At 43.6% G+C, this 1,153,433-nt stretch overlaps 7 protein-coding genes, 4 long non-coding RNA genes and 5 other non-coding genes across 28 annotated transcripts; 6 read left to right on the top strand and 10 right to left on the bottom strand.

The window, feature by feature from the left end:
- Window positions 1-153,025: 153,025 nt before the first annotated feature.
- On the bottom strand, window positions 153,026-153,804 carry LOC114811128. The gene is made up of 2 exons (XR_003758831.1): window positions 153,743-153,804; window positions 153,026-153,180 (listed from the first exon to the last, which is right to left on the bottom strand). It is a non-coding gene; the product is annotated as an uncharacterized LOC114811128 (long non-coding RNA).
- A 108,226-nt stretch (window positions 153,805-262,030) lies between these two features.
- LOC114811399 lies at window positions 262,031-262,166 on the bottom strand. The gene has a single exon (XR_003759103.1). It is a non-coding gene; the product is annotated as a small nucleolar RNA SNORA7 (small nucleolar RNA).
- A 51,514-nt stretch (window positions 262,167-313,680) lies between these two features.
- Window positions 313,681-313,818, top strand: LOC114811561. The gene has a single exon (XR_003759257.1). It is a non-coding gene; the product is annotated as a small nucleolar RNA SNORA7 (small nucleolar RNA).
- An 11,302-nt stretch (window positions 313,819-325,120) lies between these two features.
- On the top strand, window positions 325,121-371,834 carry SNX16 (sorting nexin 16). Of its 3 annotated transcripts, XR_005659942.1 has the most exons (9): window positions 325,121-325,206; window positions 336,867-337,324; window positions 346,935-347,021; window positions 354,935-355,083; window positions 361,239-361,308; window positions 365,010-365,146; window positions 368,062-368,178; window positions 369,345-369,597; window positions 370,230-370,313. XR_005659942.1 is itself a non-coding variant. In XM_001507707.4 (8 exons), the coding sequence occupies exons 2-8, from the start codon at window positions 336,950-336,952 to the stop codon at window positions 370,333-370,335; spliced, it is 1,041 nt and encodes a 346-aa protein (XP_001507757.1). In that variant the 5' UTR covers window positions 325,121-325,206; window positions 336,867-336,949; the 3' UTR covers window positions 370,336-371,834. The 3 variants fall into 3 exon arrangements, 2 of the variants coding, with proteins under 2 accessions (XP_001507757.1, XP_028918897.1); XM_001507707.4 differs by lacking the exon at window positions 369,345-369,597 and having other exon boundaries at window positions 370,230-371,834; XM_029063064.1 differs by lacking the exons at window positions 346,935-347,021; window positions 369,345-369,597 and having other exon boundaries at window positions 370,230-371,834.
- Window positions 371,835-371,880: 46 nt separating this feature from the next.
- On the bottom strand, window positions 371,881-374,843 carry LOC120638336. The gene is made up of 3 exons (XR_005659943.1): window positions 374,438-374,843; window positions 372,757-372,872; window positions 371,881-371,961 (listed from the first exon to the last, which is right to left on the bottom strand). It is a non-coding gene; the product is annotated as an uncharacterized LOC120638336 (long non-coding RNA).
- Window positions 374,844-375,793: 950 nt separating this feature from the next.
- On the bottom strand, window positions 375,794-380,217 carry LOC114811191. Of its 2 annotated transcripts, XR_003758865.2 has the most exons (4): window positions 379,747-380,217; window positions 379,545-379,640; window positions 378,336-378,432; window positions 375,794-376,333 (listed from the first exon to the last, which is right to left on the bottom strand). It is a non-coding gene; the product is annotated as an uncharacterized LOC114811191 (long non-coding RNA). The 2 variants fall into 2 exon arrangements; XR_005659992.1 differs by lacking the exon at window positions 375,794-376,333 and having other exon boundaries at window positions 378,171-378,432.
- Window positions 380,218-380,866: 649 nt separating this feature from the next.
- On the bottom strand, window positions 380,867-404,662 carry CHMP4C (charged multivesicular body protein 4C). Its single transcript, XM_007669587.2, has 5 exons — window positions 404,410-404,662; window positions 387,294-387,471; window positions 384,475-384,589; window positions 381,757-381,907; window positions 380,867-381,545 (listed from the first exon to the last, which is right to left on the bottom strand). Exons 1-5 carry the CDS (start codon window positions 404,660-404,662, stop codon window positions 381,484-381,486), a joined length of 759 nt encoding a protein of 252 aa, XP_007667777.1. The 3' UTR covers window positions 380,867-381,483.
- Window positions 404,663-420,092: 15,430 nt separating this feature from the next.
- Window positions 420,093-449,845, bottom strand: FBXW2 (F-box and WD repeat domain containing 2). The gene is made up of 7 exons (XM_029063247.2): window positions 449,829-449,845; window positions 440,090-440,599; window positions 432,666-432,860; window positions 427,000-427,133; window positions 426,402-426,488; window positions 423,694-423,863; window positions 420,093-420,542 (listed from the first exon to the last, which is right to left on the bottom strand). The coding sequence occupies exons 2-7, from the start codon at window positions 440,577-440,579 to the stop codon at window positions 420,254-420,256; spliced, it is 1,365 nt and encodes a 454-aa protein (XP_028919080.1). The 5' UTR covers window positions 440,580-440,599; window positions 449,829-449,845; the 3' UTR covers window positions 420,093-420,253.
- Window positions 449,846-459,698: 9,853 nt separating this feature from the next.
- SLC2A8 (solute carrier family 2 member 8) lies at window positions 459,699-475,951 on the bottom strand. 3 transcript variants are annotated; one of them, XM_039911803.1, is made up of 9 exons: window positions 475,705-475,951; window positions 473,093-473,299; window positions 468,324-468,423; window positions 467,280-467,491; window positions 465,752-465,895; window positions 465,403-465,511; window positions 463,246-463,419; window positions 461,833-461,978; window positions 459,699-461,270 (listed from the first exon to the last, which is right to left on the bottom strand). In XM_039911803.1, the coding sequence occupies exons 1-9, from the start codon at window positions 475,948-475,950 to the stop codon at window positions 461,133-461,135; spliced, it is 1,476 nt and encodes a 491-aa protein (XP_039767737.1). In that variant the 5' UTR covers window position 475,951; the 3' UTR covers window positions 459,699-461,132. The 3 variants fall into 3 exon arrangements, with proteins under 3 accessions (XP_039767737.1, XP_028919066.1, XP_007667756.1); XM_029063233.2 differs by lacking the exon at window positions 473,093-473,299 and having other exon boundaries at window positions 461,024-461,270; window positions 475,705-475,887; XM_007669566.4 differs by lacking the exons at window positions 473,093-473,299; window positions 475,705-475,951 and adding an exon at window positions 469,980-470,154 and having other exon boundaries at window positions 461,024-461,270.
- A 1,833-nt stretch (window positions 475,952-477,784) lies between these two features.
- GARNL3 (GTPase activating Rap/RanGAP domain like 3) lies at window positions 477,785-638,654 on the bottom strand. 2 transcript variants are annotated; one of them, XM_029062881.2, is made up of 31 exons: window positions 638,365-638,654; window positions 605,094-605,264; window positions 583,782-583,851; window positions 560,472-560,546; window positions 556,034-556,133; window positions 555,312-555,430; window positions 548,851-548,915; window positions 548,472-548,535; window positions 548,128-548,154; window positions 541,597-541,672; window positions 539,122-539,220; window positions 538,464-538,567; window positions 533,603-533,711; window positions 527,852-527,897; window positions 526,397-526,503; window positions 525,067-525,182; window positions 524,177-524,230; window positions 521,637-521,741; window positions 518,635-518,709; window positions 516,641-516,752; window positions 510,820-510,918; window positions 507,022-507,138; window positions 505,573-505,748; window positions 504,350-504,508; window positions 498,060-498,126; window positions 497,600-497,707; window positions 493,814-493,932; window positions 492,844-492,979; window positions 491,217-491,426; window positions 490,713-490,830; window positions 477,785-482,558 (listed from the first exon to the last, which is right to left on the bottom strand). In XM_029062881.2, the coding sequence occupies exons 2-31, from the start codon at window positions 605,234-605,236 to the stop codon at window positions 482,387-482,389; spliced, it is 3,147 nt and encodes a 1,048-aa protein (XP_028918714.1). In that variant the 5' UTR covers window positions 605,237-605,264; window positions 638,365-638,654; the 3' UTR covers window positions 477,785-482,386. The 2 variants fall into 2 exon arrangements, with proteins under 2 accessions (XP_028918714.1, XP_028918715.1); XM_029062882.2 differs by lacking the exon at window positions 524,177-524,230 and having other exon boundaries at window positions 638,365-638,653.
- LOC114811182 lies at window positions 480,873-491,735 on the top strand. The gene is made up of 2 exons (XR_003758858.2): window positions 480,873-480,929; window positions 491,500-491,735. It is a non-coding gene; the product is annotated as an uncharacterized LOC114811182 (long non-coding RNA).
- LOC114811624 lies at window positions 593,460-593,562 on the top strand. The gene has a single exon (XR_003759320.1). It is a non-coding gene; the product is annotated as a U6 spliceosomal RNA (small nuclear RNA).
- A 7,980-nt stretch (window positions 638,655-646,634) lies between the features above and the next one.
- RALGPS1 (Ral GEF with PH domain and SH3 binding motif 1) lies at window positions 646,635-1,127,456 on the bottom strand. Of its 6 annotated transcripts, XR_005659940.1 has the most exons (22): window positions 1,127,315-1,127,456; window positions 1,068,240-1,068,317; window positions 1,039,830-1,039,952; window positions 1,033,238-1,033,345; window positions 1,029,278-1,029,328; window positions 968,947-969,030; window positions 961,819-961,908; window positions 957,350-957,442; window positions 915,942-916,068; window positions 777,845-777,982; window positions 773,920-774,013; window positions 748,341-748,408; window positions 695,481-695,607; window positions 694,403-694,554; window positions 690,395-690,446; window positions 675,803-675,883; window positions 655,888-655,993; window positions 651,521-651,613; window positions 650,818-650,923; window positions 649,325-649,416; window positions 647,597-648,373; window positions 646,635-647,130 (listed from the first exon to the last, which is right to left on the bottom strand). XR_005659940.1 is itself a non-coding variant. In XM_029062600.2 (21 exons), exons 3-21 carry the CDS (start codon window positions 1,039,884-1,039,886, stop codon window positions 648,344-648,346), a joined length of 1,749 nt encoding a protein of 582 aa, XP_028918433.1. In that variant the 5' UTR covers window positions 1,039,887-1,039,952; window positions 1,068,240-1,068,317; window positions 1,127,315-1,127,456; the 3' UTR covers window positions 647,151-648,343. The 6 variants fall into 6 exon arrangements, 5 of the variants coding, with proteins under 5 accessions (XP_028918433.1, XP_028918437.1, XP_028918438.1 ...); XM_029062600.2 differs by lacking the exon at window positions 646,635-647,130 and having other exon boundaries at window positions 647,151-648,373; XM_029062604.2 differs by lacking the exons at window positions 646,635-647,130; window positions 675,803-675,883 and having other exon boundaries at window positions 647,151-648,373.
- Window positions 800,917-801,054, bottom strand: LOC114811933. The gene has a single exon (XR_003759628.1). It is a non-coding gene; the product is annotated as a small nucleolar RNA SNORA7 (small nucleolar RNA).
- ANGPTL2 (angiopoietin like 2) lies at window positions 871,052-908,286 on the top strand. 2 transcript variants are annotated; one of them, XM_001515563.5, is made up of 5 exons: window positions 871,052-871,544; window positions 887,024-887,833; window positions 902,513-902,706; window positions 904,091-904,361; window positions 906,378-908,286. In XM_001515563.5, the coding sequence occupies exons 2-5, from the start codon at window positions 887,044-887,046 to the stop codon at window positions 906,575-906,577; spliced, it is 1,455 nt and encodes a 484-aa protein (XP_001515613.1). In that variant the 5' UTR covers window positions 871,052-871,544; window positions 887,024-887,043; the 3' UTR covers window positions 906,578-908,286. The 2 variants fall into 2 exon arrangements, with proteins under 2 accessions (XP_001515613.1, XP_003428437.1); XM_003428389.4 differs by having other exon boundaries at window positions 887,003-887,833.
- Window positions 1,049,384-1,049,521, top strand: LOC114811725. Its single transcript, XR_003759421.1, has one exon. It is a non-coding gene; the product is annotated as a small nucleolar RNA SNORA7 (small nucleolar RNA).
- Window positions 1,127,457-1,153,433: the final 25,977 nt, after the last annotated feature.

The raw sequence follows: 1,153,433 nt of genomic DNA, 5'->3' as shown, positions 1-1,153,433 counted from the left end.
AATCTTTGCTCACTACAAGTTCCCTTTTTGTCTTTACATCCACCTCCAACTCCTTGTTCATACAGTTTCTCCAGGCTGGAACCCCAGCCAAAAATCTGCCAGGCCTTAGCTCTCCTCATCTTCAAAGCCTTCCTTGAATCCTACCTTCTCCAGTCAATCAGTCAATCAATGGGATATACTGAGCAGTTACTGTGAGAAGAGCATTATAATAAAGGCCTGGGAAAGTACAATATTATAGAGTTGATAGATGTCAACACTGACCAAAAGGAGTTTACAGTCTATAGGGGGTAAATCATTAAAACAAATTGCAGCTAGGGGAAGTAATAGAATATAAGGATTTTTACGTAAGTGCTGCTGCTGCTCATGATAGCGGTATTAACAAATGTCATTATTATTATTATTATTTGTTAAGTGCTTACTATGTGCCAAGTACTGTTCTAAGCTCTGGGGTAGATTCAAGGTAATCAGGTAGGTTGTCCTACATGGGGCTCACAGTCTTAATTCTCATTTTACAGATGAGGTAACTGAGGCACAGAGAAGTGCCGAGGTCACACAGCAGATAAGTGGCAGAGCCGGGATTAGAACCCACATCCTCTGACTCCCAAACCCATGCTCTTTCCTCTAAACCCAGCGTTAGAACAGTGCTCTGCACATAGTAAGTGCTTAACAAATGCCAACATTAAACCACGCTGTGGGGCAGGTGAGTATCAAAGTGTTTAAGGGGTTACAGCTAAATGCAATGTTGATACAAGAGGAACGGGTGAATAAGGGAAATTAGGGCTGCGTCAAGGAAGGCCTACTGGAGAAGATGTGATTTTAAGAGGGCATTGAAGGTGGGAAAAGTGAGGGACTGCTGGATACAGATGCAGAGGGAGTTCCCAGCCCATTGAAGGATATGAGCAAAGGGTCAGCAATGGGATAGATGAAATAGAGGTTCAGAAAGTAGATAGGTAATAGGGGAGTGGAGTGTGAAGATTGTAGTTGTAGTAGGAGATCAGTGAGTGAAGTTAGGAAGCTTCCCCACTTAATTACCAATACCCCGGGTTCTTTTGACCTGACAGTCCTTTCAACACTTGTTTAATGAATCTACCCTCATTTGGTTAACAGCTTCCCCGTTCTTTTCTAACATTTTCCTGACAACTTCTCTCTTTCTGGCGATGTGATCTATAGAATATTCCTAGCCCATTATGTTTGTGTAGATTTGGACTTGCTACCTCTCTTGTTAGGGAAGACATGTTTCATTATGGTTTGAGGTGTCCCTCCTTTAAAGGGCAAAAGCACTGCCTATCTGAACATTCTGAATATTTCTATAGAGTTTATAGCCTGATAAAAGAGAATGATTATATCAGGGGTTTCACTAATCTCCAAGCATTCCAGTTCACCGATTTCAACATTTAGACTTCTAGCATTAACGTAGAAGCATTCAAACAAATATACAAATACTAAAGATAATATAAATAAATACCTAAAATCTAGAGATTAAAGTAATCTTACTGACAGAAGAATATTATGTGCTCTGCCCAGAACTCTACATTAAAGCTATGATTTATCTAGCTTCATGAAAATACTGAGAATGTAGTATGCCAGTGGTAAACTTGTTGTGGACAGGAAATGTGTCTTTTATATTGTTTTATTGTCCTCTCACAAGCACTTCATACAATACTCTGCACAAAGGAAGTGCTCAATAAATAAGATTGACTGACTACTGATATTCCATTTAATTCAGTTATTCATTCATTCATTCAATTATATTTATTTAGTACTTACTGTGTGCAGACCACTGTACTAAGCACTCAGGAGAGTACAATACAACAACAAATATATTCCCTGCCCACAGTGAGCTTAGAATATAGATTGGGAGGGGGTTGTGACCCTATGTTAGTGAGGTTCATTCTAGTGATATTCAGAAATGAATTCAAAGACTTTGATCAAATCATGGATTAGGGGAAGAAAATGTATTGCAATAACTAATTTCTTTCTCCAGAACCAGTCCCTGGATAGAGAGTATGGATCCCAGGAGCCTTTCCAGACTAAAGTTGGTGACCCTCTAGGAGAAAAAGAGCTCTGCAACCTAGCCTGCTGTAAATAGTGGATTTGCAGTTATTTAGAAACCCCTGGAGGGGAATGTCAGCCATTCAATATCTTAACTGGCAATTTGCAGAACCCACAAATGGCCCCTGGATGCTCTTCACCCAGCAATTCCATTTTGTTGCTTTTTCGGGCCTTACAAACTCATTTACACATTTATTCAGACAAAGACTCACCAACACATGTAAATGTTCCTTTCTCCTAAGGGAAATTTATAGGATACCCATGGAGGAAGTGCTGGAGGAGAGAGACAGAAACAAAACTCCAACACCCTATCTCTAACTCCATATCTCACCTTCCTGAACCCCAGAACACAGAACCCTCGGATTTATCACCCCTCACTACTCTTCCTCAAGTACTGATTCCTGCCTCAAACTTATTTCAGTCTGGATTGAAATACACTGATTTGACAACAAGCACAGAAATGGTTTGACATAAAACCCTCCCTCATCTTCCCTCTTCAGAATATAATAGGGAAAGAAGTTACCTGAATTACTGACGTGTCTTTCCTCCTCCTTCTAAATAGTGGTGGTATAGAGAAGCAGCATGGCTCAGTGGAAAGAGCCTGGGCATGGGAATCAGAGGTCATGGGTCCTAATCACGGCTCTGCCACTTGTCAGCTGTGTGACACTGGGCAAGTCACTTAACTTCTCTGTGCCTCAGTTCCCTCATCTGTAAAATGGGGATGAAGACTGTGAACCCCACGTGTGACAACCTGATTACCTTGTATCTACCTCAGCACTTAGAACAGTGCTTGGCACATAGTAAGTGCTTAACAAATACCATCAATATAATTATTATTATTATGTGTAAGTCACTTACTAATCACTTACAAGCATGGTTCTAAGGGCTGGGATAGATAGAAGTTAATCAGGTCAGGCACAGTCCCTGTCCCACACGGGACTCACAGTCATAATCTCCATTTGAAAGATGAGGTAACTGTTGCACAGAGAAGCGAAATGATTTGCCCAAGGTTACCCAGCAGGCAAGTGGCAGAGCTGGAATTAGAACCCAGGTCCTTCTGACTCGCTGGTTAATGTTCTATCCATTAGACCATGCTGCTTCTCAAATGCTGATGGAATGTCACCTATGAGGGGGATTATTTTTGTAATTATTAGTAAAGGATTTATTATGAGTCAAGCACTCATTAGCACAAGTTAATCAGGTCAGGCACATTCCCTGACCCACATGGGGCTCATACTCTAAAGTCATAGAGATCTGGATGAAACAGAACTCACTCATTCAGATGAACTTGAAATCCTGATTTGACTCCAGGGAAAAATAGTGGAAGCCTCAATTCCTCTCCTGATGTTGGATCTGGGAGTACTGTGACCCTGAATCCCCATGATTCTTCCTTGGTACTGCTTCTCTTCTAAATGTGCTGGCAATCATGTTGCTAGGCCACCCTGACGTAGACCCAGAACTGTAAATTAATCTTTATTCCAGAATGATGGATTCTTACGCACCATTCATTATTGATTTAGGTGATTCACACAGTTTCTCAACAAAGTTGCTCAGGTGCAGCCATTCAAGAGGTAAAGAAATCCAGTGTTGTCTCAGAGACTATTCGCAATCTATTTTCTTTGTTTGGCATGTGCTCCATTTTGGTTCATCATTTCATCAAAATTATTTTCTCCGTGCCCTCCTATATCCAACTAGGCACCATAGATACAGATTGGTTTGCCACTGGTTTCCTTACTGGCATTGAATGGGTTTGGGTAATTATTCATGTGCTGGAGGTGAAGCAGCTGGCTGGTATCTCACAATTCCATTCTTGCCAATAACTCATTAGGCAACCTGAGAAAAGTTGCCTCTCTTCAATGAAATGCTTCAATTGCCTCATTTAGTGAACTCAACGCCATATCCTGACAAGTCTGAGACTGAGACGAAGGGGTTTAAAACGACATAACACCTGTGTTGTTATCCTTCCCCTCAGGAATGTAGCACTCCGATTGTCATGTAACAACCTCAGTGCTTAGAACAGTGCCTCGCACATAGTAAGCGCTTAACAAATACCATTATTATCATCACCCCAGGGCTTCCCTCAACATTAGACTATTACTCTAGCATTCCTGCCCATCCAATCATCCAAAAGACACCTAAAACAGGCAAGAGAGGTTCCACATTTTCATATTCCCCCAAGGAAAGATGATCTAAGGTCATGCAAAACTGGATATAGGAATGAGGAGAACCTAATGTTTAGAGTGGCTAAGTGATCAGTTGGGAGCATGGGTTTCTGAAAATGGTCTGGTACCCCCTCTCCCTGCGTTGTCTTTTTAAATGTCCTTCCCACAGCCATGATCCCTTGCCTTTGAGTGAGCAGTTGTATATTCCAGAGGGAATGCTAGTGATATTTCATGGTAGTTTTGCATTTGATCTCTTTTGTAATTCAAATGAGTGTCTGAGAAGAGATGAATGTGAGTGGCCATTAACTCATAATTATTTGAAAGGGTAATCAGATATGGCTAAATGGCTACAAGATAACAGAAAAGTAAATAAGCAATGAGGTCCTGGTTTGTCGTATTTGGTCGCAATTTTAATATAAGCATAATAAATTCAAACTCTGTGAAACAGCAAGACTGTGCCAGCTAGGATATGATACAGAAATTATGGGATGGCAGTTATACTCCCAAGTGTGGGGAAAGATTCATTTTCAAGCTAGGTTTTTTCTGAGGGCAGTTTAAAGACTAGAACAGCAAATGAACACAGATAGAGAAACAGCGTGGCTCAGTGGAAAGAGCCCAGGCTTAGGAGTCCGAGGTCATGGGTTCAAATCTCACCTCCGCCATTTGTCACCTGTGTGACTGTGGGCAAGTCACTTAGCTTCTCTGTGCCTCAGTTATCTCATCTGTAAAATGGGGATTAACTGTGAGCCTCACGTGGGACAACCTGATTACCCTGTACTTACACCAGTGGTTAGAACAGTGCTCTGCACATAGTAAGTGCTTAACAAATACCAACATTATTATTATTATCTATTCCCATTTATTAAATTCCAGGATTAGATCTATACTAATTTTTCACATCTGATGAGGTTTGCTGTTGGCAATGTGTAAGGGTATGCATCTAGATTGCTGAAGATTTAAAGAGGATAGCTGTGCTTTGATTTTTCTACATTTTCATGTTTCATTATTTTATTACTAAAATGTTTTGATACTCAGTAGGGGTTGCACTTTGTATTCAGAGCTGAATAGAGTCGTTATATCTTTGACATATGAATATACGTGGAAATGAATAGCATGCCTGATTCATATATTCAGCCTTAACTATGGTATGAATATGAATCAACACTACTACAAGGCTGGAAGTCATTCACAAGTTCAGAAACAAACTGCTCATTCTGGGTTTACATTCTATAAAGGTGCTATCATGTTTGTTCAGCTTTGTACTAAGGGTTGAAGAGGAATGTGTTGAAGTACAGATCCCAGAAGAAATAAAAGGAAATAGAATAACATTCCCTAAAGAGTGATGATGCAGAGAGAAATCAAAAGATTTCCAAAATCATTAATCTCATTCATCTAAGCTCCTTGTGGGCAGGAAACATGTCTTCCTATTCTGTTGCATTGTACTCTCCCAAGTATTTAGTACAGTCCTCTGTACACAGTAAGCATTCATTAAGTATCACTGTCTGATTGATTGAACAATGAAGTAACTTTCTTATGGATGTGGTCAAGTGGCAGAAAGGTTTGCATGTGTTTTCAACCTTACCCTCTGGACATTTTGCTCTTCTCTCAGTGTGGTTTAGGTTTTATTTGCTTAAAGCCAAAAATTATAACATTTTGAATACTAACTGGATCTAGACTACCCAGATTAATTCTCTTCATGTAGAAGAATTTGATGTGACTTGACAAAGATGTCAGTAATCAAGACTCAAAAATTTTAGTTGTCAGCTTTCCTTTTTGCCCAGCTTGTTTCTCTTATGAGCTCCATCCTCTCTCTAGGTCCGTGCCCCTGGACTCAAATGTGTCATCTCCAGCATCAGCAGTGACCGCCCCCATCCTTGCACATAAATAAGTGACACAGTGACAGCGGGCTCTCATTCTCTGCTCTCTCCTGACCAGAACTGCCCTCAGCTATTTGAAACATTTCCCTTGACTTTATATGAGGAAACTTTCCAAATTCTGAGGTGGTAAATTCTGGGACAATGAACAGGAGTTGGGATTCCGGGGTTCTTATTATCCCTTTCTGTTTAATAAGGCTTATTTTACCAGATCTTTTGGAATGGCTCATGTGTGATTGTCTATCAAAAAATGGTATTTATTGAGTGCTTACTATGTGCAGACATTGACCTAAGTGCTTTGGAGAGTACAATACAGCAGTGTACAAAAATGACAGTCCCCTATAGAGTATAAGCTCACTGCGGGCAGGGAATATGTCGGTTTGTTGTTATAATTGTACTCTCCCAAGTACTTGGTATAGTGCTCTGCACACAGTAGGTGTTCAATAAATACAATTGAATGAATGAATGAATGAATGAATGAGCAGAGTTGGTAGACATAGATGGCTCATTCACTGCCAAAGTATGCTTAAACCCTCCTCTTGTGGTCATGGTCTCCCTCATGTGTCTAATTGTCTTCTGGGAATAGTAAGACAACAACAGTATTTATTGAGCAGTTTCTCTATGGATATCACCATACTAAGCAATTGGGAAAGTATCAAAGAAAGAAAAGACAAAAACCCTCCTCTCAAGTTAAGGAAGATAGATCTCATTAAATCACCAACTGCCATTAATCTCTGAGCATTCTAGCCTCTTTACTTAGAAGTGGGGAAGAGATGAAACATGTAAGTGATGAAAAAAGTAGACTAAGAACATGCTGATATGTTTTGCCAGCAGAGCTGGAGACTGGTTTGAGCAACGTGAGTTTGACTGAAGGGAGAAGGGTCACAGAAACAACAAGAAATGCTGATTGGGCAAAGAGTTAAGAATAGCTTGCAAGGGATGGTGATTGGTTGAGGAACCAAGAGTTAAGCACAGAAGAAATCACAATGTGAGGTGAAGGAAAGTCTCTCTAACCACAAACTAAAAGTTAGTTATCCTCAAGAGCTGCAGGACTTGCATATTCCAATTACTGGGGATCAGTAGAGGATCTAGGCAAATGCCTTTGGCTCTGAATCGGGATTGTGGGGAAAGGGGACAATTAGAATAAGGGTGTGTGTGGTGCTGGTGGGGTGTGGGGGGAAATATTTCAGGGAGGAGTTTGGACACTTAATAATGAGGGCTTACTTTAATAATCATCCTCGTGTGTGGTCTCCTCAGCAGTGTTACTTCCAATAGGGGATGGTAATAATATGATCCATTAACACTGCAGGAAATTTAATTTTTAAAAATTCATTTTGGTGAGCAATTCACGAATAGATGTTTCAAAATTAGCACATGCCTACATGGTCAAGGTCTAAAACAAATCAAGTAGACAGAATAAAAGGAATTGAACTGTTCTGCCTTGTGCCTGCTGTCCCTATTACATTGTACTAGTTTCTCATGGACATGGGAATTTACTGGAAAATTTTAATTGCTGACAAATCTGTCTGAAATAGTCTAAAAATTATTGAATAAACTAACTATATCAATATACCAATATTAATAGTGACTTTCCCTCACCTCACATTGTGATTTCTTCTGTGCTTAACTCTTGGTTCCTCAACCAAACAGCATTGGTATAGTTATTAGTATAGTTAACTAACCAGCCAGAATGTAGTACTCCACAAATTCATATGTAAATGTCATATATAAATGTAATATATACATATGTGTATATATGGTGTACATATACATATATATATATATATATATGCAGCATGGCTCAGTGGAAAGAGCTCGGGCTTGGGAGTCAGAGGTCATGGGTTTGAATCCCAGCTCCGCAACTTGTCAGCTGTGTGACTGTGGGCAAGTCACTTAACTTCTCTGTGCCTCAGTTACCTCATCTGTAAAATGGGGATTAAAGACTGTGAGCTCCATGTGGGACAATCTGATTACCCTGTATCTACCCCAGGGCTTAGAACAGTGCTCTGTATATAGTAAGTGCTTAATAAATACCAACATTATTATTATTATTATTATATGTGTGTGTGTGTGTGTGTATACGCACGACATTTCTATCTAGAAATAAATACCATTAGGAATAAACGTGGGAATCTAAACTTAATGCTGCAATGGCCACAGTGAGCTGACACTTTGGGCTGTATTTCATCTGATCTCCTCAATGAATTACATGCTTCTGGGCCCTTCCTTTCTCTTTTTCCTCAAGCAGCAGTATGACTCAGAGCCCTTTAAAATGATCATAGCCTCATTTCCTACAGCCCACTTGGAAACACTGGTGCTAGGATGCAAATCACCCCACTCAGTTCCCAGCATGCCCAGATAATGATTCCTTTCTGTGCTGTTCAGACCAGACACTCAAGGAGCATGTCAGCACCTCAACCCAGCTTCTGAAATAGGGTTAATTGGGATATTCAGGGCATTATGACAGTCTCTTCCTTTCCTTCCTCCCAGTGCATGCTGGAAGAATGAGAGGTCCTTCAATCAGTGGTATATATTCAATCATTCAAATGTATTTATTGAGTGCTTACTGTATGCAAAGCACTGTACTAAGCACTTAGCACTGTACTGTACTATTTATGGAGGACCGTACTAAGCACTAGGGAGAGAACAATATAATAGAGTTAGTAGACACACTCCTTGCCCACAAGAAGCTCACAGGTTAGAGGGGGAGACAGACATTAATATGAGTAAATAATTTAGGGTATAACATAGCAGTATTTTAAGCAATAAGAACTTTACATCAGACTGGCTTAAAAACCCAGAGCTAGAAACAAACTACATTCACACCATTAGATGACAAAGATGCCTGTTCACTATCCAAATTTATGTAATGTAACCTGTTTCCTCATGAATACCTGCACAAAATCAGGGAACATACAAAAGGATTTACCCATCTCCTTCGAGAACAGAGCGCTGTACTACAAATTTAAATTGGAAGCAAATACACCGTCGCTGCCAGCCAAGAATTTACAATCTAATGGGAGAATACTATATTATATACCAGGTGAGGTTTCAATCTAAGTTCCATGTAGATTATATTGCAGCAATATAACACTTAGAACATTTTAGCAAATTTCACATTGTATTTGTGCCTATTTCATTTTTACTAAGAAGCCACCTGAAGTAGAATTTTGGCACAAACTAAGTTGATCCCTTTTTTGTTTCTCAAAAGAATTACAATTTATTTTTATCTGGTCTAACCTGCTCTTAAGCTTCCCTATTTATCTGGTTTGTTTCTCCCATGCTCCTTCAAATGGCATCTCTGGGAATTGTGCTTAGCACATCAATGCCACAGTCAAATGATGTTAACAAATTGGTTAGAAAAGACTGATGAGACAAATATAGTCACATTAGAAATATTTAAGTGGTGGATCAATCAATCAATCATACTTACTGAGCACTAGCTATGTGCAGAGCCCTGTACTGAGCACTTGGGAACTACAACAGAATTAGCAGAAACGTTCTGTGCCCATAATGAGCTTATAAGTGTTGTGGGTTACAGGTTAGGAAGAAAGGCTGCCTATGTTCATTGTAATGCAATCATTAGTAATGGAATATCAGTTCTCTGATTTGGAAAGCTGTAAAGATCCATATACTTCAGGATTATGCCACCAAGCAATAATAGGCTTTTTTATTCTTTTTTATAGCGGTAATAATAATAATATTAACGTTTGTATTTGTTTAGCGCTTACTGTGCGCAGAGCACTGTTCTAAGCGCTGGGTTAGATACAGGGTAATCAGGTTGTCCCAGGTGAGGCTCACAGTTAATCTCCATTTTACAGATGAGGTAACTGAGGCACAGAGAAGTTAAGTGACTTGCCCACAGTCACACAGCTGACAAGTGGCAGATCTGGATTTGAACCCATGACCTCTGACTCTCAAGCCCGGTCTCTTTCCACTGAGCTACACTGCTTCTCTAAGCACTTATTATGTGCCAAGTACTAAGCACAGGGTAAATGCAAACTAATCAGATTTCCCATCTGAGGCTCACAGTTTTAATCTCCATTATATGGATGAGGTAAATGCAGCCCAGGGAAGTTAACTGACCCAAGGTCATGCAGAAGACAGTGGTGGAGCCAGAATTAGAACCCAGGTCCTCTGACCTCCAGACCTGTGCTCTTTCCCCTAGGCCACACTGCTTCTTTTGCCATTGAAGAAAAAGTTGAGTATTATCCGTAACTTATTTAATTATTTTTACCGTAATATAACTGAGGATGGCAGGGAGCAGAGGGAGGAGTTTTCAAGCCCTACCTAGTACTTATAGAGTTGTTCCACAAACTTGGACTGCATTTTCCAGCATAAAAAAAATTGGATCTAGAATGCAGTTTACCTTTACAGGGATAATGACTCTGGTATTTGTTAAGCATGTACTTTGTCCAAGCACTTGTATACATACAATTTAAGAAGATTAGACATAATCCCTGTCTCACTTGGAGCTCACAGCCTAAAAAGGAGAGAGAGGTTTTTACCAATGAGACAACTAATAGAAAAGTGAGATTAATGAAGTTATTAAAATAATAAAACAAAAAGAGATATATTGCTTTTGGTATGATATGCAGGAACTTGGAAGTGATCTATCTGCTGTTTTTGATACTAGATCAGTTTTTCAGTAGATCACTGTTTTTCAGACCAAAGAGGAGGTATAGACTTTAGGGAGGACCCAGAAAAGAGCCCCAAAGTGTATTTAAGGAATGAAATATAGGAACTATGAAAGAAACTGGAATTGTAAATTTCAGAAAGGACTAAGAGTATAGAAAGCAGCATGGCATAGTTCGATAGAGCATGGGTCTGGGAGTCAGCATGGGTTTTAATCCCAGCTCTGCCACTAGTCTGCTGTGTGGACTTGGGCAAGACACTACACTTTTCGGTACATCAGTTGCCTCAACTGTAAAATAGGGATTAAGACTGTGAGCCCCACGAGGGATAAGGGATTGAATCCAACCCAATTTGCTTGTATCAACCCCAGCACTTAGTACAATGCCTGGCAAGGAGTAAGTAATTAACAAATGCTATTGAATCCCCATTTTACAGATGAGGAAATTGAGGCACAGCAAATTGAGTGATCTGCCCTAGGTCACTCAACAGGCAAGAAGTATACCTAGGATTAGAATACAGGTCCTCTGACTTCCAGGCCCATGCTCATTCCACTGGGCCAAAGTGTTTTTTTCTGTCATGAACCCATAGGTGGGGAATTGTTCCTCCTTAATCTCAATCTACGAGCCCTTCCCTAAGGATTTGTCTCTTCCTAATATCAGACAGTCAGTCTATGAGCCTTTCCCTGGGGATTTGACTCCCCCTAATATCAGGCACTCAATGACAAGCTAAAAGTGAAACCAAACCACCACTGTATACAATGGAAAGCTTTATTCCATACTTAACCTACTAAAAATGGGGTAAATGTATACACACACATACTCACACACACAAATTACAACAATTAGGTGGCAAAACCACCTAAGCTAAGTCACCTATGGTGTGGCCCTGGCAAAAATCATCTAAGATATGGACTGAGAAACATGCTGCAGCTGCAGTCAAAGCACCTAATACTGGAAGCAGGATTACGGGCTGAGGGCAGCTGGACTCCTTGAACTCCTCCAACATGGGACCACCTTCACAAAAGTTGGGGTAACCAGTCGTATTGGTAGCTATAGTTGTCAATCTGTGTGTGTGAGGGTGTGTGCGGATAAGTATCTACCCCCGGTTTTTCGTAGGTTAAGTATGGAATAAAGCTTTCCGTTGTATTCAGTGGTTGTTTGGTTTCTCTTAGAACTCGTCATTGATCACCTGATATTAGGGGGAGACAAATCCCCAGGGAAGGTTACACAGATTGAGTGCCTGATATTAAGGGGGGCAATTCCCCGGCAACAGACTCATGACATAAAAATGGCCATGAGGATGGAATTCTGAAACTGATATAAACCACTAGGAAAGTGCACATGTGCTGCACAGTGTAGTCTTTCATTTCATCTGTCTTGTATGTACCTAACACCTTTCTAGTTTCTTTCCTATTTTCCATTTGTACTTTCTCTCCCTCTCCTCTCTTTCCCCTCATCCAAGTATGAGAAGAACTCTGAATGGTTGGTTATAAGTCACTGCACCAGGCCTGGGATTCTACCACTGGTCAAGGCTCCCAGAACCTGTCTGCTAGCTGCGGTTGTGACCGGAGGGACCTCTAATGCAAATGGGACACTGTGAACCTCATGGCCCCAGTGATTGTGTGGGGCTGTCAAAAGGCCGAATGGTGACCTTTCATCCGGTGTGCCCGGAGAAAAGCACCCTGCTAGCCCCTGCAATAAACTGCTAAAAACCCACATGCATGATTTTTCTTCTTTTTCTGACCTCTCATCTCTCCCTTTCTTTCTCTCTCTCCCTCTCTCTCTTATCCCTCTTCCATTTGTACCCTCTTCTCCTTCCTCTGGCCCCCTCCACTTACTTTTTTCTTTCTCTCTCTCTCTCTCTCTCTCTCTCTATCCTCTTTCTCATGGACCATACTAATCCCTGGACCAGTCTAAGCAATTATTGGTATATTGACACCCACCAAGGAAGGGCTTATAGATAGAGCAACTGATATTAGGGGGAGACAGTTCCAAGGTGAAGGGCTCATGACAAGGAAATTGAGGCACAGCGAATAAAGTGATTTGCCTTTGATCACACAGCAAGCAAGGAGTATAACTGGGATTAGAATCCAGGTCCTTTGACTCCCAGGCCCATGCTCATTCCTTTAGGCCAAAGGGCTCCTTACTCCAATTGATCAGGATTCATTAGTTAAATTTAAGTGGTCACCAATTTATATCCCAATTTTCAATGGACAGCAATTAAATAATTCCTTCGTAACATAATCAAATGTCCATCAAATATTTTCTGAAGTGTGTAAGGAGCTTCCCAAATACTAACACTGAACATACCCAATGACTACTGTTTGGATTTTCTAGAAATACATCACTTACATTTGACAGGAACACCAACATCCTCTCAAAAATTAAATTTCTAAGCCTCACAGTTTCTAATAGAAACTGAAAAAGAATTCTGTTAAACATTGTCCATGCATTGTTTATTTAAACGAATTTCAGTTTGCTATAAGTGCCTAAAAAAAGAATCAATGGGTAAACAGCTTTTTTGTTTTTTCTGAAATAAATTACAATTTTAAAAGCCATAGGACATATTTCTAGAAATGTGTTGACCTAAGCAATCATATGACATACCCACTGTGTGTCTCAGCTATGCCGCTCGATAAAACTAGATGAAATTTGAATAGGTGAAATTTTTCTCTTATCTAAAATGGCCCAGGGCTTTTATCTAATACAGTGACAGAACAACATAGTACAGTCAAAGTAAAACAAGTGAGAAATCATACTATTCCTGGTGTTAAGTGTAAAGATAATGGATGAATAACTGATTGACAGAAACACAAATCAGACATCTTGTTGATGCAGGTAGCAAGTACTTTTTTTCAGTTCCCAGTAGTGCAAAAGCGATAATCTAAGGAGAACATTAATCCTATTAGTAGCTCTCAGAACTTTGGTCTTGTATTTCATTTCAGTATAAAGAAAGAAAAAAAAATTTATAACTGTAAATTTAAACCCATGATAAACTGCAACCCAATGTAATTTTCCATATAGCCATGCCTGAAGTGATATTCCCCAATAATTTCCAGAGCATGATCAGAAAGTGCCAAACTCAAAGCAGATGGAGAAATAAATTGAGATATAGAGCCAAGTTGAAAAGGAATCCTTTAGGTGAGATTTGGAACTTAGAAAGTCAATAAGTCCCTCTCTCTCTAGACTGTAAGCTCATTATGGGCAGGGAATGTGTGCACTTATTGTAATAATAATTGTGGAATTTGTTAAACCCTTATTATGTGCCAGGCACTGTACTAAGTGCTGGGGTGGATACAAGCAAATTGGTTTGGACACAGTCCCTGTTCTTCATGGGGCTCACAGTCTCAACCCTCATTTTACAGATGAGGTAACTAAGGTCCAGAGAAGTGAGTGACGCCCAAGGTCACACAACAGACAATTGGCAGGGCCAGAATTAGAACCCATGACCTTCTGACTCTCAGGTCTCTTATCTATCCATTATGCCATGCAGCTTCTACTCTCCCAAACGCTTAGTGAAGTGCTCTGCACACAGTAAGAGCTCAAAAAATACGATTGAACGAATGAGTTAATAAATGAATAAGGTGGAGCCAGTGAAAGCAAGTTGTTGCAGCTGAAAGAGGGATAGAGGAACCTCTTGCATCAACATCAAAAAGACCACTTAAAAAGCAGCTCCAGAATTATGACAGTGTTGCAAAAGTTTCCACTTTGGAGTACATGAATAACCAAAGGGATGGGGAAAATCTCTTTCAGATCTCATTAGTCGCTGAATCAAATTCAGTTTGTGCTGATTGAGTTTGAAGATTATTTCCTTTTGTTTTCTTTGGATGATAGCAGGACTCTCTACCCTAAATTCAGAGAGGAAGTGATTTCCTCTTTCAGAACATCTCAAAGTGCCATCCTCTCACTATCTATACTGATGCAGTTCTCTTCATTTATTATTATTATTATTATTTCATTATCATTATTATTGTACTTGTTAAGTGCTTACAAGCAATCTTCTATATTATTCAAGTCTGACACAGTTCCTGTCCCACATGGGGCTCCCAGTCTAAGTAAGAGGGGAAATAGGCATTGAATCTCCATTGTACAAATGGGAAAACTGAGCCCCAGAGTATTTAGGAGATTTGCTAAGGTCACATAGCAGACAACTAATATAGTAGGTATTAGAACCCAGGTACTTTGACTACCAGGGCCATGTTCTTTCCATGATGCTACATGGATCCTCTAATTCTTGCCTTTTGCCCCTGGATATTACACAGGAAATCTAAATCCAATGCATCCTGAAGAACACCACAATGCAGACAGTCATTTCATCAACCTACTGACAATTATTTCTGTTTGAGCTTCAATGTATCTGTTTCTTTCAATATGAATTTTTGCTTTAACCATCCTCTAGTGCTAGCTAAATTCTGGTGGGGCATTTCCCTTTTATCTTTCAGGACCATGATCTTATTCAGGAGATATTAGAACCCCAGCCATAGCAGTTTTTAAATTTAAGAGGAACTATTTCACAATATTATAGCTTTTCCTTATATCATCAACATTTTTTAAGATTTCCTATTGTTGGAGCTTTGTTGTTTTACACCCACTTTTTCTTTCTGCCACAAAGAAAGGGTTGCAGTGTTGTGTTGCAGCATGGCACAGTTGGTAGAGCATGGGCCTGGGAACCAGAAGATCATGGGTTCTACTCCAAGCTCTACCACTTGTCTGCTTCATGACCTTGGGCAAGTTACTTCACTTCTCTGTGCCTCAGTTACCTCATCTGTAAAATGGGGATTGAGACTATGAGCATCACATGGGACAGGGACTAAGTCCCACTCGATTTCCTTGTATGCATCCCAGCACTTAGAACAGTGCCTGGCCCATAACAAGTGCTTAACAAATCCAACTATTATTATTATCATTATTATTGTAGCGAATCAGTGTGGTTTAGTGGATAGAGCATGGGCCTGGAAGTCAGAATGAACTGGGTTATAATCTCAGATCTGCCACATCTCTGATGTAGGACCTTGGCAAGTCAGTCAATTTCTTTGGGCCTCAGTTACTTCACCTGTAAAATGGGTATTAAGTGTGAGCACTATGTGGGACAGGGATTGTGTCCAACCTGATTAACTTGTATCTATCCCAGTGCTTAGAACAGAGCTTGGCACAGAGTAGGCATTTAACAAGTACCATAAAATTATTATTATTACCTACTGGTATTATGTAAATAATATTTATAAATCGATAGTGTTTACTGAATGCTTCCTGTGTGGAGAGTATTGAACTAAGCGCTTGGGAGAGTGCCAGTACAACAGACTTGTTACACACATTCTCTGCCAATGAGGAGCTTACAGTACAGGGGGGATTCAGTTAGATTTCATCAGTGTTTTACTTCAAAAAGCCTCTGACACTGAGCAAGGCTTACTCTTTAAGATAAATACATAAGTAGTCTCAATAATTATAATTTCCTGAACATTTTCACTAAGAATGTTCTTTAACATTCCTCTATTTTTTTAAACTCATTGACCCTTATGTAAACTGACAGGCAATTTTAATAGCTACCCTTAACCCTAGCATTCTGTTCCATTAAATCAAGGGCTTCTACTCTGGCAAACTCTGACACTGTTACAAATACCCAATCTTTATAAAGTGGAGTGCTCTGCACACAGTAGATTGCACCCAATCTTTATAGTGGGGAGAAATGATCTTCCTTCTAAGGTGATACCCTGTAGCTCTTGAACTCACCAAACTCTCTGAATCCATGGAGAAAGGTTTCTTGAACTGAATTTTTGTTGCCTTCCTCCATCTCATTAGTCTGATAACTCCTTGAGGACAAGGATCATGTCTACTAACAGTATAGTACTCTCTCAAGCACCTAGTACAGTGCTCTGCACAAAGAAAACTTAGCTCAATAATAACAATAATAATAATAATAATGATAATGGTATTTGTGAAGTGCTTACCATCTGCCAGGCACTGTACTAACTGCTGTGGTGGATACAAGCAAATTGGGCTAGGGACAGTCTCTGTCCCAAATAGGGTTCACAGTCTTAATCCCCATTTTACAGATGAGGTAACTGAGGCCCAGAGAAATGAAATGTCTTGCCCAAGGTCACACAGCAGACAAGTCATGGCGTTGGGATTGTGGCTCAGTGGAAAGAGCACGGGCTACGGAGTCAGAGTTCATGAGTTCGAATCCCGGCTCTACCACTTGTCAGCTGTGTGACTGTGGGCAAGTCACTTAACCTCTCTGTGCCTCAGTTACCTCATCTGTAAAATGGAGATTAAGACTGTGAGCCTCATGTGGGACAACCTGATTACCCTGTATATCCCAGCGCTTAGAACAGTGCTCTGCACATAGTTAGCGCTTAATAAATACCAACATTATTATTACGCAGATGACACACAGATCTACATCTCTGCCCCTCCTCTCCCCCTCCCTTCAGGCTCGTATCTCCTCCTGCCTCCAGGACGTCTCCATCTGGATGTCTGCCCACCACCTAAAACTCAACATGACCAAAACTGAGCTCCTCATCTTCCTTCCCAAGCCCGGTCCTCTCCCAGACTTCCCTATCACTGTGGATGGTATGACCATCCTTCCCGTCTCTCAGGCCCACAACCTCGGTGTCATCTTTGACTCATCTCTCTCGTTCACCCCACACAGCCAATTCATTACCAAGTCCTGCCGGTCTCACCTTTATAATATCGCCAAGACCCGCCCTTTCCTCTCCATCCAAATGGCTGCTACTGGCTCTCGTAATATCCCGGCTAGACTACTGTGTCAGCCTGCTCTCTGATCTCCCTTCCTCCTTTCTCTCCCCGCCCCGCTCCCCAGCTCATCTTCCTGCAGAAACGGTCTGGGCATGTCACTCCCCTTCTTAAACACCTCCAGTGGTTGCCTATCAACCTCCGCTCCAAACAAAAACTCCTCACTCTAGGCTTCAAGGCTCTCCATCACCTTGCCCCTTCCTACCTCTCCTCCCTTCTCTCTTTCTACTGCCCACCCCGCACGCTCCGCTCCTCTGCCGCCCACCTCCTCACCGTCCCTCGGTCTCACCTATCCCGCCGTTGACCCCTGGGCCACATCCTCCCCCAGTCCTGGGATGCCCTCCCTCCTCACCTCTGCCAGGCTAATTCTCTTCCCCTCTTCAAAACCCTACTTAAAACTCACCTCCTCCAAGAGGCCTTCCCAGACTGAGCTCCCCTTCTCCTCCTACTCCCTCTACCGCCCCCTTCACCTCTCCGCAGCTTAACCCTCTTTTCCCCCCATCTCCCTCTGCTCCTCCCCCTCTCCCTTCCCATCCCCTCAGCACTGAACTCGTCCGCTCAACTGTAAATATCTTCATCACCCTATTTATTTCGTTTAATGAGATGTACATCACCCTGATTCTATTTATTTGCCATTGTTTTTATGAGATGTTCTTCCCCTTGACTCTATTTATTGCCATTGTTCTTGTCTGCCTGTCTCCCCCGATTAGACTATAAGCCCGTCAAAGGGCAGGGACTGTCTCTATCTGTTGCCGATTTGTACATTCCAAGAGCTTAGTACAGTGCTCTGCACATAGTAGGCGCTCAATAAATACTATTGAATGAATGAATGAATGAATGAATGAACCCAGGTTTTTCTGTCGCCCAGGCCCATGTTGGTATTTGTTAAGCGCTTACTATGTGCAGTGCACTGTTCTAAGCGCTGGGGTAGACACAGGGGAATCAGGTTGTCCCACGTGGGGCTCACAGTCTTAATCCCCATTTTACAGATGAGGGAACTGAGGCACAGAGAAGTTAAGTGACTTGCCCACAGTCACACAGCTGACAAGTGGCAGAGCTGGGATTCGAACTCACGAGCCCTGACTCCAAAGCCCGTGCTCTTTCCACTGCGCCACGCTGTTCTATCCACTTAGCCACGTTGCCTGATTTCCTGGTGGAGGCCTGGCTTCCTCTCTAAGAGATCCTATCAGATATTCAATCATTCATTCATTCATTCAATCATATTTATTGAGTGTTTACTGTGTGCAGAGCACTGTACTAAGAGCTTGGACAGTACAATACAACAATAAACAGACACATTCCCTGCTTACAGCCTAGAGACGAGCTTACAGTCTACCCACAATTCTTTCCTGGCAAAGATGGCATTTCCTTGCTCTAATTTATGTGATTCAGTGGAGATATGAAAAGTGGACAGATCCTGAGTAAGGAACAGTGGTGATCTCCAAGAGACAGGCCCTGGACCAGTCCTCGCTGGCACAGCCTCCCTAAATGGTGTCTCACCAGCCTTTCTGGAAACTCCAGCAAAGGTATAACTGAGATTTGACAATGTTATCTTTTTCTAAATACCACAGAAACCTGAAATTTTGAGTTGGTGCTAAATGAACTAAAACATTTGACCGCATTTTGACTTATTTTCCCCCTTAGTTAAAGTTTGGCCAAGAACTCTAAATTTAATTTTTTAATCTCACCTCATAAATCAGCTCCCTGGCCTTCTACTGCCTTACTACCTCTTTACTTTTATTAAGCCTCAGGGGTCTCGACAACCCAGGCAGTAAGATTTCTATTTATATTCTTTTGATAAAATAACCCATCTTTATATTCATACTTTATTCAGCCATGCGTTTCTGACTTAACAACAAATCTCTCTGACAGAGCATGTTATAATTCAGTTGAGAGAAACCCTATTGGAATCGATGATTTCACATCAGAATTGTATATTGCCTGGGGAATTCAGTCTTACTGTTCCCTTGGTATGTGTGGCAGTCCCATGCTCCTCCAGCTAGCCTCCTCTGTGAGCTTGGGAAACCAATCAGACAATCCCATAAACCCAAATTGGTAGTATCTCTCTGGGTCCGCAGGGGAAGAAAAGCTCGCTCCGCCAATTCTTCCGGTTTCTCCCCTCCACCCAGAAATACAGCTGGGCAAGACTGCTTCTTTAATGAGCTTTATTACTATTGATCCATCGATCGATCCTAAGTACAGTGCTCTGCACACAGGAAGCGCTCAATAAATTTGATTGAATCAACGAATTGAGCATTAACTGTGTGCAGAGCACTGTATTAAGTGTTTGGGAGAGTACAATCCAACAGAGTTGGTAGCATGTTCCCTGCCTAACAATGAACTTACACGTTCCCTGGGGATGCAACATGGCTTAATGGAAAGAGCTCAGGCCTGGGTGTCAGAGGAGCTGGGTTCTAGTCCCAGATCTTCCACTTGCCTTTTGTGTGCCTTGGGTAAGTCATTTAACTTTACGTGCTTTAGTTCCTCCAAATGTAAAATGGGGACTCAATATCTGCTCTCTCTCAGGCTGTTAGCGCTATGTGGGACCAGTGCTATGAAGGACCTGATTATGTTGTATCTACCCTAGTGCCCAGTACAGTGTCTGGCACACTGTAAGCAAATAATTACTATTAAAGAACAAATACCACAGTTATTATTATTAGAACACAGCTGATGGCTTCTAGGGAACAGAAGGTAGCCAAGAAGCTTAACTGGGGTTTTAGTTCTTCATAGAAAGTGTGTCCCTATGGTTCATTTGAAGAATAGCTCCTTCTTTGTCCCTCTCCTCACAAACCTGTATATGTAGTCCCACCTGAGGGAGAGCCCCCCAAACAGCCCTCCATGCACACTCTCCCAGAAATGCTCACCAGGGCGAAGCAAAACTCTGATGAAACAGAAAGCTGTAGCTGCCACCAGAGCAGGGGGCAGAAGAAGCCACTTCTACTGTGCTTTCATGGTGGCAGGTGCTCTCATCACCCACTCCAGCACTTCTTGTTTTTTCCCAGAGTCCTCACTTTCCCATCATCCATGCCTATTGTCTACCATAATGACTAAACCCCAGTATAGAGCTTCAGGTCACCCCCAGGGGTGTGAATCCCTCTTGAAAGGACCCTAGCAAATAAAGTGCCTCCCAATGCTTCTAATAATAATAATGATAATGGTGGTATGTCTTAGGTGTTTATTGTGTGCCAAGCACCATAATAAACATTGAAGTAGATACAAGATAATTATGTTAAATGAGGAAAATGAGGCACAGAGAAACTGACTCTCCCAGAGTCAACCAGCAGGCAGCCATGATTCCAGGTGCTCTAGTGTTCTGACTCCCAGGCCCGTGCTCTTTCCACCAGGCCACACAGCTTTTGCATGGGGGAGTGGAAATGAAAGTGATTGCCCCAGTCCCCCTCCACACTAGCATTAGCATGTTATGGACATTCTGCAAGGAGAATCAAGTCTATTGGGTTTTGGTATTCTTTCCAGTGAAATCTTTATTACTAAGCTTAGGAAAAACTAACATTTCATCCCATACAAGAAAGCAAAATGTGCAAAGCTCTCGCTAAAGAATAAACTGTTTGATTGCCTGATATAACAGGCTGGTTTCATCATTGATTTTAGCCTGCAAAGCATGAAGCGAGTGATTTAAGTCCTGTTACATTAAGGCATATCTACAATACACAAAACAAATGGATTTTTTTTTTACATTGTCGCTTTGTTCAGATTCTCTCTGCAGTTATGATCTTCTTTTCTCATTTGTGTGAAAAAGACCTGGATTTAAATGATCTGGATCATTCTGTGGGGTTCCAACAGTTCAGAAAAACTAGAGCCTAGCAACAGTGTTTAATAATGGTAAAAAGAGTTAGGGTACTTGTAAAGCGCTTACTAAATGTCAAGCACTGTTCTAAGCTCTGGGGTAGATTCAAGTTAATCAGGTTAGACAAAGTCCCTGTCCCACATTGGGCTCACGCTCTTTATCCCCATTTTACAGATAACTGAGGTCCAGAGAAGTTAAGTGACTTGGCCAAGGTCACACAGCAGACGTGGAGGAGGCAGGATTAGAACCCAGGTGATTCTGACGCCCAGACCCAAGTTCTATCCACTGAGCCACACTGTTTCTCTGTAATCAAAACATAGTAATAAAGATCCAGCACTGGAACACCCAAGGGGTTGACTCAGTAATAAATCCTATTGGATAAACATGTATTATGTATTTATATTATTGTCTGTCACCCCCGCTAGACTGTAAGGGAATATGTCTGTCAACTCTGTTGTACTGTACCCTCTCAAGTGCTTAGTACGGTATGTGCTCAGTAAATACGATTGATTGATATCTGTCTTTCCATCCCCTTTGTCCCCCAGTTTGTAATTATACTGGGCCAGTCTCCCCTATTAGACTATAAGCTCTTTGAGAATAGGGGTGGTGTCTTCTAACATTATTGAATTCTCTCAAGCACTTCTTGTTCTTTTCCCAGAAGGTGCTCAATTAGCACTATTGATTGATTCCAAAATAGCCTATATCCGTCTCTTTTATTTTAAGAGAAAATATCATGCCAAAGCATATTCTCCCCTCATCCCCAAGATTACTGGGTTGTTGATTTTCAAGTCTTTGAAGTGTAACCTTTTGAAAATGTTAAATAGATTATATCCACTGGGTTTGTCCCTCTATTCACAATCTTGTTGACCCCTTCAAAAAATGTCAGTTTACTATGGCATAATTGCACATTTCTCCTAATGAATTATGTTTTCCTAAGTGCTCATTGATCTAAACTTAATTATAGATACTGTCAATTTGCCTGATTTAGAAATGAGACTCAATGATCTAAAATTCTCAAACTCACCTCTAAAATCCATCTAATAGAAGGGAGTTCCATAGGTTGTCTGTCTGTTCTCCAGTAGGGAATCAGAGAGCCCATATTCTTGTCAGGTGTTCCTCATTCATTCGTTCACTCATTCCATCATATTTACTGAGCACACAGTAGTGTGCAGAGCATTATACTAAGCGCTTGGGAGAGTACAACAATAAACAGACACATCCCTTGCCCACAATGAGCTGACAGTCTGGAGCGGGGAAAGCAGATATCAATACAAATAAATGACATTTGGTCACAGTGATTTGTTTACATCTAGTTTTTCAGTTTGGTCTAAACTACCTCATGTGGTTTCCACAATTTGATCCAGTTCTCCTCAAAAATCTCCCATAGCTGCTCATTTCACTCATCAAAAAAAAGCAAACAAAAAAGACTAACCAACCTCCTTATCATTGTCCTCCTATCACCTCCTATCTCTCTGACTGCTTCTACTCAGGTGCTTTTCCAGGCTCCTTTTCTGCTTCTCACCCTCTGATGGTGGGGGCCTTCAAATCTCAGTTCTGGGTCACCATATATTTTCCATCTACACCTACTTCCCATGAGAAGCAGCATAGCCTAGTGGCAAGAGCGTGGGCCTGGGAGTCAGAGGACTTGGTTTCTAATTCCAGCTCTGACATTTGCTTGCTGTGTGACCTTTTGCAAGTCACTTCACTTCTCTTCACCTCAGTTTTCTCAACTGTAAAATGGGGATTGATGCTACTCCCTCCTACTTAAACTGTGAACCCCATGTGAGACAGACAGGGACTGTGTCCAACCTGATAAACCTGTATATACCCCAGTACTTAGAACAGTGCTTGACACCTAGTAAGCTCTTAACAAATATTATAAAACCAACAAAACAAACAAACTTCCTTGGAGAACTCATTCACCCCAGTGAGTTAGAGATTTTAGGCCAATCCCTCTATTGCTGAGAGATTGTAGCTTGAAGTCTGTGTTTCTGGGACAGGAAAATGAAGGGAGATTCAGTTTTAAAACTATGGAGAGTAGACTAGGATTGCTGAATTTGAGATTGGTTTGACCTTTATCAATTGAACAGTGGCATATATTTGGTGCTTACTTTGTGCAGAGAACCTTATTAATCATTTGGGAGAGTTCAATAAAACAGAGTCGGTAGACACATTCCCTGCCCACAAGGAGGTTACTTCACTTTTCTTCCCGGATCATTTTTCTACAAACATGTTCAGCCCATGTTTCTCCACTCCTCAAGAACATCCAGTGGTTGCCTACCTACTTCCACAACAAAAGGAACTCCTTATCGCTGGCTTTAAAGCATTCGAATGCCTTGCTCCCTCCTACCTTACTTTCCTGATTTCCTACTATAACTCAATCTGCATAATTCATTCTTCTAATGCCAACCTACTCAATGTACCTCTATCTCATCTATCTCACCATTGACCTCTTGCCCACATCCTGCCTTTGGCCTGGAATGCCCTCCCTCTTCAGATTCCACAGACAATCAGTCTCCCGACCTGCAAAGCCTTAATAAAGGCACATCTCTTCCAAGAGTCTTATGTGACTAAGACCTCATTTCCTCTTTTCACACTCCCTTCTGTGACACCCTGATTTGCTCCCTTATTCACCCCTCCCTCAGCCCCTCAGCACTTATGAACCTATCCTTAATTTATTTATATTAATGTTTATATCCCCTCCTAGACTGTAAGCTCATGTGGGCAGAGACTGTGTCTATCAACTCTTTAATATTGTGCTCTCCCAAATGCTCAGTATAGTGCTCTGCACACAGTATTCATTCAATAACTACAATTGCTTGATTGCTTAATTGCAGTCTACAGGGTGAGACAGACATTAACAATACATTATGGATATGTACTGAAGTGCAATGGGCTGAGAGTTTGGTCAATATCAAGTGATTAAGGGGTACAGATCTAGGTGCATTGGCAAAACAGGAGGGAGAAGGAGTAGGGGGAATAAGCACTTGATAGCTGAAGGACCGTTGGAGATGTCATTTTAATAGGGCTTTAAAGGTGGAGAGAGTAGTGGTCTATCATATATGAAGGAAGAGAGAGAGTACCATGCCAGGGGAGGATTCAGGCAAAGAGTCAGTGGTGAGGTAGATGAGATCAGGGTAGAGTGAATAGGTTGGCATTGGGGGAGCGGGGTGTGTGGACTGAGTTAAAGTAGGAAATCAGCAAGTTAAGGTAATTGGCTAGCTGATTGAGTGTTTTAATGTTAATGGTAAAGAAAAGTGGGGAGATACGAACTCAAATTTTTTTAGAAAAATGATTTGGGAAGCAGAGTGAAATATACTGAGTGTGGGGAGGCAGAAGGCTGGGTGATCAGTGAGAAGGCTGATGCAATAGTCAAGATGATATGTTTGGATTAACACTGTAGCCATTTGGATGAATCAGTCGATCAATCAATTGTATTTATTGAGCACTTACTGTGTGCAGACCACTGTACTAAACACTTGGGAGAGTACAATATAACACAGTTGGTAGATATGTTCCCTGTCCACAAGGAGAGGAAAGGGGGGAGTTTAGTATTGTTGTGAAAGTAGAACTGACAGGATTTGGTGAACAACTGAATACATGAATTGAATGTGTGAGATGAGCTGAGGATAATGCTAAGGTTATGGGCTTGTGAGACAGGAAAGAAGTAGTACTGTCTACAGTGATGGGAAAGACAGGGGAAGGACCAGGTTTGAATGGGAAGATGAGGAGTTCTGCTTCAGACATGTTTATTTTGAGGAATTAGAGGGACATACAAATGGAGACATCCTGAAGGCAGGAGGAAATATGAGACTGAAGAAAGGGAGAGAAGTTGATTTCCAAATAATCTCTATCCATGCCCACTCCTTCGGAAAAGTTATTCACTCCCAAGGCTTCAACTACCATCTCTACCTGGATTTGGATTTCATGAGTTTTCTGAGAGAGAAGGTAGAGAATAGAAGGTAATCAAGAACTGAACCTTGAAAGATCTCCACAATTAGAGGGTGGGAGTCAGAGGAGGAGTCTGTGGAAGATACTGATAATGAGTAGCAAGAGAGCTAGGAGGAGGACCAGGAGAGGATAGTGTCAGTGAGGCCAAGGTTACAAAATGTTTCCAGAGTAAAGGGGTTGTCCACAGTGTCAAAGGCAGCTGAGAGGTCAAGGAGGATTAGTTCAAGGAGCAGGTCATTGGAGACCTTGGAGATGGCAGTTTCCATGGAGTGAAAGGGGTCAGGGAGAGAATTGGAAGAGAAGAAGTTGGAGGCAGAGAGTGTATACAACTCACTGAAGGAATTTGGAGAGGAATGGCAGGAGGAAGATAGGGCGATAATTGGAGGAATTTGTGGGGTTGTGGGAGGGTATTTTTAGGATAAGGGTACATGAGTGTGTTTGAAAACAATGAGGGAGAAGTCATTTCAAAGTGAACAGTTGAAGATGGCAGTTAGAGTGTGAAGAAGGGAAGGAGCAAGTGTTTTGATAAAGTGTGAAGTGATAGGAAGGGAGGCACAAGTGGAGGGGGTAGATTTTGAGAGGAGGTAAGAGATCTCATTGGTTACTGCTGGGAAAGATGGGAGAGTTAAAGGAGGGACAGGAGGAGGGAGGGAATGAGAGGAAGGTAAGGATAAGTGAGGTCGACCTGGTCACTGGATTTCCTCCAACAGATACACTGCAGTTCTAGCATAGGAATGGAGGAAACCTACTGAGGAGAAGACCCATGGTTACAGGTTAGTGGCACAAGATGGGTGGAGGAACAGGGGAGTGTGGGAGTTGAGTTCAGTGGAAAGGACCATGCTGAGGGTGTCAATTTGTGCTTCAGAAGAAGGTAGTTTAGGTATGGAGACTGAATGGGGCATTATAACTTTAGAAAATTGGAGAGGGTCAAAATATTGGTAGTTGATGTGAAGGAACATGGCAGATTTTGATATATATTGCTCATTTGATTTGCTGATGAAAGGGAAGATTAGATAAAATTGTAAACAGTTTCTGTGTTTGCTTCCTGAATTGATATATTGTCAAGAGCCATAGTTATTTAGAGGAACAAGCATGACTATTAAAAAGTAACATATTATGAAAACATAGAACCGTAGCTTGAGAGAGAAGATTGGCAGCCAATTATTTCTTCTCGTTGTTCTTATTTTACAGTTACTAAACATCCATTCCCACAACATCTAGAAAAACATGGCCCTTGCCCTCAAGAACTTATATTCTAAAACCAACGAGAACAAAAATCTATAAGAAAAAGTGGTTTTGTTATTCTTTTACTTACTGTTTGGAGATTTTCAGCTTTGGAGTTTATTTTTCCATTTTACTTTGTGCACGTTTCCTTCTACATTTGAAGAGGTGAGAGGTGAGAGAAGGGAAAACTACTTCTGCTTCATATACAACTATCTTATGAATCTGATAGAAAACTTGCCAACAACCTTTTCTCATACAAAACTTCAGAGCTGTCTGCCTGGGGTATCACCACATCATAAGTCTTTTCCCTAAGTCTTTTGGGAACTCAGTTCATACCTCCATCCATTCTATGCAAGCACTCCATAAGCAATATTCGTATCACCCAAGTAATTCTAACTTTAACCCACACCATGGTCACCAAGAACACCCCCAATCACCTTCTTCCATAGAATCTGGCAACTAAACAGAACCTTCACATTCTGAAACCCCCAGAAGATGTCAGTATTTTCTAATGGCTATTAAAATATTTTATTAATATTAATAGCTATGAAATTATTGTTACTATTATCATTGTTTTGTTGTTGTAATAGCTATTTCCTGAATTGAGTAGTTAAATGCAGATATGCCTCAGAAAACCTGCTAAAATCACCCTGCCTCCCTCATTACCTCCTGTTTGCCAACACCCTTTGATCGGTACCCCTTAAGCACTTGAAAATCTTTCCTCTAAAAAGCAGATGCTATGAACCATCGTATTGTGAGATATATATTTCCCCATATACTTAAATATGAATTGTTATAATTTTCTGTTCTAGAGCCAACCCTGACATGATGACTAAACATGACTGACCAAGGGAATTAAAATGTACACTATAAATCCCTCCCCTCTACCTCCCCCTCCTTATCCCTTCCCCTCCTCTATTCCATTATGGTGCTTATTACTTATATCGTGCAATCATTTTGGTTCCTTCTTTTCAAGCCTTTAGAAGATTCCACAGGAAGGGCTGAGGGAATTCAGTCAATAAATTATTTGTTTTGGTGCAGTGTTTTGTGCCAGGCTCAAGGAATTATGCAATCTTATATTTTAAATTTGTAGTGACTGTGAATGTTAGGTGGCATCACTGTCATTATTACCAATGGTAATAATAATATTAGGCCCACAAACTGACTATTCCAGGGGTCTCAAGGCTGAGCCTTGACAAACCCTAACATAAGCTAAGCTCTCCTTTGCTGTGTCCTTTCTCTTTACAGGAATTTGCAGTAAAAAGTAATCACCTTCTATAAACAGCAAAAAAAAGGGAAACACTTTATCACAAAATATTCTATGCCACATTCTGTGTTTATCGGAAATATACCGCAAAAAGCAATCTCATTTGAATAGCCTGCTATAAAGAGAAGATATCAATAATAACCAACATAGAATTTGCACTTTTCCATTTAGTTGAATATCAAATATCCAAGATTAAGAGCAATGGGTCTTCTCCAAATTAGGTGAGTGCTAGAAATATAAAGTACAGAGAATTATTCACTCCTTCCTCCTGTTTGAAAAGCATAAAAATGATTTTGGGGGTCTGTTTGCAAAATGAACAAGATCTCTGCAGAGGGAGGAATACAGTCATGTATTTCCAGTTCTCCATTTAACTTGTATGGCAGACAGAATTCATAGTGTGTTCTGCTGGGGGAGAAGCAGCTCGGTGTCCAGACAAAGAAATAAATATAAAGAACCAACATTTTATACAGTAGCCAAGGCAAATGGGATGTTGGGAAGCAAAGAAGAAGGAAGACTGAATTCCCACTAATCAAACCTTTTCTGCTTAGAGGTATGGTTTCCCAGAACCCACACCCTAAGTTTTTAAATTATCTTTTGTTTCTTCAGCCTGTCCATATCAGGACCACAGGTTTATTATCCACTGCCTAAAAACTGAGTGTTTTCTCATTTTCATTTAGTTTACTGTGTTATCCTTTTGAGTTATAGGCTTCTCCATACTTTGGCTTGCTTCAGCTGATTTATCATTACTTTGGTAGTGCTTATTTAATTCAATCATTTCTTTAAATCTTGAAGAAATTATAAAAACTGCAGAACACCTGCCCCTCTATAGGGTTCTGACACAAGTGTATTCTTGGTGACTTCTTTTTTTAAATAACCAACTGTGCTAAATCTTTTTTTTAGATTTTACAATAAGACAGCTAAACCAACCTGGGCTTCTGCTACTCTGGCTTTTAAACATAAATCCAAAAGGTTCATGCTCCTTCTTCAGTGGAACTGAAAAGAAGACAATATAGGAAAGGTGCCAGAACTGAACCGGGAATTATGGGGAAGTACAAAGCAGAGGGCATGTGTCAGCTTCAATTGTAAAATATGGAAATGGAATCACTGACTTCATTGTTAGGATTGAAATCTCTTTTCATATGGATTGTCAAAGTTCAGAAGAGTATTAACATTATTCCACTTAAATGTTGAATAAAGTTTCAAAACAAAGAAGAATTGTCATTCTCTCTTATCAGTCCTGGAAAGATAGATTACTCTTCTTTTCAAAGGCAATGACCCAACTGAAGACTATCAACCCATATGTTATTGGAAATAGAAACTGGCACAATTGAACCTTCCAATTTGCTATTTGACTACTTTCCTCAACTACTGCATCAGACTCCCTGTTGGCCTCCTTGCCTCCAGTCTCTGCATTCTTGTCCATACTTCACTCATCTGCCCAGATTATTTTTCTAAAAAGCATTCCATACACATCTCCCCACTCCTCAAAAAATAGTTGCCCAATTCATCTCTACATTCAACAGAAACACCTTACCTTTGGTTTTAAGGCACTATCTGTTGTCCTCTCTTACTAACCTTGCTAATCTTCTACAGCACAGAATACACACTTTACAGCAACTTACGCCTACTGCCTTGATCTTATCTCTCTTGCCTGCAACCTCTTGCTCACATCTTTCCTCTAGCCTGGAATTACCTCCCCCTTCTTAACTGAGAGATCACCATTCTCATCAGAAAGCCTTACTAAAATGATAATTCTCCAAGAAACCTTCCCTAACTTCTATGTTTCCCACCCTATTTGCCTTCCTTCCTCATCACCTCTGCACCTGAATTTGGACCTCCTAAGCACTTTGATGCTAACAGCTAATCAATTCATCAGTGCTATTTGTTGAGCACTGACTACATGCAGACCACAGGATGAGGAGCTGGAGAGATTAGTAATAGTAATAGTATTTATTAAGCACCTACTGTGTGCAGAGCACTGTACTATATGCTAGGAGAAAACATACAGGTAGAAATTAAACATGGGCCCTGTCCCTCAAGGGACTCAAATTTTAAAAAATACATTAGAATAGGTAGAAATGATCCCTGACCAAAGTCTTAAAATCCAATGGGGCAGACAGATATGGACTATTGGAAATAGCTTAGACAGGCCAAAGAGTCAGAGGACATGGATTCTAAAGCCAGGCTCAGCCAACTGCTTGCTGTGCAACCTAAGGCAAGTCACTTCACTTCTCTGTGCCCAAGTTTTCTCATCTGTAAAATAGGGTTTAAATACCTGTTTTCCCTCCTACTTGAGGTGTGATCCCCGTGTCGGGTAGGGATGGTGTCCAAACTGATTAATTTCCATCTACGTCAATATTTAGAACAGTGCTGTACACATGGAAGCACTTAATGAATGTCATTAAAAAAGTTTTTTTTTAAAAAACAAACAAAAATTGCTTGAATTGGATAAATTTTACTAGGTGAAAGTACTGTGCATTATCAGATAATTTCAAAAGTCCTAAATTCCACTGAAAATGCTTTATTCTTGCATATATATTATACCCTATCAGTATGGGCTCCAAGTTGCCCTAGGTGTTTCTAATATATCACACCAACCAGATTCAACACGTCTATCTTAATGAAAAGAAAAACCCAATTTGTGCAGCCACCCTCTAGAACAGAATCTATGGTGGGAGCAGTGATCAACGGGGCAGGACACTGCAAGAGTGGGAAGGGGGTTTCTTTGCTCAGAATAAGCATATTTCGGTATCTACACAGCCTAGAAATGTATACTGCTGAAAAATCACAAATTCATTCATTCATTCGTATTTTTTGAGCACTTACTGTGTGCAAAGCACTGTATTAAGCACTTGGGAGAGTACAGTATAACAACAGACACCTTCTTGCCCACAACAAGTTCACAGTCTAAACCAACGGTAGTCATGGGAACAAAGGCCCATCACAGCTAGTTTGCACAGTGAAATCAGGAGGTCACTCCCAAAATTGGAGCTGGGTTTTCATAGGCCAGGTGAGTCTGCCCTTTATTTTCCAAAAGGATCATGCTAAAGGTGAGCTCTTATCTATTTTCATAGTTGGGACCAAAATGATCGAAGTCCTTTTGCAAGAAGTTGGAGCAAAATCAGGCCCTCACATTTTGAAGGGTGTAATCAATTTTTCAAGAACTATCCAGAAGATCATTGTAATCAATTCATTGTATTTACTGAGCACTTACTGTGAATGAAGCACCGAGCTTGGTGCTTGGGAGAATACAACTGAAAAGAGTTTGTAGGAATGTTCTCTGCCCACAGTGAGCTTACAGTCTAGAGGGGGAGAAAGACATTAAAATCAATAAATATGGATATGTATATAAGTGCTATGGGAATGAGAGGGGTGAGTAAGGGTGCAAATCTGAGTCCAAAGGTGAGCCTGAAGGGAATGAGAGAAGGGAAAATGAGGGCTTAGTTGAGGAAGGCATCTTGGAGGAGGTGCGCCTTCAATAAAGTTTGGAAGGTGTGAGAGTGATAGTCTGTCAGATATAAAGAGAGAGGGTGTTCCAGGCCATATGCAGAATGTAGGCAAGAGGTCGGTGGTGAGATAGATTAGATTGATATACAGTGAGTAGGTTAGCACTAACAGAGTGATGTGGGCAGGCTAAGTTGTAGAAGGAAGTCAGGGAGGTATGGAAGGAGGGAGGAAGGCGACTGAGTGTTTTAAAGACTGAGCCACGCTGCTTATGTGCAGGTTTACTGCACAGAAGAAGGCAATGGTAAATGTCTTCTGTATTTTTACCAAGAAAACTCTATGGATACACTACCAGAACGATTGCAGATGGAGGTGGGGTGTTCTGGGAGAGATGTGTCCATGGAGTCGCTATGGGTCAGGCGCAACTCAACAGTGTAATACAACTGACACTACAGCCACCTTTCATGCCAAGGCAATCCTCATGGAAAAAAAAGTACACGATCAATCAGATTTATTGAGCACTTACTGTGTGCAGAGCACTGTACTGAGTGCTTGGGAGAGCACAAGGCAACAGAGTTTGTAGACACTGTTTAAAGTTTTAAAGGAGTAGTGTTTGATGTGGAGTTGGATAGGAAAACCCCTGGGAGTTCTTAAAGAGTGGGGAAATTTGGACTGAATGTTTTTGTTGAAAAATTGCCCAGGCAGCAGAGTGACGGAAGGAATGGAACGGAGAAAAACAGGAGATAGGGAGGCCATCAAGGAGGCTTATGTAATAATCAATGCAGAATAGGATATGTGCTTAGATTAACAGGGTAGCAGTTTGGAAGGAAAGGAAAGGGTGGATGTTAGCGATGTTGTGATGGTTCATTCATTTATTCATTCAGTGGTATTTATTGAGCACTCACTGTGTGCAGAGCACTGTATTAAGTGCTTGGGAAAGTACAACACCACAATAAACAGTGACATTCCCTGAACAAACAGAATCTGGTGACAGATTGATTACATGGGTTGAACGAGAAAGATGAGTTGAGGATAACACCAAACCTGTAAGCTTGTGAGATGAAGGATGGTGGTGATGTCTACAGTGATGGGAAAGTCAGAGGAAAGACAGATTTTGGGTGGAAAGATAGGAGTTATGTTTTGGACATGTTAAGTTTGAAGTGTCAGGGGAACATCCAAGTGAAAATGTACTGGAGGCAGCAGAAAATGTAAGAGTGCAGAGAAGGAGAGAGTTTAGGGCCAGAGCTATAGATTTGGTAAATAGAGACAGTAGGTGAAGACATGGGAGCAAATGAGTTCTCCAAAGCAGTGAGTGTAGATGGAGAATAGAAGGGGAACCAGAAATGAGCCCTGAGGGACTCCCACAGTTAGAGGGTGAGATGCAGAGGAGAGGCTGAGAATGAGTGACCAGAGACATAGACGATGAACTAGAAAAGGACGGAGTCAGTGAAGCCAAGGTTGAATCAGCATGGTGTAGTGGATAGAGCACAGGCCTGGGAGTCAGAAGGTCATGGGTTCTAATCCCAGCTCTGCTGCCTGTCTGCTGTGTGACCTTGGGCAAGTCACTTCACTTTTCTGGGCCTCAATTACCTCATCTCTAAAATGGGAATTGAGACTGTGAGCCCCATGTGGGACAGTGACTGTGTCCAACCCAATTTTCTTGTATCCACCCCAGCACATAATATGCGCTTAACAAATAATAATAATAATAATAATGTTGGTATTTGTTAAGCGCTTACTATGTGCCAAGCACTGTTCTAAGCGCTGGGGGAGACACAGGGGAATCAGGTTGTCCCACGTGGGGCTCACAGTCTTAATCCCCATTTTACAGATGAGGGAACTGAGGCACCGAGAAGTGAAGTGACTTGCCCAAAGTCACACAGCTGACAAGTGGCAGAGCCGGGGTTCGAACCCATGACCTCTGACTCCAAAGCCCGGGCTCTTTCCAGTGAGCCACGCTGCTTCTCATACCACAATTATTATTATTATATTAAATAATGTTTCCAGGAGAAGGGGATAACAATAATAATAATAATGTTGGTATTTGTTAAGTGCTTACTATGTGCAGAGCACTGTTCTAAGCTCTGGGGTAGATACAGGGTAATCAGGTTGTCCCTCGTGAGGCTCACAGTCAATCCCCATTTTACAGATGAGGCCACTGAGGCACAGAGAAGTTAAGTGACTTGCCCACTGTCACACAGCTGACAAGTGGCAGATCCGGGATTCGAACCCATGACCTCTGACTCCCAAGCCTGAGCTCTTTCCACTGAGCCACGCTGCTTCTGTGCAGGTTTACTGCACAGAAGAAGGCAATGGTAAACGTCTTCTGTACTTTTACCAAGAAAACTCTATGGATACACTACCAGAACGATTGCAGATGGAGGTGGGGTGTTCTGGGAGAGATGTGTCCATGGAGTCGCTATGGGTCAGGCGCAACTCCTGAGCTCCTCTTCTCCCTCTACTCCCTCTACCACCCCCCCCTTCACCTCTCCGCAGCTAAACCCTCTTTTCCCCCTTTCCCTCTGCTCCTCCCCCTCTCCCTTCCCATCCCCTCAGCACTGTACTCGTCCGCTCATCTGTATATATTTCCATTACCCTATTTATTTTGTTAATGAATTGTACATTGCCTTGATTCTATTTAGTTGCCATTGTTTTTACGAGATGTTCTTCCCCTTGACTCTATTTATTGCCATTGTTCTTGTCTGTCCGTCTCCCCCGATTAGACTGTAAGCCCGTCAAACGGCAGGGACTGTCTCTATCTGTTGCCGACTTGTTCATTCCAAGCGCTTAATACGGTACTCTGCACATAGTAAGCGCTCAATAAATACTATTGAAAGAAAAGAAAAAGAAAAGAAACTCAACAGTGTAATACAACTGACACCACAGCCACCTTTCATGCCAAGGCAATCCTCGTGGAAAAGAAAGTACACAATCAATTGGATTTATTGAGCACTTACTGTGTGCAGAGCACTGTACTGAGTGCTTGGGAGAGCACAAGGCAACAGAGTTTGTAGACACTGTTTCAGTCACTGTTTCAAGAGTTATGCAGCTCCCATTGGATATTTACATAAACTCTTGGCCAATCTGATTAGCAAACAGATTCAGGAATACCAATCAGTGAAATCTAGCACCACATTCATTATTTTTTTCCTCTGGGCTCCAATCCTTCCTCAGGGGTCTTGCATTATGTTTCACAGAAGTCTAACAGGACTACTACCTTGAGCAGCACAGGTTTGCTATGCTGCTAATGGAGTAAAGCACTCAGTACAGTGCTCTGCACACAGTAAGTGCTCAATAAATAAGATTGAATGAATTGAATGAACAGTCAGTAAACTGACCGCCTACAAGAGTTTCAGCACAAAGCAATGTTCAATCAATCAATGGTATTTATTGACCTCTTAATGTGTGCAGAACACTGCTCTGTTTAGCCAACAGCACTGAATGTAAGGTCCATCAGGATTCACTGTGCAGACTATTCTTCATAGATCTTCCTGAGGTTCCTCAATGACTTTGCTTGATGCAACTCTTTGACTATTCAAAATTGCCTATTGCTCAGCCCTGACTTAAATAAACTGTTTACATAAGTGGCACGTCCCATTCCCAAAATATGTTGGATACTAGAGTTTTAACAATATTATTCCACATTTGGGGACATTTCATATACAGGTTTGGGGTGGATTTCTCAGTGCTTCCGCAATTTAAGTCAAGGGTCAGACTAAGTTTATCATTTACCCATTGTGGATGAGTAAATGGATACTGGGAGATATCAGGGAACCATCTCAAAAACTCTGTGGACACTGCACTTGACAATGGAAAAATAAAAGTTCACACCCAACAGTGAATGTTTAACCCAGCTAAAGACATTAGAACACATCTTAAAGTGCTGCCTGTAAGTGCAGAGCCTCTGGCATATTTGAAAGAGAACCTTTCCGAATTTCATTACTTCTGTAAATGAAGATGCTATGGCTAATGAATCAGGCAATGACTAAATGACCACAGGCTTATTGTACATGGAGTGACAGAAAACTGCATTGATCTGGGAAGATCATGCAGCCAAGCACATTTATGCTCAGTGATATATTACTTTAGTGCTGAATAGACGAGAGGATGGTTGCCTAAATGGTCTTAATTCATTCATGTTTTTTGTTCCCCTCCCAGTGAACTAAATTGCTTGATTTTTATAAGTTTCTTTCAATAAACCTTCAATAAATGAGCACTATCTAGTAACTAATTGTGTTTTAGTTTTCTTTCTGGGAAGGGAAATATTGTAATAAACATAAAGATGAACATTATTCCTTTAACTTTATATAAAATCTTATTCAGAGGCTCAAGTCCAGCATCATGGCTCAGTGGAAAGAGCCCAGGCTTAGGAGTCAGGGGTCATGGGTTCTAATTCCCGATCAACCACCTGTCAACTGTGTGACTTTAGGCAAGTCACTTAACTTCTCAATGCCTCAGTTACCTCATCTGTAAAATGGGGATTAAGACTGTGACCCTCACGTGGGACAACCTGATTACCCTGTATCTACCCCAGCACTTGGAACAGTGCTCAGTACATAGTAAGCGCTTAACAAATACCAACATTATTATTATCATTATTATCCCTCAATTTGCTTAAAAAGATAAGCTTTATATTTACCTTTTATGGCTAATATATTTGATGATTGACTGGTTTTAGAACCTCTCAAATAGTAGAGAAAACTGAGTAACACTCCAAATTTCTAAATTTTGTGGACCACTAAGTGAACAGATGTAATTATTAACATTCAAGAACACTTCAAGCACTTGCATGTCAGTGGAGGGGGACAGTAAACAAAATGGAGAATAGAGCAATGAGAATGTTCTTTGACTCTCAAACTTCCTGAGTGTCAGTTTCTCTATTTGAAAACTGGGATAAGAGCAGAATGACATTTGGCAAAAGCATCTTGGAAAAATCCCCTTTGACAGAGGTATGTAGGAATGCAAGTTTTGATTAACATGGGAAAATGTTTGCTTTCTGAAAGATTGCTTCCCTTCTCATTCGATGCACATTCTCACTGATTCATGAAGATAATTTGTGCTCTCACTGCCAAATAAGAAAGCAGTCTAATCTTCTCAGGAGTTTATAGAGGGATTGAGTAGAGCCAGATTTCATTCACTTGGAGGCTGTAAACTCCCTGTGGTCAGGGATTGCATCAACCAACTCTGTTGCATTATACTTTCCCAAATGCTTAGTACAGTGCTCAGCACACGGTAAGTACTCAATAAATACCACTGATGGACTGAGGCTAAAGTACATTCTCAAGAGGCCAGGAATCCAGTGATTGGACTTCCCATGCTGACATCACACTATGTGTCTTTTTCCCCAAGTAAATAGTAGTCTTTTTAATTGGGCTATCTACATCTATTGATGTCTCATATCGTTGGACAATGTGCTGCCCAGATAGAAGACTTCAGTGACATCATCCAGATCTGTATCTGTGATGGACTTCGTTGGCTGTGTGTGTCCTGCTTGTCAGGTATAAGGTGGTACATAATTTTGGTCTTCTTCAGGCTAATTGTCCAGCCATAGCCCACTGCTTATTCTAAAGAGTGGCTCACAATCACTTTCAAATCCTCCTGAGTGTGCTTCTAAAACACAGTCATCAGTGTAGAGCTGATTTAAGGACTTTCAATGATAGTTTGTTGAGTTGAAAGAGTGCCAACAGATTTTGAATTACATTCTAAAACCAGTTCTTAGCTTCTGAATTGATTCCATGAACATGCTGTGTAGACAAGCCTGACCAAGATGGCCCACCATGCAGCTCTGCCCCGGTGATAAAGAAGAGGTCAGGCAAGGGCCCTTCAATTCACACATGTGGGAATTGAAATCCCTTTCCCCAATTCCTTCATGAATTGTCCCATTCCCTCTGCCCCTCCTCCCCTCCCCATTCCCCCTACTCCCTCCCTCTGTTCTACCCCCTTCCCCTCTCCACAGCATTTGCATATATTTGTATATATTATTTATTACTCTATTTAATTAATGATATGTATATGTCTATGATTCTATTTATCTATTTTAAGGGTACTGATGCCTGACTATTTGTTTTGTTTTGCTGTCTGTCTCCCCTTTTAAGACTGTGAGCCTGTTGATGGGCAGGGATTGTCTCTATCTGTTGCAGAATTGTACACTCCAAGCACTTAGTACAGTGCTCTGCACACAGTAAGCGCTCAATAAATATGACTGAATGAATGAATGTGTCTGCTGTGTGACTTGGGGCAAGTGACAAATTCTCTGTGCTTCAGTTCCTTCATCCGTAAAAAGGGGATTAAGACTGAGAGCCTATGTGGGACAGGGACTGTGTCCAACCTGATTAGCTTGTATCTACCCCAACACATAGAACAATCCTTGTCACATAGTAAGTGCTTAAAATGTACCATCATTATTATGATTATTATCAAGTCATGATCAGTGGAAGCCCACTGATAGTTAATAATGTTGGTATTTGTTAAGTGCTTAGTATGTGCAGAGCACTATACTAAGCACTGGGGTAGATACAGGGTAATCAGGTTGTCCTACGTGAGTCTCACAGTTAATCCCCATTTTACAGATGAGGTAACTGAGGCACAGAGAAGTGAAGTAACTTGCCCACAGTCACACAGCTGACAAGTGGCAGAGCCAGGGTTCGAACCCATGACCTCTGACTCCCAAGTCCTGGCTCTTTCCACTGAGCCACGCTGCTTCTCTAGTTGGGGGACCAGGGGTCTAATCCTGGCCCTGCTACCTGTGTGCTGTCTGACCTTGGGCAAGTCACTTCACTTCTCTGTGCCTCCCTTTCCTCATCTGCAAATTGGGAATTAAATACCTTTTCTTCCTATCCCTTAGACCCTGACCTCGTAAGGGGCAGTGACCATGTCTAATCTATCTTTTATCTATTTGAGTTCGCTGTACAGTGACAGCTCTCCGTAAATGCTTAACAACACAACTTTTAAAAAATTATCATCATTACTATTTAAAAAATTATTATCATTACTATGAGTTTGTTTAGGTATTGCAAGAATTTAGGCTTACTGATGGTATCAAATGGTCTTGAAAAAATCTATGAACACCATGAAAAACTATGTACATCTCCCATATTTGTTTTGCAGCAAATATTATGTATGCTGTGGTCCATGTTGGTTTGAAGAGTGTTGGGATTCTGGGAGAATGGGATTAACAATGTTCTTCAGTAGATAAGGAGGACTCTCACTGCATCTTTCTGGCAGCGGAGAGCAGAATAAGAGTTTCTTCGGTCATGTCTCAGCTTTCTTCTTGAGCATAAGAAGTTGTTGGCATCTTTGAAATCCTGCAGCACTTCCTCTCTATTGCATATTGTGAAGAAGATCCCACATGGGAGGTTCTGCATAGAGTAACCCCTCTCTGTCTGTAGATCTCAGCAGGTATATCATCAAACCTGGGAAGTTTGCCATCCTTCATGATTCCAAATGTGGCAATGACTTCATTAAATGTTGGGTTGAAAGCCAATTTCTCACAAGTTGGCAGGTTAACTCATTTTCATAGAATGCTACCCCATGGGAAAGAGGTCACAGATCAGTGAAATATTGCTGACCTCTCTTTAAGATTCCTTCTTATGTGTGATGAGGGTGAAACCATTTATATTTTTCAAAAGTGCTACTACAGTGTATGGAGGTTCTTAGACTCTTTAAGGATGTACAGCAGCCCTTAGTTTCATTTCAATATATATAACCTCTCATATGCCCACTTGTCATGCATAATTCTTAATTAATTCTATACTTTATGGCATAGGGGGATGTAAACTTGGAATTTTGAGTCTAGGGTAAAGTTGGGATGGAGTGTTGAGTCAGTGAGGCTTTGGAGGATAGATTTTGCAGGAAAGCTTTGAGGGGTTGAGCGAATAGTTGAGAGATGAGTAGAAAATTGGATAAAGGAGGATAGATAAAAAGGAAAAAGAGCAGTGAGGGCGACAGGAAAAGAAGGAGAAAGGAGAAGAAGGAAGAATGATGATGATGGCATTTATTAAGTGCTTACTTTTTGCCAACTGCTGTGGCAGAAGATAATCAGATTGGACACAGGCCCTATCCTACATGGGGTTTATAAATTTAGGGAGAGGCAGGAGAGGGCTAGTGACAAACTTATAAAGATGATGAAAATAAAAAGCGAGACAAGGACAGTGAAAAATCCAAGAACAATAGGGAACGGAAGCCAGAGGAGTAAGGTTTCAGGCTTCTTCCTAATGGCTCAATCCTGCAGTAACAACTGACATATGGCTGTGGCTTTCCCAGTACCCTCCAAGTTGAGAAGTCCTTGTGTTGCTGATGTTTGAATTCTTCCTGGGTTGGAATAGGGATCAGTGGGATTCCAGATGTCAGGGGTGAGCGGTGGAGCAAAAGAGGGGAGTCAGGTGCTGATAATGTAGTATTTACTTTCTTGTCTTGCCTTATGCTATCGAGGCATCTCTGACCCTTAGTGACTCCATGGACACATCTCTCCCAGAATGCCCCACCTCCATCTGTAATCGTTCTGGTAGTGTACAAATAGAGTTTTCTTGGTAAAAATATGGAAGAGGTTAACTATTACCTTCTTCTGCTCAGTAAACTTGAGTCTCTGCCTTCAAATCTCTCCCGTGCTGCTGCTGCCCAGTACAGGTGAGTTTTGACTTGTAGTAGATTGTTTTCAACTTGTTATCCCCTGGCCAAGCTCAGAATGGAATGGGTATGCCTCTGCTTGACTCTCCCTCCCGTAACTGAGACTGGTAGAATACTGAAAACTCTCCAGGTGTGATCCAGAGAGGAGCCTGTTTGCGTTACTGCAACTAAATCCTTGATCTCAGTCATTCCCATCAAACCAATCCTTGTGTTGTCTGTTGATCATGCCAATAGGCCAAAGGCAGCAGAAGTCGGAGGATCCAAGTTCTAGTCCCTGCTCTGCCACTTGTTGACCTTGGGCAAGTAACTTAATCTCTCTTTACCTCCATTTCTCCATCTGTAAAATAGGGATGATACCTAGCCCTTATCTCTACCTTGCAGGGTTGTGAGGGCTAAATTGAGATAAATAATATAAGATGCTTCGGCAAGAATAACACTAAATAGAACTAGGGTGTGGTTATTTTTTACCATTGGACGGATGTAGACAGTATGTTGCTGATACATTTATTCAGTGTCCAGTTTGGTAACGGTAAATGGGTTTCTTGCTTGGCTAGGGTACTTCTACATGGTCACAAATTTTCTCACACTAATTCTCCATTTCCAGGAGTTCCACAGTCAGCCAACTGGCTGGTTTGGATGCCACTTGCCTTGATTTTAACTCTAGGGCAAGTTTACAACACATCATGCAATCATTATTCCAGTACTCAGCACCAATCATAGCAATAACAGTATCCTTGATTTCCTGCTGTTGGACAAATATACAGTCAATAAGATGTCACTGCTTGGATGGGTGAATCCAAGATGTCCTTCTCTCAGTCAGGAAGGGAAATACTTCTCTGGTGATCATCAGTTAACGTTCAGCCCAATCACTGAAGAAGAGTAGGTTACATCTGTCTGGCTTTCTAATCTTGTTCAGTCCAATGATTTTTCTCCAAATTTCAGCCTCACTGCCTACACTGGCTTTGACATCTCCCATGGCAATCAGCTTGTCAGATATCAGCACTGCTTCAGTGAGTCTATTGAGATCTTTAGGGAGTCTTTTTTTCTCCTTTCTGGTGTCAGTCAGAATGCAGTGTATGATATCCACATGGGCTGCTGCATCCAGTAACACTTCACTGAAATTTCTTTTCAATCAATCCTATTTTTCATTTAGTGTTAGTTTGATGATTCCAATGTGGACTGCTCCATTTGATGGTATATTTCCTATCATCATGTTTTCAGTAATAAATTCACATATTTTCTCTTCAGTATGAATACTGTCCTTTCAAAGTGATTGTATTTGCTCTTTCCTTTCCATTCATGCACTTCTCTTGCCATGCCTCTACTGTATAGCCTCCACACTCATCACCCTGCCTTCTGTCTGATCACTCCAGCCCATGCATCACTCTGCTGCCCAGATCATTTTTCTAAAAACCTTTCAGTCCACATCTCCTCACTCAAGAACCCCCAGTGGTTGTCCATCTACCTCCACACCAAACAGAAACTCCTTACCACTGGCATTAAAGCACTCAATCAGCTCACCTTCACTGATGTCCCACAACAGCCCAGCCCAAATACTTCACTCCTCTAGTGCCAGCTTGTTCACTGTGCCCTGATCTCATCTACCTCATTGCTGATCCTCTGGCCTGGAACTTCCTCCCCCGCTAGATGAACCAGACCATCACTCTCCCCACCTTCAGAGCCTTCCTCGACTAACCCTCTTTTCCCCAACTTCCTCTCTCTTCTGCTTCATCTACGCACTTGGCTCTCTACTCTTTTGGACATTTGATATTCATCCTATTCTCAGCTCCACAGCACAAGTGAATATATGTAAATTTTTTTATTTATATCAATGTTTGACTCCCCCTCTAGACTGTAAACTCATTGAGGCATTGACTGTGTCTCCTTACTCTGTTGCATCTTTCCCAAGTGCTTAGTTCAGTGCCCTGAACATAGAAGTGCCCAATAAATGTCACTGATTGATGTCTCACAAATTCAAAATGATTGCATCCAGTGTAACACTCATAGCTTTTTCCAAATGCAGGATAATCCCTGCAAGTTTGAAGAATGAAATGACATCATATTTTTTGCTATCCTCTTTCTATTGTCATATTTTCCTAATTCTCGGTATCTTATAGTTCTAAACCACTAATTGAATACATAATTAATCAGCTTCAGCAGCTTGGCATATTTTAAAGGTTTCATTTAAATCATCCACTTCCAGAAGGTTTGTCTTTTCTGTTTGTAATCATATCTTATTCCAAGCCATATTTGTATTATACGGAAGGAATCTCCTAGAATTCCAAAATTACATTTTTGACTTGAATTCTCTATTGCTCTTAGGTAATAAAAATGTTTTAATTTATTAAGGGCTTTTACTGTGTGCTAAGTGCTTGGATAACATAGTCCCTATCCCAAATGAGGCTCACATTATATCTGAACCCAGGTCTCTCAACTCTGTTGCATGTTCTTCCCCTATACCCTGCTGCCTCTCCAAATATCTTACCCAAAACCTGATTAAACTGTCTCATAATTCTTCGATGAACAGTGATCCTGAAATCTGCATTATAATAATAATTTTGGTATTTGTTAAGCGCTTACTATGTACAGAGCACTGTTCTAAGCGCTGGGGTAAACACAGGGGAATCAGGTTGTTCCACGTGGAGCTCACAGTCTTAATCCCCATTTTAGAGATGAGGGAACTGAGGCACAGAGAAGTTAAGTGACTTGCCCACAGTCACACAGCTGACAAGTGGCAGAGCTGGGATTCGAACTCATGAGCCCTGACTCCAAAGCCCGTGCTCTTTCCACTGCGCCACGCTGCTTCTGTGCCTATCTACCTGTATGTGTTCATGTTCAACTCTATTTGTATATGTGCTATGCTGTGCTGAGTGCTGGAGGGGAAACAAATAATCAGTTCCCAAAAAAGGTCTACATTCCACTGGGTGCTCACCCTCAATGAGGGTGGAAATGCCTTACTGAGAAAATGGCTGTGCCTCTGTCTTGTGTTTTCTTTTGTATGGTAATGTGTCTTTGTGTCTCCACATGTCCATATGTGTCTCTACTCTGACCAGGTATGTTCATTCATTCATTCAATAGTATTTATTGAGCGCTTACTATGTGCAGAGCACTGTACTAAGCACTTGGAATGTACAAATCGGTAACAGATAGAGACAGTCCCTGCCCTTTGATGGGCTTATAGTCTAATCGGGGGAGATGGACAGACAAGAACAATAGCAATAAATAGAATATATTTATATATATTCTATATATACATATATTACATATTTATATATATAGATATGTGTCTTTGTAGAAGCAGCATGACGTAGTGGATAGGGCATGGGTCTCGGAGTCAGAAGGTCATGGCTTCTAATCCTGGCTCCGCCACTTGTCTGCTGTGTGACCTTGAACAAGTCACTTCATTTCTCTGTTCCTCTGTTATCTCATCTGTAAAATGGGAACGAAACTGTGAGTCCCACGTGGGACAGGGACTATGTCCAACCAGATTTGCTTGTAACCACTCCAATGCTTAATAGGGCCTGGCACATAGTAAGTGCTTAACAAATTATGATTATTATTAGTAGTAGTAGTAGTATTTCTTTTGATCTATGCTGTTACTGTGTCTCTGTACTTTTGTTTCTGTTTGCATTTATTTGTGTAGGTTTGTATTATTTGTATTAGAGTTCCTCCCTGGGCCTATATCTGAAAGTATTATTTCAGTGAGGGTGGGTATCTGTGCCTATGCCCTAAGTGTCAATCAATCAGTAGCACTTATTGTGCACTTATTGAGCACTTACTCTGTTCAGAGCACTGTTCTAGAGACTTGGGAGAGAACAATAGAATTAGAAAATTTCATCTGTGCCTATACTGAGGTTACAGAGAGAGACACTAAAATAAATAACAGGAGGAGGCAATAAAGTGTAAAGATATGTACATAAATGCAGTGTGTGTGTGTGTGTGTGTGTGTGTGTGTGTGTGTGTGTGTGTGTGTGTTGGGGATGAGTGCATAAGTGCCTAGGTGTCAGGAGTGCTGAAATAGCACCTGTGGGAAAATAAAGTGGGGAGAGGAGAGATTAAGCAGGGAAGGTTCTTCCCTAGGCTGTAAACTCATTATGGGCAGGGAACATTTCTGCTAATTCTGTTGTACTGTACTCTCCCAAGGGCTTAGTACGATGCTCTGCACATAGTAAGTGCTCAATAAATACCACTGATGGTGTGATTGATTGGAGGAGATGTGACTCAGAATGGCCTTGAAGATAGGGGGGATCAGTGGGCTCTTAGATGCAAAGGGGAGGGAGTTCCAGGAAAAAAGAGTATATGAGCAAGAAGGTTAGAGGGAGATGGTGGAGAAAGAGGAGGGGGGTAAGGGGGAGAGAGGGAAAAGAGTGAGGAAGGGGGGAAAAAGGGGGAAAGAAAGGGAAAGGGGGAAAGAAGGGAAATGAGGGGGGAAACATGGGGGAAAGGGTGAGAAAAGGGGAAGGGGGGGAAAAAAGGGGAAGGGGGGAAAATGAGGCAGAGTGAGTGAGAGAGAGAGAGAGGGAAGGAGGGAAGAAAGAGGGGGGAGACAGATCAGGAAGAGACAGAGCCTGGGAGACAGAGCTGGGGAGAGGCGGGGGAGGAGGAAGCCATAGTAGGGGGGAGACAGAGTATGGGTAAGACAAAGCAGGGAGAGACAGAGTTGGGGAGACAGAAAGGGGGTAGACAGAAAAGGGGGAAATGAGGGGGAGAAGAGAAGGAGGGGAAGTACAAGCAGAGACAAGCAAGCAATGGCAGAGACAGAACAGAGCCACTTCCTTGGATGTATTAGGAGTTCTGCCATCAGAGGCGGAGAGAGCTGGGGCTGCAGCTGATCTGAGAGGAACCATAGCCAGGTTTATGGCAGTCATAGTGGGGGCTAGATGACTTTGCAGTAGCCTCAGTGAAGGGGGGTAAAAGTCAAATCCCCATGTTCAGAAAGTCGAGTCACGCCTATCCATGACCTAGGGCAGCAGAAGTTAAACCCACTGTGACCAGAGATGGGGATGAGCCATTTTAAGGTCTCCAGCTTTCAGTTTGTCCCCCAACACTTCACCCAGCAATAAAGGTATTGGGGTCTAGTTTTAGCTAGCCCAAAAGCTGTGTAAGTGAAGCAAATCACCCTCATTATCCCCCTGGCTTTGCCTTTCCTGTCTCAACCTATGTCTCTGCCTCTCTGTTGCCTGTCCCTGTGATTCAACCTGCACATGTATTTGTCTCTGCATAACATCATTCACTGTCCTTTGCAGGTCTGATTGTCCAAGGCTGACAGAGAGAAGAAGGAGGCAGCATAGGTGTTCATAATGTTGAAGATAAATCCAAATAATAACAATATTTAGTTTTTCCAATGCATTGACTGCCAGGCCAAGTCAATCAATATAAATTTCAATCTTCCCATTCTATCATTCTGACTCTAGCACAGAGATGAAAAGTCGGCATTCAAAATATATTTCACCCCCAAAATCAGTCTAGTTGTTTTCTGCTTTGTAAATCTTGAATTTTGACTCTCATTTTGATTGAACAGAGCACACATAAAATCAGCACCATGGCTGAAGAGAATGAAATGCATTCCAAAATGAATTTAACTTTGGCAGTCTCAACAATACATTTTCTGAAACTGACAAGAAATAGCTGGAACTGATAAGAATAAGGTGCCCTTAGGTAAAAAGCTCCTTCTAACAATTTCAGCTTTATTTTTGAGAGAGAAAACATATCCATAAGTAACTGTGGCTGAAATAAAAGAAATGCCATTTTGTTATGGCCTAAGTGTCAGTAACAGCTGGTACCGACAAGGTCATGTTGTTTCCTAGAGCCAAAATGTTGGCAATAAATAATTTGAGTGTAGATAAGAAACTTGTCAGCACGAGGCTGTCCACCTTCTAAAGAACTAGTAATGGTTTCATTTTTCAACCCTGATTTGTGTCTGCAAGGTGACAGATGTCAGTTCCAGAGCCCGTGCTTTGCCTCAAAAGATCCATAACTCTTCAAATTTCCTGTAAATATGCATGTTAATGGGCACTGCTTCTTGAGGTTTAGGAAACTGGATAAACACAGCTCATTCTCACTGGTAATATGTTCATTCACTGTAAAAAAGGCAAGAAGGTACGTTCTCTAGAAACGCAAGATGTAGAAGGATTGCTACTTCCGCATTGATCTAATTAGCTAAACTCTTAAAATGTCACAGTGAGAATATCTTTGAAATCAAAGGGTAGTTCATATATACTATAGAAGCAGTGTGGTCTAGTAGATAGAGTGCGGACCTGGGTTCTAATTCTGGCTCTGCCACTTGTTTCCCGTGTGCCCTGGACAAGTCACTTAACTTCTCTGTGCCTCAGTTTATTTATCTGTACAATGGGGACTAAGACTGTGAGCCCTGTGTGGGACAGGGCCGTGTCCAACTGGATTATCTTGTCTCTACCCCAGTGCTTAAATCAGTGCCTGGCACATAGAAAGCACTTACCAAATACCTTTATAAATGTTTAAAAATGGCAGCTGGAATAAGGCTTTACTACCTAGTCCCCAGACTCAAAATATGTCAATTTTGCATTATGGAGATTTAAGGTAGAAATAAGTAAGCTGACATCAGGATCACTATTCAAACTTGTGTGTCTTTCTTGTCCCTCTTGAGCTACTAATAACTTTTCCCCAGAGTAACTCGAGGTGGAGATGATCATCCATGATCTCTGCCCCCACCATCCCAGTTGGGTACATGAAGGAAATGTGATATTATGGATGAAAATCCTGCTACATGTCTAGTTCCCATAAAACAATGCTTTTAATTGGTGGAATATGATCCAAGAATGTCACTGGGGAACTATCATTTCTTGGTCCATTGAACTTTGGCAAAGGCAGCAGCTTAACATGAACCCTTCCAGACTGACCCCGTATCACAACATGCTCTGAGACAGAGGGACATGTCTGGAGGATCGATAGACCACCACCAATGACCAAACATAACATCTTGCAGTCAACCTGGCAAAGCAAAGTGGATCATGTGAGCAATATCCCCAATAGAATAGCAGAGTCTTTTGCAACCCTGTAGTAGTTATCACAGTCTAATAATTCATGGTTCATGGAGAATCCTTACTCCCTGTCCTGAAATAACTGTCATCAGGAGAAACAAGACAACAAACAAACAAGACAACATGGCTGAAGTGGTCAGATTGAGTGGTAAGATTCCCTGCACCACTGGGATGTAGCTCAGGTCAGACAAAACCTGGTCAAAGGTCATAGGTGTGCAGCAGACCCTCTGTGACTCCTTCCAACACCCTCTCCAAATGCATGAAATTACTGAAGGACCAGGGGAGCTTTCACAGTGCAAAGCGAGCACTAATCGTTTTGTAAAACTTTCATGAATGGCACTGAAATGTTTCCAGCCTCATTTCACAAAGTGAAAAGCACTTTCACCTTCCTCCAAATACATCTGCCCATCATTTTAAATTTGACTTTGGCTGTTGTTTTCCCCTAAAACAAAATTTGATTAGTTTTTACTGGTGAATATTCTCTTGAATTATGTTCACGTTTCACATTAGTGCCAAAGGAATTCATCATTATTAATGTTATTATGAAGAATACCAAAGGAATGAATTATGATTTACAGTTTCACATTGTGAAACTTTGGGCTAGCTCCTGAAGAATAATGCTAACCTTGCACCCCCAGAATCACAATGCTGTTCCAGTCCTCAGAGAGGCACAGCAGATATGGTCTTTGCTGGATTTCAGGTATAGAAGGGATGTGTGGGGCAATATCACAAACACTACAACAGAAGAGCATAATAACAATGTTGGTATTTGTTTTGTTAAGCGCTTACTATGTGCAGAGCACTGTTCTAAGCACTGGGTGAGATACAGGGTAATCAGGTTGTCCCACATGAGGCTCACAGTTAACCCCCATTTTACAGATGAGGTAACTGAGGCACAGAGAAGTTAAGTGACTTGCCCACAGTCACACAGCTGACAAGTGGCAGAGCCGCAAGTCGAACCCATGACCTCTGACTCCGAAGCCCAGGCTCTTTCCACTGAGCCATGCTGCTTCCCCAGCGTGGCTGGCTTCCACTAGCATAACCTAGTGGAAAGAATAGGGGTCTTAGAGTCAAAGGAGGTAGGTTCTAATTCCAGCTCTGCCAGCTGCCTGTTGTGTGACCTTGGGCAAATTATTAAACTTATCTATGCCTCAATTTCCTCATCTGTAAAATGGAAGTTAAATCCTCCTCCCTCTGATTTAGATTGTGAGCCCCATCTATGTGGGGCAGGGCCCGTGTCCAAAAGGATTATCTTAAATATAGAACAGTTCACATAGAACATTGACAAATAGTAAACACTTAACTAAGAATGAGAAGGCAGTGAAAAAGTCAAGGAAAGGCTTGCTGTGGGTAAGGAATGTATCTACCAACTACTGTAGTGTACTCTCCCCAAATGCTTAGTACAGTGCTCTGAACACAGTGAGAACTCAATAAATACCACTGACTGAGGAGAAAAAGGAGAAGAAATAAAAGAAACAAACAGCAGAAGGACAAGAAACTTGACATCACTGGTAGACTTGGACCTGGGTAACTACTGAAAATGTTGGGCTTCTCTAAAATGTTTATCAAGATCCTAATATTTACTCAATGATGATATAATCAATTGCATTAGAACTATGTTAGAATCGAGAAGCAGTGTTGCCTAAAGGAAAGAGCATGAACCTGGGAGTCAGAGGACCTGGGTTCTAATTCCGCCTTTGCCAAATTTTTGCTATGTGATCTTGGAAAAATCACTTAACTTCTCTGTGTGTTAATTCTTCTGTTCTCCCTCTTAGACTGTGAGCCCCATGTGGAACAGGGATTGTGTCCAACCTAATTAACTCGAATCTCCCCTGGTGCTTACAGCAGTGTGTGACAAATAGTAAGTGGTTAACAAAGACCATTAAAAAAAAATTGTCGGTGCCTTGTCTGATTTTTTCCCATCCACCAATTAGAGTGAAGCGGATTATGTCCTAGAGCCTTACCTGTCCAAGCTGCTCCATGAGGCAGTGTTCAAGGACTCTAGAAGTTGGAATAATAATTATGGTATTCGTTAAGTCATTACTATGTGCCAAGCACTATTCTAAGCACTGGGATAGATACAAGGTAAGCCGGTTGTCCTATGTGGGGCTCACAGTCTTAATTTTACAGATGAGGTAACAGAGGCACAGAGAAGTTAAGTGACTTGCCCAAAATCACACAGCAGACATGTGGCAGAGCTGGGATTAGAACCCATATTTTGGTATCGAAATATGACTCTAAACCTCTAGGAAGCTCAATTTGACAGGCAGAGTGCATCATTGAAAGTCTTCGAATCACTCATACAGGAGCTCCTATACTCTGAAAACTTTTCCAGAAGCATGCATTCAAGAAGTCGGGCACGTTGTTTGAATTGTTTCTTAGAATCAGTAAGACACTATGGATTGACAACTGTGATGCCACCTCCTCCAAGAGGCCTTCCCAGACTGAGCTCCCCTTTTCCCTCTGCTCCCTCTGCTGCCTCTCTGCCCCTCCTTCACCTCAGCTAAGCCCCCATTCCCCCCTTTCCCTCTGTTCCTCCCTCTCTCCCATCCCCTCCCCTCAGCACTGTGTTCATTTGTATATATTTTTATTACCTTATTTATTTTGTTAATGAGCTGTACATCCCCTTGATTCTATTTATTGCTATTGTTTTTGTCTGTCTGTCTATCCCAATTAGACTGTCAACCCATCAATGGGCAGGGATTGTCTCCATCTGTTGCCAAATTGTACATTCCAAGCGCTTAGTACAGTGCTCTGCACATAGTTAAGTGCTCAATAAATACTATTGAATGAATGAATAATTGTCTTTATTATTATAATCAGCTTCCTTACAGAACTGGAAACTTGGCAACAACTCCTTGCCCCAAATGTTCACAACCTTCCAGTCAACACCATCAAGAAGAGTTCAGAAACTGCTCCTTGACTACTCATCAAAGGCCAATGACTTGTGTGGAATAAACAGGAAACAATTGATTGACTGAATTTCACTGACTATCAAGTGCCCCAACAGGGAAATGTGCTACATTTATTCTGAATATAATCTAAAGATACCCAAATTGTCTTTCAAGACCATCCTTTTAGAACACGTTGCTTTTTATATGATTCCAATTTAAAAAATTCCCAGTTGTATTGTTAGCCTTGAATATAGGAATAATGTCTCCTAATGCTGTGTTACTCCCCAAAGCACTGTGTAGAGTGCTGTACACAGAGCTGGCAGTCATTAAATACAATTGATTGACTTCTATTGTTTTTTTTTCAATCAATAATATTTAACTGCTTATTCTGCAGTTCACTGTAATAAACACTTGGTAGAGTTCATTAAAGACTGAGGGACACTACAGCAAATTGCCAATAGGGGAAACTGGAGTAAAAAGATGTAAACATGGAGGTGGTGAGGAGTGGGATGAGTTCCTAAGTGCCTAGCAGCTAAGGACTCAAGTACTAGAGAGGTAAATAAGGAGGGAGGTGAGAGATTAGTCAGGGAAGACTTCCTGGAGGAGATGTGATTTTAGTAGGGCTTTGAAGACCGAGAGTGCAGTGGTCTGGCAGATGGGAAGAGGGAGAGAGTTACATGGAGGTAAAAAGGCATGAACAAGAGCATAATGGAAGAGAGATGAGAGTGAGGCACAGTAATTTGATTGGAATTAGAGGAAGGAAATGTGCAGACTGGGTTGCAGTGGCAGCAGATCGAGGAAAAGCTGTGTGGAAAGAACTGATTGTGTGCCTTAAAGTGGATGGTGAGGAGTTTCTGCTTGTTGTGGAGATGGATGGACAACCACTGTAGATTTATAAGTGAGAAGATGTGCACAAAATGATGTTGTAGGACTTTGGACTTTCGCTTTATTTTTAAAATGTTTCTAGAAGTTTGTTTGTTTTTTGCTTTTTTTTTGTAAAGTGAGATCATTAGACTCACCCCTGTGTAACTATAGGGACAAAAAAAGAATGTTTTTCTTTAATCATTTTTGTAATTGTCTTTGCCTTTTCCTTTCTTCTCTTGCAAATGATGTTCACATTTTTTAAGGGCAAGTGATTTAGTAATTGCTCTCCTCTTTACTTAAGGCATGGGGTTGCCATTCATGAAGATCAAAATCCATTAATGAAAATAATTTGCCACTAATATTATGACTGCTCTTTCTCCATCTTTGATGCAAAGAATGAGCAGGCTCTTCACTTTGAATTCAGAATGCTTATTCAAGTATATTAGTGAAAAGGAAAGAAAAAACCAAGAAATTATGTTTACCAAACACAAGGATAGTGCTCTAGAATTACTCCTTTCATAAAGCTCAGCTAGGACAGAAAATTTACAGTGCAGCAATCATCTGGAATTTTTTCAGGCCAAAATGGCTTGCTAATGTATATGTGTTTCATGTTTACAATATCTAGCTATGAGCTTGAAAATCACTGGAATTATTTGCTCCTTTTGAAGTAAATCACTGAGTGGTATTTTGTGGTCTGAAAGAATCAGTGTAGCTTCCAGTGTACCTAGGTTTCCACCCAGAAGAGTCTTAGAAACTCAAAAGAGACTGATTCAATAGTTGCAAAGGATCCAAAATAGCATTATAGAAAGCATAAACTAATGGCATAAGAAGGTAACAGGCACCTGCATTATATACACACCAAAAGACACACACCCACCCACTTGTTCCCCAATGTGTCTACTAACTCTGTTGTATTGTACTCTCCAAAGTGCTAAGCACTGTGCTCTGCACATAGTAAGAACTCAATAAATCATTGATGATAATACAATTGATAATGATAACAAAATAAGCATTTGCATTAAATACAGTTCTTCCAGGAAGTTTTCTCATTACACTCTTTAGATAGAACATGACAGCAGAAATAGGGAATGTTCTTCTGACAACTCATATCACCTCTCAACTGTAAGCCCTTTGTGGCCAGGGAATGTTTCTATGAACTCTGTAGTATTATTCTCTCCCAAGTGCTTAGTTCAGTGCTCTGCCCATAGTAAGTGTTCAATAAATACCACAGATTGATCTGCTTGGACACAACGTGATGCAAAATCAGAAGCAATGGTTATGCACATGAGCATGGCACTGAATATGGGATGAATATTTGAATCCAAGTTTTTCTTGACACGGGACTCTGCAAGAATGCAATCACCCTGTTATGGGAAATCCAATGCAGCTGTGTTTTTGCAGAGACAATTCTCTGGTTCAGAATGAGAAAATATGAACAGTACACTTCTGATAAACCTTCTGACTTTATACTCTCACCAAGCCATCATGGGAGAGACCTCAGAATAGCTTGAACAATTGGACAGTAGACTTGACCAAAATCAAACTGCCCTAAGCAAGTTCATTCTGTCATTTCAAGAAAATTGGTCCCATCTGGATAGTAATCAAGTAAATTAAACTGTAAGACAGACAAATGAGGCCATAATTTTCACACTGCCTTGTGGTTCTCATCTCAACCTGTACAGCTGAAATAGACATCTCATACGCATGCACACAGTTAGGCTGACTGTGGGTGGCAGAAGGGAATAGTCAGGAGACACTGCCTATCCCTAGTCTTTGTCACGGACCAGCTACCGTTACACTTGCCCTGCTGGCCAGGGGCTGCTGCTCTCTGGGGTTCCTGAGGTTCTTGGGAGAAAAGTCTGGACAGTTTCAACAAGCTCAAAAGTGTATATGAGTGCTGTAGATATGTGGGGGTTAGGGCAGAGAATGTATGACACAACAATAATAATAATAATAACAATAATGGTATTTAAGTGCTTACAATGTGTCAAGCACTATAATAAGCATTGCAGGCAATACAAGTTAATCAGGTTGAACACAGTCTCTGTCCCACATGGGGCTCACAGTCTAAGTAGGAGGGAGAAGAGGTATTGAATCCCCATTTTTCAGATGTGGGAAAGGAGCCATAGAGAATTTAAGTGACTTGCCCAAGGTTTCTCAGCAGCCAAGTGGCTGATTCCCAGGCTAGTGGTCTTTCCACTAGGCCACGCTGCTTCCCATCTGGATGAGGGATGCATGGAAAGTACGTGTGTACATGCCACCCTAGGGCTCCTTCTTCACCCTCAAAGATAGATAACCAGATAGCTATCTAGTCTCCTAAACTGGTCCAAAAGATACCTCTGATAGACCAAGTGAGACTGAACCTTACTCCCTTTCTCCTGCATTCCTAAAATGCTGAAATGATCTTGGACACTAGGGAATGAAAGGCTTTCCTGTAGAAATGAGCAGGGATTGTACAGCAACCAAATTCCATGAGTAAGACTTTAAATAAATGGACAGATAAAGAACTATGGTGTCAAAAGTTTGGGGTGTTTCCCGAAAAAAAGTCCAGAATGGTTGAAGATGCTATAAAGACAATAGTGTAGGTATTTCGTAGCCAAATCATGCCAGGCTAATGTCTGCAAATAAAATTTGACTCCAGACTCTACACCAGAGAAATACTCTTTTGACTTTTATCTTACTACTCAAGCTTGTCGCATTTCTACATGTCAACTAGGGCTGTATCTTTATATATTCATATTGCAGTGCTTGGTTAACATCCCTTGGGCTGACTTGGAAGGGTACATGTGTGTCTCAGTTACAGAAATTCCTGTGCTGTTTAATATGGAACTCACTAAAAACTTAGTGTAGCTTAGTGGGAAGAGCGTGGGCTTGGGAGTCAGAGGTTATGCGTTCTAATCCCGACTCCACCACTTATCCGCTGTGTGACTTTGGGCAAGTCACTTAACTTCTCTGTGCCCCAGTTACCTCATCTGTAAAATGGGGATTAAGATTGTGAGCCCCATGTGGGACAACCAGATTACCTTGTATCTGCCCCAGTGCTTAGAACAGTGCTTGGCAAATAGTAAGTGTTTAACAAATATCATCATCATTATTATTATTAATAACCTTAAAACAGTTAACATCTTATGGGTGATATTATCAAGTTAACAATGTGCTTCCTAAAAAGAGACATAAAAATAGCTCAGAAGCAATTAGAGAGAAACAGAGTGGTTTAGCGGAAAGAGCAGAGCATGGGCCTGGAGGTCAGAGGACATGGGTTCAAATTGCAGGTCCACCACTTGCTAGCTGTGTGACCTTGGGCAAATTACTTTATTTCTCTGAGCCTCAGTTAAGCCATCTGTAAAATGGGCATTAAGATTGTGAGCCCTATGTGGGACAAGGACTGTGCCCAGCCTGATTTTCTTGTATCTACCCCAGTGCTTAAAACAGCCTGACATATTAGTAAGCACATAACAAATACTATTAAGAAATTAGAGTTCACTTAATTAGAAATGTCCCCCCAACCAGATTGAAAATAAAGACAATCTTTTAAGTAGCTAAGGATCTGTTGAAATCGGAGCCACAAGAATTTGGGTGTAAATCATGTGATTGAAATCTTTCAAATGGATCTGCCATATAAATGTAACAGTGATTTTTGCTGCCATCTGATGATCTGATGACTCATCTGGCTTGCATATTTGACCTTCCTTTTACCCATCCTTTTGATTTGCATGTTATACTATTTTTTAATGGTATTAGTAAAGAGCCTACTACCTGCCAGGCACTGTACTAAGTGCTGGGGTAAATGCAAGTTAATCCCCATTTTACAGACGAGGGAATTGAGGCACAGAGAAGTTAAGCAATTTGCCCAAGGTCAAGCAGCAGACAAGGGACAGAGGCAGGATTAGGATCCAGGTCCTTCTGGCTCCTTGACCCATCCTGTATCCACTAGGTCATGCTGCTTCTCACTGGGACATGCCATGCAGGGAAGGTAGGCCTCTTGCCTAGAGGTAGGTGGTCTTGATAAAGGGGGACAGTGGAAACACTGTAGTGGGAGAATACCTTGTGAATTTCATTTGGCTGGAAGGGTTCCATTAGAAGGGCCAAGGGAAGTCTGGAAAGCTGGTGCAATGGTTTAGACTGTAAGCTCCTCCTGAAAATCATAAGATCACTGTTGGGAGGGATCATGTCTACTGACTTTATTATAGTGTGCTTTCCCAGGTTCTTAATCTAGTGGTCTGCATACAGTAAGCACTCAATGAATTTCATTAATTGAATAATAGTGAATATAGCAATGTTCAATTCTGAGAGACACTCTTTCCCAGGGAAGCTCTGATGCCTAAGACCTGGAAGACTACCTGGGATTCACACCACCTGACGGAGAATTTTCAGTAGCAGCACTGAAACAGTGCCTACTGGAGAGGTGTTCATGGACCTGCCACCCTGAACGAGTGCCAACTGAGAGAAGCCAGCTGCCACTGAAGAGACTGGCAAGGGATCAGAATCCCAGCCACAAGCCCAAGGGCTAGGCTGCTACAGGCTCAGTGATGTCCAGCATCCCAGACCAGCAGCAGCAGCTGCAGAATGACCCTATATTCTGGCAGAGAATTTAGGTGTTACAGGAAAGCAGTATGGCCTGCTGGAAAGAGCAGGAGTCTGGGAATCAGAGGTCTTGGGTTCTAATCCCATCTCCACCACTTGCCTGCTGTGTGACCTTGGGCAAGTTAATTCACTTTTGCACACCTCAGGCTCCTCATCAATAAAATGGGAATTCAATACCTTCCTCCTTCCTACTGTGAGCCCTCATAAGGGACAGTCTGCATCCAAATGGATTATATTCTATCTACTCCATAAGTGAGAAAAGTGGTACGTATTAAACCAAATACTACAATTATTATCACAGGTGTTGTGTTGTCTTATTTGAGTTGCTACTTCAGACACCCACTCAGGGGCTTCAATGATTTAAGATCCTATGGCAATCAGGGTCAGATTAATACAGGGGATCAGAGGCCTTGCAAACAGACCCCTGAATTACCAGAGGCCTCCATGGCTCCCAAAATCACACTCCCTCTCAACTTTACTGACATGGCTTCTGATTGGGGCATTATGAAAATAAGGTTCTTCTCAAAATGGTCATCTGTAAGGCAGATTACGCCTGTGTGACTGACCATTAAAGAGGACAATGTCCTAAAATTGCAGGGAAATTGCAGCACAAGAGAGAAGCCCGCTAATTCTCAGGACCTCCTTTACAAGCCTCCCATCTCAGCCTCACTTACCCCAGTCAGTCTGTCAGTCATATTTATTGAGCACTTATTGTGTGCGGAGCACTGTACTAAGTGCTTGGGAGAGTACAATATAACCATAAACTGACACATTCCCTGCCTGCAAGGAGCTTACAGTCTTTAGGAGACAGACATAATATAAATAAATTACAGATATGCCCATAAGTGCTGTGGGGCTTGGTGGTGATAAATAAAAGGAGCAAGTCACAGGAGGAGTGATTGAACACAAATCATCACTGCTTATCCCCTCCAGGCTCTAACTCTTCTTCAACCTCTTCATATTGTTGATTTCATGGTTAGGAAGAGTCATTATACTGTCAGTGAAAACTAACAGGCAAAGTGCATTTGCAGTTTAAGCAATGTACAGGTGACCCACATTTTGACTGGAAATGCATGTTTACTCATCGGGTTCTTCCTCCCCCTCCACATAACCCCACAGTTGCCTTTGCTTTCAGAAGAAAAGAAAATCATAGGGAAAAGCAAGGAAGAGGAGGAAGAGGATAGGCACTTGAGGGAAAACACCCTATTACAACTGGGATTCTCCTGGCTCCAGGCTCCTGCTCCGCCATTCCTTCCCATTCTCTTCCTCCCAGACCTGAAAAAAGGCCTCTGGCCCTAGCTTTTCATTCATTCATTCATTCATATTCATTGATCACCTACTATGTGCAAAACACTGTACTAAGTGCTTGGGAAAGTTCAATACAACAATAAGCAGTGGTGTTCCCTGCCCACAAGGAGCTCACAGTCTAAAGTTGGGGAGACAGACATTCATACAAATAGATAACATTACAGATATGTACATAAGTTCTTCGGGGCTGGGAGGGGAAAGAGCAAAGAGATAAATAAAATTACGGATATGTACCTAAGTGCTTTGAGGCTGAGAGGGGAGAAGAGTAAGGGGAGCAAGTCAGGGCAACTCAGATGGCAGTGGGAGATGAGGAAAAGTGGGGCTTAGTCTGAGAAGGCTTTTTGGAGGAGATGTGTCATCAATAAGTCTCTGAAGCAGAGAAGAGTGGTTTCCCAGGCTGCTCATATCTCTGCCACTATTGTGGTTGGTGGCATTTGTAATGATGTCACTGAGGGTCATGTGGGTGAGGGTGGGGGCACACCACTAGACACTGCAGCCCAGGGCCCTGCCTTCTTTGAATGCCGCATGGACTAGTGGAAAGAGCACAGGTTTGAGAGTCAGAGGATCTGAGTTCTAATCCCAGCTCCACCACTGGTTAGCTGTGTGATCTTGGGCAAGTCACTTCTCTGTGCCTCAGTTACCTCATCTGTAAAATGAAGATTAAGACTCAGAGCCCTATGGGGGACATGGACTGTGTCCAACCCAATTATCTTGTATCTACCCTAGTGCTAAGTAAATAGAAAATGCTTAACAAATAGAATTATTATTATTGTTGTTAATATTATTATTATGGCAATTCTTGCTTCATGTATACAAGTGGATATGTCTCTTGAGGACCCAGAAATCTGGGGTGGAGACTCAACAGTTGTCGGGAGGCTCCCCAAGGATACTGAATCCGGCCCTTCCTACAAGCAAGAGATTGGCACAAGAGCTTTATGAACAATAGCAATAGCATGACCTCATCTGAATAAACTCATTTTGGGCAGGGAACGTGAATACCAACTCTGTTCTACTGTACTCTCCCAAGTGCTTAGTACAGTGCTCTGCACACGGTGGGTACTCAATAAATATGATTGAGCAAGTGATTGATTTGAATAGTTTTTTTTCTCTGAAAATTCTAAATGCTGTGCAATAGGAGATTCTCTTGGGGCAAATGTGATTGCTCATTCTTGGATCAAATTCTAACACTGCTGTCCTAACTCACCCATGCTAGGAATATCAATCTCTGGCTTTTTGCCTTTTTCATTTTCTCCTACTGCTAACAGCCTGAACTCCAAGTTTTCATCCGGTTAAAGTTTTCTTATTTGTCAAGGAATTGAAAACTTAATTTCAACCAATGCACCTGCCCAAATTACTGCACTTTGGGAGAAAATAATAGCTGGTGAGTATTATTGGTGACATCGTGACACAGTAGAGTTCATTAGTCATACACCTTAGGAGGGAATATATAGGACAGCTGCTAGCTGAAGGAATAAGTTCAGCTCTGCTTGAAATATTAGGAGTGGTAATAGTATTTATTAAGTACTATATCAAATATTTAATAATGATGCTGGCATTTATTAAGCTCCTACTGGGTACCAAGCACTGTGTTAAGCCAAGGTGTAGATGTAAGATAATCTGATTGATCACAGCAACCCGTCCCACATAGAGCTCAACAATCTAAAAAGTAGGGAAATTAAAATTCATGTTCTTTTTCATTCAAAATAAGATGGGACTATTGGGCATTAAAATCACTACATAGAGCTAGAAGTTGTGAGCTGGAAAGGGATAGAAAAGTAAGAGAGAAATCCTGCCAAGGAAACCACAAACTGAAAGCCTGTGGAGTCACATGTGGAGAAGACAAAGGCCTCCAGAAGTATTCTAGCCATTAAAAGAGTGAGCAAGGGAGAAGACAAAATGATAACTATGGGTTTCTCACATCCTATATGATCATGGGGCATAATATCTCTCTTGGCCTTCTTGTCTTGTCTTATGACATCGAGTCGTCTCTGACCCACAGCTACACCATGGACAAATCTCTCCCAGAACACCCGGCTTCCATCAGCAATCGCTCCGGTAGTGTAACCATGGAGTTTTATTGGTAGAAATACATCAGTGGTTTACCAGTGCCTCCTTCCACACAGTAAACTTGGATCTCCACCCTCGACTCTTTCCCATGCCACTGCTGCCCAGCACAGGTGAGTTTTGACTTGTAGCAGATTGCCTTCCATCCATTAGCCACTGCCCAAGCTAGGAATGGAATGGAATGGAATGGACAGGCCTCTGCTTGACTCTCTCTCCCGTAGTCAAGATTGGTAGAGTACTGGAAACTCTCCAGATGTGACCCTAAAAGGGGTTCTTGGACATCAGGTGTCAGGTAATTTTGAAGAAAACTGGAAAAAAATCCAGGCCAAAGTTTGAATTGAATCTAGTCCTTTCAAAGGATGAGACGTGCATGAGAAAGTTAAGTCCTCTATTTGTTGCAGGTTGTAGGGGAGGAAGCATTGGAGACCTGTAGACATTTCATATGAGAAAAAGGAAAGTATATAATTAAATGAGACAGTGACCAAATTTGCGGAATATCGACCACCATGGTGCATACTAATATTTGAAAGGCACGAGATCTTCATACAAAAACCAGATGAGAGAGCTGAAAAATGATGAAGAATGTTTCCTGTACTCTAGGGAATTTAATAGAATCTTTTGTGAGGCAAGGCATTATCTGTGGAATCAAAAACGGAAATAATGAGACTGGATCCCGTTATTGGGAGACCATGGACCGGGGTTTCAGTTAAACTAAGCCCTAGAGTTCAAAATAATATTTCACCAGAGCAAGATTATAATGACTAAAAATGAAATCCAAATTGAGTCTAACATAAAAGGAATTAGCTAGTCAGGAACAAAACTACTGTACCTATAAAAGAAAGAGGCATTGCCAGTTTCAGGTAGGAAACCACCATGTTTGAGATCCTGATGTAGGCAGGCTTTGAATGATTACATTTACAATTCCAGTAATATAATAGAGGTTTTCAGACAAAATTTCCCAAATTGCCTCAGCTCCAGAAGCAAACCTTAAAATCATGCCAAGGTCTAGGATCTGAAAGTAATAATAAGAAGTGTGGCATTTCTTAAGCATTTAAATGTGCTAAGTAAGGGGCTAGATTTAAGATAATCATATTAGACATGGTACTTGCCCCATGTAATGCTCACACTTTGAGAAGGAAGGAGGACAAAGTATTTAATCCTCATTTTACAGATAAGGAAACTGAGGCACAGAGAAATTAAGTGACTGATCTGAAGTCTCACAGCAGGCAAGTGGCCAAATGAAGATTAGAACTCGGGTCCTGTGAATCCCAGGCCCATGGTCTTTTCTTTAAGCCAAGCTGCTAACCACATAGGTACTTCTATGGGTGATGTTACTGTCAGGAGAGCTACCAAGGAAGTTAAGTATCAGAGACTTTGGGAAGTACTAGTACTAGAGAAGCAATTAAACAGAAGGAAGGCTGCATTTGGGGAAACAAAACTGACCAGTTTGGGACCATCACTTCTGCTGAAGGTTTGAAAACTGAACTGACAGCTTGATCCCCATCCTCCAATCAGAGAAGAGGTGTTGTGGTTTCTTGAATGGTGAATCATTTCGATACATGCACTTAATCTGATGTATTAATCAATCAATCAATAGTATTTATTGAGCACTTACTGTGTGCAAAGCAATGTACTAAGAGCTTGGGAGAATACAACGCAACAGTGTAACAGACAGATTCCCTCCCCACAATGAGGACGCTTGTGAGGACACTTCTCAAAAAATAATGAATGAATTGGAATGTGGAATGGGAAACATCTTGGTGAACATGATATAAAAGCTGCTGCTAGGACAAAACCCACTAGTGTGTGTGTGTGTGTGTGTGTGTGTGTGTATGTGTGTACATCCACATAACCTTTTGCCCTATGTTCTCTAAAAAGATGCCTCTAAAATGGTGAAATCCATCTCTAGGGAAAGAAGGGAGGGAGTGGAAAGGAGGGACAGACTGAGAAGGCAAATGCAGAGCCCAGAGTCCTGACACTATTCTGTACCTACAGGGACTGCCTTTCATTGTGCCATAGTGTTTTTGTTTCCAGCATCTGGCCCTGTCTTTTTTTTACCTCCTTGTCTTATGATTATTATGAAGCTTCTGCTTGAAAAAGAGTTGCTCCTTTCTGGTAAGCATACTATTTATACTATACACATTCTGAATGAGCGCTAGAGGGAGAAGGAGAGAGAGAAAGAGCATGCTGTCTGTGCTTCGTATTCGAAGATACAGCTCCTGAGGATTTTATGAGCTGAACATGGGTCCTGTTTGTAGAGGAGTGGGTCTGTAGGGTACACATATCAATCATTCATTCAATATTACTTATTAATAATAACAATAATAATAATTATGCTATTTAAGTCCTTTCTACATGTCAAGCACTGTTCTAAGCACTGGAGTAGATACAAGGTAATCAGGTTGTCCCACGTGGGGCTCACAGTCTTAATCCCCATTTTACAGATGAAGAAACTGAGGCACAGAGAAGTGAAGTGACATGCCCAAGGCCACACAGCAGACAAGTAGCAGATCCGGGATTAAAACCCACATCCTCTGACTCCCAAATCTGTGCTCTCGCCACTAGGCCATGCTGAATTGAGTGCTTACCATGTGCAGAGCACTGAAGGAGCAGAATTATAATAAATTCAAGTGATAGGGGATAAGATCAGCCTAGTTCAGTCTGAGGTTGTTTATTTTTGTAAATGCTTAATTCCCCAGTTGTGTTCTCATTTTCAGCATAGTGCTCTGCACACAGTAAGCACTTAATAAATACCACTGTTACTTCTGCTAACAGAATCATTCAAGAAATATACTGTAGATGATCTTCATTATAAAGAATATGTTTGTCAATTTATGAATCAGTAATATTTATTGAAAATCTATGGGATGCAGAGCATTATACTACCCTGTTAGAAAAGTACTCTCCTTGCCCTCTTTGAATTTACATTGATGAGGAAGAAGATAATAGTATTTGTTAGGAACTTGTGTGTCAGGCATTGTACTAGGCCCTGAGGTAGACACAAGACAATCTCTATCCAAGAAGAGGTTTACAAGGGCAAGCAGGTATTGAATCTACATTTCACAGATGAGGAAACTGAGGCACAGAGAAGTTAAATGAAGGCTCAAGATCACCCATAAAACTAGTGGCAGATCCAGAAATAGAATCTAGGTCTTTTGGGTTGATTTTTTTTCCCCATATTTCTATACAAGTTCAGTCACTAGCTGTTGTCTCTTTTACTTACACTCTGCATAGTCTGAAACATTGGATCAACTGTGGGTGTCAGTCCCTAGGAAAATTAGAGAGGTAATGTTCCTGGATTCAGCTAAAGCAACAGACACATGGGGCTAATTATTAATAGGAATTTGCTGAGAGATACCCATTTATCAGGGAAAGAGCTGCACAAGGCAATTTCAATTTAATGCATGTCTGCCTCACATACGTACGCCAATCATCTTTAAGTCTTTTCCTTTTTCTTGCACAGCCCCAATTTCTAGCAGTGGGTGAGCTTTGTGAACCGTAAGTATTTTCTGGTAAAAATTTCCATCAGTGTAACCATGGTGAAATGGAGGCAACACCCTCCATTATTCCTTCTGCCATATAGAATGCTGTAGGTGGGCTGGGTGTAAATTTGGCTTTAGCCCCTAAACCGTGAGCTCCTTAATAATAATGATAATGGTATTTGTTAAGCACTTACTATGTGCTGAGCACTGTTCTAAGTGCTGGGGTAGATACAAGGTAATTTGGTTGTCCCACGTAGGGCTCACAGTCTTAATCCCCATTTTACAGATGAGGTAACTGAGGCACAGAGAATTGAAGTGGATTGCCGAAGGTCACACAGAGGACAAGTGGCAGGGCTAGGATTAGAACCCATGTCCTCTGACTCCTAAGCCCACGCTCATTCCACTAAGCCAGACTGCTTCTCAGAGAATGTTTCTACAAATTCTGTAGCACTGTATTCTCCCAAGCAATTAGTACAGTGCGCTGCACACAGTAAGCACTCAATAAATACCATTGATTGATTGATTTAGTACCCACCCTCTATAACTAATCTATTTCTCAACATAGAAAATTATAGAACTGTAGGGTTAAATAGCTTCAGAAATTCATTTTGTTTGACAGAACTGCCTTCCCACTAGACCGTAAGCTTCTTGAGGGTGGGGATCATATAAGCACCCAAATACCATTCATTGATTGATATTAACTCTATCATATTGATCTCTTCCAAGCTCTTAATATAGTGTTCTGCACACGGTAAGCACTCAAAAAACACCACTGATTGACTTAAACCACTCTAGCACCACCTCTTAATCTTGAGAGCTTCAAAACTTTTCCAGAGAAAGTTCTTCCTAATATCAAAATCTAAATCCTTCCTGCTACAGTTTAAACTACCTCTCGGTGGCATGGGCTCAGTAGATCCAGAGAGAATCTGCTGGACGCCACTCTTACCAAATCTGTAACTGGCAGAACAAAGCTGTTGATCAATCAATCAACTGTATTTTCTGAGGGCTTACTTTGTGCAGTACACTGTACTAAGTGCTTGGAAGAGTACAACACAACAATATAACAGATACATTCCCTGCCCACAATGACTTTACAGTCTAGAGAGACAAGCTTACAGTCTAGAGGGAGAAATGCCATTAATAATAATGATGATGGCATTTAAGCACTTACTATTTGCAAAGCACTGTTTTAAGAACTGGGGAGGATATAAGGTGATCAGGTTGTCCCACATGGGGTTCACAGTCTTCATCCCCATTTTACAGATGAGGTAACTGAGGCACATAGAAGTGAAGTGACTTGCCCAAAGTCACAAAGCTGACAAGCGGTAGAGCCGGGATTTGAACCCATGATCTCTGACTCCTCAGCCCGTGCTCTTTCCACTGAGCCATGCTGCTTCTCTAAATAATGATGGCATTTGTTAAGCACTTACTATCTGCCAAGCACTCTTGTAAGTGCTCGGATAGATACAGGTTATCAGGTTGTTCCACTGAGTCTCTAGATATCCATTTTACAGATGAGGTAAATGAGGCCCAGAAAAGTTAAGTGACTTGCCCAAGGTCACACGACTGACAAGTGGTGGGGTAAGGATTAGAACCCACAACCTCTGACTCCCAAGCCCGGGGTTTTTCCACTAAGCCACGATGCTTCTCACTAAACCACACTGCTTCTCCCTCCACCTCTATACATTAATTCTCCATACTCTCAGAGCCAATTTCTAAGTCAAACATGCCTACAAGGTCCTTGAGGTCTTAGAAATGGAAGGGAAGTTCTGTTTCCCTGCCTCTCAGTGATGACAACTCAGCATGAAGCTGCTTCCTCATAATATCCAAGGGAAACGGAAGTTCAAACCAAAAGATTTACCCAGAAGATGGAGTATAAAATGAGTAGGGTGGACCGTCCAGGACTGAACCCTAAACAATATTCAATCCATCACTAATTCCTGTCGGTCCCACCTTCACAGCATCTCTAAAATCTGCCTGTTCCTCTCCATCTGTTCCTCCCCATCCAAACTGCTACCACATTAATGCAATCACTCATCCTATCCTTCCTGGATTACTGCATCAGCCTCCTTGCTGACCTCCCAACCTAATGTCTCTCTTCACTCCAATTCATACTTCACTCTGCTATCTGGATCATTTTTTGACAAAAACATTCAGGACATGTCACTTGACTGCTCAAAAAACTCCAGTCGTTGCCCATCCATCTCTGCATCAAACAAAAACTCTTCACCATTGGCTTAAACGCACTCCATCACCTTGCCCCCTCCTACTTCACCTCACTTCTCTCCTACAATAACCCAGCTCTCACACTTCACTCCTCTAATGCTAATTTTCTCAGAATGCCTCAATCTTGCCTATCTCGCCAAGGATCCCTCGCCTACATCCTGCCTTTGGTATGGAACTCCCTCCCTTCTCAAGTGCGACAGGCAATTACTCTCCCCCTCTTCAAAGCCTTATTGAAGGCACAACTCCTCCAGGAGGCCTTCACTGACTAAGCTCCCTCTTTCCTCTTCCCCCACTCCCTTCTGCGGAGCCCTGACTTGCTCCCTATTTTCTTCACCCCTTCCTACCCCTCACCACTTATGTACATATCTGTAATTTATTTATATTAATGTCTATCTCCCCCCCCATCTAGACTGTAAACTCGCTGTGGGTAGGGAATGTGTCTGTTTATTGTTGTATTGTACTTTCCCAAGCACTTAGTACAGTGCTCTGCACATAATAAGTGCTCAATAAATACAGCTGAATGAATGAATGGATGAATGAATATCCATTAAACAAAGGCAGAAGAGAATTTTCAGGAGAAGAGGATGTCACCTGTAACCAAGGTTACTTTAAACAATATGGAATCCTCCCCAACCCCGCAGTCCTCCCTCTCCAGGAAATTTGTGGCCCTGAGGGATGGTGGGCAAATTGTTCTGACCCTATTTTGAGCCATGACATTCCCACTCATCAAGGCAAAGTTGGGTTGCAAATTTCAGTTCCAGGTACTAAGTGCCCACTGAGTCATAACAATCATCTTTCCTTTCAGAGGCATGCAGTCTTAAATGAAGGGTCTGCCTTCCTCTCCCTGCCCTCTCCCTGACTTTCCCGAAACTGTGGGCTGCACTACCATCTTTCTCGTCTCACAAGCCCACAACCTAGGTGTCATCGTTGACTCCACTCTCTCATTCACCCAACACATCCAATACTTTACCAAAACCTGCCGGTCTCACCTTCACAACACCGCCAAGATCCGCCCTTTCCTCTTCATCCAAACCACTACCATATTAGTACAGTCAATCATCCTATTCCTATTGGATTACTGCATCATCCTCCTTTCTGACCTCCCAGCTTCCTGCCTCTCCCCACTTCAGTCCATATTTCACTCTACTGCCCGGATTATCTATCCACAGAAACATTCAGAGCATGTCACGCCCCTTCGCAAAAATCTCCAGTGATTGCCTATCCGTCGCCATATCAAACTAAAACTCCTCACTATTGACTATAAAGCTCTCCATCACCTTGTTCCCTCCTAACTCACCTCCCTTCTCTCCTTCTACATCCCAGCCCCGATTAGATCCCATGTCTCCCCCGATTAGACTGTAACCCTGTCAAAGGGCAGGGACTGTCTCTATCTGTTACCGATTTGTACATTCCAAGTGCTTAGTATAGTGCTCTGCACATAGTAAGTGCTCAAAAAATACTATTGAATGAATGAATGAACTCTGTCTCTCTGATGCTAACCCTCTCACTGTGTCTCAATCCTGCCTGTCTCATCGCCGACCCCTGGGCCACGTCCTACCTCTGTCCTAGAATGTCCTCCTTCCTCAAATCCACCAAACAATCACTCTTCCCCCTTTCAAAGCCCTACTGAAGTTGTACCTCCAAGACGCCTTCCCAGACTAAGCTCCCTTGTCCTCAGTTCCCCCTTCCTTCCGCATTACCTCGACTCACTCTCTCTGCTCTTCCCCCCTCCCTGAGCCAAAGCACTTAGGTATATATGTATATATCTGTAATTCTATTTATAGTGATACCTGTTTTCTTGTTTTGATGGCTGTCTCCCCCTCTAGACTGAAAGCCCTTGTGTGCAGGGATTCTCTCTCTTTACTGCTGTATTTTATTTCCCAAACAATTAGTACAGTGATCGGCACACAGTAAGTGTTCAATAAATATGATTGATTGAATGAATGAATGAATACCTTTCTCAGGACACTTAATCAAAGGCACCTCACAGGGCCAAAGCTTTTTCACCATGAAAGCTCTGAAGCCCACAGTAATACCTACCATTCTGAGGACCAGGGGAATTTTGACTTGTAGACCCAGACTATGCTGTGGTTTAGAACACTGAAGGAGTAATGTATTAAAGATTTCCCGGCATCCTGTAAGATCATGTGACTCCAACATAGTTACTGCACAGCCATGAGACACTCTGGATTTCCTAATTAACCATTTATGTCATTTCCCACACAGTAAAGAGCAACATAAAAATGACTGTCAACTTCCCCTCAAACACTGATGCAAACCATTAATCCTGGTTAAATCACTGAGAAAGACACGCTTATATTTTTTCCCCCTAAATGAGTGGCATAAAAATTCTTAAAATGCTTTATCCTACCCATTTGTTTCCTATATTCTCTCAAAATCCTGACCTAGTCCAGTTTTCTGATGGCACAACAGATCACAGGAATAATCCTTCTATTTGATTTTTCTGGATCCTGCATTTTACTGCAGATACCATGGTTACAATGCCCAAGTGTTAAGCATGAAATTGCAGCTTTAAAATGCAGCAAAATTGATATATTGGCTTCCTAGCACACTCAGCCATGTCTGCACCATAGCACACACTATAGTTGTTTTTGAAGAAATGGCTGTCTGTAAGATAAGGTGATGTACACTGTTAATTATAGATGGATACCTGTAGATTAAAGAAGATTATTATTTATATAACCTGGTGGTTTATCAGAATACAGTGCAGTACAAGAGCTAATAAAAATGCTTTAATAACTTTGAACCTAAGAAGTAATTTACATTTTATTAGGTGGAAGAGATTTGAAATTGTTTGTTGCAGAAGATAAAAGAGAGAGGCTGGAGCATGAATCAGAAATGAGATTCATGATTTTGCTTTTGACCCACAAGAAAGAAACCCAGCTGGTACTGCATTATAACTTTATGTTATTTGCTCTCATGTTGCCTGAAAATTAACTCTTTGATTCTGATCATGCTGAAATATATGTGGTGAACCAAGAAGAATTTGGTTTTTCACTTTAGCTGTTTCCTGCCGCATTTTTCTAATGAGATGTACATTATTTACCAGCAGTTCCCCTGGGTTTCTGCTGCTGGATTGCAGATGACTCAAGTCTGAATCCCAGACAGCTCTAGCCTCTTCAGGTTTCCAGACTGTAAATCAACTATGTAGCTCATTTACGCCATTGTTTTACATAAATTCCCATGCACTCTACTCCAGGTTTCTGGAAATAAAAGGCAGTTTTTAAAAGATTCCCTAAAAGCAATCCACAGAGTGTGGCCTCTCCTTCAGACAGTCAGTACCAGGATAGAAGACACACGAAAATGGTACTATTCTGCAAAACCCAGGATTACTGGGTAAGGCACAAAAAATTGGGCTTATATACCTACATACGTATAGCACACATTCACAGGGGAGGAGCAGGATTTTTCATTTTTAATGTCTTTCAAATTTGATTTGATTTACAAAAAGAGGCATCTGAATAGTCAAATTCAGCCATTATACAAGCATATTTCTAGGAAGATAGTGTCCGAGAGAGAGAGAGAGAGAGAGAGAGAGAGAGAGCATGCCGACTAATTTGCCTTTGTTTTCAAAAATGACACTAGTCAGTCAGTCAACTGTATTTATTGAGCGTCCCCACTGGAGGTTCTTGAGGAGTGGGTAAACATGACCTGAACATTTTTGTAGAAAAATGATAATAATAATGTTGGTATTTGTTAAGTGCTTACTATGTGCAGAGCATTGTTCTAAGCACTGGGGGAGATACAGGGTAATCAGGTTGTCCCACATGAGGCTCACAGTCTTAATCCCCATTTTACAGATGAGGGAACTGAGGCACAGAGAAGTTAAGTGACTTGCCCACAGTCACACAGCTGACAAGTGGCAGAGCCGGGATTCAAACCCATGACCTCTGACTCCCAAGCCCATGCTCTTTCCACTGGGCCACTCTGCTTCTCTAAAGAAGTGATCTGGGCAGCAGAGTGAAGTATGGACTGGAGTGGAGAGAGGCAGGAGACTGCAAGGTCAAGAAGGAGTCTAACACAGTAATCAAGGTGGAATAGGATAAGCGATTTGGACTTACTGGACTTATAAGCGTGGCTTAGTGGAAAGAGCACAGGCTTGGGAGTCAGAGGTCATGGGTTCTAATCCTGACTCTGCCGCTAGTCAGCTGTGTGACCTTGGGCAAGTCACTTAACTTCTCTGTGCCTCAGTCACCTCATCTGTAAAATGGGGATGAAGACTGTGAGCCCTACATGGGACAATCTGGTTACCTTGTATCTACCCTAGCTTTTAGAACAGTCCTTGGCACATAGTAAGCGCTTAACCAATACCAACATTATTATTAACATTATGTCTACCAAATCTGTTGAATTGTATGTTCCTGAGCACTTAATGCAGTGCTTTGCACATAGTAAGTGCCCAACTCTTTCTATTGATTTGAATGATTTGACACTGAGCATGGCCTAGGGGGGACACTGATGAAACTGCTCAAGAGGCAGATGTGTCTGCTGGGTGTGGATACAAGCCTCAATTAATCAACTGCATTTATTGAGTGTTTAGTGTGTGCAGAGTACTGTATCAAGTGCTTGGAAGAGTACAATATAACTATGTAACAGAGTTGGTAGGCATGTTCCCTGCCCGTAATGAGTCTAGCGGAGGAACCTGTAGACATACGGAAGGTTGGAGACCATTTCCATCTTAAAGTCCTTCAGTTTGGCAAAGATTCAGCTACAGAGGAAGTACCCTGTCCTGTGACACACACAAATAGGCAAAGAAGGCAAATCAAGAAGACCAGTATTTCTTTTGGCAGACTTTGTGATATGCAGGCATATCAACTTCTAGAAAAATATGGACAGGAAAGAGTTCTAAGTCATTTTGAAAGCTTCCCAAGATGTCAGCATTTTACTGCTCTCACCAAAGGATCATACATTTATCAACTAGTAACTATGAGTCAGTAAATATTTCTTCAGGCAAGTAACTCTGTACAATTACCCCATTATTTCTTGGTAGCTCTTAATTTGGTCTCCAGAGGTTAAACCACTTTTGAGTACACTAGAGAGAAAGAAGTGACTAATCAATAATTAGTAATTAGTCAGATAAGCAGTGTGGCCTAATGGATAGAGCACAGGCTTGGAAGTCAGAAGAACCTGGGTTCCAATCCCAGTTCTGCCACTTGTCTGCTATGTGACCTTGAGCAAGTCACTTCACGTCTCTGTGCCTCAGTTATATCATCTGGAAAATGGGGATGAAGACTGTCAGCCCTTTGTGGGACAACCTGATTACCTTCTATCTACCCCAGCTCTTAGCACAGTGCTTGGCACGTAGTAAGCGCTTAACAAATACCAACATTATTATTATCTGTAAAATGAGGATTGAGACTGTGAGCTACATCTGGAACAAGAACTCTGCCCAACCCGAATTGCTTGTATACACCCCAGCGCTTAGTACAGTGCCTGACACACAGTAAGTGCTTAGCAAATGCCGCAATTATTATTATTATTAGTAATAATAGTATGAGCTCGATACAAATGAATGATCTGAAAAAATTCCTGAGCATAATGGTTATTAGTAAAATCTTCATCTCTGCATCCATCTGTTCGAGTGTCTTAGGATCCATTCCCATTTGGAGAATAGAGAAATGGACAAAATGATTCTTAAAGCCCCTTCCAGTCCGTAATTCCCTAAGTGCCTTTTTGTCATAAAATGATCCATGAAAGCTTTGGGTTTCTGTACAGTTTTATGTGCAAGAACCTGTAGTTGGACTCTGGGACTTGTTCTGGAGCCTTGGCATTCTGGAGCCCTCGCACCTTTGGGGTAGGACCCTGGCCAAAATAATAATAATGTTGATATTTGTTAAGCGCTTACTATATGCAGAGCACTGTTCTAAGCGCTGGGGTAGACACAGGGGAATCGGGTTGTCCCACGTGGGGCTCACAGTCTTAATCCCCATTTTACAGATGAGGTAACTGAGGCACAGAGAAGTTAAGTGACTTGCCCACAGTCACACAGCTGATAGTGGCAGAGCTGGGATTCGAACTCATGACCTCTGACTCCAAAGCCCATGCTCTTTCCACTGAGCCACACTGCTCAGGGAGGACAGGCAGAAGACAGGACAGGCATAGGGAGGTCAGGCCAAGGAGTGCTGACCTCTTCCATGTTGAGTGTCAGAGATGCCAGTAGCCAACAGCAAGGAGCTAGTTAGGAATAACAGCAGCTACAAACTGCTTATCTTTCCCACCTCCTCAGTGCCCCTCTCCTTACCCACCTCTAGCATTTTTCTTGAAAGAAAACTGACCTAACAATGAGAGTGGTTCCATTTCACTGGTTTCTCACACCCTGGCACGATCCCAAGCTCATATTAAGCAAGCGATTGTATTTATTGAGCACTTACTGTGTGCAGAGTACTGTACTAAGCACTTGAAAGAGTACAGTTCAACAGAGTTGGTTAACACAGTCCCTGCCCACAATGAGCTCATAGTCCATGGATTGGGTTTGAAAGTAGGTTTCCAGGTGGAAACCATGTTTTCCCTAAACCATCACTCAAAGAATGGGGGTCAGCATAGGAAGCTTCCCTCAATTCTTTTGGGAAATGTTATCCTGAAGCCTCCAAAAGGTTCTGGCATGGCAACTAGACATTTCACATTCTGACCTGTCAACTCAGCCAACTAATGGCTAGTGGGATCTTTTAAGACTCGCTTTGGCTAGAAAGGGCTGGCAGCAGTAGGGGAAGTTGCAGCTTCAGCTGAATCAGAAAGCCCTGCCCCTGCCACAGCCAGAAGCCAGAGTGGCACTGTAGAAACACCGAGAAAACTGTAATAAGCCTTCCTAGCTGTTCCTTCCCCACCTCCATGTTTCTTGTTGGTGAGCTTGACATCTGGGTCATTTCCATTTACAACCTCCAGGAAGTAGCCCATGATCACAGCTAGAATGACTCTTCTGCAACCAAGGTCGGCAAGGAATTATAGTCCACAATCACAGTTGCCATAGCCTGAGATACAGTGGAAGAAACTGAAAGAAAAAAGGCAGTAGGGAGCAAAGCCATGTGATCACATTCCTTCAAAGAGGAGCTGGAATGGATAATAAACTGTCACCAAAGGCAGAGAAACTCTATGGGGAAAGGGAAAGTAGCCTCACTTAGTGGATGTGAGCAAAAACATCCTCAGTGAATACTTTGAAGTGGTTGCAAGGTATAGTGAATTTGCATACTGTTCGTTTTCTTTTGTTTGGGAAGAGTGTGTGTATGTATGTGTGTGAGAGTGTGTGAGAAAGAGAGAGAGAAAGAGCTGTCCCTTTTTGCATCTCTCTCTCTCTCTCTCTCTTATCTACTTGAATGTCATATACCCAGTCGGTCAGTCAGTCATATTTCTTGAGAGTTTACTGTGTGCCGAGTACTGTACTAAGCACTTGGGAAGGTTCAATACAACAGTACAACAGGGACATTTCCTGCCCACAACGAGCTTACAGTCTATAGTCTAGGAAGAGGAAGAGGATGAGGCCAAGCTGCTGCTCCTATCCACCTTCACACTGAAGTTACCTCACTACCAAACAAACTCAGGCAGCATGGAGCTGATTTACTGTGACTCCAGGAATGCTGGGAAACACAGTCTTTGAGTGAGCCTATGACGTAAAAGAAAAACAAGAGCAGTCTAACCTGTACCCAATTAGTTGGGTTGGGATCAAGGTGTAAGATTTTTCAAAAAAAAAAATCATTCTTTTTTTTTAACCCCAATGTTTAAGAAATAGAAAGGAAAAGGTTTTTTTGTTTGTTATTTCTTACTGAAGAGACAGAGAGCAATTGAGAAATAAAGTAGAGATTTGGCTTTATTTTTTTCATCATGTAAGGCTTGGACACAATATGCCTGCTCTCTAGCTTTGCTCCTTATCGATCTATCCTTTGTGGCACAGCCTGACATTTCTTATGAATGTCCTGGGCTGCATTTGGTCAATTTCCTAACCTATAATTAGATATTCTTCTACAGCTCACACCTTTAATTCCAAAGCCTCCTAGCTACCCAGCTAATGTACAAACTCTCACCCTTGGAAATATGCCTTCAAGAAAACTACTCTGAGAAAACCCATGAACAGCCATTTCCACTGAACAGTGCCTCTACCAGTAAATTATTGGGTTAAAGTGAGCCATTACCTTTGTAAACATCATCATTACCTGGCTTTCTGTGCCTTCGGTGGACTGTAAGTACTCAGAGAATAGAAAATAGAAAGAAAAATAATTATATGTATACCTAAAAGTCAGCTTCCTGCTGTTTCCTTGGTAAACTTCTGGAAGTTTGGACCCTCTTTGCATTTGGGTAAGACCTATTTCTCATCTTGCACTTGTCCTTAGTCTCCTATGTGATGACCTTATCTTTCATGGAGAATTACTTTGAATTTTCTTAAGGGACTACTTCTTCTGGGGGAAACCTATAGCTTAACTGTTTTTCAGCAACAGACCTTGTAGAAAGAAATCTTTTCTTTCTATAGCTTGTTATACTGAGATTTTATGCTTTGCTCTTTCATTCATTCATTCATTCAATAGTATTTATTGAGCGCTTACTATGTGCAGAGCACTGTACTAAGTGCTTGGGATGAACAAGTCGGCAACAGATAGAGACAGTCCCTGCCGTTTGACGGGCTTACAGTCTAATCGGGGGAGACGGACAGACGAGAACAATGGCAATAAATAGAGTCAAGGGGAAGAACATCTCGTAAAAACAATGGCAACTAAATAGAATCAAGGCGATGTACAATTCATTAACAAAATAAATAGGGTAACTAAAATATATACAGTTGAGCGGATGAGTACAGTGCCGTGGGGATGGGAAGGGAGAGGTGGAGGAGCAGAGGGAAAAGGGGAAAATGAGGGTTTAGCTGCGGAGAGGTAAAGGGGGGATGGCAGAGGGAGTAGAGGGAGAAGAGGAGCTCAGTCCGGGAAGGCCTCTTGGAGGAGGTGAGTTTTAAGTAGGGTTTTGAAGAGGGAAAGAGAAACAGTTTGGCGGAGGTGAGGAGGGAGGGCGTTCCAGGACCGCGGGAGGACGTGACCCAGGGGTCGACAGTGGGATAGGCGAGACCGAGGGACGGTGAGGAGGTGGGCGGCAGAGGAGCGGAGCGTGCGGGGTGGGCGGTAGAAAGAGAGAAGGGAGGAGAGGTAGGAAGGGGCAAGGTGATGGAGAGCCTTGAAGCCTAGAGTGAGGAGTTTTTGTTTGGAGCGGAGGTTGATAGGCAACCACTGGAGGTGTTTAAGAAGGGGAGTGATGTGCCCAGATCGTTTCTGCAGGAAGATGAGCCGGGCAGCGGAGTGAAGAATAGACCGGAGCGGGGCGAGAGAGGAGGAAGGGAGGTCAGAGAGAAGGCTGACACAGTAGTCTAGCCGGGATATAACGAGAGCCCGTAACAGTAAGGTAGCCGTTTGGGTGGAGAGGAAAGGGCGGATCTTGGCGATATTGTAGAGGTGAAACCGGCAGGTCTCGGTAACGGATAGGATGTGTGGGGTGAACGAGAGAGACGAGTCAAGGATGACACCGAGATTGCAGGCCTGAGAGACGGGAAGGATGGTCGTGTCATCCACGGTGATAGAGAAGTCTGGGAGAGGACCGGGTTTGGGAGGGAAGATGAGGAGCTCAGTCTTGCTCATGTTGAGTTTTAGGTGGCGGGCCGACATCCAGGGTGAGACGTCCTCGAGGCAGGAGGAGATGCGAGCCTGAAGGGAGGGGGAGAGGACAGGAGCGGAGATGTAGATCTGCGTGTCATCTGCGTAGAGATGGTAGTCAAAGCCGTGAGAGCGAATGAGTTCACCGAGGGAGTGAGTGTAAATGGAGAACAGAAGAGGGCCGAGAACTGACCCTTGAGGAACTCCAACAGTTAAAGGATGGGAGGGGGAGGAGGCTCCAGCGAAGGAGACCGAGAATGACCGGCCAGAGAGGTAAGAGGAGAACCAGGAGAGGACAGAGTCCGTGAACCCAAGGTGAGATAAGGTATGGAGGAGGAGGGGATGGTCGACAGTGTCAAAGGCAGCAGAGAGGTCAAGGAGGATTAGAATGGAGTAGGAGCCATTGGATTTGGCAAGAAGGAGGTCATGGGCGACCTTAGAGAGAGCAGTCTCGGTAGAGTGGAGGGGACGGAAGCCAGATCGGAGGGGGGTCTAGGAGAGAATGGGAGTTAAGGAATTCTAAGCATCGATTGTAGACGACTCGTTCTGATCTCTCTTCATCCCACAGTCTCATATTTCATCCTGCCTTCAAAACATCTCTTCTTGAATGTTCCGTCAACACCTCAAACTTAACATGTCCAAAACAGAACCCCTCAGATTCCCACCCAAACTCTGTCATTCCCCACTTTCTCATCACTGTAGACAGTACTAACATCCTCCCTGTCTCACAAGCCCATAACCTTGCTGTTATCCTTGACTCATCTATCTCATTCAACCCACATATTCAATCTTTCACCAAGTCCCGTCAGTTCAACCTTCACATCATCTCTAAAATCCATCTTTTCCTCTCCATCCAAATAGCCAACACATTACTCCAAGCACTTATCCTATCTCTCCTTGATTACTGCATCAGTCCCCTTGCTGACATCCCTGACTCCTGCCACTACCCACTCCACTCTATACTTCACTCTGCCACCCGGATCACTTTTTCTACAAAATCATTTAGCCCTTATTTCCCCACTCCTCAAGACCCTCCAGTGTTTCCCATCTACCTTCATATCAAACAGAAGCTCCTTACCAGTGGCTTTAAAATCACTTGATCACCTTCCCCACTTCTACCTTACCTCCCTGATTTTCTACTACAATAGTCTGCACACTCCACTCCTCTAATGAGAAGCAGAGTGGCTTAGTGGAAAGAGCATGGGCTTGGGAGTCAGAGGTTGTGGGTTCTAATCCTGACTCTGCCACTTAGCTGTGTGACTTTGAGCAAGTCACTTCACTTCTCTGTGCCTCAGTTACCTCATCTGTAAAATGGGGATTAAGTCTGTGAATCCCACATGGGACAACCTGATTACCTTGTATCTACCCCAGCACTTAGAACAGTGCATGGCACATAATAAGCACATAACAAATACCATCATTATTATTACCATTATTATTGTTATTAATGCCAACCTACTCACTATACTTCAATCTCACCTATTTTACCACCAGCCCCTTGTCCATATCCAGCCTCTGGCCTGGAATGCGCTCCCTCTCCCCACCTCCCCACCTTCAAAGACTCCAAGAAGCCTTCCCCAAATAGGTCCTCATTTCCTCTTCTCCCACTCCCTTCTCTGTCACCCTTACACTTGGATTTGTACCTTTTATTCACTCTTCCCTCAGCCCCAGAGCTCTTATGTACATTCCATAATTTATTTATATTAATGGTGGTGTCCCTACCTAGACTGTCTACCAACTCTGTAATATTTTACTCTCTCAAGTGCTTAGTGCAGTGCTTTACCCACAGTAAGCAATCAATAAATATGATTGATTGATTAGCAATTTCTCCGTGGTCTACTTCAGGTGTTTTAAGATATAGCTTTTCAGATGCAAATTTAGATTGCTTAGAAAATCCTGGGATTAATTAATCAAGGTGAGATCCTCTGGGATCTTAAATTGGTCAGTTTGGGATCCAGTCCTATGGATAAGCCAGTTTAAGAACCCAATGCCAGGGTTGTAGGCAAGGTGATCCATGGCAATTTGACCCTTGGCTCTAGGCCCTGATTGTGCCCCTCTCTCATCCCCATGCCAGGATTTTCCAAACTACTCCACATTTGGCTGGCTAGCAGTCTGATCCTTCCCGAGGCTAGAGATGGTGACAAAGATGAGCTCCAGTAACTTCAGCCTCTTCACACAGGCCCACCCTTTATACTCAGCCCACTTCCAAAATTCCCAGGACCCTGCCTCACTTGCCGTATCATAAACACAACAGAGAGGTGGGGCAAGGGGAAGCAGAGTAGATCAGCACTGTCCTCTCTCAGTGGCTCCTGGGAAACACTCCTGCGATTCCTAAGGAAGAATGAGGATTTGGGAGCCATTCTCTAATCAAAGACTAATCCACAGGAGAGATATTTTTCATCTCAAACTCCACTTGAAAGTCACCATCAATGATTATCATTGTTGTCACTAAGAGGAATTGACCCAAGGCCTGTCTAGCTATGCAACCGGCCAGGGAGCTATACTAACCAGCTAGACCGACAACTAAGCCCTGATCATCGTTGTCCCCGACAGGACTGACCAAATGCTTACTCTGCACAGAGCACAGTCGTAGATGTTGGGGGCCATACAGAAGTATAAAACAGCATCCCTGCCCTCAGGGGTTTTAGACTCCAATGGAAAAGACAGTAGATATAAACAAATGAATATACATTGGTTAAACTAATGAGTCATGAAGAAGTCATGAAATCTCCTGATGTAACAATTGCCACAAAAATACAAATACAAAAAATACAAATACAAATCTATGGTGTTTCCAGTGACAATGTATGGATCCAAAAGCTGGTCAGTGAAAAAATAGGATAGAAAGAATGGGATATAGCTTGATGAAGCTGAGGTCTGGAGGCCATTTCAGGCATCCTGTTCAAAGTAGGGGCAGAAATCTCCTAAAATAATGTCCAGCTCTCAGGAGCCCCTGTTCTTTTCCCATGTTTCCTTCAGTATTTGGTGTTACAGTGATTTGAAATTCAGACCCCCCCCCCCCCCCGGCCATCTGTATTGCCCACTACAAACCCTGCTAGATGCCCAGAGAAATTTTGCTGGACCAATGCACTTCTAGCAAACCCTATACACAGCCATTAATTTGGCTCAGGACTAGCTAGGGTTCATCCTCAACAGCTCCTGATCCACAATCCTAGGATTTCAACTTCCAAATCCATAAGGATTGGAATGGTGGGAGTGCATTTCCAACTCTTTCCACTCTTCAATGTCTCCTTTCCCCACCTCATCAAGACTGAGACAGTGACCATCGATGAGATGACAAACATTAGACCCCAGGACCTCTCCTCACACAAATTAAACCCTCCCTCCTACTTTTACTGTGAGCTGCATGTGGGACAAGGATTGTGTCCAACCTGATTAACTTGTTTATAGTCCAGGGCTTAGGACTGTGCTATACACATAGTAAGTACTTAGCAAATACCATAAGTATAGGGGTTTAAGTCCAGGACAAAAGTCTCCATTGGTGACAAAAAGCTGAATGTTGTCACTAAATTCTGCTACTATGCAATGCACACTGCCCTATAATGCAAGGATAGTCAGAGAGTGTAACAGAATCAAGAAGGCAAATAGGTCCTATGTGAGGACTGACAAAGTATGACTCCATAGGGCATCAAGATTGAGAAAATTAAGGTTTATAGATCAGTTGAATTATCCAACAATCTTTTTGGCTTTGAGTCTTGTACTTGCCACAGAGACCATATCTGACTTCTAAGAGAAATCCAGCAACACCACCTCTGTGCCATACTTCTCAAATGACAAAAAAGGATTAAAAACAAAACCTGTATTCAGAGCAGTCCTCATCTCATTAACCTTTCCATGGAAAAATTGTAGGAGAGTGGACAACAATAGGACACCTAAACAGCTGCTTTTATGTTGAGCTCACATGGAAAAATCATAAACAGGTAGGTCTGAAAACATTTTAAAGACGTGATTGGAAACGGGAAATTAAGAGACAATTTCAAAGGACAGGTAAGCCAGGTTTCAGCAACTGGCAACTTTTTGGTTCATAAAGTATAGAAATGATCACTGATCTTTCTGTCTGCCCCTCTGGACTATAAACTCGTTATGGGCAGGAAATGTGTCTACTAATTCTGTTGCACTCTCCCTAACACTTAGTACTCTGCTCTGCAAATAGTAAGCACTCAATAAATATGAACGATTTATTGATCAAGCATCAGCTTCATCAGTCAAACTTACCTGCACCATCACTGGCGTTATCTTAGAAGCCAAAGGATTGCTATTTAAAAGGAAGAAATATTCTTACTCTTAACTATGATACAGTCATCAATGCATGCCCACTGTTTCTCCCTCTCTATTGTTCGCTTCTCAATCATAAAACCAACGTTTTAGTAGAGGTAATAGTCACATTTATTAATCATTTATGATATGTGAAGTACTGTATTAAATGCTGGGAAATAATACAGGATACAGTATTAATTCTAACAGAGTCCCTGGTCCACAGTGGCCTCACAAGTTAAAGAAGGAGGGAGGAGGATAAATCACAAGGAAGAAAAAACAGGATAAATTCAGTAAAAACAACAGGGATGAAAAGAGCAGCACCCCTCTTTGTCCTAAATCTGGGGAGTCCAAAGACCAAGTTCTTTCTTCCTGCCCTCTAAACCAGCCAGTGAGGCCCGATCTTTCTGGCGATGACAGGTGGGATGAGGGATGCTACTCTGGTCATCAGGCAGACTCCTGAGGTCCACAGGAAATCTCCACATGCACCAAATATCTCAGAGCTCTATTTCAGCCTGTTGGAAATCATTTTCCATTAAGGCAGTTCCATTCAGGTCAATTGGTGGTATTTATTGAGCACTTATTGTTTGCAAAACATAGTACTGAGTCCTCGGGAAAGTACAGTAAAACAGGATCAGTAGACAATCCCTGCCCACAGGAGTGTTTAAAATTATGGAAGAGACACACATGCAAATAAATTACCAAAAGGGGAAATAATAGTGTATAACTTTATGTGCGTAAGTGCTCTATGGCTGGGGTTAGTGTTAAAATTCTTAAAGGAGTACACAGGCAAGTATGTTTACCTGATCACCAAATAAATAACCCCACCACCTTCCTGCAGGTGAGGAGGTTCACAACAGAGGAAGAGGAGGCCTGGGATTGAATTGTCCTCTCTTCTGTATCACTTATGCAATGGATCTTTTCCCCTTAAGAACTTTGATACTCACCCGTCCCCAGCATGATGGCGTTTATGTATAAGTGGCTCTGCCACTTCCAGTATCTGTAATTTATTTTAATATCTCTCCCCCATAATTGGTAGGCTCCTTGTGGGCAAAGAAGGTTTCTACCAACTCTGTTGTACTCAACTTTCCCAATCACTAATACAGTGTTTTGCACACAATAAGCACTCAATAAATCCCATTGATTGATTGCTGCATTGTCAGCCAGAGATACCATCATGAGTTCTTGATTGTGGCAAACAAAATTTCACAGAATCTCCAGACACCACCATGGTGATAGATTGTAATGTCACGGAGATCGATCTGATCCATTACCCATTTCACTCCTGGATACTCTGCTAAAAAGATCCCCATTTCTGGTTGCCCACCATTTTCTGCATTCAACCTTGTTAACTAAAATGGAGTTGAAACTCAGGTCCCACACCACTCCTATCTCTGGTTAACTTGTTTGTGCATCTTTACCCTATGTTCAAAATTGCCTAGAAAATATAAACAGTGAAAAACCAGATGATGATTTGCAATAAACAATAATGTGCAATTGGATAGCATATGATGTAAAAAGGAAATCTATTTTCCCTGCTTGAGCTTATTGCAGTTGATGTTCTGAAGTCTTTCTTAAGGGTTTTCTTAGGAGAGCTCAGATACTGTTTAGCTTTGCTTTTAAAATTGTTCTCAAAGACATTTGGGTTATATAAAAATTAGGAAAGAAGTATTTAGTTCTTTGAGTATTTCCTTCTGCCATTGCAGGTACAATTATAATAATAATTTATGTTTTCAAACCTAGAGAGAACTACAGCTGAAAGCAAATGCTGAGTGTTTTAATGGCTGTGCTAGAAAATATGCGGAAAACACCATTAACCAGTGTTTTCAACTTGCTTTTTTCTCTCTGCTTTCCCCTTTAGGGATTGTTTCTATCAGCTATATACCTAAATTTAGCTTTTGCAACTTGCTACATTTTGGAACCCAAGGAACACATTAACAGGAAAATTACCGAAATGGTAGTTCTGAACTCTATGAGTACTTTTTTGCAACTGCCATGTAACTTATCCAGAATTTGTTTTTTTTAAATAATGTTTTTTTCCTTTTTAGATATTATAAATTCCCAAAGGCTTTAACTTTATATTTTCTTTACCCTAGAATTATTTAGAGTACATATTGATTTGCCATTAAATTTCAGAACTGTGTTCATATGATTGATAGAGAACAATATATAAGGTCATTCAAAAACAAACATTATTTTGCCATATAATTTTATCATTGTAGTAGATACTTTTCCTTTATAACTATGATCTTTATTTTTCTACCTTATGGCATGCTTAGTAAAATTTAAATGGTATTGCTTCTCAATATTTCCCTCACTATGACTTGGTAAAATGAAAATTATCTGAGGAGCAACATGGTCTAGTGGAAACAGCATGGACCTGAGAATGGGAGGACCTGGGTTCTAATCCTGGTTCTGTCATTGCCTATTGGGTGGTTTGGGGCAAATCACTAAACTTCTCTGTGCCTCTCTTAGCTCCTCACTTAAATAGTATTGAGACTGTGAGCTCTATGTGGGACAGGGACTGTGTCCAACTCAGTTATCTTGTACCTACCTCAGTGCTTAGTATAGTGCCTGACACATAGTAAGCACTTAACAATTACCATTAAAATAAAATAGCATTTGTAGCTTACACATTGACAAAGAGACAGGCACTAAAATCATTTACAGATAGAAGGAAAACGAAAAAGGGGATATGTGCCTTAGTGATTGAGTAATATGGGGAGTAAAAGAAATACTAAGTACCCTCTGAGGCAAAGGTTAATCAAGCCATGACTCATAGCTCAGTCAATGAACAGAATAGCAAGCTAAAGCTTACTCCTTTCACAGAAAGTATCTGCCCCAGTACTGCCACCAACCACTGTTTCTGTCCTGGCTTCCCTTCCTCCCCCTTCATTCTCAGTTTGTGAACACCTTCGGAGTCACTGTCCTCATCTAATTTCCACTGCTGAGTTCTTTCCCAGCACTTACTACAGTGCTTTCCACACAATAAGTACTTAATAAATACTATTATTACTACCTCCCAGAGGCTTTTGGATAAAGTAATTCTCTCTGAGGCTGAAGGAGCTGAAAGCTGAAACCAACCTTATCAGAAAATTCTGGCCCAGGCTCAGAACGGGATATACAGTATTTTGATTCTCTTGGTCTACAAGGCTGGGTTTATTCTCTCTTTTCAACATTTCAGAAAGTCTTTCTGGCACCATCTCAAAGGGTAAGGAACAGCAGGGCGCTGCCAGAAACTTCTTTTTAGATTATAGGCCTTAGGCAGGGTGGTCTAGTGGATAGAGTATGAGCCTGGGAGTCAGAGGACCTGGGTTCTAATCCCATTCCGCCACTTGTCCACCATGTGTTTTTTGGGCAAGTCGTTTAACTTTTCTGTGCCTTAGTTACCTCATATGTAAAATGGGGATTGAGACTGTGAGCCCCAGGACTGCATCCATCCTGATTACCTTCTATCTCCCCAGTGCTTAGTAGAGTGTCTGGCGAATAGTAAGCGCTTAACAAATAACATAAAAAAGGCAAGGAGATCACCTTGTTAGAGCTCAGTCAAATGGACAGCTCAGCTGGCGGTGATAGCCTATCAGTAAGCCCTTTGTGATTTTTCAATTTGCAGACTAGCTGAAATCTAGTGAATTATTATTATTATTGTTATGGTATTCGTTATTATGATGTTTCCTATTTGCCAAGCACTCTACTAAGCACTGAGGTAGATACAAGACAGTCAGGAGAGACACAGTCCCTAAACCACAAGGAGCTCACAGTCTAAGTACGATTTAGCCCCCATTTTATCCAGGAAACTGAGGCACAGAGAAGTCAAGTGACTAGCCCAAGGTCATGCAGCAGACATGTGGCACAGCTGGGCTTAGAACCCAGGTTCTCTTTCTACTAGGCCCATTTTGCTCTCTTTCAGATGTGACATCTATTTTGAGGCATTCTGGAATTTAGAGATTATAATATTTGAAGTGATATGGTCCTCTCAAAAGACACCAACCTGGGTGGTTATGTGGTTATCTTTTTATTTGAAAAGGATCCCTGAGAAGGCATTACTGGCATGGTGGAGTGACCAAGCAGCTCCTTCACACTCATCTCCCTACAAAAGCACCATGGTGTGCAGTTGCCAGTCACTGTGTGGATTAAATCTCCCTCCCTCATCTGGGGCCTGAATGAACCCTGGCTCAAGCATGGGATCCAGAGAAAGTTACTGAAAAATGTACCTCTTTCTCTTACTGTGAATTATACAAGATACTGCAAATCAAGCTGTGAGATAATTTTTGCTTGATAAATCCACTAGCACTAACTGGATATAAGCCTCTTTAATAAAACATGGAAAGTACATATGAAATGTTTAACATGTGATTTGAATTTATTTTAATTAATGCATTTTATTTAATTCTAACACATTTCATCATAAAATTACTTTCATTAATTACTCCTAGTTTATTCCTGGCAATTTGAAATGTCCCCATGTTATGAGAAGGAGAGTAATAAGGATGGTAGCTTAGTTATTATCAGAAGAACAAAATTCATGGAGCAAACCCAAGACTCTGACTGGGAAAGTCTTTGAAAATGGGCAAAGATGATTCTTTTAAGTACTGTGTTTGTCCCACACAGTACTAGATGATACTGGTATCAAGAGAATCAAAATATATTTCTTTTCTCACAAACAAAGCAATCAAGAGAGTGAAAATGAAGAACTAGATGGCCACTCCCCTGGGCCACAAAGTGTAAAGCAATCCCAATAGGGCCAAGGAGAAGAATCTGAAGCAATCCAGCAAAATGGTCATCAACTTCATAAAGCAATTTGACGACTCCTAAAGCATTTTCTCATCAATCATCACATTTTGGGGATCACACTTATTGATGATACCCCTGGGAGATAGGGAGAAGCAAATATTAACATTCAGGCCATGTTTTCCCTCTTCTCAAGAACCTCCTTTCCTCTTCCCCTACCCCCTTCTGCATCGTCCTGACTTGCTCCCTTTATTCATACCCCTCCTCCAGCCTCAGAGCAATTATGTACATGTATGTAATTTTATTTATTTACATTAATGTCTGTCTCCCCATCTAGACTGTAAGCTCACTGTGGGCAGGGAATGTGTCTGTTTATTGTTGTATTGTACTCTCCCAAGCACTTAGTACAGTGCTCTGTACACAGTAAGTAATTAATAAATATGACTGACTATTGACTAGTGACTATTGGGATTACCCAATTTACCAAAAATGAAAAAGATTGGGAGAGGTAAAGTAACTTGTCCAAATAATAATAGCTGTGGTATTTTTAAGCACTTACTATGTGTCTAATATTGTTCTAAGAGTTGGGGAAGATTCAAGTTAATCAGATCAGATGTGGTTCCTGTCTCAAACAAGGCTCACAGTCTGAGTGATAAGGAAAACAGGTTTTGAATTTCCATTTTACGGATGACGTAATTGAAGCACAGAGAAGTTAAATGCCTTGCCCAAGGTCACACAGCAGGCATGTGGCACAGCTGGCTTAGAACCCAGGTCCTCTGACTTCCAGGCCCATACTCATTCTACTAGGCCATGCTGTTTCATGCTGTAACTGTGTCCGAAGTAGCACAGCAGGTGTATTCTAAGCTAATGTAGAATAATAATAATAATAGTATTCGTTAAGCACTATGTGCCAAGCAGTTTACTAAGTCCCAGGGTATGGTATTTGATGGTATTTGTTAAGCACATACTATGTGCCAAGCACTGTTCTAAGCACTAGGGGTAGGTACAAGGTCATCAGGTTGTCCCACGTAGGGCTCACAGTCTTAATCACCATTTTACAGATGAGGTAAGTGAGGCCCAGAGAAGTTAGGTGGCTTGCCCAAAGCCACAGACCTGATAAGTGGCAAAGGGGTATATAAAAGGTAATCAAGTCCCACATAAGGCTCAAGTTTAAGTAGGAGGAGAACAGGTATTGAATCCCCATTTTGCAGATGAGGAAACTGAGGCACAAGAGAAGTGAAGTCACTTGCCGAAGATCACAGAGCAGACAAATGGCAGAGGTGGGATTAGAACCCAAGTCCTCTAAGTCCTCTAACTCCCAAGGCCATGCTCTTTCTAGTAGGCCACCTGCTTTCCAGTAGGTGAATATTGCATTTTGATTTACCTTCCTGTCCTAAGGCACTGGGCACCATAGCTATGACCTTCCTCACCCATAAAATGATGGGGAAAACATCTGTGCCTAGTCACATTTGCATGCTTGAATATACATTCAGAAAGGGTGACAGAGCCAGGATCACTCTTTGGAAGGAAAGACTCTTGGGAGAAGGCCCAAAAAAGGAAAAAGTGCAAAGGAGTCTGGATAGCAGGCAGGTTTGCTACATCTAAGATTTTCAGAAATGGGGGAGTGGCAAGATGGGGGACAGAGGAAAGGGGTAAAGAAGGGAGGTGAAGAAGGAGAGTCAGGAGAGAGCACTAACAATCATTATTCTCAACAATGAAGGCATTTGAATGCGAGAGACAGAATCCATTACCCTATAGAGCCGATAGGCTGTACATTAAAGTCCAGATGTTTCATTGGATGTATGATCAGAGCAAATCTAACAACTTCTTATTGAGGGAGGTGAAAGTGACAAACTCAGAAGCTGCTTCCAGGAAATCAAAACAGTAACTGAAAATATGCTAGAATTTAAAACTAAGCACAGTAAAAATGTTCAAAAATAATTTTGAAGTGACACTGCTTGGATACCACAGTATTCATTTTCCAAACTAAAACCAAAATATTTTATTTTCTCCCTTTTCAATAAATAATGTGATCTAATGGGTAGAGCACGAGGCTGAGAGTCAAAGAACCTAGGATCTAATCCCAGCACCCCCACTTGCCTGCTGTGTGACCTCAGGCATCTCATGTGATTTATCTATGCCTCAGGGTCCTCATCTGTAAAAATGCAGGTAAGATCCCTGCTCTCCCTCCCTCTTAGACTGAGAGCCCCAAGTGGTACAGGGACTGTGTCCAATTTGCTTAAACTGTATCTACCCCGCAGTTAGTACGGTGCTTAGCACATAGCAAGCACCTGACGAAAACCACAACTATCATTTTTTAAATAAAGTTGTTTAGTTTTGAGTGAAGAATTCTGAAGGTCTGAAGTTTGAATAGGGAAGGGGGATCAAGTTTCCTGTTATATTCTTGTTTTGGATTAATATCCTTCCTTTCTTTCCACTCATTTCACCCATTTATGAAGCAAAGCTGATCTTTGAAGCTTGCTCTCCCCTCTAGCGGGGAGGTTTTCTCAACAAAGTCAAGTCATTCTCTGCTATCATTCCCTCCACACCCTCCATCTCCCCTGATTTTCCTCTTCTGTATAACTGGAAATAAAAGTCCAGGATTCAAATGAGAGAATTGCAATCCCAATATTCCTAGAGCATCTCTCCCCTCCTATCATCACACTCCCAGTTGATGTTGTTAATGTCCGGTTTATAGGGGACCGACCAGGCCAGGTTGAGCATTGACCTTTCACAGACTGAACACCTAAAGAGAACACTGACTCCCTCATATTACCCTACTTAAGGAGGATTTATGATCTAAATTATCCCTCCTAAATCCACCTTCATGTAAGGTTGAGTTGGATTGGGCTCATCCATTTCCTGCAGTCATCAGAGAAAAGCAAAGATGTATCAGCATAGGCTTGTGAAAGTATTGCAATACAATTTTTAAAATTATCTTTGCTCCGGTGCTTCTGCTGTCCAACAGACAGATCTATTTGCTGACTATCGATTGCAGAGAGACCAAAGAGTCACAGCTAAGCAAGGTTTGGTTTATGGATGGCTGCTTTAGAAGTAGGACCATCTCTTATTAAGGCTAAGTAAAATGGGGAGTTAAAATCATTGTACCTTTTCAATATTAAAAAAAGGATAAGGATCAGGCATATTTATTCAAATGCAAAGTATATTTCTTCTTTCTGAATTATCTATACTAATTTCTCACACACAGACATGAACACACAGACACACACACATACTTCATTAAATAAATTAAATAATAACTTCTAGGCAGTGAGGCCTAGATTTAAAAAGTTTGGTATTTTTGTGTACTCAAATATTTGGATTAGAGTGTGACTATCCATAATAATAATAATAATAATGGCATTTGTTAAGCACTTACTAGTTGCAAGGCACTGTACTAAATGCTGGGGTAGATACAATGTAATCAGGTTGAACGTTGAACGTAGCCCTCGACCCAAATGGGGCTCACAGTCTTAATCCCCATTTTATAGATGAAGCAACTGAGGCACAGAGAATTAAGTGATATACCCAAGGTCATACAGAAGACAAGTGGCAGGGTCGGTATTAGAACCCAGGTGGTTATGATTCCCAGACCGGGACCTATCTACTAGACCTTGCTGCTTCTCAGTCCTCAGAGAAGTCTAAGAGAAATTGTGATTTCTTGGTCTATTCTGGGAGAGCTAACTTAAAGGAAAAAGCTTTTTAACCTTTCTCTCGTATGCTCATCCCTAAAACCTGAGAACTATTAATGCCCTTGTGGTAAACCCAGCCAATTTACGTAGTAGAAAGCCACCATGCTGTTTCAAACAGATGAAAACGGGAAAGTTTCAGCCCCAAATCTGCCTGTGACATATTTATTGTGGCCTCCCATAATTCCAAAGGAAACAAAATACCTCAAATAATTCAAAATCAAACAGACTATACTGCCAACACCTGAAAAAGAGTACCTTTAGAAATGAATTTGTCATAATCATTAATTCTTATAGTCATTAAATACATAGTTGCTCAGTTGCTTGGAAGCATGAGAAAAGTTGAACAAAACTCAGTGGCAGGCAAAAATATTTGGGAATTGGAAGAAATGCCTAAAGGTTGCAGTGGACCTCTACTAGGAACATTTCACAGTAAAGAGATCTTGAGAGGGAAAGAAAATACTTTTTTTTTTTGTAATGAGGAAGAGTATTTGCCATATCCCTTCTGAAAATCCACATTGATCCCAGATTTAACAAGAATTCCATCTCCAGGGATTTCCAATCAGAGGTCTGATTTTTTTTCCATTCAGAATCTAGTTCTTAATTGTTCTGAATGATGTTTTGCACAAGACTGTGCAAAAATTGGCAAAAGCTGAAATTATTACTCACAATAACCAATTTCAGTATGGTGTTAAATAATGAACAAAATAAAGAACAAAAACTTGAGATTGATTTACAACGCAAGTCAATTATGCATACAGAGTAATGATTCACAGTTTTCTTTGGAGGCTCCACACACAAAGCACCCCAAGTCGAAATGCTATTTTAAATCTTGTGAAAAACATTCTGCTCAAAAGAATTAGTTTTGAAGGACAACAGAGAAAATTCAAAAAGACCAAGGGCACAAATAATTGAATGTGGAGTTGCTATGAGACACACACTAAATATAAAGGTCCATTTAAAAAAATATCTCTATTAGTGACAGCCTATTCAAGTGAGCCAATTGAGTTGAAAAGACCACTAGTGCTATCTCATCTCATACTCCTTGCAATGGGGCTCAGTCTGGGAAGGCCTCTTGGAGAAGACGTACCTTCATAAGACTTTAAAGTGGGGAAGAGTAAATGACTGTTGGATTTGAGGAGGGAGGGTGTTCCAGGCCAGAGGCAGGACATAGCCTAGGAGTTGGCAGTGAGACAAGCGAGATCGAGGCACAGTGAGAAGTTTAGCACTAGAGAAGCAAAGTGTGCCAGCTGTGTTTTAGAAGGAGAGAAGCGAGGTGAGGTAGGAGGGGGCAAGGTGATGTTTGTTTTAAAGTCCAGAGTGAGGAGTTTTCACTTACTATGTGTCAAATACTGCTTTAAGCACTGGGGTAGATACAAGTTAATTAGGTTGGGTATAGTCCCTGTGCCACATGGAGCTCACAGTCCAAGTTGGAGGAAGATGGATTTAATCCTATTACAGATGGAGAAACTGAGGCACAGAGAAATCACTTACCCAAGGTCCCATAGCAAGCAGTTGCCAAAGCTGGGATTAGAGCCCACATCCTCTGACTCTCAGGCCTGTGTTCTTTCTGCTAGGAAGAAAGGAAAGCCAATCTGCATTAAGAAATAAGCCTTCCACCTGGAACACAGCCAACCACGGGCAGCAGTTGGGAAGAGGTAGAGAGGGATAGTTAATTGAGGAAAAAGTACCAAGATCATTTTACATGAGTTGGGACTAAACCTCTGAGGGAGCACATACAGAGAATTCAAATCTCTACCTGGGAATCTCACAGAAAGGCCCCAAAGAGCAGTCTTGAGAAGCTGGAGTTCACTGAGAAGGCTGTATTCAGCAGAGTCAACTTCCCCAGAAAAATTTTTATTTTTACATTTTAATGACATTTGTTAAGCCCTTACTATGCACCAGGTTTTGGCATTGAGGTAGATAATAATAATTACAATGGTATTTTTAAGCACTTAATATGTGCAAAGCACTGTTCTAAGCATTGGGTACAAACTAATCAGGTTGGACAAAGTCCCTGACCCATAGATGGAGAAGCAGTGTGGACTTGTGGGTAGAGCATGGGTCTGGGAGTCAGAAGGATCAGTGTTCTAATCCCGGCTCTGCCAATGAGTTGCTGTGTGACCTTAGGGAAGTCACTGTACTTCTCTGTGCTTTAGTTACCTCATCTGTAAAATGGGGATTAAAGCTGTGATCCCCATGCAGGACAGGAACTGTATCCTACTGACAACCTTGTATCTACCCCAGCACTTAATACAGTCCCTGGTACATAATAAGTGTTTAACAAATACCATAATACAAACAACGAGGTAACTGAGGCCCAGAGAACTGAAGTGACTTGTCCAATGTCACATAGCAGCCAGGATTGGAACCCAGCTACTTCTGACCCCCAAGCTCGTGCTTTTTCCATTAGGCCACGTTGCTTCTCTATGACCTGTGGACATGACCAACTACAAAAGAGCTACTTCCTGAGAAGTGCATGGGTTTTGGCAGGGAGACAACCCCTGGGTAACTGCATTCACTTGAGAGATGGTTTTGGAATCCAGTCTTTACTTATAGCTGTGTCCTAATTAAAAATGTCATAGCTAAATTCATAATCCACTAAAAACAGGTTAAAATCTGTAGCCACATCTGTTGTCTGGGCTGGGCGGGGAGTGTGTGAAACTCACGATAGTTGGAAGACACTTCACAGGCGGGCAGAATGGAGAGCATGAGAGACTTCTCTGAGCGCAAGTAACCAGCCCTTGGGAAGCAGGACTAGCTGGATGGACCCCAGTGAATTCCCTTGTCATCAAGACATACCTTGTCAAAATGAGGGGTGATGGCAGTAAAACTGAGTTGCCAATTATTGGGGTTGTTTCAATGAGCCCTATCAAATCTACCTATTTATTGAAAGGGAAGTGATAAGTGTTTTAGGACCCCGAGAATCCCTCAAGGAGCCCAAGCCTTGTTAGAAACCCCCCTCAAAAAAAATCACAGCAATACAGCAAATGTTGAGGGCATCTTTTCTAGCCCCGTCTCCTTTCGGATGAGTAGTGCATTCCTGAATAGGGTTGCTCGGACAGTCAGTTTAATAATGTTGGTATTTGTTAAGTGCTTACTATGTGCTGGGCACTATTCTAAGTGCTGGGGTAGATACAGGGTCATCAAGTTGTCCCATGTGAGGCTCACAGTCTTCATCCCCATTTTACAGATGAGGGAGCTGAGGCACCGAGAAGTTAAGTGACTTACCCAAAGTCACATAGCTGACCAGTGGTGGAGTAGGGATTAGAACCCATGACCTCCAACTTCTAAGCCCGTGCTCTGTCCACTGAGCCACACTGCTTCTCTTTTTCTTGCAACAAAACACCTCTGCTACCTCATCAGAAAACTATCTGTGCCTAGAGATATGATTTAGGGTCTAGCAGTGGCTTTCCCCCCGGCAATAGAGCTCTAACTAGAGATCACTAAGTGATGATGACTTACTCTGAACCATCCCCCTTCCATCTCTCACCTGGTTCTTCTGTGACCACAGGTAACATCTGTAGCCGTAGGGCAGTGTACTGCTGTTGTATAGGGCACACAGAGACAGACACTAACAATAATAATTGAGGTATCTGTTAAGCATTTATTATGTGCCAGTCATTGTACTAAGTACTGAAGTAAACACAAACTAATTAAATTGGACACTGGCTCATATGGGGCTCAAAGTCTTAATCCCCATTTTACAAATGTAACAGGCCCAGAGAAGTGAAGTGACCTGTCCAGGATCACACAGCAGCAAAGTGGAGGAGCAGGGATTAGAACCTAGGTGCTCTGACTCCCAAGCCTATGCTCTTTCCACTAGGCCACGCTGCTTCTCACCACCTGTGTGGCATTTCACCACCCAGAAAAACTTACTGTCCTCTGCAGACTCGGAGATTGCTTTCACAGACCCTCTCCCAGATCACTTACAGGGATGTTATAGAAAACCCATTTTAGCATTGATGCCACCTATTTATACTTTTTGTTCCTCAAAAGTTGTTGTTTATCACTAAGCTAACCAATCTTTTGGCCAGTTTTCCATTCGTGAAAGAACAGTCCCTTTAATCCTACGGTCACTCAGCTTTTTCTAATAGCCTTTGTCATGAAGCCTTATCAAAGGCCTTCGGGCAGTCTAAATAGATCTATTCCACTGGTTCCCCTCTACCCTCTTGCTTACTGACCCCGTCAGAACCCTCCAGCAGATCAAGATGGTATAATTTCTTCATATAGCAACCATGTTGTCTTTCCCCAGTGAGTGATGTTCTTTTTAAGTGACCACTGATCCTAAACTTGATTATAGATTCTAATTTGCCAGGACAGGAGTGAGACTCAGTGGTCTGTGATTTATAGGCCGTGGCTTTAGCACCAGCTCGCTCTGTGCTCCAGTCTCATCTATTCCACACCGACCCCTCTCCCACACCCTCCTTCTGTGATAGAACTCCCTCCCCCTCCATATATGGTAGACCACTACTCACCCAACTTTCAAAGAACCTTTCAGTTCTACCTTCATTACATCGCCAAAATCTGCCCCTTCCTTTCCATCCAAACTGCTACCACATTAATGCAGGAACTTATCTTATCCCACTTTGATTATCGTATGAGCTTCCTTGCTGACCTCTTTGCCTCCTGTCTCTCCCCACTCCAGTCCATAGTCCATTCTGCTGCCCAAATTATTTTCCTTCAAAATCATTCAGACCATGTTTCCCTACTCCTCAAGAAACTCTAGTGGTAGCCCACCCACTTCTGCATCAAACAAAAACTCCTCACAATTGGCTTTAAAGTACTTAAACATCTCTTCCCCTCTTACTTCACCTCACTACTCTCCTGCTACAACTCAGCCCGCACACCTCGTCCCTCTAACGCTAACCATCTCACTCTATCTTGATCTCATATATCTTGCTACCAACCTCTCACCCACATCCTACCTCTGGCCTGAAATGCCCTCCCTCCTTGTATCAGACAGATAACTGCTCTCCCCAACTTCAAGGCCTTATTTAAGGTACATCTCACCCAGGAAGCCTTCTCTGACTGAGACCTCCTCCCCTCTTCTCCCACTTCCTTCTGTGCCACTCATACTTGATCCTTCATCCACCCTCTATCCCTTCCCCACAGCACATATGTATATATCTGGAATTTACTTTATTTATTTATGGGAGCGAAGGTTGTTGAAGGTTGGGAGAGTGGTGGTCTGGCATATATGGAGCAAGACAGAGTTCCTGGCTAGGGGGCAGATGTGCGAAAGAGGTTGGCAATTATATAGACAAGATCGGGACACTATGAGTAAGATGACGCTAGAGGAGCAGAGTGTACGGGCTGGGCTGTATTAGAGATTAGTGAGGTGAAGTAGGAGAGAACAAACTGATTGAGTGCTTTAAAGCCAATGGTAAGGAGATTCTGTTTGATGTGGAAGTGGATGAGCGGCCATTGGAGGTCCTTGAATAATGAGGAGATGTGAACTGAACATTGTTATTGATAAAGTTGTTAATAGAATCCAGGTCCTTCTGAGTCCCAGGCCCATGATCTATCCACTAAGCCATGCTGCTTTTGTGGACACTAAGATTGTAGCTGTGTAGTTATTGGGTATATTGGCTAATGGTATTTTAAAATAACATAGCCAATCTCAGCTCAAAATACATTTTATTTCAAAATTAATTATTCATTAAACAGCAGGAGAAAGAAAAAGAAAAGGTGATAAGGTAGTCCTTGTCAACTACTAACTAGCAGTCACCACTGGATTAGAGTTATTATATCCCTAGATGAGGCTGGCGAGGATAAATTCCGGCACAGAGATATGTACGGTCAATAGATTTCATACTGAAAATTGACAGCTCTGAGTGGTTTGGGTTCAAAATGGATTTGACAAGCTTCCTGATTTAAATCAGGAAAAGAGAACTCATACATAGTAACAGCAGCATGGCTCAATGGATAGAGCACAGGCCTGGGAGTCAGAATGACCTGGGTTCTAATCTCTACTCTGCCACATGTCTGCTGTGGAACCTTGGGCAAGTCTCAACTTCTCTGGGTCTCAGTTACCTCATCTGTAAAATGGAGATTAAGACTGTGAGTCCCATGTGGGACAGGGACTGTGTCCAACCTGATTAACCGGTATCTACCCCAGTGCTCGTATAGTGGTTGATACATAGTAAGCACTTAACAAGTTCCATTATTATTATATGGAGATTTGGGGCACCATAAAAATGAGGGAGCTTAGAAGAAAAATGTGAAGTGCAGAACCACATTACTGTCCTAAATATCTGAACAGTACTTCACATGTGATATAGGAAGCAGTGACCATTTCAGCATGAGGAATTTTAATTAAATATGTTTAAAACTTTCTGAATTTAAGGGCCACGAAAAACTGTGGATGTACTAGCAGAGAATTGCTTTCTCTAGAAACTTTTAAACTTGAGCTAGAGCAATCCTGACAATCATCACTGCCCCACTTCCCTAGAATAGAAGTGTAGCCTAGTAGAAAAAATGTGGTCTTGGGAATCAGAGGTCCTGGGTTCTAATCCCAGCTCCTTCACTTGCCTGCTGTGTGACCTTGGGCAAGTCACAGCTTCACTGTGCCTCAGTTTCTTCATCTATAAAATGAGGATTCAATAACTACAGCCTATTTAGACTGTGAACCCCATGTGGGTTGGCGGCTGTGTCTGAAGTGATTATCTTGTATCTACTCAAGGGCTTAGAATAGTCCTTGACACATAGTAAGTGCATAACAAATACCATAATTATTATCATTATTATTATTAAATCATTGTGGGAATCCAGCAATGAGCCTAAAGAGGGAATATATTTGGGATTGTGTTTCCCAGCATGTCAAGAGTGTAAACTCCCAGAATGTCAGAGGAATATGTAGAGTGTAAATTCCTTACAGGCAAGAAACATGTCTTGTGCTTCTGTTGCAATTTCCCAGGTGCCTTGTATGGCATTACCCTCAGTGGACCCACAATAAAGGCCTTTACTAACAATACTTATGAGCTCTTGTGTTCCTTGCAGGAAGATATTTGTGTTTCCTTAGGTGGTGAACATGAAAGGGGTCACTGCAAATTATACTGGTTGAATAAAATGTTTGCAAGCCATATGTGTGTCCTAAACTATCTACAGGGTTGCGGTGGGCAATTACCTTTGTGGATGGTTTTGATGCAATACTGCTTGGAAGTAGTGGAATGTATTAAATTACTTTCCTGAACTCTTTTAGCCATTTGAAATTCATGGAAGCACAACCTCAGATGATAAAGCAAAACAGCAGCAGACAAAAAAGCCAAAGTTGACTGTTTTAGAGTAAAGGCTTTGGTAACATCAAATGAAATTCAAAAACAGTGTAAAACATTACAGACAATGAATCCTAGAGTTCAGCAAAGATCAGTTGCTATATTCATCCAATTTGGAAGAAGATGAGATGAATATTGACCTTTTTAGCCACTCCCACAGTAAGGATTTTTTTATTAGAATTTGTTAAGGGTTTACTATAGTAATAAAAATAATAATATAACGGTATTTGTTAAGCATTTATTATGTGTCAAGCACTGTTCTAAGCACTGGGGTAGATAATAAGACAATCAAGTTGTACACAGTCCCTGTCCCACATGGGGCTCACAATCTTAATCCCCATTTTACAGTTGAGGTAACTGAGGCATAGAGAAGTTAAATGAGTTGCCCAAGGTCACACAGCAGACAAGTGGCAGTCAGCATCAGAACCCAGGTCCTTCTGATTCACTGTCAGAAGTGTGATCTTTAAATCCAAAATTTAGCTCTTAAATGATGGATAGAAAGAAGAGTATTTTGGGTGGTGCTTAGTACTCCAAGTTGATGATTCCTGACAATGAGATTCTCTCCTTATAAAATAGATGCCACTATCACTGTTTACAATTTTACCTCTTGGTCTTCCAAGCTTCCAGAAATCTCAGATAGCTGCACAGCAGACTAATCTATTTGCTCATCATTTCCCAAGAATTTCCTTCTATACCAGCCCACTGTACATATATGACATGATAAACTGATACAGTGTCTCTCACTGTACTGGAAAAATAGAAGCATGGTCAATAAATAATCATTTAACACATACAGAGATTTCTGGGATTGGAATCCCATTTCCATCAGAGAGATTCTAAGATTCTTTCCTCGTTTAGCTATACTGCATAGGCAATTTATTTCTAACTTCTATTCATTGGGAAGTCGCTTCTCCACACTGAATGCATGTTTTCACTTTGTGTTTATTGTGTTCAAGACAAAAGAAAATAGGCACAGCTATTACACAGTGCTTGCAATAACAATCTTCTTCTAACATTTCTTTCAGCAAAGGAGGAACAAAATCCAAAGTCTGGCACTAGCAATTTTAAAAACTTCTTTGAAATCTTGCTTCTCTGATTAAAATGCAAGCTAGCTGTCTTTGTATTAACTGGAATCCATCTAGTGTTACTTCATGCTGTATCCTTCCTTCATTAACTTGCGAGTGTCCCATTTCCTAACTGGATCCTTCCAAACTTCCATTTTCTGAATGCTAGATCCACCCAGAAAAATAAACCAAAGAACTGAAGACAGCTCTTCAAAGGACTTGAGCCAAAAAAAGATTTCAGCTGAAAATTTTGGATCAGTGAAGCCAAAGGACATGATCGACTGCTCTGCCCCTCTGTCAAAGCTACAACCCCCAACTGTGCCATCTCCAGTTATCTCCCCACCTCTGAGCACAAGACAGGTGGGAGAAGGGGCTTTGGCAGCACCTAATTCTAGGTTACAGTAAAAGCCTAACATACATTCAAGAGATCAAACAAGAGTCAGATGTAGACCTCAAATGGGGACATCACCACATTTCAAACAGCTCTCTGGATGTGTCCAACTTCCTCTGCAACTGCCGATGCACCTCCCTCCCTTATTTGCAGGACAGCAGGGGTCTTTGGCATCTCTGCCTCCAGCCAAGCAGTCAACCCCGTTAACACAGTGAACCTAGAGGCACCAGTGAGCACAGTCATTCGCTACAGCTCTAGTTTAAGAATAAATCCTGGAGGGCAGGATAGAAGACAGGACAAGGGAGCTGAGTGGAACAGATGGAAGAGGAATGAGGAAAATTGCTGTCAATAGTGGAGAGTGGGGAGGAAGCAGGGTGAGGGGAAGAAGGGGTGGAGAATGAATTAATCTACCTGAAGAATCAGAGATAGGGGAAGAGCAGTCAGGGAGGTATTTGACTTACCTGAAGAGGTTGGATGGAGAGTCCAGACCAGAGATTACAGATCGTGGATTATGCCAGCAGTTAGTACAGGACCTCTCTCTGAGTTTTATGCAGGGTTGAAATTAAAACTGGCTATCAGCATGGGGACTGAGACCTAGGCACCTTTCAATGTCTGGACTTCCTGATAATACTGAGAAGCAGCATGGCCTAGTGAAAAGAACACAGGCTTAGAAGTCAGAGGACCTGGGTTCTAGTTCCGCTTCTGCCAGTTGCTTGCAGTGTGACCTTGCACAAGTCACTTCACTTCTCTGAGCCTCACTTGCCTCATCTGTAAGATGAGAATTTAGACATCCTCCCTCCAACTTAGACTGTGAGGCCCTGAAGCCCATGTGGAACAGGGACTGTGTCCCACCTGATAAACTGTGTCCCCCTGAATAGACTGTAAGCCCATCAAAGGGTAGGGACTGTCTCTATCTGTTGCCGACTTGTACATTCCAAGCGCTTAGTACAGTGCTCTGCACATAGTAAACGCTCAATATATACTATTGAATGAATGAATGAATGAATGAATGAATGAATGAATGAATGAATAAGCTCATATGTAACTCATTGTTTAGAACAGTGCTTGATGTACAGTAAGCGCTTAACATATACCATTAAAAATAAAGAGAATGAGAGAGACTGGATGAGTGTGTGTGGAGTGTTGGGGCCTGACAATTCAAACAACAGTGATGGCATTGGGAGAGATGGTAGAGATAAAATTAGAAATATACCATAGTAAAGAGTGAAAGGACTGATATAAATAATAGCCACAAATAATAAACAGATAAATATGTGAGAGTTGAGAAGGTTGAGAGGATGACATCCCTGGGGAATTATCAGGGAGGGCTTCCTGGAGAAAGTGATATTTTAGGAGCCCTTAAATGAAGGGAGAGACTTGGTATGTCAAAGATGGATCAATCAATCAGTGGTATTTATTGAGGGCTTACTGCTTGCAGAGAACTGAACTAAGTGCTTGGGAGAGTACAGTGCAACAGAGTTGGTAGACATATTCCCTATGCATATTGAGTTTTCAGTCCAGAGGGACCTTACATGAGGGGAGGGCAGAGGGTATTCGAGGAAAGGAGAAAAGTATGAACAGTGAATAAAGATAGGAGAGTCAAGAGTGAGGAAGTAGGGCAAATGTATTCTTTTAGTCCTCTACCAACTTCTTTGAATTAGAACGTTCCCTACGTGACTTCACAGGTCCTGTTTAGAAACTGGAGCCAGAGCAAAAATGCTCCTAAAGGGAATAAAAAAAAAAACTTCAAAGGGAGAAAATAGATATCTGAAAAACTGTGATAAAGCATTCTCATTGGAATAGAAATGGTTTCTGGATAAAAAGTTTAAGAAAGTAAATTAAAATGCCAAGCATAATGGATACCCTTAGTGCTAAAAAATATGTCTCATTCATACTATAAAAGGAAAAGAGTTTGAGGCAATTAAATATTCATGAAACAAAAGAGCAAGGCTGAAAGTCTTAGATCAAGTTCAGGACCAGCTATGAACTAATGATCTGGTGGTTGGTATGAATATTAAAACATTCAGGAAAAGAACAGCTCAAAATTTACATTCAGGAATGAATTCAATCCAAATTAATTTAAGAAATAGTTGAATGTCTTAAATTCTGACTAATTTGTTGCTTAAAAATGGCTCTCTCTTTCTCTCTACATATATACATATGTATATATATGTATGTATGTGTGTGTGTGTGTGTGTGTGTGTGTATTTAAGATGCTTAAGATCACCCTTGGTTTAGGGCCCAGAATAATGGATATATATTCCAGGCCCTAATCCATGGGTGATCTTAAGCAGGCAATCCAATTGCCCTCCTATCTGATTCCTCCTGGAACTCTTTTCATCTCCTTGCAGTAAGTAGCACTTCATCATTTCTTTACCTCTCCCAAATCTCCTTTTTTCCTCACATTAAATAGATGTGGGTTGATTGTTAGGTCAGTCAGGCAATATAATGCATTGAGTGCAGAAAGTCTCATAACAAAAAAAAAAAACCTACTAGTTAAGTCTTGACAACATTTCATCGACAACGTTGAAAATTAAACTTCAGTTGTCAACAAAAACCAACAAAATATGTTAGGCTAAGGTTTGGTTTTAATTATTTGGCCCACTTAGCTTGCTAATAATAATAATGATATGTTGATGATATAACTACAATTACTTTTGTCAGTCCTAAACTGTTAAATATTTGATGGTAAGTGTCTTGTTTATCTCCCAATACAAGTTCTTTTTTACCTGCCCTTCCAGTCCACCTTCTTGAGAATTTACCTACCAAGGGGTCTTTCAGCCTATAAGTGCTTTTAACCTTGAATATCTTTGAAGTCAAAACTGCTTCTAAGCCCACTTTTAAATGAAAAAACCTCCCTGAAGCCTCTTTGGATAGAGGCAGCAATGATTTCAAAAATTTCCTTGAATAGAGATGTACCCAAAGGACTATGGACTAACTTGACATCCATTTATCAAAATTCCAAGAAAACATGAGGCTAATCCAGCCACTGGCTGAATGCCACTTCCGTGCAAACAATAGAAAAGGCACATGGAGCTGCAGAGAAAAATCATCTGCCCTTCATGCTGGGAAATAAGAACTGGGGAAAAGATGCTCATTTTCTAAATCTCTTTCCATTAGGTTTAGCTTAAGGTTCCAATACAGGTACTGCTCTTCTAAAGGTTGAATCATCTCTTCCATGGGACTGATTATGGCACCAAGTGGCCATAACATTCTATGAAATCAAAGGGAAAATATATCAAAGATTCCTTTTCATCTTTTAATTGGGAACTTCTTGCGGAGCATTTTGAAAAGTATTCAAGGCCATTTCTTTTTCCCCCTCAAGAAAGGTTCATTTCCCACTGTCACATGTGTGCCAGGTCTGGGGAAGCTGAGTTAAGTGGGGTGGAGGAAGAGAAGGAGGGTGAGAATGAGCGAGGTGGCTCCTGCCCTGTCCTTCAGGATGACCAAAGGAATAATGGGAACCTTTAGACTATAAGATCATCTCTAGACTGTAAGCTTGTTGTGTGCAAGGAATGTGTCTATCAACTGTTGTATGTACTCCCCCAAGTCTTAGTACAGTGCTTTACACCCAGTAAGTGCTCAATAAATACTGCCTACTGACTGATCTATGGAGGCCACCAGAAAAGGCTGGAAACAAGACTCTTAACTTGGGTGTGAGGAACTGGAGTCATGATTTTTGATGAGCTTCCACAAAACATGACTGTAAACTCATTGTGGGCAGGGAACCTGTCTGTCAACTCTGTTATTTTATACTCTCCCAAGTGCTTTGTGCAGTCCTCTGCACACAATAAGTGCTTAATAAATACCACTGATTGAATGACTAAGATTATGCAGCCCAAAGTTAAGTAGAGATTTGGTTAATATCCAGTTAAATGAGCTATATTTCAGGACTTCAAATTCATTCATTCAATCAATCATATTTATTGAGCACTTATTGTATATAGAGCACTGTACTAAGCTCTTGGAAAGTACAATTCAGCAACAGAGAGAGACAAGACCTACCCAATAACTGGCTCACAGTCTAGAAGGTGGGAGACAGACAACAAAACAAAACAAATCAAGTAAACAGGCATCAATAGCATCAATATAAATAAATAGAATTATAGATATATAGATAATAATAATAAGTAATAAATATTTATTATTCTATGTACATATATACACAAGTGCTGTGGGGCAGGGAGGGGAGTTGAGCAGAGGGAGGGAGTTGAGGTAATGAGGAGCAGAGGAAAAGGGGGACTTAGTGTGGGAAGGCCTCCTGGAGAGGGTGAGCTCTCAAAAGGGCTTTGAAGGGGGGAAGTGTGCTAGTTTGGCAGATATGAGGAGGGAGGGCATTCCAGGCCAGAAGTAAGACATGGGGCAGGGGTCAACAACGGGGCAAGCGAGAATGAGGCCCAGTGAGAAGGTTAGCTCCAGAGGAATGGAGTGTGTGGGCTGGGATGTAGGAGGAGAGAAGAAAGGTGAGGTAGGAGGGGACAAGTTGATGGAGAGCTTTGAAGCTAAGAGTGAGGAGTTTTTGCTTCATCTGAAGGTTGAGGCAACCACTGGAGACTGTTGAGGAGGGGAGTGACTTGTGCAGAGCGTTTCTGTAGAAAGATAATCGGGGCAGCAGAGTGAAGTATAGACTGAAGTGGGGAGAGACAGGAGGATGGGACATCAGAAAGGATGCTGATGCAGTAATCCAGTCAGGATAGGATGAGTGATTGTATTAAGGTGGTAGCGGTTTGGATGGAGAGGAAAGGGCGGATCTTGGAGATGTTGTAAAAGAGAGATCAGCTGGTTTTGGTGACGGATTGGAGGTGTGGGGTGAATGTGAGAGTGGAGTCAATGCTGACACCAGGGTTGCGGGCTTGTGAGACGGAAAGGAAGGTAGTGCCATCCACCATGACAGGAAAGTCAGGGAGAGGACAGGGTTTTGGAGGGAAGATAAGGAGATCTGAATTAATTAATTAATTAATTAATTAATTAATTGTTCCTATCAAATTGGATGAAGCAGCGTGGCTCAGTGGAAAGAGCCTGGGCTTTGGAGTCAGAGCTCATGAGTTCGAATCCCAGCTCTGCCACCTGTCAGCTGTGTGACTGTGGGCAAGTCACTTAACTTCTCTGTGCCTCAATTACCTCACCTGTAAAATGAGGATGAAGACTGTGAGCCCCACGTGGGACAACCTGATTCCCCTGTGTCTACCCCAGCGCTTAGAACAGTGCTCTGCACATAGTAAGCGCTTAACAAATACCAACATTATTATTATTATTATTAAATTAACAGTCTAATTAATTGTTACTCTAGGTCTCATGAGCAATTAACAGGACTGTTAACAAATCTCCCATTTGTATGTGCAGTGTGGAAACACACACTAGGAGAGTTGGGTTTTTAAAAAAATCACATTATTAGTATTTTTTCATCCCTTTTTATGGATGGATCAGAGAATAAAATAGCAAAAAAACTTGGAAAACGTGCACCTACCTATTAGCCCTGCTAAAAATTCAGTCTTCAAAGTTCCATTTCTTTTTTTATTCCATATGAAGCATCAAGGAGTGATTATTTTTTAAATTTAAAGTAATCTATCTTTCCAAGAAGATTATTTTAAAGTTGGAACTGCACAACAAACTATCCAGATAATATGGGTCAGAAAATCATCTTGATCCCCTTTATTACAATATTTCGGGGGGTAGCTTGATAGTTTAAACTAACGCCTTAAACCATATTCTTGTCAGGGTGAACATAATTCACAAATCCCTCCTGCTTCTTACCAGCAGTAACATGATCTGTCATCTTAGCATGGTGTAATGGATAGAACATGGGCCTGGTAGTCAGAAGAACATGGGTTATAATCCCAGCTCTGCCACCTGTCTGCGGTGTGACCTTGGGAAAGTCATTTCACTTCCTCTGTGCTTAAATTACCTCATCTGTAAAATGGGATTTGAGACTGTGAGTCCCACATGGGACAGGGACTGTGCCCAACCTGATTTGCTTGTATCTATCCCAGCATTTAGTACAATGCCTGGCATGTAATAAGCACTTAACAAATAACATCATTATTATTATTCATTATTAATCGCCTAAGGAGGAGTTAATCAATTGTATTAACCATAGTTACTGTATTTACTGAGCATACTGTATGCAGATCATACTAAACGCTTGAGAAAGTACAAGAGAACATTGTAGCAGACACATTTCGCACCCACAACCAGCTTAATAATGTTGGTATTTGTTAAGCGCTTACTATGTGCCGAGCACTGTTCTAAGCGCTGGGGTAGACATAGGGGAATCAGGTTGTCCCACGTGGGGCTCACAGTCTTAATCCCCATTTTACAGATGAGGTAACTGAGGCACAGAGAAGTTAAGTGACTTGCCCACAGTCACACAGCCGACAAGTGGCAGAGCTGGGATTCGAACTCATGAGTCCTGACTCCAAAGCCCGTGCTCTTTCCACTGTGCCACGCTGCTGGGGGGAGTCAGTCATTAATATAAATAAAAAAATTATAGATACATATATAACTGAGAAGCAGTGTGGCTCAGTGGAAAGAGCATGGGCTTTGGAGTCAGAGGTCATGAGTTCGAATCCCAGCTCTGCCACTTGTCAACTGGGTGACTGTGGGCAAGTCACTTAACTTCTCTGTGCCTCAGTTACCTCATCTGTAAAATGGGGATTAAGACTGTGAGCCCCACGTGGGACAACCTGATTCCCCTGTGTCTACCCCAGTGCTTAGAACAGTGCTCTGTACATAGTAAGCACTTAACAAATACCAACATTATTATTATTATTATTAACTGCTGTGGGGCAGGGGAACTCAGAGCGGGGTGGTCAGTGAATAAAGGGAGCAAATCAAGTCAGAGCAGAAAGGAGTGGGAGAAAAGGAAACAAGGGCTTAGTCAGGGAAGGTCTCTTGGAGAAGATGTGTCTTTAATAAGACTTTAAAGGTGGGGAAACTAATTGTTTACCGGATTGGGAGAGAGAGGGCTTTCCAGAACATAGCAGGATGTGGGCAAGGGATCTGTGGTGAAATAGATGATATCAAGTTACAGTGAGTAGGTTAGCATTTAGAGGAATGAAGCGTGTAGGTTGGGTTGTAGTAGGAGAGTAATGAGGTGAGGTAGGAGGGAATTTTGAATGCTTTAAAGTCAATGGAAGGAGTTCAGCCAAAGGATTGGAGAAGTGAGAGACAGGAGGCAGGAAGCTCAGCAAGGAGGCTGAAACTATGAAAGTTAAACCAAACTGGTCCTAGCAGTGATTCATCAATTACTCATACTTTCCCTGGTTGAAAAGTGGTCATTTATTGTTCCTCCTGGCTAGTTCTCCATTTGTGACATAACATTCCATTTCATTCCATGATCACTCAGCTTTACAAACTGAACTTAATCCGTGACCTCTAGAAAATATAAATGTGATTTCAGAAGTGGTTTGAGAATGGGTCAGAGAAGTGGTGTGAAGGAAGGAATGATTATTCATTGTAAAATAATTATTAATAATGCTGATATTTAAGTGTTTACTTTATTCTAAGCAGTAAGTAGACACAAAATTAGCAAGCCAGATTCAATCCCTGTCCCATATTTCAGGCAGAGAGTAGGATGTGAATGAAAGATCAGTGGTGAGAGAGAAGAATGAAGCTCAGTGATTAGATTTGGTTATAGAGAAGCAAAATGTGTGAGCTGGAGTGTAATAGCAGAGAGGTGGACATAAGTAGGTGAAAATTTTGCCAGTGCTCTACCAGTACCCTCCAGTTTAGTATTCATTCATTGACACACATTTGCCATCCAATGCATTCTTCTAGAATTCTTGAGTGGCTAATAATAATAATATATGATATTTCTTAAGCACTTACCTTGTGCCAGATCCTGTTCTAAACCCTGGGGTAAATACAAGGTAATCTAGTAGGATATGGTCCCTGTCCCGCACAGGACTCACAGGCTTAATCCTCATTTTACGGATGAGGGTACGAAGGCCTAGAGAAGTGAAGTGACTTGCCCAAGGTCACACAGCTGACACGTGGTGGACCTGGGATTAGAACCCAGGTCCTTCTGACTCCCATGCCCATGCTCTATCTGGTAGGCCACACTGCTTCTCCATCCAGTCGCAAATTGATAATCAAATTGATTATCTTCTCATCAGTGGTAAATGAGCAACCATTGAATATGAAGCACTGTCCTAAGCAATTTGGGTAGTATAACAGAAGCAAGACAATGATCTTTGACCTTGAGGAATTTACAATCCATGGAGTGGGCAGACAAATGATTTAGACGTAGTGGGGGTAGGAGTAAGAACAAGGATTTGCTTCCAGTTCATCAGTTTTAATTTTGAAGCAGGTCTTGATATTTGACACTCAGTAGCTTAAGCTTTTGTTTATCTAAGCAACAACTGTAGAATATCCTGTATTACTTAAAAGACTTGTTCGAGGCTCACCATTTTTTATGGTATTTGTTAAGCACTTAGATGTGCCAGACACTATACTAAGTGCTGGTGTAAGACATAAATTGGACACAGTCCATGTCCCACATGGGTCTTACAGTTGCAGTCCCCATATTATAGCAGTAACTGAGACTCAGAAAAGTTGTGACGACCAACATGATGCAGCAGAGAAGTGGTGGGGCTGGGGTTAGGTCCTTTTGACACCCAAGCCCATGTTCTATCCACTGCCATGCCTAGTGGATAAAGCACATGCCTGGGTTTCAGAAGGTCATGGATTCTAATCCCGCTTCCACCACTTCCTTGCAATGTGACCTTGGGCAAGTCACTGCACTTCTCTGTACTTTAGTTACCTCATCTGAAAAATGGGGATTTAGACTATGAGCCCTATGTGGGACTGGGACTATGTACAACCCAATCTGCTTGTATCCATCCCAGCACTTAGTACAATACCTGGAACATAGTAAGTGTTTAACAATATTATAATTATTATTAATATTAGGCCACACTAGTGTTTCATGATTCTTTCATGATTCTTTGTGCTTTACAAGGCCATTTCACCTGAAGGAGCCATTGCTCTAAGATTCTTTGTTCAATTTCTTATTTTTCTATTGAGAATGCAAACTTGCTTATAGGAATTCAACTGATGGTCAAATTATCTTCCAAAGTTAACTGACAGGTAGTCATGAGATAATATTCAATTCTAATATGAATTCTAATATGGGGTCAATAGTCAAACTATCTACATTATCTTGGGGAAAAATATCTTTTAGTCCTACTTATCATTACCCTTTCATATTATTGGTTATTGGACTTCTTCAAAGAATCAGTTTGAAAGCTCTTTGATATCACTGGCACACTACATACATTTTCTGCAACTACACTCATTTCTCCTAAATTCAGGGGTTATACCCTCAACATTCTCTGATATTGAGAGAAACTCATTATGCCAACATTGTGTGCATACTATGCCAACATTGTGTGCATACTCACAAATATTTCTCCCAGTGCAAATTGTGCCCTATTTGTAAGATATGAATGTTGTAGGAAGAATATTTCCTAATCCCTAAAAGCTTTCTGTCCAAAAAACAGATGGTGAAAGCATGTTAAACAAGTCATATTTATTTATCTTGTAATAATGTTATGCATTGAATGTTTACTATGGGCTAAGCATTGTGGTATATAAAAGATAGATTAGACACAGTCCTTTTTTGTGGTATTTTAGCACCTACTATGTTTCAGGTGCTGTACTACGTGCTGGAATAAATACAAGATAGTGAGGTCAGATTCAGTCCATGTTCCATATAGGGCTCTCAGCTTTAATCCCCATTATACAGATGAAGCATCTGAGGCACAGAGAAGTGAAGTGACTTATCCAAGGTGGAGCTGGGATAGAACCTAGGTCCTTCAACTTCCAGACCCATGCTTTTTTTATTAGGTCATGCTGCTTCTTCATGTTGCTTTGCCAGTTGTAGTCCCACATGGTACTCACAGCCTAAAAGGGAGGAAGAAGAGATCTCATCCCCATTTTACAGGTGAGGAAATTGAGGCACAGAGAAGTTAAGTGACTTGCCCAAGACCAAACAGTCTCACGCTGTATTCATTAGGCTCCACACCACTATAGATGTGGTTTTTAAGTGCATACTATATGTCAAGCACTGTAATAATAATAATGATGGTATTTGTTAAGCGCTTACTATCTACAAAGCACTGTTCTAAGCACGGGGATGGGGGAGGGTAATACAAGATGATCAGGTTGTCCCACGTGGGGCTCACAGTCTTAATCCCCATTTTACAGATGAGGGAATTGAGGCACAGAGAAGTTAAGTGACTTGACCAAAGTCACACAGCTGACGAGTGATGGAGCAGGAATTAGAACTCAGAACCTCTGACTCCCAGGCCCCTGTTCTTTCCACTGAGCCATGCTGCTTCTCCTAAGCTCATGGGTAGGTGCAAGATTATCAAATCACTTATGGGGCTCTAGTCTAAGTTGGAGGGAGAACAGGTATTGAATCCCCAATTTGCAGATGAGGGAACAGAAGTGGTAATGCTATTTTCAGGTTCCTGTAACTTTTAGATACAAATGCACAGGTTTGATTAATTCTTTGATATTCTGCTGGAGTACCTAGTTTCCTGCTTCCTTATGTCACTTTTTTCTCCTGCATCTTGCCCCAGAGAGGGATCTGATATTTGCCTGCTTTTCCCTCTTTGTTTTCAGACTTCATATTTGTCTAGTTCTCTCCTATTGGATTTCTTTTACATACTGAAATGTCTTTTTCCCTCCTGCTGAGTATTGTGGATCACATTCCTTTCTGATGCTTGACTTTTATTGTGAACAAATACACAGCTATTTGCTTTTCCACCTATTTTTGACAGGCTTTCCCAAGGAGTAACTCATCTAGGAAGCAATTCATCCTAATAGACTTTTCTTGAATTCTTTCTATTCTTTCTTGGCATTATGGAATCTGGATGCCTTATTTACCGTGCAGGATTTTAGGAGTATTTTGCATAGGAGGAAGCAGCGTTAAGGCATAGTACAAAGGTCATTGACATGAGATTTAGGAAATCTGGGTTGCAGCACTCACTGAGTTCTAGTAGTAATAGTGATATTCATTCATTCATTCAATAGTATTTATTGACCGCTTACTATGTTCAGAGCACTGTACTAAGCACTTAGAATGTACAAATCGGCAACAGATAGAGACAGTTCCTGCCCATTGACGGGCTTACAGTCTAATCGGGGGAGACAGACAAAAACAATAGCAATAAATAGAATCAAGATGATGTACATCTCATGAACAAAATAAATAAGGTAATAAAAAATATATAGCAGGAGTTGAAAGCCTTATTGGTGCAGTTTACTGTACTAGGTACTTGGGAAAAGCAGAAAAAAAAGTAATCTACTCCCTTCCCACCGTGAGCTAACACTGTCATGGGAGAGGCAAGTGGAAAAATGCTCTCAGTTATATATTAAATCAATGGTAATTATTGAGTGCTTAATGTGTGCAGAGCAAGGGACTAAGGAAGTACTTGGAAGAGAACAGTATAACAGAGTTGGTAGACAAGTTCCCTGCCCACGTCAAGTTTATAGTCTAGATGGAAGTGCTGCAGATATGTCCCTGCTGTTTTTACAGAGAGGCACTGGCTCAACTCCTTCAGAGAACTGAGAGGATAAATGTCTCCATTTGGCCCATATCTGCATACCCCAGTGGATTTGCGATAGAGTAAGAGAAGGTGTGAATGAGGCAGGCTTGGGAGCTCCTGGTAACCACGGCATGATGTGGACATAACATCAGAAGTGGTAGTGCTGTTTCAATTCTCCTGGCATTCTGGGGCATCTCAACTTAAAGTACCAGAATTCTTTAGAATCTAAATTGAACATATGCTGATGATGCTTCCACCCAGGTATGTGAATCCAAATCTGAAAAAAGTCACCAAACAATTGTAGTAGGCTGACCAGATTCTGTGGGATGGTCCAACTCTATGAATTTGAATATTTTTCTAAAATTGTCTGGGAAAGCACATAAAAAAATAAGGCTGTATAGTCAGCTTGGTTGGCCTGAACTGTGAAAAGCAGCATGGCTTAGTGGATAGAGCATGGCCTAGGCGTCCGAAGGAACTCGGTTCTAATTCTGCCTCCACCACTTGTCTGCTGGGTGTCAATGGACAAGTCTCTTCATTGGTTTGTGCTTTGGTTACCTCATCTGTAAAATGGAGGTTAAAACTGTGAGCTCCATGTGGGACATAGATTATGACCAACCTGATTTTCTTGATTTACCCCAGGATTTAGTACAGTGCCTGGCATGTAGTAAGTGCTTAACAAACACTATTAAAAATCCTGATATTTCTGTCTTTTTTTATTGTTGTCCATGTCTTTTTTTATTTTTGTTCATCTTTCTTCATGTGTCTGTGGGCCAGAGACCTTCTTCCAACTTATTCAGTGCTTAGAACAGTGCTCTGCACATAGTAAGCGCTTAACAAATACCAACATTATTATTATTGCGAGCCCCTTGTGGGCCAGGAATCATGACTCTATCTCACTTATATACTCCTCCAACCCTTAGTACAGTGCTTTACACATAGGAAGAGCTTAATAAATGAGCATATTATATAAAATAGTATGTTTCTATAATCATAGTACTGTGATTGTATAGTATTATGGGTTTGCCCACAGTGAGTGCTCAATAAGTACAAATGAATGAATTTATGCTGTTGCAGTATTATATAGAGTAATATAATTGTACAAATTGGTATGTAGTATGCTTTGCCCACAGTGAGTGCTCAATAAGTACAAATGAATGAATTTATGCTGTTGCAGTATTATATAGAGTAATATAATTGTACAAATTGGTATGTAGTATGGAATCAAAATTATGGAGGTGAGTATGATTATTATAACCACAGGGGCTTTGAGATATGTAAAACACAGCAGTCCCATAAATTTACTGATCTTGGAATCCATGGATAGTTTACAGTCTGGGAATTTCAGGAAGGCTAGATGGCTCTAAATTTTTCTCCTTTGAATTCCACATGTAACTATGAAATCTCTGCTATGCAGCATCAAATTCCCCTGAGCTTCTTGTGCTAGTGTGATAATATTTAACTTGAGTGGAATTTTTGCATCTGTTTTTGTTGCAAACTACCTGCTTCCTTGACAATACCATCATTGCTGAGCTTTGGCAGGCCTCTGGGAGGAAGCTGTTTATCAATTCAATTGGGCCCAAGAGCCACAGGATCTCTCGCTCCCTGACTGGTTAGCTGCATGATGCAGTACCATATCAATCCTGGCTCTCCCATTTGCATATTGGATGATCTTAGGTAAGTCATAGAACTTCCTTGTGCCTCAGTTTCCTCATCCATAAAATGGAGATTCAATACCTGTTCTCCTTTCTGTTTAGACTGTTAACGCCATATGGGATCTGATTATCTTGTATCTACCCCAGTGCTTAGAATACTGCTAGACACTCAGTAAGTGGCTAAAAATGTTAATCAATCATATTTATTGAGCACTTACTGTTTGTAGAGCATTGTACTAAGCTTTTGAGGGAGTACAGTCTAACAGAGGTGGTAGACAGGTTCCCGACTCTAATTAGACATGATTCCTACCAACCTGGAGCTTCAGATCTAATGTGTGACAGGCCGCCTAAAAGGCATACTGGGGCATGGGAGACCCTATCCTGCCCCATTCTAACCCCAGGGGATAGCCTCATAACACAGCTCTGAAGGTTTGACCTGGAACAAGGGCAAAATCTGGGGATCCTTTGTTGCTCTGGGTTGAGGCATGGTCCTCTTTGCTTCAGACCAATTTCTCAGCCCTACGGGAGTGGGATCTCATGATTGCCAAAGGAAAAAGCATTTTAATAATGATTTTTTAAAAAAATAATAATAATAATGGCATTTGTTAACCACTTACTATGTGCCAAGCACTGTTCTAAGTACTGGGGTAGATACAATTCATTCATTCAGTAGTATTTATTGAGCGCTTACTATGTGCAGAGCACTGTACTAAGCCCTTGGAATGTACAAGTCGGCAACAGATAGAGACAGTCCCTGCCATTTGACGGGCTTACAGTCTAATCGGGGGAGACAGGCAGACAAGAACAATGGCAATAAATAGAGTCAAGGGGAAGAACATCTCAAGAAAACAATGGCAACTAAATAGAATCAGGAAGGTAATCAGGTTGTCCCACGTGGGGCTCACAGCCTCAATCCCCATTTTACAGACGAGGGAACTGAGGCACAGAGAAGTCAAGTGACTTGCCCAAAGTCACACAGCTGACAAGTGGCCAAGTCGGCATTAAAACCCATGATCTCTGACTCCCAAGTCCGTGCTCTTTCCACTAAGCCATGCTGCTTCTCTACACCCTGAAGTGTTTTGAGACTGCATATGCATCATCAGTCTTTCTTCTAGATAATGTGTTGAAAAATACCTCTCAGTTGCAAAATGCACATACTATTTTTCATAATTTTCATAATTCCAGTGAATGAAAGATTGAGCTTGTTCTGGGTCAAAGGATGAGAAGAGGCTAGGTCTAACCTACAGAGAGAGAATTAGAAATTAGTAAATTTAGATTTTTTTTATTCAAATGATCAGGTTGTGCTGGTTACATGGATCAACCAATGTGATAATTGTCAAATGTGACCTCTTTAGTTATCCTGCATGAATGTTTGGTTTTTTGGAAATTATTTTTTAGAAGAAAATATTCTTGCTCAAAGACTAGGTTTTTGACGTATTCAGTCTATGACTAAATCCTATTGGTTCAACCTTCAACCTGGCTAAAATCTGCCTTGTCCACTCCATCCAAACTGCTACTGTATTAATCCAAGCTCTTATCCTATCCTGCCTTGGTGAACTTTAATGAATTAATATTATTAAGAGAGGAGTAAAATGCAAAGATGGAATTAGGGAACATGTTTCATATTATTTCAGCAATAAGAGGAAAAAATGGAGGAAATTAATTGACTGAAGGCAACTTTGAGTACCTATTACTTTTTCAGACTATTCAACACAATCATAATTCAACTGGAGAAAAACTATAGAAATAAAATAACCCATATAAAATGCACAAAATTATGAACCAAGAGGGAAAAAGCAGACAAAATTATAGGAGTTATGCTAACTATAAAGAGATTTTTGTAATAAAATTTTGATTTAACAATAAAAGCATGTCAGGGCATGAATTGTGGTATTTATTCTCACCTACATCCAAATGTTGTCAGCCAAGCAAGGTGTTAATTGATTCATCACTGTTTATACTTATGGGATTCCTTTCCAATAAAAAAAGAATATCAAAACTTTCTACCTTTCTGAAAACATGCAAATACAGCCTGTCAATTCCAGATATAATCACTTCTTGTAAATTAAAAAGTCAAGTTTATTTTGAGCCCAAAAGGAAGTTTCTGGTTTCAGCAAACTAATCAAAAGAATGGAACAGAGAGCTGTACCTGATATCCATTTGGTCCTTTCACTTGAGGAAATCTCTTGAGTTTTCTGGATCCTGTTTCCCTCATCTATCGAAAGAGATCAATCAATTAATCACACACATTGAGCATTTATTGAGTGCAGAGCACTGTACTAAGAACTTGGAAGACTGGTGGAAAGAGCACAGTCTTGGGACTCAGAGGACATGGATTCTAATTCTGGCTCCACCACTTGTCTGCTGGGTGACCTTGGGAAAATCACTTCACTTCTCTGTGCCTCAGTTACCTCATCTTTAAAATGGGGATTAAGACTGTGACCCCCACGTGGGACAACCTGATTATCTTGTATCTACCCCAGGGCTTAGAACAATGTTTAGCACATAGTAAGCACTTAATGAATATCATCATTATCAGTATTAATTTCTTAGCCCATAAACATACAGAACACTGATACCACCAGTCACACACATTCAATTTGGTTTGACTCTCTGCTGTGCTGTTTCGAAACTCTTAGTCTCCCAAGGGTCATGCTGAAACGTTAGATTCAGATTTCTACATCTTTGACAATCCACAATTCACTGGATAGAATATTTCCTAAGTCACAGGATTTAATACCAGCATTAAAAGTGCTGAAAAGAAAGATCTTGTATTATATATATGGCTTACCAGAGATGGATTAGTTCAAAACCTTGGTTTTCTTCAAGTTATTACTACTACTACTAATAATAATAATAATAATAAATACTTCTTCAGGACTTATGATGTGCCAAGCACCATTTCAAGTACTGGACAGGAGACAAACTAAGCAGTACAGACACAGTCCCTGTCCCACATTGGACTCACAGTCTAAGTAGGAAGGAGAACAGGAATCGAATCGCCATTTTGCAGATGAACAATGAGGCACAGGACTTGCCTAAGGTCACACAGTAGGCAAGTGGTAGAACTAAGATTAGAACCCAAGTCCTCTGACTCCAGGCCCCTTGCTCTTTCTACTGGGCCAGGCTGCTTATCAACCCTATCATATTGATTATATAGTGCTTCAGAAGGAACTAAAAGATAAACAGCAACCATTCATGAAACTGAATGCTGGATTGACCATCTGATTGCTAATTGCAGGACTAGCTAAGACTCCTAGCTAAGACAAATTGCTAGGAGTTCCACAGAAACATTCCAGCAGTCCTATTTAGAATTAAGAATCCCATCTATGAGTTTTCTGTGCTTCAAAGGACCTCCTCTTTAGTATAATCATCAGATGGCTATTGTAGCGTTCTGTCCATCTCTGCAAGTTTTCCATTCTCTGTGATGTGGCTGACTAAATCTGTGTCCTTCAGCAGTCCTTTGATCTAGTGTACATTGCTTCTTGAGTTGGGTGTAAAAATCCTAAATTTGGAGACAATGTGCCTATCCCTGGACATGAGTAGTGGATGTTTAACTTGATCTGCTTGTCACAGATCCTGTTTTTGAAGGCCTTCCTTGGGTTATAATTCTGAGGAACTGGAAGGAGTTTTGCTTGATGTTAAGCATCTTCTTTTCCCTTTCTAATTACACACTTTGTACCCTGCTCCTTGTTTTACCTTGCCCCTTCCTCTGCTTGGCTTCCTCCCTTAAGCTTCTCTATACTCTGGCAGGTGGCCTTCACCATTTTGGTATCTTTCTGAAAAAACAGAACGAAGCAATGAGAAATCATACGAATGAAGGATTCTTTACAAATGCTTATATTTCCAATTACCCTTTTTTTCTGAAGCCTTATTTGGCCAGGAGAGCCTAATTAAGACTAATTAAAAACATCTGTTTGCATTTTTATATCTCATCAACAAGGATTTATTGAGTATTCACAGGGAGCGGAGCAGTGATCACAAAAATGCTTTCACGTGAACGTATATTTGTTCCAAGTGCAAATTGATAACATTGGGCAAATCTCCATGGAGTTGAATTGACAAACGAAATTTGCTTCTGAGACTTCTTTATCTGTTCATTCTCGGTAGGAATTTCAATGTCGTACATTGAAGTCAAGTCCCCAGTTTGACTCATTCCTCCAAAGATATTTTTGTCGATTGAGGCATAATTTCCCAACCGATATTGCAAAGTGATAATTAGAAATTCATAGAGAGTGAGAGTGAGCAAGAGAGTGAGCAAGATCATGGGCTATAAGCAGAATATTAGTCCTGGATTTAAAATCATCATCTCAAAGGGGGCCCTCAACAACAAAAGATTCATTAGCTTTGGTTCTCTAATTAGTTGCAACAGTATGCATGCCACACTAGCTGCTTCCCAAAGTTTTAAGTGGTGCATAAATCTCTCTCTCTCATACATTTGAGGGTAAATGACAAAAATCTTTGATTTTCCCATAGCTTTGTAACTGAGGCAAATATGTGTTGTCATTTACAACAGCCTGTTTTCATAAACAAGAGAAATGTGATAAAGAGGTTGGTAAATTGGATATCTTTCCACATAATATTTGGACAGATATGAGAGGGGTTGAAATGGGAAAAATCTCTAGGGTGAGCTTGCTGCACCAATTTAAGTTCTTTGCTCACCAATTTACTGGAGAAAGAAAAATCAATAGATAGACCCTCATGCAGTTATGAGCTGAATTTCTTCCAAGTAACTGAAGCTCTAAAGACCTCGTCCATTCTCCTGTTTCTTCTCCTGTAGGAGACAGGAATGTTATTTCTCCTGTTAGTTTCTCAGGTTGGTTGGTTCCAATACTTGTCTCCATTAATCTTAGAAAGAGATTTACCAAAAAGGCCTGAGAGGGTAATCAAGACCATAATTTTTAATTATCCAGATAATTGCCTCAATTTTCTTCTTCACTTTGCTGGTATAAGCAGGATTTTAAGAATAAATGTCCTATCAGCTGTGCTGGGCCACTCACATTTTGTACATTTCCAGGGAGCTTAAGAGGAGAGGGAGCCTCTCTGCTCTGGACCTAACTCCATTCCCCTGTTCCATCATATGAGAAGTCACCAACCCCTGTTATCTTCAGCCCTAAAGTCTGCAGTGAATGTGATCTGCAATTTTGGGAATACTCCTAATCCTCTCCTTGGAGGTAATCTGACCCTCTGAGAAGGGAAGCGGTTTTAAATCAGTGGTATTTATTGAGCACTTATTGTGTGCAGAGCATTGTAAGTCTACCAAGCTGGACTGTATTCTCCCAAGCACTCTACATAAATTACCCAATAAATACCAATGATCAATTGAGAATAGGTGTGGTAGTGTAGTGGTAGTCACTGAATTCTCACTAGGGGCAATGTACTGGATAAAACACTTGGGAAAATACAACAGATATCCATAGCATGGCCCTTGCTCCCTAGGAGCTTACTTTTATAATGGGAGAAATAGGGCTAAAAATGTCTACAAAACAGCTGAAATCAGAATAATTGTACAACTGAGTATATGCATACATCCCTACAACAAGTATAAATACATACTAGAGGTGGCTGTTGGGGTGATATGAGCAGAAATAATTGGGATTAACTGGGGAAGGCTTAAGAGAGGAAGAATTTCAGAAGGGCTCTGGACATGGGGAGAGCTGTGACCTGAAGTCATGCTGTGAGCAATCAATCATTTATTGCACTATATTAAGCATTTGGGAGAGTACAATACAGAGTTGATAGACATGTCCCCTGCCCACAAAGAGTTTATAGCCTAGAGGGGGAGACCGATATTATAAATTAATAAAGTTAAGGCTATGCTGTGGGGCTGAGGGAGGGGTGAATTAAAGGCATAAATTCTAGTGCAAAGAAAACACAGAAGGAGAAAAGGATGTGAGGGCATAAGTGAGGAAGTTCTCTTGAAGGAGATGTGTTTTCATAAGGCTTTGAAGGTAGGTAGAGTAAACGTCCTTCAGATATGAGAAGGTCATGGGTTCTAATCCTGGCTCTGCCACTTGTCTGCTGCGTGACCTTGGGCAAGTCACTTCACTTCTCTGTGCCTCAGTTAATTCATCTGACTGTGATCAAGATGGGGATCAAGACTGTGAGCCCCACGTGGGACACGGACTGTGTCGAACCAGATTTGTTTGTATCCACCCCTGCACTTAGGACAGTGCCTGGCTCATAGTAAGTGCTTAACAAATACCATAATAATTAATTTCAGGCCAGCATCAGGATGTGGGTGAGAGGTCATCATCAAGATAAAGGTAGAGTGGGCAGGTTGGTTTTGGAGGAGTGAAGTATGCGGACTGAGTCAAAGATGGAAACCAGGGTGGTTAGGAAGGGGCAAGAAGGCTGAATGCTTTAAAGCCTTTGGTAAGGAGTCTCTGTTTGATGTAGAGGTGGATGGGCAACCACTGGAGATTCTGGAAGAGTGAGGAAACATGGACTAAATGATCTAGTAGAAAAGTGATCCATGTTGCAGAGTGAAATATGGACTGAAGTGGCAAGAAACAGGGGGTGGGAACTCATCAAGGAGGGAAATACACTAGTCAAGGAGGGATTGGATAAATGCTTGGATTAATGTGGTAGCACTTTGGATAGAGAAGAAAGGGCAAATTTTAGCTGTGTTGTGAAAGTTGGTGGCAGATTGAATATGTGGGTTGAATGAGGGAGAAGTCAAGGATAAAGCCAAGGCATGTGAGACAGGGAGGATGATGGTTCTGTCTACAGTGACGGAAAATTCAGGAAAGACAGGATTTGGATGGGAATATATGAGGAGTTATTTGGACATTTTAAGTTTGAAAAGTATGTGGGTCATCCAGTTATAGATGTCCTGAAGCCAGGAGGAAATGTGAGATTGCAGAGGAAATGTGACATTGCAGGGCTGAAGATGTAGATTTGGGAATGATGTGCACAGAAATGGTAATCTCTAAGGGAGGGGTGTAGATGGGGAATAGAAGCAGACTCAGAACTGACCTTAAAGGGCTTCCTCAGTTAAGGGGTAGGAGGCAGAGAAGGAGCCCCGGAAAGAGATGGAGAATGACCAGCCAGAGAGATTAGAGGAGAACCAAGAGGATAGTGTCAGTGAATAAGGGGATAAAGCAAGAACAAAGGGAATGGGGGATGAAAAGTTGGCATCAAGGTACAGCTAAGTGAACTTGGAAGGAAGGAAATTGTGAGTCGGGGAGTAGTGTGTAAAGAAAGCTAGTATGTAAGATAGGAAGAGACTGAGGAGAAAAATGCTCTTTTCACTACTACAAATAAGTGCTGGAAAGGCGGTTGAGTTTGTATGATTGAGGAGGGCAGAAACTAATCGGAAAGAACCTTTGTTGGAGGAGGTGGGATATTGGGATCTCTAGGCTTCAAGGCTCTCCATCACCTTGCCCCCTCCTACCTCTCCTCCTTTCTCTCTTTCTACTGCCCACCCTGCATGCTCTGCTCCTCTGCTGCCCACCTCCTCACCATCCCCCATTCTCGCCTATCCCGCCGACGACCCCTGGGCCACGTCCTCCCGCAGTCCTGGAATGCCCTCCCTCCTCACCTCTGCCAAACTAATTCTCTTCCCCTCTTCAAAACCCTACTTAAAGCTCACCCCCTCCAAGAGGCCTTTGCAGAGTGAGCTCCCCCTTTTCCCTCAGCTCCCTCTGCTTGCCCTCTACCCCCCCGCCTCACCTCTCCACAGCTAAGCCCTCTTTTCACCCCATTCCCTCTGCTCCTCCCCCTCTCCCGTCCCATCCCCTCAGCATTGTACTCGTCCGCTCAACTGTATATATCTTCATTACCCTATTTATTTTGTTAATGAGATGTACATCACCCTGATTCTATTATTTTGTTAATGAGATGTACATCACCTTGATTCTCTTTATTTGCTATTTTCTTAATGAGATATTCATCCCCTTGATTCTATTTATTGCTATTGTTTTTTTCTGTCTGTCTCCCACGATTAGACTGTAAGCCCGTCAAAGGGCAGGGACTGTCTCTATCTGTTACCGATTTGTACATTCCAAGCACTTAGTACAGTGCTCTGCACATAGTAAGCACTCAATAAATACTATTGAATGAATGCATGAATGAATGAATGAATGAGAGGGCAGATCTGTGGAATTTCTCTATTTAGGAGAGAGTACAGGGCTGTGACAATAGGATGAGCAAAAGGTTGAAGGTCAAAGAACTGAGAGTGAAGAAAATGGGAAGGAGTGAAGAGAGTGAACTGGGGAGTAGAGGCCATGTGCAGCAACCAGTAACTACGTTCTTTTCTCTCACCTGAAGTACCCTGCTCTAAACATGTTCTAGGCAAGCTGGGCCATGAAAAAAGCTGTGGCTGCCTGCTCCTGGCATTGCCCTCTCCTCCCACCCCCACCAGGCAGCCTATCTGTGGTTTTGTTATTTTTTAATGGTAGATACAAGCTAATCAGGCTGGATACAGTCCATGTCCCACATGTGGCTCACAGTCTTAATCCCCATTTTATAGATGATGCTACAGGCACAGAGAAGTTAAGTGACTTTTCTAAGGCCACACAGCAGACAAGTGGTGCAGCCAGGATTAGAACCCAGGTCCTCTCACCCCCAGAAACATGCTCTATCCACAAGGCCACACTGCCCTTTTAATGGGAACGGGCACCAGCCCTCCTCCATGTCATCAAGGTGGCTTCATCCCTCCTGCCTCCCTCCTCTCAAGCTTGAAAGAACTGCACTGTTCTAATATAACTGCCATAGGCTTCCATTATTCTTCTAAAAGGTTGTTCTGGGGTTTTTTTTGCATAGTGTGCCTCTGGAGAACAGGAGAAACATTAATTGGAATGTCAAAAGGAGGAGGAATGTTGCTTCATTCTCTTTGATAATTAGGAGAGTAGCTCATGAAAACGCTTACCACCTGCCCAGCGATACCTGTTCTGGACAAGCACTCTTCAGCAATCATCCCTTCTGTCTCCATGCGAAAATCAGATGCCGGAAAATAAATGAGACTTGGCAATAACTTGGGTCTACATGCCTCAAAATTGCCCAAGTTTATAGCAATGTAATGAAGTGCAGCTGTTACAGAGGTGGTAGAGGAAAATGCAGTTGTAAGTAGGTGAACCTTCTGTAAACTTCATTATGCTTCTGTGGATGAGGCTGTTAAGAAAAGTAACTTCGCTCAAATTAAACAACCCTATTTTTAAATAAGATAAGTAGTTATAATTGTAGATGACACTCTATAAGGAAAATGCTGCTAGAAAAAATTACGAAGCACTATTTGTCTAAATGCCGCATCTGTCTGCCTCTGTCTATGCAGCTGCACAATAGAAATGACAGGAAATTTCTCACTTATTCTGTTATTCCTTTGAAATCATCAGACTCATATTTCATATTTTTAAAAATCTCCCATCTTATAGGATTGTCAGGAGCAAAAAAGATCCATTCCACAGCAGTTTTTTTAAAAAAATTCATCATCCCTCATATTCAAAGATGTGGTCATTAAGTGCAATATCTGCATAAGTGCTCTATCTGCAAAAAGGTCAACAGACCTGAGGACTTTGATATCCATGTGGATGTCAATTAGTCATATTTATTGAGCACTTTGTGCAGAGCATAGAGCTAAACACTTGGAAGGACTATAGCAATATAACAATAAGAACAATATAACAGAGTTGGTAGATGCATTTCCTGCCCACAATGAGTTTACAGTCTAGAGGGGCTCAAGGGTTCGACATTCACCAATAGCTACCACAGCAGTGTTTGCTTGGGATAGACTTGATAGCTTTTTTTATGATGAAATAGGTTCAGTGTCTTTAAAACCACTGTTTAAACCAGGTCTGCAGATATAAAAGAAGGAGAAGTGGCGTGGCCTAGTGGATAGAGCATGGGTCTGGGAGTCAGAAGGACCTGGGTTCTAATCCCGGCTCCACTACTTGTCTTCTGTGTGACCTTGAGCAAGTCACTTCACTCCTCTGTCTCAATTACCTCATGTCTCCGGCAACTTTTCCACTGACTACTTCCTTTCATTCTTCAACCCCATCTACCTCCCTCTCCAACCCACCTGCTCACTAATTTGAACATTCGTTCAATGTTATCATTTCTGGTCACTGTGCAATCTCTACCCTCACCAACTCTGAAATTCCTCTGTCAGATCACAGTCTCCTTAACAGCTTTCTCTTCCACACGCCCACTCTCCACAGATACATCCTGCTTCCCTCCAGAAACCTAAAATCTTTTGACCTGCTCCAATTTTCTAAAGTCATCATACCCAAATTGGTCTCCATACCCAAACTACCTACTCAGCCTATAAATCAATGACCTCAACTCCCTTACTCTCTGATGGCTCATTCTCAATATCTTTCATGGACTCCTCCTCTGTCTACCACTCCCCAACTCTGGGAGTCCCCCAAGCTAAAGTTCTGGGTCCCTTTCTATTCCCTATCTGCACCCTCTCCCTTGAATAATTCATTTTCTCCTATGGCATCAACTACCATCTCTATGTGGATTATTCCCTAATCTACACCTTTCTACAGACATCTTTCTCTCCCTCTGCAGTCTCACAGTTCCTCCACAGATGCCTTTAGGACCTCTCTACTTGGATGACCCACCAACACCACAAACTTAACATGTACAAATAATAATTCCTCAACTTCCTAAACAAACCCTGTCCTCCCCCTGACTTCTCCATCCCTGCAGACATCACCACCACCCTCCCTGTCTCTGCGACCTGTAACCCTAGCATTATCTGACTAATCTCTCGTTCAGTCCATATATTCAATCTGTCACTAAGTCCTATTGGTTCAACCTTTACAGCATCAATAAAATCTGCCCTCTCCTCTCCATCCAAAGTACTACCATCCAAAGTACTACCACTTAGCCTATCTTGCTTTGGTTACTACATCAGCCTGCTCTCTGATCTCCCTGCCTCTTGCCTCTCCCCAGTTCAGTCCAAATTTCACTCTGCTGCCCGGATCATTTGTCTCCAAAACCATTAAGTCTATATTTCCTCACTCTCAGGAACCTCCAGTGGTTGCCCATCCACCCATTACCATTGGCTTCAAAGCACTCAATCACCTTGCTCTCCTCTATCTTACCTCTCTGATTTCCTTCTACAACCCAGCCCACACACTTCACTTCTAATGAAGTACCAGTGTACGCAATGTACCTGGATCTTCTCACACCACCCACCCCTTGTCCATGTCCCACCTCCAGCCTGGAACTCTCTTCCCCTTAATATGGAACAAATGATCACTCTTCCCATCTTCAAAGCCCTGTTAAAATCATATCTCCTCCAAGATCCCTTTCCTAAGCCCTCATTTCTTCTTCTGCCCCCTTCTTTATCTTCCTTGCACTTGATTCCCTTTATTCACTACACCCTCAGCCCCAAAGCTTTACCTTCATATCCGTAATTTACCTATAAAAATGTCTGTCTCCCCCTTTAGACTGCAAGTACATTGTGGGCAGGGAACATGTCTCCCAACTCTGTTATATTTCACTCTATTGTACTGTGTGCAGAACTCTGCACACAATAAGCACTCAGTAAATACAACTGATTGATTATCTAGGCTCCCCAGAGGATGGCTGGTGCTGGTCAGTTAGGTTTGTTCAGTTGGGAGTAGTATAATCACCTGGAGAGCTCCAGCAAGTCCCTCCAGAAGGCCTAGAGGGTCTGCAGGGGCAGAGCTAAGGCCACCTACTGATTGAATTAGCTGAATATCCCTGATTGAACTTTCTTAACAGTGTAAATTTCTTTTCCACATGGGATAGAACACCCAGGTTTGGTCACCTTCATAAATACTGTTTTCTCATCTTTTTGGGTAGTAATGTCTCCAATTACAGGCCTTTGGTGTAGAAGTTTGGAAAATGCTATAGCTCTGTAGATCCTTGTTTAATTTGAATCTTGATGTGACATTGTTACCACAAAATGCCTGTGATGTTCCAAAAGAAATGCTAGCCCACCATGATTGTTTTTTATTTCCTTGTCTATTACTCTATTATTTTCAGCAGGGTAACTAATTTTTTAAATAATATTTGTAAAGTGCTTACTAGTTAGAATTTGTGACAGCCCATGTCTGCTGCATGACCTTGAAAGTCACTTAACTTCTCTATGCCTCAGTTATCTTACCTGTGGGCTGCATCCAACTTGATTAGTTTGTATCAACATTACTGTTTAGTACAGTGACTGGAATGTACTTAAATACCATTTAAGAAAAAAAAGAATTCAATTCCATGTTATTGAATAATCAGTGAATCAATCAGCATTTACTGATTGCCCGAGTCAAACCCTTTATTAAATTCTTCAGAGAGTACCATAAAATACAAGAAAAGTTCTCTGCCCTACGTTCTCTGCCCTCAGGGAACTTACAATTTATTAGAGGAGACAAAAATTGTTTACAAATAATGTGAGCAGGAATAAGAAGGGTGTTACAGGTAATAGTACAAATATATTAGGATGAAAGAGCTGAATAAATTGCATAAATAAAAGTAGATACCAAATTGATCTGACTGCATCTCTCTTAGTGCTTAGCACAATTCTAGACAAGTAGTAAGCACTTAAATTCAATTATTATTAAGAAAAGAGTGTCAGAGGATAGGAATAAAATGCACATGCTCTAACAGTGGCTGCTCAGTTGGCATAACCAGGATGTTGTGAATTGACATTGAAGATGTCCTGGAAATGATAAGGTATTAAGAGGAGAAAATGAGGAGAGTCTGGGACTGAAATTCTTTAGGTTTTTATTGTTTGTTTTTTCGCTGGTATTTGTTAAGTGCTTATTATGTGCCAGACACAGTCCCGGTCTCACAGAGGGATCACAATCTTAATACCCATTTTATAGATGATGTAACTGAGGCACAGAGAAGTTAACTGACTTTCTCAAGGTCACACAGCAGACAATTTGAGTTTTCCTGGTAAGGACCTGAATATTTCATAATTTTGAACTCTCACTGTCCTCTAGTACTGGGCTGATTTAAAAATAAGCAATTCAAAAGATAAAAGTCTAAGGCTTTTTGCATATATCCTTCTAGGGCATGGTTTACTGCGTGTAATCTCACCTCAGTAACAGTCTCTAGGACTTTTGATGATACTCAAAGCCTATTAAATTGAGGAATCAGAAATTAATCTGAGCTTCAGCATTCAGGTCCTCTGTGGCACCCTCCTGCATACTATGCAGAATCAGATGGAATGATCCCATAGTCCTGTTTTTCCCCTCTGCTAAGGAGGAAATCTTCAGTTAATGCCTATGCAGCTCTGTTACAAAGGTGTGACTGACAAAGTCATCATGGGGTCATCTAAGGTCCCTGATGAACTTCAAGGCAGTCAGTTACTTAGTAACTGCTAGACCTTGGGTTTGTGAATATTGTCAAATATTTAAGATCTGTGGAAACAGGGAGTTACCATCATAGTATAGAGTGCTGCCACATCAGGGAAAAAGCCTGAAAGTGATAAACAGGATTGACTCAGTGGTATTTATTGAGTGCTTACTATGTGCAGAGCACTGTCACCAACAAATTCTGAACACTTAATTCTCAAACATATTTCACTCCAGATGATTATTCTTGGGAGAGAGGGAAGCAAAGAGTCAACATTGGCTAGGGGAAACACAATGAAAGAAAGAGGTTCTGCAGTCTAGAACTATGTTAGTGAATCATAAGTGAAGGAGGAGCATGGATGAAGAGTCGCATAAACCTTCACCTACACACAGGGGTCAACCCCATTTCTGTGCCTTTATACGGGTTTCTCTTACTTCAGTCTTATGAAGCATCCTGGCCTAGTGAAAAGAGCACAGGCTTGGGAGTCTAAAGATCTGGATTCCAAACCCAGCCCTGCCACTTGCCTACCATGGGGAGTTAGAAAAGTCACAACTTCCTTGGGTCTGTTTCCTCATTTGTAATAGAGAGTAGCTCTTTTACCTCCTTCTTATATTGGGAAGCCTATGTGTTATAGGGGTTGTGTCCAGTCTGATTACTTTGTGTCTATCCCGAAGCTTAGTATAGACTTGGCACCCAGTAAGTGCTTAACAAATGCCACATTGATTAAAAATGCTGAATTCACCTGGACACCTACAGGAGCTTAGTTTTCCAAAACAGCCTTATTGGGATGCAAAATGCTGAGAACCAGGGTGACCTAGTGGAAAGGTCACAGGTCTGGAAATCAGAGGACCTGGGTTAATAATAATAATAATAATAATAATAATGTTGGTATTTGTTAAGCGCTTACTATGTGCCAAGCACTGTTCTAAGCGCTGGGGTAGACATAGGGGAATCAGGTTGTCCCACGTGGGGCTCACAGTCTTAATCCCCATTTTACAGATGAGGGAACAGAGGCACAGAGAAGTGAAGTGACTTGCCCACAGTCACACAGCCAAGTGGCAGAGCTGGGATTCGAACTCATGAGCCCTGACTCCAAAGCCCGTGCTCTTTCCACTGAGCCACAGTTCTATTCCCAGATCTGCTACTTGCCTGCCATGTGACCTTGGGCAAGTCTATTCACTTCTCTGTACCTTAGTTTCCTCATCTGGGGATTCAATACCTATTTTCTCTTCCCCTTAGACTCTGAACCCTATGTGTGACAAGGACTGTGTCCAACCTTATTAAGTGGTATTTTACTCCAGTGCTAAGAACAATGCCAAGACATACAATAAGACCAATTATCACAATTATCATTGTTAGGGAAGGAAAATCACCTTTAGCTGCCCTAATTCTCTCTCCTGCTAGAATATTTCTCTTGTCTCTTCCCTGACCCACCTTTGCTTAGGTCTTTCCCTGGCTCCTCACCCCACCCCACAACCTAAAACTCTGTCTCTCACTGCAACTCTCACTCCTGTGCCTAACAGCCACTTAGGAAATAAAAGGATTGGTTTTGCTGCATCAGAGATCTGGTCAAGGCTTTCCCCACAATCCCTAAAATCTCCTTAAAAGCTCAGGCAGAAACCATGATAAGTTCCTTTTTATATTGCCACACGATGCAATACATTTCCTCCTGTCTTGTGCTTCAGTAGCATTCCCCAAGCACTCAGTACAGTGTTTTATTGGGAGCTCCTTGTGGGCAGGGTTTATGTCTACCTACTCTGCTGTATTGTACGTTCCCCGAGTGGTTATCATTCTGCACAAAGTAAGCACTCAAAGCCATTGATTGATTTTACATTTAATATGCAGATATCATTAATACTCTTACTACTACAACTTGACAGAAAGACTTTAAAGAACCAGCAGCCCTATCCTGGAATATAAAATATTCATATGTTGTATATTAAGCCCAAAAAAACCAATCCTGCAATAAACTACAGAGGAAATAAGACCTTTGAGAGCATACGACAATAAAAAACAAAATCAAACTGATTTACAAAGAGAGACAAAAACCTATGGTAACAAGTCTTCCAATTAATGGATTCTAGTCATTCATGACTGTGAAATGGCATGTGTGCTTAACTGGGGTTTATCAGCAAGGATTATTTTTAGTTCAGTGCATTTTAATGACTCCTGTAATGGTTAACTGGCATATCCAACTCATTTAAATTGCATCTTGATGTTATCTCAAGTTGTGGAATGCTGAGACTAAAGTAATCCATGGATACAAGGACAAATCAAGCAGTAGATTTTTAGTCATGTGTCTCTGTCTGTGAGACTTCTACTTACCACAAATGCCTCAACCAACTTCTACAGCAGTCCCACCAATAGCCCCTGTAATCCAAATGATGATCAATGGTGCCTAGCACTGTATAAGCACTTAGGAGAATCCACAGAGTTGGCAGACATTCCCCATACACAGCAAGCTTACAGTCTAGAGACAAGACAAACTCACAAACAATGAGATCCTAAACACCCACCCCCACATGTGCATGGGAGCAAATGCTCATCACATGACCCATTCTCAGGAGGAGGGGGTAACACAGGAGGAGACTGGATGACCCATGCTCTATGGTAAACTGAAATAAGGTTTCTGCCACATGATGGACTGAAAAAATTGCTTTAAAGACACGGGGAAACAAATTCTCAAATGACGTGTTAGGAGAGAGCAGCATAAGATAGGTCAACTGGGCAAACAGAAATTAGTAATGGGGTGATAAGTCTTCAAACTGTGCTTTGGAAAAATCCCACATGGAGCTCACAGTCTTAATCTCCATTTTACAGATGAGGTAACTGAGGCACACAGAAGTGAAGTGACTTGCCCAAGGTCACACAGCAGACAAGTGGCAGAGCTGGGATTAGAACAAATGTCCTTCTGACTCCCAGGCCTGTGCTCTACCCACAAGGCAACACTGCTTCTCAGCCAGTTCAGTAATGCAGCTGAAGCCGTTCTCTTCCCACACGCCACCTCCTCTCACTCCTTTACTTCAGTGAATTCCTGCTCTATTCACCTCACACACTCACCAACTTGGACACACAATCTACCTAACAGAGAAACACCATGGCGCAGTGGATAGAACATGGGCCTGGGAGTCAGAAGACCATGGGTTCTAAACTCGCTCTGCCGCTTGTCTGTTGTATGGCCCTGGGTAAGTCACTTCACTTCTCTGGGCCTCAGTTCTTTCTTCTGTAAAATGGGGATTAAGACTGTGAGCCTTATGTGCAACAGGGACTGTGTCTAACCCAATTTCCTTGTATCCACCCCAGCCCTTAGTACAGTGCCTGGCACATAGTAAAAGCTTAACGAATACCATAATAATAATAATTAACAATTCAATCTCTAAACCTCACAAATTCTGAAATTCCTCTAACCTCACCTACTTACTTTCCCATACATCCATTCCCCACAAATCTGTCCTGTTTTCCCACAGAGACTGCCCTTGTTTTGTCCCCCTCCAATATTCTTTAGCCATCCTACCCCAACTGGTCTCCATATACAAACTACCTTCTCCTGAAGCACAAATCGACACACTCAACACCACCCTCTCCACTGAATTCAACTTGCTTGCTCCCTTGTTCCTCATCCAGTCTCGTACCACTAAACCTCAACCCTGGATCGGCTCTATAGTAAGCTTCCTCCACTCCTGTGACCGAGCTGTGGAGCACCACTGGAAGAAATTCAGACATTTCTCTGACCTTGTACCTTAAATACATTCTTATCTGCTTCAATTCGGCCCTCTCCACTGCCCGACAACAATACTTCTCCTTCCAGTTTCACCGGCATACCCAAAGACCCCATCAGCTGTTGCAGGATTTAATTCCCTTCTCAAACCTCCTGTCCCAGCCCCCACCATCTCTTTCCCTGAACAACCTGGCTTCCTACTTCATTAAGAAAACTGAAACCATCAGGCATGATATCTCTAAAATTTCCCCTGCTCCTCTCCAATCCCCCCACTTCTTCCACCTTCTTTGACTCTCCCTATGTTCCCTGCAGTAACTCAAGCTGATAGCTCTTATCTCCTTTCTAAATCTAACCCTCCAACTGTACTTCTGATCCCATCTCATCATACCTTTTTAAAACACTCACCCGCTCCCTTCTTCCCTTCTTGATTGTCATCTTCAACTGTTCACTTTCTAACAGCTTCTTTCCCACTGTTTTCGAACATGCCCATGTAAACTCTATCCTAAAAAAATACTCTCCCTTGACCCTACTACTCCCTCCAGTTATTGCCCCATCTCCTTCTACCGTTTCTCTCCAAATTTCTTGAGAGTGGTTTACACCTGCTGTCTCCACTTCCTATCATCCAATTCACTCCTAGATCCCCTCCAGTTTGTCTTTTGTCCCATTCATTCCATAGAAACACCACTTTCTAAGATAACCAATGACCTTCTTCTCACCAAATCTAATGATCTCTAGTCCATCCTAATCTTTCTAGGCCTCTCAGCTGCCTTTGACAGTGAAGACCACTCCCTTCTCTTTGAAACATTATCCAACCTTGGATTCACTGGCACTATCCTCTCTTGGTTCTCCTCCTATTTGATGGCTCCTTCTCAGTCTCTTTTGCTGGCTTCTCCTCAGCTTCCCATCCTCCAACAGTAGAAATCTCAGTTCAAAGTCCCCTTCTATTCCCCTGCTACACCCACTCCCTCAGAGAACTCATTTGGTCCTATGGTTTCAGTAATTTTCTAAATGCAGATGATTCCTATATCCACATCTCCAGCCCTGACCTCTCTCCTTCCCTGTGATCTCACATTTCCTTCTGCCTTCAGGACATAGCTACTTGTATGTCATGCCGACCCCTCAAATTAAACATGTCCAAAACTGAACTCCTTATCTTCCCACCTAAATCCTGTCCTTCCTATGTCTTTCCCATCAGTGAGCTTACTATCTTTGAAGCATGTTTATTGAGATGAGCAATAATCTGGAGGAGCACCACTATCCTGCCTTCTTCACAAGACCATAACCTTGGTTTGTCCTCAACTCATATCTCTCATTCCAACCACAAATTCATTCTGTCACCAAATCCTGTTTATTTTACCTTCACAACATTTCTAAAATCTGCCCTATCCTTTCCATCCAAACTGCTAACATGTTGATCCAAGCACTTATCATATCTCGCCTTGACTACTGTATCTGCCTCCTCTCTGACTTCCCAGACTCCTGTCTCTCCCCACTCTAATCTATAATTCACTCTGCTGCAGGAATCAAAATCATTCAGTATATTCATTCATTCATTCAATTGTATTGGTTAAAAGCTTACTGTGTGCAGAGCACTGTACTAAACACTTGACTTCCCACTCCTCGAGAACCTCTAATGGCTGCCCATCCATCTCCGCATCAAACAGAAACTCTTTACCTTTGGCTTTAAAGCACTCAATCAGCTCGCCCCACCCTACCTCACCTCATTAATCTCCTACTACAGCCAGTTTGCACACTCCACTGCTTTAGCACAGTTTTCTCACTGTGCCTTGATCTCAGCTATCTCACCACTGATCCCTTTCCCACATCCTCTCCCAATCCTGAAACTCCCTCCTCCATCATAGACGCCAGACCACTACTCTCTCCACCTTCAAAGTATTACCCCCATGAGGCCTTCCCCGACTAAGCCCTCTTTTCCCTGTCTCACTCTCCCTTCTGTACCATCTATGCACTTCAATCTATGACCTTTGGACACTTGATATTCTCTACATCCCCAACCCCATAGCACCTATGTACATCTTTAAATCATGTATTATAAATTATTTATTCATATTAATGACTGTCTCCCACTCTAGACTGTAAGCTTGTTATGGTCAGGGAATATCTGCTAATTCTACTGCATTGTACTCTTCCAAGTACTTAGTACAGTGCTCTGCATATAGTAAGCACTCAATACGATTGATTGACTACTTGAGCAATATGAGCAGGATTGTGGGTCAGGAACTGACCTTGTCACATTAACGTGTTCTGATTTAAAAGAAAAAACACCTCACCAACTTTAGCCTTGCCTTCAAGCCCAAAAGACAATGATGCATATAGCATTATGCATCCATATATACCACAGGATTCAACTTATTTGACCAAACAATCAGTGGTATTTATTGAGCACTTACTGTGTGCAAAGCTCTGTACGAAGCATGTGCAAAAGTACAATAATAATAATAATTACAGTATTTGTTAAGCATGCACTTTGTTCCAGGCACTGTAGAGCTGGGATATGTGATCCCTGACAAGGAGGAGCTTACTATCTTTAGGGCATATTTATTGAGAGGAGCAGTAATCTGGAAAGTTCAAAGCTTCACCTGCTTGCTTTCCTCATACCTGCTATTTTCATCAGAGCAAAGTCCAATGAATATAGCAGGATAACAAATAATCAGCCTCTTACATCTTGGTTAACACTGCTGCCAAGCAATAAGCATCTCTTCAGGCCAGGGAGGGACTCGGGTCAATCCTATGAGTTCTGGACTTGAGTGGACCAGTAGCCACTTTGGTGGCCCTACTTTGGGTACAACTGGTTCTTGAGGTGAAGATTCCTTCAGTGTTTCAGTGACATTTGTGGTCTCCCAGGGACCTGGTTCCAACCAACTCCTCTTTGAGTTGATCAAAATCTAGGGAAGAGGATGGAGGAGACTACCAAATCATCCCATTCCCCCTGATTTCTGGAAGGAATGTTCCACCTCGGAGCAGGCTCCTTAATGTATAGTATGGTAGCTCTCCAGGGGCTATTGTTTAGTCCTGACCTGAATCTCTGGGCCCTATTAGGGTCCCTGAAACCACATCAGAGCTCAGCGGTTTGAGTCAGGTTGCCCAGACTGAATTGTATTCCCTGTGTAACCATTCACTCCTTACTAGCCAAAATCAAGTACCTCATTGGATGACTTGGAACATCTGTCAACTCCTGGAAATCGTCATATTGATACTCAAGTGGCTCCATTTATTGTACAAAGATCAACCCTGAAATATTGAGGGAAGTTCACCTTTAACAGATGCTTTGACCATTCCAGAAATTATTAAAATCTCTTCACAACACACCCTTCCCAATAACAGACAAGCAATCTAGTTTCCTGAGCAAACCTATAACTTCTCTTTTCAATAACTGAAGAATGGCAAAAGGACCATGGAATGAGATTTTACAAACTGACAGTGCACTAAAATTGATGATTAGTTTTACAGTTATCTGTCTCCTAGGGATTTTGAGAGAAGCTATGCTCATTGGATAATTAAAAATTTATAAAGTTCCTTGAGCTCCTCAGAGGACAAGCATGAATAAATATTAAACAGTGATAATAAGGATAATGATGAAATTATTATTCTAATCTTCATCGTGCACATGCCTAAGTAATTCTGGACCACTTTATCATCAGCTGCATGCTCGCACACATTGCAACAGAACTGGTTTGGGAATCAAAGTTCCTTCAAATCAATATTTCCACAATCAAATCATCTCAGCAGGAGAGCAAGACAAAAAGGGACATTGGTGAGAATAAAAAATAAGCAGACAGGAGAGGAATAAATTCAATAATTTGAAAACTAAAATACATAGGGAACAATTGAAATCATTTTCTCTGAAGTTGATTCATTTTTTCCAAAGAGAATAAAACTTTCAGTGGTTAGCAGAATTTCAAGGAATTGTATCTGTAAGCAAAGTCAATCAATCAATGGTATTTACTGGGCACTTACTGTGTGCAGAGTGCTTTTTTTTAAATGGTATTTGTTAAGCGATTACTATGTGCCAGACTCTGTACTAAGCTCTGGGGGAGATACAAGGTAATCAGGTTGGACACAGTCCATGTCCCAAATAAGAAGCACAGTCTTAATCCCCATTTTACAGATAAGGCAACTGAGGCACAGAGAAGTTAAGTGACTTGCCCTAGATTGCAGAGCAGACAAGTGGAGGAGCCAGGATAAGAAGCCAGGTCCACCTGACTCCCAGGTCCATGCTCTGTCCACTAGGCAACTCTGCTTCTCTTCACTGTACTAAGAACTTGGGAGAGTACAATGCAACAGATTTTGCCCACAACGATCTTACAGTCGAAGTAGCATGGCCTAGTGGATAGAACACAGACCTGGGAGTCAGAAGGTCATGGGCTCTAATCCTGGTTCTGTCATTCATCTGCTGTGTGACCTTGGTCAAGTCACTTAACTTCTCTGTTCCTCAATTCCCTCATCTGCAAAATGGGGATGAAGACTGTGAGTCCTGTTTGGGAAAGGGACCGTGTCCAACCCAATTATCTTGTATCTACCCCAGAGCTTAGAACACTGTCTGGCACATAGTAAGTGCTTAACAAAAACCATAATTATTATTATTATTAGAGTAGGAGACTGGCATTAACATAAATTAATAAATTACAGACATGTACATAGAGAAGCAGCAAGGCTTAGTGGAAAGAGCACAGGCTTGGGAGTCAGAGTCAAGGGTTCTAATTCCAGCTCCAACACTTGTCAGCTGTGTGGCTTTGGGCAAGTCAGTTAACTTCTCTGTGTCTCAGTTACTTCATCTGTAAAAGGGAGATTAAGACTGAGAGCTCCACATAGGACAACCTGGTAATCTTGTATCTACCCCAGAGCCTAGAACAGTGCTTGGCACATGGTAAGCACTTAACAAATACCATCATTATTATTATTATTATCAGTTGCTGTGGGGCTGTGAGTCAAGGTGAACCGGGACCCCTGCCATCTCAAGGTCAAAATGCTATCATATGACTGCCTGAGCTAGCAAAGCGGAACTCAAAGCATTGGCAGGGCACAGCCCCCAAAGCTACTAGATGTCCCAGGCCAGGAATGTGGAAGAAGGTGTCCCTCTCCCCCATGCCAACCAAATAAGGTATGGAGGAGTGAGTGGGGTGTGGAGGGAGAAAGGGGGGGCTGCAGAAATTGAACAAGTGAAATCCAGAAGCCCAAAAGGCCCAAAAGGAGAGATAACAAATACTTGCTGCCTCTAATATTTTAGGCAGCGGATGAAGACTCACAGCACCTGGTTGCATATAACCCTTTTCCAGAGTTTGGGAGAGCCCGTCTGTCTCTAGAACTAAGTGAGGGACCATTGGACAGGTGAGTGTCCTCCTGCGTGTTTTGAAGAACATAAATATATTCATCTCAAGAGGGAAGCATTAATGGGGCAGAAGCTCGTTACTCTGCCAAGTGCGAGTAACACAAATATATTCCTCAGCAGAGAGAAATGTTCATGGGGCAAGATCTAGGCACTTCACCACGTGAGAGTAACCACATAAGTGTATTCCTCCTGAGAGGCAAGTATTCATGATGCAGGAGCTAGGTGTTTCGCTACCATCGAGTATCTCAGGTTAAGTGGACCAAACTCAAAATAAGTGTATTCATCCTGAGAGAAGTTCAATTCACTGCATAAGAATAAGTAAAAATTAGCTTGTTACTCCTGGAAGGGAAGTTTAATTTGCCACTTGTGAATAACTAAATAAGCGTAATCCTCCTGAGAGGGAAGTTCACTTCACCAAGTGGAATAAATTTTGCATGGTTCAGCCTGACTCAGGTCTCTCCCTCTCACCACTCCAATCATCGAACCTGTCCTCTTATGACAGATGTAAAAGCGGCAAGGGGGAGAGAGAAGGGAGTCAACCCCCTCTCTCCTCCTCCCTGCCAGTTTTCCCAGTGAGTCTGGGGAAGCAGGAGGGGATACAGTCAATTTTCTTCTGAAACTTTAGATTTCTTTGGAAATGTCAAAATATTTTGTTCTTAATCATTATTGTCCTGAACTTTATTTTGGATATAAAAGCATCTTTTTCTGTGCCATCAATGAAAAATATTGCTCTCTCCTCTAAAATTAGTTTGTTCAAGTGTCCAATTTGTAGCTCTTCTCAATGAATGAGTCCTAAAGATTGCCTAAGTTAATGGAATGGAGTATTGAGTTTTTTAAAAACATAAAAGTTTACAATTAAATTGGGGTTATTAGAGAGGGCATTAGGGATATTTTATGGTAAAAATCTAATTTTTAGGATGGTTGCCAAAGAAATCAACTGTCACATGGAATTTTCAAGTTGTTTCTTTCAGAGACAAAATACTGGGCTGGCTGGAGCATTTCCAGTAATGGCATTCCTTATGTCTTATGTCTCCATATTCCTTATGGAGAAGCAGTGTGGCTTAGCGGTTAGAGCTTGGGCCTGGGAGTCAGAAGGATCTGGGTTCTAATTCCAGCTCCACCACTTGTCTACTGTGTGACCTTGGGCAACTTCTCTGCACCTCAATTACCTCAACTATAAAATGGGTATGAAGACTGTGAGCCCCATGTGGGAAAGGGACTGTCTCCAACCTGCTTATCTTGTTTCTACCCTAGTGTTTAGAACAGTTTTTGACAAATAGTAAACACTTGACAAGTATCATTTTTTTATCTCTTTCTGTATTCAATCAATCAATAGCATTTGATTACCTACTGTGTGCAGAGCATTTTAATAAGAGCTCAGGAGAGAAAAATACAAATAAAATCAGTAGACGTAATCCCCACACTGTAGGATCTTACAATCCAGTGGAAATTTTCAAGTTTCCATGTAAAAATTTCCAAAGTTTCAAATGAATATTGTCTAAGTTGTTAGTAGTGAGATGTGATAACTTTATAGTTCTCTTTGTGACCAGAAAATGAATGATGCTCTTTTGATTAATTAAGGTCCAAAAAGTATGGCGATGATATTTTTGTAATTAGATTAGTAAGAATTGCAATATTGAACTTTTTACATGTTGAAAATAAGATTAATGGTTCAGGAAAATTCATCTTTCTAAACTAGCCCTTTCATATAATTGCACCTAAATTTATCCTCAGGACTCGCACTTAGCCAAGTAAGACAAAGACCATATTTATAGAAACAATCTTCTTTGTATACCTTAGGGAGGCACCTAACTAATATCTATAAATTTAAAGTTTGTCCATTTAGTTGGTAGCTATGGAAACAGATTGATCATTCCCACAGAGCTAGTCCCTATATTTTAACCTTGTTTTGTGCCTTTCAAAATGTCTAACAATATAATCTGATTACTTTGTCTAAGATTGTATTATCATTCAAACAACCATCCAGAGAATGTACATTAAAGTAATCATGCTGCACCATTGTATAAAGCTTAAAACATCCTGACACAAAAGTTTAAACAAATCCTTCTCGAAGAATCTTTTCAAGCAAACGAGGAAAGTGATTTCATCAGGGAAGCTTTGGATTATGCATATCTGCCTGTATTTTTTCCTGCTCATCTTGCACCATAGCACCATATCTACTATGTCCCCAGACTGCAAACTCTGGATGTGAAAAGTGTTTTTGATATTGACATCAATTTCAGTGGCAAGGTAAGTGTGAACCAGAATCAGTACAATGACAGAATCACTGTAGTTCTTAAAATATACTGGACAATTTACATAGTAATAATAATAATAATGAAGGTATTTGTTAAGCACCCACTATGTGCCAAGAAATGCTCTAAGTGCTGAGCTAGGTACAAGGTTATCAGGTTGTCCCACATGGGGCTGACAGTCTTAATCCCCATTTTACAGATGAGGTAATTGAGGCACAGAGAAGTTAAGTGACTTGCCCAAAGTCACACAGCTGACAAGTGGAGAGCTGGAATTAGAACTCATGACCTCTGACTCCCAAGCCTGTGCTCTTTCCATTAAGCCATGCTGTTTCTCTATTAAACTGCTAATATACAGTAAATAGTGATCTTTTTTCAAACTCAATTTTCAGGAATTCCAGGAGAGTTGATAGAGCTGTCAAAAATAGTGCAAGGTTGTATGACAAGGAATATGGGTATAACTACTCCTCGAAATTTACTGACTACCATTTCTTATCAGGCTTTATTTGGTCATCAAACAATGCATCAACTGGTTTCCTTGGATGCTTACAATAAAAAGCAATCCAAACCAACTAGGTTTGCAGGGTATAGGACCATTTTTATGACCCTAAGGAGGCAGAACAGTATCCAAATGTTTCTCAGCTTCCTGTTACCTGAATTTCAATATCAGCCTCCCCACTCCAAATCACTCCATTCAATTACTATTCCTTCTGATCATTGTCTCTCAGTAAGAGTGTGTGTGTCTCTCTCACCCCCACTAAGCACCCCATCTTTCTTTATATCCACCTCCTTAGGTCTCCTGGCTATGTCATTAAAGGCTTCAATTATGGAATCTTGTGTAGTGTTTGGTTCTGTCCATATATGTCACACACATATATATACATACACACACATAGGCAAGCCCATTTAGGCAGTGGTAACTGAAAATATCTAGGTAAGGACCAGTAGGTCATTCCACATAAATATTGCACTTCACCCCATTGGTGCACGTGAGGACACTTGCAGTAACTGTAATTGTTTCTGAATCCACCTCTTGTTCTGCACAACTTAACAAAGTTTCATGTTTAGGACAGAAGTCCCTTGCCTGATTGTTATACACTGGGTTGATCTTTTGAGTGTTATTATCTCCAAAATCAAATAATTGTATTTACCGAGCACAGAACACTTTATTTAGTGCTTGGGAGAGTACAACAAAAGAGGGTCAGTAGACACATCCCCTGTCCACAAGGAACTTAAATCCAGCCCATTACTACGCTAGATTATCAAACATAAACTCTTTACCAGCAGCTTTAAAACACTCAGCTTGACCCCTTCTATCAACATATGTATTGAACACTTATTGTATGCAGAGCATTGTATTAAGTACTTAGGAGAGTACTATAAAACAGAATTGGTAGACATGTTCCCTGTCCACAATGAGTTTACAGCCTACATCAGGAGACAAACCTTTATGAAAATAAATGATGGCTATGTATGTAAATGCTATATGAATGAGGGAGGGATGAATAAAGAGAGCAAATCCAAGTGCAAGGATGACGCAGAAGGGAATGGGAGAAAAGGAAATGAGGGCTTTGTCAGGGAAGGCCTCTTGGGGGAGATGTGTCTTCAATAATAATTATGGAATTAGTTAAGCACTTACTATATGCCAGACACTGTACTAAGCACTTGGGGGGAATACAAGCAAATTGGGTTGGACACAGTCCCTGTCCCACATGGGCTCATAGTCTTAATCCTCATTTTACAGAATAGGTAACTGAGACACAGAGAACTGAAGTAACTTTTCCAAGGTCCCGGAGTAGACAAGTGGCAGAGCTGGAATTAGAACCCATGCCCTTCTGACTGCCAGGCCTGTGCTCAATCCACTAGGTCTTGCTACTTCTAGGCCTTGAAGGTGGGGAGAGTAATTGACTGTTGGATAAGAAGAGGGAGGGTAATCCAGGCCAGAGGCAGGACATGGGTGAGAGGGCTAATGTGAGATAGATGAGATTGAGGTATAATGAGTAGATTGGCATTAGAGGAGCCAAGTGTCAACCCACATATTCAATCCGTCACCAAATCCTGTCAGTTCCACCTTCGCAACATCTCTAAAATCCACTCTTTCCTCTACATGCAAACTACTACCTTGTTAATACAGTCACTCTTCCTAACATGCCTGGATTACTGCATCGGTCTCCTTGCTGACCTCCCAGCCTCCTGTCTTTCCCTACTTCAGTCCATACTTCACTCTGCTACCCAGGTCATTTTTCTACAAAGCCCTTCAGGACAGGTCATCCCCCCTCCTCAAAAATCTCCAGGAGTTGCCAATCCACCTCCATATCGAAAAAAACTCCTCACCATTGACTTTAAAACTCTCCATCACCTTGTCCCCTCCTACCTCACCTCACTTCTCTTCTTCTACAACCCAGTCCACACACTTTGCTCATCTAGTGTTAACCTTCTCACTGTGCCTCGATCTCACCTGTCTCATCACTGACCCCTAGCCCATGTCCTGCCTCTGGCCTGGAATGCCCTCCCTTCTCCAATCCGAGACAATTATTCTTCCCCCTCCCTGCCCCGCCCCCCGTTCAAAGATTTATTGAAGGCATATGTCCTCCAAGAGGCCTTCCCAGACTAAACCCCACTTTTCCTCATCTCCCACTCCCTTCTACATCACCCTGACTTTCTCCCTTTGCTCTTCCCCACTCCCAGCCTCAGAGCACTTATGTACATTTCTGTAATTTTATTTATTTGTATTATCATCTGTCTCCCAACCTCTGAGCTCGTTGTGTTGGAAATGTCATAAACTAGCTGTGCACAGTGAATGTCACTATTTATTCCCAATCTCTTAGTGTAATTCTCTGCACCCAGTAAGTGCTCAATAAATACCACTGAATGAATGAATGAATGAATGAATGAATGATTGGGTTGTAGTTGGAGAGTAAGCACTCAGTACAGGGCTCTGCACCCAAGTAAATGCTCATCAATGTGGCTGGTGAAGCTGTGTTGTTGTGATTAATGACTCAGTACTGATGACACAAAGCCTCTATTTTTGGTAACTTCATCCTGCATCTGATGATGAATTTGTTCATTGTTGCTCAAGAAATTGGATGACTTCTGTGTTAGGCTCCGCTCTCAAAACTGAAGTTTGGACATCATCATAGTATTATAGATGTTTAATTTAGTATGAAGCTTGATGCCCCATTAGTGACGTCTCTAAATCTCCCAAAGGTCACGTTGGCCTCTTTAATTCAAATCAGCTGATTTCCTATTACAACCCAGCCCACACACTTCCTTCCTCTAATAATAATAATGATGGTATTTGTTAAGTGCTTACCATGTGCCAAGCACTGTTCAAAGCTCTGGGATAGATACAGGTTATCAGATTGTCCCACGTGGGACTCCCGGTCTCAATTCCCATTTTACAGATGAGGTAACTGAAGCACAGAGATTTTAAGTGACTTGCCCAAAGATACACAGCTGACAAGTGGTGGAACCGGGATTAGAACCCATGACTTCTGACTCCCAACCCCATGCTCTTTCCACTAAACTACACTGCTGTACCTCAATCTCATCTATCTCACTGCTGACATCTTGCCGCTGTCATGCCTCTGGCCTGAAACACCCTCCATCTTCATATTCGACAATCACTTCCCCCCCATTCAAAGCCTTATTGAAGGCACACCTCCTCCAGTAAGTCTTCTCCAACTAGGCCCTAATTTCCTCTTCTCCCACTCCCTTCTAATTCACACTTGTACTTTGATTTGCGCCCTTTATTCATCCCTCCATCCGCCTCACTAATGTAACTCTGTGATATTGTACTCTCTCAATTGCTTAGCACACAGCAAGTGCTCAATAAATAAGACTGATGGAATTTTCAACACCTTTGTTTGACCAAACTACAGGTAGCAGAATTTGATATCAGCCTAAATGCTCTGTTGGCAGATTAAAATCTGAAGGTAGGTAGGTTTATATAACCTCAGTTTTATTCTGGCTTTGTTAGTTTTCAACACTGTATTCATAACGATCTGCATATTTCCTTGTATTTGTGGCTCCAAAGGATAGTCATTAGTGTACAATAGCTCCCCTGTAACCACTTCAAGGAATGTCAATAATCTTCATATTTTGTTGAATTCGTAGTTTTCCAGTGGATCAGAAACTTATTCTGACCTTAGTTTCCAGGTGCCTTATCACATTCTTAAGCACCATAATTGAATATTGTACGATGAAATCTATAGTAAAGTTGATCATCTACTTAAAAATGATTCTATACTTATTCTGATTACACTTAATTTCTTAAATAGCTCAGCTAACTGATATTCAATTGGTAAAAGATGAACTCAACTGAATTACCCTCAGGGCCCACTTTATTAGTTAAAAGTACTTATGGGACTAATACTTAGCATTTTGTAAACATTAGCTCATTAATCCACACACAATTCTTAGAGTATAATTATCATACTTAGTTTACAAATGATAAAACCACTCATTCAAGAAAACTGAGACAAGAAATAGATTTTGCACCGCCTCCAACAGACCATAACTTTAAAATTCAAGCACAACTACGGTGCCTAGCTAATGGCATTTAATCCAATATAATTTATACAAAAGTGAATCAAATTTTGTTCTGGAAGACAAAACAAAGCTACAGAAATGTCAAGATAATCTGTGGAACAAAATGTCATTTTTAATCATCCAGACATTGGCTAGATTATGTAACTAAATTTATAGCTGTGGAAATCCAAGGAAACTGCATCATCCCAAAATTAATACAGACCTCAAAGATAAACATTTTAACTCAAACCACAAAGTCTTTAACCAGAGTGCAATGGTTTCCCATGCATAGAGATGATCCATCCAGCAGCAGTAAATACCAATTGCCAGTGCTGTTGTAGGTCCCGTCATTAAATTCCTTTTTTGATCACAACTTAGATTTGATCTGTCTGATTTTTTTTTAAGGCTCCATTATGGCAGTCTGATGCTAATTTGTCTTCTAATGCAAGCATTCATAAAACCACACTAGCAAGAACAGTGTTTTATCACTTTGAAGAAAACACACAAATTTAACCCCAGTGTCTGTAAAATAACCCGAGAATTTTGTGAAAATGTTTCATAAATAGCTATGAGTCTTCAGAAGGGGAAAGAATGTTTTGAAAGATTAATATTACTCTGGCTTATCTATATTTTAATATACTTAAATTTTCAAAACACTGTAAAAGTGACAGTGAGAGTCTCTCAAATCTGCCTGGCGTTCCCTCCCTATTCACATTCAGTAAACCCTTGTTCCCACCATTTTGAAAACTCTTAAAAAGCAAAACCACCCTCTCAAAAAACCCTTCTCTAGGAAGCCTTCTCTGATTAATCTTCCTTTATCCCCTTTACTACAACTTCAGCACTTCCTCATCACCTAAACACTTGGGTACCTACCCCTCACCAGAGCACTTACATACTTGTCTTTAATCTCTCTTGCTTCCCTCCTTAGACTGTAAACTCCTCTGTAGACTGTAAATGACTTTGGAGCAGGGATTGCATCTATCAACTCTGCCACACTGTACTTTCCCAGGCACTTAATACAGTGCTCTGCAAACAGGAAATGCTTAGTAAATACCATTCATTTATCAATTCCCCCAACCTATAATTTTATTGTAATGTCGATCTCCCCCCTAGATTGTATATTCCTCAAGGGCAGAGATTGTGCCTAAGAAGTCTTTTGTACTCTACTAAGAGTCTATTATAGCACTCTACACAGAATTATTAGTGCTCAATAAATACTATTGCTAGGTAAACCAAAGAGTAAGTTATTCCCCCATGTGATGAATGTCAGAGACATATTTAGCTGAAGAGGTCAGTTATAAAAATACATCTTAATGTGCCAAAGAGTTGATAGGATAAGAAGTTTACATCAGGGAGAGATTTCCCTTATCATGGCTACCACAGGAGAAAGAGTTTGGACTTCCACTTAATTCCCACAAATGAGATTCATATGGGTAAATTTCCTTGGAAAGCTTCTAGACTCTAGACTCTGGGCTACTGGGATGGAGTGTAAAAGCTGAAGGACGTCTGTGAGTGGTGACAATCATCAATGGTATTTGAGTGCTTACTGTCTGCAAACCACTGTACTAAGTGCTTGGGAAAATATGAGTTGGTAGATCCACTCCCAGCTACAAAGGAGTTTATGGTAAATATACTATATATGTCAGTCAAACCCAGAGAACCCACCCAGTGCTAGAAAAATATAAGGGCAGCATGGCTCAGTGGAAAGAGCCCCGACTTGGGAGTCAGGGGACATGGGTTCGAATCCCAGCTCTGCCACTTGTCAGCTGTGACTGTGGGCAAGTCACTTAACTTCTCTGTGCCTCAGTTACCTCATCTGTAAAATGAGGATGAAGACTGTGAGCCTCACGTGGGACAACCTGATTACCCTGTATATCCCAGCGCTTAGAACAGTGCTCTGCACATAGTAAGACCTTCACAAATACCAACATTATTATTATAAGGGGAAAGAGGAGGCAATCGAAGAGCAATCTTAACCTTGTAATCAGCTATTCGAGTTTCATCTCTGATTACTAGCACATATGTTACTTAATCCTATCCTCCATTGGTCTTCTTTCCAAGTGGAAACCAGAAGTGAATGGTTACTGCATTTTTTAGTTTCTTAAAAAGTAGATCCTAAGTTAGTTTTCCATCATTAATTAGTCCTACTTTCCCATACACTTGTTTTACAAAGCAAGACTAGGCACAACACAAGAGAATAATTTTTAAATTCTTTTGAGAAGAAACTTTTACATATGCTACATATGGTAAACTAAGAAAAGGACTGGCTAACAAATAAAGGAAACATGGTAAATTCATTCTTAATACTTTTGAAGGAAATCTGGAACAAGAAGCTTAGCTCACTAGAAATTAATGAAAGTTTTTCGAAGTGCTTATTGAGAAAAATAATCAGATAAGAGAATTCTTGCAAATGTTGAACATAGATAAAGCAGCAGGTCCAGATGGCATGCATTCTAGGATATTAAACTAACTAGCTAATGAATTTACTGAACCACTTAATATTATGTTTTGAAAAATGAGGACCAGCTAAAAGATACCAGTTAGGAAAAAAATATCAATATGCAAAATAGAAAATGATTCCAGAAAATGTCATCTCTCCTACTTGGACATTGGACACATGGTTGGATAAATTCATTATTTAAAAAGAAAATAGCTAGGACCAAAATCCCATGGGCTTGCAAATAAATCATGTCACAAAATACCACTTTTTAGCTAGATTACATTTGCCTATTAATGAAATGCTGTGTATATCATACTGCACTTGCACACGAACAAGCATTTTACAATTTTCTTAAAGTATTCGTTTGGAAAATTCATTCAAATTTTCTTAGATGGAAAGTCTATCAAATATACTGAAAACTGCTAGAGAGACTATAAGGCTATGGGCAGGGAACATTTGTGATAATTCTGTTGTACTCTCCCAAATGCTTAGTACAATACTCTGCACATTCAATCAAATATGACTGAATACAACATATCCATATTGAGACAGGATAAGGGCAAAATGAGGCACAATCTTACTTATAAGTATTAATGATTTGGAAGAAGGATTAAATAGAATGCAAAATGTAGAGCACCCCATGCTCTGTGTAAAGGAATGTTTCAAAATACAAACAAATATAAAACACTATTTTAATGGGCAATGATGAAATTATATTTAACTGCAAAAGCTGCGAAGTCCCCACATCTTGAGAAAAGTTATCCTAAACAAGAATATTAACTGGATGGGAAAGGTCTAGAAATCAGAAATGCTTACAGAAATCTGAAGTATTCAACCATCTACTCTCACAGTTACTTTGTAGAAAGGGAAAGATATGCAAGCTCAGGGTGTTGTCCCAATTGGTATACTTTCAACAAAGTATTCTACCTGATCAGTGTGCCAGCAAATTGTACTTTCCAAGTACTTAGTACAGTGCTGTGCACACAGGAAGCACTCAATAAATATAATTGAATGAATAAATAAATGGGCAAATGCCTGAATTCTGCTTGTAGGAGAGTCTGATTCTGATGGCAAACCCAAAGATAAAAAGCAGTCACTTGGGCTGAGTACACCATTGATTCCCTGTTATTTTAGAAGTTGCCTATGCATGCTTCCTTGTCTGCTCTAACCTTCTTTGTCTTCTCAAAGTCTTTCCAAATCTTGAAATGAAATCTGTACAATTTGTCCAAAAGTGAATATACTCTGGATTTCTCTAGTAAAATTACAAAAAGAGTTGGAAAGAGTTGGTAAGGGGTGGAAAGGAGAAGGATCATGGAAGGGAGGAAAGGAAAATAGGAAGGAGAGAAAGAGAAAAATAGAAGGCAAATGAAAAAGTAAGCCCTTTACAGAAGAAGAATTATCCGTCCTTTAATATCACAGGTAAAAGAATTCCTTAAAAACTAAAATTTCGTGCGGATCTAATCAATCATATTTGAACACTTACTGTGAGCAGAGCACTGTACTAATCACTTGGGAGAGTTCACCATAGCAGAGTTGGTAGACGCATTCCCTGACCACAACAAGCTTGCAGAGTAGAGAGGGGAGACAGACATTAATATAAATAAATTACAGATGTATACATAAGTGTTGTGGGAATGAGGGAGGGATGAATAAAGGAAGCAAATCAGGGTGACAAAGAAGGGAGGGAGTGGAAGAAAAGGAAATGAGGGCTTAGTTAGAAAAGGCCTCTTGAAGGAAATGTGCCTTCAATAAGGCTTTGAAGGTGACAAGAGTAATTGTCTGTCTGCTAGAAAGAGGGAGGGCATTCCAGGCCAGAGGCAGGATGTGGGCAAGAGGTCATTGGCAAGATAGAGGTACCGTGAGAAGGTTGGCAGTAGAGGAGCAAAATGTGAGGGCTGGGTTATAGTAGGAGAGTAGCAAGATGAGGTAGGAGGGGACAAGTCACTGATTGCTTTTAAACTGATAGTTTTTGTTTGATGCAAAGATGGCTGGGCAACCACTGGAGGTTCTTGAGGAGTGGGGAGACATAATGCTTTTATAGAAAAGTGTAGCAGAGTTAAATATGGACCAGAGGGAATGTAGATTAAAGAAAAATCAATCATATTTATTGAGTGCAGAACACTGTACTAAGTGCTTGGGAGAGAATAGCAGGGTTAGTAGACATGTCCCCTGAAAAAACAATTAGAAGCTGAGAACGAATGCAAATTTGCACGTATGGGTGACAAAACTCAAGGAGAGAGGGAATTACTATTAGGATTCATAACAGACCCATAAGAGAGTCACATGAAATGTAGTAGTAAAATGAACTTTTGTCCATTTAAATGAAAACACTGCTGATGCTATAAAGCCACCATCTATTATAGAATATTTTTCCCCAAGAAAAATGACAAGCTCCATTCTGCAAATCTCTTAAGTGTATTAATATTTCAGAAAAATTATAGGGAGTAATTCTGTTCAAGATCTCCACATTATCACTGATTTTTTTTGTCACATTTACCATTCCAGCCAACATAAAACAAGTGACATTCATAGGGAGCCTTGGTCATTCACCAGGCACATAGCTTCATTTGAACACACCCGCTCCCCACATTCTCCATAAAGCTCAAGGAAATGAAGTGTTGAATTGATGAAATGCCAGCTCATAACATGCATAGATACAGATATAAAATATTGCTGAGGACACCTTTTGGTTGAATGTAATCATTCTTGGCAACTTAAGAGCTTTTGTGAAGATTGCCTTCTGGTCTAGGTGGGTGATTATTCATAATATTCCATAGATTATCTAGGCTATCCTTCACATCACAGACACTAAGCTTCCTGGGGAACAATAAGCCTAATAAAGTTCAGTGAACATGTGGGAAACCTTTTGAAGTTTTGAGGTTTTTTTCAAAAGCACTTTGGGATCTTGATAAAAGGAGTACAAAACAGGGGCAACTGTTCAATATCAATTTGCATTTTTTGGTCCCCTGAAGACTTTGCAGGTTAAAAGCCGTAAAGAAACTTCCAGGGAAGGCAGTAGTGAGAGATACAAAATAACACTGCTGCATATTATTAATTTAATAGAAAACATATCCTCATCCTTGATGTCAGAAATAGGGAAAATGCAACCCAGGGACAAAATTCTGTGCCTCTTCCACCCCTAATGACTCCTTGCTTGCTTTATTCCCACCAGTTATTGGCAGTAACTTCTCACCTTACTGTCATATGCTCTCATTTTTAAGATTGTGATGCTAAGGGTTTGCTGAAACATTTCAAAACATAAAAGAAGAAATGCAAAAGTTGGCTGTGGGAATTTTAGGACATCTTACAGTTTTCTCTTGCTGATATGATTATAGTCAGGAACCAACTCGACCAGCTACGACCTAACATTTCTTGCCATGACAAGTGAGAAAAATGAGAAATACAATGTAGCTGTAAATCAGGATGTAGTCCAGCGGTGATGATCTTTGTCACCTGCTGTATCAGGGAAAATGCAAGGAAAAAAATATCAAGACCTACTCTCCAAACCTTGCAAATTAAGACCCAATTTGACATAGGTTTGGATAAATTACTAAGCAAACTCTGTGAAATTCATCAAGATCCTAAAGTGACTTCATGACTGACCCATTTCCCATCCCTAATCGTATTTTAGGCCAACATACCTGATGATACAACAAGAAACTGATGTTAGCACCTGCCCTATTGTTCAGCACTCAGGCAACAGGGTGCAAGCATCCCACAGGTCAGAGAATCAGTTATCAATCACATTTGAGTGCTTACTCCTTGCAGAGCACTTGTTATAACAGCGTTGGTAGACACAGTCCCTGCCCACGATGAGCTTGCAGTTTACTGATGAGTGTATACTAAAAGAGCACATAGAGGATAGTCTATGGTTTTCATAAATAGTGCTTAGCCTGAAGACTAACCATGTGTATACCCTAAGAAATCTCACACAGAGAATTTCATCAGCAACACACTGTAGAATGCTGTCAGTGAATTCATTTTGCTATTGTCCACTGATGTCTTATCTGACAAGAAAATCAAGATTCAAATCGAGGACCAACATTTTCTACCTGACTCTTGCCTGACATATAACATTCACATCACAAATAATTATAATATTAATGATGATTATATAATAATGGTGATGATACTGATGATGATAATAATGATAATTCATTCATTCATTCAATAGTATTTATTGAGCGCTTACTATGTGCGCTAGGAATGTACAAATGGGTAACAGATAGAGACAGACAATTCGGCAACAGATGGAGACAATCCCTGCCCATTGACAGGCTTACAGTCTAATCGGGGGAGACAGACAGACAAGAACAATAACAATAAATAGAATCAAGGGGATGAACATCTCATTAAAACAAAAGTCCTGGGGTAGATACAAATTAATCAGATCACACAGTCCCTGTCTTACATGGGGGTCTCAGTCTAAAGAGAAAGAACAGACATTTAATCTCCATTTCCCAGGTGAAGAAACTGAGGCACATAGAAATTGACTTGGTCAAAGTTATACACCAGGTCCTTTGACTCCTAGGCCTATGTGCACTGCATCTCAGTTGTTGACATCCATCATCTTCCATATTTCTAAAGCCTAAAACATTGGCATTTTCCCTAATTCCTTCAACCCCTACTTTCAGTGAAGTCATTAAATCTTGTCAGTTTTTCCTCCTCAACCTTTCGCATACCCACCCCTTCCTTCTGATCCAAATGACCACCTGTCATCCAAGAATATCATATCCTACCTTGACATTTGAATTGGCCTCTTCATTAGCCTACCTGCACATAGTAACTCCCCTCTCTAGTCCATTCTTTAATTCTGCTGCTTGCATCATTTTTCCAAAATGACAATCAGCACATAACTACTCACTCTTCAGAAATCTCTAATAGTTCTTCATTCACCTTATCAATCTAGAACTTTTGGCATGACACCATTCCATCTGCTCTCCCCCTCCTACTTATCCTTTTTTTTTTGCTCCCATCTCCAACTATACCCTGGCTCACATTCTTCATTCCTCTCAAGCTACCCAATTCCTGATTTACTATGCTTCACTCCCACTTTTAATCTTGCTCACTCCCTCCCCTCCTTCTGGAATTCCATCCTACCACACCATAGTTTCTCCCTCAACACCATCATCTTGAATACCCTTCTGAAATCTCATCTACTCCAACAGGGCTTCCCATACTAAGGGGGATGAAATCTGGGGAGAAAAGTAATTACTACCCTGGAACTTCTGCACCACCTATACACTTGTTTACTCAAAACCAGCTGCATCGCTTATATGTACATATATTTTATGAACCCTATTACTAAAGCTATCTTCTTTTCCTATCCATAGATTATTTTTGTGTCTGTATCCCCTATTAGATAATAAACTCCTTGGGGGCAAGGATTTTTTTCTATCACTCTACTATAATCTCTGCTAGACTAAGCTTCTTAAGGACAGGAATCATGTGTATCAATTCTATTACACTCTCCCAAGTTCTTAGTACAGTGTGGTACACACGGGAGGTGCTCATTAAATGCTTTTGAAACACTGGAGATTTTTTGAGGAGTCAGGAGACAGATGCAGAATGGTGTTTGAGGGAAATGAATAGGATCAGAGTGAAGTAAGGACTGGAGTTGGGGAGGCTGGAGGCAGGCAGGTCAGGAGGTCAGCAAGGAGGCCGACGCAGTAATTGAGGTGGGCTGTGACCAGCACCTGGACCAGCTTGTTAGCCATTTGGATGGAGAGAAACAGCATGGCTCAGTGGAAAGAGCAAGGTCTTGGGAGTCAGAGGTCATGGGTTCAAATCCCAGCTCTGCCACTTGTCAGCTGTGTGACTGGGCAAGTCACTTAACTTCTGTGGGCCTCAGTTCCCTCATCTGTAAAATGGGGATTAAGACTGTGAGCCTCATGTGGGATAACCTGATTACCCTGTATCTACCCCAGTGCTTAGAACAGTGCTCTGCACATAGTAAGTGCTTAACAAATACCAACATCATTATTATTATTATTATTTGGATTGAGGAGAGGATTGCACTCTACACTTCTTGCTAACACTGCTGTTGCCAAAGACTCAGCCCCCACCAGGTTTAGGCTGCTGGAAGTGAGTGAGAGGGGAGGAGAGACAGAAGTAAAGCAGATCTAGGGGTTTCTGTGTGTACAGCAGGCAGTGTTTCATCAAGTCAGAACCTAGACTAGAGCCCAAGTCTTTTCCTGCCCAGGCTGGGATGTCATTACATCTGTGACTCCCTACGCTACTTACCCAAGAAATCAATAAATCTATTTGTTCTTGGAATAGTGCAAAAATAACAGAGATGGTAGAAACATTTCCTGCCCACAACAGCTTACAAGCACTTGGTGCAATTCTATGCATACAGAAGACACTCAATGAATACTATTCATTGATTGGTGCTTCTTGCTTCTTTCTTTCATTCATTCATTCATTCATTCATTCATTCATTCAACCATATTTATTGAGCACTTACGATGTGCAGAGCACTGTACTAAGTGCATGGAAAGTACAATTCAGCAATAAAGAGAGACAATCCCTGCCCATACCAGGTTTACAGTCTAGAAGGGGGGAGACAGACATCAAAACAAGTAAACAGGCATCAATATAAATGTATAGAATTATAGATATACACACGTCAAAACAAGTAAACAGGAATTAATAAAATAAATAGAATTATAGATATGTATATAAATACACAGGTGTTGTGGGAAGGGGAGGGGGCAGAACAAAGAGAGTGAGATGTGGCTCCATGGAGGGAGGGGAGCTGAGGAAAAAGGAGGCTTCTGTACAAGAAGTAATAATAATAATAATAATGATATTAGTTAAATGCTCCCTAAGTGCCAAACACTTTTTAGGTTCTGGGGTAGATACAAGTCATTCCGGTTGGACCCAGTCCCTGTCCCACATTTGGGCTCACACTCTTAATCCCCATTTTACAGATGAGGTAATTGAGGCATAGAGAAGTGAAGTGACTTGCCCAAGGTCACACAAAAGACATGTTGGGGGACCAGGATTAGAATCCAAATAGTTCTGACTCCCAGGCCCATGGTCCATCTACTGAACTACACTATTCCTCAATAGACAAGCCACAGAAAGCCCCCCATTAGGGCCATTAACCACATGAAGTTGTGCCTTAGTTTCCCTCCAACCTGATTATCCTGTACCTACTTCAGCTACAGTGCTCGATGCATTAGTAAGCACGTAAATACTGCCATTATTACTGTGACACCAAGATCCAGTCTACATCAAAATTTTATAAAAAATTTTTTATCCAACCTTCTCTAGGACTGGGAGATCTAGATTTTCCACAGATGTCATATCCCACTTCTTAAGCAGTTTCATCAGTATCATTCTCTCCTAAGCACTTAGAACAGTCCTCTGCACATAGTAAATGCTCAATAATTACCACTGATTGATGAGCCTTCCTCAGGTTCCAATGGCAAGATATACTCAACATTTAATTCTGGAACTTAATGAGAAGTGAAAACAGAATAGAAAAGGCAATAGGGGGAACAAAAACTAAACTAAAATGAACATTAAAAACAGGATAGAAATGGCAGTGGGAGAATAACAACAAAAAATGAACAAAAGATACCATATGTTCCATTCTAGACCCCAAGGCATCTTTCACCCTGTTTCAGATTCAAAATCCACTTATTTCCACAATACCACCACAGGGGTTGAGGAAGCAGAGCAAATCATTTCTGCAGTCATTCAATTTAGTGATCAGTAGGAACATGGACCATTTGATTATTCTTAGCTACACTATCCATCTGTTTGTGTTAAATCAATATATTTAAAATATAAAGGGCAAATAATCTTCTTCAGCTTAACTTGACAAGAATGACAATAGCTCTGTAAACCTCTTCCTTGAAGCTGGTTGCAAAGGTTCTTGGGAGGATTTTTAATCCCCACCCCCACCCAAAGGCTCTGACAACCCCTACTTGTCTCATAGCAAGATTGCTACAGGGCAGGAGCTGTGGGAGGTAAAGGAAGCAGAATGGTTCAGTGAGTGATTGCTATCTCTGAATAATGCTCTCCAGCCAAATTAAGCATGGTGTCATTGAGCAAGGCTCTACATACTTCTTCAGTGACAATGTAGGAAATCTCCATCACTGCTCAGAGCCAAATCTTTGGTGGCGTGGATTGTATCACTTCCCTGATGGGGACTACCATTTCATCTAACAGCAGCAATCTATCCTGAAGGAACAGGAATAACCACAGATCACAGAGGGCTAATAGTACCCTTGTGTTGTTCACCAAATGAATATGTCATGGAAATGGACAGATACACATTTTTCATGCATCAACTAGGGAGAAAGATGACATTTACTGGCCTGGGGAATCTCTTACTATTCTTTATTTTCCAGTTCACACCTCAGATTTCTAAAAGAAAGATTGTTTTTAAAGAAGCAAAACCATAGATGAGTCCAGCTGGGGCCTTGGCCCAAATGATGCTATAATTTGCTTTCCCACTTTCTATTACTTCAAATGACAAAGTCTGTATATTTTCTGCTCTCAAGGGGAGTTTAACAAGCAGTACTGGAAAGAAACTGATAGAGCTCCATCAGGGTTGACTATAGCTTTAATTATAGCAAAGTAAATAGGGAAAAAAGAGACTGCAGTGTAGGAAATGGTACTGGACTTGATTCTTTTGATGTGTTTTTGTTGATTTGCTTAGCTCAATTTATTAGAAAATTAATCTGGTTGTCAACAAGTAGTAAGTAAAAGTTCAGACCCAGCACTATAACACTACTAGAGGACACTTCTGATGCTGAAATTTATCCATGTGTGACTGAAAAGGCCAATGAAGGATCCACAGTTCTAGCTATCACACACACAGACACACAGAGACACACACAGACACACAGAGACACACACACACAGACACACACACACACACACACCCTTGTGCTGCTAGGTTGGACACTCTCAAAACCTGGTTCTCTTTTCACATTTGCCTCCTTGACTGTCAATCTTTATGATTCTTTCACTCAAAGAAAGCCACTTTCCCAACTGCCATGCACTAAATTGGTCCATCTTCTGCAAAAGACTCCAGATTTTCAGGTGGGATACAGCTTGGTGCAAAGCTTTGTTTTAATGTATCCTCACAGTAGGTTTTTTTTTTCAATTTTGGTTTCTCAACTATTTGGATATCCTGCTCTGTCTAATCTCCTCTAGTGTTCCACCCAAACCAGTGGCATTAAGATGAGCATTCTAAGAGACTGACTTTATTCAATAACTTCATAGTTCATTATCCCATCTTGCCATTTGATCCTTAATGCAACCTGTAAATGACTCTGATAAAACTATTTAAAGATTGATCACAGATAAAGTCAGACAGTACTAAATCTCCACAGACTTTCAGTTTGGAAACTAATACCGTGTTAGTACCACATTCTGGCAGCCTCACAAAGGATGTTGTACTGGTCTTCTTGATTTCAATTTTTTACTTCATTGTCTATTGTTGCATCATTGGCTAGTGTGCTGCCTAGGTAACAGATTTTTGTGACAGAACTGAGTTTCTCTGTTTCAAGTGTCAACTATTAAATGTATATATGGCTTTCCTGGTGCGGGTTGATAAATACCTACAGTGTTTTGCACACAGAAAGTGCTCGATAAATACAACTGAATGAATTTCATTTAGATTTATCACCAGTTCGAAAGTGTCTGATTCAAATAAGATATTTTGAATTGTTTACAAATCTTCTTAAGTGTGTGCCTCTAGAGTGCAGTCATCTACCTACAGCAATTGGTAGGCTTCTGGCTCTAGGACCTTGGATGATGGATGAAATCTGTTGAGTTGGAAGAGTTTCCCAGATTGCTCAAGCATATTTTAACACCTGCATCTCTTGTTGCATGTTCCAGCATTGCTGCATAGAATAAATTAAACAGAACTGGGCTCACTATCTATTCTGGCCTTTCTCCACTGTTGATGGAAGTGGATCAGATAGGCTCCTACCAGGCTCTGATTCAATGAGCCTTGCAGTCTTTAAATAGTCTCACAACCTTAATGAACTTTTCAGGGCAGCCAAATATGTTCTGCAAATTCCAAACCCCATATCTGCAGATGAAACTTCAGTCTTAGTAACACGAATGCTCTTTTCATCAACTTGTCACAATCAAATGCCTCCCTAAAATCTAAAATAGTCATGAAATACTCGGTTATATATTGCTGAGTGACCTGAACACATCTGTAACCAGTTGTATTAACACACAAACCCTAATCTCTCAAAGAAAGTAGCTCTACAAATTTTGAGTATGGCATGGCATGTCATATTCACTCTGCGGAAAAGATAGAGGACAAGAACTTCATACAAGCTTAGGATAATAATCTTCATCCTGCTCCTGATATAAACTCTTGAAGTGCATGCATTCAGTCTTATTATAGAATGCTTAGTATGTGCAGAACGCCGTACTAAGTCCTTGGGAGAGAACAGTAATCATTCCCTACCCACAACAAGCTTAAGGTCTAGAGAGGGAGGCAAACATTAATATAAATAAATTACAGATACATGCATAAGTGCTGTGGGGCTGGGAGAGGGGATGATTAAAGGGAGCAAGTCAGGACAGGAGGGATTTGTCAGAAAAAAAGGCAGTGAATAGAATTCACACCTGACAGCAACCACATTTAAAGCTCTAAAAAAATTATACAACTGCAATCATATTTATTGAGCACTTACTATGTACAGAGCACTGTACTAAGAGCTTGGGAAAGTACAATACAGCAATAGAGACAATCCCTGCCCACAAGGAGCTCATAGTCTACAGGGTGGGAGAAAGAGGTCAGTACAAATAAACAGACATTAATATAAATTCTTTAAAAATGACAGATATATACATAAGTGTTATGGGGCAGGGAGGGGGGCAAGAGCAAAAGGAACAAGTCACAGCAAGACAGAAGGGATTGGGAGATAAGAAAAGGTGGGACCTAGTCTGGGCAGGCCTCTTGGAGGAGATGTGGCTTCAGTAAGGCTTTGAAATCGAGTAGAGTAATTGTCTAGCAAATTTGAAGAGGGATGGCATTCCACTCCAGTGGTAGGATGAGCTTTTCATCCAAAAACCATGCCCTCCACAGTTGATTCCACACACCTGGAATGGACAAGGTTAGGGAGGGGGTGTATCCATCTGGTTTATGGAACACCAATGAAACCAGGTTGAGCTGGGCTGGAGGACCTTGTTTTACTGCCCCAGTCTATTTTTGTAAATCTCTTTGGAAGCACATATCCCTATGATAAAGAAGGGGTATGCTGAGCAGGCCAGACATATTCTGACATGTGGCTACTTTTAGTAAACAAGTCTAATTTCCTCAGGCCTAAAATGACTACCCTGTCACAAAAGTCTCCCCAGTTTTCCACGCCTTCTCTAAAGTCTATTCTCTGATACTGAAGAATTAAAACACTGCCAGTTTCTACCTAGTATGTGTTATTGGACCACTCCTTGTTTAATGGAGGAGTAGGTGAGGAAAAAATAGGTGAATTTGGGGGTCACTGGATGAAAAATTGAAATAATTTCCACTGCTGTGATTTTTAATGATCTAAGGAACTGGGATCTAAATAGAAAATAAAACAGATGCTATAACTATTTTTATGTTGGGTTTTTTTAATATAGACTAACAGTTGAGCACTTTAATGCCTGGTGCCAAGTTTTATTTTCAAAAGCAAGACAATAAGAACCATAATGCATACATGTGGGCGAAATATAATTACACACCACACTTTTTTGCTGCTGCTATTTTTAAAACTCTTAAATTAACCAGTTACATTTTTAATAGAAATTTTTGCTTTCAGCCCCAAAATGCAGTGCAGTTAATTTAAAAGTTCTTTGTTACCTAACAATACTTTGCAATAAATCAAAGCAATCTAAATTAGGCTAAATTGTCTTTCTGCAAAAAAAACACTGAGGCAGGAGATTCCTTCACTCTCTCCACAATAGTTCATCCATTTATAGCTATTTATTTAGAGAACATTTTATCGAACCTATTGAATTGCCTAAGTTTATTTAAAAGCCCTCTAAATGGTTTCTTGCCCTAGAGTGTGTTTTAAACAATCCATCAAAAATGCGGTCCCTCACACCTAAACAACTTTTATTCTCCTCTCTATCCCTATAAGATCCCTGGCTCCACTGACCAGATGATAAAGTTGGGGTGGATTTCATAGGCCTTCATTGCCTACCACCTTCAGTGATCAGGGGTTGCTTAGTATAGAGGTGTCTGGGAATCATAGAATTTTAGGGTGGAGGTGTCCAGGAGAAAGTGGTCTGTAAACCCCATTCAAAATGCAAGGATTGGCCCAGAAAAAAAAAATGAATCAGGAAGGTGTCCTTTAGGAAAAGGGACAATAGTTTGGCAACAAAGTGGCAATAAGCTGCTGATAAAAGAGGTTTATAGATAATTGCAATGCCCAACCTTATAAAGACCTGATTTTCCCCCAGATGTTACAATTGTTTTCTCAGGCCAGTTCATCAGTTACACCAATGTGCCTTACTTGAAAACAGAAAACTACCCTGAATGAGAATTCAAAAGTTCTTGGAGAGCTGGGATATTTATGGAACACACGTTTTCTGAGCATGTAATAGGTTCTTGGGACTATATGCTATCACTGGGGTCTGCTATTCTCAGAACTAAATCTGGCTCTTGCACCATGGAATGGGAAGCAGGGCATTTAAAACAGCCACCCAGAGCCTTGGGAAAAGGGGAGGCCTGTTGAAAACCTACAATGTATAGTGTTCAGGATGCTGACAGGGTGGCATGACCAGAAAGTGAGAGAAGAGTCAGGAAATGGCTCTCAGAAGACATGACTTTTTAGAAGGCTCTGAGGGAACTGGACAGTGAGACTAGGACAAGAATATTAAAAACAAAAAAAGCACTATTCATTAGCATGATTTTGTGAGAGAAATATAAAATTAGTAGGAATCTAGTGACATCTAGCATTGTTACTGCCTGAGAGCATCAATGCTAGGTGCATATTTTACAAAGATGCTTTTATTAGTCTCTTCCCAAAACTTTTCCCAATGGCCATTCTCTTTCTGAAAATCATTCGGCATGTGGCTAGTGAAGAGAGGAGGCAATCCTGATGGCACATGTGGGTATTTGTTTCTTCCTTAAGAGCAGGAACACCTGGAAGGAAAGTGCTTTAGTCAGGAAGCATGCTTTGGAAGGGAGTTGGGTAAAACTTTTGAATGAAGATATAACAAGACTATTATCCTACAATTGAACCATAAAGAACCCCATCCATGGATACAATCACTGAAAATTACCAGCTATTCGCAACATAAAAATGCATCAGTCACAGATACAATCACCCAAATGACTACAATCAGTAGTAAATCTTAAAGCAATTACAACTTTTAAAGAATTGCTCTATCTAAAGATTATTTAAATAGCAGTGGTATATCTCCAACATTGCCAACCAGAGGCGAAAACCCTGATTATAGAAAAGAGTCTTGGCACCAGAGATGCTGCATTTTTGCATTCCCAAAGGCATTCTGCCTGTTGGTTGGTCTTTATGTAAAATGAACAGTTCCCCGAGAAGGTACCATCACTGATAACATTTGGGGATCTATTATGTACAGAGCACAGTTCTAGACTAATGGGAGCAAGCATTAGAAGACACAATCTCTGATCTCAAAAGCGCTTAAATCTGATATATAGGCTCATATGTTTTTAGTTTCATACTTACTAGGATCCAAGTCCCAAAGTCTCCAATGCAAGTAAAATGGTTTCTGAGGGTCCTGCTGCTTCTAGCTTCAAAATAGAAAACAAAGAATAGAAATAGGCAGTGAAAATTTGGCTCAACTATTGGTGTCTCGAAGTTTGAAAGGAAGCCTTATAAGCAGCAGTTTACTAAGAGGCCAGGCATCTTTCCTCCTTAAGGCTATGCAGAGAAAAACTAGGATGTGCACCTTTTCAAGAAGCATTGGCATTAATGGGGAAAAAAAATCAGTCACTTTAAAATTCTAAGGAAATGTTATTTTAGAGTCTGCCTGCCTCTACTGAAAAACCCTGTATCACTTTTTCCTCCAGGGCTGCCTTCAGTTCACAGATTCTTACTCTTGGCTTTCATTCAAGGCTGCAGGATTGATTTTTCATTTTTGAACACAGAATCTGGGCCAATGCTAATCAGTACAGAATTGCAGTATCCTAAGAAAATATGTTCTCCTCAGATGAACACTGAGGAAACTGAGTCAGAATCTCCTGGGTTTAATCTTCCCTCCAGGAATAAGTTATGCATTTTAGAAAATTGCACTGATACTTTGAGATAATTCAGAAATCATTTAATAAATGATTGTGTCAGGGCATGAAATGAGATTTCTCCTCTCCTATGTATTTGCAGCTGAAGACAGATTTTATTTTATTTTATTTTTTTGGAAATGGGTACACTTCCTTAATGAAAAACTCTGATTCGCAGAAAATCAATACACACACACATAAACATACATATATTCCTGGCTGCCCCATACAGAGCAGGTCTCTTTCTTTTTTAAGATCAATCTTTGAGATTGAAAAGGATAACCCTCCTCCCAGCTGCTGCCAACCAAGCTGATCTATTCGTTGCAGAAGTCTCCTGCTATGTTAAATTGATTGAGACAGTGCTGCAACATATCCTTAATTCATTTATTCTGTTCTCCCTAATTATGTGTTCCCCTTTTTATGGTGTGTGCACCATACCACAGATAGTTGAGTATCTATTCACCTCACATTTCCTGCCTAACAAGATGTGTGTATTATTTCAATGCTCCACTTACTTCAGAGAAGCAGCATAGCCTAGTGGAAATAGCACTGGCTAGGGAATTAGAGGATCCAAGTTCCAATCCCAGCACTTTGTTGTGTGACCTTGGGCAAGTCATTTAACTTCTCTGTGCCTGTTACCCCATCTTTAAAATCCAAATTAAGACTGTGAGCCTCATATGGGACATGGACTATGTCCAACCTGGCTATTAGTATCTACCCCAGCACTTAGTGCCGGGCGCATAACAAATACCAAATGCCATAACAAATACCATAACATTGGTCACATTGTTGGTCATTCTCACCTGTCCTGCCATTGACCCCTGGCCCACGTCCAACCACTGACCTAGAATGCCCTCTCTCCTCACATCCACCAAACTAACTCACTTCCCCTCTTCAAAGTCCTACTGAGAGCTCATCTCCTCCAGGAGGCCTTCCCAGGTTGAGCCCTTCCTTTCCCTCTGCCCCTCCTCCCCTTCCCATTTCCCTTACTCCCTCCTTTTGCTCTACCCCCTTCCTCTCCCCGCAGCACTTGTGTATATTTGTATATATTATTTATTACTCTATTTTGTTAAAGATGTATATATATCTATGATTCCATTTACCTATTTTGATGATATTGATGCCTGTCTACTTGTTTTGTTTTGCTGTCTGCCTCTCCCTTTGAGACTGTGAGCATGTTGTTGCGCAGGGATTGTCTCTATCTGTTGCTGAACTTTACCTTCCAAGTGCTTAGTACAGTGTTGTGCACACAGTAAACGCTCAATAAATACTATTGAATGAATGAATGAATGAATTTTGGCCTGACATTTGATCCTCGTTATGGTTTAGAGATGATGCTAGTGAAACACCTGAAGAAGCTCTGTCAGTATTCTGTTGTTGATCTAGATTTAATATTCAGATAGAAAGTTGGGCAACTGTACAGCTTTATAAATATTTAACTTAGAATGGAGCTTGATATCACTAGATGTTGGAGTTTTTTAAATTCTGTTCTCTAGTTCTTTGTCTAACTGTACATTTTTGGATATTGGTCTGATTAGGAAGCAGAATCCAGTGAGAGGAGCAATTCAATTAATTATTCTTCCCTTATATGAAGGGTTTTTTGCTCCATGTGGAATGCATTACTTCTTTTGTCTAAAATTATAAGGAATATCACTTTAATCCATCTAGCCATAAATCTGCCCTGGAAATTAGCACAAAGGAAGTTTGAGAAACAGTGTGATGGCTGACTTCTTTATCAGTGAATCACAATATATAGCTTAAATCCATAATAATTGTAATACTGATATTTTAATGATTTACTATATGGCAAATGCTGTATTAAGCTCTAGGGTAGAAAGAGGATAATCAGGACAGACACAGTCCCCCTGCCACAGAAGGAAAAATATGTAACAAATTCCCATTTTACAGAGGAGGAAACTGAAGGCACAGAAAAGTAAAGCGACTTGCCTGAGGTCACACAGCAGGCAAATGATGGAATTGGGATGAGAATCCAGGTCCTCTGTACTTTTTCTACTACAGCACAGTGTTTCCCACTAGATCGCACTAGTCCCTAATATTTTCTTCCAGTAGTCTATCATGGGACTAGCATCTTATAATCAATCATGACTCATGATGGCTTTTTTGCAGTGCTGTGCACACAATAAATGCTGACAAGTAGAACAGAGACAGTGTCTGATCTGATCAACTTGTATCTACCGCAGAACTTAGAAAAGTGTTTCCTGGTCATTAGAGCATGGGCCTGGGAGTCAGAAGGACTTAAGTTCTGATCCCGGCTCTGCAGTTTGACTGCTGTGTGACTTTGGGCAATTCACTTAACTTTCTGGTGTATCAGTTACATCATCTGCAAAATGGGGATAAAGACTTTGAGTCCCATGTGGGACATGGACTGTGTCCAACTTGACTACCTTGTATCAACCCCGGTGCTTAGTACAGAGCCTGGCACATAGTACATATGGCACATATGGCACATAACGAATACCATAGAAAAACAGGACTTGACACACAGTAAATCCTTAACAAATGTCTGTAATTAATTGATTAATACCACTGATTGATTGTAACTTCTCTAATATTTCTCTTCCAGCACTTAACATGCACTTCTCCTCCATGTTTCCAAGCCCTTTTTGAATCTACTGATCACTGCAGCATATACAGCTTCCAATGATTACAAATTCCCTATGCCTACTACTTTGCCCTTTTGTTTGTCTTCAATCATGGAATGCTCCCTCATTTTAGGCTTCTGATATATAGTGAAAAGCAGTTCTGTATTCATCCTGCCTAGAACCCTCATCATTCTGTAAAATTTCAGTTTCATGCTCTCAGCTTTCATCTTTTCAGACTGCTGAGTCCTAATCTTTTCAGTCTATTCTCCTGGGGGAGTTGTCCGTCCCCTAGATCAAGTTTGTTGCCCTTCTCTGAATTTTCTCTGGCTCTGGCAAACAGATTGTCAGATTCAAAAGCTATGTGGACCAGTGGATAAATCACGGACCTGGGAACCAGAGGACCTGGGTTCTAATCCTGGCTCTGCCATTTATCTGTGTGGGATCTTGGACAAGTGACTTAACCTCTCTGTGCCTCAGTTTCATCAATGGCAAAATGAGCATACAATAACTGTTCTCTCTCCTACTTAGAACTGCGATCACCATGAGGGACAGGGGCTGGGTCTGATCTGACTAACTTGTATCTACCTCAGCTCTTAGAACAGCACCGGACACTTAGTAAGCAATTAACAAATACCATAAAAAAGAGAGTGGCCAAAGGATCTTGCACATATCCTACAGATGGAATTGATGTTGGAAAGAAAATTCTTGACACTTTCTATCCAATCATTTCCCCTGTCAATCTTTCTTCAATCAGTCATATTTACTGAGCTCTTACTATGCACAGAACAGTGTACCGTGGTTAACTTGGGCAAGTACAATATAAAGCAATAAAGTTGCTAGGCACATTCCCTGCCTACAGCAATGGTCACTCAATCCTAGGAAAATTGGAAACACATTTATTTGTTTTAATTGTAGGGAAGCCCACTCTGCCACATTAATTAGCACCTGAAGTGGGGAAAAGCAGCATGGCCTAGTGGATAAAGTAGTGGCCTGGAAGACCAAAAAACCTGGGTTCTAATCCCACCACTTGTCTGCTATGGGACCTTGGCTTGGGCAAATCACTTCACTTCTCTGTACCTCAACTGTAAAATGAGGATTAAGACTGTGATCCCCATGTGAGATATGGACTATGTGCTTAACAAATACCCCAAAAAACCTGGCAGAATACTGCATGATCTTCATCTTCCACCAATAAACTAAACAGAAATTACTAATTCAAAAGAATGGAATCCACTATTCATGACAGGCAGCACAGCTGTAGTATCAGGAAGATCTGAAAACCTCAATGTTGAAACCTAAGAATATACTTTACTACCAGGGAGTGAGGGGTTGTAAGAAGAGCTCATGAGAATAGAGCCCAAAGTCTGGTAATTCAGTATATTTTAAAATTTCTAGTTGGTATGTGCACTTTGAAAAAGAATGATAAGAAAGGGAATGATAACGCAGTTGCTTGACCTCTTTTAATAATTGATGAAGGCATATGAAGTCAAGAAATATCATGTCTTCAGGGACCTTATAGTTGATACTATTAAAAAAAACATTTTGAAGAAGCTTCTCTATTGCATAACAAGATTTGACTAATACCTTAAGAGTCCATTAACTTATGCTCAACTAATCTTGAATTACAATGAAAATCCTCAGAAAGGACATTTGATAGTCATACAAATACTATATAAATTCACTTCCTTTCTAGTGTGAATGCTTTCCCTTGATAAATTAGAAATTATAATCCTTTTGTATTAAGGCCCAAAACTTGATATTTTAAATGTAGTGCAAAGAATGTTGATCCCTATTAGCTTTAATTGAAATCTTGTTTTCAACAAGAGCTCAAGGCAAAACTAAACAAAAAGGAAATGCAGGAATGAAATCGAGAATTCTTGAAACTAAAAAGGTATTTGTATATACAGAAATAAAATGTACCTCCATGAAGCACAAGAAGGCACTGACTCAGTTATATTCCATCAGCACTATGAAGCCAATCTGACTTTATGGACAGCAATTCTCCTATTCGGTGAATTTCACAAAGAACTTTCACAAAGTTCAGTTTCTGCACTGCTAGCAAAGAGGGGTGGATGGTCAGGGAGGAGGAGATGGGGGAAACTGGAAGAAAGAGAGAGTGTGGGAAAAGGGGAAGGCAGCAGGAAGACGAGGGTGGAATTCCCTCCACAGGTAGGTCAGGAGCTGGCAGCTGGGGGTTTTGAGCAGAATGCTTTCCTCCCCATTTCCCAAAGGATTCACCTCTGCTCTCCTCCGTGGCACAAGCAGCAGTGAGCATGACCTCTCGATTGCTTCCAAACTACCTACTAACTCCTCCCTAACACAAGGAACTCAACAAACAGATTTTCCCACCAATAATATTGTGGTGCACACTCAACAGGCAGGGTTACCCACCAATCGGATCCCCCTGGGGGAATTCTGTCAGAGTAGAAGACTAGTAAGGCAATATTTTATCTCTTTAAATGATATATCATATCTTTACCTATTAAATTATAAAGTACTTATTTACCTCAATGTCTGTATCCCCCTCTAGAGTGTAAACTCATTGTGCATCTGCTAATTCTGTTGTATTGTACTCTTCTAAGAACTTAGTACAGTTCTCTGCACATAGTAAGCACTCAGTAAATACCATTGATTGATTGATTGATTGATTAATTGATTGATTGATTGTTTTAACTACTGGAATCTGAAAAAGGAACGTTAACTGGAAGTTATCATTTGCTGTGGGGGTCATAATTAGTAAACTGCTAACCTTTGTTGTGCTTTCTTTGGTACTGTAATTCAATTAAGAGCAACAAAATACCTCAGTTTTTGAATCCTTTGGAACAAGATGCGGGCCTTTTTCTAAAGAGAGCGGTCCATCTTCAGAATAAAATTTAAAATAGATCTGTTGTGTTGTTAGATTGCAAGGCCCTTATGGCTGGGACCCTCTGTTTGACTTTTACTGTATGCTTCCAAACATTCAGTGTGGTGTTCTGCATACAGTCATTACTCAATAAACACTAATTCCCAATTCCACAGGAAGGTGATTTCCTCCAGAGGAATAATTATAATAGTGGCATTTGTTAAGCATTTCTAGTGTCTAAAACCATACTAAGCACTAATATAGATATAAGATAATCAGTCAGACCCAGATCCTGACCCACATGAGTCTCAAAATCTACAGAGGAGGTAGAACAGGTATTGAATTTCCATTTGAAAGATAAAGAAGCTGAAGCACAGAGAAGTTAATGATTTGCCTTAGGTCATACAGGAGGCAAGTGGCTGAGATGGGACTGGAACACAGGTCCTGATTCCTAGGCTTGTGTTCTTTCAGCTAGGTCACTCTGCTTCCCAAGAGGAGATGTACATCAGTCAATGCAAGATTTTCCATTGAGAAGATAATTTCCTTTTCCTTGAACTGGTTCATGTCATATGACTTTAGGATTGCTTGTTGGACGCAGCTGGCCCATGTTGCACATAAAATTTTCGTAGGAAATCTGAATACCCCAAGGACAAACCCCTTGAAGAATTGTCCTCCAAGAGCATTCCCAACTTCATCACTGGAGAATACTGAACTGGAAGAATCTCTTGAGCATCCTTAGTCCGTAGTGTTCACAAGGATGCTAATAGACTCCCTGTCACACTGTTGACTCTTTGAATTCCACTTGTCAAACCAGAGATTTTCTGAACCAGCACTGACCACCAAGAAGACTGTCTTGGGTTTTGGGGTTTGTCTTTGCCTTTCCCTGGAGATTTCTAGGTTTCACCTGATAGATGTAATTGTTATACTTCTTTCCGTGGTATTCAGGCACACAAAACTTTCCTTCAAAGCCAGATTTTTAAATGCTTTAAAGTTTCATAAGCCCCTCCTTAGGCGTCACTTCACTTCTTTGAGCCTCAGTTACCTCATCTGTAAAATGGACATTAAGATTGTGAACCCCATGTGGGACATTCATTCATACATTGTCAATCACATTTGTTGAGCACTTATTGTGTGCAAAGCACTGTACTAAACACTTGGGAGAGTACAATAAACCAAAAATAGACCAATTTTTGCCCACAACAAGCTCACAGTCTAGAGGAGGATACAGACATATATAAATATATATAATTTTATATATATTAGCTATTAGATTATATATTAGATATTATATATTGATATATAAAATAAATAAATAAATAAATAAATAAATACATAAATAAATAAACAAATAAATAAACAAACAGACAAATCACAGACATATACAGATCTATACATATGTGCTGTGGAGATGGGAGGGAGGATGAATGGAGGAACAAGTAAGAGAAGTGCAGAAGGGAGTGGGAGAAGAGGAAAGGAGGACTTAGGGAAGGCTTCTCAGAGAAGATGGTCCTTAAATAAGGCTTTGCAGTGGGGGAAAGCAATTATCTGCCTAATGTGAGGAGGAAGGGCAGTCCAGCCCAGAGGTAGGATGTGGGCAAGAGGTTGGCAGTGAGATAGACAAGAGAGAGGTGTAGTGCAAAGTTTAGCATTAGAGGAACGGGTTGGGCTGTGTTGTAGTAGGAGAGTAGCAAGGTGAGGTAGGAGTGGGCAAGGTGATTACGTGCTTTTAAAGCCAATGGTGAGGAGTTTTTGTTGGATGTGGAGGTGGGTGGGCAACCACTGGAGTATTTTGAGGAGAGGGGCAACAAGGTCTGAATGTTTTTGAAGGAACACGGACTGAAGGGACAGGGAATAAGTCCATCTGATTATCTTAGTACGGTGCCTGGCAAAAAATAAGCACTTAACAAATTCCATTTAAAAAAAAGTTTTCTATGGCTCAGAGCTCAGTAAGTATTTATTCTAAAACTTTCCATGTTTGGACTCAGAAAAAAAGGTGATTGGAAGTTTTACAAAAATGCCTTCAGCTATTTTTAAATTTTAAAAGAGAAAAAAGAAGCACATTTTCCTGCACAACATTTTAGGGTTTTTTTCTCACTATCAACTGCACAAAGGTATACCCAGCTTATCACATAATTAAATATTTATGAGAAATATTTTCAGCAAAATGCAAAAAGCACTTTTTAGCACACACAACACACATTCCTGTGTTCCTCCAGCCTGTCACTCCCACAATTAACAAGTGGCTTGTATTCTCTGTGGCCCCTGATAAGGAGTTGCTCCTTGGGAAAAGTATAAAATAAATTACAAATGCTTTCCCAGAAACCTCCAGAGCAATATTTTCCAAAATTTTAGCCCAGTTTCAGAAAGATCTGCACTCTGATGTTCTGGGATGAATAACAGAGCACCAGGATATACTTAAATTTGTTGTCTGCATTTTTCTATTTTATTACACCTTTTGCATCTGTTATCTCTTTTCATATCTATAATTCCATGTCTGACAGTATCACTAAGTTTTCCCCAAAATGAGAAACTGAATATCTGGTTTATAATGATTATTGGAAGGGGTAACCAAGGTAACTAGGATTAGACAGGGTAAGAAGACTATAAAAGGTATTACATCGCTATAGGGTCCAGGGTGTGAAACGATAGCCTACAAGGAGACAGATGTACTCTTTACAAACTTTATTAACCAGGTGGTGGGATTGGATCACAGTAAGCAGACCACCTCCTTCTCCTGTCCCTTTTTTTGGTATAATATCAGTTCTTCAGAAAAGCCAGCACAGTCAGGGTTGCAACTGCTGAGAATGATTTTTACAAACTGTTGAATAAAAATATGATAGGCCAAAATCAGCAGAGAGCAGATGTTTGGTGGAAGGGGCTGGGGGAAGATGGTGACTCTTCACATGGTAGTGGTGTGCTGGATTCAAGACAAATTATGCTATAAAAATCATTCTGAGCAATTGGCAACTCTGATCTGAGCAATTGGCAACTCTGACCAGGTACCTGCCACTTAAAATGAGGAGGTGGTGGTGAAACCATGAAGGGGTAACGATTGGGGGAATAGATGTGGCCATGATACCCCTAAGATTGCTCCGGATGACAACCTGATACCAGCCACCTGAATTTAGGACTTCCAAATATTTTTACTGATTTAAGGGATAATTCATTTTAGCTTGTTAGGATTGCTGGCAAATTTACCAACTAAAGTCAGTCAGTTTCCCATCCCAGTGTTTAATATGTTGAAAGTCCTTTTTGCATTCTATGGTCACTGGCTAAGATATGGAGTTTGACTAAGGAGAGGTGTACATGATGACTCTGTGAAATAACTGAATAGGACCTTGCAATAATAAAAAAATAATAACTGTGGCACTTGTTAAGCTCTTACTATGTGTCGAGCACTGTTCTAAGCACTGGAGTAGATACAAGACAATCAGGTTAGACATAGTCCCTGTCCCACATGGGGCTCACAGTCTTAAGTAAGAAGGAGTAGGATTTAATCCCCATTTTACAGATGTGGAAACTGAGGCACAGAGGAGCTAAGTGACCTGCCCAAGTTCACATGGCAGACCAGTGGTGGAGCTGGTCCTCTTTCCTCTAGGCCATGCTCCTTCCTGAATTTGTATTTACCCAATGGTACCATTTTACAGTTTTCTTTTCCCAATGTCAGTACCAGTGTTCAAATGTTGGACAATATAAACTAAACCTATCCTCCAGCCATCCTATTAAAATGTGGGAGAAATCATCTACTCAGAGTTGTATGAAATTGAGAGGGTCATCATTTGCATCACCACCTCAGAGTGCTCTGATGAGTTTGAAGTTAGTCCCACTTGATGCCTCCAGGCCACCCCACAGGCTAGCCAATTTCCTGCTTCCATTAATGCTTATATTTCCAGTCAGCAACTGGTGGCAGCCCTGGCCACAGCTGCAGCTATTGATATTTCATAACATTTTTTTCAATTGCCACTACATCTCCTGTTTGCTGTCTGTCGACATCAGTGAAGGGAAATTATCAATCTCTGTGACTCGGTGGGTCATCATAAATGAATATGGGTGGAAGAGGGTGTGAGAATGTGTGTGTGTGTGTGTGTGTCTGCATGCTTGTATCTGAGTGAATGGGTATAAGTCTTGTCTCCAGCTGCCTCGATGGTCCTTTCTGTGTCTCTTCCTCTAACAAACAGCTTCGATCTTTCAAACAGGTACAATGCTAAGTGCTTAGTACAGTGCTCTGCACACAGTAAGCACTCAATAAATATGATCGAATGAATGAAACCAGTGTGAGGGACGGGTCTTTCCGATGCTTTGCATAGAAATATGCCACAGAGTCATGAGTTAAGGGAGAGGTGATTATTTCTTCCAGCCTCCCGTAGGCAGATTTGCTGGAAACAGATCATTACTAGTGTCCTTCCCAAGTAGAGGTGTATTATTCACATTTTCAGACTCAAGTCTCCCCCACTGAGAGGCACCCAAATAGAGAATAAATTGATGGAACAGAATCTTCAAGCATCAGTTGCTTCCATGACAAATCCAACAACTATTTGGAGTATGCTAACCTCCTCAAGAATGTGTCTGCAACCTGCTAATCACTGTTAAACTTGCAGCAAAAGAATCATCAAAGAGTGTGAGTCCTTTGCTCCTGGCCAGGTTTAGCCATGAGAATCTATAGGAAGTATTTGCAATCGTCAGCCTCTTCTGAGGAAAACTTTGCAGCTTTGGGAACCTTTTCTCAGGCTCTGGGTGCTTTCCAAGAAGTAAATGAAGTAAAACTCAAGAGGCAAAGGTAGACCGCTAGATCAGTATTCAAATAGCAGTACTTTCACTGTTTAAATGCATCAGTTGATTTATTAATATTAGTATTAGTGTTAATATTAGTATTTGCTAATCACTGAATTATGAACTGGATAGGTACAAGACCGCTCCTTCTCAGTCTCTTTCACAGACTCAATCTATCAATAAATAAATCAATGGTATTTACTGAGTATTTACTGTTAACTGAGCATGGAACCAGCTTGGGAGAGTACAAAACAACAGAGTTGATAAATATGACCCCTGCCTACAAGGAGCTTACAGTCCAGATGGGGAGAAAGACATTAAAATAAATTATAGGTACCTACAGAAGTTATATGGGGCTGAGAGTGTAACTGGTCATTGGTGAGCTTTAAGGGGCCAGTTTCCATGGAGTGAAGGGGACGGAAGCTAGGTGGAGGGGTTCAAGGAGAGAATCGGAGGAAAGGAAGTGGAGGCAATGGGTCTTGACAACTCACTCAAGAAGTTTGGAGAGGAATCATAGGAGGGAAATGGGGCAATAACTGGAGAGAGCTCTGGGGTCAAAAGGATGCTTTTATAGGACGGGGACACATGAGCATCTTTGAAAACAGTGGACAAGAAACCACTGGAAAATGAACAGTTGAAGATGGTGGTCTGAGAGGAAAAAGGGAGGAGTCACAGGTGAAGGTATGGGGTTGGAGGTGCAGGTGGAAAGGAAGGATTTTGAGATGGGGTTGGAGCTCTCCTCTACTGCTGGGATATATGGGAGAGTGAAAAATGGGGCAGGAGAATAGGACTGGTGAGGAGCAGGGGAGATTTTAGGGAGGTCACAGCTGATGGCTTCAACTTTATCAGTAAAGTGCATGGCCAGGTAAATAGGGACAAGAGATGGAGAAGAGGGGACAGGGTTTGAGGAGGGAGTTAATTAGTCAATCAATCAATCGTATTTATTGAGTTCTTAATGTGTGCAGAGCACCAAACTAAGAGCTTGGGAGAGTATAATAGAAGAGAATGGTAGACATTTTCCATGCCCACAAGGAATTTACAGTATAGAGGGAAAATGTCTGAAACAACTGGAGTGGACAAGAGGCATGGGAGTCAATAAGGGTGGAGAAATAATGTTTCTGGGTGGAGGAGAGGGAAGAGTTAAAGCAAGTGAAGATGAAATTATAAAAGACAAGGTCTGCTTGATATCTGGATTTCTGCCAGCAGCACTCCACACTTGTACACAGGAAAAGAAAACCTCTCTGCCTCCCACCCACTTGCTGTGGGGGTGTATCAAGATTCAGTTCTGGGTCTTCGACTAACCTCCAATCTAAATGCACTCCCTTAGTGAACACATTCGCTTCCACAGCTTCAGCTACCATTTCTTCTTGAATGATTCCCAAATCTACCTCTCAACCCCTGATGTCTCACCTTCTCTGCAGTCTCGCATTTCCTTCTACTTTCAGGACATCTCCACATGGATCCTAGCAACACTTCAAACTTAACATGTCCAAAATCCTCCCACCCTTACCCTGTCCTCCCACTTATTTTCCTATTAGTGTAAACAGCACCACTATTCTCTCTGTCTCTCAAACCTACAACCTTGGCATTATTATCAACCCATCTCTCTTGTTCAACCCAAACATTCTATCTGTCATGACATCCTGTCAGTTCTACCTTCAAAGCATCTCTATAATCAATCCTTTTCTCTCCATCCAAATTGCTACCACACCGATCCAAGCACTTATGTCACTGCATCAGCCTCCTTAATAATAATAATAATAATTATGGTATTTGTTATATGCTTACTATATGCCAAGCACTGTTCTAAGTGCTGGGGTAGATATAAGTAAATCAGGTTGGACAGAGTCCCTGCCCCACATGGAGCTTACAGTCTTAATCCCCATTTAACAGATGAGGTAACTGAGGCCCAGAGAAGTTAAGTGACTTGGCCAAGTTCACACAGCAGACAAGTGGCAGAGCCAGGATTAGAACCCAGGTCCTTCTGACTCCTAGGCCTGTGCTCTATCCATGAAGGCTTGCTGCTTCTCACTGCTCCTCCTTGCTGACCTACCTGCCTCCTGTCTTTCCCTTCTCCAGCTCACACTTCACTCTGTTGCCCAAATCATTTTTCTGCAAAAAAAAACCATCAGTCCATATTGTCCTACTCCTCAGAAACCTCCGAAGTTTGCCCTTCCACCTCCACATCAAACAGAAACTCCTTTCTGTTGGCTTTAAGACACTTAGTCAGCTATCACTCTCCTTTCTAATCTCACTGACCACCAACTACAACTCAGTCCACAGACCCCACTCCCCTAACACCAATATACTCCCGACATCTCGAGCTCATCTATTCCACTACCAACCCCTCTCACACACACTCTCCTTCAGGCTTGGAACTCCTTCCTCCTCCGCATCCAACAGCCCACCATTCTCCTCACCTTCAACACTGTCTTAAAATCTCAGCTCCTCCAGTGGCCTTCCCTGACTAAACCCTAATTTCCCTTATCCACCCTCCCCTCTGCACTTTGCTGTGTACTCCTTAAGCCTTTTAATACTCTCCACAGGCACACAGCACTTACATGAATATCCTTATATTCTATTTTCCCTAACAGTAATTTATTTTAACTTACTGTCTCTCTCTCCTATAGACTCGTAGCATCTTTCATCTCTGTTGTACTTTCCCAAGTGCTTAGTATATTGCTCTGCATGCAGTATGCTTCTAATGAATGCCACTGATGGAATGATGATCAGGTTGAACACAGTCCTTGTCTCACATAGGGGCTCATAGTCTAAATAGGAGGGAGAATAGGTATTGAATTCCCATTTTACTGATGAGGTAACTGATGCCTAGAGAAGGTAAGTAGTTAAGGGACTGACCCAAGGTCTTCCAGCAGACAAGAGGCAGAGTTGGGTTTGAAACCCAAGTCCTCTGACTCTGAGGCCCGTGCTCTTTCGACTGGGTAGAAGCAGCGAGGCTTAGTGGATAGAGCATGGGTCTGGGTGTCACGAGGACCTTGGTTCTAATCTTAGCTTTGCCTTATGTCTGTTGTTTGACCATGGACAAGTCACTTAACTTCTCTAGGTTTCAGTTCCCTCATTTGTGAAACAGGGAGTAAGAGTGTGAGCCCCATGTGGTCAGGGACTGTATCTAACCTGATTAGCTTCTATCTACCCCAGCACTTAGAACAGTTCTTGCCACATAGTAAGCACTTAACCAATACTAAAATTATCATAATTATTATATTTTGATTTCCAATCTGTTACTGGCAGTGTAGTCTGACGAATAGAGAACAGAAGACTTTTCCCTCTACTAAACTCTAGTGTTTCCATGATGCCTAGAGGCCTGATACAAGCTCTCAGTGGCCTTCTCTCAACCTATGGGTTGAAAAATAGTTCCAATTTGACCAATGAATACATCATTCAGTGGTATTTATTAAGTGTTTACTGTGTGCATAGCACTTCACTAAACACTTGGGAAAGTACAACAGAACCGGTAGACACACTGCCTACCCACAAGGAGTTTAAACATCATTATCAGTCAAAGGAATCTGTGCCTTACATCAGAAAGCCTCGGGGAAGAATTTTCCAGAATCTTCTTTCGAAACTTGTTACAAATCATGAAGCTTGTAAGCTCCTTGAGGACAAAGATCATGTCTAATAACTCTATTGTATGCTACCAAGCACTCAGTACAGTGCTTTGCATAGTATAAATGTTCAGTAAATATGATTGATTGATTCAGACATTTAAAACAAAACAAAACAAGAAATCGTGTTACTAGAGCTAAGTAACTTTAGCTAAAGTGGCTAAGAATGAAATGATTTTGTCCTTACTCTCATTATTTTGATGTTATTTACATAATTTTAGGAGCATAAGGCAGAAGCTTGAATTGTGAGTGAATGCATCTAATTCCTAAATGCCTTCTACTTAGTAGCTTTGAGATTTGTTACTTCCCTTACTTATGCTGCTAAATTTCGTTTCACTATCTGTAAGGAAATTTCTCTGAAAACTTTAAGTTCCGACTGTGAAAACACTTTATATTGATTCAATAGCACCAAAAAATAGATTTCTCACAATTTCTCTCTCCAGAATCCTTAATACCTTTTCTTCCTGCCCTGTCATGGATGAATTTTCTTTGTAGATTTTCCACAATGATTATTTCAGTTTTAATAAATTGTTGGACTTCAGATTCCTTCTCTCCTATTCAATTACTTTCCAACAATATTTTGGTTGGGTTTATTTCTTCAGCCTGTGCTAAATAGAGCTAGACTGTAATCTAATAACTCTGTTATTGAAATGCAACATTTTTCTCTAACTTCCTCTGCAGCTCTTTTCCCAGAGAAAAATATATAGTCAATTTCAAATGCACAGAGGAAGAAAAGAAAAATGAAGGGTTTCTCCTCCCCACCCCCCACATCTACTACTCCAGGTTCTACGAGAATATTTTCAGCATCAATTTAATTATTTCTTGATTGACAAGTATGGCCCAAATGGTTTTGCTAGAGTTACAGGTCCAGAAAAGGAGTGTTGGTGAGCAATATAATTTCCCAGAAATGTTCACTGATGAGAGATGACTAGCTTTCTCAGATGGTCAGTAGGAGATGCATCAACCTAAAGGGGTAGTGGACAAGATAACTTCAGAGACGTCTTCAAATTCTATGACTCAGTAAGAATCCCAAAGATTACAGGAAAAAATTGGGAAGGATTTTGGAATGTGTACAAGATTACTAACTATGGGCTTCTCTTCTAAGGGTAACTATTACTATCCTTGTTCTTTCTCTGTAGCATGAGGTTTCACAGAGAAGAAAATGTAATTGTAATTTGACAGGTGAGTCTTTTGCTTGGACACTGTTGCCTTCCCATTATGTTTTAAATTATAGGTCCCATGAGCCAGGCACCATTTGTTTTACATACTTGATATTGTAATGAAGCAGTGTGGCCTAGTGAGAGCGAGAGGGCCTGTGGTTCATTTCTGGCCCCATCACTTGTCTACAGTGAGACCTTGGATGAGTCACTTAACTTTTCTGTGCCTAGGTTTCCTAATCTGTAAAATAGGGGTTCGATACCTGTTCTCCCTACTACTGAGACTATGAGTCCCATGGGGGACAGGAATTGTGTAATAACTATAATAATAATAGTACTTTTTAAGCGCTTACTACATGCCAGGCACTCTACTAACTAAGCACTAGGGTGGATACGAGCAAATAATTTGACACAGTTCCTGTCCCACATTGGGCTCACACTCTTAATCCCCATTTTGCAGATCCGGGAACTGAGGCCCAGGGAAGTGAAATGACTTACCCAAGGTCTCACAGCAGACATGGGGTGGAGCCGGGATTAATAATGTTGGTATTTGTTAAGCGCTTACTATGTGCAGAACACTGTTCTAAGCTCTAGGGTAGATACAGGGTAATCAGTTGTCCCACGTGAGGCTCACAGTCTTAATCCCCATTTTATAGATGAGGTAACTGAGGCACAGAGAAGTTAAGTGACTTGCCCACAGTCACACAGCTGACAAGGGGCAGAGTCGATATTCGAACCCATGACTTCTGACTCCCAACCCCGGGCTCTTTCCACTGAGCCACTCTGATTAGAACCCAGGTCCTTCTGAGTCCCAGGTCCAGGCTCTATGTACTATCTGCACATAGTAAGCTCTCAATAAATGCTCTTGAATGAATGAATATTAATTTTCCTAGCATTTAACCCTCTATTATTCTTTGACTCCAACTCCTAGACACAGTCTTCCTTCAATAATACTGTCCTGTTGCTCTTCCTTTGTCTCATTCATAGGGCATCTCTGGTTTGTTTTTTAATTATGGAATTGGTAAGAAAAAAAAAATCCAGAATTTAGCTACTTCTTCCACTGTAATAGTCATTTGGAAAATGCCATCTCTGGAAGAATTTTTTTCTACTATTCACTTTTCTTTTTAGAACTAAGACCCTAACAGAACTATTGCAGATGTGTCCATGGAGTCACTGTGAGGTGGAGAAGACAACAGCATAAGACAAGACACATTATCATCATCAGTATTTACTGATCCCCTACTTTTGTGCACAGCATTGTATTAGGTGCTTTAGGACATATAATAAAAGAAGAAGACACTGTCCCTTCTCTCAAGGAACTTACATTCTATTGAGGGGATCAGATAGATATGAATTGTTTGTATGCAATCAGCATAAGATTGAAAACAAGCTACAGTGCAATGGAGACTAGTATGCATGAGGAATAAACTAGAAAATGTTTTCCTTTGCAATGCAAAGTGTGAAAAATATGGCTTAGTTTGTTTCTTGATCATTAACATAGCTCTTAGGGATAAAGAAAAACAACCATCATGCTAGTCCAGGCTCCTGACGTATCCCAGCTTTATACCACATCAGTGTTTCTGCTTCCATTTGTCTCCTTCCCCAAGTCCAGACTTCTCGCTGCTGTCCAGGTCATTTTTCTAAAATATCCTTCTGAATACAAGACCTACTCTTCAAAACCCTTCAGTGGTTACTTATTCTTCCATATCAATCAGAAACTCCAAACCATTTACTTGAAGGCACTCAAACAGCACTCTCTCCCTTCTACTTACACATTCTCTTCTCCCACTACAACCGAACTCAAAATATTCATTCTTCTCAAGCTAACCTACTCGCTGTGCCTTATGCTCTTCTTTCCCACATTCAATTCCTTGCCTGGAACTTCCTCCTCCTTCATATCTACCAGTCCATAGTTCTGCCCATCTTTCAAACCCTTCTGAAATTCCATCTCCTCTAGAAGGCCTTCCTTGACTACTGGCTCCTCTCCTCCAGTTTAATCCTCCAATTACCACCCCAGCACTTTGCATTATCCACAAACTAGATTGCAATCATTTGTAGCACATTTTTTGCACATTCCATTACTTAAGTACTCTTACCTCCATAAGGTGATTATGGTATTTATTAAGCGCTTACTATGAGTCAAGCCCTGTTCTAAGAGCTGGGGTAGATATGAGTTAATCAGGTTGGACACAGTCCATGTCCTACAAGGGGCTCCCAGTCTTAATCTCTGTTTTACAGATGAGGTAACTGAGGCACAGAGAAGTAAAGAGAATTGCCCAAGGTGACCAGCAGACAAGTGGCAGAACCAGGATTAGAACTCAAGTACTTCTGACTGCCAAGCCCATGTTCTATCCAATAGGTCCATGTTGCTTCCCTATATCCACTTTCCTTCTTCCTTCTTTCTGTAAATTATTTTAGTGTCCAGTCCCCCTGACTTGATTGTAAGCTCCCTGAAGGCAGAGATCACATCTACTAATTTTACTTCACTCTAGCACATAGTAAGTGTGCAAGAAATGCTACTCATTGATTGATTGATGAAGCAATTAATTTTTTACTTTATGCCCTATCCCTTGGAACTGATACTCTTCTGGATAACTGTGATCAATACAACACTCTTGAGGCCCTGGAGCAGAGCAAAATGCTTCTGTTTGTCTGTTTGTTTTTACACTGTACTAAACGCTGGGGTAGATACAAGATAATTAGGTTGGACATAGCCCCTCTGCCCCATAGAGGTCATAGTCTTAATCCCCATTTTACAGATGAAGTAACAGGCACAGAGAAGTTAAATGATTTGCTGAAGGTCACACAGCAGACAAGTGGAGGATCTTGGATTAGAACCCAGGTCTTCTGACTTCAAGGTCTGTGCTCTTTTCACTAGACCACACTGCTTCCGTATCTATGTTCTACCCTCTGCCTCTAAAAGTCATTTGCCTATATCTTCTCTTTCACATGAGTTCTGAGGTCCATCAGAATTGATAATGAAAGACATAAACTCATGAGCACAAGTCTAGGCCTGAAGATTACTACCAATTACCAGCCATTTGTAGGCAGCACTGAGGATCCTTCTATAGATAGCAGAGAGGCCAAAACCTTAATTTGTCCATGTAGTAAAAGGTCATCATGACATCTATTGGTAATTTAAAAATAAATAGCTGACTGCAATGATAAAGACTTAGTGTAATAATTGGATCCATAAAGATAAAAGCTCATATAGATAAAGACACATTAATTAGACTCATAAAGTCTTATTAATCAGGCTTATAATGCTAGCAATTTGAAACCAAGAGAGAGCTGTGTGAGATGCTTTTCAACAAGCTTAAAATGGAAAAAAAGGATGCCGTCTGCCCCGCAGCATAAAATCTGGTGGCTTTGTCAGAGGAAAAGCTAGTTATTCAGAGACGAAAAACGAGAAGGAGGAGGAAGCAAGAGTCATTCTCTCCCTCCTGGTACATTAGGGGTTTAATAAACTTGCCCAGTCTGGTCGAATACGCTTCTAAAGGCTTAACTTCCCTGCTACTCCAGAAATGACTGCTCATAAAATGGGCTGAAAGATTGAGCAATTTTACTACAAAGACTTGAAAACTACAGCCTAGACCTTCCTAGTCCAACCTGATAACCTACCATTCTATCCAATTTGTAGCTCGCTTAAAGGGAAGGAATGAACCATTATTTCTGAAGGAAAATGCAACACAATAGAACTGTATGTGGAATGAGTGGGTTGTCTGATTTGTGTTTAGGCTTAAAGAGAAGTCATTTCCCCATTCCTTGCGGGGCTACCTGGAGTTCTTGCCTTTACCAAGAGTTCAGCAGAAAGCAAAGCAACACCAGCATGTAAAATTACAAATCAGACACTGTTGTCTCTACTAATGGAAAGAAACAGAGGGAGTGGGAAAAGGAGGAAGAAACACAAAGAAAAAGTCATGCACGCACACACACACACACGCAGTACTTGTGAAGAGCGATGCAACTGATCCATAAGTTACAGTTTTACCTTCTGAAATGTCTGAAAAACTGCCAGCTTTAGAGGAAAAGAATGTTAGGGCAGCAGTTAGGAAGTGATAGCAAGAGGGGTCCGGATTTTCTTTTATAATGTGCAATGATATTGCACTAATAAATACTAACCTTTTAAAATAGCATTGATCTAGTAGAACTTAAATGAATGGATCCTTTTTATAGTGAAAGAGATTTCTGGCTTTATGTTCCATTTACTGTTGAAAGACTTTGGAATCTAAAGGCACGAGTCTCAATTTGAAAAGTACACCAAATGATTTAACACTTAAATTTTTCAGCCATACTTCAATCCTCCAAGTAAACAACAAGACCTTAACTTTGATAGTGAATACCCTGGCTTTTGGTTTTCATTCAATTGAATTTACTGAGTGTTTACTGTGTGCAAAGCACTGTACTAAGCGCTTGGGAGAGAACAATGCAACAGGTTCATTCCCTGCCCACAACCCAGTCCTTCCTTAATTTGTGTACATACATATGATATTGTCTATGTCCTCTTTATTCCAACACGATTCAGTACATGGGGAAATTCACCTATGGATGTGTTTGGGATTGTATAGATCAATGCAGAATGGTCAGGACCAGTCATATTGTGAACAAAGACTGTCGGTTCTGTGCTGCCGTGTTTGTTGTTTGCAGCCTCTGGCACTGTGTTTGCTTTGGCTTCATGATCCACTTGGAATTTCTGTTTTGTTTCATTTTTTCCTATCCCATGAAACTTTTAATGTAACATCAGCAACATCCAAGAAAATTTAAAGTAAGAAAATATCTGTTTTTCTTTTTCTTCCTGTACAAAAAGTGTCCTCTCTAGAAGACTTTTTTTTCCTATTTCCCCAAAATGCCTATTCAAAGATCTGAAATTTCAAAGAGACACTTTGATTTGGGCCCGTTTTTTCTTAGTTTCACCCCACTACCAATAGTAAAATCAATTATATATCTCTTTTTCCCTTATGCATTCATCTTTCATTAAAGTTACCATTTCTAAAGGGAACTTGGTGAAAGTTTTGCAGATGCCAAGAGAAGGGAATCAGGTACATATGTTCAACTTTTTTGCCTGACAGCTAAAAATGTACTTTCTTGCCTCCAACCTCCTGACATCCCTGGAGCCGTTTATTATCTCACTCTAACATACACCTTTGTCAGGTGGCATGACATGCTTACAAAAGATCAACAGTGACCTCCACAGGCGATACAGGTTAACCAAAAATGGGTTGGATTCTCTATACATATATAGAGAGTATTTATTATAGAGATTTAGGTAGCCTAAATCTATCCAGCTTTATGGAAAAGCCACTTCTCCTCAGGTCTAGTACTTCTCAATTTGACAATCAGATGTAATTTTGCCTATATTATCGTTTAACTATTTTTACTCTACACACATTCTTTTAACAGGAAGTCTGAAATTACCAAAATGGATCACTATAAAATGAGATCGCTGGAGAATATGTTTGACTAGCATTCATTCTCTAACATTATACTGGTGTTGACATTAGGAAAAGAAAAAAAATCAAGAAAAAATATTTTTCAGTAATAGAAGGTACTGTTTGATTACTTCATAATGACATTTATTATGACCTCATCTCCTCATTCAAACTCATTATCTTAGCCAATGACAATAACATTTACAAAAGGGCTTTTGATGTACACTGAGATGAATCTAGATTGCCTGACCTACATTGGACTCAAACTCTAAAGGAGTTTGAAATCTAAAGGAGTTCAACACCCCACCCAAACAGTGCTTCTAGTGTTCTAGGGATTGGATAGCTTTGCCCTACAAGAGGCCAGAAATTTAATAAGTATAACGGCGTTTGTTAAATGCTAACTATGTGCTGAGCACTGTACTGAGTGTTGGGGTATATACAAGCTAATCAGGTCAGACACAATCCCTATCCCTCATGGGGCTCACAGTCAATGTAGGAGAGAGAACAAGTTTTTGATCCCCATTTAGAGATGAGGAAACTCAGTCATAGAGAAGTGACTTGCCCTAGGTCATAGAGCAAGCAAGTGGCAGAGTTGGGATTAGAACCCAGACCTTCTGACTCTCAGGCCCCTGTTCGTTCCATGAGGCCATGCTGCTTCCCAGGTGTTTCTTCAGCGAAGGTGAATGGAGATAGAAAAAGCTGCCCTATTCATTCAATCATATTTATTAAGCGCTTACTGGGTGCAGAGCACTGAACTAAGCGCTTGGAAAGTACAATTCGGCAACAAACAGAGACAATCCTGCCTCAACAAGAGGCTCACATACAACCCACCACCATCACGACCACACACCATGAAGCTCAGAGGTTTCAAGGGGCTCTGCCATCAACTTCAAAGGCAAATTCCACCATCTGCCAACTGGTAATTGTGCTTAAGGCTTTCTGAGGTCAGCCATCTCTGGTTCCATCAGCCCTTGCTCAATGAAAAAGTTAGATCACAAGACCCCTGTACAATTTCATTACACTGATTTAAAAGGCAGTAATGCTTCCCCTTTCAAATTTTCCACTTAGAAGCAAATTCAAGTTATTAGCAAAAAGAATCCTATGTTACTACATTCAGGATTTTAGATATAAGACCTTGTGTTTTGGCTGCAAACATGCTCTAAAATTTCTTTCAACAGGCCTTATGCTTGGCCCAATCTGCTAGTTACACAGATCTGGAGGAAAATGGAGATTTGGGTAGCCATTGTAATTGCCCAAATCCTTATAAAGAGATATTTGGGGATTGACATTTGAAAAAGAGACAATGGTACTTCAGGTTTCTTCCTGTTCACCTGTTTTGAAAGATTTCATAACCGGCAGTCTGAAGATTTAGAAAATGAAAATGTCGCCAGCCAGAACCATTACAGGGCTTGGTGGGGTGAGAATGAGGGCTTCAGAGGTGATGGCTACATTTGGAGTTACTTGTCTTTTTAAATTTGACTTTGGTTTAACCCATAAAAGAATTGTTAGCATTTTATGCTAACAGTAGTCGGGGAATATGAAACGATTGTTAAATTTGAAAAAACAGTTAAGCACCCAAAATAAATAAAGCTCATCCACATAATGTTCATAATGTAATCATCAGTAACAGGACCAGCGCACATGGATATATAAGTATCTGTCCTTCAGGTTTGAAGTCGATGCTGATGATGAAGTTTTATCTGTGTACAGCACCTGATTACCACAACCTCATCCACATCTTAAAGGACACACAAACAAATCTGGTCACTTCTTGGGGCATTCTTGAAGATAGTGCCTTAAATACATCTTCCCCATATGGCCACAGTGCATGGACAATGTCATAGGGGATGGAGTAGTGTCAGTAGCATACTGCAGTGGAGGTTTTTGATGAGGGAACTGAGGCAGTCAGAATGGAATCTCGGCTTGCACTTATGAACCCCAGGTCCCTGAAGACACTCTTCAAAATACAGAATAATTGAGCCTAAGTGTTGTACCTAGGTCAACATGCACTACCTTTAGTTTTAGTAAACAAAAACCGTTACTGCAGGAAAATGCCCTAGACTGTTTGTTTCAGCAAATTCTTGAACCAGTTAGATTTTTTTTCAGGTCATTAACCCTCAATTAATTTCAGACAATTAGCATTTCGCCAATGTGCTGATCCCCATACTTAACAAAAAAATTTTCCCAGAGGTTGAAGTATAAACTAAAAGCAAATGCATATCTTTCCTATTAAAAATAGTAATTGGGACCTAAACAGATCTGAAATAAAAATCAAAAAGCTTTCTTAATACATCTTGAAGCTAACTGTAATTAGGCTCAACCCTATCAGTCTGTAGTGAATGTAAAAAGGATCTTTTCAGCTTTTAGGGTTGTTTTGTCTCCACAGACCAGAAGTGAATTAGCAACATGAAGATAAACATTTTTCACTATTTCTAGTTGCTTCCAGACAAAAATAGTTCTAGTGAGCGGCACTTATTTCATGATTAGAAAGGGAGAATTTTAGTGTTGCCCACTATTTCCTGTTATTGTAGAGGATATATGATAAGTTTGCATTTGCTAAGGTATGACCCACCATAAAAAATTAATGCTTTCACTATGACCTTTTTTGATCATATTCCACTGTTTAAAATCAATCAATGGTATTTATTGAGAATTATTTTTAAAACATTGATCTATGGGTTGTTTATCAATTGTCTTCTCTGATTGATTCCCCCAGACATGATCTGATTGGTCAACATATTGCCAATCTGCCTGTTGCCTCTTCCTCAGATTGATTCCCCCAAGCTGGCTCTGATCAACTGGTTGCGGGGGTTTTTTTGCACCGGGGGGGGGGGGGGAGGGGGAGGGCAAGGGCACACACTCCATCACAGCACTGCACGACTTTGGAGACAGACTCCATTCCCACTCCTCCATCCTCCATCTACCTTCATCTCTTCCCATCAGGGAACTCTGGGAGGGCATTCCCTCCCAGCTGGGTGTGGACAGCGGACCTGAGATGGCAGCCAATCCTGAGGATCCTCCCCAGCTCCTTGGGAGAATCTGGCAGTGGGGATCTTGGATCCATCTGCACTTGACCTGCTTCCTCCCAAGTGAAACTCATGACAAATGCCTGGCAGAGGGAGATCTTTGCAGTCCAACTGGGTCCATAGTCCAGTTCAGATCTGAAGTTCACTCCTAGGGCAGAGACATGACAATGGTGGCAGCCAACAGTTTCTAGGAGTTTCTTGTTTCATAACTTACAATGTCTTAGAATCCCTGAAGAAAACAAGGTTAGGTCTTTGTTTTAAAAATATGTATAGTGAAAACTTGACAGAATGACTGGGGGAAATAAGGAGAGACAGGAGGACATGAGGGAAGATGGGACACAGTGGGCAATGGGTATAGAGACTCTTTCCCTTACCAGCCCTACCCATTTTCTAAATACAGCAAGCACATTTATTGGGTGCTATACTTGTAATAACAATAATGTTGAAACATTGTGGCCTGGTGGAAAAAGCATGGGCCTGGGAGTCAGAGGATCTGGAGTCTCATTCACCCCACACATCCATTCCGTCACCAAGACCTGCCAGTTTCACCTTTATAATATTGCCAAGATCCGCCCTTTCCTCTCCACCCAAACGGAAATCTTACTGGTACAGGCTTTCATAATATCCCGGCTAGATTACTGTGTCAGCCTTCTCTCTGATCTCCCTTCCTACTGTCTCTCCCCGCTCCAGTCTATTTTTCATTCCACTGCCGGGCTCATCTTCCTGCATGTCACTCCCCTTCTTAAAAACCTCCTGTGGTTGCCTATCAACCTCCGCATGAAACAAAAACTTCTCACTCTAGGCATCAAGGCTCTTCATCACCTTGCCACCTCCTACCTCTCCTCCCTTCTCTCTTTCTACTGCCAACTCCATAGGCTCCGCTTCTCTACCACCCACCTCCTCACCGTCCCCCGTTCTCACCTATCCCACCGTCGACCCCTGGGCCACGTCCTCCCGCGTTCCTGGAATGCCCTTCCTCCAAACGTCCGCCAAACTGTCTTCCCCTCTTCAAATTCCTACTGAGAGCTCACCTCCTCCAGGAGGCCTTCCCAGACTGGGCTTCCCCTTTTTCCCTCTGCACCCTCTGCTGCCTTTCTGCCCCCCCTTCACCTCCCCTCAGGTAAGCTCCCTTTCCCCCCCCATCCCTCTGCCCCTCCCTCTCTCCCTTCCCCTCCCCTCAGCACTGTGCTCATCTGCTCATTTGTATATATTTTTATTACCCTATTTATTTTGTTAATGAGATGTACATCCCCTTGATCTATTTATTGCTATTGTTTTTGTCTGTCTGTCTCCCCCGATTAGACTGTAAGCCTGTCAATGGGCAGGGATTGTCTCTGTTGCCAAATTGTACATTCCAAGCACTTAGTACAGTGCTCTGCACATAGTAAGTGCTCAATAAATACTATTGAATAAATGAATGAATGAATAATTCTGGCTCTGCCAATTGCTTGCTGTGTGACCTTGGGAAAGTCACTTAACTTCTCTGTGGCTCAGATACCTCATCTGTAAAATGGGGATTAAATCCTCCAATTTAGACTGTGGGCCCCATGTGGGATAGGGACTGTGTCCAACCTGATAAACTTGTATTTACCCTAGTGTTTAGAGCAGTGCTTGATACATAGTAAGCACAAGAAAAAAAAATCTCAGACTCCCATTCCCCCAGAGAAAATCCACAGGAATTGAAGGGTTAGTTGATCCTTTAAGTGCCTAGTAAAGTGCTTTGCACAGAGTAGGCACTTGATAAATTCGATTGAATGAATGAATGAATCATTTAAAGATGCTGAGGGTGACTCTTAGGAAGCATTGAGAAGCCCAGTGTGAATCTCAAAAGAGGGGTCACTATTGCATGGATTTTTCAATTTACTGCTCTACTTATCTTCTTGCTTGTTGCACCCCTTATCCCAGAAAGTACACGACTGACAAGGATGAGCTTGCAAGAGGCACTGTACTGCACAATCATTAGCCCACTAATCATCTCTCACAGGTTCTCTATCCCAAAGCCTTTGTGCCGGGACCAGTGCTTGCCTGGTAATTTGGAAGGGAGACTCTATCACCAGGAGAAAAGTCTCTAGTACTGGAATTTTAGAAAGTTTTTGGTTTTAAAGCACATTACCAACAAACCCCACATCTCTCCAGCCATCCATCCGTCTTTCCAACTTGGTCTCAACCCCTCTCCTTCTTGAGGCTGAGTAGGAAAACTTTCATTCAGTTACTCTGTGCAACACATCACCAGTATTTTCAAAGTATTTGGGCCTTTTCCCTCCTCCACCCCAAAAATAAACTCCTCATCTTGTCTTTTCTATATAAAAAAAGCATCACCATCTTTACAAATGGTATTTATTGAGCACTTATTATATGCAGAGCATTGTACTAAGCAGTTGAGAGAGTATAATGCAACAGAGTTAGCAGACCCCTATCCCTTCTAGACTGTGAGCCTGCTGTTGGGTAGGGATTGTCTCTGTTGCTGAATTATGCTTTCCAAGTGCTTAGTATGGTGCTCTGCACACAGTAATTGTCCAATAAATACAATTGAATGAATGATTGAAAGAGCTTACGGTAACATTTCTGTCTTTGCTGTCTTAAGAAAAAACATACTGCTCAAGTATTCTGGTCAAGGAGCTAGGAAAGGGAGTTCTGCTGCATTTGCATTTGTCGAACAGACAGCAGACATAAAATTTTATAGTCATTAGTGTTATCTTCAAATGTGAAAGACAGCCACGCGTACACACACACACACACACATCATTGATCTTTACCATATAAGTTACTTTTCTAGTGTAATTCTGCACTGGGATCATTGATAGATGACATGCAAGGCTTACAATTTGAGGGCAATCCAAGACTTGGGACCCATAAAATATAGTAGGATTTATCCAGAAAATTTGGCAAGTGCTTATAAGCCCAGCAACAGGAATGCCACTAGACAGGAGTCAGAATGACAAGGGCCCTATATACCTGGCTGTTTCCAAATAGAGAGAATTAATGCAGAAGGACTGATTGATCTTCTCTCTTCCACTTGGACCCCACCCCTCCAGACTGTGAGCCTGCTGTTGGGTAGGGATTGTCTCTGTTGCTGAATTGTGCTTTCCAAGTGCTTAGTATGGTGCTCTGCACACAGTAATTGCCCAATAAATACAATTGAATGAATGATTGAAAGAGCTTACGGTAACATTTCTGTCTTTGCTGTCTTAAGAAGAAACATACTGCTCAAGTATTCTGGTCAAGGAGCTAGGAAAGGGAGTTCTGCTGCATTTGCATTTGTCGAAAAGACAGCAGACAGACATAAAATTTTATGGTCATTAGTGTTATCTTCAAATGTGAAAGACAGCGCACGCACACACACACACACACACACACATCATTGATCTTTACCATATAAGTTACTTTTCTAGTGTAATTCTGCACTGGGATCATTGATAGATGACTTGCAAGGCTTACAATTTGAGGGCAATCCAAGACTTGGGACCCATAAAATATAGTAGGATTTATCCAGAAAATTTGGCAAGTGCTTATAAGCCCAGAAACAGGAATGCCACTAGACAGGAGTCAGAATGACAAGGGCCCTAATTACCTGGCTGTTTCCAAATGGAGAGAATTAATGCAGAAGGACTGATTGATCTTCTCTCTTCCACTTGGACCCCACCCCTCCAGAGTTCAAGTGGTAAGATGTACTGCACATCCCTTTCACTTGTAACAGCCGCCTTAGTTTCGTGCTTGTTTTAGAGTGATCCCCACAATACACTGAAAGGTGACAGTGAAATTTTAAAGAAAGTATATTTCCTCCTCTCTCCCCTTATTCAGGGCACTGTCCTCCTACTCCTCCTTCACAAAAATAAGAAGCATTTAGATTTGGCCCAGGGAGCAGAAGTATACCATACAGCAGTGCATTCTGAACAATACAACTCTTGATAGGCAACTGCATGAGGTGAAGACTGCCCTAAGGCAAATTAGATTCCATTATTTATTCCAGACTTGTAGGCCTGCAGTTCTGATAAATACAGCACTATTGAATGTTGAATTAAATCATTCTTCATAGAACAACAAAAAAGCTGTGCTCTTAGCCTCTGAAGAGTAATTCTGCTACTCCCAACATGTTTTATTGTCACAACTTGGTCAGTTACATTTTGATCACTTGGTTCCTTTATGCCAACTTCAAAAGTCCATTTCTAAACTGAGCAAGATTATAGGGGATTTTAAAGAGATCATGGAGAAGTGATATGTAAAATCTTTTTTCATTCATTCAATCGTATTTATTGAGTGCTTACTGTGTGCAGAGCACTGTAATGAGTGCTTGGAAAGTACAATACAGAAATAAAAAGAGACAATCCCTTCTCACAATGGGCTCACAGTCTAGAGGGACTTTTTTGAGTTGGGAAGGTAGGGGGAATGGGAAAATAAAATAATTATGGTATTTGTTAAGCACTTTCTATGTGCCAGGCACTGTACTAAGTGCCGGGGTGGATATAAGCAAATTGGGTTGGACACAGTCCCTGTCCCACAAAGGGTTTACAATCTCAATCCCCATTTTACAGATGAGGTAATTAAGGCACAGACAAATGAAGTGACTTGCCCAAGGTCACATAGCAGACAAGTGGCAGAGCTGGAGTTAGAAACCATGACCTCCTGACTTCCAGGCCTGTATTCTATCTACTCCACCATGCCTCTTATTTAGGGAGAGGAGAGGCAAGGAGGGAAGGGAAGGGAAAGGAGAGGAGTACAGGAAGATTCTGAGAAGAGGCTCTATGGATCCATGTGTTTGCACAAAAAGCTAGATTAATTAATTCATTCATTCAATCGTATTTACTGCAAAGCACTGTACTAAGCGCTTGGATAGTACAATTTGGCTTATTTTATAAAACTGAAAAAAATTCCCAGCCTATACAAAATCTTTTAAATGGAAGATTCCACTGTAACACATGGGAATTTCCCCAATAAAGGGCTTTGGTTTATATAATTAATAAATTCAGCCAACATTTGCTTTTCCAGTCTGTAGGAGGAAGGGAAGAGGGAGAGAGGGAGAATTATATATATATTTACATACTCCACTTATTCATTTTTAATACTCATGTTATTGTGTATTAAAAATGAATAAGTGGAGTAGGTAACATAAAAATTTAAATAAGCATGGCATGATGTCATTTTGTAGTATTATTCTGCACAAAACACTTATTGACCCCTCCTCTAGAGCCATCATTTGGAAAAAAAAAAGGTGTGGTTAAAATGTGTTTTCTGGAGGTATGTGACATGATGTTATTTTTAATACATGACCCGTTAAAATACCAAGCATGCCACTTTTCCAACTACACAACTATATACATTTTAGTGCTATTAAGCTGAATATATTAAACACCACCAAGATGAAACATGAAAGGGATTTTAATTTCCTCTCTTACTGGGAAATGCCACATTCTGTGGTCACTAAGTCTGTGTTGTGGAGCAGTAATTAATAAGTCCAAGCCGTAAGGAACATGTGCATCCTAAGTGTATAAGCTGTCACCCCCACACATTAGCAACATATACAATAAAATATAAAAAAAGATCCTAAGTTGAATTCTTTAATTTTATCCTTCTTTCTTTTTCCAGCTCCTGCATGCTTCAAGAAAAACACAGTTGTGTTGGTGGTTATTCAATAGAAAGTTTGTGATCAGAGTAGTCACCATCAATTCTAATACTATGCAAATGAATTCCAAAATGTGCTGTTAGATGATGAGAGGAAAAATGATTACAATTTTATTCTACTTGTTCTAGAGTAAACATTGGTAAACTAATTACAAGATACACCTCCACTGAGTATCTTTGAATGGAGAAAGGATCTCTGATTACTGGTTTTGTCTATATTTCTATTTGATGAATCACATTTAATTATAGTGTAATTAGGTAACACCTTTAGTATTGAAGAAAAATAAACCATGTAATAAGATATAATTTTAAAGAACAGCATAAATCTAGGTGATGGTAAATAAAGAGATCATGTGATACATTTTGAATTCATTAAAATTGGTTTGTGCACCAAAAAGTGTTATTCATAATATGGAACTTTCTTTAGAATGTCAATTCTATAGCACTGAATTGAAAAGATAAAGTTTACAGTTTCATATGGGAATTCATATTAATCCAGTTCAATTCTTTGACTTAAAGACTTTAACCTGACCAAAGTTTCATTCCATACCAGGGTGTGTTCTTTCTATTCTTCAGGAAAGATTTCCTGGGCCCAGAACTGAGAAACCAGCCACACTTTCACACCGCAGTCTTGCTCTGTTTCACTAGGTATAGATCTTGGCCAGAACATTTCCCTGAAGCAAGTGAGAACCAATAACCCCTTGATAAAGTCACTCTGATCACTCTCCCTCACTAGTCTGTAAGCTCATCATGGACAGGGAATGTGTCTGCTAATTCTGTTGTTATGTCACTCCCCTTCTTAAATACCTACAGTGGTTGCCTATCAACCTCCGCTCCAAACAAAAACTCCTCACTCTAGGCTTCAAGGCTCTCCATCACCTTGCCCCTTCCTACCTCTCCTCCCTTCTCTCTTTCTACTGCCCACCCCGCATGCTCCGCTCCTCTGCCGCCCACCTCCTCACCGTCCCTCGGTCTCGCCTATCCCACCGTCGACCCCTGGGCCACGTCCTCCCCCGGTCCTGGAACGCCCTCCCTCCTCACCTCCGCCAAACTAATTCTCTTCCTCTCTTCAAAACCCTACTTAAAACTCACCTCCTCCAAGAGGCCTTCCCAGACTGAGCTCCCCTTCTCCCTCTACTCCCTCTACCGCCCCCCCTTCACCTCTCCGCAACTTAACCTTCTTTTCCCTCCATCTCCCTCTGCTCCTCCCCCTCTCCCTTCCCATCCCCTCAGCACTGTACTCATCTGCTCAACTGTATATATTTTCATTACCCTATTCATTTTGTTAATGAAATGTACATCGCTTTGATTCTATTTAGTCGCCATTGTTTTTACGAGATGTTCTTACCCTTGACTCTATTTACTGCCATTGTTCTTGTCTGTCTGTCTCCCCCGATTAGACTGTAAGCCCGTCAAACGGCAGGGACCGTCTCTATCTGTTGCCGACTTGTTCATTCCAAGCGCTTAGTACAGTGCTCTGCACATAGTAAGTGCTCAATAAATACTATTGAATGAATACTCTCCTAAGTGCTTAGTACAGTGCTCTGCACATACTAAGTCCTCAATGAGTATTATTGATCAACTGATTGATAATAATAAAGATCCAGGGGACATTCTGGAGTCTCAAAAAGGGGAAGGAGTAAGGGAGCCCCATCACTCCATTTACTCCATATCCTTCTCCTCCATCAGTCCATTCCTGAATCGTCATTCTGGCATAGTGACACATATAGCAAACAGGCCAAGAGTTCACATTTACGTCACGAAAAATAGGGCCTTCTCTTTCAGACATAATTGGAGCCCTTAACAGTATGATCTGTCCACGTAAGAAACACCTATATTCCCCATCCAATTGATTAGAGGGGAAACAGCAGCCTGTCCTTTTCTCCACTGGCCCTAGGACTCAGCTCGGAGATGGAAAATAAGTTCAGAACACAAGTAAAAGTCACTGGGAAAGATATGAATATTATAGATTTTTTTCTCCGATTATTCTTGTCATCATTCACTCAAAGTTCCGGTAGGGAGCCAGAAATCTCATCACCAGTGTACTGAGTCACCCACTCAAGTAGAGGGAAAGCCTTAGGGGTTTCAGCTAATTTCAAATTCTTCTATAAAAAGATTTCTATTCTCCTACCTCATCAACTAACATGTCCATTGTCCACACCATATTTCTGACCCTTAACTTTCTCCTTTAATCTCTAGGAGACCCAACAAGACCATGTCTTGTCTCTGTGTTTGTTCTGACATAATTCTGTTGACAAAATTCAACAAAATAATCTAATCCCAGCTCCACCACTTGTCTGCTGTGTGACCTCGGGCAAATCACTTAACTTCTTTTCTCATTTACCTCATCTGCAAAATGGGGATTAAGACTGTGTATGTGGGACAGGGACTGTGACCAACATGATTACAGTGCTCTGCACACAGTAAGCGCTCAAAAAATATGATTGGATGAATGATTAACTTTTATCTGCCCCAGAGCTTCGTACAGAGCCTGGCACATAGTAAGCACCTAACAAATACCATTTAAAAAAAATTGAAACCATCAGGCCTAAACTGCCCAAAGACCCTTCCACTCACATCACCAATTGCCTTCATCCTTCCTAGCAATCTCTCAAAATCTACCCCCTCTACTTGTGCCTCTAACTCATCCCTTCTCTTTTTCTAAGAAGAGCACTTTCTCTCACCTTTCTTCCCTCCATAACTGCCCTCTTTAATCATTCACTTGCAGATGGCTGCATCTCCTCTGCCTTCGAACAAGTTTGTGATTTTCCCCTTTATTAAAAAAGCCTTCTTAGGGTCCTTCTGTGCCCAATAGCCCAATAGCTCCCTCCTCCCATTCCTATACAAACTCCTCCAAGACACCCACTGCCCTGATTTTCTCTCTCCCAACTTCCTTTTGATTCATTACAATCTGGCTTCTGTTCTTTTCACCCCACCAACACCACACTTTCCAAGTTTCCCAATAACCTCCTCTTTGCCAAGGACCCTATTCTATAATAGCCATAATTATAATGATAATCATAGTGTTTATTAAATGCTTACTGTAGCCAAGCACTGTTCTAAATGCTGGGGTGGGTGCAAGTTAATCAGGTTGAGCACAGTCCCAGTACTACATGGGCTTACAGTTTAAGTAGGAGGGAGTAGGATTTAATACGCATTTTACAGATGAGGTAACTGAGACACAGAGAAGTTGTGACTTGCCCAAGGACACACAGTAGACATATTCATTCATTCAATAGTATTTATTGAGCGCTTACTATGTGCAGAGCACTGTACTAAGCGCTTGGGATGAACAAGTCGGCAACAGATAGAGACAGTCCCTGCCGTTTGCCACAACCTGGATTAGAATCCAAGTTCTCTGCCTCTCAGGCCCAAGACCTTTCCACTAGGCCATGCTGCTTCCCATGCTCCTTCTATCTTAATCCTCTTAGACTTTTCAGTTGCCGGTGACTCCATAAACCTATCTTGAAAATGCTACCTAACCTTGGTTTCACCCACATGGCTCTGCAGCCACTCCTTTTCAGCATTTTTTCTGGCTCCTTTTCTACCTCTCAACTCCTAACAGCGGAGAGAGAACAGTAGGTTCTCATCTCAATTTATATGCATTCCTTTGGCAAACTCATCCACTTCTAAATCCGCTCCCTCTATGAGAATGACTCCGAAATCTATCTCACTAGGCCCTGACCTTTCCACTCACATGCTTAGATTGTGAACCCCCTAATTTACAAAGACCATATCTAATCCCTACATGTGTGCTATCTCCCAGTGCTCAGTTCAGCGTTCTGCACAACGTACTTTATAAATATTATTACTACTACTTCAGTTTCTTGTCCTAGCCCAACTAGACTCCCGTATCAGACTCCTGCCTGGTGTTCCTACCTCCATTATTTTCTCCTCTTCCGGTCATACCTCATTCTGCTTTCCAGATTGCTTAATTTCTCAAATGTCATTCTGCACCTGTGTCTCCACTCCTCTAAAATGTTCACTAGTTAGCCATTTCTCTCTGCATCAAGTAGAAACTCCTGACCACTGGCTTTAAGGTACTTCATCAACTCTCTTCCTCTTATCCACCCTTTCCTCCCACTACTTCCTAGTTGGCAACCTACTCACTGTACCTCGATCTAATCCATCTCTCCGCCTACCCCTCGCCCAGGTTCCTGGAACTCCCTCCCTCCATCTTCATATCTGACAGACAATTACTCTCCCCCTCTTCAAAGCCTGAATGAAGGCACATCTCCTCCAAGAGTTCTCCTCCGACTAAGCCCTCATTTGCTCTTCTCCCACAACCTTCTGCATCACCTTTGCACTTGGATTTGCACCTTTTATTGACTCTTCCCTCAGCCCCACTGCACTTACATACATATCCATAATTCACTTCTTTGTATTAATGTCTTGTCTCTCCCTCTAGCAGGGAATGCATCTACCAGCTGTGTTACAGTGTACTTTCCCAAGTGCTTAGTACAGTGCTCTGCACACAATAATCCTCAATAAATATGATTGATTGATTTGCCCCTCTGTTTGTCCTCAACTCATCTTCCCACTATGCTAGTTAACTCCCCTAACTTAAAGCCTTTGTTCATACCCTTCCACCTGCCAGGGATCCTCTCCCCCACTTTGAAGACCACTAGACCACAGATCTCTGCATGTTTAGGGTCCTTCTGAAATGCTAGCACTCCAGGAGGCATTTCCCAATTCATTTTTCTTCTCCCTGATCACATTCTTTCAAGGACTCAGCATTTTTGCCCAGTTTCAGCACTTATGCACTCCAAACCACCCAGAGCATTTATGAACATATCTTTGCAGAATCTCTTCTATTTAAGTGCTTCCCCACCTAGCCATCCTTCCAGGGTTTTTTTTCCAATCTGTAAATCATTTTGAGGGGAGACAAGGACAGGGCAAGGATACGGTCTTCTACTGCCACTGTACTTTGCTAAGTGCTTAGTACAGCATCCTGCTTGCAATAGGAGCTCAGTAAATACTATTAATTGATTAATTCTCTAGAAATACTTTATATTAATAGCTATTAGCCATCCTAGCTGAGGGAAAAATAAAAGGTACTGGTTTTAATAAAGTCAGGCAGCAGTGTTCTTGGACTCTCTGTTCCAGTCCTTTTTGTTTGGTATTCATAAGATTTGAGATTTATCACAACATATATCCTCATAGTTCACCTGAAAATGTAAATTTGGTATCTGTGAACAAAGATGTTTGAGTGCCGGGAAGATTAGAAGCAAGTAGGGACAGAAAGCAGTGGACAGAGCATGGGTCTGGGAGTCAGAAGGTCCTGGATTCTAATGCCTGCTCTGCTACATGTCAATTAGTGTTTGTATTTACTATCTTAGTGTGTATAGTTGATCATCTTGATAAAGGAAAGACTAATGTAAATATACTGTGTGATAAATAAACCTATAGCACTGACATGATATACTACCAGAGTAGTAGCATAGTCTAGTGGATAGAGCATGGGCCTAGGAGTCAGAAGGATCTGGGTTCTAATCTAATTCTAATCTGGGTTCATGTCTGCTGTGTGACCTCGGGGAAGTCACTTAACTTCTCTGTGTCTCATTCACCTCATCTGTAAAATGGGAATTAAAATTATGAGCCCCATATGGGACGGGGACTGTGTTTGACCTGATTAGCTTGTCTCTACCTCAGTGCTAAGTTTAGTGCCTGGCACCTAGCTAACACTTAACAAATACCCTTAAAAAATGCGTACTCCTAGAAAGGTATTGAGCCAAATTACCTACACAAAACAACCATTCCTCTGGCTAGATTTCAATACCAATTGTCTTGTTGGGTGACTTAGTTACTATTTGTGTGTATTTTTTCCCATTGCCATGTACTGAAAATTTAGCAAGAAACCTTAATCTTTCATATTTCAAGTGTGAGCATTTCAGAGCAGAAAAAGGAGCATTTCTCACTTGGAAGCAAAGGCTTTGCTGTAGAAATATAAAATCAACATTTTGATTTTCATGAATCTCTCCCAGGTGAAATTTATTATTTTGATGGAGCAATAAGATCAGCTCTATGAGTTTTATGCTGCAGAAAAACATCTTTTGCCTTCCTGATGAAGAATGGCCAGAACTAAAATGTTCCCACCCTTCCTGCAACCCTCAAAACCATAATTTTGGGTGCCAGGGTAGAGAATTTTTCAGAAGGAATATTGTCAGTTTGATTTGGCCTAAGGTGTTGATCCAATACTAGGGAGGATGAAAAACATTTATTCTTAGAACTCCAACTATATCTTCAATAGGGCAGCTGCTGATGGAAGTAAAGAATTTCGCACCGATCTGTAGCAACCCCATAATTAAATTAATGTTCTGGAAGTAAAGGCATCATAAAGACATATCTGAAAGTTGCTTGGTATAATTCTTGTCATGTAGTAAGCATTTAATAAATACCACAGTTATTATTATTCTTAGCACAAGTTCACAAATCCGATGAGTTGCCAAGTATGTCACTGGGTAAATCCCTGACTCTTGCCATTATTTCAAGGCCACTGTTTCCTCCAAAGGTGAGTGTCACCTCCAACCTAACAAACTTAGCAGCAGAGTCCAAAGTGGAGGGAGGTTGGCATTGAGAAAATACAGGACGTAAAGGTGTCCAGTGGCATGTCGGAAGATAGACCAGCTGAAAAACAGACTGTCCTGTATAAAAACAGATGAACCATCACCCTAAATACCAACCATATCACTTGCCAATTATTCAACTGTTTATATCCAGGCAGGAACAGGATAGTCCTTACATCACGAGAAGCAATGTGGCTCAGTGGCAAGAGCACGGGCTTGGGAGTCAGAGATTGTGGGTTCTAATCCCGACTCTGCCACTTGTCAGCTATGTGACCTTGGGCAGGTCACTTAAATTCTCTGGGCCTCAGTTACCTCATCTGTAAAATGGGGATGAAGACTGTGAGTCCTACATGGGACAACCTGATTACCTTGTATCTACCCCAGTGCTTAGAACAGTGCTTGGCACATAGTAAGCACTTAACAAATACCAACATTATTATTATTATTATTATCATACTCCTAGACATTCCCTCTTAGTCCGCAATTTTTTTAACTGTATTTGTTAAGCACTTACTATGTGCCAGCCACTGGAGTAGATACAGGATAACCAGGTTGGACACAGTCCACGTCCCACATAATAATTCTGGTATTTTTAAGCTCTTACTGTGTGTTGGCACTGTACTAAGTGCTTCAGTAGGTAAGAGCAAATCAGGTTGGAAACAGTCCCTGCCCCACAGGGGGCTCACAGTCTTAATCGCCATTTTTTCGGAAGAGGGAGCTGAGGTAAAGAGAAGTGAAGTGACTTGCCAAGGTCACACAGCAGGCAAGTGGTGGAGCAGGGATTAGAACCCATGACCTTCTGACTCCCAGACCTTAGCTTTATCCACAACGCCATGCTGCTTCATGCTGAGGTAACTGAGACACAGAGAAATTAAGTGATTGCCCAAAGTCACACAGCAGACAAGTGGTGGATCCAGGATTAGAACTCAAATTCTCCCACTCCCAGGCTCGTGTTCTTTCCACCAGGTCACATTGCTTTTCCACTTCTGCACAGGTCCATGGTAGACAAAGACTTTTCACCAACAGAACTCTTTTTCTCTTGACAAAATATAGTTCATAAGTATATTGTACTTCATATATTTTTCATTTGCTCATGTTCATTAACTGCCTATAGAGTCTCACAAAAATTTTTCTTCAGTATTCTTTAACTAGAGAGGATTTTAAATAGCATCCTTATCTATGGCTGGAGATTTGGACTGCCACAAATATACATTAGGCACGTTGGAAACTACAGCCTGCATTCCATATGCCAGTGAAAAGGCAAGAGCAACACCATCGAGATCCTGGGACACATTCAGCACGGAGATCAGAACTGTTTGGTGAGTGGGACATGTGAGCCTCGCCTGCCGTATGGTGAGCTGAAATAAGGAAAACTTAAATAAGGCAAACAAAAGAAACATTTTAAAGACATCATGAAGTAATACCTCAAATGGCATGCATTTTGAAAAGCTGTTGGGCTTGACTGGAGGGGACAGAAGAAACTGGCATTTGTCAAACAGTAAAGGGTAGGCAACCTTTGGCTCAAGGCTTTAGGATTACTGTGATTCTAATAGCCAGCCATAATCCATTGACAATGTTAAAAAACTGTACATTTCCTCTCAGAGTCACATCAGAATTTTCAGAAGCCATCACTCATTCAGTCATATTTATTGAATGCTTACTGTCTGCAAATGCTTGGGAGAGTACAATATAACATCAGACACATTCCCTGTCCACAATGAGCTCACAGTCTAGAGGGAGAGACAGACATTAATATAAATAAATCAATAAGTAAGTAAGTGAATGAATGAATGAATAACTAACTAACTAACTAACTAAATAAATAAATAAATAAATAAATAAATAACATATCTATACATATGCGTTGTGGGGAAGGGAGGGAAGGTGAATGAGGGAACAAGTATGAGTGGCACAGAAAGGAGTGGGAGAGGAGGAGAGGAAGGCTCAGTCAAGGAAGACTTCCTGAAGAAGATGTGCCTTCAATAAGGCTTTGAATTGGGGTACAGCCATGATCTGTCTGATATGACCGATAGTTCAACTCCAACTCTCTCCTGGACACCCTCCAATCTGACTTCCGTCCCCTCCACTCCACCGAAACTGCCCTCTCAAAGGTCACCTATGACCTCCTTCTTGCCAAATCCAATGGCTCCTACTCTATCCCAATCCTCCTCGACTTCTCAGCTGTCTTTGACACTGTCGACCATCCCCTTCTCCTCCACACTTTATCTCACCTTGGCTTCACAGATTCCATCCTCCCCTGGTTCTCCTCTTATCTTTCTGGCCGTTCATTCTCAGTCTCCTCCCCGGGCTCCTCCTCCCCATCCCATCCCCTGACTGTTGGGGTTCCTCAAGAATCAGTTCTTGGCCCTCTTCTGTTCTCCATTTATACTCACTCCCTTGGTGAACTCATTCACTCCCACAGCTTCAACTATCATCTCTATGCAGATGACACCCAAATCTACATCTCCTCCCTTGTTCTCCCCCCACTTCCAGGTTCATATCTCCTCCTGCCTCCTGGACGTCTCCACCTGGATGTCTGTCCACCACCTAAAACTCAACATGTCCAAGACTGAGCTCCTTATCTTCCCTCCCAAACCCTGTCCTCTCCCTGACTTCCCTGTCACTGTGGATGGCACGACCATCCTTCCCATCTCACAGGCCCACAACCTTGGTGTCGTCCTTGACTCAGCTCTCTCATTCACCCCACACATCCAATCTGTCACCAAGACCTGCCAGTCTCACCTTCACAATATCACCAAGGTCCTCCCTTCCCTCTCCATCCAAACTGCTATCGTGCTGGTACAAACTCTCATAATATCTTGGCTGGATTATTGTGTCAGTCTCCTCTCTGATGTCCCTTCCTCCTGTCTCTCCCCACTCCAGTCTATTCTTCATTCCACTGCCTGGATCATCTTCCTACAGAAACGCTCTGGGCATATCACTCCCCTCCTCAAAAACCTCCAGTGGTTGCCTATCAACCTTCTCAGGAAACAAAAACTCCTCACTCTTGGCTTCAAAGCTCTCCATCACCTTGCCCCCTCCTACCTCACCTCCCTTCTCTCTTTCTACTGCCCACTCCATACACTCCGCTCCTCTGCCACTCACCTCCTCACGGTCTCCTGTTAATGCCTGTCCCGCCATCGACCCCTGGCTCACATCCTACCTCTGTCCTGGAATGCCTTCCCTCCTCACCTCCGCCAAACTAACTCTCTTCCCCTCTTCAAAGCCCTACTGAGAGCTCACCTCCTCCAGGAGGCCTTCCCAGACTGAGCCCCCCTTTCCCTCTGCTCCCCCTCCTCTCCCCTCCCCTCAACCCTCTGCTCTTCCCCCTTCCCCTCTCCTCAGCACTGTGCTCATTTGCATATATTATTTATTACCCTATTTATTTTGTTAATAAGGTGTATATCTCCTTGATTCTATTTATCTTGATTACTCTGTTGGCCTCCTTGCTGACCTCCCTACCTCCTGTCTCTTTCCACTCCAGTCCCTACTCAATTCCGCTGCCTGAATCATTTTCCTTCAAAAACTTTCTGTTTTGAAGGAAAACAAAACAAAACTTTTGTTTTGTTGACTGTGAGCCCGTTATTGGGCAGGGATTGTCTCTATCTGTTGCTGAATTGTATATTCCAAGCACTTAGTGCAGTGTTCTGCACATAGTAAGTGCTCAGTAAATACTATTGAATGAATGAGTGAATGAATATGAGGAGAGAGGGTGTTCCAGCCCAGAGGTAGGATGTGGGCGAGAGGTCAGCGGCAAAGAAGACAAGATCAAAGTACAGTGTGAAGGCTAGCACCAGAGGAATGAAGTATGTGGGCTGGGTTGTAGTAAGAGAGCAGTGAGCTGAGGTAGGAGAGGGCAAGATGATTAAATGATTTAAAGCCAATGGTGAGGAGTTTTTGCTTGATGCCCAGGTGGATGGGCAAGCACTGGAGTTTCTTGAAGAGTGGAGAAACATGATCTGAAAGTTTTTGAAGGAAAATGATTCAGGCAGCAGAATGGAGTAGGGACTGGAGTGGAAAGAGACAGGAGGAAGGGAGGTCAGCAAGGAGGCTGACACAATAATCAAGGCGGGATAGGATAAGTGCTTGCAGTAATGTGGTAGCAGTTTAGATGGAGAGGAACGGGTGGATTTTTGCGATGTTGTGAAGGTAGAATTGACAGGATTTAGAGATGGTTTGAATATGTGGGTGGAATGAGAGAGAAGAGTCAAGGATAATACCAAGGTTATGGGTTGTGAGACAGGAAGCAACCTCAAGGCACTGATAGGTCTGGAAAGAGTGAGAGCAAATAAATGGCTTTACAACTACCACTAGAAACCCCGAGGACAGTCACCTCAGGGAAATTTTGTGCCTGCTGTGTTCTTCATCCTTCACATTCAACACTTTGCTACCCATAGACAGCAAGCCAATCATCACCTCATAATTGGCATCACATAAAATGTGTAATAATTATAAAATGGCTATTATCTTGCTCGGAAATTTACACCACACACTGCCTCACCATCCTATCGGCAATGGAACCAATGTCATTGTAAGAAGTCAGTGACAGTAATTCCATCTCAGCACCTAATTGTTGCCATCTAATTTCTCTAGTTTTTTGTCCTACTGACCATTTTTCTAAAAAACATTCAGTCCATATCTCCACACTCCTCAGGAACCTCCAGTGGTTGCCCACCTCCCTCCTCATCAACAAAAACTCCTTACCATTGCTTTTAAAGCACTCTATCAGCTTGACCCCTCTTACCTTACCTCACTCATCTCCTACTACAGCCCAGATCACACACTTCACTCCTTTAGCGCCAGCTTACTCACTGTACCCCAGTGTCGTCTATCTTGCCATTGATGCTTTCCCAGGACCTCTGTCCAGGAACTCCCTCCCTCCCCATATATACCAGACCACAAGTCTCCCCAGTTTGAAAGCTTGAATAAGATCACATCTCCTCCAAGAGGCCTTCCCTGACAAGGCCCCCCTTTCCTCTTCTCCCACTCACTTCTGCATGGACCTGACTTGCTCCCGTTGTTCACCCCCCCTCCCAGCCCCACAGCACTTTTGTACATAATTGTAATTTATTTTTTATATTAATGTCTGTCTCCCCTCTCCCCGACTGTAAGCTAATTGTGGGCAGGGAATGTGTCTGTTTATTGTTATATTGTTATCTCCCAAGCACTTAGTACAATGTTTTACACACAGCAAGCATTCAATAAATACAATTGAATGCTATGCACACAGTAAGTGCCCCTAAAATTGAATGAATGAATGAATGCCTAAATTGCCTATGAGGAAATCTACCATTGGAGATGTTGGGCTTCTCATTTCATCTCATTGAAGATGTGAAGGTAAGGCAAAGTAAAAGCCTAACAATCCATCCTGAGACTTAATTGGAAATCTTCCCTTAATATGACCAAAATATATTAGAAACAAATCTTTTGATAAAACACATTGTAAAGCTGGTTACTACATCAGGAAATTGACAGCAGGTCCTGGGTGTACTGGTTAAATCCTGCCAAAAAATGTGTTTGTGGTTGTATAGATAGAAAAATGTTGATTGACCAAATAAGAAGTGAAATGCCATCTGTCAATTTAATTTAATGTCCTTATCGGATAACCCAGAATGATGTAATTGTAACTTTAAGCAGTAACAGGATGGTGCATACTAAATGTCAAGGCCATTTTTCTCTAAATGAAATTTTGTGTTTGAAAGCACAACGAACAAAAATGCAGGTATCATATTATTTGTTCCTTCCTTCACACTATGCTTTGCCAAAAACACATAGCAGTAAATCTGACCTCTGTTGCCTAGCAACCATCTGACAATTGGGTGGCTTAGATGACCTGGATATATTTCCGGTTAACCCTTATAAAGCCAAGTTAATTAAATTACATAGCTTTTCAAAACATTTAGGTCTTCCCAGTGAAAGAAAATAAAGGAATAATAGGATCATTAACAGTATTAATATGCCCTGAATGGCTATTAAAGGATCCTTAACTCTATCAATAAATATGCAGGAAATTTAAAAGGCAAGAAAGGAATCCCAGTAGGAATTCCTGGAATATTTTATTTACTAGGCTAAAGGAAACAATTGGATAAACTGCTTTTCGGAGCGGAGTTTTCAATTTTCCATGATTCTTGTATTTTCCTCTCATTGTTTCATGAACGTTTCCCAGAGTCTGGAAGGTTACTGAAAAGCTAGGACACAGATTTTTCAGGGAAACTCCAATGCCTAAATGGCAGCTCCTAGTGCTTTCAGTGAGAGTGCAAAGACAGTTGGATGATTTACATTACTTGGATTGAGGAAAGAAGGCGGTAGAATGATACATCGGCTGCCCTGATTTCCTCTATAACAGGGGACAGAAAAGAAAAGAGGATCACATTTTTCTCCACTTCATGATCAGCCAACAGGTCTGCAGCAGATATACCAGAAGAAACCAAAGAGAAAGGAATGGGAAGTGACACTCTACACCCCAACCACAGTGCACATCTTTAATGGACTAGAGATAAAGTATTATATTTCAATGAGGGTAGCTAAGCTTTCAGTAAGTATGAGGATTGATCCCTCAAATTCTCACAAAAGCAGCATGGCTCAGTGGAAAGAGCACGGACTTGGGAGTCAGAGGTCATGGGTTCGAATCCCTGCTCCGCCGCTTGTCAGTTGTGTGACTGTGGGCAAGTCACTTAACTTCTCTGTACCTCAGTTACCTCAACTGTAAAATGGGGATGAAGCCTGTGAGCCTCATGTGGGACAACCTGATTATCCTGTATCTACCCCAGTGCTTAGAACAGTACTCTGCACATAGTAAGCACTTACCAAATACCAACATTATTATTATTAAATCAGAATTTTAAAGTGCAATAAAACAGGAAACAGAATATCAGAAAACCTCAAAAGAAGTCACAAATAGTAAGAATCACTTTTTCTATTTAAGGTATGAAAGTGTAAAGCTAAACTGTGTGATCACATCATCCTACCTTTAAAATAACACTTCAGCCTGCAGGAAGTGTTTTACAATGGAAGTTATAAAATGACTTGCATTTTGTAATTCAGTAATTAGAATCTACTTCAATGACCTGCTTTTCTGGAATCAATAATGTAGCTCTTGTACTCATTTAGGAACCTGAAGTTTGGGCGATTATGATGTCTGAAATATGTCTGGAAAATGTAGATAAGCTATTGTGTTCCATATTCTGAAAAGTCAGTCAACATTATTAGAGAGTTTTTTTATCAATGGCATTTATTGAACATTTATTCTCAAAGCACCTTGTGGGCAGAGATTGCTCTATCAACTTTATTGTAGTGCACTCTCCCAAATGCTTAGTACAGTGCTCTGTACACAGTAAGCATTCAGTAAATACCATTGACTGACTGAACTAAGCACTTGGGAGAGCATAAAAGAGTTAGTTTATTCTAACAAGGGAGATAGATGCAAAAATAAATTGCAAATCAGATAGAAGCAATATAATTTTTTTTTTACATAAATGCAATGAGGTTGGAGGGTGAGTTCCCAAGTGCTTAGCTGTCTTGAAGCGTTGAAGAAGCAGTTGGGGTCGATGAGAATATAAGATGGGGAGAGGGGAGATTAATCAGGGAAAATCTCCTGGAGAGGATGTGATTTCAGTTACCTGTCTCCTACTTAAGATTACCCTAGTGTTAGAAAAAAACAAAACAACCACGTTTTACTATTTCTTTCTAATTTAAAAGCACCCCCATTTTAATCAAGTTGTCATTAAACATAAAACCTTGTTGGATTTGTTTTAAATAAAAAAGGTATTTTTTATGGCAGACAGAATTTCTCAAGATTGATATCCTTTTTCCTTAAAAAAAAAAGAAGCAACTTCATATAACCAATGTAAATAAGATCACCAATGTACTTCTGAAAATACCCAGGCTCTGAGACTATATTGAATTTGATTGAATGGAGTGTCACCTGTGCTTTTCAATCATCTGCTAAAAGTATCCTTTTGTTCTTTTCCCATGATTTCATTCAAAGTCTATGAAATACATGGTTTCTGGAGTAAATATCCCTTTTGACACGCTGCATTTTTTGACTGACTGACAGCATATACTGGCACAAAATAGAATGTCAAAGAACATGATATGATAAAACCAAACATTTAATATAGTTTTGATAATGTCAAACTACTTAAAATTCCCTGTTCCTTTGACAACTAGCCTGATAACATACAGCATGTCTTTTACAGCTGTATTTCTCTGGGAGAAGTTAGTGTCTCTGGACCTCCAAAGCTATTAAAATGTGAAATTTTGCAGTATGCCTTGTAGTTCGAGTTTAAACTAATTTGAAATAAGCAGCATTTCACTTAGGAGAGCATTGAGAACACTGTGGTGTTTGGCATAACAGCTTCAGAGCTTGGAGGGGAATCTCCTCAGAAGCTTTCGTGTATAATTCTACACATATTAAAAATTACAACATGTTCTCAGAACTGTCACTAACAACAACGTTTCCAATGGTGTTTACTGAGTATCCAAAATGTGCCAACTGTGACAAAGCAGACTAACCTGAGGTCCTACAGCCGAGAAAGGAGTTTCACTTCTTAAGAAGAAACTTGAAGATGGGGAGGCCAAGATGGAAAGCCATAAACAGCACAACAAGAAGCAAACATCATCATAACCGGAGATTCAGAATCTTTGCCTGCCCACTATGATGTCTGGATTGTGGGGTCTACAACAGTTTTTCCATGTAGCCCTGCCCCCATGGGCAAGTGTCAACATCAGTGACATCTCCTTGAACTCAATTAACAACCATATATTCACTGGACTGGGTGTGAGTGAATACTGACTTTGTGACATTGAACCCTGAGTCATAATCTTGACTCAGGAAAGCAATCTTTCAAGAAATGTTATTTTTGACATTTCACAAGCCTCTCAAACTCAACATGTCTAAAGTAAAAACTTCTCTAATCTCTCAAACTCACTCCTCCCCTGAACTTTTCCATCTCTGTCAACTATACCACCATCTTCCCTGTCCCACAAGCTTGAAGTCATTCTTAACTCTTCACTATCCTTCAACTCTCACCTTCAATCTACTGCTAAATCCCTTCAGCTTTTTCCTACAGATTTCCCACATGCAACCCTTCTTCTTGAGCAAAACAACTGTACACTTGATTTGAAATATCATCAGTGGACTACTTGATCAACTTTTTCATTTATTTCCTTGCTTCTCCCCTCTCCAATCCATACTACAAACTGCTGCATGGAGCATCTTTTTAAAGCATGTTTTGGCAAATATCTCTCCATTCCTGAAAAACTTCCAGAGGCTTACCATTTCCTTCTACATTAAGCAAAACCCATTCACGATTGGTTTTAAGGCTATTAACTAGCCCACTATTAACTAGCTTACTCTTCCCTTAATGAGCATGCCCTTTAAAGCTGTCACCTTCAATGCCCTCCTAAAATCCTATCTCCTGCAGGAAGTCTTCCTCTAAAAATGCACATGTCTCATCATGTCTCTTCAACAATCACCCTTAGAACTTCTGTGTTTTATTCCTATCAACAGCATTTATAAATATATGCATATTTTATGTGTTTTTTTCTATCCTCAAAAGCTTTCTCTGGTATTTTATCCTAAGTCGCTTGATTCATCTCCTGTTACATCTTCCTACACACACTTTTTTTAAATAATTTTTGTCCATCTTCCCATTAGAATATGAGCTCCTTGAGGGCCGGAATGTGCAATTTGCTTCCAGTTTCCTCTCCTGAACTATTCAAATAATCAGTAAGCACTCAAAAAATATCACCAATTGATTGACTATTAATTGAGGTCTCAGTTATTCTTCCTAAAATCACTGCTTTGATAAGTGGAGAGAGCCAAAATGGCTAAACAAATCCTGAGCGTTATATGGAAGGGGAGAGAATCTAGACCAAAGACATAGTTTAGCCTTTATATAAGATCAAGAAATCCCTGCTCCTAGAATAGTTACTTCTGGAATCCATATCTTAGGAGTTTGTACTAGAGCTAGAGAAGATACAAGTAGGGGCATTCAAATTTGCCAAGAGGGTAAAGAAGTCTCTGTGTGAAGATAGATTTTAAAAAAAAATGTTTGGGGCACTTCAGTCTAGAAGGACAAAGCTTAAAGGGTTCATGATTGAAGTCTACTAAAGTATCAAGGATTGGGAGAAGGGGTGGGCAGAAATGATGTCAGTGAAGAATAAATTTCCGCTCTCAGATTCGGATCTGGAGAGTTTCCAGTCCTCTACCAGTCTCGGCTATGGGAAGAAGAGTCAAGCAGAGGCCTACCTATTCCATTCCTAGCTTGGTCAGTGGCTAGGGCGTGGAAAGCAATCTGCTACAAGTCAAAACTCATCCATGCTGGGCAGCAGCAGCTTGGGAGACAGTCGAGGGCAGAGACTCGAGTTTACTGCACGGATGGCGGCAATGGTAAACCACTTCCATATTTTTACCAAGAAAATTCTATGGATACACTACCAGAAAGATTGCAGATGGAGTTAACTCTATGGATATAAAATACACCTCCTCCACAAGTGCTTCCAACCTCATCTTTGTGCACCTTATCAAAAAGCTTGCCCCCTCTCTTCTTCCCTCCCTGACTGCCAACAACTGTTTTTCCCCATTGCTTTCAAATATGCTCATTTTCCCCTGTACTAAAAAAACTCTTGCTTGACACCACAGCTCCCTCCAGTTATAACCCCATCTCCCTCTATTGCTCTCCAAACTCCTTGAGCAAGTCATCTGCACCCTCTGCCTTGACTTCCTCTGTCAATCATCTCCTTGACTCCCTCCAATCTGGATTCCATCCCCTTCTCTCCACAGAAACTGCCTTCTCAAAAGGCAGTCCCTAAAGACTCAGCTCTGGCTCCCTTTCTTTCTCCATTTATACCCACTCTCTTGTGGAAACTCATTTGCTCCCATGGTTTCAACTTCCATCTCTATGTGGATGATTCCCAAATCTACATTTACAATCCTCATCTCTTTCCTCTGCAATACGTCTTTCCTCCTGCCCTCAGGACATCTCTACTTGGATGCCCCACAAACACCTCAAACTTAACATGCCCAAATCATAACTCATCTTATCACCAAATCATGTCCTCCCTCTGACTTTGCCATCACTGAAGAAAGCACAATCACCCTCCCTGTCTCATAAGCCCATAACCTTGGAATTATCCAAGACTCACCTCTTTCATTCAAACATCATATTCAATCTGTTGCCAAATCCTGTCAGTTCAATTTTCACAGCATCACAAAAAGTCACTGTTTTCCTTCCATCCAAACTGCTACCATGTTAATCCAAGGATTTATCCTATCCTGGCTTGGTTATTATATCAGCCTCCTTGCTAACCTCCCTCCCTCCTGTCTTTCCTCACTCCCATCCATTCTTCATTTTTCTGCCCAGATCATTTTTCTACAAAACCATTCAGTCTATATTTCCCTATTCCTCATCCACCTCTGCATCAAATAGAAACTCCTTACCATAATAATAATAATGTTGGTATTTGTTAAGCGCTTACTATGTGCGGAGCACTGTTCTAAGTGCTGGGGTAGATACAGGGTAATCAGGCTGTCCCACATGAGGCTCACAGTCTTAATTCCCATTTTACAGATGCGGTAACTGAGGCCCAGAGAAATGAAGTGACTTGCCCAAAGTCACACAGCTGACAAGTGGAGGAGCCAGGATTAGAACCCATGACCTCTGACTCCTAAACCCTGCTCTTTCCACTAAGCCGCGCTGCTGCCTTAGACTTTAAAGCACTCAATCATTTGCCCCTCCTATCTTACATCACTGATTTCCTACTATAACCCAGCCCACACACTTCACTACCATAATGCCAAACTGTGCCAAGGTATTGCATTCTCAATGTATTCAGCATATTATTTTGCCTTTAATATGTTGTGTGGATATTTGCATTTCCTGAAATCTCATCTATCTCACTGCTGACCTCTCACCCACATCCTGCCTCTTTTCTGGAACTCCCTCCCTCTTCATATCTGAAAGACATTCACATTCCCACCTTCAAAGCCTTATTAAAAATGCTTCTACTCAAAAAGGCCTTTCCCAACTAAGCCCTCATTTCCTTTTCTCCCACTCCTTTCTGAATCACCTTTGCACTAGGATTTGCACCCTTTAGTCACTCATCCCTCAGACTCAGAGCACTTATGTACATATCTGTAATTTAATCTATTCATTCATTCAATAATATTTATTGAGTGCTTACTATGTGCAGAGCACTGTACTAAGAGCTTGGAATGTACAATTCGGCAACAGAGACAATCCCTGCCCATTGACAGGCTTACAGTCTAACTGGGGAGACAGACGGACAAAAACAAGACAGAATCAAGGGGATGTACGCCTCATTAACAAAATAAATAGGGTAATAAAAATATATACAAATGAGCACAGTGCTGAGGGGAGGGGAAGGAGAGGGGGAGGAGCAGAGGAAAAGGGGGAAAGGAGGCTTAGCTGAGGGGAGGTGAAGGGGGAGCAGAGAGGGGAGGTAAGGGGGAGCAGAGAGGGAGCAGAGGGAAAAAGGGAAGCTCAGTCTGGGAAGGCCTCTTGGAAAAGGAGGAGGTGAGCTCTCAGTAGGGTTTTGAAGAGGGAAAGAGAGTTAGTATGGCAGAGGTGAGGAGGGAGGGCATTCCAAGACAGTGGTAGGACGTGGGCCACAGTTTGACGGTGGGATAGGCGTGAATGGGGGACGGTGAGCGGCAGAGGAGCGGAGTGTGCGGGATGGGAAGAAGAAAGAGAGAAGGGAGGAAAGGGATGAGGGGGCAAAGTGATGGAGGGCCTTGAAGCCCAGAGTGAGAAGTTTTTGTTTCGTATGGAAGTTGATAGGCAACCACTGGAGGATTTTAAGGAGGGGAGTGACATGCCCAGAGCATTTCTGCAGGAAGATGATCCGGGCAGAGGAATGAAGAATAGACTGGAGCAGGGAGAGACAGGAGGAAGGGAGATCAGAGAGAAGGCTGACACAAAAATATCTGTTTCTCTCTCTAGACTGCAAGCTCTGTTATATTGAACGCTCCCAAGCACATAATACAGTACAGTTCAGTACTCTGCAAACAGTAAGACCTCAATAAATACAATCGATTGCATGATTGGTTACTATTACCCTAATATCTGCTTTTGTTATATCGAGGCAAGAATATATGATAAAAATGACATTCCTGATTGATCAGTCACAGAGAAATTATGGTAGTTTGGCCCAGATAGATACTTAGTCTAACATTTTTATAAATGCACACTCTAACTTCTGTAAGAGAAAAGGTGCCTTGGTTCATCTATTTGGGCCTTCTCTGTTTTCACGGTAATGATTCTTATATACACAACTTCCTGTGCCAATGAAAAATAGGTGTATGTGATTCAATTCTGATACTTTCAGTTCTTTAAAAACCAGGGCAAACTAGAATAATGAAGAATAAGCACCTGATTAGCTGGGAACAAGTCTACTAGTGTTGTGGTAGTGTACTCTCTAAAGCATTCGGTACAGTACTTTGCACACAGTAAGCGCTCAATAAATGCCATTGATTAACAGCTTCAATTTTCCACTACTCAATCATATTTACTGAGTGCTTACTGTGTGCAGAGTACTGTACTAAGTATTTGGGAGGGTTTAATATAGTTACAGTTTAATATAACTGATTTGGTAGGCATGTCCCCTGCTCACAAGAAGCTACAAACTAGAGGGACTAATCCAGATAGTATCTTTTCAATATTAAAGAAAAATATAATTTAGAGTTTTCCAATGACTTTATGGGCATAAAGAGGTTTTTACGGAATTTAAGGAAAAAATAAAGTAGGTTCATTCATTGCTAGTCATAACTGCAGGATTCTCAGTGTATTCAGCATATTCTTTTGCTCTTAATAGATTGTGTGCATGTTTGCATTTCCTGAAATCCAAGTTGCATTCATTGCTATGCAAGCACAAAACACTATTTTCAACTAACTTATTGGCCCATTTGTCTGAGGTGTTATGATGGGTAGGAAGATTAGAAAAAACTTTATTAAATTGTGAATGTCAGCTCCTTGGGCATATAAGGTGTCATCATTTCAGAACTAGTTCTGCTGACTCATAAACTAAGAAGCATTAATTTTCTTAGAGTTAGAGTACATTATGTGCTGAAAGAGGATAAGAGCAAACCAAAGTCATCTGAAAAATACAGTCTAAAACTGTTTCCATGAAAGAGAAGATAAAGTGGCTGAGAACAAAAGTATGCAACCTAATTCTGTTTCATCCTCTAGACTGTGAGTTCACTATGGGTAGGGAATGTATCTATTGTTATAGTGTACTTTCCCAAGTGCTTGGTACAATGCTTTGCACACAATGAGAGTTCAATAAATTCGGTTGAATGAATGAATGAAAGGCACTTAAAGTTTAGAGAGGGAGACAGATGTTAAAATAAATTATGGATATGTACCTAAGTGCTGCAGGGCTGAGGGTGGAGTGAATAAATGGTACAAATCCAAGAGCAAGGGTGAACCAGAAGGTCAAAGGAATAGGGGAAATGAGGGCTTAGTCGGAGAAGGAAGATGATGTATACAACCGTTAGAGGGGTTCAAATATTATAGCCTCACTGCCCTGTGCCCATTCCTATATGTGCAGAGAGCTGTACGAAGCATTCAGGAGAGTATGATACAGTAGAATCAGCAAGCAGCATGGCCTAGTAGCAAGAGCACAGGCTTGGTAGTCAGAGGGAGTGAGTTCTAATCCTGGCTCCTCCACTTGTCTGCTGAGTGACTTTGGGTAAAGTCACTTAACTTCTCTGTGCCTCAGTTACCTCATCTGTAAAATGGGGATTAAGACTGTGAGCCCCACGTGGGACAACCTGATTACCTTGTATCTACCAGTACTGAGAACAGTGCTTCGCACATAGTAAGTGCTTAACAAACGCCATTGTTATTATTATCAAGCTTACAATCTAGAGTCTTAGAGTCTATCTTGCATTATAGCTTAAAGTCAGTGATCTTGTGTTTGTAATTGGATTATTTTATCCTACACAATTTATCTTGCTTATTCAGGGGTTCATATGACTATTTTGAGACCACCATTTCAGCTTCATGAAATCTCCCTGAAATTTATCCCCATCTGCATGGCATTTCACAAATTGGTAGATCTTAGTGCCAACTGCCAAATGGGGATTTCACAGCACCCTCTGTCTTCCAGATCATTTACAATTACATTAAATAAACTGTTCTAGCCCTGATCTCCAGAGGATCCAGCATTTAAGCTTCTCCATTCCTAAAGTGGCCATTCATCCCTGCCCTTTTTCTTTCTTTTAGCCAGTATATCTCATTTGTGACAGAACAATCCCTATTACTACAAGATATGTGTGTGTGTGTGTGTGTGTGTGTGTGTGTGTGTGTGTGTGTGTTTTCTAAAGGCTTTGATGTGGAAATTTGTAAAGACTTTTAAAAAAATCTAAATCTACAACCACTAGGTTCCTCTCCATCTATATGCTTATTGACTCCTTCAAAGAACTTCAGGAGATTAGTGAATGTAGCTGCTGTGAATAGAACATATTTGGCTAAAGTATTATATCTTTATCAGCAGTCTATATTAGGCACCTACTGTGTGCAAAGACAGATTCCTCTAGGGGAGACTTTATCCTGAAATTGGCTTCAACAGATTATTAGCACTGTACCAAAAAACTAAATATAGTTCCCAGACTAGTTGGGTATCTGAAAAACAGCAACACATAATCCTTGAGATATAAGACGGATATTTGAGACACACTCATTTCCCCTACATTCTTGAAAGTTTTACAGGTTTACAAATGGGAGATAGATAGAAAGAAGAAGTGACTTTCCAAGGCTAGGAAGGATTATATGAAAACCAAAATGACTTGGAAAGGCTCCATCAATCATGAATCTCCCTCTTTACATTGCACACGGCATATTCTTTCATATGTTTTCCATTTGTGTATTAGAATTAATACTTCTGTCTAGAATACTGTAGCACAGAATTTTACTCTGGCAGAACCCCACATTAAGGAGAACTTCAAGTCAGAGTACTTACCAAGTGTGGATGCCAGGCTCAACAACACAACAGTTTCCTTTAATACCAATATACGCTGTATCCAGTCAGTTGTATTTTATCAGAAGAATGTCCCTTAGCTCTGGTATCACATTTTAGCCAAAACACTTTGTGAAAGCAAGTGTTATGTCAGAACTGACAAGTTAAATCAAGCTCCTGGGGTAAGAGTTCAACTCTGATTTACATCAATCAATCAATTGTATTTATCGAACACTTATTTTGTGGAGAGCACGGTACTAAGCTATTGGGAGAATACAATATAACAGAGTTGGTAGACGCACTCCCTGCCCATAGTGAGCTTAAAGACTAGATGGGGAGACAATGTAAATAACTATGGATATGTGCATAATAATTATAATTAAATGATATTTGTTAAGCACTTGCTATGTACAAAGCATTGTTATAAGCATTGAGGCAGATACCAGGTAATCAGGTTGGACACAGTCCCTGTCCCAGATGAGGCTCACTGTCTTAATCCCCATTTTATAGATGAGGTAACTGAGGCACAGAGAAGTGAAGTGACTCACACAAGGTCACACAGCAGATGTGGCAGAGTCAGGATTAGAACCCATGACCTCTGACTCCCAAGCCCGAACTCTTGCCACTAGGCTATGCTACTTTCCTAACTGCTTTGGGCCTGAGAGAGGGGTGAACAAAAGGTGAAAATCCAAGTGTAAGGACAACAGAAAAGGGAGTGGGAGAAGCAGAGTGAGGACCTTATTAAGGAAAGCCTCTTAGAGGAGATGTGCTTTAAACAAGACTTTGAAAGTGGGGAGAGTGATTGTCGGATATGAAGAGGGAGGGCATTCCAGGCCAAAGGCAGGACACAGAGTAGGTTGGCATTAGAGTGTAGAGTTCAGGCTTGGTTGTAGTAGGAAATCAGTGGGGTAAGGTAGAAGGAGGCAAGGTGATTGAATGTTTTAAAGCCAACATTGAAGTGTTTCTAGGCATCATTACATGCCTAGTAATGATGTCGTTTTTTAAAAGATAGAATATTCTGTTATTTTCCCTATTTCCCCTATCCTTAATCTATTTTAATACATGTCTACCCATTTAGTTTTTATACTCTCCCAATTGCTTAGTACAGTCCTCTACCCACAGTAAGTACTCAATAAATGCCATTGATTAATTGATAAACAGGACTGAAGGATGGAATAACATCAGGAAATAGAATGGAAATCACTTGGAACATCTACTGTATTCTAATAAAAGAATAGCAAAGTAATGAAACCAAGGGTTCTCTTTCCCCTGCTTCTATATCTGACTCAAGTTAATGCAAAATACAGTAATAATAATTGTACCATTTGTTAAGCGCTTACCATGTACCAAGCATTGTCCTAAACACTGGGGTAAATACAGATAATCAGGTGCCACATGGGCTCACAGTCTAAGTGGAAGGAGAACAGGTATTGAATACAGAGAAGTTGAGTGACTTGCTCAAAATCATACATCAGGTAAGTAGTGGAGTTAGAATTAGAACCCAGGTCCTATACTCCTGTGCTCATGCTCTTTCCACTAGGCTATACTGATTCTCAATAATGAAAGGAACTGACCATTAGGAATTTTTGGAAGTAAGAACAATGCATGAGGAGCTCTAGACTGTGAACTCCCTGTGGTCAGGGAAGGAGCCTATTAACTCTATTATACTGTGCTCTCCCAACAACATTAAGCACTCCATAAATACCCATGACTGATTGATTGAAATAAGATGATGATGATGATGATAGTATTTCTTAAGCGCTTCTGTTCTAAGCCCTAGGGTAGATACAAGGTTAACAGGTTGTCCCACGTGGGGCTCACAATCTTAATCCCCATTTTACAGATGAGGTAACTGAGGCACAAAAGTCCTAAAGTCACACAGCTGACAAGTGGTGGAGGCAGGATTAGAACTCACAACCTCTGACTACCAAAGCCGAGCTCTTGCCACTAAACCACACAGCTTCCATATATATATATGTATACACATATTTATTCATTTATTCCTTCATTTAATAGTATTTATTGAGCATTTACTATGTGCAGAGCACTGAACTAAGTGCTTGGAATGCACAATTCGGCAACAAATAGAGACAATCCCTGCCCAATGACGGTCTAATCGGGGGAGACGGACAAAAACAAGACAACATAGTCATGATAAATAGAATCAAGGGGATGTACACCTCATTAACAAAATAAGTAGGGTAATAAAAATATATACAAATGAACACAGTGCTGAGGGGAGGAGAAGGGAGAGGGGAAGGAGCAGAGGGAAAGGGGGCTTAGCTGAGGGGAGGTGAAGGGGGGAAGGGGAGGGAGCAGAAGGCCGGGGGGAGCAGAAAGGGAGCAGAGGGAAAAGGGGAAGCTCAGTCTGGAAGGCCTCTTGGAGGAGGTGAGCTCTCATATTATAGCAATAGGGCTCCTGCACCTTTGTCAAACCATGAAAGTCACACCATTAATAGAGTTCCTGGTCTCTGTTGCAGTGAAGAGCTGTGAAAAAAGAGATAGTAGTAAGAGTATTTATAAAGCACTTACTGTGTGCAGAGCATTGTACTAAGCACTGAGAGGAAATACACAGGTGGAAATTAAACACAGTCTCTGACCCTCCTGGTGCTCATAATCTAAAACAAGATAACTAAATAATCAAAAAATGATATTTTCAAGACTAAAGCTACAGTTTAGCATGACGGTTCAGCATACTCCTTTATTTGGTTGCAATGATTATATGTGTCCAGTTTCCACTTAATCAATAGTATTTACAGAGCACTTTCTCTGCACAGATGACTGTATTAAGTGCTTGGAAGAGTCCAGTAGAGTTAATAATCCTGATCCATACCCTCAAAGGGAAGGAGGACACTAAAACAAATTAGAGTCAAGGGTAGCAACAGGTTTTAAAGACAGAAGCCTAAGTACTTGGGGATGTGGCAGAGGGGTGTTTACTAAGGTGTTTGGTTCCTAACTGACTCCATGATAGAAGTGAGTGAAATCATCACTGAAGAACACAGTTATCAAGCCCTAAAATGTAACATGTGAGAATACATAAAAGGAAACCAAATCTTTAGATCAGTATCTAAATCAAGAATTTAAGTTTTTTAAAATGCAGATTGTAAACTCCCTCTAGGCTGTAAGCTAGTTATGGGCAGGGAACATGTCTGCTAATTCCGTTGTATTGTACTCTCCCAAGCACTTAGTACAGTGCTCTACACACAGTAACTGCTCAATAAATACCATTGATTGATTGATTATTTAGCACTAACCACAAAAGTAAAAGCTGCATTTTCATAAAAAAAATTAAGCTCATTGTTAACCATTAAAGCTCAAAACAAACTTAAAATAATACTTTTTACCCTACAGGTTGTAAACATATGGAATTAATTTGTCCCAGAAGTAAGGAAAGCCAAAAATATCAGTAGGTTCAAGAGGCTTTGAAAAATTAATGAATGAGTTGTCTAAATTAGGTTATTATAGAGGTTTAATGCAGTAATTAATCAATCATATTTATTGAGCAATTACTATGAGCAGAGCACTGTACTAAGTGCTTGGGACAGTACAAAACAACAGAATGAGCAGACAAGGTCCCTGTCCATAATGAGCTACATCCCTAAACATTAAGATGGATGCCAAGGAGACCAATAATCACACACTTCTGCTAATTATTCCTTTGGAACTGACAGGTCCAGTATTCTGGCCCAAGTGGACCATTAATCTGATGTTCTTTTGTAGGGTTTAGGCAACAGTTTCACTTAAAATGGATTTCATTTTTTATACAAGACTTTCCAGAAAGCATCCTTCTGGCATCCCATGGGCAGCAAAACCTTTAGCCTGGAATTTCCAGATTCTCCCCCTATCTATCTGGCTGCTTCTTCTCAGTCTCTTTCACCAGTTCCTCTTCTGCCTCCCAACTCTGGGACACCCTAAAGGTTACATCTGTTCCCTGATTCTCTCCCAGGGTTTCAACTAACATCCCTACATCATTATTCCCCAATCTACCTCTCCATCACTAACCTCTCTCTTTCCCTGTAGTCTTGCACTTCCTCCTGCCTTCAGGACATCTTTACTTAGATGTCCTGTCAACACCTCAAACTTCTGGACTGTGTCTACAGACTCTATTGTGTTGTGCTCTCCCAAGTGCTTAGTAGTGTTTTGCAAACAGTGAACACAATAAATATCACTGATTTATTAATCAATTGAAGCGGTACTCTGACCAAACTCCAGCTCCTTTACTTAATCCCTTGCCTTCTACCTTTCCCAAACATCTGAGACAGGTTTAGAAGGGGTAGATGATTCAAGATTGAAGCGCCCCTACTTCACTCAGGAATCTCCAAATAGGTCCCAGATCAGTGCATGGACTCAGTTGTTCAAATAAAGGATGTTGAGCTACATTTAATGATAATGAAAATAACAATAATGGTATTTGTTTAGCACCTGTTATGTGCCAGGCACGGTACCAAATGCTGGGACAGATACAGCACCTGCAGATCAGACATGACCCTGTCCCATGTGGGACTCACAGTCCAAGAGGAAGGTAAAATTTATAAAGAGGAGGAAACTGAAGAACAGATAAATTAAGCGACTTGCTCAAGGTCACAGAGAGCTAAGGGGTGGACCCGGGATTAGAGCCCAGGTCTCCTGACTCCCAAGACCGTGCTCCTTCCACTAGGCCATGCATGTTCTTCAGTTTTAATAATAATAGTAATCATATTTGTTAAGTGCTTACTATGTGACAAGCAGTGTTTTAAGCACTAGGGTAGATATAAGTTAATCAGGTTGTCCCACGTGGGGCTCACAGTTTTAATCCCCATTTTCCAGATGAGGTAACTGAGGCATGGAGATTAAGTGACTTGCCCAAAGTCACACAGCTAACAAGTGGAGGGGCAGGATTAGAACCCACTACCTCTGACTCCCAAGCCTGTGCTCTTTCCACTAAGCCACGCTGCTTTATACTTGCTGTGTTGAAATAGTTCTGTGCAAGCACAGATGGTCACCTGCCATCTGATTGTACCAACTTGAAACGAAAGAGGGACTCAGACACCGCCATTTGGTTGGTCAAACATTGCGTGACCTGTACGGTCTGGTATGCTATTTACTCATTACATAGAGAGGGTTGAATGATGGCTCCTCAAATCAATTAAAGCAGTTAGAACTCCTGACAGGCCATCACTAGAGCAATTTTATGGATTCATAAATCCATATTCTAATATAATAATCACATCACTTTATAGTCAGCCTGTCTCAAAGGATTTTTGTAAATGTTAATATGCAATATCATTTTAATATCTAAACCCTTAAAAAAAAGAAACAAATTCAATTTACAACCTTCACAGTGTGAACAAAGATTTTCCCCAAACACTACTGCCCTATTCCATCACGCTATTTCCCTCCACTAATATGATTATCATTTTAGTGGGGAATTGCCTCAGGCAACTTTCCAAATAATTATTAAAGGGTTTCTTTTTGCATTTCTTTTTTTCTGAGAGGAAAGAATTTTATCTCATGCTCTGCTCAAACAAGCTGGCTGCCCATTTGCTAAGATTATCAGGTCCCTTGTCAAATGAATAAAGTTGTAGCTCTCATAAAATCTGCAGTTAGTTATTAGGAATTGCCAAGGATTAAGGTTGGTAGGTAGAAATCTGCAAAAAATCCTTCTAAATTATTTATTACTAAACCACCAATGGGATCCTAAGGGGTTATAGGGGAAAGGGAAATCAACCTTATTTGAGGATTGTTCTAAATAACCTAGTTTGCTTGTATCCACCCCTTGCATATTACAGTTCTTGGCACATAGGAATCACTTAGCAAATACCATCATTATTACTATTATTAATAATGAATAAAGCAAAATATATATTTTGAGATGAATCATAAAGCCAGAAGACTCTTGGGGGTGCTGCTCTGTCCTCCCAGTTTCTAGGCAGAGTACACTAAAATCATCATTATGAGGATGGGTCAGATTTTTTAAAGGCCTTCATCAATCAGTCAATCAGTGGCATTTATTGAGCGCTTTGTGAGCAGACCACTGTACTAAGCAGTTCAGAGAGCACACTACAATTGAGTTGGTAGACGTGTTCTCTGCCCACCGGAGCTTACAGCCTAGAGGGGGAGACAAACAGTAAATTAATTATAGATATGTATGTAAGTGCTGTGGGCCTCTGAGGGTGGGGTAAATATCAAGTGTCTAAGGGTGCAGATCTAAGTGCATAAGTGATAAAGGGAGAGGGAGTGGGGAAATGAAGGTTTAGTCAGAGAAGGCTTTTTGGAGGCGATGTTTTAATAATGCTTTGAAAGTGGGGAGAGTGGTAGTCTGTCATATATAAAGGGGAAGAGAGTTCCCGGCCAGAAGAGGAACTTGGCAAGTGTTCAGTGATGAGATACCTGAGATTGAGGTACAGTGTAAAGGGTGGTGTTTGAAGGGCAAAGTGTGTACACTGTCACTGTAGGAAATCAGTGAGGAAGGTAAGGGGGGTTGAGCTGATTGAGTGCTTTTAGGGCCAGGGATTAGGAGTATCTGTTTGATTCTGAAGTGAATGGGTAATCAGTACAGGTTCTTAAGGAGTGTGGAAACATGAACTGAATGATTTTTTAGAAAAATGGTTTGGGAAGACTGGAGTGGCGAGAGACAGGCGGCAGGGATGTCACTGAGGAAGCTGATGCAGTAGTCAAGGTAGCATATGGTAAATGTTGTATCTAAGTGTTGTATCCATGTAGTAGCAGATTGGATGAAAAGGATGGTAAGATTTTAGCAATGTTGTGAAGTTGGAAATGGCAGGATTTGGTGACAGATTGAATGAGATGAATCAAGGCTAATGCCAAGGTTACAGGCTTGTGACACAGGGAAGATGGTGTTATTGTCTACAATGATGGAAAAGACAGTGAGAGGACAGGGTTTGAATGGGAAAATGAGGCATTCTGTTTTGAACATGTTAAGTTTGAGGTGTTGGTGGAAATGTGAGACAGGAGGAAATGTGAGACTGCGGAGAAGGAGAGGGGACAAGGTTAGAGAGGTAGATTTAGGAATCATCTCAGTAGTAAGTGTAGATGGAGAATAGAAAGGAGCCCAGAAGAGAGCCTTGTGGGACTCTTACTGTTAGAGGGTGAAAGGTAGAGGAGAAGTCTGTGAGAAAGACTGCAAATGAGCAGCTAACAAGATAGGAGGAGAACCAGGAGAGGACAGCGTCAGTGAAGCCAAGGTCAGATCATGTTTCAAGGAGAAGGGGATGGTCCACAGTGTCAAAGGCAGCTGAGAGATCAAAGAGAATTAGAATGGAGAAGAGGCCATTGGATATGGCAAGAAGAAGGTCATTGGAGACCTTAAATAGTGCAGTTTCTATGTAGTGAAGGGAACAAAGGCAGATAGGAGAGGGTAAAGGAGTGGGTCAAGGAGACGATTGGAAGTTAGTAAGTGGAAGCAGTGAGTGTAGACAACTTGCTCAAGGAATTGGGAGAGGATTGAATGGTAGGAGGGAGATAGGGTGATAAATGGAGGGGACTGTGGGATAAGGAGAGGGGGGTTTTAGGTTAGGGGATACATGAGAATGCTGAAAACAGCGAGAAATAAGCCACTGGAAAGTGGACATGTTGAATTGGGTGGTCAGAGAGGAAAGAAGAGAGGGACAAGTGTTTTGATAAGGTGTGAAGGGACCCAGGAAGAAGGGGCGATTTTGAGAGGAGGTAGGCTATTTGTCATTTGTCTGCTGTGTGACCTTGGGCAAATCACTTAACTTCACTGTGCCTCAGTTAGTTCATATGTAAAATGGGGAGTAAGACAGTGAGCCCCAGTTGGGACACGGACTGTATCCAACCTAATTAGTTTGTACTACAGTGCCTGACATAAAGTAATCATAATAAATATCATTAAAAAACATCACAGGGCTCATAGTAAGTACTTAACAAGTGCCATTATGATGATTATGATTATTATTATTATAACATCTCCTCTTGAGATACTGCTGAGAAAGATAGGTGAGATGAATAGAGGTCAGGAAGATGGTGGGACTGGAGAGGAGAGGGGAGATTTTAGGGAGACCGTGCCTAATGCTTTCAATTTTATCAATGAAGTAAATGGCTAGATCATTAGGGGCAAGAGCTGTGAGGGAGATGGGGGGAACAAAGGATTTGAGGAGAGGAAGTTAAACATCTGAAACAATAGACATGGGCAATGGACATGGGTGTCATTCATTCATTCTTTCAATCACAGTTACTGAGCAATTACTGTATGCAAAGTACTGTACGAAGCACTTGGGAGAGTCCAATACAACAATAAATAGACATATTCCTTGCTCACGACGAGCTTAACGGTCTAGAGACAATGTGACTAAATAAATAAATAAATAAATTACAGCAATGCACAGTATCAGTAAGGATGGAGAAATAATGTTGTTGGACAGAAGAGAGGGCAGAGTTAAAGTAGGCAAGGACAAAGTTATGATGGAGGGGGGTCAGCCAAATCCTTGGATTTACTCCAGTAGCACTCCGCAGCTCATTCATAGGGGTAGAGGAAGTGTACTCTCAAGGTGATCCAGGGCTGTGTGTTAGTGGTACAGGATCAGCAGAAGGAGAGGGAGCAAGGGAGTTGAGTTCAAGGGAGAGGGTGGTTTTGAGGATGCAGATTTGGGAATTAAGATTAGGTAGTTTGAGTATTGAGACCAAATGGAGCACGATGACTTTAGAAAATTGGAAGGGGTCAAAAGATTCATTCAATAGTATTTATTGGGATTTATTATCCTGTTCCTGTGGGGGAACAGGACAGCTTTCATCATAGGAGAGCCCACAACCTCCCTTTACAACCACATATAATAACCTGCTAGGAAATCCCAATGCTGAAATTCCTAAAGTTAAGAGAGATGGGGAAACCATACTCTAATCTCCTTTCCTGAACTTGAGGTTTCCACATTATACAACATCATTTGAAAGTAAGAGCAGAAACCCTATGAATCAAAACAGTTAACTGCCCCTCTTCATCTAAAAAATGAAAATCTAACTTCAAATGCTGATGTTAATAGGAAATCCTGGAAATTAAGGGAAAAAGCATATCATAGTGGATAAAAGCATGGGTCTTGGAGCCAGAGGACCTGGATTCTAATCCTGGCTCCACCACTTGCCTGCTGGGTGACCTTAGGCAAGTCTCAACTTCTCTGTGCTTCAGTTTTCTCATCCATCAAATAGGGATTCAATTCTCCCTCCTGATTAGGCTACGAGCCCCATGTGGGACAGGCACTGCATCCAGCTTGCATCCAGCCCCAGCCTATAGCTACCAAAGTGCTTAGAACAGAGCTTGATGCTTAGTAAGAGCTTAACAAATACCATATTTTTAAAAAGTCATTCTGGAGAACTAAGTATCTCAGCTTCTATACTTCTGCTGCCTTTCCCCATATCTATTTTAAGTTCATTTCCACTTTAAGTCCTTCACTTACGTACACTTCACTATGGCTTCCAGACCTTCTTCAACCAAGGTCTCACTAGCTCCCTCCCACTGCTGTATCTCCTCAAGTTGTTCTTTGACCTGTAAACCCACAGAGTTCTCTCTGTGACAGTGAATTCTATTTGAGCTGCTCTTTTATCTTTCCAGCCTTCCAAGACTAAAAGAATAAATAGCTATGATAGAGATGGGACGGTTGGAAGTTTCCACAAACTGCTCCAACTTTATCTAGGCTGTCTATCAGGTTAGGCTTTAGCAACTGAAACTTCAGTTAATAACCAAATAGCATGACTGGGTTGAGTGCTTAAATCTTCTCCAAATATGTGGGTGTAAGGGCAATAACTAACATAAAATGACTAAAGGATCCAGGTGTTCCTCCTTGAAAGTGTATCCCTTTTTTAACAGTTTGCCTGTCATGCCAATGAGCATTCTGGAGAAGAGGAATGACCCAATTTCTTTAATCTGGGGGTGCAGGAAGAGCAGGCCCAAAAATTGGATATACCTGCCTCTCACACTTCTGATCCGTTGGTTGAGTGTCTGTACCAACTAAAGACTCACAGAGAAATAGAGCCCTGAGAGTCAGGGCAGCATACTAAAGCAGGCTCTGTGTTGTAATTGTCTGGCTCTGTGTTGTAATTGTTAGGACTTTTGTCTCTGAATCCAGGGATCCGAGTTTGAATCTCAGTGGGACTTGTTGAATTTCACTTTAATTTTTAGAGAAGCAGTGTGGCTCAGTGGAAAGAGCCCGGACTTGGGAGTCAGAGGTCATGGGTTCGAAGCTCGACTCTGCCCCTTGTCAGCTGTGTGACTGTGGGCAAGTCACTTCACTTCTCTGTGCCTCAGTTACTTCATCTGGAAAATGGGGATGAAGACTGTGAGCCTCACATGGGACAAACTGGTTACCCTGTATCTATCCCAGCGCTTAGAACAGTGCTCTGCACATAGTAAGCGCTTAACAAATACCAACATTATTATTATTATTTCAGGAGAATGAATTTATTTCAGTATTTCAGCAGTGAGGTATTCTTTTTTTTATTTTTCAAAGTTGGTCATTCTATTTCTCTATGGGAAAGTCTTAGAAGTCAGATATCATAAGAGTTTCCATGTACTATACTATACTGTATTAAGCATGGGAGCTACTCAAGGTTCAGTTCTGGGTCCCCTTGTAATTCTCCATCTACACCCATTCCTTTGGAGAACTCACTGATCCAATGTCTTCACCTGCCATTTCTCCATGAATGATTCCCAAATGTACCTCTCTAGCCCCAATTTCTCTCTTTCACTGTAGTCTGCATTTCTAGTTGGACATCCTGCTGACACATCAAACTTAATATATGCAAAACAGAACTCCTCATCTTCCCACCCTAATCCTATCATCCCCTAGATTTTTCCATCACTGTAGATAATACCGCTATCCTTCAATTTACAAGCTCATAAATTTTATTTGTTCTGATGTCTGACTCCCCCACTCTAAACTGTGAGCTCAGTGTGGGCAAGGAATACCACTGTTTATTGTTGCATTGTACTTTTCCAAGTGCTTAGTACAGTGGTCTGCATACAGTAAGCACTCAATAAATATGATTGAATGAATAAATGAATGAACTAGACTCATTTCTATCATTTCGATTCTGCCTTCCAAACCCCACTCTCAGGATCACACCTGGGGAGCTTCTAGTACTCTACCAGTTTCGGCTACAGGAGGGAGAGTCAAGCAAAGGCATACCCATTTCATTCCTAGTTTGGGCAGTGGCTAGCAAGTAGAAGGCAATCTGCTACTAGTCAAAACTCCCCGGTGCTGGGCAGAAGCAGCATGGGAGAGAGTCAACGGTGGAGACTCGAGTTTACTGCACAGAAGAAAGCAATGGCAAACCACCTCTGTATTTTTACCAAGAAAACTCTCTGTATACACTACCAGAACGATTGCAGATGGAGTGGGGCATTCTGGGAGAGATTTGTCCAAGGAGTCACTAGGGGTCAGAAATGACTCAATGGCAAAAGACAAGAAAAGATCTTCCAAACATCTCTAGAATCCACCCCTTCTTTTCCTTCCAAACCGTTTCCTTGCTGATCCAGGCTCTCATTTTATCCCACTTGACTACTACATCAATCTTCTCCCTGATGTCCCTGACTCCTGTTCTCGCCACTCCAGTCCATACTCCACTCTGCTGCCCAGATCATTTTTCTAAAATCATTCAGTTCCTGTTTCCCCATTTCCCCACTGCTCAAGTACCTCCAGTGATTGCCCATCCACCTCCACATCAAACAGAAACTCCTTACCATTGACTTTAAAGCATTCAATCACCTTGACCCCTCCTACTTAACCTTGCTGATTTCCTACTACAACCCAGGATGCTCACTTCGCTCCTCTAATGCCAACCTACTCATTACAGCTTGGTCTCAATCTCTCTCGCCTCCTACCCCTCGTCTACATCCTGCCTCTGGTCTGAAACTCCCTTCCTCTTGATATGTGACAGACCAGCTCTTTCTCCTTCTTCAAAATCTGACTAAAATCACATCTTTGAGGGGGTGCCTACCCTGCCTACCTCTCATTTCCCCTATTCACCTATACATTTAGATCTGTACTCTTAAACACTTGATGTTCTCCCCACCCCCAATCCCATATCACTTTTGTACACTGACATTCAAATAAATTACATATAGGGAATTGGATGTCTCTTTTTCTAATACTAATAATAATGATGGTATTTGTTAAGTGCTAACTTTGTGCATGTTCTAAGCCCTGGGGTAGATACAAAGTAATTGGGTTGTCCCACGTGGGGCTCATAGTCTTAATCCCCATTTTACAGATGAGGTAACTGAGGCACAGAGAAATTAAGTGGCTTGCCCAAGGTCACACAGCAGACAAGTGGCAGAGGTGGGATTAGAAGCCCTGACCTCTGACTCCCAAGGTCGTGCTCTTGCCACTAAGCCATACTAGACTGTAAATCCCAGGTGATCAGTCATCATGTCTAACAACTCTATTTTATTATACCCTCCCAAGCATCTAGCACCGTTCTTGGCTCACAGTAAGTACCCAATAAATCTATTGAAAATACAGATCAAGAAACTTTACCTATAAAAATTAATAGTAAATTGATGTGCTACATTACGTCCCTTTGTTTATTGAATTAGTCCAGTTGTCTGTTAGCTGCAATCATAAAAACTTAAGAAAAAACCCTAAACAAGGCATATTGATCCTTCAATACCAGGAGAGAAATCAAAGTTGTGTTTTGAAAAAATTCATCAAAATAAAATTTCTGAACAGAAAACAATTTGCCTTCACTCAGCAGGGTGTGTTTGTCCAAGGAACTAGAATAAGGTAATTCTTCAGTTTGTGCAGTTTTTCACAGTGAAAAGAAATCCTCATAAAATCCCAGCGGTGAAAGAAAATGAGAAAGCATGATTAATAGCACTATTCAAAGTCCAAATAAACCATGAAAGTTAAACAATCTAATATTACCCAGAAAGTGAATGAATCCATTATATTTATTCATTTAATTGTTGAAATTGTTTTTTCCAAAGTGCTGGGTATTATGTTCAGGTATACACAAGTGTATTTAAGTATTAAAGTAGAAATATGGAATCCTCCTACCAATAAATTCAAATAATCCCTTCCTCACTCTATGGTCAACTAGCAATTATTAATTCATACTACTTGCCTGTTTGTCTCACAGGTATGGTTGTAGGCAATGTTAGAGTATTGATTCTAGGAATAGCATTATGTCCACAAAAGCAAAATGCTTTAGAAAGCTGAAATATATACTTCGAATGCTTCTGTGGTTCAGACTTACTATTATTGAAGTAAGAGAAAATAAGGACCAGATCAGTTCAGACCATAAATTACAATAGGAATACAAAAGGTATGTGGTCAAAATTGATCATAAATTATGGTCTAGAACAGAGTTTTTGCAGGTCTGAAAAGGAGCCCACCCAATAAATGTATTCCATCAAAACCAAGGATCAGCACACCAAAAGAAACAATGGAAAACATGTAATAATAATTTTTCCCTCTACTTATCTTCCACATTATTTATAAATCCCCTTGAAATTCCTGTTCTTTTTTACTTGTCTTCTTCTATAGTAGGACCCTACCATCCTAGAAATCCTTCTATATTGAGCCCAATTCTAGAGAAGCAGCGTAGCTCAGTGGAAAGAGCCTGGGCTTGGGAGTCAGAGGTCATGGGTTTGAATCCCAGCTCTGCCGCTTGCCAGCTGTGTGACTTTGGGCAAGTCACTTCACTTCTGTGTCTCAGTTACCTCATCTGTAAAATGGGGATTAAAAACTGTGAGCCCCACGTGGGATAACCTGATTGCCTTGTCTCCCCCCAGGGCTTAGAACAGTGCTTTGCACATTATAAGCACTTAATAAATACCACCATTTATTTATTCATTCTCATTGTTTCCCACACTTATCCATACTTACCCAAACCTCTATTTGCATTCAATTAGTAACCCATAAACGGTCCTTTTCCCTAAATGATGCCATTTAGAGTCGTTAGACTTTTTAAAAAGCTAGAAATTCCCAGAAGTGGATTAGCCAAGATCTTTGGCTTCTCCTTCCCCTTGATTGGTTCAGGAGTCCAGGAAGGGATGGGGAAGGGAAGTAAGATGATGAGACCCAAATTTAATCCATTTTTTTATGATATATGTAAAATGCTTACTATGTGTCAAGAACTGTTCTAAGTGCTGGGGTAGATACAAGTTAATCAGGTTGGAGATAGTACCTGCCCACATGGGACTCACAGGATGGCAAACAGGTACTTAATCCACATCAGCAGTTGAAGAAATTGAGGCATAGAGAAGTGAAATGACTTGCCCAAGGTCTCGCGGTAGACAAGTGATGGAGCTGGGATTAGAACCCATGTTCTCTGGCTCTCAGGCCTGGGCTTTATCCACTAGGTCATGCTGCTTAGTCATTTCTAAGTTAATCTCCCATTTGCTACATGTCTTTTGAAATATGAATGAATGAATAATTTTCTTCACTAGCTGAACCTATGTTTTACTTCTGAACCCCTAACAGACACTCCCCCAAATCAAGTGATTAGAACATTTTCATGGATTATTTGATATGTTTCTACTGAACTATTATTTCAGGACTCCCAATCATGCAGCTCATGCATTCAAACATTAAAGGGGTTCTTTTATCCCTTAATTTGTAAAAAAGGGGTAATAAATGGAATAAAGAAGGACAACCTATCTGTAACCCAATCATTTTCCTGTTATTCAATCTCACATTTCTCCTTGCCTCCAGAATATCCCCAGTTGGACTGGTGGTACTATAAACTTAACATATCCTAAACTGAGCTTCTTATCTGCTTGTCTTCTTTCCTAAATCCTCCCCTCCTCCTAACTTTTTGTTCTCAAGGAATATAATAATAATTAAGGCATTTGTTAACTGTTTGCTATATGCCAAGCACTGTGTTAAGCACTGGGATAGATACAAGATAATCAGGTCCCACATGGGGCTTACCTACATAGCAGGTAAGTGGCAGAGCCAGGATCACTACCCTGGGCCTCTGACTCCCAGACCCAGCTTCTTTCCACTAGCCTACATTGCCTCTCATCTGGTAGCAGAAGGATGGGGTGATGGTTGGAAAGGCCTATAGGATACAGGGAATGCTCTTTTTAATACAGGGGAGACTTAAGCATGTTTGAAGACAGCAGGAAAAGAGTTGTTTAAGAAAGAGAGGTTCAAGATGGCAATAAGGGAAGTAAGATGAGTGGGAGCAAATGTCTTTAAAAGATGAGAAAGGATAAGGTGAGACTAACAGGTAGAGGGTGTAAATTAAGAGGGTAGATGTGAAATCTTCTGAAACATAGCTAGAGAGGAGGAAAAGCTTTCTTCCAAAAATGCCCAAAGCGTTTTCTAAAACATCATCTTATTAGTCTTGAAAATATCCCTGGGAAGCAAGGGGGAGCAGGGATGGTTATCTCATTTACAGCCGGAGAAACTAGGGGTCAGAGAAGCTAAATCAACTTACCCAAGGACACCTAATTATTCAGTGCTAGGGCACGAACTAGAAGCCTCATCTCACTACCTTCATTCACTTGCTACATTTCTAAAAAAGGGTAGGTCATTCTTACATCTTTGCTAAATAAAACGTCCACTTCCAAAGATTTTCACCCTTCATGTACAGAAAATGTGAATGTTGAACATGAAAGTGACCTAAACTCATTTGCCCTATGAGAGAGTTTAATGACTCCTAAAGGAAATGCTGGAAATTCTAAGTTCTAATATTTTAAACCTTTCCTGAGCCTAATAAACCTTTAAAGACACAAGGGTAGACTGCAATCCTAACCTGCTATGGTTGAGCTAGATGACAAACAAAACCACACCGCCTCATAATCCCATCTAAATGCAGCAGGTGCAACTTTTGCTCCATCCTGGAAAAACTTCCCTTCATCCTTGACCTCTCTGAGGAGCTTCAGGAGAAGCAGCATTGCGTAGTGGATAGAGCACAGGTCTGGGAGTCAGAAGGTCATGGGTTCTAATCCCAGCTCCGCCACTTGTCTGCTGCATTACCATGGGTAAGTCACTTCACTTCTCTGTGCCTCAGTTACTTCATCTGTAAAATGGGGATTGAGACTATGAGCCCCATCTGGGACGGGACTGTGTCCAACTCGATTTGCTTGCATTCATCCCAGCGCTCAGTACAGTGCCTGGCACAAAGTAAGTGCTTAAAAAATACCATCATCATCTCCTTCGAACCAGTCCTGCTCCTTCATGCCATCACTGAAACCTAACTCCAACTGACACTATCTCCCCATCAATCTCTCCCAAGCAGACTTCACCTTCCTCCACATCTGCTACCCTGTTCTCATTTCTACTTAGACTGTGAGCCCCAAGTGAGACAAGGACTATGTTCGAACTGATCAACATGTATCCACCCCAGCACTTTGAACAGTGCTTGACATATAGTAAGCACCTAAAAACTCACATAACTAATTAATTAATTACTTCAGGGGAAAGGGCAAGAAGTGAGCCTGCTCTTTGCCCAGAAATGCCACTTTTCATCCCTCAACTTCTCTTCCTTTAAGGTCCACTTCATCCATCTCTACCACTCACTTTTTTTATGGTATTTGTTAAGCGCTTACTATGTGCAAGGGACTGTACTTAGTGCTGGAATAGATACAGGCTAATCAAATTGGATGCAGTTCATATCCCCCATGAGGCTCACAGTCTTAAACCCCATTTTACAGATTAATAATAATGATGATGATGGTATTTGTTAAGCACTTACTATGTGCCTAGCACTGTTCTAAGCACTGAGGTAGATACAAGGTTATCAGGTTGTCCCATTTGGGGCTCACAGTCTTACTCCCCTTTTTATAGATGAGGTAACTGAGGCACAGAGAAGTGAAGTGACTTGCCCAAGGTCTCACAGCAGACAAGTGGAGGAGCCAGGATTAGAATTCAGGTCCTTTTGACCTCCCAGGCCCAGACTCTATCCACTAGGCCATGCTGCTTCTTTATTTCAAATACATGTTGCAGTCATCTACTACCACCTGGTCCAATCTCCAATTTTCTGAGTGATTTTGGTTCCTCTTTCAGGGATTTCTGTCCTGAAATTCACTCCATTAGGAAGCTCATCCACTCCAAAGTCTTCTATGTAGATGAATCCCAAATATTCCAAGCTAGTCCTGACTGCTCTCCCTTTTTTATGGTATTTGTTAAGAGCTTACTATGTGACAAACACTGTTCTAAGCTCTGGGGTAGCTACAAGATAGGTTGAACACAGTCCATGTCCCACATGGGACTCACAGTTAACTTCCATTTTAGAGATGAGGTAACTGAGGCACCGAGAAGTTTAGTGACTTTGTCCAAGGTCAGTCAGTCAGTCAGTGGTATTTATTGAGTGCTTACTGTATGCAGAGCACTGTTCTAAGTGCTTGGGAGAGGAAAACAGAACAATCTAATGGACATTCCCTGTCCACAGGGAGTTTACAGTTTAAAAGGGGGAGACAGACATCAATATAAATGTCTATAAGTATAAATGTAATATTATTCTATAGATGAGGTAACTGAGGCCCAGAGAAGTCAAGTGACTTGGCCAAGTTCACACAGCAGACAAGTGGTGGAGTGGGAGTTAGAAGCCAGGGCTCCCAGGCCCACATTCTGTCCATTAGGCCATGTTGCCTCTGTCCCCAAATTGGTCCCACGCCCCTTTCCCAACCCCTAGGCGAGCCCACCTCTCCTCACAATCTAAGAAGGAGGGGACACTCCTACTCTGCAATCTGTCTTTCCTCCTGACTTCAGAACATCTTGACATGATGCTCTGCCAACATCTCAGTATGTTCAAAACCAAACTCATCTTTTCTCCCAAATTTTCTCCTTCACCTAACTTTTCCATTGCAGTTGACAATACCACCTTTCAAACTGATAACTTTGACATTATCCTTGACTCTGAACTCTCAACTCTGAACGAAACTCTAGGAAAAGTATATACATACATATATATATGTATAAATATATATATATATACTTTTTAAACAGAGTGAGTAGACACATTCTCTGCCTACAATGAGCTTACAGTGTAGAACCTACAGTTTAAGGTCCAGAAGCTTGACATATTCCAGTTTGACTACTTCAACAGTCTCCTTCCTCTTGGCCTCCAGTCTCTCTTCTCTCTAGTTTATTCTCTGCTCTTTGGATCTTTTTCCCAAGCTTTGTTCTGCAGGTATCTCCTCAGTCCTCAAAAACTTCTAATGATTGCTCATTCCTCTCAAGCAGTTGTTTTTAATCAATCATGTTTACTGAGTACTTATTGTGTGCAGAGCACTGTACTAAGAGCTTGGGAGAGTACAATATATCAGGGTTTGATAGACATGTTCCCTGCCCACAAGGAGGTTACAGCCTCTCTACATCTAGCAGAAACTTCAGACTATAGGTATGGAGGCACTCAGTAAGCTCTCTCACTCCTACTTATTTACTCCCCTTTTCCACCATACCCAGCTTGCACAGATCATTCTTCTCAACCCTCCCCATTCTCATCTCTCCTTCTACCAATCTCTTGCTCACACCCTATCCACTGCTAATTCTCTTCCCCTCTCCTCTGACAGATCCCTGGACTTCCCTTTTTCAAAGCCCTTGAGAAATCACATCTCTTGGTGGCCTTTTCTAATTGACATCTATTCTCCCCAGTTTATATCACCCTCAACTGACTGTTCAACACAACCTGAGCACTTATCTATTAGTACTTCCCCTGGAACCCTACGTTATTTCCTCTAATTTTCCATTTATTTTGGTGACTGCATCCCTCACTAGATTGTAAGCTTCTTGAGAGCAGGGATCACATATACTAATTCTATTAATATCTCCTAAATACATAGAACAACTCTCTGCACACAGTAGATGCTCAAAAAGAATGACTAATTGATTTGTCATCATTATGCCTGTGATTTCCTGGGTTCAGGTTATGCTGGTTTTGTGGTGTGGTCATATCATTTCACCTTTCCAAATTTTTAATTCAGGCTTTCAGTAGCCATTTGGTAAAAAACTTGAGTGGCATTTCCTTGCAAGGTCAGAAAGAATGTCAGCAGTTCTTTAGAAAATGGTCATTTGAACTTGAGACCTTCCACCACAGAGGCAGAGAACTGTCCATTATTAGTATAAGCCAGAACTCATATGAAAATGTGCAGCTACAACTGTCAAGAGCTGATGTCAGTCATAAAGCTGCAAGCAGGTGTTAATTCTATGCAGGTCTAGGCCATCACCAGCTACACCAGTCTACACCCACCCATAAGATCTAGTCAATGAAAGGTCAGCTCAGAAAACAATCAGCTGTTATTATCAGAGACAGCTGGTTTCACTCTCAATTTTCCTAACTTCGCTGGTGATCAATACCTCTGCTCAAAGATGGTGTAAGCCTGATGCAGGGGCTTCTTCTGCAAGCTTGAGCCTGATGAATTTGTATACTGCTACTTGCTAAGCTACATCTTCAGAAAAGGGTACTTGATGCTTGAACTTGGATGATCACAAAAATAAATACATTTTTCTATATAGCATGCTACTCACAGGACTTATGTACATACCTATAAATTAATTTCTATTAATGTCTGTTTCCCCCTCTACACTGGAAGCTCTTTGTGGGCAGGGAATGGGTCCATCAACTCTGTTGTATTGTACTCTCCCAGATGGACGGGGCCACATCAGAGCCAAATCATCTCCTTGGCACGTGTGCCAGTGATAGGAAGCCCAAACCCTTACCCGAATAATAATAATTGTGGCATGTGTTAATCACTTACTATGAGCCAAGCACTGAAGCAGCGTGGCTCAGTGGAAAGAGCTTGGGCTTCAGAATCAGAGGTCATGGGTTCGACTCCCGGCTCTGCCACTTGTCAGCTGTGTGACTGTGGGCAAGTCACTTAACTTCTCTGTGCCTCAGTTACCTCATCTGTAAAATGGGGATTAACTGTGAGCCTCACATGGGACAACCTGATTACCCTGTAACTAACCCAGCACTTGGAACAGTGCTCTGCACATAGTAAGCGCTTAACAAATACCAACATTATTATTATTATTAGAGTAGATCAAAGGTCATCAGTTTGGACATAGTCCCTTTACCTCATGGGGCTCAGAATCTAAGTCGGAGGGAGAATAAGTATTGAATTCCCGTTTTGCAGATGAGGAAACTGAGGCAAAGGGCAGTCAAGTGACTTGCTCCAGGTCACCAGCAGGAGAGTGGCAGAGCTAGGATTAGAACACCAGTCCTCTGACTCCCAGGCCACACTGATTCTGAAGAACAAATGAGGTGCCACTGAAGGACCATTGTGGAGTCCCAGGCCTGGGTGATTCAGCTTAGCACCAAAAAGCTAAAAAAACAAAAATCTGGCATTTTTATTTTACTACTGCCACATACTTCCATTCCTGGCCTAGGGAAATCTTTCTCAAAGGGCCCACATTCCTTTTTCCACCTTCCTATTGTTTTCTCTACTTGCATTGGATAGTTATTCACCAAAAGTCATATATTCCTTTTGAATTATTTGAACAGCACCTTGATGGTCTGTGGAGGAAAGAGGTTGCTAAAATCCAATAAATAAATATGATTTAAAACAATTGAAGACTAAATTAAAGCTGGCTAAACTGTTACCATCTCTGATTGTTAAAGATACAATTTCTAGTTTAATGCTCTTTCAATCCAGTAGAAAATGATATTCTGTCATTAAAAATAGCTAATTTCTCTTCATATGGGTCCTAAGGCTAAATATTAATAGCTTTCTTCCACTAGTGTTAATACTATGTCCTAGAAGTCTACTATTTAAGGGAAAATTAGGGGACTCTTTCCAAGCTATTCTACCTACAATTAGCCCCTTCCACCATTTATGCATCCCCTATACCCCTCCTTTTCTCCCAAACCCCACCCGCCCCCAACCTTTTTAGGTCAAATGTCACCCCTTCCCTAGCCCCTCCTCATATTTGCCACTCCAATTCCTCCTACTCCTCTCTACCCACAAGCATTTAATAGGACCCTAAATACTAAGACAATTCAATTAACTGAAAAAAATCCTTCTTAACAATTGGGTTAATTTCCTAAGTAATCAAAATGGGAAGTAGCATGATGTAGTGGATGGAGCATGGGCCTGGAAGTCAGAAGATCATGGGTTCTAATCCTGGGTCTGCCACTTGTCTGCTGTGTGACCTTGAGCAAGTCACTTCACTTCTCTGGGCCTCAGTTACCTCATCAGTAAAATGGGGATTGAGACTGCGAGCCTCATGTGGGACAGGGACTGTGTCTAACCCCATCTGCTTGTATCCACCCCAGCACTTAGTACAGTGCTTGGCACAAAGCAAGCACTTAATAAATACCATAAATCAAATCAAAAGGCACTATATGTTTGTTAGCCTGCATAACTATATCTTTCAGGAATTAAGAAGTGATATAAATGGCAAAGATGAGCCAGCCAGAGGCCCTGGGTTCTAATCCCAGCTATGACACTTGCCTGCTGTGTGACCTTGGGCAAATCACTTCACTTCTCTGTACCTCAGTTAGCTCATATGTCAAATGGGGATTAAGACTGTATCTACCCCAGTGTTTACTACAGTCCCTGCACATAGTAAACACAAAAATACCAGAAAAAAAGAAAAAAAGATGAAGCCATTACCTCTGGCTCACCAGCTCTTGGCTGCTGCTAATTCACAGTCACTAGTATTTATTGAGCCCCTGCTGGGTGCACAGCACTGTATTAAGCACCTGGGAGAGTAGAAAAGAGTACAAGAGAGACAGACTATTGACTTACTTTTTGTTCGAAACTGTTTACAAAGATAAAATGACTGCTGCAGCCTTCTCCTTACCCTACTCTTTGCTCTTCTGCAGTTCCTGACTGATTGGAACCCTCCTAACTTTAACAGGAATGCTGTTATTCTTTAACACTTGCCACATTTCCCTCCTTCGACTAGCCTTAACCATCTCCTCCACTTGGGCAGCAGGAGTATAGCAAAGGCAACAACTTTTAATAATTCTGGTACCCCCCCCACCAACGTTTAATAATTCTGATATTTGTTAAGTGCCTACTGTGTGCCAGGCACTGTACTAAGCGCTGGAGTGGATACAGTCCCTGTCCCACATGGGGCTCAGAGTCGCCATCCCCATTTTACAGATGAGGTAAATGAGGCCCAGAGAAGTGAAGTGATTCGTCAAAGGTCACCAAGCAGACAAGGGGTGGAGCTGAAATTAGAACGCAGGTCCTTCTGGCTTCCAGGTTCTGGCTCCATCCACTCTGCCATGCTGCTTCTTGACCGTCACCCAAACCTGGGAAGCAGGAGGTCACAGGACCAGCCTGCCCCTCAAGATGCCACGGCTTAGCCGGAGTCCGCTGCCCATGTCCGAGACCCTTGGGGCCCTGGTCAGTGGGAGAGGGAGTGTTTCACCTCCCCCAAGTTCTCCTTTCCCCAAAACCTTTCAATAATGCCCCCCTTAGGATGGGACATTCAATCAATCATTGGTATTTACTGAGCACTTACTATGTACGGAGCACTGGACTGAGAGCTTGGGAGAGTCTAGTACAACAATTAACTGACACGTTCCCTACCCGTAACGAGCTTACGGTTTAGGAGGGACATTGGCAAAGAGACAGAAGGGTGGAGGGGTGGAAGGAGGAGCAGAACCAGTGAAGGGCACATACACACCCACAAAAATACTCATACCCTTCCTGGCCCCAAAAATTGAAGGTGACAGCTACATTGGATGGCTGGAGTTAATCTGGATGGACTTCCTGGAGGAGGCAGGTGTTTAGTAGAGAGTTTAAGCGGGGAAGTGGAGGGGAGGAAGGTAGGGAAGCAGCATGGCCTAGTGGATAGAGCACAAACTGGAAGTCAGAAGGACCTGGCTTCTCAACCCAACTCCATCACTTGTCTGCTGTGTGACCTAGAGCAAGTCACTTCACTTCTTTGGGTCTCTGTTACCTCATTTGTAAAATGGGGATTAAGATTGTGAGCCCCATGAGGGCCAGGACAGTGTCCAACCCGAATACCTCGTAATCACCCCAGTGCTTAGTACAGCGTCTGGCACATAGTAAGCGCTTAACAAATACCACAGTTGTTGTTAACCCCTGCCTGGCATGCAGAGGAGAAACATTCACAGCACCCCCTCTCCCCAACCAAACTTCACCCATCCTTTCAGTTATAAATTCCTACAGGACAAGAGCCATGTTTTATTGTTCTATCAGCACCCAATCTAATGCTGGGTGCAACTGGTTACCTACAAAACGTGTTTAAAAGATGATGGTGGCAATGATCCAAATGAGCACCCCAACATTTAGACAGCCCTCTATTGCCCTCCTCCTCTCTCTACATTTTGAGAGCAGAGAACTGCTTCTGCCATGGCGTCTTTTGGTCCACTGATGCAGTCAGTGTGGCTGATATCCCCAAAAGATATCACTATTACTCACAACAGGATACAGCTGGGAAATCTCCTCCTAGCCTAAGTTTTCCATTGGCTATACATAGCTGATTACTGTCTCTTTATTCTGTTACCCTGGGTGACACCTTGTTCAATGATTCAAAGAGAGACAAAGAGGTAGAAAATTGAGCCAAGAAGTCTAGTATATCCTTTAGAAGCTGACTGAACTTACTGATGACACAGCATTGAACTTCAGCCCAAAATGAAAGTCTATACAACAGTAGTGTTGTCCCATCACACCACAAGGCCTGGAGACCTGAATTACTTTTTCTAATTTCTAGAACAGTTCTGCCAACATGGGACATGGCAGAACAGCAGAATGGGATGTTAATTAATTAATAAATTAATTAATTAATTATGGTATTTGTTAAGCACTTACTATGTGCCAGGCACTGTACGAAACTCTGGGGTGAATATAAATATAAATATATACATAGGGTTGGACACAGTCCCTGCTCCACATGGGGCTCACAGTCTCAAACTCCATTTTACAGATAAGGTAACTGAGGCCCAGAGAAGTGAAGTGACTTGGCCAAGGTCACACAGCAGATACGTGGCCGAGCCAGGGTTAGAACCTACAACCTTCTCACTCCCAGGCCCATGCTTTATCCATTACACCACGCTGCTTCTCAAAACAACTACATTCTGGAACATAATCACCCCACCAACTCTGAAGCATTCATTAATTCAGTAGTATTTATTGAGTGCTTTCTGTGTGCAAAGCACTGTACTAAGCACTTGGGACAGTACAATATAACAATGCTCATTGCATCATTCCTTCACTGAATGAGATATGCAAAGAGAAGGGAAGCTAGTATTGGTATTTCTTAGTGCTTTACTATGTGCCCAATACCATGTGAAGTACTGGGTAGCTCCTACCAAGAGCTACCATTAGCCATTTTCCAAAGCCAAATAATTCAGAATAAATATAGCAGAAAGCAATCTTGATTCTGCTTTGTTTTGGCTAAAGACATTGATCTTGGATTTTAGGGTACCAAAAAAAAAAATAACCTCCGAGTGGCTAATCCCTGAATGGTGGGAGTTTTGTACCATTACAACTAACCAGATGTGGAAGTATGCCGTAATGGCCTGGTAGAAATGCTGGTTAAAGAATAGGTTCCAGCCCATCCATACCAGTTTGAATTCTTTAAAGTCGATGCTTTTTCAAAATGGATGCCCTTTCACTTCTTTCTGGACCCAAGCTGGGTTGCCTGGCTCTGGGATGCCACAGGAGCAGGGGGGCTGGGCAACCTCTCACTGCTGTACTCTACAAGGAGAGACCACCGGAGAGGCCACATTGATCTGCATGTGTGCCCAAGTAACCAAATGGCCACCAGAGGCAAACTGGCATGGCTTAAGTTTGGGGGTGGGGGCAAATCAGCCTGTACTCCAACTCTTTGTTTTTCTCTCACCCGGCTCCCAGCGGGGCTGTTGCTGCTTTTCGTACACATCCGAGCTGGAGGCCGGTATGCAGAGAGGGGAGGGGCCGGAGAATGGGGAGACTGGTTTTCAGCATTGACCGGACCTCTTCAGAGCTGGGCACAGTAAAGGAGGAAGGCAGCTCTTCCCCCACCAGACTTGCAAGCAAAACCACCAGGAGCCACTGCTGCCTTCCCACCGTTGCCCTCGGGGCCCTCACTCCCAACGTGGTCTGTGCCTATGGGTCCCCAAGGGATTTAAGCAGCAGCAGTGTGAGCAGTGTAAAAACTTTGGGAAGACTGTGACTGTCACTGCATTGTGGAGGAAGTGGACAGCAGCATCCAGACACTCCTAAAGATCCCCTTTATCACCTGACCTGTTGAACTGAATGCTTACTCTGTGCAGAGGAGCATACTTCAGTCCTTAGAAGAGTATGATAGAGTAAGTGGAAATGACACCTGACCTCAAGCAACTCACAATCAGACAGAAACTAAAATAAATTACAGATTGGGAAAAACATCCACATATTATATGTGCCATTCTTTAAGGGGCGGAGTGAGAAGCTAATTGCTTAGAGGGTAAAGACAGACTGCAAAGGAGACAGTAGGGAGAGAGGTGGAGTAGAGTGGAGTCAGGAAAGGTGACAGGAAGCATATCTATCAACTCTGGTATAGTGTACTCTTCCAAGCACTTATTCATTCATTCAGTCGTATTTATTGAGTGCTTACTATGTGCAAAGTACTGTAATAAGCACTTGGGAGAGTACAATATAACAGACAAATTCCTGTGCTTAATATAGTACTCTGCATACAGTAAGCACTCAATCAATATTATTGTTTGATTGATTGATTGATTAATAAATACTATTATTACTGCTTTTAAGGCAGGATCAGCTCTGGCAGCAGCAGTTCTTCAGGGGGGAAGGAAGAGAGACCAGGCCCCGGAGCTCTCCAGCATCTGTAAAAATCATGACAAGAAGCAAATGAGTGAAGACCTCCCTTCTTGCTTTAGGGCTTGCACACATCAATCAATCAATCATATTTATTGAGCACTTACTCTGTGCATAGCACTGTATTAAGTGCTTGGGAGAGTACAATACAACAGAATTAGCAGACATGTTACCTGCCTATAATGGGCTTAGAGTGGGAGACAGGCTTTAATATGAATAAATAATTTATAATATATAATTTAAAAATACGTATATAAGTTTTGCAGTTGTCTTGCCCTCCCTCGACAACCAGCTAAAGGATTTTTTTTCTTTACTTTCCCCCCTGCAACTCACCCTACTGGTGGTTGAATCACTGTTCACCTCCCCAACACAAGAGCAAGTCAGAAAATACAGCGTGGCTCAGTGGAAAGAGCACGGGCTTTGGAGTCAGGGCTCATGAGTTCGAATCCCAGCTCTGCCACTTGTCGGCTGTGTGACTGTGGGCAAGTCACTTAACTTCTCCGTGCCTCAGTTCCCTCATCTGTAAAATGGGGATGAAGACTGTGAGCCCCACGTGGGACAACCTGATTCCCCTATGTCTACCCCAGCGCTTAGAACAGTGCTCGGCACATAGTAAGCGCTTAACAAATACCAACATTATTATTATTAGAAAATGGCCTGCTGAGCCTCAGGGCCTGGTTTCATTACAGTGCCCGAGATCAAGTATCAGCCCTTCCATGACTACTAATGTTCCAGGAAGAAGGATGAACAGTCACAATTACTCTGGAATGCCTGAACTTTCTTGGGGGGAATACACAGCTATTTGAAGATTGGAGGGGGGCCAGTCCAGGGGTTGTGCAAAACCACCAAAACAGCCATAACAGCTGACAAAATTCCTAATGAGCTACATGTAGTACACTGAGAAGGACTAGTTGGAAGTGAAATTCACTTGGAAGTGAAGCAGCATGCACACGCTTTGTGAGAAAAGCCTAAGGATAATTTTGAAAGGGAGCCCAATCCATTTACTTTCATAAGATACAGGAAAATATTGGCTGAACAGTTGTTTCTGCAGACTAGCACTTACAAACACACTTCATAAAGGCATAGAGGAACAATTGGTGAAGAGGAGAAGCAGAGAAAATGATTCCTTAATCTCCAAGGATGATGCAGAGATGCTCTGTACCCCGAAAGTGCTCAATAAATATGATTGAATTAATTAATTAATTAATTAATTAATTAATGAACTACCAGTACTTCATTTGTGCCTAGGCTTGATGAGGCTCAGCCCAGTCTTACTGGTATTGAAGGTTCAGAACCCCAGTGCCTTCAGGCTTCCTGTTTCATATAAACTTTTTGTTTTCCAGTGGTATTTGTGAAGTGCTTACTACATGTCAAACAGTGTTTTAGACACTGGGTTAGGTACAAATTGGTCAGGCTAGTTATAGTCCCTATCCCACTTGTAGATTACAGGAGGAGAAGCATAGGTACTGTAAGAGGGAGAATAGATATTTAATTTGCATTTTACAGTTGAGGAAATTGAGGTACAGAGAAGATAAGTGATTTGCTCAAGGCCACACAGAAAACAATTCACTGAGCTGGGATTAGAACCCAGGACCTCTGACTCCCAGTCCTGTGCTCTTTTCCATTAAGTCATCCTGCTTCTCAACTGAGAGTTTCACTGTTGGTCAGGTGACATCCCCAGCACCCCTTTAATCTCAGTGTTTTAAAAAGAGCCAGCTAATGCATGTTGGGGAAAAACCTTTTCAGTGAGAAGAGAAATCAAATTTATACTCACCTTTATTTCCACTCAGGAGAATCAATTGCTCTGAAAAGTCCTAAAAAAGTCACCATTTTCAGTTGTATCAAATAGAGTTTTATCTTCACACTTTGGCTCTTTTTCCAATTAATGGTCCATTTGTGGAATGCACGCGCAGTTATTTCAGTATTGTACGGCTCATTAGAGAGGCCCTAGCAGTGATGTGTTTCAATTCCTTTGGTCTAATATGAATGTGTTCATTAAGAGTGCACTATAAAATAACCAGCAGGGTCAATTTCTAACATTTAAAGAGAAATAATAAAGCAAAACATCTTTCTATTTAAAATAAATTATTTTAATCTGTTATTTTTTTCAAATTCAAAGAGGAAAAAAACAGGAGCCGTGTCTTATCATGAACTGGCTTCTTGTTCAGGCTTCCTTATCAACATCTGAAACATTTTAAGGAACAGTAACCTAGTGTTAACAAAAAAATTTTTCAAAAATGGCAAATGATTGAGAAGTACATAATTTGATGCTGCATCAATCTGTTCACCTAGAAAAATACATAATTCTATTTTTATCAAGACCATTATTCCTTTCCAAATGGCAGAGCAGAACACAAATTGTCCTGACTTAGGAAGAAATGGGATGCAATTCCGCTAATGGGCCATCACATTCTATTATGTTCCATTTTTCCTTATCCCATTGTTCTTAGTCGGGGCAAATCTGCACCTTTTCTCTTTAGGAGATTTTTTTTTCTTTTCAATTAATCGATGGTATTTATTGAGCACTTCATATTTGCAGAACACTGTGATAAGGACTTTGAAGGGTATAATACAACAGAGTTGGTAGACGCATTCCCTTTCCACGATGAGCTCTTTTGCTTCAGTTGTTTTCTGTTTTGCTCTTCTAGAGTTTGTATCATTTAGAGTTGAGTTCATTGGTTAAATTTAATTTGAGAGGGTTTTCCCTCATCTGATCTGAGAAGTAACTGGTGGGAATGGTGAACAGTGGCTAACCAGTAATCTTTAGTTTACTTTAGAAAAAAAAGAAATCTCATAAAGCCAACAAAGATCCAAAAGTATGAGGCCAGCTGACATAAACCAAGGGACTGTACCAAGCCTGCAGAACCCCATTCCATTAACAATATATCACACAATCATTCAGTTGTATTTATTGAGTGCTTACTGTGTGTGCACTAAGTGCTTGGGAGAAAACAATATAACAGAGTTGATAGGCATGTTCCCTGCCCCTCCTCTAGCCTGAAGCTAGTTGTGGGCAGAGAATGTGTCTCTTTATGGTTGTATTGTACTCTCCCAAGCATTTAGTACAGTGCTCTGCTCAGAGTAACAGTCCAATAAATATGATTGAATGAATGAATTCCCACAAGGTACTTACATTTTAGAGGGGGAGACAGACATTAATATAAGCAAATACTAAACAAATTAAGGATATGCACATAAGTGCTGTCAGGCTGAGGATGGGGTGAATAAAGAGTACGAATCCAAGTACAAGGGTGACACTGAAGGGGTTGGGAGAAGAGGAAATGGTAACTTAGACAGAGAAGGCCTTTTGGAGGAGATGTGCTTTAAATAAGGCTTTGAAGGTGAGAAGAGAGATCATCTGTTAGATATGAAGAGAGAGGGAGTTTCAGTTCAGAAGAAAGACACAGGTGAAGAGTCAGCATGAGATAGACAATATTGAAGTACAGTGAGTAAGTTGGCATTAAAGGAGCCAAGTGAGCATGCTGGGTCATAGTAGGAAATCAGCTAGTCAAGATAAGGGGAAGCAAGCTGATTGAGTCCTTTAAGGCCTATGGTAAGGAGTTTCTATTTGATGCAGAGGTGGATGGGCTACCACTGGAGGTTCTTGAGGAGTGGAGAAACATGGACTGAATGTTTTCTTAGAAAAATGATCCAGGCAGCAGAGCAAGGTATGGACTGGAGAGAGGAGAGACAGGAGGAAGGGAGGTTAGCAATGAGACTGATGCAGTAATCAAGGAGGGGTGGAATAAGTGCTGGGATCAGCATGGTAGCAGTTTGGATGGAGAGGAAAGGGTGGCCTTTAGCAATATTATGACAGTAGAATGGAAAGGATTTGGTGACAGGCTGAATATGTGGGTTGAACGAGAAAGATTAGTCGAGGGTAATGCCAAGGTTAAGGGCTTGTGAGACAAGAAGGATGGTAGTGCTGTCTACGGAGATGGGAAAGTCAGGAGGAGGACATTATTGTGAGCAGAGAATATGTCGGTTTATTGTTGTATTGCACTCCCCCAAGAGCTTTGTATGGTGTTCTGTATGCAGTAAGTGTTCAATAAATACAATTGAATGAATGAGTGAATGAATTTGTAGGGGAAGATAAGTTCTATTTACAGGCAGACTCCATTACAGGCAAACTCCATGTCATCCTTGCCCTGATACTGATCCAGGCACACCATGATAGATAACTGGCTCATTCCAGTTGATACTATGTCTCCAGACTCTTTCTTCCTAGGGGATTGCTCGTTCTCTCTCAGTCAGTCAATCTTTTTTACTGAGCACTTACTGAGTGTAGAGCACTATACTAAGCACTGGGGAGAGTACAATATAACAGTAAACAGACACATTCCCTGCCCACAATGACCTTACAGTCTACAGATGAGCTTACTCGCTCGTGCCCCAACTCATAGTAAAAGAGGCAAGCTACTCCTTGCCCTCCAGTGCTGCTTTCCCACTATCCCATCCTTCCCCTTATTCCATCTTCCCCACTTTCCACCCTCCCCAACACCATTCTTCACCTTCTCTTCCTCTGAAACCCATGTAATCCACCTCTATCACCCAATACAAATAATAGTTGCAGTCATCTGTCAGTCACTGGCTCATCTCCACTTTTCTGAGCCATATTATTGCTTTTCTCTCCCATCTTCCTTCCTTTTCCTACTCTACACTAATCTTGGGGACTTCAAAGTCCATATGGATGTACCAAATGACCACCACAGCTGCCTGGATCATCTCATTCCTCAACTCTGCAGACCTCTTGTTCCACCTACCTCATCTACTCACTAACTTGGATTCACACTGGATCTCATCACTATTAGTCACTGTACCATTTCTAATCTCACCATCCCTGAAATCCCACTCTTGGACCATAACCTTCTAATTGGGCTTCTCTCCCACAACTCTCCTCCCCCCAAAATTATCCACAGAGTCCCTATCCCACATAGGGCTCACAGTCTTAATCCCCGTTTTCCAGATGAGGTAATCGAGGCCCAGAGAAGAGAAATGACTTGACCAAGGTCATGCAACAGACACATGGTGGAGAAGGGGATAGAACCCAGGTCCTTGTGACTCCCAGGCCCAGGCTTTATCCACTAAGTCACACTGGTAACTGAGGCACAGAGAAGTGAAGTGACTTCCCCACTCACAAAACAGACAAGTGGTGGAGGTAGGGTTAGAACCCAGCTCCTGCTGGCTCTCAAATCCATGTTTTATCCACTAGGCCATGTTGCTTCTCATCTAACCTCCCAGGAACCTTTCCTGGCCAATCCATTTTGTTCTCTTTCAATGGCTCTTCTGTCTCCCATTCTTGACTGTAAGTATCCCACAGAGCTCTCTTCTAGGTTCCTTTCTTGTCCGATTCTAAACTTACTCCCTTGGGGAATTCATCCACTTACTAGCCCCAACTTGGCTACTTCTTTACAACCTTAGATATCATTATGCCTCCAGGAAACCTCTACATGGATATCCTTCTGGTATTTCCAGAAAATTATGTACAAAAAACTGAATTCCTCCTCTTCCCTCCCAAATCCTCTCCTCCTCATGACTTTCCCCACCACAGTTTACAAAACTCCCATGGGAGTGGACATGATACATTAAAGCTTAGAATTCACTGAAACATGACCTGGAAGAGAAGAATATTAACACTGATCATCACCAGGTCAGAAAGGTGCTCCTTGGTGGAATGGGGAAGAACTTACCTAGACTCTAAGCTCATTTTGGGCAGGGAATGTGTCTACCAATCTGCTATATTGTATTCTCCCAAGCACTTATTACAGTACTCTGCACACAGTAAGCAATCAATAGATACCACCGATTGATCAGTTGATGTTTGCAAACTCCTCTAGTCTATAAGTTCCTTATAGGCAGAGATCGTGTCTGCCTACTCTACTGTACCGTACTCTCCCAAACACAGTATAGTGCTCTCCACAGAGTAAGTGCTCAATAAATACCATTAATCGACTGTATGTAGGAATGGGTTTTCCTCTGATAGGGAATGAACTGTTGTATAAACTAAATGAGAGAATAAGAGGTCTCTTGTATATCTGGACCCAGACTGTTGTCTATATAAGATTGTGCTTTTATAAAGAAAATTGCTGCTTCGGCCATGGAACAAGCCTCATTGGTGCCTGGTAATGCCCTCTTTGGGCCATCTGCTGACCATCTCTAGAGGAAGGATATGGAGATCTGGTTTGAAAGTCCCTGGTGCTTGAGTGATCCCAGAGTGAGGGCACGAAGGAAAGGAGCAGCTGGCAGAAGAGACACAAAATTTCTCTGATTTATTATTTGATACTCTTAATAGCCTTGGAATAAATCTCGCATTTGCTCTTAATATCTGGAAATCTAAGTATGTGACTTTTGAGCAAGATGAGGCAGCCACCTCTCATTCCTGAAGCTCACGATCTTGGCATAATCCTTGACTCCTCCCCCTCTTTGACGCCCATATTCAGTCTGTCACCTACATTTCCAGGATCCATCCCTTTCTTTCCATCCAAAGAGCCACAAAGTCCAGCCACTTGTTATGGTCATGGGTTCTAATCCCACCTCTGACACTTGTCTGCTGTGTGACCTTGGGCAAAGTCACTTCACTTCTCTGTGCCTCAGTTACCTCCTCTGAAAAATGGGGATTGAGACTGTGAGCCCCATGTGGGACGGGGAGTGGGTCCAATCCAATTTGCTCGTATCCACTCCAAAGCTTAACAAATACCGTAATTACTATTATTGTTATTGTGGGTAGAAAACATGTCTACCAACTCTGTGGGTATTGTACTCACCCAAGCACTAAATACAGTGCTCTGCATACAGTAAGCACTGAATAAATAATATTTTACTGATGTACAGATTCTGTTTCCTTCTTTCTTCAATAAATTATTTTAATGTCTGTTGCCTTTGCTAGATTGCAAGCTCCTAGAAGGCAGGGATCATCTGTCACATCCAAGGAAGCAGCATGGCCTAATAGATAAGAGCACGGGTCTGGGAGTCAGAAGGACCTGGATTCTAATCCCAGCTCCAGTGGTTTATGACTTTGGGAAAGTCACTTAACATCTCTGTGCCTCAGTTACCTCATCTGTAAAATGAGGATTAAGACCGTAAGCACCGTGTGGGACATGGTCTGGATCCAACCTGATTAGCTTGTATCTATCTGATTAGTTTGTGTTAGCTTGAGAACCAGCATGATGTAGCGGATAGAGGATGGACCTGGGAGCCAGAAGGACCTGGGTTCTAATCCCAGATGTGTCATTGGTCTGCTGTGTGACTTTGGGCATGTCACTTCACTTCTCTGTGCCTCAGTTACCTCATCTGTAAAATAGGAATTAAGACTATGAGCCCCAATTAAGACAGTGAGCCCCACGCGGGACAGGAACTGAGTGTAACCTGATTACCTTCTAGCTACCCCAGCTTTGGAAAACTGCTTGGGTCATAGTAAGTGCTCAACAAATACCACAAATAAATAAAAAAGCAACTTTTGGAATTGATTAAATATCACAGTTATTATGATTAGATGAACAGCCACTATCCTGGGCTGACAATTTGCAAGGGACTTTTGTTTTGGATAAGGTAGAAGATATCTCTTCCTCAGGGTAAGATGTGCTCTTGAATTGCTTTCCCAGGGAGTGATGCTTGTCCTCGACACTACCTACTAAATGTTCCCACAATCTGAGTTGGTTCATGTTTGCATAAAATCATCAGCTTTATGTAATTTCCTCTTTAATTGGCATTATCCATTTGCCATTTTTATCAAAGACAAATAATAGAACAGAACATTAGCTAAGAGGCAATTATATTATCTCAAATATTTTAAATAATTGATTCAAGATCAGAAGCAACAAAAAAATTTAAATTGAGCTTAGTTTTTTATTTAAAATTCTACAGACACATATAAAAGCATTAGGAGAGACCTTGATACTTGATAATAGAAAGCCCTGACCTGGAATGGAGTTTAAACCTGATGAACAAGGCAGTGGATTCTTTCAGGACCTCGGAACTCTATGTGAATCCTATAACTGCTGGAAATCGCTATGTTATTAAAAGATCCATTTACTAACATTAAGTTTTTTTTTAAAAAAAACAACACTTTGTGAACATAACATGTACACCTACAAGTACTTAAAAAAAGAATTAATGCAACCTACTAGTGTTAATGCAATGCAAAACATCTGGCATGTGGATGATCCAGATCCATTTCCAGCCCAGTGACCCAAATCCCCAAGTATTTCCCCAACCTAGTTCTGAATCCACCACATGGGAAGTAATGTAAAGTTTTCAGTTTGGAGACTGAACCCTTATTTGTGTCAGCTTGGAAGCCCTCCTAATCAGCAAGCAATTTTCCTTTCTGCAGTGCTTTGGTACAACATGCTATGGAGGAGATGGGTTAAGAAGTAGCTGAGGAAATTGGAAAATGATGAGTGTTTGGAATGTAATGATATCTTAGAAATCTGTTTATTGCTATAGCTACACTTAAAAGGGAAAACTACCTTATCTACTAGCTATACTCAGCCCCTCAATAAGTTTTAATCCATTGTGAAGGGGAAGGAGAAGAGCCTGAGCCTAGAGGTATGGTTTGGGACTAGAATGATTCTGAAAAAAACAGGATTAAGAAAATATAGATCACCATGTTTGGAATAGACCTTACCTGGGCCCTGCCTCTTTTTAAAATGCCAACCTGAGATTCACCTATTTTCTACTCCCTGCCTCCTTCCCTATCCTTCAGAAGGGTCTCAGACTGTTGACATAAGAGGTTCTCAAAGCGGTCAAACTTAAGTTTGCCTTGAGACAACTTCCTATATATGCACCAGGATGGGACCAGTTTGGCCACAAAGAACACTATAGCCATTTGGATCCTGCTTCCATTTCCTTTTGATCATGTAAACAACAAATGTCAAGCCAAGAAAAGAGGGTTAGAGAAGTTCCCTGCAAATATTCCCAGGGGTAAACACATCTCCAGATGCATGAGGCTGTCAAAAAATGAGAGAGCAGAGATCCTGTGAGATCACAATCCTGACATATCGGCTCTCCTCACCTGCTACTCCATAGCTTATCTAACTGTACCTGACTCTTCACGGGCCTGCCCTTGGCCTTTTGCTTATGCTGCCCCTGAGTCTAGATCTCCCTTCCCACCCCTGGATCCTCAACCCTACCCATCAAACTGCTTTAGAATCCCACCTCATGCCCATATCAACCCTTAGCCACCAATGGCACATATGTATTCATGCCTATCCTTAGCATTCATGTATGCTCAATTATTTATTCTGATATAGTCTGACTTTTTGTCCCATTTGACCTTGATCTTTTATTCCTCCTGCCATTTATAAATATTGTGTATGTCTGTCTCCTTTACTGGAGTAAAACCTCCTTGTGGGCAGTAAGCATGAATTGCTTCTCAATCCCTTAGTACAGTATACTGAACTCAATAAGCGTTATTGCATCAACTATGAATATCACTGAGTATTTTATTTTTTTGTGGGACAGTAGTAATTAGGCAACAATTGTATCTTGGCTGGGAAACTGGTCCTGATAATCCTGAACTGAAAACCTTAAACCTCAGCCTAAATAATTAGGCTAGTTTGGGTTCATAGGGGTAACAAAATTAAATTTAGAAATAAATACATTCAAAATATTAAACTTAAAGTGTGCATTAGTAACTGTAGCTACCCTGAAGTTTAAGGCTTTCCATTGTTAAGAAGCTGTGTATAACTTTGTAGAATTGTAAGGGAAATGCTAGGCTCATTTTAAATAGTTTTTTTTTTAGTATTTCTGATGATGTATGAATTATATACAGCATTTGAGATCATTAAATTCCAAAGTACAGCAGGTAAAGCAAAGATTTAGCTCGCTCTGGTAAGAGAGCATGTCTACCAACTCTGTTGAATTACACAATGTCAAGGACTTAGTACAGTGTTCAGCACATGGTAAGCACACAAACAATACCATTGATAATGACGATGACAATGTGGAGCTGGATTTGCCATTGAATTCTAGTTTTTAGGAAACACGTTTTCCAGTGAGTCAGGAATAGGCAGAGAAATAGAAGACCAAAATGTCCTACTAGGAGACTAACAGACAGTGTGACATCAAATTTCAGTCAAGACTGAAAGTTAATTAATCAATTTATTGGGCACTTATTCTGTGTAGAGCACATACTAAGCACTTGGGAAAGTATAATAGAGCATGTAGACATGATCCCTGCCATCAAGGAGCTCCAAATCTAGGAGAAAGTTTATCATAGCCAACATTCTGCAACAACTTGACCGATCAAACACCAAAATATGGCTTTAGATCAGCATCACCACAAAATAATTTTCATGTCATCATTTAAAGCAGTGACATCCTGAGACACACAGTCAACTCTTCAGTGTGAAAGAAATGCTCACCTTACTCAGCTCTGCTGGGTAGGACATGTGAGAAAAATTGAGAATAGCAATAAACTGATCATGCAGCAACTGCTTGGTTAACATGAGGTGAGGACAAGCAGAGAGAATAAAAGAAAGATTTTTAAAATGCAGAGAAGCCATCTTAAACAAGATGGTCCAGCCAAATACTCTTGAGAGACACCCAACAGTAGCAACAGTGTGGTCTAGTGGATAGAGCATGGGTCAAAAACTCCTCATTATTGACTTCAAAGCTCTCCATCACCTTGCCCCCTCCTACCTCACCTCTCTTCTCTCCTTCTACAGCCAGCCGGCACACTCCGCTCCTCTGCCACTAACCTCCTCACTATGCCTCGTTCTTACCTGTCCCGCCATCGACCCCTGGCCCACGTCCTACCTGTGGCCTAGAATGCCCTCCCTCTTCACATCTGCCAAACGAACACACTGACCACATTCAAAACCCTATTGAAAGTTCACCTCCTTCAGGAGGCCTTCCCAGACTGAGCCCCCCTTTTCCTCTACTCCTGCTCCCCTCCCCATAGCCCCTACTCCCTCCCTCTGCTCTACCCCCCTCCCTGCCCCACAGCACTTGTACATACTTGTACATATACTTGTACATATTTGTACATATACATATGCTCCCCCGATTAGACTGTAAGCCCATCAAAGGGCAGGGACTGTCTCTATCTGTTACTGATTTGTACATTCCAAGTGCTTAGTACAGTGCTCTGCACATAGTAAGCACTCAATAAATACTATTGAATGAATATTTGTACATATTTATTATTCTATTTTACTGTTGATGTGCATATATCTATACTTCCATTTATTTATATTGATGCTACTGATGCCTGTCGTTTTGTTTTGTTTTCTGTCTCCCCCCTTCTAGACTGTGAGCTCATTGTTGAGTAGGAGTTTTCTCTATTTGTTGCCGAATTGTACTTTCCAAGCACCTAGTACAGTGCTATGCACACAGTAAGTGCTCAATAAATACGATTGAATGAATGAATGAATGGAAGTCAGAAGGACCTGGGTTCTAATCCCAGCTCCACCACTTACCTGCTATGTGACCTAGGGCAAGTCACTTAACTTCCCTGTGTCTCAGTTCCCTCATCTGGTAAATGGGGATTAAGACTGCATCCTATGTGGGACAGGGACTATGTCCAGCCCCATTATCTTGTATCTACCCCAGCGCTAAGAACAATGTCTGGCATATAGCAAGCATTGATTATTAGTATTATTACCCATGACAGAAAAACTTAATCTCAACAGTAGCATTCAGGAACGGGGTGGCCCTGCCTGAGAAAAGACTTCCAGAAGATCATGATGCTGAGAGGCAGATTTAAAGACAGCAGCAGGGAATACTATAGCAAATTCAACTGCACAGCAAAGGCAGTCTAGAGAAGTGCATAGTTCTGAAAGGTCTGTCAGTCACACCTCTATCTTTTCAGCCACATACGCGTCCACGACTAAAGCTTGCTGTTAGCAGTGTCAACTTTGGACTCTAGCAGAGCAATATCGGATGCCAGCCTGTCACTCAAAATGAGGGGAAGCCTTATTAGCATTCTGACCTCACTGTTTGACTCCTGGCTCTGCCCCAATTTATTTCTGCCCAGGCTGCTTGTAGAATGGGAAAGGGGGTGCTCAGAATAAAGGCATCTATATGTTGAGCCAACTGTATTACACTGAGGCTCCTGTTGGAATGTATTGAAGCAAACCGTCATCACGAACAAAACAGAGAGATATATGAATAGGCAAAAATATTAGCTGGAGCCCCTTTCCTTAGGCCCCTCTGTCTCATAGGCTCCTCCAGAAAAGTTACTTGGTTAGCATTTGTATTTCTATATCCCATGGTTGTCATTTTAGCCTAAACTGTTGCACATTTCTACTTGTTTTTAATATGCAACTTCTTCTCGAGGTTATTGGTGGCTTAATGCCACACAGCTGAGTATTGCCATGCCTAATTACTCTGGAAACAAAATCAACAATCCTAGTAGAACATTTGGAATGTATCTTTGGGCATATGTGCCCACACTTTTTGCAGACTGCCAAGAGAGACTGGGAATCCACTGGAAGTTTTTAAATGGCCAACCTAGAATTGATGGCCCACTGAATTAGGAGAGAGAGAAGAAACAGATTGCTGAATACAGTTGCTAAGGAAGTGAATATATACTGCCTTGCTTCGATTTCAGCATATTCATTTCAAATAAAATAATGAGCATATTATCCTTCCCCAAATTCTTTTATCTGACTATTATTAAATCTGTTGAGAAACCAACAGTATCCTTTAAGGTTTAAATAAATGTGCCCTCTACCTGAGGTAGAATATTCTCAATGAAATAGAACCAGCAAATGGATTTTCTTATCATCCGTGAAGAAGTGTAAACTTAATCTAGTTGCTGTTTCTTTATCTCAATACCCTTTTAATTGACATTCTGCCTCATCTAATGAAAAACCACCCTCTCCACAACCACTGCCATTAGAACCTCATTTTGTCCATGTCAAGACTGACTGACAGAGAGCTGAGGCTTAACTACTGATAGTTGAAATCTTCCTGTTAATCTAAACTCGGTAAAAAAAATTTCAGTTTCCAGACTGAATATATAACAATTATTCTCTGCATCTGACTTCAAGAGGATTTAAAATGACAGATTACAGAATTCAAGAAGGCTTTGATACACTCATTAAATTCTAGCTAAAAGCCTTTCTGAGGCATTAGATAGTGCAATTTTACTCCTGAAAATGTATTTAACTAGAAAAAGAGGGCTAAAGTTGAATTACATAGCCACCTATATCTTTTTTGAACATATGCTAACTTCCTGTCTCATGTTTCAGATGATGTGTTGTCCAGGAACAAAACTAGAAGACCGAAGCTGGGATTTAAACATTCAATCCGGGATCCATGTACAATGTCTATCTATAAGAAGTGTAACAAATTTATCAGAAGAGGAGAAGGCTGTGGCCTAGTGGAAAGAGCTTTGGCCTGGGAAGCAGAGGACATAAGTTACAATCACAACTCTGTCACTTGTTTCCTGGGTGCCCTTGGGCAAGTCACAGCATCTCTCTGTGCCTCGCTTTCTTTATCAGTAAAATGGGAATTCAATCCTATTCCCTATTACTTAGACTGTGAGTCCCTTATAGGAGAGGGATGATATCCAACCTGCTTATCTTGTATTGATTCATTTATTCAATCATATTTATTGAGAACTTATTGTATGCAAAGCACTGTACTAAGCACTTGGGAGAGTACAATACAACAATAAACAGACACATTCCCTGCATTCATTCATTCACTCATTCAATCAATTCAATTTAATTTATTGAGCACTTACTGTGTGCAGAGACATTCCCTGCATTCATTCATTCATTCAATCAATTTAATTCAATTTATTGAGCACTTACTGTGTGCAGAGACTACTAAGCTCTTAGAAAGTACAATTCGGCAAAAGATAGAGACAATCCCTATCCAACAATGGGCTCACAGTCTAGAAGGGGGAGATAGACAACAAAACAAGACAAGTAGACAGGCATGAATAGCATCAAAATAGATAAATAGAATTATAGATGCATACACATCATTAATAAAATTAATAGAATAATAAATATGTACTAATATACACAAGTGCTATGGGATGGTGAGGGAGTAGAGCAGAGGGAGGGAGTAGGGGCAATAGGGAGGGGAAGAGGAGCAGAGGAAAAGGGGGGCACAGTCTGGGAAGGCCTCCTGGAGGAGGTGAGCTTTCAGTAGAGCTTTGAAGAGGGGAAGTGTGCTAGCTTGGCTGATGTGAGGAGGAAGGGCATTCCAGGCCAGAGGTAGGACATGGGCCAGTGATCAGACACAGAACAGGTGAGAACGAGGCACAGTGAGGAGGTTAGCGGCAGAGGTGTAGAATGTGCCACTGGGCTGTAGCAGGAGAGAAGGGAGGTGAGGTAGGAAGAAGGGGGCGGTGTTTGTCAGGGAAGACCTCCTGGAGGAGATGTGCCCGAAAGCCCTCAATAAATGTCATTGCTTGATTGATTCTCTGTGACTCAGTTTCTTCATCAGCAAAATAGGGATTAAATGTGAGTCTCATGTGGAAAAGGGACTGTGTCCAATCTGTTTATCTTGTTTCTGTGACAATACTTAATACAGTTCTAGGCACATAGCAAGGGCTTAACAAATACCACTAGCATTATTACTGTTATTAAACATATTTATGAGCTCTACTAGGTGCTCAGGAGAGTACAATACAACAGAATTGGTAGACGCTTTCCCTGTCTCTTTGGTCATCCACAATACACTTCAGATTTCCATTCACAGCTTATTGATTTTGGTCTGGTAGTTCATTTGAGAAACAATGTGGTCTCTTGGGAAAAGCACAGGCCTGGGAGTCAGAGGACATGAGTTCTAATCCCAACTCTGCTAGGTATCTGCTGTGCAACCTTAGGCAAGTAACTTAACTTCTCTGTGCCTCAATTCCCTTATCTTCGAAATGGGGATTCAAATTTGTTCTCCCTCCTATTTAGACTGTAAGCCCCATGTGGGACCTGACTATCTTGTATCTTCTCTAGCACTTATTACAGTGCTTGGCACATAGTAAGCACTTACCACAATCATCAGGTGAAGCTGTAAATTATTTTACACCTACCCAAGCCATGATCAAGGTTTTATGTTTCCATCTCCAAAAGTTCTTAACTCTGCATTTTACTGCTGAATTGAATCTTATTTGGAATCTCTGCCATGTTTCTCATTTTTATCCAGCTACTTTGTGGGGATATTTTTTCCCTTTCCCTGGCATTCATCCTGTCTCTCAAATTAATGTCACCGGAGAATCTAATTAGCATGCGGCTTGCCGCCCCTTCTAAACCATTAATAAAGATGTTCAGCCTGAGTATTAAGAGGGAACCAGCCACCAGACAGGCAGAGTGCAATGGAGACAATATACCCCAGCTAGGAATTATTCAAATTTTCTGCAGTATGAAGCATTCATCTCAAGTTGAAGTTGGGTCTCAAATGTCTTTAATCCTTTAGAAATTTAAAAATTGGGGTTAGATGAAGCTGCTAAAGCAGGTGAAATAAAAGTAAACTTTTAAAAAAGAAATTTAAACAGCAAAATCTTTATCTCCTTTTTACCCCTTAAGAAGTTGAAATTGATGATCTTTGTCATGTGAGAAAAAGAATAAAAGAGGGGGCTCCCTCATTCATACAAACCCTCTGCTGATCAGCCGTATATCCTCTATGAATTTAGACAGGATGACAGTTTTGTGAAAAATACAGTACAGTCCCTGCCATTCAAAAATTGGATATTTCTAAAAAAAATTAAAATAGCTAGCAGGGTGCAAGCACTGATTTTTTTTTCACTAGAATCTCATTCAGTTCATTGTTCTTGGCTAATTATCCGTAGTACTATAACTTTAATAAAACCCAACTCAATTAAGGTAACTTTAATTTATTTCAAATCAGCCTGCAACTATTTGCAGAATACAACTCAGAAGGCTAAAAGTTATGTTGTGGCAGGACCTAATTGCTAATTTAAAGAAAAAGACTAAGGTAAGTGACTGATCGCTTGTAAAATAAACAAACAAGAATAACTTTCTGCTGAAACAATGAACAGTGTTGTAATAATCAAGTGGTTAGCTTGACATACCATTAATGAGGCACTGTTTAGACTCATTATCTATGCCAAGGGCTGTATGTTCAATCCCAAAGTCAGCATCTCCAGGGGACAAATTTGGGGCAAGCAGTAGATAGAATTCATTAATTCCACTCAGGACCCAAGATCTTCAGTCCCCCAATCCCTTGGCCCTCAATCAAATAATGATACTTATGGTACAGAGCACTGCATGAAGAGGTTGGGAGAAAACGATGTAATAGTTGGTAGATATTATCCCTGCCCTCAAGGAGACTGCAATATACTGACTCAAGTTTAATGACTCACTCAAGGCCTTTATCCTTCCCTGAAGTCTTGGAATTCCACTCTCTTCCTCTCCTCTAGTGTGCTTGGAATCTTTGTTCATCCACATACTCAGTACCTTGATCCCTCCTCCCTTTCCCTCCATGCCGAAGTAGCCAGTCTCATACATTTCCCCCACCCTTGAGAGTCCAACATAAATGGTTCCCTCAGTCATCCATCCCTCCCTCAACTACAAGGAAGAAATATCTCCTCCCAGAGCCTGTCAAATGTGTGCTGCCAATAGAGCCAGTGAAGAAATGTGTCTGAATGGGTCAGTAGCTGCAGTAGTAGGGAGAGCACAAAAAATCTGCCCTACTTGCATTTGACAGTGTCAAATCCTGCTAAAGCATAATTTGGTCGAATATCCTCCTCTTGCCACACAAAAATTCTTCATTTCTAAACTTCCAGCTATAAAAAAAAAGCATGGATACAGCAGTTTAGGTGTTTGGAAAAGCTGTTTCCAGCTCCAGGCTGCATGAATTTGAGTACATATCATATACACAGCTTTCTGAGCCTTAATTTACCTAACTCTTAATAAGACTTCAGACACAGCATTTCTCACCTTTGTGGAAAGAGCACTAAGGGCTTTAACTTAAACACTGTACATAACCCCACATTATAAGAACTAGCAGAAGCAGCGTGGCTCAGTGGAAAGAACCCGGGCTTGGAAGTCAGAGATCAAGGGTTTGAATCCCGGATCTACCACTTGTCAGCTGTGTGACTGTGGGCAAGTCACTTAACTTCTCTGTGCCTCAGTTCCCTCATCTGTAAAATGGGGATTAACTGTGAGCCTCAAGTGGGACAACCTGATTACCCTGTATCTACCCCAGCACTTAGAACAGTGCTCTGCACATAGTAAGCACTTAACAAATACCATTATTATTATTATTATTATTAGCAAAGTATGAGGCAAGTTTCTTTCTTTAAGAATCAGTAACTGTTCTGTGATTAATCTTGTTTTCCAACATGGCTGGCTAGGTTCTACTGGACAATTTGAACATGTGCAGTTAATCCAACCCAATGTTTTGAAAGATCTTCATTCTAAGATAGTGCTTGAGCAGCTAACTCCTGACTGTTTGCTAATACTGGCTCTGCTTTAAGCTCATTGTGAGCAGGGAATACATTGATCAATTCATTATACTGTCCTCTCCTAAGAGTTTAGTACAGTGCTTTGCATACAGTAAGCACTCAATAAATACCATTGATCGATCAATTGATTAATTGATTGGGTGGGGTAGGAAAATGCATCTGATAATATACAATATCTCCCTGTGGGATGCCTTGAAAAACAACAGGTAGGCAGTTACAAGAAGGTTTGGGAACATTTATGGAAAAGTTTAATTGGGAAGCCTAGAACACAGGCCTGAGAGTCAGAGGAGCTGGGTTCTAATCTCAACAATGGCAATGGCAGACTATGGGCAAATCACATCATTTCTCTGGGCCTCAGTTTTCTCATTTGTAAAACTGGTATTAAATACCTGTTCTCTCTCCCACATACACTGTGAGGCCTGTGTGGAACAGGCACTGTGTCTGATATATACTAGGACTTAGTACAATGCTTGGCACCTAATTGAAGACAAATATCACAACTATTACTACAAATAGCTATTATAGCTAAGAAAAATGTTGATGATGCTAACAGGCTCATTTCTCTCCCATTTTATTTTTTCTTATCCAATCTTATATTTTTCTCACTTGATATAGGTTAATTTATTGCTCTGTTCTATGCAACATTTATTTGATTGGGCTTAAGACAAGGCTTGGCATGCTAATGTTACCCCAAAATGATTTGTCACAGTTCCTGATTTGCCATAGGTTCCTAGAATCAGAAATGAAGTTCTGTTTTCAAAAGTGACAAGATGCCACTCAAAGTGATATTTGCAAGTTATGATCGATCAATCAGTTGTATTTATTGAGTGCTTATTTTGTGCAAAGCACTGAACTAAGCGCTTGGGAGAGTACAATACAGTAGAGTTGGTAAACACCTTCCCTGCCCATAACAAGCTTACAGTCTAGGAGAGACAGGAATTTATATAAATAATTTATAATACATAATTCATAGATATGTTCAAAAGTGTTGTGAGGTTGAGGCTGGGGTGAATACCAAATGCCCAAAGGTCACAAATCCAACTGCATAGATGATGCAGATGGGAGAGGCAGTCAGGGAAAATAGAACTTAATCCGGGAAGGCCACTTGAAGGAGATGTTACCTTAATAAGACTTGGAAGGTGGGGAGAGTGGTGGTCTGACATATATGGAGAGGGAGGGTGTTCCAGGCCAGAGGAAAGAAATGGGAAAGGGGTGGCAACAAGATAGATGAAATTGAGGCACAAAGAGCAAGCTGGCACTAGGGGAGTGAAGGGTGTGGGCTGGGTTGTAGTAGGAGATCAGTGAGATAAAATAGGAGGGGGCAAGCTAATTGAGTGCTTTAAAGCCGATGGTGAGGAGTTTCCGTTTGATGCAGAGGTAGATTGGAAAACACTGGAGGTTCTTGAGATATGGGGAGTCATGGCCTGAATTTTTTTTTTTAGAAAAATGATCCATGCCACAGAGTGAAGTATGGCCTGGAGTGGAGAGAGACCGGAGGCAGGTAGATCAGTGAGGAGGCAGCTGCAGTAGTCAAGGCGGGATAGGATAAGGGTCTGGATCAGCACAGTAGCAGTTTGGATTGAGAGGAAAGAATGTATTTTAGCAATGTCGTGAAGTTAGAGCCGACAGGAGTTGGTGACGTTGAATATGTGGGCCGAGTGACAGAGATGGGTCAAGGACAATGCCGAGGTTATGGACTTGTGAGATAAGGAGGGTAGTAGTATTATCTATAGTGATGGGAAAAAAAAGAGGGAGGACAGTATTTGAGTGAGAAGATAAGGAGTTCTATTTTGGACATTTTACCCTTGAATTATGTATTCTTGCACTCCTAGGATTGAGGTTCACCTTAGCACAGCTATGCAGGGTGGGTCACATGAGGAGAATAAATGACAGCAGGATACCCAAACTCTTGCCTTATGGTGAGATGAAAATGGGAAACTGGAAGCAAGGAGGACATAGGGAAACAAAGCCTTAGACAATACTATATCTTCACCGAAAATTGAGAGTTAACTGTAATGAATAGACCATCATATCTTACTACCATCAAGGAAAGGAGTGGGATTTTTGGAGCATAACTTCCTAAAGGATTGAGAAGTAGGCAAAAGTTAAACAGCACTAGGCACTGTAAACATAGAACATGAGAGCACAAAGTAGCCTGCCTGTGTGTACAACGCAGCTGGGACTGAAAAGGTCAGTGTGAGACCCATAGTCAGTCACATATGCACCATAGGTTAATTTTATGGTCAGAGGCATAGTTTTCAAGTACTAAAGATGTCTATATACACACTCCTTGTTAGCAAGCAGATATTAGCTTCCTATAACATAAAAAATGCATAGAACAAAAAAATCGATTTTCATTTAAGACTGGGTGAAATCAACACACACAAACATAAACACACTCACAAACTGCCATAAACAAAGACCATCGGAGAACAACATTTACCAGAGAGGCAAGAGGGGGATGCAACTGAAGATTACTTCTCATTTGTCTTTGCTAAAGCCAAGGGCAGCCCGGTGACTAGAAAAATGACTGCCAGGACATCATGCTAGCAACCTCTGGCCCCCCTGCAGCTTGGTCTATTACCTTCCCCTTGCCTGTCTGTCCAGTATTTGCAGTCTTTCGAAGCCAGTAGTCTTGTGTGCAGATTTATTGTGCTTGCTAGGAGGCAGGGGAGACCCTTGGAGGAGTGTGCTCATTTGCCTGGAATAGATGTTGGATGTCTATTGCTGTTTCCACTTGCTGCCCTTTTAGCAGGTTAGAATCCCCAGAAAGGTTCAAAATATGGGCCATGAAAAAAATGAAATTATTGGCAATATTACTTATCCACACTGCGGCACTAGGAGTACACTTAAAAGAATAACCTTTTTTTTATGGTAAATGAGCCACTGAAGAGATTGCATTCCGCCCACTGACTAAAGGGATTCGTATGGACACTGACAAATATAGTTAATTGAACATTTTCTAATACAACCAGAAAGGTCAGAGAAAGTGCACTTCCTTCCCCTTTCCAGTTTATGTTTGATAAAAACCCACCCACACTTATTGCTGGTGGGGTGGGGAGAGGGAAAGAGAGTAGAGAAGGAAGGAGAGGAGAAAGAATGGTCATCGTTATCTCATTTTGTAAGTTAACACATAAAAGTTAATCCCCTCAATTCAGGTAACTAACTTTTCTCAGTTCTAATGTGAGGTGAAGATTGAGGCTTTTGGAGGCCTGTTTAAATAATGTTAATTATAAGTATGGTATTTGTTATATGCTTTCTGTATGTCAAGCAAAGTTCCCCTGAGGGGTAGATACAAGTTAATCATATGAGACACAGTGCCTGTCTCTCAAAGGGCTCTCAGTCTAAGTAGGTGGGAGAACAGGTATTAAATCCACCTTTCACACTCAAGGAAATTGAGGGAGAGAGAAGTTAAGAGTCTTGGCCAAGGGCCAAGGTCACACAGTAGTGAAGTGGTGGAGCTGGGATTACACTCCAGGTACTCTTACTCCCAGACCCTTGCTCTTTCCACTAGGTCATACTAATCTCGTGGAATCCTCATGCCGCCACCCTCTCCAGCAGGAAGAACCAGATTCATCGGCCTAGCAGATCTTTCTGAGACTTGGCTCAAGCCCCCACAGAGAAACATGGAATATAGATTAGCACTAGAAGCCCTCCGTGGACACAGCCACTCACAAACATAAGATAAGGACGGCTCACTGGTCCAGAGACCATTAAGACACCCAAACCAGCATCTTAGGCAACCCTCCAAAGAGATAACACTAACTTCGTAATCCTTCAACTCTCCAGACCCAGCTCTATCTCACTTTTACTGCTCGTCCAATTTTCCAGATCACCGACCTGAAGGTAGCCACAACCCATTTGTTGATCTCTGCAGTAAGTGTGGACCCCCCACTCAGAAAGTACCCCATCAGGACTGCAGATATAGAGTCCTGCCACCGGACGATCCATGTTCAGGAACAAAGCTGTAACATGGTCCACCAGATGACACAGATTCAGGATGGCAAATCAATAAATCAGTGGTATTTACTGAGTGCTTGGGAGGATAAGATGTAAAAGCTGAGAAGCAGTGTGGCCTACTGGATAGAGCATGGGGCTGGGAGTCAGAAGGGCCTGGGTTCTAATCCCAGATCTGCCACTTGTCTGTTGTGTGACCTTGGGCAGGTCATTTAACATCTCCATGTCTCATTTACCTCATCTGTAAATCAGGGAGTAGTGAGCCTCATGTAGGGCAGACTGAGTACCATCTGATTTACTTGTTTCTACCCCAGTGCTTAGTACAGTGTCTGGCATATAGTAAACGTTTAATACAATAAAAAAGTAGGCACTACCCTTGTCCACAAGGAGCTATGTGCCAAACACTTTACTAAGTACTGGAGTAGTTACAGGATAATCATGTCAGACAAAGTCCCTGTCCCAAATAGAGCCTACAGTCAAGAAGACAAATACAGGAATTCTGCCCCCAGATGTTACTTTTTTAATGCTTCAGATACAAGAAATTTCCACCAACTGATGCTGGTTTCAACTTCGTAGCTGTAACATCACTCCACCTGGTTTGGCGATCAGTTTCAGAAGCTCATCCCCAAACAATAATAATGATAATATTTGTGGTATTTGTTAAGCATTTACTATGTGCCAGGCACTGTACTAAGCGCTGGGGTGGATACAGGCAAATCAGGTTGGACACAGCCCCTTGTCCCACGTGGAGATGACAGTGTCAATCCCCATTTTACAGGTGAAGTAACTGAGGCACAGAGAAGTAAAGTGAATTGTCCAAGGTGACACAGCAGACAGGTGGCAGAGTCAGAATTAGAACCCATGACCTTCTGGGAGTCCCCAGGCCTATGCTCTAACCACTATGTCATGCTGCTTCTCAATAACACGAGAAATGATATTACTTCAATAATAGAGGTATAAAAACACTCCATTCATTCATTCAGCTATATTTATTGAGTGCTTACTGTGTGCAGAGGCACTAGGTGGCTTGAAGCCTAAGTACTCAAGCCACTCCCCTCAGCTAAAAGTGACATGCTTAAGAGTCATGTGCTCTACCATTACAGTACTCGTACTTGAAAAAAAGTCTTTAACAGCCCTTTTTTTTTCCTTAGGTCCCTTAGTGCTACTGCTAGCTCCAGTTCACTTGGGGGGCGGGGGGAGACTTAATTTTCTTCCTGCTAAAAAATCTTTGAAAAATCTTTCCTGTAGCTGTCACCAACTTAACAGGGCCCTCCTCCTGTCAAAAGTCGCTTTTTTGGCCACCTCCAATGAAATCCAGTGACCACCCCCCACCCCCCAGCACTACCACCAACACACACATATATACTGTTACCAAAGGCTGATATGCAGATCAGTGGGTGTGTAGAGGAAGAAATCAAACATACAATCCAGATGAGGTCTCAGTTCAGTCATTTGGTGGCAAGAAAAAAAGCTCAAGCCCACCTGGTACACAAGAAAATCTTACCCAAGTGTCTACCTGCTTTTCCTGCTCGCTCTTTTTTAATATTAGGGCCAAGCAATCTGCAGCTGCCAATATCGGTCTCAACAAAAACGAGTCGTCTTTAGGCTACACTAGATTTCCTGAAGATCAGTGAGTAGTCACACTTTTTAAGGAAGGTGAGAGAGGTGAAGCTTGACTGCTGAACTCAATGTTCCTCCCTCTCGCCGCACCCCGCCCCCAGCCCAACTCCCTAGTGCAGTAATCAGGATATCAGAAATTCCACCAATCAGGGTATTTATTGAGCACCTACCACATGCAGAGCACTCTATTGAGTGCTTGGGAAGATACACTACAACTGAGTTGATAAACGTGATCCCTTTCAATAAGAGTTTACGGTCTATGGGAGAAGCTCACTCTCTTCAGGGAACCTTACAGTCTTCGAGGAGTTTACAGTCTATGGGTGATCTTACAGTCTATTCATTCAGTCGTATTTATTGAGTGCTTACTGTGAGCAGGTCATTGTACTAAGCACGAGGGAGAGTACAATATAACAATAAACAGACATGCTTCCTACCCACTACAAGCTTATAGTCTAAAGGTTGATTTTGCAGTTCAGGAGAAGCTTACAGTCTATGGTGGATTTACAGTTTATGGTCTATGGGGGAACTTATAGTCTACAGAAGAAGTTTACAGCTTCAGAAATTTTATGATCTACATTAAGAGTTTACAGTCTGAGGGAGGAGTTTACAGTCTAAAATGTCCCAGTCCCAGAAATGTGTCTTCTCAGTCTCCAACTCAGAGTTGGTCATAATGGGAATTCAACCCTCCTGTATTAGAGGGGAGGGAGGCTAACTCTACATACAAAATATTTCATATTTATAGTTCCTCTAAACATTGATAACAAAATGATATTTCTATGGTGTTCAAAAATGAATCCAATTCAAACCAAAAAACAGGGTCAATTTTCAAAAAAAAAAAAAGACCAAAAGCAATCCCATTATAGGGTGAGACCAATGACAATACAACCTTTAAACATACCTGTTATTTTTTTCTATTAACCCAATATGGATCTCTAGTTCATGAATGTAACCAAAATCCTTCTTGAGTATATCAAGGCTATCTCACTGCACAACTTCTTGTGGTAACAAATTTCCATATGTTTGCCACCTGCCCGGGGAAATGCTCCTTTTTTAAATTTTAAGTCTGGCTTCTTGAAGCTTCAGTGGGTACTCCCTCATCCTGTTGCTGTAGGATTTGGTAAACAATAATTCCATGTTCACCTTAGTCACGTCCTTCTTAATATTTGGATATCAATCAGGTCCCCTCTCAACTTCATCTTTCCAAACTAAAGTCTTAATCTTTCCCAGTCTGTCCTCATGCAAATGGAGATACAAACTATTCCCCTAGTTATCTCTGTGTGAATTATTGTCAATTTTACAATCTACATATCTTTATTGGAATGTGGAGAAATCAACTTTACCTTGCTATCTGATGGCTCACTAATCAGCCAATATTTTAAGTGGCGTGGTTATCCATTATGGTGATGTTCAAAGATAAACTGCTAATTCTCAGGTGAGTTGTCTCACCTACACTCCTTACCATTTTGTGGGCACTAAAGGAGCTCCTACACTATAACTCAGTTAGAGCTTACCATTAGAAGCTGTCTGCAGCCATTTTAAGCTTGCGGTTCTTATTTAAAAAGCTTAATTGGAAGGTTTTATTACTCCCAATTAGGCTTTTTAATTAAAAGGAAAAGTTGAAACAGGCTTCAGGCAAATCCTGCTGAAGCCCGTATCCACACAAACCCAAGGGGAAAGAAAACAAAATCAAGCAACTATAAAACAGCAGTTGCAGCTGCAACTTTCAGGAATGTTTTCCTCTGTTCCTAGTTAATGCTCTGGTAGTGCCTGACGTTGAAGAAATGGGCACAACTGATAGGAAAATAAAATCAGGATGGTGCAACCATCAGCTAATATAATTATTATAATTTCAGTATAATTACCAAAATTACTGTTCAAAGAAAATATAAACATTCAAGAACAAAAACCTAATAAAAGTGAGTGCTTTAATTGAAATACTTCACAGTTCAATTTAAATACTTCACAAAACTAATTACTGTACCTTCTCTGCCCTAAAATTTTTTGTAATTTCAAGCCAATCACATGTGTTACTGTAAGATTAACACATTTCAAATTCTATTACTTTGTGTTTGAATTTTCTATCTTAGTACATACAGGTGATTCTCTTGATAAAGGAAAGACTAATGCAAATATACTGTGTGCTAAACAGACGTGTAGAGCTGCCATGATATATAGCCTGAACCTACCAGAGAGCCAGAATGGCCTAGTGGAGAGAACATGGGCCTGGGAGTCAGTAGGACCTGGACTCTAGCCCTGGTTCTGCCACTTGTCTAACTGTGTAAGCTTGGGCAAGTCACTTAACTTCTTTGTGCCTCAGTTATCTCATCTTTAATATGGAGAATAAGACTGTGAGCCCCAAGCAGCGTGGCTCAGTGGAAAGAGCCCGGGCTTGGGAGTCAGAGGTCATGAGTTCAGATCCCGGCTCTGCCACTTGTCAGCTGTGTGACTTTGGGCAAGTCACTTCACTTCTCTGTGCCTCAGTTACCTCATCTGTAAAATGGGGATGAAGACTGTGAGCTTCATGTGGGACAACCTGATTACCCTGTATATCCCAGCACTTAGAACAGTGCTCTGCACACAGTAAGCGCTTAATAAATACCAACATTATTATTAACCTGATTACCTTGTCTCTATCCCAGCACTTAGAATTTTGCCTGGCACCTAGTAAATACTTAACAAATACCATTAAAAAAGTAGACATCCAGTTTCCTGAAGTTTTACCACCCTCATGGAGAAGCCATATCACCCTCAAAGGGTCGGTCCATTCATTCATCATTCAATCGTATTTATTGAGCACTTACTGTGTGCACAGCACTGTACTAAGCACTTGGAAAGTACAATTTGGCAACTAATAGAGAATCCCTGCCCAACAATGGGCTCATAGTCTAGAAGGGGGGAAACAGACAACAAAACAAGTAGACAGGCATCAATAGCATCAATATAAATAAATTGAATTATATAGTCATCATTAATAAAATAAATAGAATAATAAATATAATAATAATAATAATGTTGGTATTTGTTAAGCACTTACTATGTGCAGAGCACTGTTCTAAGTGCTGGGGTAGATACAGGGTAATCAGGTTGTCCCACGTGAGGCTCACAGTTAATCCCCATTTGACAGATGAGGTAACTGAGGCACAGAGAAGTTAAGTGACTTGCCCACAGTCACACAGCTGACAAGGTGAAGAGTGGGATTTGAACTCATGACCTCTGACTCCCAAGCCCATGCTCTTTCCACTGAGCCACACTGCTTCTCTATATACACAAGTGCTGTGGGGTGGGGAGGAGGGTAGAGCAGAGGAAGGGAGTAGGGGAGATGGGGAGGGAAGGAGGAGCAGAGGAAAATGGGTTCAGGCTGGGAAGGCCTCCTGGAGGAGGTGAGCTTTCAATAGGGCTTTGAAGGGGGAAGTGGTCCACATGCCAAACAGTGAGTTCCTGAAACACAGTTTCCTCAGCTCACCTACAGTAGAGGATAAAACCTACTCTACTCTACTCTACTGTACTCTACTGTAGGAATGGCAGATGTGCTTTAGTCCTGAGACTTTAGAACAAATTACCTGTGTGAAAGAATTGATTTTAGTGCCCGTGGCTAATGCAGTGCTACTCGCACCCTCTCCTCCCTGAAAGTCACGTTACCACTGGGGCATAGAGAACTGGGAGTGAAAAGAAGGGGAGAGGTCCAGTCTGAGGCAAAGTGCAGGTATGGCCTCCACCCCCAACAGCAATCTCCAGGCCAAACTGGGATTGGAACCTGATTCCCCGGGCAGGTGTCCTCTCCATTTGACCAATTTAGGGCTCTCAATTTGCCAGCAATCAATCAACGGTATTTCCTGAGCACTTTCAGTGTGCAGATCATCGTATTAAACACTTGTAAAAGAATAATATGGCATGGTTGCTCAACACTGTCTCTGCCCTAACGGATCAATCAGTTGATCAGTGGTATTTACTGAGCACTTATTGCATACAGAATATGGTACTAAGCACTTTAGCATGGTTTAGTGGAAAGAGCACGGGATTGGGAGTCAGAGGATATGGGTTCTAATCCCTACTCCGCCTCTTGTCTGCTGTGTGATCCTGGGCAAGTCACTTAACTCCTCTGGGCCTCAGTTACCTCATCTGTAAAATGGGGATTAAAAGTGTGAGCCCTGTGTGGGACAATCTGATGACCCTGTATCTACTCCAGAGCTTAGAACAGTGTTTGGCACGTAGTAAGCACTTAACAAATACCATAATTATTATTATTATTGTTATTATTATTATTAACAATGCAACAGAGTCAGTAGACATATTCTCTGCATAAAGCCCAGAAAGAGAGGCAAACACTAAAATAAATTACGGATATGCACATAAGTTCTGTGGGGCTGAGGGTAGGGTTAGATCTAGTGGGGAAACCAACATTTAAAGCAATTACGGATAGGGGAAAGGGCAGCATATGGTGATATATGCATAAGTGCTGTGGGAGTAGGAGTGGGATGAGTATCGAAATGGTTAAGGGTTACAGTGAAGCATTACCCTCCACAACCCAGCATAGCTGGACAGGACCCACAAGAAGATAACCAAACAGTAAGGTGAAATGAAGTGAAGCGAATGTAAGTGGAAAAAGCAAACCAAATGTCTTCTGTAATTTTCAGCACACACCTGGATGATTACATATTAAAACTGAATTAGAAGTTATCCAAGAAGATTTAAAATACTTGCATATCTCAAGATTTCACACAGGCCATACAAACCTTTACAGAATAGAATTCACTACAGGGCTGAGAAAAGCCTGAAGGATCTCTTCTGATTCCTTTTAAATGTATCTTACCCACCTTTTAAAACTGATACAATAAAAATTTTCTATGACTCATTTTGGTGATGTGACACAAATCATTCTTGAAACATTGCTGCCTCCTATTTTTTGCACAAAATGTATTTTTAAGTCCCATTTTAAGTACATATTTTAAGTGCATATCCATAAATCTAGGTAATGAAACTGGTGGCACAGAAAAAGTTCAATCAGTTTTGAAGACCAAGAAAACAGATGTGTTCAAGAGCTGTCTCCAAAGAGAGGAAAAAATAGAGATGATCTTAAAATTACTCAAATGACAACTTTTAGGATAAAAAAAATACATTACTTCCTACTGACCTGCATATGGTTAAATAGAGCTAAAAAATGAACAGTTGGCATTTTTCCAGAATTGGTAGCAATTGAAGTTGATGTACTATATAAGCAATGATATTAAGGCAAATAGATTCTATGAAGTCAGCATAAACAGTCGCTAAGTGGAAAAGCCTGCTTTGTTTGAAAAGGGCACCTCAATTCCCATCCCTGCCCATCAGATGAAAAGGGGAGTGTACAAGAATATCAACTGTGAAAATGTCAGCATACTAAGCAGGGTGTATAGCAAGTGTTCCTTCCTATGGAAAGGAAAGATCTCAATGAATGTTATTTGAAGGTCCATCTGCTACAGAGATCTGCTGGGCTGCCTTGTTTCTGGAAAGCTTTTCCGCTGGGATGTACAGATTCCTGGAGCACTAACTAGCTCTACCCATCATCCCATCCCCACTCACAGCTGTTCTCCATAGTACCAGAGAAAATTAGCTGATCTAAAGGAAAAGGATTGAGAAGACAGAGTTTCCACATGTTTAAAAAAGGCAGACTAAATCCAACACCCAAATGAAAGATAGAGTTCCACCTTACCCAGGATATTTGCCTCTCAGGGTGAAAAATGTAATCCATCTGGGCCCCTAGATGAATAGGTAATATGCTTGTAAATGACTGTCTGAGAAAAAGAGTTTATTTTTCCAGCCAATTTTTTTAGGCTATCTGAGTAGACAGGACTTTTTTTTTTTCAAAAGTATCCCCAAGCCTGTACTACAAGGTCCGTATGTGCCGTTACTGCCCAAATTATACACAGAAGTCCTTGTTTTGGATGTTGATGATTTCCACTAAGCCTAAATATAACTTTGAAATGCAAAAAGAGAGAAGATCTTTTGTTGTTGCTATCAAAGGGGGAAAAATGAACTAGTCCATAGAGATAGTGCCAGAGGCAGATAACGAAAGCTTGAAATTGAAATGGTGATAAATTCTGTATACACCAAATTTTAAAGATAAGATGAATATTTATTGGAATAACATTTCATTTTCAGCTAAAGAACACATCCCCTTCTGAAGTATCGTATGAAATACCCACGGCTCTCCACTTCAAAAGGAAAAAAACAAAGGGGAGATGTAAGTTTTAATGATGAAGCTGAAGTCCTGAATGACAGTCACAATGCTGTCCATGTTTACTACACCAAAAAAATTCCAAATCATTCCCATATTTAAAGAGCAGATATAAAATATATATAATTTTATTCACCATGAAAAGATAGTCACTGCTGGGGAGAAATCTCACTACTCAAAACGAGATCTGAAATTTAAAAGGCCTGAATTCAACTACTAAAACCTAAAATTTAACCTTGAACCCTTCTATCGATCAGAAGTATTTTAATACTCCTTGGAAATGAACGTGAATGGGAAACTAAATTAAACCTTCCTTAGAAAGAAAGTCTGCAGCTTATCAATGGCAAAATGTTTTAATGGTCAACGAGCATCAAGGAGGCACCAGGCTCGAATAGATTTTAAGGTGCATATGTCAACAGTGCTTGTTTGAGACATTCAAGGATTGTGACTTGATCATGTGACATTCATTTCACTTTTGGAGTGGATCTTGCAATCGTACGCACCAGGGTCTCAGTGCCCTTGGCAAGCAGTGTCGTCTATTTGAAAGAACACGGGCCTGAGAGGTTCTAATGCGGACTCTCCTACTTGCTTGCTGCATGACCTTTAATTTCTCTGTGCCTTAGTTTCTTTATATGTAAAATGGGGGTTGAATACCTGTCCTCTCTTCCTCTTAGACTGGGAACCCCAGGTGAGACAGAGATTGTGTCCAAACTGATTATTTTGTACCTACCCTAGTGTATAGTACAATTCTTGGCATATAGTAACCACTTAAATAAAACAAAATGTACAACTGAGGAAGGAACTCTCTAAGGGCTCCATACTAATGCCTCCCAAGATTGCCCCAGTGATTTACTGCCAGCATCTCATGACCCTTAGGTATGGAACCTCCAAAAAGCACTGGCTGCTAAGATTTGGAGAGATGCCCAGTGCTCTCTCCTCCCCCCACCACTCCATGATAGCAAGTCTCCTAATAGCTAGGTTGCCCATACATTCATTCCAGCACACCCTTTGGTTACAAACAGATGAACAGTATTTACTTACTCAGGTCTTGTCTTATACCATCGAGTCGTTTCCGCCCCATAGAGATACCATGGACACATCTCTCCCAGAATGCCCCACTTTCCATCTGCAATCATTCTGGTAGTGGATCCATGAAGTTTTCTTGGTAAAAATACAGAAGTGGTTTACTATTGCTTTCTTCCATGCAGTAAACTCTAGTCTCTGCCCTCGACTCTCTCTCATGCCGCCGCTGCCCAGCATGGGTGCATTTTGACTTGTAGCAGATTGCCTTCCACTCACTAGTCACTATCCAAGCTAGAAATGGAATGGATAGGCCTCTGTTTAACTCTCCCTCCCATAGTCGAGACTGGTAGAGTACTGGAAACTCCAGGTGCGAACCTGAGAGGGCACTTACTCAGGCATCAACTACAAAAGGTGTTGTCCAACAGAATTTTAAACCAGATCTGCCAGAATATAAACCTGAGAGGAAGGGATCATTATTCCTACTTCTATTGTTCTCTCCCAAGTGCTCCATTCATGATAGGCACTCAATAAATGCTATCGATTGTTCCACGAATAATCATCTATTCCTGGCTGGAATTTGTTCTTACCTAAAACCCAAAGTTCACCACCCCAACTCTGTACTCACCAATATTCTTTCATTAGCACGTGGACTTCTCTTTTATCCAGCAACCTAAGGTTTCCTCCCACTTTCCAAACCCCCTCCAACTTTCCCATCTCTTTCCCAGTAATTGCTTGTCCTCCTGCTGATGCCATCAGGTAACCGACTGGCATTACAGACCAAAAAAACATTTCCTAAGGGAGGGGTCCTGAATGGTTAGTTGTTACTCTGTTCTAGAAGCTTTGGACCTCTCTTCCTCTCCTATGTGTGGGGCTGATCTAGCTTGACCCTTTCAAGGTCTAGCACCCATCTTTTCAGCTACCATCACACATATGAATAAAATTTTACTGTCAGTAGAGTCAGGTTTGAAAATGAAGGACAACTCTATGTAGCTATAGGCAGATATATGTTGATATATAAATACCTATTCTCTGACATTTAATCAATAGTATTTATTGACCACTTACTATGTATAGAGCATGGTACTAAGCACTTGGGAGAGTAGTCAGTCAATCCTATTTACTGAACACTCACTTTATGCAGAACATAGTACTAAGCGCTTGGGAGAGTACAATATAACAAAAGACATTCCCTGCCCACAACGAATTTATGGTCTAGAGGGGGAGAGGGAGCTTAGTATGGAGCTCTGATCACAGCAGTCATTCAACTTGATCGCTTATCATTCTTCTGTAACTTTCCAAATGTCTTGCACTGTGCTCTGTCCTCAGTAAGAGCTCAATCTATTCTGTAGATGATGATGACAGTGATGGATTAGCTATTAAGAAGAACTTTCTCAGTGCTCAACTGCTAAACACTGATGAGAGCTCTGGGGCTACTGAGGAGACAGCTTTTTATGTCCTGATCTTTCCTTTTTCCATTTCGTTTAGGAAACAGATAGCCTTTCCAAGCCTCCTTGAATTACAATATTTCAAAGCAAACCAACCTCACCAGAAAACATTTACTAGATCAGACCTCCATCAACCTCATCATCATCACCATCTTCATCATGATTTAGAGCACCTTACAGTGCCTCAGTGGAAAGGGCACAACTCTCGAAGCTGGTTCTAGTTAAGACTGCAAATAAAGAAATGTCTTCTGGAGTTATGCCAACAGTGTTTCTGTTTTGTTTGGGGTTTTCTTGTTTTGTTTAAGGTATTTTTCAGGCACTATGTGCTAGGCACTGTGCTGGGGCAGATACAAGCTAATCAGTTTGGACACTGTCCATGTCCCACTTGGGCTTCATGGTCTTAATTCCCATTTTACAGATGAGGTAACTGAGGTACAGAGAAGTTAAGTGACTTTCCCAAGGTCACACAGCAGACAAGTGGGGGAGTCAGGATTAGAACCCAGGTCCTATTGACTCCCAGGCCCATGCTCTATCCACCAGGCCTCTTTGCATCCAATATAAGGCCAAATACAGTTAGTAGACATGATCCCATTCCTCAAGAAGCTTATAATCTACTGTGAGACAAACACTGAAATAATTTATATCTAGAAGGAAGAAGAAGATATGTATATGGCATAATCCCTCTCCTCACAGAGTTTATAATATAATGGGGAAGAACAGTGGTGACAGTGTCTCACAAAAAAACTACCCAGGGCATTCGGCAAACTGGGCACACATAGCAGGAATCCTGAAAAATAGCTGGCATACATGGGGGCAGTGAAGATCACAGTAGCTACCAGGACAACCACATGCTGCTTTACGGTGCTTTGGCACAACCTCAACCTTACGCTGCATTCACTTCAACAGTTAATGGGTGCTGCATGTAAAAATAAAATATTCGCACGAGCTTACTATGGGCAGGGAATGTGTCTGCTAATTCTATTACATTATACTCTCTCGAGCATTCAGTACAGTGTGTTACACATAAGTAAACACTCAACAAATATCACTGATTGATTCTCAGTGGGCTCCACCCCAGACCACTTTCTTCCCCATTACCATCCGTGCCCCAGAAACATAACTGGGAGGGGACTAGACGGTGCAAGTAGTGCAGTGCAAGAAACTAGCATTATGACCACTTTCTTTGTGCAGGTTCTCAGTCCTCTCCCCGTCTAGACTTTAAGCTCATTCTGGGCAGGGAATGTGCCTGTTGTATCATTACATTATACTCTTAGTACACTCTGCTCTGCACACAGTAAGTGCTCAATAAATACAATTGCCTAACTGAAGTTTTAGGACCTAAGTTCGTCTGCTGTTCTTTAAAGGAATCTCTATCATCACTGCGCACAGAGCACCATTAAGTTCTTGGGAAAATACAATGATAGTAATAATCACAGTCTCTGCACTTGAGGATCTTACTTAGGAGAAGGAAGCAGTTATAATAATAATAATAATAATTGTGGTATTTGGTGAGTGTTTACTGTGTCAAGCAGTATAATGAACTCTAGATTTAAACTCGTTGTGTCTACCAACTCTGTTGTATTATAATCTCCCAAGTGCTTAGTACAGTGTTCTGCACACAGTTAGCACTAAATAAATACATTTGATTGATAATAATCATGGTATTTGTTAAGCGCTTACTATGTGCTAAGCACCATTCTGAATCCTGGAGTAGATACAAGGTAATCAAGTTGGGCACAGTTCCTAACCCACCTGGGACTCACAATTTTAATTCCCATTTTATAGATGAGGTAACTGAGGCACAGAGAAGTTAAGTGACTTGACCAAGGTCACCCAGCAGATAAATGATGGAGCTGGGATTAGAACCCAGCCCCTCTGAGTCCCACACCCAGGCTTTCTCCACTAGGCCATATAACTGGGATAGATGCCAGTTAGTCTGATTGGAAACAGCCTCTGTCCCAAATGGGGTTCACAGTAGGAGGGAGAACAGTTATTGAACCCCCATATTATAAGATAAATAATAGGAATAAGCATGATTTAAGGAGAAACAAGTTCACCAAAAAGTAAAATAATCATTTCTGGGAACTGAGACTCACAAATGGCAGCTTGTAAAGGACAAAAGGCCTCAAATGCTGGCAGATCAGAAAGAAAACAAGAGACATCTGATAGAACAAAAGCAACTTTGTAGAAGAACTCTTGAGCCTGAAGGAATAAAATAGCAAATTAAAGTAATGGAAAGAACTAGTAGAAAAAATCGAAATAGGCATTAAAAACCCAGGAAGAGCAAAGAAGACTGGGGAAACACCTTGGAACTTAATTGGTCTGCAAATTCAGATGGCTAAGGAAACCTACATCAAATTGACCCAGTGGGACTTTGTATAGAGTAAATTAGGAATCTAGGTATTGCCACTGCCCTTTTCAAGTCAATCTTAATTGTGGTTAACAAACGCTTTATAGAAAGGCAGAACAGTTAGAATTTCTCACAATAGTGATGCTTGAAAAATTATATTTCATAACCCAAATACTCATTTCGGGGTTGATAACCACAAAACACGGTGAGGTTTAAAGGTATATTCTGAAAGGGTGATGGTGTGTTTTGAGAGTTCATTTTGAGTTTGATCTCTCCACCTTAGTCCTACTGGAGGCTTAGAGAAGATAAACTCCAGATGTCATGACCTTCTTTTCTGGAAAGACTTCTAATCCAATCAAACAAGAACCGAATACGATTAGATAAGAGGCAATAAAGTGTGTGATTGGACTGCTGAAAATCTTTTAGTGTCACTTTTTATGAAAGTCACTAGTGATTAGAAGCCAAACCTTTATTTCTCAGATACCAAGGATGTAGGTTTAGGGTTAGGTAAAAACCAAAATGAGTATTTTTTCAGTGCTTGATAATATAGTCTTGCCATGTGAAATGGCAAAAAAAGATGAAATGAGAAGCAAAGACAGAGCGTTGGCATGAATATCCTCTAGTAATAAAAAGGGAAAAACATGGCTCATGTTTGCATTTGCAGCAAAGCAGCTGTGATGATTTAGCAGTGCTGCGTTTCCAGAGAAACCAGATGGAAGAACGTATTCCAGATAGAAACTCTCAGGAGCCCCTCCAAAATTAGAATCCAAGTACCAATTTAGGAGCATTGTTCAGGCAGCAGGTCTTTGCATCCAGTACCGATCTCTTGGCTTCAGTGTCCCCACATAAGTTCTCTTCTTCAGTTAAAAATATAAATGTAAACTGATGGAGTGGCTGCAATGTTTATTACTAAATGAATCGGGACAGCACCCAAATTATGTAACATTGATTCGAATTTTGCAGGACATGTTTGTGCACTTAAGCAACCCAGCCTCTGGCCCTGGGGAAGAAAACAGAATGTCCTAAATACAAGAAGACATTTCTGACCCACTTTTTGGATCTGTCTGAATTTGACTTTTACTATCCATGGATTCTTGCAGCGGCTGCCTTTCCTTGCCAAGCACTGCCACCTAATGGAATTCTTGAAGTGGCTAGAAAACAAGGATATTTAATTTCTCAAGATCCCCAGTACATTTGACCTAGCATAAAAACAAAGAATTCCTGGTTGGTGTGGGGAGGGAGCTAAAGGGTTGGTTATAAATATATAATGGAAATGTTGTCTAGAGTTTGGACTCAGAAAAAATTGAAAATTGTCCTGGGTGTTTTGTGGCATGATAAGGCTAATTTCCATCTTAGCTCAGAAAGCAAATATTAAGGGGTTTTCAGTTGGCAAGAGCCTAGAGAGTAAAGAATGCTACTCCTGTTCAAAGTGTTCTGGTCTCCATACCTTGTTCATCGGAGGTTTTTCATCATATCTTAGAGCTTCCAACCTGAATGGGAAAGGGCTGAGATTTTCAAAATTACACTTAAAAGCTCCCAAATCAGTTTTCTGAGCTGTTAACTCTTCTAAGACTGCCTGCCTGCTCCCTCCAAGGCCCATCCCACTTCGCACCCACAAATTATCCCAGCACACAAATTGGAAAAGTTTGCACTCACTTCCCAGTCTAGAGTGTAGGCTCTTTGCAGGCAGGGATCAAGTCCATAACCTCAGCTTTATCGTTGACTCCTCTCTCTCATTTAACCCACATATTCGATCCATCACCAAATCCTGTCAGTCCCACCTTCACAACACTGCTAAAAATCCCCCCTTTTCCTCTCCATCCATACTGCTAACACGTTAATACAATCACTCATCCTATCCCCACCTGGATTACTGCATCAGCCTCCATTCTGACTTCCCAGCCTCTTGTCTTTCCCCACTCTAGTCCATACTTCTCTCTGCTGTCCAGATCATTTTTCTACAAAATCATTCTGGACACGTCACCCTGCTCCTCAAAAAACTCCAGTGGTTGCTTATCTACCTATGTATCAAATAAAAACTTCTGTCCATTGGTTTTAAAGCACTCCATCACCTTGTCTCCTCCTACCTCACTTTGCTTTTCTCCTTCTACAACCCAGCCTGCACACTTCACTCCTATAGTGCTAACATTCTCACTGTGCCTCAATCTTGTTTGCTTCGCCACCGACCCCTAGCCCACATTCTGCCTCTGATTTGGAATGCCTCCGTCCTCTAATCTGATAGACAACCAGTCTCTCTCCCTTCAAAGCCTTATTGAAGGCACATCTCCACGAGGCCTTCCCCAACTAAGCCCCTCTTTTTCTCATCTCCTGCTCCCTTCTGCATTGCCCTGATTTGCTCCCTTTGCTCTTCCTCCCCTCCCAGCCCAAAGCACTTACATACATACCTATAATTATATTTATCTCTTTGCTCTTCCCGAATCCCAGCCCCGGATTATTTATGTACATAGCTATAATTTTATTTATTGCCAATTATGTCTGTCTCCCCCACTCTAGACAGTGAGTTCACTGTGGGCTGAGAATGTCACGGTTTATTGTTGTACTTTCCCAAGTGCTTAATACAGAGCTATGCACACAGTAAATGCTCAGTAAATACGATTGAATGAATGAATGAGTGAGTGAATCATGTCTATCAACTCCATTATATTGTACTCTCACAAGTGCATAACATAGAACTCTGCACACAGTAAGCATTCAGTATTTACCTTCGACTGATTATCAACCTATTCTAAACAAGCTTTCAAGATATTTTGGATTCAGATAGAAGTAATGAAACTCAAAACAATATCATGTTTTCAGAAAGCTACTTATTTTTCAGTAATAGTATATTTTGATATTTTTTGGTCTATGTTTCTTTCCTCTCCCACAGATTTTCTCCCTTCCAAACATTCTCCATTTCTGAGTCTTACCTCAGCAAACTAAGGTTCTCCAAAGACTTTCTTTGAAGTTTGTTCTAATATTTTCTCAGCATGAAGTCACCTCAATGCTGGAGGTTTCTCTTCTGCCAATGCACTCCTGAATCTCCAGAAAGATGCACTTAAACATCTTAAGTATTTGCTATGTATTTCTCTGCCATCAGAAGACTTTGAAGTCTAGGAGACCACAGCACTGGCCTATCACATATTGCCTAATATAAACGATTTAAATTTGAAAAGATGATTGAATTAAAGACCAGACAACCACACATTCTGCAATGGCTAAGAGAAATTGAATCTCAAGAAGCAACATGGCGTGGTGGAAAGAGCAGAGGCCTGGGAGTCAGAGGACATGAGTTCTAGTCCTGTTTCTGCCACCTGTCTGTTGTGTGACCTTGGGCCGGTCACTTAACTTCTCTGTGCTTCAGCTACCTTATCTGTAAAATGGGGGTTAAGACCATGAGCCACACATGAAACATGGATTGTGTCCATCCCGACTATCTTATATCTACCCCAGTGCTTAGTACAGTGCCTGGCATATAGTTAAGTGCTTAACAAATACCATTTTTAAAAAATTAGTAATTTAGAAAATGCCATTTCAGGCTTTTGAAAAGTTGATTTTGGAAATGATTTTTTAGGAGTTCGTCCCCTTATCCTCTTCCCACCCGGAAAGAATCCTTCCTCTGGCACAGTGTTCTCCAGACAGATTCTTCTTAGTGTCACATTGAGCCAAATGAAATAGTTGAGAGTATCATAAATGTATTTGCATATAATTTGCATAAGCCTTCTTAGACTGCTATTTTCAGGCAAATTCATTCATTCAATAGTATTTATTGAGCGCTTACTATGTGCAGAGCACTGTACTAAGCGCTTGGGATGAACAAGTCGGCAACAGATAGAGACAGTCCCTGCCGTTTGACGGGCTTACAGTCTAATCGGGGGAGACGGACAGACAAGAACAATGGCACTAAACAGCGTCAAGGGGAAGAACATCTCGTAAAAACAATGGCAACTAAATAGAATCAAGGCGATGTACAATTCATTAACAAAATAAATAGGGTAACGAAAATATATACAGTTGAGCGGACGGGTACAGTGCTGTGGGGATGGGAAGGGAGAGGTGGAGGAGCAGAGGGAAAAGGGGAAAATGAGGCTTTAGCTGCGGAGAGGTAAAGGGGGGATGGCAGAGGGAGTAGAGGGGGAAGAGGAGCTCAGTCTGGGAAGGCCTCTTGGAGGAGGTGATTTTTAAGTAAGGTTTTGAAGAGGGAAAGAGAATCAGTTTGGCGGAGGTGAGGAGGGAGGGCGTTCCAGGACCGCGGGAGGACGTGACCCAGGGGTCGACGGCGGGATAGGCGAGACCGAGGGACGGCGAGGAGGTGGGCGGCAGAGGAGCGGAGCGTGCGGGGTGGGCGGTAGAAAGAGAGAAGGGAGGAGAGGTAGGAAGGGGCAAGGTGATGGAGAGCCTTGAAGCCTAGAGTGAGGAGTTTTTGTTTGGAGCGGAGGTCGATAGGCAACCACTGGAGTTGTTTAAAAAGGGGAGTGACATGCCCAGATCGTTTCTGCAGGAAGATGAGCCGGGCAGCGGAGTGAAGAATAGACCGGAGCGGGGCGAGAGAGGAGGAAGGGAGGTCAGAGAGAAGGCTGACACAGTAGTCTAGCCGGGATATAACGAGAGCCCGTAATAGTAAGGTAGCCGTTTGGGTGGAGAGGAAAGGGCGGATCTTGGCGATATTGTAGAGGTGAAACCGGCAGGTCTTGGTAACGGATAGGATGTGTGGGGTGAACGAGAGGGACGAGTCAAGGATGACACCGAGATTGCGGGCCTGCGGGACGGGAAGGATGGTCGTGCCATCCACGGTGATGGAGAAGTCTGGGAGCGGACCGGGCTTGGGAGGGAAGATGAGGAGCTCAGTCTTGCTCATGTTGAGTTTTAGGTGGCGGGCAGACATCCAGGTGGAGACGTCCCGGAGGCAGGAGGAGATGCGAGCCCGAAGGGAGGGGGAGAGGACAGGGGCGGAGATGTAGATCTGCGTGTCATCTGCGTAGAGATGGTAGTCAAAGCCGTGAGAGCGGATGAGTTCACCGAGGGAGTGAGTGTAAATGGAGAACAGAAGAGGGCCAAGAACTGACCCTTGAGGAACTCCAACAGTTAAAGGATGGGAGGGGGAGGAGGCTCCAGCGTAGGAGACCGAGAATGATCGGCCAGAGAGGTAAGAGGAGAACCAGGAGAGGACAGAGTCCGTGAAGCCAAGGTGAGATAAGGTACGGAGGAGGAGGGGATGGTCGACAGTGTCAAAGGCAGCAGAGAGGTCAAGGAGGATCAGAATGGAGTAGGAGCCATTGGATTTGGCAAGAAGGAGGTCATGGGTGACCTTAGAGAGAGCAGTCTCAGTAGAGTGGAGGGGACGGAAGCCAGATTGGAGGGGGTCTAGGAGAGAATGGGAGTTAAGGAATTCTAGGCATCGATTGTAGACGACTCGTTCTAAGATTTTGGAAAGGAAGGGTAGTAGGGAGATAGGACGATAACTGGAGGGGGAAGTGGGGTCAAGAGCGGGTTTTTTTAGGATGGGGGAGACGTGGGCGTGTTTGAAGGCAGAGGGGAAGGAGCCCTTGGAGATTGAGTGGTTAAAAATAGAAGTTAAGGAAGGGAGGAGGGCAGGGGCGATGGTTTTAAGAAGGTGAGAGGGAATGGGGTCCGAGGCGCAGGTGGAGGGGGTGGCACTTGCGAGGAGGGAGGAGATCTCCTCTGAGGATACTGCAGGGAAGGATGGGAAAGTAGGGGAGGGGGTTGTTGGGGGGGAGGGGAGAGGCGGAGGGGTGACTTTGGGGAGCTCAGACCTGATCGTGTTGATTTTCGTGAGGAAATAGGTGGCCAGATCATTAGGGGTGAGAGATGGGGGAGGGGGAGGAACAGGGGGCCTAAGGAGAGAGTTAAAGGTCCGGAACAATCGGCGGGGGTGACGGGCATGGGTGTCGATGAGGGAGGAGAAGAAGCTTTGCCTGGCGGAGGAGAGGGCAGAGTTAAGGCAGGAAAGGATAAATTTGAAGTGTGTGAGGTCGGCTTGGTGCTTGGACTTTCGCCAGCGGCGCTCAGCAGCTCGAGCATAGGAGCGTAGGAGGCGGACGGAGGAGGTGATCCAGGGCTGTGGGTTAGTGGCGCGAGAGCGGCGGAGGGAAAGGGGGGCGAGAGAGTCGAGATGAGTAGTGAGGGTGGAGTTGAGAGCGGAGACCTGATCGTCGAGAGTGGGAAGAGAGGACAGGGCGGCAAGGTGAGGCGAGATGCTATTGGAAAGACGGATGGGATCGAGAGAGCGGAGGTCTCTGTGGGGCAGTAGCGAAGATCTGCAGGGGGAGGGAGTGTGAGAGATGAGGCAGGTGAGAAGGTTATGGTCCGAGAGAGGGATTTCAGAGTTGGTGAGTGAGGAGATAGTGCAGCGGCAGGAGATGACGAGATCGAGGGTGTGACCGAGTCGGTGAGTGGGCGCGGTATGGTGGAGGAGGAGGTCGGCAGAGTCGAGGAGGGATAGCAGGCGGGCGGCAGAGGAGTCGTCGGGTACATCCGTATGGATGTTGAAGTCTCCGAGGATCAGAGTGGGCAGAGAGAAGGAGAGAAGGAAGGTGAGAAAGGGGTCAAGGTGGTTGAAGAAGTCGGAGGTGGGACCGGGAGGGCGGTAGATGACGGTGACAAGTAACTGGAGTGGGTGGTAGAGGCGAATGATATGGGCTTCGAAGGAGGGGAAGGAGAGGGAGGGGGGAGGAGGGATAGTGCGGAAGCGGCATCGGGGCGAGAGGAGGAAGCCGACGCCTCCTCCCTTACCGGTGAGTCTGGGGGAGTGGGAGAAGGAGAGGCCTCCGCCGGAGAGAGCGGCGGCGGAGACCGTGTCTTCGGGAGAGAGCCACGTTTCCGAAAGGGCGAGGAGGAGGAGAGAGCGGGAGAGGAAAAGGTCATGGATGAAAGGTAGCTTGCCTGTAACAGAGCGGGGGTTCCAGAGGCCACACTTGAAAGTAGCTGTGGGTGCAAGGGGAGGCGGGGGGGCGGGGCGGGGGGGCGGGGAGGGTTTGGATGGGAAGGAGGTGGCGGGGCCCTGGACGAGGAGAGGGGGATGAGGGGTGGCGGTGGGACAAGAGGACTGGGATGGGGCGTGGGTGGGGAAGAGAGAAGGGGGGAGGGGGTGAAGAGGGGGTTAGGTGGGGGGAAGAGTAGGGGGAGGGTGAAGAGGGGTAGCGCTGGTAAAGTGGGGTTCTAGGGCGGGAGAGAGGAGGGGGGGAGGAGACAGAGGAGAGAGCGGGAAAGAGCTGAGCGAGAGAGGGGAAGGGGAAGGGGAAGGGGAGGATAGGAAGGGGCGGGAGGGGGGAGGGGGGGAGGAGGGACATGGCGAGGCCAGAGAGGTGGGTGGCAGCACTGACAATAAACAGTAATAAACGAAATCGGTAATATAGCAACATGATACAATATGATACAGTACAGTGGTGCTAATATAGCAACATGATACAGTATGATACAATATCGTCGTGTTAATAAAAGGGGTGATGACCAGGGTCGGGGGTAGACTCGATTAAGGGGCGACCTGATCAAATTCAAAATCTGACGACAATAAACAATAAAAAGTGAGATCGCAAATATAGCAACATGCTACAGTAAGGCACACTACAATAGTGTTAATAAGCAGGCGATGACCAGGGTCGGGGGACGAGCCGACCCTACCCGATCAGACTCAAAGTCAAGCGGCCAGCGGCCGAGAGTGTCCCAGAGCTCATGACCAAATAACCCTGTGGCGGCGGGGGGGCCCTGAGGTTGTCCGGGGTGGGTGGCGGCCGTAGGCGGCGGCTAAGGCAAGGTAACATGGTGAGAACAAGGACGTCGTCGCCCGGGGCGGGGGCGGGAGGGATGAATCACCTCAAGAGGGAAGAGGGAGTGAGGCCTTCCCAAAATGGCCGCCTCAGGCAGAGTGGGGGCTTCCTAAAATGGCCGCCTCGGGCGGAGTGGGGGAGCGGTTGGGGAGCACAATGTCCCCGGGCCCGAGCAGGGGGACACAATGTCCCCCGAGGACACAATGTCCTTGGGGCCGAGAAGGGGAGCACAATGTCCCCAGGATCGAGAAGGGGAGCGCAATGTCCCCGGGCCCGAGCGGGGGGGGTGAGGGGGGGTGGACTAGAAGCTGGTGGCTGGGGGTCTGTGGGGGCGAAGATCCGTAGTGTCGGAGTTCCCGAGCGGGGGTGCGGAGAGGCAAATGTCAAGGAAAAATTATATCACTGTTACCCTGAGGGTTATCATGTTTTAAATTTTCCCACTACCTTCCTTCTCACCCATTATCACTGACCTACATCTCCATTACTTTACTGAACAGGAGAAAAAGAGGAAACAGGTCGCAGGGGAAAGGTTAAGAAAGAACATGGAAATCATTTCCATGCCATTAATGGCTCTTATGTCACACTTTGGAAAACAAACTGGTTTAGAGAAAACTTATTTTATTTGCAATATTTGCAATATTTTTATTTTAACAACACATAGTACTCAGTTTATGTTTTTCTTTTTCTTGGAAAAAATTTCAGGACCAGCACCTGACTATGAAACTCGTTAGGTGAGAGAAGTCAGAGAAAGGTGGAAGGATATGGGAATTATTACTTTTCAATCATGTTGGACCATAGCTACAGAGCTGTGAACAGCTACTGGTATTGGTAGGGGTCAGGCAACTTTTTGTCAATCAATCAATTAATCATTCATATGTATTGAGGACTCAGGGTGAGCAGAATACCATACTAAGCTCTCGGAAAAGTACAATACGTTAGACTCGGTAGACGTGATCCCTGCACAGAAGGGGCTTGCAGTATAAGGGAGAGACAGACACTAAAATAAATTACAGATAGGAGAAAAACAGAGTATAGGGAAATGTACATAAGTGCTGTGAGGTTTGGGGTGGGGTGAATATCAAAAAGCGAAGGGGAATACAGATCCAAGCGTATAGGTGAGTGCATAGGTGATGTAATGGGAAAGGCGAAGAGGTTGAGGAAATGAGAGTTTAGTGAGGGAAGATCTCTTGGAGGAAATATGATTTTTATTAAGAATTTGAAGATGGGGGGGTGGTCTGTCAAAAGGGGGAGGGTGTTTCAGGACAGAGGGAGGGGTCGGGGGTGAGAGAGATGAGATCAAGATCAAGGTCAAGAGATCAAGGTCGATAAGTAAGTTGCTGTTAGATGAGCAAAGTGTGTGGGATAGGTTTAAGTAGGAGATGGGCAAGGAAAGGTAGGAGATGAATAAGCAACTAGGAGTGGAGAGATCGTGGACTGAAAGGTTTTTTTAGAAAAATAATTTGTGCGACAGAGTGGACTGGAAGGGGAAGAGACCGAAGGCAGTGAGGTCAGCAAGGAGGCTGATGTACTAGACAAGACAGGATACAGTTAGTGCTTGAATCCTCATGGTAATAGTTTGGCAGAAAAGGAGGGGACAGATTCTAGAGATAACATGAAGGTAGAATCAACATTTGGGATGAATGAGAAAGATGGATCAAGGATAAGGCCAAGGTTATGGGCTCGTGAAACAGGGAGGATGGTGGTGTTGTCTGCAGTGATGGAAAAGTCTGAGGAAGGGAAAGTTTGAGTGGGAAGATTCATTCTTTCATTCGATGGTATTTATTGAGCACTTACTATGTGCAGAGCATTGTACTAAGCTCTTGGAAGAGTATAATACAACAATAAATAGACACATTCCCTGCCCACAACAAGCTTATAGTGAGGAATTATGTTTTGAATGGTTGCCCATCCATCTCCAAATTAAACTCCTAATCATCCATTTTAAGGCATTCAATCGGCTACCCCCTACTCTAACCCAGACCACATACTTCATTCCTCTAACACTAATCTACTCACTGCACCTCAATCTTGTTAATCTTCCTGATGACCTCTTGCCCATGTCATCCCTCTGGCCTAGAACTCTGCATTTTCAAAGCCAAATCCTCCTGTTTTCCCTGATCTTTTCTCAAATACTAGGAATGCATTCCCGCTTGTCACTGTCAACCTTCGTTGAATTTCCACTAGCTATATTTCCCTCCTGTCATTATAAGGAATCAGAACTCCATAACTACAATTTCAAAAAGTAGTGCCCCAACTATTTATCCCCAAAATATTGAAAATCATTACTAGATCAAATGCATCATTTGAATCAAATACAGTATTCCTCAAATTTACTAATAATAATGATGGTATTTGTTAAGCGCTTAGTATGTGACAAGCACTGAACTAAGCACTGGAGTAGATGAAAGATAATTATGTTGGATACAATCTCTCACAGTCTTATTTGACTACTGCAGCAGTCACTTTGCTGACCTCCTTGCCTCCTGTCTCTTCCTAATACAGCCCATACTCAACTCTGCTGCCTAGATCAATTTTTTAAAAAACTATTCAGTCTACGTTTCCCCATTCCTCAAGACTCTCCAGTGGTATCCCAACCATCTCCGCATCAAACAGAAACTCTTCACTGTAGGCTATAAAGCCCTCAATTACTTTGCCCCCTCCAATTTTACCTCACTGATTTCTCTAATGAAAACTTGCTCACTGTACTTCTATCTCATCTATCTTGCTGCCTGTCCTGGAACTCCCTTCCCCTTCGTATCTGACAAACCATCACTCTTCCCTCATTCAAAGCCTTATTAAAATCACATCTCCTCCAAGAGACCTTCCCAGACTAAGCCCTCATTTCCCCTAGGCCCACTCCCTTCTGCATCACCTCACACTTGGATTTGTACTCTTTAAGAACTTGATTTTCAACTCTTTCTCAGTCCCTCAGCAATTATGCACATGTCTGTAACTTATTTTAATGCCTCTCTCATCCGTAGCCTATTTTAATGTCTGTCTCTCCCTCTAGACTACAAACTCCTTGTGAGCAAAGATCATGAGTACCAACTCTCTCATATTTTACTCTTCCTAGCACTTGGTACAGTGAGTGCTCAATGAATATGATGGATGGATGGATTGATCTAAGTGGGAGGGAGAAATGGTATTAAATTCCCATTTTACAGATTAGGAGACTGAGGCATAGAGAATTTAAGAGACTTGCCCAAAGTCACATAGCAGGCAAGTTAGAGAAGCAGTATTGGCTAGTGGAAAGAATACAGGTCTGGGAGTCAGAGAACCTGAGTTCTAATCCCAGATCTGCCATTTGTCTGCTGAGTGACCTTAGACAAGTCACTTATCTTCATTGTGTCTCAGTTACCTCATCTGTAAAACGAGGATCAAGACTGGGACCTGGACTGTGTCCAAACTGATTAGCTTGTATCTACTCCAGTGCTTAGTACAGGGCCTGGCATATACTAGCACTTAACAAATACCATTAAAAATAAAAGCTGGCAAAATTAGGATTAGAACCCTGGTCTCTGAATCCCAGGACCCTGTGCTTTCCACTGGTCATGCTGCTTGTGAAGCATCCTAATAATGAGGATCTGGATTCTGTTCCTATGACATACTAGGGCTTGAAACTTTGAAGTTCTGAGGTTTTCTAGCCAGTTACTGAAGTTGTAGTTTCTCCTTCAGAGAGTTTTTATAATTATATCAACAATAATATGACTAGAGTTGGGTTTGGGTACAATCCTACCTAAGAGCAATATATAGGCCAGATGACCTCTTCTAACCTCTTCCAACCCAGGTAGTGATTACCTCTGCTTCCAATCAGTCAAATATAGGTATTTATTGAGTGCTCACTGAATGTGGAACACTATACTAAGTGCTCGGGAGAGTACCAGGCAACAGCGTTGGTAGACATGCTCCCTGTAGTAGAGATACACACTGAAGTTTTAGTTAGAGAAGCAGCGTGGCTCAGTGGAAAGAGCCCGGGCTTTGGAGTCAAATGTCATGGGTTCGAATCCCCGCTCTGCCACTTGTCAGCTGTGTGACCGTGGGCGAGTCACTTCACTTCTCTGTGCCTCAGTTCCCTCATCTGTAAAATGAGGATTAAGACTGTGAGCCCCACGTGGGACATCCTGATTCCCCTGTGTCTACCCCAGCGCTTAGAACGGTGCTCGGCACATAGTAAGCGCTTAACAAATACCAACATTATTATTATTAAAAGAATAAGAGAATTATCTTTAGAGTCTCTCTGCTCTTGCTGATGTCTTTGTGTTTATCACTCTTGATCACAGAATCACAGCATCATAGACTGTGAAGCTGGAACTCTGGAGATAATTTAGCCTGACCTTCTTTAGGTAGATGAATAAATCAAAGACAGGTATCTTTTTCCTTAAAAATTTCCAGTGTTAGACTAGCCATATTGAAATTGGCCTATCAGGATCAAATTGAATCAGAACTTCTGAATGAAAACTTTAAACAATGGATTTGGATCATAAAAGATAAAATTCCAGTAACTTTGTTCTATCTATTGTGCATATCACTGTCCACCAATTAGCTGCACATCGGTAAACAAAGTAAACATTACCAGCATGCTAGTGCTGTTTGAAAGATCCATAGATCTACATATCCGATTTAAGTACACTTGGCTTCTTCCCTAAATAACAGTGGCTTTCTTTGCCGGTTATCCAGGAACTACAGTATGCTGAAGACTGTGCTCTAAAGGCATATAAACAAGAAGACATGCAAATTATAATGAATCCTTACAAGCAGTCTGTGTACTCTTATGAACTGACAATAAGCTTGTAGAAAGCCCAAATGATGCACCAGATGACACCAGGGAGCCCCTATTTACAACCAAATATTTATCTTCCTCGCTCCAGATTCTGCCCAAGAATACACAGACAGAATAGAAAACAGAATCAAGAAGGTCATTCAATCAACAGTTTTTATTGAGTTTCTACTGTGTGAATAAAACTGTATAAATACTGAGGTCTAGTAGAAAGAGCACAGGCCTAGGAGTCAGAGGATCTGCGTTCTAGTCCTGGCTCCTCCGCTTGCCTGCTGTGACCTTGGGCAAGTCACATAACTTCTCTGTGCCTCAGTTTCCTCAACTGTAAAATGAGAATTCCATGCCTATTTTCCCTCCTATTTAAGCTGTGAGCCCCATGTGGAACAGGGACTGTGCCTGACCTGGTTGTCTTGTATCTACATCAGCTCTCAGAACAGTGCTTGACATAGAAAGTCCTTATCTAATACCATTATAAAAAAAGCATGTGAGAGCACACCATAAAGGTAAAAGACATGAGCCCTGCCCATGAGAAACTTAAATTGGCCTTTGGTAGACTGACTTTGAATGGTAAAAATAAAAACTGTGGTATTTGTTAAGCATTTATTATGTGCCAGACACTGTACTAAGCACTGGGGTGGATACAAGCTAATCAGGTTGGACACAGTCCCTGTCCCACGTGGGGTTCACAGTCTCAATCCCTATTTTACAGATGAGGTAATTGAGGCACAGAGAAGTGAAGTGACTTGCCCAAGGCCACATAGCAGATAAGGGGTGGAGCCAGGATTGGAACCCATGACCTTCTGACTGCCAGGACCATGCTCTATCCACTAAGACATCCTGTTTCTCTGATACCAGTAGTACCAGTGGGAAATCAAGCTTCTTTGCATTTTGAGGCCTACAGAGCTAAACTGATGTTAAACTTGCTATGTGGCTATGAACAGGGACACCAACTTTGGGGACAAAAGGGGGCTGCGATGAGGGCTATTACCCCCCAGCCCTCCCACCACACACACACGGAATTGGGACTGAGAAGGCAAAGTTATCACCAATGAGAGACTGTAGTTGCTGGTGCAAGGTACTAGGCTTGTCTGAGGAAGGCTTGAATTGACTGAAATAATAATAATAATAATGTTGGTATTTGTTAAGTTCTTACTATGTGCTAAATGTACTATATGTACATAGGGCTCACAGTCTTCATCCCCATTTTACAGATGAGATAACTGAGGCACAGAGAAGATAAGTGACTTGCCCAAGGTCACACAGCTGACAAGCAGCAGAGCCAGGATTAGAATCCATGACCTCTGACTCCCAAGTTCAGGCTCTTTCCAGTGAGCCACGCTGCTTCTCAAGGCAGGGAGGAGACTGATGCAGTAATTTTTTTGCCTGGATATTACCAACAGGCTGGTTGTTTGGATGGAGAGGAAAGGGTGGATCTTGGAAATGTTGCAGAGAAAAATCCAAGAGGATTTGATGGCAGACTGAATATGGTAGTTAAAAGAACAAGAAGAGTCAAGCATAATACCTAGGTTTACAAGCCACTTGGGAGATGGGAGGATGGTAACGTTGCCAGCTATGGCAGGAAAGTTAAGTTGAAGGAGATAATTTGAGAGGAAAGAAGAGAAATTCAGTTTTTGGACATATTTAATTTTAAGTGCTGGCAGAACATGCATGAAATGACCTGGAGATAAGAGGAAATATAAAATTGCAGAGAAAGAGAAAGGTCAGGGCTAGGAGATATATTTTAGAAGGCCTTTATATGGAGATGGTTGAGTTCCCCAAGGGAGTGAATGCAAAGTAAGAAGATAAGGGGACTCAGAATGGAGCTTTAAGGGATACCCACAGTCAAGAGACCGGTAGGGAAAGAAGGGGCAGCAAAAGAGACAGAAAAACAGCCCAAGAGATAAGAGAAGGACCTGGAGAGGTCTGTGTCAGAAAAAAATAAGGCACTATGTAACCTATGGGAGCACTCCACAGTGCTGAAAGCAGCTGAGAAGTCAAGGAGGATTAGAATAGAAAAGAGAACATGACAATTGGGAAGAAGGTAGTCATTAGTTACCTTGGAGAAAGCCCCATCATGGAGTGAAGGGAGTGGAAACTTCTTTTGTTGAGGACCTGCTATGGGACCTTGGGTAAGTCATTTAACTCATCTCCTTATTTGTAAAATGGGGAGTCAGTGTGTGTTCTCCCACCACTTTGGACTGTGAGCCCCATGTAGAAGAGGAACTGTGTCCAGTCTGATTATCTTCTATTGACTTTAGCATTTCAAGACAGTGCTGGCACAAAGTAGGTACTTAACACTATTATTAGTAGCATTAGTATTATTACTGTTTAGGGCTAAAAACAAGTTGGAAAAAAAGAAGTGAAAGGGAGCAAGAATAAGCATGGCCTGGTGGGGAAAGCACAGCTCTGGAAGTCAGAGGATTTGTGTTCTAATTCCGACTCTGCCATTTGCTTGCTCAGTGACCTTGGGCAAGTCGCTTAAATTCTCTGTGCCTCAGTTTTCCTCAATTGTAAAATGGGAATTTGATACCTGTTCTCCCTCCTACTTATACTATGAGCCCCATGTAGGAAAGGGACTCTGCCCAACCTGACTAACTGTATCTACCCCAGCATTTAGAAAAGTTGCTTTACACATAGTAAATACCATAAAAAAATGGAGGCAGTGGGTGTACACAACCCATTAGAGTAGGAAAAGGAGGAAGCAATTGTTTGATGGTGCAGTGGGGTCGAGAGAAGATTTGTTTAGGATAAATGAGGAATGGACACCTTGGAAGGCCCACTCTCAGCCCATCAGCACTTATAAGCAGTGTGGCCTAGTGGCAAGCGTATGGGCTTGGGAGTCAGAGGAAGTGGGTTCTAATCCCAGCTCTGCCACTTGTCCGCTGTGTGACCTTGGGCAAGTCACTTAACTTCTCTGTGCCTCAGTGACCACATCTGTAAAATGGGAAATAAGACTGTGAGCCCACATGGGACAACCTGATTACTTTGTATCTACCTCAGCACTTAGAACAGTGTGCGGCACATAGTAAACACTTAAGAAAGATAATCATTATTATCATTATTATTACATATCTGTAATTTATTCATTTATACTACTGTTTGTTTTCCCTCTAAAATGGTAACCTCTGTACCCTCCTAAGGGTTTAGTACAGGGCTCTGCACAAAGTAAGCCTTCAATAAACACAACTGATTGATCAGTTACAGATAGTCTGGGTGGAGAAAATAGGGTGAGTGCTAATAGTATTTTTAGAAAGTGAGAAGAGATGGGGTGGGAAGCTCAGGTGAAAGGGGGTAGATTTTGAAATCAGGTAGGCTACCTCCTCTTGAGAAACTGCTTAGATGAAAGGATGTGGGGGAGGGAGAGAGCCCATGCTTGATGGTTTAGATTTTGTCAAGTTTTTGACAAGATCAATTGTTCAGAGAAACCTTTAATTTAAACTTGGCAGCAAACAAATTGAAAAAAAGCAATATCACCAGGTGAGTTGATTTGTTTTCAAAGAAAAGTTTGGGGTTCAATATGAGTCGATATAAGTGTTTCTTTAAACTAGCCAGGTAGTTTAAGCAAGTCATAAAAACCAAAAAACACCAAAACGATCCACTAGGAAAGGGGGAAAACTGTTAGGTTCTGGATAACTTTCTTTCTCTTCTTGAATTTTTGTAAGAGGGATCCTGGTTATAGAAAATTTAAAATTTATTATCTTCAGGGAAGAGCAGCTCCTTCTCATAATTAACATAATTGTAATTTAATTTTTGATTTCCAGAAGTGCTAGCATACTTGCTGATTTTGCTCTGCTCCTACATTCAAATTATTATTTTTCTTTTTCTAATCCTTTTAAGTTCTTGTAATTGCATCAGGCAGACTCCTTCTGGACCTTTAACCATATAATGTGTTATTTGGCCAAAATCATTTTTAGCTGTTTTTTCCTCCTCTAGTCAAAGGTTAATCATGATCTAACACATATCCTTTACACTACAACTATGAAAAAAATGTTTGCTTCTCCTTCATTGCCCAAGGAATTAACTTTATGATTAAACCTGTTTCTTCTAGTGAATTAGTACTTACAGCCCACCCTCAACAGTATGTTTCAGCACCACAAATTTCCTTCACAAAAAAAAATGACAGGAATTGGCCCACCCCAAACAAATTTAATTGAGCATCTTTTGGTATCATGAATTAAGAGACAAATGAGCACCACACACTCTTTCTATAATCCCCTACTATTCACTTAGTCTCTAGGCAGTGAGCTTCTTGTGGGCAAGGCCCGTGTCTACCAATTCTGTTATATTGTACTCACTCAAACATTTGGTACAGTGCTCTGCACACAGTAAGTGCTCAATAAAAACAGTTGATTGATTAAATGACCAAGTCTCAAGGTTTTCATATCACAGTCAACTTTGAATTAATGTGTGGTTTGTTTATATAATTGTTTTTTAGTTCAAAGAAGGCATTGTAACAGTGACACTGTATCTATGAGAGTTAGTGCCACAGAGAGAATCGTTCACACAGTGTCCATGAGGATGTTGAAGGGCATCTTTCCTGTTGCCTCTATGGGCAGGGAACGTGTCTTCCAACTCTGTTGTGTTGTACATCCTAAATGCTTAGTACAGTGCTCTGCAAACAGTAAGCATTCAATCAATATGTTTGATTGATTGGAGTGACCATTGGTCATTACCACTGGTGGAGGGAATAGTAGGTACATCCCTTCACTAGCAGGACACCTGCTTGAGTTGATTATGCAGTAGTGACGTTTTGCTCTAGCCATCCATGTTCTCGCATGGTCCCGTTGTTTCCAGTGGCACCAATTGAGAGATGTCTGGTAGGCCTAATAGAAGTAAATAAGATAAATAGGATCCCCTTGATCCTATTTATTGCCATTGTTCTTGTCTGTCCGTCTCCCCCGATTAGACTGTAGGCCCGTCAAAAGGCAGGGACTGTCTCTATCTGTTGCCAATTTGTACATTGCAAGCACTTAGTACAGTGCTCTGCACATAGTAAGTGCTCAATAAATACTATTGAATGAAAGTAGACTGCAGGAAAATAAAATTTCTGAAACCTCAGCATCAGCAGTGGCCACACTGCTGGGCGCTCATCCACTTTGTAAGCCGTTGTTGAGGGTAACTCTATGTGGCTTAGTAAAGCTCGGGGGTCTTTTTCACTTTGTCAAAAAAAGAAATAGAGGAAGCAAACAAAAGGAAAAGCAAGAGCAAAAATCAGGCAACAACACAATTGGTGTTGCAAAATAGCAAGAACTACATGCAGACTTGGAGGCAGATAGGAGGCAGAACAGCATTCCCCAGACGGTCATTCCAACCACTGGGTAGATTTGGAAGGTCTGAGTCTATCCAACATCTAATGGTTAAAACTAATAATAATAAATAGTGATGGTATTTATTAAGCGCTTACTATGTGCCAAACAATGTTCTAAGTGCTGGGGTAGATGCAAGGTAATCAGCTTGCCCCACTTGGGGCTCACAGACTTAATCCCCATTTTACAGATGAGGTAACTGAGGCACAGTAAAGTGAAGTGAATTGCCCAAAGTCACACAGCTGATAAGTGGTGGAGCGGGGATTAGAACCCATGACCTCTGACTCCCAAGCCCGGGCTCTTTTCACTAAGCCACTCTGCTTCTACTCCTTAACACCCATGGCTCTGACAAGGAAAAACCTCTCCTAAGAGGTGCATATAGCTGAGAAACACCAATGGAAAGAGCACTGAGCTGGCTGTCCACTGACTGGGATTTTAATTTCTCTGTGCCTCAGTTTCTTTTTGTGTAGAATGGGGATTCAATACCTGTTCTCCCTCAGGCTGAGAGCCCCATTTGAGGCAGTGATTTTGTCCAACCTGGGTATCTCATATCTACCCCCTCACTTAATGGAGTGTGTGGCATGTAGAGAGAACTTAGTATCACAGATATTTATACTCTGGCTCCGTGAGTCATTCTTCAGAAGACCATAAAGCTTGACAAGTGCTGTCTAGCCCTGGTCTTTCAAATGATGACCTCTTGTCCTTAGAATACCCAAATCAAAATGGGTACAATGTGGAAATGACCCTTAGAGATATTGAAGAAGTGTAATATAAAGAATTAAAACCCTAAAAAAAAAGACTCACACTGCACCATTTCAGTAAGGATGTAGTAGCAGCAAGAGAACATGGGGTCTGTTTATATATAAAAAAATCTTAAATGTGTGCATATATATATGTACACACATATATATATGTATATATATAAATAGTACACAAGCAATCAACTAAAAAACAAATATGATTTTTAAAAACCCACCCTGTTTATTCAGGGTGTATATTTATATATATATATATATATATATATATACCATATATATAGTGAAACAAATACAACATAAAAACCCACATACACACCCACAGAGGCAAGTACACACATTATTTATCTACTTTTAATTATAATGCCAACATTGTGTTTATATGATGTGCAGTACATTTTCCAACTTCTTGAATGAAAAATTGGTTGAATGCTAATTTTGCCAAAATTATCAGCAGGCTTACTTTCACGTATTTTCCTTCAAACATATCTACTACCCAAAAACGTGAGGAGCTAATTCAATGACAGGGTTAGAGTAAAATGTTCACATTAAATGACACAGTTCAGTGATAGGATTAATGTATTTGCATTTAATGACACAGATCATAACCAGAAACAATAGTAATGACAACACGTCTGCAAGAACAAAAACATTAAGTAAATAGACAGCACATTAAATCCTTTCATCTGTTGAACTTCTACATCATTTTCCATTTATGAGGACAATGAAAGAGGAAAATATTTCCAGAAATAAAAAAGCAGTTTTCTTTACAGCTGGAAAGGAAGAACATAGAGACATTTCTGGGTCAAACCAGTTCCCCCTGGATCCAGTCTTCTTAGACAGTGACCGGGCCTTTCCTTCGTAGGTCAGTCAAGGGCAATTATTCTGAGCCTAATTATCTGGGGGCGGTGGGGGAGTGAGGTTCCACACTTCCCAGAGAATGGAAGTCCAACCCCCTTCTGCCACAAAATAGCACTTACCGTTCTCCCAAGTCCCACTGAGTGGAGCAGGAGATCCATAAGGTGTGGGACTTGCTCATCCTCTAGACTGTTTGCACACAGTAAGCACTCAATCAATATGATTGAATGAATGAATTGAAAGAATAGATGACCTGCAAACAGAGGATTCTGACTGACAGTGACGACAGGGTGCTTGGAAGAATCATGTGATGCTTGTCTGCCTTGACATCCATTCCCTAAGTGTAGGGATGTGCCATCTCAGACCCCTAATTTTCTCTCTCCAACCATTACATTCCCTCAAGAAACCAGTTGTCATTATAATCAGTCAGTGGTATTTATTGAGCGCTTACTATGTACAGAGCACTGTATTAAGTACTTGGAAGAGTGCAATATTACAGACTTGATAGACATGTTCCCTTCCCACAATGAGCTTACAGTCCTCAGGGGTAGAGAGACATTATTACAAATAAATAATGGGTAGATATATACATATATCCTGGGGGACTGAAAGTGGGGCAAATACTAAATGCCCAAAATAAGGACCTTTCTTCCATGAATTTATCCAAATACCTCTGGAGCGGGCCATTACTTCATCTGTACAATTTACTGTGATAATAAATTCCCCCTTACTAACCATGCATGTGGGAAGAAGTGTTCTCTTTGTTCTTTTGAACTTGGTGCCTTCAAGGTTCAGCGTATGCCCTTCATCATAGGATCGTAAGGTCCGTTGAACAACAGTTCCACAGTAGCACTCCTTCCCCCTCTGTACACTTCAATCACATCTCCTCATTTCCTAAAAGATTTCAGGAGTAAGTTAAAGAGAAATGTAATTTTTACCTCCTTCTATTTATTATATTTGATTTTCACAAGACTCTTTGATGATGAAAAGGCTCTGTTTGTTTTTTCAGGGTGTCTTTGTTTGGATCCTTTTTAATGGTATTTGTTTTTTAGTTGATTGCTTGTAGACTATTTGTGGTTTTGCCATTGTAGATCTTCCTGGCCCTTTTCCCGTTATCACAGCAGTAAAGTGGGGCTGTGTGATAAGCACAGTTCTGTTCAACAGCTTTTCTGCAACCACATGCAATGAGGAACCTGGAAGGTGAAGTCAGAATACATTTCTGATTCTGGGCAGGGATCTTGTCTACCAATTCGATAGTACTACACTTACCCTAACTACTTAGTACAGTGTTTTGAACAAAGTAAGTGCTCAATAAACACCATTGATTAATTCCTTGGAATACTCTTCCATCTCCACAAGCTTTGAATATTGTGAAGATTGTGGGTTCTGAGTTCTCTAATAGTCATGACTCAGAAAAGCGACTTTGGTGGAAGTTTCGGCTGTTCCCTCAAATAAAGAAGAGTAAGCAAATCTGGGCATAGAAATCTCAACAAAAGGAATAGTGCTGCCATCATTTAAATTTATAGTATACCTGGCCCTGGAATAGTGGAATAGAGAAATAGTGTGGCTTAGTGGATAGATCTCAGACTTAGGAGTCAGAAGGACCTGGGTTCTAATCCCAGCTCTGCCACATGTCTGCTGTTTGACCTTGGGAAAATCACTTCATTTCTCTGGGTCTCAGTTACCACATTTGTAAAATGGGGATTAAGAGTGTGAGCCCATGTAGCACAGGAACTGTGTCCAACCTGAATAACTGGTATCTACCCCAGAGTTTAGAATAGTGCCGGGCACAAAGTAGGCACTTAACAAATTCCATCATCATTATCCAAGGTTGTCAGGTTGGACACAGTCCCTGTCCCACATGGAGCTCAGAGTCTTAATCCCCATTTTACAGAAGAGGTAAATGAGGTACAGAGAAGTGAAGCGACTTGTCAGAGGTCACACGGTGGATAATTGGCAGAGCTGGAATTAGAACCCATGACCTTCTGACTCCAAGGCCCATGTTCTATCCATTAGACCATGCTGCTCCTGTCAGTTGTACTGTACTCTCCTAACCACTTAGTACAGTGTTTTGCACAGAGTAAGTGCTGAATAAATGCCATTGATTGATTGATGAATGTCAAGAAGGGCAACCATCACACATGATGCCTGTCTACTTGTTTTGTTTTATTTTGTTTTGTTGTCTGTCTTCCCCCTTCTAGACTGTGAGCCCATTCTTGGGTAGGGATTGCCTCTATTTGTTGCCGAATTGTACTTTCCAAGTTCCTAGTACAGTGCTCTGCATACAGTAAGTGCTCAATAAATATGATTGAATGAATGAATGAATTTCCTCCAGGCATCCTCTTGCCACTACCAGAAACAGAATATTGGGTTGAATCCACTATGGTTCTTATGTAGTGTGGCTCAATGAAACAAGCCTGGGCTTGGGAGTCAAAGGTCATGGGTTCTAATCCCAACTCTGCCACTTGTCAGCTGTGTGACTTTGGGCAAGTCACTTTCACTTCTCTGTGCCTCAGTTACCTCATCTGTAAAATGGGGATTTAGACTGAGAGCCCCCCATGGGACAACCTGGTCACCTTGTGTCCTCCTCCCAGCACTTAGAACAGAGCTTTGCAAACTGTAAGTGCTTAACAAATGCCATCATTAAAATGTCATCATTATTATGTAGAGCAGAACAAATGTTGATTGAAGGCAATGTCTTCAAGCAAAGATGGTTCTTATAAGGCTTCCTTAATGTATGCAGCTATGAGTCCCAGCAGAAACACCTCAGTCTTCACATCTCCACAAACTCCTAATCTTGGATTTAAAAAAAATAGAAAGTTCTTCTCCAAAAAGAAAGTGATACGATATAAAACTTCTCTATTATCACCTCAATCTTCCCTTTCAGTTCTCAGAACCCCCTGCTGCAGTTATGAACATATCTTTATGCCCTATTACTTTCTCCATCTCAAAATTAGTGTCTGGCTCCTCTACTAAATCGTATGCTCCTGGAGGACATATATCATGAGTACCAATTCTACTGTACTCGCCAGCACAGAACTCTGCCCACAGTAGGTGCTCAGTGTATACTATGGATTAGTGGATTGATCTGCTGAATGGCAACAATCTTCTCCAGCAGCTCTGCCTGACTATCCAATGCGGTTAAACCTCTTATACTCAAGCGACTCAAGATGGTAACTGCAGCAGAGCTGTGAGGGAGTTGTGACAGACAACCACACCAGAGGTCTGAGGTGGGGCATCCCCTTAGGAGCCATGCAGAAAGGGGAAAGGTCACTGATCTTCCTCTGTCATCCATTCATTCAATAGTAATTATTGAGCGCTTACTATGTGCAGAGCACTGTACTAAGTGCTTAGAATATACAATTTGGCAACAGATAGAGACAATCCCTACCCAGTGACAGGCTCTCCAAAGGGGGCCTGGGACTGTGCCAGAAGGAAAGGCCCCAGAGCCCTCCAGCCCTCCCCCACCCACCAGATGACCCCAGTGCCCCTCTGTCAATCAATTGTATTTACTGATTGAGTATTTACTGTGTGCAGAGCATTGTACTCAGCACTTGGGAAAGAACAATATAACAAAATGGGCCAAGCCCAAGCCAAGGGGAGGGTCTCCAACCCTCACAAAAGAGAAAAGACCCTCGCCCCCTCCTCCCTCCACCTTCATGCACTAGGGAGGGGGATGAGCTTGCTCGTACACACACACACAAGCACACACACTCTCTCACAACCCCCCACCCCAGCTGAGGCACAACAGAGATCACAGCAGACAGAGATCTCAGTGTCCTCGGGCACTTCTCTGTTCTGGATGATATTCGATGTCAATGAATCCTGCTGATATTAAAGCAACAATTCTCCCCTGGAGCCAGGAACTCATCCAACTCAAGGGCAGAATCTGGGGGCAGGGGGATGGAGACTAGAAATTTTTTTTCTCCTCCATCTTGGAGGGTAAATTGCTTCTTCCTCCCAGGTGTGATGGAGGTAATTAGGCAGAGATTTTTGAAAATCTGTAGATACTTCATTTCTGTCTTTATAGAAATCCACTTTCAAACTAGTTAATTCATTCAAAACTGGGAGGCTTCAACTTCCACCTCCATTGGTCTCAGCATTATACAGAAGTTGAGGATTCTCATAGAGTACATAGTTTACAACTACACTGAAGGCATTTTTCAATTGCCTCCTCACTGTATGAAAAAGAAGAAAGATTTAAGGTAGTTGCAGAAACTAATCAGGTTAGTGCATGTCTATCAAGGATATTGAAATAGGTAGGAAATGGTCCATGCCATTTAGCAGACATTTCAAGTCACTTGTCATTTGTCTGGAAGTTCCCTCTAAACTATTAAGCTCCTTGTGATCAGAAAATGAGTCTACCAACTCTATTGTATCATACTCTCCCAAGCGCTTAGAACAGTGCTATACATAGTAAGCACTCAGTAAATACCACTGATTGATTGATGGATTGATAGAATGGGAATCAAACTGTTCTGAATTGAAGACAATAATGTGAGCCTGATATCCTGTTCACTGGCTGCCTAGCACACCTGATGAAGCTCTAATCTCTCCCTTCAGTAAGCCTGTTAAACACCAGCTTGATACCTGCTATGATTTACCCTCTGAGCCCATTTACAAACCACTAATCTGAAAAATAGAGAAGCATCTGGCATTTCATGTATTTAGTTCTAGCGTTAAAAAACAAGCCTTGATCCCTTAATGGAGAAAAATGGCCTTAATAAAATAAAAATAGTGCATCATTTACTGAAGACATGTTATTAGTCAAGCAGAACTTTTACATTACTTCAGAATTTTTTTCAGGATTTTATTGAGGCCCACTTGGGGGATAGTAAAGCACAGCCTGTGATGGAATTGTGCCCTCTTTGCACACAGAAAGTGCTCAATAAATACCACTGATGATGATTAGTGTCCTAATTACTCTCAAAAGGGACAGTTTAATCCTTCAAAATATCCTAACAGTTGGCCTGGACTAACTTGTTCATTTCCATAGATTTTATCTTTTTCTCATTAATCTCTTTGTTCATTCATTCTCACTCATAGGTTTTGAGAATCAGGAGAATGCAAATCGCCCTGTTAGACACTTTGAGAAGGTAATTTTCTCAAGCATTCGATCTTATCTATTGAGCACCTACTGTGTGCAAAGCATTGTACTACAAGTTTGGGAGAGTAATAATAATAATAATTATGGTACTTGTTAAGCACTTACTATGTGCCAAGCACTGTACTAAGTGCTAGGGTAGATACAAGTTAATCAGGGTTGATGCAGTCCCTGTCCAACATGGGGCTCAAAGTTTTAATCCCCATTTTACAGATGAGGGAACTGAGGTCCAGAGAAGTTAAGTGACTTCCCAAGGTCACCCAGCAGAGTATAATAGAAGAATATAGGATTCTCTCCCATAAGGAATCTAGTGGATAAAGCCTAGTAGTTGGGAACTAGAAGAACCTGGGTTCTAATTTTGGCTCTGTCAGTTGCCTGCTGGGTGACCTTGGGCAAATCACTTCACTTCTCTGGGCCTCAATCATCTCATCTGTAAAATGGGGATTAAGCTTTTGAGCCCAATGCGGGACACGTATTGTGTCCAACCTGATGACTTTGTAATCAGCAGTTAGAACAGTGCCTGGCACATAGTAAGCGCTTAACAAATACCATAAAAAAGAGGCATAAAAACCAACTGTCAGGAGTTTCATTTTAATGTTAAGATGAAATACTGTTGAGGAGATTGTAAACTCGTTGTGAGCAGGGAATGCTTCTGTTTATTGTTATGTTGTCCTCTCCCAAGCACACAGTAAGCTCTCAATAAATACAATTGAACAAATGAATGAATGAAAGGAGCAGTATGGCCTAGTAGAAAGAGGATGGGTCTGGGAGTCAAAAGACCTGCGTTCTATTCCTGGCCCTGCCAGTTTGCCTGCTTTGTGATCTTGACCAAGTCACTTAACTTCTCTGTTCCTCAATTTTCTCATCTGTAAAATGGGGATTTAATGCTGGTTCTCCCTCCATTTAGATTTGTAAGCCCCATTTGGGATAAGGAATGTGTGCGACCTGTTCAACTTATATGTATCCCAGTGCTTAGAACAGTGTGGATACATAGAAAAGTATTTAACCAATATAATAATAATAATAATAGAAGTTTTTGAGGAGTGGAGAGATGTGTGCAGAATGATGGTTGAAATAGATTATTTGAACAGCAAAATGAAGTATAGCCATGAAGAAAAACAAGAGACTGTAAGGTTGTTCATGCTTGAGCTATCTTGCCACCCCTCCAGACAACATACTGAGATTAATTAATTAATCAATGGCATTTTTTTGAATGCTTACTGTATGCAGAGGACTGTAGTAAGCACTTGGGAAAATACAACAGAATAGGTAGACACATTACCTGTCCAAAGTGAATTTACAGTCTAGAAATTAATAGCAGTGAGTTCTGGACATGTTCTACTGTCATTCAAAAATCATGGCAGAATCATATATAGAATATAGTGAAATTCATTGACCCTACTAAACTTCATAATAAGAGGGACAACACATCCATTTATGCAGACTCACTCACAAAGATAAGACCACGAACCTTGGTATCAAGACAATGGGCATATGAGATAATATGAGGATTACTAGTGAATAATCAACCAATCATTGGTATTTATTGAGTGCTCACTCTGTGCAGAACACTGCACTAAACATTTGGGAGCATACAGTTGGTAGACATGTTCCCTGAGCACAAGAAGCTTACAATCTAGCCAGGGAGCCAGACAATAAAATAAATTTTGGTTATGTACTTAAATGCTGTGGGGCTGAAGGAGGGTGAATATCAAATACTTAAACAGCACATAGGTGATGTAAAGGGAGAGGGAGTAGGGGAAATGAAGGCTTAGTCACAGAAGGCCTCTTGAGGGAGATATGATTTTAAAAAGGCTTTGAACTTGGGGAGAATGGTGATCTGTCATATCTGGAGGGGGATGGAATTCCAGGACAGAGGGAGTTGCAGGGCAAGGGGTCAAGTGTGCAGTAGACAAAATCAACGTACAGTGAAAAGGTTGACTTTGGAGAAGTGAAGTGAGTGGGTGGGGGTTGCACTAGGAAATCGTTATTGAACTACTTTATTCATCCTAGGACACCAAAATATTTGAGAAATTAGGTCCTAATCTTTCCTACAAGTGGTATTCTGCCACCATAGAGTCAGGATTCTCTTTCCCTCTTCAAAACCCTACTTAAAACTCACCTCCTCCGAGGCGTTCCCAGACTGAGCTCCTCTTCTCCCTCTACTCCCTCTACCACCCCCCCTTCACCTCTCCACAGCTAAACCCTCTTTTTCCCCCTTTCCCTCTGCTCCTCCACCTCTCCCTTCCCATCCCCACAGCACTGTACTCGTCCGCTCAACTGTATATATTTTCATTACCCTATTTATTTTGTTAATGAATTGTACATCGCCTTGATTCTATTTAGTTGCCATTGTTTTTACGAGATGTTCTTCCCCTTGACTCTATTTATTGCCATTGTTCTTGTCTGTCCATCTCCCCTGATTAGACTGTAAGCCCGTCAAACGGCAGGGACTGTCTCTATCTGTTGCCGACTTGTTCATCCCAAGCACTTAGTACAGTGCTCTGCACATAGTAAGCGCTCAATAAATACTATTGAATGAATGAATGAAAGGATAAATTAAAGAGCTCAGAACAGGATTCTGCACATAATAAGAGCTTATTAATTACTATTGACTGATTATATGATTACTAGTCACAGAGACCTCAAATATAAATCCAAGGCAAGTTTGAAACATGAGGTTACCTTTTAACTTTTCTGATAATTTGGGTGGAGACTACTGAGTGTCCTCATTTCTATGTTTACCCACTCCTCAAGAACCTCCTGTGGATGCCCAACCACCACCACATCAAACTAAAACTTCTTACCAGGGCTTTAAAGCACTCAATCACCTCCCCCCGACCTACCTCAGCTCACTATCTCATATTACATCCCAACCTTCACACTTCACACTGCTAATGCTAACCTTCTCGTTGTACCTTGATCTTGTCTAGCTCACCACTGATCTCTCACCAATGTCCTGCATATGGCCTGGAATGCCCTCCTTCTTTGTATCCAACAGACAATTACTCTCCTCTCCTTCAAAGCCTCGTTGAAGGTACATCTTCTCCAAGAGACCATCCCTGACTAAACCCTCCCTTCCTCTTCTCCTATTCCCCTCTGCATCCCCCTTACTCCCTTTACTCAGCCCCACAGCACTTATGTACATATCTGTCTTTTTTTTAACTAATGTTAATGTCCGTCTTCCCCTCTTGACTGTAAGCTCATTGTGGGCAGGGAATGTGTCTGTTTACTGTTGTTTTGTACTCTCCCAAGCCCTTAGAACCACACACAGTAAGTGCTCAATAAATATAATTGATTGAATGGACTCGGTGGTGATCATCAATGTCCTGTTTAATCTGACCATAAACAGTAGCTGTCAGGAAAAACTTGGACTTAGAGTACCAGGATAGGTGTTATAAACATGACCAGTCCATCCTCATTCTTTCATTCATTAGTATTTATTGAGCACTTACTATGTGCAGAGCACTGTACTAAGTAAGCACTTGGAATGTACAATTTGGCAACAGATAACAGACAATTCCTGTCCAAAGATGAGCTCACAGCCTAAACCGGGGAGACAGACAGCAAAGCAAAACAGAACAAAACAAAACAAGACAACATCATCAAGATAAACAGAATCAAGGAGAATCGAAATAAATAGGGTAATAAATAATATATACAAATGAGCACAGTGCTGAGGGGAGGGGAAGAGGGAAGAGCAGAGGGGGGGAGGGAAAGGGGAGCAGAGGGAAAAGGGGCCTCAGTCTGGGAAGGCCTCCTAGAGAAGTTGAGCTCTCAGTAGGGCTCTGAAGAGGGGAAGAGAGTTAGTTTGGCAGACGTGAGGAGGGAGGGTATTCAAGGACAGCAGTAGGATTGGGGCCAGGGGTTGATGGTGGGACAGGAGTGAATGGGGGACTGTGAGGAAGTGAGCTGCAGAGGAGCAGAGAGTACGGGGTGAGCAGTAGAAAGAGAGAAGGGAGGTGAGGTGGGAGAGGGCAAGGTGATGGAAAGCTTTAAAGCCAGCACAGAAAGTCATTTACGTTAGTTTTCTGCAGGCCTAAAATTAAATTGACCCACCCTGCCTGTTTCAAATTCAATCCACAGACAGCTTATAAATATTCCAAATTTTTGTACATCTGTCAACACTGATATTAGGAATGGCTTTCCTCAAAGGCTGCTCACATCACCTATACCATATCTTTTCAGCTGGGATGAGTTGGTAAGCAAAGGAGACATAAGGATCCAACAGCCTCTTCAAGGCTTGATACTGTGAGAGGATAGCTCCCATCAACCTTGGAAACATCTACCTCTGGAATGAATGCTCAGGTCATAGGCAAGTACCTCAGCTGTGCTTCAAGTGTTTAGGCAAGCAGTGTGGCTTTCTAGATAAAGCACAGAGTCAGAAGTTCCTGGTTCCAATCCCAGCTCTGCCACGTATCTGCTGTGTGACCTTGGGCAAATCATTTAACTTCTCTGGGCCTCAGTTACTTCATCTGAAAAATGGAGATTAAGACTATGAGCCTCTTGTGGGTTAGGGACTGTGTCCAATCTGATTAACTTGTAACTACCCCAGAACTTAGAACAAGTATCATAAAAATAATCATTATTATTTTTATTAAAGCTTTTTTGTGTTGAAGTAGACCAATGAAAGGAACACCCCCGTGAGTTGATGTTTTGATGAGATTTGCTTAAGCAAAGAAGTTTGCAAACCCAATGAAACACACATAATAGCATTTGGGACCATCCGTTCTCAGTGATCAGCTTGCTTGGGTCCACTTCTGGGATGATCACATAACAATCAATGGTATTTACTGAGCATTTACTGTGTGCAAAGCATTGTATTAAGCACTTTGGAAAATACAATGGAATTGGTAGGTAGATTCCCTGCCTACAAGGAGCTTATAGTCTAAAGATCTCAGGAATTCCACTCTTAAGCACTCAAATTCACATTCTGAGTTTTGTGTTTTGATGGCATCCACACAAATGTTCTAGAATGGTCATAGCACATTTCCATTCCTGTTCAAAGTTTCAGGAACTACTAACACCCTAATAGATGACTACAATAAATCCTCCAAATCCTAGAAAATGTTATTGAGGATAAACTGAAAAGTGTCTGTAACATTACATATCCCCAATAGCATACTCCATAGAAAATTCTGAAGGAATTCCTCCTCTAGCCTCTAGGGACAATATGTACTAGAATAGATGATCCTCAAAGGTCCAGTTTTGTAAAAATCTGAGCTGAATGCAGCTGCCCCAAAGTTCAGAAATCAATTGTAAAGGCAGCAATTTGCAAGGGATTTTCAGGCAAGTGATGAAGTAAGATCAGCATTACATCACCCCACATTACATCTCTGCTTCAAACACCTCCACATCAAACAAAATCTCCTTACCATTGACTTTAAAGCACTTAACTTGCCGCGTCCTACCTCACCTCACTACTCCCCTACTACAACCCAGCCAGCGCACTTCGTTTCTTTGCTAACCTTCTCACTGTACCTCGATCTTGTCTATCTTGACAACTGACCTCTTAACCATATCCTGCCTCTGGCCTGGATTGCCCTACCTCCTCATATCAGATGGATAATTGCTTTCCCCCACTTCAAAATCTTATTGAAGGCACAATTCCTCCAAGAAACCTTCCCTCCTCTCCTCTTCTCCCACTCCTTCTGCACCACTCTTAATTGCTCCTCATTCATCCTCCCTCCCATCCCTATAGCGCATATGTATATACCTATATAAATCTGTAATTTATTCATTTATTTATATAAATGTCTGTCTCTCCATCTAGACCATGAGCTTGTTGTGGGCAGGAATGTGTCTGTTGTTATATTGCTCTCTCCCAAGCCTTAGTACAGTGCTTTGCACAGATTAAGTGCTCAATAATATGATTGTAATTGTAATTGCACAGCACTTGCCTCACAAGAAATGCTTAGCCTTCAACAGAGTTTTGCCTTCCTGTTAAGTCAGTCAGTGGTCCTGAGGATAATATGACTCACTGGATCTGACACAGAGAGGAAGACTTCAGGACATGAATCCTGAAATGGATTGTGCAATAATTGAAACTTTTCAGCAAGGATTTCCCATAAAGGTTATTTGTCAGTCAGTCATTCGATCATATTTACTGAATGTTTACTGTGTGCAGAGCACTGTACTAAGCATTTGGGAGAGTACAGTATAACAATATGAAACACATATTCTCTGCCCATAATGAACTTTCAGTTTATAGAGGAAGACAGACATTTCTATAAATAAATAAATAATAAATAAATAAATAAATAAATAAATAAATAAATAAATAAATAAATAAATAAATTACAGGTGTATAGTGCTGTGGGCCTGGGAGGGCAGATGAATAAGGGGAGCAAGTCAGGGTGACACAGAAGAGAGTGGAAAAAAACAGAAAAGAGGGCTTAGTTAGGGAAGGCTTTTTGGAGGAGCTGTGTCTTTAATAAGGCTTTGAAGAAGGGGAGAGTAATTGCCTGTCGGATATGAAGAAGGATGGTGTTCCAAGACAGAGGCAGGACGTGAGTGAGACATCAGGGGTGAGAGAGACAAGATTGAGGTAGAGTGAAAAGGTTGGCATTTGAGGAATGAAGTGTGCAGGTTGAGTTGTAAGAGAGTAGTGAGGTGAGGTAGGAGGGGGCACGGTGATTGAGCGGCATAGCATTCAAACAAGTTTCCATTTCACTGCTTAAAATGATCCAGCACTTAATACAATATCATTATTCCCAATAGGATTGTTGAGTGCCTTCAACATACCGAACATTGATCCAAACACCTGGGTATATAGAGAGACATATCTGAAAAGGTCCTTTGCTCCTACTTTTAAGGAACACTCTAGTAATTATGAAAATTTTAACAATAGGCATATGGCAGGGACACAGCAGGGCTACACAGTCCTCCCATCTGTATCTCTGGGTCATGTTAGTCACTGGGAAAAGTAGCAATTTCCCCATACTCACTGACAATCAGGAGAGCCCCCGCTGATAATCCATTACCTCCTTTTCTGCCTCCACTGCCTCTCCTTTTCTCTTTGATGACCTCTTCTACTTGTTTGCTCTGTGATCTTGGGCAAGTCGTTTAACTTCTCTTTGCCTCAGTTAACTCATCTTACAATGGGGATTAAGATTGTGAGTCCCTCCTTGGGACAACCTGATTGCCTTGTAACAGTGCTCTGCACCTAATAAGCAGTTAACAAATACCATTATCATTATTATCATTAATGAAAAGCACTCCAACAGGGCTAAGGAGGGGCACATGTGTGCAGTGAGAAGGTGGGATTAAGGAGAAAGGGGAGATATTAATTTAATTATGGTACTTGTTAAGTGCTTACTATGAACCAAGCGCTGTCCTAAGCACTGGGATAGATTCAAGTTAGTCAGGTTGGACACAGTCCTTGTCCCACATTGGGCTCACACTCTACATCCCCATGTTTTACAGTTGAGGTAACTAAGGCACGGGAAAGTTAAGTGACTTGCTCAGGGTCACACAGCAGACATGAGAAGGAGTGGGATTAGAACCCAGGTCCTCTGACTCCCAGGCCCATACTATATCCACTAAGCTATATTGCTTCTCCTGGGTTTCCATTCCTTCATCATGCTGTGAAGATTTATTTACAATTGTGAGTCTGATTTATAATTAGCATTCCCAGAAGCAACAATTGTCCTTAATTTTAGTGAATTACTGGCCATGCCTAATTGTCACCCGAAGCGACTGATAACTTTTTTATTCACTGTCTAATTAGTAGATATTGGAAAATGGGAATATTTAACAATCAAGAATTTGTAACAACACAAATGACTCATTTAGACACTCTGGTGTTTACAATTGCAGTTTATCTGCTATCAAGATAATGTTTGGAAAGCGAAATAGCAGTGGCCTACTTCTATTCAGGAAGTGTGCCAATTTTATGTGGTCCAATTACCTCTTTCCACATTTTGGCAATGCTACCCAATCATGTTTTGAAGTCTCCCATGGTGATCAGTTTGTCAGATGTGTGGACCACTGAAATGTGCCTCTTCAGATTTCTATAAATTTTTTTCTCTTCATTTCTATTTGAAAGTATTGAAGCATTTGCCCAAATCATGGAGTAAAGTGCTTTTGCTTTAGAAGCAAACATAGTATTAACAAATTGGCTGCTTATTCTTCTGGTTAGATTTCAAAGGCCAGAGATTAACTGGCTGATTACAAATTCAACCCAAAGTGATGTCATTCTCAAGAGGGGAGGCCTCTCCAGAAAAACATATATCTGATTCCTGTCTCTGCATTATCTATCAGGTAATCTTGTTTCACTCATCGCTGCATTGTTACCTCCACATCTGGATAGTTTATGTGTAGTGAGGGCTAGCACAGTGACATGATCTCTTGACCTTTTAATTAATGTTTTCTATTTTGTAAGGCAAAAATAGAAGCTGGCCACGCATGCCAAATGCAACATCCTCTACTCCATCTTAATCCTCCTTGACATCTCAGCTGCCTTTGACACTGTCAACCACACCCTTCTCCTGGAAACATTATCTAATCTTGTATTCACGGACACTGTCCTCTCCTGGTTCTCCTCCTATCTCTCTCAACAAGGCTTCTCGGTCTTTTTTTGTGGGATCATCCCCTGCATCCCATCTCTAAAGGTGGGAGTCTCTCCAGGCTCAGTTCTGGGCCCCCTTCTATTCTCCACCTACACCCACTCCATTAAAGAACTCATTCACTCCCATGACTTCAACTACCATTTCTCTGCACGTGATTCCCAAATCTGCATCTTCAGCCCTGATCTGTCTCCCTCTCTGCAGTCTCACATTTCCTCCTGATTTCAGGACATCTCTACTTGACTGCTCTGCTGACAACTTAAACTTAATACATCCAAAACAAAACTCTGTCCTCCCCTTGACTTTCCCATCACTGCAGACAGCACTACCATCCTCCCATAACCTCGGAGTTATGCCACGCCCCTAACCTTGGAGTTATCCTCAACCCATCTCTCTCATTCAACTAACATATTCACTGTCACCAAATCCTGTCAGTTCAACACACTGTGTTGCTAAAATTTACCCTTTTCTCTCCACCCAAATTGTTAATCCAAGCACTCATCCTATCCCGCCTTGATACTGCATCAGCTTTGTTGCTGACCTTCCAGCCTCCTGTATTTCCCCACTCCAGTCCATACTTCACTCTGCTGCCCAGATCATTTTTCTACAAAACCATTCAGTCCATGTTTCCCCACTCCTCAAGAACCTCCAGTGGTTGCCCATCCAACTCCACATCAAATACAATCTCCTTACCACTGGCTTTAGAGCACTCAATCATCTTGCTCCCTCCTATTCTACTCCCTCCTCTCCTTCTACAACTCAGCCCGGACAGTATGCTCCTCTAATGCCAACTACTGTGCCTCCATCTCATCTATCTCGTCGACCACTTGCCCACATTCTACCTCTGGCCTGGGATACCCCCTCTTCAAATCTGACAGATGACCACTCTCCTGACCTTCAAAACCTTATTAAAAGCACATCTCCTCCAAGATGCCTTCCCTGACTAATCCTTCATTTCCTCTTCTCCCTCTCCCTTCTCTCTTGCACTAGGATTTTCACTCTTTAGTCACTCCTCCCTCAGTGCCACACCACTTATGTACATATCTGTAATTTATTTATTTATATTACTGTCTCTCCTTCTAGATGCTAAACTCATTAGGGGCAGGTAACATGTCTACCAACTCTATTATACTGTACTCTCCCAAGTGCTTAGTGCAGTGTTCTGCACCCAGTAAGTGCTCAATGAATATGATCGATTGATTTATTGATCCCCCATCTTGAGTGACCAGGGTTTTCCCAAATAGGGCTTTCCAGAATTCTATTGTTTGCTGACAACCAATAAGCAATATCCCGAACCTCTTACACACATATAACTTTGGTCTAGGACAAGATAGGGAGGGACCCTGTATGGTATTGCTTATGCTGTGATGTTTTTACAAGAGTGTCCCCAAATCTGCAAAATAAATCAATCAGACTCACTTCAAATGATTATGGCATCTGGAATGCTGGGCTCTGCCCGTGACCATGGGCATTTGTGATTTTATTCATTTGAAGTTGTTTGTTGTCAGGCAGAACACTGGTTCAAATCTCCTTTCACTCCCAGAACAGGCTAAGTCCAAACCTGACCTTGCTAGAGACCTCACACAATAGGCTTACTGGGAAATTTTGTAAAAATGGAAAAAATGAACTAATTCTCAAAAAATTCAGTATTTAGATCAAGAAAGCACAAATGAATCCACTTTTCCAAATCAACGTGACATTCTTTTCTTAAATTACAAATGTTCAATGTAGTTCATATATGTCAATGGGATATTTCACTGCTTGTCACCCTCATATATAAAAAACAATTTTTAACATTGTCCTCCTCTAAGTCTCTTCAAATTATCAATCGTCCTTCATGCCATCATTCTGGGTAAGAAAAATAATATTCAGGTAATATTTTGTGACAGTATTGCCTATTGTTTAGCTATCTAGAATGTCCTAAATAACTACCCTAATCCAATACTGACAGTGAAACGAATCAAGTGGGAAATATTACTTGTATCAAGAAAGATTGTGTGTACAAAGATTCCATCAGAGCATTTTACTCCACGTATCTCTGCGGTCATTTGGGCTTCACCGATTAAAGTATGCCGAATCAAATAAAAGTTTCTAAAACAATGCTTTCTTCTCTAGAGAGCCTCTTTGAAAATATTATAAGGCAAATGATGAGCAATCTCCTTTATTTTTCTAGCTGTTGCTGTTTAAAGACCTATTTTGCTCAAATTCCATTACATAACTCTTGAGGTATGCCAAGGGTTTCCAACATTTTCTAAAAAAAATTTCAATATTGTACCCCTGTGGTTTCAAGGTTTTCCTAAAAAAAACGCCCTGTACTTCCAATCATATATGTCCCTTTCATGTCCAGATACTCCCCCCACCTCCTTCATCTTCATTTCCCTCCACATATACACATGGGCCAAGCTTCCTGAAGGTGCAGAGCAACAACTGATATCAAAGGATGATAGACAACTCAATCTCTTATCTTCTGTTCCTGCCCCAGAGTGCTAAACTCCCACTGTGTGACCCCATTTTCTCCCATAAAGCCTGCTATAAGGTTATGAAGCACCCCCAGAGGTTCACGTACCCTATGACAACCTCTAAGCTATAAATGGAAGATTTTCAGAGTTTTCCAGTTAATTCAATGTGCCCACTGGTTCCTTATTTTGAAGAGAAGCGCTCTCAAAATAATCCCTCCACTCTCCTGCTATCTTTCTTGTCTGCCCTTTGCTACTCCCCTCCCTATCTAGTAAGTGTCCATTCTCCAGTGAAAATCCTTTTCTAAAAATAATCACTTTGGAAACAAATGTCTTTTAGCTGTGAAAAAAGACGTAATGTGCATAGTAATGCAGAAAGTTATACCACAATCCTCTGTGTCAGAGTAGCATGGCATATTGTGTGGTTTCAGAAGCCATCTGTCTTCCAAGACATTATTTGTGCCGACCTTACTGAGAGTAGCATTTGAGCAGGGTTTAGAACCCAAGTTCTCTTGACTCCCACGCCCATGCCCTATCCACCATACCACAATGCTAATGCTTTTGATTTGGGCAGCACCTCTATTAATCAGGGGTATGTACTGAAAGCTTACTGAGTGCAGGCACTGTACCAAATATGCTTGAAAGAGTGTGGTACAATCAATAAAATAATCAATCGTATTTATTTAGCACTAACTGTGTGAAGAGCACTGTACTAGGTACTTGGGAGAGTACAACTTAACAGAGTTGGTAAACGGGTTCCCCACCGACAAAGAGCTTACAGTCTAGTGGGGAACAGATATTCAAATAAATTACAGAAATGTAAATAAGTGCTGTGGAACTGAGGGGGATGATGAATAAAGAATATAAATCCAAGGGCAAGGTTGATGGAGAAGGAAGAGGGAGTAGGAGGAATAAGGGCCTAGTCAGGGAAGGCCTCTTGGAGGAGATATGATTTTAATAAGGTGGGGAGGAAGTTCCAAGCCAGAGGCAGGACACAGGACAAGGATCAAAGAAAAATAAGTAACTCGTTATTAGAGGAGCAAAGTAAACATGCTAGGCTGTAGTAGGCAATCAGCCAAAAATAGATAGGAGGGAGCAACTTGATTTGAGTGCCTTAAAGCCAATGGTAAGGAATTTCTGTCTGAATTGTGGGAGAAGGGGCAACCACCGAAGGTTCTTGAGGAGAGGAGAAACATGGAGTGGGAAGCGTTTTTTTTTAGAAGAATGATCTGGGCAGCAAATTGAAGTATGGACAGGGAGGTCAGCAAGGAGGCTGATGCAGTAGTCAAGTCATGATAAAGTAAGTACTTTATCAAGGGGTTAGCAATTTTGATAGAGAGGAACGGGTAGATTTTAGTAATGCTGTGAAGGCACAACCTACAAGATTTGGTGACAGATTGAACTGACATTATTTGATGACATTTTCCTAGGCTTATCTCTGCCATATTACCCACATATTCAATCTTTCACCAAATTCTGTCAGTTTTACAGTAAGCACTCAATAGATACGATTGATTGATTCTACCTTCACAACATCGCTAAAATCCACCCTTTCCTCTCCATCCAAACTGTTACTGTATTAATCCAAGCACTTATCCTACCCTACTTTGAATATTGCATCAGCCCCCTCGCTGACCTTTCTGCCTCTTGTCACTCTTCACTCCAGGCAATACTTGACTCTGCTGCCCAGATCATTTTTCTCAAAAAAGTTTAGTTCACGACTCCCCACTCCTCAAGAACCTCTAAAGGCTGCTTATTCATCCCTGCATCAGATGGAAACTTCTTACCATTGGATTTGAAGCACTCAATCAACTCACCTCTTCCTACCTTACCTCACTGATCTTCTACTTTAGTCCAGCCCGCTGTCCTAAGTCACCAACCTCCAATCTCAAGTTTGAAGTTCATTCATTCAATCAATCATATTTATTGATAGTGCTTACTGTGTTCAGAGTAAGTGCTTGGAAAGTACAATTCAGCAATAGAGACAATCCCTGCCCACACCGGGCTTAAAGTCTAGAAGTGGGGAGACAGACATTAAAACAAGTAACCAGGCATCAATATAAATAGAATTATAGATATATACTTATATACATAAATGCTGTGGGGTGGGGAGAGGGGGTAGAGCAAAGGGAGTGAGTTGAGATGATGCAGAAGGGAGAGGGAGCTGAGAAAAAAGGGGGGCTTAATCTGGAAAGACCTCTTGGAGCAGGTGAGCCTTCAGTAAGACTTTGAAGGGGAAGGAGTGATTCATGGATTTGAGGAGGGAGGGCATTCCAGGCCAGAGTAGGACATGGGCCAAGGATCAGTGGTGGGAAGAGCGAGATGGAGGTAGAGTGAGAAGGTTAGCACCAGAGGAGTGGAGTGTGTGGGCTGGGATGTAGAAGGAGAGAAGGGAGGTGAGGGACAAAGGGGCAAGGTGATCAAGAGCTTTGAAGCCAATAGTGAGGAGTTTTTGTTTGATACGGAGGTTGATAGGCAACCACTGGAGATTTTTGAGGAGGGGGTGGTGACATGCCCAGAACGTTTCTTTAGAAAGATAATCTGCGCAGCAGAGTAAAGTATGGATTGAAGTTGGGAGAGACCAGAGGTTGGGAGGTCAGACAGGAGATTGAAGCAATAATCTAGTTGGGCTAGAATGAGTGATTATACTAACGTGGTAGCGGTTTGGATGAAGAGGAATGGGCAGATCTTGGCAATGTTGTGCAGGTGAGAACAGCAGGATTTGGTGATGGATTGGATATGTGGGGTGAATGAGAGAGCATCTTCTGCTGAAAAACCTAGAAAGACCCAGCTTGCAAAATCTAGGCAGACCTCATCCCATCGTTAGGTGATGAGGAGGTAACTTCTAAGGCACAATTTGCAGGTGGTTGTGGTCGGTAGAAAGGCAGAACAGGCCGGACTGGCATCTCTTTCATTCATTAATTCAATAGTATTTATTGAGCGCTTACTATGTACAGAGCACTGTACTAAGCGCTTGGAATGAACAAGTCGGCAACAGATAGAGACAGTCCCTGCCATTTGACGGGCTTACAGTCTAATCGGGGGAGACGGACAGACAAGAACAATGGCAATAAATAGAGTCAAGGGGAAGAACATCTCGTAAAAACAATGGCAACTAAATAGAATCGAGGCGATGTACATTTCATTAACAAAATAAATAGGGTAATAAATATATACAGTTGAGCGGACGAGTACAGTGCTGAGGGGATGGGAAGGGAGAGGGGGAGGAGCAGAGGGAAAGGGGGAAAAGAGGGTTTAGCTGCGGAGAGGTGAAGGGGGGGGTGGTAGAGGGAGTAGAGGGAGAAGAGGAGCTCAGTCTGGGAAGGCCTCTTGGAGAAGGTGAGTTTTAAGTAGGGTTTTGAAGAGGGGAAGAGAATCAGTTTGGCGGAGATGAGGAGGGAGGGCGTTCCAGGCCCGCGGGAGGACGTGGCCCAGGGGTCGACGGCGGGATAGGCGAGACCGAGGGACGGTGAGGAGGTGGGCGGCAGAGGAGCGGAGCGTGCGGGGTGGGCGGTAGAAAGAGAGAAGGGAGGAGAGGTAGGAAGGGGCAAGATGATGTAGAGCCTTGAAGCCTAGAGTGAGGAGTTGCCAGGGACTGAGGAACGGGCTATAAAGGAGAGCTCAGACCTGAGGAGTCATTGCTGCTGAAGTGGCAAGGATTCTCCAGGTTGTCTGGAATCCCAGTCGTCTGCCTGGTGTTGGGGGTCCCCACAATGTGACTGCTGAGACAAGAGCAAGAACCTTGATGGGTTGACTTGGTGAGTACTGGGAAATTGCTCCCAGGAAGGGGGGATATCAAGGAGTAGGTTAGGAATTGCTTGCTCCCACCTTCCTCAAAAACTCTAGCTAGAAATCAAGGTTGCACACTGGATGTTCAGGTGTAGCAGCTAACCGAGCTTGTGTCGGGAAGGAATACAGAGCTTGTATTTTTCTAATTAAGGAGTCTGTCTGTTTTGTCATTCCCAGAAACACTGTTCACAGAAATTCAAAATTGCTTCACCATCAATAGACCACCTGGCCCCCTACCCTGTGCAGCTGGGTTGGAGGAAGCACAGGGTTCATTGGCACAAGACACCGGCATGCTTTTGTCCTCTAGCACCAGCTTGCTCACTGTGCCTTCATCTTGTCTCTCTCACCTCTGACCCCGTTCCCATGTCCATCCTCTGGCTTGAAACTCCCTCCCTTTCCATCTATGCCAGACCACCATTTTCCTCACCTTCAAAGCTTTACTAAGGTCACATCTCCTCCAAGAAGCCTTCCCCTCTTTTCCCTGACTCTCTCTCTGCTATATGTCATCTATATAGTTTGATCTGTACCCTTTGGGCACTTGGTATTCACCACTCTCTCAGTCCCACAACCCTTATGTATATATCTGTAAATTATTTATTTATATTAATGTCTGTCTCCCCTTCTAAACTGAAAACTTGTTGGGGACCCAAAATACATCTAATAATAATAATAATGTTGGTATTTGTTAAGCGCTTACTATGTGCCGAACACTGTTCTAAGCGCTGGGGTAGACACAGAGGAATCAGGCTGTCCCACGTGGGGCTCACAGTCTTAATCCCCATTTTACAGATGAGGTAACTGAGGCACAGAGAAGTTAAGTGACTTGCCCACAGTCACACAGCTGACAAGTGGCAGAGCTGGGATTCAAACTCATGACCTCGGACTTCAAAGCCCGTGCTCTTTCGACTGAGCCACGCTTCACTCAGACACTTAGTACAGTGCTCTGCACACAGCAAGTGCTCAGTAAATGCCATTGCTTGACCAACTATGCACTTGGTTAAACACTTTGATACTCACTCCAGCCCCACAGTATTTTTGCAAATATTCTTCTGCTCTATTATTTCCCCTATCCTTAATCTATTTAGTGTTGTCTCCCCCTGTAAACTGTAAACTCCTTGTGGATACAGCTTGCAACCTACCAACTCTGTGATACTGTACTATCTCAAGCGCTTAGTATAGTACTCTGCACACACTGAGCATTCAATAAATACCATTAGAGAAGGAGCATGGCTTAGAGGCAAAAACACAGGCTGGGGAGTCAGAGGATGTGGGTTCTAATCCCAGCTTTGCCACTTGTCTGGCAAATCACTTCACTTCTCTGTGCCTCAGTTCCCTCATCTGTAAAATGGGGATTAAGACTGTGAGCCCCACATGGGACAACCTGATTACCTTGTATCTATCTCAGTGCTTAGAAGAGTGCTTGGCACATAATAAGCGCTTAACAGATGTCATTATCATTATTATTATTACCATTGATTGATGGATTGATTGACTGCAATGCAACTCTCTGCTTGCAGCTCGCTGTTTAAACACGGCAGGATTTTTGAGAACTGTTATTCTGAAATCCAGAAAGCTCAATGAATACTTACTGACTGACTAATCACAAAAATCCCTCCCAAAACAGATGTTTCTGGGGACTGACGCAGAATAGCAAATGCAGCTCTCTTCAGTTTCTGCAACCGTCAGTTGGAAAGACTGCATTGTCTCCTCTACTTCTGAAAAGGTAATCTCAAGGCTACTTTTTACTTTTTTATTTTCTCACTCCAACTTTCAAGCCACCACCAGATGCTGAAAATTTCTCCTCATCCCTCTTACCCCAACTCTCTTCTTTTACTTCTAAACCTTGGCAAAGTTCCAATCTGCTGGTGGTTTAGCTATTCAAATCTACTGTTCTGGTCTTCAAGATCAATCAGCAATCAGTAGTATTTATTGAACATTTATTGTGTGCAGAGCAGTGAACTAAGCACTTGGGAGAGTACAATACAACAGGTATGGTAGATGCATTACCTGCCCACAAGGATATTACAGACTAGATGGGGAGAAAGATATCTGCAGGGGAAGCAGTGTGGCTTAGTGGCAAGACCCCAGGCTTGGGAGTCAAAGGTCGTGGGTTCTAATCCTGTATCCGCCACTTGTCTGCTGTTTGACCTTGACTAAGTCACTTCACTTCTACGGGCCTCAGTAACCTCATCTGTAAAATGGGGATTGAGACTGTGAGCCCCATGTGGGACAACCTAATTACCTTGTATCTACCCCAGCACTTAGAACAGTGCTTGGCACATAGTAAGTGCTTAACAAATACCATTATTAAATTACAGATATGTATGAAAGTGCTCTAGACTGAAGATGGAGTAAATATCAAGTGCTTAAAGGGTAATAACAGTGATTATAGTTATAATAATAATGATGATGATGGTATTTGTTAAACACTTACTATGTGCCAAGCACTGTTCTAAGTGTTGGGGGGAGATACAAGGTAATCAGGTTGTCCCTCGTGGGGCTCAGTCGTTATCCCCATTTTACAGATGCAGGAACTGAGGCACAGAGAAGGGAAATGACTTGCCCAAAGTCACACAGCTGACAAGTGGCGGAGCTGGGATTAGAAACCATGATCTTTGACTCCCAAACCTGGGCTCTTTCCACTAAGCCACGCTGCTTCTCCAATCCCGTTGCATAGGTGATGAAGAAGGGAGAGGTAGTAGGGAAAATGAAGTCTTAATTGGGAAAGGCAATTGGAGGAAATGTGATTTTGACAAAGTTCTGAAAGTGGGCAGAGTGGTTGTCCATCTCATATGGAAGGGGAGGGAGCTCCAGGCCAGAGGGATGACCTAACGTGGGCACTCCAGTAGATGCTTTATTCAGGTTTTAATGTCTCATTTCCACCTTCAAGCCTTTCCAACACTCTTCATTTAATTAACTTCTTCTCCTTTCTCTCTCCAGTCAACCTTTTCATTGGTAATCTATCCTGACCTAAGGTCTAGGAGACAAACTGAAGAGCTTTTGAAAGCAATCTAGAGAACAAACAGAAATTCTACCTTAAATTTGGAAAATATGGTTTCCTACTGAGTCAGGATTGTTCATACTTCAAAATTCAAAGCAATTCAATCTTTCATGATATGAATTTCTAGAGTCCACCAGGACAAGGATTAGTTAGTTCTTTTATCTTATTCTTTCCACTCACAAATCCCCGCTTCTTCCCACTTAATTCTCTCGATCTTTCTTTTCTCGGACTGCTATTATTTGGCCTGCCTCCAGAACCAAGACCTGCAGCCTTTGAACAAACGTTCAGAAAACATCAGGTTTTCCAGACAGACCTCTTTGACTTTTGAGTTATTTTGTAATTTCCACCGGAGTACTCCTCAATGAACCACTAAAGAGATATCTTTGCTACCTATTCTTACCTATTCTTTTCTCTAAAGTTAAAGAACTAAATTGCTTCTTATTGCATTTCCCTAGAGAATCTAGAAATACTTATCGTGGCAGATTGAATTGTTCTGAATCCTGAAGATTTTATTTAAACTTTGAAATCCTGCCATCATTCATTGTATTGTTAATGGGGGCGGGTGAGCCAATGGATTATGATTTTCTATGCCACCGCCAGAATTTCCCCAACTCTCTGTAGGGCCTTTGATAGCTTCTATTTCATTCCAAACAATGATCATGACATATGGCTTCAAACCTCCAGGCCTGTTGGGATTTTTCTCCTTTCCCCAGCCTCTTTTCTCCCTTTAGTCCTCCTCGAGCAAATTTATTCCCTTTTGTTTGATTCACATCTCCCTTCTTGAAGCCTTCTCTACCTTTCACTTACTCAATTCCCAGATTTCCCTCTTCCATCATTTGAATAGCCCTTGACATTAAAACAAGTTACAGATAGAGGAAGCAACAGTTATAATGCTGCACAGGTGGGAATGGGATGAGTGTCAAAGCAGCATGGTCTAGTGGAAAGAGCTTGGGCCTGGTAGTTAGAAGGATCTGGATTCTAATCCCAGGTCTCCCAACTGTTTGCCATATAACCTTGGGCAAATCACTTAACTTCTCTGGGCTTCAGTTACCGCATCTGAAAAATGGGAATTAAGACTGTAAGCCCCATGTGGGACATGAACTGTGGCCAACCTGATTAGCTTGAATATGTCCCTGTGCTTAGTACAATGCCTGGCACATTGTAAGCACTTAATAAATTCCTTAAAATTAAAAAAGTGCCTGGGGGTAATTAATTAATTAATGTTGGTATTTGTTAAGCGCTTACTATATGCAGAGCACTGTTCTAAGCTCTGGGGTACATACAGGGTAATCAGGTTGTCCCACGTGAGGCTCACAGTCTTAATCCCCATTTTACAGATGAGGGAACTGAGGCACAGAGAAGTTAAGTGACTTGCCCACAGTCACACAGCTGACAAGTGGCAAAGCCAGGATTCGAACCCATGACCTTTGACTCCCAAGCCCGGGCTCTTTCCACGGAGCCATGTACAGACTTAAGTGCATAGGTGACACAGAAGGGAGGGAGAAGAGGGTGTGGGGGATGAGAATTTAGCCTGGATAGACTTTCTGGAGATAGACTGTGTTTGTCCTGTAGCCTGGAAGCTCATTGTGGGCAAGGAACATATCTACCAACTTGGTTGTATTGTTATATTGTACGCTCCCAAGCGCTTAGTACAATGCTCTGAACACAGTATGCATTCAATAAATACTATTGATTGGCTGATTAGTTAATTTACTCATATAACCTTTGTAGAGCTTTGAAGATGGGGAGAGTGTTAGTGTGTCAAATATGAAGGGGGAGATAGTTCTCCATCACACTAGATGCTCTTAACACTTTGTTAATCAGGATTGCAAGTATTTCCCTTCAAAGAGTTGGTCCATCTTAAAACTAAATATTAAATCGTAATTAGAAACATTTTTACCAATTCCTTTTTCCTTGGTCAATTGTCCTCATCCATCTACCAGACTTCATTTTGGAGCTATTAATAGACACAATAAAATCAAACCTATTTTAGATTGAGAATAAAATTTCTGGGGATCTTACAAAGGATTTGGAAGTCTCATCTCAGTTCTGCATCTAACAATAGTTTTCCTTTCAGGAAAGTGAAGTACAAAAATACAAAATCCTGAAATGCCTCATAGAATTGCCAGATGATATTTAATTGGAAACACAGAAAATGATGGCTGGCAATCCAATCAAGAAAATAACATCTTGGGCCAAGTTTCTGGATAAATGGATTATATGCTGAATTTAATAAAGTGAAGACAAATTGAAGAGGAGCCTGAAAAAACAAAACCAGAAACAGAATGCCTGCTTAGCAGATGTGTCAGAGCATTTGAATTGAAATAGAGAGAGGCTCTTTTCAAACCAAGAAGTAAAATATATAAACTTTAACAGCATAACAGTCTCTTTGTAACAGCCTGACAAAAACCACTCTTCTGAAACTTCTCCTTTAAGAGACATCTATTTCCCCTCTGCTCTGGATCCAGGTGATCTCCTAGGCAGGGAGTATGCCTTCTTCTACTCCTTCTGCATCACCCTGACTTACTCCCTTTATTCATCACCCACTTCCAGCTCCACAGTGCTTATGTCCATATTTGTTATTTATTTATATTAATGTCTGTCTCCCCATCTGGACTGTGAGCTCATTGTGGGCTGGAGATGAGTCTGTTATACTGTCATATTGTATTCTCCCAAGCACTTAATATAGTGTTCTGCACACAGTAAGCGCTTAGTAAATACAGTTGACTGCCTTTCTGGCTCCTGCCACCTGCCCTTTCCAGGTGACATTCTCCTCTCCCTGACTCCTGACTCCTTCTGGGTCTCCTTCCCACCAATTTGGTTTTATAGAAACCATGGCTTCAACATTAGATGCAATGTACTTTTTTTATGGTATTTGTTTAACACTTGCTATGTGCCAGGCCCTGTACTAAGGGCTTGGGTAGATAGAACCTAATCAGTTTGGATATAGTCTATGTCCCACATGGGGCTAATAGTCTTATTTCCCATTATACAGATGAGGGAGCAGAGGCACAGAGAAGTTCGGTAACTGGCCCAAGATCACACAGCAGACAAGTGGCAGAGCTGGGATTTGAACCCAGTTCCTTCTATCAGGCCCACTATCCACTAGGCCACACTGCATCACATCCTGCCTCACACAAATGTGATGTAAAGTGAAATAATATAATTCACTTACTTCCCACAAATATAATTATTCGATAGGATTCTGTCTTCCATTTTGCAGAAAATTGTGATGCTTTTAAGTTCAGAATTTGGAGTAGCAGTTTCACCAATATCTAGCCATCTATGAGATCAGCCTGGTGCACAGCAATGAACAATGGAGTGATTCTCTTCGTCTATCAAACAGTAGCTTTTATTAAATCCCTCCTATGTGCAGAACTCGATAGTACTAACGACTTGGGTGAAAGCAGTATAATTACAAGGCACTGAAATAATAATAAAAGTAGTAGCATTAATAACAGTCAATCAATCAATGGTACTTATTGAGCACTTGCTCTTTGCAGAGCACTTTACTAAGTACTGGGGAAGGTATATTGCAACAGAGTTGGTAGACACATTCCCTGCCCATAGAGAGCTTACTTTCCAGAGGGGGAGACAGACATTAAAATCAATTATGGATATATTTCACATAAGTATTGGGGAGGCTAAGTGAAGGGTGAGTATCAAGCACTTAAAGGTTACCAATCCAAATGCAGAGGGAACCAGAAGGGGTGGGGAGTGGGGGAAATGAGAGCTTAGTTATGGAAGCCATCTTGGAGGAAATGTGACCTTAAGAAGATTTCTGAAGTGGTGAGAGTGGTGGCCTACCGTGTACGAGGTGGGAGAAAGTTCCAGGCCAGGGGAAGGACACGTGCAAGGGATGCACAGTGAGATAGATGAGCTTGAGGTACAGAGAGTAAGTGGGCATTAGAGGCCTGAAATGTAGGATATCAACGGTGTAAGGTAGAAGGGGGAGAGCTAGCTGATTGAGGGCTTTAAAGCCAATGCCTCATCATCATCAATGCTATTTATTGAGAACTTGCATGTACAGAGCACTATACTAAGCACTTGGGAGAGTGCAATTCAGTAATTAGACACAATTCCTACCCTCAAGGAGTTTCTCTGTACACAGTAGGTACTCTAAAACACTGGTAACTGACAACTAAAAAAGTCAGCCTCTCTCCCCCATCAATCAACCAATCAACTGTCTTTATTGAGTGCTTCCTATGTGCAGAGCACAGTACTAAGTGCTTGGGAGAATACAATACAGCTGACTTGGTCGCCACATTCCCACAGTCAAGCACACACTTTCACCTCTCAGGGTCACACCCTGGAGAGTTTCCAGTACTCTACCAGTCTCGAATATAGGAGGGAAAGTCGTTAGAGGCATAGCCATTTCATTCCTAACTTAGGCAGTGGCTGGTGAGTAGAAGGCAATTGGCTACAAGTCAAAACTCACTTGTGCTGGGCAGCAGCAGCATGGGAGAGAGTCGAGGGCGAAGACTGAGGTTTACTGCACGGAAGGAAGCAATGGCAAACCACTTCTGTGTTTTTACCAAGAAAACTCTATGGATACACTACCAGAGCGATTGCAGATGGAGATGGGGCGGTCTGGGAGAGATAAGTCCATCACTTCGGTATGGGTCGGACTTGACAACATAAGACAACAAGAACACACTTTAACAGTCAGCAGTGGCTCCAGTTTGCCTGTCCTGGGCCAGAAATAGAGCCACAACCACTTGATTGATGACAGTGAAAATGACAGTGACCAACTGGGTTCAGATCAAAAAGCAGCAAGGAAACTGTGCAATTCTGTGGGGTTTGAGCAAACACTGGAATGGCTTCAATCTATCAGTGACATTTATTGAGTGCAGAGCCCTGTAGAAGCATTTGAGCAAGTACAATAAAATAGAATTGATAGCAGGATCCCTGCCTTCAAGAAGCTTACAGCCTAAAGGAGGATCTCTTATAACCTACTCTACCCATGTCCTTTGCCCCAAAGATGGTCCAGCTTTCTGGGTGGATGAAGAATGAGTCACTTGTAAGCCTCGTTCCCACAGAGTTACAGGACCAGAGACCAGTGAAACCCAGGCCAGAAGAAAGAGCAGGAAAAAAACAGTGGGAGTAGAAAGAGGGTGTTGACCTTTCATCTTTCATCTTCCTTTCATCTTCCTTCCCCCCTTTTCCTTCTTCCCTTAGCCAATCCATTCCTCCTCATTAATAATAATGAACAATAATTATGTATTTGTTAACCACTTACTATGCATCAAGCACTGTTCTAAGTGCTGGGGTAGATACAAGTTAATCAGGTCAGACACAGTCCTTGTCCCTCATGGGATTCACAGTCCAAGTAGGAGGGAGAATTGGTATTAAATCAACACTTTATAGTTCATTCATTCATTCAATCATATTTGTTAAGTACTCACTGTGTGCAGAGCACTATACTAAGCGCTTGGGAAAGTACAATACAACAATAAACAATGACATTCCCTGCCCACAGCGAGCTCACAATCCTGAGGTGGGGTAGATAAACATAAATACAAATAAATAAAATTAGAGATATATACATAAGTGCTGTGGGGCTGGGAGCTGGGGGAAGAGCAAGGGGAAACTGAGGTCTTCTTGTGAGACAGCAGGGAAGAGTGGAGAAATAGGCAAGGGAATCAACGACCCCTTCTCAGGGGATCAAAGGCATTGGGGGATTCCAGTTCAGTACCAGAGTAATTGTCTCCTCTCAGGATCGCACCTGGAGAGTTTCCAGTACACTACCAGTCTCGGCTATGGGTGGGAGAGTCAAGCAGAGGCCTGTCCATTCCATTCCTAGCTTGGGCAGTGGCTAGCAACTGGAAGGCAATCTGCTACAAGTCAAAACTCACCCATGCTGGGCAGAAGTGGCATGGGAGAGATTGGAGGGCAGAGACTCAAGTTTACTGCGTGGAAGTGGTAATGGCAAACCACTTCTGTATTTTTACCAAGAAAACTCTGTGGATACACTACCAGAATGATTGCAAATGGAGAGTGAGGTGTTCTGGGAGAAATGTGTCCGTGGTGTTGCTATGGGTCGGAAAAGACTCGATGTCATAAGACAAGGCAAAACCAGAGTAATTGGAATCCCTGCAGTCACCCCAAAACTGAACTACCAATTTGTAGTCATACAAAGCTCTTCCTTCCCTGAGAAGCAGCGTGGCTCAGTGGAAAGGTCTTCCTTCCCTGAGAAGCAGTATGGCTCAATGGAAAGAGCCCGGGCTTGGGAGTCAGAGGTCACGGGTTCTAATCACTGCTCCGCCACTTGCCACCTGTGTGTCTTTGGGCAAGTCACTTCACTTCTCTGAGCCTCAGTTACCTCATCTGTAAAATGGGCATTAAAAACTGGGAGCCCCTCGTGGGACAACCCAATCACCTTGTATCCCCCCAGCGCTTAGAACAGTGCTTTGCACATAGTAAGCGTTTAACAAATGCCACCATTATTATTATTATTCCCATCACCCCATGAAGGCTCCATGGAGGTGCCCCAGTCCTGCAGTCCCAAATAGTATGAATGACATTGAAAGAAAACAACCTTTGAATCTTTGGGGAAACAAAGATTCCATTTGGCATTCTACTGGGGAATTTGGGCCATCTAGAAAGTATTGGAAATGTAGGGCACCCCAAATTGACCTGATGAAAAGAACAGCCAAAACTCTTTATTATTTAGAGTCCCAACCCAGAATGAATGAAATACAAATTGTGTAAAAGTCCAGACTCTGTAGCCCAGACTCCTGCATAGGAAAAATGAATTTGGATGGCAGACAAGCTTTGCCCAGTGGTGCATTTTAGGGACACACATCTGTTGCCAAGTTAATGACCATCTAATCATTATATGAATAACCAGGTGGTTGCTATTACTAAAGAGTAACACAATCCATCTTTCACAGATTTTCAGCATTTGGAAGAGAAAACTATGAATGCTGAAGTGATTTAAAAAAAAAATTTCATTCCAGGGGAAATTTGGGATTTCCCTGAGTATAAAATGACGCCATTTTACTTCGTGAAAATGATTTCTCAGTCCAAATGTCTGAAACATCTATCATCATAATTTTGTTTATATTTGAAGAAACGATTTTGATGTACCTGTAGTTAATAGAAATGTTTCAGTTTTCCAGCATTTCCTGCCTACTCATTTCCCTTAAAAACTTATTACAGGCAAGATCATTCTATTCATTTGAAGTGATTTCTAGAAACACAAAAATCCCATAATCCCATAATCTCAAACATTCCCCAGTTAGAGCATCATGGCCTGGTGAAAAGAGCACAGGCTTGGGAGTCAGAGGACATGAGTTCTAATCCTGGATCCACCACTTACCTGCTGTGTAACCTTGGGTAAACCACTTAACATCTTTGTACCTCAGTTCCCTCAATAGCAAAATAGCTAAATGGGGACTCAAATCCTGTTCTTAGTTCAGTACTAAGTACTATTCATTCATTCGTTCAATTGTATTTATTGAGCGCTTAGTGTGTGCAGAGCACTGTACTAAGGGCTTAGCACTGTACTAAGCGCTTAGTACAGTGCTCTGCGCACAAGAAGCGCTCCATAAATATGATTGAATGAATGAATGAATACAGTGTCTGGCACATAGTAAGCATTTAACAAATACCATAGTTATTAATTATTGTAAATAGAGTGACATTTTCTTGCAGGCCGAGATGGAGCCATTTCTTTGTAATATACTTTCTCAAGTGTTCACTTCAGTGCTTTGTACCCAATGGTTGTTCAATCAATAATAATAATAATAATAATGTTGGTATTTGTTAAGCGCTTACTATGTGCCGAGCACTGTTCTAAGCGCTGGGGTAGACACAGGGGAATCAGGTTGTCCCACGTGGGGCTCACAGTCTTAATCCCCATTTTACAGATGAGGGAACTGAGGCACCGAGAAGTTAAGTGACTTGCCCAAAGTCACACAGCTGACAAGTGGCCGATCCAGGATTCAAACCCATGACCTCTGACTCCAAAGCCCGTGCTCTTTCCACTGAGCCACACACTCAATACTATTTCTCCTCCTCCTCCCATTACCATTTGTATTACTACCCAATCTGGGACAACCTGATTCCCCTGTGTCTACCCCAGCGCTTAGAACAGTGCTCTGCACATAGTAAGCGCTTAACAAATACCAACATTATTATTATCATTATTATTATTACTGCTATAATTTTTTGTTCAACTTTGCCTTCTTTCTGTCTCTTTCTGATTAACATTTCACAAAGAGAAACTATTATCTTCCATTCCTTCCTTATCTTAAGGCAAAACATTAGTAACTGAATAAAGTTACTTATCATGAGTGAGAGATGAAAAATGAGTGGGTATTGGCTGATGGAGCAGACAAGAAGGGCTAAGGAAGATTAGACAAGCTTCAAAGATCTAACAGGGGAAGGAGCATGGCCTAGTGGATAGAGGATGGGCATGGGAGTCAGAAGAACCTGGGTTCTAATCTCGCTTCTGCCACTTGTCTGCTGTGAGACCTTGGGCAAGTCACTTCACTTCTCTTTGGCTCAGTTACGTCATCTGTAAAATGGAGATTAAGATTGTGAGCCTTTGAGCCTCGTGTGGGGCAGGAACTGTATCCAACCCAATTTGTTTGTATCCACCCCAGTGCTTAGTACAGGGTTGGTACATAGTAAGCCCTTTAGAATTTGAGGTCTTTTCAGCCCCACTTGGAAGCTCTCAGTTCTTGTCAGTCAATCGGTGGTATTTACTGAGCCCTTACTGGGTGCAGAGCACTGTTCTGAGCTCTTGGGAGAGTACAAGACTGTTGGCAGACAGAATCTCTGCCCTCAAGGAGTTTACCGACAGTGACCTGGAGTGAGCAAAGCTGAGAAACCAGATCAAATAGCTCAGGTTAAAACAATAGGTTCCTCCCCAAACTTGGAAACCTAGAAGGGGAACCAGCACCCATTGATCTCAATGCAAAATGCAGAATGGTAGAATGATTGCTATTTTCTAATGAACATTGTACACCCAAGGGGTTGTTGATCAATCCATCCATCAGTGATATTTACTGAGGGATTATTGGGCGCACAGCTCAGGAAGAGCACGATATGATAGACATTCATTCATTCATTCATTCAATCGTAGTCATTGAGCACTTACTGTGTGCAAAGCAGTGTACTAAATGCTTGGGATAGTACAATATAACAACAGACACATTCCTGCCTATAACAAGCTTACAGTCTAGAGATGACAGACATGATTCCTACTCTCGAGGAGCTTATAGTTTTGTGGGGAGAAAATGTCTCATCTGATGTCAGGCCTACTTAGTTTCTCATGGATTCAGGAGAATCCCAAATTTACTTTGTGAACTAACACTTTTCCTAATTTTCAACCTTTAGAAATGTTTAAGGAAAATGTACATTCTGATTCATTTACATTTAATGAACCAGGACATAATTTTACAATGAGTTGCAGACCCAAGAAGGATTAAAGCTTTATTCCCTGAAGTGTAACCTCCTTTTGGGCAGGGAATGTGTGAATGAATTCTGTCCCAAGTATTCAGTACAGTGCTCTGTTCACAGTAAAGCATTAATAAATATAACTGATTGATTAATTGACTGAACCAAGGCTTTGAGATCAGTTGTAGTGAGGAGTGAAGCCCAGAGACGGATAGAGTAGTCCACTGCTCAGCTCTGGAGAGTTCCACTTAGCCAACTCTGCTCTACCACCTCCACACTCAACCTTATGAATTCCTGAGACTCCTCCCCACCCTACTAAAATCAGGCTTTGGACCATCAAAAAATTCAACTGAATGAGGAATTAATGGCTTAGATGGGTGCAGGGAACACAGGACTCTCTAGAGACACCTATTCAAAAACTTGCCATTAAAATCCTGATTTCACCATCAGTTTTTTTTCACATACCTTTATAATTAGCTCAGAGAAACCAATGGTCATTTGTTTACTAGTCCTCTCTTTTTGGCTGCTAAGAGAATTTCAGATTCTCAACAATTTTGCTGTTAAATTTGATAATATAGGAAATGGAATGGGTCAAATATGGGAGTGATTTGATACAAATAAAAAAGTTCTCTTGAATTAGAAAAGACCTGTCATTAAAAAATAATGACAATTAATAATGACAAATAATAATAACAGCACCCAATTCAGTACCAAATCTGAAACTCCCAACCTCTAAAAGTAGAAGTTTGAAATCCCCCGATTAGACTGTAAGCCCGTCAAACGGCAGGGACTGTCTCTATCTGTTGCCGACTTGTTCATCCCAAGCGCTTAGTACAGTGGTCTGCACATAGTAAGCGCTCAATAAATACTATTGAATGAATGAATGAATGAAATCTTGGAATTTGATTTTTTTAGAGTATAAATTATTCCAGACAAGAGACCGTGTCTTTACATGTTCTGATCTGCTATTTAGTGCATGGCCTAGTAGATAGAGCACGGGCCTACAAGTCAGAAGGACCCGGGTTCTAACCCCGGCTCTGCCACTTGTCTGTTGCAAATCACTTGGGCAAATCACTTCTCTGGGCCTCCGTTACCCGATCGGTACAATGGGATGAAGACTGTGAACCCCTTTTGGGACAGGGACTGGGTCCCACCCGATTTGCTTGTACCCAACCCAGCGCTTAGTACAGTAAGCCCTTAACGAACACTACAATTATTATTATTAGTGGGCATTCAATGAAAATAATTTGATATAAAAGCTATGCAGATGATAAAATCCCTATAGATGCCTCTCCAAAGTTACTAAGCATGTTTAAATCACGAAGTTTGAACTTTCATCGATTTTTATTTTGACTTTATCGTAGAACTTTTAAGACAGTCACTTTAGGGATATTTTGTCACAAACCGTTCTTGTGCCATGCAACCGTTTACCACAAGATGGCCCGCTACCATTTGGATTGAAATAGACGTTCCTGGTTGTTTTCTATCCCTATCCTTTTTATCATGGTATTTGTTAGGCACCTACTACGTGCCAGGCACTATACTAAGTGCTGAGGTAGATAAAAGCTAATCAGGTTGGACACAATCCATATCCCACATGGGGCTCGCCGTCTGAATCCCCATTTTACAGATGAAGTAAACGAGTCACAGAGAAGTGAAGTGACTTACCCAAGGTCACCCGGCAGATACGGGGCGGAGGCGGGTTTAGAACCCAGGTCCTTCTGACTCTTAGGCCCTAACTCTATCTACTAGGCCAAGCTCTTCTCAATTTCAATTTAATTTTCAAAGACGATGCTGAAGCTGGTGCATGTGCGTTTACTGGGGGACGGGAGGGAGGAAGAGAGTGTGTGTGACTGAAGAGTCCTGTAGACAACCACCAAGCCTTTCCACATTATGAGCATGTAAAATGAATTCCTTGATCTGCAGCTGCATTCCCCATTTGAAAACCTTGTTACCGACTATCCACTGGGTCCCCTCTGCTTTCCCAAGTCCCAGCTCAAAAAGTGCAACTCTCAGTACTTGCTCGACCCCCAGGTGGGTCTGTGAGTTGCTGTTTCCCAAAAATCTACTTTCATTTCACAACAGCTAAGCCTGTCTTTAAAACATTCATTCTGCCCTCCATGCTTGTGTGAATGCCATTTCAATTCAGCATTCACCAGCTACTTAGGTTTCCTGACCAGTAAAGCTGAGTTGCAAAGCCTATTTCCTCAACGATAGATGACAGGTGACATTCCAGGACCTCAGTGCAGCTAATCTACACCAGTGGCAACTAAATAATATTTGTGAAACCACTGGAAAAGTTGGACAAGCACTTAGAACAGTGCTCTGCACACAGTAAGCCTTCAATAAATACCTTCAATTGATATGCCTCTGTTACAGGCACAAGTCTCAAAGCCATGTAGAAGACTGGATACTATCGCAGTGCTGGGGAAGCAATGTGGCCTGGTGGGTAGAACACAGGCTTGGGAGTCAGAAAGTCACGGTTTCTAATCCCGGCTCCACCACTTGTCTACTGTGTGACCTTGGGCAAGTCACTTCACTTCTCTGTGCCTCAGTCACTTCATCTATAAAATGGGGATTATGATTATGAGGCCCCTGTGGGACAAGGACAGTGTCTAAACTGATCAACTTATATACCCAAGTGCTTAGAATGGAGCTTGGCACATCAGTGAACACTTAACAAGTACCACAGTTATTATTATTACCAAAGAATTCATTCTGTTCCACTTCAACTACCATGTCTTAATGGAAAACTCTTAAATCAGCCTCTCCAGCCCCAGCTTCTCTCCTCCTCTGCAGTCTTGTATTTCTTCTGACTTCCAGACACCTCTACTTGCATGTCCTGCCAACACCTCAAACTTAGCATGTCTCAAACCCAAGCTCTCTCCTACTTGAAACTTTCCCATCACTGAAGATAACATCACCATCCTCTCTGTCTCACAAGCCTGTGACCTTGGCATTATCCTCAACTCATACCTCATTCAACCTGCATATCCAGTCTGTCAAAAAATCCTGTTTGTTCTTTAACAGCAGCTCTAGAATCCACCCCTTCCTTCCCCCCTCTGCTGGTCCAAGCATTTGTCATATCCTAACACAATTACTACAACTACAATAGTGTCCTCACTGACCTCTCTGACTTCAGCCTCACCCAGCTAGAGTCCACAGTTCACTCTGCTGCCCAGACCATTTTTATCCCTACTCCTAAAAACCTCCAAACACTGCCCATCCAGCTACCCCTCTATCAAAAACTCCTTATCATTAATTTTAGGCACTTTATAATAAAAATAATAATGTTGGTATTTGTTAAGCACTTACTATGTGCAGAGCACTGTTCTAAGCACTGGAGGAGATACAGGGTCACCAGGTTGTCCCACGTGAGGCTCACAGTTAATCCCCATTTTACAGATGAGGTAACAGGCACAGAGAAGTTAAGTGACTTGCCCACAGTCACACAGCTGGCAAGCGGCAGAGGCGGGATTAGAACCCATGACTTCTGACTCCCAAGCCCGTGCTCTTTCCACTGAGCCACGCTGCTTCTCCCCTGGACCCCCACCCCCCCGAACCTTATTACTCTCGACCTGCATATTTCACTCCTTTAACACCAACCTACTTACTGTACCTTGATCTCAATGTTGAGCCCTTGCTCGCATTCTCTATCCTGCCTGGAACTCCCTCCCCGTTCTTAGCCAACAGACCACCACTTTCCTCCCCTAGAAAGCCCTATTAAAATCGCAGCCCTTTCAAGAAACCTTTCCCGACTGACCTCTTCTTCCCTCATCCTATTTGCCCTTTTATTTACATTGCCTATGCACTTTGATATTCACCCCACCTTCACCCCTTCAGCACATATGCACATATCCTTATACTCAGTTCCTTCCCGTCTCTGTAATTTATTTTCACGTCTGTCTCTCTCACTAGAATTTAAGGTCCTTGAGGCCAGGGATTGTGTCTACCAACTCCATTGTTATAGTACTCTCCCCTCTGCCTAGTCCAGGGCTCTGCAAATAGTTAACACTCCATAAATGTCATTGATCGATCAATTGACTGCCCTTGTGACATGCATATTTCCAATTTATATTAATTTCCATGTATTCACTTATCAATTTAACCATTCAAACTTTTATTAATAGCTATAGTGTTGCTTCTTTCCTCCCATCTGTTAATGGCTTGTTTCTTTTAGTTTCCCTCACCAAAATGGAAACTCCTGGAAAAGATGTCTTAATGTCTACTGCTCAATTGAGCTCTCTCATGTGTTGAGAACAGTGTTTTGCCCACAGTAGGTGCTCAATGAAAGAATCAGTGTGGTCTAGTGGTAAAAGCATAGGTCTGGCTTCAATTCTGTCAGTGGCCTGATGTGTGACATTAAACAAATCACTTACCCTCTGTGGGCCTCAGTTTCCTTATCTGAAAATGAGCACGGTACCTACTCTCTTGCCCTGTGAGACTGAGAACCCTATGTGGGAGAGGGATTGTGTCCTCTTCTGATCATTCTGTATCTATACCCAGTTCTTAACACAGACCTTAGCACAGAGTAAAAGCTTAATAATAATACCACAAATCAAATACTATTGATTGATTCACTGCCAGAAGATATTTCTGCTTTTTTCTTCTACCTAACCAGGACAACTCGTCCTTCACAAAAGATGCATAATTCTTTCTGAATATCAATCAATCATATTTATTGAATGCTTACTACACGCAAAGCACTGTACCAAGCGCTTGGGAGAATACAATATAACAGAGATGGTAGATACGGTCCCTGCCCGCTTTGAGCTTACAGTCTGGAGGAGGAGACAGACATCAATATAAATTAATGAATTTCAGATATGAACAAAAGCATTGTGGGGCTGAAGGAGGGGTGTAAAAAGGAAGCAAATCCAAGTGTGATGCAGAAGAGAGTGGGAGAAGAGAAAATGAGGGCTTAGTCGGAGAAGGGTTCTTGGAGGAGATGTGCCTTCAGTAAGGCTTTGAAGGTGGAGAGAGAAATATAATTTTGTACTCTACTCTTTCTCCCTTGAGAGGCATACATAACTGCCAGTACATCTGCCCCCAAATTTCATCTGACAAAATTCAAACTTAATCAAAACCTTTCTGAGAATCTAGTTCGTGCCTACAGTGGGATATTTGGTTTCAGTCCCTGGATAGCTCAAGTGCAGACACAGGATGCCACGTTTTCACTGGAGATTTTGATTAATTCTTCTACCCAACTCTCTTCTCAACCCTCTGCAGTCTGACGTTCAAGCCATTCACTGCATCAAGTGCACTTTCTGAGGTCACCAATGACCTCTTTGTAGCCAAGTCCAAGCAGCTATACTTCATTCTGGTGCAGTGGTTGGAGTTTGGGCCTGGGAGTCAGAAGGTCATGGATTTCAATCCTGGTCCCGTCACTTGTCTGTGTGCAACCTCGGGCAAATCATTTCACTTTTCTGTGCCCCAGTTACCTCATCTATAAAATGGAGCTCGAGACTGTGAGCCCCATGTGGGACAGGGACTGTGTCTAGCCTGATTTGTTTGTACACATCCCAGCACTTAGTAAAATGCTTGGCATACAGTAAGTGCTTAACAAATATGATAATTAATTATCTCCCTCGAAACAGTCATTCATTGGCAAGTCACTTCACTTCTCTGGGCCTCAGTGACCTCATCTGTCAAATGGGGATGAAGACTGTGAGCCCCATATGGGACAACAGCGTGGCTCAGTGGAAAGAGCCCGGGCTTAGGAGTCAAAAGTCATGGGTTCTAATCGCCTCTGCCACTTAGCTGTGTGACTGCGGGCAAGTCACTTAACTTCTCTGTGCCTCAGTTCCCTCATCTGTAAAATGGGGATTAAGACTGTGAGCCTCAGGTGGGACAAACTGATTATCCTGTATCTACCCCAGTGCTTAGAACAGTTCTCTGCACAGAGTAAATGCTTAACAAATACCAACATTATTATTATTATTATTAAAACCTGATTGCCTTGTATCCTCCCCAGCACTTAGAACAGTGCTTTGCACATTCAATCATTCAGTAGTATTTATTGAGTGCTTACTCTGTGCAGAGCACTGTACTAAGCGCTTGGAATGGACTCAGCCACTTGTCAGCTGTGTGACTTTGGGCAAGTCACTTAACTTCTCGGTGCCTCAGTTACCTCATCTGTAAAATGGGGATTAAGACTGTGAGCCCCACGTGGGACAACCTGATTCCCCTGTGTCTACCCCAGCGCTTAGAACAGTGCTTGGCACACAGTAAGCGCTTAATAAATACCAACATTATTATTATTAATGGACAATTGGGCAGCAGATAGAGACCATCCCTGCCCAGTAACGGGCTCACAGTCTAAGCGGGAGAGGCAGACAGCAAAGCAAAACAGAACAAAACAAAACAAGACAACATCCTCAAGATAGAGACCATCAGATAGAGGCCATCCCTGCCAATGACGGGCTCACAGTCTAGAAGAAGCAGTGCAGCTCAGTGAAAAGAGCCGGGCTTGGGAGTCAGAGGTCATGGGTTCGAATCCTAGCTCAGCCACTTGGCAGCTGTGTGACTGTGGGCAAGTCACTTAACTTCTCTGTGCCTCAGTTCCCTCATCTGTAAAATGGGGATGAAGACTGTGAGCCCCTCGTGGGACAACTTGATTACCCTGTATCTACCCCAGCTCTTAGAACAATGCTCTGCACATAGTAAGCGCTTAACAAATACCAACATTATCATTATTACTAAAACCTGATTGCCTTGTATCCTCCCCAGCGCTTAGAACAGTGCTTTGCACGTAGTAAGCACTTAACAAATGCCATTATTATTATAATTATTAACAAATACCATTATTATTATTATTATTCATTCATTCACTAGTATTGATTGAGCGCTTTCCTAGGTGCAGAGCACTGGACTAAGCGCTTGGAATGGACAATTGGGCAGCAGATAGAAACCATCCCTGCCCAATGACGGGCTCACAGTCTAACTGGGGGAGACAGACGGCAAAGCAAAACAGAATAAAACAAAACAAGACCCCACCATCAGGATAAATAGAATTAAGGAAATCTACACCCTGAATACTCCCGTATTCATTCATTCAGTAGTATTTATTGAGCGCTGACTCTGGACTGGACACTGGACTAAGCGCTTGGAATGGACAATTTGGCAGCAGATAGAGACCATCCCTGCCCAGTGACGGGCTCACAGTCTAAAATGGGGGGGGACAGATAGCAAAGCGAAAGAAAACAAAACAAAAGCAAGACATCATCAAGATAAATAGAATCGAGGAGATCTACACCACGAGTACTCTCGTATTCATTCATTCAGTAGTATTTATTGAGTGCTTACTGGGTGCAGAGCACTGGACTGAGCGCTTGGAATGGCCAATTGGGCAACAGAGAGAGACCAGCCCTGCCCAAATGACGGGCTCACAGTCTAAAAGAGGGGAGCCAGACAGCAACACAAGTAGGCATCAATACATTCAAGATAAATAGAATTATAGATCTGTTCATTCCATCGCATTGACTGAGCAGTTCCTCTGTGCAGAGCGCTCGGAATGGACAACAGCTGGAGACCAGCCCTGCCCCGCCCCGGGCTCGAAGCGCCAGGGCGAGGGAGGCCTCCGCGCTAAGGACAAAGACTACAACCCCCAGCATGCCTTGCTCCTGAGGGGAGCCTCGTTGCATGCTGGGGGACGGGAGGCTCGCCGACCGGGCCCCTCACCAACGGTCATCGAGTGGGACGTCACTTCCGGCCGGTCACGTGGGGGGGGGGGGGGGGGCGCGCTGGCTGAGGAGGGGCCGTTGGGCGCATGCGCGCGGAGGAGACAGAGGAGGAGGTGGAGGAGGAGAAGGAGGAGGAGGAGGCTGAGGTAGGAGACACGGGGCGGTCGCTCCTTCTCTCCTTTCCTTCCTTTCTTCTTTTGCGGGGCTCGGGGGAAAGAGGCCGGGCTGAGCAGGCCGAGGTCGTGGGTTCCAATCCCGCCACCTGTCAATTGGGTGACACCCCCTCCCCCCCCCCCCCGGCCGGTCCCTTCACCTCTCGGGGCCTCAGGGACCTCCGCTGTCAGTCAGAATAATGGCGGGATTTGTGAACCGCTCATTAGGTGCCGAGCACTGTTCTAAGCGCTGGGGGAGATACAGGGTCATGGGGGGGGGGGGTCCCCCGTGGGGCTCCCAGTCTTCATCCCCATTTGACAGATGAGGCCACTGAGGCCCAGTGAAGTGACTTGTCCGTAGTCACCCAGCTGACAGGTGGTGGAGCCGGGATTAATAATAATAATGATGATGATGTTGGTATTTGTTAAGCGTTTACTATGTGCAGAGCACTGTTCTGAGCGCTGGAGGGGTTACAAGGTGATCAGGTTGTCCCACGGGGGGGGGGGGGGGGTCACAGTTTTCATCCCCATTTGACAGATGAGGTCACTGAGGCCCAGAGAAGTGAAGCGACTTGCCCAAAGTCACCCAGCTGACAGGTGGTGGGGCTGGGATTCATCATAATAATGATAATGTTGGTATTTGTTAAACGCTCACTAGGTGCCAAGCGCTGTTGTAAGCGCTGGGGGAGATACAGGGTCGTCAGGGGGTCCCCCGTGGGGCTCCCAGTCTTCATCCCCATTTGACAGATGAGGCCACTGAGGCCCAGTGAAGTGACTTGCCCAAAGTCACCCAACTGACTGGTGGTGGAGCTGGGATTAATAATAATGATAATGTTGGTATTTGTTAAGCGTTTACCATGTGCCAAGCACTGTTGTAAGCGCTGGGGGAGATACAGGGTCATCAGGGGGTCCCACGTGGGGCTCCCAGTCTTCATCCCCATTTGACAGATGGAGGAACTGAGGCCCAGAGGGTGAAGTGACTTGCCCAAAGTCACCCAGCTGACAGGTGGTGGAGCTGGGATTAATCATAATAATAATGTTGATATTTGTTGAGCACTCACTAGGTGCAGAGCGCTGTTCTAAGCGCTGGGGGAGATACAGGGTCATCAGGTGGTCCCACGTGGGGCTCACAGTCTTCATCTTCATTTTACAGATGAGGGAACTGAGGCCCAGAGAAGTTAAGTGACTTGCCCACAGTCACACAGCTGGCAAGCGGCAGAGGCGGGATTAGAACCTATGACCTCTGACTCCCAAGCCTGGGCTCTTTCCACTGAGCCACCCTGCTTCTCCTAGCCACGCTGCGAAGGGGGGTGAAGACTGGGAGCCCCACGGGGGACCACCTGATTACCTTGTATCATCTCCAGCACTTGGAACAGGGCTTGGCACCTAGTAAGCGCTTAACAAATACCAACATTATTATTATCATTCCTTCTACCTCATTTATCTCATCTGTTAAATGGGGGATGACGACTGTGAGCCCCACGTGGGACAATATGATGACCTTGTATCCTCTTCAGCATTTAAAACAGTGCTTGGCACATAGTAAGCGCTTAACAAATACCATCCTCATTATTATTATTATTCCCTGCGCCTCAGTTATCTCATCTGTCAAATGGGTATGAAGACTGTGAGCCCCACGTGGGACCACCTGATGACCTTGTATTCCCCACCCCCCTAGCACTTAGGACAGTGCTGGGCACATAGTAAACGCTTAACAAGTACCACCATTATCATTATTATTGTTGTCCCTGCGGGGGCTGGGGCGGACCCTGGCCCACCAGGGTCCCGCGGGGTCCGCTCAACGAGCCTCTGGAACAATAATAATAATAATAATAATAATAATAATGGCATTTGTTCAGCGCTTACTATGTGCCAAGCACTGTCCTAAGCGCTGGGGTAGATACAGGGTGATCAGGTTGTTTCCCACGTGGGGCTCACCGTCTTCATCCCCTCTTCATCCCCATTTTACAGATGAGATAACCGAGGCGCAGAGAAGAGAAGGGTCTTGAAATAATAATAATAATGATGGTATTTCTTAAGCGCTTACTATGTGCCAAGCACTGTCCTAAGCACTGGAGTAGACATGAGGTAAACAGGTTGTCCCACATGGGGCTCACGGTCTTCATCCCCATTTTACAGATGGAGGAGCTGAGGCGCAGAGAAGTGAAGTGACTTACTCAAAGTCACGCAAGCGGCGGAGTCAGGATTAGAACCCATGACCCCTGACTCCCCAGCCCGTGCTCTTTCACCTGAGCCACGCGGCTTCTCTGGTAATCAGTTTGTCCCACGTGGGGCGCACAGTCTTAATCCCCATTTTACAGATGAGGTCACTGAGGCGTAGAGACATGAAGTGATTTGTAGTCATGATAATGATGGTATTTGTTAAGCGCTTACTATGTGCCTGGCACTGTATTAAGCGCCAGGGTAGCTACAGTAATAATGATGGTATTTAAGTGCCTACTATGGTTCAAGCACTGTTCTAAGTGTTGGGGTAGACCCGAGGTAAACAGCTTGTCCCACATGGGGCTCACGGTCTTAAATCCCCATTTTACAGGTGAGCTAACTGAGGCACAGAGAAGTGAAGTGACTTGCCCAAAGCCACTCAGCTGACAAACGGCGGAGCCGGGATTAGAACCCCCGACCTCTGACTCCCAACCCCAGGCTCTTTCCACTAAACCCCATGTGGGATTTAAATGGGGATGGAGACTGTGAGCCCCACGTGGGACAGAGACTTCATCCAACCTGATCTGCTTGTATCCACCCCAGTGCTTAGTACAGTGCCTTGCACAGAGCATTTAACAAATACCACAGTTATTATTATTTCAAGGAGATTGGATTGGACACACTCCCTGTCACACATGGAGCGCACTGTCTTAAACCCCGTTTTACAGAAGAGGTCACTGAGGCACAGAGAAGAGAAGTGGCTGGCCCAAGGCCACACAGCAGACAAGTGGCGGAGCGGCATTGGAACCCATGTCCTCCGACTCCCGGGCCCGTGCTCTATCCCCTAGGCCATTGCTGTAGCGTACTCTCCCCAGCGCTTAGTACAGTGCTCTGCACACAGTAAGCACTCAATAAATAGGATTGACTGGCGGACTGAGGGCCCGTTTGGCCCGCCCAACCTGAGTAACACCAAGACCCGAGGGGACTTTGTCCCCGGACGCCGAGCCGTTGGGCGGAAAGGGGATTTGTTTTTGTTTTTATTAATGGTATTTAAGCGCTCACTATGTGTCAAGCGCTGAGACAAGTACAAGTTAATTGGGCCGGACACAGTCCCTCTCTTGCGCGGGCTCACCCTCTAAATAGGACGGAAAACAGGAGAACTGAGGCACGCTGAAGTGACTCCCCATCTTTCCCTCTACTCCTCCCCCTCTCCCTTCCCCTCCCCTCAGCACTGTGCTCATTTGTATAGATTTTTATTACCCTAATTTATTTTGTTAAGGAGGTGCACATCCCCTTCATTCTATTTATCGTGATTAAGTTGTCTTGTTTTTGTCCGTCTGGCTCCCCCAATTAGACTGAGAGCCCGTCAGTGGGCAGGGATTGTCTCTACCTGTTGCCGAATTGTCCATTCCAAGCGCTTAGTCCAGTGCTCTGCACATAGTAAGCGCTCAATAAATACGAATGAATGAATGAATGACTTGCCCAAAGTCACCCAGCAAGCAATCGGCGGAACCGGGATTAGAATCCAGGTTCCCCTCCTCCCAACCCCTGCTCGCTCCACTAGGCCACACCGCTTCCCATTAAGGCAGTGAGCTCGTTGTGGGCAGGAATGTGCCTGGGCGTTGTAATATTGTTCTCTCCTAGGCGCGTAGTACAGTGCCCCGCACACAGTAAGCGCTCAATAAATACGACTGAATGAACGAAAGGCTCCAATCGACTCCGAGCTGTCGGCCGGCCGTGACCAGCCCACGGTGATTCAGCTCCCGTTCATTCAGTCGTATTTATTGAGCGCTTACTAGGTGCAGAGCACTGAACTAAGCGCTTGGAATGGACAATTAGGCCGCAGATAGAGACATTTCCTGCCCGATAACGGGCTCACGGTCCGAAGGGAAGCAGAGCGTTCGCAGACTGGGGGACGGGGCGGCTCGGCAACTTCACGTGTCGGTTGATAAGTGGCACGGCCTGTCTGGCCGGCCGCCCCCGCTGGACCTGGGCCGGGGACCTTGGCCTGCCTGGCTAGGTTCCTCACCGTGTTGCTCATCCAATTTAGAGTTAAATATTTCTTCCCCCGCTGTCTTTATTTCCTGGTGAAGTTCTGCTGACACAGTATACTATCAGAGGCCACTCGAAATTAAATCATGATACTATTATAGGGGTTGTTGATAATGTTGTCTTGTTTTCGTTTTGTTCTCTTTTGCTTTGCCATCTGTCCCCCCGATTAGACTGTGAGCCTGTCATTGGGCAGGGATGGTCTCTCTCCGTTGCTGAATTGTCCATTCCTAGCGCTTAGTACAGTGCTCTGCACATAGTAAGCGCTCAATAAATACTACTAATAATAATGATGGTATTTGTTAAGCGCTCACTATGTGCAAAGCACTGTTCTGAGCACTGGCGGGGAGGAGGGATACAAGGTGATGAAGTTGTCCCACGTGGGGCTCACAGTCTTAATCCCCGTTTTACGGATGAGGGAACTGAGGTACAGAGAAGGGAAGTGACTTGCCCAAAGTCACGCAGCTGATAAGTGGCGAAGCCGAGATTAGAACCCATGACCTCTGACTCCCAAGCCCAGGCTCTTTCCTCTGAGCCACGCACTATTGAATGAATGAATATTCAAATAAAGTATACCTATAGAGAGAGAATGTTTGTGTATTATGGAATACCAGGTCTTGTTTTTTTCCAAAGCAAATAATAAATGTGTTCGCGTACAGTGGATTTGAAGTCTGCAGAGAAAAGGGGAAGAGAATTTGTGCTGCTTTGTTTCAAAAGTTAAAGGAGCTTGGTTTCAAACAGGTCATTTTAAAAAGTAAACTAAGCTCACCTTTTGAGCAAGCTATATTTAATTTTCTTAGATGGGGGATTTCTCTAGTAGCAGTTAATCTTTTTATTTTTCCCTCAATTACCTGGTCAAACCTAAAATGATTTAAAAATCCATTTCAAAAGTTTTATTTGTAAAAGTGGTTGATAAATATGGTATGTTTTTAGAGGCTTGGAAACACTTCATAGATGTTTCCAATGTATATAGCAAATATATTTAGCTATATATATAGTATATAGCAGGGAAGCAGCGGGGCTCAGTGGAAAGAGCCCAGGCTTGGGAGTCAGAGGTCATGGGTTCTAATCCCGGCTCTGCTGCTTGTCAGCTGTGTGACCTTGGGCAAGTCACTTAACTTCTCTGGGCCTCAGTTACTTCATCGGTAAAATGGGGATTAAGACTGTGAGCCCCATGTGGGACAACCTGATTACCCTGTATCTCCCCCAGTGCTTAGAACAGTGCTTAGCACATAGTAAGCGCTTAACAAATACCAACATTGTTATTATTATTATGTTTGGAAGCTTGTACATTTCCTCTCAAGATTTGAAATGGATGCTTAAGTTTTATTTGTACCATCATTTGTTTCTCATTATTGTCCTACAACACAGATATTGAGAAGCAATGTGACCTAATAGAAAGAGTTTGGGCCTGAGAGTAAGGGGACTTGGGTTCTAATCCTGACTCTGCCCTTTGTCTCCTGGGTGACCTTGGGCAAGGCATTTACCTTCTCTGTGCCTCAGTTTCCTCATCTGTAAAATGGGCATTAGACTGTGAGCCCCATGTGCCACAGGGACTGTCCAAGCTGCTTATCTTGTACGTACCCTAGCACTTAGTACAGTGCTCGGCACATAGTAAACAGTTAAATAAGGGTGATACTAAATACCACAATTATCGATTATTATATTGCATTTTTGCAGAATCCTGCAGTAAGGAAAATTCATGTTTCCCCAGTTCCGCTGTTGCGTCTGGGCAAATGCATGGAGAAAAATATGTGTCGTCACAACAGCGTATACAACTGTTAACTTAATGTGTCGTGCCTCAGACATAAACTCCTCAAGCAAGAAATAGTTGGGGCAGGAGCAGTGAGTGAAGTGAGCACCGCTTCTCTTCCCTGCCCGGACTAATAGTTACCCTTGTAACGATAATATTTATGAGCAGTCAGTGAGTACAGTGCACTGTGCTAATTGCATGAGAAGTGCAAAACAAGTGACAAATTCTCTGCCCACCAGGAGCTTAAATCTGAATGGGAGAGGCAGACGTGAAAGTACAGAGTAAAGAAAATAAATAATTGAATAAACACGTTTATCTACACAAGTGCTGAGGGAGGGTGTGACCGGTGGGTTTCTGTGACTTGAAATGCTGAGAACTGGGGAGGACATGATGGAGAAAGTGGGCTTTGAATGAAGGGATGAGGTCTGATGGGTTTGGCAGTCAGGGAGAGAGTTCCTAGTTGGGTTCCGTGTGAGCAAGGGAACAGAGGTGGGAGAGTCAAGCAAGCATGACTCGCAAGCATGCAATCTTGGCATTATTCTTTTCTCTGCAGCCCATGGATTCAGTCACCAAATCCTGCCAGATTTATCATCAAAACTTGTCCAGAATCGAATCTGCCTCTTCCTCTCCATCCAAGCTATTACTTATCAGAGCCCCTCTTGACTACTGCATCAGCCTCCTCACTCTCGCCTCCTGTCTCTCCCCTTCTCCAGTCCGTACTTTGCTCTGCTGCCCACGTCACTGTTCTAAAACATCATTCCGCACGCATCTCCCCATTTCTTAAAACCCTCCAGTGGTAGCCCATCGACTTCCACGTCAAGAAACTCGTCACCTACTACGGACGCTACCTGTCGTTCCTCTCCCGCTACAACCAGCCTGCACACTGTGAACTTCTTTAACACCAGACTACTTACTGTGCCTGTCTTGTCCCTCTCGCCACTGACCCCTTGCTCACGCCTCCCTTAACATCAAACAGATCATCATTCTCCCCATCCTCAGTGCCCTACTAAAATTACATATCCTCCAAGAAGTCTTCTTCCCTGACTAACCTCTCATCTTCCCCACTCTATTTTCCATCCTTACTGCATCACCTATGCACTTTGTCAGCACCCACTAAGCCCTTGGGTATTTTCACAGCCCTTAGGTTCATGTCTTTGTAGTCCGTTGCTTCCCCTAACTCATGTATTTTAACATGTCTCCATTATTAGATAGTATTCATTCATTCAGTAGTATTTATTGAGCACATACTATGTGCAAAGCACTGAACTAAGCGCTTGGAATGGACAATTGGGCAACAGATAGAGACAATCCCTGCCAAATGACGGGCTTACAGTCTAATCGGGGGATAGTAAGCACCTTAGTGGCAAGGAGTGTGTCTAACACTTTTATACACACACACACATGCACACACGATTAGACTGTAAGCCCATCATAGGGCAGGGACTGTCTCTATCTGTTACCGATTTGTTCATTCCAAGCACTTAGTCCAGTGCTCTGCACATAGTAAGTGCTCAATAACTACTATTGAATGAACATACGCACACGCCCCCCCCCCCCAATCCCTTCAGTATAGCGTATAATGCTGCACATCGTAAATGCTCAATAAATACCATTGAATTGTTTAGGAGAAACAAAAGTAGTCGCTGAAGAGAGCAGGTATCTAAGGCGAGGTGAGTTAGTGGAAAAACTTGAGGCCATTGTGAGGACTTTCTGCTTGATGCAGAGGAACATGAGCCAACAGAGGGTTTTGCAGAGAGATGTGTGCCTTGTTTATGGTTTGTTTATTGTGACACTTAATGATGGTAAAGCAGCGTGGCTCAGTGGAAAGAGCCCAGGCTTGGGAGTAGTCAGAGGTTCTAAAATCCCGCCTCTGCCGCTCGTCATCTGTGTGACTTTGGGCAAGTCACTTAACTTCTCTGTGCCCCAGTTCCCTCATCTGTAAAATGGAGATTAAGTCTGTGAGCCCACATGGGACAACCTGATCACCTTGTATCCCCGCCTAGTGCTTAGAACAGTGCTTTATACATAGTAAGCACTTGACAAATACCATCATTATTATTAAGTGCTTACTGTGTGTCAAGCACTGTTCAAAGCTCTGGGATAAATACAAGCTAATCGGGTGGGCCACAGCTCCTGTCCCATCTGGGGCTCACTGTCTTAATCCCCATTTTACAGATGAGGTAACTGAGGCACAGAGAAGTGAAGTGACTTGCCCGAAGTCACCCAGCAGACAAGTGGCAGAGTTGGGATTAGAACCCAGGGCCTTCTGACTTCCAGGCCCATGCTCCATCCACTAGACCATGCTGGTCAGTGTAGCAATCTGTAGTATTGAGGAGAGGCTGGAGGCGAGGAGATAAGTGAAGTGGCTGGTCTGGTAGTCTAGATATGATATAAGCAGAGCTTGCACCAGGGTGGTAGTCCTTTGGGGGCAGAGGAAGCAACTGAATTTGGCAATGGATTGAATGTGAGAATTGAAAGACAGCAAGAAGTTCAGGATAACACCAAGGTTGTGGGCTTCCGAGACAGAGAGGACAGTGTAGTATGAACTGAGATAGGGAAGATGAGCAGTTCAATTTTAGACAGAGGTCAAGGCTGTAGAGAAGGTTCGGGAGTCCTTTACATAGAGGCGGTAAGCTGAAGCCAAGCCGTGCAAGTGAACGAGCTTCCCAAGGGAGTGGGTGTAGAAAGGGAAGAGTAGGGGACCCAGAACAAAGCCTTTCAGGACCATGACAGTTCAGAAAAGAGAATGAAATGGGAGAAGAGCCAGAGAATGAAACTGGGGAGTGGCCGGTGAGATAGAAGAACCAGGTCAGTACCACATCAGCAGATCCGAGGCCTGAATATATTTCAAGGAGGAGGAAGTGGTCCTTGGAGTCAAAGGCAACCAAGAGGTCGAGGAGGATTAGGCAGTTAGACATAGTAGAGGCCTTTGGATTTTGTTGTAAGAGAAGCAGTGTGCCCAGTAGAACGAGCATGGGCATAAAACTCAAAGGACCTGCGTTCTAATTCCATTCTACTACTTGTCTGCTGTATGACTCTGGGGAAGTCGTTTCTCTGCCTCAATTTCTTCACCTGTAAAATGGGGGTTCAATACCTGTTCTCCCTACTACTGTGAGCCCCATGTGGGACAGGGACTGTGACTGACCGGATTACCTTGTATCTTCCCCAGGGCTTAGAACAGTGGTTAAATACCACAGTTATTAGGAGGGCATTGGTTCAGTCTCGGTGAAAGGCCTGAAAGCTGACTGTAGAAGTTCTATGAGTTTGGATAAGAATGGGAAGCCGGGAGATGGGGCTGTAGCTGGAGAGGACCGCTGGATCGAGAGAGAGCTCTTTAAGTATGGAGGAGACTTGAGAGTATTTAAAGGTTGAAGGGAAGGAGCCAGCAAAAGGTGAGAGGTGACGATAACAGTGAGAGGAGAGAAGAGTAGGGACAGAGAGTGGGGGAGATGAGAGCAGTGATGCAGGAAGAGGTGGTTTAGTGAGTGTGGGGGAGACCTCTTAAAAAAACTGCAGAGAAGCAGAAAAATGACAGGTGGGGTTAATAGTGAAAAAAGAGATGGAGTATATTTGTGGGAATTGCCTGTAGCCAGAGTAACAGGCAGCACTTGCACACAGCCAAGCTTCAATCAAGACAGTACTATCTAGGACTGTGTCTTCTGGGTGTCCCAACAGATTCCTGTCAGAAATACCATCCATCCCCCTTTCCCCATGTGTGCCAGCTTTTCTCTTCTTGCCCCGGGGTGAGTCTGAGCTACTGATCTGAAGCACTCTCTTTTCCCCGTTTTTCTCCAAGCGCCAGTTTCTCTTCACTTTCTGGGCATCTCAGCAGGCTTTAGATCTAGGAACCCTCCCCTCTCCCTCTTCTTTGACTCTGGCCTCCGTCCTCTTTCTTCTGATTTAACTGGTTCCCAGTTGAAGTGTTTCCTTTTCATCTAAAGCTGGGTGGTTTTTTTCTGCTTTTGTTTTAATCTCTGACCTTTCACATCTCAGCCACCATCTCTACCTTATTTTTTATCTCACACACACTCTTTCCCAGATCCACAATCTGACTCTTTTCTCTCACCTGTACATCTACCTGCCGCCCCACTCTTTAGAGAAGCAGCGTGGCACAATGGAAAGAGCACGGGCTTTGGAGTCAGGGCTCATGAGTTCGAATCCCAGCTCTGCCATTTGTCAGCTGTGTGACTGTGGGCAAGTCACTTAACTTCTCTGTGCCTCAGTTCCCTCATCTGTAAAATGGGGATTGAGACTGTGAGCCCCACGTGGGACAACCTGATTCCCCTGTGTCTACCCCAGCGCTTAGAACAGTGCTCTGCACATAGTAAGCGCTTAACAAATACCAACATTATTATTATTAGTATTACCTCTTATGCCTCATCCTGTGCTCTCACTTGTGCAGTGTGTATGAGGGCAGAATTTCCCCACCATTGGTCATTTTATAAAAATAGTCAGACCTCATAGATGAAGATCTTACTGATGGTGAAACACCTTCTTCCAAGCAACTATGGCTAAGCGTCCATTGAACTACGAACACTTCCGTACCGGCCTAGTGGAAAATACATGGGAATGGAAGTCATTAGACCTAAGTTGTGGTCCCGGCTCTGCCTATACTGTACTATATCACCGTGGGCAAGTCACTTAACCTTTTCTGTGCCTCAGTTTCCTTGCCTGTAAAGTGAGGGTTAGCTGATTTATGAGTCCCCATGTGGGATGTGGACTGTGTCTGACATGATAATTTAGTGTCTACTCCGGCACTTAGCTCATAGTAAGGGTTTAATAAATGCTGTAATTATTATGAACCTGTCATTTCCACATTGAACTACAGCCACCATTTGTTGCACCTGATTGTTGTTTACAACTCTACCTCGTTAATTCTCAGTATTTCTAGAATTTATGCTCAAGAAAAGCAATCCCATTCCAGATTGCAGCTCATCAAACCCATTTCCCACTACTGTTGACATCTGTCAGCTTGTGATGCTTGCAGTTTGCTCTTTCACGTCTTTAAAGATTTCCTTTGGCTGTCCTGAAATACAGTAGTATTCAGTACTACTTCCTAGACGTCTCTTACTAGAAGCTCTATGCACAAACAGTCTCGAAAAATAAACTGTTATTGATAGCTCTTAATATGGGGGATGAAACCATAATCTTGAGGTCATTGTCCTAAAAGAGTTTGTAATTGCTAAATAAGCTATCTTAGAAAGTTGTTTCACCTTGCTAGTTAAGATTCTGGTTCTCTAAATGAATGGCATTTATAAAAAAAAAAATCACACTAAACAAGTGATGGGAGGGAATTAATTCAGTATGTATTCCATTGTTTGATGCAAAACTTAAGGCATCATTTATATGTATGTTACTAAAGTACACAATTGCAAACTTGAGTTTTATCATTCGTTTGATTGAATAATGAATATTGCTAGGAAAGCACGAGCTGCTATTGAATTAAGAACTGAGAATGACTCAGTCATTAAAGATGGATTGTCCCACAGTTTACACGGGGTATAAATTCAGTTCTTCACGATTATAAGGCGAGGAGTCAGCCCTCCTTGGCTCATTCAACTTCACACATCTGCGTTTATACTCCCTTGAAAATCTGTGGGAAAATCGAGCTGTCTTTTAGCATTGATAGAAATCCTTTCAGATTTCACTTGTCGCAGGACATCTTTCACTGTGTGTTCCTTTCATTTAGGCACTGCGTTACTGAGAGGAAAAGCATGGATTATTTATTGGCAGTTCTTTAAGTACTTGGACTTAGACGTTTCCTGAAGGAGGATGGCAACTCCCTATGTCCCTGTTCCCATCCCTATAGGAAGTTCTTCGTCAAGTATTACAACTCATCGAAGCCAAAGAAGTTCTTCTTTTGGGAGTATTTCAACAAATTCAAACTCTTCCAAAGGCCAGCTAGAAGATTCAAACGTGGGTAGCTATAAAAAGTTAAGTGTTCCCGATCAAGTGGACAGTACATCATCTGCCTGTAGTAGCCCCCTCATTAGAACTAAATTTACAGGTGGAGATTCATCCATTGAATACTCTGCTAGGCCAGGGGCGAACGAAGAACAAAATTTAGAAGAGGTGAATTGGGAAGAACGACCTTCAACACCTACCATACTAGGCTATGAAGTGATGGAAGAAAGGGCTAAATTCACTGTAAGTATCAACAGTAGGTAAGGGGAAGAGAGGAGGAAGAATTTTATATGTTATTAATATGCTTTAAAGGAAAGTAAACACCTTGAAATGATATCTTAGAAAGTAATATGTTTGATCAAACCATTATTTTTTTAATACATACTAAAGAACTGAAACCCTTACCGGTTTTTCAGGAAATGTAAGATTTGGACTCTCCATTCCTACCTGTTTGTTTTTACCCTTCCCTGTTTTCTGTTTGCCACTTTTTTCAAAAGTTGTACTCAGTCTTTTCATCCAATCAATGGTATTTATTGAGCATTTATTGAGGGAAGAGCACTTTACTAAGCACTTGAGAAAATACAATATAAAGTCATATGTATTGAGCGCTTACTATGCGGAGAGCACTTTTCTAAGCACTTGGGAGAGTACAATACAACAGAATTAGTTTACAGTCTAGAGGGGGAGACAGACACTAATATGAATAAGTAATTTATGGTATGTAATTTAAAGATATAATAATTATGGTATTTAAGTGCTTACTCTGTGCCAGGCACTGTACTAGGCTCTGGGATGGATACCAGCAAATCAGGTTGGACAGACCATGTCCTACATGGGGCTCATAGCCTTAATCCCCATTTTACAGATGAGGTAACTGAGGCACAGGGAAGTTAATTAACTTGCCCAAGCCCACAGAGCAGACAAGTGGCAGAGTCAGGATTAGAACCCATGACCTTCGGACTCCCAGGCCCATGCTGTTTCCACTACGCTAATATATGCACATAAGTGCTGTGGGGCTAGGGGTGGAGATAATATCTAGTGTCCTAAGGTCACAGATTGAAGTGCATAGACAACGCAGAAGGGAGAACAAGCTGGGAAAAGAGGGCTCAATCAGGGATGGCCTCTTGGAGGAGATGTGACCTTAGTAATGCTGTGAAGGTAGAGATAGTCGGTGGTTTGGCATGTGTGGAGCAGGAAGGAGTTCCAGGCTGGGGGGATGATGTGGGAAAGGAGCCAGCGGCGAGATAAACAAGATCGGGGAATAGTGAGTAAATTGGCAGTAAAGGAGTAGAGTGTGCAGGCTGGGCGGTAGTAAGAGATTGGGGCAAGATGATCGAGTGCTTTAAAGCCAGTGGTAAGGAGTTTCTATCTTATGCGGAGGTGGCTGTGCAGCCACTGAAGATTCTTGAGGAGCAGGGGGCATGGACTGAACATGTTTGTTGATAAATGATTTGTGCAGAAGAGTGAAAGTTGGAGTGGGAAGAGACACGAGGTCAGTAAGGAGGCGGATGCAGTAGTCAAGGCAGGGTAGGATAAGTGCTTGAAATCAGCATGTTAGTAAATATTTGAGTTGGTAGATACATTCCCTGCCTACAAGGAGCTTTCAGTCTAGAGAAAGAGCTGAAGTCAGTTCTGTGCCTCTCAGCTTGCATCTTGATTATACTTGGGAGAACATCTACCTGTAAACCCGGAGTTCTTAGTTTTCTGGTAGGTTTGTCTACCTTTTCTAAGACTGTCCTCCTTTTCCCATTGTAACTTCTCTTGTATGCCCCCTCACCTCCACACTTCTGCTATCATGTACTAAATCCCTTACTGAACAATTCAGTTTTAAGTGTGATGATCTTAAAATTTGAGAAATAGTGATGCTAAAGGTTGAGGCTTGTATTGAATTCCCTTATTCTAAAGAAAATATATTTGTGAGAGTAAAAATTGTGATTTTCTCTCACACTGTTGCTTGACTCTATTTGATTTCACTGCTCAAGGTACTAAGTGTTGATCAGTGAATCTGAGGGTGGGGAGTGAAAACTAAAGGGAGCAAGAGTCAAATTTACTGCTTCATAGCAAACTTCGTAAGAGCTGAATAAAAGAGGTTTTGGAGCCAGTAATTAAGGGGTGGATTTTTGGTGGTGTTTTTTGCTTTTTATATGGTATGTGTTAAGCACTTACTATGTGCCAGGCACTGTACTAAGCCCATACAAGTTGATTAGGTATTGGATATAGTCTGTGTCCCACAAAGGGCTCACTATCTTAATCCCCACTTTACAGAAGAGGTAACTGAGGTACAGAGAAGGGAAGTGATTTCCCCAAGGTCACACAGCAGACAAGTGACAGAGCTGGGATTAGAACCCTCGTCTTTCTCACTCCCGGGCCCTTGATGTATCCACCAGACCACACTCCTCAGGTTTGCAAGTGTGTGTGCCTTTTTGGTTTCTCCTGAGTACTTTTTTACTGGCCACAGAAACATTGTCCCTATGACCCTAGCGAGTGAGAGATTATCTTGCCGATTTTAGCCAATGCTGACAGGCCAGCCAGAAAAACACAGCTCCTGACAAGTAGCAAAATTGACAGATTTGAGGACTCACCATCTTTATTTTCTCTTGCTCCCTTCTGGTAGAGGTTAAGTTGTTAGATGACCAAAAAGAAGACTGGAAAGGGAGGAGAAAAAGCAAAGGGCATGGATAATCCATTCACTGCCCTTCACTAATAGAGGACCACATAAGGATTGATTGATAAGTATCACATAAATGAACAGCCAAGTGGAAAGATAGCACTTCCCTTGTTCTCTGGAAGGGGAAAAGTGGCAAAAATATTTGTTTTACACTGGAACAGATGGAAGATGTTGTATGAGATCTGTGTTTTAAATGCCTTAGACTCCTGAAGGAATTCTAGAATTTTCTCTCGTCCATCATTTAGTAAAGCAGTTATTTAACTGCTTTGTACAGTGCTGAAGTACTTAGTAAAGTGGTGTGCACATAGTAAATATTCAATAAATACCGTTTATTGATGAATCTAAGTAATTTTAGGATGAAACCCTACATTTCCTGAATATTCTCAGACTTCATCTTGTATAAAAACATAAATCTTTTGTGTTAGGTGGGATATATGGCTTTGCTTCAAGTATTTTCACGTTTCCCATCACTGTAGACAGCACCAATCTCCCTTTCTCACAAGCCTGTAACCTTGGCATTATCCTTCAACTCATGTCTCATTCAACCCACATGTTCAATCTGTCACCAAATCCTATTGGTTCATCAATCACAGTATTCCTAAAATCTACCGTTTCCTCTCCATCCAAACTGCTATTCCTATGATCTAAGCATTTATCCTGTCTGACCTACACTACTGCATCTGCCTCCTCGTTGACTTCCCTGCCTCCTGTCTCTCCCCATTCTTCACTCTACTGCCTGGATTGTTTGTCTAAAAAAAGTTCAGTCTATGTTTCCCCATTCCTCTAGAACCCCCTTTGGTTGACCATCCACCTCCACATCAAACAGAAACTCGTTACTATTGGCTTTAAAGCACTCAATCACCTTGCCCCCTCCTATCTTTGCTGATTTCCTACTACAACCAAACATGCTCACTTTGCTCCTCTAACGTGGTATCTTGATCTTATCTCTCTCACTGCTTACCCTTCGCCCACATCCTCCCTCTGGTCTAGTCCCCCTTCAGATCAGATCATTCCTCCCCCACCTTCAAAGTCTTATTAAAATCGTATCTCCTCCCAGAGTCCTTCCCCTACTAAGCTCTCATTCCACCTACTCCTTATCCCTTCTGTGTCACCCTTGCCCTCGGGCTTGTACCCTGTATTCACCTCACCCTCAGCCCCATAGCACTTATGAACATAGCTGTAATTGATTTTAATGTCTGCCCCCCCCCCCAGAGTGTAAGCTCATTATGGGCAGGGAACATGATTATAAATTCCCTGGTGTTGTACTCTCCCAAATGCTTAAAACAGTGCTCTGCACACAGTAAGTGCTCACTAAATACGATTGTTTGATACACTGCTCCTCATTTCATTAAGAATATGCATTTCAGAAATGCTATGCTGATCTAGGAAGCATACTGTGTATTCATTCAGTAGTATTTATTGAGCACTTACTATGTGCAGAGCATTCATTCAATAGTATTTATTGAGTGCTTACTATGTGCAGAGCACTGTACTAAGCGCTTGGGATGAACAGGTCGGCAACAGATAGAGACAGTCCCTGCCGTTTGATGGGCTTACAGCACTGTACTAAGCGCTTGGAATGAACAAGTCGGCAACAGATAGAGACAGTCCCTGCCCTTTGACGGGCTTACAGTCTAATCGGGGGAGACGGACAGACAAGAACAATGGCAATAAACAGCGTCAAGGGGAAGAGCATCTCATAAAAACAATGGCAACTAAATAGAATCGAGGCGATGTACATTTCATTAACAAAATAAATAGGGTAATGTAAATATATACAGTTGAGCAGACGACTACAGTGCTGAGGGGATGGGAAAGGAGAGGGGGAGGAGCAGAGGGAGATGGGGGGACAAGAGGGTTAAGCTGCGGAGAGGTGAAGGGGGGGCGGTAGAGGGAGTAGGGAGAGAAGGGGAGCTCAGTCTGGGAAGGCCTCTTGGAGGAGGTGAGTTTTAAGTAGGGTTTTGAAGAGGGGAAGAGAATTAGCCTGGCGGAGGTGAGGAGGGAGGGCATTCCAGGACCGCGGGAGGACGTGGCCCAGGGGTCGACGGCAAGAGTCGATGTGTCTCAGTATTTAAGATTATTGCGATGTTGAGGTTTTGTCCGTGTTGTATGCCATCTCTTGAGATAATCACGTATGTATATAGAACAGGAAAGGGCAAATCCACGGGTCGGAATCAGGCTGACTCTCAGCCGAGCCAGCAAATTCCACCTACGTTGACTCCTACCTTGCTGCATTTCCAAGGCAGCAGCATGGGGTGGTGGTGGTTAGTAACTGCACCCCTGTATGGTTCCAAGTCAGAAGGGAGCTATCGCAGCCCAAGTGGCAACATTTCCAGAGTTCAGGTCCCTCCCCTGTGTTCCTTTCAGTATTGCCAGGCCTGTGGGGCCACTTACAAAATGTGGCAATTGGCCAGCGGCCAAAATAATTCCCTTCCCCTTAGGTAGAACAAAAGAGTCTTTCAAGGCACTTGCAAGCATCATTAGTTCTTTTATCATTAATTCTGGAAGACAGTGACCCAGAAAATATTCAGGGGGCTGACAAGTTCACTATTGTTAATGTATGCTCCATCAAAAATCCCTTTTTGGTTAATATTATCCTAAAGGTTTTCTACCGTGTTTAGAAGAACTCTGATTATTTATTTATTTTAATGGTCGGGCAGATGAAATCATTATTGCAATACCGAGCAGTATTTTTCAGTTGAAAGCTGTAGGAAAATTTCACAAGGACTGCAGAATGTGGAGCTGCAGCAATGTGGGGGGCAGCGACAACTTGTGCTCTTTGCAAATGGCGGGAGCCGACATCCTCCCCATCCTGTACTTATTCCCCACGTTACCTCCCAGGCTGTAAAAGCTGCTGAGGGAAATGAAGTCTGAGTTATTTTCCTTTTTGCTGATGGATGGCAGGGCAGTCGGGAGAGCCCACAGATTGAAAAATAATAATGGTGGTATTTGTTAAGTGCTGACTAGGTGCCAAGCACTGTACTGAGCTCTGGGGTGAATGCAGGATAAATCAGGTCTGATGCAGTCCCTGCCCCACAGGGAGCTCCCATCTGGAGAAAGCTATCAAATGATTCTCTGTCACTTTATGATGGTTTGTGTGTTCCTCAAAGGCAGAGGCCTGGTCTTTTCCTTCCTTTGTAATTCCCCACAGAGCCTAAAATAGTTCTCAGGAAGCAGTTGGGCTCAGTGGCCTAACCTTAAAAAGTGGAATATTATTGCTATTATAGTGCCTTCATCTCTGCATAGGCTGACTCCAGCCTGCCCGTCCCAGAGATTTTGAGCCACCCTTGTAAAGGGCACTGCCGCCCATATTTGATTGTCCCCTTGGGCTTCTAGTTCCTACGGACAACCACACGTGTGGCAGCATCCCAATCTCTCCAGAATTAAGGCCCAACCACTTTCAGATCTACCCTGGCTCACTTGTGGTCTGAGATTCCACTTTGACCAGGCGTGGTCTGGGATGGAGGTCCACAGATCTAGTCAGGCCAGAGGTTTCCAAACCACACCAGGCCCTAACTCCCTTTTTCAGGGAGATAGGTAGAATGTTAGACTCAGAAGCTTTTACTTTTTAGGATTGAGATTGGGGCCATTTAGCTGTCTAATGCCATATATGACCAAAGTTACCCATCCGATGTTTACGGCATTCCAAGGAAGTTGCATGATGAGACACTTCAGCCAGATCTTAGTTAATAGCTGTGTTAAGGCCACAGTAACTATAGGTGAATCCAGTTACCAGTTAAGAGAGCACCATGGCCTAGTAGAAAGAGCACAAGCTTGGGGGAAGTCAAAGGACCTGGGTTCTAATCCCAGCTGTGCCATTTGTCTGCTTTGTAACCTTGGACAAGTCATTTAACCTCTCTCTGGTTCAGTTTCCTATTTTACAATACTCAGCACATAATAGACTTAATAACTACTACAATTTTTGTTATTATTCCTAAAAAGGATAATGACCAAAGCTGAGAGTTAGTCAGTGGTACAAATCAGTAAGAATAGCAAAAGGAAAACAATAGAGTTTTATATTTATTTAAAGGCCTTGAGGTCTAAAGCTGAAAATGGCAAGCTTGAATTCTTGGGCACTAGAAATGGGTCATCATGTCTTTAAGGTTAGTTAATTGTGCAAATAGTTTTCAAGAAGTAATAGAGTGTATGTGTGAAGTTGATTTTTTTTATACCATAATTCTCTGAACATAATATGCATTTTCAATCCAAAAAATTACTTTTGAAGTTGGGTACATATGCACAGTAACAAATCCAAAATTTATTTTTTGATTCGTTGAATTCTGTCTCTTTCCCACCTCCCTCTAAACCCAGTCTTCCTAGCCCTGTGTTTCCTCTGAGCATATCTTATTTTTTATCTCACACACACTCTTTCCCAGATCCACAATCTGACTCTTTTCTCTCACCTGTACATCTACCTGCCGCCCCACTCTTTAGAGAAGCAGCGTGGCACAGTGGAAAGAGCACGGGCTTTGGAGTCAGGGCTCATGAGTTCGAATCCCAGCTCTGCCACTTGTCAGCTGTGTGACTGTGGGCACGTCACTTAACTTCTCTGTGCCTCAGTTCCCACATCTGTAAAATGGGGATTAAGACTGTGAGCCCCACGTGGGACAACCTGATTCCCCTGTGTTTACCCCAGCGCTTAGAACAGTGCTCTGCACATAGTAAGCGCTTAACAAATACCAACATTATTATTATTATTCTTCCTAGCACCTCCTTTCTCCAAGGCATTAGACTCTCCACCTTTTCCTTCTACTCCTTTTCCCCCTTACCCCTAAACCTGTCTTCAACCAATGAGTTCCCATTCTTCTTGCCATAGTTGTTCTTATTCATGTGCAATTATCCAGTACTGAAAATATGGTACAGTTTGCATGTGGAAACAATTTATTTTTGAAAATTTTAGTAAACTCCTTTTTTTAAAAAAAAAAAAAAGCTAAATATTCTAGCTTGAATTCCTGAATTCTTTTTATTTAACTCTATTTTCCCCATACCTGATGCTAGCATGCTGTTTTGGGGGGAAGTTTTTTGGAATTATTTAGTAATAGATTGTGATGGATTAGAATCAGTATTAAAAGGCTAGTGATGAAATCACTGCTTCATTTCAGAATATAGACATAGTTTTTATGCTTTTGTAATTTTGTTCAAGAAAATCTCAAAAGATAAGATGTCTTTTGCTCAGTTTTCATTTTAGGAAATTGGTCAGTCTTGCATAGTTGTGCTGACTTCAGAAAGATGAAAAAGTTACAAATGAGAATATGCCCCAAATCCTGTGATTTATGTTTTTCAGACCAATACATGAAAAACTTTCCAGTGGTTCTTTTAATTAACATAAAAACCTACTGGAAAAAATGATTTTAGAAATGAGCTTCACTAATAATTTATCTATGAAACACACTTCTCATGTTCTCCAGGCAGAGAAGGAAATCTTGTTACCTTTTTTTAAATGGCATTTGTTTAATGCACTTACTGTGTGCTAGGCACTATACTAAGGGCTGGTGGAGAATCAAGATAATCAGGTTGGACACAGTCTATGATGGAACCCACAGTCTAAATCCCCATTTTTACAAATGAGGTAACTGAGGCACAGATAAGTGACTTACCCAAGGTCACACAGCCGACAACTGATGGAGTTAGAATTCGAACCCAGGTCCTCAGACCCCAGGCCCATGCTCTTTCCACTAGGCCATGCTGTTTCCTCAACTGAGTAGCCTAATTCAGAAATCTTTTCCTCATTTAAAAGGGCGGAGGGAATTCTTTGAGGATTATTTTAAATTTTGTTTTTGACATTATACTCAAGACCTTTTAATTCATGTTTTAGCCTCTTGAGCAGTATGTTTGGCTATTTGGCAGCAAAGCATTTGGAACCAAATCAATTATTTAGTTCATGTTTCCCCACTCCCAAAGAATTTAAGAACTTCCAGTAGTGTTGCTCATCCTCCTCCGCACCAAACGGAAACTCCTTATTATCAGCTTTAAAGCACTCAATCACCTTGCCCCCCTCCTACATCATCTCACTACTCTCCTACTGCTGCTACCCCAGCCCTCACACTTCGCTCCTCTAATGCCAGCTTACTCACTGTACCATGATCTCGTCTATCTTGCCACCGACCTCTCAGCCACGTCCTGCTTTTGGCCTGGAGCACCCTCCCTCTTCATATCCGATAGACTATTACTCTCCCCATCCTCAAAGCCTTACTGAAGGCACATCTCCTCCAAGAGGCCTTTCCCGACTAAGCCTTCATTTCCTCTTCTCCCGCTCCCTTCTGCATCATCCTGACCTGGTTCCCTTTATTCACCATGCCCACGGCACTTATGTACATATCCCTAATTTATTTATATTAATGTCCATCTCCCCCTCTTTGTAGGCAGGGAATCTGTTATGTTGTTGTGTGGTACTCTCCCAAGCTTACACAGAAAGCGCTCAATAAATACGATTGTTCACCACCTCCTATGTCGCCCTCCACCCTAGCCATAATGATCTTTGAACAATATGGTCATAAACAGTTTTACCACCCTGAGTCCAAACTTAGCACCATAGCAGTTTCGTTGGATTAGAGAGAGCATGCACTCTGCTCTGTTGTCAACCACTCATTCGTAACTTTGCCAGTGTTGAGACACCATGCTTTGCCATTAGTAACAGATTAGAATATTAGTTGACATGACAGACCAAGGAAGAGAAAATGACGTAATGGAACTGTGGAATAATGCCGTGTGTCAAGTCTTATTCCCAAAACGCATTCTCACCAAAAAAAAAAAATTATAGTTGTACAGATCCTTGACAGATGCAAGCAAAACATAAATGGACAGCTGTGTAGCTCCCAAGCAGGAATCCAGATGGGTGTTCTGCAGAACAAATCGAGACTGCCCTTCTGCCCCTCCAACCCACCTCTCCCTTGAAGGAGAAAATGCAGTCAAAAGATTTAGTCACAGATGGATGCAGTGTGCTCAAGATCAGTCAATCATTGGTATTTAAAAATGCTTACTCTGCAGAGCCCTATACTAAGCGCTTGGAAAAGTACAGAAAAAGTTGGAATAGAATATGTTGGAAAAAAGAACAAAAGCAAGGAAGAGAAAAAGGATATTGATTGTCCTTTTATATAGATTTGAAAGATTTTCTTTATTACTGAAACTAACTGTCTAACCCTAAACAATTTTTGGTGGGGGGGGATTTTTCTTTTTTGTGTGCAGGTTTACAAAGTGCTGGTAAGAAAAAGTCCTGAAGAGAGTTGGGTAGTTTTCAGAAGGTATACAGACTTCTCTAGACTTAATGATAAGGTATAGTATTTGACCTAAAGAATTTTAATTGCTTAAGTTATTCTTAACCCTTCATTTATCTTTTTTCTGACTCATTTTGCCCTGTATGTTGATGATTAAATTCAAATTAGCTGTTGCTGGAATGTAGTTGATGATGGGTAAGAGGTTTTGCTTTGGACTGAGTTAAATAACATAGATCATATTCAGAGTAACAACTCTGATACCCGGTTTCTTTTTGAAATGCTTACTATTTAATGATTTCCATATATTTACAATCCACTAGATGAAATATCTTCCCCTGCCACCCCTTTATGTGTTGTAACTTACCCCTCAAGTTTTAATGATTGCCCCTTTGCCCTGTTGTAGGATTTAGTAGCAACAGTTATGGGTTCATCCTGTATATATCCTTCATAACTTTGTAGACTTCAGTCATGTCCAAATTTAGCCTTAACTTTCCAGAATCAAGAGGGTTAACTTTTACAGTCTGTCCTCATGCCGAAGTTTTGCCACCCCCAGTCATCTTTGGTATCCATCAATCAACCTGTTTGTAAGCTCTTCGAGGATAGCGATCATTTCTAGTAACCTCTTGATACTCTCTCCTAAGTGATAGAGCACTGCCCTGCAAATTGGGAAGCCTGAGTTCTGGTCCCGGTTCTACATGTAACTGGCTGACGTGGGCAAAGACCATCCATGCCCTTAGCATTATAATAATAATTATAATGATGGTATTTGTTAAGCGCTTAGTATGTGCCAAGCACTCTTCTAAGCACTGGGGTAGATACATGGGAATCAGGTTGTCCCATGTGGAGCTCACAGTCTTAATCCCCACTGTACAGATGAGGGAACTGAGGCCCAGAGAAGTGAAATGATTTGTTAAAGGTCACACAGCAGACCATTGGCAGAGCTGGGATGAGAACCAATATTAGAATAATATGCTACATGTGTGTTTGTTAGACAGTAAGGTCACAGCTGAGGTAGTGTACATTAATAACTTTTTAAAAGGGCCTAGAAGCAGCATGGCTCAGTGGAAACAGCCCGGGCTTGGGAGTCAGAGGCCATGGGTTCGAATTCCGGTTCTGCCGCTTGTCAGCTGTGTGACTGTAGGCAAGTCACTTAACTTCTCTGTGCCTCAGTGACCTCATCTGTAAAATGGGGATTAAGTGTGAGCCTTACGTGGGACAAACTGATTACCCTGTATCTACCCCAGCGCTTAGAACAGTGCTCTGCACATAGTAAGCGCTTAACATTATTATTATTATTAAAGACAAATGAGAGAACTGCAGGAAAGGAGAGGACTAGAAAAACTACAAAACCTGGGTACAGAAGGGCTGGTTTCACCTTCATCTTCCGGAATTCACTGGATCATTCTAGAAAGTGTTTGCCTCTCTGATTAATAGAGAAAGAGCTCTACTCTCCCTAGGCAGAGTTCTCATAGAGAACTCTCAGAAAAGCCTCAGTGTTTGTTTACTGCGCTTTGCCCAATCTTTTTTTTAAAAAAAAAAATTCCCCCTCATTTGGACCACACCAGAAGAAGAATTCCATGTAGTCAGGATCATTTTCTTAAAGGGAAGTCTGGGTGAAGTAATGTGAAGCTAATTCAGTCTTCAACCCTTTTTCCATTCTCTTCTCCAAGCAGAAAGCCTGAAAAGCACCCCTGTGACCAAGCACATGGGGAGTGGATTTTGGTAATCGAAAATCAGGTTTGGTGTTTGCAGCTTTAAGCATCATTTTGTAAACATCAGTCTCTCACTATACTTTCCAATTTGTAATTTTGATTAAATCTTTAAGTTTGGGAATCTGGTTCAGCCATGATTACTGGGGCCTTGCAAAGTTATGAAAAGAATCCTGGCTGAGTTTCTAACCCCTGCTTTTTTGCTGGGTTACCCTGAATATCTGATGGCTACTTCTGGTCCTGGTTTGGAGCTTCTTAGCCCCCAACACCAGTCTCATAAAGTTTCTGCTTCTGAATCCAACAGTGCCCCAGTGGGAACATGACTGGCTGGGCAGAGAGAGTGCGATTGGCACTGAGCAAGCCATTAGCCCTAGAATCATTTCTTCTTTGAAGGTTCTTCATCGTCATCATAGCCTTAACACAGTAGGCACTCAGTAAATTCAATAGATTGATTATACTTCCTCCAGTAATTCTTTCTCTTTTAGAAAGCAAAAAATGCATTCAAAGTCCTATGCAATCTAAAAGCAAAAAGGGTGTGAAAGATTGTTAATATGCAGTAATCATTTAGGGGGGCTTTGAAATAGCAGTAGGCTTTAGACCAGTTCTTTCTGAATCAAGAGTTTCGTACTCAAATTTGTCTTTTTAAAATATCAGAGGAAATACAAATATCTAGTCATTCTAAAATAGAAATATATCTATTTCTATTATAGTTGCCAAAGTTGTGTCCCTAAATCAATCAGTGATACTTTTTGAGCATTTAATGTGTATAGGGCACTAAAGAACACTGTGTTGTAATAACCATTGATTTGAGGGGAATTCATTAAAGGACGATGGCTCAAAGACACCCTTATAGCTGAGGCTTTTGTTACAAATTCCTGTACAATTATTTGAATTAATATACTACATGAAACACAGCAGTGTAAATTTAGAAAAATGCAAACGTTACACAAAATATGGTACCGTTTAGTAAGGCTAATGCAGTTTTGTAAGGCCAAGGGAGAGGCTAGGAAACATAACAGCCGCATACTAGTTTGAAGCTATGTGCGTATACGCTCAGTAAACAGTATTGCGCACAACAATTTTTGGTGATGCTTAATAGTACATGTACCAGTAGAGCTCACATTCTATCCATCAATTCATACTTTAGGAAGAACATTTGGTAGTTTTGTACTGACATTGTATTAGTAGTTGTAGTAATCGTATTTATTTAGCACCATTAGTACTTTTAGCAAAGTATAAAAAAATACAGGAATGTACATGCTAAAGGGGGAGGCAGGCATAAAAATACATGCAGATAGGCTGCTCTATCTAAATTAGCCTGTGCTATCAAAGAACTAAATCTACCCCTAATAGAAATGTTAAAAAAAAAAAAGTACCTTTACTTTCCACATCTCTTTCATTGCCAGTGAAATGAAGTGGCCAAATAAAAGGAGTAATCTAAGCTTTACAAATAGCCAGTATACATCCTTATTCATTTGGCAAATAAGATTAGTTAAAAGATTAATTTGGAATTATTTTAAAAGATTCAAATTCTATAATATTTTGATCTCTAAACTTTGCTTTATTCATATCTTTTAGTAGCGACAAACTAAAGAGTAAAGTAACTTTACTTCTATGAAGTAAACTTTACCTCTATGAAGTCAAAGAACAGCAACTTTTTTGGCTATGTAAATATTAAACTACAAAATACAAACTCTTTTTCAGGGAAATTTTAAAGATTGCCCTCTACAGGGAAGTGTTTCTGTATTATAGAAATTGATAAATATAAACAATTTTAAAAACCAGAAAGGTAATTTCTATTAAATGTTGTTACATAAATCCCCTTCTGTCCTTATGGCTAGATTAGAGGTTATCATAAAACGACTAATCCTTCTTGATACCCATCCTAAAATGTAAGGGTGCCCCCTCTGTTAATGCCTTTAAGTTCTACCTCTACATCCCTAATTTTGCTCCTAGTCATTCCTTATGATTCACTCATCAAGAAATGTATCCAAACCCTTCTTGAACTTAACTGTTATTTTCAGCATGAACAACATCTTATGATAATGAATATTCCTTGTCATCAATAGCAGTTATTGAATGCAAAAACACTAACACATTGAGTTGCTCAAGGCTTTCACCGGACTATAGGCTATTCCATAAAATGATGCAGTAATAATAAAAGACCACTTTAAACAACAATAAATGATGTCTTTTCCCAGAATTAAGGGGTCTTCCCCTTGACTGGCAGTCAATTAGCAATAGTGGTTTTAAGTGATCAACAACTTCTCTTGTAGTTTCCAAATGACCCTGACAGATGATACAGAAGAAATGCTCTCTCTACTCTGAGATGGAAGCCAATTTTGTGATGGTGTTTTCACATTCACTGCCCACTTAGATATACTTACAAGAGCTAGCAACGGAAGCTGCCAAAGAAACATTTATCATTGACCAGATCCCATCTGGGATTAGATGAGCACAAGAAAAAAAAAGATGCAATTTAAGATGGTGCAATATTTATATGAGGGTATAATTGATCTGTTTTTTTGCACAACCTTTTAGTGAGCTATTTTTGTTTGTTGCTATTTTTGTTTGTTGCTATTCCGTGGTAGTGTGTGCATTCTACAGGGAAGGGATGTTTCTAACATCCCTGTACATCAGCACCTCCACCATAATATACCTGAGACCTCAGATGATGGGATTTGGGCATTTTCTTCCCTACCCTCCTCCTTTGTACACCTTTCTTTTCCATTCCCTCCTTTCTGTTTGCACCTTTCCACTCAACTCTGTTTTTCCTTCCTTTGTTTCTTCTTCCCTGACCTCATGGTTCCCTTGATGTTTGGGCTTAGCAGCGTGGCTTAGTGGAAAGAGCACGGGCTTGGGAGCAAAGGATGTGTTTTCTAATCCCGGCTCTGCCCCTTGTCTGCTGTGTGATTTTGGGCAAATCACTTAAATTTCTCTGTGCCTCAATTCCCTCATCTGTAAAATGGGGATTAAGACTGTGAGCCCCACGTGGGACAACCTGATTACCTTGTATCTACCCCAGTGCTTAGAACTGTGCTTGGCACATAGTAAGTGCTTAACAAATACCATCGTTATTATTATTATTACTATTCTGGGACTAACTTGCTGTGTAATTCTATGGGCATCCCCAAGTACTTCTGTCCATGTTTTAAGTATTTACGTCTCATGTGTGTGTTCTGTATGGTTTCATGTGTGTCTTTGTTTAGTGGGCTCATTAATGTTGCTTTTCTGGGTGTGTGTCTATTTCCCTGGAGGGATGTGAGTACTCCAACCAATCAGTTGTAGTTTTTGAATTCTTACTTTATGCAGAGTACTGTAGTAAGCGCTTGGGGAGAGTACAATACACTATAGAGTTGGTAGGCACGGTCCTTGCCCACAAGGAGCTTTCAGTCCAAAGGGGGAGAAAGACATTAAAATAAGACGTAAATATATATATATATAAGGAGCTGACGATGGGGTGACTATTAAGTGCTTAAAGGGTACAGATCCAAGTGCATAAGCGACAAAGGGAGAAGGAGTAGGGGAATGCGGACTTAGTCAGGGACTACCTCTTGGAGAAAATGTGATATTACTAAGGAGATGTGATTTTTAGTGTTTTCGTGTATGTGATTCCTAATGACTTCCTGTTTAGGCGAAATGAGTAGAGCAGCATATGGAGTTGGAGCTGAGTAGGAGAGGGAAGGAGATGGGCACGAGTCTGCCTTTCCGTACTGGCCTTTCCCTTAGAGGAGAAACTGCTCAAACAAACTGAAATGTATGAACAAGTGGTACATAGAGCCATCCAAATTATTACCCTGATGCATGCCACGTGACAGTACTTCAATCTGCTTCTGGCACAACATGATGGTATCATTACACTGTACAGTTGCTTCATAATGACAGGTGTTGTTGATGGGAAAGGGATAAGAAGAAAAGGATGAGTGGGGCCAGGGGGCGGGGAGGGAGAGTCAGCCCCAGTCATTCTGCCTAAGGACCTCTGCCAGGCAGAATTGGTGGGCACCGCTCAATTGTGTTTCATCATTCATATTTATTGAGCACTAACTGTGTGCAGAGCACTGTACTGAATGATTGGGAGAGTACAATATAACAGATTTGGTCAACAAATTCCCTTCCCACAGCAGACTTACTTCAATTCCCAGAAAGTCATGGACGCATTCCCCTGCCTTGGAGCCCCCAAACTCATACAGCTATAACCGGGGAATCCTTGCCTCATCAACCCAGGGAGGGAGCTTCTGCCCCTTGCCTATGATGCATGGAGGGGAATCGCCGCCCACCCAGGGTGCTTCATGAGCTCTGCAGCTTTTTCATCCAGCCGGAGCTGTCGATCTGGGAGGGGAAAGGGCACCTGGTAGAGCGAAGTGGAGGAGAGGCTCCTAATCCCACCCCTCCTCCAATTCCTGCCTGCTCCAAGAAGCTGATTCAGAGGAAAGCTGCTCTCTACCTCTGCACCAGCAGGAGAAGCTCGGCAAGGTCGGGGTGGGGCATTGGGTAAGATTGGCATTTGTCCTGTCCTGTTAATGGGGGAAAGGAGAATAGGGAAGATAGGGAGAGAACAGCGGGAAGAGGGATACAGAGAACTGAACTGACAACCTGGTTGTTTCCTTCCTGCATAACTCACCTGCTTTCAGATCTAGTGCCCATAGTAAGAAGACCCTTTTGGCTTTCCATGACCCAAACCTGACTGGTCTGCCTAGGCAATGCCACTACTTGACTTGCTATGGGCTGGTGGTCCACCTAGGAGATAGGGAAGAACCAGAATAGCTTGAGCTCACTTTGCCATCTGTAATGTGTGAACCTGAACGCACATACGCACACCCTGCTCCTTCCTGATGCAAAAGGCCAGGATGGCTCAGTTACTCCCAGCTTCTTCCTGCATAGTGTTTTTTGTTTGGTTTTTTTGTTGTTGTGGAGACAAAGCTAATGGAACCACCCTCTTGATCCTGAGTCTTTTGGTGGGTTGGTTTCCAACTCCTGCCTTTGAAGTGTGTCCAAGTTAATATATGCACTTAACATCTTGGCACTGACCCAGGAAATGATGACCACTACTCTTACTCCCTCTATTTCCCTCCTGCTCTAGGAGCTGCCTAGATTTGTTTTTTGTTTTATTTTAATACACTTAGATGAAATTGTTAGGGTGCCATTCTGCTCAGGGATTTTGATGAATAGTAAATGTGAGAGAAAAGTACTTCATGCTGTTATCAGACACCCAAAATGAAATTGAAGCCTTAATTTCAGGCTTGCCTCTGTAATACTATTCAGAGTAAGCCACTTAAAATAAGTCAAACTTAAAGCAGTTTAAACCTTTTTTAAATCGTCTTGTCCATGTTCATTCTATTGTTTATCTACCTCAAAGGGTTTAAATGCCCTCTTTTCACTCATAACATTAATTTTCCATTTTCTCCTTAAATTCTCTCTAAAGTAGCTGCCATGTTAAGGCAGCTTTGTTTCCTCAATCAGTGGTATTTCTTGAGCGCTTTCTATGTGCAGAACACTGTATTAAGTGCTTGGGAGAGTATGTTATAACAGTTGGTAGGCATGTTCCCTGCCCACCAAGAGCTTATAGCCTAGAGAGAGGCAGACATTAAATTACAAATATGTGCATAAGTCCTGTGATTTTTTAATAAAGCTTTGAAGGAGAGGACAGTGGTAGTTTGTCAGCTATGAAGGGGGAGCTACTTCCAGGTCAGAGGTGGGATATGGGCAAGGGCTCAGCAGCAAGATCAATGACATCAAGGTACATTGAGTAGGTTGGCATTAGAGGAATGAAGTGCTGGGCTGTAGTAGGAAATCAATGAGGTAAAATAAGGGGCAAGCTGATTGAGTGCTTAAAAGTGATAAGTATTATCGTATTTGTTAAGCTCTTACTATATGTCAGGCACTGTTCTAAGCCCTGGAGTCGAAACAATCAAATTGGGTTGGACATAGTCCCTGTCCCACTTGGGCCTCACAATCTTAATCCCCATTTTACAGATGAAATAACTGAGGCACAGAGAAGTTAAGTGACTTGCCTAGGATTACACAGCAAACCTGTGGTGAAGCTGGGATTAGAACCCAGGTCCTTCTGACTCCCAGGCTCATGCTCTATCCAGTAGCCCACACTGCTTCACATTTCCTGCCCACAAGGAGTTTACAGTCATGACAAGCCTTAATGAGGAAGAGTTTCTTGAATTGATCTGTGTTTGGTAGTTTGGCTTATGTTTCTTTACCAAACTGGAAGGATTGTGTAAGCCTAAGAATATCATTTTTGCTGTACTTTCAGTTAAAAGAAATGTTTCCTGGCTTTCGACTCGCCCTTCCCCCGAAGCGCTGGTTCAAGGATAACTACAACGCTGACTTCTTAGAAGACAGACAATTGGGATTGCAAGCGTTTCTGCAGAATTTGGTAGCTCACAAGGACATTGCTAACTGGTATGTTGCTTCATTTTCTAAAATAGAGTTTGTAAAGCTATTCCAGTATCTGGAGTTAGTCTTTGAGCTGAATCACTAACATGTTTATTAAATGAATATAGTGTGGAATTTAGTTGATGAAATTTAGTCATTCATCCATTGAAATGAAACTTCATTTCACGGAATTAGTTGCTTTCAAGGATTTAATTATTTTGTGTTGCTTTGGGGCAGTCTAAAAATGTTGGTAAAGTGAATTTATAGCTGTCTCAGCTCAGCTCTCTATTTAATTGTTAACTCTATAGTATATTACTAAATATAGACCTAATTGCCCATCCAGTTTAATCCTAAAGAACCTTGCTGTACTTAAGGTATAATTACTTTCTTTAACCATTTTTTCAAGTGATATTTCAAGCAGTATGGCTGTAAAATCAGTCTTGGGGGATTTCTCTGAGGTAACCATACTTTATGTACGAATAGATCTTTTATATTTTAGTTTCTGGGTGACTGTTTTGTTTTTTGTTTTATTTACAATATCTGTAAGACATAGAACTCTGCACATGCTTAATTTTGCTAGTGGGACAGGCAGTGCCAGCCATAAATTGGCAGGCAGGACTTGGGCACCCCTTTTTGCAGCCAAAGAACAGCCAACTCCCACCATTCGAGGTGGTTGTATTGTTAAGGGTGCCTGCAGGCATCTATTGGGAATAGGAAAAGATGCTGAGGTTTGATTGTCATTTGTTCTGCTGACTTTGAAACAGTGCTGTCCTTCTCCCAGCCACCACTAGGACATGACTACAATTGATGTCTTGGGCATTTTCTGGAGAATCGGGCATAAACCCAGATATATTGAGGCTCTTACCCCATCACATCCAGAAGGATATGTTACTGTTTTCACAGTTGCAGTTGGAGAGAATCTACAGCATCCTTTTGGGAAACTACTGCTCTAGATATTGGGGAATAAGGGCAATTCATGGTAAACTTTTCCTTGGTCTAGACCTTGGGGTTTGACTGGTGATGAATTGTGAGCAGGGAGAGGTTACTGTAGAGCGTCTGTCTTCCAGCCTGTTGTTACCCTTTTCCCCATTATTCTGATGCCTCTTTAAAGCACTTTCCAACCTTTGCTTGGCTAATAGTGTATGAATGTTTTCATTATTAAAGACTTCTAATTCTGAAAAACAGTAGAAAAGAGAGCAAAGTGAAATACGTAAGGAAATTGAGAACTGGCATATAAATCTTAACAGATGTGTGTGCCAGATATTAAAACATTGGTCATGGTGAGTTTCGCACTGCTGTTTTCCCAGCATCTGTGTTAGAAGAAAGTAGCCAGGGGATTTCAGAATTGCATAACCTGCCCAGAATCAGACCAGTAGCAAATTGAACCCGTCAGGTTGTGATGGGCTCTGATGCCCTTGACCTCTTTCCCCTCCACCCTTTACTTACACACTTGCGTAATGCTTTTGAAGTTTCTTGAACTGGGTAGGTGGCAAGTAAGTGAGGCTGGCTATTAAAATACTTGTTATGAAAGGCAGAGTCATGAAAATTTTCTACTGAAGAGAAGCAGCATGACCTAACTGATAGAATATGGGCTGGGAATCTGACAGACCTGGGATTTAATCCCAGCTTCACCACTTATTTATTATGTATCACTTAACTTCTCTGTGCCTCAGTTACCTCATTTGTAAAATGGAGATGACTGTGAAGCCCAGTGTGGGACACAGACTGTGGCCAACTTGATTAACTTCTATCATGCTTAGAAACAGTGTATGGCACATAGTGAGTACTTAACAAATGCCATAAAAAAATTTCAGAAGAGTTCTGAAGATGGAAAGAGCTGTAGTCCATAGGTCCTGAATGGAAGGTATGAATTCGAGGTGAGAAGTGAGGGCATGCGCAAGAGGTCAGTGGCAGAAGAGAAGAGAACCAGGTACATTTGAGTCGGTTAACTTGAGAGGAACAAAGTGGGAGCTGGAGTGTAGTGGGAGAAGAATGAAAAAATAGCAGAAAGAGTTGATCGAGTCCTTTAAAGGCAGTGGTCAAGAGATTTTTGCTTGATGCAGAGCAATATCAGCCATTTGTTATTTTTGAGGAATGGAGAGATGTGTGCAGAAAGAAAGATGTTTTAGAGAGGAAAAATTTGCTTGATGGTGTGGTTATTAATTTGGTTTTGAAAGGATCTGGGAATCTTGCTTCTGCTGATTTATTATTATAAAGCACCGTGGCCTCCAATTTTGCTGACTGTAGAGGAATAAAGGTAGGAAAAGAGAATATAAATGGAAGGAAAATAATAGCATTTTTCTTCCTCCAGGCTTTTTTTTACCCCCTTCTTTCCTTTCTAAAATGGCATATTTATATGTGTGATCATTCTTGGAGTGGTACTGTTAGAAGGGAAACTTTGAGATGGCGTGATCCTGAGCACAATACCTTTGGAGAAGGTCAGCTGTTGAGGTCTGTCAGGATTTTGGCCTTTTGTTGTTTTGTTTTGTTTTTCTGGTATTTGAAAGGGCTTACTCTATGTCAAGCACTTACGCTAAGTGCTGCAGCTGCTCTCTAACAGCACCAAAAATAGTTTTGGAAGGTTTCAAGCACTTAGATATTTGTTTGTAGACTATACTTTTCCTTGCTGCACCTCTTCTGTTTTCTTAATGTTAGATGGTTATTGCTTGAGCTGGAGGTATGATCATCTCTTATTGCAAACTCAATTATATGTTAGGCAAGAGGGACATCAGTCATATTTTTTGAGCACTTACTGGGTGCAGAGTACTAAGTGCTTGGAAGATTACAGCGCACTATAAGATGCATTCCCTGCCCCAAATGAGCTTAAAGTCTAGTGGAGGAGAGAGACATTAATATAAATAAAGTACGGATATGTACATAAGTGCTGGGGGCGTGTTGGTGAATAAAGAGCAAGTCAGGGTGACACAGGAGAGAGTGGGAAAAGAGGAAATGAGGGCTTAGTCAGTGAAAGCCTCGTGGAGAAGTGCCTTCAATAAGGCTTTGAAGGTGGGGAAAGTGATAGTGGTATGAACAGGGAGGGCATTCCAGGCCAGAGGCAGGACATGGACAAGAAGTCGGTGACGAGATAGACGAGATTGAGGTACAGTGAGTACGTTGGCATTAGAGGAACAATGTATGTGGGCTGAGTTGTAGTAGGAGAGCAACAACGTGAAGTAGGAGTGGGCAAGATGATAGAGTATTGTAAATCATGGATAAGTGATATTCACAAAATAACCACAAAATAAGACTGTCATTTTCCTATTCCCCTTCCTTATTGTGTCACCTATGTCCTTGAGTCTGTACCCCCTAAGCATCGCACCCCACAGAACTTTATATTCAGCTGTATAAGGGGATTATACTATGTCTCCCTTATTTATTTATTTAATTGTCCACCTCCCCCACTAGATTAAGATGCAGTGCAAAAAGCATGATAAAAGGAAGTACCTGGGATCAGTAACTTGATGCAGTGCAAAAAGCATGATAAAAAGAAGTACCTGGGATCAGTAACTTGTCTGATTATATTTCTTCACATTTTTCATTATCTGTTGCTTTCCCTTTCCTCATTGTTTCGCCTCCAAGCCCTCTGTGTTTAAATAGTTGGTCCCACCCCTTAGAATTTCCATTGTCCTTACTGAGTACTCAAGTCGCTCCTTATATTCCAAATATAAAAATGGCACTGAGCTCTGAAATAGATGGAGTTGCTCTGTGCCCCTCCTGGGAGTTTGCCCCGAGCCACCGGGGCTATGAATGTGTTGTGGATTGGTACTGTTGCAGTTGGAGGAAGAATACAAGCTCTTGGCTCCTGAAGAATCTTGGTGTTCTCGCTCCGTCAGTGACCCCACCTAGTTTGATTGTAATAGGATTATATTGTTCAAAGTTGTGTTACTGCTGCATTGTCTGCGGTTAATTTCATTGCCAGCAAAGATTTGGGGTAAATACAGTCAGCCTTCCCTATACCGTGGGGGTTATATTCTATATCAGTTCTGAGCAAGTTATGCAATCTGTGAGCTATGACAGACCAAAACTCTCCCCACCTTCAAAGCCTTATTAAAATCACATCTCCTTCCAAGAAGTCTTCCCCGCCTAAACCCTCAATTCCCTTACTCCCACTCCCTTCTGCATCCCCTTCGCACTTGGAACAGTACCATTTAAATACTTGATATTCACCCCACCCTCAGCCCCATAGCATTTGTGTACATATCTGTAAGTTACTGAAATGTCTGTCTTCCCCTCACCTGTAAGCTCCCTGTGGGCAGGGAACATGACTACTGACTCCCTTGTATTGGATTCTCCAAGCCCACAGAAAGCACTCAGTACATGTCATTGAATGATTGTCAGTCATATTTAGTGAGTGCTTACTATGTGCAGAGCACTGTTCTCAGCCCTTAGGAGAGTACAATAGTTAGTAAACATGAACTCTGCCCTTATGGAGTTTAGTCAAGTAGAAGAGGCTGACACTAAAATAATATACAGGTAGGAGGAAGCAGCGAAGTATAAATATTTGTATGTAAGTCGATCGGGCATGGAGGCCGAGGCAGGTGTGGAAGTGTGTATCCAAATGCTTAAAGAACTGTGTGTTCATGAAAACTCACATTGCATTCATTCTGTGTGTGACGCCACACAAATGCACAAAACTATCTTCTGATAAAACATCTCAAATCCAGATAGATTGTTTGGAAAACCTTTCCCTGGTTTTGCATCAACAGTCTTCTGATGACCAGGTCTCCTAAACAATTTTTCTTGGTAATCCAACTCAATCCAGTGCTTTAATCCCAGCTCTGCCATTTGTCTGCTCTGTGACCTCGGGGAAGTCGTTTCACTTTTCTGTACCTCAGTTACCTCAGCTGTAAAGTGGATATTAAGATGGTGAGGCCCTTGTGAGACAGTGACTGTATGCAATCCGATTTGTTTGTATGCACCAGCGCTTAGAACAGTGCCTGGCACCTAGTAAGCACTAGCAAATGCCACTATTATATAAGCAGCGTGGCTCAGTGGAAAGAGCACGGGCTTGGGAGTCAGAGGTCATGGGTTCGAATCCCAGCTCTGCCACTTGTCAGCTGTGTGACTGTGGGCAAGTCACTTAACTTCTCTGTGCCTCAGTTACCTCATCTGTAAAATGGGGATTAACTGTGAGCCTCACATGGGACAACTTAATTACCCTGTATCTACCCCAGCGCTTAGAACAGTGCTGTGCACATAGTAAGCGCTTAACAAATACCAACATTATTATTATTATTTTTGTTATTATTCTTAACCTTATCTTTTGAAATGCAATTAGCTATTTATGCCTCATGGTTTCTTCTAATCATTTAAGATCATCTAAATTACAGGTAACTTTAAAATTATCTAACATTACCTTTTATAAATCTGATATAACAAAATGTTTTAAAACTATATTTTCATTTAAAGCTTCCTCATATTGGGGTGAGTAGTATAATAATTATGGTATTTGTTAAGCACTTACTATTCATTCAGTCATATTTATTGAGCGCTTATTATGTGCAGAGCACTGTATTAAGAGCTTGGAATGTACAATTTGGTAACAAAATTACTATATGCCAAGCACTGTACTAAGTGCTGGGGTAGATACAGTATATGAAGATTAGACACAGCCCCTTTCACAAAAAATAGGGCTCACAGTAGGAAGGAAGACACGTTTTGAATCCTTAGAGAAGCAGCATGGCTCAGTGGAAAGAGCAGGGCCTTAGGAGTCAAAGGTCATAGGTTCTGATCCCGCCTCCGCCACCTGTCAACTGTATGACTTTGGGCAAGTCACTTAACTTCTCAGTGCTTCAGTTACTTCATCTGTAAAATGGGCATTAAGACTGTGGGCCTCACATGGGACAACCTGATTACCCTATATCAACCCCAGCGCTTAGTGCTTGGCACATAGGAAGCACTTAAATACCAACATTGTTATTATTATTACTGTACAGGTGAGGAAACTGAGGCACAAAAAGTCAAGTGACTTGCCCATAGTCAAACAACAAGCAAGTAGTAGAACTGGAATTAGAACTCAGGCCCTCTGACTACTAGGTCTTGTACTACTACTGTTTATTTTGACAGGCTAATATCAGCATTCACTGTGTTTATTTCAAAAAGAATTTGATTGTCCTTTATGGATTTTTTCTTGTAGTCTGGATCATATCTGTACCACAACTTGTCTTTTTTTTTTTTTAAAGCCTTGCAGTAAGAGAATTTCTTTGTTTGGATGATCCACCAGGTCCATTTGATAGCCTAGAAGAGAGCAGGGTAAGTGCTTCATTTTATATCACATAAAAAGAACAAATACAGGACGATTATCCCCATGTTTCTAGAGTTGCTTAAAATATCCCTGCCAAACAGTGTTGATTTGAGACTTTGCATATTGTGTTATTGAAAATTTGTGCCCATATTCACCCCACCCTCAAAATTTATATGCATATTCCTATACTTTGCCATTTTCCCTAACTGTAATTTATTTTAATCTCTGTCTCCCCCTCTATTTCTGTAAGTTTCTTGTGGGTAAGGGTCATGTCTTTCAACTCTGTGGTACTGTAGTCTCCCAAGTGCTTAGTACAGTGCTCTACATATTAGCAAGTGCTCCGTGAATACCATTGTTGATGAGAATGTGAAACTAGAGATAAATGTGAAAAGTATACTGTTAGACTATTAATATAGTCACAAAATGAAAAAGACTTAATTTTGGCATCACCCTCTACCTTTACTCTTGAAAAAGGTTAAATAACTTGCATTTACATTATACCTCATATTTAGAGTAACTTTTATTTTCATGTGTTGGATTTTCTTTATTATGATAGAGTCTGGAGCACAATAGCAAATAAGTTGTTTTTGTGAAGAGATTGGTGGGGTGAGCTTTGGTGTATTCACCTTTTGCAGGGTGTGACTCACATTTTGGTAGAAAAATTTTAAATGACATCCCAAGTGGCAAACCTCTTATTTGGAACAACTGAGTAGATTCACCAAGCATATTTAGTAAATGATTTGCAGAATGAATTGCACACCAGAATGGCACAAACATCAAGTGTGTGATGTCTTTTCTAATATTTAACACTGGGAAGGTAATACATTCAGTGAATGTATTTTCATTCCTCTACTAAACTCTGCCAATGTCCACTAGGTATCGTGGTCAGTTTGTATAACTTTAATAGTCTGTTGTTCTGTAGTTTAAAATTGAGCTTACTTGGTGTATTTTCTATATTTCTCACAACTTTAAGAAGAGTGGGAGTCACCAGTGGACACTGTAGTCTGGGGGGTCGGCTCACAGTTATGTACATCCCCTGCTGAAGCTTCCCTTCCCACTCCAGTCGTAATACTGTGGGGTGGGGCTGTATCAATGAGGCCGAAGTAGAGAAAGAAGTGATTGAAGGCCTTAAAGCCCTTCTCCCTCCTTCCTGCTCTCTCAATCAATGGTATCTGTTGAGTGCTGAGCACTGTACTGAGCGCGTGGGAGAGTACAATAAAGTTGGTAGACATGATCCTTGCCCACAGGTAGCGTATAGAATAGAGGGGAAAACAGAATAAATTACAGTTAGGGAAAATGGCAGAGTATAAGAATATGTTACATGAGTGTTGAAGATGGTGTGAACATCAGGGGCTTAAGGGGTACAAATCCAAGTGCAAAGGCGATGCAGAAGGGAGAGGGAGTAGGAGAATAGAGGGCTCAGTCAAGGGAGGTGATTTGGAGATGTGATTTTAGGAAGGCTCTGAAGGTAGGGAGAGTGGTGGACTGTCAGATATGAAATGGGAGGCAGTCCCAGGTCCAAGGGAGGATGTGGGCAACAGTTGGCAGTGAGAAGGAAAAGCTCAAGGTACAGTGAGTAGTTTGGTACTGGAGAAGTGAAGTGTGTGGAATGTGTTGTAATAGATCAGCAAGATAAGGTAGGTGGGGGAGAGCCGAGTGAGTGCCTTAAAGCTGATAATAAAGAGTTTCCATTTGATGCAGAGGTGGATGGGAAGCCACTGGAGATTTTTGAGGAGTGGGGAGATACCGACTGAACAGTTTTTCAGAAAAATGACCCGGGCAGCAAAGTGAAGTTTGGACTGGAGAGATGAGACAAGAGGCAGGAAGGTCAGTGAGGAGGCTGATAGAGTGGTCAAGGCAGGATACAATAAATAAATGCTTGGATTAATGTGGTAGCCATTTGGATGAAGAGGAAAGAGCAGATTCCAGAGATGTTGTGTTATGGTATTTATTAAACACAAAGCTCTGCTGAGTGTTGGGGTAGGTCTAAAACAGTTAAATCAGACACCATTCCTTTCCCACGCAGGGCTCAAAATCTGAGGGAGGAAGAGGATTTGACAGATTAAAAAACTGAAACAGAGAGAAGTGATTTACCCATGGCAACGCAGCACACTGGTGACAGAGCAGGGATTAGAACCCTGATCTCCTAACTCCAGACTCATGTTCTTTTCATTAGGCTATGCTGCCTCTATCTTTATCTTTTTTGTCTATTATAAAGATTGTAGCTCTTACTGTGCTTTAAAATACCCCCGTAGGAGTTTGTCATATAATTTGAGGACTGATTTAGCTCACGCTTCCCCCCTTTCAGTTAAATATTAGATAATGGTATCTAATTATCATTAGATGAGTCAACTCCACGGGGATTTTGTGAGAATCAACTTGCGATCATTGCTCTAGTATACCCTTTGGAAAAGCTGTGCCTTGTACAAGTTTAAAGTCAGGTTATCCTCCCCAATACTTGACTTGGTAGTTATGATCACTAGTTTATTTCCAATAGTCTGTTTAAATTTCCTACACTGCAATGAGTTTAAAGCACATCAAATGTAAATTCTCAAGGAGTCTGTAGATGCAGGTTCTTTTGTTGAGAGTGTGGTGGGTGAGAAACAATCCCCTGACCAGATTCTTTGAAAAACTGTCTTTGGAATAGCAGCTCCTCTGGGCTCACTGGCTAGGATCGGTACTGTGCATTAGTAATCCCCTATGATGGAATACTTTGTAGCAAAAGTCCTGGGGTGGGAGGGGGGAGAGGAGAGAGAGCGATTTTAGCTCTCAAAAGAGCACTCGAGTCTTGAGAGGACATAACCGCAAAGTCTGTTTGCCTACAAAGCCAAATAAACTAGTGGGCTCAGCCACAAACATTCCCGATACTTCAGGGTCTATCCAAAGAGCAGTGGTGTAGCCATGAGCCAAGGAATTTATGAATGCCTCAGATTTGTCCACTGTAAAAATGCTTGCATTGTGTTTCAAGTACTCTTAGTTCTCCTCTAACCCGAGGGAGTACATTCTTGACAAAGCCCCTCTTAAAGAAAACTCACAGCGCGTTCATGTCGCACTACACCAGGCACATGCTCACACCCATTCCTCCCAGAATTGCATTATGTTCTATCCAGACTCAGGTTGTTGGAAGAACACTCCATAATTCCCTAAGAGCAGTCTATCCAAACATGCTTTGTTGGAAGAAATGAATGTGTTCAAAAGAAATCAAGAATTCAAATAGAAAGGAGTTCATTAAAAGAACGCATTTTAAGTAGTATTCTGTTTCAGGAACCAAATGTTTTCTTTGAAATAATGAATAGATGGTGCTCTGAAAGACTAGAGTGTGCTTTTTAAATGGTATCTTGAGGGTGTTAGGTTGCATCCTTGAAGACTAGACTTGTTGTCCAAGGAGAGTTAGGGGGTGGTAGGCTGTAATGCAGACCCGAATGCATCTTATGACCCCCATCCGGGACACATGTGGGCGATGTTTGAGGGAGAGCAGCAGTGTCCTCACTGTATCGGTAATTCCAAAAGCATTATTGATCATATGTAGTGAGCTTAATTCCCAGCCTGGCACCAAATAACACACAATCAAGTTTTCCATATTTGCATAGTATGTTTCCCTATAACTTCACCAATTCATGGGCTTTTCCAAACTACTGCATGCCTTACTCATGTCTTTCAAAATCCTGATGGGAAAAATTAAATAATTTCCATTTGCTCTATTCTTTAGGCTTTTTGTGAAACCCTTGAAGAAACTAACTATCGTTTGCAAAAGGAACTACTTGAAAAGCAAAGGGAAGTGGAATCCCTGAAGAAATTACTGAATGAAAAACAACTTCACATAGATTCTATGGAGAACAGAATGAGGTAGGTCATGACTCTTTGTCTGAAGCTTTTCTGTTTTGCCTTATTAACTGATTGATCTATTCGCCTTAAACAAAATTCCCCTGTAATGATTTGTCATGTATACTCTTAGGAGACAAAGAAAGATGAATGATTCTGCAAACCTTACTTTCATTTGATAATTCACATTATTCTATATTCATACTACGTATTTGACTTTTTAGGAAGCGTACAAGCTTTTGTGGTTGGCTTTTATTGCAGTAATTAATCTGAAATTAAACTATTTGAAGTTTTGCACAAACCCACACTGTAGGACTATTCTGAATCTTGCAAGATTTTCTCCATAAGATGAATTAATGAATAGCTCCCTCCCTGATGTTGATGGTATTTGTTAAGCATTTACTATGTGTCAAGCACTATTCTAAGTGCTGGGGTAGATACAGGTTAATCAGGTTGGATATAGTCCCTGTCCCACATGGGGCTCACAGTCTTCATCCCCATTTTACTGATGAGGTAACAGAAAAGTGAAGTGACTTCCCTAAAGTCACACAGCAGACAAGTGGCAGAGCCAGGACTAGAACCCAGATTCTTCTGACTTCCAGGTCCATGCTGTACCCACTCAGCCGTGCTGCTCCCTGTACCCCACCCCCTATTTGATTCTACTTGAATTCATCGTGCAGTTGGAACTATCTTGCATGTAGACCTTTCGGGAACTTATAGGTAATACAACAAACAATAGACATAAAAAATGAAAGGTTACTCTGATGTGCCTTAATTCAGTGCTTTACCCACCCTGATGCTGAGGCAGACATCCCATGTATAAACAAGATAATCAGGTTGGACCTAGCCCCTGTTCCTCATTGGAGTCACAGTCTAAGAAGGAGAGAGAACATGTATTTAATCTTCATTTTACAGATAAGGAAACAGGCATAGAGAAGTTAAATGACTTGCCCAAAGTCACAGACCAGGTAAGTAGCAGAACTGGGATTAGAACCCAGGTCTCCTGACTCCCTGGTGCATGCCCTTTCCATTAGCCCACACACTTCCACCACTGATCTACAATATAACCTTGGGCAAATCGCTTAGGCCCATTTTGCAGAGGGTAAAACTGAAGCACAGAGAGGGGCTGTCTTTAGCCCTCTCTTTCTCACAGAGATATGAGGTAAATGAAAGGTTATCTGAACAAAGATTTGATTTATTAGGAGGAAAAACATAATAAATCTCAAGCTGTATTTTCTTCATCCGTCATACTAAACTCAGTAGATCATTAGCACATAGTTTTGACTCCCACTAATACTGGTTTTTCAGTAATTCATGAATAGATTGCATTTCTGAACTAATAGTACTGCTAGAATCCCATAAGATTTTCATTGTATTCATTCCTGGACTGAGGTGGACTGTCCTTGGCACCAGCGGGACCACTTCTTGTAATGCCATAAGGAAGAAAGGGCTTAATGTGCACCAACTTGGGATCAGTAGCCCTGCAGCTTCTTTTCCCAAATTTCTGTTGTTGTGTGAATTTTGTGCAACTTTCCATATCCCGCACCAAACGTCCACATACTCCATCTCTCTTGTGCTCCGAGCCCTTGGTCATGCCCTTGCCTCACAAGAGAAGATAATGGTGAACAATGCAGAGGATCTGGGTTCTTATCCCTGCTCTGCCTCTTGTCTGCTGTGTGACCTTGGACAAGTCACTTAACTTCTCTGTGCCTCAGTTACCTCACCTGTAAAAGGGGAATTAAAACTGTGAACTCCATGGTGGACATAGACTGTGTCCAACTTAAATTGTATCTACCCCACCACGTAATACAGTGTCTGGCACATAGTAAGTGCTTAACATTGGGAAGCAGCGTGGCTCAGTGGAAAGAGCATGGGCTTGGGAGTCAGTCATGGGTTGGAATCCCAGCTCTGCCACTTGTCAACTGTGTGACTATGGGCAAGTCACTTAACTTCTCTGTGCCTCAGTTACCTCGTCTGTAAAATGGGGATTAAGACTGTGAGCTTCACGTGGGACAGTCTGATTACCCTGTATCTCCCCCAGCGCTTAGAACAGTGCTCTGCACATAGTAAGCACTTAAATACTAACATTATTATTATTTTTAAAAAAGTAAGGAGCCTTAGATTCCCAGAGCCATTAGACAGGCACCCACTCTTTAGGCCTTCAGAAATAGCAAAGGAGATAATAACAAGGCAGGAAGTCTGTTCTGAGAAGTCTCGGGTCCTCCCTTGCCTTTGCGGGCAACTGCTAAAAAGCACTGTTTTTCTCCTTCCTGTGCCTTGTTCTCCCAGTGAGATGAAAAGGTCACACAATTCAACAGCTGGAAATAGATCCATTTCAGAACGGACAGGTCAAGCTATAATGTAGGTACCAGCAGTTATTCACTTATTTATTGAAACTCATATGTCCAGGGCACTGTACTAAACATTGAGCAAAGATACAAGGATGATTTGTTCAGACACTGCCCCAGGAACCCAGGGGGCTCACAGTGTAAGACTAATGATGGTCACACAGGAAAAGAAAAAAAACGATAAGTTGGGCAGAACAAAGTAAGAAAACAAGGTAAAAAAGTAAGAGCTGTGATGCACTGACGGGTATACAGGTCAATTTATAGATTTCTCACCACCCAAGAATCCAACAGTTGCAACCTTCCAACTGCTGGGATGGCATCTCCTCCATCCACCACGGCGATCAGCTATTGTTCTCTAAGGAGAAAAATGGGTGACAGTGAGGCAGACTGCAGAGATTGCACAAGCTTCCATTGGTGTTGATGACATCAAACTCCAGCTGGCCACTCAGTCCATTGGGTTGGCAAGACTAATGGATCCCTGTACCGACCGTGTTTGTCATGTTCAGGATACTCTGTTCACTTCAGTTACTTGAGTTGTTTGCCATATATCTTTTTGGAGATCTCCTTTTGATCATCAACCTGTTCTTATAGGTTTTTATCTATAGAACCTATGGGCACGCTTAGGATTTCAGGAGGCAGCGAGTGCTTCAGAGGTGTGGAGTCCCCTTCAGTAGAAGCTGGTCATAGTACTCTGGATGAAGTAAACAGGTAGGAAAATTAAAGATAATTGAATATTATTTCTATGAATTTTAAACTCTTTCTCTCAGGAGAATTGTATAGTTTTAATCAGGGATTAGCACCCCGAGGACTGAAAGATTCAGGGAGGGAGCAGGGCCGAGAGCTCCATGATGTGGGCTGCAGTTCTCCTATCCTCTTCATTAACAATATTGATTGAACATTTGTGTACAGAGCTCCCTCCGTACAAGACATTTCCAGACAGTTCTTATCATTCCAGCCTCTTGAAGAGTTTATAGTGTAACATTAAGGATTGAGGGTGGGCATAAATCTACAAGAGAATAAAAGAAAGTGATACAGATATTATACAGTAGGTCATGTCATGACTGGAAAGGGGCTGAGGATCAATCAAGAAAGGCCTCGAAGAAGAGGTTTTGTTAATAATAATAATGTTGGTATTTGTTAAGCGCTTACTATGTGCAGAGCACTGTTCTAAGTGCTGGGGTAGACACAGAGTAATCAGGTTGCCCCACGTGAGGCTCACAATTAATATCCATTTTACAGATGAGGTAACTGAGGCACAGAGAAGTTAAGTGACTTGCCCACAGTCACACAGCTGACAAGTGGCAGAGATGGGATTCAAACCCATGACCTCTGACTCCCAAGCCCGGGCTCTTTCCACTGAGCCACGCTGCTTCTCGGGTTTCAGGGAGGGAAGTGACATGATTCGGGGTGGCAGAAGCTGAATGGAGCAACAGTTTAAAGCCGGGGAGGAAAGGCAAATGGCAGCGGGTCAGAAACAGGAGAATCGATGTTGTGCTCCAGCCAGCGTTTGAGAGAGATGATGTGTGCAGTGGGTTTAAGAGGGGCTTAAGTTGGGGTGGAGAGAGACCGAGAGTAGGAAGAACAATAAGGAAGCTGTTACAGTAGTCCAACCAGATGAGTGTATAAAAGGTAGAAAGGGTGGGACAGGTCCATGAAAAACTGTAGAGGAAGAAGTGGCAGGATTTATGAGAATGGTGTCAATGATGACATGAAGATAGGAGGGAAAAACTCAAAAGAGTTTAGGAGGGAAGTTGGTGGGTCATTCAGGTGGAGGTGACTTATTTGGTTTCTTTCTCATATTATACTCTTAAAATGTACACCTAGTTGTATGCTTTGTTCATAGAAGGTACTCAATGAATACTATTGGTTGATAGGACTCAAAAACAGCAGGAAATACAAATTGTAAAGCAGATGAGGTCAGGCTAAAATTGGGAGGTGACATTTTGGGCCAAATGCAGCCCGTGACCCACAAGTTTCCTCATCCACTGACAAGCGGAGAGAGCACAGGGGAGATTATTTGATCTGTTTGCCCTGTGAGGTGTACACCAAACGAACCCTGACATACATTCAAGGATTGGAGAACAAACCCAAAGCAAACAACAGAAATTACAGCCTGTGGAATTTAGGGTAAGATTGTTAAACACTTGAATGGATTCTTCCAGAAGATTATACTTCTGAAACGCTTTAAACGTGTTAATTCTTCTATATCTTGACTGGTGCCCCTGACTACATTTGTAACTTACTCAACAGCGTCATGCCCTCAGTTTCCCTATTTGAAAAAAGGGTTTGAGTACCTGCCCCAAGTCTGTGACAGTAGGTTATAGACTGAAAGGTTTTGTGAGCTCAGTAGGAAATGTGCTATTTGTTGCTCCAAGAAAATATAAATACCCTATGGGCAATTTACTAAGTAACAATTGATTAAAAGTCAGAAGAGAGAAATGGTCTTAGTGTTAAGGATAGTTGAGAACTCATTATACACTGCTAAATGGTGTCCACAAAAGTTGGTTTTACCTCAGAGTGCCTAAAGTCGATCCAGGGAATGGCTTGTCTGCCTTGCAGTATCTGATTTACTATTTCTGGGGAAATGTAAAAGTTACATATGCAGGAATGAGAGACTGAAGTTCTTTTGTGCATGGTAAATAACTTCTGTTCTGGAATATTTCTATTCTTTTTGGGGGGAGATGGGGGGGTGGTTTGGAGAAAGGTTATGTTTTGTTAATAAAATATGTTTGTTGAAACATATCCATCCCTTCTTTCAGCTCTGGCAAGAAAATTGACATCGCAAACTGGAGTGTCTGTGAGTCCCAAACCTCTGTACCAGAGGTGGAAGTAGCTGAAGTGGCATATACTGTCGAAGAACAGTAGTAATACATCGGTAGCTACCACCATTGAGGTTTCAGTGTGTTTGGAATGGACTCTGTGTGGTGGTAAATGTTCTCCTCACAAAGGACAGGAGCTATAAAGCATTTAAGGCAAGTTGAAGAATGCACACGTGACTGTTTACAGAAACCAACTTAAATTCTCGGCACAGGAAATGGGTTCAGTGCTGCTCTTTGTTCTTACCCAGCCTTAAAAAAATGAACATTTTCAACGGTTTAACAAGGAATAGCTTCTGAAATAGAAATAAAAGATGTGAGGGTTGTGTTCTTGCGAAACTTCACGTACAGGAAGGCTGGTGCTGTAATGCTCAGCCAGTCCAGCACCTCGCTCACGCACACAAGCAGCTTTGTCAGTAATGCTGCAGTCTGAGCCCAAACAGAACTGGTGGTCTCAGAGTAACCTTCCCTGCTTTCTGGCTCATGTCCTAGCCAAATTGCATACTGAAAACAGATGGCATGGCAGAACTGAGTGCCGAAAACGTTAAGCTACAGATGTAATAACCAATCACACTAGGTGAGTCGAATGGGAGGATATTGTGATGCTTTACTGGATTTAAAGCATGTTTATATATACACCTGCCTAAGTTTAGATTCAGGTTATGTTTACCTTTACTGCAAAGATCAAATCTTCTTTTCATAATTGGTTACTGGTCACTTCTAAGGCCCAAATGAAAATAGCTTCTGGAATTGTATTCAAAAAGAAAGGGAAATATACAATATAAATGTAAAGTGTTTGGCAGAGTTACTATAACTGGCTTTTTTTTATGTTTCTCAAATTTAGAAAAAGTCAAATTCCAGGGTATGCAGTAGCATTACATGCCCTCCCCCTCAATTCTCTGATTTCTGTAATTCTTTTACATGTGATATTTGCTTTCAGATCATTTAAACGCTTGTGTAAGCAAACTTTGCCTGTACCCAAAACACTACCTCTTACCTCGATAATTCAGGCACAGTCTATTGAGAATTTATTCTAGATGTATAGATTGTAATTAACTGAAAAATAATAAAAAGCCATACTCTACTTCAGAGTTGATAACTAGGTGGAATTTAGTTACATTTTTGTTTCAAAAGAGGCATGAAGATATTACTCCAATGCTATAGTCTATTTTTCAAAAATGAATTTAGCCAGGTGATGCACTTTATAAGTCTTGTGCCAAGTTTAATTGGCAGTTTGTTTAGGGAGTGGAGTTATAAGGAAGGATTATATAGTGCCTTTTATATTTTACTTATTACAGAAGCCTCGCAGTTCTGTGGATCAGCTTTATGGTACCTATTCCAATGTATTTTTAGCTTTGCACTTAGTTAATGCAAGTGCCTTTCTGAGTTTGTGAAAGAAACTTGGTTTTTTTTTCTGTTCCTACTACTCTGCTTGTTACTGAGATCATACAGTTTAGCCATGCTGATGGTTTTTAAAGCATACTTTGTATTGGGGGCTGATTGAGAAACTGAATGACATTTTTTGAGGAAATAAAGCCATGGACATTGTTTAGTTTTTGGTTTTTCTTACCTTGGTATGCTGCTATGGATTGCCAGCTAAACTTCTGTGCTTCTCATGTTTCCCCTCAATAGTAGAATGGTCAACTTTTACTCTAAAATCCATTCTCCTTTTAACCTGTAATACCAAAAATATGAGTCTTTGTGTAAACAAACTGTTACATCCCCACTTAGAGAACATGCTATAAAGAAACATTTACTGGGCTGTACTAAGAAGAAAATCAAAAAAGCTGGTCATCTGCCTTGCACTGGTTGCAGGAGAGTCAAGAAAGGGGATATACCAAAGGTGGGTTGAGAAAATTTTCGGTCACCTAAAATGCAGTGCTTCTTGCCAAATCCATGTAATTATTTGCATATTTAAAAGCAAGGTGAGACTGCATTTCCTCTTTTTGCCTCCTTAAAATGTCCCATATAAAGTTTGCTAGGGACGTGGCTTCAGTGCCAGCTCACTGGACAAACCACTATTGTTTTGTTTAGAATTTTTCCATTTTGTCTACAGTGTCATTTTTTCAAGTGGTTCTGTGTACTTGCTAAATTCCTATATTCCACCCAACAGTAGACATTTTAGAACGCATTTAAATGTGTGGGGTTGGGCTGGTGACCTACCTGTGTTTCTTCCTCTAAGGATTATAAGATCATCATTATTGTAAACGAAATTTTAATGCTGCACCTCAAAGGTGTAGAGGGAGTACATACTGTATTTCCTGTTATGCTTGATGTTGTTGATACATTTTAAATCTTGATGATCAGTGCAGTGCACTTCCTAATATTAATAAAGTAGTTTTATGAAGTTTAAAATATGGGTTTGTGGATATCTAATGCCAGTTCTTGTTATTGGCCTGCTTCCTGAGAACTCAGAGCCAAATGCAATACTTGTTGATATGTGATCGTCCAAATCTATCTGTTGCCATACCTTGTCATTTGAGCGAGGCTTTTGAGACTTGGAATCTGAGGTTGGGAATGTATGGATTTCTGAAAAACAAGCTCCTCCCCCAAATTTTCAAGCTGCCATTGGCACAGGATCCTTTCCTAGAACATTGAAGAAGAGGAGTTTAGTCTTCAGTTGGAATTGTTTATCCTATGAAAAATATACAGAAGCACAATAGAAGGGGTTACTTTCACTCACTGGTTTAACTCCTCTTTTCCTCAGTCTAATCTTGAAAAGTTCATCTTCTGTTTCTATTCCCATTCTGGTGATGCCCTTTTGAAAACTGCCACACTACATCACACTCTGGGGAAAATCGTTAGCACTTAATCTATTTTCCATGTCCTCACCACAGTGCTTGGAGGAAAGGCCTTTGGGATTGGACTGGCAACAAGTGATATTAGAAACACCTGTGACTGAAAAAAATATCCCAGAATACCTCAACTTCCAGTAAGTAGGAGGTTGGGGGAAAAAAAAAAGCAGAAAAATTGGCAATGAGTCACCATCTGAAAAAAATAATGATCATGTTGGTATTTGTTAAGTACTTATTATGTGCCAAGCACTGTTCTAAGCACGGGCAGAGACACAAGGTAATTAGGTTGTCCCACGTAGGGTTTACAGTCTTAATCCCCATTTTACAGATGAGGTCACTGAGGCACAGAGAAGTTAAGTGACTTGCCCAAGGTCACACAGTTGGTAAGTGGCAGAGCGGGGATTAGAACCCTTCTGACTCCCAGGCCTGTGCTCTATCCATAAGGCCAGCACTGCTAGTTAGCCAACTGGTGATATTTCAATTCCCTGTGATAAAATGTCCCCTTGGCAATGGCAGATAAGCCTCAATCCTGAGCGATCTGGACAGAGGAGTTGATTCTAGAGCTAATGGTTTGTGCAGCACCACAAGCATGCTATCATTCCTGCCAGTCATGTGCCCACTGGGCATTTGCAGCTATTGCCTACATTTGCCAGTTATAGGCAGACTTGACCGAAGGACGCAGGTCTCCTCCTTCTTAGCAAAGTGCCAGTGTATTTATGTTTTTTACCATAGCTAAAGACCCTCAAGCCCAGAAGACTGCCCAGTCCTAAAGGAAATGTTGAACCAGACTGCATGCTCTAAAAGGCAGGAGGCTTGTGTGGGTCTCAGAGCATTCAGCCAAGAGGAAACCTCTGGGAAGCCACAACCTGTTCACTCCCTTCCTTTTTTTACCTCAAACCACGCACTTATATTTAGAGTTGCTTTGTAAGTACTACATAATGGTTATTTCATGTGGCTTGAAAAAAGACCAGTTCTCAAATAGGGAATGTCCTTCTTCAGCACAGTTGCTGGGGAAAACGCTAGCTTCCACGACTAATGAAAAACCCAAAGACATCAACCAGTATGTCTCCAGAAGTTGCAGTTTTCTCTCATTAATGAGCGGAGCCTCTGACCCAGAAAAAAGGTTATGTTAAGTCACTGGAATACAGAGATAGGCCCAGGTGCTCATTTGGATAATTGGTTTTCTTAAGTGTGAACAGTTCATTGTCCCTGGAGCTTGATGTGTTTTTCCTTCCCTTCAAGTGAAGAACTAGATTTCAGTGTTCCTGTTCTCCATTTCAAGAAATGATCAACAGTATTCAATTTCTAAATTTACACCCAGCTTTGAAACTAACTCCCAGGGTGTGGCTGGCTTACCTGAAGGCCAGGTGGAGTCACCAGGGATGGGCAACATATTTTATTTCTGCAAGGTTAAGGGCATTGGTTAGTGCACTTAATAGTTTTCAATTACAGTACCTCTCTAAAAGTAGCATACAATAAGAGCTATATTTCTCCTCTGAGTATACAACTCTGGGTAATTTTGGTAAAAATAGGCCATCCCATCTATAACATTGTTCATCTGGGGAAAAAAAAATGCCAACTTAACATTTTGACTTGCACTTATTGGTTTTGAAAACTGGCTTGTTCGAGGACTACTTGCAATGCAGTTTGAATACCAATTGTGAACCCCCAATTCCAATAGGGATCTCCTGTCACCGGCAAGGGCCTGGAACTCAGAGGACCTGGGTTCTAATTCCAGCTCTGCCACCTGTCTGCTGTGTGACCTTGGGTAAGTCACTTACCTTCTCTGTGCCTCCATTACCTCATCTATAAAATATGTCCAACCTGATTATCTTGTATTTACCCAGTGCCTAGCACACCAAAAGCACTTAAATACCATTAAAAAGGAAATAAGTGACCACTAAGGAGCTCAGTAAGCTGTGCAGCAGAGAGAAGAATACAGCAGGCCTCCTTCCTCTACACCTCTCCCTCCACTCCGTGCAGCTTCCAAGGCATGGCTGCTGCTGGAGCCTGTCAGGCAATGGACACCAGGAAGCAAGAAGTGAAAAGTCTGATCAAATCCATTCAAGTATGCAGTTCCCTTTCTAAAACAGCTTTATTGTTTTTAGTGAGTATTCCCTATTAAAATGAGTGGTTAAAACAACCCCTCATTCAAACAATCTGAAAATAGAAAACACTCTTCATGATCAGATTTCTCTGTGGGACTTTTTCCCCCTGGCTGATTCTCAACTTTCAACCACAGGAGAGACACAGTATTGAGATGTATCTTTTTACAAAAATGAACACCTCAATAACAGCTGCCTTGGTGGTTTCTTCATTCTGTGTGGCAGATAGTAAATATTCACCTTCATACTTCAGCACACTGTTCCAAAGCCAGTGGTAATCTCAGAGCTTTTGCCTTGACTAAAAAAAGGCCCCAAGTACAATAATAATTGTCAGGCAGTCCTATGTACTCTGTGCAGAGCACTGTACTAGGTGTGTGGCAGAGAACAATATAATCAGACACAATCCCTGCCAGAATGAGTTTACAGTCAAAATGGGAGACAGACATTAATAGAAATAAATTATTAATATATACTTGAGTGCTGTGGGGCTGGGAGGGGAGTTGAATAAAGGCAGCAGCAAGCCAGTGTGATGCAAAAGTGAGAAGAGGAAAGGAGGGTTTAGTCAGGGAAGGCATCTTGGAAGAGATGTGCCTTCAATAAGGCTTTGAAGTGGGGGAGAGCAATTGTCTGTCAGATATGAGGAGGGAGGGTGTTCCAGGCCAGAGGCAGGTCTTGATAGTTACATTGCTCACCTGCTTCTCACCGAGGCCACTCTAAAAGTGCAAGCTACTGTCAGACTACTCCATAGGAGAGGTGGGGGCAAGGTGCCTTTCCCTCCCACCTTCCAATTTGGGCTTTGCACCATCCCAACTGGACAAATCCCCAGGAAGCAGGGGGAGGAATGCAGGGGCAGCATTCATTGGCAGGTCGTCAAGCTAGACACAGGCCCTTGGACTCGGCTTCTTGTGCTGCTCACAGTAAAAGGCTATAAAACACTTCCTTCCACTTACCTTTTCTGTTGGCATCGGCTAAGTGCACTACTTTGTGTGGGGACTTAAACCATCTACTGGCATGAGGGACAACTAGAAAATTTAGTCAAAAAAAACCCAAGCTTATAACTGTTACATACAATCTGCTACAAGTCCAAACTCACCTGTGCTGGGCAGCAGCAGCATGGGAGAGACTCGACGGCAGAGACTCAGGATTACTGCACGGAAGGAGGTAATGGTAAACCGCTTCCATTTTTACCATGAAAACTATGGATCCACTACCAGAACAATTGCAGGTGGAGGTGGGGCGTTCTAGGAGAGACGTGTCACTATGGGCCAGTCACGACTAGGCAGCATAAAACAACAACAACGACAAATACTAAGGAAAGTACAAAGTGTGGGGTTCGATTCCAAGCTGAAGTCGCTGACGCTGAAGTTTCTATGGGTATATGTGAGGCTGAAAAAAACATGGGTGACTGACACGCAGATCAGTAAAAAACCACCGTCTCTAACAGCAAAATAACCACCCGGACAGCTCCAAAGAGGACCTGTAAGGCAAACAGCTCAGGAAAATAATCAGCCCACTATTTTCTTGCGTGCATGCAATCGCTAATGTCAGAAGCTTAATGTTGACCTGACCCAGTAATGGCAGTGTGGTTCTTGGCTGTACATATTTCCTCACTAATCGGGAACGGGAAAGAAGGTTTATTCCCTTGAGTTGAAGAGGCCCCGGCCTCCTCCTGGGCCCCTCCCTGCGAGGACCCATTAAGCACCTCCCATGCCATCACCAAGTTAATGACTGGAGGAAAAAAAACAAAAAAGCAAAGTACGGTGCCACCTCTACTGCATACATATGAAAACTTGAAAACAAAAAAACAGACATACCATGAGTTTAAATGAAAAATGCAACCTCCCAACCACATGGGAGACGCAGAGCAGCTCATGATTAGGCGCCGGGGATGAGTAAGCGGGAACTATCATGTTTAGACTGTAAGCCCGTCAAAGGGCAGGGACTGTATCTGTCACCGATTTGTACATTCCAAGCGCTTAGTACAGTGCTCTACACATAGTAAGCGCTCAATAAATACTATTGAATGAATGAATGAATGAATCTCCTCTGGCCACTGTCTCCTACCCAACAATGGAACTTCTAGGGGCCCTGACGACTTTTTTCCGAAGGTAGAAAAAGGAGATTAAAATGGGGGCAAGTTCCCTAATGGGGAATGCCCAGGCTAGCTCATGTTTCTGTACAAAATAGCTTTTACGTACTTAAAAGTCTTTCATTAATGAGCCCCAACTAATAATCAATAGTCCTTTAAAGGAGTTGCTGCCAGTACTGTGCAGATGTCTGAACAGGAGCTCACTCCTCTCCTACAACAAGCACAGAGCTCCATCTATGGGGCAGAAGGTTTTTCAGCACCAAGCATCTACCTGGTGAAAAACGTCATTCATTCAATCAGATTTATTGAGCGCTTAGCGCTTACTGTGTACAAAGTACTGGGCGTGGGAGAGTGCAATACAACCATAAACAGACACATCCCTGCCCGATGTGAGCTTACAGCTAGACTCAGCCCTGATGAGAATACTAGAATTGTCTAGGATACTGGCTGACCCAGTAAACTCTGCTTAAAGAAGTATGCTCCTGAGAATTTTACTTGCCTAAGTATTATTTGAACATGACACCTAACGCTGCATCCTCAGTTTTTTGCCACTGCCCTCCTCCTCATCCTATGTGAGCAGCTACAGTTTCATTGCCCCAAGAAAGTTCAAGATCAGGATTCCCCTTGAATCTATTTCCTTTGGAGAAGCAGCGTGGCTCAGTGGAAAGAGCCCGGGCTTGGGAGTCAGAGGTCATGGGTTCAAATCCCTGCTCTGCCACTTGTCAGCTGTGTGACTGTGGGCAGGTCACTTTACTTCTCTGGGCCTCAGTTCCCTCATGTGTAAAATGGGGATTAAGACTGTGAGCCTCACGTGGGACAACCTGATTGCCCTGTATCTACCCCTGTGCTTAGAACAGTGCTCTGCACATAGTAAGAGCTTAACAAATACCAACATTATTATTATTATTATTTTGAGCTGGGTTTTGTGACTCCAGTTATCCCGCCCCTTGCCAAGATCTACCTTATCTTAACCCCAGGGTGGTCACCACTCTGGATGCTCCAAACCCTTTGTTACGAAACCGTCTCCTGGTTCGTGTGGACACAGACAGGACGAGCTTACCCTGATGTTGCTGGGAGGATGGCTCAGTCGCCACGGGGCTGCCTGTGTGAAAGAGGTGGGACCGCGCTCTGCGCTCTTCCTCCTGGCAGGGCAGATTCTGAAACGAAAACAGAGAGGGTGGATTGGGTGAGAATTAAAGAAAGAGCTGTGGGGCCCAGAATGCCTTACTGCCCACTTCAGGACACTCTCTCTTTCCCACCTTCCCACATTTTAGAAGGCACAGTCTGGGGGAGTGAAGGAAGAGGAGGCTACTGATAGAGCTTAAGGCAGAACACCTGCGTTATTCCATCTCCTAAAGATCATCACCCATCTTTCCTCAATCCTCCCTCTAAATCTTCCTTTAAAAACTTAGTTTAGTCCCAAAATGGAAATTAATCTAAGAGATTAGAAATGAATCGGGAAACGCTTCCTGGAGGAGATGCCATTTCCTTTCTTGAAAGGCTTTTCTTGTTGCCATTTCTTGAAAGGCTTTCAAGATGGGGAGAACTCGATCTGTTAGATACGAAGGAGGAGGGCTTGAGCAAGAGGTCAGACAAGGCAGGACAGACAAGAACAAGGCACTTTGAGTAGGCTGGCTTGAATCAGACTGGGAGTCCCACGAGGAACAGGGACTGTGTCCAACCTGATTAGTTTGTCTCAACCACTGCTTAGAATAGTGCTTTACAAATTGTAAGTGCTTCAAATGCAACAATAAATATAATAATAATAATGATTATAAATTATAATCCTGACTCCCTAGACTTAGAGCTTCAAGGTCAGGTGCTGGTTCTATTTAGTTGATTCTATTCTTGATTCTTGATTCTATTTAGTTGCCATTGTTTTTAGGAGATGTTCTTCCCCTTGACTATTTATTGCCATTGTTCTTGTCTGTCTGTCTCCCCCGATTAGACTGTAAGCCCATCAAACGGCAGGGACTGTCTCTATCTGTTGCCGACTTGTTCATTCCAAGCGCTTAGTACAGTGCTCTGCACATAGTAAGCGCTCAATAAATACTATTGAATGAATGGATGCTGGCCTCCCAGATCACAGAATTCCCCTGGAAAGAGTACAGGTGGGCACCTTGAGGGCAGGGAAGAGTCAACTAACTGCTCTTTTGGCCTCTCCCAAGAACCTAGAACAGTGCTCGGTCCACAGTAGGCAATAAATACCTACCTACTATACCTATTATAATATTACTAAACTACAATACCCACTATAAATAATCAATACCTCTGATTGATGGGAGTTGAAGGACCCAGGTTCCGATCCCAGCTACACCACTTGCCTATTCCGTGACTTGGCCTGTCTGTGAATCAGTTTCCCCACCTGTAAAACACAGCGACCACTGAGGACCCAATGAGAAGCCCCCTTCTAAGTGCCGAAACCATTACAGGTTCCATTATTGGAGAATTTTGGGGATTCCCTGACTGACCTTTGCCTTGTTCCTGCGGGCTAGTCTCCAAATTCTGCTGCTGGAACTTTTTTTTCCTCTGCTGGGCTTGCGCACCAAGTCCCCATCCATTCGGCCACACTGGTTCTTCCCTTCTCTTCCCGTTGTTTGCCAAGTCGGTGAGAGGGTGATCCCGTGAGTCTGAAGGAACCTGAGAGTCTGATTCACTCTCAGGGCTGGATGTGCACATTTTACCATTCCCTATATGATGCTGATGTTTCACAACCATAAAGCAAGTTGAGCCCATCAATTTAGCGTGCACACGGTAAGTCAACATCTGTATATTGACTCTGGCCTGACTTAGCCAACCGGAGCAGGGCTTGCAGGGATGGGTCCCTGAAGTCTCGTAGCAGCACATCCTCACCCTATTATTTCAAATTTACAATGGTATTGTAAATACCAGAAAGACCTGGGTTCTAATACCATCTCCGCCACTTGTCAGCTGGGTGACCATGGGAAAATCACCTAACTTCTCTGTGCCTCAGTTACCTCATCTGTAAAATGGGAATTAAGACTGTGAGCCCCAAGTGGGACATGGGCTGTGTCTAACGTGTTTATCTTTTTTTTTTTTTTTGTATTTGTTACATGCTTATTATGTGCCAGGCACTCTTCTAAGCACAGTACCTGGCACCTAGAAAGTGCTTAACAAATACCATAAAAAAAAAACTTTTAATTGGAATGTTAGCAAACAATTGCAATTTGGAAGAGATTAATCTTATTTCAAAGGAACATTTTCCCCCAAACAGCTCAGCTTCACTTCACTAGTCACTAAGCACTAAACTAGTCACTAGATTCTTTCTTGAGGCTATATTTGATTTGCCCAGTAGCCAGAACAGTTCCAGCTCTTTACAGCGTTTTTGAGGCTTAGGCACAACCAACTTAGGCACCATTTGTCCACATTTGCCATTTCCAATAATTAGGAATTAGAGTGGTGAAGACAGACCTTATGTGCTCAGATGTCACTGACAGATATAGTGTTCAAAAGATCAGTTGAATTTTAAAAAGCTGACCCTTCCCAAATGTATAGAATAAACATTAATATCTGAGTTCCCAGATACTTTCTTTTGTTTTTCAATCCCACAAATGAATTTCTGTGTAAACCTTTGTCACAAGCATTTTCTTTTATTTTGAAAAATATTAAATGGAAAATATGATTCAGAATATTGCAGCTTAGCCTTTGCCATTAGATTGGTCAATGAGCAAGTATTTCCACAAAAATGCATTCGAATTATAAACTGCCAGGCGCTCAAGGGACATATTAAATCAGTCTCTCCCTTTGTGTAAGGTACTTGCTGGGAGTAAATTAAGCAACTGGAAGTTGCATTAACTCCTTCAAACCACCATTCTAATGCAAAAATCACTGTGCTTTATATATGCATATCCCTAAACCACAGATATATATTTTCAGAGGCCGAAGATATCCTGACTGTTTTACTGTTTGAACAAACCCTTCGCATTCTGTTCGACAGTCAAAATGCTAGTTTGATCTTGATGCCCGATACTATACTCCTCTACTTCCCTTATGTTTGCATGATGTATGTGCTAGAGATGGAGTCCTGAACGTCAGCAGAACTGGTCCAAAGGTAGGGAAAAACTACCTACTTGTCTTGGTGTTGATATCAAACAGGGTGCAGTGAGCTTTTAATTGTGGTGAACATGCAATCCAAAAAATGTACACGGCTCGGCGGATTATGCCTGTGGGTGTACTGTAGTTGGCTTTTAAGAGGCCCAGGCTGTCAGCTGATGTCCATCGCCATCATCTTCAGTTCTTTTAGAGGATGCTGAGGTGAAAGTTAGATAAAAACCAACGGTTGATGAAATAATGTAACTCTAGAAAAATCCCCCACCCGAACCAAACAGAAATGAATTCTGCCCTACATTCAAGTACTCTCCAAGCACTTAGAAAGCGACACATTCAACATAGGTAATGGGCCAACTGATGTGAGCGTCTTCCTGGGAAAGCACTCCCAGTTCAGGGGAGAGGGCACTCACCGCCTCGGAACTGGTGGGAGGTGGAGGGTCTGCTCGGCAGCCTTGAAGGTGCAGGGAACAGAGAGGGAGATGGCACACTTGGAAGTCTGATGCTCTTCGTCTTCTTCATTTCTTCCTGCTCCAATTCTAAAAGTTCTGCCATCAGCTCATCCTAGGACCAAGCAATAGTACATTAAAGAGGAAACATTTCAAGATGTAGATATACTCATCTATCATCCCATGAACGCCAAATTGACAATGGGAAAACTCAGTGAAGTTTTTAGTTTAAAACTAAACTTGTTTTTCAATCCTGAGCAAGAATTAATGTACATGAATAAGGCTTTGAAGGTGGGGAGAATAATTGTCGCTATGGAAAGGGTAGGCATTCCAGGCCAAAGGCAGGACATGGGTGAGAAGGCGATGGCGAGATAAAGTATTAGTAGGTACAGCAAATCATACTTCTAAAAATAAAAGTGAATTAGTGCTTAAATGCTCACTACTGAGAAATACTCAGGCTGCTGTAGGTATGATCTCAAGGCTACCTCTACAGCCCCACAGGTGACAGGTTTCCTATTACCTGTTAGGAGTGCAAGAGGGAATGGGCTTAACTGATTCTTTTTTTCTTAAAAAAAAAAAAATTCAGAGCAAAGAGTAACAGCGAAACCCATCAGCTAACACTCAGTTCTTCTAGATTTCCACAGTCACGTTCCTGACAAACGCTGCATTGTTGGGAACTCAGACTATAAGATGAACTGTTTCTTCCAACAAAACATGGTGTTCTCTTCAAAGCATGTTGTGAAACATGGCTTACGGAAGAACTGGGTGTATTTGAAATCCATCATATAATGACAATAATAATAATGTTGGTATTTGTTAAGCACTTACTATGTACCAAGCAGTGTTCTAAGAGCTGGGGGAGATACAAGATCATCAGGTTGTCCCATGTGGGGCTCACAAGTCTTCATCCCCATTTTCCAGATGAGGTAACTGAGGCATAGAGAAGTTCAGTGACTTGCCCAAAGTCACACAGCTGACAAGTGGCAGAGCCGAGATTAGAACCCATGACCTCTGACTCCCAAGCCCGGGCTCTTTCCACTGAGCCACGGTTGATTGGGCCAGAGGGGGGCAGATAGGAAAAGCAGAAAAGAGAAGAGGGGAAAGAGGGATAGAAGAACAAGGGGAAAGAGGGAGAAGGAAAAGCAGAGGTGAAGGTGGAGGAGAAGGAAGAAAGGAGAGAGAGTATCCACCGTCTATTACCTCGGCTGTCCAACGCTTAATACAGTGCTATGTACACTATAAGTGCTTAATAATTATTATCACCATGCCTCCTCCTGCTGCCACCACCACAACTAAGCAGATGGCAGGCACCATGCTAACCTCACGGGGACCGTGGAGCCGCCCCAGTGGTTTCCAAGACCGGACATCTGCCTCACTCCCATTCTGCCCGCTAAACTGTAAGCTTGTTGTGGGCAGGGAATGTGTCTGTTTACTGGTACACTGCACTCTACCAAGCGCTTAGTACAGTGCTCTCCACACAATAAGCGCTCGCTCAGTGGAAAGACCTCGGGAGTCAGAGGTCACGGGTTCTAATCCTGGCTCCGCCGCTAGTCAGCTGTGTGACCTTGGGCAAGTCACTTAACTTCTCTGTGCCTCAGTTACCTCATCTGTCAAATGGCGATTAAAACTGTGAGCCCCACGTGGGACAACCTGATCACCTGGTATTCCCCCAGTGCTTAGAACAGTGCTTTGCACATAGTAAGCGCTTAACAAATACCACAATTTATTTATTTATTTATAAATACAAGTGAATGAACACAGAGCACTGTACTAATCATACGGGAGAATAAAATACAATACAGTAGACACATTCCCTGCTCAAAAAGAGCATACAGTCTAGAGGGCAGGGGACGGGTCTACCAATTCCGTTGTACTGTACTCTCCCCCAAGCACTAAGTACAGTGCCCTATATATAATAAGCGCTCAATAAATATCATGGATTGATAGAAGGGGAGACAGACATCAACATAAATTATGAATAGAGGAAATGTCAAAGTATAAGAATATGTACGTAAGTGCTGTGGGCTCAGGGTGGGTGAATTTCACATGCTTAAAGGGTACAGATCAAAGTGTCTAGGTATAATAATAATATTAATAATGATAGTAATTATGGCATTTAGGAGCTTACTATGTGCCAGGCACTGTACTAAGCACTGGGATGGATACAAGCAAATCGGGTATCCAAACCGCACAGGGCTCACAGTCTTATTCCCCATTTTCCACATGAGGTAACTGAGGCACAGAGAAGTGAAGTGGCTTGCCTAAGGTCCATACAGCAGGCAAGTGGCGGAGCTGAGATTAGAACCCAGGACTATGCTCTATCCACTATGCCATAGTGACAGGGACATGGACAAACAATGTGTTTTGTGTATCTGTTGCCCTTTCCTGAGCGCCTAGCACTTATTTTACCGAGTGAGGGCTAAATAAATACTGTTACCACTACAGCCCTTCCCAGCAAGCTGCAAGTTTGATATAGCTGATCCTGGTAAAACATTCATTCATTCATTCAATCGTATTTATTGAGTGCTTACTGTGTGCAGAGCACTGTACTAAGCACTTGGGAGAATACAATATAACAATAAACAGATACGTTCCCTGCTCACAACAAGCTTACAGTCAGAGTCACAAAAGAAGAGCTGACATTAGGCACAGTTTTCAGCTTCATTTTGTTGCGTTACTAACCTCATCAAAATCGTCACCAAATCCAACTCTCTGCGAAAATGCATCTGACATTTCTTGGGCACGATCTTGTTGTTCTGTGACCTCTTGCATCAAGTCATCTATTTTGTTTAAATCCCTAAGAAAAGAGTACTTTGATGAAGGACCTGGAGTTTCAGTTACAAATCTAAGAACATCATGGAATAAATAATAATAATGTTTTTATTTAAGTACTTTCTATGTGCAGAGCACTGTTCTAAGTGCTGGGGTAGATACAGGGTCATCAGGTTGTCCCACGTGAGGCTCACAGTTAATCCCCATTTTACAGATGAGGTAACTAAGGCACAGAGAAGTGAAGTGACTTGCCCACAATCACACAGCTGACAAGTGGCAGAGCTGGGATTCGAACCCATGACCCCTGACTCCCAAGCCCGGGCTCTTTCCACTGAGCCACGCTGAATAACAATGGTTCCCAGAAGAGTCTTAGAGTTTTCAACTAGAAGGTAACAGAGCATTTGCCCTACTTTTCAATCAGTAATGGCTTAAAAAGAAGACTTTAAAGCTATCTGCCTTGCGCCAAATGACTTGCTCCCTTTGTTCTTCCCAGCTCCACAGCACTTATATACATATTTGTAATTTCTTTATTTGTAATGATGTTTGTATCCCCCACTCTAGACAATAAGCTGGTTGTGGGCAGGGAATGTGTCTGTTTACTGTTGTATTGTACTCTCCCAAGCAAGCGCTTAGTACAATATTCTGCACAGTAAGTACTCGATTAATATGAATCAATGAATAAATAAGTTAGTGTCTCTTAAGGTCTCTGTTGTCCAGCAGCCCCCACTGGCTCCCAGGACTTCCAGAGGGAAGCACCATGGCCTAATGGAAAGAGTGTGGGCCTCGGAGTCATCCGACGTGGGTTCTAATTTCAGTTCTGCCAACTGCTTGCTTTGTGATCTTGGGCAAGTCACTGAACTTCTCTATGCATCAGTTTCCTCAACTGTAAAATGGGGATTCAATCCTCCTCCCTCCTACTTAGATTGGGAGCCCCATGTGGGAAGAGGACTGTGTCCAACCTGATTAACTTGCATCTACCCCCTTTCTGCATCTGTCACTGTTCCTGATTAGGAACTTAGAACAGTGCTTGACCCATAGTAAGCTCTTAACAAATGTCAATAAAAATTAAAATAAATAAAAAGGACTATGGAATGTCTGCGATCCCTCAGAGCCCCTGGCGCTCTACCTGGATCCAAAGAGACCATCCTCCATCCTGGCCGGTCCCTCCGGCTCAACGACTGCAGAGAAATCTCAGACCCAGTCCCAGCCCTGGGGAGTTAGATATGCAGAGGTGGTATCTTTCCCAGAAATGGCAACACCCACAGTAGAGGGATTTCCCCAAATCCACAGTACTGAAGTCACTGGCTATTCTAGTAATAATAATAATAATAACAATAAGTGTATTTACTAAGCACTTACTACATGCCAAGCACTATTCTAAGCACTGGGAAAGATACAAGGTAATCAGGTAGAAAACAGACCCTGTCCCACATGGGGTTCACAGTCTTAATCCCCATTTTACAGATAAGGTAACTGAGGCACGAGAAGTTAAGTGACCTGCCAAAAGTCACCCAGCAGATATGTGGCAGAGCTGGGATTAGAAAGATCCTCTGACTTTCATGCTAGTGCCCTTTCCACTATGCCACACTGCTTCTCTTCTTGCCCCAGGGCCCTGCAGGGTGAGGGACTGCCAGAGAACACTGCTCCCGTCAGTGGCTGGGGGAAAATAAAATAAAATAAAATAAAAATACACAGCTCACATAAAGCAGATCCCAGTTAAGTCAGATCAACCCTGCAAAGTTGACAGCTCTATGTGTGGGAAAAAGGACCAATCCAGTTCTTCACAGGTACTGACTAAGCCTCCTCATGAGCCCATACTGGGTACTGGGAAAGCCACTCGTCCACTGCCCGTGTATTCATGGAAACATGAGATTCTCTCCTCCTTTCACCATTGTCGGCTGCCCATCAATCTTGTGAATGGTAAGGAAGAAAAACATTTTTTCTACTAAGCAAAATGTAGAAAAAGGGACTACTCAACCTTGTTATGAAAATTAGAAATGCCACTCTTAGAAGAGCATCTGAGATAACTGAACTTTTTTTCTTACCAGTAAAAACCCATCATCCCAGGCCAGGATTGTCCTGTTTTTGTGCCCAAGGCCTATACTGCTCTTCCTTTCCCCCTCATCCAGGTCCCCTCCCTTCTCTCTTCTCCCTCACACCCCTATCTGCCACAGCTTCTGTCAAGAGTCCCACACTGCCCAGGCAAGCCCGAGGGTAGACAAAGAGCAGAAGTAGGTGTGTTGCAATGGTGTGCCCCAGAAGGAGGGGTCTGCAAACAGGTAGCCGAGGAAGTGAATACATGGGAAGATGCAAAAGGGTCTCAGGAAGCAAGAAGATACAGGTGAGTGATACACTGGCATTCAAGTGCTTTACTTCTAAAGTCTATTTTAGCAACCAAGAATACTCTGGATCCCCCTCTTGGGAAAATGGCCTTCCTGCCCCTTCCCAAATGACCTAGGCTGGCAAGAAAGGAGTCAGTTATTTTCCTTGCAAAGCCGCAGTGAATTGGAAAGGTCACCAACAGTCTGCCAGTCATCTGGACCCAAGAAGAATGCAGAGCACAAACCTGCCCAATAATGATAATAATTGTGGTATTTGTTAAGCAATTACTCTGTGCCAGGCACTGTAGTAAGTGCTGTCCAAAGGGACAAACAATTCCAGATCACTCTTTGCTTATGGTCATTTGGTGGAGGAAACCTTCAACTGGGAAACACCCCAAAACCACTCACATAGGCTTGTGAACTGCTTTCACGACTTTTGCAGCAAAGTCCAAGTTCCTTAACACTTCAGTGTTGGTGTGGGCGTTCTCCAGGGCTTCTCTCTGGAACTCAACGGTGGAAAGGATCCCATCAATTTGAGACAACTGTTTCTCAAATCGTTTCTTTCTCTTCAGGGCCTGTAATGCAGCTGGGAAAGAAAGTAACATGTTTAAAGCAGTCGATGTTATCATGGTGGAAGTACATATAAAGCACCTCAAATTACTGAAAAGGAAGTTGGGATTTAAGGCCAAAATTACATTGTCTCTCCTCTTCCTGCTCTCATCCTTTTCCTCTTAACAAGCCAATAAAGAGAGAAAGGGGAGTAAATTTCTGTTGCCCATAAAACACACACTGACCATTGTTTTGACCCAGTAATAGAATCTTTTATATTCTTAGGCAAATTGCTTAAATGTAGTTTACTCCCACTGGTAGTTTTCTTATGAGAAATGGACCAAAAGGCAAGTAGTAGAATGAGAGGAAATACCCTAGAAGGTTAGGATAAAGCCAGTGCTCAAATGAGACAGAGAAATGCCTAAAGGAAAGATATTTATTGGTGGAATAAAGACAGCGAGAGGAAGAAGAGAGCACTGGTGAGCAATGAGGGATTGTTTTAGCTGTAGGACTTTGAACTAACCTAGAAAAAAGACTGAAAGCATGCGCTTCAGCAGGGGAGTAAAAATTAGGTAATGTACGCTTGTTATAATAATGCTGGTATTTGGTAAGTGCTTACTCAGTGCTCTGCACATAATAAGCACTCAATAAATACTACTGAATGAATGAATAAATGTGCAAAGCATTTTTCTAAGCACTGGGGAAGATACAAGGTAAACTGTCCCATGTAGGGCTCACGGTCTTAATCCCCATTTTACAGATGAGGTAACTGAGGCACAGAGAAGTTAAGTAACTTGTCACACAGCTGACAAGTGGAAGATCCGGCATTAGAATCCACAGCCTCTGACTCCCAAGCTTGTGCTCTTTCCACTAAGCCACACTGCTTCTCATGTTGCTTGTTGTGAGCAGGAAAGAAGTCTATCAACTCTGCTGAATTGTACTCTCCCAAGCGCTTATAATAATAATGTTGGCATTTGTTAAACGCTTACTATATGCCAAGCACTGTTCTAAGCGCTGGGGAAGACACAGGAAATTAGGTTGCCCCACGTGGGGCTCACAGTCTTAATCCCCATTTTACAGATGAGGTAACTGAGGCACCGAGAAGTTAAGTGACTTGCCCAAAGTCACACAGCTGACAAGTGGCCGAGCTGGGATACCAACCCATAACCTCTGACTCCAAAGCCCGGGCTCTTTCCACTGAGCCACGCTGCTTATTGCAGTACTCTGCACACAGTACGAGTTCAATAAATACCACTGATGCTGAGAAGACAGGATTTAGAAGTGCCTCATAATGTAGTGAGGAAGAGAAGGGGAGCGGAGAAGGTGATGATCAATCAGTGGAATTTATGAGCATTTACTGTGTAAAAAGCACTGTACTAAAAGCTTGGAAAGGTACATTACAATAGAATTGGTAGAGGCTATCCCTGTCCACAAGGAGATTACAATCTAGAGGGGGAGAACGATGTTAAAATAAATTACAGATAAGGGAAACAGCAGAGTATAAGGATATGAACCTAAGTGCTGTGGGGCTGGGGTGAGTTTATAAGTGTTTTAAGGGGTACATAGCCAATGATTACATTAATTCAATTCACGTGCACTGAAGGCAGGGAAAATGGCATCATTAATAATAATAATGGTGGTATTTGTTAAGCGCTATGTGCAAAGCACTGTTCTAAGCACTGGGGGGGTACAAGGTGATCAGGTTGCCCCACGTGGGGCTCACAGTTTTAATCCCCATTTTACAGTTGAGGGAACTGAGGCACAGAGAAGTTAAGTGGCTTGCCCAAAATCTCACAGCTGGTGAGCGGCAGAGCCGGGATTCGAACCGATGACCTCTGACTCCCAAGCCCGAGCTCCTTCCATTGAGCCATGCTGCTTCTCATAAGATTAGGGAAACTGGATAAAGTCAAACTTGGGGAAACAAATCAGGAATATTGTCTTCCTCACAGTGGAAAAATAATAATAATGAGATTAGTAGAGCTGGGATGCTGAGATGAGCAGAGAGAAATCAAAGGGTAGGAAGGTGGATCGTAGTCCCTACAGGAGACAGAATATATGCATATATGTATATATAATAAGGGGGAGGGGGGAAGAGGGAGAGAGAAGGAGGGGGAGAGAGAGAGAGAAAGGACTAATAACAGGAACTGGAGCAGAAGTTTGGAGAAATGAAGTAGCCATTACAGCACTGCACTGATATACATGTTGGTGTAAAGATACTTTTTCTTTCCCCCCAAGGTACTGCACTAAGTGCTGGGATATATATGAGATAATCAAGTTGGACACAGTCCATGTCCCGCATGTGGCTCCCAATCTTAATCCCTATTTTACAGATGAGGTAACTGAGGCACAGAGAAGTTAAATGACTTGCTCAAGGTCACACAACAGACAAGCGTCAGAGCTGAGATTAGAACCCAGGTCCTTGTGACTCCCAGGCTCATGCCCTCTCACGAGGGTATGCTTTCTTCAAGTGCACCTTCCCCCCCAGTTCCAGAATGCATGTACAATGTGACCATTCTCTACTAATAGAATGTCCTAGGGCCCCTCCAGCAGGCATTCATTCAATCATATTTATTGAGCGCTTACTATGTGCACAGCACTGTACTAAGCAGGATATACTGTTGTCTCCAGATCAGAGAGCTTCCAGAGGAAAGGAAGGTGAATGGGGCCCCTGGTCACATCCCGCCCTGTGTCACTAGGGCGAGGGCTGGGACTTGTGCGGTCAGCCATGATCTTCCTCTGCTCCTCCCTCAAGAAGGGACATGAATTCATGACTACAGGATAATTACATATTTCCCTTTTTTTTTTTTAACTGGACCGAAACAGGAATGGATGCTTTTTTTAAGACGTTAATCACCCTCCAATTTTCCATCACAATGACACATTCTCAAGTGAAGGAGGAAACTGGAAATGCAGGTCCACCATCCAAACATTCTAGAAAGATGATTCCAGTTCCACCTACTCATGCCTGGCTGGTTAAGTGACTATAAATATAACAAGCCAAACTGTTATTCCTTGTCAAAATAAGGGGTGTTTTTTTGTGCTTTAACCTGATTTGAAATTATGGAGTATCTCTGAGGAGAAAACAAAAATAAACTTTTTTTTAGATAAAGCTTTCTCTAAATTCTATTTTATTAAAAATTACCTATGTGACCTGACATTCCCCCCTACAGAAATACTAAGGGGAAATATGAAAGTCTAATACATTACTTTTTCTGTCTGGATTATGATAATTATAAAATAGGTTACAATTTACCAATATTTCCATCTTTTAGAAGAAAAAAGAAGGTTCGCCAAAATTCATAAGAAAAGGTTCTACTGCAATTAAGGAATATTAAGGATTCTATTAAGGAAAAGTAGTAAAAGAGAATAACTAAGGAACCAACTATAAAACTAGCCAAGATTTCTAATTCAGAGATAATAGAATGGTTCAGAAAAATGAATCTGCCTAGATTTTGTAAAGAACTCATAATAAAAGTTGCTGTGACCAGCTGGGATCTAGAAAGCGTTCTAACAGGTGATTGGTGAGAACAAAGGAGCTACTTTATTTGTGATAGTTTTTATTTTTTTAAACCAGACGCCATGTCTCACTGAGGTGTTGTTTCCACATCAGAGGACTATTATTGTAATAGGAGAGGCAACAATAAATCATTTTGATAGGGCAAAGGTAAATACATTTAGATTGTGGTAGTTAAAATGATGTCTTTGGCATCTCTTATCAAAGTGTTATTGTGATTACTATTGTAGAACAATACTAAACGTCGCAAATTTAAACAGAATTAGGAGGTATGAAATTTAGGTAGATTCTGTTACTCATATAAATGTTACAGTATTTATTAAGTGCTCACTCTGTGCCAAGCAATATGTGAAGCATCGGGGGAGATAAAAAAATATTCAAATAAGCTATGTTTCAATAATTTTATTTGCCAATAATAAGGTATCTGCTGGCGAGGTACTTGGAAGATGAATTGTTTCAAAAGTGTACATAATTAGTCTCTGTCAGGACCTACTACAGTGCTTCTCGCTTTACAGGGCCGCACTCTGCTTTGGTTTTAAAGTGACGACTTCAGAGAACTCTGCATGATCTGTTTAATGGAGACAAGCAATGTGGCCTAGAAGAAAGTGTACAAGCCGGGAAACCAGGAGACCTGAGTTCTAATTCTGATTCTGCCACTTGCCTGCTGTCTGACTTTGAGCAAGTCACTTAATATTTCTGTGCCTCAGTTTCTCCATCTACAAAATGAGGATTAAAAACCTGTTTTTCCTCCCCATTAGACTGTGAGCCCCACGTGGGCCAGGGATTGGGCCTGACCTGATTGCTCTGTATCTACCCCAGAGCTTAGAACAGTGCTTGATACATAGTAAATGCTTAACAAGAATCCATAATTACTAATCAGCAGACATGAACCCTGCCCTCAAAGAGTTTGCAATCTAGTGTATTAATCCAAAACTCTACTGGCTATTATTCTTTTGGTGAAATTGGTGAGATGGATGGGGAAGGGAAGGAGGAGGGAACTGTAGGGTGGAATTAGGAGAGGTTTTAAAAATGTCTTAAAAATATTAATACTTAAACTGAGATGATACAAGACTTTAAAGGATTAGCATTCATCATTGGTTCAGAAAATTGTTTAACATATAGGTATTCTTCAACTTTCTTACCTTCTTGATTTGTGACTGTGGGCACACAGTTATTTCTTCGTGAAATGGCCATAACACTCATTAGGAGAGTGAAATGAAGAGATTCATATAAAGAGTACATTTAAGTACAAAACATTTAATGAGATAGAAGTAAGCTCATTATGGGCAGGGAACATGTCTGCTAATTCTGTTGTACTGTACTCTCCTGAGTGCTTGGTACAGTGCTCTGCGCATAGTAAGTGCTCAATAAGTACCATTTATTGATGGAAGTATCTGAGTAAGAATGAAGTTGAAGTTTCGAAAATCCGCACGTCAGGCCTCATGGTCATGAAAAGCTCTAGTAAAAAGGTAAAGGGGAGTACTTCCAAGGTTGTTGTTTGAAGCAACTGTATCTAGAATGGAAAGATTCTTCCTTCATTTTGCCCCTATTTGTATGACTTAAATTGACGAACTGTGTCCACATAGAAAATGATCCGAAATCTGGCCAACAAAAATAAACACCCTAAATTCACAGGTCAGTACTGAGGCTAGGATACATTTTGCTCTCTGGCCCTGGAGTACTTTATTTTTTTTTGTTTGGCTTTGTTAAACATATTATGAACCGATCACACTTAGAATGTTCACATTTAGACGCACAGAACAGGCTGTAATAATAATTATGGCCGCACTGTTTCTGTTGTACTCTCCCAAGCGCAGAGTATACTGTTCTGCGCATAGTTGTAGTTCACACCATTCAGTTACTGATAACCTGCAGGGGGAATTGAGAGGGAGGATGTAGAGTCAATTTCATGCCAAATCATCAGGAATACCACAAGTTGGTAAGGCCAACAGGGTCCTCTGGTCAACCCAGTGGCTGGTCCAAGTGAATGCCCTGGCTAGACATCGTAGATAGGCAGCCATCCACCATCTAGACCGTAAGCTCACTGTGGGCAGGGAATGTGTTTACCAACTCTGTTGTACTGTACTCTACCAAGCGCTTAATACAGTGCTCTGCACTTAGTAAGTGCTCAATAAATACCGTTGATGATGAAGGCTATTCCAGGGAAATCTGCTCCCTTGCACCTGAGATTCCTCTCAGCAATCAAAGCAGTATCTGAATCAACCACAATTGTAGATCCCCTTTCTGGTGGATGTTAGAATGAGATGTTATTCATGAGCAGGAAAAAGGTAACTGACCAATCTTCCCAAATCCAGTTAACACATACCTCTGATTTCAGGTTCAGCTATGAGGGACTGGAATTAGACTTTTGTGCTCTTAACAGAGGCAGTAGTTGGACGGGAATAATAAAATGTAGTTGGACGAGAACAGTAAAAGGTTTTCATTATATTCCGTAGCTGATGTAATTATGCTAATAATTTTACACTCTTGAAGGCTGTGACGGTAATCAGAGGTAAGTTTCAAATTCCTTGAGACTAACCACACCTTGTGAAAACCAACAAGGCCAGCCAGCTTCCATTCCTTCTGTAGGCAGGTGCCATCCAGACCCATTCTTTAGCTAGACTGTTCAACCATTTCTACAGCTCTAAAGAAGCAGCTGCAAAACTGGCCAAAATATATATATTTTTTAATTGTTCAAAACATTCTATCCAGATATAATGAAAATTTGAATTCATCAAAAATATTTAAATGCTACCTAGCAATTCCTGAGTGCTAAGGCATCAAATTATGCCCTAGATAGATTCCCTTTGCCCCTGGGTAGGTAAACTAGTAGCTATCTAAAACATCCAAATTTGATGGGGTTGGTGGGGAGAAGAGGGTGGAGAAGGAAGAATGAGGGAACTCTGAGGTGGAGGAGAAGAAGTGGGTTGGGGGAGAGAACCAAGGTATATGGAAGAGAAGCTACTGGATAAAGGGGCATCATGCACATCTGAAAAGCAGCATGGACTATAGGCTAGAGTACAGGTCTGAGTCAGAAGGACCTGGGTTCTAATCCCAGTTCCATTTGTCTGCTGGGTGACTCTGGGGACGTCACAGCTTCTCTGTGCCTCTTTTACCTCATCTGTAAAATGGGGATTGAAATGCGAGCCCCATGTTGGGCAAGGATTGTGTCCAACCTAATTAATTTGTATCTACCCAGGGTTTAGTACAATGCCAGGCACATAGTAAGTGCTTAACAATGAGCACAAATAACAACAACATGTAAACTGCAATGTACACTTCCAACAGCAGATGCAGAGATTCGTCTGTCAACCAATCAGAATTTAAGTGCTTACTTCGTGCAGAAGAACACTGTACTAGGCACTTGGGAGAGTACAGCGCAACAGAATTAGCAGGCATATTCTCTGCTCATAACGCATTTTCAGTCTAGACACCCCACTCGACTCCCTAACCCTCCTATCCCTCTGTCGATGCTGTTGGTGGAAATCCAGGCACAAACTGACTTTGGCCACAGCACACATCCTTATTTGCTAGAATTTTGCCCTCTCCTACTTAGCAATACCACTCCTCCATCAACTTTCATGTCCACTGCTCCCTCCACTTATTCCAGATACTTCCAAACCTATTAGGGAAGCAGTGTGGCTCAGTGGAAAGAGCAGGGGCTTGGAGTCAGAAGTCATGGGTTCGAATCTTGGCGCTGCCACTTAGCAGCTGTGTGACTGTGGGCAAGTCACTTCACTTCTCTGTGCCTCAATTACCTCATCTGTAAAATGGGGATTAACTGTGAGCCTCACATGGGACAACCTGATTACCCTGTATCTACCCCAGTACTCAGAACAGCGCTCTGCACATAGTAAGTGCTTAACAAATACCAACATTTTTTTTATTCAGACAAAATCTTTCATGATATGACAATCTTTAACTCCCTTCTGAAAACTCGAATGCTCTCCCCGCCCCCTCTGGCCCCTGATGACTTGGCCATCGGTTTTGTTGACAAAATTGAAACCCTCACAAGTGAGTTCCCTAAAATCTTCCTCTCAGCTCCCTCACACTCCACATCCCCTTTCGCCCTTCTCAGCTCTTTCTCTCAAGAAGAAATCATCTGCATACTTCCAAAATCTACCCCCTTCATCTGTGCCTTAGATCCCTTATCTTTTCTTCACTCTGTCCACTTTTCTTCACTCTGCAACTACCAACTTCACCCACTCTCACTCTAAGGACCCCTTCTCCTCTGCCTTCAAACCCCAACCACTTCTCACCATCGTTTTTTAAAAAAAAAAACAAAAAAAAACTCTGGACCCACTGCACTGTCCACGTATCACCTCATCTCCGTACCTACCCCCATCTCCCTTCTCCCACTCCTGCCCAAACTATTCATGTGGGATGCATTCATGGCCTCCACTTCCTTTCAACCACTAGGAATGCTCTTTCCAAGGCCATCCTGGCTTTCTTCTTGACAAATCAAAGGACTCTACTCCATTCTAATTCTCCTCCTCCTCTTGGCTGCTTTCCAAACTGTGGATCACTCAGGATCACTGTAGATAACCAGGGTTTTTCTGATATGCTCCTCTCCCGGTGATCCTCTTACCAATCTGGCCAATCCTTTTGTGTCTTTTACCAGCTCTTCCTCTGCTCCCAACCCTTAACTGTCCCTCAAGGCTCTACTCTAGGTCCCCTTCAATCTACACTCACTTACTTGGGGAACACATCTGTACACATGGTTTCAACTCTCATCATCAAAAGTATTTCAGTTACCATTTCTCTGTCAATGACTCCAAATTTACCTCTCTACCTTCACCTCTACAATCTCACAGTTCCTCCTGCCTTCTACACAGATGTCCTACTAGTTCCTCAAGTTCAATGGAAAGAGCATGGGTTATGGAGTCAGGAGACCTGGGTTCTAATCCAGGCTCTGCCACTTGCCCGCTGTGGGACCTTGGGGAAGTCACTTAACTACTTTATGGTTCAGTTTCCTCCTCTGTAACATGGGGATAAAATATCTGTTCTTCCTCTCCCTTTGACTGTGAGCCCTAAGTGGGACAGGGACTTTGTCCCATTTGTTTATAGTCTATCTACCCCCTCCATCAGTAGCATTGGAGTGCTTACTGTGCGCAGACTGTACCAAGTGCTCGACAGGCATATTTCCTGCCTACCAAGAGTTTACAATCTAGAGAAGGAGACAGACATTAAAATAAATTATGGATACAGACATAAGTGCTGTGGGGCTGAGGTTGGGTTGAATATCAAGTATTTAAAGAGGACAGATCAGAGTGCATAGGAGATGGCACAATCCTTGGCATGGCACAGTCCTTGGCACATAGTAATAATTATCATTTTTATTTCCTTCCGATCCACTCCACCTAACTTCCCCAACAGTCAACAAGACGATCCTCTCTACCTCCTAATTCTTAGCTTTATCCTTGACTCCTCCTTCTCTTTCCATCTTTATATTCAGGTTATGACCCAATCTTGTCATTTCTTCCTTTTGTAAAGCACCCATTGTACTAAACTCTGGGGTGGACACAAGATCATCAGGTTGGACACGGTCCCTGTCCCATAAAGCATTTACTGTCTTAATCTAATTTTACAAATGAGGTAACTGAGGCACAGAGAAGTTAAATGACTTCCCTAAGGTCCCACAGCAGACAAGTGGTGGAGGGAGGATTAGAACTCAGGTCCTTATGACTTCGAGGCCCATGTTCTTTCCACTAGATGACACTGCTTCTCAATATTTCCCCAACATTTCCAGGATCTGACTCTTCCTCTTGATCTAAATGGCCACTCTGCTGGTCCAGGTACTTATTACCTGGCTTGACTACTGTGTGAACCTCCTTGCTTATCTTCCTGTCACCAGTCTCCAATTCATACCTCACTCTGCTGCTCAGATCATTTTTCTAAAACATTCTGCACACCTTTCCCCACTCCTTAAAAACTACCAATATTTGCCCCTTCTTGACCATTAGCTCGCTCCATTTTACTTATTCATGCTCTTCTTCCATTACACTCCAGTTCGGCCACTTTGTTCCTCTTACACTAACCTACTCACTATATCTTAGAGAAGCAGTGTGGCTCAGTGGAAAGATCATGGACTTAGGAGTCAAAGGTCTCATGGGTTCTAATCCGGCTCCACCACCTGTCAGCTGTGTGACTTTGGGGGCAAGTCACAACTTCTCAGTGCCTCAGTTACCTCATCTGTAAAATGGGGATTAAGATTGTGAGCCTCATGTGGGGCTACCCCAGCGCTTAGAACAGTGCTTAGCACAGAGTAAGTGCTTAACAAATACCATAATTATTATTACTCACTATACCTCGCTCTTGTCCCTCCCACTGCCAAACTCATGTCAAGCTTTCCCGCCCAACCAGAACTCCCTGTCCATTTATATTCAATCAACCACAGCTCTCCCCATCTCCCCCTTCTGAAATCACATCTCTTTTGGGATGCCTTCCTGATTAATTTCTCATCCCCCTACTTTATATCCCCCAATTCCCACTCAAGGATTGCTGTGCCACCTTAGCAGTTAAGTATTCACAAACACCATAACACTTATTTACAACCCCTTTAGCACATTTGAATATGTCTTATATACTCTATTACTTTCTTTAATCTGTAGTTTATTGTGAGCTCCTCTAGGGCAGTGATTACACCTAATTCAGTTGTATTCTCCTAAAATAATATTAATACTAATACTAAGCTGATACTACTTATTGAATGGTAGATGGACAGGGAAAGTGTCTAACCGACTGTTACATATTGAGCTCTCCCAAATGCTTAGTACAGTGCTCTGTGCACAACGGAAATACAATGGATTGATTGCTTTGTAATACGAAGGTTTTCCTGATTTCCAAAAATGTTTTCTCCTTCCTGTCTTGCCTTTTGTCTTTAAAAACGTTTATATTTGCTAACATACAGAAACAGCTGGCGAACAGGTGTGGGTAAATGCTTTCTTCTTGGCAGATGTAACCATTTACTCAGAATATTCAACCCCAAACAAACACGACTCCAGCATTCCCACCCAAATTTGTGTAATCATCTCTCAATTCTGGGTAACCCTGGGGATCATATCCACTTGGTCTGGCTGCAAAAACTCTTCCTCGAGGTCCTGCAAGGTAGCACTTGGTCTCAGGTCCCAAGGACCCCAGCCTCTTGCTATCTGCCCCCCTCCTCTTCCTGGGTACTTTGGTCTTCATTCTTAGGAGTCAGAATAAATCCAACTGGGCTACCCGGTCTGGTTCTCAGCCTGAAAGACTGCGACTGCTCTTGCTTTGAAATCAATCATATTTACTGAGTGCTAACTGTGTGCAGAGCACTGTACTAAGTGTGTTGGAGAGTGCAATACAACGGAGTTGTTAGACACGTTCCCTGTCCACAAGTAGTTTACAATCTAGAGGAGTTCCCCTTTGTGCAGTAGCTATAAAAGTTTCCTGATTTCAAAAAAGTGTCCTCTCTTTCTTTGAAGAGTCTTTCAAACCACCTTTGTATAGACTGGAGGACCCCTCCCCTACTTTGGCCCTCTCTGTCCTCTTTCCAGAAGTGCCTCCCTGCACCTGAGGGGCCCCTCAGGTGCCCCTGACTACAGACACTCTACTGAACCCACTTACATAGTGAATATAATAATAATGTTGGTATTTGTTAAGTGCTTACTATGTGCAGAGCACTGTTCTAAGCACTGGGGTAGACAGAAGCGAATCAGGTTGTCCCATGTGGGGCTCACAGTCTTAATCCCCATTTTACAGATGAGGTAACTGAGGCACAGAGAAGTGAAGAATATGACCCTTGGAGTACATTTACCTTTTTTTTCTGCTGAAACTATTTATTGATTTTTGATAAGCTGCTTCACACTTAAATAAACTTCATAGAATAGCATATTGTTGCCGAATCATACATTCCAAGTACTTAGTTCAGTGCTCTGCACATAGTAAGCGCTCAATAAATACTATTGAATGAATGAATACATTCAGAGGCTCCCCTCTCAAAGGGAAACAAATTTTCTGACATAAAGGAAAGAAAAAACTACTAAATGTAGCCAGATTGAAATCTGACCTTGCTGAACATGGCTTTTTAAAAACCATACAGCAGGAATTGATGTAATAGTAATTAATAAGAATAAAACAGAGGGTTAACTTCACCAACTGCCATGAGAAGATAGGGGCCAGAAATAGTTGGCCCGTGAGGAAACAGGCCAGCAGGAATCTGGCCTCTACTTCCAGGCACATTCCAGAGATGAGTCACATCCACCTCATTTTTTCTATCTGAAAAATGGGGTGATGTTAATAATGTTTGCACTCCCTGACTCAGGGCAATGTGGCAGAAACCAGTGAAGGCTGGTAAAGCACAAGTGCGATTTGATGTGAAGCATAATAAAAACTGATACTGTGTGCAGTCCCCAGCGACCTGAAAGGGCGGGGACAATTTTTGGCGTTGACTCACGTGTTGGAGAAGCCACATGAAAGGTCTGAGAGCCAGAGTGAGAAACACCACCTGAAGGTAATGTGTACCATCGGCAACATTACGCGCAGAAGGATGAGCGTCGAGCCATCAAACCATAAGCCAAAACAGGTGCACACATGCAATTAGAAGCAAATCCACTATGCTTATGCAATTCCAAGAACATACCTGCCCCCGACATCTCCCCCGACACACACCCCTACCCCTCCCCCCACTTTGCCTATGCACTTCCAAGAATATATCTGCCCCCGATACGCACACACACCTACAAATACAAGCAAATCCACGTTGCCTTATGCACTTCCAAGAACATTACTGCCCCAAGGAAAAGCAAATTCACTTTGCCTATGCACTCCATGAATACATCTGCCCCAACATTCACGTGCGCAAAGAGAAGCAAATCCATTCTGCCTAAGCACTTCCAAGAACATATCGGCCCCCCACATCTCTATATACTATCTCTATATTATCTCTCTCTCTCTCTCTCTCTCCAAGTAAATCCACTTTGCCAGTGCATTTCCAAGAACGTATCTGCCCCAAGTAAAACAAATCCACTTTGCCTTTGCAGTTCCATGAATAGAACCGCCCCAACACACAGGCACACACGCACGTGTGCAAGTAGAAGGAAATCCACTGTGCCTATGCATTTCGGAGAACATATCTGCCCCACACACCTCTACACATGGACACCCACACACACGTGAGCAAGTAGAAGCAAATCCACTCTGCCTAAGCACTTTCAAGAACATATCTGGCCCCGACATCTCTTCACACACATACACACATGTGCACAAGTAGAAGTAAATCCACTTTGCCTATGCTCTTCCCAGGACACACCTGCCCCCGACATCTCTACACACACACACACACGGTAGAAGCAAATCCATTTTGCCTATGCACTTCCAAAAACATCTGACCCCTACATCTCTACAGACACACATGTAAGTAGAAAACAATCCATTTTGCCTAGATACTTCCAAGAATATACCCCGACATCTCTACACACACTTACACAATGTAGAAGCAAATCCACATTGCCTATGCAGTTCCAAAAACATACCTGTCCCTGACAACATCTCTACACACACACACACACACACACACACACACACACAGAGAAAAGCAGGGTGGCTCAGTTGAAAGACCCCGGGCTTGGGAGTCAGAGGTCATGGATTCGAATTCCAGCTCTGCCACTTGTCAGCTGTGTGACTGTGGGCAAGTCACTTCACTTCTCTGTGCCTCAGTTACCTCATCTGTAAAATGGGGATTAAGACTGTGAGCCTCACGTGGGACAACCTGATTCCCCTGTATGTACCCCTGTGCTTAGAACAGTGCCCTGCACCTAGTAAGCGCTTAACAAATACCCATATTATTATTATTAGAAGCCAGTTCACTTTGCCTATGAACTTCCAAGACTATAGCTGCCCCCAACACACACACAGACACGTGCGCAGGTAGAAGTAAATCCCGTATTCCTATGCAGCTGGAAGAACATATATATATATATATATATAAGTGCCCTGACGTGTGTCCGCCGCCGGCCGTCCCCTGCTCTGGGCCGGTGTGTTGGGGTCCCAGGGGCCCAGAGGTGGCGGCCCGTGACCCGGAGCAGGGGGTGGCCAGAGGGGAGGCGCGGCCCGGGAGTTATCCCCGGGGGTGGGGTGTCCCCGGCCGCTAACCTGGCTTAGTGGCAAGAGTCCGGCCTTGGGACACAGAGGCCGTGGGTTCTAATCCCGCCTCAGCCCCTTGTCAGCTGTGTGACCTTGGCCCAGTCGCTTCACTTCTCTGGGCCTCAGTTCCCTCATCTCTAAAATGGGGATTAAGACTGAGCCCCACGTGGGGCACCCTGATTACCCTGTATCCACCCTGCGTTTAGAACAGTGCTCAGCACATGCCTCTGCCACTTATCAGCTGTGTGACCTTGGCCCAGTCGCTTCACTTCTCTGTGCCTCAGTTCCCTCATCACCTGTTAGCTGTGTGACTTTGGGCAAGTCACTTAATTTCTCGGTGCCTCAGTTCCCTCATCTGTCAAATGGGGATGACGACTGTGAGCCCCACGTGGGAACCCTGATCACCCCCTATCTCCCCCAGCCCTTAGAAGAGTGTTCGGCACACAGTAAGCGCTTAACAAATACCAACATTATTATGAGGATCAAAATGGGGATGAAGACTGTGAGCCCCACGTGGGACCCCCTGATCACTCCCTATCTACCCCAGCGCTTAGGACAGTGCTCTCAGCACATAGTAAGCGCTTAATGAATACCAACATTATTATTAAAATGGGGATGAAGACTGTGAGCCCCACGTGGGACCCCCTGATCACCCCCTGTCTACCCCAGCACTTAGAAAAGTGCTCGGCCCACAGTAAGCGCTTAACAAATACCAACATTATTATTCATTCATTCATTCAATAGTATTTATTGAGTGCTTACTATGTGCAGAGCACTGTACTAAGCGCTTGGAATGGACAAATCGGCAACAGATAGAGACAGTCCCTGCCCTTTGACGGGCTTACGGTCTAATCGGGGGAGACGGACAGACAAGGACAATAGCAATAAATAGAATCGAGGGGATGAACATCTCGTTAAAACAATAGCAAATAAATAGAATCAGGGTGATGTACATCTCATTAACAAAATAAATAGGGTAATAGAAATACATACAGTTGAGCAGACGAGTACAGTGCTGAGGGGAGGGGAAGGGAGAGGGGGAGGAGCAGAGGGAAAGGGGGGAAGAGAGGGCTTAGCTGAGGGGAGGTGAAGGGGGGGTAGAGGGGGAGCAGAGGGAGCAGAGGGAAAAGGGGAACTCAGTCTGGGAAGGCCTCTTGGAGGAGGTGAGCTCTCAGTAGGGTTTTGAAGAGGGGAAGAGAATGAGTTTGGCGGAGGTGAGGAGGGAGGACGTTCCGGGACCGCGGGAGGAGGTGGCCCAGGGGTCGACGGCGGGATAGGCGAGAACGAGGGATGGTGAGGAGGTGGACGGCAGAGGAGCGGAGCGTGGAGGCTGGGCAGTGGAAAGAGAGAAGGGAGGAGAGGTAGGAAGGGGCAAGGTGATGGAGAGCTTTGAGGCCCAGAGTGAGGAGTTTTTGTTTCGTGCGGAGGTTGATAGGCAACCACTGGAGGTTTTTAAGAAGGGGAATGACATGCCCAGTATGATGATCAAACTGGGGATGAAGACTGTGAGCCCCACATGGGGCCCCCTGATCACTCCCTATCTCCCCCAGCGCTTAGATAAGTGTTCGGCACACAGTAAGCGCTTAACAAATACCAACATTATTATGATGATGATCAAAATGAGGATGAAGACTGTGAGCCCCACGTGGGAACCCCTGATCACCCTCTGTCTATCCCCAGCACTTAGGACAGTGCTGGGTCCATCGTAAGCGCTTAACAAGTACGAACATTATTATTAAAATGGGAATGAAGACTGTGAGCCCCACGTGGAACCCCCTGATCACCCCCCCCCCCCGTCTCCCCCAGCGCTTAGAAAAGTGCTCGGCACATAGTAAGCGCTTATCAAATACCAACATTATTATTATAATGATCAAAATGGGAATGAAGACTGTGAGCCCCACGTGGGAACCCCGATCACCCCTTATCTACACCACCGCTTAGGACAGTGCTGGGTCCATCATAAGCGCTTAACAAATACCAACATTATTATTATAATGGGGATGAAGACTGTGAGCCTCACGTGGGACCCCCTGATCACCCCGTCTCCCCTAGTGCTTAGAAAAGCGCTCGGCACACAGAAAGGGCTTAACAAATACCAACATTATGACGATGATCAAAATGGGGATGAAGACTGTGAGCCCCACGTGGGACCCCCTGATCACCCCCTGATTCCCCCATTGTTTAGAAAAGTGCTCGGCACACAGTAAACGCTTAACAAATACCAACATTATTATTAAAATGGGGGTGAAGACTGTGAGCCCCACGTGGGACCCCCCGGTCATCCTCTGTCTACCCCCAGCACTTAAGACAGTGCTGGGTCGAGCAAAAGCGCTTAACAAATACCAACATTATTATTAAAATGGGGATGAAGACTGTGAGCCCCACGTGGGACCCCCTGATCACCCCCTGTCTCCCCCAGCGCTTAGAAAAGTGCTCGGCACATAGTAAGCGCTTAACAAATACCAACATTATTATGATGATGATCAAAATGAGGATGAAGGCTGTGAGCCCCACGTAGGACCCCCTAATCACCCTCAGTCTACCCCCAGCACTTAGGACTGTGCTGGGTCCATCGTAAGCGCTTAACAAATACCAACATTATTATTACAATGGGGATGAAGACTGTGAGTTTCACGTGGGACTCCTTGGTCACCCCGTCGCCCCCAGCGCTTAGAAGACTGCTGGGCACCTAGTAAGCGCTTAACAAATACCAACATTATTATTACAATGGGGATGAAGACTGTGAGTCTCACGTGGGACCCCCTGGTCACCCCCTGTCTGCCCCAGCGCTTAGAAGAGTGCTGGGCACATAGTAAGCGCTTAGGGAATGGCAAGGTTAGGAAATGGGCACATAGTAAGCGCTTAGGGAACGGCAAGGTTAGGAAGTGGGCACACAGTAAGCGCTTAGGGAATGGCAAGGTTAGGAAGTGGGCACATAGTAAGCGTTTAGGGAATGGCAAGGTTAGGAAGTGGGCACATAGTAAGCGCTTAGGGAATGGCAAGGTTAGGAAGTGGGCACTAAGCTTTTAGGGAATGGCAAGGTTGGAAAGTGGGCACCTAGTAAGCGCTTAGGGAATGGCAAGGTTAGGAAGTGGGCACTAAGCGCTTAGGGAATGGCAAGGTTAGGAAGTGGGCACATAGTAAGCGCTTAGGGAATGGCAAGGTTAGGAAGTGGGCACTAAGCTTTTAGGGAATGGCAAGGTTAGAAAGTGGGCACCTAGTAAGCGCTTAGGGAATGGCAAGGTTAGGAAGTGGGCACTAAGCGCTTAGGGAATGGCAAGGTTAGGAAGTGGGCACATAGTAAGCGCTTAGGGAATGGCAAAGCTAGGAAGTGGTGTGGGTTACCTCTGCGGTCCCCGGTGCCGCGGTCCTTGGCCCGGGCGAGCTCGGCCTCGATCCGGGCTTCCAGGGCGGCCTGGCGCTGTCGCAGCTCCCGCTCGCTGTCGCCGAGCCGGGCGACGACTTGACGGGGGTCGGGGGGACCGTCCGGCGGGGGGCGGGACCCCCATCCCCACCGGGACCCCCAGCGGGACCCCCACCGGGCCCCCCGGCTCAGGCCAGCGCCGGGCCCCTCGCCCCCCCGTGGCTGAGCAGCCATCCTCTCCCTCTCTGGCGCTCAGGACAGTGCCGTGCACAGGACAGGAGGCGCTCAGCACGCAGGACCGGGTGCATGGGCGGACTCCGCCCCGGCGTCCTTCGGCCGGTGGGCAAGCCCCGCCCGCCCGCCCGCCGGGGAGGGCACGAGGCCCGGCACACCCGACACCAGTACGGCCGTTGGGGAGCGCTTACTACGTGCCCGGCGCTGCCGCACTAGCCGCCGGGCCGGCTACCTGCCAATTCGTTCGTTCTGGCTCCGGGGAAAGAGCCAGGGCTGGGGAGTCAGAAGTCACGGGTTCGAATCCCGCCTCCGCCACTTGTCAGCTGGGTGACCGTGGGCAAGTCACTTCACTTCTCTGGGCCTCAGTCACCTCATCTGTCAAATGGGGATTAAGACTGGGAGCCGCCCGGGGAACAACCCGATCACCTGGTAGCTTCCCCAATGCTTAGAACAGTGCTTGGCACCTAGTGAGCGCTTAACAAATACCAACATTATCATTATTATTATTAATCCCGGCTCCACCACCTGTCAGCTGGGTGACTGTGGGCAAGTCACTTCACTGGGCCTCAGTGTCCTCATCTGTCAAGTGGGGATTAAGACTGGGAGCCCCACGGGGGACAACCTGAGCAGCGTGGCTCAGGGGAAAGAGCGCGGGCTTGGGAGTCAGAGATCATGGGTTCGAATCCCGTCTCTGCCACTTGTCAGCTGTGTGACGGTGGGCAAGTCACTTCACATCTCGGGGCCACAGTTCCCTCATCTGTAAAATGGGGATTAAGACTGGGAGCCCCACATGGGACAACCTGATTACCCTGTATCTACCCCACCGCTTACAACAGTGCTCTCCACATAGTAAGCACTTAACAAAACAAATATTTGTTGAGGAAGCAACGTGACTCACTGGAAAGAGCCCGCGATCATGGGTTCAAATCCCGACGCTGCCGCTTGTCAGCTGGGTGACTTTGGGCAAGTCACTTCACTTCTCCGGGCCTCAGTTCCCTCATCTGTAAAATGGGGATTAAGACTGTGAGCCCCACGGGGGACAACCTGAGCAGCGTGGCTCAGTGGAAAGAGCCCGGGCTTGGGAGTCAGAATCATGGGTTCGAATCCCGTCTCTGCCACTTAGCTTTGTGACTGTGGACAAGTCACTTCACTTCTCTGTGCCTCGGTTTCCTCATCTGTAAAATGGGGATTAACTGTGAGTCTCACATGGGACAACTTGATTACCCTGTATCTACCCCAGCGCTTAGAACAGTGCTCTGCACATAGTAAGCGCATAACAAATACCAGCATTACTATTAGAGAAGCAGCGTGGCTCAGTGGAAAGAGCACGGGCTGGGGAGTCAGAGATCATGGGTTCAAATTCCTGCTCCACCGCTTGTCAGCTGGGTGACTTTGGACAAGTCACTTCACTTCTCTGGGCCTCAATTTCCTCATCTGTAAAATGGGGATTAAGACTGTCTGCCCCACAGGGGACAACCTGATCACCTTATATCCTCCCCAGCGCTTAGAACAGTGCTTGGCACGTAGTAAGCGCTCAACAAATGCCATTATTATTATCATTATTATTAAGCATTAACTATGTGCCAAGCACTGTTCTAAGCACTTGGAAAGTACTATTCCACAAAAAAGAGAGAGAATCCCTGCTCACAAGGGGTTTACAGTCTAGAGGGGAGGAGACAGACATCAAAACAAGTAAATGGGCATCAATATAAACAGAATTACGGATATATACATATAGACTTAAGTGCTGTGGGGCGGGGAGGGGAGAAGCTCAAAGGGAGTGAGACAAGTTAATATAGAAGGGGAGCACAGGGTCCCTCTGAAGTGTAGCCGGGTTAGATAGAGAAGCAGTGTGGCAGGGTACAGGGTACTCTGTACAAGGTAATCGAGTTGTCCCACGTGGGGCTCACAGTCTTCATCCCCACTCGACAGATGAGGTCACTGAGGCACCGAGAAGTGAAATGACTTGCCCAAGGTCACCCAGCTGACAGGTGGCAGAGTCTGGATTAGAACCAGGACCTCTGACTCCTGAGCCCGTGCTCTTTCCACTGAGCCACGCTGCTTCAATTTTGGTATTTGTTAAGAGCTTACTATGTGCCAAGCACTGTTCTAAGCTCTGGGTAGAATCAAGGTAATCAGGTTGTCCCACGAGGGGCTCACAGTCTTAATCCCCATTTGACAGGTGAGAGAACTGAGACAAAGAGAAGTTAAGTGAGTTGCCCAAAGTCACACAGTTTATAAGTGGCGGAGCCTGGGTTAGAACCCATGATCTCTGAAACCCAAGCCTATGCTCTTTCCATTGAGCCACGCTGCTTCTCTTATTGACCGTTTACTATGTGCAGAGCACTGTATCTATGTCCCACGTGGGGCTCACAGGCTCAATCCCTATTCGACAGAGGAAGGAACGGGGGCCCAGAGAAGTGAAATTACCTCCCCAAGGTCACCTTGGGAAGACAAGTAGGGGAGCCAGGGCCAGAACCCGCAACCTATAAGCATTTGGCTTAGTGGCAAGAGCCCGGGTTTGGGACTCAGAGGGTATGGGTTCTAATCCCGACTCCGCCACTTGTCTGCTGGGTGAATGGGGGGAAGTCACTTCACTTGTTTCGTTTTGTTGTCTGTCTACCCCTTTTAGACTGTTAGCCCGTTGTTGGGTAGGGATCGTCCCTGTTGCCGAATTGTACTTTCCAAGCACCTAGTACAGTGCTCTGCACACAGTAAGCACTTAATAAATATGATTGAATGAATGAATTCTCTGTGCCTCAGTTCCCTCATCTGTAAAATGGACATTAAGACTGTGAGCCCCTGTAGGGACAACCTGATTACCTTCTATCTACTCCTGCGCTTAGAACAGTGCTTGGCACATAGAAAGCGCATAACAAAAACCAGCATTATTATTCCAGCCCCCCTGCTCTACCCACTAGGACACACTGCTTCTCTATCTACCCCAGCTGTACTTCAGAGAGACCCTGAGCCCCCCTTCCACATCACCTCGACTTGCTCCCTTTGCTCTTCCCCCTCCCACTCCGCCATCCCACAGCACTTATGTCTATATGTATATATCCGTAATTCTGTTTATTTACATTGATGCCCATTTACTTGTTTTGATGTCTGTCTCCCCCTCTCTAGACTGTAGGCCCATTGTGGGCAGGGATTGTCTCTATTGCGGAATTGTACTTTCCAAGCGCTTAGTACAGTGCTCTGCACACAGTAAGTGCTCGATGAATACAATTGAATGAATGAACGAACGAACGAACCCAAAGCTCAACTCCTCACTCCTCCCAAGAGACACACTTGAGAAAAACTGATGGGTGCGAGTGACTTATTCAATCATTCAATCATATTTACCTAGCACTTACTGTGTGCAGAGCACTGTACTAACTGCTTGGAAAGTACAAGTCAGCAATAGAGAGAGGCAATCCCTGCCCACATCGGGCTTGAACATTTGTGGACAAAAATAAACTGGGCAGCAGAGTGAATTATAGACTCGAGTCGGGAGAGACAGGAGGCAGGGAGGTCAGAGAGGAGGCTGCCATAATAATCAAGGCAGGATAGGATAAATGTTTGGATTAACATGGTAGCAGTTTGGAGAGGAAAGTGTGGGTTTTAGCCATGATGTGAAGGTTGACAGGATTTAGGATTTAGTGACAGACTGAATATATGGGTTGAACGAAAGTTATGATAACACCAAGGTTATGGGGTGTGAGGCAGGATGGATGGTGATTCTGTCTATAGTGATGGAAAAATCAAGGGGAGGATAGGGTCTGGGTGGGAAGATAAGGAGCTCTTTTTTGGACATGTAAAGTTTCAGGTGTCAGCAGGACATCCAAATACAGATATAACAGAGACAGATAGTTGGAGAGAAAGCCCCCAAAATACGGATACACACCCTCACTCCCCTCAACACACCTAGAAATAAAAACACTCCCAGACACTTTCAGGTTTGGATAGCCGACAGCAGTCAGCAACTACAGGTAAGTACAAAGAAGAGAGAAAAAGTAGCGGCCAACAACCTCCCCAGCTGCCACGGTCATCACTGCCTTAGAATACAGGGTTACACCACCTGCACACAGGTGTCTATGGCATTTTCCGCCATTCCTTCCTCTCTTTCAACCTCGATATTCAGTCAGTGGCCATAGCCTGTTGTTTCTTAATCAAGCTATAAGTATAATAGTATAGATCAATTAAGAGCATTTCAGTCCTTACTGCAGAAAGAGCACTGTACTAAGTGGTCGGGAAAGTCTAAGAGAGGGTTGGAGAAGCAGCGTGGCTCAGTGGAAAGAGCACGGGCTTTGGAGTCAGGGCTCATGAGTTCGAATCCCAGCTCTGCCACTTGTCGGCTGTGTGACTGTGGGCAAGTCACTTAACTTCTCCGTGCCTTAGTTCCCTCATCTGTAAAATGGGGATTAAGACTGTGAGCCCCACGTGGGACAACCTGATTCCCCTATGTCTACCCCAGCGCTTAGAACAGTGCTCGGCACATAGTAAGCGCTTAACAAATACCAACATTAGACATGATCCTTGTCGGCATGGAGCTACATACCCTGGAGGAGTTTATAATCCTCCACAGTCACTCAGCACAGTTGCTCTGCACACAGAAGTAATTATCATTGGAATTTATTAAGCACTTACTGTGTTCAGCTCACTGTTTTAAGCATTTGGGAGAATACAACAGAGTTGTTCAGAGTTGGAAAACACAGTTTTGCCCAAAATGAGTTTACCATCTAGAGAGGCTGTACTCTCTAAGAGTACTATATACTCTAGAGCACTCTATAAAGTACCATTAACTGATAGATTTCTAGGATCCCCCACTTGTCCTTCATTCAAATAGCCCCTCAACATGCTAATATCCCATCTTAACTACTAACTACATTAACGTCCTCATGATTTCTGAGTCTCCACACTTTCCACTCTACAATCCATACCATACTCTGATGATCTGATCATTCCTCTAAAATGTCAGTTTGCCTACATCTATCCAAAAACCTCCAATTTTTTTTAATGGTATCTTCCAGTGTTCACTACGTGCCAGGCACTGTAGTAAATTTTGAATTAGAAATAAAGTTGGACACAGTCCATATCCCTATTGGGGCTCACAGTGTTAATCCCCAATTTACCGATGAGGTAACTGAGATACAGAAATCCAAAGTCACACAGCAAACAAGGGGCAGAGCCAGGATTAGAACCCAGATCCACATACTCCCAGGACCATGTTCGGTAGCCCATTCCTCTCTGCATCAAACTAAAACTCCTGAGAGCATTCAAACAGCTCTCTCTTCACTTACCCTCTCTTCTCTCATTATGACCCATCTCAAAGGTTTGGTTCTTCAAAGGCCTACCTACCCTATGTGACTCTTCTCTCTCTCGCCACTGGCCTCTTGTTCACACCCTTCCTTTCTGGAACGCTCTCATCTTTCACATAAAAATAATAGTATTTGTTAAGCACCTGCCAAGCACTTGGGTAGGTACAAGATAATCAAGTTGGACACAGTCCATGTCCTACATGGGGCTCACTGTCTTAATCCCCATTTAAAAGATGAGCTGAGGCACAGAGAAGTGAAATGACTTACCCAAGGTCACATAGCAGGCAAATGGTGGATCTGGGATTAAAACTTGGTTCCTTCTGACTTCCAGGCTCATTCTCTATCCACTAGGCCACTGCCCTATCCAGCTTCACAGCACTTATGAAATCATATTAATCCATATTCTGCCCCAGGGCCCAGGACCCAAGGTAGGAGGAACTTTTTGCTGCCTGGGGTGAAAGAATACTGCTGTGATTCTAGGGGACAGCACTGTTTGTCTCTTTTCCTTCTAGGTCTCCCTCTGCATGGCTTGTCCACTCACAAAGCTGGCAATCGTGTCAGAACCAGTGACAGGAGAGGGATGGGACTTCCAGATGAAGGTTGCCCTAGGGGCTCCGTAGCAGGGGCCAAGGGGCAGACAATCTATAATTCACTCTAGCATCAGGGCAGTTCAACACAGATGTTGCCAAATCACGCTGGAGTACAAGAATGGAAGTTAATTATGGTGTTTATTAAGTGCTAAATATGTGCCAAATATTGTGCTACTAAAGTTGATTCAAACTGAGGCACAGTCCCTTTCCCACATGGGGCTCCCGATTTAGGAGGGGGCAGCTAGATGATAATAATAAGAATATGAAGGTGATAATTCAAAAATGGAGAATAGAAAAATAGGCTAAGGGACTTAAGAATTGAACAGAAAGATATTCAACTTGATTTGAATAAACGGTTCTCAGGAAGGAGAGTAAAGATAGTAGGCTAATTATTCAACTCCAGCTCACCATCACCATCTGTTTACTGCAACTTCATTTAGGTCTCGTACCCTTTCTCTTGTGGACACTGATTCCCCTCATAGGGTGCCCTTTGCCACATCACTTCATTCATTCATTCAATAGTATTTACTGAGCGCTTTCTATGCCCAGAGCACTGTACTAAGCGCTTGGAATGTACAATTCAGCAACGGATAGAGACCATCCCTGCCCAATGACGGGTTCACAGGCTAATCGGGGGAGACAGACGGCAGAGCAAAACAACGAAACAAAAGCAAGACAACATTATCATGATAAATAGAATCACTTAGCAGGTGCCTCCAAAATTCATTATTTTTCATAAATAATCCATAGCATCACTCTCCTCCCACATCATTCACAAAATTTACTAAAGAGAATACAGAACAAGGAGTCAATGTTGAGTCTGCTATCTTGGGGCCAACTAAAGAGCAATTTTAAAGCTTCAGAAGCCACACGTTTACTATGGTGGCAGCCAATTAATATGAGAAGCTGTTAGTCACATTTTCAGTATGGCAGGTGTCAAAGCTTAGGGTGGAGCTGAGGTGCGATGCTGTTTTTCCTGCAAGATTGGATCCTTAATAGGCCCAGGAATCGAGTACTTGACAGCAGCTGCCCTGGGTCCTGAGTGCTGGCCAAAGGGGACCATATGTCACATTTTGAACAAAACCAGCCTAATCTGGGAGGGTTTTGTCCTGCACTATACAGACCTAAAGTAAGTCTCATTAAGGTGGAGGACAAAAGTCCGTAACTCCGGGGGAGTTGGCTGCAGCTGCATTGCCACTGGTGCAGAAGAGGAGGAAGAACCCTCCTTTTCAGTGGCAGAAGGCCATTGCCACTATTTCTGCTCCCTCCCCCTGTACCACCCCCACAGTTTGATGCCTCAGCCCAGCTTGGGCAAACTGCTCAGGCTGGTTGGCCATGGTGGCAACTGGTGAGGACCTGAATGAGCCCCCCTTTTCCTCACCTCCCTCTCCCTTCCACGTCACCCCGACTCACTCCTCTTGCTCTTCCCCCAACCCCCCCCCCCCGCCCCACAGCACACATGTATATATCATTCTATTTATATTAATGCCTGTTTACTTGTTTTGATGAATATCTATAATTCTATTTATTCATACTGATGCCTATTTACTTGATGTCAATCTCTCCCCTTCTAGACTGTAAATCCGGTGTGGGCAGGGACTGTCCCTCTTTATTTCTGAATTGTACTTTCCAAGTGCTTAGTACAGTGCTCTGCACACGACTGACTGAATGAATGAATGAGGGAAGCAATGCACCGGGGCCCCAATTTTTTTATGTGTAGGGGAGGGCTCAATGTGGATCAGAAACAGGGCCTAGAGGGGTTCCAAGTCCACAGAACTTGTTCTGGCTGACAAGCAGCCAAATCAGGTTGGGTTGGACTGAGTTCAGAGGGGCCCAAAAACTCTGCAGGCCCCTCGGTTAGGTGGTTTCAGGCTATGGCAGGTGACGGCAGAGATACTGCCCTGTAGGCAATTTTCTTTCCCAAGTGTACTTTTATTCATTGAAGCGTGTGGGCCTAGGGGCACAGCAGTTCATAGGACCACCACCACACAGGTCAGAAGACACCAGCAATGAGCAAAAGGTTGTGACGCCCAAACAGGGCAGAGGGAAAAGAGGAGAGAAAGGAGAGAGGGGGCAAAGAAAAAGAGGGAAAGGAAGCAGCATGGCCTAGTGGAAACAGCAGGGGCTTCGGCGTCAGAGGACCTGAATTCTAATGCCAGCTCCACCGCTCATCTGCTTGGTGACCTTGGGCAAGTGACTTAACTTCTCTGTGCCTCTATTACCTGGTCTGCAAAATAGGGATTAAATCTTCCTCCCTCCAATTTAGACTATGAGCCCCACGTGGAATAGGGACTGTATCTGACCCGATTAAGCTGTATCTACCCCAGCCCTCGGAGAAGTGCTTGACACATAGTAAACACTTAACACATAGCAAAATAATAATAATAATAATAAAAGGAAATACTAGGAAAGAGAATCAGAGGAAAGAACAAGGGGGTAGGGAATAGGGTGGGGGGGGGCAGGGAGAGGGGAAGAAGGCAGAGGAACTTACTATCGACCACCACTGTTTTAAGAACCTGAAGTGGGAGGCAAGACAAAACTTGAAATTTCAGGACTGTCCCACCGTAACTGGAATAAATGTCCACCTCAGCCTGCACCTGCTTCTGGTTTACATTAAATTCATTTCAGCCCTGCTCCGTTCTCTGATGATATAGTCTGGGGGCAGACTGGGGATCAGCCTGCTAACATTAGTTCTCTAGAACATGAAGAAAGTGAAATTTCCTTCCCCGGGGTCACTGCACAGATTTTAAATCTAAAGGTCACCATCAGTCATACGGATGCTCTTTGGCATTTTTGCTGAGGATTCCAAAACAGGTTAGATGCTTAACATACTTACCTATAGGGAAAAAAACCAAACAAACATAATCAAGTATGATGATGGAATAGAGCATTTCCTGGAGATTAATCTCTAATTCTACTGGAACACTGGTTTCCAGGAAGTTTCCCTGCCTGAATTATAATTACCTCTGCAGAACTGAATTTGAAACAGGAGGAAATCTCAAGTAATAGGGCTCCTCACACACACATCCTGTCCACGAAGTTTTTAGCATTAGTCACTGTTTCCAGAGAAGTAAATCTTGGGCTCGTAGGTCATACTACTACCTTGAGCCTACGCTTAAAGAACCTGAGATAATTAAATTCTTGGATGTGGAAAGAGGAGTTCAATGGGGGATAGGAACAGGGCCAGAGGGATTCCAAGTCTGCTGAGCTTAGGTCGACAAGCAGCCAAATTAGGTTTAAGTGAGTTATCACCAATGGTATTTATTCATTCATTCAATCGCATTTACTGAGCGCTTCCTGTGTGCAGAGCACTGTACTAAGTGCTTGGAAAGTGCAATTTGGCAACAGATAGAGACAATCCCTACCCAGCGACGGGCTCACAGTCTAGAAGGGAGAGACAGACAATAAAACAAGTACTAAGCGCTTGGAAGAGTACAATACAACAGAGTTGGAAGACACATTCCCTGCCCATTAGGTTAGGTTTAGTTAGGTTAGTGAATTTGTACGAGAAGGTTAGAATACATACGGGTGGGTTTCAGGAGTTACTATCTGCATTCAGTCTTACTATCTGCATTCAGTCTTGCAAAGGCTGTAAAGATTCTATTTTACTTACGAAATTGGCAGTGAACTCACAGTACTTGCCAATGCTCCCTTTCTCCCTCTTTTTCTGTCCCAGCACCTCCTTCTGCTTCTCACGTCACCAGGACAAGGGATTACAACCTTCCTCTGTGGCAAGTACTATAATGTACTAATTCCCCGAAAGCCTCAGATTCCTAGAAAAGCGTTTTTTTTAAATGATCTGAAAAGACAGTAAATCCTCGGTTATCTGTGGGAATGGAGGTTTAGGACAATATAATCAAAATCCAGAGAAAATTGATCTAGACATGGCCTAATGGATAGATCATGTGCCTGGGAGTCAGAAGGACCTGGGTCCTAGTCTTGGCTCCTCCACTTATTGGCTGTGTGAGCTTAGGCAAGTCACCTAACTTCTCTGTGCCTCAGTTACCTCATCTGCAAAATGGGGATTAAGACTGTGAGCCCCATGTCGGACATGGACAGTGTCAACCTGATTATCCTGAATCTAACCCAGTGTTTACTACCGTGCCTGGCACAGAGTAAGCACTTAAATTCCATTAAAAAAAATCCCCAAAATTTTCCTTTCTCCAACGATTTTAATCTTTTCCCTCTCACAAAGGTTTTCACAAATGTTTCTAACAGAATTGGCTGATTTTAGTTTGCCACCTTCCCCTAATCTTCCTTTTTTTTCTGAGGAAGTAGCTAAAAAGTAGAAATAGAGCCCAGAGAAGCTGTCATAGTTGTCTAATACCCTCCCACCACCCTGGTGAAAAGCAGGCATCTAATGAAGGTCTTTTGATTAGGAGGAATTATAAAGGGAATATCCTAATAATAATATTGACATTAATATTAATAATGATCTGTGGTATTTACTAAGTGTTTATCATGTACCCAACACTGGGTTAAGTGCTGGGGGTAGGGGCAATACAATCAGATCAAATGTAATTTCTGTCCCACCCACCGCTCACAGACTTAGGGAAAGGGAAAACATATTTCATCCTCATTTTACAGATGAAGAGTTAAAGTGTCTTGGCCAAGGTCACCCAGCAGGCATGTGGCAGAGACAGGATTAGAACCAATATCTTCTGAATCCCAGTTCTGAGCCCTTTTCACTAGGCCATACTGCTTTCAACTAGGCCACACCGAGTACCCTGCACAAACCAGAATGTCTGGTTCCATTAGCAGTAACCCTAGTAGACTTTTTCCCATGCAAAGTTCAGCTAGGTGAGTTTCATCTTCAAATTGTTCTTTGCTTCAGACAAACTGTCCTTCACTTGGCCTTGTGGGCTACCATGTTCAAACCCTTAATCGTACTTTGTTACTGCTATGGGCATTTGGGTTATATGAAAATGGTTTTCCTTTGATTTACTGATTTTGCTATGAAGCAAAATGTACACCTTCTGCTTTCTAATTCAATGAAAGACAGCATATTGTAGTGGGATATAAATGAGTTCTTCTCAAAGCAACCAAATCATCCTGGGACATTTGCATTCCTCTCCAAAGAGAAGAGCAGCTGATACTTCTATTTTGATGAAGAACCCAAGGAGTATGTCAATCAACTGGCCACTTGCCATAATTAAATACTGAGGTAAAGGAATCATTGACAATGACATCTTGTAGTCACAAAAGCAAGGGATTTTTACCCCAGAGTACGACTGGACCCTGTCAGATATCTAAAGGATGTAATTTTCAGCTCCTTCTCAAAAATCATGTTTCACATTGTTCAGGAGCAGGGCAGAAACAATCACATGAGAAGCAGCAAGGCCTTCTGGAAACAGCACAGGTCTGGGAGTCAGAAAACCTGGGTTCAAATCCTGGGACTGCCAATCCCTTGCTGTGTGACCTTGGGCAGGTTACCTTACTTCTCTGTGCCTCAGTTTCCTCAACTCTAAAATGGTGACTCTTCCTCCTCCTTAGGCTGCAAGCCCCATGTAGGGCAAGAACTGAGTCCAACCTGATTAACTTGTATCTATCCCAGTGCTTGGAACAGTGTTCGACACATAGTATGCACTAAACAAAAAGCATAAACATTTTTTTTAAAGTATCAAGAAGTTATGCAATGGTGGGGTTACAAAAAACTGCAACCCAAAAAGGTTTAGTGAGGGGAGTGGGGGAAGGTAAAAATGACAAAGCAATTTGACCTAAAGCCTCCTTATTTCAATGTTGTATAAATTCAAGGAGCAGCCGAGTGGGCCAACCAGATGCGAGGGATGGATGGGGATGCATACCTTCAGTCTGGTAAGAGGTGGTAATCAGAGTGCCCTCGCTGCCGAAGCTAGATATAATCTCAGAAAAGCTACATCATTTACACCATTAGAGTAGTTGTGCACTACATCTCTTCTCACGACGCTGTCCATTATCTCTGGTTCTCTCCAAAAAAGAATCAATCCATTTTGTTATGAAGAAGATTGGAAAAGAGAGTTTACAATGTTTCTTGAATGTAAAGTTGAGTCACTTCAACGTTTTTAGAAACTGCACCCTTGGGGTCTCCAGCATTTCCCTGGAGAAGTACCCTGGCTTTCCTTCGCTCACACTGAGGAGTGCTCCCTGGAAGCAGAACTGAGGGAGCAGAACCACAATGGTTGGATCATTCAGTAGTATTTATTGAGTGCTTACTATGTACAGAGCACTGTACTAAGCACTTGGAATGTACAATTTGACGCTGGACGGGAAAAACTGAGCAGAGATGCTTGTGCCAATGCTGACAGTTACCTAGGGTCTGTGTGTGCCTGAGACCTTGGGGTCATTTCTCATGTGCTGCCAGCAGAAATATGAACTCTGGGGGCTGGCACCAACAGGAGTTTCTTTTCTCATCTGGTCTGGTTGCTGCCACTGGAGGAGTGGCCTCATTTTTCACTGAGCTTCCCTATGTTGTTACCTCATCAGGGAGGCCAGCTACAGAAGCAGCTCAGCGCCAGTCAGTATTGCTGCTGCCACTGCCATGGCTCTACCCTCTGCTTCCCCTACACCGAGTTACCCGACGGGCGAATTGGACACCTGGGTGGGAAACTTCTGACAGAGAATGAAAAAGCTATAAAATAATGGCCTAAAAAGCAATGGAAACCCAACTTAGATTTAATGAAATATGATCTTATCCCACCACATGGATAAAACTCTCTTTGAAATAAACTCAGTTGGAATAACTTATTACCACTGTGCCTGTGTTTAACTAACAGGTAAAAGTAGAGTCCTATATTCCTAGGATATGTAACACCTCAAACTGTTCATGGAAAAAATTTGCTAAATTGGTATCACCTGAAAACTCATTTTCTCTCTGTGGGAGAAATTCCATCATCCTGCAATCAAGTAGGAGTGTTATTTACACAGCTAAGTCGAAAGAATTAAAGCTTCCATCAATTGGGGTACATGGATTATGATTATCTTTTTCTTATCTTTTTCCTTCCCAAAATGCCTATTGCTTGAAGACGAATCGTGCTGGAGTTTCAGGCTAAGATACTTCAAGCCTGTCAAGCTATGAGATTGTTCAACCGCATTAGTAGGAAAAAGCAGCCATCCCCAGAGGCAGCAAGAGAAAACAGTGAGGAAAAAATGATCCTATTTTAAGAAGAAATGGGGTTTGTGGGTGAGGTAGGTAATCAGTTGGTTCTAGATTAAAATAAAGAGCAGAGTCGTTGGCTTTGTCTGTCTATAAGCTCGCGGTAGGCAGGGAATGTGTCTGTTATATTGCACTCTCTCAAGTGCTTAGTACAGTGCTCTGCACACAGTAAGCGCTCAATAAATATGACTGACTGAAAAAGGGATTGGGGAAAGAGAAAGGAGGCAGAATACAGTAATTCCTTGAACTCTGTGATTCTCCACAGAGGCACCTCAGCATTGTATATCACAAAAGGCCAAACTGCAAATATGTCAGATGTTTATCAGTTTTATTGTAGGTTATAACTGTGCTTTCTTCATTCTAGTGTGAAAGCTAGTGGCTTGAATGATTTTTTCCCTTTCTGTTATCCCTAGAAATCAACAGCAATTCAGTCAATTATACCCTCACTTCTAGGCCCAGACATACCTTATCTTAAATACTTAGTAGAGATTCCTGGCTCGTAATTTTAAAATATAGTGGTTTTTACTCTGTTGGGCTCAAGTCTCCCCACTCTTTATCAATCAATCACTCATATTTATTGAGTGCTTACTGTGTGCAGAGCACTTGGAAGAGTTCAATATAACAATATAACAGAATTGGTGGACAAGTTTCTTGCCCACAGAGAATTCCCGTCTAGAGGGGGAGACAGACATTAATATATATATTTTACAGATGTGTGCTTAAATAGCTATTGAGTGGAAGGCAATCTGCTACAAGTAAAAACTCACCTGTGCTGGGCAGCAGCAGCAAGGGAGAGAGTCGAGGGCACAGCCTCAAGTTTACTGTGTGGAAGGAAGTAATTGTAAACCACTTCCATATTTTTACCAAGAAAACTCTATAGACACAATACCAGAATGATTGCAGATGGAGGTGGGGCATCCTGGGAGAGATGTGTCCACGGCATCGTTATGGATCGGAGACAGCTTGACAGTATAAGATAAGACCCCAGTGTTTAGCCCCATGGTTGGCACATAGTAAATGCTTAACAAATACCACTATTATTAATCAGAAAAAAAATCCATTTTGAATCTATTGATTTTTCAGCCTACACAACTTTCTATGCAGATTCCACATTCTTCGTACCAGCTGGGTGAAAAAGTGCTTCTTTATGTTTGCCTCGAAGCTATTATCTTTAAGTTTCAGTGAGTGCCCCCTCATCACAGTGGTGTGGAATTTGGTGAACTCTGTATTCATTCTGGCTACATAAACCTTTTAACTGAAAACATTTCATTATGTCCCCTCATCAGTGGTGTGGAATTTGGTGAACTCTGTATTCATTCTGGCTACATAAACTTTTTAATTAAAAAAATTTCATTGTTTCATTATTTCCAGGAAAGAGTCCAAATCATTTCATTTTATCCTTATTTGGACATTTTTCTGACCTACTAACCATTTTGGTTGTCTTCCTCTGCATCTAAGGAAGGACACAATTATTGAGCTAGAGGAGATGAGAACTGCACCTAATATTGCATGATTTTGTACTGCAACAAAACTCCATTTTTTCTCGTTTCCAAAAACCTTTCCCAACAAACTCCACAGTTCTCTTTGCTTCTTTGACTGCAACCACATATTAAACTAATGGCTTCAGGGAACCATCGATGATGACACCAAGATCCCTTTCCCGAATAGCGAGAGTTGATTGTTTAATTGCATTCACACATAGCTAACAACTAGGAAAAATGCAGACCAAACCAACTTAAAATAAATCCTTTCCCCTTGTACACTGGATGAAATGCCTTCCCTCTGACTGGACACATGCTATTTTCCACTCTCAGATCATAACTTCCAGAGGGTTGGAATTTTATCATTTTGAATTAACTGGTGGCCCCTGTCCAGACAAAAATAATTTTTCTCTCTCCATTCTTCCAAGCCCATCAACTGGTTTTTCCCTTTCTCTTCAGTTCACTCTTACAAATTTTTCGCCACTGATCTGGGTGTGAAGATCATACCTTTTTTGGAACTGGAAGCTGATGAAGGCTTTTTAAAAAGAGAAAAGCCAGGGCCAGTGAATTGTGTGTGGTCTTTGTGTAGCACTGCTGCCTGTAAAAGTCAAGTGTTACATGTGGAAGAACCTGTTTTAGGGATAACAAAATCTCAATGCAGCTCTCAGTGAAAGATAAATGCGGCAGAATCTTTACGGACAAGATTATGAATTCAAATGTAGTATTAGCAGATTTATAAAGCCTTTAACTTTGGCTAGTTTAAATCAATACTCCACTCGAGAAAGGTAAGCCCAAACTTGTCTTATTATAATGACAAACAGAACTGAATACAAAGAAATTTCAATGGTGAAGACTGTTAGTTAGCATGCTGCGTCACGGCATTATATCAACAAATTAACTCCTGGTCCCCCACCCTCCCTCACCCCCACCCCCACCCCCAAGAAAAATCAAGGTAATGATTGTGCACTGCATGACGTTATTATTAGATGTGAACTTTGGTTCATGCAAAGTTTGCTCTCCCAGAGGCCTTGACGAAACAATTTGCCTCCTCACCCACAGAAAGTCAATGAGCTACTCCCTTCAAAACCTCAGCCATGCTCCTTCCATAACACCAAGTGAATACTGTGGTCTGGCATACTGGTGGCAAAAACGAGACCCATGTCATTCTGACCATCCAGTCCATCCAGCCATGACATTTCACCAGCCAAAAAGCTTGAGCCTCTCTTCGACTTCCTGTATTCAGGTAGTGGCCAGCGGCTGATCAACGTTTCTGTCCGTAAGTCCATTATGTATAGGTAGCGGTGGTCAAACAACAGGGCAAAAACATCTCCAAAGCCAAGCAGGGACAAGTTGGCCAATTCAGGAGTCTTGATTACCCTGTAAGGATGAGAGTGAAACAAAGGTAAATCAAAACGTGATTTTGTGAATATGAGGTCATCTCCTGGTCAGGAGCAGAGTCATATCATCGAGGGAAAGTCTCCAATCTGTTCTAGTCTCAGGAGAGATAGCTGTTACCCATCTGAATGGAAGTGAACCGTTTCAAGTGTGAATCAGGAGGAAGGAACAAGTAATATCCAGGTAACATATGTGAAGCGGATGGATCAGAGCCTGAAAATCAGGAGGCAGGTAAGGGCAGAAGAAAATCAGGAGTCTGTTCTGTCAAGGTAGATGTTTACAGAGTATAAGACATCTGTTGGAGGAAACAGATGAAAAATTAGAATCTGAACAAAAATGTAGATTTGGGTGTCACAGATGGGGAGTAACCAAATTATGGATGGGTAGGAACTCAGAAGGAGAATGAAAGGGTAGGGGAAGGGATGAGAGAAATGAGGGACACTTATTAGTCATTTCAAGAGCTGGAAGCACAGTGTACACTAGTGTACAGCACTTAGTACAGTGCTCTGCAGATAGTAAGTGCTCAATAAATACTATTGAACAAAAGCAGGGCCACAAGTACAAAACCCAAGCCCTGAGAGAGGAATTGTGCCATTATCCCGTGGGATCTCAGGCTTGACTAACCAATTAACTTTGCCTGCATATGTCTGCCCTAAGCAAACTGCAGAAGAGAGGATCACTGCCTCCAGGATGTTCAAAGACCTATTATACAAAGAAGATCATGTCATCATGTAAATTTCTCTCTCATTAATCAAGACTATGTAGTTCAATCACATCATAATGCTCTGGAGGCATTGACTCTTATTGCTCTAGTTAGCCTACACAGTACAGTAAACTCTGAAATTCAGCCCCCAAATCCTGAAGGGTCTTCAGCATGTTTGGCTGTCAATCCTGCACTAGGTAAATGAAATAACCTAATATGTAGTAGTCAAAATAACACATCACATTTCCACTGAAATTGGTTTTCATTCCTTTCCTATAGTGTCTATGTGCTATGCATTCTAAGGGCACGCCATAAAGACTACATGATGAAGATTCCCTGATATTTTTTAGTAGCCAGGTCAAGCGGCATATCACCCTGACAGTTAATTTCTTCCTTTACGCCCAGTCAAAACTCACACTACTTTAATAAACCCAGTTCTATAACATGAGGGTTGTATTCTTGCAGAACCTCACGTACAGGAAAATTCATGCTGTAGTGCTTGTCCATTCCAGAGGCATGCACAAGCATCCATGTGTGCAGTGCACCTTCTTTCAATTAGAAGCAGCGTGGCTTGATGGAAACAGCCCGGGCTCGGGAGTCAGAGGCCGTGGGTTCTAATCCTGACCCCACCACTTGTCAGCTGTGTGACCTTGGGCAAGTCACTTAACTTCTCTGTGCCTCAGTTACCTCATCTGTAAAACGGGGATGAAGACTCTGAGCCCCACGTGGGACAATCTGATGACCTTGTATCTACCCCAGCGCTTAGAACAGTGCCTGGCACATAGTAAGCACTTAACAAGTACCATAATAATAATTACTATTAATTACACAGCATGCTGAGCCCTGGTAGGTCCACAGTGTTGGAACAATACTCCCTAAATCTCTAACTATATTCTAGCCAGAACTTAGCGGAAATACGCAATTTGGCAGAACTATATAGGTGAAGAAGTGCACTCTCTCTTGTGGGTCCTTAATGAACGTGGGAGCTAACAAATCAGCGTCCTCCTTCCAAACACCTGAAGATGGTTACATCACCCCTCCTCAGCCTCAGCTTCTAAAAACCACACTCCAATTCATTTAACCTGTCTCAAAGGACAGATTTTTCATCCCTTTTGCAATATCTGTCACATTTCTCTGAACCTTTCCTAAATCCTTGTTAAAGTAACAAACGTGAATTCAGAGCCAAATAGGAGTTTTTAACAGTAGGATTATTTCCCATCTCTTGCATTTTAGATTTCCTACCCTCTTCTGGCACCTCAGGGTACTACCTTGCACTTCTCCCCACTGAAGTGCTTTCTGCTTTTGAAGAAACATTTTTCCAAGCTTTTTACGATTAAGCTATTTCTGTCTCCCAAAGTGCTGGCAACCCTGCCCAATCTGATATCATATACTGAAACTAAATCTTTCATATTGAACTCTCCTAAGTGTTCAGCACACTGCTCAACACAGAGCAAGGACTCAATAAATACCATTGACTGACTGACTGATTAAATTGAAGAATGTATGTTGTTAACAGAGGTGATGGGTAGAGCGGGTCCTAGATTCTCTCCCCACTTAAGGGTACATCACTTGGTACATTGCTCCTGGTTGCCATTATTACTATTATTCTCATCATCATCATCATCATCATCATCATGGTATTTAAGCGCTTACTATATGTCAAGCCCAGTTGTAAGAGTTAGGGTAGATATGAGACAATCAGGTTGGACACAGTCCCCGTCCCAAATGGGGCTCACAGATCAAGTAGGAGGGAGAACAGATACTTAATCCCCATTTTACAGTTGAGGAAAATGAGGCACAGAGAAGTGACTTGCCCAAGGTCACACAACAAGCAATTGGCAGAGCAGGGATTAAAACCTAGTCCCTGCCTCCCAGGCCCGTGCTCTTTCCACTAGCCCATGACGCTTCTCACTGAGCCACGGATAACTATCTTTTGGGGGGCAATCCATGAGTCGACTGTGCGTATAACTGCAGCATGTTCCAAACTACATTTTTCTAGCTTGTTGTTGAGGACATGAGTTATGGAATCAAAAGTCTTCCAGAAGATTAGAGAGACTAACTGCTGCTCTTTACCTGTCTTTGTGAGAAGCCATTGATCAGGCATGATTCACTCATCAAATCTACGTAGAATGGTTCCCAGAAACAATCTCAGGCATTTCTAATTACAAAATGACGGTTAAATTAATTTGCTCTAGTATTTTCCCAGCAATTAATATCAAGCTCATTGGCCTTTACTTATTAGGGTCATGCTTATTGACCTTTTAAAAGATGACCATAACATCTACCTCTTTCCAGTGGGAGCCTGTTTTGATTTTAATGAAATCAGATCACCAGAGAGTCTATCAAAAAATGTATAGTCAGATTTTGGGAGGTTTTCTTAACTGACCAGATTTAGAATGACATAAAAAAAAACCTTTAATAAATTGTTACCTGAGAATATCGTAGCTGGCAAAGTCCCACTGGTACAGTCCTATTGCTGAGCTGCATACAATGTATTTACCATCAAAATGAAGTCTTGGCTGCAAGCAGATACTTCGATCTTCAGATACAGACAAGGTTTTTAAACATTTGCAATTGATTTCTCTTCCAATTGGCCAGATCTACAAATGAAAGGAAACACACAGTAAAACCACTTGGCATCACCCTGGGATGTAAAATGATTTGGAAAAGATCTTCCTGAAGCGATAGGGCTACTCTAGACCTGCTATCCTAGGAAATCTTGATATTTCTCCTCCCAAAGCAGTGTCAATAGGAACATTAACTAGCTGTTTCAAAATGGCAAGAGGAATGGAAGGAAGAGAATGATGGAAAATAGCAATATTAGCAGGAAATATATTTCTTTTTACACCAAGTGGAGCACTGGAAGACTTAGCAACAAAGAGTGTGGATAAAGGACCAGACTTATTTCTACTGCGAGGCAACCCATGCGGTTTCCAAAAACCTAGAGAGAGATCTTTCATTCATGTGTGCCAACTTTTCACTTTGAAGTAGAGGGTGAACTTGGGATGAAGCATTCAGGGAGAAATGGAGAGGGAGAGAAACAGGGAAGGGAGAGGGGAAGTGAAGAAGGAAAAGGACAAGGAAGAAGAAAAGCAGAAGAGGAGAGTAAAGGAGGAAAAGAAGAGGATGGCAAGAGGGCACTTGAAACGGTTCTTTACTTCCACTGTGGACACTCAGAGAATTAGCTTACTCATAATGTTGCATTGTCATGGTCTCCCCCCTCCTCCTCTTTCTGTATCATTGTTTAGCTCATCATCACCAGGCTACGGGGCCAGGCCAGAGGCCACTCCTACCCCAGGCCCTCAAATGGCTGAACCATCCAGAATGAATGCACCCCTTTCCGGCCCAGCGTGTCATTTGCCCACTTACAGTCAATAAATAATTGACTGTATGATTGAATATACACACCTGCATAAATACCAAGGATGGGTATAAAAGCACAGGTTCTTAAGGAACTTGTTGGGTTGACACAGTTGGGGATGACGGGAATGAATCAGGGGAAGGTTCCGGGAGGAGACAAGGTGTTAAGATGGGTTTGTTCTCATGGATTTGAAGGGGGAAGGAGTTCCTAGAAGGCAGGAGAGTAGGGATGGAGACAGGAATGTTCAGAGTTTGAAGGTGAGTTTGGAAAGAGCAAACACTGAGCTGGGGAGTAGTGGGTACAGAGAATCAAATGTACAATGAAGAAAACTGGTGGCAAGCTTTGAAACCAATGATAAGGAGTTTCTGCTTAATGCAGAGGGAGATGGGTAGCCACTGGAGGTTTTGGAGAACGGAGACATGTGCTAAACAATGTTTGAAGAAAATGACCACTGCGTGATGATGAGATGATGATGGGGATTCCTGTCAGACACAAGAGACATGCCTCAGGACTGAAACTTCAGCAATGAGACCTGAATAGAGGATTTGACTTTCGTGCTAGCGACTTAGCCGATACCACTCGGATGCTCTCATTCATCTCACTCATGCTCCCACTGGTAAACAGCATGCAACGAGCAAGAAGGTGGGCAGAGGTGCAGTACATTGCAAAATCCACATGTGGTCTTTGTTTACATTAGCCAGGTAAAGGCAGAACCAAGACCAGAATCAAGCAGGAGACTTTCCGATGAACCAAGAGGAGAGTAGCACACAGCATATAACATAGACTGAAAGGAAAGACGTGGGAAGGCTGGAGGCTGAGAGATCAGTGAGAAGACTGGTATCAACCAAAGGCACTTACTGAGCACTTACTGCGTGCAAAGCAATGTATTTAAAGCCCTTAGGAAAGTACAGTTCAATAGAGTTGGTAGTCACAATCCCGGCCCACAAGGAGCTTTCAGTATGCAGTAGTTTAACCATGACATGAGAACAGCATGAAACAGGTTGGTGGCTGTTCAGGTGGAAAGGATAAATCCGGGAAATTTGGGGCAGGACTTAGCAGTTGACAATGTTAGAGCTCAAAGAGAGTGAGGAATTGGAGGATGATACCAAAGGTGCAGGCTTCTGGGCCGGGAAAGCTAATGGTGTCGACAGAGATGGGAAAATGAAAAGGAAAGGTGGGAAGATGAAAATTTCAATTTTACACAAGTTGAGACTGAGATTCCAGTGGATACCCCTAATTGAGAGATCCTGGAAGTAAAAGAAAATGAGAGATCTTAGAGCAGGTGAGAAGTTGGGGGCTTGAGAGGAAGATTTGGAAATCAATATAGAGGTGGTAGCTAAAGGCATATGGGGAGATGAACTCTTTAGGAGAGTGAGCTTAAAGCAAGAGTAGAGCATATCCACAGTTAGAGGGTGAGAGACAGAGGATGAGCCAGAGAATGAAACTGAGGAGCAGGAGCTGACAAGGGAGGAGTAGAAGTGTTGCTGAACCAAAGAGTGGGCTGAATTATAGCAGATCAAAGTGAATTTAAAATGGCAATCAGTTAGTTATCGAGCGCTTACTGTGTGTGGGGGAATATAGAGTTGGGAGACAAGATCCCTGCCCACAGTTAGCTTACAGTCTAGAGAAGGAGCTAACAATCTAATTTGGTTTCTGGATTTTCACAGCAGCTTTTAAAGAAGAACATGACAACTTAGTCCATTCTTAACTTTCTCCAATTAAAACATCTTCTAGTTGTACTTGTAACATATGAACAACAACAACAAAAAATACATACCTTGATTTCATACTTGTCAGCGCTCAGGAGAATATAATCTCCAGGGCTGTGCAAAAGAGACTTGACTTTGCACTTCTGTAAAACCACCTGCAATTGAAAAAAGTTCACATTCGAGAAAAGTAAAATGATCAAATCTTCCTTAAGCCTGTCACTTCTTTGCCAGGGGATAGGGTTGGGAGTGGGGTGTTAATCAAGCTCAATGCACCTTGATTCTAAAGGTAGCCTCTCTCTCATTGTTAGGCCCAAGTTTAAAAAACTGAGACAAGGCTAGAGTAATCAAAATCTTTGCTAAAGACCTTCTACCAAATTGAAAATTCAGAATCAGCAAATCTATCTGAGCAAAGCTGCTAAGGTTCAGGGGGTTGGTAGTCAATGGCAACTTCTAACTTCTTCGTTCCCAAAGTTCAAATTCACAGTAAGGGGAAAAAGGATCCAGGCCCTACTCCAGAGCGGTTGCTGACTATTCAAGTGGGCCAGTGGCTTCTTACAAAGTTGAAACAGAGCCCAGGTAAAGTCTCCAATGTGAGTCTTGCAGTTCTCAGTATATAGTACCCCAGATTTGGTCTTGATTAACGAGATGGGACAGAAATGGTCTTACCTTGGTGACCCACTCTGTGTGGCCGGTGAGTGTGTTCAGGCATGTACCAGTTGATAAGGCCCACACTTTCACAGTGAAGTCTGCAGAACCACTCACCAAAATATCAAGCTCATCGTTGTAGTCTACACTAAACACTAAGGAGACACATGCATCCACCATTAAAAACAAATACATTTGCGGCTATAATATTCAAGTTTCTCTGCCTATTCTTTTCAGATATTTTCAAGTTTAAAAGTAAGGAAGAAAATATGCTACAGACAAGGTCTTTGACTACTACGTTCAAGTCTTTCATCTCATTTCACCCACAGCTCAGCCATCTAGAGTTACCGGAAGTTGCTCCCACTGGAATGTTAATAATGATGGCATTTGTTAAGTGCTTACTATGTGCCGAGCATAGTTCTAAGCACTGGGGTAGACACAGGTAAGCAGGTTGTCCCACGTGGGGCTCACAGTCTTAATCTCCATTTGACAGATGAGGTAACTGAGGCACAGAGAAGTCAAATGATTTGCCCAAAGTCACATAGCTGATCAGTGGCAGAGCCATGATTAGAACCCACGACCTCTACCTCTGACTCCCAAGCCTGTGCTCTTTCCACTAAGCCATGCTGCTTCTCTGAATCAAGACTAGAAAAATCAACTGAATCAAGATTTGAAGAAAATTTACTTATTTTAGAATTTGATCATTTAAATTTTATGGCAATGACGACAAGATTTTCAAAGACAACATTTGATCAATGCACAGAAGCTCCTGACTTCTTTTTTTTTGGGATTTGAGAGCAAGATGAAACATTCCAAATGCAGACAGCATGGCCCAGGGGAAACAGCTCCAAAACTGAGAGAAAGGAGACCTAGCTTCTAGGTCCAGGTCCAACACTGTGTGACCTTAGGCACGCATGCGGAAGCAGCATAAGGTAGTGGATACAGTAGGGGCCTGGAAGTCAGAGGTCATGGGTTCTAATTCCAGCTCCGCCACTTGTCTGCTGTGTGGCCTTAGGCAACTCACTTTTCTTCTCTGGGCCTCAGTTACCTCATCTGTAAAATGGGGATTGAGACTGTGAGCCCCACTTGGAACAGGGACTGTACCCAACCAAATTGCTTGGATCTACCCCCAACGCTTAGTCCAGTGCCAGGCACATAGTAAGTGCTTAACAAATCTCACAACTATTATTATTATTACTTTACCTCTTTGGGTCAAAGTTTTCTTATTTGCAAAATGGGGAGAAGGTCATTTGGGATCCCCTGATGGACAGGGTCTCTGTCCAGTCTTATGACCTTATAACATGGTAACTCTCTTAATACCATCATTATGATTACACAGCATTCAAATCCATCCTAAGAGAGGAGCTTTGAGTTCAAACCTGATGCCACCAATAGCTCTCCTATCCCACTGTGGAATGTACACATTCTGCACACGATACACGATCTCCCAGAGGATAACGGAAATAATTTTAAAATAAATGGGCAAAAATCAAACGGTGCACTGTGTCTGCTGTGAATAGACCACAGTACTAACGGTTTGGGAAACTTCACAGAAGTAGAAGATTGTGATCCTTGACCTGCAGGAGCTTAAAATCTAATGGGGAAGACTATCACACAAGTCCACGATTGTATTCAGAATGGAAGAAGAGATCCAAATAACCAACCCAAGGAGACTAAAAAATAACAATAATAATAAACAAACATCTTAGCTAACAGTCTAGTTTTGATTCTAAGCTTGGCAAGAATCCGAATCTCTGCATGCTTCTTCCCTGAGAGAGCAGGTAATTTTAAGTGACTACTTTCTACAGAATGTTTATGGGAAATCCAATCATCAGACCCAGTTTGGAATTATTAGGGAATAAATGGTAACAATTCAAAAAAATTAACTTTGCTGATGAAATGGTTCGATTCCAAAGGTGCGGGATTCTTAGGAGACGGAGAAAGAGGCAAAACCTTGTTTAAAAGTTCTTGAAATAAGTAGAATCTCTGCAATTGACTCAACCTGTGTGTCAATAGGGTACACAGCAATGTGCCAACAATTCTGCCGTGCCTTTCACTATGTGTTTTGGCCAAACCACTGTTAAGACATTATGGAGCATTCTTCAGACAATGCGAGCCAGTTTGGTTTCCACGGTGTCAAAATAAGTTGACTGTCTGCACATCCACAATCTCAAAACAGGTTAGTGCTTCAGGGCAAATTCTGTCTAATCTGAGATTTTGCAGGAATGCAACTCATGTTATAGAATAACTGAATGTACTTAAGAGAGTTTTTGAATCTGATGGTAGTGGGAAATACAAGAAATAGAAGAGATAATTATCATCCCTGAGAGAGCATGGGAATGGGAAATAAAGACCAGACAAATCACACACGTGAGTAGTTTACAAACAAAAAAGGTGGCAAACAGGTACAAGTAGGATGGTGTTTGTAGTTTTAATTTGCTATGGAAGGCCAGAACAAGGGGGCTGAGAGCAGTTACTGAAAGTCTAGAGAGGAGGAAATTTCCTAAAATGATTAAGCAGCAGTTTTAGAAAACAAAGGGCATAGTTGCATGTGGGCTGCATAAAGGAATCTGTTGTAGGCAAAGCAAGGGATGAAACCCAGGCCAGTGGGCAGGGAATGTGTCCGTTTTATTGCTAGATTGTACTTTCCCAAATGCTTAATAGTGTTCTGCACATTGTATGCAATCAATAAATACGACTGACCGACTGACGGTTGTCTCTGCTTCTTATTCTAACAGAGCAGTTTCTATGGCAAAAACAAGAAAAGAAATCAAGAGGAAGGAAGCAAGGAGGGTGAAAGAGAAGTAGACCTCAGAAGGGTTCCATGAGCAATTCTAATCTCCCTTCTCAGTTCACAAAGCTGTAAACTTCATAAGTCACTTACAGTGCTGGGGATATAGCAGTCATCTTTGACCTCGGGAGTTCATTCATTCATTCATTCAATAGTATTTACTGACCGCTTACTATGTGCAGAGCACTGTACTAAGCGCTTGAAATGAACAAGTCGGCAACAGATAGAGACAGTCCCTGCCCTTTGACGGGCTTACAGTCTAATCGGGGGAGACAGACAAGAACAATGGCAATAAATAGAGTCAAGGGGAAGAACATCTCGTAAAAACAATGGCAACTAAATAGAATCAAGGCGATGTACATTTCATTAACAGAATAAATAGGGTAATGTAAATATATACAGTTGAGCAGACGACTACAGTGCTGAGGGGATGGGAAGGGAGAGGGGGAGGAGCAGAGGGAGATGGGGGGAAAAGAGGGTTAAGCTGCGGAGAGGTGAAGGGGGGGGGGGGCGGTAGAGGGAGTAGGGGGAGAAGGGGAGCTCAGTCTGGGAAGGCCTCTTGGAGGAGGTGAGTTTTAAGTAGGGTTTTGAAGAGGGGAAGAGAATTAGCCTGGCGGAGGTGAGGAGGGAGGGCATTCCAGGACCGCGGGAGGACGTGGCCCAGGGGTCGACGGCGGGATAGGCGAGACTGAGGGACGGTGAGGAGGTGGGAGTGAAAATCATGTAAGCAAAGGACCGGCAGAGCTATCAGGGCTGCCTCCAAAGTACTCTGCTTTAAACTACTTGGCTCCCTAAACTAGCAAAACATAACCAGGCAACCAATCTTAGACTTGTAACTAGTAATCTTACCCGAAGGGTGGACAATATGGGACAAAACGCAGTCTATGGACTAGCCCCTGCCTGCCAAATGATTCTAGGCCAGATTCAAGCTGATCTCCTACTGCAGCCTAGTCCAGCTGTGGGTGCAGGAAGCAACCATCTGACTTGCTGTGACTTCATCATCAATGGAATTTACTGAGTGCTAACTGTATGTAGAGTACTGTACTGAGCATTTAGCAGAGTCCAATACAACAGAGTTGGTAAAAACATTCCCTGCCCACACCAAGGTACTACATGTATCTGGCAGCACAGGGTCAGGAAAGCACCAGAGAGGGTGGAAGTGGCTGCATCCCTCCTCTGTCTTTCTCCCTCTGTTCACTCTCAGCTGGACCATATCAATTATAACCTAACCCACACTATGAAATTAGAAAACGAACTGGAAACCTGGTAGGAGAAACATGTTGTCCACTTTATTTTACTGTATGCAACACATATGAAAACACTCCAAGAGCAGATTCCATGTGTGCCCCCCTTGGGGCAGATGCAAATGAAATCTGTTTCCACACTAAGTTGCATACTCAGTAAACATCAATAGACCCAAGAAGGATTCAAACGATTTATGGACGCAAGGTCCGTACAGGTGATTAGTGAAAAAGTTTAGGGATCTTAGATGGTACTCGAGGCTGGCAACTGTCCCAAAGCTCTTCCAATCATCGTATGGCTAATGCTGGAACCAGTACACTGGAACAGATGAACTGCCAGTCTAACACAACATGGCATTTCTTAGAGAATCTGCAAGAATGGAAAGAGGCCATTTTTAACAGCTCTAGACAAGGTTCCAACAGGATAATGGCTTAAATCAAAAACCCCAAACTGGAAGTCATCACCAAGCAGTGTGCTTGGGATCTTGACTCATCTTCAGCGACTGAGAAAGAAAGGATTGGGAAGTTTTAGAAGGAAAGAGGAGCGTCTCAGTGTCCAAAACCGGGACAAAATTGCTAGATATTTTCAAAAGGTAAAATTTGGATCTGGGAACATGTACACACAAAACCCACACAAAATGAACACCGCCGAAGGATGGAAAGGACCATACGCAGTGATGTGCAAGTTTGGAAATGGAGTTTATGGATTACAGGGGTCTGGTGACTAGGTGGACTTCACGGAGTCCCAATTAAAACCAAGACCTGTGTCAATGGCCCTCATTTGCCCCTAGGCCCCTCCAGAAGGTTAGGGAGGTAGCCGGGCCTCCCATCCTGGTCTCGAGCTGGACTATTTGGACACTGCTAACCTTGACAAGAGGTGAAAATGCTTTTGACTTCTGGAACTCTGAAGGTTTGTAGAAGGGGAAAAAAAGGATAAGGAGTGTTTAACAGGTCCCTTGCTACTCGGGCGAATTAGCAGCAAGTAAGCTATTACCAAGCAAAGAAGCAGCAATAACATTTTTAGAAGAGATCTGGGTATAGGGCAGCCAAAAACAATTAGCTAAAACAGTCCAAAAGTAACTCATCAACCTGAACAGTATGCTGTTGACTAGAGGAGCTCCAAGAACAAAAGCAGGGAGCATAAAGGGGCTCCAAACAAAGAGCAGCTCCTGACCTGCACGCTCAACTTTACTGAGTCTCTGTTCCAGCGGGTCCAGGGAGGGTAAATGGCAGAATCGGGCAAGTACAGATGATGCTTCATTGCCAGGCCGGATGCTTTAGTGAAGATAGATTTAATTTTTTTAAGAATATCTGTAAAGCGCTTACTATGTCTCAAACATTGTACTAAGGTCTGGGGAAGATAAAAGTTAATCAGATTGGACAAAGTCCCTGTTTCACATCTGTAGAAGTAGGAAGGAGAACAGGTAATAAATTCTCATTTTACAGTTGAGGAAGCTGAGGCACAGTTTCAGAGAAGTTGACTTACCCAAAGTCACGCTGCAGGTAAGTGGCAGAGCTGGGACTAGATCTCAGGTCCTGACTCCCAGGCCACTATATCATGCTGGTTCACTTGTAGTGAACTGGATCTCTGGGTGTGGCCCCTTTGGAATGGATAAACTCCAGAGAAGGTGTGTAAGGGGAAGGAAAATACATACCTGCACCAGTATGCCCTCGGAAGTGTTGGGTTCTGGCTCCTGAACTCCATTCCCAACAGGCTACTGTGTTGTCAAAGGATCCCGTTACCAGTTTCTGCTCATCAAATTTCACCGCAGCGCAAGTGTGAGTCTGGATGCCGTAGATGCACTGTCCTGTGCTCACATCCCACAGCTTTGCAGACAAGTCATCTGACCCTTCAGAACAGAAAAAGAGAAATGAAAACTGGACATCTTTCACCTCCGCCCTCTTCACCAGGCACATCTCCGCTTGTTCTCTTGGTTCCTTCCACGCTAACCTTTTAACTGAACCCCTCCTGCCTCTGTCTCCCTTATCCACCCAATTCCCCTGGCCTGGAACTTCATGTCACCCCAAAAAATAATAATAGTAACTGTGATTTTTAAGCGCTTACTTTGTGATGATGATGATCATGGTATTTGTTAAGCACTTACTATGTGCCAAGCACTGTTCTAAGCGCTGGGGTAGGCACTAGCTAATCGGGCTGTGCCACGTGGGGCTCACAGTCTCAATCCCCATTTTACAGGTGAGGAAACTGAGGCACAGAGAAGTGAAGTGACTTGCCCAAAGTCACAAAGCAGACAAGTGAATAAGCTGGGATTAGAACTCATGACCTTCTGACTTCCAGGCCTGTGCTCTATCCACTGTGCCACGCTGCTTCCCGATGCTTGCTTGTGCCAGGCACTGTATTGAGCACTGGGGTGGATACAAGTAAATCAGGTTGGACACAGTCCACCACCCTCCAGACCACGGCACTCTCCACATTCAAAACCCTCCTAAAAATCCCATCTCTTCCAACAAGCCTTCCCTTATTAATTCCCAGCATTCCAAGTTGAACAAACCTACCAGCCACTTCCCAAAGTCCTGTCCTTGTTTACACTCATTCTCAGCACTTCTAGGTTCAGATTATTCAGCTACACATTCAATTACTTACTTTGATTACTCTATGTGCAAATATTTTTCTGTCTGACTGCCCCAGTAGTGTCACCGTTTTGAGGGCAGGGAATTTGCCATGTTTCTGTTTAGACCTTCCCGAGCATTTTAGAACTTTCTAAACTTTCAGAGAAGCGCGTAGTTTAATGGAAACAGCTTGAGCTTGGAAGCCAGAGGTCGTGAGTTCTAATTCCTGATTTGCCACTTGTCTGCTGTGTGACCTTGGACAAACCACTTAACTTCTCTGTGCCTCAGTTACCTCATCTGTCAAATGGGGATTAAAACTGTGAGCCCCACGTGAGACAACCTGATTACCTTGTATCTATCCCAGCGCTTAGACAGTGCCTGGCACATAGTAAGCACTTAACAAATACCATGATTATAATTATTAGTTGTAGTGAACTGCACTCAGTGGACACTCAAATACCATTATTATTATTATTATTGGACATGGCAGGAACACAGTACAACAGGTAAACCCCACCAGAGTCTGTGTCTGTTTATTGTTGTATTATACTCTTCCAAGCAGTACAGTGCTCTGCACACAGCGCTCAACAAGTACAGTTGAACGAAGAAGCATGGCGTTGGTTTACTTAAAAAAAAAATCCCCAACTAACCTTACAAAATTTCTACGTGAATATCTAATATCCTCAGTGATTATTTTAAGGAGGGTAGAGAGATTTTTTTGACCTGAATTCTGTTGTTACTACTGGGGGCAATAAAATTACTTCATAAATTGGGAAAAATTTCAGAACAAGCTAAGCTTCACCAATAGCTGCTTAACGACCTAAAAAGGCAGTCCTTGAGACATTTTGAGCTACGATGATATTTGTTAAGTGCTTACAATGTGCCAAGCTCTGTTTAAAGTGTTAGGCAACTTAATCAAGTGAGAAAGAGTCTCTGCCCTACATGGGGCTCACAGTCTATGTAGGAGGGAGAACAGGTATTGAATCCCCATTTTACAGTTGAGGAAACTGAGACACAGAAAAGTTAAGTGACTTGCCCAAGACCTCACATTAAGCAACTGGCAGATCCAGGATTAGAGCCCAGGTCTTCTGACTTCCAGGCCCGTGCCTTTTATACTAAACCAGTTTCCCGTCACTACTCCGGTTTCATGGCCTAACTACCATCCTACCCCATCTCCCTAAAAGCTTCAGATAACTTTGTGCTCAGCTAATATCCTTCCCTCGACATCATCCACACATATTCAGTAGATTCCAAGCAGAACGGCTACTGCTTTCAGAAATAAACATTGGAGGTGGGGCACACATTACTCCTCAGAAAAAAAACATTTTTAAATCCACTGCCACATTTATTTCAATTTAGAATCAGGGGATCACATCAGAAAAAATTTCTATTTAATGCTACTTTGGGATCAATTCTGAAATTCTAGTTTATTCTGGCCTAATTAATGGTTTGGGATTATAGTAAATCGAAAAATCACCAGAACTGTTTTGCTCAGGCTGAACTCTAAAACCTTATCAAAAGAACAAAAAGTTCTGGTGGAGTGGGGCAGTTTGGCTCAGGGCTGTGCCTAAAATGTAACTTTATCTACAAAAGGTCAGTATACTCAATGTAATATGCTGAGCTTACAATGTCCTACAAATAACCCCCTCTTTCTTGCAGCCCAAGTTTTGGCCATTTCACTGCTTAAGAGCAACCCTTCCCAAAGGCAGGGTGTGAGAACAAAGTAACTGTTAAAAGAATTCTCAAATTACTCAAACCTTGTTACCTGATCATCAAACCTCTTAGTCCTCACCTCTTAGCCCTGACATTTGAGAGGTAAGTGGAGATTAAACTGATGACTATTATGAAGTTTCCCCAGTCAACTATCGGTTTGATTTATTCATTCTCTCGCTTTCTTTCTCACCCAGTTAAATGAAGTGTTGCCTGGAGTTAAAATATCTGTCTGGCAACAAACAAACCCCGAATCAATACTGGAGAGAGTCCTAGAACAGGGCTGCACAATGTTCTGTTCGACTATAATCATTTACTGAAAAAAAACCCCACCCCAAAAGCCTCAATTTATTTTCATGGGGAAAAAATGGATGTATACTGCCAATTATAAATCTATATTAGAGGTTGAAATTACGAAGGATGCTTATTTGCCTGGAAAATGCACAGGGCTGGGAGTCGGAGAACATGTGCCTTAGTCCCAGCTCTGCCACTCTCCTCTCTGCCTCAATTTCCTCATAACTAAATTGAGGCTACTATTTTTTAAACACTGTACTTAAGCATATACTGCACGCAAAACACTGTACTAAGTGCCAGGAGAGAACACACAGGTGGGGATGAGACACTGCTTCTCTCCCTCGGCGAGGGCGGGGAACTCACAGTCTCCCTAACTCAAAGTGATGCTGTGAAGGAAATTAAAATGACAGTAAGTAACAAGAAAATGCTTCAAGAGGCTTTCTCTGACTAGGCTCTCCTTTTCCCTATCACCCTCCCTCCTTCGTTTCCTTTATACTTGCGTCTGTACCCCTTAAGCACATTGACATTCTCCCTCCCCAACTCCCAGAGCACTTACGCCCATATCCTTTCACTCTGCAACTTATTTAAATATCTGTCTCCTGACATATAAATACTTAATCCAATAACACAAGTAAAAATAACAGTTTAGAAGTTCCTCAAGGGCAGGGATCAAGTCTACCAACCTTACTGCACTGTATTCTCCCAGTGCTTAGTATAGCGCTCTGCACCTAGCAAGCACTTCAATAAATGTCATTGATTGGAAAATGAATGTGCTATATGTACATATTCATGGTATTACTTGTTTTAACTTTTGGGTTTTAGTGAGAACAAAGAGCAAGAACCATCTCTAACCTTAAATGTGCATTTTCACTTTTAGTCACCAACTCCATTTGGGGGTTAGAGGAAGGCGGCTATTGGGGTAGGGCGAGCAGCCCTAGTTGGCTCGCTCCACACCGCTGGAAATCAGAAAGGGACCACAGTGGAGCCAAGGAAGAGGAGGAAGAGGATGCCACTGCTGCCCCTTCCCCGGTCCTCGCCGAGTCCCGGTCCTGACGCATCCTCTCGTGCCTAACCCAAAGCAGGCTCCCCATGGGGCCGCCCAGCTTCTGCTGCTGAAGTGGCTCCAGAACAACTTCAATCCTCCCCAACCCCGGCAGATCCCTCGGGGCGGCTGGTGGATCGGTCTGGGGCGAGGTGCTGGTGCCCCGCGAGGACTGGAAGAGCGACGGGAGGGAGGAAGAGCAGGAGTGAGAAACTCTTCTTCTTCCTTCTCCATTTTTTCCTCCCCTTACCTTTCTCCGTACCATTTCCTTTTTCCACCGACTTGCTCCCTATTCCCTCAAATTCCTACATCCATACTGAAAAGGAAAAACAAGAAGCCCAGTGTTTGGTCATATTTAGGCAGCATTCCCTAAATCAAAACAGGAGATACATTCCAGCCTCCTCTGTTATTTCAGTGTGCTTGAGATCACAGACCCAAACAGCCCCTGTGCATTTCAGCAGTTTCGGTTCAAAAAATCACAAATCTTGGTCATTCGGGTGATGTGTTTCATTTACCCCTCAACTTCAAAAATGGAAATTCGGATGACTGGGAGGCCATGTTTTTCGGCTTCGGAACAAACGTGCAGACAGGACCACAGAAACAGTAAGGAGTCATTGCTTTCAGCCTCCTCTCCCTCTTTGGAACCGCTGCCTTTGCTAACACGGGACTTGGCATAACAGCAACAGGATTTATTAAGCGTATACTGCATGCAAAACACCGTACTAAGCGCCGGGAGAGAATACACAGGTGGGGATTAGACACTGTTTCTGTCCCTCGGCGAGGGTGGGGAACTCACAATCTAAGAGAAAGGGGCTGCCATTGGCACTGAAACCACCTCCACGCAGGCACAAGCACTTGTCATATCCCACCTCGACCTCTCTATCAGCCTCCAGGCACACAGTGGACCCTCAGAAAATACTGTGAATCAATGGTGGGGAAAAAAACACAGTAAGAATTTCACTCTTGATGGTGTAGGAAGCAGGAGACACATGTACCCTCATTGCCAGCAAGAGAAATAGCAACACTGTAAGTTGAGGCTTGCCTGCACAGGCCTGACCTCTAAATCTGTGAGGCAGAGCCAAACCAGTCAGCTTCAGGACTTGCTCAGAGAGGGCTCCTGCTTCCCACCCAACCCAACTACTGTATATTATAATAATAATAATGATGATGGTATTTGTCAAGTGCTTACTATGTGCAAAGCACTGTTCTAAGCGCTGGGGGGGGATACAAAGTGATCAGGTGGTCCCACGTGGGGCTCACAGTTTCAATCCCCATTTGACAGATGAGGTAACTGAGGCCCAGAGAAGTGAAATGACTTGCCCAAAGTCACGCAGCTGGCAAGCGGCGGAGCCGGGATTAGAACCCACGACCTCTGACTCCCAAGCCCGGGCTCTTTCCACTGAGCCACGCTGCTACTATAACTAAGCAGCAATGGAGGTGGGAGAAGGTTTCATTCGCACTTACATTTCTTCATAGCTACATAAAGCCACCTCCAGCCTGGAAAAAAAGGATATTTAATGGTCTTATTTTCCCACTGTACATCAGCGAGAATCCAAACAGGTCTTTTTAAGTTTTGGGGTGCAGATAGCTAGGACCCCAAAACTTCCATAGCTGCTAGACTGGGGAGGGAGCTCGCCCCCCAAATCCAGTCTGTGCAGAGCCCCATTTCAGAGGGAAGGAAACAAGAACATGAATTAAATATCAGTTCTTCAAAAACCTGTGAAAACTGTTTCACTCTCAGATTCTGACTGCCTAAGACTACACATCAGATTGACCTAAGGATGTATCGTGGCCACTACTCTGAGATGGCCTTTTTAATAATAAATAATAATAATTATGGCATTTAAGCGCTTAACTATGTGCCAGGCACTGTACTAAGCGCTGGGTCCCACAGGTTTCCTCTGAGAGCGCATCGGTATATTTCCTGCTCCCGCCAGGCACTGGGTGTCTGGATTCCCCAAACAAGGTTTCCTCGCTGACAGACAGGGAGGCCCCATCAGGGCCAGACCTTTCAAAAGGCGGGATGGGGGCCTTAGTCTCCTTGCTGAGGGGCTCGGCCCTCCATCGCGGTGCCCAAACCCACTCTCGCCCCGCTCAAGTGGGAGAAGCAGCGTGGTTTAGTGGATAGAGCCCTGACCTGGGAATCAGAAGGTCACAGGTTTTAATCCTATGTGAGCTTCGGCAAGTCACTTCACTTCTCTGTGACTCAGTTGCCTCATCCTTAAAATGCGGATTGAGACCCTAAGCTCCATTTGGGACAGAGACTGTGTCCAACCCCATTTGTCTGTATCCACCCCAACGCTTAGTACAGGGCCTGGCACATAGTAAGCGCTTAACAAATACCATGATTATGGCCGTCATTGTTTTTATTATTATTACGTGGGGGGGGGGGGTGGAGCAGGAACTGTGGCCCAAGGCCTTGGCCTTCGGGGTCCGGCTCTTTGGGGGTCTGAGACCTCCAAAGCTCAGTCCACCTCCATGTGGCCCAAGGACTGGAATGGAAGGTGGGTCAAACCGAGGCTGCATCCTTGTAAAAACTGGGAAATTTTGTTCCAGGCTGGGAGGACGTGAGGAGGCGGCGTCAGGGAGGGTTGGCTTTGTTGCCTAACTTAGCAGTTGTTTCTGGGCGAGCAGGACCTATCTTCAGTTTACGTTTCATTTTATTTCTAGGCACATGGTACCGTGCTATGCCCAGGGAAGCAGCTTGGCCTAGCGGAGAGGGCACGGGCCTGGGGGTCAGAAGGCCCGGGGTTCTAATCCCTCCTCTGCTACTCGTCTGCTGTGGGTCCTTGAGCAAGTCACTTCACTTCTCTGGGGCTCAGTTACATCATGTAAAATGGGGATTAAAACTGTGAGCCTCATATAGGACGTGGACTGTGTCCACTGTGGACTGATTAGCTTGTAACTACCCCAGCGCTTAGTTCAGGGCCTAGCACACAGTAAGCACTTAACACCATACTTTTTTTAAAAAAAAAGTAGGAGCCCAAATGATGATGATGATGATGATAATAATGTAGTCTAGAGAAATGAGCATGGGAGTAGGAGTTAGAGGACCTGGGTTCTAGTGCAACTCTGCCACTGGCCTGCTCATGACCTTGGGCAAGTCACTTAAATTCTCTGAGCCTCCGTTTCTTCATCTGTATAATGAGAATAACAACACCTGCCTCTCCCGATCTCGCAACGACGTGAGGGTAAAATGAGTTAAGGGAAGAGACAGTGCTCTGGTAAAGAAAAATTTTGAAAAGCTCTACACAAATGCAAGGTACACGCCCAAAGAACCCTCGACATTAACGATACATCGTTCTCACTAGAAACTGGCCCAGACTTAGCTCAGCTGCTGCTGATTTCAAGATGTGGGACCAATTAAAAGTTAAGAGTATGTGATAACTGACAACCCTTAGCCTGTGTTTAAGTACAAAAAAAAAATGGATTTATGATCCTAAAGGGCTAGCGCTTAGTTACCTGTACAGAGAAGTCCATCTTTGTAGTAAAGTGCATACACTCTGGCACTATGTCCAATTAACGATGAGGTCTCAAAAGCTTCATGGTCCTTCAGTTGCTTCATTCTTAAAATGGCCTTCAAATAAACCTTCTTCCAATGGAGAGCGTCCTGAACGGAATCATCTATCTGCCAGCCCAGGTTCTTACAGGCCGTCTGCCACACCTCCGTACAGGCACTTATCACCTTATTCCACTGCTTAGAGACGAGGCAACATGTGAGTAAGGTCTGAGGATCGAGCCATTTTAACAAATAAAAACTGAGTTCCAGTGGAAGGAGTTTGAGGAAGTCCCGCTTGAGAAGTGTCTCTAGGTTATTGGAGAGATGCCTGAGCTGGATCGCTCCACTCAAGCTAATCAGGTGATCCAGAGTTTCATTTTTCTGCAAGTCCGTCAGAGAAAGAAACGTAACAGAAATGTTATCAAGCCATGTCTCAAAGTCCTTTCTCTCCATAAGGTTATGGAAAAATTTACCTGTGGCACATCAAAATATTGTATTAGTTCTGCTCAGAAAGACGGTACAAGAATGAATACTACGAAATTAAGTATTAAAAATTAGTCAGCTTTTACAATACAAATCATCTCAATCATTAATCCATGACACTTTACAGTTAATTCACTATACATGTCTTCACAGTTATTGTCATGCATACACAAAAACCGGTCCTGAAAAACCAATATATTTAAACAAGTAACGATCCTTGAAATAAAATGCCGTCACAGTAACAACACCGAGAACCCCTTGGGGACTTCACTACATGCTCCATGCAATTTCCCTGTAAAAGACCCAAGTTCTCCTTAATGTGGGATTCTGCAAAAATGTAAACCCGGCGTGACAGGAGAGCTGTTTCTATCTATACTCCTTTAGCTTTCTTTATCGGTTCACAAGGCAGGGGAGAGTCCCTGAGCTTGATTCGGTGGCAGAAATAATTAAAAATATTTTCAAGCCGTGAAAAATCATGTCTGCAATCCATTCCGGAAAGTATTTTTCCTTTAGCTGACCTACACTTGTGGACTGCCATCTCAAAAACCAGCTAGCCTAAGTCAGAAGCAAACTGCCAAAGTGGGGGAGGATCTGTACCCGTCCTCAACATGCGACCTAAGTAGGGGGGCGTTTCATAAATCCTGGGCGATTCCTGGATAAGAGCATTCCAGTATGCTCGAGTCCTTTCGGTCGTGAGAAAAGGGCTCTAGTATTTCTCTTTCACCTTTCTTGGACTCACTAAAAGGTAGGCGAGTCAAAACTATGGCTCAAGTTTCTCTGAAACGGGGACCGGGAGACTAGGATGCTCTCTAGAAAGTAAGCGATTGAGTTTAGGACGTTCAAAAAATGTTAAAGCCTCATTTTAAAAAAAGATAGCAAAAATTTACAATGAATAATAATTTATACATCAACAGTTTCCCAATACCCTTTTGGAACAATTAGTTCTAACACGTGTCTACCACATTGCAAAACTGCCTGAAGGCACATCCAAGGCCTCTGGCATATAGTGAGCACTTAAGAAATACCACAGTTATTATGACGAATCCATCTCTATAAAACTGGAATATCTCCATCTTCCAGGAGATGATCAAAGGAAGGTCTTGGGCACAGCCAGGCCTCGATGACACTGTCTTTGGCCTGTAGTAACACTGCCCCCCTCCTCTTCCTGCTGCGCCCTTTTTGGAGTGAAATTTATGGCAAAAATGGTCACAGGGGAGGGTGAGGAGACCTTCCTCTTCCCTTCTGCTTACTGTGTGCAGAGCACTGTACTAAGCACTTGGGAGAGTACGTTCAATTAGTGATATTTGAGCATTTTGGAGCTGCCTGCTATACTAAGAGCTTGGGAGAGCACAACGGAGTTAGCAATACAGCAGAGTCGGTGGACTGGTTCCCTGCCCACACACCCAGACACCCACACACGTACACTCAGACGCCCCTTGGTCTCACACACACACACACACACACACACAAACACCCAAACGTCAACGGCAGAGGTGAAAACAACAGTGGTACAACCGCTGCTGCCAGAGGCATAAAATGTGGCAGCCAGGAGTAGCCACAGACAACCACGCAGGCCAGGAAGAGCAACCAAGTCGGGAAAACTACATTCCTGGCCGTCGCGGCCAACTGTTGTTTTCACTTACTCCCTCCTACTGCTGCTGTTGCTCCAGTCTGCTCTGCACCAAAGATGTCTGCGTGCTTGGGGAAGTCAATCTTGGTGTGATGGGGCGGAGGGGGCTGAGAGTCCAAGCGGCGGAAGGCTGGGCAGGAGTTCGGGCAGTGGGGTGCGGAGGGTAGGCGTGCAACTAACTGGGCCTGTGAGGGGCACAGTGGCCAAACTGGGCAGGAGGATCTAATAATAATAATAATAACAATTACGTTGGTACTTGTTAAGCGCTTACTATGTGCCAAGCACTGTTCTAAGCGCTGGGGGAGATACAAGGTAATCAGGTTGTCCCACGTGAGGCTCACAGTTAATCCCCATTTTACAGATGAGGTAACTGAGGCACAGAGAAGTGAAGTGACCTGCCCACAGTCACACAGCTGACAAGTGGCAGAGCCGGGATTCGAATTCATGACCTCCGACTCCCAAGCCCAGCCTCTTTCCACTGAGCCACGCTGCTTCATAATAATAATAATGTTAATAATAATAACGATGGTATCTGTTAAGCGCTTACTGTGTGCAAAGCACTGTTCTACGCGCTGATCGTGTGTGGGTGTCCAAAGAGTGGCCACGTTTGGGTCTGTCTCCTTTATTTATGCCTTTCCTATTACATCTACTTCCTTCGGTGCTTCCCTCGATCGGACGCCACTTAAGGACGGGGATCACGTCTACCGACTCTGTACTCTCCCAAGCGCTTCCAACAGTGCTCTGCGCAGAGTGTGCGCTCCATAAATACCACTGATCGACTGAGCCCGTCACTGGGCAGGGATTGTCCCTATCTGTTGCCGAATTGTACATTCCAAGCGCTTAGTACAGTGCTCTGCACACAGTAAGTGCTCAATAAATACTATTGAATGAATCTGTTATACCCTCCCAAGTACTTGGTACAGTGCTCTGCAGAGAGTATGCAATCGATAAATACCACTTATGGATGGAGTCTCTCATTTTTTTACGGCATCTGTTAAGCGTTTACTAGGCGCCGGGCACTGTTTTAAGCACTGGGGAAATACAAGCTAATGAGGTTGGACGCTGTCCATGTCCCACAAGGGGCTCACAGTCTTAACCCCCAGGGAGGTGACGCGACCCTCTTTTCCCCCCATTTCCCTCTGCTCCTCCTCCTCTCCCTTCCCATCCCCTCAGCACTGTACTCGTCTGCTCAACTGTATATATTTCCATTACCCTATTTATTTTGTTAACGAAATGTACATCGCCTCGATTCTATTTAGTTGCCATTGTTTTTACGAGATGTTCTTCCCCTCGACTCTATTTATTGCCATTGTTCTCGTCTGTCCGTCTCCCCCGATTAGACTGAGCCCGTCAAAGGGCAGGGACCGTCTCTATCTGTTGCCGACTTGTTCATTCCAAGCGCTTAGTACAGTGCTCTGCACATAGTAAGCGCTCAATAAATACTATTGAATGAATGAATGAAAAGGTCACGCGACATGAGTGACGGAGCTGAGATTAGAAAGCTGATCCTTCTGATTTCCGGGCCCGGGCTCTACCCATTAGACCGCCTCGCTTCTCTTCACATTATATGAAGCACGACTCTTTCCGTTAGTCCGTAATACGTATCCTCACATGAATTATTCGGACCCAGGCACCCTGAGGCCTCGGTGAAACGCTGACTGGTTGATAAAGACTTCAAGCCGCGCGGCCCGGGAGCCAGGTATTTCCCGGGGCCTGCCCGCTAATAATCACGGCATTTGTTAAGCGCTTACTATATGCCAGGCCCTGTACTAAGCACTGGGGTGGGTAGAGGCAAATCGTGTTGGACACAGTCCCCGTCCCGCCTGGGGCGCTCAGTCTTAATTCCCATTTAACAGATGAGGTAATTGAGGTACAGAGAAGTGAAGTGACTTGTCCAAGGGCACAGAGCCGACAAGTGGTGGAAGCGGGACTAGAACCCATGACCTTCTGACTCCCAGGCCCATGCTCTCTCCCCAGCGCCGTTACAGGGGTGGAAACCGACTGGCGTCCACAGCTCTAAGCCACGGCTCCAAAACCTTAACATCTTGGACCAGAAATGACAGTTCCCTTCCCATTAATAATAATAATAATAATAATGTTGGTATTTGTAAAGTGCTTACTATGTGCCGAGCACTGTTCTAAGCACTGGGGTAGATACAGGGTAATCAGGTTGTCCCACGTGAGGCTCACAGGTAATCCCCATTTCACAGATGAGGGAATTGAGGCCCAGAGAAGTGACTCGCCCACCGTCACACAGCTGACAAGTGGCAGAGCCGGGATTTGAACTCGTGACCTCTGACTCCCAAGCCCGGGCTCTTTCCACTGAGCCACGCTATCAGGGCGGCGAATGTTTTGAACCTGCGCCCCTTGTCAATCGGCGATATTCCCCCAACACCTACTGCACGCGGCGCCCGGTACTAACCAGCCTGGCTCAGTGCAGAGAGCACAGGCTTGCGAGTCGGAGGTCGTGGGTTCTAATCCCGGCTCTGCCACTCGTCAACTGTGTGACTTTGGGCAAGTCACAACTTCTTTGTGCCTCAGTTCCCTCATCTGTAAGATGGGGATGAAGGCTGTGAGCCCCACGTGGGACAACCCGATTACCTTGTATCTACCCCAGCTCTTGGAACAGTGCTTGGCGTATAGTGTTTAGCTAATAATTACAATAATAATTATAATAATAATATCAATGGCATTTGTTAAGCACTTACTGTGTGCCAACCACTGTTCTAAGCCCTGAGGTAGACACGAGGTAATCAGGTTGTCATTCATTCATTCAATCGTATTTACTGAGCGCTTACTGCGTGCAGAACACTGTACCAAGCGCTGGAAATGTACCCACGTGGGGCTCACCGTCTTCATCCCCATGTGTGACCTTGGGCAAGTCACTTAACTTCTCTGCGCCTCAGTGACCTCATCTGTGAAATGGGGATGAAGACTATGAGCCCCGCGTGGGACCACCAGATCACCTTAGAACAGTGCTTTGCACATAGTAAGCACTTAAACACCAACACTATTAGCTGGGTGACTTTGGGCAAGTCACTTTACTTCTCTGGGCCTCAATCACCTCATCTGTCGAATGGGGATGAAGACTGTGAACCCAACGTGGGGACAACCTGATGACCCTGTAGACTCCCCAGTGCTTAGAACAGTGCTCGGCACATAGTAAGCGCTTATAACAAATGCCGTAATAATTAATAATTATAACTGAGCGCTTGCTGTGTGCAGAGCACTGGGTTGAGCGCTCGGAGTATAGAATTGGGCAGCAGAGACGATCCCAGGCCAAGGGGGGGCTCACGTGATCTGAGCCCTACTGAGCGCTCACCTCCTCCAAGAGGCCTTCCCAGACTGAGCACCCCCCGGTTTCTCCTCCTTCCCCTCAGCACTGTGCTCATTTGCATATATTATTCATTTCCCTATTTATTTTATTAATGAGGTATAAATCTCCTTGATTCTATTTATCCTGACGATGTTGCCGGGTTTGCTTTTGTTCTGTTTTGCTTCGCTGTCTGTCACCCCGGTTTAAACTGTGAGCCCGTCACTGGGCAGGGATTGTCCCTATCTGTTGCCGATTTGTCCATTCCAAGCGCTTAGTACAGTGCTCTGCACATAGTAAGCGCTCAATAAATACTACTGAATGAATGAATTGCCCATTCCAAGCGCTTAGTCCAGTGCTCTGCACATCGTAAGCGTTCAATAAATACTAGTGAATGAACGAATGAGCAGGGATGGTGCCTCTCTGTTGCCCAACTGGACAATCCAAGTGCTTAGTCCAGTGCTCTGCACATAGTAAGCGCTCAATAAATACTACTGAATGGTCAGGGATGGTCTCTCCCTGTTGCCAAATTGTCCCTTTCAAGCGCTTAGTCCAGCGCTCTGCACATTGTAAGCGCTTGATAAATAATACGGAGTGAATGAATGGGCAGGGATGGTCTCTCTCTGTGACGGAATTGTATCTTCCAAGTGCTTAGTCCAGTGCTCTAGGCATAGTAAGCGCTCAATAAATACTATTGAATGAATTGTCCATTCCAAGTGCTTAGTCCAGTGCTCTGTACATCATAAGCGCTCAAGAAACACTACTGAATGGTCAGGGCTGGTCTCTCTCGGTGGCCGAACTGTCCATTCCAAGCGCTTAGTCCAGTGCTCTGCACCTAGTAAGCGCTCAATAAATACTATTGAATGATCAGGAAATCAATTCTATTGAATGAAGGAATGGTCAGGGATGGTCTCTGTTGCTGAAGTGTCCATTCCAAGTGCCTAGTCCGGGGCTCTGTGCATAGTAGGCGCTCAATAAATACTAGTGAATGAATGAATGGTCAGGAAATCATTACTATTGAATGAATGAATGAATGGTGAGGAATGGTCTCTGTTGCTGAACTGTCCCTTCCAAGCGCTTAGTCCAGTGCTCTGCGCATAAAAGGTGCTCAATACTATTGAATGAATGAATGGCAGGGCTCTGCACATTGTAGGCGCTCAATAAATACTATTGAATGAATGGTCAGGAAATCAATACTATTGAATGAACGAATGGTCAGGTCTCTGTTGCTGAACTGTCCCTTCCAAGCGGTTAGTCCAGTGCTCTGCGCATAGTTTGAGCGCAATCAATACTACTGAATGAAGGAATGGTCAGGGATGATCTCTGTTGCTGAATTGTCCATTCCAAGCGCTTAGTCCAGTGCTCTGCACATAGTTTGCGCGCAATCAGTACTAGTGAATGAAGGAATGGTCAGGAATGGTTTCCTCTTGCTGAACTGTCCCTTCCAAGCGCTTAGTCCAGTGCTCTGTACAGAGCAGGCGCTCATTAAATACTACTGAATGAACGCATGGTCAGGGATGGTCTCTGCTGCCGAATTGTCCATTCCAAGCACTCAGTCCAGTGCTCTGCCCATAGTAGGCGCTCAATAAATACTACTGAATGAACGCATGGTCAGTGATGGTCTCTGTTGCCCAAATGTCCCTTCCAAGCTCTCGGTCCAATGCTCTGCGCATAGTAGGTACTCAATAAATACTACTGAATGAATGGTCAGGGATGGTCTGTGTTGCCAAACTGTCCCTTCCAAGTGCTCAGTCCAGTGCTCTGCGCATAGTAGGCGCTCAATAAATATGACTGAATGAATGGTCAAGGATGGTCTGTGTTGCCGAACTGTCCCTTCTAAGCGCTCAGTCCAGTGCTCTGCGCATAGTAGGCGCTCAATCAATACTATTGAATGAATGGTTAAGAAATCAATACTATTGAATGAATAGTCAGGGATGGTCTCTGTTGCCCAATTGTCCCTTCCAAGCGCTTTGTCCAGGGTTCTGCGCATAGTAGGTGCTCAATCAATACTATTGAATGAATGGTCAGGGAATGGTCTCAATCGGTTGCCGAATTGTCCCTTCCAAGCGCTTAATCCAGTGCTCTGCGCATAGTAGGCGTTCATTAAATACTACTGAATGGTCAGGGAATGGTCTCTATTGGTCGCCGAATTGTCCCTTCCAAGCGCTTAGTGCAGTGCTCTGCGCATAGTAGGCGTTCATTAAATACTACTGAATGAACGAATGGTCAGGGACGGTCTCTGTTGCCTGAACTGTCCCTTCCAAGCGCTTAGTGCAGTGTTTTGCGCATAGTTTGCGCCCAATCAATACTACTGAATGAAGGAATGGTCAGGAATGGTCTCTTGCTGAACTGTCCCTTTCAAGGGCTTAGTCCAGTGCTCTGCGCATAGTAGATGCTCAGTCAATACTACTGAATGAACGAATGGTCAGGGACTGTCTCCATCTGTTGCCGAACTGTCCATTCCAAGCGCTCAGTCCAGTGCTCTGCACATAGTAAGTGCTCAATAAATACGAATGAATGAATGAATGAATGATCAGGGATGGTCTCTGTTGCCAAATTGTCCCTTCCAAGCACTTAGTGCAGTGTTCTGCGCATAGCAGGCGCTCAATCAATACTATTGGTCAGGGCTGGTCTCTCTCTGTTGCCACATTGTCTCTTCCGAGCGTTTAGTGCAGCGCTCTGTGCATAGTAGGCGCTCAATTAATGGTACTGAATGGTCAGGGATGGTCTCCGTTGCCTGAATTGTCCCTTCCAAGCGCTCAGTCCAGTGCTCTGCACATAGTAAGTACTCAATAAATACGAATGAATGAATGATCAGGGATGGTCTCTGTTGCCAAATTGTCCCTTCCAAGCGCTTAGTGCAGTGTTCTGCGCATAGCAGGCGCTCAATCAATACTATTGAATGAATGGTCAGGGCTGGTCTCTCTCTGTTGCCAAATTGTCTCTTCCGAGCGTTTAGTGCAGCGCTCTGTGCATAGTAGGCGCTCAATTAATGGTACTGAATGGTCAGGGATGGTCTCCGTTGCCTGAATTGTCCCTTCCAAGCGCTTAGTGCAGTGTTCTGCGCATAGTAGGTGCTCAATCAATACTACTGAATGGTCAGGGATGGTCTCTCTCTGTTGCCAAAATGTCTCTTCCAAGCGCTTAGTGCAGCGTTCTGCGCATAATAGGCGCTCAATCAATACTATTGAATGAATGGTCAGGGCTGGTCTCCCTCTGTTGCCTGAATTGTCCCTTCCAAGCGCTTAGTGCAGCGCTCTGCGCATAGTAGACGCTCAATCAATACTATTGAATGGTCAGGGCTGGTGTGTCTGTTGCCAAATTGTCTCTTCCGAGCGCTCAGTGCAGCGTTCTGTGCATAATAGGCGCTCAATCAATACTATTGAATGAATGGTCAGGGCTGGTGTCTCTCTGTTGCCAAGCTGTCCCTTCCAAGTGCTTAGTGCAGTGCTTTGCACATAGTAGGCGCTCAATCAATGCTATTGAATGGTCAGGGCTGGTCTCTGTTGCCAAACTGTCCCTTCCAAGCGCTTAGTGCAGCGTTCTGCGCATAGTAGGCGCTCAGAGAAGCAGCGTGGCTCAGTGGAAAGAGCCCGGGCTTGGGAGTCAGAGGTCATGAGTTCGCATCCCGACTCTGCCATTTGTCAGCCGTGTGGCTGTGGGCGAGTCACTTCACTTCTCTGGGCCTCAGTAATCTCATCTGTAAAACGGGGGTGACGGCCGTGAGCCTCACGTGGGGCAACCTGATGACCCTGTATCTCCCCCAGCGCTTAGAACAGTGCCCGGCACGTAGTAAGCGCTTAACAAATACCAACATGATCAATCAATACTAGTGAATGAATGAATGGTCAGGGCACCAACATTATCCATCAATACCATTGAACGGTCAGGGCTGGTGTCTCTCTGTTGCCAAACCGTCTCTTCCGAGCGCTTAGTGCAGCGCTCTGCGCATAGTAGGCGCTCAATCAATACTACTGAATGGTCAGGGCTGGTCTCCGTGGCCTAAACTGTCCCTTCCAGGCGCTTAGGGCAGGGCTGGGCACCTAGCAGACGCTCAACCGACACGAGAGAGTGAAGGACTGCGGGGGCGGGGGTTCATTCATCCATTCATTCGATCGTCCTTATTGAGCGCTTCCTCGATGCCGAGCACCGGGCTGAGCGCCTGGAACGGAGCAATGGGTAAGAGGCAGAGACGGTCCCCGGCCTGCGACGGGGTCCCAGTGGAATCGGGGGGAGAAGCAGAAGTTGTTGGCGGAGGGTGTGGGGGTGGACTGACCTGCGGGCGCGGCGGGGGCGGCGGGGCCGGGGCCGGGGCGGCAGGCGGGCGGGCGGGGGCCGGGCGTCCTCCGGAGCCATGGCGCCCCCCCCCCCCCACACACACGGAAGGCGAGACGGACGGACGGACGGACGGAGGGAAGGCCGGAGGGCGGTTGGGCGGGCGGTTGGGCGGTTGGGCGGGCGGGCGGGCCGGAGGAGCGCAGCAGGCCACGACCGGACGGAACCGGCCCCCCACCGGCCAGGACCGGCCGCCCCGCACCCTCCTGCCGCCGCCGCCGCCGCCGCCAAAGCCGAGCTTCCGCAGCCCCGCGGGGGCCCACTTCCGGCGCCCGCCCGCCTGCGTCATCAGCGCGCGACCCCAGCCCGCCGGAAGTGGGGGAGGGGGAGGGGGAGGGGGGAAGGGGGAGGAGGGGGGGAGAAGGAAGGGGGGGAGAAGGAAGGGAGGGGGGGGAGAGGGAAGGGGGGGGGAGAGGGAAGGGAGGGGGGGAGAGGGAAGGAAGAGGGTGGGGGAGGGAAGGGAGAGGGTGGGGGGAGGGAGGGGAGGGAAGGAAGGAGGGGGAGGAGGGAAGGGAAGGAAGGGGGAGGAGGGGGAAGGGAGGGAGAGGGGGGAGAAAAGGGGAGGAGGGAGAGGGAGGGAGGGGGAGTGGGAGAGGGGGGAGTGGAGAGGGGGGAGGGAGGGGGGAGGAGGGAGGGAAGGAAGGGGGAGGAGGGGAGGGAGAAGGAAGGGGAAGAGGGAGGGGGAGGAGGGGAGGGAACGAAGGGGGAGGGAGGGGGAGGAAGGGAGGGAGGGGGAGGAGGAAGGGAAGGAAGGGGGAGGAGGGGGAAGGGAGGAGGCGGGAAGGGGGGAGGAGGGGAAGGGGGGGAGAGGGGGGAGGAAAGGGGAGGGAGGGGGAGTGGGAGGGGGGAGGGGAGATGGGGAGGGAGAGGAGGGAAGGGGGGAGGAGGGGAGAGAGGAGAGGGGGAATAATAATGTTGGTATTTGTTAAGCGCTTACTATGTGCCGAGCACTGGTCTAAGCGCTGGGGTAGACATAGGGGAATCAGGTTGTCCCACGTGGGGCTCACAGTCTTCATCCCCATTTTACAGATGAGGGAACTGAGGCACCGAGAAGTGAAGTGACCTGCCCACAGTCACACAGCCGACAAGTGGCAGAGCTGGGATTCGAACTCATGAGCCCTGACTCCAAAGCCCGGGCTCTTTCCACTGAGCCACGCTGGGAAGAGAGGAGGGGAGGAAGGAGGGGAGGAAGGAGGGGAGGTGGGGGGAGGGGGAAGGGAGAGGGGAGAGAGGAGGGGGAGGAGGAGGAGGGGGGAGGGGAGGGGAGGGGGGGTCCAGAATGACGATGGCAGGCCTTTCCTTCATTCATTCAATAGTAATAATAATAATGTCGGTATTGGTTAAGCGCTTACTGTTCATTCAGTAGTATTGATTGAGCGCTTACTATGGGCAGAGCACTGGACTAAGCGCTTGGAATGGACAAGTCGGTAACAGAGAGAGACAGTCCCTGCCCTTTGAAGGGCTCACAGTCTAATCGGGGGAGACGGAGGGACAAGAATAATAATGTTGGTATTTGTTGAGCGCTTACTTTGTGCCAAGCACTGTTCTAAGCGCTGGGGGTGGTAGATAGAAGGTCATGAGGCTGTGCCCCGTGGGGCTCCCAGTCTTCATCCCCATTTGACAGATGAGATCACTGAGGCGCAGGGAATAATAATAATGATAGTATCTGTTAAGCGCTTACTAGGCGTAAAGCACTGTTCTAAGCGCTGGGGGGGAATACAAGGTCATCGGGTGGTCCCCCGTGGGGCACCCATTCTTCATCCCCATTTGACAGATGAGATCACAGAGGCGCAGGGAATAATAATGATAATGATGGTATTTTTTAAGTGCTTACTATGTGTAAAGCACTGTTCTAAGCGCTGGGGGGTAGATAGAAGGTCACGAGGTGGTCCCCCGTGGGGGTCCCAGACTGCAGCCCCCTTTTACAGAAGAGATAACTGAGGCGCAGGGAATAATAATGGTGATGAAGATGACGGTATTTGTTATGCACTGTGTCAATCACTGTCCTAAGCGCTGGAGGAGAGATACAAGGTCAAAAGGTCATACCCCGTGGGGCTCACGGTCTTCATCCCCTTTTTACAGATGAGTTCACAGAGGCCCAGAGAACTGAAATGACTTAAGGATAATAATGATAGCTGTTCTTCAGCCCTTACTATGTGCCAAGCATGGTTCTAAGCGCTAGGGGAGGGAATACAGGGTCATCAGATGGTCCCCCGTGGGGCTCCCAGCCTTCGTCCCCCTTGTACAGATGAGGGAACTGAGGCCCAGAAAAGTGAAGTGACAATAATCATAAGGATGTTGGCAATTGTTAGGCGCTTACCATGTGCCAAGCATTGTTCTAAGCGCTGGGGGAGGGAATAAAGGGTCATCAGATGGTCCCCCGTGGGGCTCCCAGCCTTCATTCCCCTTTTACAGATGAGGGAACTGAGGCCCAGAGAAGTGAAGTGACTTAATAAGGATAGTAATGATGGCTTTTGTTCAGCCCTTACAATGTACCAAGCAGTGTTCTAGGCACAGTGTGGGGGGGGGGGGATACAGGGTCATCAGATGGCCCCCTGTGGGGCTCCCAGTCTTCACCCCCTTTTACAGATGAGGGAACTGAGGCCTAGAGAAGTGAAGTGACTTAATAATCATAATAATGTTGGCATTTGTTAAGCACTTACTATGTGCAAAGCACTGTTCTAAGCGCTGGTGGGATACGAGGTCATCAGGTGGTCCCCCGTGGGGCTCCCGGTCTTCATCCCCCTTTTACAGATGAGGGAATGCAAGGTGGTGAGGTTGTCCCACGTGGGGCTCAGTCTTCATCCTCCTTTTACAGATGAGGTCACTGAGGCCCAGAGAGGTGAAGTGACTTAATAAGGACAGTAATGATGGTATTTGTTCAGCGCTTACCATGTGCCAAGCACTGTTCTAAGCGCTGGGGGGGACTACAAGGTCATCAGGTTGGCCCACGTGAGGCTCACAGTCTTCGTCCCCATTTGACAGATGGGGGAACTGAGACACAGAGAAGTTGTGACTTGCCCAGAGTCACACAGCTGACGAGTGGCAGAGTGGGGATTAGAACCCATGACCTCCGACTCCCAAGCTCAGACTCTTTCCACTGAGCCGCGTGCCCACCTCGCCGCCATTCTCATTCATTCATTCAATCGCATTGAGTGAACGCTTACTGTGTGCAAAGCACTGTATTAAGCGCTTGGAATGTAAAATTTGGCAACAGAGAGAGACCATCCCTGCCCAACAACGGGCTCACAGTCTAAACGGGGGAGACGGACAAAACGAAACAGAACAAAACCAAATTCGCCCTTTTGCACCCCAAATCTGACGGCCTGCAACGAGACCTCCCGCTTCCTTGGTGCTTAAATAAAAACCCAACTCTACACAAAGAAGAGGTATCAATAAAAGGAATCTGTAGGCCAAACACAGATCTTTAATCATTGCAATGTCAGTCTTGAATCCCTTAGGGGGCCTTGGGCGAACCATTCAGTCAGTCATTCCTATTTCTTGCGCGCTTACTGTGTGCAGAGCGCTGGACTAAGTGCTTGGAATGCACAATTCGGCAGCAGAGACAATCCCCGACCAACAACGGGCTCACAGTCTAACGGGAGGGTTCAACATCACAATATTCCAAGGGCCAGCCCGCCCTTCCATCACACATATGGTCCTGTTGCAAATATTTCAGCTCTGTCAGAGGTCTTGGGTTCTAACCCCACCTCCGCCACTTGTCAGCTGTGTGACTTTGGGTGAGTCACTTCACTTCTCTGGGCCTCAGTTACCGCATCTGGAAAATGGGGATGAAGACTGGGGGGGCCCCACGTGGGACAATCTGATGACCTTGTACCCCCTCCTCCCCAGCCCTTAGAACAGTGCTTTGCACATAGTAAGCACTTAACAGATATTATTACTCTCTTTGATCATTGCAGTGTCAGTCTTGAGTCCCTTAGAGGATCTTTGGGCTATTCATTTATTCATTCAATAATAATGTTGGTATTTGTTAAGCGCTTACTATGTGCAGAGCACTGTTCTAAGAGCTGGGGTAGATACAGGGTAATCAGGTTGACCCACGGAGGCTCACAGTCTTAATCCCCATTTTACAGATGAGGGAACTGAGGCACAGAGAAGTGAAGTATTTATTGAGCATTTACCGTGTGCAGAGCACTGGACTAAGCGCTTAGAATGCACAATGTGGCAACAGAGACAATCCCTGCCCAACAACGGGCTCACAGTCTAAAAGGGGAGGGCTCAACATCACAATATTCCAAGGGCCAGCCCTCCCTTATTAATGCCAACAACACGGATGATCCTGTTGCAAATATTTTGGCTCTCTGCTCCCTTCTTTGGCTCCTCCTGAGGATGTCTTCTTTTATTTATATTTTCTGATTTTTTTTCAAAGGATAGGGTTCCGAATTTCCCTGGGCAAGATTTGTTTCTAAAGTTTGTCCCACAGCGAGTGCACTTATAAAGCTTTTCTGATGTGTGGAGCTTCTGATGCTTGGAGATTTATGACTGCCGGCTGAAACTTGTCACACTCCATGCAGTTGTAAGTCTCCTCTCGCCGTGGATCTGCTCGTGCTGATTCGGAGATGAGCTCACCCTGAAACTCTTCCCACACCGGCTGTACTTGCAGGGTTTCTCCCAATTGTCGATTCTCTGAGTCCTCTCTGGGGAGGAGCAGTGTGGCCTCACGGAAAGGGCCCGGAAGTCAGAGGGTCTGGGTTCTAATTCCGAGTCTGCCGCTTGCCTGCCGAGTAACCTTGGGCAAGCCACTTCTCTGTGCCTCAGCTTCCTCAACTGTAAAATGGGGATTCATTACTTGTTCTCCCACCTACTTAGACGATCAGTCAATGCACCTGCCAATTCTCAATTCCCCAGGCTGTCTTGGGGCATACTGTGTAGGGTCAGGGGTTAGTCAATCGTATTGAGTGCTTACTGTGTGCAGAACATTGCATTAAGCACTTGGGAGAGTACACTATTAAGGACACATTCCCTGCCCACGAGCCCCTCTCCCTGGCCTCCCTTCCGAAGCGCCAGTTCTGGCTGGAAGGAGCTGCGGGAGTGAACTTGCCTCCTCCCCTCGCGGAACCGTCAGCTGTGGAGCGGCTCACCTCGGAACTCCTGTCTTCTGCTCCCTCGGCTACTGAATTCCAGCTGGGGTCTTTTCACCTGTGCAGCCTCTGGAGTTGACCCCACGCTCCTCACAGTCTAAGGGACACAGCGCAGGCCCTCGTTCCACGCGGGCCGGGGTCGGTGTACCAGCTGAGCCCACGATGCACACGCACCTGAGCCGAGGCGGGCCGAGCGGCCAGAAATTAACAGATAATTACTCTCCCCCACTTCAAAGCCTTATTGAAGGCACATCTTCAAGAAGCCTTCCCTGATTAAGCCCACTTCTCTTCTTCTCCCACTCCCTTTTGCACCGCTCTTCGTTGCTCCTTCATTCATCCTCCCTCCCATCCCCACAGCACATACGTATATATCTGTATAGATCTGTAATTTATCTATGTGTTTATAATAATGCCTGTCTCCCCCCTCTAGACCGTGAGCTCGTTGTGGGCAGGAATGTGTCTGTTGTTCTATTGCACTCTCCCAAGTGCTTAGTACTGTGCTTCGCATACAGTAAGCGCTCAATAAATGTGATGGAATTGAATCAAAAATGACTTTCTGTTTTGGAGGAGAGAGAAGGCGGGACTTGGGAAGCCTTCCCAACTGGCGCCTAGCCCACTTGGCGTAGGTGAGGCCCCGGCCCGACCCCCTAACCGCCACCTCGCTCATCTTTCCAGGCCGACCTTGAAGGAGGGGGCCCGGAGGGAGGGACTTCTGGTTCCCCGTGCAGGATTTATTGTAGCAACCCACGGCCTATCACGGGCTGCTCCGCTCATACGACCTTGGCAGCCGGGCAACACTGGGGGACTTCAGGAGTGGCCATAGGCTCGCTTCCAGGCTGGGCGGCTTCGTGGGCCAATCAATCAGTAACGATAATGATGGTGTTTGTGTAGCGCTTACTGTGTGTCAAGCACTGTGCTAAGGGCTGGGGTTGATACAAGCTAATCATTTTGGACCGAGTCCCTGTCCCACAAAGAGTTCACAGTCTTCATCCCCAATTTGCAGATGAGGTAAAGAGAAGTGAAGTGACTTACCCTAGGTCACGCAGCAGACGAGTGGCAGGGCCGGGATTAGAACCTAGGCCCGTGCTTTATCCACTAGGCCGTGCGATTACTATGTGCTGAACACTGCAGTAAGCGCTTGGGAGAGTACAAGACAACAGAATGAACAGGCACGTTCCCTGCCGGCAACGAGCTTACATTTAGCAGGGCCGCCTGCTCCATAAAACTAAGTCAGTCCGAGAACTAGCGTACGGAAGTCAGAGGTCGGTAAACCCAGCGAGGGTCACCGGCTGCTAGGGAAGGCAGCACGGGTCCTGCCCCTGCACCCCGGAGCTCCTGCTTGAGTAGGCAAAGGGGAACAGGCCCCATCCACACGGATGGACAAATGCAACAATGCCAAGGCAGGACCGGGGATTTGCGCCCAGGGCAAAGAGTGACATGAATCAGACAAGCTTGCCCGGAGGGGAGGCCTGGAGCTGGGAGCTATTATTCGAAATGGCAGCAGGGAGGTTAAGGGATAATAATAATGTTGGTATTTGTTAAGCGCTTACTATGTGCCCAGCACCGTTCCAAGCACTGGGGTAGATACAGGGTAATCAGATTGTCCCACGTGAGGCTCACAGTCTTCATCCCCATTTTGCAGATGAGGGAACTGAGGCACCGAGAAGTCAAGTGACTCACCCAAAGTGTCACGACAGGTGGAGCCGGGATTAGAACCCATGACCTCTGACTCCTAAGCCCGGGCTCTTCCCACTGAGCCACGCTGCTTCTCTGATGGCTGGGATTGGGAGAGAGAATGGAAGTATGTTTTGGAAGAAAGGGTGGACAGGGGTACAGCAAAGAAAGCAATTGTGATAGGACCAGCGAGTGAAGAGTTTTGAAGGATAATGGACAATAAGGAGCCCCAGGAGCATTATGATCCATCTCGAGGTGGAAGAAGAGTGAAGCAGCATTTTTTCCTGTCTCCGGGCTGTCCAGTAATAATGATATTGGAGCACACCCTGTATTAATAAACTGGAGCATGACATACCACATTAATATCCTGGGAGATACAACAGGAGCGCAAGACAAGTTCCCTGCCCACAAAGAGCTTATGGAGCAGTGAAAGAAACAGACATGAATTACTTACCGTGGTAAAGTTTCAGAATGGAGTGTACAATTGAAGACCACCCATACATGCTCCAAGGGGCTCTTGGGCTATAATAATAACGATGGTATTTGGTGAGCACTTACTATGTGCTGGGCACTGTTCTAAACACTGGGGTAGGTACAAAGTAATCAGGCTGTCCCGGATGGGGCTGACAGTCTTAATTCCCATTTTACAGATGAGGGAACTGAAGCACAGAGAAGTTAGGTGACTTGTCCAAGCTCACACAGCTGACAAGGGGCGGAGTCGGGATCAGAACCCATGACCTCTTACTCCCAAGCCTGTGCTCTTTCCACTAAGCCACGTTGCTTCTCAGGTTATGACTCCAAGGTACTGGGAACTCATTAGGGAAGGTTGGCTGCAGGAAGTAGTACCCAGGCAAATAATATGCATGTTCCACTGTAGGCAGCCTTCTGGAGGATGGGAGGAAAATTCTAGCCCATTATAGCACAGACTGTAACGTTGACCAGTTCTTGAACATTTTGATTCTGTAATCACCCTCCAGATCCCCGAGTGTAAACTGAGGAAAAAGCTCAGCATGGCACACAGATCTGGAAAAAGGAGAGCTGGGTTGGACCTCTGCAAGCCCCAGAAATATGAGAAGGACTTCCACGCAATCAAGTTTTGAGGAGTTTCCCTCCCATGCCCCCCTCCTCTTTGTCGTGCCTTATTTCTTTAAAATTTGGCCCTAAATCGGGGAGGTACTTTACTCTTTATCTTTTCACTATTTGCTCCTGTCAGAGCATTAAGCAGCAGAATGGCCTAATGGAAAAAGCACCAGACCAGGAGTCAGAGGATCTGGGTTGTAATCCTGACTGCCACATCTGCGGTGTAATCTCGGACAAGTCACTTAAGTTTCTCTGTGTCTCAGTTACCTCATCTGTAAAATGGGGATTAAGACTGTGAGCACTATGTGGGACGGGGCCTGGGTCCAATCAGCTTATCTCGTATCTACTCCAGTGGACAGTATAGTGCTAGGCACGTGGTAAGTGCTTAAATTCCATATAAAAGAAAAAAAGTATTTCCATGGCACTAGTTAGGAAGGGGCTTGTGTGACACTGTTAGGGGATGAAAAGGAAGTCTCCTCTTCCCCACTCGCCAACACCAAAGTGATGTGGAGGGAATTTAGGCCACCAATATAATGCTCAGATGGTGAAACAGAAATATTGCCCTACATGACTCTCCCTGAGGAGAAAAACCCACATGGCTAGATTTCTCTGTTGCGAAAAAGGGCAGAGCAATGCAATTCTTACTGAGAGGAACTAGAAAGGACAAGGGGAAGGTGGTTAGTGACTAGCTTAAGCCTTGACCCATAAACCACAAGACTGATTAACTGTTGATGAGAGGGGAGAGAGGGAGCAACTTCCATGTCGCCTCATCCCCTGGAGAACAGTGTGTTAAACAGTAGTTATGAGATGTGCAGTCCACGAGGTAGAACTAATCTCTCAGTTTCCATGTTTTGAGGTCCACGCCTGAAGCCTGGGTGCTGTTAGCATCCTAGACATTTTTTCTGGTAGGGTACAATGTACTGAAGAGACAGTAACTCCCCCAATGAGAAAAGATGAGGCTGGGCTTCAAGTGCTTAGTACAATGCTCTGCACACAGCAAGTGCAGCGTGGTTCAGTGGAAAAAGCACGGGCTTGGGAGTCAGAGGTCATGGGTTCGAATCCCGACTCTGCCACTTGTCAGCTGTGTGACTGTGTGCAAGTCACTTAACTTCTCTGTGCCTGTTACCTCATCTGTAAAATGGGGATTACGACTGTGAGCCTCACGTGGGACAACCTGATCACCCTCTATCTGCCCCAATGTTTAGAACAGTGCTCTGCACATAGTCAGCGCTTAAGAAATACCAACATTATTATTATTATTATATACCTTTGTAGAGAGGGAGCTCTTGGTCCATCAGAGAGGCTCCGTTATTTAAAAAAAATGAAAAATGTTTTAAGCCCAGAACTCTCCTAGTCACTGCAGGTTCCAAGGCCCCTCAGCACCTTCTCATGAGACATCTAGGCTCTAGGCATGCCACGGCTCACTATATGGGAGCCACTCCAAGATCTGTGCTGCTATCTGCCCCTGCTCCCATCCGCTGAAGCTTGTGTGAAGGGAAGAATGGGGTTGAATTGAAGGGTGGCACACAACTGACAAAGCCAGGCAGCCTCAGCTACGTTAGCTCAGGGAGCAAATGAAATGGATACTGAGCCATTTTGCAGGAGGGAGAGGGAGACGAGAAAAAGGAGGGATGGTCTGCCGGTCGGTTGAAGGATCCCCCATTACTATTTCTTTGGAAAAAGTGAGGGGTCCTAAGAATTTGGGAAGGGGTGCTGTCTCAGGGCAGGCAGAAAACTTCAGCGGCAGCATTAAGTGAATTGAGTAGTGGGGAAGCCGGAGTCAACCAGTTCTCGAATCACAGCTGAGGGAAGAAGACAGGAAGATCTGGAAGATTGTGAATGGAAAAAAAAAAAAACGAACCACTGGGCAAGAGACTAGATGTCTTGAATTTCTATGGACTGCATCGGAATCCTTCAAACTGTGAGGGCGGGACATTTAACACAATGTCATCATCTGCTTTTCAAAATCCATTCGTTTATTGAAAAACATTTTCTTCATCAGCCTTCACAGTCAAACAGTCCGTTAATCTGCAAACCTAATCTACCTCTCTTATTCAAAAGGGTAGGACATAATAGCAAATATTCTGGTTTCTTTAAAAAACCTTTCATTCAAGAAAGGAAAATTCTCTGAAGTACAGTTCCCATATTGCTTCCTATCCTCTTTCTGTCTCAGTCAAGTCTGCAACAGCTAGAAATTGACCTGAACACATTTAGATGAAATTTCACTGTTACCATGGTAGCTACAACGAATATTTTACTTCACAGGGGTATTATACTGCTCGGCAGAGGAGGAAACAACATAGACAACAGGCCAGCACTTTAGATGAAGTCTTTGATCAAAATCCAGACGGACTGTATTTAGCTGCAATTTCCCCAGAATTCCCAATAAAAGAACCAAAGCAATGGGCTCTTTTAAAATGTAAACGAGAGACAAACACAACGTGAACTAATAGTAACTGTAAACTTGCGTGCAACAGAAGAGCACTTGAGCCCATGGCTGGCCTGAAGTTTTTGTAAAATCAGAAAGGCAATGAACTAGCCAAAGCCATCTGAGTCTGATTCACAGGTTAGGATGAGAATTACAGAATTTGAAAAACACCGCCTTAGGAGGGAAGTAGGAAGCATCACGCTTACGGTAATCCAGTAATGAGAATGAGGGGGAATTCATCTTCCTGGGAGTTGGCATCACAGTGAAACAAGTCACTGGCCTCGTCCTCAAGCTTCAGTGCAATCCAGAAGAGACAGCATCAAGTTTTCTTGCTCAAACAATATTCAGCCTTCAAAAGCTCCAGATAAGATTGAGGCGTTTGGTATTGTCCAAGACACTATATTTTTAAGTCATGCCTCTGATCCTGAATTTGTCTTGTATATCTGAGTGTGGTAGAAAAGGCCAAACAATGTGGAAATTGTGGCCTATAATTAATCAATTCAATTTTTTTTATGGTTGTAAAGCTGAGTGTTAAGAAGCAAGCCTCTGTGATGGATGTCTGGTAGCAAAAGCTCAAGATATCTAGTGAGTTATGAATGTAGTGTCTGAGACCTTCATGATCAGATTTAGGATTTGAGATGATACTCACATCACAACTTGGCACTGTCCATTCTCCGAGGCACCAAATACAGAGAAAGGGCAATTATGGACTGGTGAGTTATGGGAAAACAATCCCACTGCCCTGTCCATAAGTAGCCGATAATCTTGTCAAAACAGGCAACATTCCGTTTAATTTCAAAAATCTGGTTTAAAACTCAAAGGAAGTGTGGGATGCAGAAACCCAACCACAACTTGAGTTATCCCCCCCATTTTTCAATTTCTGTTCATCTTAGAAAGTGAGAGTAGTTGGACCAGCATATTCTAACCTATAATCATATTCTCAATATCTGCCATTTAAGTGTCAACTCTGTTGAAAGTGAGCTTCAATTTGTTCCAAAGTCTTTCCCTTGGTCTCAGGAACGCAGAAGGCAGTGAAAATGACATTTACAATGCAAAAGCCTGAGAAAAGCCAAAAGGTTCCATACGAAGTCAGGAAGTCCTGTAAGAGAAAAATAAAATACAAAGTTTTTGGTCTAATAGATTCAAGCTAATCAGTGAATCGTGTTGTGTGGAGAGTACTGTACTAAGCAATTGGGAGAACACAAGAGAGTTAGTAGGCATGGCTCCTACCCTCAGGAGCTAATATTCTAGTGGGGGAGACAAGCAATCATATAACTTACAGTTCAACATCCGATGTAATGCCTCCCTCCTGTGGTGCTTTGAGTATATCTCACACTAGTTTTTCCTTTTATTTATTGTTTTGGGTTCCTTTGGTATTTGTTAAGCAGTTACTATGTGCCAGGCACTGTACTAAGCACTGGGATAGATACAAGATAATCAGGTTGGACACAGTGCCTGTCCCAGATAGGGCTCACTGTCTTAATCCCCTTTCATAGATGAGGTGGCAGGCACAGAGAAGTTAAGTGACTTGCCCAAGGTCACAGAGAAGACAAAGGGTGGGAGCCGGAATTAGAAACCAAGTCCTCTGACACTCAGGCCCATACTCTTTCCACTGCATCTGTTACAAAAAGGAAAAATTCAGAACCAGGTAGGACACATACCATAAGGTGATGGAACTCCTTTGTAACTAAAAAAGCCATGATCCAATTGGTAAGGACACAGACACCACTGGCCAGGCCTTTGGCTCTGAGAGGGAAAATTTCAGACATGACCAGCCAAGGAATAGGCCCCCAGCCCACAGCAAATCCTGAAATTGCAAAGACAGGACAGAGAATAAGCATGCTTGACTTTCAAAATGAGTAGAAACTATTGCAAATGTGAGAAAATAAGTATACAAGCAAACCACTGCACTAATTCCTCACCAAAGCGGAAGAACAGCAGAATGGTTTAAGCAGTGGCCAATTGGTGAGCCCTATGAAATTGGTCAAGGTGACTTTCAACACAAGGCAACACTGCTTACTGTCCTAAAAGAACCCAATCAGCTCAAAACTGTCAACTCAAGCTGGAAAGGAGGCTCTTGAGGAAAGAAAGCTGAACTGTTTACATAGTTTTCAGGTTGGAGGTCAGCCTGATCACCACAATATGATAAGAAACAAAACCATGGGTAATTCTGGGTGGCCCACTGAGCTTTTCAAAATTAAACTAAGATTGAGACATGAAGTTTGTTTTTGTAGACAAGATTAAAAAGAAGGTAGCTGAATGAAAGCCCAGGTCAACCCTATTTATTGGTGCAGGCCCAGAATCACAAATCCTCTCAAACAGCCATTTAGCTGGCAGCTCCTGCTTTCCTGGAACAAATTCCATCACTGAGCAGTAGGCACCTTCCTCACCCAGCTATCCCAGCTCCTCCAGCACACACAGAAGTTTCCCGCTGGGGCAGTTCTTGCCCCCTCCTCTCCAGACCATGATAATTAACCAAACAGTGGTATTTACTGAATACTAATTGAGAGCAAAGTACTGAAGAAGACCAAGTCACATGCTCCCTGCCTTCAAGTAGCTTATAGTCCAATGAGATGGATGGGGGGAAAAAAAAAACCTAACAATAGAAGGAGGAAACTAATACAATACCACCCCAACTGCACCCAACTCCTGGCAGAGGCCTAAGAGAAGAAAATAATAATAATGATGGTATTTGCTGAGTGCTTACTATGTGTCAAGCACTGTTCTAAGTGCTCGAGTAGATAACAAGCTAATCAGGTTGGACACAGTCCCTGTCCCAAATGGAGTTTACAGTCTTAATCTCCATTTTAAAGGTGAGGTAACTGAGGCACAGAGAAGTCATGTGACTTGTTCAAGGTCACATTGCAGATAAATGGGAGAGCTGGGATTAGAACCCAGGTCCTTCTGACTCCCAGGACAGTGCTCTATCCACTAGACCATGTTGCTTCTCTGTCCAGCTATCGGAACAGTCACTTCTGAACTGAAATCATTTTCATTTTTACAGGAATACTGGCCAATTCATTTTCCTGCAATTAGAAAACAAACATCTCTGTTCAACATTTCGGACAACTTACCAGTGATGAAGAATCCCATACTAACTACTGCCAGCCATGCTAGGCCGTATTCTGGTCCTGAGGTTTCTGGATTCAAAGTTGTAAGAGAACCAGGATGTGATGAGTTACTAGGAGTTAGAAGTGTCATTTTAAAGTATACCCCAAAAGTTACAGCACTGAGAGCCATGATGATCCCTGGAAAGATAAGCGGAAATGCAAATCAAGACACGTGGCATTTACTAGCATCTCAGGAAAATTGAGTCGAGGCAACAATGACCATCTCTATAGGGGCAAAATGAACAATGGGGCTGGCAAGCAAGAGAGCCACACTAATGGGTTTTTCCCAACAGCTTTTTGGGGTAACATAGGCAGCCAGAATTAGTCATTTGGAGCCAGAGAGGCATCAGAGAGTAACTTCTCCCTCTAGCACCACCAGAGAGATGTGGGAATGGTCACCTTTTCAGTCCACTGACAAAAAACAGAGGCAGCAGCTCAGAGACTGTCTGGGCCCCTGGGATACACTTCACCACCAGGAACCCCTGCCTCATCCCCAGTAGTTCCCCTAGGCTGCCCAGGCAGAGAGTGAGATAGGTGCTGGCTTGTCCTTACGGAGCCCCAGGCTCAGGAGTGAGGGAACCTCGCCCCAGAATCCAGGGAGGTTGAGAGAAAGAGTGATGGCAGAGACACAATAAAGATGAAAGGAAAACACCTTTCCCTCTCCCTCCCTGCCCTCTCATGCTCCACCCCCTCAATTTATCATTCGAATTTAAGAATTGCTCTCTCTCATTTTTAAACAGCTCAGAGTAAAATGAAGTTTGAAGCCTACTTTAACCGTTTTCAAAAATGGGAGATGAAAGAAATATGGGTGAGAGTCAGCATCAGAAGATGAAACACTGAACCCAGCAGCTTAGCTAGTGCTAAATTAGGAGGGTAGCTGGCACCTCATGACCCACACACCTACATTTTACCTGACAGAAAAATGAAAAGTTCTACACAAATGTGGTGTCCTTCAAATTGATGGTACTTATTCATCACTTACTATGTGCCGGGCATCATACCAGGCACTTGAGAGAGAATTTAATGTTGGTATTTGTTAAGCGCTTACTATGTGCCAAGCACTGTTCTAAGCGCTGGGGTAGACATAGGGGAATCAGGTTGTCCCACGTGGGGCTCACAGTCTTAATCCCCATTTTACAGATGAGGGAACTGAGGCACAGAGAAGTGAAGTGACTTGCCCACAGTCACACAGCCAACAAGTGGCAGAGCTGGGATTCGAACTCATGAGCCCTGACTCCAAAGCCCATGCTCTTTCAGGAGAGCTGGTAGACACATGCGCTACCTACAGGGAGCTCCACAGAGGGATTTATCCACAGAGGCCTTTATCTCTGTAAAGGCCAAAAGTCTATCCCAACACTTTTTTCCATAAGACAGAAAGGGTCTCTTTCAAACCACTCACTATATAGAGGGCAGGGAAACCCTGTCTTATGGTAATCAGCATGGGAATAATTTGGGAGTGAGAATGCAACTCTGAAATTCAGTACCTGCCTCCCTTTATCTCAGCGCTCCCCCGCCTCCAGGTCACCCCAACTCGCTCCCTTTGCTCTACCCCCTTCTCCCCACCCCACAGCACTTGTGTATATAGGTACATAGCTATAATTCTATTTATATCTATGCTTGTTTACTCGTTTTGATGTGTATATATTTACAAACCTATTTATTTATATTGATGCCTGTTTACTTGTTTTGATGTCTGTCTCCCCCCGTCTAGACTATAAGCCCAGTGTGGGCAGAGATGGTCTCTGCTTATTGCTGAATTGTACTTGCCAAGCGCTTAGTACAGTGCTCTGCACATAGTAAGCGCTCAATAAATACAATTGAATGACTGATTGAACCTTCCCCATCCTTCCCCATAAAAAACCTTGTTACTTTGAAAACTGTTACATGACGACTGCCCAGAATTAGACTATCTTCAAACAAGACCATTCAGGTAACTTGCAACTGCCATCTCAATCCATGGCATTTATTGAGCACTTACTGCATGCAGAGCACTGTACTAAGTGCTTGGGAGAGTACAATATAAGAGATTTGGTAGACACATTCCCTGCCCACAGCGAGCTTACAGTTTAGAGGGAGCTTACAGTCTAGAGTTAAGTTAATCAGACCTCATCTGTATCATACCTGATATGGAAAGAAGTACTTTTCGCCCTGCTTTATCCATAATCAGTGCTGCCACTGCTGTGAAAAACACTTGTATGGCCCCCACAATGGCTGATGCCACGCTGCTGTTCTGGAGAAAGAAACAATTCTATTTTTACAGCAAGGAAAGTAAATCTTCTCAATCAGCACAGAAATGCACGATAAACGAAAATAAGGCGGTAATCCAACAGGAAGTCTTTGTGAGACTACCAGGACTCTCTTCGTTTCCCATACTAAGAATCGGTGCCCAGCAGAGAAGGTCTCAGGAATACCCGCATTTGGGCAGTGGTAGCCTCAAAGGCTAAAACAAAATCCCACAAAACAGATTTACCTCAAACTTAGCTTCTTCAAAAATGGTTTCTGCATAAAACATGATTGCATTTATCCCAGTGAGTTGCTGCAGGGCCATTAGTGACACACCAATAAAAAGTGGCTTGTAAATGGAAGGATTCTTCAGCTCTGCTAAATCAAATTCCTGTTTAAAATTTAAAAACGATAAAAATTATGGTATTTAAGCACTATGTGCCAAGCAATGCCCAGAGGAAAATTCCCACCCCTATATTAGTCTGCTTAGAGCTCCCCAAAAGAGAAAAGAGTGCTAAGAGACACACCTACAAGGCCTTCTATTGAGAAATGGACCACGTAATAATGATAATGTTGGTATTTGTTAAGTGCTTACTATGTGCAGAGCACTGTTCTAAGCACTGGGGTAGACACAGGGGAATCAGGTTGTCCCACGTGGGGCTCACAGTCTTAATCCCCATTTTACAGATGAGGGAACTGAGGCACAGAGAAGTGAAGTGACTTGCCCACAGTCACACAGCTGACAAGTGGCAGAGCCGGGATTCGAACTCATGCCCTCTGACTCCAAAGCCCGTGCTCTTTCCACAAGATGGAAAACTATCAACTTGCATTGAAAGAAAATGAAAACTGATTTTCAATCAAGGCACTTGCCATATGTCCTTGGATGAGAATTTCATTCCTAGCAATCAGTGCTATTTATGAGCGCAGAGCACAGTAGTAAGCGCTTGGAAGAGTACAATTCAACAGAGCCAGTAGACACATTTCCTGTCCATAAGGAACGCAAAGTCTAGAGGGACTAAGTTTACAAGTGAAGCACTTTAAAGGATTCAAATTTACTTCTACATCCGTCTACTGGGTATTTCGGAGTTATTAATATACCGTCACACTGTTCTCAACAGATGCTTTATTTCCACAGGCTCTCCCTCCTACTTTAGCTTGTGAGCTCCATGTGGGTCAGGGACTGTGTTCAACTGAATATCAGTTCCAGCGCTTAATAAAGAGCCTGACGCAAAGTAAGCATTTAAACACCACAATTACAATATGCTGCAGCTCACTGAACCTTCCTTTGAGAAAAAATGAAAGGACTGACTGGGGCCACAATTACAAGGGAGACCTTTGAATGAAGGTCTTTTCAAAGTTTATTGAATTACAATAATTATTCAATTATTGAATTGAATTACTGAATTAATTGCCACAAGTCACACAAAAATGTATTTAAACGGGTACTTTCGTTATCAGGAAATGTGTTAAAAGCTTGCATTTTGTATAGGAAAATAATCAAATTTGTACACTGCAGAGAAGCATCACAAAAAGGCAATTAGGAGGAAGAGCTTATTCCACAACCATCAGCTCAGCCTATGGGTTTTTTCTGCATCAACACCATTTGGATTATTAGAAGAATTCGGGGCAGGAAGGGAGGAATCCCCTGGGGGTAGGGATATATATCATCTGGCCCATATACACCATACAGCTCTGCTTATTTTCATGCCCTTATGCTCTTTTGGCAGAGAAAGGCAGAACTAAATTAGTCTAAAAGCCAATTCCAGAAAGCTTACCTGGTCCCCACCACTGGCTTCTATCTGCCTGCACTCCCATTCATGATCTACTTCTGGACCCCACAGAAAACGCAAAGCTGACACTGCTTCCTGGTGTTTGTTCTGGCTCAGTAGGAATCTTGGCGTTTCCGGCATAAAGCACATTAGCAGCAACATGCAAAAAGGTGGAACACAACAAAGGACAGCCAGCCAGCGCCACTCAAGAACCATTCCTGGAGAAGGGAGAGAGACAAAGGGATGCTTCTAAGAACAAATGTCCTCAGAGAGAATTGGGTCAGTCCCAGTACAGTCTCATTGATCTTTTTTCACTCTTACACCACGGCTAAAGAGAGTAGTCACAATACCATGTCTTTAGCACTAACTACGTGCAAAGAACCACCGTACTAAGCACTGGGAAAGTAATACATAGATGAGGAATAGATGCGGTTCCTGACAACCAAGAGGCTGACGACTTAAGAATGAGGAAGGGGGGAAAAGATATACACAGAGTTGGAGACAGACACATGACGGGAGGCAAAGAAAAATATAAAAAAGACAAATGATGATGACACAGGAAAGGAGCGGCAGGATTTGCTCTTGACCCCTGGAACCCAGCTGTATGGGAAGGATGCTACCCCTCGCACAAGATATCAGTGCTCCCAAAGAATCCCTTCTTCAACCCAGGGTTGGGACCCGTTTTCTCCTCCAGCAGCCTGGTTCTCTGACCCAAGGCACTCACTGTTTGAATGGAAAGGGCCAAAGAATCTGATCATACATTAAAGACACAAGTTAATAATAATAATAATGTCGGTATTTGTTAAGCACTTACTATGTGCAGAGCACTGTTCTAAGCGCTGGGGGAGATACAGGGTAATCAGGTTGCCCCACATGAAGCTCACAGTCTTAATCCCCATTTTACAGATAAGGTAACTGAGGCACGGAGAAGTTAAGTGACTTTCCCACCGTCACACAGCTGACAAGTGGCAGAGCTGGGATTCGAACCCATGACCTCTGACTTCCAAGCCCGTGCTCTTTCCACTGAGCCACGCTGCTTCCCGACTGTACCTGCAATGTAAGCTCCCATTATCCCCGTCACTACCATCAGCTGCACACACGATCCTAGCATCCCTCGAACTTTAGGGTAAGATATTTCAGCAATATATACCTAAAGTTGAAAAAAAAGTATCAAGTATTAGCAAACAACCAATATTACATAATACATATTAGAGAATTCTTAAGGGCTGCAGTGTTGCCCTTAAGAATTCTTTAGCCAACTCAGCATGTTTTATTTTTCAAACATCAAAAGAGTTGGTTAATGGTATTTGAGGACCTACTGTGTGTACCGCACTGCAGTAAGCACTCGGGAGAGTACAAAATTCATTCATTCATTCAATAGTATTTATTGAGCGCTTACTATGTGCAGAGCACTGTACTAAGTGCTTGGAATGTACTAATCGGTAACAGATAAGAAGTAACAGATCCTACTTTTAAGTTTCACAATCAATTTGGGAGAAAAACATCTGGACACATATAATCTTGACCTACAGATACTCAATTCTTCCAAATTGTGTTATTACCTTCTATTACATGGTTTAGATAGAACAGTTAGGAAACATTCATTCAATCGCATTTATTGAGCGCTTACTGTGTGCAGAGCACTGTACTAAGCACTTGGAAAGTACAATTCAGCAACAGAGACAATCCCTACTCAACAACGGGCTCACAGTCTACAAGAGGGAGACAGACAAAACAAGTAGACAGGCATAAAAAACATCAAAACATCCTAACAATGTGTGTCTACGTGAACAGCATAATGCAGTGTTGGAAGAAGTGGCTGTGAACATGCAATGTGGTGCCACTAATCAAATGCACCTTTTCTTAACGTAGGACTTGTCAGAAACATAAGCCCATGTTTCCTGATGACTGAGCCTCAGGATATTTGCAGCACTGATAGATTTGCGAGGACAAGGGCATATACAAACTGCTTAAGGGTAACTGTTGGTTGATGTAGTAATTCATTGGGAAGGCTTCCTGAGGGAGATAGGCTTTGAAGACGGGGAGAGCTGTGGTTTAGCAGATTTGAATGGGGAAGAAAGTTAGGAAGGAAGGCAGAAGGGGGAGAATTGGGGTCTAATACCAACTCCACCGCTAGCCTATGTGACCTTGGGCAAGTCACAACTTCTCAGTTACCTCACTTACCTCATCTGTAAAATGGGGATTAAATCTTTCTTCCTCCAATTTACATCGTGAGGTGGGACAGGGACTGTGTTCAACCTGATTACCTTGTATCTACTCCAGTGCTTGGCACACAGCAAGTCCTTTATGGGGTACCCTTTTATAAAAAATAAAGAGCAGATAATGTAACGTGGGAATAGGTGGTGGAGAGCCTTGAACCCAATGTCAAGGATTTTTCCGCTTGATGTGCAGGGAAATCAGTATCCCTGAAGGTTTTTGAGGGGTGATACACGCCAACTGAACTCTGAGGAAAATGATGACAGGGTGGCAGAGTGTAGTAGATAATAAAGACAGGAGTGGCTGAAAGACCAGCAAAGGGATTGTATGTAGGTGTTGGCCTAGTGCAAGAACATTGTACTAGAGGAGGAAAATAGAGGGTTAACCAGAGAAAGGGGGGGGTGTTGTACCAGAGAGCTAACCACACATCCTGGGGGGCGGGAGGGGAGCCCAACACAGTTTACGTAACACTTTGATACGTAGCCTTACACAGAAGAACTTATCCGTCCTGCAGTCAGTCGAAAGGGCTCAGGGCAGGAAGAGATGTTTATCAACTGAGGAGATGTTTATCAACTGCATGCCTTTGCTGGACAGTCAAACAGTATATAAGACTGTGGAAAGATCTAGGAAACTGAGCCTTAGCCTTGGGTCCAGAAACACTACAGCTGACGGCAGGCAACCCGGAACGATGTGAGAGCAGGTGGTCCGCTTGAGAATCCTCACGCCAGAAAGATGCTGCTACAGTATTCTCTTTTTATATCTACCTCTTTGTGACTTATTCTCCTACCTATGTGTATATGAATTGACTGCAATTATCTTAACAAATCCCTCTTGCATCCCTGGAGCAGTAGTATCAACTCAAATGCTTGCTTAACCCTACTGTGTGTATTATGATCTTTGTGCCTCCATCGCACGTGTACAGTACTTCAAAATCCAAAGACACCAGTGTCTTGCGACCCCCATTTCAAGACAGAGATTACCAGATGTGGGTTGGCAAAAGGCTGAACCAGTGGAATGGCTGCTGGGTGGCAAGGAAAATGAGGCTCTAGGAAATGTTGTGGAGAGAGCTGGCATGAATTACCAATCGAATGAATGTGAGAACCCAAAATTAGCACCTACTTGATGACACCACCAAGGTTGCAGGCTTCTGGGACAGGGAAGATATTTGGGACACCACTAACTCTGGGTGAACCCCTAGCTTCTATTGTAGATCCCCTTCTCTGCTCATTTTACACTGACTTTCTTGGGGAGCCCATCTTCTCCCATGGCTTTAACGGTTGTTGTCTTATGCTGTCGAGTCGTATCCGACCCATAGCGACGCCATGGACAAGTCTATCCCAGAATGCCCCACATCTCTACCCGCAATTGTTCTGGCAGAGCATCCACAGAGTTTTCTTGGTAAAAATGCAGAAGCGGTTTACCACTGCCTCCTTCCGCGCAGTAAACCTGAGTCTCTACCCTCGACTCTCTCCTATGCCGCTGCTGCCCAGCACAGGTGAGTTTTGACTTGTAGCAGATTGTCTTCCACTCACTAGCCACTGCCCAAGTTGGGAACGGAATGGATATGGCATTGCTTGACTCTCCCTCCCGTAGTCGAGACTGGTGGAGTACTGGAAACTCTCCAGGTGTGACCCTGAGAAGTGTGGCTTTAACTACCACCTGTATAGAGCTGATTTCTAAATTTACCTCACTAGCCCCACTCTCCCTATACTTTCTCCTGCCTCCAGGGCATCTCTACGAGGATTTTCTGCCAGCACATCAAGCTTAATATATCCCAAATTGAACTCCTCCACTTCCCTCTGAAATCTCCTCTTCTAACCTAATTTTCCCATCACAATTTACACCCCCAAGTTTTCCTAAAACATCATTCTGCATATGTCTCCTCACTCCTTAAATAATAATAATGATAATGTTGGTATTTGTTAAGCACTTACTATGTGCAGAGCACTGTTCTAAGCGCTGGGGTAGATACAGGGTCATCAGGTTGTCCCACGTGAGGCTCACAGTCTTAATCCCCATTTTCCAGAAGAGGGAACTGAGGCACAGAGAAGTGACTTGCCCACAGTCACACAGCTGACAAAGAGCAGAGCTGGGATTTGAACCCATGACCTCTGACTTAATCAATGGTTATCCATTTCACTCCACATCAAGCAGAAACTCCTGATCACTGGCTTTAAGACACTCAATGAAATCTCTGCTTTCTATTCATCCAGCCTTCCCTTCCTCTACGCTCATTTATTCATTCATTCAATCATATTTATTGAGCGCTTACTCTGTGTAGAGCATTGTACTAAGCGCTTGGAATGTACAATTCAGCAACATCGCACACTTCGCTGCTCTCAAGTTAAGCAACCCAGTGTGCCTCATTTTGCTTTCATTCACCGTTGACCTTCTGCAAGCCCTCCCTGTTGCCTGGAGCTCCTTCCCATTTAAATCTAACCAACCACCTCAAAAGCCTTCTGAAATAACATCTCCAATTCACCTGGTTACAGCCTCCCAACTGCTACCTCAGACCCTCTTTGACAACTAAGCACTTATATATGTACCTTCTATCTGTAAATTATTTTAGTACCTTTCTTCCCCACTAAATGGTAAGCTCTCTGAGGGCAGGGAGCATGTCTACTAATTCTACCATACCCGCCCAAGCGTTGAATCCCGGCTCTGCCACATGTCAGCTGTGTGACCTTGGGCAAGTCACTTAACTTCTCTGTGCCTCAGTTACCTCATCTGTAAAATGGGGATTAACTGTGAGCCCCATGTGGGACAACCCGATTACCCTGTATCTACCCCAGCGCTTAGAACAGTGCTCTGCACATAGTAAGCGCTTAACAAATACCAACATTATTATTATCTAGTACAGTACCCTGCAAACAGTAGACCATCAATACAGTCTGGTGTTGCCTGAGGATGTGAGAAGATAAGTTCAGTTTTAGACATGTTGAGTTTGAAGCATCATAGAGACATCCAAGTGAAGATGTCCCGTAGGCAAAAGGAGATGAGAGAGTGGTATTCCAACATGCCCATAAAACGGTTGGGCTGTGCTAGGCCCCGACGAATCGGCAGATAACAAGAACTGTGGTATTTGTTAAGCGCTTACTGTGTGCCAGGCACCGTACTAAGCACTGGGGGGAATACTAGCAAATCACGTGGACACGGTCCCTGTCTCATATGGAACAGATGAAATACACCAATCCATTTCAGTGACCTCCTCCAGAATTGCCCTAGCATCACAGGGACACAAATGACCAGCAATTTACTCGGAGGCACATACAGTATTGTGTGTCCTGCAAAGTTCTGAGAATAACGAGCTAAGACCTGTTAAACTTTTCTCTGGATCACTGTGGTCCCTTGTCTCATCCCCTCTATCACGCTTCCTGTCGTCTTCTCCTTTCCTGGCAAGAACTCAACATCCAGAGCTCCATTTTAGTGATTCGACAGCGTTAATCATTCTCATTATTTGGGAATAAGTTGCTCACTGCAGCTGAATACGACTCAAGTTCACCTCAGAGGAAGCACATTTTTTGATGACTCCTGGCCTTGCACATTTACAGATCATTTAACAGGAAGTTATTTTGGCCAAGGGAAGTGAGCACTCTACTTACAGGGACAACAAGTGAAATGACCCCAGTAGCCAGGCCTGTCAGAAGTCTCCCAGTGTAAAGCATCCAAATGTCCTGGGCAGCAATGATCACCGTGAAGCCAGCAATGTGAGGTACAGAGCAGAGCATGAGACTCAGCTTCCTCCCCAACTTATCCACAAGCCAGCCGCCCAGCAAGCCCCCGGCCGCAGCTCCCAGGGTAACTATAGACTGCAGGTAAAAAGAAAGAAAAATAGTGAGGATTACCGTTCACACCTTCCAGGAAGGAAAGGGCTAATTTTTGTTTTTCCAAGTGGGGTATTATTAGGGGGACCAGCACAACGGGCTGGAAATTGCGCAGGGAATCAAGGCAGAAGGGTGAGGCTTGGAGCAAGGTCTTAAGGCTTACATTGAGGAATTTGCTGGCTGACGACTTCAAGATAAACCAAAGGTCTTTAAAGGTAATGCAAACAACCCGTGACTTGCCATTCTCCTTACCCCAGTAGACATGAGGAGGGCAAGTCACTAGTTAGTTACTGCATTTGTTACTCTGTATCAGCAGGCCCGTCCTGCTGGGCAGGTTTCCATTTAATTGTATTTATTGAGCGCTGACTGTGTGCAGTGCCTTTAAGAGAAGCAGCATGGCCTGGTGGATGGGTCACGGGCTTGGGAATCAAAAGGGCCTGGGTTCTAATCCAAGCTCCACCACTTACCATTTGCCTTGGGCAAATCACATCTCTGTTCCTCAATTAACCTAAAATGGGGATTAAGACTGTGAGCCCGTGTGAGACAGGGACTGTGTCCAACCTAGTTGTCTTGCTTAGTACAATGCCAGGCACATAGTAAGCGCTTAACAAATACCATTTTCTTTTAAAAAGGCACTTTGTTAATTCTCCTGGAAAAGATGGGTGGGGCCAAGCCAAGACTCAGCCAACCAATCATTTCCCAAACCGATTCGGGGTTGCTGCCTTTGGAGGCCGGGGTAGGAGCAGGCGCTGGTCTCCGGGACCCCCAGGACCCTGGAGCTGAGTTTTCCCTTAGATAATAACAACAACAGTCGTACTTGTTAAGGGCTTACTATGTGCCCAGCACTGTTCTAAGCAATGGGGTAGATACAAGGTAATCAGGTCGTCCCACGTGGGGCTCATAGTCTTCACCCCCGTTTTCCTGATGACTGAGGCCCGGAGAAGTGAAGTGACTTGCTCAAGGTCACACAGCGGGCGAGGGGCGGAGCCAGGATTAGAAACCATGACCTTTTGGCTCCCAGGCCTGTGCTCTGTCCACTACGCCATGCCGCTCCATGCAGCGCCCAGCCCGCGGTGGGGTGGAGGGAGGGAAAAAAAGGAAGAAGGGGAGGAAGGAAGGGAGGGAAAGGAAGAAGGGGGGGAAGGGAGGGAAGAGAAGAAGGGAGGGAAGGGAGGGAAGAGAAGAAGGGAGGGAAGGGAGGGAAGAGAAGAAGGGAGGGAAGGGAGGAAGAGAAGAAGGGAGGGAAGGGGGGAGAGAAGTGAAGGAGGGGAGGGAAGAAATGAAGGGAGGAAAGGATGGGAAAGGAAGACGGGTGGAAAGGAGGGGAGGGAAGAAGGGTGGAGAAGAGGGAGGGAAGGAGAGAGAAGGGAGGAGAGAGAAGGGAGGGAAGGAGAGAAGAAGGGAGAGAAGAAGGGAAGGAAAGAAGGAGGGAAGGGAAGAAGGAGGGAAGGGAAGAAGGAGGGAAGGGAAGAAGGAGGGAAGGGAAGAAGGAGGGAAGGGAAGAAGGAGGGAAGGGAAGAAGGAGGGAAGGGAAGAAGGAGGGAAGGGAAGAAGGAGGGAAGGGAAGAAGGAGGGAAGGGAAGAAGGAGGGAAGGGAAGAAGGAGGGAAGGGAAGAAGGGAGGGAAGGGGAGGGGAGAGGGGAAGGAGGGAGAGGGGGAAGGAGGGGAGAGGGGAAGGAGGGGAGAGGGGAAGGAGGGGAGGGAGAGAAGGAGGGGAGGGAGAGAAGGAGGGAGGGGAGGGAGAGAAGGAGGGAGGGAAGGGAGAGAAGGAGGGAGGGAAGGGAGAGAAGGAGGGAGGGAAGGGAGAGAAGGAGGGAAGGGAGAGAAGGAGGGAGGGAAGGGAGAGAAGGAGGGAAGGGAGAGAAGGGGGGAAGGGAGAGAAGGGGGGAAGGGAGAGAAGGGGGGAAGGGAGAGAAGGGGGGAAGGGAGAGAAGGAGGGAAGGGAGAGAAGGAGGGAGGGAAGGGAAGAAGGAGGGAGGGGAGAGGAGGGAGGGGAGAGAAGGAGGGAGGGGAGAGAAGGAGGGAGGGAAGGGGGAAGGGAAAAGGGAGAAAAGGAGAGGAGGGAAGAAGGGAGGAAAGGAGAGGAGGGAAGGAGGGGAGGAAAGGAAGGAGGGAGGGAGGGGGAAGGAGGGGGGGAAGGAGGGGGGAAGGGGGGAAGGGAGGAAGGAGGGGAGGAAAGGAGGGGAGGAAAGGAGGGGAGGAAAGGAGGGAAGGAGGGAGGAAAGGAGGGGAGCGAAGAAGGGAGGGAAGACGGGGAGGGAAAGGAGGGGAGGGAAGGAGGGAGAGAAAAGGGAGAGAAGAAGGGAGGAAAGGAGGGGAGGGAGAGAAAAAGGGAGAAGAAGGGAGAAGCGGGCAGAAGGAAGAGAAGGAGGGGAGTGAAGCAGACTGACCCCGAACCAGGACGCCCGGGCGTCGTCCAGCCTTAGCCGGGGCTGGGCGTCCCTCCGCAGGCTGGGGATGGCGGGAGAGCTGTAGCCCAACACGAAGCCGAAGCCGAGCGGGCCCAGGGCGGCGGCGAAGGCGGCCAGGAAGAGGTTCGGGGCCCGGGCCCGGGCCCGAGCCCGCCCGCGGGGGACCCGCCGCTCGGCCTCGGACCCTCCGCCGCCCAGGAGCGGCCGCCTCTCCTCCGCGGCCATAGCGTCGCCTGGCGCCGCCCGGCCCGGGCCCAGCCAATGGGCGCGTCCGACGCCCGCCCCTGGCGCCGCCCGGCCCGGGCCCAGCCAATGGGCGCGCCCCTCGCCCGGGAGGCGGGACCCGCCTCCGCCAATCGGAACGAGCCCTCTACCGCCGCCTCGCGGCGGGCCGGGGCGCGGAATCAGCGGCAGCCGCAGACCGGTCAAATCCCAGCACGGTTTATTTTCTAGCACGGAGACGAGGACGCCCCGGACGGGCACCGGCGGTTACATCGAGGCTCGCTTCTTTACAGGATCACGACAGTTACAGAACGCGGCGTTAGAAACGACGGGGAGGGGACCGGAGAGTTTAAGACACTCGGTGGCAGTTCTCGTGGGGAGCAACGGGGCTTCGTCAGCCACGGTCGAACGGTCCAGACTCACTGAGGGACAGATCCGCTGCTTCGAACCGATGGAAAGACGGACGGGGCCGAACGACGTCTCCGTCCTTCACTCAGCGGTGACCCAAAAAAAAACCACCCAAAACAGTCATATGCACTATTAAAAAAAAAAAATCACTTCTGCAATGTCTAATGATCTCTTCTGAGCACAAGAAGGGATGAAGGGGCGGAAGCCGGGACAGGGGTGAAACAGGCATGCAATCTACGGGCTGGCAAAATCGCTGTCCCCCTCCTGCCGCTATTCTAACTGTGCGCTACTGGATTCTGTTAGGGGAGGACACCCTCGTTTAGCTCAGAAATGGAAAAGTCGCTTCCCCGAAACGGAGCTCATCCCGTTGGTAAGGAAGAATCAAGTCAGGGAGGGAAATCGGTCGAGACACGAGATGGTTTCGCTTGTCCGTTTGTACCGTTTAACCATAGCATCAGACAAAAGGTACGACCCCAGGGGCGGACTGACACCCATATCTGCAAAATCGGTTTATAAGCTGGTCTATCACAAAAAAAAAGAAATCCACTGTAAACTGTACTGTAAACACGTGTCTAAATTCCACTTTGGCCTTCCCTTTCCCTAGAGAGGAGCCGGAACCCTTCGAAAAGCCTCTTTCTGTCCCAGGAGGGACAAGAGACTCTGACCAACCTGATTAACTTGAATCTACCCTAGTGTTTGGTAAAGTGCTTGGCACGTAGTAAGCACTGGAATAGTTGGCCGATAATAGCCACCTATTATTATAATCATCATCATCGTGATCATTAGAAACCCACCGGACAGGAGGCCAAGGGTATCCCTGCTTTTCAAAAGAACTCTGGGTCCAGGGGGCTGAGAGTAAACCTTGGGCTGGGTGAGATTGAATACAAAGATCTCTTCTTAAATTATTCCCAGGCTTGACTTTGGGAAGTGATTATTTACAGGCGAATTGGGTCTCAAGAGAAATTTTCAAACCTACCGAATAGGGGATGACTAATAACCGTATCTCAACCGAGCTGAAAAAGACAATACGATCACTGGACAGGCTGCGGCAGGGATGAGATTCTGGTCACTAGTCCAGGAGGGCGGGCAAACTGAGATCAAAATAACTAAAGCCCCTTTTTTGTGTCACCTAGTATATGCACGGGGTAGAGCCAGCACCACAGTCATCCTCGGGAGCACCACCTGGACCCCAGGTGCTCTCCGGGCATAGGCACTCAGGCATTGCCTGCTGAGAGGCAGTGGCATAGGTCAATTAGCCCTAATAGAGGACAATTCGATTTAATCTGACGAAAAACACAGGTGATTATCTCAGTCCCCATACACTCCGGTAAACACAGTCTGTTCACTTCCTTTTGATCCCAAATAGAAAATGATGCAAAAAGAGTCGTTACTACCTTCGATTAATTGTGTGCGACCTTATATTTAAAAAAAAAAATAAGAATTACATTAAAGACTGCTTTCCCTTATTTCTCTTTTCCTGGGTTGGATATGCACCCGGGGAATTATCAATAAAGAGACAGACTGAAAGGACCTGTTTGAGGAGGGACCTGTTGGTTGGAGAAATAGTTTTGCTCAATTCACAGTCCTTAGTGCCCAATAGCCAACAGATGTCCTGGGTGTTAGAGCCCTCATCAGTCCGAATATAATCCTGAACCTTCTCTATTTTATCCGAGGAAATACCAGCGGTAGGGGCTAGTGAAAAGAGCACAGGACAAGAGTCAAGAGACCCAGGATTTTTGGCTACTTGCCTGCTGCATAACTTCAGTCATTTAACCTCTTTGTGCCTGTTTCCTCATCTGTAAAATGGGGATAAAAGAGCTGTTCTCCCTCCCTCTTAGACTGCAACCGATCTGATAATCTTGAATCAAGCCTAGCACAGTTTTGGGCACTTAGCAAGTGCTTAAGAGGTACCATTATCATGCCTTTAAATGTATGTACATCTTCACTGCACGTCAACTACGATAATTTCATCCTAAAAGAATTCCTGGGTTTAACAGAGTCCGATCCTTTGAGTTAGTGTTAGCCTGTCAGATATAAATCCCTTCTTCAGTACATCTATTTCCTGGGAAACATTCTTGATGTCTCATCCTCAGCTATTCTAATAGGAAGAGCAAGTAAAACCTTGACTCTACCCTAGAACTCCTCCTCCTGATCATGTTACCCTATCAGTCACCTTAGTAGGCAGGTGAATATCTGTTTGTTATTCATTTACTTGCTTCTCTTTTGATCATTTATATGCTTATATCCATTTATATTGGGAAATTTATTGACCACCTCCCCCCGCCACACACACACACACACACCCCCCACACCACACCCCCCCCTTCCTTAGATTGTAGCTTTTAGAGAGCAAGCCCCTGCCTTTCACTTTTGAAGTATGTTTTCAAGTTCCTAGTACAGTGCTCGGCACACAGAGGGCAATCAATGCATGTTGTTGATGAGGTGTTGATGACGCTAACTCTCAGTCAGATGATTGGCTGATTTTTTTTCTGATTTAGTATTAGTTTTAAAATCTCTACTGAATTTACACTGGGCTGGGAGTGGTAGAAGCATTTAGACTATGTTTCCTCACTGCCAGTAGCTCAGTGGAAAACCTGGGCATTCCTTCTTGTTTCTAAAGGCACCATCAAAAGTACCAAAACTTTTGGGACCCTATTAAGCTTAATATTTCCAGAAATATTTCTGGAAATGACATTTAATATTTAATGCGTAATATTTTCAGAAATATTTCCAGAATATTTCCATATTCTGGAAATAAAGTAGACTGATTTATATCGGTGGGGGCTCGGCCTCCCAACAAATAGCTCTAGGTCTGTTTTCTGAAAGCAACAGGCTGAAAAATCATAAGCCTCCCTTTTCTTGAGGCTATTTCTTCCTCTCATTTGAGGGTTTCCTAAGAGCATATGTTAATCTATAAAAGGGATTCTTCCAAATTTACCAATAATAATCATAATGTATCAGAATAATAATGATCAGATTTCAACTGCAACTCAGTGAAGAGTCAGACCAAACATAAATCTGATGCTAGGGTGTCTGAGATTGAGAAAAACTACTAGAAAACAACCTGAGGTTTGGCCATAGCAAAGATTTAGCCAGCAAGCTACTCTCCAGACTTTCTATCAGAGAGGAGCTAGAACTTTTAAATGAAATGTGAAATTGAGTGCTGGGAACTGCCCGATGGGAATTGCTGTGCTGGATGCTGCACCCAAAGTAAGGTGATTTCAGTCATTTCAGGAACAGCAGCAGGATGGTATGTGATTATCTGGCTCAAGATAATCAATCAACCAATGATATTTACTGAGCGCTACTATGTATAGAGCACTGTATAAAGTGCTTGGGAGAGTACAATACAATAGAGTTCACCATCCCTGAACACAAGGAACTTACAGAAACTCTGCATATACATAGGGATACCACATCTATGAGAGTGGATAAAACGGCTAATCTGGGAAACCTCACCTACAGTAATGTCAATTAACACAATTTAGTCATACTGGCAACAACAAAAAATCTCTAACTCCTTTTCACCTTCATACTACCACAGATAACTAAATTCAGAACCATGCAACAAGAGCCAAATACATACATGTACATGTACACACTACATGTATATAGTTTGTGGTAGATGAAGGTAATGATTTTGCAATCTCCCTAGTCCTGGCAGGACAAGTGCATCACCTACCTCATTGACTCTTCTAGGCCATTTCAACTACTGCTGACAGCTACTGGCAACATTTCTGATTTTCACTTTGCTTTCACATATCAAACTCTGTGATAGAACTATAAAAGCTCAAAGAGTTGAAATTCAGACATAGTAGAACTCCACTCATATCATTTTTGTTAGTTTCCTTCCCAGTGAAGATTCCCATTGAATATGTCTAACACCATTTTAAATACCTGGCAAGAGATCATCTCTAGTGCTTACACTGGTTATTACTCAAACTACTCCAAGGTTTTATGGCAGCTATTTCTAGCTCGACAACGTACTCCTGCCCTCTGATGCCACTGGTTAATGCTGACCTTATGCTTCACATCCTTTAGGGTCCTTAGGTCCTCAGCATCTTATCTCTAAAAAATTCCTTGGGAATCTGCCCATTCACCAAGGTGAATCCCCTGGCTAGCAAGATGTTTTTCACTCCTCTGTGGCTGCACTCTCTCTTATGCAATGCCGAGGAGAGAAAAGCAGAAGGAAGACAAATAGAACATTTTTCAGGTTGCAATCCATCTTGAAAAGTCAAAACTACTCCAGTCATTTATAAGAAATGTTATTTTAAAGCATGAACCTAGGCTTTGAAACTGTTTGCTGTCAAGGTATGATTAAACATGATCCACAGAGCCAGGAAGGGGACAGAGAAAAGTTTAAAATGATGGAACACATTTAGCAATAAGTGCTCCATAAGTGGGTGGATTAAAATCTGTTTTTTTACTAATTTGCTTTTTGCAGAATGCCTAAGAAAAGCACCATTCTGACAAATGTTTCCAAAGACTGAAATCTGGCTATGAAATATCATTCTTTCAAATTTGGCAGCTTTCTGCTTGAATTTAATCCTGGACACAGCAGGCAAATGGCAGAGGTAAACGCTTTTTCCCTGTTATCCATAGAATGCACGTTCACTGGCACTAGCTCCCTAGAGAGGTAGCCGTGCTAGCTTTCATCCACATTCCATCCATGCAACATGTTCAATTTTCATTTTTTAAGGCTTTATCTCACAGTTGACTGGCTCAAAAGAACTGTAAAATACCATACTGACAACCACCACCACTATCACTTTTCTTCAATCACAGAAGGCCTGAAATGATCCATTTGCTGGATTAACACTATAAATGACCCCTCCTGCCACTTTTTTTTTAAGGTGATTAGCAGAGGGCAGAGTGCATCAAAAAGGAAATGCATCTAGACAAGCTAAAATCAAAGGCACAGGCTTTCAACTGTTCATGTATCTTAGATGATTATACATCACATGGGACAAAATATGTCAAAAAATCGTTAAAGCAACTGGCATCAGACCATTTTGGGGTCCACTTAATTTTCTGTCAAAATGTAAATGCTTATTTTTACTTCAGTTCCACTTTGTACTGAAGCCTTTCCTAACCACACTGTCCAAGTCCAATTTATTTACCGATTTATTTTCAATCTCAAATTTATGTAACAATGAATGACAGTACTGGGGAGACTGCAATAGAGCTCTGGGTCTGGAAAGTGACTATGGAAGGCAATTCCTAACCCATTACCCTTGTTAAAGGAGAATTACGCACAACTGTCCATGGTCTCTTTAAAGTAAAAATGACACAGTAGAATCCTACTACTAAGACAACACCTGAGGACAAGAGCATCTGATTTAAAATCCTTTTTCTGATTTTTTGGACAAGGCCTTATTTTCCCTTACACATGGAAATTATCTTTGCAATCCATTTTCTCCTTTTTTTTCTGAAAGACATATGCAAAGAACTGACATACCAGAGAGCAACCGGTTATATCCTTAATGTATCTTCCTTCAACATCCAATTGTTTTTCAGTAAACGAGCATTTTTTAAAAAAACAAATGAACAGGAACAGTATTTCCCGGTTGAAGAAAGCAAAACTGAAGATAGCTCTGAATTTAAGCATTTTTCACAATGAAAAACAAATTATTTTTCTTTATAAAGAATTTCTAGGTGACATTTATGTGGAATAATTCACATTCTATAATGAAAATAATTACTACTTTTCATCTAAGAATTTCAAAAATAAAAGGTCTAAAGTAAATAGCATATATACACATTTATTTTCTTTAAAGTTTTAACTTAAAAAAATCTCAATTAAATCTACCACCTTTATTATGAGGGACCGATGGTTCTTCAACTGAGAACATATAAATCAAGATGGCACAAAATATTAAGAATTATTATCCAAACTGGCCAAATGTGCCAGAACTTGTTGGTCCAAACCCCTTTTCGCCATTTTCTGACCAGAACTGGTGTCAGAACTTTCCTACAAAGTACAAAGCAGTGTAAGAAAAACAAGATGGCAAACAGCATCTTAAGACTGTCTTTACTTCAAGTCGACAATGTCTTCATCAAAGGAAGTGGTGAGTTGAAATGGACTGCTGGATGGTGGACTTTCCTCTCTGTTTGCAGAAGTATCAGGGTCAGAGCTTGTTGAAAGGTGGCGTCCATCAGAATTACTTTCAGAAAGAGGTTTTTCAAAAGAGCCTGATATGATCCTGCAAGGAAGAGAAAACCCCCGTCGGGGGGCAGAGGAAACAATGAAGAACCTTTACGACCACTTACATCCTCTGGTCAAGGAGCCCGTCAACTGCCTCAGTTAGTCCCACTTCTCTTAGTTCTAGGACAGACCCCTACTTAAGGGAGCCAGCTTTCTCTCATCTATCACCAAATCCTGAGAGGCTTTGGGTCAAATCAGTTGGGTTACCTGCGTCGGAATTGACTGTTATAAAAACGATTACAGGGCTGGTGTAATGAAATATGCCTTCCCTCCAAGTAGCTGCAGGGACTCATTTGGGAAGTGACCAAAGAGAGCTTTGGGGTTTTGTCTCTTCAGAAGCACTAATATCCTCCAGGTCCTCCCTGAGAAGCATACGAAACACGTTACTTCTGCTGATTTTTTTAAATAAGGGGGCAATAACGAGGCACAGAAGAGGCAGAATGGAAACTATTGCCAGCATTTAGATATCAGTACATCTGGCTGAAAGCCAAGTTTCAGCTAAACATCAATCAACTGATTCAACATCTACCCCCAAGAACTATAGGTGATGATGGGTATGTTGGTAGTGAGAGAAGACACCAGAATCGAAAACCTAATAGAGTCATTTTCCAATTATCCACAGTGACTGGAAAGCAACTTGATTGATAATTGATAAACTAGGAATACTTGGAATGCTGGGAATGCTTTGGAAACCCTGGAAATTTAGGGCACAGGTTATGCAGATTTAATAATAATAATGTTGGTATTTGTTAAGCGCTTACTATATGCAGGGCACTGTTCTAAGCGCTGGGGTAGATACAGGGTAATCAGGTTATCCCACATGAGGCTCACAGTTAATCCCCATTTTCCAGATGAGGTAACTGCGGCACAGAGAAGTTAAGTGACTTGCCCAAAGTCACACAGCTGACAAGTGGCAGAACCGGGAGTCGAACCCATGACCTCTGACTCGGAAGCCCAGGCTCTTTCCACTGAGCCATGCTGCTTCACCAAGTGTTTCTTCTATCACCCGGAATAATTAATAAATGGCTAGTCAACTGCTACAACATGAAGGAGAAAGGGAGCTGGAAGCAAGGTCATGGAGTACTGTCCCAGGTATATGGGGACAGAGTGGGGCTTTATCTGGCCACCGTAGTTGGAGCAAGACCTAGTGGCAAGAGCATGGGTTTGGGAGCCACAGGACATGGGTTCTAATTCCGGCTCTGCCACTTGTCTGCTGTGTGACCTTGGGCAAGTCACTAAACTTCTCTGTGCCTCAGTTACCTCATCTGTAAAATGGGGATTAAGACTGTGAGCCCCATGTGGGGTGGGGACTGTATCCAGCCTGATTAGCTTATAACTACCCCAGCCCTTAGAACAGTGCTCAGCACAGAGTAAGCGCTTAACAAATATCATCATTATTGTTATTATTACTATGCCCTTGGGGGAATTCTGGCAGAAGCAAATTTCTCACTGCCTGTCCTCAAATTTATTCAGTGCTTCCTGTGTGCAGAGTATTGTACTAAGTATTATTATTATTATTATCTGGAGAAGAAAGCCCGTAAAGTAGTAGTAGTAGAAGTGGCAGTAAAGACATTTACTGAGCACCTACTGAAGCAGCATGGAATAGTGGATAGAGCACAGGCCTGGGAATCTGAAGGTCATGGATTCTAATCCCGGATCCACCACTTGTCTGCTGTGTGACCTTGGGCAAGTCACTTCACTTCTCTGGGCCTCAGTTCCCTCATCTGTCAAATGGGGATTGAGACTGTGAGCCCTGCCTGGGACAGGGACTGTGTCCAACCTGATTTTGCTTGTACCCACCTCAGTGCTTAGTACAGGACCTAGCACATAGTAAGTGTTTAACAAATACCATAATCATCATTATTATTATTATTACACTCTACTAAGCCCTTGGGAAAGTACAACAGACACATAATATATGTTCCCAGCCCATAAATAAAATTTACAAATGGGATAATCAGAGTAAATCAAATGACTGAACACAAATTCTGAGGGCAGATGTAAATAAATATATAAATGCTACAAGTGGTTCATAAGTTCCATGTGATTTTGGTCTTTTTAGACACCCAGCTCAGCCTCTCTGCAATTTCCAGCTCTGTTTTAACTTTTTTCTGTTGTTTCTTTATGCTCATGGTTCAAGGTTGAATGGTATTTATGGAGATCTCCCGTCAGTTCTACGTCAGCCCAGTCAAACTCACTTCCTCTCCTAGTGACTGTTGCTTGAATCTCAGCTTTTGCAAATTTAACAGGGAAGTAATCCTAGTCCCTCCCCTCTAGCCCAGCCCTCCCAGATATATACTAGCCCCTGCTCTTTCCACCAGACTATGCTGTTTCTCATAAGGTTCTCACAGCTTCCAGCTTCCCTGTTTCCTTTCCTCATACCCTGAACTTTCCCCCATCCCCCCAGTCCTCCCATGCCCACTCCTAGTCTGCATATCTTCTTTGAGTGTTTTTTTTCTACAGTTCCAAGGCTGCCAATTCCCACTGGGGACCTCGCTGCTCTTGCTGCCACTGTTCTCCATCTTCCTTGACTGGCAAAACTTGTCTTCTAGGGCAATAATCACAGGAAGCTGGGGTCAGATTTGAGTGCTACGTGGGGAGGACAGGTGGTAGGCAATGATGGGGTGTGGGGTTGGTTAAGACAAGATCCAAGGTTCTTCTTTGCCAACCCTCCCCATCTGCTCCTCTGGCAGCACCTCCAGTCTGCTCTTCTCCTGTACTACTTCTGAGACTGCAAAGTCAACTTTCCCCAGCCCTCTGATTTTGCAGCCTCAGAACGTAAGCACTGCAAGCTGAGGAAGTGGCCAGTGAAAGTGACAGTGGCCAAGACAGGTGAGGGACTCAATAACATTGGAGCGGTGTAAAAAATTAAAGGAAGGGCATGTAGGGACTGGGACCACGGGGGTGGGGGGGAATTTCAATCAATCTTTTAATGATATTTACTGAGCACTTACGGTATGCAGATCACTGAATTAAGCACTTGGGAGGGTTCAGTTAGAATTAGTAGATATGATCCCTGCCCTGCTCAGTCAGTTGTATTTACTGAGCGCTTACTGTGTGCAGAGCACTGTACTAAGTGCTTGGGAGAGTACATTATAACAATATTACAGACACATTCCCTGTCTAGAGGGTTCAATCTAATGGGGAAGAAAGTGACACCAAAATACACTCATCTGCTAGATTGTAAACTCCTTGACGGCAGGTAACGTGTCTACCAACTGTACTGTACTCTTCCAAGTGCTTAGTACAGTGCTCTGAACAAAGAGCTCAATAAATACCATTAATTGATTGCTAAATTTCAGATGATGGGGCAATAGAGCACTTGAGATATATACATAAATGCTAGGGGTTGAAGGGATTTAAGTACTGAAGTGGTAGTGGGAAGATATAGGTGAGGAGAATAATGATTAGGAACAGTTCAGATGGAGAAGAAAATCAAAAGCCATTGGATCCCTGGGGAGAACTGGGTTTAGATCTGAGTTTATCTATCATGAGTTGGCAGGGCTAACTTGAAAAGGAAGAGGTTGTGTGGATCACTTCTGAGATTCCCCCAGAGCAGCAAAATTCACCGTGCTGAGTGGTAATTTCCCAACCCCTATCTAGGACAAAATCTAGATATAGAACTGAACTGCATCATCCCATTCAGTCAAACTTTGCAAGGCCATCCTTAGGGGGAATATGGTGCTAGAGGGACAGCCACTGATCTCACTGGGAAAGGGGGAGGAGTTAGGTTACTTCTCGCTCCCCAGTGCTGCTTTCACGACATTCCACCTCCCCCATCCCTCTCTTTCCCTTCCTTTGAAGTCCATATCATCCACCTGTACCGATCACTCCAGATACCAGTCACGGCCATCTACCACTCCCCAGACCCCACCTCCAACTTTTTGAACCATTTTGATCCCTTTCTCACACTCATTCTGTCTTTTTCCATTCCTACATTGATCCTTGGGGACTTCAAGATCCACACAGATGTTTCCGACTACACTTCCGCTATCCGCTTTTTATCACTCCTCAACTCCACCGACCTCCTGCCCCACCCCTGGGTCTCCCACTCACCAACTTGGACACACACACTTGATCTTGTCATCTCTAGTCACTGTACAATCACTACCCTCACCAACTCTGAAATCCCTGTATCCTACAACAACCTCCTCACCTGCCTTTCTCCCAAACACCTCCCCACTGAAAATTTGCCGTTTCCCCACAGAGACCTCTGATCTTTGGACCCATCCAATTTTCTCAAGTCATCACTCCCCATTTAGCCACCATACCCAAACTAGCAAATTGTCACCCTCAACACCACCCTCTCTACTGAACTCAACACACTTGCTCCCCTATCCCTTTGTTGATCTCATATCACTAACCCACAGCCCTGGATCACCTCCAAAACCCACTTCATTTACTCCTATGAATCAGCCAGAGAATGCTGCTGGGGGAAATCTAGTTATAAGGTCGACCTCATTCACCTCAAGTTCATCCTTGTGAGCTTTAACTCTGCCCTCTCCTCAGCCTAGCACAATTATTTCTCCATCTTATTGACACCAATGCCCATCGCCCTTGCTAGTTGTTTCAGGCATTTAACTCCCACCTCAAAGCCCTGTTCCTCTGCCGCCTCCATTCCTCATCCCTAATGATGTGACTATCTACTTTATTGAGAAAATTGAAACTCTCAGGCATGATCTCCCTAAAATCTCCCCTGCTTTTCTCCAGTCCCTCTCTCTTCTTGCCCCTTCTTCAACTTTCCAATCCTTCCTAGATAGCAGAGGCCTCCTGCCTTCTCTCAAAATCCACCCCTCCACCTGTGCATTCAATCCCATCCCTTCATACCTTAAAAAAACACTTACCCCCTTCCTTCTTCCCTTCCTGACCACCATCTTCGACGGTTCGCTCTCCAATAGCTTCTTCCCTCCTTCTTTCAAACTGCTCATGGCTCCCTATTCTAAAAAAGACCGTCTCTTGACCCCAAGATTCCTTTTAGCTATCACCCCTTCTCCCTCCTACCACCCTCTCTAGTCAGTCCCTTTCATCCCACAGAAACCGCCCTCTCAAAGGTCACAAATCAGCTCCTTCTTCCCAAATCCAGTGGCCTCTACTCCAATGTAATCCTCCTCCATCTCTCATCTGCCTTCAACACTGTTGACCACTCCCTTCCCCTGGAATCTTCCAACCTCAGCTTCACTGACACTGTCCTCTCTTGATTCTCCTCCTATCTTACTGGCCGATCATTCTCAGTCTTTTTTGTGGGCTCCTCTTTGCCTCCCACCTTCTGTGGGGGCCCCTAAAGGTTCAGTTCTGGGTCCCCTTCTATTTTCCATCTACACCCACTTCTTTAGCAAACTCATTCACTCACATGGCTTCAAATACCACCTCTATGCAGATGATTCCCAAATATACATCTCCAGCCCTGATCTCTCTCTCTGTCTCTCTGCAGTCTCACATTTCCTCCTGCCTTCAAGACATTTTTACTGGGATGTCCTGCCATCACCTCCAACTTAACATGTCAAAAACAGAACTCTTTATCTTTTCACCCAAACCCTGTCCTTCCCCTGACTTTCCTATCACTGTAGACAGTACCACCATCCTTCCTGTCTCACAAGCCCATAACCTTGGCATTATCCTTGATTCCTCTCTCTCATTCAACCCACATAGTCAATGCACCACTAAATCCTGTTGGTCCCACCTTCACCACATCGCTAAAATCCGTCCTTACCTCTCCATCCAAACGGCTACCACGTTAACCCAAGCACTTATCCTGTCGCTCCTTGCTGAACTTCCTGCCTCCTGTCTCTCCCCACTCCAATCCACACTTTACTCTGTCGCCCAGATCAGTTTTCTACAAAAATGTTCAGCCAGTGTTTTCCTACTCCTCAAGAACCTCCAGCAGTTGCCCATGTTTCCCCACTCCTCAATAACCTCCAGCGGTTGCCCATCCACCTCCATAACAACTCTCTGGGCATGTCACTCCCCTTCTTAAAAACCTCCGGTGATTGCCTATCAACCTCTGCCCAAGACAAAAACTTCTCACTCTAGGCTTCAAGGTTCTCCATCACCTTGCCCCCTCCTACCTCTCCTCCCTTCTCTCTTTCTACTGCCCACCCCACACTCTCTGCTCCTCTGCCGCCCACCTCCTCACCGTCCCTCGGTCTCGCCTATCCTGCCATCAACCCCTGGGCCACGTCCTCCCATGGTCCTGGAACGTGCTCCCTCCTCACTTCCGACAATCTAATTCTCTTCCCCTCTTCAAAACGCTACCTAGAGCTCACCTCCTCCAAGAGGCCTTCCCAGACTGAGCTTCCCCTTTTCCCTCTGCTCCCCCTCTACCCCCCCTTCACATCCCCTCAGCTAAGCCCTCTTTTCCCCCCTTTCCCTCTGCTCCTCCCCCCTCCCTTCCCCTCCCCTCAGCACTGTGCTCATTTGCTCAATTGTATATATTTTCATTACCCTATTTATTTTGTTAATGAGATGTACATCACCTTGATTCTATTTATTGCTACTGTTTTAATGAGATGTTCATCCCCTTGATTCTATTTATTGCTATTGTTTTTGTCTATCTCCCCCGATTAGACTGTAAGCCCGTCAATGGGCAGGGACTGTCTCTATCTGTTGCCCATTTGTACATTCCAAGTGCTTAGTACAGTGCTCTGCACACAGTAAGTTCTCAATAAATACTATTGAATGAATGAACAACAAACAGGAACTCCTTACCATCAGCTTTAAAACACTCAGTCACCTTGTCCCTTCCTATCTTACCTCGCTACTATCCTACTACCACTCAGCCCACAAACTTCACTCCTCTAATGCCAAACTATTCACTCTACCTCGATCTCACTTATCTCACCACCGGTCTCTCACTTACATCCTATCTCTGGTCTGGAACACCCTTCCTTTTATATATATGACAGACAGTAACTCTCTCCAACGTCAAAGCCTTTTTGAAGGCACATCTCCTTCAGGAGCCCTTCCCTGACTACCCTTTTCCTCTTTTCCCACGCTTTTCTGTGTCACCTGACTTCCTTCTTTTATTCACCACCCATGCCACCCCGTCTGTATAGCCCTTTTGTACATATCTGTAATTTATTTGTTTATATTAATGTCTGCCTCCCCCTCTAGACTGTAAGCTCCTTGTGGGCAGGGAATGTGTCTGTTATATTGTTGTGCTGTACTCTCCCAAGCACTTATTACAGTGCCCACCATACAGTAAGCATTCAGTAAATATGACTGATCAATCTAGGGGCAGTACATCTCAACTGTGGCACCACCTTGGACCAAGTCCCTGGAACCAATGAATGTTTGGTCCTGCATCAAATATGCCTGCTGCTTTCTAGGAGGTGAAGGGCCCCCTAGGGCATGAGCTTGGGGCAACTGCCCAGATTCATCCCCCAAATCCCTTAATATTGAAGCTGTTAAAGCTACAGCTATTTGGTCAAAACATATTTTTGTCTCAGTCAATCATATTTATTGAACATTTACTATGTGCAGAGCACTCTACTAAGCATTTGGGAGAGTACAATATAACAAAAAACAGACACATTCCCTGCCCAATAAGAGCTTACAGTCTAGAAGGGAAGACAGACATAGAAATTACAGATATGTACAAAAGCACTGGTGGGGCTGGGGGGAGGCAATGAACAAAGACACAAACAATAACAGGGTGATGTTGAAGGGAGTGGGAGAAATGGCTTAGTCAGGGAAGGCCTCTTGGAGGAGATGTGCCTTCATTAAGGCTCTGAAGGGGGGAGAGTATTCTAAAGAGTCCACAGATGACTGAGCTGACAGGGTTCAACGTGAAGGAGTACGTGCTTTACCTGCCTTCAAAGAACTTAAACTATGCATATACAATAATTACTGAAAAGTGGTCAGGGAAGGGTCAAATCATGTACTAGGCAGGTGATGGGCAAGTAACTGGGGTTATTTAGGGAAATATAGCGCTTCCAAGAGTCACTAAGCCTTGTACAACTAGTGGCCATTTTAACACAGTTGCAGGAAAAGGCTCCTTGCCATCCTGCTAGGCAAGGAGCTGGATGTAGTGGCGAGAGGTAGCCAGGGCTGGCCTACTTTCCAGTTTGCAGTCCTTCCCCTTGGGAAACACGGACAGTTTCACAGACCCTTCCTTAAAATTCAGGTGCAAGTTGCCCTGGGCTTCCCATGTTACCTGTCACTGCTAGTGGATCGAATTGCTCCCCGCTTAGGGTCTCCATCAGATCGTTTTCGAGGGGTCTTCTTTTGTTTCTGGGCCACTTCTGACTTAGGCCCTGCTTCGTCAGAGAGGCCTACATGAGAGAGGGAATTGTCTTTTGAAATAAAGTATTACTACACTCAAAACTTTACAGCTCTAGGATTCTATATTGTGTTCTTAAGGACATAACTACATAACAAATGACTGTCATTTTCTTTGTCTAGTATTTGTGCTGTACAATAACGACTGCTGGTGGGCTTTTTGATGGCCCACTTGGGTACTACTAGGCAGGTGGATCAAATTATCAAAGGTTTCCTTCCCCCTTTCCCCACAGAACATTACTTTTAGGACTAGCCAAGTTTCTGTCTGGTGGAAATCAGCTTTTTTTCCTCATTTTTTTTTGTAGAATGGAAACTGTCCATAAATCACACTAGTTGGCAAAACTAAAAAAACTAACATCAAAATTACATTAAATTTTACCTAGAAGTTCTTTACGTGTCCTGCTTGCTATTTCTTTAATTTCCATTCGGGAAAGAGACAAAGAGTGAGTAACAGGAATGGCTGAAATGCCAGCTGAAGTTGGGGTGGTGATGACCTTGGGGACTAAGGGTGATTTTAGTGGTCGTTCAATGCTTCTGCCAACAAGGTTTCTGAGAGGTATCTTGTACAGATTTTTAAACTGAACCTCACCTGAAATACAATAAGAAAAAATAATGAGATTTTTTTCCCCCATAATTTAAATCTCTTGCAAATTTCTTTTCAGGTGAACACAGACTCTTGGAAAAAGCTAAAGAAGAAATAATTCTCCTTGATGTATTTATCCTCAATCTGGAAAGGCTATGACAGCAGTTATGACTGATAGCTATTTCTGAGCATCCTAATTTCCTAAGTTAGTTTTTTCCACAAATGAATATTACTGGTTCTTTAACTAATTCTGAACCACATCTCTCTGAATACAAACAAGAGAAACTGCAAAATAAATATAAAATCTCATTTTTAGGCTGTGACTTTTCCAGGGAGTTCTCAGCCCTAAATCCAAGTTGAAACATCCCCAGAGTTACTTGAGAAACTCCCAGAACCCCATTAGCTTCTGTGAGGTCCTGAAGCCCTGCAGTTCTCCCCTTCCCAGAACAGAAAGGATTTGGGGGATCTCTGTCCAGCAAACTCCAAATCCCTTCAACCAAATCCCTTGTCTCAGCCCCAGGCAACTCCACGAAAGCAAAGGAATCATTCAGGGACTAGTCCATCACCTGCTTCCCAGGCTTGGCTCTCCAGAAAGGCCTCCATTCCTCTCCCTCAGCTTCTCAGATCCCTGCCTCTCCCTGGCACCCAGAGATTCTCCTGCAGCCCATATTATAGGCAGGTGACAAGATCAGAGATCTCAATAACTTTTAATTGACATCTAGCAAGTACAGAAACAGCGTGGCCTAGTGGATAGAATATGAACCCGGGAGTCAGAAGGACCTGAGTCCTAATACCAGCTCCGTCACTTATCTGCTACTTGATCTTGGACAAGCTACTTAACTTATAAATAAGATTACTAAATATGATTGAACGAATGAACAAACTTCTCTATGCCTCAGTTTTCTTATCTGTAAAATGGGGATTGAGACTGGGAGCCTTATGGAGGACAGGGACTGTTGTATCCAACCCAATTATCTTGTATCTAAGCCAGAGCTTAGTACAGTGTCTGGCACATAGTAAGCCCTTAACAAATACCCTTATTACTATTTAGTGCATTTTTCAAGTAAACAAATGAACTGAATTCCAGTCCAAACCACTTTCTCTATCTAGGATGCTGTTTGGATTTCTGGTTGAGAAAGGAGATGGGTTTCCTAAGCAGATGGCATCCTGTGAAGTGTCTACCAACTCTGTTGTACTGTACTTACCCAAGCGCTTAGTACAGTGCTCTGCACATAATAAGCATTCAATAAATACCTCTGATTGATCTTGACCAGTTATATTGCTAGGTAGTAGGAATTGCTGATAAACAGAATTCCCTTAGACCCAAAGAATCAGGCTGGTTAGGACCTGGGTGAAGCATTCCCGGGTAGTCACTTCAAGTAAATGGTCACAAGGTTACCGCAGATAGGAAACAATACTTTACCTTCCCCCAGGGACGATGGAAGCATCGGCATTTCGTGGCCTGTGGGGGTCTGAGGAGAATTGTGGGCACTGGCCTCCCTGGAGCTCTCCCTGGATGAACTGTCAACTGCTGCTGTAGCTTTAAAGTATATGTCTGACTGTAAAGAGAAAAGCACACTTATTCACACACCCAGGCTCTTGGTTGTTGAGTAAGCTGTTGGAAAATACTAATCAGATGTTGATAGTTGCTTATATCAAAATGTGAACCCCAAAAATTTACTTCAGAAATCTCCACTTCCTCCATAACCGTTTAAAAACCAAATAACTCATTGCTCTCGGCACATTCAATATTTCTCTTCATTTATCTTAGTAGACCCCTTCCAGGCTTCCCCTTCTTTGATGACTATCAGGGATCCTTTGGAAAAGAATTCTGAATCTCTCACATAATTTCAGCACGCAAATGCAGGACAAAAATGTCTCATCAGGCACTATATGGAATAATTCAACTCGAAGAGAAACAGAAATGAAGAAAAGGATAGTCCAAGCTATTCAAATAATGAAAAACAGGATACATAGAATTTCTCCTAAGGAACACTAAGATACCCAATAATACTATGTCAGGATGCTCTTCTGACACTATAACCTATTATTCTTATTCCATTGAAGGGAAACTTAAAAAATTAGGAGATTTGCTCAGGGTTGTCAACATTGAGTCCGATCTGGAAATCCTACTTTCCTAAGTCCTATTATCCATATATGACCCATGATACTATATTGCCTCATCTTTTCTTTCTCTGTTAATTTTTTGCATATATGTTGATCTTAAATAGTACTTGAGTTGCCCTTCCAGGCTGGTTTAAAAGAGCAACTATGTGCATTTTATTTTTAATGAAACATATATATGAGTTAAATATATCAATTCACATGCCTGGGGATTCTATGAAGAGAATAAATAAAGTTCTTTTAGAGAATCACTTTTGGGTGATTCTTACCCTTGAGGCCACAAGTTGAAGTTGGGGCACCACAGCTGTGTGGACCAGGTTTCCATTCACCACCAATCGAATCTCAATGGAGTCAGTGGTGAAGGCCAGAATGTATGGGAAAGCACAAACTGCAAGATACAACAACACAAGGTCAAGCCACACTGTCCATGTTGGGTAGGACAAGAATCATGACACTTCACAGCACTTCCATTTTACTTGGCCCAAATTTCCTACATGTAAAATCAAAAATATCCATGACCTCACTCATCACAAATGCCACCCCCTTTGAGGTGACTCACTGCTGCTGCGGCTGTTGTTTAATTCACCTAGTTCTCATACAGTGTGGGGATTCCATTCTTGCCAAGCCTCACACTGAGTATGCACCGCACTGATGATGTACACATCTGTTTTTTTCCAAAGTTGCATCATGCTGTATTCAGATACATTCAACGTTGGAAGACCAGTCCCTAATTCTGTCTTGGCGATCTAGACAAGTGGCATAGTGAAAATACATATTCTGGCAGAACTGAGAATATTTGTAAACAGTATTTAATAACCTGAGTTAAGACAAATGAAGAATCAGATTGACGACTGAAACTTCAAGGGTGTGTCAGTCAGTCAATTGGTCAGTCAGTCAATTGCTGTTGATTAATTTCCAATTCTTAGCGACTCCCCAGACCCACTTTTTCCAGAATGCCCTATCTTCGCCTCCTTCTGGCATGTGTAGCCATAGAGTTTTCTTGGTAAAAATACAGAAGTGGCTTACATTGCCTTCTTCTGCTCCAGGGTGTGTAAGTTACTGGGCTTAGATACCTACTGACTTAGATTTCTAATTTCTTCCCCCTCTTTTCCCTCCCCTGTTGAAGGGGTTGACTTAATTGTTCCTGCTGGTGAAATGACAAACATTCCTGTTCTTGTACATGCATGATATTTTTCTTGGAGTAATGTCTAACAAAATGATAAGTCTGTAGCTTTTGTTGAAAAGTAACAGCTGATCCCAGCTCGCCCACTTGTCTGCTGTGTGAACTTGGGCAAGTCACTTCACTTCTCTGTGCCTCAGTTCCCTCATCTGTCAAATGGGGACTGAAACTGTGAGCCCCACGTGGGACAGGGACTGTGTCCAACATGATTTGCTTGCATCCCCCCAGTGCTTGGTACAGTGCCTGGCATATAGTAAGTACTTAACAAGTACCATTATTATTATTATCCAAGCACCTGTCATATTCTGTCTCAACAGACCTCCTTGCCTCCAGCCTCACCCTTCCCTGTCCAATTTATACTTCATCCTGATGGCTGGCTCATTTTTCTAAAAAAATCTTTTTGTGCACAATCTCCCCATTCTTGAAAAACCTCCAGTGGTTGCCCACCCATCTTCTCATCAAGCCCTTGGATCTGTAACCATTAAGTAAACACTTGATATTTATCCACTCTCAGCCCCATAGCACTTAGGTACAAATCATACTTTATTTTAATGCCTAGCTCCCCCTCTAGACTGTGGGCAGGAAACATGACTAACAACACTGTTGCATTTTACTCTCCCAAAGACTTAGTACAGTGCTCTACACACAATAAACTCTCAATAAATTCCATAAAATATATACAATGAATCAAGCAGAAACCTTAGAACCATCAAGCTTAAGGCACTCGATAACTCTTTCCCCCCCATTTCTATCCTTACTCCTTTCCCATTACCACTGACCCAGCACAATTCATCCCTCTACAATCAACCTACTTTCTGTGTCTCAATTTCAACTGCCTCAATTTCATTTCTCAAGCCATTGACTCTTTGCTCCAGTCCTTCCCCCTGCTTGAAATTCCCTTCATCTTCATATCTGAAAAACCACCTCTCTCCCAACCTTCAAAACCCTATTAAAATCAGATCTCCTCCAGGAAACCTTCCCTAACTAAACTCTTGCCTCCCCACCTTATTTCCCTCCCTTTCATGTCACCTGTGCATTTAAATCCAAACCTGTTAGCATTTTGGTACCCCGCTCCCAACAACCCCATTCTCACTCCCATTGCACTAATAATAATAATAATGTTGGTATATGTTAAATGCTTACTATGTGCCCAGAACTGTTGTAAATGCTGGGGTAGATATAAGGTAATCAGGTTGTCCCACGTGAGGCTCACATTCTTAATCCCCATTTTACAGATGAGGGAACTGAGGCATAGAGAAGTAAAGTGACTTACCCAAAGTCACACAGCTGACAGGTGGCAGAGCCAGAATTAGAACCCCTGACCTCCGACTCCTAAGCCCGTGCTCTTTCCATTGAGCCATGCTGCTTCTCTCCTACACGACCTTATAATCTGTTGCTTCCCTTGCCTGTAGTTTATTTTAATGTCTGTCTACCTCACTAGATTGTAAGATCTTTGAAGGCAGGGATTGTTTCTACCTACTCTAGTGTGCTTTCTCAAGTGCTCAAAATGGTGCTTTGCACACAATAAGTGCCTAATAAATACCACTGACTGTTTGAAGATGTTTACAGTTACTTAGTACTAAATGTAAATTTTCCAGCCTCCTAATATAAGATATATATTTCATTCTAAGAAAATCACTTAACTTTTCATTAAGGCCAAGATTCATATTCCTCCATCTCAGAGTATCCCTAAATGTGTACCTAGTGTGCAGCCCATTAATCCAAAGCCATAAGAAAGAATTTTATGCCACATTGAAAAATGTCCCTGAAAATTAACTCAAGATACTTTCCAACCAATCTTGTCCTGAGCTACCAGACCAAAATACTTGCAATTTACAAATTTGTAGATTCAAAAATCTGCCCCCTACTCCCTTCTAAGAACAGCAAAGAATAAAAATTATCTGAATCTCTCATTGTAATGGTTAAAAAACTAGAACTCAGGGCGAGCAAATGCATTCCTGTGGACTGGGCTATACATGTGGGTTTGCAGTTATATGAGATCTGCATAAACTGCAAATTACAAATAACTTACATGTAAAATATTAGCAACCTAGTAATGGAGTTAGAGACTGTGGCCTGAGAATAAAGAGGAGAAGATGGCAGGAAAGGTAAAATGAGAACAAGAGTCAGAAAGAGATGAAAGAGAAAAACACAAACAAGCACATACACACCCCTCTCCACCCACCACTCCCACCCATCCTTAGTATTTTAGAGAGCAGCAGCAGCAGGAGTGAGAATGCCCCTCCCCTGCCCCTGAAAGCAGACCATTTCCTTGCTTCAGGATGGAAGCGCTGCCGCTGTTTGTCATCTCCATATTTTCTGAGGTGTGTAATGACAGCGTTCGGCTGGGTGAGGTGGGTAGAAAGGGAAAGATGGGAATGCCTGCATGCAAAGTGACCCCAGGAACCCCTGGAAACTCCCAAAACAGTAGCAGCAGCTGCCCCTTCAACGCAAAGCAGGAGAAGGAAACAGGCAGTCAGCAGAGATAGGTGGGGGAGTTGGGGAGGACAGTGAATCTTTTCTTTCTGTTTTCTTGCTGAGCCCAGCTGCCTTGCAGGATGCACATAACCTCTCAGGAGGCCACATGCAGCCCATGGGCCCCACGCTTGAAATGTCAGCTTTAAATAGTCTTTAAAATGTCAAAGGATGTTTTGATACTCAAATGTAATGGCAACTACACTTGATACATTTTTACGAAAATAGACTGGAAGCTAAATGTGAATGCAGATTGATTTCCTAAAAAGAGAATTCACAACCCATCCTACTTTCCTCCTTTTGGGCAATATATTACCACCCACCCGGTGAGTTTGCTTTAAACAGGATATTAAAGTTCAATCAATCCCACTAAGGTTACCATAAAAAAGGGTTTTCTTACCAATAGCATAAGGAACCTGGTTCCAGCTAAAGTGGAAATCTGATGCTGAGGGTTGGACCAAAGGAGAGCCACCATTAAAAGGGCAGACCTTTTTATAGTAGCAAATATCTGCAATAAAAGTAAAATGCTGGTTTCATAATTGAAAGACATTTGAAGAGCAGCATCAGATACACTAGGAACTTTTATTAAATGAGTAACCTCTGGGCTCATTTCTGGCAATATCTTAGAAAAGATTAGTACAAGTAACACAAAGACACTAGAGCTGGAAATACCATTTAGAAGACATTTCAGGAGAAACATTCCAAACTGTTCATGGGCTTATTCACGCAATTACCACATCTGTGCATAGAAATGATGCCGTTAAGGTGAGCAAGTGCAGGGGTAACTCAAATTATAATTAGCCCTTGACATTTGAAATCTTTCAGTAATGCAAGGTTAAAAAAAAATTCCACACACTTACAGTTGTAACATAACAGTAGGCCAGCTTCTCCATCTTCATACACATCAATAGCTGCAACAAAATTAACCTGCAATGATAATGGGCAAGGGTAGTGGGCAGACTGGATACTGATACTATTATAAAGAAAATCTACATCAGCGAGACATTCCAAGTTTTTCTCTCCGGTCATCACCTCATCTCAAAGTTCTAGTGGTTAGAAATGGTTTTTCAGACCTACTTTACAGAGGTGTTATCATTCTAATTGATGTCTGATACAACAATGGGTAACGGAAATCTTTCCCTTAATATAGAACTCAAAAATACAAAACATCTATTGCATTTGGAAAAAATTAGACAAATTATGAGTAGGGGAACTTGATTTCACTAAATGATTGGGATACCAGAAAGCCAGAGGATTTTGCTCTTTCATCAACTGGTCCTTAACATAGGAAAATAGCATGGCCTAGAGGATAGAGCACAGACTGGGGAGTCAAAGGGATCTGGATTCTAATTCCAGCTCAACCGCTTGCCTGCTCTGTGACCTTGGACAAGTCACTTAACTTTTCTGTGCCTCAATTACCTCATCTGTAAAATGGGGATGGAGACTGTGAGCCCCCACATGGGACAGGGACTGTGTCCAACTTGATTTGCTTGTACCCACTCCAGCACTCAGAACAGTGCCTGGCACATAGTAAGTGCTTACCAAATATTTATAATTATTATTATTATTAAGCACTTAAATAACATAAAAAATAGGGCAGTGGGACAAAGAGCTCAGAGCTGGAGTTGGAAGTTAAAGCTTCTAGTCTCTTGGTTGTGTCATGATTCACTGGGAAAGAGTTCATTTTCTCCATTCCCACTTCCTCCAGGAGGTTTTCTCTGACTAATTTTTCTTCTTCCCAGGTCACTTCCTTTTTACTATCACCTCAGCACTTTTGCTGTACTTTTGAATATACTGTTCTCTAGCCTAAAGCCTTTGAGCACTTCCTCCTATTTGTAAACGATTTTATGTCTGCCTCTCCCAGGAGACTGTAAAATCTTTGTGGGCAGGGATTATATACCACTGACTGATTATTATTTTACAAGGAAGAAGGCAGAATTACATGTGCTGAAGGTGTTTGGCAATCCTCAGTTGGAAAATGCCATGTAACTGGAAAGGGTTGCGATGCCCGGGTATCATGACTTGTCCAGGGCTTAAGTATTGCAGTTGTTTGGATGCCTCGGATAATTAGCTACCTTGCTTTGTTTACTGTGATAAAGGTCTGGCCAGCTCGACATCCACGACTTGGTTATGGTAATGCTTCAATGTTTGCAGTAAGCCGGTTCCCACATAAGAGGGTGCTGCTCAGACATCTAACTGTCTCCAATTCCGCAGCGTGGATTTGAGAGATTCAAAGTTCACGCAACAGTGTTCTCTGTGGAGCTGGGCTGTGGGGCTTTTGCAGCTCCTGAGCTCAGCCCCACCCTCAGTCATCCCCACCCTGGGCCAGGACAGGCAGCACGGTGCAGTGGACAGTGCACGGGCCTGGGAGCGGAAGGTCATAGGTTCCAATCCTGGCTCCAACACTTGTCTGCTATGTGACCTTGGGCAAGTCAGCGTGGCTCACTGGAAAGAGCCTGGGCTTCGGAGTCAGAGGTCATGGGTTCGCCTCTGCCACTTGTCAGCTGTGTGACTGTGGGCAAGTCACTTAACTTCTCTGTGCCTCAGTTACCTCATCTGTAAAATGGGGATTAAGACTGTGAGCCCCACGTGGGACAACCTGATTCCCCTGTGTCTTACCCAGCGCTTAGAATATGCTCTGCACATAGTAAGCGCTTAACAAATACCAACATTATTACTATTAAGTCATTTCACTTCGTTGTGCCTCGGTTGCCTCACCTGTGAAACGGGAATTGAGACTGTGAGCCCATGTGGGACAGGGACTGTGTCCAATCTGGTTTGTGCCTGGCACATCGTCAGCACTTAACAAATACCATTATTATTATTATTATTATTATTATTATGATGTCTCTAGGGATCTTCTTTGCAGAAGTAGAGACTGGGGAGACTGGCCTCCTTCCCAGGAGATTGTCTGGCTTCTCTCTACCCTCACAATTCTTCACAGACAGAAAAATCAATGATTAAAATTTTACTGCACTGCTTTTAGCTGTTTTCTATTCAGTTTGGGGATTCCTTTTTCTCTCTTTTACATGTTAAATTCTATCTTGGGATCAAACCATTTCCCAAAGCAGGCTTTGGTAAAAACTCAGTAACACTAAAGACCTAGGAAAAAGCAATTCAAATTGTAATAAACATAAGGAACCTAAGAAATTCAACTGAACCCTGTTTTGAAGGCCATGAATACAATTGAAGGTTGGTTTCCTAGACTCCTAAGCAACTACCCCACAAAAGTCAATCACAAACAAGGTATTTTGGGCTCGGATAATTTACGTCATTATCTTAAAAGATGTGGTCATGGGAAACAGTGCAAAAGAAGCTCTGGTTTTCTTGTACTTCCAGTTCAAATGGATTTTTCTTTCAGAATCTACTCCAAAACTTCACAACAGATATACTTTGAAAACAAAAGTATGGTTTGAAACAGTAAATATAAAAAAGGCAGAATATTTAATCAACATTATTCCAAGTACTTATTTAACATATGCTTAAAGTGAAGCCTTAATTTTCAGAATTTTAGAATTCTTAATTATCATACTGTTATAAATGTGTGAAAGCTCAAAAATGTGGTGAAATAAACCTCATAAAGTGTTCTTGAACTTTCTCTCTGACAATGTATGCGAAGGAGTAAACATGCCATATGAAAAACTTGGTTTTCCAAATTCTTACCTCCCCTTTTTTTAAAAAAAAAAAACATAAACCAAAAACCTCACTTTCTTCCATGCATTCAGGGGCTCACTTATAAGGCAGGTGACCTGCCATTTACTCTAGGCTCTAGCCTTCCAGAAAATCAAAAATCAGTCTGGCTCCACCAAGCGCCAGGGTAGGTCCAGACGGAACATGCTCCAAACTATTCCAAGATGACTCTCTGGGACCTCCTTCTTGGCCCACTTGGGATTTGAGACACTGCAAGATGTGCTTTTAGATCTGGTTCAGCCGAGGAACCCCAGGCTAATCCGAGGGGAGAGCTGAACTCCTGAGGCAACCCTGGGACTAACTTTATCTCTACTGGACAGGGAAGACCTAAGGCAAAACAGGACTGGGCTCCCCTTCCCCCAGAAGACAAGGGGCAGTGTAAAGACCCAAGCTCTCTCCACTTGAGATCTGTTCACCCAGGACTCCATTGAAACCAGTCTACCCTCTGAAAAAGGGCATCAGAGTTCTAGATGTGTGCCACTCTGCCTGGCTCTGTTTTATTTCTGATTGCCCATTTCTGGTTTTCTCTGGCCTGAATGAAGATCCATGTGCTGAATTTGTTACTGTAGAGTTAAGGAAGTAGGCAGGGAAGGGACTCTTTAGGCTGTGGTGGCTCCACACCACCCCCAAATGATATTCTTGTCTGCAACAGACTACCGAAACTTCAGAGTGGAATGTAGTAAATCCACATTGTACATATTTTAAAAGTTAGTACATGTTTAAACAGACAGATATCAAAATTGGGGAAATTAAAGGCTGGGCTTGAAAAGAAAAGAGGAAGTATTCTTTTCAAGGATAATGCATGGGTATCTTTCTAAACACCATCATGGTTGTGGAAAAAAAATGTACAAATAAAAAGTTGCACTTTTTATGTGTGGGGGGGAGGTAGAGAATTGGCAAGAAGCATGTCAGTAAGGGTGCTATTAAAGCTGCTTAACAAAACTGCCCGGGCCCAGGGGAAACTAGGGGGATGGGCAGGGGAGAGTGGGACAGAGCCCTGGACTGGGAGGGACTCAGGATAGTAAGCGCTCAATAAATATGACTGAATGAACTGAATGATAGTTTGGAGACAGGATAGGGGTTGGGGGTCGGGGGGGAGAGCCCATTCAGGCTGGAAGGCCTAAAGGAGAGGAATAGATCTGTAAGCTCGTTGTGGGAAGGGAATTTGTTTATTGTTGCAGTGTCCTCTCCCTAGTGCTTAGTACAGCGCTCTACACACAGTAAGAGTTCAATAAATAGGAATGCATGAATGAATGACCAATCCAGGAATAATTTATTTCTATTAATGTCTGTCTCCTCCTGACTGTAAGCTCGTTGTAGGCAGGGAATGTGAATGTTATATTATTCTGTTGTCCTCTTCCAAGTGTTTAGTACAGTGCTCTGCACACAATAAGTGCTCAATAAATACGACTGAATGAATGAATTACTGAAAATTGGAATCAAATGAAAAAAGTGACCATACTGACAAGATACCCTAGGGAAAAACATTTTGAAAATGTAAATACAACACTTGCAGAGGTTTAACTATTTATGAATTTCTCTTTTCCTATAATTCAGATAGAACTTGAAGGCTATGACTTTAGCATCATTTAAAAATGACTACACAAAAATGAATACAGCTACAGCTGAGGTCGATGATAAAATGAGGCAGACTGACAGAGGCATTTAGAGAGAGGGGGCTAAATCTGAGGTTAAGGGTGACAGGACTTTGAGGATGAGGACAATCCTAACATCAAATCATTTTGAGACCACTGGTGACATAGAGGTGAAGAAACTGGGAGAAAAAGGCTAAGGCTCTCTAGAGATGAGCTGAAGTGTTAAAAAGGAAGAGGCAGGGCTTAGAGATGTTTCGGGGGGAAATGGAACTGATCTGCTGACTGCTAGAATATGAGGAAAGAAAAAAATGAAATTAGTCAAAGTATACTAAAATTCCAATTTTGGGGGGCCTAGGAAGTTGGTTAGTATTTCCTACAGTGATTGGGAAGATGGGTTGGGGGACTAATTAGGATGAATCTGAAGAAATCACAGGACACTTAGACAAGTGGTTCTCAGAGAATGTCTTCTTGTGGAAACCAGCAGAACTAAAAACATTGTCATGGCCAAACCTCTAAAATTTTATATTTAAGATATCTATATAATGTGGAACTTTAAAAAATTTATGAAAAATGTAATTTATCATGAATATGTTCTTACTGAAAATGTTTTGTGAGGCTTTACGTGGGATTTACAGTAACTTGTTAAAGGAAACTGAAGTATACAACCCCAGCCCCCTGGGCTATCAGGTATGATGAGTAACACAGGGTGAGATAATATTGAATTGGAACTATCTAATCCAATTAAGCCTCTTAGCCTTCTACCATTTTCCGCTAAAGCATCTAAAATGGATTGTTCCATTCACTGACTCAGAAGCAAATGTGATTCACTTAGAAAAGGTCATTTTTCTAACAAATGGCCAAGACAAATGCCATCCAGTCCAAAACTTAAGAATCGACTCTGAAACTTCTAACCTGAACATAGGGGATGGAAAGTGTAGTTAGTCTACAGCTACTCATTTTTATCATCGATGACGTTTTAAGTGACCAGATGTGTAACTTTCATAAGTGTTGAACTACAGAAGGAACGTTTGAATGCTTGATGAAGAAAATGGGCCTAAATATGGATGGAAGGAATCAGAGCCCCTAATTAAGAAATCATAAAGAATTCTCTTCACACTCTTATCTATTTCCCTACCCTCAAACACGGCCCAGTTCTGAAGGAACAGTAACTGAGCTACACCTGATCTTGTTTATTTGAAAAAACTCAATCTTATCTCCTCTGCGGAGGGACAACCCAGTGGGAGGGGGAAAGAATTAGGCTACTGTAAACACCATAACCATTATAATAATGAGGAAATGGGTGGTACCTTCATTTCAGTAGAGAAGTGCTTTCTTTATTATGGCCCATATTAGAGGGATCCACCCACAGGGTATTACTGGCTCCTGCCCTGGCAATTTCTTCCTAGCTCTTCTTTGGACACAGCATCTGCTCTAGGGTGGTTTTTCCTATGCTGAAACAATGTCCTTTGGGGCTGGGCAGGGCCAGCTAACGGCTCTAGTATACCCTGGGCAGTAGCAACCACACTTGAGAACCACTACTTTAGACAGCTGAATCATCGACCCAGCAAGAGAAGAAGGATTGAAAATCTAGGGAGCTGTCATTTATTCAATTCAGCTCAATCTCATTTACTGAGCACTTACTGTGTGCAGAGCACTGTACTAAGCGTTTGGGAGAGTACAATATAATCATAAAACAATACAGTTGTGGAAGGAAGAATCTGGGAGTAATTAGAATAAAGGGGGAATTGTAAGTACATTGTGTAATATAAACAAGATAAAAGAAAATGAGGTTTAGCATTCAATTAGGCACAGCAAACTCTCCAGGCATTATTTACTTCTGTTGTTTCCTAGGGTTGTGAACTTACTCTGCTTGCATCAATGTGATGAAGCCTGAAGGACTCTCCAGTGCTCTCATTAATTAAATCAAATTGATGCCGATATGCCACACATATCATATTGTCATTTTCTTCGGTAGGACCATCCACTAGGGTCATCACCACAGGAGGGTCAGACAGACAAATTTCCTGAAACAGAGGGGGATATTAACCGGAGATTAAAAAAGGGTCAGAAGATGTAGGATCTCTTGGGCGTATTTTGGGACAATAAATTTGGTTTTCAACCACTTGCTTTTCAACCCCAAACAATTAACAGTTCTATCACAATTAAACCAATTGCTGACCCAAGGAAGGGAATAAAGGAAGGAAGAGGTAAGGGGGATATAAGGAGATCTAGACTATAAATTCACTGTTGGCAGGGAATGTGTCTACTAACTCTTGTTTTATTGTACTCTCCCACGCACTTAATGCAGGGCTCCGCACACAATAACTGTTCAATAAATACGATTGATTGGTTGATTGAACGATCTAGTCCCACAGTCTGCAAGGATCCGCTGCACTCAGGGCTGGTGGGAAGGGATCCCAGTAGTGATAGACTCTCATCCGGCCTGCTACCATTTTCCACTCTGGGATTATTACAAATAATCAGGGCCACGGTTTAAACCTCAGCCTTATGGCAACTGACCAGGGCTTCTACAGTGGCTCCAGGCTTACTGCTGATGGGCTTTGCCATCACTCCAGGCTCTTGTCAAGCATTTCAAGCCACCAATCCAGCCGAAACCCTTTTTATAAATTCTTTCAGTCATATTTATTGAGTTTTTACTGTGTGCAGAGCAATATACTAAGGGCTTGGGAAGTACAATTCAGCAACAAATAGAGACAATCCCTGCCCACAACGAGCTCACAGTCTAGATGAAGCAAGTGCCCACCCACTGTTCCAAATTTATTGCAAATAAATCTGAGCTTCCATCTATTTCCCAATTTTATTTCAAATAATCTGAGAACCGACTTTGGTCCTGCCTGTTGTTTTCACCTATCCTCCCTCTTGCCTGTTTAAGTCCCTCTTTGCTTCCCACCCAGAAGAAGTACCCCTGAAGGAAACTCATCTCTCATCTTCTCTCATGCTCCAAGCTGCTCCCTAAAAATAGGGCTGGTTTCAGTTGGAGAGAGTGTGAGGAAATCAGGGGCTGCCCCTCGAAACAGATGATATAGGGCAGCCTTCTTCAGGAAAACAGTTTCAAAAAGAAACATACCCTGATATACTGGAATTCTTCTACAGGTGACTCGGACAGAGGTGACAGCAATGAAATACCAGTTAAACTACTCCGTTGATTGTATTTTCTGGTGATGAGAAGTAGTTTGTTTCGAATAGCAGCAATGATCCTTAGTTCATTGTGGTTGTGAGTGTTAATGGCATACAAGTGGCAGCCTGAGGAGAGAAACACTTTCGTCAACTCAAACCCTTACAAGAAAATTAACCAGTCAATAGTAATTCCTGAACACTTACTGTATACAGCACACTGTAGCAAGTGCATGGGGGAGTATAATAGAATTAGCATACTTGACCATTGCCGTCAAGAAGCTTACAATTTAGCAAGGAGGGGTCAAACTCTAAAATTAAAGGCAGGAGGAAGAAATACTTATAAAGATTTGTCCATAAATGTCACGGAGGCATGTGAATGCTTAAGCAATGCAGAATTGTTGACCTGGCAGCTGCAGAGAATATCAAATGAGCATAGTAGAAATGAGGTGAAGAAGGCCTCCAGGAGGAGGTGAGATTTCACAAGTGCTTTTAAGATGGGGAGAGTGGTGATCTATGGGATGTGAATGGGGAGGGAATTCCTCCAGGTTGGAGGGAGAGTGTAAGCAATATGACGGTGTGAGGGAGAGGATGATGAAACACAGTGGGTGGGTTAGCTGAGAGGAATGAAGTGTGTAAGCAGGTGTATAGTAGGAAAAGAGTGGGTAAGGAGGGAGAAAGCTGATAGAATGCCTTAAAGCCATTTTTCAAAAGTTTCTGCTTAATGTAGAGAAGCAACTATTGGACATTTTTGAGGAGTGGGGAGATGTGTGCTGGATGACCTTTTAGAAAAATTATCAGGGCAACAGAGTGGAGTATGGACTGGTGAGGGGAAAGGTGGAGGCAGGGAGGTCAACATGGAGGCTAATGCAGTAGTTCAGTCAGGATATGACAAGCGCCAGGACCAGCAGGCTGGTCATTTGGATAGAGAGGAAGGGACAGACCGTGAAAGTGTTGGAGGAGGAAGAACTGACTGTATTTGGTGATCGACTGAATATGGGGATGAAAGAGAGAAGTCAAGGATAATGCTAAGGTCACAGACATGAAAGACAAGGAGGGTAGTAGTTATGTACATTTCTATGAATTCTGAGAAACCATGGTTTATTACGTTGAAGGCAAAACAATATATCCAAGTTGTATAAACAGTCTTCACTCACAGATCTGGTAATGCTGTGTCATAATGAACGACAGACCTTAGGAAAATCCAGGTCTGCATTTTTCTCACCTCTCCAATGATCTTGAGAACTCAGGCTTATCTTCTACAAATACCAAGGATATTCTAAATAGTTTAATATTTTGTGCTGTACACAATAGCAGGAAATTTTCTTTCATTTATCCTTTTATAAAGAGCTTAGAATTTCAGAGAAATAAATTACTGTTTTTAAATAGGAGATAAAGTCACCTTTTGTTTTCTCAAGTTTATTTTCTCTACAGTCATTCTTGCTCTTTGCTACCTGTTTGTCCTCTATGCCTTTTCTCACAGTGCTCAACCTGAAGACGAAGAGGCGGGAATCTTTCCCTGTTAAGAGAAAAGTTACAGGAATGAAAACATCAAGATAAAATAGCCAAGACATTATCTTAGTGAAGCCGCAGAGGCTAGTGGAAAGAGTCTGGACCTGGGAGTCAGAGGACCTGCGTTCTAATCTTGGCAGGCCACTTGCCTGCTATGTGACCTTGGACAAGTCACTTAATTTCTCTGTGCCTCAGTTTTCTCAACTGTAAAATGGGAATTAAATACCTGTTCTCCCTCCCACTTAGACTGGGAGCCCCATGTGGCACACAAACTTTGTCCAACTTGATTAAGTGGTACCTACCCCAGGGCATAGAACACTGCTTGACACATAGTAAATGCTTAATAGATGCCATTATAATAATTCATTATTATTATTGTTATAATAATTTCAGCTCAAATACAAGGAAATACCAGAATGGGGCAGCTGGCATTGATGTAGCTAAGTGTTTGCTATGTTGTTGAAAAGGTAGGCACTATCTCATGTGAATTTCCCCAAGGATGCCCTTCACCTCCTTTACATCCTGCCCTCATGTCCACATTCTCCTTCTTCCCAGCTCTCCCCGATGAGGGGTTCTCCCACCTGCTCTTAAAATCTAACCCTTGGGTCGAACCCTTTTGACTTCTTAATATCCTCCTCCCCTCTCTTACTATAGTCTTCAACCTTTTTAATCTCTGCCTTTTTAATCCTATTCTCCTTTTCCTCTACTCTACTTTTAATGAGTCCAAATCTCCCCATTTTAAAAATTATCCCTTGATAGCTTTTAACTTCCACTCTACAAACTTTCTTCCTGATCCCTTCCAATCTGGATTTCACCCTCTTTACACTAATGAGAGCATGCTCACCAATGTCTCCAATGATTTTCCTCTGGCTAAATCCAATCAATGGGTTCTGTCTATTTTAATCCTTCTTAGTCTCTCAGCTATCTGGATATTCCAACTAGCCTTCTCATTGAATCAAAGGTATTTACTGAGCACTCACTATGTGCAGAGCACTATACTAAGGGCTTGGGAGAGTACAATACAACAAAATTAATGGACATGTTCCCTTCCCATAATGAGTTTAGAGCCCAGAGATTATTCTCCAGGTCTTGTCCTCCACTGACCACTCCTCTTTTCCCTTTGCTGGCTCTTTGCCCTCCCATCACCCCTTTTAACAGTGGACCTCGTGTAAGACTCTAATCTTCCTGGGGCTACCACCTCTAAGTGGTTGACTCCTAAATGTAGGCCTCCAGCTCTGTCCTTTCTCCTGATTCAGAAACTTGCATCTCTTCCTGTCTTTGAGACGTCTCATATGGATGTCTTGTTGACGACTTAAGCGCAATGTGTCAAAAACTTTTCCTAACTTTTCTAACGCTGTTGCCCACACCCCTTGCCATAAAAGCCACCCTCACCAGGAAATTTTCCCCACTTTCCTGGTTGATTACTTTTGTTTGATCATTTGTAGCTATAATTTTACGCTTTAGTAAAGCTGGCAATTTGTGTTTATTTGTCTCCTACATTCTTTTGTAATGGCATTTGTTAAGCACTTACTATGTGCCAGGCACTGTCCTAAGTTTTGGGGTAGATACAAGCTAATCAGGTTGGACACAGTTACTATCCCACATGGCTCACAGTATTAATCCACATTTTACAGATTAGATTTATCTGAGGCACAGAAAAGTTAAGTTCATTCATTCAATAGTATTTATTGAGCGCTTACTATGTGCAGAGCACTGTACTAAGCGCTTGGGATGAACAAGTCGGCAACAGATAGAGACAGTCCCTGCCGTTTGACGGGCTTACAGTCTAATCGACGGGCTTACAGTCTAATCGTATAATGGTGGTATTTGTCTTGCCCAGGGTCACATAGCAGCGTGGCTCAGTGGAAAGAGCACGGGCTTTGAAGTCAGAGGTCATGGGTTTGAATCCCGGCTCTAGCTGTGTGACTGTGGGCAAGTCACTTAACTTCTCTGTGCCTCAGTTACCTCATCTGTAAAATGGGGATTGACTGTGAGCCCCACGTGGGACAACCTGATTCCCTTGTGTCTACCCCAGTGCTTAGAACAGTACTCTGCATATAGTAAGCGCTTAACAAATACCACCATTATTAAATGGCAAATCCAGGATTAGAACCCAGATTCTTCTGACTCCCAGGCCCGTGCTGTTCCTCCTCCAGTACATTGTAAGCTCCTTGCAGGGAGGTATGACACTTTAATTCTGCTGCACATTCTTGAGGACCTCTGAGAGGGCAGCAGCAGGCACTCAAAAAATGCTGATTATGAAGATGATGATGAAGAAATGTACAATTTAAGAGGAATCTTCCTTGAATTAACCCAGGCATGAGCAACCAAAGGTAAATACTGTGATCAAAGGAAATGTATGCAATAAAGAAAGGTAGAAATATAAAAACTTGGACTATAGTAAAACAATTCTTTTAAATAATAAAGACACACTTAAGACTTCTATGAACATATGTAGAAAACAGATGATCTGAACTAGTTCAAATGAAGATTTGTTCGGAAAACTGAACTGGATAGCTAAATAAAATTGATTCCAGCTATTTGTTTTGTTTGGTTAGACATTTTTTAATGGGAGTGTGGATATGAGTGATTATTTTGCACTAACCTCAATTTGTTCAACAGTGATTTCCCATAAGAATATTTAGGCACTTAACTTTCTCCTATAACAGATATTATCCATGACAGATCAATGAAAGATGGACCCAGCCCCGCTGACTCCCACCAGACCATCTTGGGTCGGGGGGTTCCACTTCCCTGCAGAAGTCAGGGTCAGTATTAGGGGGCCAGGAGCTCCTATTAAACTGGGAATTTGGGGGTTCCTTAATAGCCCATTATCAATACAGCCTTGATGTCCCCCACTAGATCAACACTTGATAGAGGCCTCTATTCAGAATTGCTTGAACAAAGGATAGATTATGAAGACCACAGAGGTTTGTAATTAAGGTGTGTGCCCAGACCCCTGAGGAATTTTTGGACTTTTCCCTCTAAAAACTATGTTTAGCTCTTTAATTTTGACTTGTTTTCTTGGACTGTTGATTTTATAATTTATTGTTTCATTTTCCACTGTTATTATTCCTCTTATTATGCCTCTTTGACCCCATTTAAATTGTGAGCCCCAGGTAAGGCAGGGCCTAATCTATTTCCCTTGTAATTACTCCCGTATGATTCCCACACAGCAAGCTGAATAAAGATCTTTACTACTAAAATGAAGTAAGAATCCTGACTTATCAGTTGGTCTAGTGCACCAATAAACCAAACTTGCAGTCATCCTTTGCCCTAAAATAAATTAGGCCATGGTTCAAATAAATACGGCCCGCACAGATATGTGAACAGAACTGTTTTTATGTGTATTTTTATAACTGACTTTCAGTTTATCTGGATGAACTCTTTTTAGGGTATTAGAAAGTAGAGGGAAAGCTAGTGACATTGTTGTGGGCCTGGAGGAATGTAGAAGAGCTCTGCAAGGTGGATATTTAAGGGTTTGTATAGCGGCCATACGGATCAGGAAATACGGCTTTCAGCCTACACTCTACCATTTAATTATACTTGAACCTTGGGTATGTCCCTTAATCTCTCTGCCCCTACAATCATAAAATGGGAATAATGAATATCCACACACAAATGCTGATATCCACACACAAATGTGGATCTTTCTGATCCACAGCAACGAACAGATATGGAATCCTACCTTTGTCTGCTCTAGTAATCAGAAGGTCCAAAGATTCCAGCACATGCATCTGCTTGAATTGCAAGGTTTTGTCAAATACTTGTACTGAAGGTTGGCCATCTGAAAAAGAAAACAAGTCACCCGATGCTACAACTACATATTACTTTTTCATTCTCTTTTGGACTCTTATAAAGGCATTTGCAAGTGACTTTTAAGATCCACACCTTCTCAGTGAAAAAGAGAACTGACTTTCTCTTTCCAGAGGGTCTTTAAACTTCAAACTCCAACCACTCTGCTGTTCCTAAGCTATTTGTATAGCTGGTGCATCATGCCCCAAAGCACTTATGATTCAGCACATAAGTTAAAAAAAACAACAATATATGGCTCTGGAGGGCAGCCAATGTATTACTTGGTGACACTAAAAGAAAAGATAGACTTTATTGAGCCAAATAATTAAATTGTATTCTGTTTGGCCACATAAGAAAAGAACAAAATAAACTATTTCCTTTAGGCTTTCTTCTTTCCATGCACCTATCCTCTGACTCTAATATTCTACTAAATGATTCCTTAGATATCTTTGTCTTCTCTCTTGCATTTCTAATAGAGCTCCTTATGAGCAGGGAATGTGACTACCAACTCTGTTATATTGTACTCTCCCAAGGCTTAGTACAGTGTTCTCTGCATACCCACAGTAAGCACTCAAATACCATTGACTGGTATCATTCTAATATGATGCTATTACATTTGTCCAATAAATTTGGTATTTTATGTTGAAGGTTAACTTTCCTCTATATTCAGGAATATTAAATATTCCTCTATCAGGAATAAGATGAAAACTATATCAATTAAAATGGCCAAGCAGTAGCACGCACAAAATTAATGGAAATATTCAAGCAGGTTAAAAGAATGATTTTAATGCAGTTATGAATATTGTTCTGTTCTTTAAAGTCATTTTAGGTCTCTAGCAATTCATATTGTGGTTTTCTTTCAGTTGCACTTGAAGGATAAGGGCATATTATCAGGCTTTTTTCATTTGGGGGATCTCATGGAAATGTTTAGATGGTGAAAGAACTATTAAGGGTATTCTATGAGCTGGAAAGCTTCTTGTAAATTTCTAAAATTAGTCTCAGGAGTCAGATTAAGACCAGATCATGAAATCCGAAGACAGAATCCTGGCCTGGGCCAAAATTTCCCGATGCGACTCTGTTTTAACTCACTGTATCTTAGCTATATCAGAGTCTTGGGATTATGTTGTCCACTGCATCCTTGAACACCACTTTGCACTCAAGGGTTCTAGGACATAGCCTTATTACAGTGCCTTAGAGAAGCAGCGTGGCTCAGTGGAAAGAGCATGGGCTTGGGAGCCATAGGTCATGGGTTCGAATCCTGACTCTGCCACTTGTCAGCTGTGTGGCTGTGGGCAAGTCACTTAACTTCTCTGTGCCTCAGTTACCTCATCTGTAAAATGGGGATGAAGATTGTGAGCCTCATGTGGGACAACCTGATTACCTTGTATACCCCAGCGCTTAGAACAGTGCTCTGCACATAGTAAGTGCTTAACAAATACCAACATTATTATTACATCAGGTTGCTGAGGAGAATAGTGGCAGCAGCCAATCGAATAACAGGGCCTTTGTGAACTGTAACTCTCTAGTCATCATAGATCATTGGACCTAAAAGAATGGAGGAGGTAAGAGACATATGGGGATGTTCACTCTAACTAGACTCATTTGACTCAGGCCTTCAAAGCCTCTAATGGAAGAGTTGGTATGGAAGTGAGATTTAGGGCTGAGTTCTCCTGAGAATGCTCAATTATAAGCAAACAGGAATACTTTGTTGAAAGCATGTTTTTCGGTACAATGTGGGAGGAATTCTGAAATGGCACTGAGAGTGGGACAAATGGTAAATATGTAGAAACGTTGTAATACATACATTGTAATGGTACAACGATTCTCGTCTGGGATTCAGAGCTTGCAGTGTTTACACTTTCCACAGCTGATATGGATATCCTCAATTCCAACTAATTTTTCTGAGTGAAATTTCAGTTAGCCCATTCTCCTATCCCACCCCAAAGACTGATTCTGGGTGTTTAATGTCTTTTCTACTGGGCATTAATTATTCCAAAAGGTCAGGATAACCTCAATGCTTTACATAGCATTTCCTTCCTCAATTTTCTAACCCCCATTCTCTGAGACAGCTTTTACTATTACATGTTTCAAATTCCCATCTACTGCACAAAGAATAAAAACTGCATTTGGAACAGAACTGTGATGAAATATGAACTAACAGACTATTTATATGTAGTTCAAGCAGGTTAATACTTTTGCAGCAAAAAGGGATGTAAGGCAAAACTGCATTCGACTAGAAATAATTTTAAATGGCTGAAAACCATGAGAGAACAAGAAAGCTTAAGAAAGAGGTGTTGACTAGAAGCCTAACACGCTGATAATGTTTTATTAGTGGGAAAGTTACCGATATTACTGGGAACTGCTAAGGGGGTAGGAGGTTTAGAGAGGGTTTAAAGAGATTTATAAAAAATAGGCCCCGATGGATTAGAAAGAGGGAAAAGGTGGGTATGTGAGGAGGTGAATTTCTAACATGAAGTTGGATGTCGAGGAGAAAAGTCACCATTGTGTTCCTCCAAGTACCCTTCAGAGACAGAATATTGGCCTAGTTGGACCGCTGATCAGATTCAGGATGGCAGTGCTAAGATTTTATGCTCTAAAAGAGAGATTAGAAAAAAGGAGGAATCAGGCTTTCTGGCACATTACTTCAGAGTGTTTGTTTTTTTTTTTTTTACTTAAACAGCAGTCTAAAATAAAAAAATCTTTAGTAACTAATTTATAACCACTTTTCCTATTAAAGTAACACCAGTGGGAATGGTTTTAACCAGATTAGACACACTCTTCAAAAGCAATTTTCATTATGCCTTGGTTACATATAATCTTGGACAAAAAAAGACCTTTGCTTTAGATCATTTCAAAAATGGATAAAGAGTAGCATAATAAAATGAAATGGAATCCAATCCAAAACAATATGGACATGTTCATACATACTCTAGAAATGTGGAAAGACAAAGGAATAACAAGAGACTACCCAATGCCTGGAGAATCATCCATTTACTGTTACTAGAAGCAGGAAGAATAGGGAAAACAATTTTAAGGTCAGCGTGAGAGTACTACTACTAATAAAATAATTCTGGTATTTGTTATAAGTGCTTACTATATGTTAAGCACTGTACTGAGCACTGGGGTAGATAAGAAGTTATTCAGGTCCCATGTGGGGTTCACAGTCTAAGTAGGAGGGAGAACAGATGTTGAATCCCCATTCTGCATATGAGGGAATTGAGGCACAGAGAAGTTAAGTGACATGCCCAAAGTCACAGCACAAATGGTGGAGCCTAAATTACAACTGTCACAGGCTCCTGCTCTTTCCACTAGGCCATGCTGCTGAGAGTAGAATGGTTAAGCTTAATATATCCAATTTTAATGGCTGCATAAATATAATCTGGCCTTATAGAGAGAGCATGAGCCTGAGAGTCAGAGGGCCTGGGTTCTAATTCCAGCTCCACTACTTCTCTGTTTGGGGATCCTGGACAAGTCACTCAACTTCTCTGGGCCTCTGCTGCCTCACCTGTAAAATGGGGATTAAGTACCTGCTCTCCCTCCTACTTAGACTTTGAGCTCCACGAGGGACAGGGACTGTGTCCAACCTATCTAGCCCAGCACTTAGTACAGTTCTTGGAAGATAGTGAGGTTTAACCAATACTATTATTATTATTGTCATCATCATCAACTCAAGCAGAGACCCTAATAGTAAACTGAAAAAGGGGGTCCTCACCAACATTTTAAACAGAAAATAGCTTGAGCCTCTCAAAATGGAAATCCTTTATATTGAGGAAATCTTGTAAATAGTTACAATTTATCAGGCCCTACTCCCCCCCAAAAGAACACAAGTAGGAGAAAAAAAAATGAGATCTACATTTTTAAAATTTTGCCCAAAATTAATATTTCACTGGTGAGCAACCCTTGAAAAGTTACTATTTGCCGAGTTATATTAAGGGCTCTTAGAATCTCTAGTAGCATTTAAATAAACTCAATGTTAGCTTGATATCATTTTGATAAATACAGAATCAATAAGTTTGCTTTTACTATCTAGAACAATCTAGAAATACGTGTATTTCTTTAACATCTTGGTGAGGCAGGAAATTAAAATTCACAAAATATTATTAATTCAGAATTGAAACAAGTGACCTTCCTGTGCAGATTCAATCTACGGTCAAATGAAAATGCCTATTTTTTAAAAAAATAATTTCTGATACAAATATAAATTACCAGTGCGCTTGTGTTTCAAATGTATCCTACAAAGATAGAGGTGTAATGATACTGAATTGCACCATTTTTAGGTCATTAGGATTTAAAATCAAGGAACCATGCCTCTGACTATAAGATTTGTGATAAAACCTATTTATTTAATGCTGCATTTTCAGTAAACGCTGTTATCTTTAGAAAAAAAGGGCCACACATAATTTTAGCAGATGGTTTGACGTCCTTTCTTCTAGCCAAAGAGACTGCTGGCAGCAGTCAATGAATCAGAGAATGGGCATATCACTCTCCTCTATATCCCTCTCCTGCCTCTTTCTTGTGGCTTTAATTCTGGTCAGTGGTACTAAAAGGAGGAGTCAGAACTGGACAGAACACCCTCTCAAGTAAAGAGCAAGGTTATTACTCCCTCTGGATCTCTAAGTTCAATCATGAAAAGGTTCCAGAAGGCACCCTTGTTAGAGGTATTAGAGTCTGGCACAAGCTTGGCTCAACCTATGGGTAATGAGCCCCTGGGCTGGGTTTCACATTAGGCCAATCAGTTTGGGGCTGGCTTTGTTCCTGGTTCTTCTTGAAGCCCTAGTGTCCCAGCCTGGCCCCCTGTCTTCCCAGTTATGGTCAGGGGAACTAAGGTGAAGTAATTCGGGCTCTACTGCCCACATACGGTTGTCCCACGAGGTAAAAGTCCCTGGATTAAAAGTAGCAGTGCATGTGTGAACAGTATACATGCATAATAGTGCTACTCCATTCTCATAAGGCTTAAGTCTTTGTCTGGCCCCAAATAAACCTGGACCAGACTCAGACACCACAGCAAGGGATGGACAAGGATCTGGCCAGATGGAAGATTTCTGGCTCTTTAACCTGCAGGGCCTATGTCAGTGATCTACAAAATGATGTTTATGACTCTTAGAGTTTTTCCATTCATTCAGTTCCTCTATAACAAGGGGGCTAAATTCTCGATGAACCTCACATAATGGAAAGCTTACATTGTTAGCCTCTGTGTCTTGATCCGCAGGGCACACGTGTGCACCTACACAAACACACACACACACACACCATTTCTTATAACATCACAATAATATTCTATTTCACCAGATTTGCCTTGTCAAAAGATTATTTCCTAATTCTGTAAGAACATTCCATTCAAAATGTATAGTGATAAGCTTCATTGCAAAAAAACTGAGTGTATTGGGAAGCTACAAACCCCTACCAACACACTTTTAAAGAATGAATTTGACTAATATTCACCTGGGGATTTCAGTTTCAAGACATTTATAAATGCTCCATTAAAACGATTTTGTATCTCTTCCTAAATCCTTAGTGTCCAGAAAGGGAAGTGAGAAATCTATAAAACAATCACACCTCAATCTTAAGAACTCAGTATTTATTAAATGTGGGTTAATAGGGAATTGCTTTTACACCTTTCCTAGCTGAAGGGTAGTTTGAATAGCATTCACCACTCCCAGAAATTCTATCAGTCACACAAATAGATACATTTATATGAGCAACTACTCACTAACCATCTACTAGTAAGACGCCAGCATCTGTGGAGACCAGCAAGGCCTGGCCCCAGGAATCTGCGCAAACAGCTTCATGAGGAAAATTATTGCAGAAACACTGGGGCTCCCAAGGCTACGAGACAACACAAGTATTGGAAAAATAAGTGACCAGAAAAAAACAGACTAAAGCTTTTAAAATGGAAAAGTAAAGTACAATGATTGAAACAGTAACACAGATACCTTTAGAAGACAGAATTTTCGGCACTGCATTTGGGGATTTTAAAAGGATTAGAAGTTTGTCCTTCGGATGGGAAAAAACTCTCTTCAGTTGAGGTGGGAAATTAATTGGTTTTGGTGATTATGAAATATACTGCCCTACTGTCAAAATGTCAATTCTCAGATTTCTAAAGAAGAAAAGTCAACGGATAATTTTCTCTCTCTCCACTGAAATGAGGTGAACAAGACCCATTTTCAGAGGATTATAAAGGCATTTAATTCATGGACCATCACTGAATGAAAACCCCATGCATATTTTTAAAAACTCCACCTCCTGTGTTACTGATTCAGTAGAAAATATTAAACTATATATAAATCATGAGGCTTAGAATACTTAAATTGTCCTTTTTTAGACACTGCCGAAAAAATCTAAGTTTCTTGATCTAATGTACAATAGGGAAGCACAGATAATTGGCAAAAGTGTGCTTGAGTAAAGTATCAAGCATTAATTGTCAAGGCACTCACATTCTTACAATGTTTCCTCCACGTGACCTTTTTCCCTCAAGACTTGGATCAGGTTTTATTTCAAATTTATAATGTCAGTCAGTTGTCCCACTACATCTGCCTTCAGAGGGGTCTCAGAGCTGAGAGTTGATGCTTACAGCAGCAAATCATCAATATCTCATGCTACATTGGTGAAATGCTGTATGGGTTCTGATACTGCTGAGAAATGGTACTTGGAATCAGCTTAATAAACTCCCTTCTGGCCGATTCCATTTCATGCATCCAAATCCCAATCACATTTTCAAGTTTGGGTAAGCATCACTCCCTATGTCAAGTTCCAAACCTCTCAGTCTTTCGATATTGTTTCTCAAGAATTGCTGGTGCATGCAAACAGCTCCATGCCACTTGGGCTATTACAAGTGGCTAGGTTGTGGAGGAGGAGGAGGTACCGTGGTAACATCATTTTAGGTCCTATTGGAAATACCTTCAGTGATGTGCTGGTATTTTTGGAAATCATCAAGAAGGTCACTACATTTTTTTCCCTTAAGTAAATAAGTTATTAAAAGAATTAAGAAATGATGTAGTGCTGAGATTAGCCATGTTAGTTAAACCAAATAAAATAAAGGCAAAAGCAAAACCTCTTTAAGAAAGAGGCTATCGTAAGAGTGATTCACATTGACAAAGTCAACTAAACCATAACACACACAAATGCTGCTTGTGTGTTAAGTATAAACATTACAGCATCTGCTAACACAAAGAGGGAAGAGCAACTAGTCTAGACACAACAGGGCAAATGGCCAAAGGATTGGAATTTACAGGAGAGGAACTATGGAACATTTATTGCATTCACACATTGACTTAGCTTTTAATAACGTTCAGTTCTATTTTCACATTTTGCAAATCACCAGCTCATAAACAACAGCATCTCTGTCAGAGCGTGACAGTAGGGTGGCTGCTTAGTTCCAGTACCTATGGATACCTTGGACCAACCTCTGCCCTATTACTATGGGTGCACTCTCATGCCCAGGATGCTCTGTAAGAGCTTCCTTGGTAAGATATCTTGGATGTGATTCCTACCTGTGGCCCATTAATGTGGCTCATGGGCATAATGTGGCATAAGCATAATAAGGACAAGACTGTACTAGTACAACTTCCACTCAATATTATTGATCTCATTCCTAGAAGCAGACAAGCAGTTCTATTTCCCATATCTGCAGGAATTATTCAAATTTTCTCAATCACAAGAGAGAAATTACATAAATTCACAGTTCATTATGAAAATAACGGAAGCTCACCTCTTTTCTACAGAGTCCCGAGGTTGCCAAGCTAGTTGGAGCATCCCCTCTTACAATGGTTTTCAGCTTCAGTGCCTTAACAGGACAGAGATTTCTTTTAAAGTGTGTCCTTAGTCAGGGTAATGACAGAAGGATAAACAGCTACAATTTGAAGAAGATTCAATGCGGAAAGGGAAATAATTGCATGGTTCCTGAACTGCTGCATTACTAAAATTGAATAATAAAATTCAAATGATACCAAGGTAGAACATGAGGAATCTCTATTTCCCACAAGTAAAAATTACACATTCTTCAACCAGGCTATTTCCCTTCCTCTCATCTTGCTTTTGAGACTCATGAATTTAAACCCATCCTTGGCACTTAGGGAAAAAGCATATTCAATTGAATTTTCGACAATAATTCTGTAATATTCTTTTACTTCACCTTAACATGCACACTACTACTAATTTCTTTGCTTCCTTCCACTCCCGCTATTTGTCTTCCTTCATTGGACTGCAAATTCCGTGAGGACGAGGAAATGTGGATTTGCTTCTGAGAACTCTCCCAAGCACTTAGTACAGTACTCAGAACCCAATAACTCAGTAAATAACACTATGACCAAATTGCTCAGTCATCCTCCCTAATCCCTGTCTTCTTCCTCTCTCATACCCTTTATCGGCCCCTTCTTCTCTAGTCCAGAGGGTGAGGAAGCAATGGCATGACAGAGCACTCCATTACCCTGGACCAGATACTTAGGGGCCTGCTGGGTGGGAAAGAGGTAACCCACTCATTCCACCAGGACTCCTCCCATCGGTCCCTTCTTCTCAAGCCAGGAGGGTCAGGAACAGCCTGAGGCAATATTGACACACAGAACATTGGGAAAGTTGTATCTACTGGACTCAGATGCCTGTAGCCCCAAAATGCTCTTCTGGCCATATGTCTCCTACTACATAAAGTTGTCTTTTCTGATGTTTCTATGTTTTTATTGCTTCATCATTCCTGATATGTCTGCTGACCACCTCCTCTCCCCTCCCTTATTCTCACATTGTGATACCCTTGAGGGTCAGGAATCATGTCTAATATTCCCCATGTATTTTTCCTAGTGCTTCGAACAGTGCTCTGCACACAGTAAGTGCTTAATAAGCATTATTACGACCCCACTACTACTTGTTGTTCTCTTTACTTCTCACCTTCTCCGCCTTCTTCTCTCTTACTGCCCCTGGCTTCTTTTCTCATAGACAATTTCCTCCTCTCTCCTTAGCCCTCCATATTTCTCCCCTTTTTGACCATGGCTACCTCCTGGCTCTCTTTTCTCTGACCCTTTCTTACACCTCTTCTGGACTCTGCATCCAGAGATCCGAGCTCATATCTCTTATGGGACCTCACCTGTTGGGAAGCAGCGTGGCCTAGTGGAAAGAGTGTGGACCTGAGTTATAATCCTGACTCTGCCACCTGCCTACCATGTTACTTTGGGCAAGTCTCTTAACTTCTGTTACTCAGAGTCCTCATCTGTAAAAGAGGGATTCAGTACTTGTTCTTTTTCCTCCTGAGACTATGAGTCCCAAGTGGAACAGGTACTGTGTCCTCAAACTAATGATCATGTATCTACTCCAGTGGTTAGCAACAGTGTTTGGCACATGGTAAGCACTTAACAATGCCACAGTTATTAACATCGTCTTCTTTCTGCCCAGCTTTCAACTAGCCCTCTTCTTTCCATCTCCACGTCTCCCCTCCTAAAAAGATCCACTGACTTTCTCCTCCCAGTCTCCTCTGCCAATCTTCTTTCCAATCTACATGAAGGTCTGAAATGGGACCCAAGAATTTCTTGGGTCACTTGCAGCCTTGACTTTCCAATGAGAGATGAGTTAAAAAAGACTTTATCCACTCTGAATCTCAGGCTGCAGAGAATAATAATAATAATAATAATAATGTTGGTATTTGTTAAGCACTTACTATGTGCAGAGCACTGTTCTAAGCGCTGGGGGAGACACGGGGGAATCAGGTTGTCCCACATGGGGCTCACAGTCTTAATCCCCATTTTACAGATGAGGTAACTGAGGCCCAGAGAAGTTAAGTGACTTGCCCACAGTCACACAGCTGACAAGTGGCAGAGCTGGGATTCAAACTCATGACCTCTGACTCCAAAGCCCATGCTCTTTCCACTGAGCCACGCTGCTTCTCTTAAGTGAAGGTACCACAGGGTTCAAGACCCAGACTATAACTGCCAGCAGTGCAGCACCACTCTTCCAATCCCACACTTCCCCACTTCTGTTGGACAGTCAGGTAGTGCCAGGGAGTGAGAGAATGATGGATGGAGAAGTAGCACGTGCAGGAAGAGCTTAGGCATTTAAAGCACATTCCTTGGTATTGCCTATGCCCTGAGCACCGCATATGCATTTCTTGTTGGTACATTCAATTCTCTCCAGCCCAGGAAGGGGAGAAAACACCAACATCAGCATGAGGGTTTGCTAATTTTGAGAATGTTTGGAAGGCTGCAGTTCTGACAATAGTTACGATTGTTGGGCTGAGCCCATGAAAAGCCTGAACCTTACTCATCTAGCCAAAATACTCTATTGCTCCTATATTTGTCATTGCCCCTTAACTTTTCTGATCCTTCTGTATTCCCTCTAGACTATAAGCTTATTATGGGCAGGGAACATGCCTGCTGATTCTCTTCTATTGTGGTCCCCCAAGATCTTAGAACAATGCTCTGCACATATTAAGGGCTTAATAAATACCACTGATTGACTGATTGATTTTTATTGTTTTACCTTTCCCTTTGACCTGACTGCCAATTCCTTCTCTCCACTTTATTCTTAGATTGTGAACCACCTTTTTTTTTTTTGGTTGGAGGGGTCAGAGACCATATCTAATTTTAACCATGAACTTCTTCCCAGTACTTAGCTCAGTGCTCTGCACACAGAAAGTATAATAGATACAATTACACAGTCACCACCACCAACAATTAATACACAAACCTCACAATTGAATCACTGGTTATAGAGATTCCAAATAAAACTCACCTGACCAATCCTAACAAACTCTGCCTGTCGAGCTTCCTCCTTCTTCCGTGCCGATTTAGGTGATTCTGGTAAGACGTCACTAAATGATCTTCTATTAAGCATGTTCTAAATGAAATGAAATGAAATGAGTTACTGAATCAACAATACTATTGCAAGGTCATCTCTCTTAACCTTATTGAATTATTTTGTCAATTATAAATGAGATAATTTGCATGACACTTAAAAAAGATTTATTTAAATCTTCATTATTTTAGACAATCCCAGGAATTTCCCTTTGAACCGTATCTGAGTTTCCATTGGGCAGGTGTATTTTTTGAATGCATTACTTCATTGGAAATGTACATTTAAGGCTCAACACTGCAAAGGGCAAACTTAAGTCTGGCCCCAACTTATCAGTTGCAGGGATCACAATGTCAAGATAATTCCAAGCTTAATGAAAGCCTTGGAGAGTAGCACCTGGGGGTTCCAGCCTGGGCATCAGCAAGCTTGGAGGATTCCGGCCTACCTTCCAGATAAAGCCATTGCACATGCATGGAATTTTACACAGATATGGCTTTCCTGTGTTTTCCCATCAGCTCACTGGAACTACCACCCAAAAGGGTCATGCATGGGTGGCAGTACCCAAGTGCCATGCCATGACCCAACCCAGCCAGAAATAGCTTAAAAAAACAGGAAAGAAATTGGTTTGGCTTCAGCCGCACCAAGCTCAACACTGGCCCCTGTCTGTCCAGGTGTAGGGTTAGCTCTATCACTAGGTGAAGTAGCTATGTAAGAAGAAACACAGCACTGGGTGATTCCTATATATCTTTAGAACATTTATTCCCTCATTTAGTGCTCATTCCTACTGGTGTTCTGTAATATACCTAGGGAGAAGCTGATCCTAAAAAACAGGATGCCTCTAGTTACACTGGCAGCCCTTAATATTTGTAAAATATGTAATCCTGGAAAATTGCTCTAGAGCCATATGCTCTATTCTGAATTGTTTTTCCCACTGACATATTAGACCAAAGGAGACGTATTCTGATTTTTTTAAATGTGATTTCCTAATCATGTGCTTCCTTAATCAGATTGCCCAGCAATCAGGTTTACCTAATCAAAAAAAACCAAAACAGACACACCTAAACCTTAAGCAGAAGGACCAGATTGGGGAACTGAAGGGAGTTTACATTCTAGGGACTCCTTCAATGTCTCTAAACTCTAAACACGAAGAGGGGAAAGGACACAGTGATTTTAGAGCTTCCTCTCCATTCCCTTCCCTTCATATTAACTAGACAGGAGAAGCCACTCTTCCATGAGGTCAAAAATTCAATAACATCACAAGGAAAGGCTTATGTTGAACTGCATTTACAAATTTGTTAATTTTTTTATCCTAGGAAAATTCATCACATTGTCTGTATTGCATAGTGAGGAGTGTCTGTGCTTGAAATTCCCAGAAAGGTGAAGTATCTGAAGAGACAATCTGGGCAGCCCTGTTCCCACATTTCTCTACATTACTCCAGCTTTTGAGGGGTATGAACTATCTTCTTTTTCCCATAGTAATGCTAATAATCATGATATTTGTTAAGTTCTTACTATATGTCGAACACTATACTAGGTGCTGGGGTAGGGAAGGATTAATCAGACTGTTCACAGTCCCCCTCCCTAACAGCCTAAGTAGGAGGGAGAACAGGTATTGAATCCCCATTTTACAGATGAGGAAACAGAGGCCCAGAGAAGTGAAATGATTTGCCCACAGCAGGCAAGGGAAGCAGTGTTGCCTAGTGGAAAGAGCATGGGCCTGGGAGTCAGAGGATCCGAGTTCTAACCCTGGCTCCACCACTTGTCTGCAGTATGTCCATGGGCAAGTCACTTCACTTCTCTGTGCATCAGTTACCTCATCTGTAAAATGAGGAGTACGACTGTGAGCCACATATGGGACATGGACTGCATCCAATCTGATTAGCTTATATCTTCCCCAGTGCTTAGTACAAGTACCTTGCATACAGTAAGCACTTAACAGATACCATAAAAAATGGTGGGGGGGCTGGAGGGGGGCACACAGCTGAGATTAGAGGCCAGGTCCTGTGACTCCCAGGTCCAAGCTCTTTCCACTAGGCCACAGTGAATTTCCTAGGCAACCCATTTTGGGAGATGAGTTCTGGAAATAAAAATAATGATAATAGTGATGGTATTTGTTAAGCGCTTACTTTGTGCCAAGCACTGTAATACCACACTGCTTTTTGAAAGCAACTTCTGGGATGCCTTTTTAAATTGGCCATTTAGTATCCCTGGCCAACTGACCTCTCCTGTACACCTCCAGTGGGATAGGAGGTGGCTATTTAAAAGGAGCCACCCAAGTTTGCATTGGAGCTCTCTCCCCTCAGTCGCAAATTTAGAAGAGCCTCTCAGATTCATGCAGCAGGGGGCAGCTTCTTTTAAATGGCCAGAGATCACATGCCAACATCCAGCTCCCCTGTTCCAACCATTCTTCACTGCTAGCATTTCTGCAAGGAAACACAGCGGTGTTTTCGGCACTCCACCGAAAAAACATGCTGACTCACGCTCTCGCAGATTTTGTTGTTTGTGCTTTTCTTTCTTGTTTCTCCTCCCTGTCCCTATACAGATTTGGACAGGAAGATGGTGTGAAATGAACACCCAAGAGTAAAATGAGGGGTACAGAGTATATGTCCCCCCAGTATTTTAAAACAAAGGAATTGCTGGAATAAAAAGGCCTGAGATTACAATGCTTTCTAGAGAATAAAAGATTATCTTCTCAGAATTTTTTTACATCAGAATGATAGACTGAATTATTGCAAAATACAAGTTTTAGCTCCTGCTGTAACTAACGTATCTTGAGTGTTTGAAGACTCTTAATACCTACTACCCTACCATTCTTTTGTTCTAAATAAGCATGCTCTAATGGCTAAATAATTTCAATTTTGTTCAATATCCTTAAGTCTTACCGTAGGAAATGTATTCTGTTCTAGGCTCTGTCCCACTGGATAGATACTATCAAAAAAGGTGAAATTTTTTTGCCAGTAAAACCCAAACTTTCTAGTATTGCATAGATCACGTACCTACCAAATAAGAGTTGAATTGTCCCAAGAAGTGCAACACTAGTAGGTGATTGTTTAACGTTCTTACTTGTCAGGCATCTATTCTCTTTTAGGCCTAGTTCACCGAAGTTTACATTCTTATGCATGGCTGCTTTCTACTATGGGCTCTATAAAACACTGTCAAAGCAATGCCCGAGGACGATACCTATGAGAATTAAGGTCCATGCCAAGATATCACTTCCTTATATCAAAATGGTAGGGATGAGCCTTACATGTCAAATAATTCTACTTCCTTACTCAAACTAAGGTTCACCTGACTTTTGAATTGAGTTCACTTAATCCAGTTCAAATGAGAAAAAAATAGTGAAATAAGATCCCGCTATTCCCAGTTTTACCTTATGTAGATCAGGCATCAAATCCTGATATAATGATCGAATCAGCATGTCTAGAGTTCGCTGTCGCTTCTGGGCAAATGTTGGGGTTTCCAAGGTGGCTTTTTCACCATTTATCACTAAAATACAAAAGGTTTGAAAAGAAAACTTTAAAGGGAATATTTGATGCTGTTAAATCACTTCCTCAAAAAGTTCTTCTCAATTACACCTGTCTGTCTTAAAGCTGCTATTACTCTTACCTTCTATTCCGAGCCACTTAACAATTTAGGTTGTATCAGTATTTATGTTGTTTTCTGTCTTTCTTCCTTAGAAAACTGCAAACCACTCCTCTAACAGAGCACTAAAATACACCTAGGGAGCTCAAAAAATGGCCATTAGCTTTGTCCCCACTGTTTTGGGGGGCTTTTCACTCTTCCACTCCTAGTAAGAAGGGGGCCAGGTGCAATGTGGAGCTACAGCGGGACTTTGGACCGTAGTTGTCACTCATCCCTGGATTCAATATACAGTTCCAAGATCTAAACCCTCCCAAAAGGATCAGGCTCCCTTTCAGGCTCCAACCCCTGTCCCTGTGTGTCCCTGTAGCCACGTGCATTTGGGTGAGAATATCTGTGGGATTTTTATGTGACTGTGTGTCCACCTACTCATTCCTAAGTAAGTTTTCCTTTTTCCTTTTACCTCTCATGCCACAGAGCCTATCCAAACCCCAACACAGTAAAGCCATTGGGTTTAAAATAAGGAGTTGGCAACTCTGATCTTGCCAAATTAACTGGCTTGGCTTCAAATTCACTTAAGTCAATTATACTGAAATGGAACCATTTTATTTTTTGCCGTTTTTTGGTCTCGTTTTTCTCAACTCACTTTAAACTCAAATGATAATTTTTTTTTTCCACTATCACAGAAACAATCCTTTATGCACTTGAAATATTTACATCCTTCAGGTGCCCAAAATTAACATTTTTCTGATTGGTGTTTGTAATTAAAAATTTGCCTTTTTAAATGTATATGTTTCCACATTATTAAAAATTCTAAGTACAGATATTCCAATCCTTTCTCAGCATTTGCCTTTAACTTTCTACTGAAATGCATGGATGGGATTAAATGAATAGTTAGATGTGTTGATTAGTTTTTCCCCAAACCAAACTGATTAAACAGGTGGGCATAGGTGTTCAACAAGGTAAGAAGAATGGCAATCCTAAATGTATTATGGCTAACATACAATTTTTTAAACACAATTTACTTTCAGTAAGCAGTCTCGATGCAAAAAGACACAATACACTCAGAATTTCAGAAACATGGTTCAAAATGCTTTTTATAGCTGCAAAATAAGACTTACATTTCACTAGCAAAAAGTCCCTGAATTCTTGATGATCTGTAAACACAGGTGGGGATGGCAAAGGTGGACCAAAAAGAGGCACACTTTCTTCTGAAAATATTTTCAGCCTGTTGAAATATTTATTTTTTTGTTTACATATGTTTAGCTTTGTATTCCCCTGTAAAGTAATATTTATACATACCCAGGTAGGTACTGGCAACGGACAATCATTCAGACCTACATGGCCCAGGGACATTTTCTCCCTCATGGTTAGTATTTGTACCTTGCTTAAAATTAATTTTGCTATGTGTTTATCTTCCCTAACATAAGCCATGAATGTCTTCAGGGCAGCAACAGGGTATCCTCTACCTCTTTCCACTGAGAACACAGTGTGAAGCAGTGAGGCTTAGTGGAAAGGAACAAGTTGGAATTTCAGGCCAAAGCTAAGAAGCAGTGTGACCTAATGGAAAGAGAACTCAGAGCACCTGAGTTCTATTCTTGGCTCCACCATTTGCCTGCTGTGTGACCTTGGGCAAGTCACTTAACTTCTCGGTGTTTCAATTATCTCATCTGCAAAATGGGGATTAAAGCCTACTCCCCCCTACTTAGACTGTGAGTTCTATGAGGGGGATGGGGACTATGTCCGACTTTAATATCTTGTAACTAACCCAGGGCTTAGCACAGGGCCTGGCACATAGTAAGCACTTTGCAAGTCCCATAAAAGAAACTAAGGATTCAATGAATACTAATTAAAGATCACTGATGCCTGTGAACCAGCTAGCACTCAAAATAGTGAGTAAACCTATTTTTGTAAAAGTACCAGGTCAGATTTGCATTCTTATTAAAGTGTCATAATCCCCCCAAAATCCTTTGATTTCCAAAGTCTGATCAACATAAAAATAAAAGTTTACTTTCATTAAGGGAGAGTGCATTTAACACCTGACATTTTAGACTGTTCAAATTCCTAAGCATTTGAGTGGAATTTGTTATTGGGATTCTATGAAATCTCGATATCACAAATCTGATAGAGCCATCTATTTTTTTTAATGGTATGTGCTAAGCCCTCACTATGTGCCAGGCACTGTGCTAAGCATTGAGGTAGTTACAAGATACTCAGGTTGGACCCAGTCCCTGTCTCACATTTATTCAACTGTATTTATTGAGCACTTACTGTGTGCGAAGCACTGTACTAAGTGCTTACAGAGGGCTCACAGTCTTAATCCCCATTTTACAGATGAGGTAACAGACAGAGAAGTTAAGTGATCTGCCCAAGGTCACAGAGCAAACAACTGGCAGACCTGTGGTCTTTCCACTAGGCCACGTTGCTTCTCCATTCAAATGCCAGTTTACTGAACCACATACCACTCAATTGAGCATAATTCAAAGATACATTCATTCATTCATTTAATCGCATTTATTGAGCGCTTACTGTGTAACCATGAAAAATAAAATTGAAAACTCAATTAGTTTACCTACCTGTAGTTGTTGTTTTGCTGATTATACCTCACTAAGGCAAAAATATCTGCCATAATTGTTAAAGAACAATTTCAAGTCTTTTTTAAGGCTCATATCAATCAGTTTGCTTTTTCAACAAGGTGGATATTTTTGAAATACATTAAAGTTACTGACATAAAAGGTAGTTTTATTTATTGCAATTCCCACTATAGCAGAAAAATACTTGACGGTAACAGTTGGCCAGAAGCTGAATTTTAAAGTTAAGAGTTGACCAGAAACTGAATTTTAAAGTTCTCAGATGCAGGGATGTTGAGAAGTAATCCAGCCACTATACTCCACACTAATCAGAACCTTCTTAGAGTATTAAGTCTAGTTTTGTGTAAGTTTTCTTTTTAAATTAATCTAGGGATATTGGAGTTTCAAGAAGAGTGACAAAAACAGGATTGAAAATAGATCCTATACTTACAGGTTAAAAGAAATGGGTTCTTTTAGCCTAGACAAAAGAGGGGATTAAGTAAATGCATGGTCAGCATCCTCCTGATTACAGCAAGTTGTTCTCCATCTCCACAGAGAATCAAACGAGAGGAAATTTGTTTTGCATCAAAGAGAATTTCTGGCCATTAGCTTCAAGGCTCTCCAATAGTTCTTTCTTTACATAGCTTTACCCCTTCATCCCCTCCAAATCATCTCGCACTCTTCATTGCTCTCAATCTCATCCATCTCACCACTGACCTCTTGCCCACTTCCTTCCCCTGGCATGGAATCCTCTTCCCTTTCATATAAAAAAGACTGCCACTCTCCTCACTTTCAAAGCCTCATTAAAATCACTTCTCCTCCAAGAGGCCTTTCTTGACTAAGCCTCATTTCCCCCACTCCCTCTTCCTTCGCATTATCTTTGCACTTCAATCTGTACCCTTTAAGCACTTAATATTCACTCACCCTCAGTCTTACAACACTTATATACATACCTGTAATTTATTTTAATGTCTGCCTCCTCACTTTAGACTCTAGGCTCCTCGTGGACAGGGAACATGTCTACATATCTATCAACTCTGATGTAATTTTACTCTCCCAAGTGCTTAATTCGGTGCTCTACAAATAGTAAATGCACAATAAATACTGATTGATTGATTGATTTTCCTACCGTTCTTTGCTCCCAATTCTTCTGTCTCCAATCCACTACTCATGCCCGTCCCCCCTCAACTTGGAACTCCCTTCCCTTTCAAATCTCCTAGACCACAGTTATCACCATCTTTAAAGTGCTCCTGAAAACCTACCTCCCACAAGAGGCATTTCCCAACTAATTTTCCACCTTCTCTGGTTATGTCACTCCATCACAGAGACTTCGCATTATTTATATATATCAACATTTGTACTCCATTTATTTAATATTTTTTAATCAATCAGTGGCATTCATAGATTCCCTACTATGTGCACAGTGTTGTGCTGTTACAAATAAAAATGAAATAAAAAAGAGAAATAAAAGTAAAAGCAAAAAACTAACTCCTTGCCCTCAAGGAGTTTCCAGCATTCGTACTATTACTAGTTGTATTTTTTTTTCCTTCTTGCTTGCATTGTATTTATACAATTTTTGTCTGCCTGGTTAGATAAGAGGTCCAGCAGGGTGAGGAAACTATGACCACTGGAAACTCTGGAGTCATTTTTAAGGAACTATTAGATCCCTATCTGTCCTGCTGGGCTGAGGTAGGGTGGGCTGGGCTAGATAATGTCTCTAGGACCCTTCCAGGGACTATGATTCTTTCACCCATACCCTAGATCAATTTTTAGCAAGATGCCGTTGTTGCATTTTAGCAAATCCCTCCTTATACTGAAATGGAAAGGAATTTTTTCAACCTGATAAAAAGTGAACACAATCTAATCAATCTATCAATGGTATTTATTGAGCATTTAATGTATGCAGAGCACAATGTTAAGTGCTTGGGAGGGTAAAATCCAACTGAGTTGGTATTTTCCCTACCCATGAGGAGTGTACAATATAGCAGGGGAGACAGACATGAAAATAAATTATGGATATGTACATAAATGCTGCATAATCTAATCATATTTAGTCGTTCATATTTATTGAGCTCTTACTATGTGACAAGCACTGTAATAAGCACTTGGGAGACTAAATATAACAGAGGTGGTACACATAATAAGGCTATAGAAACTGCTTTGCCACAATTCTGGATGTAAACCTTGGAAAAGTCTTCCTGAGAAGCTCTCTCTTCCTTCACAATGTACACTTTCATTTAATGTACACTTTCATTTTCTCCACCCCTCTCCATGTACGCAAAATTAAAATTATGCTCTCTTTTCCTCTTCTCTCAATCCATTCTGCATCGCTCTGACTTGCCTCCTTTATCCCCTTCACAGTCCCACAGCACTTATGTACATATCTATAATTTATTTATATTAATGTCTGTTTCCTCCTCTAGACTGTAAATTCACTGGGCTCAGGGGATGTGCCCATTTATTGTTGTATTGTATTCTCCTAAGTGCTTAGTACAGTGCTCTGCACAAGTAAGCACTCAATAAATACTGACATTCCCTGCCCAGAAGTAAAGCTTCTATTCCACCACATTAAGGCCAATTTTTAAACTTAAAAAATTGATTAAAGGATTCTAATCTTGAGGCAAACGGCCTAAAATCATTTTTCTAAGTTAACGTGTATCTGTTTATAACTAAAATAGTTTAAATCTTAGCCTTATCTAGAATTTTGGATGTAAAACTACCTTGCAGGAAATCTTTCCTCTTCTTTTATTTATAAAGAAGTCTGAATGTAATCTTTCCTGGTATTCACACACTGATTTTGGAAATTGTATGTAGTTCACACCTCATGTTAATGTAAGAATCCCAGAGGAAAATCTCCCAGCAACTAGGCTTCAGGACTCCCCCGGCTGTTCTGTCAGGCCCTCACCTCACTTTCCCCCTTTACAGAGATCAGGCTCCAGCTGGGTGGTGCAGGATCACTGATTGGCCTTGGTGTTGATGAGGTAAGGAAGGGAAAGGGAGGGATTTGTTGTATGTGATGGTGATGCTCTAAGGTCAGAGGGGTGAATAAATGACCCTGAAGTTGTGATCGGGGCTTTCTTTTCTCTACCAGCAAAGAACCCAAGGGTTACATTACCAACTACTCCATTTTACGATGTGAAGGGAATTGTTCCGGCAACAGATAGAATAAGTCCTGAGTAACTTCACTGTACCCCAATCTTGTCTATCTCGTTGCCGACCCCTTTCCCACATCCTCCCCACCAGCCTGGAACTCCCTTCCCATTACTATATGCCAGACCAACCCACTCCCCACCTTCAAAGCATGATTAAGGTCACAACTCCTCCAAGAGGCCTTCCCTGATTAAGCCCTCTTTTCCCCAGCTCACTCTTGCTTCTGTCTCATCTATGCACCTGGACATGTGACCTTTGGACATTTGACATTCACCCCAACCCCAACCCCACAGCACTTATGTACATATCTTTAAATTATATGTTATAAATTATTGTATTCTTGTCTGTCTCCCCCCCAAACTGCAAGCTCATCATGGGCAACGAATGTATCTCTTATGTTGTACTGTACTCTCCCCAGTGCTTAGTACAGTCTCCACACATGGCAAGTGTTCAATAACCACTGATTGATTAATTGATTGACTGAACTTGGGGAAGCAGAGACAGGGAGATAATGAGGCCACTAGCTGTAAGAATCTCAGCCCCACCAGCATCTTAGCTTCTCAAAACCTCATCACTTACTGCTCCCTTACCACTCTTATCCCAAACTGTTCCAGATTTTCTCTCCCCTTGATCCTTAAGTGACTCATAACTGTACAGAAATTGGAGCGAAGGCCTTTTTCAACTTTACTGGTTTGGTGGTCCTTTACTAACAAGCTCAGAGGAATCAATATTCCTAAGCAAATGAATATAAAGTGAACAAACGGAGCCTTTGGTTTAGCCCAGAGCTGAAACCTTCTGGGATCAATCTGGGTGCTGATAGCCTATGTACATATCCGTAACTTGTTTATATATATTAATATCTGTCTCCCCTTCTAGACTGTGACAGAGAATGTGGTCAGAGAATGTTGGCAGAGAATGTGTTCACCAACTCTGTTGTATTCTCCCAACCTCTAAGTACAGTGCTCTGCACACAGTCAGCACTCAATAAATACGATTGATTGAGGAGAATGTGTGCAGCTGGTATTGATGTTGGCAGGGGCTGGTGGTCAAAATGGACTGGACCATCGGAGCTCAGGATTCAGGGAGTTCCTGCACTTGACTGTGAGGGGAGATATTTTTAAGCTGTTCTAATTCTAGAAAGAAATATGCTATGCAGTGATTGGGTACTCATGTTGGCATTGTGGGGAGAAATGAGTTGGGACTTTAAATGGTTCCCAGAGATATAATACAAGAAGTTATTACCTAGTTGGCATTCAGGCTGTTGCTTCTCCAACTAAGATTAAACTAAAGTCATCCTGTTTAAAATACCCAATTGCAGATATATTCTTGACTATTAATTGGGGAAAGGGTTTTATTGATTGGTGAAAAAAAATATTTGGATGTAAGCCCCCTGTGGGATGGGGACCGTGTCCAGTGTGATTATTTGTATCTTTGCCAGTGCTTAGAACCGTGCTTGGCACATAGTAAATGCTTGATTAATTTGAGGATCTGGAAAAGAAGACTAAATGAAACAACTGAATATGCATATGGAAAAGCTACTATCAAAACAGAAAAAAATTCAGATAATGGATACTATATACATGGATAAAATATCAAAATATGAAAAATATTAATTATCAAGCAAAAGTATGCCTTCTGTGTGCCAAGTACTGTACTACACATGTGGAGGAAGTAAGAAGAAGAAGAAGTGGATATGCATAGGAGTTAGTGTTTAAACAGCAGGGTATGTACGTCGATTTGTACAGAAGTGTTATACGAGGTTATTAGTCCACAAGGTGGGGCAGAAGTGCTGAAGTAATAGCTGGAGAAATATAACTGGGAGAAAATAAATGAATTGGAAAAGACTTCCTGGAGGAGCTGTGGTTTCAAAAGGGCTGAGAAGATGGGCTGGGAGGACCTGTGCCTGGCAGATTTAGAGAAGGAGAGAGTTTCAGGTTGGGAAAAAGGCATGAGCAAATGGTGGGGCACAAGCAACTGGAAGGTTAGCTTGGGTGCAAGAACAGAGATAAAATACAATCACAGAATCACACAGTTGAAGTAGATCTGCCTGCATCCAGTTAGTGAATGCCTAAACCATCCAGAGCATATGGACCTTTCTCCCCATTCTTTTCCTTAAAGGGGGTGGGTGTTTGTGTTTGTCTGTTTTACAACCCTTAAAACAAAGCAGTTTTATTCTTATGGCTAAATGACTGCTATATCGCTGTTAAGTCTATTTGGTCTTCTGGTGACATAAGGAAAAATCTGATAGCCTTCAACTCATAAATCCAACCTCTTATTTGAGGACGTATTAGGGCACCACTTAACTTCCTTTTCTCTAGACTAAACATTCCTAATTCTTAAACCATTTCCTCAAAAAGCCTATTTTTCATTCATTTAATACTTTTCTGGTTCTTCTTTGAGCACTCCTAAGTTTCTCCTTATATGCTGGATGGTTGAATGCTCCTCTCATTCCTAGAACATTTTCAAAAATACCTAAAATGACTAAAGCATTCATGCCTTAAACATTTAAAGAACACAACTTCCTGCTATTTTTTGATGTATTAAGTCAGATCGAATTTTATGCTTTCATTACTTTAACGATTCAGGAAAGCACAGTGAAAAAGATACGAGTAAAGTGAGAGCGGATCATGGAAGGCTTAAATGCTGGAGAAGATTCTTCTCCTTCCTGGAATACAATGGTAACAATGTCATTCCCAATATGTCGCTTCCTTTCTACCTGCAAATAAGTAAAAATGACATTATTGAAATGATGACTATAACATATTCATAGACAAATAACATACTCAGATGACTTGATTAGTTACAAAACACTCTATTAACTAAACTGTACACATTTCCTTTAAAAGAAAACAATCCACTTTTCCCCCTCAATAATACAAGTCTGTAGTAGAATACAAGTTAGCCTTTTATATCACTATCTTCTCTTTTCCTCCAAACTTATTAGCAGAAATCAAGGTTTTGAATAATTTTTGGTCAATAAAATTTCAGTTCTACCAAGAGAAGTTTTGCGATCTCCCTCGCTAGGAAAAAAATTCCTCTTTGATTAAATTCCTGCCACTTAGTCTATATAACAAAGCATAATTAGTAGGAAACTACATATTATAGTCTTTGAAATTCAATTCTTTGATAAAGGGCAGCTTCTAGAATTACATTGTCATTTTACCCTTCTCAAAGGAGAAATCGTATTTTCCTTTCTAAATCCTTATTGGGACTCTTCCCTTGGAAATATTTAATTTGCAGTTTAAATACATTTTACTTTGTCTCCCAAAAAGAGAAAATTTGCTGATGGTACCTAAGAAGCACTTTCTGAAGAAGATCACCTACACTCTATTTTAATCAGAAGCTGCATCAAGCCTAGAGTTCTTGCCAACAAGGTCCCAGACATTTTCTCAATAATTTATTATACGCATATTTGTATACATACAAATTTTATAATGATAATTGAGGCATTTGTTAAGCACTTACTCTGTGTCAGGCACTGTTTTAAGCACTGGAATAGATACAAGATAATTGGGGTGGGTATAGTCCCTGTTCCAAATGTGGCTCACAATCTAAGTAGGGCTCACCATAAGTATATACACACACACACACGCACACATACGTATGCACGTATACATGTACACACATACATATTCTACCGGAGCTCCTTGTCTTTTTGTTTTTTACGGTATTTGTTAAGTACTTACTACATGCCAGGTAAAGTACTAACTGCTGGGGTAGATACATGCTAATCAGGTGAGGCACGGTCCACATCCCACATGGAGCTCACAGTCTTAAGCTGCATTTTACAGATGAGGTAACTGAGGCATAAAGAAGTGAAGTGACTTGCCGAAGTTCACATAGCAGACAAGTGGCAGAACTGGGGATTGTAATCCAGGTCCTTCTGGCTCTCAGGCCGTGCTCTATCCACTAGGCCAAGCTGCTTCTCTTCTGAGTCTATGACCAGATTGCCTGGCTTGGATCCCTTTGGGTCTGGATAACCTCTGCTGACTTATACATGTCTGGGATTGATTTAGGTAGAGCCTGAGGACAGAGTGGCAACACGCAGTGTGTGCCTCTGAAACTCCAAAGGCTAATCACTGGATTGCTGACTACCTAGGCCTACCTTCTAACCAGAACCCTTGACATGATGCTTGGGTTCCACTTTAGCCTTTGCCAGGATTTTAAACAGGACTTTGGCAGCCTCCTCTCTACTGTGCAAACCTGGACTTCAGCCTGGAGAGGAGATATTTCTAAACTGTCTCCTGCCTGGAAATTAGGGCTGGAGGGGATCTAGGGGATGTTATTTTAAATATTCATTGAAGTTTCATTATTATCATTGTCAGGATTGAAAATATTTTAACAAAAATTTAAATAGTCATCACTCTAGCTTTTCACCAGAATTTTACCTTTGTAAATGGCAATATTTGAGATATGTAGATCTATCATATGACAAAGGAAGTAGGTATAAAATCTGAGCTTGACTCTTGTCTTATGCTGTTGAGTCGACTCCAACTCATAATAACACCATGGACACATCTCTCCCAGAACGCCCCACCTCCATCTGCAATCGTTCTGGTTGTGGATGCATAAGAGTTTTCTTGGTAAAAATCTGGAAGTGGTTTACCACTGCCTCCTTCTACACAGTTCACCTGAGTCTCCACCCTGGACTCTCTCCCATGCCACTGCTGCCCAGAACAGGTGAGTTTTGACTTATAGCAGCAGATTGCCTTCCACTCGCTGGCCACTGCCCAAGCTAGGAATGGAATGATATGCCCCTGCTTCACTCTCCCTCCTGTAGTTGAGACTGGTAGAGTACTGGAAACTCTCCAGGTGTGACCCTAAGAAGGGGAGCTTGACTAAACAGACAAAAAAGAGTAGGGGGAGATGCGAGATGTGCAGTTTTGAAGGGTGCCAGGAAAAAGCTTCAACCAGGGAAATGATACAGTTTAAGAGCACAAAAAGGTAGATAATTTTTGAGGTCCATCTCTCTTGAGTCTTTCCTTTGCAATTTGTCCTCTCTGCCTTCACTTTCTCCTCAGTAACTACCCCTATCTGCATACCCCCATGTCTCTATTATAATCCTGACCATTTAGACTCTAGACTAGCCCTCTAGACTGTAAGCTTGTTGTGGGCAGGGAATGCTTACTGTTATATTTTACTCTCCCAAGCACTTAGAACAGTGCTCTGCATACAGTAAGCACTCAATAAATACCACTGGCTGAAGAAACATTTGCTATTTTTCTGCTTCTCTCCATTTCCTCCCAGCCACTTTCTCAAATACTACCTAGCCTTCTCTATCACTTGCCACTCTTTTCCCTGTCTATTCAACAATAAACTTTTCCTCACATCACTCTTAATGTTTTGCCTTGGTGATGATCACAGTTCTCCTGTTTTGAGCTTCTGCTGTTCTGATTTTTCCCCAGTACACCTGCTCTTTGCCAAGTCCCCTCCTTATTTCTATCAGGGCACTCCTCAAATCCCACCTCAAGCAGAAAACCTTCCCAGAATAGGCAAAAATGAGGGGTCTTGACAGTGCTGTGCACATGGTAAGCGCTCAATAAATACAATTGAATGATTGAATTAATTAATTTACCCCAGACTTCTTCCCAGCAATGTTTTTCCCCCATTTAATGGTTCTACAAAAGTTAAAAAATAAAATCTATCAATCAATGAATATTTATTGAATGGTAACTGTGGACAGAGCACTGTACTGAGAGCTTTTGTACCAATCTACCGCCAGAAAGAAAAGATTTTTTAAAAAAGCTATGAATTATCCTTAAAAAACAACTGAATATGCAGTGTTTTATGGCATTTGTTAAGTGTTTACTATGTGCCAGGCACCATACTAAGATCTGGGGTAGATACAAGCTAATTAGTTTGGACACAGTCCATGTCTCACATGGGGCTCATAGTTTCAATCCCATATTACAGATGAGGTAACTGAGGCAAATGAAGTGATTTGTCTAAGGTCAGAGAGTAGGCAAGTGGTGGAGCTGGGATTAGAACCGAGGTTCTTCTGATTCTCAGGCCCGTGCTCTACCCACTAGGTCACGTTGCTTCTCTTTGCATGGAATTATACAAGGTATGCATCGTACAGACCACCACTCTCCCCATGCAAATCACATTTCCTCCAATAAGTCTTCCCTGACTAAGCTCTCACTTCCCCATCACCTATGTACTTGGGTGTAACCCTTAAACACTTTGATTTTTCACCCAACCCCCACAGCATTGATAGATCTATCCATCCGTAATTTAACATCTGTCTCCCCCTCTAGTCCACAAAAGCCTTGTGGATAAGCAACATATCTACCAACATTGTTGTACTGTACTCTCCGAAGTGCTTAGCACAATAAGCAGCATGGCTTGGTGGAAAGAGCAAGGACCCGAGTGCCAGAGGACAGGGATTCCAAACCTGACCACCACTTTCTTGCTTGGTGCCCATGTCTCTACGTCTCAGCTCCTTCTCTGCAAAATGGGAATTCAATAGCTGTTCTACCTCCTACTTAGATTGTGAGCCCTATGTGAGACTTATGTTGTATTTACTCCAGTGCTTAGTATACTGCTTGTTACATAGTAAGCACTTAAATATTAGAAGAGTATTATTATTATTATTATCTGGACCTCATTTTCCTCATCTGTTAAATGGGGATTAAATTCTTGTTCTCCCTCCTATTTAGCCTATGAATCCAAGTGAGGTACAGGGTCTGTGTCCGACAGGATTATCTTGTATCTACCTCAGCACTCAGTACAGTTCTCTGCACATAGTAAATGTGCAATTAATACCACTAGTTGATTGATATTGTCTCAGACAGAAGTCTTTTAGAGGGCAAAGTACATTTTGTATTGGACCTGGTGTGTTGCAGGAGACACTCTCCTGAACAAAGCAGTGCTTCAAGTAATGGATAATTTGCAATCTAATTGCAGAAATTATTTCAGTAGAAGAACATACATGCACAGAACTAACATGTGGATTTATATAATTCTTTAAGAAGAAATGGGGCTGCAGTGAGGGTAACCACAAGAATCTTTTAAAACTCAAACTTCAAGATGGTTATTAGAATTATCCAAGCTGACCCTATATGGTAGGATTGCAAGGGAGGAGATAGCAGTTTCTGCTTCTGGAGAAGCAGCGTGGCTCAGTGGAAAGAGCATGGGCTTTGGAGTCAGGGCTCATGAGTTCGAATCCCAGCTCTGCCACTTGTCAGCTGTGTGACTGTGGGCAAGTCACTTAACTTCTCTGTGCCTCAGTTCCCTCATCTGTAAAATGGGGATTAAGACTGTGAGCCCCACGTGGGACAACCTGATTCCCCTATGTCTACCCCAGCGCTTAGAACAGTGCTCGGCACATAGTAAGCGCTTAACAAATACCAACATTATTATTAGTTTTAGAGGACCTCGAGGTTTTATACTTAAAAATACACTTTAAATCTTCATTTCAAAATTTTATGTGTTTCAATTTTCTACACACCATAATAGAGACACTCACTTGCTGCTTGTTCTCCTTAGAGTAGGGTAGCAGGGTTGAAACATGAAACATGATCTCATGTCCTTGGTATACAGTATAAACAGAATATATTCCTGTGGTATCATCTGTAAAGGAGTGAACATACATTCAGTGGAGATCAAATACTGGGTCTAGGTAAAAGTAATTTTTATTTCATATCCTTGGGTTCCCTTTAGATAGTGATAACCTTTGCAAGTGTTTGGTTTTTTTACACATTAAATGTATACAAAGATATATATTCATTATGTGCATATGTGCACAAATGGATTGTCCATTTTCTGTGCTCTAATATGGACCAAGTCATTTCCTGGTTCCACTAGATACAGTGCCATTCTGGAAAATCACTTAATCTCACTGTGCTCAAGTAAGTATCCCCTAGGGAAAATCATAATACTTAACTCTATCAGAAGGGCCCAGGGAGAACTGATTTATGTTCCTGAAACATTCTGCAACCAATTCCCCAGGCAAAGTACTGGAAATCATTTACCCTTGAAACACTAACAATGAAACAGCAGGTTCAAAAGGTGTAGGAACTGCCTCCATAGTTCCCGCCCCACATTTCCACACCTGCAGTTACCAACAATTCAAGTCCACCCAGGACCATAACACAATAGTAAATCACTACGGCTTGAGATCTTACTTTTGGTGTCCAGTCCCCCTCGATAGCCAGTCCAGCCCTTTAATGTAATAGTGTCACCCAAAAGGGCCAATAATTTTTGGAAGGTTTCACTTCCAGTTTCTGAAGGGAAAAGAAATTGAGTTTTAGGAGATTAACAACACTCGTTAATTTCCAGTAAGTCGATTTTTGTATCTTCTAAATAGCCGTCCACACCCACTAAAAACATAATACATGGCATAGAAATGCATAAATGTGCCTGATGAGGAAACTGAATTTAAGAGTTAGATTCAGTGCTTTTCCTGGAAGCCTCCTGGCTTTTTAGTCCATGGGAAATTAAAGAAAGGAAAATCACCAAAATCTATACATAGCCTTTAAAAACAGATCATTGCTACCCGATATTTTTGAAAACATTTTATCACATCCAAACTTCACTAATCCAGACTGAAGGAGATGGAGAAGAGGGAGTATAAACTGAATTAATAATAATGAAATTGTGTAGCCAATGTAGCAGGCTGCCTATTGAAAAATCAATTTCTCTCTTCTTCCCTCTGAACAAAATCCAAGGAATGAGAACTGAAGGAAGAAGGAATGGGAGTTGAAACAGTGTAAATACCAGTATCTTGGGTTAATAAAAGAGCAGAAATTGTGATTCCTTCCTCTTCTCTAGGATCAATTCAACCCTCATTCATTCATTAAATCGTATTTATTGAGCACTTACTATGTACAGAGCACTTTACTAAGTACTTGGAAAGTACAATTCGGTAACAGATAAAGACAGTCACTATCCAACAACAGGCTCAAAGTCTCCCTTGTCCAATACAGCCTGTGCCTTAGTCTGCGCCCCTTCTTTAAACAAAAGTGTACTGGCTTATCACCAGTGGCAAGAAAGTTTTATCTGAGAGCTAATCAGCTGTGCTTTTTTTTCCACACTACTGATGGGCAGGTAAAGATAAGAAAACACCAACTAAACTACTGAAGCTCAGTGATGGCAACCCATGAAAATAAGCTGCACAGTAGCCTTCAACAGGGGTTGCGAGGAAGTACTAGACTCCAACCAAAATTTGGAGTTTTGATCTTAACCTCAAGTCCCAGGAATTGGGAAAGAGTTGCATAGGGTAGGAAGGCTGCAGCAGTGCAGGAGGCTAAATTGGTGAAAAAGAAGTTGCTGGGATCTGAAGAAGGGAGTGAATCAGAGAGAGTTCCCTTGAATTAGCAAGAAAAGTATTTTTTCCTTCTTTTTTTAAATGGTATTTGTTCATTCATTCATTCAATAGTATTTATTGAGCACTTACTATGTGCAGAGCACTGTACTAAGTGCTTGGAATGTACTAATTGGCAACAGATAGAGACAGTCCCTGCCCATTGACGGGCTTACAGTCTAATCAGGGAGACAGACAGACAAAAACAATTTGTCACCATTTGCCAGGCACTGTACTAAGTGCTGGGGCAGAAATGAACTAATCAGGTTGGATACATTCTCTGTCCCACAGGAGGCTCACTGTCGTAATCCCCATTTTACAGATGAGGTAACTGAGGCACAGAAGTTAAGTAGCTTGCCCAAGGTTACAAGCGGCAGAGCCAGGATTAGAACCCAAATCCTTCAGACTCCCAGGCCTGGGCTCTACCCACTAGGCAACACTGCTTCTTTTCTGTCCAGATGATCTCAAATGCCAAATTTGTGTAAGCTCGTTATGGGCAGGGAATGTATCTGCTAATTCCGTTGTATCATATTCTCCCAAGCGCTTATTACTGTGCTCTGTACATAGTAAGCGCTCAATAAATCCCATTGACTCACTGATTGAGGTGCAAAGCTATTGCTACTGTATTAAAAATATATTCCCAAAATTAAAACATCTGGATCTACTGACATCTGCACGTAGGAAGTTTTTCATAAACCCAATGCTGTCATCACACAGGTTTTAATTCTCCAATTTAGATTTAACAGGATGGATGACTTAAGGAATGATCTTCCTACAACACAACTAATTAGTCACTTAAGTAGATTCAGTTTAAGAAGAAATGATTATGGGCCTGGGACTGACATCAAACAATGTCAGTATAATGTCAGTATAGTATAATGTTGCTATACTCCAGCTTCTCTACCTTCTATGGTACTTTTTGTTTTGTTGTGTTTTTGAAACTTTGCACAGTATCGAATATTATAAAAAAAGGCTGTGATAAGGGTGTAAAACATTCTACTAGTGACGGACATAGCAACAATGTAGGAATTTTTATTGAAAAATTGCAGTCATGGAGAACCATCTACTCCCTTTCCTATTAATTCCCACTGAATCGATGGTCACTAACCACAGGTTCAACCCTACTATGTAATAAGAATACAATATACGGCATTCTCCTGACAACTATTTTGTGCTCTTGCTTTCTTGCCACTTCTCATATTTAAAACTCAAATGTAATAAGACACGTCCATCCCTTTTAATCAAGATGGAACATTTACATCAATAGATATGAGGGTGGAGTTACAGGAACGCTTACCATTGCTGAACATTTCATCGTCAGTGAGCTGCCCATCTTTGGCATAAAGAATTCCAAACTTGAAATTCACAGAGCCCTTCAAATTAAAGCCATGGGAAGAAAATCATACTGTCAGAAGGTGAGTAATTTTGGGTCTTTAGTAGAAACAGAGAAGTAAACAGTTTTACAGTTTATATAATTATCCATTTATAACTAGTAAAGGGTATGTCAAGCTGGCTAGGCACATCAGCCCCAAGTAGGAATGGCATTTGCAGTATTCTGTGATTAAAACCCACTGTCCCAAGATAATCTTACCAGTCAACTTGAAAATCAAGTTTGGGAACAAGCAATGTTCTTATGAATCAAAAAAATATATGTTGTTGTCCCTTCACACTTGAGGAAGATGCTTATTAATATTATCAAGTGCCATCGAGTCGTTTCCGATTCATAGTGATTCTATGGATATATTTTCTCCAGATCCTCCTGTCTTCTGCCATAATACATAACCTCGCTAACAGTTCTTCCGTTATCGTTGTTATGGTTTCTAACCATCGGGCTGCTGGTCTGGCTCTTCCACGTTTTCCCTGGACTTTTCCTAGCATTAGTGTCTTCCCCAGAGAGTTAGTCCTCCTGATGATGTTTCCAAAATATGTAAATATTTGGCCTTCCAAAGGCCACTTTAGCACAATTTGCTCCGAAATTCATTTTTCGGGCAGTCCATGGTAGGAAGATGCTACTGATGAAGAAATTCACCTACAGGGGGTTTGGGGGGGGCAGGGCGGGGAGAGGGCAGTGGGGCAGTTGGGAGGGTGTGTGTGTGTGTGTGTGTGTGTGTGTTTGTGTGTGTAACTGAAAAAACCATCCTCACCAAATTGTGTACAAACTCCACCCTTCGTGAGGTCATGTTTGATATTTGCAGCTCCCAGCCCTGTTTTCTCCACTTCCTCCTTTCTGTTGAAAAAGCTTCTTGATTGCAGTGTATTATGCTGGTCTATCACTGGCAATTAACGCCTAGTTTTTGTCTGTGATCTGACATGATCATGAGGCTTTGTTTTACTGTATTGTTAAAAAGTTGAGGTTTTTTTCCTCCTTGACTTCTATTTCCCCATTTTAGCTCACCATACAGCTGCTCTTTGGGTACACTATTGCTACCCATTCTTCTCACAAGTCCTACTCAGCATAGCACAGCGGGCTGAAAAGCAGCATAACCCAGTGGAAAGAGCATGGGCCTGGGAGTCAGAGGATCTGGGTTCTAAACCTGGGTCCATCACTTGTCTGCTGTGTGACTGTGGGCGAGTCACTTAATTTTTCTGTTACCTCATCTTTAAAATTGGGATTAAGACTGTGAGCACCACATGGGGCATAGACTGTCCAACCTGGTTTAGCTCATATCTTCCCCAGTGCGTAATACAGTTCCTGGCACATAGTAAGTGCTTAACAGATTAAAAAAAGCATAGTTATACTGCAGTGAGCACAGTTTATTAGTTTATTTAACTCATAGACTGACAAAAAATAAAAAAAACCACTTCCGTGCATAAACCTGAAAGCTGAACATTCAAAAACAAATACCAAAAAATTACTATAGATAAAACTTGCTGTAAAGTTTGGTAAACAATGAACAAAAATCAGTCCCTGAAAATGAGGGTGGGTGGAGGATAGGCATCAAAGGAGACCAATAACCATAAAAATTTTCAGCATCAGCTAAGAACTCATATCTACAATCCAGGGACAGAAATATAATAAAAATTTCTCAAAGAATGAGAGAAGCCTTGGAGAAAGAAGGAAATTAAAAAATACCAAATGGCAAACTCTTTAATTACCTCATCTTTCTAAAAGTACCAGATGACAGTGTTTGTCAATCACTGAAACCATTTGGGATACTTCTCAGCACAACAGATGGAACCCAAACCAAACTCCTTAAGTTAACTGCAATATTTGCATTAGTAAGGGAGGAGAGTTTGCTCACTTATTTACTTTAGATAACCACTGGGTTCACCAAGTAGAGGAATATGTTAAGACTCCCTGAAATCACCTCACATCCTAAACAGATTAATGCCAAAATTAGCATGATTCAGCCTAGCTGATCTAAAGGCGGTTAAGAGTATTCATATTTATATTACTGTCTGTTTCCTTGCTTTGATGTGTATATGTACCTATAATTCTATTTGTTTATACTGATGCTATTGATGCCTGTTTACTTGTTTTGATGTGTCTTCCCCCTTCTAGACTTTGAGTCTGTTGTGGGCAGGGATTGTCTCTCTTTGTTGCTGAATTGTACTTTCCAAGCATTTACTATAGTGCTCCGCCCACTGGAAGTGCTCAATAAATACGACTGAATGAATGAATTTAAAGGGAGTAAGAGGTCAAAGGGACAGAGCCAAAAACAAGAGCCACCTGTAGATCCAGGGAAACCGACCTCTGTTCCAACTCTAACCAACCTTTTTCTTCAGTGTATCACCTGACTGTAAAATGTGCCACGATACCACCAGATGCCCAACCGGGTCAGGATAGCGCAGCAACACTCAAACCATGCTTCCAGAGATCCATTCCATAAAACTCAGAGAGAATTCCACCCTCCAGTTCCTTGGAAGAACTGGGCCTCCCAGTACATGAGTTACAGTTGTCTCTGATCTTTGTTCTGAGACTGTACAGTCACCACTCAAACAATGGTATTTAATGATTTACTGTGTGCAGTGTGTGCACAATATACTTACTGTGTGCAGTAAGTTTACTGTGTGCAGAGTACTATACTTACCGCTTAGGAGAGTAGGATATAACAGAGTTGGCAGATATGTTCCCTCCCCACAATGAGATTACAGTCCAAGTTAGAGACAGAGGTAGAAGACCTGATCTAGCAAGAAGAGTCAGTGCTCCATTGTTGAGGTACAGAGAAAAAAAGCAGAGAATCTTGCAGTATTGTTTCTGTAGTTTTAACAGATAATTTGAAGTCCTGAGGGCCATGCAAAAGCCTCTATCTCCAGGCTACTCTGGACTCACAACACCTGCTTTTGACTGGCAGGAAAGGGGAACTGGAACACCCCCAGAGAGATATTCCTTGAGGGCATTTATTAGTTATTTCTCTCTCTCTCCAGGATCTGCCTCTTCCTCTCCATCCAAAACAGCCACCTCAAAGGTCGAAGCACTGGCCAGGATATGACTTGACCATAGCATCTACTTCCAGTCTTTCTCTTCTCCAGGCCATACTTTCAATTGTTCATTCAACTGAATTTTCTTAGCACTTAATGTGTGCGGGGCACTGTACTGATGTGCTTGGGAAGTATAATACTTCACTTTGCTGCCCAAATCATTTTTCCAAAATATCATTCTGCACATGTCTCGTCACTCCTCAAAAACCTGTAGTTACCCAATACCCTCTGCATCCAGCATATGCTTGATTGGTTGATCAAGAAAAAACTCCTAATCAATGGTACTCAATTGAATTCTCTCCTTTGTACTTATCCAACCTCTTTTCCCACTACACCCCAACTCACTCTCTTCATTCTGCCTAGGATAATCTACTCACTGTGCCTCACTCCCATCTCTCCTGCCTTGCCTTGCTCAGAAGGACTTGGGGATCTAATCCCGCCTCTGCAACTTGTTGGCTATGTGTCCTTGGGCAAATTACTTAAATTCTCTGTGCCTCAGTTACCTCCTGCAAAATGGGGATTAAGACTGTAAGCCCCATGTGCAATATGGACAATGTCCAACCTGATTAGCTTATATTTTCCCAAGTACTTAGTACGGTGCCCGGCACATAATATGCGCTTAACAAAATATTATAAAAAAGTGGGGACTGCTACACCCAAAATAGGAAAATTCTGTAGTATCAATCAATCAATCAATGATATTTATTAAATGCTTACTATGAGCAGAACACTGAACTAAGCACTCAGGAGAGTACAACAGAATTATCAAACCTGCTCCCTTCCCATAAGAAGCTTCCAGTCTAGCGGACTGCATATGCCATGTTTTTGCTTGGAAATAGAAGAGCTCATAAAATTCCAAGCAACTCTGACAATTTTCAAAGTAGCCAATGGGCAACCCTAGTTTTGCATTCTAAGTCGAATAATTCACAATATGAGGTGCTTGGAAAGGATTCTGGCTTGAGTACTGTCTGCAGTGGGAAGCAGGGAGATTGCATTTTAGTTTCCACAGTCTGTTCTGTTCTGTTCCTTTTCTTCTTGAAAATGGAGACTGTGATGGCATCTTTTATGGCTTGTGAAGCAGCATGGCCTAGTAGTAATAATAATAATGTTGGTATTTGTTAAGCACTATGTGCAGAGCACTGTTCTAAGTGCTGGGGTAGATACAGGGTAATCAGGTTGTCCCACGTGAGGCTCACAGTTAATCCCCATTTTACAGATGAAATAACTGAGGCTCAGAGAAGTGACATGACTTGCCCAAAGTCACACAGCTGACAAGTGGCAGAGCCGGCATTCGAAACCATGACCTCTGACTCCCAAGCCCGGGCTCTTTCCACTGAGCCATGCTGCTTCTCAGTGAAAGCTATGTGAGAAGCCATGAGAAGCCATGTGGCCTACTGGATAGACCACAGACCTGGGAGTCAGAAAGACCTAGGCTCCAATCCCGCCTTCGCCACTTATCTGTTGTGTGACCTTGGCCAAGTTGTTTCACTTCTCTGTGCCTCAATTATTTCATCCTTAAAACGGCATTAAGACTGTGAGCCAGGGATTGTGTTTAACCCGATTTGTTTGTATCCACCCCGGCTCTTAGTACAGAGCTGGAAACATAGTAAGTACTTAAATATCACAACTATTATTATTATTGTTTGAGGATATAGTTTGTCAGCAGTCAGGGAGAATGGCCAGGCGCAGCTGAAGTAATAGTGCTGGATGAGGCAGGCAGCAATACTGTTATACTGTACTCTCCCAAGTGCTTAGTTCAGTGCTCTGCACACAGTAAGTGCTCAGTTTGTTGGTTTTATGGCATATTTTAAGTGCTTACAATGTGTCAAACACTCTTCTAAGCACTGAGGTAGATACGAATTAATTTGGTTGGACACAGTCTCTGTCCCACATGAAGATGATGGTATTTGTTAAGTGGTTACTATTTGCCAAGCACTGTTCTAAGCTCTGGGGTGAATACAAGATAATTAGGTTATCCCACGTGGGGTTCACAGTCACACAGCTGACAAGTGGCAGAGCTGGGATTAGAACCCATCACCTCTGGCTCCCAAGCCTGTGCTCTATCCACTAAGACACGTAGCTTCTCACTAAGCCATGCTACTTCACGAGACATAAAAGATGCCACCACAATTACCATTTTCAAGAAGACAGGGGAGAAATCAGACTGCATGAACTAGAGAGCACTCTCCCTACTTCCCACTGCATTCAAGATTTAGTCAGAATCCTTTTGAATATATTACTGAGGGATAGTCACCCCTCTCTCCCTGCCCCCACTTGTCCCCCAACACACACACACACACACACACACACACCATGGGCTACTTGAATCTCAGTGCAGCTTCAGACCAAAGTACACTTCAGCAGCTTGGATTTTTACAGCACAAAAGGAACAGGAAATGGGTAGTGACTCAAAAAGACACTATCACTAGGCCAGAGATCTGGAAATTGCTAAGTAATTTTGGCTACCCTGAGAAATTTCCTAAGATCTAGTATTGGTTGATAGAGTTAGAGATGCCAGGTCTGACCTTTTCCCCTTAATGTTGGATTTCACTGCATAGTAGGTTCAGTCCAGTACAATCCGATTCTATGCAGCCACGCTTGAGGCTACAACAAAGGGCCAGAAAGCCGGAGTTCAAAAATGTTCCCAACCCACTGGGAAACTCAGCCCACAGGCTACAAAGATATCCTCAAAGGTCTTTGAGGCAGTGGCTCAGGAACTGCTTTAGGCAGGAGACAGCGCTCTTGAGACACAAACACAAGAGGACTCACAAATGGTTAGGAATAAGACTGTGAGCCCCACGTAGGCCAGGGACTGTGTCCAACCCGATTAACTTTTATCCACCCCACAGTTAGTACAGTGCCTGGCACAAAGTAAGCACTGTACAAATACCATAATTATTATGTACATATTATACTCTATTGCCCCTATCTGTAATTTATTTTAATGTCTGCCTCGCCTGTAGATTGTAAGCTACCTGTGGGTAGGGATTGCATCTACCAACTATACTGTAATGTACTTTCCCAAGTACTTAATATAGTGCTCGGCACACAGTAAGCCTTCAATAAATGCCACTGATCGAATTGATAATATGGCAGTGTATGTTGGTCATTCATCAAACTTCTCAGCACACACATAGATAGGACCTTACCATCTACAACATCATCTCTGAAAGAGAAGGACAGCTATATATGAACATGTGTCTAAATCTCCTTTACAAAACATATTAAAAAATCTTCATGTACGTGTGTTCTTTAATATGTAATCAGGTGACAAAATTTTAATAGCTAGTTTCCAAAGAGAAGGAAAAAACATAGATTTCTAATCACTTCAGAGGGATGATACACATAAACCAAATATTTCCACAAAAAAGATTCAGGGAACACAAGGGAATTAAGTACTTCTTACCTCTTGTTCTTCAAGAACTAGTAAATCCTGTTAATGAAAATAACATTATGTTATTCAAGGATGTTGAAACATGTTGACTTCTTTTGCAGCCTACATAACTACTTTGGTTCACAATTTCACTTTTGTGAAATTGTGCAAGCATTTTGAAAACTGGGTTTGGGAAGTATCACTCAGAAAATGCCAACTTTGGCTTAAATGCAAGTTTCCAACAATTGAATCCCAAAATAATCTTGAAAATGCTAGAGTTTGGAAGGGCGCTGAAAGGTCATGTACAAGTTAGAGACCTTTCTCTTGAATAACACACTGTATTTTATAAACACATGGGGATGGATACTTATCTTTACCTTTTGTATCTCAGGATGAAGAATTTCTCTAGGACCCCTCTCAAATTTGTCAAGATTCATGGCACTGAAACGAAATGGAAGAACATTAATTTATGTGGGAGACTTAGGGGGTCGGGGGGTGGGGGAAGGTGAGCAGTTCACTATACTTCAGACAAATTTATTCCATAGCTCTACAAGGAATTGGTTGAATCATCATCTTACATTGCTAAACTCTACAATTAGTACTTAAGGGGTTAAGAGTACTTTTTTTTAACGTATTATCCTTTTGTAGTTAAATGAAATGAACTATGACCAGGAAACTATAACAGACTGTCCAAAGGAAAAATAACAATTAAACTCAAAATTTTCCAGTAATGTTCCCTTTTACTTCAACTCTCACCTTAAAATGGACTTCACTGAGAGGGTTTTTGTGGGGCTGTAAGGAAGGCATATTTTCTGGGAACCCTGTAAGAGAAGAACAGCAACAGAGGGTTAGTCTAACTTCCTTCCAAGCTGTTACCTTATTGTCAAGATGGGGAATATCTACCATAGAAGTCAAATGAGAATGTCTGGAAATTATCCACAGAACAAAGACATTGTAGCCTAAATCTCCTCCTCCTTGAATGAGAGGACTGACCAACTAGATAGAGCCTCTTAAAATGTCACTGGTTCGAGTTCATCAGAGTGAATTTGCCCCAAATTATATCCTGGTTCTAATTCTTAAATTAAGGGCTGAGTGAACTCCAAACATAACAATGGACCAGAATCTCTTCAACTCATCAATCAATGGTCAATCTGTCAGTGCTATTTATTTAGCACTTATCGTCTGCAGAGCCCCAAACTAAGCACTTGGGAGACTATGATCGATCAATGGTATTGAGCACTTACTATGTGCAGAGCATAATATGACAGAGTTGGTACACATGTGTTCCCTGTCCAAAATGGGCTTACAGTCTAGAAAGACCAACCCCAAGGAGTCATGGAGGATACCCTACTAGTAAAGCTAAGGAGGATCTTTGGCCCCTGCTAATTTTTGGAGCACAAGAAATTTTACCACTGAAGCCACTTCAAATGAGAGTAGAAATCAGAAGTCAAGGCATTCTAAATTTAACCAGAGCCACTTTTCAATTTCTCTTATAGGGAAGGGGTTCATGGCCACTGGTTTACTTATCTAAGCTGGCTCTCTCAGATCTTTTGGGGGTTGGGCTAGGAAATCTTTTCAGTTTCGAAGTAGGCTACTAATGGAGGGTGGTGCTTCTCTGCCTTGTCGATCCAGCCAGAAATATCTGCATGTGGCAATCTACTTCTCTCTGAGCTATTCTTGGGAAAATGGTAAGTTAGTGGGTGGGTTTTATCTGGCTGTGAGCTTAATTTGTGGGGGATTTTAGTCTAAACCGCATTTCCCAACTTTTTCCCCAAGCAGGACTCTCAGGTAGCTCATGGCATAGTCTAGTCATCAGATCCCCAGCTTGACTGAAGGTTGAAAACATCCAGGACCTGTGAATACTCTGTAAATACCCGTTCCCTGTCATGATCTTTCCCGTTGGGCTTCCTATTTATATCTGGATTTTGATCTTCATCAATCATCATCAGTAGTATTTACTGAGCACTTACCACGGGTAGAGCACTGTACTAAGTCCTTGAGAGACTACAAGAAAACGGAGTTGGCAGACACATTCCCTGCCCACAGATGAGCTTACAGTCTAGAAAGGGAGATAGAGAATGGTTTGGGTATTGGGTTCAGTCAAGAATGCTGGGGCCTAAAAAGCACTTGACCACTGGGTCCTGGTGAGAGACCTTAATTCCTCATTTGCTTTGGGTGATGTTGAATCTAGGGTGAGCAGTTTTACATCTTGTAAGCGGTAACAGTAAAATAACCCTAAATTTGATCCAATGGGGGAAAAGGCTTCCTAAATTCTAATAGAGACTTCATACTGAGTGAATTACACTGTATCTCTACAGTGATTGAACAGAAATAAGGTGGTAGAAATGGAAGTAGAGAGAGAGAAGAAAGTGGCACATGGATTTTTCAGTAGAAAGAGTTTAATGAATTCTGCTCTAACCAGAGCTCTGACTTAGTCACTAAACAAAACTGAGAAGTAATGTGGCTTAGGAGCTTGAAGACCCAAGTTCTAAGCTGAGCCCCACCACTTAACTTGACCAAGGTCACATAGCAGGCACTTAATTTATCTGTGCTTCGGTTCCGTCAACTGTAAAATGGAGATTAAATACCTGTTCTCCTTACCACTTAGACTGTGAGCCTCACATGGATCAGGGGCTGTGCCCAACTCAATTATCTTGTATCTACTTTAATGCTTAGTACATAGTAAACAACTATTATTATTGTATATCATATTATAATGATAAAATCTCTTCTACCTTGACTATTTTCAGTGTGACTTTGGGTGACCTAAATAGTTGCTGCTCTGAAACCTCAAAAGTTCCCTCATCAATCAATCATATTTATTGAACACATGCTGTGTGTACAGCACTGTACTAAGCTATTGGGAGTTGGTAGACATGTTCCCTGCCCACGACAAGCTTTCAGTCTAGACGGGGAACAGACATTGATATAAATAAACATTACTTGTTCATTCAACAACATCTATCATATTAATGGAGCAAAAATGTTGTTTGGCCATCAGAAACCCTTGTAGATCTGTCAAGAGTTTTCAACCCTGACTTGCTCTCTTTACTCATCCCCACTCCCAACCCCACAGCACTTATGTACATATCTGTAATTTATTTATATTAATGTCTGTCTCCTCCTCTAGATTGTAAGCTCTTTATGGGAAAGGAATGTGTCTGTTATAGTGTACCCTTCCAAGTGCTTAGTATAGTGCTCTGCCCACAGTAAGCACTCAGTAAATATGACTGGCAAACTGACATCTATCCCACCATGGGGGGCATAGGAAGGGCAAGGAAGAGAACTGGCTTGGAGGAGCTTCAAGGAAGGGTGGCTGGAGAAAAATATGGAAAAGGGAAGCAAGCTAAGCAGGCTGCCTCTGCTTTCTGCCAGCTCCTCAAAGCTACCTCTTTGTCTTGTGCATGACGGGGGGACCAAGAAAAGACTGATAGAGTCAGGTTTCCTCCATTTCTCTTGCCAACCCTCCTACCTTTCCTTCCCTTGGCCAGCTATTTCTAGCCATTTCTTCATTTAATCGTATTTATTGTGCACTTACTGTATGCAGAGCTCTGTACTAAGTGCTTGGGAGAGTACAATACAACAATAAATAGTCACATTCCCTGCCCACAATTAACTTATAATCTAGAGGAGGGGAGACAGACATCAATACAAATAAATAAAATTACAGATATGTACATAAGTGCTGTGGGACTGGGAGCGGGGAAGAGCAATGGAAACAAGTCAGGGTGAAGCAGAAGGGAGTGGGAGATGAAGAAAAGTGGGGCTTTGCCTGGGAAGGCCTCTTGGAGATGTGCCTTCAATAAGGTTTTGAAGGCAGGGAGAGTAATTGTCTGTCGATTTGAGGAGGCAGGGTATTCCAGGCCAGAGGCAGCATGTGAGCCGGTGGTGAGACAGACAAGATCAAGGCACACTGAGGTTAGCACTAGAAGAGTGAAATGGGTGGTTGGATTGTAGAAGGAGAGAAGCAAAGTGAGGTAGGAGAGGGCAAGGTGGTGGAGTGCTTTAAAGTCAACTGTGAGGAGCTTTTGTTTGATGGGAGGTGGATGGGCAACCACTGGAGTTTTTTGAGGAGCAGAGTGACATGTCCTGAATGCTTTTTTAGAAAATTGATCCGGGCAGCAGAGTGAAGTATGGACTGGAGTGGAGATCAGCAAGGAGGTCAGCAAGGAGGCTGGATGCAGTAATCCAGGTGGGATTGGATGAGTGACTGTATTACCATGGTATCAGTTTGGATGGAGAGAAAATGGTGGATTTTAGTGATGTAGTCAAGGTGGGACTGACAGGATTTAGTGATGGACTGAATATGTGGGTTGGATGATAGAGTCAAGGATAATGCCAAGTTTATGGGCTCGTTAGACAGGAAGGATGGTGGTGCCATCTACAGTGATTGGAAAGTCACGGGGAGGACAGGGTTTGGGTGGGAAGATAAGGAGATCTGTTTTGGACCATGTTTCTCCCACCACTACTCATTCATTCACTCCCCAGTCATTCAACGAGTCCCTGAGGTTAGTTATACAATGTATCTTCAGAAGAGATTCTAGAAAGAAATGTATCTTCTCAGCATGATTGCTTTTAGAATACATTTATTCTGAACATTTGCCTAGCCCCGTAATATTTAATTCAAAAATCTAACAGAAGACTGCAGATAGAGAGAAATGCTATTTTTATCGATTCCTTTTAAGGGGTAAGAGATAATGAGCCAATAAACAAAAGTTACTTAGAGTGAGGTCTTCTCATTTCTCCTTTTCACCATGTTCAGGATTAATCCCGGAGCTCCGTACAAGAAATCGTTTTCCAATATTTTAGCATTAAAATCTTTAGAATTATATTCTTGAGGAATTTTTGATGACTGCTCTCATGAGGAAGATATCACTGGGAGCAAATGGAATGGTAAATGTAGGATAAAGAAAGGGGTCAATCGGTAAAGACGATCTGATCGTGAACTGACTGCCTTCCAATTTAACAAGGTCTAAGAGCTACTAAGGTTCAATGTAATTTTCATGGCATACTGTTTGTGGGGTTGCCCGCCCCACAGAGGAACACAGTCACATATTGAATACTGAGTTCTCACAATTCATTAAACAAGACTACAAGTTGTGTTGCCGAGGAAAAATATTTTAAAGCACGATACTTAATGACCATGAAGTGGAAGAGCAGATAGATGCTAAAAATAATGCTGACAGAAAAGAAAAATACAATGTCTCCCCTTTAATTCACATAGAGATATTTATATAGTGCAATTAAAGATAATACAGCAGGCAACCAAAATGCTTCCTGGAACTACAAGCTCCATTTGATTTAGCTTTCCTTTTCTAGTTTCACAATCACAGCGCTGATTCAAATAAAATATTTGACATTTTGGTAAATGTATTACTGTTTTAGCAGCCTACTGAAAATATCCCTAAGAAAATCAGATCCTCATGAGAACTATTTCAAATTATGGCTTCACTAATTTTGCTGGAAAGCAAAGAACGTGTTTATGCATTTGATTAGAGATAGTCTTTTTTCCTCCGTTCTTTTTGACAGTCAAAAGATATTCAGTAGCAACTGATGTGGGCTAAGTGGACAAGAAGACATGGTCCTAATCCTCAATAACGTTACAATCTATTAGGAAGTCAGGACAAACCCAGAACGTAAGCATACATAGGATACAAACAGTACATGATATAAGCATATATAACTGTCCTACAGGTTTTAAGTGATAACTGTGAAAGGCAGAAACAGAAAGATATATTTTACAAATATGTATTTACATATACATATAAATACACACATATATGTATTTATACATGCACCCCTGACACACACACACAATTAAGATGTAGGAATGAAGAGTGTGCCAGGAGGCAGATGTGATTAATCTGGAGGAAATGGGTTTTCAGACATTTTAAAGGAAGGCCTGTTCTTTCCCCTCTTAGATAATGAGTCCCATGAGGGGCAGGGACTGTGTCCAACCTGATTATCTTGTAACTACCTCAGCATTTAGTACAGTTCTTGGCATGTAGTAAACACTTAAATACCATTATCATCATCCCCACCTCAGGTATCTTGGCGATAAGGAACAGAATGTATTTAAATTGGATTAGGAATATTCACTGCTAATTAATTAGTTAATTGTGCTCTACCCACTAGGCCATGGGCTGCATGCTTGAATCACACCCTATAATCCAGGTATGTGCAGTGGTCTTGAGGTAGGACAGTTAGGAAAGTATACAGCATACCCAATAAACTCCTTCAATACTAATAGATGGCATAATGGATAGGGCAAAGGCCTGGGAGTCAGAAGGTCATGGGTTCTAATCCTGGATCTTCCACTTGTCTGATGTGTGACCTTGGCCAAGTCACTTCACTTCTCTGGGCCTCAGTTATCTCATCTGTAAATTGGGAATTGAGACCGTGAGGCCCATGTGGGAAAAGGACTTGCTTGTATCCACCCCAGTGCTTAATACAGTGCTTGGCACACAGTAAGTGCTTAACAAATACCACAATTATTATTAACAGATACATAGGTTAGAGAGGACTTTACAAGCACAGGAAAACAGTTGGAGGGGAAGCTTATCTATAAAGGTCTGGCTCAAACAGGGAGGTCACACTCTTAAAACCACCTGCTAGATTTTGCGAGGTAGGAATTGGGAGCAGAGAGAGGTCCCTTAAGAGTGCAGTAGAGCAAACAGAATACAACGTGCAAACAATACACCTCAGAGAAGAAGACCTTCATAGAAAAGAGTTCCAAGGCTTCACTCTGACACAAAACTTTTTGCATATTCTTTCCCAGTGCTTATTTAGTTCAGTTGTTCAACACATAGGAAGTGCTTAATCAAAACATCATATTTATTGAGCAGTTACTGTGTGCAGAGCGCTGTACTAAGCACTTTGGAGAGAATAGTATAACAATATAAAAGAGTCAATAGACACATTCCCTGCCCCGGATGAGTTTACAGTCCAGAGGAAGAGGGAGACATGAATAAATAAATCAATTATGGATATGTACATAAGTGCTGTGGGGCTTAGGGAGGGGTGAATAAAGGGAGCAAATCAAGGTGACGCAGAAGAAGTGGGGGAAGAGGAAATGAGGGCTTAGCCAGGGAAGGCCTCTTGGAGGAGATGTTTAATAAACATTACCACTGGTACTATACAAAAGCAAACATTTTGGTCAAATAAGACTGCTAAGAAAATGAGCAAAGTCTAGAGCAAGAGAAACATTTATTACTCACTGTTTTCCTCCAAAGGATTGCACGATATTGAGGAACACGCTGATTATTTTGGTCAGAAAGTGCTACAGACAAAAAGAAAGGGCTCTTTTCGGCATCAGTACCAATGTAATTTTGATGAACTAGAAAAGAAACAGGATAGGAAGAGGATTATCCAATTTCCTTCATTCCTTTCTCTTCTTGCTTTAACCAGCACACTTCCCATCTTATTCTGCTTAGCACTCTATTTACAGGGAACCGATTAAAATTACTTGCCAGGTGAACAATAAATAGTGATTTCCCCACAGTGAATAACTGCACTACAAAAAAGAGCTAAAAGAGGTTTATATAACTGCTATGTTGTACAAAATTTCTAGAATGTAGGGGCTTTGTTATATATTCTGCACACTGCCTAGAATACTGTGAGAAATTTAAAAAAGTTAAGCAACCAAGGATCAAGAAGTCCTTTCCAAATTCCCGGCCTCACCAATTCAGCATTCCTTTAGAAGACCCTCTTCCTCCAAACTCCATTTTCAGAGGAAAATAATTAGATACATTCATAGATGCAGGAAACCTTTCTGCTACAGAGTTTGTGCCTAACAATGAATTTAGGGATTCAAATTAATTTTAAATTACACTCAAATTTTGATTTAGGCTTTTCATATAGGCATCTATGAATTCCAACTTTTAAAGTTATATTTTCCTCTTAGGTCCCACTCTTTTGTGCAAAATGAAAACATAATTACCTTTTCCTAGAAAATATTTGAAATACCACCTGGTGTGATATTCTGGGTTTTCCAGGTGGACATCTGTTCTACGCCAGATACCTGGCAAGCCAGTTGCATTCTGAAATAGAAAAAAAAAATATTGGGCCACTTGGACTTTTGAAAAACAAACAACTAAATACTCTAAAATTACAATACTAATCTCATCATTTAAATAAAACATTGAAAATGCAATGTTTTGCTCTTAAGATTAAAAAAATCATTAATCCTGTTTAAGCTACATAAGAAACTAATTTTTCCCATATAGATGGAGACTCCACAAGTTTCTTAAGGACAGAGATTAGTGCTTGGCAGACAGGAGGTGCTTAATAAATAAGATTGACTAATTGAGAGAAGAGACAAATCTTAGAAAAGCTGCAATCACATCCCTCCACAGGTTTACTTTGGGTTGGAAAAACATATCTCCCACGATGTTGGGTATGTATCAGATTTAATTTTCAAAGAAGAAGCTATTGATAGTGACATCTATCAGGTAATCAATCAATGGTAATTATTGAGTGCTTACTATATATAGACCATGGTACTAAGTACTTGGAAAAGTACAGAGTTGGTAGATATTTTTCCTGCCTACAAAGTGCTTACAGTCTAAAAGAAAGAGAAATATTTAAATTAATTACATATTTGCATGTAAGTGCTGTGTGGTTAATGGTAGGGTATATATCAGGTACTTAAATAATAATAATAATAATAATTTTGGCATTTCAACACTTACTATGTGCCAGGCACTGTACTAAGCACTGGGGTGGATACAAGCAAATCGTGTTGGACACAGTCCCTGTCCCATGTGGGGCTCAGTTTCAATCCCCATTTTACAGATGAGGTAACTAAGGCCCAGAGAAGTGAAGTGACTTGCTCATGGTCACACAGCAGGGAAGTGGCAGAGCCAGAATTAGAACCAATGACCTTCTGACTACCAGGCCTATGCTCTATCAACTATGCCATGCTGCTCCTCCGAGAGTACAAATCCAAGTGCATAGGTAATGAAGAAGGAAGAGAGAGTGTAGGGGAAAAGAGGGCTTAATGAGGGATGGCATCTTGGAGGAGATGTGATTTTTTAAGAAAGGTTGAAGCTCTGATAAAGATATGGAGAGTAGTGGACTGTCATATATGAAGGGGAAGGGAGTTCCAGGCCAGAGGAAGGATACGGGGAAGGGGTCAGCAGTGAGATACATGAGATCGAGGTAAAGTGAGTAAGTTGGCACTAGAAGAGTGAAGTATTTGGACTGGATCGTTGTAGGAAATCAGTGAGGTAAGTGCTTTAAAGCTGATGGTAAGGAATTTCCATTTGATGTGGAGGAGGATGAGCAACTACTGGAGGTTCCTGAGGAGTAGTGAAGCAGGGCCTGAATTTGTATTTTTTAGAAAAATGATCTGGGCAGCAGAGTGCAGTACGGACCTAAGTTGGGAGATATTCATTCAATACTATTTATTGAGCGCTTACTATGTGCAGAGCACTGTACTAAGCGCTTGGGATGAACAAGTCGGCAACAGATAGAGACAGTCCCTGCCGTTTGACGGGCTTACAGTCTAATCGGGGGAGACGGACAGACAAGAACAATGGCACTAAACAGCGTCAAGGGGAAGAACATCTCGTAAAAACAATGGCAACTAAATAGAATCAAGGCGATGTACAATTCATTAACAAAATAAATAGGGTAACGAAAATATATACAGTTGAGCGGACGGGTACAGTGCTGTGGGGATGGGAAGGGAGAGGTGGAGGAGCAGAGGGAAAAGGGGAAAATGAGGCTTTAGCTGCGGAGAGGTAAAGGGGGGATGGCAGAGGGAGTAGAGGGGGAAGAGGAGCTCAGTCTGGGAAGGCTTCTTGGAGGAGGTGATTTTTAAGTAAGGTTTTGAAGAGGGAAAGAGAATCAGTTTGGCGGAGGTGAGGAGGGAGGGCGTTCCAGGACCGCGGGAGGACGTGACCCAGGGGTCGACGGCGGGATAGGCGAGACCGAGGGACGGCGAGGAGGTGGGCGGCAGAGGAGCGGACCGTGCGGGGTGGGCGGTAGAAAGAGAGAAGGGAGGAGAGGTAGGAAGGGGCAAGGTGATGGAGAGCCTTGAAGCCTAGAGTGAGGAGTTTTTGTTTGGAGCGGAGGTCGATAGGCAACCACTGGAGTTGTTTAAGAAGGGGAGTGACATGCCCAGATCGTTTCTGCAGGAAGATGAGCCGGGCAGCGGAGTGAAGAATAGACTGGAGCGGGGCGAGAGAGGAGGAAGGGAGGTCAGAGAGAAGGCTGACACAGTAGTCTAGCCGGGATATAACGAGAGCCCGTAATAGTAAGGTAGCTGTTTGGGTGGAGAGGAAAGGGCGGATCTTGGCGTTATTGTAGAGGTGAAACCGGCAGGTCTTGGTAACGGATAGGATGTGTGGGGTGAACGAGAGGGACGAGTCAAGGATGACACCGAGATTGCGGGCCTGCGGGACGGGAAGGATGGTCGTGCCATCCACGGTGATGGAGAAGTCTGGGAGCGGACCGGGCTTGGGAGGGAAGATGAGGAGCTCAGTCTTGCTCATGTTGAGTTTTAGGTGGCGGGCCGACATCCAGGTGGAGACGTCCCGGAGGCAGGAGGAGATGCGAGCCTGAAGGGAGGGGGAGAGGACAGGGGCGGAGATGTAGATCTGCGTGTCATCTGCGTAGAGATGGTAGTCAAAGCCGTGAGAGCGGATGAGTTCACCGAGGGAGTGAGTGTAAATGGAGAACAGAAGAGGGCCAAGAACTGACCCTTGAGGAACTCCAACAGTTAAAGGATGGGAGGGGGAGGAGGCTCCAGCGTAGGAGACCGAGAATGATCGGCCAGAGAGGTAAGAGGAGAACCAGGAGAGGACAGAGTCCGTGAAGCCAAGGTGAGATAAGGTATGGAGGAGGAGGGGATGGTCGACAGTGTCAAAGGCAGCAGAGAGGTCAAGGAGGATCAGAATGGAGTAGGAGCCATTGGATTTGGCAAGAAGGAGGTCATGGGTGACCTTAGAGAGAGCAGTCTCGGTAGAGTGGAGGGGACGGAAGCCAGATTGGAGGGGGTCTAGGAGAGAATGGGAGTTAAGGAATTCTAGGCATATAGGGCCAGTGAGGAGCTTGATGCAGTGGGCAAGATGAGATAAGGTAAGTGCTTGGTACAGAAAAGTAGTAGTGTAGATGGAGAGGAAAAAAGTAGATTTTCATGATGTTGTAAAGGTAGAACCGACAGGATTTGGTGATAGATTGAATATGTGGGTTGAATGAGAGAGACGAGTTGAGGATAATGCCAAGGTAATGGGCTTGTGAGGTAGGGAGAGTGTTGATTTTGTCTACAGTGATAGTTAAGACAAAGGAAGGACAGGGTTTGTGTGGGAGGATGAGGGGTACTGTTTTGGGCATGTTAGGTTTAAGACACCCAGATCTTTAGAGATGACCTGAAGACAGGAGGAAATGCAAAACTGCAAAGAAGGTGAGAAGTCAGGGTTGAAGAAGTAGATTTGAGAATCATCTGCATGAGGTGGTAGTTGGAGGTGTGGGAGCGAATGAGCTCTCCAAGGGAGTGTGTGTAGATGGACAAATCAAGGAGACCCAGAACTGAGCCTTGAGGGACTCCCACTGTTAGAGGGAGGGATGCAGAGGAAGACCATTAGCTTGCAAAAGTGACTAAGAAGGAGCGATCAGAGATATAAGAGGGGAAGCAGGAGAGGACGATGTCAGTGAAGCCAAGGTTGGATAATGTTTCCAGGAGCAGAAGGTGGTCCACAGTGTTGAAAGTAGTTGAGAGATAGTGGAAGATTAGGATGAAATTGAGGCCATCAGATTTGAAAGAACAAGGTCATTGGTGACCTTAGAGAGGATAGTTTCCATGAAGTAAAGGGGAGTGGAAACCAGATTAGAGGGAGTCAAGGAGAGAATTGGAGGGGAGGAAGTGGAGACAGCAGGTCTTGATAATTTTTCCAAGGAGTTTGGAGAGGAATGGTAGGAGGGAGATGATGTGATAATGGGAAGGAACCATGGGATCAAGGAAGGGTGTTTTTTTTTTTAGGACAGGGGAGACATGACCATGTGTGAAAGCAGTGGAGGAGAAGTCAATGGAAAATGAACAGATGAAGATGGTGGTCAGAGAAGGAAGAAGGAAGGGGGCAAATGTCTTCATAATGTGCAAAGGGGTCAGGTCAGAAGCACAGGTGGAAAGAGTTGACTTTGAGAGATGATGGGAAGTGCAGATGTGTGTGTGTTTGTGGGTGTGCATGTGTGTCTGTCCCCACATCCTGCCTTTCTTGGCTTTGTGGTCCTTGTAACATTCACTGAGATAACCCATCCTAATCCAGCATTAACCTCCTGTGACAAATGAGCCAACTCCTAGGGGTAACAGCACAGAAAGAGACTTCTGGTGCCTTGAGTGAGGAAAAGCATAACTATCAGGGCTTTCCCCTTACCTCATCAGAAGACCCATTTTCCACCCTGAATCTCCCAGCTCGCTGAATAGCTCCATCAGCATCACTGGAAATGAGCTGGTAAAGAAAAGGAATTAATTAGGCATGAAACTTCTGAATTCAAATATCACCTTCTCTCTCAGCAAAACCACCCAAAACAACTGAATATGGCTAAAGCACGCGAGGCAAGTAGGCAAAGGTGGTAGGTAACCAGTTCTGCCAGAGGGGTGAAACTACGTGGTTTCATCTGGAAGAGGCTGCGAGAGTCTCAAATAAGAGCTCTGGCTTGATAATACGCAGGACCCATCTTAAGACCGTCCAGGTACTACAGAAACAGAACAAAGGCCAAGGAACTCCTAGGGCACCTTGTATGATAGATGGGCTCAGCAAGAATCTGAAAATAGCTGGTTGCGTGGGTGAAGACGGGAGCAGCTACCAAAGTGGCTTCCAAGGCAACTACCCTGGCAACCGCCAACAGTTCTCTGATGCTACAGCACAGCGTCAAGACTAAGTTACAAGTCCCGTTAGCCATAAATGGATTTTGATGCAAAATTCTTGTGTGTGTGTACAATGTATGACATCCCTGCCAATTCATTTGTTGTACTTACTGCTGCAGCAGGAACACAACTGGTCAGGGATTGAGACAATGTGCGTGAGGTTATACATATGACTAACATCGTGATCAATTTTTTTTCTAATGGTATTTGTTAAGTGATTACTAGGTTCCAGGTAATGTACTAAATGCTGCGGTGGATACAAGCTAATCAGGTTAGACACAGTCCTTGTCACATATGGGGCTCACAGTCTTAATCCCCATTTTAAAGATGAGGTAACAGGCACAGAAAGTAATGATGGTAATAATAATATTAGTGGCATTGTTTAGCCCTATAGACTGTAAGTTTGTTGTGGGCAGGGAATGTGTCTGTTTACTGTTATATTTTATTCTCCCAAACACTTAGCACAGTGCTCCGCACACAAGTGCTCAATAAATATGACTGAATGAATTGAATGAATACTCTGTGCCAGGCACCGTTCTAAGCACTAGGATAGACACAAGCTAATCAGATTGGACAAAGTTCCTGTCCCATATTGGGTTCAGAGCCTTAATCTTATTTTACAGATGAGGTAACTGAGGCACAGAGAAGTTAAATGATTTGCCCAAGGTCACACAGCAGATAAGTGGGAGAGCTGGGATTGGAGCCCAGGGCTTCTAACTCCCAGGCCTGCTCTTTTTCCACTGGGCAACACTGCTCCTCTCTATTCCTCCAAGCAGGTTCTTGACCACAAAGTGTTAGTGATGGGCTCGAGGCTCAACCGACAATGGAAGACTTTATCATCCTCCTCCTCCTCCTCCTCCATATTAGGGCAATCTCATTCTAGCATCTGGTTCCCAGCTGGAAGATGACCATTTACACAGGATGTGCTAAATGTAAGTAAGCACCATAAGGAAAAGATTACTACAAAGGAAAGTGAAAGAGAGGTACAGTGATACCAAGAATTAATTAAAACCAGGAATGCTTTCTAAGACTTCTATTCAAAACTATGCTGTTAATCTAATTCTATTCTAAATAACTGTTGACATGTAGGCAGCAAAAGAGACATTCTATAAATTTAGACTATTTTCACAGTAATGCCAAGTGAACAATTAGCAGATGGCATGGAATCAGGACTCCAGTAATAACACAACAAAGCCATTTTTGGCTTATCCAACTATAAATGGCTTCCGAAGGGAAATTAATCTTTTCCAAGTTAGGCAGGCTATATTTTACCTCCAACAGCAACATGTGATTACTTTTGTACAATCTGCAAGGGAAAATTATGATGCAATATGCTCAGTTTTGCCATAACTTAGGTTTTCACTGTGTTTTGGCTACAACACTGTTGGGGAACAGGCTTTCTAAGTGAGCTTAATTGAATGCATGGAAACAAAATAAATTGTTTGAACATGTGTACACACATGCAGGGTTGGATATGGTGAGTATTAATTTTATTTAATGTGCAATTTTCCCACTTTTTAGTAGACCTAGGTGTACTGGGAAAGAAGGGAATTATATAATAACCATCTAAAAAATAACGTACATATTCTGTGGTACTTTTCCGAGCACTTAGTACAATGCTTTGCACCCAGTGGACACTGAATAAATACTATAATTACTCTCTGGATTTACTTTCTCTTGCCTTCCCATGCTTCTCAATTATGGAGGAGCAAAATATATAACACTTCCCATGCATCCAATCTTCCCACTAACAGCTTTACATCAAACAAATAACAGCTCTTTATCCCAAAAATACAGAGCATTGGATTGGAGTCAGGTAAGTAAGAGAGGAAAGGAGATTAATATTAAGCTTCATATATGGAGGTAGAGGTTCATCCATTCATGGTGTCCCTAAGGATGGCATAAGCAGAGTTCATTTTTAAATACAACTAATAAAGCTGGTGTGGTCTAGAGACTTAGTTACATAAAAAAAATCTGGAGTGTGATGGAATCATAATGCTGGAATCCACCTATTGACATGGGTAGTTTATCAGCTCTAAATGTACCTTCTCCACCTGCCTCAACTATTATGCCTCTTTGGGACTCCATAACAAACCTTCCCTGCCTTGACACAAAATCCCTCATCCTCAACAATATACTCTCTACTGAACTCAACTTCACCAACTCCCAATCCTGGATTATTCCTACAGTTAGCTTCCTCTGCTCCTACATTTTGCAGCTGGTCATTCTTGGCAGAAATTCTGAAATCAGGAAAAAATTCTGCCTCTTCAAATACATCCTTCTGTATTTAATTCTGCCTTTTTTTTCTACTCATCAACAGCCTATCCCTCACTCACTGATGCCCACAGTCCCCACTAAGTATTCCAGCCTTTCAACTTCCTCCTGAAGCCCCAAGTACCCCCTTATCCTCACTTTCTAGTCAATAACAACCTAACTTCTTTGTGGTTAGCTGCACCAGTGATTGACTCGGTAGTCTGTAAGGAGCTGGGAATCCTGGCAAATAGCTCTGGAGGAATGCAAGAAGCAAGATGTTCCAGGGTGAGACACTCCTGCCCCCAGCCTCCATGTGCATGAGGATGCTTTCCTGTGCTGCGTGCTCTCTCCCTCCCTTCCTCCCTCTTAGCCCCGTCCTCCACCAAGGGTGAATGAGCCAAGTTTTTTTTATTGTGTCTACTCCTCGTTCGTGGGTGTTCACCCATGTGGCCTTTCAATATGTGGCTGCCTGTGAGAAACATCCCTAGTTGCTGGCAATCACTAACAGGCACATCCAATCAATTCATCTCCCCTTGTAGATTGTAAGCTCGTTGTGGGTAGGGAATGTCTGTTTATTGTTATATTGTACTCTCCCAAGCACTTAATATAGTGCTCTGCACACAGTAAGCGCTCAATAAATATGACTGACTTATTGGTTTGCAGAACACTGTACTAAGTGCTTGGGAAAGTGCAATACAACAAAGTTGGGAGACACGATCCCTACCCACAATGAGTTTACAGTCTACAAGGAGTCTTACACTCTACTCTGCCTCTAGAGAACTTCAAAAATGTTGAGAAGGAAATGTCAATACGTTGGGAGTCCGTCCTGTGCCCTACAGTTCACCCTCAACACCCAGGAAATGTCAGCTTTCCTTCATTGTGATGATTTAGCTATCATTTTTACTTTCCCATAAAAATAATACTTGTATTTTAAAGCATTTACTGTGTGCCAAGCACTAGTCTATAAGGTAGGGTGGAGATAAAATAATACGGTCAGATACGCTCCTGGTTCCAATGGGGTCACAATCTAAATTTGGAGGAAGAGCAAGTCTTGAATTCCCATTTTACAGTTGAGGAAACTGAGCTACAGAGAAGTTAAGTGATTTGCCCAGGTCACACACAGGAGGCAAGTGGCAGAGCTGGGATCCGAAGTCAGCTCCGCTGACTCTCAGGCCTAGGCACTTTTCACTAGGCACATATTTTAACTCTTGCACATTTTTACTCTCCCATCTCTGTCCTTTTGCATAAAATCCTCTACATCCTTAACTCTGCCAAATTATATCCTTTCCTTCCATTAAAATCTAACTAAAAAGTCAACTCTAAAAGGCGTTTTCTAACTCATTCCCTATTTTTCTGGATACAAGGAGCCTTTGCCTCCTTAATACCCTGTAAATCTGTTTATATATTTAGTGACTTTTATTCTTAATCACTTGTATTTAATCTCCGACTCTTTTATCAACATAGCAATTTGTATCCATTTGTTCTCCCCATTAGGTTGTAAGATTCTCAAGGGCAAGGTCATCTTTTACGTCTATTGAATGTTTTCAAATGGCTAGTCGAGTGGTCAGCACTCAAAAGGCGCTCAATAAATGCTCCTAATGATGAGGATGGCATGCCATTAAATCTGGAGCATTACTCTTCTTCATGGCTCCATCTTTAGGGATCTCTTTCACAACCTCTAGAAATCTATATTTTTACATGATGGCAAGCTATAAATTCTTTAGAGGTTTTCATCCTCAATGGTAAAAGGATGTTAAGGAAATCACTCAAGTGCTTATGTTCAACTTTCTTTGTCTTTAATGAGGATGGAATAATCTATTCTTTTCAATGGTACAAAGACTGTAACGTATGGATTCTGGAAGATTCTTCAGTGGTGTACAGAAATCTTGTTTTTACACAGAGCTACAAAATACATAATTAAATACAAAATTAACTTCTAACCAAGTTGAATATTTTTATTATAGGAAAATGGGAGAAAAAAGAAGTTTCAGAGTCACAGCAGGGAGAAATAATGGCAAAAGAACAAAAACTAGTTGCAAAAAGGAAAATAGCAGGGTACTGTGGGAGGAATTAAGAATACAGATGACCCTCTGAGAAGAGAAAAAGGTTTCAGTGAATACTCTGTTCATACCCCTGTTAAACAGAATGCAAAAATGTTTTAAATTGCCAGATTCTTGTGCCTTAGTACCAAAAGAAAAAAAAAAGAAACCTCACAAGATTGTCAAGGGATCCTTGGATTTCATTAAAAAACTGGACATTCTTTTAACTATGTATGTGCAAATGGTAAATTCTAAAAAACAGAAGAACTTGGGGTCTTTTTATATTATAGAAAATTAACCTCATATTGACAGTCACTACTCTTGAGTAGTAGCTAGCTCAAGAAAGCTTTCTGCCTTTTTTTTTAGAATGTACAAGGCCTGTTAAATGAATGAGGCATAATTTACTCAGTTCTAAATTACTTGGAAAGACAACTTTATAATATTAGAAAAAATTTAATATGGCACCTGCTGTTGTTAAAATGAGATTTCAGAGATACTAAAAAGTAAACAAGTATTGGTGTCTGAACATTGTAGACTGGCATTTTTTAAAATGGTATTTGTTAAGTGCTATGTTCCAGGCACCGCACTAAGCACTGGGGTAGATACTAGGTAAGCACTGGACATGGGGCTCACAGTCTTAATCCTCATTTTACAGATGAGGTAACTGAGGCACTGAGAAGTTGCCCAAGGTCACCACACAGCAGGCAACTGGTGGAGCCAGGGCTAGAATTCAGGTCCTCTGATTCCCAGGCCCATTCTCTCTTCACTCGGCCATGCTATTTCTATTCCTGACAATTCCTGCAATATATCAAATTCAGGCATTGAATCCAAGTGGGCTCTACTTGAAAATACACTGGGCTGCTTTCAAAGGAGGCATCATCATTTATTGATGTACCCTTTATTGTATTCTAGTTCTGCAGGGCATTTAAGAGTCAGAAACACCAGAATAGGCAACAAAATTCAAGCTCTGGGAAGAGACCTGCCCCCAACACTTTGTATTCTCCTTTTATAATCTGTGGGGCACACTCTGCTTTTAAATAATCGAATGACCATCCCATATACATCTGTCCAGCCCAAGGCAAAATCATCAAAATTTAAAAATAAAACAAGACACACTTCTCCAAAACAAATTAATTTAGCTGACCCTGAAACACATGCTTCTGATGCCTGTCTTCTTGTTTTCTTTTGTTGCTGTCTCCCCCTTCTAGACTGTGAGTCCTTTGTTGGGTAGGGATTGTCTCTGTCTGCTGCCAAACTGTACTTTCCAAGCACTTAGTACAGTGCTCTGCACATACTAAGTGCTTAATAAATGCGACAATGAATGAATGAATTCCATTATTAATAATAATTAATCCATATAATCCATTAATAATGAATTATTAAGGCCCACTCCCAATGGCTTTAAGATGAAAGATACTGAACACCAATGTTTTCAATATATTCTTGAATACAGAGCTCCCCATTATAATGCTCTTTGTGCTATTGAAAACTAATGTGGGAAATTCTCAGAGTGGCCTAACATCAAGAAAATACTGCAGTTTACCTTGACCTAGGCATCTCCCTTCAAAGTATTTTGACTTAAAGTCAATGAAGTCCATTTTTATTTAGCATTAGTTAATAATAAATCCACCATAATTCGCAAGTATCATAGGTAGTGATGGATTTTTAATGTGTTAGAACAAGATGCCTTTTTGCTGAATAGGTTGTGAAAGATAACCTTCTGAAAATTAAGTTTTAACACAGGTACACATAAAACATGCAATTAAAATCTTTTATTTTATATATATATAGCTTCTTATATTACATGTTCAAGTTTTTATGACTTTAAAAATATTTTTATATTGTTTGGGTCAATATTTTGGATCTTGTGAATACAACTTACATTATTTCCTATGGGAAACTATCTACTTCATTTAGCACATTCATGTAATATTCTATTTTCACTGAACCAGTTAAGCATACTAATTGGGATACATTTGTACACTACATTTGGTAGAGTAAATTAGATACAAGGAAGATGAAAGCTTTTCTGCTTTAGGACACTGCAACTTAGTCACATAACTTAATGAAAAGTAAGTCAATGTCAGTAGTAAAATTGTGTTATTGGGTAAGTCACAACCTCTCTGGGCCTGTTTCCTCATTGAAGAATGGAGTAAGATTTCTTCTCTCTCGAGCTCAGATAGTGAGCCCTATGTAGGAAGGGACCTCTGTTCTATCCGATTATTTTGTATCTACCCATCGCTGAGTACAGTAAGAGAAGCAGCGTGGCTCAGTGGAAAGAGCACGGGCCCTGGAATCAGGACTCATAAGTTCGAATCCCAGCTCTGCCACTTGTCGGCTGTGTGACTGTGGGCAAGTCACTTCACTTCTCTGTGCCTCAGTTCCCTCATCTGTAAAATGGGGATTAAGACTGTGAGCCCCACGTGGGACAACCTGCTTCCCCTATGTCTACCCAGCGCTTAGAACAGTGCTCGGCACATAGTAAGCGCTTAACAAATACCAACATTATTACAGTACACAGCACAGAGTAAATGTTTAATGCAAAGTGCACTGTCCTTGCATTTATTAATGATGTCTCCCCTTCCTGACTGTTAGCCCTTTATGGGCTGGGAACATGTCTGTTAATTCTGTTGTACTCTACTTTCCCAAGAGCTTAGTAAAGTGTTCTGCACATAGTAAGCACTCAGTAAATACCAAGTCACTTATTGATGTCATGCTCATATTCATTCTCTCTCCATTCTTTCTTTCACGTTCTACAACAAATTAATTTGTAGAAGAAAAGACACTACCCTTTATGAAGCAATTTTATTCCCCAAAGTTTCTCTTTTTCAATTTCACATGACATGAAGATGTCTAAACAGAAGCATGAATGATAAATTAATTTTCAACAGGGAATATATACATTTAAATTTCTATTACCCCCAACTTTCTACCTTATAAGTAATTAAATTCTTCCTTCATAAAATGGAATAAGGACATTCACAAATGATTTGTACATTCCCATTTCATAATGATCCTAGTAATAACTGAGTCCAGGCCACAGGGAAAAGCAGGCCTTTTGTTGCCCAAGGGAAATCTCACCAGCTAATCACATTGGGTGTGCTGCTCCCATGCTAGTGAGAAGAATCACTCAAGGAAAGCCATAAAGCACAACTGGATGTGAACAAGGGTGTGTGTGTGTGTTGGGGGGGGTAGCTGGGAGGGATCTTATCAATTTTGAATGGGAATATACAAAATGGAGCTTGGATAATAATAATGGTATTTGTTAAGCGCTTACTATGTGCCAAGCACTGTTCTAAGCACTACAGGAGATACAAGGTAATCAGGTTGTCCCACGTGGGGCTCACAGTCTTAATCTCCATTTTACAGATGAGGGAACTGAGGCACAGAAAAGTTGTGACTTGCCCAAAGTCACACGGCTGACAAGTGGTGTGGCTGGGATTAGAACCCATGACCTCTGACTCCCAAGTCCGCACTCTTTCCACTAAACCAGGCTGCTCCGATCTGTACAAAATTAGAGTAGGGAATATCATGGTATTAAACAGACTCCCTTAATATTCTGGTATGTTTGAATTATCCTCAAAAACTACTAAATCCAATCTGAACATGAATCTGTCTTTTCACTCCCCTGGTTCTGAGACACAATCACCTAGGGTGATGCTCTATAATTCAGGAATATAAGGGCCTGAGCAGACATTCCCACTTAATGGAAGGTAATATTAACAAAGGTTACAAAGCAATCATCAAGCCTCTTGGTTCTCAGGTAGCAGGTGACCTCCCCCTCATCTCCCCCACCACCTGCTTTCCAGGAATCCAACCCTGAATGAACAGCAAAATAGAGGCTGCACAGACTTCTTCAGTCCTCCAGCTCCATGGGATCCAAGCTGGTTGCACTGAGTCAGCCTCAACAAAATCAAACCCAAGTAGATTCTAGCAACTAGGTGCACCTCTCCCTTCTGCACTGTGTTCCTGTCCTGGACTAAACAGGTCATGGGAGGGGGGAAAAAAGGGGTGGAAAATGCATACTTAAATGGTCTCTTTTGTTTTGGTTTTTTAAAGCTTAGTGTAGCTAAAACAAAGTATCCTCATTCCCTAACAACATTCTATCCAAAATGAGAGGTAAAAACATGCTATGGAAAAAAAAAAGAGTGTATGGAAGATTTAAGCTCTTGTTTTGAATTGGGATTCTCATTTTACCCTCACTGATTTCAGAGTGAGAATTTAAAAATGCCCAGAAATGAAATACACCCAAAGTGGCAAATATATCTGTATCTGTCCAGGAGATAGTGGGTAACAATTTAATCTGATGAAATAATGCAGAATGATTTAGCAGGAACTCATTCACATGAATGGGGCTTTGGACTAATTAATATCCAGGAATCTAGGGCCACCAGGAGCCTCCAGGTGAATGAAGAAGACTGGGTCTCTTCCAGGACTCCAGGGTCAATCAGAAAAGACTGCTAGGAGAGCCATTTGGCCCAGGCCTCATATTCAAAAGTAGACCTGATACCAAATTTTCTCAATTTGAGTATTCTTCAAAAAGGCTAGAAAATCGAGTTTTAATACAGAAAGGGCATTGCATTTCACCCTTTATTAGGCCAATAGCCACCTTTGTTTTCATGTGTACTTTGATTTTCATATTCTGAGTCCCTAGCCATAATAAAAATTAAATCAATGGCATTTATTGAGTGCTTACTGTGTGCACAACATTGTACTAAGCACTTGGAAAATTGCAATACAAAGTTGGTAGTCATGTTCTCTGCCCAAAAAGAACTTCAGTCTAGAGGGGGAGACAGACATAAATATAAACAAATTCTGGCTATGTAGATAAGTGCTGAGGGACTGAGGGTGGGGTAGATATCAAATGCTTAAAAGGTACAGATCCAAGTGCATAGGCAATACAGAGGGGAGAGGGAGTAGGGGAAAAGGGGGCTTAATCAGGGAGGGCCTCTTGGAGGAGATGTGATTGTAAGAAGGCTTTGAAGGTGGGGAAAGTGCTGGTCTGTCAGTTAAGGAGGGGGAGAGAGTTCCAGGTCAGTGGGAGGATGTGGGCAAGGGGTCGGTAATGAGAGACAAGATCGAGGTAAAACAGATGAGCTCAAAATGATAAAAGTGGACTGAAGTTCTCTGAAGCATATGCATATTCCCCTAGACTACTGACTAGACTACTAAGGCTTCTGACATTCTTGTTTCCTCTGTCAAGGTTCCTGCTGCTGCAAAGCCATTCCCAATCCCCCACCCTGGATAATGCTACTCCATCATTTGATCACTTTAGCTCCTCCTCTAGACTGTACGCTCCTTGTGGGAGGGAACATGCCTACCAACTCTGTTGTACTGTACTCTTCCAACCACTTGGTAAAATGATCTGCACACAGGAAGCCGTCAATAAATACCACTGATTGATTTAGAGCTCAAAACAAAAACGCCTGAGCCATTTTATGCAATCCCAATAACCCAAAGCTCAAGTGTCAGACATAAATAATATACCTTTTCAACAATTAATCTAAGAACTACCCCAACAAAACTGTGAATTATGGATACTACGGGGAGCTAGCTAACTAAATGTTTTACCCGCAGTGCTAATCTTTGCTCACCTCTTTTGAAATTAACCAGCATAGAAAAACAGACATATTTCATAAACTCCAACTTCATAAAATTGTGAGTACTTTGAGAGCTATGTTGGTCAAATTACTTATAATAATACTTTTCTTCAAATACACTCACCCTCTCAAAACGGTAGACTGTATCCATCGTTCCACCTCATTTTACTACGGTAACACAATTTATTCTACTTTAACCATTTGACTGAAAATTCCTTGAGGGCCCAGGTTACTTATATATAATTTATTTTAATGTCCATGTCCCCCTTGAAACTCTAAGCTCCCGTGGGCAGGGAGCATGTCTACCAACTCTGATGTATTGTAGTTTCCCAAGTGCTTAGAATAGTGCTTTGTACACAGTTAGCACTCAATAAATATCATTGAATGATTGACCTTATCTTTTGCCTCTACCATACTCCCCCTAGTACTTAAAATGCTCTTCACAGAGAACATGTTCATAAATTCAATGTTTTTTCAACTGTGGCCCTTAATTATGTTTTAAAATACACCAAGATTGGTGAACAATGTAAACTGAGAAAAATCAGTACTGAATTCTACTTTATCTTCAAGTACCACTCAATCAATCAATGGTATTTACTGAGCACTTTGTGTGTGCAGAATACTGTACTAAGCTCTTGGGAGGTTTCAGTACAATAGTCTTGGTAGAAACATTCCCTGCACATATTTTCTCTGGTATTAACTCCTTTCATAGCCCTAACATAAGTTCCACTTAAAAATCGGAGTAGATATGAGGAATACTGAGGTTATTGAAAACTTAAAACAACAAAAATACCATAGAAGGATTGCAATGTAAACCAATCAATATTGTTTACTGTGTACTGCACTCATTACTTGGGAGAATATAATAAAAGATAAGACACGGTTTTTATTTACAGTCTGATAAGGGAAGCAGACAAATTACGAATGGTGGGAGCAGGAAGCAAAACTAAGCTACAACTGCCAATCACATAGAGTATTGAAATAAAAATAAATGGTAAAGTGCACATAAGTGTTAGGTGTTGGGATAATATGATTAAAGATGGTTGCAATCAATTGGGGATTATACTGGAAAATAAAAAGTACATAAAGAGAAACAGTTCAAGTATTAAGTAAAATAATATGCAGCAATTAGAATTGTATAACATATCTTTTTATGGTATTTGTTAAGCGCTTACTATGTGTCAATCACTGTTCTAAGCGCTGAGACAGGTACAAATTAATTAGGTCGGATGCAGTCCCTGTCCTGCATGGGGCTCACAGTCGTAGTGGGAGGGAGAACTGCTATCTCCATTTTACAGATGAGGTAACTGAGACACAGAGAAGTTAAGTGATTTGCCCATGGCTACAGCAGCAGCAGCTGGTAAAATTGGGATTAGAACCCAGGTACTTTTGACTCCCAGGCTTGTGCTTTCTCCACTAGGCCACGCTGCTTCTCTCTTCTCCAAAACATGATACAATTTTCAGAATCTCATTTCCAAGTAAATCTAACCCTGTGCCGTTCAGCACTACCTCTAGAAACAGCACGCAGATGTTTCTCTACATTTTTATTGGCATTTTAATAGCTTCCACATCTACTTCTTTCTAGTGCCAAAAACATAACACAATCCCCAATCATCAAAATTCCTTGCCATCTAGAATCAGTGACTTCTTCTTTAAAGTGCTGGAAATGCAATTGTTAAATGATCATGTCTTTCTGCAGAGATTTATTCAGAAGGGCAAGAACTGAAAATTAGGGAGGTCAATTTGGTAAAATTTATACTTCAGATAGCTTAAAAATATTTTCAAATAATGATGGTATTTGTTAAGCACTTACTATGTGCCATGCACTGTACTAAGCTATGAGGTCGATACAAGCAAATGGAGTTGGACACAGTCCCTGTCCCATGAGGGGCTTACAGTCTCAATCCCCATTTTACAGATGAGGTAACTGAGGCCCAGAGAAGTGAAGTGGATTGCCCAAGGTCACCCAGCAGACAAGTGGAACCAGGTTTAGAACCCATGACTCCCAGACCTACACTTTATCCACTATGCCATGCTGCTTCTCATTTTTAATTTTCAAAAATAAAATGCTCTGATATGGGCACCTGAAAACCCCATTTCTTACCAAAGATGTATTTTTTTAAAAATTTCTTTATCAAAAACACACACCCATTTTGTGTTCGTACAACTGTTCTAGGAAACAGTATATTTAATAACAATTACAGTAGAGTTACTTTGCAGAGTTACTTTACCAGAAACAAAAAACAAGAAGGACAAGTCAGCCAGCATCTGAAGGGAAAATGATAAACTCTTGGATTCCAAATTGTTTTGCTGTTGGGGTTTTTTTGTTCTTTTTTTTTTAAAAAAAAAAAAAAAAAGAAAGAAGGACACTGGAAAAGAAACCCAGGTCCAGAAAACCCAAACTCTGAATAATGTCATAAGCTTTTAATTCCAGAAGCAAGAGATAGGCTACAAGATTTGATAAATTCATTTTTAAAGGAACTGGCTTTAAAATAACTGTGAAATAACAGACTGGCTAAAAATGTCTAGGTATTTGGATCTGTATCCTTTAATCACTTGATATTTACCATAGCCTCATCTCCACAGCACTGATACATACATTTATAATTTATTTTAACATCAATCGGGAGACTGTAAGCTCCTTGTGGGCAGGAAAAGGCAATTGCTATATAACAGTAATAATAATGATAGCATTTATTAAGCACTTACTATGCGCCAAGCACTGTTTTAAGTGCTGGGGTAAATACAAGGTAATCAGATTATTCCATGTGGGGCTCACAGTCTCAATCCCCATTTTACAGACGAGGGAGCTGAGGCACAGAAAAGTTAAGTGACTTGCTCAAGGCCACAGAGCAGACAAGTGGTGAAACCGGGATTAGGACCCACGACCTCTGACTCCCAAGCCCGTGCTCTTGCCACTAGGCCATGCTGCTCCTCTGCTCCTCTGTACTGTCCCCAGTGCCTAGTACAGTGCCCTGCACACAGTAAGCACTCAATAAATACCCCTGATTAGATGACTGATTGGTTGACTGGTTCTATGGGGCTTTGTAGAACAGTTTAAAAGAAAGAATGCTAGTTGTCATGGGGCGGGATAGGCCACTACATATGGACACAGTGCCAGGATTGGAGATGGGGGCAGCGGGGAAGGCGGTGCAGAGGTCAAGGACTCTAAGGTCCCCTTGATAATGGAAGTTATCTGGTCGACCCCATGCAGCTACCCACTTTTTCCGGGTGGGCCATTAGTCACAGTTAGCTTCACTTCCTTGTCTTAGCTCTCACTTCTCTGTCACCCACACATTTGGGTCTATTCCTCTCAAGCATTTTGATATTCTCCCCTCCCCTTTCCCCACAGCACTTAGGTATATCCATTTGGAATTTATTTTCATATCTGTCTCCCCCTCTTGTCTGCAAGCTGCTTAGAGACAGGGATCATTTATACCCACTCTCCCAAGCACTTAGTACAGTGCTCTGCACACAGTACGTGATCAATAAATACAACTGAATGATTGAGCTAGTCTGTCCCTGGGTACCAGAAGCAGAGCCGAGATGTTCTTTGACTGCAAGAATGTGAAAATGTCTTACGACTTGGTCAATACCTACAGATTCACAGTGAGGACCCGAAAGGCACAGTCCTGTGATTCACTCTCACATAATTGGAGCTGGAATATCTAAAGGAGTTGAATTCCAAAGTGCAAGGGGAAAAGGGCAGAATAGGATTATAGCACTAATAAACTAAATATATCCAAAACCTAACCCCACCCAAACCCTGTCCTCCCCCTGACTTTCCCATCACTGTAGACAATACAACTATCCTTCCTATCTCACAATTCTGTTACCTTGGCAATGTCCTTGACTCATATCTCTCATTTCAGCCACATTTTCAATGTCACCAAATCCTGTGGCTTCTACCGTCACAACACTGCTAAACCTGCCCTTTCCTCTCCATCCAAACTGTTACTAGGTTGATCCAAGCGCTTACTATGTGACCTCTGAGAATTTGATATTCACCTCCCCCTTAACCCCACAGTTCTTAGGCACATACTTTTAAATTATATACTATAAATTTCTTATTTATAGTAATATCTGCCTCCCCCTCCGGACTGAAAGCTTGTTGTGGGCAGAAAATGTGTTTGCTAACTCTGTTGTATTGTAATAACACTACTGATAACGATAATAATAATAGTATTTGTTATGTGTTTACTATGGGTCATGCACTGTTCAAAGCACTGAGGTAGATACAAATTAATCTGGTTGGACGTAGTCCCTGTCCCAAAAGGAGCTCACAGTCAATCCCCATTTTACAGATGAGATAACTGAAGTACAGAGAAGTTAAGTGAGCTGCCCAGGGTCACACAGCAAACAAGTGGATAGACCTTGGGCCTGGGAGTCAGAAAGTCATGGGTTCTAATCCCTACTCCACCACTTGTCAATCAATTGATTGACTGATGGAGGAGAAAGCTAGAATAAAATCTAAATTCCAGGAATAAGCCTCTAAACTGCAAGCTCCTTGTGGGCAGGGAACGTGTCTACCAATTCTGTTGTACTGAACTCTCCAAGTACTTAATACAATGCTCTGAAAATAAGTGTTCAATAAACACCACTGGTTGATTGATGAGGATCCAACTTTCAAATCTGTAGCATATTAGCAACACTTTTTTTTTTTTTTTAACAACATATAAAGGTTTTAGATCGAGCAAGGTCTCAAGAGCATACACACACTGCTCACAGAAAGTCCTTACCCAAGACTATGTCTCAGAGGAGGCAGCCAGCCCAGGAGTCCAAGACAGGGAGAGGGAGAAAGAGACCTCACCTGGAGACCTTTTATTAAATGTACCTATCCCAGGGCATCTGGGGAATTAGGGAACTATATTTCCCAGAAGGCTAAAGGCCTAAGGGAGATTTTCCTACTTCCCATCCGTCTCTTGGCTGTCTCTCCCAAGGAAACATGAATGTTTTGACAACCTGCCCTACTAGCAGATGTAGGTCCCTTCATGCCCACAGTATGGAATGGAACATACTCAAGCTTCCAAGCTCAACCTCAGTAGTGCACCTACTAAGAATAAATATCTCCTATGTGAAATCTGGTTTGCCCTCTATAGTTCAAGGTCATTCTCTATACTTCCTTTTTTTCCCCTGTGATTCTGATGAAGGCTCCCAAATAATTTGAGAGATTTCCTGGATGGTAGTTTTAAAGAACTATCCCCTCTGTTTTCTCCATCAAAATCATTGTCTGTTCTCTTCCAGTAATCACACTATGCTTATTCTTGATGTATGGGAGGTCTGCATGGCCTGAAATGAGGAGGCAGGAGACCCGGATTCTAGTTCTGACCACCACTTGCCTGCTAGAAAAGTCACGTAACCTTTATTCACCTCAGTTTCTTCATCTGAATCTTTTTAATGGTATTTGTTAAATGCTTACTATGTCCCAAGCACTGTACTAGAGAAGCAGCGTGGCTCAGTGGAAAGAGCCCGGGCTTGGGAGTCAGAGGTCATGAGTTCAAATCCCAGATCTGCCACTTGTCAGCTGTGTGACTGTGGGCGAGTCACTTAACTTCTCTGTGCCTCAGTTCCCTCATCTGTAAAATGGGGATTACCTGTGAGCCTCACGTGGGACAACCTGATTACCCTGTAACCCCCCAGTGCTTAGAACAGTGCTCGGCACATTGTAAGCGCTTAACAAATACCAACATTATTATTATTATTACTAAGCACTGGGGTAGATGCAAGCCAATCAGATTGGACACATTCCATGTCCCACATGAGGCTCACAATATTAATCCCCATTTTAGGGACAGGATAACTGAGGCACAGAGAAATGAAGTAACATGCCCAAAGTCACACAGCAAATGGCAGAGCTGAGATGAGAACCCAGGTTCTTCTGACTCCCATTAGACCACTCTGCTTCTGGGAAAAAAAACGTCCATTCTTCCTCCCTCTTAGACATGAGATCCATGAGGGATTGAGACTATGTTTGATCTGATGATCTCCTATATACCCCAGTCTTTAACACAAAACTTGGCACAGAAGGGGTGCTTCTTACTTTGAGAAAGTTCAGCCCTATGTTGGCCATGCCTGGGCACATTCCGCATTTCACTTTGTGCAGAACATTCAAAGTCCTCCAAAATTATTCAGAGAACTGGCTCTATGGTTGAATATAATTTTAGAGGAAACCAGATTGTTCCCAACTCCCTCCCTCTGCTCTACCTCCCTCCCTTTCCCACAGCACTTGTGTGTATATATATGTACATATTTTTTATTTGATTTTATTAATGATGTGTATATATCTTTAATTCTATTTTTTTATATTGATGCCGGCTTACTTGTTTTGATGTCTGTCTCCCCCTTCTAGACTATGTGCCCATTGTTGGGTAGGGATTGTCTTAATTTGTTGCTGAACTGTACTTTTCAAGCACTTTGTACAGTGCTCTGCACACAGTAAGTGCTCAATAAATGATTGAATGAACAAATGAATATATGCCATCCTGCATTCTGTTCATTTAAATTGTCTCCATTTTCATTTTATATTGCCTCTGGTGATATTCATTTTCAGCCTTATTTCACATTTGGTTTTATTCAAGCTCTTCTTCAATTCTGCTTCTACCTCACAATACATTTCTGAACTCTTCTTAGCTTCATAATCACCTTCCAAATGCCCTTGCAAAGTGTCATTTTTTTTTTCCTTTAGCTTTCATGAATGCTTCTCACCATCCCTTTCAGCAATTCCTCTTTGACCCCATATTTGTCTCTTGTTATCATTGTCACTCTGCTGAGAAGGTTATTCATACAAGAAAAAATTTCATTAATCATGGTTTATTCCCCTGCTAGCTATGCTTGAAGCTCTTTGTGTCTAATACCCCACAAACATCTTATAGCTAATCTGGCTTTTAAGTAATGGTTCTGAGCTCTTCTATGGCTTGGAGTCTGACAATTTCTTTTCAGCTGACTGTGGCACATGGTGCACTGAATTTCTCATTTTTCTTCAAGTCTACATTTTACTCTGCTTCCCAGATAAACTTCTACAATGTTGTTCCATACACATCTTCCCACTCATCAGAATGTTAGCCTATTCTGCAATAAGTAGAAACTCCTGACCATTTATTTATTATTATTATTTACTTTTTAAGTGATTTACTTTTTAAGTGATTACTAAGTGTCAAGCACTGTTCTAAGTGCTGCAGTAGATACAAAGTTAATCAGGTCAGATTCAGTCCCTGTCCCAGATGGGTCTAAGTAAGAGGGAGGATGGTTAGTGAATCCCATATTACAGATGAGGAAACTGAGGGACAGAGAAGTTAAATAATTTGTCCTACATCACACAGCTGGCAACTGGCGGAGCCAGAATTAGAACCCAGGTCATCTGCCTCCCAGGCCCGTGCTCTGTCCACTAGGCCAGACAGCTTAAGATGCTCAATCATTTCTCTACCTCTTACTGGTCCACTTTATTCTCCCACTACACCCCGGCTTGCACCCTTTGTTGCTCTCCATCTAGCCCATTAACTGTGCCTCGTTCTAATTTGTGATTTTCAGAGACATGAATTCAAGTTGGTTTAATTTGAATTGAGTTTAGTTTTTCAACTCTTCCTATTACGATCTCAGTAATCTGCGAGAGGTCATCTTGCAAAAGGGAAACAAGTTATCTTTAAAAAAGTCTCCTCTGGGCACTAACTGTCCTGAGCTGGGGATGGAAGTGAAAGAGCTTGGAGAGAGTCTTTTAGCTTCTCAGTTAGCTGCCTGGAGCAGGGCAATATTTAGTTTTTCATTTTGCTTCTCCCACTGACATGGAGATGGGTGATGGGAGGAACAGATTCTGAAGCTGAATCCTCCCCTAAGACAATGAGAATATGTGATCAGACATCTTGTTCCCCAGGAATATGTTGGAATTTCAGGTAAAAGTTAAGAAGCAGTATGACCTAATGGAAAGATCATGGGCCTGGGAGTCAGAGGACCAGGGTTCTAATCACATTACTGTCAATTGTATGCTATATGACCTTGTGCAAGTCACTTAACTTCTCTGTGCCTCAGTTTACTCATATGCAAAATGGGGATTCAATACCTGTTCTTCCTCCTATGTAGGCTGCAAGCCCCATGCGGGACAGGGACTTTGTCCAACCTGATTAACTTGTATCGACCCCAGGGCTTAGAGCAGTGATGAACATCTTACCACATACCACTGTTATTATTCATTCATTCAATAGTATTTACTGAGCACTTACTATGTGCAGAGCACTGTACTAAGCACTTGGAATGTACAATTTGGCAACAGATAGAGACAATCCGCACCCAATGACAGGCTCATAGTCTAAATGGAGGAGACAGACAGGAAAGCAAAACAGAACAAAACAAAACAAGATATCATCCAGATAAATAGAATCCAAGGAGATACACCCCTCATTAACAAAATAAATAGGGTAATAAATAATATATACAAATGAGCACAGTGCTGAGAGAAGGGGAAGGGGGGAAGAGCAGAGGGTGGGAGGGGAGGAGGAGCAGAGGGAAAGGGGGGCTCAGTCTGGGAAGGCCTTCTGGAGGAGAAATAAAACAGAGCTGGAAGACCCATCCCCTGCCCACAACGAGTTTAGAGTCCAGTTATTCACACAATTCAAGGAATACTACAGTCTTCAGTTGGGGTATTGCTGATTGTAAAGGTTCAGTGAAAAGTTGGTTCTGCCTGTAGGAATGATAATGGTGGTATTTACTGTGTTTACTATGGATTAAGAACTAGAGTAGATACAAGATGAGATCAGACATAGTCTCCATCACACATGGGGCTCACATTCTAAGAGGAGGGCAGAGCAAATATTTTATTCCCATTTTACAGATAAAATAATTATTATTAATAAAGTTTTCTGAGTTAAGGTTTTGAATGGACTGAAGAAGAAGAAGAAGAAGGGTGAGGACTACAAGTAATCTAGTGAACAAATAGGTGATTCAGCAGCCTGCCCTCGCCCTTGGAGGTGAACAGAATGAAATGGGCAGGGAACATGTCTACAACTCTGTTGTACTGTACTCTCCCCGGTGCTTAGTACTGTGTTCTGTACACAGAAACACTCAATAAACACCATTTGGTTGGTGTTTACTCTCCCACCATCAACCTCTTGCTCACATCCATCAACACTATGTATTAAGTGCTTACTGTGTGCCGAGCACTGTACTAAACGTTTGGGAGAATACAATACAAAAGAGTTGGTAGACAGGATTCCTGCCCTCAAGGAGCTTACAATCAACTGGGGGAGACCGACATTAAAATCAATTCTAGGTAGGGAAAATGGCAGAGTATAAGGACATAGGTGCTGTTGGGGTGGGGTGAGCATCAAAATGCTTAAGGCTTATGTGGGGTGGGAAAAGAATCAAACTGCTTATGGAGTATAGACCTAAGTGCCTAGGTGAAGCAGAAAGGAGGGTGAAAAGGTGGGGAAACAAGGGACTGGTCAGGGAATCCTCCTCTACCTGGAGCTTCCTCCCTCTTCATATCCAACTGTCCACAGCTCTCCCCATCTTCAAAACTCTTCGGAAATCACCTCTCCAGGAGGCCTTCCTGAATTAATTTCTAATCTCCCCAGTTTATATACCCACATCAGTCTCTTCAGCTTTACCATGCCAACTAAGCACTTAAATTCTCTCAATTTCCTGTAGCACTTCTGTACAATAATAATAATGATTATGGTATTTGTTAAGCGCTTACTATGTGCAAAGCACTGTTCTAAGCGCTGGGGTGGATACAAGGTGATCAGGTTGTCCCACGTGGGGCTCACAGTCTTAACCCCCATTTTGCAGATGAGGGAACTGAGGCACAGAGAAGTTGTGACTTGCGCAAAGTCACAGAGCTGACAAGTGGTGGAGTCGGAATTAGAACCCGTGATCTCTACTCCTAAGCCCGTGCTTTTTCCACTGAGCCATGCTGCTTCTCATGTATGTATTTTTCAGAACCGTTAGCAGTAAATCATGTACCCATCTCCTTTTCCTTCTTCCTCTTGGTAAATTATTTAGTGTCTGTTTTCCCCACTATGTTAAAATCTCCTTGATAGTCAGGTTCATGTCTACTCAAATTATATCATGCACTCCCAAGTACTTAGTACAGTGCTTCTCATAAAGTGGGCCCTTAATAATATGCAATGGCTTACAGTAGATTTTGAGTTACAGTAGAAAATTATTTTTGTGTCCTTCAGTATGCAATCAATTTGGTTCTAGGAGATCTGACCAAGGCTCTTCCACACACATGGATGTGGTTCTTTTCTGTTCACTGTGTTCCTGACATCAGTTAATTGTATTTATCAAGCGCTTACTGTATGTAGAGCACTGTACTAACCACTTGGGAGACAATGACACAACAGAGTTGGTAAACATTCCCTGCCCACAACAAGCTAGCAGTATTGATTTAGTCTTGGTAAAAAAAAAAACAAAAAAAACCAATTGGGTTCTTCACTCATTATGCTGTGCTTTTCTTGACTACCATAGGGCAGACTGGTTTTTTGCTCTTGATGTCTCCCAACAGACTACTGCTATAATTGTTAATGTCAAGCTAATTACTAGCCAATTAATTTTTGACTTCTATAATTTTCAAGGAATGGGTCTTTGACCACAAATTCCAACTGAGCATATGCCATAAAATCCATAGCTAGGATATTTGCGATAAAATTTTCCCTTTGCTAAAACAGAGCTTTGGAGAAAAATGGAAGCCAGAGAGTCTTTAAAAGGTTTGACTTCCCACCCTCTACCCCCAGATATACACCCTGTCCAACAGTTTCTTTTTTGTCATTCTTTGTAGGAGAAGTAAAGAATTCAGGAGGAAGAAAGGGAACATAGATTTTCAGTACAGGCATTACAAAGTTATCGTATTTCCCCACCCACAACTCTTCCCAAACTTCAGTTCCACTATGCACAAAAAAATGCATTGTTTTAAATTTGACAGACTGACCAAATATGCTCAGTTTATAAGCTCCTTGATTTTTCTCTTTCTGAAAATTCAAGGAAGGCTATTATATCCTTAGCTGAACTTCTATTCATAATTACCAAAAGTCTATGGGCTCATGTACTAATGTGCACTGATGAATTATCTTAATAGACTATTCATCACAGAGAGACAAAAAAGGAATCCTATATAGATAGCAGAACACTATAATGGACTCCTGAATCTATCTTAGAAAAATTTAGAGGAGCTACATGGCCTAGTGGAAAGAGCATGGGCCTGAGGGTTAGAGGACCTGAGTTCTAATCCCAGCTCTGCCATTTGCCTGCTGTATAACCTTGAGCAGGTCACAACTTCTTTGTGCCTCAGTTTTCCTTATCTGTAAAGAGGGATTCAATACCTGTTCCCCCTGACTTAAACTGTGAGCCCAATATGGAACAGTGTGATTATCTTGTATCTACCCGTTCAAATAAAAAGCACCGATCCTGACGTAAAGACAGTGACAAGGCACGTTGGTCACACGTTGGTCTTTTCAATCATCGGGGTTAGGATCTTATTGTTAGTAGTATCACCTTTGACCAAAGGATGTGATAGAAGCATCAAATGGGTAAAGCCATCACATCCTTTTCTAGAAGTCTTCAGAAAGCATTTTTTTCCATGTTTGTCGTCCTCCCCACCCCTCAAAAGAGTATATTCCCAAAAGATGCTACAGTTCTATGCTACGAGCATGGAAGTGATTTTACCATTTCACAAATTAAGCACATCTATGAAGTAGTACCTGAATAGCCGATAGGAAAATTTGGGGGGACTTAATAATGGCGAATCAATATAACTCCTAACAATATTTCATTCAAAAGAGCAATAACTTTGACATTGAATAAAGCAGAAAATAAATCACATTATATTTAACTTTAAGATCCCTTTACAACTTCACCTTATATTCAAATCTGCAAGACATGTGGATTGTTCTGCAAAGTTTCCAAAAGTAAAGGAATACTTTATTAGATTTTGTTAGAAATCAGAAATGTCTAAATAGTTCCTAAAGTTAAATTCTGCCAAATCATAACCATTAGTCCTGATTTCAAACCTAATTTAATTTTCTATTACTAAATTAATTTAGGAAATAAAGATATTGTTAGTGACATTTAATTCATATTATTAATGGTGAAATTGGATCCTCTGTTAATTGCTGGGAGAAAAATAACTGGATTCAAATAGTTCTTTTCAAATGGCCACGGGTAATTATCTTTAATATCTTCAATGCTGCTTAAAATATACCATCAATATAATCTCACATTTATGGAAGCAAAAAACAATCATTTAGATATGCCTTCTAAACAATTGGCTACAATTATATGCAAAATTGTCTTCACTTCTTTTAAAATGTAGAAATGCAGTCTAAAAAAAACAACCTCCCACGTAAAGCAGCAACAGCTTTCTTGATAATCATGGAGAATTTGATTCCAAATGTTTGTAGTCAATTATAGACTCTTACCTAATTCAACATTTGATGCTATTTATACAAAAATATTTCCCTCCTCTGAAACAGAACTTTTCATTACATATGAGGAAAATGAAGGCACAGAGAAAATTAGAACGTCAATATAAATCTTTTTATAAATTAAATTCAGCCTATGTTCTAACTTCAAAAACTGATGTAAAAAAAAAACTGTCACAAAGATGAAAGACACCAAATCCTTTCTCTCAAGGCATAAATTATTTGAGTCCAACAACGACTTCAACTGGCACCTTCTAGAACACGTCCAAAACATTAGACATCTGTACATTCTCACGCTGGTGAAGGGAAATGAGATCAGTGGTCTGTAACAAAGAAATTAACTAAACAGTAAAATGCTGAAAGATGTTCTAATTGTCAGAGCCATTTTATAGACTTTTTTCCCCCAACCTAATCCTTATACTGATGGACTACTCAGAGATTTGATGTATTCAATAATTTTCATTCCTGTCACTGAAATCAATTAACATCTGACAACCAACTGACGATATAAACTTACCAGCTCCACAGATCCATAATGTTTTCGGCTGAACTCTCCACGTCTGCAGCCTAGGTCTTCCGAAACGGAGCTGGAACAAAAATGCTTCATCAGTACCATTCATAGCTAACTGGCTACAACCCTTCTGCAAAAACCGGCCACAATTTACAGAAATAATTCCGAATGAGCCAGATCTGTGAGCATAAGCTCATCACTGAGGGTGAGCGTTCTTTGAACACACAAAACCTCTAGCAGCCATTGCGGACCCGCTTTCATACTCTCCAAGACAATAAAATGCCCCAGATATCCCCTGGAAGGACAGGCTTTGATTAAATTAAATATTTAGTCATTTGTGATTGATTGAAAGTTCCAAGCCTGGTAGAGGTTTGTAATTGCTTTTGAGAGCTGTCTGTGTCACCGAAGGGAACAGAAACCCTGCAGTAAACTTGATGCATGTGATGAAACAGCCTCGGAGCCGGATTTGCGCACATTTTGCATGCTGTAATTAACTTTCATTCAAGAGCCACTCCTTAATTGTCCTAAAAGTTCCGTGGGAGAAAGGGGCACTTTTATTATTTTACTACTCAGTTATAAAAAAAAAAAACCCTCAAAATTTCAATGAGTTCCATCTCCTCTAAAACAATATTGGTATTGCACAAGAATACTTAGGAGATATAATGGCTATATGATAAGATTCTTCCAGGAACCATGAGAAAATCCAAGATTCAACTTGTATGTATTTGGGGAATAATATGAATTAACCTTTGATCCAAAGCTGAATAACAGAAGTTAATATTAATCATGCAGAAATAAAAACTGGATAAAATATCACTCGACTAAAACCACACACATTCTATTTTAAAATAAGGAAAAACAAAGGAATAATGAAAAACATTTTTGCACCTAGGGGAAATGGCTGTATTTTTTAAAAGAAATCCTTTCTAAATTTTAGCCAGCATCCCTACGAGAATCGTTCAGATGCGTAATTGGAATTGTTTTTGAGATCAAGCATAGATGATCTGTAAATGCATGGACATGAATACAAATTGTAACCTGAGATGGAAGGAAACCTTTACCAAATAGAAACTGCACAATAATGGCAGTCCCATCAGAAATGTTTCCGATCCTATTTACAATGATACCTGCAATGGTCACACTTCCATCCTTCTTAGAGAAGGGCTACTGTTTCTAAATGATTAGGGGACGGCATTTTCAGGAAGAAGGGGGTGGCTTGTGGTGTTTCAGCACCTCCGCCCTCCCCCCCCCCCACACACACACATCCTTTCGTCGGAACTGAATGCCTCCCAGAGCACTATTTGCTGGAGCTCCAAGAAAAGACAGCATGAGAGAAATGAGATTAGAGAGTCTAATGGCATTCTGCCGCCACCATTTCACAGGGATATCTGTGAGGTAATGCTCTGTGATCAATTTAACCTTTTAATTTCCTCGCTCCCGTCCTTCAAATGTGCAACTGTTCACTGGATCACAGCCCTGGAAAGGAATGGCAGAAATCGAGTCCATCCCTTCACCTTCTGGCAGCTCTCCATCCTCCTAAAACACTCCAGATCCATGTACAAGAGGGGAGGGAAGGAAAGAGAAGGGAAAGGTGACAGGGAGGAAAAAAGTGGAGGATTGCTGTCTCGATCTCCACGAAGAGCACTGACAGGCTCACAGGCATCTTCTTGCCTGCCTCAGCCCAGGTCCTGGGGGAGCAGCAGGGTTGCAGTCACATGAGGCAGCATGAGCTAGAGAAAACAGTAAGGAACTGGGAGTCAGGAGGCTCGGGTTCTACTTCCAAATCTGCTACTACTCTGTTGTGAGGAATTGGGCAAATCATTTCAACCTCTGTGTCCTTCAATTTTCTCACCTGCAAAACAGGGATATCTTTCTTCTTGGACTGTGAGTCCCAGGTGGGCCAGGGTCTGTATCAGATCCTGTGGAGGGCGGGGGGGGCAGGAAGGGGGCAGCCAGATTGGGGTCCCTTGCCTGGCAAAGGGGGAGTGTGGGCAGAGGGGAGGCCATCAGGTCAGTGAGTTGTGGGAGGATAAGACATTTGGTCCTCTGGGAGAGGCATAGCTGCACGGCCTAGAAGAAAGAACACTCATTTGGGAGTCAGAGGGTCTGGGTTCTAATCCCAGCCCTATCAGTCACCTGCTATGTGATCACGGGCAAGTCACTGAACTTCCCGGTGCCTCAGTTACCACATCTGTAAAATAGGGATTTAATTAGCCTGTGGCCCCATCTACTTGGACTGTGAGCCCCAAGAGGGACAGGGATTGTGTCCAACATGATTAACTTGTATCTACCTCAGAGCTTAGAACAGTGCCGGTACCAAGGTAAGTCACTTCTCTGAACCTCAGTTTCCTTATCTGTAAAATACCTGCTCTCCCTCCTCAGACTGGGATGCCCCATGGGGGACAGAAGATTACTGTCTACCTAGCCTAGTGCTTAGTTCAGTACTCGGCACATAAGCACTTAACAAAACCATTATAATTAATGTGCCTAATAAACACCATAACCATAATCACTTGCCAGGGAGGGCCCAGTTCCCAGTCCTGTTATGGCCTTCATCAGGCTTCGATAAGTCTGCTGCAGTCTCAGCCCTAACTCCCACAGACGTAAGAAGAGACTAACACTGGGAATACCTCCCCTAATAATAATAATAATAATTACTATTATGGTATTTATTAAGTGCTTATGTTCTAAGCACCATACTAAACCCTGGGGTAGATACAAGGTAATCAAGTTGTCCCACTTGGGGCTCACAGTCTTAATCCCCATTTTACAGATGAGGGAGCTGGGGCAAGAGAAGTTAAGTGGCTTGCCCAAGGTCACACAGCAGACAAGTGGCAGAGCAGGAATTAGAACCCACGTCCTCTGACTCCCAAGCCTGTGCTCTAACCACTTAGACACGCTGCTTCTCCCGTTCTCCCCTCTCCCCGCCCCCCCACCACCCCGCAAAGCGCTTTCAGCCCTGAGGGCCACCCAAAAGGCAAAGGCAGTAGGGAGCAGTGCAGTTCGAGTAGATGCCCACCCTTAATCTGTAGCCACCTCTGCTCCCACTTTCAACCCTGGGAGCCACCTAAAAGGCAGCAGTACAGTTCAAGTATAACAATAATAATATTAATTCTGGCATTTGTTACGTGCTTACTATGTTCATTCATTCAATAGTATTTATTGAGCACTTACTATGTGCAGAGCACTGTACTAAGCGCTTGGAATGAACAAGTCGGCAACAGATAGAGACAGTCCCTGCCGTTTGACGGGCTTACAGTCTAATCGGGGGAGACGGACAGATAAGAACAATGGCAATAGAGTCAAGGGGAAGAACATCTCGTAAAAACAATGGCAACTAAATAGAATCAAGTGCCAGGCACTGTACTAAACACTGGAGTGGATACAAGCAAATTGGGTTGGACATAGTCCCTGTCCCATGGGGGGCTCACAGTATCAATTCCCATTTGACAGATGAGGTAACTGAGGCCCAGAGAAGTGAAGTGACTTGCTCAAGGTCACACAGTGTGCCGGAGCCGGGATTAGAACCCATGACCTTCTGACTCCTAGGCCCAGGCTCTATCCACTATGCCATTGCCTGCCCATGAACCTCTAGCCACCTCTGCCTCTCCCTTCTGCCCCTGCTTTCCCTCAGAGACCACTCTTCTTTCCTACCCCACTCCCTTGGTTACCCAACTTCCCCTTACCCCCAACCCTAATTCGGGCCTCCCCTTTTCCTTCCCCACTGGCTTGAGATTTCCTTTCCCTCCTTCTCCAAGTCCAGGACTTTTCCCTCACCTCATCACCTGTCCCTAACTCTTCCCCTACTGTCTCTCCCTTTCTTCCCAAACTGAACCCTAAGCAGTGAGGAGAGGGGCAGCCAAGCTGACTCTTCCCTTCCCGCTGCTGCCAAATAAAGCAGATGTCTGTGTGCGTGGGAGCCTCTGTCAACAGTAACAACATCAACAGCATTTATTAAGTTAGCATCTATAGTGTGCAAGAGTGTGACACTAGGTGAAAGACCAGGTCCCTGCCCTCAAGGAGTTTAAAATCTACTTAATCTGGGTGTGTGGATGCATGAATGGCTAGGTGTGTGGGCTATCTGGCCCTGGGTATCAGTGTGCACATCTCACAATAGTCCCAAGCACAATATCTTTTGCTAATATTATTAAAAACTTCCCTTGATAGCTTAATCCAGCAAATCCTATTTTTCTTCTCTGATCTCTTCCTCAACCACATGACAACCCTTCAGAAACTCCTGCAATGGTTTCCTTTTGTCCTGTACATTAGACCCAAGATCTTCACCCTTGGCTTCAAGGTCTTTTTTCCACCTGCCCTGAACATTTAACTGCTTTTCCTCTTTCTACTGCCCAGTGTGTATTAATCAACAATATTATTATTAAGTCCTGTCGAGTCATTTCCTATTCATAGCAACTTCATGGATATACTTTCTACAGAATGTTCTGTCCTCTGCCATAATCCACAACCTTTCTAATGGTTCTTCCATTACTGTTGTTATGGCGTCTATCCATCTGGCTGTCTCTTCCATGTTTTCCCTGGGCTTTTCCTAGCATTAGTGTCTTTTCCAGATAATTAGTCCCTCTGATTATGTGTCCAAAATATGCTAATCTAAGTCAAGTCATTTGGGCTTCTAAAGACCACTTACCAATGTATTAATACAATATAATATCAATGTATTAAATCGATCAGTATTTGTGGGCAGGCAATGTGCCTGATTATTTTTATATTGTACTCTCCCAAGCGCTTAGTACAGTGCTCTGAACATAGTAAACGCTCAATAAATATGATTGAATGAATGAATGACTGAGTGCTCACTGTGTACAGAACACTAAAAAAGCACTTGGGAGAGTGCAACACAACAGAGATGGTAGACTTGGTCCCTGCCCATTCAAGCAAACTTTATCTTCCCTTTTTTCCAATCCCCCTGAATCTTTTTTTTTTATATTTGTTACACACTATGTGTCAAGCACCATTCTAATCAAGTGGGACACAGTCCCCATCCCACGTGGGCCTCACAGTCAAGGAGGAGGAAGAACAAGTATTGAATCCCCATTTTATAGCTGAGGAAACTGAAGCACAGAGAAGGTCACACATCAGGCAAGTGGTAGAGCTGTGATTAGAACCCAGGTCCTTCCAAGCCTGTGCTTTTACCCAGTAGGCCATACTCATGCTATACCAGGAGGCATTTCCCTATTCCAGCTCAAGAGCACTCAAGCTCCATGGTTCTTACAACTCTTGAAAACCCCAGCAAGCCAGAAGCGAGATGATTTTCAGTCTTACCCCTTATTGCTACTCAACTCTCATAAAATACATTTACATCCCAAATATGTATTAGTGGGGGGTTTTATATTTGTTTAGAAATTGTAGAAATAGAAAGAGAATAAGACTTCTGCTGTGAACCCAACATTTTCCTTATTCATTTCCTCTGGATCCCATATAGGAATATGAGGGCAAAGTAAAACCATGAATAGTTTTTGTCTTAAACTTTCTAGTTTTTGCCGGACTTTCCTTCCCCTATCGTGCCTTCGATCTTTATTTGTTCACTTCTTCAAAATCTCCAGATAAGTCTGTCTCAAGCCATCTAAGGCATAAATAAATGCTTAAAACGTGAACAGGCAACATTATCTGGAAAAGGTGGTGATGACAAGTCAACATGACAAAAAAGACAACCCCAATTTTTCAACTAAAAAAAAAAAAAAACTGAAATTTACACTCACTTCACTAATCAAACTTCTTCATTCTCTGAAAAAGGAGAATAGCTCAGTGGCTTAGTAAATACAGGTAGGAACATGTTATTAGGAGAAGTTTATGACCCAGCTTTCCAAAACAAACCACAGATGGGGTCAACTGGGGTAGGAGATATGTAGAAATGTGTTGTCCAAAACCAAAAAGAAATCCCTTCACAGGTCCCTCTGCATAATGGAATCAGCACAAGGCACATGGAGGGTTTCAGGCGAAAAGGCATAAAGTTCCTAGCTCAAAGAAATATAGTGAGTGAACTTACAGGAAGTGGAAACACTGGTGAGAGAGAGTGGGCAAAGTATGAATCTGCTCTGAAGAGAATGCCTGAAAGCAAATGTTCCATGAGAAATAGGCTCTAATCACCAGCCTGATCTTGAAAAGCAAATGCTGCAATGGGCTCTTGAAAACTGTTAGAATGGCAGTCTCGACTCTTGAAACGCACTATAGTCAATTCTGAAATTTAATAAAATTTCTAACCAGAGCATCAGGGGTCCCTGCTACTTTCCACCTCCAGAAGCAAGCAGACTTTGGGGAGGGGGCACTGAGATCAGCAGGGGCATTCCAGCTACTTCCAGCACTGAATATGTTTACACCCATTTTAGTATATGAAATCTTAACTTGAACCAAGAAAATATTTCAAGGCAAGTTAGTTGGTGCAGCTACTAAAGAAGGAAAAAGTTGTAGCAGCAGATCAAGGTCAGCAATTGGACATCAGACAGCATTAAATTCTTGATACCCATAAATGTCACATTAGCTAAGAGGACAAAACGCTCACATACTCTGACAGGACTGGAAAAATAACGGAGAGTCTGAAAGGTTCAAAAATGGTCCCAGTAAAAGACTCTATGGGAGATGAGGCAAGATTCATTGGGCTCTAGTCTGTATGGTAAATGGAACCAAAGCTAGGCCAAAAATCCATTCCCTGCAGCAGTTTTTGTTCCTATCCCAATAAAACGTTGTTGGGAAGTAGATATACTTTGAATTGGTCATAAGCACTCTCAGCCTTCGTTAAGACAACAGCTTATAAAAATGAGTCCAATAAAACCCTGTGAGCAATCAATCATATTTATTGCACACTTCTTGTGTGCTGAGCACTGTACTAAGCACTTGGGAGAATACAATATTATCATATGACAGAGTTAGCAAACAGATTCCCTAAGCACAATGAGCTGACAGTCTAGAGGGTGAGATAGACATCGACAGATATGTACATAAATTCTGTGGGGCTGAGGGAAGAGTGAGTAAAGAGAGCAAATCAGAATGACAAAGAAGGTGGGAGAAGAGGAAATGAGGGCTTAGTCTGGGAAGGCTTCTTGGAGGAGATGTACCTTCTTTAAGGCAACGAACGCAGGGAGAGTAGTTGTCTGCCAGATATGAGGAGGGAGGGCACTCCAGGCCAGAGGCAGGATTTAGGTGAGTGATCTGTGGTGAGATAGATGACATCATGGTACAGTGAATAGGTTGGTAATAAAGGAATAAAGTGTGCAGGTTAGGTTGTAGTAGGAGAGCAACTAAGTGAGGCAGGAGGGGGCAAGGTGAATGAGTGCTTTAAAGATGATGGTAAGGAGTTTCTGTTTGATGTGGAGATGGTTGGGCAACCACTAGAGTTTGAGGAGTGGGGAAACATGGACCAAATGCTTTTGCAGAAAAATGATCTGGGCAGCAGAGTGAAATATGGATGGGAGTAGGGAGAGTCCGGAGGCAGGGAGGTCAGCAAGAAGGGTGATAGAGTAATCAAGGTGGGGGATAGGATAAATGCTTGGATTAATGTGGAAGCAGTTTGGATGGAGCGGAAAGGGTGGATTTTAGCAATGTTGTGAAGGCTGAACTGAGAGTATAGTGATAGACTGAATATTTGGGTTGAATGAGAGAGGAATCCAGTATAATGTCAAAATTACAGGCTTGAGAGACAGGAAGGATGGTGGTGCTGTCTACAGTAATGTGCAAGCTCGGGGAGGATGAGGTTTGGATGGAGTTCTGTTCTGGACATGTTAAATTTGAGGTGATAGCAGGATATCTGAAGACGAGAGGAAATGCAAGACTGCAGAGAGGGAGAGGTGTAAATTTGGGAATCATCTGCAAAAAAGTGGATGTTGAAGCCATGCAAGTGAATGAGCTCTCCAAGGGAGCAGATATAGATGGAGAAGAGGAGACCCAGAACTGAACCCTGAGGGACATCCACAGTTAGAGGGTGGAAGGCAGAGGAGGAGGTAGCAAAAGAGTACGAGAATGAACAGCCAGTGAGATAGGAGAACCAGGAAAGGACAGGGTCAGTGGAAACTTGAGACAGCATGTTTAGATGACTCACTCAAGGAGTTTGAAGAGGAATGGTAGGAGCGACTCAGTGACAATGGGAGGGAGCTGTGGGATCAAGGGAGTGGTTTTTTTTTTAGGATAGGGGAGGCATGAGCATGTTTAAAAGCAGTGTGAAAGAAGCCATTGGAGAGTGAAAGATTCAAAATGGTGGTGAAGGAGGGAGAAAGGGTTGGGGCAAGTGCTTTGATAAGGTGTGAAGGGATGGGGTCAGATGTCGTTTCTGTGAAGTGAAGGGTACAGAAGTCAGATTGGAGGGTACACCTAACAGGTAGACATGTTCCCAGTTGACAACAAACTTACAACACACCTCTCCAAATAAATAACACAAAATGAAATTATGCCTAGGGATCTAATATTTGTAATTCAGCCATTGGATGTATACCTCAATAAATTATTTAGAGAAATGTTTATATTGTGTGGAATAAATGGATTTCTCATACATGAAAAAGAATGACAAAAAAAATGCAATTATGCTTGTTGCCCCATTGACAGTTTGAGACAACCAAATTGTAGGAGGCTATTCATGATTAAACAGCTTTAAAATTGTTCAAAAAATACACAATATTCAATGTAAAGGAAGGTTATTTCTTTTGCAAGAATGGCCAGTGGGAAATCAACAGTCCATATCTGTTCTACTGGTTATAGGTGGACATGGAAAACAACTGGTCAGAATCCTTATAAAAATCCTCCATATATTTATTGGCAGTTATCAGTCAATCAGTGGTACTTTCTGAGCACTCACTGTGTGCAGAGCATTGTACTAATACCTTGGGGGAGCTGGTAGACATGATCCCTGCCCTCAAGGAGTTTTCAACCTAATATCAAAGCATCCTTTAGCCTTCCCTTCTTCAGATTAAGTTATTCCAATTCCTTTAACATTTCCCATTCCTTTAATCATTTTTGTGACTCTTCTCTGGATCCTCTTTAGGTTCCTTAAGATGGGACAAAAACAGAAGATAATACTCTAATATAAGCCTGACCATTTGCAGTGTATACCCAAAGCATTATTTCTCAACTCCTGCATGTTCTATTCTTGTTGCCACAGGTCAAAATCACCTCCAGTGTTATTTGAATTATAATTAAACAACTAGGGAGATCACTGTATCTTGTCATCTGATTTTTCCTCCAGGTTTACAATCTCAAACACTAAAAGGAGCAAAATCCTCCCTTCCCCCCACCCCTTTCGGTCTATTCTGGTAATTTCAAATACTCTTGAAAATAATAAAAATTAACTTCTAAATCTAATGAGAAACATTGATTTTTTTTAAATGATATGATACCTATTTTCCCCCACAATTTTCTTGCCTAGTATGGATTCCTTTCATTTCCTCTTCTTTTTTCTCATTCTCTAAAACTCATGGAACCCATCAGAGACATTAGTAGGTATTTAGATCATTCAGTCTGTTCATAATGGCCCTTCATGGGATAAATGAATATGCCTGATAGAAGATAATTCACCCCAATAAAGCAGTATTAATTCAAAAGCTTAATTGTTTTACTGAAAAATCTCAAGAAAACGCTTACCCTTTAGGAAAAAAATATTATTGCACTGAAGAACTGGTTGGGAAACTACTGCACAGTGAAACAGCAAAGCACCCTTTTATGGAAATTTATGGCTACACAACTGTCTCGAGGGAGCACATATTCTAAAACTGGAACGATACAGTGAAGACTAGCATGGCTCCCGCTCAAGGATGACACGCAAATTCATGAAGTGCTCCATATTCTCCCTCTAGACTGTAAGCTCACTGTGGGCAGGGAATGTCACTGTTTATTGCTGTATTGTACTCTCCCAAGAGCTTAGTACAGTGTTCTGAACACAGTAAGGCATCAATAAATATGACTGAATGAATGACGACATGTTTTCTAAAGATTACCATTTCATTTACCTCCCCTGATACTCAAAGACAAAATCCAGGCTCAACAAACTATCTTTACCCAGAAAAGTGTATTACTTATGGAGGAAATACCTGGAGAACTCTTCATCAAATTCTGTGTCAGATAAAGTTTAAGACATCAATAAGACCATTTATTAAGCAGTATTAGTTTGGAGAAATCACCCAGATTTCATTAAAATAGAAACAAATTTTAAAAGCCCTAGTACAGAGAAAACAAAAATAATGAATTCAGCCTATTAGTCTAATTGAAGGCACAAATGTTATTGTCTTCAGTCAATACCATGTCTACAGAGTATCCTATTAGTTGCTACGTGGTAGGTACCCCACATGATCCTCATCTTTGGGGAATTGAAGTCTTCTGAATAGCCTAAAAAATTTTAAAAATCAATAAGTACATAATTGCAGCTGCCAAATCGCCTGCTGTAAGCGCCTGTATCTCACCCAGGGACCTGGAGAGGCTTCCTGGTCCAATCAATCTTGAAACTCAGTAATCCTTACTTCTCCTTCCTCTTAATTATGATTTCAGTAAGGTCACAGGGAATTCAACCACTTTTGGACACTGTTAGGAAGAGACACCAGCCATGAGGGAAAAATCTCTGAGATTTCCCTTCGTCTCCCATGAAGGGAGAAAAGAGCATGGATGCACAGCAGTTTCTGCCACTACTGCTTCTGCGGGTGTTTGAAGGGTTCTTGCTAACAGCATCCTTGCCATTTGGACCAAAGGGTGAACAGTGGGGCCATGGGGATGGGATTCTCAATCAGAACATTGTCAAACAAAGGGATCCACTAGGTACAAGCTAATTTTCTATTACATATGGCATTGGAAGAAAAGGATAACGTGGATAATCCTTATCTGTCACTAGTTTCCCCTCCTTCTAACAGATCTTTTACCGGAGCTGCTAAAAAGCAGTGACGTTGGTTTAAATTTCAGCTCCTTCTCATTTCCCTGGGCATCATCTGATGAAGGTACTAATGAGAACCTGTCAAAACATGTCCCGAGCACTGGGTAAAGTAATGTCTTCACTCATGGTGAATGATCTAAAAACAAGTATCCAAAGGGAAAAAGAACAGTAGGGTTTAGATTATCCCAAACTCTAGAAGATTTTAAAAAATGAACTGAACAATCAAGAGATGATTCGATATGGCTGGAAATGGGCAGCAGCTGCTGTCTATGTTCCCGCTATCTGCCTGGATGTCCACCTCATTAGATCATAAACTTCTGGAGGGCAGCTGTGACGATCTAGTCAGATTTCACAAGACTCCTAGGAGACATTTCAGTTTTTTGCCATGCACGGAGGCCATGACACATTAGGAGGTGCTCTACTCCACCTTTTCCTTGTTTACTTTTATCTCTGATTAGCTAGGGGTTACCCAGGATGAATCTAGGAATCAGTTTTACAGTATAGGAGTGCTGAACTAAATTCTTAGGAGAGTGCAAAAGAGTCAGCAGACACGGTCCCTTTCCTCGAGGGGCTTCCAATCCGGCAAGGGAGACAAACAGGAAAATTACAGATAGGAAGAAGCAATAGAGTAGACAGATACAATTATTACAATTATGGCATCAAAGTGCTTCGAGATATGTTCCTATGTGCTCTGGAGGGGGACGGGAAAGGGGAGTACTGACATAGCTGTGGGTGGGAGAAGGGGGGTAGAAGGTGGGGAGATTAGAAGTTAATTGGGGAAGGCTTCCTGAAGAAGATGTGATTGCAAAAGGTTTTGAAGATAAGGACGGCAGTGGTCCAATTTGAAAGGTGAGGGCAAAGAGATCACCAGCAGGAGAGAAGAGCATCCAGCACAATGATTAGGCTGGCTTGCAAGCAACAAAAGCCCAAAGTTGACATGTAGTAGGAGAAGAGAGTGGATCAACAGGAGGGAGAGAAATGGATTTGTCACCTAAGGACTTGGGTACTCACACACTCCTACAGCACTTATGTAGATAATCTTGTGCTTTTTTGCCTCCACCCTGTAATTTATTTTAGTGTCTATCTTCTCCATGACAGCAGGGAGAAAAATACTGTTTGAGGAATTTAGACAGGAATGGGAGGAGGAAGATGAGGCAAATCTTCAGTGCAGTGGGGACTGGAGAACTTTTTTTTTTTTTTTAAGGGAGGCAATGGATGACTGAAGGTATAAGGGAAGGAGCCCTCAGAGAGGGAATGGTTGAAGATGGTGATCAGGGAGGGAAGAAGAGTGGATCCAAGTGTTTTTAGAAGATGAGAAAGGATGGGGTGGGGGGGGGGGAGTGGTCAAGCCAGAGAAGAAGGGGGTGGACTTTGAAAGCAAGTGGGAGAGCTTCTTTTGATAGACTGCTGAGAAGGGTGAGTGTGGATGGGGAATGTGCCTATCTACTCTTATATGGTAATCTCCCAAGCACTTACTACAGTGCTCTGCACATAGTAAGCACTCAATAAAAAAGATTGAGTGAATGAGATTTTAGGGGACTGACACCTGATGGTTTACATTTTGTCAAGGGAGTGTCTGAAGTCCAAAGCCTTGGCTAACCAGGCTACATACAACAATTAAAAACAACATTTTTTCCAAAATTTGTAGAAATATTATAGCCTAGTGGAAAGAGCATGGCCTACCAGTCAGGAGACCTGGCTTCCAAACCCAGCTCTAACTCTTGCCTATGTGACCTGAGGAAAGACATTTAATTGTTCTGTACCTCCATTTCCTCATTTGTAAAAAATGGGGATAAAAAACCTATTCACCTGCCCCTTTAGACTGTGAGCCTCTTATAAGACAAGGATTGGGTTCAATCTGCTTTTATTGTATCTACCCTAGAGCTCTGTTCAGTGCTTGGCAGAGAATGTGTAAATGTTAGAATTTACATTCTAAGAATGTATGAATTTGGTTTGTAAAGCTACAAGATAAGGAAATTGCTTTGGTAAAGATTTAAAGTTTTCTACTCAATTCACTGGGCACCATTCATCTTAATTTCTGTTTTAATGATAACAATGACGGTGGTATTTGTTAAGCGCTTACTACTTTTATGAACTAACCAGTTTTCCAAACAGAAACTAAGAAATTCAGGAACTCAAACAAAATTAAGAACGTGCCCATCCAAGAAAGTTAAATACAATATTTAAATTATCTGACTCGGCACAATTTCAATTCCACAGTGGAACCCAGTTGTAGCATGGTCATTTTGAATATGAATTTGGTTACAATGTTATTCCCTGTTGGACCCCAGTACCCAGATCTCCAATAAGACAGGGTTACATGCTTTAAGAACCCCATATTCAGGAAAATTTGGGTTACAGTATATGTGACTTAAACGACACTGAATTTGCACAGACAATTGCTTCTTTCAACTCTGCATTCCATCCTAATAGGTGCATATTGTTAGAAGAATGTTCTTAATTCCCTAAGAGCGTTCTATCCAAAATATACCGTGGAAACATGTTAGGGAAGAATTTTGTGCACCTTCAATTTAGTTACAGCATCCTCTATAGCATTAACATAAATTCACCAGGGCCAAACTGAAACAGTCACAAACATCTTTACTGAGCACCTATTAAGTAGAAAGCACTGAACTGAGGACGGGGAGAGTACAATGCAAGACCCGTGATCCCATTTGTCAAGAAACTTGCAACCTAACAGGAGAGGCGGGCATAAAATTTACAGAAAGGAGGAAGGGGTGCTTAAATAGTGCAGTATGTAAATTGGACATGTACAAAAGTGCAACAGGAATTTGGCAGTGCAAAAGTGTGGAGATGATAGTTGGGGGGGAAAAAAAGAGCCAATCAGGGAGAGCAACCTGGAAGAGGTGGGATTTGAAGATGGGGAGAGCTGAAGTATGATGGATTTGAAAGGGAAGGAAGTTCCAGTCAGAGGAGAGGCACGAATAGGGATTGGAGGTGGAAGAGTCAGTAATGAAGAACAGTGAGGTGAGTTTGGGAAGAAAACCGAGTTTGAGCTGGGGTCTACAAGAGAATGGATAGGTAGGAGGCTGGAGGGGAGGGGAGGGAGTGAGCAAATGGAGTGCCTAAAACTATGGTCAGAAATCTGTTTGTGGAGGAGCAAAATGAGTAAGTCTGAGGAGAGAGGAGAGAAGAGATGTTTGGAGAAGAACATTTTAGAAAGATCTGAATAGCAGACTGAAGTACAGACTGGAGAGAGGAGAGAGTGGAGAGAGGGAAACCAGGAATGCTGCTATAGTAGTCAAGTCAGATAATGATGAATTCCAGGACCGGGATATGGGCAATGCTGAAAGGAAAAAAAAATCTGAAAGATCTCCAACTGGAATGTCAACAGCCTTGACACCTCCATCATCCTCGAAGCCAGAGGGTTCTTTCAGGACGTGAGGAGTGTGGTCAGTTTGCCACTGGATATGATAGTAGGGATCCAACTCGGATGTGAAATGAGAGAAGTGGGGCTATCACTGCTAATAACGAGAAATAGCGTGGCTTAGTGGAAAGAGCACGGGCTTGGGAGTCAGAGGACCTGGGTTGTAATCCCGCCTCCACCACCTGTCTGCTGGGTGACCTTGGGCAAGTCAGTTAACTACTCTGTGCCTGTTACCTCATCTGGAAAATGGGGATTAGAAGTGTGAGCCCCACATGGGACAACCTGATTACCCTTTATCTACCCCAGTGCTTAGAACAGTGCTTGGCACAGAATAAGTGCTTAATACCATAATTATTATTATTATTAATAATGACCAGAGAGACAACCCAGTGGGACTGGGTGGCACTGTCCTTTGCCACCACCCTCACCTACAGCCTTCCTTTCACTTCCTCTATTGGTTCAATGGCCATCAACTAATTTTTTTCACAGTTTTCTCTTAGATATTGTCAACTATTTTAGGCAAGGATCACAACTACCATCTCTACCAACCAACTGCTTAGTTCAATGCTCTGCACACAGTAAGCACTCAAATATGACTGACTGGGTTCAAGCAGGTTCAGCCTTGCTTTCCGGATCTGGATATGAGATACTATTTTCTAGAACGAACATCTCCGTGTGCATTATGGAACTCTCTTTACTCCATTCCCAGTATGGCATCCTCCTCAAACTCACCAGCTCCTCCTCATCCCACCGATTCCACTAAGGTGTACTCATCGGGGTCAGTGGAGGGCATGAGAGAGGACAACAGGGAGGAAAGCACATTCATTTTTGTGCTTTGAAAACCGTTTTGAAAAACCATTTTTTCCAAACACCATTTGAAAAACTAACACCATTTTGAAAAAGGACTCTCTCAATCCTCTAAATGTCACAATGGGTGAGTGATGATGTAATCTGGATAATCTGCATTCCAGTTTTTGTTTTTAAAATAAGAATTAATCCAGCAAACATGTATGTCAACAGTTCTCCTGTGGACTGGAAGTCAGAAGGACCTGGGTCCTAATCCCTACTCCGCCACATGCCTGCTGTGTGACCTTGAGTAAGTCACTTCACTTCTCTGTGCCTCAGTTACCTCATCTGTAAAATGGGGGGTAAGAGTGTAAACCTCAAGTGGGACAGAGACTGTGTCCAACCTGATTAACTTGTATCTACCCCAGCACTTAGTAATAATAATAATAGAGCTTAAGTGCTTACGATGTGCCAAGCCCTGTTCTATCTTGGCTCTTCTCTTCAGGAGCCCAAAATATTTCAGATATTTCATTATTCTGGAGATTCTCTCTATGAGGCATTATTACTTTATAATTTACTATTTTTATAAAGTCTTAGAAGCTATAATGTGCCCCATTTTTATCTCCCCTATTTTCCTACTACTATTTTTTCTAGAAAGCTGGTATTCCTGATTCTATAATGAATCACAAGGAGTAGAAATTCTTTGGGAATAAAGGACTCCCTTGTGCATGGGGAAATTAGCTGTTAAGGAACCCAGAAACCATTAGGAAAAATGATTAAATGTTAAGTAGCAATACCAAAAACGCATTTAATGCCTTGCCTTTGAAGAAGTTAAAGCCCATCGGAAAATTACAGATCATCACCGATGGAGATCACAGTCACAGGCCGCAAAAGAAGGCGCCTGGTGATCCAACCACCTTTTCTGTGAATGGATCGGGAGAAGAGAGAGAGGAAACAGAGCAGTTGTGCCACGATGATGACAGAGAAAAGGCACTGCCTTCACTTAACTTCCAGACTCCCCTCTCTTACCGACAGTCCTGTCCACAGACACCTTAAGGCTTACCGTTTCCTAAGTGAAACGGTGGCATCATCCTGACAGGGAATATGAGAGCCTAAAGGGACAGGTGACAGGTGATCTGGCTTAGCTCCCTGCTACCACCAAGATGAATGACAGGCAAATGTCACAGTTTTCTCATTTAAAATCTACTTAAAGTGTCTACCCAGGGCTGTGGCCGCTGGGAAGGCTCAATACAAACAACCGACTGCCCGGCTACATCACCGCTCTTATCATCATACTGGTTTTGCAGGCGGGGAAAATGTGGTAAGAGACTTGGCCTGGCCTCAGTCCAAGGCGGCTCCTGGATTTCATGCCTCCCTCCAGGCTTGCCCCTGCCCTGGCACAACCATCCCTCGTCATTAGTGGCAGGAGCCTGGGCTTGGGAGTCAGAAGGTCATGGGTTCTAATCCTGGCTCCGCCACTTGTCTGCTCTCTGACCTTGGGCAAATCACGTCGCTTCTCTGTGCCTCAGTTACCTCATCTGTAAAATGGGGACTAAGACTGCGAGCCCCACGTGGGACAACCTGATTACCCTGCACCTTCCCCAGCACTTAAAAGAGTGTCTGGCATATAGTAAGTGCTTAACAAATGCCATTATTATTACAGTTGGGGAGTGCAATAGGACACAAGCATTCGCAGAGCAAACATGTCCCAGTGGCCTAGGGTCAGGCCCCTGTGAAAGTTCTGGGCAAAGGGGACAGGGCTGCCCTGCTAACCTCACCCAGAGGCTTGCCTCAGTCAATCGTATTTATTGAGTGCTTGCCTTGTGCAGAGCACTGTACTAAGTGCTTGGAAGAGTAAATAAATAAGAAATAAATGATGATGGTATTTGTTAAGCACTATGTGCCAAGCACTAAGTGCTGGGGGGAGATACATGGTGAGCAGGTTGTCCCACGTGGGGCTCACAGTCATAATCTCCATTTTACAGATGAGGTCACTGAGGCCCAGAGAAGTGAAGTGACTTGCCCAAAGTCACACAGCTGACAAGTGGCAGAGGTGGGGATTAGAACCATGACCCCTGACTCCCAAGCCCGTGCTCTTTCCACTGAGCCATGCTATAACGATGTCCCCAGCCCACTGAGAGGCTCACCTCTCCCGGGGTCCCCAGCTCACAGGGAGGCTCCCCTTAGTCAGTCCATCATATTTATTGAGGGCTTACTGTGTGCAGACTACTGTATTAAGTGCTTGGGAGAGTACAATATATTCAACTCGCAAAGGGGCTTGCCTTGTGCAGGGGACCCAGTCCACAGTGGGGCTCGCCTCAGCTAGTCAGTCATTGAGCGCCTACTGTGTGCAGAGCACTGTACTAAGTGCTTGGGCGTGTACAATACAACAATGACCCCAGCCCGCAGGAGAGCTGGCCATGCGCCACGGTCCCCAGCCCACTGGGGGGCTTGCCTTAGTCAGTTGATCATATTTATTGAGCACTGTAATAAGTGCTTGGGAGAGTACACAACAGAACCAAACAGTATTCATTTATTCAATCGTATTTACTCAGCACTTACTGTGTGCAGAGTGCTGTACTAAGCATTTGGAAAGTATAATTAAACATTAGAGAGATAATCCCTACCCATGACGGGCTCACTGCCTAGAAGGGGGGAGACAGGCATCAAAACAAGTAAACAGGCATCAGTAGCGTCATTATACATAAATATAATTATGGATCTATACACCTCATTAATAAAAATAAATAGAATTATTATAGATATGTACTTATATACACAAAAGGGCTGTAGGGCTTGGGGGGTAGAGCAAAGGGAGTGAGTCGGGGCGCTTAGTACAGGGTTCTGTACAGTGTAAGTGATCAATGAATCCCACTGATTGACTTACTGACTTTGGCAACCCTCCCTGGAGGCTGGGGACACCAGGACAAGGCAAGCCCCTCCATGGGGAGGGATTGTCTCCACCGCTGAATTGTCCTTTCCAAGCGCTTAGTACAGTGATCTGCACATAGTAACCACTCAAGAAACACGACAATGAGTGAATGAATACCGTTTGGTTATATTGCACTCTCCCAAGTGCTTAGTAATAGTGCTTCACCATAGTAAGCGCTTAATAAATGCCATTATTATTACAGCACTCAGTGCTCAATAAATATGATCAAGTGATAGAGAAGCAGCGTGGCTCAGTGGCAAGAGCCTGAGCTGGGCAGTCGGAGGTCATGGGTTCAAATCCCAGCTCCGCAGGTCAGCTGGGTGACCTCAGGCAAGTCACTTACCTTCTCTGGGCCTCGGTGACCTCATCTGTCAAATGAGGATGAAGACTGTGAGCCCCATGTGGGACAATCTGAACACCTGTATCTCCCCCCAGCCTTTAGAACAGTGCTTGGAACATAGTAAGCACTTAAGTAAACATCATTATTATTATTATTATTATTGAGGCAAGTCCTCTGGCCTCAATGAATAAATGAATGAATGAATGGCAGAGTCGGGGCAGTGGGGGATGGGATCGACTGGGTCTGTCGGCCAGTCGGGCATATTGATGGAGTGCCTACTGTGCGCAGAGCACTGGACTAAGTGGTGGGAAGAGTGGAGCCCCGTTGTTGGGCAGGGGATGGTCTCAAACTGTACACTCCAAGCCCTTAGTCCAATGCTCCGCACATAGTAAGCGTTCCATAAATACTGTTGAATGAAGGAATATGTTGCCAAACTGTACCATCCAAGCACTTAGGGCAGTGCTCTGCGCACAGTCAGCTCACCAATACAATGGAAAGAATGAATGAGTGGAGGCCCGTGAATGGCCAGGGGATAGTCTCGAACTGTACACTCCAAGCGCTTAGTACAGTGCTCTGCACATAGTAAGCGCTCAACAAATACTGTTGAATGAATGAAGGAATCTGTTGCCGAACTGCACAGTCCAAGCACTCAGTGCAGTGCTCTGCGCACCACCCCACACATCTTATCCGTTACCAAGACCTGCCGGTTTCACCTCTACAATATCGCCAAGATCCGCCCTTCCCTCTCCACCCAAACGGCTACCTTACTGCTACGGGCTCTCGTTATATCCCGGCTAGACTACTGTGTCAGCCTTCTCTCTGACCTCCCTTCCTCCTCTCTCGTCCCGCTCCAGTCTATTCTTCACTCTGCTGCCCAGCTCATCTTCCTGCAGAAACGATCTGGGCATGTCACTCCCCTTCTTAAACAACTCCAGTGGTTGCCTATCGACCTCCGCTCCAAACAAAAACTCCTCACTCTAGGCTTCAAGGCTCTACATCACCTTGCCCCTTCCTACCTCTCCTCCCTTCTCTCTTTCTACCGCCCACCCCGCACGCTCCGCTCCTCCGCCGCCCACCTCCTCACCATCCCTCGGTCTCGTCTATCCCACCGTCGACCTCTGGGCCACGTCCTCCCGCGGTCCTGGAACGCCCTCCCTCCTCACCTCCGCCAAACTGATTCTCTTCCCCTCTTCAAAACCATACTTAAAACTCACCTCCTCCAAGAGGCCTTCCCAGACTGAGCTCCTCTTCTCCCTCTACTCCCTCTGCCACCCCCCTTTACCTCTCCGCAGCTAAACCCTCTTTTTCCCCTTTTCCCTCTGCTCCTCCACCTCTCCCTTCCCATCCCCACAGCACTGTACTCGTCCGCTCGACTGTATATATTTCCATTACCCTATTTATTTTGTTAATGAATTGTACATTGCCTTGATTCTATTTAGTTGCCATTGTTTTTACGAGATGTTCTTCCCCTTGACTCTATTTATTGCCATTGTTCTCATCTGTCCGTCTCCCCCGATTAGACTGTAAGCCCGTCAAACGGCAGGGACTGTCTCTATCTGTTGCCGACTTGTTCATCCCAAGCGCTTAGTACAGTGCTCTGCACATAGTAAGCGCTCAATAAATACTATTGAATGAATGAATGAATGCGCAGTCAGGGCTCCATCAATACGCTGGAATGAATGAATGAGTGGAGCCCTGTGGCTGGGCAGGGGATGGTCTCAAACTGTATACTCCAAGCCCTTAGTCCAGTGCTCTGCACATAGTAAGTGCTCAATAAATGAATCTGTTGCCAAACTGTACCAAGCACTGTACTAAGCGCTTGGGAAAGAACAATACAGCGATAAACAGTGACAATCCCTGCCCAGAACGAGTTGAGTCTAGAGGAGGTCTCACAGATTGGGCAGCTGCAGCAGCATCAGCTCATCAGTGGGATTTATTGGGTGCAGAACACTGAACAAAGCATTTGGGAGAGTACAAAAGACTCGACCCCTGCTCTCGAGGAGCTTGACAATTTAGTAGGGGAAGACAGACATGAAAATACACTGTAGAGAGACGAAGCATTACGGTATAAGGATATATACATACATGCTGTGAGGGTTGGAGGGATGGTTTGGGGGAGTCAGTATAGACCCAAGAGGGTAGAGGGTACAGACCCAAGTGCTTAGGCGAAAGGAAAGGAGGGAAAGTAGGGTGAGGAGATGAGAGATTAGTCAGGGAAGGCTTCCAGGAGCAGATAAAGCAGCAGAGCTGAACAGACCCACCCTGCGGTGGGCCAACCATGACTGTGACAGCTGGTATGGCTGGCAGGGTGAGGGGTGGGGCTATGCCACTCAAGCAGAAGCAGTAGTGACCCTGGCAGCCACTGTGGCTAAACTGACCTGCCCTAAGGCTGGGTTGGAATGGAAATTTTTGGTCCAGCTAGAATCAAGCAGGTCAAAGCTCCCATCAGTCAAGATCACAGGGTGAGCTGATGCGTTCACAGTCATTGTTTCTGCTACTCAATAGAAGACCACACAGTCTCTTACCTGCCAGCCGCCATCACTACTGTGGCTCTAGGTCCATGGGGTTCTCTCCCACCCCTTGGTTTGCTAAAAGCAAGGCCCTAGTGGGTTTTTGCAGGCTTTTCAGGTGATCAGGTGGAGCGCACGAATTTTGTTACTGTTTTGGGACATCTGATCACATTAGTTCAATTACTTACTGAACTGGAAAGTGCTGTTTCCCTCCTCCCATTGGTGGACAGAAGGACACACACACACATACACACACACTCCATTATTGGGTGAGATCAGTTGTCTTCCAGACCAGAATTTGTCTCTTGAGGTGGCCAGAGGATCCTTACAGGAACACTACACACATATACAAACATTACATATATATACACACTTATACAGACCTTGTGAATCCCTGAGAACATCTCCTAGACCATGGACAAAGGTACTTGGTAAACCATTCTCCTGTGAACATTACTCATGATCATGGATTCAACCAAGAGGATATTTCATCTACTTACTTACAGGTTGACCTGTGACTCCAGATCAGGATCTTCCGTTTGCCATGCCTGGGAGGGCTGGATGCCAAAGGAAGGGGATGACTGTGCTTTCCATGGAACGGTTGGAGCTCCCCGATTTTCGCAGGATTCCCCTCCTGGCTGCTCCATCAGAGATCCGGGAAACTGGAATAAAGTGCTAGAGAAGTGGAGGATATTGGAGAAACAGAGAAAAAAGGAAAGACTTTTATGACCATTTGTAAATCTTGACCAACTTGAAAGTCAGTTTTTCTGGCTACAGGCAATTACGGTTAGGGTATGCTGCGAAAGGAAAATAGGACAGTGCTTCATTTGCAGCAGCCATCTTTACATTTGGAAATACATTCATTCTCAGCCCTGCATCAAATAGAAATCGTTATTAAAGCTCCTCCATAACACGCTTTCACTAAACGTTTAGGACAGAATGCAGCCCCACTAGGGACAGGGGCTGTATCTGATCTGATTCTATTGTTCCTCCTCCAGTGCTTCACATAGTATTTGGGATATAGAAAAATACATCTAGTTTTATTGTAGAATTGGTGAAAATTCTTCCAAGATTCATGTGTGGGTAAACGTGATACGGTTCCAGAAGAAGCTATTTTGTTCACGCATGTAATGTCGGACAGTACGAATGCTACTCTGTGAGTTTTCTGAAATACAGAGTTCTTACGGGATACAACCCCTGCTTTACAGAACCAAATGTACCCAAATTATTGTTTGCCCTCTGAAAGGAATGTGATGTGTTCATTCCAAACAAATTAAGGAAAAGAATGGCTGTCAGGTATCACTCTGGGCCCTCTCTTTTTTTTTTTTAATTGTGTTTGTTAAGCCCTTACTATGTGCCAGGCACTGTACTAAGCACTGGGGTAGATACAAACTAATCAGGTTGGACACAGTCCACGTGCCACATGGGGCTCAAAGTTTTCATCCCGATTTTACAGATGGGGTTACTGAAGCATAGGGAAGTTAAGTGACTTGCCCAAAGTCACACAGCAGACAAGCGGCAGAGCTGGCATTAAAACCTCGGTCTTTCTGATTCCCAAGCCCGTGCTCTCTCCATCAGGCCACACTGCTTCTCTTTTTTCGAGTCTCTCCCTATCTTTGCTTGAGAGGGGACTTTTTAAGTAGTTCCGTCCTCTGTCGGAGGGTTGGAAAGTAGAAGAGTCTGTTTACCTAACTGAATTTAATTTTCAAGAGGCTACTGTAAGTTCCTAGAGGGCAGGGATCATGTCAACCAACTGCACTGTACTCTCCTAAGCACTTAGTTACCACTCGATAAGTAAGCACTCAATAAATACCATTGGTTGATGCATACCAACTCAAATTCTGGTTTCCCAGTCCAAAACTATTGTGCCCAAGAATTAGCAACATCTCTAAAGAATCTTTTTAGGGAGACTGAAAATGTGTATATAATTTAACTCTCTCAGTGTTCTCTTGTACAAACAGAGATTCAGAAGGATCTGCCCGGATGTTCAGTTCAAGGTGGATCGCCTTTGATTGCCGACCAGTATATGGGACTTTAAGCATCAAAGAATGCACTTATTGCTAAATAAAACTGTAACCCTACGCTTTATAGTCTCGAAGTTGGGACTCTTTTGTAAAAGTACTGTCTAATTATACTTAAAGCCTTAAACTCAATATAACTACAACTGAATTTCAAATCCTCTCCCTCCACCCAACTTTCCCATACAGTTGACAATACCACTCTCCTCAGTCTCCAAAGCCTACAATCTTGATATCTGTGATTCCTCATTCTTTTTAAACTCCCACTTGATCTGTCACTAAATCCTGGCAGTTTTTCTGGTAGAGTATTTCTCAGGTCCGACTCTTTTTTTCAATCCAAAGGCTATCACCCTGGGTCCAGGCACTTTTCCTATCCTAATGAGGCTACTATATTAGCCCCTGCCTCCAGCCTCATCTCTTTCCAGTCCAAACTTCAATCAATGGTGTTTATTGAATGCTTATTACTAATAATAATGTTGGTATTTGTTAAGTGCTTACTATGAGAAGAGCACTGTTCTAAGCACTGGGGTAGATACAGGATAATCAGGTTGTCCCACGTGAGGCTCACAGTTAATTCCCATTTTACAGATGAGGTAACTGAGTCACAGAGAAGTTAACTGACTTGCCCATAGTCACATAGCTGACAAGGGGCAGAGCCGAGATTAGAACCCATGACCTCTGACTCCCAAGCAAGGACTCTTTCCACTGAGCCACACTGCTCCTCAATTACTATTGGGATCAATACTTATTGGGATCAGAGCATTGTATTAAGGGCTTGGGAGAATACGACAGAATTGGTAGGCGTGATCCCTGTCTTCAAGGAGCTTACAGTCTAGTGAGGGAGAACAGACATTAAAATAAATTACAGGTAGGGGAAGCAACACACTATAAGGATATGTGTCGAAGTGCTGTGGGGATGGATTGAGTCTCAAAATGCTTAGAAAGTACAGACTCAAGTGCATAGGCAGTGCTGAAGGGAGGGAGGATAAGGTGGAAAGATGAGAGGTTCGTCAGGGAAGGCTTTCAAAAGGGGATATGATAAGCAGTGTGGCTTAGTGGAAAGAGCACGGGATTGGGAGTCAGAGGTCGTGGGTTCTAATCCCGGCTCCACCACTTGTCAGCTGTGTGACTTTGGGTGAGTCACAACTTCTGGGTGCCTCAGTTACCTCACCTGTAAAATGGGGATGAAGACTGTGAACCCCATGTGGGACAACCTCATTACCTTGTATCTACCCCAGCGCTTAGAACTGTGCTAGGCACATAGTAAGCACTTAACACCATCATCATTATTACTATATGATCTTAGTGATGCTTGAAGATGAGGAGAGGCAGTTGGTTGGATATGATAGGAGAGGGAGTTCCAGGCACTCTGCTGCCCAGATTACTTTTCTAAAATGTAGTTCCGTACTCATCTCCATTCCTCAAAAACCTTTAGTTACCCATTCCTCTCCTTATCAAGCAGAAACTCCCGACCATAGCCTTGAAGTCACTCTCTTTCTTATCCAATCTTCTCCCACTGCATACCATTTTACACTTTCTGCTAATCCCAATATCCTTTCACTGTGCCTCATTCTCAATTCTCCCACTCATTCTGACTCATACACTTCCTCCTGCTAGAATTCCCCACCTTTCAAATCCACCAGGTCTCAGCCTCAGCTCTCCCCACCTTCAAAGTCTTTTTAAGATCCATTCTCCTCCAGGAGTCTTTCCAAGATTGATTTTTTCTCTCCCCCAGGTCACATCTTCCCACCTATCGTCTCAGCACTCCCACATGTATTTTTTGTACACATTAATTTACATTTTGGATTATTTAAGTATTTTTTTCCTTCTTTCTGTAAATTGTCTGCATCTATACCACTGTTAGATTGTAAGCTCTTTTAGGTCAGGGATCTTGTCTTCCATCTACACCTCCCAAAAACTTAGCAGCATGCTCTGCACTCCATAGATACTTAATAAGCATTACTGGGGGAGATATGTCACTGACTACCGTTTTATAAGCCTATTCTATTTAGACCTAAAGACCCAAGTGGGAGTAGGTTTTCCCATCACCAAATGTCTCTACAATTGACTTTACTAGAGAACCCATCAGTGCCAGCTTGCCGGCTTCCTTTTTCCAAACAGCTTTGGTTGCTCTTTGACTTAAACACCATATGCAGAAAGGAAACCGAATTTCCCCTATCTTCTCAAACAGACATTCACGTTCTTTCTCAAACTAGACAGGATGGAAGGAAAAATCTCGAGCTCAGAAGAATCAGCTTGATTTCCTTATTGTCCCAGCTGAGTCCCTCATGACGCTCAGCTTAGGGAGAGCAGCGGAGCTCTGCAGATTGGCTTGTGGGTAAATCCAGGCTTCTCTGCAGTAGCACGATTACCACTTTCCGAGTGGAAAAATACAGGAGAGGAGGAAACAAAGTGATACCCGCCAATTGTTTCTGTCCTTACTTATCTGACTACAGTAGACCTGATCTATGAAATAAATCAGTGATAACATTCTCCATCTGATGCCAGAACAGCAACAACAAAAAAAAGAAGTAAAACAAGTCAGAAACAGCAGGGTTGCTCCCTGCTGGTTAACTTCTGCCACGAGTCAGCCTTAACTTCTGCCACAAGTCAGCCTTAACCCCATGGGGGAGCGTTTCCCTGTTGAAATGAAGGTTGAACTCCCATGATGTGGCTGGTGCATAAAGCACACATGACTTTCAGACTGGAAGAGTTTCTGGAAAAGATCCTATAAAACCCTGGATGCCCAGAATCCAACATAGGTGCATCCTAAACATGGATTGTCTGAGAACCCAATACTGCATCTGGAAAAATCCAATGGTAATATTCCCTACTACAGATTCTAGAAGAAATGTCATCCAGCAAGATCGCACTACAAAGCAGACCTGACTCATCATCCTGATACGAATGGTGCTGGGGGAGTAGAATTGCTAGGACAGGGTCTGAAAGGAAGGCCCCATCACCTCATCAGCCCAGGGAATCGCTACATCAGCAAGTTGCTCAGATGGACATTAAAGATCTTCATGCATTCCCCGGGGTCTACCAAGTCTACCGAGTAGCTAGAGGATTCATCGTATTTATTTGCAGAGTTGTGAAAGAGAAAACAAAACTCAGCAGTGTGGCATAATGAATAGAGCCCGGGCCTGAAGGATCTGGGTTCTAATCCTGGCTCTGCCACTTGTCTGTGTGACCTTGGGCAAGTTGCTTCACTTCTCTGGGCCTCAGTTACCTCATCTGTGAAGTGGGGATTAAAACTCTCAGCCACATGTAGGACAGGGACTGTGTCCAACCCGATTTGCTTGTATCTACCCCAGTGCTTAGTACAGCGCTGGGATATAATAAGTGCTTAACACATACCATCATCATTAATATTATAGTGATAGTATTTGTTAAACTCTTACTATGTGCCAAGCACTGTTCTAAGCACTAGATTATTATTATTATTAAGACTCAGCCTTTACCCCTAAAGAATTTACAATCTGATGGGGAAATGGAGTCAGTAGAAATTTGGGACATCACAAATACAACACAGATTAGTGTCTGGACAGCAAAACCTTTACTCCAGTCACTCATCTACACCCTCTGGCCTAAGTGCACATATGCAGGCAGTGGGGAGGAAGAGAGAGGAGGAGGAAGGAGAAGAGGAGGAGCAGGAAGGAGGAGGAGGAGAATGCCAGAGCCACTAGCGCTAGCCCAGAAGAAAGGAGTCAGGGCCAAGCCATTCTCAGGCAGCAGAGGAGCAGAAAGAGCCCAAAGACTTCCTAGAGACTTTAAACCCCTCAGTACCCCACCCACTTCATGACTGACTTTGCTGCTATAGCAGATACACCACACACACACAGAAGAAACACAAATACATGGGAAAGCACTCACAAATAAACAAATACACAAATAAGGAAACACACATATGCCCAACAGAAAAACAGAATCATACAGGAATGCATGGACGCAGTTACCCACAGATGCACATACAGGTATATCCAAAAGGATTCAAAACCCCTACCACATAGACAGGGATGTAGACAAGAATAACTATAGAGAGGGACAAATACATCCATACAGGCAACAGGCAAACATATGGACACTGAACACCATGAGAAAATACATGCAGGAGGGCATGTGGACAGACACAAATGGTTAAGCATAGGGGTACATAAAGAGGGGCACAAAGGCATGCAGGGACACAAACCTAGGGATACACACAGGCAGGATGACAGAAGAAGGAAGGGAGGCCTAAAAGATCCACGATTCACAAACAGATCACAGCTCACATCACTTTCAAAGCCCTTCTGAAATCTCACCTCCAAGTGACCTGCTATGATCTATGATATCCCCAGTGATGAAAACAAAAGAAGTTGTAACAAGAATATCAGGGACCTCTGGGTCACTGGAGGTCAAGGGGAGAAAACGGGGAGGGATGGTGCACAGATTCAGGTAAAGCACAGGTTAACAGCATGGCCCAGTGGAAAGAGCACAGGCCTGGGATTCAGACCACCTGGGTTCTAACCCCAGATCAACCAATTGCCCACTCTGTGACCTCAGATAAAGTCACAACCTCTAGACTATAAACTCATTGTGGGCAGGAATGTGTCTAGCAACTTTATTATGCTGTACTTTTCCATTCATTCAATCATTCTTATTGAGCATTTACTGGGTGCAGAAAAGTACAATTCGGCAACAGCCAGGGACAATCCCTACCCAACAACGGACTCACAGTCTAGAAGGGGGAGACAGACAACAAAACAAGTAGACCGGCATCATTAGCATCAAAATAGAATTATATATACACATCTTAAATAAAATGAATAGAATAATAATTATGTACAAATATACACAAGTGCTGTGGGGCGGGGAAGGGAGTCGGGGCGATGGGGAGGAAGGAGGAGCAGAGGAAAAGTGGAGCTCAGTCTGGGAAGGCCTCCTGGAGGAGGTGAGTTTTCAGTAGGGCTTTGAAGAGGGGAAAAGAGTTAGTTTGGCAGAGGTGAGGAGGGAGGGCATTCCAGGACAGAGGCAGGATGTGGGCCAGGGGTTGATGGCAGGACAGGCAAAAACGAGGCCCAGTGAGGAGGTTAGCAGCAGAGGAGGGGAGTGTGCGGGCTGGGCTGTAGAAGGAGAGAAGGGAGGTGAGGTAGGAAGGGGCAAGGTGATGGAGAGCTTTGAAGCCAAGAGTGAGAAGTTTTTGCTTCATACAAAGTTTGACAGGCAACCACTGGAGATTTTTGAAGAGGTGGGTGACATGCCCAGAGCATTTCTGTAGAAAGATAATCCAAGCAGTAGAGTGAAGTACAGCCTGAGGCAGGGAGAGACAGGAGGTTGGGAAATCAGAAAGGATGCTGATGCAGTAAATCAGTCACGATAGGCTGAGTGATTATACTAATGTGGTGGCGGTTTGGATGGAGAAGAAAGGGCGGATCTTGGGGATGTTGCGAAGGTGAGACCAGCACGTTTTGGTGACGGATTGGAAGTGTGGGGTGAATGAGAGAGCGGAATCAAGGATGACACCAAGGTTGAGGGCTTTTGAGACGGCAAGGATGGTAGTGCCATCCACAGTGACGGGAAAGTCAGGGAGGGGATGGGGCTTGGAAGGGAAGATAAGGAGCTCAGTTTTAGACATGTTGAGATTTAGGTGGCGGGCAGACATCCAGGTGGAGACGTCCTGAAGGCAGAAGGAGATACGAGCCCGGAGGGAGGGGGAAAGAACAGGGGAGGAAATGTAGATTTGGGTGTCATCTGCATAGAGATGATAGTTGAAGCCTTGGAAGGAAATGAATTCATCAAGGGAGTGAGTACAGACGGAGAACAGAAGGGGACCAAGAACTGACCCTAGAGGAACTCCTACAGTTAGGGGATGGGAGGAGGAGGAGGAGCCCGCGAAGGAGAACAAGTGCTCAGTAAAGTGCTTGACACAGTGAGTGATCAATAAATACCACTGATTGATTCTCTGTGCCTCAGTTTCCTCAATACCTGCTCTCCCTCCTTAGCCTGTCAGCCCATTGTGGGATAGGAATTGTGTCCAACATGATTAATTTGAATCTACTCAAGCACTTAATATAGTCCTTGGTACATAGTTACTGCTTTAAAAATATAATAAAAATAATAATAATGATAAAGATTCTGAGACTACTTCAATACAGCCTGACTAGCTGGGTCAGAGCTGACAGTGCCCTGACTAATCCATTTTTTTTTCCAACGGAGTAATGCAGGGATGTACGGTTGGCCTGATCCTCTTCAATTTATGCTACGGAGCCATGTTGGATGCCGCAACCAGAACTAGATCCATTCATTCAATCATATTTATTGAGCACTTCCTGTGTGCAGAGCACTGTATTAAGTGCTTGGAAAGTACAATTCAGCAAAAAATAGAGACAATCCCTACCTAACAAAGGACTCACAACCTAAAAGGGGGGAAACACACATCAAAACAAGTAAACAGGCATCTGATGTTCTTGTTAGAACTTCTGTTCATCACTGGGGATATCATAAATCATAATGCCATACAGATTCAGAAATTGAAATTGGAAAATCCAAGGCAAGAAGGACAGAGGAAACATTTTAAGGACAAAATAAAAAAACAGGCCTCAGATCATGATGCATTTCAGTCAAAAACCAGGAGTCAGTTGCTAAAGATTGACCAGCCTCAAGTTCCGCTATCAAGAAAGGAGTGGCTTCTTTTTGAGCAAAAGCTTTGTAAGGACCTACAGACAGGGAGGCAAAGGAAGACAGAGCCAGGTGCTGCAAACATCAAACATGACAACATCCTTTTTAAAGGCATTATTTGACTAGAATTGTGTTCGGCACAGTTGACCTTTTCAGCTCTATGTGCCCTCATGGGTGAATTTCACCATCAATGGCACCTTCCTCAAATTACAATGGACAAACAGAGAAGCACAGTCTGGTCTATAGTGGAAAGAGTACAGGACTTTGTCAGAGGACCTAAAGTGTAATCCTAGATCTGTCACTTGGCTGCTCTGTGACTTTGGGCAAGTCACTTTAGCCTTTCTGGGCCTCCGTTTCCTCATCTGTAAAATGGGGGTTCAATATCTGTTCTCCCTCCTACTTAGGTTGTGAGCCCCATGTGGGACAGGGACAGTGTCCAGTCTGATTGTCTTGTATCTGCCCTAGCTCTTAATAGTGTTTGACACAATAGTGCTTAAAGAATACCATTGTTATTATTACTAATAATAATTTGTGTTCCCAAGCGTTTAGTACAGTGCTCTGCACACAATAAGCGCTCAGTAAAACAATTGAATGAATATACAAAGTATAGTAAGGCTGTGGTAGAGCATTATACCCAACTGTACACAACTTTTTCTTTCAATGGTGAATATACCTGGCCAATTTGTAGATTACATCATAACCACAAGACATTTGGGGTGTTCCTTAATTCTTCCATAATGTTATACATAAACTGGGTAAGGAAAACAAGTTATAGAACAATTATCTTTTTCTGGTATTTGTTAAGAGCTTACCAACTATCAAACGTTAGAGTTATACAAGTTACTCACATCAGACACAGTTCCCATCCACATGGAGCTCACAGTCTATGAACGAGGGAGAACAGGAATTGTATCCCTATTTTATGGTTGAGGAAAACTTGAGACAGAGCAGTTAAGTGATTTACCAAAAATCACAGAGCAGGCAAGTGGTGGAGTCGGGAGTAGAACCCAGGTAGTCTGGCTCCCAGCCCTGTGCTGTCTCCACTTGGCCATGCTGCTTCCCAGCAGGTCTCACAGAGGACTTTTCGGCCATACCTGCACACGTGAATATGATCTCACCATCCATAAAGTCATCTTGAATAGAAAGTCAGAAGGACCCCTATATATTTTACCATTTTTTTCTAGGCCATTATAATGAAAATATTATTTAAAGTATTTGGAAGCCTGATTCTCAAGGAATACGAGAACTATCTAGCTGAGAAAAATTCCTAAATTCTACAGTTGGGAGATGCACGAACAGCTAAATATTCCTCTCTGCCACATGATTTTATACAATTGAGCATGTAACGCCCAGATCTATCTTAGCCTGCCCTCTAGCATCCCAGGGTTTGCCCAAGTTCCCTAAGCAAAGTGAACAAGGCCAAACCAGGCCCACTGGCAGACCCGGAGTTAGAACTTCCAGCACAATTGCTGCACTCAGGGGTAACTGGGGAAGAAGGAAGTTGTGGTTGTGCATTTATATCCTGAGAAGGTAGAGAACTGTTTCTCTAGCAAGTTTTCTTGGACCTAATCTAATAATGGATTTCAGCTCTTTGGTGCCTATCCAATGAGGTGATAGAATGAAATCCTCCTGTTTTGGCAATGATGAAATAAGAGAGCAGAATTAGAAGTGTTCTTCTGACAACACGTGTCTGACCGGATCTGATGCAATGTTGGAAGAAGTGGTTATGTGCATGCATGCAGCAACAGACGTGGCCTGTTAATGCCATATGGTTCATTCAGGGTTTAAAAGGTCATCGTTACACCAGTGAGACAAGGATATTCTGGAACCATCCCCAATCTCTCATCTCCCAGAGGCAGCATGGCATATTGAACAGAGCACAGGCCTGGGAGTCAGAAGGTCATGGGTTCTAATCCCAGCTCCGCCACTTGTCTATGTGACCTTGGACAAGTCACTTCACTTCTCTGGGCCTCAGTTACCTCATCCATAAAATGGGGATTGAGACTGTGAGCCCCACTTGGGACAGGGATTGTGTCCAACTCGATCTGCTTGTATCCACCCCGGAATTTAGTACAGTGTTTGGTACATAGTTAAGGGCTTAACAAATACCATTATTATCATCTAGCATTCAGCCAGAAGCATTGCAAAATACCTGAAATGCATTTGTTTTTAAAAGAAAAAAAGTCTCACTCTATTCCATAGAAGCTCTGTCCCTTTAGGCATGGGCTCACAATCTAGTTTACTACCAACCCAAGATAAAACAAGTTCCAAAAATTCTTTAGATCTCTGACCTCTTGTTGTACCAAATGACTTAGTTTTGGGAATCTAGTTTGCACAAATGACCACTTCCATTTATTCTGGGCTGCATGGAGCAGGGTGTAGAAACTTCACTCTACCACCCACCCAGTCAAGGGCAGCTGGAAGCCCCAGGCTTGGTGAATTCAGAGTGAGTGCTGGGCAACAGGCCAAAGTTCCCCCAGAACGGATATCAGCAAAACGCTTGGGTGTAAGTTTATGAATTTATGTGTTTTCTTTGTTGTCACTTTTAGTTAAACTGCTCACTCGGCCATGCTGGTGCCATGAGAAGACAAGGAGACCAAGGCTAGGGCCTCTAGGCAATAATTGGTTTATCTGTGTTCCCTTTTTCTCTCTCCTCCCTCTTGTCTTCCCTATCCTTGTGAGTCCTTTGTAGGTCAGGGACCTTGTCTGAATTAGTGTGTGTATATTATCCCTTGAGCTTAACACAGCACATGGTAAATCCTTATAAATGTTACTGCTATTTCATTTGAAGATGAGACTCATGATGGGGAAATGTACCCATAGATGTGAGTGTGGCTGAGAGGCTGATGTGGAAGTGACAGTCATGACCACACCTAACACACACACACAGACTGCCCTTCCTGTGTTAATGCATGTGCTCGGCATAGTGGAATTTTCTTTTTTGTCTCAAGGCTCATGAAGCCTGTGAAACCTCTTTGGGGGGAGAGAGAGGAAGGAGAGAGAGGAGAGAGAGAGAGAGGAGAGAGAGAGAGAGAGGAGAGAGAGAGAGAGGAGAGAGAGAGAGAGAGGAGAGAGAGAGAGGAGAGAGAGAGAGAGAGAGGAGAGAGAGAGAGGAGAGAGAGAGAGAGAGGAGAGAGAGAGAGAGAGAGGAGAGAAGAGAGAGAGAGAGAAGAGAGAGAGAGAGAAGAGAGAGAGAGAGAGAAGAGAGAGAGAGAGAAGAGAGAGAGGGAGAAGAGAGAGAGGAGAGAAGAGAGAGAGGAGAGAAGAGAGAGAGAGAGAAGAGAGAGAGGAGAGAAGAGAGAGAGAGAGAAGAGAGAGAGAGAGGAGAGAGAGAGAGAGAAGAGAGAGAGAGAGGAGAGAGAGAGGAGAGAGAGAGGAGATTCCTTTTTTTGACTGCAACCTTGCAGTCTTGTTTGTCCACTACAAGGATCTCACATTCTTCAACTGTGACATCCTACAGTCTAAGGCTGTAAATTTCTGTACCCGGAAAGTATTTTCTCTGTACCTCTGCTTTTGGTCACCCCATTTCAGCTTAATAATGTTGGTATTTGTTAAGCGCTTACTATGTGCCAAGCACTGTTCTAAGCGCTGGGGTAGACACAGGGGAAACAGGTTGTCCCACGTGGAGCTCACAGTCTTCACCCCCATTTTACAAATGAGGGAACTGAGGCACAGAGAAGTTAAGTGACTCGCCCACAGTCACACAGCCGACAAGTGGCAGAGCTGGGATTTGAACTCATGAGCCCTGACTCCAAAGCCCGTACTCTTTCCACTGAGCCACGCTGCTTCTGGCAAGCAACAGCTTGCCAGACAGTAGCTGATAGGCCTTTCCAATGTCATCCAATCACCTCCATAGCCACTGTTGCTGCTGCCACCATGTCTGAAGTAATCACTTCCAGATTGTGTTTGCCAAAATCTCTATGACCCAGCTCCACTCTGAAAATTCCAGGGTTCATCACCAGCAATGGCAGGAATCCCGTCAGCCAGGCCCGGCAGCAGTAGCAGCTAAAGCAGTGTTACTGTGGTCTAGCTGGCAGTGGTAATGATAAGTAAACTGAGTTGTCCTAGAACACAAGATTTACATTCTTGACAGACCAAAAAAACTTGTATTATAGTACACACACCTGACCATCATCGGACACGTGAACAGAAATGATGTTCCTTGGATTTAAACACTGAATTTCATTCTGTCCAGACAGGCTCATGTTGTCAGAAGAAAGTTATTTAATTCCCAATAATAATCTCATAAGCACACTGTGAAAACACATAACGAGGAAGAACTGAATTCAGGGTCTATCCAAGGGTGAGTGAGCATTTGTGTGGGGGCACTGGCCCCTGCCCCTCTTCCCATCTCTGACCTTGTCCCTTGCTTGTTCTTTTTGTCCAATCAATCAATAACAACATATACTAGTCACTTACAATATGTGAATCATTGCAATGAAGCACCATGACCTAGTTGAGAGATCATGGACCTGGGTTAAGAGGACAAGTGTTCCAAACCTGACTGCCACTTGCCCGTTGGGTGACTTGGGGTAAGTTACTTCACTTCTCAGTGCCTCAGTTTCCTCATCTGGAAAATGGGGATTACAATTTAGCCTCTCCAATTAGACTGTCTCCCCTGCTCCACTGTAAGCTTCTTTTGGCTAAGGATCATGTCCACTTATTCTACCGTACTGTATTCTCCCAAGTGCTTAGTATGGTGTTCTGCTGACAGCAAGCCCTCAAATACTATACTGAATGATTGATCTGAAGGTGGTTAGCCTTTCTTTTCGTTGTGGGAGATGAAGACAGAGGCAGGAGGAGGAAAGCTGTGGTTGTGCAAGTTGCCCTGTTTGCTTTTGGAGTAGTAGGACTTCAGACAAATTGGTATTAGAGCTTCTGGTGATTCTGCTTCATGCTCTTGCATGGCCTGGTGGATACAGTAAACACCTGGGAGTCAAAAGGACCTGGATTCTAAACCCAACTCTACCATATGTCTGCTGTGCAACCTTGGGCAAGCTACATCACTTCTCTGGGCCTCAGTTACCTCATGTGTAAAATAAGGATTAAGACTGCGAGCCCCACATGGAACATGGACCGTGTCCAACCTGATTAGCTTGTATCTACCCCAGCACTTAGTACAGTGCTTGGCACATAGTAAATGCTTAACAAACACCTTAAAAAAATCCCTCGACAAAATTGCTGGGACATGACCACAACAGATGCATTACAGGTAGGAAAGTACGCCCATTCTCCCAGCTTTGTCATTTCCAGCATTCCATTAGCAGTCTCCTCAAGGGTAGGAGTTGTGTACCTTTCATTCAATTGTATTTATTGAGCACTTACCATGTGCAAAGCACCGTACTAAGGGCTTGGCAGAATACAATATCCACTGCCCAAAACAAGCTTACAGTCTTTTTCCATACAGCGACTCACCGAGCTATAGGTCAGGAAGGACTTACGATCTCCTCACAACCTGGGCCCTCTGGAGTGACCGATCTCTTCCCTTTCCTCATATTCTGCCAGGTTGGAGAGCTCCTCTAGACTGTAAGTTCATTGCAGGCAAGGAATTGTGTCTACCAACTCCGTTATATTGTATTCTCCCAAGCGCTCAAAACAGTGCTCTGCACACAGTAAGCATCCAATAAATGACTGATTGACTTCCTTTCCTTAATGATCTCTAAGCCTGGAGCACACTTAATGGGGGGGGAAAAATCACTGTGGCTGGAAGCTGCTCCCATGGCCTCTTTCCTTAGAACCAAAGCCGCCTCAGGGGTAGCCTGTGCCGCCTCGAACACAATCTCGAACACGGCCTGCTTTCCTCCAGGCCGGCAGGGAGGACAGAAGCAGTGGTGCCAGCAGCCTGCCACTTCCCCCAAATATAGCACGTAGAGATGGCTACAGCCATGTGTGATCACCGTGGCTGTGACTGTTGCATTCTAAACCATCAGCCCCAAATTTTTCTACCCACAATGCCTCACAGTTTTCATTTTGTCTTTATCCCCAGCCTTCTCTTTTTTGCTTTATCTTTCCTTATATGTCTGTCACTAGTCCCCTTTCCTCCTTTATACTTGAGTTGTGAGGGCCAGAGACTGTGTCTAATCTGCACTGTGTCTTCTTTCCCACTGCCTAGTACAGAGCTTTGCACCTGGTGAGCACCTAATACTATTACTACTCAGTAAATCACGACCTTCACCAAAGTCCTGCATTCTACCATGTGCAGCTAATAAATGTTCCTCTTTCAGACACACACAGCTTAAGAAATATTGTTTCCCCTACTAAAAGCAGAAGTGATCTCAATAGCATGGACCACACACAGCCTTTTGCAATTTTTACCAAATTCCCTTTGTCTACTGGATTCCATCTGTTGTCAGAACATCAACTCTAACAGCCAGACATGCTGTTTGTTTCTCATATTAACTTCTGAAAGCAAGCTAATTTAACCAGCCTTACCCCACAGAAGGAAGCTGGCTTGCGTTAATTTAAAATGCTGCAAGACTATTAGTGTTTCCTCTCCTCCCTTTCCGGTAAGAGCAGACATCTGCTATCATGAAAATTAATTTTGTCCCATTGCCTCTCTGACCCCATCATGCCATCTTGATACCAGACAGTTATTTAATAGTCCTGCCCAGGAACACGGCTGTTTTCGAGAAGAAAGCTGACAGGGGATTTGTTTGCGATTAAATACTCGGGGGCCTGCCAGACGGAATAGAAAAATAGCGTGGCAGGGAGAGAGGAAAGATTATGGAAACAAGGCATAAAACAGCCACCATTAAAACAAGGGTAGAAGAAAAGACAACATGACTGAAGAGATGTTTCCTGGCAAATATCAATGGCACAAAAGTAAGGAAGAGCTGTTCAATATGGGACCACGAGTAGACTTATATGATTTCTTCTGTAAACAATAATATACAATGAGGTCATTTCAACAAACTCTGAGGGAACCCCCCAAAATCCCTTTAAGATTGAATCTCTTAAGGAAAATCCCTTTCCTTAAGATTGAAGTGGCCCCATCTGTATGCACACACACACACACACTGGGTTTTTATGGTATTTAAGCGCTTACTATATGCCAGGTGCTGTGCTAAGTGTTAACCAGGTTGGACATAGTTCACGTCCATTATGGGGCTCACAATCGTAATCCCCATTTTATAGATGAGATAACTGAAGCACAGAGAAGTGACATGACTTGCCCAAGATCACACAAGATATTGGCCAAGACCACCCAGCAGACAAGTGGCTCTATCCATTAGGCCATGCTACTTCTCACCAGTATACCAACAATTAGCACAGAGTTGTCCTTAGGTTAAAAGATGATGCTATCAACAGTGAGAATGCATCTCAACGGGAGTGCTTTTGAGAAAGAAACTCTTGCACAAGTACAGAGAGAGAGAGAGAGAGAGAGAGAGAGAGAGCGAGCTATACAGAGTATACGTGAACCCATGAAATAAAAGCAAAAGCACCTTACCATTTTCAAGAAAAAAAGGAGACTACTGACTGTGAAAGCTAGCGGGAATCTTACTTTCCACTGTCAGCAGGAATCTAGCCAGAATCCTCCTGGAAAGACTTCTGAGGAGTAGACAGCCATGCATTACCTGACTCACAGTGTGATTTCAGGCCAAAATCTAGCACATTAGAAAGAATTTTTGCAGCATGACAGATACTGGAAATATGCAGAGAGCAATGCCAACACAGACTGTACAAAATCATTCTTGACCCTATCAAAAGCACAGGATTCTTGCAACTGCTAAGTTAAGCTGGTTGTCCATAGAACCTCACCAAGATCTTTAAACTACTCGTCATGGGCATATTCAGTCTAGGCAGTGTCGACAATGACTTATTTGACCCTTTTCCCATCACTGTCAGAATGAAGCAGAGTCGTGTGGTAAGTTCAGTACTCTTCACCTTATTCTGTGCCACCAAGGTTGCAGTTGCAAAGGGGATCTGGAAGTTGCAGTCAGAATACAGTTCTGATGCCCTGGCAAACTCTTTCAGCTTAGTGGGATAGGCTAAAATTAAAGACACAGTCATTCAGGACTCGCTACATGCAGATGATTGTGCTTCAAGCCGGTACACAAGACATGCAAATCATTAGGCATTGCTCTGCAGATTTGACAGAATTATGAACTGACAAAATGTGAAGAAAGCTGAAGCTATGAACAAACCTACATCGAGGCTACACGCCTACAATTCTACACACTACCAAAAATCTTCATTGGCAACCCAGAACAAAGCTGTCACCAGACTGTGCTACCCTGTATCCAATAGCGAACGGATAATCAATCATTGGTACTTACTGAGCACTTGAGTGCCCAGTGCTGTTCTAAGTGCTCTGGAGAGCACACAATGGCCAGACACACATTCTCTGTCCTCAAGGAGCTTACAGTTTAATGAGGCAGATGGACAAAAGAGTATTTACAGAGACTGAAAATGGGAAGAACAAGGATAAAGCAGAAAGAAGAACACATAGGATGAAAAGGCTGAAACTGAATAGAGAGAAATGTTAAACACTAAAATATAGGCTGCTATGAATTAATCAGAGGAGGCTTCCCAGAGGAAGTAGCATTTGAGGAATGCTTTGAATGTGGGCGGAGCTGTTATCTAGCAAATTTGGGTTGGGGAGGAGGAAGTTCCAGACTAGGGAAACAGTGTGTGTGAAGCATCAGAGAAAAGAGAGTCAAAAGACAAAGTAGAAAAGAGAATCAAAAAGAGAATGTGATTTGATTGGCCATGCCACGGTGGAGTAGCCTGAGGGTCTTGGATTTTTTAGGACAGCTGAATTTGCTGAGCAGTTGCCAGAGCCCTGGTCTGGTGATAGTGTCAAAAGCTTTAAAAGGTCTATGAAAACAGCAGAGATGGTTGTGATGTTGCTGTCTGCTCTTTTCCTGTATCTGTCATGCGGCAAAAATCATATCTGCTGTGCTACATTTAGTCTGAAGCCACACTGTGATTCAGTTAGTGCACAGTTGATTATGTTCTTCGGTAATCCAATCCAAAGGATTCTGGCTAGAAACTTGCAGGCAATGGAAATGAGCCACTCTGGTAGTTTCCACAGTCAGTGCTCACCTCTCCTCCCAACAAGATCATTATATGACTTCTCTGATAGTCCCGTGGGATCGCCTTATGTTGAGGAAAAGTTCTTGCTAACATCTGAGCATTAGGTCTCATCCGTTCTAGTAGAGGGAGGTAGGCATGTCATTAGATTTAGGAGCCTTATCACTTTTCATTACTTTGAATATGGTGGTAATTTCCTCAAATGTTGGCGCTCTGGCCAGGTCTTGGGTATACATACCCTACAAGCAGACAGTACCTGCACATACTCAGTATACAAATATGTGCAATTGCTGGTGGTACCTACAGATGCAGAGACATTGGACACTCATTCACTCAGTTTGTGCAGACCGATATTCAAGCCAGATATTAAATGCCCAGACAATATATTAGACAAACTGAACAGAGAGTCTCATGGCATCTGCAGACTTAGACAGTACACGGTTCACCTACACCATTCATAATGATAATAATAATAATAACGGTATTGGCTCAGTGCTTACTATATGCCAAGCACTGGTCTAAGTGCTGGAGTATAAGCAGAATCATCAGGTCCCACATGGGGTTCACAAAGTAGGTAGGTAGGAGAACTGATGTTGATTGGCCATTTTGTAGATGAGGGAACTGAGGCACCAAAAAGTTAAGCAAGTTGCCCAATATCACAAAGCAGGCAAGTGGTGGAGGCAGGATTAGAAGCCAAGGCTACTGATTCCCAGGCCCGTGTTCTTTCCACTAGGCCATGCTGATTAGAAGATATCAGACACACAGTACCTCCATACATTGAGTACCAGCAAATCCACACAAGGCACACACTCAAGAACTGTCCTACAGCTGACCTCACTGAAGCTCACCAAGCTAATAGGAATGTGAGGAAAGGAAAGGGTCCATCATGGCAGAGACACACCCCAGGGAAGACACTAAGCCCTTCTTGTCCTGCTGGCCATTACAGGTGCCCAAGCCAGGGCTCAGCCTCCTGTTGAGCGGGAGTATAGGGAGGGGAACAGTCAAAAAAAGTCTGTCTGGGGAGAAGAGGCTGGGGGAGAGAGAGACTGAGTTCTTCCTAAACCTCACAGGGCATATGAAGAGGAGGAGAACAGGACCCTCTGAACTAGGGTGAGATATAATGGGAGTGGAGATCCAGGGTGTAATGGTAGGTTAACCGGAAAACAGTAGTGGGGCTTGAGGGAAACATTTTGAATCATACATTTGAAATGCTTGCTATTAGGAGTGGGGTTGCCTAAATCAAGAGTTTCCTTAGTCAAAAAACAAACAGTCCTTTTCAACCCTTGGGCCATTTATTCTTGAATCAATCCACCCAAGCCCTCTGAGGCATCCATCAGCCCTGAAGATTCCTAACTACCCTGGATTCTGGTGCACAACTGCTCAAGGAACCCTACAGATGAGAGGGCCCCACAGATGGACCAGCTCCAACTAGCCCAACTTACCTGGGACAGATGGAATTTTCTTCCCTCCTTACAAAGAATCAGGGCTGGAGATGCTTCATCCTTCCTCAGAATCCATTCAATTGACAACCAAAAAGCCTTTCTATTCAACCCAAACAGATCCTGCTTTAATTCAGCCCATTGTTTTTTCTAAAGTCCCCTGTGGGATAAGGAGAACATAACAAGCATTTCTCAACTGCCTTTAAGCCTATAAATTCCCCCCTCAGCTTTCTCTTCCCCAGGCTGAACAACTCCCCTGATTCCTCTAATGTTCCCCTACTGGGATCTTCATTCCATCCATTGAATCATTTTTATTTTCTGCTCTTCCTCCTCTCTTACAAGACAGTATCCAAAAATCAAATCCGACCTGGACTCTAGCCTTCAACTGCCGAAATCTGAGCAGAGGGTAGGGTGACGACATGGAATTTAGGAAACAACCTCATAGACTATAAGCTCCTTGTGGGCAGGGTTTGTGTTTACCTACTGTATTGTTATATTGCACTCTACCAAGTGCTTAGTACGGTGCTTTGCACACAGTAAGTGCTCAATAAATACAATTGAATGAATTTACTATATTCTCCCAAGCACTTAGAACAGTGCTCTGCAATCAATAGTATTTATTGAGTGCTTACTGGGTTGAAGTCACGGTACTAAACACTTGGGAGAGTACAACAGAGTTGGTAGATATATTCCCATCCCACAACGAGTCTACAGTCTAGAAAGGACAGCACAAATGCCCAATAAATACCACTGATGAATTACCATCTCTGGGAGAATGAGGCATACATGTGACACTGTTCACTGTAATGCTATGGTTTGTTACCCTTTGGCCTCAGGGCCATCTCCACAGACACATAGAAATACAAACACCTGATCTACACTCCCACTATTTCCCTGGGAGATAGATTTCTTGTCTCTCATATGTATCAAACTTATGGCCACTCTTTTAAATGTCAATATTGTAAAGCACTCTTTTGCATAAGCAATTGCTTTGCTCCTGTGGTGGGTTTGCTGCGGTTGAAGTTATTTGAAAGATTCTGCTGCAAGGATTATTCCCACACTGCATTGTGCTAATATCATTTCTAAGGCAAAAGATGTAATTGGGAAAAAAAATCACCTGCAATTATTATTCATAAAAAAGTTTTCATTAAAAATTTTTCAAAAAAAATAACCCCCCCAAAAAACTGCTGCCACATCCCACCCACGCACCTCCAAATTTGCCACACTAGGCTGGGCCCTGGGACCTACCAGGAAATCTGGCTCCATTTCTCATACAAACACAAATAATAATGGTACTTGTTAGGGGCATACTTTGTGCCAAGCACTGTTTTAAGCACTTGGATATATACTAGTTAATCAAGTTGGACAGAGTCCCTATCTCACAAAGTGCTCACATTCTTAATCTCCATTTTACAGATGAGGTAACTGAGGTCCAGAGAAGTGAAATGACGTGCACAAAATAATAATGACTGTGGTATTTGTTAAGCACTTACTATTTGCCAGGCACTGTACTAAGCACTGGGGTGGATATAAACAAAATGCTATTAGGAGTGGGGTTGTTGTTCCTGTCCTGCATAGAGCTCACCGTCTTAATCCTCATTTTTTAGAGAGGATTTATAGAGGATTTAGTTCTGGAACTGCTCACTCCTGTACTACAGTGACCTCCAGTTCCATCCCACCTCACACCCTCAGCAACTGGGGCTCTCACTTGATCTTATAACCTCTAGTAACTGTACATTCCCTACCCTCACCAAGTCTGAAATTCCTCTATCAGAACACAACCTCCTTACCTGATCTTTCCCATACCCTCACTGCCTACAAATCTGCCCTTTTCCTCTATAGAGGCCTCCATTCTTCTGACTCCTCCAATGTTCTACAGCCATCCTACCTTTGGTCTCCATACTCAAACTGCCATTTCTTTATGCATAAGTCACTGCACTCAACACTACCCTCTCCACTGAACTGACCTCCCTTGCTCCTCTGTCTCTCCACCAGTCTCATACCAGTAACCCACCCTGGATCACCTCCACAGTATACTTCTTCCCTCCTGGGCCCGAGCTGCAAAGCACTATTGGTGGAAAGCCAGACATCTCTTTGACCTTGTTCACCTTAAATTCATTGTTGTTATCTACTTCAATTCGGCCCTCTCCACTGCCTGACATATAATACTTCTCCTTCTTAATTCACTCCCACACTCACTGCCCCCGCCAGCTGTTCCAGACATTTAACTCTCTCCTCAAAACTTCCTGTTCTTCCCGTGTTCCCCGCCTCCACCATCTCTTTCCCCAAATGACCTGGTCACATACTTCATCAACAAAATTGAAACCATCAAATGCCAATTTCCCTAAAATCTCCTCTGCTCCTCTCCAATCCCCTCCCCCCACCCCCAGACTCTCTATATTCCCTGCAGTAACTCAAGACAGGATCTCTCACCTCCCTTCTAAATCTACCTCCTCCACTTGCATTTCTGACTTCATCCTTTCATACCTTTTTAACATACTCACCCCCTCCCTTTTTCCCTCCTGAATTCCCATCTTCAACTGTACACTTTCCAAGGCCTTTTCCACTGCTTTCAAACATGCTTACATACCCCCATCCTAAAATAAAACCCTCCCTTTACCTGGCTCCCTCCAGTGTTACCCTACCTCCCTCCTACCATTCCTCTCCAAACTCCTTGAGCAAGTTGTCTACATCTGCTGTCTCCACTTCCTATACTCCAGTTTTCTTCTTGATCCTCTCCAATCTGGCTTCCGCCCCCTTCACTTCATGGAAACAGCCCTAAGGTAACCAATGATCTTCTTATCAAATCTGATGGCCTCTACTCTAGCCTAATCCTCCCTGACCTCTCAGCTGCCTTGGACACTGATCACTACCCCTTTCTCCTTGAAATTTTATTCAACCTTGACTTCACTGACTGTCCTCTCTTGGTTCTCTTCCTCTCTGAAATCTCCTTCTCAGTTTGTCTGGCTCCTCTTCTGACTCCCCTGCTCTGATAGTGGAGCTCACTCAAGGCCCAGTTTTAGATCCCCTTCTATTCTCCATCTACACCCATTCCTTTGGAGAACTCACTCACTCGCACGACTTCAACTACAATCTCTATGCAGACGATCCCCAAATTTACCTCTACAGCCCAAACTCTCTCTTTCCTTGCAATCTCATATTTCCTCCTACCTTCAGGTCACTTCTCCCTAGATGTCTCTCTGACACCGCAAACTAATAATGACCAAAACTGAACTCCTTATCTTCCCACCCAAACCCTGTTCTTCCCATGTTTTTCCCCATCACCATGGACAGTACCACTATCCTCCGTATCTTGCCTTGACATTGTCCTCAACCTGTCTCTCTCATTCCACCCACATATTCCATCTGTCACCAAATCCTGTCAGTTCTACCTTCACAACATTGCTAAAATCTGCCCTTTCCTCTCATCCAAACTGCTACCATGCTGTCCCAAGCACTTATCCTATTCTGCCTTGTCCACTGTATCAGCCACCTCGCGACCTCCCAACCTCCTGTCTCTCCCCACTCCAGTCCATACTTCACTTTGCTGCTTGGATGATTTTTATTAAAAAAAAAAGTTCAGTTCATGTCTCCTCTCTCAAGAACTTCCAGTGGGTGCCTATCCACTCCCAAATCAAACAGAAACCATTGACTTTAAAGCACACGCTCAGCTCGACAACTACGGTGTCTCACTGCTCTCCTACTACAACTCAGCCCGCACACTCTGCTCTTCTAGCACCAACTTACTCAGCATTCCCCGATCTCATCTATCTCACCACCAACCCCTTTTCCACATCCTCCCCCTGGAACTCCCTCCTTCTCCCTATATGCCAGCCCACCATTCTCTCCATCTTCAAAAGCATTATTAAAGGACACATTTCTCCAAGAGGCCTTCCCCAATTAAGCCTTCTTTTACCCAGCTCCCTCTCCCTCCTGCATCTTCTATGCACTTGGATCTGTGATCTTTGAGCATTGGATATTCTCCCCATGCTCAACCCCACAGCACTTATGTACATATTTGAAAATATGATAAATTATGCATATTAATATCTGTCTCCCCCTCTAGATTGTAAGCACATCATGGGCAGGGATCATATCTGCTAATTTTGTTGTACTGTTCTCTCCCAAGCAATTGTTACAGTGCTCTGTGCAATGTAAGCCCTCAATAAATACCATAGGCTGATTGATTACCTGCACAGAGTAAGTGCTCAAAAAATACCACCCCTGATTGAAGAAAGGAGGAATAAGGGGTAGGAAAAGGAAGAGGAAGGGAGAGAGAAAATAAAAAATTGGAGAGGTGAGAGAAGAGGAGAAGGATGAGGGGAAAAGCTAACTAAAGTGGCTACAGAAGGCGCAGTGGAAAGAGCACGGGTTTTGGAGTCAGGGCTCATGAGTTCGAATCCCAGCTCTGCCACTTGTCAGCTGTGTGACTGTGGGCAAGTCACTTAACTTCTCTGTGCCTCAGTTCCCTCATCTGTAAAATGGGGATTAAGACTGTGAGCCCCACGTAGGACAACCTGATTCCCCTGTGTCTACCCCAGCGCTTAGATCAGTGCTCTGCACATAGTAAGTGCTTAACAAATACCAACATTATTATTATTATCTATCATCCAGCAACCTCAAAACTGACTGAAAGCAAAGGCTTCAGAGGGGTGATATTTGTGTTTCCAAGTACAACAATTCACCACCACCAGGTGAAGTGGATTAAGTTTCAGTTACTCCAACTCAATCCTACTCACCAGCCTTCTCTGAGGTCCAGTTGGTTTCAGCTCACTCTTGGGGACTGTGGCTTCAGCTCACACCAACAGGTTCTTGGGGATTGTGGTTTCAGCTTACAGCCACAGGCTCCTTAGGGACTGCTGCTTCAAGCAAGCAATTCTCTCAAATTGCTGAGCATGGAAGCAAAGGTCCCTGAAGGGCTTGGAATAGGCTCAAGGATCCAGGAGCTCGAATACTTGTCTAGTTTTCTGAGAAATACCTCCCTTCCCACTCTTGACGCTTCCTACTTGGAAGAGGATGTTGCCAGCCTTGACTCCTCCTGGGGTAGATGTTTTATTTTACTTTGCCTATCCCCACTCCAGGCTTTACTTCACTTGGCTGCCCAGATCATCTTTCTTTAAAAAAAAAAAAGCAATACAATCCATGTCTCACAACTCCTCAAGAACCTCCAGTGGTTGCTCATCCACTGCCACAAACAAGAACTCCTTACCATCAGCTTTAAACCACTTGGTCAGCTGCCCACACACTTCTCTCCTCTAATGTCAATCTACTCACTGTACCCTGATCGCATCTATTTCACCACCAACCCCTTGCCTGCATCCTCCCTTTGGCTGGGAATGCCTTCCCCCTTCATAAAGACCACCGCTCTCTCCAACTTTCAAAGGCTTATTTAAAAAAAAATCACATCTCCTCCAAGAGGCCTTCCCCATCTAAGCACTCATTTCCCCTACTTCCTCTTCCATCTGTGTCACCTATGTACTTAGATCTGTGTCTTTTAAGCACTTGATATTCACCCCACCCTCAAGCCCCATAGCACTTATGTACATACCCATAATTTATTTAATGTCTGTCTCCCCCTCTAGACTGTAAGCCTCTTGTGGCCAGCGAATGTGTTTACCAACTCGGTTGTATTGGACTTTCCCAAGCATTTAGCTCAGTGCTCTGCAAAGAGAAAATGTTCAATCCCACTGATTGATTAAATGGTACCCTGGATGAAAGGAGATGATCAAAGCCCCAGGAAAAGGAATCTGCCACCAGGGGTCCCACAAGTCTATTTTGGGACTCTGCTGAATCCCTGCTCATGTTAATGATAATAGTAATAATAGTAATAACAACAACAACAGTGGTATTTGCTAAGCAATTACTATATGCCAAGCTTTGGGATAGATACAACTTAAAAGGTGGGAGTACAGTTCCTGCCCCCCATGGGCTCACAGTCATGGGTGTATAATCTAAGTAGGAGGGAGAAAAGGACTGAATCCCCATTTTACAGATGAGGAAACTGAGGCACAAAGAATTCAAGTGACTCACCCAAGATTACACAGCCAGCAAGTAGCAGAGCTGGGCTGGCAGCCAACACTGTAAGTTTGCCTTAAGCATCAGTAGGAAGAGTTCTCTGTGACTCCAGCCTGAGAAGCAGCATGGCTCAGTGGAAAGAGCCCGGGCTTGGGAGTCAGAGGTCACGGGTTCGAGTCCCAACTCTACCACTTGGCAGCTGTGTGACTTTGAGCAAGTCACTTCACTTCTCTGGGCCTCAGTTCCCTCATCTGTAAAATGGGGATGAAGACTGTGAGCCTCACGTGGGACAATCTGATTACCTTGTATCTCCCCCAGTGCTTAGAACAGTGCTCTGCACGTAGTAAGCACTTAACAAATACCAACATTATTATTATTAAGCCTCAGCTCCAGCCTTAGCATTGGCTTGGGCTGCACTGAAACATTCCATAGGGATACCACACTTTCCTGGGCTCATTTCCCTAACCCTAAAGCAGAGGAAGCGGGCCTCATTAGACCCCACCCTCATCTTTGGGGAGCGTGGGGGTAAGGCACAGTCCTTGCCCCGACAGAACTTACACATTTGTTTCTGAAATAAAAGAATAAACAAAAGCATGGATGCCTTTCCTTACAGACATTCACCCACCCGAACAAGGACCTTCCCAAGTACATACAATATATGGATACAAATGTATGCACCTAGCAGAGTGGGATTTGAGGGGCTGGCATGCCAAAGGTAAAGGTAGAGTGAGGAATTGAGGATTCTTCAGCATCCTCCACTTAACCCAAGCAATCATACCCAGTTTGGATTCCCTCGCAACCCTCCCCTTGCCAGATGCACAAATCTTGATGCACCACTTGTCTGCTGTGTGACTTTGGACAATTGACTTCACTTCTCTGTGCCTCAGTTACCTCATCTGTAAAATGGGGATTAATACTTTGAGCCCCATGTAGAACATGGACAATGTCCAATCTGATTAACTTGTATCTACCTACCCCAGCACTTAGTACTGAGCCTGACACATAGCAAGTGCTTAACAGATACCATAAAAAAAAATATGCTCTCAACACTGCCCTCTTCACCAAACTCTACTTCCATTAACCTACCCTCCCTGCCCTCGCCAGGACCTCTGTGGACCTGACAACCCCCAGTTGTGGATCACCCCCACAATAAGCTTCTTCTGCTTTTGCTACTGAGCACTGATGGCAGAAAGCCAAACTCCACCCTGACATCTGCTACTTCAAATTCACCTCCACTTGATAAAATTTCATCTTTTCTTCTGCTCAGCAACATTACTTCTCTTCCCTCATCAATTCCCACTCCTATCACCCCCACAAATTATTTCAGACATTTTAACTCCCTTCTTAAAGTCCCAGGGCTGCAGAGTTGACTCCACCAACCATTTGGTGGATAAAATGGAAATGATCACCTTAGAGCTCCCAAAGCCCCCTCTGGTAAAGAAAAAAAAAAAGTATTTTCTGGATCCCCCAGCAACTTCCAACTATTTCCCCCATGTCCTATTCTTGTTTGTCCCCAAACTTTTCAAATGGGCTGATGACACCTACTGCTTCCACTTCCTCTCTTTCAGCTCCTTGACCCACTACAACCTGGCTTCCACCCCCTTTACTCCACAGAGATCTCACTCTCTGAATTCACTCTGGAGACCTCTTTCTTTTCAAATCTAACAGGTTCCACTCTATCCTAATCTTTCTTGACCTCTCGGCCATATTTGACTGTGTTGACCACTCCCTTCTCCTGGAAATGCTATCTAATAGTGTTTTGCAGGAGCAGTGTAGCCTAGTGGAAAGAACACGGGTCTGGATGTCAGAGGATCTGGGTTCGAATCCCAGCCCTGCCACATGCCTGCTGTGTGACCTTAGATATCACTTCGCTTCTCTGTGCCTCAGTAACCTCATTTGTAAAATGGGGATTCAGAACCTGTTCTCATTCTTATTAGGATTGTGAGTCCTGTTTGGGGCAGAGTCTGTATCTGACCTGATCATTTTGCATCTTCCCCAGTGCTTAGAACAGTGCTTGACACATAACAAAGGCTTTCCAAATACCACAGTTATTTTACCAATACAGTTCTTTCCTGGTTCTCTTCCTCTCTCTGGCCACTCCTCAGTACCTCTCACCAGTCCTTCTACCCCTCATCCCCTAACTGTAAGGGGTCCCTCAAGTCTCTGTCCTGGGACCCCAACTTTTCTCACTGTACCCTCACATCAGCTCCCATGGCTTCAGCTACCATCTCTGCAGAGATGACTCCAAAATCTACCTTGCTAACTCCAACCTCCCCCATACCAAACAGCTCCACAGCTAAGCACGAAGGATGGTGAGAGAGACTTAAGATTGTGTCACTGAAAACCCAGTTGGCCCGAGAGCTGCTCTAACATTCTGGCTAGAGCAGTAAGCAGAGTCCCCTGGGGAACTACCCAACATAAACAGTCCTGCTCAACATAAACAGCCATGCCTCTTCCCAGAAACTCGCATACAAAGTTCAGAAGCAGAGAGGATCATTTCTCTAACTCAAGAAAAGCAGCATGGTCTGGAGGAAAGACCATGGGCCTGGGAGTCAGAAGGACCTGGGTTCTAATGCCAGCTCTGTCACTTGCGTGCTGTGTGACCTTGGGGAAGTCACTTAACTTATCTAAGTCTCAGTGACCTCGCTTGTAAAATGGGGATTAAGAACATGAACACCAGGTGGGACAGGACCTGTTTTCAACCTGATTCACTTGTATCTACCCCAGCATTTATATTAATGTCTGCCTCCTCCTCTAGGCTGTAAGCTCATTATGGGCAGGGAATGTGTCCATTTATTGTTGTACTCTCCCAAGTGCTTAGTACAGTGCTCTGCACACAGTAAGTACTCAAATATGATTGCGTGATTGAATGAATGCAACAGGATATATAGACATGATCCCTGCTCTCAAGGGTCTTACCATCAAAATGAGGGACACCAAAATTACAAACAGGAAAAGTTAATAAAAGTATCAAGATATATGAATAACTGTACTGAGGGTTTTGAGTACTGCCAGGCTTATCAGGAATGGAAGCAGTGAAATGAGTTTGGGGATGTATGGTAGGGAGATGAAAAATTATTCAGGAAAGGCCTCATGGGGGAGATGTGATTTCAGAAGGGTCTTGAAGATGGGGAAAGCAGTGGTCTGTTGGATGTGAGGGTGTGTGTGTGCCGGGGGGGGGGGCGGGGGGGTGAGCAGGAGGTCAGCGGGTTGGAGAGATGAGAAAATGAGGACTGTAAAGAGTTTAGCTTGGAGGAGACAAGAATGCAGGCTTGGGTGTTGTGGGAGAAGTGACTGGATAAATAGGAAGGAGAGAGCCGACTGCACACCTTAAGGTCAGTAGTCTGGGGTTTCTGCTTCCCGCAGAGGGGAAATAGGCAACCATTGGGAGTTTGAGGAGTCAGGAGGAGAGGGCATTGAGTGATGAGGACAGAAAGTGAATTGCCCAGGGTCAAGAAGGGATCTGGAGGAGAGAGAATGGAGGCAGTGGATGGCATAAGACCTGCTCAGGGAATTTGAACAGGAATGGGAGGAGGGAAATAGCAGGGTGCAGTGGGATCCAGATAAAAGTTTTTGTTTTTACAATAGGGGAGATGAGGACATGTTTGAAGGCAGAGAGGAAGGAACGATCACAGAGTAAGCAGTTGAAGAGGGTAGCCAGGGAGAAAAGAAGTGTGTTTTGATAGAGCGAGAAGGAATGATGCTGAAGGTGCAACGGAAGGGAATAGATTTTGAAAGTTGGTGGGAAAGCTCTTGAGAGATGACAGAAGGATGATTGAATAGAGAGGATGGGAAAGGAGGTTTGGGAAGGTCAGAATTGATGATTTTAATTTGTTAAAGTAGTGGGCAAGTACATCAGGGGCAAGGCAATGGGGTGGAGGCAGCACTTCTCCAGTGAACTTGAGAGCTCCCGTAATATTTATACACATTTTTACACAAACCCTATTGATCACTAATTCGTGAACAAAGCTCTTTCCCTTCTTCCTCCCGTATAACTTAATTTTTACATCTCTCCCCCAATAGATTGTAAGTTCCCTGAGTGCAAGGATCACATCCATGACACTCTCATACTCTCTTAAGCACTCTGCACAGAGTAGGCACTCAGTATTACTGCCACATAGGTCTTGGCTGTCATAACAATAATAATAATGTTGGTATTTGTTAAGCGCTTACTATGTGCAGAGCACTGTTTTAAGTGCTGGGGTAGATACAAGGTAATCAAGTTGACCCATGTGAGGCTCACAGTCTTCATCCCCATTTTCCAGATGAGGTAACTGAGGCACAGAGAAGTGAAGTGACTTGCCCACAGTCACACAGCTGACAGGTGGCAGCGCTGGGATTCGAACTCTGGCTCCCAAGCCCGGGCTCTTTCCACTGAGCTTTGCTGCTTTTCCCATGCTTGTACACATTGAGAAAACCTCACCATTAGTACCATTATCTTCAAAACTCCAAAGGCAGAGAACACACACAATTTTCTTGCTTTCAAATTAATGAAGGGGTGATGGTACGAGCTTGATGTGAAGGGTTGGCGAAGAGGCCACCTGCCCAGTCAGGAGAACGACAGCCATGGGACAACACAGTCAGCAAGTGAGAATGCCCCAAGTGCAACAGTTTCAAATCAAATATCACAGCAACACATGCAATCTCCCAACCCCCCTTGTGTCTGGGGAGAACACAAGTCAAGACAGGTTTGCTCCATTCCAATTTTCTTTGGATCTAGTGATTCTGCCCCTTTTTAGACCCAGCTAGGTCTGCTCCTCTGAGCTAGGGCCCATCAAACCCTTTACATTTCCCTCAGTCTCCTGAGATGGTAAGGTGACTATTTCATGCGGGGCAGGGAGTTCAAAGTGGGGCACAAGACAGGCCCAAATGGCAAGGAAAGACCACCAAAAGATAGAGCAGAGACTGAGAAAGACAGGAGGCAAGGAAGAGATGGATGACCACGCACAAAAAGAACACCAAACATACCCAAGTATACACCCACATCACACACCCATCTCCAGAATCCACCTCTTTCTCTCCATCCAAACTACTTCCACCGCTGATTCAATCACTTATCAGATCCTGCCTTGACTACTCCATCAGCCTCCTCAGTGACCTCTCTGCCTCCTGTCTTTCCCCACTCCAGTAAGTACTTTGCTCTGCTGCCTGGATCATTTCTAAAACACGTTCAGTCCCTCTTTCCACACTCCTCAAAAATCTCCAGGGATTGCCAATCTACCACCACAGCAAACTCCTTGCCATTGGTTTTAAGGCACTGAGTCAATTCTCACCCTTTTACCTTTCTTTGCCGATGTCCTACTACAACGTAGCCTGCACACTCTGCTTCTCTAATGCCAGCCTACTCTTTCTACTGCAATCTCTTCCGTCTCACCACCGATCCCCTTACCCACATCCTCCTTCTTCTGGTTTGAAACTCTTCCTCCTTCAAAAATCACATCTCCTCCAAGAGGCCTTCCCTGACTTCCTCTATTCAGCCTCTCTTATGTGTGTTGCCTATGCACTTGGATCTGTGCCCCTTAAGTACTTTATAGCTACACACCCACTCCCCCGTCCCTCAGCAATTAGGTATCTGTATATTCTCCCATTTCCCCATCTGTAATTTATCTTAATGTCCATCTGCTCCTCTAGACGCTAAGCTCTTTGGGGGCAGGGAACGTGTCTATCAACTCTGTTGTATGGTACTTTTCCGAGCATTTAGTACAGTGCTCTGCACACGGTAATCTCTCAATACCACTGGTGAATAAATTATCATTACAGCATTTGTTAAGCTCTATGTGCCAAGCACTGTTCTAAGCCCTCGAGTAGATACAGCTCAATCAGGTTGGATACAGTCCCTGTCCCACACGGGGCTCGAAGTCTAAGTAGGAAGGACAACAAGTATTGAACCTCCATTTTCGGAAACTGAGGCAGCACAAAGTTAAGCAATATGCTGAGATTGAACAGCAAGCAATCGACAGAGTCGGGTGAGGAAACTGAGGCAGAGCAAAGTCAAGCGATGTGCTGAGATCGGGCGGCAAGCAATCGACAGAGTCGGGATTAGAATCCAAGTCCTCTGTCTCCCAAAGCCCAAGCTCCATCTACTAGGCCACACCAATTCTCCAGATGCCATGGATGGGGGCCCACACCCTCCAGCCCAGCATACCCACCCCTCCCCCAGACTGACCGTGCTACTTTACGGAGTCTCCACCACCATTTCTCGGGGAGTGGATCGGGACCCAGAAATCGGGGATCGCCGGGGCTCCAGCCGGACAGACTGGTCCGCACGTGGAAAGACGTCAAAGGCGCCCATGACCGGGGGTGGGCTCCTCCCCCTTCCCTCCCTCCCCTCTTTTTCTCTCCCTCCCCCGGGGCCCAGGTGCGGCCGGCTGACCTGCACGTCTCGCAGAGTTCCCAAACTTTCCACCTTGCCCCTAAAGCCACCCAGAAGACCTCCTCTGCCCGCAATTGGGCCCATCCCACCCCACCCCCTCGGGGAACGGTGAGTTTTCTATTTTCCCACGTGTCTGGTCCGGGCTCGATTCTGCTCCCTGTCTGCCCCCGCCCGGAGGGGGATCGGGGCATGACCCCCCCTCCCCGCGCCCCACCGGGAGCCGGCCCGGATTGCCCCCGTGCGGGGCAGATGCGTGGGATGGGGGCTCCGGGGCGGGGTCCGGCCCCGCACCCGCCCTCACCTGGGAGCCTCGAAGCTGCAGCCCTTGCGGCGCAGGGCGGCCCTTCTCTGCCGCAGGAGCGAAGCGGCTCCTCCAACGGGGGTCGGTGCGGGGGGCGGTGCGGGGGGCGGTGCGGGGGCCGGGCCCCGGGCGGGGGTCGGGTCCATGTCGAGGGGTCAGCGGCGGGGTCAGGGGGCGCGGGGCTGGGGGGCTCCTGCCGCCCGGGGGGTGCGGAAGGGTGCGGCGGGGTGCGGGAGGCTGCGGGAGGCTGCGGGGGGCTGCGGGGCCCGGGGGCTGCCGCCGACGCCTGTCTCCGCGCGGTCCTAGGGCCCTATCGCCTCATTCACTCATTCGTAGGATTGAGCGCTTACTAGGTGCAGAGCACTGGACTAAGCGCTCGGGATGGACAGATGGGCAACGGAGAGACACCATCCCTGCCCAGTGACGGGCTCACCGTCTAAACGGGGGAGACGGACAGCAAAACAGAACAAAACATCATCAAGATACATAGAATCAAGGAGATCTACACCATGAATAGTCCCGTATTCATTCAATCGTATTGAGCGATTACTAGGTGCAGAGCACTGGACTAAGCGCTCGGGGCGGACAATTAGGCAACGGAGAGACACCGATTTGTCATTCCAAGCGCTTAGTCCAGTGCTCTGCACCTAGTAAGCGCTCAATAAATACTACTGAATCCCTGCCCAGTGACGGGCTCACCGTCTAAACGGGGGAGACGGACAGCAAAACAGAACAAAACATCATCAAGGTACATAGAATCAAGGAGATCTACACCATGAATAGTCACGTATTCATTCAATCATATTGAGCGATTACTAGGTGCAGAGCACTGGACTAAGCGCTCGGGATGGACAGTTGGGCAACGGAGAGACACCATCCCTGCCCAGTGACCGGCTCACTGTCTAAACGGGGGAGACAGCAAAGCAAAAGAGAACGAAACAAAAACAACATCACGGTAGAATCAAGGACATCTACACCATGAATACTCCCATATTCATTCATTCAATCGTATTGAGCGATTATTAGGTGCAGAGCACTGGACTAAGCGCTCGGGATGGACAATTGGGCAACGGAGAGAGACCATCCCTGCCCAGTGACGGGCTCACTGTCCAAACGGGGGAGACGGACAGCAAAGCAAAAGAGAACAAAACAATATCATCAAGATACATTGAATCAAGGAGATATACACCATGAATATTCCCGTATTCATTCAATCGTATTGATTGAGCGCTTACTATGTGCAGAGCACTGGACTAAGCGGTTGGGATGGACAAGTGGGCAACAGAGAGAGTCCATCCCTGCCCAATGACGGGCTCACAGTCTAAACGGGGGAGACGGACAGCAAAGCAAAAAAGGGCAAAACAACAACAAGACATCATCAAGATAGACTCAAGGAGATATTCACCATGAAGACTCCCGTATTCATTCATTCAATCGTATTGATTGAGCGCTTACTAGGTGCAGAGCGCTGGACTGAACGCTTGGAATGGACAATTGAGCAACAGATAGAGACCAGCCCTGCCCAATTACGGGCTCACGGTCTGAACGGGGGAGACAGACAGCAAAGCGAAAGAGAACAAAAACAAGACATCATCAAGATCAATAGAATCAAGGGGCTATACACCATTAATACTCCCTTATTTATTCATTCAATCGTATTGATTAAGCGCTTACTAGGTGCAGAGCACTGGACTAAGCGCTCGGGATGGACAATTGGGCAACAGATAGCGACCATCCCTGCCCAATGAGGCTCCCAATCTTCCTCCTCCTCCCCTCCCTGGACCGGCCCCTCCCCCGGGCCCAGCCCCAACCCCCGGTTTTCCCGCCCCCCTCGCTTGGGGGCTGGGGGTCGGAGGGGAGGGGTCGGCTCCGGCCCAGGCCCCCTCCCCTTCTTCCCCTCCCCCTCTCCGGGATGATGAAACGCAAAAGCAGCGGAGACCTGGTCAGCGGCGGACGAGCAGGGCAAGCAGGTCCATGTTGGCCCCAGGCGTCCCCTTCCCTCCTCCTCTTCCTCCTCCGACCGCAGTGGAAGCCCGCCCCTTTGCCTGCTGGCCCCAGGAGGATTCGCCTCGCCCCCTCCCCAGGACCGTCCGCTGGTCAGCCGGCCCCTGATGTCCACTGCAGCCAGCCCAGGTTTCCCTTCCTTCCCTTTTTGTCCGACCACCTTTCCTTCTTCCGCTGCCAGGCTGGCCTCCGGCTTTCACCCTCTGCCCTTCCCCCTTCTCCCCCTTCCCAGGACCGTCCGCTGGTCAGCCGGCTCCTGCTGTCCACCGCAGCCACCCCACTTTTCCTTTCCTTTTTGCCCGACCACCTTTCCTTCTTCCGCCGTTAGGCTGGCCTCCGGCTTTCACCCCCTCCCCTTCACTTCCTCTCCTCCTCCCCAGGACAGTCCGCCGGTCAGCCAGCCCCGCTGTCCACCGCTGCCAACCCATGTTTCCTTTCCTTTTGTCCGAGCACATTTCCTTCCTCCGCCGCCGGGTGGGCCTCCGGTTTTCACCCCCTCCCTCCCCAGGACCGTCCACTGGTCAGCCGGCCCCTGCTGTCCACCACAGCCATCCCACGTTTCCTTTCCTTTTGTCCGAGCACTTTTCCTTCCTTCGCCGCCAGGCTGGCCTCCGGCTTTCACCCCCTCCCCTTCCCCCTTCTCCCCCTCCCCAGGATCGTGCGGTGGTCAGCTGACCCCTGTCCACTGCAGCCACCCCACTTTTCCTTTCCTTTTGTCCATACACCTTTCCTTCCACCGCCGGACTGGCCTCCGGCTTTCGTCCGTTGGTCAGCCGGCCCCTCCCTGTTGTCCACCGCAGCCACCTCACTTTTCCTTTCCTTTTGTCCGTGCACGTTTCTTTCCTCCATCGCCGGGCTGGCCTCTGGCTTTCACCCTCCTCCCCTTGGGCCGTCCTGGGGGGGGGCCCCCTCCTGAGGCTCTCAGAAGCCAGGGTCAGGTGTCAACCAAGTCCCAAGACCTCAGGGTCCCGGCTCCCACCTTACCGGACAGCGGGGGTCAGAAGTGCTCCAACCTGACCCTGCTCCAGATGACCACGGTGGGCAGGGCTCCGTTGAGTCCACCTCTCTAAACTGCAGAGAAAGTTGGGCACAACCAACCCTCCGTGGTCCCCGGTCCCAAGCTCCCACTTTCACTGCTGCCCTCGTCCTCTTCGGTTGGAATAATTCCCCAGAGAACTGGAAGTTCCTCCAGGCCAGGGGTGTTTTCTTTGTTTGCTTTTTGATTGTATGCCACCAAGCACCTGGTCCAGTAGTATTTGCCCAGCAGGTGGCAAATGAACGAAGGTGACTGTAAGACTCTCTTACCTTGGTCTCTAGCAATAGATCCGATAGGAGTTGCTGGAATGTCAAGATCTTGCCTCTGAAGATCATTCAAGTCTGGTGTTCTTAAACACGGGATTTACTCCTTTTATTCAAGATTTCAGTTGGTCGAGGTAGCCCAGTAGCTTTCCATAGATTCAACACTTACCGGCGCAGTCATTCTGCCTCCACACCACCAAAACAACCAGATTCTAACATGCCATACCTATACTTTCTGCTCTAAATAATTCATTTAAATAGAGTGATCTAAATAGATATAGATAGTGCTCTTACTCTGAACAAGTGGCACCAGGGAATCATTTCTGGTAGCCCAATAGCTTTCCACAGATTCAGCACTTACCGGTGCAGTCATTCTGCCTCGGCACCACCAAAACATCCAAATTCTAACATGCCATACCTATACTTTCTGCTCTAAATAAGTCATTTAAATAGAGTGATGTAAATAGATGTAGATAGTGTTCTTATTCCCAACAAGTGGCACCAGGGCCTCTTTTCTGGGGGCAGGTCCTGCAGCTGAAATGCTGCACGAACTCTACGAGCCAATCCCCGCCGGCATTTGCATTGATGGGCACCAGCTGAGCTGCATTTGGCCACATTTCCCTTCTGGCAGTTTAGCAATGGCAGAGAGGATGATCAGAATGAATTTCCTCTGCCATTCTGTTGTACCGATATTCTCAGCATTTTTTAGTAATACCTTTCATTGCATTAAAATCAATTTGTAATGTACTTAGGTTTTTGTTTTGTTTTTTACATTTCAGCATTTCCAAATTTGGGGACAAAGAATTCCCCCTGTATTTTATCTGGAAGGAAGAGGCGGAGTCCCAGAAGTAAACGTTGTTCAGTACAGAAGTCTTTCGCCTTCCCTGGCTCCTCCTCTGCTTTCTTCCACACCTGAGCCCCTTTCTTGGAAGCTGGAACACTGGATGATAATCAGCACCATCATCGATAGCTTTACAAATACCATAATTATTATTACTATTTTGGGGCACCTACTATGTACAGAGCACTGACCTGGGCATTTTCAGACAATTCATCCAAACAAAATGCAGTTAGATCTGTTGCTGTGCAAGCTTAAGCCAGCTGGGGATGATGGCCCAAGTGCTCTCTCACAGGGCCGACTTTTCACCGAGACCGTGGAGGCCACGAGGCAAGCAACAGAGATAAGCCCCAAATGCATCCAGAGCATAAAAGAGAATGGCAGTCCAATGCAGACCCCAGAAGGCTGGCAGGCAGGCAGGAGACACAGACCTCAGGAGAGAGATGAGGGAGTAGGCAGAGATGGCCGAAAAAGACCGAAATCTACCCATCTGGGGACTGTGCTGGATCTGCCCCTGGATCAATCGGCTGCCAGAAGGGGAGGGGGTAGGTCACCCCCACAGAGAGGGGTGGGTGCTAAACCCGCTGTGGCCCTTGAGATGGAGGTGAGGAGGAGTAGCTGAGGAGGCAGGATCCGGTCACACGCAGGATCTGGTCACACTGGAACCTGGGGACACAAGTGGAAATTGGGACTGCTGTAGTCTAGGGATTACGGGGCAGGGTCAGAGCCCCTGGGAGGCAAGAAAAACAGCTTCACCCCACAGTCTCAATTCTGGAGGGGAGAGGGGGCGATCTCCCATGCAGCTCTAAACTTGGTTGGCCCCTCGCCATGCTCACAACCACACAGCCCAATCTGGAGATGACACGGCTTGGACAACGGACCGGTAACCTCCGAACCCTGTGGCTAATGCTGTGACTGACTGTGGCCATGGCTGTGATTGCTTGTCTCTTAATAATAATAATAATAATAATGTTGGTATTTGTTAAGCGCTTACTATGTGCCAAGCACTGTTCTAAGCGCTGGGGTAGACACAGGGGAATCAGGTTGTCCCACATGGGGCTCACAGTCTCAATCCCCATTTTACAGATGAGGTAACTGAGGCCCAGAGAAGTGAAGTGGCTCGCCCATAGTCACACAGCTGACAAGTGGCAGAGCCAGGATTCGAACTCATGACCTCTGACTCCCAAGCCCAGGCTCTTTCCACTGAGCCACGCTGCTTGTCCACCCTGAGGAGCCTGAAAGTTTGCTTCTGTAGCCACAGTGTCCCATCCCACTTGTACTTACCATAGACCTTGTCTTCTAAATATGGCGTGACCTAATTGATAGGGCACGGGCCTGGGAGTCAGAGGACCTGGGTTTTAATTCCAGTTCCACCACTTGTCTGCTGTGTGATCTTGGGCAAGTCAATTCACTTCTCTGGGCCTCAGTTACCTCGTCTGTAAAATGGGGATTAAGACTGTGAGCTCTATGCGGGACAGGGACAAGTGTCCAACCCTATTTCCTTATCTCTACCCCAGTGCTTAGTACAGTGCCTGGCATATAGTAAGCGCTTGACAGATACCACAGTTACTATTATTACTGCTTTTGTCTTTTTACTATTTCTTCCTTCCTTCTGGTTCTGTCACCCATCCCCTCTCTTCTCCTTATCCGTAGATTGTGAGCCCCTTGAAGGCCAGGGACCGGGTTCAATTCTCTCCCACAAATTGTTTTCCCAGCACTTACTATGTTGCTCTGCACAAAGTAGTTGCTTATATTACAACTACTTCTACCACCCTGACCCAACCCGACAAATTCAGGCTGATGATTCATTTAGGTGGAAGCGGGGTTGAGCCGCAACTCTATCAACCTGCTTACCAGGACTGAACAACATAATCAAGATGGCAAAAAAGGACTATAGGCCAATCCCAAGCTAATCTTAGCTCCTGGCAGAAAAGAAAAGGAGGCAGCAGAGAGAAAACTAGGGCCCATGAATGAAGTCAATCTGAGCGGACCAGAGTGGGTAGCCTGTTAGAAAGCACATAGGTGCCCAAGTCACGACATCTCTCTTTACCTCAGTTTCCTCATCTGTACAGTGAGAATAAGATACCGGTTCTCCCTAATTCTCAGACTGTGAGCCCTATGTGGAACAGGGACTGTGTCCTACCTGGATTTTCTTTTTCCTATCTCCTATCCCAAGACGTATCACAGTGCATCTCCTAGGCACTTAATAAATGCCATAATAGTGAACAGTATGGCTGGCTGCTGAATGAATGGAGGTAAAGAAGGAACCAGAATAGAGTGTTGGGACGAGATGGGAACCAGCCCCACTGAATAGCGATTTGCAGCCTTGACTGCTTGGGCTACTTCCTGAAACCCTGACATTTAAACCTTGCCAACGCTGATGGTGTTAATGAGGTGGCACTCTTTGCTGATCCTAGCCAACTAGCCTCATTTGAATTACTATTTAACATTAACTAAGAGCAGATGAACAGCCATGAATTTTATCAAATCCAGAACATTCCCAAAGAAAGTTCAATAGTTTCAAATTAAACCTAGATGCATTTTTACAGTAAAGTATTTAATTAGTGAAACAATCAATATCAATGTAACAAGCTGAAAAATACAGCAACTTGATACAAGACTGAGGTAACAAAATACTTGGCCAAAAACCTAAAGACACCCACACAGGGTTAAAATTCAGTGGTTATCATGGGTGGAAACAATTCACAAGAATTATAGAAAGTCTTTCCACAAATGGCATGCAGTGATCTGCTGGAAAATACAGCTGAAAATAGTGCAACGGGTTTTACAAGAAAAATTAAATTATAGAAACCGCTTTATATTGTACCATGAAGAATGGGTAAGAAATCGAAAACTATTTTCTATATTAACAATTGGTTGCTAATTGGAAAACCATGCATTTTGGCACTAAGTTCATTAAAGGTTACACCACACTAATAAATTAATAAATAATGTCTCATTAAGATATCTAGTATTTCCACAAATCTGAAAAAAGTCATCCTGAAAAATGGATAACAAGGTTGATTTTTACAAAAAAACTGTTAGAGGATACAATTGGGCCGATAGAGCTGGCAAGGTTTTGACACCTTTTCCATTTTTAATAGTCCTGCTATGCAGTGACTAGGCTTTGCATAGCAGGTTTTCATTCACAGTAACAGTGCCAGGTTCTTAGCACTAAAGAAAACCGCTACCTTACTATGTCACACTTTATTTTTACTTAACATTAAGAAATTCATTTAGAAACTACTAAATAAATATTAACAACATTCCTATACTGCTGTGTCATTCTCTGATTCACATTATATTCTCAACTACAACTCTGCAGCGGAGCAGATATTGCAGGGTGCTGCAGTATTGTTCAGTATTGCACAAAGCAAAGTGGTACAATCTTCATGTTCATCTCTAGTTCCCGATACGATCTAACTTTAATAACAGCCTAGTCAGTCCTCTGCTACCATTTATTGAAAAACCCTTCTGACGCAAGTTACTGAGGTACTTTGGTAACATGATTTGGGGGAGGGGAGCATTGGGGAGACACGTCTTCCCCCCATCCCTTCCCGTTGCATCCCCACCTGTGGAAAACAATTTCTATTAATGCTAATGTGGCCAGAGCTGACAAAGGCCCCCAGGGTCTCCTTTCATTTGGTTCTGATTTAGAAGCTATTATAATTTTCTGGGGATCTCTATTTGGGATAGCAGACTTTTTAAAAGAAGAGCCAAACTTAAAAGACTTTGGAGCTTCATTTAAGAGATTCTATAGACTCTTTCTAAAAAAAGTTCTAGAGTATCACCTGTGGATTAAAGGTCCTGTGTTTTGAATTCCATTCCAAATCCTACCTTGGGCTTCCTGACCAACACTGAGCTTTCTGGAAGGACATCCTTCTGGTCCTTCGGCTTATCAGATCGAAGGCAACGGAAAGATCCCGGTTTGGCTCTTGCACCAAAGCTGTTTGATAGATACAGTCTGAGAAAATGCATTTGACCAAATATCTTCCCCACTCAGAAAGATTCTCCATGCCTTGATTTCTCAAATTGACATGATTTTATGTGAATTTTAGGCTCTACCAGTTGACTGATCATTCTGGTTCATTTGCACAGTGGAGCCGAGGGGTGATAATTCCTTCCCACTTCCCCGCTATCACCATCCCCGCCACTGCCACCTCAGAGTGCAACAGCCTAACCTCCCCACATCAGTTTATCGAAATGGGGACAAATGAAATCTTTTTTGCCATGCGGTACTTAGAAATGGAAGAGACTTCAATGGCTAAAGAGGGAGCTTTCAAGATTTTTGAATGTTACGTAACACACTCCTTTTCTTAAAAATACAAATTAAGAGGGGAAGTGTTACCTTCAAGAACTGATAAGTATTTGTGAGCCTTAGTTATTTTCTGCCTTTGGCTTACTACAGTGGGAGATATTTGCCTCATCCAGTGGATTTTCATCTGCAGGGGAAAACTGTTGAGCAGTTGTCCCAGACCTAAAAACCGGAGCCGTAGTTAGGTTAATACAGAATTAGAAGTACTGCAATATGAATCAGACAAGGAAAGAATGCACAAATATTTCATTTTAGAGTTACAATAAGATTCTTGCTTCTGTTCAATAAAACAAAGAAATTCAAGAAAAGAACTGATGGGCATAGAGGTTCACCACTTGGTTGTTTCACCTAATGGGAAGAATCAAATTCACATCAACACTGGAGCTTCAAATATGGTTTAACTTGGAAGGGTTGGTCATTAGAGCACAATTTTTTAATAATATATCTTTTGGAGATTTAATTAAACCTCTGCATGTTGATTATAAAGCTCTGTTTGGCAGTCGTACCACATCCGCCTCTCCCTCTCTCTCCTCCCCCCACCACCCCCCACACACAAGGAGACAGTGAATACACAAACACAGTGACCTCTCCATCCTCTGTGCTAAAGGAGAGAAGTGTCCCCAGAAATGGCTGGGGTCTTGGCTGGCTTGCGGGGATATGGGGGATGGGGGACTGGACACTGGACAGGATGATAAGGGGATACTGTGGAGGAAGGCTAGCTGGAAGCTGGTGACAGCTCAGCAATGTGCCTCAGCTAAACTCACAGGTAAACACAGTTGACTGTATGTGAATAATATGTTTATTCTCCTAAACTCTCTGGGCAACTTAAATAGGAAACTCCTCTGTGCTATTTTTATATTCTCTTGGCAGAATAATACCATTCTTTCTAAAATACTTCCTCAGAAAGGAACCAGTGATCATGGAATTTTACTGGAGTGCTAGAGGGTTGTTAGACGTTCCATCCCTAACTAATAGAACTCATGCCAAGAAGGGCAGCCATCATTGTGTTCCCCCAAGCATCTTTTGGCCCCATCACTATCGAAGACAGAATGCTGGGCTAGATGGAACCCCGGGTCTGAGCCAGCCTTGCATTACTTGCGGTCACAGGTTTTTATAGAAGCATTCAATCCTTCTATAAACCACCACTATTTAATGATGATTTCCACTGATAATCAAATTCTAACAGTGATCAACTAACTTGAGGAACTGCATCTTTAAAAAATGTATAAAAGCGGTCTTTGTACATTACACCCCAACAAGATGAACAATCACTCAAGTTTGATGCCCAATCCATCAAATTCTGAAGCCCGGCTATTTTCTCCTCTCAGGGTCCAGAAATTCCGTCTTTTTAAAAAAGTTGTTCTGTTAAGAGTTTCATTTTCAAGATTACGACATAGCCATTGAGAAAACGAACCAAAAACAATACCGTAAATGGAAACATTGAGGAATTCAGCATTGCAAATGAAAATCTCTCTTTGTCCAACAAAACCGCTCTCTCCATTGGTTCAGAGGAAGTATTGGTAATAATAATAATAATGATGATGATGATGGTGGTATTTATTAAGCGCTTACTATGGGCCAAGCACTGTTCAAAGCGCTACAGTAGATACAAGGTAGTCAGGTTGTCCCACGTGGAGCTCACAGTCTCAATCCCCATTTTCCAGATGAGGTAACTGAGGCCCAGAGAAGTGAAGTGACTTGCCCAAGGTCACACAGTAGACAAGTGGCGGAGCCGGAATTAGAACCCATGACCTTCTGACTCCCAGGCCCGTGCCCTTTCCATTAGGCCACTGCTTTTTTTTGTTATTATTATTATATGAAAGATGGAGAATGCTTATCTGGCAGTGCGCACCGCTGGCCGCTCCAACAGTGGCTGGCTGGCATGGGAAGAGCGAGCTCATGACCTCGGCACATCAGGGACCCGGGGCCCCGCTCCCGACTCCCAGTTCACCCCGACTCTCCTCCTCGGGCTGATGGATGGCAGGTTTGCTGGTGGCTGGTTTTTGGTATTGATCTGGGGCAGCAGTCAGGGAAATGGGGATCGGAACTCGGTGCGATTAGACACTGCCACACCAGCGTCCATCATGAAGACCCAGGAGCGAGCTCAGTGCCCTGCGAGGGGAAGCTCCTCATCCTCACCTCAGAGGGATTCGTCATCCCCCTCCTGTGCCTGTGCCACGAGGCTCCTCGTCCACTTTCGCGCTGCCCTGGTCAGACTCTGAATCCAACAGGGAATCTCCACGAGAGGCCTGTGCAGGGGAGGGGGAAAGGGAGGTGGGGGTTGGGGGTGGGGAGAGGGGAAGGCAGGGTATATCCAGGTCACCCTCTGGATCGTACGCTCCTCGAAGGCAGGGATCGTATCGCCGAACTCTACTGTACTCTCCCAAGTGCCTAGCACAGTGCTTGCCACAGGGTAAGTCCTCAAGAAAGACCAGGGATTAGCAGATGAAAGAGGGGAGGAGTGGGAATGGGAGGGTCACAGCCCAACCTTCAGTTCTAAGGGGCCGGGGCACCTGACTTGGAAGACCTAAAATGTTGCTAAGGCCCCAGGACACCAAGTCACAAGAAGCCCCCGGGGAACTGGCGTCTCAGATGAGTAGCACCCACAGGAAACAAAACTGAGACACGATTTAAGGCATTTTTGTCTTTTGGGAATAAAAGAACCGAAGAATAGGTGTCAAGCAAAGTGAGTTCTAACTGCCGGTGGACCCTTACCTTGTTCAGACAGTCCTTTTTAAATTATAAGCAGCTCCATCAAGCAAATGAAATAAGTTATGTCGTAAATCTCGTGCCAAAATACATGGTTCCAAACAGCTCAAACCGCCCCCAGCAGAACTGTCCGTGAGGGTTTGATACGAAATCTGACGCAGCCACATTGCCAAGCAGCTCAGTGCACTGAGGTTATAAAAATGTTGTTCCACAATTTCCTATTCTAATTGACACTTTGCAGCAAGTTAACACTGTCAATCATTTTGTGCATTAGAAAGAATTGAAAACCCAACATGGGCTAAATGTCTTCAGTCACAGAAAGCAGCTTCACAATAGAAAGAGCGTGTTAAAAAAGAGAATAGGCAGAGGATGTGAAACATAGTTTGTGGTCCAACAATTGCCACAGTTGTCGCTGACCACAACGTTAAAATCCGTGGTTTGCAGATCCTGCAACTGAGTTCATCTTTTCCTCATATTTAGATTTACACCGTCTGAAATATCAGTTCTGTTCAGTGCACGGGACATTCTCCGAGTTCTACGGGCAACATTCGCTCACAACAGAATCACTTTCGAGTTTCACCAAACGGTGCAGAAGTGAGTCTATCTGGCAGCTGGCTCGCAAGAAGTGATCTCTTCTCTGTGTGTGTGTGTGCATGTGAGTGTATGTGTGTTTGCGTGTGTGTGCGCGCGCGCGAGTGGCATTCCCCATCCTGCAGTTTGGCACTTTTGAATCACACCAAGATCTGCCGAAAGTTATTCAAATGACATAAGGTTGGCAGGTACCTGGAAAAGAAAAGAGACTTCGGTTATAATCTTTGACCCCAGACCTGCGCTTGACCCCCAAAGGTGGGTAGGCCAAGATGTTTCCCAGCTGCTCGTCATCGGGCCGCAGTCTGGGGATGGTGGGAGGACTGAAAATCCACCAAAGGAGAAACTCTCGAGTCCTGAGAACCAACAGGAAGGAGTTTGGAGGTCATTCTGGAGGGGGCAGGGGCACCAATCGTAGCTTGTTAAGGAAGAACAGGAGAGAGTAAAGGAAAGAGAGTTGGAGGCGAGACCCTCAAAGCAGAAAATGGAGCAGTATGTAAAGAAAAGGGCATTTTTAAGCCACATATTTTGGGATCTAGCACCCCTACAGCAGAAATGCCCTTGTTTGAAATGTGGCCTGGGATATAGTTTCAGATGGCTTTCCAGAAGCCAGATAGCTGCGGGAAAGAACTTTAGGGTTTCTACCTGCTAAGGGAAGAGATTTTTCTCTGGTTAAGAGAAGCTCTGGCCTTTGGGAGGCTGAGCCCTCGGGATCACTAGAAGCTGCAGCTGCCACCAATTTGGAACTTCCGTAGGGACTGAATGTTGTAAATACTCTGGCTTTATTTACAATTACGAGGCCTGGTCTAGCCCCGGCCTGCCCAAGCCAAGCCCAATGAGTATGGCTTCCATACCAGACCTGTCCCTGATTGTTCTTTCAGAGGAGTCGCGCCGAGCACAGCCTCATACAGGAGGCAGAGGGGCAGCAAGGACCCGGTGGATGTGCTTGACTCTGCCCTGCCAGACTTTGAAGCCCCCCAGAGGCCCTTGGACAAAGCATCATCCCTGGCCTCTGTACTTCCCAGGGGCTCCTGTTCCTGTGCTATTGTACTGTACTCTCCCAAGTGCTTAATATAGTGCCGTGCACACAGTGAGCACTCAGTAAATACGACTGACCGACTGATGGACCGGGGGTGATGGTCTTACCTGAGGCCTGTTGCTTTTACACGCATCGTCCAAATGCTTGTGCCACAGTATTGCATGAAACCTTGAACCAGTCTGAAACTTGTAAACATTGCCTGCCAAGCAAGGGGAGGGGGCAATTAGGTAACGCACATGAAGATTCAAAAATCAGTTTCCTTCATACACTTCACCTACCTCCCAGGTTGGTAGCTGAACTGCATTTGAGTTAGTAGTTTAAGGAGGAAAATCTCCTGTTCACGTTACTCTTTGTGAATTTGTGTTTCAGAGAGCTGAGTCCATTATCATTATTATTATGGGATTTGTTTAGCCTTTACTATGTGTCAAGCACTGTTCAAAGCACTGAGGTAGATATGAGTTAATAAGGTTGGACACAGTGGCTGTCCCACATGGGGTTCACAGTCTAAGTAGGAGGAGGAACAGGCGTGGAATCCCCTTTTTACAATTGAGGAAACAGAGGTACAAAGAAGTTAAGTGACTTGCCCACGGTCACACAACCAGCAATTGGCAGTGCCGGGAATAGCACCCGGGTCGTCTGACTCTCAGGCCCATGCTCTTTCCGCTAAACCATGCCGCTTCTCCTACTTCATGGGATGACAGGAATTTTGACTGCTCCCCTTGTCCAACCACTCATTAATATCGATCCTCCCAGCTGTAATTTTTATGCTGCCAGCTTTTTTTTTTTCAAATGGAATTTGTTAAATGCTTACCATGTGCCAGGCACTGTACTAAGCTCTGGGGTAGATACAAGATAATCAGGTTGGACACAGTCCACGTCCCACTTGGGGCTCACAGTCTTAATCCCCATTTTACAGATGAGGTAACTGGGGCACAGAGAAGTGAAGTGACTTTCCCAAGGTCACACAGCAGACAAGTGGTGGAGCCAGGATTAGAACCCACATCCTTCTGACTCCTAGGCACATGTTCTATCCACTAGGCCATGCTTCCCACAGTACCCAAACATCCCAAGATCAAAGACACTCAGGCATGTAAAATTTGGGAACTTCATTTACGGTCACTGCTGGGTTTCTTAAAAAGTGAGATGCTCCTTTGTATTGTTTGCAATATGCTAAAAGTCTTCATTCACTCAATCGTATTTACTGAGTGCTTACTGTGTGCAGAGCACTGTAGTATGCACTTCTAAGTATACACTGAAATAAGAACATTGTTTCAACTCTGGTTTTCTTTAGTAATTTGAGTGTATACCATGGGATTCTCAATTCCTCCCCTATTTTGTGCCTTGACTCTGGTGAGGCTAGTTTGTGAGTGAGGGGATCGCGAGGACATTCCTAGAAGACATGTCTCATAACCTCTTGATATGGGCCATGTGTTAACTACCTTTACTTATGATCGTGCACCTTTCCTTCCACCTACTTATGTGCGAGAAACAGAAACTAATATTATGGTATCAAAAATCCTGCATTCCGGAAAATGTTCTTTTTCTGGATACTGCAAGGCAGGAGTAGCCTATGAAACACAAGGCAAACCCAACTGCTGACCTTTATCAGGGTTGTTAAGCTGGAAAATATCAGGATGATCGGGATCATCAGGCAGCTGCACCATCCAGCCTACAATGGAGACTTTTTTTCCGGGTGTAGATTTGTACTGGAATAATAATGATGATATTAATAATAATAATAATAATAATTTTAAAATGCTGACTGTGTACCAAACACTGTACTAAGTGTTGGATTTGATGATACAAGGTAATTAAGTCAGATGCAGTCCCTGTCCCACAGGGGGCTCACAGTCTAAGTAGGAGAGACAACAGGTATTGAATCCCCATTTTATAGTTGAAGAAACTGAGGAACAGATAAATTAAGTGATTTGCCCAAGGTCACACAGCAGGCAAATGACAGAGCCAGGATTAGAATCCAGGTCCCCTGACTCCCAGGCCACTAGGCACGCTGCTGTTGAAGAGACCAACACAGTGATTTGGGACGTTTTTCATTTTTCTCCATATGGCAAATTCATCACAGGAGTAGACAAACTGTCTAGGTCAAAAAGCATTTAGTAAAATTTTGCATTTGCTTTGCACATTCAAAAATTAGCTTTGCACATTCAAAAACTGAAGACAGATTGTGGGCCCTGCTCCTTTGGAAGTCGTATTAAAATCACTTTGGAAGCTCCGCTTGTTTCATCCATTCCACAATGGCAACAATAAAGGAATCATCTTTTAAAATAAGCTCAATCGTTACTTACATGTTTTCTATCCGTTCCCCTTAAAGACTTGGCTCCATAATAGAGAAGAGTCGATCCTGAAAGGGTTACCCAGTACCTACTCCAAGAGGGAAGCTGAAGAGTGAAAACAAATGGTAATTAAAAAAAAAAGAAACATTTATTGTTTCAAACAGAGCATGCTGCTCCTTGTGGGCTGGGAATGTATCTACCAACTCTGTTATACTGTACTCTCCCAAATGCTTAGTACAGTGCTCTGCACACAGTAAAGCACTCCATAAATATGACTGATTGAGTTATTAAGCCATGATGACTACAGAAACACAGAAATGGATGAATCACATTTTATGGGATGACAAGGTTATGGTGGCCTCTTGACATAACCAAGTTCATACTGCTGTCTCTAGATAGTATGGCACTTACACCAGTCCTGTCTGATTTGATCCCGAAAGATCTCTGGGAGAGAAGATTCAGCCACCTCCTATGGGACCTATCCAAGTTCCTAACGCTAGGGTTAAACATTTTCATTCATTCTGAACCCCAATCCCTCCTGCAGCAACTAATGCCATTGCCTCTGTGTTCTGTCTTCAGAGGAAATGGAGAAAGAGTTGGTCACTATCCACCAAAAACTATGCCTTCAGGCATTTGCATTTGAGCCACCCCATAACCTTCTGGCTTTCCTTTTTCCTCAGACCTAAACATTATTTTTTTGTCTGTCTTCCCCACTATACTGTAAATTTCCTGAGGGAAGAGATTGCATCTACTAACTCTAGTGTATGTATGCTGCCATCCCTGCCAAGGAAGATTCTGTCAATTCTATTGCATTCTCCCACAAGCTTAGTACAGTACTCTGTACACGTGAGGTGCTCGATAAATACGGTTTATTGATGCATATATCTGTTATGCCAATGCCCACTGCTAGATATCTCACATGGAATCTGGGTGAAAAGAATCTGTGTGAGTCTGTGTGGAACCCTTGTCTTTATGGATGCTATCTGCCCAACCCACAAACTTTGTTCCTCTAACACCAACCTCAATTGTACCTCATTGTACCTCAATCAAGTCTGTCTTGCTGCCAACCCTCTAACCACATCCTCCTTTTGGCCTGGAACTCCTTCCCCCTCCATCTATGCCTGACCTCTACTCTCCCCTCCTTCAAAGCCTCATTCAGGTCACACCTCCTCCAAGAGGCCCTCCCTGACTCGGACCTTATTTTTCCTATTCACCCTCCCTTCTGTTACTTATGCACCTGCTCTGTACCCCTTAAGCACTGGATACTCTTCCCAGTCCCAGAGCACTAATGTACATATCCTTATATTTTCCCATTCCTTCACCTTCCCTTTCCCAACAGCCTCGGAGAAGATGCTCCTCCTCCTTCTGAATGTGAACTCTTTCACCTTGGCCAGCTCAGTCTTCATCTGCTGCTCCCTCTCTATCAATATCGGTTTCTTACTCTCCTCTTGGGGCTGTAAGTACACTCAAGTTTTCCCTTTTTGGATCTCCCCAACTTTTCCAGGTAATCTTTAATTTCTTTTTTCTCCCACAAAGTGCTCAGATATGCCCATCTATTCAGTTTGGGTCCACCGTGGCTCAGTGGAAAGAGCACGGGCTTGGGAGTCAGAGGTCATTGGTTCTAATCCTGGCTCCACCACTTATCAGCTGGGTGACTTTGGGCAAGTCACTTAACTTCTCTGTGCCTCAGTTTCCTCATCTGGAAAATGGGATTGAGATTGTGAGCCCCATGTGGGACAACCTGATTACCTTGTATCTACCCAGTACTTAGACCAGTGCTTGGCACATAGTAAGCGCTTAACAAACACCGAAATATCAAAATTATTATTTCTTTCCAACGTCCTCCTTAGTACAGTGCCTGGCACATAGTCAATGCTTAATAAATACCACAATCATTATTATTATTACAGCCCAGCCCCCGGCCTGCCCTCATTCTTGGAGGAAGAGTGACCTGAATGAGGTTTTGAAGGAGGGGAGGGTAGTTGATTTGGCATAGATGGAGGAGGAATGAGTTCCAGGCCAAAGGGAGAACATAGGCAAAGTGTTGGCAGAAAGGCAGACTTGAGCAAGGTACAGTGTATAGGTTAGTGTTAGAGGAGCAAAGTGTGTGGGTTGGGTTGGAGTAGATGAGTTAGGTAAGGTATGAGGGAGCAAGCTGATTGAGTGCCTTAAAGTCAATGGTAAGGAAGTGTCTGATACAGATATGGATGGGCGACCAATAGGGGTTTCTTAGGAGAGAGGAGATATGGATTGAACGGTTTTTTCAGAAAAATGATCCAGGGAGTCAAGTGAAGTATGGACTGCAAAGGGGAGAGACAGGAGGCAGGGAGGTCAACAAAGAGGCTGATGCAATAGTCAAGTTGGGATAGGATAAGTGCTTGGATCAGCGCAGTAGCAGTTTGGATGGAAAGGAAAGGGTGGATTTTAGCAATGCTGTGAAGGTAAAAGGGACAGATTTGCTGATAGATTAAATACATTAAATACGTGGGTTGAATGAGAGAGATGAGTTGAGGATAATGCCTAGGTTTTGAGTTTGTGATAGTGAGGATGGTGGTGTTAACTGCAGTAGGAATGACAGGGGAAGGACAGGATTTATGTGGGAAAAATGGGGAGTTCTGCTGTGGACATGCTAAGTTTGAGGTGTCAGTGGGATGTCCAAATAGAGATGTACTGAAGGCAGGATGAAATGTGAGACTGCAGAGAAAGACAGAGACCAGGGGTGGTGAGGTAGACCTGTGATGAGATGGTAATTGAAACCATGGTAGTAAAATCAGGTCTCCAATAGTGGCAGTTGAAAACTAGGAGTAACCACAGGATGGCTGCCCCCATACCCTTGACACCCACCATGCTAAGAAGGGAGGTTTGAGGGGGAATACTGGGGATCTGTGGAAGGACAGTGCTGCCCTTTATTCACCCCCAAGCCCTATAGCACTTATGTAATAATAATAATCCTACTACTAATAATAATCGTGATATTTGTTAAGCATTTATTATGTGCCAGGAACTATACTAAGCACTGGGGTGGATACAAATTGGGTTGGACACAGTCCATGTCCCACATGGAGCTCACAGCCTCAATCCCCATTTTACAGATAACAGGCACAGAGAAGTGAAGTGACTTGCCCAAGGCCATCCAGCAGACAAGTGGCGGAGCTGGGATTAGAACCCATGACCTTCTGACTCCCAAGCCGATGCTCTTTCCACTATGCCATGCTGCTTCCCCACATCTGTAATTTATTTATATTAATGTCCGTGTCCCCCTCTTGACTGTAAACTCACTGTGGGCAGGGAATGTATCTGTTTATTGTTATATAAACAGATATTGTTACATAAACACAGAAGCAGAGTGGCTCAGTGGAAAGAGCACAGGTTTAGGAGTCAAAGGTCATGGGTTCTAAGCCCGGCTCCGTCAGCTGTGTGACATGGGGCAAGTCGCTTAACTTCTCAGTGCCTCAGTGACCTCAGCTGTAAAATGGGGATTAAGACTGTGAGCCTCACGTGGGACAACCTGATTTTCCTGTGCTATCCCAGCACTTAGAACAGTGCTCGGCACATAGTAAGCACTTAGTAAATGCCAACATTATTATATTGTAGTCTCCGAAGCATTTAGTAGAGTGCTCTGCACAGAATAAATGCTCAATAAATACACTTAACTAACTGAGAGACAGAGGATCCTGAGATGCTGAGGGTGGCAGAGCTCTCACAGGCCCAGCAGCTCACACAGGGCTGAGACCTACAAGAGGTAGGATAGCACTTTCATTAGGGAGGGTGGGGATCCAAATAAAAAGATGACAGATTGAGAGATGGCAGCCTTTCTGGGGAGGAGGGGAGAAACATGAAGAGCGGGGAAGGGAAAATTAACTTCAGACAGAAAACTCTGGGGATCCTAGTGTTTCTCCAGCCATGTCTTTGACTCACAAATCATCTTCAAGTATGAAGAGGCTCTATGGTGATGATGCTGACCAGTGGTTCAGCTAGAAGGTTTCTGGGCTATGGCCATACTAACTTTTTCTGATAACTCAACATGATACAAATAGTGGTTAATTCTATACAAAGAGTGGCTCTTTGTTGGCTAATAATTGTGGTATTTGTTAAGTGCTTATTATGTGCCAAGCACTGTACTAAGCGCTGGGGTAGATACAAGCAAATCAGATTGGTCAAAGTCCCTGTCCCGCATGGGGCTCACAATCTTAATCCCCATTTTAGAAACGAGGTAATTGAGGTACAGAGAAATGAAGGTCACACAGCAGACAAGTGGTGGAGTTGGGATTAGAACCCACATCCTTCTGACTCTCAGGCTTGTACTCTATCCACTAGTCCACACTGCTTCTCTAATCTTAATTCTAAAAGTTCTTCACCTCCAATAAATCTGTACTCACCGCAGGCTTTCTGCCTTCCTTCAATAATGTTTTTCTTCTTAAAGGCCCCTCCATGGTGATGACTCCAGTTGAATTCCCTAATGTGCAGCTGCATGGCCCTGTGGGGCTGACAGAAGGGAAAGAACCAGGTTAACATTGTCCAGAAAAGGATCCAAGAAATTCACTGTAGTTACATCTCATTTCTAGCTGTCTTTCTGCCCTACTTTGTGTAGAAAATACCATTTAAAATATAGCTCTATATAACTGAATTTCTAGATATTTCAATATAAATCAACCTAAGATGCTGGAAAATACCTGGTTATTCTATATTGTAAATATCTCCAAAGAAACAAATCTGGATTAAACCAACCAAATTCAATAAAGTCAGACTTTTGATTTAGAGAAGCAGCATGGCCTAGTGAGTGGAAAGAGGCACTGCCTCTTCTTATCATCTGAGGACCAGGGGACCTGAGTTCTAATCCCAGCTCTGCCACTTGCCTACTGTGTGACCTTAAGCAAGTCACTTACCTTCTCTGTGCCTCAGTTTATTCATTTATACAATGGGGATTCAATAGACTGTGAAGCCCATGTGGAACAGGAACTATGTCAAACCTGATTACTTGTATCTCAGCATTTAGTATAGTCCTTGACAAAGTAAGCACTTAACATACATTATAATAATTATCATCATCATTAACAATGATAAAAATAATAAACAATAATAATAATAATGTGAGAGGACATTTACATCAAAGGAAACACATTAAAGCAGGCCTGACACAAAAATCATTCATTTATGTTCTTTACATCTTGAGTAGCATCTTGTTCAGGAGAACTGGAAAACAGGTTCTTATGGAAACTGAGATTTGCCTAACTCTTCGTATTCCTTTTGCTAAAAGCTCAGCAACTTCATTTTCAATCTCCCTGAACAGAGGTCATTTGAAAATGTCAAGTAGGTAAGTCAACTGTCAATATGATCAAAGGCTAAAGAAAGGGACAGAGAGGAATTTAATTTCAACCTCATTTCCCTTTCAACTAACAGCTTCAAGGCTGTTAACTGCAGCTGGTAATAAAGGTGAAGAACCAGTGCCAAAGGTTAAGTGTGAAAATTCAAGACAGAGAGGCAGTCCTCTAGTCTTCTAGGAGAGTCTGCTGCTTTGAAGGCCTTCAAAGCTTGAATTCACTTCACATGGGCAAAATGCAGTTTGTTACCCCTAAGTAATGTATTCACTTTCATAACTGCCTCAACCACATAATTTTTCCTACCCACTTTTTGAGAAGGAAGTGAAAGATTATTTCTGTAAACAGTGATAGCGGCATAGAGTAGAATAGGGTGCCTACTACCCCATTCAATATCACCTTAAAAAACATATTCTCCCTCCCTGCATCCCTCCCTGACAGCCATCTTCAACCATGAATTTTCCAATGGCTCCTTCTCTATTGCTTTTAAACATGCTCATGTCTCCCTTATCCTAAAACAACCTTCCCTTGACCCCACAGCTCCCTCCGGTTACTGCCCCATCTCCTTTCTCTCCAAACACCTTGAGTGAGTGTTCCACAACTGCTGCTTCCAGTTCCTCTCCTTCAATTCTTTCCTTGACCCCTTCCAATCTGGTTTCTGCTCCCTTCTCTCCATGGAAACTATCCTCTCTAAGGTCCCCAATGACCTCCTTCAATCAAACAATCAATCAACGGTATTTACTGAATGCTTACCACATGCAGAACACTGTGCTAAGTGTTTAGGAGAGTATAATACAAGAGAGTTAGTAGACACATTCCCTGCCCACAAGGAGCTTACATTCTGGAAGGGAGAGACAGACATTAAAATAAATTATGGATTTGGGGGTGAGGTGCAGGTGATATCAAGTACTTAAAGGTATAGAACCAAGAACACAGGCAACACAGTAGGGAAATGAGGGCTTAGTTGGAGAAGGCCTCTTGGAGGAGATGAAATTTTAGTAAGGATTTGAGGGTGGGGAATGTGGTGGTCTGTCGTATATAAAGGGGGAAGGACTTCCAGACCACAGGGAGGATGTGGGAAAGGAGCCAACAGTGAGATGGACAAGATCAAGGTATAGTGAGTAGGTCTGTTTTAGAGGAGCTAAAGTGAGCAGGCTGAGTTTTAATAAGAAATCAGCAACATAAGATGGGATGCGGCAGGGTGATTTAGTGCTTTAAAGTCAATGCTGAGGAGTTTCTGTTTGATGCAGATGGGTAGGCAACCACTGGAAGTTATTGAGAAGTAGGGAAGCATGGACTTAACATTTTTGTAGAAAAATGATCTGGGCAGTACAGTGGAGAATGGCCTGGAGTCAAGAAAGACGGGAGGCATGGAAGTCAGCAAGGAGACTCATTTGGTAATGAAGACAGGACAGGATAAATGCTTAGATTAATGGTATAGTAGTTTGGATGAAGAGGAATGGGAGGACTGACAGATCTGGTGACAGCCTATGTGAGTTGAATGAAAGGGATGAGTCGAAGATAATTCCAAGGTTACATGCTGGTGAGATAGGGAGGATGGTGTAAGGTGATGGGAAAGTCACAGGGAGGATAGAGCTTGGGTGGGAAGATGAGGAGTTCTCTTTTGGACATGTTAAGTTTGAGGTGTCAGTCAGAAATTCAAGTAGAAGTGTCTTGTCAGTAGAATGTCCTCTACTCAAAACAATAAACAAATTGATCATATTTACTCTGTGCAGAGCACTATACTAAGCGTTTGGGAGAGTACAACATACAATACACAGTGTTCACCGAACTAGTCATCCTCAACATCTCAAAGGTTACCAATGGCCTCCTTCTTGCCAAATCCAAAGACCTAATCCTCCTCAAACTCTCAGCTGCCTTCGACACTGTTGACCACCCCTTTCCCTGGGAAGATTATCTAACCTCAGCTTCCCTGACACTATCCTCTCCTGGTTTTCTTCCCATCTCTCTGGCTGTTCCTTCTCAGTCTCTTTCCCAGGCTTCTCCTTTGCCTCCCACCCCTAAATGTGGGAGTCCCTCAAGACAGTTCTAGGTCCCCTTCTTTCCTCCATCAACACCCACTCCCTTGGAGAACTCATTCGCTTCTGCGGCTTCAATTACCATCTCTACGTGTAAGATTCTCACATCTACCTCTCCAGCCCTGACCTCTCTACTCTCTTCTCCTGCCTTTAGGATATCTCTACTTGGATACCCCGTCAACAACTCAAATTTAGCATGTCCAAACAAGCATGTCATCTTCCCACCCAAACCCTGTCCCTCCATTGATTTTCTCATCACTGTAGAGAGTATCACCATCCTCTCAGTCTCACAAGCCCATAACCTTGGTGTTATCTTTGATTTATCTCTCTCATTCAACCCACATATTTAGTGTCACCAAATCCTGCCAGTTCCATCTTCACAACATTGCTAAAATCCACCCTTCCCTCTTTAGCCACCCTGCTTCCACATTGATCCAAACAACTTTTCCTGTGCTGTCTTGACTACTGCATCAGCCTCCTCGCTGACCTCTTTGCTCCCTGAGGAGCAGCATGGCATAGAGGAGAGGACACAGGCCTAGGAGTCAGAAAGTCATGGGTTCATATCCCGACTCTGCCACTTGTCTGCTCTGTGATCTTGGGCAAGTCACTTCACTTCTCTGTGCCTCAGATACCTCATCTGTAAAATGGAGTTTGAGACTGTGGGCCCCATGTGGGACAGGGCCTGTGTCCAGCCCGATTTGCTTGTATCCAGTGCTCAGTACAGTGCCTGGCACATAGTAAGCGCTTAACAAATACTACTATTATTATTATTAATAAACACCATTTGCACTCAAATGGTGCAAATTTGAGTGCAACTGTATCAAATTGAGTGCAATTGTATCAGAGCTCAGTGCTTGTTCTGGGGACTCTCTACAAAGCAGGGCTGGGGATACTCAGTGATTCTAAGGAAGCTAATCTCTGACACTTTAGGATAATCCAGGGAGAACTCATAGACACTGCTATGGACTGGGCAGTTATGGATGGAGGTTCTTTGTGTATTTTACAAGTTTGATTTAAAACAAGAAATTTAACTTTAAAGGTAGAAGTCTCACTTCTGCCTGATTTCTTCATACCTTCCAATGTTATCAAAGTTAGAACTTCTGGGGCTGTGAGATCCCAAACTGACCATTACCACCCTTCCATTACAGTAATCCAAAAGGTGATTTGGATGGGCAGGGATATCTGTGGTAAAGCCTATTTCTGAAGGAAGAAGTCACAAATTCCAAGTTGAACACATGTGGCAATTGTCACACCCAGTCATTACTGACCTCCGAAACCACTGTAGCTTTGGATCTAGGAGAATGTGAATGCTCCAAGTGTCACTGCAAATGTTATGGATTTTCTTTCAAAACCAACCCTTGCATCACCATTTTCACCAATCTCCAGTAGTAGCAACACCGTTGCCTTGTCTGGATTAGCATCCCAATCAGCCCATTTTCCAGCCTCCAATTTAATCACTCTCTGGGCAAACTTTGAAGCACCACTGGTATCAGGCAAAAGTCTGAGAAGCAGTGTAGCCTAGTGGATGAAGCACGGGCCTGGGAGTCCGAAGGAGCTGGGTTCTAATCCCGACTCTGCTACTTGTCTGTTGTGTGACTTGGGCAAGTCACTTAACTTCTCTGTGCTTCAGTTTCCTCATCCGTTAAATGGGGATTAAGACTGTGAACCTTATGTCAGACAGACATTGTGTCCAACCCAATTATCTTGTATCTATGCCAGTGCTTAGAACAGTGCCTGGCACATAGTAAGTGCTTAACAAATACCATTAGTATTATTATTATTATTGTTGGTGTTCTTATTAATAATAATAATGATGATAATAGTAACGATGATAAAAGAGAGACAGAGGATGTCTAGCCAATGGTTCATAGTGTATGCCAGGTGTCTCCTTATTTCTTCTATTGGTCTAGATTTGCCCTGAACCTGAAGTCTGATAGATGAATGCTGGATCACCCCATAGGTGAGAAACTTATAAATAACTACTGCAAACAGAAATTGTCACCTTCTCATGAATGGGTGTGGCAGCCGCTTGTCAGCTGTGTGACTTTGGGCAAGTCACTTAACTTCTCTGTACCTCAGTTACCTCATCTGTAAAATGGGGATTAAGACTGTGAGCCCCACGTGGGACAACCTGATCACCTTGTATCCTCCCCAGTGCTTAGAAAAGTGTTTTGCACATAAAAAGCACTTAACAAATGCCATTACTGTTAGTATTATTCAGTTGTCTGCTGCATGACCTTGGGCAAATCACTTGCTTTCTCTGTGCCTCGGTTATCTCAACTGTAAAATGAGGATTAAGACTGTGAGCCCCACGTGGGACATGGGCTGTCAAACCCGATTATCTTGTATCTACCCAGTGCCTAGCACAGAGTAAGACTTAACAAATATCATTAAAAAACACCAAAAAAAAAAGAAAAAACCTAATGCATATGTTTTAGATCAGCTCTGAGACTAGAACTGTTCAAAAACTTATCAACTAGCCCGAGTCACAGAAGTCCCTCATCATTCCCAATTACTTAGTATAGTGCTCGGCACACAGTAAGTGCTCAATAAGTATGACTGAATGAATGGATTTCCACAATCATCATCACCACCATCAGGACCGACTGAGCACCTCCCATTGCCAAGCACTGTCATAGGTGACTGGGCAATAGACAAAAGATTCATTCAGTCGTATTTATTGAGGGCTTACAATGTGCAGGGCACTGTACTAAGATGTGATTCTGGTCCTTGAAGAATGTTTATTCTGATGGGAGATATAAATGCAGAGTAGCCTACTGAGAAGAACATGGACTGGGAGTTAGGAGACCTGGGTTCTCGTCCCAGTTTTACCCCCAGCTTAACCTTTCTGGACCTCAGTTTCCTTACCTGTAAGGGTCCACTGTGATAACATTATACCTACCCTGGCTCTTATAACATAGTAAATGCTAAATAAATGCCTCAATTACAATATAAACTGATGAATATATAATAGTTGAAATAGGGTGAGAATAGGAGTAGTAAAAAAAAGTGGAAAAATAAATAACAGACAGGGATAGAAGGTGGTGTACAGATCTAATCTGGCTGAAGAGATGGTGTACAGGGATTCTAGGGGATTTATTCAGGAAATACTTCATGAAGGAAGTGACTTTTTGGGTAGGCTTTGAAGGAGGGGAGTGGTATGAGGGAGCCAGGCACGAAGTTGCATTCTGTCCTTGGATCCAGGCCTTCTGGGACACTGCCTGGCTTCACTACAACTCTCCCCAGTTCCTCAAGTCTTTGAAAAAGTTGACATTAGATTGGAAAGACAAATCCAAGATTAATGGCATCGCTAAACAGCCTGCATGGCTTCCCCATCTGAGTTAGCCACATGTTTCTCTTCAGCTAAAGAATAAACATATCACAGTCTCTTCCAGGTGTACTTGGAGAGGTTGGCCATACACTCTATTGCCTCAGGCAAAGGAGGAAGTCCAGAAGGATTTCTGCTGACTGGGAAGATAAACCAAAACCCCAGTAAGAACTCCAAGGATCAGGTAGCTATGCCTCCTATTCTGGGGTTGTCCCAGAGTCCCAGTGGACAGGAGGAAATTTATTTAAATATCTCAGTTGGGAAAATGTGATCCCAGGGTGCCTGACTCTCCTTCAGTCCAATGCATGAGCAGGATGTGGGCTCCAATTGCTTGCTTCAAGGTCATGGCGAAGCAGGGGTGGCCTAATGGAAAGAGGATGGGCCTGGGAATCAGAGGACCTGGATTCTAATCCCGGCACTGCCACTTGTCTGCTGTGTGGCCTCAGCAAGTCACTTAACTTCTCTGTGCCTCAATTACATCATCTGTAAAATGGGGATTAAGACTGTGGAGCCTATGTGGGACAGGGACTGTGTCCAACCCAATTATCTTGTATCTACCCCAGTGCTCAGTATAGTGCCTGGCACATACTAAGTGTTTAACAAATACCCCTAAAAAATGGCAGCCTGGTTTGGGTTCAGGGCCCTTTTCTTACTTTAATTTTGTACACTGTGTGAAAGACAAGTTACTGAAACCACCTCACCCAGCATCCTTTATAAAACACAATTCCCTTCAGCAAAAATGGAAGGTAAATCTTTGCCAATTCATTCCACATACCTTTCTCAGTGAATGGTTCTCTCCAAATCAGCTGCTACCCTCCTTGATATCTTAGAATTTTCCTAGTTCTTGCCTCTTGAAAGCTATGCCTTAAAAACCAAATGACAGGGTCTGGGGGAAGAATTCTCCCCTCAGGGCCAATGTATCTGGGCCTACTAGCTGCATGCCTTTAAAGGGCTGGGTTCATCCACTGCCTCCACTTCCTCATTTGAAACTCTCTTTTTGACCTACTAAACTATCTGGTTTCCAGTCCTTTGCTTTACTAAGATCACACTCTACAAGGTCATCAATCACCTCCTCCTAGCCAAATCTCATGGTTTCTGCCCCTTCCTAAAATTCCTTTGACCACTCCCTCCTTTCAATAATGTTCTCTAATCTTGGTTTCCCGACAGTTCTCTCTTGGTTTGCCTTCTATTTATCTGGTAGTTCTTATGTCTGTTTCTCTGGCTCTTCCTCTGCCTCCTCCCCACTAACTGCTTGTGGGTGTCCCTCAAGGCTCTGTACTGGGTCTTTTCCCCTTCTCACTTGATACTCAATCTCTTGGGAGCTCATCTGCTCCCATGGCTTCAACTCCCACCTCTATGGGAATGATTCCCAAATCTCTCTCTTTAGACCCAATCCCTCCACAAATCGGTAATCTCATATTTCCTCTTGTCTCTAGGCATCACCCCACAGATGTCCCTTCAGCAACTCAGGCTCAGTATGTTAAAAACTTCACTCCTCAACTTCACTCCTAAATCCTCACCTCCATCTAACTGTCTCCATCATAAAAGCTCAATTAATGCTATTTATTGAGCACTTACTGCATGCCGGGAACTGTACTAAGCATGTGGGGGAGTAAAATACAACAGTTGGTAAACACAATCCCTGCCCACAAGGCAATTAGGCTACAGGGGGAGACAAACATTAAAATAAATTACAGACAGAATAAACTCCCTGTTTCTGAACAAGCACGGGCCTGGGAGTCTGAAAGACCTGGGTTCTGATCCTGGCTCTGCCAAATGTCTGCTGTGTGACACTTATCTTTTCTGGGCCTCAGTTATCTTGTCTATAAAATGGGGTTTAAGAGTGTGAGCCCCATGCAGAACAGGGATTGTATCCAAGCTGATTAACTTTTATCTTCCTCAGCACTTAGAACAGTGCTTGGCACTTAGTAAGTGCTTAAAAAGTACCACAATAATAATAATAATTACAATGATGATGATTGTTATTGTTATTATTAACCCCAAAACCACATCATTATCCCACCTTCTCACATTTTTTCAGTTCTTACATCCAGCTTGCTGTTAAATCCTGTCCTGGTTATGGAAATCCCACCTCCTTCAACAGGCTTTTCCCAATTAATAACAATGGTATTTAAGTGCTTACTATGTGCCATGCACTGTACTAAGCACTGGGGTGGATGCAAGTAAATCGGGTTTGACACAGTTCCTGTTCCACATAGGACTCACAGTCTCAATTCCCATTTTACAGATAAGGTCACTGAGGCACAGGGAAGTAAAGTGACTTACCCAAGGTCACACAGCTTTGCATATTCTACAATTTGAACATTCCCTACTATTTGTAAATTATTTTCTGTATATCTGGACATTGGATTGTAAATTCCTTCTGCTCCCTCAGGACTCTGCACAGTAGAATCTTTTTGATGGCACTTTTGGTTGCTTGTCTGATGCACCTCCAAGACAAAACAAAATCCTAATAGCTCGTTCCTATCAAACACTGTTTCTCCCAATGCAGGTAACTTCAGTAATGTGGTCACTCTGAAATTGTTGGATATTTCCAGACCGTGGTGGAGGGGCTGTCCTGCCATTCTCAGGAGGGTGAAGGAGGGGTGTCTGGGACTGTATCTTGTCTGAAATAATCCAACCATCTCAGCTGCAGTGCATGTGCAGGCCCTCTCTGATTGATAAGTTACTTGAGCTACATTTAATTATATGTCTAGATTTGGTGGTTTATGGACCTCATCGATGAGAACTGGAACTTTATCTGAAAGTGCAGGGACAGAGGGAAGTTAAACGTCTGCCCATTCTCCTGTGCCCTTATGCCCAAAGTGAACAGTTCAAATCTCCTTACTGTAGTTTCTGTGGCTAAGGACAGACAACAAGGAGGAGTGAGAGAAGGCATCCTGCCGACTCTTCCCCCAGGATACAGAAAACAAGAGGTTTGGAATTGCTTTGTCCTATCCTTTTGAAAAAAATTTGCAATTGTTTGTAATTGTACAGTGCTCTTCATCCAATAAGTGTTCAATAAATACTACTGGTTAATTAATAATGATGGCATTTGTGAAGTGCTTACTATGTACCAAGTGCTGACTGCCCTCCTATGGAACAGTACATTTGCCATTCACAGAAGTCCAGGGAGTTTTCCAAAGAGTCCGCCACAGTGTTCATCGTTCTCACAATGACCCTTGAGGTAATGATCCATGCCAGTTATCCTGGGAGAATGGCCAGACCAGAAGGTTTTCCTGACTTCTCAAATGAGTTCCTTTTTTTATGGGGTCCCAGAACCTTGTCCCCTGAAGGTCTCTCTCAAACACAGTAATTTTCCCCATGGTGATTAATAATAATAATAATAATTAGGGTATTTGTTAAGCACTTACTATGTGCCAAGCACTGTTCTAAGGTCTGGGGTAGATACAAGGTGATCAGGTTGCTCCACGTGGGGCTCACAGTCTCAATCCCCATTTTACAGATGAGGTAACTGAGGCATAGAGAAGTTAAGTGACTAGCACAAGGTCACACAGCAGACAAGTGGTGGAGGTGGGATTAGAACCCACGACCTCTGTCTCCAAAGCTCATGCTTTTGCCACTAGGCCATGCTGTTCCTGAAAGTCCTCAGTCCCTATTAGACCACTCAATTCCCAGAAGTTGATATGGGTACATTAGTAATTGTGGTATTTGCTAAGTGCTTACTAAGTGCCAAGCACTGTACTAAGTGAGGGATTGATATGGGATGGTGAGCAGATTCCTTGGGTCTTTAAGTTCCGACAGCCCCTTCTCGCAAAAATCCACCCTCATCTCACTGTGGCAGGGGATGGAGGGTCAGTCAATCAACCGATGGCATTTATTGTGCTCTTACTGTGTGCAGAGCACTGTACTAAGCTTTGAACAGCTAGAAGTAGGGGAATCCTGCCATCAATGGCAGGGGCTCCTTATACAATGGACATCTCACATAGTGGACATGCCCCACCAAGAATCTGTAATAGTGACCTAATGTGAGCAGTGAAGCAGCTATGGAGGCAGCCACCTTGGCAACTGTTTGCTTGGGGAGTAAGGGGGAAGAGCAGATGCAGCGGCAGCTAGTGACCTGAGCCACCCGACACACCGACCCACACACTTCGCTCCTCTGCTGCTAACCCACCCACTGTACCTCAATCTTGTCTCTCTCACTGCCGATCTCTCGCCCACGTCCTGCCTCTGGCCTGGAACACCCTCCCTCCTCACATCTGACAGAGAATTACTTTCCCCGCTGCTCCAAAGCCTGACTGAAGGCACATCTCCTCCAAGAAGCCTTTCCTGACTAAGCTCTCCTTTCCTTTCCTCTTCTCCCAGTCCCTTCTGCATCACCCTGACTTGTTCCTTTTATTCATTTCCTCCTCCCAGTACTTAACACAGCATTTTCCAGCCTGGAAGAGCTCAAGAAAATCTCCTGATTGACAAATTTATTCCTTTGTCATTTATGTTGTTTCTGGGTATGTTGTTATTTTATCTTTCTTTATGTGTCTGTTGCCAGTCCCTCCTATCCCCATTTATTCTTAGATTTTGAGTTCTTTGGAGGTTGAGGAGTAGGTCAAACTCTCTTCCATGTCTTTTTTCCTGAATGCTTAGGACAATGTTTTGCCAGAGTAGGTACACAATTAAAACTATTACTGCTATTACTTCAGTTCCATCAATCAATCATTTATATATTTTGAGCACTTATTGTGTGCAGAGCACTGTCCTAAGTACTTCAGAGAGTACATTATAACACAGTTGGTAGACACATTCGCTGCCCACATTGAGCTTACAGTCTAGTTCCATGGTGCTAAGTCACAGCATCAGCAGCAGTGGTACTTTGGCCATTAATGGGTTTTGTATGGAAAATTATTGCATGCAATTTGCAATGTGCTGGGCCCCTGCTGGCGTATCTCACTGCCAACCCTTGCCCAAGTCCTCCCTCAGGCATGGAACTCTGTCCCCCATATCTGATACTCCAACACCTTCTCCAACTTCAAAACCCTCCTCAATTCTCATCACCTCCAGAAGGTCTTCCTTGATTAAGCCCTCAGTTCCCCCATCCACCCTCTCCTCTGCACTTTTGACTATGCAAAAGCACTTTGATACTCTTAAGCACTTTGATACTCAACCCAGCCCATGCCACTTAAATAACCTTATAATCTATTATTTCTCCTGTCCATAATTTATTTTAATGCCTGTCTACATTAGAGCTTAGAGTCTAAAATAGCTTCTTGGGGGCAGAGATTGTTTGTACCAACTCTGTTGTATTGTACACTCCCAAGTGCTTAGTAGAGTGCTCAGCACAAAGTAAGGTGCTCAGTAAATACCACTGATTGCTTGATTGGCTACTTGCTTGTTGCAGTCACTACCCTAGGGGGAACTAGATTGGCAGGGATGTAAGCGTGAGAGTGATCCTGAGCAAAGCATCATCATTTTAATCAGTCATATTTAGTGAGCGCTTACTGTGCAGAGCACTGTACTAAGCACTTGGGAGTGTATGATATGACAATAAACAGACACATGCCCTGTCCACAATGAGCTAACAGTCTAGAGGGGGAGACAGATATAAATATAAATTAAATCAATAAATTACCAATGTGTACATAAGTGCTGTGGAGCTGGGCGGGGGGATGAATAAAAGGAGCAAGTCAGGGTGATGCAGAAGGGAGTTGAAGAAAAGGAAAAGAGGGCTTAGTCAGGGAAGGCCTCTTGGAGGAGATGGACCTTCAATAAGGCTTTGAATGGGGGAGAGTAATTTTCTGTCAGATATGAGGAGGGAGAGTGTTCCGGGACAGAGGCAGGATGTGGGTGAGAGGTCGGTGGAGAAATAGATGGGATTGAGGTACAGTGAGAAGGTTAGCGTTAGAGGAGCCAAGTGTGTGGGCTGGTTGTAATCTATTCCTTCATGCAAGTTCTCAGTGAATCCATCATATTTATTGAGTGCTTACTGTGTGCAGAACACTGAACTAAGTGCTTGGGAGAGTACAATATAACAGAGTTAGCAGACATGTTCCCTGGCCATAAGGAGCTTAATGTCCTGAAGGCTTTGTGATTGAACCAAGACTTGTCTGTCTATGAGCTTCATTTGCATTTCCCAACCAGTCAGAGAGGCACCAAAACTCAACATGATTTGCTAAGGTGGATCTGTATGTTCTCTTCCCTGGACATTTCAGTGGAATTTGTTGGATACTAAAACTTGCCTGGACCAACAACAGTATGACTGAGATCACTGTCTTCAGTTCAGAGTTTGGGTTGAGATTGCCTCCACGGCAGTTGGGTCGAGGAAAATTCACATCAACTGGTTCCAAAACTAGACCCAAGAATCTCAACATTTTCTTTGTCATAAGCATTTTGTTTTGATAAATTATGACTTCCAAATTAGTTATATTCCTTATCCTGGACTGTGGTCAAAATACATTATGTGAATTGTGTCCAGTTTCACCCTGATTAACTCCAGTCCCTGCAGCTTCTCTCTGTTAAGTTTTAACCCTGATCTTCCAAGAAGAGGCAGGCTCCTGCACTTGTGATGCTCCTTTACTGATCAATCTTCCACCGGAAACTGTGGGTGTTGTTTCTGCTCAGCTATGCACCATGAAGAGAAGGTTTGTTGTAAATACTCTGGGGACCCTGGACAGGTCAAAAGGTTTCAGGAGAAGCAGCATTGCCTAGTGGGTAGAGCATGAGCCTGGGAGTCAGGAAGACCTGGGTTCTAATCCCACCATTGTCACTTGTCTACTGTGAGATCTAGGGCAAGTCCCTTAACTTCTCTGTGCCTCAGTTACCTCATCTATAAAATGGGGATGAAGACCACGAGCCCTCCCACATGGGACATGGACTGTGTCCAATCTTTCATTCATTCATTCAATTGCATTTATTGAGCACTTACTGTGTGCAGAGCACTGCACTAAGTGCTTGGAATGTACAATTGGGCAACAGATAGAGACAATCCCTGCCCACAGCCACAGCCAAAAAGGGGGGAGACAGACAACAAAACAAGTAGTCAGGCATCAATACCATCAAAATAAATAGAATCACAGATTAGCTTGTATCTACTCCAGTGCTTAATAAGGTGACTGGCACACACTAAGCACTTAACAAATACCATAATAAACTAAGATTAAAATTGAAAAGGAAAAAGTCCCTCAGTGAACCTCAAGGATCTTGAAACATTTCCTGAACTTCCCCATTGTAGAATGGCATTCTTCAGAAGCAAGGTACACATCCAGTCACCTATTCCTAGAAACCATCTTGAATTTTTATTCTACGGCAGGGATCTTAGCCTGTTAAAGAGGATCTTAGCTTGTTTACAGAGGAGCCTTTGCCTCTCAGTTTCTTAAGCAAGAGAAAAAATGAAACTCAAATCCCCTTCTGGGGATTCCATGAATACTGATTCTTTTACTCATTTCTCAAGTGGCTTCAGCATTTCAGTCCAAAGCAGCCTGAAAGCTTGATGCCCCCAGGGGTTTTGGGAACTGCTCTGGAGAACAATATTAAAATCCAGTATGATACTAAGTACTTTCTATACTAAGATTTGACTATTTAGACAGTGCATCAGTCTAAAGTCTTGGAAAGCTAAATATAGGATTATTCCTCAGGCAATTCCTTCCTGAATGTGCGTAATAATACCCAATAAGTGCCAGATGATCAAGCTCCTCATCTGAGTTGCTTGAGCAGGGTCATTGTAAGAACTGACTTTTTCTCTCTAATATGGGTTCTCTGAGCTGGGAGTAGTGCATGGAGAGAATGGTTGGGAGGAAAACCTTGAGTGAGGAGGCAGTGAGGAGTGGCCACCTTAAAAACATCAGTCTATTACAAAATCCTGGCAGTATTACCTTCACAACATCTCTAGAATCCACCCTCTCCTCTCCATCCAATCTGCTACCCTGCTGATCTAAGCACTCATCATTTCTTGCCTTAGGCAGGGAACATGACTGCTAATCCTTTTTTGTAGTCTCCCAAATGCTTAATACAGTGCTCCGCACATAATAAGCACTCAGTAAATATCATCAATAGATCTATTGATTACTATATCAGCCACTCTGCTGACCTCCCTGCCTCCTGTCTCTCTCTTCTCCAGTCCATACTTCACTTTGAGAAGCAGCGTGGCTCAGGGGAAAGAGCCTGGGCTTTGGAGTCAGAGGTCATGAGTTCGAATCCCGGCTCTGCCACTTGTCAGCTGTGTGACTGTGGGCAAGTCAGTTAACTTCTATGTGCCTCAATTGCCTCATCTGTAAAATGGGGATTAAGACTGTGAGCCCCACGTGGGACATCCTGATTCCCCTGTGTCTACCCCAGCACTTAGAACAGTGCTGGGCACATAGTAAGCACTTAACAAATACCAACATTATTATTATTATTACTTTGGTGCCAGGGTCATTTTTTTTGAAAAACTGTTCAATCCATACATCCCAATCCTTACCTCCCCACTCCTCAAAAGCCTCCAGTAGTGACCCATCCATTTCCACATCAAAAGAAACTCCTTACCACTGGGTTTAAGGCAATCAGTTCTCTCCCTCCTATATAAAGCTCGTTGATCTGCTACTACGATCCAACCCACACTCCACTCCTGTAACAACAAACAACCTCCTCTCTATTCCTTGATTTCATCTATTTTGCCACCGACCCCTTTGCCCTCATTTTCCTTTGGGCCCGGAAACCCCTCTCACTTCATATCCAACAGTCCACCACTCTCCTCACTTTCAAAAACCTCCTAAAATGACATCTCCTCCAAGAGGCCTTCCAGGCTGAGCCCTTCATTTTCCAGGTTGAGCCCTTCTGTGTCAATTATGAAACTTGGCTGTGTACCCCTTAAGTACTTTGACACTCATCCCAGCCCATAGAAGTTATGGAAATATTCTTATAATCTATTATTTCCCTTATCCCTAATCTAGTTTAATGCCTGTGTCCCTCATAGACACTAAGATCCTTGTAGGCAGGTATCACGTCTATCAATTCTGCTGTATTGTACTCTCCCAAGCACTTAATACTGGGCTCTGCAGCCAGTAAGTGCTCAATAAATTCCATTGCTTGCTCAACTGATTGATCAAGGAGTATGGAGGAATGGAGGGAGAGAAGTGAGAGGTTTCCAACTGGAGTCAAGTTATGGAGATGATGGAAAATGAAATAGAGGAGCAGCAGCAGAACCAGGAAGAACTGTCACTGTGTGAAGTCAGTGACCTGAACCCCATCTTGTTTTCCTTGAAGAAAGCTCCCAGTGGTCTAATGAGGGGCTGGAGAGGAGGGAGGAAGGGAGAGAGGCAGAGTATGACATTTTCTGAAAAGATGGTTGGAGATGGAAGAGATGCAGCCGCTCAAAGGATAATTTGTGGCCAGGCAAAGGTACCTCAAAGAGTTACAAAGACTATGTCATGTCTAAATCTGACAGCTCCTGTGGACAGGGACCATCTGTATCTACTCTTGTTATGTATTCTTCCAAGTGCTTAGTATAGTGTTCTGCACACAGTAAGCACTCAGTAAATAGACTGTGAGCTCATTTGGGGCAGGAATGTGTCTGTTGTTATATTGCACTTTCCCAACCATTTAGTACAGTGCTTTGCATAGAGTAAGCACTCAATAAATACAATTGAATGAAATACCATTGATAGATTGATTGATGTGGTGTGCACTGCATGTTATTTGGCATCAGGCTGAGGGACATGAATGTGTAGGAAGGATACCTTGTTCAAAGAAGTTTGATTTAAGCTTAAGGTAAGGAGTTGAATGACCTCCTAAAGAAAAGGTGGCAAAAGGAAAAAGGAAGATATTTGGAGAGACTCTGTAATCAGACCTCTTAAGAGATCAAGGCTAAAGACAGTGTTCGGTACAGTGCCAGGCACATAGCACTTTACAAATACCATCATTATTATTATTATTATTATCCTTTTTAGAAAGAGACTGGGCCAGTGAAAGGCATCAAACAATGGGCAAAAAGACAATGGGATGTCAATATCATAACCCATAAAGCTTGTGAAACAAATTTGGCCTATGAACCAGGGAATGCAAAAGTGAGGTAAAGCTGAGGTTTAAGGAGTAAAGGGTAAAATACATCCCTATTTGAGGATTTAAATACCGAGGACAACCTGTAACATTTTCAATATAGTAACATTATTTATTAAGTGCTTACTGCATGCAAAGTACTGTACTGAATGCTGAGATAAAATTCTTGGGTCGGAATTAAACAGAGTCCCTATCCCTCATGGGGCTCACAATATGGGTTTAAGTGTCACTTCAGCTCTGAATGTAATATCTTAACCTACTGCAGGTGTGATGTGAGGATATGAGTGTATAGAATTCAACAGCAAGATAAAATGTAACCTATGTGCAAAGCAGGTCATGCTGATAGGGAATGTCTGCAAATTGGGCATAACGGACTCTTGCAGAGGAGAGGCGTGGAGGAACAGATGGAGGAAAAGAGGGAGTCCAGGTGCAGTGGGACGTGGTACGGAAACAAAGAAAGGAGGAGGATCAGCCAGCAGAAAGGGCTCCAATCCAGGGAACAGAATTTGCAGAGGAAATAAAAGGAGTGGAATAGGTGGCAACCGATGAGATAGTGTATGAAGGGCACAGGACACTATTAATTTGAAAGCCTGTCTTCTCCTCTAGACTTTGAACTTCTTGTGAGCAGAGAACCTGTCTACCAACTACACTGTATTGTTCTCTCCCAAGTGCCTAGTATAGTGCTTGGCACCGAGTAAACATTCAATCAATAACATCGATTGACTGATTAACTGAAAGGTTGAAAAATGAATTGTCTATTGTAAAACTGAATGCAGTCACCTTTTTGAAAAAAGGTATCAACAGCGTAGAAGATTTCCCCAAAGGGGAAAAAAAGAAAACAAAGAGCAAATCAAAGAAAATGGAGGGGAGAAAAACAAAGCATGGGGAGGGTTGACTGAGGTTGGAGGGAAAGAGGAAGAGATGGATCAGCGAAGTTTTAAGCCATGCCCCATACCCTGTCCTACCTATTCATGGAAGAGTTCAGATCCAGATGGAGAGGGAAAAGGTCAATGACTAATTGATGGATTCACTGATTGACTGAAGAGGCTCCAGAGTCACCCGAAAAAGGAGGGAGGGAAGGAATGTGGAAAGAAGCAGAAGGGGGAAAGGAAGAGCCCAAAAGCAAGCCAGAGGTGAGGAGAGGCTGAAAATGACACAATTGGGGTTGACAGTTTCCACTGGAAATGTGCCCTTCACCTCAATTTTCTTGGGATGCAGTTTAAGGTTCAGGGTGTTATAGATGAAGTGGGATGAGTTGTCTGTCTAGTTCAAGAAACCAGAATGGAAACCCAAGAAATCATCAGGCAAGCCAAGAGAATGGGCACGATGCACAATGTTTTGCTCAGTCAGGAAGAAGAAATATTGCTGGGGTTGAAGTGTTAAGGGTTATGGAAGTAAGGCCAGGGAGGCCTTTTAATGGACTCTGGATAGAAGAGGAACCTTGAATGACTAATGTTCTCTATGCCACAGACAAAGATGTTAACTGCTAGTTTTTTTTTCAATGGTGTTTGTTAGGTGATTACTATGTGTCAAGCACTGTTCTAAACAATGGGATAGATACAAATCAATCAGGTCGGACCCAATCCCTATCCCACATGGGGCTCACAGTCTAAATAAGAGAGAGAACAGGTACTGAATCCCCATTTTACAGTCGAGGAAACTGAGCTACAAAGAAACTAAGTGACTTGCCGAGGTCACACAGCAGTCAAATGGCAGAGCCAAGATTAGAACTCAGGTCCTCTGACTCCCAGGCCCGTGTTTTTTTGCACTAGGCCACACTGCTTCCCACACTGTGGGACAATAGCACCTGTTTAAAGGACCATAAAGAGGGTCTTCCTAGGAAAGTAGCAGAGGGGATTTTAATTATTGTCAAGAGCGAGCCTCAGCTAGGAGCAGAGAAGATATATGACAGCCAAAAGCCAGAAGAGGACCCTTAAAGAAACTGAGGGGAAAGACAAATGTCACACTATGAGTAGGTAGACAGGAGGTATTGATACAGGCTCAGAAAAGGTTGCAAGTCACAACATGTAAGGTGACTGCTTATTTTGCTAACTATCCAATGGTTAACGTAGTTTGCACTTGGGAATGGGATGATATGTGCACTGGATCATATGGGAATGGGATCATATGTGCATGTGTGCATATGTGCATTGAGCATTTAAGTGCTCAATAAATACGATTGATTAATTGACTGATTAAAATGGGAAAGTACCCTTTTCAGATTGTGAGCCCCGTTTGGGACAGGGCCCATATCTAAATCCCAGCTGCACATTCTTTCCCAGGGCTAAGTACAGTGCTCTGCACATTAGTGCTTAATAAATATTATTACTACCATACTGCCGCAGCTCCAATATAGACACATCATGTGTCTCATCAGTTACAGAGTCAATACTTTGACTTCAAAAATAATTAGCGTGAGACTGATCAGCCCACATAATCGGTTTTTCAACCTTCCGTTTCTCCTTCGGGAGGCTGGGAGTAAAATGACATAAAACACTTATTTTTTCTCAGGGTCTGGTAAAAATTGCTGCAGCATTTACTACAATTCTTGGCATAGTGTGGCTTAGTGGAAAGAGCATGGGCTTGGAAGTCAGAGGATGTGGGTTCTAATCCTGGCTCCACCACTTGTCTGCTGCTCTGCACACAGTGAGAGCTCAATAAATATGACTGACTGAATGAATGAATGAATACTGTGTGGCCCTGGGCAAGTCACTTAACTTCTCTGTGCCTCAATTACCTGATCTGTAAAATGGGGATCAAGACTGTGAGCCCCACGTGGGACAAGCTGATTATCTTGTATCTACCCCATGCTTAGAACAGTGCTTGGCCCATAGTAAGCGCTGAACAAATACCATTATTAATAGTAGTAGTAAGCACCGAACAATTATGGCCATTCTTCTTCTTATTGTATGGGTCCATCTCCCTCTTTGCTAAGAAGCAGCATGAGTATGGGGCTGGGAGTCAGAAGGTCATGGATTCTAATCCCACCTGTGCCACTCGTCTGCTTACCCACAGCAGGGTAAGTCACTTCACTTCTCTGTGACTCAGTTACCTCATCGGAAAAATGAGGAATAGGACTGTGAGTCCCATGTGGGACTGGGACTGTGTCCAACGCGACTTGCTTGTATCCACCCCAGCACTTAGTACAGTGCCTGACGCTGTACTATAGAGAAGCAGCGTGGCTCAGTGGAAAGTGCACGAGCTTGGGAGTCAGAGGTAATGGGTTCAAATCCTGGCTCAGCCACTTGTCAGCTGTGTCATTTTGGGCAAGTCACTGAACTTCTCTGTGCCTCGGTTACCCCATCTGTAAAATGGAGATTAAGACTGTGAGCCCCACGTGGGACATCCTGATTACCTTGTATCTTCTTAGAACAGTGTTTTGCACATCATAAGCGCTTAACAAATGCCATTATTATTATTATTAACAAATATTAGGTAACAAATATTAAGTGCCTGCCACATAGTAAGCGTTTATTATTAATAAGAAGCCATGCCGATGATTTAATTCATTTTCCTACCACAGGGCTCGAAGCCTTTGGGGCTCTGACTAAAGAGGAACATACACATTTAGAGGAAAATCAACACTGCGTTCTCGGAAGGGCAGCTAAGGGCCTTGATGTACCTGTAGACACAGCTTCGCGTCCTGGGAGAATTTCGAACTGGAACCCGCCAGTTGGGTCCCAACGTGGCATACAAGCGCCCCCTGTTGGCAAATTAAAATGTGAGTTTGTTTTTAGCATGCAGACCGGAGGATAAACTCCAGCAACCCCATCCGAACACAACATTTAGTTAATATGCACACTGAAATTATACTTGGAGGCAACTGGGTGAACAAGAAAGAGGCCCATCTGAAAGTTTAAAAAGCACCTGAATAAGTTAGTTTCACACTTCATGTACATGCAGCCATTTCATTGAAAGGCAATATTAAAAACAATCCAGTTACTGGACAAAAAAACACCTCAATCCGAGTGTGGCAAAACTCCAACGAATTGGGACTTGCTAAATATTGAATATGTCTGGACTTGGAATACACTCAGTTCTGCTAGGATGTGTGTTTTCACTACACGTTTTGGGTAAAGTGTGACGCCAAGATCAGGGTACAATCTTTCAACATTGGGCCCTTTTCTGGATTTAGCATGACATAATGTCAGAAGAAACAGATGTACACAGCCCTGAACATAGGCTGAGCACTACAATGTTAATTTTCCTAACTCAGGGTTCTGCAAGAATGGAACCGTGCATCAGTCTGCAGAAACAAAATGATCATCAGCCATAGAATTAAAGTCATTCCCGACTGCATAATCAAATATTGAGGACACTCGATGATAGCGTTAACCACCACAGTTTTCAGGGCAACTTTTTACCTTGGGATAGAAAGCATATAAATGTCATCCCTCCTCCTACCATCTTAGGTGGAAAAGTGCAGCTCTGAAAGTCATTTGCCCAAGGTCACACACTGAGTGTGAGGTAAGGGGTCCTTATATCCTGACCAGTCTTATTCCTGCTGGGGCACAAAGTGCAACTAGTGATGAGTAAATGTCAATGGTGCTGTGCAAGACACCAGCATTATGCGCAAATCGCTAAAACTGGGTGCAAATCACTGGCACGAAGTCTCAGGGCTGAGGCTCATCTCTCGCTTCGGACGAGGCTCCATCATCAAGTCAAGGCACACATTTCACCATCATTAGCACTGAAGTCGAACTAAAAAATAACTCTCTTTAAAACATCTGCTAGGAAAACATCCCACCAGTTTGTGTAATGCTAACCCAAGCCATCTACTTAACCAAAGGGAGTCAGAGCTCATGAATGAAGAATTTAGCAAAAATGATCAAATCTGTGGGGGTGGGGGCACAGCCTCCAAGGGTGACACACACACAATTGTGTGCACACCAAACACACTCATACACACCTCTCTCCCACACTTCACCATCGCTGCTGCCACCACTTCTGTGCCTGGGCCATCATGGCAGTGATCACTGCTGCAACTGCAGAGAGGATTGTATCGTGGAGATTGCCGGAATGCTGGAAAAACATCCCATTGGCCCTGTTAGGCGCCTCCAGTAAACAGTTTGGTTGTGATGGTGGTGACAGCAGCAGGACAGTTATTGGGTCCCTCCTGCTACCCTGGACCAAACCAGAATGGTAACGGACCTTTCTGGGGGCTTTCCAAATGGCAGGCAGAATCCCGACATTTGGGAAGTCTAGTCTCATTAAGGCTCAGTAATCCTAGGTAAGAAACTAATTAGACTATTTTGTAAAAGAGCCTCTTCATCTATCTAAAGGCTGTGCTACACAGAACAAGGAAATTGTATCTGCATGGCACGGTTCTGGTTGTGACTAGACTCTAGGGGCTGAGTCCAATCCTCAGCATCAAAAAAAGATACCACCTCAGAGTTCAGCCTGGATTCCCTGACACCTTTATGTCTATTTGATTGACAGACAGATGACATTTCACACTTTTTCATCCTCTAACCACATTCCCCCGAACCAACCCCAACCCTAGAAGATTAGTACTCTCCCTAGGATTCAGGCAACTGACACCGGGCAGGTGAGGCTGGTGCAGGTGATGATCTGACCCCCAGCACTCTATGACAACAGTTGTCAAAAAGCCGAATCAACCCGGTGATAAAGTCAGCTCTCAAGAAATCACCACCTCACGGTTAGGACTGCTGGCTCAGACTGGAGCTCAGACTGGGGATTGGTCCAAATAGAGGAACTTGGGATCAGGACAAATGGTCTCCATTTGGATGGGAACTCCTTCTACCCTGTAAGAGATAACGGAGGGAGACAGAGTGTCTCACATCAGAATGACAGCCTCTAGCCAACTAGAAATCACTGCCCAGTACCAAGAGGATTTCAGCTCACAGGAGATGCTAAATGGAGCCCAAGGAGTACAGCTTTCTGTTCTAACTATATATTCTAGATACATGATAATGGTGAGGATTTTCTTCTTTATGAGGATAATAATAATAATAATTGTAGTATTTGTTAAGCACTTACTGTGTGCCAGACACTTTACTAAGTGCTGGGGTGAATACTATCCCTGCCCCAAGTGGGGCTCACAGACTCAATCCCCATTTTATAAATGAAGTCACTGTGCCCAGAAAAGAGAAGTAACTTGCCTGAGGTTACCCAGCAGACAAGTGGTAGAGGAGTGGGAAAACAAGGTGTTTGAGGAATGGGGAGATGTACAGAATGGCATTTTATTAAAATGATCTGGATAGGACAAGGACATATGGATTGGAGGTAGAATGATAAGCAAGGAGGTTGATGCAGTGATCAAGTCAGGACATGATCAGTGCTTGGACCAGTGTGGTGATTATTTGGCTGAAGAGGACAGAGTGGATTCTAGAAATGTTATGGATGAGTTTGAGACAGGATGTGGGGGTCAGAGTGAAAATGGAGGTTGAAAGAGAGAGAGGGTGAACCTGTCCGGAAGCTGGATGTGGGGAGGAGAGAGGAAGGAGATTCAGTTTGGGACTTTCAGCTCAGCAGCTCAGATCTGCCCCTCCCCGTCCCCCATCCCAAACTTCTTTGTACCCTCTGTTCCAACAGGAGACCCTCTTGCATCCCTTTCCCAAGTTTCTGCTTCTCTCCCTCCAATGACTTAGTTTCAATTCTTCAATCACCCTGCTCTAGTCAAACAGATTCTTTTTTTTTTCCTGTGTGGGAATGCAAGGCTCTGCAAAGCAACATCTGTCAGTCAGTTTACCTTAAGTAAAAAAGCTGAAAAACCAGGTGTTCTACCTGTTTTCACTATTGTGCCCTAGTCGTGAATGAAATTTACATATGAACATTAAGAAATCAGCTCCAAATCCCCATTTCTGCCAAATTTTAGCTCCCACGATTAGACCACAAGGAATAGACTCTGGCCACCTAACACAGTGCTCTCAAACAAAGACTTCTTGGATGCTGATTGAGTTCCTACTCTCCGTTTGGTTTTTACCCACAGCATTTCCTCTCCTCTCACAGTCCAGCCTCAGTGTCCATAAACCAAGGGGGGGCAGGAGGGAGAGATTCCACGTAAGCCACAATGGAGGATCCCTGGTGATACTTGAGCTCCACTTTGAGAAACACCACTCTAGTACCTGGCTATTCACTCTTGACACTTCCAAAGTTGAGAGAGAAGCAAACCAAAGTGACCTTTTCTGGCACCCTGCAAATTCCAGGCCATACATTGGTTGGCTGCAGGGTCCAGTACTAATCCAACTTGGTATCTGGAGACCCCTGACCTTGCCCTCTGGAGTTCTTGGGAAACTCAGGGGACCGCTGAGGGACCCCAGGCTGGAATGTAGCCACGAGATTGGGCCGCAGAAGTCCGGGCTGTGGACCTCTGCATGGGCAGACTTCTGTGACCCAATTTGACTCAGCTGAAGTTTGCTCGGGTCCCCAAATTAATAAATGAGCCTTGCCCTGGCCCATCTTTTTAAGGGATCAAAAGCCCTTCAAAGGTAGCTTTAAGGTACTCTCTTTTGAGAGAAGCATGGGAGGTTAATCATTTAAAACTATTTTTTGCTTCATCCAGGTTGCAGGCAGGCTGCTGGGTGTAATGGAGGGAGACGGGCAAAGCTGTTCCCAAATCCAAGCCATTCTGCTCAGCAGGACCTGTCACGGCCTCAGAGACTGCACAACCTGCAGCACTGCAACAGGTCTCTACTGACCCCTGGGAGCCTAGAAGTGATATTGTACATCTCTTGATGGTCCAACAAGGGATTCTAGCCACTCTGGAGAGCAGGGGTGATCTTCTTGACTCTGCTAGTGAAGGAGCCTTGGGATGGTGCTGGCAGCCTGGAAGAGACCCCATGCCCCGTTCTCTCTACAAACAAATCCAACCCACATGGGGACAATAAGCCACTCAATCGAGACAGCTGTTGAACCGTGGGAGGTAGCCAACGGGTCAGGGCTTGACGTCGGATTTCTGGAATGTCAGTGAGGGGATGGCACTTTGACGTTCCTTTCAAGGCCCTACTTCCATGTGTTGCCTCCGTTTTTAAGCCTAGAAAATAACGCAATTGTATAGACAATCCCTGCTCCTTTTCACTGGAGTAGAGATACTGCTCAATCAGTAGCAGCGTGGCTCAGTGGAAAGAGCCCAGGCTTGGGAGTCAGAGGTCGTGGGTTCTAATCCTGGCTCTGCCACTTGCCAGCTGTGTGACTTTGGGCAAGTCACTTCACTTCTCTGTGCCTCAGTTACCTCATCTGCAAAATGGAGGTTAAAACTGTGAGCCCCACATGGGACAACTTGATCACCTTGTATTACCCCCAGTGCTTAGAACAGTGTTTTGCATACAGTAAGCGCATAACAAATACCAACATTATTATTCCCCTCTCTGGGATCAGGGAATAGGAGGTTTCCTGCATTACTGCAACATTGTTGAGGGAGAAGAAGTGGGGTTGGAGGATGGTGGCAATCAGGTAGGTAAACAATAATCTTCATCCAAGGCAGTACCTAGTAATAATCCCGGAAGCCACGGTGGACTTGAGAATAGCAAGTGTCTGACTGGAGTCTACCATGGTGATCCTTCACTGAGAGGAAGGAAGGATGGCAGCTGCAGAAGGAGATATATCTGGCTCTTTCTCTCCATAATTTGTTTCTCATCAGAAAGTCTTGATTCAATCAGGGATATGATGTCAACTTCCAGATACAGCTAGATCAAAAGTAATAATCGTCACTCACCGAATTGGCTGACAGCTGTTCTGATCATGAGGCAATGTCCTGCTGTAACATGATACAACTGTTATTTCCTTTGTATTTTCTAGTTTTCTGCACCACCAGGATAAGGGATATCAGTTTCTATTCTCTGGTGAGCCCGGGTGGTATGAGACACTTTTTCATTTAAAGAGAGCAGTTCCATCCTACTTGGGCAGCTCAAAACTCCCAGGGTATTTTTAGGCAGTCCTCCTGCCTCTTCAGCAACTGAGCCACCCAAAATCCATCTACTCGCACAGGATTTTCCCACTGTCAACAAGGCGTATGCTTGAGTTTTGTCTCCAGGAGTGATGCACACACTCTTTTCTGGCCCTCTAGAGCTCACAGAATGTGATAGGATTCTCAATGATGGTGGTGTGTTCCCATCAGAAACCACAGACAGCTGAGCCTCGATCTGGAGACTTCAAGACTGAGAACCTGCACATGGGAATTGCCTCTAGTGTTAGTGGCTTGTGTAGCTCCACTCACATTTTCTCATCCCTGCCATTCATGTTCCCCGGGGTCATGGGATGCACCAAGCAGTAGCCAGACTTCTCAGCAGCAGAGACTGCTGGGCCTTTGGCTGCTTTTTACATCACTGTCAAGAATGAAACCTATTTCAGCTGTGAAAACAGTTGAGAATTTTACAATTGAAAGAGCATGTCCTTATTTCCATAATCTATGGTGGGAGGATCATAAACTGCTGAAATGGCCACCATTGGTGAACTGAGGTACCTGAAAAATTATTAGAATTGAAGAAGTGATGCAATTTTAGTATAATTAAGGGGAGAGGATGAAAAATGCATTCCTCTTGGCTATCCATACCTCACTGAGCCCAGCCCAATTTTCCTCCCTCTGCTCAATGAGATCTCCTCCTACTTTGTTGTCCTGTGCTGGTATGGTCCCCAATTCCTATAGGGAGGCATTCCTCTCAACCTGGGAAGACTGGGGGATGATGACAGGGGGATGAGTTGTCCAGCATCCCCCCAAACAAGAACCCTCTTCTCCATTCTCCTCTTCTTTTTTGGCTACAACAGAGCTCCAATATTAAATGAAAAGGACCTTCCCAGAGGCATAAATGAGTGTCTAATGGCCTTACATGTGATCCTTACACATAAGCACTACGCTACAATCATCAATGTGTGTGTTTCCACTATCTCCGACACCAATGAGGAAAAGGATCTGGGCAACCTCTAACAAGCTGAGTCTCGTGGTATGGGAGGGAAGTGATGCTGAAACACAGGGAAAAATCACTAGTCTACACAGGATTGGACAGCTAAACAGCAGTGGTCTGTGAATCCTTGGTGAATTTGCATACATTATTTCTTAACATCCAACAGAGTATTTTTGCTTTCTGAATTGGAGAAATGTACTCTAGATGCACACAGAGTCAAAGTAGTAGCACTCGGTAATGTGGAATTGCATTCCTGAAAATCCTCAGGTTACAAAAAAATCATATTACAGTATCGCACCTTGACCATCACTGCACCCAGACAGCAAACTGTTTCTTCTGACTCAGCATCTATTTGCATTGATTTGGAGATCAGTGTTGCAACCATACGTGCAAAGGAGGAAGAACATTCACACACTCCTAATTCCCTAGCTTCTGGATTGACATTCCAAATATTCCTCAGTGATAAAACCAAGATATCACAAAGTAGTGTCCAAATCACTCAGACTGAATTGTGGATTTATGGAGAATGAAGAGAGGTGACAACATGGAAGAAACCCACCTGATTCTATTTACAGAGTGGATGAATTAATGCCTTTATGAAATACTATCTGACAGCCTTTAAGATTATGGATATAGCCAGCAGACAACAGGACTGGCTTGATGAGAATGTTTCTGAGACCAAAGAACTCCTTGGAGCAAACAGTAGATATTATGGAATATAAAACAGTTCAGATCACATGTTGAAGGGATCACGAGCTATGCAGACCACCAACCAGTAGACTTCTTCGTATCTCTGAAGAATAATGTATGTACTCCTAAAACCCAGCAAGAGAATCACTGAAGAGGAGAAATGACATCACAGACAAGGAGAGCGATTTAAAGAAACATCAGTAACACTTTGTTCAGCTAATTTGTCCACTTTCTATCCTGGAGGATGCTTTTCTAGAAAGAAGATGAAGTGGCGGCATTCATCTCAACATTTAGTGAAGTCACTGTCAGTGATAGAGACATAGCATTCTGATGATGCTCCGGCTACAATCTACAAACATATAGGGGATGGTCTCCAAAGTCTGCAAAGGCAACATACGGAATACTGCAAGAATGTCATCATTACCACTCTCTTCAAGAATGCAGGGCAGAGAGGTGACAGTAAAAGCTCTTTTGGAATCACTGCTTTCCATTGCACCAGCTGCATTAGCTTCCTTGCTGACCTCCCCGCCCTCTGCTTCTCTTTTCTCCAGTCCACTCTTCACTCTGCTTCCTGGATCATTTTTCTACAGAAATGTTCAGTCCACATCTCCACAATCCTCCAGAAGCTCCAATAGCTGCTCATCCATCTTCTCATCAAACAGCAATCCCTTACCGTTGCCTCTAAGGTATTGAGTCAGCTCTCCTCCTCCTAACTTATCTTGCTGATCTCCTGCTACTATTCAGTGATACTATTACTGCATCGGCCTCCTTTCTGACAGTCCAACCTCTTTCCTCTCCCCACTTTAGTCCACACTTCACTCTGCTGCCTGGATCCCCACCCCACAGCACTTCTGCTTATATGTATATATCTATAATTCCATTTATTTATATTGATGCCTGTTTACTTGTTTTGATGTCTGTCTCCCCACCTCTAGACTGTAAGCCCAGTGTGGGCAGGGATTGTCTTTTTTTATTGCTGACTTGTACTCTCCCAAGTGCTTAGTTCAGTGTTCTGCACATAGTAAGCATGCAATAAATATGATTGAATGAATGAATACAATCCAGGCCACAGACTTCACCGCTCGAACACCAACCTGCTTTTCTCTGCCGCGATCTCATGTATCACGCCGCTGACCCCTGGCCAAAGACCTCCCTCTGGTCTAGAATTTTTTTCCTATTCATATGTGACAGACTACCACTCTCCCATCTTCAAATCCATACTAAAATCAGACCTCTTCCAAGAGATCTTCCCTGACTAACCCCTCATTTCCCCATCCAATTTGCCCTATCCCCTGAATCACCTATGCAGTAGGGTCTGAACTCCTCAAGCACTTTGATAATTTCTCCACATCCAACCACACAGTACTTAAGCAAATATCCTTATACTCTGGCATTTCCCAAAATTTATTTTAATATCGTCCTCCCCCTCTAGATTGCAAAATCCTTGTGGGCAGGGATCATACATATCTACCCAGTGTTTGGTAATAATGTAGGTATTTGTTAAGCACTTACTATGTGCAGAGCACTGTTCTAAGCACTGGGGTAGATACAGGGTAATCAGGTTGTCCCACGTGAGGCTCACAGTTAATCCCCATTTTACAGATGACGTAACTGAGGCACAGAGAAGTGAAGTGACTTGCCCACAGTCACACAGCTAACAAGTGGCAGAGCTGGGATAGTACTTTGGTACAGTGCTCTGCATACAGTAAATGCTTAGTAAACACCAATGATTGATTGATTCCATTGCCAAAAAGGAGTCTAACCAAAATTCTCCTGGACTGGCCTCGGAAGGACAAGATTAAACATGCGTTCCCAGAATTGTCATATGATTTCAGACCAGAGTGAGGCACAGCAGAGATGCTCTTGGCTGCTCATCAGATACAGGACAAAAGCAGGAAACAACATGAAGATGTCTAAATGGGGTCCTTAGATTTGTCAAAAGCATTTGACACCATCAGCGGACCTAGGCTTTGGCAACAACTGAAAGTTTGATTGTCCCGAAGAGTTTTGCAATATCCCAGGATTGCTCCAAGATGATATGGCTAGCTGCCTTAGAAGTAGAAGGACTTTGCCTGATCCTTTCCCAATTCCCAAAAGAGTAATGCAGGCTCAGTCCTGTTCAACCTATTCCATGCAGTCTTGCCTCAGGACACAACAGGCAATCTGATAAACTGCTGTCAAAATACAAGTGGGATCCTCTGGGTAAACCTTTCCAACTCAAACCCCTAAAAGCATCATTCACAGTCTCTGAATCACTCATTCAAGAGTGTCTATGAAACAACAATGTGCTCTAGAAGCACAGACACAAGCACGCCACACATACAATATAGAATTGTAAGCTAGACTATAGCTAGATTCTAGATTGTAAACATTCTCTAGATGGAGAAGCAACATGACATAGTGGATAGAGCAGAGGTCTTAAGAGTCAGAAGGTTGTGGGTTCAAATCCCAGCTCTGTCACTTATCTGCCATGTGACCTTGGGTAAGTCTTTTCACTTCTCTGTGCCTCATTTACTTCATCTGTAAAATGGGGATTGCAACTGTGAGCTCCAGTGGGGTAGGGTCTGTGTCCAACCCTATTTTCTTGTATCCACCCCAGCGCTTAGTACATAGTAAGCGCTTAACAAATATCACAACTATTATGCATTTAACAAATATGACAATTATTATTATTATTATTAGACAGTAAGCTCATTGTGGGCAGGAAACATTCCTACCAACTCTCTTGTACTCTCTCAAGGGTTAAGTACAGTGCTCTGCATACAGTAAGCACTCAATAAATACCACTGGTTGGCTTAGCTAGTTATGAGCTAGACTGTGAGCCCGTTGTTGAGTTAGGATTGTCTCTATCTGTTGCCGAATTGTACTTTCCAACCACTTAGTACAGTGCTCTGCACACAGTAAGGACTCAATAAATACAACTGAATGAATGAAGATAGCTATAGAATCAGCAAAGTGCTATGGATTCATCCAAGTGCAGAAGAAGCCTGAGACTACATACTAGTCATTTGCCAGCAAGTCCTATAGACACCAAGATCTACCTCAGCAACACAGGATCAAGACTCTCCACCATCTTAAATGGTCTGGTATAACTGAGGCTGGTGGGAAACAAGAGAGGCAGGCAAATCAGGCTGGCATGAAGCCATTAGAAATGGGAAGCTTTGCAAAAATCATGACCCAAAGAGGGGGACCTAGGAATGGGGCCAGGCACTATGAGTGAAGATAATAATAAAGATGATGACAGAATTTATGCACTTATTAGGTGTTAAGCATTGTATAAAGCACTGAGGTAGATATAAGATCATCAGCTTGATCCCAGTCCCAACAAATGCAACAGTTGCATTGCAAATGCAGAAAAGGACAGTCATGCACACATAAAGTAGAAGGGATTGTCAGTCATGCAAGGGTCATTCCAGTCACACTAGTTCACAGTGCTCAAACCTCAACAGTGTCACCCTCAAACCTAAAAGGTGGCTAAACAGCAGTGGATGGGCACGGGTTGGGAGTCAAGGGACCTGGGTTCCAATCCTGACCCCCATCAGGTCTGCCTACTGTGTGACTGTGGGCAAGTCACTCAATTTCATCATCTGTGAAATGGGGATTAAATACCCGTTCTCCCTCTCCCTTAGACTGTGAGCCTCATGGGGAACAGGGACTGCATCCAACCTGATTTTACTGAATTTATCCCAGTGCTTAGAACAGTGCTTGGCACATAGTATGCCCTTAACTATTATTATTATTACAAATCACACAAATAAGTTGGTGATACTCGATTCAATGGGAACCACAGTTTCTTCAGATCAATTAAACATATGTGTAATTGCTCCCCTTTATTCCCCTTACAGTGGTAAGGGGTTCAATTAGATCACAGGGCTTCCAAGTCTACTCCCTTCCTCATCCCCTTATCTCTTGGGTAGAGTTGGACGAGGGAGGTGGCCTGCCTGGTGATGGAGGATGGGCCATCTAGGACGCTGTCTCCAAGCTACCACCGGTGGACCTCTCAGTGGCTAGTCCCCGTAGGGCTCAGCTCAGCCTAGGTGGCCCCCGAGTAGTGTCTTTAACTCCTGTCCCTGACCTCAGCTGCCACTGGACGAATCAGCTCCAAAGGAGCAAAGGGGAGATCGAGGAGAGGAGCCCTGCTGGAGTGAGAAAAGAGCAAGGTCTTCAGTTACAAGGCTCTCTCTTGGCCAGGCTGGCATCAGCTGAGGGAAGATGCGAGGTCAGCTTCGGGCCGCTGCTGCCCAGTCATATGGAAACAGACAGTGAAGCATCAGGGAAGCCCAGGAAATGGTACCAGGCTATTTGTGGTTCGGCCCCTCTGCCGTCCCATTGAAGAATGGTTACATTACTAATACTCACCCTACTGACATCTCCAACTGGCGACAAGTTCCATTCATGAGTATTTCAGACAACCAAACACATCTCTGGAAACGGGGGGAAGAGAGACTGAACCGGTGGGGAAATCCCCAACTAATCCCCAAATGTAACTCTAGCCAAGAGGTTTCTGAGGCCACGAATCACAGATACTATTTCTATTGTACTCTCCCAAGCACTCAGGACAGTGCTCTGTACACAGGTGCTCAATAGATATGATTGATTGATTTTAACCTTTCTCCACCCAGTCTCTCCCCATCTCTCCGCTAGAGTTTCAGAAGGGAAAGATGGGGAAGAGGAGAAAGGAGCAGAGAAGTGACTGAAAGACCAGTCTTAGGGGAAAGGGAGCAATGTACAAACAGCTAAATCATCAAGCCTTAACTGAAGCAACTAGTTCAAATGAGAGTCAGATACTTTTCTCTCCTGTGGAGGGCGTAAAAGGCTAGGATTTGGATAGTTAACTCACTAGGTTCCCCAATAGACAGCAACTTTTTAAACAACAGAGGCTCCTGCCAGCATCAAACAGGGTCAGAACCAATTTGACTGGAAGCATTATCTCATGTCTCTGGGTCTTTAGCCCCTGATTTATTTTCATTCTACTAAAGCCTTAGCACAGCATCAATACTCTAGTAACAGTGTTTTTTGCATTAGGTAACCATTGTACACATTAACTAAGTTGCCCAGCAGACTTTAAGTTGCACGGGAGGTGTTTTATTTTCAGGGACCCATCCTACCCCCTGAAAAACTGCCTGACTGGAGGGGGCCCCTTCAAATGTACTACTTTTGAACCAGATTGGCAGGAGTGGCCAGGGAAGAAATGGTGAGCACAAGGCAGCCATCAGCAGGCGAGAGATGGCCAGCCAACTGCTGCTGCCTTCCTTGGTACATGAGAGTGCTTGTGTGTATACATGTGTGTGGCAGTACGTTGGAGTGTGAGAGTGTGAGAGACTGTTTTTCTGCATGGGCATAAGAGACTATGCCTAAGGGTGAGACCGCCTGAGTAAGGAGGAACATATGTGTGAGATAGAATGCGAAAGACAATGCTTTGGTGGGTGACAGCGGGTTGGTGGATGAGGAAATGTTTGTGCTTGATGTTTGTGCTTGCAAGAATGTCTAAGTGCACATTTGTGGGTGTGTATTTGTGGGCATGTGAGAGGCAGAATATGTGTATGTGTGTGTGTGTGTGTGTATTTTCTGCCCTTGTCTGAGTATATCTTTCAGTCTGTTTCTCTATCAGTCTATTGTGGTCTGTTTGTTTCTTTGTCTTTGTTTCAGTCTCTATTCTACCTCTTTCCTGCCTTTTTATCTCCTAAGCTAGGACCTCTAGTCCCACCCCAGTACAAGCCCTGTCCCAGGCAGCACCATTCAGAGCTCCACATAATATGGCCATTTTCACCTGAGGTTAATCGAGTTACAAAGTTTTTAAAGCCTATTAGCCAACGGGTCCAGATGCATTAGCAAGATATTATCCCAGGCAAGGTTTGCAGAGACGCAAACGCAAGCTCAGGAGTGACAGTGTGCTAACACCTGCACTGCAAAGTGGCCTCAGTGAAATTGTGGTGAATTATTCCAGCACTTCCTGCACCTGGTGTGCAGTGTTATAGAGCTATGGGCTCCCACCCCACCCCATTCCACCCCTCAGTCTGGAGCCGGGAAGACAAGTCGGACTTGGGGCAGGGCCCGGGACCTGCTGTTGGCGCAGGCTTGCTCTATGGCAGTTACAGGGAGAAAGAGCTGAGAATCAGTGAGCTGTCGGCAACATAATCATTGCAGCAATGTAACCTGGCCAACAGCTCACTCCTTCATCCCCTGGGTTCTGGGTCTGGCCTGATTCTACCTTAACCAGGGTTGCCCTCGTGGATTCAGGTTCACACTTTACCCAGCCTCCAAGGAAGGGGCTGTTGTGGGATCCAGCAAGACCCAGGGATGGGGATTAGTACGCTGGCCTCTCTGGGGGACTAGGATTGCCTTGTCTATCACAAGGCTCTTGGGTCTGGGACAATCCAGATTATTCGGGTCTCCAGACCTCAGGCCATTGTCCATAAACATGCTTTTCTTCAAAGTAGCCCCAGTCATCTGGGTTGAAGAAGAACTGGGCCCACAAGAAGGAAACGGGACACTCGGTGTTTCTTCCTTGCTTGTTTGTAGCTCTGGCCTGGGGAACCCCTGGATGGGCAAGAGAATGCTGGACCCCAATTTTACTGGGAGATTTTTTTTTTTCCAAAGTGAGACTCAGGAGCAGATCCAAACTCCAGCAGGGGGAGAAGAGGGGCTCAGAGCTGAAAGTTTGCCACACTGGAAAGTGCCCCTGAGGTAGGCTTTTCTGCCTCTCTGGCCCACCCTCAGGCCCATGAGATGCTTGGGATTTGAGGGATATGGATTGGTGGCCTGGCCATGGCCACAGTTAACTGGTCACATGCCCTGTTCACTACATGCCTGAATGTTCCAGCACACCTGCTGGAGGACCCGTGATAAAATGGCAGTATTGTTGGTAGATTCAAATTTAGAAACATTTCTAACTTATAGTTTAGTCATTCATTTGCCTGGAAATAGGGGCCAGACCAGATGATCTCTCAAGGTCCTTTTCAGTTCTGGGATTCTAGGGTTCTAAACCTTGGAGAGTTCACTCATCAAAACCCTGGGCTGCTTTTAGAAGCACGCAAATGGTTTTTTCGGGATTTTTTCCACTTCTCCTCACTGCCATGGAAGGAATCCTGTCCTGCTGTCTCCCTCCCCTCCTTTCTTCCCCCTCTCCGCCACTATTTACTGGACCTTTCCATTATCCTATGCTTATGCTAGGAAAGGGGATAGAACAGAGCCAGCCAAACACCATTCCAGTTTCCCTGTCCTTTCCCAGGGAATTTGTTTAATTCCCAACTGTGTATTCTGTCCAGTGCTTAGTACACAATGCTCTAGCATATAGTGAGTGCTTCATAAATACTATTACTACTTCTATTACCTGTTTCTCTGATGGAACAGTATCCTCCATCAGAATCTTGGTCTCACCACCCTTCTAGAAATGCAAGGGGTAATTCAGAGAAGTGGGCAACATGGCTGGCAGGAAAGGGCCATTCTGACACTTCCAAGGCAGGGGTAAATGGTTTGAAATGATATTTTTCCCATTCTTCTGTTGCCAAGGTGATTACAGATTAGCAGCAATGTAACCTGGTTCAGTTTGTCACATTACTAAAATAGATAGCTCTACCAAGACAAGCCAATGTTCTTGGATTCCTAAACACACTACAGTCTTACACAACACTGAGGGAAGACACCAAATCATAACTCACCTTTCAAGCCCTGAAGACAGCTCCTCACTAAATTCTGAACTTTCACTACTGCCTAGAAAAGGAACACAGATAAATGAGCATGGCACATAATAGAAGAGTGAAACTATTTGGACTTGAAGTTTCCAGGGGAACTTTCCCAAGTTCTTGCTCAGTGAAAAACTTCGTCGAGCCTCATTGTGTCTATAATTGATTTGTCTAAAAGTTGCCCCGATCACTCTGGGGCTCTTCCCTTATTCGAACAATGTGGCTGAGAAGCAGTATGGTCTAATGGAAAGAGCTCAGGCCTGGGAGTTAGAGGACCCAGGTTCTAATCCCAGTTCTGCCACCTGCCTGCTGCATGACCTTGGACAAGTCACTTCCCTTCCTCTGTGCCTCAGTTTCTCCATCTTAGCCTGTGAGCCCCATGAGGGACAAGGGACTGTGTCCGATCTGATTATCTTGTACCTACCCAGGCACTTAGTACAGTGTTTGGTACACAGTAAGCGCTTAACAAATGCCCTTTGGTTTGTTTGTTGCAACTCCTAAAAATCAAAATAGTCTGGGGAAGGAGAATAAAATCACATCTCCTGCACAGTTTCAATGATTTCTACCCCGTCTTTTAACATTAACACAACAGCAAGACATGTTGAAATGACTTACGATAAAATCCCCAAAGAAAGACATTTCTTTTTTATGAGAAGGAAACATGAACTGCAAGCAGTCACTCTTCCATCCAGGCTGAAGACTTTCATTTTGAGTATAATTCCCTTATTTCTTTGCATTTCTACATGCCCACAATAAAATGCTCTTCCTCAATGTGACTGCCAGTTACAATGTGAAATATCAACCAAAAAAAAAGGGACAAAATGCCACCCAGGGCCTTGATTCAGTGTACCATTGCTATGGAGCACTTATGAAAAACAGACTGGATCCCCAAAGATGCAGCTAAGTGTACGGGGCCAGCAGCCTCCCTTTCCCAAGGGACTTGCCTCAAGTAGATGCCACTCTGTCCCTCCAAAGGGACAACCCAACTTGAAGAGAGCCAGAGTGAGTCCAGTGATCTCTCCAAAGCCACAGGGAACACTTTGGGAATGGTGAGCTCCTCTGATGAGCATTTTCTCATGGAAAGATATCCTCCCCCCATGAGACCCAATGGGCACCAGATAAATGGTCCCAGAATAGCAGCTCCAGGTTCCCACTATGGGCTTTCACTGTGGCCATGGTTCTGAGAGTCTGCTCATTCCTGGCTTCCAGCGGCAGGACTCAGCTGCTCCCAGAGCCAGGAATGGGAGACAGAGCCCTGGCCAGGATTGCTCCTAGCATTCGCTGGCAGGTAGAACTAAATGGATTTTTTAATATTTTACTTCCAACTGAAAATTCAGTTTCAGGGATAATTTTAATTTAAGGCAGATTTTGTGATCAAATTTAACAAAGTGTTTTCTTGGAGTAATAGGCTGGACCCATTCAGCTAGCTTTTAGGAGGGTTTTGGTGTCTTCATCCTCTGGGTGGGTGCCCTGAATGGAAGGAGAAAATCAGACATGACCTAAGAAAATGGTGCAGCTCTCTAGATCTCCCAGGGAAAGGCTCTGAGAATACAGCCTTATAAAAATTGTTCCAGGCTTTCCAGCTGCTTTTGGCTTGAAATAAAAGTATTTTACACCGACTTTTCAGGTAGCAGGGTCACAAACAGTCAAACAGTAACTTTACAGCTATTGCATTAGAACCAATTTATATTTTTCTTTACCTAGAAGATCTGTAAGTGGAGCCAGAATGTTTTTCTTTTTTTTAATTGATAGAAAAAGCTTATTTTTTTCTATTTAAATTCATTCATGAATTCAACAAAAATCCATTTTTTTATTCCAAGTATCTTGTGCTTTGAATTTTTTCTCCCTATACTTCAGGTATAGCTCTCAACCACATATTTAAAACATCAGAGTAATTCTCTTCCTGAGTTTCTCTAAACAGTTACCTCAGCTGTGAAAAAAGCCTTAGATGAATGTTCGCTGTCCGAGTTTTCATGAGCCAACTCTTCCACCTCACCGCTGCCACATAACTAACTCTAAATTAGAATTCTCTGCTGCTTAGGTTAATAAGCTATGTTTGTTTTTCAGCAGGCTTGCAGTTAGCTTTGTGCTCAAGGGCTGGGAGCCAAAAGTAAAGACTGTGATTAACTGGTTTTACTATCCGTCAGCTTCAGGCTGGCTATTTTGCAGGAGGATACAATGCTTCAAATTATGTTGTAGGCTTCTAATTTTTTATCCTTAGTAGCAATATTGCTTTACAGTTTGTTTTCCCTCCCTCCAAATAGTGTCAGGCAGTACACAAGCATTAGAAGACGCAACACAAATTCAGTCCAAAGTGAGTTCACTCTTAAAGCAAAGAGGCTCTCACTCTGACAATCAAACATGACAAACAATCCAAGTGAAATGCCAAAGTTCTCAAGCAGGTGTATGTTTCATCATGGACATTTTCACTATTCAGTGTCAACGGGCGGGAAGGGCCAGGTGGGGGGAGGAGCTTTGGCTAACAGCTGCTGTCTCAACCCGGTGTCTAGTCCTTTGATCCTGAATTCAACTTTGAGACACACAGCTCTGGGAATCACTTCCGGAAAAAAAAAATATCAAGCTGATTCTATTTCCCCATCTTTGTTGTCTCAGCTGTTTTCCCAAAAGGGTATCAATTGGTTTAAATAGTGGTTTGGATGTTGTGATAGGAACTTTTATGATTTTGGTAGCATCATTAGGTACCAAATACATTCCTCATACCATATTACTCCTGGAAGATGTAGGCTAGTTAGGGAGGATCTGCTTGGGCCTAAAGCTACAGTGGAGTCACAGAGATGTACAGAACTGAAGCAACAGGAGAACAAAGTATTAAAGAATAAAAAGATCAATTGTCAGATGAAAATGTCTCTCGGACACTATCCATCTCATTCTGGTGTGAACTAATAATCAAAGGATGACAGGCTTTGTGGACTGTACTAATATCAAAAAATCTTCTATCTAATCTTCTTAGCCACCTCAGATTCCTAGTCTGTTGGGTTCCCCAACTAAGCTTCATTCCTCTAAATTTGGGCCACTACCAAGAGCAAGCTTAGAGAAGCTAAATATAATTCATAACTTCATTCATCACAATTTCTATCAAGGACAAGTCAAACTCCTAGGTTGGTAAATACAGGCATGATTGCCTTACAATTCTCATGAGGTAGACATCCTGATTTTCTACTCTTAATATTCTTCTATAATGCAATATTCTTGCACTCCATATGGGCAGGAGACCAAGACTATCCGTTAAATAGGTAATTACTAAACAAGTAATTTGTAAACTAATTTCCCAAGCTTGAAAAGCAACAGCAGTGCCCAGAAACGTGCCCTGACCACAGCACTGCCCTATAATTATTGTGTCAAACTAGTCAGTGGAAGATAGAACCTACTAAGAAGAAGCCTCTTTGCTCTTGGGGTTCCCTGCAAGGGAAATATTCAAGCAAACTATCACTGAAATAGGTCTTTCAAATTTCTTTGGAGAACTTTACTGATTAAATGGATTGTGCATTCAGAAGGGAGGTAACCCCATCAGAGTTATATAAGTGGCGGCCTTGGTTATGGGGCTGGAGTCATGCTGGGCTCTATCAAGTACGAATACTGCTAATTGCACTTACAGAGGAAAATATGTTCTTCCCACTTGGGGACAAAAGTTACCACAAGAGCGCAAGATCCTTGCTCTAAATAGGGTTTGGTTGTACTTAATAAGCAGTAGGGTAGGTAGGTAGATTTGGGGGGAGGGAGGGGGTGGGTGTGTGTGTGTGTGTGTGTGTGTTTAGAAAAACAGAAAAGCAATACAGCAAAGCCCACAACAGTTGGCAGGAAGACCAGGCTTCACGGGGAAAGGAAACGGACTCTTGGTTCTGACACTGGACTATGGCGTCATTCTTTCATGCAGTGACTGGTGTCGGTCTCACTCCAAACCAAGCCAGAAAGACAGACACGGAGAAAGCTGCATACAGCCTGCCCTTGGGCTGAGGATCTTACCTATGGAGACTCCATTGGTGACCGCGGGATTTAATGTGAGGTTCCTGCCTGGACTGGGAGACTCTAGCACACTGTCGTCCAACAGGTGGCGAGGTTTCTCCGATGGGAACGTGGCACTTTTACTCTCAACTACACTGAACTGACACAGAAGACTGGAAAACGGAAAGGAAGAGAAAAGGCAAAAGTCCCTTATGCATTTGGATAACATCCACTCCTTCCCCTTTCTCAGTTGCACACAGGCGTATCCAAGCTGCGGAGAGCCTTGGGGAACGGTAGCAAAGTTTCTTCGGAGCTGCTACTTTTCATGTTTCTCTACTGTTAAGTGGGGATGGATCTACGGGAGAATTCAGCCAGGGTTCTGGATCTTACTTGTCCTCACGAATGGAGGTCAGGGTGCTTGTCCCCATCAGAGGCAGGAAAAGAAAACTTGAGTGAGGCCATGGTGACCCAATACTTAGGAAGTAGTGAACAGTAGGAGAAGCCACTAGAGACTGTGTGTCAGCTGTGACCTTGGGCAAATCATTTGACCTGTCTGAATGTCTCCACTAACCCTGGTGGAGAACTGGTTAAAAACAGGAAGCCTTAATAGAAACCAGAATCCAACTCTGAAGAGGAGTTTTCCTATGGAAATGATCACACATCACTTTGCTTCATATACTGGGATTAGCTTTCTTTCCCAAGATGCCAGATTTTTTCCACCAGTGATGAGGCCCAAGTGAAGATTATAAATCCCTCTTAGATTGGTTGTTGACATCGTAAGAGATCTTCACAGAACACAAGGGATTTAAACTGGAGAATATCTTTGGCCTCTTCATCTCCAGCTTCCTCTCCCACCCTGAGCAAAAAGCACAACATCCGTGACCTACGCAGCGAGACTCTAAGGTTCTCGGGGAGACGAGAACCGGAGAAGTGAATCCTGGAACCTGAGAAGGGCGGCCCGGAGGGCTGCGTTCCGACTAGTGCCTACAGCTGAGAGAGATGGAGGAGAGGAGAGCGTTTCCGAGAAGCCACCAGGTTTGAACAATTCCACCGACCCACTCCCCCCCAGCCCCAAGCCAGTGTGAATGGATGCACCCACTTGCTTCCGAGGCTGTGGCTCTTTCGGTGCCTGGGAACAGGAGGGGTGGGCATACTGGCTGCCATCGAGGCATCTGGACAGGTGGGCCTTCTGCTGTACCTCACGGATGCCGACTCCTCAGATGGTCCTAAAAGTAGAAGCAAAATAATTTCATAACGGAACCATTTGGTGACAGAACATGTGGCAAGGGTGGTTTGGCTCCTTCCAGAGAAACAGTGTGGCCTAGTGGATAGAGCATGGCCTAAGGGATAGAGCATGGGCCTGGGAGTCAGAAGGTCTAATTCTGGCTCCGCTACTTGTCTGCTGTGTGACCTTGGGCGAATCACTTCTCTGTGACACAGGTCTCTCATCTGTAAAATGGCGATTAAGACTGTGAACCCAATGTGGGACAGTGACTGTGTCTAACCCAATTATCTTGTATCGACCCCAGCGCTCAGAACAGTTCCTGGCACATAGTAAGCACTTAAATACCATAATTATTATTTTCATTATTATTATTATTATTATTCAAAAAGAGCCATGGTAGCCACCAAGATTCACTGCCTCGGACCTCAGGGGGAGGTGCTGGGAGGCCATCTCGCAGGGAGTCAGGATTTACATCCCCAGGGACCATCTGGTGAGACCAGGGATGGTTGCTTCTGGAAAAAGTGCGGCTTTTGCTGTCACCTCTGCTTCACAGGGAGAGCTCAGAGGTGGCATGCCCAGTCCATAAGCCCTGAAGCAGGGCCAATTCTGCAGCTACCCACTAAGCTGCAGCTGCCTGCTGACAACCCTCCTCTACCTCTTCCCCTTTTGGTAGCCCTGAGATCAGAAATCTGTGCCAGGATCCACCCTCTTGGGCCTTTTCAGGCTCTGGTGGTCCAGAGATTAACTTGTGGTCCAGAGAAAAGTCAACTGGCATTTCGCAGGTCTCTAAGGAGCACAGCCCTTTTGAGAATTTTCTCTTCAAAGAACTGCAGGCAAAAACACACAGATACCCAGTCGAGACTCTAGGCCAGGGTGATATCCCTTCAGGGACCACCCCAGAGTCCCACATCCCCTTTCTGTCCTGCAAGGCGAGGCCAGAGTTACTCTGGCTTCCTGCATCTCCATCTTCTTTGAGCCCCTCCCCTTCATGCTTACTGAAGGAAAGAACTGAGTGGGCAAGAAGGAGAGGCAGCAACAGATTCATTTTTAAATAGTACGGGCAAGGCTGTCAGTGGATTTCCTGAAATCATCTTCTAATAAAGGCATCACGGCTGTGCGAATCATCTCCCAAACATCCTACCCACTTTTCGCTAATAAATTCCCCCAGCAGCTCGACCAGCCAAGGCAGAACATTCCCAACCATAACATGCTTGTTCGTTCTGTTGAAGAGAGCAATGTCTAACAAACACATGTTCCTAATTGCCGGGCAACCCCGTTTGAACACAAACAATTGGCGAATACTGAATCATAGCAGGAGGAGTTAAACAAATCCAGGTCTTTTCATGTTTTTGAAAGAATACGCCAGAGACATTTCACTTTAACTAAATCTGTGAGCCTCCCTGCAAAGGGAAGCAGCGTGGCCTAGTGGATGAAAGCATGGGCCTAAGAGTCAGAAGACCTAGGTTCTAATCCCGGCTCCACAGCTTGCTTGCCATGTAACGTTGGGCAAGTTCCTTAACTTCTCTGTGTCTCAGTTTCCTCGACTATAAAATGGGGATCCAATATCTGTTCTCCCTCTTACTTAATGCACAGCACCATGTGGGACAGGGACAGGGACAGTGTCCACCTGATGAGCTTGAATCTATCCCAGAGCTTAGACCAGAGCTTGACCCACAATAAGCATTTAACAAATATCATTAAAAAAAGGTTCTGATTTCAGAGAGATCTCTAACCTTTCTGACAAACACACAGAGCTTCTGCAAACCCCATCTCAAACAGGACTGGGAAGAGGCTGGCAGTCTTAGGTGCCAGACAGCAGAGATTATGGCCTAACATCTTACATTTCCTAGGAGGTGGGTAAGCCTACTTCCCTATTGCTGAGTTTGGGAAATTATGAGCTTCTCCATTGTAGAAAAACAACACATATTTTTACTTTTCCCTGTCAAACTGATAGTTCTGGAGACTGACTCAACCAAAGAGCTAGATTCATTCATTAATAGTATTTATTGAGCGCTTACTGTGTGCAGAGAACTGTACTAAGCACTTGGAAAGTACAATTCAGCAACAGATAGAGACAATCCCTACCCAACAGTGGGCTCACAGTCTAGAAGGGGGAGATATACAACAAAACAAAACAAAACAAGTAGATAGGCATCAGATAAAACATGGCCTATTGGAAAGAGCACAGGCCTGGGAGTCGGTGGCCTGGGTTCTAATTCCGGCTCAGCTACTTGCCTGCTGTGTAGCCTTGGGCAAGTCACCTCACTTCTCAAACAGCGTGGCTCAATGGAAAGAGCCTGGGCTTTGGAGTCAGAGGTCATGGGTTTGAATCCCAGCTCTGCCACTTCTCAGCTGTGTGACTGTGGGCCAGTCACTTCACTTCTCTGGGCCTCAGTTCCCTCATCTGTAAAATGGGGATTAACTGTGAACCTCACGTGGGACAACCTGATTCCCCTGTATCTACCCCAGTGCTTAGAACAGTGCTCTGCACATAGTAAGCGCTTAACAAATACCAACATTATTATTATTCTCTATGCTTCAGTTTCCTCATCTGTAAAATGGGGATTGGAAACCCATTCTCCCTCTTTTTTAGACTGTGAGACACAAGTAGGACAGGGACTGTGTCTGATTTGATTATCCTGTATCTACCCCAGTGCTTGGCACATAGTAAGCAATTAACAAAAACCACTAGTATTATTATTATTATTACTACTACAACTATTAGTGCTAACCAGGAACTCACAGGGATGGCACCTGGCCTCGTGGCTGGCTCTATCCATGTCTGGAGGAGAATGAGAACATTCAATATCCAAAGTCATTCAGTGTTTGACCTCATAGCTACAAACACTAGTCAGGCTCTCACTAGGAAGCAAGTGATCTATTGTTTCCCATCATCCTAAAACTCCCACCTTTTCCATGAAGCTTTGCCCTATTAATTCACGCATCCCAGTCACCCACCCTTGGCATTTGTCCTTCGCACTTCTGTAAACATATGTATACTTTTATTGATACACTTTATTTACCTATTTATTCACCTATAAATATTACTTTATTTATTTGTCCCCATGTGGGACAACCTGATCACCTTGTATCCCCCCAGCGCTTAGAACAGTGCTTCGCACATAGTAAGTGCTTAACAAATACCATCATTATTATCGTTACCTCTTTAACTGAATAACCAGTTACTTGTTCAACTTTTTGTTTCTTAGCTGTTTGTATGCTGCTTGCTCTGTCCTTGTGCTTCCTTCCGCTTTCACATTCTAAATACATTTTGTCTGTCTCCCTCTTTAAAGAAAAAGCTTTTTGAAGGCAAGGAACATGTGTCTTGCTATTGACGTCTTCTCACAAGATCTTAGAACTGATCCTAGCACTCAACAGACCAATCAGTCAATGATATTTATTCAGTGCAGAGCACTATACTAAGCACTGAAGAGAGTACAATACAATAGAGTTGGTAGATGTGATCCCTACCCATCAGGTGTTTACAGAGATGGGGAGATAGACATTAAAATAAATTATGAATGTGTAGATAAGTGCTTTGGGGGTGAGGGTGGAGTGAATATCAAGTGCTTAAAAGGTATGGATCCAAGGGCACAGGTGGCATGGAAGGAAGTGAGAGAGCTCGTTGTGGGCAGGGAATGTGTCTGTTATATTGTAATATTGCACTCTCCCAAGAGCTTAGTACAATGCTCTGCACACAGTAAGTATTCAATAAATACGACTGACTGATTGACTAGGGGAAATGAAGGCTTAGTCAGGGAAGGCCTCTTGGAGGAGATTCATTCATTCATTCAGTCATATTTATTGAGCTTTTACTGTGTGCAGAGCACTGTACTAAGTGCTTGGAAAGTACAATTCGGCAACAGATAGAGACAATCCCTACCCAACAACGGGCTCATGGCCTAGAAGACGTGACTTTATTATGGCTTTAAAGGTTGGGAGAGTGGTGATCTGTCATATATGAAGTGGGAGGGAGTTCCAAGCCAGGGAAGGCATGGGCAAGATGTTGGCAGTGAGCTAGATGAGACGGAGGTACAGTGAGTAGGTTGATGTCAGAGTGAAGTGTGTGGACTGGCTTGTAATAGGAAATCAGAGAGATAAGATAGGAGTGGGAGAGCTGATTGAGTGCTTTAAAGCCAATGGAAAGGAGTTTCTGTTTGATGAGGAGGTGGATGGGCCACCACTAGAGGTTCTTAAGGAGTGGGGAGGTGTGGCCTGAATGTTTTTTAGAAAAAAATGATCTGGGCAGTAGAATGAAGTAGGGACTAGAGTGGGAAGAGACAGGAGGCAGGGAGGTCAGAAAGGAGGCTGATGGCTTAGGCTGGGAGCCCCAGGTAGGACAGGGATTGTGTCTGACCTGATTAAAGAATATGTCTGTTTATTGTTGTATTGAACTCTCCCAAGTGCTTAGTAGAGTGCTATGCACATATTAAGTGCTCAATAAATATGACTGATTGAATGAATGAATTATCTTGTAACTACGCCAGTGCTTAGGACAGTGCTTGGCAAGTATTCAATAATTAATAAATACCACAATTACTATTATCATTACATGCTTTAGCACACTTTATCTAGTGCTTAAGTATCTCATCCATCTTGCTGCTGCTCTCTCACCCACATCCTGCCTCTGGCCTGAGCTCTCTCTCTTCATATCCAACAGACAATTAAGCTTCCCTCCTCCAAAGCCTTAGTGAAAGCACATCTCCTCCAATAGGCCTTCCCTGACTAAGCCTTCTTTTCCACTTCTCCCATTCCCTTCTGCATCACACTGACTTGCTCCCTTTATTGATGCCCTACCCCAGGCCCCCTGCCTCACACCAGTTAAGTACATATCTGTTATTCATTTATTTTTATTCATTCATTCATTCATTCAATAGTATTTATTGAGCGCTTACTATGTGCAGAGCACTGTACTAAGCGCTTGGGATGAACAAGTCGGCAACAGATAGAGACAGTCCCTGCCGTTTGACGGGCTTACAGTCTAATCGGGGGAGACGGACAGACGAGAACAATGGCAATAAATAGAGTCGAGGGGAAGAACATCTCGTAAAAACAATGGCAACTAAACAGAATCAAGGCGATGTACAATTCATTAACAAAATAAATAGAGTAATGGAAAAATATACAGTTGAGTGGACGAGTACAGTGCTGTGGGGATGGGAAGGGAGAGGTGGAGGAGCAGAGGGAAAAGGGGAAAAAGAGGGTTTAGCTGCAGAGAGGTAAAGGGGGGGTGGCAGAGGGAGTAGAGGGAGAAGAGGAGCTCAGTCTGGGAAGGCCTCTTGGAGGAGGTGAGTTTTAAGTAGGGTTTTGAAGAGGGGAAGAGAATCAGTTTGGCGGAGGTGAGGAGGGAGGGTGTTCCGGGACCGCGGGAGGACGTGGCCCAGGGGTCGACGACGGGATAGGCGAGACCGAGGGACGGTGAGGAGGTGGGCGGCAGAGGAGCGGAGCGTGAGGGCTGGGTGGTAGAAAGAGAGAAGGGAGGAGAGGTAGGAAGGGGCAAGGTGATGTAGAGCCCTGAAGCCTAGAGTGAGGAGTTTTTGTTTGGAGCGGAGGTTGATAGGCAACCACTGGAGTTGTTTAAGAAGGGGAGTGACATGCCCAGATCGTTTCTGCAGGAAGATGAGCCGGGCAGCGGAGTGAAGAATAGACTGGAGCGGGGCGAGAGAGGAGGAAGGGAGGTCAGAGAGAAGGCTGACACAGTAGTCTAGCCGGGATATAACGAGAGCCTGTAGCAGTAAGGTAGCCGTTTGGGTGGAGAGGAAATTAATATCTGTCTCCCTTGTAGACTGTAAGCTCACTGAGGGCAGAAAATCCATCTGTTTATTGTTATAGTGCACTCTCCCAAGCACTTAGTACAGTGCTCTGCACAAAGTACGTGCTCAATAAATACAATTAACTGGTCTGCAAACTGCAAGCACTCAATAAATACTACTGATTGATTGATGCAGTTATCAAGGTGGGATATAAGTGTTTGGATCAACATAAGACCAGTTTGGATGGAGTGGACCATTAATGGATTATCTAACTTCTTGATTATGACTTGCTGAGTTGAGCCACACCCAAGTTATTCTATGACTATAGAGTGGAGTTCAAACATGGGAAGGAAATATTCTGAGGATCACCTTGGGATAATTTTAGCACATGCCTCCCCAAAACACCTTGAATTGCAGGACTTCTAAATGAAGTTGGGCAGGAGCCTTTCTCAGAGTTGGGCTGGGCAAGAAGGATCGACGTTCATTAGTCACTAATGGGAAAACTTTTATATCGGCCACTTCAGGGTGAGATGTCAACAGTCGCTATCTTCTCCAGGAAACCAAAGGAAAAGCAAGGGAAAAAGTAGCATCCTGAAACTTGTATCTAGCTGTCAGTGCTGCACTTCAGGGCCACGAAGGGTGCCAGCAAGCACCAGCCTTTAAAAAAAAAAAAAGGCTCCTTCTTCCATCTGCTCCAAGCAGACATGACAGGGCTTCCAATAGGGCAGGATGTGGAAAGAGAAAGGAATCTGTGTGGAGCCTGTGGCCTAACAGGGGTTTCTCTGCCCTACATCTGGGCTAAAATGACCCTCTAGATTCAATTTCAAAGTACTCATAGCCCCATTAGCCTCCACCCAGTCCTAAAGCCCTCCAGTTTTTCCTATCCTGGGTCTGGAGGATTGGGAGATCTCTGCCTTCAGCATAACTAATGTCTATACCCCTGTTGCTGAAACCTCCCTTGTCTCAAGCCAAAGCATCTTCCTGAAGGCAAGGGGATTATCCAGGATCTATCCTACCAGAAGATTATGGAGCATGTGCTCCTGCAGCTTCCCACCTCCATGAATCTCCCCATTGCTTCTCCTCCAGCCCCTTCCATAAGCAGACACCAAAATAAGAGATCTTAATAATGTCTAATAATGTCTTAATAATGTCTTCTTGCCAGTATTCTTAATGTATTACTCTGGCAACTAACAACCAGAATTCTGGCCCAAACTGCCTTTCCCTGGATCCAATACTTTCCCCACAAGGACCCTCTGTACTTTCCTGAAGACATCCTTGGGGTCACATTCCACTGGATCTTTTTCCACCTTAGGGTCCTAATCTCGGAACCCTGAACCTTCAAGGTCTTAACTCTCCGCTGCTTCAAAACCTTATTGAAGGTACAACTCCTCCAGGAAGTCTTCCCTGATTAAGCCCCCCCCTTTCCTCTATCCCACTCCCTTCTAAATCTCCCTGACTTACTCCTTTTTTTCCCCTCTCAGCCCCACAGCACTTATTTACATATCTGTAATTTATCTATATTAAGGTCTGTTTTCCCGACTCTAGGTTGTTTTGGGCAGGGGATGGGTACATTTAATGTTGCACTGTACCCTCCCAAGCACTTACAGTGCTCTGCACACAGTAAGCGCTCAATAACTACGATTGAATTGAATGAATGAATGAATCTTAACTCCTCACTCTGTTCCCTCCTTGCACACAGTGTCCTTCAAGGGTCACAGCTCTGAGCTCTCTCTGTGTCCTAATCACCTAAGAACCCAGCTTCCCACCTCTCCTAAAAATGATTGAGGGTCTTTTCCCCCAACTATTGGCTGCCCTTACTCCCTTCCTAATCCTTAAGGACTTAAGGACAAGTTAAGGACTTTTAAGGCTTTAAACTTCCCCCAGGGAGGGACACTTAGGAGTCTAACTCCTGGGTTCCTCTTCCCCCTCTTGAGCGTGGGGACTAGTTGGAGTGACTACCACAGAACCACATTAAGATAGCTCTGCTCCTTCTTCAAATGATAGGGATGACTTTAGGTTTCATAGGAGTTGAAAGCTTTTTTTTTTCCTTTGTTATCTGTTGAGTGCAGGCATTGTTCTAAACAATGGGGTAGATACAAGCTAAATAGGTTAGATACAGTCCATGTCCCACATGTGGCTCAAAGTCTTAATCTCCATTTTACAGGTAATTGAGGCACAGAAAAGTTACGTGACTTGTCCAAGGTCACTCAGCAGATAAGTAGCAGAGCCAGAATTAGAATAATAATAATCATAAGAATTGTAGTATTTGTTAAGTACTTACTTTGTGCCTTGCACTGTACTAAGCACTGGGGTGGCTATAAACAAATCAGTTTGGACAAAGTCCCTGTTCCACTCCCAGTTTCAATCCCCATTTTACAGATGAGGTAACTGAGGCCTACAGAAGTTAAGTGGCTTGCCCAAGGTCACACAGCAGGTGAGTGGCAGAACAGGGATTAGAACCCACAGCCTTCTGAATCCCAGGCCCATGGTCTATCCACTAGACCACATTGCTTCTGCTCTGAGGTCTCTAAGGAAGCTCTACTTTGCACGACTCTCCAGACTGCATCCACAGACTATCCATCTGTACCCTGGCCAGATCCACAAAGAAGGTCTGCTTACCCACAGTTTGGTCATGGGTACCCCTGGGCGGGGTTGGGTAAAGTGTCAGTTAACTTCTCTGTGCCTCAGTTACCTCATCTGTAAAATGGGGATTAAGTCTACTCCTTCCTACTTAGCCTGTGAGACCCCTGTAGGACAGAGACTATGTCCAAACTGAGGACTATGTCCAAACTGATTAACTTGTCTCTACCCCAGCACTTAGAACAGTGCTTGGCACACAGTAAGCGCTGAACAAGGCAGCCAACTACATACTCCTGCTCCAGTCCGTTTCCCTTTGAGACTCAAGAGTCCAAAGAGGATGTAAGTCTCAAAGGGAGATAGACTGGTGGGCGGGCACTTAGGCAGCCGCCTGGCCCACCTTCCAATCTTCCCCTTAGGGCAAAGTGTTCCAGGCTGGGATGGGGCCAGGAGGAGAAGCTAAGGGGGAAAATGAGTCCAGAGGCAGAAGGGGCTCAGGCAGGCCCAGTCTCAGAGATGTACAATACCTTGATTCTTTTTATTTGCTATTGTTTTAATGAGATGTTCTTCCCCTTGATTCTATTTATTGCCATTGTTCTTGTCTGTCCGTCTCCCCCGATTAGCCTATAAGCCCATCAAGGGGCAGGGACTGTCTCTATCTGTTACCGATTTGTACATTCCAAGCACTTAGTACAGTGCTCTGCACATAGTAAGTGCTCAATAAATACTATTGAATGAATGAATGAACCTAGGCATCCTGGCACTGTCTGCCACCAGGCTCTGCAGTGGCACTTATCTTTGGGTGATCAAGATCCACACAGAAACACTAATTACACAACCAAGTCTGGTCAGATAAATTTTGAGCACGTAGGTAGGTGACCCTGGACTAGATACCTTCCTGCTAGCCATGAGAAGTCGTGCCTGCAGCTTCCCCAATCGGGCACTCAGGGTGGTCTCTCTGATACCAGGAGGAGAATCTGCCCAGGGCTGATCCTGAGCAGGGCTGAGGCCTGGGACTTTCTTTTCTGCCATTTCACACCCCACCAATTGAGTGCCAACCCATCCTTAAATGGTGCAAAAGGAGAGGAATGCAGCTGCATCGTAAATCAGCAGAACAATGAAACAAAAACACTCCCTGAGTTCAGTTTCCTTCAAGTCCTTTCCACAGTGAGTTCTCCGAAGCAAAAAGAAAAGGACTGAGTAGCTGTTCGCTTTTGCTATCCACATTTTGCAACAGATATATCCATTTGGCGTTTCAGAGTTCATCTTAACTACAACTTGTTTACCACATCCACAAAGATTTTTGATATTTAACACTCTTGCAGGGTGAGTCACTTTGGCATCGGAGGTTCAGAAAAGGCCTTTTATTTAAAGGTCAAGTAGATTTCCAAAAGGCATTTTTACTCAATCAGTGATCCTGCACTTTAACTAGAAACATATACTCACTTGGAGGTGTTATAACAAAAGATCCTACCACACGATTCAGCTTTGTTTTTCATAAAAATAAATAAAAGCAGACCTCTTGCACTTTTGCGGATGCTTATTTGGGTCTCTTTTTCTGCCAAAGCAGCAGAGCATGGTGTTAGATTAAAAAAAAAGAAGTCTTTCAGAACATATCTACGTTCTTCCAAAAGCAATTATGATTATGTTCCTTGTACTGTAGACCCCACTGACAAACGACCATTAATCCACACATTTCTAGTAATAACAACAGTTTTCGTGTCTTTCATTCAGAAGAATCCTGAGGTGCTCCCTGCACAAATGATATAACACCCAGCAGAAAAGGAATATTCCACCCTCAGGTGAAATGTAACCTCTTTTGAGGTGATGAATGACAGATGTTAAACTGTGAAAAGCAGCATTTTCACCCAGCATATCAGATGAAGAAAAACACATAGCTTTCAAGAGAGGTAACTGCAGTGAAATACAATATAATAGTCCATAAGAAGGTTTCTCCAGATCCAATTTGAATTTGAAGTGAAAAGCAAGCTGGAAGACCTCAAACATACATAGTTTCAGTGCTATGTTTACCGTCAGTGTTTTCCCATTCTTTTTCCCTCTGGTTGAATAAAACATGCGTTCCCCAGAGGACTGTAGCTGGATTACAAATCAGCAGAATCACAGTTCTGTAAAAATATGCCTTCACTGATTCTTGTGGAGCTCTCATCCAGGGAAACAGCATGACCTAGAGGATAGAGCATGGGCCTGGGAGTCAATTAGATCTGAGTTCTAATCCTGCCTCCATGTCTGCTGGGTGACCCTGGGCAAATCACTCAATAATAATAATAATAATAATAATGATTATGGTATCTGTTAAGCGCTTATTATGTGCCAAGCACTATTCTAAGCCCTGGGGTAAATACAAGATAATCAGGTGGTCCCACTTGGGGCTCAGAGTCTTAATCTCCATTTTACAAATGAGGTAACTGAGGCACAGAGAAGTGTAGTGACTTGCCCAAGGTCACACAGCAGACAAGTGGTGGAACCAGGATTAGAACCCATGACCTTCTGACTCCCAGGCCCATGCTCTTGCCACTAGGACATGCTGCTTCTCTGACTTCTCTTCTGACTTAACTCTTAACTCTCCCGATTGAACTTCTCTATGCCTCAGTTACCTCATCTGTAAAAAATGAGGATTAAGAGTGTGAGCCCAATGTGGGATAGGGACTGTGTCCAACCTGATAAACTTGTATCTACCTCAGTGCTTAGAACGAGTGTTTGGCACTTAGTAAGCACTTTAACAAGTACCATAATAATAACAATAATAATAGGGTCTTTTAGGGCTAATGCAGTAAGAGTTCTCAGTTGCTTAAGAGAATTTCAGGCACTTGCCTCTGGAGTTTCTGACCAATCAGCAACTGTCTTGCTGCTTTACCCAAAAAGTGGCAAAAAGTCTGCAGGAAATCAGCCAGGGAGAAAGGAGTGAGGCCAGCGAAGCTCGGTCCCTCACACTTGGGTGCCTCACTGGGTTCTTGCTCTTCTTAATTTCAGCTGTGAGGAGCCTGAAACCCTGATGTTCCTGCACTATCATTATTTTTTCCCGTTATGACTTTGTTTCATCTTCCTTATGTGTCTGTCACCAGCCTCCTCTCCCTCTTGTTCTTACACTGTGTGGCCCTTCTGGTCTAGAGACTGTGGCTATATCTCATCTATGGAAATTTCCCCCATCGCTTAACACAGTGCTGTGCATGAAATAGGTGCTAAATAAATAATACTACAACCACTACCAAGTTTTTCTGGACTCAGTCATTTGCGTACATGCGCACACAAACACAGAGAGCATTGAAATGATAAACTATTAAATGATATCCTGGTGGCTTGGAAGACTTAGTTCAATTTCCAAACTTACCCACAGGGACTGTCTTGGGCTTTGGGAAAATCTATCTTCTGCTTTCTGTTGGTTTTAAATCAGCTGACTCGAATCAGCTACAGTGAGGGCCAGTGGTCATTATGCCTGGACAGTGTCTCTCTTCTTCCCCCCTGCCCTGGGCAAATGGCTCTGATACAGGGGACCACCACAATGAAGAAGAAGGGGCAGGGCAGGGCAGATTTCCCTGTTAGAGGGTCCTGCAGGCTGGTCGCTGGCTTCCCTGCCCATCCCAGATGTGACTCGATTCTTCTCTTGGCAAGGGCAGGGGTCATGCAGCCGCTGGAGAAACTAGAGGAGGGACCCAAAGGAGGCTCAGTTCCCTCTTCCCTCACCCAAGAGGGTGCATGCTAATTGGAGAATTCTCCCATTTTTAAAATACAAAATTCAGAAAATGCAACCCCTGCAGATTTACTCTAATCGAAAGATAAGGAAAACCCCAAGTAATAAATGAATCCAGCAGGACACAAGACAAATGTAAAAAGCATCCATCGTTTTGGGTTTTGGTAACTTTTTTTTTGATATAACAGTCTTAGGTGAAACAGACCTAACATTTCACTCTGCTGACTCAGGAGAAAGATTATCATCTCTCACAATAAAGATGCTGTAGGCAAGTTCTAGCCTTTAGGGCAAGAGATACTGTCTACCCTAAAGATACTTTGTCCAACAGTAATGAAAACCAGATGATCACTGCTGGTTACAGAGCCTCCTTCCCTTTAATGTTTTCAGTCAACAGTCATCTGGTGCTCATTTTGGGTTTCCCTTACCCCATGAGTTCACTACTATTTACTTGTAACTGGATACTGTCAGCTTCAAGTAACGTGATCCATTTTTGTCAATCATGCTGACTCTCTGTAGGCCTAAACCAGGACCAAATTGAATTTGTTGCTTTTTAGAGTTACCTTAAAGGCTATTTCTGCACAAATGGGCAGATGGAATGATATTCGGTGACTCTGAAGCCTACTCCCAACTCATTAATTAGGCCAAACCAGTTACTGAAACAATTGAAATGCATCAAAACAAAGTATGACTATGAAACCAAGAGAAGAATCTGGGACTTTCTGGGCTATTATTAGCCTTAAAAAAAAAAATTCTCTTCTTTAGAAGTGCCATTTAAGTCAGGGTGGCCTGCTAAGCACCTTGCATGACCCTGCTGATACTGAACCAGACAACAGAGAGTGAGCCCTGAGCCCTACCTCAAGCATGATGTAACCATCCCCAACTCTCTGCACTCATCTCACAGGGCAATAAGAAACATTTGGCAGGGGGGCAGCTGAGATGGACAGGGTAGGGGGAAAGAGAAGTTGGTGGAAAGAGCTTGGTGGGAGAAGGAAAAAGAGGGAGGGAAAAAGGGGGAAGAGGAAGCTTAGGGAATAGGGAAGACAAGGGCTCGGGGGAGTCAATCTGTAGGTTGCATGTGCTCCCTGAAAGGCTTCTGGTCGTCTGTAGAAACAGCCAGTCCAGATAAAGAAAGAGGCTGGGAGACTTGCAGACTCTCCCACATTGTCATGGGAAATGGACCACATTCCTCATCACAGCCAGCCTCATTGGAGGCATTCTAATTTCACATTTCCAACTCTTTCCTCTCTCTAACCTCCTGTGGCTCCTCTACTTGGATTTTTTTTTCTTCCTGTCACTACTTCTGCTCTCTGATTTCTTCCTTCTCCCTCAGATTTTCCTCATTCCCTCTAAGGACTGTGACCTTATGGAGATTGGAGCCACATGCACAGTTCAAGGCAACATTTCAACTCCTGATTGATGGTGAGGATTCAAGCTTTAAACAGTCAAATTTTCATTTTTCAAAGTTTACAGTATGGGGAAAAGGCCATAAAAATATTAATGCTGCAAAAAAATTTTTTTTAAATCTCTAATTATCTTGGTTTCCTTACTATCAGATTAAGGTTTCATTCTGGCAGGTACAATGTGGGAAGCTACTTTTTTATATTTGTTAAGCACTTACTATGTGCCAGAGACAGGACTAAGCATTGGGGCAGATATAAACTAATCCAGTAGGACACGGCTCATCTTCCACATGGGGCTCACACTCTCAATTCCCATTTTACAGATGAGATAACTGAGGCACAGAAAAGCTAAGTGACTTGCCGAAGGTCATATAGCAGACATGTGATGGAGCTGGAACTAGAACACATGTCCTTTGGACTCCCAGGCCCATGCGCTATCCACAAGGCCATATTGCTTCTCTACTTTCACATGTTAAAAAAAAAAAACTAATAACAACAAAAAAACCATGCTCAAGTGTTTGCTGCCTGTGAACCGACTATGATACACAAAAAATCTGTTTGGAAACCTGGAAGGTCAAGACCTATTTCAATCAATTCTTTGGGAAATCTCCACAAGACCATATTTACCACCAGAGATAGTCTTAGACATGAAATGGCTCAAGACAGGCTTATTTTTCATGGCCCTGTTCATCAACAGTGAGTTTTATAGTATAACTTCATTATCAGAAACTTCATTACCAGATGTAGAAATAACACAGAGATTGATGTTCCAATTCCTATAAGCCCCTGGCCTTTAAAACATCCCACTCTTATGATGACTCCTTGGACCATTCAGTTCTTTTAGGCTCCCTTAAGATTTGGTTTCCTTTTAGATTATTCATTCATTCAATCGTATTTATTGAGCGCTAACTGTGTGCAAAGCACTGTACTAAGCACTTGGAATGCACATTTCGGCAACAGATAGAGACAATCCCCGCCCAACAATGGCTCACAGTCTAAAAGGGGGAGACAGACAGCAAAACTAAACCAATAGACAGGCATCAATACCATCAAAATGGATAAATAGAATCCTAGATATATACACATCATTAATCAAATAAATAGCAATAAATATATACAAATGTATACAAGTGCTGTGGGGAAGGGAAGGGGGTAGAGCAGAGGGAGGGAGTAGGGGCAATGGGCGGGGAGGAGGAGCAGAGGGAATGGGAGGGTTCCGCTTGAGATGGCCTCCTGTAGGAGGTGAGCTCTCAGTAGGGCTTGGAAGAGGGGAAGAGAGTTAGTTTGGCAGATGTGAGGAGAGAGGGCATTCCAGGTCAGTGGTAGGACATGGGCCAGGGGTTGATGCCGGGAAAGGCGAAAATGAGGCACAGTGAGGCAGAGGAGTGGAGTGTAGGGGGTGGGCTGTAGAAGGAGAAAAGGGAGGTGAAGTAGGAGGGGGCAAGGTGATGGAGAGCTTTGAAGCCAAGAGTGAGCAGTTTTTGCTTCATGTGAAGGTTGATAGGCAACCACTGGAGGTTTTTGAGGAAGGGAGTGACATTCCCAGAGCATTTCCGTAGAAAGACAATCCGGGCAGCGGAGTAAAATATAGACTGAAGCAGGGAGAGACAGGAGGATGGGAGATCAGAGAGAAAGCTGATGCAATAATCCAGTTGGGATATGATGAGAGATTGTTCCAGCAGGGTAGCAGTTTGGATGGAGAAGAAAGGACGGATCTTGGAGATGTTAAGGTGAGACCAGCAGGTTTTGGGGATGGATTGGATGTGTGGGGTGAAAGAGAGAGCAGAGTCAAGGATGACACCAAGGTTGTGGGCTTGTTCATTCAGTAGTATTTATTGAGCACTTACTTCGTGCAGAGCACTGTACTAAGCGCTTGGAAGTTACAATTTGGCAACAGATAGAGACAATCCCTGCCCAAAGATGGGCTCATGGTCTAAACGAGACGGGATAGGAGATGAGAGACGGGAAGACGAGACTTGTGAGACGGGAAGGATGGTAGTGCCGTCCACAATGACAGGAAAGTCAGGGAGAGGACGGGGTTTGGGAGGAAAGATAAGGAGCTCAGTCTTGGACATGTTTAGTTTTAGGTGGTGGGAAGACACCTAGGTGGAAATGTCCTGAAAAGCAGGAGATGCGAGCCTGGAGAGAGGGAGAGAGAACAGTGGGGGAGATGTAGAATTGGGTATCATTCACCTAGAGATAATAGTTGAAGCCATGGGAGCGAATGAATTCACGAAGGGAGTGAGTATAGTTAGCTAAGGCATCATTCATGCCCCAAATCATAATGATGTCCAGACTTAAAGCTGAAGTAACAGTGGAGATTCTTGGCCATAACCCCGACTCATTACCACCATTAGAACACTTACATTGATATACAAGCACTGCACAAGACTGCATAAGCAGGAGAAATAACCCCAGCAGATCAATGCTCAAAAATCCATAGATCTGACCCAAAGGAATATCCTCCTTCAGTGCTGGTGCTCCATACCAAAGCTGCAGAATCTTAACCAACCACAGCTGCTGAAATCTGGCAGTATCTGGGGTATCTAAGTGTGCTTAGATCATCAGTGTTCATGACAACACTTAGTTCTGTCCTAATCCTCCTTGATCTCTCAGCTGCCTTCCATATAGTTGTCCAGCCCTGCCACCCACTCCTCCTAGAAATGATCTCCTTATTCTACCTTTGCTCTTCCTTCCTCCTTGACTGCTCCTTTTCAGTTTCCTGACTGCCTCTTCCTCTCTTCATGCTTTATCTGCGAGTATCTCATTTAATCAATTTAATCCATTTAATCAATCAATCAGTTAATCAATAGTATTTATTGAGTGCTTAGTGTATGCAAAATACTGTACTAAATGCTTGGGAGGGCACAATATAACAGAGTTGGTAGAAATGTTCTCTTGCCCATATGGATCTTACAGTCTACAGAAGAAAGAGGAAAATAGAGTCCCTTGTTTAGGGATCCCTGATTAGGGTCCTCTCCTAATCCTGCTTTACACTCATTCTCTTAGACAACCTAACGATTACCTAGTTTCAGCTACTGCCGTTATGAGTTTCATTCTCAAATCTCAAATAATAATGTTGGTATTTGTTAAGCGCTTACTATGTGCAGAGCACTGTTCTAAGCGCTGGGGTAGATACAGGGTAATCAGGTTGTCCCAGGTGAGGCTCACAGTTCATTCCCATTTTACAGATGAGGTAACTGAGGCACAGAGAAGTGAAGTGACTTGCCCACAGTCACACAGCTGACAAGTGGTAGAGCCGGGAGTCGAACCCATGACCTCTGACTCCGAAGCCCAGACTCTTTCCATTGAGCCACGCTGCTTCCTGCTGCTTCAAATCTACAGTTCCTGTCCTTTTCTCTTCCTTTCTTAATAATCGCACATTTCTTCCTACTTCCAGGATATTCAACCAGGATGACCCAAAGGCACCTTAAATTCAGTAAGACCACAAGTGAATTCCTTTATCTTTCATCCTAATCTTCCTATCACTGTGGACAGTATTTTTTAAATGGTATTTGTTAAGTGTTTACTACGTGGCAGGCACTGTATTAAGCAATGGAGGAGATATAAGATAATAATTGTGGTATTTGTTGAGCGCTTACTATGTGTCGGGTACTGTACTAAGTGCTGGGTTGAATACCAGCAAATCAGGATGGACACAGTCCCTGTCCCATTTTGGGCTCAAGGTCTCAAAACCCATTTTACAGATGAGGTAACTGAGGCCCAGAGAATCTAAGTGACTTGCCCAGGTCACACAGCAGATAAGTGGCTGAGTCGGACTAAAACCCAGGTCCTTTTGACTCCCAGGTTGGTGATCTATCCACTAGGCCAAGCTGCTTTTTGTTGTTACGCCATACTCTGGTCAGAAAGGATACAACTTGGAAGTGACACTTCAGATAAAGAAAGAGCGGGGAAGAAAAAGTGAGAAACCCACAGTCTGCAACTCACCTACCAGGAAGTCAGGACAAGGGGTCCAAGATGAAGCTGGCAGGGAAAGTGGTTGCAATTTATGGTCTTAGAACAGCATATCTTTCAGATTTCAACAGCAACAGACAATTGTGCCCTCCCCAACTGATATCTCCCTCCCTCCCCAGAGAGAAGCAGCACAGTGTAATGGCTAGAGCATGGGACTGGGAGTCAGAAGGTCGTGGGTTGTAATCCCACTCTGCCACTTGTCAGCTCTGAGACTTTGGGCAAGTCACTTCACTTCTATGTGCCTCAGTTACCTCATCTGTAAAATGGGGATTGAGACTGTGAGCCCCATGAGAGAGAAGGACTGTGTCCAACCCAATTTGCTTGTACCCACCCCATTGCTTAGTACAGTGCGTGGCACATAGTAAGCAGTTAACAAGTACCATAATTATTACAGTAAACAAGTACCATAATTATTATTATTATTTTATGCCATAGTTGGATACTCAGAATGGCTTAGTAAAGGTTGGGAGTCTATTCCATTTTTTTGCAAAAGTCAAGGGAAAATTACAAAACAAATTTAAGGACAGCGACAAAATACCCCACAGTTGTCCTTTGCACACCTAGACTGGAATCAGAAAACCAGAGGAACATCAGAGCTAGGTATATGCAGGCTCGAGGGGTTGTTTTTAGGGGGCAGTGCAGTGTTACTGGATGTCTACCTCTAGGCAGATTTGGAAAGTCTGATATCAGCAACTGTCTGACTGTGAAAACAATCTCTCCTCCCCTTAGCCAGCTACCATTCCAATGAGATAAGATCTCTCCAAAACAAAGTGTTCCCAGATCCTGTCTCCTTGACACATCCTTTATCAGGTTAGCCAGCCACACCCAGGCCTGCACCCACTACACCCTGTAGGTCCATATTCTGCAAGTGACACCATTCATTCTGGGGAACAAATGCTCATTGTTATGCCATACTCTGGTTAGAAGGGGTTCAACATGGAAGTGACACTTAGATAGTGATGGAGTAGGGAGGAAAAACTTAAAAATCCACACTCTGAACACCATGGGTCAGGAAGTCAGGACTAGGTGAATGTTTTCCCAGAATCCTCCCTTTCCGGGTCAGGCCAGTGGAGAACACATATACTAACAATGATTAACAATGATAATTATGGTACTTGTTAACAACTTACTATATGAGCCAAGGACTGTACTATGCACTGGGGTAGATAAAGTTAATCAGGTTTGACACAGTCCCTGCCCTACAAGGGGCTCACAGTCTAAGTAGGAGGGTGTCGGATTTAATCCCCACTTTACAGATGAAGTTACTAGAGCACGGAGAAGGTAAGTGACTTGCCCAAGGTCAGACAGCAGGCATGTGACAGAGCTGGGATTAGAACCCAAATCCTCTCACTCCCAGGCCTGTGCTCTTTCCACTAGGCAACCCTGCTTAGAATAATGAGATGGTTCTAAAGGGAAATGGCTTGTCCTGCTCTTTTGTTCATGGGTAAATGGCTTGCTCTCATATTTCCCAGGATCTAGTTTGCACATTATTGAGTAAGATTCTCATTTCCTACATACAAAATAATGGTCATCCCAGATTCAGGTTCAGGCTCATCCCAGTTCACTAGTTCATCCCAGGATCATCACTGGATGCAGACAGTGGAAGATCAAGACAGCAAAAACTGAATTTCCGACATGTGTAGTCTGCAAATGCATTATCACCCTCTGAGTGTTAACCAAGCACTGTAGGTGAGGGGAACAGTATGGTTTAGTGGAGAGAGCACGGCTCCGGGAGTCCGAAAAACCTATTTCTCTCTGCCACAAGCCAGTTGTCTGACCTTGGGCAAATGTCTTAACTTATCTGTGCCTCAGTTACCTCATCTGTACAATGGGGATTTTACAGTGAGTCCCATGTGGGACATGGACTGTGTCCAAAGTGATTATCCTCTATCTACCGTAGCACTTAGTACAGTGTTTGGCACAGAGTAAGCACTTAATGAATACCACCAAAAAAAGGGGAACCTCACTTCCCTGGAGTTCCCCAAGCTACACTCACTTTTCCTTGCTTGTTGCCCTTCTGCTGCTTAATCCTGACTCTAGCATGCCTTTATTTGACTCTAAAATGACTAAAAGTAACTAACTGCCTGGTAGTCTTCAACCTTGTTCTTCCTAGACGGAATATTGAAGATGTAAGCTCCTTGAGGGCAGAGAACTTGTCTACCAACTCTGTTCTACTGATCTCTCCCAAGTGCTTAGTACAGTGATCTGCACACCGTTAAGAGCTCAATAGATACCACTGATTGACTTTGAGGCAACTCTTCCATAGAGCTTAAAAAATTTCTGCAAGGACATGAAGAAATGAAGTAAATGGAATCCAACAAAGCTGCAGGAGGGTGGGAAAGGCTAAATGAAATCATCATGCGCCTGCCATGTGACCTTGGGTAAGTCACTTAGCTTCTCTGTGTTTCAGTTACCTCATCTGTAAAATGGGAATTAAGACTTTAAGCTCCATGTGGGACAGGGACTGCTTCCAAACCGATTATCTTGTATCTACCCCAGGGCTTGTAGAGTGCCTGACACATTAAAAAGAAAAAACTGTCCATGGCATTTAGTACAGTGGCCCACTGGGTTTTCACTTTTTTTTTAAATGGTATTTGTTAAATGCTTACCATGTGCCAGACACTGTACTAAGTGCTGGGGTAGAAACAAGCTAATCAGGTTGAACACAGTCCACATCCCACATGGGGCTCACAGTCTTACTCCTCATTTTACAGATGAGGTAACTGAGACATAGAGAAGATAAGTGACTTGCCTGAGGTCACACACCACATAAATGGCATAGCCAGGATTAGAACACAGGTCCTTCTGACTCCCAGGCCTGTGCTCTAGCCACTAAGCCATGATGTTTCACCTGATTAACTAAAAGACATCCAGAAGAAAATATTTGTTTTTATTGAAAAGAAATCTGTTGCACATAACTATCCCTGCAGGAGTCTCTTCTATAAAAGAAATAAACGGGTCATCCGTGAGCCTACATCTGAACCTCACACTGCCTTTTCAGTCACCCCGCCCCATGACCTGAATTTCCCAACATTGTTTACCAACAACCTAGAAATCTGAGCCCAGCTACTTCAATTCAGCTGAGACCTTGTTATTTCTGAGGATTTGCTTCCAATGAAGATGTCATCAGCTACTGAAAGGAACTGTGGCCATTCCCTTGGGCTCTCATCCCAGTCCATCAGTTACCATGATGGCTATTATTGCCACTGATTTTCATGGGGAAAAGTCAATGGTAGCAAATGTTTTTTCACTGTTTGGCATGCATGGGACAGTCAAATTCAGTTATTTCTCAGAAGCATTTTCAGTGCTACTCTTCTTGTACATGATAATGATGAATTAAGCCTGTATTAACAGCAAATTACATGTCCTGGTTAGGACAAACTTAGAAGAATTTAACTGAGAAATGTGGCAAAAGCATCTGGAAAAGTTGACCGTGTATCTTGACTATCCCAAAGGATTGCAGTAGTTTTTCCTCTGCATAATTTTTCCATGAATAATGTTTCAAACCCTATAAATGAATGTTACTTCTGCAGTCTTTATTAGAACATGTGAGCTCTTAAAGTCTCTAGGGGAATAGGAATCATGTTGAAACAAAGCAAGAGTTCATTATTTCTCTAAAAAAACCAACTTACTATCTAGCAGAACACTTACTGACTGGAAAAAAAAAGCACAGAAGGAGTCTCTAATAACAGTCTTCTTGTACAGATAATTTAAGAAGAACAATCTAAAAACAAATAAAAACAATATAAAACGATGAGCCTGATTCTCTCAGGGCCTAGGGTAAAGTCTTGGTGGAACTTTCTGCCCTTTGGGATAGGAATAATCTTTTCAAACCACTAGGAGACAGATTAGCACTTGGAATTCAGTTTGCCTGCGCTACCAGGGAGCAAATGTAGGCACCGGGAGAATCGGGCTCAATCATACCATAAATTGAATTTGACTCAAGGAATCGCCTCAACATACTGTGTACTATTTACTGGTGATAATAAAACTGCAGGAGGACCAGTATGAAAACCCAGGCTATATGAATTTACAAAAATCAGAAGAAAATCTATTCTTTTAAATGCAGGTTGAGAAAATCCATTTACTCCTATTTCTCTATCACAAAGACAAGGCCTCCAGAATTTATCCAACTCTTGGAACAGGGTATTTATTTGATCAGAAAATGCCTTTTGTGTTGGGGTGGGAGGGGAATTCGATTACAATATCCTTGTGTCACATGGTCTGGTGACAGTTGAGAGTGCTATCTCTGAGGAGAGACCAGTTGGAAGTTGCGTGGCTTAGTGGAAAGAGCACGGGCTTTGGAGTCAGAGGTCATGGGTTCGAATCCCGGCTTGGCCACTTGCCAGCTGTGTGACTGTGGGTAAGTCACTTCACTTCTCGGTGCCTCAGTACCTCATCTGTAAAATGGGGATGAAGACTGTGAGCCCCGCGTGGGACAACCTGATTCCCCTGTGTCTACCCCAGCGCTTAGAACAGTGCTCGGCATATAGTAAGCGCTTAACAAATACCAACATTATTATTATTATTATTATTAAGTTGGCATTCCTCAGCCAGGGCCCAGGGCTGTAATTTTCTGGTCGTTCTTCTGGAGTGTGCAATCCCCACTTTGAAGCAACTGGGAGGCTGCTGCTACTCTACTGAGGAGGCATGGTAGCCTGTGACTACAGATCCCATTCAATTTAGCAACAAGTGAGGGAGCCAAGCCTTCCTTCAGTTGCCCCACTGCCAACCATAGTGGCCCGACCCTGAGCATCCTCCTCTTTCGGCCCGCCACATTGCCTCCCCGCTGGGGAGCCCTGGGGTAGGTACAAGCTAATCAGGTTGGGTACAGTCCATGTCCCACATGGGGGTCATCATTTTACGGATGAGGTAACTGAGGCAGAGAAAAATTAAGTAACTTGACCAAGCAGACAAGTAGCAGGGCTGGAGTTAGAATCCACATCCTTCTAACTCCCAAGCCCATGCTCTATCCACTAGGGCACACTGCTCCTCTATTTTCTCCAGGTCACTGCCTTCCAACTACCACCTTTGCCTTTATGCACTCAAAATCATCCAAAGCACTCTGTATATAGTGATTTTATGTAATATTATTACTTAAGCATTCCCTCATCTATCTTTTCATTCTCTCCTAAATATATTTTGTGCCAACTAGATTGTTAGCCAGCAGACACACTCCCTTCCCACAACAAGTGAGCCCGTTGTTGGGCAGGGATTGTCTCTATCTGTTGCTGAATTGTACATTCCAAGCACTTAGCACAGTGCACTGCGCACAGTTAGTGCTCAATAAATACGATTGAATGAATGAATCAACAAGCCTACAGTCTAAGTACAGGGGTAGATACAAGATAATCAGGTTGGACACAGTCTTCATCCCCGTTTTACAGATGAGGTAACTGAGGCATAGAGAAGTTAAGTGACTTTCCAAAGGTCACACAGCATACAGGTGGCAGAGTCACGACAAGAACCTAGGTCCTTCTGATTCCCAGGCCTTCACTGTATCCACTAGGCCATGATACTTCCCCTGGTTATTTAAAAAAATCCAGAAAAATATTTATTTTTATCGAAAAGCAACTTGTTGCACATAACAGAATCAGTGTGGCTCAGTGGAAAGAGCACGGGCTTGGGAGTCAGAGGTCATGGATCCGAATTCCGCCTCTGTCACTTGTCAGCTGTCTGTGGGCAAGTCACTTAACTTCTCTGTGCCTCAGTTCCCTCATTTGTAAAATGGAGATTAAGACTGTGAGCCTCATGTGGGACAATCTGATTACCTTGTATCTACCCTAGCGCTTAGAACAGTACTCTGCACATAGTAAGTGCTTAACAAATACCAACATTATTAGGGGAAGCAACATGGTTCAGTGGAAAGATGCCCGGGCTTGGGAGTCAGAGGTCAGAGGTTCGAATCCCGGCTCTGCCACTTGTCAGCTGTGTGACTGTGGGCAAGTCACTCAACCTCTCTGTGCCTCAGTAACCTCATCTGTAAAATGGGGATTAAGACTGTGAGCCTCATGTGGGACAATCTGATTACCCTGTATCTACCCCAGCGCTTAGAACAGTGCTCTGCACATAGTAAGAACCTAACAAATGCCAACATTATTATTATAACTCTTCCAGCAGAAGTCTCTTCTATAAAGGAAATAAACAGGTCATACGTAAGTCTAGATCTGAAGCTTACAATGCTCTTTCAGTTCCCTGCCTCATGCACTCTCCCCTCCTCCTCAGCAGGTCCAGGAGTCAGGACAGGGGATGTGGTCAGGTGCACTGAGGTTCCACGGAGGGGCTGCTGGCTCAAAATCAGGGAAGGGAACTAATTTTTAATTAAATAAAAAAAATGTAATAGATACTTTTACCTGTAGACTGACTAGCACCATCTCCTTTCCTAATCAGTCAATAACTATCTGGGGGCTGTGTTGTGCCTCAGTGGAACACTCTCACTGTGCCTCAATCTCACCTGTCTCACTGATGACCCCTAACCCATGCCCTGCCTCTGGCCTGGAATGCTCTCCCTCCTCAAATCCAACAGACAATTACTGTTCCCCCCTTCAAAGTCTTATTGAAGGCACATCTCCTCCAATAGGCCTTCCCAGACTAAGCCCCACTTTTCCTCACCTCCCACTCCCTTCTGCGTCGCCCTGACTTGCTCCCTTTGCTCTTCCCCCATCCCAGCCCCAAAGCACTTATGTCCATATCTGTAATTTTATTTATTTGGATTGATGTCTGTCTCCCCTACTTTACAGTGTAAGCTCGCTGTGGGCAGGGAATGTCACTTTTTATTGTTGTACTGTACTTTCCCAAGTGATTAGTACAGTAATCTGCACAAAGTAAGCACTTAATAAATATAATGAATGAATGAATGAATGAATGAATGAATGAATGACCGACCAAGGCTGAGGTGGCTGGTGCCGCCCTTCTCTGTTTCAGAGAACTCTGGCACCAGTGTCCTCAGAGTGCACCCATCTTCCTGCCTTGAACAGATTCAACCCTGGGTGCCCATCACCCCCACAGCTTTTTTTTAATAGTCAAGTGCTTACTATATGTCAGGCACTGTACTAAGTGCTGGGGTAGATACATGTTAATCAGGTTGGACACAGTCCATGTCCCACATGGGGTTCATAGTCTTAATCCCCATTTTGCAGATGAGGTAACTGAGGCACAGAGAAGTGAAGTGAATTTCCCAAGGTCACACAGCAGATAAGTGGTGGAGCCGGGATTAGAACTCTGGTTCTCTGACTCCCGGGCTTATGCTCTTTCCACTAGGCCACAAAGTCTCACAAGCCCATAACTGTGGCATTACCCTTGACTACTCTCTTGCATTCAACCCACATATTAATTCCATCACTAAATCCTGTCAATTCCACCTTCACAATATCACTAAAATCCACCCTTTCCTCTCCATCTCAACTGCTACCAAGCTAATTCAATCACGTATCCTCTCCTGTCTTGATTATTGTAACAGCCTCCTTGCTGACCTCCCAGCCTCCTGTCTCTCCCCACTCCAGTCCACACTTCACTTCACTTGAGAAGCAGCGTGGCTCAGTGGAAAGAGCATGGGCTTGGGAGTCAGAGGTCACGGGTTCTAATTCCGGCTCCGCCGCTAGTCAGTTGTGTGACCTTGGGCAAGTCACTTAACTTCTCTGGGCCACAGTTACCTCATCTGTCAAATGGGCTCATCTGTGAGCCCCACGTGGGACAACCTGATCACCTTGTATCCCCCAGCGCTTAGAACAGTGCTTTGCCATAGTAAGCACTTAACAAATACCACAATTTTATTTTTTCACTTTATTTTTCACTTTGCTGGCTGGATCATTTTTCTACAAAAACATTGGGGTGTATTTCCCCACTCCTCAAAAAACTCCAGTGGTTGTCCATCTACCTCCAGATCAAACAAAAACTCCTCACCATTGGCTTCAAAACACTCAAACACCCTACTCCCTCCAACCTCACCTCGCTACGCTCCTCCTACAATCCAACCCACACACTTCGCTCCTCTAATGTTCACTTCCTTGCTTTACCTCAATTTCGTCTATCTCACTGCCAACCTCTCACCCAATTCCTGCCTCCTGCCTGGAACACTCTCCCTCTTCAAATCTGAGACAATTATTCTCCCTATCCTTCAAAGCCTTATTGAAGGCACATCTCCTTCAAGAGATCTTTCCTAAGACCTCCTTTCCTCTTCTCTCACTCCCTTCTGTGTCACCCTGATTTGCTCCCTCTATTCGTCGCCCTCCACCACCAGCTCCACAGCACATACGTAGAAATCCGTAATTTATTTATTTATATTAATGTCCGCTTCCCCGCTTCCCCCTCTAGACTGTAAACTTCTTGTGGGCAGGGAATGTGCCTGTTTATTGTTACATTGTGCTCCCCCACGTGCTCCCCCAAGTGCAGTACTCTACACAGAGAAAGCGCCCAGTAAATAAAATTGAATGAATGAATGTTTCTCTAGCTTTTACGGGCAGGATTCCCAGCCTTGCTCACCCCATTTCCCTGACAAAGCCCTAGAGTTTCCAAAGGGGACTGAAAAGACCTAGAATGGAGGCTTTCTGACCTAATGGCTCTCATATGCTTATTAGCCTCAAGTCCTCATCCCTACTAAAAATCCCTGATCTCTTCTCACCTCCACTCTTCAATGGAAAAGTCGATATTTCTGCTTTCAACAACTGGTGTGTTGCTGAAGTAAAGGAGGCCCTTCCTTCTCTGACTTGATCCAGACAACCCAGTGCTCAGCTGGCAGGCCCAAAGATGTGAATGAATGCTCGGGCCAAGGCACCTCTAGGAACCGAGCCCACATGGTTAATGCTCATTCTTGCTCAGGCTTGAAGTCTTAACAACAGTAGGTTACATTTGACATTTTTTCCATTGGCTATTTTCTTACTCTTTCTATACAGGGTAATGGGCGTTCAATGAAACGCTTGGGTTGGCTCAATAATTTGGCGGCAGAATGAACAAAATCTGGAAATGTCCTTATTCATTCCAGGAAGATATAAGTCATTTTTAATTTTGGTAAAACATGTTTCTGTAAGCTGCTGTCAATGTTCTCTATGCATTTTAGTCTCAAGAAAAAAAGATTATTTGTCCAAACAAGCATTACGTGTAAGGGGAAAAATGAATATGTGCTATTCTTTACCCGACCTTTGTAAATGTGGAAATTATAAATTTTTCTAGAGATGTCTTTTTTTTTCTTTCTTTTCTTGGATGCAAAATGGATCTTCCTCTCCGGAAATGCCTTTCTTTTAACCAACAGCTCCAGGTCAAGGCTTCCTTTAGAGTTTTACTCTCTCTTTCACCTACCACATCAATATGGATGGAGAACAACTTGTACCAAGGAGAGCAGAAAATAGAAACATATCTGCCAAAGAAGTTTTGGCTTTGGGGTTGGTAATTTCCACTGGTCAGGTCACTCTTACACATGTACAGCACATCAGATTCAGACCAGTTAGAGGCTCACTCCAAAATGCAAAGGATTGCTCCCCCAAACCTCCAGATTCTGCTTGACCTTCTATTGTGATTCAGTGAAACCTAGAAAAGGGAGTAGGTTATATAAAGGTCTAGTCAGTATGGAAAAATTGAGTCTGAAATCAGAAGAGTACACTGAAACATGAACCACAAAGAAATCAGGCAGTGTCCTTTCTGTCAACAAAGATTTTGGCAGTTAGAAGACCTGGGTTCTAATTCTGGCTCTGCCACTCATTTTGTTTTTTTGTGGTAAGCGCTTAATATGTGCCAGGCTCTCTTCTAAGAGTTGGGGTAGAAACGTGGTAATCAGGTTGGACACAGTCCCGGTCCCACATGAGGTTCACAGTCTTAATCCCCATTTTACAGATGAAGTAATTGAGGCACAGAGAAGTGAAATGACTTGCCTAAGGTCACACAGCAGAGAAGTGGTGGGGCCAGGATTGGAACCCAGGTCCTTTTGATTCCCAAGCTAATTCTCTATTCACTATGCTATGCTGCTTCCACTTGCCTAATGTGTGACCTCAGGCAAGCCATTTAACTTGTGTGTGCTTCAGTTTTCTCATCTGAACATGGGGATTAAATTCCTGTTCTCCCTTCCCTTTAGGCTGTGATCCCCATGTGGCTCCCCTGGTTTTCTTGTACTTACTCCAGTGCTTTGTACAGGGCTTGGCACATAGTATGCTTTTTATCATAATCATAATAATAATGATGATGGTATTTGTTAACCGCTTACCATGTGCCAAGCACTGTTCTAAGTGCTGGGTTAGGTATAAGGCGATCAAGTTGTCCCACGTGGGGCTCACAGTCTTAATCCCCATTTTATAAATGAGGTAACTGAGGCACAGAGAAATTAAGTAACTTGCCCAAAGCCACATAGTTGAGTAGCCAAGCTAGGATTAGATCACACGACTGCTGACTCCCAAGGCTGTGCTCTTTCCACTAAGCCACCCTGTTTCTCATCAGCCATGGGTCATAAATCTCATTTATAGCGATAGCTCCATTGACATAGTAAATACGTAGAGAAAGGGAAACAGAAGTCTCAGCTTCTTGGTTCAGGTACCGGTGCCTGTACTCAAAATGTGTCCAGCAAGTGAGGAGCCTCTCTGGCTTCTGTTGACTGGCTGAGAAGTCCTGAGGTCTAATGGGCTCAGGGTGTCATGGTGTGCGGGAGCTCCTCTGAAGATGAATAATACAACTCCTTCTGGCACTCTAGCAGACTGAAGTCCTCCTGGTCCTTTCTCTTGGCTCACCTAAGACAACTCCAGTTTGAGAGTTCAACTCTGAGCACCATTTGCTGTAAATGCCTCAGCTGTAAATGCAAGTACCACCTTCTCCCATCCCCATTTGTGTTCTCATCAACCAAGGATGATAAGCAACAAAATCCAAATGTCTGAAAACAAAGAGGAAGTAAGAACAGGTCTACTCCAACACAGATAAATTGAATGACAATACATTCCTAATCGTTGTCCAGAACCTTAGTTGTCCAGTACCTATAGATATAGATGTTATTTTTCTATAAAAGGGACCAGTAATTTGGAAAAGGAACACTTTTGTATGTAGAGCTATTAGCCTAGTTTCAGAGCAGAATGGCTCCTTTCTTGAGGTTTCACCATTTTGAAACAAGAGTGGCAGCCTGGTTTAGCGAGAAGAGCATGGGCCTGGGAGTCAGAGGACCTGGGTTCTAATCCTGGTTCCGCCACTTGTCTGCTGTGTGACCTTGGGCAAATCACTTATATCTATGATTGTATTTATCTATTTTGATGGTTTGATGCCTGACTACTTGTTTTGTTTTGCTGTCTCCCCCTTGAGACTGTGAGCCCGCTGTTGGGCAGGGATTGTCTCTATCTGTTGCTGAATTGTACATTTCAAGTGCTTAGTACAGTGCTGCTCTACACACAGTAAGTACTCAATAAATACGACTGAATGAATGAATGAATTTAACTTCTCAGGACCTCGGTTAACTCATCTGTAAATTGGGGATTGATACTGAGGCTCACAGATCAGCTGGGACACAGACTGTATCCAATCTGATTATCTTGTATCTATCCCAGCACTTAGTACAGTGCCTGGCACATAGTAAGTGCTTAACAAATACCACTAAAAAAAAGAATGAGTGATGACCAAGTGAGGGCTATCTAATTAATAATAATAATAATAATAATGTTGGTATTTGTTAAGCGCTTACTATGTGCAGAGCACTGTTCTAAGCGCTGGGGTAAACACAGGGGAATCAGGTTGTCCCACGTGGGGCTCACAGTCTTAATCCCCATTTTACAGATGAGGGAACTGAGGCACAGAGAAGTGAAGTGACTTGCCCACAGTCACACAGCTGACAAGTGGCGGAGCTGGGATTCGAAGTCATGAGCCCTGACTCCAAAGCCCGTGCTCTTTCCACTGCGCCACGCTGCTTCTCTATCCAGAACCACTGAAAGCAATCCAACAAGGAGAAATTAGGAACCAAGCAGAGGAAGCTTCATTAGAACCTTCATTTTTACAAAGATTTTGGCTGCTAAAATTTTCAGCACAAGCTACTTGCTGGTTACCCAGGGAACCTCAAATATAAACTATACAACAAAATAACAATGTTTACATGGAAAATTAAGTGAAAAATACTGAAAGTTCCAAAAAGATGAAATTTCCGGTGACGCAAATCTATTCCCAAATTGACGGAAACTTCCCTCTTCACTTCCTCTGATGTGTCATTTTTAACTTCTGATAGCCACTGGAAACCTCCTCAGATTGACCAATGGTGAATGAAGGGGAGAAGCGGATGGGTTTATATGTCCCACCCTCTGAGCTTCATCAACAGCAGGAATACTCAACACAAACACACACACCTACAACTGACCTGACCTAAATTCTTGTGAGCCAAGAAAGCGGGGGATCGTGTGCCTGTTTTTACATTCTGTTTGGTGCCTAACATGATGTTAATAATCATTAAAAACTTTACAAAGGAAAATCAAGTTTTCAAACTTTAGCTCACAGTTTCATACCAAATTTATAGTTTGGCTGAAAAAAGGAATCATATGGAAGCTTTGCAGAAATACTTTCTTACATTCTTATTAGTCCTCTGAGTCCCTTCTGCTGCAGAATGATGTGGTGAAATATAATGAAAGCCACATTCTCAAATTCCATGGTAGAGTAGAGCTCTAACTCTCAGGGATATGTCACTGAGTCCAGAGAATGGTAACATTTATGCCACGTATTTTGCTAAAATTTCTAAGTCCTGGGCAAAATTGTCTTTATAGCACTTCCTAAATGATTTGTCTGTTTGGACACCTTTTCGCTGACACTGCAGGAACACAGATGTGTTTTTTGATTGAAACACAACACTGGAAGCTGTGACCAATTCACATTTTTTCAGCTCTCCAAAAATCATTTATCCTCTTTCCAAGTATCAATGAAAACTTTTTTGGTTGTTTCTAATGCGGAAGAGACTTTGATAATTGCTGCAAAGCAATAGTTAGCTGAGGGATTTCTGTAGGGCAAAATGATGAAATTGGCTTCTTAATCAGTCTCAGTGGTATTTACTGAGTAATTACCATGGGCAGAACACGGTAGTGAGCTAGGGGGATTGCAGGGGCATGGGGCCATGAGCTGAGGGGAAACGCAGACACAGGGTGGCCATTCCGAGCCCAAGCCACTCTTTCCAAACAACCTTCCTCTCTACCTCAGAGAAGTTAACCCTTTTTTAAACCAGTGGTGAGAGAAAATTCTATTTTTTAATTTTTTTGCTTTTTAGTACTTCATATGCCCTTTCCTGACCTGACTGTTTTGTTTATAAAGTCAAATTTCACAGGCCATTACCTGATTATACTGACTGGATAGTTAAGGTGGAGGCAAGGAGTGGAAAGAATTCTAGCAAAAAGTTTTTTGAACCATGCGAGGTGAAGCTGGGAATAGAAAGGGCTGTCCTTGGGTGGCCGTCTCTCTGCATATTATGGCCGGGCCTGGACCTGTTCAAGAATTTAAGCCACAGGGATGGAAAGTCTGGTTCCTCTCTCTCAGTGCAAACAGAACTGCATTATCATTAGCAGGGACCATGTCCACCAACTTTGCTATATTGTACTTTCTCAAGGGCTTAATACAGTGCCCTGCACACAGTAAGCACTCAGTAAATGCCATTGATTCTGACTGATTGATCAAAAGCAATTGTTGGGCACTTGCTTTGTACAGAACATCTTCCTTAGCAAATATCTAAAATTAAAAAAATCTTTTCTTGACAGCAGGCCAATGTATAAAGGTCACTCCGATCTGCAGCATATGCCTACTGCATCCAAGCTCTGCTCTCCTTCCAGGCCAGTTGTGGTAGGAGTAATGGTAATGATTAAGGCCTAGTGGTGCTGAGCACTGTACTAACCGCTGGGAAAAAATACACAGGTGGGAATTAATAATTTTGGTATCTTGTAAGTGCTTTCTATGTGCAAAGTCCTGGGGTTTGTTGTTGTACTGTACTCTCCCAAGTGCTTAGTACAGTGTTTTGTGCTCAACAGATATGACTGACTGACTGACTGAATGAATGAATGAATGAATGAATGAATGAATGAATGGGGATGATACAATCTAAGCAGGCAGGATATGTTCCTTGCCCCATATTAGGCTCCTGACACGGTCCCTGTCTGACTGCCTCTCTTTTGGTCACAAAGATGCTTCAGGTAGCTGCCATGCTCCCTTCCAGACTAGAGGTAACTCCCACAGCTGTCAACTCCACATTCTCTCCAGCACAAGTCTGCCAGTCCCACTGTATTCACACTTCTCTCAATAGAAGACTGTAGGTCTGCTTGTCCTCTCCTACTTTGTTTTATGGTATTGGTTAAGCGCTTACTATGTGCCAGGTACTGTACTAAACTCTGGGGTAGATACAAGATAATCAGGTTGGACACAGTCCATGTCCCAAATGGGGTTCACAGTTTTAATTCCCATTTTACAGCTGAAGTAACTGAGGCACAGAGAAGTGAAGTGACTTGCCCTAGGTCACCCAGCAGACAAGTGGCAGAGCCAGAATTAGACCCCAGGTCCTTCTGATTCCTGGGCCGCATGCTGTATCCACTAGGCCATACTTCTCCCCTCCTGCACACTCTGTAGCCTTTCCACCATCCATTCATTCATTCAGTAGTATTTATTGAGCGCTTACTCTGTGCAGAGCACTGTACTAAGCACTTGGAATGTACAAATCGGTAACAGATAGAGACAGTCCCTGCCCTTTGATGGGTTTACAGTCTAATCCATCCACTCCAGGCTGCTGGCTCTTCTGCTTATAGGACCAATAGATCCTTCTCAACCTGGGTGTCACTCTTGCTGGATGACCAGTACACCAAGGCTCAAACAGGGCTCCTCAAGGGCAGGGATAATTTCTACCAACTCTATTGTGTTGGACTCTCCCAAACACTTAGCCCAGTGCTCTGCACATGGGAAGTATTCAACATATCCCATCGCTATTGCTCTGCACAGAGCAGGTGCTCAGTTGATTGATGAATTCTCCCCCTCAAGACTGTGAGCTCATTGTGGGCAGGGAATGTGTCTGTTGTTATTATTATTAATTATAATAATAGTAATTATTATTATTATCAAGGCATTTGTTAAGCACTTACTATTTGCCAGGCACTGTATTAGGTCCTGGGGTGGGTACAAGCAAATTGGGTTGGACATAGTCCCTGTCCCAGATGGGGCTCACAGTCTCAATCCCCATTTTAGAGATGAGGTAACTGAGGCACAGAGAAGTGAAGTGACTTGCCCATGGTCATGCAGCAGACAAGTGGTGGAGCTGGTATTAGTACCCACAAACTTCTGACTCCTAGGCCCATGTTCTATCCACTATGCCATGCTGCTTCAACATGCTGCTCATTGCATTGTATTCTCCCAAGTGCTTAGTAGAGTGCTTTGCACACAGTAAACACTCAATAAATACAACTGAATGAATGAATGGATCACACTGGCCCTGGACCCTTGTAAGCTAGTGGTGCTGAACGAATTATTTCAGTCCTTTACAATTCCATCCTGGAACAAATGGGCAAACAGGAACTCCACAGCTCAATAACTATTCCAAAGTGGTGGGAGGGTGGGAAAGACTGTGGTTGGGTGAGTGGGAAGACCTGGATGGGTGAATGGACAAAACTGAAGGCAAAGAGGTTGGGGAGAGAAAACTCAGACCTTGGGGAGGACTCTGTGGTTAAAGCTGCAAAGATGCTGGTTCAAATCTGTGTTTGGAGCTGGAAGTCATGAGTCATATTCCCAGAGCTCGAGGCACAGTGAAGCCTTGTTAAGCTAATCAAATTAGAGAAGTAACTGCTATTTCCCAGCAGACTGGACGTCCTATACTGAGCTTTAATTTTAAATGGCATATATTCCGCATCAAGTCCATTCAAATAAATTCTTCCAATTCTTTGCATTTGGAATAAATGTTGTTAGGGTGATGGCTACAGGTCACTCAAAATATTTATTTTCAATACTAATATCTGTAGGGTAGTATTGATCAAGAGCCCACTGTGGGGAATGCACTGTACTAGGAACTTGGGAAACAGACACAAAAAGTAAAAAAAAAGACACAGACGTTATCTGGAGAGAGTTCTCCAGCTAATGAGGTAACAATTGATATACGCCATACTTAAGGGTAAGAGAATAGATATGAATATGTCTGGATAGGTAGGGTAATTAAATTAAATATGCCTCATGGAAAGAGGGTTTGAAGGGAAATAAGACATGATTTGGTGAAGCTGAGGCTCATGCTGCGGGGAGGTGAGTGGCAAGGAAAAGGGGTGGACACTGGGTTGGAGCAAATGCAAAAGTCCAGTAAAGGACAATCTGTACCTGTGTGCCATGTGGAAGGGATTGTCAGTCACTCACTGACTTTGGGAGTGCCCTGCCTTTGTGGAGAAAGTAGACCATCAATGTCACCTTCAAATAATGAAGTGCTAGAGTGCTATTTTGGAATCACTTTTTGGAGAAATGGAGGATTAGATACCTGCTCTTCACAATATCATAAAAAACTATTTACCATTTTTCAAAAGTCCCCAAAGTTCTAACTGGCAGGAATCCTGGACTTTATTTGAAAATTTTCCATGTTACTGGGTCCCAGATAATCTAGAGCTGTGACTGGAACCTTAAGGCAAAATAAAGTCAAGTACCATTTGCAACTTCAGATTTAATAAGAACAATTTATGGATCAAGTTTTCTTAAAGCAACACTCAGTGGTCCCCTGAAAATTTGATCAATGGCATTTATTGAGCACTTACTCTATGCAGAGCACAATATTAAGTGCTTGGGACAGTAAGATATCAATCAATCTAGCATATTTGTTGATTTGTTGAGCACTTAATGAGTGCAGAGCACTGTGCTAAGCACTTGGGTGAGTTCAAAATAACAGAGTTGATAGATGCATTCCCTGTCCATAAGGAATTTACAGTCTAGGGAGATTTGGTGGGGGGGTGATTATTAGACTCCAAAGCTTTTGCTTCATGAGATTGAAGCCATTTTGCTGTAAAACATCAAACTAGAACTACTGATCCCCTATGTTCAGAGCAAGCCAAGGAAGATGAGGATTAAAGGCTGAAACCAGGATCTACCTGATAGCTCTGTGAAGGTTAGAGAAGCAGCATGGCTGAGTAGATAGAGCATCGTCCTGGGATTCACAGGGGACCCGGATTATAATCCTACCTCCACCACTTGTCTGCAGCGTGACTTTGGGAAAGTCACTTAACTTCTCGGTGCCTCAGTTACCTCATTTCTAAAATAGGGATCAAGATTGTGCGTCCCACATGGAACATGACTGTGTCCAACCTGCTTAACTTGTATCTACCCCAGTGTTTAGTACAGTGTTTGGCACATAGTAAGCACTTAGTAAATACCATTTAATAAAAAAAGGCCAAATGAATCATCGCTGAACCAGATTCTTAAAACAGCATAATGATCAGAGTCAAGATTTAATCAGTATTACACTCTGGAAAGAATAGCAATGGAAAATCCAAAGGCTGAGCTTCACAGGATGCCTTTGAAAGCCACTTAGTTTAAAGTTGCAAGGGCCAAACCTGACTGGCTGATAACCATATGGTGCTTGTCCATATGGTTCCACAACTTCTTTTCTTGAGAAAGTGGCTGGAGAAAGGGATCGGACTAATTAAATGCAAATTCGTTTCTTCTTTTACCCCATACACTGTCACATGAAAAACTTTTTTGGTGGTTTTTGTTAAGAAGTAACTATGCACCAGGCACTGTACTAAGCAATCAATCAACGGTATTTACTAAGCGCTATTTGCAGAGCACTGTTCTAAGCACTTGGGGGAGTACAAAACAACAGAATTAGCAGACACAGTCCCTGCCACGACAGCTTACAGTTTAGAGGTATGTGCTAGGGATTGTTTTTGACTCTACGCCTGGTTCTTCTAATCTTCTTAAACTTCGTGAACTTTTGATCATGAGGAGCCAACTCCTGATTGGTGCTCGCCAGGCTGTTCTGGTGCTGCAGCTGTCTCTTAGCAGTCCAATCAAATTAATCAATAATAATTATGGTAATTTTTTAGCACTTCTTATGTGCCAAACTACTAAGCTGGGGTAGATGCAAGATAGTCAGCCCCCTGATGGGGCTCACAGTCTAAGGGGAAGGGAGAACAAGTATTGAATCCCTATTTTGCAGACGAAGGAACTGAGGCACAGAGAAGCCAAGTGACTTGCCCAAGGTCACACAGCAGGCACACTGCAGAGCCAGGATTAGAACTCAGGGCCTCTGACTCCCAGGATCATGCTCTTCCCACTAGTCATAATCCTGAGTGCTTACTAAGGGCAGAGCAGTCTGTTAGATGCTTGGCAGAATACAGTAGAGTTAGTAAATATGATCCCTGCCCTCCAGGAGTTTACAGTCTACTGGGGGAGTAAGACAGTATTAATCAAATCATATTTATTGAGCATTCACTGTGTGCAGAGCACTACACCAGGCACTTGGAAGAGCACAGCACAACAGGGCCAGCAGACATGTTCTCTGCCCCCAACAAGCCTACAGTCGAAATACAGGGGTACATACAAGATTATCAGGTCGGACACAGACTTGATCCCCATTTTGCTAACAGAGTACTGAAGAATAGAGAAGTTAAGTGATTTATCCAAGATCACAATGCAGATAAGTAGCAGAGCTGGGATTAGAACCCAGGTCCTCTGACTCCCAAACCTGTGATCTTTCCCCTAGGCCACACTGCCTTTCTAGGCCAGGCTTCTTACAGTGTGGGCTCAGCCAGAGGCTGATCCAAAGCATACAGCACAGGAAGCTCAAAAATGAATTTCCTTACCAAGTGTTCCCTTTGGAGAACTGCCCCCGCAGGGATATGGGGCCTTTCTGTTACTGGCAGAGGAGGTAGTCTCTACCCAGAGGGTTCAAATAGTTTCTGAGGGTGTGTGCCAAGGTGGACCTGGGCATCGGCTACCCCAAGTTCAAAATGCCATTGGTAACATAATCTCTCTGGCCAGAGGGGGCGGAATGGGAAGATAGGTGTCCCACACCACCGTGCCCACCCAATAAGGTATGGAAGGGAAGGGAGCAAAAGGGGCGGAGATTGAACAGGAAGGAAGTTGGGACCACCCAAACCACAGGTAATAAATACCTGTCACCCCTGGTGCTTTGGTCTCTCTTGGAAGATCACCCTGGTAGCAACAGCCACTCACGTGTCTTTCCCTGCATCGAGCACCAGATGCCATTCTGCCAACAGGAACAATGCACAGAGACAGGGGTCACGGGATGGATAAATGTAACGCATAACTGGGTTAAATGCATAAGTGGGTAATGTATGAGTGTAATGCATATGTGAGCTTAGTGCATAAGCGGGCAATGTGTAAGTGAGTATAATGCACATGTGAGTTTAGTGCGTAAGTGGGTAGCATGTAAGCGAGTGTAACGCGCAAGTGAGTTTAACGCAAGCATGAGTGTAACGCGTAAGTTTAAGGCATAAGTGGGTTTGGCGCATAAGTAATTGAACGTTTAAGTGGATTCCTCCCAAGTGGGTGCACACATGGTGAGAACTAGCCGCCTCACCATGTGCAAGTAGCACATACGCAAACTTAACGCCAGAAGTGGGTTTTAACATATAAGTGGGTTTTAACGTGCAAGTGGGTTTAGTGCCTAAGTGGGTGCGCATATGGTGGGAACTAGCCACCTCACCACATTGTGAGTAAATCATTAACGAGCTCTGCCTGGGCAGGCCCTGGTATCCGACCACATGCAAGTAACATACCAGTGTATTCCTCTCGTTAGGGAAGCTCTAACCCCATATTCCTCCCAAAGATGAAGCTTTAACACCATGTCTCTCCCAAAAGGGAAGGCTGATTGTCACATCTAAATAATTAATTAAATTCAATCAGCCCCACAGAATAAATTCTATACAAAACTCAGGTTTTTCCATCCCCGGCCTCTCTCTCTCTCGCCGCGCCGATTCCGAAAGAATCTGCACCAGCGACGGGAGACAGGGTGGGGGGAGTTTTGTGTTCTAGCTTCCTTCCCAGCAATTCTCCTGCAAGGCCTGTTTGGAAAAGATTTGAAAGGATCCTGATTCCACTGTGAACTTGTTGTCTAACAACCCCTCATTATCATCATCATCATCATCATCATCATCATCATCATCATCATCATCATCATCATCAATTTCTTCCAGGTTCACAGGATGCTCAGCCCAACTAAGGCCAGCTCAGATAAAGACAGCCTTCCCTCTGCCCGCCTCTACTCAGGCACAGATTGCATCACACCTTCAATCAGTCAATTGTATTTATTGAGCGCTTACTGTTTGCAGAGCACTGTACTAAGCGCTTGGGAGAATACAATATTACAATATAACAGAGTTGGTAGAAACATTTCCGCCTCACTTCCCCCCGTGCCAACACAGCCTTTGTAAGGACTACCAAGGCCTTGGCGTCTCTCAATGAGAAGCTGGCCACCTCCAGAGCTCCTTTGCCCTCGGCCTATTGAGAGTGTGTCAAGGTCATTAGCTGAGATGCCAGTTTGGCACTGCCAGATTCTTGGGAACCCCCTGAAATTTCATTCGATTGAGAACCCCACCCTGAGGTGTTACTAAGATCTGTTCTAGCCAAAATGTCCCCTAGGTATTAGTTCTACTCACAGAGGAGATGACAAGCTCAAGCCTCCTCCATTCAGCAAAACCCTGAAGGTTAAAAGTGAGCTCTCAACAGAGAATGAGTTTTGCAGCTGTCTTCTTTTAACCAGGCAGAAAAATCAACCAAAATGAGGAACAGAGCTCAAATCTGTCCTTCCATTTTAATAACAGTGTCACATTAAATGCTCGAGATGATCTTCATTTCCCTGGAACTGGAGACAAAGACAATGAGTCCCATGTGGAACAGGGTCTGTGTCTGATCTCTCAGGACTATCTCCCCCTCTACTTAGCACAGTGCTCAGCTCACAGTAAGTCTCAATACATAGCATAACTAAGTTGCAAGACTGCCAGTGGAATAGAGCAATATTTTTTACAAAGTAGGACCACTAAACTGAATGCAGAAGCAGTTTTGGGTGCATTCATCACTCAGTGACCGCCTCCTTTGTTAACTAGGCTCAAACGTGCCAGATGCTCAGCTTCTTAGAAAATCAGTTGTGCTTGCTGGTCACCTTCTCGAGCCAGGAAAGTCTTGGTCTCAGGTCCTGTAACACGAATGACCCCAAGGCTAGAGTCCCCTTCTCCAATCCAAGTCCCATGATTAGTTTCTTAAAATAGTCCTGCAATCTATTCAGCTGAAAGTCTGGCTCCTACTCTAGGAGCCCCCCAACTCTTCCAGGAGCCAAAGAGCCCATGCTCAGGATTCACCTTCCTGAGAGGAGCTCCTCCTTCCTTGGCCCAGGCCACAGAGGCTAAAGCCCTGAAAGAGCTAGGCCTTCCATCTGCAGAGCTTTTCAACATGTTTTGTCCTCGCCTCATGCCCCTTCCTTCTTCCTGTCCATTCTCTGACTAGGGGGCTCTCACTCGGTTTTCATGGCATTAGAAATCTCAATTAGAAATTAGAAATGACTAGGCCAACCGGGCTCCCCAACCAACCTCCTCTTAAATAGGCAGAGGGAAACCTGCTAGCTGCTGATCTGTAGTGGAGTGGATATGCTCTTTTGTGGCAGGGTTAACCAATGGATTGTCCTTCCCTCTCCTTCTAGGGATGCTTGTTTCCTGACTCTCCTTCCTTAAGCCTGACTCCCTCCACTTTGTTGGAGCAGCAGTGGCCCCAAATCTCCGGTCCAGCTATCTACTCCTCTCCCCTCTCGTGTCATCCATGGTCTTTCTTTGTCTTCTCTCACCACCACTCCTATGGGTTCTGACCCCTCTCTCCATTGCTCCAACAGGGCTTGGTCCCTCTTCCTTGGGTGACTCCAATCCTAGAGAGAGGTGACTGGTGGAAGGTGAGAGGCAACTACTCCCACCAACAAAGAAGTTCACTCACAGCAAGGCCAGGTCCCAGGAGTCGAGCTACCTCATGTCGGGGAATGGCTCTTCCTTGGACAACAAGTTTCTCCAGGTGATGCTCAATTCCAAGAAGGATTCAAAACCCCTCATAGCCCCGAGTATTTCCTAAAGTCTGCCTGAGCTGATGATTCTCCACAAGGCTCTGGGGCCAGACCTTGTTTTTCAGCAGCCCTGCGGAGGACAGCACTCCCTTAGCATACCTGTCCATGGGTTGCATTCAAGTGGCTGGGGTTGGGGGGAGGCAGGGCTGTAGGCTAATGTACATTTATACAATAACATCCATTTCAAGTTCAATATGTAATAGCTTTGTTTAGATCCAAGGATTTACGTCTCATTTAATTACTCTTGCTATATTTCAATGTGCACAATTAACCAGTCAACCAAGTCAGAATTCATATAATTTGTTATCAAGCATGATGAAATGGTGGAGGACAGAGCACTGTGAATGAACAGAGGCTAAAGATGCCATGTGCAGTTTGGCAAGGCTGCTCTGTTTAACTGCAGGGAATTTGATTTGTGCTCTGAAAGCAACAAAGTCAACTTTGAGTCTGTCTATATTCTAAGTTCCAGTCACAGGGACTCCCTGGACAGAATAAGTTCCTCAGCCCAATTACCTGTCACTCTATAAGGCCTCATTGGAAACAATCTGTCCTGCAAGAAGCCAGTACTGAAAATCATCACAGTTACACTAGAACTTCCAGTCACTCAATCAATCAATAGTGTTCATTTACTACCTCCTTGAATGCAGAATACTGTACTAAGCACTTGGAAAAGTACGATAGAGATGGAAGACATGATCCCTGGTCTCAAGGAGCAAACAATCTAGTTGGCATAAAATAAAGTACAGATAAGAGAGAATGAAAAGACAGATGAAGGAGTGCTTCAATAGTAGATTATGTAATTCACTCTATACTGAAGTGCTTTGGGTGGTTTAAAGAGCATAGTGTGAAGGTTGAACTTGGAAGGCTATGACTTGGGGAAAATAGAAATTAATTGGAGAAGACCTACTGGAGGAGTGTACTGTCCATTTAACAGTAAATATAATGTGCATGCACAACAACTGTGCATGCAAAGAGGAACTTACAGTCTAGTATAGGGGGCAGACAGACATAAAAATAAAATTATAGGTCAACGAAGGAACCGAGAAGTGTTTGGGGGGTGGCGTGAACACTTAAGCAGTTGGGGGTGGGAATAAGTGCATCAATTAAAAAACACTTTACATCCATCCTTATTTTCTAATGTGGCAAAACACTTATGTGTGCTAGATTAATCATCTCAATATGGCCTAAAGCTGTGAACAACAAAATTTCCACAGCATTGTGCCAGTTTGCAAGGGGGCAGCAGGGGATGGATGCAGAGAGGACAGGGTGGAGGAGGCGGGGATTGGGTACCAGATGCACTGGGATGGCCATGGTTGCATGGAGCTGCATCTCCTTGGTTCTAAATTGTCCCCTCCGCCTGGGCCCCATATCCCAGAACTGCCTGGTGCTCCTGTCATCCTATCATCATGAACACTTGGGCAGGGAAGAGTTGGGTGGCTGGAAACTCCCCACTTTTCAGGAGTGTTCCCTTCTAGACTGTGAGCTCATTGTTGGGTAGGGATTGTCTCTATCTGTTGCAGAATTGTACTTTCCAAGAGCTTAGTATACAGGGCTCTGCACACAGTAAGCGTTCAATAAATACAATTGAATGAATGAAATGAATGGAGCCCAAGCCACAGTCAGTTAGGGAATGGTGGTATGCCACCTTCTGGTATATGTGCTGCAGTTGCTAATTTCAGGTACAAAGGAGAGGATTCAAGTTAGTCATTAAGGTTGGAATCACAGCAGGCCTTCGGTTTGGTGTCCAGGGCTCAGAAAGGCCTGCTGTGATTACCTTTCAAGTTTACCTTTAGATATGAAGGAAACAATCTTGGGTATAGAGGAAGGCAGTGTAGCCTAGTGGAATGACCCCAGAACTGGGAGTCAGGAGACCTGAGTTCAAAACCCAGGTCCACCACTGCCCTATTGACCTTAGGTAAGGTACTTATCATCTCTGAGCCTCAGTTTCCTTATCTGTAAAATGGGGATAAGATAGCCTGTGATCCCTACATGGGACAAGGACTGGTTGTGACTTCATGGCCTTGTACCTTACTCCTGCACTTAACACATGCTTAAGAAATTAATAAATTATTATTATTATCATTATTAAGGCATTTGTTCAGTCCTTACTCTGTGTCAAGCACTATTCTAAGCACTGGAGTAGATATATGTTAATCAGGCTGGACACAGTCTCTGTCCCACATGGAGCTCACAGTCTAAGTAGGAGGGAGAATAGGTATTTAATCCCTATTTTACAGTTGGGGAAACCGGGGCACAGAGAAGTTAAAAGACTTACCCAAGGTCCCACAGCAGACGAGTGACAGAGCCGAGATTAGAACCCAGGTCCTCTGACTCCCATGCCCGTGCTCTTTCCACTAGGCTATGCTGCTTTGCACAGCCCATCATTATTAGTGGGGAGGAAGGATTTGTGCAATAAGTTCAATAAGGGAAAAACCATTCCACTTTCTAAGGTGCCTCAGTTACCTCATTTGTAAATGGGGATTGAGACTGTGAGCCCCATGTGGGACAAGGGACTGTGTCTAACCCAATTTCTCACCCAGAGCTTAGTACAGTGCCTGAAACACAGTAAGCGTTTAGCAAACACCACAATTATTGTTATTATACACCTAGATGGTATAGGCCTCACAGACCTCATGGGCGAGCGGCACTTGAGAGTCACTGATAGTTTCCGAGCCCATGAGTAATGTGATACGCTGACCCTTGGGAAAAATGAAAATGAGTATGATCACATTTAACAATGTTCAGTATATTCTCAAGCTCCCAGGAAAGGTGTTTCTAATCCCAGTGCTTAGAACAGTGCATGGCACATAGTAAATGCTTAACCAATAGCATCATTATTTAATATGCTTTCTCAGCACACAGTAGCATGTGCACTCTCTACAGAACAGATATTTTCTACTCCTAAAGGCAGAGTAGAGCACTGGCTGCAGTTCTCACGGGGCTCCAGAGACTGAAGAGGCAGCAGAATCTATGAACTGTGGTAGATTTCAATCATACCAAGTGGCAGGGCAAACATTGGAGTGTCCCTCCCTGTTAGGGGCCTGGGAAAGAATGGAACATAAAATGCCTCTGACTGGAGAAATTCTTTCTCCAAATCCACACCTAATGAAGCAATGTTGACACGTCAGGACAGCCACGAGGAGATTCTTTAGGATTCTCGACCTTTTCTGACCATTTTTGGCACAAGCACAGCAGGAAGACAGGCAGAGTGGGGACTATGTTTCTGGGTTTTCATTTACTGTTTGTTTTCTGAGGTGCTTCGGGGAAGACTGGAGTAGAGAATTTCCAGAGTAGAAAAGGATGTCACTAAGGTGTTATTAAAATTACTTTCAAAGCTAATTCTGCTCATCAGTAGCTAAACAAATCCCCAAGGAACCTGAAATTGAAAGGCTTTAGCTCATCAGCTGAAATACCCAGCATTGCCTGGTAAAGATTTGCTTAAAATCCACATAGAATATTCTCTGTTCCTGTACACTTGCTTGGCAGTTCCTTGAGGGCAAGGCTCATGCCTACCTACTGTACTGTACTCTTCCAAGTACTTAGGATCGTGCTGTGCACACAGTAAGCCCTTCACAAATACCACTGGTGAACTGATTAGAAAGCAAATGTTGCTCCCCGCCATCAGTCCAGCCTAGGTCCTCACTGCAAACCCAGACCCACTATCTCTCCATATGGTAGATTCAGCCTGGAAGTCCTTCTGGGTGCGGTGAGGAAGGGTCTCTAGTCCCCCTCTCTCACTCCACTTCCTCCCGCCCACACTCAGCCCCTGCCCTCCTCCCTCCTATCCCTCCACCAAGCCTTGGGAAATTGACGAGTTGACCTGAGAAGAGCCGATGTGTGTCAATAGCTGGAGCTCTTCATGCCACCATCACCCCCAAGCCCTTCTTCACCTTATCTCAAAGGGTCCTCCCACCAAGCCCCTATGCATAACATAAACCTTCCATCCAGCATATTCAGGTGCAAAAGGAAGTGTGAATTCAACTACTTTAGCTGGCACTAGTATGGATCCGAAATTAGTTATCTTTATAATCAGAAACTATGACTATTTTGCCCAAATAAATCCACACGCTCCTCAAAATACATAATAGATTATTAACAGTCCTCCATGTGGACCACAGCAACACTCTTGGGGATCAGATTCAGAGCCACATCCACCCTTCAGCGAACTGTAGCACCATTTTTAAAATTTTTAATGGCATTGTAAAACACTTACTCTGTGCCAGGCCTTGCACTAAACAAGCAGTGTGGCTTAGTGAAAAGAGCATGGGTTCTAATCCCGCCTCTGCCACTTGTCAGTTGTGTGACCTTGGGCAAGTCTCTTAACTTCTCTGTGCCTCAATTACCTCATATGTAAAATGAGGATTCAAAACCTTACTTAAAAATCACCTCCTCCAAGAGGCCTTCCCAGACTGAGCTCCTCTTCCCCCTCTACTCCCTCTGCCATCCCCCCTTTACCTCTCCGCAGCTAAAGCCTCATTTTCCCCTTTTCCCTCTGCTCCTCCACCTCTCCCTTCCCATCCCCACAGCACTGTACTCGTCCGCTCAACTGTATATATTTTCGTTACCCTATTTATTTTGTTAATGAATTGTACATCGCCTTGATTCTATTTAGTTGCCATTGTTTTTACGAGATGTTCTTCCCCTTGACGCTGTTTAGTGCCATTGTTCTTGTCTGTCCGTCTCCCCCGATTAGACTGTAAGCCCGTCAAACGGCAGGGACTGTCTCTATCTGTTGCCGACTTGTTCATCCCAAGCGCTTAGTACAGTGCTCTGCACATAGTAAGCGCTCAATAAATACTATTGAATGAATACCCTGTATCTATCTTAGCACATACTAAGCACTTAACAAATACTATAATTATTATTATTATAAAATCTAATGAAGTTGATCAGAGTCCATGTCCCACAAGGAGTTCTGAATCTTAACACCCATTTTACAGAAGAGATAACAGGTACAGAGAAGTTAAGAGACTTTTCCAAGGTCACAGAATAGTTGTGTTGTGGAGTAGCATTAGAACCCAGGTCCTCTGGCTCCCAGGCCCATGCTCTTTCCTCTAGGCCATGCTGCTTCTCACCAGTGAACTTATTTCTACCTCCTCAGCACTCATGTGTATATGGATGCTCAATAATAATGTTGGTATTTGTTAAGCGCTTACTATGTGCAGAGCACTGTTCTAAGCACTGGGGTAGATACAGGGTAATCAGGTTGTCCCACTTGGGGCTCACAGTCTTAACCTCATTTTACAGATAATAATAATAATAATAATGTTGGTATTTGTTAAGCGCTTACTATGTGCAGAGCACTGTTCTAAGCACTGGGGTAAACACAAGGGAATTAGGTTGTCCCACGTGGGGCTCACAGTCTTAATCCCCATTTTACAGATGAGGTAACTGAGGCACAGAGAAGTTAAGTGACTTGCCCACAGTCACACAGCTGACAAGTGGCAGAGCTGGGAGTCGAACCCATGACCTCTGACACTGAAACCCAGGCTCTTTCCACTGAGCCACGCTGCTTCTCATACTTATCTCCCCGCTAACTCCTTGTGGGTCAGGAATGGGTCATTTCTTTATTTTGTACATCCCATATGCTTGGTAGAGTGCAGCACACTAAGTGGCACTCAATAAATACTACTACTACTAATAATAATGATGGTACTTGTTAAGTGCTTACTATGTACCAAGTACTGATCTAAGTGCTGGGGTAGACATAAGGTAATCAGGTTGTCCCACATGGAGCTCACAGTCTTAAGCCCCATTTTACAGAAGAGGTAACTGAGGCACAGGGAAGTGAAGTGGCTTGCCCAAGGTCACACAGAAGACAAGTGGTGGAGCCAGGATTAGAACCCACATCCTCTGACTCCCAAGCCCATGCTCTTTCCATTAAGCCATGCTGCTTCTGCTTCTTCTTCCCCTACTACTACTCCCTCTCGGGTTCACACCTGGAGAGTTTCCAGTACCCTACCAGTCTCGGCTACAGGAGGGAGAGTCAAATAGAGGCCTACCCATTCTATTCCTACCTTGGGAAGCAGCTAGCAAGTGGAAAGCAATCTGCTACAAATCAAAACTCACCTGTGCTGAGCAGCAGCGGCATGGGAGACAGTCGAGGGCAGAGACTTGGGTTTACTGTGTGGAAGGAGGCAATGATAAACCACTTCTGTATTTTTACCACGGAAACTCTATGGATCCACTACCAGATCGATTGCAGACGGAGGTGGGGCATTCTGGGAGAGATGTGCCCACGGCGTCGCTATGGGTCGGAGACAACTCAACAGCTTAAGACAAGACAAGATTACTACAGCTACTGCTGCTACAACTACTACTAGAGCCTAAATCTCAGGATCCAGGTGAGGCATTCTACACACTGATCCAAACACTTATCTCATCCTGTTTTGACTATTGCATCAGTCACCTCGCTGACCTCCCCTCTTCCAGTCGCTCCCCTTCAGACCATACTTTACTCTGTTTCCCAGATCAATTTTCTAAAAAAACTGCTTAGCCCATACCTCTCCTCTCCTCAAAAATCTCCAAAGGTTGCACCAAACAAAAACTTCTCACCATCATCCTTAAGTCACTCAATCAAATCTCCCCTTCCTACCTAACCTCACCGATCTCCTATCACAACCCAGACTGAACACATCACTCCTTTAGAGATTACCCTGAAGCAGCATGGCTCAGTGGAAAGAGCCCGGGCTTTGGAGTCAGGGGTCATGAGTTCGAATCCCAGCTCTGCCACTTGACAGCTGTGTGACTGTGGGCAAGTCACTTAACTTCTCTGTGCCTCAGTTACCTCATCTGTAAAATGAGGATTAAGTCGGTGAGCCCCACGTGGGACAACCTGATTCCCCTGTGTCTACCCCAGCGCTTAGAATAGTGCTCTGCACATAGTAAGCGCTTTACAAATACCAACATTATTAAACATTATTATTAACACTGACTTACTCACTGTAACTTGATCTCATCTTTCCTGCCACCGAATCCTTGCCATATCCCCCCTCTGGCCTGGAACTCTCTCCCCTTTACGTGTGACAGAGCACCCTCTCAAAGCTCTCCTAAAATCATATTTCCTCTTAGAGAGCTTCCCAACTAAGCACTCACTTGCTCTCTTCTGTCTCATCTAAGCATTTGTGTCTGTTCCCCTAAAGCACTTTGATGTTCACTCCTCCCCAAGCCCTTCAACATATCTATATGTAATTATTTTAGTGTCTGCCTCTTCCTCTAGACTGTAAGCTCCCTGAGAGTAAGAATTGTGTCTACCCAATCTACTGTATTGTATTTTTCCAAGCATTTAGTAGTGATCTGCACATAGTAAATGCTCAAAAAGATGACCGATAATTGAATGATTGACTCCAGGTGTATAGGATTGCCATGCATACCTACAGTCTATCCTGAAGAATTTATTTTCTAAAATTTTCTCCAATTTCTCCAATTCCTCCAATAGGAAGGAATAGTGGAAAGAGCACAGGCTTGGGAGTCAGAGGACCCGGGTTCTAATCCTGCTCTGCTACTTGCCTGCTGTGTGACCTTGGGCAAGTCACTTAGCTTCTCTATGCTTCAGTTATCTCATTTGTAAAATGGGGATTAAGACTGTAAACCCCATGTGGGATGGAGACTATGTCCAACTTGATTACCTTGTATCTACCCCAGCACTTAGAACAGTGCTTGTCACATAGTAAGTGCTTAACAAATATCACTATTATTAATTTCTCTTCAAGTTCCTCAAATCCAAATTCAGACAGTATTTCACATCAGACAAGATAAAGGTACTTCAAATTTTAAGCCAATCATCATTGATGGAGTCCTCCCAATTGGAACACTTTCCTCATTTTGGTGAAACAAAGCTCCATTCCTAAGCCTTTCCTAGGTGCTGCTCGTCTTTGTGTCCAAGCCAACCATGCACTCCTAATGGGGCTGAGGGTCTTGGTGACCAGTTCCACCAGGAGCTGACAGAGTGAGAGACAGCTGCCTTGGGTACACTGGCCACATACAACAAGGATGGCTCCCTTTCCAGCCCCACCATTCCTAGACACAGTGAACGGTTTACTTCTTCACAAATAAAGGATGGAAGCCTCTACCTGTGACTCAAAAATCCAGCCTAATCTGGCTCGAGCTGGAACACCAATTCCATCAGCACTCCCTGCTTCCTCCTACGAACTGACTATATTTCACTCATCTGTGGCTTTCTGCATCTAGAACTTCCTTCTCTTCATTTAGTTCCCTGGCCTGGAAGCTAGGAGCCTGGACTAGACAATCTCTGGAGTTGCCTTCCGTTCAAGAGTCTGAAGAATCCAAGCTCAACCATTATACTCTCTTGTCCAAATCTCTCTTCAGACCCTATTCTGGGACGGCTGTCTTCTCCTCCTCCCAAAAGCCACATAGGGAGCAGCCCTGGGCCAAGGCCAAGTGCTCCCACTGTCAGATCACGATTGTTGACCTGGGATGCTTGCAGCCTTGTCCTACTCCTTGTTTCCCGGCACCTGCAAGGCTTAAAGTGGGTGAAATCTGAGACTGAGATTGTCCTATTTGTCCCAAACACATCTCTCTCCATCTTGACCCTTGCTGCCCAGATGAATGTCTTTTGTTTAGTGAGATGAATGAAAAATCAGAAAGGTTTCAACATCCAAAAGGTCAAAGTGCCTTATCATAACGCTCTTAAAGAGCCCCCTACAGCCCCAGAAGTTCCCACCCAAAGTACGATGTCAAAGAATATAGACCATTTCCCAAACCTAGAGAGCGATTTCTCACAAAAGCTGATGATAAAGAAATTCAGTAACACTTCATCTGGGCCCAAACAGCTTTCAGACACCTGAAGCAATGAGAATTCCAAGACTGTGACATGACACTTGAGACCAATCGTTTGGTTCACCAGGTGGTAGTGATCCCTCCTTGTTAATGGAGCTGAAACGGAGACCAAACTGAAAACACTTCTAGGTACCAGAAGAATGCCGGTAGAAGGTCTTCTGAATCAAGGGGGAGGACCTTGGGCAGTCACTTAATTTTTCTGTGCCTTATTTACCTCATCTGCAAAATGGGGATTAAGACAGTGAGCCTCATGTGGGACATGGATTGTTTCCAACTTTATTAGCTTGTATCTATCCCAGTACATAGTACAGTACCTGGCACATAGTAAGAGTTTAACAAATACCATAAAAATATATGTACTGATGTAATTATCCTGTCACAAAGAAGCACGACATAAGCCAAACTGGACAAACTGCGATTCAGAGCCTTGTTCCACTTTTATCTACATTCTGCGCAGTTTGCGACTTGTGTATTTTTACTGTGGCAGGAGCAAAGGCAGTGAGCTGCAATTGCTGTTGGTGACAGCGACCCTGCCTGCATGGCCCAGGCCAGAAAGGGATGCACTGCCCATCCCACCCCCAAGCCCCTGGCTAACTCAGAACCACCACTGCTGCTCTGGGTGGAGTGCAAATTGAGAAGCATAGAAACAATAACTGGGACAAAGTGATACTGAATGGTTGGAAAATGCCAGCTACATGTAGGCATGGCTGTGGAATAAAAAGGTAAAATTGACTTTCAGAACCCTCTGTCTAAGAGTTCTTGATATTAGGCAGAGGTAAGGCAGTTGGATTCTGAAGATGAAAGACAGCAAACTTATAGACCACTACTTGCTGGGGGCCATCCATCAAGTTGGAGGAATTCTTGTCCCAGATTGATCCAGGGGGTTGCTTCTCCTCCTTGGCTTGCTGGACTCCCCAAATGAGAAGCAGCACAGCCTAGGCCTAGAGGATAGAGCACAGGCCTGGGAGTCAGAAGGACCTGGGGTCTAATCCTGGCTCCACCACTTGTCTGCTGTGTGACCTTGGGCAAGTCACTTAACTTCTCTGTGCCTCAGTTCCCTCATCTGTAAAATTGGGATTGATTGTACCTAGCCCAGCACTTAGTACAGTGCCTGGCACAGAGTAAGTGCTTAACAAATGTCATTAAACTCCCCAAAACAAACAAAAAGTGGATTGTTTATAGATTAAAGCCCAAGCTCAATTACGAATCTGAATAAGACATCTATCACTTATTAATTTATTTTCAAACTCTTTAATACTTATGTGTATATGCTCAATGTGTGCATGTGCTCAATTTGTTTATTTTGACAACTTCTGTTTTAAGTATTTGTAAGCTTGTCTCCCCCAATGGAATATGAGTTCCTTGGAAGTAGTATGATCTAATGGAAAAGGCCCAGATTTTGGAGTTAGAAGACTTGGGTTCTAATCCCGACTCTGCCACTTGCTTGTTGTGTCACCTTGGGCAAATAACTTAGCTTCTCTATGCCTCAGTTTCCTTATCTGTAGAATGGGGATTCAAAATCCATTCTCCCTCCCACTAAGACTAGGAGCCCCATCTGGGACCAGGACTGTGTCTGACCTGATTATCTTATACCTACCCCAGGGCTTAGTATAATGCTCGACACATAATAGCACTTAATGAATACTACAGATTATTATTGTAGGCAGAGAATGTAACAGTTTGTTATTTTACACTTTCCAAGAGCCTGGAAGAGTGCACCAAACATATTGGGTATTCACTAAATGCGCGTATTACTATTATTACTACTATTGCTATAACAACAACTAATTTTGAAAACCCAGTTGCCCATCCCAAATCCTTCTCAGGTCCCTATCTAATAATAATAATAATAATAATATTTGTTAAGCACTTACTACGTGCCAGGCACTGTACTTTTCTGGGGCAACCGGCCCTGTCAGCTTAAAGTCACCGGAGGCTGCTCTAAAGAGACTCTCAGACTGCTCTAGCCTCCTCCCAGGAGAAACTGTAAGGTGAACTGTGCTAGTTTGCCACATGACGCTACTCTTTAAGGCAAGCTGTACTAGCGGCCATCTGATCATTTCTCCTGAATGCAGGTTGTTAAACAACTCTTTAACAATACCTGATATTTGCATTGCACCTTTTTAATTTTTCTAAAGCACTTTCACACCAATGATCTAATTCTTATCCTGACAGCATCCTTGCAAGGTATTATTATCCTCATTTTTCAAGAAACCTGAGACTCAATATGGTGAAGTGATTCATCCATGGTCACACTGGTAGAAAAACTGGGACTAGAGTCCAGGCTTCCTGATTCTCAGACCCATGATCTTTCCACTAGGCCCTGTCACTATTTCAGTCAGAAAGCTTCCCTGAAGATGACAACCCCTCAAATTGAATGACATGTTTTGAAATGTTTTCATGTTGCAAACCTGACAACCACACCCAGCAGTGCAAACAGCAGAGCCCTTGATACAAGAGATAATCTTTGTGTCAGCCTGATGAGGGACTGACAATCCTTCAACAGCCTCTTCTGTCACACCCGTAACCATGGGGAAATTTCACCATCAATTGCATCATCTTTGAATACAAGCAACTATAAATATATGTCCACCCAAACACACATACATGCACCTTTTCCTTGGTTGGCCCAATCCGATTGTTAGCCCATGCCTAAATTTAGTCTCTGCCAAAACGCCTGCAGTTATGTAGATGTGCCCAAGTGACAGCCGGCATTTTGTTAATGAGTTTACAGATTTTATCAACGACTAGGTCATCTGGGAACAAGTCTGACAAAGAAGCACTGAGTTGGGCCTTTGGGGACCTTGGCTCCTGGCAGGTTCGCTTGTGGTAGCAATGCTGGGGAGAGGCGGGTTTGGCTGAAAGGATCACACTTTGGCCAGCAAGAGCTGCCAAGTCTGGCCAGGTCTTGCCAGTCAGGGAGACATGTGAGGTTTGGCACACCCTTCTTCTCAATTCCTAACAAGTTCAGAGACAAATAGCCACTATGGGACTCGCATTGGCTCTCAGACACTTGGGGGTGGCCCAATCCTCACCTCAAACCCATTCTGTTTATCTAAGGGTAGCAAGAGTAATGTCACACTTTCCTTCAGCCATCCAGAGGGAGGGCCAGGCCTACTAGACACACAAATGTCTCTCTGTGGTCAAGGGTGAAGAATTTTGATATAAAAAGATATAGATCAATTGCCTCTCAAGCAGACACCCAGGGCTAGCACTTAGGTGATGGCTTTCTCTGAGGTCTAAAAATATCCATATATTTTACATACCACACAAAGTCCGGGGGCATTTATGAAATTAAGATTCGGGATCTGCTACATTCAGGCAGCCCCTCTGATGCCGAGAGGAAAATTCCTTCCCAATCTAAGTGGGCTGATGGCTGACTGCCTATGGAATTTTATTAGCATTGTACCTCTACACATGGGAACTGGGCTTCTCTGGGGATGAATGGGACAGTTGGAGGAAGTATTGCTGAGAAGCATCATGTTAGTGGAAAGAGCATGGGCTTGGCAGTCAGAGGACATGGGTTCTAATCCTGCCTCTGCACTTTGCTGTATGACTTTGAGCAAGCCACTTAACTTCTCTGTGCCTCAGTTACCTCATCCATGAAATGGGGATTAAGATTATGATCTCCACGTGGGACAACCTGATTACCTTGTATTACCCAGCACTTAGAAGAGTGCTTGGCACACAGTTAGTGCTTAACAAATACCATACTAATAATTATTATTATCATCTGGCCCAAGCATTCCCAAACCAAGATGTGACTAGCCCCCTGTCTCCGTGTCCTACAGTCCCACTCTTGGCCACAACTGTAGAAAGAGACTGCTGTTTTGGTAAGAGACAACTGCTGAAATTTGGGGAGAATCAGCCCAAACCAGGCCCAGTACTCACCAGCTAATTCAAACTGCAGAACTACATTTTATGTATGGTCGATGGTCAGAAGACTTAAACAACCACTTAAACAAATTTAGACTCCAAATCTGATTTTATAAATCCTTCTGCCAGTGAACCACCATGGCACATTTCTCAGTGACATTCAATTGACAGAGCAGTCCCTTGAAGCCTTGATATAAAAAGTACAGCCTAGACTGAGAAGAATCTGAGACCCAGTTGTAACTCCCAGCTAGGTAGTGATCATTGAGCTGATTGAACCCATGCTATGGGAAACATTTCTGGAAGTATCACAGATCCTGTGTCGATGAGGTTTCACCTGTACAACCAAAAGGTACAGTAAGAAGAAGCTGGGAACCAGCAATGGAGTTGGAGGTACCTCTGGGTTCATCTTAGGTTCTCACCAATTTTAGCTACCTTGACTGTGACACTGATCCATGCAAACATCATGGTCCTTCCCATCACTCTTATGGGCTACACCCTAACCTCCAGTCCTGTGAGGGATGACCTTATTTAGACTGCTTCTACAAAGTCCCACCTTAACATCGATCCCACATATCCACACCCAAAACACTATGATGAGCGTGTAGACAGTAGGAACACATTCAAAGATCCACAAGCTGCATCAGGTACCTGCAAGATCTTCCTTTGAAGAAACCAGCCGAGGAGAACTGCTTCCTGGCTCAATTCTCAGCGACAACCTGGAAGACAGAATTTTAGACACGTCAGAAGTGGCCGGACTGGGTAATAATAATGTTGGTATTTGTTAAGCACTTACTATGTGCAGAGCACTGTTCTAAGCACTGGGGTAGATACAGGGTAGTCAGGTTGTCCCACGTGAGGCTCACAATCCCATCCCCATTTTACAGATGAGGTAACTGAGGCAGAGAGAAGTTAAGTGACTTGCCCACAGTCACACAGCTGACAAGTGGCAGAGCCGAGATTCGAACCCATGACCTCCGACTCCCAAGCCTGGGCTCTTTCCACTGAGCCACGCTGCTTCTCTAATAGCAAGAAAGGAGTCAGAAGACATAGAGGAAGTGTTATCATTAATAATAATAATGATAATAATAAATAACAATAATAGTATTTCTTTAGTGCTTACTATGTGCCAAGCACTGTTTCAAGTACTGGGATAGATACAAGTTAATTAGATTGGACACAATCCCTGTCCCACATGGGACTCAGACTCTTAATCCCCACTTTACAGATGAGGTAACTGTGGCACAGAGAAGTGAAGTGACTTGCCCAAGGTAACAATGCAGACAAGTGGCAGAGTTGGCATAAGAACCCAAGTCCTTCTGACTCCCAATCCCATGTTCTATCCCCTAAGCCATGCTCCTTCTAAGTGTTGCTGGGCAATAAATTCAGAATAGGTTCAGAATTTTATTGGCACACTCAATGCCCTGAGTACTAGGATGTATTACGTATCTGAAAAGGTCCCAGACTTAGTTTTATAAAAAGATAAAACAAAAACAAGAAACTTAAATACATCTAGAGAAATAGAATATTTCAAGTTTGAGTTAAAAGGAGGGTTATGGATGGCTGGCAATTTGGAGCGGGGTAGAGTCACTTGGGGAAATTTTCTGAAAGGTTTGGGTCTTGAGCTGAGTTCTAAAGTACGGGGCAGCAGGGGAGGGTAAATGAGGTAAGGCAAAGAGGATCAAGGTGTTTGCCACGACAGAGGTCAGTTTAGGGATAGAAGGCTTGGAGGTGAGAATGGGAGAACCGAGTGTGAGAGAACTCAGGAAAATTAGTTGGGCTTGAACGAAGGACATGGGTAGAGGTATAGAAGACGACAAGAGAAGAAAGAAAAGCTAATGAAAAATTTTCAAGACCCCTGTACCAATAAGAAAGGAGGACAATGGGGAGCACTTGAGGATGTAGGGGATGGACTGAATGGATGGAATAAAGTTGTGAAAAAACACATAAAGAGGTTACAATGGCCTAGGCATGAAGAAACTTGGCCCTGGTTAAAGGTATTTGGGAGTGAAGACTGAGTAGACAAAGAAGCAGCTGAATTTAACGTTTGAAATGGAGGAGGCGGGTGTGATGAAGGAATCCAAAGGCACCACAGATTACCCCAGGGTTGGGGGTCTGGTCACTGAAATGGTTAAACTGGGAAATTGGAGAGAAGATGGGGAAGATGGGGTGGTGGACACACTTTATATCTGGAGGCAGGGGGAAATCCAGAAGTTAAGACAAGATTAGAAAGGTAAAAACAGTATGGCCTAGTGGAAAGAGCACTGGCCTAGGAATCAGAAGACCTAGATTCTAATCCTGGCACTGACACGTACCTGCTGGGTGCCCTTGGGCAAGTCATTTAACTTCTATGTGCTCCTCTTCTAATCCTCATCTTCAAAATGGGGATTCAATACCTGTTCTCCCTCCTACTTAGACTGTAAGCCCCATGTTACAACTCCTCATATCCACCCTAGTGCTTAGTACAGTGCCTGGCAGACAGTAATGGCTTAACAAATACCACAATTATTAAAAGACAATTCCACAAAACCAAGTCTGGAGTGGGGAATGGGGAATGTGCTATTCATTGCAAAATGTAAAATAAATGAACAGCCACATATTTTACATAATGCATTATTCTATGGACATAATAAGATCATCAACATCATCAAAAATAGCACGTAGTGGCCCCCTTTCATGTTCACAGCACTGTAAAAAGTTCTTGGAAGTACACAATAGAGTTAAAGACTTGGTTTCTGCCCTTAAAGAATTTGCAACCTATGTCAAATGAACCATCGACTCTATAGACAAACGGGCAGAAAAATGTTTAAAATGTCAGCGAGAGCTGGTGTTTTCATCATTTATTACAGTATAACAAAGCCAAAATCACATTTTGGGTTTTAAATTACAGTCATCAAGAAATTCAATGAACACTCCCACATCCCCTGAATTCCACCTACTTGAGCTGGAACACTGATCCCACGGTGGTCAAACTATACCTAATTGATTATTGCAAAAATGTCTTCTGGCCCGCTTGGACCAATTTAGCTGGACTGGAATTGCTTGAACATGCCTTCCCTTCTGGTTTGGACAATCTTCCTTCCCTCTGAAAGGAGAGTCACTTATTCTCTGCTCTCTACCTGATTTGCGCCATTTTAAAGTGCCTTGAAAATCCAACATTATAGTCCAGGCATGAAATTATAACAATTAAATCAGATACATAGTGGGCATTCCCAATATTCTGGCTATTGACTGTGCATGATCTCCAGAAAACGTCCCCCATGATGAGAAAAGTCTCCTGTCACTGATCAGATATTTAATTCCCCAAAGCCTGGAAGAATAAGAACATCCAGAGAACAGAACTCCAGCTCTAATATAATAAAATGATAACTAAGATGACAAATCAAAATGTTTTTATAAACAATCACAGTGGTTGCTGGTTGCAAGGTCTAAGTGGCTTCCAACTCTCGGAAGGAGGCCCCCCAAGTCGGTGAGCTGGTCGAGCTCTCATGTCACTGGAATGAAGAACATACAGACCCAGCCACAAGACAGTACCCAGACAACAACTGGGCTCATTAACATGTGATATATGGAATTCCACAACTTGTCTCACTGCATCCTTCAACAGTCAGAGCAAGAACTCAGTCATTGCCCATCATCTGACAACTTGAGAAGCAGCGTGGCCTAGAAGAGCACAAGCCTGCAGGCCAGGTGAACCAGCAAATGTCTGCTGGGTGAACTTGGGAAGATTATTTAGCTACCCTCTGTCTCAGTTTCTTCACCTGTAAAATGGGATTCAGTACCTGTTCTCCCTCCTGCTTAGACTATGAGCCCCCTGTGGGACAGGGACTGTGCCCAACCTGATTACCTTGTATCTACTCCAGGACTTAATACAATGCTTGGCACATAGAGCTTGAAGCTTAACAAATAGCACAATTATTATTATTTTTATTCTCCATGACTCTGAGAGGGGATTAAGCTGATCAGTGAAACTGTGAGACAACTGTTTCCCTAGAAAATGACTGTGACCTATCAAGTCCCATGCCGCTGCTGCTCAGCACAGGTGAGTTTTGATTTGTAGCAGATTGCTTTCCACTTGCTAGCTGCTTCCCAAGGTAGGAATAGAATGGGTAGGCCTCTATTTGACTCTCCCTCCTGTAGCCGAGACTGGTAGGGTACTGGAAACTCTCCAGGTGTGAACCCGAAAGGGGGTAGTAGTAGGGGAAGAAGAAGTAGAAGCAGCGTGGCTTAATGGAAAGAGCATGGGCTTGGGAGTCAGAGGATGTGGGTTCTAATCCTGGCTCCACCACTTGTCTTTTGTGTGACCTTGGGCAAGCCACTTCACTTCCCTGTGCCTCAGTTACCTCTTCTGTAAAATGGGGCTTAAGACTGTGAGCTCCATGTGGGACAACCTGATTACCTTATGTCTACCCCAGCACTTAGATCAGTACTTGGTACATAGTAAGCACTTAACAAGTACCATCATTATTATTAGTAGTAGTAATATTTATTGAGTGCCACTTAGTGTGCTGCACTCTACCAAGCATATGGGATGTACAAAATAAAGAAATGACCCATTCCTGACCCACAAGGAGTTAGCGGGGAGATAAGTATGAGAAGCAGCGTGGCTCAGTGGAAAGAGCCTGGGTTTCAGTGTCAGAGGTCATGGGTTCGACTCCCAGCTCTGCCACTTGTCAGCTGTGTGACTGTGGGCAAGTCACTTAACTTCTCTGTGCCTCAGTTACCTCATCTGTAAAATGGGGATTAAGACTGTGAGCCCCACGTGGGACAACCTAATTCCCTTGTGTTTACCCCAGCGCTTAGAACAGTGCTCTGCACATAGTAAGCTCTTAACAAATACCAACATTATTAAGTACTAGTGAGAAAAGACAAAAGAAAGCAAGGACTAGGACAGCTTGGATCTCGAGGGAAAGGGCAGGAAGGGCAGGGCTGACATTTGGGGTCAGGCAGAACAACTGCTCATAATCCCAACCATGGAGGGAGGGGGGCTTGGCCCATGTGGGACCACAATCTAAGGGAAAAAATCTGGTGCTAGGGCCCTTGGAAGTAAGATTTCCTGGTTGGGTTTGATGCAAAGAGATGCTTTGATCAACAAAAAGCACTCTACTAGCAAGCCATTCCACTCCTTAATCCCCACCCTTGGCTGGGAGTGACCCCAGACTAAATTTGTAAGTGATCTGTCCACAGTCACTAATCCTCTAGCACCTCCTGTCCTATATATGAGTAGGGAGTCACCTGTTATTTTATGCCTTGAGTTCCCACTAGTCTAATGCTGAATTTTGTCTGGTTCAGTGGAGACAAAGATTTGAAACTAGAGAAAGAGATCATTTTCCCCAGCTCCCCATCCTTGGCCTATTGCTCAACTCCCGGACCACAGTGATGAAATCACAGCCCTCTCATTGTGGTATTAAATGGCAATTGGCAAGGTCACTCCCTTTGATTTTGTATGCTGTGGTGGGGCATGCTCTTTATGGGGATGATTGCATATCATTACTTGGCTGAAAGATGAGGCCTTTCCCCAAGTCTTTCTCATGGGAAGAGATTCATGATAAAAATCACAGATTTTAGGGGGCAAAATAAATCTGAAGAATGCCTGCAATCTCCCAAGTTCTTAGCAGCTGTGGAACTGAAATCTAATGCATCAAAGGACATTTTGATCCCTTCCAGAAAGAACTAAAACTTCATTTCTACAGTACCTAGGTACGCAACTGGGGTGGCAGTTGCTGGATTTGGGGTTTCACTAGCTTAATCATTGAACCTGGCCACACCAGAAGTCCTAAGGAGTAGGGAAATAAACCTGGCAGCTATGAAGGTATAAGACCATTGGCAATAGCTTTAATGTTTTCCCAAATAAAGTTTACAATTTATATTTTACTCTGCTATACACAGTTGGGTATACAAGAGATCCAGAGGACCTTAAGAGATGGATACCTTGAAGTGTTGGTCTAACACGAGAGAGTCTATAAACACTCCTCTAAGTAAAAATAATCTTTAGAAATCAAGAATGAAAAAAAACCAAAAAAACCAAAAACGTGAACCACCTGTTCTAAGATTGTATGATCAAAAGCTGAAGAATACAGCTTGGGTCACATTCCTAATCATAATGTTCAGACTGAAGAATCAGGAATTAAAGAGAGCACAATGAGTCACTGCTCTGCTCTCTGTCAATCAGTAAAGTAATATTTATTTAACATTTACTCTGTGCAGAAAACTGTACTAACTGCTTGAGAGAGAAACAATAGTAAACAACATCCCTGCCCTCAAGGCATTTACAGTCTAGAGGTTCTTACTTATTCCTGTTAGCCCCTCACTGGCCGCCCCAATACCACCAGTGTCCTGGTCTCCATAGCCACAACAGCCAAAAGGGTGACACTTGGGGATTCCTGCTAGTCATCTCTTGGGAGTTGAAGTCGGACCCCTCAAGCCAATGTTAAAGCTACACATTGATTCTCCATGCCTGGTTAAGTTTGGCACAAGCATTGTTATTTGCTCTCATCACTTTGTTTCCCTTTGATCCTGACCTTTTCCTTACTTTCCTCTGGTCTTCATTATTCCTCAGGGGACTGCAGTTTTATGCAAAAATGCCATGGCTTGCTTTCAGATTTCTTGTTGAGACAGGCCTGCTGCTGGAGATGAAGGGCTTTTAGATAGGTTCCCTGCTGGATAAGCCCTTTTCCAAAAGAATCTGGGAGTTTACAGACTATGAAGCTTTAGGTCTCACTTAACAGAGAAAGTCTTTCATATGCATAAAGCAAGAGCAAAAAGTAAATTGCTCAATGGTAGAAAAGAGGGGTGACACAACCACAACTGCCATTTGTGGACTACTGAAGTAGCAGAAGAAAAAGCCTGTTATTGGAGAACTAAAATACCTCAGCACCACCTAGCCAAGATATAACTCCCCTTCAATTCCTCTCTACCTAGGCGCTGGTACCAAGTTTTATACCGGAAAAATGGTACTTTCAGGATGGAGTAGAAAATACCTATGAGGATGCAGGCTACGTGACAAAACCCAGAAGGAAACTCTAGGACTTTCACCAGCCAGAAGGAGGTTCCAGTTTCTACCCAACTTTCAGTTACAGCTTTCCACCAAGGTATTAAAGTTGCAGAACTTGTCTCTCATTCTCTACATTAGAACTAAAACAATAAACATACTAGAAATACAAAATAACACTAACATCTTCAATGTTAATAAACCACTGAAATTCAGAAGAGGAGCACATAAGCAGTATCCTGAAAACTGAACTGTCCTTTCTAAATTATTCTTACATTCACCTTATGCAATCAATGGTATTTATTGAGTGCTTTCTGTGTGCAGAACACTGTACTAAGAGCTTGGGAAAGTGCAATACAATAGGGCTAAATGCAGATAAATAAGGAGGTCCTCATATATTGAGTCTATCACCAAGTACCTATCATTGTGGTAATTCTTAGAGGACTTCAAAAAAATAAAACTATTCTATGCAAGCAAAGACATTTGAACAAAATGTAATGATTGAAGCAGACACAAACTAATGTGCTAAAAGTATATATTGGGCTCCCTGAGAAACTTATTTTGATGGCAATATTGCCATCTGGCTTGGATTTGGACACCTGAAAACCTGGAAGACCAGTTCTCTCCTTAAATAAAGGTGGCAAAATGTTAAAGACAATTACATTACATCCATTTTCCATCAGTCTCTTGACAACAGACACACCTTGTTTTGTTTCCAAGGAGATAATTCTACTTTCAAACCAGCCCAAATGCTTTTGGCAGAAGCCGCACTGAGGGGAAACCATCTATTGGTGCCCGTCAGGAAAGGGCTTGCCTCTTCCATTCTGCACTCATTCTTTTGTGAACATGACTGTTTCTCCACGAATGCCTTGGTAGGGTTGTTCAGAGCGATTACTTCACCAAAATCCTGCTGGTGGTTGGCCCAGCAAGGACCCAGGCAAGAACACATCTATCAGCTTTATTAGAGTGTACTTCCCAATTGCTTAGTACCATGTTCTGCACACAGTAAGCACTCAATAAATATGATTGACTGATTGATTATTTGAGGGCTGCCATTATGGGCTGTTCTGATTCATTCCCACTTGACTTATTGATCTGGGGCCCATATCTTAGTTCTTCATACCTTGGCTCCTAAGTGCAAGGTCTCAAGAAAATGACAGTTAGACATTAATGTTTGCATATTCATTCTAAAATGTTACCAGATATTGGAGAAACAGTCTGGCATTTCAGGAAGAGAAGCTTCTCCTTTTGAGGACTTAAGCCCAAAGAGAGTAGATACAGGAAGAGAAGGAGAGCATTCTTAGAGGCTCCCTGAAAAGAGATGGGGCAACCATAACTGGACCAAATATTGTCTTCCCCGAAGAGTCGGTTCTCCTCCTGTCTCTATGGCTGCTCCTTCTCAGTCTCTTTCACAGACTGTCAGACTCCTCTTTTCACAGACTCCTCCACTGTCTTCCACCCCCTAACTTTGGGAGTACCTCAAGGCTCAGTTCTGGGTGCCCTTTTATTCTCCACCTAAGCCCACTCCCTTGGAGAACTCATGCTCTCCCACAGCTACCAACTCTATGCAGATTCCAAAATCTTGACTTCTCTCCTCTGCAGTCTCACATTTCCTCTTGCCCTATTCTGATGTACTGCTGACACTTAAAACTCATCATGCCCAAAACAGACCTCCTCATCTTCCCACCCATACTCTTACTTCCCCATCTTTCCCATCACTGCACACACCACCATAACCATCTTCCCTGTCTCACAGTCCCGTAACAATGTAATTATCTTCAATTCATCTCTCTCATTCAAGCCACATATTTGATGAGAAGCAGTGGGGCCATTTGGTCTGGGAGTCAGATGGTAATTCAGATTCTAATCCTGGTTCTGCCACAAACCTACTGCAGGACCTTGGGCAAGTTACTTAGCTTCTCCATGACTCAGTTCCTTCATCCGCAAAATGGGGATTCAATACCTGTTCCCCCTCCTATTTAGATTGTGAGCCTCAGGTGGAATCCGATCATCTTGTATCTAGCCCAGTGCTCAGAACATTGCTCGGCACACATAGTATGTGCTTAGCAATAACTATTATCATTATTATCTGCCACCAAATCTTGTCGGTCCTACCTTCACAACTTTGCTAACATATACCCTTTCCTCTCCATAATCATTATCAATGGCATTTACTAAATACTTACTGTGTACAAAGCATTGTACTAGGCACTTGGGAGAGTGCCTTCCCCTCTTCAAAACACCTCCTCCAAGAGGCCTTCCCAGACTGAGCTCCTCTTAATAATAATAATAATGTTGGTATTTGTTAAGTGCTTACTATGTGCCAAGCACTGTTCTAAGCGCTGGGGTAGACACAGGGGAATCAGGATGTCCCACGTGGGGCTCACAGTCTTAATCCCCATTTTACAGATGAGGTAACTGAGGCACAGAGAAGTTAAGTGACTTGCCCACAGTCACACAGCTGACAAGTGGCAGAACTGGGATTCGAACTCATGACCTCTGACTCCAAAGCCCATGCTCTTTCCACTGAGCCACGCTTCTCCCTCTACTCCTTCTACCACCCCCCCTTCACCTCTCCGCAGCTAAACCCTCTTTTCCCCCTTTCCCTCTGCTCCTCCCCCTCTCCCTTCCCAACCCCTCAGCACTGTACTCGTCCACTCAACTGTATATATTTCCATTACCCTATTAATTTTGTTAATGAAATGTACATCGCCTTGATTCTATTTAGTTGCCATTGTTTTTACGAGATGTTCTTCCCCTTGACTCTATTTATTGCCATTGTTCTTGTCTGTCCGTCTCCCCCGATTAGACTGTAAGCCCGTCAAACGGCAGGGACTGTCTCTATCTGTTGCCGACTTGTTCATTCCAAGTGCTTAGCACAGTGCTCTGCACATAGTAAGCACTCAATAAATACTATTGAATGAATGAGAGTGCAATACAATAGAGTTGGTAGACCCATTCCCCATTCACAGAGAGTTTAGAATCTCTACAAACTGCTACTCTGTTTGTCATTTATCATATCCCACCAAGACTACTGCATTTACCTCCTGTGACCTGTCTCTCGCCCCTTCAGTCCATATTTCACTCTGTTGCCCAGTTCTTTTTTCTCAAAAACTGTTCATTCTGCATCTCCCCAGTCCTCAAAAACCTCCAATGATTGCTCATCTACCTCTGCATAAAACAGAAACTCCTTACCATCAGCTTTAAAGTACTCAGTCAGCTTGCCCACTTCTATCTTACCTCATTGATTTCTTATTACAACCCAGCCCATACACTTCACTACTCTAATGCCAACCTACTCACTGTACTTCAATCTTGTTTGTCTACCTTGCTGCCAACCCCTTGCCTATCCTCCCTCTGGCCTGGAACGCCCTCCCCCTTCATATACCACTTTCCCTATCTTTGAAGCCTTATTAATAATAATAATAATAATAATAATAATAATAATGGTATTTGTTAAGTGCTTACTATGTGCCAAGCTCTGTTCTAAGCCCTGGGGAAGATACTGGGTAATCAGGTTGTCCCATGTGAGGCTCACACTTTTAATCCCCATTTTATAGATGAGGTAACTGAGGCACAGAGAAGTTGAGTGACTTCCCCAAGGTCACACAGCAGACAAGTGGTGGAGCCAGTATACAAGTGGCTTAGCCGGGATAAATCTGCATCTCCTCCAAGAGGTCTTTCCTGACTATGCTATTATTTCCCCTCCTCCCTCTCTATTCTGCAAGACTACATACTTGAATCTGTTCATTCATTCATTCATTCATTCAATAGTATTTATTGAGCGCTTACTATGTGCAGAGCACTGTACTAAGCGCTTGGGATGAACAAGTCGGCAACAGATAGAGACAGTCCCTGCCGTTTGACGGGCTTACAGTCTAATTGGGGGAGACGGACAGACAAGAACAATGGCAATAAACAGCGTCAAGGGGAAGAACATCTCGTAAAAACAATGGCAACTAAATAGAATCAAGGCGATGTACAATTCATTAACAAAATAAATAGGGTAACGAAAATATATACAGTTGAGCGGACGAGTACAGTGCTGTGGGGATGGGAAGGGAGAGGTGGAGGAGCAGAGGGAAAAGGGGAAAATGAGGCTTTAGCTGCGGAGAGGTAAAGGGGGGATGGCAGAGGGAGTAGAGGGGGAAGAGGAGCTCAGTCTGGGAAGGCCTCTTGGAGGAGGTGAGTTTTAAGTAGGGTTTTGCAGAGGGAAAGAGAATCAGTTTGGCGGAGGTGAGGAGGGAGGGCGTTCCGGGACCGCGGGAGGACGTGACCCAGGGGTCGACGGCGGGATAGGTGAGACCGAGGGACGGTGAGGAGGTGGGCGGCAGAGGAGCGGAGCGTGTGGGCTGGGCGGTAGAAAGAGAGAAGGGAGGAGAGGTAGGAAGGGGCAAGGTGATGGAGAGCCTTGAAGCCTAGAGTGAGGAGTTTTTGTTTGGAGCGGAGGTCGATAGGCAACCACTGGAGTTGTTTAAGAAGGGGAGTGACATGCCCAGATCGTTTCTGCAGGAAGATGAGCCGGGCAGCGGAGTGAAGAATAGACCGGAGCGGGGCGAGAGAGGAGGAAGGGAGGTCAGAGAGAAGGCTGACACAGTAGTCTAGCCGGGATATAACGAGAGCCCGTAACAGTAAGGTAGCCGTTTGGGTGGAGAGGAAAGGGCGGATCTTGGCGATATTGTAGAGGTGAAACCAGCAGGTCTTGGTAACGGATAGGATGTGTGGGGTGAACGAGAGGGACGAGTCAAGGATGACACCGAGATTGCGGGCCTGAGAGACGGGAAGGATGGTCGTGCCATCCACGGTGATAGAGAAGTCTGGGGGAGGACCAGGTTTGGGAGGGAAGATGAGGAGCTCAGTCTTGCTCATGTTGAGTTTTAGGTGGCGGGCCGACATCCAGGTGGAGACGTCCTGGAGGCAGGAGGAGATGCGAGCCTGAAGGGAGGGGGAGAGGACAGGGGACAGAGAATCTGTACCCTCTAAGCATTTGATATTCACCTCAGTCTCTGCCCCCAGAAAATATGTATTATCTCTTATCTTCCCTCCCAAACCCTATCCTCTCCTGAACTTTCCCATCACTGTAGGTGGCACAACCATCCTTCCTGTCTCACAAACCCATAACATTGCTGTCATCCTTGACTCCGCTCTCTCATTCACCCCACATATCCAATCCGCCACCAAATCCTGTCAGTCTAACCTTCACAATATCGCCAAGATCCGCCCTTTCCTCTCCATCCAAATCACTATCACATTAGTACATTTACTCATCCTATCCCAACTGGAGTACTGCATTCGTCTCCTTTCTGACCTCCCATCCTCCTGCCTCTCCATGCTTCAGTCCATACTTCACTCTGCTGCCTGGATTACCTTTCTACAGAAATGTTCAGGGCATGTCACCCTCCTCTTCAAAAATCTCCAGTGGTTGCCGATCAAACTCCACATCAAACAAAACCTCCTCACTATTGGCTTTAAAGCTCTCCATCACCTTGCCCCTTCTTACCTCACCTCCCTTCTCTCCTTCTACATCCCAGCCTGCACACTCCATTCCTCTGGTACTAACCCTCTCACTGTGCCTTGATCTTGCCCATCTCACCACCTAGCCCTGGCTATGTCCTACCTCTGGCCTGGAACAACCTCCCTCCTCAAATCCACCAAACAATCACTCTCCCCCCCTTCATTGCCCAACTGAAGGTGCACCTCCTCCAAGAGGCCTTCCCAGACTAAGGTCCCTTTACCTCAGCTCCTCCTCCTTTCTGCATCACCTTGACTTGCTCCCTTTGCTCTTCAGCCCTTCTCCCTGCCCCCCAGCACTTATGTATATATGTATATATATATCTAATTCTATTGATTTATGTCGATGCCTGTTTACTTATTTCAATGTCTGTCTGCACCCTTTCCCCCGCCCCCCCCAGAATGTAAGCCCGCTCTGGGCAAGGATTGTCTCTCTTTGTTGCTGTCTTGTACTTTTCAAGCACTTAGTACAGGGTTCTGCACACAGTAAGCACTCAATAAATACAATTGAATGAATGAACATCCATAATTTATTTTAATGTCTGTCTCCGCCTCCAAATTGTAAGCTCTTTGTGGCAAGGAACTACAACTTTGTTGTACGCTACCAGGCACTTAGGCTCAGCACATAGTAAGCACTCAATAAATATGATCAATTGATTGGCTGCAGGAGTCTAAGTTGCAGAATGTTCAGGAAAGACTGCTGAAACCACGGGTCCCATGATAGCTAGTCTACGTTTCTTATACAGGAAAGGTAATGAGAAAGGACTGTTTGGAAACCAGCTGGCTAATCTGCTAAAGGCACTTACCACTAATAACTAATAATTATGGTATTCATTAAGCACTTACTCTATGCCAAGCACTGGAATATATACAAGGTTATCAGGTTGGACACAGTCCTTGTCCTGCATGGGGCTCACAGTCTACGTAGGAGGGAGCAGGATTTAATTCTCATTTTACAGATGAGAAAACTGTGGCCCAAGAAGTTAAGTGACTTTCCCAAGGGAACATGGCAGACAAGTGACAGAGCAGGATTAGAACCTAGGTCTTCTGACTCTCAGGCCCATGCTTTTCTACTAGGCTACGCTTCCTCCCAACCACTAGGTTTAAATCACTGCGTTAAAATAAAAACAAAGCCTTAGGTGGAAAACGATGCTTCAGACTAGGTAGAAGCCTGAACCACTTTGGGAAGTCAGGTATCGCTGCATGACCCCTACTTGTCTAACGTGTGTAACTGTCTGCTTATCCAGCAACACGCAGGCTGTTAATGAATCACTAGACCTACATTATATGGATTCCACATGTCAGAAATGACAACAGAAATCTTGCAAGGCTAAGTGCAGTGAAAAGAGGTTATCAGGAAAAGGCAACCTTTTAAAAATAGATAGCTCACCCAAGTGAGAACAGGAAAGTCCACAAAATCTAGCAGATGAGTGGTGAACAGGAAGATGGGCCAAGAATTAAAAGGAATTAGAAGAGCATTAGAAGAGCATATTTAAAGGATGCAGACACAAACAAGAGAGGATTCTTCAAATACATGAAAAGCTGGAGATGTGATCTCAAAATGGAGAAAAGATGAGGAAAGCAGTAGTCTATCAGGTGTGAAAGGGGAAGGAGTTCCAGGCAGTTTGGCAAGTCAGTCAGTCAATCATATTTATTGAGCATTTACTGTGTGCACAGCACTGTACTAAATGTTTGGGAGAATACAATGTAACAAGATTAAGCAAGTGATCCTTGATGAGCAGTGAGAAGAATAAAAAGGGTAAGCTGGGATTCTATGGGGAAACAGAGTAAATAAATAAGAGGGAGAAAGCTTATCCAGTGCCTTAAAACCAATTGTCAGGAGTTTCTGCTTGGCACAGAGAGGAACAAGCCATCACTGAAGGTTGTTGGGATGAGGGAGATGTGGGGAGATGCTGTTTTCAGAAAATGACCTGGGTGGCAGAGAAGAAGGAAGGGAAATAATAATAATAATAATAATGTTGGTATTTGTTAAGCGCTTACTATGTGCCGAGCACTGTTCTAAGCGCTGGGGTAGACACAGGGGAATCAGGTTGTCCCACGTGGGGCTCACAGTCTTCATCCCCATTTTACAGATGAGGGAACTGAGGCACGGAGAAGTTAAGTGACTTGCCCAAAGTCACACAGCTGACAAGTGGCCGAGCCGGGATTCAAACCCATGACCTCTGACTCGCAAGCCCGTGCTCCTTCCACTGAGCCACGCTGCTTCTCTAAAAGACTGGAGGAGGAGATCAGAGAGGAGGCTGATGCCATAGTCAGACTGGAATATGACAAGCACTTGAACCAGCACACTGTGGGTGTGGATGAAGAGGAAAAGGCAGATACAGGAAATGCTGTGGAGAAAAGAAATGACAGGATTTAGCAATGGACTGAATATGAGGGTAGAAAGAGAAGGCGAAATCAAGGATAAGGCCAAGTCAGTCTGTAAATCATATTTATTGAGAGCTTACCTGTGTGCACAGCACTGTATATATCTATGATTTTATTTATCTATTTAGATGGTATTGATGCCTGCCTGCTTGTTTTGCTGTCTGTCTCCCCCTTTAAGACTGTGAGCCTGTTGTTGGGTGGGGTTGTCTCTATCTGTTGCTGAACTGTACATTCCAAGTGCTTAGTACAGTTCTCTGGACACACTAAGCGCTCAATAAATACAATTGAATGAATGAATGAATGTACTAAGTACTCAATAATAATAATAATAATTGTGGAATTTGTTAAGCGCTTACTATGTTACTTATTATGGCACTGTTCTAAGCACTGGGGTGGATACAAGCAAATCGGGATGGACACAGTCCCTGTCTCATATGGGGTTCATAGTCTTTAACCCCCATTTGACAGATGAGGTAACTGAGGCACAGAGAAGTGAAGCGACTTGCCTGCTGTAGGACTTCCGCAAGTGGCAGAGCTGGAATTAGAACCCAGGTCCTTCTGACTCCCATGCGAGTACTCCATCCACTACGCCATTATGCTTCAATATAACAGACACATTCCCTTCCCACAATGAGCTTACAATCTAAAGAGGGGCTTGAGAAGATGGGGAGGATGATGGTTTTTACTCAGGAAAGAGATCTCAGACATATTGTTGACTGCTCTTTTAAAGTAGTCCAAAATTCTGGTGCAGTCCAAAAGGCCTTTGAAGCCCGGAGATCAGCAGGAAGGGAATAGAACACAAAGCAAAAATCACAGGGTCGCAACTACAAAAAAGCATGGTAGGCCTGCATCTGGAATACTGGGGGTAATTCTGGTCACGCCCTCTTAAGACACTACAGTTGAAGAAGCTACAGAAAAGGCAACCAGGATGATCATGGATAAGGAGAAGCTTCCTAAAAATGGATAACTGAAAGAGTTAAGACTCTTCAATGTGAAAAGACCCAGGCTAAAAAGAGAAGTTGATTGAAGTCTATAAAATCACAAACCACGTCGCCTGGCAAACACAAAATGGTTGTTCACCAAATCTCTTATCACCAATAAAACAAGGGTGGTAGATCCAAAACAGACAAAAAGAAACTCTTTTCCCAAGGGAAGGGGTGAACATATGGAAATTGTTACTGCTGGAAGTTGGGAAAGCAGAAATTAACAATAGGTTCAAGAGGGGTTTAGAAAAATTCACCGATGTACTGTTCAAACTAGGTTATTGGAGGGAAAGTTACAGATGGTCGACAGACGGAGGTAGGTTCCTCGGTTGGTTTAATGACATTGCTTATGTTTTTATGAAGAATTGCAGGTCTTAGCCCAGGATGGGTAGCCACCTTTCCTAAAGGGTTATGCTCTGAGGGGATTTGCGTGTGATTTCATGCTTACTAATGGCTGAAACATTTCTCCCCAGTGTTTTAAGGAACAGTCCAAGGAAGCATTGCCCCTTGGGGCAGGCAAGGACTGGATACCAGGAAAAGCTGAGCTGAACCACTGACCTGCTGAACCGCTCACAAATCATGCAACATCTCTGGGTTTCAACACTTTCATCAAAGGAGCAATAGTGACTGCCTTCTCCAAAGAGTTTCTTGGGAATAGAGCTCAGTCTTTTCCATAGTGCTTATGTTAAACACAACATAATATCAGAACTAGCGTATAGAAAGGGGCCTGGAACTGGAATATAAACGTTACCAACAATTAATCTAATCTGACAAGAGGGTCTCCTTTGATATATAGACCAGAGGCCAAAGAGGAATTTTATGATCAGAAAAACTTGAGGAAATAAATTAGGAAATGATCTAAGTGTTCCTTCTTCCTTTGGGGTGCACCCTTTTTAGTTTGCCAGGATACTGGTCCTGAGCTAAACCTGCAATTCTTCATAAAAACATAAGCAATGTCACTAAGCCAACCCAGGAATCTACCTCCGTCTGTCGACCATCTGTAACTTTCCCTCTAGTAACCTAGTTTGGACAGTTCATCTGTGAATTTTTCTAAACCCCTCTTGAACCTATTGCTAATTTCAGCTTTCCCAACTTCCAGCAGTAACAATTTCCATATCAATCAATCAATCAACCAATGGTATTTACTGAGCATACTGTGTGCAGGGCACTCTAATAAGCTCTTGGGAGAATAATAATAATAATTATGGCACTTGTTAAGCACTCACTATGTGCAAAGCACGGTTCTAAGCCCTGGGGAGGATACAAGGTGATCAGGTTGTCCCACGTGGGGCTCACAGTCTTAATCCCCATTATACAGATGAGGTAACTGAGGCACAGAGAAGTTAAGTGACATGCCCAAAGCCATAAGCTGACAAGCAGCTGAACTGGGATTTGAGCCCATGACCTCTGACTCCCAAGCCCGTGCTCTTTCCACTGAGCCACGCTACTTCTCTAAACAATATAACAGAGTTGGTAGACACATTCCCTGCCCACAAGGAGCTTACAGTCTAGAAGGGGAGACAGATATTGCCTGGGTGGAAGTAGCCATGGGTGACACCCCATCATGCTAGGTTTACTGAGCACTGAACCAGGCATGGCCAGGTTTGGGTCACATCCATCATTTCTTGCTGTACCTCAAGCTCATCTCTCCCCCTGAGCCCGTGCCCATGTCTTCCCTGTACCACTTTATATACTGCAGACTCTACTCTGCCCACCTTCATAGGCTTTCTAATATCATATCTCTTCCAAAAGGCCCCCATCTCCCCTACTCCCTCTCTCTTCTTCAATGCCTCCCCAACCCAGCTCTGCCACCTGTCTCCTGTGTAATTTTGGGCAAATCACTTCACTTCACTGTGCCTCAGTTACCTCATCTGTAAAAAGGGGGATTAAGACTGAGAGCCCTACAAGGGACAGGGACTGTGACTGACCCAATTTGCTCGTATCCACCCCAGTGCTTAGTATGGTGCCTGGTACAAAGTAAGTGCTGAAAAAATACCACAATTAATTAGGCAATTAAGCCCTTGATATTCCCCTCAGACTCAGCTCTCCAGCCCTTATGTACATAGCTGTGATTTACTTTAATGCCCATCTCCCCCTCTAGACTGTAACTTCCTTCTGTGTAGGGAACAGGCCACCACGGCTATTGCATCAAACTCATCCAGGCACTTAGTACAGTGCTCTGAACATAGTAAGCCCTTAATAAATACAGCGGTTCTTTATTTGATGGATTTCCCAGGGTCTGCACTGCTCTGGGAGTTGAAAGGCTTGCTTTACCAAGTTGTCCTGCCAGCCTTCCCTGCTCCCAGCTGCCATCTCATTTGCTCCCTGCCCTCTCCTGGACTCATATGAATACTAGGAATCTGGGGGTCCTACCCGGAACGCTGCAGCTGTTATGGGGTGATATTACAGATGGCTCCAATTGCACAGCGGATCCAGCCACAGTGACAGCAGCTGCAGCCACAGGAGTAGCAATGCTAGTGACAAGAAGAACTGTGGGGGTAGGGGGACAAGGAGGAGCTAAGGATCAGAAACCCCATGTTTGCGTATGCTGAAGTGTGGAAATCCAAACCTTTAGGGTGGAACTGTTCATTGTTTCTAGGTTTGCCTTCTCTGTTAGATTTGTGAGCCTTTTTACTCCTTGAATTCTATACCCTGAAAAAGTTTAGTGCCTGACAAACTCGGTCAATCATTTTGATGATGATGACAAACGGTTGATTTATCTCCTACCCCAAAACTCTCGGAATAACTCCAGACACTTCACCTAGCCCCCAAATTCTTGTACGTGGTATAAAAGCATCCTCCTCAAGTCTAATGTTCCATGGGATGGAAATCCCCCACTCCAAGTATAACACATAAATACATTCCAACAAACAGCCCTTCTCAGGAGGCTGCCCTGTTGGCCACTGACTAATTCTGGTGTCTGCCCAAGTTCAAACGAGTTGGAAAGGATGGTTCTGGAAGCATAAGTAAAGCTTGTGTTCTTCACCACGGTGAGAAATTTAACTGAAACTAATTTCTTACCTTCTCCTCTGCGACTTCCCTGCCCCAGCTATCTTGCTACAGTAGGAGCCGGAAAAGTGCTAGGCCAATGGGTATCAATTAAAGGTGTCTTTAATATAGGATCATTCTAGTATCAATTGCTTGAGGAATTATATCCAGAGAAAAAGACCAAAATGCAGAAATCAGAAATTGGAGTAATTATCCTTCCAAGGTTTCTGTTGTAAAGCATTAGGGCAGGGCTAGGCTTAGTCAGGTCCATTGTTTGGAACCCAGGGAGGGTGATTTTCACAGCTGACCTCATAGGGTTTGGATTGCTTTACTAAATTTTCCCTAGGATTTGTTCAATTAATTTAAAGTGTTGGCAACTCTGCATTTCTGGAGGAGACTTGCTCTATTTTCTAGCAGATTTTAGGTTACTTGAGGGAGGGATATAAAATCAGACCCACTGCCCACTAGCTAAAGGAATTCCAGGGACAGTCAAGGGGGCCCAAATTAGGAAGGCTATCACTGCAGTGGTTGTGTTTTGATGCAATACAGCCCCCAGGAACATGCTGGGGAGAGGGTTAATGCAGTACCGCCTCTGGGAACCTCCTGGAAGAAGGATTGATGAAGTACGGCCCCTGGGAAACTGCTGGGAAAAGGGGTGATGAGGTACAATTCCTGGGAACTTGAAGGGAGAAGGGTTGATGCAGGATAACCCCAGGAACCTCCTTGGAGAACAGTTGATGAGGTACAGCCCGCAGGATCCTTCTGGGAAAAGGGTTAATGCAGTACCGCCTCTGGGAACCTCCTGGCAGAAGGATTGATGAAGTACAGCCCCTGGGAACCTGCTGGGAAAAGGGGTGATGAAGTACAACTCCTGGAAACCTGAAGGGAGAAGGGTTGATGCAGGATAACCCCCAGGAACCTCCTTGGAGAACAGGTGATAAGGTACAGCCCCCAGGAACCTGCTGGGAGAAGGGTGGTGAATGTCAACAACTACACTATCATCGGTACTGCTCTTTCCTCCACCTTATGGAAGATTTGGGATAGGAAGCTTTTCTAAGAGAGCTATGAAAAATTGACCACTTTAATACTAAAAAAGAAGCTTTGCTCCATTTTTCTCACATTTAGTTTTCATTTTGCTCTAATAAAATGAAATTTAGGTTCTGCAAGCTGTAGAAAGAAAATTGATGTTCCATCAGCAGATGAGTTTTCCCACATTAAACAAGCAAGCAGCATCTAAAATCCTTATAAAGTAAAAGCAAATGCTTAATTCAAGCAAAAACTGGGATTAAAAAATGCCCTTCAAAATTTAAATAGAAATTCCTCATGATGAGCAATGCATTCAAAGATCCTGTCACAGTAAAAAAAAAAACAAACAAAAAAATAGGCCATTTTCTTTTCTTTTGAAAGAAAATAAAGCAAATGGAAAACTACCAGCTATAATCTCCACACCACTGCATGAATGGGAAATATTATCTAGTACCACAGAAATCAACTTTTCACTCCTGGGGGGTTCTTTCCATGAACAGCCAACTACCTGCCATTTACATTTTTGTAATGACAAACCATTTCTCCCTTGGCTTTTATTTACTGAGAAGGTAAATCATGGTCATACAAAATAATAAAATAAATAATACCGCTGAGAAAAGTAGAATAAATATAAAACAAATATTGAAATACTGTCCAAGTTAGGACTAACTGGAGGAAAGTGGTTCCCTCTGATCTCTTTAGCAGTGCCATGGAAGTGAGCATGTATAAGCTGACAGGAGAGCCTATTCCTATATGGCTACATCTCTTTGCTTAGTAGAAAAAATGATCCCAACAGCTGCCCCAGTGGCAGTGAGACCCCCACTCTACAAAGGTGTAAAACACAGAGGGGATACAGGAGTGTCTGCAGCTGAAGAGAAAACACGTAAGATTCTATGTCAAGATGACATTAATTTCTGAATTTATTTCAATTCCCACCACCATTCAACTCATATAAGCATAATCAGCCTTTCAGTTTAGCATTCCTGTGCTCTTCCTGGGAGACCCATTCCACTGGGTAAATGTGCGGCAACTCTTGGTCACCCTCCTCAGACCTTCCCCTTCCTCAGTCTCATGCTAGTGTGCTTTCCTCTCCTGAGGCTCAATGTGAACCCAAGGGGCAGGGATCACACCTAAATCCCAGTGAATTCTTTCCCAGTACTTAGTACATCAAACACTTAAAATATTCTATTTCTAGTATCACTGCTACTATCACCATGACTACTATTACGAGGGTATCAGAATCACTAAGAATGGCCTTATTACTCCATCATACAGGGTTTCATTTCCTTTTTTGGAAATTTAATAATAATAATAATAATGTTGGCATTTGTTAAGCGCTTACTATGTGCCAAGCGCTGTTCTAAGCACTGGAGTAGATACAGGGTAATCAGGTTGCCCTATGTGAAGCTCACAGTCTTAATCCCCATTTTACAGATGAGGTAACTGAGGCACCGAGAAGTTAAGTGGCTTGCCCAAAGTCACACAGCTCTCTTTTCCTGCCTTAACTCTGCCCTCTGCCAGGCAAAACTACGTTTCTTCCCTCATTGACGCCCATGCCCATCATCCCCTCCAATCGTTCCGGACTTCTAACTCTCTCCTCAGGCACCCCATTTCTCTCCCTCCCCCATCCCTCCCCCCCAACAATCTGGCCACCTACTTCATTACGAAAATTAACACTATCAGGTCTGATCTCCCCAAAGTCACCCCCACCCTTCTCTATCCCCTCCGCTCCTAATCCTCTCCCCTATTTTCCCATCCTTCCCTGCAGTATCCTCAGAAGAGATCTCCTCCCTCCTCACAAGTGTCACCCCTTCAACCTGTGCTTCAGACCCCATTCCCACTCACCTTACAAAAACTATCACCCCTTCCCTCCTCCCCTCCTTAACTTCTATCTTTAACCACTCACTCTCCAGTGGTTTCTTCCCCTCTGTCTTCAAACATGCCTTTGTCTCCCCCATCCTAAAAAAAACCCTCTCTCGACCCCACTTCCCCTTCCAGTTATCATCCTATCTCCCTCCTACCATTCCTTTCCAAACTCCTAGAATGAGTCATCTATACTCACTGCCTTGAATTCCTCAACTCCAACTATCTCTTGGACGCCCTCCAAACTGGCTTCCGTCCCCTCCACTCCCTGAAACTGCCCTCTCAAAGGTCACCCATGACCTCCTCCTTGCCAAATCCAATGGCTCCTACTCTATCCTAATCCTCCTCGACCTCTCAGCTGCCTTTGACACTGTCGACCATCCCCTTCTCCTCCACACTTTATCTCACCTTGGCTTCAAGGACTCCGTCCTCTCCTCATTCTCCTCTTACCTTTCTGGCTGTTCATTCTCGGGCTCCTTCGGGGACTTCTTCTTCCCCTCCTATCCTCTAACTGTAGGGGTTCCTCAAGGGTCAGTTCTTGGCCCTCTTCTGTTCTCCATCTATACTCACTCCCTTGGTGAACTCATTTGCTCCCACGGCTTCAACTATCATCTCTATGCAAATGACCTCCAAATCTACATCTCCTCCCCTGTTCTCTCTTCCTCCCTCCAGATTCATATCTCCTCCTACCTCCAGGACGTCTCCACCTGGATGTCTGCCCGCCACCTAAAATTCAACATGTCCAAAACTGAGCTCCTTATCTTCCCTCCCAAGCCCTGTCATCTTCCTGACTTCCCTGTCTCTGTGGATAGTATGACCATCCTACCCGACTCTCAAGCCCGCAACCTTGGTGTCATCCTTGACTCAGCTCTCTCATTCACCCCACACATCCAATCCATCACTAATGCCTGCCAGTCTCATCTTTACAATATCGCCAAGATCCGCCCTTTCCTCTCCATCCAAACAGTTATTGTACTGGTATAAGCTCTCATAATATCCGAACTGGATTATTGTGTCAGCCTTCTCTCTGATCTCCCTTCCTCCTGTCTCTCCCCACTCCAGTCTATGCTTCATTCCGCTACCCAGATCATTTTCCTACAGAAACGCTCTGGGTATGTCATTCCCCTCCTTAAAAACCTCCTGTAGTTGCCTATCACACGAAACAAACACTCCTCACTCTAGGCTTCAAGGCTCTCCATCACCTTGCCCCCTCCTACCTCTCCTCCCTTCTCTCTTTCTACTGCCCACCCCATACACTCCGCTCCTCTGCCACTCACCTCCTCACTGTCCCCTGTTCGCACCTGTCCCGACATCAACCCCTGGCCCACGTCCTACCACTGTCCTGGAATGTCCTCACTCCTCACATCCGCCAAACTAACTCTCTTCCCCTCTTCAAAGCCCTACTGAGAGCTCACCTCCTCCAGGAGGCCTTCCCAGGCTGAGCCTCCCTTTCCATCTGCTCCTCCTCCCCCCACCCTCTGCTCTTCCCCCTTCCCCTCCCCTCGGCACTTTGCTCATTTGTATATATTATTTATTACCCTCTTTATTTTGTTAATGAGGTGTATATCGCCTTGATTCTATTTATCTTGATGATATTGTCTTGTTTTGTTCTGTTTGGGCTTGCTGACTGTCTCCCCTGTTTAGGCTGTGAGCCCGTCACTGGGCAGGGATTGTCTCTATCAGTTGCCGAACTGTACATTCCAAGCGCTTAGTTCAGTGCTCTGCACATAGTAAGCACTCAACAAATACTATTGAATGAATGACAGGTGGCAGAGCCAGGATTAGAACCCATTACCTCTGACTCCTAAGCCCATGTGCTTTCCACTGAGCCATGCTGCTTCTCTTATTTGGGTGGTGTTTTCTCCTCCCTGGTTAGTTATTTTATGAAAAGGAAAGAAAACTACAAAAATGTTTTAAGAAATGAAAGTATGCATGATACATAAGAATACCATAAAGACACGCTATTTATACTGTTATAAAAATGTAAAACATTTGAATAAGTGGGAAGCTATATGCTTGTGTTGTTTTCATTTTTAAATGACCTCAGGGCTTTCCCTTCTCTTTTCACTGCCTTTTATACATGCAATGCATAGGATTACAACCCAGGCTCCCTAATTCCCAGAGCAGTGCTCTTTCCCCTGGCTCAACAGTAGCAGGTCCAGTAGAGAGAGTATGGTTCTAGGAAACCAGAGACCAGGGCCCTGGTTTGGCGCTGCCAGGTGGGGAATGCCTCATTAATAATAACTGTGGTATTTGTTAAGCACTTACTGTGTGCTAGGAACTGTACTAAGCACTGGGATCTATAAAAGCAAATTGAGGTGGACACAGGTCCCTGAACCACATGGGGCTCCCAATCTTGATCCCCACTTTGCAGATGATATAACTGAGGCACAGAGAAGTGAAGTGACCTGCCCAAGGTCATATAGCAGACAAGTGGGGATTAGAACCCTATATCCACTATGCTTTGTTGCTTCTAATGCCGGGTGGGGCCATGCCATCAGTGATGATAGCTTCTGGACAAAGAACAACCTAGGGCATTTCATGAGTTGGACAAGCCCAGAAGGAATCTGGAATATACCAGGCTAATAAGGATGGCAAAGGCCAGAGTGGCTACCCAGGCAACTGCCAACTGGGCCTGGTGCTCCAGCATAGCATTGGCTTTATGCTATGGTCATTTCAGCCATACATGGTCCTGCAGGAAAAAAAAAGTCCTTTGTTTTGAATTTGCTGTGTGTTGCCCTCTTGCCTGCCTCCTCAGTTGCTACACTCCTGTGCTCCAGCAGGAACACGACTGGCAGGGGAGAGTCTGAGTGGCCCCACACAAACCATTAGTGTTATAATCAATTCCTCCACACAGATTCTTGGTCCTGCAGTTTCAAAACTGTGGCTCATCTGTCACTCCCACCTGGAGAATCCCTATCTCTGTGGAAAAACAAGGAATAAATATAGGATCCAGGTTTGGAGGTGTGATGGTGCTGTTCTGTTGCCAGATAGGGGTGGAGGAAACCCACTGGGGAGTTGAAGACAAGGAAGGAGAGCCCCCAGGGGGCCATGCTGTGAATCAGAGGTCGAAGAACTCAGAGTAAATCTTGCCCTGGGAAAAACAAGGATGACTTACCCATGTGGGTGAAAAATAACCTCTGGCAACTTTGCATCTCTGGGGTTCTCCTTTGAAAGCTATTTCTCTGTAATTCCTGTAGAATGGTTTATACAAATGCCAAAATTTTTGTCTTACATGGTGCCATTTTACAAAATGAAAAATGCTGAAAAAGAATACTGAAAAATAATTCAACTCCCCTACAAACATTTATGTACTCTCTGGGCACACTGGGCTCCTGCGATCAAAGCAGCAACTCAGAGTTCTCAGTGTCCTCCCACAGGACAGCCACACAGCCTCCCTGGGAACTGGCACTGACCATCCTTCGCATCAGAGAAGACTCCATCCTGTCCTGCCTTCCACAACCTGCAAGAAACCTACAAGTGCCCAAAACATGAAGTCTTCCCAAAACCTCAGGAAGACCAGCAGCTGTTGTAACAGTCACAGTGGCTACGGGCGTATCTTGGACTCTGAGCCTTGAGGAATCTGAAATTCTTTTCCTCTAGCCACAGCACCCTAGGGATTTTTGCTTTTATTCTGCATACTTGTCCTTGTCTTTTATATTGATTTAGTGTTTTATTGTTTCATCACTCCATATGTGTCCATCATTAGTCCCCTTTCTCTTGCTTAGAGTCTCACTTGAGGGCAAGGGGCCGTATCAAATTCCCATTTTTGTATACTTTTCTAGCACTTAGTACAGTACTCTGCACAGTAAACGGTTAGTACATACTATTACTACTATCTTCTCCACAAAGGAGGAAGAGAGGACACATCACCTGGTTTAAGGGGGAAAGAATTCATTAGCAGTTTGGTATCTGAAAATAGTGCTCTGGGAAAGAAAACCAAGCTTGGCCATTCATGACCCCTTTCCACGTTCTCTCTGCATATTCGCTGCTTTCAAAACATGCCATAATGCTTCTGACAGATTCCACATACCGACTTTCAAATTGTGAACTCTGAGAAATTATTCACCTCCAAGCTCCTTTCCAGGCCAGTTTATCCATCACCAAACACCTAATCAACCTTGTGTACACTCTACGTGATGTTATGCCACCTGCTAAATACACCTTTTCACTGTTTAAAAGAATTTAGTCCCAACTGTGCATCTCCTTTCAACTTCTAAATTATTCCACCCAACAAAATTATATATTAAATCAACCAACAGTATTTACTGAGGGTCTGTTCTGTGCAGTGCACCGTACTGAGCACTTGGGAGATTACAACAGTGAGTAGACATGATTCCTGCCCTCATTAACAGAAAGTCACGTATTATTTTGGAAATAAAGCACAGCCTTAAACCCGAAAATGATTTTATTATTTGTGTATTTTGTCAACTTTATTTCTGCTTAAAATTCTATGGATCTGGAGCAGACATTAACTTACTTGTAATTATCATCTTCCACAAATTTCTGAAGCTCTTCAATGTAGCGCACAGATTTCAAGTACTTTTGTACATGAGGAAGTGTTATGAGGTGATCTGAAATAGAGAGAGAAAACTGTGACTTCAAAGAAAAAACCTGCTATACAATACTTAGCATTCTCTTTGCTTAGAAATAGTTCATGCATATAACTGTTCATATTCAAAGGTATCACTGATGGTGATGAGGTTCATCCAAGAATGCATTTGTCTGAAAAGGTTAGTTTGAGATTCACAGAACTGGACATACTGGGCATACAAAAAGTTGTCCTTTTCTGGGTGGTTTGTTGAATGTTTGCAGCATCTGACACTGTTTTCTCTTGTGCTGTCTTGTCTCTCCATGCAAAACTTTTCCTCAAAGAGAGCTACTCCTCTCTTGATGATAGAGTCATGTAGGTCTGTCATCAACAACTGACTCCCAGTTTTATGCTGGGATTCAGCACTGACTGAGGCTTTGTTTTACCATGTCCTTAAAATGCTTCCTCTGCCTTCATTCCTGTCAGTTTCCCAATTTCAGGCTTTCCATAAAGCAGCTGTTGGAGGCTCTTTCTGTTGCTCATTTTTTTATGGAATTTGTTAAGTGCTTACTATGTGCCAGGTACTGTATGAAGTTCTGGAGTAGATACAAGATAATCAGGTTAGACATAGGCCCTGTCCCATGTGGGGCTCACAGTCCCCATTAATCCCCATTTTACATATAAGGTAACTAAGGCACAGAGAAGTGAAGTGACTTGCCCAAAGTCACAAAGCAGACAAGTGGCAGAGGCAGGATGAGAACCCAGTTGTTTCTGACTTCCAGGCCCATGCTCTATTCTTTAGGCTACACTGCTTCACACTGCTCATTCTCTTCACAGGTCCCACCCTGCCTAGCTGTGTTACTATGAGCATAGCTTCGATGCTAGGATTCTATATTCCAGAACTCAATTGTCCATGATCCTATTCACACATAACTTGAGCCCAATCCCTAAAACACCTTTCCGAAATCAAGGAAAGGTTGAGTTATTTGTCCTTGGTGTTTTAGTTATTTAACTATCGGAGATAGAGGGTGAACTAGGTGACCTCTTGAGGTCCCTCCCAGTTCTAGGTACTGTGAGTTTCCTTTCTGTCTGGAGTTCTTATCATTGGATAGCATTCAAATACTTCACAAAATAGTAGCAATCTTCAAAACTGAGGATCTGGGGGTACAATTTGAGGAGAGGGAAAAGGAGATAAGAGGGTATCTCCAAAAGGATGGAATTTGTCTAGTTTGAAGTAAGCAATTGAAATTTACTGTTTTTGAATAATGAACTACCAAAACCAGTAGCAAGCTACAATGAAAAACTTCCTGAATATAGATTCAGATTACATTTAGAATACATTTAGAACCTACTGGATTAGAGCAAAAATTATACTGGTTGGTTCTTAGAAAATCATGCATTGTGCATTGGAGTTTCTGACCAATCCACACCCAGTGCTGGGAGAGTGCATGGTGAATTTCTGGGAACAGGGGCAGTGGACCAGGGAAGAAGCCAGCCTCCTTCAACAAGTTTCACTGGGCTGTGACTGCTACCACTGCATCTGCCCCTGCCCTATAGCGGCCACCCCTACCCCACAGCAGCCTACCCCCCAATCCTCTGTTTTATCATGTCTGAAATCAAGAAAAAGTTTTAATGAGTTTTCTTAATATTTTCAAAAATTTAAGGTTCTATATTTACTGCCCCAACGAAAATGAGTGAGACATAATGATCCAGTATCACTGATGCTGCTTTCCTTGAACAAATCTGGTCAAAACAGAGAATGCACTAAAATATTCCTTTTTCCATTAAATCCAGTCACTTTTCTGAGCATGGATTTATGCTTCTCTTGGGGACACTCCAAACTATTTGCAGACCGAATGACTGGAGCTCCGACAGCTGTAATTCCAGAAGCACTCTCTTCGCTGTCAATAAAATAATTTCTGGTTGGTTTTTTTTTTCACTAAACTGGATACTTTCATTATAGCCTATGACCGATCCCTTGGTTTGGAGCTTGGCCCAAAAGCTGAGGGACTGTTGGGGTGAACACCCGAGTGGGTATATGCTGCTTTGCCCTTTATTCTTCCAGGGGCTTTTTGAAAGGCATATTTTCATTTTCGGTAGGAAAATCCCAGGTGAATGAGACCTCATAGAAAACCTTAGAGGAGGCTGCTCGCTCATTTAAACCTAAGAGTTAACCTCAAAAGGTTTCTTCTGTTGGGGGAAACATGAAGCTGGAAAAACCACTGAGATATTTCTGTCCAAAAACAGTCAAACATTTTGCAAGAGCTGCTCCAGGTATGGATTAATGTCATTTGATAGTCTTAATGACAGATGGAATATCAAGTTCTCATGGGCAATATTTATAAATGACAAGATGGAGTTGATAGCAGATGATGTGAGCATTTCCCATAGAGCCTTTAGGACCCCAAATTCACCACTGTGTTGCAATGGCTCACAGGCAATGTACATTTTCCTTCCATTCAAGAGAAAGGCAGTGCATGAACCCATTCCTCAATTTAGTGGTGAAACAGTATTAACAAGGGAGTAAAGTTGAAAAAAGCAAGACCTTATTGACTGTAAGAATGATTAAACAGGAACCCCAGGATGGAATGCAGTCCCTAGAGATCTTAAAAATAAGACTGACAGCCATCTGGGCCGGGTAGCATTGGCAATCCTGGATATATAACAATAATAGTAATAATTATGGCACTTGTTAAGCACTTACTATGTGCCAAACAGTGTTCCAAGCACTGAGGCAGAAACAAGTTAATCAGATTCAAGACTGATATTGCCCCATATGGGGCTCACACTCTTATCTTCATTTTACAGATGGAGGTAACTGAGGCCAGAGAAGTGAAGTGACCTGTCCAAGGCCTCACAGCAGAAATGTGGTGGAGCGGGATTAGAACCCAGGGCCTTCTCTATGCCCCATGACTGCATAAAAAGCCATTCTGGCCAGAATGCCAGCTTTAGTCTAGTGCCCAAGCTCTGTTGCTTGTCAGGTTCTGGGCCATTCTGTTGGTCCTTTCAGTCTCTCCTCTCTCTCTCTGCTACCCCTCTGTAATCCTGCCATATGTTTCTTGGACTTTCCACCCCACATCACTTTCCCTAGCACCCAGAGCAGGAACCCCAGAACAGTGGAGATAGCATAGGGAGCCCAGAAGCAGTGGAAGTTACCTGTTTTTTTTAAATGGCATCTGTTAAGCACTTACTACGTCTAAGGCACTGAACCAAGTGTTGGGGTAAATTCAAGCTAATCAGGTTGGACACAATGTCCCACATGAGGCTCACAGTCTTAATCCCCATTTTGCAGATGAGGTAACTGAGGCACAGAGAAGTTAAGTGCCTTCCCCAAGGTCATACAGCAGACAAGTCATTTCCTTCTGACTCCCAGGCCCATTCTCTAGCCGTTAGGCCATGCTGCTTCCACTAGAGCTTGCAAACACCTTGTCCACATTCCTGAAACTCCTTTCTTTCCTCCCTCAGCATTTCATGGCACTTCAACTGATGGGAACCTGGACAATTGCCCAAGGCTTTCCACTCTCACAGGGACCCCTACAGTCACCAAGATCTTCAAAGGAACAGATCTTCCTCATCCTCCATAGTCTGGGTCCTTCCCTCTCCTGTGACTCCCAGCTTTTAATGTGGTACTTAGTAGGAGTGGTAGTATTTATTGAGTGTTCACTGTGTGCAGAGCAATGTACTAAGCACAGGGAGAGAATACCCAGGTGGAAATTAGATATGGTTCCTGCCCCTTGGGGAGCTCACAATCGAAGAAGATCCAGAGGTGCCCAGAGATGTGACTACAAGAGGTTTCACTACAAGAGAAAATCAGCTAGTTATGATCCATTCTAAAGGCAGACATGTCTATCCCAACCAATATTCAGCTACTCACCGTAGCTACAGGAGACCTGTAAATCAGCTATTATTCGGAGGATATTGTTCATCTGATTGGACCTTTGTTCATTCTCCATGATACTTCCTGAAGCAGGATACGCTGAATCAATATAGATTAAGTCCAGAAGGTAAATTCCTGAAATTAAAGCAGGTATTCATTATTGAAATAATGGACTAACTCCCATTAACAGAAACTGAATATTTTATTACATTCAGAAAGAGTAGTATACTACCTTTACCTCACTACTTTAGAAGGGATTCAGAATGAGGTTAACAAAAAAGCAAACAATAGTTCGGAACAACTCCAATATAAAATTCTCATCTTGCACAGAGATTTTTTCACTCTGAGATGCTATCTGCAGTATAATTCTGGCAGAACTTTTGGATTTCAAGTTCATTAAAAACACCGATGAAATTATTTCAGCTTGCAATCCAACTGAAAAACCTTAGGCAATCACAGTGGAAAACATCATCAGTTTTCCTTTTCATATAAAATTTTATATATTTCCTTTTTCAATGATTTCATGTATATAATTTAGAATCTTTAGTTGGTTCTGTATATTATATTTATGATTAAATATAAATCATTGATTCTTCTCCATATTCTTGGATTAGTGTTGATGTTTCAGTATAATTACTGTGAAAAGCTAATTATTGAAATGTTTATTTGTATTTCCACTTTTCTAAACAGAAAGGTAGATACTTCTGGTATTTATAATGCACTTTCTATATTATAAGCACTAAGGAAGAGAGAATTATCAGATTAGACACAGTTCCTGACCCACACAGGGTTCACGATTATAGAGGAAGGAAAAACACACATTTTAACCTCTTAGTGCTTTGCTTTCTTTCTCTATAATATGAGGATAAAAGACTTGCCCAAGGTCACACAATACACCAGAGGCAGAGTACGATTAGAACCTGGGTCTCCTGACTCCCAATTCCCCGCTTTTTCCACTAAGTCGATGAAAAAATGATGTTCAAATAACTGAAAAATATCCACAACAGCCAAAGGCCAACAGCCATGTTATTTGAACATATCATTATGGGAAGCAGTGTGGCCAAGTGGGAAGAGTCTGGGTCTGGGAGTCAGAGGATCTGGGTTCTAAGGCTGACTCTACTACTTGTCTGCTGTGTTACCTTGGACAAATCACTTAACCTTTCTGTGCCTCATTTTCCTTACCTGCACAATGGGAATCAATACCTGTTCTCTCTCCCCATCAGACTGTGAGCCCAGTGTGGGAGAGGGATTGTGTCCAAACTACCCCACCACTTGGTCAAGTGTACAGCACATAGAAAGCAATTAAGTGTCATAATAATTTCTCTAGTCTGCAAGCTCCTTATGGGCACAGAACCTGTCTACCTCCTCTGTTGTACTCTCCCAACCACTTAGCAGAGTGCTCTGCACACAGTAAGCACTCAATAAATAGCAGTGAATAATTATTGGAACTATTCTCGTGCCTCACACTGTTCAGATAATCGGCTTTGTACTCTAGTTACATTACTGAATTGGTTAGGAAACTTGATTCAGATGAAGGTTAATGAAGGAATCAAATATATGACAAAAACCAACCTTTCATATGTCCCTTTACTATAGCAAGTGGTTCCAACCTGCAAAAGTAAAATCCCTACATTTCCCAACATAGAAATCTTCTCAATTAAACCCTAAAGGAAAGCCTATCTTTAAGTAAGATAAATCATGCAGCATGTGTTGGGGTCCGTGACACAAAACTCTTCAATGTGTATTGTATACCACTGTGCCACCCTCTAGTGATGTGCTATGCTGGACTGGATGGGCACCTACAAGTTTGGCATGCATACTGGTCAGGCTCTGATCCATGGTAACTGGCAGGGACCACTCAAGGATAGGAGGTCTTGGACAATTAGGATCAGTGTGGAGCTACTGTGGAAGGCATGGTTTACTTCTCCCCCTCAAGATGAAGCCAGCTAGTCATAGTCTTCTTAGGAGCCTTCTACACTCAATCAGCTCCTCCTCTCTTATCTTACCTCGCTCAACTCCGGCTACCACCCAGACTGCAGGTATCGCCCCTCTTACACAGATCTGCTCACTGTGCCTCTATCTTGTCTATTTCACCAATGACCCCTTGCTCACATCTTCTTTCTGGCCTGAAACTCACTTCCTCATCATATCTGACAGTCCATTTCCCCACCTTCAAATCTCTACTAAAATTACACCTCCTCTAAGATATCTTCCCAAACTAATCCCTCATTTCTCCTATTTGCCCTCCCTTCAGTCTCACCTGTGTGCTTGGTTCTGTGCCCCTTAAGCACTTGATCTTCACCCCAGTTCCCCAGGATTTATACACAAATACCTATACTCTCCCATTTCCCCATCTATAATTTCTTTTAATGTCTGTCTCTCCTTTTAGTCTGTAAGCTCCTCGTGGGCAAGGGTTGAGTCTATTGTGGAAGCACTGTGGTTATAAAAAAATAACCTTGTGTTAGTCCCTTCTCTTCTAACCATTCCTTCTGAGTTGTTTTGTTTCTAGCCTTGCTTGACTGTCTCCTAACCACACTGTTTAAGTGAACAAGAGTAACTCTGATGACTAGAGTCCCTCGGAGTGGTAAAATACCAAGAGTTGGAACGTGAAGGCCCTTTAGGCCTGGACTCGATTTCGTCTGGCCAAGACACCGTTTACTCGAAGCGGGCACATCACACATGCTCCTCTTTCCTTTATTCTATCCTATATAGGATACCTGTCTATCTGTCTATCAGAAAGTTAGGTTGGTCCAGGTCTTGAGATAGGAAGAAGTCAGGTCAGGATTTCTAACCTGGCTGTCAGTAGTGTTTGCCCACCAGATTCTTATAATGGAGAGAACTAGGCAGGGCCTAATAATAACCCTAAGTAGAATTTTTTGCTGTTTGGATTAAGGAATATACAATGATTTGTACTCTTTGATCACGTGTGAAGCTAGGATGCTGAACCAACCGTATATAAAGAAACTGTATTACTTGGAGTTGAGCTGGCCTTGACCAGTAGAGGAAACTCCTCCCGTCAACCCCCACTCCCTACTAGTGCTAGAAGAAGTCCTAGTAGTAATAAACTTGTCCCCGGCATACCCTTTTGAAAACAATGCAGAGTCTGTGAAGTTTTCTTCCATACTATCAACACTATTGTTACTTAGTACAGTTCTCTGCTCACACAGTAAGCACTAATCCCGCCTCTACCACTTGTCAGTGGTGTGACCTTGGGCAAGTCACTTAACTTCTCTGTGCCTCAGTTACTTCATCTGTAAAATGGGGATTAAGACTGTTAGCCCCACGTGGAACAACCGGATTACTTTGTATCTGCCCCAGCACTTAGAACAGTGCTTGGCACATAGTAAGCGCTTAATACAATTATTATTATTAAATAACCACTGGTTGATTGATCAGTTGATTGTTTGGGTGAAGCAAGCAATTTTATAGACTTCGGCTAGCTCTTCCCCCATTTGGGGTCAGTGGTGTGATCCTAAACAGCTGCTCAGAGACTTAGGGTGCTACCAAACAGTACTGCTGACTCTTCAGCAACTAAGCGATCAATCAATTCATCAATTAATCATATTCATTGAGCGTTTACTAAGTTCTTGGAAGAGTACAATATAACAAAGTTGGTAGTCATGTTCCATGCCTACAAGAAGCTCCATGGACTCCCTACAAGCAGAGGGTTTTTGCTTTGATTTTCTTCACTGTCATCAGAAACCACACTTACGTTTCCAGGATTGGTGATGGGCGGTACTGAGCAATCCACATTCTCATCCAATCTCCCTGTGGCCAGCAAGCCATATCAGGCGATATCTGGCCAAGGGTAGAGGCATGAAGGCCTCATCCGCTTTTTATATTATGGATGGGTGTCATAGTGACTGTCGCCATAAAGTGTTAGCAGTCTTTGCAATTTACATAGTACGGGGTTCCTTATGAAATTGATGGTGGGAGTTTCATGCAATAGACTGTGACTGTTGGACTGAGAATTTTGGGAAATAATTAAGAAGGAAAGGGAAATGAAAAAAGGGGCGAGATCTCGAAAAGTAATGTGGCCTATTGGAAAGAGCCCGGACCTGAGAGTCATAGGACCTAGGTTCTAATCCTAGATCTGTTTGTTTGCTTGCCTTCTGTGTGACCTTGGGCAAGTCACATATCTTCTCTTTGACTCAGTTTCCTCACCTGTCAAATGGGAATTCAATTCCTGTTCTTCCTTTCAAGACTGTGAGCCCCATTTGGCACAGGACTACGACTGACCTGATTAACTTGTACATATTTTAACGCTTAGTACGGTGCTTGCCACATAGCAAGCACTTAGCAAATATTATGATTATTACCCATGAAACACTAAAATACAATTAAATTTGATGAATGGTGCTCTTCAGAGCACCTCCAGGGTTCACACACAAAAACCAACCTCTGTTGGGAGTAAGGGGGTAAGAGGATGGGACTTCCTTGCTCAGCTATAGCTTCCAATAACTGTGCTGGCCCACGGCTACATTTTGATGACATTCATGCAGCCCCAAACACAACTCCTTTAAGAAGACAAAACTCCCATTCCCCTCCCTCTTGCCCTCGCTTCTGGTTACTGGTTCTGAGTCCACATTATGCAAAACCCTCTTTCTTCTGTTGTACAGGAAGAACTGGCAATATTTTATAGTGGAACAAATATGAGAAGGAGTCACGAGGTTCCTGGATTCTGAGACAGGGAAGGTTTTACCAAGTTGGATGGGAAAGGGGTAGGACTGGGCTTTGGGGAAATGATGAGGAGTTCCACTTTAGACATGAGGAGTTTGAGATGCTGGTAGGCCATCCAAGTGGAGATGGTCTGGGGGAAAACAGGATATGTGGGACTGCAGATCTGATCCCAGGTCAGGGTTAGAGAGATACATTTGAGAGTTATCTGCACCAAGGTGGGAGATGAAGCCAAGAGAGAGGAGCAGCAGGGTGTAGCGGATAGAGCACGGGCCTGGGAGTCAGAAGGTCGTGGGTTCCAATCCCAGCTCGGCCACTTGTCTGCTGTGTGATCTTGGGCAAGTCACCAATTCCTCTATGCCTCAGTTATCTCATCTGTAAAATGGGAATTGAGACAGTGAGCCCCAAGTGGAACAGGGACTGTGTCCAACCCAATTTGCTTGTACCCACATCAGCACTTACTACAGTGCCTGGCACACAGTAAGCGCTTTACAAATTGCTATTATTATTATTATTATCATTATTATTGAGATCCCTGCAAGGGTGAGTGTAGAGCAAGAAGAGAAGGGGGCCCGAGAAAGAGCTTCGGGGGATGCCAGTCAGAGGGTGAGAAGCAGAGGAGGAGCCAGTGAAAGATCCAGCTTTTCATCCACATCACTTATGAGCCAGTTTCAACACCAAATAGCCCAAAAGGATCACAAACAACAAGGACCTGGAAAGAGGCCAGCCTACTAGCAGTGAGGTCATGCCCATCTCAGCATTCCTAGATTGGGTGGAACATTTGAACGAGAAGGGGTGGGAGTAGCTGTTGGATGGTAAACTGAAATGGGGAGACAACAAACATGGAGAACCTGATGAGCGTATATTTAGCCCATCTATGACAAGCCTCAGGTCCCTAATTAACTTCTTTTAATGGTATTTGTTAAGCACTTATTATGTGTCAAGCACTATTCTATGTGCTGGAGTAGATACAAATTAATCAGGCTTGATACAGTTCTTGTCCCACATGGGGCTCACAGTCTAAGTAGGAGGGAAAGCAGGTATTGAATCCCCATTGAGGAAAGTGAGGCACAGAGAAATTAAGTGACTTGCCCAAGGTCACATGGCACATACATGGCAGAGCTGGGATTGGAACCCAGGTCCTCTGGTTCCAAGGCCTGTGCTTTATCCGTTAGGCCACACTGCTTCTCTTAAAGGCTTTGATTGATTTTTAATAAAAATAATAATAATTATGGTATTTGTTAAGCAAATTTGTTACTAGTGCACTGTTACTAGTTACTAGTGCCACTGTTCTAAGCTCTGGAGTACATGCAAGGTAATCAGGTTGTCCCACATGGGGCTCACAGTCTTAATTCCCATTTTACAGATGAGGTAACTGAGGCACAGAGAAGTTAAGTGGGCTTGCCAAAGGTCACAGCTAGTATATATTATTACCTTATTTATTTTGTTAATGAGGTGTTTGTCTCCTTGATTTTATTTATCTTAATGATGTTGTCTTGTTTTTGTTTTATTCTGTTTTGCTCTGCTGTCTGTCTCCCCCATTTAGACTGTGACCACGTCCCCGGGGAGGGATTGTCTCTATCTGTTGCCAAACTGTACATTCCAAGTACTTAGTCCAGTGCTCTGCACATAGTAAGTGTTCAATAAATACTATTGAATGAATGAATGAATGAACAAGTGGCAGAGCGGGCATTAAAACCCACATTCTCCGACTCCCAAGCCCATGCTATTTCCACTAAGCCATGTTGTTTCTCTAGAATAAAGCCTGTCTCTGATCAGCAATTTTCTGACTTGTAAGACTATGTCGCCATTCAATTTCAAGAGTCATGAGCTTCTGAGAAGTTGAAAAAGTTCTCTGATTGGTTGATGAGGCCTCCACTTTGACTGGAAATAGGATGCAGTGGAAAGAACACGAACCTGGGAAGACCTGGGTTCTAATCCTGGCTCTGCCACTCGTTTGTTCTGTGATCTTGGGCATGTCACTTGCCTCAATTTCCTCACCTGCAAAATGGGGACTGAATGCCTATTCTTCCTCCTACTTAGACTGTGAGCCCAATAAGGGATAGGCACTATGTCCAACCTGATTATCTTTCATTTTACCCTCGTGCTTCCTACAATGCCTACTTGGCTCAAAGTAAGCGCTTAACAAATACTACATCTACTATTATTATTAGCTATAGATTCACAGACTCCCGAATAAGGCATACTTCAAACACCACATCTACTATTATTAGCTATAGATTAATAGATTCCCAAATAAGGCATACTTCCCAAATAATGCCCTTCATTTTTCTTCACTTGCTACTGAAAGTGACTTTGAAGTGACTACAAATGCTGCCTCTATAAAAAAAACGATTCCTCAATGCCAATATAGGGGAAAGCACTGAATAAGGAAAAAGGTAAAACTTCCTTTATCAATGTTTCAGAAACCATTAACTGTCATTCTGATCACTGACAGAACCACAAGGCAGGATGTGGAATTTGGTGGAATCTGTGCTTAAACTGTGCCAAGAACACTCAGCAACTACCTTGCAGAGGGTAATTCCCTGATAGTGTATACAGGGTTACGTGGCTGAACCCAGCAGGATGAAACTGGACACACCACTGCTGTCTGTGGGATACAAAGAAGAGAAGCGTGCATGCAGTTTCAAAGCGGACACCTGTGGTTAGGCCCTAAGCAACAAGAGATGCGGTGGACAGGCAGACCGCACATTACTGGCTCCACTCTTCTCTGCACTGTGGTTTGGAGAGTCTGGACCACACTGGATTCCTCCGGAACTCTTTCTTGTCCCTTCCCCAGCCCCTCACTGGGAGGTCCAGAAGTGTCCAAACCAGGAAGACAGCATGGTGCTGTATGGATTCTACCGAGAGGTAGTTAGCCTCTGTGTCCATCCCATTTGCTTGTATCCAACCCCAGCATTTAGTTCAGTGCCTGCACAAAAGTAAGCACTTAAATACAATAATTATTATTACTATCCAGAGAGACTCTGCTGAGGCAATCTAGATCAGGAGTGGGGAGCCATTGGTGGGGGTGGCTGGCTGGGTGACTAAATTCAGTTGAGAAGGACTCCTCTGTTCACCTGGAAGCAGTACTGACCCCGCCTCAGGCCATGCCAGGTTCGATTCCTGATTATGGAAAAAGTGGGCACCGCAAGGCTGCCTCTTAAATCCAAGGTGCCTACTCAGAGAACACCATGTCTAGACTCAAGTTAAGATTCTTTGGTCTGAAAATCCTCCTTCTCCCCTATTTTAACATGTGGAATTGAATAAAAGGTTTGAAAAAGGGAGGATGTGGGATTCTTTTCTCCATCAATAACTGGACTCAGGAACTTAGCTGACAAGGTATTCACTAAACAAACCTGGGTAGAGTTATTGCTGAAAAACTTCCACTTTGGAATTCACTTAGAGACGCAAAACTCGAGGTTCACTGAAGATTTGGATTCAGAGCCCGTTCCTTAAACCTTTGTTTAAATGTTAGGATCCTGGAAAATGGTGCTCATCAAAGCCCTTTCCATGAAGTTTCCTCCTTTTACCGCATAATAGTTATCAGGTTTTGGGTTTCTCTTCTTGCAGAGCATTCTTTTCCATTTTCAATTTTTTTCCACCCAGTTTTCCAGAGCTGCTCTGAGGGTATTTCCACACCCTTGCTATGTCAGAGTGTCCACTAATGCAGCTCTTTCTGTGTATGTGAATCCTCAACATGGTTAGAATGCCTGAAATGTATTGCGGCTAAAGCTTGTAAGAACTAAACCTTTGGACATTAGATAATCAACAAAATTTTAACATCCCCCAAGCGAAGCACAGACTCTGTGATTAGCGAGGCAGCGTCTGGTGAATGACATACATTCAGAAACAGAAACCACGGTACTCAGTGCAAGATACAATTGTGGCTGGGTCATGCTGAGTCTGGGTTTTCTCCTCACGTGTAAGCTGAGAACCTGAATGTTGATGACTCGGCAAGAACATGCAGAGTTTTTTGTTTTGTTTTTTATGGAAGGTGGGAGCTGCGAGAATTAGGCACGTATGGAATAATATATCTGAAGTCAGGTCTGAGCATGGAGCGCTTTCCTGAACTTCTCACAGAGGCTTGAATACTTGGCCAGCAGCTGGAGATGATTCAATTCTTCCCCTAGAAAGCAGAACTAAAGTTGACCCCTCCCCTCGTCCCTCAGTTGCAGGGTTTGGTTGGGCTCCATCATGGCTCCCGGGCTTGTTGACTATTTTATTTCCAGCCTTACTTCTTTCCTGGCTGGATGGTGGGTGCTGCAGCATGCAATAAAACCCATCGATAAATCGATATTGAGCAATTACTTTGTGCAGCGCACTGTACTAAGTACTTGGGAGGGTATGATACAACAGAATTACCAATCACTTTCCCTGCCCATAACAAGCTTACGGTCTAGAGGGACGAAGAAAGGAGATTCATGTGAGAGTGGGACTTTAGATGCCTGCTACTGCCTCCCCCAACCCTGGACCCCAACTAGCCTAGAAGTGATGACAACAAAGTAAGGAGAGGGGACTGGTGATATTGGCCAACACCGATGCTACTTACTGCCTTGCCCGTGATCCTGCCCCAAGGCGAGGGTGATGATGCTGTGACTAAGTGCCACAGGAAGGGCGTGAGGCAGGGAAAGAAACATTCATTTGTCCCCTGAACTACGCTGGTTTTGCAAAAAACATGTTTCCAAGAGCAGAGTCATCAGAACTCTGCATCCCCTGAATGCCTGTCTCGATATTGCTGTTTGTCCTGGGAGTCGGCTGAATTGGGCAGGGAATGTCACCATTTATTGTGGTATTGTACTTTCCCAAGCACTTAGTACAGTGCTCTGCACACAGTAAGTGCTTAATAAATATGAAGAAAAGAAAGAAAGAAGGAAAGAAAGAAGGATCGAGAAAGAAAAAGAAAGAAAAAGAATGAGAAAGAAAAAGAAAGAAAAAGAAAGAGAGAAAGAGAGAAGAAAAAAGAAAGAAAGAAAGAAAGAAAGAAAGAAAGAAAGAAAGAAAGAAAGAAAGAAAGAAAGAAAGAAAGAAAGAAAGAAAGAAAGAAAGAAAGAAAGAAAGAAAGAAAGAAAGAAAGAAAGAGAGAGAGAGAGAGAAAGAAAGAGAGAAGAGAGAAAGAGAGAAAGAGAGAAAGAGAGAAAGAGAGAAAGAGAGAAAGAGAGAAAGAGAGAAAGAGAGAAAGAAAGAAAGAAAGAAAGAAAGAAAGAAAGAAAGAAAGAAAGAAAGAAAGAAAGAAAGAAAGAAAGAAAGAAAGAAAGAAAGAAAGAAAAGAAAGAAAGCTTCACAGAACTGAGTTGTGTGCGGGTTGTAATTTCCCCATCCAGCTAATCTCATCCCACCCCAGTCCTAGCCCTTGCTTGCTCGGCCTGAGGAGAGGGAAGAACTGTGGCATCCAGGTCTGTACTGAGCCACACTAATTCACAGAGTGGTTTGAGGTTTTTTGACATTACTACTCATGAGTGATATTTTGCCAAATGTGTGTCTATTGCAATGGACAGGTAGGATTTAAACTTGAAAAAGCCTAATGGGACCACTGCTCATTCATGGGCAAAAAGTCACTCATGATTAGCCCCACTACCATCCTAGCACAACACCTCAACTCTGCTCCCTTCAGATCCCAACTTCAGACTTGGCTGTAGTAGTCTGGCTTGAGCTGCTGGATCCATGGGTTAAACCCAGGCCAGAAAAAATTCTAATAGTCCTAGAGGAATAAAAGTGTAACCTCCCTTGTATTTTGGGTATATACTGCCAGGTATTTTGTGTTCTTAAGCAGACCTGCATAAAATAGACTGAAATATGTTCAAGACCGCTTTATTGCAATAATGGAGAAAAAGTCAGCCCAACCCTTTCAAGTCTGAGATAATCACCTATACCGTGAAGCCATGATGGAAAAGCCCTGGCATGATGGTGAAGATATGGGAGCATTTTACAATGCAATCAAATATGCTCAGTAACAGCTACAGTCTAACACATTCAAGGGTTTTATAGGTTGGATGAATACAGATTAGAAGTCAGGGTGAACCCTTCATTTCTCTGGAATCTGACAAAGAGCCAAGATAGGGAGGCAATGTAGCCTAGTGGAATGAGCACAAGGATGAGAAGCATCATGGCCTGTGAGAAGCATCACGGTCTAGTGGATAATGCACAAGCCTGAAAGTCAGAAGGACCTGGGTACTATTCCCAGCTCCATCATTTGTCTGCTGTGTGACCTTGAGCAAGTTACAACATCTGTGCTTCAGCTACCTCATCTGTAAAATGGGGATTAACAATGTGAGCCTCATATGGGACAGGGACTGTGTCCAACCTGATTAGCCTGTCTCTACCCCAGTGCTTAGTATAGTGCCTGGCACATAGTAAGTGTTTAACAAATAAAATTTTTAAAAAATGGAAGTTAGGAAGTTAATCCCAGCTCTGTCTCCTGCCTGCTAGGTGACCTTGGGCAAGTCACTTAATTTTTATTTGCCTCAATTTCCTCAACTACTAAATGGACATCAAACTTACCCCTTGGTCTGGGAACCCCCAGTAGACCAGGGACTGTAACTGATTTGATTATCTTGTTTCTACCTCAATGCTTAGCACATTATAGCACTTAATAAACACCATCACTAATGTTATCAATTTTAGGGTACTTGATTATGACTTACAACTACACTTTGATTCGGAGAGGATATGGATACCAATCTTCCTCAGAAACAACACGGATGAACTCTAGATACAGTCGCATAAGCAACTATATCCCATGATAGTTTCCTGCAAGCTCTCACCTTTCTTTTTAAAGATGTTGATGAGGGTGGTATCTCTGAAATTCTGTGGCATTTACTAAGTGTTTCATATGCTGAGGGGGAAAGTCTGGACAGATCCAGGTGCTTAGAACAGTACTTGGCACTTAAATACCATCATCATCATATCTAGAAATACATTTGCTCCCGGCTGATAGCTCTAGGCAGTAATGCCTCCAAAGTAGAAATCAAAGTGTAGGGCCCAAGTGTAGTTAGTTTGAGCCCTGTATACAGCTAGTCGATTCACTAACCCACCCCAAGAGAGGTAGGTACCTATTCTTTATTGAAATATCTCCAGGGATGAGGAATCAAACAACTCCCTTTTGTAGAGCATGCCAGTGTTCAACCTCAGTGGTCCAAAAGTTCTTGTTTTATGCCTGACTAAAATCCCTCTAGCTTTCCATGAAGTCCATTTTCTCTTGCCCAGGACTCAGTAGAGAACAACAACTGCTCAGCATCCTCCTCACAAAACTCTTTCATAGATTTGAATACAGCTATTCAGCCATCCCTTCTGCTAGTTACATTATAACCTGGAAGATCTGCTTTAACTAATCCTCAGAGGACCTATTTTCCATCCCTTAGAGAAGCAGTGTGGCTCAGTGGAAAGAGCCCGGGCTTGGGAGTCAGAGGTCATGGGTTCGAATCCCAGATCTGCCGCTTGTCAGCTGTGCGGCTGTGGGCAAGTCACTTAACTTCTCTGTGCCTCAGTTACCTCATCTGCAAAATGGGGATTAAGACTGTGAGCCTCATGTGGGACAACCTGATTACCCTGTATCTACCCCAGCTCTTAGAAGAGAGCTCTGCACATAGTAAGCGCTTAACAAATACCAACATTATTATTATTATTATTATTATTATTATTATCCCTTGATCCACAGCGATGGACTCTCATCATGTTCTCTACACTTTTTTGGAAACAACAGTGACCCAAACGGTAGAGAACCCGAATAATGGGGTCTGAACAAAACAGGAAGTGGGGTGTAGGTGACCTTTCCTTGATCCCCCTCTTTTGCCTGACCTAACTGAAGTATTCATTTTGGTATCATTCCTGCTCATTGTATCTCCTTTTCAGTTTTCGCTTTTCTGGCCTGGTCCACAGTTAATTATACTTTTTCTTTTAAGTCTTCTTGAGTGATCTGGCCTAAATACCATTTTCTGTAATTGTTAACATAAAGTCGGGCTGAATGGTATCAGCTAACTTCCCACCAGTTTTGAATACTGTCTGAGAGACAGTGTCTACGAGAATTACCTTCTTGTATTGGAACCTGTAGTAGGAATACCTTTCAACAGGGCTCATGGGCTGTTGTTATTATTAACAGTAGCAAGAATACTACTATTTGTTAGTATAGTAATAATAATTGTCACATTTGTTAAGCACTTACTACGTGCCAAGCAATATCCTAAGCCATGGGGTAGAGACACGATAATTAAGTCCAACATGGGGCTCACAGTCTGAATAGGAGGGGGAATAGGTATTCATTCAATTGAATCCCCATTCTGCAGATGAGGCAACTGAAGCACAGAGAATTTAAATGACTTTCTCAAGGTCACAGAGTAGATAAGTTGCAGAGCCGGGATTAGAACCCAGGTTCTCTGACTTCCAGGCCTGTGCTCTTTCCACTAGGCCACAGATGTTCCCTAGTGTTAAGGAACTTCTTGCTGGTATCTTCAATCTCCTGGAGGAACTCATCATTAATCCAGCTACATGGTTTGGCTGCCCCTTTTCAATATTTTGCATTTCCTGAAAGTGTTTGGGTCATAAAGGGGATGGCTTGCCATCTCTGTGGCTACAGAGATTTTCACAATTTCCAGGTCCTTTTGCTGCACAATGCTTTGACCCAGTGGGATGCCAGTGTTGAAAACTTTGGTGCAGCCAAAATGTCATTTTTTGTTTGGTAGATGAAAATAGTGTTGGTAATGATGAGCTGATGTTTGGCACCATCCCTGAGTAGAAATAGGCCAGTGCTCTTTTGCTTTCCATTCCTGTGTGGTCCAATGACATTTTCTCACTGCCACGCTGTTACCAACCTGGATGTTGAAATCCCTCATGACAGTCGGTGTAACTTCGAGGTATTTGAATCTTGGAGAAACCTCTCTCCTTTTTTCAGAGCTATATGTGCAAATGGGGCAAGGAGTTTTGCTTTCCAAGGTCAACTTAGGGTTATCAGTTGGTCACTTAAGCCACTGAGCAAATCTGAGTGTCGTGAGGCCCCTGAGAGCCTAAATGAGAATTGCTGCTCTAAAGAGAGGTGTCTTGCCACAAAAAGGTAATTCCTCCACAAGCTGACCTTCATTAAGACACTGGATTTTCTCAGAAATGCATGGTCAACTCTGTGCCTTAATCACATTTTCTGTCATTCAGTCAGTCAATCATATTTATTGAGCACCTATTGTGTGCAGAGCACTGTAATAAGCACCCAGAAGAGTACAATATAACAATATAACAGACACATTCCCTGTCCACAACGAGCATACAGTCTAGAGTCTGTACTTTCTGGGAGACTGCTATTCTCATCATTCCATAATGGCTTGCAGATCTATGATGTGATGGTTATTTTCTCAGAATCAGGTCAATTGTCACTGGCTTATGATCTGTGAGAACAAGCTCCCATAGTCTTCTGGGAAGCCTTGTTCAGTTTGGGTGAGGCAGGTGAGTTGAGGCACCATGTCCACCCATTTCTCCATTTGGGATGAACTGTGCATTCCTAAACAGCGCTACTCAGATGAGTAGCACATGTCCATGCATCAGTAACCGAGGAACTAGTATCCTGGACCCCCACCGTGGTTAGGTTTTTGGTTTAGAGACTCCCACTGTTCACTGACTGCACACTTGGGGCATGGACACAGGGCAGCATTATATTTCTGAATTTCTGCAGCATCAGTACAGATCTTTGAAACCATTAGGGACTACGCGCAAATCCTCTAGGCCACAGACTCTGTGACAGAAGGTGCTTGAGAGAACAGACTGGCCTATCAGCCATTGGGAGCTGGGTAACCACAAGTCTCATCTCATCAAGCAGCAGGAGGTTTAATCTGTGCAATGCTTGAACCAGACAGCAGGGCAGAGTGTTTAGTGAACACTTGCTTTTTGTTTTGTTGCATTTCTTCCAAATGCGAACCAAGGGGAATTGAATGTTAAATCACTTCAAGGCCCAGAGCCAGACATGGATTTCTGAGTAAAATGTTCAGTGGTGGCTAGGCTTCTGGTTTCACTAAAATAGGAAAAAAACTCTAAAGTTACCAAATCACTTTTATTCCAACATATATGAAGATTACCCTATCCCCATCACTAAAGCCTGTAATTTCTGCATATCTTCAACTCCCATTACCATGTCCTGTTTTGTCTTCCTTCATGACATTTCCAGAATCTGCCCCTTTCTCTCCATCCAAAGGGTGGTCAATCGATGGTATTTATTGATTGCTATGTACAGAGCACTGTACTAAGCGCTTGGAAGAGTATAATATAACAGAATTAGGAGATACGTTCCAAGCCAACAAGCTTACAGTCCAATGACTTGTCAGATCCCCAATTAATTGCATCAGCCTCACTGACTTCCCTGACTCCAGGCTCTCCTCTTTCCAGTCCATACTCACTCTGCTGTCCAAATCACTCTTTAAAACATTGTTTTGAGCATGACTCCCCACTCTTCAACAACCTCCAATGGTTAAAAATTCCTCTCTGCATCAAACAGAAACCCCTAACTCAGGCTTTGAGGCATTCAGTCAGTTTTCTCCCCACTACTTATCCTCACTCTTCTCTCATTATACTTCAGTTCAAATACTTCATTCCTCTCAAGCCAATCTACTCCTTGCACCTCTTTCTCACCTCTCACACAGCCAATCTTTTGCTCACACCCTCCCTTCTGCCTGGAAATCCCTCCCCCTTCACATCCTACAGACTTCTGCTGTCTCAATTTCCAAGGCCCTTCTGAAATCACATTTCCTACAGGAGAGTTTTTCGGATTAATCGCTCAACTCTCTGCCCTTCATCACTCCGAACTATCACTTTGGCACATCTGTATCACCTCAGAACCTGGGTATTTACAACTCCTTCCCCACCCAACAGCATTAAGTAACATATCTTTATTCTCTATTGCTTCCCTTACCTGTAATTTATTTTAGTATCTATCTCCCCAACTAGATTGTAAACACCTTGAGGGTAAGGATCATCCCAAATGATTCTATCGTACTCTCCCAAGTCCTTCGAAAAGCCTGCTGTGCAGAGATACTATTGATTGACTGTTTCCATGTTATTTATTAAATCTAAAATAGAAATTGCATTCACTGGTCTTCATCCATATAACTTCCACTTCAACAAAATGGCAAATTCAAATGGAATACAACCCCATAAACCATGCAACACAAAACCCAGGAGCGTCAGTACCATATTTAGGACTAATTTAATGATACCATTCATAGTACTGCTACTATGCGTTGAACTGGCCATCACCTGATAAACTGGTTTTCTCATAAGTTTGGAATTTATCCCAAAGTGGCATCCAATAAACCCAGAAAACTGAATACTAAACTCCTGCAGAACAAAGCCCCTTGGAAGAAACTTCATGTTTTTTATTCCAGCCCGATTAGAGCAAGAAACCCCAACTGCCTCTACCAACGGGACCAATATTTGGGCAGCACTCTGGTAAGAAGACTGACAGCCCACTTTAGGTGAATGAGTTATGTGTTTGGGTGTTCCGTTCTGCCTCCCAGAAGACCTGAGACTGAATCCATTCAGAGTTCCGCTTTGAGCAAGGAGAAGAGAACTCCTCAGTTGCAGTGATATTGGCAAGGAAGCAGGGAGGAGAATGACAGAAGGGGCTCAGCAGCTTTCTCCTCCTCCTTTTCCTCAGGATTGACTGATACCACCAATGTGGTTGCTCCTACACCATGGCTATACTGCCATATCTAAGCCATTGAGGGTTGGAAATATTAATCCAGCAGCCCCAGAAATTCTCAGGGTATCCCATAAGGGCAAGGTCTGGTGGAGCCAGAGGAGGGCACGGAAGCCACAGTGGCCACTGGTGCCGCTGCTTGCTCGGGGGTTGACACTGCTGATTGTTGTCACTGGAATAATAAGGAATAATGCAATTACTCTCCCCACGCCCTTCTAAACCTTATTAAAGGCACATCTCCACCAAAAGGTCTTCCCTGACTAAGCCCTCCTTTCCTGTTCTCTCGCTCCCTTCTGCATCATCCCTTCTCTCTTTATTCATCCCCCTCCCAGTCCCACAGTCCATAGGTACTTATTTGTGATTTATTTGTAATTCATTCATTCAGTCGTATTTATGAGCACTTACTGTGTGCAGAGCACTGTACTAAGCACTTGGAAAGTACAGTTCAGCAACAAATAGAGACAATCCCTACCCAACAACAGGCTCACAATCACATTATTTGTCTGTCTCCCCCTCTAGACAGTAAGCTCATTGTGGGCAGGGAATGTGTCTGTTTATTGTTCTATTGTACTCTCTCAAGTGCTTAATATAGTACTCTGCACACAGTAAGTGCTCAATAAATATGTTTGACTAATATTTGTGATATTTGTATTATCTCACAATTGTGATATTTGTAGTATTTCTCCTCACTCTTGGCTTCAAAGCTCGCCATCCTCCTATCTCACCTCCCTTTTCTCCTTCTACAGCCCACCCCACATACTCCGTGCTCCTCACGGTTCCTCATTCTCACCTGTTCCGCCATCGACCCCTGGCCCACATCCTACCACTGACCTGGAATGCCCTCTCTCCTCACATCTGCCAAACTAACTCTCTTCCCCTCTTCAAAGTCCTACTTACAGCTCACCTCCTCCAGGAGGCCTTCCCAGGCTGAGCTCTCCCTTTCCCTCTGCCCCTCCTCCCCTCCCCATTCCCCCTACTCCCTTCCTCAGCTCTTCCCCCTTCCCCTCCCCACATCACTAGTGCATATTTGTATATATATTACTACTTTATTTTATTAATGATGTGTATATATCTATGATTCTATCTTGGTGGTATTGATGCCCGACTACTTGTTTTGTTTTGTTGTCTGTCTCCCCCTTTTAGACTGGGAGCCTGTTGTTGGGCAGGGATTGTCTCTGTCTGTTGCCAAATTGTACATTCCAAGTGCTTAGTATAGTGCTCTGCACACAGTAAGTGCTCAATAAATACAATTGAATGAATGAATGAATGAATGAATGAATGGTAATTGTGCTAAGCGCTGGGTGGATATAAGCAAATTGGGTTTGGACACAGTCCCTGTCATACAGGTGGCTCACAGTCTTAATCTCCATTTTACGGATGAGGTAACTGAGGCACAGAGAAGTGAAGTGACTTGCCCAAGATCCTACAGAAGACATGTGGCAGGGCCAGGATTAGAACCCAGGTCCTTCTGACTCCTAGGTCCGTGCTCTATCCACTAGGCCACGCTGCTTTTCCAGCTCTCCAGTTTCAGTGGAACTGGTCCTTCTGGGAGTATTTTTTTAGAGTTTTGGCTTGGGAAGGGTCATTTCTTCTGTGGATGGGCAGGGGTAGAGAAGGAAGAAGAAAATGAAAGAGAGGAAGAGGAGGGAGAGAAAAGGGAGGAGGGGGAAGAAGGGACAAGAGGAGGAAAAGGGAGAAAAGAAGGAAGGGGAAAATAGGAGGAATGAAGGCAAGAGGAGGGAGAGAGGAAGGAGTAGGAGAAAGAAGGGCAGGAGATGGTGGGCTGATGATGGCATGGCATAATGGATAGAGCACGGGCCTGGGAATCAGAAAGTCATGGGTTTTAAACCCAGCTCTGCCGTTTGTCTGCTGTGTAACATTGGACAAGTCACTTCACTTCTTTGGGCCTCATTTTTCCCTCATCTGTACAATGGGGGTTAAGACCGTGAGCCCCTTGTGGGACAGGGACTGTCCAACCCAATTTGCTTGTATCTACCCCAATGCTTAGTATAGTGCCTGACACATAGTAAGTGCTTAGACACATAGTAAGTGCTTAGCGAATACCATAATCATCATTATTATTATTGTTATTATTCTTATTATGGCAGCTGCTTCCAGCATGAGAGGTGACTGGCAGAAGGTAATTGGATGAATCTCCCCTCCTTCTAGCATCTCTTCTCTTTCTTTCCTTCTTTCTTCATCTCTCTTCCATACATTTTCCTGGTGGTACCCCTCATACCTTTGAAGCACTTGTATATATATTTTTATTACCCTATTTATTTTGTTAATGAGATGTACATCACCTTGATTCTATTTATTGCTATTGTTTTAATGAGATGTTTTTCCCCTTGATTCTATTTATTGCCATTGTTCTTGTCTGTCTATCTCCCCCGATTAGACTGTAAGCCCATCAATGGGCAGGGACTGTCTCTATCTGTTGCCAATTTGTACATTCCAAGAGCTTAGTACAGTGCTCTGCAACTAGTAAGTGCTCAATAAATACTACTGAATGAATGAATGAACCACCCCACCTTCAGCCCCATAGCACCCATGCTCACATCCATAGTTTATTTTAATGTCTGTCTCCCCCTCTAAACTTTAAGTTCCTAGTGGGCTGGAAATGTATCTAACAACTCTGTTGTACTTTACTCTCCCAAGAGCTTAGTACAGTGCCCTACAAACAGTAAGAGCTCTTAACAAACACCAATGAACATGTTCAACTCCTGCCACTGAACTTCTAGCTGCCTAAATTTATATATCATGATTTTATATCATCAATTACTGAGGTAGAATAATCTGGTTTTCTTATAGCACGTCAAGGTGCCCAATTTTCTTTTTTAGACTATTTTAAGTCTACCATTTAGCCTAGACTCAATTTCAAATCCATCATTCCCCCTACATTTTGAAGGAACTGTCTGTGAATGTGCACAGCAAAGATGCTTTGGTGAGTTTGGGGTGCTAACCATCTTTGGCCCCATATGATCTAATAGACCTTAGTATTTATATCCTCCAAAATATGGAAAAGCCAACCTCTATGAAAAATAGCTGGGGTGATTCTTATCCATATTTTTATCTGAAACTATAACATCACTTTTAGCCTGTCCTTTTAGGCTCTAAGAACACTGTGTACATTATAAGTAATATCACGACAAAGCTGAGAGTGGAAGAGGAAGTGAAAGGGTGAGGGAAAAATATGGTATGAAAAAGCAATTAATAGAAACTTGTGTCTTGCTTTTTTTCCTCTAAGGCACAACACAAAAGCCTAATAAAAACAAATGGATATTTTGAGAGTAGAGTGGTTAAGGCCCTTTGTTTAAAAGAACTAGATCTAGACACCTAAGGAGGAGTTTACAAACCTCTGTATTTGTGAAACAAATCCTGGGTTGAGTTTAACTGGAGAAGGTTATTGCACCCCTGAGTTGGATTCTTTTCCAATAGGTTTGGGTGAGAAATTCATACAACTCCATCTCCATCTGCATTCAATCACCCTGAAATACTTTAGGGTGAGAACAGAGGACAACCCAAACTCCCAAGCTGTCAAAACCACTCTCTTTGTATGTCGCTCAAATATGGAGTAGATATAACTCGGAGCAGATAAATGCTGCTGAAGTGGTAAGGGAACAAACAACAACAACAACAAAACTTGCATCCAATCATATATCAAAGGTACATCATCTAATTTTAAGAGGAATGAATCTAGTTTGGTAAAAATTGATCATGGAAACAATCTGGGGTCTCAGAGCCAAGTATTCTAAGCCCTTATGGGGCAATTAAGAAGTTTATTCAGTCTCTTCAGCAGGAACTCAGTGGTCCACATAATTTCTTAAACTGATGCTTTCAGAAAGCACAGTTGCTTTGGATCACGGTACACTGCAGTTATGTCAGAATAACGAGAAATTATGACAAGGAGAAAAAATATTTTCCGCTCATTTGTTGACAGTGTTTGAAAATGCAATTAGTCCCACTCCAGGATGAAGTTTCACTGGTACAAGTGTTTGGCTAAAGAGGCAGTTAATATGAAAGGAAACAATTCTACTTATGCCATTAGGGCTCTAGCTAAATGGCTGAATGAATTTCAGGGGATGGATGAAGAATTCATTGGTTTTGGCTTTGATTTATTTTTTTCTCTTCCACTTGCCTCTTCCCCCTCTATAACTTTTGATTGCTCCCCTTCTATAATATGTTTCCCAGCATCTCTCATAGATAAAATCATCTTCAGGGTTCCACCTCTCAGAAAAATATCCCTCAGACCTCCTACAAGTGCCTTTTGCCTACCCCAGAGATAAAAAGAAAATCCCATGGGCATTTCCACCAGACAAAAATCCAGGGTGATTGGAACTCATGCAAAGTACAAAGACTGAAGTAGAGGATGCTCTAAGACTACAGTTTGTTTGTTAAGGAGGGTTCAAAGCACCAATGACGTGGATTTATAAACATGCATCATGAGTTAATTAGAGAGGCTGAATTGGAAACACCTACATAAACAGCAATGCCTATTTAGAGTCTCTATCCACAGGGAAGGTCTGTCTGCCTACAAAAGACCGTCTAACTGCATTTTCATATAGCAAGCAGCTGATGGATTTCCTGTGGCAAGTCAATCAAGTACAAAAATCACATTTGCCCCTGAGTAAATTCTGACAAGAATGTTCTTTTATTTCTGAAGAACCTTTCTCTGATTAACTCAAAGCAATTAACAGGACCAAGCCCACTAATTCTCATAAACTTCTCCAGGAGGCTAATGACGGGAGCCGGCATTACTACCCCGACTTTTACTGACACTGGTCTGCAACATGTCTTTATAAAATAACAGCAGCACTTCTTAAAGCTCTCCAGAGTGAGATGAACTGAGTTACACCCAGTAGACTGAGGTACTATGCACAGCAAAAAAAAAATTGCATCTCAACACGCAAGCCTTTGCTATTTAATTAAAAACTAAAAGAGCAAAGCCCTCTCATTCATGCAGTATATGAAATATTTATGACTACCAAACCTCAAAGTCTGGGCTTGGTCATTACACTCTCCATTTTGAATTCACCCAACTTGGTCCAATTCTAAGGTTATACGAAATAACTTTGTAAAAACGAATGAGAATTCCTTCTCAACCTTACCACAAGTACAACAAACACCCACAAAGAATAAAGCAATGCTCAGAGGTCCATTCCCACATTGACCAAAGCCTTCTGGGAAAGACCACCTTGAGACAGCAGTACTTCAGTAAATTTGTGTCAACTGAACCTACATACTGAGAAAAATGTCATTTCCCAAACACAGTTTGATTTCCTTGGATTATTTCTCACAAGCCTATACCAGTAGACTCTTGGGGGTGGGGGGAATGTGTGTGTGTGTGTGTGTGTGTGTGTGTGTGCTTGTGCGTGCTTGAGTATGTGAACGATTCTGTCTAGGTCAATGGAAAAGGGCACTGGATGATGTCACAGAAGCACTCCCTTACCCTCCCTATTCTGAATTCACACAAAGTGCCTTTGCATTTGCACGTACACAATTTCTAAAGAAACAGCAAGATGAAAAGGAAAATCTACTCTGCACAACAGCAACAGTGGACCACAATCTTTCATTCTCTCCAGGAAAGCAAAGCATGCAATGGGTTGTCCAATGGCATGTTCTCAGTGGAGAAGGTGAAAAGGGTCAATACATCATCTCTGACTCCACATAAACAAAATACTGATGGGCTCAATAGTACTTCTCTTTACAAAAAGGCCAAATGCAGCATACAAACAATTCTATTTTAAACACACACTCTGTGGGCTTGCTCCTCTGAGGACTCATTTTTCAGAGGAAAAAGTGTGTCACAGAGCAAAGGAGGAAAAAAAAAACAGTAGGCTGGGAGCTGGACCAGAAATAAAAATGCTACATTGTAAGACTCAACAATCACACTGAAAAGACTGATAGGCCCTGGGGCAGTGAGGTTCAGTTCACAGTTCAATTCATCTGGCCTTATCTCTGGCCACCTAAAGGAGAAAGAGTGCCATGAAGGGGCAAGAGAGAGTAGACTGGTCCCAATTGGCAACAATGAATAAATGACATCACATACCCCAACAGATGATGTCAAACGGGTACATTTTTCTCAGAGAACTGAAAGTAGGGTGGAGGGCATAGAAGGTTTAGCAGGGGCAGAGCAGGGCAGGGCAAAATGGAGCAGGGCAGGATAGGGCTTGCAGGAATGCTACCTCAGACAGCCAATTTGGTTCCAAACTGACCAGCCCAGAGCCACAAGGGTGGGTGGAGGGGAAGGGGCAAATTGGGAGACTTGGAAAGAAACCTGGGGAAATTACAAAGAGACCGGAAATGGAGACAATGGAGAATGTTCTTTGGAAGAGGAGTCAATTATGGAGGAAAAGGAAAGAGGTGAGGCCATGAGGTTGAAATTAGAAATCCAAGAAAATTCTGTAATGGTTTCAGGGGCCATGTCTCCTATTAAAATGTTAGCCTATAGATTCTGTCATTTTTGAATTATAAAAAAAGTGATAAGTAATATGTAATGGCGAGATCTTGTCTTGCCTTATGCTATCGAGTCATTTCTGACACATGGCGACTCCAAGGACACATCTCTCCCATCTCCATCTACAATCATTCTGGAGGTGGATCCATATTTCTTGGTAAAAATATGGAAGTGGTTTACTATTGACTCCTTCCATGCAGTATAGTTGAGTCTCTGCCCTCAACTCTCTCCCATGCCACTGCTGTCCAGCACAGGTGAGTTTTGACTTGTAGCAGATTGCCTTCCACTCACTAGCCACTGCCCAAGCTAGGAATGGAATGGGTAGGCCTCTGCTTTACTCTCCTTCCCATAGCCGAGACTGGTAGAGTACTGGAAACTCTCCAGGTACGATCCCGAGATGGGGCTTGACACAGAGTAAATGCTTAACAAATACCATCAATATTATTACTATTACTTCCTCCTCCTTTGGTAGTCTCTCCAGCTCTGCCATGCTAGAGAGGCCCTCCATGGCCTCACTCCACTGAAAGCTTTTCCCTTTCCCTCTCTCTTACCTTCCTCTGTCCCAAGCCTCTGTCTCAAGACTCCCAGATGAAACTATGAACTCCCTGAGGGACAGAGACAATGGCTAATTCCCATCTGTATATTCTTTCCTAATGCTCTGGATGCAGTACATGCTTAATAAATATTATTACTATTCCTATTCAGCCATCTACCCACGGACACTCCTAGTGGCAGGATAAAGCTCCTCTAATCCTGTAAATGGACCCTTCACCTCTCTAGAGGTAGTCAGGTGGAGGCACTCTGGCCTCATTAGATGATTAGGCCTCAGGAGGCAGTTGTGAATGCCAATGGTAAGCTCTAACCTGTGAAAAATGTCCGGCTAAAGTCCTGTTAGCCTCACCCTCCTCGTCCCTCCCCCCAGTGGCCACTTCTGGAGAGAGGAGGGTGAAATTATCCACAAGGGTTTCAACCCTCCTCCTCCTCCTCAAAGCCCCGAGAAGCTGAAGATAGATTTTTGGGATGTAGGAGCATAGGCCTTGGTATCACTGATTCTCAGGCCCCACAACACCCTGTAAAACTCTGACTCCTTGGTCTGCGCTGACTGCACCTTAGCCATGGAAATGTGGAATGAATGCATCAGCATTTCTGCTAAAAATGCAAAGGATTTAAATTCAAAACTATCTGACTGTCCTGATACCTCAGTCAGGGTTTGGTTCTCTTCTACTAGTGGGCTTCTGGCAGGTGTCCCTCCCTCTAGACTGTAAATTCATTGTGGGCAGGGAGTGTTATTGTTGTACTGTACTTTCCCAAGTGCTTAGTACAGTGCTCTGCACACAATAAACGCTTAATAAATACAGTTGAAAGTCTGAGTCAGGTTCAGTTGGGGTGGTACTGTTCTTGTTTTCTCCTCCTATTGGTAAGTTTGGTGGGTTTTTTTCCCATTCATGCCATTGGAATATTAGCTATTTGAAGGCAGGGAGCATGCCACTTGGTCTTCAACCAAGAGTTTAATACTTTGTTCACAGTAGGTGCTCAGTAAATACCATTGGTTGGTTTATGGGTTATAATACCATGGTCTGGAGAGGTGGGGGCAAGAGCTGACTTAGCAGGGAACTTTCGTAGGGACCAGAAGAGCTGGCAGAGCTGGGTGAGGGAGGTGCCTACCACCGGTAGTGGAATTTGTTCCAGGAAAGCAGCTACTGCCAGTTGCAGGGCTGCTTGGAAGGATTTGGGATTCTGGGCCTGGGCTTGGACCAAGCTAAAGGAAATTTCACTGAGTTGCATTCTTTTTAATCTTGACTACAAAAATGAACTTGTTTCATGTCCAAATCTTAGTTTAGTCTTGAAGAGCTCAGTGTGCCATCCAGAACTACCCATGGCATTGTTGTTTTATCATATGAAGGCATTCAGGCTGACCTCAAACCTGAGAACTATGTAAACAGTTCAGCTTACTTTCCTCAAGACCCTCCTTTCCAGCTCAAGTTGACAGTTTTAAGATGATTGAGTTCTTTTAGGACAGTAAGCAGGGTTGCCCTGTGCTGAAAGTCATCACAACCAACTACAGAGAGTTCTCCAGTTGGCCACTGCTAAAATTATTCTGCTGCTCCTCTGCTATGGTAAAGAATTAGTGCAGTGCAGTGGTTTGCTTGTGTACTTATTTTCTAATGGCTGAAATCGTTTCTATTCTTTTCATATTAATGTCTGTCATCTCCACTAGACTTTAAACTCATTATGGGCAGGGAACATGTCTTCTAATTCTGCTGTATTGTACTCACCCAAGTGTTTACTATGTAGTAAGTGCTCAATAAATAGAATTGATTGATTTGATTTTTGCAATTCATGCATGCTTATTCTGTGTCTTTTCTTTGCAATTTCAGGATTTGATCTCAGCTGGGATCCTATTCCTTGGCTGGTCATGTCTAAAATATTCCCTCCCAGAGCTAAAGGCCTGGGCAGTGGTCTCTGTGTCTTGACCAATTGGATCATGACTTTTTTAGCTACAAAGGAGTTCCATCATTTTATGGTATGTGTCCTACATGGTTCTGAATTTTTCCCTTTTCATAAGAGAAGCAGTGGGAAAAGCACAGGCCTGGGGCATCAGGGGCCCTGGGTTCTAATTCCATCTCCACCACTTATCTGCTATGTGACCTTTGGACAAGTCACTTAACTGCTCTATGCCTCAGTTACCTCATTCAGTCATTCAATCGTATTAATTGAGCACTTACTGTGTGCAGAGCACTGTACTAAGTGCTTGGGAAATACAATCTGGCAACAGATAGAGAATCCCTACCCAACAACGTGCTCACAATCTAGAAGGGAGAGACAGACAAAACAGAAGTAGACAAGTATCATTACCATCAAAATAGATAAATAGAACCATAGATAAATGCACATCATTAATAAAATAAATAGAGCAATAAATATGTACAAATATGCACAAGTCCTGTGGGGAGGGGAAGGGGGTAGAGCAGAAGGAGGGAGTAGGAGCAATGGGGAGGGCAGGAGGAGCAGAGGGAAAGGGAGGGCTCATTCTGGGAAGGTCTCCTGAAGGAAGTGAGCTCTATGGGGATTAAGACTGTGAGCCCCATTTGGGGCAGGGACTGTGGCCAATCTGACTAGCTTGTACCAACCCCAGTGTTCGGTACAGTACCTGGCACTTAGTAAGAGCCTAACAAATACCATAAAAGGAGTCTTTAATTTTTTTTCCCCACAAAAGGATCTTTTCATTAAAGAATGCCCTTGCTGGATTTTTTAAATTGAAAGCTCTTATCACCCTCCAGCAGGCTGAAGACAGCCTAGGAAAGCTTTCACTCCTTGTACCGTGACTCCTTCAAAAACCCAGCCTCTTGGGAAGATTTACCTCCTAAAAGGTGACCTTACAGCAGGGTTTATGATGCTGGTATTGCTTTTGGAATACTATTGCTCCGGAAGACATGAATGACTGCCCCAATCTACAAGGAAACACTCCACCACCTCCCCACCCCCACCCCCCTACTCCCCCAGCCCAACAGCAACTAATACTCTCCTCTCTGCTCCCACCAGAGTTTGATTACTAGGACTGTGCAGTGGTGAATTCCCAAATGTGTTCGTGGGTCTGAACTGTCTGGAATCTAACCTGCCTTTCACAGGGTAAAACTTGGTTTACTTTACAGTGCCTTTTCTCAGCACTCGCTCCCAATGAGGCAAGTGGGGATAGATGCGGGAATGAGAATTTATCTTCCCTCGGTCCTTTTGACTGAGCCCCTCTTAGATTGAGAGTCCCCAAGGGATAGAGACCATATCTAATTCCCACCTGTGTATTCTCTACCGATACAGCCTGCAACACTTAGTAAATACTATTACTACTATTACATTTGTAAAATTCATTCATTCAATAGTATTTATTGAGCGCTTACTATGTGCAGAGCACTGTACTAAGCGCTTGGGATGAACAAGTTGGCAACAGATAGAGACAGTCCCTGCCATTTGACGGGCTTACAGTCTAATCGGGGGAGATGGACAGACAAGAACAATGGCAATAAATAGAGTCAAGGGGAAGAACATCTCGTAAAAACAATGGCAACTAAATAGAATCAAGGCGATGTACAATTCATTAACAAAATAAATAGGGCAATGGAAATATATACAGTTGAGCGGACGAGTACAGTGCTGTGGGGAAGGCAAGGGAGAGGTGGAGGAGCAGAGGGAAAAGGGGAAAAAGAGGGTTTAGCTGCGGAGAGGTAAAGCGGGGGATGGCAGAGGGAGTAGAGGGAGAAGAGGAGCTCAGTCTGGGAAGGCCTCTTGGAGGAGGTGAGTTTTAAGTAGGGTTTTGAAGAGGGGAAGAGAATCAGTTTGGCGGAGGTGAGGAGGGAGGGCGTTCCAGAACCGCGGGAGGACGTGGCCCAGGGGTCGACGGCGGGATAGGCGAGACCGAGGGACGGTGAGGAGGTGGGCGGCGGAGGAGCGGAGCGTGCGGGGTGGGTGGTAGAAAGAGAGAAGGGAGGAGAGGTAGGAAGGGGCAAGGTGGTGTAGAGCCTTGAAGCCTAGAGTGAGGAGTTTTTGTTTGGAGTGGAGGTTGATAGGCAACCACTGGAGGTGTTTAAGAAGGGGAGTGACATGCCCAGATCGCTTCTGCAGGAAGATGAGCCGGGCAGTGGAGTGAAGAATAGACTGGAGCGGGGCGAGAGAGGAGGAAGGGAGGTCAGAGAGAAGGCTGACACAGTAGTCTAGCCGGGATATAACGAGAGCCCGTAATAGTAAGGTAGCCGTTTGGGTGGAGAGGAAAGGGCGGATCTTGGCGATATTGTAGAGGTGAAACCGGCAGGTCTTGGTAACGGATAGGATGTGTGGGGTGAACGAGAGGGACGAGTCAAGGATGACACCAAGATTGCGGGCCTGAGAGACGGGAAGGATGGTCGTGCCATCGACGGTGATAGAGAAGTCTGGGAGAGGACCGGGTTTGGGAGGGAAGTTGAGGAGCTCAGTCTTGCTCATGTTGAGTTTTAGGTGGCGGGCCGACATCCAGGTGGAGACGTCCTGGAGGCAGGAGGAGATGCCAGCCTGAAGGGAGGGGGAGAGGACGGGGCGGAGATGTAGATCTGCGTGTCATCTGCGTAGAGATGGTAGTCAAAGCCGTGACAGCGAATGAGTTCACCGAGGGAGTGAGTGTAAATGGAGAACAGAAGAGGGCCAAGAACTGACCCTTGAGGAACTCCAAAAGTTAAAGGATGGGAGGAGGAAGAGGCTCCAGCGAAGGAGACCGAGAATGACCGGCAATGTGATGTGAGGCAATGTGAGGCATTGATTGATCCTTACTCTTGGAGGAGCACGACATCTAAATCCATTAAATAATGAACTTCTCTGTGACACAAGCAGAAAAGGAAAGAAATTTATTTATTTATTTATTTTGGTTTTGTTTTTCAAGATAGAGTGCCTCCATTTTAGGACTTTTGAGCTTACTCTATAAGTTCATTATGGGCAGGGAACATGTCTGCTAATTCTGTTGTACATTGAAGTGCTTAGGACAGTGCTCTACACATAGTAAATACTCAAAAAATACCAATAATTGACTGATTTATTGATTTTGAATCAAGGCAGGTCACAGGTTATGACATTCCTTCTAATAAACTGTAACATTTCCAATCTCCAGATGGCATTCAAAAGATTGTTTTCTTCTTCTGATGACATTGGAAAAGTCACTTTCAATCTGCTCCATAAAACAGAATGCTCAGCAGTTAGTAAGGGTCAACACATAGGAACTAATCCAGCAACTAAACAATCTCACCATGGTGATTTATGGCACTAATTACAATGTGCTAAAATGTGCTAAATGTTTTCTCCAGAAAAAATACCATGAAAATGAGCAAACTTGATTCCTGCCTCCAAAGGCCTTCACAGTCTAAAATGGAGGGATGGATTCACACATAGAAAAAGTGTAACTCTTAAAAACTCTTAAAAGAAACTTTTGAAGTTTGTTTTAATGTTATTTGACAAGCATATACTATGTTCCAGGGACTGTTCTAAGCGCTGGGGTAGATATAAGCTAATCAGTCCCTGCCCCACATGGGGCTCACAGTCTTCATCCCCATTTTACAGATAAAGGAAAACTGAGACTCAGAGAAGTTAAGTGACTTGCCCAAAAGCACATAGCAGACAAGTGCTAGAGCCAGAATTAGAATCCAGATCCTTCTGAGTCCCAGGCCTGTGCCCTATCCACTAGACTATGCTGCTTCCACTCAGAATAATAATAATAACAATTATTATTATTATTATCCTTATGGTATTTAAGTGCTTACTATGTGCCAGGCACTGTACTAAGGTGTTGAGTCGGACACAAGCAAATCAGGTTGGACAGTGTCCCAGTCCTGCATAGGGCTCAGCGTCTTAATCCCTTTTTACAGATGAGGTAACTGAGGCACAGAGAAGTCAAGTGACTTGCCCAAGGCCACACAGCAGACAAGTGGTGGAGCTCGATTAGAACCCATGACTTTCTGACTCCCAGGTCTGTACTCTATCAACTAAGCCTTGCTGCTTCCAGTGAAGTTACTGGACACATCGGTTTCCAGATAATTGTCTGCCGAGCACCCCAAGGGATCCATGAATTTCTCTCTTCTCCCCTGGATTCAAAGGGCACCATATACCAGCCCCTCATCTTTCTCCCTGGGTTCTCCACTTCACAGACCACCACTCTCTCCACCTTCAAAGCCTTTTTATGTTGCCTACATACTTAGATCTATACCTTTTAACCCCTTGGCATTCATCCCATCCTCAGCCCCACAGCACTTGTGTATACCTGTAATTTATTTATATTAATGTCTGTCTCCCCCTCTACACTCTAAGCTCCTCTGGGCAGGGAGTGTGTCTACCAACTATTTTGCATTGTTCTCTCTCAAGTTCTTAGTGCTCTGCACCTAGTAAGTACTCAATAAATACCACTCACTGATTGATTGAGGATGGGTCAGGGGGAAGTTACTCCCTAGGACTAGAACTTCTGGTGATAGGGAGATCCTGGACCAAAATAGTTATACCCTTTCCCACTTTCTTTAAGAGATAGTCTAACTATAGACAAAGAGGTAGAGAGTATGACTTCAAATTACCTGCCTAGTTCTTAACTTCTAAAGTATCCACGATATTATGTAGGGACTTTGCCATTCAATCAATGGTATCTTTTGCAAGCTTGCCATGGGCAGAGCACTGTAATAAGCACTTGGGAGAACACAGAGCACTTGGTAGCCACAATCACCACCCTCAAAGAATTTAAGGTTTAATGAGGGGAAGAGAAAATAAAATAAATTACAGTACAGGTATGGGTATGTAAGAGCTGAGGGGTTAGAGAGAAGGAGGACGAGGGGTGGGGGAGGGAATTTGGTACACAGGAAAGGCATTAGAAGGGAAAATAGGATTGGGGGATGAGAGTTTAGTCTGGGAAGGCTTTCTGGAAGAGCTATCTCTTTCACTCAACCCACATATTCAATCCATCACCAAATCTTTTCAGTTCTACTTTCACAACATTGCTAAAATCCCCACTTTCCTCTCCATCCAAACTGCTACCATGTTGATCCAAGAACTTACCCTAACCCACCCTGACTATTGTATTAGTCTCCTTACTGACCTCCCTGCCTCCTGCCTATCGTCTTTTCCCGATTACCTCTCCCTTCTGCCTTGTATATGCATTTGGATCTGTTCCTTTTAAGCACTTGATATTCACTCCAGTCCTACAATTTGCTGCCATATCATTTTACTAAAAAAAAATTCAGTCCATGTTTCCCCTTCCTCCTCAAGAAGGTCCACTGGTTGCCCATCCAGCTCCACATAAAAAAAAAATCCTTACCATTGGTTTTAACGCACTCAGTCAGCTTGCCCTATCCTATCTGATCTCACTGATTTCCTACTACAACCTGGATGTTCACTTCACTACTTTAATGCCAACCTACTCATGGCACCTCAATCCTATCTATCTCACTGCTGAACCCTCGCCCATGTCCTGACTCTGACCTGGAACTCCCCGCCACTTCATAACCAATAGATGATCATTCTCCCCACTTTCAAAGCCTTATTAAAATCACATCTCCTCCAAGAGGCCTTTCCTGAGTAAGTCGTCTTTTCCCTACTTTCTCTCCCTTCTGCACTGCATATGCATTTGCATCTGTTCCTTTCAAGCACTTTATATTCACCCCACCCTCAGTCCCACTGCACTTATGTACATAACCATTATTTATTTTGTCTGTCTCTCCCTTTATGCTGTAAGCTCTCTGTGAGCAGGGAAAGTGTCTACTAACTCTGTAGTATTATCTCCCAAGCACTTACTGCAGTGGTCTGCACACAGTAGGCGCTCAACAAATACAACTGACTGATTCATATGATTTCAACAGGGTTTTGAAGCTGGGGGCAGGGCTGATATGTAAAACATGTACTTAGACTGTGAGACACATGCGGGACAGGGACTATGTCCGACCTGATTAACTTGTATCTACCCCAGCACTTAGAAGAGTGTTTGACACACAATAACAACATAATAATAAAAATAATAATATCTAGGAGGAGGGAGTTTTTTGTGATATTTGTTAAGCGCTTACTGTACATCAGGCACTGTATTAAGCATTGGGGTAGATATAAAATAATCGAATTAGACACAGACCCTGTCCCACACGGGGCTCAAAGTCTTAATCCTCAATTTATAGATGAGGTACCTGAGTCACAGAAAAATTACATGACTTGCCAAAGTCACACAGCAGACAATTGGTGGAGCCAGGATTAGAACCCATGTCCTCTCAATCTAGGTCCTCAAACTCCCAAGCCCACACTCTTTCCCTCTTTCCACTAGACCATGTTGCTCCTTACTCTAGGTAAGCAGGAGGGAGGGTTTAAGCAAGGGGTCAACGGTGGGTGAAGACAGAAAGGAACAGTAAATAGGTTGATCTTAGAAGAGGAATTTGAGGACCAGGGAGCCATGCCCAAAACAATATTTTAGAAAAATGATCCAGGCAGCAGAGCGAAGTATGGACTGGAGTGGGAAGAAGCTGGAGACAGGGAAATTCATGAGGACACAGGCAGTAGCTGAGATGGGATTTGGAGAGTGCTTGAACCAGTGTGGTAGAATTTGGATGGAGAGAGAGGAGCAAATTCTGGAGATGTTGTGGAGATAAAATCAACAAGATTTAGTGCCTGACTATATGTGGGGATATATGAGCCAAGGATAATGCCATCATAGTGGGCTTGTGAGACAGAAAGGATGTTTCTGTCTCTCCCTTTCTGGACTGTGAGCCCGTTGGCAGCAGGGATTCTCTATTGGTTGCTGAATTGTACTTCCCAAGTGCTTAGTAAACTGCTCTGCACAAAGTAAGCACTCAATAATAAATATGATTGAATGAATGAGTGGTGGTGTCTACGGTAACAGGAAAGTTGAGGGGAGGATAGTTTGGGATGGAAAATGAAAAGTTCAGTTTTGTACATGATAAGTTTGAGGTGACAGGGAGTGTGTGTTTATGGAGAATAAAGGGGACCCAGCAATGAGCCTTAAAGGCCCTCCACAGTTAGGGAGCAGAGGAGGAGCCCACAAAAGAGCTTAAAAAGGAGCCGAGAGAGAAGAAGAAGAAGAGAAACAGGGCAGAATTGCATCAGTTTATTCATTAATTCATTCTATTGTATTTACTGAGCACTTACTGTGTGCAAAGCACTGTACTAAGCCCTAGGGAGAATACAATATAACAATAAACACATTCCCTGCCTACCCAGTGCTTAGTCCAGTGTCTGGCTCATAAATGCTTAACAAATACCATCATCATCATTATTATTATTAGAGAAGCAGTGTGGCTCTGTGGAAAGAGCCCGGGCTTGGGAGTCAGAGGTCATGGGTTCAAATCCCAGATCTGCCGCTTGTCAGCTGTGTGACCATGGGCAAGTCACTTAACTTCTCTGTGCCTCAGTTACCTCATCTGTAAAATGGGGATTAACTGTGAGCCTCATGTGGGACAACCTGATTACTCTGTATCTATCCCAGCGCTTAGAACAGTGCTCTGCACATAGTAAGCACTTAACAAATACCAACATTATTATTATTATGAGCTTTACAGCACACTGAGGTTTGAACAGTGTTTCCAGGAGAGGGTGTGGTCCACATTGCCAAAGGTGGATGAGAGGTCTAGAAGGATTAGGATGTGGATTTAATAATAATAATAATTCTGATACTTGTTAAGCACTTATTATGTGCCAAGCACTGTTCTAAGTGCTGGGGTAGATCCAAGTTAATCAGGTTGGACACAGTCCCTGTCTCACATGGGGATCATAATCTCAACCCCCATGTTAAAGTGAGATTACTGAGGCACAGAGAAATTAAGTGACTTGCCCAAGGTCACACAGTAGATAATTGGCGGAGGCAGGATTAGAACCCATGACCTTCTGACTCCCATGCCAATACTCTATCCATTACATCATAGTGCTTCTCTAGTGGATTTGGCCAGGAGCAGGTCAAAAGTGACTTGGGAAAGAACACTTTCAGTGAGTGGAGGTTGTGGAATCCAGATTGCAGGGGTTCTAAAAGGGAGTTGGAGAAGTCAAGTAGGGGGAGTAAACAACTTGTTCAAGGGAAATGGGAGATGCCTAAAGCTGGGAATCTGAGGATTTCTCCTTTCCAGAACTATTTATTTACTTAACATTTTGGTTTGTTGACTCTGTTGCTTGTTGTTTGCAATCTATGGTTATATAGCTATTTGTACCTGCCTACCTCCACTGAGAGAGGGTGTCTGAGATAAGAGACTGTGATTGAACTGTTTATTTTAAGAATCCCATCCCTTAGCTCTCCCAACCTTCAGAGCCATATTGAAGGCACATCTCTTCCAAGAGGCCTTCGCAGGACTAGGCCCTCATTTCTTCTTCTTCTGCTCACTTCTGAGCTTCACCCCTGCACTTGCATTGGCATGCTTTATTCACCGCTCCCCCCCGACCAGCCCCTCAGCATTTATGTACATGCTGTAGTGGATAGAGCACAGGCTTGGGAGTCAAAAGGCCATGGGTTCTAAACCCAACTCTGCCACTTGTCTGTTTTGTGAGCTTGGGCAAGCTTCTTCACTTCTCTGTGCTTCAGTTACTTCATCTGTAAAATGGGGATTGAGACTGTGAGCTCCACGTGAGACAGGGATCGGGTCCAACCCGATTGGCTTGTATCCACCCCATGTTTAGTACAGTGTGTGGCACAGTGCTTAACAAATACCATTAATACTATATCCATATTTTATTTATTTATATATATTAATTGTATATTATATATATTTTATTGATTTATATTACTGTCTCTAGACTGTAAGCTCACTGTAGGCAAGGACTGTGTCTACGATTTCTGTTATATTGTACTCTTCCAAGCTTTCAGTACAGTACTCTGCACAATAAGTATTCAATAAATATGACTGATTAATTAGCTCAACAGTTTGATACATAAATAAGCCCGTAACCAGCCACTAAGAAACCTCCAAAATGGACCCTTTTGACCAATATCATGTCACCTGGCAGAACTGCAAGACTTCAGGCTGTTTCACACGTTTTTGAAGAAATGAAATGATTACCTTTAGTCCTAAAAACTTGAGTTCACGCAACAGGCAGCTGTCGAAGGGTGTTCAGTCTTCTGGTGAAACACTAAATTGTGCCTTCAAACTCCTGTTTTACCTTTAACCCTCCCTGATGGTGGTATTAGACGTGACCCATGTCACAACCCCTCCAACAGCTGAACAGTTCATGTTTCACTCAACCAGCAAATTCACAAGCGAGCCAGCTATCTCCAGAGGCAACACACGTAGGGTTTGTGGGAACTGTGTGGCTACAGAATACACAGCATTTCTGTTATGAATCCATGGCATTGTTAGTAAACACAGGAATGAATGCATCATTCCTCAAATTGATTACTTAGACAGATGAATAACTGCTACAATCAGCAGGCAAAGCTTTTTCCTGACAGTCAACAAACCCCAACAGCTTCTGGGTTACTGAGTGAAGCCCCCAATTATTGCTATGGTGCATGCCCAGAGGATATCGGTATAGAAAACAGAAGGGACCCCATAATTACACAAATCTATCAAAAGCACACTGAGATTTTATCTGGGGAAAGAAAACTTTTCAGAGTTTACTGGAGACCAGTTTATCAGAACAGACATATTTTGTGAAATATAAATGGGCTAATAGGCCCAAATATAAACCAGAAAACATTTCATGGTCTACTTAGAATGGAAGAGTGTCACAAATCCAACATAAAGTGTCCATTTATGCTTATTAATTCAGCTGCTCTTACCCCTAGGATGGACACAATGGAATTACTCTGTGGTTAGGAGGCCCTACAAAATTGTCCTGGATGGAAATCATTCAGAGAAGCTCAGAAGTTCATAAACTTGAAACCAAAAGTCTAAGAAAATAATCAGCAAATCAAAGGATTTTTATATTCCAATACACTAATGTCCTTCACTTGTTGCAGTTCCACAGACCTAGCCAATATATACAAATTCAAGGGCTATATCATTCTGGGAACATACATAAAAGCGGGCTTGTATTATATCAGGAGTGAGCAAAATATGGCCCATGGGCCACTAGTGACTTGCCAACCTTTTTAATCTGGCTTGTGGAGACTCCTTGCCTGGCGCCATGGCGGCTTCTACCTGCACCAAGCCGACCAACTGGTAAAATTTATAGCTCCCCATTGACCTTGGGATCAAAGCATGTTGGGCGGTGGGACCTGCATCTCCAGAAGTTCCTACCATGTTCTGTTAGTCCCAGATGCAGTAACAACCTCCTGGCACTCAGACACCGCCCCCCCACCCCGCCCCCAGCCTAACCCGTGGCATCTGGGGGTTACAAACTGTGCCCATGGCCCACTCAGAGAGAGAAGTATTGAGAGAGACAGTGTTGAATGTTCTCAGTTCAGACCAGTGCTCCTCCAAGTCCCCAGCTCTTCACTGTTGACCTGCCCTACGTCACCCGCAAAATGGAGTGAGTTGGCCATTTGAAGAAATGATTGCCAACTCCTGTATTAGATAACCGGATGCTACTGAAAGGAGAATACACCAACACCAATAACCAGAAGATACACCAACGGTAACCACCACGTTCATTTGGGATTTAGGATTTTACTGGTGTCAGCTTCTTCTGAATTATCTCCCAAGAATCAATCAATCAGTCGATCAATGGTAATAATTGAGCACTTACAATGTGCCGAGCACTGTACTAAGTACCTGGGAGTAACATACAACAGAGTTAGCACACTTGTTCTCTGCCCGTAATGAGCTTACAGTCTAGAGTGGGAGATGGACATTAATGTGAAGCTAGCAGAATTACCCATTCTTCATCTGGGCTAGATAGATGATATCTTTTCATTACCCCTTTCCTCTGCCCTTTTTTCCTGTCTTCCTGTCTTCCATGCTTTGTTTCTTCCTGCTCCTCTGCTGCCCTTTGGCAGTTTCCTCTCCCCCATTTCCTGCCCTTTTGCCCAAACTTTTCCATTTGTTCTTCCAATTCACCTACCTTTCTTACTCTCTCCAGCTCCTTCCTTCCTGATACCCTAAACCCAGTAGACACTCCTTTCTACTGTTTGTGTGGTCCAGCCTCATGTCACTTCTTTTTAACTCCTTCTGAGCTTTGGGATGTCTTGCCATATCTGCACTCCCCTACTTTAATTTTGGCATTTTAAAATATTTTTTACCTTACCATTTTATCCATGCCTTCCCTTTTCCTGTTCTTTCTCTTTTGTTTCTCTTTTTCTAAGCCTATTCCCCTCTGCCTGGGCCTTTTCTTTATTTTTGAAGTTTTCCTTCCAAGATTTGATTACTGTTTACTCCTTAGGAAGAACCAGATGAAGAAATCATATTACTGTTGAGGCACAACCTGACATGACCCTCTTAATCAGCTTCACTGCCAAACAGAGATGGAGATGAACATTTCCTAACAAAATGTAAATTATCTGTCATATACCCCCCTAGGTTGAGTTGGAGAATTAATGTATAGCCTGTTTGTGCATTTGTTTACTGTTTGTTCAGTTGTGTGTATGCTCTTTATATATCAGTCCATATTTGTTTAGGTTTTTTTTAGATTATAAACCCCTGGGTGAGAGGGATTGGATAACTCGCTCTATTCAATGCCATGCATATGTGGTTTCATGATAAATGATGTAGTGAAGTTGAGAATTGTAATATCGAAGTACAGTAAGCCTCATTATGTTGGACCCGTTAGTCTGGAGTTTGAGATCGTGTCCCTGGGCCTTCTCCACTGCTCCATGGGAAAGGAGGCTTTGATCTACAAAACCAAGTCCTCGATCTACACTGGGAGTAAGTGGGACTCAGGCCCGTTGCAAATGAGGGTAGCCATTCATCTAGTTTTATACTGGCTAGAGCAGTTTTCAGCCGGCCTACCCCCTGTCTGGTTCTGATACACTTCTGGACTTTTATGTCTGGTTTTTGACACCTTAGAGCCGAGCCTTCTTTTGACACAGGTGCCCCCTGCCGAGTTCAGTGGCTGGCCCAGTGCCAGAGTTCACGTGGCCCTGAAAGGGGAGCGCAATGGCTTTGGAACAAGTCGGGGGAGGGGGCCAAGGGCCACCTAGAGAAACACTTAAGCACTTAATAAATGCAAGTAAATGAATGACAGTAAGTGCTCAATAAATACAATTGATTGATTGATTGCTTTAAAGGCAGTGGTGAGGAGTTTCTGTTTGATGCAGAGGTGGATGTGTCAAATCCAATGACCTCAACTCTGGAAGTTTTTGAGGAGCAGGGAGATGTGAACTGAACTCTTTTTAGAAAAAAATGACCTAGCCAGCAGATATAAGTGCTTGGATGATTGGATCAGTGTGCAGCAGTTTGGATAGAGAGGAAAGGATGGGTTTCAGTGATTTTGTAAAGGTAGAACTGACAGGATTTGGTGACAAACTGAATATGTGAGTTGAGTGAGAGAGATGTGTCGAGGATAATGTTAGGCTATGGGGTTGTAAGACAGAGAGAATAATGGCGTTGCCTACAGTGATAGAAAAGACATGGGGAGGACAGGAGTGGGAAGATAAGGGTTCTGTCTTGGACATGACAAAATAACATGTTTTGAGGTGTTTTTGTGATATTGTTTGAGATGTCAGCAGGACATCCAAGTAGAGATGTGCTGAAGGCAGATGAAAATCTAAGATGCAGAAAAAGAGAGAGGTCAGGGCTGGAGAGGTATATTTGGGAATCATCTGCATAGAGATGGTAGTTGAAGTGTTGAGAATGAGTGAGCTCTCTAAGGGAGTCGGTGTAGATAAAGAATAGAAGGGACTCAGAACTCAGCCTTGATACTTCCACAATCAGAGGGTCGAAGGCGGAGAAGAAGCCTGCAAAAGAGACTAAGAAGGAGCTATCCGAGAGACAGAAGGAGAAACCAAGGTTAGACAATGTTTCAAGGAAAAGGGGGTAGTCTACAGTGAAGGCAGCTGAGAGGTCAAGGAGAATCAGTATGGAGTAGAGGTCGCTGGATTTGGCAAGAAGGAGATCACTAGTGACCTCAGAGAGAGCAGTTTCCAAGAAATGAAGCGGGTGAAAGTCAGAATAGAGGGGATCAGGGAGAGAATTGAAGGAGAGGAAGTGGAGACAGTGGGTGTAGACAACTCACTCAAGGAGTTTGGAAAGGAATGGTAGGAGGGAGATAGGTTGAAAACTGGTGGGAGCAGTGAGGTCAGGGAGGTCATTTTTAGGATAGTAGATATAGGACCAAGTTAGAAACAATGGGGAAGAGGCCAGTGGAAAGGAATGGTGGAAGATGGCTGCCAGAGAGGGAAGAAGGGAGGGATCCAGTGATGTGACAAAGTGTGAAGGGATGGGGTTGGAGGCATAAGTGGAGGGGGGAGATTTTGATAGAAGGCAGGAGGTCTCCTCTTAAGATATTGCTGGGAAAGATGGGAAAGTTGAGGAAGGGACTGGAGAAGAACAGGGGAGACTTTTGAGTGATTCACACCCGATGGCTTCAATTTTATCAATAAAGTATGTGGCCAGGTCATCAGGGCAAGAGATGGGGCAGAACAGGGGACAAGGTGATTTGCGGAAGGAGTTAAACATGTGAAATAGCTATTATGGGCAGTGGACATGGGAGTCAATAAGGATGGAGAAGTAATGTTGCCAGGAAGAGGAGAAGGGAGAGTTAAAGCAGGTGAGAATGCATTTGAAATGGATGAGATCCGCCTGATGACTGGATTTCCACCAGCAGCACTCTGCAGCTCATGAAGAGGAGAGGAGGAAGGTCACTGAAGAGGTGATCCAGGGCTGTGGATTAGTGATATGAGATCAGCAGAGGGAGAGGGGAGCAAGGGAGTTGAGTTCAGTGGAGCGGGTGATGACGTAGGTGTCATTTTGTGCATCGAGAGAATGTTATTTCTATACAGAGACCAAATTGGACATGATGACTTGAGAAAACTGGAGGGGGTCAAAAGGTCGGAGGTCTCGGTAGGGGAACATGACAGATTTGTGGGGAGTGGATGTGTGGGAGAGAATGTAGGTGAGGAGATTGTGGTGAAATAGAGGAATTTCAGAGTATTCCGTATATTCTAGGCAGCCACGCTGGAATGTACAATGAGGAGCCTGAATGTTGGGTTCAGAATACATTTTCAATTCTCTGAGAAACTCCTTCAACTCAATGGGCTCAAGCATCATCCAAACACCTGGAGACAGGCAATCGGGGCCTGGGCTGGGGGCTACCAGGACAATGGAGTTGAAGGTGGAGGTGCTAGCCCGAAGACTATGGTGATGGAAATACTACCTGGGCATGGTGGCAGAGCCAAAAAATATGGCAGGGTCTGGTAAAGAGGCACTGCCAGGGCTTCCAAAAGCACTGAGAGAATAGGATCAACAGAAGACAACAGGGCGACAGCTTGAGACATATATAGCCTATGCTTTCATGCACATTGCCCGCAGACTACACATAAATATTCCACATTCAGCACACATTCTCACATTCCAGAACAAAAACTAATCCATGTCATACACAGCTCATCCCACACACAAGCTAAAAGTTAATGCACTCCCAACACATGGGCATACATACACCCCATTGACACAGCCCCTCACACCACATCCAGACACAAACACCACACCCCACTTCCCCATAAATAGTACACATTGACAACAGAAGAAACCATGAAATCCTGGGATTTTATCGTGAGCTCACTGGTTATCTATTTTCTAAATAGAACCTATTGAAGAATGGAGAAACAGTGTGGCCTAGTAGAAAGAGCATGGCTCTGGGAGCTAGAGGTCCTAGGATCTAATCCCAGCTCCATCACATACCTGATGTGCAACCTTGGGCAAGTCATTTAATTCTCTGGGCCTTAGTTATCTCATTTGCAAAATGCGGATTCAATACCTGTTCTCTCTCCTACTTAGTCTGTGCGACTCATGTGGGACCTGATTAACTTGTATCTACCCCAGAGCTTACTGCAGTGCTTGGCACATAGCAACTGTTTAACAAATACCACAGTTATTATTATTAATAGTAGTACCATCAGTAGTATTACTATTTCTATTATTAGTAGGATAAGTGGTATCCCAAAAGCCTCACAGGAATTAGCATCTCCAGCATAGCAGAATGGATAGAGCATATGAATGGGAGTCCAAAGACCATGGGTTCTAATCCCAGCTCCACCACTTGTCTGCTGGGTGACCTTGGGCAAGTCACTTCACTTCTCTGTGCCTCTGTCACCTCATCTGTAAAATGAGGATTGAGACTGTGATCCCTACATGGGACCGGGAATGTGTAACTGTGTGAATGTGGGCAAGTCACTTAACTTCTCTGGGCCTCATTTACCCCATCTGTAAAATGGGGATTAACTGTGAGCCTCATGTGGGACAACCTGATTACCCTGTATCTCCCCCAGTGCTTAGAACAGTGCTCTGCACATAGTAAGCGCTTAACAAATACCAACATTATTATCAACTCCAGTGCTTAGTACAGTGTCTGGCACATAGTAAGTGCTTAGCAAATAGCAGCATTATTATTATTAATTGTTTGGTCTGAGCTATCACTGCTAACTAGTCCACATCATCTCCCTGGAAGAGAAGGAGAAAAAGTCAGCAACAGAATAGATATTGTTGCTACTTTAGATAAGAGTTCCAATTTGATTGAAAATGTATTCAACATTTACATCTAAAAGGGCTGTTAGTGCTGGATCTTTAAAATCTTATGTGGTGGTATTCTACGGAAGCCACTTGCTGACTACAGTAATAGGAAACCATTACATTCTATAAGTACCCGTCAGTGTTTACAAGATGAGAAGTCTCAACTTCCACTCTTTAGGATTATGCCAAGGTTTCCCCTTTATAATGCTCAGAAACATTTGTTCTACCTCATTTATTCTGCAAATCTCACCAAGCCTTTTTGATCTCAGAACTAGAGCTATTTATCCTTGCTCCTCTCCCACCAGAAGACAACTTGCAGGCTTTGCTCATCCCAAGAACAAACTACTCACTGTGCTTCATTCTCACATCTCTCACCTTTGACCTCTTGGCTCACCCCTTCGCTCCTGCCCGCAATATCTTCCCCTTTCATATCCGGTAGACCACTGCTCTCCCCATCTTGAGAGCCATTCTGAAATCATCTCTCTCTCTCAGGAGGCCTTCCCTGATTAATTTCTCATCTCTGCACTTTAGAACACCCCACCTACTGCCACTAATTCACTTCCAGTACTTAGGGACCCACCTCCAACCCACTCTTTAGCACTGATGTACAGTTCATTCATTTATTCAATAGTATTTATTGAATACTCTGTGCTGAGCACTGTACTAAGCAATAATAAACAGTGACATCCCCTGCCCACAACAAGTTCACAGTCTTTAAATTCACGGTCATGGGTTCTAATTCCAGCTCTGCCACTTGTCAGCTGTGTGACTGTGGGCAAGTCACTTAACTTCTCTGTGCCTCAATTACTTCATCTGTAAAATGGGGATTAAAACTGTGAGCCCCACGTGGGACAACCTGATCACCCTGTATCTACCCCAGTGCTTAGAACAGTGTTCTGCACATAGTAATCACTTAACAAATACAAACATTATTATTATTAAGTTCTTTTGCTCCTCCCTACTGCTAATTTTAGTGTCTGTCTTCCTGGCTAGATTGTATACTCCTTTAAGGCAAGGATGACGCTGTACTCTGCCAAATGCTTAGTGCAGTATGCTGCACCAAGTAAACGCTCAATGTATAGTACTGATTGATTTACTATTAGAACTTGGGCTGTCAAGAGGGATCTGGGGCATTTGTCTGGTGGACTATGAGTTAAACAGCACTTTTTGAACTCTTGCAGAGATTGCACATTGCTTTGCACACCGTAAGTGCTCAATAAATATGACTGAATGAATGAATTTAATTCTTTTGACTCATGCCTTCTCCTCCCCACTTCAGTGATGTTACATCCCAGTCCCCAACCTCCAGTGCCCCACCCAGTGGATGGCCACCCTGGGAATTTCCCAAACTCTATTGGTTGTGGCAGTACACCCCTGCAGCCCAGTAAGGAGGAGGGAGGCCCCCTGGAGAGAAGTGTCATTTTCGGAAAAACGTGGGTGGGAAAATAGCTGGGAAGCGATTCAGGAAATCATGAGGAGAATTCAGCAAATCTAAATATTATGCATTTGGCACCACTCACCCCCATGTCTTTTCCGATAGAACTTTCCACTAGCATACTACCCTCAAGCCAGTTTTATTGCTAAGAAGAGCAGATATCCTCATTGCAGGCAACTCCCTTATGCTTGCTGCCTTGTGGAAGGAGCCATTAAAATGTACGCTTACACAATTCAACATAGAGGCAGCACGACTTCTGCGAGAGGTGTGAGAGGAAAAAGAAAAGAGTTTTGGGGCAGACCTCCATAAAGTAGTTACTTCTAGGAGACACTTTTATCCTTGAAAAACAAATGGGAAAACCATTTTAGGTAGCAGGGAGGGCTTACTATTTTATATGGAAATGCCTACTCACTAAGTTATTAGCATAAAATGGCAAGGTGCCCCAGTTGAGTGCTGAAGAATGAACATTAACCAACTATTGGAAAATCTTTTATTTATTTGGGAGGGACACTCCCAAAATCTTTACCCAACACATCCACACCTACAGAACTGAGAAAAAGAGAAATCCAATAGAAGAAAAAAATCCTACACAAATTAAATAAAAATAAACCATCTGTTGTTAACACAGCCTTTAAAATTACATTCTGACTTTGACCTAGAAATTGTTTAGCTTCTCAGCAGGAGTCCATTTTTCCTTCATGAGTGCATGGAGTCACATGACCATCAAAAGCCAATATCCAGAGCTGTATCTTTGTAGTCACCAAAATCTTGTCTTACATTTCAAAGCTTTTGGCTGTCAATACTGGTTCAAAAACCCTTCAAAGCAAAGTGATACCAATCTCTTCCCAAACAGAATAAATAGTATGTCTCTTCAACATTTTTTTCTATCAAAAGGGGACTCCCCACTACAAATTTTACTTTCATGTTACATTTCTATGGGAGCAACTAGGACAGCATAACCAGACCTGAGAAGGAGAATTTATAAAATACAAATGTACATAAGGGAGGCAGGCTGGGCTGTGAGGGTGAGCACGTGACTAGGCATAAGGAAGCCAGGATTCTAACCTAGAAAGGTGACTGATGGCCCTCCTGAATTCTAGATAATGATAATAATAATGGTATTTGTTAAGTGCTTACTCTGTGCCAGGCACTTTTTTAAGCGCTGGGATTCAATACAAGAAAATTGGGTTGCACACAGTCCTTGATGGTGCTCACAGTCTTAATCTCCATTTGATAGATGAGGTAACCAAGGCATAGAGAAGTGAGGTGACTTGCCCAAGGTCACACAGCAGACAAGGAGCATACATGATATCTCACTGTCAAGGCAGACTTGTAGCACAATGTGATGATGTCACCAGTGACATTTTGCCAAAGTCTGCCTATTTGGTACATTCCTAGAGGGTTTCTCCTGGGGTATGCTTGACTCCCAACTTGCTCCAGAGCAGTGCATGTCCTCCCAGGTCCCTCTGAACTCTGTCACTACATCTGTGTAGCAGAATTTGGTGACAGAAACTGTGAAAGAGGGAGGTTTGGTGCTGACAATTTTTTTAATAGGCCTAAAAGCCATCACAGAATGGGACAAGGACCAGGTCAGTTGAAAACCATTCTGTCCATATAAAACTGAATGAATGGCCATCCCTAGCCCTATCACTGGCCAAGTGATCTCAGCCAGGTTACTTAAGCTCTCTGAGCCTTAGTTTCCTCATTATTAAAATGGGGAAAACATACATGCTCTCCCTCTTTGATTGTGAGCCCTTTGTAAGACAGGAACTGTGTCTGATCTAATTATTTTGTATCTTCCTCAGATCTTAGCACCAAGAAAGTATTTAGTAAATGCCATAATGAATTCCTTAACTATTTTTATAAAAACCCAAGAGGCCACCAGCTAAGTTCTCAGATGTGCCCCAAAAGGCAGGGAGATCCCAGCGCAGGGTGTAACACCCTACCAACCAAGGCATTTAGGGTAGGACCCTTTAGGGTCCTGAGGTTGGCTGGGCTGGGGGGACAGAACCTGCTCAGCCAGGGTGATGATAACACAGATAACAAAAGCCTTCACTGAGGTTTAGGTGGCAGAAGCAGGTGCCTTGTCACGAGCTCCAGATGCAGCAGCAACTATCTGCTGAGGAACCTTGGGAGGCAGAGTAGAGTAATAATAATGTTGGTATTTGTTAAGCGCTTACTATGTGCCGAGCACTGTTCTAAGCGCTGGGGTAGACACAGGGGAATCAGGTTGTCCCACGTGGGGCTCACAGTCTTAATCCCCATTTTACAGATGAGGGAACTGAGGCACCAAGAAGTTAAGTGACTTGCCCAAAGTCACACAGCTGGCAAGTGGCAGAGCCGGGGTTTGAACCCATGACCTCTGACTCCAAAGCCCGTGCTCTTTCCAGTGAGCCACGCTGCTTCTCAAAGAGGCTTTAGTTGGGGAAGGCCTCTTGAAGGAGATGGATATTTAATAAGGCTTGGAAGGTGGGGAGAATGATGGTCTGTCAGTCGGATGTGAAGGTGGTGGGGGAAGGCATTCCAAGCCAGTGGCAGGATGGGGGTGAGAGACTGTTGGCGAGACAGATGATAGACTTCCTGCCCCTTTCCAGCAGGAGAAGAAGAGGAGGAAGAAGATGCCAGACCACTGCAGGACTCCCACCCCACATCACTTTTTGGCAACGATTTGTGGTCACAACCTTCAGCTGCCGTACAGCCAGCAAAACCTGACTGAGAGGAGGGGCGGTACCACTCTAGCCTCCATCGCTCCAGGACAGCCACCTCACCTCCCCAGCCTCCCCCATTCCAGGACAGTCACCTCTCCAGCCTCCCCTGTCCTAGGACAGCTGCCTTCCCTGCCTCCCTGACCTAGAACAGCCCCGTCCCAGTCTCTCTAGCTCCTTCCCTGGCCATTTGCTCCTCCTCCTCTCCTTCTGAACAACTTCCCATGGAACAAGCTCTATCCACCCTGCTGCTGCTTGCCAACTCAGCTCTGGACAGGAAAAAAGGGACAAGGGTTGAGTAGAGGTTAACGTGAGAGAGTCAGCAATGTTCAGATAACTTCGGTTTTTCTGAAGCCTTCACATAAACAACACCCCTTTCACATTACACTTCTAAAAATGTTTAAAAGGTTTGATGCTAAATATTTTGCTCTGTGCAACAGCAAAACTTCCGTCATTACTTCAAGAGAAATAGAAAGCCTGGAATAATCAGTGAGAAGAAACTTCAAAACTTTCAAAAGCCTTCACTTAAAAATGTCATTTTCAACTGAAATGAGGTATCTAACAGGGTATACCCACCAGAGGTGGGCAATCAAGACACCAAGGTCACGCAAAGCACCACCAACCAGAAACCTAAAACTGTGTCAGCGACACACTATTTATCTTACTCTAATGTGCATTCATTATTCTTACTTTCTTTGGGCCAAAGCCATCTAATCTCATGTCGTGCTATGCGAGCTCAGCATGCCTTTCTGTTTAGTTGCAATTCTATTTTGTTTTCTTGAGTGACGCCAAAGTGATGCTTAAAGAATACAGCTCATCGTTGTGTGTGAAAATGGTTCGACACATGTGAAGAGATTTCCCAGAGAGGCAGGGACGGAGAAAGCCTGGTGATGGGCAGCCTTGGTCCAGTAACTGAACTGTCTGGCAGGAGAGAGGGGCAGGGTCAACCAGGAAGCTGGGAGCCAGACCAAGGAAAAGGAAGTTTGAGAGGACTTCATCCCTAATCCTGGGAGCAGGGGTGGAGCGGATACCGCCCAAGCCCAGCCCTCTGTCTATCTCACAGGGCCCTGCCGGATGGTGGCTGCCGGGAAGAGGCTGAGTGTAGCAGGGGAGAACACAGGGTAGGTGGTGTAACAGAATAATAATAATAACTGTGGAATTGACTAAGTGCTTACTGTGTACCAAGCACTGTTCTAAGCACTGGGATATGTATAAGGTAATCAGGTTGGACACAGTCCCTGTCCCATATGGGACTAACAGTCTTAATCCCCATTTTACAGATGAGGTAACTGAGGCCCAGAAAAGTGAAATGACTGGCCCAAGGTCACATAGCAGACCAGTGGCAGAGCAGGGATTAGAACTCTAGTCCTCTGACTCCCAAGCCTGTGCTCTACCACTAGGCCATGTTGCTTCTCAGGATGTGGGCGAGGGGGTGTGAGAGAAGGATACCGGCAACAACAGCTATCACTTCTGAATCGGGAACAAAGACAAGTGGTGTTGTTACTGGTGTCCCCCTTTCTTTTCATTCATTCAATAGTATTTATTGAGTGCTTACTATGTGCAGAGCACTGTACTAAGCGCTTGGAATGTACAATTCGGCAAATGATACAGACAATCCCTGCCCATTGATGGGCTTACAGTCTAATCAGGCCTTTCTTTCTTTTCTCCTAATGGGTGCTGCAGGAAAGGTGGGGGACAACCCCGAAAGACTGAGGGGGTGATTGGTGTTTTTTTTTACATGCATGACTCACTTTAAAACCTGACATCCTCCAATTTTAATAGCAGAAGTTGATTTTGTGGAGCCAAGGACAGTTCTGGGTGGCTTTGTGTTTTCTCCCTGCTTTCATGGTTAAATATGTTCATCGGGAAGGAGGTGCAGAGGCAGGATTTGAGACCCTCCATTATAGGGCAGTGCTTCCCAATTGAGCAGGGCCACAGGACTAGAAGGAATAGCCAGGACTGTGCTTAAGTATAATAGATAGTTTTGAGTTTGTCTATTTATACAAAAGGCATTTAATCAGTTGACGTTCTTTTGTGGTCCCAGTTAAATGTGAGATAATTGGACATGTAAATTAGCAATGTGAGCCACTTGTAGGACAGGAACAGGGTCTGACCTTATTGTCTTGTTTCTCCCTCATAGCTCAGTACACAGTAAGTGCTTAACAAATATCACAATGTTATCATTATAACTGTTATTGTTATTATTAATGTCCCCTCGGTCATCAAGGAAACAGAACCACTCTCAGAGCTCTGCACACAGTAAGTGTTCAATAAATGCCATCGATTGATCGATTCATAAACTGTATTCGAGGCCCAAGTATCATCTAGGACATTAGGTATTATCTTTCACGCCCATCGTTTCAAAACACCTAGCCCATGTGGGCCCTTCTCCTCCCATTTAACCAATGAGAAAGCATCATACATACACACTGGAAAAGCACACTAACTCTGGTCTACAGAAACCTTTCCCCAGTAGCTTGGGGAAAAACAAGCCCTGAATCTCCTTTTTCTATATTGATACTTTCTCCCTTTTTCTATATTTATACTACAGGTACCAAATATTTCCACTCTCTTCGTGACCTAGAACTTACCTCCTCCTCCAACCCTGCCCTCTCTCCCCTGGTCTATGCCTTGGGGTCCCCTCCACCCCACCAGAAACAATACCCTTCCTTTCTGCTCTCTGCTCCTTTTCCTGAGAATTTCTTATACAGCTGTGTAAGCTGTGCCTCACCTCTTCCTATTTTTTCAGCTTTTGTTAAATGCCTACTATGTGCCAAGCACTGTTCTAAGAACTAGGGAAGTTACAATTTAATTAGGTTGGACATAGTCCCTTCCCAACAACGGGGCTCACAGTTTAAGTAGGAGGGAGTAGGATTTAATCCCCATTTTACAGATGAGGTAACTGAGGCAAAGAGAAGTTTAGTGACTTGCCCAAGGTCACAGAGAAGACATATGGCAGAGGAGGATTAGAACCCACGTCCTTTGAGTCCCAGACCTGTGCAGCTTCTTTCACCAAAACTGCCCCTCCCACAGTCAATCAATCACATTTACTGAGTACTTATCATGGGCAGATCATGAACAAAGCTTGGGGGAAAGTATAGTACAGTCAAGTTGGTAGACATGATCGTTGTCCACATAGAGCTTGCAGTCTACAGGGGAGATGGACAACATACATGGGAAATAGTAGAATATAAGGATAGGGACATAAGTATTGCACAGCTAGGGTGAGTATCCAAGTGCTAAAAGGGAACACAGCCAAGTTCATAGGCCATACAGAAGGGAGGATGTGTAGGGGATATGAGGGTTTAGTCGGGGAAGGATTCTTAGAGGAGATGTGATTTTAGGAGGGTTCTGATGGTGGGGAGACTTCCTGTCCTACGAGTGGCTGGGTTTGTCAGATAGGAAGGGGGATGGAGTTCCAGACCCAAGGGAGGATTTGGGCAAGGGGTTGGCGGTGGGATAGATGAGACTGAAGTACAGAGAGTAGACTGGCATTTAGAGGAGCAAAGTGTGCAGATTGGGTTGTAGGAGATGAGAAACTTATCTCTAGACTGTAAGCTCATTTTGAGCAGGGAATGTGTCTGTCATATTGTACTTTCCCAGTGTTTAGTAAAATGCTCTGCACACAGAAAGCCCTTAGTAACTACAACTGACTGACTGACTCCCACACATATTGCTGGCATTCCTGGTCCTGATGACTCCCATGGGAATCTCAGGGGATCACTGAGACCCTTGGCCTCTCTTTGGGAAACACTGGTCAGTAGAATTTACTCCAAACAACCGACTGTGGGTTAGCCCAAATACCTTGCCTGGGGAGGCAAGGATGTGTAAGGAGACCACTCCAACTCTTTGTTATTGCAAACCTCAGAGCCTGGCTCTCCGGGAAGGAGGATTCACATGGGCTAAACCCAAACCAACAGATAAATACAGGACATACTCCTCAAAAGAGTATATACAAACCAGCCACAGAAACCCCTGGGGCAGAAAAAGAGACCAGTGCAGCACATTTCATAGTAAGTGCTTTGACAAAGAGTTGGTCAGTGAAAATTAAATCTCTCCCGTAGGCCAAATAGAAGCATATTTTAGAACTCTGCTGAGTCCATTTGGATGAGAAAGCATCTCTTCTTAAGAAAGCATCCCTTCTTCATGAAAAGATGTTTAAGATCAGAAGGCTGATCTCTCAGTGTTCTTTGTTGCTTACCTTCAATGTCTAACACTAAGAAATCCTTCTTGCCACATCCTTTCCCTATGCTCCTGGAGCCAGCTCAGATTTTCCTTACCAACCATTATCAACTTAATAAGGAAAGGAAAATTCTGCTGGCTGGAGGGGGAAAAACTTGCACAGCACAAAAATCGGCCACATTTCCATATTAGCATTTCCATTTTCTTTTTTATGGAAGGTTGAGAGCCTTCTGTAGTCTCCTACTTTCTCAGAAAGACCACTTAAGGTTTCAGAAATGGAGTTTGTTGGTTCTCATAATGACACACATGTAGTTTTATCACATCAAACTGCCTCGATCACTTTCAACCACTCAAAGAACAGGAACTCAGCTGGACTGTTCAGAAATGAGGTGATTTCTTCAGGGAGGGAAAATTAGTTCACATGTGATCTGCAGCCAGCATTTGGAATATCAAACTCACAGTTTGATAGAGACACTGGTGTAAGTCTGCTCATTAATACCCACAATTACCAGAGGCTGCAGCAGGGTGAATAAAAATAGCATCTATACGACTCCTTGTTTAGGAACGTGCCTTCTAGGAAACATTTTGGAAGCTGAACAAATAGGAGCTCATGCTTTCCATTCTACCAAGTCAGATTTTTAACAGGCAGTCTACTTTTTTCAACCCAGCAGATTGATTTTTTTCCCCCTTTCAAGTGGGTGTTCTCATCTGTTTATCATTTTCCAGATCCATGAATTAAACAGCAGCAGTAGTAATGAGAACTGGAAAAATAAGCCCTGTGGCTGAGTGAAGCTTGTTCCTAGCTTTTGTTTCCAGGTTTGGACCAGAGTCCAAACCAGGGATCATCAGTCTTTCTGGGATACTTGCTTTTGAGAGATTTTGAAATCGGTGTCTCTGGCTTCCTCTGCAGCGCTGTGGTGATGTCTATGCTCCCTGGAGAAGAGATAGTCTTCTGGTCTCCAATCCCAGGATTTCTAAATCTAGTCAGTCAATCGTATTTACTAAGCACTTACTGTGCAGAGCACTGTACTATGCATTTAGGAGAGTAATATGAGACAAATTCCCTGCGCACATTGAGCTAGCAGTCTAGAGGTGAGCTTAGCTTCCTGCCATCCTTAGGAGAATCCTGAAGAACTTCTAAAGCTTTCCACAATTCACAGTTGAGTCTAATGCTGACTCTCCTACCATCCCCAGAACGGGGCCAGCTCCATCACTGAAACCGAATGGCGATTCACAATCACAGACTGGCGATCCCTCACATTCATCAGGTTGGGGTGTAAACAACCAGTACTTTTGCTTACACTCCAGGGTTTCTTTTATGAAGCTCTTCTTAGTCATCTGGTTTTCAAAAAGAACTGCCGAGTACTGAGCCTATTTCCATTGCTCAGCTGCTGATGAATGGGCTAGTTCAGATGATTGACTTTAAGTTTGGATAAGAGTGATAATTGTGGTATTCCTTAAGGGCTTGTTATGTGTCTCACACTGGACTAAGTGCTGGAGCAGATTCAGTCCCTATCCTGCGGGGAACTAGCATGGCCTAATTTGTTTGTTTGGTATTTATTAAGCGCTTACTATGTACCAAGCACTGTTCTAAGCATTGGGGTACATACAGGGTAATCAGGTTGTCCCACATGGGCTCACACTTTTAATCCCCATTTTACAGATGAGGTAACTGAGTCACAGATAAGTTAAGTGACTTGCCCAAGGACACACAGCAGAAAAGTGGCAGAGGTGGGATTAGAACCCACCTCCTCTCACTCCCAAGCCCATGCTCTTTCCGTTAAGCCACATTGCTTCCCTAATGGAAAGAGTAGAGGACTGGGAGGCAGAAGGCGTGGGTTCTAAACCCAGCTCTGCCATTTGCGTCCTGTGTGACCTTGCACAAGTCACTTAACTTCTCTGTGTCTTAGTCTCCTCATCGTTAAAGTGGGGATAAATTATCTATTCTCCCTCCCCATTAGACTGGAAGTCTCATGTTGTGTCCAACCTGAGAAGCAGCGTGGCTTAGTGAAAAGAGCATGGGCTTGGGTGTCAGAGGTTGTGGGTTCTAATCCCACCTCTGCCACTTGTCTACTGTGTGACTTTGGGCAAGTCACTTAATTTCTCTGTGCCTCAGTTCCCTCATCTGTAAAATGGGGATGAAGACTGTGAGCCCCACGTGGAACAACCTGATTACCTTGTATCTACCCCAGCACTTAGAACAGTGCTCGGAACATAGTAAGTGCTTAAACAAATACCATCATTATTATTATTATTATCATCTGTATCTACCCTAAGGCCTAATACAGTGCTTGGCACATAGTGCTTGACAAATACCATAGTTATCGACAAATACTAAAGTTATTACGGAGCTTCCAGTCTAAGTAGGCAAGAGAACAGGTATTTAGTCCCCATTTTAAAGATAAGGAAACTGAAGCCCAGAGAAGGTGAATAACCTCCCTAAAGTGAATCCAAAGATCAAATCAATCACAATCTCTCAATCAATCGATGGCATTTGTTAAGAACCTACTGTATGCAGAAAACTGTACTAAGTGCTTGAGAGAGTACAGTACAACAGAGTTGGTAGACACGTACAGTCTAGAGATCTACAATTAGTCTAAACTCCTTGTAGACCAAGATTTTGACTTCATATATTTTCCTCCTCAGCACAAGAACAATACATTGTGTGAATTAGAGACATGATAAATACAAGTTTCAACAATATCAACAGAAGCAGAGGTGGGGTGGGGAGAAGAGTTCTGTAAATATCTTTCCAGATTTTATCTGGCACTCACACTGCATAAGTCCCAGGTATCACTTTATTTCTTCACATTACTTTGCCATGGTGAAAAGAAACTTCAAATCCTGCCTATGGAGTCTGAGAGCCTTTTTGGGTTTTGTTTGTTTGTTTTATGGTATTTGTTAAGCACTATGTGCCAGGCACTGTACTAAGCACTGGGGCAGTACAAGCTAATCAGATTGGACACAGTCCATGTCTCACATGGGGCTCACAGTTTTAATCCCCATTTTACAGATGAGGGACTGAGGCCCAGAGAAGTGAAGTGACTTGCCCAAGGTCTCACAGCAGACAAGTGGCAAAGCCATGATTAGAACCCAGATGCTCTGACTCCCAGGCCCTTGTTCTATCCACTCACTAGGCCATGCTGCTTCTCAAATGGTTTACTTCAAATGCATTGACAGGGCCTTTTCCCTTAGTTCCCAAAGACAGAGGCCCATCACATGTTCAGCATGTTTCTTACCTCATGCTTCCAAACTCAGAAGTAAAGTTATAGGTGGCGATGCTCCATTAGCATTCCAGAATCTCAATTGACCTTAATGTGCAAAACAGCAAGAATATTGCTTGAGTTTCCACGTATTGGGGAACACATGTTCCACCAGGAATTAGATATCGGCTTGGGTCATCTGACAAAGCACTGGCTAGTTTTAACATAAAATGTTACTGAGGGAAGGAGCTTGGTTTGAAAAAGAATTATTTTCAGCCCTTTCCTTAAACGATACTACTTCTACTCAATACTATTCCCTGAAAACAGTGAGCAAAACAAGGCTTAAAACTCTATTACTCGATTGATGCGTAAGTCCAAATCCACACATCTTAAGGGCTCGCCTGATGATATTCCTGTCTTGTGCGCCTCTAAAATAAATATGTACATTTTATGGAGTAGTCTAACATGTTTCCAAAGGATCAGTTTACTTTACCAAAAGGAAATGCAAAATGATTCCCCAAGTGAAAGCCTAAGAAATCTACCTCATGTAGGGTAGAAGCAGGCTTCCCCTGAGCCAAAGAAAACACCCACGGAGCTAGTCTTTCAAATCCTGGCACAGAAATGTGCTACTGTGCAAAAAAAATGGCCCCAAACATCTGAAGCCACCAGGACGCTATCCAGAGAGTGAGCTCATGGGCAGCTGCTTCAATATTTAAGGCATTTTCCACCCACAATGACACTTCTTGATTATTTTAAATCAATACCTAGGTTTTTTTTAAAAAAAATGTTTAACCGGACACATGTAAGTAATGTACTGAGTAAATTTGATTCATCATTATTCAATAGAAGAAACGGACCAACTTGGGAAACAGTGAAACCAAACAAGTAGTTTTTATAAAAATTTTAAAAAAAATGAACATGAGGATCAGAATTTTTTTTTTAGTATCCAGGTTGGAAAATAATTTAATTCCACAAAACAATTCATTTTATTAAAAGAAATGGGCAAGCAACGTGGAACTTTTTGGGGAAAAAAATGCATACAAAAGTTCAATGTGGGCTGCAGAGGCTACCTCATGGGAACAAAAACTCCGTATTTATTACTGGTTCTTGTCTTTCTTAGACTGACATCAGCAGGAAAGAAAAATTCTTTCTTCCTCGGGCCTAAGTTACTCCTAGGGACTAAGTTTCAAATAATGCACACGTGACACAGGTGTACATCCATTACTAGAGATTTGAGCACTTTTCCTTTTAAAGAAAATAACTTTTACTCAGAAGAAATACCAAACAATGCAAGATGTAAGAACATGCTGGAACTCTTGTAAGGTGCCAACTTTGAATGTGGGAAGTGGGAATGTGCCAACTTTGAATGGAACTTGGGGAAGGGCTACAGTAAAAATGGGGCCCTCAGGAGTGTACACATGTGTGCATGTGCATGCACGCACACACACATGTCCTAGGAGGTAGCAGGCACACACACAGAGGAAGTGGGGGACAGACTTGGAGAAAAGATAGGCCTGCAGCCATAAGCCCTTTCCTTGTAGGGACCAAGGTCAAAACCAGGACCAGGTGACACCTTGAGGACCAATATCCTCCTGAAACCAGGATCATCTGGGCCTGGGCATCTGTTTCCAAGCCAAAGCACCCATTCAGAGTCTCCATCTCACCCTAGACCATCCACTCAACTTCCTAGCCCAGATTAGGGACAAGATGGAAGCCCCATCCTCTCCAGAAGGCAACCCTCACTGAGCTCTAAGGCCAAGCTGGGATGAGATAAGCCTCCCACCCATCAGGCTGGAACTCCATATCTAACCCAGCGAGTAAGCATTCAACAAATACCAGAACTAAAAAGGATTTAATACATAACAGAACTAACGGAAAGGAGCTAGAGGAATTTCAGGGAGCTATATCAGGGGAAAGGGAAATGGTATTTACCATTTTAGCTTCACTTGTGGCCTCCATCTAGGTCCAAGGTCTGGATGGAGTGAGTCAACCAAGACTGCCCACCTTACCCAAAAAGCTAGGGAGGTGGGGCTCACCCTCACACAGGTGGTATCTCTAAAAACTGAGGCAGCTTGGCACCCGTGTATGTAAAGAGGAAAGGAGAAAGTGTATTTTTGGTTTTCTAGTTTAAATTACAATCCACACCATGGTTTTCATAGTGTAGCTCATCCGCTTTTTCCCTAGGCTTTTCCCATGGTTTCCCGGATGACCCCTCCCACTTTGCTCTTGGGTTTACAGATTGAGGCCTGAGGTGGGGCACCAAGGGGAGCGTCCTGGCCAAGCCAAATTAGTGGTACTAATTGAGTGCTTACTCTGTGTGGGGTACTACGTTAAATACTTGGGAGAGTAAAGTTAGGAGATATGATCCCTGTCCTCAAGAAGTTTACAATCTAGCCCACACACCAGCTGCCTTCCTGAGGGAGCAAATGGGTGGGGAAAACTGATTGAATCTTGGCTGCCTTCCCCTGAACCTTTTCAGTTTCTTCGTAATCCATCCCTTTCCCCTGGAGCTGAGGAAAGCAGCTGAATGCCAAGCAGCCAGGTAGTTTCAGAGTTAATCAAAAGAGTACAGAGTAGCCAAGAATCGATCTATTTTCCCTGTTCCAGGGGCCTCCAGAGAGGCAACTGTATTTGAGTGGATGGATGGGCTTCCCCTAGCCCCAGGGACGAGCCTCCACACGCAGCCCTCACCACAACTCCAGAATATACCTCATGCTAAATCTGGCAAGGTCTGTCTTCCAGCCCCAACTCACATGAATCACCCAAGATTCTGGATTATCTGCATTAGCCCAGTTTCTGGAGCATTAAAGGGAGGCAGTGTGTGGCCTGTTGTAGAGTGTTCACGACTGGGAGTCAGGAGATCTGGCTATGGTCTAGTTTTGGCTGGGCCACTGGTCTGCTTTGTGACTTTGGGTGAGTCACTTAACTTCTCTGACTCTAGGTTTCCTCATTTTGAGAAGTAGCGTGGCCTAGTGGATAGACCATGGGCCTGAAAGCCACTCTGCTTTGTGACCTTGGGCAAATCACTTAACTTCCCAAGTTACCTCATCTGTAAAATGAGGATTAAGACTATGAGCTCTATGTGGGACAGAGCCTGTGTATTTGTATCTACCCCAGTGCTTAGTTCAGTGTCTGGCACATAGTAAGTGCTGAACAAATACCATTAACAACAACAACAAAAAGGACCTAGGTTCTAATCCTGGTGCTACCACTTGTCTGCTGCGTGACTTTGGGCAAGTCATTTAACTTCTATGTGCTTCTATTAGCTCAACTGCAAAATGGGAATTAAGAATGTGAGCTTCATGTGAGACCTGGACTATGTCCAACCTGATTAGCTTGTATCTACCCTAGTGCTTAGTACAGTGCCTGGCACACAGTGGGTGCTTAAAAAATACCATTAAGAAATGTAAAATGGTAATAAAGTATCTGTTCTCCATTCTTCATAGGCTGAGTCCCATGAGGGATAGGGATTGTACCCAATCTGATTTGCTCATACTTATCCCTAGGTTCAGCACAATGGTTGGCACATAAAGGGCATATTATATCATTTTGATTATTATTTATAAGACTATATTTCAAAATAAAAAATCAAGGTCTCTAAAAGGAAGAGCAAACAATAGTGTTTTAAAAATTAGCAACCATCTCATAAAATACATCTCTGCCCTACAGACAAATTATCCAAGTCATAACCTCAGCATGAAAACTCACATTTTCAAATGATACTCTCTAAAGGCAAAAATGTTTATGGTCAGACTTACTACCCTGACATTTACCTAGGCTATTTTCTCCAACTGAATACTGCTTCACCTTAAAGGCCAAGCCTGCAGCAGCAGGAATCATCTTTCTTAAACAACATTTCGATTGAGTCTTTTCCCTTTTCTGGGGCCTCCAATATATCCTAATTGCCTTTGGAATTAAATTCAAACTGATCAGGGGTATCAAAGCCTTGAGGCTTCTGTCTCTCTCCAGTGTCTCCTCCCACCTAACTGCACTCATATCCTGTTATATCCCTACTCCTTTTCTCGAATGTAGCCCAGATGATCTGCTTTCTATCCCTGCATATGACACTCACCAACATCATTACAAGCCAATTCCCATTACCTGGCAAGCCATTCCACTCCATCATTGCCAAACCCCATCTTATCCTCCTTCAAAACTCACCTCCTACAAAAAAAAATACACCCCTTCCTTTAAGCCTTCCCAAAATTAACCCCTCCTGAATCCAGTCTCTCTACCCTTTAGCATTTAATAATATAATAATAATAATAGTAATAGTTATCATTATGGTATTTGTTAAGTGCTTACTATATGTCAAGCTCTGTTCTAGTCACTGGGGTAGAGACAAGTTAATCAAGTCAGAACCAGACCTTTTCCCTTTCCCAGTGATAAGACTCTTTAGAACCCAGGTCCTCTGACACCCACATCGGTGCTCTATCCAGTAGGCCATGCTGCTTGACCACCATTTGGGTGGCCACCTAATTCTGTGATTGACTGGAGCTTACAGTTCAAGTGAGGAGGAGAATGGGCATTTTATATGCCCATTTTACAGGTCAGCAAACTAAGGCAAGGAGAAGTTAAGTGATTTGTCCAAGGTCATCCAGCAGGCAAGTAGCAGAGTCAGGATTAGAACCCAGGATTACAATCTCTGACTCCCAGGCAACGCACTAGGGGCATTGCTGCGAATATTCTTGCATTTCTCTTGTTAGCATTCCCATTTTGGGCCTTTTCCTTTTTCATTTTCAATTGCCAGTGAGTTTTATTAAAGCTTTTCCACATAAAATCTGCGAGGCTGTATCATTCGAAGTCAGACAGAGAGCAATTTATCAATTTGCACTCATCCAGGAAAATTCCCCAAACTCTACAGTCAGCACTCTGTGAAACCAGAGACCCTATTCTCCAAAGACTATTTCAGAGAGTCAAAAATATCCTAACAGTTGTGTGGTTTGTTAGAGCTTGTACGGTTTGGTTTAGTTTTCTATGAACTATGAATTTGAAAGTTTTTCTACAGAGATGGACACACATTCAGGTCTCCGTAAGATAGGGGCATTTGAGTAACAAACTGAGAGTAAATCTGCTGTATCAAATTGAGGAATCGTGTTGAAGTTTAAGACTCAGAATGGCTGCTTCTACTTTTTAAAAATGATACACACACACGCACAAACACTTGCAACTATATATGAAGGTATTTCCTAATAGTGACTGTAATTCTTGGTGTTTGAAGATGACCCCGTTCATGTTATAGTTTATCCACATGGTGAGTAGATACGGCTGCCAGGCTGAGATGGAATCAGTCACCTTTTCCACTTGGAGAGCACGGGAAGATGGTTTTGTGTTTATGCAATCTCCTTATGAAGGAAAGAGGACCTTTTTTATGGTGTTTCTTAAATGCTTACTATGTGCCAAACACTGAACCAAGCGCTGGGGTAGGTACGAGATACTCAGGTTGGACACAGTCCCTATCCCAGTGGGGGCTTACAGTCTAAAAAAGGAGCAGGATTTACTTCCCATTGTATAGATGAACAAACTGAAACCCAGGGAGTTAATAATGGTGATGATACTAATAATTGTGGTATTTGCTAAGTGGCTACTATGTGCTAGATACTGTACTAAGCGCAGGGATGGATACAAGTAAATCAGGTTGTACATACTTCCTGCCCTACATGGGGCTCACAGTTTCAATACCATTTTACATTTCTTTCTGAGGCAGGGAGAAGTTAAGTGACTTGCCCACGGTCACCCAGCAAACAAGTGGCCGAACCGGAATTAGAACCCAGGTACTCTGACTCCCACACCATGCTGCTTGACCACCATTTGGGTGGCCACCTAATTCTGTGATTAACTGGAGAGGTGGGACCCAACAGCAATGACTGCTGTGCATAGGGCAGGTGGCTGGGAGGGTGGTGGGAGAATATGGTCTTCCATATCTGCTCTCCATGATAAGCACCTATGATGATCAACAGTTTGACTGCCAGCACAGTTTGCCACCCTGTACATCGGAAAGTTGCAGTGGCTACCGGAACAACCACGGATTAGCCCAGCTGGTCTGCCTCACTGCCACTGCTACGGGGGTTTTTTACTCTGGGGACCTGGATGGGGCTGCCCAAAGTGCACAGTGCATCCAATTTCAAGCGACCCTCAGTAGGCCGGTGTCTCCATGTCTGTGTCTCTCTCAGCTTCAGTATGACTACATGTGTGTATGTGTGTGTTTTTGTCTCACATCTGGGTGAATCATGAGTTGCTAACTTGTATCAACTGTGGAGTCTGGCCGTTTGGTGCTCCATCCCTCTTGCCATTGAGGTTGCCTGACAACTGTGCTTTTGGAACCTGCCTGACTGCAGCATGCCAATCTAGTCAGCCGTCTGCTGCTGTTGTCTCCCAGAGATCCTGGCAAGACCAAGTGCTTGGTGGTGCAATCCAGCATGTCCGTCCAGCGTTTCCTTCTGCCTGCCCTTCTTACCGCCCTCCCTCCCCACCCACTGATGAACAGGCCCAATACAGCCCCTCAGTTCATCGGGTGTCCTCCAACCCCAACACGAATCCTGCTCTGCACAACTGCACCCCCCACCGGTGGCCCTGATGTGCCAGAAGCCTGGCTTGATTTCCGACCCCGTTGTCGGTCATGTTGGTATGCTATTTGAGGTTAAGAAAAGCTAAAAAATGGCTCTGCGAGAACATGAATCCACACCTCAGGCGACTGAATCCAAACCTCGCTCAGTCATGACGCCACCACCTCTGTCAACCTGAACTTAAGTCCGGGGCTTGATGCCATTTTGACGCCATTCTCTCTGTCTGATGGTCTCCTTGGGGATAAGCTGGCTTGTCTGGTTCATTTTTCCACTGCAGCCTTCTACTTCTCTGTCTAAGCATACAGTGTCAGACAGTGAGCTGCTCAAATAAGAATGTGCTGACAGATTTCAATTCTCTACAGTGGAGGAAAACCTTAACTGTACTTTGGGTTTGTGCCAGTTGGTACCTGAGCTCATTTTTCTTAAGGATGATGGTCCACTACACTCTGCTAACTCTACTGCCTTATCAAAGCTCTGTTGATATTTTGGATGCCAATACCTGCTACCACACGATTTAGGGTGAGCACATGATGCTTGAATAACATCCTCAATTTGCAGAGAGCTTTTATTTTTTCAAAGTGCTTTCACATCAGCTATAGCACTTTATCTTCACGACATTCTGGGAGGGTAGACTCAATCAATGGCATTTATTGAGCACTTACTGTATGCAGAGCACTGTACTAAGTACTTGGGAGAGTACAATATAACAGTTGGTAGACATAATCCCTGACCACAATGACCTTACAGTCTAGAGGACAGGCTTATGGTCTAGAGGAAGAAGTGGGTACAATTACGGATAAGGGCACTGAGGCACAGAGAAGCTAATTGCCTGAGGTCCCACAGCATACAAATGACAGCTCTGGGGTTAGACCATGCTGGATTGATGCTCTTTCCACTAGGCTAAGCTGCCTTGTAGTATGAGTCATAATCATGCTGCTGTATGGCAAATTTATACATTTTAAGTTGAATACTTTTGTTTGCTAGACTGCAAAAGCCTTGGGGCCAGGGATTTTGTTCACCAATTCTACTGTACTCACCCAAGTGCTTAGTTCAGTACTCTGCAAAAAGTAGGTGGTCAATAAAACCTGATCGATTAATTAACAGGACATGGAGTAAGCTTTCCACAGGATCAAAATGATCCTATGAGTAAGTTAGAAGAAAGTAGAACATTTCCTTCACTCTTAGTCTTCCTTGAGGAAGCACAATTTTGCTCATTCTCCTAAATGAATGTACTTTGTTTCTGATTATGACAGATGTGTCATCTTTTTCCACGTCGTCAGTTATAGTACGGTTAATGTGGCGCTTATGTGTTGGGGGTTGAGGGAGGAAATTTTCCAGGGACTTCAAGTCTAATGTGGAATTAGCATTTTCCGCCTTGTGGCTCCACTGTCTGCCAGGTCTGAGGAGCCATAATTGTGGCTGCTGGATCCCTTCTCTGCAATGTGCCCAGATTTCACAGACTTTGGGCCTTGTGTTCAGCTGTGTTCAACTCTCTCAATCACTCCAAAGGCTTCAGGGGGCTGCCGTAGCCTCAGCAATACACAGAATGATCAGGTGAACTTAGAAAGAAGGGAAGGAAGTAATCAAATCTATTATTTGAGTGCCTACTCTGTGCAGAACATTATACTAAGCGTGTGGAAAAATAAAATAAAGTTAGTAGGCAACCAGAATGGGCCAGAATTGATTCTGGTACAAAAAGGAAATTACTGGAGTGATTTCACCCTTCCCCTGACAACTTACCCAAGGAATGCATTTACGTGGTCTGAGACACAACAGGAGAGTCTCTGCTTCCCTTGTTTATGTCCAGTGCAGAAGATTTCTTAACCTCCCATCACCAATAATTATTTACAGAGTTAGCTGCCATTCATGTGCAGAAAGGGTTCTGACTAATCCATATCTGGGTGTGCTGATGGGACTGATCAACACTTCTAAATCCCATTAATCAATCAATCAATCAATCAGTGATATTTTTTGAGCATCTACTACCTGCAGAACACTCTACTAAGCATTTGGGAGAGTACAATACAACAGAGTTAGCATATATGTCCCCTGCTCAGAATGAGTTTACAGTCTAGAGGGGGGAGGGGAATCATGATTAATTTTAATTAATTAGATTTATATTTAATTACATAATAAATAATTAATCGGTAAAGAAAGTTCGATTAATATTTCGCAAGCACCCCTCAGAAGTATACTTACTAAATGCCATAATGGATATAATTTCTACACTGAGAGCACAATTAACCATGTGAGATAGTCATGATCCAGGATTTCTCAAAGCTGATATTTTAAAAGAGACAGAGGTGGTGTTTCAGATACCAAAAACTAGGACCTGCTTCAGGCACAGGATCCCAGCACAATACAGCAGAGAGCTCCTAGCAGACTGGGGGAATCTGCATTCGATAATTATTCACTTATAGTTAGCATAACTAGTTCATCAAGAATCATCAATGTTTCCTCCTTGGCTTGGTAGGGCTTCGGGGGGAGGGTCGCTTTTTACCACTCAAGATCAATCCTTTGGTGACTGCAACTGGTACTTCAGAAATTGCTGTGCTTGGCACAATACAGAAAGCAGTTCTTGAAAACATGGCTCCCAACTACCCAGATTCCAGGGCATCCTTATCGTGCTACATGGGACTCACAGTTCTGAGTTGGTTGCCTAACCAACAGCCCCTCCACCTGCACACACTTCTGCTGCCTTTACGACCCACCTTTGTGGTTAGCAATGCTCTCCTCCAACGACCTACCCCTGGAGGAACGCAAAATGCAAACCTGGGCCTGTATAAACCCGCCTAGTGTAGTGATGGAGAAGACAGTTTTCTTTTAACACAAAAATGAAGAGGCAATGGCCTCTACTCTAACCACTATATATCGCCACATATTTTCTGAATTTTAGAAGGATTCAGTGTTTTTTTTCATTTCCAAATCCATTTTCTAACAATGGCCCAATAATTATCAGGACCTCTTGGGTGTGCCAATAGGAAGATCCTAGAGAGAAGTGTTTTCACCCATTTCAGTTATTTCTCTACTGTCTCCCTCATTAGACTGCAAACTCCTCAAGGAAAAGGGAACATGTCTATTCCTCCTTCCTCTCCCCTACTCCCCTAGCACTTGTGAACTCACGGCTCTCCAAAGCACATACACGTTTCCCCATAGTACATACACCTTCACACATTGCCTCGATCTCATCTATCTGGCCGCAGACCCCTTGCCCACGTCCTGCCTCTGGCCTCCCTCCTCAAATCCAACAGACAATGCCTCTCCTCCACTTCAAAGCTGTATTGAAGGCACATCTCCAAGAGGCTTTCCCTGACTAAGCCCTCCTTTCCTCTTCTCCCACTCCCTTCGGCACTGCCCTGACTTGCTCCCATTGTTCATCCCCTCTCCCAGCCCCATAGCATTTATGTACACATCTGTAATTTATTTATATTAATGTCTGCCTTCTTGCCTCTAGACTATAAGCTCTTTGTGGGCAGAGAATGTGAATGTGAATGTTTATTGTTGTATTGTACTCTCCCAAGTGCTTAGTATAGTGCTCCGCACACAGTAGTGCTCAAAAAATATGCTTGGATGAATGAATGAACAGATTTCCATCATTTTATAAACTCTACCATTTAAGCACTTAAACACTTTCCATTCTCTTTATCCTTCTAACTATAAACCATTTTGTGACTGTCTCTCCCGATGAAATGGAAGCTCCTCAGGGATTGGAGAAGCAGCGTGGCTCAGTGGAAAGAGCCCGGGCTTGGGAGTCAGAGGTCATGGGTTCGAATCCCGGCTCTGCCACTTGTCAGCTGTGTGACTGTGGGCAAGTCACTTAACTTCTCTGTGCCTCAGTTACCTCATCTGTAAAATGGGGATTAAAACTGTGAGCCCCAAGTGGGACAACCTGATTACCCTGTATTTACCCCAGCACTTAGAACAGTGCTCTGCACATAGTAAGCGCTTAACAAATACCAAATTATTATTATTATTGTGTCTTTGATGTCTATTCCATTCTCCCAAGCAGTTAGTAGAATGCTCTGTCCAGAATAGCTCCTCAGTAACTACTACTGATCTTGCTACTGCCCCAAGAAACAAGTTTGGGCTTTAGATTTATGAAGGACGACTTGCCTTGAACAAGAAAACCAGTGGTGGGTTTTGAGGAGTGGAGAGATGTGAGCTGAGAATCCCCTGGAGCTGCCTTCAGCAGCATGTGGAAAGGGGAGAGGCTGGGAGAACTGCAAGGAAGTTGATGCAAAGTTCTTGTTGGAGTATCACCAGAATTTGCACCAGGGTGGTAGCAGTTTGGGTGAAGAGGAAGGGGTGGATCCTGTAGATGCTATGTAGGAAGATCTGGCAAGATTTTGCAATAGTTTGAATGTGCAAGTTGAAGGAGAGCGAGGAGTTAAGCGTGATACCAATGTTGTGGGTTTTCGGGACATGGAGGATCCTGTTCTCCGACGAAGACTGTGTCTGACTGAATAAACTTGTACTTGGCCCCAGAGCTTAGAACGGGGTTTGACACAAAGCAAGTGCTTAACAAATGCCATAAAAAGGTAAGGAAATAAAAAATAAATAAATCAAGAATGGCTTCATTTACTTAACCCAAGTTTCAAGATACTAACTTTTCATAGAGGTAACGGTAGGGTGCAGGGACAATGTCATTGAGCAAGCAGAGCGACAACCATTTAGCTCTTCTACTAATCATGGAATTCTACCAATCCCTCGCTCCCAACCCCCAGGGAAAGATCCAGGTCCTTCTGAAGACAGCAATATGGTCTAGTGGAAAGAGCACAGGTCTGGTGTCAGAGGACCGGGCTCTAAACCCAGATTTGCAACTTGCTTCCTTTGTGATCTTGGATGAGTCACCTAACTTTTCTGTGTCTCAATTTCCTTATCTGTAAAATGAGGATTAAACACCTGTTCTCTCTCCCCCTTAGACTGTGAGTTCCATGTGGGACAAGGACTGCATCTGATCTGATTATATCATGTCTATCCCAGCACATAACACTGTACTTGTCATATAATAAGTGCTTAACAAGTATCACTATTATTATTGTAATTACTATTATCATTATCATTATTAGCACTGTGCACACAAAAAGGCTATCCATTATTGGGTTGGCATGTTTAATGTGTGCAGCACCTGACACTGCTTTCCCTTTGCATCCCTGTCTCTCATTCTTTATGGAGGCTTTGCCTTTTGTTTAATGGTACTTGTTTAGCACTTATTATGTGCCAGGCACTGTATTAAGCACTAGAAGAGATACAAGATAATCAGGTTGGCCATAGTCCCCATCTCAAATGGGGCTCCCAGTCTTAATTCCCATTTTATGGATGATTGATATAACTGAGGCACAGAGAAATGAAGTGACAAGTAAATGAGTTGGGATTAGAACTCAGGTCCTCTGACACACGGGCCCAGGCTTGAAGAGAGGCACTCTTCAGTGTGCCATGCCGGTCTAGCCACCCGGTTTTCATGTGGATCATAGCACTGACTGAGGTTGCCTTTCAGCTAGCCAACAGTGCTCACTCAGCCAATGGTCAAGTGGCCAAAATCTGTCCCCAGGCAAACAAGGCCACTCTTCTGAACCCTCCAGAAGGCTTCAAGGGGCTTCTGTGTCCGGGGTGGGGCACAGGGAAGATCTACTCCAGCCTGCGGCTGGCTTATAATAATAATGATGGTATTTGTTAAGCACTTACTATGTGCCAAGCACTGAGTACCTGCCCAGGCTGCTATATCCCCTCCCAATTCAAAGGACAACCAAGAAAGCAGAGATGCTTCAGGACCTCCAGGAGAGTATTGAAAGGCCCAGAGGAAACCTTTTAGGGTAGGGGACACACTTTGACTCCCTGGGATTCCCTGAACCAGGCTGGGCTAGAACTTACTGGAAAGCTGGAGGTTGTAACCTGATCCTTTGAGATCAAAAATGACCCCTCAGAGCCCCATTTACTATGTCATAGATTAATTATAGGACTTATCAAGTTCTTACTTAATAAGCCAAGAAGCACTGGGGTTGAAACATGATCTACATAGACAGTGGTTTTTTTCTACATGAGCTCATAGATAGATAAGTAGGGAGAACAGGTATCTTGTGCCCATTTTACAGATGAGAAAATTGAGGCACAGAGAAACTAAGTGACATGTCCAAGGTCTCACAGGCTAGTGGGAATAAAGTTGCTAGGCTGGGTTTGCAGAGTGATTCAGGAACATTCAATGATACTCCCAGTCTGTTCAGTTGCGTGTCTCAGAAGATCAGAATTATGTTAACAGCAGCCTCCAGATTCATTTTTGCATTCTCAGTCCTGACAGATTGAATTGCACTGTCAAACATGGAGTACATTATAAATGCTCAGAGATTCATTAACTCTTTCAGGTCATTTTCATGAGTTTTTTCAAGGAAAGGTGTGCTGTAAAATCAAAGAATTTTTAATATCCTGCAACAGTTGCCCAAATGGCCTTAAAGAGTCAGTGCCTTATCTAAAGGCTAAAGTAGCTCCAAAGGAGAACCTAATGAACCCAATGAACTGGGAGAATTTGGATGAATAGAAGATTAAATTCATTCTGACCACACAGATTGCTGGCAAACAAGGAGGCAGCACATTGTTATTTTTCTGCTTCCATAGTAACAATTCAAAAACACTAATGCTGACGAGACTAATTTTACTGTCACCAAAACAGTAAACTGCATAAAACTAAATCTTCAAAGTCCAACTGTAATGCAGCCTCATTTTCTTCTAAATGCAAAGGCCCCAAAGGTTTACATATCCAATATGAGTGCCTCATTAAACAATATAGAAACCCAATATGGGCCAGCATGATGTGATGCTGAAGAAGTGGCACAAAAATTTACTTTTCCATGGCTACGGCCTGCATTCCTAGGCCAGCTTATTGTCTCGCAATGTGTGCTGGTGGACACAAGAATCCCAGGTGAGAAAGGGTGGGTGGTTCAGCAAACCTATCACCACTCAAAGATCATGACCAAAAATCACTCAAGCATGTTATGGATAACTACTGAAGGTTGGATAATTGCTATACTATAAATCCAACAGTAAGCAGATCACCACAAAATCAAGGACTGCTATACAACATTAAAGAATCTACATTGTCCTGTACACATGTTGTTCCTCTAGGACCACCTTTCTCACTGCACCCTGATCTCATCTGTCTCACTGCCAACTCCTTTGCCACGTCCTCCGGATCTCCCTCCTGCTCCCTAAATGCCAGACCACCACTCTCCCTACCTTCTAAGCCTTATTAAGGTCACATTGTTTCCAATAGGCTTTCCCCAATTAAGCCCTCTTTTCCCTGACTTCCTCTCCCTTCTGCATCTTCTATGCACTTGGATCTGTACCCTTTGGGTATTTGGTATTCACCCCACTCTCAGACCCATGATGCTTATGTACACATCTGTAAATTTTTTTTAATGTTAATGTATGCCTCCCCCTCTAAACTGTAAGCTAAGTCTGGGCAGGGAAAGTGTCTCTCAACTCTTGGGACCAAGGGCTCAATAAATACCACTGATTGATTGATTGATTGATTGATTATACAACAAAATATATCACTGAAGAGTGATGAGGACTTCATCCTCTTCCGAGGTACAGAGATAATCTTCCTGAAATCCCAATTTTCTCTTGATCACACCTTCTTACTTCCAAGATAAGGCTCTACAAAATACTGGCAGGCCTCAATTTTTTACTCTGAATTTCACAAAAAAAGGCAGGAGTACATAAAATGGCACATAATAAGCACTTAACAAATACCAACATTATTATTACTATAAGTAGGTGCATAAATACTAGAGATGGTTGGAGGTTTTAAATGGCTTGGGTTGCTCAGCATTAATCAGAGAAGGCACTTTAAAGAGCTGGGCTTTGAAAATGGCCGTGGTCTGTCAGAATAGGGTAGGGAAGAAGTTCCAAGCCAGAACAGCAATAATGAAGGGACACAAATGGGAGTAAGCTACTTGAGGGCAGGGAGCATGTGTACCTCCTCTATTGTAATGTCCTCTCCCAAGCACTTTGTACAGTGTCCCTTGCAGAGCAAGCACTCAATAAATACCATCAACTAATTGATTGGGAGAATCAAGAGCAAGGCACAGTTAAAAGGTTAGCTTGGGATGAACAAAGAGAGAAGGTTGGGGAGTATTAGGTGAAAAGGGTAGAGATGTAAAGTGAAGTGAGTTCCTGGAGACCCTTGAAGATAATTGTGTGCGGAATATTTACTTGAACTAGAGGTACAAGGAGAACCCGTGGAGGGTTTAGAGGAGCAGACAGATGTGAGTCAAGGATCCTCCAGTGATGCCTTCAGTAGTATGTGGTATGGACTGGAAGGGGGAGAGCCCGAGAGACCAGCGAGGAGGTCGATGTAATTGTTCTGTTGGAATATCACCAGAATTTGCACCAGGGTGGTAGCAGTTTGGGTGGCGAGGAAAGGGTGGATCCTGGAGATGCTACCTAGGTAGAGCTGGCAGGATTTTGCAGTAAATTGAATGTAGATTGAGTTGAAGGAGAACGAGAAGATAAGTATCACACCAAGGTTGTGGGATTTGGGGACAAGGTGGATAATAGTGTTTCTGGTTGAAGTAGAAAAGTTATGGGGAGGGGTAGATCTAGGTGGAAAGATGAATAGTTCGGTTTTAGACATAAGCAACTATGAGGTGCCGGCAGAACATCCAGGTGGCAATATCCTGGAGGCAAGAAGAGATTTGGGATGGTAGGGTGGTTGAGAGATCAGGACTAGGGAAGTACAGATGGGAGTATTTATAATGTAATGTATAATGTATTTACCTCTCCTTTAGCAATATCTGGAGCAAAAGGGAAGCGGGGTGAACTCATTTGTCTAATCTCTTCTCTAGCCAAACAAAGCCTTGAGGAAAAAGGGGGGCAAGCACTTGGTGATTAGTTTCTGGTAATCAAATAATCAAACAACGCACTGTCTTTGCACTTACATCTGTGACTTTCAGGCATTTGGAGACTCACATGACCCTTAACCCTACAACACTAATGTACACATCTATAAATTATACATTATACATTATTTATTTATATTAACATCCGTTACCCCCTCTGGACTGTAAGCTTGTTGAGGGAAGGGAACGTGTCTACCAACTTTGTGGTATCAAACTCTCCCTAGCACTTAACTAGTACATTGCTCCGCACATGTGTTCAAAAAAAAACCCATTGATGATGATCAAGAATCAAGCTTGGCATGTGGAACTTTAAACCTCAGTGGCTTAAAACATCCTGCAGACCTCAGCTTGTGAATTTTCTGCTACTTTTCTTTTCCATTTGTAGCATTGATTATATATTGACTTTGGCCATTATCGTATTTGGGAATCTGGTCAGCCTGGACTATTGGAGCCATCACAGAGCTGTCGACTGGATCCTGGCTAGAGTTTCTAATCACACATCTTCCTTGGATCACTCTGAACACAGGATAGATGGTAACCTTAGTCCCATTTGGGAATTATACAGGAAAACTGCCCCAGTCTCAACCTCATAGAGCAAAATCTTCAGAGTTTGCAAGAAACTCTGTCTCACTCTCCCAATGACCTTTTCTACTTCTTCCATCTCACGCTCCATCCCACCTCAGTCTTTCCCAGTTAAGTATCCCTGGAGTGTAAGGGTCACAGTTAGGGATAATGGTGATGATAATTACACGAGAGTAGGAGAAGCTCCTTTCCCTGTTTCTCTGTTTTCCCAAATCAAGATTCCCCCAGTAAAAGGAAATTACAGGTGATTAGTGCTGAATGTTAAAAATTAGACCTCTAGAAGAATGGTCCTTTCGACAAATAGTTTTTCAAACTCAGCATGTCTCCCTAGCCCCATGCTCCTCACGAAAAATATGAAACCAAGGTGGGGATCAGGATATTCAAATCACGTCAACATCTAAATAACCTTTTACTTTATTTTACCTTGCCCAAAATCAAAACTAATCCCTTTAATTTAATTGAAACCATTAATAATAATGTTGGTATTTGTTAAGCGCTTACTATGTGCCGAGCACTGTTCTAAGCGCTGGGGTAGACACAGGGGAATCAGGTTGTCCCACGTGGGGCTCACAGTCTTAATCCCCATTTTACAGATGAGGTAACTGAGGCACCGAGAAGTTAAGTGACTTGCCCAAAGTCACACAGCTGCTGCTACTGCTTCTTCTCTAGATACAGGTAGATACAGGATAGTCAGGATGTCCCAAGTGAGGCTCACAGTTAATCCTCACAGTTAATCCCCATTTTCCAGATGAGGTAACTGAGGCACAGAGAAGTTAAGTGACTTGCCCACAGTTACACAGCTGACAAGGGCAGAGCCGGGAGTCGAACCCATGACCTCTGACTCCGAAGTCCAGGCTTTTTCCACTGAGCCACGCTGCTTCCAAAATTTACAAAGCAGCATGGCCTTAGTGGCAAGAACACAGGCTTGGGAGTCAGAGGACATGGGTTCTAATACCAACTCTGCCACTTGCCTGCTCTGTGACCTCGGACAAGTCACTTCACTTCTCTGTGCCTCGGTTACCTCATCTTTAAAATGGGGATTGAGACTAGGAACTCCATGTGGGTGTGGAACCATGTCCAAACCGATTTGCATGCAGGGCCTGGAACACAGCAAATGCTTAACAAATACCATTTACTTCTTCATTTGGGGGCTGCTCTCATGCAGTATTTGCCTGTCCAACTTGGGAAAAACTTTGGGACCAGGTGTTTTCTGCAAAATTAACTTTTCTTCTTCCTCTGATCAGTATTCCCACCCAGAGCAACAGGATGTCAAGTGCAGTTCCACAATCCACAAATTGGAAAAGTTAGTCTATCACTTGGAAACATTTTCTTAGTATTTATTCTGCTGAGTTCTGTACTACAGCCTAAGAGAAGAAGGAAAAGAGGAGGAAGAGGAGGAGGAGGGAAGAGTAAGAAAAAGAAGAGTTACAACAAGAAGCAACAACAGTCAGAGGATCTGGGCTCTAATCAAATACCACAATTATTATTATATAACATATATGATATATTATCAATTATTATAATAATAATTGTGGTATTTGTTAAGCCCTTACTGTGTGTCAAACACTGTACTAAAACACTGGGGTAGATACAAGATAACTGGGTTGGACAGAGTCCCTGTCCCATATGGGACTCAGCCTTAATCTCCATTTTAAAGATGAGGGAATTGAGGCACAGAGACGTTAAGTGACTTACCCAAGGTCACCCAGCAGAAATGTGGCAGAGCTGGAATTTGAACCCAGGTCCTCTGGCTCCTGTGTTTATGCTCCTTCCACTAGGCCATGCTGCTTCTCTTGATCTTGAGCATTTTCCCTTCCAAAAATTCTCTCACCTAAAGGGCAGTATATGTGTTTTTCCTTTCACAGGGTCTCCTCCAATGAATGAATTCTGTCATCTATAAAGCTCCTAGGCATACTTAGTCAATCACATCATTCACATCAGGAAACACAAGCCCTCGCATATATGACGTCAGTATTTAAAAAGTAGATACCAACAACTACACTCTCTCCTGGAGAAAAAGGCAAATATGTGGCAGTGAACACTTCTCTTGGAAAATCATTAAATAGTTGAAAGCTTCACTTCAGGGTACAAAACAAACTATCTGATTTTCTAGCAATGGGGCTACAGAAGGGGCTCAAATAATGCACCCCAGTTCTGGGCCCATACCCCAAGGGGAAAGAAACCAGTCTCAAATGGAAACTGCTCATCCATCAGCAGGGATTTCATGTTACCGGCAAGTTGAAATGCTTTTGCAGACGTGGAGTGGGAGTTTAGATTTAAGAGACAGTTGGAGTTTAGACTTAAAAAGCGAACAGAGGTTTTCAAGAATGAACTTTGTTTGTTTAAAGCTCTCTCTAGAAATGGAAATTAAGGAAGCCCAAACCTCCAACAGGGGAGGGATAACACTGACAGATTGTAAGAAAAACGTAGGGGCCAGTCAGTGTGTTTCTTTCCACGGGGCTGGGAAAACAGACACGGTAGAAGGGGCATGGTTACCCCTGAGCATTCACTAGTCTCCGCTCCTCACAATCTCCCTACCTCACTTTGCCATAAAGCTTTTTTTGGAAACCCGAAGGATATCGTTATGGATAAAGACTTTTTATGCTTGTTACTGGGATCCGACACAGTGACTGAAAATGGCATTTTGAAGCACTCAAATTGAAGTGCAATTTTAATTCATGAATCACTAGGAAAAGTAAATTAGCCACATGTTAGGAGATTTTATATTCTACAGACTATGAAGACTGTCTAAGAAAAAAGTCTTCAGCACTGCTTCCTTACTCTGCTGCCTCAATATATCAACTCCACAGGCTTCAACCCCGAACTACCTCTCGGTCCCCATCCCACCGAATCAGGAGAGCTGCTCCAACAAAATTTGGCCCTTTCTGCGGGGCTAACAGCACCCTGCAAACTGGGCCAGCTGTATAGTCACCAACACAGCCATCAGCCGGGGGACTAACCGATCAATGGGATTTTGTTGAAAAAACCAGACCTGCAAAAATCAGTTCCCTGCAAAAATAAATCAATTTTCTGGCATGCCTCTACTTCACGTTTTTGGGGGAGAAGGCATGATCAGCATCTAATTACATTTATCAAGCCTAAGCTAATCATATATTAAGCACAATGGGCCACTGCCAGCTTGTTTCAAGATCTCGCTGAACTGAAAACCCTTCTCATTTGCACTGTCAAATGACATTTGCTGGTACAGCTAAAAATAACTCCCAGTTTGAAAAAGCAAAATGAAGAGTCAAACTGAAGGAGAAAACTGTGCTCAGTCTCCATGGCTTGTGTTTTCCATAATCTTCCTCCTGAGACTGCAAGCCCTGAGCTAATTAGCATTCTCATAGTGAGCCTAGTGATTTGGAAACAGGACCACAGACGCCTTAACCCAAGTCCCTAATAACTCTTGCACGATAGTCGATGAATGTGATGTGGAAGTACTTAGCAAAATTGAGGCACTATTCAATAAAATGATGCCTTTGCATACGTTCAAGGGACCTATATGTTTCCCATCAATTTAGAAGAACAGGCTGACATCAATATTCCATCCTTAGGATCTGGTTTAGTCCACGTTGACTGGGGTTAAATGTGCAGCCCAGGAATTTGCCAAAATCCCCATTGAAGACCAATCTCCTTGGATCGCATCCTCGTTACTCACTCTAGAAGGATAAAATCCAATCTGCTTATAAAACAGGATCGGGAGGCTGCACGAGAGAGCTGGGTCTCTTGGCTATGCCAAAGACTCCAAAGGTTTTTCTCTTTTCCCCAGCAGTTACAAGCCTGAGTATTTGCAATACTTGAGGGACTTCTTTTTTCACAGAAAGTAGTAGTCAAGTTGGTACAGAATATATTTTTTACACAAGTTTTTCTTGAACCACTTCTTTCTGCTCCGATCCAGGAAAACAGCTAAAAATCCTTGACATTTTAACTGAATCAATCATCAAAACCATCCAAATATTCCATAAACCTAGGCTTAAATTTCCACTGATTACCCTTTGACACACTTCAAGAAAATGCTCTTTTAATTCTTTCAGGTTTACAAGAAACTAGAGATTGAGGCCAGAGGGGAGAAAAGAAGCAAGGAAGGGGAATGTGAATGTTTTCCTAAGTAATGAACAAATGAGAAACAGAGTGGCCTAGTGGGAAAAGCATGGGCCTGGGAGTCAGAGGACCTAGGTACTAATACCGGCTCCGCCACTTGTCTTGGGCAAGTCACTTAACTTCTCCGTGCCTCAGTTCCCTCATCTGCAGAAATGGGGATTCAATACCTATTTTTCCCTCCAACTTAGACTGTGAGCCCATTATGGGACCTCATATTTGGCACATTAGTAAATGCTTAACCAATACCACAATTATTATTAATTATTATGCTGGAAAGCCTTCTCTCTCCATCTAGAGAAACAAAAGCCCTGAAGAACAGGAACTATGTCATTTCCAGCTGGGCAGACTCAACCAGCCCTTACTTACTTTAGTGCTCTACACACAGTAAGCACTTAATAAATATGCTTACCACTACAAAATCTGCCAGTCTTCCATTTCAGCCAGAAATCAGACAAGTTAGATATGCAACTGCAGACCCGGTTTCCATGAACCTGCTTTCTGACCTGTTTACAATGGCTAATTTCTCTCTTTCCCCAATGGCTGCTTTAGAGGAGTCAAATTTCTGCAATGGTTAAAAAATGTTGATTGAGATGCCCTTAATTTGGAAAGTTTTCAATCAATACATCAATAGTATTTTCTGAGTATCCACTTTGCAGAGAGTACTCTAAGTGTTTGGTAGAGTATAATAGCTTAATAAGACACAATCCCTGCCTTCCAAGGTTTTACAGTCTAATAGAGGAGATAGACACAAAATGAATTACACATTAGGAGGGAGAAGAGAATTGAAGGATAGACATGTAGATGAATAAAATGTTGAGTGCATAAGTACCCAGAGGCTGCAAACATTCAGATCTCATGGCCAGGGTAAGAAGGAATCCATCCATTATTCAAACCTGGCAACAACAAGCATACACACTACCGACTAGTCTAATTTCTACTTTGCCCCATCCACTGAAATTCAAATCTCTAAATCATTTTCATAAAGGAGATCAACTAGTATCTCTCATAGGCCTTTCCTTCATCATACTAACACTACAATCACCCTGCACGCCACCAGCTCCCCTCCCCTATCCCAAATTCATGTTGCAATGGATAGAGCAAGAGTCTGGGAGTCAGAAAGTCATGGGTTCTAATCCTGGCTCTGTCCCTTGCCTGCTGTGTGACCTTGGGCAAGTCACTTCACTTCTCTGTGCCTCAGTTACCTCATTTGTAAAATGACGATCTAGACTGTGACCCCCACATGGGACAGGGACTGTGTCCAACTTGACTTACTTGTATCCACCCCAGTGCTTAGCACAATGCCTGGCACATAGTATGCACTTAATGCCATTATTATTATTATTATTCTAGACTATGGAATTAATTTTGGTTTTTCTGGGGGCAACCAGGGGAAGAGTTGGCCTGCCTTCTCCTGTCTGCATAACAGATGCTCTATTCCTGCTACCTCACAACACAACACTCAACTGATAGAAAGCCAAATGAGGAATTTTCCTGTGGACTTAAGTTTATGCCTCACCACTGTGAAACCAAGAACAGGACAGAAGCATGTCTGATTTCACTCCCATCCTGTAACTAACAATGCAGTTGCTATTGGTCGAGCTCAATAGAAAATGTAAATACATTCCAAGCTAATCAATCTATCAAGCACTCAATTTATTGAGTGTTTACTATGTGCAGAGCAGTGTACTAAGGAGATGGGAGAGTACAATACAGCAGAGTTAACAGACATGTTCCCTGTCAACAATAAGCTTACAGTCTAGAGGGGGAGACAGATATTAATATAAGTAATATATAGTAGTAGCAAAGGATAAAGTAACTCAGATCCAAATTGACTTGATGCAATGACTGAACAGCTAACAAAGCTGTAAATATGGAACCCAAGTTGGCATCGCTAAAGAACAACTGGTGGTTTTATGGCTGCAAAGGGACACAAGGCAGACTTGTATATGGGGCAAGAATGTGTCTCCCTCTCTGGACCTAGCCCAAGGAGACTACTGGAGCAGTCTGGTAGATTCAAGATGCCAGCAATTCTGCGATGGATGTGGCCACTCTGCATTTAAAAAGGTAAACTGGGAAGATCCAAATCGGAAGTGCTGACAACTGCTGAGTAGGGAATGGTTATCCTTTCAAAAGCATCCTATATTTTACATTTTCCCCAATTTCCAGGACTTACCCTCAGGTCACACTTTCTAACTAAGGAGGGTCTCTAGTTTTGCAAAAATAAAATTACCCCTCTTCTGGACTTGCCTTTCATTTCCTTTCATGGAGTTACTTGTCAGAGGACAGTTTTACATTTTCCTTTGTTCTTCTTTGGGTTTTGACTATTTACATAGCTTTGCTTTACTTTCAATTGAAAATTCCTTAGAAAAGAATTGCCTTTGAGCCGCTGGCAGTTCCTGAAGACCCCAAGTGCTTAATACAGTACTCTACAGATAGTAAGTGCTCAATAAATACAAATGACAATGATGATGAAGAACATTTATACACTGATCACCAGTAAATAATGTGCATTTGCTCTTCTTGAACCATTCATATGTTTGTTATGGTCATTTAATAAATACTGGCTAATCAAATCAATCAATCAATCAATGGTATTTTTTGAGCAATTGCTGGATGCAGAACAGTGAACTGAGTGCTTGGGAAAGTACAATTCAATAGAGCTGGTAGACATGATCCCTGCGCACAAAGACATTACTTATTCAAATTCCTTTTTTTTTGCCTCCAATCTCTGCATATTTCAAATGAATGCAGTTTCACTGTACTTATAATGCTTCATTTTCATAACATCTTTCACCTAAACATCTCAAGATCCCATATACAAGCTTTTGGAACATTAGAAGGAATGAATGCTGTCATTGCTCAAACTTCCCTGGAGAAGAGCTTTAAGGTTGCTACCGGTGGAAGAATAGGGAACCATTACGCTGAGCAGGGGGATTGCACCTCAGTGCAAAGTAAAACTGCTAATTCTGGAAAGAGGAACCACAGGGCAGGCTGTCTACACTCCAGGGCTGTTTCCCTGGCTGTATACCATGTCTCCAAGTCTGCCCTGCTGGACTTTGTTGGGGGCAGGGGCAGACTACTGACAGATAATACTAATAATAATTATGGCATTTGTGGGGGGGGTGTTTAATGATATTTGTTAAGCACTTACTATGTGCCAGGCACTGTACTAAGCACTGGGGCAGATACGAGATTGTCACGTTGGCCGTAGTCCCTGTGCCACATGTGGCTCACAGTCTTAATCTTATCTTCCCACAGTCTTATGGGAAATAGCATGGTCTAGTGGCTAGAGCAATGGCCTGGGAATCAGAAGGACCTGGCTTCTAATCCTGCCTCCACCACTTGTCTGCTGTGTGCTCTTGGGCAAGTCGCTTAACTTCTCTGTGCCTCAGTTGCCTCAACTGTAAAATGGGGATTAAGACTGTGAGCCCCTTGTGGGGCAGGGAATGTGTTCAACCCAATTTGCTTGAATCCACCCCAGTGCTTAGTTCAGTGCCTAATGCTTAACCAATACAATTATTATTATCATTATTAATCCCCATATTACAGATGAGGTAACTGAGGCACACAGAAGTGAAGTGACTTGCCCACTTCACTTGCCACAGTGGAGGAACTGGAATTAGACCCCAGGTCCTTGTTAAATGCTTTCTATGTGTCAATCACCATTTTAAGTGCTGGGGTAGGTACATTCTGCCCTACCCATAATTTTTGTCTGTCTCTATCTTTAGACTGTAAGTTCCATGTGGGCAGAGATTGTGTCTATCAACTCTACTGTGCTTTCCCAAGTGTTCAGTACAGTGAACAGCATACAATAAATACCATTGATTGATTGATTATACACATGTATGGACTAAGCAGCCTCACTCATTATCTGGTGTACTGCCTCCACATTCTACTATCCTCTCAATTTCCTTCTATCCTCTCAATTTTACTGTGCTTTTATAGTTTTCATTTTTATTTCTTGCAGACTTACTTTGCATGTGGACGAGTAAACTGTTACATATGAGGAGAGAGCTGTGTAAATACAGATGGGGTATGGGTGCTTTGAGGGATCCTTGATGGGTTATTAGAAGTAAAAATAAGGTTTTTAGAAAGTTTGGAATGATGAGGATTATGATGATGATGGTATTTGTTAAGTGTTTCCTATGTGCCAAGCACTGTTCTAAGCGCTGTAGTAAATACAAGGTAATCAGGTTCATTCATTCATTCATTCAATAGTATTTATTGAGGGCTTACTATGTGCAGAGCACTGTACTAAGCGCTTGGGATGAACAAGTCGGCAACAGATAGAGACAGTCCCTGCCGTGTGACGGGCTAACAGTCTAATCGGGGGAGACGGACAGACAAGAACAATGGCAATAAATAGAGTCGAGGGGAAGAACATCCTGTAAAAACAATAACAACAATCAGGTTGTCCCACCTGGGACTCACAGTCTCAATCCCCATTTTACACATGAGGTAACTGAGGCACATAGAAGTGAACTGACTTGCCCAAAGTCACACAGCTCACATGTGGTGGAGCAGGAATTAGAACCCATGACCTCCGACTCCCAAGTCCAGAAGGACTTAGGGGTAGACAGTGGAAGCTCCTTGAGGGCAGGGATAATGTCTAACTACTCCATTGTACTCTCCCAAGTGGTTAGCACATTGCTCTGCATACAGTAAACTCTCAATAAATACCATTGGTTGTTTTGTTGATCGAGTGCAAAAGATGTTCATAATGAGTTATTACAGGGAAGAGAAAGGCTGTCCAGGGAGGCAACCATTATACTGTTCCTCCAAATACCCTGATTTTTTGTTTGTTTGTTTTAATGGTATTTAAGCGCTTACCATATGCCAGGCACTGTTCTAAGCCCCAGGGGAAAATATCAGGTAATCAGGTTGGACAGTCCCTGTTCCACAGTGGGGCTCACCATCTTAATCCCAATTTTACAGATGAGGTAGCAGAGACGTTAAGTGCCTTGCCCAAAGTCACACAGCAAACAAGTGGCAGAGCCAGGAGTAGAACCCAGGTGCCTCTGAGACTCAGATCCTTTTGCCACTAACAGGGACTGAAAACTGGGTTAGGTGTTCCATTGGTCTGACTCAAGGTAGCATTTATTATCGGCTGAGAGATGTTTACGTGTTCATGTGCATGAATGAGAATGTGGGCTTGTGCATGGAGCTATGCCAGTTAGAGATTTTGGCTGCCTGGGAATGAGCAGATAGGCTTTTCGGGGGGTAGGGTGATGGTATACTTGTTGTATGCTTTGGCTGCTGTTGTATGCTCCTCCTCCATCATCAATCCCACTGCCCTGGTTCTCTCCATTCCCTTAAGTAGGACTAAGGCCCCATTCCCCAAAGAGAAGTGGAATGACCATCCTGGAAGTTATGAACCCACAATCAACAAGTGTGAACTTTCTCTCTCAGGACAGGGAGGAAAGCTTGCAAAAATGAAAGCTCAGCTAGCAATAACAGCAGATTTACTTAGTGTTCAGATTTCAACCCAAACCACTTGACATCATTTGTTAGTTTAGGTTTGTCGTTGTCTTGGAAAAGCAATAGTTTATATGACACTGATGATGGAAGGAAGAGTTGAAATGAGGTGCTGATTATTATGAAGTTATTATTATTATTATTTTATTTGTTAAACACTTACTATGCACCTAGCACTGTTCTAAGCTCTGGGGTCGATACACATTACATGATCACCAGGTTGGACACAGTCTCTGTCCTACATGGGGCTCAGAGTCTAAATAGGAGGGGGAACAAATAAATAATCCGTATTTTATAGTTGAGGAAACTGAGGCACCAAGAAGTTAAGTGACTTGCCCAAAGTCACACTGCAAGAACTGGCAGAACCAGGATTAGAACCAAAGTACTCCGCCTCCAAGGCCCATGACCTCTCTCTCTTTTTTAATGATATTTGGTAAACACTCTTGTGTCCAGCACTAATCTAAGCACCAAGGCAAATACAAGTTCATCAGGTCAGACACTGTACTATCCCACAATGGGCTCACAGTCTAAGTAAGAGGGAGAACAGATATTGAATCCCCATTTTACAGTTGAGGAAACTGAGGTCCAGAGCAGTTAAGTGACTTGCCCAAGGTCACATAGCAAGCAAGTGGCAGAGCAGGGATTCAAATTCAGTCCTCTGATTCCTAGGCCCTTGCTCTTTCCACTGGGCCATGCTGCTTCCCTGTTGCTTTCCACTAGGCCATGTAAGTAAAAATACCTTTGACAGGTTATCTTGCACATTTCATAATATATATGGCATTAAAATTATTCAACTTCCAACACCACCTTTTTTTCATATAGAAGCACTCTCTTCTGCAAAATAAAGAGGATGCTTGAGTCTAAAATTATGGCTACTAGCTATCCCCTTCCCTCTTCTGCTGGGTTCACAATCAATCAATCCCTAATCAATAGTACAGACTACTTCTCTCCCTCCACAGGTACCTATGAAATGATCCCATTTAAACAGAAACCTGATCCAGACTTCCATCCAGAGCCTCTTCCATATGGTGCTGGGGAAGTTCCAGAACAAACAGGAGATGAGACCCTTTTCTTCAAGGCTTTGGCACTAGCAGTACACTTCCTCTTCAGAGAAAAGGCCTTTATCCACAGATCAAGAACAGAAAAGCAAATCAAGGTTCCTCACACTATTTATTCAGGATGTAAAGGCAGCAGAGCAGGTCATTCAGCAGAGCTGGAGAAAACCATTGATGTGCCCGAGGCAGCCTCCGGTGTTGGCGGCTGTGATGATGTGGTGGCCAGGGCAGCTGTAGACTGTCCCCATGGAGGAAGGGTGTGAGAGAAATAATAGCAATAATAGTAATAATAATAATAATGGTATTATGTGTCAAAAAACTGTAGTAAGTGCTGAGTAGATACAAGAACACAGTCCCTTTCCCACAAAAGTCACAGCCTAAACAGGAAGAAGAATGGGTATGTAATTCCCATTTTACAGAAGAGAAAACTGATGTACGGATAGGTTGTGATTTGCCCAAAGTCACGGGTAGGCAAGCGGCAGAGCTGTGATCAGAATCCATTTCTTGTGACTCCTAGGTCCTAGGCCCCTTCTCTTTCCACTAAGCCACGCTGCTTCTTTAGTGGGTGTATAAGCATTCCCCACACCAGGAAAGGAGAAAATGGCCTTAAGATGGACCCCCAGGGAGACCCCAAAACAAGACACAAACAGCCAGAGCAGTCTCATCAGGCCAGTCCAGAGTACTGGAAGGAGCCCCAGCTGAGAGTCATCTCTTCTGAGGGCATAGAGCCCCTGCAGAGGAGACTCTAGCCTGAGGGAAGCCCTGGACTACCCATTTAGAGGACAGGAGAGGCAGGGTGCAAAATGCTGCCTAAGAGGTAAACAGAGGGCAGTCAAGAGAGAATGCCTGAAGTCACTGAGAACCTACCTGCAGAAGGGAGACCCCGGATGGACAGAGTAACATGGTATCAGTGTGAAAGGAGCATGCATAACAAGGCAGCAGGTACACAAACTAAGACCCTACCTGCAGAAGGGAGACCCTGGATGGGCAGAGTAACATGGTATCAGTGTGAAAGGAACATGCATAACAAGGCAGCAGGTATACAAACATGTGAAGCTAAAGCAGCTAAAAGCCACCCTTTCCTCTCCATCCTAAACTGCTATCATGTTAATATAATCACTTATCCTATCCCACCTCGATTACTCTATCAGCCTTCTCACTGACCTCCCAGCCTACTGTCTCTCACCAGTACGGTCCATACTTTACTCTGCTGCGGGATCATTTTTCTACAAAAATATTCATGACAGGTTTTCCCACTCCTCAAGAAACTCCAGTGGTTGCCCATACCCCTCCACATCAAATGAAAACTCCTCACCACTGGCTTCAAAGCACTCAATCACCTTGCCCCCTCCTACCTCACCTCACTACTTCTCCTACTACAACCCAACCTGCACACTCCACTCCTCTAAAGCTAACTTTCTCACTGTGCCTCGATCCCACCTATCTCACAACTGACCCCTTGCCCACATCCTGCCATTGGTCTGGAGTACCATCCTTCCTCAAATCCAACAGACAATTACTCTCCCCACCTTCAAAGCCTCCAAGAGGCTTTCTCTGACTAAGCCCTCCTTTCATCTTCTCATTCATTTATTCAATCAATCATATTTATTGAGCATTTATTGTGTGCAAAGCACTGTATTAAGCACCTGGGAAAGTACAATATAACAACAGACATTCCCTACCCACAACATTGTACTCACCCATTCTTAGTATTCACTCATTCATTCATTCAATAGTATTTATTGAGCGCTTACTATGTGCAAAGCACTGTACTAAGCGCTTGGAATGTACAAGTCGGCAACAGATAGAGACAGTCCCTGCCCTCTGAAGGACTTACAGTCTAAATCCCCTCTGTCTACCCCAGCGCTTAGAACAGTGCTCGGCACATAGTAAGCGCTTAACAAATACCAACATTATTATTATTATTATTAATCGGGGGAGACAGGCAAACAAGAACAATGGCAATAAACAGAGTCAAGGGGAAGAACATCTCATAAAAACAATGGCAATTAAATAGAATCAGGGTGATGTACATCTCATTAAACAAAATAAACAAAATAAATAGGGTGATAAAGATATATACAGTCGAGTGGACAAGTACAGTGCTGAGGGGATGGGACGGGAGAGGGGGAGGAGGAGAGGGAAAGGGGGGAGAAGAGGGTTTAGCTGTGGAGAGGTGAAGGGGGGGTAGAGGGAGCAGAGGGAAAAAGGGGAGAGCTCAGTCTGGGAAGGCCTCTTGGAGGAGGTGAGTTTTAAGTAGGGATTTGAAGAGGGGAAGAGAATTAGATTGTCTGAGGTGAGGAGTGAGGGCATTCCTGGACCGCGGGAGGACGTGGCCCAGGGGTCGACAGCGGGATAGGCGAGACCAAGGGACGGTGAGGAGGTGGGCGGCAGAGGAGCGGAGCGTGTGGGGTGGGCGGTAGAAAGAGAGAAGGGAGGAGAGGTAGGAAGGGCCAAGGTGATGGAGAGTCTTGAAGCCTAGAGTGAGGAGTTTTTGTTTGGAGCGGAGGTTGACAGGCAACCACTGGAAGTGTTTAAGAAGGGGAGTGACATGCCCAGATCGTTTCTGCAGGAAGATGAGCCGGGCAGTGGAGTGAAGAATAGACTGGAGCAGGGCGAGAGAGGAGGAAGGGAGATCAGAGAGAAGGCTGATACAGCAGTCTAGTCGTGATATAACAAGAGCCTCTAGCAGTAAAGTAGCCGTTTGGGTGCAAAGCACACAGTAAGTGTTCAATAAATACCATTTTAAAAAATCAACTTGATCCAACTTCTACGATAAAGGAAAAAGTCAGTCGAATTGCTCGGTGTAATGTTCTTGACCTTAAACTAGTAGATTCATGATGAGTGTACCAAATTAGCCTAAAGTATTTTGGTTATTCTTATGTGGTACACACAATGCTTCAATTAACAATGTCCTTTTTTCTAAATTTCTCCCAATTTTCAGGAGTCAGTGCCCCCTCACCACCCTCCATTTTCAAATCTTCACTGCCCCTCTCTTTACATATCCAGACTCTTTTTTTTGCCATACTCTTCTTGGATTCTTTTAGGTCTTTCCCAGTCCGGCCCTGCTACAGTTTTAACTGACATTTGAACCTCAACTGGCCTTCTCAGTTCAGTCTTTAGAGCTCTTCTCTATTCCTCCCTCCAACGAAGGCTGTCACATCCCTACCCCTGGCTTCTTTCAAAAGCCTTCCCCAAGCCACACCTGCCACATTCTCATATATATCTTTGGATCTCTAAATCTTTTACCTCTCTCATATCTCATTTCCACCATCTCCTTTGTCCTTCTCAGGCAAATTTGCTCAATCCCACATAATCCTTCCATACAAACCCAGGCCATTCCTTTGCCTGGAATGTCCTCCTCCCCCTGGCTCCCTAAATCCTCTTTCTTCATCAAAGCAGCTTCCCAAATCCTTTCCTTCTGAGAGTCTTGCCTAATTATCTGGGAAAGAGGAAGGAAATTCCATAGTCTCACTTCATCTAAACTCTCAAACCCTAGAGCTGCCTCTTCACTTACTGAGCTCAGTATACATTTTTCCCTTTGCTTATTCAATGGTTATCCAGTTGTCTACATGTCCTCTATGACTCTGTCTTTATGGAAGGGTCAATGTTCTTAGGTAGATAACTGTGAGGCCCTGGTCCTTTAAAATTCTGATCTAAAACATTTCTTCTCAGAATTTATCAATTGAATAAATGATTTCTCTCAAAGCTACATACTGTACAATTTTAGTTTTATTAGTTAAATGATCCTAGCCTGTTTTCCTGAAACTGGAACTTCCAGAAAAAATCTTGATAATTCCCTTTCTTTTTGGATCCCAGAAATTTGCAAATACATAGGGCCCAACCTGCTGTCTTTTTCAAAGAGCTAACAGCAAAAGACATATGTGGCTACCAGGACAACATTGTGGGAGACTGAGCCAATACTGGTTCAGGAATTGGCCCCAGGAGCCAGGACCAAAAAAAAAAGGGAGTAAGTAGAAGGAAGTTCAGGATTTTTATAGACTGAAGAAGGGACCCTGGGTTGTGAGAGTCTGGGGAATCTGCACAGAGGAAGAGGCTTATGGTGAAGGAAAGGGACAGCTACAAAAGACTTGACAGACTAAGGCATTTTTTGGACAATCAAAATTGTTTAGGAGAGGGAAAGACTGTTTTTTGTAACTTCATTTTATTTGGAACTCTAGTACTGATTCTGCTTAGAGTTATAAGGTAATACTTGTTAATGGCTGGTTACTGTTTGTCTTTCTTCATTTTCAAATTTAGCTTTAATAAGGAAAACTTTATTACTATTTTATTGGTACTATAAAAAGAAAGGCCTGCATGTTTTGTGTTCTGGGTAGCCATCCTCTCCCCCTTATAAAAGAGACTACCAGAAGAGGGGATGGAAAGTTCCTCAGGAAGGAAGCTATCTTTTGGTCACAATGCTGGTTTAAGACATTCCAGCACCAATCAGGGGATAAAAACTTTACGTCTCTGGATTGCAGCATGGAGTTTTAAGTGACCCTGAGGTACTGTAGTTGGGGAATATACTCTCTCAAAGTGGAGTGGAAGACCAGGGGTTGGTCATGAGTCACAAAAATGTTTTCAGACTGAGGAAAGTCCAGGGGTGAGTAGGTTGATGTCAAATCTAGCAGAAACTCAGAGGAATCCTCCATGATTTTTAGCACAGAAATCGCTGAGGTACAAGCCTCTGACCTCCCAGAGGACAGAGACCAAGACTGTTCAATTTACTTTACAAAGTCTTGGCATAGTGAGTGCCACACATAAGTACTTAATAAAGACTTTAGTGGAAAAGGAATAGAAATTAGATGACCACAGTGATACTGATGACACCTACACTCCGCCCAAATCTTCCTGCCTCTGCTGTTATAACTCAGAGGGAAAAAAATCATACACTTCTTAAATGACATCAGATAATTGATATGGGCATACAGAAACTGCTTTCTGCCAGCTTAATTGACTTTGGAAATAAGACACATCCTTTCCAATACTAGGCATGCAACATAAAATATTGACTCTTCTGAAAGCATGGGAACCTACGCTAACCCAAAAATACAGAAATCTTGCTCCACTCCCAGGTTATTTTTTTCATGTGTTAAGCACTGGGGTGGATACAAGTAAGTAGACAGGCTGAATACAATCTCTGTCCCACATGGGGCGCACATCTATATGCGAGGGAGAACAGGTATTGAATCCCTACTTTGTAGTTGAGGAAACTGAGGTATAGAGAAGTAAAGTGACTTGCCCAAGTTCACACAGCTGGGAAGTGACAGGGCCAGGATTAGAACCCAGGTCCTCTGGCTCTCAGGCCCATGCTTTATCCAGTAGATGCTGTATCATCTTTGAGCAAGCTGGAGGGGCTACTAAGCCAATGGCTACTCTGCTGTGGCAACAGCTCTCTTTTCAGGGTAGAACAGAGTTGCTTGCCCAAGTAAGTCTCACAGAACAAGGTCCTTGGTGATCCAGAATTCCTGCCAGTCTGGCCAACCACCAGAATGACTGATCAAACAATTGACTTGTCTTAAGGTGAGACAACTTAAAAAAACATTCAAAGAGTGTCTAACTCTCCAGAGTTTCCTTCTGTGCCTTCCAAATTGGACAACTACAACTCGTCACCAGTCCAAATGAGGGGTTGACTCAACCAATCCACCAAGGGAAGCCACCAGGAAGAGTTCCAAATCCCTGCTAGATCACAAATTCGGGAACAGACCCCTCAGGCATGGGCTGATTCGCATTACATTCTGCAGAGCAGCCTACTTTCCCAGACAGTCAAAGTAACTGTCTCCAAATGTTATCACATGGTGCTATTTAAAGGTCTTTCAGTCCACAGAAAAACTGGGTTTTAGATTAGATGACATTCCCGGTTATTCCAGTTCCTGACAGGTTGTGGGAATGCTCTTTACAGCACCTGGTGGGCCTCTCCAATAAATGCTACATAGTGATATTGGCCTTGAGGTGATTTCGCTGTTTCATTATTTTTTTTAAGTAGAGTTAAGGTCATCCTAATTCCCAATTGGATCAGTGCTTAATTTCCTGACTCATCTTTATTCCTAAAAGTCAATATATTCTGTCTCTAGATGCACTGCTCACTCTCAGAGCAGGAGCAGGAACCAATATGGGAAGGTCTAGGATCATGGAGGTGGCAAGCCCGATTGGATTGGAAAAGAAAAGAGACAGAGGGCTGCTGACAGTGGTGTGGGTGCCTTGACTACTGCATCAGGCTTCTTGCTGTCCTCTCTGACTCCTGCTTCTCCCCTCTCCAATTCATACTTTACTCTGATGCCTGGACCATTTTTCTAAATTAAAAAAAAATTCAGTCACTGTTTCCCCATGCCTCAAAAACCTCCAGTGGCTGCCCACCCACTTACACATCAACCTGAAACTCCTTCCTTACCACACAGGTTTTAAAGCACTCAATCAACTTGCTCCATCCTACTTTACCTCACTGATTTCCTACGACAACCGAGCCAGCACACAGCCTCTAGAATGTAAGTTCATCGTGGGTAAGCAATGTGTCCCTTTATTGTTATAATGTACTCTCCCAAGCGCTTAGTACAATGCTCTGCTCACAGTAAGCATTCAATAAATATGATTGAATGAATAAATGCACTCTTTCTCCTCTGTCAACCTACTATTGTACCTAGATCTTGTCTATCTTGCTGCCGACCCCTTTCCCACATCCTACTTCTGACCTGAAAAGCCCTACCTCTTCATATCTGAGGTGATCACTCTCCCCATCTTCAAAGTCTTATTAAAAGCACATTTCCAATAGGCCTTCCCTGAATCCCCTGCTCCCTCTCCCTTCTGTGTCACCCTTGAATTTGGACTTGTAGTTTTATTCAATCAATCAATCAATCAATCAATCGTATTTATTGAGGGCTAACTGTGTGCACAGCACTGTACTAAGTTCTTTATTCACCCCACCCTCAGCCCCAAAGTATTTATATATATATATATACACACATAACTCATTTTAATGTCTGTCTCTCCCTCTAGATGGTAACCTCCTTGTGGGCAGGGAACATGTCTACCTCCTCTGTTATATTATACTCTCCCAAGCAATTAGTACTGTACTCTGCATATAGTAAGCACTAAATAAACGATTTGATTGTTTTATGGTATTTGTTAAGCACTTACTATGTGCCAGGCACTGCACTAAGCAGGGGGTAGATACAAGCTTATCAGATTGGACACAGTCCCTATCGCACATGGGCCTCACAGTCTTAATTCCTATTTTACAGATGAAGTAACTGAGGCCCAGAGAAGTTAAGTGGCTTGCCCAAGGTCACACAGCAGATACGTGGCAGAGCCGAGATTAGAACCCAGTTCCTTCTGACTCTCAGGCTCAAGCTCCATCCACTAGGCCACAGTGCTTGACTGGAGATGAGGAGCTGGAACTGAAGGGGCTGGTTAAGGCGAGGACAGACAAGTTGGTTAGGGACCATAAACACAGGCACAATAGATTCATTAATGCATTTCATTCAATTATATTTTTTGAGCATTTACCGTGTGCAGAGCACTGTATTAAGGGCTTGGAAAAGTACAATTCAACAGAATGGCTTAATAATGTTGGTATTTGTTAAGCGCTTACTAAGCACTGGGATAGATTCAGGGTAATCAGGTTGTCCCATGTGAGACTCACTGTCTTAATCCCCATTTTACAGATGAGGCAACTGAGGCATCGAAGAGGTAAGTGATTACCCAAAGTCACACAGCTGACTGGTGGGGGAGCCGAAATTAGAACCCATGACCTCTGATTTATAAGCCCATGCTGTTTCCACTGGGCCATGCTTCAAACACAGTACCCAAAAAGGGTCAGTCAGGTCAAGTGGAGTCAGGGGATAAGGCAATTCCAGGTGTCCCCAAACCTTGATCCTGCTCAGGAAGCCACCATCGTGAGGTGAGTCCAATTAAACTGGCTGAGCTCAGCCATGGAAGAAAAAGACTTAATGCCACCCTTGACTCAGGCTGAATAGCCGGGCTCTGTAGTGCCATTGTTATAAAAAGTCAACATGACCCTGAGAGGAATCAATCCATCAATGATAATTACTGAGTACTTATGTGCAGAGAACTGTACTAAGCATTTGGAAGGGTATAATACAACAGAATTACCACTTTCCCTACCCATTACAAGCTTACTTCTAGAGACGGGTTGATAGGAGTATTCAGTCAGTCAGTCAGTCAATTGTATTTACTGAGCATTTACTGTGTTGAGAGTACTGAACTAAGTGCTTGGAAGAGTACAATATAACAATAAATAGACACATTCCCTGCTTACAATGGGCTTACAGTCTAGATTAAGGACATGCCAAAGTCAAGAAGCCATCTTTCTACAATAAACTCGGCTGGCCAGGCCATTCTTAGAGTAATGTATCCAGTTTTGGTCACCAAGCTTTAAACAGGATGTGGCAATATTGCAGAGTGTCAAGGGAAGAGCAACAAAAATGATTAAGGGATGGAAAATAGGTCTTGGGAGACAATTCTAAAAGGAATCGGGATTGTTTAGTCTGGAGAAGAGAACGAAAGGGTGATTTAATAACTGTCTTTCAGGACATGAGTTTTATTCCGGCCCGCTTTAGACATTTGGCCAGCTGAGGGAAGAAAAATTCACCATATGACATCATCATGTTGCATTGCACATGCACTCAACATTACATAATACGGTCAGAGAGAAGCCCATATAAACCCCCAAACCTTGAGCATATTTCTGGGGGGACCTGACCCAACATCACTACTCCAGAGTCATTGCATTCCCTTCCCTGGTCCATGTTAACCCAGGCAAAGCTGCTGGCTTGCGATGGGCTCTTTTATATTTTCAACCATCGTCATCCCCATGCTTCTACTTCACCCCAGGTGCATATGCCCAGTAGGAACTCAAGAAAATGATCAACAGCAACTATCCTGAGATTATTAGTCACAAATCCACAGGCAATGGTTTCTGTAGCTCCCATGGGGTAAAATCATGAATGAATTCTGATGTTTAAAAATGAAACTAAGAGTAGGTAAATAAATTCTGGAGTTACCATCTGTTCCAGTGGGAAATAAATTTTGTAGAAATATCTTTAGGGTTAGGCCCAATTATTTATATTACCAGCCAGAGAGTACCTGAAGTTCATTATGTCATCATTTTGACTACTCAGTAGAGAAATGTTAAATGCACCTTTCTCTGAGGGTATAGACACCAACCTCAGATGAAAGAAACTTCCGCCTGTGAAATGCCCAAACATCATGTTTTGGTGAACCACCATTCTGGAAGCCAGCAGCTTTCTTTTTTCTCTCCCACATAACAAGCAAAGAAAGAAATAGTCAAAATAAAAAAATGAAATCATTAATTTGTCAAACTGTGAGGGGATAGTTACAGCCACAGCTAAACCCTGGAAGAGTCTGGAAGAGTCTGAAACTCTGCTCCTGTTTCCTGGCTCCCTATTGCTCTTTTTGGTTTTTTTTTTAATATTTATCTTTGTCTTTGTCTTCTGTGATGTTCTTCTGTCTTAATTGTTTCAACTCTCCTCATGTGTCTGTCACCAGACCCCTCTAACCTATTTAATTCTTAGATTGGGAGCCCCTTTAGGGCCAAGGAACCCGTCAAATTTTAGGTTCTAGTCCTGGCTCTACCACTTACTTATTTTTATTTTTTCAGTGATATTTGTTAAGAACCAGCACTATACTGAACATTGGGGACTATACAAATGAATCAGATTGGACACAGCCCATGTCCCACTTGGGGCTCACAGTCCTAATCCCCATTTTACAGATGAGGTAACAGGCACAGAGAAGTTTAGGTGACTTGTCCAAGGTCACACAGCAAACATGTGGCAGAGTTGGGATTAGAACTTAGGTCTTTCTGACCCATGCTCTTGCCTCTAGGCTATTCTGCTTCTCTTGTCCATTCTCTTGCTCATTTTTATCCATTCTTCTTGTTGACTGAATTATATTCTTATTTTTCTGTAATGATTGTGGTATTTGTTAAGCATCATCATCATTGTTGGCATTTATTGAGCACTTACTGTGTGCAAAACACTGTACTAAGCACTTGGAAGAGTCCAATACAACAGAGGTGGTAGATGTGTTCCCTGCCCTCAATGAGCTTACAGTCTAGAGGATGAGCTTACTATGTGCTTAAAACAGTAGTCATCGAGTTGAATACAGTCTCTGCTCTACATGAGGCTCCCAGTCTAAGTAGGAGGGAGAGCAGATATTAAATTGCTATTTTACAGATGAGGAAACTGAGACCCATAGAGATTATGTGACTGCATCAAGGTGACACAGCAGGCATGTTGTGGAGCTGGGATTAGAACCCAGAGTCCTCTGACTTTTAGCTCTATGTTCTTCCCTCTAGGATATGCTGTTCCTCTTATTTTACTTTTTCCTCCCCCTGTGGGTCATGAATCTTCTTAACTGAGTGTCAAGTAATTACTTTAACATTTAGTACAGTGCTTTGCACGTTGTAATAACTTAATAAATGGTAGCAACAATAATGATAAATACAGTGAATCAAACAGCAAGAGTAGCTTGAGCAAAATCTGTATCGCTGGTGAGAAAAGACTTGACTACACAGTACACATACATCCTCACCTTTGGGCCACCTGGATTGGCCTCACTACCAACCTATCATACAAAGAAACGCTCTTGTATCCACTTTGGATCACCAGGAAAGGAAGAGCAAGCAGGGTGAGGGAATGCAGGGAGATAAAAGAGGCTGATTCTTAAAGTCCCCCATAAAGTTCTTCAGCTCTTTGCATCTTGTGCTCCAGGATCCCACTTGTCCTTCCCCTTTTTAATCCTTTCCCCTGGGAGAGAAAGGAGGATAGGGGAGAGGAGAGACTGGAGAGAGGCCAAGTTACTGGAGGTCAGTGCCCTCCATTTTTAACTGGGAGAGTTAAAATGAGCACTGCCACTGAGGGTCCACTTTTTGTCCTGATTCGTCATAATAATAATAATAAAGTAATAATAATTGTGGTACTTATTAAGTGCTTACTAATATGCCAGGCACTGTTCTAAGCTCTGGGGTAGATACAAGATAATCAGGTTGGACATGGTCCCTGTCCCACAACAGGGCTCACACACAGTCTTAATCCCCATTTTACAGGATAGAACTGAGACCCAAAGAAGTGAAGGGACTTGCTCTAGGTCATGCAACAGACAAGTGGCAGAGCCAGGATTAAAACCCAGGTCCTTCTGATTCCCAGGCCCGGGTTCTATCCACTAGGCCACTCTGCTTCTTCACCAGAAGAACTCAGGGAATGAGCAGAGATGGTTTCAGGAAGGTACACCGTTAGGGGAGCAGCCATGGCACAGCACCTTATGTAAACTGGGATCTGAGAGGGATACACAATGGTTCCAGAGGAACCCTCCACAGAAACCCTCTAAGTCCAGGGGTTCCAACGGACTTTGGTAAGACATAATAAAAAGAGGAGACTGGCTAATTTTTCCCTTCCTCAGGGTAACCAAATAGCTGAAGCTGGCACTGGGTACCAGCCCATTCAGCTCCCACCAAATGGGCTATAATCATAAGTGCCTCCTCTCCACAGAGGTCATGGAGGCAACTGCCCCTATATTTCAACTGGATTCCCAGATTTGCTCATTTCAGGTAATAATAATAATAATGGCATTTGTTAAATGCTTACTTTGTGCCAGGCACTGTACTAAGCGATGGTCTCTGACAAGATCTGAGAATTTCCATCGTGACTGAAAATAATAAAATAATACTAATAACAATAGTAATAGTAATTACAGTAGTATTTATTAAGTGCTTACTATGTGACAAACACTATGTGATAGGGTAGATACAAGGTAATTAGGTTAGACACAGTCCCTGTCCCACATGGGGTTCCCAGTCTCAATCCCCATTTTACAGATGTGGTAACTGAGGCACAGAGAAGTAAAGTGACTCACCCAAGGTCACACAACAGACATAATAATAATAATAATAATAATAATAATGGTATTTGTTAAGCTTTTACTATGTGCAGAGCACTGTTCTAAGTGCTAGAATGGATACAAGGTAATCAGGTTGTTCCATGTTGGGCTCACAGTTTTAATCCCCATTTTACAGATGAGGTAACTGAGGCACAGAGAAGTTAAAGTAGCTTACCCAAAGTCACACAGCAGACAAGTGGCAGAGCCAGGATTAGAACCCATGTTCTCTGACTCCCAAGCCTGTGCTCTTTCCACTAAGCCACGCTGCTTCCCATGTGGCCGACATGACGTGGCAGAGCCAGAATTAGAACTTTCATCCTCTGTCTCCCAGACCCATGCTCCTTCCACTAGACCATGCTGTTTCTCAAGGCCCAGAAGGTCCCCTCACAGTCCTCTCTTCCTTGCTATCTCTGACTAATAAATACCCTGTGGTTTTGAAGGAGTGACGCAGTAGAGAGAGCACGGGTCTGGGAGTCAAAGTCCTGGGTTCTAATCCAGACCCTGCCATTTGTCTGCTGTGTGACCACGGGCAAGTCGCTTCACTTCTCTGTGCCTCAGTTACCACATATGTAAAATGGGGATTGAGACTGTGAAGCACACATGGGGCAGGGACTGTATCCAAGCTGATTTGCTTGTTTTCACCCCAGTGTTTAGTACGATGTCTGGCACAGGGAAATGCTTAACAAATACCACAATTACTATTATTACCATCTTCAAAGCCTTTTTATAAATCTTACATGCTCTATGCCCACTCCAGCTCCAGGTTAAATAGAACAGAATGCAAATACTTCACCTCACTTCTCTCCTTCTGCAACCCAGCCCACAAACTTTACTCCTCTAGTGTTAAGTTTCTCACTGTGCCTCAATCTTGCCTATCTCGCCACTGATCACTGGACCATGTTCATTCATTCATTCAATAGCATTTATTGAGCACTTACTATGTGCAGAGCACTGTACTAAGCACTTGGAATGTACAATTCAGCAACATGTTCTGCCTCTGGCCTGGAATGCCCTCCCTCCTCAAATCTGACAATTACTCTCCCCCCATTCAATGTCGTATTAAAGGTACATCTCCTCCAGGGGTCTTCCCGGACTAAGACCCACTTTTCCTCATCACCCTGCATCACCCTGACTTGCTCCCTTTGCTCTTCCCCTCTCCCAGCTCCACAGCACTCATGTACATAGCTGTAATTTTATTTTATTTATTTGTATTGATGTCTGTCTCCCTCACTGTAGACTGTAAGTTCATTGTGGGCAAGGAATGTGATGGTTTACTGTTGTACTCTCTCAAGAGCTTAGTACAGTGCTCTGCACACAGTAAGCGCTCAAAAAAATACAATTGAATGAATGAAATAGATACCGAGCTCATTGTGGGCGGGGAATGTGTCTACCAATTCTGTTATATTGTTCTAATGTATTCTCACAAGCACTCAGTAAAGTGCTCTACACACGGTAAATGCAAATGCTCTGATTGACCATTTTATAGGCACAGCAGGCTACCACAATTTTTCACCACACTAGAAGACTACCAAATTTCACCCGGCAGAGAATACAAATCTGGATGTATTTTTTCCACTACTAGTAAAACCAATGGCAATGATTAAACCTGGCCTCATCTTTCAGCTCTCGGGGAACAAACTCTGGGCTGAGGATTGCTAACACTAGCAAGAGAAAATCAGTACCAAAATGTAGCTCAACTAAACACATTACCTAATCAAAAAGGGTAAAACATCCGCCCTCTACTGAACAAAGCTCATTATAAATTGCTAATTTCGGCCTGGGCAGTGTTTTTTTCTTCTTCCATTCAGCTGTCACAAGCAAACATTGCTAGAGTCTTCTGCCAAAGCCGGGGCTGGGCTGGTGGGAGGGGAGGAAAGGGGAGGCGAGTGCGGTAAAACGCTATCTGCCAGAAACCTGGGCCGGCAGAGCAAAGGGAAAGGGGAAGGGGGAAAGAGAAGGGGGGACAAGGGAGAGGGAGAGTGTGTCTGCCAAAGCCTAGGCCAGGAGGCGGGCTCCTGCGGGCCAGATTAGTTTGGACGGCTACAAGCTCTGACATCACCGTGTTCAACTTTGCTTTCGCCAGCCCCCTTCTGTTAGGGCTCAGGGGAGGCCCTCAACTTATGTCTCCGGCTGCTGGTGGATCATTTTGCATTTGTGGGTGGAGAAAAGTCACTGGAACCAACCAGAATTTGTCTACTTCCAGCATGCTTGACGAAACTTTTTTTTTTCTCCTCCTGCATGTAAATCCTCCACAAAGGAGCTGAAGTTCAAATAAGGCTGCTTTAACCTTGCAAGAAATGATGGATTCGAAACTTTAGGGCTGCTATGCTGGGGGTCGCCGTTTCACCCAAAGTGAACTAGCAGCAGCCTGCTGTCCCCGTGGGCCTGGAGCGGGGAAGGCATGGTTGATGCCCGGCAACCAAGTGGTTTACCCTTTTGCAAACGCAAACGATTTGACTAAAGAGAATTGAGCTTTTTGTTTCAACTTAATCCGACTCTCCATGCACTCCCTGAGTACCGAATCCAATGTCTGAAACTTAGTCGCCGTCGAGCGCAGGTGAAGGTCCCTGTGGAGTCAACAGTTTGATGCGGCGTTCAAGGGAGAGGTCATGCTGAACATGGATGATTCGTTCAGATAACATTTGATCAAAGCACGTGAAAGCCAGAAGCAAGGAGCCAATCGTAAAGGAACAGGGTAAGGCTGTTACCACGCTGCAGTTGGCTTGCTTTGCAGGGTATCTCTGATCCTGTCGACTAGGAGAGACTGGTTTAGTGTCAGTAGTGTATGCGGACTACTGTTCTCCGCCCCGTTGTGGTGTAGGCTGTTTATTGTTATTTGGCAAGGAACACCCTCATCTTCCTAGTTGATGCTTTCTTTTTTAACTACTTTTTGGCTTAATTTGAGAAGTGTGATCTGCTTCCTTGTAAGACTTTTACCGATAAGTGTAAAAGGAAAATCATTTTCGCTTTACGAAATCCAAGAAAGTCTAAAGGTGTTAGTGGACCAGGTTTGCAGGGTGGCTGAGCAGAGGACTGCTATCATTTGAAAGGCTTATGAAATCGAAGCTTTAGGTGATAAACAATACATGGCATGTGAGGAATGCTATGAATTTATTGCAAGTCAGAATTACGCAGTAAAACCTCTACCCTCCTTTCCCATACCAAAAAAAAAAATCTTAAGTGAAAAATAAAGTACAAGTAAATATCTACCAGGGTTAGTAGGTAGTGGGTGTGAATCAATCAATCGATCGATTGTAGTTATTGAGCACTTACTATGTGCAGAGTTCTGTACTCAATGCTTGGGAGAGTACAGTATAACAGTCGGTCAACTCATTCCCTGCCCACAAAGAGCTTACAGTCTAGTTGTAAAAGCTGTAAAGAGTGGAAAGGGGCATTATAAAAGGTGCTACTGTTTGGAAAATCATGTGGGAAATGTTCATTGCAAAATGTTTCACTGCAGTATTACCCTGGTCTTGTCACCAGCAAAATCAACAATTGATATTTAAAGAGAAATTCACAGGAAGAAGAGTAACTAGTCTTTCAATACTGTTCAGCATTGAACGGAATGAGACAAGATGAGGTAAAGGCTCCCTTGGAACAGGGAACGAACGAACGCCTGGCTTCCTTTTACTAACTTAACAGCAAGGTTCTGACACCTAATTTCTACAAGAAAACCCACTTTAAGGATGTCTGGAAAATGCCTTGGTGCTTTAAATCTAGGAGCTCTGTGCCTGGCAAACCCAGTTATTTGGCTTTCTCCAAAGTGTGTGGAAAGGAAAGAACAGAAGGCACAGATTACAAAATACTCTGGAATTCTCAACTCTTTCCAAATCAAAATTCTCCTAAGAACTAATTTATATTCTCCCCTCCCTTCCCATTCTATCATCCGCTGCCTGCATTAACTGTCTACTTCCTCAGCAACAGGATGGATTTTGGAGATTCCGAAACACCAAACTAGTTGGATTTTTTTTTCCTCTTTCAATTTCAGTCAGTCAGAAAGGGCATCATTGCCTGTGATGTTGACTACAGCAATTCCCTTAATTTCAGTCAGGAGTCAAGTGTTTCTCATGGGAGTTTACTAACAAATGGGAGAATATGAAAAATAAAATCAAAACCAGGAAGCTCTTAGATTCTTTTCCTTGTCAGAATTAAGTCTTTATAGTGTTTACATCACATGTTCTGAGTGGCTTTGCCTAATATCAGATAGCATGGCCATTTGCTGAGCATTTTCCTGGGTTATACTCAATTTGCTGCCAAAAGGCTCTAACAGGAGAGGTTAAAACCAGAGGGTGCATTATTGCTAAAAATGCTTTGTTATGCATTTCATATACCACAAAGCCGAAGTTTCCATGTTCCCTCAAAAAAGGGCAGGGGAATTTACAATAGGATCTTTTGTTCAGCTTATACCAAATAACCCAGCGATTTCACCCAATGAGAAAACCCCAACAAAAAAACGTGTTTGTCCTCTTGCACATTCAGCATACTTGTGCGGTCTTTCCTCCCGCTGCTAGCTGTAATGAAGAAAGAGGCTAGCTGCTTTAAAATGAAGGTAATCCTATGAGAAGGACTGCGAAGAAACACTGAAAGTTTATGTCAGATGGGGCTGTTCTGGGAAGGGCTGCATCAGAAAAATCCTCTAATCACAACAACCAGCTAATGTCAAAGGGCTTGAAAAAGCCAGATCGAATTACTGACCGGGTGTCATGTACAAGGCAGCCAGCTGCAAGGAATCCTGCCGTCAACGACGCCAAATGGCTGGAAAGAACGATCGATGTAACTTTTAATGATTGAAGGATGAAAAGGCCCTTAAGGGGAGTTTTAGTACTTTCTGCACTCCAGTAAATGTGGATTATTATCACTGTTTCTCTAAAGGAAATCAGGCTTTTAGCAGTGAAGTCATTGCCACTGCTCTGCATCCTGACAGGCCACCGGGAGGGGCTTGTTTTTAGAACTCCCCTCACAGATCCCTGTCTCCTTAAACAGAGAAAGTTCACTGACTGACCTGAAAGAGCACCACGAGCAACACACCAAGTGATCGTTGCCTTCTGGAGTGAGAAACGAGTTTTCCAGAATTCAGGAGAGGCAGATTCTCTGTCCTCAGTATAAGAAAATAATCATAATTAGTAACAATTGTGGTAGTTAAGTGCTTAACTCTGTGCCAAGCAGCGCACTAAGTGCTGGAGTAGATACAAGGTAATCAGGCTGGGCACAGCTGCTGTCCCACATCATAGTCTAAGCAGAGGTAGGTACTGAACTCCCATTTTACAGGTGAGGAAACTGAGGTACAGAGCAGTTAAGAGACTTGCCCTAGATCACAAAGCAGGCAAATGGTGGAGCTGGGATTAGAATATAGGTCCTCTGACTTCCAGGCTCTTTCCATTAGGCTATAATGTATGATCCAAGCGCTTAGAACAGTGCTTTGCACATAGTAAGTGCTTAACAAATACCATCATTATTATTATCTCTATACTGTTTCATTAGCTTTGATGTAGTTCTCAAAAAAAAAAAAACCACCACAAAAACCCCTCCAACAAAACCTCTTTCAAGAATAATATGCAGTGGCCGACAGAATGCATTTCTTGTGTACATCAGGTTTTGGTAATAAATCAGAAGTGGCATTTTTCATGATGAAGCAGCTGGCACACGTTCAACACCACCGTGTTTATAGTGAAACCATATCTTGATTATGGAAAATTCTGCCCTTCAAACGCACTACCACCTCGGCAAATTCACCTTCCAGTAGTTTATCAATCCTGGGATTCGTAGGTGCAATACCCAGAATCAAATGAGAACAGCTCACTAGCTGAGTGCCTTTAAGACTGCCTTCGGCAAAGGCTAGATTTGGACCAACTCTGCTGGTGCTTCTCATCAGTGCTCTGCACATAGTAAGTGCTTAGTATATGCCACTGATGGATTGATCTAGCTTCCAGCTGCAAAGTGCCAGCAGAGTTGATCCAAACTTACCCTCCATTAAGGCTTGGTAGACACATTCTCTGCCCACAAGGGACTTATTTAAAGGATTCCTCTTTAAATATTATTTGGGGGGGAATGCATTCGGACTCCTGGGGAGAGATCCAACTGCTATAGAGAATCAACTCTAGATTGTAAACTCGTTGTGGGCAGAGAATGTGTCTGTTTATTGTTGTATTGGATTCTCCCAAGCATTTAGTACAGTGCTTTGCATACAGTAAGCATTCAATAAATATGATCGACTGATTGAACTCTGGTCCTTAGACAATAAGGAACCAGTTTGGGTAAGGGCTGAAAGTGAAATTAGTCTGTCTAACCCTCACCCCATGTCCCTTCCAGTTCAATAAATCCCTCGACCTGCTACCTTTTCCCACCACCCCAAAACAGCCTTGATAATGAGACACTGTTACCCTCCAGCCTTCCCCAGCCCTTGGTTCTGGACCAGACACATGCAACGGTTTCTTTCAACATGATAATCAGAATGCACTACGGAGGCAGCCAAAGGGGCTAGTAATAATAACAATAACTATTATTATGGTGTTTGTTAAGCGCTTGCTATGTGCCAAGCATCATACTAAGCGCTGGCTACTCCCAGGCAATGTTGCCTGAGGTTCCTGCTAGGAAGTTTGGAGTTACGTCCCTTGACCCCGGGCTGCCCTGGCGGTTCTAGCTTAGCCTGTTTGGATATAAAGCTCAGGCTGCTGCTCCAGGGTCCCACAGCTCTTTTCCTGCTGTCCAGCTTAGCGCCAGTATACCTCCTGCCCCTTTCCATGGGGCCCCTGTAGCCCCAAGAAAGTGTGGCCAGGAGGACCAATCGATAATTCAATCACTGGTAATAATAATAATAATGTTGGTAATTGTTAAGCGCTTACTATGTGCAGAGCACTGTTCTAAGCGCTGGGGTAGATACAGGGTAATCAGGTTGTCCCACAAGAGCCTCACAGTTAATCCCCATTTTACAGATGAGGTAACTGAGGCACAGAGAAGTTAACTGACTTGCTCACAGTGACACAGCTGACAAATGGCAGAGCCGGGATTCAAACCCATGACCTCTGACTCCCAAGCCCGGGCTCTTTCCATTGAGCCATGCTGCTTCTATTTATTGAGCTCTGTAGTAAGAACTTGGTAGAGTACAATACCACAGAGTTCCCTGCCTACAGCTAGCTGACAGTCTACAGGGAAGGACTGGGCAGGAGAATGAGGGGTAAAGAGGTAAGGGAGGTCTCAGAAGCAGCAGCCAAGAAGCCACTCACAAGCTGGTCGCAGCAGCCAACTGAGTTCAGGGACTGGCAGGCTAGTTGGCCAGCCCTGGTCTCTGAGCCAAGGTCCCTGCCATCAGCTCTGAAAAAATAAGGCCAAAGAGTGAACTGTTTCTCCCCTGACCAATGACCCAGCTCTGATTTGGGGAACAAGACACCCCTACATCTGACAATACAGAGCCCCAAATCCTATCTTTCTCACTTTTCCAGCCATCGAATCTCTGCAGTACTAATGGTGAATTTACATCAGCATAAAGAGATTGGCCTGCTAGTTAGTATCTGCCAATCATATTTATTGAGCACTTACTGTGTGCAGATCACTGTACTAAGTGCTTCAGAGAGCACAATATAATAGAGTTGGGAGACACGATTCCTGCCCACAATGAGCTTGCAGTGTAGAAGGGGATACAGACATAAATATAAATAAACCACGATGTGGACGTAAGCACTATGGAGCAGAGTATACCTCTGATGCGCTTCAGAATTGCCGTTTCACTGGATAGCTGCTGTCAGTGTCTGTGGTTGGGTTGTAGGCTTACTTGACATCCCTCTACCTTGTAAGCTCCCTCCAGACGGTAAGCTTGTTGTGGGCAGGGAACGTTTCTACCAACTCTGTTATACTGTACTCTCCCAAGAGATTAGGACAGTACTCTGCATACAGTAAGAGCTCAATAAATGCCATTGATTGATTTGTCTCAATCAGTATTTTCTGGGTCTAAAAAGTATCAAGTGCAATCCATAGCATCGGCAGCTGAGGGCTCACATCAGGTTTGCTATAAAAATAACTCACAGATCAGGAGTTTTAGATTTAGGCATGAAACCGAAAACCCATCTACCGTTACTGAACTGCCTCAAGATTTCCAGATCACTCTATTCACTTGGGTTACCCTGGCTCCTAACTTTTCCAGTCTCATGGTACTAATGGCCATTTCCTTAATAACATACAATTAAAATGAGTCAAAACCCTCATCCCACTAAAAAAACGTAACTAAATTCAAAACTTAACCACATTACCTCTCCCTTATGATCTCAGCTGGCTTCCCGACTCTTGAAACCAAGCACTCGAACGGCAGCAATAGCCAGGTCTCTGAGCTTCGGACTGACAGTTGTTGGGCTACCAGTTCATCCCTTGGGAAGTACTGAATATGGCCACAGGCCTGTACTGCTCTTTAATGTAAGCCAACTGGGACAGAAGTTCTGGATCTTAATGGTAGAACTGGCAGATTTGACTTCTGCTAGGGCCACACATTTAACACGTTGTGAATTTCAATGCTCAGAATAGTCCGTCAATCAGTGGCGTTTACTGAGCACTTACTGTGTGCAGAGTGCTGACCTAAGCACCTGGGAAAGTACAAGGCAACAGAGCTGACAGATGCGATCCCTGCTCGCAAGGAGTTTACAATCTCAGCTAAATTAGGAACCAACAACAAGCCAGGTCCTTCACTTTAATGCATCCACAAGCTCAAGCAAAAGCACTTTTAAGGAAGAGAAATAGAACAGATGGCTCAAAAAAACTTCAGCTGTTATTTAGAATATCTCTCCTCAGCCAATGAGAGGAATTTACTTCCAATTAGCAAGGTTACTTTCAGTATCAAGATAGGAATTAAATAAAGACGCCTGAATCCAAGCATTTAAAAGGAAACTGAATTTGTCCCTGGGTCAACTTCAGTCTAAAGGACATAACAAATGGTTATCCGCAGAGGTCAGTCAAAGGCCGTGGTTGTCAGCAATGCTCTGGATGTCAGAATAAAAAGTTGGCCGATTAGCCCTCAGGGTGGGAGGGGAGGGAGGGAGGTGTTGGAAGTGGGGCCGGGGGGGGGGGGGGGAGGGACACATCCTGCACCTGGAAGGATGGAACTGGAGTTCAGAGAGAGCCGGGGTCAATGGCAAATTGGCCAGAAACAGCACCTGGGAAATCCAATGGGGACAAATCCAGGGTGTCCTGTTAGGTAGGAAGACGAATGGCTTCAATAGAGAGGGACTGGCCGAGTGTGAATGTAGCAGAAAATATCTAGGGAGCATCCCAGAACCATCTGAATGTGAATCGGTAATGTGGTGCTCTTACCAAAGCAAACACCATCCTCAGAGGCGAGCAGTCAAGAGCTGTGAGGTAATTCTCCCCCTGACCTCAGTGCTGGCCAGACCCAAACTAGAGCATCGTCCACGCAATGAGAGTTCATTGGAGAGGGTTCAGAGGATAGTCAGAGAGATGAGTGGGCAGTGGAGAATAAAATTTATGAAGAAAGCCTAAGTGCATTAGATTTATTTTGGCTACAGAAGGGAAGGCTGAGAGCAACTCCCGGTATGAGAAGGGTGATTACCAGAGGGAGGGTGACCAACCATTCTCTAGATAGGGCAAATCAAGAGGAAATGGGTATTATGCTGCAGCACAAGGGATCTGGACCAGGTCTAAGGAATAATTTCCTGCCGTAAAAGTTTTTGGACACTTGAAGGGGTACCCGAGGGATGGTGTGGCTTCTCCTTTTCTGAGTTTCCAACCCAACCAGAAACCCTCTGCCCCCAAGGCTTCAAAGGGGGCGGGGGGAAGAGAACTAGGTGACCTCTGAGGTTCCTCCAGCCTGAAATGACCCCCCAATGAATGCCGTTTGAAACCCTGGCCCACAGTGTTGGCAGGAACGTGATCATTAAAGAACACCCAGAGGCATACAAAATGTGGCAAAATCTCACTCTATGAGGTCACGACACTGGCCAAATCCATGAACTCAAAGAGAATGAGTTTGATGGTAAAACACCCAAGACCTATGGAAATTTCATTTGGGGATTTAAACACAGCCATAGAACCATCAAAATGTATTTGATTTGGGTTAATCAAACAAAGAAAACTCAGGCAGAATGGAAACTTTTGACAATGCAATGTGGAAAAACAATTCCAAGAGTCCTTTCTGCTTTTGCTGTAATATCCAGAGCCAGGGGAAATATTTTGATTTGCTTTTATTTTTCAGTAATAGGAAAAAAATTGAAGAACATCTTTTTTTAAGACGTTCAGTTTCTCTCCACTCATAACAGGATAGGAATGTTGTTGAATTGTTTCCCTTGAGACACAATTAGCTGAATAAACATGAGCAGAGTAAGAGAAAACAGGCTCATTTGTGACCATTCACTAAAACTAATCTAGTAAATAACTAAGCTATATCAGTCTGTAACCTCCAATGAAAATAAACTGCTCCAAACTCTTTTGAATCAAGAAATGACAGGGACCCTTCTTCAAAGGCACTTAGAAACTTGGCAAAACATCATTAATCTTAATGACTCTCTAAATGTCATCTTCTGTCAGATATTATATAGAAAATATGTGCCAAATATTCCACAGTCTAATATTAAATATGGAAAGGGTTCTAGAGTCACTTCAGAAGCCGATAGGGCACTTAGTTTGTTCTCAATAATTAGACTGAAAACTTTATGACCTCTTTACAGGGTGAGTATTTACAACATATTGTCAGTATATATGGTGTGGGAACTATTTAGAGTCATGTGTATTTAGGAAAAGAGCAAATGCATCAGGGTTTAGCCAACCAGGTGTTTCCTATTTAATGCGCACTACTGTGTATGGTGTCTTAGGATAAAACTTTCTGGAGAAGGCATGGAGAAGGTCAACCAAGATGAGTTGCTTCCACAAAAAAAAAGACTAATAAGATTAAGAATCTTCATTCTGTAAAGATGAAGATGGAGAGGGACAGAATCGAAGTGTACGCAATGTGATGGGCAGAGCACAAGGTGAACATGGAATTGTTCACTAAATCCCCTGTTAGGAGGATGAAGAGGAATCCACTGAATGTTCAAAAACAAACAAAAGGAAACAGCTTCTTCACATATCAGGTGGTAAACATATGGAAGTTGTTCGAACAGAAAGCTGGGAAGGCTGAAAATATCAAAGGTTCAAAAAGGGTTTAGATATACTCAGGAAAAGGCTCATTTGGGTTACTGTTAGGGAAATCATTAGATTCATCTGTTAACAGGATCTAAAAGAAGGCAACCACCACACTGTTCTTCTGAGCCGCTTTTTGTCACTGGAGGAGACAGAATACTGAGCTGAGTGGGTCACTGGTCTGATCAAGGAATGGCATTTCTGCCCTTTCATTCTTTAAAAGATTGGGGATAAGCCAAAGCTTAATGCAGTTTCAACAAAACCCTACACGGCATTAAATTCCATTCTCGGAAAAGGTCACATCTTCAAAACTGCTTCTTATGAATCAGAGGACTATATGGAGTAAGGTTCTCAAAGCAACAGATTTTTTATAATTAAAAAACATCATTTTTGACCAGTACTTTGTGCCATGTGTTTAAAATGGAGAAACAGAGAGCATCCTAACAATTTGACTCGTTCTCCTCCTCCTGTTTTCCTTATCCCAGGACCTCCACTCTAGTGTCTTCCCACTTTATCCTCCCTTATTAATAATAATAATAAAAATAATAATGATTTTTTTAAGCGCTTACTAAGTGCCAGGCACAGTTCTAAGTGCTGGGGTAGATGCAAGATAATTGGGTTGGACACAGTCCCTGTCCCACACAGGGGTCACAGTCTTAATCCCCATTTTACAGATGAGGGACCTGAGGCCCAGAGAAGTGAAGTGACTTGCCAAGGTCACACAGCAGATAAGTGGTAGAGTGGAGATTAGAATCCATGACCTTCCGACGCCCAGGCCCATGCTCTATCTACTAGGTCGTGCTGCTTCTCCAACACTCCTTTACTCCTATCCTATAATGTCAGTACCTCTCAGAGAGGCTTAGTCTTCAGGGGTTGCCAAGGGAACTCACAGGCCAACTGACTTCCCAACTCCACATTCAACTCCCTAGAGCTAGAGGAATAGCCACATAGACAGCTGTCAGCGGGGATCTTGGATGAGACTCAGTCTTTGAACATCAATCACCACACAGCTTCACTGGGCAGGAATCTACTGAAGTGAGGATGGATGCTGGAGGAGACCCAACCAGATACTTTACAGTAGCCTGGACTAAGTATACTCCCTGACCTCATGCCTTCAACCTTTTGCCAGTGGACAGAAATGAAGACAGATGTCACGTGGTTTGATTGGCATACCAATTCCTCCAATACTTCCCTTTTGCTCTCCTGCACTGTGTCCTGTACACTTCACTAACCACTGCATTTAGGTATGAAATAGTATTACTAATGACATTATTTAGCTCATACTGAATACAACATACTGTACCTCAAGAGAAAAAAAAATTCCCTACCTACAGGGAGTGTATGATTTCAAGGAGACAGACACATAAAAGATTTACAAGTGAAGTAGGGAGGAAAAAAAGATTAGATGCAGAGTAGGATGAATATGCTTGGAGAAAGTATCCAAATAACTGAAAATATATGTATTCTTCGGTATTATGGATGGATGCTAGGGGTGGCTGTTTATGTGATTTGGATGATACGATTTGATATAATGGGAATTGTATTTCCATGAATATATAAATAGAATTATATTCTCCTGCTAGATTGTTGGCCTGTTGTGGGCAGGGAACATATCTATCAATTCTGTTATATTGTAACAAAGTGCAAAGTAACTATGCGCACAGAAAGCACTCAATAAATACAACCGACTGACTGATTGATTGAAGGCTTGCTAAGATAGGTGGAACTTTAGTAGGACTCTGAAGACAAAGAGGGCTGAGATCTGTTGAGTAATAGTGTCACTTTTTAAATTAGCAAATCTGACAAACAGAAAAAAGCAAATGCCATTAAGTAGTAATGGCTGATCACCAAAGTATATATTTTAATTACCATTACCCTAAAAATACTCATGTGGCAGCTGAATTGCAAGGGTAGCCTTTCCTCCTCTAGCTCCACCAGTGATTTGCTAGGTGTCTAGCAGCTCAAAAGAAATAAAAAGAAACCTGCTCTTACTCACCCCCCATTAGACTATAAGCTCCTAAGGACACTGAACACATTACTTTTTTATTCTGTACTTTCCAAATATCTAGTACACTGCACAACACCCAATGGGCATTTAATACTATTACTTTACATTAACAGCATAACATTATGGCTTGTCTTCATGCTAATAAAGGGCCTTGGAAACCAGCACTTTTAAACTACAATTCTGCAGAGCTTTACCAAAAACTATTAGTTTGTGGATAAAAGGCAACAGGGATATGGCTTCACTTGAGTGTTGGAAACCCTAGGCTCACTTGCTCGCTTGCCTTGTTTACTTCCCTGACGCCCTCCTCTCCCTCCCAGTGCCTGGATTCAGGATGAGAGGAAAGGCTGGGGTTCAAATGAGGGGGTAAAAACTGAGGACAGGATGGAGAGCAGCAAAATGGGATGGAAAGTCCCACGATGTTTTCGGCCATCTCCCGGGCTTGGAAATGGGAATTTGGCTGGGGACCTCCCTAGCAATGGTTTATCTCTAAAGCTCTGGCACTGTTAGTGTTAACATGGTACCAAGTTTAGAACCATCCAGTTGGAGGCTGAAAACTCACTTACCTTCTCCATGCTCGTTTGTGAAACTGGAATACAGTTACTCAGGCTCTACTGACACATTTGCTCTGAGGGAAAAGGGATTGCTATCTCTAGAAAGCATGTAGGTGAAACAAACCACAGAATAGACATCTAGAACTGGAAGGGGTTACAAGGACAGAGTAGAATTTCATTCTTTGGAGATTGTCTTGAATGAGGTAGATACCTGTATGTGCAACCAAGAAGGGTTAGAGCCTCCGCCCTGGAGAGAAATGGACAAGATGCCGTTGGGATTCGCTTCCCAGAACCCGGTCCCTAAGTTGTTTTGGCACGACAGGGAGAGCATTCATGTGTGTATTGTGTCATATGTCTCTTTCATTTGCATTTGACCTTCTCAATCAATGGTATTTTGTGAGCACTTACTATGTGCAAAGCTATTGTACCAAGGCTTGGGAGAGTACAGTACATCAAAGTTGGGAGACATGGTCTCTACCCACAAATAGCTTACTCGTGTTGAAACTAGGCATATGAGTACTTATTCTGAAGGGTGAATCAGCAATTTTTTGCTTTATCATCATTCGCTAAAGAATGGCCTTGGTTTTTTTATAAAAAGGTTATCTTTTACAATGTAATTTTACCAGTTCTTCAAATAAGATAAGCAATATTCCCTAGACAAAATATTACAATTTTTCCTCTGGGCGTCCAAGCTAGACAGCCAAGCACTGCCATTGGCACACAGGAACTTGTGAAAAATGCAGCCAGAATCCCTGGGTGTTTTTTGGGAATTAAACGATTGGCTGGAGGTGTGGTAAGATGTGGAAATCGGCCTTTTCTTCATAATATAAATCTGTCTAGAAGCTGGACATGACTGCCTCTGCCTCAGACAGTAACATCTCTGCACAGCAATAATGTAAAGGAACCCAATTTTTTGCCACTGGTGTCAGTTTCCAACCTCAGCAGTTGCTGAGATGACTCCTGAACCCCGAGAACCCTCAGTGCTATGAACTTGGGAGATTGTTTTCCTTCTGATTCACATTATAAACTGAGCGGCAGTATACTCAATAGCTTCCACAGTTGTGGACAAACAATAAACGAGTCCCATTTCCGTTTCACTGTTTTTCCGCTGTTCCTAGTTGTCCCAATTTTTCTCAATAGTCTTCCCATTCAGGAAATATCTAAGCAACATATAGCTCTTCTTCCTATTCGAAGAAGAGACACTGACAAAGAACTTTACCCACTCATGCAAGAGAGCTTAAAAGGCCAAAAGGCTGCCTTGAAAAACCATGCAAACCCTCTTCTCTGTTGTGTTTGCTGTTTTCAGCAATTGGCATTGGTTTAAATTTCGATCTCTTGAAGCTTCTGTTTGAAAAGAACAATTCTTTTTGCACTGCAGCTCTGTAACCCAGCTGGTCTTCATGCCACGCGTCTCCCCATATTCAAAAGCCTTGTCTGAGGCTGCTCATCACTACATCTCTGCCTTCTTCTTCCAGTAGCCTACAATAATAATAATAATTGTGGGGTTTGTTAAGTGCTTATTAAGTGTCAGGCCCTGTTCTAAACCCTGGGGTAGATAGGAGATAGCTGGGTTGGACACAGCCCTTGTTCCACATAGGGCTCACAGTGTAAATCCCCATTTTACAGATAAGGGAACTGAGGCACAGAGAAATGAAGTGACTTGTCCAAGATCACTCAGCAGACAAGTTGGCAGAGCCAGAATTAGAACCCAGCTCTCTTCACTGATGCAGACCTCCTTAATCCTCCTGCTGCTTTCAGCATGTTTGACCATCCTCTCTTCCTAGATAACTCTCTCTAGCCTGGTTTTGTGGAGCCAGCATTCCTGGCTTTCATTCTAACTCTTCAAATGCTCCTTTTCAGACTCCTTTGCTGGCCCTTCTTCCTCTTCTTACCCCTTACCTGGTTGTACCTCAGGCCTCAGCTCTGGAACTCTACCATGGGTCATTCTAACCTCCCTCTCTTGGGGATCTCCCAGCTCACATGATCGCTACTGCCACCGCAGTGTGAACAACTCCCAGATCTAAAGAGGTCCAGCCCTGACTTTTCACCTACTTTATAATTTTGAATTTCTTCTTGCCAAATTCCCAGGTAACGAAATGGAAAAGTGCTTTTGCAGTTAGGTTCAGGTCTAGTGAGTCATTTTGAGCAGCATCTTTTGTATTCCCTTTCCCATTCAGGACAAGTAGTGCTTTCTGTCTATGATTCTTACAAAGAAATCCCACCCTTAGTTTCTCCAATAGTGGTGATGGTTGCACTGAGTCATTCACACTCTCTGGACCAGCCATAGAACAAAATATCTCTGTGTACCCTCCTTAGCAGCTTAAGTCTTGCTGGCCCTCACCTGCTGTTAAGTGCTGCAGACACATTCACTGGTCAAATTGTTGGGGGTCTTCTGTAACTGGGAATAAGTGGGTGAAAGGGTTGGTTGGGAGCAGGGGAAGGGATGCAGAAAAACAAAGGAAAAAGTTCTGGGAGCAGCACAAGCACTTCCTCTACCTCATTATTTGGGAATCTGGGCTCCGCAACTCTCTCACATTTTATGTCCCTTCCTAGGGCACTATCAGTAGAAAAGCAAAAGAGGTCAGAGCAAACTTGGTCAGAGAGTCTGCTTTCTTCTCCTGCATTCTCCTCCACTATTTGGGACCCTGAAACTAAGCCAAGCCTCATGGGTTACCTTGGGTGCCCTAAGCAGGGAATATGAAATGTTTGATTCATTTTTTAATTAAAAATGAAGATGGAATCATGATCACTCTTATTTTTAACTTGCATAATTATTTAAGCTTACATTTATCTTAGATAGGGGTGCTTTCCATATAAGATGTTCTTGCAGCGGTGAGAACTGATTAAAATGTCTGGATACGTACACTCTATTTTCAACATATAATAATAAAAATCACGCAATGTGATGAAACTCATTTCTTCCAACCCTACTACATTCGTTTTTACTAAAACCTATTAGTCTGTAGAGTCATGACAATGTTCACCTCAGATTATTTTCAAAGTGGGGAGGGGTTGTCTGGCAACACAAAAAACAGTTCATTTGCCTGAATTGGACCTAGAAAGTAAGCAAATTTGCTTAATGTGGACATTTGGCTTTTCTTTCATTTATTACATCACCATAGTTATGTACAATGTAATAAGTGTCAGAAACATTAGAAATAACAGCATCTTTGCATTTGCTCGTGTGGGCAGGGAACGTGTCTTCCAACTCTGTTGTATTTTACCTTCCCATGTGCTTAGAACAGTGTTCTTCACCCAGTAAGCACTCAATAAATAAGTTGATTGACATTCACTACTTTGGGCACATGGCTAAAAGACAGCATTACATGGCTGTACATCTTTCCAAAGGCTAAGACTATTACACACTGTAAAAGTTCTGCACTGTTACCTTTTCAGCAAATCAGACTTTCATCACACAGGTTATGTACAGAATATACAATGTAACAATATTCTTTCAGTGTGTTGACTTGGAATTTCCTCACTACAATTTTATGAAACAGTAAGATCAATTTGTAAGGAGGGAATTGACCACATTCCCTCAGGAGAGGCAAAGCTGTGATGTAAACATCAAACGAATCTTCACTGGCACAGTATCTCAGCCAACAGCTATATTAGAAGATGTGTACGTAGCAGGGAATGAACTTTGAATTTTTTTTAAAGTGACATTAATATAATTATCTTGATATATCAACAGGAGCAAGCACACACTCTGCCTGGAAAGGAATTTACTAAATGTTATTCAATTCAGTTCTAAGGTTTTCTCATTAGAAAGGGATGAATAAGAAAAACATGGCCCAACACAGAAATTCTAGGAAAATATTTGGCATCAAAATTAAAAAGAAAAAGATTACTAAGGCAGAACTTACCGCTTCAAAATCATAACACACTACAAAGGATAAGGAATGCATTACTGTGGAAAAGCATTATCTTTGCAATATATATCATCATCATCACAAGCATTTATTGAGTGTTGCCATGGTGTGCAAAAACACTTTCTGGATGGAGTGAAGGAAAGGGACATTAGGACAATCTGGTTGTGACTAACTAGTGACTAGGAAAGTTTCTTCCCTCTAAATGTGGCCTGATTGGATTCTAGAGATGGCCCCTACTTTCGGTGAGCCAGTGATCCCACCGGGAATGGTTGATCCCACTAGGAATGCCAGAAGAAAAAAACAGGAAGCCCCTTTGTTTAATCCATGGTATTTACTGGGCACTTACTGTGTGCAGAGCCCATACTCAGTACTTGGGAGAGTACAAGAGAATTGGTATACATGATCCTTGCCTTCAAGGAGCTTATAATCTAATGTTCCTCGAGGGCAGGGAATGTGTCCCTTTCTTATTTTGTACTCACCAAGAACTTAATACAGTGCATTTTTCCCAGTGCATGCTCCATACATTTGTTCCCATCTTCTCCTCAGTGTTTCTTGGGAATTCAAGAGTACAACAAGTTAACGTTTTCCCCTTCCTCTTTAATTACAGGTTTTTATATTCTTCCTGCAGAATCAGCCACTCATAGGACCATGCAGACGGTGAGATTGACCTGCCTGGTCCTTATTGCTGCAGTAGGGGTTGCTGCCCAGAGCAGCGACGAAGAGAAAGAACAGGAATTCGTTTATCTGAACCGGTACAAGAGATCGAGTGACCCTCCTGATAAATGCACCTACACCTTCGTGGTTCCCCAGCAGAAAGTGACTGGGGCCATCTGTGTCAATTCCAAGGAACCCGATGTCCTGCTGGAAAACAGGGTTCACAAGCAAGAATTAGAATTACTGAACAATGAGCTCTTAAAGCAGAAGAGGCAAATCGAGACCTTGCAGCAACTAGTGGAGGTCGACGGTGGAATAGTCAACGAGGTGAAACTCCTGCGGAAGGAGAGCAGGAATATGAACTCCAGGGTGACGCAGCTCTACATGCAGCTCTTACATGAAATTATTCGGAAACGGGACAACGCTCTAGAGCTCTCCCAACTGGAGAATAAGATACTGAACCAGACCGCCGACGTGTTGCAGCTTGCAAACAGATACAAGGATCTAGAACATAAGTATCAACATTTGGCTTCCTTAGCTAACAACCAGTCTGCCATTATAGCCCAGTTGGAAGAACACTGTCAGAGAATGCCAACAGTCAGACCAATACCTCCACCTCCACAACCACCAAACCGAGTCTACCAGCCTCCCACCTATAACCGCATTATTAACCAAATATCTACCAATGAAATTCAGAGTGATCAAAACCTAAAGGTGCTCCCACCTCCTCTGCCCACGATGCCAACTGTTACCAGCATTCCAACCTCAACTGATAAACCATCTGGTAAGTAATTCTGTGGTGCTTTCTTCAAAGCCAAATCCATCAATCAATCAATTGTATTTATTAAGAACTTACTATATGAAGCACCTACTGTATTAAGCATCTTATTAAGCACTTGGGAAAGTACAAGAGAAGCAGCGTGACTTAGTGAAAAGAGCACGTGCTTGGGAGTCAGAGGTCATGGGTTGTAATCCACCACTTGTCAGCTATGTGACTTTGGGCAAATCACTTAACTTCTCTGTGCCTCAGTTACCTCATCTGTAAAATGGAGATGAAGACTGTGAGCCTGACGTAGGACAATTCGATAACCTTGTGTCTATCCCAGTGCTTAGAATAGTGCTTGGCACATAGTAAGTGCTTAAAAAATATCATCATTATTATTATTACGATATAACTATATAACCGACATCCCCTGCCCACAGTGAATTTACAGCCTAGAGGGCTTATAGTCTAGAGGAGTTCTCCAGGTGATTCCCTAGGGTGGGAAGAATCCTCAGAGTGGTAAAACAGTTCACTTTTTTTAAAAAAATTTTTTATGGTATTTGTTAAGTGCTTACTAAGTGCCAGGCACTGTACAAACTAATTAGATTGGCCACAGGCCATGTGCCACATGGGGCTCACAGTCTTCAACCCCACTGTGAAGATGAGGTAACTAAGGCCCAGAGAATTTGCGTGACTTGCCCAAGGTCTCACAGCACACAAGTGGCAGAGCGGGGATTAGAAACCAGGTGCTTTTAACTCCCAGGTCCATGTTCTACCCCACTAGGCCAGGCTCCTTCACCTACACAGATAACCCTTATACTTGAGTACAAATCAGACAAACCCAGTGAAAAGCAGAAATCAATCAATTAATTGGCTAGGAAGGTACAGTTCTAGTGTTCCCAAATCAGAGGACAGATGGCTTAAAGAGCAAAAAAAGGAAGCTTCTGTGGTGTGACTTCTATAAATTGGTCATCTTCTTGGAATATCGGAGTTCTGATTCCAAGAAAGAAAGGGGGAGCTGTTGCCCTAAAAGCTAGAGAATGTTTGCTAAGGAGAAGATTCCTTATAGGATTCATAGGAACTGTTTTACTTTTTAAGACTCTGAATATTTAAATGTCTCCCTAAAGTGGAAGCCTGTTGTGGGTAGGTAATGTGTCTACCAACTCTGTTGCACTGTACTCTACCAAACACTTGTACAGTGCTCTGCACACAGTAAGTGCTCAATAAATACCACTGATTGACTGAAATACCCATGGAGGCCAGTAGAGACAATTTGCTCTATCAATGTCACAGAGGTGGAATTCAGGAAAATAGCTATGAACTTAGAAGACTGGGTTTGGGGCCTCTATGAGAACTTTGCAAATAATGGGGCAAAAAAAATTAAATGATGTCATATAGCTTCTTGTAGAAGGATACAACTTTTCATTAATGATTTAAATTTAATAATCACTTCTCAAGTGATTTATCAAATCACTTAAGTACTAAGTTTGGGGGTAGGTAGCATAATGAAATATGCTTTGGCTATAATAACCACTTTACAGGCATTTTAGGTTTTCATAATGAAGCCTCAATTTCACAACTGTTCCTGCTCCAAGCTGATAGTAAAAGGACAGAGGTTTAACCTGGGAGCAAAAGTAAAACCAAACAATGAAAACATTGTTTCTGAGTTCCAAGTGAAACTTCTCTTACCTTGGGCTGTATCTGCATGAATTAAGGCATGCAAGCACTGCAAGACCAGAGTAGAAAGAAAATACATTTATCTCTCCAATAGATTTTCCTGCTTATTTTATGGTAGATTTTTGCCATTATTTCCATATAGTTTTTCCTTCCTTTACACCCAATCCATTCCATGTATTAATGACCCAATGGGTAAGCAGGTTAAGTCCCATCTGCCATGATCTAAACCCTGATGTCTACGCCCCATATTGTTTCCCCTTGAACTACAAGGGAAGCCCAGCAGTAAGTCTGAAAGCCCAGGATCAAGTCCTCATGCCAAAATTCTGCCTGAGGTCCTCAATGCTCATATTCCAAATTATCCATTTTGTCCATTTCTGAGAATTCTCCCAGATTCTAGTTCCACCAAATTCAGCGGGAAAAGGAATCATGACAGTAATTACCTAGCAAAGGGCAATTCCAAGACATTTTCCAGTGGGCATAGGAGAAGATGCATTCCCCTTCCCCAGGGCCCATTTGCACAAGGAGATGGGGAGCAGGAGTTGCTATATCCTACTCCTAGATTCACCCCCTAGTGATGTCACAAGGATGTCTCCCAATACCAAAAGCCCTCAAGGCCCTCTGCACAAGCTAGGTAGCAAGGGCTGGACCAAGCCCAGTCCCACAGAAGTGGAAGCCAAGTCCAATCCAATATCTGACCAAGGCTAACCTCAATTCTAGCAGAAAAAGGATCCCAGACCCACTCATACAGTCTCAATTCCACATGAAGACCTGTCTCTCTGATATGGATTTGACCTGCAGGTGAAAGAGCTATAATAGATGCACGTCAAAATATATTTCTGATTTAATTTAAGGAATTCAGATCTTGATTAAAGCAGTACTGGACCTTGTAAGCAGTGTGGAGAAGCAGCATGGTTTAGTGGAAAGAGCAAGGACTTGGGAGTCAGAGTCCTGGATTCTAATCCCTGCTCCTCCACTTATCAGCTGTGTGACTTTGGGCAAGTCACTTAACTTCTCTGTGCCTCAGTTACCTCATCTATAAAATGGGAATTAAGACTGTGAGCCCCAGTGGGACAACCTCATTACCTTGCATCTACCCCAGTGCTTAGAACAGTGCTTGGCACATAGTAAGCACTTAACAAATACCATCATTATCATTATTATTATTATTATGTAAAAGTATTAAAGTCAGTTCTAGGATACCTTGCTTCAAGGAATTACATCACTAATTAATAAAAGGAAGCCTTGTTCAAATGTTTTTCAGAGCGGCTCACCTGGCACCTGACTAAGCAAGAAATCTGAGCCCATATACATTCTCTTCCTTTTTAAGCTGGGGAATACAAAGCACTCCTCAGTCACCAACAGCAGGGGACCAAGTGAGCCTTTAATGTCCACCCTACCTCACTAGAAAAGTGCCATTTACTCTAAAAATGTATTCCAGAAATTGGTTAATAATTCTATTCCAACTCTGCCATATACAATACAGAGCTTGTTTTGGGCAAGAATTGTGTCTAATTCTGTTGTATTATACTCACCCAAGCACTTAGTACAATGTTCTGCACATAGAAAACACTCAAAAAATACCACTAATTGCTAAGTTAAAAATTAGTGTAAAAAATATGTACATACGCATTTTTTCTTCACCTGATTAACTTGTATCTACCCCAGGGCTTAGTACAGTGCCCAGCACATAGTAAACGCTTAATAAATACCATTTTAAAAAAATGACACCACTGATGGTGGAGTCATATGTGGCCAAGTGGACTGAGCATGTGCCTGGGAGTTAGAAAGAGCTTGGTTCTAATCCTGGCTCTGCCACTTGTCTGCTGTGTGACCTTGGGCAAGTCGTTCAACTTCTCTGTGCCTCAGTTCCTTCATCTGTAAAACGGGGATGAAGACTGTGAGCCCCATGTGGGACAAGGATTGTGTCCAACCTGATCATCTTGTTAGGGCTTAGTACAGTGCCTGGCTCTGAGTCAATGCTTAACAAATACCATTTAAAAAAAGTGTGATGCCAATGTAGGGCTGAGTCCTGAGTGCCCCTTGTATACAAAAAGGTCATTTTTTGTTGGGCTGCACTGATTAGTTATTCAAGTCTAGCGAGTACAAAGAAAATGTTAACATATTCTCACACTCCTTCAGGCAATCAGAGCTCTAGTGCCTAATAGTAAGGATTCTTCATCTCATATAATTGTGCAGAGCTTTTCCAAGGCAACTATCTTGCCAGCATTCTAGGACTATAGAACAAGAGTGGCTCCTTACAGTGGCTTGCCTAGATATCAGCTACCCTCCACTTCCTGGCCAGCTCCCTCTCTACCAGAGTCCTAGCATAGTAAGAGAAGCCGCCTGGCTAAGTGGATAGAGCATGGGCTTGGAGTCAGAGGACCTGGGCTCTAATCACGGCTCTGCGTGTGTCTATGTGACCTTAGGCAAGTCACTTGCCTTCTCTGAGCCTCAGTTACCTCATCTGTAAGACTGTGAGTCCCCGTGGGACATGGATGGTGTCCAACCTGATTAGCTTGTACCTACCCCAGTGCTTAATACAACACCTGGCTCATGGTAAACGGTTAACAGATACCATTAAAAGAAGTTCTTTTTGTCCAACACATTTTAATTTAAACCCATTTTCTCTTAGTCATTATACACAGTAATAATATCTCCCTTGCTCTCCCCAGACCCAAATACACACACACACATCTGCTTGTATGAATTGCTGGGGTGCTTTTCACTCTCTTTTGCCACAGAGGGAAGAACAATCAGTGAGCTCATCTTGGTTGCAATCAGTGACTTTGAGAAATAACCCTTCAGGGCAGAGACACTGCTAGGAAGGGACTGTGTTTTGTAATAGCCTGTGTTTCCATCCCTGCCATCAAAATGAAATTCCTATTCCATTCTTAACTTTTAGCCATTCATCCAACTTTTTTAACATTTAATTAAAAGCAACGCAAAGGCATAGGAACACAAAGGACAAAGGCAAGAAATGACTAATTGAGAAAAGCAGTTGGCAAAAGAACCTTTCTCCATGTGATAGCAATAGCAACCAATGAGAATAGAGAACAGGTCTTGCTCCAGGTTCAAGTGCCCTGTAGAAACCTCTGTTTTTCACCTAGAGTCACACTTACCAGTCTCACACTTACCAGTCCCTTCTCTGAAGTCTTCTGCGGCTGCCACTTTCCTCTCACTTCCTTCCTAAACTATTCCCATTTTTGGTCCTATAATCTTTGTTTTTTCCTAAAACTTATCCTTATCAAAATCAACCTTTACTGGGTGCTTAATGCATACAGAGCACTTCCTTAGGCACAGAGTCTGGACAGATTGACAGACAGGTGGGCGATGATCCAGGAAGGCTGCAGGCAAAGGAGGTCTGTCTAGCAGACAGAGCTCTAAGCAGCAGGTTAGGATAGACAGCAAGCAGAAATCAGGATAAGAAGCAGCATGACCTAGGGGATAGTGGATAACATGGGCCTTTTCAGTCAGAAGGACCGAGTTCTAGTCCTGACTCCACCACTTATCAGCTGTGTGACCTTGGGCAAGTCACTTACTTCTCTGTGCCTCAATTATCTCATCTATAACTGGGGATGAAGGCTGTGAGCCCCATGTGGGACAGAGAGTGTGTCCAACCTGATTAGCTTGGATCTAACCCAGCACTTAGTACAGTGCCAGACTTAGAGTAAGTGCTTAACAAATACCATTAAAAATATATAGCAATAACCAGACTGGAGTTAGCCAAAGGCTAGGTAGAACTTAATTACTTGAGCACAGAGAGTAGGCACTAAGACCCTTTTTGTGACCACTAATGAAAACCATTTGCAGGTAATGGCCTGCCAGGACTGGAAATTGTGGTATTTTTTGTTAAGTGTTTACTATGTGCCCAGGCACTGTACTAAGCACTGGAGTAGATACAAGGTAATTGGTTTGGACACAGTCCCTGTCCCACATGGGGCTTGCAGCCTTAATCCCCATTTTACAAATGAGGTGACTGAGGCACAGAAAAGTTAAGTGATTTGCCCAAGGGCACATAGCAGGTGTCCTTCTGACTCCCAGGCCCGTGTTCTATCCACTAGGTCATGCTGAAAGTTATCCCATGAGGAGAGACCCCACTTCCGAGACCCCAGCCCCTCCCCACCCCCAATCTCCATGACACATATCCACCCTTAGGAGCCTTTAAGAGCAAAATTAGAGATACAGTTTTATCTCCAGCTCTATCTGACAAATTCACTGAGATGCTGTGGTCAAAGCACTTAACAAATACCATAATTATTATTATAAAGATAGGTTTCTATCCAGTATGAAAGACAGGCATCTGAACACACTACCCCAATTGCCAAAGCATAGCAAAAGTGAAAATCAATTAGGACCTGAAATAAAATTAAATCAGAAACTTTGAGCCCATCCCAAATCCTTTGACAATAATTGGCCAGCATGAAAGTCAGCCAAAAAGGCCTACCAAAAAATTAGAAGAAAAGGTCAGACTAGCTTCTAGGATAAGGTTTTCCTAGTTCCTAATTTCACTTTTAAGGGCTGGAATAATGCCTTTTTCATGCTCTCAAAACCTTTTATAGTAATATAATTTTCAGCTATTTCCCCAGACATAGGATTCAATCTATCCCCTGAATCAATTAATCAATACTATTTACTGAGCACTTACTGTGTGCTGAGCACAGCACTAAGTGCTTGGGAGACTACAATAAAACAGAGTTGGTAGACACATTCCCTGCCCACAAGGACCATACAGTCTAGAGGTGAGGAACAGACATTAAAATAAATTACAGATATGTACATAAGTGTTGTGAGGCTGAGGGTGGGGTGAATAGCAAAGTGCTTGAGAAGCAGTGTGGAAAGAGCACAGGTTTGGGGTCAGAAGGACCTGAGTTCTAATCCTGATTCCACCATTTGTTTACTGTGTGACCTCGAGCAGGTCACTTAGCTTCTCGGTGCCTCAGTTACCTCATCTGTAAAATGAGGATTAAGACTGAGCCCCATGTGGGACATGGACTGTGTTGTCCAAAGTGATTAGCTTGTATCTACCCCAGTGCTTAGTACGGTGCCTGGCACATAAAAAGCACTTAATAATTACCATAAAAAAGTGCTTAGAGGGGAAAGATCCAAGTGAAGATTGCTCTGTGCTAAGAGAAGTAAGTCATGGAGCAGCCTAACTCACAGTGGATAGAGCACAGGCCTGGGAATCAGAAGGACCTGGGTTCTCATCCTGGCTCTGCCACTTGTCTTCTATGTGACCTTGAGTAAGTCACTTCACCTCTCTATGCCTCAGTCAGCTCATCAAAATGGGGATTAAGACTGTGACTTCCTGTGGGACATGGATTGTGTCCCACCTGATTAACTTGTATCTACTCCAGTGCTTAGACCAGTGCCTGGCACATAGTAAGCGCTTACCAAATGCCATAAAATAAAAAAGTACCAATCCCCATAGTCTGAGTACCAAAAAGCACAGACTCATCTGGACCCAGTCTGCCCTCTCCTCACCCTGCCCCATGGGCCAGACTTCTCTTGAGCTATGGTTCCTCAGAATTTCAAAACCAGTTTGGGGACAGGACAGGCAAGGCAGGCTGAGGCGGGCAGCAACGAGTCAGCCCTGTTAGGCTTCTCTGGAGGCTGAGGGAGGTGCCTGGAGACCACAGCAGGCCCAGCCAGGAGCAGGTCCTAGATTCCCATGGCTCTCCAATAAATAAACCTAGATAGAAACACGGAACTCTTTTCTTCAGTCCACTCATCCATTATTCACTCAGAAAATCCATTTCCCATGGGTTCTGAGTTCAGGTGAATGGATGTGTCCAGCTCTTCAGGAAAGAAAAGTATGTCCTTTGAGAAGCCATAAATACCAACTTCTCTCTCAAGTATACATTTTGGCATGTGGGAACATGAATACATTTGACGTGGGCATGCTTCGCAGGCCTGCAACATGCACAGAAATCCTCCCTTAAAATACACTTACAATGCTAAACACAGAGGAGAGCCATGATCAATCAGATGCCAGGGGGTGGGAGTAATATGCATGGGGAAAGGTGTGAGCAAGAGGATGGTGGCAGAAGCGGCGAGAAAGAGGCACAGTGAGGAGGTCAGCTACAGAGATAACTGCTCTCCCCATTTTCAAAGCCCCCCATGAAATCCCCTTTCCTCCAGGGACTTTGCCTGATTGACTGTACCCCACCAGAGAAGAAGGGCCCCCAATGCTGGGGTGGGGTGATCTGGATGAAGAGTCCAAGGAATACGAGCTGGGGTGTCATTGAAGAAGAGAGTGGATAAGTGGATAAGAAGAGAGTTGAGGGGTCTTGATGCCAATGGTGAACAGTTTCTGCTTTCTGTTTCCTCCTTCTCTTTCCCACTCCCCTCCTCCAGGCCCTCCACTTCGTCCACTGCAACAGCAGTGTCAACCACTGCACCAGGGTCTGGCTTGGCTTTAAAGGCCAATGATCATGATTGGTGAAATTCTTGACCATAAAGCAAACCAGTCACTTAGGAGGCAGTGTAGGATAGTGAAAAGTACTAGTGGCTTGTCTGCTGCATGTCCTTAGGCAAGTCACTTCACTTCTCTTTGCCTCAGTTACCTCATCTGTAAAATGGGGTTTAAGACATTGGACCCCTTGTGGGACAAGGACGGTGTCCAATCTGATTGGCTTGTATCTACCCCAGAGCTTAGTACAATGCCTGGCACCAAGTAAGTATTAAAAAAAAGAGCATAGGTTTGGGAATCAGGATAATTAGGTTCTAGTCCCTGAGGTACGTAACTCAATCTCTCTCAGCCTGAGTTTCCTCACCTCTGTAAAATAGGTAATATTCTAATACCTAGCTCCTTCTACTTCACTGGGCTATTGTGAGGCTGAAATGAGGAAATTAATGCTTAAAGACTAAGGAAACATAGAAGTGAAATCCAGATACAAGATGTTTGTAAAATCAAAAAGGTAGGAAAGGAGAGTATTTCTGAGAGCAGCCACCATGGCCCCAAGGAAATTCTCCAGTGAACCTGTGGACCACTAGGAGACATTTAAGACAATTGAGAAGCTGTGCTCTTGACAGTGAATGAGGAAATCTCACAAAGTCTATAATTGCATGAGAATAGAGAATTTGGAATTAGAGTATGGGCAAAGTTCTAATACCCCAGGGGACATGCCTGCATGTCAAACTCGTTGTGGGCAGGGATCAAGTCTACCAACTGTGTTATACTGTACTCCCCCAAGGGCTTAGCACAGTTCTCTGCACACAGTAAATGCTCAATAAATATGATTGATTGATTGCCTGTCCTCTGCCACCCCCCCCCCCCCCCCCCCCGCACCCTCTCCCCTGCAATATTGCATTGTTGCAGTGTTCCAGAGTCCTTTGAGCTGCCCCAATCCCTCCCTCTCCCACTCATGCTGTCAGGCTGGCCCTCATGGATCCCCAGAAGTGCAGCCTGGTCATCCCCTGAGGCGAGGAAACATCTTGGAAACTCCATGTCCTGCTGGGTGGGGCTGGACAGATACTGATTACGGGACAATTTTATGGTAAATGTGAAATCCATTGCAAATCAAGTGCTAATTCTGTTTAAAGTTGAATGAGAACATTGAATCAGATGTTTTGGTATTTTTCTATCGTTTAGTCTACCAATTTCTTTTCTACTTAAGTAGCATTTTAATTTGGTTTGATTTCTTCAGGCTGTTAATCCTTGTTTAGTTTATTTTATAAGGTCTCGTTTATGACTCAGCAGGAGGCAGAGGTACTGCAATTGCTTCTGATCTGCCCATCCCGAGGTGCACTGCAAGCTGTTTAAGCCAAAAGTATCATTCTTGCTCTTTCACCACTTCCTGTGGTTCTCCCACTTAGCACTTACAAGCACCCAGGATAATCACTGAGAGTTTGGAAATTCAAGGGAAGAAAAAAACCCACTCTTGGGGCAATCAGTAAGAGAGATGAAAGCAATTTGATCGCCTGGAAGTATTAAAAGTTGTAATGAAAGTAACTGGGAACCAAGACCACAGTACATTGACCTGCAATTAATTTTTGTTTAAATGTTGCTTTTGTTCTACTCTCACAATAGATGTTCAATAAATACCATGGATTTTTTGAAAATTAGTGCATTGATAAGGTTTCTTTTGTAAATGGAACACTAAGGTGGCAACAGTACTGGATAAATTATTTTAGAGCACACCATGAAATGGTTCCATAGGCAGCGTGGCTTAATGGAAAGAGTGTGAGACTGGAAATCAGGAGACCTGGTTCTAGTCCCAGTGCTGCTCTAGGCTGCTGTGTGACTTTCCACAAGTTATTTAACCTCTTATAAGGTTAAATATGAGGATAAAAGGAAGATAAAATAGATTATGAGTCCTAAGTGGGACAGCACTGTGTCCAATTTGATAACCTTGTGTATAACACAGTCCTTAATATATAGTAAGCACTTAATAAATGGAATAATTATTCAGTATTTTGGGCTCTTGAATTTACACCTTTGCAAGGCTATAAAATCCCACATCTATACATTTTCAGTAAAAAAAATAGCAAATATGCCTGTTAACCTGTGATTTTTTTGTTCACCACTCAGACTCTTCTGAAACCTAACTACGGCCAACCTTCAGTTAATGAATTCAAAGCAGATTGTGAGTTAACCAGGAATAGTAAGAGAGGAAGGTCATAGGGCTGAACTGATAGAATCACAACATGATATGCTAGAAGGGGCCACCAAGTTAGCTTATTCCAGTGTGTTTATCCTCCTGACCCCAGCAAAAAGTTCCTTTTTCTAGCCAACTGAAATATCTCCACGTTTAATTTCAGCCCACTTATTCTTGATCAGGTCTGAAGTGGGAAGAGAGAAAAACTGGTCAGCATTCTCCCCATGCAAAATCTTCATGGACCTGAAGACAGTTTGGGGTTCTTCATGTACTCAGCCTTCCCTTTTCAGCCTAGCCTTCTGCTAACTCCTATTTGTCTACTGCCTATCCTGTCTTCTCTTTGTTGCCCATCCTAATCTTGCTGCCTTTCCTCCGCTTGCTGACCAAGTTGAGGTATGAATATTTTACCAGGAGTCTCACCAGGGCAGAATATAGAAAAATGACTACATCCCCAAACGCCACGTCATATTCCTGTTAACACATCCAAGGATATAATAATTGTCATATTTGTTAAGAGCTTACTATATGTTAAGCACTGGACTAAGCACTAAGATATACTATGTGAAGATCTGACACAGCTCCTGTCCCACACTGGGCTCCCAAACTAAACAGGAGAGAGAACAGGTCCTTAATCCCCATTTTAGAAAAAAAGAAACTGAGACACAGAGACTTTAATTGACAAGTGAGAGAGTCCGAGTTAGAACCCAGGTCCTCCGACTCTCAACTCTTTCCACTAGGCTATGATGTTTTAAACAATTACCCTATATTGCTGGCACACGCTCAGCCTCTGTTTGTTACTCCCTTTTTTTAATGTTATTTGTTAAGCACTTACTACGTGCCAGGCATTGAATTAAGCACTGGGGTAGATACAGGCTAATCAGGTAAGACACAGTCCATGTCCCATATGGGGCTCACAGTCTTAATCCCCATTTTACAGATGAGGGAAATTAAGCACAGAGAAGTTAAGTGCCTTGCCCAAGGTCCCAGAGAAGATAGGTGGTAGAGCCGGGATTAGAACCCAGGTCTTCTGACTCCCAGGTCTGTGCTCTTTCCACTAGGCCATGCTGCTTCTATTCTCCCTCCTTCCCCAGTTTTTGCCTAGCCAGTCATTCCCCTCATCCTAATTTTGTGACATTTGCTTTTTTCTAAATGTACTCTTGCATTTGTCCCCACTGAATTTCATCCTGTTCTTGCACAACTTCTTCTCTAACTTAAACCACTTGAAATTCTATTCCTGCCTTCCAGAGAATGAACAAGGCCCCTCCCCCATACAGCATCATGTGCACATCTGATAAGTGTGCTCATGATTTCTCCACCCAAAGCATCAACAGAAATACTGTGCTGACTAGTGCTAGCTCCAGGAGGATCCCCACAGAACTGATTTGATAAATTAATCCTCCCCATGGTGGCCCCCAAATCTCTATGGACCACCCTGTGAATGTGAAGTGTTCTTTCCCCAAGGTCTTGCTGTATTTTAATAGAAGTACAAGATACAAGCAAGTTGAGCATGTTGACAAATAGAAGAAAGAACACTGGTGTTTTCCTGTAATTTAGACTAAAGTTTTTTTTATTAGCAAACATAAGCTCAATTAAAATGGATTCAATTTGTGATATTCAACAAAAAAACCTCACAGGATAAAAATGTCCTGTTTCGTTTGAGCATGTGGAGTTCAAATGCAGACACTGCAAGCATCTGGCAGATTTAAAGTGGGACTACAATTTTGTGTCAAACACTCACTTGCTGTGGTTTATTGTCATTTCCCTTTTTGGGAATGTAATACACCACATGTGGTTCAAAGAGCCTAAATATTTTGTAGGAGCTAAACTTCAAATGTCAGTGTGAAAAAGCGAGATCCAAGCTGATGTGGTCCGGGACCCATTCTGTTATCAGTCTGCAAGTCGACGTTATTTCTGGCATTTAGCTCGGCTATAAATGATCCATTCAGAGAAAGAGCCAAAGTAAACTCTAACTGTACTGTTTGGACTTTTCCAAAGGAAAAAATTTCTCTATTGCACATTTTAATTTGTACTTCCTTAACATAAAGGATTGCATTTTTCATTTCAATATTTGAACTGTTGTTGGCCTGGCTGGGCTCTGTAAAAGAGGGGGTTGCTTGTCAGGGAGAAGTAGGGAAGGGCACTGCAAGTAGGAAGATGGTGCTGCCATTGGCTTGGACAAGGAGGGGCAGGTAATGCTTGTGGGGAACAGTAAACCACTTGGCTTAGCTGGAACCAAAGCAGTAGTACTTTGATTTAAGCACCAGCTGAAAGCTACCACACGGTTTTGAAAAGGGGAGTGACAGGATCAAAACAATTAAGAAAAGTGGATCCCTATTTTATGTGGGATTGCTCAGACACAGGAAGGTCAATCAGTCCAGGCTGAAGATTATATGGGCCTGAAAGGGCAGGCGGAGATGAAGATGAAAGAGCACAGCAAAGCCTCCAGAGGGATTACAGGAAGAAGTCATTCCCAGTATTATCCACCCAGTATTATCACTCTTTCTCAACATCAACCTCTTGCTAACACCCTCTCCACTGCCCAAAACTTCCTCTCCTTCAGAAATCACATTCCCCCCAAGAGGGCTTGCCTGACTAATCTTAGCACTCATCACTTTAGATCTCCCAACTGCCATGGCCACCCTTCCACATCACCTAAAGGCTTAAGAACTCACAACATCCATATCACTTATATCTTATATACGTTACTACTTCCTCCCATCTGTAATTTATCTGTCTCCTCCACTACAGGCTAGATTAAGGGCAGGGAGCAGGTATACCAACTACATTATCCTCTCCAAAGGGCATAGTAGAGAACTCTACAAACAGGAGGTGCTCATTAACTCAATCAATCATATTTACTGAGCACTTACAGTATGCAGAGGACTGTACTATCCACTTGGAAGAATCTAATTCAACAATATAACAAAGTTGGTAGACCTGTTCCCTGCTCCTGAAAACAAGCTTATAGTCTAGGGGACATACATTGCTTCTGACTGACTTTCCAACATTTCCCTAACAGGAGTACTTCAGCAGAAAAAAAGAGCAGGGACAAGACAACTTGTAGAGTAATTAATCCTTTGCAAAATCTATTTCTGAAAGTGGTCCAGAGTGCAGGCAAAAAAAAAATCCATATGTAATGCAGTCTAGCTGGAAATCTGGTTTGTCTGACAAGATGGAGGGAAGCAATCAGCTTTTCCTGAAGGGCAAATGTGAAGAGAATTTCCCCCCAATCTGAATAATAATAATTGTATTCGTTATGTGTTTGTTACTGTACTAAGCGCTGCAGTGAATACAAGATACTTAGATTGGACAGCCTGAGAATCTAGATAGCTTCAGGAAGGATACTTTAACGCACATTTTCAGATGGGTGCAAGAAAACTCACCTCCACTCTCCATGGTTGAAGAAACCTAAAATAGTTTTTCAATAGAAAAAATTCCCCCAAATGCACTAAGAACAAAAAGCCTTGGAGCTTTTTACAGTCTTTTCCACAACTTTCCTTCCCTAAATGGCTCTCAATTTGAATATCATCAGCATCCTCAAGACCCAGTTTCTTCTGTCTGGAAGACCTCATCATGGTCTGATAGAAGAATGACTCAATTAGTGCCTCACATATAAATTCAAAGATCGAGCTTCCACACACCGAACTCTTTTTTTCCTGCATCAAATCTAATTGGGCAGCACGCATGGAAGTTTCAACCTAATGGAAATGTTTTCCTCCTTCATGACTGCACTTTACCTAGTCATCCAGTCTCCAATTTCCAAGTATTTATTCTGAACAGGCCTAAAAATTTCAGCTGGGTTTTACAGGGCATGCTGAATGACCGACCTACATATTTGTTAATATTTTATGAGAATAGTCACCTAAATGCCACGTCTCAAAACTCTTTGAGCCCAAGAAGACTACTAAAAGCAATAAATGAATGCAGGGTAGACACCCATAGGTAATCGGAGCCACCGGTGAACCAGTAAACAAACAGATGAAGAGCTTGGCGATATAAGAGGAGAAAGCTGACTTCTGGACGTGACTTCAGCAGGAAAAACTGCATTCTCCAAGACAATGCTTCACTGTGCAACTAAGCAGAGAAAAATTGAGGCTTCCAAGATGCATGCAATGGCTCAGTTTGCTGTTGTACACCAAAGCTAAATTTTGACAGAAACTTCTGCTTTACTGGACTGGTTACCCTGACTGGTGGGGATACTTGCCCAGGGACAGGCCCTCTCTTGCCAGTGACTAGGCCTCAGAATGATCATTCATTTATTTATTGACTGCTTACTGTCTGCAAGACACTGTACTCAGCACTCAGGAGAATACAATAGAACAGAGTTGGTAGACATGTTCCCTAGCCACAACAAACTTACAGTCTAGAGAATGAGAAAAAACAAAAGAAAAGCTTTGCTCTGACCGGACACTGTGCTTATTTGCAGGGCCCTGGAGAGACTGTCTCCAGGCTTTAGAAGATGGCCATGATACCAGCTCCATATACTTAGTGAAACCCGACAATGCAAACCGGCTGATGCAGGTGTGGTGCGACCAACGGCACGATCCCGGTGGCTGGACGGTTATTCAGAGACGACTAGATGGATCGGTCAACTTCTTCAGGAACTGGGAGACATACAAGGTGAGAGTAGCATCAAAGCAGATCAGTCATTCTCTTCTCCCCAAAATTCCAGTGACTCTCCAGATAGGCCTGGGAAGTCTTAGCCAAACGGACATTTTTCTAAAGGCACATTTTTCTGCTTTTAAAGTGTTCTGAGAAAATACCGTCACAGTATGACAGATGCCTTGAAGAGGCGTAATGAGAATTTAGAAATATCTAGCATACAAATAAAATAGTGGGCACCAATAAATAAAAGACCCAGCCACCCCCCCTTCACTAAATTGGATATCCTCTGAACACATTCCTCACTGGGAATGTTCTCTGCCCTGGCAGAACCCTGCAGAAATCCACAGGGAATCAGCTACTATAGGGAGGAGACCAAGCCTCACTGTATCTCTGGGATTGGTGACACCTCGTCCCTCAACCCTTTGAGAACCATGCTGCTTCTCAAAACTGCTATGGGGATGGCAAAATGGTAGCAGAGGGAAAAGCATGGGCCTGCAAAAAAAAACCTAGGTTCATTCATTCATTCAGTTGTATTTCCTGAGCGCTTACTGTGTGCAGAACATTTTACTAAGTGTTTGGGAGAGTATAATACAACAGTAAACAGAAAAAGGCCCTGCTCATGCCACGCTTATAGTCTTGAGGGGGGTTCTAGTCCCAACCTTGTCACTGGCCAGTGTGTGACTGTGGGCAAGTCACGTAATTTCTCTGTGCCTTAGTTTCCACTTCAGTAAAATAGGGATGATACCAGTTTTCTCTACCTCTTTGACTGGGAGCAGGGACTGATCTGATTATTCATTCATTCAATAGCATTTATTGAGTGCTTACTATGTGCAGGGCACTACACTGATTATCTTGTACATACCCCAGTGCTCCGTACAGTGTTTTGACATAAAGTAAGAGCCTAGTAAAAACCAAAATTATCATTATCATCATCTGCAATTCTACCTTGGAAGCCAAAAATTCCTCTGAGAGATAAAGGCTCTCATCCCAGCTGGTGGATAACCATATTAGTGAGTGTTCCTGAGGCAGTAGGCCTCCCTCTCCCCTTAATTTTCCAGGCTCTCTTTCCAGGCCTCAAACTCTGGCCTCCCCCTTTAGGACAGGGAGGAATTTGAAGAGGCAGGTGGGTGCATCTTCTCTTTATTTTTGGCATGACTGCTAGCACATTGATCTTTTTAGCTTTAATCTAGAGAAGGTTGTGGGGGTGGGGGGGGGGAACTAAAATCGCTTTCTAATGCTGGAAATTGTTATGAAAGAAATAAAAAAAGATTGAAGTACTTTTTATTTTCCCATACTAACTAGTGCCCCTTTTGGAGTCGTTTTTTTCTCAGGAGTGATGATGGTTGATAATCAACACCGATGTCTTTAGTCAATGGCCACATTCATTGTTTTCTTGCAGCAAGGATTCGGAAACATAGATGGAGAGTATTGGCTGGGGCTTGAGAATATCTATTGGTTAACAAATCAAGGCAACTACAAGTTGTTGGTAACAATGGAAGATTGGACTGGACGCAAAGTATTTGCTGAATATGCTAGTTTCAGGCTGGAGCCAGAGAGTGAATACTACAAGTTGAGACTGGGCCGCTACAATGGCAATGCGGGGGACTCGTTCACCTGGCACAATGGGAAGCAGTTCACTACGCTGGACAGGGACCATGACGTCTACGCAGGTATGGAGTGTGTTGGGAATGGACCAAAATGGCAGTTGGTAATTTGACACTTTTCTGCTCCCCGCAGGCAGGGAATGGATTAATCCTCTTCCTCCTAGCAAATAAACACATCAGAACTGGCTGTTCTGCATTCTTGGATTGTGAAGGACCCTGTCCCTTATAGCAGCTGAAGGGGTGAAACACCGAACCCTAATCTCCCCTTTGGCCTCTGGAACTCTAGATTAGAATGCCAACCCCCTTCCATCCTGGCTTCCCTTCAGATCGGGGAGTATCACTAAACTGTTGGCCTGGAGCCCCCGGGCATCAGCAGCACAGCCCACTATAGGGGTGCATTTTCTTCTTCTTGACCAGCAGAAGCATTGGAAGTCCCTGCCGGCCAGGCCCCATCCACAGTGTATCCCCACAGGAGCCCAGGACCTAGGAGGGGGTGCGAGATGCCTTCCTCCCTGAATAAACCTGGGACAGGAGCCCTCTCCGGTGTTACATAGGTTTGGAGGCCCAGAAATTGGTTCATTGGGTGACGGATCACTTAGTTGCTAGAACTGAGGCAGTCTGAGAAGGGTGTGACTTGGGAAGCAGATCAAATCCCCAAGCTTGTCTTGAAAACCTCACACTGGGCAAAAGAACCACCATTAGGTTAAAGGAGTTTGGGTTGGTTTTGGGGGGTTTTTTTTGTAAGGTTCTCACTGGATAGAAAAAAATCTTGGATGAAAGAATCATTTCTTTGGTTGAATTTTCCCTTTGACTTGGCACCTCAACCCCACACACTCCATGTCCCCTCCTCTGAAGGCTTCAGTTAGAACAAGGCAGTAAATGGTTATTTTCCGTTATGCTAGGGTGGAGACAGCAGAAAGCTTGTTTCAAATGGCTACTTAGCTCTCCAAACCCCACAGAGTTGATCTCTATCCCAGCTGTGGCTTGCCCGACATGTCCCCAGAAATCTTTCCTGTCTTGGTGCTAAACGAACAGTAGCTAAAACACAAACCTAGCAAAATGCTTAGGTGAAAGATGTCTTTATCCTTACGGTGTTCCCATAGATAGTTCACACATCAAGCAGAGGCTATCTGCCACCACCCACAGGGAGGGTGGGTGCCATTTCCCATTCCACTGAGATGACAACATGTACAAGCTGCCGGATCCATCAGCAGGGCCTAAGGGATATCAATAATAATAATAATTGTGGTATTTGTTAAGCACTTAGTATGTGCCTGGAACTGTACTAAGTGCTGGGGTGGATACAAGCAAATCAGGTTGGACACGGTCCCTGTCCCTCATGGGACTCACAGTCTTAATCCCCATTTTTGCAGATGAGGTAATTGAGGCCCAGTGAAGTGACTTGCCCAAGGTCACGCCACAGACACGTGGCAGAGCCAGAATTAGAACCCAGATCCTTCTGACTCCCAGGCCCATCCTTTATCCACTGGCCACCCTGCTTCTCAATCAATCAATCCGTTAATGGTATTTACTGAGGGCTTAATATGTGCAGAGTACTATACTAAGCGCTTGGGAGGGTACAGTACAACAGAATTAACAGATATGTTCCCTGCCCAAAATGAATTTACAGTCCAAAGGGAAAGAGCACAGGATGGGAATTAGGAGATCTGAGTTCCAATCCTGGCTCCATCACTTGCCTGTTGTGTGATCTTAGCCAAGTCACTTCATTTCTCTGGGCCACAGTTTCCTCACCTGCAAAATGAGTTACTGAATACTGTTCTCCCTCTCTCTTAGACTGTGAACCCCAGGAACTATGTCTGATCTGAACACATGGTATCTGAGCCAGTGATTAGCACAGTGCTTCTCATAAGCCATACCGCAATTACCATTAAAAGTTCATAAAGTTCATAAAAAATCTCCCATTCCCGGCAAATCTGTGTGTCTCCCGGAGAGAACCGACCCAGTTAAAGCCGGGCTTAGATACGTAAAGATTTTCATGATTGCATTAACTGTATTCTTTTATTTCCCAGCATGCCCTCTCCCAGTAGGTAACAATCACTGGCTTGTCTTATTCCTCTTCAGGAAATTGTGCTCACTACCAGAAAGGAGGGTGGTGGTACAACGCCTGTGCCCACTCAAACCTCAACGGAGTCTGGTACCGCGGCGGTCACTATCGCAGTCGTTATCAGGATGGAGTGTACTGGGCTGAATTCCGAGGGGGCTCCTACTCCCTAAAGAAAGTGGTGATGATGATCAGGCCAAACCCAAATACATTTCATTAAAAGAATTTCACTCTTCTTCTACGACAAAACCCAACAGTAAAAAAAAAAGTCAGCAACAGCTGAACAAGACTTCCAGAAAACATTGTTTCTGCAGCAAAGAATGTAAGATATTTGATGTTTACTATTTACAAATGAGGACTTGTATGCTGTATGATATTTTCATGAACCAATACAACAAATATCAACCTAAATGATGCGATATTTTGTTTATAATACCTTTCCGTGCCCCATACAGTAAATAAAACTTCCTAGTCTTGGAACATAAGAAGAGGAAGGCTGTAGATAACTTTTTAAAAAATAAATTAAGTCTAAATACTAAAAACACAACACCTAAATGAGTTATAATATATAAATGTACATACACACAAATATCATTTATGTACATGCACGTGTGTTTAGAGACACACATTTAAATCTCAAATCCTGGAGGAGCTCCAGATTGTGCAGTTATCTTAGATTTGACCCAGGAAATTGTATCCTTTGAAAAATGTACAGTAGGTGATAGGCATGCTGTAGGACATTAATGTAATTGAAATTAATTTAAGTTCTGTTATCTGTTGTCCCGAGAGTGAATGGGCGTAGACAGCCAAAAATTAACAGTGGCCTTCTTGTCACCTGAACCCCTCCCCGAATTAGCACGGCTGCTTGCTATTAGCAATCAAGGTATGTGCCGAGCTCCCATTCCTAAACCTCTTCTGCCAGATATCCTTTCTGGCATCTCACCGAGTTTCAGAAACCAACACTTCCAATGACCGGCTCCTTCTCTGACCAAAAACCTGGAACTTCTTCAGAACACCTTCTCTTCCCCAAATCCCTGCCTTCAGGAAGCACCCTTCTCTCCCCAGAAGGATCTTCATGCCCGAGGACTCCAAGAAGATGGCAGAGGGGGGCACTGGGAGGCCACCACGCCGAGCACAGAGGTCAAAGGTTTCTGGTCCAGAAAGGAGAGTCACTGTTTTAAACTGAACAGTCAGTTCAGTCAGTTTAATCACTTTTCTCCCATATCTTAGTCACCACATAATGTTAACCTCCATATAAACCTTAGCCTAAATAGTCCAAAGTATTTTTGTATCTGAGCTAAGTCATTACCTGCTGTGTGGCCATTACAAACCAAATAGGGCTACAAACCAAAAGGGCTATCCACCTTTGCAGGCAAATGATGGGTACCAATTGAGAATATATTTTAATATCTTTTCCAACAAGGTAAAGTTTCTAAGAGAAACTATTTGTAACCAAGACCAGTAGCCCACAGCACAAGTCACATTAGTTACTTACATACTGTTTGTCAACATGTTAATCAAATTTTACTTATCTGTACTTGTAGAAACTTGACCTTGTAAATCTGTTCAGCTTATGTGTGTGTGTACCAAGCTTATTATTGTAGGACATGTGGCAAAACCAAAAAAATCAAGTGAGGGCTGACAATTAGCACAAGAATACAGGAGAAAGAGACAGATTCTTGGCATGTCAGCATATTATGTAGTACGTCTGTGAGATTTTTAGTGGCATATTATATAATGTACAAATATGTGCGTCTACCCTTTCTTCCCTTATTACCTCATTATTTCTCAACCAGTGTATGATGTGCATTAAACTGACGTCTGATGTAGCATGTGTTGTATATAAAAAGTAGTGTTTTTAATATATTACCAGATTACGCTTGTAACGATACATTCTGCAATAAAAGCAACAAATGCTATTTTGATGTACTTGTAGAGTGCCTTATTGTTTTGAAATTTAGATCTCAGGGGCCTTATCAATAATAATAGGAAATCATATAATGCCAGGGAACTTCAACAGTTCATTCGAATAAAAGTAACAAGAATTTGGATTTTTTTTTAACAGTGACCCGTGAAACCATTGTTCAGAACTGACAGGTGCGGGGCTCTGAGGCATTCAACCATTTCCTATGATTTTCTGAACCTGGAAAAACCAGCAAAAAGGAATCCCTAGTTCAATTGAGCTCATCACTGTGTGACCCAAGAACCACTGGAAATGGTTTCCAGGGTATCGGTTTGTGGGTGTGAGTAGCTGGCTCTTTGTTTCTATATATCGTGATATAGTGAATTTCCACCCATGTGTCAGTATCGTTCAAAGACATTCTCCTGAATCCTGTCAACCCAAAAGAGCAGGGCAGTTGCTCTAGGGTAACCAGTGTATTTAGCACATAACAAAAATAATAATTATGGCATTTAAGCACTTACTATGTGCCAAACACTAACCACTGGGGTAGATACAAGTTAATCAGGCTGTCCCATGTGAGTTTTACAGACTTAATCCCCATTTTACAGAAGAGGTAACTGAGGCACAGAGAAGTTAAGTGGCTTGCCCAAGCTCAAACAGCAGACAAGTGGCAGAACCAGGATTAGAACCCATGACCTCTGACTTCCAAGTCCGTGCTCTTTCCACTAAGCCATGCTGCTTCTCAATGGAAGAACAGAAAACATTAAAAGGTGTCTCTCTCTTCTTTCCTTCACATTTTTCTTAATATTCTTTAAGTTCATTCATTCATTCATTCAATAGTATTTATTGAGCGCTTACTATGTGCAGAGTACTGTACTAAGCGCTTGGAATGAACAAGTCGGCAACAGATAGAGACAGTCTCTGCCGTTTGACGGGCTTACAGTCTAATCGGGGGAGATGGACAGACAAGAACAATGGCAATAAATAGAGTCAAGGGGAAGAACATCTCGAAAAACAATGGCAACTAAATAGAATCAAGGCGATGTACAATTCATTAACAAAATAAATAGGGTAACGAAAATATATACAGTTGAGCGGACGAGTACAGTGCTGTGGGGATGGGAAGGGAGAGGTGGAGGAGCAGAGGGAAAAGGGGAAAAGAGGGTTAAGCTGCGGAGAGGTAAAGGGGGGATGGCAGAGGGAGTAGAGGGAGAAGAGGAGCTCAGTCTGGGAACGCCTCTTGGAGGAGGTGAGTTTTAAGTAGGGTTTTGAAGAGGGAAAGAGAATCAGTTTGGCGGAGGTGAGGAGGGAGGGCATTCCAGGACCGCTGGAGGACGTGACCCAGGGGTCGACGGCGGGATAGGCGAGACCGAGGGACGGTGAGGAGGTGGGCGGCAGAGGAGCGTAGCGTGCGGGGTGGGTGGTAGAAAGAGAGAAGGGAGGAGAGGTAGGAAGGGGCAAGGTGATGTAGAGCCTTGAAGCCTAGAGTGAGTTTTTGTTTGGAGCGGAGGTTGATAGACAACCATGTTCTTCTGGACATGATGAAACTTGGAACTACCATTTGATGTGAGGTTATTTTAATGTCCGTAGATCTTGAAAACCCAAAGCCCTTCCAGATAAAAGTCAAAGGAAGCAGGGAAGCAGCATGGTCTAGGAAAAGAGTAAGGGCCTGGGAGTCAGTGAATATGGGTTCTAATCCCGGATCTGCCACATATCTGCAATATGACCTTGGGCAAGTCACTTCCCTTCTCTGTGCCTGTTACCTCAACTGTAAAATGGTGATTAAGACTGTGAACCCCATGTGGAACAGGGACTGTGTCCAACCTGCTTACCTGGTATCTATCCCAGTGCTTAGACCAGTACTTGGAACATAGTAAGCACTTAATAAATACCATAATTATTATTAACAAAAGAGTGTGTTGATATATACAGAGATATTTAAGGCACCCAGTTCTAAGCATTAGAGGGTTTGCCTGTAATTGAACTACCAACAACCCACAATTCAAGTGCCTAAAGTTACATAAGAAGTTTAAAGTGTACTGATGAACATAGGCCTATGTTATCTAGCAGAGGCTTTGAGGATTATTGCAGAATACGGCAGGAGCCAGAACTGAATGCCTGAGCATTCATACTCTACAGCGAAAGACCAGACCCTGGGCCTTGAGCAGTTTACAGGGTGAGGGAAACATAGGCTGGTGAGGGGATGAAGGACTACAGAGAATACATGGAGAAACCAGTCGCATCACAGTTCGGTCCAGGAAGGGTGGGGACCATGTTGGTCCAATTCCCTTGATTACCAAGCTCAACCCACAGTAAGTGCTCAATCAACACTGATTGATTTCTTAGGGGTGTGCACTAAATTCCTGGAATGTACAGGGGCTTAACCAAAGTACTGGAGAAGGATGATTACTTGGCACTTAACTCATTCACCTCTGTGGCTCACGTGGTAAGGCAATAAACCTACCATTTCAGCAGGAAATAACTGTCCTTGGAGTCTAATATTAATGCCTACCATCATTTAACTTCTAAAGCAATAACAAAAGAGAACGCTAAACACGCCTCTGCACCAAAATGGTTTCCCTTAGTGAACAATTTAAAGATTTGTCAAGAGAATCAGGGAGGTTGTCCAGACTTCATAAAAAGAGATACCTCCCCACAGGAGACAACTGCTCTCAGAAAGGAAATACAGGAAGCAAATGGGATCAACTATCTGTAAAATAAAATCAATTAGAAACTGGCATTTCTCTTCGGATATTTGCATTCAATTCACTCCAAATGCATCATCTGCACAGTAAGAATCCTTTGGTTCACTAAAGGAAAATTGTTCTACCTATTCATGTGTCTCATTCATTAAAATCAACAATCAAATGAAATGCTCACTAACTTATCTCTGTTTCAGTCTCCCCAAATCCAAATTATGCAGTGAGCGAGTTACCAGTGAGGTCATCTCTGTCTCGCCACTCCAATGGCCCTACTACCGCAAGTAACTTGTAGGGAATCACTCGATCAGTCAGTGAGAAACTTAGCTCTGTATCGTGCATTTATGAAGGCAGTGTGATCAAACACAACAGCCCCACATACAGGGGCTTTGTTACCAATCATACACACACACAGAGGAATGCGGGACCTCCTTATGGAGAATCCAGGAAAGTGCAATATTAACCACGTCATACCCGTTCACTTTCAATAACAAGAGCCCTATTATTTCCAAGACCAACCTGGGGCTGAAAGCCATAAATCCAACCCACAACCCTGATGATTGGGAGACTTTTCTTACTGAAAAGATCTACATTCTGATGAAAAAAAAAATCTACTGCATGTTTTAAAAATAGATGCCATTGGTTTTAAATGTAGATGAGAGTAAATCCATTTCACATCTTGTAGCTTGTGGTTGTGACTTTTTTCAGAAAAAAAGTGTACTGCAGAAACTGCTTACACTGCATTTCTATAAAATCCCACTATACTATCAGAGGAATTCTGAAAGACAGATTAGGAAAAGGCTAAAAAGCATCCTAAGTGATTCAAATGCAGGTCTCAGACTGCCCCCCTGGAGGTTGTTTAGCTGTAATCTCCCATCTTATTTTTCTTCTCTGCCTCTCCACTGTCCTCCAAAACTTCTCTGCTCCCAGATTTGCAATCTCAGGGTTCTTTTTTGATTATTTCTATTGCTTCCAGAAAATGACTACCCTGTAAAAACCATAAATCCACAAAATATTTCCTCGATTACACTTCATCTTCTCTTTGCTGGGTTCTCTAGACAGTTCAAAATGCCAAAACCAGAATCATCCTTTTCTCCCAATATTCATTAAGTCAATGGCTCCTTTTATTTCCCATGCCAATTATTTTTCTTCCCCTCAAGACACTCCATGCCCCCACCACCATTTATTTATTCTTTCTTCTCATCCACCTCTATTCCCAGCCAACTTTGAGCTTCTTTATTCCACTTCAATTTATGTGGAGGCTTTGGCGTTGGGTCAACCCCTTCTTGGATCTTTCCAAACCCCCTTCGCCAAACTTTCCTCCACTACCTTCTAATTTCCCTGGTCTGAACAACTCCATTGATGGTCAATGATGAATACGAAATTGCAATGCATTTATTTACTCACTGTCCCTCCCATCTCTCCAACATAAAATGGCCCATGTTTTCTAATTCCCTGGTCTGTGCACTGCCTGAAAATTTACTCTGAACTAGAAATGGGCAATTTATTTAAGCAAGTAGGGCACTTGGGAAGTTTTTCTAAGTTGCTGAGGGTAACACAGAAAGAATCTCATGCTTAGCTTGTAGTGAAAAGATGTTCAGATCAGGGTGTCTGAATACCAGCACCTTTCCTATAGTCCATCAGGCATCTTCTACCTGTCACTCTCAAGAGCAGAGAAGCAGCGTGGTGCAGTGGAAAGAGCACGGGCTTTGGAGTCAGGGCTCATGAGTTCGAATCCCAGCTCTGCCACTTGTCAGCTGTGTGACTGTGGGCAAGTCACTTAACTTCTCTATGCCTCAGTTCCCTCATCTGTAAAATGGGGATTAAGACTGTGAGCCCCACGTGGGACAACCTGATTCCCCTGTGTTTACCCCAGCGCTTAGAACAGTGCTCTGCACATAGTAAGCGCTTAACAAATACCAACATTATTATTATTATTATTAAGAGCAGGGGGAAGACGGTGGCTTGTTCAGCAGAAGATGCTGTTTATGGACACCAGAGGTCCCCTCTCCCCACCCACATCCAACATACACACACACACACACACACACACACAAAGCTCTGATCAATTAGATGCTGGAGTGGAGTCCCCTTCTGATGAACAAAGTGGAGGCCAGGTAAGGGCATATTTCCAATAAGTCCTGTGGTAGCCGGCCCAAAGTGGCAAATTTTTTGAAGGGGAGGGAGCAGTTTTTCAGGGAACCCCCAACCCCTGCAATATACACAAACTAAAATCTTTTATTTTAACACTACAGGATACCTTGTAAGTATTCTTTATATCCTGCAATAGGCAGGTGTATATTGCAGTACAAAAACTAGTGAGGGAGGATTCTCTGTACAACTGTGGTGGCTTGGACATGAACTTGAAAGGAGTGGTGTGGTCATGTCTGAGAGGAAGGAGTGACATTAATCTATTGGATGTGGGGCCAAAGTGACAAATCCACCCTGGGACTGCAATGAATGAGCCTCTGGGCTGGATTTTGCCAATCCATGCCCTAAAGGGTAGGCAGGAAATTTATTTAACTTTATGGTGATGTAGTGCTTAGCACATATTTCACATTTGTGAAATAAAGCTACTCTCAAAGTGTAAATTCAATATTTTGGGAGGAGTATTAACTCTCAGGCCACTGGAGGACCATTTAGAACATTAGGCTTTTGCCAGAGCACATCTGAAGGAGTTAATGCTCCTTCCAAAAGACCATTTTTACAAGCAGAGAATAACTGTAGTCCCTGGGAACATTGGATTTGCTACTAATTATTCACAGGAATAGGAGGACATACATGTCAAAACATATTTGTTCTAAAAATTCAATCTGACCACGCAAAGCTTTCATGAATTTTTAATACATACCATATTTGCATATTACTTTTCCTAACACTTGTGCTTTTTAAATGCTCACAGGCTAGTGATCTGAACTCCATCTTAATGCTCTGAGGTCATCTGGAATAACTATTTTAATGATGAGAGTCTCATTTTTGAAATGCGGTAAACTGTGGCCCCAACTGCAATGTTTTTCAAATTACATTGCACGAGGATTTTGAGCACGTGGACTCAACACACACAAGGTGAAGCCAATTGGCTCAAAATTTAAGCAGAGAAATGAGCTGGAAAGCATACTCACTGAAAGAAGTAATACACTACTACTCATGAGAATACTAGTTTACATGGGATTAAAGGCACATTTATTCCAATGCAATCAGGCAAGTCCTATGATGGGAACTTTTTCTTGAAAGCTTTTAAGAAGGTAAAAGAACAAATTCCACAAACAAACACTAAAATAGAATAGGAACTCTCAGGTGGTGTGAGCAACAAAGTCTGAAAAATCTAAGTGAAACCCACTATCCCTCCAAAAGCACCATCAAAAGAGGAAAGGAGAGTGCAGAGCCGAGTTACCAGGTGAAAAAGACATTATCAAATTTCAGAGACTTTTTTCCGTAAAGGTACTTTTCCAGGAATTATGTAACTTTTCTTCTTTAGATAAACAAGTACTTTCAAAGGTGGAACATTCATTCAACAAGAAGTTTACCCTGAAACTCCCTTTCTCAGTGTAACCAATCTTCGTTGAAGAGAAACATACTTTGAAGAGGAACAGACCTGATTTTATTTATTTATTTATTTTTTTACCTAAATACCACTCAGGCACTCAAAGCTCTAAAGAAAACTACGAGAAAAGAGGCCCTGCTTCTGAAGCCTCCAGTTGCTATCCGTCAGTCCTCTGGGACTTGTCTTCGAACAGAATAATGAAAAACACATTAGAACATTTTTTCAACGTCCTAAAAGGATTCCAAAATCAAATGTCCAGTAATGTGTGTCCATTAATAATCCACATTCTATTCCATTTTCATCATTCTATCATTTTCCAGCCTTCTCTTGGAGAATGTGTACATTCTCGCTATTACATCCAACTCCAGTTTCCACTACTATGCCTACTGAAAGTATGGTTTGTTCTACTGGCTGAATCACATAATGAATAGCTTGTCACTTGGTTGCTCGTCAGTGTGGCTTTCATCAATGAAACTAAACATTTAGATAATTGGAGCATGCAATATGATGTAATGTGATGCCATTCTATACAATACAATCGATGCAATGTGAAGCCGTACTGTAGAACTCGGTGCAGTCAGAATAATAGACTGTCATCCTGTTGCCAGAGAGAGTTGCCAAGCAAGGAGATTTTTTTTACTGTTTGTTTCAAGATTTTTTAATACAAATTTTTAATGACCCAGGGATATTTCATTCTTTAAAGTCATGGGAAGAACATTTCCCTGGAATGAAGAACACAACTTTAGGAAAGACCAAGATCAATTATGGTCAGTTTCTTTGCCAGAAAATTACTCTTTTCAGCCTCTTCTTGAGGGCTATAATCTATATTGCTAACCTGCTGAAGGTCATCATAAAATCTCTTATTCACACTAATAGATTACTTGGAAGGACTAATTCCTTCCCTCTTCTGCACTGCATGCAAATTCCCTGAAAGTCAGAGTTCCTCTTTCCCACAGTCAGCTGGGGAGTCCCCATCAGGCAAGGAGCAGTCAGGAACCTCTGCCTGATCTTCTCCGGTAAAAATACCAAGGGTCTAAGTCCACAGCCCAAAGCTCCAGCTCCCAGGAATTCTAGGGGAGAAGGTGCATAAGGGGCTTCAGGGCAATGGACCTTTCCCAAGTTCTCCCCAGAACTGCCCTGGACCCAAACAGGCAAGCCAATCCACATTCCTAGGAATGTCTATTTCCAGGCTCAGTGCAACCAAGGAACTTCTCCAAGCCAGCCCTAGACTTTATTATAGCCTGAAAAGCTCCAGCAGCCTTAATTTTCCCAAGGAACAAACTAAGTGAACCTTTGTTTGTGCTCATGTGGTTCGACATGTGGTTTGCCTCTGGTACATATGGTACCCTTGGCAATTTATCAGTCAGAAACAGCAAAGGCTTCTTATTCAAAACGGAATACATTTCCCAAGAAAGGATGAGCCAGTTTTCACACCTACCTAAATAGGGAATACTGGGGACCATCTTTAAGCTTCTGATGTATTCCCGGGTCCTCTTATAATTATCTTCTTTGGACATTAGGTAGTCTAACTTCTCAAAGGTGGTCTTGTCTTTGCGATTCAAAAGCTGAAAAAAGAAAAAAAAGATAAAGTACAACAATTCAACAGAGATTTTTAAAAATTACAGGGAGAAAGAAAAGCTATAATGAAAAGCGCCAAGAAATGTTTACAATGGACCATCTGCTCCAGTATGATTATAGTTTTAATTTCTAATCTCTACCACAAACTTTCTGCATCAGAAAATAGCACTTCGTGCACAATGACAAGTTTTAAAGTCTGTTTTTGCTGTGTTTCTGGAGGTCTCATGTAACAGTGAGAAAAAATATGCTTCTAAACCTAAAGAAATGGCTGCATATAGTGCCCCGCTAGTAATGCATTCAAAGGAAATGTCTCCTCAAGATATCAAGGAGCTAAGGAGAGATTTCAGATGACAGACCCAATTACCTTTGTCAATCGAGTTAGGCAAAAGGAAAAAAGGCTGAGAAAAATGGACTAACCTGGCCTTAGAGGAGGAGCTACATTTTCTTAAAAGAAAAATCCCTGAAAACTTCGAATGGTTTTACATTCAAGTTCCACATAGGGGCTACCCAAATTCCATATCCTAAGTGGGACCTAGGACATCTATAACAGTTTAATATTGCAATTTACCAATCGCTCGTATTTGAGCACTTACTGAATGCAGAGCACTGTACCAAGCACTTGGGAGAATTTATTCATTCATTCATTCAATCGTATTTATTGAGTGCTTACTTTGTGCAGAGCACTGTCCTAAGTGCTTGGAAAGTACACTTCGTCAACAAATAGAGACAATCCTTATCCAGCAGTCACAGTCTAGAAGGGTGGATGGTGGGGGGAATATAACAGTAGAACAGAATTGGTAGACGCGTTTCTTGCCCACCGTGGGCTTACAGTCTTCAGGGTGAGCTTATTATGGAAACCTTCCTATTTATTCACATATGCCAGACCACTTTTCCAGTAGTCTAGACAACTCCCAGGGTTTTCTAAACATATACAGCTTAAGCAAAGCCTGCTATAATGGAAGTTTCAGTCAGGCTCTCAGAAGGGCTTTCCTTGCCAATAGTATTCCAAATAGTCCAACTTCCAAGTTGAATAATAATAATGATGGCATTTGTTAAGTGCTTACTATGTGCCCAGCACTGTTCTAAGCGCTGGGGCAGACACAAGGTGATCAGGTTGTCCCACGAAGGACTCACAGTCTTCATCCCCATTTTACAGACCAGGTAACTGAGGCCCAGATAAGTTCAGTAACTTGCCCAAAGTCACACAGCTGATATCAGTGCCGACTTCAGATGGTAAACAAGGGAAGCGGCAGCCTCAGGGCAGCCCACAGAGGGACTGCTGTGTACTTCTTGATGCACTAAAAATGGCCACCATGCTAAGGCTGTTTCCGCTCACTATCCCCCCTCTGAGGTTCCTCATGCTCAGCAGCCATCTTTCTTTCATTTTGGAGTCATCCTCCCTCCCACCTCCTGCTGTCCTCTGAAATCAAAGGTTCTTCTGAAAGTATTTTTTTTTATTTAGGTGTCACAAAATCTGGGAGGAAAGGGCTAACCAGCACCAGGTTGTAGAGGTCGGCATCGACAGGAAGTGAAGGGATGGGGCAGCAGCAGCAGGCAGATGGGAAGTGGAAGGAGCCAGGGCTCCAGTCGGCCAGTTAGGGGAGAGCAGGAAACAGGGAGCAGAGCCAGGGCATGGGGAGCCAGAGACTAATCTCAGCCCTAGCCCCAAAAGTCAGGCACAGAAGGGGCATAGAGGACTACAAGGGAAGGGGGGGAGGAGTACAGGGAGTAGGAGCACAGGGAATCAGAACTCATCCTCTGCCCTGAGCTCCCTGAGCCCAAGACTACCAGAACAGTCCTCTTACCAGGGGGGATCCAGGCTAGGAACTGGGAGATATGTGGAGCAGAGTAGGGGAAGGGAAGCATAACCCAGCCCCCCGAACCACCGTCACTGTGACCCATGGAGTGCCCAACCCCACCCTCCGTGCTGCCTGGGCCTGGCACCTGATCTGCCCCATCTTCCCAAGTCCCAGCTGGTGACCAGGCAATGTTGGGCCTGGAGCAAGTGGCTCCAGACTCTTCACCCTGCTTTGGAGCACAGAAACTGCAATGTGTTGACACACACGATGTCTGCCAGGTCACGTGAAGGGGCAGCCAATTAGACTCTTTCCTCATGAGGCAGGTGGGCTTGGAGCCATTGCTGAGGCTTACCGAATTTGATGTAGATCCAGGAGCAAAAGTAATTTTTGAAACTTTTCTTAATAGGTTAAGCCTGTTTAGAAACTACACATTTTAACTTCTCCCAGTCACTTCCACTGTGGAAGCATGCAACTACCGTTCGTGGAGTCCAAGGTTGTGTGAAGGTATCCAGCCTGAATCCAACCAACCCACCATGGTTTGGTTTTTTTTTCATGCATTTCCCAGATTGCACGTGGACCAGCCTGACCCAAGGGTCCACCCCTGGCAGCAGTGTGACTTTGGGCAAGTCACTTAACTTCTCCGTGCCTCAGTTACCTCATCTGTAAAATGGGGATTAAGACCGTCAGCCCCACATGGGACAACCTGATCACCTTCTATCCTCCCCAGCGCTTAGAACACTGCTTGGCACAGAGTAAGTGCTTAACAAATGCCATCATCATTATTATTATCATTATTACTAGGAATCCAGAGCAGTTCTTGATCACCAACCCTGGTGACCAGGAGACCAGGTCACAGGGCTAGCTCTACCACAGAGGTAAACCAGGAAATTGCTTAAGATGTTACTTGGCTAAGTATACTTTTCCTGACTCAGGTTTTCACGCCTCATGGTTCACATGCCTTCCTTGTCTCATCCTTTAGTCTGGGGAGCCAAAATGCCTTGAGCAGACCCCTCTCCCCCAAAAGATGACATAGGTGTTGGGTAGTAAAAAAGTTTCCACAGGCAAGGAAGACCTGGACTAGATTCTGTTCCCACGCCACCAGAAATCCCACTGTCCCTTGCTCCAGCCCAAACTACAGCAGCAGGACTCAAACTGTAGAACTTTTAGAATGTTCAGAAGGTTATAGTTGTCACTGAAACTGTGACTTCTGTGGCTGTTGGTCTAAGTGGGAGGAGCTTGAAATCCTGTTCCTCTAGCTACAATGCTCAACCATTCTTGTTTTATTCATTGTCATCCTTGTCTTTTATATTTTTGTTTCATCCTTCCTTATGTGTCTGTTGCCAAGTTCTCCCTACCTTATTCTTGGAGAAGCAGTGCAGCCTAGTGGATAGAGCACAGGCTCGGGAGTCAGAAGGACCTGGGTTCTAATACCGGCTCTACCACGTGACTGCTGTGTGACCTTGGGTGACTCAACTTCTCCGTGGTTCAGTCCCCTCATCTGTAAATGGGAATTAAGATTGTAAGCCCCATGTGGGACAGGGACTGTGTCTAACCTGATTTAGAACAGTGCCTGGCACATAGTAAGCACTTAACAAATACCACAGTTATTATTATTAGATTGTGAGGCCTTCAGGCCCCAAAGGACCGTTTCTATAGCTCATCCACATTCTTCTTTCCCAGCATTTAACAACAGTAACCACTTTAATAAATCTTAATCCAACTACAACTGGTGGATCAGGTCTGACCTAATATGGCCTTGCTCTGGACACAGGAGATGATCCACTTCAGATCTCATAGGTGTCTCTGCCCAAGGACAAGACTGGCAAGCTCTGAATCAGATTAAGTAAATGCCTGCGATTCAAGGAACTCTAGGGCAAGACTAAGTATATAAGCAGCCATTGCAAATGTGGCCCATTTCTCCCACAAGTTGCTAGGAAGCTGTTTCCCATTTATGTCACATATGGGTTAGCATTTGAACCAGCAGAAATAATTGATAATCATGGTGATAATTTGGAGCTAACGAAACACATTCAAGGAGCATTCCAAATGGTACTCAGCCATGAATGTGCCTTCTAAGCTAAACAGAATGAATTACCAACTGATTTCGTGGGTAGGCCTAATTCAGCTCACACGTCCATGCATTTTATTAAGAAAATCCCGATAAACTTGATACGGCTGCCAGAATCTCAGAAGAAACGTCTACAAAAATCAAGACGTGTACATATTTCTTGCTTAGAATTCCTGGATGCTTTCCCTAAGCGTTTTAAAGAAACAAAGGACCTAGAAAAGACTGTGAACACTGAGCCCCTAAAGCAAAACATAACTTCATGAATAAATACTTTTGTCCTACTCTGTTTCTTTTAGGCACCACATTACATTTCTGAAACTAGAATATAAAACATCTATTAATCAAGTGTTCTTAAGGAAACAGAGGAAAAATTCAGATATCTCAAAACTCTTATGCGGACTCCAGCACACAGTCAATCTAGCCCCTGTTGAAGTTATTCATTTTTTAGAATTTACTATTCGCTAAGCAAGTCAATTTTTAAGTATCATCATGGCCAAATTGATTTTTCCAGTACCTCAACTTCCACTGATAGCAAATTTGCAGGAATGCCATTTTCTATGATCTAAAATATCCATAATTATATTTCCAAAAAGTGGGCACTTGCCTGCTCTTTACATTCTAACTAATCTGAGTCAGCAACAAATAAGATATTACAGTAAGCCTTAGAGGAACACATTATTTGTAAATAAAATATTTTACAACTTGGACTTTTGAGAGTGTTAATTCTGGGGAATTCTGTATCTTGATGACCCTTGATCCGCTCGGCTGTGAAATGGAGCTAAATACCGGGGGTAAAAAGTGTTCTAAGAACCTCAAGCCACAAGCGTTTTTCTGAATAAATGTTTAAACTCCTCCCCAAATGGTTCACAATGGCATTCTAAGCAATTAGGCGAACATGGACATGCCTGTTGACACAAGGCACATAAAAGACTCAAGCTGCCAAATTCTGTGGGTTCTACCTTCACAACATTGCTAAAATCTGCCTTTCCTCTCCATCCAAACTGCTATGCTGATCCAAGCACTTTCTTATCCCACCTTGATTCCTGCCTCTGCCTTCTCGCTGACCTCCCGGCCCCCTGTCTATCCCCACTCCAGCCCATACTTCACTCTGCCGCACGGATCATTTTTCAACAAAAACGTTCAGTCCACATCTCCCTAACTCCTCAAGAACCTCCAGTGATTGCCTATCCACCTCTACATCAAGCAGAAACTCCTTACCATTAGCTTTAAAGCACTTAATCAGCTCACCACATTTTACCTCACCTCACTGATCTCCTACTGCTCAGCCTGGCACACTCCACACTTCTAGAGCTAGCTTACTCGCTGTGCCCTGATCTCATCTATCTCACTGCTGACCCCTTTCCCACATTCTCCCCCATGCCTGGAACCCACTCCCCTTCCATATTCACCAGACCACCACTCTCTCCACCATCAAAACATTATTAAGGTCACAACTCTTCCAAGAGGGCGTCGCTGATTAAATCCTCTTTTTTCTGGCTCCCTCTCCCTTCATTCACTCATTCAATAGTATTTATTGAGCGCTTACTATGTGCAGAGCACTGTACTAAGTGCTTGGAATGTACAAATCAGCAACAGATAGAGACAGTCCCTGCCCACTGACAGGCTTACAGTCTAATCTCCCTTCTCTTTCATCTATGCTCTTGGACCTTTGATCTTTGTATATTTGATATCTACCCCACCCCCAACAACACCTATGTACATATCTTTAAATTATATTTTATAAATTACTTATTTATTCATATCAATATGTCTCCCCTCTAGATTGTAAGCTCGTATTGGGCAGGGAACGTATCTGCTAATTCTGTTGTACTGTACTCTCCCATATGCTCGGTACAGTGCTCTGCACTTAGTAAGCGCTCGGTAAATGCCATCCATCGATTGATGCTGAGTTCTTCATAGGGGACCCTAAGTTCATTCATTCATTCAATAGTATTTATTGAGCGTTTACTATGTGCAGAGCACTGTACTAAGCGCTTGGAATGTACAAATCTATAACAGATAGAGACAGTCCCTGCCCTTTCACGGGCTTACAGTCTAACTGGGGGAGACAGACAGACAAGAACAATAGCAATAAATAGAATCAAGAGTCACTGCCTCCGGAGCCCTGGGTGGGGCAGGGGAAGAGCAGGGCCTCACCAGCAGGAAATGAAGCAGAGGGCAGCAGCCTAGAGATTGCCGAGCCACTGCTGCCTCTCACCTCCGAGGACCAAGCCACGAATTGGCAAGAGAGTCAGCCCCTGTGGGAGGAGGGTGGGATCCCAGGGGATCCTGAGCTGCCACCGGTGAGGCGCCTGCTTGCCAGATCCCAAAAGAGAGACAATTCCACAGGCCAGGGACACCGGAACCAGGCAAAACAGTATGCAGGGCAGGCTGTACCTGGAAGCACAGTCCAGGGTAGAGCCATGAAGAGGGAAGAGGGGACATTTCTTAGCTGCTGCTCACCTCTGCCTTTCAATGTTGGGTACTCTGGGAATACTTTAATCATACAATTTTTAACACTTTCACATTCCACGCTAATCTGGATTTAGCATTTTATTTTCCACTTGGAGCAAGAAATTCATTTCAATCAATCAATGGTCATTTACTGTGTGCAGAGCACTGTGCCAAGCGCAAGGAAGAGTACCATACAACAGAGCTGGTAGACACATTCTCTGCCCACAACGAGTTTACAAACTAGAGGAATTTGTCATTAAATCATATCCTAGTAATCTCGATTGAGAGAAACTACACTAATTAGAAGTTTTCCAGCTAGCTCCTATCCACACTGGGTTTCTGGAATGACACCTGATCACTACAACAAAGTAATTTTTTTCCTGTTTTTAAAGGGTGAAAAAATATGAATAATTAAAACCAAAAAATTGGCACCACACATGAAATTGTAAACAGTGTCAAACAAAGCGATCAGACTGTAAAACCAAAATCAGTGATCTCGCCCATGTAAAACTGAGAAGCTCAGACTTTTGCAAAGTCGAAGGCTCCTCTGGTTTATTTTGGAAATCCACCCACGTGGATCGGTTCCAACTACAGGAATTCAGTTTCTCTCATGCAAAAAATGTTTCCATTGAAAAGTGTAATGTAAATGGGCATATTATGTACTATTTCAAATGAGGAGGTGGAATTTAATCTGGCTATTTTAAGTGACTTGCGATCAATAGTCTATAAATAAAAGATTTGAATAGCTCTGTGTTGGAATGATAAATCACATATATGTTCCCAACGTGAAGGTTGTGTGAAATTAACCTGAATCTCCCTGCTTGAGGAACAGGTCCAGCAGAAAAGGGCGGTGTAGCCCGTCAGCAGGACTTCACTGGGATGTGTATACCCAGCACTGCTTACGCTAAACCATAAGCTCCTTGACTATAAGGGATCCTCTCGATCAATCGATGGTATTTATTAAGCACTTACTATGAGCTCATTGTGGGAAGAGAATGTGTCTGTTTACTGTTATATTGTACTCTCCCGAGCGCTTAGTATACTGCTTTGCACACAGTAAGTTCTCAATATATATGACTGAATGGATGACTGCAGAGCACTGAAGAGCAGGGGAGAGGATAATAGAATTAGTGTCTATGAACTCTGTTGTACTGCACTCTCCCAAGCACTTAGTATAGTGCTCCGCTAATAATAATAACAAATGCCATAATTATTATTAAGTCCATACTATGTGCCAGGCACTGTACTGAACACTGGGATGGATACAAGCAAATCGGGTTGGACACAGTCTCTGTCCCACATGGGGCTCACAGTCTTAATCCCCATTTTACAGATGAGGGAACTGAAGCACAGAAAAGTGAAGGGACTGGTCCAAGATCACACAGCAAAGTGGCAGAGCCAGGATTAGAACCAGGCACTTCTTACTCCCAAGCCCGTTCTCTATCCACTAGTCCATGCTGTTTCACTGATCTCCTCCTACCCACTTAACTCCTTCCTCCACATCCTGCCCTAACCCATTTTGTGGTGCTGCATAGACTTGGGCAACAGCAGCGGATGGAGTGAAAGGGAAGTAGAAGAGAAGGGATGAAAAGTAATTGAGGACAACCTCCTCCCCTCCTGGAGCTGCCAGGCAGCCGGTCACGTAGCTCCACTGAGGGAATGCCGGGGATGCTGCCGAAGTAGGTCTGTATTCCATGCTTCACAGGTGGGAGGCACCACCCCTTCCTTTGCCCCACCAGCGCAGCCCTGCTTTTACAGGAAAGCAAGCACCCAAGGGCCTAGCTGGGTTTAATCAAGCTCCACACCTAAACCACCACATGATTCTACAGTTCTGGGCCTCGCCATTCTCCTAGGAACACTGAGAGCAAGTTCACCCTGTGCATGGAATATGTCCATTCTAATGTTATATTGTACACGCCCAAGCGCTTTGCACGCAGTAAGCACTCAGTAAATATGACTGAATGAATGAATCTTCAGTCAATCATATTTGTTAAGCACTTACTGTGGGCAGAGCACTGTACTAAGCACCTGGGAGAGCTCATTGTAACAACATATTAGACATACTCCCTGCCCACCATGCGCTTACACCTTCTCATCATGCAGACCTATGGCAGGACAGTCGGTGACTTTGGAATCATTTGCAAAAACTCTGGAAACAACGCTTAAGAGGGATTGCTTTACCTCTTGTCTAGATCATCAATCTCCCCCAAATGCCCCAGATCCTCCAGGAAGCTTCTCCGATTAATTGCCAACACATTAACCTAACAGCAACCATTAGCACTTGTACACTGAATAGAAAGAGCCCGGGCTTGGGAGTCAGAGGTCATGGGTTCGAATCCCAGCACCGCTGCTTGCCAGCTGCGTGACTTTGGGCAAGTCACTTAACTTCTCTGTGCCTCAGTTACCTCATCCGTCAAATGGGGATTAAAAACTGTGAGCCCCACGTGGGACAACCTGATCACCTTGTATCTCCCCCCCAGCGCTTAGAACTGTGCTTTGCACATAGTAAGCGCTTAACAAACACGATTATTATTATTATTATTGTTAAATTATGTCTTCTGAGTTTTTATGGTATTTGTTAATCGCCTATTATGTGCCTGCCACTGTACTGAAGTTCTGGGCTAGATACAAACTAATCAGGTTGGACAAGGTCCAGCCCCACTTGGGGGTCATAGTCTTAATCCCCATTTTAGAGATGAGGTGACTGAGGCAGAGAAGTTAAGTGACTTACCCAAGGTCACACAGCAGACAAGTGGTGGAGCCAGGATTAGAATCCAGGTCTGACTCCCAGGCCATTGCTCTATGCACTAGGGTACATGGCTTCTGTTCCTTCAGCCTGATACACTACTACCTACCCTGTTCTTCCTTGTACTTCCCCTATTTGTAAATAATTTGTCTGTCTTCCCATTTAGACCATCAGCTCCTTGAGGACAAGAAACAGGTGTCTTGCTCTTTGTATTCCCCCAAGCACTTACTGCCACACTCCGCACATTTTCAGCTCTCAACAAATACAGTTGATTTAGTGTGGATATACTGTTGCTAAAAACATTACATATGACTTTTCACAACTGTAGCTGACATTTTAAAATTAGCATTGTCTCTAGTTCACAGCTCCTCGAACCTCATCTTGCAAATCTGAGGTCGCTTCTCTGAACTTCTCCACCCCTTCCCCTGCACCCTGCTAAATCTCATACTCATAGACATCCAGGAACAGCTCCAGCCTTGCCTACAGCCCCTCAGGACAGAGGTTCTGAATCCTTCCATATTAGAATCTTGTTTCCCTAACCCCCTTCACTCTCCCCGGGTTACAACACAACAAATACCTTGGCAGACAAATGGTTAGCACAACTGCTGAATGGAGAGATGAAGCAGGGCGGCCACAGGGCAGGTAGGCAGAAAAAATGATCTAAAGCCCTAATTCAGCCCAACCCCAAATGATGTGAAATGAATGTAGCCTGCTGGGAGACAGCAGGAGTGTGCAGAGTACCCTGACAGATGGCAGCAGAGAAAGGTGAGTATTTCTTGAGCAAAGGCTTCAGTGAGGCTCAGAGTCATGGAAGCACAGACAAAAACAGCGGCTCATGGAGGCTGTGGGCTGTAAACCGAGCAATGGGATCTGTAGGAGTGGAGAACAATGGGGTCTAATGGTCACCCGTTAGTCTTTTTCACCTCATACAGAATCACGTTTCACTATCAGAGGCGTGAAGTTACACTCTCAAAGTCAATTATTCAGAGATACTCAAGGTCTTCTTGTCTGGCAATCTGATTCATTTCTAAAGTCACTTCAGACTCATTCAGCTCCTGGTGGGCAGTGAAAGTGTCTACCAACCCTGTTATATCTTACTCTCCCAAGCGCTTAGTAGAGTGCTCTGAACATAGCAAGCACTCAATAGAGATGGTCGATTGATTTTTGTGAGTCACGGGTCACATGGCTAGATTACTAGAAACAAGAGGATCCCATTACTATCGGAGCATACTGAAGGAATGAAAGAGGTCTACAAAATGACTAGAAATCAAAAGGAAACATTGCCTGACTCCCTTGAAGACTCTGATTAAACCTGTATGCTAACAAATAATATTATTAGTAATAATAAATAATAACAACTGTGGCATACAACTCACTGTATGCCAAGCATTCCACTAAAAGTCAGGGTAGATAGCAGATAATCGAGTCAGAGCAGTCCCCATCTCACATGGGGCACATATTCTAAGTAGGAGGGAGAGCATGTATTGTATCCTCATTTTACAGATGAGGAAATTGAGGCAAAGAGAAGTTAAGTGACTTGCCCAAGGTCACCCAGCAGTGACCTTGTGGCAGAGTTGGAATTAGAGCCCCAGTCCTCTGACTTCCAGGACCACGTTCTTTCCACTAGGCAACAGTGCTTCTCTATTTCACTCTGAGATGTAATTTGAAAGAATGGAAATGCAAATGGAGATTTAAACCAAAAAATCTCAAAAGAGATTATCCTACCCCACTTGGGTTTGTCTTCCCCTGGGCATAATTTGGGGATAAACAGACTTCTACCATATGGTGCCTGCTTCTAAGAGCTGGAAAAAGACATCCCCCTCTCTGAACTAGGGTTAGGAAAGAGGAGCTTTGGCCTCCCCACAGCCTTCTCAGGGGGCTTGGCTCCACCAGAACAGCTCCACAGTGTTGCAAAATGTAGTGAGTCAGCCCCTATCCTTCCTAGGGAACAGAACTTCTCCTTTCCTTCTCTGCAATTCCCCTGAAAACTTTCAACAGGACGTCTGGTTGGATGGTTTGAAAGCATACAGCTCCCACCAACAATGAACCGTAATACCACATCCTTTCAGATCTGGTTACGCTTTCACACATCCCCAAGAGATCCACCCACACTCCCATCTGCTTCCTCCAACCCTTAGTACTCTCAGCTTTTCCGCTGCCCTCTCATGCTCTCAGACCTGCCTCAGCCACCACATTGGCCAGAAGTAGTAATACTGTTTCCGGTTCAGTAAAGTGACTTCCACTGTGGTCGGACATTCTCCGGCCCCTCGTTTCCTCCTCCCAGAAAAAGAAGGCTGGGGAAGGGGATGTGGGAGGTAGCAGATCAGCACCTGTCATCCCAAACAGCAAGAAGCTATACATCTGCAGCAACAGCACCCTCAACCTCTCCCAGACGGGATTTGCTGAACCTTATGCGCTGGAGTCCCGAAGGCTATGGAAGGAAAGACAGAGAGACAGTGCTTGCAGAGGTGGCCACTGCTTTGAGATCCTACAATCATCTATCCATTACTCAGAAGAGTTGGCTTGCCTGACACAACCCTTCCATGCTAGTTGACTGGCAGTGCTGTAGTTCTAATATTGTAATTCTGATCCTATTATTTGCTTTTCCAGGTTCAGTTGATCTCACGGGAGATGCTGATGCCCAACTTTCATTCTGGGGAAAACAGAATGGCATCTGATTTCCAGAGAGGTTTCATCATCATGAGATGCCTTTCCCACAATATTTAACTTAAATTCTAACAACACCGGTCCAAGGAGTCATTTCCTGAGACCAATAATAATAATAATAATAATAATGGTGGTATTTGTTAAGCACTTACTATGTGTAAAACACTGTTCTAAGCGCTGGGGGATACAAAGTGATCAGGTTGTCCCACGTGGGGCTCACAGTTTTAATCCCCATTTTACAGATGAGGTAACTGAGGCACAGAGAAGTGAAGTGATTTGCCCAAAGTCACACAGCTGGCAAGTGGCGAAGCTGGGATTAGAACCATGACCTCTGACTCCCAAGTCTGGGCTCTTTCCACTGAGCCACGCTGCTTCTCATGAGCCATGAGCCATGGCTTTGTGGAGACCAGACCCCTGGCTGGTCCAGAGGCATGCTCGTTATGGGCAGGGAACGTGACTTAAGTGCTTAGCACAGTGCTCTGCCCATAGTAAGTGCTCAATAAATTCCACTGATCGACTGATTGATTGATTCTCAGAGCTCCATGCTCTCATCTGCAACCCAGCTGTGTTGTAGGATTCAGAGGCTGTCCTGGGGGCCAAGAGCACATGCTTGGGAGTCAGAGGATGTGGGTTCTAATCCCAGCTCTGCCACTTGTCTGCTGTGTAACCTTGGGCAAGTCACTTCACTTCCCTGTGCCTCAATTCCCTCATCTGTCAAATGGGGATTAATACTGTGAGCCCCACGTGGGATAACCTGATTACTTTTGAACTACCCCAGGGTTTAGAACGGTGCTTGGCACATAGTAAGTGCTTAACAAATACCATAATTATTATTATTTATTATTACAAGGGCCTACCTGCACATGTGCCTTTCTCTGATGAGCTGAGACCTCCATCGGAACAGTAAATAATAATTATGGTACTTAAGCACTTACTCTGTGCCTAGCACTGTTCTAAGCACTGGAGTAGTACAAGTTAAGCAGGTTGGACACAGTCCCTACCCCACATTGGGCTCACACTCTTAATCCCCATTTTTTACAGATGAGGTAACTGAGGCCCAGAGAAGTGAAGTGATTTGCCCAAGGTCACACAGCAAACACGTGGCAGAGCCGGGATTAGAACCCATGACCTCTGACTCCCTGGCCTGTGCTCTACCCACTATGCCAAAATGGCAAATGACTCTAGGATCATAGCAAGGAGAGATCCCCAGGCAAAACTAGATTACGCCATTTGTAATGTTTATGGTCAATCTGTAATTCTCCAAGAAAGTGCGCTGGATCAGTTGTGGAATGACAGAGTTTCATGGAAGGTTCTAGTAAGTACGTCTTACATTTGGAAAAAAAATTTTTTCCCATAATAATAATAATGGCATTTGTTAAGCGCTTACTATGCAAAGCACTATAGTATGTGATACTGAAGAAGCAGAGTGGCCTAATGGAAAGACCACAGGCTTAGGAGCCCTAAACTTGGTTCTGACATTTGCCTGCTGTGTGACCTTGGACAAGCACTTCACTTCTCAGTGCCTTCACTTCCTCATCTGTTAAATGGGATTCAATTCCTTTTCTCCTTCCTAGACTTTGATCACATGGGACAGGGATTGTGTCTGAGGTGATTAACTTGTATCTTTTCCAGTGCTCAGAATAGTGCTCGACACCTAGTAAACACTTTACCAACACCATTATTATTATCATAAGCATTTGGGAAAATACTATAGAGTCATAAGATATGATCCCTGCTTTCATGGGGTTTAATATTTAGCAATACTACCTGAAAAGATGTCCAGTACACCCACTCCACTCTTGGTAAGATGCTCTTTCAGGTGATTTGTAGGTACTTTCCCCGGGGTAATTAAAATCCCAGAAGGACCACAATGCCATCTGAGGAAGAGTACTGTCTGGGGCGTTGAGCTAGGAAAGTGCTTAGTACAGTTTTCTGCACAAAGTAGGCACTCGATTGATGGTGATGGGAAAGAAGAAGAGTATCTAGAGATGGGCAGTCTGAGGAGGCATAAAGGCTGGGGAAACTGCCCCTCTCTGAGGAGCAGAGGGAGGGGGACAAGGCCTAAGTCAGCTGAGACTAAGTAGTCCCAGAGGCCTTGAAAAATTCAGGTTCCAGCCCCCTCAAAACTCAGTTTTCCAAAAATTGCCTTTAGGGCTATGCCTGCTTTCAAAACACAGAGTCTTTGTAAATGGCTGTAGCATTCAATCAATCAATGCTATTCACTGAACATTTACTGTGGCCAGAGCACTGTATGTAGCATTTGGGATAGTATAATATGATGGAGTTGGTAGAAACATTCCCTATCCACAAGGAGTCGGCAGGCTAGAGGGGGCGACAGACAATAAAATACTTCACAGATATGTACATAAGTGCTGTGGGGTTGAGGATGGGATGAATATCAATTGCTTCGCATCTTCAGTCACAAGATATCTTGTTGATTCTATCTCCATTACATCTCCAGGATTTTGGCCTTCTTTACCAACCAAACTGCTACCAAGCACTTGTCGCATCCCGTCGACACCTGCATGAGCCACTTCGCTGACCTCTCTGCCTCCTGTCTGTCCCCTCTCCGGTCCCTACTTCACTCTGCTGCCTGGATCATTTTTCTAAAAAACTGTTCTGTGCCAGTCTCCCTACTCGATCAATCGAAGGAATTTATCACTCCTCAAGTGCCTTGGGTTCCAAACCCTTAATCAGCTCTCTCCTCATTCCTTATCCTCACTCCCTCTCCCACTACAACTCAGCTCATACACTTTGGTGCTCTCATACCATACTACTCACCAAACCTCACTCTAGCTTCACCTGCCATTGACTCCTTACGCATGCCTTCCTCCTGCCTGGAATTCTCTCCCACTACATATACAACAGACCAGCAGTCTCCCCAAAGACCTATGGAAATCATATCTTCTCTGGGAATCCTTCCCTGACTAATCTCTCATCTCCCCACCACCCTATTTCCCCTCCCAGCAGCTTCATCTATGCACTTAATCCCCCCCTTTAGCCCTTGGGTACTTCTTCCATCCCCACAGCACTTGTGCATATCCTGATGCTTGGTTGCTTTCCTCACCCATAATTTAATTTATTTTAATGTCTGTCTCCCCTGTAAGGCTCCTTGAGGCCGGGATGGGATCTACCAACTGTATTTTATTCTCCCAAGCTCTTAGTACAGTGTTCTGCACAAAGTAAGCCTTCAGTAAACATCAGCGATTGATTGATTCAGGGGGGACCTGGGTTCTAATCCTGGCTCTGCCACTTGCCTGCTACGTGATTGGGCAAGTTGCAACTTCTCATTGCCTCAATTTCCTCATCTGTAAAATGGGGATTAAATACCTGTTCTCCCTCTCCCCTAGACTGTCAGCCCCATGTAGGGCAGGGACTGTGTCTGAATTAATAATCTTGTATCTACCCCAGGGCTTAGTACAGTGCTTGGCACATAGGAAACATTTAACACATACCACAATCAACATTACTATTATTCGGTTTTCATCAGGTCGTTGGACGACGGAGCTACACATCATCTTATGTATTTGCCTCCAGAGCACAGGCGTAAGCAACTAAACAGTTGTCTCTAGACTCCTGATTAGATTCCTAGCCTGTTGAACTGGAAAGATCCTCATGGAAGTGTTCCCTGTGGGGTGAATGAGTAGCAGCAGGTTCCTCAAACCACTGTTCTGTGGTACACTGGAATGAGCTAGGCACCAGTAAGGAGAGCAGATCAAAGCTTTTAAAGTCAGCGTGAAGCACAGTCCCAAGCAATGGGACAGAGTAGTGGACTTCTAGGAGACCCAAGCAGCAATCAGACCAGTCAAACAGGGGCCAATTAGGAGAGGGGTGTTCGCCAAGTGCAGAGGCTTTGGGGTGATTGGGAGACCAAGAGGCAAATTCAAAAGTAGCAACAGGTGTTCCCAGTAGAAAACTTATCAGGGCAGCAATTCTTACACATTCCCAGTATAGAGTGATATGTCGGGAGCATCAACTTAGAACCCAAAGGACAGAGATAAAAAGAGAGACAGACAGACCCAAGAATGAAATCAGCACAGATTCAGAGAGAGAAATTGACAGATATCAACATAGGAATTTGGGGTGTACAGTAATTGTTTAACAAAAAAAAGACAGTCTGTGTTTAGAAAACTGGCAAACATCACAAAATTCACAAAGGTTAATTACAGTTCAGGGGAGAATACAGTACAGGGGAGTACAGAAGCAGCATGGGTTACAGGAAAGAGCATGGGCTTGGGAATCAGAGGTTGTGGTTCTAAACCCAGCTCTGCCACTTGTCAGCTGTGTGACTTCTGGCAAGTCACTTAACTTCTCTGTGCCTCAGTTATCTCATCTGTAAAATGGGGATTAATAATAATAATGATGATATTTGTTTAGTGCTTATTATGTGCAAAGCACTCTTCTAAGTGCTGGGGGGAAATACAAGGTGATCAGGTTGTCCCACGTGGAGCTCACAGTCTTCATCCCCATTTAACAAGTGAGGGAACTGAGGCACAGAGAGGTTAAGTGGCTTGCCCAAAGTCATCCAGTTGACAAGCAGCAGAGCTGGGATTAGAACCCATCACCTCTGACTCCCAAGCCTGGGCTCTTTCCACTGAGCCACACTCATGATTAAGACTGTGAGCCCCATGTGGGACAACCTGATTACCTTGTATCTACCCCAGTGTTTAGAAAAGTGCTTGGCCCAAAGTAAATGCTTAATAAATACCATTATTATTATTATTATTATTAATAACAGAAAGTTGCTCAAGTGGTCAATGAGACTGTAAGCTCACTGTGGGCAGGAAAAGTGTCTCCAACTCTGTTATAATGTACTTTCTCAAGTGCTTAGTACAGTGCCCTGAAACACAGTAAGCACTCAATACATGATTGATTGATTCATTGATATGCACTTTTACCCTTAGTTTCACAAATAACAGTTACTTAGAGGTAAATACAGAAGCCTCTTGCGACATAAAGACTAAAAGGCAGAGTTTGATGTCACATGAACCAACATTTCCACGTCAAAATGAATTACAACACAACAGCAGGTCTCACTCTCCAGCAGAGAGAGAGAGAGTATAGCAGGAACTTGGAAGATTTAATTGAAGAGAGATAGTACTATATAGGTAGTGATGCAGCAAGCAAGGTGTAAGAATAGGGAATGAGGTTTTTCACCAGACTGTGGTTTCCTCGGATACAGGAAGTAATTGCTATCCCTGGCTCATAAACATTCCAATCAGCAGGACATCTCAACATAGAATAACGACAAGCGGACGGTGCCCAGTTTGCATTGGCCAAGAATCATTTAGGATGTGGTTAATTATTCCTGCATTGGGAGGCAGCTAGAGCTACTGGACACCAAAGCCCCCAAACAACTCAGTCAATTGGTAAATTCCAAGTGTGCTGAGGGTGAGAAGCTGGGTCATACTGACCCTTCCCCATCCCCGCCCCCACCAAAAAAAAAATATATATAAAAATACAATTCAAAAAAATACCAAAAAAATAAAGCTGGATTTGGGCTGAGCTCTGACTTTTCCTGGGCCTCCCTCCCCTCAGGAAAGGCCTGGGGTTCCGAAAGAAGTGGGGGTAATCAAAAGTCTCTAAGGGCTACCGGGACTTTGATTTCCAACAGCTCATGGGAACCACTGCCCAACTGCAAATACCTGGCAAGGGGATTCCGGATGGGACTTGGACAGAACCAGGTCAAACCAGGTCAGGTAGACCAGGCCCAGAAGATGCAGTTCTTGCCAATCTCCAATGGACACAGCCCTGGCCTCATGACTGAGACAGCTACTCTTAGACCCAGGAAAGTGATGCCAATCAATCAAAACACTCACCCTCAGTTTTTGGGGCAGGAGCAAAACAAAAGTTACGAGAGAAGCTATTCATAGAGCTGGCCTGTTATGCTGGGTGATGGAGACAGTTTCCTAAAGAGCTGTTTTGCTAATAATAGTCTTAATTGCTCTCTGGTCTCTATGGAAAATGGGGACAGGAGACAGAAACAGCTCAGGAAGCAGAATAATAATGTAATAATGATCTTGTAGCTTTAACTTGGAGTTTCTAATGATTTTTGAAACCTTAAATAGCTCCTTGATTGGTTACTGGTAAGTGATAGGATGGTGAGTCAGGCAGACACAAGCATGCGTGACCATTCGCGCACGCACACACACACACACCATGGTAACTGATGGCCACAGGGAACTGTGAAAACACAAAATCGATAGGTAAATTGGATAAACTCATGGATAATCGATCCACAATGAATCATTTATGGGTAAATTAGGGATGTTAGATGGTCTAGCCCTAGCTATACATTCCCTGTATCCTTCCATGCCACTGTTGGAAACGGAATGCATTCTGTCCTCCTGGATCCACCACTTACCTGACCTAGGATCAACAAATAAAGCAATTGTATTTACTGAGTACTTAATGCGCTCAATAAATACTATTGAATGAATGAATGAATGAATGTGTGCAGAGCACCATCCCAAGTGCTAGGGAGAGCAGTCAGTCAATCATATTTATTGAGCGCTTACTGCACGCAGAGCACTGAACTAAGCACTTAGGAGAGTATAGTATAACAATAAACCGACATAATCCCTGCCCACAACGAGTTTACAGTTGACTACATTCTTGGATCCGATGCTCTTATTAGCACATAAACTTAAAGTCTTCCAGGAATTTAACCTGCTGTCCATTTAGATAGAGCCTCAGGAGGCTTCTTAATCCACTGTGCTCCAGGAGGCATCACCATCTCATAGAGAAAACCCAGTCTCAATTGTTGGGGTTGGTGCTTGGTTCTTTCAAGTCTCCCCATGGGCTTTGAGTCACCTGACACTTGAACTGAGCAAATCAAAATCTGCCTGAATAATCACACACCAAAACCCAAACTGTATCTCTTTGAAGTCCTCCAATGCATTGTCAATTTTTGAAACCACAAAGAAAAATATAAGTCCAAATCTATGCAGATATAATATGATGCCCAGATTTTTGGTGACTAAAACCAAGAGAGGTGGACTTCAGGAATAAAAAAGATAACAGAGAAGGGGGAGGAGTGAGAGACAGTCAGATAGACAGACACACAGAGAGGAAAGGGAGATAGAGTGAGAGTGAAACAGGAAGAAAAAAAGGGAAAGTGGGAGAGGGAACAAAAGAGGGAGAGAGAGTTGAGTATTCAATAGTATTTACTGAGTAGAGTATTATTTATTTAGAGTATTTATTGAGGAAGAGAGAGAGAAATGACACACCCAGCCAATGTAAGTTGTCACTGAACTGTGCCACCACCACTACTCAGGCAGAAACAAAGGGGAAAAACACCCAGACTGAACTGATCAATCAAATGCATTTATTGAGTGCTTACTGAGTGCAGAACTTGTACTAAGCACCCCTGCTCGTTGGCGGGATCCTCGGTTTTTCCAGTCTAGCCTGAAACTCATTACTCGGGCCATGCTGGAAACACCCGACCCAGGGAGGGCCATTTCACCTGCCCATGAAAAAATGGAAGTGGAGAATGTGTGGCTACTCCTCTCTTCCTTCTTCCTGCCGGGCCGATAACACCCCTACTGTCATGTCTCCACAAGCCATCCTGGCCAGAAGGGGGAACGCTAATGGATCCCATCCTAATGGGTGATGGTACAGAGCCTGAAAAGCCATAATCGGGCCTTCTAAAGAGGTCATGACAAGATAGCAGAACATTAATGTAGAGGAAAGCAGACCTTTAATAGTACAGGATTTAAGAATATAATAGTAGTAACCAGAATACAATCTTTCCACCCTATTCAATATTGATCAGGCCCTAGTATTTATTTAGTGAGGTGTTGGCAAATTGTACAGGGTCCAAACAACAATCCACAAGAGATCAAAGAAAACGATCAACTTCCTAAGACTCTGAGACATTAAGATATTGCGATGCAAAACCCACAGAAATCACAGAATTTGCTTTTCTTCCCATTTATAGGAGTAGGGTAGACAACTGTCTGGTATGGCTTTGAGTTGGTCCTTCCGGGAAGTTGATATTGGATTAGATGCTTCCCCAGATAAGCTACTTTCCCCAGCCCAACAATTTGAAGGTTGTCTGAAATCTGATGCAGCCATTCCTCAAACACCTGAGAACTTTAAATCCTTTCCGTTCCAGTGGCTGCCCAAATTCCTTGCCAACGGACTCGGCTGGCGTTAACAAAAGTAAAGAGATGTAAAGTGTTAAGCAAACATTGGAGGTGAGATTGAATTCATGTCTGAAAGGCCAACTATTTTACTTAAGGCTACAAAAGTATTTCACACGATTCCCATGCACAGAAAACGGTTTTGATCTGCGTGCAAACACATGACATGTAATAGTCAAAAGAATGCACCAATATCTTATCCCAATAATATAAGGATAAAAGTCGATCAAATAAATAAAAATGCATAGACACAACTCCACCTGAGAACAACTCTATAATTGCTTCATAAACTAAGCTTGCAACTCTGAGCACATTTGTGGGCCGGTGGCCCTTTTCGGGGGCACATTGGGGGCCATTCAACTCCAAGCAGCCTGCTACTGAGCCAAGCTCCCTTGGATACAGCAGGGACCTGGGAGTCAGAAGGTCATGGGTTCTAATCCCAGTTTACCCACTTGTCAGCTAAGTGACCTTGGGCAAGTCATTTCACTTCTCTAGGCCTCAGTAACCTCATCTGTAAAACGGGGATTGAGACTGTGAGCCCCATATGGGACTGGGATTGTGTCTAACCTTATTTGCTTGTATCCAACCCATGTTTAATACAGTGCCTGGCATATATTAAGTGCTTAAGAAATACCAGTATTATTATCATTATCATTATTATTATTAACGCAGCTTAAAAGAGCCATATTAGATGGGAGAGGAGAGAGCTGCACACCAGCAGACAAGGGGTCAGCAATTCCTCCTCCTCAAGGTCTTCCCTGATTAATCTCTCAGCTCACTGTGGGCAGGGAATGTCACTGTTTATAGCTGCAAGGTACTTTCCCAAGCACTTAGTACAGAGCTCTGCACACAGCAAGAGCTTAATAAATACGATTGAATGAATCTGCCCACACTCTACTTCCTCCCACCTGTAATTGATTTTTCTATTTCCCACACTAGCATGTATGCTCCGTAAGAGCAATACAATTATTCCATTGCAGTCTCCCCATTGCCTACTCCAGTGTTTAGTATGAGGTTGGTGATCAATAAGTACTACTGGAAAGAGCAACTCTCCTATGAATTGACACCCTATCTTGACAGGAGAGTTTGCATATGCTGATGAAGCTTAGAGCTATGCCATATAGGGCTACCCATAATGAAAAGGTCTAAGCCGAATCGTGAAAGTTGATTCACCTGTGCTGGGCAGCAGCAGAATGGAAACAAGTCAGAGGTGGATGGTCAAGTGATCAAAACGTTGATCAAAGACAACAGCAGAGATTCAAGTTTTTACTTGCAGAAGAAGGCAATGGTAAACCCTGCCATAACTTTACCAAGAAAACTCTATGGTACACATACAAGAATGACTTTATGACAGATGATGTGATGTTCTGAAGAGGGTGTGTCCATGGAGTCACTATGGATTGGAAACGACTCGACGGCATTTGAAGAAGAAAACAGCAAGGGCCTGGGAGTCAGAGGACCTGGATTCTAATCCCAGATCTGTCATTCACCTGCTGTGTGGCCTTGGGCAAGTCACTTAACTTCTCTTTGTCTCAGTTTCCTCAACCGCAAAATGGGGATTCAATGTCTGTTCTCCTTTCTACTTAGGTTGTGAGCCCCATGTGGGACAGGGACTGCATCTGGCCTGATATCTACCCCAGTGCTTAGCAGAATGTCTGGCACAAATACCACTGGAAAGAAGTGCTTTGGATTGATTGATTCGCTCGTGAGTTATTACACATCATTTGTAAAACCATGAAGGTGTTTGCATAAATTATTCGGGTACAAAGTCGACAAATATGCATTACTTTCTTTTTTTATGGTATTTGTAAGTGCTTACTACATGCCAGGCAACGACACAGTCCATATCCCACATGGGGCTCACAGTCTTGATCTCCATTTCACAGACAAGGTAACTGAAGCACAGAGAAAGTAAGTGATTTACCCACGGTCACATAGCAGACAAGTGGTGGAGCCAGGATTAGAACCCAGATCCTTCCAACTCCCAGAACCATGCTCTATCCACTATTTTGTTTAAATTTAGAAGAAAACTACAAGATTAAAAGAAGATATTCTGGGGTCAGAGTACATGGGTTGAGCTATCTTGAGAAGCAGTGTAGCTTAGTGGAAAGAGCCTTGGCTTGGGAATCAGAGGTCATGGGTTCTAATCCCGGATCTGCCACTTCTCTGCTGTGTGACTTGAGGCAGGTCTTCTATACAGTTACCTCATCTGTAAAATGAGGATGAAGACTGTGAGTCCCACCTGGGACAACCTGATTACCCTGTACCTATACCAGCACTTAGAACAGTGCTTGGCACATAGTAAGCGCTTAACAAATACCATCATTTTTCATTCCCCTAATTGCCACATTTTGTTCTCAGTCTGGTGTTACCTCGTTCTCTATTATCACCTTATCTTCTCCTTCACCCTGGCAGAACTTCCTGCTCAGCTCTTCTCCCCTCAACTGATCCCCACCCTAAACAGACAGCCCATTGCTCTGGAAAGGCTCATTGTTTTTGAAATGTCAGGTGCAAAGGAAGGATATTTCTATAATTTGAATCCTCTCAACCATTTGGCAACCCTGATAAACATCCTTTTAATGATTCAAGGTTGAGGGGGGAATCATTTCCCTCAGTAAAGCTACGGTATGAAAAATTTGGAAAAAGAAAATCACTCACTTGAAACAATATACATAGGTACATATACCTTTATAATTAGGTGATGAAGTAAACAAATCAGGAGAGACATTTAATGGTTTATTTGCTTTGATTCAAGTAATGATTCACAGATTCCAGATGTTAGCACACTCTCAAATTATTATAGTTGGGAGACTAAACCCTCCAATACACACATCACAAAAATGGAATGCATCAAATGATTAACGTGCAGCTGGGGGGAGCAAGTCTCTCCAGTGCTTTGAATATCTGCAACGAAATAGGGTCTATCTAAGGTTTTGGGAGTTCAGCTCATGGCTGGAGTTCACGGAAACAATTCGACCCAAAACAGCTAATAACCATAGTAACCAAAACAAATCGGGTCATATATGTATATATTAGGAGGACACGTGATTGTAATCCTATAGTGACTAGGACAGAATGACTCAGCCCATCTTCACTGGAAATAAATCCGATGCTTCAGGGAAGTGACCGAGGTCACGCAGCAGGCCCGTGTCAGAGTTGGAACCAGAGCCAGGACTCTTGGCCTCCACTAGTCATTTGCCCTTTGTCTCTTACCTCGGCCCTTAGCAAAGTGCATGGCACATAGCGCTTAACAAATATCCCTATGGCATTCTGCTTGGGCATTTTTCAGGAGCTTATTGCTCATTACCTCGAGAGCCATTTCCCCAGACCCTGCTCCAATGCGGAGGGAGAGTGAGCTAAAAACTAGCAAGTCCAAGGAAAGGGGGTGTTGGGGCTGATGGCTCTGGCTACTCTGAACGGGCCTATGACCGGCTGACCCGCAGGGTTCGGGAAATTCTAGGAGGGAATGTGGGATAGGATGGAGGCAGCAGGTCCACAGAAAGGGGGCACGTTCATGGGACCTTCCATCAGCCTGTCTCCTCCTCCCTTCTCCCTCACACTGGGGAAACAATTGGGTGAAACTTTGACTCCTGCATGTGGGATGCAGGGGAGAGGGAGGCCCTTGCCCAGGGGCACCTGCTGCCACCACGTGGCTGAACGGAGATATCACATGGCTGCTTCAGAAAACCCCTTACATACACACACACCAACAGCTCATTCATTCATTCAATCGTATTTATTGAGCGCCTACTCTCAATAGTATTTATTGAGCGCTTACTCTGTGCAGAGCACTGTACTAAGCGCTTGGAATGGACAATTCGGCAACAGGGAGAGACCGTCCCTGCCCCCAAATGGACTCACAGTTTAAAAGGGGGAGAGAGACAACGAAACAAAACAGAACAAAGCTCACTGAGGTCTCTGGGCTTATTCAGTCTTTCATTCAATAGTATTTACTGAGTGCTTACCATGTGCAGAGCACTGCACTAAGCGCTTGGAATGAACAAGTCGGCAACAGATAGAGACAGTCCCCGCCGGTTGACGGGCTTACAGTCTAATCGGGGGAGACGGACAGACGAGAACAATGGCAATAAATAGAGTCAAGGGGAAGAACATCTCGTAAGAACAATGGCAACTAAATAGAATCGAGGTGATGTACATTTCATTAACAAAATAAATAGGGTAATGAAAATATATACAGTTGAGCAGATGAGTACAGTGCGGAGGGGAGGGGAAGGGAGAGGGGGAGGAGCAGAGGGAGATGGGGGGAAAAGAGGGTTAAGCTGCGGAGAGGTGAAGGGGGGGCGGTAGAGGGAGTAGGGGGAGAAGGGGATCTCAGTCTGGGAAGGCCTCTTGGAGCAGGTGAGTTTTAAGTAGGGTTTTGAAGAGGGGAAGAGAATTAGTTTGGTGCAGGTGAGGAGGGAGGGCATTCCAGGACCACTGGAGGACGTGGCCCAGGGGTCGATGGCGGGATAGGCAAGACTGAGGGATGGTGAGGAGGGGGGCGGCAGAGGAGCGGAGCGTGCGGGGTGGGCGGTAGAAAGAGAGAAGGGAGGAGAGGTAGGAAGGGGCAAGGTGATGGAGAGCCTTGAAGCCTAGAGTGAGGAGTTTTTATTTGGAGCGGAGGTCGATAGGCAACCACTGGAGTTGTTTAAGAAGGGGAGTGACATGCCCAGATCGTTTCTGCAGGAAGATGAGCCGGGCAGCGGAGTGAAGAATAGACTGGAGCGGGGCGAGAGAGGAGGAAGGGAGATCAGAGAGAAGGCTGACACAGTAGTCTAGCCGGGATATAACTAGAGCCTGTAGCAGTAAGGTAGCCCTTTGGGTGGAGAGGAAAGCGCGGATCTTGGCCATATGGGCTCATCTGGTCAGGGCTAACAAATTACTAACAAATGGGGGGGGGGGGGGGGGGCAAATAAGGCCGAGGTGCCTTAGTCACCGGCCCCAGAGGATTGACCTAGAAAAAAGTTAGTGAAGAACTGGCAATGGATGGAAAAATGTAACCCTGAGCAAACTAGAATGAGTTAGAAAGAAGGAGCGTGGCCTAGTGGAAAGAGGATGAGCCTGGGAGCTAGAGGACCTCATCACCATCATCAAAGATATTTAATGAGCACTTACTATGTGCAGAGCACTGTGTTAAGCACTTGGGAGAGTAAAACTACAACAAAGTGCAGATTGGCACATTCCCTGCCCACAATGAGCTTACAGTCTAGAGGACCTGGGTTCTAATCCCAGATCTGATGTGTGACCTTGAGCAAGTCACTTTAACTCCTCTGGGCCTGAATTTCTTCATCAGTAAAATGGGCCTTCGATTCCCACTCTGTACCTATTCTCTCTCCCTCTGGGACAGCGAGCCCCACATGGGACAGGGACTGAGACCAACCTGATTACCTTGTATCTATCCCAGTGCTTATGTGCTTGGAACATAATGATGCTTGGAACATAATGGCTGCTTAACAAATATCACAATTACTATTATTATTACTATTATTAGGAAGAAGAACCAACAAAAAAATAAGCAAATGAGATAAGTTCATGAGCGTGCTGAATTACCTAAAGGGATAGCATGACAGGAAAGGTAAGGGAATTAACAGGGTGAGCCTTCTGGAAGCTTCAAGCTTTAAAAAAGAACAAGAATGAAATTTGGCAAATCCCTCTAACTGTAAACTCCTTGTGGGCAGGGAACATGTCTACTAACTCTGTTACAGTGTACTCTCCAAAGCATTTGGTACAGTGCTCTTCCCACAGTAAGTTTTCAAAATATGACTGACTGATTGATTGATTGATTGGCACTAGGAATCAGGAGACCAAGGTTCTATACCCAACTCTGCAACCTTGGGCAAGTCATTTGGCCTTTCTGTGCCTCAGTTTCCTCATCTATAAAATGGGAGTGAGATACCTTCTCTTCTGAGCTCTTAGATTGAGAGCCCCAAAATGGAAGGGACTGGGTCTGCTCTAATTATCTTTTATTTCTCCTAACACTGTCCACCCAGTGAATACAATTTTATTAGGGAGCAGAACACCTCAGCTGTGCATAACTGGAGAACAGAAAAGAAGAAAGGAGACAGGAAACAGTTTATTGATAGTGTAGTGATTCCAACATGCAAAATCCCCTACATTCACTATTCCAGGAAGAATGCAAAGTCCAGAGACCACCACCCTTTACTATATATTTGGATTGTTCTCCCTACCTCAGTTCCCTTTGTCCCGGGCTCAGAGAACCCTAGAATCTAGGATCATGAAATCCTAGAGCTGGAAGGGAACTCAAAGGGTTGACCCCACCACCACCATCAATTTTTGTGATTGCTTTTCCCTGGGTTAACCATTCCTCTCTTAATTGAACAGGCTTTGTTCCTCTCATGCCAACCCACTCACCGGGCTTGTTCTCATCTCTCTCCATGTCAACCCTTTGCTCAAGTGCCTTGAACTTCCTCCCCCTTCACATCTGGGAGACCACTGTTCTTCCATCTTCAAGGTCCTCTGAAATCACATCTTCTCCAGGAGGCATCCCTTAATTAATCTCATACAACCCATATATTAATCTATCACCAAATCATGTCATTCATTTCTTCACAATATCACTAAAATCCACCTTTCCTTTCCATCCAAACTGCTACTATACTAATCCGAGCACTTATCCTATCCCTTCTTGACTACTGCATGTGCTTTCTTGATGACCTCTCTGCCACCTGTCTGTCTCCACTCCAGTCCATACTTCATTCTGCAATTCACATCTCCCTACTCCTCAAGAACCTCCACAGTAGCTCATCCACCTCCACATCAAACAGAAACACCTTACTAAAGGCTTCAAAGCACTCAATCAGCTTGCCCGCTCCTAACTCATGAGAAGCAGCGTGGCTCAGTGGAAAGAGCACGGGCTTTGGAGTCAGAGATCATGGGTTCGAATCCCGGCTCTGCTACTTGTCAGCTGTGTGACTTTGGGCCAGTCACTTAACTTCTCTGTGCCTCAGTTACCTCATCTGTAAAATGGGGATGAAGACTGTGAGCCCCATTGGGACAACCTGATTCCCTTGTGTTTACCCCAGTGCTTAGAACAGTGCTCTGCACATAGTAAGCGCTTAACAAATACCAACATTATTATTAACTCACCTCATCAATCTTCTCCTACAACCCAGCACAAACACTTCACTCCTTTAGTGCCAGCTTGCTTACTGTGCCCTGGTCTTGTCTATCTCATCACCAACCCCTTTCCTGTGTCCACTCTCTGGCCCGGAACTCCTTCCCTCTCTATATATAACAGACCTTCACACTGCCACTTTTAAAGCCTTAAGGTCACATCTCTTTCAAGGAGCCTTCCACGATTAAGCCCTTTTTTTCCCCATTCCCTCTCCCTTTTCCATCCAAGCACTTGGACCCATGCCCTTTGGACACTTGGTATTTAGCCCACTCTCATCCCCCAGGCAGTTATGTACACATCTGTAAATTATGTATTTAAATAAATGTCGGTTTCCCCCTCCAGACTGCAAAATCCCTGTGGGCAGGGAATGTGTCTACCAACTCTGTTGAATAGAACTCTCTCAAGTGCTAATTATAGTTCTCTGCACCCAGTAAGCACTCAATAAATACCACTGAATGATCAATTGAGCTCTCCTCTTCCATTCCTAAATCCACCCTGTCACTTCACCACTTGTGCATCCCCTAAGCACTTGGGCACTCATTCTGTAACTTATTTTAGTGCCAGCGATAGACTGTAATCTCCTTGGCAACAGGAACCATGTCTACTAACTTTATTTTACTCTCCCTGCACAGAACAAGTACTTAATACTACGGATTGATGATATATCAAGTGCACTAGTTGTGAATTGTAGGTGCTGGGTACATTCCAACAAAGTTACATAAAAACACATCAGTTCCTCCTAAAAGGAGTTTACAAACTGAGAAGGAGGCACAGTAGACACATTGAAACATTCAGTTCACAAAAACAATGGAAAAATTACATCCAACCACCCTGACTGAACAGATCAAAGGAGCAAGGAAGGTTGTTTAAGGTTCTATGGACCTCCTTCCGACTCAGAACTCGGTTTGCAAATTGGCCAACCTCTGAACAGTTTCACAACTAAGGCCACACAGACTGTAGGCTCCTCCAGCCCCTTGATGTGGGGGATGGGACGGGAACCCGCTGAGGACACAAGGTCCAGCTGGAGCCCAGCCTTGCAGTGACACTGGGATACAGCCATTCCTTTAGAAAGCAGGGGAAGGAGAAGGAGGAGAGGCCCCAAACAGTACAATGTGAGGAACTCCAGTGAGGTCTATGCGCAGCATGGCATAGTGGACAGAGCACGGGCCTGGGAGTCAGAAGGTCATGGGTTCTAATCCCGGATTGACCTCTTTGGGCAAGACACTCAACTTCTCTGTGCCTCAGTTACCTCATCTGTAAAATGGGGAACAAGATTATAACTCCATGTGGGACAGGGACTATTTTTCAAACCTGATTTGCTTGTATCCACCCCAGAGCTTAGTACAGTGCCTGGCACACAGTAAGTGCTTAACAAATACCGTGATTATTATTATTATTTATTTAGCTGTCCCCTGGAATGTGAAGTAGGTCACCTAGTCCTGGTCCCTGCCTCTGGCAGATGGTCAATAGAAAACTGATCTTTTCTTTCAACAGTTTACAAGGATGATGTCTGTCTCCCCGCTTTCTAGACTGTGATCCCGTTGTGGGCAGAGATTGTTTATCTTTGTTACTAAATTGTATTTTCCAAGCACTTATTACAGTGCTCTGAGTAAGCTCTCAATAAATACGATTGAATGAATGAATGCCACAGACTCAAAGGCTCCTGCTCTCACCCAGTTATGGCCATTTTCAATCAATCAATAGTATTTAATAAAGCACTTACCATATGCAGAACAAGGAACTAAGTAAGCCCTTGGGAAATGGCAATAGAGATAATCAATCAATGAATCATATTCATTGAGCATTTACTATGTGCAGAACACCATCGTAAGCGCTTGGGAGTGTACGGAATAACAGAATTGTTATATTCCGTTCCCTGCCCACAGTCCCTTCCCTTGTGGAGATTTTCTTCAGTAGTGCCTTGTCTCCATTCAGTACATCACTTAAACCTATCCAGCTGTACAGTCAGTCCTACTAAGACCTCTAATCTGCCACCCATGTTGCCACAGAGAGTCCCTTGTTGGGGAGGACATGGCTTCTCTGTTGTACTCTACTCTCCCAAGCACTCAGCACAGTGCTCTGCACACAATAAGTGCACAATAAATACCACTGCTTGACTGATTGATTGATTGATTCTCCCCCAGCCACCAGCAAAAGAACCAGTCTCACTTGCGTGTTCATTCATTCAATGGTATCTCGAAAGCACCTGTTGTGTGCAAAGCACAGAAAAGCAGCGTGGCCTAGTGGATAAAGCAAAGGCCCGGGAGGCAGAAGGACCAGGGTTCTAATTCCAGCTCCACCATCTGTCTGCTGCTTGACCTTGGGAAAGTCACTTAACTTCTCTCCCCACTCCAGTTTATACTTCACATGCTTCTCAGATCATTTTTCTACAGAAATCTTCAGGACATGTCATCCCCCTCCTCAAAAATCTCCAGTGGTTGCCTGTCCACCTCCATATCAAAAAAAACTCCTCACCATGGCTTTATAGCTCTCCATCACCTTGCCATCTCTTACCTCTCCTTTTCCAACCCAGCCCACACACTTTGCTCCTCTAGTGCTAACCTTCTCACTTTGCCTCAATCTCTTCTGTCTCACTGCCGACCCCTGGCACAAGTTCAGTCTTTGGCTTGGAAAGCCCTCCCTCCTCAAATCCGACAATTACTCTCCCTGCCTTCAAAGCCTTATTATAGGCATATCTCCTCCAAGAGGCCTTCCCAGACTAAGCCCTACTCTTCCTCATCTCCCACGCTGTGTCACTCTGACTCGCTCCCTTTGCTCTTCCCCCTCTCCCAGCCCCTCAGCACTTGCATATGTATCTGTAACTTTATTTATTTGTATTGATGTCTGTCCCCAGCCCTCCAGACTGTAAGTGTGTGTGTGGGCAGAGAATGCCACTGTTTATTGTTGCATTGTACTTTCCCAAGCACTTAGTGCAGTGCTCTGCACACAGTAAGCAGTCAATATAAATACGAATGAATGACTGAATTCTCAGTGCCTCAGTTACCTCTTCTGCAAAACGGAGATTAAGACTGTGAGTACTCTGTGGGACAGGGACTGTGTTCAACCTGATTAACTTGTGCCTACTCCAGTGCTTAGCATAGTGCTTGAGCACATAGGAAGCACTTAACAAATTCCATTTAAAAAAAAAGCACTGAGCTAAGCATGGGGGAAGAGCACAGGGGGGGATAAATCAATCACAATCCCCTTTAGACTGTAAGCTCACTGTGGGCAGGGAATGTGTCTGTTTACTGTTGCATTGTACTCTCCCAAGTGCTTAGTATAGTGCTCTGCACACAGTTAGCGCTCAATAAATAGGACTGACTGATAGCCTGACCTGATCCCCATAGGACTTCACAATGGTGGTGGGGGAGGAAGAGAATGGATGCACAAGGAAAGACTGATGTGACTAAAAATCAACAAAATAGCCTAAGACAACAAGGACAAGAATGAAAACAAAGAGATAATATGATCTGGAGACAAGGCAGCCATTTTCAGGCTGTTCAGAGCCACGCAGGCCAGCCCAACAGGCACAACCTTCCTGGTGTCCCAGAGGACTGTACGATGCTGCACCCAAATAAACTAGAACCCCTGGGTGGCAGAGGGAGGAGGGAAGACTCTCCCAGTGTGGGGCTCAGCAGGCCACAGCACTCCACAGTGGATGCAGCAGCCACGGCCAAATCTCCTCTCCCTTCCCACCTGGACAGGGCAGGCTCCCTGGGGGACGGTGGGAGTGAGGTTGGCGGATCACATCACCAGTGGAACCAGTGGCTGCAGAGGCTGCTCAATTGGAGGAAATACACTGAATACTGTAGCTGTCTTCACATTATCCTAGCAATCTGAGGAATAGGAGAAGGACGGAAAGTGCAGCACATAAATGAAAACATTAAGGCCGCCCAACACCTAGAGATGTCTGCCGGTTCAAATAAAATCTAACGGCCTAGAAAGCAGACACCGGTGTCCAGATGCTGGTTGGCCTTGATAATTTTTCTTATTTTGATTTTTAAATAAATAACCAATAAAGTGGCCGTAAAATACATCACCACCATGTCATCCTAACTCTTCATTCTTGGCTCAAAGAATGAAATCTCTTTTCTGCTGCATTTAGAAATCAAAGAGTTTCGAATTGGAAATAGACCAATACCTTTGAACACTTCTCAATAATAGCCTGAACCACTGAATCGATTTGAAGCTGTGGGACCAGAGGAGCTCCCAGGAGAGTGAGTGCAAAGTGAGAAGGGAAGGGAATCTAAAACAGAGCCCTGAAACACCCCATGGTTAGATGGTGGGAGGTTGAAGTAGTACAGATGAAAGGGTTTAAGGAGGAGAGATCAGAGAGGTAAGAGATCCAGGAGAGTACTGTGTCAAAAAAACCAGGATAGATAGTATTTCCAAGAGAAGGAAGTGCTCCACAAGATGTCAAGGAGGATTTGGAGAGTGTTGAGTCAATCAATCAATCAATCAAATCAATGATATTTACTGAGCGCTAACTGTGCACAAAGCACTATACTGGGCACTTGGAAAGATATAATACAATGGAGTTGGAAGACACAAGCCCTGCCCACAAGGAGCTTACCGTTTACAAGCAGAGACAGACATAAAAATAGGTTGGGGATAGGAGAAATAGTTAAGTATTAGATTACATAAGTGCTGTGGGACTGGGGTGAGTAGCACTGTGCTTAAGGGGTGCACGGCCAAGTGCATAGTAGATACAAAGAGGAGGGGAGAGTTGATAAAGTCCATCAGACTTGGCAAGAAGGAGGCTATTTGTTACATAGAAGAGTGTTCTGCACACAGTAAGTGCTCAATAAATACACTGATTGATTGATTGATTGATTTGGAGAGACAGCAGTCTCAGTGGAGTGAAGGAAAATGAAACTGGATTACAAAACTGTCAAGAAGAGAGTGGGAGGAGAGGAAGTGGAGGCAGCAGACATTGTTTTTATGAGATGTTCTTCCCCTTGACTCTATTTATTGCCATTGTTCTTGTCTGCCTGTCTCCCCCAATTAGACTGTAAGCCCGTCAAATGGCAGGGACTGTCTCTATCTGTTGCTGACTTGTATATTCCAAGCGCTTAGTACAGTGCTCTGCACATAGTAAGCGCTCAATAAATACTATTGAATGAAAGTAAATTAGATGGACTGGTGAGTCCTGAAGGTCTTAGGATAAATCCCCAGGACTGGCAGCCTACAGGCCATAATTCCCTAGATACTTATTTCTCTCATTTCAAATTGCAATTGCATGGCCAGATCATGCTTGTTCCCTCCTCGCTGCTCACTACAGTGAAGTGCTGATTTGGTGGCAGCTTGTGTAACTAGGAGAGGAAAGAGAGGGAAGCTGTTGTCCTGAAATGCACCTTTTTCCTTGAATACTGCTATGCTCTGAAAATTGTTCTATGCTAGTCATTTGAGTTTTCTGTATTTCCCAAGAGTTTTCAAGTTTCTGTCACTCAAGCTTTATTTTCTTCTTATGTTGGATCTATTTGTGTCTGTTCTGTCAGTCTCAATAATCTTCTCAAAAAACAGAGAACCACGTCTTATGATATTTGGTAACTCTTGCAGCATATGTTTTTTTAATCCGGTCAGCTCTCAAGAAATACTGTTGAAAGATTAACAGAAGATCTGCAGGAACAAAGCAAACTCTACTGGTTCCAACTGCTTAACTCAATCTAACAGATACCTCTCTCTCCCAGTGCCCCAAAAGACTGCAAAGATATGGGTTGGTCTGGTTTTAACAAACAGCAAAATTGACTACTATGCATTTTACTACTATCTTACTTTGCATTTTACTCCACTTGTGACAATACTAACTACTGAAAGGCAATCAATGAGAGGAGGAAGAAGAATGAGGGACCGGAATTATCAGTGCCTGGATAATCCAATGCAAGGGCTCTAGAAAGACCAGATCATGTGGTAAACAAGCTGTCCTGTTTCTCTTCTCATTTATCCTAGGCTTGTGATTCTCTCCATCCTCTTACTTCTCCTCCTCACCCTTCTAAAAAAGCTGTAGCAAACACTAGAGCAGTCATTTATAAAGTTCTTCATCACAATTGATTAGATGGAGCTTAATGGACTTTGACTGTGCCTGTTCTATTTTAACCAAGCCTGAGGCCAAGTATGATCAATGAAGGCAGCGTAGCCTAGCAGGAAGAGCGGGAGACTGGAGGTCAGGAGACCAAGATTTGAGTCTAACTCTGCCACCCATTTCCTGAATGACCTTGGGCAAATCACTTAACCTCTATGGGCCTCAGTTCCTTCATCTATAAAGAAGTAGAATACTATTAGAATACTAGTAGAATACTCTTATTTACTGAGCACTCACTTGGCTTGGTACACTGAACTGGTGCTTAGGAAGTAAAGAATTTAAAAATGCTACATTTTTTCCTGCCCACAAGGAGCTTGCACACTAATGGAGGAGATAAACATAAAAAAAACATTTACAGGAAGAGTCAAAATAAATAACTGAATAAGCTCCTTGTGGGTAGGAAACATGCCTACCAATTCTGTCGCATTGTACTCTCCCAAGTGATTAGTTTGATGCTCTGAACACAACAAGTGCTCAAAAAATACCACTGATTTTATTTTTATGCTACGTTTATAGTATGTTCTAAGTGCTGAAGGAGATACAAGGTAATCAGTTTGGACACAGTCCCTGCCCCTCAGGGGGTACACTATCTTAGTCCCTATTTTACAGGTGAGGGAACTGAGGCCCAGAGAAATGAAATGACTTGCCCAAAGTCACACAGCAGACAAGTGGCAGAGCCAGGACTACAACCCAGGTCTTTTTGACTCCCAGGCCCATGCTCTATACACTAGACCACACTAATTGATTGATCGCTAATTGATTGATTGAATTTACATTTATGTTTGAATAGCGTATATACAAAACTGCTAAGGATGAGTACAAAGTAAGAACCTAAGTGCTGGAGATTCTGGTGGGTATTCTGGAAATTAATCGGGAAAGGTTTGTTATACAAGGTAGAATTTCAGGACTCGAGGGAGCTCTGAGGGCCTGTTGGATCTGTGAGTTGGTGGGGGCTGGGGAGGGAGGTTCCAGGCCCTGGGCACAGCAGTGAGAAAGTGGATGAAAATGGGAGAAGCAAAAGTAAGTTAGAAGTTGGAAGATCAGCCCCACAGCACCCATGTATATATCTGTAATTTCTTTTAATGTCTTTTCCCGCTCTAGACTGTAAGCTCCTTATAGGCTGGGAATGTGACTAACAACTCTGTTGCATTGTACTCTTCCAAGCACTTAGTAGAGTGCTCTGCACCCAGTAAGTGCTCAATAAATACCATTGATTGATTGAGAGTTACAGGTGAAAGGAGAAGATATGTAAGATAGGGTGACCTGGTTAAGAATTCAAGTCAAATGTGAGGAGGTTTGTTTGATTCAGAGGAACACTGAAAGCCAGCAGCAGCAGCAGCCTGTGGTACAGATTGGAGGGTGAAGAGGTTTGGGGCAAGGAGCCCAGCAGGAGGGCTGAATCAATGGTCTAGTTGTGCTATGACTGAAGCAGTTTGGCCTAGGGAAGAGAGCACGGGTCTTGGAGTCAGAGGGCCATGGATTCTAATTCTGGCTCCGCATCTTGTCTGCTGTGTGACCTTGGGCAAGTGACTTTACTTCTCTGGGCCTCAGTTACCTCATCTGCAAAATGGAGATTGACTGTGAGCCCCACATGGGACAGGGATTGTGTCCTTATTTGCTTGTATCCATCCCAGCGCTTAGTACAGTGCCTTGTGCATAATAAGCGCTTAACAAATACCATGAGTATTATTATTACTATTACAGCTTGAACCAGGGTGGTAGCTATTTGAAAAGAGAGAAAGGGGAGGATCCAGGAGATATTATGTAGAAAAAACCATCAGGATAAATAGGGCTAATACAGACTGTGAGTCCCCATGGTTCAGGGACTGTATCCTATCTCAAACCTTCGGCTCAGTGGAAAGAGCCTGGGCTTGGGAATCAAAGGTCATAGGTTCAAATCCCGGCTCTGCCACTTGTCAGCTGTGTGACTGTGGGCAAGTCACTTCACTTCTCTGGGCCTCAGTTACCTCATCTGTAAAATGGGGATTAACCGTGAGCCTCATGTGGGACAACCTGATTACCCTGTATCTACCCCAGCGCTTAGAATAGTGCTCTGCACAGAATAAGCACTTAAGAAATACCAACTTATTTATTACTTGGCCCAGCACTTAGCACATAGTAAGCACATAATAGATGACAGGCTTAATATGCTAGCTAGCTTAGTCTTCAGCTGATTTTACACAATCCAGTACAACTGGGGAAGGGTCAACCAAGGGGGGACCAGTATTCTCAAATGCCACCACTGGCCACCCTACTCCCGGAACCCACAAAGCAGAACTGAATCTGAGCTTTGTCTTTGGGAGCCTGCTTAATGTCTGACTTGGTTCTTCAGTAAAACAGAAGAGAAAGCAGAATGACAAAAATGCCACATCTGCAGGGCCAAACTCACTACCTGTGGCCCAAACCACATTCATCATCACATTTTTGTCTGCTTTTAAAGGGAGTTTCCTTGAGCTTTAGGGAACATTATGTCCAATACAGAGGATCGCCTTGGGCCTCAGCTGTGAGGGAGCCCAGACCAGGGAGTGGTTCTCAGGGTTGGTATGATACCAGTGGGCTCTAGGAGCTGTTCCACCTGGAATTCTCCAAGAACTCTCCCTCTCTTGGCAGCTTGGTAAACTCCAAAATCTCCTTCCCTCTGCAGATTCGACTGCTCTATAAATCCCCTTCCCTCTGCAGGATCAGAACACACTCTAGGGACTCATAAAAACATACAAAATGCCATCAGAGGCAAAACCAACAGGTCACCCAGTCCAGTATTCTGAACCGTATAGTGCTAAGAGGATGTCTGAAGGAACTGTGTGATGATCGCTTCCCTAACCCTGACTCTACTCTTTAGGGATGTACTAACATCCTCAGATGCTCCTTTAGGATCCCATTATGGACTGTTCCCTCCCCTTCTAGACTGTGAGCCCATTGTTGGGTAGGAGTTGTCTCTATCTGTTGCCGAACTGTACTTTCCAAGTGCTTAGTACAGTGCTCTGCACATAGTAAGTACTTAATAAATACAAATGAATGAATGAATTTACCCAAACCCTTCAGGACCCTACTGAGTGCTCTGGCCAACACGACTTCCTATGAAAGAATTCCATGTTTTATCACCTGCTGGATGAAAAGGGATGTCTTTGAGTTATGAACTTCCAAAAGGATGTCTCTGAGATATGAACTTCCACTGGATACCACCTCATCCTGATGTTGGCACATTCCCCACCTTCGGCAGATTGGAACACTCTAGAACCGTCTCCTTCACCCCACTCTGGCAGACTGGGTCACCTAAGGATCTCCTCCAGCTTCTGGAGTTAGAACATAGTAAGGTCAGGAGGGTGTATTAGGGCTGACTAGGAAATTGCTCTAGACTTCACTATGAGCCTTGCCCAGCCCACAATCCCCAAAGAACTTTGATTCTGGGCTGTGCCAAACTCCAGGGTCCCCCAGAACCACCATGGGTTTTGGGGAGAGACATCATCAATGGGAAAATTTTCTGGACCATGGTGGCTATGTATCTGATACCAGATAGACTTCTCCCATCCCTGTAATAATTGTGGTATTTCCTGCCAAGTACTTACTATGTGGCAGGCACTATACTAAGTGCTGGGTAGAAATAAGCTAATCAGATTGGCCAAAGTCCATGGCCCACATGAGGCTCACAGTTTTAATTCCCATTTTATAGGTGAAGGTACTGAGGCACATAGAAGTGAAGTGACTTCCCCAAGGTCACACAGTAGACAAGTGGCAAGCTGGGATTAGAACTCAGGTCCTTTTGACTCCCAGGCCCATGGTCTATCCACTAGGCCACACTGAGGTGGTCAAAAAAGGGATATCCGGTATTTGTGAATGCTAACCAAGAATCCATAATTATGGCATTGGTCCCAGGATCATTCCTGTACCTGAAGAAGCTGTGGTGGAAAAGCCAAGTTTGCTTTTGAATATCCATCCACCCACCTTCACTAATCACTCTTAACCTCACCCTTGGATTTTCAATCGCCTCAGCCCCACAGCTCTTATGGACATATCTTTAGTTGATTTACTTATATTAATATCTGTTTCCCCCTCTAGGCTCTTAACTCGTTGTGGCAGGGAATGTATCTACCAACTCCATTACATGGTACTCCCAATATTACTCCCAGACTAAGCCCCCCTTTTCCTCAGGTCCCACTTCCCTCTGCATCTCCCCAACTTGCTAACCTTTGCTTTACTTCCCTCCCCTCAATAGCACTTGTATATATATGTACATAGCTATAATTCTATTTATTTATATTAATGCCTGTTTACTTGTTTTGATGTGTGTATATCTATAATTCTATTTCTTTATATTGATACTGCTTACTTGTTTTGATGTCTGTTTCCCCCTTCTAGTCTGTTAGCCTGGTGTGGGCAGGGATTGTCTCTATTGCTGAATTGTACTTTCCAAGAGCTTAGCACAGTGCTTTGCACACAGTAAGCACTCAATAAATATGACTGAATGAATGAATACTCTGCACATAGTAAGCTCTCAATAAATACAACAGATTGATTGACTGACTGATTAACCATTTCAGCTAACCAGGGGAGAACCAGAGAGTGAAGGAGCCCAAGTCTTGACTTCAGCCCCAGAATTCAGGGATCCTCTGTCCACAGCAGCTTACTTCAGATAGCGACCAAGAGGCCAAGGTAACAAATTTTTCTCCACTTCTCTGCTTCATGGCATTCCTGCAAGGCATCAGCCCTTTCCAAGCATTAGCAATTCTCCTAGATGCCTCAGTAAAACCTAAACTGGCGGCATGTACGATAGCTTGCCAGCGAGGATCAGAGACTCAGACCAGCTCCGAGTCCCCAACAGCTTTTGGCTGCCTGGAGAAGGTTCAGTTTCAGCACTCGCTTGACATCAATTCAAAGCTTGAGGTAAGAAAAACCCAGCTAACAAGGAAAACCAACAGAGGAGCCTGCATCCAATCCATACTGCACTCTGCACTGCACTCTGGATTATTTTTCTAAAAAAAACAGAGTCCGTATCTCCCTAAACCTAAAGAATCTCCAGTTTTTTCCCATCTATCGCCACATTAAACTCCTTGTCATCAGCTTTAAAGTACTCCATCAGCTTGCCCACTCCTCATTTATCTCCTACTACAGCCCAGTCTGCACACTTTGCTCTTCTAATGTCAGATTGCTCACTCTCACCTAATCTCGCCCATCTCACCGCCGACCCCTTTCCCATGAACTCTCTGGCCGGGGATTCCCTCAGGCTGCATAAACACTAGACACTAGACCACCACTCTCCCTACCTTTAAAGTCATATCTCTTCCAAAAGGTCTTCGCTGATTAAGCCCTCAATTTCCCTAGCTCCCTCTCCCTTTGTCATTTATGCTCTTGAATTTGTACCCTTTGGGCACTTGGTATTCACCCTACCCTCAGGCCCTCAGCACTTATGTATATATCCATAACTTATTTATATTAAGTTCTGTCTCCCCCTCTAGACTGTAAGCTCCTTGAGGCCAGGGACCAACTCAGTTGTATTCTACTCTCCCAAGGGCTTAGTACAGTGCTGTGCGCCAAGTAAGTGTTCAATAAATACAACTCACTGATTGACTGATTGCGGAATGAAAAACAACCTTTCTACCTCGCAGCTGCAAGTCTAGCACAATGTCAATTATAATCACCAAGTCAGTTGCAGACAACATTTCCTTCCACAGACACACGGACTCATTGTCAAGAAGAGTTCTCCTTTTGTACAACCTATTTTAATGCATATTCATGGTGCATTTTTGTTTCTAGCTTCAAAAATTGAAATCAGAATCACAAAATAACAGTGCGCTCCCTGGCCGCCCATCTCCTCCATTCCCATGACGGTCTTTCTAACCCTAGGCAACAGCCCAGCTCAATTTTGAGGTAAAAATGGGCCCCCCAGAGATGCCTAGGAGTCACATTTGGCATTTTTATCAGGAACTCTTCATGCCATACGGTGCATGAGCCAAATGAAAAATCTAGGACTCACTTCTCTGCCCTGCTTTTCTTACCATAATAATTTACAAAATAATGCCACAGTAATGTCATAAAAATGCAAAAGCATTTGGCTTTCTTACCAACATAAAATGAAAACAAAACTCATATTTACAAACACAAAGAGTAATAGGCAGGTATTTACACAAAGTCTTTGCAAAATCTTAAAACGGAAGCAGCACAACATATCGTTATGTGCAGGAACATGTCTGCTAATTTTGTTGTACTTTCCCAGGTGCTTAGTACAGTGCTCTGCACACAGTAAGAGCTCGATAAATACCTTTGATTGACTGATATTACACTAAATGGTTTTTCAACTAATTCATTAAATTTGACTTTTTTTTCCCAAGGGAAGGAACCCTACATCTCAGTGTGCAGTTATGGCAAGTATGATTTTCCTTCTTCACATTCTGTCCCACCTTAGTCTCCCCAGACCCCCTCCCCTACTGTACCTTAGAAACCCATTCCCATACACATTTGTGCAAATCTTGTTTTTGACTTTACCTCCTACTCAGTTGGAGTTTAAGCTCCCAAACCTGCCCCACCCACACCAGATCAGAAGCTATGGAGGAGAACGGGGCAGGAAAAGTGGACACCTAAGCCCACCTGAGCCACAGCACAGGCCAATATGTGCTGGTCTGGCCACAAGCTGGAATCCTACAGGCCCCGGGGCCTGAGCAGGTCCTGTTTTGCAGGCCTGTCCAGACTACACTCCAGGACATGGGGTCGGTCTGTCACTGGAGACCAAGAATGGCTCCAAGAGATGCCAATAAAACGTTTCACAAAACCAAGTTTGACCATCCATGGGAAGTCCAAGTCTCTCAGCCTCAGAGAAGATGGAGCCCCATCACTGATTTCTAGGCCTTCAACCTGGATCATGATGCCCCATTGGACCTATGCATATTCCTAAGCCTCCAAAACCATGCCAAACCTGGTTGATTTTTCTGTTTCTCTGTTATAATGAAAATTCTCTCAGAGTGTAAGGAAACGCTTGCCACCTCTCTCAGGTCAAGCCTGGGGGCAGGTTAATCAAACAATCAATCAATGGTATTTATTGGGTGCTTGCTGAAGCAATGTGGGTAATTAAAAATCATGTCCCTGGGCATCAAGAGTCAAGGGCACACTAAGGGTCCCCTGCCCAAACTCCTTAAATAGTATCAAGCTCAACAAGGGAAGGTCAGACCCACAGTGGTCTGAGGGCTTCATGGAGGGTGGCGGCCAATATGGGCATTAGGAAAAATCGGACTCCAATTTGCCTGAGATACCGCAGGTATTCTGTGTTGCCCTGTTTCACAAGACATCAAAGTCAGTCTTGCAACAATCTGCCCACTTTCAGCCAAATTCACTCAAGCCTACAGCGTTTCTCTTGAGTACCCTACCCCCCCACCACAATTTATTCCAGAACTGCTGCGTTCCCCTCGCACGTTCGTGTGAACTCACGCTCCATGGCCGAGCCACAGAACTCAGCAGCAGAACTCATGGTGGAGGAAAACTTGGTGCAGAAATTCAAATACCAAACAAACAGGCATCTGGCTCCTATCTGGACCAGACAAGGGGCAGGCTAGCTGAAACCCAACTGCCATTGTAAAAATTTGGACAGCCGGTCACCCTAGTTTTGTGTAAAATCCAAGTTGCTTCTCAGGGATTTTCTCTGGGATTTTTCTGCAGGCCACCAAGTCCCAAAGGAAAATTCTCAAGAAGCAACTTGAACTTTATAGAAGAAATATAAATGCAGAATGGAGTGTCTGTCCTCTCTCCTCCCTCCAACCCCCACCTCCTACCATCAGCTTAACTGCCTACTGAACCCAACTGAGTTCAGGCTGCCGTGTTCCCCAGGCAGTGAACTGTCATGGCTTTACATGACTTCATTGCAATTCCCCCAGGACAGAGTGGCTGCCTGGAAATAGAGATAGCATTCGCCTGTCACATGGCAGCTGGCTTTCTATGAACTTGTGGAATCCCATGGGATCACTGCCTTGAGCAGTTCATCAGCACGGTTAATCTAGAAAGGTCACACTTTATTCTTTGGATCCATAATAAATCCATGAAGAACAGTGTGTAGAGTATAAAGTCCTTTTCCAACTACCTAGCTTCATGTCTATTCTCAATTTAGCACGTAAGAGATACTAAAAACAAACCAAAAAAACTACAAATTACATAAAAGAGAAAGAAATGGAAAAAAGAAGGATTGACTTACGGCCCAAGTTTTTGTCAGTCTAAAAATGGGTGCACTTTGCAATGCTGATACCACAGACATGAGCGAATGAAGATTATTCAGATCTAGAAGCTTCTGAAAAATAAATACAGATAGTTTTTTATGTTAAAACAGTTCAACTCAAAATGTATTATCCACTGATAAAATGTATGTAAATCTGTAATAATAATAATAATAATGATGATAATACTTGTTGAGGGCTTACTATGTATCAAGCACTATACTAAATGCTGGGGTAGATATAAAATAATCAGGTTGGACACAATCCCTGTCCCACATGGGACTCAGAGTCTAAATAGGAAGGAAAAGGATTTAATCCCCACTTTATAGAGGAGAAAACTGAAACATAAAAATGTTAAGCGGTTTGCCCACAGTCTCAAAACAGAAAAGTGGCAGAGCCAGAATTACAACTCAGACCCTCTGACTTCCAGTCCTGTGTTCTTTTCATTAGCCCATACTGCCTCTATTGCTATGAGAAAAAATTCAGAGAGAAAATATACTTAGAGGAAACTTACAAAACTACTTTTTTGCTCTAAATTGTCCAAAAATGAAATGTTCATTACGTTTCTGTCATAATCAACCAGCTCAACTAATTGCTACAGAAGGGAGAGTGTACTGAAATTACCAAGTGTGCAGAAAGCACTAAACTTTCCAGGGTGGTGAAATGCCTTGAAGAAAGGGATAATTGAGTGCTTAAATATGTGCACAGCACTGTATTACTGTGCTTGGGAAAGTACAATACAACAGAGTTGGTAGATGTGAGCCCAGCCAACAAAGAACTTTCTGTCTACAGGGAGAGACAGCCATTAAAATAAATTATGGAGAGGGGAAATAGTAGAATATAAGAATATTTACATAAGAGCTATGGGGAAATTTACATAAGTGCTGCATCTTAGAAATGACATAACAGAGCTGGAGAAGAAACAGAGAAGGACGACCGAAACGAATGGTTGATGGAGGTGCTGCTGTGTGAGGTTAGACTGGAAGGGTTAAGGCTGATGACTGAAATTCTTCTTCAACCGACATACCATATTTGTTATTCCAGGAAGTTGTGCGGGCAGAAAATATCAGCAAATCAAAGAAAGGTTTAAGAGAAATTAATGTAGAAGTGGTCCAATTGGGTTATATAGGGTGAGGGAAGAAAATAGAGGAAAATGATGAATGATTAAGGATAGAAGGGAAGAAGGACAACCATCACATTATTCCTCCAAACATCTTGCTGCCACTGCTGGGGGTACAAGAATACTGGACAGGACGGACCAGTGGTGTGGCAATGCAATGTTTACAGGTGTTTGGTTTTATTTTTCTTGTAGACAAGGTCTCAGTTCTTTCACTATACCACAAATGCCTACTTGGGACTTTCGTAGCTAATGAAACATTCAATAAATGATTCAGGAACCCCCAAGGAAGCACTGTATTAAAGTCCTGTGATGTATTTCTATAAAATGATGATTTAGATGCCTGTCTCTCTCCCTCTTAGACTGTGAGTCCCATGTGGGAAAGTGATTGTGTCTGATCTGATTGCATTGCATCTACCAGTGTTTGGCACATAGGAGGTGCTACACAAATGCCACAATTATCATTATTATAATTTCAACTGACAACATAGAATTCTGCCTCGTCAATCTTGGTAACTCCTTTTACCGACTCTAAACTCAGAAAATTTCAGGATTCAATTCTCTCTAAATAGCAAGTTCCTTACCATCGCCCACTACCTTCAGACAGCTGTGCAATATGTGCACCCCAGCTGCAGGGAAATCAAGGTCACTTGGATAATGCAACTCATTCCTCCCTGGCTTGCCTCCTCCTCTCTGCTGCTACTCCACTTTTGCTTCCCACACCCCTCTCTGAAAAGATAGAGACCTTTTGGCATGCCAGCATTTATTCTGCAGAGAGAAAATATAGGAAATATTGGAAACTATTAGACTGTAAGCCCGTCAAGGGCAGGGACCGTCTCTATCTGTTACCGATTTGTACATTCCAAGCGCTTGGTACAGTGCTCTGCACATAGTAAGCGCTCAATAAATACTATTGAATGAATAACTACTGGGGAGTAGTGCACCTTCTTCTGCCAAGGCTGGAAGGCTGTCGGGAGGAGAAGGGCTCTCACCGTCATCTGTGTACAAGATGTAAGTTACTGAGTCTTGGGTTACCTAGGTGGCAGCAGCTCAGGGGAGTCAAACACAGGGTTTCCACCCAGAGAAGGAAGGGAAAATAAAGTGGTCTAGGAGGAAAGAAGAGGGAGGAAAATAGCAAAGAGGAGAAATGAGGAAGAGGGATATCATGCAGGAACGGGGGGAAAAATCCTTGCTCCTAATGTGCTCCAGCATCAGAAAAGGCAAAAGGAAAACAGGGAAAAGGTAGGCAGAGATGGGGAGGACATTGTGAAAGGGTGATATCAGTAATAAATTCAGACATCTGAGCAGGAGATGATTAGAGACTACTTTGGAAGGGTGGGGGGCAATGGGTGAGAGGAAGAGATGGGCATGAGGAGAAGTGGGTAAGAAATTGCAGGATTTTTTCTACTTGACTGGATGGACAAGATAAAGGACCAGGAGGAACCAGTCCTGAAGTTTGGGGATCTGGGACCAGGTAGAATGGGTTTTCCTTAATGGAGTTGGGATGAGAACCCGGGTCCCCTGACACCAGGACCATGCGTTTTCCACTCGGTTGTGCAGCTTTCCAAGGATTTTAAAGATTTTAAAGATTTGACACTAATCTCCATTTCTTTTACCACTCTGTGAAAAATTTAAACTCTTCATTTCATGTTCTGAACCTCACCCAAGAAGAAAGGATTTTTGATTCAATTATTTATTCACTATAATGTCTGTCTCCCCCTCTACACTGCAAGTTCCTTGTGAGCAAGGAACGTGTCTACCAACTCTGTTGTGTTGTACCCTCCCAAGTGCTTACTCCAATGTTCTGCACACAGTAACCACTTAATAAATATCGACTGATTGAAAAAGAGGAAGTTCGATTGGAGAAATAACTTCGGGGGAAAACAAAAATTTCAGCTTTTGAGGGGGGAGACTGGGCTGCAGGAGGTAGGGGTTTGAGGATCATCCATCTGGAAAGGGGAGTTGGCCATGGGAGCAACTGACATAAATTCAAGAGATTTCCATTGGGCATTAGGAAGACCCTCTTAACCATCAGGGAGATACTGTTATTCCTATTAAGGATTAACAGGGTGGTCTAGTGGAAAGAGCTTGTGCCTGGGAGTCAGAGTAACTAAATCCTAATCATCAACCAATCCTATTTATTGAGGGCTTATTTTATGCAGAGCAATATACTGAGTGTTTGGGAGAGTATAATAGAGTTGGTAGACATGTTCCCTTGTCCACACAGAGATTACAGTCTAGACGGGGAGACAGACATTAAAATAAATTATGGATATGTACATATATGCTATGGGGATGAGAGTGAATTGAATAAAGGGTACAAATCCACTATTTATGCAGGAGAAAGAGGGAGTAGGGAAAACAAGGGGTTAGTCATGGAGGGCCTCTTGGATGTGATTTTAATAATCCCAGGTGTACCACTTACCTACTTGTGAACTTTGGAAAGTCACTTAACTTCTCTGTACCTTAGTATCTTCATCTGGAAAATGGGGATCAAATGTCTGTTCTCCCTCCCCCTTATATTGTGAGCCCCATGTGGGACAGAGACTGTGACAGACCTGATTATCTTTGTGGTGATTCTCCATCCAAGATAACAGTCTGGATCAATACATTGTGTTTCCACAAAGAAAATTAATACAGTACTTGGCACATAAGTGTGTAAGAGATAACAAAATTATTATTATGGAGGATGTAGAAATCTCTAAAGAAAAAACAGGTGGCTACCAGACTCAACTAGTCATTCACTGATCCAAAAGCAAGAAGCTGGACCAGATGACCTCTCGACAACCATATTGGCTCTGGGGCCTGAGCATTTCGGGCGGGGGTGGCGGGTAAAGTAAGCACTGAGCTTGGGGAGGAGAGGTGCTGGAGAAAGTACTAAAGCAGTAGTCGGAGGGGAGGAGGTTAATGAAGGAAAGACTGTGACTCGGAAATCCAGTTCAATAACCAGCAGGGAGGGGCGGAAGAAGCTGGGGCGCGGGAGGTTGTTGATTCACAGCTGAGCTTCCCCGAGAGGTCCAGAAGGATTTGCTCAAAGAAGCGACTATTGGCCTTGGCTCATAGAATCCCTTCATCTGAATACGATTGGGAGGAATAAAACAACAGGGGGCACAGTAAGAGAAACGGAGAGGGGAGGCCACACGATCGGTGTATTCCTTCTTCTTTACCCAGCAGTTTGTAAGTGACAGAGGTGATGTAGGTGGAGGTTTGAGGGTTCGAGGAAATTAACAGTTTCTTAAAGATGGGGGCATTTTGGGCTTCTGTGAAAGGGATCAGGAAAGAGCCAAAGAGAGGATACAATGAGAACCATTAGAAATGAAAAAACAGGCTCACCTTTGCTATTTTCACAAAATGGCTCAAAATTTCTGCCCTGATTTTTAAAGTCTGTGCTGTTAGAATTTCTCGTACAACCCAGAAACTGACCTGTAAAGATAAAACACAGACAGAAATTAGACATGTAGAGAGTCACACAAAGAAAAGCTACATCACTAAGAAGCAGTTGCAGATCCTGCTGGGGCTTCTCGGTGGAAGTTTCGGAGGTGGCTCACACTTGACCCCACAAAGCACAGCTGGAAGAGAAAGGGCTTGCGCTCCACACACCATAAGGAAACACTCTGGAGTTGAAGTGCAGACTTGGTATTCTTTGGTATTGGTGTGGCTTTGACCAGGAAAACCTTAGCCATCTCAGGAGAAAACATCATATAACCAGGAGGACATCAAAACAAGTCTCCATATGACTAGAAGACTCAGTCAGTATTTACATTATTCAGGCCTGAAGTATTCAATTTCTTTTATTACTTATTTAATTTATTCAAATGAAAGTGAACCATACTGCCTACAAAATCCCATAAGAAGCACTCGGGGAATGGTACTAAGAGTTCTATTCCAGGTTGTGGTGGCATGGGGGTGATAATGTGCTTTCTTTATTTTAGTCAGAAAAACCACAAAAGTTAATGGGAACAAAAACCGTTTTTCACAATGAGCACATTCTTACTGCAGAAGCATTTGCTCAATATACTGTTTGGGGATTTTCTTACAAACATCCAGCTGTGTCTAGGACACTCGTCTGTTACCACGGCATCAATTTTTCCAAGGAGCTGTAAAAAATTAAATTCAGATTCTAGAGTTTACCAGCCAGTTGCTGATGAAAGCTTTCCCTCATTTACATCTAGAGCTATCCTTCACGTCTGAAGATGACACTGCTGCTGACAGTGAGGTGTTACCCGTGAGATGTGTGTGGCTGTAAAGACTGAAGTAAAACCAACTCCACACAGGCTGAATGCAAAAAGTCTTGGGCAACACTCTTTCATTTGACACTTTTAACACCTGCCATTTTCACATTTACCTCTTGAAATCTTCCCACTCCTAAAATATCAATCACACTACCTCACATAACTGCCCGGGAAAGCTCTTCTCCCAGGCAAAGCCTTGCCTTGCTCAACCATGATGCCATCTTCTACCATGTTTTTAACTGCGAGGTAAGAGTTATCTATCTGAGCCAATCTAAGACAGGTACATCCTTACAGTTCTTTGTGGAAACACAATGTATTCATTCATTCATTCATTCAATAGTATTTATTGAGCGCTTACTATGTGCAGAGTACTGTACTAAGCGCTTGGAATGAACAAGTCGGCAACAGATAGAGACAGTCCCTGCCGTTTGACGGGCTTACAGTCTAATCGGGGGAGACGGACAGATGAGAACAATGGCAATAAATAGAGTCAAGGGGAAGAACATCTCGTAAAAACAATGGCAACTAAATAGAATCGAGGCGATGTACATTTCATTAACAAAATAAATAGGGTAATGAAAATATATACAGTTGAGCGGACGAGTACAGTGCTGAGGGGATGGGAAGGGAGAGGGGGAGGAGCAGAGGGAAATGGGGGGAAAAGAGGGTTAAGCTGCGGAGAGGTGAAGGGGGGTGGTAGAGGGAGTAGAGGGAGAAGAGGAGCTCAGTCTGGGAAGACCTCTTGGAGGAGGTGAGTTTTAAGTAGGGTTTTGAAGAGGGGAAGAGAATCAGTTTGGCGGAGGTGAGGAGGGAGGGCATTCCAGGAGCGCGGGAGGACGTGGCCCAGGGGTCGACAGTGGGATAGATGAGACCGAGGAATGGTGAGGAGGTGGGCGGCGGAGGAGCGGAGCGTGCGGGGTGGGTGGTAGAAAGAGAGAAGGGAGGAGAGGTAGGAAGGGGCAATGTATTGATCCAGACTGTTATCTTGGATGGAGGATCACCATTTCTGCCTCTCTCGCTTGTCCACCTCATGATGCCCTCTCCAAGTCACAATGGTTAGAATCATTTCATCAGACTTCTCCCCAAGACTTCTCCTGGGCCAGTCTCCCAACCCAACTTGGGGCGGAACTGCTTATCCTATGGCAAGGGCCTAGAACAGATGCCCTTGCATAGTTTCATGGTGCAGTTTTGTAGACATCGTCTCTGAACAACACACACATGGATACAATCTTGTTGTTAGCAGCATCATTTTTTTAACACAAAAGGCAGCTATATATAATGTGAATTCTTTTTTAAAGTGCTGGAGAGGGCCAGTAACAACACATGGATCTCATTACTCAGGGCCAAAATGGAAAGGCCAATTCTCTCTCCCTCTCTCTCTCCAACATTGTCTATGCTTAAAGAATAGACTTCAGCTATGGTTTCGTACTATATTTTCGTGGGGAGGAAAAGGATGTAAATTCATTTACATGAAAAACAAAGAAATTAAACTGGTGGGAGAAGAGTCTACCTCTTCCTTTAGACTGGAATATAATTTTACTCTCACCCTATGCAGCAAACATCTTGGTGGGTCAATGTCCACTCAGTGGAAATACCTTCCTTTCAAAGTTTTGATGTCTTTGTACTACTTCATAGTGGGGGAGGCTTTATAGCCGGGGAGGAGGCGGTGCAGCTTCACCGTAGTCGGGGGTGCCCAATCCACCTGAGCTCTGCCACTTGTAAGCTGTGTGACTGTGGGCAAGTCACTTCGCTTCTCTGTGCCTCAGTTACCTCATCTGTAAAATGGGGATTAAAACTGTGAGCCCTACGTGGGACAACCTGATGACCCTGTATCTACCCCAGAGCTTAGAACAGTGCCCTGCACATAGTAAGCGCTTAACAAATACCAACATTATTATTATTATTACATCAATGCTCCTCTTCTGGTCCCACTATTATGCCAACAATTTTCATCTGTCTCCTCCATTCAACTGGAAGATCCTCGAGGGCCAGGGAACATGAGTCTTGCATCTGTTGTACTTTCTTAATTGCTTAGTACAGTGTTTAGCACTCAGTTGGTCCTCAAAACGAGCTCACCTTTAGCTAAATGATCGAAGGGATGGATGAATTTGCTTTGGCAATTTCACCGGGACAGCAGTGTTTCCTGGTCTCACCTCCAAGGACAAACATCCCAGTTCCCAGACCTTGAATTTACTGCCCCCTTCACCACAACCCGAATTTAACCCTTTTTCTCTGCTCCCCACCCCCGCCAACCCCGTGCCAGTCTTCCCCTATTCTATATCTATAGATTCAATGTGGCCAAGTTCCCTTGGGACCACAGCACTACTGCCACTCACGTTGCTCCACCCTCAGCTCCTCACACAAGCCACTCACATCACCCCTTCCAGTTCCCACCTTCCAGGGTGTCAAAGTCTGCATTCGGGGGTCCAACCACAGTATGAAATGTGAGATGGACAACAGGCAAAGGGCCAGATGGGAAGAGGGTCTTCTCACCCATCCTACAATCTCCTCTGCCACTCTTTCCTTTTTTATGGTATTTGTTAAAAATTTCTTATGGGCCAGGCACTGTACTAAGTGGTGGTGTAGATAGAAGACGATTGGAGTGGATACATTCCCTGTCCCACATAGACCTCACAGTCTTAATACCCATTTTACAGATGAGGTAACTGAGGCACAAAGAAGCTAAAAGACTCACGCAAGGTCACAAAGCCAACAAGTGGCGGAGCCAGGATCAGAACCCAGGTTCTTCGGACTACCAGGCCCATGGTCTTTCCACTAGTCTGCTCTGCTCCTCTCTTCCCTTAATTACCTCAATCCAACTCAATTCCCTGAGTTTTGCAGCCCGAGAAGACAGGGCCAGGACCAGCTATAGCAGGAGCTTGGAGAGGCAGAAGGCAGGTACCTCCAGCCTTGGAAGCAGTTGGGCAATGGGACAAAGGTGGTGGAAACATACAGCAGCTCTAGCTCAGGGCAGAGAGGTTGGGAGGGGTTCAGAACAATATGGCGTAGAGGATAAGTTTATGTACAGGGAGGGAGACAAGAAAGCCAAGGGAATAGGGGAAGGGAGAGGAGAGGCAGGGCTGGGTTTACATACCTAGGAAGGGTGGGCAGCTTCACATAACTCCTCAGGAAAGAAATTGTTTGAGTGCTTCTGGGGTTCTCTGTGCAGGAAAATGTGCTACATTGACAGATAACTATCACAATCCCAAAGGGCCGCATACCCCAAACAAATGGCCAGACCCTTTGCAGAAGCACTGTGGCCTAGTGGATAGAGGAGTGCCTAGGAGTCAGAAGAACCTGGGTTCTATGGCTCTGCCACTTTTCTACATAGGACCTACATGGGACATGGACTGTGTCCAACCTGATTAACTTGTATCTACCTCAGCTTGTAGTATACAGTGCCTGGCACAAAGGAAGCACTAAAATACCACAAGAAAAATTATCTTTCATTCATTCAATTGCATTTATTGAGCACTTAATGTGTGCAGAACACTGTACTAAGTCCTTGGGAGAGTGCAATACAAGAGCAGACACATTCTCTGCCCACAAAGAGCTGAACAGAGTATTTTCTTTAAAGTCACACTCTAAGTGCGAATTCCTGCAGAGTCTCCCCACATCAATAGACTATAAACTCCTTATGGGCAGGAATAGCGTCTACCAACTCTGCCGTAATGTACTTTCCAAAGTGCTTAGCACAGTGTTCTGCCCACAGTAAGCACTCAATAAATACCATTGATGGCCTGAATGATATGCGCATTCTTCTGCTAAGGTACAAATAAATACTACTTTCACAGACAATTTTATTCCAACTTTTCTTGGTGATCCAAGTGAAAAATGCTCTAAAATGCAACCTAAAATGGTCAGGGCTGGTGATTTTCTCCATGTGCATATGCTTGTCTGGTAGTCACAGTCCCCATTAACACAGAATGAATTTAGAGGCAAAGATATGCAGGGACATTGATTGTGACTGTTCAGCAACTTGGAGTTACCAAGACTTAACAGATATTAATTTGATTTTGATAGGTTGTATAGCTTTGATCATAGTGGTTACCATGGCTTTGTTTCAAAATGATTTACCTAGATGGTTAATAGGAGTATATAGCACTATTTAAAATCATATTGAATTTCTTATTCATAATAATAATAATAATAATGTTGGTATTTGTTAAGCGCTTACTATGTGCCGAGCACTGTTCTAAGCGCTGGGGTAGACATAGGGGAATCAGGTTGTCCCACGTGGGGCTCACAGTCTTCATCCCCATTTTACAGATGAGGGAACTGAGGCACAGAGAAGTTAAGTGACTTGCCCACAGTCACACAGCCGACAAGTGGCAGAGCTGGGATTCGAACTCATGACCTCTGACTCCAAAGCCCGTGCTCTTTCCACTGAGCCACGCTGCTTCTCATCATTTCATTGGATATAATCTGAACATAAGGCTGTGGCCCACAAAATAAACTGAACAGCTTTGCCTGATTTAGCAAGTATCTGTGTTTAATGATTATGGTGTTAAGATCCCAGAAAAAAAACTGCAACCGCTGGATAGCTCAGCTGCTAAGCAGGAATACTTGGACGGGCATCAGAGCAAATCACCATGTAAAGGGGAAAAAAAGGAATCCCCTGAGATCTTGCAATGAAGTCATTCATTTAGGGGAGGCAGCAGGGCTTAGTTGAAAGAGCCTGTGACTGGGAGTCAGGTCACCTGGGTTTTAGCCCCAGGTCTACCATTTGCCTACTGGTTGACTTTGAGGCAAGTCATTTAATATCTCCATGCCTCAGTTTTCTCTTTAAGAAGCAGTGTGGCCAGGTAGAAAGAGCATAGCACAGGCCTGGGAGTCAGAAAACCTGCATTCTAATCCCGGCGCTGCCACTTGCCTGCTGTGTGACCTTGGGCAAAGTCACTTAACATAATTATAATAATAATAATAATGTTGGTATTTGTTAAGCGCTTACTATGTGCAGAGCACTGTTCTAAGTGCTGGGGTAGATACAGGGTAATCAGGTTGTCCCACATGAGACTCACAGTTAATCCCCATTTTACAGATGAGGTAACTGAGGCACAGAGAAGTGAAGTGACTTGTCCACAATCACACAGCTGACAGGTGGCAGAGTCGTGCCTCAGTTCCCTCTTCTGCAAAATGGGTTTTCAAGATCTTTTCTCTCTCCTATTTAGACTCTAAGCCCCATGTGGGGTCTGATGATCTTTTATCTACTCCAAGACTTAGTTTAGTGCTTGGCACATATTAAGCACTTAAATATCACAGTTATTTAAGTCTGAGCTCGTTGTGGGTAGGGAGCGTATCTACCAACTCTGTTGCACTATACTCTCCCAAGGGCTTACTACAGCACTCTGCACAGAGTAAGTGCTCAATAAATACCATTTTTGATGATAATGATTGATGATGTAAAATGGGGACATAATACCCATAAAATAAATAGGGATAACATATGATCACCTCCCCCTCTGTTAATCCCGTGTAGAACAGGAACTCCTCCTGATCTGGTGATTTTGCTGATTCTACCTTGGTGCACAGCATTATACTTGGTACTCAGGAAGCAATTAATACCATCATCATCATCATTATTACTCTGATTTTTAAAAGCCCAAATTTAGTTTGATAAACCTAAACTTTTGAGCTTTAGTGGTTGCTCTCCAAATTTGCCCAACTGTCCTCTGGAAGATAATTTATTTGGCTCTGTACTGCAAATAAAACAACAACCTAATCTTTGAAGAGTAATGGAAAAGTCATTTCATTGGGTTACAGAGCAAACATAGGTTAGCACCTTTTTAAATGGCTGAGGAAAGAAGTTGCAGGGAAGCAACAATGACTTCCAGGGTTAGGCATTTCCTCCAGCAAAGGAGCAGCTGGAGAAATGTTAGCCAATGACCTATTACCCAAGTGGCTATTATCCGAGAGGCCTGGATCAGATGTCCTGGTTCTTCTTTTTTCAAGTAGCCTACTTCCAGGAACCATGGAAAAATATACTAGGTGGGAAATGGTGGTGGGACTGGTTAGATTGAATTGCATTTGATGGGAGTCCAGTTCAGAGAGATCATCAATCCTGCCAGCTGGAGACGAGAAAACCCAAAGCCCCTTCTCAAACCTCGGCCTGTCTCACAATAAGCCCACAAACGGGGAGCTGGGGGGACCAGTTGTGCCCAGGCATGACACTGGTCAGTTGGTGTAGCTGTTCAAAATTGGGCCAGCAGATGGGATGGTCATTCCTCACCTGGTTAAACCTCCTGGTGAAGGCCACAATGTTGGGGGCAAGACTGTGCTTCTCTTTCTTACTCCATCCACAGCTCGCCAGTTCCTGGAAAATACAGTGACAATCACTTCACATTTGCTCTCTTCTCACAGTGCAGAAAGGAATAAAGGCATAACAGCAATTTCACAGCTCAACTAGTTTAGCACGTGGTCAGCCTCAAAGCTTGATTCAGGGGCCAAGGGTCACTGAAGCAGTACCTACCATTCACTGTGGGAGCCAGCCCAATAGCTGTGCAGAGAAGGGACAGAAGGTAGAACATAAGTACAGCTTCAGCTGAACTTTCCCAAGCAGCCTAAATAGAATGCAATAAATACCACTGATTGATTGATTAACTGATAGATAGGAAGAGGTGCATTCAAAAGGGCAGAGAACCTACAGGTATTATACAGATCCTCTCCATTCACATCCCAATGTGATTAGATTTTTTTATGGCATTTGTTAAGCTCTTACTGTGTGCCAGGCACTATGCTAAGCACAGGGGCAGATATGAGTTAATCAATTTGCAAACAGTTCCTGTCCCACATGGGCCTCACAGTCTTGATCCCTTTTCCTTTCTTCTTTCATCATATTTGTTAAGCACTTACTATGTGCCAAGCACTGAACTAAGCCTTGGGGTAAATACAAGGCAATCAGTAGTGTGAAGCAGCTGGCTTAGTGGCTTAGTGGTAAAAACATGGACTTGGAAGTCAGAGGTCATGGGTTCTAATATTGGCTCTGCCACTTTTTCATTCATTCAATAGTATTTATTGAGCACTTATGTGCAGAGCACTGTACTAAGCACTTGGAATGTACAATTCAGCAACAGATAGAGACAACCCCTGCCCAATAACGGGCTCACAGTCTAAAGTTATCAGCTGTGTGACTTTGGGCAAGTCACTTTACTTCTCTGTGCCACAGTTCCCTCAACTGTAAAATAGGGATTGAGACTGTGAGCCCCATGTGGGACAGGGACCATGTTCAACCCAATTTGCTTGTATCCACCCTAGAGCCTAGTACAGTGCCTGGCACATAGTAAATACTTAATACTATAATTATTATTATCAGGTAGGGTGCAGTCCCTGTCCCACATAGGGCTTACAGTCTTAACCCCCAATTTACAGATGAGGTAACTTAGGCACAGAGAAGTGAAGTGACTTGCCCAAGGTGACACAACAGACAAATGGGGGAGGCAGGATTAGAACTCAGGTCTTTCTGACTCCTAGGCCTATGTTCTATCCACCACCATCCTCCCTGGGATGGACCTCTTCGGTGACATTACCACCATCCTCCCTGTGACTGAAACCTGCATCCTTGGTATCATCCTTCACTCTTCACTGTCATTCTGCTCTCACATTCAATCCACTGGAAAGACCTGCTGATTTTTCCTCGGTAACATTTCAGTCAATAAATCAAGGGAATTTCCTACTTCACTGTGAACCCCACGTCGAACCTGATTACCCTGTATCTACCCCAGCGCTTAGTACAGTCCTTCGCTTTTAATAAGCGCTTAACAACTATCACTATTATTATTTAATGAGTGCTTGCTGTGTGCTGAAATCTGTACTAAACACTTGGAAAAGTTCAGTACAATAGAATCAGTAGACATGATCCCTACCTACAAGGAGTTTACATTTCATTTATCTACTCCTTAATCTCTACCCACACAGCTGGTTCGAGCACAAATGGATTACTGTATCAGCCTCTTCACTAGTCTCCCTACTTCCAGCCTCCCCTTGCTGCGGTCTGAATCAACTTCCTGAAATATCACCCAGCTCGCATTCCCCCTCTTTGCAAAGCTCTCCTATCATTGCCCATCTCCTCCAGCAACAAGTAAAGATTCCTTGTCCCTGGCTTTAAGGCTTTCCACCAGCTCTCTCCACCTTACTTCCTGGCTCTATTTGACCCCAACTCCTCAGCTCCTACTGTTGGCTCCTCCCAAGCCCACTTCCTCTGGCTGTACCCTGGTCTCATTTAACCCATCCTCCAACCACCTTGTTCACCTTGTCCTCACTGCCTATAACTCCCTCCCCAACAACTCCACCAGATTTCTGCCTTCTCTACCTTAAAAGCCCTCCTAAAATTCCATCTCCTCTAACAAGTTTTGCCTGAAAAACTGCCCCGTTTCTTATCAGTCCCTCAGCTTCCTCTTGCACTTATGTCTCCCTTTATTCAGCCCATCCCGAACACTAGTTTATGCATATTTGCTATTTATGCATATTTGCTAATTGTCTATCTGTCTTACCCATGAGACTGTAAACTCCTCGTGGACAGGAAATCTGATTAGAGCTACTGTGGCATCTCCCACACACACACTGAAGTGCATTCAGGAGGCATTCATAAATAACATGGCCTAGTGGAAAGAGCACAGGCCTGGAAGTCAAAGGACATGGGCTCTAATCCTGGCTCCGCGACATGTCTGCTGTGTGACCTTGGGCAAGTCACTTAACTACTCTGGGCCGAGTGACCTCATCTGTAAAATGGGGATTAAGACTGTGAGCCCCATGTGGGACAGGGACTGTGTCCAATCTGATTACCTTGTATCTACCCCAGTGCTTAGAACAATGCTTGGCACATTGTATGTGCTTAACAAATACCACAATTAACAATTACTACTAAAAAAAAAAGTTCCAAGGGAGGGAAGAGGGAACATGGAGGAAAGGGAGGCAGAAGATATCATTGCCACCAGCATCACCAACCCCGGCACTGACTCTGCTAACAGTCAGATAGGTGACAAACAGAAGCAGCAGTCATAGAGAGTCCTTGGCACCACACTATAACAACTGGGGAAAAATGAGAGAAAGGCCGGTTCCATTTGCTGCATAGTTTGATCATGGGCTTCTTACCGTGTTGGTAATATTTTACATGAGCAAGTGAGAAGTGCATTCAGCATGCAGGTTCATTCATTCAGTAGTATTTATTGAGCGCTTACTATGTGCAGAGCACTGTACTAAGTGCTTGGAATGTACAATTCGGCAACAGATAGAGACAATCCCTGCCCAATAACGGGCTTACAGTCTAATCGGGGGAGACAGACAAAAACAATAGCAATAAACAGAATCAAGGGGATGTACATTTCATTAACAAAATAAATAGGGTAATAAAAACATATACAAATGAGCGGACGAGTACAATGCTGAGGGGAGGGGAAGGGGGGGAGGAGCAGAGGGAAAGGGGGGAAAAAGGAGGCTTAGCTGAGGGGAGGTGAAGGGGGGGCAGAGAGGGAGCAGAGGGAAAAGGGGAAGCTCAGTCTGGGAAGGCCTCTTGGAGGAGGTGAGCTCTCAGTAGGGCTTCAAAGAGGGGAAGAGAGTTAGTTTGGCGGAGGTGAGGAGGGAGGGCATTCCAGGATAGTGAGAGAACGTGGCCCAGGGGTCGACGGTGGGATAGGCGAGACCGAGGGATGGTGAGGAGATGGGCAGCAGAGAAGCGGAGCGTGCGGGGTGGGCAGTAGAAAGAGAGAAGGGAGGAGAGGTAGGAGGAGGCAAGCTGATGGAGAGCCTTGAAGCCTAGAATGAGAAGTTTTTGTTTTGTGTGGAGGTTGATAGGCAGCCACTGGAGGTTTTTAAGAAGGGGAGTGACATGCCCAGAGCGTTTCTGCAGGAAGATGATCCGGGCAGCGGAATGAAGAATAGACTGGAGCGGGGAGAGAGAGGAGGAAGGGAGATCAGAGAGCAGGCTGACACAGGAATCTAGCCGGGATATTACGAGAGCCTGTACCAGTAAGATAGCCGTTTGGGTGGAGAGGAAAGGGCGGATCTTGGTGATATTATAAAGGTGAGACCAGCAGGTCTTGGTGACAGATTGGATGTGTGGGGTGAATGAGAGAGCCGAGTCAAAGATGACACCGAGGTTGCAGGCTTGAGAGATGGGAAGAATGGTCGTGCCATCCACAATGCTAGGGAAGTCAGGAAGAGGACAGGGCTTGGGAGGGAAGATAAGGAGCTCAGTTTTGGACATGTTGAGTTTTAGGTGGCGGGCAGACATCCAGGTAGAGACGTCCTGGAGGCAGGAGGAGATATGAGCCTGAAGGGAGGGGGAGAGGACAGGGGCAGAGATGTAGTTCTGTGTGTTATCTGCATAGAGATGATAGTTGAAGCCGTGGGAGAGAATGAGTTCACCGAGGGAGTGAGTATAGATGGAGGTGGGAGAGAATGAGTTCACCGAGGGAGTGAGTGTAGATGGAGAACATCAGAGGGCCAAGAACTGACCCTTGAGGAACCCCAACAGTTAGTGGATGGGAGGGGGAGGAGGAGCCTGCGAAGGGGACCGAGAATGGTATAAAGGCAGTCATAAAGGGAGGAAGGAGGAAATCCTGCAGACAGGTACCTCCTGGGGTGTGGGTGGGGGTGGCTGAAGATACAACTTAAAGTGGTTGTATTTAGAGAATGTAGTACAGTTCAGTATAGAGGAGAAGCAGTACGGCATAGTGGAAAGAGCCTGGGAGCCAGAGGACCTGGGTTCTAATCCCACCTCTTCCAAGTGTCTGCTGAGGGACTTTGGGCAGGTCAGTTAATTTTTCTATGCCTCAGTTACCTCATCTGTAAAATGGGGATTAAATTCTCCCCCCTCCTACTTAGATTGTCATCCCCATGTGGGACAGGGACTGAGTGCCGAGGACTGTTCTAAGCGCTGGGATAGATACAAAGTAATCAGATTGGACACAGCCCCTGTCCCTCTAACTTATATCTACCACAGTGTTTAGAACAGCATGCGGAACATAGCCAGCCAGTCAGTCAGTCATATTTATTGAATGCTTACTGTGTGCAGAACACAGTGCTTGGAAGGGTACAGTACAACAATAAAAAGACATTCCCTGTCCACAGTGAGTAAGCACTTAACAAGTACCATAATTGCCATTACTACAATTATTATTATTCATTAGGTTTTTAATATGTGCAGAGCATTGTACTAAGCATTGGGAAAGACTTCCCAGATGGGAATTAGACATGATCCTTGGCCTTCAGAGGCTCACTATCTAAAGCAACAGTGATAATAGTAATGACTTTGGAATTTGTTAATCATTTACCATGTGCCAACCACTGAGATAGATACAAGATAATCAGAATGGACACATTCCAAGTCTATTTTAAGATATTTAATGAACTTTTTGCATCCTCCTTTAAGATGGGACATCCCACCCACAATCAGAGGTGAGTATCTACCAGTATAATGGGTAAGAAATGCTGTTTTACTGCCAGTGTGTTTCTTATCTTCAAATTGCTGTCTAGAGAAAACTGAGGAAAGGTCAAGAATGCATAGAGTAAAGAAGAAAATTGGCAAGAATTTCTGCAGATAAATTCTATTAAAATGAAATTAGGTCATGCAATAATGAAGGAGAGCTTTTGAGTCCAGTTACATAAAGAAGAAGAATCTGGAGATCCTGTATTAGGGTACTGCACTCAGAGGACCCTGGGGGAAGAGGAGGAGAAATAGCCTCAGTGACACGTGGAGGATATAAGGGGACACTAATGATTGTAACAGCAAGGAAACCAGTATTTTCCATTTGTGGGGTGGATTTCTTTGCATGGAAAAGTAGCCCAGACTTGCACTGCATAATATTTATCAAACCACCAACCGTTAAAGAATGAGCCCATCATTGGGCAAGGACTGTCTCTATCTGTTGCCGAACTGTACATTCCAAGCACTTAGTACAGTGCTCTGCACAGAGTAAGTGCTCAGTAACTACTGTTGAATGAATGAAAGAATTACAGGAAATATGTGCTTCTTGGGATGTTACCCTACTGGGATTACAATGAAAAGAAATGTACAGATTAAGTCAATGAATGATATTTATCGAATGCTCATTGGGTGCAGGGCACTGTATTAAGTGCTTGGGAGAATACAAGTCTACAGAGTTGTTAGACCTGATCCCTGCCCACAGAGAGCTTTCAGCCTAGAAGAGGAGGGAGACATTTAGATAAATTTACAGATAGGGGAAATGGAAGAGTATAATACTATCTACTAATTGTTTTGGGGCTGGTGGCGGGGTAAATATCAAGAGCTTAAGGCACACAGATCTAAGTACAAAGGCAACCCAGAAGAGAGGGCCAGTAGGGACAATGAAGACTTAGTCAGGAAAGGCCTCTTGGTGGAGATGTGATTTTAGGATTGTTCTGAAGTAGAGAGAGTGGTGGACTGTTGAATTTCACCGGGGGCGGGGGGGGGAGGGGGGGGGATGTTCCAGGCCAGAAAGGGGATGTGTACAAGGGCTCAGGAGAGGTATATGAAATGGAGAGTCAGAAAGTAGGTTGGTATTAGATGAGCAAAGTATGAGGACCATAATGTAGATCAGCAAGATAAGGTAGGCTGGAAAGAACTGATTGAGTGTCTTAAAGCCAATGGTAAGGAGTTTCTGTTTGATACAGAGGTAGATGGACAATCACTTTTGAGGAGTGGGGAGATAGGAACAGAATTTTTTTTATTTTTTTATTTTTAGAAAAATGATCTGGGCAGTAGAGTGAAGTATGGTCTGGAGGGGGAGAGACAGGAGGTGCGGAGGTCAGTAAGGAGACCGACACTGTAGTCAAAGCAGGATATGACAAGGGCATGATAGCATGGTAACAGTTTGGATGGCTAGGAAGGGTCAGATTTTTGTGAGGTTCTGAAGGTAGAACTGGCAGTATTTTGTGACTGATTGGATGTGTGGGTTGAATGAGAGAGAAGAGTCGAGGACAATGCCACGGTAATGGGCTTGAGAGAGGAAGCATGATGGTGCTGTCTACAGTGATAGGAAAATCAAGGGGAGGGCAGAGTTCAGATGAGAAGATGAGGAGTTCTGTTTTGGACAGGTTAAGTTTGAGGTGTTGGCAGGACACCCAAGTACAGATGTTCTGAAGGCAAGAGGAAACGTGAGACTGCAGACAGGGGGACAGGTCAGGGCTGGAGAGGTAGATTTGGAAATCATCTACATAAAAATGGTAAAGTCATAGAGGTGAGTTTAAGCCATAAGTGTGAATGAGTTCTCCAAGGGAGTGACTGAAGATGGAGAATAGAAGGGGAGAAGCAGCATGGCTTTGTGGAAAGAGCCAGACTTGGGAGCCAGAGGTTGTGGGTTCGAATTCCGCTTCTGCCACTTGGCCTCAGTTTCTTCAACTGTAAAATGGGGATGAAGCCTGTGAGCCCTTCGTGGGACACCCTGATTACCTTGTATCTAACCCAGCGCTTAGAACAGTGCTCTGCACACAGTAAGCACTTAATAAATGCCATCATTAATTAGTTGTGAGCCTTGAGCTACCCCCACCATTGGAGGGTGAGAGGCAGAGGGGTAATAAGCGCCTTGTGGGCAGGACTCATGTCTACCAAATCTGTTTTGTTGTACCCTCCCAAGTGCTTAAGACAGTACTCTGCATACAGGAAGAGCTCAATCAATAAAACAAATTGATTGAAGCAATGAAAGAGACTAAGAAGGAGCGGGCAGAGAGAGAAGAGAATCAGGAGAAATAAGTGCCTGTGAAGCCACAGTATCAAAGTCAGCAGAAACCTCAGGGACAATTAGGATGAAGTAGTGGCCATTGGATTTGGCAAGAATGAGATCACTGGTGACCTTAAAGAGGGCTTTTTTCTTGGAACGAAGGGGCTGGGAAACCAGACTCCAGGGGATTGAGAAGAGAGTTGGAGGAGAGGAAGTGGGGGCAGTGAGGGTTGATAACTCCTTCAAAGAGTTTAGACAAGAATGGTAGGCGGGAGATGGGGTGGTAACTGCAGGAAACGGTGGAATCAAGGGAGGGGATTTTTTTGGTTTGGGGTTTTTGTTTTAAATAGATTGAAAGCAGTGGGGAAGGAGTCACTGGAAAGGCAATGGCTGGAAATTGCATTCAAGAAGGGAAGAAATCAGGAGGCAATTGTTTTGATAAGAAGAGAACGAATGGGGTCAAAAGCAAGGGTTGAAGGGGTAGAAGTCGAGATACTTCTGGGAAGGATGGAAGAGTCAAAGAGAGGGCAAGAGGAGGAAGGGCCTGGAGAGGATCAGGGGAAATGTCCCCAAATCCAACAACACTGAAATCTTCACTGAAACCCTCTAGGAAACAAGCTGAATATTTTAAGCTTCATTTTTCTTTACTGATGAGCTTTACAGGACTATAACTGATTCAGAGTGCATCACTTCACTTTGAAACATTTGCGTTGGCCTGAAGCTGTCTCAATCTAAAAATAGATGCGTCATGATCCAAACCACTGAACTTACTTTAATGTAACTGAGGAAAAGCAAACTAGGGAAGACAGCACCTGAGTTATCTGCAGAGGATTCAGCAAGATTTGTTATATATTATAATTTACTTATTTATTTATATTGATATCTGTCTCCCTGTCTAGACTGTAAGCTCATTACGGGCAGGGAACACGTCCGTTCATTCTGCTGTACTGGTCTCTCCCAAGTGCTTAGTGCTGTGCTCTGCACATAGTTAGGGCTCAATAAATACTATTGATTGACTGACTGCCTGACTGATTTTCCACCCATCACTGCCTACTAAAGAGTCACCCTCCCCCAGAGTGGCTAGGCTATTAGGGATGTATTTAGTGGCTATTGCCACTGAAACCAAGGATATCAACTACTCCTATCCTTGGGCTCTACTTCCTTTAAAAGTCTTTTTTTTCTAATTTTCCTCTTTTTTTCTCAAAAGTTCCCAGCTTGGATGAAGTTTACCTGCTTTAAAAAAAAGAAGTACACTGCTTGGATGAAGTTTATCTGCTTTAAAAAAAAAGGGCTTTATGTGCAATATTTTGAGACCTGGAGAATCAATCGCTCGTACTTCTTGAGCGCTTATTGTGTGCAGCTTGGGAGAGTACCATATAACATGTACATTCCTTGCCCACAACAAGCTTAAAGTTTCGAAGTCATGAAAATACCTAAAATCAGCATCTATGTGTGCACACAGTTAAACCCATCAGCTATAAGAACTCGGAATAGGTATGTTTGGTAGCTAGTCCATCTACCAAGACACAGTCTTGCCTAGTGGATAGAGCACGGGGCTAGGAGTCAGAAGGACCTGGGTTCTAATTCCGGCTCTGCCACTTGTTTGCTGTGGAACTTTGGGTAAGCCACTTCACTCTCTGTGCCTCATTTACCTCATCTGTAAAATGGAGATTAAGCCTGGGAGCCCCATGTGGGACAGCGACTGTGCCCAATCCGATTCGCATGTATCCACCCCAGCATATAGTTCGGTGCCTGTCACATGGTAAATGCTTAATACCACCATTATTATTACTTTTATTATTAGTCCAGTTGCCACTCAGGTTGTGTAAAGTGTGTTGGGTTGGGGGGGAGCAAGCAAGGGTGCTGGGGAGAAAACAGCTATCCAGGCTGCACCACCCTCGTGCGTCTGAATCATTACGTATCTGTCTTTAGACTGAGGCAGCTTCAGGCCAACTCATATGTTTGTGGGGGGAGGCAGGAGGCTGAAGAGAAGTGTCTTGTGAAAAGGATCAGGGGAGGAGACAGTCTCATGGCAGAGAGAGGTCTGTGTATCAAATGGACTGGTGTGGCTGTTTTTTCTTCCTACCTCCCCCAGCCACCCAGAAAGAAGGATCCCGGGCCCTCCCCCTCCCATATGAACTGGCTAAACCGCATCTAATCCTCGGCTTCCACTCCTGCCATGGAAAGAGGGACCGGGCCTGCTGCGGACCAGAGTCTGCAACTAATTAAAATGCCCTAGATGTGACCACTGGATTACTCCACTGGCTGAGCATTCAGACTGATTCTCAACACCAACGGGAACTTTCAACTTGGATTGTTCCATTTCAACAATTGGAACGGTTCATTTAAAAATTACTTGGAGAGAATAAATCCTTAAATTAAATAAAAGCCTTGCATCAGTTTCATCAAAGTGCAGCCCTATTTTTATGACTCAGAGGGTACACGCACATCCCATTCCACAGGTACACTGAGATGAATTATAATAATCTCCAGGCTAAAACTATTCAACTTCCCTTCGCAGTTCCGAATCCAAACCGTTCCTACGACAGCCGTGCAGAGGAGCTTCAAAAAACCACAAGTCTGCAATTTTTCCACAGTTTGGGAAAATTTTTCTCGGCTTGCCTAACCAGTGGTGGGAAGTCCAGAGCTGGATTAGTCACTTTTGCATTCTCCCCTTCAGGTGAAAAACTAAATCCTATGTGTTTAGGATGATTACAGTGGCCAGTATTTCCACCAGCACAATTCTACTAGCAAATCTAAAATGCCATAGAACTGCACAGCCAACTGGAAGGAGCTGGCGACAAAGTCGGGAGACCTGGGTTCTAGTTTCAGCTCTGCCACTTGTCCACTTTGTGACCTTGGGCAGGTCACTAAATGTATTTTAGTGTCTGTCTCCTCTGCTACAATTTGAGTTCTGTGAGGGTAGGAATCATGTGTATTCTCAGACTCTCCTATGTTTTCAGTACAGTGAGCTTCACACAGTATTTGCTCAATAAATTCTGAGTGATCGATTTCTTCCACTGCACTTTCTTTCCCAAGTACTTAACACAGTGCTTTGTACTCAGTAGGTGCTCAACAAATAGCATCAGTTGATTAAACTTTTTCATGTCAAAACCCCATCTCTTGGAAAGTCCTGTAATGTGTCCCCCTATTAGCCCAGAGCTAATTATCTAGCTTCTTGCATTTTTGGCCCCAGTATACCATGGAGTTTCCTCATAATCAAACAGACTGCTATCCCCACTAGGGAAAAAGCATGGCCTAGTGGCAAGGACATGGACCCGAAAGTCAGAGGAGCTGGCTTCTAATCCCAGCTCTGTCACTTGCCAGCTGGGCCTCAGTTTTCTTATCTGTAAAAAAAAATATATATATATATATATATACATATAAAATACTTGTTCCCCTCCTACTTAGACTGTAGTTCCTGATGAGGGGCAGGAACTCAGCCCCATTCATTATCTTGTATCTTCCCCCAGAGGTTAGTACAGTGTTTGGCACATACTAATTTCATTAATACCATTACTGCAATTATGGCAGAAGACAGGAAGTTCTGGAATAAATTTATCCATAGTGTCGCTATGACCTGGAAATGACTTGACAGCACTTAATAATAATTGCTACAATTCCTTTTATATTGTCCCTTCGAAAACAACACACTGCTCAAGTGCCTGAGTAGTGCATTAAGTGCACTAAGTTTGAGAAAGTGAAATTCCTTACCAGCACAATATTAATCAATCAATGGTATTTGAGTGTTTAGTCTAAGCAGAACACTGTACCAAATGCTTACTGGAATAATTTTCTTTGAAATAATAATAATAATAATAATAATAATATTGGTATATGTTAAGTGCTTATTATGTGCAGAGCACTGTTCTAAGCGCTGGGGTAGATATAGGGTAATCAGGTTGTCCCACGTGAGGCTCACAGTCTTTAATCCCCATTTTACAGATGAGGTAACTGAGGCACAGAGAAGTTAAGAGACTTGTCCCACACAGCTGACAAGTGGCAGAGCCCATGACCTCTGACTCCCAAGCCTGTGCTCTTTCCACTGAACTACGCTGCCATCAACAGCAGCCATTTCCTCAGGTTCAAAACAACACCTCCAAAGATGATATTTTTATCTGATTTTTTTATGGTATTTGTTAAGCATTTACTATGAGCCAGGCTCTGTACTAAACACTGGAGAAGATACAAGCTAATCAGGTTGGACAAAGCCCATGTCCCTCCTGGGCCTCACAGTCTTAATCCCCATCTTCCAGAAGAGGTAACTGAGGCACATTGAAGCTAAGGGACTTGCCCAAGGTCACACAGCAGATAAGTGGCAGAGCTGGGATTAGACTCCAGGTCTAGTCCTTCTGACTCCCAGGCCTGTGTTCTATCTAATTGTGTGGATGTAGCTGAAAAGATCCATGTCTACCTAACAATCCCACCTACACTGTGCCCAGAAAAAACCATCCTCTGATGGGCTGTTGTAACTGGCTACTAGTGAGGCCTGGTACTGTTTTCAATTCTGCCTCTTGGAGTCACCATCTTCCCAAAGCCGCTGCTCAAACAGAGCCTCTCAAGCTGTGTGACAGGATAATGAATCACACAAGTTTATACTATTTGGACTCACTAATGCTGCATTTCAAAATGAGTTAGGGAACCATGCCGTTAAAAGGGGTCATGTGGACATGAATGCACGTGAGAAGAATTTGCTTATAACTTGCTCTGCCACAGAAACATGAATTATGTTAGGGCAACTTCAAAGGCCTTCAGAGTGAGTCATACACTGTCACCTCAACTGGTCCTATAATTTACTTTGCTTCAGTATATTCAGCATTTCATACATAAACATCTCAAAATTTCTTTCCTCTAAGATGACTATGTCAGTCAGAAAGCACCTAAGCATTTTAATCAGGAGAAGTTCCTAAGATTCATAATGATTTATGTTATTTTAAATATGTTCACACAGGTAAATCTTGTTAACAGTGAGGGAAGTAAATCATCCATATGAAGTGAAGGATCAACCTCTTAAGTATTCAGAATGGATTCCACGGGCTGGAAGAAAGTGGCATAATTAGCTGGTATTTAGCCATGCAGTGAAACAGAGTGCTTCTTGACATCACAGAGAACAAGGAGTGGAAAACTGCTGAAGTGACATCAGCTTGAGGGGTGATGGAATATTTGTGTTTCATTTTACGAGCATTTTAAGAAGGTATTAAAAGTCAAAGAATCTCCAGTATAAGCAACTCACTGAAAATATTTTACCAAGTATATGGAAAAGGAGGTTTTAGGCAATGATAAAGTGACTTTCAGAGCAAAAGGAAAACAAAAATTGGGAATCAGCAGGGATTTCCACCCCCTCTTTTCCAAAGGCTAGGTTTGCATGTTTACTGGGTTATTTTTGAACCTCTACTACTCCCTCTCTCCATCTCCAGCACTGAGCCTCGGGAAGCTAATTCCCACAGGATTTCTAGTGGATTGTCTAAGAGGCTTCTTCTTTGGCTTTTTCAAACGGAGTGGGAAGATAGGGTAACCCAGGGGATTTCCCATCTGGAAATGGGTTTAAATAAGCACTTTTCCAAGAGTTCTCCCTGATGAACACGCCATGAAAAGAAATATGGTGGGGGGACACACCAGCACTACGTAAATGCCCACTGAAAAAACATGGAAGGTCCTGTGTCTGGCCATCACACCATTTAGGAAGGGAAGGCTTTGGAAAAAGGCTGGCTTTTAGTTGAGCTTTGAAGAGAGTAAAGGGTTGTATTCTGGGAAATGGAAAGAAGAATTCTGTTCCAAATGGTTAAATCAGCAGGAGGAAAGAGGGTAAATTCAGTGGCAGTGAAAGATTTACAAGGCTGCAAACTGCAAGAGGGTCACATCCCCAGCATCAGGAGATTGGAGTTGAAATGGAAGAGGACAGGGCTCTGAAAAATGCAGTGTTAGGGTCAGAACAGCACATGAGAACAGGCATTTGAGCAAAGGCTGTCAACACCGACTGAAGAAGAGAATGGCTTAAATAAAAATAATAATGATGGTATTTGTTAGTGCTTACTATGTGCCAAGCACTGTCCTAAGCACTGGGGTAGATACAAGATAATCATGTTGCCCCACATGGGGCTCACACAGTTTTAATTCCCATTTTACAGATGAGGTAACTGGGACACAGAGATATGAAGTGGCATGCCCAAAGTCACACAGCTGATAAGTGGATGAGCCAGGATTAGAACCCACAACCTCCGACTCCCACGCTCGTGTTGTTTCCACTAAGCCATGCTGCTCCTCTTTAAAGGTAGGAGAGCATAGAGGAAGAAGGCAAAGATGACCCGGCCTCAGACAGTTTTAGGAAGCAGAGGAGAAATGTCTAATAAAAACGAGTAAGTAGTAATTGAGATGTTCTTCCTGGATGAAAATGGTCAAACAATTCACAGACTCTCCTGATCCACTGTGCCTAGTTTGAGATTAGTAATGAGAGTTGCTACTAGAAATTATTATTTCATCCTCCAAGATAAAAACATTCACTTTTGCTCTCAGGCAGTTCCATAGTCTTTTCTGGACCAGAAGGGCTCCTTTTCAAAATCCTCATCAGTTAAAAATCTGAACAAATTGATGGTCGCAACATCAATTTTAGCTTGGAGACATTTTAAACACAAATTTTAAAGTTAGCGTTCCACTTCTGGCAGGTTGCCAGATTTACCATGCTGGAAGGCCAATAACATGACCAAAAAATAAACAGTGTGAAAAGATTCTGTTGTATCCTTTTTTGAAAGTAAAAAAAAGTCTGGTTGTCATGGTTAAGCAATCGTCCACATTTAAGCAGCTGTTTCATTTTAATTCATAGTGCATTTCCTGTACAGCTGGTAATGTCATTAACAAAGATCTGGTGCTGACCTTGGAGAATTATGATTTTCATGAAAGGAAGCACATAGCCTTTTCATTTTGAAGATGATGGAGTAGAATTCAGTCCCAGACTCCTTCAGTGAAAATGACAGGCAGAAACCATCTGGTTTTTTTTTTAGAATAAGCCAAACATCAAAAAGTAATAGTTTACAAGCTGTAATGATTGCTCTGATTTGTGAAGCTATATACCACGTCTTAGTCTACATGAAAAATTTTACCCTAAACTTCACAAAAGTATTTTCAAATCCTACAGGGAACTGTTTTATCACTTAGTCAGATGTGAATCCTTCATCATCATTATTTCCCTCTGTTTATGTTTTATAAGGACCAAAAACAAAATTCAATTTAAAAAATAACAACTGTTTGTTATCAGGTTTTCTGAAAAAGTGCAAAACTCCATAAGAATAATAATGATGACATTCGTTAAGCACTTACTATGTGCAAAGCACTGTTCAACTACATAAGAATAATAATGATGACATTCGTTAAGCGCTTACTATGTGCAAAGCACTGTTCTAAGCATTGGGGAGGATACAAGGATGATCAGGTTGTCCCACGTGGGGCTCACAGTCTTAATCCCCATTTTCCAGATGAGGTAACTGAGGCACATAGAAGCTAAGTGACTTGCCCAAAATCACACAGCTGACAAGCGGCTGATCCGGGATTTGAACCCATGACCTCTGACTCCCAAGCCTGGGCTCTTTCCACCCAGCCATGCTGCTTTTCTAATGACAGAGCCAGATTCGGAGATGACAAAGTCACCTGTAAGCTTGTTGTGCATGGAGAACTTGTCTACCACTCTTAGTACAGTGCTCCGTGCACAGTGAGTGCTTAATAAATACCTATGATGATGAGGCTGCAGTGCTCTGCACACAGTAAGTGTTCAATAAATCCGACTGAATGAAATTATTTTTAAATCCACATACAGTAATTATGGCCTTCATTCATCACTCGTCCAGAAAAAAATTTAAAAAGTGAAAGAGGATCATGAATGCTAACCCACTACCATGCAGCTCACACACTTCACTCCTCTAATGCCAACCTACTCACTCTGCCTCATTTTTGTCTCTCTTGCCATCAACCTCTCGCCCACTTCCTCCTTCTCATATCTGGCAGCTCACTACTCTGCCCATCTTCCAAGTCCTATCAAAATCACATTTCTTCCAGAAGGCCTTTCCTGACTAACCTTCATCTCCCCAACCTATTCGACACCCCGCAATGTGCCAAATAAACCCCTGAATCCTCACCCACTAAGCACTTAGGTACTTACTTCACCCCAGTTTCCTCCACAGCATTTGTGTTTGCATGTTTAAAATCTTGCATCCTCCTACCTGTAACTGATTTTAGTGCCTGCCTCCCTTGCTCAACTGTAAACTCCTTGAGAGCAGGAACCTATTAACTTTACATTTTCCCAAATGCTTAGTACAATGCCATGAACAGAGTAAGTGCACAATAAATAATGATTGATTGTGGATAAAATTGCCAAAGTACCCTCAAGGAAACATCTGGTGTAACCCTCCCCACACCCACCTCCATGTGGTAATGCCTAAATTATCCCAAGAAAATGGTTATCTGTTTTTTTCACAATAATTCATAAGGTCTGTGAAAGAAAAGACAGCTGGTAGCAGCACGGCATAGTGGATAGAGCACAGGCCTGGGAATCAGAAGGTCATGGGTTCTAATCTAATTCAGGCTCCACCATTTGTCTGTTTTGTGACCCTGGGCAAGTCACTTCACTTCTCTGTGCCTCAGTGATCTCATGTGGAGAATGGGGATTGAGAATGTGAGCCCCACGTGGGACAGGGGCTGTTGTCTCCAACCTGATTTGCTTGTATCTACCCAGCGCTTAGCACAGTGCCTGGCACATAGTAAGCGCTTAACAAATACCATCGTTATTCTTATGTTTCTGATAGTCCTATTAGTATCCAGCCCAGTGAGATTCAATCATAGGATACTAGTCAGTCTCTATCCACCATCCTGGAGAAAAACTGGGATCTTTATGGATCTTTAGAGTCTCTTTATCCAAGCCTCCCCATGACCACACTCTCCTCTTAAAATATTTGTTAACACATTAAACTCAAGTGCCCAAGGAAGTGTAAGCTCTAGACTGTAAGGTCATTATGGCCAGGGAACGTGTCTGCTAATTGTTGCATTTTATCCTCCCAAGTGCTTAATACAGTGCTCTGCACATAGTAGTAAGTGCCCAGTAAATACCACTGATTGATTGACGTACATCAAAATTTGAAATAAAGTGCAGTCAGGCAACCCAAGACTCCTCCTCAGGGCAGCAAGGGTGCCTAGTTGTCCTGATAGGTGGTAATGCGGGTATATCTGATGGTTCCATCAGCTTCCAGTCTAGTGAGACTCAGTTGCAGGATGCTAACCAGTCTCTACCCACTGCCTTGAAGAAAAGTTGGGGTTTTTCTGGATCTTTCTGGGTCCAGAGTCTCTTCATCAAAAGTCTCCCCATGACCACACTTCCCTCTTGAGAATTTTGTTAGCACATTTAATTCAAGTACACTAGGAAGTGTAAGCTCTAGACTGTAAGATCATTACGAGCAGGGAACCTCCCCTCTAATTCTGTTGTAGTACGGAAGCAGTGTGGCCTTGTAGATAGAGCATAGGTTCTAATCCCAGCTCCTCCACTTGTCTGTTGGGTGACCTTGGGTGAGTCACTTCACTTCTCTTTGCCTCAGTTACCTCAGCTGTAAAATGGGGATTAAGACTGTCAGCTCCACATAGGACATGGACTGTGTCCAAACTGATCAGCTTGGACCTACCCCAGTGCTTACAACAGTGCCTGGCACATAGTAAGCATGAACCAAATACCGTAAAAAAAATAATAAAGTTTAAAAAGTGCTCACATTCCTTCGAGTGGGAAGGACTACAATACTCCAATTAGCAGGTGAGACCGATGGCTGGGTGCTTCGCACACCATCCTGCAATCCTGCCCAGTTGCAAATAACAGTAATTGCCAGAACACCCTACAAGCTCTAACACAGAGCATGAGCACAGGGGCTAAGCAAGTAAGAAAAGAAATCTAGCTTGACTCACTTCCAGTAATATCACGTTCTATAAAACACCATATTTGTAATCAAGAGTTTCGCAACAAATCCTCAATTACCTTCTGCTTTTAGAGATGATTATTTAGATTTATACAGATGTTCCCAATATATCATCTGATATCTCAATTGCTTTTCCATTTGTGCCCTTATAAGAAACAGCTGCCAAAAGCTATCAGTTGTAAGAAGTACAACCATGTGAAGTAATATTTTAGGACCTATTTCTTCATTTCAGCTTACTCGACTAGGCCTCAAAGAGTGCTACGAGTAAAAAGCAGTAAACTCTGACTCACATACAATCATTCTGGCTACAGTTGACCTCTAAATTCATTCATTCACTCAATCATATTTAATGAGCACTGAGTGCAGAGCACTGTACAAAGCACTTGGAAAGTACAATTTGGCAACAGAAAGAGACAATCCCTACTCAACAACGGGCTCCCAGTCTAGAAGGGGGAGACAGACAACAAAACAAGTACACAGGCATCACTATCATAAAAATAAATAGAACCATAGATAAATGTACATCATTAACAAAATTGTACAAATATATACAAGTGCTGTGGGGAGGGGAAGGGGGTAGAGCAGAGGGAGGGAGTAGGGGCAATGGGGAGGAGAAAAGGAGCAGAGGGAAAGGGAGGGCTCAGACTGGGAAGGACTGAGAATACAGAGCTCTGTTTTTACTATTCACAGTGCAATAGAAAACAGAATTTCTTGGAAATAAGAGGTGGTCTTTGCCATTAATCCATATAAATATATCACTGGTTCACTGTTGTGCAGAGTTTAACAAAAATAAGAATAGCGGCTTGTTAACAGCAATGTTTATCATTTTCTAACTGTTCAATCAGCCAGTGGTATTTATTGAGTGCTGACCCTGGGCAGAGCACTTGGGAAAGTAAAATTTAATAGAGTTGATAGATATGATCCCTGCCCACAAGGAGTTTATAGTCTGTCTACAGAGACAGACACCAAAAGAAATTACAGATAAGGGAAATAGTACTGTACATACTGCTGTTAGGGCTGGGGTGAGCTGATACGAAATCAATTTCACTCAGCATTTCAGGTCCCCTGCCTGACAATCAATTCCCTGTTTCTGAGCCTAAAACAGCTGATCTGGTAGTTAATTGAAAAGGCAGGTAGGTGGAATCAATTCCAAAGGATTTGAGCTGCCAAAAAATTCAGAATGCCACCAAATGTGTCCACACATTACATTCACAACAACAACAAAAAAAAACTTCACAAATTGGTCTAGGACAATAGAGCGCCACTTGGGCAGCTCTCGCTTTCACTGTGTGTGTCCGGAGAGACTGGAATGAAAAAAAGCCCAGTGAAATGATTCCTTGGCAAGTCCAGGTAGGATACAGTTATCTGGGGTATGGGCATTTTCCTTTCAACTCATAATTTAAATTGATGGTCTTCACAATGAAAAAAGCTGCATATGAAGTTCATTAAAAAAAAAAAAAATCAAGCAAAATCCTTGTTCCAGTTGGACAAATCCAGAAAAAACAAACTTTCATATGAACCCATCACTTTTTCCTCAGTGATGATTTTATCAGAATTTGAATCTGTTTAATTCTCCTAGTTACAGACTCAGGGATGCAGCATTCTTTCACCTCCAACTATCAACCAGTGAATTTACTTTGCTCTAAAAGTCCAACACCACTAGCAAACCCTCTCTAAGTAAATTCCTTATCTGCTAACACTTCCAGAATAATCCTCATGCTCCCAATTTCACTCCATAGGACTGGGGCCCCACTTTGGAATTCACACTCAGAACCTGCATTCCTTCATTCATTCAATCATATTTATTGAGCACTTACTGTCTGCAGAGCACTGTACTAAGCACTTGGTAGAGTGTACAACAATAGCAGACACCTTCCCTGCCCACACTGAGTTTACAGTCTGGGGGTGGGGGAAGGAGACATTAATATAAATAAATTACAGATAGGTACATAAGTGTTGTGGGGCTTAGGGGGGAGGCGAAGATCAAAGTGAGCAAGGCAGGGAGATACAGAGGGAGTGGGAGAGGAGGAAAGGGGGTCTTAATTAGTGAAGGCCTCTTGGAGGAAATGTGCCTTCAGTAAGGCTTTGAAAGAGGGGAGAGTAATTGTCTGTTGGATTTGAGGAGGCAGGACGTGGGTGAGATAGATGAGATTGAGGCACAATGAGAAGGTTAGCATTAGAGGAGCAAAGTGTGCAGGTTGGATTGTAGTAGGAGAGGGAGGTAAGGTAGGAGGGGGCAAGTGTTTTAAAGTCAATGGTGAGGAGCTTTTGTTTGATGTGGAGGTGAGCAGGCAACCACTGGAGTTTTTTGATGAGTGGGGAAACGTATCTTGAACGTTTTTGTAGAAAAATGATCCAGGCAGCAGAGTGAAGTATGGACTGGAGAGGGGAAAGACAGGAGGTTGGGAGGTGAGCAAGGAGGCTGATATAGTAATCAAGGTAGGATAGGATGAGTGATTGTATTAATGTGGTAGCAGAATCTGAGGCCAGAGCTTTGCAAGGGGAAGATGCAAAGCATCAAAGATGCAAATGTGTTCACCCCACACATCCTATCCGTTACCAAGACCTGCCGGTTTCACCTTTACAATATCGCCAAGATCCGCCCTTTCCCCTCCACCCAGGCGGCTACCTTACTGCTACGGGCTCTCGTTATATCCCGGCTAGACTACTGTGTCAGCCTTCTCTCTGACCTCCCTTCCTCTTCTCTCGCCCCGCTCCAGTCTGTTCTTCACTCCGCTGCCCGGCTCATCTTCCTGCAGAAACGATCTGGGCATGTCACTCCCCTTCTTAAACAACTCCAGTGGTTGCCTATCGACCTCCGCTCCAAACAAACTCCTCACTCTAGGCTTCAAGGCTCTACATCACCTTGCCCCTTCCTACCTCTCCTCCCTTCTCTCTTTCTACCGCCCACCCTGCACGCTCCGCTCCTCTGCTGCCCACCTCCTCACCGTCCCTCAGTCTCACCTATCCCGCCGTCGACCCCCGGGCCACGTCCTCCCGCGGTCCTGGAATGCCCTCCCTCCTCACCTCCGCCAAACTGATTCTCTTCCCCTCTTCAAAACCCTACTTAAAACTCACCTCCTCCAAGAGGCCTTCCCAGACTGAGCTCCTCTTCTCCCTCTACTCCCTCTACCACCCCCCCTTCACCTCTCGGCAGCTAATCCCTCTTTTCCCCCTTTCCCTCTGCTCCTCCCCCTCTCCCTTCCCATCCCCTCAGCACTGTACTCGTCCGCTCAACTGTATATATTTTCATTACCCTATTTATTTTGTTAATGAAATGTACATCGCCTTGATTCTATTTAGTTGCCATTGTTTTTACGAGATGTTCTTCCCCTTGACTCTATTTATTGCCATTGTTCTCGTCTGTCCGTCTCCCCCGATTAGACTGTAAGCCCGTCAAACGGCAGGGACTGTCTCTATCTGTTGCCAACTTGTTCATTCCAAGCGCTTAGTACAGTGCTCTGCACATAGTAAGCACTCAATAAATACTATTGAATAAATACTATTGAAAAGATGGAGCTCCAGGATTCAATCCCAAGAGCAGAGCTGAGTCCTACATGGCGAGAGAAGTGCCGACAGAATATAGAGGCATCAGCCTTGGCCAGGGAAGGCTTGATTTCCTATATTCATAATTACCAGCATCATCTTTAGTATTTCCTGAGCCTTAATGAGAGTCAGAGGACCTGAGTTTCAATCCTGGCTCTGCCACATCTGCTGTGTGACCTTGGGCAAGTTCCTTAGCTTCTCTGTGCCTCAGCTACTTCATCTGTAAAATAGGGATTAAGAATGTGAGTCCCCCGTGGGATGTGAACTGTGTCCATTCTGATTAGCGAGTATCTATCCCAGTGTTTAGTACAGTGTCTGGCACATAGTAAGTGCATAATAATAATAATGGCATTTGTTAAGCACTTACTACGTGCCAGGAACTGTACTAAGCACTGGGGTGAATACAAGCAAATTGGGTTGGACTCAGTCCCTGCCCCACAAGGGGCTCACAGTCTCAATTCTCATTTTACAGGTGAGGTAACTGAGGCCGAGAGATGTGAAGTGACTTGCCCAAGACCACACTACAGACAAGAAGCAGAGCTGGGATTAGAACAAATGACGTCCTGACTCCCAGGCCCATGCTCTATCCACTACTCCATGCTGTTTCTCTTAAATTTCATAAAAATAAAAAACAAAAAATTTCCCTTGGTCTTTCTTCTCCATCATCCCATCCAGTCCTCTTAGGCAGCAGGCATCCCCAGGGGTGCCCATTTCTCCCTTGGAGTTTTGCCCTGGAGTTCTTGGCTGCTCCGCTGCAAAGCTGGGAATAGACACACATTGCGTAGCGATGTCGGCCCTTCCTGGAAACCAAAGCACTGTGCTCCCTGGCTTTGCTCCCTGGCTGGGCCGAAAGTCCCAGCTGAAAGGGATTCGGCTCCAACTGCATCTAGAAGTAATAAGTTCCTTAAGCCCCTGAAGAGCACTGAAGACTATGTAAATGAATTGAGGTGATGTCAAAAGATGGCCATCACTACTGACTCGTACTTTGCTATAAAGTTACAGGAAGCCTGGAGGACTACAAGGTCTGTTACCTTAACAGCTGGGGAAAACGGTAAGGAGAAAAGGAAAAGCTCTTAACTAGCTGTTTCTCCTTCTGAATGTAACAGCGTACTGTGGTTCTAAAGATACAGTTTCTAGAATCAGGAATAGGGAAGACTTCAGTGAAGGTGGGGGGAGACTAAAAGACCACTGAAGTCCCAGTGGGTATATGGCAAAAGAAGAGATCCTGAGTCTTAAGTGTTAGGTTTTGGATGATCACAACTTTAAGACCATTTCCGCATGTCTCCAGATACCCTCAGGCCACACACTTAGTCAACCATTCCTCCTCATCATCATTATCAATAGTATTTATTGAACGCTTACTGTGGGCAGAGCCCTGTACTAAGCACTTGGGAGAGAACAATACCACAAAGCTGGTAGGCGCATTCCCTGCCTACAACGAGCTTGCAGTCCTTCCCACCTGTGGTTCCCACTGGTGCCTCGGTAAAGCATTTTACACAATAAACAATGGATGGGCCTCAGACAAGTCACCAGGTCACAGGGATGGAGAGATTGGACGAATAAACTGATTATAGGGACAGTAGCTGGTGCAGCACTACTCAAATTTTCTCCTCACTGCCAGTCATGATCCTGCTGGAGCAATGGGTGTAACAAGCAAGCACACAGGCAATACTTTGGCTTACAAAATGCCTATCTAAACACTGAGACCCCATCACAATGATGATGGTCTGATGCTAGGGCTGCAGCCCAGCAGAAATCCCAGCCAAATTTTTTTTATGGTATTTGCCAAGTACTCACTATGTGCCAGGCATTGCATTTAAGCATTGGCATAGATACAGACAAATCTGGATAGACATAGTCCTTGTCCCACTTGGGGCTCGCAGTGTCAATTCCCATTTTACATAGGAGGGAACTGAGGCAAAGACAATTTAGGGGACTTGCCCAAGGTCACACAGCATGACAGAGGCAGGATTAGAACCCAGGTCCTTCTCACACCCAGGCCCGTGCTCTAGCCTTGCTGCTTCCCAAATGAGTCTCGGAACAAGCTGGAAAATGAGTATTTCAACTTGGAAATAGAAATGAGGCACAGAGCTTTGATGAATCTGAACTATCATGTGATGGCTACAAATCCCAGGACTGCATTTCTCCAAGTTAGATGCTCACTCCCAGTGGGGCTAGGAAAGCCCAGGATTTTATAGGTGCTAGCCGACCTGAATAAGATTTTGTAAACCAGTCAGATAAATTTGCAATTTTTAATGGTTTTGAATGCCAGCAGAATAATCCTAGTTTAGTTCAGGTTGCATTACAGTTCCAAGTAGATAACATTCCATTCTTGAGGGGATAGAATTCAAAAGGAATCAATCAATCAGTGGAATTTATTGCATGCTTACTGTGTGGAGAGCATTGTACTAAGAGCTTGGAAGAGTACTACAGAGTTAGAGACATGTGCCCTGCCCAAAAGGATCTTACAGACCAGAGGGGGAGGTATACCTTAAAATAAAATTATGGATATGTATAGAAGTGTTGTGACTATTGAATGCTTAAAGGGCACAGATGCAAGTGCATAGGCGACACCAAAGGGAGAGGGAGTGGGGGAAATGATGACTTAGTTGGGGAAGGCTTCTTGGAGGAGATGTGATTTTAGTAAGGCTTTGAAGGTAGGGAGAGTGAACATCTAATGGCTATGAAAAGGGAGGGGGTTGGTGGCAAGATAGGTGAGATGGAGTTACAATGAGTAGGATGGTGTTAAATGAACCAAGTGCGCAGACTGGGTTGTATAGCAAGCAGTACCCCCGTTCCCACACAAAACTGCATTTTAGCAGCCTGCACTTCCACAGTAAATGCTTTTCCAAAGTCTTGGAGGAGCATTTGAAACCAAACTCTACAGAGTATGATAAAAATATCAGACTTAACAAAAACAGTCCTATCAAGTGTGTCTTCATCCCATGGTTAAGGGCACCTCCATGATTTTCCTTCTCAGGGATTTTTGCTAGTTAAAGTCTTCCTCAATTTTAACGCTCCATAAATCCTCTTAAAAAACTAGAGTGAAACTTGAGAAAAATTTAATTAATTCTCTTTTAATTCTTTCCTTAATATTTTCACTGGAAAAATACATTTAACTCATTTTTACAAATCCTTCCTAACTCTACAGGACTGACTTGAGTTGATTTAGCACATCTGTGTGATGAAATGTCAATATCTGCACTGGCATCAATAGAATTGACCTGTATTTTGGAATGTGATACTTGGCAGGTTTGATCATTTTTAAATGCATCCCAAACACTTTTTTTCCTGAGGGATTTTCCTTTTTCCCCACTCTGTAAAAAGTCTGAAGTTTCTTTATATAACTAGAACCTTGGGCCAATTTTGGCTTCTCTCTTTTGATTGAGTGTCGTCATTCTTCTCTGTTACTTCAAAATCAAGATAAGGATTATAGGAGTAAAATAATCCAATTCGACTAATGTTGCCTTAATACTGTGTACACCAACCAGTAGCTGTGATGAAGTAGGTAGGTTTTTTTGGTCATCTGTGCTATTTGCAAATGCTGGATAGAGCAATGTTACAGATGGCATGCAGATGTCATTGTATGGGAATCATAAAAAGCTGGAATACTTGAAATTTAAGCCCATTTTTTTAACCCCAGTTTGAATAACAATAATCAAACCAACTACCTTACAAATAACCAATTTTTGAAATAATAATCCATTCCCTAAATAGCACTGCTCCAGAGCACTGCAGAAAGCTGGTTCCCCAAAACTGGAACTGGAGTCCAAACAATTCATTCATTCAATCGTACTTTGAGCGCTTACTGTGTGCAAAGCACTGTACTAAGTGCTTGGGAGAATACAATATAACAAGAGACACATTCCCACCCACAATGACAATAGCTTAATGAACTGTTCACTTTAAAGACCAATAATGACAAAGCTACAACAGACAGCCTTGCTCCCATACAAGAGATGAAACTTTCAGCATGGGCAAGAAAACTGGCTCCAGGACAGAAAAGGTGTCATCTGCTACATCTGCTCTACACAGTCTGTCTGTCTCTCTCTCTCCCTCCTCCCCCACTCCCACAACTGTTTCTGTCTCCAAGGAAGAATAATAATAATATTGGTACTTGTTAAGTGCTTACTATGTGCCGAGCACTGTTCTAAGCACTGGGGGAGATACAGGGTCATCAGGTTGTCCCACGTGAGGCTCACAGTATTAATCCCCATTTTACAGATGAGGTAACTGAGGCACCAAGAAGTTAAGTGACTTGCCCAAAGTCACACAGTTGTCAGGTGGCGGAGCCGGGATTAGAACCCATGACCTCTGACTCCTAAGCCTGTGCTCTTTCCACTGAGCCACACTACTTCTCTGAGGAAGACCTGCCCATTAACAATCTCTCTCCTAAAAGGAACAAAGGCAGTTCGAATCACCAATTCCCCTTTTTTCTATATAATCATAATGGATTAGGTTACTAATTGTATTTTGAAAAAAATTTGGAGTTTGTAGCTTTTGAAATGGCTGCCCACATACCAATGCATCATAGCATGAACTGCCCAGCCACGGGAATGAGTAACATGCCCAGTGTAACCCATTTTGGAGCCTGCCCCAGCCCCATCCTTCCCCTAAGTGTGAGTTAGGGGATCCAAATAGAAATGATCCTTGCAGCCCCAAACTCCCCTGCAATCCAGGTTAATAGGGGGTCTCCAATCCCACCAATATGAAATCCCATTTTCTGAAACATGGAGTCAATGGGAAAAGGACGGTTAATCAATAGTAGTAATAGTAGTAGGTAGTATTAGTAGGAGTCAAAGGATTTTTTTAAGGGCTTGTGTCCAAAGCACTGTACTAAGCTCTGAACAAGTTAGGTTCTCAAAACCCATTTCCCTCCTGGATGGCCAGCATCTAATCCTTGATTCCCCAGTGTTTCAATTCTTTGTGAGACACTGAGACACTAGTTCATCTCAATGTGCAAAGCAGTATAGTAATTCTTAAGAAAATGCAACAGAAGTTCCAGGAATTTTCACTGCCCACAAAGAGCAGAGTTATGTGGGAATAATAAGAATAATAAGAATAATAAGAATAATGGTATTTATTAAGCACTTTCTATGTGCCAGGCACTGTACTAAGCGCTGTGGAAGATACAAGCAAATCAGGCTAGACACCGTCCTTGTCTCATGTGGAACTCACATTCTCAATCCCCATTTTACAGATGAGGTAACTGAAACCCAGAGAAGTAAAGTCAGTTGCCCAAGGTCACACAGCAGACAAGGTGTGGAACCAGAATTAGAATTTATGACCTGACTCCCACGCCAATGCTCTATCCACTAGGAAGGCATGGCCAATCAATCAATAAATGGTATTTATTGAGCACTTACTTTGTGCAGAGCAGTGTACAACAGAGTTGGTAGAAGCAATCCTTACCCACAAGGAGTTTACAGTCTAGAGGAGTGAGGGGGTTACTAAGGGGAGGTTTAAGAAGAGGAGAGTTCTTAGTAGAGTTTTGAAGGAGGGCTTACATGCTTTAAGAATTTATAAATCCACCAACATCACCACAGTGAGAAGGTTAGCACCAGAGAAGAAGAGTGTGTGGGCTGGGTTGTAGAAGGAGAAAAGTGAGGTGAGGTAGGAAGGGGCAAGGTGATGGAGAGTTTTAAAGCCAATGGTCACAATTTTTTGTTTGATAAGGGGGTGGATGGGCAACCACTGGAGATTTTTGAGGAGGGGGGGTTACGTGAGCTGAACGTTTCTATAGAAAGATGTTCTGGGCAGCAGAGTGAAGTATGGACAGTTCAACCAGCCAGTCCTGTGCCCTGGGGGCTGGCTGCTGAGGTTTTAAGGAATGCAAAATACCTAGTCCCCCTGTGGTAGTAGGTAAGTGGGAAAGCCCCAAACTCCAAACCCAAACCATTAGGTCAAAGCTTCTCCTCTTCCCCAAGGAGGCAGTTCACCTACAGGAATGTCCCTGTCTAACAATCTCTAAAGCTCCTTCAATGTGTTCGTGAGCCAATTTGAAGCTGCTACCTTAAATAAAGAGAAAAGTACTTGATCAACTCTAAGCTTGCTCCCGAATAGATGCTCACTAGCCAGAAAGCGCAGCTGGAAGTGGAAAGAAATATTTTGTAACAGGGAGAGACAGCCAGTAGCCCCTGTTGGCAGCTCAAAGCAGAGCTCAAGAAGGAGGTTCTCAGCCAGAGTAACCATATTGTGCAATCCTTGTTTGTGGAATAAAAGAAGAATCTAGGATAGGCCTCTGGGGGTGGAGAGAGAGAGCCATGTAGGATCCTGCAGAATTGTGCAGGGGCAAAGTCACAGCTTATTAGGAAACCAGCACTAGGATCTCTGTCACTGATCTCCCAGAGGTCCTAATTTCTTGCTCTGCCTCACTTGGCCATCTGAAAATGATCGTCACCTTCATCAACACATAGATATTGAGTCTAGACAAATCTTTGCTTCACATTAGAAGCTGGCCAACAGTTTCCATGTCTACAGAACTGATGAGGGGAAAGAACGGACTAAAAGGGCAGATGGCGAACACTCAATCTCGTAATATTTAAGAAAAAAATATTAACTGAGGCAATGGTAACACACTTACCATGGGCCAAGCACTGGGGTAGATGCAAGATAATCAGTTGGACACAGTCCCCGTTCCACAGGATGTTCATGGGCAGGGAAAATGTCTGGTAATTCTGTTGGATTGTACTCTCCCAAGTGCTTAGTATAGTGTTCTGCACATAGTAAGCACTCAATAAATATTATTGATTGATTGATTAGCAGCAGAAAGAACAAGTAATGAATACCCAATTTTCCAGATTAGGAGGCTAAGGTCCAGAGAAGTTAAGCAACTTGCCCAAGATCACGCAGCAGGCAAATGGCAGAGCTGGGATTAGTACCCAGGTTCCCTGACTCCCAGGTCCAGGCTCCGTTTACTAGGCCATGACAGTTAAGAAAGGTGCAAGGCTCAAGGCCCAGGAGAAGGCTGGCCAATACCATCGCATCAGAGATCTTTATCCATCAATTATATTTACTGAGCACTTACTGTGTGCAGAGTGCTGTACTAAACACATATGGGAGAATTAAATACGATAGAGTTGGTAGTCATGTTCTCTGCCCACATGGAGTTTTCAGTCTTAAAAGATCTGGGAATCATCATCCCTAGCTTGATGCTATTCTTATACCTATTTGGTTAAAGAGTCACATGAAAGATATGTCAATTTTCCTGATCCAGTTTTCTTATCATTTAAACTAACTGCTACTCAGAAAACAAAATTTGGGAAAAGTTAATGCTTTAATTTCTGATTTTCCATGTTCCTGGCACAGGTTGCTTCACAAACTCAGAAAACTTTAGGCTAATTGCCACTCGAGTAATGTATTAATTCTGTCAAATGGTCTTTTAACTCTTGAATGTCTTTTGTGCAACTGTCAAGGATTTTTGGCATGGAATTATTTTTCAAAATGATTTTCTGGAGGACAAGGAGTAGTCTCTGCCACTAGATTCCAATTCTCTTGTTGAGCCTTGGAAATGTTAGATTGAATAGAATTCATAAAAATGGACCAATAACAAAAGCCGATTTTACTCCAAGTTGAGGGAAGGTGGGGGCGGGGGGGGGGGGATGAAACACCAACAACTCTGATACAATCATAGTATCAAGACAGATCTTAGGAGTTTTGTGGGCTTTTCTTGAGAGTCAAGCTTAAATACTCACCAGTGTAGAAATCATTGCCCTGGATGCTCCACATAATGTCCCCTCTGTGTTCTTTAGAACAGTTCTCCCAAGGCTTCAACTACCATCTCTATGCAGGCAACTCCCCAAGTCTGTCGATTTTTCCTCCACAACATTTCCAGGATCTGCTCCTCCCTCTCCATTCAAAAGGCCACCACCAGGATTTGTCATATCCTGGCTAGCCTAGGACAGCAGCCTCTTCACTGATCTCTCAGCCTCCAGACCTCATTCTCTTACTGAGATCACTTTTCTAAAACACCATTTTATACATATGTGTCTCTGCAGTCCTCAAACACTTCCAATGCTTATGCAGCCCACTCTGCATCAATCAGGCTGTAAAGTGTTCCACCAGCTCTCTCCCACCAACTTATCCACTCTCTTCTCCCACTACTCCCCAGCTCACACATTTCATTCCTCTCAAACCTACTTACTCATTGTTCCCTGTTATTATCTCTCCCACCAGAGACCTCTTGCTCATGCCTTCTTCTCTTCTATGAAACTTCCTCCCCTTTCATATCCAACAGAATGCAGTTCTCTCCATCTTCAAAGCCCTTTTGAAATGACACGTCCTCAAAATGGCCTTAAAATCTCCCCACTAAATATTCCCCCACTTGCCACTCCAGCACTTCTATGCCACCTAAGCACTTTAGGATTCACAACCCTTCACAGCACTTGCCACCTAAACCCTTTAGGATTCACAACCCTTCACAGCACTTGAGTACCACATGCACTCTTAACCTCTCATAGTCTGTCATTTACTTTGAGAAGTCAATGAGCACTGCATGGGCAGATGAAGATTCTCAAAGACCTCTCACATTTGACAAGTTTTGCCACACCAACTCCTTTGGTTCAACTGAGTATGTGCAAGCAAGCCCATTATTCACTGTAATACAAGAAAATGTGACCTAGTGTACAGAGCACAGGCCTGGGACTCGGAAGAACCTTTGTTCTAATCCTAGCTCCGCCACTTGTCTGTTGTGTGATCTTGAGCACGTCACTTCACTTCTCTGTGGCTCAACTATCTCATTTGTAAAATGGGGATTAAGACAGGGAGCCCCATGGAGGACAGGGACTTTTTCCAACCTGATTACCTTGTATCTACCCCAGCGCTTAGAAGAGTACTCGGCACATAGTAAGCACTTAACAAATACCATCATCATCATCACTTACAACAGTGCTGGCACATAGTAAACACTTAACAAATATTATAAAAAAAGAGAGACACTTAGCTGTAGTTCTTAGGACATGGGGGAAGCCTCTACGCAGTAAGTGACCCATATCATCTTCTTTTTAATAATTTAATACTGTGTGTTTGTGTAAGTGATGGAAGTCTGCATTTGACTTTTCCTTAAACAGTGTTTCAGGCATGGCTGGGCACTCTTAGGTATATCTCAAAAAATATCCTATCTAGCTGAGGCCACATTAAATGAGAATCAGCATGGCCTAGTGGATAGAGCACGGGCCTGGGAGTCAGAAGGCCCTGGGTTCTAATCCCAGCTCTGCTACTTGTCTGTTGTGTGACCTTGGGCAAGCCTGTTAACTTCTCTTTCCTTTAGTTACTTCATCTGTAAAATGGGAATTAAGCTTGTGAGCCCCATGTGGGACAAGGACTGTGTCTAATGTGATTAGCCTGTATCTACCCCAGCTCTTAATACAGTGCCTGGCATATAGTAAGAGCTTATTAAATTCCATTTAAAAAACAAACAATCAGAGTACACAGGGACAAAGAACCTTCAGTTGCATGCAGTGGAATTTTAGCTTTGGGCTTTGCGAAAGCAAGCATGTAGATTTCCTCAAATACCTGCATTTAATTAATTCAATGCAAATTGTATTCAAAAAATATGCCAACTAATTCTTCTCTGCCTGAAACAGGGAGACAGTACGGCATTTATTCAAAGAAAACAATTTGAAAGCAGTGGGATTTAAGACAATTGGTAAAGGAAAAGAGGAGAGGTAGGTCAGATGTGGTGGAGGAGTTTATGTAATATTACTGAACAACTTCAAAAGGGAATAGCTAATAGAAACAAAACACCTCATAGCCCTAATTTTGCCAAATAAATTTAATGCTACCTGCTGGGGACCACAGACCAGAGAAACAGTGATATCAGGGTGTCCCTAAGGTCTGCTCTGCATCTTGTTCCAACAAGAACGTAAGATGTCTCTTCACCCTGATATACTCCTGGGGCTTGACTAAACACCTGCCAACAAGGAGCCCCAAGATACTGGAATCATGACTGGAGCAGCTTGTAATTTCTACATCAGCCCCAAGTGTGATGGCTTGAGAAGCAGTGTGGCGCAGTGGAAAGAGCACGGGCTTTGGAGTCAGGGCTCATGAGTTCGAATCCCAGCTCTGCCACTTGTCAGCTGTGTGACTGTGGGCAAGTCACTTAACTTCTCTGTGCCTCAGTTCCCTCATCTGTAAAATGGGGATTAAGACTGTGAGCCCCACGTGGGACAATCTGATTCCCCTGTGTTTACCCCAGCGCTTAGAACAGTGCTCTGCACATAGTAAGCGCTTAACAAATACCAACATTATTATTATTATGGCGCTGATCAGCCTTCGATAGGGACCTAGGGAAGGATGGAGGAGTGGTGAATCAAAGTAAAGAAAAAGAATGTTTTCTTTAATCAAGATGGATCCAATAGAGAATAAAGGTCCACAGCCTTGATTTCCACTAGACATGCTAACTATGCAATGGTAACAGAGCAGGTTAGGTATGGGGGCCCTGCAACTCGGTCAGTCAGTCAGCTGTATTTACTGACTGCTTACTGTGTGCACAGCACTATACTAAGCACTTGGGAGAGTACAATACAACAATAATGCAATGCATGCAATGCAAAATGAAACTGGAATGTACATCCTAAGGGATCTCCTGGAAAAGTACAAATGCTTCTTGGACTTCAGGCTTTTAGGAGTGTTTATGTATTTTATTTTATTATGGTATTTGTTAAGTGCTTATATTGTATCAGGCAATGTTTGGGACTGCATCCTACCTGATTTGCTGTTATTCACCCCAGCACTTAGTATTCATTCATTCATTCATTCAATAGTATTTATTGAGCGCTTACTATGTGCAGAGCACTGTACTAAGCGCTTGGGATGAACAAGTCGGCAACAGATAGAGACAGTCCCTGCCGTTTGACAGGCTTACAGTCTAATCGGGGGAGACGGACAGACAAGAACAATGGCACTAAACAGCGTCAAGGGGAAGAACATCTCGTAAAATGTAGTACAGTGCCTGGCACAAAGTAAGCACTTAAACAAATGCCACAATTATTCTTATTATTCTAAGTGTTGGGGTAGATATAAGTTAGGTTGGACACTACCTGCCCCACATGGATGGGGCCCACAATTAGGAGGGAAAACAGGTATTAAATCCCCTTTTTATATTGAGGAAACAATCACAGAGAAGTTAAGTTACTTGCCCAAGGTTACACAACAGACGACTGGCAAAGTTGGGTTTGGTACCCAGGTCCTCTGACTCCCAGGACTGTGCTCTTTCCACCAGGACATGCCACTTCCCTGGACAGTGCATGGACTGTCTCTCTCTATTGCTGAACTGTACTTTCCAAGCACTTAGTACAGTGCTCTTCACACAGTAAGCACTCAATAAATATGACTGAATGAATGTTGGTCACGGATAAGAACTCTGGACTTGGAATGGAGACAGTAAGGCGCAAAACCGAAAAAGATCAGAGGGTCAGCCCAGTCTGCTTCAAGCTTAAGAAGGAATAATTTTGGACATGTGATCAGGCTTCCATGTTCCATTAAGCAACACTGAAAGAAAAGGTGAAGGAAGAAAAAGGAAAAAGCCTCCTTTGCTCGGTTTGAGGACTTCCCCAATTTTCCCCAAACTAGAATTTGAACTTAGAATGGTTCCCAACTTATTCCTCATTCCCCCAAGCTGTTTCAGTCATCTCACCCAGACCGTAATCAATAATTATTCCCATCCTTATCCAAATTCACTGGACACTGGACAGTGTAGGGCAAGGCCAAGATCTTAAGTCTCTGTGAAAAAGTAAAACTTTCTAAAGAAGAAAAATCTTACTGCCTACTTCTAATAAAACCTTAATGTTTCCAAGTCCCTTACTTCATTTCAACATTATCTTTCACAAAGGAGGCCCATATCCTGGGCAAACTAAAGGAATTCTGTGAGTGACCAACATCAAAACCATTTATTTCTTCTCATACACAAACCTTAGAGACACTGGCTCATGTAAGATGTTTTGTATTTACTACATCTTCCGTCAGGTTAAGAAGATTATTCAACATTTAACATTGAAAGCTTTTTTTTTCTTCCAGAAACTTGTTTGCTGACTCTAAGCAGCTTCTAGTTACTGGACACACTAGGATCTTTTTGAAATTGTGCCAAACTTCTGATAAATTCCAGCAATGGTCTGCCCAGTGGAACATATTACAGCATGAATACTGTAGTTGTTTTTACATTCAGCCATCTAATGATGACTACAGATGTCCTGTTCTAAAGTAAACCAACACAAATGTATTTTTCCGATAAGCTTCTTTTTTCATTAGGAAAAAAATGTCTTCAGAAAAATCTTTTTCTGCCTGTTGGATGTCTTGAAAAAAACTGCTTTTTAAGTTTGGGTTTTTATTTTAGCTTAGCAGTGACATTACAAATGGTTTTGTAAGGCAAGAAATGCACTGCAGCCATTGTGGAGAAAATCTGCAGGAGTTGGAGGTGAGGAAAGGAGGTCTGAGGATCTCTTTGTAGCATATCAATCTCTCGGGGAGAGAAGCGAGTGAGGCAGAGAAGCAGTTTCCATGCTACTAGGGGAGGCCTGGCCAGGAGGAATTCTGACCAGTGGAGTAAGCTGGTAGCTGACGGACTACATTGCCTTCCCTCGCCACCCACCCACCCATCGAGTGCCGACAGATCTTCAGCTGACAGAGAAGCAGCGTGGCTTGGGAGTCAGAGCCTCTGCCGCTTGTCAGCTGTGTGACTTTGGGCAAGTCACTTAACTTCTCTGTGCCTCAGTTACCTCATCTGTAAAATGGGGATGAAGACTGTGAGCCCCAAGTGGGACAACCTGATTACCTTGTATCTACCACAGCATTCAGAACAGTGCTTGGCACGTAGAAAGTGCTTAACAAATACCATTATTGTTATTATCATCTTCCTGTGTCATCAGAAACGGGGATGTGAAGCTGGGAGACAGGCAAAGTCTGGACTTTGCTGACCGCACTTCCGGGCAATAGCGGCTCTTGGCCCCACAGCCCAAACCCCTGGGTCACCCTGGAGACTTGTGCAGGCATCTGAGGCTGATGCGGGAGTCAACTCCCAGCACAGTTGGCTCCACCCCTGGGCTCTCCCACCCCTGTCCCCGGGGCAGTACAATGGGGAGTAAGAAAGCAAGAGGACCTTCTTCCTGAACCCCCCAAATCCTCTGAACACCCTTACAACTATTCAATTCCTCCACATGTCCCCTGCAAACTGAAAGGGGCTCTTCTGAAACTGAGAAAATCTCTCCTAAGCAGTTGAAGGCTAGACTAAGCCTTCCAGGGCTACTGTAGTCCCTAATTTAACTTCCCAAATGTCCCTGGGGACTTTGGAGCCACATATTCAATCCATCACTAAATCTTGTCGCTAAACATCACTAAAATCTGCCCTTTCCTCTTCATCCAAAAACTTTTACCACTTTTATCCAATCACTTATCCTACCCCACCTTGGTTACTATATCAGCCTCCATGCTCACCTCCTACTCTCCTGTCTCTCCCCACTCCAGTCCAGACTTCACTCTGCTGCCCGGATTATTTTTCTACAGAAACGTTCAGGCCATGTTTCTCCTCTCCTCAAAAAACTCCAGTGGTTGCCCATCCACCTCTTCATCCAACAGAAATTCCTCACATTGGCTTGAAAACACTCAATTACCCTGCCCCCTCCTACTTTACCTTGCTGCTGATCTACTACAATTAAGCCCACATATTTCCCTCCTCTAATGCTAACCCTTTCGGTGGACCTCGATCTCATCTATCTCACAGCTGACCTCTCACTCCTGTCCTGTCTCTGGCCTGGAACAACCTCTCTCCTCATATCCAACAATGACTTTCCCCCCACTTCAAAGTCTTTCTGAAGGCATATCTCCTCCAAGAGGCCTTCCCTAAGCCCTCCTTTTCTCTTCTCCCACTCCCTTCAGCGTCTCCCTGATTTGCTCCCTTTATTCATCCCGCCTCCCAACCCCACAGCACTTATGTACATATCTGTAATTTATTTATATGAATTTTATCTCCCCTCTAGACTTTAAGCTCATTGTGGGCAAGGAATGTGACTGCTTATTTTTATATTGTACTCTCACAAGCGCATAGTACAGTGCTCTACATCCAGTAAACTCTCAATAAATACGATTGATTGACTGACTGGAGCTTCACCAGGAGGTGGGAACCATGAACAAGGTTGCAGCAGCCAAATGATGACCACTGGACTCCAGGCTCCCTTAGCTGGGAGTGTCTGCAAAGGGCTTCTACCAGCCCCCAGCAAGAGGCAACCCATAGCCCTTTTGTCTCTGTTTCCAGGACCTCACAGAGTCAATGGCATTTTTAGAGATGCCCAGGGGTTGAGAGCTCTGGAAAGGCAAGTCGAGACAGGATCCAGGAGCCCTGGATCCAACTCCGGTCTTGGCTCTGCCCTAGCAGATCCAACCCCCTGACTCATGACGATCCAGAATCACTTTGGTCAACTTAGGGTCTTTAAGTCAGTTTCTATCCAGATCCACATCCCGACATTTAGACCAGAACGAGGCCGACCCCAAGTGTGAGACAGTTGATAAGGTGCATGCTCAACTACACTCTGCCAGGCAAGAGGGACTGTTCGAAGAGTCACCCTCTGCTGATGCCAAAGACATTTTCTTACAAATCAGACTTAAGGCTACTCAGAATAGTTAAGGCTACTCAGAATAGTTTATCCTCCATTGCTCCAATGAAATCAAGTTATGAACACTGTTTGGAGACTTTATATATCTTGCAAGTCTTGCATTTTTTCTCATAAAATATGTGCTAAGTCCAAAAATATAATTATTCACAATATTTAATAGATGTTGGAGCTGATTATTTTTTTCCTTAAATCAGAAGGCTTTAGTCATGCCCAGAAGTCAATGCAAAATTTCAGGCCAGCTGAATAGCATTAGAAAAGAAGGATAAAGGAAACATGACAATTCTGATCTTTTTAGGGTTTTCATGGTGATCTACAACATTTGGGCATGGTCTGGCTATTCAGTGTTGTGGAACCTTCTGTTCTCTGAGCTGGGACTGAAAGGTTTGAAGAAAGAAGTTACAAGGGGGAGGGATTGGGCCAATGTAAATCTTACAGCAGAGTGAAAAAGAGGTGGGTCTCACCATTTTTTTGCCTCCTACCCACAAAGGACCAGACTGAGTTACCTGATACACAAATTTAAAATATCACTCTCTCAATTGGTCGGTTTTATTCTGGAAGCATCAATTTTTCCATTAGGGAAAGAAACCGTCAGTAAATGAGGAATTAAAACTCGCAATACCTTCATTTGAGGAAAAGTAAACAATCTCCTGCAAGAAACTAAAAAGTTTGTTTAAAAATCCTATTTACAGAGCTAGTTATTATTTCTGGGACCACATTACTTAAACCTGTCAGTGAATTTCTAATACTTGGTTGTCCTTAAGTCTAGTCAGAAGGCAAACAAAATTGGTACATTTGTAATTATAAGAGTATACTAATGAATTTCTGACCTGGTATTTAATGCTTACATTTCATAGATCGTAAAGTTTTCTGGTTTTTCCTTACATATGTATCCAATACTTTGATAAACTCCACTGGAATATTTACATTAAAGAGGTGTCTGCCAGCACCACTCTGTGGTACAAGAGGCATATTAACCTTCACACTGCAGAAAATCCATTTTTGAAGATGAGAGTCTTCAATAACTCAGCTAATGCAGCCTGATATATGCAAAATTCCATAAAAATTTGACTATTTATTATGTACCCCTCAAAAAAAGAAACCAAATAACATGGGAACAAAAAACTAAGAAATCAGAACCTACCCTAATTGACTTTGGAACAAACTATTCAAAATATGAGAAGTAGCACGGCCTAGTGGATAGAGCATGGGCCTGGGAGTCAGAAGGGCCTGGGTTCTAATCCCAGCTCTGCCACTTGGCTGCTGTGACCCTGGACAAATCACTTCACTTCTCTGTTCCTCAGTTACCTAGTCTGTAAAATGGGAATTAAGACTGTGAACCCCAAGTGGGATGTGAAATCTACCCAATCTGATTAGCTTTTATCTACCCAGGGCTTAGTATAATGCCTGGCACAGAGGAAGTACTTAACAAATACCATGAAAAAGACAAAAACAAAACCTTTTTCTAGACACTAACTACCAGAATAGCATGAGCTTCCCCTGGGGTTTTCTCATACGTATTCAAGGGTCACTGACACAGTTTGAGGAAAGGAGGAAGTAGATCCTTGGGTCACAGAAAGTGCTACTGGCATCGCACATTGCAAGTGAAATCCAAGTGGATAATAATAATTGTGGTATTTTGTGGGCCAGGATTTCGGCCCACTCTATGGCCTGAGCCCAATCTGGCCTCTCGGTCTCCAGTAGGCTAGTGGTCTGGACCAGGTCAGTGTAGAGGGCAAGGCCAGGCTGGGTGTTCCTTGGTGACTTCCCGGAATCAGCATGTGATGACTCAGATATCTGCCTGCCTCCTTCTCCCTACTTAGCGGTGCCACCCCCTGCGCCGTCCTGGCAGCCTTAGCCTGGCCTCTCACTCTTTCCCCACCTGGCTCCTGCCCACCACATCCTGCAGGGTGAATTCCAGCCCCATCCTAAGCTGCCTGCATGAACGCCCACTTCATCCCACTTGTTCCCCAGGCCATGCCACCTATGTAACTCCTGGCTTGATCACTAGCTGCTCCCATGCACTACCTAGGCCTCTGGTTTAAACTGGACTCTGCCCCACACACATAAATTAATAACATACTATTCTCCTTACTCTTCCTCCCTGCCCTCCAGAACTTTCTCTCCTTCAAACTCTTTTATCCCCAACCCTCCAATCACACAGCCCACAAGCACCTCCTCTTCCACTCGTTGCTGCTGCACTTTGCTGAACACTCGACTAAAATTTAAAGACTTGGAGACCCAGGCTTCATCTGAGACCTATTTCCATCAGTTCAGCAAAATCAAGGGGAGGCTTACCGCACAGCCAGAAATGGGATCCCAATATCAATCAGGTATACCTCTACCCTGGTCTCTAAACAGGACACTTCCCTCCCGGAGACCAGCCTGAAGGGATGCCTGAGCCATGTTTATGACCCTGTGGTGGCTCCAGGAGATTCCTTCAATCCCTCCCTAGGTTTAAATATGGGATCTAGGCACCCTCAATCTCCCAGATGGAAGGAAATCTCCTGCTAGTTGATTTCCCAGACAACTTTTTTAACGGTATTTGTTAAACACTTACTATGTGCCAGACACCGTACTAAGTGTTGGGGTAGATACGTGCTAATCAGGTAGGACACAGTCCATGTCCTACATGGGGCTCACAGTTTTAATCCCCATTTTAAAGATGAGATAACTGTGGCACAGAGAAGTGAAGTGAAGTGAAGAAGTGAAGCTCAAGGTCACCTAGCAGACAAGTGGCAGAGCCGGGATTAGAACCCTGGTCTTTCTAACTACCAGGTCCATGCTCTATCCTCAAGGCCATGCTGCTTCTCAATTCCAATTCCTGCAAGATGGTTCACTGCATTTGAAGTTCAGTGATTATCATTATGATTCGCATGTCCACAAAAGTGATAACGAAAGATGTTCCTCTCAAAAGGTAGAGTATAAAACTATGCAAATTTATTGTTTGCATAGAAAGAAAACATTTCCACCAATTTTCCACTGGGAGCTAGACACTTTCACAGCCCAGTGACATTTAACATCTCTCCTTCTAAATACTTTCCCATTTCTGATTTTCAGTACCCAAATATAAAAAAAAACCAAACTGCTCTTCAGAGACCTAGAAATACATGTAAAGTTTTAAAAGAGTGAAGTTTTACATTTTAATTTCATAGTGGGAGGCTCCCTCTAGACTGTAATTACAACTGGCATTTGTTAAGCACTTACTATGTGCCAGGCACTGTACTAAGCGCTGGGATAGATACAAGCAAAGCAGGTTGGTCAGAATCCCCGTCCCATATGGGGCTCAGAGTCTTAATTCCCATTTTACAGATGAGGGAATTGAGGCACAGAGAAGTGAAGTGACTTTTCCAAGGTCACACAGCAAACAAGTGGCAGAGTGGGTATTAGAACCCAGGTCCTTCTGACTCCCTGGACCAGGGGTCTATTCATTAGGCAGGGACTGTGGTTGTTATATTGTTATACTGTATTCTCCCAAGTGCTTAGGATAGTGTTCTGCACACAATAGGTGCTTAATAAATACGGTTAATTGATTCTGATCTCCACTTAACTCTCACTGTAGCATATTTAGAGGAGGCTGATTTGATAATGTTAATAGTATTTGTTAAGCGCATCCTATGTGGCAAGCACTGTACTAAGTACTTTAGCTGTACCCACTAACAATACAGTGCCATATTACACTAATTAGGCAAGTGTTATCAGAGTCTTCATGCAGACAGATTTAGAACAGAGCAAACCCAGCAAAGATGTCTGCTGGATGCCAGGTGGTCTTAACTCAAAAGATCAAGTAGAAACTCCAAGTTGCACTCTTGTAGACAGAATGTCAAGATAAGTCTGCTACCCACACAGCTGAGAGGAGGTCAAAATGTTACAGAATTGATCCAAGGTGTCAATCTGACCCGCCTAACATTCATGCCAGGGAATTTGTGGGGAAAAGAGGCCTACAAGAGGAATACACTCTTTTGGGACTAAGGCCCTGCCCTCCAAGTAAAAGGAGGGAAGAAGCAGCAGATGTGTGATATAAGGATTTTTTTTTGACATTACAAACCAAAATCGACAATCTCTAAAAAGAAAGCAGTTTTTGCAAGTGAATCAACCATTTTTTCCCCTTTTCTTCATTTTCATGGAGTCCAGAAGTAGGATTCCAAGGAGCAACAAAGACGAACAGAGCTTGTAAAACATCCAACACTTAGCTCTGCGCTGTGGAATGCCTGTTAATTTCTCTACCCAAAAGGTCAAAAGGACAGGTTGCTGAACAATTTCAGTGTTGTTGTTTTTTTTTTTTTAACTCGAAAGCATAAAAATCCTAAGTAAAATTTAGAACAACAAATACTACATTTACCTTTGCAGGATTCCCAGGGACTCAGCCACCCTCTGGATTCCTGGTCCAGGGCCACTTTTTACCTCTATAATAGGGTCCTTTCCTCGGTTCCCTGAAGGCAGCTAGGTTTCCAATCCTCCACTCAGGGTGAGAAATTCTCAACCCCTGTGTGGGGTGGAGGTGTAGAGGTGAGTGGGTAGGGAATGAATATTAAAATCCATGAAGGATGAATGGAGAGTTTCCCTAAAGACTGAGATTATGCATGGATCCAAGTAAGCCCCCAATACACTGGTTAAACATGTCACTGTGGGGTTGGTATGGAGTATTTTATATCTGACCACAGATTTGCTGTAAAAATGCATGTCAATCACCTACTGTAAACAAATTAAAATGAACGAGCTCTTTAAGTACACTTGTTTTCTGAACAAATGGGTTAGGTAAAAGGTCTGACATAAAAGCAACTTTTTTCAGGTAATGGAAAAAAGCTCTAGACTAAGAATAACTATACTGTTAAGATGGAAGAGACAAATTTCTGAGTCAACTAATGTTCCACGTCGGGGTAATTTGGGAGGCCTTTAGATTGTAAACTCATTATAGGGCAGGTAACGTGTCTGCTAATTCTATTGCACTGTACTCTCCCAAGTGCTTAGTACAGTGTTTTACACATAGTAAGCACTCAATAACTACAATTAATTGATTGCCTGATTTAGAGGATGGGCCAAGAATGCCCTACTCTGGCCAGAAACAGTCTGGGGAAATCACAACCAAGCTAGGCCTGAACTTCCTATTAGAGAGACCCAAGGGTTGCAGGATTGTTTTGGGGGGCTCCAAGGGGATCTAGAGGCATCGGGAGAGGCTCAGTAGCATCGTACCAGGCTTTTCTGGACTCTCAGGGGAAAGAGAAAGGAGAGGTTGTGAGGGATTTTAATAATAATAATAATAATGTTGGTATTTGTTAAGTGCTTACTATATGCAGAGCACTGTTCTAAGTGCTGGGGTAGATACAGGGTAATCAGATTGTCCCACCTGAGGCTCACAGTCTCAATCCCCATTTTACAGATGAAGGAACTGAGGCACAGAGAAGCTAAGTGACTTGCCCACAGTCACACAGCTGACAAGTGGCAGTCGGAATTCGAACCTGTGACCTCTGACTCCCAACCCCGTGCTCGTTCCACTGAGCCACGCTGCTTTTGTTGTTCCAGACTTGGCCTTAGCTCTTGGCTTTGTACTGTCTATGAACCTGAGTTCTGGCTCCAGGCTCAATGCTGCCTCAATCCAGGAGCCAAAACCTGGAGATTCCTCTTCCTTTCTCCAGACCAAAGAAACCCAGGAGCCAGACTGTACAATTATGAGGCCACGTATCAAGTTCCACAATGGGAGCCCTCTTGCTTAGCCTGGTTTCAAAACCAAACCATTTTGAAAGTGTAAAGGAACCAAAAACCATGGTAAAAATCAGTTTGTTTAGGTTTAAAGAAAATTGACTCTAAGAATTTCTGGGTTCAGAAAAAAAGCATATACAGGTAGGTTTGAGGCACAATTTCAAACTTGGCATTCTACACTCTCGAACTCTTTGAACTACAATATATTAATCGGTTTTTACCTACTGCCTCCTTTGGAGTCCAAGCTCCGAGGATCACGCCTTTACCTTCTTCTGCATGTTCCTCAAGCATGTAGTAAAATGCTCTGCACACAACGGACACCCATCCTATACTAGTGATAATGATGGCAGATATTAGGGTGTGGCCATATCCTTTTTCTCCATATAGAAGCAGAAGAGAATCAATCAGTAGTATTTACAGAGCTCTGTCCTAAGCACCTGGGAAAGTACAATACAAAAGAAATGGTAGATATGATCCTTGCCCACAAGGAGCTTAGTCCAAAAGGGGAGACGGACATCAAAATGAATTTCAGAAATGGCCGAGTGTAAGGATATGTACAGTCCAGCCTATACACTTTGCCATTCATTTATTCAACCATATTTACTGAGCGCTTACTGTGTGCAAAGCACTGTAATAAGCACTTGGGAGAGGACAATACAACAACACATTTCCTGCCCACACTATTTATCTATTTATGTATAGCAATCTTTGTCTCCCCCTCTAGACTGTGAGCTCACTGTGGGCAGGGAATGTGTCTCACTTTCAGTCTACAGGAGGACACCGACAATAATATAAAGAATATTCGTTCAATCATATTTATTGAGCGCTTAACTGTGTGCAGAGCACTGTACTAAGCGCTTGGAGAGTACATGTACATAAGTGCTGTGTGGCTAAGGGAGGGAGGGGTAAATGAATGGTGCAAATCCAAGTGTGAGGGTGACAAGAAGGGAATGGGAGAAGAGAAAATGAGGGCCTAGTCGGGGAAGGCCTCTGAGAAGAGGTGTACCTTCAATACAACTCTGAAGGTGGAGAGAGTGATCATTCGTTGGATGTGAAGAGGGAGGGCTTTCCAGACCAGAGGCAAGATGTGGGTGAGAGGTCAGCGATGAGATAGGCAAGACTGAGGTAGTAGAGGGAGTAGGTTGGCATTAGAGGAGCCAAGAGTGTGGGTTGGGTCACAATAGGAGAGCAGAAAGATCAGTTATGAGAGGGCAAGGTGTTTGAATGCTTTAAAACAGATAAGAGTTTAAATGCTTTAAAGCAGATAAGGAGGTTCTTGAGGAGTGGGGAAACATGGACTAAACATTTTTATAGAAAAATGATCTGGGCAGCAGTACAAACTGGAGTGGGGAGAGACAGAAGGCAGGGAGGTCAGCAAGGAATCTGATGCAATAAGCGAGGCAGAATAGGATAAGTGCTTGGTTGGAGAAGCAGCGTGGCTCAGTGGAAAGAGCACGGGCTTTGGAGTCAGGGCTCATGAGTTCAAATCCCAGCTCTGCCACTTGTCGGCTGTGTGACTGTGGGCAAGTCACTTCACTTCTCTGCGCCTCAGTTCCCTCATCTGTAAAATGGGGATTAAGACTGTGAGCCCCACGTGGGACAACCTGATTCCCCTATGTCTACCCCAGCGCTTAGAACAGTGCTCGGCACATAGTAAGCGCTTAACAAATACCAACATTATTAATTAATGTGATCGCAGTTTGCATGTAGAGGAAGGGGGAAGGATTTTAATGTTGTTGTAAAGGTTGAACCAACAGGATCTGGTTACAGATTGAATATGTGGGGTGAATGAGAGAGAGGAGTCGAGGATGATGCCAAGGTTATGGACTTGTGAGACGGAGGATGGTGGTGTGAAAATTAGGGGAAGACAGAGAGTGGGTGGGAAGAGAAAGAGTTCTGTTTTGGGCATGTTAAGTTTGAGATGTTGGTGGGCCATCCAAGTAGAGATGTCCTAGAGGTAGGAGGAAGCACGAGACTGCCAAGAAGGGCAGAGATAGAGCTGAAGATGCAGATTTGGGAATCATCTGCATAGAGGTAGTAGTTGAAACCATGGGAGTGAATGAGTTCTCCAAGGGAGTGGGTGAAGTGAACCTTGAGGTATGTTCACAGTTAGGGGGTGGGAGGCAGAGGAGGAGTCCACGAAAGAGGCTGAGAATGAGTGGCCAGAGAGATAGGAAGAGAACCAGGAGAGGGCAGTGACAGTGAAACCGCGGTAGGATAATTTTCCAGGAGAAGGGGTGATCAATAGTGTCAAAAGCAGCTGAGAGGTTGAAGAGCATTAGGATGGAGTAGATGCCATTGGAGTTGGGAAGAAAGAGATCACTGGTGATCTTTGAGAAGACAGTTCCTATAGAGTGAAGGGGGTGGAAGCCAGATTAGAGGGGGTCAAGGAGAGAACTGGAGGGGAGGAACTGGAGACAGTGGGTGTAGACAACTTGCTCAAAGAGTTTGGAGAGGAGTGGTAGGAGGAAGCAATGGAGTCAAGGGAGGGTATTTTTAATGGATAAAGGTAACATGACCATGTTTGAAAGCAGTGACAAAAAACCACTGGAGAATGAGTAATTGAAGATGGAAGTCAGTGAGGGAAGAAGAGAGGAAGCAAGTGCTTTGATAATGTGTGAAGGGATGGGATTGGAGGCACAGGTGGAAGGGGTGGATTTTGAGAGAAGACAGGAGCATCCTCTTAAGATACTGTTGGGAAAGATGGGAGAGTTGAAGAAGGGGCAGGAAGAGGGTTAGGAATATAGTGATGGGTCTGTCAGGGGAAGGACAGGGTTTGGTGGGAAGATGAGGAATTCTCTTTTGGACTTTTAAGTTTGGGGTGTGAGAGTAGCACCCAAATAGAGATATCTTGAAAACACAAGGAAATGCAAGACAGTTGAGAAGGAAAAAGGTTAGGGCAGAGAGATGGATTTGGGAATCATCTATGTAAAATTTTAATCAGCATAGAGATGGTAATTGAAGGCTTTGGGAGCTAATGACTTCCCCAAGAGGAATTTACTAAATTAGCTGTGCTTTCTTTACCTTCTGATCCTGTCCCTGCTATTCTCACCATCTATTGTTTTTTACTGCCTGTTGAAGGACTTTTATTGTCAAAGATTCTTTGCCTAAGGACTTTGGAAAAAGAGTGAGGGAGAAACCAAATACTGTGCAACCTCAAAACACAAGGCCCTCAGAAATCCACAATATTTCACCAGCAGTCACAGAGAGGCTGTTCTCTAGAGAACCAGTTTTGCCCATGGATCACCCACTTCGTTTCCTGGGGATTTTTTTTCTAGGCTTTCACTTTGAATCTCAAATTTAGTAAAAATAAGGGCTGAGTTAGGTGGCTTCCTGCCCCCCAATAAAAGAGCCTAATGAGCTGAAAAAATGCTTCAGTTAATAATCCTAAAAAATGAAAAAAAAAAACTCTAGTATGATCAGATTCCAACCTTTCTAGATTTTTTAATGGTGCACTACAATTTTTTTGCTAGAGTATTTAGATGTTCTTCCTAACCAAAACAAGCCCATTTTCAAATCAATCCCAGCAGCAGAACCTACGGGTGAAGAGAAAAGAAAGTTCTATCCACATAGGAGTCACAGTGTCTGCCCTTTGCCCTGCCAAACTATGCTGGCTATGCAAGGGGAGGATATCAGTTTTGAGAAATGGAATCAGTGGAAACATTTTTGGGCCAAGTCCAAGTCCAGCAAGTCTAAAGATGAAGAATATTCATTCCAATTCTTAGCTGCTCCCATGAATCTTGAATAGTTGCTGTTTGGTTTAAGTTTGATGTTTACACTGTTCGTTCATGTCTCGAGGTTAGGAAAATGGAAATGCTGCCTCATCCCCTTTATCCAGGTAATGTTTACTGTGAGTGATCAGGTGCAAAGACAGCAGAATTTATGAAACTGCTTTCATCTGATAAGAAATAGAAATGATTTTAATAGTGATATTTAGCCTTCACTGTTCAGTTGGCTGATGCTTTCTGTAATAATCTGCTACTAAGAAACTAATTTCCCCAATGTGAATTGGGAAGAAAATTAAGAGCATTAGATATCGTTCCTTATTCCAAGACCATAGCCAAGCATTCTACATTTCCTTCTTCTTGATACTGTTTACTGCTTTGTTTCCTTTGTATCTTCCCCTTCCTCTCCCTGATGCCCACATCCCCTTATCCTAAAGGACACTTCTATGGCCCTGAGAAATCTCATTCTTCTTTGTGAAGTGTGGCTCACTCGTCCTCCCAAGAGGAAGCATGGAGGGGAAGCTGATCCATAAGAAAAACTCATGACAGGCCTGGAGATTTGATGAGACCATAAATTCCTGCCTGAGGCTTGGGCAAAAGCCACCGTCTTAAATTAGCCAGAGTAATCCAGGGAAGTTTAGATGAATTGTATCACTGGGTCTATACACTGTATTCAAATTTTCCTCTCACTCCAGTAAAAACATTCAAATGTGTGAAAAGAATCATTCTTCGATCAAACACAACTGGGACTGTGGTGTAATTGGAGACTGGTCAGGCCTCTGACCTGGTAGTGTTGCTTATAACTACAAATCAGTTGCTAGAAGTTTTCAGGCCTGCAAAAACGCTTTATATTTGTGTTACCCCACCCCCATTTCCACCCTCACTCTCTCTCTGTCCTTGCCCTACCCACTCATCCCACTTCCATGTAACACAAGTCCTGGTAGATGAAAATTCACTCATAGTCCCCACATAACAAGATGCTCAGAGAAACAGAAACCCAAAAAATGGCAGTTTTAGTGCATTTTTTTTCATGTACAGACTGATTTCGATAGGCCTTACCTGCTTCCCCCAAAGAGCAATTACTGGCCTGGTTCGAAAGCACCAATTGGCCAAGGGAGCTCATTGTGGGCAGAGAACACGTATTCTAAGTCAGTTATATTAGACTCTCCCAAGTGCCCTGCGCACAGTAAGCAATCAATCAATACCACTGAATGACTGACTGAAGTGATTTTAACTAATCCAATCAAAAAAGCTCAAAAATGACACTTCCCTTTGAGCTGATTCTGAGAGTTGGGTCACTGGATTCAGAGTTGCAATGGGCTAGATTTGCATGACTTTTTTATGGCATTTAAGCATTTACTCTGTGCCAGACACTGAGCACCGGGGTGGATACAAACAAATCAGGTTGAACAAAATCCCTATCCCGCAAGCAGTTCATAATCTTAATCCCCATTTTATGGATGACGTACCTGAGGCACAGAGAAGTTAAGTGACTAGCCCAAGGTCATGCAGTAGACAAGTAGGGCAGCAGGGATTACAACCCAGATCCATTTCCTTTGGTACCCCTTTGGTACCTGCGGCAAGTATGAGCTATGTCAGGGAGCAACCAAGTGGGGCAAGAGCTGCCTCTGGAAGCCCTCTGGAGGGCCTGGCAAGATAGAAAGTAGTAGCAATATTAGTAGTAATAGTATTTATTAAGCACTTACTATGTGCAGAGCACTGTATTAAGCACTGAGAAAGAGTGCGCAGCTGGGAATTAGACATGGCCCGGTCCCTTGAGGGGCTCCCAATCTCACTATCAGGCACAGAAGAACTGGGCTTAGACTGTAGCCAGAGAGATTCAAGTAAAATATAAAGAAGGACCGTGTTGGGGGGACACTCACTGGTGGTTTAAGCACTGCTGGAGAGAGGACCTGAGCAGGTTTGGCAACTGGAGGCTCAGGTAAATTTTTAGGCATTTGAATTCCCTTGAGGGGCTCCCAATCTCACTATCAGGCACAGAAGAACTGGGCTTAGACTGTAGCCAGAGAGATTCAACCAAGATATAAAGAAGGACTGTGGTGGGGGACACTCACTGGCGGCTTAAGCACAGCTGGAGAGGGGACTTGAGCAGGTTTGGCAACTGGGGGGGCTCAGGTAAATTTTTAGGCATCTGAATTTCCTTTAGGAATTGTGGCAGGGGGAGGAAAGGTGGCATGACCTAGGCAAACTGAAAGCAGTTTTCAAATCCCTGGCAAGCAGGACGGACAGTTAGAGTTTCAGGGATAGAAGGCATTATTGGAGACTGGTTATTGGGGTGAGGCACCAAACGAGGAGGGAATTCAGTTTTTTCCTAGATCCTTTTTCATCTCACTTATATTCTCTGCTCCTCAATCGTATTTTCAGAAACCCATTCCATTGACTTTGAAGATCTCAATCATCTTGACCCCTCCTACCTTATCCCACTGCTTTCCTACAATGACCCAGCCTGCACACTTCACTCCTCTAATGCCAACCCACTCACTGTACCTCAATCTTGTCTATTCTGCCTCTGGCCTGGAATGACCTCCCTCTAAATATCCAGCTGACAATCACTCTCCTCACTTTTAAAACCTTATTAAAAGCCCATCTCCTACAAGAGGCCTTCCCTGACTAAGCTCTCATTTCTTTTTCTCCCACTCCTTTCTGCATCACCCTTGCACTTGAATTTGCACCCTTTTTTCAACTCCCCCACCCAGCTCAATCTCAGAGTATTCCATATCTGTCTTCCCCTCTAGACTGTAAACTCATTTTGGGCAGGGACCATCTCTGTCAACTCTGTTGTATTGTACTTTGCCAAGCCCTTAAAACAGTGCTCTGTGCACAATAAACGCTCATTAAATATAATTGATTAATTGATCGATTGAGAAAGTTGCAGTGTTTTCTTACCATTAATTTTCTTTGCTTGTTTCAGGAACTGTAAGGAGGTCAGTTATCGGCTAAATATGACTCTACAGATTCAGTTTAGGCTCTGTGCAGGGACTAGTTCCTTGACTGAGCCACGACTCGCCGCTCTCCCTGCTCATTGCTAGTTGATCTAGAAAACATTAAGCATTGTCTTTACACTGCCCAGCAGAGTTTAAGCAAAGAAGTCAGTCTCCTGCTGGTGAGATGGAGAATCCAGCTTACCCAGTTCCCCAAGCCAGAGGAAGGCCTGTATGATTCTTCCTAGTTTTTAGCCCAGTCTAAGCCCAACACTTTTCTCTGGTAGCAACCCAAAATATTGATGCTATTGACAGATATGGTTTTTCCATTAAATTATGCAACACTTTCAACAGCAGACCCTGAGATATGATGGGCACATCTAACTCTCCCAGGGACACTTCTGAAAAACCCTCCCTAATATACTGCCAGAGAAGATCCACAGAACCCCCACTAGCACAACATGTGGTCATACGGCTACCTAGAAGCCAATCGATCCCCTCCCTAAGCATGAGATCCTCAGCAATGGGGTAATTTCACACAATTTATCGGTCAAACACAGCTGGAAGCAATTGCACTGCTAAGTCCTGTCTACATTAACTAGCCAAGTCCTGATAAAATTAGTCACTTGTTATAATCACCAGGGAACGGGGCAGCTATAGTGTGATGTTTGCAAACTTCCATTTTCCTTGCTTTCTGCCAAGCCTTAACTCATCGTCTACATGGCTTCCTCAAGGTCCTGTGTTTTCACTCTTACAGCTCCTGAAACGGGGCACAGAGAATGTAAAAATGAGCAGGAGTCATGTCAAGCTACATTTCCATTTTCAGTTATCTTTTAACATCATAAATTTTAATCTTCATAGGGCTGAGCTTATTGAATTGGGCCCTCGTTGTTGGCAGGGTACCTGTTAAGCGGCTAAACAGACCATTTCTGAAATTCTCACTCAATTAAAAATACATCCAAAAATTTGGCTTAAATGCTGCCAATTAATCATTCTTAATAGTATTTCCTTCCTTGGGTTATAGGACTTAAAAGCCAAGGGAACTCTACTGAACCTGAACTGCCACTTCAAAGGCACTGGGGAAGGAAGGAAGGAAGGAAGGAAGGAAGGAAGGAAGGAAGGAAGGAAGGAAGGAAGGAAGGAAGGAAGGAAGGAAGGAAGGAAGGAAGGAAGGAAGGAAGGAAGGAAGGAAGGAAGGAAGGAAGGAAGGAAGGAAGGAAGGAAGGAAGGAAGGAAGGAAGGAAGGAAGGAAGGAAGGAAGGAAGGAAGGAAGGAAGGAATCCATTACTGCGGAAGATAGGCGAGAAATCTAGAATACTTAGGCAATTTCAAAAAGCTGCAGAGGGCAGAAAGATATTTACCTTCTCCTCCCACTTTCAAAGTGAAGCATATTAGCTAAAACCTAAATGTTCCTAAGGCTGTCCAGAGGAATCAGCAGTGGCAGCGACTGCCTAATTGGCAGCTTCCGCCATCTCTGTCAGTAGCTTGTTGAGCAGCTTTCTGCGGTCACCTCTGAGCTTCCAGTGTAGATGGAAGGGCTGGTGGTTGGAGAGGAAGGGAGAAGGGAGTCTGGAAAGGGCTGCTTCCCTCATCCTCAAGATAAGAGTTGGGGTTGGCCAAAAGCATTGGTAGAACTCCTGAACACTGGTTAAGATAACAATAATATTATTATTTTATTTGTTAACCACTTACCACGTGCCACACATTGTTCTAAGCACTGGGGTGGATACAAGCAAATCAGGTTGAACACAGTCCTGGTCCTAAAGGGTGCTCACAGTCTTGATCCCCATTTTACAGATGAGGTAACTGAGGCCCAGAGAAGTGAAGTGACTTGCCCAAGATCACACAGGAGACAAGTGGCGGAGCCAGAATTAGACCGGATGCTATATTATTATTATTGAAACAGTGCCAGACAAGTGGGTGTGGATTTCAGCCAGAGTTCAGGAGTTCTACCAATGCCTTTGGCCAACCCCACCCCAATCTTGAGAATGAGGGAAGAAGCCCTTTCCAGACTCCCTTCTCCCTTCCTCTCCAACCACAAGCCCTTCCATCTACACTGGAAGCTCAGAGGTGACAGTAGATAGCTGCTCGACAAGCTACTGACTCCCAGCCCCGTGCTCTATCTACCACGCCATGTTTTATGAAAAGGTTAAATGAACTGGGCTTGATTAGCCTATCAAGGATAAAGAGCCATCTGAGGGGTGATTGCTCTGGTTATCATTAAGTAGGTGAAGGGATTTCCTCAGGAGAAAGCTGACCAGTTGTCTTCTGTGTCCAGTAACACCAAGTGAGATGCAGTGCACCTATTTTTGATTGACAGAGAAGGACTATTTCCCTTGACGGAGAAGGATTATTTCCCTTAACAGAGAAAGACTATTTCTCTTTCCCATACTCACTTCTACCTACAGTCCTGATTTCTGACTTGCATAAGGAAGCCTTGATCTGCTTCTTTTTATCCTTGAGTGGAGTTTACTGGAGCCCTAGATAATCAGAGCTCCATTTCATTATCTTTTCAAAGCAAACTCCTTCAATTTCCAAAGTTACTCCCAATCCCCACTGGCTTACACAGAGATAAGGGGAGCAGATACTGAAGTAGACTTAATTTTCAACTTGCCTTCTGATTCAACACCCCTATTTTGGGGTTTCTTCACATCACTGAAATGTACAATAATCACTGGAGCATAATCTAACTGCAAAGAAATGGAAGAAAAGTCAGGAGATCTCTGGGGCAATCTGAGACAACTCACTTTGCTTCAGGCTACTACTATCTTCCCTGCTTATAAGATGAAAAGGATGATGTCTGCCCATCCTAAACCTCACAGGGCTGGGAGGACAAATGATGGGGGGAAATGAAACACTAATAGTTTTTGAGCTTTTCCAAAGATCAGGCCCAGGTCACTTACTGGCAGTCTCTGTTCTCTAAAGGTGTGGGGCCATTCCCGCTCATCAAAAGAAGGTGTCCCTTTGAGGATGCTTGTAGTTCTCCGAGCCAGAAAGCTCCAAAGATCACCCCTTGTTTTTGCCATAGCTTGTAACCATCTTTTTTTTCCAGGTAATCCTGGAAGGAACCAGCACACCCCAGGCTGGTCTGCCCTCTGCCCTATCTCTCAATCATCCTTGGGTAAGCCACACTGTCCCAGGCTTTGCTGCACTGCAGCTATAAAATGCTTCTTGTACCCTCCCTTTTCATAGGTTGCCCATTTTGGCTTCCCCTCAGCAACAGTTTGGGTATTCTGCTGATGCTCATTCTCCTTCCACATCCCACCTAGGAAAGGTTTAAAGCTTCAAGACTTGTTTTGATGCCAGTGTCCTGACACCTTCAGGATATCATTATTCGTGATCTCCTCTTGCCATTCGATGTTAAGTGTGGCATGTAATGGCTTTGAGAGAACCAGTGTGGCCTAGCGGAAAGAGCACAGGCCTAGGAGTCAGAGAACTTGGGTCTAATCACAGTTTTGCTACTTATCTGCTGTGTGATCTTTATCACTTAATTTCTCTAAGCCTCAGTTTTCTCTTCTGTGAAATGGGAATTCAATTTCTGTTCTCCTTCCTACTTAGACTGTGAGCCTCATGTGGGACCTGATTATCTTGTATCTACCCCAGGGCTTAATACAATGCTTGACACCAGTAAGCACTTAATAATTACCACAATTATTATTATTATTATAATCTCAACCCTCTACTCTACTGTGTGACTTTGGGCAAGTCACTTCACTCTCTGTGCCTCAGTTGCCTCATCTGTAAAATGGGGGTGAAGACTGTGAGCCCCACGTGGGACAACTTGATTACCTATTTATTTTGTTAATGAAATGTACATCGCCTTGATTCTATTTAGTTGCCATTGTTTTTACGAGATGTTCTTCCCCTTGACTATATTTATTGCCATTGTTCTTGTCTGTCTGTCTCCCCCGATTAATTGTTGGTATTTGTTAAGCGCTTACTATGTGCCGAGCACTGTTCTAAGCGCTGGGGTAGACAAAGGGGAATACTACTGTAAGTCCGTCAAACGGCAGGGACTGTCTCTATCTGTAACCAACTTGTTCATTCCAAGCGCTTAGTACAGTGCTCTGCACATAGTAAGCGCTCAATAAATACTGTTGAATGAATTAATGAATTACCTTGTATCTACCCCCATTAGAACAGTAATGTTGGTATTTGTTAAGCACTTACTATGTGCAGAGCACTATTCTAAGCGCTGGGGTAGATACAGGGTAATCAGGTTGTCCCATATGAGGCTCACAGTAAATCCCCATTTTACAGATGAGGTAAATGAGGCACAGAGAAGTAACATGATTTGCCCACAGTCACACAGCTGACAAGTGGCAGAGCCAAGATTCAAACCCATGACCTCTGACTCCCAGGCCTGGGCTCTTTCCACTGAGCCATGCTATTATTAAGAAGTTAGAGCATATAAATCAGTATGCAAAAAGTGCTGTGGTTGGTCATGCTGAGGAAGTAATTGGGAGGATACATCGTGGGAAAATAAATTTAATCTGGGAATGCCTCGGGGAGAAGGCAAAATTTCAGAAGGACTCTGAATAGAGGGAGAGCTGTAGTCACGCAGATTTGAAAGGGAGGGAGTTGCAGCCAAAAGGCAGCACTCTGTGCTTATATACTCATACCTACAGAACAAGAAAGTCATGTTTGAAAATACTCTCTTTAGGAGGACTGGGGAGGAAGAGTTGGTGGAAGCTGTTAAGAGCACACACTTTCAGAGAATGAAAGCTGTAGATGATAAACCACAGTTTGGCTAAAGGTGTGTAATAAACTCTAAGATTTGGTCTAAATGTCTTCCAGTTCATCTAGGCAATGTAATGGTCATGAGGAACAGCATCCTTTTTTCTCTAACAGTATTTGTTAAACACTTACTATGTGCCAGGTCATGGTTCTAGTTCCGCCTCCACCACTTGTCTGCTGGGTGACCTTGGGCAAGTCACTTCAATTCTTTGTGGTTCAGTTACCTCATCTGTAAAATGGGGATTGAAACTGTGAGCCCCTCGTGGGACAGGGACTCTCCCCAATCCAATTTGCTTGTATCCACCCCAGTGCTTAGTACAGTGACTGGCACACAGTAAGCATTTAACAAATAAAATAATAATAATTATTATTATTATACTAAGAGCTGGGGTGGATACAAACTAGTCAGGTTGGACACAGTCCATGTCCCACATGGGTCTCACAGTCTTAATCTCCATTTTACAGATGAGGTAAATGAGGCACAGAGAAGTTAAATGACTTGCCCAAGGTCACAGAGCAGACAAGTGGCAGAGCTAGAATTAGAACCTAGGTCTTCTTATACCCAGGGTTTTTTCCACTAGGCCACTCTGCTTCTCTAATCTTACAGACAACAAACGAAGGATTCAAAAGATTTTTTTTTTTGTATTTGTGAAGCAGTTACTATGTGTAAAGCACTGTTCTAAGCACTGGGGGGGGGTACAAGATGATCAGGTTGACCCAAGTGGGGCTCACACTCTTAATCCCCATTTTACAGATGAGGTAACAGACACAGAGAATTTAAGTGACTTGCCCAAAGTCACATAGCTGACAAGTGGAGGAGCCAGGATATGAACCCATGACCTCTGACTCCCAAGCCCATGCTCTTTCCACTGAGCCATGCTGCTTCTCTGTTAATCAGTCAGGCCAGGTTCCCCTCAAAATGCAAACCTGGAATACAGGGAGGGAGTGTGAATGACCAGGTGCTTGGATTGATGTGGAAGTTCTGAAGTGCCAGCTGGACATGTGCAAATGAAGGACTAATCAGGAAAGGTTTCAGCTTCTTGAAGGAAATGTGATTTCAGAAGAGCCCTGAAGATGATCCTGTAGGATCTGCCAGAACAGTTGTATTTATTGAGCACTTCTGTGTACAAAGCATTGTACTAAGCACCTAGTAGAGGTGCCAGATGAGAGGGGGAAGGAGATCCAGATGGAAGGGAAGGTAGGACTAAGGTTAAGGGCAGGGGAGACAGTGAGAAGGAAACAAGGTGAGGCAGAGGTTGGTTCTGAAATGCTCCTGGTGGTGAATAAGCCAGGATTTGAGGAGGCCCAGTGTTTCTTATACAAGGTATACAGTGATAAGTAGCAACAAATCTTGCATGTGTATAAAATCAATCAACCATATTTACTGAGTGTTTCCCTTTTTTATGGTATTTGCCAAGTGCTTACTATATACCGAGCACTGTAATTAAGTGCTGAAGTAAAATAATAATAATAATAATGTTGGTATTTGTTAAGCGCTTACTATGTGCAGAGCACTGTTCTAAGCGCTGGGGTAGACACAGGGGAATCAGGTTGTCCCTCGTGGGGCTCACAGTCTTAATCCCCATTTTACAGATGAGGGAACTGAGGCACAGAGAAGTTAAGTGACTTGCCCACAGTCACACAGCTGACAAGTGGCAGAGCTGGGATTCGAACTCATGAGCCCTGACTCCAAAGCCCGTGCTCTTTCCACTGCGCCACGCTGCTTCTCTACATACAAGATCATCAAATTGGAGACAGGCCCCATCCCACATGGGGCTCACAGTATTAATCCCCATTTTATAGATGAAGTAACTGAGGCACAGAGTAGTTAAGCGACTTGCCCAAGGTCACATAGCAGATAAGTGGCAGAGTCAGGATTAGAAGCCAGGGCCTTCTGACCTCCAGGCCGGTGCTCTATCCACTAGACCACTGCTTCTTACAATGGGCAGAACACAGTACTAAGAGTTTGGAAGAGTACAATATAACACAGTTGTTAGATATATTCCCTGCCCACAATTATCTTAGAGTTTAGAGGGGGAGACAGGCTTTAATATGAATGAATTAATTATGGATAAGTGGAGCTGAGGGAGGGGTGAATAAAGGGTACAAATCCAAGTGGAAGGATGGTGCAGAAGGGAGTGGGAGAAGAGGAAATGAGGGCTAAATTGTGAAAGGTCTCTTGGATATGTGCTTTTAATAAGGCTTTGAAAGTGGGGAGAATGATCTGTCAGTAACGAAGACAGAGGGCATTCCAGGCCAGATACAGGATGTGGGTGAGAGGTCGGTGGCGAGATATAGACAAGATTGAGGTAGAGTGAGTAGGTTGGCACTAGAAGAACAAAATGTGCAGGCTGACACAGTAGGAAGTCAGGGAGGTAAAGAAAGTGAAGCAAGGTGATTGATACTTTAAAACATAGTGTAAGGAATTTCTGTTTGATGCAGAGGTGGATGGGCAACCACTGGAAGCTCTTGAGAAGTGGCAAAACATGAACTGAACAGTTTTGTAGAAAAATGATCCAAGCAGCACAGTGAAGTATGGATTGAAGTGGGGAGAGACAAGAGGCAGGGAAGTCAGCCAGAAGGCTGATGCACTAATCAAGACGAGGTAGGATAAGTACTTGGATCAACGAAGTAGCAGTTTGGATGGAGAGGAAAGCGCGGATTTTAACGATGTTGTAAAAGTAGAACCAACAGGAGTTGGTGGCAGATTGAATATGGGGGTTGAATGAGAGAGATGAGTTGAGGATAATGCCAAGGCTTGTGAGATGGGGAGGATGGTGGTGTGGTCTATGAGAAAATCAGAGGGAGGACAAGGTTTGGGAGGGAATAGGGGGAGCTCTGTTTTAGACATGCTAAGTTTGAGGTGTCGGTAGGATATCCAAGTAAAGAGGGAAGGCTCTTGTCCCAAAATACAAGTTGGAATTTTTCATGGGCCAAAGGTCCATGTCCTTAGATCCAGAAACGCTCTCTGTTGGAGACAATGGCTTGAGAACAACAATACATGGTTATGTACCTCAACTATGCAATTTACTTGGACTACTTTTAATGTTTATATACCTATGATTCTATTTATTTATATTGATGTCTGCTTGTTTTGATGTCTGTCTCCCCACTTCTAGACTGTAAGTCCAGTGTGGACAGGGATTGTCTCTCTTTATTGCTGAATTGTACTTTCCAAGCGCTTAATACAGAGCTCTGAACACAGTAAGTGCTCAATAAATACGAATGAATGAATGAATGAATGGATGGATGAATGAATGAATGAATGAATGAATGAATGAATGAATGAATGAATGAATGAATGAATGATACAAACCCAATATAACGCTGCAGCCAGCTCAGTGCATGGCCATTGAACCTAGTGACTTGGTGATCACCTCTGACTTAACTGACCCAGGTCATCACACCAGATGATGATGACTTGCACCTTAATAATAATACTAACGATGGTATTTGTTAAGTGCTTTACTATGTGCCAGGCATTTACTAAGCACTGGGGTGGATACAAGCAAATCAAGTTGGACACAAACTTATGTGGGGCTTGCAGCCTCAATCTCCATTTTACAGATGAGGTAACTGAGGCACAGAAAAGTCAAGTGACTTCCCCAAGGTCACACAGCAGGCAAGTGGGGGAGTCGGGATTAAAAGAGTCGGGATTAGAACCCATGACCTTCTGACTCCCAGGCCTGTGCTCTATCCACTACACCATGCTGCTTCCTCCATCAAGATGGGAGGAAACTCCCTATCAGCACAGGAATTCAGTCATGCCTGATTCAGTCAGAAAGGATGATCGCCATCTATGCCCCAAAAATGAGGCAAGAGGACCAATCAGTATAAACCATACAGGACAAAGATGGGTGGTTGGTGAAAATATGTATGCAAGAAAGGGAAAAGGATATCTTTCTGGGCTAAGGTTGCCCATTCAGCTCCACATCAAACAAAAACTCTTCACCATCAGCTTTAAAGCACTCAATCACCTAGCCCCTTCCTACCTCATCTTGCTACTCTCCTACTACAACCCAGCCTGCACATTTTGCTCCTATAATGCTAACCTACTGACTGTATCTCAATCTCATCTACCTTGCCACTGACCTCTTGCCCACATCCTACCTCTGACCTGAAACGTGCTCTCTGGCTCTCCCCACCTTCAAAGCCTTATTGAAGGCATACCTCATCCAAGAAGCCTTCCCTGACTAAGCCCTCATTTCCTTATCTTCCACTCTCTTCTGTGTCATCTTGACTTGTTCCCTTTATTCACCTTGCCTCTCGGCCCCACCGCTCTTACTTACATATCCATAATCTATTTCTTTATTTATGTGCCTTATTATAATTTATTTCTTATTTATGCGCCTCCCCATCTCGACTGTAAGATCGTGGGCAGGAAATATGTCTGTTATACTGTACTCTCCCAAGTGCTTAGTATAGTGCTCTGCACACAGAATGCTCTCAATAAATATGACTGATTGATTGACAGTACAACCTGTCCCCAAGCAACCATACTGTTCAAGTGTGATCTGTTGCCTTGATCCCTGCTATCCGTTCCCTTTCCCCCAAAGCCAACTATGCGAATGATTGACTGATTCATCCTCTTCCTTCCCAAAGATTCCCTCTACCTGGCCCGCTTAGCAAAACTATCAAATTTAAGGTGTTTTTAAGACTGCCCTGAAGAAGCAATAAGTGAGGCATGAAGAGAAGGATGTGTGCACGTCCCACTAGCAGGAGGACGTGTCTACCAACTGTTATACTGTCCTCTCTCACTCTTTATTGCTGTATTGTACTTTCCAAGTGCTTAGTACAGTGCTCTGCACACAGTAAGTGCTCAGTAAATTCATTCATTCGATCGTATTTATTGAGCACTTCCTGTGTGCAGAGCACTGTACTAAACGCTTGGAAAGTACAATTCGGCAACAAATAGAGACAATCCCTACCCAACAATGGGCTCACAGTCTAGAAGGGGAGAGACAGACAACAAAATAAAACAAGTAGACAGGTAAATGTGATTGATTGACTGATTGACTGATAGTCATCTAGGTGTTCTTGAATCTGGCCCAAATAAGGTGACCCCAGCAACCAAGCCCTCAAATAGTGATTCTCTCTATGAAGCCAACCCAGACCAGAGAAAAAAGTTCACTGTCCATGAGTTGAAAAAGGCCCAGATAGCTTTTCTAGACACTGCGTAAAGTGCAGGGATCAGGCAGGGTTAGTGAGCAAAGGCACAGCTTTTCCACAGTGAACCATGGCAGCATAGGGGATGAGGGAGGGAGAGGACAGAGAGGAAGAGGAAAGAGAAGTAGCAATGGAAAGGGAAGCCCCACTATTGGGGAGCTGAAGCACCCTCATAATTTCCCTGGGGACTGCAGTTAAACTGAGGTAGAGAAAAGTAGGAGCTGGGCCTTGCTGGAGCAGTACCAACCAGAGCCTCCTGAAGCTACTGTAGCGAAAAGACTGGTGTTTTCAACAGGAAAACTCCGGGCCCAGCTATGAGACCCTAGGATCAAGGAACTAGGGAACACTGAGAAAAACAGTGGCCCCGAGAAGAAAAGAGAAGGAGAAACTCGGCCCGATCCTGGCTGGTCATCCCATCAGAGGCATGACAGCACTGTCTAAACACCCAAGGAGACCTGACACTGTAATGGCTCCTCTCCGCTGGCTAAGTTCAGCCCAGGAACCGGTGGGCTTCTCTATAACTGGATACCCTAGTGGGCCAATTGAGGGTGGGGAGGGGAATGCAACCTCCCACGCTTTTCTGGGACTAAAAGCACTCACTTACCTTCACAAGTGAGTCTTTTGGGAAGAAATTAGGGCAGTTTTCCAGAGAGGCAAAATGGTTAGAGGAAACTCCTTGTCAGCAATCAGAGGAACCTGGAGAGGGGTAGTCTGCTCTGCCAGGAGGCCCCTGAGCATGCCCAGATCTGGCAGGAGTCCCTAGTTCTCCAGAAAACCACAGAGGAATCTTCTTTGTAATGAGCTGATATGGCTTGCTACCCACTTTCAGAGAATTCACATTATTAGCCCAAGCTAAAACCCTTACCTGGACTGTTTCCAGTAATCTCTATTCCCATTACTTCTTAGACTGCATTCAATTTCCATTCAGAGTGTGAATATAGCCACTGCACAAGGCAAAATTCTATAGATTTCCTACTCGATTTTCATAGTAACCATAGAAGTTACTATGGTTCAGAGGCACGGTGTTAATTAGGTAGCAAACCATAAAATTCAAACAAGATCTTATCAAGACAGATTGTCCAGAAGATTTCTACATGAAATACTGCACCTAGCAAACACTACTGTTTCCATCTTCTTAAATTAAATTATATGCCAATGCATGAGAAGCAAAATACAGTACCTCCTTTCCAGACAGTTTAAAAGTTGTGCTCGTTGGAATGCAACAATTGGTTTAAGCCCAAAAAATTAAAATGAGGTAAAAACCACCATTAAACCTCGACATAAAAAGTTCTTTAGAAATGTTCCAAACTTTCAGTTTAACTCTTCTAGACACAGCATATATTTCTTATTAAAGAAAACCACTGGAGACAAAGTTTCTACTTGAAGGAGACCAACATAGCAATTCCTGAACATGAACAGGGAGACCTCATGGTGCCAAAACACTAACTCTGATGCCCCAAGGAGGCTTGAAGCCAGAGGGATTGAGCCATGGGGAAATACGAGTCAATATGCCATTTTCCAGGGACCACCCAAAGACCCCACGGCATAACAACTAACCATATTTCAGCTGAATAAGAAGAGCTACTTACTACAAAGCTGAAATTCAGTCCCTGGGTGGCTCAGACTAAATCTTCAAACTCTAGGGAGGCTTTGGAGCCTTATGGGGTGCTCTGTGGGTTCAGGTAGATTCTGGCCTGAAGTTGCTGGACTGTTGTGGACAGAGAATCCCCTAAAGAGGGGTGGGTGGGGTCTTGTGTCCCCACCCCCAGCGGCATCTAGTTGGTTCCAGGGTTTTCACCAAGGATTGCTTCCATCCAGACCCTCCAAGCTGATCAGAACTGATGGGGAAGTCTTGGAAACCACCATACCTCCTGAGGGAAATGGAGGTGCTCTCTCCCTCTCCCTCAATCAGGAGCATTTACTGAGTCCCTATTCTGAGCGGGGCACCACACTAAGGACTTGGGAAAGTACAACAGAGTTAGAAGACATGATTCCTGCCCTCGAGGTGCAGCCCATCTACCTCCCCACTAATTCCCCCTGAACAGCTATGGGCTCTTCAGAACTATACCAGTCCTGACCAAAATCATCTTGGGGTTGAGGGTTCTCCTTAATTGAATGATTATCACTCAATTGCAGGGGTCAGCCTACTCCCCTATTTTGTTTCACTGGGCTACTAACCCCAATGCAAATTGCAAAGGAAATGGGCAACCTAAATAGGTAACCTATAATGGGCACACTGACATTTCTCCACCCAGAATTTCCTGTGTGGGACCCTCGAGAACTCACCATCCTTTCCGACTAAAGTATAAAGGTCACAAATTATAATTAAAATATATAGTTATTTTCCCTTACATTCCCCCAATTCTTTGTCATTTTACCTCTAATTTGTGCAGAATCACTACATGAACACAAGTGTAAGGGAAGAATTAAAGAACGCTAATGAATTTTATCATCCAATAATTGTTCACTGTTAAATACAATAGAGAATTTTCTGACAAATCCCATAATGCATAAATATTGTTATATTATTGGTCATGAAACATACCTCTGGCTGTATAGCTTTAAATACTGGTATATCCATTAATGTTATCTGACTCTGAAATACAAGAAAGTCAACATTAAAATACAGTCCATAAAAAAGGGTGTATTTGTTACTTTGCGGGATCCAGTTTACCAAAACATCATTATAACTTAGTGTCAGAGACATTTTCTAATTCACTCAAAAAAAGAGATTACACTGTTGACTAATTCAGCTTAGCATTTATCCTGTTTTGTGTATAATACTTTCAATAACAATGTTAATCACAGAAATTGACACCCCAGTGCCTAGCACATAAACCATCAATGATATTCACTGAGCACTTATAATGTTTAGAGTACTAAGTGCTTGGGGGAGCACAGAGCAGTAGGCACAATCCCTGTCCTTAAAAGGTTTACAATCTAATGTCACAAATCAATATAAATGGATAAGCATCAAATATCATTGTGAGGAAAAGATTCCCAAAAATGTGAGGCTTTAAGATTTAAAAGTTTCAATGAGAGTTGTGATTAAAACTGGCAATAATTCATTCGCTCATAACAGTGATATGCCAAAAGTGCTACTTTATTCTGACTTTCAAATCTCAGAACATCACCACAGTGATGTAGCTGGAAACAAGTTTGGGTAGTAAAATTACATCTACCCAAACTAATCCAAAGTTAAATGAGGGGCTCTATCTAATGTCAATTTAAGGACATTACAATCATGTTCCTTGTTGGCTTTGGAAAATCTGATGCCACATTCAAGGAACTAGATAGAACCACAAGATCTAAATCACAGTGACCTCCTTAGTCTGCTGTGAGTAACCACCTGGAATTCAGGAAACCAAAAGCCATTCTTACTGGGAAAACTTACATCCCAGCTAAAGCCTGCTTTACTGTGACTTTCCTTATGGCTCAGAGTACTTTCAGAACTCCCTCCTGCTTTATTATCTGATAGGCCACTGTTCCCCCCACCTTCAAAGCCTTCCTAAAGTCACATCTCCTCCCCCAAGAAGTCTTCCCCAACTAAACCCTCATTTCCCCTACTGGCCCTCCCTTCTTTGTCATCTATGCACTTAGATCTATACCCCTTAAGCAGTTGATATTCACCCCTAGCCTCACAGGACTTTTGTACACATCCTTAACCTCTTTGGCAGGGGACGTATCTGCTAATTCTGTTGTACTGTACACTCCCAAGCTCTTAATACAGTGCTCTGCACATAGTAAGATCTCAATAAATATCCTTGATTGATTGATTCCATTTTTCCTATCTGTAATTTATCTTAATGTCTCTCCCCGCCCCCCAGACTGCAAGCTCTCTGTGGGCAGAGACATTGTCTACCAACTCTACTGTATTGTATGTACTCTCCCAGCACTTAGTACAGTGTTATGTACACAATAAGTGCTGAATAAATACCACCGATTGATTGATCTCCTTTGCAGAAACTTCTTTTTCTAAGCACAAACATGCTGTTGGCCAGAATATAATTTAGGATTAGTTTTCTGCCTATATAAAAGAAAAAAAGGGTCTTCCACTTCCATTTGCTAAGGAATCACATTAAAGTATCCATAATGGATTTGCTTCTTTAAAGCATATACCAAGTATCTTTCGTAAAACACCGTCCACACTTTCTTTTAGACTGTGGCAGAAAACAATCCCATAACCTTCTACTTGAGCAGAGTGGGAAACTCCAAAGAGATAGGAAAAAAAAGCCGAGTTTTGCAATATTTTCCTCCTAGAAACTGCATAGCAAATCAGAGCATATACTAAGGAGATACTGATGAGAAGCAATGTTCTAAAATTATCAATACAAGACATTATATACGGGCCCCAAGCACTGAAGCAGGGAAGGTACGGTATACTGTCATAACACCTAGTGTCCGTGATAACCAATTATACATTTAACCTTGATGATGATGACGATGATGATACTACTGTTAAGTGCCTATTATGTGCCAGGAACTGTACCTAGTGCTGGGGTGGATAAAAGCAAATTGGGTTTGACACAGTCCCTGTCCCACAGGGGGGGCTCACAATCTCAATCCCATTTTACAGATAAGGGAACTGAAGCCCAGAAAAGTGAAGTGACTTACCCAAGGTCACAGAGCAGACAAAGTGGCAGAGCCAGAATTTGAACCCATGACCTTCTGACTCCCAGGTCCGTGCTCTATCCACTATGTCTTGCTGCTTCTACAGCACCTTCCCATCTGTGTCCAACCTGATTAACTTGTACCTATCCCAGTGCTTAGAACAATCTTGACAATCAATCAATAGTATTTGTTGAGCACTTACAATGTGCAGAGCACTGTACTAAGCACTTGGGAGAGTACACTACAACAGAGTTAGCAGCCATGGTCCCTCTCCAGTAAGCACTTAAATACCATAATTATCTCCCCTCCCTCTACTTTCTTACATTTTATAGAATTTCTATTTCTTGATGAGTCATACCAAAAACATTAAGCAATGTATTTCCATCTGACCTTCAGATGCTCTCATCTCTGAGCAAGTGAGAAGTAGCATGGTTTAGTGGATACAGCATGGGTCTGGGAGTTAGAAGGGCCTCGGTTCTCACCCAAGTTCCACCACTTCTCTGCTGGGTGACCTTGGGCAAGTCACTAGCAGCATGGCTTAGTGGAAAGAGCATGGGCTTGGGCGTCACAGGTCGTGGGTTCTAATCCCTGCTCTGCCACTTATCAGCTGGGTAACTTTGGGCAAGTCACTTAACTTCTCTGCATATTTATCAGCTGTGTAACTTTGGGCAAGTCACTTAACTTCTCTGCACCTCAGTTACCTCATCTGTAAAATGGGGATTAGGACTATGAGCCCCACATGGGACAACCTGATCACCTCATATCCCCCCCAGCACTTAGAACAGTGCTTGGCACAAAGTAAGTGCTTAATAAATACCATTATTATTATTATTGTTCACTTCCCTGGAGCTCAGTTACCTCATCTATAAAATGGGAATTAATACTGTGAGCCCCAGGTGGGACATGGACCATGTCCAACCTGATTAGCTTGCATCTACCCTAGCTCTTACTTATTACAGGGCCAGACATATATGGCTTAACAAATCCCATAATAACAAAACGACAGCAAGAAAAATAAAGTGACCACACCAGGAACCTAGGCACTCACACAACACCTACTTCCATGAAGAATGGGACTTCCTGGAAAGATCCTTAGTGAAGAAGTGCATTTTAGGAGAAAGACTTGTTCTACCAGAACTCAAGGGCTAACCAACATGCTGTGGATTAAAGATAAGTAATTTATCAGGTTTTGGCATATTGACAAGAATCAGACTACCTGCTCTGGGACTGCTGCTCCTTCAGCAAACAATTTATTTTTTCACTTGCACTATGTATAGAAAAAGGGACTTGGTGTCACATAGTTTGTTGCTTTCAGCTACAATGGTAAGCAAAAGATCTCACTGTTAGTACTGTCATCTTTGAATTCCAGGGACAGGTATGTAACAAACACATAAACACATATGTATACAGAGAGAGAGAGAGAGATGTTGTCAAAGATTGGTTAGCTCTGAACTGACTGATACTGAGGCAGTTGGAGATGCTTGAAAGAAAATGGTTTGTTATGGCATGGCATAATGTACTGTTCTGCATAAAATAAAAAATGAGTTTTTTAAATCAGATTATCAATTTAGGGAGGTAGTGTTACCTAGTGGAAAGAGCATGGGTGTGAGAGTCAGGAGACCCAGGTTCTAGTCCCAGCTCTGTCACTGGTCTCTTGGGTGACTTTGAGCAAGTCTTTTAGCTTCCCTGTGCTTCAGTTCCCTCATCTGCAAAGTAGGTATATGAAACCTGCTCTCCCCTCCTCTTAGACTCTGAGCCCCATGTGGGACAGAGACTGTGCCCAATCTGAGTATTTTACACCTGCCTTAGTGCTCAGAAGAGTGTAAGAACTTAATACCACAAAACAGTTTTATACATTTCTATTTCCAATTTTTACCAACACAATTTTACTTACAGCAAATTCCTCAGGAGTTACTTTCAACACATCAAATACAACTGCATCATAGCTTTTATTGGCGTAGTCAGAGCTCCGTCCTTCCAGAGAGTCAGAACTGCTACTGCCCTAAAAAAAAAGGAAAAAGAAAGCCAAATCCTAGTTAAAATGGATTACTGTGTAAAGTGCTATTAATTAACCTCATTCCAGCCAGACATTATTTTAAAGTGTCAAAAAAAACTTGTTAACCAAAACAATAATAATCAATGGTATCTACTGAGCACTTTTTCTGTTCAGAGCACTGTACTAAGTGCTTGGGAGAGTACAACAAAGAAGAATTAACAGAACACGTTCACTCTGATAATGAGCTTAGAACACAAGCTTACAATGCCACTTCTACACAAGAAATTAACTATATCTGAAAAACAACCTCTCTCCTATATTCCGTAGTTTACAAGCATTCTAGGTTTACCGGTTTCTTTCATCTGAGAACTGCTTCACAAACTATACAGAAAGTTGCTGATACAATTGTCATTCATATATATGAACCAAAAAACCTCACTGTTTACTGGTGAAAGGGTTTAATGACCCTGGAGGCTTTGGTTTAGAGTGTCTAATCACAAAGGAAATGCTCAGATTATTCCTGCTCAATATCCTGCCACTATGGAAGCCTGATGCTGGGCTGGATAGGCCAACAGTCTCTTTAAGTATGGCATATGCATACTGAAGAATTCAAATTTCAAATCTGTGGTCATTTAGATTGTTAGGTAACTAGGTTTTACTGAACTCAACCAACTACCTAATAGGCAGGGAAGGTGACTTGGCCAAAACTGGTATATAAAAGATTCTTCAACTACATGAAAAGTAGGAAGCCAACTAAGCAATTAATAATAATAATCATAATAATAATAGTGGTATTTGTTAAGTGCTTACTAGTGGAGTAATTTGATGCCCTGGGTGTGAAAGGTGTCCAGGAGATATCCCAGAGGCCCAACTCCTTATTTAATTAACTCTAAACTGGGCAAGATTTTGTTGTTGTCGTTGCATAAAATAAAACTATTTTATGGTATTAAATTTTGTGTTTTTTAATGGTATTTGCTAAGTGCTTACCATGTGCCAGGTACTGTTCTAAACCCTGGGGTAGGTACAAGGTAATAAGGTTAGATACAGTCCATGACCCACATGGGGCTTAGAGTTTTAATCCCCATTTTACAGATGAGGCAACTGAGGCACAAAGAAGTGAAGTGACAAGCTCCCTGCTCTGGAGAAGATAATTATGGTCATGACAAAGGATTTTTAGATAGATTTACTATGCCAGCTGTAAACATTTCACCAAACAACATCTATTTGGGGGTTCTGAAGGAATTTGGTTTTAAAGGTGTAGAACTTTCATCAATAGAGTACAAACGAACCCTGTCCCAAGTCTGATGGTCACAATTCTAACTCCCATCTATAAGAAAGGTTTCAATAAGGCCTAGTGGAAAGAGCGTGGGATTGAAGTCAGAAAACCAGAGTTCTAAAACCAGATAGGCCATTGGCTTGATTTGTCATCTTGGGTGAATCACTTGATCTTACTTGGCCTCAATTTCCTCATCTGTTAAAATAGGGATAAGATGACCACTCTTCCTACCTCCCGGATTGTGAGTCATGGGTGACATAGGGACTTGGAAAGCATTAAACATGATTATTATTAATATTCCAGAGATGATGCTGGAAATGACAGACTAGTGAGTTTTACTGCTATACCTAATAATAATAATAATGTTAGTATTTGTTAAGCGCTTACTATGTGCCGAGCACTGTTCTAAGCGCTGGGGTAGACACAGGGGAATCAGGTTGTCCCACGTGGGGCTCACAGTCTTAATCCCCATTTTACAGATGAGGGAACTGAGGCACAGAGAAGTTAAGTGACTTGCCCACAGTCACACTGCCAACAAGTGGCAGAGCTGGGATTCGAACTCATGAGCCCTGACTCCAAAGCCCGTGCTCTTTCCACTGAGCCACGCTACCTAGAAACTAGGTAGAATCTCATTAAAGTTAGGATCAGTGAACATTTAGAAAAACATAACCTCTGGAGAGGGAAAAGTGTGTCTGGAAAGGAAAATTATGCCTCGCTAATTTGCTGGAGTTTTTCTGAAAGGTCAATAAGCATGGGGATAGAATGAATCCAGCACCCACAATATACTTAAATTTCTCCAAAGGCCTTTATCAAGACTTCACATCAGAGGCTTTTTTTTGTAAGTTGGAAATAATATGATTAGAGGAAATGTTCTGACAGGAATAGAAAACCAACTAAAGGATAGGAATAGGCCCCTTTTGTATAAACAGTGGAGTCCTTCAAGAATAGGCTTTCATATTAACAAATTATCTAGAAAAGTGAGTATGAAGTTTCTGGGTTCAAGGATGCCTTCAAGGGCCCTTTTAGGTTGGTAAATTGCCATGTAGCTGGAGGAAAAAAAGTAAAGTCAGACCTCAATCAGAAAGAGGCAAATGAAAATCAACACGACCTAGTGCTAAGTAACACACCTACGGAAAAATTATCCAAATTAAATTACATGATGTTGGGCTCCCATCAGTCATGATTCTGGAAAAAGAGGCTATCACTGTAGACTTCTCCCACAACATAGGTCCAAATTATGGTGGCAGCCAAAAAAACCAAAAAGATTATGAATCTTCAAAAGGGGCACTGAAAACAAACCCCAAAGCATAGTTTTACCTGTATAATAATAATAATAATGTTGGTATTTGTTAAGCACTTACTATGTACCGAGCACTGTTCTAAGCGTTAGGGTAGATATAAGGTAATCAGGTTTTTCCACGTAGGGCTCACTGTCTTCATCCCCATTTTATAGATGAGGTAACTGAGGCTCAGAAAAGCTAAGTGACTTGTCCAAGGTCACTCAGCTGACAAGTGGTGGAGCCGGTATTAGAACCCATGACCGCTGACTCCCAAGCCCATGCTCTTTCCACTGTATATAGTTCACCCTGCCCTGAAATTAGGCAAAAACTTCTTGTGATCATAGTTAAAGGAAAATATGATGAAGCTGGAGGAGATAGAGAAAAGGAGGTAATGGAGAAGTGTCTAAATGAAGCTGAACTGAAAAGATAAGGACTCTTTAGTCTGGAAAGGCAAAACTGAGAGAGGTCATTACTGAAATCTAATTAGCTAGGTGCTATGTGCACAGCACTGGGAAACATAAAATAAAAAAAAAAAGAATAAGACAACCATGGACTTTCCGTTCACCAAATCCCAAAGCAGCAGCATGTGGGGGCACCCATTGAAATTTGCAGCTAGTAGGTTCAAAATAATCACCTCTTCATAGAGTAAACTTGGAATTCATTTCAAAAGGTTGGGCAGGGAAAATTATTAGTAGGTCTAAGAGGGGTTGGAATAAATTAATGGACAAGAGATCTAAAATGCATTACTAGGGAATGTTGTGTGTGGGAGTGTGTGGGAGGGGTGGGAGAGGAATCAGGGATTTTAGATGTTCCATTTTCAATCATGAGGAGGGGAACCATCTTACTATTCCTACAAGCATTTGCCACCCTCATCAGGGGATGGAATACTGAGCTTGATGGACCAGTGGTGTGATCAAGTAATGGCAATGTTTATAGTCTTACATCGGGTTCTTGAAGGATGTCCCTGAGGGGCTTGGAGACCTGGCCCAAGTGAGAAATCCTATCTCCATCCCAAGACCCCAGTAACTACTTAAAAGAGCCTTAAATGAGCCAGGCAAATCCTTTCAAGGGACCGTGCTGCCACCATGGATTGCTGAACCCATGAATACCGATTACTGACTGCTCCCTCCTGATGTAGGGACCCTCTGTTGGGGAGAAGTGGTCTCAGGGGCCCCGGTGATTCTAATGGGTTCAGGGGGTCCAGGTAAAACTGAGGGATCACCACCCCCCACGCCCATTATGGAGGGAAGGGCAAAGGGAGCAAAGGGAGGTTAAAGGAGGGATGGCCACAGCTTCTCCAGAGTTCTAAGGTAGGAGGTCTCCAGTTTGCCCCTTCCCCACCACTGTAGGTGGCAACAGTGGTCCTGCCTTGGATTCCCATTTATGTTTCAGAAAACTCTCAAGTCCTCAGCTGTTTGGGAGCAACATCTGCACCTGGTGATCTGGAGCGGCAAATAAATCAATCTAGCACATAATCAATAGTCAATTCACCACTCGTATTTGTTACGTGCTTACTGTGTGCAGAGCACTGTACTAAGCACTTGAGGGAGTATAATACAATAGAGTTAATAGAAACATTCCCTATCCCCAATGAGCCTAGAGTTTAGAAGGGGAGGCAGACACTAAAATAAATTACAGATATACACCTAAATGCTGTGGGGCTGAAGATGGGGCAAATATAAAGTGTTAAAAGGATATAAATCCAAATGTTTAGGCAACACAGAAGGGAAAGGAAGTTGGGGAAATGAGGGCTTAGTCAGGGAAGACCTGTTGGAGGAGATGGGATTTTAATAAGGCTTTAAAGGCAGGGAAATTGGTGGCTCCAGACCCGTGGAATGACATGAGCAAGAAGTCGGCAGCCAGACAGATGAGACCAAGATACAGTGAGTTGGTTGGCATGAGGGAAGCTAAGGGTGTGGACTGGGTTGTCGTAAGAAATCAGGGAGGTAAGGTAGGAGGAGGAGAGTTGATTGAGTCCTTTAAAGCCAATGGAAAGGAGTTTCTGTTGTACAGATGTAGATACAGAGGTAGATGAGAAATCACTCAGAGAAGCAGCACGGCGTAGTGGAGAGAGCACGGGCCTGGGCGTCAAAAGGTCATTGGTTCTAATCCCGGCTCCTCCACTTGTCTGCTGTGTGGCCTTGGGGAAGTCACTTCGTTTTTCTGGGCCTCAGTTACCTCATCTATAAAAAGGGGATTGAGATTGTGATCCGCACGTGGGACAGGGACTGTGTCCAACTCTATTTGCTTGTGTCCACCCCAGTGCTTAGTAAAGTGCTTGGCACATAGTAAGTGCTTACCAAATGCCATCATCATCATCATCATCATCATCATCATCATCATCACTGGGGATTTTTGAGGAGTGGCAAGACCTGGACTGAACTTTTTTTGAGGAAAATGATACAGGCAGCATAGTAAAGTAAGGACTGGAGTGGGGAGAGACAGGAGGCAAGGAGGTTAGCAAGGAGGCTTACTCGGTAGTCAAGGCGGGATAGGATAAGCGCCTTAGTCAGTGAAGTAGCCGTCTATAGGGAAAGGAAAGGATGGATTTTAGAGATGTTGTGAAGGTAGAGCCGACAGGATTTGGTGACAGATTGAATGTGCAGGTTGAATGAGAGCTATGAGGCAAGGATAATTCCAAGTTATGGACTTGTGAGACAGAGAGGATACTGGTGTTGTCTACAGTGATGAGAAAGATGGGGGAGAACAGGGTACTTCTGCAGCCCTGACTTCTCCCCTTCAATGCAGTTTTGCATTTTCTAATGCCTTCAAGATGTCCTACCAACATCTCAAACTTTACAATAATACTAATAATGATGGTATTTATTAAGCGCTTGCTTTGTGTCAGGCACTGTACTAAGCGCTGGGGTAGATACTAGCAAATCGAGTTGGTCACATTCCTTGATCCGTGTGGGGCTCACTGTCTCAGTCCCCATCTTACAGATGAGTTCAATGAAGCACACAGAAGTGAAATGACTTGCCCACAGTCACACAGAAGACAAGTTGGGGAGCCGGGATTAGAATCCATGATCTTCTGATTCCCAGGCCGGTGCTCTATCCACTAACACCATGCTGCTTCTCTAATATGTTCGAAATAGAACTCTTCATCTTTCCACCCAAACCCTGTACCCATCCTAACTTTTCCAACCCGTCAACACCAACAACTTTCTCCCTGTCTCACAAGCTCATAACCTTGGCATCATCCTCAATTCATTTTTCTCCTTCATCCCACACATTCAGTAAGACACCACATCCTGTTAGTCTATCTTCACAATAACAATATCTAGGGAATCCATCCTTTCCTCTCCATCCAAGCTGCTACCACACTGGTCCAAAAGCATGGCACACCCATATTGAATGAGACTTCTTTGCTGACCTCCTTGCCTCTGGCCCCCTCCCCTCTCGACTCCATACTTTCTGCTGCCTTGATCATTTTTCTAAAAATAAATTTCCGAGCTCATTTCTGCAAACGAGTGGGGCAACTATGTGAGAAAATAGAGTATATTTTATCGCTTATGTAGGACAACTCTGGATGTGGGCAGGGATTGGGTCTGCTATATTGTTGTGTTGTATTCCCCCAAGCACTTAGCACAGTGCTCTGCACACAGTAAGTGCTCAATAAATATGACCGACTGATTGGTACTAAGGAATTTGGGCCTGCATTCATTTCTATTTGAAAGGAACAACTTCTGAAACTATGCTGACAGCTCATACGAGATTTATTTAAAATTATCCCCAAATCATAACTGCCAAAAGCATCAAAGAGGACTCTGGTGCTATGAGCGTTCAGAATGACAGCATTCCTATCAAATTTCAGGAAAAAACAACCCTGTTCCTGAGTCAAAGTCTAGAAAGCTTCCTGCCAGCAAGGAGTTCCCCAAGGGCAAGGTGAAACCGCTCTTAGGATTGGGGAAAATGGACAGGGGAACCTTACCTCTGGAGTGGCGGAGGTGACCATGACACTGGCCATCAGGCCATCCCGTTTATACATGCTCTCCCCAGGATGCCGGCAGTTTCTGTTCAGCTCTGCTGGTTACATAGGGTGGATGGAGAGTTCCTGCAAGGCAAATGCAGTAGTGAAAACTTGCCCTCAGAGGTTCAGGATTCAGATGGAAGAAAACAGTCACCATTAAAAGACTACCACAGAGGAGGAGGAAATCTACATTTCAAAAACCACAGAAAATGTAAATCCATAAACCTATGTGAATTTGGTCAGTAGACTGCCAACCTATTTATGGTCCCAAATGAACAAAACCTGACAGTATGTCAGATATTTCCCCTAACTCCATCCGATTTGCTCTTAATTATAGGTTACATTTTGCTTATTTCAGTCTTGTTAGTACTAACTATAGCATCGTACTGCTGTCAAAAACAGTTCACGGCATTACAGAATACCTACATGCTCTCCTCTGCTAGACTGTAATTCCCTGCAGGCAGGGATCATGTCTACCAACTTGACTATTTTACACTGTAAAAGTTCCATAAAGACCACTGATTGAATAACTGACTATATCACCTTCTGAAGATGCACAATGCAAATTTTCTAAATTGGGATTTCTGTTTCACTTTCCCATGCATAACTACACTCAGTGAGCAATCAATAAATGTATCATTATTACAATCTCTGACCTAAAAATCTACATAGAACAATTAGCAATTTCATACCAGGCCAGGCCAATGGTCTACCCAAGCCGGTATTCAGGCTCTGAGAGTGGCAATAAAATAATAATAATAATGTTGGAATTCGTTAAGAGCTTACTATGTGCCAAGCACTGTTCTAAGCGCTGGTGTAGATACAAGGTAGTCAGTTTGTCCCACGTGGAGCTCACAGTCTTAATCCCCATTTTACAGATGAGGTAACTGAGGCACAGAGAAGTTGTAACTTACCCAAAGTCACATAGCTGACAGGTGGCAGAGCCAGGATTAGACCCCATGACCTTTGACTCCTAAACCCGTGCTCTTTCCACTGAGCCACGCTGCTTGGAGGGACAGTGGAATAGTTGCCCTACCAAGGCCATGAGATGCAAAACAATTCATGCAAACAGATTTGGGGCTCAAATTGTTCCCCTCAAAACAAAGAGGACCATGAAATTGGTATTAAAAATATTTGTTCTTTAATCTCGATAATACATTTCAGGACTCTAATGTTGGCCCTACTAGGAGATAATTTTCAATTATAAGGCCAAAAAGTGACTTTTAAATACCTAAATTAAGTTTTACTCTGCACTGTTACTATGAGAAGAAATCTGCTCTTTTTGTTTTTGCTAAATAGAAACGATCATTTTGGTATTTGTTAAGTACTATGTGCCGAGCACTGTTCTAAGCACCTGAATAGATAGAAGTTAATAAGGCTGTCCCACATGGGGCTCATGCCTTAATCCCCATTTTACAGATGACATAACTGAGGTGCAGAGAAGTTAAGTGACTTGCCCAAGGTCACACAGCAGACAAGTGGTGGAACCATGATTAGATCCACGTCCTCTGACTCACAAGCCCATGCTCTTGCCACAAATAGGTGATAGGAATTCAAGAGATTTCCATCTGCTTTTCAAGATTTCTTCAAAGCAAATGACGGTTGTGAAAAGGCACACGTGGTGGAAACAACTCAGAATCAAAGGTTCAACTGGAAGGGGCTGCCACCCAATAGTGAGGCGCCGCAGCACACGGATGAAAGGATGGATGTTCCACATCCGCCCACCCAAGTCCTGGACTCCCAACAACCCTGTAGCAACCGTACGTGTTGTGGGAGCAGGCATCAGACCAACTGCTTTACTTGGCCTGGGCCCAGGCAGGGTTCTACAGAGAGTTACAGGAAAATATACTGGTGCAAAATATACGGGCTAGACAATTAGGAGATTCCTTCTGTACTGCACCTTCCACAGTACATGATTTATGAACTCAAACTCTTCTGTGAGGGCAAAAAACCTTAAAAAAATTTTTTTTTTAATTCATTAATCTTCAGGAGCAAATCCCTTTAGACATCATTCTTCATTTTTAATGGTTCCCGCCCTCCCCCCCCAACAGGAGTTAGTGGAGACTATCAAATAGCCTGCGGGCCAGCATGACTCCGCTCTCACCTCCTCCAGGGTTGAGAGGGGCAGCAAGGCCTGGGCACTGAACTTGGGAGTTCAGGTTCAGCAGGCAATTAAACGCATAGCAACTAGCTAGAAAGCCAGCTTCCTCCCACTGCCATCCACCCACCAGTTGGGCTAAGATTACCACAATAAAGAGGAAGGTTGGTGAAAATCTGTGTTGTTACTTGTTAAATTACCTCAGAGATCTCGATTTGGAAAGAAATTCCTTTTGTTTCCTGTCCAATTCCTGCATATGTAATCACTGACAAAAAAATGGATAATTTATGAACCGCAATTATTAATGGAACACTGTTTCCCAGGCGAAACAGTAGTTCCAAAAAGAATAAAACATTCTTTCTCTAAGACAGATAATTTTCCTTATTCAGCTCTTCAAAAAGTTCAAAATGGGGATGAACACTCCATTAGTGGGCAAACCACTATATATAAAGCAGAAATCATCTGTGTCTGGGTCACTGCTGAGTACTCTGACTGGCACATAGACGGCTTCCAAAGGACAATTTGCTGGGCCTCAGGGAGGGCAGATGTTGGAACAGGAGCAGGGGCAAAGGTCAGTAAATACCATTGATGAGAAATGGGGAAGAGCAGGAGGGAGTTAAGCAGAAGAGTCTGGAATCATCAGAGTAACTAGGGAAGAGTAGATCAATGAATCAATGACATTTATTGAGCACTGGCTATGTGCAGAGCACTGTACTAAGGGGGTGGGATAGTAAAACAGACTCTAGATTCTAGTACAAAAGACTCCCCCTCAAGACTGTAAGCTCGTTCATTCAATAGCATTTATTGAGCGCTTACTATGTGCAGAGCACTTTTCTAAGCGCTCATTGTGGATAAGGAAGGCACCTACCAACTTTGTTTTATCTCCGTACTCCCCCAAGCACTTAGTTCGGTGCTCTGCACATAGTAAATGTTCAATAAACACAATTGATTGATTGAATGCAGTACAACAGAGTTGGTAGACACATCCCCTGCCCCTGAGGAGCTTACAGCCTGGAGGGGGACAGAGACATTAAAAGAAATTAGGGATATGTACATAAGTGCTGTGGGGGGTCAAAGGAAGGGCTCTTGTGCTGCTCAGGGATCAGGAGCATGGCCGGGGACAGGGACAGCAGGAGTTATAGGGGCCAGGAGAGGGACATCTGGACAAAGACTGGATATTTCTATTTGCTAAAGAGCCCAAAGGTTCAGTTAGACATGAACATAAACATACCACAGTTATTATTATTATTATTACCAGAGCTGAAAGTTTCTCCTTAAAAGTGTGGGTTTCATTTTGAAAGTATTCATTCAATAGTATTTATTGAGCGCTTACTATGTGCAGAGCACTGTACTAAGCGCTTGGGATGAACAAGTCGGCAACAGATAGAGACAGTCCCTGCCGTTTGACGGGCTTACAGTCTAATCGGGGGAGACAGACAGACAGACAAGAACAAAGGCAATAAACAGCATCAAGGGGAAGAACATCTCGTAAAAACAATGGCAACTAAATAGAATCAAGGCGATGTACAATTCATTAACAAAATAAATAGGGTAACGAAAATATATACAGTTGAGCGGACGAGTACAGTGCTGTGGGGATGGGAAGGGAGAGGTGGAGGAGCAGAGGGAAAAGGGGAAAATGAGGCTTTAGCTGCGGAGAGGTAAAGGGGGGATGGCAGAGGGAGTAGAGGGGGAAGAGGAGCTCGGTCAGGGAACGCCTCTTGGAGGAGGTGATTTTTAAGTAGGGTTTTGAAGAGGGAAAGAGAATCAGTTTGGTGGAGGTGAGGAGGGAGGGCGTTCCAGGACCGCTGGAGGACGTGACCCAGGGGTCGACGGCGGGATAGGCGAGACCGAGGGACGGTGAAGAGGTGGGCGGCAGAGGAGCGGAGCGTGCGGGCTGGGCGGTAGAAAGAGAGAAGGGAGGAGAGGTAGGAAGGGGCAAGGTGATGGAGAGCCTTGAAGCCTAGAGTGAGGAGTTTTTGTTTGGAGCGGAGGTCGATAGGCAACCACTGGAGTTGTTTAAGAAGGGGAGTGACATGCCCAGATCGTTTCTGCAGGAAGATGAGCCGGGCAGCGGAGTGAAGAATAGACCGGAGCGGGGCGAGAGAGGAGGAAGGGAGGTCAGAGAGAAGGCTGACACAGTAGTGTAGCCGGGATATAACGAGAGCCCATAATACTAAGGTAGCCGTTTGGGTGGAGAGGAAAGGGCGGATCTTGGCGATATTGTGGAGGTGAAACCGGCAGGTCTTGGTAACGGATAGGATGTGTGGGGTGAACGAGAGGGACGAGTCAAGGATGACACCGAGATTGCGGGCCTGAGAGACGGGAAGGATGGTCGTGCCATCCACGGTGATAGAGAAGTCTGGGAGAGGACCGGGTTTGGGAGGGAAGATGAGGAGCTCAGTCTTGCTCATGTTGAGTTTTAGGTGGCGGGCCGACATCCAGGTGGAGAGGTCCCGGAGGCAGGAGGAGATGCGAGCCTGAAAGGAGGGGGAGAGGACAGGGGCGGAGATGTAGATCTGCGTGTCATCTACGTAGAGATGGTAGTCAAAGCCGTGAGAGCGGATGAGTTCACCGAGGGAGTGAGTGTAAATGGAGAACAGAAGAGGGCCAAGAACTGACCCTTGAGGAACTCCAACAGTTAAAGGATGGGAGGGGGAGGAGGCTCCAGCGAAGGAGACCGAGAATGATCGGCCAGAGAGGTAAGAGGAGAACCAGGAGAGGACAGAGTCCGTGAAGCCAAGGTGAGATAAGGTATGGAGGAGGAGGGGATGGTCGACAGTGTCAAAGGCAGCAGAGAGGTCAAGGAGGATCAGAATGGAGTAGGAGCCATTGGATTTGGCAAGAAGGAGGTCATGGGTGACCTTAGAGAGAGCAGTCTCGGTAGAGTGGAGGGGACGGAAGCCAGATTGGAGGGGGTCTAGGAGAGAATGGGAGTTAAGGAATTCTAGGCATCGATTGTAGATGACTCGTTCTAGGATTTTGGAAAGGAAGGGTAGTAGGGAGATAGGACGATAACTGGAGGGGGAAGTGGGGTCAAGAGCGGGTTTTTTTAGGATGGGGGAGACGTGGGCATGTTTGAAGGCAGAGGGGAAGGAGCCCTTGGAGATTGAGTGGTTAAAAATAGAAGTTAAGGAAGGGAGGAGGGCAGGGGCGATGGTTTTAAGAAGGTGAGAGGGAATGGGGTCCGAGGCGCAGGTGGAGGGGGTGGCACTTGCGAGGAGGGAGGAGATCTCCTCTGAGGATACTGCAGGGAAGGATGGGAAAGTAGGGGAGGGGGTTGTTGGGGGGGAGGGGAGAGGCGGAGGGGTGACTTTGGGGAGCTCAGACCTGATCGTGTTGATTTTCGTGAGGAAATAGGTGGCCAGATCATTGGGGGTGAGAGATGGGGGAGGGGGAGGAACAGGGGGCCTAAGGAGAGAGTTAAAGGTCCGGAACAATCGGCGGGGGTGACGGGCATGGGTGTCGATGAGGGAGGAGAAGAAGCTTTGCCTGGCGGAGGAGAGGGCAGAGTTAAGGCAGGAAAGGATAAATTTGAAGTGTGTGAGGTCGGCTTGGTGCTTGGACTTTCGCCAGCAGCGCTCAGCAGCTCGAGCATAGGAGCGTAGGAGGCGGACGGAGGAGGTGATCCAGGGCCGTGGGTTAGTGGAGCGAGAGCGGCGGAGGGAAAGGGGGGCGAGAGAGTCGAGATGAGTAGAGAGGGTGGAGTTGAGAGCGGAGACCCGATCGTCGAGAGTGGGAAGAGAGGACAGGGCGGCAAGGTGAGGAGAGATGCTATTGGAAAGACGGATGGGATCGAGAGAGCGGAGGTCTCTGTGGGGCAGTAGCGAAGATTTGCAGGGGGAGGGAGTGTGAGAGATGATGCAGGTGAGAAGGTTATGGTCAGAGAGAGGGATTTCAGAGTCAGTGAGGGAGGAGATAGTGCAGCAGTAGGAGATGACGAGATCGAGGGTGTGACCGAGTCGGTGAGTGGGCGCGGTATGGTGGAGGAGGAGGTCGGCAGAGTCGAGGAGGGATAGCAGGCGGGAGGCAGAGGAGTCGTCGGGTACATCCGTATGGATGTTGAAGTCTCCGAGGATCAGAGTGGGCAGAGAGAAGGAGAGAAGGAAGGTGAGAAAGGGGTCAAGGTGGTTGAAGAAGTCGGAGGTGGGCCCGGGAGGGCGGTAGATGACGGCGACAAGTAACTGGAGTGGGTGGTAGAGGCGAATGATATGGGCTTCGAAGGAGGGGAAGGAGAGGGAGGGGGGAGGAGGGATAGTGCGGAAGCGGCAACGGGGCGAGGGGAGGAAGCCGACGCCTCCTCCCTTACCGGTGAGTCTGGGGGAGTGGGAGAAGGAGAGGCCTCCGCTGGAGAGAGCGGCGGCGGAGACCGTGTCTTCGGGAGAGAGCCACGTTTCCGAAAGGGCGAGGAGGAGGAGAGAGCGGGAGAGGAAAAGGTCATGGATGAAAGGTAGCTTGCCTGTAATAGAGCGGGGGTTCCAGAGGCCACACCTGAAAGTAGCTGTGGGTGCAAGGGGAGGAGGGGGGGAAGGGCGGGGTGAGGGGAGGGTTTGGATGGGAAGGAGGTGGCGGGGCCCTGGACGGGGAGAGGGGGATGAGGGGTGGCGGTGGGACAAGAGGACTGGGATGGGGCATGGGTGGGGAAGAGAGAAGGGGGGAGGGGGGGAAGAGGGGGTTTGGTGGGGGGAAGAGTAGGGGGAGGGTGAAGAGGGGTAGCGCTGGTAAAGTGGGGTTCTAGGGCGGGAGAGGGGAGGGGGGGAGGAGACAGAGGAGAGAGCGGGAAAGAGCTGAGCGAGAGAGGGGAAGGGGAAGGGGAGGATAGGAAGGGGCGGCAGGGGGGAGGGGGGGAGGAGGGACATGGCGAGGCCAGAGAGGTGGGTGGCAGCACTGACAACAATAAACAGTAATAAACGAAATCGGTAATATAGCAACATGATACAGTATGATACAATACGGTAGTGCTAATATAGCAACATGATACAGTATGATACAATATAGTCGTGTTAATAAAAGGGGTGATGATCAGGGTCGGGGGTAGACTCGATTAAGGGGCGACCTGATCAAATTCAAAGTCTGACGACAATAAACAATGACAAGCGAGATCGCTAATATAGCAACATGCTACAGTAAGGCACACTACAATAGTGTTAATAAGCAGGCGATGACCAGGGTCGGGGGACGAGCCGACCCTACCCGATCAGACTCAAAGTCAAGCGGCCAGCGGCCGAGAGAGTCCCAGAGCTCATGACCAAATAACCCTGTGGCGGCGGGGGGGCCCTGAGGTTGTTCGGGGTGGGTGGCGGCCGTGGGCGGTGGCTAAGGTAAGGTAACATGGTGAGAACAAGGACGTCGTCGCCCGGGGCGGGGGCGGGAGAGATGAATCACCTCAAGAGGGAAGAGGGAGTGAGGCCTTCCCAAAATGGCCGCCTCAGGCAGAGTAGGGGCTTCCCAAAATGGCCGCCTCGGGCGGAGTGGGGGAGCGGTTGGGGAGCACAATGTCCCCGGGCCCGAGCAGGGGGACACAATGTCCCCTGAGGACACAATGTCCTTGGGGCCGAGAAGGGGAGCACAATGTCCCCAGGATCGAGAAGGGGAGCGCAATGTCCCCGGGCCCGAGCGGGGGGGGGGGGGGGGGGTGGTGGACTGGAAGCTGGTGGCTGGGGGTCTGTGGGGGCGAAGATCCGTAGTGTCGGAGTTCCCGAGCGGGGGTGCGGAGGTCCAGGTTGCGAAAGGCTGAGGCGGGCGCGGGTCCGGACGGTCCGAGGCTCAGCTCCCCGGTGGAGGCGGAGGAAGCGCAGATGAGTCAGCGAGCAGCAGGCGAAGGGGGGCTTGTCAGGAATCGGGGCCGGGCGGGCCGAGGCTGCGCCTCAGGGGAGCAGAGATCCCAAGCCCACGAGCTAATGGCTCCAAGGGTCCGGGCGATGACAAGGCTCAGCTTCCCGGGAGAGGGGGGGTGGTCTCGGCGTGGATGAGTCGGCGGTCGGCGGCCAAAAAGCCGCTAAAGTCGGCGGTCGGTGGCCAAAAGGCTGCTAAAGAGCTAGGCTGGCAACGGGGGGCAGGCAGCCCAAGGAACCACCGCCTGGGAGGAGAGCTCCCGAGTCCATGTGGTGGTCGATTCAGCCCCAGGGGAGCAGAGATCCCGGGCCCACGAGGTAATGGCTCCAAGGGTCCGGGCGATGACAAGGCTCAGCTTCCCGGGAGAGGGGGGTGGTCTCGGCGTGGATGAGTCGGCGGTCGGCGGCCAATAAGCCGCTAAAGTCGGCGGTCGGTGGCCAAAAGGCTGCTAAAGAGCTAGGCTGGAAACGGGGGCAGGCAGCCCAAGGAACCACCGCCTGGGAGGAGAGCTCCAGAGTCCATGTGGTGGTCGATTCGGCTGGGAAGAGGGGGCCCGGCGGTCTGAGACTCACCCCCAGGGGAGCAGAGATCCCCGGCCCACGTGGTAAGTAGTCCTTCCAGCCATTGAGAGACTGGTTAGTACACTATTGGGGTCTATGCTCAATGTATTCAGCATTTCCTTAAATGGTTCCCCCACTAATCTGAGAGTTAATGCTCCTCACAAAATGTCTCCCCACCCCCAAGCCCCAGTACTACCAGGGAATAAATTTCAGCAGTAGGAAAATTGTGTCCAATATCACTCTAACCGAACGAAGATGAAAATTCCCAACTAAATCCAGAGGGTAAGAGGACAATTAATCCTTGGTTAATGAGGTATGTTCAGATTATGCTGTTAATGCATGTGTGCGTATATCACTCATATTTGTTACCATTGGTTAGGGACCACTGGACACAGGATGTGCCAGCTGCAGAGTAATAGCAGTAAGAATACCTGCCCTGAGTATTGATCCAAGGCGAACATAATAACATCTCTGGAAGTGTTCAAGGAGAAGGTTCACACATCTCTGGAAGTGTTCAAGGAGAAGGTTCACGTATACTTGCATCAAAACAAAGATCTCCAAAGGAAAGTGTTCCCACATACTATCAACAAAGGGGGAGGAATCAGTATTGTTTGCAACATCAGAAGAGAGAATTCCCTTGGGAAGAGATTCATGAATACTCCCTCTCAAGATCATCAAAAAAAGGTGGAATCAGAACTGTTTACATCATCAAGAGGGGAGGTTCCTAGAGAAAACATTTCCCATGTTTCGCATACTATCATCTAACGGAAGAAGACTTGCTTATCATGCAGGTCGCTTGAATGGCCTGGGAACTCAGGGGAGGAGTTTGGGAAGCATTTGGGAGTTTGGATTTCTTTGGCTATAAATGACACAAGTCTTTGCTGCAAAGGTTTGTGCATCTCCCAGATTATGCTGGATGGTACATCCTTGGCACGTGGGTCCCTTTAATAAAGTGGATCTGCCTTGACCCATTTGTGGACAAGGAATGTGTCTGCTATACTGTAATGCTGTACTCTCCCAAGCCCCTCTCAGGGTTGTACCTGAAGAGTTTCCAGTACTCTACCAGTCTCGGCTATGGGAGGGAGAGTCAAACAGAGGCCTACCCATTCCATTCCTAGTTTGGGCAGTGGCTAGTGAGTGAAAGGCAATCTGCTACAAGTCAAAACTCACCCATTCTGGGCAGCAGCGGCATGGGAGAGAGTTGAGGGCAGAGATTCGAGTTTGCTGCGTGCAAGGCGGCAATGGTAAACCACTTCCGGATTTTTACCAAGAAAACTCTATGGACACACTAACAGAACAATTGCAGAAGGAGAGCGGGGCATCCTGGGTGCCCGTGGTGTCGCTATGGGTCAGAAACGACTCGACGGTATAAGGCTCTCCTAAGTGCTTAGTCCAGTGCCCTGCACAGCATAAGTGCTCAATAAATACAACTGACTTTAATCTTACTGTGCAATCCCTCTGCTAATGATTACCTAGTGGGACAGACAGTCCTGTTATCTGAGCAAGTCAGTGGTAACAATATTCACAGGTGTGTTATTGAGTGGAAGTTTAAGCACCCATGTATTTCAATTGTGTCTCATAAATTAAGAACCTGCAAAGATGTTATGAAAATCTTCGCCCGAATCTTCTAAGGACTCAGTGGTAAAATCCTAGCCCAAGAAAAACAGTCAAGCCCCTAGGCCTAAATGACATTTGCATCAATACTTAAAAGCAACTGGGTGGAACTCCCTCTCATCTCAAATCCACCAAGCGACAACCCTCCTCACCTTCAAAGTTTTCTGAAAAAGCCACTTTCTCCAAGAGGCAGGCCGCAATTAATCCTCGCTTTCCTGGTCATGTCATTCCAGCAGCCACCATAATCACTCTCGTGTGTATACCTGTTTAAACCTTAAGCTCACTGTGCACATGGAACGTGTCTGTTATATGGTTATAGTGTACTCTCCTAAGTGCTTAGAACAGTGCTCTGCACACAGTAAGCACTCAATAAATATGACTGACTGACTAATTGTCTATTTTGGCTTTTATCACTCAGTGGCATTTACTGAGCGCTTACTGCGTGCTGAGTGCTGTACTAAACATTTGGGAGAGTATAATACAATAGAATTGGTAGACATGATCTCTGCTCACAAAGAAGCTTACAGTTGTCTGTACCCAATGAGCATGCAGCGCTCTTCTCCCAGAAACAGCAGGCTGTATTGGACAGAACACGGGCCTGGGAGTCAAAGGACTTGAATTCTAATCCCAGCTCTGCCATTTATCTACTGTGTTACCTTGAGCAAATCACAACTTCTCTGTGTTTCAGTTACCTCATCTGTAAAATGAGGATTAAGGCTGTGAGCCATATGTGAGACAGGGAACTATGTCCAACCTTTTATCTACCCCAGCAATTAATATTAATACAGTGCCTGGTACCTAGCAATCAGTAAAAGCTTAATAAATACAATTTTTAAAAACCCAGCTAAAAAACCAGTATCTTATTCAGAGACTGAATATTGGATAATCTAAAAATTTCTCACCCTCTTATTTTCCCCCACATCCAATCAGTAACCAAGGACTTCTGATTAATTCTTCCCCAGCAATAGTGCATGCATCTCCCCTCCCTCTCCTTTGCCAGACCAATCACTAGCCTAGATTGTGGTCACCTTATAGCCAATTTGCTGAAGAATCTCCTTTCTAGGCTCCCTGCCTCCAGTCTAACCTACCCACCGTAGCACAAAGTCTTTCTAGGCATCCTTCCCCTCCTCCTTAGCAAAATGGATCCCAAGTGCCATTCTGAAACAAACATATCATACTTCTGAAAAGGTTTCAAAACCCTTCTCTCACTGGCTCCACTTCACTAGGTTTTTTTTAAATGGTATTTGTTTAGCACTTACTATGTCCAGGCACTGTACTAAGCAATGGGGTAGATACAAGCTAATCAGGTTGAACACAATCTATGTCCTACATGGGGCTTACAGTCTTAATCCCCATTTTACAGATCAGGTAACTGAGGCACAGAGAAGTTAAATGACTTGCCCAAGGTCATGCAGCAGACAAGTGGCAGAGCCAAGATTAGAACCTAGGTCTTTGACTTCCAGACCCATGCTCTATCCACTAGACTACACTGCTTCCCTCTACCCTTACTGTGCTCTTTGATCCAGTTCTGGCAAGTCTGTTCCCACACACATGGCACTCACCTCCAAACCACTGCTTCTCTGTAACCTCAATGGGGTTTGGATCTGGCCTGGAGGGTGGGGAGGGGGGATGGGATGGGGGCGGCAGAGAAATCCACACCAAACAGAAGCGGCTAGCTAGAAGCTGTGTACTTCAGAATAATGAGGGGAAGAATCTGTTCTGGGTCAAATCATTTCCCCTGGAGAGGGGATTTCTCATGAGACTGGGCCAATTCCAGCAATTCCAACAGGACTGTATGGTCCAGGATACCTGGATGGAGCCATGGCACTGGGTCCATTAGATCCAGCATGGAGTAGTGCACAAGGGCCAGGGAGTCAGAAGGTGATGGGTTTTACTCCCGCTTCTCCACTTGTCTGCTGTGTGACTTTGGGAAGGTCATTTCACTTCTCTGGGCCTCAGTTACCTCATCTGTAAAATGATGATTGAGATGGTGAGCACCATGCAGGACAGGGCTGTGTCCAACCCGATTTGCTTGTATCCCCCACAGCACTTAGAACAGTGCCTGGCACATAGTAAGCAGGTAGTACCATAATTATTAAAATATTATTATTATTACTATCCCAGGAGTTGATGGAAAGAGAAGCCCAAGCAACCCCAAATTGGAGTATGGAATTCCCAGGCCACGATCCAGCCCAACCCTGAGTGCCTTTGCCAAGTTGGCCCTAGGGAGTGTCCATAGCCACTGAGGGTTCAGGGATCAGCAACAACAGGGCAAGCAATTTTTTCCAGTGTTTGTTTTCATTCATTCAATCATATTTACTGAGTGTTTACTGTGGGCAGAGCACTCTACTAAGCACTTGGAAAGTACAATACGCAATAAACAGAGACAATCGCTGCCCAAAACGGGCTCACAGTCTAAAGATGGGGAGAGAGACATCATTACAGTTTTTCACTATTACTTCTAAGCTACCCTACCATTTGCCTTGTCCTCACACAATGAGTACTTATCTTTCAAGACTAAGGCTAGGAATCTCCCTGTTCCTGGTCTGTGGCGGAAAAAAAGAAAAAAAAAGATACCAGAGCAGAAGAGTGGAAAAACAATTCTCATGATGTAATTTCTTAAAAATGTGGCATTTGTATCAGAACCACAAAATGATCCCACGTCTCTTCTCTCAGTTTGACAGAGTTTGCTCTAGTGGGTGTGGGCTCCAGAATGAAAAAGGAAAATCCCATATGTGATACTGTTTCCTATCCAAATTTTCAGTTTTATTTCCAGGTTTAATGTTCAGGAAACCAAGAAAATAATACAACTGAGACATTTTGAGCCAGGCACTAGTTGAAAAGCTACCATAATCACTTTTTCCTACACTTACGATGTTCAAAGAAAATAGACACGTCGAACAGCACTGTAGTCCAGGGAAGGAGAGGATGGAATTTCCTCCAGGGATTTCAGCAGAGGTAAAAATGAATGACAAAAGCTATTTTTAAAAATGCTTTCCTTTAATTGGCCAAGGTGCTAATTCCATTGAGGTCCCAAATCTGAATCGACCAACTCCTTAGCTTCAGCCTTTCGCACTTATGCCCTATAAAACCAACACTCAATAGGATTAAAGGATTTAGGCCACATGTCTACTTCTCTTGCATCAGCTACCTACTTCTCACAAGGCTTCAATTTAATAGTTATCAATAAGTTTCATTTCTGATATCTAGCCGCCTTTAGAGCCTTTCTTGCCTAAAAAGTTTTCCTCTTCAGGGATGGCTAATCTGTTATCTCAATCTACTCCTTGTCCTCTCAAAATTACCCTTAGGTATCCACTCTTCTTTCCTTGGCACCGCCTGCATGTGTGGAAAGGCCCCGTACACGTAACCACATTTCAGTGCTAACATGCCATCACTCACTGCGGTGTTTATCCCTTCTCCAGCTCTCTTCTAACCAGATGTTCAACATAAAATCTTTTCACTCAGGATTGAAGGGGAAACAATGAAATGAGGCTTGAGGCTGGGACTTCGCCATTATTTCTTCAGCACAGATGGAAAATAATTTTTCATGGTGCCACAAATGAATGGAGTCTTTTTTTTTAATAGGTATTGTACAGGACTCCTGCCCAGAGTTCACCACTCGGGTGTCTAGGCCTGAAAGCCTATTTCTCCCTCTAAGGGAAAGCTGCTTTCTAATCAACACCAAGTATCAACAGGTTCAGATTTCCAGAGCAAAACTGCTCAAGAATGATGGGAAACTAGCATTCTGGATCAAAGACTAATCACCTATACCACTACTGAGCTCCTCTTCCCCCTCTACTCCCTCTGCTATCCCCCCTTTACCTCTCCGCAGCTAAAGCCTCATTTTCCCCTTTTCCCTCTGCTCCTCCACCTCTCCCTTCCCATCCCCACAGCACTGTACTCGTCCGCTCAACTGTATATATTTTCGTTACCCTATTTATTTTGTTAATAAATTGTACATCGCCTTGATTCTATTTAGTTGCCATTGTTTTTACGAGATGTTCTTCCCCTTGACGCTGTTTATTGCCATTGTTCTTGTCTGTCCGTTTCCCCCGATTAGACTGTAAGCCGTCAAACGGCAGGGACTGTCTCTATCTGTTGCCGACTTGTTCATCCCAAGCGCTTAGTACAGTGCTCTGCACATAGTAAGCGCTCAATAAATACTTTTGAATGAATGAATGAATACAGAGGCCATATATCTCTCCCCAAGTTAAAGTGAAATTTCAGACCGTTGTAAGCACTCCCAAACAATTGATGGTGTTTACTGAGTGCCTACTGTGGGTAAGAAAACCTCTGTCCTGTAATCTCCCCAAGTGCTTAGTAGAGTTGGAAGACACAATCCCTCCCTCAGAAGGGTGTACACTCTAGGGGCGGGGGGAGATAGGGGTAAAATAATCGACAGATAATAGAAAAGAAATAAAAACTTGAAATGTAGATGAGAACGTGTTTAAAGTAAGTATGCAAGTACTTCAAATGGCTGTGGCTGCATAAGGGCTGAGGTGGTAGTTGGGGAGGATATGATCTGCACACAGTAAACTCTCAATAAATACAACTGAATGAATTAATGTGGGGAGAAGAAAAGTTAATCAGGGAAAGCCTAACTAAGACCTGGGCCAGCCTTGGTCTTCCCGCTAAACCATAAGCTCCACGACTGCTGACTCTGTTATTATGTACTTTCCCAAGCACTTATACTGTGCTCTGCACACAGTAAGCATTCAATAAATACCACTGATTGATTGATCGATTGATTCCCCAGTTCCAGCCTCCCTTGGTTCGAGCTGTTTGGGTCAGAGGTCCTGTGGCTACCAATAACTCCAGAAGCCACGGCCCCAGCCACGAGCAGGAGTCTTGCCTTATCCACTAGAATTACAAACCCAAAAGGCAACCATTTGAATAATAGCTGGAAGGATGACGTGAACAGGTAAGCTTCCAGGTCTATCCTAAAAGAATCCAGGGCCACGGAAGCAAAAGTGGAATTTCTCCCACCAACTCCAGCAGTTGCCCTCCCAATAGTAAGTGGAAGACAAAGGATGGATGTCAGGACGGGCTGGAAAGTGAAGATTTAAGAGACAGAGCTGTAAGGAGGACACGAATTTCCCCTGGAAGAAATGTGATTCAGGGCCAGGGGGTAAAAGAGAGAGAAGAAAGGACAGATAAAGAAAACACATTTCGCATTTCTCCATGCGGTTTGGGCAGAATTCTAAAGTACACAGCCGGGGGTGGTGAGGAAGAGCTTCAACCGAAATTGAAGGATCATGTCTATCTACTCTGTTGCACTGTGCACTCCCAAGTGCTTAGTGCAGTGCTCTGTACAGAGTGAGCGCTCAATAAATACCACTGATTGGCGGATAAATTTCATTAATCTGAAGTTTAAGTCAGGATGTGCTTACTGTGCTGCAGTACAGCAGCACCACCTAGTGAGCAAAATACATTAGCAGCTTAATCCATTTCAAATGTAAAAGCCTAGGTGTTGGTGGCCACGACCCTTTGCCAGTGCAATATTTTAGCATTTCTGGATTCTGCTGTCTACCTGTCTTCCCCACTCTCATGCCTATATACCCTCCTTGTCCATTCTGCATTCTTCTGTTAACTGTGCTCTGCACATAGTAAGCACTCAATAAATACTATTGAATGAATGAACTGTGTGGTTCATTCTCTTTCATTCACCCTTTTACTCTTACTCGTTGTTATCTTATCCCTGGCTTCCTTTTCTCCAGACTGACATTTTAGTTCCCTGTCCTCTCCTCCTCTGTCACTGAATTCACCTTCTCCTCTTCTCTCTTCTCCTGCCCTTTCTTATCATCCACTTTCCTCTACTTCCCCTCTTCTATCCCTCTCTCTTTTTTTGTGGTATTTATTAAACATTTACTATGTGCCAGGAACTGTACAAAGTGCTTGGGTTGGATTGGGTATTGGGTACAAATTAATCAGGTTGGACACAGTCCACGTCCCATATGGGTTTAAGTCTTCTACATCTGAAAAATGGGGATTCAATTCCTGTTTGCCCTCCTACTTGGAGTGTGAGTTCCATGTGGGACCTGATGATCTCGTATCTACCTCAGGGCTCAGTACAGTGCTTTGCCCATAAGTTAAGCACCGCAATTACCATCATCATTATTATTATTATTTGTCCCATTAGACTAAAAGCTCCTCCAGAGCAGGGACTTTAATGTCTTTATTCTTCTTTTGAAATTTACCTCAGTATCCTGCTCTGCCACAAGTGCATGTTCTCTTGGTTCTTTTTATGAGGACAATGAGGATGCAGAGGAAGATAAGGATATGCTTAAGTCAGGTGGGGCTGCCCTTCTCCCCCCAACTCCTCTCCCCTTCCAAATCTCTGCCTGGTGTCCTGCACAGTAACTTTGCACTTTGCTAAATTCCTGAGTTCTCTCTAGATTACCCCAAATCTGTCACCAGAATGTTTGGAACTCCCTGTGACAATCCCAATGAATCTAGGGTCATGCCAGGGGATAGCGAGGCTGCCAGCACTGCAGGTTAGATGATGAGATGGTAACGGAGGCTAAAATTTGGAGGCAGGGCAGGGAGATATGGGAGAAATATAAAAAAAGGGCTAGTAACTGCCATGGGCTCAGGAATCCCTGGCTCATTACTGTATTTCCCACAGACAAGATCGTCAGTTATATCCCCTAGACTTGTACCGGGCTCCCAATGCCCCAAGTACACTGCACCCTTCACTGATCTTTAAAACACTGAGAAGGATGAGAAGGCCCTCTCAGGGTCACACTTGGAGAGTTTCCAGTACTCTACCAGTCTCGACTATGGGAGGGAGAGTCAAGCAGAGGCATATCGTGGCTCAGTGGAAAGAGCATGGGCTTAGGAGTCAAAGGTCATGGGTTCTAATCCCGGCTCTGCCACATGTCAGCTGTGTGACTTTGGGCAAGTCATTTAACTTCTCGGGGCCTCAGTTACCTCATCTGTAAAATGGGGATGAAGACTGTGAGCCTCACATGGGACAACCTGATTACCCTGTATCTACCGTGGCGCTTAGAACAGTGCTCGGCACACAGTAAGCACTTAACAAATACCAACATTATTATATCCATTCCATTCCTGGCTTGAGCAGTGACTAGCGAATGGAAGGCAATCTGCTCCAAGTCAAAACTCAACTGTGCTGGATAGCAGCGGCACGGGAGAGAGACTAGCCCTGAGGTAGATACAAGATCATCAGGTCCCACATGGGGCTCACACTGTAAGTAGGAGGGCAAACAGGAATTGAATCCCATTTTTCAGATGAAGAAGACTGAACCCCATATGGGACATGGACTGTGTCCAACTTGATTAACCATCGCCCCTTCCCTCCTCCCCTCCTTAACTTCTATCTTTAACCACTCACTCGCCAATGGTTTCTTCCTCTCTGCCTTCAAACATGCCCATGTCTCCCCCATCCTAAAAAAAAAATCCTCTCTCAACCCCACTTCCCCTTCCAGTTATCACCCTATCTCCCTCCCACCCTTCCTTTCCAAACTCCTAGAATGAGTCGTCTACACTCACTGCCTTGAATTCCTCAACTCCAACTATCTCCTGGATCCCCTCCAATCTGGCTTCCGTCCCCTCCACTCTACCGAAACTGCCCTCTCTAAGGTCACCCGTGACCTCCTTCTTGCCAAATCCAATGGCTCCTACACTATCCTAATCCTCCTTGACCTCTCAGCTGCCTTTGACACTGTTGACCATCCCCTCCTCCTCCATACCTTATCTCACCTTGGCTTCACGGACTCTGTCCTCTCCTGGTTCTCCTCTTTTCTGGCCACTCATTCTCGGTCTCCTTTGCGGGCTCCTCCTCCCCCTCCCATCCTCTAACTGTTGGGGTTCCTCAAGGGTCAGTTTTTGGTCCTCTTCTGTTCTCTATCTACACTCACTCCCTTGGTGAACTCATTCGCTCCCACGGCTTCAACTATCATCTCTATGCAGATGACAACCAGATCTACATCTCCTCCCCTGTTCTCTCGCCCTCCCTTCAGGCGTGTATCTCCTCCTGCCTCCAGGATGTCTCCACCTGGATGTCTGCCCGCCATCTAAAACTCAACATGTCCAAAACGCAGATGACACCCAGATCTACATCTCCTCCCCTGTTCTCTCGCCTCTTCAAAGCCTTGAGAGCTCACCTCCTCCAAGAGGACTTCCCAGAATGAGCTTCCCCTTTTCCCTCTGCTCCCTCTGCTCCCTCTCTGCTCCCCTTCCCCCCTACACCTCTCCTCAGCTAAGCCCTCTTTCCCTCTGCTCCTCCCCCACTCCCCCTCCCCTCAGCACTGTGCTCATTTGTAGATATTTTTACTACCCTATTTATTTTGTTAATGAGGTGTACATCCCCGATTCTATTTATTGTGATTATGTCATCTTGTTTTTGTCCGTCTGTCCCCCAATTAGACTGTAAGTCTCTCATTGGGCAGGAATTGTCTCTATCTGCTGCCGAATTGTACATTCCAAGTGCTTAGTACAGTGGTCTGCACATAGTAAGCGCTCAATAAATACTATTGAATGAATGAATGAATAGTAAGTGCTCAATAAATACTATTGAATGAACTAGGGCAAAGACTCAAGTTGACTGTGTGGAAGGAGGCAGTGGTAAGCCACTTCCATATTTTTACCAAGAAAACTCTACAGATATACTACCAGGCAGGGCATGACAGGAGAGACGTGTCTGTGGCGTCGCTATGGGTCGGAGACGACTCGACTGCACAAGACAAGTAGGAGTTGTCTCTATCTTTTGCCGAATTGTGCATTCCAAGCGCTTAGTACAGTGCTCTGCACATAGTAAGCACTCAATAAATACTACTGAATGAATGAACGAATGAGAACAATAAAAAAAACTTTGCATGTATAGAGAAAGGAGGACTGAGATATTGAACCACAAGTAAACCATAACATAATCATTATTCTCAATGGCCCAGATGAGGTCATTCTTAAGTGAATGCAGACAAATAAGGGAATTCAGAAAAAAATCGAGTCAGTGAAGTTAATTAAAAGTGACAGAGCATGTGAACCGTTTGCAAACATATGTTTGTGCCCCTGTCTTTTGTGCCACGTTTCAGGATAACCACTTGTCCTACCCAAAACACTTTCTGCAGGAACACACCAGAGGGCAGCAGTTCTTAAACAATGACAAGAAAGCACACCACAAAACTACCCGGAGTTTCATTAAGTGAATATTTTTAGTGCAATTCTTCTAAGAGAAACGTTTTGTACACAAGTTCTTCAACAATAACCCAATCGTCTACAACTGGTAGAAGTCTATGGGCACAAATGCAATCCCAAAATTCTCCTATTCTTCTTCTCCAATTTCAGTCCTAAGTCAAGCAATGACTGCTATATATTGATTACCTGCTATATGCAGAGCACTACACTATACTAAGCGCTTGGGAGAATAACATGGAAACAGGACTTCTACGCTCTAGGAGTAAACAGTCAACTGAGGGAGAGAGAAACTATAATCAATTGCAAATAGGAGGGGGATATATACAGGTGCATATGAGTCAGTGCTTAGGTAATAAGGTACCTGCTAAGTGGCAGCTGGGGAAATCAGAAACTAATTAGGAAAGTCCTCCTGGAGATGTAATTTCAGAATTGTTGGTTATGAATGGGGAGTGAGTTCCAAGCAGGGGCAGAGGGTATGAACAACAGACTGGAGTCAAGAGAGTCAAGAGAGAGGCACAACGAGTAGCTTGAGAGGAACAAAGGGTGCAGGCCGGGGTACCGAAGGAGGAGAGAGTGGATAATTGTGGGGGGAGAGAATGGACTTTACTGCCCTTAAATCTGATGATCAGGAGTCTGTACCTGTGGCAAACAGGAATGGGCAGTGACTGGAGGTTTGTGAAGAACGTGATCAGGACAGAAGAGGTTACTTTAGCCTGCAGAAGGGTGAAGCTGGAGAACAGGGGATCAGCAAGGAGGCTGATGACAGAATATAAATTCAAGGACGAACATGGTGACAGTGTGGATGGAGGAAAAGGGGATAAATCCTGGAAATGCTGTGGAGGGAAAAAAATCGGCAACGGGATATGGCAACAAACAATATGGGGATTGAAAAGAGTGGGAGAAGACCAGAATAATGTCAAGATTCCGGCCTTCAGAGACTGGGAGGTCGGAGTTATTGTCGATTGTGATGGGAAAGTTAGGTGGAGGAGTGGATTTGGGAGGGAAGATGAGGAGTTCAGTTTTGGAGTATTGAGCTGGAGGTACTGGCAGGACATCATGCAGAGATGGCCTGCAGACAGGAGAAAATGCAAAATGGTAGAGAGGAAGAAAGTTTAGGGAGAGTGAGATATATCTGGAGGCCAGGGGTAGATTTGGGAGCCTTATTAACATTAATATTGAGTATCTATAGTGTTTTATTACTATCAAATGCCACCAAGTCATTTCCGATTCATAATGACTTTATGGATATATTTTCTCCAGAACGTCCTATCTTTCACCATAATCTGTAATCTTGCTAATGATTCTTTTGTTACTGTTTTTATGGTTTCTATCCATCTAACTGCTGGTCTGCCTCTTCCACGTTTTCCCTGTACTTTTCCTAGCATTAGTCTTATCCAGAGAATTAGTCCTCCTGATGATATATTCAAAATATGCTAATCTAAGTCAAGTCCACAGAATAATGTAAAATTCTGCAACTCAGAAATTTAAATCATACCACAGGCAAGGCCCAGGAATGGAGCCCCAATCATTTTAGTATCATAGAATGGGGATTATAATAATAATAATAATATTGATGATGGTGATAATGTTTGTTAATCACTTACAGTGTGTAAAGAAATGTTCTAGGTGCTGGAATAGATAGAAGATAATCAGATCAGGCACAGTTTCTGTCCAGATGGGGCTTGCATTCTACGGGGCAGGTATTTAATTCCCATTTACAGATGAGGAAACTGAGGCACTGAGAAATTAAGTGATCAACTGTGGCTTTTTGTACCTGAAATTCCAACTTGATAGAACAACAGTACAGTCACACAAAAGGGATTAACCACTCCTAAAGACAAACTGAAAGTTCAGCTACAGACTTCACTACTTTCACATTTTCTGCCAACATCCCCTTTATCACCACCACCACCAGCACTTCTACTGAATGAATGTGAATGAAGCAGAACCAGGTTTCCCTACATCTCTAATGGGGGAGGCAAATACACCCTATTAATGTCAACCAACAGTCAAACCAAACACCCATGACAAGGTAAGTAGAGGTAAGAGATTCTCAAGAGCCACTCTTTCCACATTAAAATAGCTGTTGAGGACTCTCCAGCACCATTTTCCTGGAAAATATAATTGAAGACTCTTAAACCTCACCTCCAGATCCCAAAGTTACTTTTCGACCTAGAAGTTGACTGTTATAGGACATAGTTTTCATAGGAAAAAGAGTTCCTCCTCCTCCTCATCATCTTCATAAATCAACAGCATTTACAAAACTTGTGGCTACTCTTACTGATCTTTTCAACTATTCCCTCTTTTCTTCATTCATTCATTCATTCATTCAATCGTACTTATTGAGTGCTTACTGTGTGCACAGCACTGTACTAAGCACTTGGGAAAGTACAGTACACAATAAACAGTGACATTCCCTGCCCACAACAAGCTCACAGTGTAGAGTGGGAGAGATAGACATCAATACAAATAGATAAAAATTACAGATATGCACTTAAGTGCTTTGGGGCTGGGAAGAGCAAAGGGAGCAAGTAAGGGCAACACAGAAAGAAGTGGGACATGAGGAAAAGTGGGGCTTAGTCTGGGAAGGTCTCTTGGAGGAAATGTGTCTTCAGCAAGGCTTTGAAGCGGGGGAGAGTGGTTGTCTTTTGGATTAGAGGAAGAAAGGCATTCCAGGCCAGAGGCAGGATGTGGGCTAGGGGTCAGCGGCAAGACAGGCGAGACCGTGGCACGGTAAAAAAGTTAGCAATAGAGAAGCAAAGCGTGCAGGCTGGTCATAGGAGTTTTTGTTTGATGTGGAGGTAGATGGGAAACCATTGAAGTTTTCTGAGGATCAGGGTGACATATCCAGAATGTTTCTGCACAAAAATGATCCAGTTAGCAGAGTGAAGTATGGACTATAGTGGAGAAAGATAGAAGGCTGGGAGGTCAGCAAGAAGGCTGATGTAGTAATCCCGGCGGGATAGGATGAGTGATTGTATTAACATGGTAGCAGCATGGACTGAGAGGAGAGGGTGGATTTTAGCAACGTTGTGAAGGTGGGACTGACAGGATTTGGTGATGGATTGAATATGTGGGTTGAATGAGAGAAAGGAGTCAAGGACAATGCCAAAGTTACGGGCTCATAAGACAGGAAAGATGGTGATGCCATTTACAGTGATGGAAAAGTCAGGGAGAGGACAGGATTTAGGTGGGAAGGTAAGGAGATTTTTTTTGGACATGTTGGGTTTGAGGTGATGGGAGCTCATTGTGGGCAGGGACTTTCTCTCTTTACTACTGTACTTTCCCAAGTGCTTAGTACAGTGCTCTGCACACAATAAGCACCCAATAAATACAACTGAATGAATGAATGAATGAATGAAAGGACATCTAACTAGAGATGTCTTGAAGGCAGGAGTAGATGCAAGACTGAAGAAAGGGAGAGCGAGATCAGGGCTGGAGATGTAGATATGGGTGTCATCTGCATAGAAATGGTAGTTGAAGCCATGGAAGCAAATGAGCTCTCCAAGGAGTGGGTGTAAATGGAGAAAAGAACAAGATCCAGAACTGAACCTTGAGGGATCCCTACAGTTAGAGGTTGAGAGGCAGAGGAGGAGCCGGTGAAGGAGATGGAGAATGAAGGGCCAGAGAGATAAGAGGAGAACTGGGAGAGGACAGAAGATAAGTAAAGCCAAGGTTGGATAATGTTTCTGGGAGAAGGAGGTGGTCCACAGTGTCAGAGGCAGCTGAGAGGTTGAGGAGGATTAGGATGGAGTAGAGGCTGTTGGACTTGGCAGGGAAATCATCGGTGACCTTTGAGAGGGCAGTTTCTGTGGCATGAAGGGGACTGAAGCCAGATTGGAGTGGGTCAAGGAGAGAATTGAAGAAGAGGAATTTGAGACAGCGGATGTAGACAACATGCTTAAGAGCAATGGTAGGAGGGAAATGGGGCAATAACTGGAGGGAGCCATGGGATCACGGGAGGGCTTTTTTAATAAGGGGAGAAATGGGCAAGTTTGAAAGAGTGGGGAAGAGGTCACTGGAGAGCAAATGGTTGAAAATGGTTGTTAGGGAGGGAAGAAGAGAGGGGGCAAGAGTTCTGATGAGGTGCAAAGAAATGGGATCTGATGTGCATGTGGAGGGGGTGGCTTTTGAGAAGAGGCAGATCTCCTCTAGAGAAACTGCTGGGAAAGATGGGAGAGTCCCCAGAAGATGAAGGGGTCCCCACACACTAAACTGTACCCCATTAATTGTGCAGGACCTGTTCAAGTCCAGCTTCCATTATGGCCAAGCACGGGGTTAGGAGAGGGAACAGGGAGAAGGCCTTCTGACACAGGATTGGGACAGGGAATTTATGAAGGAGTTAGCATTTCAAAAGTTATTTGAATGATGGAAGGGAAAGACCTTGCCTGGAGAGTTGAGAGATAACAATGAAATCAAAATAGACATGTCTCGACCAAATGTCACCGAGCAGCTCTGGATAGCCGCATTCCAGCTATCCATCAGGCGAGCTCATTAGTGGAGAGAGATTCTAAACTAATAGTACAGGAGGATAGGACCCAGTTCTACACCAACTAAATAAAACCACAGAGTGGAAGGAAGATGCATTGGCAGATGAAGCTGTAGCTAATATCCCACTTTCACTGCTCCAGTTGCTTAGTAACCACCGAAGAACAGCCAAAAGCAAAGAAAGGAAACAAATGCCGATGCCAAATTGAAGATATGCAAGAAAATGCTAATTGTAGAGGGCAATTCCCTACACACCTGGAGCACTCAAAGCTAGGGGAATTCCCCCGAGTATCAATAACCATGGAAATCTGGAAGAACGATGATTTTACTCTGCCTCTCAGTAAGCTCCTTGAGGCAGTGAGACTTAAATGGCCCCATACACATTACTAAAGAGTTCAGATGGAATCACCCTCATCATAGACAAATAGGGGATCTTGCCCAGAAGGCAAGAACATGATAATGAACTCCTGAACATGCATTCCACCATCTAGCATCGAAAACCAGTCCAACCAAACTTGATGACATTTAGCTTAGCTCTGACTTTAAAGGAAAATTATTTCTCAAAGCCATGAAAAATGGCAAAGCACTCAAATATGATGGCATTCCTATAGAATTCTACATGCAAAGAGTGAACATAATCCTCAGGGGACTGACTGCCTGAGCTTTTCCTCAACATAATGAGGTCACTGAAGAATGCCACAAGCCTTCAAAATCCTCTGTGGAAGATCGGAAAACTCCTGATCCACCAGGAAAATCTTTCAGCTCAGTAGGCTGTGAGCATTATCAAAAGTTCTGGAAACATTCAGGAGCTGAGATGTGCAGCCAACTTTGCTCTGGAAGCATATACAGAAGATGATGTGCAGATGATTATGAATCACTTTACAGATACTGCACAACATTACGGATTGAAAATTCAACAAAATAAAGCCAAATTTTTGTACCATTTTAAACCCAGGGGCCCCTATATCAACCAAAAAATGTCACAGGCAATCCAGGATTAAAACTACAACCAAACTTGCCCACCAGTATGCTACCCAAAAATGCACAGAGAGCTGGAAAAGTAGAAACCAGAATTTTAAAAGCCATCAGAGCTCTTGGCAGAATAATACCCTCCTGTTGCCACACTTTATCAAACTCTATACCAAGGGGAAGGCAGAAGAAAGGTTTCTTTTTTCTTTTTCATTTTTTGTTTTTTAAAAATGGTATTTAAATGCTTACTCTCTGCCAGACACTCTGGTAAGCACTGGAGTAGATACAACCTAAATGGGTTGGACACAGTCCATGTCCCAGATGGGACCCACAGTATTAACCATCATTTTACAGATGAGGAAACTGAGACACAGAGAAATAAAGTGACTTGCTTAAGGTCACAGAGACAACAAGTGGTGGAGCCGCCTTCTGAATCCCAGGCCCAAGCTCCATCCATAAGGCCACATCTTGTGTTTTTTTAATAGTATTTGTTAAGCGCTTACCATGTGCCAGAAACTGAATTAACTGCTGCGGTACATGCAGATTAATCAGGATGGACACAGTCCATGTCCTGTATAGTGTTCACTGTCTTAATCCCCATTTTACAAATGAGGTAACTGAAGCACAGAGAAGTTAAGTGACTTACCCAAGGTTATACAGCAGATGAGTGGCACAGCCAGGGTTAGACCAGTCAGACGCTGTTCTAAGTGCCTCTGAGAGAGGGCAATCTATTGTCTTGGAAGCTGAAGCAATTTGCTGGCTGGGTATAAAACCAGCAGCAACCAGTGAAAATTCCTGGGTCTCTGAGAGATCAAACTTTCAAAACACAAGGTGGAATCAACACTATCGGGGAACACTAGCCAGACCTATTTCTTGACCTGAGGGCAAAGGTGAAACCTTCAGGGTACCCTCCTTTTAATCCAGGACGGTTCCAGTTGGGGGGGGGGGGGGCTAGCTGTGCCTATGCTGGTTGTACTCTGGCATGGGTCTAGTAACACAGTCTGAGATATTTGGGGTTGAAGCCTCTTGGCTGCAACCTATCCAGCCCATGAGGAGTTGGGCAAGAGCGCCTTTGGCTCAAGCTGCCCTCTTTAGTAAGACTGCAGTGATGTCTAAATTTGGTGCTGTATTTGAGAGTTATCACCTCTACAAGTGGCAGAAAAGCTGTGGTGGTGTCCAATCTCCTATGTGGCTGGGAATCCGGGACCTTGGCAGGAAGACATATCCAGTTTTCTGATCTGGCCTTCCCAGGCCTCGAAAGCCTGCCCAGACTTAGCCTTTTATTTATGCCTCTGCCCTCTGCCTCTGACTTCTGCCCTCTGCGTTGACTATACGCTTGGCTGGGTACTCCTTAAGCATTTTGATACTCACCCCGGTCTCACAGTACTTATCCTTATACTCTCCTATTTCCCCTAACTGGAATCTATTTTAACGTCTCTCTCCCCCCTGAAGACCGTAAGCTCCTTGGGGGCAGGGATTGTGTCTACCAACCCTGCTGCACTTTGCCAAGCACTTGGTACAGTGCTCTGCACCCAGTGAGTCCTAGATAATGACCTCTGATTGATAGACTGATTGATTTTTGAGTCATTTCCCCAGCATCACCTCTGAACCAAACTCAGTATTAAATGGCAGCTCAAGATTACCAACAATCAGGCCCTGGAATGCAGTCAACTCACCAGAACTGAAGTAACGCTTGCAGCAACATAGCTTCACTAGTCGGGACACGTGAAGGGAATGGATGATAACAGGACACCCAAGCAACTGCTGTTTGGGCAGAATTCACTTCCCAAATACTTGAGTGAAGCACAGTTTCACATTAGCACAACTGGGAAAAAGCTGATACAGACAAATCGGCCTGCAGTCAGCGGCACGAAGATAAATTAATCAGTGGTACTTGTTGAGCGCCCACCGTATGCAGAGCACTGTTCTAAGCACTTGAGAAAGTACAATAGTGTAGGGAAACATAACCTATACCACAAGGAGCTCATCAATCATATTTGTTGAACACTTACTGTTTGCAGAGCACCAAACCAAGTACTTTGGGGAGTACAATATAACAAAGTAAGTAGATACATTTGCTGCCCAGCTTACAGACTAGTGAGAAGAGAGAAGTACAGGCCTTGCTAAGACTGGTATACCAGAGGTAGGTGTGGGGAAAAAAAAAAAAGAGACAGGCCCCATGCAGGACAAACACATTAGAGCAGTAAGGAACCCACTTATCATGCCCATTACCTTATTATCATTATTAATATTATGATATTTGTTAAACACTTACTATTTGTAAAATACTGCTCTGAGTGCTGAGAGAGACACAAGTTAATCAGGTCAGACACAGTCTCCAGCCCTCATGGGGCTGACAGACTAAGTAGGAGGGAGAAGACACATTGAATCCCCAGTTTAAAGATGAGGAAGCACAGGGAAGTTAAGTGACTTGTCCAAGGTCACAAACCAGGCAACTGGCAGAGCCAGGATTAGAACCAAAATCCTAGTGTCAGTCATGCAGTCTCTTCAGCCACATTTGCACACATGGGTAGGGTCTCACCAACTGTGGAGTCATTCTTGAAAATGAAGGCTAACCACACATATAAAAAATCAATCAGTCTCTCTAAAACAGGAAAGGGTTTTCTAACAGGGTTGAGGACACAAGTAATAAAGGAGAGAGTGGGTGCTTGCTTAGGATGTGGGAAGAATAGAATGTTCAATTTAGCACATTTAAATAGGCCTGATTTTACAAATTGTACTTAGTCTGATTACAGTCCTGACAGCAATTCACAGGCTAAATTTACTTCCTTATCTGCACACAGCTTACAATTGGAGCACTATGGAAATAGTAGAGAATATTATAAGTTACCCAAAAGAGTACATCAATTTAGAGAAGAAAAATGCCTCAAAATACTATCATCAAAAATGCACACCGACTCAATTGTGAAAGTCTGGACTTCAAAAAGAGTCAGGAGAGACTCAATCAGGGCAAAAGAAGGGACCAGTTCTGCTTGAATTCATTGTGTAGAGAAGGATTCGGTGGGCAGAGATTAGCAGCGAAGTAATGATATCATCGTCTGGGTAAGGAAAACGGCCTGAAAACCTCTCTGGCTTACCCATTTACAATCTGCTATTGAAACAGAGGTTCTGTGTCCAGAAAGCGTTCACAACTTTAAATCCTTAATCGCTGCAGAAACTAATATGTCCTTTAGGACGGACTAAACATTTCAGGTCTTTGAAACCACCGCAGGATCTATTTTGACCACATATTCCCTTCCCTAGAGCCCAAGCTTGCTGAATATATGTTACACCTAATCTTCTGCAAGATGAATGAGAGGGATATTAAAGACTTGCAACTTTTGGAAATAGAATAAGAGCATGTGTCAGTGTATTAGGAGCACTGGTTAAAATAGCTACCCAAAGCAAAATGGAGCACAGGTCTTCTGTGGAGTCTAAAATAATCAGGAAATTTTGATTGGATTAGTTTATAACCCCCACCCACCTAAGCAACCTAACTTGGGATGCTAATTCTCATTTTATCCTTGAATTTCTGAAACTACTGCAACACTAATTCCATGAAAATACATTTTTGAATAGTAAAGCTTTTTGCATATTTTATGATTCTATGGAACAATCTTCATTTTCAGAAATCAAAGGAAGTTAGCTTACCCGCAAGGTGTATTAGTCTTCATGCTTTGAAACTCGGGACGTGTCATGATTGGGCTCTTTTCCTTCAGACAGTAGTTACTGTAAAAATAAGCCCAAAATCTTCAGTTTTAAACACACAGTTAAGTATTCCGCCCACTTGCAGACATCAGTATTCCACCCGCCTAGAAGATTGGAGTTTTTGTTTTTTTTTTACATCTACTCTTCATCCCTGCAGTCTCTAGCTCCTCTAGTTATGCCAATTCAAAAGTCTATCACAGTCCAGTGTCCCTCAACATTAATAAAAGCTAGAAAAATAAGAATGAAGCAAGCTTAAATACTGTACTACGGATCCTTGATCACAATTAGCCCTAAAGTCAGCTGATTGTTTTCTCACCGCTGCTTTGCATTTCACTGTTATTCATTCATTCATTCAAACATATTTATTAAGTGCTTACTGTGTGCAAAGCACTGTACTAAGCACTTGCTATTGACTGAGGTGTTGATTTATCACTATTTAGATGGTGAGTCCAGTGTGGGACACAGGCTTTTGTAATCACCCAAAGGCTAGGCAGTTAATAAGTCTCATTATTACTATGACTATAACAAGGAACAAGATTATTAGAAGTTTTGGCAATATTTTACATTATATATTATATTATTGCCGAATCAGTTGTTCAAGCTGGGCAAAGACAGGTAAGAGGGGCCCCTGGGTCTGTAGTATGGCAGCCATGGAAGCCAGCACCCACATGTTCTGCACCCCCCAATTAAGTCTGTATCAGAGCAGCGGGTCATTCTTTACACAGCAAGCAGTGGAGACCCAGAACCATGAGGCACAGAGAGGCAGAAGGTAGTGCAGAATCCCTGGAAGCAGGGAGGCCTAGTGTATAGAGCATGGGCCTGGGAGTCAGCAGCACTTATCTGCTGTGCAACTTTGGGTAAGTCACTTCCCTTCTCTATGCCTCAGTCACCTCATCTGTAAAACGGGGATTAAGATCGTGAGTCTCATGTGGGACATGAACTGTGTTCAAGCTTGTATCTACCCCAGTGCTTAGTATAGTGCCTGGCGCATAGTAAGCACTTAAATATACCATTAAAAAATTCCCTGAGAAGCAAGCAACGTAAGAAAGGATTTTGTCTGCCACCCTACCTCGTCAGCCAGGGTGGCCCTACTCACTTTTCCAACACTCAGTCAGATAAACAGTAAAAGTATCCATCAATCAAGAGTATTTACTGAGCATTCCCTGCTGCAGAACACTTTATTAAGCACTCAGGAGAGTACAATACAAAAGAATAAGTAGAGACAATTCTTGCCTACAAGGAGCTTATAAATTAGAGAAGCAGCATGGTTTAGTGGATAGAGCATGGACCTTGGAGTCAGAAGGTCATGGGTGCTAATCCCAGCTCTGCCGCTTGTCTGTTGTGTGGCCTTGGGCAAGTCACTTCATTTCTCTGGGCCTCAGTTACCTCATCTGTAAAATGGGGATTGAGACTTTGAGCCCCCAAGTAGGATAGGGACGGTATCCATCCCAATTTTCTTGTAACCACCCCAGTGCTTAGTACAGTGTCTGGCACATAGTAAGCGCTTAACAAATACCATAATAATAATAACAATAGAGGGGAGTATGGGAAAGTTGCTGTTTCAGGGGAATAGAAGAGAGGAGCAGTTCATTTGGCTTAAGTCTACAAAGAAAAGCCAAAGACACTTTCTTTTTTTAATGGTATTTGCTAAGCACTTACTATGTACCCTTGTACCCTTGTACAAGAAGGGCATTGTACCCTTCTTCCGAGAGCATCTCCCTTTCCATTAAAATTTTGCATCCTTCTCTCCCAAGACAAACTGATTCCTGAATCCCCTCTCCGCCCAGAATGATCACAGATTTAGAACATTAGGAAGTAGCGTGGCCTAATGGAAAGAACATGGGCCGGGGAGTCAGAGGACCTGGGTTCTAATCCCAGCTCTGCCACTTGTTTGCTGCGTGACTAGTCACAACTTCTCTGTGCCTCAGCTTCCTCTTAAACAAAATGGAGATTAAGACATGGACTGTTTCCAACTTTGTATCTACCCCAGAACTTAGTACACTGCCTGACATATAGTAAGTACTTAAATACTACTTTTTAAAAAAATTGCTAAACTCCAGTCGTCTTTTCAAATGATATGCCTGGAAATCCTCTCCATCACAATCTAACTCACTGCACGTGCCGGGACATCAGTTGCTATCTTGCTCTTCCTCATCTCCTCCCATCTCCTCTTCTGACCCTCCAAGAAGATCTAGCACTTTACATCTACAGTGTGAATCAGCATAATTGTGCACAAAAGTCAGGTACAATAATAATAATAATGGCATTTGTTAAGCGCTCACTATGTGCCGAACATTGTTCTAAGCACTGGGGTAGACACAAGGTAATCAGGTTGTCCCACATGGGGCTCATAGTCTTCATCCCCATTTTACAGATGAGGGAACTGAGGCCCAGAGAAGTCAAGTGACATGCCCAACGTCACACAGCTGATAAATGGCAGATCAGGATTAGAACCCACAACCTCTGACTCCCAAGCCCCTGCTCTTTCCACTAAGCCATCCTGCTTCTCTGTAAGAAATGTATGAAATGCATAAATAAAATTGTTTTTAATGATTTTTCATAATTAAGGTTAGATTTTCACAGAGGTCCCACAAAAGAGAAGCTCCTTGTCGGCAGGGAATGTGTCCACTAATTCTGTTACATTTGTTTCTCCTAAGAATTTAGTACAGTGTTCTGCACACAGTAGGCACTCAATAAATGCCACCTGATTGAAAAGAAACAAACTCACTTCCCTGACAAGGATAAACTGATGCCATCACAAGCATTGTTCAGAGTGCAATAACTCATGAAAGCAGGTAAATGAAACAAAAGATTATGAGCCCTATGAGGGATAGGGACTGTGTCCAACCTGGTTATCTTGTATCTACTCCAGTGTTTAGAACAGTGCCTGGCACATGGGAAGCACTTAACAAATATCATTAAAAAAAAGAATGCTGATTCAGGACTGGCAAAATTGGATGGGAATGTCAGCCCAGTTTCCAGAAAGAGTTACAGAAGCCCCTCTAGATTCGCAGGGGATTTGGTTAATAAAAACCCCATGCAAAGGTGAAACTGAATATCATCTGAGCTTAATGACAGCTAAACCACTGAGCCCCATGTGGGACAGGGTCTGGGTCCAAACTGCTTTTCATGTATCTACCCCAGTGCTTAGAACATTGCTTGGCACAGAATAAGTGCTTAAAAATCACAATTATTATTATTATTAGAAGAAGCCTTGCAAACAAAAAAATCTGTACATGCCAAGAGAGACTACTGTAGTACACTGCTGGTGGAAATCCAGATATCGGGCCGACCTTGTTCACCTCTAGTTCATCGTTGTGTGCTTTAACTCAGCCCTCCCCTCTGCCCGGCAAAAGTATTTCTCCATCCTTACTGACACACACTCCTATCACCCTCTCCAGGTGTTCCAGACATTTAACTCCCTCCTCAAACTCCCTGTCTCCCCACATTCCCCAGTCCTTGCCCCTAATGACCTAGCCACCAATTTTAATTCATTCAATCATCTTTATTGAGCACTTACACACTCTCCCATCCTTCCTGGCAGTATCTCAAGAAAAGAATCTCCTGCCTTCTCTCAAAATTCACCCCCTCCACCTATGCATCAAACCCATCCCTTTATCAAAACACTTGTCTCCCTTCTTCCCTCCCTGACTGCCATCTTCAACCATTCACTTTCCAATGGCTTCTCCCCCCGCCCACTTTCAAACATGCTTATTCATTCATTCAAGTGGCGTTATCCTTGACTCCTCTCTCTCATTGAATCCCCATATTCAATCCATCACTAAATCCTGACAGTTCCACCTACACAACATCTCTAAAATCCACCCTTTCCTCTCCATCCAACTGCTATCATGTTAATCCAAGCATTTATCCTAACCCACCTTGATTACTGAATCAGTCTTCTTGCTGACCTCCCTGCCTCCTGTCTCTCCCCATTCCAGCCCATACTTCACTCTGCTGCCCTGATCATTCTTCTGCCATAAAATTGTTCAGGCCATGTTGCCTGACTCCTCAAGAACCTCCAGTGGTTGCCCATCCACTTCTGCATCAAACAGAAACTCCTTGCCATCGGCTCAAAAGCACTCAATTTCCTTGCCCCCTCCTACCTCACCTCTCTACTCTCCTACTACAACCTAACCTACACATTTCACTTCTTTAATGCCAACCTTCTCACTGTCTCTCTAGACTGTAAGCTAGTTGTGGGCAGGGAATGTGTCTGTTACATTTTTGTCCTTTACTAGTGGCTTAGTGGAAAGAGCATGGGCTTAGGAGTCAGAAGTCATAGGTTCGCATCTGGGCTCTGCTACTTGTCAGCTGTGTGACTTGAGGCAAATAACTTCTCTGTGCCTCAGTTATCTCATCTGTAAAATGGAGATTAAGACCGTGAGCTCCATGTGGGAAAACCCGATAACCCTGTATCTACCCCAGTGCTTGGTACATAGTAAGTGCTTAACAAATACCATTATTATCACTATTATTACTCTCCCAAGTGTTTAGTACAGTGCCCTGCACCCAATAAACACCCAATAAATATAGCTGACTAATTGATTGACTTGGGGCATCCAAAGTTTCTTCGATTTATAACACTAGCAAAATCCCACCAGCTGGTTTGAAATATTTCCAAAGGAAACTCCTCTCTAAGATTAGTCCAGAAGTGGCAGAAAATCTGTATTCTCTGGGCCATTCAGGAATAGAAGGGAGGTGGGGGGAAGTGCCCCCTCTAGACTGTGCGTTTATGGGCAGGTAATGTGTCTACCAACTCTGTTGTACTGTACTCTCCTAATCCTTTAGCACATTGCTCTGCACACAGTAAGCACTCAAGATTGATTGATGTATTGACTGTATGATTGATTGATAAAAACCAGTTACCTCGAAGTCAAGGCTGCCCAAGAGTATTTTGCATAATCACCCAAAGGGCTTGTGGCAGAAAGACTCAAGAAGAAGCTTGCTACCAACCAGAAGTCTCAGGCTGAAGCTATTTTTATAGGAAGAGAACTGTTAGCTGTTACTTGCAGAGAAGCAAACCCTGTATTATCCTAAGCAGCCTTGCTAGGACACAGGGAGCACTTTAGATGGTCAGAGGAGAATATACAGCCTGAAGGGTCACAGGTGAGTGGGGAGAGAGAATGGGGTGGACCTGAAGCTGTTTCCCAATCAGATTAGCAGAGTCTACACCAGTAACCCAGAATATCTGCCTACCCACCCAGGAAACTCTAGCATCACAAACCCCTCCTTCAAAATGAATCCATCCAAGATTGCCCTTATAAGGGGCTAGCCAAAGTATTTAAATTTTTCAGTTAATAAACTGACGGATAAACCAGCTTCTGTCAGTACTTTGAAAATGAGTTTGATGGCAGGGTCCTGATCAAGAATGAGCACATCCCCTTTCCCCCGGGCTCTTATAAAATTTGGGAAAGCTAAAGGTCATATGAACCATGTCTATACAAGACATACCTAACAGAAAGTAAAAATGTTAATGGCTTCTGCTGGCAACAGTGGTCCTTGCAAAATCTGCTTCTTTGACAGCTTACATCAGAACGGATTTGATATTTTTGTGGAAGAGGCCTAAAAAGCTAAGTTATGCTTGTGCATGAATCCTAATTGGCCCAGAGACTGATTGGCAGCCAGTGTGCAGGATGGTTGGCAGCCCTGTACTCTGCCCTGCAGTGATGCCAGCCTGCCAGCTTGCCAGCCCCAGGCCACCCAAAGTAATTTGCAGGAGGGGTGGGGAGAGAGGACTGGGAGACCAGACATGCTGATAGCAGGATTTGGAAGCTGGGCTCAGAGGAGGCACTGGTGGGTTTGGGCTCTCAATCTGGTCACCTTCTCAGCCCCACACATTTCTCCGTTTGCCAAAAAGTGGTATTTGGCAGATTTGAGCAAAATCTGAATTTCTTCTAAAACTCATGATCATCAAAAAACATCAATGCCTCACCAGAGCCAGTCGGTCAGTCAGTCAATCATATTTATTGAGCACTTTCTCACTGTAATAATAATGTCGGTATTTGTTAAGCGCTTACTATGTGCCGAGCACTGTTCTAAGCGCTGGAGCACTGTTCTAAGCGCTGGGCACTATTCTAAGCACTGGATAGGCAGTTCCAAGCACTGTAGTAAGTGCTTGAGAGAGTACAGTATACAATATAACAGATACATTCCCTGCTCACAATAAGCTTACCGTCTAGAGGGGGATATGGACATTAATATAAATAAATTACAGATATGAACATAGGTGCTGTGGGTCTGGGAGGGGGAATGAATAAAAGGGAGCAAATCAGGGTGACACAGAAGGGAGTAGGAGAAGATGAAAGGAGGGCTTAGTCAGGGAAGGCAGCTTGGAGGAGATGTGGCTTCAATAAGCCTTTGAAGGGAATTGTCTGTCGGATATGAAGAGGGAGGGCATTCCAGGCCATAGTCAGGATGTGGGCGAAAGCTCAACAGCGAGGTAGATAAGACTGAGATACAGTGAGAAGGTTGGCATTAGAGGAGCAAAATGTGTGGGCTGGGTTGCAGTAGGAGACTGGCAAAGTGAGGTAAGAGGGGGCAAGGTGATTGAGTACTTTAAAGCCAGTGGAAAGGAGTTTCTGTTTGATGAGGAGAGCGATGGGCAACCACTGGAGTTTCTTGAGGAGTGGGGAACATACCCTGAATGTTTTTGCAGAAAAATGGTCCTTTCAGCAGAGTTAAGTATGGACTGGAGTGGAGAGAGACAGGAGGCAGGGAGGTCAGCAACAGGCCTATATAGTAATCAAGGTGGGATAGGTGCTTGGATTAAAGTGATAGCAGTTTGGATGGAGAGGAAAGGGCTGATTTGAGTGATGTCGTGAAGGTGGGGCCGACAGGATTCAGGGACAGAATGAATAAGTGGGTTGAATGAGAAACAGGAGTCAAGGATAAAGGAGCTTTGGCAAAAGTGTATTTACCGCATTACTCATTAATACATTTGAGACCAGGGTTCCCACCTTGTTTATCACAGCCATGTAAGCCAAGTACCAAGACTGGAATTTCAATTCATTCATTCATTCAATAGTATTTATTGAGCGCTTACTATGTGCAGAGCACTGTACTAAGCGCTTGGAATGTACAATTCGCCAACAGAGAGAGACAATCTCTGCCCATTGATGGGCTTACAGTCTAATCGGGGGAGACAGACAAAAACAATAGCAATAAATAGGATCAAGGGGATGTACACATCATTAACAAAATAAATAGGGTAATAAAAATATATAGAAATGAGCAAATGAGCACAGTGCTGAGGGTGGACTAGTAATGCAGAAAATGCCTCTAGTTTGTAAGATCAGCTGTGTGACTTTGGGCAAATCACCTAACTTCTCTGTGCCTCAGTTACCTCATCTATAAAATGGGGATTAAGACCATGAGCCCCAAGTGGGACAATCTGATTACCTCGTATCTATCCCAGAGCTTAAAACATAGTAAGCACTTAACAAATATCATCATACATTCCAAGCGCTTAGTACAGTGCTCTGCACATAGTAAGTGCTCAATAAATACTATTGAATGAATTGAATAAATCATCGTCATCCTTGTGGGCCAATTCTACCAACTCTCTGGTACTGTACTCTCCCAAGCACTTAGTCCAAACAGTAAGCAATCAAAAAATACCACTGATTGACAGCATTCACTCCTAAAATGCCATGCAGACAGCCAGATGGCTCATCCTTTCAGCAGCAGGCTCCAGTATCTGTGGTGGGGGAAAGCCACAGGAGTGTTAATTCTCTCTAGCTGGGCCTGAGCTGCCCACTCCTACTTGCCTCTGTGGGCCCATTTGAGTTAAGGGGTAATTTTACTCAACTATTTATTATTCAGTTACTCCCAAACACTTAGTACAGCATTCTGCACACATTAAGTGCTCAATAAATACTCCTGACCGATTCTGTCTCAGTGCTGGTTTGATAATGGTCTGACGGAAACCCAATAAAATGTAAATCCCCAGAGAGTTCAGGATAAAAGAGAGGTCATAAGATCCAAGGAATCTGAGATGGATTCCAGTTTCAGGACAACAAATGCCTTTTGGGAATTATCTAATCCCCCCCACACCCACTCATCCACCCACCAAACTCCTGATGTCTGAAGAAATAACCTAGGCGACGGATACAACTTTTTAAATAAAAGTTCTCTCTGGGCTCCTCCACTTTCCGGCCCCTGGACAGCCAGTAGCTACTCCTCTCCTCCCCCTTGTTCTGCCAGTTCTCATTCTCTTTCACTTAACCCACCACCCTGCAAGATCCTGCTCCCCTCTTACATTCACCACCACCATTTCTGCAAACACAAACTCTACTGTCAAGGGACCTCTCTCTGTAAGCCCTCTCAGAAGTACTGTTGCTGCTGAGCTCCAGGCAGAGATCAAACACTTCAGAAGACACTGCAGAAGCTGTTGCCTAGAGAGTAGGAGATGACTTTCAACTCAGCATCAGCATGCAGGATCTAGGCATGAAAAGAAACTTGCAATTTCTGACCTTTGATCAGAATTCAGGCAAGTTGTCTTTCTGTGGGGGCTCTGCGAACCAAGGTCACTGTGCAAACAACACCTTTTTTATTATTATTTTTGACTTATTGTGGTATTTGGTAGGTGCTTACTATGTGTCAAGTACTGTGCTAAGCACTGCGGTAGATACCAGTTCATTAGGTTGGACGAGTCCCTGTCTTACATGGGGCTCACGGTTTTCCCCCCATAAACACCACCTTGTACGACCCGGACCTCAATTCACAACAAACATTAGCCTGCCGCAGTCATCAGTTTTGCTTTCCAAGAAACCACTCAATCAATGACTGGTATTTATTGAGTGCTTACTCTGTGCAGGGCACTGAACTAAGCACTAAGTAGAGTACAATAGGACAGAATTAGTGAGCACGCTCTCTGCCTATAATGAGTTTACACTCTAAAGACAAGTTTACAGCCTACAGGAAATGTTGTCCCTTGACAATATTTCAAACATAAAAAGGAACAAATAAATTATATTGTTCTAGACAGTGAAAGCTCAAAAGTAATAATAATGTTGGTATTTGTTAAGCGCTTACTATGTGCCGAGCACTGTTCTAAGCGCTGGGGTAGATATAGGGGAATCAGGTTGTCCCACGTGGGGCTCACAGTCTTCATCCCCATTTTACAGATGAGGGAACTGAGGCACGGAGAAGTTAAGTGACTTGCCCACAGTCACACAGGCGACAAGTGGCAGAGCTGGGATTCGAACTCATGAGCCCTGACTCCAAAGCCCGTGCTCTTTCCACTGAGCCACGCTGCTTCTCCATCCCTGCTTAAATCCAACACAGCAGCACCAGAAAATACTAAAAGCCTTACTGCCATAGCACATGGGTCCCTTCAGTATTTTACAGAGAAGGAAATTTCTCACAATCAATAGCAAAAAGCCACTTGAATCTAAATTATACTTACACCTTATACTCCCTGCAGCCGTAGTGGGTAATTTTCCCAGATCCAGCCTGCTGATCCAAAATACCAAACTTCCTTCTGCAGAGGGAGGGGGTGCTTTTTTTTGTTTTTAATGGTATTTGTTAAGTGCTTACTAAGTGCCAGACACTGTACTAAGTGCTGGGGTAGATACAAGGTAAACAGGTTAGACACAGACCATGTTCCACATGGGTCTCACAGTCTTAACTGCCATTGTACAAATGAGATGACTGAGGCACAGAGAAGTTAATTGACTTGCCCAAGGTCACAAGGCAGACAAGTGCTGGTGCCAGAATTGGAAGCCAGGTCTTTCTGACTCCCAGGCCCGTGCTCTATCCATTAGGACACGCTTTATCAGGGGAAACCCTCCTGCACATACACCCAGTGACTCCATCACATTTCAGGAGTTCCCTTTGGATGCCAAAGTATATAGAATTATCCTTGTCCAAGAAGATGACAGGGATGTGAAAACCACCTGAAGGCACATAGGTGGCTGAAAAAGCCAATGAGGGACCCACAGTCCTGACTACACCAAGCACCAAGACACAGTCCCTTGCTGGGCTGTCATTTTTGTTGTTTGCAGTGGCCTGGTACTTTGTACTTTTAAGACACACACACACACACACACACACTTCACAAGACATAAAAAGAGCGTTTTTCAGCAGGAGTAGAATGAGCAAAAAAACCCCAGAAAAATAAACTCTCCTAACAGGAGCCATGAGTGTTATACTGTATGATTCTAGGGACAGTATTATTTAATCTTATATTGAACTTTTAACAGAAGCATGTAAATTTGTAGGCATGATGGATACTTTTTGGAATGTTACTATACCAAGGGTGGGAAACTAGAAGCAATGTGCCAGTCATCCTTGGTTAGCACTTGTGGCACAGACAAGCCTTGGCTTAGCCTTAGTCTAGAGTCTTAGCAAGGCCAGGGTTGGTTCCCAAGGGCTCTGGGGATGCTGTTCCAAGGCCCAGGATGTAGAGACCTGTGCAGTCAAAATGCTCAGATAGGAGTGGGGCCATGCTTGCATCGATCAATCAATGGCATTTATTGAGGCTTACTGTGTGCACAGCACTGAACTAAGCACTTGGGAGAGTACTACTATACAAAAAAGTTGGCAGACACATGCCCTGCCCACAGGGAGTTTACAGTCCAGAGGGGGGATTAATATAGATAGATACTTTACAGATATATACATAAGTGCTGTGGGGTTGAGGGAAGGGTGAATACCAAGTGCTCAAGGGGAACAGATCCAAGTACACAGATGACACAGAAGGGAGAGGGAATTGGGAAAAAGGGGGCTTGACTGGGGAAGGCCTCTTGGAGGAAATGTGATTTTAAGAAAGCTTTGAAGGTGGGGAGAGTGGTAGTCTGGCATAAACGGAGGGGGAGGGAGCTCCAGACCAGAAATAGGACAAGGGAAAGGAATCTGTGGCAAGATCAATCCATCAATCAATGGTATTTATTGAGTGCTTACTGTGTGCAGGGCACTCTACTGTTGGAGAGAGTGCAATACAACAGAGTTTGTACACATGTTTCCTGTCCACAATGAGCTTACAGTCTACAGATAGGTGAGACTGGGGCACGATGAGCAAGGTAAATCTAAAGGACCAAAGTGTGCAGGCTGGGCTGTAGGAGGAGATCAGTGAGGTAAGGGAGGAGGGCACAAGCTGATTTGAGTGTTTTAAAGCTGATGGTAAAGAGTTTCTGTTTGATGCAAAGGCAGAGGTGCAACGACTGGAGGTTTTGAAGAGTGGGGAGATTTGGACTGAAACTTTGTTTTTTTCAGAAAGAACGATCCGTGAAGTATGAACAGAGTGAAGTATGGACTGGAGAGGAGAGAGACAGGAGGCAGGGAGGGCAGCAAGAAGGCAGATGCAGTCCTCATGGTGGGATGGAATAAGTGCTTGGGTCAGCATAGTAGCCGCTTGGATGGAGGGGAAAGGGCATATTTTAACAATGTTGTGACGATAGAACTGACAGGATTCCATGACAGATTAAATATGAGGGTTGTATGTGAGATCTGAGTCAAGGACAACATCGAGGTTAAGGGCTTGTGAAACAGGAAAAATAGTGGTACTGTCTACATTGATGGCAAAGATGAGGGAAGATAGGGTTTGGATGAGAAGATACGGAGTTCTGTTTTGGATATACTTTGAGATGTCGGCAGGACATGCAAGTAGAGATGTCCGGCAGAAGGAAATGCAAGACTGTAGAAAAGGTGAGATGTCAGGGCTGAAAAGGTAAATTTGGGAATCACCTATGCTAAGATGGTAGTTGAAGCCATGGGAGTGAATGAGTTCTTCACTTCAAGGGAGTGGGTGTAGATTGGGAATAGAAGGGCCTCAAAATTGAGCTTTGAAGGTCCCCCAGTGTCAGAGGGTGGGAGACAGAGGAGGAGCCTGCAAAAGAGACTGAAAAGGAGCAGTCAGAGAGATAGGAGGAGAACCAGGAGAGGACAGTATCACTAAAGCCAAGGTTGGATACTGTTCAAGGAGAAGGGGTGGTCCACAGTGTTCTGAGAGGCTGAGGAAGATTAGGATGCAGTAGAGGCTTTCGGATTTGGCAAGAAAAAGGTCACTGTTGACCTTAGAAAGGGCTGTTTCCATGAAGTGAAGGGGGTAGAAACCAGATTGGAGTGGAGAAAGTGGAGATAGTAGGTGTAGACAACTCAATCATGGAGTCTGGAGGGGAATAATAGGAAGGAGATGGGGCAATAACTGGAGGTTGAAGATGGTGGCCAGGGAGTGAAGAAGAGAGAGATCAAGTGTGAAGGAATGGGGTCAGAGGCTCAGATGGAAGGGGGAGATTTTGAGAGGTGGAGAGAGATCTCTTCTTGAGATGGTGCTGGGAATATTTCAGGAATCGAAGATGGTGGAGGAGGAGAGAATGCCTTGAGAAGAGCCAGGAAATTTTAGATCATACCTGACGGTTTCAATTTTGTTAATAAAATATGTGGCTAGGTCATTAGGGGAAAGATGGCAGGGCTGTGGGGACAGGAAGTCTGAAGAGGGAGTTAAACTATACAATACACAGGGAGTTAAACGTCTGGAACAATCTGCCAAACAATCACACTTTCCCTTTCAAAGCCCTACTGAAGGCTCACCTCCTCCAAGAGGCCTTCCCAGACTAAGCTCCCCTTTTCCTCAGCTCCTCCTCCTCTCACCATCGCCCCGACTCACTCCCTTTGCTCTACCTTCCCTCCCCACCATAGCAATTGTGTGTATATGTACATATCTATAATTCTATTCATTTATATTTTATTGATGCCTGTTTACTTGTTTGGATGTCTGTCTACTCCCTTTTAGACTGTAAGCCCGTTGTGGACAGGGACTGTCTTTCTTTATTACTGAATTGTACTTTCTAAGCACTTAGTGCCGTGCTCTGTGCATAGTAAGTGCTCAATAAATATGACTGAATGAATGGAAGAGCTGGCGTGGCATGGATATGGGGGTCAATTAGGGAGGAGAAGTATTGTTGTCAGACAGAAGAGAAGGCAGAATTGAAGCAGATGAAGGATGAATTTAAGATAAATGAGGTCAGAGAGATGTCTGAATTTTCACCAACAACGCTCTGCCGCTCAAGCACAGGAACGGAGGACATGTACTGTGGCGGGGATCTCGAGTTACGGTGTAGTGGTACGAGATCAGTGGAGGAATAGGGAAGGGAGGGGATTGGGTTCAGTAGAGAAGGTGGTGTTGAGAGTGTTGCTGAGAATGTTGAAGTGTGCATCAAGAAAAGGTAGTTTGGGTACGAAGACCAAATGAGGCATTACGGCTTTACAATATTGGAGGGAATTAAAAGATCAAAGGTCTCCATGGGGGAACTGGACAGATTTATGGTGGCGGGGGAGAAAGGGGGTGGCTGGGGAGAGCAGATGAAGAGATTGTGGTTAGATAGAGAAATTTCAGAGTTGTCTTATCTGCTCATCCTTTACACTGAATACCTAAAGAGACAAGTTGGATTAGATGAAAACGAATGGGGAGTAAAGATTGGAGGAAGGAATATGAACAATCTGCGTTATGCTGATGATACAACCCTACTAGCAGAAAGTGAGGAAGATTTGAAGGGCTTACTATTCAAAGTTAAGGAACAGAGCAAAAAGATGGGCCTACATTGAATGTCAAGAAAACAAAGATCATGACAACTGAAAGTTTTAACACATTAGTAGAAGACGGAGAGAAGATTGAAATAGCTGACAAATTTTCTCTCCTGGGATCGATAATCAATAATAAAGGAACTAGTAGTCAAGAAATATGTCAAAGATTAATTAAAATCCTGGAAAAAGTCACGAAATGTGCTGATCTAACAATTGCCACAAAAATACAAATTGTCAGTTCTATGGTGACAATGTACGATCCAAAAGCTGGACAGTGAAAGAACAGGATAGAAAGATCAATTCTTTAGAAATGTGGTGCTGGAGAAGCCTTTTACAAATACCATGGGCTGCCCAAAAAACAAACAAATGGGTTTTAGAGCAAATTAAGCCAAAGAGGTCATTGGAAGGCCAAATAACTCGACTTAGATTAGTATATTTTGGACCCAATCAGGAGGACTAATTCTCTGGAGAAGATACTAGTGCTAGAAAAAGTCCAGGAAAAACAACAAAGAAGCAGACCAGTAGCTAGATGGATAGAGACCATAACTACGATAAAGGAAGAACCACTAGAATAGTTGCGGATTATGGCAGAGGACAGGACATTCTGGAGCAAGTATATCCATGGAATCATTATGGATAGGAAACAACTCGATGGAACTTAATAATGAGGGTGGAGACTGTACAATGATTAGAGGTGATGAGCTCAATTGTGTGCCCAGGTTGATGAGTGTGTGATGTTAGGTGGAGCAGAAGGTCATTGCAGGTGAGGAGTGACAGGAAGTGGACAGTTAAAGAGTCATCGGGGACATCTACATGGATATTGAAGTTCCCAAGGGTCATTTTGGGCTTGGAGAAAGAGAGAAGGACTATGATAAAGATATCAAAATGGTTCAGAAAGTTAGAGAAGGGGCCTGAGGGGCAGTAAATGACCGTGACTAGTAATTGGAGTGGGAGGTAGAGGCAGATGCTATGGGCTTCAGAGGAAGGGAGAGAGAAGGCTGGGGGAGGTGGGATGGTGAGAAAGAGGCAGTGGGGAGTAAGAAAGAAGCCGATTCCTCCCTCTTTCCCAGTTTGGGGAGTAGAAGAAATGAAGCCCCCCGTCCCTCTGGTGAGAGCGGCAGCTGAGACAGTGTCATCTGGGGTGAGCCTAGTTTCAGAAATGGTGAGGAGCAGTGACTAGATCAACAATAGGTCAAGATGAAGGGAAGCTGATAGAGCATGGTTGTCCCTGGGAATTACTAGAATTTGCACATCCAGAAAGCACACAGGGCCTTCAAGCACAATCGTGAGTCTTTGCTGTTTTGTGACAGCAAGATGAACCCATAGCTCTCTTACTTATTATTACTATTATTATTATGGTATTTGTTAAGAGCTTACTATGTGTCAAGCACTGTTCCAAGCCCATGCTCTTTCCCCTAAGCCATGCTGCTTCTTACTTGCTGAGAGTCACCATCCAAGGAAGCCTGAAAAATGGAATGAGGAAACCAAACTGAAACAAGCTGAGCCCAGGTCAAGCAGAAATCTATGACAGGGTGTCTAAACCAAATCAGATTCTCAAATCTACAGAACAGCAAATTGAACCAACAGACCTCCTGGGGGTCTCTGGACCTGAGTCTGCCAGAGCCTGATCAACCTCAACATGACCCCAGGGGACCCAAGCAGCCTACTAGGGGAAGTAGCATGGCTCAATGGAAAGAGCACGGGCTTGGGAGTCAGAAGTCATGGGTTCAAATCCTGGCTCTGCCACTTGTCAGCTGTGTGACTGTGGGCAAGTCACTTAACTTCTCTGTGCCTCAGTTACCTCAACTGTAAAATGGGGATTAAGACTGTGAGCCTCATGTGGGACAACCTGATTACCCTGTACCTACCCCAGCGCTTAGAACAGTGCTCTGCACATAGTCAGTGCTTAACAAATACCAACATTATTATTACTACTAGAGCACACCTAGATAGAGCACAGGCCTGGGAGTCAGAAGGACCTGGGTTCTAATCCCGGATCCACCACTTGTCTGCTGTGTGACCTTGAGTGAGACACTTCACTTCTCCATGCCGCATTTACCTCATCTGTAAAATGGGGAGGAAGATTGGAGATCCATGAGGGACAGGGACTGTGTCCAACCTAATTACCTTGTCTCTACCCCAGCTCTTAGTACAGTGCCTGGCACATAGTATGCACTTAACAAATACCATTTAAAAAAAAAACAACAAAAAAAGCCCAGCAAGAGTCATATCAGGACCGCCCATGGGAAGGAAAACCATGAACCAAAAGCTGTTGTACAGCTTGCTGTTTCCAGGAGTCTTTGCTTTGCATCAAAACCCTGGGGTCCAGCACAAACCAAGGCCTAGGAATGTGACACTATTCAAAAGCAGCCAAGCCAGTGGAAAGTCACTGGCAGGAGGGTAGGACCACATTCACCAATTTCGCTATACGGGTCCCACTGTCCCTGCACGCTACTAGAATGAGTATTTTCAGCAGGAATCCAGAGGCTTCTGGGGATGAGCACTATTTACTACATGTGGCACTACAGTCCCCTGGCTTAGCAGGGGACACCACACAATAATTAGAGGAAGCGGATGGGCTGGCACATTCCTCAGTCCGGTCTGGCCCCTTTGAGGGCTCCAGTCTCCGGCTTTCCCATCGGACAAACCTCTGAAGGCACTTCGTATTGAAATGTACAAGCAAAAACAATAGGCTAGTGTTCATTGGGTTTGTTCAGAACCAGAAATTCCAGTCCTGTTTCACTTTGTTTCATCCAGCATTTGAAAACATGAACCTGAGATGGCACAGAATGGCACAAGTAATTGCCAAAAACATATACACACACCAATTCCTAATTAACAGTTCAAAGCAAAGGAAAATCTGGATTTTTTTTTAACTGTTACATGCACATTTTCAAACCACCCTCAAAGAACAGCTTAATTGGCAGTAACTGGGAAACAGAGATTCCTTTCAAAGAACAGATTTCCAGCACAGTTAGAGAATCATGTCACTAGCAAAGGCTGACCTGGTATTTGCAGAAGATGAAACAAATCACAACTCGATTCTGAATATTTCTGAGACCTGAACTTGAGTCTACTACAAGTATATGAACTTTAGGAGAGCCATCAAAGAAACAAAAACAAGACTCCTGTCTGTCTGTGGCATTTCAACTCCTGAAGATCGAACACTTTAGGCTAGCTCTTAAAGGTTGGTGGTATCATATTTCCTAGATCACGCATGTGAAATTTTGCTTTTAAGTTAGAAAAGCCCCTTTAGGCATAAAAAGAAAAAATGTGAAACGGAAAACCTATCTGCAGGAACCAACTCTCCTCTAGATGCATTCTTCACCACCAACGAAGAGCCAACTCCAAACTGTTGCTAGAGAATCTTATTGAGGAAGGAAGGAGCAGAAGCCAGGCCCATGCTGCTCTCAGCAGTTTGGGGGGGATGAGAGGGCAGGGGTAGCGGAGATGTCTTTGGGAAGGAAACTATTACTGTTTCCTAAAAGTGATTTATGCAGTGTATTTCAGTGCTACATCCCAACTAGTAAAAGGTGACCAGATTTCGGGTTGATTGAATCTAGAATTGCCTGATAAACTACCATGGATATTTTGGATAGGCCAAAGCTCTGCAGTAGGGTTCAGGTGGATCCAAATTTGTAGCTGTAAATTGACGAGGCCAGGAAAAATGCCAGCTGTGGCTTCTTAGAGCTCACATTAACTAAAACCACAGTCAGCCTCTGAGTTGGCACCACAAATTCTTTTTTTTTTCTGGATGTTAAATAAGAGGTTGGGAAATAGCAGGTTATTCAAGGGGAGATGTGCAGGAGTCAGGAAGGATTCTAAGACTAAGGAGAAGCCTTATTAAAAGCACATCTCCAAAAGGCCTTCCCTAAGACCTCACTTCCTCTTCTCCTGCTCCCTTTTATGTCACCCTTGCACTTAGATTTGCACCCTTTATTCACCCCTCTCTCAACCCTACAGTATTTGCATACATACCTTTAATTTATTTATATTAATGTCTCTATCCCCCTGTAGACTGTAAGCTCACTTTGGGCAGGGAACATGTCTACCAACTCTTTATACTGTACTCTCCCAAACACCTAGTACAATGCCTGCACACAGTAAAATTTTCAATAAATACAATTGATTAACTGAAGATGATAGGTGAGGGTGGGAGCTCTACATCTGGAACATATGACTGTAGGGGTGGCAACTGAAATTATGCAAAGAAATAAAGGGCAAAGGGTCTAAGACTGGGATTTCCAAGACACAAAGTTTAAGGGCAGAAGGGAGTAGAGGAGTCATAATAAAAAAGTGGGAGAAAAAGAACTCAGAACAACCAGGAGAGAGCAGTGTCCCAAGTGGGAAAAGTTGAAAAGAGCTCCTAAAGAAAGAGGAAAGTCAGAAGTCTCAAAGGCAACACTGAGGCTGAGGAGAATGTGATGCTAGTTATTCATTCATTCATTCATTAAATCATATTTATTGAGCATATATTGTGTGCAAAGCACTGTACTAAGAGCTTGGGAAAGTACAATACAACAATAAACAGTGACATTCCCTGCCCCCAACAAACTTATAGTCTGGGGTGGGGGGAGGACACAGACATCATTACAGATAAAGTTCTAGATAAGTACATAAGTGCTTTTTAACACATTTGTAGTGGATGGAAAGAAGACTGAAAGAGTTAAACTTTTTCTCCTGAGATCAATAATCACTAATAAAGGAACTATTAGTCAAGAAATACGCCAAAGATTAATGTTAGGAAGACTTGCTATGAGGAGCCTGGAAAAAGTCATGAAATATGCTGATATAACTGTCAGAAAAATACAAACTGTTATTTCTATGGTGTTTCCAGTGTCAATGTATGGATCCAAAAGCTGGACAGTGAAAAAATGGGATAGAAAGAACACTGATTATTTTGAAATGTGGTGTTCAAGAAGGCTTTTGCAAATACCATGGACTGCCTGAAAACCAAACAAATGGATATTTAAGCAAATTAAGCCAAAGTAGTCTTTGGAAGGCCAAGTAACTCGACTTGGATGAGCATATTTTGGGCACATAATCAGGAGGACTAATTCTCTGGAGAAGACACTAATGCTAGGAAAAGTCCAGGGAAAACAAGGAAGAGGCAGACCAGCAGCTAGATGGATAGAGCCCATAACAACAATAGTGGAAGAATCATTAGAAAGGTTGTGGACTATGGCAGAAGACAGAAAGTTCTGGAGAAAGTATATCCATGGAGTTGCCATGAATCAAAAACAACTCAACGGCACTTAATAACAACAACATAAGTGCTGTGGGCCTGGGAGGAGGGAAGAGCAAATGGAGTAAGTCAAGGCAACACAGAAGGGAGTGGAAGATGAGAAAAAGTGGGGCTTAGTCTGGGAAGGCTTCTTGGAGGAGATGTGTCTTCAATAAGGCTGTATAGAAGGGAGGAGAGTAATTGCCTGACAGATTTGAGTAGGGAGGGCATTCCAGGCCAGAGGCAGGATGTGGGCTAAGGGTCGGTGCCGAGAAGGTTCACATTAGAGGAGAGAAGTGTGCGGGCTCAATAGCTTTTGTGACTTGCCAAGAGTTAAGTGTAGTTGTGAATGTGAAATGTAGATTGCTGAAGTTTAAGAACGGAGTTGGGCACTAAAGGAGGACAGCACATTAGAAAGAGTTTAACCATGGTTTAAAGAAGAGAAGAGAGATGGGGCTGGAGTCGGCAGAAGCTTTCGGGTCAAGCATTGACTTGTTCAGAATAAAAGAGTCTTGGGCAGAAGGAAAGGAAGGTGATGGCACCAAAAAGGGACAAAATGCAAGCGTGAAAAAGATGAGGGTGCAGGACTGGGACTGAAGATGTCAGGGAACATTGGCATTTAGGGGGCAAGCAGCCAGGAATGAGCAGAAGATGGGCAGGGGTAGGGCTAATGCTGCATAGTTAAAATCCAGTTTCTAAAATACACAACCTACATCAACTACTTTATTATGGTATTTGTTAAACGGTTACTAAGTGTCAAGCACTGTTCTGGACACCGGGGTAGATACAAGGCAATCAGGTCGGATACAGTCCCTGTCCCACAAGGGGTTCACAGTCTGAGAGGGAGGGAGAACAGAGGCAGTGTGTTCTAGTGGTTGGGCCCAAGACTCCGAAGGTTCCTGGCTTCTAATCCCACTGCACCACTCTGTATTATGGGGAGGTGAGACCTCTGTAGAACATGGATTGTGTCCAACCTGATTGTCTTCTATCTACACCAGTGCTTAGTACAGTGACTGGCTCATGCAAAGCTCTTAACAAATACCATTTTTAAAAAAAAATACTAAATCCCCATTTTACAGATGAGGAAACTGAGTCACAGAGAAGCTAAGTGACTTGCCCAAAGTCACACAGTAGGCAACTGGCAAAGCCAGGAATAGAACCCAAGCCCTCCGACTCTTTCCACTACGCCACACTGCTCCTCAATCTATCCATCTCTACTGCCATCTCCCCTAAAGCTATCTAGGCACATAAAATCCCCTTCTCATTTCTGTATACAATACACTGTTACTATGGATACTTCAGTATAAAAGGTAAACATTCAAAAACACTTACATGCATTGCTCTAACTGTGGAAACAGTCTTGTAAAATCTGGAAGTTGATTTAGCAGTGGAAATGCTTCATTTACTTAATTCACCCAGAGCAGGACTCAAATGAAATTAAAAGAATTACGCAGAATGGCCTGTGAACTTTGTATGACTCATGCTACAGTTCTTTAACTTGTGGGCTGGGAACACAACTGCCAACTCTGCTGTATCGTCCTCTTCCGAGTACAGTGTCTCTGCACGTAGAAGGCGCTCAATAAATACCAGTGATTGATCGATAAAGTCAAAATCGGTCGTTTCCCATTCTATGGATTTCAAAGAGAAGTAGATAGGCCCAGTTCTCTTCAAATCTGGAGGCTGCATTATCACAAAACCCTGCATTCAGGGACGCTCCTGAGACAGATCTCATGATACCCAACACCACACGTGTTTGCTCACAAGCGATTCATCTGAACCCGAGAAGTTTGGAGCCTGTCTTGTATCCAAACAGGCTTGTTTTGTTGGACAATCGTTCCTTAATTCTCCAGCAACAACATCCTAGACAGAGGCACAGTGAAAATTCACATTCAGACAACCCTGGGTAGACAGGTTTCCCTTCAAACCATGACTCTGTGTTGCCATACTTATAAAAAAAAGCTGCACAGACCACTTTGCCTAGCATGGTACGCAGTTTTGAGTGACCACAGTTTTCCATAGCTACCCATCACACTGCCTAATGCTTTCAACTCACTATCTCTAGCAATGTGATAGCCTTGTGCTTGCATGGTTCCTAAGTCAGTTCCTCATTCCTCACTCACAAGGAACTTGCAGTAAGAGTGGACTTCGAATGACGACATATACAACAGTTTACTATGACTTTCCATGTTTTGGTTTTTTAAATGGTATTTGTTAAGTGCTTACTACATGTCAGGCACTGTACTAAGTGCTGGGGCAAATACAAGCTAATCAGGTTGGAGACAGTCCATGTCCCCAATGAGACTCACAGTCTTATTCATTCATTCATTCAATAGTATTTATTGAGTGCTTACTATGTGCAGAGCACTGTACTAAGCGCTTGGAATGAACAAGTCGGCAACAGATAGAGACAGTCCCTGCCGTTTGCCGGGCTTACAGTCTAATCGGGGGAGACAGACAGACAGACAAGAACAAAGGCAATAAATAGAGTCGAGGGGAAGAACATCTCGTAAAAACAATGGCAACTAAGTAGAATCGAGGTGATGTACATTTCATTAACAAAATAAATAGGGTAATGAAAATATATACAGTTGAGCGGACGAGTACAGTGCTGAGGGGAGGGGAAGGGAGAGGGGGAGGAGCAGAGGGAGATGGGGGGAAAAGAGGGTTAAGCTGCGGAGAGGTGAAGGGGGGGCGGTAGAGGGAGTAGAGGGAGAAGGGGAGCTCAGTCTGGGAAGGCCTCTTGGAGGAGGTGAGTTTTAAGTAGGGTTTTGAAGAGGGGAAGAGAATCAGTTTGGCGGAGGTGAGGAGGGAGGGCGTTCCAGAACCGCGGGAGGACATGGCCCAGGGGTCGACGGCGGGATAGGTGAGACCAAGGGACGGTGAGGAGGGGGGCGGCAGAGGAGCGGGGCGTGCGGGGTGGGCGGTGAAAAGAGAGAAGGGAGGAGAGGTAGGTAGGGGCAAGGTGATGGAGAGCCTCGAAGCCTAGAGTGAGGAGTTTTTGTTTGGAGCGGAGCTTGATAGGCAACCACTGGAGGTGTTTAAGAAGGGGAGTGACATGCCCAGATCGTTTCTGCAGGAAGATGAGCCGGGCAGCGGAGTGAAGAATAGACTGGAGCGGGGAGAGAGAGGAGGAAGGGAGATCAGAGAGAAGGCTGACACAGTAGTCTAGCCGGGATATAACGAGAGACTGTAGCAGTAAGGTAGCCGTTTGGGTGGAGAGAAAAGGGCGGATCTTGGCGATATTATAAAGGTGAGACCGGCAGGTCTTGCTAATGGATAGGATGTGTGGGGTGAACGAGAGAGACGAGTCAAAGATGACACCGAGATTGTGGGCCCGAGAGACGGGAAGGATGGTCGTGCCATCCACGGTGATAGGGAAGTCTGGGAGAGGACCGGGCTTGGGAGGGAAGATGAGGAGCTCAGTCTTGCTCATATTGAGTTTTAGGTGGCGGGCCGACAACCAGGTGGAGACATCCTGGAGGCAGGAGGAGATGCGAGCCTGAAGGGAGGGGGAGAGGACAGGGGCAGAGATGTAGATCTGTGTGTCATCTGCGTAGAGATGGTAGTCAAAGCCGTGAGGCGAATGAGTTCACCGAGGGAGTGAGTGTAAATGGAGAACAGAAGAGGGTCAAGAACTGACCCTTGAGGAACTCCAACAGTTAAAGGATGGGAAGGGGAGGAGGCACTCGCGAAGGAGACCGAGAATGACCGGCCAGAGAGATAAGAGAACCAGGAGAGGACGGAGTCTGTGAAGCCAAGGTGAGATAAGGTATGGAGGAGGAGGGGATGGTCGACAGTGTCAAAGGCAGCAGAGAGGTCAAGGAGGATTAGAATGGAGTAGGAGCCACTGGATTTGGCAAGAAGGAGGTCATGGGTGACCTTAGAGAGAGCAGTCTTGGTAGAGTGGAGGGGACGGAAGCCAGATTGGAGGGGGTCCAGGAGAGAATGGGAGTTAAGGAATTCTAAGCAGCGATTGTAGACGACTCATTCTAGGATTTTGGAAAGGAAGGGTAGTAGGGAGATAGGGCGATAACTGGAAGGGGAAGTGGGGTCGAGAGCGGGTTTTTTTAGGATGGGGGAGACGTGGGCATGTTTGAAGGCAGAGGGGAAGGAGCCATTGGAGATTGAGTGGTTAAAAATAGAAGTTAAGGAAGGGAGGAGGGCAGGGGTGATGTTTTTTATGTCTTAATCTCCATTTATAAGTCTTAATCTCCATTTTACAGCTGAGGTAACTGGGGAACAGATGAGTGAAGTGACTTTCCCAAGGTCACACAGCAGACAAGTGGCAAACCCAGGACCTTCTGACTCCCGAACCAGTGCTCTATCCACTAGGCCATGCTGTTACTCTAGCCGTAATGTAACATGAATAGGATTTTAAGCCAGAGCATGTTCTAGTACAAATAATTTCCACACACTGCCAGTTTCTTTTCTATACAGATTTTGCTTACTCCAGGCTTAGAATGCTAATTTTTCATTGTCATAGTTTCACCTGGTGTGATCAAACTGTAGAGCGCTAATCCCTTTTGCCCTATAAGTCTTTAGATATCTTCAATTTTGCCAAGCGTGAGATCTTCCATCAAGCAAACCCCTGGGGTTAGAAAGGGAAAGCTAAAAGTTTTATTTTTTGATTGGACTCCAAATGCAGAAAAAAAGAAAACATATGTTTCATATGTAATATTAACATGAATCAACATAAACGGTTCAAAATTATCTGCAATTAATACAGATGATTCATTCATTCATTTAATCATATTTATTGAGTGGTTACTATGTGCAAAACACTGTACTAATCGATTGGGAGAGTACAGAGAGTAGAGAGAAGCAGTGTGGCTTAGTGGAAAGAGCATGGACTTGGGAGTCAGAAGACAAGTGTTCTAATCCTGGCTCTGCCACTTGTCTGCTGTGGGACCTTGGGCAAATCACTTAATTTCTCTGAGCCTCAGTTACCTCATCTGTAAAATGGGGATTAAAAGTGTGAGCCCCATGTGGGACAACCGGATTACCCTGCATCTATCCCAGCGCTTAGAACAGTGCTTGGCACATAGTAAGTGCTTAACAATTACCGTAATTATTACAGTATAACAATAAAGAGACACATTCCCTGCCCATAACAAGCTTTCAGACTAGAGGATGTACATATATATTAAATACAGCTATTGTTCCTGTTTGAAGCTGCTGCCACTGAGAATCAAATTGTATCCATTCGGGAGGATGTTATTAAAAGACCAATATGCAATGGACAATTCACTCCTTGCTATGTGGATGTTTCTTGAAGGCAGGGATCATGATTACCAACTGCACTGTATTTTCCCAAGCACTTAGAAACAGTCCCCTGTACACAGTAAGTACTCAATAAATACCATTTATTGATTATGAATATTCAGTATGAATATGATTCTGCATCTGTACTAATGATGTATCTACAAGTTCCTGAGACCACACTTTCTGATGGGTAATGGGAGATCTCATCATCAGCTTGTCCCCCTTATTATGACCTATTTAAACTGTACGTTCCTACAAGCTGGAGAGGATATGTTGCTTTTTATAGTGCCCAGCACAGCATTGGAAAGGTGTAACATTTCACGAATGATAAATGATAACCTTGACGATGATAGTGAGATTAGGCCTCAGATTAAGTTACTTTAAATGGATGAGAAGAATGTAAAACCACAGAGCTGGAAGCGACCTCAAAAGGTCATCCATACCATCCAGCCGCCCTGCTCCAAGCCAGAGAATGTGTGAGCTGGGGGTCACAGGACTTGGGTTCTAATCCCAGCTCCGCCTCTTGCCTGCTATGTGACCTTGGACAGGTCACTTAACTCTCTGGGCCTCAGTTACCTCATCTGTAAATGGGGATTAAATGTTCCTGCCTCCAATTTAGACTGTGAGCCCTATTTGGGACTGGACTGTCTCCAACCTGATTTCCTGGTACCTAACCCAGTTCCTCCCCTCTCAGGCTCGCACTTGGAGAGCTTCCAGTACTCTACCAGTCTTGGCTAACGGGAGGGAGAGTTAAGCAGAAGCATACTCATTCCATTCCTAGCTTGGGCAGTGGCTAACCAGTGGAAGGCAATCTGCTACAAGTCAAAACTCACCTGTGCTGGGCAGCAGTGGCATGGGAAATAATCGAGGGCAGAAACTTAGAGTTTGCTGCACAGAAGAAGGCATTGGTAAACAACTTCCATACTTTTACCATGAAAACTCTCTGGATACACTACCAGAACAATTGCAGATGGAGAGTGAGGTGTTCCGGGAGAGAAGTGCCCATGGAGTCGCTACGGGTCGGAGACAACTTGACAGCGTAAGACAAGACCAGACCCCAGTTCTTAGAACAGTGCTTGACACTTGGTAAGCACTTAACAAATACCTCAAAAAAAAAATGTGGGAGATCACCAGGGTAGGTAGTTATCTACCTTTTAATAAAAAACCCTCAAACTTCCTTGACAGCCTATTCTATGAGCTAATCACCTTTGCAGTTAGAAGCTTTTTCTCCTACTTTAACATGGTATCTAAGCATTTACTATGTGCCAGGCACTGTACCTATCACTGGGGTATACAAGCTAATCAGGAGGGGCTCATAGTCCTAACCCCCATTTTACAGATGAGGTAACTTAGGTGGTCACACAGCAGACAAGTGGTGGAATCAGGATTAGAACCCAGGACCGTGCTCTATCCACCAGGCCACGCTCAGTGAAGCAGTGTGAGTTTCTGCTTGGTGCTTTTCCTACCAAAGCACCTTACATTACTTATTTTAATTTGCTCCCTACAACACCCTTTCGAGGTAGGTTTGAGTTATTATTAACCCCATTTCACATATGGGGAAACTGAGGCATGGGGAGGTAAAGTGACTTGACCAAGCCCTCACAATAGAAAAGTGGCACAGCCAGGACTAGAACCAGGACCTCCTACTTTCAGAGCCAGAGCTCTCCCACTATACCAAACTACCTCCCTAAATTCCTTTGCTGCAACTTATTTCCTCTAATTCGTTCCTTTGTTCAACTGTAAAGATGTAAAAGAAATCTGGTATCTGCCCCATTGCACTTCATATATAGTACCTGAAAAGGGCTAGCATGTTGCCCCCAGCTTTCTCCAAACTAAAAAGTGATAGGATTCAGCATATTTTGATATTTGCTCAATCATATTTATTGAGCACTTACCATGTGCAGAGCACTGTACTTATTAAGCGCTTGGGAGAGTAGAATATAACAATATAACTGACACTTGCCCTGCTCACACCGAGCTTACAGACTAGAGGGGGAGATAGACTCTAACATAAATAAATTATGTATATGTACATAGTGCTATGGGACTAAAGGAGCGGTGAATAAAGGGAGAAAATCAGGGTGATTCAGAAGGAAGTAGAAGAGAAAATGAGAACTTAGGAAAGGTATTTTGGAGGAGATGTGCCTTCGATAATTCCCATTTGATATTTTGAACAGTCAAATGAATGATTTTTAGCAAGGTGTAGTTTACTAGTCTTTAAGATTATTTTAAATGGCTAATTTTTCAGTAATAGTATGAGGCTTTGATACTGATAAAATATCAATGAAGAATTAATTAGGTGGAGAAAAAAACCATTTAATGAACCATTCCCCGACCAAAGCACAAAACCATTAAGTGTTCGCCAACGAGGATGGTCTAAAAAGGCAACACTAAACTCAAAAGAACAGGCAAAGGCTGCACACCGTGGCTCTTAACAAGAGCCTCTGTGTCCTATGCTAACAGAAACAGTTAGCTAACAGACCAGTCCCCTTTCAAACCAAATGAAAGAAATCACTGATGACCAGAAGGAATGGAAAGAGAGTCATTAACAAAATTATCCCACAGGAAGTGTTTGCAGAAAATGAGATTAGAATTCTAAGTCCCACCTTTGAGGATCTGGTATTCCTAAACCATACAGGATGTAAATCTGTGCTACGATGGAAGATGGAAGACACGAGGCATATTACTGGAAGCACTAATGGAATTTATTGAGCACTTGCTATGTGTCAAACAGCATGGCTTAGTAGAAAGAGCCTGGGCGTCAGGGAACCTGGGTTCTAATCCCAACTCTACCACTTGTCTGCTGAGTGACCCTGGGCAAAGCACTTCACTTCTCTATGCCTCTGTTATCTCATCTGTAAAATGGAGACAAACTGTGAGCCCCATATGGGACATGGACTGGGTCCAACCTGATTAGCTTCTACCCCAGAGCTTAGTATAGTGCCTGGAACACAAAAAGCACTTAACATCAAACAAAAACTACTCACCAATGGCTTTAAAGCACTCCATCACCTTGTCCCCTCCTACCTTACCTCTTTATTCTCCTACTACAATCCAGCCCACACACTTCGTTCCTCTAATGCTAACCTTCTCACTGTACCTCAATCTTGTCTACCTCCCTGCCGACCTCTCACCCACACCCTCCCTCTGGCCTGGAAGGCCCTCTCTCCTCATATCAGACAGATAATTGCTTTCCCTGACTTGAAAGCCTTATTGAAAGCACATCTCCTCCAAGAAGCCTACCCTGATTAAGCCCTATTCTCCCCTTCCCTTCTGTGTGGCCCTGATTTGCTCCCTTCATTCATCCTCCCTTCTAGCCCCACAGCACATATTCATTCAATCGTAATTATTGAGTGCTTACTGTGTGCAGAGCACTGTATCAAGCGCTTGGAAAATACAACACGGCAACAGATAGGGAAAATCCCTACCCAACATATGTATATATCTGTAACGTATTTATTTATGTATATTAATGTCTGTCTCCCCCTCTACACTGTGAGCTCATTGTGGGCAGGGAATATGTCTATTGTTGTAAGCATTTGTTGTGTGCTCCTAAGTGCTTAGTACACAGTAAGCACTCAGTAAATGGTACTCAAGTGCTTACTATATGCCAGGTACTGTACTAAGCATTGGGGTGAACACAAGCAAATCAGGTTGGGCACAGTCCCTGTCCCTTGTGGGGCTCACAGTCTCACACCCCATTTTACAGATGAGGTAACTGAGGCACAGAGAAGTGAGGTGACTTTCCCAAGGTCACCCAGCAGACAAGTAGGGGAGCCAGGATTAGCACCCATGACCTTCTGACTCCCAGGATTTTGCTCTATCCACTATGCCATGCTGCTTCTAAATACTATAGAATGAATGAATAAATGAATTAACTTAAATACAATTTTTTTTTTAAAAGCACTGCATTATGCACTGGAGAGAAGAGAAAACAAGTGAATTCAAACTTGGACCCTTAAGTGAGGCAGCACTAGGGGAGAGAGAAGTGGGAAGTGAAGGGGATGGTCCACTCGCCTAGTGAATAATCTCGCAGTTTATGTCTTAAAAAGGCAAACCCAATTTTCAGGTAAATCATTTCTACTTCTCATGCTGCCACAGTTTGCTTGCCTCAGGCTTTTCAAACAGAATCTTTGCTTATTAACGCCAAGGCGCTCAGTAACTTTGCTCGAGAGGAGAGAATACAAAGTCCACATCTGCGCACTGTTTACAAATTATTATTGGATCCCGTAGGAAAGTGCCAGAAATTGGAAAATAGTGAAATCTTGTGACCTCGTGCTGCAGTGAAGTCCTGACTGTTACGGTCACCTCAAGCCAAGTCACTAACTACGGAGCCAATATTTCTATCCAAGTGCAGGATGATGACAATGCTCCATTGGATTTCTCAATGACCCCAAAGGGGCTGAGTCAGAAAACCCCCGAGAGGCATCGTCTCCTGCTTCTCCAAAAGCCTGCAGTGAAGCTGCCACCTCAGTCAGCCACCCCAAGCCACCCACGGGTGGACCTTGTAGGCAGTGTGGTCTAGTGGAAAGAACCCAGCATTGGGAGTCGGGAGACCCAGGAGTCCAGTCCCAGCTCCACCACTTCGTGGCAAGAGTACTTACTGAACAGTCACTGTGTGCAAAGCAGTGTACTAAGCCCTGGGAAAGAACACATCGGTGAGACTTAGACAGGGTCCCTGTCCCTCAAGGGGCTCACCACTATCCTGCTGTATGACCTAGGGTAAGTCACTTCACCTCTCTGATTCTCAGTCCCTTCATCTGTAAAATAAGTGAAAAATACTTTTTCTCCCTGTCAGACTGGAAGCCCCCAGTGAGACAGGGTCTGTGTCGGATATAATTATCTTGTATCTACCACAATGCTTAATGCAGTGCTCGGCTCTTAATAAGGGACAACTCTGTCATAGTGAACTCTCCCTGAACTCTCCCAAGTCCTTAGTGCAGTGCTCTGCATATAGTAAGTGCTCAATAAATACCACTGATGATGAGGAAGGGTTACATAAATACTATTACTACAAAACTCAGAAAACATTAGAAATCAAGAAGAACATCAAGATTCAAACTGTACTGAGGATTTTGTTATTAATAATCAACAAAGAACAATGAGAGTAAGGAATCTTCCAGTTTCTGTGAACAAGCATAAGAGAAATAAAAATGTGGCAGAGATCCTAAACATTAGTCTGATGACAGAGCAGACAGAACCACAAAAGTGAAACAATGTCTGTTGTTGCTTTGAATCCCAAACTATGCAAGCTGCCACATTACCAATAAAGTAACAGACAGGTTTCAAAAAAATATGTACAGGCATTATCCTCATGGATGAAATAGCACCCAGCCAGTTGGCTACCACCAAGGTAAATTCAAATGTTTTTTTAAAGCAGCTACAGGCTTTCAAAGAGTAGAAAAGTTAGCAACTGAATTGAGGTTCCAACCACAGCCAAACACTCAAAACAAGTCTTTCAGCAGTTCCCACACACTGAAAATCAAGCCTCTCAAGTTTCAGCTGAAACAATACTGAAATTGATTAGATGGGAAGTAGCGTGGCCTAGTGGAAAGAATATGGGCCTGGGAGTCAGAGGACCTGGGTTCTAATCCTTACTCCGCCACTTGCCTGTTGGGTGACCTTGAGCAATTCACTTCACTGCCTCAGTTTCCTCCTCCTAGATCATTTCCTCTTCTCCCAGTCCCTTCTGCCTCACCTTTGCACTTCAATTTGCATCCTTTATTCAGCCCGCACTGAGCCCCACGGCGCTTATGTACATTTCCATAATTTGTTTATATTTATGTTAATGTCTGTCTCCCCATTTAGACTCCTTGTGCGCAGGGAATGTGTCTACCAACTCTGTCACACCGTACTCTCCCGAGCGCTTAGTCCAGTGCTCTGCATTCAGTAAGCACTCAATAAATATGATTCACTGATTGACTGACACTCCCTCCTATTTAGACTTTGAGCTCCATGTAGGACAGGGACTGTGTCCAACCTACTTATCTTGTATCTATCCCGGCACTTAGAAAAGTGCTTGGTCTAAGGTAAGCACTTTTTCTTCAGTAAAAGAGAAAGTTTAACTTTGGGTCCAGTAAAACTGGCAGAAGTGCCTTCTGCCCCCAAAGACATTACGAAAAACAACCGAACTCAATTTCACTTGGTGCCGTCATTTAAACGCCACACCATTTTTAATTCAAATTTGGTATATTTCTCTTTCTTGTCCATTTTCCTTGTCCTATTTGACCGAGTGATTTTCAATAAAAGATTAATGGTAAATTATAAATTACACTTTAGAATTGTAATTCTGTGCATTTTCCTGTTACCAAAGAAGACACTACAAATTGGTGAGGCATCCTGACAGTCCAGGATGGGGGAGATAAATATGAAAACAAGTAAATAGGCATCAATATAAATAAACAGAATTATAGATATAAACATATAGACATAAGTGCTATGGGGCAGGGAAGGTGGGGAAGAGCAAAGGGAGCAAGTTGGGGTGATGCGGAAGGGAGGGGGAGCTGAGGAAAAGGTGGCTTAGTCTGGGAAGGCCTCTTGGGAGAGGTGAGCCTTCTGTAGGGCTTTGAAAGTGGGGAGAGTGATTGGCGGATTTGAGGAGGGAGGGCATTCCAGGCCAGAGGTAGGACATGGGCCAGGGGTCGACAGTGAGACAGGCGAGATCGAGGCACAGAGAGAAGGTTAGCATCACGGGAGCAGAGTGTGCGGGCTGGGATGGAGAAGGAGAGAAGGGAAGTGAGGTAGGAAGGGGCAAGGTGATGGAAAGCTTTGAAGCCAATAGTGAGGAGTTTTTGCTTGATGCGGAGTATGATAGGCAACCACTGGATATTTTTGTGGAAAGGGGTGACATGCCCTGAACATTTCTCTAGAAAGATAATCCGGGCAGCAGAGTAAAGTATGGACTGAGGTGGGGAGAGGCAAGAGGTTGGGAGATCAGAAAGGAGAAAGAGGCAGTAATCCAGTCAGGATAGGATGAGTGATTGTACTAACGTGGTAGCGGTTTGGATGGAGAGGAAGGGGTGGATTTTGGCGCTGCTGTGAAGGTGAGACCAGCAGGATTTGGTCACTGATTCGATATGTGGAGTGAATGAGAGAGCGGAGTGAAGGATGACACCAAAGTTGTGGGCTTGTGAGACGGGAAGGAGGGTTGCCATCCAAAGTGATGGGAAAGTTCGGGAGAGGACAGGGTTTGGGAGGGAAGATAAGGAGCTCTGTCTTGGACACACTGAGTTTTAGGTAGTGGGAGGACATCCCAGTAGAGATGTTCTGAAGGCAGGAGAAGATGCAAGCCTGGAGGGAGGGAGGGAGAGAGAACGGCGGGGAGATAGAGATTTGGGTGTCATCTGCAAAAAGATGACAGTTGAAGCCATGGAAGCAAATGAGCTCTCCAAGGGAGTGAGTGTTGAGGGACCCCTACAGTTAAGGGTTGGGAGGGGGAGGAGGAGCCCACGAAGGAGACTGAGAATGAGCCAAGCACCAGAGGTTTGGGGCTAATACTTCAGTAGTCATTCCTCCAGTTCTACATCAGACAGGCCAATTTTCAGCTGGTCTGTCCCCTGGCAAGACGCGGCAAATCTTTTTGCCTGACATTTTTACTTTGAGTCTCCTTCCACCTCGCTTTCTGCTGCCAAGGCCCATGACTTCCATGTGCATCTCCGTACTTGGACCTGTGACCTTTGGACCTTTGATATCTGCCCCATCCTCATCCCCACAACACTTACATACCTATCTTTATATTAGATACTATAAATTGCTCATTTATATTAATGCCTGTCTTTCCCTCTCGACCGTAAGTTCGTTGGGAGCGGTGAACACATCTGCTAACTCTGTTGAACTGTACTCTCCCAAGCATCCAGGCTAGTGCTCTACACAGAGTAAATGCTCAATAAATACCGCTGATTAATTGATTGATAAATGGGCACAGAGTCCTGGGACAAACATGTGCCTGCACCAGACTGTCCCCTGGCCAAATGTTCTGGGTTCAGATGTTCTATAAATGTCCACACGACCTCACATATTGCATTGTGAGCCTGGCATAACACATGTTCGTCCATTCATTCATTCAACCATATTTATTGAGTGCTTGCTGTGTGCAAAGCACTATACTAAGCACTTGGGAGCACAATATAACAACAAACAAATGCAACGAGCTCACAGTCTAGAAGGGGGAGACAGACATTAATATAAATAAATAAATGAATAAATAGGTTTCTGGTTAATTGCTTCTAATGGGAGATGCATTGATAGTTGGCATCCCATACATCTATGTAAATAACTACTTAATGAACCCCTATTGATTCGCAACTCCAACTGGCAGATGTGGCCTAAATAATATTCACTCAGCTTAAAAAAAGAGCTTAATCTGTACTCCAGATGCCCTCTGTGCCTGCAAAAGATTTCATAGAATGGCAGGAGTCAGGGTCTCAAACCTAAGATATCCCCTCTGCCCTGCCTACTGTGGTTGACTACCTCTCCCAGCTGGTTCAAGACATCTTGAGCTATAAGGTTTGGGTGTGAAGGTAGGGATGCCCATGTGAAGTTGTGGGCACCTGTGTCTGATATCCCAGGCACTGCCGCTGGCCAGCCTAATACCTGGCCCACCATCCAGTTGGGTTCATTGTCAGGGGTCCAGCAGGGATGTGTCAGTAAAGCATTTCCCTTTGAACTGTTGGCATGCACCTAGGATCTGCTGGACATGCTCAATTCACCGTGACAGTGCCATGGCCCTATCCCTCCCGGTCTGAAGCCTACAATGGAAAAACCTTTGGTCACTGCCTACGACCTGGTCCTGGACTACCTGTTCGTGATCTGGGCCCACACAGAGCACCTGTCTGAACTGCAAGAGCATGGGGGAATAATAATTGGTTAGAGCCAAGATTCCAGTGAGGGCTCAGATGTGTGGAAATGGGGGGAAAAGAGGAGAGGAGGATCGGGGTATAAACTCATTGTGGGTGGGGAACATGTCTGCTAACTCTGTAGTATTGTCCTCTCTCCCAAGTGCTTAGTACAGAGCTCTGCACAAAGTAAGCACTCAATAAATACCAGTGATTGATGTTCTGAAAGAATGGGGAAGTCAAGGAGAGGGATATTACATTTCCAGTTTCAGGGCCTAAGAAAGGTTAAGTTCATAAGTAGTAGTAGTAATGAAATGTGCTAACCACTTACTTTGTGCACAGCACTGGGAAAGAGACACAAGTGGGAATCAGACACGGCCTCTGTCCCTGGAGGGGCTCACAATCATGAACCTAGGTGGGGGAGAGGACTGGAGACCAGTACATGGGGAGCAGTGAAAGAATAAAACATGAAAACAGCACAAAAGACAAATACACAATACCCAGCAAAGTGCACATTTCTGTGGACAAGAAGAGGTACAGTGTAGAAATGTAGGTAGTATTAATAATAATAATAATAACAACATTTAAGCGCTTACTATGTGCCAGGCACTGAACTAAGCACTGGGGTGGACTTAGCAAATAAGGTTGGACACAGTCCCTGTCCCATGTGGGGCTCACAGTCTCAATCCTCATTTTACAGATGAAGGAACTGAGGCCCAGAGAAGTGAAGTGACTTGCCCAGGGTCACTCGGCAGACAAGTGGGGGAGCTAGGATTAGAACTCATGACCTTCTGTTTCCCAGGCCTATGCTCTATCTACTATGCCATGCTGGTATGTCTGAGGGAAGGAGGGACAGCAGGAGATGCTGGGACATCAGCATCAGCCCTCACCCTGTCCTTCCTTCCTTCTTTTCCCTTCCTCCCCCAACCCCACCACTTTGCTGGGAAGCAACAGGGAACTGACCCAAGACGTCAGGAGTAATTCATTCATTCATTCAATAGTATTTATTGAGCACTATGTGCAGAACACTGTACTAAGCGCTTGAAATGTACAATTCAGCAACAGATAGAGACAATCCCTGACCAATAATGGGCTCACAGTCTAAAAGGGGGAAACAGAGAGCAAAGCAAAACAAAACAGAACAAAACAAAACCAGATAACATTAAGATAAATAGAATCATGGAGATATACACCTCATTAACAAAATAAATGGGGTAATAATATATACAAATGAGCACAGTGCCGAGGGGAGGGGAAGGGGGAATAGCAGAGGGTGGGGGGGAAGGGAGGGGAGGAGGAGCAGAGGGAAAGGGGGGCTCAGTCTGGGAAGGCCTCCTGGAGGAAGTGAGCTCTCAGTAGGGCTTTGAAGAGGGGAAGTGAGTTAGTTTGGCGGAGGTGGGGAGGGAGGGCATTCCAGGGGTCGACAGTGGGATAGGCATCAATGGGGGACGGTGAGGAAGTGAGCGGCAGAGGAGTGGAGTGTCCGGGGTGGGCAGTAGAAAGAGAGAAGGGAGGTGAGGTAGGAAGGGGCAAGGTGATGGAGAGCTCTGAAGCCAAGAGTGAGGAGTTTTTGTTTCGTGCGAAGGTAGATAGGCAACCACTGGAGGCTTTTGAGGAGGGGCGTGACATGCCTGGAGCGTTTCTGTAGGAAGATGATCCGGGCAGTGGAATGAAGAATAGACTGGAGTGGGGAGAGTCATGATTTCAAGACTGGCCTGGCTTCCTTCCTTGAACGCCCCCTGTTACCAGCTGCACAGGGCAGCCAAGAAAAAGGGCACAGAGGGGGAGCGGGCATTCTGCCACAGAAACAAGAGTGCCCGAGCAAATCCTGGCAGGAAAGGATGGAGTAATTCCATTCAGAAGCAACTAGAGATAAAGTACATTCGTACAAAGAAACCCCCAGAAAATCAACCATCGGGGTACCATTCTACAAAACACACTACCTCAATTTATGCAGCACACAGTGCTTTAGCCCCAAATAAGTAAACCTATTTGATGGATGAATATTCACCATCTAGATTAGAGACTATGCCCAAGAAAGTGCAGTAATAAAATCTCTTTTATAATAATAATTATGATAATAATGTTATTTGTTAAGTGCTTACTATGTGCCAGGCCCTATACTAAGTGCTGGGATCGAGTCAGGCAAATCAGGTTGGACACAGTCCCTGGCCCATGTGGGGCTCACAATCTCAAACCCCATTTTACAGAGGAGGTAACTGAGGCACAGATAAGTAAAGTGACTTGCCCAAAATCACACAGCAGACAAGTGGCAGAGCCTGAATTAGAACCCATGATCTTCTGAATCCCAGGCCACCGCTCTATCCACTATGCCATGCTGCTTTTATCTAACTCATCATTAGTTTCCCAGATTCTGCAATTCAAGCTCTGAGTGACAGTCAGCACGATTTGCAGGATGACATTCAGGATGCCCCTCAATGCCTATGGCTGTAGGACTTCCTCGTTAGTCAAGGTAGGAAAGATATTGCTCGACCTTAACAAGAGAAGACGCCTAAGGGGGTTACTTAATTACTGATTTCAGTGGATTTTTGCAAAGAGTGTTCTGACGGGTCTCTATGCCAACAGGAGCCTGAACACTCTACAGCCTCATTGGTGGTGCTTTAGAAATGGGGGGGAAGACACCAGAAATCTGGAAACTGAGCTTTCATCTGTCAGAATGGTCCTGCCAGTTCCTGTGGAAGGGATGGGAGATGGGATAGACCAGACAGGATCCCAGGATGGAAATCGGGTGGGGGGGGGGGGGGGAGGGGAAGAACCTGAGCTGCGGATGAATTAGACCTGCCTGATGTTGGTCCAGAGCCCTCAAGGCTTTTATTGTTTAACAAAAAAAAGTTGTGGCATTTGTTAAGTGCTTACTATGTGCCAGGCACTGTAGTGAGCTTTGCCGCCTCCAGCCCCAGCCCCAGCCAGCAGTAATAATATCTGATATTTGTGCCTGGCACTGTTCTAAGCGCTGGAGTAAACACAAGGTAATCAAGTTGGACACAGTCCTTCTCCCACATTGAACTCACAGTCTTAATCCTGATTTTATAGCTGAGGGAACTGAGGCCCAGAGAAGCCAAGTGACTTGCCCAAAGTCACACAGCAGAAGAGTGCCAGAGCCGGGATTAAAACCCAAGTCCTTCTGACTCGCAGGCCCGGGCTCGATCCACCAGGACACACTGCTTCTCTATGTCTTTGGCTGTCAGAAGCCACAGCCCCGCCTCTCCATGGCTCCGAGCCTTTGGTCCGGCGTCTTCCTCGGGGGCCGGCTGCCAACACCCTCCAAATCTGCTCGCCTCCCCAGCAACCGGGGAGTCGAGGGGGTGGGAGCCATGCCAGGAGATTTTTTTTTCTTCTATTTTCTATGCTGACACCTAAGGTTCCAAGAATCACAACAAAGTTTTAGAATGTGACATGGTGGGCAGACGCCAGCCACGGAGATGACGGGAACAGTATCAAGACCCCTACAAGGCATGCATGAACCTTGAAAATGTTTTGAACATCAACAGCAGTCTGGACTCTGGCAGCTGCTAGAAAAATTTGCTCACCTTGAGGAGTTTATCAAGATCTACAATGACAGGGCGAACACTGGTATTTTCTCTCACCCTGTTAGTAGTGTGCTGCCAAAGCAAAGCAACCTCTAGAATTCCATACCTAGACTTTCTTCTCCACTTACGAATGATTTAAATAGACTAAACATTATAAAAGCACTCCTATTTTCATTCATCCAATCGTATTTACTGAATGCTTACTGTGTGCGGAGCACTGTACTAAGCACTTGGGAAAGTACAATTCAACAACAGACAGTGACATTTCCAACAAGCAACCCTGAGGGAGTTGTATTCAGAGTATGTGCACACTTTCCAATAAACCTGCCATGCAGGGACTGAACAATCCCTCTGTAAATCCAGGCATCAGCACCCGTGGATGACTTCCTTGAGCCTCAGGGCTGGAGATCATTTGTTAGCCTGTTGTTGGGCAGGGATTGTCTCTATCTGTGGCTGAACTGTACATTCCAAGTGCTTAGTACAGTGCTCTGCACATAGTAAATGCTCAATAAATACAATTGAATGAATGAATCATTTGGTCCAGGGAGACTCTGGAAACCTGGGTCCCCAGCTCCATTATGTGCCTAAGTACACAGTCAGACTTCAAACTCTCTCTCTGAAAATGCAGGAACAAGGACCTGCCTTGGCTTCTCCCCAGTTTTTCTTGGGCTTCTACTCTGATTTCCATAGAGTTTCCTAATCACAAAGCGCTCAGTAAATATAATTGAATGAATGATCATTTGCAAACCTTCTCGTTTGTGTGGGCTTCCAGAGCACACTCAATCAATCCATCACTCATATCTATTGAGTGCTCAATTCCAAGACTTTTGATGATGCCCAGAGTTGGTAAATTGAAAAAGTTTTCCAAAGGACCAGAAGCATATTTTAACCCCAAGGATCAGGTCCCTTACTGAAATTTTAAGCAAAGCAGTCAAGGAGAGACTGAGAAAGACTAATTCAGAAAGCATGAACTTGCTTAACCCTATTAGAAACTTCAGACCGTAAATTCTAGGCTCTAAACTCACTGTGGGCAGGGGATGTGTCTGTTTATCAATTATTAGTATGGTATTTAAGTGCTTACTATGTGCCAAGCACTGTTCTAAGCACTGAAGTAGATAGAAGGTAATCAGGCTGTCCCACGTGGGGCTCACAGTCTTAATCCCCATTTTACAGATGAGGTCACTGAGGCACAGAAAAGTTAAGTGCTTGCCCAAGGTCACACAGCAGACAAGTGGTAGAGCCAGGATTAGAACCCACGTCCTCTGACTCTCAAGCCCACGCTCTTTCCACTGAGCCAGGCTGCTGTTTATGGTTATACTGTACTGTCCCAAGCGCTTAGTACAGTGCTCTGCACACAGTAAGTGCTCAATAAATACAACTGAATGAAAGAATGAAGAAAAGAAATGTGGAACCTTAAGCTGTCAAGATTAGTCATGGCACCCTGGAGGAACCTTAGGATCTTGCCAAGCTTCTCAGGGCAGTCAAATCAGAGAGCAGGTCTGCTGATGATGTCAAGTACTTTGACCCAAACTGTCATCATTTGCATCCTTTATACTGTTTATCTGAAAAGCATCGGTGCTTGGTAGAAAGTCAGGAGACCTGGGTTCTAAACCCAGCTCCAGCATTTGACTGCTGTGTGACCTTGGGCAAGTCACTACTCTGTTCCTTGGTTTCCTCATCTGTGAAATAGGGAATACCTGCTCTCTCTCCCCATTAATCTATGAGTCCTAGTTGGGCAGGGACTGTTTCTGATCTAATTATCTTATATCTATGCCAGGGCTTACCACAGTGCGTGGCACATAGTATTTAACAAATATCACAATTATCACTATTATTACAGAGACTCCCAATATCATATGGTTGGAAGGAACTATGAGTTCATAGGGGATCTCTGAAACCAGTGTAGACAGGTGAGAACCCCTACTATATCCAAACACAATACATTTATGCAACAAATAATATGTGATAATCTTGTCACACAGCTTGACTCAAACAAGACTACAAAGTTGTAATGAAGCAATCACTTCAATCGAGTAAAAGCTTAGACTGTGAGCCCTATGTGGGACAGGGGCTGTGTCTGACCCATTTATCTTGTATCTACCCCAGAATTTAGTACAATACTTGGCCCGGAGTAAGCACTTAATTACCACAATTTTTATCATCATTAACAATAATAATAATAAAAATATAGAACCTCTAGAATTCATTTTTTAAATACTCTAAAGTTGGGTTTTTTTTTTTACCCCAAGAGGAAAACAGCTTCACAGAGGAAACATCTATTAAAAAAAGAAGCTATTACTGAGAAACACGGAGTTCCTGTTTCCTAATAGTCTAAAAATAGCACTCTCTCTCTCTCTCTTCTTTTACTAGAATACAAATTGGAGCTGGCATCCTTCCCAGTTATGGAATTTACTAAACGCCTGCCAGGGGCCAAGCACTGTTCTAAGCCCTGGGGTACATACAAGATATTCAGATCAGACAAGACTTCCTCTTCTACAACAAGAGTCCCTCTCCTACACAGGGTCCAACATCTAAAAGGGAATGAAAATACACATTCTCAAGGTCAGTTTTACCGATGAGCAACTGTGGCACAGACAAATTAAGTGACTTGACCAAGATCATAGCAGACAAGTCTAGATTAAGAAAGAGGGGCTTATTCACGACCAATGGCCCTAATCAGTGACAAAAATGGGAATTATTTGGAAAAAAATCAGTGAGGAGGCTGAAAAAATAGCATAGTAAGCAATAAGATCAGAGCTCATACCGAAGGGCTAGTTGGGTGGGTGAGTAGGAGGGGGAGGAACTAAGAAATACTCTGTGGGCAAAACTGGCAGGATTTTGCAATGTACTGTATTTGAGAATTGGAGGAGACCGAGAAATCAAAGATGTCACTTGAGGTTGGAGGTTTCTGGAATCGGGAAGATGGTAAAGTTACCAACTGCGACAGGAAAGTTAGCAGAGGCAGTAAATTTAGGAGGGAAGATGAGAAGTTCAGTTTGAGGGGCCAGCAGGTTATTCAACTGGAGATGTCCTGGAGGCAAGAGGAGATGCAGGATTCCCTGTCTAAGCCCTCATTTCCCCTCCGGGTCCTCCCATTTGCACTGCCCGTGCACTCGGATGTGAGCTCCTTTAAGCACTTCGATGCTCACCAGCCCCACAGCACTTCAATCTATCATATTTATTAAGGGCTTACTGTGTGCAGAGCACTGTACTAAACACTTGTGTGCCTATCCTTATACTCTACTTCCCCAATCTGTAATTAATCAATACATCGATCGTATTTACTGAGCACTTGCAGTGTGCAGAGCACTGTAGTAAGTGCTTGGGAGAATATAACAAGTTGGTGGATCCGTTCCCTGCCCACAACAAGCTTACAGTCTAGAGGGGAACACTGACATCAATAAAAGAAATTATGGATATGTACATAAATTTGGTGGGGCTGAGGGAAAAAAGGGGGAAAATCCAAGTGCAAGGGTGACACAGAAGGGCGTGGAAGAAGAGAAAATGAGGGTGTAGTCGGGGAAGGCCTCTTGGAGGAAATAGGCTTTTTATGGGGCTTTGAAGGTGAGGAGAGTGATTGTCTGTCAGATATGAAGAGGGAGGGCATTCCAGGCCAGAGGCAGGATGTCAGCAGTGAGATAGAAGAGCTCAAGGTACAGTGAGTAGTTTGGCATGACAGGAATGAACTGTGCACGTTGGATTGTAGTAGGAGATCAGGGAGGTAAGGGTGATTAAGGTGATTCGTGAGAAGCAGCGTGGCTTAGTGGAAAGAACACGGGCTTGGGAGTCAGAGGATGTCAGTTCTAATCCCAGCTCTGCCACCTGCCTGCTGTGTGACCTTGGGCAAGCTACTTATCTTATCTGTGCCTCAGTTACCTCATCTGGAAAATGGGGATTAAGACTGAACCCTGCATGGGATAACCGGATCAACTTGTATCTACCCCAGCGCTTAGAACAGTGTTTGGCACATAGTAAGCGCTTAACGAATACCATAATAATAATTATTATTATTGAGTGCTTTAAAGCCTATGATAAGGAGTTTCTGTTGGATGCAAAAGTGCATTATATTTATATTAATTTATATTAATATCTTTCTCCCCTTGTAGGCTGCATGCTCCTTGTGGGATTGCACCTACCAACTCTGCTGTATTGTACTTTCCCCAGGGCTTAGTAAAATGCTCTGCTCACAGTCAGCACTCAACAGATACCACTGATTGATTGACTAAACTTGGTAACTCTCTCTGCATTGTAATCCCAAGAAGTACATATTTCACGTAATTCTTCAACTGTTGGGTGCTTTCTTATTTTATAAAATAAATGTCAGGTGGTGCAAGTAGCAATCTGGGCCTTTCAAGCATTTCACAAAAAGAAACTCATCACACAAATGGAAAGTGCTGATTTCCTTGTCACTACAATCATTAGTGTCACCTCATGTCCCCCAGGGGCCACTGAAGCTATTTCTCCTCCTCTTTCCCCCATCTCCTCCGAGTGCAGGTTAATGGAGAGGTCAGGGTAGAGGAGGCGATTTGGGGGTGGATGAGCCTCCTGAGAGAGTGGAATAGAAAGAGAAGAGTAAGGACGTCAGGACAGAGTCCTGCAGGATGAGCACTGGAAAGACATCAGTCACCAAAGCCTGCCAGTCTCACCTTCACAACATCGCCAAAATCCACCCTTTCCTCTCCATTCAAACAGCCACAGTGTTAATACACTCATCTTATCCCGACTGGATTTCTGCATCAGCATCCGTTCTGACCTACCAACCTCCTGCCTCCTTGCACTTCAGTCCATACTTCACTCTGCAGCCTGGATTATCTTTCTACAGAAACTTTCAGGGCATGTCACTCTAGTCCCCCCTCAAACATCTCCAGTGGTTGCTTATCAACCTCCATATCAAAGAAAAACTCCTCATTGTTGGCTTCAAAACTCTCCGACACTTTGCCCCTTGTTACCTCACCTCCCTTCTCTCCTACATCCCAGCCAACACACTCCATTCCTCTTGTGCTCACCTTCTCACTTGGCCTCTATCTCACCTGTCTCACCACTGACCCCCGGCCCACATTGTACTCTGGCCTGGAACACCCTCCCTCCTCAGATCTGCCAAACAATCACACTTCCCCACTTCAAAGCCCTCCTGAAGGCAACCTCCTCCAAGAGACCTTCCCAAACTAAGCCCCCTTTTCCTCAGTTCCCCCTCCCTTCTGCATCACCTCGATTCGCTCCTCTTTTGCCCCTCTTCCTGCCCTGCAGCACTTATGTATATATGTATATATTTATAATTCTATTTATTTATATTGATGCCTTTTTACTTGTTTTGATATCTGCCTCCCCTCTCTAGACTGTAAGCCCACTGTGGGCAGGGATCGTCTCTACTGCTGAATTGTACTTTCCAAGTGCTTAGTACAATGCTCAGTAAGCGCTCAATAAATATGATTGAATGAATGAACGAATGTAAAGAGAAGCCAGGGAATGAGGCAGACACGGAGCAGCCAAAGAAGTCAGAAGAGAACCAGGCTATGAAATTCACAGTCTCAGAGACAGCCAAGGGGTCAAGGAGGATTAGGACAGAAGAGAGCTCCCTAGATTTGGCTAAAACGAGATCACTGTGGACTTGAGGGAATGCGGTCTCAGTGGACTGAAGGGGTCACAGGCCTGACTGTAGTGGGCAAAGAAGGGGTTGGTGGAGAGGGGAGTTAAGGCAGAGGGATTAAAGGACCCATTCCAGGAGTCTGGATAGAAACGGGAGGAGGTGGAGGTAGCAAGTGCCAGATGGTTGGGTGTGGGGTTCTGCAAAAGACTATCCTAATCAATTAATCATTTTTTGAGCACTTATTGTGTGCAGAGAACTGTACTGAGCATTTGGGAGAGTTCGATATATCAATATAACAAAAACATTCCCTGCCCACAACAAGCTTACAGGCTTGAGGGGGAGACAAACATTTGGATAAATAAATTACAGATATGTATAGAAGTGCTGTGGGGCTGAGGCTGGGGGAGTGAATACAGGGAGCAAATCAGGGTGATGCAGACGGGAGTAGGAGAAAAGGAAATGATGGGCTTAGTCAGGAAAGGCCTCTTAGAGGCAATGTGACTTCAATAAGACTTTGAAGGTGGGGAGAGTAATTGTCAGTTATTGGAGAGAGAGGGCATTCCAAGCCAGAGGCAGACCTTGGGGAGATGGTCGGCGGCGAGATAGATAAGATCAAGGTACAGTGAGTAGGTTGGCATTAGAGGAGCGGAGTGTGCTGCAGGTTGGGCTGTAGTAGGAGAGTAGCTAAATGAGGCAGAAGAGGGCAAGGTGTTTGAGTCCCAACAGCGACCAAGACTATTCTTAGAAACTAGGGAAACCACCGGGCTCGATGGATGTTTTCTTTTTTGTTCTCTCTCTCCCCAGTCTATTCCCTTCCTCCCTCCTATATTTCCCTGTATCTTCCAGGGCTGGCTCGCTCCCTATGCCACTGTAGCTGTCGTTACAATCTTTTCAGTTTCTCTTCTCCTTTTTCACACTTTCTGCCCCTCTCTTCATCCTGGTCTCCCTATCGCCCATCCTTTAGATTGTAAGCTCTTGATGGGCACACATCTGTTGTATTGTACCCTCCCAAATCAGTCCTTACTTCACTTTGCTGTCTGGATCATTTTCTTAAAAAAATTAAAATCCAGTTTGCATTTCCCCACTCCTCAAAAACCTCGAGTGGTTGCCCTTTCACCTCCGCACCAGAGACTCCTTGCCATTGGCTGTAAAGCACTCATTCACCTTGCCCCCTCCTCTCTCACCTTGCTGATTTCTTATTACAACCCTGCCCACAATCTTCACTCCTCCAATGCCAACCTACACTGTACCTTGATTTTGTCTATCTCACCACTGACTCCTTGCCTACATCCTTACTCTGGCCTGGAACTCCTATCCCCCTCCATATATGACAGACCCCGCCCCGCCACCTTCAAAGGCTTATTAACATAACTTCTCCAAGAGGTCTTCTGCAACTAAGCCTCATTTCCCCTACTCCCTCTCCCTTCTGCACCACCTTTGCACCTTTAAGCACTTTTCACCATGCATCTTTTAAGCACTTTTCACCCACCTTCAGCCCCACAGAACTTATGTATATAGCTGTAATTTACTTCATCGTCTGTCTCCCCCAGCTATAGACTGTAAGCTGTTTGTGGGCAGGGAATGTGTCTACCAGCTCTGTTGTACTGAACTCTCCCAGGAGCTTAGTATAGTGCTCTGAACACAGCAAGTGCTCAATTAATACAATTGACACCTGATACCTTTTCAGATCCTGAGAGAAACTCAAAGCCGGTCCCCTCTACCTCCCTCCTCTCCCCTTCCTGACAGTGTCTGAAAGGGGGCTCACTTTCCTCAAGTCTTGGCCAGCGAGGAAATGTGAGAAGGAAGTGATTTAATTTTAAGCAGTCGGTCAACCATATTTATTGAGTGCTTATTGTGTGCAGAACACCTTACTAAGCACTTGGGAGAGTATAATATAACAATAAAGTACAATATAACAATAAACAGACTCATTCCCTGCTGACAAGGAGCTTACAGAATAGAAGGGTTTATGAAGGGTCCCCTCTAGCCACCATCAGAGTCAAGAATTTTGGAAGGGAAAGGAGGTTGTACATACTCTTAGGTGTGCAGTTTTAGCCCATCCTAAGCCAATGGCCACCCTACTCTTACTGCATGCTACCCCTCTCAGGATCACATCTGGAGAGTTTCCAGTACTCCAGTACTCAGTCTCGACTACAAGAGGGAGAGTCAAGCAGAGGCCTGTCCCTTCCATTCCTACCTTGGGCAGTGGCTAGCGAGTGGAAGGCAATCTGCTACAAGTCAAAACTCACCCGTGCTGGACAGCAGCGGCACGGGAGAAAGTCGGGGGCAGAAACTCAAGTTTACTGCCCAGAAGGCGGCAATGGTAAACCACTTGCATATTTTTACCAAGAAAACTCTTTGGATACACTAACAGAGCGAATGCAGAGGTAGGGTGTTCTGGGAGAGATATGTCCATGGCATCTCTGGGGGTCAGAGACGACAGCATAAGACAAGACTCCATGCTGAGCACTAGACAAGATTCATTCATTCATTCAATAGTATTTATTGAGCGCTTACTATGTGCAGAGCACTGTACTAAGCTCTTGGAATGTACAATTCGGCAACAGATAGAGACAATCCCTGCCCAATGATGGGCTCACAGTCAAAAAGGGGGAGACAGACAGCAAAGCAAAACAGAACAAAAGAAAGCAAGACAACATCAACGAGATAAACAGAAAAATATGGAAAGCTTCACGAATTTAAGATGCTTGGGAGACCTCAGAACAAAACATATTATACAACAGAACACAACAACACAAGGAGCTTTCAGTCTAGAGGAGGAGAGAGACATTCAAATAAATTACAGGTAAGGGAAATGTGTACGTTCAAAGTGTTATGAGGCTAAGTGACGGGAGGAATATCGAGTGCTTAAGAGGCACAGATTCATTCATTCGATCGTATTTATTGAGCGCTTACTGTGTGCAGAGCACTACTAAGTGCTTGGAAAGTATCAAAGTGGACGAGTGAATAGGGGAAATAAAGGCTAAGTCAAGGAAAGACTTTTGAAGGAAGTGTGATTTTAGTGAGGCTTGGAAGGTGGGAGAGGGGTGGTATGTTGGATATAAAGTGGGAGGGAGTTCCAGACTGGAGGAAGGGCATGGGCAAAAAGTCGGCAGTGAGATGAACGAGATATGGCTACCCGAGCAAGGGGGCATTAGAGGAGTGAAGTCTGGGAGCTGGGCTGTAGCAGGAGATCAGTGAGGTAAGATAGGAAGGGGTGAGCTAATTGAGTACCTCAAAGCTGATGGATGGTCAGGAGGTTCTATCTGATGCGCAAGTGGACGGGCAACCACAGGATGTTTTGGAGAGAAGGGAAGATGTGGATAAACCATTTTTTCTGAAAAGCGATCCGGGCGGTAGAGTGAAGCTTAGACTGGAGTGGGGAGGGACAGGAGGCGGGGGATGGGCGAGGAGGCCGATGGAACAGTCGAGGTGAGCTAGGATAAGGGCTTGCATCAGTGTGGTAGCAGCCTGGATGGAGAGGAAGCAGGGGGGGATCCTAGAGATGGTGTGAAGGCATAACTGAAAGCGGGTTCCCCCCGGCCACTGAGCTATACCGCCGGGAACCCCGGCCTTGCCATCCTGGGGCCTCACCCCGCACCGGGCCAGCAGCAGCCAGGAGCTGTTAGGGAGGGGAGAAGGGAGCGGGCAAGAGTTTTGTTAAGGTGCAAAAGAATGGGGTCTGATGCGCGTATGGAGGGCGTGACATTTGAGAGGAGGTAGGAGATCTCCTCTGGAGATACTGCTGGGCAGTGTGGGAAATTTGAGGGGGAGGGATTGAGGAAAGGAAGGGCGATTTTAGTGTGAGATTCCTAAAATCAGCTCACACCTGTTGGTGTTAATTTTCTTGATAAAGTAGATGACCAGGTCTTTGGGGTCAAGGGATGGGGAAGGTGGAGGGACAAGGGGCCCGAGGAGGGAGTTAAATTCATTCAATCGTATTTATTGAGCGCTTACTGTGTGCAGAGCACTATATTAAGCACTTAATGTCTGGAATAGTTGGTGAAGGCAATGTGCATGGGTATCAAGAAGGGAAGAGAAATAGTTTTACTGGGCAGAGTTAAATCAAGCAAGGTTAAACTCGAAGTGGACACTTTGCTCCTCTAATACCAAGCTACTCATTCTACCTCAATCTCATCAATCTCGCCACAGACCCCTTGCCCACATCCCCTCTCTGGCTTGGAACTCCCTCCCCCTTCCTATCCAACAGACCACCATTCTCTCCTCCTTCAAAGCCATATTTAAATCACGTCTCCTCCAAGAGGCCTTCCCTGACTAAGCCAACTTTCCCTTATTCCCCCTCCCTGTCTTGCCATTTATGCACTTAGATCTGTACCCTTTAAGTACTTGATGTTCTCCCACCCTCAGCTCCACAGCATCTATGAATGAAAGATGCCCCTAGAGATGATGGTCACACAATATTGAACAGCATGTGGATTTGATTTCAGTGAATTTAATTTAATTCTCCAGCCGGGAAGCTCGACTGTAGTCACTGTTTCTCATAGAAAGTTAGGTCTGATCTGTGCCAATTGGCACGTTGGCTCTGAGCCGATGTTAACAGCCCTCAGATGGGAAGCTTGAATGGATTATAATAATAGTGATGATAATAATAATAATAATGATTGCGGTATTTTGAAGTGCTTACTATATGACAAGCACCGCATTGAGTGCTGGGGTAGATACTAGATCATCAGGTCCCACATGAGGCTCACAGTCTAAGTAGGAGGGAGCACAGGTCTTGAATCCCCATTCTGCAGATGAGGGAAGTGAGGCCAAGAGAAGTTAAGCGACTTGCCCAAGGTCACAAGGTAAGTGGCGGAGCCGGGATTAAAACATAGCTCCTCTGACACTCAGTCTCGGGCTCTTTCCATTAAGACAAGCTTATCTTAAAATAAAACTGTTTGAGGTAAGGTTTATTTTTTGTGAAGCATATTAAGGAAAATAGTATTTAAAATGTGGATTGAAGTGAAATGATTTTGTGATTGAAAAATGGTTGGTTTTTGTCCTGCCTAATCTTTATGTAGAATATTCGAAGTGATTTGTAAGATCATCTTTCTAGTATCACCCTTTGGTTTTTCAGTTAATTTTATAGATCATTTCCTTCTCTACTCAAGGCTTTTATTACAGTGTGATTATCAGCCAAGAGCATCAATAGTTATTTCACTTATTTTTATGCTCTTTTCCTTTGTTGTATTAATTGCAGAGTGCTAATCGGAAATATAGCTTTAGCGGAAGAATACTCACAGGCGATAATTTTTTTTTGGCTTTTAGGAGTAATTGAATCAAAGAATAGGCAGTGGGACTTGTTCTTCGTGGATTTAAGGTCACACTGACTTTTCTTTAAAAACCCAAACCAAGAAACCAAACAACAAAAACAACCCCTCTTATGTGGCTATTTTGTGACGGTGATTAGAAAAGAGTGCCAAAATCAGTGATGGGCGCAATATGAATGAGTTTATTCCATTGGGTCCACCACTTTGTCCAGAAAAGGGAAAAAGAAAAATAATAGAATCATTGTATATGAGATCATTTGTATTAATTGAGCACTTGCTGTGTTCAAAGAACTGTACTAAGCGCTTGGGAGAGTACAATATAAGAGAGTTGGTAGGCACGTCCCCTGTCCACAACAAGTTTACAATCTAGAGGGGGAGGCAGACACAACAAGCAGTAGGGTCTAGTGGATAGAGCACAGGCCTGGGAAGTCAGAAGGTCATGGGTTCTAATGGCCCCACCACTTGTCTGCTGTGTGACCTTGGGCAAGTCATTTCACTTCTCTGTGCCTCAGTGACCTCATCTGTAAAATGGAGATTGAGACTGTGAACCCCACGTGGGACCGGGGACTGTGTCCAACCTGATCTGCTTGTATCCACCCTGGCGCTTAGGATAATGCCCGGCACGTAGTAGGTGCTTAACAAGTACGATTATTATTATTGTTATTACATTAAATAAATACATGTATTATTGCGGCAACAGTGGCAGCCCCAAGTTTGAAATTAGGTGGAAGCTGCCTGGCCGCCGGCTTCAGTTATCCCCCACATCTCCCTTCAGTTATCACTCCAACCCCCTCCTACCATTCCTCTCCGAACTCCTTGAGTGAATCTGACTACACCGGCTGTCTCAAATTCCTCTCTTCCAATTCTCTCCTGGCCCCCCTCCAATCTGGCTTCTGTGCCCTTCACTCCACTGAAACCACCCTCTCAAAGGTCACCAATGATCTCCTAATTGCCAAATCCAACGGCTTCTTCTCCTACCTAATCCTTCTCGACCGCTCAGCTGCCTTTGACACTGTGGACCACCCCCTTCCAGGAGAAGGGGGTTATCCAACCTTGGTTTCACTGACTCTGTCCTCTCCTGGTTCTCCTCTTATCTCTCTGGCCGTTCATTCTCAGTCTCCTTCACAAGTTCCTCCTCTGCCTCCCACCCCCTAACTGTGGGGGTCCCTCAAGGGTCAGTTTTCAGTCCCCTTCTATTCTCCGTCTACACTCATTCCCTTGGGGAACTCATTCACTCCCATAGCTTCAACAATCATCTCTATGCAGGTGATAACCAAATCTACAATTCCTCATTCATTCATTCAATCGTATTTACTGAGCACTCACTATGTGCAGAGCACTGTACTAAGCGCTTGAAAAATACAATTCAGCAACAAAGAGAGACCATCCCTGCCCATACCAGGCTTACAGTCTAGAGAGGATGAGACAGACATCAAAACAAGTAAACAGACATCAATATAAATAGAATTATAAATACACATAGACATAAGTGCTGTGGGGTGGAAGGGGAGAGCAAAGGGAGTAAGTTGAGGTGTCATGGAAGCGGGGGAGTTGAAAAGGGGGCTTAATCTGGGAAGGCCTCTTGGAGAAGGCACACCTTCAGTAGGGCTTTGAAGGGGGAAGAGTGATTGGTGGATTTGAGGAGGGAGAGCGTTCCAGGCCAGAGGTCAACGGATAGACAGGTGAGATGGAGGCACAGTGAAAAAGTGAGCACCAGAGTAGTGGAGTGTGTAGGCTGGGATGTAGAAGGAGAGGAGGAAGGTGAAGTAAGAAGGGGCAAGGTGATGGACAGCTTTGAAGCCAATAGTGAGGAGTTTTTGATCCTCCCCGAACTCACTCCCTCTCTCTAGGTTCGCATCTCTACTTGGATGTCCTCCCATCACCTCAAACTTAACATGTCCAAAACAGAGCTCCTCACCTTCCCACCTAAACCCTCTCCTCTCCTGGACTTTCCCGTCACTGTAGACAGCACCACCATCCTTCCCGTCTCACAAGCTCGTAACCTTAATGTTATCCTTTACTCCTCTCTCTCATTCAACCCACATATTCAATCTGTCACCAAATCCTGTCGGTCCCACCTTCACAGCATTGCTAAAATCTGCCCTTTCCTCTCCATCCAAACTGCTACCACGTTAATACAGTCACTCACCCTGTGTCGCCCAGATTACTGCATCAGCCTCCTGGCTGACCTCCCAACCTCCTGCCTCTCCCAACTCCAGTCCATATTTCACTCCGGTGCCCGGATCGTCTTTGTTCAGAAACTTTCAGGACATGTCTCCCCCCTGCTCAAAAATCTCCGGTGGTTTCCCAACCACCTCCGGATCAGAACCTCCTCACCATTGGCTTTAAAGCACTCCATCACCTTGCCCACTCTTACCTCACCTCACTTCTCTCCTACAACCCAGCCCGTGTACGTACGTTACTCCTCTGGTGCTAACCTTCTCATTGTGCCTTGATCTTGCCTGTCTCACTGCTCACCCGTGGCCCAAGTCCTACCTCTGGCCTGGAACGCCTTCCCTCCTCTAATCTGCCAGACAATTACTCTCCCCTACTTCAAAGCCTTCCTGAGGACATATCTCCTCCAAGAGGCCTTCCCAGACTAAGCCCCACTTTTCCTCATCTCCCACTCCCTTCTGCATGATGATGACGAGGATGGTATTTGTTAAGTGCTTACAATGTGCCAAGCACTGTTCTAAGTGCTGGGGTAGACACAAGGTAATCAGGTTGTCCCACGTGGGACTCACAGTCTTAATCCCCATTTTACAGGTGAGGGAACTGGGGCACAGAGAAGTGACGTGCCCTAAGTCACACAGCTCAAAAGTGACAAAGCCGGGTTTAGAACCCATGACCTCTGACTCTCAAGCCGGGATCTTTCCAATGAGCCACACTACATCACTCTGACTTGCTCCCTTTGCTCTACCCACCCCCAGCCCCACAGCACTTATGTATAAATTTGTAATTTTATTTATTTGTATTGATGTCTGTTTATCTGTATTGATGTCTGTCTCCCCCCCTCTAGACTGTGAGCTCATTGTGGGCAGGGACTGTCACTCTTTAATGTTGTACTCTGCTTTCCCAAGCACTTAGTCCAGTGCTCTGCACACAGTAAGCACTTAATAAATATGACTGACTGAATGAATGAAATGTTGGCTGAGTTGTAGTAGGAGATCAAGAGGGGGCAAGCTGATTGAATGCTTTCAAACCAATGATAAGAAACCTGCTTGATGCGGGGCAACCACTGAAGGCTCTTATTATGTCAATTTAACAATAAGATAGCACAATATCACCGAATTTTCAGGCAGCCTTAATCTAACAAGAGTTCTGGACCCGAAAGAACTTCAGATATGAGCACTCCCACGGTTTTTTTTATGACAACTTCCTCTTCGATATGCTGAGGGGGTTCCTCCAAAGTGTAGCTGCATCGATGTACTTCCTGCTTTGTAACCTCCTTTCAATTGGGCAAAAACCAGAAGTCTTTTAAAGACAAAAAGAGGCAGTGGCTTTGGATGCAGATGGGGGAAAGATGGAAGGATGAGAGGCTATGATGAAATCCTAAGGAACCCGAGCTCTCCCTCCATTTCTATTCCCCTTTCTGTCTGCTCCCTCCCCATCTCTACCCATTCCCTGCTCAGGTGGTTAAAAAAGGAAGTAGAACCCTAGGGAACTACTGCTTTGTAGAATCATTTGCAAGCACACAGTTTCCTGCTACTTCGGCGTATTATGCTGTACACTGAACCCCCAAGAAAAGACTGATCATCTTCTTATACTCAAACAGGCAATCTCCTGGATGCGTGTTTAATTTACCAGTGCTGCTCTTCCAACCAAATGGGTAGAGCACAGGCCCGGGAGTCAGAAGAAAACAGTCAGAAGGACCCGACTCTGCCACCTGTCTGTTCTGTGACCTTGGGAAAGTCACTTCACGTCTCTGTGCTTCAGGTAAATGAGGTTTAAGGCTGTGAGCCCCATGAGGGACCTGGACTGTGTCCTTATCTTGTATCTACCTTGGAGATTAGAACCCTGCTGGTAAGCACCTAAGAAATACCATTGGAAAAAAAAACAAAACGTTTGGAGGAGGTAGATGAAGATAAGCATAATGGAATCAATCTTTCCCCAGAAGCAGCGTGACCTAGTGGATACAGCATGGACCCGGGAGTCAAAAAGACCTGAGTTCTAAACCCAGCTCTGCCACTTGTCTGCTGTGTGACCCTGGGCAAGTCACTTAACTGTGCCTTGGTTACCTCAACTGTAAAATGGGGATTAAGCCTGGGAACACCTTGTGGGACTTGGACTGGGTCCAACCTGATTAACTTGCACCTACCCCAGTGTTTAGTACAGTGCCTGGCACATAGTAAGCATTTAACAAATAACATACCTTTTTTTTAAAAAAAAAAAGAGCCAGAGCTGCAATACACATATAAAATTCAGTAAATTGAGCAGACCAACAAGGTCAAGTTCGAGTGTGTTTGAGTAAGTTTAGGAATAAGAGGCCTATAAAGGGTTGCTAAAGGGAAAGTTACTGATGTTAGGTAAATCCCTATGCATGAGGATGGATGTGGAGGGCAATTCTCATACTATTCCTCCAGAATCCTGCTGTCATTATCAGAGGTAACATGGGGTTAGATGAAACAACGATAGGACTCAGTATGGCATTTAGGTCGCAAACACTTGTCCTTGTAATATCTGTAGCACTAACTGGATTTTGAGATATGGGAGGGTCTTCTAATAGGTATTCTGTCCCATATAAGTTGACTATTTTGCACTTAAAGCATGTAAAATCCGTTTATTTGAAAAGTAAATCAACCAAAATAATGCAGGGACTTTACTCCAATGCTTACTACTCATTACTCACAGACTATTTTTGCTAGCTGCATGTAATTATGTGGTTCTGAATTTTTCTTTCTAGCATGGGCCCTTAAATATTCACCCAGACAGTTGCACTGCTTAGAATGAATAACTGCAAATTCTCTATTAGAGTACAATCTTTGAAAACTACTTAGCAATTTAGAGATATAGATGCAATTTATATATATATATGTATATACATGTATATATACATGTATATGTCTTTATATTTCTTTTCCTTTGGGTTCAAAGATGACACTGATACCGGTGAAATTGTATCTCAACTACACAAATACAAATGCAATCTCTTCCACACCGTGACCAGCTAAGCAACTCTACTAATTCAGCATGCAACAGTTTCAATAATGTTGTTTTTAAGCCCCTTCAGAGGAATGTACAACATAATAATAGCTGTGACTTTGTCACTGTGCTGTCTCCACGGAAAATATTACAAGCCACAGCATTTGGTCAAAGCTACGTAGCTGAATCTTTCATTTTTGTTTCCGACACTATCCTGACAGTGCCGAAGATCCCCTGAAGCCCTAGAACTTTAACTCAGGCATTTCATCTTTTCCTAGACTGCACAGGTCCCTGCCCCAGCGCAGGGACCACCATTTAGCCAAAGATGCAATGGTTGATGACAGAATTCTAGATTGACGACTCTGGGGATCACTGCCTAATAAATTTTGAGAGTATTACGGTTTGGCAACTGCCAGGGATTTCCAGATGTTTACTGCAAGCCCCAAGCCTCTGATAGCGCAAGCTCTATAATACTGACAAAACAGTCTGATCTAAAGACCCTTCTCTTGTTTCAACCTTTCGTTTGGAAACAAGTCCCTTTTTTGTCTAACACTCTAGAGCCATTGAACTTTGGCAGCACTCAGAAGAAGAGTGTCTGTGGCCAGTATGGACCAACAAGCTGTCTTCTTCTTAAGAGAAGCAGCGTGGCTCAGTGGAAAGAGCACGGGCTTAGGAGTCAGAGGCCATGGGTTTGAAACCCGGCTCCCCCACTTGTCAGCTGTGTGACCTTGGGCAAGTCACTTAACTTCTCTGTGCCTCAGTTACCCCATCTGTAAGATGGGGATTAAGGCTGTGAGCCTCATGTGGGACAACTTGATTACCCTGTATCTACCCCAGGGCTTAGAACAGTGCTCTGCACATAGTAAGCGCTTAACAAATACCAACATTATTATTATTAAGTAAAATATAGTACCAACATTATTATTATTAAGTAAAATATAGAACAAAACAGAACTTCCATCAGAATATCCTCCAACCCTCTTCAATCAGCCTTAGACCGTGGCCTGTTGGAGATGGATCCTTCAAAAGACGTTACAGCTTTAATTCATTCATTTATTCAATCATATTTATTAAGCGTTTACTGTGTGCAGAGCACTGTACTGAGTGCTTGGGAAAGTGCAATACACAATAAACAGTAACATTCCCTTCCCTTAATCCAAGATCTTCATAATAACGATGGTATTCTTTATGCGCTCACTATGTGTCAAGCACTGTTCTAACATAGAGCAGGTCTTCAGGTTGTCCCACATGGGGCTCACAATTCTTAATCCCCAATTTCCAGATGAGGTAACTGAGGCCCAGAGAAGTGAAGTGACTTGCCCAAGGTCACACAGCAGACAAGTGGTGGAGCCGGGATTAGAACCCACATCCTCTGACTCCCAAGCCCGGGCTCTTGCCGCTAGACCACGCTGTTTCATGTACCTGAGCCCCAGAAAACTACATGTCATAAAATGATCCTGCCCTCTAGACTGCAAGCTCCTTGTGGACAGGGAATTTATCTGTTTATTGTTATATCGTACTCTCCCGAGCGCTTAGTACAGTGAACTGCACACATTAAGCACTCAATTGTATTGTACTCTCCCAAGCGCTTAGTATAATGCTCTGCACACAGTAAACGCTCAATAAATACAACTGAATGAATAATAATGTTGGTATTTTTGTTAAGCGCTTACTATGTGCAGAGCACTGTTCTAAGCGCTGGGGTAGATACAGGGTAATCAGGTTGTCCCACATGAGGCTCACAGTTAATCCCCATTTTACAGATGAGGTAACTGAGATACCGAGAAGTTAATAATAATAAAAATAATAACGTTGGTATTTGTTAAGCGCTTACTATGTGCCGAGCACTGTTCTAAGCGCTGGGGTAGACATAGGGGAATCAGGTTGTCCCACGTGGGGCTCACAGTCTTAATCCCCATTTTACAGATGAGGGAACTGAGGCCCAGAGCAGTCAAGTGACTTGCCCACAGTCACACAGCTGACAAGTGGCAGAGCTGGGATCCGAACTCATGACCTCTGACTCCAAAGCCCGTGCTCTTTCCACTGAGCCACGTGACTTGCCCACAGTCACACAGCTGACAAGTAGCAGAGTTGGGATTCGAACCCATTACCTCTGACTCCAAAGCCCGGGCTCTTTCCACTAAGCCACGATGGACGGAATGGCTGATCCTATGGCAGAGACCCCGGGACCCTAATTCCTTGAATAAATGACCCGTCTGTCCTGGAGGGCCTAAGGGTGTTTAAAGACAGCATTGACCCCTGCCCGCACTGGGGTTCGCTAGGTACAAGCCCATGAAAACCCAAACTGCAACTCTTAATAATAATAATGGTGGTATTTGTTAAGCGCTTACTGTGTGCAAAGCACTGTTCCAAGTGCTGAGGGGGGATAGAAGGTGATCAGGTTGTCCCACGTGGGGCTCACTGCTTTAATCCCCATTTTACAGATGAGGTCACTGAGGCACTGAGAAGTGAAGTGACTTGACCAAAGTCACCCAGCTGGCAAGTGGCGGAGCGAGGATTAGAACCCAACACCTCTGACTCCCAAGCCCGGGCTCTTTCCACTGAGCCGCGCTGCTTCTCTAAACTAAACTGACCAGAAACCTCATCCCTCGAAGGTCTGGGAGGCAGCCTGTACGCAGACACTGCCTAGGCTAGAAGCAGCTTGGCTTATTCATTCAATAGTATTTATTGAGCGCTTACTCTGTGCAGAGCACTGTACTAAGCCCTTGGAATGTACAATTCAGCAACAGAGAGAGACTGCCCAATGATGGGCTTGGCTTAGAGGTGAGAGCACGGACCTGGGAGTCAGAAGGACCTGGGTTCTAATCCAGGCTTCGCCACCTGTCCGCTGTGTGACCTTGGGCAACTCACTTCACTTCTCTGGTGCTCAGTCTCCTCATCCGCAAAATGGGGAGGAAGGCCGTGAGCCCCATGTGGGACGGGGACTGCGTCTAACCTGACTGCACTTCCCCTCTACAAAGCCCTACTGAGAGCTCACCTCCTCCAGGAAGCCTTCCCAGACTGAGCCCCCCTTTTCCCTCTGCTCCTCCTCCTCTCCCCATCGCCCCAACTCCCTCCTCTGCTCGACCCTCCTCCCCGCCCCACGGCACTTATGTAGACAGAGAAAAGCAGCATGGTGTAGTGGCTAGAGCACGGGCCTGGTAGTCAGAAGGTCATGGGTTCTAATCCCATGTGCAGAGCACCGTACTAAGCGCTTGGAATGTGCAATTCGGCGACAAGACAGTGACAATCCCTGCCCAACGACGGGCTCGGCTTAGAGGTTAGAGCCCGGGGCCTGGGAGTCAGAAGGTCATGGGTTCTAATCCCAGCTCTGCCACTTTTCTGCTGTGTGACCTTGGGCCAGTCAGTTCACTTCTCTGGGCCTCAGTTCCTTCATCTGGAAAATGGGGATAAAGACTGGGAGCCCCACATGGGACAGGGACCGTGTCCAACCAATTTTCTTGTCTCCACCCCAGCGCTTAGTACAGCGCCTGGCACATAGTAAGCGCTTAACAAATATCATAGTTATTATTAGTTATTATTATTATATTATGGCCTGCTTGTTCTGATGCATGTATATATATATCTACATATATATAATCTACACATCTATATCTATCTATCTAGATATCTATAGATGTGTAGATTATATATATATAGATATAGATATAGATATACCTATAGATATAGATAGATGTAGATCTCTATATCTATAGAGATATCTATAGATATATCTAGATATATCTATAGTTCTATCTAGATAGATCTATAGAGATATCTCTAGATCTCTATATCTATCTATATCTATATCTAGATATAGATAGATATAGAGATCTAGAGATCTATATATCTATAGATAGATGCCCGTCAAACGGCAGGGACTGTCTCTATCTGTTGCCGACTTGTTCATCCCAAGCGCTTAGTACAGTGCTCTGCACATAGTAAGCGCTCAATAAATACTATTGAATGAATAGATATCTTATATATTTATCTATCTCTAGGGAAGCAGCGTGGCTCAGTGGAAAGAGCCTGGGCTTCGGAGTCAGAGGTCATGGGTTCAACCCCCAGCTCTGCCCCTTGTCAGCTGTGTGACTGTGGGCAAGTCACTTCACTTCTCTGTGCCTCAGTTCCCTCATCTGTAAAATGGGGATGAAGACTGTGAGCCTCCCGTAGGACAACCTGAGACCCTGTATGTACCCCAGCGCTTAGAACAGTGCTCTGCACATAGTGAGCGCTTAACAAATACTAACATTATTATTATAGATAGATAGAGATAGAGATCTATATATATATATAGATAGATAGATAGATAGATAGATAGATAGATAGATATCTTATATATTTAAGTAAATATCTAATATATCTAATATATTAGTATTATAAGTATAATTATATAAGTATACTATAAGTATAATAATATAATATATACATATGCTATGCGTATTATAATATAATATTATATTAGATAATATATCTACATACATGTATACATCTACATATACAGATATATACATCTACATAGATAGATATTAGATAGATATCTTATATACCTATCTAATATCTATATATCTAATATCTATCTATATCTAATATCTCTATATCTAATTCTATTTATTTCTACTGATGCTCGTTTACCTGTGTTGATGCCTGTCTCCCCTCTTCTAGACTGCGAGCCCTTTGTGGGCAGGGCCGGTCTCTCTCTGTTGCCGAACTGTACTTTCCAAGCGCTCGGTACAGTGCCCTGCCCAGCGTTAAGCGCTCGATCACTAAGGGGATTCGAACCCACGACCTTCTGACTCCCCAGCCCGGTCTCTTCCCCACTGAGCCAGGCTGTTTCTCTAAAGAGTTGCAGGGCTCAGGACAGTCCCTCTACACACGGTCGGCGCTCAGTAGAGAGGAGCAGCGCTCTAAACGCAGTAAGCGCTCCATCAATACGATGGAATGAATGAATGAATGAATGAATGAATGAATGAATGAATGAATGAATGAATGAATGAATCTTAAAGGAGCCCTGGAGACGCCCCACCCCTGGATACGGCCCTGACCACGCCCCTGGTTACACCCGCTCTGGCCCCGCCCCCTGGATACGCCCCATTGCCCCGCCCCCTGGAGACGCCCCGCCCCTGGAGACGCCCCTGACCACGCCCCTGCACATATGCCTGGCCCCGCCCCCTGGATACGGTCCTGGCTCCGCCCCCTGGCTCCGCCCCGCCCCTGGATACGCCCCGTGTCCACGCCCCCTGGCGACGCCCTGATCGCTCCCGTGGATACGCCCCATAGCCACGCCCCTGTGGATTCTCTCCGTGGCCACGCCCCCTGGATTCTCCCCGTGGCCACGCCCCTGGATACACCCCTAGATACGGTCCATGGCCACGCCCCCTGGATCCTCCCCGTGGCCACGCCCCCTGGATACACCCCTGGATCCTCCCCGTGGCCCCGCCCCCTAGATACACCCCCTAGATGCGGTCCGTGGCCACGCCCCTGGATCCTCCCCGTGGCCACGCCCCCTGGAGACACCCCTGGATATGGCCCATGGCCCCGCCCCCTGGATACAGCCCTGGCTACGCCCCGTGGCCACGCCCCCTGGATCCACCCCGTGGCCCCGCCCCCTGAATCCACCCCTGGATTCTCCCCGTGGTCACGCCCCCTAGATACGGTCCGTGGCCACGCCCCTGGATCCGACCCGTGGCCCCGCCCCCTGGAGACACCCCTGGATCCGCCCCGTGGCCACGCCCCCTAGATACACCCCCTAGATACGGCCCGTGGCCACGCCCCTGGATCCTCCCCGTGGCCCCACCCCCTGGATACACCCCTGGATACGCCCTGTGGCCACGCCCTCTGGATCCACCCCGTGGCCCCGCCCCCTGAATCCACCCCTGGATTCTCCCCGTGGTCACGCCCCCTGGATACACCCCTGGATACACCCCCGTGGCCACGCCCCTGGATCCACCCCGTGGCCCCGCCCCCTGAATCCACCCCTGGATTCTCCCCGTGGCCACGCCCCCTAGATACGGTCCGTGGCCACGCCCCTGGATCCGACCCGTGGCCCCGCCCCCTGGAGACACCCCTGGATCCGCCCCGTGGCCACGCCCCCTAGATACACCCCCTAGATACGGCCCGTGGCCACGCCCCTGGATCCTCCCCGTGGCCCCACCCCCTGGATACACCCCTGGATACGCCCCGTGGCCACGCCCCCTGGATCCACCCCGTGGCCCCGCCCTCTGAATCCACCCCTGGATTCTCCCCGTGGCCACGCCCCCTGGATCCACCCCTGGATACACCCCCGTGGCCACGCCCCTGGATCCACCCCGGCCACGCCCCCCGCGGATACACACCCTGACCCCGCCCCGTGACCCCGCCCCCTGGAGACGTCCCGGTGGCGTCCGTGGATACGCCCCCGTCCCCGCCCCGGGCTCCACCCCCGGCCCCCGTCTCGTCCCCGCCCCCGTCCCGGGTCGGGCCGCGCCCCTCGCACCTGCCGCTCCTCGGCCCCGCCCGGCCGCGCACCTGTGCGGCTCCGCTCCCCGCCCGCCGCACCTGCCAACCCCAGACACACACGCACAGATCCCTCTGCAGAGCGGCGGATCCCGCTTTGGCCCCGGGGCGCTGGGCGCTCACCTCCCGCGGTGCGGAGGGCTCGGGGTGGGGGCCTCCGCAGTCCGGGCCGGTCACCGTGACACAGGCCGCCGCCGCCTCCTCCGCATGACCCCGCGCGGAGCTCCGGGAGGCCGCAGCGGGAAGGAAGGAGGGAGCGAGGGAGGGAGGGAAGGAGGCAGGCGGGGGCAGGGCCGGGGGCGGCAGCGGCAGCCCGGCCTCCGCGGGACGACGAGGCTGAGCCCGGCCGCAGCGGGGACCCTCCGCCCCCCAGGCTGAGCGACACGCCCCGCCGCCAATCACCGCCCGCCTGCGGACCCGCTCGCCAATCGGCGCCTCCGGGGGGCGGGGATAGGCAAATAAGACTCGCCCAATCACCGCCCGCCTGCTGCCCCGCTCTCCAATCGGTGCCCTCGGGGGGCGGGGATAGGCAAATAGCGCCGCGGCCAATCACCGCCCGCCTGCTGCCGCGCTCTCCAATCGGCGCCCGCCGGGGGCGGGGATAGGCAAATAGGGCCGCGGCCAATCACCGCCCGCCTGGCGCGGCGGCGTCCAATCGGCGCCCGCCGGGGGCGGGGATAGGCAAATGAGGCCGCGGCCGTCCCAGTGCGCAAGGGCAGCGGCTCTCACTTGCTGCCCGATTGTGCGGTCCGAGCGCTTAGCCCAGTGCTCCGCACCCGGGAAGCGCCCGATCGAAACCGTGGCGTGAATGAAGCGCTCTCCTCGGCCGGCCCCCAGCCACTCCGCATGCAATAACAGTAATAATGTTGGTATTTGCTAAGCGCTCACTCTGTGCAGAGCACTGTTCTACGCACTGGGGGGGATTCGGGGTCATCAGGTGGTCCCACGTGACGCTCACAGTCTTTATCCCCATTTGACAGATGAGGTCACTGAGGCCCAGAGAAGTTATAATGGGGACATTTGTTAAGCACTATGTGCAGAGCACTCTTCTAAGAGCTGGGAGAGATGCAGGGTCAGCAGGTGGCCCCACGTGACGCTCACAGTCTTCATCCCCATTGGACAGATGAGGTCACTGAGGCCCAGAGAAGTTACAATGTGGGTATTTGTTAAGCGCTAACTATGTGCAGAGCACTCTTTTAAGCGCTGGGAGAGAGCCGGGGTCATCAGGTTGTCCCACGTGAGGCTCACAGTCTTCATCCCCCTTTGACAGAGGAGGTCACTGAGCCCCAGGGAAGTTACAATGATGTTGGTATTTGTTAAGCGCTAATGAGGTGCAGAGCACTGTTCTAAGCGCTGGGAGAGATCCAGGGTCATCAGGTTGTCCCACGTGAGGCTCACAGTCTTCATCCCCCTTTGACAGAGGAGGTCACTGAGCCCCAGAGAAGTTATAATGATGTTGGTATTTGTTAAGCACTAATGAGGTGCAGAGCACTGTTCTAAGCGCTGGGAGAGATCCAGGGTCATCAGGTTGTACTACTACTAATAATAATAATGTTGGTATGTGTTAAGCGCTTACTATGTGCCGAGCACTGTTCTAAGCGCCGGGGTAGATACAGGGTGATCAGAGCACTGTTCTGAGCACTGGGGGACATATATGGACATCAGGTTGTCCCACGTGAGGCTCACAGTCTTCATCCCCGTTTTACAGATGAGGGAACTGAGGCCCAGAGAAGTGAAGTGACTTGCCCATAGTCACACAGCTGACAAGGGGCAGAGTCGGGATTCGAACCCATGACCTCTGACTCCCAAGCCCGAGCTCTTTCCACTGAGCCACGCTGCTTCTCTACATCCTCCTTCCCCCCGGCTCTCCCGTTCATTCATTCCATGGTATTGATTGAGCGCTTACTAGGTGCAGAGCACTGGACTGAGCGCTTGGAATGGACAATTCGGCAACAGATAGAGACCGTCCCTGCCCCATGACGGGCTCACCGTCCAAATGGGGGAGACGGACAGCAAAGCAAAACAAGACAACATCCTCAACATAAAGGGAATCAAAGAAATATATTCATTCATTCATCCGATCGTATTGATTGAGCATTTACTATGTGCAGAGCACTGGACTAAGCTCTTGGAATGGACAATTCAGGAACAGAAAGAGACCATCCCTGCCCAATGACGGGCTCGCGGGCTAATCGGGGGAGAGAGACAGCAAAACAAAACAGAACGAAACAAAAACAAGACAACCTAATCACGATAAATAGATCAAGGGGATGTACACCTCATTAACAAAATACACCATGAATACTCCCATATTCATTCATTCATTCAATCGTATTGATTGAGCGCTTACTAGGTGCAGAGCACTGGACTAAACGCTCGGGATGGACAATTCGACCACAGAGAGAGACCATCCCTGCCCCACGACGGGCTCACAGTCTAGAAGGGGGAGACAGCAAAACAAAACAAAATAAGACAACATCATCAAGATAAATAGAATCAAGGAGATCTACACCGTGAATACTCCCGTATTCATTCAATCGTATTGATTGAGCACCTACTATGTGCAGAGCACTAGACTGAGCGCTTGGAATGCACAATTCACCAACAGAGACCATCCCTGCCCAACGGGCTCGCAGTCTCCTGTCCTGGCCCACCCCCCGCATCCCAACATCCCGCCCCTGCCCTAATTCCAGTCCCTCATTCATTCACTCATATTTGTTGAGCTCTTACTGGGTGCAGGGCACTGTACTGAGGGCTTATAAGCCACTGGGGACCTAAAATCAATCAGTGGTATTTATTCCTAATTGTGGTATTTGTTAGGCGCTTCCTATGTGCCAAGCACCGTTCCGTGGGCTGGGGGAGATACGAGGTCACCAGGTTGTCCCACGTGGGGCTCACAGTGTCAATCCCATTTTACAGATGAGGGAACTGAGGCCCGGAGAAGGGAAGTGGCTTGCCCAAGGTCACACAGCAGACAAGGGGCAGAGTCAGGATTACCTCTGACTCCCAAGCCCGTGCTCTTTCCACCAAGCCACGCTGCTTCATCCATCTCTGATCCTCCTTTTTTCTCTCTCTCTTCCACCATCCACGCACACACACACACACACACACACACGCCATACACCCCCAAACACAAACACACCCCCAAACACACGCACACCCCAGCCATTACTCACCCCCTATGTCCATTCCTCTCCCTGCCCACAACCCCACACCCTGCAGGAGGCTCTGACCAAGATGAGGTTCTTGTCCCAACAAACTCACCAAAGGCATCAAATTTCAATTTGGAGATTAACCCATCAGTGGTATTTATTGAAAGCTTATTTTGCACAGAGCAGTGTATTAACTGATTCTCTTTCCCTCTTCAAAACCCTACTTAAAACTCACCTCCTCCAAGAGGCCTTCCCAGACTGAGCTCCTCTTCTCCCTCTACTCCCTCTGCCATCCCCCCTTTACCTCTCCGCAGCTAAAGCCTCATTTTCCCCTTTTCCCTCTGCTCCTCCACCTCTCCCTTCCCATCCCCACAGCACTGTACTCGTCCGCTCGACTGTATATATTTCCGTTACCCTATTTATTTTGTTAATGAATTGTACATCGCCTCGATTCTATTTAGTTGCCATCGGTTTTTACGAGATGTTCTTCCCCTTGACGCTGTTTATTGCCATTGTTCTCGTCTGTCCGTCTCCCCCGATTAGACCGTAAGCCCGTCAAACGGCAGGGACCGTCTCTATCCGTTGCCGACTTGTTCATCCCAAGCGCTTAGTACAGTGCTCTGCGCATAGTAAGCGCTCAATAAACACTATTGAATGAATGAATGAATGAATAAGTGCTTGGTAGAGTGCAATACAACAGTGTTGGTAAGATTGAACACTCCTCCTAGGCTACAGTGGTGCTGGTAAGATTGAACACTGCTCCTAGGCTCAGCTCCCTCCAGCACCAGACAGAAAAATCCAGATCAAGGCCATGGATTAAGAATAAGTCAATTAGTCATATTTATTGAGTGCTTTCTGTGTGCAGAGCACTGTACTAAACACTTGGATGAGTACTATATAACAATATAACAGATGTGTTCCCTACCCACAGTGAGCTTACAGTCTAGAGGCTAGACTGTAAGCCTAGACCGTAAGCCCGTCATTGGGCAGGGACTGTCCCTATCTGTTGCCGATTTGTCCATTCCAAGCGCTTAGTACAGTGCTCTGCGCATAGTAAGCGCTCAATAAATACTATCGAATGAATGGAGGGGGAGACAGGCATGAATAGAAATAGAAAAATTACAGATATGTACCTAAGTGCTGTGGGGCTGAGAAGGGGGATGAATAAAGGGAGAAAGGCAGGGCGACGCAGAAGGGAGTGGGAGAAGAGAAAATAATAATAATGGTGGTAATATATAAAATATATTTGGTAAATATATATGGTATATGGTAAATACATATGGTAAAAAATAAATTGTGGTGTTTGTTAAGCGCTTACGATGTGCAAAGCACTGTTCTAAGCGATGGGGGATACAAGGTGATCAGGTTGTCCCACGTGGGGCTCACAGTTTTAATCCCCATTTTACAGATGAGGTAAATATATGGTAAATGGTAAATAAATAAATGGTAAATAAATGATAAATATATATATATATATATATATATATATATATTTGTTAAGCTCTTACTATGTGCAGGCCACTGTTCTAAATGCTGGGAGGATACAAGCTGATCAGGATGTTCCACGTGGGGGCTCACGGTTTTTATCCCCATTTTACAGATGAGGTAACTGAGGCACAGAGAAGTGAAGTGACTTGCCCAAAGGTACACAACTGGCAAGCGGCGGAGCTGGGATTCGAACCCATGACCTCTGACTCCCAAGCCGGGGCTCTTTCCACTGAGCCAGGCTGCTTCTCTGGGCTTAGTCGGGGAAGGCCTCTTGGCTAACTGGACCATCAGTCAGTCCTTTCTCAGCCACGATAATAATAATCGCTACTCCATCTGAATGGACCTCGCCTGGCCTCCAGCAACCAGCCCTCGTGCGGCTGCGATCCAGATCTGCCGGGACCGCTTGGCCTCTTGGAGCCGTGGCTCTAGGAACACCTGAGCCGGGGAGAAGCACCTCTCACCCCTGCTGGACCCACCCCTCCGATGGGCTGTAAATCATGGGGAAACGGTGGTTTTTGTTAAGCGCTTACTATGTGCCAAGCACTGTTCTAAGCCCCGGGGGAGATACGAGGTCATCAGGTAGTCCCCCGTGGGGCTCCCCATTTTACAAATGAGGTGACCGAGGCCCAGAGAAGTGAAGGGACTTGCCCAAGGTCACACAGCAGACACGTGGCAGAGCCAGGATTAGGACCCCTGACCTTCTGACTCCCAGGCCCGGGCTCTACCCACCAAGCCACGCTGCTTCCCTTGGGAAGGAAAAAGCCCGGAGCAGAAAAGGCCGACGGTGAGGCAGACCCGGAATCAGCAGAGAAATCCCGAGCCTTGTTCCCAAGTCCGGGGCCCACCCCCGGTCAGCCTTTCCCCCGAGCTCTGCCTCTGCTCCCCTGAGCTCTCAACCAAATCATTTGCTTCTTTTCCTTCCTACAAATCAGCTTACGGTCTAGCCGAATGTAATGCAGACACGGAAATTGGAGAGAGGTAAGTTCTTTAAAGTTATAACCGGCCAGAAATAGGGAAACAGACTTCAATTTGAAAAGATGCAGGCGGAGGGAAAGAGGAGGTGGGAACTTCAACTCGGCACACCGGCTTCACTCCTCCAAAACCCACCTAGTCACCGGACCCCGATCTCATCCGTTTCCCCACCGATCCCTTGCTCACATCCTCCCTGTGACCTGAAACTCCCTCCTCCTTCATATACGACAGATCGCCGCTCTCCCCACCTTCAGAGCTTTATTAAAATTACATCTCCTCCAAGAGGCTTACCCTGACTAAACCCCCATTTCCCCTCTACCCTTTCCTTTCTGCCCTGGAATCTGTACCCTTGAAGCGCTTGACATTCACTCCACCCTCAGCCCCACTACACTTCTGTACATATCCATAATTCATTTATACTAATGTAATAATAATAATAATAATAGTGGTATTTATTAAGCGCTTACTATGTGCCAAGCACTGTTCTAAGCACTGGGGGGATACAGGGTGATCAGGTTGTCCCACGTGGGGCTCACAGTCTTCATCCCCATTTCACAGATGAGGGAACTGAGGCACAGAGAAGCGAAGTGACTTGCCCCAAGTCACACACCTGGCAAGCGGCGGAGCCGGGATTGGAACCCATGACCTCTGACTCCCAAGCCCGGGCTCTTGCCACCGAGCCACGCTGCTTTTCTAATGTCTGTCTCCCCCCCAACCCAGACTGTAAGCTCCTTGCGGGAAGGGGACACGTCTACCCCCGCTTTCCCTCTGCTCCTCCCCCTCTCCCTTCCCCTCCCCTCAGCACTGTGCTCGTCCGCTCAATTGTATATATTTTTATTACCCTATTTATTTTGTAAATGAGATGTACATCATCTTGATTCTACTTATTGCTATGGTTTTAATGAGATGTTCATCCCCTTGATTCTATTCATTGCTATTGTTTTTGTCCGTCTGTCTCCCCCGATTAGACTGAAAGCCCGTCAATGGGCAGGGACTATCTCTATCTGTTACCGATTTGTCCATTCCAAGCGCTTAGTACAGTGCTCTGCACATAGTAAGCAGCATGGCTCAGTGGAAAGAGCATGGGCTTTGGAGTCAGAGGTCATGGGTTCGAATCCCAGCTCTGCCACTTGTCAGCTGTGTGACTGTGGGCAAGTCACTTCACTTCTCTGTGCCTCAGTTCCCTCATCTGTAAAATGGGGATTAAGACTGTGAGCCCCACGTGGGACACCCTGATTCCCCTGTGTCTACCCCAGCGCTTAGAACAGTGCTGTGCACATAGTAAGCGCTTAACAAATACCAACATTATTATAGTAAGCGCTCAATAAATACTATTGAATGAATGAACTTCTCCCAAGCACTTAGAACACTGCTGTGCACACAGTAAGCACTTACTAAATACCACCGATGGATTGATTGTTTGATAGGTGGAGTGGCCAGTAGAAAACGATCATTTTCTCTCAGCATCTCTGGTACCTCATCCCTCCTCCAAGGTACTTCCCTGACTCCACCTCTCTTCTATGTGTAAATTGGAGCCCTGATTCCCAGCTTTCTAAAATAAGGAAGGGAGACATGCAGGGGGAAACAGAAGAAAAGAAAAGCACGAAAATTGGAAAAAGACGTTGTTCTGAGACATAACGGTCTTCTCATCCAATCAGCTGGCTTGGGAGCAAGCAGTTTGCTGGGCAGGCGAGGGCAGAATACTGACAAATAATAATAATTATGGTATTTGTTCATTCATTCAATTGTATTTATTGAGCGCCTACTGTGTGCAGAGCAAGCACTTACTACTTGCCAAGCACTGCTCTAAATGCTGGGGTAGATACAGGTAATCAGGTTGTCCCACATGGGGCTCACACTTTTAATCCCCGTTTTACAGATGAAGTAACTGAGGGACAGAGAATAATAATAATAACAATAATGTTGGTATTTGTTAAGCGCTTAGTATGTGCAGAGCACTGTTCTAACCGCTGGGGTAGATATAGGGTCATCAGATTGTCCCACGTGAGGCTCACAGTCTTAATCCCCATTTTACAGATGAGGGAACTGAGGCCCAGAGAAGTGAAGTGACTCGCCCGCGGTCACACAGCTGACGAGTGACAGAGCCGGGATTCGAACCCATGACCTCTGACTCCCAAGCCTGGGCTCTTTCCACTGAGCCACGAGAGAAGTTAAGTGACTGGCCTAAGGTCACACAGCAGACACGTGGCAGAGGCGGGATTAGAACCCAGATCCTCTGACTCCCCGCCTACTACGCGCAGAGCACCGCTCTAAGCGCTGGGGGAGATACAGGGGAATCAGCTTGCCCCACGTGGGGCTCACAGTCTTCATCCCCATTTTCCAGATGAGGTCACCGAGGCCCAGAGAAGGGACTTGCCCACAGTCACGCAGCTACAAGTGGCAGAGGCGGAATTGGAACCCACGACCTCTGACTCCCAAGCCCGGGCTCTTTCCACTGAGCCACGCTGCTTCATCAGCACACATATAAAAACACCCCATTCCGGAGCAAGCCTCTCGCCCTCAAATTCAAGATTAAAAGTCAGAGTCCATGACCTCAGCCGGGAGGAACAATCCAATTAGGAAAGATGGATTTGCTTTCCGCCTTCCCATTCACGGTCTCCCTCTGACGTGTTGGCCCCCTGCTGAAATTTGACAATTCTCTGCCCGGTCCCATTTTTCTCCCAGGGACGGGATGAGAGGACGGTGATGGTTGTTTATTAAGGGCTCACTGTGTGCGAAGCACTGTTCTAAGCGCTGAGGGGGTACAAGGCGAGCACGTGGGGCTCGCAGCGTGGCTCAGGGGAAAGAGCCCAGGCTTGGGACTCAGAGAGCATGGGTTCGAATCCCGGCTCCGCCGCTTGTCAGCTGTGTGACCGTGGGCAAGTCACTTCACTTCTCTGGGCCTCAGTGACCTCATCTGGAAAATGGGGATTAAGACTGTGAGCCTCACGTGGGACAATCTGATTACCCTGTATCTACCCCGGCGCTTAGAACGGTGCTCTGCACCTAGTAAGTGCTTAACAAATACCAACGTTATTATTATTATTATTATCATCCCCATTTTACAGATGAGGTCACTGAGGCACGGAGAAGTGAAGTGACTTGCCCAAGGTCACAGAGCTGACAAATGGCGGAGACCTCTGACTCCCAAGCCTGTCCTCTTTTCACTAAGCCATGGTGCTTCTCGATCTAATCGATCAGTATGATTGATCGATCCATCCATTGACCGGCTCCCACCGCTCTTACTCTTTCTGCCTCAGGATGCAGGCCCCGTCTAGGGATCTGAGAGACTTCCATCGTTCTGCGCTCTTGCTACACCGCACACCTCCCTTTTTTCAAATGGTATTTTTTTAATGCTATCTGTGAGTGCTTATTCTGTGTCAAACACCATTCTAAGTGCTGGGAATTAGGTGCAAGTTAATTAGGTTGGACACGGTCCTCGTCCCACATAGGGCTCACCGTCTAAGTAGGAAAGAGAACTGGTAGGTGTTTAATCCCTATTTTCCAGTTGAGGAAACCAAGGCATAGAGAAGTGAAGTGACTTGCCCGAGGTCACACAGCAAGCAATTAGCAGAGTCAGGAGTAGAATACAGGTCCTCTGACTCCCAAACCTGTGCTCGTTCACTAATAATAATGTTGGTATTTGTTAAGCGCTTACTCTGTGCAGAGCACTGTTCTGAGCGCTGGGGGAGATACGGGGTCATCGGGTTGTCCCACGTGAGGCTCGCAGTTCATCCCCATTTTACAGATGAGGGAACTGAGGCACAGAGAAGTGAAGTGACTCGCCCACAGTCACCCAGCTGACGAGTGGCAGAGCCGGGATACGAACCCATGACCTCCGACTCCCAAGCCCGGGCTCTTTCCACTGAGCCACGCTGCTTCTCTAGGCCTGTTCACTAGGCCAGGCTGCTTCCTTGTTAAGCGCTTACTATGTGCCAGGCCCCGTACTAAGTACTGGGGCAGATATAAGATAAACGGGTTGGGCCCGGTCCACGTCCCACATGGGGCTCATGGTCTTTATCCCCATTTAAAGATGAGGTGACTGAAGCACAGTGCTTCAGTGAAGTGACCTGCCCAAGGTCACACAGCCCACAGGTGGAGGAGCCGGGATGATAATCCAGGTCTTCCGACTCCTAGACCCGTGCTCGTCCCACTAGGTCACCCACCTGCCATCGCTGCATGTCCAAGTACCACCCCCCATCTGCGACACCCCTCCCTCATACCGGTAAAAGAAGTCTTCATTTGATTAATAATAATGATGGCATTTAATAATAATAATAATAATGTTGGTATTTGTTAAGCGCTTACTATGTGCCGAGCACTCTTCTACGCACTGGGGTAGATACAAGGTAATGAGGTTGTCCCAGGTGAGGCTCACAGTCTTCATCCCCATTTTCCAGATGAGGTAACAGAGGCACGGAGAAGTTAAGCGCCTTGCCCAAAGTCACACAGCTAACAGGTGGTGGAGCCGGGATTAGAACCCACGACCTCTGACTCCTAAGCCCGGACTCTTGCCACTGAGCCACGCCGCTTCACGCCTGCTATACGTCAGACGCTATTCTAAGCACATGGGGCTTCCAGTCTTAATCCCCCTTTTTTACAGATGAGGTAACTGAGGCACGGGGAAGGTAACTGAGTCACCCAAGGTCACCCAGCAGACGGTAACATACGACCGTGCGTGCACCATAGAAGAACATGACCCTGGCATTACTCGGTGAACCTGGTTTACCCAGATCAGTATCCTCTCCCTCATTCTCACAGCGGGGAAACTTGGGGACGCCAAATCATATCTATCGACTCCCCTTGATATCCTTTCGGATTTTCTGAATCCCGGAGACCCCGTCCCCGCCCCTTCCTCTCACAGATTTAACTGGTTTGGGCTCCACAGTCATCGAATTTAGCTCGGGGCAAGCTGGGTCCCAGATTTAGACCGCGCTGGGCCGTACCCATGAGCGGCACGAAAATGATTTGAGTTGCATAATGGAAAACAGATGGAGCGGGATTTGGGGGGGATCCGGAAAGGTCAGGGTCACTTCTCTGCCTTCGGACCCCAGGGCGCCACTTTCTCACTTTGAACTTTCTCCGCGAACGCTGCCTCTGACGTTCCTTTTAGACACTTGGTCCTCGGCAACGGTGTCAGAGAACTGAAGGACTCGGGTGGAAGAAGTGTTGTTTATCAGACCGTGCTAACCTCGCCTGATAAGTAGATGATTCACTCTGGCCTTGGGAAAGTCATGTTCCGTGTGGACAGGGAACGTGTCTACCGACTCTGTCACATCGTATTCTCCCAAACGCTGAGTCTGTGAGCCCGTCGTTGGGTAGGGATTGTCTCTATCTGTTGCCGAATTGTCCTTTCCAAGCGCTTAGTACGGTGCTCTGCCCACAGGAAGCGCTCAATAAATACGATTGAATGAAAGTACCTTGGGCTGCCTGCCCCCCGTTTCCAGCCTAGCTCTTTAACAGCCTTTTGGCCACCGACCGCCGACTTTAGCGGCTTTTTGGCCGCCGACCGCCGACTCATCCACGCCGAGACCAGCCCCCTCCCCCGGGAAACTGAGCCTTGTCATCGCCCGGACCCTTGGAGCCATTACCGCATGGGCCCGGGATCTCTGCTCCCCTGGGGCTGAATCGACCACCACATGGACTCTGGAGCTCTCCTCCCAGGCGGTGGTTCCTTGGGCTGCCTGCCCCCCGTTTCCAGCCTAGCTCTTTAGCAGCCTTTTGGCCACCGACCGCCGACTTTAGCGGCTTTTTGGCCGCCGACCGCCGACTCATCCACGCCGAGACCACCCCCCCTCTCCCGGGAAGCTGAGCCTTGTCATCGCCCGGACCCTTGGAGCCATTACCTCGTGGGCTCGGGATCTCTGCTCCCCTGAGGCGCAACCTCGGCCCACCCGGCCCCTGCCCCGATTCCCGACAAGCCCCCCTTCGCCTACCGCTCGCTGACTCATCTGCGCTTCCTCCGCCTCCACCGGGGAGCTGAGCCTCGGACCGTCCGGACCCACGCCCGCCTCAGCCTTTCACAACCTGGATCTCCGCACCCCCGCTCGGGAACTCCGACACTACGGATCTTCGCCCCCACAGACCCCCAGCCACCAGCTTCCAGTCCACCCCCCCCCCCCCCCCCCCCCGGGCCCGGGGACATTCCGCTCCCCTTCTCGATCCTGGGGACATTGTGCTCCCCTTCTCGGCCCCAAGGACATTGTGTCCTCGGGGGACATTGTGTCCCCCTGCTCGGGCCCGGGGACATTGTGCTCCCCAACCGCTCCCCCACTCCGCCCGAGGCGGCCATTTTAGGAAGCCCCCACTCTGCCTGAGGCGGCCATTTTGGGAAGGCCTCACTCCCTCTTCCCTCTTGAGGTGATTCATCCCTCCCGCCCCCGCCCCGGGCGACGACGTCCTTGTTCTCACCGTGTTACCTTACCTTAGCCGCCGCCTACGGCCGCCACCCACCCCGGACAACCTCAGGGCCCCCCCGCCGCCACAGGGCTATTTGGTCATGAGCTCTGGGACACTCTCGGCCGCTGGCCGCTTGACTTTGAGTCTGATCGGGTAGGGTCGGCTCGTCCCCCGACCCTGGTCATCGCCTGCTTATTAACACTATTGTAGTGTGCCTTACTGTAGCATGTTGCTATATTTGCGATCTCGCTTTTTATTGTTTATTGTCGTCAGATTTTGAATTTGATCAGGTCGCCCCTTAATCGAGTCTACCCCTGACCCTGGTCATCACCCCTTTTATTAACACGACGATATTGTATCATACTGTATCATGTTGCTATATTAGCACCACTGTACTGTATCATATTGTATCATGTTGCTATATTACCGATTTCGTTTATTACTGTTTATTGTCAGTGCTGCCACCCACCTCTCTGGCCTCTCCATGTCCCTCCTCCCGCCCCTTCCTATCCTCCCGCCCCTTCCTATCCTCCCCTTCCCCTTCCCCTTCCCCTCTCTCGCTCAGCTCTTTCCCGCTCTCTCCTCTGTCTCCTCCCCCCCTCCTCTCTCCCGCCCTAGAACCCCACTTTACCAGCGCTACCCCTCTTCCCCCTCCCCCTACTCTTCCCCCCACCTAACCCCCTCTTCACCCCCTCCCCCCTTCTCTCTTCCCCACCCACGCCCCATCCCAGTCCTCTTGTCCCACCGCCACCCCTCATCCCCCTCTCCTCGTCCAGGGCCCCGCCACCTCCTTCCCATCCAAACCCTCCCCTCCCCCCGCCCCTCCCCCCCTCCTCCCCTTGCACCCACAGATACTTTCAAGTGTGGTCTCTGGAACCCCCGCTCTGTTACAGGCAAGCTACCTTTCATCCATGACCTTTTCCTCTCCCGCTCTCTCCTCCTCCTCGCCCTTTCGGAAACGTGGCTCTCTCCCGAAGACACGGTCTCCGCCGCCGCTCTCTCCAGCGGAGGCCTCTCCTTCTCCCACTCCCCCAGACTCACCGGTAAGGGAGGAGGCGTCGGCTTCCTCCTCTCGCCCCGATGCCGCTTCCGCACTATCCCTCCTCCCCCCTCCCTCTCCTTCCCCTCCTTCGAAGCCCATATCATTCGCCTCTACCACCCACTCCAGTTACTTGTCGCCGTCATCTACCGCCCTCCCGGGCCCACCTCCGACTTCTTCAACCACCTTGACCCCTTTCTCACCTTCCTTCTCTCCTTCTCTCTGCCCACTCTGATCCTCGGAGACTTCAACATCCATACGGATGTACCCGACGACTCCTCTGCCGCCCGCCTGCTATCCCTCCTCGACTCTGCCGACCTCCTCCTCCACCATACCGCGCCCACTCACCGACTCAGTCACACCCTCGATCTCGTCATCTCCTACCGCTGCACTATCTCCTCACTCACCAACTCTGAAATCCCTCTCTCGGACCATAACCTTCTCACCTGCCTCATCTCTCACACTCCCTCCCCCTGCAGATCTTCGCTACTGCCCCACAGAGACCTCCGCTCTCTCGATCCCATCCGTCTTTCCAATAGCATCTCGCCTCACCTTGCCGCCCTGTCCTCTCTTCCCACTCTCGACGATCAGGTCTCCACTCTCAACTCCACCCTCACTACTCATCTCGACTCTCTCGCCCCCCTTTCCCTCCGCCGCTCTCGCGCCACTAACCCACAGCCCTGGATCACCTCCTCCGTCCGCCTCCTACGCTCCTATGCTCGAGCTGCTGAGCGCCGCTGGCGAAAGTCCAAGCACCAAGCCGACCTCACACACTTCAAATTTATCCTTTCCTGCCTTAACTCTGCCCTCTCCTCCGCCAGGCAAAGCTTCTTCTCCTCCCTCATCGACACCCATGCCCGTCACCCCCGCCGATTGTTCCGGACCTTTAACTCTCTCCTTAGGCCCCCTGTTCCTCCCCCTCCCCCATCTCTCACCCCTAATGATCTGGCCACCTATTTCCTCACGAAAATCAACACGATCAGGTCTGAGCTCCCCAAAGTCACCCCTCCGCCTCTCCCCTCCCCCCCCAACAACCCCCTCCCCTACTTTCCCATCCTTCCCTGCAGTATCCTCAGAGGAGATCTCCTCCCTCCTCGCAAGTGCCACCCCCTCCACCTGCGCCTCAGACCCCATTCCCTCTCACCTTCTTAAAACCATCGCCCCTGCCCTCCTCCCTTCCTTAACTTCTATTTTTAACCACTCAGTCTCCAAGGGCTCCTTCCCCTCTGCCTTCAAACACGCCCACGTCTCCCCCATCCTAAAAAAACCCGCTCTTGACCCCACTTCCCCCTCCAGTTATCGTCCTATCTCCCTACTACCCTTCCTTTCCAAAATCTTAGAACGAGTCGTCTACAATCGATGCCTAGAATTCCTTAACTCCCATTCTCTCCTAGACCCCCTCCAATCTGGCTTCCGTCCCCTCCACTCTACCGAGACTGCTCTCTCTAAGGTCACCCATGACCTCCTTCTTGCCAAATCCAATGGCTCCTACTCCATTCTGATCCTCCTTGACCTCTCTGCTGCCTTTGACACTGTCGACCATCCCCTCCTCCTCCGTACCTTATCTCACCTTGGCTTCACGGACTCTGTCCTCTCCTGGTTCTCCTCTTACCTCTCTGGCCGATCATTCTCGGTCTCCTACGCTGGAGCCTCCTCCCCCTCCCATCCTTTAACTGTTGGAGTTCCTCAAGGGTCAGTTCTTGGCCCTCTTCTGTTCTCCATTTACACTCACTCCCTCGGTGAACTCATTCGCTCTCACGGCTTTGACTACCATCTCTACGCAGATGACACGCAGATCTACATCTCCGCCCCTGTCCTCTCCCCCTCCCTTCAGGCTCGCATCTCCTCCTGCCTCCGGGACGTCTCCACCTGGATGTCTGCCCGCCACCTAAAACTCAACATGAGCAAGACTGAGCTCCTCATCTTCCCTCCCAAGCCCGGTCCGCTCCCAGACTTCTCCATCACCGTGGATGGCACGACCATCCTTCCCGTCCCGCAGGCCCGCAATCTCGGTGTCATCCTTGACTCGTCCCTCTCGTTCACCCCACACATCCTATCCGTTACCAAGACCTGCCGGTTTCACCTCTACAATATCGCCAAGATCCGCCCTTTCCTCTCCACCCAAACGGCTACCTTACTATTACGGGCTCTCGTTATATCCCGGCTAGACTACTGTGTCAGCCTTCTCTCTGACCTCCCTTCCTCCTCTCTCGCCCCCCTCCGGTCTATTCTTCACTCCGCTGCCCGGCTCATCTTCCTGCAGAAACGATCTGGGCATGTCACTCCCCTTCTTAAACAACTCCAGTGGTTGCCTATCGACCTCCGCTCCAAACAAAAACTCCTCACTCTAGGCTTCAAGGCTCTCCATCACCTTGCCCCTTCCTACCTCTCCTCCCTTCTCTCTTTCTACCGCCCACCCCGCACGCTCCGCTCTTCTGCCGCCCACCTCCTCGCCGTCCCTCGGTCTCGCCTATCCCGCCGTCGACCCCTGGGCCACGTCCTCCCGCGGTCCTGGAACGCCCTCCCTCCTCACCTCCGCCAAACTGATTCTCTTTCCCTCTTCAAAACCTTACTTAAAAATCACCTCCTCCAAGAGGCCTTCCCAGACTGAGCTCCTCTTCCCCCTCTACTCCCTCTGCCATCCCCCCTTTACCTCTCCGCAGCTAAAGCCTCATTTTCCCCTTTTCCCTCTGCTCCTCCACCTCTCCCTTCCCATCCCCACAGCACTGTACCCGTCCGCTCAACTGTATATATTTTCGTTACCCTATTTATTTTGTTAATGAATTGTACATCGCCTTGATTCTATTTAGTTGCCATTGTTTTTACGAGATGTTCTTCCCCTTGACGCTGTTTAGTGCCATTGTTCTTGTCTGTCCGTCTCCCCCGATTAGACTGTAAGCCCGTCAAACGGCAGGGACTGTCTCTATCTGTTGCCGACTTGTTCATCCCAAGCGCTTAGTACAGTGCTCTGCACATAGTAAGCGCTCAATAAATACTATTGAATGAATGAATGAATGAAAGTAAGCACTCAATAAATACCATCGATGGCTTGTCCCTTGGTTTTCCCATCTGAAAAAAAGAGACCGCAAGTTCACTTCGCTATTCACTTTGCCGCTGGAAGCAGCGTGGCCCAGTGGAAAGAGCCTGGGCTTGGGAGTCAGAGGTCATGGGTTCGACTCCCGGCTCTGCCACTTGTCAGCTGTGTGACTGTGGGCAAGTCACTTAACTTCGCTGTGCCTCAGTTACCTCATCTGTAAAATGGGGATGAACTGTGAGCCTCACGTGGGACAACCTGATGACCCTGTATCTACCCAGAGCTTAGAACAGTGCCCGGCACATAGTAAGCACTTAACAAATACTAACATTATTATTATTATTCCCAGGGGGTCCCTTATGATAGTCCAGAGACTATCACGAAGCACAAAACAGTATGCGGCAAGCAATTAATGCCCATTGGTAAAATAGGGTTAGGTTCTGTGCAGCAATTTGAATCATTCTCCAAGGACAAAACCCAACCAGAAACAAAAAAAAACATGACAAAAAATGTCATCCCAGAACCAAAAGTCATGATGATCTATAAAGTGCAAGGCATGGATACCTCCCTATTTGTCAGGGATTTTACATGAAAAATAATTGCTTGTTTATGGTATTTGTTAAGTGCTTACTATGTGACAAGCACTGAATTAAGCACTGGGGTGGATACGAGCTATTCAGTGTGGACACAGTCTACAGGGGGCTCATTCAATCCCCTTTTTACAGATGAAATAACTGAGGCACAGAGACATTAAGTGACTTCTCCAAGGTCCCACCGCAGACAAAGTGGCAGAGCTGGGATTAGAATCCAGGTTCATTCATTCATTCAACTGTATTTTTTGAGCTCTTGCTGTGTGCAAGGCACTGTACTAAGCGCCTGGAAGGTACAATTCGGCAACAGATAGAGACAACCCCTACCCAACAGTGGTCTCACAGTCTAAACGGGGGAGACAGACGACAAAATAAAGCAAGTAGAGAGGCATCAATAGCATCAAAATAGATAAATAGAATTATAGGTATATACACTCTTCTGACTCCCGGGCCTGTGTTCTATCCACTGGACCACACTGCTTCTTGTAACTGGCAAAGTGATTTGGCTTCTCAGAAAAAAAAAAAGTGTTTCATTTCAATCATTTTGCCTTCTCGACATTCCTGGGAGGGGGCTATTTATTTGCTATTGTTTTAATGAGATGTTCTTCCCCTCGACTCTATTTATTGCCATTGTTCTTGTCTGCCCGTCTCCCCCGATTAGACTGTGAGCCCGTCAAAGGGCAGGGACCGTCTCTATCTGTTACCGATTTGTCCACTCCAAGCGCTTAGTACAGTGCTCTGCACATAGTAAGCGCTCAATAAATACTATTGAATGAAAATGTTTCAGGTTTTGTGTATTTCTCACCATTCTCTTGGGGTCTGAAATGCAGATACCCCGAATCAAAGGTGTGTGTTTTTGTTACCGCATCCTTGCAGCATTTATTAAGCCTCTACAGATACCCTTGCACTTCGATTCGCACCCTTTATTCATCCCGCTCAGCCTGACGACACTTAAAGTACATATTCGTAGTTCATTTATATTGTCCGTCTCCCCATCTAGACTGAAAACTCGTTTTAGGCAGGGAGTCTACCAACTCTGTTATACTGTACTCGCCCGAGCTCTTAGTAGAGTGCTCTGTACCCAGAAAGCACTCAATAAATACCATTGATTGATTGATTGATCGTCAGCATACAGTAGAAGTAAAAGATCTGATCCCTGCAGCCTTCGAGGTCTCGAACCCCTGGGTAAAACCTTGGGGGGGTCTGCGCCCTTCGTGGGGCTACTAGGAGGTCCGCTGTCCCTGGGAGTCCCCAGGTGGCCGTTTAGGGGTCACCCGATGGGTCTCGGATGCTCCTCCGCCACAACATGGTCCTGGGAGTCGGAAGGTCATGGGTTCTAATCCTGACTCCTGCACTTGTCTGCTGTGTGGCCTTGGACAAGTCACTTCACTTCTCTGTACCGCAATTCTCTCATCTGTAAAATGGGGATTAGGACTGTAGGCCCCACGCGGGACAGGGACTGTGTCCAACCCGATTTGCTTGTACCCCCCCCCAGCGATTAGTACAGTGTCTGGTGCATAATAAACACTTAACAAATACCTCAATTACTATTAAGGGGAGGTCCCCCAGTCCTCTAGACTGTAAGCTCGAGTGGGCAGGGAACGTGTCTGTTTATTGTCATATTCTCCCAAGTGCTTAGTACAGTGCTCTGCACACAATAAGCGCTCAATAAATGCTATTGATGTCTATCTGCTTGTTTTGTTTGTTGTCCGTCTCCCCCTTCGGTCTCCCCCTTCTAAACTGTGAGCGGCCTGTTATTGGGTAGGAATTATCTCTATCTGTTGCCGAATTGTACTTTCCAAGCGCTTAGTACAGTGCTCTGCACACACTAAGTGCTCAATAAATACTAATAAATGAATGAATAGGAAGGGAAGGGAAGGGAAGGGAAAGGAAAGGGAAAGGGAAAGGGAAAGGGAAAAGGAAAGGGGAAGGGAAGGGGAAGGGGAAGGGGAAGGGGAGGAAAGGAAAGGAAAGGAAAGGAAAGGAAAGGAAAGGAAAGGAAAGGAAAGGAAAGGAAAGGAAAGGAAAGGAAAGGAAAGGAAAGGAAAGGAAAGGAAAGGAAAGGAAAGGAAAGGAAAGGAAAGGAAAGGAAAGGAAAGGAAAGGAAAGGGAATGAAATGAAATGAAATGAATTGCAGTGGCTGGAGCAGATACTGTGGCGGGGGCTGCACTCCTCTCATCCCACCCGCATCATGCTAAACCTCTGGAGGCAGAATGCTGTCGATCAATCCGTGGTAATTAGTGAGCGCTTACTAGGTGCAGAGCACTATACTAAGCGCTTGGAAGAGCACAATACAAGGGAATATGCAGACACTCTCTCCACCCATAAGGAACTCACAGTCTAGAGATGAGCTTGCAGTCTCTCCTGACCGGGGTTCATGCATGCATTCAATCCCATTTATTGAGCGCCTACCGTGTGCAGTGTACTGTACTAAACTCTTTGGAGAGGACAATGCAAGAATAAACGGTACACTCCCTGCCCACGACGAGCTTACAGTCAGGGGGTGGGGTGGGGGTGGGACAGAAATGAATATAAATGTCTGGGATGGTAGGAAGATTCCCAAGGTATATCCGTCAGATTATTTATTTGTATTGATGATTCTGTCTCCTCCCCTAGACTGTGAGCTTGTTGTGGGCAGGGAAAAGTGGCTCAGTGAAGCAGCGTGGCTGAGTGGAAAGAGCCTGGGCTTAGGAGTCCGAGGTCATGGATTCGAATCCCAGCTCTACCACTTGTCAGCTGTGTGACTGTGGGCAAGTCACTTCACTTCTCTGTGCCTCAGTTACCTCATCTGTAAAATGGGGATGAAGACTGTGAGCCTCACGTGAGACAACCTGATTACCCTGTATCTCCCCCAGCGCTTAGAACAGTGCTCTACACATAGTAAGCACTTAACAAATACCAACATTATTACATTATTATGTCGCTGTTCATTGTTGCATTGTACTTTCCCAAGCGCTTAGTACAGTGTTCTGCACATTAGGGGAAGCTAATGTGCAGAAGTTTTCCACAGTGGAAAGAGTACGGGTTTGGGAGTCAGAGGTCAGGAGTTCTAAACCCACCTCTGCCACTTGTCAGTTGTGTGACTTTGGGCAAGTCACTTAACTTTGCTGTGCCTCAGTTCCCTCATCTGTAAAATGAGGATTAAGACTGTGAGCCCCTTGTGGGACAACCTGATAACTTTGTATCTATCCCAGCGCTTAGAACAGTGCTTGGCACATAGTAAGCACGATGATGATGAATACCATCATCATCACTTAGAACAGTACCTGGCACATAGTAAGCACTTAACAAATACCATTATTATTATTAGAGAAGCAGTGTGGCTCAGTGGAAAGAGCACGGGCTTTGGAGTCAGAGGTCATGAGTTCGAATCCCGGCTCGGCCACTTGCCAGCTGTGTGACTGTGGGCGAGTCACTTCACTTCTCGGTGCCTCAGTTACCTCATCTGTAAAATGGGGATGAAGACTGTGAGCCCCACGTGGGACAACCTGATTCCCCTGTGTCTACCCCAGCGCTTAGAACAGTGCTCGGCACATAGTAAGCGCTTAACAAATACCGACATTATTATTATTATTATTATTATTATCGGCCCTCGTCCCAACCCTTGGCTTAGTGGAAAGAGCACAGGCTTGGGGGTCGATGGTTCTAATCCCGGCTCTGCCACTGTCAGCTGTGTGACTTTGGGCAAGTCACTTAACTTCTCTGTGCCTCAGTTCCCTCATCTGTAAAATGGAGATTAAGACTGTTAGCCCCACGTGGGACAACCTGATTACCTTGCATCTTCCCCAGTGCTTAGAACAGTGCTTGACAACATAGTAAGCGTTTAACAAATGCCATCATTCATTCAATCGTATTTATTGAGCGCTTACTGTATGCAGAGCACTGAACTAAGCGCTTGGAAAGTACAATTTGGCAACAAACAGCGACAATACCTACTCAACAAGGGGCTCACAATCTCTAATCAGTGCTTAGAACAGTGCTTGGCACATAGTAAGCGCTTAACAAATACCATCGTTATTATATTAAGTGTTTAATAAATGCGGTTGAAAGAATGAATGGATGGATGGATGGATGGATGGATGGATGGATGGATGGATGGATGGATGGATGGATGGATGGATGGATGGATGGATGGATGGATGGGAGGGTGGATGGATGGATGGATGGGTAGATGGGTGGTTGGATGGGTGGATGGGTGGATGGATGGGTGGATGGGTGGGTGGATGGGTGGCTGGATGGATGGATGGGTGGCTGGATGGGTGGCTGGATGGCTGGATGGATGGCTGGATGGATGGATGGCTGGATGGATGGATGGATGGATGGATGGATGGATGGATGGATGGACGGATGGACGGACGGACGGACGGACGGACGAACTCGCGGCCCCCGTGGGTAGCCCGGGAGGACGGAGCCCGGCGCGAAGCCCCGCCCGGGGGATGCCCCCGGCCCCGGATCGCCGCCCTCATCCTCCGCCTCCTCGCAAACCCAGGGCCAAGGGATGCCCTGCGGGGGTCCCGGCCATGGGCCCCCGCAGCCTGGAGGTTCCTCATAGCCGCCCCCCACACCCGGGTCCTGCGGTTACCACGGAAACGGCGGGAGGGGGCGGGGCCGGAGGGCGGCTCCTCATAGGCTCCCCATCCTGCGGCTACCATGGAAACGGCGGGGAGGGGGCGGGGCCGGAGGGCGGCTCCTCATAGGCTCCCCGTCCTGCGGTTGCCAGGGAAACGGCGGGCGGGGGCGGGGCCTCTTGGCGGCTCCTCATTGGCTCCCCGTCCCGGGGTTGCCACGGAAACGACGGGAGGGGGCGGGGCAGGAGGGCGGTTCCTCATAGGCTCCCCAACCTGGGGTTACCATGGAAACGACGGGGCGGGGCCGAAGGGCGGCTCCTCATAGGCCCTGAGGTTGCCGTGGAAACGCCGGGCGGGGAGGGCGGGCCCCTTCCGGAGCAGCCCGCCGGGAACGCCCGGCCCTTTTGCGGGAGGGGTTTGCCACCACTAAAGATGGCAGAGGGGCGGCCCGCCTCCAGACATGCCCGCGTTGGCCATTACGTCACTTCCTATTAACGCATCGCTCCTCTGGCTCCTTTTAAACCTCTCTCCCCGCCGCCGACCCCGTGCGGCGGGCCGTGCGGGGGCCCAAGGGAGCCGGAACCCAGAAAAACTTCCAGCGCTTAGAACAGTGCTCTGCACCTAGGAAGCGCTTAGCAAATACCGATATTATTAAAAACTACAACTCCCACAATCCTCTGCGAGGGCAGCGGCCCGGTTGGATTCCCCGCTCCGGACTCCAGGGGGCGCCGCTCCCCAGCACAACCCTCAGGTGGGGGGGTTGGGGGACAGCGCCCCCTGCTGTCCACAGACGCAAACTACCGGGCCAGACGCGGCCGCGTCTACCGAGTGATTTTCACTTTCAGGGTCCACCCTTCTTATTAGGATTATTCAATAATAATAATGATGATGTTGGGATTTGTTGAGCGCTTACTATGTGCAGAGCACTGTTCTAAGCGTTGGGGTTGATACAGGGTCATCGGGTTGGCCCATGTGAGGCTCACAGTTAATCCCCATTTTCCAGATGAGGTCACTGAGGCCCAGAGAAGTGAAGTGACTTGCCCACAGTCACACAGCTGACAGGTGGCAGAGCCGGGAGTCGAACTCACGACCTCGGATTCCGAAGCCCAGGCTCTTTCCACTGAGCCACGTAATAATAATAACGTTGGTCTGTGATAAGCGCTTAAGATGTGCCAAGGACTGTTCTAAGCGCTGGCGGAGATAAAAGAGAAGCAGCGTGGCTGAGTGGAAAGAACCCGGGCTGGGGAGTCGGAAGTCATGGATTCGAATCCCGGGTCTGCCACTTGTCAGATGTGTGACTGTGGGCAAGTCACTTCACTTCTCTGGGCCTCAGTGACCTCATCTGTAAAATGGGGATTAACTGTGAGCCTCACGTGGGACAACCTGGTGACCCTGTATCTCCCCCAGCGCTTAGAACAGTGCTCTGCACATAGTAAGCACTTAACAAATACCAACACTATTACAAGGTCATCAGGTTGCCCCAAGTAAGGCTCACAGTCTTCATCCCCATTTTCCAGATGAGGGAACTGAGGCCCAGAGAAGTAAAGTGACTTGCCCAAAGTCACCCAGCTGACAAGTGGCGGGGTCGGGAGTAGAACCCACGACCTCTGACTCCCAAGCCGGCGTTCTTTCCACTAAAGTGCCGTCGAGTCGTTTCCTATTCACAGCGACTCCATGGATAGACTTTCTCCAGAACGTCCTGTCCTCTGCCATAATCTGCATCCTTTCTAATGGTTCATTAATTCAATCGTATTTATTGAGCGCTCTCTGTGTGCACTGTACTAAGAGCTTGGAATGTACAATTCGGCAACAGATAGAGACCATCTCTGCCCAGCAACGAGCTCACAGTCAAAAATGGGGAGACAAGACGGCAATGCAAGTAGTCAAGCATCACTACCGTCAAAATAGATAAATAGAACCATAGAATAATGCACATCATTAATAAAATAGAGCAATAAATATTCATTCAATAGTAGAAGCAGCGTGGCTCAGTGGAAAGAGCACGGGCTTTGGAGTCAGAGGTTATGGGTTCGAATCCCCGCTCTGCCACTTGTCAGCTGTGTGACTTTGGGCAAGTCACTTAACTGCTCTGGGCCTCAGTTACCTCATCTGTAAAATGGGGATTAAGACTGCGAGCCCCACGTGGGACAACCTGATTCCCCTGTATCTACCCCAGCGCTTAGAACAGTGCTCTGCACATAGTAAGCGCTTAACAAATACCAACATCATCATCATCATTATTTATTGAGCGCTTACTATGTGCAGAGCACTGTACTAAGCTCTTGGAATGGACAATACGGCAACAGATAGAGACCATCCCTGCCCAGTGACGGGCTCATGGGCTAATCCGGGGAGACAGATGGCGGAGCAAAACAGAACAAAACAAAAACAAGACAACATTATCACGATAAATAGAATCAAGGGGATGTACACCTCATTAAGAAAATAAATAGGGTCATAAATAATATATACAAATGAGCACAGTGCGTAGGGGAAGGGGGAGGAGCAGAGGGTGGGGCGGGGTGGGGGGAGCAAAGGGAAGGGGGGCTCAGCTGAGGGGAGGGGGAGCAGAGGGAAAAGGGGAGGGCTCAGTCTGGGAAGGCCTCCTGGAGGAGGTGAACTCTAAGCAGGGCCTTGAGGAGGGAAAGAGAGTTAGTTTGGCAGAGGTGAGGAGGGAGGGCATTCCAGGACCACGGGAGGAAGTGGCCCAGGGGTCGACAGCGGGATAGGCGAGAACGGGGGACGGTGAGGAGGTGGGCGGCAGAGGAGCGGAGCGTGCGGGGTGGGCGGTAGAAAGAGAGAAGAAAGTAGAAAGAAGAAGAGAGTAGAAAGAGAGAAATATGTACAAATACACACAAGTGCAGGGGGAGGAAAAGGGGGGAAGAGCAGAGGGAGGGAGTAGGGGGAATGGGGAGGGGAGGAGGAGCAGAAGGGAAGGGAGGGCTCAGTCTAGGAAGGCCTCCTGGAGGAGGTGAGATCTCAGTAGGGCTTTGAAGAGGGGAAGAGAGTTAGTTTGGAGGAGGTGAGGAGGGAGGGCGTTCCAGGTCAGGGATAGGACGAGGGCCAAGGGTCGACGGCGGCACAGGAGAGAATGAGGCTTCCCTTATCACTGTTAGGGTCTCTCTCCATCTAGCTGCTGGGCTGCCACTTCCACGTTTTCCCTGGACTTTTCCTAGCATTAGTGTCTTCTCCGGAGCATTAGTCCTCCTGATTGTATGTCCAAAATATGCTAATCTAAGCCAAGTCATTTGGCCTTCCAAAGACCACTTTGGTTTAATTCGCTCCAAAATCCAAATTTGTCTTTCAGGCAGTCCGTGGTATTGGCTAAAGCCTTCTCCGACACCCCGTTTCAAAAGAATCGACGTTCTTTCTATCCTGTTTTTTCACTGGCCATACATTGTCACTGAAAACACCATAGAGTTGACAATTTGTATTTTCGTGGCAATTCCACCCTTAGCCCACAGTTAAAGGATAGAGGTTCCAAGCCTCGGGGTCCCTGGGAAGATATCGAGGCAACCCAGCCAAGCCTTTATCCAGTTTTCCCCCTCCAACTCTCCTGTTGGCCTCCCACTTCTGAAAAGTCCCCATTCACCTCAATTTTTCACAGGTTATTACCTCATTTTCCCCTCCCATTTAGCTGCAACTCCTGCTGCCCTGGCAGCTTTCTTCTTGCCCTCGTGGCTGGTGGTGGAGAGATGGGCCCCAAATTCGGCTGGAAACAGGCTTAGAGAGTTCTGGGCCCCAAATCAGACCTCTGGTACCCCAGGGCTCTAAGGCTCCCCTCTCCGCGGTCTCTAGAGAATGTGGCACGCCAGCTAAATCACCTTACCACCCGGAGAAGCAGCGTGGCCTCTTGAAAGGAGCGCAGGCCTGGGGGTCAGAGGACCTGGGTTCTAACCCCAGCTCCGTCACTCGGTAACCTCATCTGCAAAGTGGAAGCAGCGTGTCTTAGTGAGAAGCAGCGAGGTTCAGTGGTTAAGAGTAGGGGCCTGGGAGTCAGAAGGACCTGGTTTCTAATCCTGGCTCCACCACATCTGCTCTGTGACCTTGGGCAAATCACTTCACTTTTCAGTGTCTTAGTGACCTCGTCTATAAAATGGGGATTAAGATTGTGGACCCCCATGTGGGACGGGGACCGCGTCCGACCTGATTCATTTATATCTACCCCAGTGCCCCCCTCTCAGGGTCGCACCTGGAGAGTTTCCAGTACCCTACCAATCTCGGCGACAGGAGGGAGAGTCAAGCGGAGGCATACCCATTTCATTCCTAGCTTGGGCAGTGGCTAGGGAGCGGCAGGCAATCTGCTCCAAGTCAAAACTCACCCTTTCCGGGCAGCAGTGGCGCGGGAGAGAGTCGAGGGCGGAGACTCGAGTTTACTGCATAGAAGGCAATGGTAAACCACTTGCATATTTTTACCAAGAAAACTCTATGGATCCACTACCAGAACGACTGCAGTTGGAGAGTGGGCCGTTCTGGGAGAGATGCGTCCGTGGTGTCGCTACGGGTCAGAAACGACTCGAGAGCGTAAGACGAGACTCCAGTGCTTAGAACAGTGCTTGGCACGTAGTAATTATTATTGTTCTCCCTTCTACTTAGACGACGAACCCCATGTGGGATCTGATTACTTTGTATCTTCTCCAGTGCTTAGTAGAGTGTTTGGCATATATTAAGCACTGAACAAAAACCCCATCGGCTGTTGCCATGGTGCCCACAACTGCTTAGGCCCCACAGGCTCCACCCTGCAGTTCCTGGAAACCGGCACCCAACCCTGGGGCCCTGGTAACCAAGAAGCCTCCCCATGAGTCAGTCAGTCAATCCAATTTATTGAGCACTTACTGTGTGTAGAGCACTGTACTAAGTGCCTGGGAGAGTTATAACACTATTGTACAATTGTATTGTACAACAATTGTATAATGTTTTATAACGCCTGAGTCCTTTCCTCAGCCGGTTGCCCTCTTCCCCAGCTATTTGCCAGCTTTTCTTCTAGACCGTAAGCTCC

This window comes from Ornithorhynchus anatinus, chromosome 4 (genome assembly GCF_004115215.2).
Source record: "Ornithorhynchus anatinus isolate Pmale09 chromosome 4, mOrnAna1.pri.v4, whole genome shotgun sequence".
Lineage (NCBI taxonomy): Eukaryota > Metazoa > Chordata > Mammalia > Monotremata > Ornithorhynchidae > Ornithorhynchus > Ornithorhynchus anatinus.
The sequence above is the reverse complement of the archived record's forward strand: the minus strand, read 5'-3'. Positions and strand labels throughout refer to the sequence as shown.

What these genes read in the sequence shown, in the direction of transcription:
- CHMP4C (XM_007669587.2), bottom strand. Translation starts at nt 404,662, where the DNA reads ATGGCTGCTCAGCCACGGGGGGGCGAGGGGCCCGGCGCTGGCCTGAGC. An exon ending in TTGGTGACGATTTTGATGAG is followed by an intron (nt 381,908 to 384,474) that starts GTTAGTAACGCA and finishes GCTTGGTCCTAG; the next exon opens with GATGAGCTGATGGCAGAACT. An exon ending in CTCCCACCAGTTCCGAGGCG is followed by an intron (nt 381,546 to 381,756) that starts GTGAGTGCCCTC and finishes CTTTCACCTCAG; the next exon opens with CATCCTCTAAAAGAACTGAA.
- FBXW2 (XM_029063247.2), bottom strand. Translation starts at nt 440,579, where the DNA reads ATGGAGAGAAAGGACTTTGAGACATGGCTTGATAACATTTCTGTTACG. An exon ending in ACACAGAGTGGGTCACCAAG is followed by an intron (nt 426,489 to 426,999) that starts GTAAGACCATTT and finishes TTTCAATTGCAG; the next exon opens with GTGGTTTTACAGAAGTGCAA. An exon ending in CTGACAAGTATGAAATCAAG is followed by an intron (nt 423,864 to 426,401) that starts GTATGTATTTTT and finishes TTTCATTTGTAG; the next exon opens with ATCTGGCCAATTGGAAGAGA.
- SLC2A8 (XM_039911803.1), bottom strand. Translation starts at nt 475,950, where the DNA reads ATGGCCGCGGAGGAGAGGCGGCCGCTCCTGGGCGGCGGAGGGTCCGAG. An exon ending in AATGGGAGCTTACATTGCAG is followed by an intron (nt 467,492 to 468,323) that starts GTACAGTCGGGA and finishes TCCCTTCTCCAG; the next exon opens with GAATGGTTCTTGAGTGGCGC. An exon ending in AAGCCAGTGGTGGGGACCAG is followed by an intron (nt 465,896 to 467,279) that starts GTAAGCTTTCTG and finishes AATTTTAAACAG; the next exon opens with GAATTTGATTTAGCAGAGCT.
- RALGPS1 (XM_029062600.2), bottom strand. Translation starts at nt 1,039,886, where the DNA reads ATGTATAAACGGGATGGCCTGATGGCCAGTGTCATGGTCACCTCCGCC. An exon ending in TTAAAGCTATACAGCCAGAG is followed by an intron (nt 969,031 to 1,029,277) that starts GTATGTTTCATG and finishes TGTATTTTCCAG; the next exon opens with GAACTGGCGAGCTGTGGATG. An exon ending in GACTGACAAAAACTTGGGCC is followed by an intron (nt 916,069 to 957,349) that starts GTAAGTCAATCC and finishes TTCTTTTTTCAG; the next exon opens with CTTTTGAATCGCAAAGACAA.
- ANGPTL2 (XM_001515563.5), top strand. Translation starts at nt 887,044, where the DNA reads ATGCAGACGGTGAGATTGACCTGCCTGGTCCTTATTGCTGCAGTAGGG. An exon ending in GGAACTGGGAGACATACAAG is followed by an intron (nt 902,707 to 904,090) that starts GTGAGAGTAGCA and finishes GTTTTCTTGCAG; the next exon opens with CAAGGATTCGGAAACATAGA. An exon ending in GGACCATGACGTCTACGCAG is followed by an intron (nt 904,362 to 906,377) that starts GTATGGAGTGTG and finishes ATTCCTCTTCAG; the next exon opens with GAAATTGTGCTCACTACCAG.
- SNX16 (XM_001507707.4), top strand. Translation starts at nt 336,950, where the DNA reads ATGGCAACTCCCTATGTCCCTGTTCCCATCCCTATAGGAAGTTCTTCG. An exon ending in TCTCTAGACTTAATGATAAG is followed by an intron (nt 347,022 to 354,934) that starts GTATAGTATTTG and finishes CTGTACTTTCAG; the next exon opens with TTAAAAGAAATGTTTCCTGG. An exon ending in TCTATGGAGAACAGAATGAG is followed by an intron (nt 365,147 to 368,061) that starts GTAGGTCATGAC and finishes CTGTTCTTATAG; the next exon opens with GTTTTTATCTATAGAACCTA.
- GARNL3 (XM_029062881.2), bottom strand. Translation starts at nt 605,236, where the DNA reads ATGGAGCAGCCAGGAGGGGAATCCTGCGAAAATCGGGGAGCTCCAACC. An exon ending in AAGAATTCCAGTATATCAGG is followed by an intron (nt 504,509 to 505,572) that starts GTATGTTTCTTT and finishes CCTCTGTTTCAG; the next exon opens with GAAATTTGTCTGTCTGACCC. An exon ending in CCAGGTTCCTTATGCTATTG is followed by an intron (nt 493,933 to 497,599) that starts GTAAGAAAACCC and finishes TGTATCTTGCAG; the next exon opens with TTTGTGCTTTCCCATACATT.